General features: G+C 43.4%; 2 protein-coding genes and 1 long non-coding RNA gene across 4 annotated transcripts; 1 reads left to right on the top strand and 2 right to left on the bottom strand.

Moving 5' to 3' along the window:
- Window positions 1–1,852: 1,852 nt before the first annotated feature.
- LOC141096193 (uncharacterized) lies at window positions 1,853–11,617 on the top strand. The gene is made up of 3 exons (XR_012233610.1): window positions 1,853–2,373; window positions 3,963–4,104; window positions 9,501–11,617. It is a non-coding gene; the product is annotated as an uncharacterized lncRNA (long non-coding RNA).
- Window positions 11,618–20,844: 9,227 nt separating this feature from the next.
- Window positions 20,845–162,776, bottom strand: ASPHD2 (aspartate beta-hydroxylase domain containing 2). 2 transcript variants are annotated; one of them, XM_073582664.1, is made up of 4 exons: window positions 162,438–162,776; window positions 106,347–107,482; window positions 26,920–27,033; window positions 20,845–22,211 (listed from the first exon to the last, which is right to left on the bottom strand). In XM_073582664.1, the coding sequence occupies exons 2-4, from the start codon at window positions 107,296–107,298 to the stop codon at window positions 22,102–22,104; spliced, it is 1,176 nt and encodes a 391-aa protein (XP_073438765.1). In that variant the 5' UTR covers window positions 107,299–107,482; window positions 162,438–162,776; the 3' UTR covers window positions 20,845–22,101. The 2 variants fall into 2 exon arrangements, with proteins under 2 accessions (XP_073438765.1, XP_073438764.1); XM_073582663.1 differs by having other exon boundaries at window positions 162,549–162,776.
- A 117,933-nt stretch (window positions 162,777–280,709) lies between these two features.
- On the bottom strand, window positions 280,710–992,264 carry SEZ6L (seizure related 6 homolog like). The gene is made up of 18 exons (XM_073582661.1): window positions 992,096–992,264; window positions 991,567–991,745; window positions 650,090–650,788; window positions 648,612–648,745; window positions 548,930–549,122; window positions 531,763–531,948; window positions 512,132–512,297; window positions 426,697–426,851; window positions 411,285–411,479; window positions 396,119–396,257; window positions 381,261–381,457; window positions 379,730–379,924; window positions 369,434–369,625; window positions 329,213–329,407; window positions 322,475–322,507; window positions 316,884–316,998; window positions 297,196–297,298; window positions 280,710–283,897 (listed from the first exon to the last, which is right to left on the bottom strand). Exons 2-18 carry the CDS (start codon window positions 991,658–991,660, stop codon window positions 283,868–283,870), a joined length of 3,021 nt encoding a protein of 1,006 aa, XP_073438762.1. The 5' UTR covers window positions 991,661–991,745; window positions 992,096–992,264; the 3' UTR covers window positions 280,710–283,867.
- Between the last annotated feature and the right edge of the window lie 161,169 nt (window positions 992,265–1,153,433).

Here is a 1,153,433-nt window from a genome sequence, read left to right as displayed (position 1 = left end):
GACGACGAGCGACGCTGGACGCGGGCGGGAGGATGCAGGATCGCTGTGTGTGAATGGTAAGTATCGTGCGCTGCGTCGCTGCTGCATCGCTGTGAGGTCTTTCTGTATGAAAGCTCACTAGCGATCATTTAGCGATGCACCAGCGATCCTGACCGGGTCGGATCGCTGGTTGGATCGCTGGTGCATCGCTAAATGTAAAAGGGCCTTTATGATTGAAACCTGCCAGGAGACAAGTCCTGCCTTCAAAGCTGTTATCCTTAATCCCCTCTTCATTCAATCCTCACCTCTCTTCAGCTGGATTCCCCATAGAGACCATTACCATTTGTATGGCCAGTTATCAGCTCCGACACTTGCAGATGTTTTTGTTCCGCTTTTTCGTCCAAGACATTAAATAGTCAATAAATGTTGATTCCTAAATTGTAAAAAAGGACAAAAACACATTTCGAGAATATGATGGTATGAATTGTAGCATATTGAATATTTTATATAAGGAACATTGATTTCAAAGTGCAGATCTTCTAAAAATTATACTCTGAAGAATATAAAAATACCATTTATATGAATACACCTAAATAAAATGGGAATGGTTGGTGATATCAACTTCCGGTTTGTGGCACATTAGTTTATGGGAGGGGGGGAAACTTTTCAAGATGGATGGAGACCATGGTGACCATTTTGGATCCAACTTTATTTTTTCAAATGGGAAGAGGGTCATGTTACACATCAAACTTATTGAGAATTTCACACTTCACACTTGCTATCAGTGTGTCAAGAGTGGGAAAAGAGGGTTGCATTGACAATCCAATACAATGGGCAGCACTTTGAACACATTTTATAAGTGGTCATAAACTGAAATAACTCATGAAAGAGTAAAGTTACATTAAAACCAAGCACATCATTGTTTTTTTTGTGAAATTCTCAATAAGTTTGATGTGTCACATGACCCTCTTCCCATTGAAAAAAATAAAGTTGAATCCAAAAAGGCCACCATGGTCACCACCCCCTTCCCATATACTAATATGCCACAAACTAGAAGTTGATATCACCAACCATTCCCATTTTATTTAGGTGTATCCATATAAATGGCCCACCCTGTATAAGACTAGATATCTAGAGTAATAGCAATTCGCTAAACTGCACTTTATTTTTCACTTTAATGTGATATAATAGGAATTTGATCTGTCAGAAGATAAAACACCATCATGTGGACATAATGAGGATGCAAGGAATATTTTATAAGCAGTAATAGGAAAATACAAGGCTCAATGGAGATCAAAAGGCTCCTCATTGTTCTGCTAAGTGTGGACCATCCCTATGTACAGTGTGCATCTGTACCCCCTTGTATATAAAGAATCCTGTCTTGCATAATGAAACCTCATTTTTGCATTTTGAAGCAAGGAAGGTTTATAAAAATGCTTCCAAGACACAATTTCCATTAAACATGAGAGGATTTCTTAAATGTCACAGTATTAACAAACAAAACATAAGCTTGACGAAAAACCCAATGCAAAGCGTTCAAATCTAAATAGTTAATGGAAAAAGTATTGAACCAGTGTGCGAACGGTAAAGAACACAACACTCATTAGTGGTGGAGTTAACATTTTATATATTAATTTGATCATGGGGTCATACTTGTCAAGACTTGTGAAGGACTTTGTGTCCCAGTCCATCCATGCTCTGCACTCTGTCTTGCATGAAAAAAGCTTAGGATTCGATTACCATAATGATAGCTGTGCAAACAAGTCATTGTCTCAGCTTGTGAAACACATTGTTAAGTGCTGGGACACCATCTTCTTCTATGAAAGGCCATGTTCCATTCAATGCCCCATGACACATCCTGAGACTTTTGAAGGGAGGACCTCAGCAGCTACTGTATTTAAGCTGTGGATGCAGAAGCTTGCAAAGTAATTTTCAAAGTAAGAAAGATGTCTACATTTTGGCTTTACTTGTGTGTAACTGTGCAGGTTTCCTGCACTTTACCCATTTACTCATTGAAAACTCTTGGACATTTGCCAGTGCAAAACAGGGTAGGAATAGCTGGAGAAACCAATAACCTTATCAAGAAGCAAAGGTCAGAACGGATGGATTATGTCCTTGAGACACTTGACAATGACAGATGGTCCAAGGGGCAGGATATTCTAAGACACCTCCGGTTACAATGCAACTACATAAACCAGTCATGGACACAATGGCAAGGCTCAACGGAAGGTGAAGACCCTGATTCTGTGTATATGCTCAAAGTCTTCACCGGACCTCTCAAGCCAATATTCCTCCAGAAAAACCTTCTACAGTACATGAGCAGGATATACAGGTGCTGTAAGCTTGGATTGAGATGCAGAAAGGTAAAGGGTCTCCAAGGAACATTAGATAAGGGTAAGCACTCTTAGTATTCAGTCACATACTACTACTACTTAACTGGTACTGGGCTCTGTTAGATCAGAGGTTTCATTACAAGCAATGGTCTGTATATGCTCAGGGTATGTGAACACTGCAGGAGGGGGGATACAGAGATTTTCTGTATAGATTAGACATTTTTACTGTATTTCCACAATCATTTACGCAATAAAATCCACATGACTTGATGCAGATTTTTCTGTTGTGGAAAGTCCGCAATGATCAGCATAATTTATAACGGCACATTATATATTATTATGCAATCATGGATTGCGCGATACTGCATAATAACCTCATTATGTTGTTGCAGTGTCATCAATGTAATCAATCATTGATAAATGCTTTTTTCTTGTGTTTTTTTTATAATATACGTACATGTTCACTCATAATAAAATGCTCAAAATAACCGATGCTAAAGACTTTCTATAAAATTGTACATATAGTATGTATTACCTTACATTTCATGTGTAGCTTTAGAAATGTCTCGTTTTCTTTTAGACATTACGCCTGTTCTATTTTGCAGTTAATTTTTGAACAGGTTACGTTCAGATTTTCATTTCAACACTCCATTTAGATGTTTGATTAAGGGTAACAAATGGAATTCATGCAGAGGACAGATGCATTTGGAAGCCCAAGTGGTAATAATGGGGGGTCCATCTGGTTTATCCTATGTGCCAGTTTTTAAAAGGTGAGAAGAAGCGTTGCCTAATGCAGCTTTTCCTGTATTTAAAAAAAAAAAACACAGAAGGGGATTCAATAATAGTCCATGAGACCCCTCTGCCTCCGCTTCCCTTAGTAATGCAATGCATCCGTTTTGCACATGAATCCCGTGTGTTCTCCTAAACGAACGTACAAAAGGAAATGTGAGCCTAGCCTACCTTATGTGACTCAGGGAGGGTGCATTTACATTAGATGACCCACAGCCTTTAAGTGACCAAAAATCGAAGGTCATTTAATAGCCAGTTTAGACAGGCCGACTGAGCTTCAGATGTGCTCTTAACCATCAGCAGTAGATCATTCTATGAGCAGAGCATAGACTGCCATTGTTCTCAGCATCAGCTGTTATTCTTCCTCATGGTAATCGGCTGCTAAAAACTGTGGTTTTCAAGCTTGCTTAAAAATAATTTCCCAAAACAAAGAAGCATTTTGCTCAATAATTGAGCATTCCTGGAATAATGTCTTCCAGGTTACTCGGGCAGTGTAATTGTACCTTTAGATTGGAGCTCCACTATCTACCACTTTAGGGTCTTCTACTAAACTCTGAAGTTTCTGTGACTTTTTACATATGTTGGGGAATAAACTGAGTTCAACATATTACAGTATTTATATATTTTATATGATTCATATTTATACTTTCATACCATTTCATTTTATATTTTCATACCCACCTTGTACATATTTCTTAATTTAAGTTTCTTGTAGCCATGATCTCTATGTTTCACTTTGACCACAGTTGTAACAGTCATGAACGGTAACCATATTTTAGTTGCCTATGAAGCAACATATACATTTATGTTAAATTATGAGGCTGTCTGACAAACTAACCAAAACATTTTGTGTGGATGTAGGAGGACGAGAGGCGGCCTTCTACATTGACTTGGAGATCTTCAGTCTCTCGATTCACCGAGCTGAATTACATTTCGAACTTTCAGTTGAAGAACAAGTGACGGTAATTCCCGTACTTAACATGAATGGGCTCAGACATTCAAGGTATCTATGTAACACCATCATATAAGATTTATGTTATGAATCCCGTAATGCTAGGTAATTCATCTGTAACTAAGCATTAGGCATCTAGCAGAGAGCTGGACAAGAGCTTGAGTGCCAAGTTTTTCTACTATATAATTACGGTTTGGGACCCTACTTGAGCACCTAATGTCAGAGGTTCAAGGAAGAAGAAAAGCACTACTGTAAATATGCACACTACAACAAAGTAGCAAAAATGCAAAAAATCTTTATTTTCACACAATGACAGAAAGTGGCTCAAAAACATGAATAAAAACATATGGCCAACCACTCAAGGTTAATTACTAGTGATGAGCGAGTATACTCGTTGCTCGGGTTTTCCCGAGCATGCTTGGGTGTCCTCTGAGTATTTTGGCTTGCTTGGAGATTTAGATTTCGTCGTCTCATCTGCATGATTTGTGAATGAGACAGCTTGAAAACATGTGTGGAATGCCTGTTTGCTAGGGAATTCCCACATATATTCAGCTTGTCTACAAGTCACAAATCATGCAGATTAGATGACGAAAACTAAATCTCCGAGCACCCCAAAATACTTGGAGGACACCCGAGCCTACTCGGGAACACCCGAGCAACGAGTATACTCGCTCATCAATATGAATTACCAGACACATTGGATAAATAAAAGTCAGTATCAAATGTAAAGGTAATATGACACATAGGTGTGGGTCACCCACAAAAGCAATGATCCAGAGCAAAGCCTCTAATTGCCTAATCTCAGAGGTACCACGGTTTATTCTTTAAATATATAAAGTGGCACTACCGTGAAGGTGGTCAGGTAGGTTACCCAAACCGATCAATAGAAAGTAACGACTTGGCACTCGACTTATGTCTAAGGCTACTTTCACACTTGCGTTTTTTTGCACTGCGCACCGTGCGCAGTGCAAACGCACATAAAAAAACACATTGTGCGGTTTTTTGCGTTTTTTTTAAAACAACGCATGCGTTTTTTTGCGCACCCATAGACTATAATGGGTGGTTGGGTGAAAAAAAATGCATTGCATGCGCATGTGATTTTTGGGGACAAGTCGGACGCTCAAAAAATGCAAGAGTGCATTTTGTGCGCCCGAGCGCACACTACAAAAAACGCATGCGCATACAAACGCTTTCAAACGCATGTGTATGGCTGGTTTCACATTAGCGCATTTTCAGCGCGCGCACGGCCGGGGGTAGCTCCGCCCCCGAGCCGGCTCTCTGCCCGGCGTGCCCGCCCCTTCCTTGTAGCGCCGCCTCCTAGCGGACAGCGGCGCCTGCGATCGGCGCACCCTATCTTTAGCATAGGGTGCGCCGATCGTGCGCAGGCCGTGCGCTAGTTGTGCTTTGACCTGCGCTGCGCACTTTTGACGGTGCGCCGTGCGCGCCAAAATCCGAAAAGTTTGATTTTGGCGCGCACGGCGCACCGTCAAAAGTGCGCAACGCAGGTCAAAGCGCAACTAGCGCACGGCCTGCGCACGATCGGCGCACCCTATGCTAAAGATAGGGTGTGCCGATCGCAGGCGCCGCTGTCCGCTAGGAGGCGGCGCTACAAGGAAGGGGCGGGCACGCCGGGCAGAGAGCCGGATCGGGGGCGGAGCTACCCCCGGCCGTGCGCGCGCTGAAAATGCGCTAATGTGAAACCAGCCTATGCGCACCCATCTTAAGAATTGGTAAAAAAACGCATGCTTTTTTTGTGCGAAAAAACAGCGCAAAAAAACGCAAGTGTGAAACCAGCCTTAGTGTGGTGATTTTATTTTGCAGTCCGTAAAAAAAGTTTCGGTCCAACATGGACCTTCTTCAGTCTGACTGCTTGTAGAAGAAGAGAAAACGGAAGTGGAAACAAAGTTAAAAAGGTGATCTGTGAAAACACCTGTGTAATGCCTGTTTATACTTGAACCCAAAGGGGAAGATATAGGTTTAGGGTGTAAAATGATTGCCAGTACTGTGTTGGAGAGTATTGGGCAATAAATAGAAAATTGTGCTGCTTATATGTGTATTGGAGTGTGATAACCCCTTCAAAAGCTGAGGTGTAATTGCAGCAGTAGTGGTCACTGGGTTTCCCCAATGTGTAACGCGGTATCCAACGCTTGTTAGCGCGTTACACATTGGGGGAACCCACTCACCTCTTTAACTTTGCTTCCACTTCCATTTTCTCTCCTTTTACAAGCAGTCAGACTGAAGAAGGTCCATGTTGGACCGAAACGTTTCTTTACGGACTACTAAATAAAATCACCACACTAAGACATAAGTTGAGTGCCAAGTCTTTACTTTCGATTTTTTCTTTGACCTGAATAGTAAATGGAAAAGCATTATGTAAATTTAGGCCATTTACATGTAACGATAATAATTACACTTTATTTCTAAATGATTATTACTATTATTTCCCAGTCTAAAAACGTGGAAATGACATCTATGAGGTTACCATTAATTAAAGTTGATTATGCCTACACAAAAATATTACTGACAAATATGAAAATTGTGACATATAGTCAACTATAGTAGTGTTGACATTTTCCATCTATATATCATTTTTCCCATCACCAATTGTTCATGTAAATGGGCTTTTTAATATTCTAGATTAGTTTAGATGGACCAGCAATATTTGGGGAAAGATTAACAAGTTCAAGACATTTCTTTTTTTTTTTTTTTTTTCATACATGCAGTTTAAAAGATCCATACATTTTTTTTCTCATTCTGATATTCAAATAATTTTACATCTTTTTTATCATGATGTGTGCAATATAAATTTTGTTATTTTCATACTTTTTTTCTCAATAATTTGAATTATTAAAATTGGAATTAGCCTATAACTTAAAGGGAGTTCTAGAATCAGAATACTGATGGTCTACCGTTATGAGAACCCATCAATATCCAATTGGTACTTGAAGTCCGCTGTTTGAAGTGGCCATATTGCTTGGCTCTTTATTCTTACATTGCTCTGTCTACCTTCTCGCAGTGTTCTTGGTAGTGATGGTGCCTGGCACTGTAGTGTTGGCTCATTCAAGTGAATGAATTGCTGCTCCTAAGTAGAAAGCGTGCGGCCACTTCAACAGTTGACGTCAACAGCTGACGCCAATCTGGTATTGATGACCTTTAGTAATCATAGAATCATAGAATCGTAGAGTTGGAAGGGTCCTCCTGGGCCATCTGGTCCAACCCCCTGCTCAAAGCAGGATTCGCTAAATCATCCCAATCAGATGTCTGTCCAGCCCCTGTCTGAAGACTTCCATTGAAGGAGAACTCACCACTACTCGTGGCAGCCTGTTCCACTCATTGATCACTCTAACTGTCAAAAAGTTTTTTCTAATATCTAATCTGTGTCTCCTCCCATTCAGTTTCATCCCATTGCTTCTAGTCTTTCCTTGTGCAAATGAGAATAAACATGATCCTTCTACAATGTGACAGCCCTTTAGATATTTGTAGACAGCTATTAAGTCTCCTCTCAGTCTTCTCTTTTGCAAACTAAACATTCCCATATCCTGCAACCTTTCCTCATAAGACAGGGTTTGCAGACCGGTCACCATTCTGGTCGCTCTTTTCTGAACTTGCTCCAGTTTGTTGATGTCTTTTTTAAAATGTGGTGCCCAAAACTGGACACAATATTCCAGATGAGGTCTGACCAAAGAGGAGTAGAGGGCAATAATGACTTCATGTGATCTAGACTGTATGCTTCTGTTAATACATCCTAGAATTGCATTTGCCTTTTTTGCTGCTGCATCACACTGTTGACTCATATTCAGTCTGTGATCTATTAGTATACCCAAGTCTTTTTCACATGTGCTGTTGCTTAGCCCTATTCCTCCCATTCTGTATATGCTTTTTTCATTTTTATTGCCCAGATGTAGTACTTTGCATTTTTCCCTGTTAAAAACCATTCTGTTAGTTGCTGCCCACTGCTCCAGTTTATTTATATCTTTTTGAATCCTCTCTCTCTTCTCTAGTATTAGCTATCCCTCCTAGCTTTGTGTCATCAGCAAATTTAATCAGTTTACCCTCAATTCCTTCATCTAAATCATTGATAAAGATGTTGAACAATACAGGGCCCAAGGCAGAGCCCTGTGGTACCCCACTTGAGACATTCTTCCAACTGGATGTGCAGCCATTTACGACCACTCTTTGGGTCCGATCACTAAGCCAGTTATGAATCCACCTAACAGTTGCCTTGTCCATTCCATACTTAGTCAATTTTTCAATAAGGATTGTCAAATGCTTTGCTGAAGTCAAGATATACTGTATCTACAGCATTTCCTTGATCCACCCAATCAGTGATTCCGTCATAGAAGGAAATTAAGTTAGTCTGACATGACTTATTAGTTACAAACCCATGCTGACTCTGTTTAATCACTTCATTCTTATCCAGGTACTGGCATACATGTTGTTTAATAATTTGTTCAAAGATCTTTCCTGGTATAGATGACAGACTCACCGGCCTATAGTTGCCTGGGTCCACCTTCTTCCCTTTTTTGAAGATAGGATCAACATTTGCTCTTCTCCAGTCTTCTGGGACTTCTCCTGTTCTCCAAGACTTTTCAAAGATTATGGAGAGGGGTTCAAAAATTTCTTCTGCTATCTCCTTCAGTACTCTGGGGTGTAATTCATCTGGACCTGGAGACTTGAATTCATTTAGGTTAGCTAAGTGTTTCCTCACTAGCTTTCTGTTTATAGATATCCTGGATTCTTCTATTCCCTTAATAGGACAGTGAAGAACAGTTGATGTTACATTTCCTTTCTGAGAGAAAACAGTGCCACGGTACCTATAAAAGTTGATATGGTACTGAGGTCGGATCCACATTGATAAGATATTGATGTCCTATCTTAATGACAAAACCATGAATATTTTGATCCCAGAAAAACACTTTAATAAATATAATATCAGTCACATAAAGCCAAGGTTCTTCACACCTTGTACATCTGAAACAACAGATACTGGAAGCCTGTGCTAGCATTTCTTCTGCGGTGTTGCTATCAGTGTGCCCACAGTGAGATAAGAGGGTTGCATTGAGAATCCAACACAATGGACAGCACTTTGAACACATTTTATAAGTGGTCATAAACTTGTAAATAACTCAAGAAAGAATAAAGTTAAGTTAAAACCAAGCACACCATTGTTTTTCTGGTGAAATTCTCAATAAGTTTGATGTGTCGCATGACCCTCTTCCCATTGAAAAAAAAAAAAGTTGCATCCAAAATGGCCAACTTCAAAATGGCCACCATGATCACCATCCATCTTGAAAAGTTTCCCCCCTCCCATATACTAAATGTGCCACAAACAAGAAGTTGATATCACCAACCATTCCCATTTTATTTAGGTGCATCCATATAATTAGCCCACCCTGTATATTGTGCTTTAGGCTATAACATGCAGTAATCTCATCTATTTCTTCCAGGTTCACACAGATAAGGAGGGGTCACATAATTGATTTAACTCTTGATGTGATGTTCATCTTACAAGCTTTGAAAGAAAAAGAGATGGTGGAAACGATGACTGAAGATGTAACAGAGTTGAGCTTGTCATTACACTGTATCCAAAATGATCTTCATGTGCCCTGTAACCGTCACCGAGTAACTCTGCTTCACCATCCGTTCATAGCTCTACAATACCAGTACTGAGAAAAGGACCGGCCATAAAACGTTACCTTGCTGAGATATTAAGAACAGTAATGAAACCATGGTGTGTTAGGAGAAAATGCTCTGTTTTAGAGGGCATATACTAAAAGAGTAGAGGGTGCTGTAAGGATTTTTTTTTAAGAAAATAGAACACAGATTCAGAAGAAATATTTTACTCCACTAAAATATCAGAAAAAGCATCAGTGACGTAAAGATGGACCATCAGTGATAAAGGCAGCTGGTGTGTGGTCTTCAGTCTGGTTACAAGAACCTATAACATAATCAGAAACATGCTCCTCCGAAATTTGAAAAGTTCCTCAGACTATGGAAACCTTATGTTTTTTTCTGAAATGGGAGACTTCTTCACTCATAAAGTCCTTTTACACGGCCTGCCTGGAAGCACGATGCGATCGGCTGTCATTTGAACGCCTGTTTCCACAGACAGACCAAAGCAATCAATGGGCACTGGATCGCTTAGTGCGTATAGGTTGTTGGAGCTCTCGGCAGTGTGGGTCCTGTTTAAACAGGACAATGAACCATGAAAACGATGATCTTTAATGCTGCACAAAAGATTATTTAATCATTTACGTGATCAGCAGCCTGTTTACATGACAAGATAATCATTAAATGTGTTTTTAACCATGCTTGCTCACAATTATCTTCCTGAGTAAATGCCCCTCCATGCCTTCTACTCATTTACCATAAAAAAGGGAAGAGCATAGGGAGTATACCGCCATGTCTGATCAGAGAGGTTTCCCATTATCATTTTCACATACTGTACCTCAGTTTCATTTCATAAGACCACACAATCCATTTCTTTTTTATTGAGTGAATTCACTATACTACCATTGACATTCTTATTTAATAAGGTGGTGCACTACAATGTATATTGTGCACATTGACTTAAACCTTACAAATAAGTCGCAAATATCTTATGTTGACATATTTACCTCTGAGCGGCGCTATCGCTGCTCGCTCAGTCCCGATCACGTAACCCGCCGGACTCTGAAAGTTCACTTTGCATCTCTGAGGCATGACTCAGTCTCATGCACTCCCCCTGATTGACTGGGCTGTGGGGGGTATGTCACCGTACGTCACAGCACACTATCGGGATTGGGACTGAGAAAGAAACGATAGCATCGCTCAGAAGCAAATATGTCAACATAAGGCAGTTGCAAAAAAAGACTTCATTTAAAGGTCTTCTTACGTGTATTGTAGCCCACATTTGGGACATTAATGTAATTTTTGTAATTTTTAGAAGAAATACAGTAAGGACAATGTAGTAATACATATTAACAACGTGTATAATGTGACTGTATAAAAATTGCACAGATAATAGTTGCAGATTGAAACTACATAAAATGGGCACTTTATTTGTGTAAGATATAATTATGTACTATATTTTACTTTATTAAAAGCATCACTCTGGTGTATTTTTTTGGTAGGTGGCGAAGTGGTGTCACTAGTGTCTGTTCCCTATGTGTAGTAGAATACTTACCGGTCGCAGTCTTCTGCTGTTCTCAGTGCCGCTCCTGTCCACATTACTGGAGCTGTGGATAGCTGGATCACTAAAGTGTTTGCTAGCTGGACCAGAAGTAATTTCTCAATGTAAGTCTTATGAGACTCAGAATGAGCTAATAACTATTAGCTGGGATCAGTCACAACAGTGGTCCCAAGATGGTGAAGAGGGACCGATGCATTGGCACCAGTAGAAGACTGCGACTGATAAGCATTTTCCTATTCACAGAGAGCAGACATCAGTGATACCACTTTGGTGCTGAAATAAAAAAAAAATACACCAGAGTCGTACTTTAATGGTTCATATAATGTGCGGATTATGTCTCATTTTTTTGTTTTAAAAAAAAAAATACTTAAATAAAAATTGCTCAAAGAGTAACTGTTGTTTTCATTTTTATTTCATAAATGAATAATACGCATGAAAAGGATCAACTTTGTAATACATGTTATCAGTTGCTTCTTTCTTCTCCTGGTCTGATCTTTCAATTCATAGGTACAAATTTGTATTCAGTGAAGAAAGGTTTTCCCATTAATAAAAGATGATAGGTGGTGCTTATAAAGTTCTATGGAGATAGGAGAGGGGAGGAGGATGGAGGAGCTATAGGCACACTTTAAAGGGAACCTGTCACGTTGGGAATACAGTCATATCTGTGGCCAGCAGGATATAGAGATGGAAAAGCTGAGCAGAATGATATATAGTTTGCTAGAAAAGATTCAGAATAATTTGTATTCAATTAAATCCCTGGTTCTTGTATACATGTGAGCCAAGTGGGTGGTCCTACTCAGTGATTGAGAGCTATTTCTGCATACGCAAGAAATCCAAGATGCAAGGAACAAGGAGCTCTCTTCCGATGAATCCCTTTATTAATTACAGCATACACAGAATAAAATTACATACAACGCTGAGGCCACATAGGGCCTTTATCAAGCCAAAAATGCTAAGAGGTGTACACTTTTATTTTACACCTCTTACCATTAATCTTATAGAGGACTTTTGAGGCTGAAACGTCGCATATAATTTTATTCAGTGGATGCTGTAATTAATAAAGTGATTCATCGAAAGAGAACGTCTGGTGCTTTGAAATCTGAATCTTTTGCGATTTGGCAACACCGTGGAGCGTTGCACCAAGATTGCGTATGGAGTGGTGCATGAGAGCCGACCACTAGCTAATCTCCGCATAGACAGACATGTGGGGAAGGCTGTCAATCACTAGTAGGACTGCCCAATGGAGCCATCTTGAGTGTCCAGATCTCATATTCTTATGTTGCTAGCACTATTTGTAATTTCAACTAAATGTCATATCGTGAACTGAAATTGCACGCTACAATCTGCCAGTTGCATCTGCGTAAGCCTCTCTCCTCAGGTTCTACGCTCCGAACTCACTTCTCAGGTTGCACACTCCAATACTCAAGGTTGTCCATGGGTAGCAAACAGACTCAATGTAAGAACCATCATCGTATCATTGCAATGATTAAGAGCTGCTAAGCTTGAAATGCGTCTGTTCTGTCCCACCTTCGGTGGTGACTATAATGCTGAAATTGAAGTTAGTTTTTATATAACTTTGTCCAATAAAGGAAATATCTTCAGGAACGGAAGCTGGATCCCTTCTATTCATTTGCACTTCTACCCTGCTGCACTGCAGGTCTCCGTGCTTGAGTTCCTGGAATACCAGAGGGGCTGGCTTTTCCTACTTTATATTCTGCAACTTATAGTTCCACCAAATATTCACAAGTCCACCAATATAAAAAAAATTGATGCGTCAGGATATAAATTTTCAAAACAGGTTTCGTAAAATTCTTCAAATCCTTTTTAAAGGAATTGGTGTCACTTCCTTTGTTTATACATTCTAAAACCATGGACTAGACTCAAAGAATAAAAGAAGATTTGGATTGGAATCAATGGAAAATCCTCAGTCTATCATTATTTTCCAGATTTTGGCAAGAAAACAAGGAGCCTTTGAAAAAGGAGTTGAGAAATACTCAGAAACACATTTGGACAATTTATATCTTGACCCATCCGATTTTTTTCATAGTGGTGGACATGTGAATTAATTATGGAGCTTTAAGTTGCAGCGTTTCCATTCAAAACAATTTATATTGAACATTTTCCAAATCTAGGGAGTGGAGACAGAAAAGGCCAGGATAGGGAAACCTTGTGAAGAGGGAGTATAGAGGAGAGACCAAAACACATATGAATCATGGTTTGGGCTAGCTGTGTCTATTACTTTATTTTTGATGTCCTACACAAAGAGGCAGAGACGTAGTTACATAGCTTCCATCCTATGCCTCTCAGAATAGTCCAGGGTGAGTGGTCACTGTAGTTTTCTAAGTGATTCGTTATGAGGTTTTTTTTTACCTTTCAAAGAAAATTGTAAAGGCCTTCTAGGATATAAAGGAAGGGTCGGCAATGGATACTACAACAACTGGAAGGGGGGGAAGAGGTCATACAAACCAGTGAAATAAAAGAAAAAAAAACAAAGCACTCCCAGACAATTGGAGAAAAGGTACTACTCTTAAGGTCTGCTCAAGAAACCATGTGCTACCTTTTGCCAAAGTTGAACTGGACACATGATGTAATAGTAGGTGCAAAGTGGGGGAAAAAACTTTTTTTTTCATATTTTCTAATTTTGCCTCTTTTGTTGCAGAGATATTAGCAATCTAACATTTTGTACTTAATGAGTTAACTTTAAGTAAGTTAAAGTGGGTGTTTTTAGTGTTCACTGAGGGCAATGTAATTCTGCCTCCTGTATAGCGTTCACCAATCATAAGCAGCGAGCAACACAGAAGTGAAGAAGGGCCCACTGATGATATCACTAGGGTCACATGACCTGAGACCACAATTACTGCCAGCAGGAGTGTGCATCATAAATAAGCACGAAAGATATATTACACAGCACAGAAGTGTGGATATACTAACTGGAGTTGATAGCTCCACAAGTTTCTGTAACGTATAAGGATCCAAAGAGGGCCCAAGATGGAGAATGTGCCACATTACTGGAAATGTGTGGCTAAAAATGTATATTCAGAGCAGTGATAGTGGTGTGCCTCACTGAAGCTGCATATGGAACTCGTGGGGCTCATGAGTATTGGCCATCAAGAAATTACATTCTTAGAATGTCTTTTTCCTTATGAAAGATGACATTTCTGATACAATGTTTGTGAAAAATCTTGGCACCATGGAAATCCCAAAGGGAATGCACTGATATTGCACATGAAGAAGGTCTCCTCTGAACTTTACTGCCGTGCACATATTTTTGATGAAATGGGTGGACTGGCAGGTGGTAGCATGTACCCTTCATGACTGACATGAAACAGAGGGGGTAAAACAAGGTTATGGTTTATTTCGGTGTTACCATTTTGAAAGTTGTGGCCTTTAGATGGAGATTTAGGGTCATAAAACGATAGAACGATGAACTAAAAAGAGACTGCTGTAAAACCCCTTTCCAATATCTGCCTCTGTTACACTGAGCAAAACTTGCTTCTCTAGCAGCATCAGAACTTCTGCCTCTAATGCCAGGTTTTTTTGCTCCCACTCATGTTTCTATTATTATTCTTCTTAAGAGAAGTTGTGGAAAAATATAGTTTGAGACCCTGAAAAACCATGTTTACCACCCACTGACTCTCCGGCAATGAGGCCCACTGAGCTGCATCCTCCCCCACCTGGCGTCACGGCTGCTTTGGTCTTCCCTTGTCTGGGTTGGGTTTATTAAACAGGAAACTTTTGTTTTGGGCTCTATTTTCTTCTCCAACTACGGCCGCCCTCCCAATATCTTACCTCTTCCGTCTCCCGGAACCCCAAAAGATTTTTATATTCCTGGGGAAAAATTAGGGGAAATTCTTTTTCCTATCTGCCACTTTTTCTAGAATCTCATCCAGTGCAGAACCAAATAGATAACCCAACTGACAGGTAATAGCACAAAGCTTCATTTTGGATTGGAAATCTACTGACCAATTTCTAATCCTAAGTGCTCTATGGGCAGTATTTGAATGGGCACAAGAGTAAGCGGCAAATATTATTCTTTCTACAGATGTATCGGCCAAAAGAAAAAAAAATCGTCTGCCTTTTGAATAAGATGCGAGGCCTTCAACAGCTGTTTCCTCGGAAGTCTATTCCATATCTGAGGATCTAACTTATTCAACCATTTATTAAGGGACCTAGCTATACAAGTAGCTGATATGCTAGGTTTAAAGGAACAAGCCACCACTTCTCAAGCTCCTCTTGTCTAAAGGGTCTCTTAAGGATCCCAAATCATGAAATTGAAGTCCAACATTCTCAGATATTTTTGCTACTGCCACAACAATTGTAGGGGATATTTCATAGATTTCACACAATTCCGCCTCAAATGGGTATTTCCATTTTAGGGGCTGAAACCTTACTAACCGGCTTTTTTCATTCTGTCTCAATGAGGGATAGTACACTTTTATGGAAAGGAAATACCTGATGTTTACACTCTTCTAAACCACTAAACAGAGTCCTGAATAGATCTGGGTTCCCCTGGAGATTCTATTCCCATCGTGGATATGATGGCTTTAATGGCAATATTCCAGTAACGCTGACTGAAAAACATGGATGTCCATACTCAACATCAGAAGAGGATGATACAGACGAATTAATCACTGTCAATTTCTCTGCTATCCTCGACTTCTCCCTCGGATCTAGAGTCAGATGGAATATGACATCTGTTTGAAAAGAGACGGTATTGATGTGGTACACTTTCTTTTTGAAGGTATTCTTGCCTTCATGCTTAATTAAAGACTTAATATCCTGAAACAGGGACAGGGTTTCTTCAGCAATTGTCTTCTCTACACTGTGTGCAGAATTATTAGGCAAATGAGTATTTTGATCACATCATCCTTTTTACACGTTGTCCTACTGCAAGCTGTATAGGCTTGAAAGCCAACTGCCAATTATGTAAATCAGGTGACTTGCATCTCTGTAATGAGGAGGGGTGTGGTCTAATGACATCAACACCCTATATAAGGTGTGCTTAATTATTAGGCAACTTACTTTCCTTTGGCAAAATTGGTCAGAAGAATGATTTGACGGACTCTGAAAAGTCAAAAACTGTGAGATGTCTTGCAGAGGGATGCAGCAGTCTTGAAATTGCCAAACTTTTGAAGCGTGATCACCGAACAATCAAGCGTTTCATGGCAAATAGCCAACAGGGTCGTAAGAAGTGTGTTGATAAAAAAAGGCGCAAAATAACTGCCCATGAATTGAGGAAAATCAAGCGTCAAGCTGCCAAGATGCCATTTGCCACCAGTTTTGCCATATTTCAGAGCTACAACGTTACTGGAGTATCAAAAAACACAAGGTGTGCCACACTCAGGGACATGGCCAAGGTAAGGAAGGCTGGAAAATGACCACCTTTGAACAAGAAACATAAGATAAAACGTCAAGACTGGGCCAAGAAATATTTTAAGACTGATTTTTCTAAGGTTTTATGAACTGATGAAATGAGAGTGACTCTTGATGGGCCAAGATGGATGGGCCCGAGGCTGGATCAGTAAAGGGCAGAGAGCTCCACTCCGACTCAGACACCAGCAAGGTGAAGGTGGGGTACTGGTATGGGCTGGTATCATCAAAGATGAACTTGTGGGACCTTTTCGGGTTGAGGATGGAGTGAATCTCAACTCCCAGACCTACTGCCAGTTTCTTTAAGATACCTTCTTCAAGCAGTGGTACAGGAAGAAGTCGGTATCGTTCAAGAAAAACATGATTTTCATGCAGGACAATGCTCCATCACATGCATCCAAATACTCCACAGCGTGGCTGGCCAGTAAAGATCTAAAAGAAGAAAAAATAATGACATGGCCCCCTTGTTCACCTGATCTGAACCCCACAGAGAACCTGTGGTCCCTCATAAAATGTGAGGTCTACAGGGAGGGAAAACAGTACACCTCTCGGAACAGTGTCTGGGAGGCTGTGGTGGCTGCGGCACGCAATGTTGATCGTAAACAGATCAAGCAACTGACAGAATCTATGGATGGAAGGCTTTTGAGTGTCATCATAAAGAAACGTGGCTTATATTGGTCACTGATTTTTTTTTTTTTGAATGTCAGAAATGTTTATTTCTAAATTTTGTGTTGTTATATTGGTTTACCTGGTGAAAATAAACAAGTGAGATGGGTATATATTTGTTTTTTATTAAGTTGCCTAATAACTCTGCACAGTAATAGTTACCTGAAAAAACAGATATCTTCCTAAGATAGCCAAATCTAAAAAAAAACCACTCCAACTTCCAAAAATATTAAGCTTTGATATTTATGAGTCTTTTGGGTTGATTGAGAACATAGTTGTTGTTCAATAATAAAAGAATCCTCTCAAATACAACTTGCCTAATAATTCTGCATGCAGTGTATATAATTGTGACAAAGTCTTTTATCATATATGTTGGGCAATATTCTTTTAAACCAGGGACACTCATTTTAATTTTTTACTAAAGCCTTCCTATGCATATCCTAATCAATGAACAATCAGAATATTCTCCTTGACCTGTGCAGTGCATTAACTGAACTAGCAGGGTTGAATGCAGAAGAGTCCTTTTAAAGCCCACCAGGAGAACATTACTGCAACTGGAGATGGGCTCATCCCAAGTGTCAACATATTATGTCTCCAATCATCTGGAACTTTCCACCTTTCGAACTCAGAAGCGGTTGGCACAATTCAACGCAAGCGCCGAGTGTCACCTCCGGTCACTGACCCAGAGGTGACAGTCATGATTAGGCATGCATGCACCGGCGTGCCACATCACATCTAGCCCCAACCTCCCAACTGGGAAGCAGCCCGCCGAGAGCAGAGCGGTGCCCCCTCCCATTCCGGCACTGCTTTGAATACTTTGATTTCTCTGCAATAAGAGATCGGTTCACAGACATCAAGGTATCATTTTACTCAGCAACTTGCAACCTACATGCCTATATAGAAGGCTTGAACCTACTGACAGAATCCCTCTAAGCTCTACACCTCACCTAACAAAGCCTTCTCTTGCTTTACTGACAGCATCTATGATCTGTGACTTCAGGCAAAGGAATTATAACCCGATAAAGTCCACCAATGCTACAATGGCACTTCCTTACCAATATACATAAACCAAGGAGGCAGTATTTAAACTAACTCCAAAAGAAGAGAACCATAGATAAATGACAAAATAAGTTTTGAAGCAAGAAGCAAGCGGGCGAAACGCGCGTTGGGGCGCGGGGACAGCACTGCGGGCCTTTTACATCTTTCTTTCTGATTAGTAAGTACACCTTCTTATATTATTGGCACTGTTGTTATCTTTAATATGTATTGGCGGTATAGTTGCATTCATAGTAGACTATATGGAAGGAGGGCACTATAACTAGTAATGCCTCTGGCTAATTGTACTTTCTGGAGCCTCTTTCCATTAAGATACTGATGTATTTATTCATTCTCCTTTACATGGCGTGCCAAAGTAAATACTTTAAGGTTTTTTGTATCCCCTCTGTGCTGTTCCTCAGGGGTATGTTTGTTTGATATGAATATAGGTAGCATTTTTATGTATTTTAATTGATCAAATAAACTTATTTTGTCATTTATCTATGGTTCTCTTCTTTTGGAGTTAAAGGAATTATAAGTCAAGCAGGAGGAGGCATCCTGTGTGTGTGAGTCAGAAGCTTAATATCTATGTATAGTTCTTCAGACTCATTTGCATATTAATTCAAATGCTGAATTCTCAGTAATAGAGGAATGGACAGGCCATGTAACGGGATTGCTGGACTAGCCTTTGAAAGATCTACATGTGCATATAAATAGTAAGGGGTTGGAAATCCTGTTGACAGATTCCCTTGAAGTTTAGACACAGACATGCTCTTGATAAAAAGAAGATCCTGTGAATATACATACATTATACATACGGTACATATAGATATACATACATACACACATATATATATATATACAGTGGGGAAAAAAAGTATTTAGTCAGTCAGCAATAGTGCAAGTTCCACCACTTAAAAAGATGAGAGGCGTCTGTAATTTACATCATAGGTAGACCTCAACTATGGGAGACAAACTGAGAAAAAAATCCAGAAAATCACATTGTCTGGTTTTTTTCATTTTATTTGCATATTATGGTGGAAAATAAGTATTTGGTCAGAAACAAGCAATCAAGATTTCTGGCTCTCACAGACCTGTAACTTCTTCTTTAAGAGTCTCCTCTTTCCTCCACTCATTACCTGTAGTAATGGCACCTGTTTAAACTTGTTATCAGTATAAAAAGACACCTGTGCACACCCTCAAACAGTCTGACTCCAAACTCCACTATAGTGAAGACCAAAGAGCTGTCAAAGGACACCAGAAACAAAATTGTAGCCCTGCACCAGGCTGGGAAGACTGAATCTGCAATAGCCAACCAGCTTGGAGTGAAGAAATCAACTGTGGGAGCAATAATTAGAAAATGGAAGACATACAAGACCACTGATAATCTCCCTCGATCTGGTGCTCCACGCAAAATCCCACCCCGTGGGGTCAGAATGATCACAAGAACGGTGAGCAAAAATCCCAGAACCACGCGGGGGGACCTAGTGAATGAACTGCAGAGAGCTGGGACCAATGTAACAAGGCCTACCATAAGTAACACACTACGCCACCATGGACTCAGATCCTGCAGTGCCAGACGTGTCCCACTGCTTAAGCCTGTACATGTCCGGGCCCGTCTGAAGTTTGCTAGAGAGCATTTGGATGATCCAGAGGAGTTTTGGGAGAATGTCCTATGGTCTGATGAAACCAAACTGGAACTGTTTGGTAGAAACACAACTTGTCGTGTTTGGAGGAAAAAGAATACTGAGTTGCATCCATCAAACACCATACCTACTGTAAAGCATGGTGGTGGAAACATCATGCTTTGGGGCTGTTTCTCTGCAAAGGGGCCAGGACGACTGATCCGGGTACATGAAAGAATGAATGGGGCCATGTATCGTGAGATTTTGAGTGCAAACCTCCTTCCATCAGCAAGGGCATTGAAGATGAAACGTGGCTGGGTCTTTCAACATGACAATGATCCAAAGCACACCGCCAGGGCAACGAAGGAGTGGCTTCGTAAGAAGCATTTCAAGGTCCTGGAGTGGCCTAGCCAGTCTCCAGATCTCAACCCTATAGAAAACCTTTGGAGGGAGTTGAAAGTCCGTGTTGCCAAGTGAAAAGCCAAAAACATCACTGCTCTAGAGGAGATCTGCATGGAGGAATGGGCCAACATACCAACAACAGTGTGTGGCAACCTTGTGAAGACTTACAGAAAACGTTTGACCTCTGTCATTGCCAACAAAGGATATATCACAAAGTATTGAGATGAAATTTTGTTTCTGACCAAATACTTATTTTCCACCATAATATGCAAATAAAATGAAAAAAAACCAGACAATGTGATTTTCTGGATTTTTTTTTCTCAGTTTGTCTCCCATAGTTGAGGTCTACCTATGATGTAAACTACAGACGCCTCTCATCTTTTTAAGTGGTGGAACTTGCACTATTGCTGACTGACTAAATACTTTTTTGCCCCACTGTATATATCACACATATATATACACACACACACACACATTTTAAATGTATACTTAATGTTATCTCACAGGAAAACACCAAATGAAATCATTCTATATCTTAGACACTTTTTTCTTTTATTACGGAACAAAAATGAGTCTGTTGCACTGGGAAAGTACAAGACAGAAGAAAAAAAATCTACATTAAAGACAAATTGGCTGCTTTACAACCACCATAAACAGAGATCCTAAAATTTGGAGCTGGAACACTAGACAGACAAACTGGAAAGGTTCCTTTCATCAAACAAAAAAAAAAACAAACAAAATGCTTTGGTCGGATAAAGATACAAGTTCTCTGAAATTCCTTAAAAATGATCTTGACCCAGCCCTTCCATTGCCCACAATGACATAAGTGAGCTGATATATATATATTTATATATAGGTAGAGATATCTAATGACCTTAATAATTATTTCTATTTGTCAATTGAAAAAAGTCTCTAGAAATTTGGACCGTAGTAGAAAGTCCTCAATTTTATTTCAGTTTATCTACGACTTAAGCGATATCAACTGCATTCGTGAAATCTCCGAATGCCGTACAGAGGCTCATTTAAAAAAGACATTATCCATTTTTTGCTCGTCATGGCTGAGAGAGGCGACTCTCGTATGATTGATGAAGGTGTAATCACCCTGATACATGTCGGGGGATCGAGAAGGTAACTCTAAGCGATTGATAGATTTTGACATGAATCTTCCGGAGTATTGTCATGTCCATGTCAGGAGTACACCTCATTATGTCACGTCCTTCACTTTGTATTTCAGAGTCGTGTGAATATACAGTAGCAACATGTAACATACTATAGTAGTGCTGCATTCTAGTAAGAATATGGGATTAGCTGCAATGTGAGATAATACAGTCCTCGTAACGGAACCGAGCATTGGAGTCTTTTCAGCCATTCCCTGAATGCTTCTCATTAGCGCCTATTGATTTTCTCCCAGCCTTGGTCTCAGTGTTAATAAGCTTCTAAGTAGAAAGTTGGCTTGTGCTGTTTAATAAATATGGAGCCAGGAGTCTTTAGCTTCCATATTACGTGCTCTCCTCGCTGAGTAGAGTTCGGTGCTCTTTCGTGCCAGGGTTGCAAGTTGGTTGATGCATATACTTGATCACATAATTTCTACAATGTAAACCTATGGAAAAGCCAATGGTTAAATAGGTAACATATGATGTACTTAATATACACAGACAATTTTTTTTTCTTTTTGTTTTAGAGACAAGCTTTTTTTTTTTTGTTTTTTTTGTTTTGTTTTTGTTTGAGGCAAGATCCCTTGAGCATAGACGTTTTGTTGCAAAAGTGAGTTTTCTTGAATCAGCGTCCAGGAGCAAATATGGAATCCAGGGCTTGGCGTTCAGCGGCTGCTACGTTGGGGTGCCACAAATCAACCATGAAAATGACTCTTGGTCCTTCCTCAGCTGATCCTAAGGTAATAACAATGAAAGAAAGCGTTTAATGTAAATGAGAAAGAATCGCTGCACTAAAATATTATTACTGGGAATGGATCTTAAAGGGGTTGTCCAGGTTCGGAGTTCTGCAGTCACTTGCCTGAGACTGCAGACTTCAACGGCCGCATTCACATGTTCAGAATTGGGTCAGTATTTTACATCAGTATTTGTACACCAAAACCAAATGTTGGTGAAAAATGCAGAAGTTCTGGTACTGTACCTTTTCCTCTGATTGTTCCACTCCTGGTGTTGGCTTACAAATGGTGATGTAAAGTACTGACCAAATACTGAAGGTGTGAACGTGGCCTTAAGTCCTAACAGCAGGCACTGTGGGTGCTGTCAATACAAATGAATTGAGCGAGGCTGGAGAAGTCTATTCGGAATGTGACCTGAAGTATACAAAACATATTTCCAGTCACATGAACTCCCACTCCTGGAGCTGGTGAATCCTGCGAGCTGCCACTGTGTGCACTATCAGGATACACAAGTTTGCCCCATTTCAAAGGATCATCCAGCAGCACAAACAAAAAGTTACATGGTGAGCACAATTTCCTGCAGTAATATACTTTATTGCTTAAATGTACAGGTGCGTCTCACAAAATTAGAATATCATTGAAAAGTTCATTTATTTCAGTTCTTCAATGCAACAAGTAAAACTCATATATTATATAGAGTCATTACATACAGAGTGATCTATTTCAAGTGTTTATTTCTGTTAATGTTGATGATTATGGCTTACAGTCAATGAAAACCCAAAAGTCATTATCTCAGTAGATTAGAAAAATTAACAAAAAACACCTGCAAAGGCTTCCTAAGCATTTAAAAAGTCCCTTAGTCTGTTTCAGTTGGTGTGTGGTGTGGCGTAATGTACGTCAGGTTGGTGTGTGGTGTAGTGTACGTCAGGTTGGTTGTGTGTGGTGTAGTATACACCACACACACACAACAACCTGACGTACACTACAACATACACACCAACCTGAAATACACTACGCCACACACACCAACCTGACACACTATGTTATGTTGGTGTGTGTGGTGTAGTGTATGTCAGGTTGGTGTGTGTGGTGTAGTGTACGTCAGGTTGGTGTGTGGTGTGGTGTAGTGTATGTCAGGTTGGTGTGTGGTGTAGTGTACGTCAGGTTGGTTGTGTGTGGTGTAGTATACACCACACACACACAACAACCTGACGTACACTGCAACATACACACCAACCTGAATTACACTATGCCACACACACCAACCTGACACACTATGTTATGTTGGTGTGTGGTGTAGTATACACGTTCACTACGCTACACACACACCAACCTGACACACTACGTCTGGTTGGTGTGTGGTGTAGTGTACGTCAGCTTGGTGTGTGTGGTGTAGTGTACGTCAGGTTGGTGTGTGTGGTGCAGTGTACGTCAGGTTGGTGTGTGTGGTGAGTATACACCACACACAAACAACCTGACATACACAACACACACACCAACATGACGTACAATACGCCACACACACCAACCTGACACTCTATGTCAGGTTGGTGTGTGGTGTAGTGTACGTCAGGTTGGTGTGTGGTGTGGTGTAATGTACATCAGGTTGGTGTGCGTGTGGTGTAGTATACACCACACACACACCAACCTGACGTACACTACAACACACACACCAACCTGATGTACACTATACCACACACCAACCTGACTTAGTGTGGTGTAGTGTACGTCAGGTTGGTGTGTGTGGTTTAGTGTACGTCAGGTTGGTGTGTGTGTGTGTGTGTGTGTGTGGTGTTGTGTAGGTCAGCATGGTGTAGTAAAGATCAACTCCCTCCATGTGTTTGTTGTACCCCAGGGCACAGTCTGGTTTGTGCACCTGTGCTGGGGTACATCTAACAGTGGTGGCCATGGTGCTGGGACCATGAATTGTAGTTGTCAAGAAAAAGACGTCCCTTTTGTCTTTGAACTTGACCACAACCATGTTGCCGCCACATTAGGCTCGGCTCCCACCCTTTGGGAGAGTCTGCTCAATTAGCGACAAAGGGAGACCCTTCTGGTTTCTGCGCACAGTACCGCAATCTGCGGTAGCTCTGGCAGAGAGGGAATGAAAGAGTGGGATGCTTGTATAAAAGTTATCAAAGTACAGATGGTAACCTTTATCAAGCAGTGAGTGGACAAAATCCCACACTCTTTTCCCACTCACCCCCAGAGCAGGTGGACATTCTGGGGGCTGGATCCTGCTGTCCTTCCCTTGGTAAACTCTAAAGCTGTGAGTGTACCCTGAGGTACTCTCACACAGCTTATAGAGTTTTATCCAGTACCTCGCCCTCTTGCTGGGCAGGTACTGATGGAATTGAAGCCTCCCTTTGAAGTGGATGAGGGATTCATCCACACAAATTTCCCTTTGGGGAATGTACACTTCAGCAAACTTGTTGCTGAAATGTTTGATAACCGGCCGAATTTTGAACAGTCTAATCAAAATTCGGGTCATCGCGAGGAAAGTTTTCAGTATTGTCCCTAAAATGGAGAAACTTATCAATCGCCTCAAAATGTTTGCGAAACATACTCATGCCAAATATTGGAGTTTAATGTAAAATATCAGTACTCCAGTATTGGCGAATTTTTGGTATCTTCACAATCCCCATGTGAAGAAAGGCTGGGGGGAGCGGAGGGCAACAGAGGGGAGCACCGGATGGCAGCGGCAGGGATCGCGGTCAGTCGGTGGCAGTAGGGCAGCAGGCAGGGACCTTGTTCTTCAGTTTCCTAGGACGGGAAGAGGCTAAAGAGCGAGGGCAGCCATACTTTACTCCGCCCCTCTACATCTGATTGGAGGGATAGTGTCACATGGACGCTAGCTTCAATCACATCTGGGGGGTGACACAGAGGTCACCAGAAGCGATCGGAGCCACGGGGGGAGGGGGGGGCAAAGCCACCCCCCGAGGTCAAGTATAGTGCCTCACGTACCTGCAGGTTGAGTGACATTTCATTTACCCCGGTCACCCGACCCACAGAAACGCGATCCTGCCATGACGCCTATTTGGCGTCACAGGTCGGAATTGCACAGGTTTTCATGACGCATATGCTGCGTCACAGGTCAGGAAGGGGTTAAAGGGAACCTGTCAGAAGGATTGTGCTGAGTAACCTACAGACAGTCAGGTCGGTGCTGTTAAGGCCCCGTTACACGTAACAATGTCCCAGCGATCCCACCAACGATCCGATATGATGGGATCGCTGGGACATCGTTAGGCTGATCGCTGGTGAGCTCCTCCAGCGATCAGGACCAGCGATGCTGGATGCTGGTTTCTAATGTAAACATTGGGTATCCAGGAGCTGCGGCTCCTGGATACCCGCTGTTTACCTTGGAAACCGGCGTACACGCTGGTTTCCAAGGTAAACATCGGGTATCTAAGAGTCACGCGACTCCTGGATACCTGATGTTTATATTAGAAACCAGCATCCAGCGTCGCTGATCTCTCGCTGCCACACGCAGCGATGCGTGCTGGGCAGCGGGAGATCAGCGATCGAAAAACGGCCTAGGCCGATCGAGCACGATCAGCGATAACCGGCACGGGGGCCGGTCGCTGATCCCCGTCACACACAGCGATCTCGCTAGTGAGATTGCTGTGTGTGACGGGGCCTTTATTATACTGTTTAAAATGATAACTTGGTTGATGAAATCCATCTTGTGTTTGTTGTTAATCTTTATTTTCAGTTTTGAGTTAATGATATGCTCGTGCTCCGGGGTGGCCTGTGGGGGGGGGTCTTCATGTGGTACTCTGCTAAGGTATTCACCAGTATGGCTTCTGACAGGTCACTGATCCCTCAGTGATCTTGATAACTCAGTTTTCATAATGAATATTTTATAAATCTTGGGAGAAAAAAATACCCTTCTACACTGCAGCATGATCGCATATGTAATGAATGATATACACATTACACATTTGTTTGCTGCAATCCTGATGTTCCTAAAAAAAATAAAAAAATACATTTGAAAATGGCGCTGCTGGCTCCTGCACAGTAGCAGCTATGAGATTTCTGATAGCTGCTACTGCGCAGGTGCGGCCGGCGCCATTTTCAATCAGATTTTTTTTTAGGAATATCAGGAGAACAGCAAATAAATTAATTATAAACACATTACATATGCGATTATGCTGTAGCGCAGGCGCCACTGCTAGCTCCTGCCTGCAGAAGGTTTTTTCCCCGAAGATATATAGGATATTCATTATGTAAACTAGGGGGCAGGTCAATGAGGGATCAGTGACCTGTCAGCAGTCTGCATTATGAATACCTAATTAGAGCACCATATGAAGACCTCCTCCAGGCCCGCCCCAGAGCAAGAGCATATCATTAACTCAATACTGAAAATAAAGATTAAACAACAACCACAGAATGGATTTCATCAACTAACGTATCGTTTTAATCAGCATAACGGTGCCGACCTGACAGTGTCTGTAGGTTACTGTGCACAATCCTGCTGACAGGTTCGCTTTGATATGACATCCTATCATGTTCAGTGCACAGGTTGAATTGTTTGATCACAAGAGTTGAGATTAGACCCTTCTCCAGTCCCGGCGCTTCAGTCGCTTCCATGGGAACACTGGACAACATCCTCAAAATCTACATGAAAATGTTTTTCATGATGTGACTACTGACAGTCAACTCACAAAAACAAATAAAACCTACTTCAATAAAGTAGAAAAGGAACCTACCTTCATGAAATGCAGTATGCAAGAAAGAGTCATCGAAGAGAAGACAATGTCCTTCTGCCCAACACTGAGGTTCTCCTCCGACCACAAGCTCACAGTTAGCTGGGATTCGTAGACCTTGAAATGAGACATGCTGTGTTATTACATAGTACCCTTTAGAGGTATGTCTGCTTCAAAATGTTTCATACTGTAGTAGAAATAATTATTTCAGTGTAAGTTATCTCCAGCATTCACATATTAAAGGTCACCCTGAAAACTCAAAATAAATCAATCATTTATACATTCCCACATGACACTTTGTCCCATAAATATATTCGTGGTACAGATTTTAATTCTTTTGTTTTATGTAGAACATATTTATTCCATATAAAAATAAGGGGCTTTGGTGCACCCTCACAGCAAAGTGCTTGGTACACGGTACCACTTGCTTAATTACCATCCTCCGCCCCTCCCCTTATGATGATTGACAGCCTGTATTGGAACAAAAACCCTAAAAAGAAGAACTGGAATAAAAGTAGGTGTGCATGCAGCTTGTAAGCACATGTTCACACTGGCTACTAAACAGACAAAACCCAAGATAAAAACATAACAGGCAATAAATAAATTAACAGTAATAAATATACAGCAATATTGCATGAAAAAAAATTAAACCGTGCTTATTTTTTATCAAAATGACGTTAACTATGTAAAAGCCACTACGTCACGGTGACCATATTCGGGACGGTCCTAACCTCTAATATTAAAACCTTACCATTTGTTAAGTGACGTGCATGTGGATAAGAGCTGAGAAGGACTGGGAACCGGCTAGTGGACATGTAACCATGGGGAACCACATGAATGTAATATCCAGCTCAAATAAAAAATGGGCCACAGCTATATTTGCAATGGGTGGAAACAGACAAACAAAAAATCTAAAGAGATGAACTGGAATAAAGGTTGGTGTGCATGCAGCGTGTAAGTCAATGTTCACACTGGCCACTAAACAGACAAAACCCAACATAAAAACATAATTTTTTGCCTGTTTAGTGTCCAATGTGAACATGCGCTTACATGCTGCATACACACCAAGTTATAGCCCAGTTCCTCTCTTAAGATTTTCTCTTTCAGTTTTTTTTGCACCCAGTGCAAATATAGGTGTAGTCTGCCTTTTCTTGCGCTGGATAGTACATTTATGTGGTTCCCTATGACTGCTCATTCATAAACCGGGTCTCAGGTCTTCTCGGCCCTTATCCACATGCACATCACTTGACAAATGGTAAGGTTTTAATATTAGAGGTTAGGACCTTCCTGAACAGGGTCACATGACGTGGTGGGATGGCTTTTACATTTTTGTAAAGGGAACCTGTCTACCTCCCGCAGGCATTTTTAAGTAAAAGAGTCACCTTGTGCAGCACTAATGCTGCATTCTGTCAAAGTGGCTCTTTTATTTAGGGTACCTTCCACCGCAGGATTCCCAGGGGCGGCCAGAGATAACTACTGCGCATGCCCGAGATTACTGCCCCGCAGCGTGAATAAACCATAAGTGACTGCGGGGCCGGATCTCTGGCCGCCAACGTCATGACAGAGGACGAGCGGCGATAACCAAGAATGCATAGTACAGTCGGCGCAGGCGCCATGATTTGATAATAAAGATTTGGAGGCGGAGACACAATGCAGGAATACATGAGTGATGTATGTGAGGCGCCTCTGTCAGATGGGGAAAGACCTGCCCCCTTACAAATATCAGGTATGTCTGACCAATTTTAAAAAAGATTATTTCTGCGGTGGAAGGTACCCTAAATAAAAGAGCCACCTTGACAGAATGCAGCATTAGTGCTGCACAAGGTGGCTCTTTTACTTAAAAACGCCTGCGGGGGGGTGATAGGTTCCCTTTAAATTAAATTATGTTAACTAGGTACATTTCATTACTTTCATGCACTATTTCAATTTATTTACTGCAGGCTATTTGTCTACTATTTTTTTATCTCTGGTTTTGTTTGTATTGGAATCATTAATCATGCACACACTGATACTGCAGGGGCTGAGAGCACACACAGTGGCATATACAGTGTTAAGGGGGCTTTACACATAGCAATATCGCTAAAGCGTCACCGATTTTGTGACGCAGCAGCGATATTGCTAGCGATATCGCTATGTTTGATACTTACCTCCGACCGGCTCCCCCGCTGGCTATCGCTGATCGCGTGAGATTGTCCAGGTCCATTTCTCGTCGGCTGCTTCCTTCTGGCACCGATGAGCGACGCGTGGACGCGGGCGGGAGGACGTCATCATCGCCGCGTCTGAAAGGTAAGTAACGACCGCTGCTGCGTCGCTGGTGAGATCTGCCTGACCGGGTCATATCGTGGTCGGGATCGCTGGTGCATCACTAAATGTAAAGGGGCCTTTAGTGTATGTGGACGCCATCTGATCCCCCATACTTTCTGCAGTGGTCGCTCACTGCCAACAAGATTGCACAGTGGAAGGTGGCTGATGCTGACATGAGAGCGCTCACACACTGACATGGAGTTCTTAGCTCCTGCAGTACCAGTGTGTACAGGGCTGAGGGTTCAACATTGACTGAGCTCCAAAGAGAGCTGCCTATCATCAAATTGGCAGGAGGGGAGTAAAGTTGGAATTGAGGGGGTAGAATGGTGTACTGAGCTGAGTGTGTGTGTATCAAGCCCCGCCCCTCATGGTGACGATGTCATAATAGGTTGCTATGGCGAAAATGATGTCATAATGGGTACGAAACTATGGGATGGAAAATGTGTGATGGGTATATGGGCGTGGGACTATGGGATGGCGAATAGGTATGATGGGTCTACGGGCACAGGACTGTGGGATGGAGGATATGTATGATGGGTATATAGACACTGGACTAAGGGATGGAGGATGTGTGATGGGTATATGGGCATGGGACTATGGGATGGAGGATATGAATGATGGGTATATGGGCACTGGACTATGGGATGGAGGATGTATGATGGGTATATGGGCACGGGACTATGGGATGCAGATATGTATGATGGGTATATGGGCACTGGACTATGGGATGGCGGATATGTATGATGGGTAATATGGGCACTGGACTATGGAATGAAGGATAATCATTATAATTTTTTATAACTAACCACAGTTAGTTACTATGCCCGGGCAACGCCGGCACTTCAGCTAGTATGTAATAAAACATGAGTTACATAAAACAAAACTATTAAAATTTGTACTACAAGTATTTTATAGGGGGTAAGTCCCCTATGTGAATGTGCAAATGGTTTAAATGAGTATTGGGGCAACAGACTCTTGGTTACATTTTTACTTGGTGGCACAGGATACTTGGCGCTTAAAACACACTGGTTTACACCATACACTTGATGGCTGGAGAACTTACTGTTGGATAAGATTTCTTCCCAACTGGGAGATGTGCCTGAAGTGGCTGTTGGCTCTCGCTCACCCTACAGCATGGCTTACAGCTCAATAACCAGTGGTTGCTCATTCAGGAATGAAGCCCATACTGATCCAACCATGATACCCTTTCTTTTACAGTTTCTCAAACCATTTCACTCCCATTATCCCATCAGCTTTTCTTCAGTGACACCACTCAGACTATGGAGCATGTGCACTTTTTGGTTGTCTTTCGCCTTAAATTGCGCACTCACTGAAGCTATCTAATAGGCCACGTTCAGTATTTGGTCAGTATTTTACCTCAGTATCTGTAAGCCAAAACCAGGAGTGGGTGATGAATCCAGAAGTGGTGACGTGTTACTATTATACTTTTCCTCTGATTGTTCCACTCCTGGTTTTGGCTTACAAATACGGAGGTAAAATACTGACCAAATACTGAACGTGTGCACGTGGTCCTAGGGATCCACACACCACAACCACTTAGGCTATCCATCACTTACACGCCTGACATTTGCTTGCTGGCAGTTACAAAGTAGATTCTCTAAAAAAAATAAATAAAATAAGGAGAGTTCTTCATGGAGCAACATCACTACTTAGAACTGCCTATTCCACCCATTTTTAATTCACCCCTTTCCCCTCCCCTGGTGAGTGCTGCTCTGTCTGTGTAGGACAGAACAGCCCACGAACGCTCCGGTTGCTGATCGTGTGCAGTGTTCACATGACAAACAGCATCACTAGAACGCAGCACTCAGAGCAGAGAAGTGGTGCGAGCCTGGGGGCACATATGCATTTTTTACATTTATTCAGTACACTTTCGACATTAATAAGGGGGATGTCAAGCAGTGGGTAAACCCCCTAAATGTGTTGAACTTGTGTCACTAATGACACATCACCTGTCTACAGGATTGGTGAAAATGTCCGACTGCTGTGAGTCTGTCATGGCGGGCAGACCCCCATCCATCAGAAATTTATCACCTATCCAGTCAAGGGTGTAAACTGAATAAAGCATCAACTTCTTCGGAATGTCACTAGTCATGTCTATGCATTACAAACTTGAATAAAAATACTCCTCGGAAATGCTAAGAGGTGTATTTATACCCTAAGAGCAATATTTATACCTTTCTGTAAAAAAAAATGGCGCAACGTCTGGATACTACATTCCAAGGCCAATAACAGGTCACTGAGGCTCCTCAATCAGTTTTTCTGCCCATTTTTCAGGCTCTGACTTTCTAGATCTTTCCCCATTCACTGGGGCCTAGTTTTAGCTGAGCTGCACGGCTCCCCTGACACTACATGTGGCTTCAGCCACACACTGATATTTCTTACCAGCAGCTCTTTTACATTGGCTATGGCTGCCTTCTACTATGATGCAGATATCTAGTGGCAAAAGAGTATATTACATTATAAACTCTATGGCCAGGATTTTATGTTACCAGTAACCGGGAAAAAAAACCAAAACCAGCGAATATGGTCAGATAGGCAAACAGTCACCATAGCGGAGGATGGTAGGGCTTGCCTTTAACAATACATGTATGTGTCTCAGAGGTGAGATGAAACACGGTCCGAAGAAAGATTGGAGATTCTTATAAACTTTAGCTCCAGGATAATGTGTTAAGACAATCCTTTACAACGGAGGTTGGTACTAGTCAGCGCAAGAGATCGTGCCCCCGCTCATCATGGTCTGGCCCTAGTAACCCCTGTAGAGCCCTAAAGAATTTATATCATACAATTTACAATTTCCTGTAACGAATGACAACAATGCAAAAATACAACAGAATGAGACAGCTATGTGTACAAATGGATAAGTAAGAGCAGTGGTTATGATGATCCTACACTACACTGGACACAAGATATATATGCACACATTTCCAATGAATCAATGATAAATAAAAGGTATAAAAGTAGTGAAATTATGCCACAAAAGATGACAAGACATAAGCGCCCGAATTCATGGGTCGATGAGAGAAGTCATTCATCCCGGCATGAATGATTAGATATATAATAGTAGAAGATAAACTCTCAAAATATAAGAGTATGCAAAAGGACTCTGTGAGCATGGCAAAAGAAACACTACAAAATAACAAAATTATGAATAAAATGGGCAAATAATTACAAATATATATATGTATAAAATACTTGAAATAATAAGAAACATTACCAGAAAGAGGGAAAAGGTTAATGGTTCCGAGTACCTTTGGATTCTGGGACTCCAGTCTGAAGATCCATTTACTCTCCTTCTGCAGTATCCCCTTATTCCAATCCACTCCCCTCTGGCTTTGTCTAATGACCTCTATTACACAAAAGGATATAGCCCTGTCATACCTCCATGGAATTCCCTATTGTGGTGAACAAGGGGGTATCCCTTTTGTACATCATATCACCAATGTGCTCCCCAATGTAACTCCTGAAATTCCGTTTTGTTTTCCTAATATAGCCACGGGGTGTTAGCACCACGTCGGCTTCTCGGTGTGTCAGATTACTCACCCGCGCTGCAGTAGGTCCCTCTCTTCCGCATGCTCCCAGCAGCACTTCCAGCCAGGTCTCTGGCCATGTTCTAAGGGCACGCGTACGTGCGCTCCCGCCCTCTTAAAAAACCGGTGAGTGCCCTTGCTATTTCCTCCCCAGTCAATGGTTTTGAAGCATTATGTATATATTGCCTCCTCTCCACTGGGGAGGTGCCTGAGCAACCTTCCTGTTTCAGTCAATGTTGTGTAAGGTCGCATTCCAGTGCAGGTCCTGCCTATTGTACACTAAGTGCAAATCCTGCATGCCGCACTCTGAAGAAAATCCACCTGCCGCACGCTGAAGAAAATATCGCCTGCCGCACTCTGAAGCATATCCCGCAAGGATGGTGGGGGGAGAAAAAAACAGGATGTGAGGGCCCGTATACCAGCATGGGGGGGCCGTATAAAAGGATGCACTATATAGATTCATTATACTCTGGTGCACCATATGGGGCCATTGTACAGTGGAATTGGCAACTATGATGAGTGGTGTAGTTACTGATGTCACTGCTCAGTACAGCCGCCGGGTCTCTTGGAACGCAGCATGACCTGGAGTGGCTGCTGCTACAGCCTATATAGTGTCGTTCTCTAAACAAGGCTCCATAGCCTTTGGACGTCGGATTCGGTGATCGTCGTGGGAACGCCATGGACTACATCGGACCTCCATGGGATTTTTTATCAAAAATTGGTAAACCAGGGAAAGTGTTGGGGAGTATTTATTCACATACAATTTATTTTTCTGTCTGTTTTTTTTCATTACTGGGTTAGTAATGGGGGTGTCAACGCCTCTCCATAACTAACTACAGGGCTTGATGTGATTTTTGACAATTCACAGCTTTCATCAACCCCAATTACCATTACCCAGATTGCCACTGCACTAGGGCAATCAGAAAAATCCAGGAAAAGAGCCAGAATGTGATGCACCAATTCTAGGGTGGCTGTGACTTGGTATATTTAGGTTGGAAGGCCGAAAAAACAGGAACCAGATGTCTGCTTTACCTTGCATAGTTGCCAAAAATATGGGGGAATCCTACATTGGTTTTTCAATTTTTTATTAAGGTAAACACTCTTTAGTGCCACATGAAAGGCACTAAAGGGTGCAAGCTTATTATATGTAGGGGCGTATGAAATTACCTACAGGATGTTTATTTTATTTATTCTATTACACCACTTTTCCCATAGAAGTGGACAAAGCACGGTTACACATTTTTATGGGAGCAGTAGTGTAAAGTGTGACACTGTAAAGTGTCCACTTCTCTGGAAGCAGTGCTGTAGTGTGTGACTCCACTCTGTCTGCTTCCATGAGAGTATTATTATTATGGTTTTGCTTATATAGCGCTATCATATTCCGCAGCGTTTTACATACATCATCACTGTCCACAATGGGGCCTCACAATCTAGATTCCCTATCAGTATGTATTGGAGTGTGGGAGGAAACCGGAGTACCCGGAAGAAACGCACACAAACACGGGGAGAACATACAAACTCCTTACAGATGTTGTCCTTGGTGGGATTTGAACCCAGGACCCCAGCGCTGCAAGGTTGCAGAGCTAACCACTGAGCCATTGTGTCTAAAAATTAGGCACCTACTAGCCTCCATAGTAGCTGAGCAATTTTTAGATATTATTGTTGGTCTCCCCATCCAGCAAATGCTAAGAGGTTAGGATCTCTGCAATATACCGGTAATGGCGGGGTAGACCGCAATAAAAGCTAAATAGGAGCCAATAGCACAAAGCACCTTTACTGATTTAAAAAAACAGCAGGCTATACCCGATTTACCCATTTCCTCCCTATCATAGTAATATGTATTTAGAAAATAAAGAGTTTTTACATTATTATATGAATTAAAAGTTATATTTTATTAGGGTCTATAGTAAGTGGATCTTTATTTAACTATGGCAATATGCTAATATACAGTGGGGGAAATAAGTATTTGATCCCTTGCTGATTTTGTAAGTTTGCCCACTGACAAAGACATGAACAGTCTATAATTTTAAGGATAGGTTAATTTTAACATTGAGAGATAGAATATCAAAAATAAAATCCAGAAAATCACATTGTATAGATTATATAAATTTGTTTGCATTTTGCAGTGAGAAATAAGTATTTGATCCCTCTGGCAAACAAGACTTTATACATGGTGGCAAAACCCTTGTTGGCAAGCACAGCAGTCAGACATTTTTTGTAGTTGATGATGAGGTTTGCTCACGTCAGGAGGAATTTTGGTCCATTCCTCTTTGCAGATCATCTCTAAATCATTAAGATTTTGAGACTGTCGCTTGACAACGAGGAGCTTCAACTCCCTCCATAAGGTTTCTATAGGATTAAGGTCTGGAGACTGGCTAGGCCAATCCATGACCTTAATGTGCTTCTTTTTCAGCCACTCCTTTGTTGCCTTGGCTGTATGTTTTGGGTCATTATCTTGCTGGAAGACCCAGCCAGGACCCATTTTTATGTCATGGCAGAGGGAAGGACGTTGTCACTCAGGATTTTACGGTACATGGCTCTTTCCATTCTCCCACTGATGTGGTGAAGTAGTCCTGTGCCCTTAGCAGAGAAACACCCCCAAAACATATTTCTACTTCCATGCTTGACAGTGGGGACGGTGTTCTTTGGGTTATAGGCAACATTTCTCTTCCTCCAAACACTGCGAATTGAGTTAATGCCAAAGAGTTAAATTTTTGTCTCATTTGACCACAGAACCTTCTCCTAATCACTCACAGAATCATCCAGGTGTTCACTGGCAAACTTCAGACGGGCCTGCACAAGTGCCTTCTTGAGCATTGGGACCTTGTGGGCGAGGCAGGATTTTAAACCTTTACTTCGTAATGTGTTACTAATGGTTTTCTTAGTGACTGTGGTCCCAGCTGCCTTGAGATCATTAACTCCCTCGTGTAGTTTTAGGATGATCTCTCACCTTCCTCAAGATCAAGGATACCCCACGAGTTGAGATTTTGCATGGTGCCCCAGATAGACGTCGACTGACAAGTCATTTTGCATTTCTTCCATTTTCTTACTATTGTACTAACAGTTGTCTCCTTCTCAACCAGCGTCTTACTTATTGTTTTGTAGCCCATTCCAGCTTTGTGCAAGTCTATCATCTTGTCCCTGACATCCTTATAAAGCTCTTTGGTCTTGCCCATGTTGTAGAGGTTAGAGTCTGACAGATTAATTGAGTCTGTGGACAGGAGTCTTTTATAAAGGGGACTATGTAAGACAGCTGTCTTTAATAATAATAAAAATAATTTTATTTCTATAGCGCCAACATATTCCGCAGCACTTTACATTATAGAAGCAGGCAACGAGTTGATTAGGAGCATCCATCTGGTCAGTAGCAGCCAGAACTCTTAATGGTTGGTAGGAGATCAAATACTTATTTCTCACTGCAAAATGCAAATAAATTTATATAATTTATACAATGTGATTTTCTGTATTTTATTTTTGATATTCTCTCAATGCTAAAAATAACCTACCCTTAAAATTATAGACTGTTCATGTCTGTCAGTATGCAAACATACAAAATCAGCAAGGGATCAAATATTTATTTCCCCCACTGTAGCAATATAACTACGGTGACTGGTAAACAGTATACTTTTGTGTAAGAGAATAAGATGGGGCACAGGAGCTCCCAATTGCTGTACCCCTGGGCTGGTGGAAGTAATTGCCATCAAAAAGAATGAAATTATGGGTTAGTATGAGACTAAGTAGTTTTAGAACCCGTGAGTTATGCAAATTGTAATAGCCTTTGCTAGACTTGCGGAAAAGTTTAACTGCTTCAATCTTCTGGTCATGAAGGAAGCTACTATAAAAGGACTCTATGTTGATGGATGCCAGAATAGTATTTATACTTGTCTAGGGTGATATCTTCTAATTTGGTCAAGAAATCTGCCGTGTCCCTAATGTACAGGTGCTTCTTACAAAATTAGAATATCATCAAAGTTTATTTCAGTTCTTCAATACAAAAAGTGAAACCCATCTAATATATAAAGCTCAATGTGGGTGTGTATGTATGTATGTATGTATGTGTGTATGTCCGGGATCCGCACCGTCGGAGCTACAGCCACAAAATTTGGCAGTCACACATCTGGACCCCGAGAGCGTCATAGGTTATGTTGTGAGGCAAAATTTTAACCCCGCACGTTCCAATTCACCAAACAATTTTACCCCTATCTACATAATGGGGAAAAAGTGTATGCATGTATTGGCATCCGCACCGTCGCAGCTACAGCCACAAAATTTTGCACAGTCACATGTCTGGACCCCGAGAGCGTCATAGGCTATGTTGTGAGGCAAAATTTTAACCCCGCGCATTCCAATTCACAAAACAATTTTGACCCTATCTACATAATGGGGGAAAAAGTGTATGTATGTATTGGCATCTGCACCGTCGCAGCTACAGCCACAAAATTTTGCACAGTCACATGTCTGGACCCCGAGAGTGTCATAGGCTATGTTGTGAGGCGAAGTTTTAACCCCGCGCATTCCAATTCACCAAACAATTTTGCCCCTATCTACATAATGGGGAAAAATGAAAGGAAAAGTGTTGGAGGCAAATTGACAGCTGCCAGATGTGAGCAAGGGGGACTTAAAGAATGAGAGCGATGGCACCAAAGAGTATATACCGTACAGTTGCTAAGGTGGGGCCCTGACATGGGATACTCACCACACACGGGGATATGAACACACACAAAATGCGCCACACACTACCATGTGCTTCATCACATATACCACCCTCAGCACACATTTCACCACACATACACCAAACTCGCCACATAAAAGCCGAAACACAAAAGTCGCCACTCAAAACTCGCCACGCTGTCCCAGAGCTGTTTAAAAGATGAAAAATGAGCTGTGATTGGTTGCTATCAGCAACAGTTTTCTTTGTAGACAGTTGTGGTAACTGAGGCCTATTATTCTTATCATTTCTATGGTGTTATCGTCCTTCTGTAAAGCTGGAAATAACACAATTTATTACTGTGCCAACACAGACCACTCTCTGACACAGACTGCAGGGGGAGCCCAGTATCACACAGGATAGGGTTAGATACACGGCTCAGCAGTCAGTATCACACAGGAGAGGATTAGACACACAGCTCAGCAGTCAGTATCACACAGGAGAGGATTAGACACATGGCTCAGCAGTCAGTATCACACAGGATAGGATTAGATACACGGCTTAGCAGTCAGTATCACACAGGATAGGAATAGATACATAGCTCAGCAGTCAGTATCACACAGGATAGGAATAGATACATAGCTCAGCAGTCAGTATCACACAGGATAGGATTAGATACATAGCTCAGCAGTCAGTATCACACAGGATAGGATTAGATACACAGCTCAGCAGTCAGTATCACACAGGATAGGAATAGATACACGGCTCAGCAGACAGTATCACACACGATAGGATTAGATACATAGATCAGCAGTCAGTTTCACACAGGATAGGATTAGATACATAGCTCAGCAGTCAGTATCACACAGGATAGGATTAGATACACAGCTCAGCAGTCAGTATCACACAGGATAGGAATAGATACACGGCTCAGCAGACAGTATCACACAGGATAGGATTAGATACGCAGCTCAGCACACAGTATCACACAGAATAGTATTAGATACACGGCTCAGCAGTCAGTATCACACAGAATAGGATTAGATACACGGCTCAGCAGACAGTATCACACAGAATAGGATTAGATACACGGCTCAGCACACAGTATCACACAGAATAGTATTAGATACACGGCTTAGCAGACAGTATCACACAAAATAGGATTAGATACACGGTTTTTATGTGCAATATAATCATTAGAATTTGTTATAACTAACCACAGTTGGTTACTATGCCCAGGCAACTCCGGGCTCTTCAGCTAGTATATTATATATAGTCGTTACAAACAGAGTGATCTATTTCAAGTGTTTATTTCTGTTAATGTTGATGATTATGGCTTACAGCCAATGAAAACCCAAAAGTCATTATCTCAGTAAATTAGAATACTTTATAGCAATAGCTTGAAAAATTATTTTAAAATCCGAAATCTTGTCCTATTGAAATGTATGTTCAGTAAATGCACTCAATACTTGGCTGTAGCTCCATTTGCATCAATTACTGCATCAATGCAACGTGGCATGGAGGCGATCAGCCTGTGGAACTGCTGAGGTGTTATGGAAGCATACAGTATATAATACATGAGTTTCACTTTTTGTTTTTAAGTACTGAAATAAATTAACTTTTAGATGATATTCTAATTTTGCGAGAAGCACCTGTAGGATGTGAGTGACAGAGCAAATGGCTTCAAAATTTTGCCAAGATAGATGCTAACATTTTGGATAACGGAGTTGACTCCAGAAACTATGGGGAGTCCCTTCAATTGGTTCAGTCCTTTACGAAATTTTGGTAAAACATAAATGTTGGCGCATGTCATTGTCACATAACCTATGACTAGGGGGGATTAGCACATTGGGAGTCATGTGACTGCTCTAGCATTCATAATTTCAGAGCATGCGCAATGACACATTGGGAGACTTATTCAGTCATTGATCTAATGTAACATTGTGACTCTGTAATTAGGCTATGGACCTACCCAAGTATATAAAACAGCCTTGACACTATATGACACAGCAGCATCTCAGGTCACCTGGACATTTGGTAGTCCTTTCTTTTCCTGGACTATTGATGAATCTTGAAAGGGAGGGGAAACACGTCAAGGTGGTGACTCTGTACATCTCTGAAAAGGCAAGTACCCCTTAGCAACATTAGGCATACTTTGATTAACTGGAAATGTGATTTTTTTATTCCCCTTTTGGTTACATGCTTGTCTCTTGGAATTGTTGTGCATATATATTTTGTGTCCAGTGCAGTCAGGATTATCATAACCACTACTATTACTTATGCATTTGTGCCCATATTTGTACATATGTGCTATGTGTTATATCTGTTATACAGCATTTTGTATCATATTATTATATGCAGCTAGACCTCTTTATGTTGGCTTGGTTTTTTCTGTGTGATGCATATATATAGTGCTGAGCAGCCCGCCTGCTAATATTTTGGGCGTCATTAATAGGCTGTTCAGACACTTTGCACCACACTTACCTATATCTTATGCAAGCCTTATTTTTGCGCATTTTTCCCACTAGGCAGCCCTCTTTTGTTGGGTTACTGGCTGTCTTCATCAGTGGGTTGCACCCTGTGCTGCCCCAGCCTTTATCAATGGAGGTCAGCTGCATCCTGCGAGTGCATTAGTCAGAGTTTGGCGAGTCTACCTTTCCTATTTATTTTTTATTTACTATTGTATTGTTGCATTGTTGTTATTTGCCACACAAAATTGTTTGATATAAATTCATTAGGGCTATACAGGGGATACTAGGGCTAGACCACGATGAGTGGGTAACCATCTCTTGCGCTGCCTATTAGGCTGCCAACCTCTCAGTAGAGGCAGGGCCACTTCTAGAATCACATAGGATTATATAATACCACAATAGCTATAGCTCTGGAATCGGTTGCCCCTCTCACATATACCAAAGCTAGCAAAATCAACAGACAGCCCTGGCACACCAGCCTGACCAAAGAACTGAGATGGGCTTCTAGGGTTGCTTAGCGGAGATCGAAAAGATCCCACTCCAACGAGCACTTCATCCATTCAAACAGTCCCTCACTACTTTCAAGGCCACACTCGCTGCAGCAAAACAAACCTACTTCTCATCTCTCATATCCTCCATGTCTACCTAAACAGTTATTCAACTCTAAACAGTTATTCAAGACTTTCAATTCTCTCCTCCCTCCTCCGGCACCCCCTCCCTCTCCACTCATCTCAGATGAAGACTTTACCTCATTTTTCAAGCAGAAGATTGATAACATCAGACAAAGCTTTGGGCTACAACCCCCAGAGCTTTTCCTCCAAACTGCTCAGCCCTCCTCCTCCAAAACCAACTTCTCCACCATTACAAAAGATCGACTCTCCACTCTACTCTCAAGATCAAAAATCACCACCTGTGCACTTGACCCGATCCCATCCCACTTGATACCAAACATCACCACAGAATTTATCCCAACCCTAACCCATCTCTTCAACCTATCACTAACAACTGGTGTCTTCCCCTCAAGCTTTAAACATGCCTCAATCACACCTATCCTCAAAAAGCCCTCTCTTGACCCATCCTCTGTATCTAGCTATCGCGCCATAACACTTCTCCCCTATGCCTCAAAACTATTGGAACAACACGTCCTTCTTGAACTGTCCTCCCACCTCTCTTCTTGCTTCCTCTTCGACCGCTTACAATCTGGCTTCTGGCCGGCACTGAAACTGCCCTAACTAAAGTCACCAATGACCTATTAACCACCAAAGCCAAGCGACATTACTCTGTCCTCCTCCTCCTGGACCTGTCCTATGCCTTTGACACAGTGGACCATTCCCTATTACTACAGACCCTCTCATCTCTTGGCATCACGGAGTTGGCCCTATCTTGGATCTCGTCATACCTAACAGACCGGACATTCAGGGTCTCCTACTCGCACACCACCTCCTCACCTTGCCCCCTATCTGTCGGAGTCCCGCAAGGTTCAGTCCTAGGACACCTGCTCGTCTCCACTTACACCATCGGCCTCGGACAGCTCATAGAATCTCACAGATCTACATCTCTGGACCAGATATCACCTCCCTACTAACCAGAATCCCAAAATGTCTGACTGCTATTTCATCCTTCTTCTCCGCTAGATTTCTAAAACTTAATATGGACAAAACAGAATTCATCATCTTTCCACCATCTCACTCGACCCCCCAATGGACTTATTCATTAAAGTAAATGGCTGCTCACTCTCCCCAGTCCCACAAGCTCGCTACCTCGGGGTAATCCTTGACACTGATCTCTCCTTCAAACCACATATCCAAGCCCTTTCCACTTCCTGACGACTTCAACTCAAAAATAATTCCTGGATCCATACATTTCTCAACCAAGAATCTGCAAAAACCCTAATCCATGCCCTTATCATCTCCCGCCTTGACTACTGCAACCTCCTGCTCTGTGGCCTCCCCTCTAATACTCTTGCACCCCAGCAATCTATTCTAAACTCTGCTGCCTGACTAATCCATCTGTCCCCCCACTATTCCCCTGCCTCTCCCCTCTGTAAATCCCTGCCCTGGTTCCCCAATACCCAAAGACTCCAGTTCAAAACCCTAACCACGGCATACAAAGCCATCCACAATCTGTGTCCTCCATACATCTGTGACCTCATCTCCCGGTACTTACCTGCACGCAACTTCCAATCCTCACAAGATCTCTTTCTCTACTCCCCACTTATCTCCTCTTCACAAAATCGCATACAAGATTTCTCCCGCGCATCACCCCTACTTTGGAATGCTCCACCACAACATAACAGACTTTCACCTACCATGAAAACCTTCAAAAAGAACCTGAAGACTTACGTCTTTCCGACAAGCCTACAACCTGCAGTAACCACAAATCGACCAAACCACTGCACGACCATCCATTGTAGATTGTGAGCCCTCACTGGCAGGGTCCTCAAGACTGATACAGGAGGAGAGACTTATTGTGTTTAAGATTACTGTACTTGTTTTTATGTATACCCCTCCTCACATGTAAAACACCATGAAATGAATGGCGCCATCTATAATATAACCGGCTAAGCGTCACTCTGTCCGAAGCCTTTATAGACTGCGCAAGCGCGACGCGCCTGCGCAGTCTGGCTCCAGACAGAATGAGGCAGCGCGGTGAGGAGTGTGTATGGCATCGGAGATGGCAGTATGCATACACATTGCATACCGCTATGTCCAGTGCCATACTTACCTGACCGGGAGGAGCGTTGCCACGGCGCTTCTCTTCGGCTGGAGACCGGGGCAGTAGTGCAGCCGGAATCGCGCATGCGCATAGCACGATCCAGAGCCATTTTACTGAAGACACATTTGCAGTGTGTCTTCAGTAATATGGCGCCGGACAGCGATATGGGCATGTTAGTACTCCGGCGCCAGACTCCTCCCCCGGTCTCCAGCAGAACGTGACAGGCAGCGCTGGAGCACAGGGAAGAAGGGCGAGTATAAATGTTTTTTTTTTGTATGTGTGTAGTTTAATAGGGGTGAGGGGGACCATGCATACCAGGAAAGGTGGGTGAGAGGACCACGCATAACACAAAAGGGGGGTGAGGGGACCACGCATACCACGAAAGGGGAGTGAGGGGACCATACATATCAGGATAAGGGGGGGTGAGGGGGCCATGCATACCACAAAAGGGGAGTGAAGGGACCATGCATACCACGAAGGGAGGGTGAGGGGACTATGCATATGACGAAAGGAGGGTGAGGGGGCCAAGCATACCACGAAAGGGGGGGTGAGGTGACCACGCATACCACGAAAGAGGGGGGTGAGGGGACCACGCATACCACGAAAAGGGGGGTGAGGGGACCACGCATACCATGTAAGGGGGGGTGAGGGGACCACGCATACCATGAATGGAGGGTGAGGAAACGACGCATACCACGAAAGGGGGGTGAGGTGACCACTCATACCACAAAAGGGGGGTGAGGGGACCACGCATACCACGAAAGGGGGGGGGTGCGAGGACCACGTATACCACGAAAGGGGGGTGAGGGGACCACGCATACCACGAAAGGGGAGTGAGGGGACCACGCATACAACAAAAGGGGACCACGCATACCACGAAAGGGGGTGAGGGGACCACGCATGCCACAAAAAGGGGGGTGAGGGGACCACGCATACCAAGAAAGGAGGGTGAGGGGACCACGCATACCACAAAAGGGGGGTGAGGGGACCATGCATACCACGAAAAGGGGGGTGAGGGGACCATGTATACCAGGATTGGGGGGGCGAGGGGACCATGCATACCAGGATTGGGGGGGTGAGAGGACCATGCATACCAGGACTGGGGGGGTGAGAGGACCATGCATATCAGGATTGGGGGGTGAGGGGTACCATGCATACCAGGATAGGGGGGTGAGAGGACCATGCATACCATGATAAGGGGGGGTGAGAGGACCATGCATACCAGGATAGGGGGGGTGAGAGGACAATGCATACCAGGATAGGGGGGAGAGAGGACCATGCATACCAGGATAGGGGGGTCAGAGGACCATGCATACCAGGATGGGGGTGTGAGAGGACCATACATACCAGGATAGGGGGGTGAGAGGACCATGCATACCAGGATTGGGGGGTGAAGGGACCACACTTTCCAGGATAGGGGGGTGAGGGGACCATGCATACGAGGATGAGGAATAGAGTGCCATGATTACCAGGATTGGGGGGGTGAGGGTACCATGCATACCAGGATAGGGATGAGGGGTGCCATGCACACCAGGATAGGAGGGGGGCAGCACATACCAGGATGGGAGACCATATACCAATAAAAATGCCCGCCACCCGGGCGTAGAACTGGTTCATAGCTATTACCGTATATACCCGTGTATAAGTCGACCCCCCTAATTTTACCTCAAAAAACTGGGAAAAATGTATTGACTCGCGTATAAGTCGAGGGTGGGAAATGCAGCCTTAGTGGGAGACAGCAGGAGGCTGAGAGAGAGAGAGAGGCAACTTATGACAGGCTAACAAGCCTTTCACTTTATTGTTTTTTTAATACAGTATTTCATAACCTCATAGCAGGCTCCGTACGGGCCGTGCTAGAGGAAAACCCAGCCACCCACTTCACCTCCGCTCTTTTCAGCACGCAGCTGCGTATGAGAATCAGGAGCAGGGAGGGTGTGGGGGTGGGAATGCAGGACAGAGGAATTGAAAGTTAGAGCTGCAGAGCCGGAGGGGGAGGTGGGCCAGAGCGGCCAATTGCATTTCTCCTAAGTTCTCTGACTGGTGATTCACCAGTCAGAGAGAAAGCTTCAGTGCTGCAGAGCTGGAGGTGGAGGCGGCCCAGAGCGGCCAATTACATTCATCGTACCTTCTCTGACTGGTGATTCACCAGTCAGAGAGAAAACTACAGCTCTGCAGAGCCGGCGGGGGAGGCGGGCGGAACCGCGGCTACTCATAAAAAAGACATGGCGCCGGAGCAACGCGGAGGACATTGCCGTGTGCTGGCAGTGTGCTGGCCGGACTGCCGCGTCCGCGCAACACCTCCCGAAAAGTACGTTTGACTTAAAAACTTGCTTGACTTGCGTATAAGTCGAGGGGGGTCTTTTTCAGACCATTTTTTGGGCTGAAAAACTCGACTTATACGCGAGTATATACGGTAATAATAATAATAATAATAATAATATAGGGAATTATTTCCAATTTTCTGTGGAAATTCACTTATATCACTTTTTCCTGCGACAACATATTTGTATCTTTCTTTCTATTGTTGATTGTTAATGTACAGTGGGGAAAATAAGTATTGATACACTGACGATTTTGCAAGTTTTACCACCTACAAAGTATGGACAGGAGTGTAATTTTTATTGTACTTACAATTCAACTGTAAGGCTATGTGCCCACGATGCGTTTAAATCCGGACACTGATAACCGGACTCCTTCCCAGAAATCGCACGTTTTTTTCCCGCGCGATTTTACCGCGATTATGTTTGCGATTTTCGCATGCGATATTCAAGCACTTTCCAAGCGATTTGAAGCATCGCTTGGAAAGTGATTGACAGGTTGGTCACACTCGTCAAACATAGTGTTTGACAAGTGTGACCAGGTTTTTACTATTGAGGCCACCTATGCGGCTTCAATAGTAAAAGAAAGAATATAAAAAATAATTAAAAAATAAAAAATCGGGGTATATTTACCTTCCGACGTCCCGCGCAGTCTCAGCGACGCTCCCGTTCCCAGCGATGCCTTGCGAGACCTGTGATGACGTTGGTCTCGCGTTGCTATAGCGATCTCACGAGACCGCTAGAGTCACGCGAGACTACGTCATCACAGGACCTTGCCGCAAGGCATTACTGGGAACGCTGTGGCCCGGGAAGGCAGCGCGGGACGTCGGAAGGTAAATATACCCAGATTTTTTATTTTTTATTCTTTTTTTTACAGGGGTATGGTACCCAGGGCCTGGAGGACAGTCTCCTCTCCTCCACACCGTGGGTACCAACCGCACATGAGACGCTTAACTTAGCGCATGGTGGGCATAGCCACATGCGGGAAGTAAGCGATTCTCATGCATTCCTATGGGTGCGGAATCGCGGCAATTCTTTGCAATTCCGCACAAAAGAATGAGCATGCTGCGATTTTTTTCCGCGATGCGATTCCGCCTCGGAAAAAAGCGCAGCATTAGCACAGCATGTGCGGAATGCCATAGGAATGCATGGGGTGCGTTCTGTACAAGATTTTTAAACGTTTTCGCAGCGTTTTCGCGCCGAAAATCGCGGCAAAAACGCTTAAAAATTGCATCGTGGGCACACAGCCTAAGAGACAGAACCTTAAAAGAAAAAAAACAGACAATCACAATGTATGATTTTTACAGAATTAATTTGCATTTTATTGCATAAAACAAATATTTGATACAATAGAAAAACAGAACTTAATATTTAGTACAGAAACCTTTGTTGGCAATTAGAGGTCAGACGTTTCCTGTAGTTCTTGACCAAGTTTGCACACACTGCAGCAGGGATTTTGGCCCACTCCTCCATACAGATCTTCTCCAGATCTTTCAGGTTTCAGGGCTTTCTCTGGGCAATATTGCTCCCTCCAAAGACTTTTTATTGGGTTCAGGTCTGGAGACTGACTAGGCCAGTCCCAGACCTTGAAATGCTTATAAGGCTAAGTTCACACTTGCGTATGGCTGGTGTGCGGTTGGCTGCGTACGTCCTCCCTTAAGCTCCGCCTACTTCCGCATGAGTCCTGCATACCTATCTTTAACATTGGGTATGCAATTGAATGAATTTGAAATGAATATGAATTTATTTTGAAAGCCTTGAATTTTTGTCTGACCAAAAACTTCTTCACATTTGACCGGAAGTTCTACCACCAGCTCAGGGGCACCGCGATGGGGAGCCCTTGTGCCCCCTCGTATGCAAATCTGATCCTGGGCTGGTGGGAAGAGACCATGGTCTTCTGTGAGGGAGGTCCTAAAGATCGGGATAAGATAGCCATGTGGTCAAGATATTTGGATGATATTTTTGTAATTTGGAGGGGGACCTCTGATGAGTTTTCTGTATTTGTGGAGGAAATTAATGACAACTCTGTTGGCCTGACTTTTATGAAAGAGACGGATCCAATATGTCTCCCATTTCTAGATGTGTTGATTAAAAAACTACAAATGGCACTCTAGAAACACGAATGTACCGTAAACCTACAGCATCAAACTCGCTCCTACATTGGGAGAGTAACCACCCAGTACCCCTAAAAAGGGGCATTCCAAGAGGACAGTATCTGCGGATCCGCAGAAACTGTTCAAATGGGAAGACCTTCAAAGAACAATCTTGTGACCTTGAGAGGAGATCCTTGAAAAAGGATATCTTAAAACGGTCTTAGGGTACTGTCACACTTAAGGGGGTTTTACACTAAGCGATATCGCTAGCAATATCGCTAAAACGTCACTGGTTTTGTGACGTTATAGCGATATTGCTAGTGATATCGCTATGTGTGATACTTACCAGCGACCGGCTCCCCCGCTGTCCATCGCTGATCGCGCGAGAATGTCCGGCTCCATTTCTCGTCGGGGGCTTCCTGCTGAGACTTCCTGCTGTGACGACGAGCGACGCGTGGAGGCGGGCGGGAGGACGCAGGATCGCTGTGTGTGAATGGTAAGTATCGTGCGCTGCGTCGCTGCTGCATCGCTGTGAGATCTTTCTGTATGAAAGCTCACTAGCGATCATTTAGCGATGCACCAGCGATCCTGACCGGGTCGGATCGCTGGTTGGATCGCTGGTGCATCGCTAAATGTAAAAGGGCCTTTAGCGATGTACCAGCGATCCCGACCAGCGATATGACGCGGTCAGGATCGCTGGTACATCGCTAAGTAGTCGCTAGTGAGCTGCCACATAGGCAGATCTCACTAGCGACATCGCTGGGGACGGGGATCGCTACTTACCTGTCACACCAGGCGATCCTGTGTCCTCCCGCCCGGCTCCACGCGTCTCTCGTCCTCACAGCAGGAAGCGCCGCAGGAAGCTGACGACGAGAAACGGTCCTGAACGTTCTCGTGCGATCAGCGATAATCAGCGGGGGAGCCGGTCGTAGGTAAGTATCACACACAGCGATATCGCTAGCAATATCGCTATAACGTCACTAGTTATAGCGATATTGCTAGCGATATCTCTTAGTGTGACATGCCCTTTACAGAAGGCTTTCCAAGATAGTAAAATCAAAACTAGGAGTGATTTACTAAATCCCCAAAAAAAGAAAACTGAGCAGGAGATAGCGAGACTAATTACAACTTTTAATAACAGTACTGTACAGATATCAGGAAAATCGTTGAAAAGCATTGGCCAATTTTGGAAATGGATAAGGATGTAAAAACTTCCCTGGGTGCATATCCTCATATCACATACAGAAGAGGTTGTTCCCTCCAAGATAGACTGGTACATAGTCATTTTGTGAGACCCAAACAAGAAACAAGTTAAAATCCAATGTAAAGGGTTGTTTTAGCTGTGGAAAATGCATAGCCTGTCCTTTCATTCAGAAATGTAAAACTTTTGGGGGTACTAACTTTGATCAGATTTATACCATCAGAGATTTTATCAACTGTCGAACAGAGGGGATTATAAAGGAGTATGCCAATGTGGACTTGAATACATTGTAAAGACTAAAAGAGAACTGAGACGGAGAATTGGGGAACACCTAGGAGATATTGAACACAAAAGGGATACCTTGATTTCTAGACATGTAAATGAGACACATGGTGGAAACAAAAATGTAATAAAATTTGTGGGCCTCGAGAAGGTAACCAAACCTCTGAGAGGGGGGGACTGGGACCACCTAAAGGTCCCATTACAAATGGTCGCTAGTGAGCTGCCAAACAGGCAGATCTCAACAGCGATGCAGCAGCGGTCGGTGGTCGATACTTACCTGTCACACGCAGCAAGGGTGACGTCTTCCACCCGCGTCCATGGAGTCGCTTGTCGGCGCCAGCAGGAAGCCGACGACGAGAAATGGACCAGGCCGATCTCATGCGATCAGCGATATCCAGCGGGGAGCCGGGTCGGAGGTAAGTGTCACATGTAGCGAGATCGCTACCGTTCTCGCTGTTGCGTCACAAAATCGGTGACGCTTTAGCGATATCGCTAGAGATCCCACTATGTGTGCAGAGGGCTTTATACTCCAAAGAGAGGTGAGATGGATCTTTTTGTTAAATACAGTTGCCCCCAATGGCTTAAATGACCGGCTGACATTTAGCTGTTTTATCTAAATCTGACCCTCCCCTTTTCATTGATAAAAATCCAGCAAAAAATACTACTTTTATACTTCACCATTGTATTCATTTGGATAGGAAATATCTAACAACCCCAACCATTGGACTACTTAGGCTGGCCTCACCATAAATGGCTGAATAATTCTATGATTTATTTCTTAAGAAATATATGTTCCATTTTGCTATAATGAAATGTTAATGTGAATTAGCTGCCTTAATCTTTTCCCTACGCTCCTAAAAGGTAATATAAGATGACAATTGCCTGATAAAGGTTTGTGACTACATTTGAATATATTAGGGTCCACTGATCGGAGGGGAGGTGACGTGATGTAACTAAGCGCGTCCCTGATAGAGCGCATCTGCGCTCCACAGACCGAAATGACGCGATGTAACTAAGTGCGTCCTCTGGTAACTATGGGTGGAGCGGTAGTGACGCGGTGTAACTGAGCGCGTTCCTGGTAACAACCTTTGGAGCGCTTGTGTTACCCGCCCCATGGAAGTGACGCGATGTAACCAAGCGCGTCTCTGGTAACTATGGGTGGAGCGGTAGTGACGCGGTGTAACTGAGCGCGTCCCTGGTAACAACCTTTGGAGCGCTTGTGTTACCCGCCCCATGGAAGTGACGCGATGTAACCAAGCGCGTCTCTGGTAACTATGGGTGGAGCGGTAGTGACGAGGAGTAACTGAGCGCGTCCTGGTAACAACACATGGGGTGTTTTTGTGTCTATCCTGTGACCGGAAGTGACGCGATGGAATTGTAGCGTCCCGGAAACAGGATGTGAATGAGGCGTTCACCTGCGAGACATACTATAATGGTGGCTCTTGATGCATAATCAAATATCAGGTGAGGCATATTATGGGGATCTTTTTACCTATCCATACTCCGTTAACAGGGTATAATGAACGGAGTTATGCTAATGATTATTGAACAGGTGTTTCTGACTCTGCTTGTTGTTTAAGAGAGGTGGTGATGATTCATTGCGCCACTGCCTATTGCTTCATATGGAAGGACATGCTGCCCAGGCTTTTTCCCGACAGGTGCCATTCCCCTGATTAATCAAATTTTTGAAGAAACGCGTCGGGAGGCACCCAGGGTCAGTCCAGGGCTGGCTAGACCATCAGGGTCAGCTGTAGACTGCCCTTGTAAGGGCAAGAGTCTTTGGGGACCATGGTCAGTCAAAATAACAGGGACTGACAGGGATAAGGACTGGACTCCAGACTCTCTTCTGTTTATAGGAGAAATGAACTTTACGAAAGTGAACATCGACAAATGGTGAGATTGTTCCTTTTTCTCCATAACTATATATATGTAAATTTTCCCTCCTGAACAGGAGTCTTTGGGTAATTTAATGTGCCTATTTCTAAAAAATTATCCTACAACTATGGTATGAATTTCTTAATTAAGGAGTTTTTTTGAAATTGCCTAAGAGCTAGGTATCCCAAACAGGGAACCCCTCTTTCACTGGCATATTCTACATGGTGTTTTTTGGATATTTACACTTGTTTTTATAGAGGTGGTTGACTCTTTTTATAGAACTAAACAGTAAAGGTTAAGTTTTAAAACCACTTTCCTTTGGCTATTTTTGCAAATATTTTTGTGGTATATTTGGAATTATAAGAAATTTCTTGGCTAATTTTCTGATTCCTGACCCTTCTCACAATCATACTTACCCCACAAGGTGGATCTTGCATGGAGCCCCAGACCAAGCAAGATTTACAGTCATCTTGTGTCTGTTCCATTTTCTAATAATTGTGCCAACAGTTGCTGCTTGCCTATTGTCATGTAGCTCATCCCAGCCAGTCTATTGTGCAGGTCTACAATTTTGTCACTGGTGTCCTAAGACAGCTTTTTGGTTTTGGCTATGGTGGAGAGGTTGGAGTGTGATTGATTGAGTGCATGGACAGGTGTCTTTTGTACAGGTAACAAGTTCAAAAAGGTGCAATTAATACAGGTAATGAGTGCAGATTAGGGGAGCTTTTTAAACGAAAAAATAACAGGTCCGTGAGAGCTAGAATTCTTGCTGGTTGGTAGGTGATCAAATACTTATCTCATGTAATAAAATGTTATTTAATTATTTAAAAATCATACAATGTGATTTTCTCAGTTTTATTTTTTAGATTCTCACAGTTGAAGTGTACCTACGATAAAAATTGCACACCTCGCCATTCTTTGTAGGTGGGAAAACTTGCAAAATTGGCAGTGTATCAAATACTTAATTTTCTCCACTGTATATCCATGGACATATGTAATGTTTTTATTCACACGTCAGCCCAATTTCTTTGAATCTTTTACGGATCACTGTTTTGTTAGATTGTTTGAATTTGAGCGCCACTATGAAAGGGTTTCAGATCAGAATAGGGAATTGTTTTTACCTATGTTGCCAAGTTTGGAAATATCCACATGAAAACAGCTTCTCCAAGAACAAGGCTGAAGCTTCACATATTAAACGTCAGATTCTTTGTCCACCATCGATTTTGTTAGTGAACACACACTCTGTACAATCATGTCCACCAAAAGGTAGATGAAAGCGATTGGGCAGCAATATTACGGAACGCTATGAGAATCTGAATAAGTGGTTGAAGACAAATTTTTTAGAGGGCTTTACAATGTACTTGACAGTCAAATGTTAAAGACATTTGTAAGAAGACTTGTAAGGACAGCGCTGTCAGTTACTCTTCTCATTCACAAAAGTCATCTCGGTTTTATAACTAGCCAAGCTTTTTGGTTTTCTCTATCCTTAGTGCCAAGGACAAGGTGGTTGCTGGGACATGCTGGCAATGCCAAGTTTAACTAGGAAGTGGTCACCAGTGTGGCCTACATGGCCAATCGGTGAGGTAACGAGTTTTATCGACAGCTAGCAGACAATGTGAAACTACGTTATTTCATTATTATATATTAATGGACAAAAAAGCAACACTTACAAAAAACATAGAAAACAAACAATGGGACTCACTGTGGTGTGTGGTCACTGTATTAAAAATTTGCTTTTATGAGATTACGTAAATTGCGTAACAAAGCAAACGCCACCTTCTCTGTAATACCGGTCACATGTTCATCTGTTAGGAAATTAGACTATTGTGGTCACTGGAACAAGAAGTGCAGGGACCACTGGAGGAGGACCAGAAGGGCAGCGATCAGGTAAATAAATAGCTACGATCACATTACACAAGCGCTTTTTTACTTGATTTCAGGTGTACTCATGTGACTATATCGAACATCCTAAAAACAAATTCTCGAGTAAGATTCATGACCTGCACTGCAGAGACGCTAGTAACAGAATAATCAGACACATCACAGCTATGCAGCAGCTCTGAAAGTCTTCACGTTCCTGAGGGTTGACACATCCGCTTGGTGCGATATGAAGCTGTTAATTACGAGAGAATATACAGCAACAAATTTATCTAGGTCAGACATCAAAATCTTCCCATGTTCTTCCCGCAAGCTTTTTCACACGTGTATTCTGCTTGCAGTTTGGGATTTACATCTAGTATAGGAAACCTACTCTAAAAGTATAAAATCAAAACAAAATAAAAACACGGCTATATCGCAAATAACTAAAAATAATACTGAAAGCAGTAGCTTCAGGGCTCTGAGGACAAGCCTTTGACAGGATAAAGATAGGTACTGATGACTGAATGGTAGTAAAGGTAATCACGACTATTACTAGATTACAATAAATGCACCAACAACAAATGACTACGGCATCTGCATGTAATACCAAAAGATAAGCAGAGGGAGGATCAATGATATTGGGGTGAGAGCCAGTAGTAACTGAAAAGTAGAGTGGGTATCCTTCCTAATAGTAACTAGCTCCTAGTAACAATTTCTGCTCCTTATGTGTGGAGTGAGAGTGCTCTAGGCAGTAGAGTGATCCTCTCACTTCCACCAACACTTCACAGTTCATAAACACCAGTATGAATGCCTCCATAGTCCACACAGCATCCACAGTGTTTCCAAAATGCTGCTTTCCTTTGTCAGAGAGTAGTGAAAGAGAACACGTGCATCCTCATTACCTGCTTGTGGAGAGCTCGATCCTATTACTCCACAGTTACATGGACTAGGGGCTCAGCGGGCAAAACCAGTGACCGCCCGCTGCCGCCAGAAGCAGGACCGTGTGTTGGGTGGGGACACCTGAAAACGCTGCACCAACCGCCTTTGGCATTCTACTACCCACGGGACCTTCAGAGAGTGACGCACGGGACGATAAGTGAACGGTTATCAAAAGACTGTCTAGTTCAACAACCATCATTCAGTTTAGTTTTTTGTACCTGTTTTCCCCTGCTATCTCCCTGCGAGGAGTTTATTGCTGTTGGATAATTAAATATAGTTAATCCCTGCTCTGCAGCCTTTGTGTTACTGCATCCCGGTACCTGCTTATTACATTTGGCGTAGTTGGCAGGATGCAGTCTGTGGACACAGACGCTGCAGACCAGTCCACTATGGGTACCCCCTGGTCCAGTTTGCCTTGGGGGGCAATGCTTAGTAACCTCCCAAAGTTGACGCGGGATAACATGATGTTGTGGGATTGGACTGAATGGGTCAAAAGCATACTGCAAATGCACCCCATGGCCCCGACGCTGCAGGCAGAGACAGCGCTATTGGCACTAGACGTTGAGGCCTAGTGTTCTGTAATGTTCTGCCTCTACAGGAGCTGGATACGTTGGAGAAGGTGGTACAGGTTTTGGAGGAGATGCACTGGGACCCCACCAATATTGGAGAGTTGCGCATGCATTTATTTGGTCGCGTTCAGCGAGAAGGGGAGACGGTGAAACAATATATCAATGCGTCGCAGAAAGTGCATGCGCACATTACTAAAAAGGGAAGATGTGGGAATCATGGGAGTGGGGCCTCCTGACAGAATTTTGAGGGATCAATTTGTGTTGGGTCTTAGGGATGCACCGCTTGTGCGCTAGCCAGATATAACCTTCTTATAGGTGTGGGCGGAGGCGCGCGTAAGAGAGCAGGAACAGGGCGTGACGGCCTTAGCAGGGATGGTGCTGCAGCAGAGCCGGAGTGGGCCCAGAGAGTTCCGAAAGGAGATACAAGAGATGCAGAGAGAATGGTCCAGTTTCTGGAGAGACCCTGTTCTAGCTCAACAGGCACTGAGAGAAGACTTCTCAGAAACTGAAGTGATACCGATCTCGCCTTTCTGCAAGACATAGTCAGGAGGGAGACCTCTTGGTACCGATGGTCTGATGTGTTTCAATTGCAGGAAGACAGGACATTATGATCGAGGCTGTGCGAGTCAGAGACAGCCCCCACCAAGGTAGCCGCTAAACTAGCAGGTTCAGCGGCTGAGGGACGCAGCCCAAAGCCGGGAAGATAGCCAAGGAAGGAAGAAAGTCCTGTAAATATAGTTTCTGCGAGCCCTACAGTCTGGGCCGAGGTGAATGGGGGAGAGGTGCATTGCTTGATCGACACTGGGTTACGAGTGACTACTCTGCCGGAAGCTTACTTCAGACAACACTTCCCAGAGGTCTTGCGGCCAGAGTGGGGACCAGTAATAAGATTAACAGCGGCCAATATTTCGCCCATCTTGTTCGCAGGCGTGGTATGGATGGAGATTAAAGTGTGTGGGAAGGATGTAGGCCACAATGGAACCCACGAACCCCTCAACGGAAGGTATTACAGAAGTTAATCCGAACAGCTCAAGCACAGGAGACGACGGGAGACAGAAGAGTCATGGGGAAAGTGATGGTACCGGCGGCTGCGAAGATTACCGTACCGCCTGCCTAGAGAGTGCTCACATTGCTAGTGCGAGCTTATACTCGTCTGGAGGGAGTGGAAGTGCAAATGAAGCCAACAGCGATGGATCAAATACCCCCTGGGTTGCTAGTCGCTCGGACACTAGGCACAGTTCAAGATAGCAACGTTAGAAAACAAAAAGCAAAAAACACAAATATCCTGAACAAAAAAGTAAAAAATAATAAACTGCAAATAATGCATAAAGGTAATAATAATTGCATTATTATTTGCAGTTTATTATTTTTTACTTTTTAGTTCAGGATATTTGTGTTTTTTGCTTTTTGTTTTCTCTGGTTAATGGTCATGTGTTAATATGCACTTACATTGTGCATACACATTAACTTACTTTCTCAGTTCAGACTCCAGTTTTTTATAAGATGGCAACGTTGTAGACCAGTATCTCACCCGTCTACCCAAGAGCGAAGTGGCCCAAATCCTGGGCATGCTGGAAACGTTAATGTCACCAGAAGTAGTTCAACGGGCTGTGCGAGGGAATCCCTGGACTCTAGCAGTTACAGCAACACCGGAAACCCCGTCTGGTAACAGGAAAGAAGGATGTAGGATCTTAGAGCAGATGTGGGCGGAACTGATGGGACTGGATGTACTGGATCGTTATCAAGAGGTTTTTGCCCGCCATGAAGATGATGTCGGTTGCACTCAGACCGTCGCTCATGAAATTCCTACCGGAAATGTCGCACCAATCCGAGAAAGATACTGTCAAATACCTCCTCAGATGTATAAAGAAGTGAAAGGGATGCTGGGACATATGCTGCAAAGTGGGGTGATGCCAGAGAGTCAGAGTCCTTGGGTAGAATTTGCAGTTCTGTGGCGATTATAGGCAGCTGAACGCCTGCACCGTGCGAGACTCTTATCCGTTGCTCCGAATTGAAGAATCCCGCTCTACCTTAGGACGGGCAAAGTATTTTTCGACCCTTGATTTGGCCAGCGGGTACTAGCAGATGCCGATGGCAGAACACGACTGTTCAAGTTCAATTGCATGCCCTTTGGCCTGACTAACGTCCCAGAGAAGTTCCAGCGCTTGATGGAGAGATGTTTGGGAGATTTGAATTTTGAGGCTACCTTGATGACATCATCGTCTATGCGCCCACCTTTGAAGAGCACCTACATTGGCTCGAACAAGTGCTGAGCCGGTTACAGAGGCATGGCCTGAAGGTGAAGCCACAGAAATGCCATCTCTTCCATAAGCAAACTGAATATTTGGGGTATATTGTGAAGAAGTAAGACCTGCACAAGATAAAGTGCTGGAGGTGGAAGAATGGCCCACCTCTACGACGGTGAAAGATGTGCGGGCTTTCTTAGGGCTTAGGCTACTTTCAACACTTCAATAAAACAATAGGACACAATGTATCTAAAATTCTAGATAATCTTTAATGAATCAGATTTGGGCAATTATAAACTTGTGCAAACAAGTGCCAAGGACATACAAAATATTGATCTAAAATCATAACATATATATGAAACAATAATAATGAAAAAGAGAGGCCTGTCAAAAGATTATTAATCTATCACAGCATCGCACACATATTGATGTAACAAATGTGCATAACTATAAACAGTGATATATTTAAACAAAAATTATATATAACACAAAAGTGATTATACCCACAATTGGGTTGTAAAACTAATATAATTCCAATATAATTCCACATCAATAATATGCCATTGTGGTAAAATCATATCCCAAAGTGATAACCCATGACATAACACTCAATAATGTGTGAGCCGATTAAAGATATTACATACCCGTGATATAATGACAGCCTCTAAAGTAATGCCCGGCACTCCCCGACGCGCGTTTCGGAACTGGCGTCCTTCGGAAGGACGCCAGTTCCGAAACGCGCGTCGGGGAGTGCCGGGCATTACTTTAGAGGCTGTCATTATATCACGGGTATGTAATATCTTTAATCGGCTCACACATTATTGAGTGTTATGTCATGGGTTATCACTTTGGGATATGATTTTACCACAATGGCATATTATTGATGTGGAATTATATTGGAATTATATTAGTTTTACAACCCAATTGTGGGTATAATCACTTTTGTGTTATATATAATTTTTGTTTAAATATATCACTGTTTATAGTTATGCACATTTGTTACATCAATATGTGTGCGATGCTGTGATAGATTAATAATCTTTTGACAGGCCTCTCTTTTTCATTATTATTGTTTCATATATATGTTATGATTTTAGATCAATATTTTGTATGTCCTTGGCACTTGTTTGCACAAGTTTATAATTGCCCAAATCTGATTCATTAAAGATTATCTAGAATTTTAGATACATTGTGTCCTATTGTTTTATTGAATTGTCCATACACAGTGGCTTGTTTTACTATAGTATTGAATGGTCTCCATTCAAATTTTGTGACATATCAGGAAGGTTGGTTGATTGGAGCTGAATGAATATTTGCACAAGTTAATTTATATGTGGATTATATGTAGATTGGTGCAATTTTATACATTTTTTCATTTTATTATTTCTTTCTGCTGTGGTCATTTGTTTGCTACTTTCAACACTTGCATTTTTTTGATGCGCATTTTTTGCGCACACAAACGCATGAAAAAACGCATTATGCGTTTGTGTGCGTTTTTTTGCGGGTTTTGGTGCATTTTTAAAAAAAACGCATGCTTTTTTTGCGCATTACAATGCGCACGTATGCGCACCCATAGACTTTAATGGGTGTTTTGCTGTAAAAAAACGCATTGCGTGCGCATGCATTTTTTGGGGGCAAGTCGGACGCACAAAAAAATGCAATAGGATGCATTTTGTGCGCCCGAGCGCACACTGCAAAATAACGCATGCGCATACAAAATACATAAGTGCACCCATGTTAAAGTATGGGGGAAAAAACGCATGCGTTTTTTTGCGCTAAAAAGCAGCGCAAAAAAACGCAAGTGTGAAACCAGCCTTACCGGCTACTATCGAAGATTTGTTAAAAACTTCACTCGTATAGTGAACCCTTTGTTGGAACTGTTAAAGGGAGTGTCAGCCGGCTTGAAGAACTGAACCATCCAGTGGGGTAACCGTCAAAAGGAAGCCTCTCGAGCCTTGAAAATAGCCCTCACCGAGGCACCCATACTTGCTTATGCCGATTTTTCACAGCCATTCATCCTTCACACTGACGGAATTCTACACGGTCTGGGAGCAGTCCTGTAGCAGGTGCAAAAAGGAAAAGAATGGGTGATAGCCTACGCGATCCGGTGCCTGCATGATTTAGAGCGAATCCCAGACAATTATAGCTCTTTCAAGTTGGAGCTACTAGCCCTGGGTTGGGCCATGACTGAGAAGTTTGTGGAGTACCTATCCGGATTGGAGGTTCTGGTGAGTACAGATAACAATTTCTTAGCCCATCTCAGAAATGTAAAGCTAAGGGCCCTGGAGAAATGCTGGGTGGCCTGCATGGCGGAGTATCGGTACAAGATTGCCTACCGGGCCAAGGCCGAGAATACTCATGCCGACACCCTCTCCAGAGTGACACACGAACGTCCTGGCCGCGATCGAGATGAAGAGCTGGAAGCAGAGGAGATTCCTGGATTCCGGGACCTGTTCACCTCGTTTGTGGTGACACAGTGACAGATTGAAGAAGGGTCTGAAGAACACGTGCTAGGGCGGTCTCGGGACGACTGGATTCAACTCCAGCAGATGCTTAACACTCCCAGATCCTTTAACTCTTCCTCATAGGACATACTTTGCAATCCACTCACCATCTTGGTAGCTCTTTTCTGAACTTGCTTCAGTTTTTCAATGTCTTTTTTAAAATGTGGTGCCCAGAACTGGATACAGTATTGCTAATAAGGCCTGACCAAAGAGGAGTAGAGGGGGATAATTACTTCATGTGATCTAGACTCTATGCTTCTCTTAATGCATCTTAAATATCTGGGTTTGCCTTTTGTGCTGCTGCTGCATCACACAAAAAATGTGCAGTCTGTGATCTATTAGTATACCCAATTCTTTTTTACACCTGCTCTTGCTTAGTTCTAGTCCTCCCATTCTGTAGATGCAAGTTTCATTTTTCTTGCCCAGATGTAGGCTCTTGCATGTCTCCCTGTCAAATACCATTCATTAGTCCCTGCCCATTGTTCAAGCTTATCTAGATTCTTCTGAATCCTTTCTCTGTCTTCTCTAGTGTTAGTCATCCATCTTAGCTTTGCATTATCTGTAAATGTGATTAGTTTACCTTCAGTTCCCTTTTCTAGATCATTTATAAAAATGTTGAACAACACTGGGGCCAGGACAGAGCCTTGTGGTACTCCACTTGAAAAACTTCCAACTGGATGTGCAACCATTTATTACTACTCATTGAATACGACCAATGAGCCAGTTATGAATCCACCTAATTGTAGCCTTATCAGTCCCAAACTTGGTCACTTCTTCAATAAAGATAGTATGAGATACTTTATTAAGTGCATTGCTGAAGTCGAGATATACCATATTTACCACATTTCACTGAGCCACCCAGTTAGTGATTCCATCATAGAAGGAAATTTGATTAGTCTGGCATGACTTATTTGCTACAAACCCATGCTGGCTCTGGTTAATTACTGTATTCGTATCCAGGTACTTACATACATGTTCTTTAATAATTTGTTCAAAGATCTTTAATGGAATAGAAGTAAGGCTCCCCGGCCTGTAATTTCCTGGCTCCATCTTCTTTCCTTTTTCAAAGATAGGGACAACATTTGCCCTTCTCCAACCTTCTGTGATTTCTCCTGTTCTACTTCTCCTATATGTACTATATTGGGGCTGCATTATACTCTATCGAGGACTATAGGGTTCATTGTACTGTATGGATATCTATGGGATGTGCAATATACTGTATGGAAGACTATGGGGTATATTGTACTATATGGAGGTGAATTATAAATTATGGAGGACTATGGGCTGCATTATACTGTATGAAGGACTGAGGGGGGCGGCATGTGCTATACTATATAGAGGAAGTGTAGACCCAAGATAAAATAAGATACATTTTATTTATTACATGAATATAAAACCAGTAATAAAAACTACATACACATAAGGGAACTGAGACTGAATAGAATGAACTCCAAGTGGTCTACATCAGAGTAAAGTAGAATATGAACTCACATATGGTTAATGACAGGTATAGGGCAACATAGCCACATCACATATGGATTAAAAAAAATGGCATGCTAATATAAAAATAGTAAGGTGCCAAGTGGAAAATTAGATTTGAACTGAGACTTATAGGTCATTTAGAAAATGAAAAAGTGCAAGTACCTGACATACCGCCAAGTGGCTGCATAACGCAACAGTCTCAGTTCAAATATAATTTTACACTTGGCACCTTACTATTTTTATATTAGCATGCCATTTTTTTGAATCCATATGTGATGTGGCTATGTTGCCCTATACCTGTCATTAACCATATGTGAGTTCATATTCTAGTTTACTCTGATGTAGACTGCTTGGAGTTCATTCTGTTCAGTCTCAGTTCCCTTACGTGTATTCCCTTATGTGTATGTAGTTTTTATTACTGGTTTTATATTTATGTAATAAATAAAATTTATCTTATTTTATCTTGGGTCTACACTTCCTTTTTCTTGGTTTCTATTATAATTTGAAGTGTATCCTTTATAATTTTGGTCTAATTTTCGGATTTTATACTATGTAGAGGACTATGGGGAGTGTTTTATACTTAATGGAGAACTACGGGGAGAGCATTATAGTATGTGGAGGACTATGAGGGCATTATACTAAATGAGCAAAATGCTGCCTATTCATCGAGTGGAAGCTAAAGAGAGAATGGACACCAGAGCTTTGCAAAACATATAACAACTTTTATTACAGAATTTAATCACAGAATACAATATGGAATGAATGTAAACAAAACAAAATTAAAATTCAAAAGGAAGCGACACCTAAGTGCCATGCCAGAGCAGGAGAGTAATACGAAAGGTCTATATACATGCCTAAATGGAATCTAAGATGGTATCATTAACTTTATATTGAATGTCACTTCTACCTATATTTATATGCTATGAAATTTAAGCACTATGCATTTTATGCAAAACCTTATTCATAAGCATCAAGGATTAATTTTGAGTTTGACCCTACTACTATGCACATACTAAGTCACTACTAGTGTATCATCTTAGATTCCATTTAGGCGTGTATATAGACTTTTTGAATTACTCTCCTACTCTGGCGTGGCACTTCCACACGTGGTCAAAATTGTTGGTACCCCTTGTTTAATGACAGAAAAACCCATAATGGTCACAGAAATAACTAGAATCAGACAAAAGTAATAATAACTAAAAAATCTATGATAATGAGCAAATGAAAGTCAGACATTGCTTTTCAACCATGCTTCCACAGAATTTTTAAAAAATAAAACTCATGAAAAAGGCCTGGACAGAAATGATGGTACCCCTGAAAATAATGTCACAAAATGGACATGTTAAATCAAGGTGTGTCCACTAATTAGCATCACAGGTGTCTACAATCTTGGAATCAGTGAGTGGACCTGTATAGAGGGCTACAGATACTCACTGTGCTGTTTGGTGACATGGTGTGTATCACACTCAACATGGACCAGAGGAAGCAAAGGAAAAAGTTGTCTAAGAAGGTTAGAAAAAAAAAAATTATAGACAAACATATTAAAGGTAAAAGCTATAAGACCATCTCCAAGCAGCTTGATGTTCCTGTGACTACAGTTGCACATATTATTCAGAAATTTAAACTCCATGGGAAATTTAAGCTCCAACCTCCCTGGATGTGGCCGCAGGAGGAAAATTGATGACAAATCAAAGAGACGGATAATACGAATGGTAACAAAAAAGCCCAGAAAAACTTCTAAAACAGATTAAAGGAGAACTTCAAGTTCAAGGAACATCAGTGTCAGATCGCACCATCCGTTGTTGTATGAGCCAAAGTGGACTTCATGGGAGACAACCAAGGAGGACACCATTGTTGAAAAAAAAAAAATCATAAAAAAGTCAGACTGGAATTTGCCAAACTACATGTTGACAAGCCACAAAGTTTCTGGGAGAATGTCCTATGGACAGATGAAACAAAAATCAAACTTTTTGGCAAGGCACATCAGCTCTATGTTCACAGACGGAAAAATTTAGCATATCAAGAAAAGAACACTGTCCCTACTGTGAAACATGGTTGATGCTCCGTTATGTTCTGGGGCTGCTTTGCTGTATCTGGCACAGGGTATCTAGAATCTGTGCAGGGTACAATGAAATCTCAAGACTATCAAGGGATTCTAGAGAGAGAAATGTGCTGCCCAGTGTCAGAAAGCTTGGTCTCAGTCGCAGGTCATAGGTCTTGCAACAGGATAATGACCCAAAATACACGGCTAAAAACACCCAAGAATGGCTAAGAGGAAAACATTGGACTAATCTGAAGTGGCCTTCTATGAGCCCTGACCTAAATCCTAGTGAGAATTTCTGGAAAGAGCTGAAACATGCAACCTGGAAAAGGCAACCTTCAAACACGAGACAACTAGAGTAGTTTACTCTTGAGGAGTGGGCCAAAACACTTGTCGAGAGGTGCAGAAGTCTCATTGACAGTGACAGGAGTCGTTTGATTGCAGTGATTGCCTCAAAAGGTTGTGCAACAAAATATTAAGGGTACCATCATTTCTGTCCAGGCCTATTTCATGAGTTTTATTTTTTTTTTAAATTCTGTGGAGACATGGTTGAAAAGCAATGTCTGATTTTCATTTGTTCATTATCATAGATCTTTTAGTTTTTATTACTTTTGTCAGATTCAACTTATTTCTATCATCATTGTGAGTTTTTCTGTCATTAAATGAGAGGCACCAACAATTTTGACCACATGTGTACGTGTTGCTTCCTTTTGTATTTTAATTTTGTTTTGTTTACATTCATTCTATATTGTATTCTGTGATTAAATTCTGTAATAAAAGTTGTTATATGTTTTACAAAGTTCTGGTGTCCATTCTCTCTTTGGTTTTCTAAGAGTGTTATATGGATGAGCTCCTTATATGCCTTCTTTTGGGTTAATCTATTCATCGAGTGATTGGATTGTTTAAGCAGGAACAAAAATCTTTGTTCTCATACTGTTCATTGTTCTCCCAGTGTGAACTGCAGAAGTGCTGCTGATAATCTGATAATGTATGGGGGGACAGGTTGATCTACTATTTATCGTTCTGTGCCCATTATTCTTCCTCGGCCTATGCAAAGAGGCTGGGAAACAAGCTGATGTAAAATACTGACCAAATACTGAATGTGTGAACATGGCCAACTCTACTTTTGAGGTACTACTGGCTCTCGCCCCAATGTTATTAATCATCTTCTTTCCTTTTGGTATTATTCACATATAATTGTTCTAATTACATATACACTCACTGGCCACTTTATTAGGTACACCTGTCCAACTGTGTGTTAAGACTTAATTTCTAATCAGCCAATCACATGGCGGCAACTCAGTGCATTTAGGCATGTAGACATGGTCAAGACAATCTCCTGCAGTTCAAACCGAGCATCAGTATGGGGAAGAAAGGTGATTTGAGTGCCTTTGAACGTGGCATGATTGTTGGTGCCAGAAGGGCTGGTCTGAGTATTTCAGAAACTGCTGATCTACTGGGATTTTCACGCACAACCATCTCTAGGGTTTACAGAGAATGGTCCGAAAAAGAAAAAAAATCCAGTGAGCGGCAGTTCTGTGGCCGGAAATGCCTTGTTGATGCCAGAGGTCAGAGGAGAATGGGCAGACTGGTTCGAGCTGATAGAAAGGCAACAGTGACTCAAATTGCCACCCGTTACAACCAAGGTAGGCAGAAGAGCATCTCTGAACGCACAGTGCGTCGAACTTTGAGGCAGATGGGCTACAGCAGCAGAAGACCACACCGGGTACCACTCCTCTCAGCTAAGAACAGGAAACTGAGGCTACAATTTGCACAAGCTCATCGAAATTGGACAGTAGAAGATTGGAAAAACGTTGCCTGGTCTGATGAGTCTCGATTTCTGCTGCGACATTCGGATGGTAGGGTCAGAATTTGGCGTAAACAACATGAAAGCATGGATCCATCCTGCCTTGTATCAACGGTTCAGGCTGGTGGTGGTGGTGTCATGGTGTGGGGAATTTTTTCTTGGCACTCTTTGGGCCCCTTGGTACCAATTGAGCATCGTTGCAACGCCACAGCCTACCTGAGTATTGTTGCTGACCATGTCCATCCCTTTATGACCACAATGTACCCAACATCTGATGGCTACTTTCAGCAGGATAATGCGCCATGTCATAAAGCTCGAATCATCTCAGATTGGTTTCTTGAACATGACAATGAGTTCACTGTACTCAAATGGCCTCCTCAGTCACCAGATCTCAATCCAATAGAGCATCTTTGGGATGTGGTGGAACGGGAGATTCGCATCAGGGATGTGCAGCCGACAAATCTGCGCCAACTGTGTGATGCCATCATGTCAATATGGTCCAAAATCTCTGAGGAATGCTTCCAGCACCTTGTTGAATCTCTGCCACGAAGAATTGAGGCAGTTCTGAAGGCAAAAGGGGGTCCAACCCGTTACTAGCATGGTGTACCTAATAAAGTGGCCAGTGAGTGTATAGTGATCTAGTCACAGTCATCAGTATCTAAATCCTGTCACAGGCTTGTCCTAAGAGTCCTGTAGCAAGTTTCAGTAATACTACCGTACTTATCAAAGTTATTCCCTGACGCGTCTTTGGCGGGACACACAAGCTTCTTGTAGCAATTTGACTTGGAATTGTAGGACTCTGGTTTGAGTTTAGGGATTGTGATGCTTGAGTGGTGCAATTTTTTTTCAAATATATAAAACCATAATCTGGAGTCGAATAAAAACATTTTAATATGCTAAAGGGGCAGTCTACTAAAAACATCACAGAATAGACAAAAAATAAAAAATTACAGTGTACTCATTTACCATTCCACCGCCACTCCCTCCATGCTGCAGGTCTACTGGCTACAACAGACTTGTTAATGATACAGCCAATCACTGGCCACAGGGGTGAATCTCATATCAGAGGTATGGCCAGTTATCATTCTGTTTCGGTTGTATGGATCTCTTGACAATCCACGGTCGCGCACACTACAAATCTGTGGCAGAAATCCAAGGGTCCTCCACAACTCTGGCTGCACACGGGTTATTCGAACTTAATGGGTCAGTAGGCTGAAGTGTGGATTTCTAGATAAGCAATTATTAATAAATACTATTAAATATAGTCTGTCATCTTCAAAGTAAGCACAGGCCAAAGGAGCTTGCACAAAGAATTATACTGTTGAGTTGCTTTCGAAGCAAGAGAACAGTAAGTTCTTGACGTGGATGTGCAAGAAGCAGGACTCAAGAAACATTGCCTTTATGTAAAATAAAAACAGCATATATTCACCTGCCGGACCAGCATCATTCCAGTGCGGTTGGCGTTGTGTATATTGGCGCTTGTGTAACACTGTTATGTCACATGAGCACTGCCTCCTACCTATGAACGGCCCGTGATGGAATGCAACGGTCACACTTCCCTCAGACTAAACAGTTTCGGATGAAGCACGTGTGAAGGCTGCATGTTGGTTTTATCTTTCATGAGGCAATGTATTATTTAAGAAGGGGTTGTCCAAGTAGCAGAAAAACACTTTAATGCTGGCTATGATAGAGATTTGTTAGCTTGCACAGTGCATCCCAACTTTTTGTGTATGTGAATGTGCACAGAGCCCAAGATAATCCTTGTTCACCACCCAAAATGGACACCTAAATATTAGAACTGCATCGTAGAGCAATGGAAGAACGTTGCCAAGATTGCGTGTGCCACCTGGTAGAAGAGATTAAGCCATGGAAAAAAAAGAAAGCAATTGCAGGCAGAGTTATTCTCTTGGCCATGTTGTGCTGGGAATCGTTGGGTCCTTGCTTTCATGTGGATATTAGTTTAACATGTACCACATACCTAAACAGTGCTGCAATCCAAGTTCCCTAATAGCAGTGGTCTCTTTCAGCATGATAATGCACAAACTAGGTACCAAAATGGTTTGAAGAACATGACACAAGTTCAAGGTGTAAATTTGTGCCTCCAGACTTCCCAAATCTAAACAGAAATCAATCATCTGTGGCATGTGCTGGATAACAAAGACCGATCTATGAAGGACCATTTCACAATTTACAGGATTTAAAGGAACTGCTGCTAATGACTTGGTGACATATACCATAAGACACCTTTAGAGGTCTTGTAGATACTACGACTAAAAGGTTTTGGCATCACAAGGAAGACCTACACAATATAATGCAGATGGATCTAATGTTATGGCTGATCGGAGTATCGTATGTATTAACATTGAAAGTGAGGAAAATGCCTTTTCCCACAAAATAATCATATAGAGTTGGAGACTTGGTCTTCTCTTTCCATGTTTAAGATCATGGCCTCTGTCACATAGCAGTGTTTTGGAGAAACATAAGAGGTGGACATTTGTGCACTGTATCATAAAATCCATGTGCATACGGAAGAGCAGACAGTCGGGATATATGGGCCCTGAGACGTCACAGCATTAAAAATAGACATGATGTAGTCATGCAAATCATTGCATGGGTGCAGGAATACTTCTAGAAATCATTGTGATGACTGTACAATTCACAAATGCAAGATAAAGCTATATCATGAAAAGAAGATGCCATACATCAACACAATACAAAAATGCTGTTGTCTTCTCTGGGCCAAAGCTCTTTTAAAATGGACTGAGGCAAAATGGAATACTGTTCTATGATCCGATGAATCAAAATCTGAAACCACAGATGCAATGTCCTGTGGACTCAAGAGGAAAGGGACCATCCAGTTATCAGAGCACTCCCTCAGAAATATATACATCATCCTCCCTTGTATGGTTAGTGCATTCAGGGTATTTCTGCGCAGGCGCCGGAAAGTCACTGTGACCTCCGGTGTGTGTGCCGATAAGATGCTCTCCCCACTTCCTCCCTGAATAGTCATCACTAATAAACATTTGTACATGGCGATGACTATGCAGCAAGGAAGTGTGGAGCACACCTTACACTTTATCGGCCGAACACCGGAGGTCACTGGAGTAGAAGTCGCCGGCACCTGCACCCTGCACTCCCTCAGTAATACATATCTCATCCTCCCTTCTATGGGCACTGCATTCAGGGATCTTCTGTGCTGGTGACTTCCTCTCCACTAACCTCCGGTACGGACCCGGAATTTTTTCCAGGCACAGCACACCCTGGGGCCTGGACAAAATAATTTGCATACATAAAGAATATAACATTTCTGAACAGTAAGACTGTTAATATGAGGCATACAGGTAGGACTAGTTTAACATTTCTGTTACATGTATGCCCATATTAATAGGTCACATACATCCTAGAAGGTGACCGATTCCTTTTAACTGGCCACCAGTAGTCCAAACTTTTCGCTAACTGAAAACAATTGACAATTCTAAAATTAAAAATCAAGCTAAGACCCATGACTGTTGAGCAGCGAGAATACTACATTAGACAAGAATGGGACCTTATTATTCTCCCCAAACTCCAGCAATTGGTCTCCTCACTTTCGATACAACTAAACACTGTTGTAAAAAGAGTAGGGGATGCTACACAATGATAGTGTAATGGTTCTGTCTCAACTTTTTTAGATGTGTTGCTGCCATTAATTTAATTAATTTTTATCAAATTAAATGGAAAAATGTCTCTTTCACGTTCTGATCTGTGTCCTGACTAAAATATGGATATGACAAGTGAAGAAACCCTTAATATTAAAATATAAATACTTTAATGTGTGTGTGTATACATTACGTGTCTGTTTCTTGTGGTAAAATCTGTCTTAAGGGCACAAGACCTATCTAAAGACGTTCTAGGGGCTCTCAGGGCCAGACAAAAAGGAGCAGGGGGAGCCTTTCTCTCGTGTTAAATATTAGGGTGTCAACTTCTGCAGATAGTTAAGACTCGTTATTTAGGGCCATTGTGTTGGTCACATTGCCACACTTACTTTCTGTACCCTGTAAGGAAGCTACAGGACAAATAGTTGATGGGAGGTAGTTGTCATCTGTGATGTAAACCTGGAGTATTGGTGTATCTGGGTCAGGTTTTACTGTCAGCCTGAGAGATGGGCGAGTCTGACTGCCCACTGTCACGGTTCCACCCCTCAGGGTGTCTGGGATACAGTAACTGACAGCTCGGCCGTCCACTGTGGTAAAGGGGTGTGCTTAAGCTGTCAGGTTGTGAAAAAAACGGACCCGTTACCATTGTGACACAAACGGATGAGAGAGAGAACTTTCCGCTGCCAGAACGGCATTCGGGGTTAAATTTCGGGCAAGGAAATCCTTCCGGGCATGCTCAGTGTAAAAAAGCGGATCCATTGCCAGATTCCGTCAATTAACGGTTGGCAACGGATCCGCCGCCCATAGGCGACCATGATGACGAATGGCGGATAGCGGCGGATCCGTTGCTATCCGCCGTTTTAACGCAGACAAAAAGCGTTTCATTGTCCGTCAACTCAAGACAGCAGACACCAAAATTATTTCGGATCCGTCAAAAACGGATCCAACGGATGACCATCCGTCAAATTCCGCCGCTAATGCAAGTCAATGGATGGCACTCACCGTGTTAGGCGTCAGGTTTCTGCGTCTGCTCTGCAGGAATCTAGAGCCTCACATTCTGCGGTCTCCTGCTGTCTTTCTACTACAGAGGAGATTACTTTGCAGCAGACCGCTCCAGAGACTAAGTCCCTTGTGCTCCTACTGGGCATGCTCACGAGACGATCTCCCATTGGAGATCGAAAGTCATGTGCCCAGGTCCTGTTCCAGGTCTCATTGGTCCATCTCGGAGATCTGGAAGGTCCCGCACGGCTATAAAAAGCGCGCATGGCAGTTCCGCCATGCGCTAGTATAGACTATACTGCTATGTGTGAATGGTGACGGATGTATGACTCTCGTGACTGACTCATTTGAAACCCCTTCCCTCTGATATTACGCATGGTGACAGGGAATCAGTTTAGTAGTGAGCGCCAGTCAGTGGCAAGCCTTAAGCCACTGTGCTCACCGCACCGCTAGGCTAGCATCCGACATCGCGCATGCCTTCCAGCCTTGTCGTCGAGCGGCAGTGTCCTACGCCGTGCTGCAGTTGCAGCCCCCTTGGCGCTCGCAGTATCAACGCTGCACACACGGTAGGTCTAGAAGGACGCAGCTCCTCTGTCTTAGGGCCTGCTCCTGTGACCAGATACCGTGTGTGCATTTTAACTGAACTCTGTGACACTAACAGGTTCAGTGTTCTTTGTATTTTTGTGTTGTGGCGTCTCTGTGTTTGAACAGAGCTCGCTCTGCGCACTACGGGTGAAGTTGAACCCGTGGCATTATACCACCATATTGCTCCTGCCATCACTCAGCAGCGGTTGTAACACCTACTGCACGGTGGACCCCGAGTGGTGAACGCACTTTATTATCATTTTTATTTAGTGCGTTCCGCCGTTCCTAACATTATACTAGCGCCAGGGTCTGGCTAGTGATGGCAGATCAGCAGCAACTCCTTCAGTGCATTCGCCAGTTAGAGGGCTGCTTGGCTACTCTTGAGAGTGCCATCGCAGCGGCGAAGTCTTCGGAGGCTGCTGTACAGGCGATCGCCGAGGCGGTTTCCCGTATGTCCACGTCCTCCCACGTGCCGACAGTTACCCGCCTCCCGTTGCCCAATAAATTTTCTGGCGATGGCGCCTCCTGTAGGGGTTTTGTCAGCCAGTGCTCTATCCAGCTGGAGTTACTGGCTGCGCGATTCCCTACGGAACGGGCCAAGGTGGGGTTTATTGTTTCCCTTCTGTCGGGCAAGGCGTTGGAGTGGGCTACGCCACTTTGGGAGTGTGGTGACCCAGAGGTTCGGACCGCTGCTCAGTTTTCAACAGCTATTAAGCAGGTCTTCTTGGGACCACGGGTCACACACGACACCTCTCTACAGCTACTGGCTTTGACTCAGGGATCCCTCTCGGTTAGTCAGTATGCCATTCGTTTTCGGACACTGGCTTCCGAGCTGGAGTGGTCTGACAAAGCCCTCATCCCTGTGTTTTGGAGAGGTTTAGCTGAGCATGTTAAGGATGCTCTTACTACCAGAGAGGGATAGGTTCCTGCAAATCTGGAGGAGCTGATTGCCATTGCCACCCGTATTGATCTCCGTTTTTCGGAGCGTGGGCTGGAGTGTGCTCAATCCAGACGGAGGGTTACTCCGGCTCCCAACCTCTTTGAACCTCTGGAACCACCCGAGCCAGAGATTCCACTCCCAGAGCCCAAGGAGGTGTCTCGCGCCGTTCTCGAGGCACGTCCGGCGCAAAACTCCATTTGCGGTTACCATTGTCAACGTGCTGTTTCTCAGGACAACAGTGTCCCGCAATGGCCAAACTCTGTGCCGCCGGGAAAGACCTTTGTCCCTCCCCACCTTCGGCCGAAGGTCTTCGCGTGGGCACATGCGTCCAGGACGGGTGGCCACTGTGGCTACATGCAGACCACAAAACTCCTGGCGGGGTCATATTGGTGGCCGCACAGGGCTCGGGACATTAAGAAATATATTCAGGCATGCGCCTCGTGTGCTCGGGTAAGCCTCCTTAAACAGAGAGTGGAGACGTCCGCCGACACACCGCGGCGTTCCATTTCAACTTATGCTCAGGGCGGTTTTGCAGCGCCCGTTGTCTCCCAAGTGTCCCTTCTTAAACCTGGCGATCTTGCTGCCTCTGATACCTTCTATGTGTCCCGCTTCAGTTAAAATGCACACACGCTGTGCCGTGTGTGCATTTTAACTGAACTCTGTGACACTAACAGGTTCAGTGTTCTTTGTGTTTTTGTGTTGCGGCGTCTCTGTGTGTGTACAGAGCCCGCTCTGCGCACTACGGGTGAAGTTGAACCCGTGCGCATTATACCGCCATATTGCTCCTGCCATCACTCAGCAGCGGTTGTAACATCTACTGCACGGTGGACCCGGAGCGGCAAACGCACTTTATTATCATTTTTATTTAGTGCGTTCCGCCGTTCCTAACACACCGTTACCAAAAGTAGAAGTCTTTATTTCATGGATAAAAATGCATGGGCTCGGGAGCAATGCAGATAGTGCGGACGACGGCCGTTTTGCGGCTCCTGCGCTTCAACGGGTCCTAATCAAATCTTTATGTTGACTTTTGAATTTATGTCTTTGTTCTTCAGTTGGTCAAGAACCATACACTGTTGTCATGCGAGTCTTAACCCCTTTACCCCCAAGGGTGGTTTGCACGTTAATGACCGGGCAAATTTTTACAATTCTGACCACTTTCCATTTATAAGGTAATAACTCTGGAACGCTTCCATGGATCCTGGTGATTTTGACATTGTTTTTCTCGAGACATATTGTACTTCATGGTAGTGGTAAAATTTCATTCATATAACTTGCGTTTATTTGTGAAAAAAACAGAAATTTGGTGAAAATGAGAGTCATGAGGTCAAAGGAACTGGCTAAGGAGCTCAGAGACAGAATTGTGACAAGGCACACATCTGGCCAAGGTTACAAAAGAATTTCTGCAGTACTCAAGGTTCCTAAGAGCATAGTGGCCTCCATAAATGGAAGTTTGGGACCACCAGAAGTCTTCTTAGACCTGGCCGTCCAGCCAAACTGAGCAATCGTGGGAGAAGAGCCTTGGTGAGAGAGGTAAATAAGAATCCCAAGATCACTGTGGTTGAGCTCCACAGATGCAGTAGGGAAATGGGAGAAAGTTTCACAAAGTCAACTATCACTGCAGCCCTCCACCAATCAGGCTTTTATGGCAGAGTGGCCCGACGGAAGCTTCTACTCAGTGCAAGACATATGAAAGCCCACATAGAGTTTGCTAAAAACATAAGAAGGACTCCCAAGACTATCAGAAATAAGTGTCTCTGGTATGATGAGAGGAAGATAGAACTTTTTGGTGATAAATCTAAGCGGTATGTGTGGAGAAAATCAAGCACTGTTCATCCCCTGCCCAATACAATCCCAACAGTGAAACATGGTGATGGCAGCATCATGCTATGGGGGTGTTTTTCAGCTGCAGGGACAGGACAACTGGTTGCAATTGAAACATGAATGCTGCCAAGTACAGAGATTTCCTGGATGAAAACCTCTTCCGGAGTGCTCTGGACCTCAGACTTGGCCGAAGGTTCACCATCCAACAAGACATTGACTAACCACACAGCTAAAATTATAAAAGGAGTGGCTTCAGAACAACTCTGTGACCATTCTTGACTGGCCCAGCCAGAGCCCTGACCTAAACCCAATTGAGCATCTCTGTAGAGACCTGAAAATGGCTATCCACCAACGTTCACCATCCAACCTGACGGAACTGGAGAGGATTTGCAAGGAAGAATGGCAGAGGATCCCCAAATCCAGGTGTGAAAAACTTGTTGCATCAATCCCAAGAAGACTCATGGCTGTACTAGCTAAAAAAGTGCTTCTACTCAATACTGAGCAAAGGGTCTGAATACCTAAGACCATGTCAAATTTCAGTTTTTCTTTTAATAAATTTGCAGAAATTTCTACAGTTCTATTTGTTTCAGTCAAGCTGAGTGTACATTAATGAGAAAAAAAAAGAATTTTTGAATTTACCAAATGGCTGCAATGAAACAAAGAGTGAAAAATTTAAAGGGGTCTGAATACTTTCCTAACCCACTTGTATACACACTGCGGTTCCACAGTACTGCAGTACATACTATAAATTGTGATCTAAGCTCAGCAAGGCTCCAAGCTTAACATGAGTGCAAAGATGGCAGCGAAGGGAGCTTTCTGCTGCCCCTGCACCTGCACACAATTGGAGCCATGCAATCGCATCACGGGAAGCCAGAGTTGGTGCAAGAATGTAAATTCAATTACTTCATTTAAACACCTCTTGACGTGGTTTATTTTCTATTTTTGTATTTTTCTCTCCTTCTCCCAAGAGCCATAACTTTTTTATTTTTTCGTCAGTAAAGTGGGATAAGTTGTACTTTTGAATGACACTATTCATTTTATCATGTGATGTACTGGAAAGCGAGAAAAAACAATTGCGGCGAAATTGTGAAAAAAAAAAACGCAACTCCATAATTTTCTTTTATTTACAATCTTCACTATACGGTAAAGTTATCCGCCAATAGAATTCTTCAGGTCTGCAGGAATACAGAGGTATCAATCATGCATTTTTGTTTAAGTGGTAAAAAAAATAATTTCAGTAATGTTTTATTGGTACCATTTTTGGGTATATGCGATGTTTTGATTGTCTCTTATTGCATGCTTTTGCAGCATTATGGTGGGTGGATAACCAGAATTCTGGCATTTTGATTTTTTTTTCTTATAAAGCTGGTTACCGATTTGATTCATTCTACATTTGGTACATTGAACTTTTACTGACGTACTGATACCATGTTTTAATTTTTAGTATTTTTTTGCAATGTGAGAAATGGGGGGTGATTTGAACTTTTATATATTTTTAAAAAACATTTTCTTCAATTTTCACCATATAGGTCAGTCTTCCTAGGGGACTTAAACCTGCGATCACCCGATTGCTTGTGCTATATACAGAAATAACACAGCATCAGTGTATATAGCAAAAATGACGGTCTCCTATGAACACCAGTCAGAAACATTCATAAGAATACCATCATGACAAGAACGGAGTTCTTTAGCAGACCACGAGGCCGACATGGCAACCCATCCGCTATTGTGTCATAGGGGGCACTAATGGGCGTATAGAATGACATGTCCCCTGCTAACGGGCTGTAAATGCCACTGTCAGGGAATGACAATGGCATTTAACAAGTTAACAGCTGCAGACTGAGCTCCGCTCCATGCGTTGCTGCTATAGGCCGAAGATGGAGATCGCAGCCATCATTCGTTGGTAAAGATGTGGGCAACTGAGTCCACATGAAAGTTAGATGGCCGGCGTATGAGGCAACTGTATGTCATACGTCAGCATCTAAATGGCTAACAGCAACGCTCCGGCCGCTGCTGTTGGACACAGCAAAATAAAGCCACCATCTATTGCGTCCCAGTTTATGAGCTCTCTCCAGACATATGGACCTCAGATCAAGATGCACACTTACACCCATGTACCTAAAGGTGGCCATGGGTTTTTATGAAATCCCATATACTTTCAGCTGGTAATCGCAGCAAATTTTCAGCACAAAAAAAAAAAATGCAGAGAAACAGAGCATTTCTGGTGAATGGAAATATTGGCTAATACATATGTAGATGGCTAACTGCTCCATGGTACGTATCATCATACCGGAGCTAGACCGTGACTACAGCATGCGGGATTGATGACATTTCATTGTTGCATCCCATTGATGCAGCAGATTTCAGGCTGATACAAAAGTACACGATTGTAGACATCTGCTGTGATCTCTCTTTCTAAATGTACCGATTTCTTAGGATCAGCGCCTTGCCATTAGTCAGATCAATACCATATGCTAAGTGCTAATCAGTTTTCATTCTGTCGCCAATGCCAGGGGAGAGCAATGTACAAAAATCATTACGACATTGTTTTTTGACAAAGAACAAGAGCCGCCGCAACATAACCTGCAATTATTTACAGAGGTGGCATGGCTGGATATTATCCACGGCTTCATCTAGGTTTCGTACATGGGTCCTACTCTGGGAGTGGTCACTGATACATCATACTTTACAAGTGGACATTTAAATTTACTAATAGGCTGGACTAGAAAGTGAACATAAATAATCTGGTGTTGACAAGGCCCTCTTGAGTTTAGGTTTTGAACAAAGCATCGGATATATGCATCTATAATATACATATCCAGGACCAACACTGTGGGTCCATTTTGGCCCTTTAGTGAGTGCCTACATACAATATGATGAGTGCTCGTTTAGTGGCCAGTTCATATGGACAAGCTAATAAACCACAACAATTGGAGTAGTAATTGTTCAGCCTCCATCATAGTATTAATGTTGTTGGCCACGGGCCGATAATCAGCTAATGGATTAGTAGGCCCAGTACGACATCATGCCTCAACGATGATGTTGCGCAGTGCCTACTAATCAGAAGAGGCACTGGAGTAGTCAGATGATCGGAGGAGATTCGCAGGGCTCAGGACCAGCAGAGACAGTCTACCAATGTGGCTGCTGGACCAAGGTCCTGCCAATCATCTTATTAATAATCTTTCATCCAGTACTGCGCTGATAGTTGCTGCTGTTACTCAGACAGCAAACGCACCAATAATACATGATAGGAATATTACAGTTTCTATAATGCAATATCCCTTATTGCATTTTGGGAGGGTCCCTACAGTAATCAGAAATTCATTTCAGAAGAAAGATCAAAGCACACACTTTTACAGCATGGATTTTTGGATGATTTTAGCTCAGAGCCAACAGATATGCGAATTACATATCTGAAACTCCAGATTAGAAGAAGCTAAAGCAATGCATTTACAAAATATTTCAACTTAATTTTTTTTTTAGTTTAAATCTGGAAGTCTGTAGCATAATATTGGAAAGTGATCTTAGGTTAAAAAGGAATCTGTTGTCAATATGAGGGCATTATTACATGGGGCAGACCCAGATTCCATGAAGTTGTAACTTACACGACATCTTGCTGTAGTTTTGATTAAAGTCATTAGATTAATAGTCTTCTAAAAGATGAGGTCTGTATAATCTTATCATGCCATTGATTGACAGCTTTCTGGCTTCACAGGAATTGCCATAGCTAGTTACTAATGAGAATTAAATAGCAAGAATTTGTCACTGAGAGGACTAGCAGATCTGCAGCAGATAAATCAAAACTGCCCTGTAAGTGACAAAGTATTAGCAACAGGTTTTCCTTCTCTACTCTACTCTACTCTCATACGAGACAGCGAAAACCTGCTGAAATATTATCCAGACCTGAGAAACACATTTTTTTTTAAAAGAAGTAGTCCCCTTTGAAAAATAAAAATAACAGCTATTCCCCTTCCCTACCAGAGCTGGAACAGCCATGGTTCAAAAGGTATCACTGTGCCACGTGAGCCCTGCAGTCAGTGACCTTCTGCGCTCTCGCTTCCTTCGGACGAATGTTGGACAGGAAGAATAGCGCAGTGACCTTATAGCAGCCTTTTTTTGGCTGCAAAGCTCACGAAGCATTACAATGCAAAGCGAACCTTGGCAAACCTGGCACCATTCCAGTGATGTGCAGGAGGAGAGTATCTATTGTCTTTATTTTACAAAAGGGGTTACCTAAGGAGTGGACAATCCATTCAAACAAAGACTTGTAACCCTATATTAACAAGCAAGGGACTACCTTACTACATACTTATTCTAATCACTCTCTTTACAAATAAGTGATGATTAAAAGCTGGAAGGGCTTTTGTCTTAAAAATCTGCAATCTAAACCCAACAGTAGGCAAGGTCTTCATAAATTGTTGGCAGTACGGAAAAACCTACTATGAGAAGTGTCATGTAAATGGCCAGGGACATTTATTACTAAAAGTGGCTCCAATCAATGGGATTATATCAATACAGGGCTGTCGGTATTGTGTATCCATGGAGCACAAGAGTACACCTGCAACCAGCTAATCAATGAAACCTTTAGCCTTCTCGGTACAACATAATGACATCCATGATTAGGTTCTTCTCGTAAAGACTTCTTGCTCAACTGATGAAGGAAATCCACACAAGCTAACTGGCTATAGATTTTTAAATTCTATATTTTGATTTAATAGTCTTAATGGAATTATTTCTAACAATTTTAATTAGATTTATGCCCTTTCTGGGGCAAACGTTGAATGGGTTTATCCAAAAAGGGTAATGTGTCCACAACTGCAGTAGCCAAAGGCCATGTTTTCTTCTACCAATCTGACACAATAACTGGCACTTTAGTGATGAATCTTCAAGAGGTAGGTAAGGCCGCCACATATTTATTAGCGGCCATTTGAAAGATCGTTCATCCAACATCTGTCTCTTTTGGATTCCTTATACACAGGAATGGTCGGCTCGGCTTAGCGCTTGTGTTTTCGGTGAAAAAAAACATTGCCAGCCTCATCTGACAGCAATTTATCTCCAGGAAGAACAAAAGGATCGGCTCTTCAAAGTCAACAGGTCAAACATCTCTCTACCCATACATCATGTGTGAGGGGAAAGTATGGAGGCCCACCATACACAGTAAATTGTTCCCTGATCCTGCCAATATTGGTCAGCTTGGCCAACTTTGATCTAATATGTTGTGAGGTGCCAAGGGGAGAGGTACTAGAAAACAGGTATATTTCTCCCCGTTTCATTTCATATGTCTTCCTGTACTGATGATGAAGCCAGTTTATTTCACTGTAATCCAGTCCTGGTTTCCTTAGTGATCAGCATGGAAAGGACTGGTAGTTCCCCCTCCACTTATTCAATCCAGGTTTTGGTTTCCTGACTGGTCCAGCTGATATAATCAGGAGGAGCTGGGATCTCTCAGTCTATCTCGTCTGCTGAGCTGGGAGCTGACACAGTAAGATTACATGGACTTGTTTGCTGTTATATAGGTTTATTTTGTAGTTAGCCTGCTATTGTTAGTTAGTGGCCAGACGGCCTTAGATGTTTTATTTCATGTTTGGCATGTGTAACATTGAATAACAAGTGTGCACAATAAATATGCCGTGTCAATATCCATGTGGAACTTGCTAGTCTGCTGAAGTGACTCCATAGCCACACGCTTGTGCCAAAGCAAAGATCCCAGCTGAGCTATCTATTCCCCACAAATGGTGTTTCGAATGCGGGCACTTGTGGCTGCTGGACTGTGACTGCAGAGAAAACGCTGTGTATGTCCTGGCTGAAAGCTTCTGCGCTTTTGAAGAGCCAAGAGTCCAGTAATATGGAGGAACTAGTGAAGCAGTTATTGCAAGCAAATGTGCAACAACAGCAGACTAATACTTGCTTCCAGAAGGCTCTAGAGCAGCAACAACAGATGCAGCAAGAGCAGTTGGAGGCAATAAAACAGGCCTTGGTTCGGCAACCCCGAGATGAGGGAGACCGTGCACAAAGCGCTGCTAGTGCGCAGAAAGCTGTACAGAAGACTTTGCTTAAAATGACCGCAGACGATGATGTGGAAGCATACCTCACCGTGTTCGAACGTATTGCAGAACGTGAGCACTTACCGCTGGACAGATGGGCTGAGGTAGTTGCTCCGTTTCTGAGCGGAGACCCACAAAAGGCCTATTACGATCTGAGTGGAGCGGATGCTATGGACTATATCAAACTCAAAGGCGAAATCCTGGCAAGGCTGGGAGTAAACACGTATGTACGCGCACAGAGGGTGCATTTATGGAATTTTGTGGAGCATCAGCCAGCCCGCTCACAAATGCATGATCTCATCCATCTAGTAAAAAAATGGCTGCAACCAGAGGCTTTGACGTCCGCACAGATGGTGGAGCGTGTTGTTCTAGACAAGTACCTGCGGTCCTTACCCGCAAAGATCCAGAGGTGGGTTGGACAGGGTGACCCAACTACCGCTGACCAGTTGGTGAATATGGTCGAACGCTACAATGCTTCTGAAAGCCTACTCCAAGGGACGTTAGCACCCCACTGGCTCCCCAAGAAATCGCTGGAAAGTCCTGCGAAACCTACTTCATCTTCAAAAGAAGAGAACGTCACAATGAAGGGTAGCAGACCTACAAAGGACTATGGAGGTGGTACGGGCTCACATCAAGCCAGCAGACCTCGTCTGGGATCTCCATCGAGGAGGCAAGGGCCTATACAATGTTGGCAATGTCGCGGGCTTGGCCATGTAGCAGCAAACTGCCCAATGACTACAGAGCCAATGGACTGTAACGCTATGAGGCGTCTTTTGTTATATGTGCAGTCAGTCTGTGTGGCGGAGACCCTCACGGGAAATGAACAACACATGTGCCACGTCGAGGTTGACGGTTATAGTGTGAATGCCGTCTTGGATTCCGGCAGTCAAGTAACTTTGGTACATGCCAGCTTGGTGGACTCTAGCGCCCTAACGAACTTAACCGTGGGCATTAGTTGCATCCATGGGTATACTAAGAACTACCCCACTGCCTGGGTTACTCTTGCCACGCCAGTAGGGACCAAAAGAGATCAGGCGGCAGTCATAAAGTCTATGGGTCACAGTGTAATCCTGGGGAGAGACTTTCCCTTATTTTGGGACTTGTGGAACTTCAAAAGTGGCATGAACCCTCTAGTTGAAGACGGTACTACGGAGCTAGCCCCTGAACCATTGCAGCAAGACGACGGAGAACCCATCTCAGAGGAAGTACTAGAATCTGCGGACTCTCCTCTGGCTGTGTATGCAGGCGAGGCAGACCAGCTAGAGGATGTTTTAGAAATGCCTGATCTTGAGGTGGCCCGTGGTAAGTTCGGGACCGCTCAGCACCAGGATCCTACTCTAGCAAGGGCATGGGAAAACATAAAGGTCTCCGAGGGGAGACCATTGTACCAAGGGGCTCAAAACGAGTTCCCACACGTGGCGATGCAGCAGGATATGTTGTATCACATAGACAAGGTGCGAGGGGTGGTGGTAGAACAACTAGTGGTACCTAAGTCCTTTCGCCAGGTAGTTTTGGAGTTGGCACATAAACATCCCTTGGGAGGACACCTGGCGGTAGAAAAGACAAAACACCGTATTCTGCAACGTTTCTTTTGGCCGGGTCTAGTGGGAGACGTGACCCAGTACTGTCGGTCATGTCCTACGTGTCAATTGACCGCACCTATGTCACATTTTAGAAGCCCCTTAGTGCCCTTACCAATAATAGAGGTGCCCTTCGAGAGGATAGCAATGGATATAGTCGGTCCATTAGTTAAATCTGCCAGGGGTCATCAGTACATTTTGGTAGTACTGGATTACGCCACGCGTTATCCCGAAGCAGTACCCTTGCGGAATGCCAATGCAAAATCAATTTCAAAAGAGCTGGTTAATATGTTTTCCCGCACCGGCATTCCGAAAGAGATACTTACGGATCAAGGGACCCCCTTTATGTCTCGTATACTTAAGGATTTATGTAAACTACTAAAAATCTCCCATTTGCGTACCTCAGTATATCACCCTCAGACTGACGGTTTGGTGGAGCGCTTTAACAAAACCTTAAAGGGAATGTTGAAAAGGGTGGTGGATAAGGACGGGAGAGATTGGGTTGCCCTACTACCATACCTCCTGTTCGCTATACGTGAGGTACCCCAATCCTCCACAGGCTTTTGACCTTTTGAGTTGGTTTATGGGCGGTGTCCTAGAGGCCTGTTAGATATTGCCAAGGAGACTTGGGAATAAGAGATGACTCCTTATCGGAGTTTAATTGAACACATAACACTTATGCAGGACTGAATTGCAGCAGTTATGCCAATAGTTAAAGAGTGTTTAGAGCGTGCACAACATGCCCAAAGCACGGTATACAACCGAGCGGCAAAAACACGAGTCTTTCAACCCGGAGACAGGGTGCTGGTATTGGTGCCTACCGTAGAGAATAAATTTCTTGCGAAATGGCAGGGACCATACGAAGTGCTGGAACGAATAGGTGAAGTAAATTATAAGATACACCAACCAGACAAGAGAAAGCCCGAACAAATATACCACATAAACTTGCTTAAGGCCTGGCGGGACAGGGAGAGTCTTGTGGCAGGAGCTGCCCTTGAGGATGGGCCTCGAGGGGCACCACCTTCTAAGGTAAAGGACCCCCAGGTAGCTCCGCCAGAAGTGGGTATTGCAGACACGCTATCCGAAAGCCAAAAACGAGAGACCAGGGAGTTCATACAGAGGAACGCAGGTATTTTCTCGGAACTTCCTGGCCGGACTCACCTAATTAAACATGACATTGTTACTGATCCACAGGCGCGGGTACGGCTAAAACCATCTCGAATTCCAGAGGCTCGGAGACAAGCCATTGCCCGGGAAGTGAAGAAGATGTTAGAGCTCGGGGTCATTGAGGAGTCCCTGAGTGATTGGGCTAGCCCTATCGTACTGGTGCCCAAACCCGATGGGACTATCCGATTTTGTAACGATTTTCAGAAAGTAAATGAAGTATCGAAATTCGATGCCTACCCGATGCCAATAGTCGATGAACTGATAGAGAGACTGGGTTCGGCCAGGTACATATCCACTATTGACTTAATAAAAGGTTATTGGCAGATTCCCCTCACGGAATCAGCCAAAGAGAAAACTGCCTTTGTTACGCCCCAGGGATTATTCCAGTACCGAGATATGCCATTTGGGTTGCATGGTGCCGCAGCCACCTTCCAACGTCTAATGGATATTGTCCTAAAACCCCATGGCCAGTATGCATCCGCGTACTTGGACGACATCATTATCTTTAGCGATGACTGGGACACGCATTTGTCAAAAATACAAGCCGTCTTAGACTCCCTAAAAACAGCTGGGTTGACTGCCAATCTCAAGAAATGTACGTTGGGATTGGAAGAGGCTCGCTATCTGGGATATAGCATAGGGAGAGGCGTCGTGAAGCCTCAAGCCAATAAAGTGGACGCTATTCAAAATTGGCCACGACCGGTAACCAAAAAACAGGTTGGAGCTTTTTTAGGGATCGTTGGTTATTATAGGAGGTTCATCAAACATTTTGCGACCATCGCAGCTCCTCTCACAGATCTTACTAAGGGGTCGAAATCTGTCACAATAAAGTGGAACGCAGAAGCAGAGGAGGCCTTTCAGCAATTGAAAACAGTCCTCTGTGACCAACCAGTGTTGGTTGCACCAGACTTTAAACGGGAGTTTATTGTCCAAACGGATGCCTCTGGGGTGGGCCTCGGCGCGGTTTTGTCTCAAGAAGTAAATGGCGAGGAACACCCAGTGGCCTATCTAAGCAGAAAGCTTACGAGAGCAGAAAAGAACTACAGTGTAGTTGAGCGGGAAGCCCTGGCTGTGAAATGGGCCCTGTGCACCTTGCGCTATTATTTACTAGGTCGCCAGTTTAGACTAGTGACGGACCATTCGCCCCTAACGTGGATGTCCCGGGCAAAAGAAGGCAATGCGCGGGTGACACGCTGGTTCTTAGCATTACAAGGGTTTAAATTTTCCGTTGAGCACAGGGCGGGCACAGCGCACAGAAATGCAGATGCGTTGTCTAGAACGCACTGCTTGGTGACTCGTCGTGTCCGACCCCACAGGCTCGAACAGAGGAGGGGGGTGTGTGAGGTGCCAAGGGGAGAGGTACTAGAAAACAGGTATATTTCTCCCCGTTTCATTTCATATGTCTCCCTGTACTAATGATGAAGCCAGTTTATTTCACTGTAATCCAGTCCTGGTTTCCTTAGTGATCAGCATGGAAAGGACTGGTAGTGCCCCCTCCACTTATTCAATCCAGGTTTTGATTTCCTGACTGGTCCAGCTGATATAATCAGGAGGAGCTGAGATCTCTCAGTCTATCTCGTCTGCTGAGCTGGGAGCTGACACAGTAAGATTACATGGACTTGTTTGCTGTTATATAGGTTTATTTTGTAGTTAGCCTGCTATTGTTAGTTAGTGGCCAGACGGCCTTAGATGTTTTATTTCATGTTTGGCATGTGTAACATTGAATAACAAGTGTGCACAATAAATATGCCGTGTCAATATCCATGTGGAACTTGCTAGTCTGCTGAAGTGACTTCATAGCCACACGCTTGTGCCAAAGCAAAGATCCCAGCTGAGCTATCTATTCCCCACAAAGTATTTGGGCAGAATGCAGGATAAACTAACTTGTATGATACTAATGGAGCAATATATTTTGCCCCAAGCAGTATACAACTAGTTATCACTGCTGCAATCATACCTATGGTGGAGGTGTTCTCCCCTGCTGTGACTAGGGGGACATGTATTTCAAAAGGGTAACTATGGAGAACAGCCTAAGGACAAGCTCCAAGATAATTCTGTGAGTACCGACCTCTTGGTCCAGACCATAAAGTTTAGCACTAATGAAGAAATCCTGAAAATTCATAGGATCAACAGGAATAAAATAAGAGCAGTGTTGACCTATGCAAGAGACCTCACCATTTGTAGCACTTTTGAACGGCAAGCAGAATGATATCATATTAGGCCCCATACACATTAGATAGTCACTAGCTCCATTCTAATATCCTGGTCCACAAATACATTATTTGTATGTGTAAGGGGAGCTTAGGAATGAGAGGAGACAGTAGGAATAAAGAAAGGGCTGACAGATAGAAGCTGAGTTGGAGCCATGTCAAAGGCACCAGGACAAACCGCTATGGAACGGAGTTACACAGTCTACCACAGGAAATGGTAGGGCATTTTTTAATGAAGGCTGTTTAGGAAGGTGTTAAAATTTTGCATATAGGAAACAAAAGGAAAAAAATAAATAAAGAGGACATGAACCACCCTTGCACTGACATTTTTGTTGAACATCTCGTATGTCATTAAGACAAAAGAGAAGTTGTCAGATAATATCCAAGATCTGAAGTATCCCCTGTGCCGCTCATAATGCAGCATTTTTCTGTTATATGAGGGGCTGCTGATAAGTCTTTGGCTTTTTGATCTTTTTTTGTTTCAATGGTAACGAATGTTACATCACATGAAAGCCTTATGTGTCTAATATAGGTTTTCAAAATTTTGTGTTTTTAGCTTATGGCAACACTGTTCTACGCATGTGGGAAAGCAAAATGGCGGAGACTAATGCGATATTCACAGCATATGAGAACAGAGGAGTGATAAAAAACTTGTTTCTGCAAGGAAAGTCTGCGAAGGATATTCATGGTGATATGTCGCAGACATTGGGGGATCAATGCGCTTCATATTCTACAGTTAAAAACTGGGTTGCCAAATTTAACATGGTCCACTTCAGCATCAATGATGAGGACCGTCCTGGAAGACCGAGTGAGGTTGTTGTTCTGGAGATTGTCGAAGCTGTGCACAACCTCATACTGGAGAATCGGCGATTTTCAGCTAAAGCAATAGCAGAAATCATGGGGATTTCCTGTGAACATATTTGTTTAATCCATGAACATTTGGACATGAATAAGCTATCTGCAAAGTGAGTCCCCAAATGTTTGACAACAGATCAGAAAAGCATGCGAGTGAAAACTTCCCGGTCCATTTGTCAGCATTTCCAGACTGATATAAACTTCTGGATCGACTGGTCACAATGGACGAGACATGGATTTATTTCTATGACCCTGAATCCCAAGAAGCAAAAGAGTGGAGGCACAGTGGTTCTGCTCGTCCAAAGAAATTCAGGGTGCAAAAATCAGCCACTAAGGTGATGGCGTCTGTGTTCTGGGATAAGGAGGGCGTGCTGCTTGTGGACTACCTTCAAAAGGGTTCCACCATGAATGCAAGGTATTACATTGATCTTTTAAAGGCAGCTCTGAAGGCCAAAAGGCATGGCAAGCTGTCCAAAGGAATCTTGTTCCTGCAAGACAACGCCTCCTGTTATGATTGGGTCACCAAGGAGGAAAGAAAGACCAAGATAAGCCACAGAAAACCAGAGAGGTTGGTAACTAAGCGGATTGCAGACCCCTGATCCTATACACACAACTAGCAGTAGCCGTGGAGCGTACCTACGGTGATCCTAGAGGCCTCGACACAGCCGGAGAGCTAAATAAGTCTAAAGCAAGAAAAGGGAAACCTAAACTGCCCCAGAGCAGACCCCAAAGGGATAGATAGCCCCCAAACATATATTGTCGGTGAGACAAGATGAAAACACCAACGCAGGTAGGAAAATAGACTGAGCAAACGATGGGGCCCACACTAACTAGACAGGACAGGAAAGGAAAGACACTGTTTGCAATCACGCAAAAAACCCTGGAAAAACTGTCCAACACGTCTGATAGAAAAATACTGAAGTCGCACGACTTCGCCCACATATCAGCACTTTGGTATATTCTGAAAGCAGAGCAAAAAGAGGTCAATCTAATAAGGGACAAAAACAAACTGGCCCAAGCAGTAACATATGGATGGAAATTCAGCACAGCCCCAGCCGGAGCTGGCTGACCACACAAAACTGAAATAGACAAAACCAGATCAAATGTGAACAATAGCAAAAGAACACTTAGCTGAGCATGCAGGGACTGAGCTGGAAACTAAGACCTCAGGAGGCAGGAAAAAATCACCAGCAGGGATAGAGGGAGTCAGCTGTCTTAAATCCAGTCAGAACCTCCAGATCTCCAATCGTCCTCCTCATTATCAGGTGGCAAGCCTCTGTTAATCAGATCAGCTCCATTACCTCCAGTAACCACCAGAGGGAGCCCAGAAAGAGAACTCGCAAACCTCTGTCAATATAACCAGCTCCACTACCTTCACTAGTAACCAGAGGTAGGCCAGAAAGCGAATACACAACAGTACCCCCCCATTGAGGAGGGGTCACCGAACCCTCATCCACGCCACCAGGCCGATCAGGATGGGCCCGGTGAAAAGCATGAACCAATCTATCGGCATGAATGTCAGAAGCAGAGACCCAAGAATTATCCTCCTGGCCATAACCCTTCCATTTGACCAAGTACTGGAGTCTCCGTCTAGCCAAACGAGAATCCAATATTTTCTCTACCTCATATTCCACATTGCCTTTAACCAATACAGGGTCAGTAGGCACTGCCATAGGAACTACTGGCTCCACAAACCTCTTCAACAGAGATTTATGAAACAAGTTATGGATCTTAAACATAACTGGAAGAATGTTATGAATGAGTCACCGTAGGAGGCAAAAGCAGAAATACAAGCTAAGTCCAGAAAACCAGAGAAGTTGGCAACTATCAGACTGCAGACCCCTGAACCTATCAACACAACTAGCAGTAGCCGTGGGGGGTTCCTACGATGCCCTAGACCCCTCAATCACAGCCGGAGAATTACATAGGCCTAAAGAAAGAAAGGGGAAATCTAAACTGCCCCAGAGCAGACCCCAAAGCAATAGGCAGCCCCCAACATATAATGACGGTGAAGCAAGATGAAAATACTAACACAGACAGATAGACTGAGCAAAGACGGGGCCCAAAACTACCTAGATAGGAAAGGACAGGAAGGCTGCTGTCTGCAATCTGCCAAAACCCTATCAAAGACATAAGCCAACAAGCTGATAAGAAAAAGGCCTTGAAGCAGCTAGGCTTCAAAAACTAAATCAGCACTCAGGTATTTTCAGAAGACAGAGCTAAATGAATTCAGCACACCCCAGCAGGGAATGGCAGAAATCCAGAAAAACAAAGCAAAACAAAGTCAAAGCACCAAAGCAAAAGGCCGAGCAGCAATCAGCCTCAGGTGTTTGATAATCAGGCTCACTGCCTTTCTTTACCAAAAGAGGGAGTTCCTCGGGCCTCAGTAATGAAGGGGAAAATTAACTCACAACAGTACCTCCCCCTTGAGGAGGGGTCACCGAACCCTCAACTACGCCACCAGGGCGATCAGGGTGAGCCCGATGAAAGGCACGCACCAATCTTTTGGCATGAATATCAGAGGCAGAGACCCAGGAATTATCCTCCTGACCATAACCCTTCCACTTAACCAAATACTGGAGTCTCCGTCTAGCCAGACGGGAATCCAGTACTTTCTCTACCTCATATTCCATGTTACCTTCAACCAATACAGGGTCTGGAGGTGCCACCCCCGGAACAACAGGTTCAACAAACCTCTTCAACAAAGATTTATGGAACACATTATGGATTTTAAATGTGACAGGAAGAGCCAAACGAAAAGAGACCGGATTAATAATCTCCACAATCTTGTAAGGTCCAATAAATCTAGGCTTAAACTTAGGAGAAGCCACCTTCATAGCAATATTTTTTGATGATAGCCACACCATATCACCAACCTTAAACTGGGGACCAATGGTCCTATGTCGGTTGGAAAACCTTTTCCTGGGAGAGAGATAACTTATCCACCACTTGGTCCCAGATCTGGTGCATTCTCTCCACCACAGTGTCAACACCTGGGCAGGCAGAGGGCTCCACCTGCCCTGAAGAAAATCGAGGATGAAACCCAAAGTTACAAAAAAAAGGTGACATCAAAGTGGCAGAACTAGCTCTATTATTTAAAGCAAATTCGGCCAAGGGAAAAAATGAAACCCAATCATCCTGATCAGCAGAAATAAAACATCTCAAATATGACTCCAAGGTCTGGTTTGTTCTCTCTGTCTGCCCATTGGTCTGAGGGTGAAAAGTAGAGGAGAAGGACAACTGAATTCCCAGCCTGGAACAGAAAGTTCTCCAAAATCTAGACACAAACTGGACTCCTCTGTCAGATACAATGTTCTCAGGAATCCCGTGCAAACGAATCACCTGTTGTAAAAACAGGGGCACCAACTCAGAGGAAGACGGCAACTTAGGGAGTGGTACAAGATGAACCATCTTAGAGAACCTATCACACATCACCCAAATAACAGTCATCCTCTGAGAGACAGGCATATCAGAGATGAAATCCATTGAAATATGGGTCCATGGCCTCTTGGGGACAGGCAAAGGCATCAACAACCCACTAGAGAGAGAACACGATTTAGACCGGGAGCACGTCCCACAGGACTGCACAAAATTCCTGACATCACGAGACAAGGAGGGCCACCAAAAAAACCGACTCACCAGATCTCTAGTACCAAAAATACCTGGATCACCAGCCAAAGCAGAGCAATGAACTTCAGACATCACTCTCTTCTTCCACTTGTTTAGGAACATACAACTTTCCACTGGGACAACGCTCAGGTTTGTCCTCCTGGAACTCTTCCAGAGCACGTCTCAAATCGGGCGAGATGGCAGAAAGAACTACCCCTTCGCCTAAGATGGTAGCAGGCTTGGTCACCACAGGAGAATCAGCAAAGAAGCTCCTAGAGAGGGCGTCTGCCTTGACATTCTTTGTTCCAGGAAGAAAAGAAACCACAAAATCAAAACGTGTAAAAAACAAGGCCCACCTAGCCTGTCTAGGGTTCAAGCGCTTAGCCGACTCTAGGTAAATCAAATTCTTGTGGTCAGTGAGGACCACGACTTGATGCTTAGCTCCCTCCAACCAATGTCTCCACTCCTCAAATGCCCATTTCATGGCCAACAGTTCCCTATTCCCCACATCAACATCATAGTTACGTTCAGATGGAGAGAACTTTCAGGAAAAGAAAGCACAGGGATTCATTTTAGATGTTACAGGATCCTTTTGGGACAAAACAGCTCCTGCACCAATCTCAGAAGCATCCACCTCTACCTGGAATGGAAGTGAGACATCAGGTTGCCGCAAAACCGGGGGGAAATTTGAATCTTCGCTTCAGCTCCTGAAAGGAAGAAACAGCCTCCGGAGACCAATTTAACACATCAGCACCCTTTTTAGTCAAATCAGTCAATGGCTTGGCAATACTAGAAAATTTTGCTATAAATTTCCGATAAAAATTAGCAAAACCCAAAAAATTCTGGAGGGCCTTCAAAGAAGTGGGCTGAACCCAATCGTGAATGGCCTGTACCTTGGCCGGGTCCATTTCAATAGTTGACGGGGACAAAATAAATCCCAAAAAAGAAATCCTCTGTACTCCAAAAAGGCATTTAGATCCTTTGACACACAGGGAATTCTCCCTCAAGATCCGGAACACAGTCCGAACATGTTCCACATGAGAATCCCAATACTTGGAGAAGATCAAAATATTATCCAGATAGATAATCAAAAATTTATCGACAAAATCTCGGAAAATATCGTTCATGAAGCACTGGAAGACAGAAGGGGCATTAGTGAGCTCAAAAGGCATCACCAGGTACTCAAAATGTCCCTCCGGAGTATTAAACGCCGTCTTCCATTCATCCCCATGCTTAATGCGAATAAGATTATACGCCCCCCTGAGGTCAAGCTTGGTAAACCAGCAAGCACCTTTAACTCTGGAGAATAGATCAGAAATCAGGGGTAACGGATACTGATATTTAACAGTAATTTTGTTGAGGGCACGATAATCAATACAAGGTCTTAATGATCCATCCTTTTTGGCAACAAAAAAAAACCCGGCACCTAAGGGTGACGAGGATGGTCTAATATGACACTTCTCCAACGCCTCCTTAATATACGATCGCATAGCCTCGTGCTCGGGTACAGATAAATTGAAGAGCCGACCCTTGGGAAATTTACACCCCGGGCTCAGTTCAATTGCACAGTCATAACTCCTATGAGGAGGCAGAGACGCAGACTCATTCTCACTAAATACATCATAAAAGTTCGCCAAATAATCAGGAACATCATGCGACTGAGGAGAGGTGGAAAACACCGGAGCCTCACTAAAAGCACACCGACAACCCCAACTCACCACAGACACAGATTTCCAATCCAACACTGGATTATTAATCTGTAACCAGGGAAACCCCAGAACAATAGTATCATGCAGATTATGCAACACCAAAAATCTGCAATTTTCTTGATGGTCTGGGGCGACCCACATTACCACCTGGGTCCAAAACTGGGGTTTATTTTTAGACAAAGGAGTAGTATCAATCCCCCTCAAAGGGATAGGCGTCTGCAGAGGTGTCATCAGAAATCCACAACGTTTAGCAAAATCCAAGTCCAATAGGTTTAGGGCTGCTCCCGAATCCACAAAAGCCTTGGCGGAAAATGTGGACAGGGAGCAGATCAGAGTAATAGCCAGAAGAAACTTAGGTTGAACACCCCAACAGAAAACATGTGTGCAAAGTGTTTCTCTCGTTTAGGACAGACAGAAATAATATGCGAGGCATCTCCACAGAAAAAACACAACTTATTACGCCTTCTGAACTCCTGACGCTACTCTCTGGAAAAAACTCTATCACATTGCATAGGTTCAGACATTTGTTCAACAGGTGGCAACACCTCTCATGCAGCTTTGCGTTCGCGCAAACGCCGATCAACCTGAATGGCTAATGACATAGAATCATCAAGACCAGAGGGAACAGGAAATCCCACCATAGTATCTTTTACGGCTTCTGATAACCCCTTCCGAAAGAGAGCAGCCAAGGCATTATCATTCCAGGTAGTAAGTACTGCCCACTTTCGGAATTTTTGACAGTACAATTCTGCAGAATCACGACCCTGGCTCAATGCCATCAGGGTCTTTTCAGCCTGATCAATGGCATTAGGTTCGTCATACAACAACCCCAAAGCTTGAAAGAATGCGTTCACATTAGTCAGAATAGGATCATCTGGTTTCAAAGAAAACGCCCAATCCTGGGGATCGTCACGCAGCAAAGAGATGACAATTTTAACCTGCTGCGCGGAGCTCCCTGACGAGTTAGGCTTCAAGGCAAAAAATAATTTACAATTATTTTTGAAATTCAAAAATTTAGACCGATCCCCAAAAAATACATCAGGTGTAGGAATCTTTGGTTCAGCAGCATGTGAATGAGCAAGGTAGGCGGAAATTCCCCGCACTTCCGCAGCGAGCTGCTCCACATGATCAGACAATTGCTTTATCTCCATTGAGAGAAAAAAAAAAAATTCCCCCTACGGCCTCAGAGATATAGAGGAAAAAATATACACTCTTTTTTTTTTTTTTTTACAATTCTTTCCTGCTATTGAGTACCCTAGGATCTGCGGTATGGCGGGTGATTCTGTTATGAATGAGTCACCGTAGGAGGCAAAAGCAGAAATACAAGCTAAGTCCAGAAAACCAGAGAAGTTGGCAACTATCAGATTGCAGACCCCTGAACCTATCAACACAACTAGCAGTAGCCGTGGGGGGTTCCTACGATGCCCTAGACCCCTCGATTACAGCCGGAGAATTACATAGGCCTAAAGAAAGAAAGGGGAAATCTAAACTGCCCCAGAGCAGACCCCAAAGCAATAGGCAGCCCCCAACATATAATGACGGTGAAGCAAGATGAAAATACTAACACAGACAGAAAGATAGACTGAGCAAAGACGGGGCCCAAAACTACCTAGATAGGAAAGGACAGGAAGGCTGCTGTCTGCAATCTGCCAAAACTCTATCAAAGACATAAGCCAACAAGCTGATAAGAAAAAGGCCCTGAAGCAGCTAGGCTTCAAAAACTAAATCAGCACTCAGGTATTTTCAGAAGACAGAGCTAAATGAATTCAGCACACCCCAGCAGGGAATGGCAGAAATCCAGAAAAACAAAGCAAAACAAAGTCAAAGCACCAAAGCAAAAGGCCGAGCAGCAAACTTAGCTTTAGAGGAGCAGGAATTCAGACTGGTCTCCAAGGATCCCACAGAGAAATCACCCGCAGGGCAGAAGGGCGTCGGCAGCCTTATATCCAGTCAGTAACTCCACTCAGCCAGTCATCATCATCAGCCTCAGGTGTTTGATAATCAGGCTCACTACCTTTCTTTACCAGAAGAGGGAGTTCCTCGGGCCTCAGTAATGAAGGGGAAAATGAACTCACAACAGAAGAGCCAATCGAAAAGAAACAGGATTAAGAATCTCGAAAATCTTATAAGGTCCAATGAATCTTGGCTTGAACTTTGGAGACGCAACCTTCATAGGAATATTCTTTGACGACAACCAAACCATATCACCCACTTTAAACCGGGGACCAATGGTCCTATGCCGGTAGGAAAACCGTTGGGCTTTTTCCTGAAAGAGGGACAACTTATCCACCACTTGGTCCCAAATCTGCTGCATTCTCTCTACCAGTGTCCACACTTGGGCAGGTCGAAGATTCCACTTGCCTTGAAGAAAATCGAGGCTGAAACCCAAAGTTACAGAAAAAGGTGGCAGAACTAGCTCTACTGTTTAGCGCGAATTCGGCCAAGGGCAAAAATGAGACCCAGTCATCCAGATCAGCAGATATAAAACATCTCAAATAGGACTCCAAAGTCTGGTTTGTTCTCTCAGTCTGCCCATTGGTCTGAGGATGAAATGCAGAGGAGAAAGATAACTGAATTCCCAGTTTGGAACAAAAAGCTCTCAAAAATCTGGAAACAAACTGGACTCCTCCGTCCGACACAATGTTCTCAGGAATCCCGTGCAACCGAACCACCTGTTGTAAAATCAAGGGCACCAACTCTGAAGAAGATGGCAACTTTGGGAGTGACACAAGATGGATCATCTTAGAAAATCTATCACAAATCACCCAGATAACAGTCATTCTCTGAGAGACATGAAGATCGGAAATAAAATCCATTGAGATATGGGTCCATGGCCTCTTGGGCACCGGCAGGGGCATCAACAACCCACTATAACGAGAACAGGGTTTAGACCGAGAACAAGTCCCACAGGACTGCACAAAATTCCTGACATCACAAGATAAGGCAGGCCACCAAAAAGACCGACTCACCAAATCTCTAGTTCCAAAAATACCTGGATGACCAGCCAACGCGGAGCAATGAATTTTAGACATTACTCTCTTCCACTACTGGTCAGGAACATACAATTTCCCCATAGGGCAACGTTCAGGTTTGTCCTCCTGAAATTGCTCCAGGGCACGTCTAAAATCGGGTGAGATGGCGGAAAGAACTACCCCCTCATTTAGAATGGTAGTAGGCTCGGTCACAATAAGAGAATCCGCAAAGAAACTCCTAGAAAGGGCGTCCGCCTTAACATTCTTAGTGCCCGGAAGTAAAGAGACCACAAAATTAAAAAACGTGAAAAACAAGGCCCACCTAGCCTGTCTAGGATTCAAGCGTTTGGCTGATTCAAGATAAATCAAATTCTTGTGGTAGGTGAGGACCACAACTTGATGTCTAGCTCCATCCAACCAATGTCTCCACTCTTCAAATGCCCATTTCATGGCCAACAATTCCCGATTCCCCACATCATAGTTACGTTCAGATGGGGAGAATTTTCGAGAAAAGAAGGCACAGGGATTCATTTTAGAAGTCACCGGATCTTTTTGGGACAAAACGGCTCCTGCACCAATCTCAGAAGCATCTACCTCCACCTGAAATGGGAGTGAGACATCAAGTTGCCGTAGATCCGGAGCAGAAGTGAATCTCCGCTTAAGCTCCTGAAATGCCGAGACAGCCTCTGGAGACCAATTCACCACATCAGTGCCCTTTTTGGTCAGATCAGTCAGTGGTTTGACAATACCAGAAAAATTACTTATAAATTTACGATAGAAATTAGAAAAAACACTAAAACTTCTGGAGAGCTTTCAAAGAAGTGGGCTGAACCCAATCATAAATGGCCTGTACCTTGGTCGGGTCCATTTCAATAGCCGACAGGGACAAAATGAATCCCAAAAATGAAATCCTCTGTACACCAAAGAGGCACTTCGATCCCTTAACATACAGGGAATTTTCCCTCAAAATCTGGAACACAGTCCGGACATGTTCCACATGAGAATCCCAATCACTGGAAAAGATCAAAATATCATCCAGATAAATGATCAATAACTTATCCACAAAGTCCCGGAAAATATAATTAATAAAAGATTGGAAGACAGAAGGGGCATTAGTGAGCCCAAAAGGGATCACCAGATACTCAAAATGTCCCTACGGAGTATTAAACGCCGTCTTCCATTCATCCCCATGCTTGATGCGAATAAGATTATATGCCCTCTGAGGTCATGCTTGGTAAACCAGCAGGCACTTTTAATTCTGGAAAATAAATCAGAAATCAGGGGTAACGGGTACTGATATTTAACAGTGATTTTGTTAAGGGAACGATAGTCAATACAAGGCCTTAATGAACCATCTTTCTTGGCCACAAAAAACAGCACCTAAAGGTGAAGAGGATGGTCTAATATGACCCTTCTCCAACGACTCCTTGATATAAGATCGCATAGCATCATGTTCGGGTACCGATAAGTTGAAAAGCCGACATTTGGGAAATTTACACCCGGGCATTAACTCAATTGCACAGTCATAACTCCTATGAGGAGGCAAAGACGCAGACTTACGCTCACTAAATACATCAGAAAAATCAGCCAAATAATCAGGAATATCATGAGACTGGGAAGAGGTGGAGAAAACAGGAGTGTCACTAAGAACACACTGACAACCCCAACTCACCACAGACACCGATTTCCAATCCAAAACAGGATTATGAGTTTGCAACAAGAGAAAAGCCAGAACAATAGTATCATGCAAATTGTGCAACACCAAAAATTTACAATTTTCTTGGTGGTCCGGGGCGACCCGCATTATCACCTGGGTCCAAAACTGGGGTTTATTCTCCGCCAGAGGAGTAGCATCAATACCCCTCAAAGGGATAGGAGTCTGCAGGGGCATCAAGGGAAAACCACAACATTTAGCAAAGTCTAAATCCATCAGATTCAAAGCTGCTCCTGAATCTACAAACGCCTTAGCGGAAAATGTAGACAAGGAGCAGATCAGACTAATTGCCAAAAGGAACTTAGGTTGTTCACTACCCACAGAAAATGTGTGCGCAAAACGTTTTTCTCGTTTAGGGCAGACAGAAATAGTATGAGAGGCGTCTCCACAGAAAAAAACACAGCTTATTACGCCTTCTAAACTACTGACGTTGCGCCCTAGACAAAACCCTATCACATTGCATGGGTTCAGACGTTCGTTCAAAAGGCGGCAATGCCTCTCGTGTAGTTCTACGTTCACGTAAACGCCGATCAACTTGAATGGCTAATGACATAGAATCATCAAGACCAGAGGGAACAGGAAATCCCACCATAAATCTTTTACGGTTCCTGACAAACCCTTCCGAAAGAGAGCTGCTAGGGCACCATCATTCCATGTAGTAAGGACCACCCACTTTCGGAATTTTTGACAGTATATCTCTGCAGAATCATCCTGACCCTGGTTCAATGCCAATAAGGTTTTCTCAGCTTGATCAATAGCATTAGGTTCAACATACAACAACCCCAAGGCTTGAAAAAATGTGTCCACATTAGTCAGAACAGGATCTCCAGGTGTCAGAGAAAAAGCCCAATCCTGGGAATCGCCACGCAGCAAGGAGATGACAAGTTTAACCTGCTGCACAGAGCTCCCCGATGAGTTAGGCTTCAAGGCAAGAAATAGTTTACAATTATTCTTAAAATTCAAAAATTTAGACCGATCCCCATCAGGAGTAGGGATTTTTGGTTCAACGGCAGATGACTGAGCGAAATAGGCGGAAATTCCCCGCACTTCAGCAGTGAGCTGCTCAACACGATCAGACAATTGCTTAATCTCCATTAAAGAAAAAAATCTTCCTACGGCCCCAGAGAAAAAGAGGAAACAATATATATAAAAAAAAATTCTGTCACTTTTTTTTTTGCAATTCTTTCCTTCCTTTGAGTACCCTAGAGTCTGCCGTTAAGGCTGGCGATTCTGTTATGATTGGGTCCCCGAGGAGGAAAGAAAGACCAAGCTAAGCCACAAAAAAACAGAGAGGTTGGTAACTAAGCGGATCGCAGACCCCTGATCCTATCCACACAACTAGCAGTAGCCGTGGAGCATACCTACGATGATCCTAGACGCCTCGAGAGCTAAATGAGCCTAAAGCAAGAAAGGGGAAATCTAATCTGCCCCAGAGCAGACCCCAAAGGAACAGATAGCCCCCAAACATATATTGTCGGTGAGACAAGATGAAAACACCAACGCAGGTAGGAAAATAGACTGAGCAAACGATGGGGCCCACACTAACTAGACAGGACAGGAAAGGAAAGACACTGTTTGCAATCACGCAAAAAACCCTGGAAAAACTGTCCAACACGTCTGATAAAAAAATACTGAAGTCGCACGACTTCGCCCACTATATCAGCACTTTGGTATATTCTGAAAGCAGAGCAAAAAGAGGTCAATCTAATAAGGGACAAAAACAAACTGGCCCAAGCAATAACATATGGATGGAAATTCAGCACAGCCCCAGCCGGAGCTGGCTGACCACACAAAACTGAAATAGACAAAACCAGATCAAATGTGAACAATAGCAAAAGAACACTTAGCTGAGCATGCAGGGACTGAGCTGGAAACTAAGACCTCAGGAGGCAGGAAAAAAATCACCAGCAGAGATAGAGGGAGTCGGCTGTCTTAAATCCAGTCAGAAACTCCAGATCTCCAATCGTCCTCCTCATTATCGGGTGGCAAGCCTCTGTTAATCAGATCAGCTCCATTACCTCCAGTAACCACCAGAGGGAGCCCAGAAAGAGAACTCGCAACCCCACTGTTAACCCCTTACCTACAATTGACGTAATATTCCGTCCATGTGTCCATGGACCTAATTACCATGGACGGAATATTACGTCATCGCGATCAGCGGCGCCCACGTGGTGAGCGCCGCTGATCGCGGCCGAGTGTCAGCTAATTATCATAGCTGACACCCGGCACAATGTGTCAGGGGCGGTCACGGACCGCCCCCGACACGTTAACCCCTTGCACACCGCGATCAAACGCGATCGCGGTGTACCGGGGGTTAAAGGGAAGCATCGGCAGGGAGGGGGCTCCCTCCGTGCTTCCCTGAGCCCCCCACGGCAGCGCAATGTGCAGCGCTGCTGCGGGGGGCTCTTTCCCTACAGGCCCCCGGATCCAAGATGGCGACGGGGGCCTGCAGGGAGCTGACTTCCTCACTGCCTGCAAAGCGAAGGCATGAGGAAGTCTGCAGCAGTGCCTGTGACAGATCGCTGATCTGTCACAGTGATCTGTGATGTGACAGATCAGCGATCTGTCACAGGACAGTGGTGTCCCACCTGGGACAAGGTAATAAAGTAAAAAAAAAAAAAAAAAAGTGTTAAAAATAATTAAAAAAAAATCGCTAAATAAATGAGTAAAAAAAAAAAAAATATTCCCCAATAAATACATTTTTTCAAAATAAAAAAAAACAAAAACAATAAAAGTACACATATTTGGTATCGCCGCGTCCGTAATGACCTGCCCTATAAAACTGTCCCATTAGTTAACCCCTTTAGCGAACCCCTTAAAAAATAAAAATAAAAAAACGAAGCAAAAAATAATGATTTATTATCATACCACCGAACAAAAAGTGCAATAACGCGCGATCAAAAAGACGCATATAAATATGCATGGTACCGCTGAAAACATCATCTTGTCCCGCAAAAAACGATCCACCATACAGCATCATCCGCAAAAAAATAAAAAAGTTATAGCTCGCAGAATAAAGCGATACAAAAATAATTATTTTTTATATAAAATAGTTTTCATTGCAAAAAACCGACAAAACATAAAAAAACGACCTAAATGAGGTATCGCTGTAACCGTACTGACCCGAAGAATAAAACCGCTTTATCAATTTTACCGCACGCGGAACGGTGTAAACGCACCCCCCCAAAAGAAATTCATGAAACGCTGGTTTTTGTTCATTCTGCGTCCCAAAAATCGGAATAAAAAGCGATCAAAAAATGTCACGTGCCCGAAAATGGTACCAATAAAAACGTCAACTCGTCCCGCAAAAAATAAGACCTCACATGACTCGGTGGGTCAAAATACGGAAAAATTATAGCTCACAATATGTGGTGATGCAAAAACTATTTTTACAATAAAAAGCGTCTTTTAGCGTGCGACAGCCGCCAAACATAAAAACCGCCATAAATCGTAAATCAAACCCCCCGTTATCACCCCCTTAGTTAGGGAAAAATAGTAAAACTCAAAGAAAATGTATTTATTTCCATTTTCCCGCTAGGGTTAGGGTAGGGTTAGGGCTAGGGTTAGGGCTAAGGTTAGGGCTAGGGTTAGGGCTAGGGTTAGGGCTAGGGTTAGGGCTAGGGCTCAGATTAGGGTTAGGGGTGTGTTGAGGTTCGGGTTGGAGTTATAATTGGGGGTTTCCACTGTTTGGGCACATCAGGTGCTCTCCAAAGGCAACATGGCGTCTGATCTCAATTCCAGCCAATTCTGCGTTGAAAAAGTCAAATGGTGCTCCTTCCCTTCCAAGCTCTGCCATGTGCCCAAACAGTGTTTTACCCCCACATGTAGGGTATCAGCCTACTCAGGACAAATTACAAAACAACTTTTGGGGTCCAATTTCTCCTGTTACCCTTAGGAAAATAAAAAATTGGGGGCAAAAATATAATTTTGCGGAAAAAAATGTTTTTTTTCTTTTCACGCCCAGGCGTTATAAACTTCTGTGAAGCACTTGGGGGTTCAAAGTGCTCTCCACACATCTAGATAAGCTCGGTGGGGGGTCTAGTTTCCAAAATGGGGTCACTTGTGGGGAGTTTCAATAGTTTAGGTACATTAGGGGCTCTCCAAACGCATATGACACCCGCATACCAATCCATCAAAGTCTGCATTCCAAAACGTCACTACTTCCCTTCCGAGCCCCGACGTGTGCCCATACAGTAGTTTTCTCCCACATATGAGGTATCAGCGTACTCAGGACAAATTGGACAACAACTTTTGGGGTCCAATTTCTCCTGTTACCCTTGGGAAAATAAAAAAAATGGGGACTAAAAGATGATGTTTGTTGAAAAAATACGATATTTTTATTTTCACGCCCGGTCGTTATAAACTTCTGTGAAGCACTGGGGGGTTCAAAGTGCTCACCACACATCTAGATAAGTTCATTAGGGGGTCTAGTTTCCAAAATGGGGTCATTTGTGGGGGGTTTCCACTGTTTAGGTACATCAGGGGCTCTCCAAACGCAACATGACACCCGCAGACCATTCCATCAAAGTCTGCATTCCAAAACGTCACTCTTCCCTTCCGAGCCCCGACGTGTGCCCATACAGTAGTTTTCTCCCACATATGAGGTATCAGCGTACTCAGGACAAATTGGACAACAACTTTTGGGGTCCAATTTCTCCTGTTACCCTTGGGAAAATAAAAAAATGGGGACTAAAAGATCATGTTTGTGGAAAAAATACGATTTTTTTATTTTCACGCCCGGACGTTATAAACTTCAGTGAAGCACTGGGGGGTTCAAAGTGCTCACCACACATCTAGATAAGTTCCTTGGGGGGTCTAGTTTCCAAAATGGTGTCATTTGTGGGGGGTTTCTACTGTTTTGGTACATCAGGGGCTTTCCTAACGCGACATGGTGTCCGATCTCAATTCCAGCCAAAAACGTCAAATGGCGCTGCTTCCCTTCCGAGCTCTGCCATACGCCCAAATAGTGGTTTACCCCCACATGTGGGGTATCAGCGTACTCAGGATAAATTGCACAATATCTTTTAGGGTCCTGTTACTTTTGGAAAAATAAGAATTGAGGGTGAAAAGATCATTTTTGTGGAAAAAATATGATTTTTTAATTGTACTGCTGTACGTTATAAACTTCTGTGAAGCCCTTGGGGGTTCAAAGTTCTCACCACACATCTAGATAAGTTCCTTGGGGGGTCTAGATTCCAAAATGGTGTCATTTGTGGGGGGTTTCCACTGTTTTGGTACATCAGGGGTTTTCCAATCGCGACATGGTGTCCGATCTCAATTCTAGCCAAAAACGTCAAATGGCGCTGCTTCCCTTCCGAGCTCTGCTATGCGCCCAAATAGTCATTTACACCCACATATGGGGTATCAGCCTACTCAGGACAAATTGCACAATAACTTTTAGGGGCCTGTCACCCTTGGAAAAATAAAAATTGGGGGTGAAAAGATCATTTTTGTGGAAAAAATATGATTTTTTAATTGTACCGCTGTACGTTATAAACTTCTGTGAAGCCCTTGTGGGTTCAAAGTTCTCACCACATATCTAGATAAGTTCCTTGGGGGGTCTAGTTTCCAAAATGGGGTCACTTGGGGGGGTTTCCACTGTTTAGGTACATCAGGGGCTCGCCAAACGTGACATGGCGTCCGATCTGAATTCCAGCCAATTTTGCATTGAAAAAGTCAAACGGCGCTCCTTCCATTCTGAGCTCTGCCATGCGCCGAAACAGTGGTTCCCCCCCACATATCAGGTATCAGCGTACTCAGGACAAATTGCACAATAAGTCTTGCAGTCCAATTTCTCCTGTTACCCTTGGTAAAATAAAGAAAATTGAACCTGAAGTATTTTTTTTGTGAAAAAAAGTTAAATGTTCATTTTTTTTTTAATATTCAAAAAATTCCTGTGACGCACCTAAAGGGTTAATAAACGTCTTGAATGTGGTTTTAAGCACCTTAAGGGGTGCAGTTTTTAGAATGGTGTCACTTTTGGGTATTTTCTATCATATAGACCCCTCAAAGTGGCTTCAAATGTGAAGTGGTCCCTAAAAATAAAATGGTGTTGCAAAAATGAGAAATCGCTGGTCAATTTTTAACCCTTATAACTTCCTAACAAAAAAAAATTTTGGTTCCAAAACTGTGCTGATGTAAAGTAAACATGTGGGAAATGTTATGTATTAAGTTTTTTGTGTGCCGTATCGCTGTGATTTAAGGGCATAAAAATTCAAAGTTGGAAAATTGCGAAATTTTCAAAATTTTCGCCAAATTTCCGTTTTTTTCACAAATAAACGCAAGTTATTTGAATGCAATTTTACCACTAACATGAAGTACAATATGTCACGAGAAAACAATGTCAGAATCACCGGGATCCATAGAAGCATTCCAGAGTTATGACCTCATAAAGGTACAGTGGTCAGAATTGTAAAAATTGGCCCGGTAGTTAACGTGCAAACCACCCTTGGTAGTGAAGGGGTTAATATAACCAGCTCCACTACCTTCACTAGTAACCAGAGGTAGGCCAGAAAGCGAATTCACAACAGCCTCCACTCACACTGCACAAGTGACCAAGGCAAAACTGGCGGAACTGGGCTTCCTGCTGGTTGAACACCCACTTTATTCACCAGATCTAGCTCCCTCTGACTATCATCTGTTTCCAAACCTGAAAAAACACCTTAAGGGTACCAAACCTCACACCATTTCTGATGCCATGTCTGTTACGGATGCCTGGTTTGAGGCACAACCGAAAGCCTTCTTTTTACAAGGCTTACAGAACTTGGAATACCGATGTACTTAGTGTGATGACATCAGTGGAGAGTATGTGGAATAAATGTATAAAGTTTCATCTACCAATATCATTTCTTTCTGGGTAAAGCCAAAGACTCATCATCTGCCCGTCAAACCTTCTACTCATATTACAATGTCATGCCACAGTAGAAAATGTATAGATTATGCTAATGTGAACAGTGAAATTAGCAACTACTATTTCTGGCCTTGAATCTCACCAATATTTAACGGCACTGGTAACATTTCAAGATACCTGGTCTTTTAGGTTTTTTCTAATGGAAAAGACCCCTCAGTGATAAAAAAGAACAACAAACAACTCAAATAAAAAAAAAAAAAAGTTCAATGTAAACAAACAATCTCATACCAAAAATAAAATCAAACTTTCAGATCTGTAACATGGTTTATCATTTGCATCCCCAGGAAAGAGGGCAAATCTGAATTTACCTCTTTTCCTCTCCCTATTGTAAAGGACATGCACGGTCAAATCATCCAAGCACCCGATCCATCACAAAAACTAAAGTCTGTGGCATCCTGGGTGTATTCACCTTCATATACCACCTACAAAATGGACCTTTCGCTATCCTTTCGATAGTTTGTTATACTGAACTGCAGTCATCTATACCAATAAAAGTGAATGCTGGGTGCAGTACATCAATTTGTTCGCAACTGATGTCAATGGTAGAGAGGAAAAAGATGTATCAATATCTTCTGCCTAACTGAAGTATAGTAAATGACATTCAAGCATGGGTGCCATAATGCATTAATGTAAAAAATGTACTCGTACTGCTCCGTTCTTGACTAGTGTTGTGATGTGCCTCATTACTCCCGAAACAGCTCCTCTACATTTATTTGTGGGAAATATTAGCTCGGATTTTCGGTTCTTGTTACCCATTATGTAAGGTTTGGGAGATGAATAGCATCTACAGTTTAAAGGGAACCGGTCAGCATGGTACATACGGAAGTAGTTCACTGATTCACACTGTAGGAACGGAGAAAGCGCAAATAGGGTCTTATCTGATAAACAGGGTACTAACAGTACTAAAATTCTACTCACCTGGTACAGGAAAGGTAAAGCGCATGGAATTGTCAGTCAGCTGCCGCACATCCACACGTCAAACCAGTGACCGCAGAAACATATAAATTAATGGAGCTTTTAGTGGATTTTATGCGCTGCTTAACATGACACACAATCACTCGTTCATCAAAAGATCGCTGCTTTATTCATATTCCCGACGTCTTTCAAAGTGAAAATCACTTCTTCCTCAGGGGATGAAATACACAGTGTATACACAGTGTAAATCATCCCCTGAGGAGGAAGAAGTGATTTTCACTTTGAAACACGTCGGGAATATGAATAAAGCAGCGATCTTTTGATGAACGAGTGATTGTGTGTCATGTTAAGCAGCGCATAAAATCCACTAAAAGCTCCATTAATTTATATACGGAAGTAGTTGTGATGCTGTAATTGACCATACCGTCCCCCAATAAAACTGATTCCTTTTCGTAGAGATACGATGTGCCAGTCATGAGATATCTAGCATAAACCATATGCACGTTAGGTTGGAAGTGCACTGGGGGCGTGTCTGTGTACTTCGACTGCTTCTTCCAAGTGTACCGAGACATCCCCAGTGCACCTTCAGCCTAATTTGCATATGACTTTTACACTAGATTTCTCATAATTGGCATATTGTTTAATTTTTTCTTTTTATGCGATGCAAACAAATTTTACTGGAGAAGAACTGCTTACATAGCCATAACACTACTTCCATAAGGAAATCTTTGCTGACAGGTTCCCTTTTAGGATAAACTTGTAATAATTTGTAGCTCCAAAATGTTGCAGCTCCTTTTCAGCACTTTTTACCAATGGTGGCCTGAATCCCGAGCCCATCATCGGTCACTCAAACCAAGTAAAGGAACTAAAGCGTGCACAGAGCAGTGAACATACTCATTAGAAACAACTGATGAAAATATAACCGAAACGTGCGTCGGGGCTTACAACATCCTAGAAGGCAGATTGATTCGGGTTTCATCATTTTCAATATAAAGTTTGGACTTTAATCTTGTGGGATATTACATACATGGTCAAGTTCCGGCAGGGTATGAAATTTTGCACTTTATTGGATTGATTATTCATCATCACCTGGCACTTCTATATGTACATTTTTTCACTTCCTTATTTTACTATGTTCTTCCCTCCGGCAATGCCGTTGTCATTCATGTGACTCATTTTTAATTTATTGACTTTTAAAAAATTCAATATCCATAAAACTTACATTTTTAGTGGATTTGATTTGCAGTGGTTGCCCATCTTTGGTAGGTGTTTGATTCGGGCACATGCATCCTCCCCCATTCACCACATTGTAGACACAATACTACACACTTTCTATACTTATTGCTTAATTTGTGGTGCTGTGCACTGTGCTATCAATTTTGTACATTTCATGCACAACAGAAAGAATATGAAACTAAACACTAAACTGCGCGTGCTCAACAATAAGCCAAGTACTTCTGACTCTTGGCTTGAGGGATCGATGGATATCAGAGTCGTGAGCGCTGGAACCAAAAGGAATACGGTAATCGCTCTGTTCATGTTGGAGAATGTCTAAGTCTTTTCACCACTCTGTGCACACTTGAGTTTAGCAATTCTGCCCCTTAGTTTGAGCAATGAATTTGGGCCCTTAGACAAGAGTAGTGGAACAGGGGCTACAACATAACAAAAATTATGTTTTACTGTGTAAAAAAAGTTTTAAGTATCTAACAAATAGACTCAAATCAACTTTAAAAAAAAATAATTTATAGCTATAATTTCCAGGCAATTAACAAGGTAATCCTTGGGACATTCTGACAGCAACAGCAAATTTAACCACACTTTAAGAACAATGATTCTAAATCACAGGTATTAAGACCAACACATTATTGTGCTTTAGAATTTCAATGCTTAAGGACATGTGCACACAATGTATTTTTCCTGCGGATCCGCAGCGGATTTTACCGCGCAGAAACGCTGCAGATCCACAAAGTGATTTACAGTACAATGTAAATCAATGCAAAAAAAAAAAACGCTGTGCAGACGCTGCGGTTTTTTTCCGTGCGGTACAAAAAATGGAGCATGTCACTTCTTTTGTGCGGTTTTCCACCTGCTCCATTCTCCAAATCCGCAGAGGGAAAACCGCAGGAAAAATGTGACCTGCGGATTTCTTCAAATCTGGGTGGAAAAATCGGCAGGAGGAAAATCTACGTGTGCACTTAGCCTAAAAGGTCAACTGTACTTTCAAGTAACTATTCATAATAAGCTGTACTGTGTGTACATGAGGAATAACACTATTTCTGGCCAATATATGACTTGTATCTTGCATTTTCACCAGTTCTTCCCTTACCCATCTGCAATCCACAGGGTGCTGCAGACTGTCTGCAGTGATCTCCGCTATACACAGCACACAGAGAAGGATTCCTGCTCTTCATTCATTTTTTTTTTATAGCACCGAGACTAGCAACTCATGGAGGATATTATACAGTTACGTCCATATATATTTGGACAGAGACAACATTTTTCTAATTTTGGTTCTAGACATTACCACAATGAATTTTAAACAAAACAATTCAGATGCAGTTGAAGTTCAGACTTTCAGCTTTCATTTGAGGGTATCCACATTAAAATTGGATGAAGGGTTTAGGAGTTTCAGCTCCTTAACATGTGCCACCCTGTTTTTAAAGGGACCAAAAGTAATTGGACAATTGACCCCAAGGCTATTTCATGGACAGGTGTGGGCAATCCCTTAGTTATGTCATTCTCAATTAAGCAGATAAAAGGCCTGGAGTTGATTTGAGGTGTGGTGCTTGCATTTGGAAGGTTTTGCTGTGAAGGAAACATGTGGTCAAAGGAGCTCTCCATGCAGGTGAAACAAGCCATCCTTAGGCTGTGTGCACACGCTGCGGATTTTGCTGCGGTTCCGCAGCGGTTTTGGCCGCTGCGGACCCGCAGCAGATTCTGCTGCGGTGTACAGTACCATGATTCCCTATGGGAATCAAAAACCGCAGTGCAGACGGTGCGGAATTTTCCGCGCGGATTATCTGCGGTTTTCAATCCGCAGAAAGAATTGACATGTCAATTCTTTCTGCGGATTCCCCTGCGGTTTGCCATCTCCTCCATTGAGGAGATGAAAAACCGCAGGGCCAAACCGCAGAGCAATCCGCAGGTCTTTTGACCTGCGGTTTCACCTGCGGATTTTACAAAATCCGCGCGGATGAATCCGCACCTAATCCGCAGCGTGTGCACACAGCCTTAAGCTGCAAAAACAGAAAAAACCCATCCGAGAAATTGCTACAACATTAGGAGTGGCAAAATCTACAGTTTGGTACATCCTGAGAAAGAAAAAGCACTGGTGAACTCATCAATGCAAAAAGACCTGGGCGCCCACGGAAGACAACAGTGGTGGATGACCGCAGAATAATCTCCATGGTGAACCCCTTCACAACCGCCAACCAAGTGAACAACACTCTCCAGGAGGTAGGTGTATCAATATCCAAATCTACCATAAAGAGAAGACTGCATGAAAGTAAATACAGAGGGTTCAATGCACGGTGCACGGTGCAAGCCACTCACAAGTATCAAGAATCAAAAGGCTAGACTGGACTTTGCTAAAAAACATCTAAAAAAGCCAGCACAGTTCTGGGAGAACAAACTATGGACAGATGAAACCAAGATCAACCTATAACAGAATGATGGAAAGAGAAAAGTATGGCGAAGGCGTGGTACAGCTCATGATCCAAAGCATACCACATCATCTGTAAAACACGGCGGAGGCAGTGTGATGGCTTGGGCATGCATGGCTGCCAGTGGCACTGGGTCACTAGTGTTTATTGATGATGTGACAGGACAGAAGCAGACAAATGAATTCTGAGGTACTCAGAGCCATACTGTGTGCTCAGATCCAGCCAAATGCAGTCAAACTGATTGGTCGTCGTTTCATACTACAGATGGACAATGACTCAAAACATAAAGCCAAAGCAACCCAGGAGTTTATTAAAGCAAAGAAGTGGAATATTTTTGAATGGCCAAGTCAGTCACCTGATCTCAACCCAATTGAGCATGCATTTCACTTGTTAAAGACTAAACTTCAGACAGAAAGGCCCACAAACAAACAGCAACTGAAAACCACCGCAGTGAAGGCCTGGCAGAGCATCAAAAAGGAGGAAACACAGCGTTTGGTGATGTCCATGAGTTCAAGACTTCAGGCAGTCATTGCCAACAAAGGGTTTTCAACCAAGTTCTAGAAATGAACATTTTATTTACAATTATTTAATCTGTCCAATTACTTTTGGTCCCTTTAAAAACAGGGTGGCACATGTTAAGGAGCTGAAACTCCTAAACCATTCATCCAATTTTAATGTGGATACCCTCAAATGAAAGCTGAAAGTCTGAACTTCAACTGCATCTGAATTGTTTTGTTTAAAATTCATTGTGGTAATGTCTAGAACCAAAATTAGAAAAATGTTGTCTCTGTCCAAATATATATGGACCTAACTGTACAACAGAGCTGAGCTGCAACTGTCTGGATGTGAATCAGATCTATGGTGAGGTAAAAGTGGTTAGAAAGTTCATAATAATCTTTCTAGGCTTCCTTCTGCCTGTTTCCTCTCCTTGCTCCTCACTCTTCCTTCTCCCTAGATGGGTTGTGTCAAGTAAGTCTGCAGTTTGTCTCTGAGCAAGATGGAGTTCATCTGTTTTCAGAGTGGAAGAAATGTTCAGGAGGCATGTGATGGAGGAGGAAGAAGTGTTTGAGAAGTGGGAAAGGAAACAGATTTCTCTGAGAAGATATATTCTAATGTTTCTTATATTCAGCTGTATTATTCATTTACGTAAAGTTTAATGACATAATATCAACATCATAATATACAGCTTTAGAAAATACATACCAAGATGGCATCTTATCCTGATGTTGGTGGGACCATAGTGCTCTGTGATGACAGTTCCTGGAGTAAGCACAGATATACAAGCATTCCCAAACACATTGTTGCCAATGAAGGTACGGAGGTTTCCAAGCAAATGATACGTCCATGGGCATTTCTTGCAATTGGCAGGAATACACACACCTTGGTTGACTAAATAAAACGTGTACCATTCCCCAGTGGGCGTACTGTTTATTTTCCAACCTTGAGGCAAGTTGCAGTTTGAAAAGGCTTTGTAGATGACTTCAAATTCACTAAGAATGGCCGCAAAATTCTGCTCTAGGAGTTCCACGTCATGCTTTTGAGCATCCCGTGAAAAATACGGCATGGTGGGTAAATCAGGAAGGAAGAAAACCTCTGGCTTTTGTATGGATGGCCTGTCGTTTAAATAACGACCTTGTTCTCGGATGCCTTTGTGAATTCTACCCATGCCGGACCAGGAGTATCTTTTGGCATATTCCTGCAGATTGTGATAGAGTTTTTGGTTCAGTCCATCATTATGCGTACAGCGTACACACTCGCGCGAGTGGCAATAAACAAACCCGTTCTGCAAGCCTTTCGCATCTGAACTCTGGATCAATAAATTCACAGTGGCAAAGGGAGAACGGGGTTGGTCCTTGCCAACTCGGTAACAATACCATGCAAACAAGAGCACGAGGCAGATTACGGTGGTTAGTGCGAAGGTATTGCAGTCACGCACAGCTTGGATGCATCCAGCAATCAGGTCACGGAGTCCTTTCAGCAAACAGGTCCAGTCAGTCAACCACTCTGCAGACATTTTTGTCCAGGCGCTGTCTGGTTTGTAAGACGATGCAATACAACAAGGACTGGAAGTTCTAGGAGGGGCCCACACCATGCGGGTTAATATGGATGAATTGGTGAACAACACAACATGATCCTGCCTGTTCTCTTTAGACATCTAAGCAGAGTATTAGTAGCTGCGAGGGGTTTGGTGCTGACATTCAGAAGCACATAGAAACACATGGGACAATACAGACTTCCGGGGTCTGGTTTTGTATAGGACGTAGCAATGTGTCATTACCGGCTTTACTGCTATCCACTGAGGAGAGGTCATTCTGAAGAGGACCACAGGTTGTTTAGATCTGTTGGAAATAAAATAAACAGAAAAAAAAAAGATAATAAATTAAGTTTGCCATCAAAAATATCAGCTAGTATACATGGCATCACAAAAAACACTGGGAGCTAACCTATGTTGCCCATTGTAAAACTGTCCATTGATGTAGTGATTCTGCTTAATCATCCAAACTGTTTTTTGTGATAGGGAACAATAATAATTGCGTGTACGGTACTTAGAATTGGTTTTGTCTGTAAATGTAATCCTTAATAAATGCCAATATAAAAGGTTATTTATTTACACAATGTCTCAATATGTTTTCTGGACTACCGCGACGGTGCTCCAATTTTCTCAGAGGTGTCAAGTGGCACTTGAGCAGGGTGGTCAGCTGCCCAGCCACTCAGGGATGTAGACCGTCTTGCCAATGCAAAGGTTCAATTGGCCGATTGAGACACCCAGGAAACCAATCAGAGCCCTGATTGGGCAGCCAATCACCAACTTCAGTTTCCAATTATAATATAATATAGTAATATAGGCTTGTGCCAGGTTTTGTATTCTGGTACTACATGGTACACTTTTCTTGGATTGCTGTTCTGACCCAGCTACGGTTTCCCTACTTACTGGAATAACCCTTGGATTCCTTCTCTGGTTTTGACTTTGGACTAGGTGACCAGTCAGTTTTCCGATTGCTCTACCTGCCTCTTTTGGATTCTGATCTAATTTTCCTCGACTTTGGGCGAGCTTCTCAGGGCCTAACTGCAACTTATTTATTTAGGTACTCTGTTCAGCTAGCGAATACAGTGCAGATGCCGCAGGGGCTCCGTCGTCTTCCTGCATAGGGCCGAAAGTGAGACTAAATCGGGCACTTTTATAGATTCTGCTAAACAGAGTGGCCTGCACCAAATCCAATTGCGAAAGCCCATTTTAAGCTGGGGGTACCATTATATTGTCTAATGACTGACTGCAAACAGAAAAACTAAAAAACATGAAGAATATGTAGGAAACATATGTAGGAAGACGGTACAACTATTTATGGTATAATATAGAACCATTATCTGCTATAACAGTAGTATCCCACTATCAATATTTCCTAATATACTCTACAATGAATTCCAGTTGTTCCCAAGGGCAGCTATCTTTTCCTTTGACCATTTCCTTAGGGCAGCTCTCATCCCACCTCAATCATTATGCTTGTCGACATCTTTACATCTAAGGCGAGCAAACTATGTTTTCAAAACCACTGTTCAATTGAGCAAAAAGTGGGGAGGATGTAGAAGTGTAATGCCAAGATATACAAAGCTACAGGACTTAAAAGCAAATAATACATTTTACAAAAAGTGGATTCTTATGTTCAAAAAAGGCGACTAATTAGGTATCCTATTAAAATGCTGCTGGATGCATGAAGCTTGCATCCTTAATTGTACAGTAGAGATTTATATAGTACAAAAATCATATTACCATGCAAAACACCCCTTCCCAGGCATTTGTATGCATGATAATTACTAGACATTGCATTATTAACAAGCAATTTCTTAGCACAGGAACTGACATCTTTATCTCAAACAGCACAATGTGCCGGCAATTCAATGTATCTCAATCAAGAAACAAAATTCAAAACTATTTTTTAGACTGTGATAAAAGCATTTTCTATTTATTTATTATGCATTGCTTATAGATAGCCATCATATTCCTCATCACTTTACAGACATTACCATCACTGGCCCCATTAGGGCTCACAATCTAACCTCCCTATCAGTATGTCTTTGGAGTGTGAGACGAAGAGTACCTGGAGGAAACGCAAGCAAACATGGGGAGAACGTGAAGATTCCTTGCAGGTTGTCCTTGGTGGGATTTGAACCCAAGACTCCAGTGCAGCAGAGCGCTGCCAGGCTCCTCTGGTGGGGGATTATCTATCAGATAGGCAATTAAAATCCAAAATGCTGATACTTCTCTCCCCCAACATCATCATGAGTTGTGAGGTCACATAAGCAATAGCCAATCTAATGATTTGGGGGTGAGGGGCGGTTGTTCTTAGTCAATTCACGTATTTTTGTACAAAAAAAAAAAGGGGGGGGGTCACATTTGTTAATTTCTAGGGACATATTTTTTTCACCTACATACATGCATTTGGGCTATTTTTTTCCAGCTCCTCCCACACCAAATCAAAGTTGAATGTGCAGGAACTCAGACAGTTAAAAGATATAGAAGCTCTTCCATTAGACCATCAGATCCTATTCAATTCAATTGATAGCGGATGTGCAGTACCCAGTCGCGGCCACTATTCCGTAAATGGAGCTTTGCGGTGCAGCTCTGTAAGTGAGCGGTTCAGGCCGCCGCTGACATCGGGAAGAGGTGATCAGGGAGACTGCCGGGTGTCGCACCTCCACCGATCGGGCACTGCTATCGTATCCTGAGTATAGACCATCAATTTTAAATTAAAGTCCAGGCTAACCATTTTAATTGCTACTTTTTTTGGGGTGGTGGGGTGCGGGTGACAGACTCCCTTTAACAGATGACACGCTTCTTTGAAGCAATACAAAAACATTAAAACATACAAAAAAAAAAAACAAAACCAACATTTTCAGGTTTGATCTTCACAGCTCCTAACTAGAAGGCCATTAATCCTGCTGTGTATTACGTGATATGACAGCTACTTTTTGTCTCACCATTCGTTATAAATAAAGTACGCACAAAGCACCATATTCACAAAAAAAATTGCTCCGCTCGTCACATTCGGCCCAACAGCGCTATTCATTGGAGGTGGCATATGCTTTTCTTGCCTCCGACACTGATAGCGAGGGAGAGGATCCTACATTTCTTTACTTTTCAGATTCTTCATCCTCATCCTCTTCCTCCTCCTCATCTTTCTCCTCGGGTACTGTGGAACCGCCACGCAGATGTCCCAGGACAGAAGATGAGGCAGCGCCCACCTCTTGAAGATGAACCAGCGCACCCCACTGTGGACCCAGTATGGACCGCACCCCCCCGAAAATTAAGAGGCACTGATTCCTGATTTTGTGGCACAATCAGGAAACAAGTTTGACACCACCGGCCTCACAGAAATAGACTTTTTCAAAGTCTTTTTCTCTGAGGATTTTATTAACCTCATGGCGGAGCAAAGTAATTTATATGCTTGTCAGTTTTTGGCGCAGAACCCTGGTTCATCATTTTCTAATTGGTCTCCTGTAGACGCGGTTGAAATGATGCAGATTTGTGGCCTGGTCCTTCACATGGGGATCCTTTAGAAGCCAGAACTTTGGCAATATTGGAGTGTTGATATTTTATATAACACTCCAGTGTTCCGAATGGTCATGGCCCGGACGTGTTTTGAGGCCATCCAAAAATTCCTGCATTATACCGATAATGCAGAGTGTCCAGCACGAGATGACCCCAACTTTGACCGTCTGTTCTAGTTCGACACCACTTATCAATGTGAAACCTGTCCCAGAAAAACTGGACTGTGCGTGAAAGATTGCTTCAAATTGTACCACACCTCCATGCACTAGTAATTTACATTACAGGAAACAGTAGATAAGTTCTAAAAAGGGGGCACATCTAGATAAGTTCCTTGGGGATCTAGTTTCCAAAATGGGGTCACTTGTGGGTTTTTTTTTGTTTTTTTTTTACTGTTTAGGCACATCAGGGACTCTGCAAATGGAACATGACACCCAAAGTCCATTCCATCAAAGTCTGCATTCCAAAGCATCACTACTTCCCTTTCGAGCCCCGACGTGTGCCCAAACAGTTTTTTACCACATATGGGGTACCAGCGTACTCAGGACAAATTGGACAACTTTTGGGGTCCAATTTCTCCCGTTACCCTTGAGAAAATAAAAAAAATTGGGGACTAAACGATCATGTTTGTGGAAAAAATATGATTTTTTTATTTTCACACCCAGGCGTTATAAACTTTAGTGAAACACATGGAACTCCCATGTGTTTCACTAAAGTTTATAACGCCTGGGTGTGAAAATAAAAAAATGCTCACCACACATCTAGATAAGTTCCTTAGGGGGTCTAGTTTCCAAAATGGGGTCACTTGTTGGGGGTTTCCACCGATTAGGCACATCAGGGGCTCGCCAAGCGCGACATGGCGTCCGATCTCAATTCCAGCCAATTTTAGTTTGAAAAAGTCATACAGCGGTCCTTCCCTTCCGAGCCCTGCCGTGCGCCCAAACAGTGGTTTTCCCCCACATATGGAGTATCGGCGTACTCAGGAGAAATTGCACAACAACTTAATTTGTTTATTTTCTCCTTTTACCCTTGTGAAAATAAAAAATTGTTGCTAAAAGTTCATTTTTGTGACTAAAAAGTTAAATGTTAATTTTTTCCTTCCACGTTGCTTCTGCTCCTGTGAAACACGTGAAGGGTTAATAAACTTCTTGAATGTGGTTTTGATCATCTTGAGGGGTGCAGTTTTCAGAATGGTGTCACTTTTTAGTATTTTCTGCCATATAGACCCCTCAAAGTGACTTCAAATGTGAGGTGGTCCCTAAAAAAAATGGTAGCCCTGCGTTTACTTTAGTTACCAGCGCGCTGATCGCTGGTCTCCAGCCTGTCACACGCAGCGATGTGTGCTGGCCAGCGGGAAACCAGCGATCAGAAAAATGTCCAGGGCTTTCCAACAACGATCAGCGATACCGGCAGGGGGGCTGGTCGCTGATAGGTGTCACACACAGCGATCTCGCTGGTGAGATCGCTGTTGCGTCACAAAACTTGTGTGACGGGGGCTTTAGGACCACCAGCTCAGCACCCTATTCATATATACAATGACCTCCCTTATAGTTGAAAGGAAAAAAGCAGTACAAAACAATGTGCAACTCTTCTTTCCCTTTTGGAATATCCACATTATGGTATAGTTTCACTCAGCAGCTATTTTTCACAAATAATCTGTTTCAGGTATATAATGATGACATTGGTCACATTACTGTACTTGGAACCATTACATGACATGGGGGGGTGGGGGCACTCAGTCTGAACTTCCCGTGGCCCTGGGTACCCTTAATCTGCCCCTGCTCATTACCCTCCTCCCCTTACTGTTGGGATTCCTCAGGGTTTCATCTTCCTCTTCAAATCTGCTGATGGTTTGTTCAATAGGGGCAATGCATAGAGTGGTTTTCAGTAGCATCTATATGCTGATGGCACCTTCTCCTAACATCACCCCTGCATTACTACATAATACCAGTGGTTGTCTAACATCATGTCCTCCCTCTATCTGAAACTGAATCAGTAAAAAAAAAAATTGAACTCCTTGTGTTTCCCCCTTCAATTAACCTACCTAAACCTGAAATTGCTATTTCCACAGGTGGTTCTACCATAACTTCCAAACAGCATGCTCATCGCATTGGGGTTATATTTGATACAGATATTTCATTCATTCCCTATAACTGATCACTCGATCTCACATGCACCTAAAAAACATCTCTAGAATTTGACCTTTCCTTGCTTTTTGCAGAGTCAAAACTCTTACTTTCGCTCAGATTCATTTTTGCTTGGACTTCAACGCTCTAATCTGTCTCATTCTTACTAAACTCTCCCCTCTTCAACCTATGCTGAATGCAGCAGCCAGAATCATATTTCTGCCCAACTGTTACAATGATGCCATCACTCTAAGCCAGTCAGTGCACTGGTTGCCCATCCACTATAGAGTCCAATATAAACTTATCACTTTTACCCACAAAGCTATCCACAGTTCTGCACTGCCCAACATCGCGGTCTACCAGCCTACTTATCCTCACCATTCCGCTAATGACCCAAGAATAACATCCTCTAAAATATGATCCTCCAACTCCCATCTCCAAGACTTCTCCTATACTGCAGCAGTTTTCTGGAATGCACTAGCCCAGACAATTTGGTTAATTCCCAGTATCCACAGTTTCACTTGTGCCCTAAAAACACATTTCTTTGGACTTGCCTATAACCTAACTAATCTAACTATTTACCTGTTCTCTCTTCCATACTTTCAATAGGAATTTGCATCTGTACTTGAACAGATACTTTCTGAACCACTCACCAGAAAATATTATTTCAATGACCCTATTTATTATGATGGCTGCACCATACAACACAAGAACTTTACTTTTACCTTTTGTGTCCCCCCTGCCCAGTGATACATTGACAGGAGGTAATCGTTCTCGCACGGCAGCTCAGTGATACACTGTGGGAATGTTTATCTCCTGTCAGTGTATCACCGGCAGCCGGGTAGAGCAGTCACATCTCCCGATGGGACTGTTCTACACAAGATCGCCGTGGGACACTCAGGATAACGTGGACTATGGTGGACAAGTGAGTATATTTTGGTTTATTATTTTACATTATTTCTAGGAGACGAGGGCATCAGGGTTTTGGTGTTAGGGGAGTATAATGGGGTTTTATTTTTATGTGAATATAATAATTTTATTTATTTTAACTGTCAGTACAGGCGCCGGCTGACAAGACTACGTCTCCCATCAGCGGCACCTGCTGTCACTGTTATCAGTGACAGCAAACGTGGCCCAATGAGAGCAGAAGTCTTACCGTATCAGCCCACGCCTGCTGACCTGCGATGCATGTCACCACTGCGGGTGATAGTCACAGCTGCGGGGTCACGCCGACATCTGACAGCATGATCCCGCAGTGCTCTGACCGACTGTCTGCAGTAGCGTTACCGAAGGTCCCAGTCACATGTGCGGGGTGATGATGACATCTGACAGAGTTACCCCGCAGCGATCTGACTGACTGTCTTACCGGTGGTAGCGTTACTGCCGATATTATTATTATTATGGCATTTGTCTTCATTCCAGTAAAAAAATAAATAAATAAATAAATGTAAGTTGTTCTCAAACCCCTGCATTTCCCAAGTCTATTTGCCTGCCTTCAGCTGCATTTACATCAGCAGTTACTCATTTAGAGTACAGATGATGGATGTGAAAGGGTCAGCATTCAGCACCGGTCTCCTCCTCTGAGTGCTTAGCACAACATACTCCTGCAGCAGCTTGTCCCCAGAGTTCACAAGTGCTGAGCGGACATTTTCACTGCCAACAGCTGTACTCCAAATGAGTATGTTCTGATATCAATAATACTAAAGGCAGGCATATACACTGAGAAAAAACGGATGCAGTTAAATGTATTATTTTTCTTTACAGAAATGGGCATAACAATAGATTGTCGGAAGAGATAAGCTAAGGACAATAATGCAAACTGTGTGGGGACCGTATGAGGTGTTCCCCATACAGTCCTGTATGCACATACAGTCATGATTATTTCTGCATGTCAAACAATGGAAAATCTACTTTCTATCGATTATTAATCATTTGGCACTTTATGCACATGTAAAAAGGACACTTAGGGAGTTTTCTAACAGGCAATATCCAGATATTTTTATCCCCCTGACGAAGGACTTTCCGAAACGCGCGTCGGGGTGTGCTCCGCAACTCTTCCAGGACCACCACCATATTTCTCAGGTAATACTGCTTACTGCCATTATCACAGCATACCTTTATATTGGAACTGGGGTCATAGCTTCAATCTAGTCTCTGACTCTTGATACGTTGTGCATTGCGTCAGCTGTTAATACTTATTTTTATATATTGCTTTTGGGCCACGTCTGCACATCCTGTGCATTGTATTATCAGAATATATCTACATATTTAATTTTGGCCACATCTGTAATATAGTTTTTGATTTTTTGGGTATTTTGTGCATTAATTAGTATTAAGGGACTATGATATTTTTACGTACCTTATTAGTTTTATCGTCTGGAGCCACTATTAGACAATTTTTTAGACAGTTTTTTTCAAATGATTATTTGAATTAATGCAATATAATATTGTGGTTTTATGTGGGACTGAAGTGTATTTTTATGTATATATTTTTTACGATACATCATTATTCCTAATAAATTTGTTCCCCATTAATTTATGTGGTCTCCTGATTTGTAGTACTTATGTTGTGTTTTTAACCATTTATGTGTGCGGGCACCTTGCATATAGTATCAATCTTTCTGCCAAACTCACTTTTAATAAAAGAGAAAATACCAGTATTAAGTTATCATACACCCATTCAATTTGCGACTCCAAAGCAATAATATCAAGGAGAAACAGAGTCCAAAATTTGGCATACTTAATAACAATAATACTATTTATTGGGAAACAAGAAAAATGGTCATATAAACATCACATCCAAGAAATCTATATAATGGGTTTAATCATATATGATGTAATCCATTCCTCCTAAGGAAGCGGCAACTTTTCAATACGAAAACGCGCGTCGGGGTATGTGACCAGGGTCCAGGTGGGACTGTTACACTTATGGGTAATTATTTATTATCTTGACCACTTCATTATGTTTTCTTATAACTTGTTACATGGAGCGATATAGTGATTAATGGATTTCATTCACTGAGACACTGTTTACTTACTCACTATATTTGAGGTGTTAGCACCCAACATTGGAGGTATTTATGATCTTTTGTCTGCAATACCTGTGCCCTTGTATTGCAATTTTTGCGTACCCGCCTGTATTCCTTGGTCATTGGCTACACCTATGGATCTGATAACATCATATATGACTAAACCCATATATAGATTTCTTGGATGTGATGTTTATATGACCATTTTTCTTGTAACATTTTCTCAATAAATATTATTATTATTATTATTATTATTATTATGTATGGCAAATTTTGGACTCTCTGTTTCACTTTTAATAAAGGCAATTATATTTTCAATATCATTGTCCTCCCTCTCTTTATGTATTATTAGTTCTTATATATTTTTATCCACATCCAGAGTTTTGGTTATCTTTTTATGCAACGTATATCGAGGAACAATATATTTAGACAATAGGAACATGTACATTAAAGAGATGTTACAAGGGGCTGTGTAGAAAATCCTCATTCCTGGAAATCATCTACCTGCACCGCTCATTTCTAAGACCAATACGTACTCTCTGGGGTTTTACACTATATATTTTACGGTCGGCGTAGTTGACATCGCTTACAAATCACACTTTTTTTTTTATATTTTTAACATACGGTAGGCGAACCACCATGGTACATTCACCTAACACATGGATTATGTATAAAAAATCCCCCCCAAGTATTTACCTTTTACACTCATCCATACATACAGACAAAGCCTGCGATCAATGTTTCCCTAAGGCAGCATGTAATTTGGCTATAAATTATTCAGGAGGCTGTTAGAACAAACAAAATCATCAACACTGTGCTAGGCCTTTTCCTTGCAGAGGGAGAAAAAGAAGACATGTTTGCTTCACACCGGGATATGAAATGAACATAAAAGAGAAAAGTTACAAATTCCCACAGTATAGAAATACACGCATGGAGAGTGGTAATGTGTGCTGGCTTTGGGAACGATCACTTTTTTCTTTCCATACTTGTATCATAACACTACACTATACTTAGATGACCTTCAAAAAAACCCACTTGGCTTCAAGTCCAAAAAGGATACAAAGACCATTAAAGAGAACCTGCCAGCAGGATTTTGCCCTATAAACTAAAGGCACGGCCATAGTGGCACTGTGATGCTGATTAATACGATACCTAATGAAAAGCAATTCGCTCAGTGGCTGCTGAATACTCAACGTGTGAAGTTTTCATAACATGACCTCTTGTGTCCTTCGGGGGCGGGACATGGGGGCAGGGTCTTCTGGTTCTCCATCCCCCCCGCTTCCTCTACTTCTTGTACAGGTCAGTGATTATTCAGTGACCTGCCTCCTTTTTAAAATTCTGTGCCGCCATTATTGTGTGGGGGCGTCTTGTGTGCAGGACTTCAATAAAATGGCGCCAGATGAAGATTTCGGCTTGATGAAATATTTACTCAGCCGCAATCTCCATCTGGCAATGAGCTTTGTCCAGCGCCATTTTATTGAAGTCCTGCATACAGGACACAGACTGCAACACGTGCTGCCCACACAACGATGGCGGCGGCGTAGAATTTTAAAAAATCAACTCAAATTAGACAGGGTCGAGAGGTACCTCTCTTTCATACATTCTTGTGAATAATCAGAGACCTGTAGAAGATTCAGAGGAGGAGCGAGGTGGAGAACTAGAAGACCCTGCCCCCACGTCCCGCCACGAAGCACAGAAGACGTCATTTTATGAAAACTTCACAAGGGAAGCCACTGAGAGGAGCCCTTCACATCAGGTATCAGATTAATCAGCATCAAAGCGCCATTAAGGCTATGCCTTTAGTTTAAGTACTAAATTCTGCTGACAGGCTCTTTTTAAAAACAAGCTACTGTATGTCTTCTGGAAAACAACACAAGGTAAATGTTGCGCACACGCCCTATAACATAGGAGAAGGGAGCATCGGAGGGAGACTGGATTGGGCAATGTAGACGGAAGCTCCTGGTTTAAGACATGAAAAGCACCCTTCCAGAATAAAACATGCTAGTTTGACCTAATTTCCAGTTCCAAAATACTAAAAAGTACTTAGGCCAGGCATTATGACAACAATGGGCGAATCAATGTAGACATATAAAGCTGGCGACTACATAGCCAAGATGACCTAGCCCTAAGAAAAGTCTTCAATGTCAGATGGGTGGGAGTCTGACACTTAGCACCCCAACTGATCAACTACTACAAGAAAAGGAGGTTGAGGGATGCAAGCACTTTGAATGGAGCTGCCAGGTACAGAACTAAACATTTATTTTACTCGCTTATATGGCTCCATCATATTCCAGAGCACTTCACAGACATCATTATCACTATCCCAAAGGGGCTCACAATCTTTACTATCAGTATGTCTTTGGTATGTGCGAAGAAACCCACACAAACACGGGGAGAACATACAAACTCCTTGTATACGTTTCCTTATTGGGATTTGAACTCAGGACCCCAGCGCTGCAAGGCTTCAGTGTGGACCATTGAGCTACAGCACAAATAGGTCCTATTCTTTTGACTAGGTACGGTTCTGCAGTACCCAGCAGCCACCACTATACACTGAATAAAGCTACACTTTGCAGCTCTATTCAAAGTGTTTACATCTGGTGAGATTATATATGGGCGGATTGGTGGTGATGTCAGGTGTCAGATCCCCACCCATCTGATATTGATGACTTATTCCACAGAGAGGTCCTAAATATGTTATGACCAGTCAACCGCTTTAAAGAGGGCATGTAATCAGATTTCACAATACAAAGTGCATACATTATAAAACAGATCTCTTGGACCAAATGATAATTGCTGAATCATAATTATATTAAAATTAGCATTTTATGCCTCAGCTAAACAGAGAGCTGAAGTGCAAATGTGCTCATTCTGCACCCACCCAGCCTGACTGCGGCAGCTTGTACAGAGCAGTGTGAGATTTCAGCAGCAACAGCAAGAAAGAGGAGTTAAAGGGAACCTGTCACCAGGTTTGGCCGATATGAGATACAGCCATCACCTTTCAGGGCTGATATGCAGCATTCTGTAATGCTGTATATCTGCCCCCAACCTGACCTGCAAGAGAAGAAAAATAACTTTTATTATACTCACCTGCAAGATGGATCGGTCCAAGGGGTGTTGCTCTTCTTGGTCCAGCACCTCCCATGTTCTTATGATCGCCACCCTCCTGGCTTGCTTCTTGTGGATGACGCGACCCCGCATCATCCACACAGTCTCCTCGGCACCGCGCTCCTACACAGGTGTACTTCTCTGTCCTGTTGAGGGCAGAGCAAAGTACTGCAGTGTGCAGGTGCCAGAAAAGGTCAAAGAGCCCTGGCACCTGTGCACTGCAGTACTTTGTGCTGCCCTCAGCAGGGCAGAGAAGTACGCCTGCGCAGGAGCGCGGTGCCAAGGAGACTGTGTGGATGATGCAGGGACGTGTCTTCCACACGAAGCAAGCAGGAGGGCGGCATCGCAAGATGGGAGGCACCGGACCAAGAAAAGCGACACCCCTCGGACCGGACCACCCTGCCAAGTGAGTATAATAAAAGTTATTTTTCAGTTCTGCTAGGTCTGGTTGGGGGCAGATATACAGCATTATAGAATGCTGTATATCAGCCCTGAAAGGTGATGGTCATATCTCATATTGGCCAAACCTGGTGACAGGTTCCCTTCAAAAAGTTGTCAATCGTGCTACGTGGGCAAAGATTGAGCTTATTCCACAGGGAATTATACAGCCACTCTGATATGAATTTTTAAAGTAAGTACACCAGGCTCACCAAAGTTGCCTTCAATAACATATGATGCTTACCATATTTTTTGCACTGTAAGACGCACTTTTTTCCTCCAAAAATGTGGAGGAAAATGGGGGATGCATCTTACAGTCCAGATGTACTCTGGCTCATAGCTCTGGCTGTGGATTTGGAGGTGGGGGAGCGGCAGCAGGTCACAGGAGGCAGGAGCCGGCGGCTGTGGCTAACGAGAAATACTGTAAATATTCATGGCATTCCACGTCCATGGGAGTGAAAAGCTGAGAAAAATCATTTTTCTTTAATAGTGGACACGCTGTTAGTGGCAGCCACCGACTTCCTGCAGCTGCGGGGCTTTCGCGTGTCCCCATTACTTAAGGGATGAACATTCACTGCTCTTCACTACCATAAGCGAGGAATGCAGTGAATATTCATTCCCTTTAGTAGAGGGGACACGCGAAAGCCCAGCAGCTGCAGGAAGCAGGTGGCTGCGACTAACATTGTGCTCACTATTAAATAGAAATTGATACCCACTGCTCTCCATACACGCAGTCTTGGGGTGGAGAGCAGCGAGTATTCCGGCAGCTGTCCTCTGCTTGTAAGCAGCGCATGTTGTCCCTGCCATGAGCTGCTTACAAACATAAAGCAGCTGCTGGCATCGGAACAAGATGCTGCGAGGGAGCACAGGAAGGTAAGTATAATGGTTTAATGTCTTTATAATGTTTTTCTGATGGAGGCCATACATACCAGGGTGGGGATGAGGGCCAAATCATACTAGGACGGAGATGAGGGTGCCGTGCATACCAAGATAGGGATGAGGGGGCCATGCAGACCAGGATAGGGATGAGGGGGCCATGCAGACCAGGATAGGGATGCGGGGACCATATATACAAGGATAGGGGATATTAGTACAGAACTGACCACATTTTTTGCTTCATTTTTTTTTCTTCTCATTTCCGCCTCTAAAACCTAGGTGTGTTTTATAGTCCGAAAAATATGGCATATTGTTCTGTTGACCGATCAGCTTTGAATAATGCAAAGTCCAACTCCTTGTATAGATAAAACGTTCTACAACAGTCGGATACACTTTTGTGCTTCTTGCACGTTTTCAAAATATTTGACTGTTTTGTCTGAGGCAGGAAACTCATATAACCATTCCTGCTCTTTGCTCAGCCTTAATGAATTGCATCCAGGCTCAGCAATGCTCTACAGAATGATACATTACACTGTAGCAAACTAGTGAGAAATTTGTGAATATGCTGCTTATCTTTGTAGCGCATAGATCAGTGGCCAAATCTGATCGATCATGCCGTCCCTGACCTAAATGGATGTAGATTTCAATGCAGGCAGTTATAGTCTGAGAAACGGTTTATGCTGCGAGAAATAAAGACCAGGATTAAAAAAAAAAAAAAAAAAAAAAAGTGATAGAAAGATCAAGGTCAAAAGATAAATCATGCAGAGTACAGAAGAGACACAAAATGCTATCACGAAAATCCAATTCATTCCCATAAGGAGAGATTTTATGTTTAATTAACTTATCTTTTGCTAGAGGGGATCATGTTAATGCAGAGCGGAGACTCCGGAAGAGAACATGTTAAAAGGTTATTTCTAGTTTTTAATAGATACAGAACATTTCTGCTGGTGGAAGGATTACACTCAGAAATCCAAAGCCGAAAAACACCAACCATAAACCGATTCCAATCACTCATTGCATTACGAGACGCACAATATTGTTACAATGAATTCATTAAACATCCAATCAGAATGTAGGTCTCATTTTTCGGACAATGTCCTCCACAGTTATGGGCCGTGTAGAAGCTGATCAATAAGGACTGTAGATGTAATGGATGTAAATGAAGGCGCACCGATCTCTGAGACCTTCGCTGGGTCATACAGCTATTTTTTTTTCCATAGCAACTAGTTTAATACAATAATAAAGCAATTCATACAAAATTTGGAATCCAAATAAGAGCAAATGACGGGTATACTAACAGATCATAAACTAAACATGAGTCAACAGTGTGATGCAGCAGCAAAAAAAAGGGAAATGCAATTCTGGGATGTATTAACAGAAGCATACAGTCTAGATCACGTGAAGTCATTATTGCTCTCTACTCCTCTTTGGTCAGGCCTCATTTGTAATAATGTGTCCAGTTCTGGGAAATACATTTTAAAAAGACATCAACAAACTGGAGCAAGTTCAGAAAAGAGCGACCAGAATGGTGACCGGTCTGCAAACCCTGTCTTATGAGGAAAGGTTGCAGGATTTGGGAATGTTTAGCTTGCAAAAAAGAAAACTGAGAGGAGACTTAATAGCTGTCTACAAATATCTAAAGGGCTGTCACATTGTAGAAGGATCATCTTTATTCTCATTTGCACAAGTAAACACGAGAAGCAATGGGATGAAACTGAATGGGAGGAGACACAGATTAGATATTAGAAAAAACTTTTTGACAGAGTGATCAATGAGTGGAACAGGCTGCCACGAGAAGTGGCGAGTTCTCCTTCCATGAAAGTCTTCAAACAGAGGCTGGACAGACATCTGTCTGGGATGATTTAGCGAATCCTGCTTTGATCAGGGGGTTGGACCAGATGGCCCAGGAGGTCCCTTCCAACTCTACGATTCTATGATTCAAATGGAAAAAAAAATCTAAAAATAAAACTTCAATGGAGTACGTAAACTAGGAGGCAATAAAACAAAGAAAGTTAAGGTAGGTCTTTTTCAAAGAAGAAAAATAAAAATAAAAAAGATAGCTGTATCCCTATGGGGTTAAATTTGTTATTTTCTCAGTCTATAAACATTATGAAAGCATTTCTTCCCCCATTTATTTTTTTTACCCTTCATTTTTACAGCAGACATTCAATTAGAGCATTTGTGATAGGAGATGCAGACCGGAGGATGTTTGTTGTCGCATGTCGCTTTGCTTTGTTTCAATAGTCTCGTATTGACAAAATACGCTAGTGAAGAGAAAAGCTGTTTCTGTAATACACCCACTCAGGACCAGCTGCTGGGACTACAAATATTTAATGCCTGAACATGCAGCAGACCTCCTCTGTTCCTGGCACCATCAGCCATGTTTCCTCTATCTACAGAGCACAAAGACGGGCATGGAGCAAAAACTGGAAAGCTGAGAAGTGAAGTAAGAAATATCATAGGAAAGAAGGTGTACTCTGTGTAGACTAGATTCATTTTCTCTAGAGTAATACATACAGTGGGGAAAAAAAGTATTTAGTCAGTCAGCAATAGTGCAAGTTCCACCACTTAAAAAGATGAGAGGCGTCTGTAATTTACATCATAGGTAGACCTCAACTATGGGAGACAAACTGAGAAAAAAAAATCTAGAAAATCACATTGTCTGTTTTTTTTTCATTTTATTTGCATATTATGGTGGAAAATAAGTATTTGGTCAGAAACAACATTTCATCTCAATACTTTGTGATATATCCTTTGTTGGCAATGACAGAGGTCAAACATTTTCTGTAAGTCTTCACAAGGTTGCCACACACTGTTGTTGGTATGTTGGCCCATTCCTCCATGCAGATCTCCTCTAGAGCAGTGATGTTTTTGGCTTTTCGCTTGGCAACACGGACTTTCAACTCCCTCCAAAGGTTTTCTATAGGGTTGAGATCTGGAGACTGGCTAGGCCACTCCAGGACCTTGAAATGCTTCTTACGAAGCCACTCCTTCGTTGCCCTGGCGGTGTGCTTTGGATCATTGTCATGTTGAAAGACCCAGCCACGTTTCATCTTCAATGCCCTTGCTGATGGAAGGAGGTTTGCACTCAAAATCTCACGATACATGGCCCCATTCATTCTTTCATGTACCCGGATCAGTCGTCCTGGCCCCTTTGCAGAGAAACAGCCCCAAAGCATGATGTTTCCACCACCATGCTTTACAGTAGGTATGGTGTTTGATGGATGCAACTCAGTATTCTTTTTCCTCCAAACACGACAAGTTGTGTTTCTACCAAACAGTTCCAGTTTGGTTTCATCAGACCATAGGGCATTCTCCCAAAACTCCTCTGGATCATCCAAATGCTCTCTAGCAAACTTCAGATGGGCCCGGACATGTACAGGCTTAAGCAGTGGGACACGTCTGGCACTGCAGGATCTGAGTCCATGGTGGCGTAGTGTGTTACTTATGGTAGGCCTTGGTACATTGGTCCCAGCTCTCTGCAGTTCATTCACTAGGTCCCCCCGCGTGGTTCTGGGATTTTTGCTCACCGTTCTTGTGATCATTCTGACCCCACGGGGTGGGATTTTGCGTGGAGCACCAGATCGAGGGAGATTATCAGTGGTCTTGTATGTCTTCCATTTTCTAATTATTGCTCCCACAGTTGATTTCTTCACTCCAAGCTGGTTGGCTATTGCAGATTCAGTCTTCCCAGCCTGGTGCAGGGCTACAATTTTGTTTCTGGTGTCCTTTGACAGCTCTTTGGTCTTCACCATAGTGGAGTTTGGAGTCAGACTGTTTGAGGGTATGCACAGGTATCTTTTTATACTGATAACAAGTTTAAACAGGTGCCATTGCTACAGGTAATGAGTGGAGGAAAGAGGAGACTCTTAAAGAAGAAGTTACAGGTCTGTGAGAGCCAGAAATCTTGATTGCTTTTTTCTGACCAAATACTTATTTTCCACCATAATATGCAAATAAAATGAAAAAAAAGCAGACAATGTGATTTTCTGGATTTTTTTTTCTCAGTTTGTCTCCCATAGTTGAGGTCTACCTATGATGTAAATTACAGAATCTTTTTAAGTGGTGGAACTTGCACTATTGCTGACTGACTAAATACTTTTTTTCCCCACTGTATATTATTAAAAATGTATGTCACCACTGTAAAGTAAAATAATAATAAAAAAATTAAGTGATAGCACTACTCCAGCGTCTTTTTTTTAGTTGCAGTGGTGCAACTAATTCAGGTTCCCTGCCCTTAGTAATATGCTTACTAGCCGCCATCTTCTTCTGTTCTTGGAACTGCTCCAGCAGTTTGTGACCTGCTGAATAGCTTCAGTATTCGCTGAGAGAGCTGGAAGTCACAACTCATTGTAAGTCTAAGAAAGTCTCGTTATTGTTCTCATAAACATACATTGAGAGTGTCACAGGAATACCGCGACAGAGAAGGGCCAGAAGATCGTGGCATCTGGTTTCACAAACTCCTGCACTGGTTAGAAGTATTTCTCCATCTTATTAAACAGTGCAGTTTTTGTTCCTTGCTGGCAGTCCAAGGGTTAATCAGTTGAAATTCCTGTAACTTGAATTGTCTCAGCTGTTCAGTGTTGGCCACTCCCCTCCGGAACATAGGAATTGCCAGTGTTAGATCTTACTGTCTGGTTTGGAGTTGGAGGTGGAGTCAGTGGTTGGAGAAGGTGTTTGGAGATTTATTCAGGAGCTGGTTGCTTGGAGTTTTGTGTGTGTGCTCATCCTCATCTTTTTTTCTTTCTTTTCACTCCCCTGTGTTCCACTCTGTTGAATTCCCTGATTTGTCTGGTTATTGTTATCCTGTACACTTTGGCTTCCCACCTCCCTGGGTGGGTTAGGGGACAGATAAGGGTTGATATAGGAGCACAGCAAGGCACATGAACCCAGCATCTCCACCTTTAGTAGTAATCCAGGGGACAAAAATAGACTAAGGCGCCCCTAGTTCTAGGGACCTGGTTAGTGCCCACAGACTCAAGGCATTGCATGACAGAAAGCTTGTGATCATTACCTATGACTTACGGTCAGGCATAAGTTGACAGTGCATGACCGGAATGGGCCCAGGCAGGGCTGAAGACAGTGGCTGGTAAGTATAATACTAAGATCAGGGAACTTAGATTACTGGCACAACTGCAGCACTGCAATAATAAAAAACAAAAACGCTCGAGTGGGGCTTTAAAATAATGACTAAATCAACAAATACTTTGTTGCAAGGTCCTTTAGGTTTGATCCTTTGAGATTCATACTCCATGCTCAAGAACTGTGACAGTTACAGAATAGTATGGGATCACAGTATTATATATGAGATCTAGAGAGACAGGCTGTGAACCACATTGGAATGCACCAACTTGTGTAAGGGCTCGTGCACAGTGGCGGTTGGTGGTCATTACATAACCGCCAATGGCTACATAGAAGCCGATCAGTGGTTGTTTAGTAATCTGCAGATTAACCCCCAAAGCTGAAGGTTTATAGCTGTTTTTTTATTCCCTTTTAAAAAAAATCATTTTACCCTGAGGAACGAACAATTCTGCCGTTAATCGGGTGTTTACACTGGCTGGTACACTAGACCAGCATAAGTCAATGGTGGTATGGAAAAAAAAAAGCCATATCATCAGTGAAAACAGAGTTCGAGGCTACTCACGTTACGCTAACATACGTGTTGGGGATTTTTGTGGCACTTGGGCTCAGTCCACACTGCATTTATGCCCATTGTTGAGCGCATATGCTTTGGAGGTATGCGCCCGGTGAGGATGGACGCTAAGGAAATTGGCCACCATAGGGTCCCAGCGTAAAGAAAAGCAGTCTGCTGCTCATTCATATATAGTAAATTTTTTTTTTTTAATGCAGTTGCATACTGGCCAGACGGAACCAAAAGAACGGACTTTCATTCTCTCTATGGTGAATGGTTGCCTTTGGCCACGATAGGATACATAATGGGAAAAAGCTCCCGACGTGTGCTGAAGGATGGGTGCACAGGTTTCCGTGGACTCCTGTTCTCAAAATGGAAGACCATGTGGCCAAACCAGTCTAATTGAAAAACCCTTCACATGGAAAAAGCTGTTTTTATCTCATATTGATACTGATAGACAGGACTGGTTACATTTGACTCCATTTACTGCTGTTGTGAGAACAGGAGCGCTTAGCAGGCCGTGAAAGACCTATTGACTCCACCAGTGAGAAGTAACCTCCATTACGGACTAAAAAAAAGGAAGAATGCTATCTAAAGTTATTTTTTCAACAAATCATAAATCCCATCTCCCATCCGGCTGGACTAAATATGATCCATACTAGGCCCATCCTAAGCAATCACATGGCCCTCAACCACAGCAGTCTTTATGCCTCCCCCGATTTATGTCTGATTAGCCAAGTGTACGGTCAATTACAGCTCCGTTACTCAGCCGCCTGGTTTAATATTACTTCATATACCGCTTGGTAGAGGTCACAATCTGCGAGTCAGCAATGCACTGAAGCAGTTTTACTGTTTAGTCATGAACTCTTAATTAGTTTCAAGATTAGCTTGTCACCTTGAGTACAACCAACACTTCAGTAATGTGCGACCTGCGGGTATGACAACATATTGCTGGGTTCCCACCATGTGGAATAGAATTCCCATACATCCTGCATGTCCTGCCAGTAAGTAACCTAGGTGTGACCTTTAAAGCCACTCCACCACCAGTAATTAGATGCCATCATTACAGGTGGTCTTATACTAGCTTTTGTAGAAGCTCTTGTGATTTATCCGATCAGTTTTTAAGTGTAGTAGTTTAGAAGACAGACTTTGTACATAGTCATCTGCCCGGGCTCACACTGCCATCATGCGCACAGTTGGGTCCCCCTACATCTCTTTGGTGCCAGCTGAGAGACCATGTTGTCTGAGGTACTGAATGGAAATCTAACATATAAAGCTCAATGTGGGTGTGTATGTATATATGTCCGGGATTGCCATCTGCACCGTCACAGCTACGGACACAAAATTTGGCACAGTCACACGTCTGGATCCCAAGAGCGTCATAGGCTATGTTGTGAGGCGAAATTTTAATCCCGCGCGTTCCAATTCACCAAACAATTTTGCCCCTATCTACATAATGGGGAAAAAGTGAGAGGAAAAGTGTTGGAGGCAAATTGACAGCTGCCAGATGTGAACAAGGGGGACTTAAAGAATGAGAGCGATGGCGCCAAAGAGTATATACCGTACAGTTGCTAAGGTGGGGCCCTGACATGGGATACTCACCACACACGGGGATATGAACACACACACAAAATGCGCCACACACTACCACGTGCTTCAACACATATACCACCCTCAGCACACATTTCACCACACATACACCAACCTCGCCACATAAAAGTCGCCACTCAAAACTCGCCACGCTGTCCCAGAGCTGTTTAAAAGATGAAAAATGAGCTGTGATTGGTTGCTATCAGCAACAGTTTTCTTTGTAGACAGTTGTGGTAACTGAGGCCTATTATTCTTATCATTTCTATGGTGTTATCGTCCTTCTGTAAAGCTGGAAATAACACAATTTATTACTGTGCCAACACAGACCACCCTCTGACATAGACTGCAGGGGGATCCCAGTATCACACAGGATAGGGTTAGATACACGGCTCAGCAGTCAGTATCACACAGGAGAGGATTAGACACACAGCTCAGCAGTCAGTATCACACAGGAGAGGATTAGGTACACAGCTCCGCAGTCAGTATCACACAGGATAGGATTAGATACACAGTTCAGCAGGCAGTATCACACAGGATAGGATTAGATACACAGCTCAGCAGTATCACACAGGATAGGATTATATACGCAGCTCAGCAGTCAGTATCACACAGAATAGTATTAGATACACGGCTCAGCAGACAGTATCACACAGAATAGGATTAGATACACGTCTCAGCAGTCAGTATCACACAGGATAGGATTAGATGCACGGTTTTTATGTGCAATATAATCATTATAATTTGTTATAGCTAACCACAGTTGGTTACTATGCCCAGGCAACGCCGGGCTCTTCAGCTAGTTTCTAATAAAGTGGCCACTCAGTGTTTATTTCCCGTTTTCCATGGACCAGTGACATAAAATCTCTATGTCCCAACGTTAAAAAGTGCACCAGAACCCCTCAAGTGGAAGAAAATTATGTCAAAATTGAACATCAGAGGAGAAGATCTGTGATGGACTGTGGGGTTTTGTTTTCTGTCAACCATATTTTCAGCCTTTCTCAATGTTTTCTGACTGAGGAAACCCACAAGAATTTGAAACATGGATTTTTGTGAGTACTCACCGTAAAATCCTTTTCTCCGAGATGCTCATTGGGGGACACAGAGACTGTGGGTGTATGCTTCTGCCGCTAGGAGGCTGACACTAAGTGAAAAAAAGAGGTTAGCTCCTCCTCCACAGTATACACCCTCGCCCCTATTGTGGGCGGAAATCAGTTTGGTGCCAAAGCAGTAGGAGGACAACAAATCAGCCTTAATACAGGTACAACATGTCTAAAGGAAAAACACCACCTTTATATCAAATAAGTAAACACATATTCATTTAAACAAGAGCCAACTGGCCAATAGGGTGGGTGCTGTGTCCCCCAAAGAGCGTCTCGGAGAAAAGGATTTTACGGTGAGTACTCACAAAAATCCATGTTTCTCCTTCATCTCATTGGGGGACACAGAGACTGTGGGACGTCCTAAAGCAGTCCCTTGGTGGGAAGTTGACTCACCGATCCAAGCTACATGCACCTCCTGTTTAAAGGTGCGCCACCGTTGCTTGGAGAATCATTCTTCCCAAGGCTTGCATCCTCCGAGGCCTGAGCATGGATATTATGTTTGGCAAATGTGTGCAGGCTGGACCAGGTTGCTGCCTGCAACCCTGTTTCGTCAAAGCCTGATGCCGAAGCGCCCAAGAGGCGCCCACCGCCCGGGTAGTGTGCGCTCTGATCCCTGCTGGAATCGGCGTGCCTCTAATGCAGTAGGACTCCTGAATAGTCAAACGAATCCATCTGGCTATGGTTGTCTTTGAGGCAGCGAGTCCCTTCCTGCGTTCTTCAGGGAGCACGAACAGCGTGTCCGTCTGAGAAAAGGGGCCATCCGCGACATGTACCTCCGGAGGGCTCTTACCAGGTCTAACGTGTGAAGAGCCTTCTTCCACACGGTGCATCGGTGCTGGACAAAATGAAGGCAAAGCAACATCTTCATTGATGTGAAAAAGAGGACACGACCTTCGGCAGAAAAAGAGGGGCAGGTCTGAGGACCACCTTATACCTATGGAAAGTGAGGAACGGAGCTCCGCAGGATAGAGCCGCCAGCTCTGAAACCCGCCTGATGGAAGTGATGGTCACAAAGGGAACAACCCTCTAGGAAAGGTACCTCAAAGCGATATCCTGAAGCGGTTCCAAAGGAGCTTCCTGCAGAAAACTTAGGACTATGTTAAGAACCCAGGCGTCCATCGGCACCATATAGGGAGGTATCAAGTGAGACACTCCCCGGATGAAAAGTTTTCACCTGCAAATTGGTAGCAACCCTGCACTGGAACCGGACGGATAAGGCCGACATTTGTCTCCTGCTGAAACCTGGGGCAAAGCCCGAGTCTAATGCTCTACCGACTGAGCTATCCGGGCTCTTTGAGCCCGACTGGAGAAAACCCAAGATGCTGGAGATCGAGCATCCTAGCCGAGAAACAGCGCGGCCTCGACATCAAGCAAAGAACACCTTCCAGGTGTGGTGGTATATTCATGCTGAAGCAGGCCTCCGGGCGCTAATCGTTGTAGCGACCACCTTGCTCCCGAACCCTGCCTGGGTTATAATCCAAGATTCAACGGCCCTGCCGTCAAACACAGGGTCCCTGAGTTCGGGTGGCAGATTAGCCCTTGAGACGGTAGATCTGGGCGCTCTAGCAGGCACCCAGGAACATCGGCGAGCAGCTGCCTTAGATCTGCGTACCACGCTCGACGGGGGCCAGCAGAATCGCCGGCCCCCCTTCCGTCTTGATCCCTTTGCTGACTCTCGGGAGTAGTGGCAGTGGGGGAAATAGATATGGGAGGCGAACCTGGTTCCATGGCAGAACCAATGCGTCCACCCAAATGCCTGCGGGTCCCTCGCCCGAGCGACATATGTGGGCACCTTGGCATTCACTCTGGAAGCCATCAGGTCCACATCCGGAGCTCCCCCACAGTTGACAAATCTGTTGAAGAACTTCGGGATGTAGAGACCACTCTCTGGATGCAAGACCCTGGCGGCTGAGGAAGTCTGCCGCCCAACTTTTCCACGCCCGGGATGTGGACAGCCGAAATCACCGAGTGGTTTACTTCGGCCCACTGAAGAACATGTTCCACCTCGCGCATGGTTGTTCTGCTGTGGGTGCCCCCCTGACAAATTATGTAAACCACCGCCGTGGCAATGTCCGATGGAATCCGGACGGGGCGGCTTGCTAGAAAGCGACGAAACTTCTGCAGAGCCAGCCGAATTGCTCCTATCCCCAATAAGTTGATCGGGAGGCGTGCCTCCTGTGGCGACCACCGTTTCTGGGTTGTGTGGTGGCAAAAAACCGACTGACGTCTATTGTCATTATCAGCCCATGACATGGGGGGGAAAAGCCTCCCCTAGGCCAGAGAGGAACTGGTTATCCACCATCCGAGCGACTGCCGGACCTGGGACAGTTTGCACCGCCGATCGAGCATGAAAGGATTCTTGTCCCAGGCTGACACGAGACGTGCTGCAGGGGGTAAAGGATGGAACTGGACGAAAGGTATCGCTTCGATTGCTGCCACCATTTTCCCTAGGATCCCTATCGCGGATCGGATGGTGTGAGGGACTGGTTGGCGTAGTATCCGGACTCCCTGCCGGAGACTAGCGCCCTTTCCTGAGGGAGAATTATCAACCTTCAGCAAGTGTCGAAGATCATTCCTAGGAAGGAGATCCTCTGAGCTGGCACAAGGGATGATTTCCTTGCATTGACCAACCATCTAAGCGGCAAGAGTATCTAGCGTGATGTTGACACCTTCTTCACATGCCCGTATTGACGGGCCCTTGACCAAGAGGTCGTCCAGATAAGGCAAGACGACTATGCCTCAAGAATGCAGTGTGGCCCTGACAATTGCCATAACTTTTGTGAACACTCTGGGAATATGCAGAAATGCGTCCTGGCTGTCAATTGAGGCCAAGTATTCTCACTGCTCCATGACCGCTATGACTGAACGGAGACTCCATCCGGAAATGTCTGATTCTGATGAAATTGTTCAGAAGCTTTAGGTCCAAAACCAGGCCTGACTGACCCGTCCTTTTTGGGACCCGCAAAAGGGTTGGAATAAAACCCCTGAGCTTTTCTGTGTTCCGGCACTGGAACAATGACTCCGTTGTGCAAGAGCGACTTGATGGCTCTCAATAGAGCCCTTAACTGGGTATCCACCCTGGGAAGCCGGGAAAGAAAAAAACATCTTGGAGGGTAACTGACAAATTCTATTTTGCAACCTGAGGACACCAATTCTTTTACCCATGCGTCGTGATCGACGTTGGCCCAGACGTGGTGAAAACAGAGTAGGCGGCCGCCCACTTTGCTGTGTCGTCTAGTAAAGACCCCGAGTCATTTGTCCGATGATCCCTAGGATCTGGGTCCCCTCGATCTGGCCTGTTGAGCAAGCATTCTCCCCAATGGGTTGGCTCTATATGACCTGCCGCTCCCTATCCTGATTGGGGCGGCCTGAGGTGGCGGAATTGGGCCCTGTAGTCCATCCGGAGTCTTTTAACGCATGACTCCGGACCGGTCTCCTATTTGGGTCCCGGACCCGGCTACTTAGCGGCCGCCACCTGACCAATGCAGTTACGCCCGGCCTAGAATGGCCGGTGGCACTGCGAAAGGCTCGAAAACGTGCCTGAACCGGGTGAAAAAACAATTTAACCTTCTGTTGAGGGAGAAACCCGCTCTTTCCTCCTGTGGAGTCGGAGATAAGTTGATCCAAAAATAGGCGGTCACACTGATAAGGCAGGGACGTCAAGGACTTCTTGGAAGTAGAATCAGCCTGCCATGTCCTCAACCCTAGGGCTTTTCAGATAGAGATTGCATTAGCGGCAGCAAATGCTGAACAATTGGCCGCATCCAAAGACGCATTCAATACATAATCTCCGGCTATCTTCATCTGACATGTGACCTCCGAGATCTCTGCAGGTAGATCCTGCTCCTGTGCGGCCCTGTTTAGTGTTTCTGACTATGATATCATAGCCTTGGCCACCCAAGTTGCTGCGAACGAGGGAGCGAGTGCAGACCCTGACGCCTCATATACTGAACGAGCTAGGCTCTCAATAAGGCAGTCCGTGGGATCTCTAATCGGGGAAACCCTAGGGACAGATAACAGGGTCTTAGTGGCCAGGCGTGAACCCGGAGGATCCACTATCGGGGATTTCATCCATTGTTTACGGAGGTCCGGAGCAAACGGATAACGCGTTTCAAGTGCCCTTTAACCCGAATAAAATGCCGTTTTGGAAGTTCTCTGCCGCTGCACTATGTCCTCACACTCAGGGTGAGGGGAAAAAATTGTGCGGCCGCTTCACTCGTTTACATGCCACTTTATGCCCCGTAGCCGCTGCGGTCTCATCCTCAAACCCAGGGTCTGATTGATGGCTTCTATGAGGCTGTCCACTGTTTCACGTGACTCTGGAGTGTCCAGGTCAATGGGCTTGTCTGAGTCGCAATCTGAGATCTGGTCGCTATCAACCACTGGTGACGGGGAGCGAGAGGCAGATCTTAAGGATGCCGAAGGCACCGGATGGACTGGGCGACACCGTGTGGATTCGTTTCCCCCGGGTCTGCCTGGAGTGAGGGAGGCCCCTGCAGGCCGGAGGCTCCTGTGAGGTGGAGGTTCCCTCTAAAGGCGGCGAGACACTGTCCCTGCCCCTATCTGGGGCTTGAAGGGATTCTATTGCTCTCGCAAGCGACGCCATGTACTGTGACAGTGATCGGGCCCACTCCGGGGGATTTGACACATTGGTCGCGGTCGCAGGGGAGGGCTCCTGGGCGCGTTCGGAACTACAGGATTCATATAACTTAATAGTCTGTGCTTGCGTGAACACAAACCCACAGGAAACGCATGCAGTATCAGAACGTGTGCTTTTTTCCCCCTTCCCCAGACATACTGCAGAAAAAAAGGCCAATTTTCTCTCTCTTTAAGGCATAAGGGGGAATGAGGAGAAGGAGGATAACTTGCCCTAGTGTGGCTCCGGGACGGGGTCGCACTTACCCGGCTCCTGCTGTCTCCCCGCGCTCCTGATCCTGCTGTTCCTTCCTCTCTGGGTGGGCTGTGATGCTCTCCTGATCGCGGCCTACCCTGTTCTTAAGCCGGGGCCTCGATTTACTCCAGCGCTCGTCCCGGACCTGGGGGCGGCGCTGGATCTGACGTCACGCAGGGGGGCAGGCCGGATCTGACGTCACGTCGGGGGGCGAGTCCTCCCCCCGCGGCCTAGGCCGAAGCCACGGGCTTAGCTGGATCGCAACCCCGTGCTCTCGACCCTGCGCTTCCCCGGTACCCCCCTGAAGCACCCCCTTCCCCAGCTGGGGGATTTCCCTGCGCCCACTGGCTACAGGTATGGAAGGGAGGAAGGAGAAAGGGAGGCAGGAGGGGGGAAGCAGCGAGGGGAGAGGAAGGAGGGAGCTGCTGCTGATCACCGCCTTGGTTACTCTGCAGCTCCAGCCTGAGATGCTGGGGCATACGAAATTTTTCTAAGCCTGGAGCCTCTCGCTGCCCAGGGGCCCTCCCAGCCCAACCATACCTCCTTGAGGCCATGAGGTAATCCATTTTCGGACGGTGCAGGCACCCTAGCTCCGTCCGCCTTGCCTGGGCGAGGAGAGGGACCGTCAGCCGCCATCCATGCAGCACCGCCGTCATGCGTTGGTGGAGCAGTGGGGGCGCACAGACTAGTCTTGTGCCTCTGTGCAAGCCCTTGGTTTCACTACCTAGGGGTGGACAGAGCTAAAGGCCCCGTCTCACTAAGCAATCTCGGTAGCGAGATCGCTGCTGAGTCACAACTTTTGTGACGTAACAGCGATCTCACCAGCGAGATCGCTATGTGTGACAGCGATCAGCGAGCGGCCCCCCTGAGGGTATCGCTGATCGCTGCAAGAAACCTCTGGACATTTCTTTGGTCGCTGGTCTCCCGCTGGCCAGCACGCATCGCTGTGTGTGACAGGCGGGAGACCAGTGATCAGGTGTAAAAAATAATAAAAAAAAAAATAAAAAATATAGCTATTCTCACCTTCCGACGTCGCGTTCAGCCATCCTGCCTCTCTCCACGCTCCGGTCCCAGTAAGCCTTTGCACGAATGACCGCGAGACTTTGTTATCCCTCGAGACCGTGACATCTCGCGGTCATTCATGCAAAGGATCACTGGGACCGGAGCGTGGAGAGAGGCAGGATGGCTGAACGCGACGTCGGAAGGTGAGAATAACTATATTTTTTATTTTGATTCTATTTTTTACAGCGATGGCCAGCGATGCCGGGTGCTCGGCATCACTGTGCTGATCGCTGGTGAAGCTGTCTGTGTGACAGCTCACCAGCGATCACATACACATAGCGACTTACTAGCGATCCTGACACCTTGATATCGGTGTCGGGATCGCTGGTAAGTCGCTTAGTGTGACGGGGCCTTAAGTCTGGCATAATGTCCCACGTCGCGGGAGAGGAAACGTGGAGGGACACTCGCACGTGGTCGCCCGTTGTTGGTTTGGGGAAATCGGATCCTTTCAATAGGATGCGTTGCCCCTGTCTTATCTTCTCAGAAAATAAAAAATAAAAATAGATGTCTGGGGAAAAGTCCCAGAGATGTCCCTCGGTGCGGGAAAGGATACGCGGAGGCGATACTCACGTGTGCTCGCCCGTTGATGTTTTGGGGAGATCGGACCCTTTCAATAGGGTCCGTCGCCCCTGTCTCCTCTTCATAGCGAGAAAAATATAAAAAAAAATAGTCTGGAGAGACCCAGACTGCGTGTGCCTCCATCAGACACTAATCAAAAACTGATTTCCGCCCGCAATAGGGGCGAGGGTGTATACTGTGGAGGAGGAGCTAACCTCTTTTTTTCACTTAGTGTCAGCCTCCTAGCGGCAGAAGCATACACCCACAGTCTCTGCGTCCCCCAATGAGACGAAGGAGAAATGAAGGAATTTGTGACCGTGAAGCGATTAGACTTTGTTCACATCTACATTTGCCAATTCCGTTGTTCTGCTCCATCATAGGAGTTGAGCACCACAATTACCATCAATGACTATAACAGGGTCTGTCAAGTTCTCATCATGGTGTCCAACATTCTACTCAACAAAATAGCACAGCATGCTGTGCATTTTTTGGCTTAAGTGAAGAAGGCTCTAAAAACAGAGCCTCCAACGCAGATGTGAATACAGCCTTATGTAAAGCTTCAGTTCTTAAAGGTTTAGCTAGCCCATCTGAGAGCAGCATGAGGTAGGGACAGAGGCCCTGATTCCAGCAGTTGCTGGACTCTTTAGTACAGTTTTGATCAAATCAACATTTTATCTGCTGCAGATCTAGAAGGGAGTCTGTATAAACCCACCAAACAACTGACAGCTTTCAGAGGTGTACAAAGAAAGCTGCAAATCAGTGGTGGGGGTGACGTTATATATAGCCCATTAATATGGAGGGCTATATGGCAGCAAGCTAAGGGTACCGTTACACTTAGCGATGCACCAGCGATCCCGACAACGATATGGATCGCTCGTGCATCGCTAAGTGGTCGCTAGTGAGCTGCCACACAGGCAGATCTCACCAGCAACATAGCAGCGGTCGGGGGTCGCTACTTACCTGTCAGACGCGGCGATCCAGACGTTCTCCGCCCGCCTCCACGCGTTGCTCGTCTCCACAGCAGGAAGCCCAGCAGGAAGCTGACGACGAGAAATGATCCAGGACCTTCTCGCGCGATCAGCGATGAGCAGCGGGGGAGCCGGTCGGCGGTAAGTATCATACATAGTGATATCGCTAGCAATATCGCTGTTACGTCACAAAATCGGTGATGTTACAGCGATATTGCTAGCGATATCACTATGTGTAACGAGGGCTTTAATAGCGGTCTATTGATAAAATCACTGTTTTATCAGGTCATTACCTAAACTACAGCAAACAGCCCAGTAAGTGATTCATTGCTATAATTAGGGTCTCTGCTCCACATTATGCCAACCATAATACATGTGGCAAAAACTTGGTCCACAGACTGCTTTTAAAGGAATTGTCCATTACTCGGAAAACCCCTTCTCAATCCGTATGTTTGCCCTTAGTAAAATAATAACCCTTATATAACACCTCCTGTACCATTCCAGAGGTGTTATCACTAGCTCTCCCAGTGACTGCATGACATTATTACATTGGCTGCAGGGATCGCGTAATCAGTAGAAGCTTCCCTCTCCCTGCCTTCAGACAAATCACTTAGATCTGAAGGAAGTGAGAGCTGCTTCTCGCTCACCTCCTCCGGATGTATGTGATATGTCCGAAGACAGGGAGAGGGAAGCTGCTACTGATTGGCTGCCGGGATCGCATAACATAATAATGTCACGCAATCACTGGGAAATAACGTGTAGACACTGCTGGAACAGTGATGGCTCCAGAGGGGAGTATAATTGTTATTATTTTACTGGGGGCAAACATACAGATTGAGAAGGGGTTGTCCAAGTAGTGGACAACCCCTTTAATCTTGCCTGCTAAAGGAGTTCCTAGTAAACTGACATATTTCTGCATTAAAGTAACATTAAAATGTTTTATAAAAAATTCGCCAACTAACATTTAAAAAAGCAAAAATCAGAATCTCCTAGGTGCAGATTTTGAGGATTTCCACTATTAAATTGACAGGAAAACAAAACCGATTATGTAGTGGTATAATTACGGCCCATGTGAATCCACTAAGGTTGCAAAAAGTGTTGAAATTCCAGGACTGTCCATAAAAATTGGGCATTTTTTTGACCTGTCTGTAAAAACAATTTAAGATGGCTGTGATTTTTTTTATAAGCTGAAGAATCTTAATATAGGATTATTTTGGCTGCAAATTCTCATTATTTTACAGTTTACAGTGAATGCAAATAATGTATTAAATATCAGAATTATAGGCTGTAGACATGCATCATTTATAATAATAATCAATTATTAGGGTAGGTGCACACGTTGAGTAAGTGGCAGCACTTTGGAAACAGAATATGTCCGCTGCGTCCAAAGCGCTGCTGGCTATTGAACGTAGGCGATTTCAAATGTGTTCATTGAACCGTGCTGAGTCACCGTGTCTCCGCAAGATAGACATCCTGCGGTCTGAAAAGATCCTGCGGTCTGAAAAGACGCGCCGTATGTCCGTCTCCGTCAGGACTGTGGTGTCGGAGTCGCGGAGTCGGAGCCCATTTTGGTGGAGTCGGATTTGGAGTCATGGAAATTGAGGAGTTGGAGTCGTAGGTTTGGCTTACCAACTCTACAGCTCTAATAGGGAATCTGAGTCGTGGAGTCGGAGTCATGGAAATTGAGGAGTCAGAGGTTTGGCTTACCGAATCCACAGCCCTAGTTTCCGCGGGTGTCTCTGGACGCAAGCTGGGCATGGGATTTCTTGAAATCCCATCCACTATGCTGTAACATCTGGGTGCCGCGGGTTGGACGCTGCGTGCTCATGCAGTGTTTACTGACCGTGTGCACCTACCCTTGTGGTTTTCCAATGTGTCCAAACAAAATATTATACGTCTGATATTTTGATAAACCGTGCAGAAAAAAAAAAGTCAAGTTGGTAATCCTAGAACCCACGCTTTCAGAAGGCCTTACAGCGTCATGACGCTATCAATGCGATCAAAATTCAGGTGTAGTGGATTTATTACTTTTATTGCCATTCTATATAAAGAATGTACGGCTTTGCCTTTGTCTTAGCTTTACACCACTTCTTATGCTACAGAAATAAAGTATTTTGACCTTTATAATATTTACCACAGACATGTATATTCCCCTATCACTCATCATCACTCCCCATCTGACAACTATAGCACTGCAGCATGATCACAAAATTAATCGAATCACTCGCTGAAGACCAGAACATGTACTTGTACATCTTGAAATGTTAACATTTCAGCTATTGATCTCTAGGTTCCAAACTGTTAATATGTGCGGCACATCACCTGTACATCAAAATCGACACATTCTCACCAGGAGAACACTTAATGCCCTGAAAAAACCCTTCAGGTGCATCACAAGAAATAAAGCAATGTGGAAGGAAAAAATGAACATTTTACCTTTTTCACAAAAAATTTACAAGCTTTTTAATTTTTCGAGCGTAACAAGAGAAAATTAGACCACAAAATTTGTTGTGCAATTTTTTCAGAGTACACCACTGTATGTGGGGGAAAGCCACTGTTTGGGCGCATGGCAGGGATCACCATTTGACTTTTTGAACCCCAAATTGTTTGGAATCAAATTCATCAAGAATTTGTTGAAATTTCATAGAATCCATTCTTTCTTCCACCCAGTGAAATGTTCCCCAAGCCATTGGCTGCAACACAACCCCAAAGCATTATTGACCCACCCACATGTTTAATGGTTGGCGAGATGTTCTTTTCAGGATATCTGGTGCCCTTTTTCTCCACACATACCGGTGATCATTGTGGACAAAGACTTCTATTTTAACTTCATCGGTCCACAGGACTGGTTTCCAAAATGCATCAGGCTTGTTTAGATGTTATTTTGCTTACTTCTGATGCTGAATTTTATGATGAGGAAGCCGGAGAGGTTTTCAACTGATGATAATTCCATGATGGCCATATTTGTGCAGAAGTCTCTGAACAGTAGAACTATGTACTAGTGATGAGCGAGTACACTCGTTGCTCGGGTGGTCTACGAGTATTTTGGCGTGCTCGGAGATTTAGTTTTCATCGCCTTAGCTACATGATTTGCGACTGCTAGACAGAATCATAGAATCATAGAATCGTAGAGTTGGAAGGGACCTCCTGGGCCATCTGGTCCAACCCCCTGCTCAAAGCAGGATTCGCTAAATCATCCCAGTCAGATGTCTGTCCAGCCTCTGTTTGAAGACTTCCATTGAAGGAGAACTCACCACTTCTCGTGGCAGCCTGTTCCACTCATTGATCACTCTAACTGTCAAAAAGTTTTTTCTAATATCTAATCTGTGTCTCCTCCCATTCAGTTTCATCCCATTGCTTCTAGTCTTTCCTTGTGCAAATGAGAATAAAGTTGATCCTTCTACAATGTGACAGCCCTTTAGATATTTGTAGACAGCTATTAAGTCTCCTCTCAGTCTTCTCTTTTGCAAACTAAACATTCCCAAATCCTGCAACCTTTCCTCATAAGACAGGGTTTGCAGACCGGTCAGCATTCTGGTCGCTCTTTTCTGAACTTGCTCCAGTTTGTTGATGTCTTTTTTAAAATGTGGTGCCCAAAACTGGACACAATATTCCAGATGAGGTCTGACCAAAGAGGAGTAGAGGGAAATAATGACTTCACGTGATCTAGACTGTATGCTTCTGTTAATACATCCTAGAATTGCATTTGCCTTTTTTGCTGCTGCATCACACTGTTGACTCATATTCAGTCTGTGATCTATTAGTATACCCAAGTCTTTTTCACATGTGCTGTCACTTAGCCCTATTCCTCCCATTCTATATATGCTTTTTTCATTTTTATTGCCCAGATGTAGTACTTTGCATTTCTCCCTGTTAAAAACCATTCTGTTAGTTGCTGCCCACTTCTCCAGTTTATTTAAATCTTTTTGAATCCTCTCTATCTCTTCTCTAGTATTAGCTATCCCTCCTAGCTTTGTGTCATCAGCAAATTTAATCAGTTTACCCTCAATTCCTTCATCTAAATCGTTGATAAAGATGTTGAACAATACAGGGCCCAGGACAGAGCCCTGTGGTACCCCACTTGAGACATTCTTCCAACTGGATGTGCAGCCATTTACGACCACTCTTTGGGTCCGATCACTAAGCCAGTTATGAATCCACCTAACAGTTGCCTTGTCCATTCCATACTTAGTCATTTTTTCAATAAGGATTGTATGAGAGACTTTGTCAAATGCTTTGCTGAAGTCAAGATATACTATATCTACAGCATTTCCTTGATCCACCCAATCAGTGATACCGTCATAGAAGGAAATTAAGTTAGTCTGACATGACTTATTAGTTACAAACCCATGCTGACTCTGTTTAATCACTTCATTCTTATCCAGGTATTGACATACATGTTGTTTAATAATTTGATCAAAGATCTTTCCTGGTATAGAAGTCAGACTCACCGGCCTATAGTTCCCTGGGTCCACCTTCTTCCCCTTTTTGAAGATAGGAACAACATTTGCTCTTCTCCAGTCTTCTGGCACTTCTCCTGTTCTCCAAGAATTTTCAAAGATTATGGAGAGGGGTTCAAAAATTTCTTCTGCTATCTCCTTCAGTACTCTGGGGTGTAATTCATCTGGACCTGGAGACTTGAATTCATTTAGGTTAGCTAAGTGTTTCCTCACTATCTTTCTGTTTATAGATATCCTGGATTCTTCTATTCCCTTAATAGAACAGTGAATAACAGTTGATGTTACATTTCCTTTCTGAGAGAAAACAGATGCAAAATAGAATTTAAAAGTTCAGCCTTCTCAACATCCTGTCTTACCATTTCATAATTTTCATCCTGTAAAAATCCTATAGCATCTTTGACTTTTCTTTTACTTTTGACATATCCCCAAAATCCTTTATTATTGTTTTTGACATCTCTTGCAAGCCTCAATTCATTTTCAGCTTTAGATAATCTGATTTGTGCCCTGCAGGTTCTGCAGACAGCATTATATTCTTCTTTAGATATGCCTCCCTCTTTTCATTTTATAAACATTTTTTTCTTCCTTTTTAGCATGTGCTTAAGTTCTGTGTTCATCCATCCTGGTTTCCTTAAATGCTTCCGATTCTTCCCTCTTTTCGGAATTGTTAACAACTGTGCTTTGAGAATTTCATTTTTCAAGATTTCCCATCCCTCCTGGACATTTTTGTCTTTCAGGATATCCAGCCATTGGATCCCTCCAATAATCTTTCTGAATCCCTTAAAATCTGCCTTTCTGAAATCTAACCTTGACGTCTGAGTCTTCACAGGTCTTCCGCCTCTAGTTATCCAATATTCTAAAATAGCATGGTCACTACCTCCTAGGGTCCCAGCCACTTTTACCTCCTCAACCATTTCCTCCCTGTTTATAAGGATTAGATCCAAGGTAGCAGTTCCCCTTGTTTTCTCCCTTACCTTTTGGAAGATAAAGTTGTCAGCAAGAGAGGATAAGAATTTCCTTGACCTGTTAGTTTTGCCTGAGAGAGATTCCCAACAAATGTCTGGATAGTTGAAATCTTCCATGACAACTATGTCATATTTTTTGGAGAACTTGGCCATTTGATGCATAAAGAGTTCATCCATATCTTCAGCTTGCACAGGCGGCCTGTAGTAAATGCCTACAATGGTGTCCTTTCCATTGTTCTGTCCTTGTATTCTTACCCAAACAGTTTCCACAGAACTCCCAGTCTCTGAAGCTTCAATCTCTGTGCAGATATACGTGTTTCTAACATACAATGCGACACCCCCTCCTCGTTTATCAAGTCTGTTTCTTGCAAATAAGTTGTATCCTTCTAGTCTTGTATTCCAATCATGTGTATTGTCCCACCAAGTTTCAGTGATTCCAATGACATCATATTTCTTTTCCTGTGTTAGTAGTTCCAATTCTCCTTGTTTGTTGCCCATGCTTTGTGCATTAGTATAGAAGCATTTTAGTTTGTGATTGGTTTCTCTTTCTCCAATAATTTTATTAATTAGATTCTTTCGTCTTTGTTCTTCCTTTCCACTTCTAATAGCAGAGTTCTCAATAGCATTTGTCAGGTGTATGGCTTTTTCTGGTCTTTTGCTTCCCTTCCCATGTTGTTCTAGTTTAAAGCTCTCCTTACAAGTGTAGCAAGGCGACTTCCAAATACATGTTTTCCAGTCTTCGTAAGGTGCACCCCATCTCTAGCAAGTAGTCCATCGTATAAGTAGTTCACTCCGTGATCCAGAAATCCAAATCGTTGCCGACGGCACCATCGACGTAGCCAGTTGTTCACCTGCAGAATCTTATTCCACCTCCTTGTTCCATGGCCATCCACTGGGAGGATGGAAGAGAAGACCACCTGCGCTCCCAGTTCTTTCACTTTCTTGCCTAAGTCTTCAAAGTCTCTGCAGATGGTTTCCAGGTCGTTTCTTGCGGTGTCATTTGTCCCCACATGTAGTAGCAGGAATGGGTAGTCATCTGTAGGTCTGAAGAGTCCTGATATCCTGTCAGACACATCTTTAATTTTTGCACCTGAAAGACAGCACATTTCTCTTGAAGTTATATCCGGTCTGCAGATAGCGGCCTCTGTTCCTCTCAACAGGGAATCCCCCATGACCACCACTCTCCGTTTCTTCTTCACAACATTTTTCTTTCTCCATCCAGGAGGACTCTGAAGGCGTACAAGGTTGCTGTTTGTGGGCAAAGTCTTATCCTGATGTATTTCTTCATCGTTTTCCTGCGTGAGAGCCTGGTACTGGTTTCTGAGCAGTATGGGTGCTGACTGCCTCTTGATCCTCCTGCTTCTCTGGGTCACATGTCTCCATTCCTCTGTTTCTTCAGGTGCACTTCGAATTTCTTCTCTTTCTGTAACATGAAGAGATAACTCTGCTCTGTCCAAGAACTCTTCACCTTCCTTAATGATCTTCAACGTAGCTAACCTCTCTTCGAGATTTTGCAACTTTTCCTCCAACAGGGACACAAGCTTGCATTTGTGGCATGTGAAGTTTGGCTTTTCCACTGGTAAATCTGTGAACATGTAGCAAGAAATGCAGCTCACCAAATGGCTCCTGGCCTCTTCCATCTTGAGATTTCTTGAAAACGATGAAAGATGAGCCAAAATTTGCGCGCCGATATACATGTGTGAAATGCCTGTTTGTTAGGGAATTCCCACATGTATTCGGCCTGTCTACAAGTCGCAAATCATGCAGCTGAGACAACGAAGCTAAATCTCCGAGCACGCCAAAATACTCCGAGATCACCCGAGCATGCTCGGGGAGACCTGAGCAACAATGCTATTCGCACCATCACTACTATGTACCACAACTACAGAGTGTGCTAAATCTTTCTGAAGGTTTTTTGCAGTCAAGTGGGGGGTTGTGATTTGCCTCTCTAGTAATCCTACGAGTAGAGCTTACCGAAATTTTGCTTGGTCTTCCAGACCTCATCTTGACCTTGACTGATCCAATTAACTGCCATTTATTAAAGGGAATCTGTCATCCTATTTTTAGCCTATCAACTGCCGTCACCGACATCAGGGGCTTATCTACAGCATTCTGTAATGCTGTAGATAAGCCCCCGACGTAACGTGAAAGATAAGAAAAAAAGAGTTAAGGGTACTTCACAGCAAGATCGCTGAAACATCACAGGTTTTGTGACGCAACAGCGACCTCGCCAGCGATCTCGCTACGTGTGACACATAGCAGCGACCGGCCCCCCGCTGTGATATCGCTGATCGTGCTCGAATGTCCTATGCCATTTTTTTATCGGTGTCCCGCTGGCCAGCATGCATCGTTGTGTTTGACGCCATAACAACGACGAGCGACCTCGTTGGCGACTCAGAACTCAGGGACGCAGGCGTGAATTTGCTTTGTCTTTTCAACGCCCCCTCAGCTCCGATTGGTGGCCACTACTGCGCTATCATTCTCTAATTTCTCTAATTGATAGCTGACCTATAAAAGGAAACGCTACAAAGATCCTAATTTGAGACCCCAAATAATGCCTACCTTGCAGACGGAGCAACCAGAAGGTGTAGTAAGAGCCACTAATAATTGAGCACTAGCGACTCAGACAGGGACGCTGAAGCAAACCGCGTAGTGAAATCCATGAATAATAACGCACTAGTGACACCGTGTCAGTGACTGTGGATCCACGAATAAATAGCGCACTAGCGACTCAGACAGGGGAGCTGAAGCAAACCGCGTAATGATAGCGCAGTAGTGGCCACCAATCAGAGCAGAAGGGCGTGGAAAAGGCAACGCTGAAGCACGCCTATCGAGGTCTGAGTCGTCAGAATAGCTGCTGTGTGACAAGGTCCCAACGACCGCCAAGGTCGTTATACGGATCGCCGTATCGTTGCTGCGTCGTTGAGTAGATCTGCCTGTTTGACAGCTTACTAGTGACCATGTAGCGATGTACCAGCGATCCTTACCAGGTCGTATCGTTGTCGGGATCGCTGGAGCGTTGCTATGTGTAACGGGACCCGTAGATTATACTCACCCTGGTGTTCAGTAGGGTCCGATGGGTGTCGCCGTCCCGTCTGGCGCCTTCCATCTTCTAACTGTGAAGTCCTCTTCTTTGCTGCCTGTCGTGGCTCGCACAGGTGCACTGCTCTGCCCCGTTGAGGGCAGAGCAGAGTCCTGAAGTGCGCAGGTGTCGGGAGAGGTCCGGCGCCTGCGCACTGCAGTATTCTGCTCTGCCCTCAACAGGGCAGAGCAGTGTGCCTGCGCAGGAGCCACGATAGGCAGCAAAGAAGAAGACGTCACCATTAGAAGGGAGGTGTCGGACCGCAACACCCATCGGACCAAGACCGGACCGCCCCCCGGTGAGTATAATATAACTCCTTTTTCTTATCTTTCAGGTTACATTGGGGGCTTATCTACAGCATTACAGAATGCTGTAGATAAGCTCCTGATGTCGGTGCCGTCAGCTGATAGGCGAAAAATAGGGTGACAATTAGCTGCCGGCACCGACATCAGGGGCTTATCTACAGCATTCTTTAATGCTGTAGATAAGCCCCCGATGTAACCTGAAAGATAAGAAAATCGTAGTTACTTACCGATAACGGTATTTCTCCGATCCCATGACGGCACCACGGAGAAAGGGGATCCGCCCCACGGGGACAGGAAACCTAGAGACAAAAAGGCGGTACCTCTCTCCCACGTCAGTTGTTTCACAGAGCATTTAACGGAACTTTGGCCTATAACATGAACAACTTTAAGAAAAACAATATTTCTATAATCATTAAACTGTGTAGAGGAGACACCACGTGACTATTTGGCTAAACTATATTTACAATAAGTGCGCACCCCACGCGTGTAGGGAGGGAATATATGGGTGCCGTCATGGGATCGGAGAAATACCGTTATCGGTAAGTAACTACGATTTTCTCCTTCCCCCATGACGGCATCACGGAGAGAATTGCAGAGACTATCTATTAGGGGGGGACCACTGCCTCCAGCACCCTTCTACCAAAGGTCAGATCTGAGGAGGTGGCTAGGTCCAGCCGATAGTGGTTAAAGAAAGTTGAAGGAGAGGACCAAGTAGCGGCTCTACATATCTGCTCAATGGAGACGCCTGCTCTCTCTGCCCAGGAAGTTGACACCGCTCTTATGGAATGGGCCGTTATTCTGCCTGGGATGTCCACGCCTTCTGACGAGTACAACAAGGTGATGGCGTCCCTTATCAACCTTGCCAACGTGCTCTTTGATGCCTTCCGCCCTTTCTTTGGCACCTGGAAACAGACAAAAAGAGACCTATCCTTCCTACACTCCGTGGTTGCCGCTAAGTATTCTACTAGGCATCTCCTGACATCTAATGTATGCAAGGTCTCTTCTCCCTTGTTTTTGAGATTGAGGCAAAAGGAGGGGAGGGAGATTTCCTGGGTTCTATGGAATCGAGATGCTACTCCGGCAGGTAGGCTGGGTCTGTCCTAAGTACCACTCTATCCTCTAGGATCTGAGTAAACGGAGGGAAGGCTGACAGGGCTTGAATATCACTTATTCTGCGGGCTGATGTCAGGGCTACCAAGAGGGAGGTCTTGAACGATATCAGTTTTAGAGGTGCCTCTTGTAATGGTTCAAAGGGTAGTTTGGACTGGGCTGAGAGTACCAAGTTTAGGTCCCAGGGAGGGGTATTTAGGGAATTGGGCTGGATCTACCGGCTGCTTTGATGAACCTGGCCACCCACCGGTTCCCTGCCAAGTCATAGTTGTAAAGGGCCCCTAGGGCTGCCACCTGAAGTTTCAGTGTACTGGTAGCTAAGCCTTGGTCTAAGCCCTTCTGTAGGAACTCTAAGATCTTTGATAGAGTGACCACCCCCCCTGCGCTAGCATTTGATACTGAGAGGAATTTCCTCCAGATCCTTCCATACAGCCTGGTGGTTACTGGTTTCCTACACCGTAGGAGAGTGGACACTAAATTTTTGGAGAAGCCCCTGTTGGTCAATAGCGCCCTTTCAAATTCCAGGCCGTCATATGTAGGTTCTCCACCTGGGGGTGTAGTACTGGGCCATGCGAGAGCAAGTTCGGAATATCCGGGAGGACCCAAGGGTCGGAGATGGACATTCTCCTCAACCACGAAAACCACGTCCTTCTCGGCCAGAACAGGGCTATTAATAATACCCTTGCCCTGTCCTCCCGAATCTTCTTCAGAACTGATGGAATTAGGACTATTGGAGGAAACGCATAGGCAAGGGGGAAGTGCCAGGGAATCATGAGGGCGTCCAGGGCTACCGGGTTCCCGGAGAGGTCTATGGAGCAGAATGTTTCCACCTTCCGGTTTGTGCTGTTGGCAAATAGATCTATGTTGGGTATTCCCCATAGTGTCGTGATCTGGGTAAAACTTACCTGGTTTAACTCCCACTCCCCCGTCTCAACTGTGTGCGACTTAGGCTAGTTTCACACTAGCGTTTTGGAGCGCAGCGACGGCCTGCGCACGGCCGCCGCTAAGCCCCGCCCCTGCCGCGCCTCCGCCGGTAGCTCCGCCCACCGGCGCATGACGCTACATGCGCCCCCTATCTTCATCACAGAGGGCGCAGGCCGTGCGCAGTCTGCGCACAGTCTGCGTTTGGCGGCGCATGCGTCCTTTTGACGGTGCGCCGACCTGCGCCAAACGCAACCTGCTGCAGTTTGGTTGCGTCGGCGCACCGTCAAAAAGGCGCATGCGCCACCAAACGCATACTGCGCACGGCCTGCGCCCCCTGTGATAAAGAGAGGGGACGCAGGGCGCATGCAGCGTCACGCGCCGGTGGGCGGAGCTACCGGCGGAGGCGCAGCAGGGGGCGGGGCTTAGCGGCGGCCGTGCGCAGGCCGTCGCTGCTCTCCAAATCGATAGTGTGAAACTAGCCTTAGGAAGTCTGCTGTCACGTTGTCTGCTCCTTTTATGTGTAGTGCCGACAGTGAGCCTAGATTTTCCTCTGCCCACTGGAAAATTGATTTTGTCACTTCTCTTAGGGCGTGGGATCTTGTCCCCCCCCGATGGTTCAAGTAGGCTACTACTGTGCGGTTGTCTGAAAATACCCTTACGTGGTGGGACTTGAGGGAGTTCAGAAAGTACCGGAGAGCGAGTTTTACCGCTAAGAGCTCCTTCATATTTGAGGAGGCTCTTTCTACATCCCTCGTCCAAACCCCTTGTGCTCCCTGGTCGTCCAAGTGGGCCCTCCACCCCCTGGGGCTTGCGTCTGTGGTAAGGACTCGAGATATCGCCAATACCCTAGGGACTCCCCGGGCTAGATTAGATGGTTCCTCCCACCACTCTAGTGAGTGGGCTGTTTTGGGTGTAATGTCTAACCGCCCTTCTAAATTTCCGTGAAGGGAAACCTCTGCGGCTAGTATCTCTCACTGGAGATCCCTTGTATGGGCTTGGGCCCACCGTACAGCCGGGATGCAGGCTGTCATTGAGCCGAACAGGGACATGGCTTTCCTTAGTGTTGTCGCTGTGCGCGTTTTCGCAACTGTCGCTATCTGCCTCATGTGCATCATTTTCCCTTCTGGGAGGCGACACTCTTGTCTGAGCGAGTCTATGGTGATGCCCAGGTACTCCTGTACTTGACTCGGAGTCGTCCGAGATTTCGGCAGGTTTAGCAGCCAGCCTAGATTGGTTAGTGTTTCTATAGTCCTGTTTAGCTGATCCCTGCAGTGAGAAGGGGAGTTGCCTACCACTAGAAAGTCATCTAGGTATGGAACTATGAGTACATCCTGCTCCCTTAGATGTGCCATGACTTCTGCTATGATTTTTGTGAACACTCTCGGAGCGATGGCCAGTCCGAATGGGAGGGCCTTGAACTGGTAGTGCCTTATTTCTCCTTTTATAGTAACTGCAATCCTGAGATACTGGCGTACCGATTTCTCCACCAGGTTCTGAATTTCTTGCTGGACTGCTTCCTGCTCTTCCGCTGACTGTCTTTGCGGGGTCACTACAAAAAAGGGTTTGGGTGAGGTGTGAAAAGGTAATCTGAGGCCTGTTCTTATGTTTAGGATCCAGGAACTGTTTGATATTCTTTCCCAGGCTGTGAAGAAGTGGCCTAATCTTCCTCCTACCTGGGAGACACCTTCACTGGGGTTGTTCCTTGTCCGCTGGTTTCCCGAACATGAACTCTTTCCCTTTTCCTCTCCTGTCCTCCCACTTATCCTGGAGGTTTCTAGGTGGCTTTCACTGGATAAATTTCCTGCTCCGAAAACGTTTGAAGGGGAAATTAGGCTGGTTGGGGAAGGATTTCTTTTTGTCTCCTGCTTTGTCAAGGATGTCGTCCAACATAGGGCCGAACAGGAATTCGCCTTTACAGGGAATGGAGCAGAGTTTGGATTTCGTCTGCAGGTCCCCCGTCCAGCATTTGAGAACGAAGCTGCCCTGGCTGCCAGTCGGATTGAATCCGCGGATGTGTCTGCCAGGAAGGCCGCCGCTCCTCTCATCAATGGGATGGAGTCTAAAATCGCGCCTCTTGGGGTCTTGCTTTTCAGATGGCTCTCGATCTGATCTAGCCACACCATCAAGGCTCTAGACGTGCATGTGGCAGCTATGGCGGGTTTCAGTCCTCCCCGGCTGCCTCCCAGGAACCTTTTAGGAACGTTTCCGCTTCTTTGTCCATGGGATCCTTTAATGTTCCCATGTCTTCAAACGGCAAGGTGACATTTTTTTGATGCCTTCGCTATGGCTACATCCACATTTGGTGCTTTCTCCCGATGAGAGCAGCTTGGGTCATCAAAGGGATACGTCCTATTGGGAGTCAGGAGGCCCTTTTTTTCCGGTCTTTTCCATTCTTTTTGTATTACTGCTTGTATCTTCTCGTTCATAGGGAACGACCTTCTCTTCTTTTGTTCCAACCCGCTGAACATGGCGTCTTGGATAGTTCTTTTGGGCCTGGTGTCCACCAGCCCCATAGTCATTGTAATTGCTTTTATTAAGTTATCCGTTTCTTCAATGGGGATACAGCTGCGACCCCCTTCTTCGGAGGACGAGGAGTCGGACCCTGAATTTCCAAGTTGGATGAGGAAGATGAAGGTTCGCTCTCCCTGTCGCTGAGGTCTGACTCGGGGTCTCTGGTCTTAGCTTTCTTATGCTTTTTACTGACTCTATGAAGGGTTTTAACAGCATTTTCTACTTGGTGTTGGATTAGGTCCCTCAGATCGGAGGCGAACCTTGGGGATTCTTTACAAATCGTGTGGTCAATGCACGCTTGGCAGAGCCCTTTTCCCCACCCTGTGGGAAGCTCTTCATTACAGAGTGGGCAGATCTTATGGTTAACCTTCTGCGTGCACTTCTTTCCCTAAAAGAGAGGGACCCTACTTACAGACTGTACGTTCACGTAGTCCACTTACCCACCAAGCCGAAAAAGGATACCGGATCTGGAGGGACCACCGGGTCTGCCGAAGCCTTGTCTTTTGGGGCCACTGCCCCACTGGACTCCTTGCTGCGACGGGACTCTGAGCGGCTGCTGCTGCTGTGTCGCTACGTCTGGTCCTTGGGATCCTTCTTTCGGCGTTGCGGCTGTTGCAGCGACTGCCGCGGTTGCCGCTGGCGTCTTGTATCTGAGGGCATATCCGGCTGTGACTGTTCCTCTGGAGGCTCACTCATTTTTTCAGCAATCTCACTTTTTTTATATCCTCGGCGTCCCCCTGCCGTGTGGGGAAGAGCGCTTTTTTTCCCTATGGGTGTGCGCCGCCGCTGCCTCTTTCCCCAGCCCCCCGGGATTCCCAGAGATGCATTGCACGCCCGGGCTGACGTCACTAAGCCCCGCCCCCCGCGCGTGCGCTCTGAGATCCTTCCCAGAGATGCAAAGCGGCGGTGGTGACGGCCGCAGGTCCCTACACGCCGCCATGAGAGCGCGGCTCCCGCTCGCAGCGCTGCCTCAGCCCCACCCCACCGGACTTCCAGCGCCCGCTGACGCCGCTGGTGACTGCTGCAGGCTCCTCTCTGCCGTCCTGTGAGCGCGGGCTCCCGCTCGGCTGTCTCAGCCCCACTCCACCGGGCTTCCAGCGCCCGCCGACGCCGCTACCCTGGAGCGCTTCTCTCCTGGGGCTCCTGGGTGAGGCGGACTTTGGCAGTACTTCTGCCGCCTCACCCCCCCACACCCTGGAGGCCCGCTGACCTTCCAGCGGTGGCGCCTCGGGTCACCACCCCAGCCGGGACAGGGGGCTCCGTCTGTCGTCCTCCGGACTGGTCGGCCCCGGCATTGACGATGACTGGTGAGTCCATAGGATCCCTATGGGGACAGGAAACCAACTGACCCATGAGAGAGGTACCACCTTTTTGTCTGTAGGTTTCCTATCCCCGTGGTGCGGATCCCCTCTCTCCGTGGTGCCGTCATGGGGGAAGGAGAAAAAGGAGTTATATTATACTCACCGGGGGGGCGGTCCGGTCTTGGTCCGATGGGTGTTGCGGTCCGGCGCCTCCCTCCTTCTAATGGTGACGTCTTCTTCTTTGCTGCCTGTTGTGGCTCCTGCGCAGGCGCACTGCTCTGCCCTGTTGAGGTCAGAGCAGAATGCTGCAGTGCACAGGCGCCGGACCTCTCCCGGCACCTGCGCCCTGCAGGACGCTGCTCTGCCCTCAACAGAGCCGAATAGAGCGCCTGCGCAGGAGCCACGACAGACAGCAAAGAAGAGGACGTCACCGCTAGAAGATGGGAGGCGCCGGATGGGACGGCGACACCCATCGGACCGGACCGAATGCCAGGGTGAGTATAATCTAACTATTTTTTTTTTATCTTTCAGGTTACATCAGGGGGCTTATCTACAGCATTACAGAATGCTGTAGATAAGCCCTTGATGTCGGTGCCGGCAGCTGATAGGCGAAAAATAGGGTGACAGATTCCCTTTAATTACATTTCAAACTCAGGAAAGGGCAATTTGAAACCACTTTGCTATCTTCTCTTATCTTTCTCCTGCTATGTGGGACTCCCCCCTAATAGTTTTCAGAGTGCTAGGCAGCTGCTTAGAAGAACCCATGGATGCTGTTTTTTGGCACAAGGTTAGAGGAGGCTGTTTTTATAAAGCTGGGAAACGTGCATCACTTGGCCTTTCCCAACGATGATAGTGAACAAGCCATTACCCTAAAAGGTTAAGGTCCGAAACCTTGGTCACAGTTATCTGAGCACAAAAATCTCCAAGGGGACCCAAACTTTTAAATCGACCCATTTTCCTTTGTATAATTTTTAAAAATATAAACAATTAGAATATATATTTTATCAAAGGGAATGTGTCATCTTTAAGTTTAGGCCTTTCAGAGATTATTTAGTCTTCAACTTTAACTGTTCACAATAACAGTAATTTTGACCAGGGGTGCCCAAGCTTTTACATGCCACGGTAAGGTCTCTCAACCTCATGTATATGTCCCACATCCAGGTATATACACAGACATGGAAGAAAGCGTTGGCACCCTTGAAATTGTTCCAGAAAATGGAAGTATTTCTCCCAGAAAATTATTGCAACAACACATTTACTTCCTTTGTGTGTACTGGAACAGAAAAAAAAAACAAAAAGAAAAAACACACCATACAGGATGAAAATTGGACATAATTTCACACAAAACCCCACAAATGGGCCGGACAAAATTGTTAGCACCCTCAACTTAATATTTGATTGCATACCCTTTGGAATAAATAACTGCAATCATTCGCTTCCTTTGACCATCAGCAAGCTTCTTACACCTCTAGGCTGGAATTTTCGACCACTCTTTTGCAAACTGCTCTGGGGCTCTCACTTGAAGGGTGCCTTCTCCCAACAGCAATTTTAAGGTATCTCCACAGGTGTTTAATGTTATTTAGATCCGGACTCATTGCTGGCCACTTCAGAACTCTTCAGCACTTTGTTTCCATCTATTACTGAGTGTTTCAGATTTCATGATGCCTTGTGCCCAGAGATGGCGCCCAGTGCCAGAGGCAGCAAAACAACCCCAAAACTACTGTGCACCTCCACCATAGTTAACTACACCGGGTGTAGACCGTAGTTAGTTACTGTGCCCGGGCAGTGCCGGGCTCTTCAGCTAGTAAAAAATATAAATGACACTGTAGTCTGACCCTGCAGTCATATTCCAGATGTCCCTAACATGCATTTAGTATGTTAGCACAAGACTACCATTGCTAACATTGTTTGTTACCATGTAGACATATAGGCTCCCAATTCATCAAGACCAACACCAGTCTTGATGATGACATTTGAGTGCAGCCCGATTTGCACGGACTGTCAGAATATAGAAGATGGAGACTCTTTTTCCACCCATCTTTTACTTATCAGATCACACTGATCAAAGTTTGATCAGAATGTAATTTGCATAATTGACTGGATTCTCTCGGATGAGAGAACCCACGGTTGTCTGCACCTAGCCATATGCAGAAGTCATCAATATAAGTCCGGAAACACACATTTAATGGAAATCTTTAGAAGAATGTTTATCAAGATTTTGAATTAAGCCATACCTAAAACCCATCAAAACTATTGAATTAAAGGAGTCTCCAGGCACTTGACATTGATGACCATATTAATGGGGCAGGGAGAGGTTGGGATTCTAGCACCCATACCTATCAGCTGCTACTAGCTCTGGCGGAGGCCGGGTGTGAGCAATGAATGGAGGTGTGCTGCACAGCTGCCTTCAATATGTAGTAGCTGATGCTGGGTACTGCAGAACAGTATATGCTGCAGAGCAGTTGTGCTGCCTCCACGTATCGCAGGGCACCGAGATGGTCAAAAACAAATTTGACTACAATAAGCCACACACATTAGATGGAACAGCCATATTTGTCCGCCTCTCCCACACACAGGACTACTTGCTTTGCCGAGGATAATGTGTATGAAAGCCTCAAGGGGACGCGCACGTGTCTTTTAGAGGTGTATGAAACCGGCCAAGAGTCTTTTTGTCAATCTCCAAAATCCAATCCCAATACGTAGTAGGTGTTAATACTTCCAATTAGAAATGTATAGTAACGTTTCTCTGGTTCGCTATGTCTATTTCCACATGTGCAGGATCTTAGGTATCCATGGGTACGACCACCAATATAATGACAGTTAGCTAGTTGGTAGTGGTCGTAACCAAGCATACCTAAGATCCTGCAATGCTTGCGCATGGGATAAGCAACATGGTGAATCAGAAGAACTCTACTACATTTCAAACTGAAGGTATTTGCTAATAGTATTACTATTACTACACCTACTACATATTGAGATAGGATCTTTGAGATAAGAATTACCCTTTAAAGGGAATCTGTCACCACTTTCTAGGCATATCATGTAAAATATCATTCAATTTAGTGTCACCTCTGCATTATGCAAGTACTTTTGATACCCCCTGACTTCCCACCAATGATACATAAATACCGTTTTTATTCCTCCCGCAGTGTATGTAAATACGCTCGGTCCGGTCCAATCGGCGTGGCTTATTGTTCGTCTCCCCCCCTCCTCGGCTTGCTGTACGCATTCTTTTCTGTGAATATCACAGATCGCGTTGAGTTACCATGCATGCGCATTCAAATGGTCTCTCGCGCATGCACTGTATGCTTTGCCCAACTGTGGGCAAAGCATAAAACCATTATTGCGCATGCACCGGCATACGCCATGGCTTTCTATGGCCCAGAAGTATACAAGTATACTTCCGGGCCATAGAAAACAATCGCGTATGCAGGCGCATGCGCGATACTGCTGTTCGGGTTTGCCCACTGTTGAGCAACGCATACTGCGCGAGAGACCATTTGAATGCACACGCACGAAAACTCTACGTGAACGTAGGAATTACCTGAAAGGAATGCGTAGAGCAAGCGAGGAGGGGGGGGGGGGGGGAGATGGAAAATAAGCTACGCCGATTGGATCGGACCAAGCATATTTACATACACAGTGGGAGGAATAAAAACAGTATTTATGTATCATTGGTGGGGAGTCAAGGGGTATCAAAAGTACTTGTATAATGCAGAGGTGACACTAAATTGAATGATATTTTTACAAGATATCCCAAAAAAGTGGTGACAGATTCTTTTTAAGGGTCTTGTCAGTTGTTTTGCATCGCCTTTGGTCATTGACTATTATTTTTTTTTCCTTTTTATTGAATAATCTAGTGTTTCCTGTCCAAGCAGAAGCCACCTGAAGAATGGTCGCATCACTTCTTTTAACTGCTTCTAATCTTTTAGAAATCTCAAGGATGCCATTCCTGCTGACTGCTGGGAGTGATCTCCGTGTTGCGCTATGTGCAGGGCCTGAAGCAGCAGGACATGACTCGCTAAGTCCCTGTGTCATTAGTGGTCTCTGAGTCCGAGCACTGGATATGGCAAACTAAATCAGTTTTGCGCGGTGTTGCTTTCTGCAAGGGTAGACAAAATTCTGCATTTTCTTAGTATCCTTACATCAAGAATTTTTCTTTATAAACCTTAATATAAACTAAGACAAAAATGTAGATGCCCTTGGGATACTTCTAGGAATCATTTAAAGCTTCAGTACACAGTAGTGATCTTTTAGCCTTTTCTGGAGAAGTTTTTGGTAGAGTTTTCCTTTTCCTTCATAGATTTTCAAAAGGTTTTTTTTTCCCTGAAGCATTTCTGATTGGACTGTGACAAGTTTAGGCTACGTGCACACAATGCTGTTTTTAGGGAAATTCTGCCCGGAATCCGCCTGAGAAAATGCCACAAAAGTTCCCCATAAAATAAACATAGTGCATAGTAGTGTCAAAACGACATTGTTGTGTATATGTTCTGCCTTATTTTTGGAGAGCCTGAAACAGTTAGGCCGAGGTCACACTTGTGAGTGCAATGCGAAAAACTCACGCGAGTCTCTTTGCTTCAATACCCAGCACTGCCGCCGGCACTCGGGACTGGAGTGTGAGGCTGCATTTATGTCTATGCAGCTGAACGCTCCTGTTCCAAGCAGGGCTGTGGAGTCGGAGTCGGAGCTCATTTTGGTGGAGTCGGAGTCCGTATAAAATGGTCTGACTCAGACTCCTAAAATATATAATAAATTGGGTACAGTAGTTCAATGCATAATGTGTTGAATATTTTTTCATAGGAATTTGGGAAAGTTATGAAATGTCCTATAAATGACTGTTCTATTCCTGATCTAAGGCTACATTCACACACAGCGTTTTTGCTGCGTTTTTTGAGGATACGTTTTTCAGCTGCAAAAGCAGATCAGCTTTTTAAAAAACCGCATCACCTGAAAGGTTTTTGAGCTCATAGATAATGTTTTATCCATACATTTATCCATATCTGTCTATCCATATCTTATCTGTACCAAAAAGAATGAAAGCCGGCTAGAACACAGACTAACACTCCTTTTTATTTAGCACCAGTCAGGTACACCTCATAGGCCGGTTTCACATTAGCGCTTTTTAAGCGCACGCATGGCCGGGGGTAGCTCCGCCCCCGAGCCGGCTCTCTGCCCGGCGTGCCCGCCCCTTGCTTATAGCGCCGCCTCCTAGCGGACAGCGGCGCCTGCGATCGGCGCACCCTATCTTTAGCATAGGGTGCGCAGATCGTGCGCAGGCCGTGCGCTAGTTGCGCTTTGACCTGCGCTGCGCACTTTTGACGGTGCGCCGTGCGCGCCAAAATCGAACTTTTCGGATTTTGGCGCGCACGGCGCACCGTCAGAAGTGCGCAGCGCAGGTCAAAGCGCAACTAGCGCACGGCCTGCGCACGATCTGCGCACCCTATGCTAAAGATAGGGTGCGCCGATCGCAGGCGCCGCTGTCCGCTAGGAGGCGGCGCTATAAGCAAGGGGCGGGCACGCCGGGCAGAGAGCCGGCTCGGGGGCGGAGCTACCCCCGGCCGTGCGTGCGCTTAAAAAGCGCTAATGTGAAACCGGCCATAGCTGCCCAAAAGGACGCCCAGGACAGGCATTGCTCGTCTTCAGTAACACATCAACATCAATTGATAGAATAGACTGCATTCGCCACATCTTCTTAAGGTGCAGGCTTTATTTCAAGTGTAGGGGTGTGCAGTATGAGCTTCTACAGCAGCTGAGGTGTGCAGTGAGATTCTGCGGAACAGTATGAGGTTCTGCCCCCCCCCCCCCCAGTTTTGATCCTGGCTAAAACCGTTTCTTATAGATATGGCAACCCTCAGGTAACCCTAAATGAAGGTCAATGGACACAGGTGGCTGAATTGAAGGAATTGCTTAATCACCTATTTACCGCGACTAAAAAATTACAAGCTGAGGATTTAACTCCTGGCATTTTCATAAGGGAGTGGAAGAACTTGCTATTTTGCCTGTCCCAAAGAGGAGATTTAATCGCAGATGGCATTTCTGCTTAAATGAAACGGAGAGAGACACAGCTATTGGAAAATAAAATTTTTCTGGCAGCTGTTTACGTGGACCCAAGTCATCGTATACTGCTTGATGATCAACAGCTTACTAAAAGGAAAAGAAGCTCTGACTGAGGTAGCAGTTAGGATGAGTGGCCTACAGGAGGACTGCCAGGCGCAAGAGGACTTGGGTCCTGACAGTGCTGCTGCTGCCATATCTTCATCCTCATCAGATGAGGAGTTTGACTTTGACAAGTATTTGGATGATATGGAGCAGGCAAAGCGTTGCTGCAAGGAAAAAGATTTCACTCCATCGCCTATAGCAAGCAGATTGACCATATTTCAGCAAAATGTTTCACTTGCTCTCAAAGAAATAGAAAAATTCAACCGTTCATCAAAACCGACTGTGCATGAGGCAATTCCTTTATACTTGGAAATTGTTAGAGATGTTGCCCATGTGGTTACGGCTTTGCCTCCAACCCAAGTTACTGTAGAGAGGTTGTTCTCTGGCCTTAAAATTATTAGGTCAGATTTGAGTTCATCTATGAAGGAGGATCTGATGGAGGCAATTCTATTTCTTAGAATAAATTCATAGACTGCACAAATGTCATTTAGTATGTTTTTGTTGAAAACTGTTTTTTGCCACTTACATAGTGTTATATATATACTGTATATATATATATATATATATATATATATGTAATCGATATTACATAGTGTATTACATATTTACAATTTATTAGTTTTTTGAGTTCTAAAGTTGTATTCCAATAAATATTATGTTTTATCTAAATGTCTTGATTATTGTATTAAATGTCTGATGTTCACATTGTACTAGAATAAATTTTTCACTTAAATATAAGCAATATATGTGGGAGTCGGAGTCGTGGAGTCGGTGCAAGGGAAATTGAGGAGTCGGAGTCGCAGGTTTGGCTTACCGACTCCACAGCCCTGGTTCCAAGTGTCGGCGGCAGTGCCGGGTATTGAAGCGCGAGTTTCTCGCATTGCACTTGCAGGTGTGACCCCGGCCTTAAACGAAGTGCCATGCTCATTCTTCGGGCGGCTTCCCCTTGGGCGCTGCACGCCCTCTATTTTTCACAGTATAGAGTAAAAGAATCCTGAGGCAGAGTCGCTGTAATACCCCCTGGCGATGCCACTTTAGGAAAATGACCACAATTCTTATTCTAAAGCGGCTTCACCTTGGAAAACTGCATCTAAAAGGAGCAGTGTGAACGTAGCTTTAGAGCGGATTCCATCAGAAGTGACATTAGCTTTTTTCCACGCCAAAATGTAAGACAGCATACAGAGGGGGGCATTCAGGGGAAGGACACTTTGTTGGACCTTTTCTAACCCAGTAATTACTATACTTTCAAGAAACTACTAGAAAAGATGGGAAAATAGAAAACTGGGATTGTAAGGGATCTAAATTGCTGAAAGGGAATGTCCTCCCGCTGGAGCTGCTCTCTATAGATGTATACAGTGATATTATCACTCCACGTAATGTCCAGGATGAAATGCGGTTCTACACAGTAATTCACCGTTTCCGGAGAAATCTGCACAACTTAGGCAGCAGATATCCCTGACAGAATATGGGGTTTGTGGATGAGGAGTTTCTTGGAGTGGATCCGCTTCAGAAAAGCACATCAAAAGTTACCTAAGAAAGGCCTGAAAGACCTTTTCTATTTATTTCTGTTGTAAAACCACTCTTCTGTCACATGTTCAGTATTTTGAGCCCTTTTTTATCCCTTGCTTCAGGTTTTTAAAAATGCCCAATAGGGAAAAAAGTGCATATAGTGCAAAATGGTGGCTCAGTGGTTAGCATCATCAAATCCCACCCATGACAACATCTGCAGGGAGTTTGTATGTTCTCCCGTGTTTGCGTGGGTTTCCTCCGGGTTCTTCGGTTTCCTCCCACATTCCAAAGACATACTGATAGGGAATCTAGATTGTGAGCCTCATCGGGGACAGCGATGATAATGTCTGTAAAGTGCTGTGGAAATAATGGTGCTATGTACACATGAGGAAAAGAAATACACTAGTTTGAAGCAGCATCTGATGGAATCTGCTCCACACAAGGCAATGTCTACTCAGTAGGCTGCAAAAAACAAGAAAAACACTTCAGGGAAAAAAAAAAACCTACCCAAATGAGGGTTCCCACTAGAAAACCCATAGTTTTTGACTGCCATAATAAACCCCTCTGTGGTCACATACTTCTAAGCGGTAGTCCATGAATGGCTTACTGTTACCATGACAACATCATGAACCAATCAAAATATTTTCGACATCGTTCCTGCAGCTTAAAATCTCATTTCCATCACCAATCCTAATATCCTACTATAAAAGTCTTTGGTTAAAAAGGATTCACTATAATAATAAAATGTCACTTTATAGATATGCTAAGTATTGTTTCCAGACAGTAGCCATCATGCCGGATATTATTAGGGCCTAAGGGGCAGCCTCATTATACATTATCTGATGCAGATTCACAGGCAATGCTGGTGCACTGAGGGCATATATAACCTGATGGTACAGGGGAGAAGCGGAGAGAGCACCCATGGGGCCCCCAATAGATCTCATCACTGGGGGCCGTCAGGGGCCAACGCTCTGCTCACGGTGGAGGACTGCTGCAGATGCTCTACCTGTTTAGCATACATATTACACTTAATCAACCCCTCCCCCAGAAATCCCCAATGCATGGAGAGAGGAGCAGGCAGGCTGTGGCTGAGGGCAGGCAGGATGTGGCTGAGGGCAGGCAGGATGAATGGATGCGGCTGAGGACAGGCAGGATGAATGTAGCTGAAGGCAAGCAGGCAGGATGTGGCTGAGGGCAGACAAGCAGGATGTATCTGAGGGCAGGCAGGATGTGGCTGAAGACAGGCAGGATGTGGCTGAGGGCAGGCAGGATGTGGCTGAGGGCAGGCAGGATGTGGCTGAGGTCAGGCATGTGGCTGAGGGCAGGCAGGCAGCGGCTGAAGGCAGGTAGGATGTGGCTGAGGGCAGACAAGCAGGATGTATCTGAGGGCAGGCAGGATGTGGCTGAGGGCAGGCAGGATGTGGCTGAGGGCAGGCAGGATGTAGCTAAGGGCAGGCAGGCAGGATATGACTGAGGCAGGCAGGATGAAGGAAGCTGAGGGCAGGCAGCATGTGGCTGAGGTCAGGCATGTGGCTGAGGGCAGGTAGGATGTGGCTGAGGGCAGACAAGCAGGATGTATCTGAGGGCAGGCAGGATGTGGCTGAAGACAGGCAGGATGTGGCTGAGGGCAGGCAGGATGTAGCTAAGGGCAGGCAGGCAGGATGAAGGAAGCTGAGGGCAGGCAGCATGTGGCTGAGGTCAGGCATGTGGCTGAGGGCAGGTAGGATGTGGCTGAGGGCAGACAAGCAGGATGTATCTGAGGGCAGGCAGGATGTGGCTGAGGGCAGGCAGGATGTGGCTGAGGGCAGGCAGGATGTGGCTGAGGGCAGGCAGGATGTAGCTAAGGGCAGGCAGGCAGGATGAAGGAAGCTGAGGGCAGGCAGCATGTGGCTGAGGGCAGGCAGGCAGCGGCTGAAGGCAGGTAGGATGTGGCTGAAGACAGGCAGGCAGGATGTGGCTGAAGACAGGCAGGCAGGATGTGGCTGAAGACAGGCAGGCAGGATGTGGCTGAAGACAGGCAGGCAAGATATGGCTGAGGCAGGATGTGGCTGAAGACAGGCAGGCAACATGTGGCTGAGGCAGGCAGGATGTGGCTGAGGGCAGCCAGGATGTGGCTGAGGGCAGCCAGGATGTGGCTGAGGGCAAGCAGGATGTGGCTGAGGGCAAGCAGGATGTGGCTGAGGGCAAGCAGGATGTGGCTGAGGGCAAGCAGGATGTGGCTGAGGGCAAGCAGGATGTGGCTGAGGGCAAGCAGGATGTATCTGAGGGCAAGCAAGATGTAGCTGAGGGCAAGCAGGATGTAGCTGAGGGCAAGCAGGATGTAGCTGAGGGCAGGCAGGCAGGATGAATGTAGCTGAGGGCAGGCAGGCAGGATGTGGCTGAAGACAGGCAGGCAAGATGTGGCTGAAGACAGGCAGGCAAGATGTGGCTGAAGACAGGCAGGCAAGATATGGCTGAGGCAGGCAGGCAAGATGTGGCTGAGGCAGGCAGGCAAGATGTGGCTGAGGGCAAGCAGGATGTATCTGAGGGCAGGCAGGAAGGATGAATGTAGCTGAGGGCAGGCAGGATGAATGTAGCTGAGGGCAGGCAGGATGTGGCTGAAGACAGGCAGGCAAGATGTGGCTGAGGTAGGCAAGAGAATGTTGCTGAGGGCAGGCAGGATGAATGTAGGTGAGGGCAGGCAAGCAAGGATGAATCTGAGGGCAGGCAGAATATGGATGAGGGCAGGCAGGATGTGGCTGAGGGCAGGAAGGCAGGATGTATCTGAGGGCAGGCAAGCAAGGATGTGGCTGAGGACAGGCAGGATATGGCTGAGGGCAGGCAGGCTGTGGCTGAGGGCAGGATGTATCTGAGGGCAGGCAAGCAAGGATGTGGCTGAGGGCAGGCAGGATGTGGCCGAGGGCAGGCAGGATATGGCCGAGGGCAGGCAGGCTGTGGCCGAGGGCAGGCAGGCTGTGGCCGAGGGCAGGCAGGCTGTGGCTAAGGGCAGGCAGGCAGGATATGGCTGAGGGCAGGCAGGCTGTGGCCGAGGGCAGGCAGGATATGGCCTAGGGCAGGCAGGATATGGCCGAGGGCAGGCAGGATGTGGCCGAGGGCAGGCAGGATGTGGCCGAGGGCAGGCAGGATGTGGCCGAGGGCAGGCAGGCTGTGGCTGAGGGCAGGCAGAATATGGATGAGGGCAGGTAGGATGAATGTTGCTGAGGGCAGGCAGAATATGGATGAGGGCAGGTAGGATGAATGTTGCTGAGGGCAGGCAGGCTGTGGCTGAGGGCAGGCAGGCAGGATATGGCTGAGGGCAGGCAGAATATGGATGAGGGCAGGCAGGATGAATGTTGCTGAGGGCAGGCAGGCTGTGGCTGAGGGCAGGCAGAATATGGATGAGGGCAGGTAGGATGAATGTTGCTGAGGGCAGGCAGGCTGTGGCTGAGGGCAGGAAGGCAGGATATGGCTGAAGGCAGGCTGTGGCTGAGGGCAGGCAGGATGAATGTTGCTGAGGGCAGGCAGGCTGAGGGCAGGAAGGCAGGCTGTGGCTGAGGGCAGGCAGGCTGTGGCTGAGGGCAGGCAGGATGTGGCTGAGGGCAGGTAGGATGAATGTTGCTGAGGGCAGGCAGGCTGAGGGCAGGTAGGATGAATGTTGCTGAGGGCAGGCAGGCTGTGGCTGAGGGCAGGAAGGCAGGATATGGCTGAGGGCAGGCAGAATATGGATGAGGGCAGGCAGGATGAATGTTGCTGAGGGCAGGCAGGCAGGCTGAGGGCAGGAAGGCAGGCTGTGGCTGAGGGCAGGCAGGCTGTGGCTGAGGGCAGGCAGGCTCTGCAGTGCTTTTACATAACACAGTCCCATCTGCTGTGCAGATCACTGCTGGGGATGTTGCAGATTAAAGAGCCCAATGCAGCAGATGTCAGGAAGCAGCAACAACACTGCCAATCAATGCGAGCCCAGTCCCCTGTCCTGCCTGCCCACTGCTGACAGCCGCGGCCCGTCATGCGCTCCACAGGGGCAGCAATCACACGTAATGCGCTGGATTGCAGAAGGCTGCAGTTACTGTACCTGCTGTCAGAATGCTGTAGATCTTCTCACTCTGCTCATGTCTCACCTGTCACTCGTCTTTTCTATACACTCATTACATACGTACATTGCAGTAAAATCCCCCTGACCAACCTGCTGCATTATCTCCGGCTCACACGGAGCCTTGAAATCCCGGCTGGAAGCTAGAGCCGAGTGGTGGGCGCTAGGACCTGCGCTGACGTCACGGTCATGTGCGTGGTCACGTGCTGGGGGAGGGCTCTGTTGTGATGCTGCTGGTAGAAGTAGTACGGTGCTGTGAGTGTGCGGGACACTGCTGCTGTGTGCAGGGGGCGCGGGAATACACACAGGCTGTGAGGGTGACATGCGGAGCAGTGGGCTGGACGGTCGGGCAAGCTGCAGGCGGCAGAGCTGTAATTCTTGGCTAGATGCAGCAGAGGCATCTGTGCAGCAGCTAGTGTGCCGGCAATAGCTGCACCTGACGTGCGGGGAAAGTGCGCACAGCTAGGCTGAGGTACCTGCAGTAGGATTCTATGCAAAGTTCAGGGCCAAAGGGGCAGGGCCGGTTTTAGGCACAGTGGGCCCAAATGCTACCAATGCCCCTCACACAGAAGCATTTCCATTGTATTTACATGTGCTGAGTTCAGGCCGCTAAGGCTGGTTTCACACTAGCGTTTCTCAGAGCTGCAGAGGAATGCGGACGTCCTCCGTGTAGCTCCGCCCATTGCAGCTCCGCCTACGGCCTGCATGCGGCCTGCGTACCTATCTTTAACATTATGCACGCCATACGGATGCGTCTGCATGCGTCGTTTTGACGATGCGGTGAAAAAAAATTCCAACTCATTGCATTCAACGGGGATCGCCGCAGCATCAAAACAACGCATGCATCCGCATACATCCGCACGGCCTGCGTACCTAATGTTAAAGATAGGTATGCAGGCCATAGGCGGAGCTGACCGGAGGAGGTGCTGCAATGGGCGGAGCTACACGGAAGATATCCGCAGCTCTGAGAAACGCTAGTGTGAAACTAGCCTAAATAAGTGTGATCGACAGTACTGAACTGAAGTCGTTCAACACTTGTTTCCCAGCCTCCCTCCACTGTCTGAGAAAGAATGATGGGGACAGAACGATCACTGATGGATCAATCTGTCCCCATATAGCATCATGTTATCAGCAGCATATCTGCAGTTTACACCTCATAGTCCTCCATATATTAAAATACACTCCTCAGTCCTCCATATAGCATAATACACTCTTCATAGTCCTCCACATTGTATAATACACTCCCTATAGTCCTCCATTTATTAAAATACACTGCTCAGTCCTCCATATAGTATAATACACTCCTCATAGTGCTCCATATAGTATAATACACTGCTCAGTCCTCCATATAGTATAATACACTCCTCATAGTCCTCCATATAGCATAATACACTCCTCATAGTCCTCCATATATTAAAATACACTGCTCAGTCCTCCATATAGTATAATACACTCCTCATAGTGCTCCATATAGTATAATACACTCCTCATAGTGCTCCATATAGTATAATACACTGCTCAGTCCTCCATATAGTATAATACACTCCTCATAGTGCTCCATATAGTATAATACACTGCTCAGTCCTCCATATAGTATAATACACTCCTCATAATGCTCCATATAGTATAATACACTCCTCATAGTGCTCCATATAGTATAATACACTCCTCATAGTGCTCCATATAGTATAATACACTCCTCATAGTCCTCCATATAGTATAATACACTCCTCATAGTGCTCCATATAGTATAATACACTCCTCATAGTCCTCCATATAGTATAATACACTCCTCATAGTGCTCCATATAGTATAATACACTCCTCATAGTGCTCCATATAGTATAATACACTCCTCATAGTCCTCCATATAGCATAATACACTCCTCATAGTCCTCCATATATTAAAATACACTGCTCAGTCCTCCATATAGTATAATACACTCCTCATAGTGCTCCATATAGTATAATACACTCCTCATAGTGCTCCATATAGTATAATACACTCCTCATAGTCCTCCATATAGTATAATACACTCCTCATAGTGCTCCATATAGTATAATACACTCCTCATAGTCCTCCATATAGCATAATACACTCCTCATAGTCCTCCATATATTAAAATACACTGCTCAGTCCTCCATATAGTATAATACACTCCTCATAGTGCTCCATATAGCATAATACACTCCTCATAGTCCTCCATATATTAAAATACACTGCCCAGTCCTCCATATAGTATATTCAATCAAAAAAGAGGGGAAGTTTATGCCATTAGTAGGATAGACATTTTATTAAAACAAACATTTTATTTCATACATCGTAAAAACACTCATAATTATGATTAATCCAAAACAGAGATGTACTGATGCAAAACGGTAGCTGCCAACAGCAAGGGTCACTCAAGGACAAAACTCTGGGATAGACATATGATAGTTGAGTGCATAAGATATATATTCTCATCCAAAAAGAGGTTACAAAACATTCATTGTCTTTATCTTGGGCAAATATGTACAAAAATAAGGTAAATAATCATCCTAAAGAAAGTAGAGTGTCAATAGTATGCCAAACATAAGGCTGTCTCAAAGAGCTGCTATGAAAAATATATATACCCTCCTATAAAAATGTCCAAAAATGCACAAAAATCTCATCTCAAAAATGTTTTGTAACCTCTTTTTGGATGAGAATATATATTTTATGCACTCAACTATCATATGTCTATCCCAGAGTTTTGTCCTTGAGTGACCCTTGCTGTTGGCAGCTACCGTTTTGCATCAGTACATCTCTGTTTGTTTTAATAAAATGTCTTTTCTACTAATGGCATAAACGTCCCCTCTTTTTTGATTGAATATATTATATATAGGAAGTAATTAATAGGCCAAATTGTATGGTATACTCAGTCCTCCATATAATATAATACACTCCTCAGTCCTCCATATAGCATAATAAACTCCTCATAGTGCTCCATATAGTATAATACACTCCTCATAGTCCTCCATATATTAAAATACACTGCTCAGTCCTCCATATGGTATAATACACTCCTCAGTCCTCCATATTGTATAATACACTCCTCAGTCCTCCATATAGTACAATACACTCCTCATAGTACTCCATATAGTATAATGCACCGCCAGTCATCCATGTAGTACAATTCACTTCCCATAGTATAATGCACCCCATAGTTCTTCATATAGTTTAATGTATTCCCCATAGTCCTCGATACATTTAATGTAGGCCACATATAGTATAATGCAGCCACCCAATAGAGCATAATGCAGCCACCCCACAAAGTATAATGCAGCCCCGTCATACAATAGAATGTAACCCCCATAGAATATAATGCAGCCCCCCTCTTATAGTATAATGCAGCCACCCCACAGAATATAATGTAACCCCCCCATAGAATATAATGCAGCCCCTCCATAGAATATATGGCAGCCCCCCTCTTATAGTATAATGCAGCCACCCCACAGAATATAATGTAACCCCCCCATAGAATATAATGATGCCCCTCCATAGAATATATGGCAGCCCCCTCAGAGTATAATGCAGCCCCTTATATAGTATAATGTAGACCCTCCATAGAATACAATGTAGCCCTCCTCATATAGTAGAATGCAGCCCAATAGAATTATTATTATTATTATTATTTATTGTTATAGCGCCATTTATTCCATGGCGCTTTACATGTGAGGAGGGGTATACATAAAAACAAGTACAATAATCTTAAACAATACAAGTCATAACTGGTACAGGAGGAGAGAGGACCCTGCCCGCGAGGGCTCACAATCTTCAAGGGATGGGTGATAATACAGTAGGCGAGGGTAGAGCTGGTCGTGCAGCGGTTTGGTCGATCGGTGGTTACTGCAGGTTATAGGCTTGTCGGAAGAGGTGGGTCTTCAGGCTCTTTTTGAAGGTTTCGATGGTAGGTGAGAGTCTGATATGTTGTGGTAGAGAGTTCCAGAGTAGGGGTGATGCGCGAGAGAAATCTTGTATGCGATTGTGGGAAGAGGAGATAAGAGGGGAGTAGAGAAGGAGATCTTGTGAGGATCGGAGGTTGCGTGCAGGAAAGTACCGGGAGACGAGGTCACAGATGTATGGAGGAGACAAGGTGTAGATGGCTTTGTATGTCATGGTTAGGGTTTTGTAATGGAGTCTCTGGGCAATTGGGAGCCAGTGAAGGGATTGACAGAGGGGAGAAGCTGGGGAATAGCGGGGGGACAGGTGGATTAGTCGGGCAGCAGAGTTTAGAATAGATTGGAGGGGTGCGAGAGTGTTTGAGGGGAGGCCACAGAGCATGAGGTTGCAGTAGTCAAGGCGAGAGATGATGAGGGCATGGACTAGGGTTTTTGCAGATTCTTGGGTGAGGAATGAACGGATGCGTGAAATATTTTTGAGTTGAAGTCGGCAGGAAGTGGAAAGGGTTTGGATATGTGGTTTGAAGGAGAGATCAGCGTCAAGGATTACTCCGAGGCAGCGAGCTTGTGGGACTGGGGAGAGTGGGCAGTCATTTACTGTAATTGATAGGTTCGTAGGGGGGGTCACGTGAGATGGGGGAAAGATGATGAATTCTGTTTTGTCCATGTTGAGTTTCAGATATCTAGTGGAGAAGAAGGATGAAATAGTGGACAGACATTGAGGGATTCTGGTTAGTAGGGAGGTGATATCTGGTCCAGAGATGTAGATCTGTGTGTCATCAGCATAAAGATGATACTGAAAGCCATGAGATTCTATGAGCTGTCCCAGGCCAAAGGTGTAAATAGAGAACAGCAGGGGCCCTAGGACTGAGCCTTGTGGGACTCCGACAGATAGGGGGCGAGGTGAGGAGGTGGTGTGTGAGTGGGAGACGCTGAATGTCCGGTCTGTTAGGTATGATGAGATCCAGGAGAGGGCCAAGTCTGTGATGCCGAGGGATGAGAGGGTCTGTAATAATAGGGAATGGTCCACTGTGTCAAAGGCAGCCGACAGGTCCAGGAGGAGGAGGACAGAGTAGTGTCGCTTGTTCTTGGCAGTTAAGAGGTCATTGGTGACCTTAGTAAGGGCAGTTTCAGTGGAGTGGTGTGACCGGAAGCCAGATTGTAAGCGGTCGAAGAGGGAGCAAGAAGAGAGATGGGAGGACAGTTCAAGGTAGACGTGTTGTTCCAGTAGCTTGGAGGCGTATGGGAGAAGTGATATAGGGCGATAGCTAGATACAGAGGATGGGTCAAGAGAGGGCTTTTTGAGGATAGGTGTGATGGAGGCATGTTTAAAGCTTGAGGGGAAAACACCAGTTGTTAGTGATAGGTTGAAGAGATGGGTTAGGGTTGGGATGAAGACTGTGGTGAGGTTTGGGATGAAGTGGGATGGGATCGGGTCGAGTGCACAGGTGGTGAGATGTGATCTTGAGAGTAGAGTGGAGAGTCGATCTTCTGTAATGGTGGAGAAGTTGGTTTTGAAGGTGGAGGGCTGGGAAGTCGGGAGGAAGGGCTCTGGGGGTTGTTGACCAAAACTGTCCCTGATGTTATCAATTTTCTGCTTGAAAAATGAGGCAAAGTCTTCAGCTGAGATGAGTGGGGAGGGAGGAGGTGCTGGGGGGCGGAGGAGAGAATTGAAGGTGTTGAATAACTGTTTAGGGTTGTGAGACAGGGAGGATATGAGAGATGAGAAGTAGGTTTGTTTAGCTGTGGCGAGTGTGGTCTTGAAAGTAGTGAGGGACTGTTTGAATGCGATGAAATGCTCGTTGGAGTGGAGAATGTAATGTAGCCCCCTCATAAAGTATAATGAAGCCCCCATACAATATAATCTAACCAACCATAGAATATAATGCAGCCCCCCATAAAATACAATGTAGCCTCATATAGTATAATGTAACCCCCTCATAGAGTATGATGCGATCACCCCCCATAGAATATAATATAATACAGCCTCCTCATAGAATATGATGTAGCTCCGAATAGAATATAATACAGCCCACTTCCCCATAGAATATAATGTAGCCCCCCCATATTATATAACACAGCCTCCCCCATAGAATATAATGTACCCCCCATGGTATATAACACAGTCGCATGGTATATAACAGCCCACATAGTATATAGCACAGCCCCACATGATATACAGCACAGTCCCAAATGGTATACAGCACAGCCCCATGGTATACAGCACAGCCCCACATGGTATACAGCACAGCCCCACATGGTATACAGCACAGCACCAAGATATATAGCACAGCACCATGGTATATTGGTATATAGCACAGTCCCACATGGTATACAGCACAGCCCCATGGTATATAGCACAGACCCATGGTATACACAGCCCCACATGGTATACAGCACAGCACTATGGTATATAGCACAACCCCACATGGTATAGAGCACAGGCCCACATGGTATACAGCGCAGCCCGACACGGTATACAACACAGCCCCACATGGTATACAGCACCAAGATGGTATATAGCACAGCCCCACATGGTATACAGCACAGCCCCAACATGGTATACAGCACCATGATGGTATACAGCACCATGATGGTATACAGCACAGCCCCACATAGTATACAGCACAGCACCATGGTATATAGCACGGGCCCATGGTATACATCACAGCCCCACATGGTGCACAGCACTATGGTATATAGCACAACCCCACATGGTATACAGCACAGGCCCACATAGTATACAGCACAGCCCCACACAGTATACAACACAGCCCCACATGGTATACAGCACCAAGATGGTATATAGCACAGCCCCACATGGTATACAGCACAGCCCCAACATGGTATACAGCACCATGATGGTATATAGCACAGCCCACATCTTCCCCCCCCAGAGAATGGCCCTACAGTCCAATACTGATTTAAAAAAAAAAAAACTCCTCACCTTCTCCTCATGCTCGCGCTGCTCCCGGCTGTCTCCTGCTCTGCCTGGCACACAGAGAGTGTGCGATGACGTCATCGCGTCCCCGCTGTGTGTGTCAGAGGCAGAGCAGGGAATGATGGGACAGGGAGTGTCAGCTGACTCTCCTCCATCATTGCTTTGAACTGTACCCGGCGTCTATGACGCTGGTACAGTTCAATGCAGCGGCGGGGAGAGTTGGCGCTGGGAGAGTTGGCTGCCTCACGGGCCCCATAGTGGCTGCATGATGTGCCACTAGTTGGGTGGCCCTGGGGGAGCGGGGGCCCTAGGCAGCTGCCGTGGCCGCTTGCCCCTAATGCCAGCCCTGTCAGGGGTGAAGTACATCAAGTATGTCTGATTGTGTGTGTGTGGTTCATGCTTTAGTATATGACTAGCTGAAGAGCTCAGTGTTGCTCAGGCATAGTAACTAACTGTGATTAGTTATAACAAATTATAATGATTATATTGCACATAAAAACATTTGACATCATATATTCAGCTAAAACTTGAAGTAAAACAATCAGAGGAAAAGTATAATAGAAACACGTCACCAATTCTATATTTTTCTCCCACTTGTGGTTTTGGCTTATAAATGCTGAGGTGAAATACTGACCAAATACTGAATGTGTGCATGTGGCCTTATACACAGCCTCCACCTGCAGCGCCTCACTCTTCTCTATACACAGCCTCATACTGCAGCAGCACCTGACTCCTCATTTCCCCACTCACTCCTCTCATTTCCCCCTCACACCTGTCATTTTCTGATCTCTCCACTATTTTCCCCTCACACCTCTCATTTTCCCCTCACGCCTCTTCATTTTCACCTCACGTCTATTCATTTTCCCCTCACGCCTCTTCATTTTCCACTCGAGCCTCTTCATTTTCCCCTCAAGCCTCTCTTCCCCTCACATGTGCATATATAGATATACAGTGTATATGTGTATATATATATATATATATATATATATATATACACATATATATACACACTAAGTTTGGAGTCACCCAGGTAATTTTGTGTTTTCCATTAAAACTTATGCTTTTATTAATCAAATGAGTTGCCAAGTGAATTTAAAATCTAGTCCAGGCATTGACAAGTTTCGAAAAAAAGATTTTTATTTGAAATAATAATTTTCTCTTTTAAACTTTGCTTTCGTCAAAGAATGCTCCCTTTGCAGCAATTACAGCATTGCAGACCTTTGGCATTCTAGCAGTTAATTTGCTGAGGTAATCTGGAGAAATTTCACCCCATGCTTCCAGAAGTCCCTCCCACAAGTTGGTTTGACTTGAGTTGTTCTGCATCTCACAAATGTTCTGTGTGATCCAAACACCTCAAAAGTGGATTTGTCTGTCCATAACACTTTTTTTTCCAATTTTCCTCTGTCCAATGTCTGTGTTCTTTTGCCCATATTAATCTTTTCTTTTTATTAGCTAGTCTCAGATATGGCTTTTTCTTTGCCACTCTGCCCTGAAGGTCAGCATCCCGGAGTCGCCTCTTCACTGTAGCCGTTGACACTGGCGTTTTGCGTGTACTATTTAATGAAGCTGTGAGTTGAGGACCTGTGAGGCGTCGATTTCTCAAACTGCAGACTCTAATGTACTTGTCTTGTTGATCAGTTGTGCAGCGGGGCCTCACAATTCTCTTTCTACTCTGGTTAGAGCCTGTTTGTGCTCTCCTCTGAAGGGAGTAGTACACACCGTTGTAGAAATCTTGGCAATTTCTCGCATGGAATAGCCTTCATTTCTAAGAACAAGAATAGACTGTCGAGATTCACATGAAAGTTCTTTTTTTCTGGACATTTTGAGAGTTTAATGGAACCAACAAATGTAATGCTCCAGATTCTCAACTAGCTCAAAGGAAGGTCAGGTTTTATAGGTTCTCCAAACAGCCAAACTGTTTTCAGCTGTGCTAACATACTTGCACAAGGGTTTTCAAGGGTATTTAACCATCCATTAGCCTTCTTACACAGTTATCAAATACAAAGTACCATAAAAACACTGGAATGATGGTTGTTGTAAATGGGCCTCTATACACCTATGAAGATATTGCATTACAAACCAGACTTTTGCAGCTAGAATAGTCATTTACCACATTAGCAATGTATATAGTGTTTTTCTGAATCATTTAATGTTAGCTTCATTGGAAAAAACTTCAAAAATATGGAAATTTATAAGTGACCCTAAACTTTTGAACGGTAGTATATATATAATATACAGTGCCTTGCGAAAGTATTCGGCCCCCTCGAACTTTTCAACCTTTTCCCATATATTATGCTTCAAACATAAAGATACCAAATGTAAATTTTTGGTGAAGAATCAACAACAAGTGGAACACAATTGTGAAGTTGAGCGAAATTTATTGGTTATTTTAAATTTTTGTGGAAATTCAAAAACTGAAAAGTGGGGCGTGCAATATTATTTGTCCCCTTTAACTTAAAACTTTGTTGCGCCACCTTTTGCTGCGATTACAGCTGCAAGTCACTTGGGGGGTATGTCTCTATCAGTTTTGTATATCGAGAGACTGAAATTCTTGCCCATTCTTCCTTGGCAAACAGCTCGAGCTCAGTGAGGTTTGATGGAGATCGTTTGTGAACAGCAGTTTTCAGCTCTTTCCACAGATTCTCGATTGAATTCAGGTCTGGCCTTCGACTTGGCCATTCTAACACCTGGATATGTTTATTTGTGAACCATTCCACTGTAGATTTTGCTTTATGTTTGGGATCATTGTCTTGTTGGAAGACAAGTCTCCATTCCAAGGGCGGCACGGTGGCTCAGTGGTTAGCGTTGCAGCGCTGGGGTCCTGGGTTCGAATCTCACCAAGGACAACATCTGCAAGGAGTTTGTATGTGTTTGCGTGGGTTTCCTCCGGGTACTCCGGTTTCCTCCCACATTCTAAAGACATACTGATAGGAAATTTAGATTGTGAGCCCCATCGGGCATAGTGATGATAATGTGTGCAAACGGTAAAGCGCTGCGGAATATGTTAGCGCTATATAAAAATAAATATTATTATTTATTATCCCAGTCTCAGGTCTTTTGCAGACTCCAACAGGTTGTCTTCAAGAATGGTCCTGTATTTGGCTTCATCCATCTTCCCATAAATTTTAACCATCTTCCCTGTCCCTGTTGAAGAAAAGCAGGCCCAAACCATGATGCTGCCACCACCATGTTTGACAGTGGGGATGGTGTGTACAAGGTGATAAGCTGTGTTGCCTTAACGCCAAACATATCATTTGGCATTGTTGCCAAAAAGTTCTATTTTGGTTTTATGTGACCAGAGCACCTTCTTCCACATGTTTGGTGTGTCTCCCAGGTGGCTTGTTGCAAACTTTAACCCCTTTCTGACATGAGACATACTATCCCGTCCACGGTACCCGGGCCCCTATGACCGGGGACGGGATAATATGTCTAAGCGATCAGCGGACGGGATAATATGTCTAAGCGATCAGCGGCGCTCCAGGGGTGGCGCCGCTGATCGCGGCCGGGTGTCAGCTAATTATCACAATTATCACAGCGGACACCCGGCACTATGTGTCCGGGCCGGGCATGGACCGCTCCAGGCATGTTAACTCCTGGCACACTGCAGAGAGCAGGCAGTGAGGAAGCCTGTGCAGCGCCTATCAGATCGCTGATCTGACAGAGTGCTGCCCAGACAGTCAGATCAGCGATCTGACACATTACAATGATGTCCCCCCGGGACAATGAAATAATGTAAAAAAAATAAAAAAAAGTGTAAAAACAATTTATAAAAAATACCTAAATAAATTACCAAAAAAAATATATATTCCATAATAAATTCATTTTTTGGAAATAAAACAAAACAATAAAAGTACACATATTTAGTATCACCGCGTCCATAACAACCCGCCCTATAAAACTGTCCCACTAGTTAACCCTTTAATTGAACCCCTTAAAAATAAAAAACAATGCTTTATCATAATACCGCGGAACAAAAAGTGCAATAACGTGCAATCAAAAAGACATATATAAATATCCATGGTACCGCTGAAAACATCATTTTGTCCCGCAAAAAATGAGCTGCCACACAGCATCATTAGCGAAAAATTAAAAAAGTTATAGCTCGCAGAATAAAGCGATGCAAAAATAATTATTTTCTATATAAAATTGTTTTCATTGCATAAAAGCGCCAAAACATAAAAAACTACATAAATGAGGTATCGCTGTAATCATACTGACCAAAAGAATAAAACCGCTATATCAATTTTACCACACGCGAAACGGTGTAAACGCACCCCCCAAAAGAAATTCATGAAATGTTGGTTTTTGTTCATTCTGCATCCCAAAAATCAGAATAAAAAGCGATTAAAAAATGTGACATGCCCGAAAATGGTACCATTAAAAACGTCAACTCGTCCTGCAAAAAATAAGACCTCACATGACTCGGTGAGTCAAAATATGGAAAAATTATAGCTCTCAAAATGTGGTGATGCAAAAACTATTTTTACAATAAAAAGCGTCCTTTAGCGTATGGCTATGAACATAAGGATGAGTGACCTCATGGAGATCAACATCCAACACTGCGGAGACACCATCACATGTTTCTCAACGCAGTGATCTAGAGCAATGCCCCCATCCCTTATGGGAAATATGCAAAAGCATGTAAATCAACAGCCGCGGAGACACCATCACATGTTTCTCAACGCAAGCAATGACTAGCCAGGTCTTTCCCCGGGAAGGAACAACCACGGGAAGGGCAGTCTCCAATGAAGGAAACCACCTATGCCAAAACATGGTATCCATCCACAGACAGCTGTTTCGGGGTATTGCCCCTCATCAGTGTGGAGTAGGAAACTGGCTAGTAGGAGCAATGCCTAGTGAAAGGCTATGAACATAAGGATGAGTGACCTCATGGAGATCAACATCCAACACTGCGGAGACACCATCACATGTTTCTCAACGCAGTGATCTAGAGCAATGCCCCCATCCCTTATGGGAAATATGCAAAAGCATGTAAATCAACAGCCGCGGAGACACCATCACATGTTTCTCAACGCAAGCAATGACTAGCCAGGTCTTTCCCCGGGAAGGAACAACCACGGGAAGGGCAGTCTCCAATGAAGGAAACCACCTATGCCAAAACATGGTATCCATCCACAGACAGCTGTTTCGGGGTATTGCCCCTCATCAGTGTGGAGTAGGAAACTGGCTAGTAGGAGCAATGCCTAGTGAAAGGCTATGAACATAAGGATGAGTGACCTCATGGAGATCAACATCCAACACTGCGGAGACACCATCACATGTTTCTCAACGCAGTGATCTAGAGCAATGCCCCCATCCCTTATGGGAAATATGCAAAAGCATGTAAATCAACAGCCGCGGAGACACCATCACATGTTTCTCAACGCAAGCAATGACTAGCCAGGTCTTTCCCCGGGAAGGAACAACCACGGGAAGGGCAGTCTCCAATGAAGGAAACCACCTATGCCAAAACATGGTATCCATCCACAGACAGCTGTTTCGGGGTATTGCCCCTCATCAGTGTGGAGTAGGAAACTGGCTAGTAGGAGCAATGCCTAGTGAAAGGCTATGAACATAAGGATGAGTGACATCATGGAGATCAACATCCAACACTGCGGAGACACCATCACATGTTTCTCAACGCAGTGATCTAGAGCAATGCCCCCATCCCTTATGGGAAATATGCAAAAGCATGTAAATCAACAGCCGCGGAGACACCATCACATGTTTCTCAACGCAAGCAATGACTAGCCAGGTCTTTCCCCGGGAAGGAACAACCACGGGAAGGGCAGTCTTTCACTAGGCATTGCTCCTACTAGCCAGTTTCCTACTCCACACTGATGAGGGGCAATACCCCGAAACAGCTGTCTGTGGATGGATACCATGTTTTGGCATAGGTGGTTTCCTTCATTGGAGATTGCCCTTCCCGTGGTTGTTCCTTCCCGGGGAAAGACCTGGCTAGTCATTGCTTGCGTTGAGAAACATGTGATGGTGTCTCCGCGGCTGTTGATTTACATGCTTTTGCATATTTCCCATAAGGGATGGGGGCATTGCTCTAGATCACTGCGTTGAGAAACATGTGATGGTGTCTCCGCAGTGTTGGATGTTGATCTCCATGAGGTCACTCATCCTTATGTTCATAGCCTTTCACTAGGCATTGCTCCTACTAGCCAGTTTCCTACTCCACACTGATGAGGGGCAATACCCCGAAACAGCTGTCTGTGGATGGATACCATGTTTTGGCATAGGTGGTTTCCTTCATTGGAGACTGCCCTTCCCGTGGTTGTTCCTTCCCGGGGAAAGACCTGGCTAGTCATTGCTTGCGTTGAGAAACATGTGATGGTGTCTCCGCGGCTGTTGATTTACATGCTTTTGCATATTTCCCATAAGGGATGGGGGCATTGCTCTAGATCACTGCATTGAGAAACATGTGATGGTGTCTCCGCAGTGTTGGATGTTGATCTCCATGAGGTCACTCATCCTTATGTTCATAGCCTTTCACTAGGCATTGCTCCTACTAGCCAGTTTCCTACTCCACACTGATGAGGGGCAATACCCCGAAACAGCTGTCTGTGGATGGATACCATGTTTTGGCATAGGTGGTTTCCTTCATTGGAGACTGCCCTTCCCGTGGTTGTTCCTTCCCGGGGAAAGACCTGGCTAGTCATTGCTTGCGTTGAGAAACATGTGATGGTGTCTCCGCGGCTGTTGATTTACATGCTTTTGCATATTTCCCATAAGGGATGGGGGCATTGCTCTAGATCACTGCGTTGAGAAACATGTGATGGTGTCTCCGCAGTGTTGGATGTTGATCTCCATGAGGTCACTCATCCTTATGTTCATAGCCTTTCACTAGGCATTGCTCCTACTAGCCAGTTTCCTACTCCACACTGATGAGGGGCAATACCCCGAAACAGCTGTCTGTGGATGGATACCATGTTTTGGCATAGGTGGTTTCCTTCATTGGAGACTGCCCTTCCCGTGGTTGTTCCTTCCCGGGGAAAGACCTGGCTAGTCATTGCTTGCGTTGAGAAACATGTGATGGTGTCTCCGCGGCTGTTGATTTACATGCTTTAGCGTATGGCAGCTGCCAAACATAAAAACCCGCCATAAATAGTAAATCAAACCCCTCTTTCTCTTTCGTCTCATTGGGGGACACAGAAACTGTGGGTGTGTGCTGCTGTCACTAGGAGGTTGACACTATGCATGAAAAAAAGTTAACTCCATCTCCGCAGTATACACCCCTCCGACAGGCTGTAGGACAATCAGTTTTGCTTAGTGTCAGCAGGACGTGGACAGGGGTCTCTTGTAGACCCATGCCTACCTCAATGTACGTCGTTCCTTTTCAGGTAACCATGAAGGGATACAGAGTAGATTTGCTACATCTGTATTCCCACACCAGGATCATGAGTACGGCTTGTACTGCCACCCCGTATCCTCATGAATCCCATGGGCAGGACCCTATCTCCTAACACAGGACTCGTGTTCAGGTGGCAGCTCCTGACCTTCGTCTCCCATCACTCGCCCACCAGAGCCTAATGATCGAGAGAGACGCCCTGCAGATAAGGCTTGGGACAACAATCTTTTCATGCAGATAACCGACCCCTGTTACGGGGTGAACTGGAGGTAAGAGGCTGCAGTGTTGTATGATCCGCTTACCAGCCGCTCTGGCTGAATGTGACCGCTGTAATCAGCACTCGGGCTTGCAGCCCATGGCTCTATACTTATGTTAAGAGCCAACACTTACTTTCAAGCACGCGGTGCAGCGCGGTTCCAGCTGCATCCCGTGGCGGAGTTATGGTCCTGGGCTCCAGCAGGAGCCCAGCAAGGACAACGCTAGATTCCGGCTTGCGGCAGGCTTCGCCCCCCCCAGCTTGCTCTTCCTGTACCAGCACCATCTTGGTGCTCCAGGAGGCCAGAGCAGGGCCCCGCCCACCGCTTCTGGGCGGGGATTTCATCAGGCTTGTAGGCCGGACTGTTCACGTCGCGCTCTCACCCTCATCAGCCTTCGGGCGGCAGCTGCGGCAGGCACACAGGTCGGGGTATGTGAGTACTGCACTACAGGTTGCTCCCTCACTCCGCTTTCTACCCCCCGACAGTCGGCACCAGGTAAAACCTGTCAGTATGCCCAAGGGAGAGCAGTCCCGCTCCTCCTCATCGGCTTCAGTGACCTTGGTCAAATATTTTGTATGTACCAAATGCAATGTCAGGCCTCCTTCAGGTCAGTCCTTACCACTCTGCTCAGATTGCAGCAGACCTACGGTGTCACCTACGCTAGAGAGCAGGTGCAGCCCCCCCTGTTTTGCCTGTCAGAGCTCCCACATTACCTCTGGAGCAGGAGGAAGCACCCTGCCTGCCGCCCAGGGGCCATCTATTGCCACGGAGACAGCGAGTGTCCAGGATGGGCCTCTTCCTTATCCAAGTCCGTGGCCGACCTTACCAGGGTAAGGGTGGCGCTTAACAGATTGCCACTTCAGACTCCAGTAGACATAGCAGCACCAAAGGAGCAACAACCCAGGTCCCCTTCTTACTCCATCTCACCGCCAGAATTCCTCTGGCCGTCTGCCTCCTCCCGGTCCTCATCCCCGGAGTCAGGTGAGGCATTATCGGAGATACACTCAGAGGAGGGTTCTGATTACGGGCCAGAACAGTCCCAGATCAAGGATATGGTTCAGGGCCTCATTGCCACAGTCAATGAGACTTTTTACATTGGGGACGCCACATCAAAACCGAATGATCAGGCTTTTTCATTTAAGCTTCATAAGTCCCCCTCTAGGGTTTTCGCCTCCGACAAGGATTTTGAGGAAGTGTTGGCCAGGGAAAGGGAATACCCAACCAGGCGATTTCAGAGAAAGTTGTTTTGGGATTCTATATCCCTTCCCTCCAGATCTCACCGCCAACTGGACCACCTCCCCTTCGGTGGATCCACCAGTGTCCAGACTCGCTACCAATACAGTCCTCCCACTCGCCAGTGGAGCAGCCCTAAAAGGTCTCAATGATAGGAGGATAGAATCCCTGTCAAAATTCGCCTTTGTTGCAGCAGCCGCCACATTGTGTCCAGCCTTTGCCTCAGCTTGGGTAGCTAAGTCTGTTACAGAATGGGCCAAACAGCTTAGGCAGGGCATATTGGCTGGGACACCACCAGCGGAACTGGTGGAATTCGCAGATCAAATCTCCCATGCCGGGAGTTATATGGTATCAGCAACCCTGGATGCCGCGTCTTGCGCAGCTCAAGCATCCAGTAACGTGGTAGCCGTCCGGCGGACTGCCTGGCTAGGGGCTTGGCAGGCTGATTTGTCCTCAAAGAAATCACTGACCAATCCGCTTCAGGGCACCTGGCTCTTTGGGTCAATGCTAGATCAAATCATTAAGGATGCAACTGGGAGTACACGCTTCCCTCTCCCCCAGGCCAAGCCTCGTCGATATGTTTTCAAACATAGGACTCAGCCCTTTCAGCCCTTTCAGCCCTTTCGCCGTACCCCAGCGACAGAGGTCGCAAGCACCGAGAGATAGGAGGAAGGTATCCTTTCGGACCACCTTTTCATGGCATTCCCGCAGTTCCAATAGCAGAACTACCAGGTGAGGGCCGGGCAGAGCCACTTCAGCCTGACGCCAGCAGGGAGTCCAACTCCCTTCCCAGTACCTCTCCCTGACTAGGAGGCCGCCTTCTCCTCTTCAGAGATATCTGGCAGAATTCAGTAGAGGATATCTTGGTAAAGGAGGCAGTATCGACAGGATGCAAGATAGACTTCAACGTCTTTCCGTGAGATCGCTTCTTTCTATCGCAACCAAAAGACGCTGCTAGGGCTCTAGTTTTTTCTGCGGCAATTGACTCTCCTCAACGCAGGAGTAATCGTCCCCGTTCCCGAGCAGGAAAGTTTTGCCGGCTTTTACTCAAACCTGTTTGTGATACCAAAAAAGGATGGCTCAGTTCGTCCCATACTAGACCTCAAAGGCTAAACAGATGGGTCCGCTTACGCCATTTCAGGATGGAATCGATTCAGTCGATTCTGCTCCATAGCCATCCGGGATGCCTACCTACACGTTCCCATTTTTTAGGGACATCAGAGGTTTCTGCGTTTTACTGTCCAAAAGCAGCATTTGCAGTTTGTGGCCGTGCCATTTGGGCTGGCAACAGCCCCCAGAATTTTCACAAAGATTGTGGCAGCGATGGTAGCTATGTTAAGAGTCAAAAACATAATATTGGTGCCATATCTCGACGATATTCTCGTCAAAGCGCCCTCCTTCGCTCAGGCCCAGGAAAATCTAGCGGTAGTTTTAAACATGCTGTCCCGGTTTGGTTGGATCATAAACAGGGAGAAATCTCACCTAACGCCAACACAACGCCTAGAATTCTTAGGACTGGTAATCAACACCCGCCGCTCGAGGGTCTTTCTCCCAGAAAGAAAGTGGATTACCCTCCAGCAGGGAATTCGCTCTCTGTTGAAATTCTGGCGTCTATCCTTTCGCACTGTCATGAGAGTCCTGGGAAAGATGGTGGCAGCTTCAGAGGTAATACCCTTTGCCCTGTTCCATTCCAGGATACTACAGAGGAACATCCTCCTTCATTGGGACAGGTCCATCTCGTCGCTGGATCGCCCCTTCCTCCCTTCCATTAAGACCAGGGAGTCCCTCAAGTGGTGGCTGACCTCCCCCCTCGTTCATCTGGGATGGCCTTTTCCCCCTGCCACTGGCAGGTAGTAACTACAGATGCCAGTCTCGGGATGATGGTTGAGGCAAGAATCCTCACTATCAATCAACATTCTAAAACTGAGGGCGGTCTTCCTAGCACTTCTACGTTGGGAAAGATACCTCAACAACCAGCCAGTACGGATTCAAGCGGACAATGCCACGGCGGTGGCATACATCAATCACCAAGGGGGAACCAGAAGTTCCCGGGCACTGGCCGAGGTATCCATAATCTTCAACTGGGCAGAAACCGCAATTCCAGCAATTTTGGCAGTTTTCATTCCCGGCACAGACAACACGGCCGTCGAATTCCTCAGTCGGGAGGGTCTCACGGCAGGAGAATGGTCCTTACACCAGGACGTGTTCCGTCGGATTTGCCAGCTATGGGGGACTCCAGACGTGGACCTCCTGGCATCGCGACAGAACAGAAGGGTCCAACAGTTTGTCCCAAGATACCGCGATCCTCTAGCAATAGGGGTCGACACACTGGTTACATAGTTACATAGTTTTGAAGGCTGAAGGAAGACCTTATGTCCATCTAGTTCAGCCTATTTTTAGTGCAGCTGTTCTGCATTGTTGATCCTGGGGAAGGCGAAAAACCCACAGAGTAGCAGCCAATTTTCTCCATTTGGAAAAAAGTTCCTTCCCCTAAGCTGGGTCAACCATCTACCTATAATATTATGTTATTCGTAACCTTCTATACTGTTACTCACAAGAAAAGCATCCATTCCTTTCTAAAATTCATTCAGTGAGTTGGCCATCACCACTTCCTCAGGAAGAGAATTCCAGAGTCTCACTGCTCTTACCGTTAAGAACCCTCTTCTATGCTGGTGCAGAAATTGTCTTTCCTTCAAACGAAGAGAATGCCCCCTTGTTCTTATCACAGTCCTTGGTACAAACAGTTCATTGGAGAGATCTCTGTATTGCCCTCTGATATACTTGTACATATACTGTATATTAGGTCTCCCCTAAGTCTTCTCTTTTCTAGAGTAAATAGACCTAATTTTGATAACCTTTCTGGGTATTGTAGTGAACCAACTCCATTTATCATTTCAGTAGCCCGCCTTTGAACCCATTCAAGTTCATTCCCTGGACACAGTTCAGACTCCCTTACCTGTTCCCTCCCCTTCCTCTCCTGCCCAGACTGCTAAAGAAGATCAAGGCAGAAGGGGTGCTGGTCATATTGATCGCCCCTTATTGGCCCAGGAGGGCCTTGTTCGCAGAAATTATCAATCTTCTCGCAGGCACCCCCTGGAGACTCCCCGACAGACCAGATCTTCTGGCTCAGGGGCCGCTTTACCACCCGAATTCTCGGTTGCTCAATTGGACGGCATGGCCGTTGAAACCACAATACTGAGAGCAGCGGGATTTTTGGACCATTTCAGAGTCATTAATACAATGGTTCAGGCTCTTCCAGGGTCTGTTATCATGCCTGGAAGGCCTATTTTGGCTGGAGTGAGTCTAATCACATCACACCTATGCTCTGATCCCTGCCATCTGTCCTAGCTTTTCTCCAGGCAGGGTTGGTGGTCTGGCCCTAAGTTCCTTGAAAGGCCAGGTATCTGCTCTTTCTATTCTTTTTCAAAGAAATTTGGCCTCCCGCTAACAGGTTAGGAGATTCCTGCAAAGAGTGGCACATGAGGCCCCTCCTTACAGATCCCCTGTTACTCCAGAAGATCTTAACTCGGTCTTGGAAGCCTTGACCGGTTCACCCTTCGAACCCCTCCAGGAAGCTCCCATGTCTTTGTTGTCCTGGAAGGTGGTATTTCTCGTAGCCATCACCTCTATTAGGCAGGTTTCAGAATTAGCGGCATTGTCCTATCGCCCTCCATTCCTAATTATGCACCAGGACAAGGTTGGTTTGCGGCCTCCTCCTAACTTTCTTCCAAAGGTGGTATCAGCCTTCCACCTGAACGAGGATATAATCCTTCCGTCATTTTGTCCCGCTCCAACTCATCCTCTGGAGCGTTCTTTGAATAAGCTAGACCTGGTCAGGGCGATAAGGGTCTATCTGGCCAGGACTGCTCCCTTCAGGAAGGCGGACTCGCTCTTTGTTACCCCCAATGGGGTGAGAAGAGGCCTGCCGGCCTCTAAGGCAACAATTGCCGCTGGATCAGAATGGCAATTCTGGAAGCCTACCGGGTGAAGGACAGGGTGTCTCCTGCTGGGGTCAAGGCCCATTCAACCCGGGCGGTGGGCGCCTCTTGGGCGGTAAACAGGGTATCAGCCATGCAGTTGTGCAAGGCTGCCACATGGTCGTCCGTGCATACCTTTTCAAGGTTCTATAAGGTCCATACTTATGCATCAGCGGACACCAGCCTAGGCAGAAGAATCTTGCAGGCGGCAGTGGTGAGTTCTCTGACCTGAAGGAAGTTTCTGTCTTTTCCCACCCCAGGGACTGCTTTTGGACATCCCACGGTTTCTGTGTCCCCCAATGAGACGAAAGAGAAAACAGGATTTTGGTTGCTTACCGTAAAATCTGTTTCTCAGAGTCTTCATTGGGGGTCACAGCGCCCTCCCATGATTTTGTTATCTGTAATGGAAGCGCATTGAGCAGCAAGGTGGTGTGCTGGTAAAAGGGGAAGAAAAAAAACAACTTTTAAATCTTCTGCCTGAGCGAGTGTGAACGAGCTGAGTGTGACCTGAGCGTAAGTGCGAACTGTGGTAAGTGTGTGACTTGAGATTCAGTGAAGAGGTATTTGGAAAACCTATAACAAATACCTGTGTGAGTTGCTGAATTGTAGGTTGCTGAGTGCTTTCTACCTGTTCAATTTTTGGGGGGCTTGGGGGCTTGTTTAACCTATTTTTTTCTCTCTACAGGGTTAATCTCTTATTTTACTGTGTTTTTAAGGGTTAACTATATTGCATTTAAATCTTGAGGTGTAACTATATTCACAAGGGGTTAATTAAGGGTGGGAGTTCATACAGTAATTAAGGGTTTATAAGGGGCAGCTGGTTGGGGCTCAACTCCTTTTGGAAGTGCATTGAGCAGCAAGGTGGTGTGCTGGTAAAAGGGGAAAAAAAAAAACTCTGTTAAATCTTCTGCCTGAGCGAGTGTGAACGAGCTGAGTGTGACCTGAGCGTAAGTGCGAACTGTGGTAAGTGTGTGACTTGAGATTCAGTGACTGGATTCAGGGAGTTTCCAAGGGAGGTGTTACTGAATTGCTGTTATATTTTATAAATACTTTTTATTTATTTTTGCTTATCTTATTGTCTGGTGCAATCCCCATTAGGATGTGCTCCACAATTGCCAATGCCATCCAGTGCACGTCTTGCCGCATGTATGAAATCCTTGAACAGTCGGTCGAGGGTGCATACTGCTGTGCGAGATGTGAGCACGTTGTGCATTTGGAATCCCAGATACTGGATCTAAATGTGCAGCTGGCAACACTGAGATCCATAGACAATATGGAAAGGAGTCTTCTGCTCACTGAGCAGACGCTCAATGGGATAGATGAGGGGGGGATGCTAGGTTGGAGCTGCAGGACAATGAAGCAGCTAGCTGGGTGACAGAAAGCGGGGTAGAGGGAAGAGCACCAGGGAGGCTAGTCCTGATCTGGCACACCCCAATAAGTTTGCTAAGTTGGCAGATGAGGGGAGTGTTAGTGCAGGAGTAGCACTGCTGCAGCAAGGCATGTCCTCTGAAAGCCGGAGGAGTGTCTGCTTCAGTAAGGGGGGAAATAGGAGAGCAGGGCAGGCCATACAGGTTCTGGTAGTGGGAGACTCAATTATTAGGGGAACAGATAGGGCAATCTGTCACAAAGACAGGGATCGTCGAACAGTGTGCTGCCTACCTGGCGCTCGAGTCCGACACATCGCTGATCGGGTTGACAGATTACTGGAAGGGGCTGGTGAGGATGGTGCACATTGGCACAAATGACAAAGTTAGAGGTAGGTGGAAGGTCCTTAAAGATGATTTCAGGGAATTAGGCTGTAAGCTTAAAGCAAGGACCTCCAAGGTGGTATTTTCGGAAATACTTCCTGTACCATGTGCCACGTCAGAGAGGCAACGGGAGATTAGGGAGGTTAATAAGTGGCTCAGGAATTGGTGACGGAAGGAGGGGTTTGGGTTCCTGCAGAACTGGGCCGACTTCTCAGTTGGCTACAGGTTCTACGCTAGGGACGGGCTGCACCTCAATGGGGAGGGTGCAGCTGTGCTGGGGGAGAAAATGGCTAGAAGGTTGGAGGAATGTTTAAACTAGGGATGGGGGGGAGGGTATTCCTTTTATAGGAGGGGAAGACAGTGCAGATAGAGACCTGGGCACAAATAATGACATTGGGGGTGGGGTTAGAACAGTTAATAATTTAAGAAAGAATAGAGGTACAGAGAGATACGTAAAGTGCATGTATACTAATGGCAGAAGCCTCGCCAACAAAATGGAGGAATTGGAGTTAATTTTGTTGGAACATAATTATGACATAGTGGGGATATCTGAGACATGGCTGGACGAGAGCCATGACTGGGCGGTTAATTTACAGGGCTATAGTCTGTTCAGAAATGACCGTACAAATAAACGAGGGGGAGGAGTGTGTTTATATGTAAAATCATCCTTAAACCCATCCTTCGTGATAATATATATGAATCTAATGAAAATGTAGTGTCCCTGTGGGTAGAGATAAGGGGAGGGGGAAAAAATAAATTACTGATAGGGGTGTAACGCTGAGGAGAAACTACATCAGAGAGTGGACCCTCTGGATCGCGGATCCGGAGCCCCTGGGCCGAGCACGCCAGGTGAAGACCGACCCCTATACAGGGATCGTTTGGGGCAGGACCACAGAGGACGGAGGCGTGACAGCCGGAACCAAGAGGGACGGCTCCACGGACAAAAGGGCTGGGGAGGCAGTGGACCGGGATACGAGCAGGGACAGGTAGCACAGGGAAAGACACAATACGGGAAATGGCAAGAGGAAGAACCAGGGCGAACTGGAGACAGAGGACGGGCACAGGGGATGGAAAGGAAGCAGCGCCTGGGCAGACTGGGGAGGACGAGGGGAACGAGACTGAGGACGGCAGGGAGTATAAGGCAGAGAAAAGTAAAGCTACAGGAGAACTGTAGAAGCCAGAGGGTGCAGAAAACTACACAATCATCAGGCGTCCTCCTAACAGCGAGGACGCCTGAAATACACCATCCCCCGGAAGTGCGTCCCCCAGTCCAGCCCCTCAGCGCCGCCCACCGCTGGAGAGAGAGAGCGGGAGGAGGCGTGCGCGAGACGGGGCGGGGGCCAGGAGCCGCCGTGAGGGCGAGTGGACGACGGGCGCGCGCCCGGACGGGAGCGCGCAGGTAAGGAAACACTGCGGTGCGCGCTGCTGCAGAAGGGGCATCGGTGGGCATAGCCGCCGGTGTCACAGTACCCCTCTCCTTACGTCCTCCCTTACTGAGATTGGCCAAAAACTTTTTCAGAATCCGGGGAGCGTTGATATTTTCCCGAGGCTCCCAGGACCTTTCCTCGGGACCAAAACCCACCCAATCGATAAGAAAAAGGGTCTTACCCCGGACTCTTTTCATAGCCAAGATGTCCTTGACCTCGAAGACGTTGTCCGAGATAGCAGGTGAAGGAGGGACGATGGAAACTGGTTGGAACCGATTCAGGACTACGGGTTTCAAGAGCGAGACATGGAAAGCGTTGGGAACCCGGAGCGAAGCAGGCAACCTCAGTTTGTAAGCCACTTCATTAATACATCCAATCACTTCAAACGGCCCAATGTACCGAGGACTCAGCTTATAAGAGGGAACTCTCAGACGGATATGTCGAGTTGAAAGCCAGACTTTGTCACCTGGATGGTACGGAGGCACGTCCTTCCGTCTTTTGTCTGCATGTTTCTTGATTCGGTTGTTGGCACCCTTGAGCGCGTCCCTGGTCTCTCTCCAAATCTGCGAGAATTCTTTAGCAAGAGAATCGGCTGCGGGTACTCCTGTAGACGTGGAGAAAGGCAACGGAATACCTGGGTTTTGACCGGTTACCACAAAAAAAGGTGACTTGGTGGTAGATTCACTGGGATGATTATTGTGCGAGAATTCAGCCCAAGGTAAGAGCGCGACCCAATTGTCCTGATGGGCGTTGGCGAAGTGACGTAGGAAGGTGGTTAACACCTGATTAATTCGCTCCACTTGCCCGTTGGTCTGAGGATGGTATGCGGAGGAGAAGTCGAGAGATGTACCCATAAGCCGGCAGAGAGCCCTCCAGAAGCGGGAGGTGAACTGGACCCCCCGATCCGACAGAATCCACTGAGGAAGACCATGCAGCCTGAAGACCTGGTGGATGAAGATCTCGGCCAACTTCGGGGCGGACGGTAGTCCCGGTAAGGGAATGAAGTGGGCCATTTTGGAAAAACGATCTGCCACGACTAAGATGGTGGTACATCCGGCTGAGCGGGGTAAATCAGTCACAAAATCCATGGCGATCTGCTGCCAGGGGACCTCAGGAACTGGCAATGGGTGAAGAAGACCGGCGGGCAAAGTCCTAGCCACCTTGTTCTGGGCACAGATTGTGCACGAGGCAACATAGTCCATCACATCCTGGCGAAGCGTGGGCCACCAGTAATACCGGGACAGCAGCAAGAGAGTCTTTTTAGTCCCAACGTGTCCAGCAATTTTGGAGGAATGCCCCCAGCCCAACACCTCTGTACGTCTGCTTTGAGGGACGAAAGTCTTACCGGGCGGAGGAATAGCAAAATTCACAGGGGCCACGGTGATCATCTTAGTAGGCTCGATAATATAGGATGGGACTTCATCCCTCTCCGATGACTGTAACGACCTGGAAAGGGCATCGGCCTTGATGTTCCTATTACCAGGTCGAAAGTGAAGTTGGAAGTCAAAGCGGGAGAAATACAGGGCCCACCTGGCTTGCCGGGCATTGAGTCTTTGGGCAGACTGCAGGTAAGCCAGGTTCTTGTGGTCCGTGAGGATGGTAAAGGGATGTACAGCCCCCTCGAGTAAATACCGCCATTCAGCCAAGGCCATCTTAATGGCCAGTAATTCTCGGTCTCCAATGGAGTAGTTGCACTCCGCAGGTGAAAAGACTTTAGAAAAGAAGCCGCAAGGAACCAGCCGTCCGGATGAAGCCTGCTGGGACAGGACCGCCCCCGCTCCAGTGGAGGAGGCATCCACTTCCAGGACGAAGGGCCTGCTGGTCACAGGCCGATGCAAAATGGGTGCTGACGCAAAAGAACGTTTCAGAGCTTGGAAAGCGTTTTCAGCTTCAGGGGACCAGCTGTTGGGCTTCGTTCCCTTACGGGTCAAGACCGTGATGGGTTTGGTAACCGTGGAAAAATGAGGCACAAACTGACGGTAATAATTTGCGAACCCAAGAAACCGCTGGATGGCCTTAATCCCCACTGGACGGGGCCACTTGAGTACCGCACTGAGTTTTTCGGGATCCGTCTTTAGACCGGAATCGGTGACGACATATCCCAAGAAGGGCAGTGACGACTGCTCAAAAAGGCATTTCTCAATCTTGGCGTAGAGTTGGTTCTCTCGAAGGCGGTGCAAGACCAAGCGTACGCTTTTGCGATGGGAGGACAGATCGGGCGAGAAAACGAGAATGTCGTCCAGATAGATGACCACACAGGAATAGAGTAGATCCCGGAATACCTCATTGATAAATTCTTGAAACACAGCGGGGGCATTGCAAAGGCCGAATGGCATGACTAGGTATTCATAATGCCCGTCACGGGTATTGAAGGCCGTTTTCCACTCATCCCCAGCACGGATCCGGACCAAATTGTAGGCTCCCCGCAGATCTAACTTCGTGAAAATCCGGGCTCCTCTCAGCCGGTCAAAGAGCTCCGGAATCAACGGAAGGGAGTAACAATTTTTAACGGTGATATTGTTTAGACCCCGGTAATCAATGCAAGGCCGCAGTGATCCGTCTTTCTTCCGGACGAAGAAGAAACCCGCGCCCGCAGGAGAGGAGGACTTCCGGATAAACCCCTTGGACAGATTTTCATGGATATATTCCGTCATGGCAGAGGTCTCGGCAGGAGAAAGAGGGTATGTTCTACCTCTGGGAGGAACCGCTCCAGGAATCAGGTCGATGGGGCAGTCATAGGACCGGTGCGGGGGCAGGGAGTCCGCCTCCTTCTTGCAGAAAACATCAGCGTAGGCGTGGTATGGAACAGGAAGGCCGGGGAGGTCCGTTGGCCTAAGCTGAGAATGGGAACGAACCAGGGTACGTAAACAGCTTGCATGGCAGGTGTGCCCCCAGCGCAGGATCTCTCCGGAGCGCCAGTCGACAACTGGCTCATGCCGCCTAAGCCAAGGTAGTCCCAAGAGAATGGCGTGGGATAATTGAGGCAGGACATAAAAGGCAATCTTCTCAGAATGAAGTGCGCCAATTTGTAGATTTACTTCAGTGGTAACCGTGGTGATGAGCCCAGGAAGAGGTTTGCCATCGACAGAGGTGATTGCTCGAGGGTTACTTAAGACGACCACGGGAATCTGGAGTTTGTCAACCTCCTCCTGGCGGATGAAGTTGCCTGCTGCGCCCGAGTCCACATACGCCTCCACAGAGCCACGCCCCCGACCTGTAATAAGCAGAGCTGAAAGAGTAAGTGGGAGAGAGGGGGTCTGATCACCTAGGGGGCCCTCTCCTACCTGGCCTAGGCGGATGCGTTTCCCGGTCTCTCAGGACAAGTGCGTACGAAGTGATTGGCCCCTCCACAATATAGACAGAGTCCCTTAGTCATCCTCTCCTTACGCCGTTGTTCGGACAGCTTGATGCGATCCACCTGCATAGGCTCGGGGGCAGTGTTACTAGGGAGAGCAACGGTGCGCGGAATGGGAGCTTGGTATAATCTAAAGGGCCTCTTCTCCCTGGCTGACTCTCTAGCGCGTTCCTGAAAACGCAGGTCAATACGAGTAGCCAGGGAGATGAGATCTTCCAGGGTGGTAGGAAGGTCACGCCCGGCCAACTCGTCTTTGATTTTACTAGAATGGCCTCTCCAAAAGGCACCAACCAGGGCTTCGTTATTCCACCCCAGCTCCGAGGACAAGGTCCGGAAACGGATGGCGTATTGCCCTACCGTAAGGGACCCCTGGCAGAGGTTAAAAAGGGCCTCTGTAGAGGAAGCAAGGCGTCCGGGTTCATCAAACACCTTACGGAATGTTTCCAAAAAACTCTGGATGTTAGTCACCACCGGGTCATCCCTCTCCCACAACGGATTCACCCAAGCCAACGCCTCCCCCTCTAGATGGGAGATTATAAAGGCCACCTTAGCACGGTCCGTGGGGTATTGTTGGGGCAGAAGATCAAAGTGCAATCTGCACTGGTTTAAAAATCCCCTACACAATTTTGGGTCCCCACAGTACCTAGGCGGCTTACCAAGACGGGGAGGAGGGAAAGAGACAGCGTCCCGGGCTTGGGTAGAAGCGGCCGCAGAGGACTGCAAAGAAAGCAGCCGATCATCCACGGACGCCATATACCCCAAAATGTGAGATTGCGCATCGCACTGCTGTGCGAGCTCCTGCTGGAGACTGACTAAGAGAGGTGCATGCGCTGGGTCAGCGGTTTGCAGGGCGGAGAGCCGGGTGTCCATGGACTTCATGAATGACATGATACGGGTCTGATTCTCTCTTAGGAAAAGCAGTTCCTTTTGAGTGGCAGCCGCGGCACCGGCGGGGTCCATGGCCTGATGATACTGTAACGCTGAGGAGAAACTACGTCAGAGAGTGGACCCTCTGGATCGCGGATCCGGAGCCCCTGGGCCGAGCACGCCAGGTGAAGACCGACCCCTATACAGGGATCGTTTGGGGCAGGACCACAGAGGACGGAGGCGCGACAGCCGGAACCAAGAGGGACGGCTCCACGGACAAAAGGGCTGGGGAGGCAGCGGACCGGGATACGAGCAGGGACAGGTAGCACAGGGAAAGACACAATACGGGAAATGGCAAGAGGAAGAACCAGGGCGAACTGGAGACAGAGGACGGGCACAGGGGATGGAAAGGAAGCAGCGCCTGGGCAGACTGGGGAGGACGAGGGGAACGAGACTGAGGACGGCAGGGAGTATAAGGCAGAGAAAAGTAAAGCTACAGGAAGAACTGTAGAGGCCAGAGGGTGCAGAAAACTACACAATCATCAGGCGTCCTCCTAACAGCGAGGACGCCTGAAATACACCAACCCCCGGAAGTGCGTCCCCCAGTCCAGCCCCTCAGCGCCGCCCACCGCTGGAGAGAGAGAGCGGGAGGAGGCGTGCGCGAGACAGGGGGCGGGGGCCAGGAGCCGCCGTGAGGGCGAGTGTTCGACGGGCGCGCGCCCGGACGGGAGCGCGCAGGTAAGGAAACGCTGCGGTGCGCGCTGCTGCAGAAGGGGCATCGGCGGGCATAGCCGCCGGTGTCACAAGGGGTTTGTTATAAGTCTCCAAAAATAATGGAAGCAACATAAAATATCCTCATAAAGCAAATAGATGAAGCTGCGACTCAAGGAGAAGTCATTATTATGGGTGGGGTTAGAACAGTTAATAATTTAAGAAAGAATAGAGGTACAGAGAGATACATAAAGTGCATGTATACTAATGGCAGAAGCCTCGCCAACAAAATCTAGGAATTGGAGTTAATTTTGTTGGAACATAATTATGACATAGTGGGGATATCTGAGACATGGCTGGACGAGAGCAATGACTGGGCGGTTAATTTACAGGGCTATAGTCTGTTCAGAAATGACCGTACAAATAAACGAGGGGGAGGAGTGTGTTTATTTATATAAAATCATCCTTAAACCCATCCTTCGTGATAATATATATGAATCTAATGAAAATGTAGTGTCCCTGTGGGTAGAGATAAGGGGAGGGGGAAAAAATAATAAATTACTGATAGGGGTTTGTTATAAGTCTCCAAAAATAATGGAAGCAACAGAAAATATCCTCATAAAGCAAATAGATGAAGCTGCGACTCAAGGAGAAGTCATTATTATGGGGGACTTCAACTACCCTGAAATACATTGGGGAACCGAAACCTGCAGTTCCAGCAAAGGTAATAGGTTTTTGACAACTATGAGAGACAATTACCTTTCACAACTGGTTCAGGACCCAACAAGAGGGGGGCACTGCTAGACCTAATATTAACCAACAGGTCAGACCGCATATCAAATGTAAGGGTTGGGGGTCACTTGGGTAATAGTGATCACAAATTAATAAGTTTTCATGTATCCTTTAATAAGATGTGTAGTAGAGGGGTTACAAGGACACTAAACTTCAGGAAGGCAAATTTCCAACGGATGAGAGATGATCTTGGTGCAATTAACTGGGACGATATCCTGAGACATAAAAATACACAAAGAAAATGGGAGACGTTTATTAGCATCCTAAATAGGACCTGTGCACAATATATACCGTATGGGAATAAACATGCTAGAAATAGGAGGAAACCACTATGGCTAAATAGAGATGTAAGGGGTGCAATAAGAGATAAAAATAAAGCATTTAGAGAATTAAAGCAAGTAGGTAGTGATGAGGCATTAAATAAATACAGAAAATTAAATAAATTCTGTAAAAAGCAAGTCAAGACAGCAAAGATTGAGACAGAGAGATTAATTGCCAGAGAAAGTAAAAATAATACCAAAATATTCTTTAACTACATAAATAGTAAGAAACTAAAAAATGATAGTGTTGCCCCCTTAAAAATAGTCTGGGTGAAATAGTGGATGAGGATGAGGAAAAAGCCAATATGCTAAATGACTTTTTTTCAACAGTATTTACACAAGAAAATCCCATGACGGATAACATGATCGGGGATAAAAATTCTCCATTAAATGTCACCTGCTTAACCCAGCAGGAAGTACGGCGGCATCTAAAAATCACTAAAATTGACAATTCCCCGGGCCCGGATGGGATACACCCCCGAGTACTGCAGGAATTAAGCACAGTGTTAGGACGGCGGAACGCACCAAATATAAAATAACAGGAGGTGCGTTCGCCGCATGGAGTCCACCGTGCGGTAGGTGACAAGACCGCTGCTGAACAATGGCAGATGCACCTAATCAATGAGGTACTGCGCTGGGGTTAACGTCACCCGAACGCTGAGGACGGCTCTGTTCTGGCACAGAGTCGCAAGAGGCAATGTGATGCCGAGACGCGGCTCTGTTAATGTCACAGAGACCTGCGTGTGGCGTCGCAACAGCGAACAAGGGCAGCTGCGGTTAGTGCAGCACAGCGGCGGGTAAAGCCGCAGACGTCGGCGCTGAGACACGGGCGCCGACGGACGCTAGTGTAGGCGCGGATCACGTGGCGTTTAGCTTGCCACAAGCTGAGACTGACTATCCAACTCTCTATCACCATTCGTAATATCCGAGGGAAGGGGTTTCATAATTCGTCAGTCACCAGTCCACACATCTGTCACCATACACACACAGCATAATATGCTACACTAGCGCATCGCCGAGCCGCCATGCGGGCTTTTTATAGCGATGCGCTTCCGGGACCTTCCATTTGCTTGGGAAGGACCAATCAGATCTGACGTAGGACCTGAGCATGTGACCCCTGCTCTCCAGTGAGAGGTCAAGTTGCGGGCATGCCCAGTAGCACGGCATGAGGTCTTAGCCTCAGGAGCAGTTTCCTGCAGAGCAGGTTGCGCTGCTATTGCTGCACCAGAGGTGGCAGCAACATCCAGGCTGTCAGAGCGAGTCTGAGCAGCAAGCCTGGCTTGCCGTGTTTGCTGAGCAACACCCGGAGCGGTCGAGGAAGAATGGGAGACCGCAGGATGTCTGGCTCTGGACTCCCGCTGTGCAGTGCCAGGAATCCGACGCCTAACATTACCCTTCCCCCCCAGGGTCCCCTCCCCTCTGAGCCTCACTGTGCTCAAAAGCCGCGACCAGGTGCGGTGCATGAATATTCTCCACTGGCTCCCAGGTCTGAGCCTCTGGACCATGACCCTTCCAGTCCACCAAATAGAACTCTTTGCCACGGACAAACCTGTGCCCCACGGTGGTGTTAACCTCATACTCCTCAGACGATAAGTCTGATGACCCGGTGGATGGCTCAGAAAACCGGACCATGTGAACTGGTTTGAGGAGGGACACATGAGACACGTCCGATATGGCCAAATGTGGAGGAAGAGCCTGGCGGTAGACCACTGAGCTGAGTCGCTCGAGGACCTTGAATGGTCCAATGTATCGTGGTGCGAACTTGGGAGACTCGACCCGCAATTTAATGTTCCAGGTGGAGAGCCACACCATGTCGCCAGGGGAGAAGCTTGGCGCCGGTGCGTGTCGACGGACGCCCTCATCCTTTTTTTAGATGCCCGGATAGCATCCTGAGTGTGATCCCAAATGTCCCGGGCCTCCACTGCCCAGTCTGCCACCCTGGAGTCAGTGGAGGACACCGGCATTGGGACAGGGACGCGTGGGTGCTGACCATAATTTAGGAGAAAAGGCGTCTGACCAGTGGAATCGGCCACCGCATTGTTTAAGGCAAATTCAGCCCAAGGCAGCAAGGATGCCCAGTCATCCTGCCTGGCAGAGACAAAATGTCGTAGATAGGTGACCAAGGTCTGATTGGCCCTTTCGACCAAGCCATTCGTCTCGGGATGGTAGGCGGAGGACAGATTTAGCTCGATGCTGAGTAAGCTGCAGAGCTCCCTCCAAAAACGAGACGCAAACTGGGGACCTCGGTCACTTACGATTTTGTCCGGCATACCATGTAAACGAAATACATGCTTAATGAACAGGACGGCCAGACCTCGGGCGGAAGGTAGGCGTGCGAGTGGCACCAGATGTACCATTTTGGAGAAATGGTCGGTAACCACCCAGATGACCGTACTGCCACTGGACTTGGGCAGGCCAACTATAAAGTCCATGCCCCCCATTTCCCATGGTCTATCAGCTACTGGAAGGGGAAACAAGAGCCCCGCAGGCCTCTGTCTAGAGGGCCTGTTCCGGGCACACGAGACGCATGCTTTCACGTATGCCTTGACGTCTCGAGCCATATGTGGCCACCAATATGACCTTGCCAGGAGTTCGGTGGTCCGTTTATTACCAAAATGGCCACCTAGCCTGGAGGCATGTGCCCAGGCAAGAACCTCCGGCCGTAGCCGAGGGGGCACCAAGGTCTTGCCTGGCGGTACCGACTCGAGAGCGATAGGAGCCATGGTCGTAAAACTCTCCGGAGGGAGAATTAACCGGGGCTCAGCTTCTCCTTCTTCCGCTGAGCCCACCAAGCGCGAGAGGGCATCTGCTCGGATGTTCTTCTCCCCGGAGAGGTAGTGCAGGGTGAAGCGGAAGCGAGAGAAGAAGAGTGACCACCTGGCCTGACGGGAATTCAGCGTTGGGCCGTCTGAAGATAGACCAGGTTTTTGTGGTCCGTGAACACCTGAAAGGGGAACCGGGCTCCCTCCAGGAGATGTCTCCACTCGGAGAAAGCCAATTTCATGGCCAGCAGCTCCCTGTCGCCGATGGAGTAATTTTTCTCCGCCGGTGAAAAGGTCTTAGAATAGAAGAAGCAGGGATGCTTCCGACCTTGAGCATCCTTTTGGTAAAGGACTGCTCCTGCACCGACGGAAGAAGCGTCTACCTCAAGGATAAACGGCTTATCCACATCGGGACAGTGTAAAATGGGAGCGCCTGCAAAGTGGAACTTTATGGAGGAAAAAGCCTTAGAAACCTGTTCGGTCCACGCCTTAGGATTAGCTCCTTTTTTCGTGAGAGCAAACAAAGGAGCTACCAGAGTGGAGAAGTGGGGTGTAAACTGACGGTAATAATTAACGAACCCTAAAAAGTGCTGCACCGCTTTAAGAGAATGGGGTTCCTGCCAGTCCATGACTGCTTGCAGTTTGGCAGGATCCATAGCCAACCCCTGGGCCGAGATGACGTAGCCCAGAAATGGCAAGGACTCCTGCTCAAACTGACACTTCTCCAGCTTGGCGAACAGGGAATTCGCCCGCAGGCGGTCGAATACCCTGCAGACATCTTTCCGGTGGGTGGGCAAATCTGGCGAAAAGATGAGGATGTCGTCCAGATAGACCACCACCAAGGTAGAAAGCATGTCACGGAAGACGTCGTTGACGAAGTCCTGGAAGACAGCGGGCGCATTACAAAGGCCGAAGGGCATGACCAGATATTCATAATGGCCATCCCGGGTATTAAAAGCTGTCTTCCATTCGTCTCCCTCGCGAATACGGATCAGGTTGTATGCCCCTCGTAGGTCTAGCTTTGTGAATAGCCGCGCCCCACGCAACCTGTCGAACAACTCGGAGATCAACGGGAGAGGGTACTTATTCTTTACCGTGATGGCATTGAGACCCCGGTAGTCGATACAGGGGCGTAACTCTCCGCTCTTCTTCTGAACGAAGAAGAAGCCTGCCCCAGCCGGTGACACCGACTTCCTGATAAAGCCCCGCGCCGGGTTCTCCCGGATATATTGGGACATTGCCTCTGTCTCCGGAAGAGACAATGGGTAGACACAACCTCGAGGAGGTTCTGTGCCCGGCAGGAGGTCAATCGGGCAATCATAGGGACGGTGCGGCGGGAGTGTCTCCGCAGACTTCTTAGAGAAGACGTCCGCATACTGATGGTAAGGTTCAGGAAGCGTGGAGAGATCTGTAGGCAGCTCTGTAGACGCTACCTGAAGACTGTCCCTTAGACAACTTCCCTCGCAGTCCTTGCTCCAGCCCAGTATTCTCCCCGACGCCCAATCAATGTGACGGGAGTGACAACGAAGTCAGGGAACCCCGAGAAGTACCTGATCGATGCCATGAGGCATAATAAGCAAGGACAGGGTCTCCCGATGTGAGGGGGACATGGCGAGACTGAGTGGGACCGTCTGATGGGTCACTTGAGACGGCAATGGTGCCCCATCCACCACCCTGATGGTCAGAGGTTGTGGGAGTAATACCAGGGGAATAGAGTGAATCTGGGCAAAACTCGAGGACATAAAGTTCCCCTCGGCCCCGGAGTCCAGAGTAACCTCTGCCTCCCAGGTGGAGGAACCATTATCCAGAGTACCCCGGAATACCGGCTTAGGCGAAAAGGGCTCCATCTGGGACTGGCCACCACCTACAACCATGGAACGGGGTCGTCCCTTTGGCCGCTGAGGACATGTGCTAGCCGAGTGGCAAAAGTGTCGGCAGTGATAACAGCGCACAGATCCCCGCACCTGACGTGGCTTAGTACCGGTGCGAGATACCTCCATGGGCTCGATGGAGGGAGGCTCCTGAGCGGAATGGCTCAGCGGTTCGGTAAAGGTGGGAGCCAGGTTAATCTTACGTCTGGATTGAGTCCTCTCCAGCCCGCGCTCCGTGAACCGGAGATCAATACGGGTGGAGACGGAGATCAATTCCTCCAGAGTTGTGGGAATATCTCGGGTGGCTAGAGCATCCTTGACGTGCTCAGCTAGGCTTCTCCAGAACACTGGGACTAACACTTTGTCCGGCCACTCCAGTTCGGAAGCCAATGTCCGAAACCGGACAGCATAATGGCTAACCGAGAGTGACCCTTGTGTTAATGCTAACAGTTGGAGAGCCGTATCGTGTGTGACCCGTGGTCCCAAGAAGACCTGCTTCAGCGCCGCGAGGAACTGAGCAGGCCCCTGAACCACGGGATCATCACGTTCCCACAACGGTGTGGCCCACTGCAATGCCCGGCCAGCTAACAAGGAGACAATAAAGCCCACCTTGGCCCGCTCTGTAGGAAACCGTGCAGCCAGCAACTCCAGGTGAATGGAGCACTGACTGACGAATCCCCTACAGGTGGCGCTCTCACCCGAAAACTTATCGGGGAGCGGGAGGGAAGAGATTGTTGGCGAGGGCAAAAGTGTGGGCACACGTGAGACGGCTTCAGCAACCGTCTGGGTGGCAGCTAGCGCAGCATTCGCAGCTGAGTTGGTGCTCTCGATAGCCGCCAACCTGCTCTCCAGCTGCCGAATGTAGCGCTGCAGCTGCTGCACGTCTGCCATTGTCAGCCAGACCATGGCGCTAGTGTAATGTTAGGACGGCGGAACGCACCAAATATAAAATAACAGGAGGTGCGTTCGCCGCCCGGAGTCCACCGTGTGGTAGGTGACAAGACCGCTGCTGAACAATGGCAGATGCACCTAATCAATGAGGTACTGCGCTGGGGTTAACGTCACCCGAACGCTGAGGACGGCTCTGTTCTGGCACAGAGTCGCAAGAGGCAATGTGATGCCGAGACGAGGCTCAGTTAATGTCACAGAGACCTGCGTGTGGCGTCGCAACAGCGACCAAGGGTAGCTGCGGTTAGTGCAGCGCAGCGGCGGGTAAAGCCGCAGACGTCGGCGCTGAGACACGGGCTCCGACGGACGCTAGTGTAGGCGCGGATCACGTGGCGTGTAGCTTGCCACAAGCTGAGACTGACTATCCAACTCTCTGTCACCATTCGTAATACCCGAGGGAAGGGGTTTCATAATGCGTCAGTCACCAGTCCACACATCCGTCACCATACACACACAGCATAATATGCTACACTAGCGCATCGCTGAGCCGCCATGCGGGCTTTTTATAGCGATGCGCTTCCGGGACCTTCCATTAGCTTGGGAAGGACCAATCAGATCCGACGTAGGACCTGAGCATGTGACCCCTGCTATCCAGTGAGAGGTCAAGTTGCGGGCATGCCCAGTAGCACGGCATGAGGACTTAGCCTCAGGAGCAGTTCCCTGCAGAGCAGGTTGCGCTGCTATTGCTGCACCAGAGGTGGCAGCAATATCCAGGCTGTCAGAGTGAGTCTGAGCAGCAAGCCTGGCTCGCCATATTTGCTGAGCAACACCTGGAGCGGTTGAGGAAGAATGGGAGACCGCAGGATGTCTGGCTCTGGACTCCCGCTGTGCAGTGCCAGGAATCTGACGCCTAACACACAGTCATAGATAGACCATTATATTTAATCTTTAAAGATTCCATAATAACAGGGTCTGTACCACAGGACTGGCGTATAGCAAATGTGGTGCCAATATTCAAAAAGGGGACAAAAACTGAACTTGGGAATTATAGGCCAGTAAGTTTAACCTCAACTGTGGGTAAAATCCTGGAGGGTTTTCTAAGAGATACTATACTGGAGTATCTGGAGAAGAATAACCTCATCATGACCCAATATCTACATGGGTTTACAAGGGACCGTTCCTGTCAGACTAATCTGATAAGCTTTTATGAAGAGGTAAGTTCCGGACTGGACCAAGGGAATGCAGTGGACGTGGTGTACATGGACTTTTCAAAAGCTTTTGATACGGTGCCACACAAAAGGTTGATACATAAAATGAGAACAATGGGGATAGGGGAAAATATGTGTAGGTGGGTTAAGAGCTGGCTCAGGGATAGGAAACAAAGGGTGGTTATTAATGGAACACACTCGGACTGGGTCATGGTTAGCAGTGGGGTACCACAGGGGTCAGTTTTGGGCCCGCTTCTTTTTAACATATTTATTAATGACCTTGAAGGGGGCATAGAGAGTAGAATTTCAATATTTGCAGATGACACTAAACTCTGCAGGGTAATCAATACAGAGGAGGACAATTTTATATTAGAGGAGGATTTATGTAAACTAGAAGCTTGTGCTGATAAATGGCAAATGAGCTTTAATGGGGATAAATGTAAGGTCATGCACTTGGGTAGAACGAACAAGATGTATAATTATGTGCTTAATTGTAAAACACTGGGCAAAACAGTCACTGAAAAAGACCTGGGTGTATGGGTGGACGACAAACTCACATTTAGTGGCCAGTGTCAGGCAGCTGCTGCAAAGGCAAATAAAATAATGGGATGCATTAAAAGAGGCATAAATGCTCATGAGGAGAACATAATTTTACCTCTATATAAGTCACTAGTGCGACCACACTTAGAATACTGTGTACAGTTCTGGTCTCCGGTGTATAAGAAAGACATAGCTGAACTGGAGCAGGTGCAGAGAAGAGCGACCAAGGTTATTAGGGAACTAGGGGGTCTGCAATACCAAGACAGGTTATTACACTTGGGGTTATTTAGTTTGGAGAATCGAAGGCTTAGGGGTGATCTTATTACAATGTATAAATATATGCGGGGACAATACCAAGACCTTTCTAATGATCTTTTTACTCTTAGACCTGTGACGGGGACAAGGGGGCATCCTCTACGTCTGGAGGAAAGAAGGTTTAAGCATACTCACAGACGCGGATTCTTTACTGTAAGAGCAGTGAGACTATGGAACTCTCTGCCATATGATGTTGTAATGATTGATTCCCTACTAAAATTTAAGAAGGTACTGGATGCCTTTCTTGAAAAGAATAATATTACAGGGTATATACACTAGTTTCCTTAATATTGCGTTGATCCAGGGAGTTAGTCTGGTTGCCTTATGTGGAGTCGGGAAGGAATTTTTTTCCCCATTGTGAAGCTTACTGTTTGCCACATGGGTTTTTTTTGCCTTCCTCTGGATCAACATGTTAGGGCAAGTTAGGATAGGATATGGGTTGAACTAGATGGACTTAAAGTCTCCCTTCAACCTTAATAACTATGTTACTATGTAAAGATTATATGATAGACTTACATGATAATATCTCCTCCTACTGCTTTTTCACTAACTGATTGTCCTACAGCCTGTCGTAGGGGTGTTTACTGTGGAGGCGGAGTTAACTTTTTTTCATGCATAGTGTCAACCTCCTAGTGACAGCAGCACACACCCATGGTTTCTGTGTCCCCCAATGAAGACTCTGAGAAACAGATTTTACGGTAAGCAACCAAAATCCTGTTTTATCACACCCTTAGTTAGGGAAAAATAATAAAATTAAAAAAATGTGTTTATTTTCATTTTTCCATTAGGGTTAGGGCTAGGGTTAGCGCTAGGGTTAGGGCTGAGATTAGGGTTAGAGGTGTGTTGGGGTAAGGGTTGGAGTTAGAAATGGGGGGGTTCCACTGTTTAGGCACATCAGGTGCTCTCCAAATGCAACATGGCATCTGATCTCAATTCCAGCCAATTCTGCGTTGAAAAAGTCAAACGGTGCTCCTTCCCTTCCAAGCTCTGCCATGCGCCCAAACGGTTTACCCCCATATATGGGGTATCAGCCTAATCAGGACAAATTGCACAGCAACTTTTGGGGTCCAATTTCTCCTGTTACCATTGGGAAAATAAAAAATTGGCGGCAAAAATATAATTTTTATGGGAAAAAAATGATTTTTTTATTTTTATGACTCTACGTTATAAACTTCTGTGAAGCACTTGGGGGTTCAAAGTGCTCACCACACATCTAGATAAGTTCCTTGAGGGGTCTAGTTTCCAAAATGAGAGAAGAGAAGCCAGCGTTGCCAAGGTCAGAACGCATAACATAAAGTGCATATGCACATAACATCTAACTGTATTCAAAATGAGATATTTAGCAAAAAAATTGATCAATTCAATTGAGCCACCCCGCTGCGCCATGGCAATCTCATGTGGGGGTCCTACTCTACGTTTTTAATAAACACTGTGCCATTACGGCCTCCTAGATACATTAAAAGTAAGACCACTTTAAGTGCAATCCGTACCTGAGCATTTCTGGATCACTCCCATGATGCCAGAAAAGGCAAGTGCGAATGAAGGCCAACCAGGTCTGAATGCAGACGTGTCAGGTTTAGCCTCCACACATTGCCCGACCAGCAAGCATAGATGAAGGGCAATGCAGGTTCAGATACAGGTGCACAATTAAATAAAGCTTGGGGCAGGGCAGGGCTACTGTGTGTGTGTGCACAGCAGCCTAGATCCATCACAGTGAACACAGAAAAAATGGCGAACACAACCTAGCGCGCACGGCAACAGTGGTGGTCAGCCACATACCAATATACAAAAAAAGAGAAGAGAAGCCAGTGTTGCCAAGGTCAGAACGCATAACATAAAGTGCATATGCACATAACATCTAACTGTATTCAAAATGAGATATTTAGCAAAAAAATTGATCAATTCAATTGAGCCACCCCGCCGCGCCAAGGCAATCTCATGTGGGGGGTCCTACTCTACGTTTTTAATAAACACTGTGCCATTACGGCCTCCTAGATACATTAAAAGCAAGACCACTTTAAGTGCAATCCGTACCTGAGCATTTCTGGATCGCTCCCATGATGCCAGAAAAGGCAAGTGCGGATGAAGGCCAACCAGGTCTGTGATGGATCTAGGCTGCTGTGCACACACACACAGCAGCCCCGCCCTGCCCCAAGCTTTATTTAATTGTGCACCTGTATCTGAACCTGCATTGCCCTTCATCTATGCTTGCTGGTCGGGCAATGTGTGGAGGCTAACCCTGACACATCTGCATTCAGTCCTGGTTGGCCTTCATCCGCACTTGCCTTCTCTGGCATCATGGGAGCGATCCAGAAATGCTCAGGTACGGATTGCACTTAAAGTGGTCTTGCTTTTAATGTATCTAGGAGGCCGTATTGGCACAGTGTTTATTAAAAACGTAGAGTAGGACCCCCCACATGAGATTGCCTTGGCGCGGCGGGGTGGCTCAATTGAATTGATCAATTTTTTTGCTAAATATCATTTTGAATACAGTTAGATGTTATGTGCATATGCACTTTATGTTATGCGTTCTGACCTTGGCAACGCTGGCTTCTCTTCTCTTTTTTTGTATATTGGTATGTGGCTGACCACCACTGTTGCCGTGCGCGCTGGGTTGTGTTCGCCATTTTTTCTGTGTTCACTGTGATGGATCTAGGCTGCTGTGCACACACACAGCAGCCCCGCCCTGCCCCAAGCTTTATTTAATTGTGCACCTGTATCTGAACCTGCATTGCCCTTCATCTATGCTTGCTGGTCGGGCAATGTGTGGAGGCTAAACCTGACACGTCTGCATTCAGACCTGGTTGGCCTTCATCCGCACTTGCCTTTTCTGGCATCATGGGAGCGATCCAGAAATGCTCAGGTACGGATTGCACTTAAAGTGGTCTTGCTTTTAATGTATCTAGGAGGCCGTAATGGCACAGTGTTTATTTAAAAATGTAGAGTAGGACCCCCCACATGAGATTGCCTTGGCGCGGCGGGGTGGCTCAATTGAATTGATCAATTTTTTTGCTAAATATCTCATTTTGAATACAGTTAGATGTTATGTGCATATGCACTTTATGTTATGCGTTCTGACCTTGGCAACGCTGGCTTCTCTTCTCTTTTTTAGTTTCCAAAATGGGGGTCACTTGTGGGGGGTTTCCACAGTTTAGGCACATCAGAGGCTCTCCAAACACGACATGACACCGGCAGACCATTCCATCAAAGTCTGCATTCCAAAACGTCACTACTTCCCTTCCAAGCCCCAACATGTGCCCATACAGTAGTTTTCTCCCACATATGGGGTATCAGCTGTGATGCAGTGACCACTGTGACAGCTAGGGGGCACTGTATGGGTCATGCACACACGCATATCCATTGTGGTAATTGAGATAGGATGAACGGCAGGATGCTAAATGATCGTTATATATCCCAGGGGTGGTGGCCCTGGGATGGAAGCTTGAATGAGTGTTGATCAGCAGAGGTACTGCTGAAGTTTTTGTTGCAATGTATCAGGGAGAGCTTTCAGGTGGCTGGTGAGACGGGTGACACCAGTCACCTACAAACCCACACAGGGGCATGTGTATGAAGTAAAGCCTATATGTGTGGTTGTGAATCTGAAGGACCTGCAATGAGGTCATAGCCATGTGATGCTGTGGGTGTGGCTACGGACCATATAAGGTGACCAGGGTAGGTCACATGAGTGAGTGCCTGGATCTGATTGGTCCGTGTGGAAAGATCCCAGAAGGCTGTTGTGCTGGATGGTGGGCTGCCTTCCTGAAGCGCACATGTGGGCGCCGCTGACCGTGTGTGGCCTGTGTGTAATAGCCTGTGAGTACTGGGCAGTCCCCAGGAGGGAAGGGACGTCAGGACTGAGAAGCAGCTAAGACGTAACCCCGAACTTGGGGGAATTAACCGAGAGACTGTAGAGCCTGATTGCTGGACAAAGCACCGCCTGTGTGAACACAGGGCTAAGGGAGCGGAGCTCCCTTGTGAATATTCATTTGGTCTGCTGTAAGACTGTGTTCGTTTCTTCATGCTGCTATGTTTTATGCCGTGATTAATAAACCGCATGGACTGTTTTATATGAAAAGCCTATACCGGACCTGGTTTATCTGCTGCCAAGTGAGTGTTCCCCGACATGAACAATAGGCAAAACCTTACACAGCGTACTCAGGACAAATTGGACAACAACTTTTGGGCTCCAATTTCTCCTGTTACCCTTGGGAAAATAAACAAAATTGGTGACTAAAGATTATGTTTGTGGAAAAAAATGATTTTTTTATTTTCATGCCCGGGCGTTATAAACTTCTGTGAAGCACTTGGGGGTTCAAAGTGCTCACCACACATCTAGATAAGTTATTTGGGGGGGTCTAGTTTACAAAATGGGGTCATTTGTGGGGGGTTTCCACAGTTTAGGCACATCAGGGGCTCTCCAAAGGCAACATGACACCCGCAGACCATTCCATCAAGTTCTGCATTCCAAAACGTCACTACTTCCCTTCTGTGCCCCGACGTGTGCCCATACTGTAGTTTTCTCCCACATATGGGTTATCAGCGTACTCAGGACAAATTGCACAATAACTTTTGGGGTCCGGTTTCCCTTAGGAAAATAAAAATTTGGGTGAAATGATCATTTTTGTGGAAAAAATATGATTTTTTAATTGTGCGGCTGTACGTTATAAACTTCTGTGAAGCCCTTGGGGGTTCAAAGTTTTCACCACATATCTAGATAAGTTCCTTGGGGGGTCTAGTTTCCAAAATGGGGTCACTTGTGGGGGGTTTGCACTGTTTAGGCACATCAGGGGCTCTCCAAACGTGACATGGCGTCCGATCTGAATTCACAGACAATTTTGCAGTGAAAATGTCAAAAACGGCGCTCCATCCCGTCTGAGCTCTGCCGTGCGCCGAAACAGTGGTTCCCCCCCACATAACAGGTATCAGCGTACTCAGGACAAATTGCACAATAACTTTAGCAGTCCAATTTCACCAGTTAGGCCTGTTTCACACTTCAGTTTTTGTCCATCAGTCAAGATCCGCCGTTTTGCAAAAAAAACGGATCCTCCATTTTGTTTGGCGGATCAGTTTTTTTTCCCATTGAGTTGCATTATCCGTTTTTTTGCGGATCCGCCAAAATTTTGCCGTCCGCCGACATGCAACGTTTTTTCGGCCGGCAGGATCCGCACTTCACACTGCGCATGCCCGAAAGTCTTCACTCAGCCGGAAATTTAACCCTAAAGTCTGTTATGGCGGCTGGGAAAAAAAAAAATCTCTCTCTCCCTCTCCCCCTCCCCGGGCTGCGGTTCCTTTAAAATTCTTCATTCATCGGATCCGTCAAAAAAACGATCCGGTGGCATCCGTTCACATCAGTTAGCAACGGATCCGCTTTCCGCCATTTTGGCGGATTTTAACTGACACAAAAAAAGTGAAGTGTGAAACAGGCCTTACCCTTGGTAAAATAAAAAAAATTGGACCTGAAGTAATTTTTTTGTGAAAAAAAGTAAAATGTTCATTTTTTTAAACATTCTAAAAATTCCTGTGAAGCACCTGAAGGGTTAATAAACTTCTTGAATGTGGTTTTGAGCACCTTGCTGGTCGGGCAATGTGTGGAGGCTAAACCTGACACGTCTGCATTCAGACCTGGTTGGCCTTCATCCGCACTTGCCTTTTCTGGCATCATGGGAGCGATCCAGAAATGCTCAGGTACGGATTGCACTTAAAGTGGTCTTGCTTTTAATGTATCTAGGAGGCCGTAATGGCACAGTGTTTATTTAAAAACGTAGAGTAGGACCCCCCACATGAGATTGCCTTGGCGCGGCGGGGTGGCTCAATTGAATTGATCAATTTTTTTGCTAAATATCTCATTTTGAATACAGTTAGATGTTATGTGCATATGCACTTTATGTTATGCGTTCTGACCTTGGCAACGCTGGCTTCTCTTCTCTTTTTTAGTTTCCAAAATGGGGGTCACTTGTGGGGGGTTTCCACAGTTTAGGCACATCAGAGGCTCTCCAAACACGACATGACACCGGCAGACCATTCCATCAAAGTCTGCATTCCAAAACGTAAAAAAAGTAAAATGTTCATTTTTTTAAACATTCTAAAAATTCCTGTGAAGCACCTGAAGGGTTAATAAACTTCTTGAATGTGGTTTTGAGCACCTTGAGGGGTGTAATTTTTAGAATGGTGTCACTTTTGGGTATTTTCTATGATATAGACCCCTCAAAGTGACTTCAAATGTGATGTGGTCCCTAAAAATAAAATGATGTTGTAAAAATGAGAAATCGCTGGTCAGCTTTTATCCCTTATAACTTCCTAACAAAAAAAATTTGGTTCCCAAATTGTGCTGATGTAAAGTAAACATGTGGGAAATGTTACTTATTAAGTTTTTTATGTGCCATATCTCTGTGATTTAAGGGCAAAAAAGTTGGAAAATTGCAAAATTTTCAAAATTTTCGCAAAATTTCTATTTTTTTTTACAAATAAACGCAAGGCATATCAATGAAATTTTACCACTTTCATGAAGTACAATATGTCACGAGAAAACATTATCAGAATCACTGGGATCCATGGAAGCATTCCAGAGTTATTACCTCATAAAGGGACAGTGGTCAGAATTCGAAAAATTGGCCCGGACATGAACGTACAAACCACCCTTTGGGGTAAAGGGGTTAAATGACACTTTTTATGGATATCTTTGAGAAATGGCTTTCTTCTTGCCACTCTTCTATAAAGGCCAGATTTGTGCAGTGTACGACTGATTGTTGTCTTATGGACAGACTGTCCCACCTCAGCTGTAGATCTCTGCAGTTCATTCAGAGTGATCATGGGCCTCTTGGCTGCATCTCTGATCAGTCTACTCCTTGTTTGGGATGAAAGTTTAGAGGGACGGCCAGGTCTTGGTAGATTTGCAGTGGTATGATACTCCTTCTGTTTCAAGATGATCGCTTGCACAGTGCTCCTTGGGATGTTTAAAGTTTTGGAAATCATTTTGTATCCAAATCCGGCTTTAAACTTCTCCACAACAGTATCACGGACATGCCTGTTGTGTTCCTTGGTCTTTATGATGCTCTCTGTGCTTCAAACAGAACTCTGAGACTATCACAGAGCAGATGCATTTATACGGAAACTTGATTACACACAGGTGGATTATATTTATCATCATTAGTCATTTAGGACAGCATTGGATCATTCAGAGATCCACAATTAACTTTTGGAGTGAGTTTGCTGCACTGAAAGTAAAGGGGACGAATAATATTGCACACCCCACTTTTCAGTTTTTGACTTTTCACAAAAATTTAAAATAACCAATACATTTCGTTCAACTTCACAATTGTGTTCCACTTGTTGTTGATTCTTCACCAAAAATTTACATTTGGTATCTTTATGTTTGAAGTATGATATGTGGGAAAAGGTTGAAAAGTTCCTGGTTGCCGAATACTTTCACAAGGCACTGTGAATATATATATATACTAGCTGAAGAGCCCGGCGCTGCCCGGGCATAGTAACTAACTGTGGTTAGTTATAGCAAATTATAATTATCCTCCATCCCATAGTCCCGTGCCCATATACCCATCATACATATTCTCCATCCCATAGTCCCATGCCCATATACCCATCATACATATTCGCCATCCCATAGTCGAGTGCCCATATACCCATCATACATATTCTCCATTCCATAGTCCCATGCCCATATACCCATCATACATATCCGCCATCTCATAGTCGAGTGCCCATATACCCATCATACATATCCTCCATCCCATAGTCGCGTGCCCATATACCCATCATACATATCCGCCATCTCATAGTCCCGTGCCCATATACCCGTCATACATATCCTCCATCCCATAGTCCAGTGCCCATATACCCATCACACATCCTCCATTCCATAGTCCCGTGCCGATATACATATCCGCCATCCTATAGTCCTGTGCCCATATACCCGTCAAACATATCCTCCATCCCATAGTCAAGTGCCCATATACCCATCACACATCCTCCATCCCATAGTCCTGTGCCCATATACATATCCGCCATCCCATAGTCCAGTGCCCATATACCCATCACACATCCTCCATCCCATGGTCAACCATTATGACATCATAATGAGCGGCGGCAGGTCTTGCAACCTCTGATGACATCAGCGTCGCCATGGCAATCATTGTGACATCATAATGAGGGGCGGGGCTTGATACGCACACACTGCTTCCCCAGTATGCAAATAGGGGCATTGTGACATCATAATGAGGGGCGGGGCTTGACGCGCACACACTTTTCCCCCAGTATGTAGATAGGGGCAAAATTGTTTGGTGAATTGGAACGCGCAGGGTTAAAATTTCGCCTCACAACATAGCTTAGGACGCTCTCGGGGTCCAGACGTGTGACTGTGCCAAATTTTGTGGCTGTAGCTGTGACGGTGCGGATGCCTATCCTGGACATACACACATACACACACACACATACATACATACACACTTTGAGCTTTATATATTAGATATACAGTATGTGTGTATATATATATATATATATATACATACACACTACCGTTCAAAAGTTTAGGGTCACCCAGACAATTTTGTGTTTTCCATGAAAACTTATACTTTTATTAATCAAATGAGTTGCCAAATGAATTGAAAATCTAATCCAAACATTGACAAGGTTCGAAAAAAAGATTTTTATTTGAAATAATAATTTTCTCCTTCAAACTTTGCTTTCGTCAAAGAATGCTCCCTTTGCAGCAATTACAGCATTGTAGACCTTTGGCATTCTAGCAGCTAATTTGCTGAGGTAATCTGGAGAAATTTCATCCCATGCTTCCAGAAGCCCCTCTCACAAGTTGGTTTGGCTTGATGGGCACTTTTTGCGTACCATAAGGTCACGCAGTTCCCACAACAGCTCAGTGGGGTTGAGATCTGGTGACTGCGCTGGCCACTCCATTATAGATAGAACTAGATTAAGGCCCGATGCTATCGCATCGAGAGGATAGTGACACACCTCTTGCCATGTTAACCCTCAATACACACACACCTCCTCAACACACACTCCTCTCACCTTTCACCATCTCCACTCATGTCCACTCACTCTTTCACTCCACATACGACCCTTTCTCTCACTCCGTCTCTCATACTCACACCGTCATCGTCGCTGCTCCACGATCCCCGACATCTTCTTCCGCCGGCGCCATCCTGGATCCCGACGTTGTCCACGCCGGCGACATGTTCTTGCGGCCACGCCATCTTGAGCATTCTGAAATCCTGCGAGTGGACGTTAGTGGAGACAGCGAAAAGTGAGAGGAGTGTGTGTTGAGGAGTGGTGTGTTGAGGGTTAACATGGCAAGAGGTGTGCTGTGACGTCACCAGTTACAACTGGACGGAAGTTGTTACAACCCGGAAGCTGCTTAGCGCATTTATTATAGTAGATTAAGGCCCGATGCTATTGCATCAGGAGGATAGTGACACACCTCTTGCCATGTGAACCCTCAACACACACTCCTCCTCAACACACCATACCGCCTCAACACACACTCCTCTCACCTTTCACCATCTCCACTCACGTCCACTCACTCTTTCACTCCACATACGACCCTTTCTCTCACTCCGTCTCTCATACTCACACCGTCATCGTCGCTGCTCCACGATCCCCGACATCTTCTTCCGCCGGCGCCATCCTGGATCCCGACGTTGTCCACGCCGGCGACATGTTCTTGCGGCCACGCCATCTTGAGTATTCTAAAATCCTGCGAGTGGACGTTAGTGGAGATAGTGAAAGGTGAGAGGAGTGTGTGTTGAGGAGTGGTGTGTTGAGGGTTAACATGGCAAGAGGTGTGCTGTGACATCACCAGTTACAACTGGACGGAAGTTGTTACAACCCGGAAGCTGCTTAGCGCATTTATTATAGTAGATGCATCACACCTATGTTTTTATGTGGATAAGATATTTACATAGTGAGCCTCAAGAAGGACAGTATTACTGATGTATGTAAAGTGCTATTGAAATAATAGTACTCTATTAATAAATAAAAAATTAATTATTATCACCTAAGTTATGTAGGTATGTGTTAGCTATGTAGTTGAAACCTACGTATGTTTGCCTAAATTTTTTTTGTTTTTGCCTTTTTTTTTTTAATCTATATATACCTATACCTATGTATATTTTTATGGATTTAAATATGTCTATGACATATATGTGAAAGAGATAATTAGTGTAAGATATATCTATCTGCTTAAAATATTTATATATATAACATATATCAAGCTATGTATAGAAGTCTTAGAAGTCTATTATCTATATCTATTTAGAATGTAACTATTATTTAGATATCTATATATCTATCCATTCTAGGACCAACTTAAATAGTTTAAAGTAAGACATTTTTGTAAACGACATTTCTAGTGAAGATTTTTGGGCTATTAGGTAGCAATTGTCCTTGAAGTGGTGTATCCACCACTTTGACCCTAGCGTTGCTGCGTTGCTTTACTCGGGAGAATGCATCATACAATTGTCCATGGGCAAATACAGGTTCGGGCAAAAAAATGCCAACTCGATTGAGGGTCTGTCCTTGGTATTTGTTAATGGTCATAGCAAAAGCAGGTTTTAGAGGAAACTGTCGACGTTTTAATTTAAAAGGTAACCCAGTTTCTGAAGGACACAAATCGATGCGTGGAATAAACACAATGTCTCCTTCAGCTGAGCCAGTAATCACTTTAGCCTGTATGATGTTGCGGAGTAAGGCAATGATAATGAGGCGAGTGCCATTGCAGAGACCTTTCTTGGTGTTTAGGTTTCTTAATAGCATCACAATGGTGCCAATTTTAAGTTTTAAGAGATGTGATGGCATTCCTGATGGTGTCAGAGAGTTTAAAAATTCAACTGGGTAGTTTTCACATTCCTCTGCCTCATCAGCATCGACAGAATCATCACTTGTATATACAGTATAATCACCACTAATGCGATCCATTACTTTACGGTTCAGAAAATCGACGTCATCATTTTTCGGACATAGTATAGCATGTGATGCAGCAGTGTTGAGGCTTTGTTTGTCATTAACATCAATGCAAATATGGTCTCCAAAGATCTCGGTTACTATAGAGCCAGTGCAAAGGATGTCTGGAGGAATTTCAATGACATCCTCTCCAAGGTTTTGTTCATTAGACAGCTCACCATTTCCAAGTTTAACCCCTTCACCCCCAAGGGTGGTTTGCACGTTCATGACCGGGCCAATTTTTACAATTCTGACCACTGTACCTTTATGAGGTCATAACTCTGGAACGCTTCCATGGATCCCGGTGATTCTGACATTGTTTTCTCGTGACATATTGTACTTCATGTTAGTGGTAAAATTTCATTCAAATAACTTGCGTTTATTTGTGAGAAAAATGGAAATTTGGCGAAAGTTTTGAAAATTTCGCAATTTTCCAACTTTGAATTTTTATGCCCTTAAATCACAGAGATACGGCACACAAAAAACTTGATAACTAACATTTCCCACATGTTTACTTTACATCAGCACAATTTTGGAACCAAAATTTTTTTTTGTTAGGAAGTTATAAGGGTTAAAAGTTGACCAGCGATTTCTCATTTTTACAACACCATTTTATTTTTAGGACCACATCACATTTGAAGCCACTTTGAGGGGTCTATATGATAGAAAATACCCAAAAGTGACACCATTCTAAAAACTGCACCCCTTAAGGTGCTCAAAACCACATTCAAGAAGTTTATTAACCCTTTAGGTGTGTCACAGGAATTTTTTTGAATATTTAAAAAAAAATGAACATCTAACTTTTTTCATAAAAAAAATAATTCAGGTTCAATTTTTTTTATTTTACCAAGGGTAACAGGAGAAATTGGACTGCAAAAGTTATTGTGCAATTTGTCCTGAGTACGAAGATACCTGATATGTGGGGGGGAACGACTGTTTCGGCGCATGGCAGAGCTCAGAATGGAAGGAGCGCCGTTTGACTTTTTCAATGCAAAATTGGCTGGAATTCAGATTGGACGCCATGTCACGTTTGGAGAGTCCCTGATGTACATAAACAGTGGAAACCCCCTACAAGTGACCCCATTTTGGAAACTAGACCCCCCAAGGAACTTATCTAGATATGTGGTGAGAACTTTGAACCCACAAGGGCTTTACAAAAGTTTATAACGTACAGCGGTACAATTAAAAAATCATATTTTTTCCACAAAAATGATCTTTTCACCCCAATTTTTATTTTCCCAAGGGTAACAGGACCCTAAAAGTTATTGTGCAATTTGTCCTGAGTACGCTGATACCCCACATGTGGGGGAAAACCACTATTTGGGCGCATGGCAGAGCTCGGAAGGGAAGCAGCGCCATTTGACGTTTTTGGCTGGAATTGAGATCGGACACCATGTCGCGTTTGGAAAACCCCTGATGTACCAAAACAGTGGAAACCCCCCACAAATGACACCATTTTGGAAACTAGACCCCCTAAGGAACTTATCTAGATGTGTGGTGAGAACTTTGAACCCCCATGGGCTTCACAGAAGTTTATAACATAAAGCCATACAATTAAAAAATCATATTTTTTCCACAAAAATGATCTTTTCACCCTCAATTCTTATTTTTCCAAGGGTAACAGGACCCTAAAAGTTATTGTGCAATTTGTCCTGAGTACGCTGATACCCCACATGTGGGGGTAAACCACTATTTGGGCGCATGGCAGAGCTCGGAAGGGAAGCAGCACCATTTGACGTTTTTGGCTGGAATTGAGATCGGACACCATGTCGCGTTTGGAAAACTCCTGATGTACCAAAACAGTGGAAACCCCCCACAAATGACACCATTTTGGAAACTAGACCCCCTAAGGAACTTATCTAGATGTGTGGTGAGCACTTTGACCCCCCCAGTGCTTCACAGAAGTTTATAACGCCCGGGCGTGAAAATAAAATATTCGTATTTTTTCCACAAACATGATCTTTTAGTCACCATTTTTTTATTTTCCCAAGGGTACCAGGAGAAATTGGACCCCAAAAGTTGTTGTCCAATTTGTCCTGAGTATGCTGATACCCCATATCTGGGATAAAACTACTGTATGGGCACACGTCGGGGCTCGGAAGGGAAGTAGTGACGTTTTGGAATGCAGACTTTGATGGAATGGTCTGCGGGTGTCATGCTGCCTTTGGAGAGCCCCTAATGTACCTAAACAGTGGAAACCCCCCACAAATGACACCATTTTGTAAACTAGACCCCCCAAGGAACTTATCTAGATGTGTGGTGAGCACTTTGAACCCCCCAGTGCTTCACAGAAGTTTATAACGCCCGGGCGTGAAAATAAAAAATTCGTATTTTTTCCACAAACATGATCTTTTAGTCACCATTTTTTTATTTTCCCAAGGGTACCAGGAGAAATTGGACCTTAAAAGTTGTTGTCCAATTTGTCCTGAGTATGCTGATACCCCATATGTGGGAGAAAACTACTGTATGGGCACACGTCGGGGCTCGGAAGGGAAGTAGTGACGTTTTGGAATGCAGACTTTGATGGAATGGTCTGCGGGTGTCATGTGCGTTTGGAGAGCCCCTGATGTACCTAAACTATTGAAACTCCCCACAAGTGACCCCATTTTGGACACTAGACCCCCCACGGAACTTATCTAGATGTGTGGTGAGCACTTTGAACCCCCAAGTGCTTCACAGAAGTTTATAACACTCGGACGTGAAAATAAAAAAATCATTTTTTTCCACAAAAATGATATTTTTGCCCCCAATTTTTTATTTTCCTAAGGGTAACAGGAGAAATTGGACCCCAAAAATTGTTTTGCAATTTGTCCTGAGTAGGCTGATACCCTACATGTGTGGGTAAAACACTGTTTGGGCGCATGGCAGAGCTTGGAAGGGAAGGAGCACCATTTGACTTTTTCAACTCAGAATTGGCTGGAATTGAGATCAGACGCCATGTTGCATTTGGAGAGCCCCTGATGTGCCCAAACAGTGGAAACCCCCAATTCTAACTCCAACCCGAACCCCAACATGCCCCTAGCCCTAACCCTAACCCTAGCCCTAACCCTAGCCCTAACCCTAACCCTAACCCTAGCCCTAACCCTAGCCCTAACCCTAACCCTAGCCCTAACCCTACCCCAACACACCCCTAGCCCTAACCCTAATGGAAAAATGGAAATAAATACATTTTTTTTATTTTATTATTTTTCCCTAACTAAGGGGGTGATAACGGGGGGTTTGATTTACTATTTATGGCGGTTTTTATTTTTGGCAGCTGTCGCACGCTAAAAGACGCTTTTTATTGTAAAAATAGTTTTTGCATCACCACATATTGAGAGCTATAATTTTTCCGTATTTTGACACACTGGGTCATGTGAGGTCTTATCTTTTACGGGACGAGTTGACGTTTTTATTGGTACCATTTTCGGGCACGTGAAATTTTTTGATCGCTTTTTATTCCGATTTTTGGGACGCAGAATGAAGAAAAACCAGCGTTTCATGAATTTCTTTTGGGGGGGTGCGTTTACACCGTTCCGCGTGCGGTAAAATTGATAAAGCAGTTTTATTCTTCGGGTCAGTACGGTTACAGCGATACCTCATTTAGGTCGTTTTTTTATGTTTTTGTCAGTTTTATGCAATGAAAACTATTTTATATAAAAAATAATTATTTTTGCATCGCTTTATTCTGCGAGCTATAACTTTTTTATTTTTTCGCTGATGATGCTGTGTCATGGCTCGTTTTTTGCGGGACAAGATGACGTTTTCAGCGGTATCATGGATATTTATATGCGTCTTTTTGATCGCGCGTTATTACACTTTTTGTTTGGCAGTATGATAATAAATCATTATTTTTTGCTTCGTTTTTTATTTTTATTTTTTAAGGGGTTCGCTAAAGGGGTTAACTAATGGGACAGTTTTATAGGGCGGGTCGTTACGGACGCGGCGATACCTAATATGTGTACTTTTATTGTTTTTTTTTTTTATTATTTCCAAAAAATGGATTTATTGGGGGAATATTTTTTTTTTTTTTCTAATTTATTTGGCAATTTTTTTAAAATTATTTTTACACTTTTTTTTATTTTATTTTTACTTTATTAAATAGTCCCAGGTGGGACATCACTGTCCTGTGACAGATCGCTGATCTGTCACATCACAGATCACTGTGACAGATCAGCGATCTGACACAGGCACTGCAGAAGGCTTCCTCATGCCTGCGCTTTGCAGGCACTGAGGAAGCCAGCTTCCTCAGGCCCCCGAAGGCCCCGTCGCCATCTTGGATTCGGGGGCCTGGAGGAAAGGAGTCCCCCGCAGCAGCGCTGCACATTGCGCTGCCGTGGGGGGCTCAGGGAAGCACGGAGGGAGCCCCCTCCCTGCCGATGCTTCCCTTTAACTCCCGGTACACCGCGATCATGTTTGATCGTGGTGTGCAAGGGGTTAACGTGTCGCACATTGTGCCGGGTGTCAGCTGTGATAATCAGCTGACACCCGGCCGCGATCAGCGGCGCTCACCACGTGGGCGCCGCTGATCGCGCCCGACGTACTATCCCGTCCATGGGCATAGGGGCCCAGGTCCCATGGACGGGATATACCGTCGGATGTCAGGAAGGGGTTAAGCAACCAAGTGCTGTATTCAGGATCAGTGGAGCGCATGTTGTTGATTAGCGATAGTCTGGTAAAATGTTGCCAATGTTCTGAATATTTAATGCAGGAATCTACAATGTCTATTCTTGTTCCATGAGCGATGACGGGAAGACATTGTCTGAAGTCTCCTCCAAGAACAATAACTTTACCTCCAAATGGTGTTTTATTTTTTTCAGCAACATTTGTTGTCATGATGTCACGTAGAAGTCTATCTATCACATTCAATGCATGTTTTTGGACCATAGTGCACTCATCAATAATAAAAAGTTTTGTACTCTGTAAATGTTTTCCTGCATTTGTATCCTTTTTAATCCTGGAAACAGATGTTTCATTGATCGGAATAGGTATGCCATATAGAGAGTGGATTGTTCGGCCTCCTTGTATCAAGTTAGATGCTATTCCTGTAGTCGCTGCAGGTGACACAATTTCTCCTTGTCCTCTTAAATGATGTGTAAGTAGATGGTATAGGTAGGTCTTTCCACTGCCACCAGGTCCATCGAGAAAAAAGCACTTTGGTATTAAACTGCTATTTTGTAAAGCTTCAGTAATGACATCATAGGCAAAAAGTTGCTCCTGATTAAGAGTTTCTTTCATCTCTGCAGCTTTTTTTAACTCATAATCCTTATCATATTGTTTAAGGAGTTGTTTAATATTTTTTGCTGGGTGTGGTAAATTGAAATCAGCAAAAGTTTTTCCATGGACTATGAGGACATCTTGGACATCTTTCATAGCATATCCTTCACAATCGATACACTCTTCAGTGTTGCTGTGGTATGTATGACAGTAGTCTTGTAAAAAGTGGTCCTTAAATTCATTCCACAATTCAAGTGGATTACTGGGGGGGCCAAAAATACAGATATAAGCAAACATGTCTCTAAGTTGGGAAGGCATGTTAAGAATGCAAGCATCTGTTAAAGTATGTCTCCAGATGCTATCATCGAATAATAATCCAAGTGCTAACGCAGCATCCTTAAAGGTTTCATGCATAACTCCATTGACGGTTTTAATGCTGTCAAAACTGGTAGCAGCTTTTACATGCAGTAACAACAAACATAAATAATAGCGTTCTTGGTCTTTCACACTAACAGTGTACATTCTTCCAATAACTGTGAGACCCCCTCGTTTTCTTTGTTCCCATGTGCCTTGTTTCCAAACGTAGTGTTCTGGAATTTCGCGGTAGAAATAGTTATGTGCATTGTGGTCGATCTTATTAAGGTTGAAATACGCCATAAGTGTAGAATTGGAATTGAGCTTTTGATGGATGTTGTCTGCAGAGTCATTCTCATGAAAATAGAGTGGTTGAGAATTAGGCAGATGTACGGCTAGGCGAATGATGGCATGAGATTGTTTATGCATAGGAAAAGCAAATATCCGCCACGCAGCCTCAGGTGCACTAACATATCTGGTATCCATAAATTGGTGTGTTTCATCATGTTGGATGTTATTTTGGGAAATTTCAAGGTTGGCTTTGTCATGTCCTTTGTAAACGTATTTAAATAAATATTTTACACTTTGAATGGAAGCACATATTTCTACATTAATATGGCACTTGTATTTGGTGAGTAAAAATGGGTTATATGGAACTACCCATGAATTGTCAATCGTCTTAGAATGGTGTTCATATGTTTTGCCAATGGGTCTGCGGTAAGTGGGATAGCCATCCTTTTCTTTGATGGTATATGGTTGGTTTTGTTTTGGGAAACCTTTGCTACACTTTCCAAGATCCATACAGGGAGAATTAGGATTGTGTTCTCCACAGGGACCATGAATCATGTGTTGAAGAACAATGTTATGGAGCTGAGGGTAGATTGTTTCATCAGGTATTTCAGCCCAGACTATATTGTCTATGTCCGCCTCAGTCCGTAATTTAGACAGGCTGTCAAGAATAATTAAAATATGAGCGTGTGGGAGACCACGCTTCTGAAATTCAATGACATGGACCATTGCAGTGACGTTTCCAAATAATCCACTGCTAATGTCTTTTAAGAGGGATTCCAGTTTAATTTTAAAGACACGTGCAACCAAGTCTGGTCTGTGTTCAACACGCTGGCACGGTTCTAAATGTGTAGTAATCTCATTCCACTTAGGATTACATGTCATGGTGATAAATAGATCTGGTCGACCATACTTTGTAACAATAGCCATAGCATCCTGGTAGCGCTGCTGCATGTTTCTTGGACTGCCTTCAAAAGAAGATGGTAAAATGACGGATTTCCCAATAGGGATGCCCTTTTGAACCGATTTTTTGAGTAGATGTTCTTGAAGGAGGCAGTAATCCTCCACTTTTAAATCTTTTTGGTGGTTGCGGATGTAATGTAGGCGATTAGCTTCGATTTTGACATAAGCATCTACTAAATATTGCTGTGTTAGCTTACCACCATTGAGGAGTGGATTAAAGTAATTTCTGACAGATAACATATAGCAATAGTATTGGAGTTGAGTGATCCTCCTCGGACTTTTGCCTTGTTGTTTGAGTCCATCATGCCATCCTTGGTCTCCATAAGGGAAAAATATTGGATAGAGGAGGGCATCCAAATTGCTATGGAGAATACTAATTTGTTGTGTTTTTGGAGCTAAAGGGTTATGGGGATCAGGTTTTAAATGAATTAATATGTCTCTATTGAAAGGTGGCTCACCATTGTCATTTTGAAACACGACTGCTACTTCACTGACAGTGGGATTATTGTAGCGTCGAGGGTCTTGAGTACGATCTTGTTTAATAGCCATAGTTATGTTTGGCATGACAGTTCCGTTTTGTAGAGATTTAATTTTTTCTTGTTCTTCCACATCACGTAACATTTGATAAGCTTCCACAAAAGGATTAATAGTTTGGATTTGAAGGGCAATAATGTTCATCAATGTAGGATGACATTTTTGATTTTCTTCACATCGTAAGCGTTGTTCGTTTGCGGTAGTGGTATCGAGAATGTAAAGTTGGGCAAATGCGCGTTGCTGGTCATCTGAGGGATGTAGTGTTCCAGTTCTATGATAGATCTGGCCATGTATGCGGAAACAGTATGGGCCATATCCAGGAGGTGGTGAAATATTTGCACCCATGGAGGCAAAAGCAAAGGAGCTGTTAATACTTCGAATATTATCCATGAAATTTTTGCTAAATTCACTTTGCCCTTTCAGCAAACGTGTAAAGACATCAGGATATTGTAGTATGGGTACATGGACTTTACCCTTCTGACAGCAGAGCGTAAAGTTGTTATCAGAAGGTATCTCTGCTACAAAATGCAAAGCTTCGCAATGCTCACATACATGGGTCATGTCACCACAGCTGTGTTCAGTAATACTATTTTCATCATTAGTGAAAATGTGAGGTTCTAGTAGAAGTGCATGTCCAACCGATGGGGTGCGCCTAGTTTTGAGACCAACGTATATTTGTCTTGGTTGCACTTTCTGCGGGCTAACTGCAGCTTGTATGTGAAGAAACTGTGCGTTGGTATTGACTAATGGTGGTATTGATAGGGCAGAAACAGATTTCTGATTAGTTATGTCAGTGAACGGCATATAGGATGAAGTGTGGTAGTAACTTGTTCCACATGCTGATGTGGAAGCATCCTGTTGTGAGTCTACTAATAATGATGAGGAAGAAGCCATCTGTTGTTGGCGGTGATGGCGTGCAGAGGCTTCTTCAGCCAATGTAATAGATTTAGAGTTAGGGGATTCGTGTGTGAGACGACGGCGTTTATAAGCCTTAATCTTGTCAAGTCGATGCTGTTTTTCCTCAGGAGTCTCATTAGCACGGCGTTGTTTTTGTCGTAGTGCTAAAACTGCTTTCCTTTCACTGGCATTGGCATACTGGGCATCGGTATTGAATGGTGGTATTGATAGGGCAGAAACAGATTGCTGATTAGTTATGTCAGTGAACGGCATATGGGATGAAGTGTAGCAGTAAATTGTTCCACATGCTGATGTGGAAGCATCCTGTTGTGAGTCTAATAATAATAAAGAGGAAGAGGCCGTCTGTTGTCAGCGGTGACGGCGTGCAGAGGCTTCTTCAGCCAATCTTATGAATTTAGAGTTAGGGGATTCGTGTGTGAGGCGACGGCGTTTATAAGCCTTAATCTTCTCAAGGCGATGGTGTTTTTCCTCAGGAGTCTCATTAGCACGGCGTTGTTTTTGTCGTAGTGCTAAAGCTGCTTTCCTTTCACTGGCATTGGCATACTTTTTGTTATGACTCATGTTGGCACAGGTAAAGGAGTCTATTTGGCAGTTATCTGGCAGTGAAGAAGGCGTCCTGGAGTATTGTAGAGTAAACAGATACTAATTGACCCTGTAATTGCCCAGCAGTAGTTATGAAGTGGTAGTGGCAAATTGGCCCTGTAGTTAGACACCGGCAGAGGAGCAAGGCAGCAGTAGTTATGGCGGTAGAGGCAAATTGGCCCTGTAATTAGACACCGGCAGAGGAGCAAGGCAGCAGTAGTTATGGCGGTAGAGGCAAATTGGCCCTGTAATTAGACACCGGCAGAGGAGCAAGGCAGCAGTAGTTATGGCGGTAGAGGCAAATTGGCCCTGTAATTAGACACCGGCAGAGGAGCAAGGCAGCAGTAGTTATGGCGGTAGAGGCAAATTGGCCCTGTAATTAGACACCGGCAGAGGAGCAAGGCAGCAGTAGTTATGGCGGTAGAGGCAAATTGGCCCTGTAATTAGACACAGGCAGTGAACAGTCAGAGGAGCAAGGCAGCAGTACTTATGGCGGTAGAGGCAAATTGGCCCTGTAATTAGACACCGGCAGAGGAGCAAGGCAGCAGTAGTTATGGCGGTATAGGCAAATTGGCCCTGTAATTAGACACCGGCAGAGGAGCAAGGCAGCAGTAGTTATGGCGGTAGAGGCAAATTGGCCCTGTAATTAGACACCGGCAGAGGAGCAAGGCAGCAGTAGATATGGCGGTAGAGGCAAATTGGCCCTGTAATTAGACACCGGCAGAGGAGCAAGGCAGCAGTAGTTATGGCGGTAGAGGCAAATTGGCCCTGTAATTAGACACCAGCAGAGGGGCAATGCAGCAGTAGTTATGGCGATAGAGGCAAATTGATCCTGTAATTAGACACCGGCAGAGGAGCAAGGCAGCAGTAGTTATGGCGGTAGAGGCAAATTGGCCTTGTAATTAGACACCGGCAGTAAACAGGCAGAGGACCAAAGCAGCAGTAGTTATGGCGGTAGAGGCAAATTGGCCCTGTAATTAGACACCGGCAGAGGAGCAAGGCAGCAGTAGTTATGGCGGTATAGGCAAATTGGCCCTGTAATTAGACACCGGCAGAGGAGCAAGGCAGCAGTAGTTATGGTGGTAGAGGCAAATTGGCCCTGTAATTAGACACCGGCAGAGGAGCAAGGCAGCAGTAGTTATGGCGGTATAGGCAAATTGGCCCTGTAATTAGACACCGGCAGAGGACCAAGGCAGTAGTTATGGCGGTATAGGCAAATTGACCCTGTAATTAGACACCGGCAGAGGAGCAATGCAGCAGTAGTTATGGCGGTAGAGGCAAATTGGTCCTGTAATTAGACACCGGCAGAGGAGCAAGGCAGCAGTAGTTATGGCGGTAGAGGCAAATTAGCCCTGTAATTAGACACCGGCAGAGGAGCAAGGCAGCAGTAGTTATGGCGGTAGAGGCAAATTGGCCTTGTAATTAGACACCGGCAGTAAACAGGCAGAGGACCAAAGCAGCAGTAGTTATGGCGGTAGAGGCAAATTGGCCCTGTAATTAGACACTGGCAGAGGACAAAGGCAGCAGTAGTTATGGCAGTATAGGCAAATTGGCCCTGTAATTAGACACCGGCAGAGGACAAAGACAGTAGTTATGGCGGTATAGGCAAATTGGCCTTGTAATTAGACACCGGGAGAGGAGCAATGCAGCAGTAGTTATGGCGGTAGAGGCAAATTGGTCCTGTAATTAGACACCGGCAGAGGAGCAAGGCAGCAGTAGTTATGGCGGTAGAGGCAAATTAGCCCTGTAATTAGACACCGGCAGAGTAGCAAGGCAGCAATAGTTATGGCGGTAGAGGCAAATTAGCCCTGTAATTAGACACCGGCAGAGGAGCAAGGCAGCAGTAGTTATGGCGGTAGAGGCAAATTAGCCCTGTAATTAGACACCGGCAGAGTAGCAAGGCAGCAATAGTTATGGCAGTACAGGCAAATTGGCCCAGTAATTAGACACCGGCAGTAAACAGGCAGAGGACCAAGGCAGCAGTAGTTATGGTGGTACAGGCAATGCCAAGTGTCCGTACAGCAAGTCGGCGTGAGGTAAATGACGCAATTTCAGGAATGCAAGATGGTGTCGGCGAAATCTCGCGAGATTTCGCCGACGTCGTTAACACCTCTTGCCATGTTAACCCTCAACACACCACACCGCCTCAACACACACTCCTCTCACCTTTCACCATCTCCACTCACATCCACTCACTCTTTCACTCCACATACGACCCTTTCTCTCTCACTCCATCTCTCATACTCACACCGTCATCGTCGCTGCCCCGACATCTTCCTCCGCCGCCGCGATCCTGGATCCAGACGTTCTCCAGGCCGCCGACATGATCCAGGATCGCGGCGGCGGAGGAAGATGTCGGGGCAGCGACGATGACGGTGTGAGTATGAGAAACGGAGTGAGAGAAAGGAACGTATGTGGAGTGAAAGAGTGAGTGGACGTGAGTGGAGGTGAAAGGTGAGAGGAGTGTGTGTTGAGGCGGTGTGGTGTGTTGAGGGTTAACATGTGCGTGTGTGTGTGATGACGTCACCGGTTACAACTGGACGGAAGTTGTTACAACCGGAAGCTGCTTAGGGCATTTATTATTATAGATACCAGCTCCCTTCTTCTTCCCTAAATAGTTCTCACATAATTTGGAGGTGTGCTTTGCCCATATTAATCTTTTCCTTTTATTAGCCAGTCTCAGAAATTGCTTTTTCTTTGCCACTCTGCCCTGAAGGCCAGTATCCCAGAGTCGCCTCTTCACTGTAGACGTTGACACTGGCGTTTTGTGTGTACTATTTAATGAAGCTACCAGTTGAGGACCTGTGAGGCGTCGATTTCTCAAACTACAGACTCTAATGTACTTGTCTTGTTGCTCAGTTGTGCAGCGGGGCCTCCCACTTCTCTTTCTACTCTGGTAAGAGCCTGTTTGCTTTCTCCTCTGAAGGGAGTAGTACACACCGTTGTAGGAAATCTTCAGTTTCTTGGCAGTTTCTCGCATTGAATAGCCTTCATTTCTATGAACAAGAATAGACTGTCGAGTTTCATATGAAAGGTCTTTTTTTCTGGCCATTTTGAGAGTTTAATGGAACTATGTACAGAGTGTATTTATGAATCATTTAATGTTAGCTTCATTGGAAAAAACTGTGCTTTTCTTTAAAAAATATGGAAATTTCTAAGTGACCCTAAACTTTTGAACGGTAGTGTGTGTGTGTGTGTATATATATATATATCTATATATATATATATATATATAGATATATATATATACTGTATGTGTGTGTGTGTGTATATATATATATATATATATATATATAAATATACAGGGGTAGGATAAAATAATGGAAACACCTAACGTTTTGGCATCATAATCTTCAAAGATGTTATAAACATGCAAACTGTGACATATGGTAATGTTTTGTAGTTGATTATTTGTGTTATGTGATATGTGTATGTAAATTAACTGTTTGTTTTGCAGAATTGTAAAAACATTGATGAGAACCTGATACCAATGGCAGACCTCACGGATTTTCAAAGAGGCCAAATTGTTGGTGCTCGTATGGCAGTGTAACAGAAAGTGCCCGAATGCTTGGCGTGTCAAGAGGTACTGTCTCCAAAGTAATGACTGCGTTTGAAAGAGAAGGAAAAACGTCCGCAGCAAAGCACAGGTCCGGCTGAAAGTCGAAGTTGACTGAGAGAGACCGTCGGACTCTAAAGCGGATTGTGAGAGAGGATCGCAAGACCACAGCGCCGAAAATCACTGCTGAGCTCAATGACCACCTACAGAACCCAGTTTCCACAAAAACTGTTTGTCGGAAGCTGCACAAATCTGGATTTCACAGAAAAGCTGGAAATAGAAAACTGCTGCTCTCAATGACAAATGTTTCCAAGCGTTTAGAGTGGTGTAGAAACCTCCAGAATTGGTCCCTCGAGCAGTGGAAACATGTGATATTTTCAGACGAATCATCGTTTGCCCCATTTCCGACCTCCGGCCCAGTGTACGTTTGGAGACAGCCGAAAGAAGCATTCCATCCAGACTGCCTTCTCCCAACCGTAAAACATGGCGGAGGTTCTGTGATGATCTGGGGTGCTATTTCGTGGAGATCCGCCGGGCCAATGATATCCCTTCATGGAAGAATTAACAGCCGAGATTATTTAGGCATTTTGGGCGACCAAGTGCATCCTATGGTTCAAGCACTGTTCCCGGAGAGGAATGCCATCTTTCAGGATGATAATGCACCAAGTCATACAGCTAGAATCGTTAAAGCATGGCACGAGGAACATTCTAATGAAGTTGAGCATCTCATCTGGCCCCCACAATCCCCAGACCTCAACATTATTGAGCATTTATGGTCGAGTTTAGAGATTCAAGTTAGACGTCTATTTCCACTGCCATCGTCGCTCAAAGAACTGGAGGGTGTTTTAACTGAAGAATGGGCTAAAATTCATTTGGAAACAATTCACACCTTGTATGAATCCATACCTCAGAGAATTGAGGCTGTAATCGCCGCAAAAGGTGGACCTACACCATATTAAACTAACTTTTGTTGATGTTTCCAGGTGTTTCCATTATTTTGTCCAACCCCTGTATATATATATTGGATGTCCCAGGAGAGAGGATGAGTGGCAGAATACTGAATGACCGTTATGTGTCTCAAGGTGGGTGGCCTTGGGATGGAGACTTATGTGTGTGTTGATCAGCAGTGATACTGCTGAGGTGCTGTTTCAATGTGTTTTGGGAAGTCTCCAGGTAGCTGGTGAGATGGGCGAGACCAGTTACCTACAAATCCACCCAGGGGTGTGGTTAAGAACGCTATTGTAAAGTGTGTATGACTGGTTGAAGGACCTGACTTTCCCTGTTGCTTCTAAGACCTTTTTTAATTGCAGGTCTAGGAAGCTTGTCCATGCCCTGTTTTGCCAGTGTCCAAAAATCTATGTGGGACAAACCACACAAGAGCTCCGGAAAAGGATTCAACAACATCTATCTAATATTAATACTGCTAGGACTGACCGTGAAAAAGGTAAACCCCTGACTTCCGTGGCTTCTCATTTTTTATGCGAACATAATAGTTGTGTGACTGGCATCAGGGTAATGGGCTTGGAAGCAATACAAACAATGTTTCTCTGCAACTACTGAAACGTGAATCCAGGTGGATCTTTGATCTTCGAAGTCGATCACCTGTGGGTTTGAATGAGGAATTATTATTCACTGGTTTCTATAAACAGGTTTGAGTTTTCAATTAGTTATATCTCCCCCTTATTCTTATTCACAGGTTGCCGAGCCTCTGTGCCTGACTTGCTGTCTCTGGACTTCCCTTGAAGTTTCTCTCTCCAGGGTTCAATACATCTGGACAATACAGCTTCCCATATGTCTGGATCAAGTCTCCTTCTCGCCATTTTTTATTTCAATAAAAGGGAAGAGTCTTGAGGAGATCATTTGCATATTCCCAGTGCCTTCTGGGATAAGTGAAGAGTTTCCGCGAGCTCAACGATCACTGGGTTTTGGCTGTTGCAGCTGAAAAGAGGAAATTGGAAAACCAGGGGAAGAGTCTTGAGGAGATCATTTGCATATTCACAGTGCCTTCTGGGATAAGTGAAGAGTCTCCGCGAGCGCAACGATCACTGAGTTTTGGCCGTTGCAGCTGAAAAGAGGAAATCGGAAAACCAGGGGAAGAGTCTTGAGGAGATCATTTGCATATTCCCAGTCCTATCGGCGCGCGAATTTTGGATCATCTTTCATCGTTTTTAAGAAATCTCAATATGGAAGAGACCAGGAGCCATTTGGTGAGCTGCATTTCTTGCTACATGTTCACAGACTTACCAGTGGAAAAGCCAAACTTCACATGCCACAAATGCAAGCTTGTGTACCTGTTGGAGGAAAAGTTGCAAAATCTCGAAGAGAGGTTAGCTACGTTGAAGATCATTAAGGAAGGTGAGGAGTTCTTGGACAGAGCAGAATTATCTCTTCATGTTTCAGAAAGAGAAGAAATTCGAAGTGCACCTGAAGAAACAGAGGAAAGGAGACATGTGACCCAGAGAAGCAGGAGGATCAGGAGGCAGTCAGCACCCATACTGCTCAGGAACCAGTACCAGGCTCTCACGCGGGAAAACGATGAAGAAATACATCAGGATAAGACTTTGCCCACAAACAGCAACCTTGTACGCCTTCAGAGTCCTCCTGGATGGAGAAAGAAAAATGTTGTGAAGAAAAAACGGAGAGTGGTGGTCATGTGGGATTCCCTGTTGAGAGGAACAGAGGCCACTATCTGCAGACCGGATATAACTTCAAGAGAAATGTGCTGTCTTCCAGGTGCAAAAATTAAAGATGTGTCTGACAGGATATCAGGACTCTTCAGACCTACATATGACTACCCATTCCTGCTACTACATGTGGGCATTTAATGACTCCGCAAGAAATGACCTGGAAACCATCTGCAGAGACTTTGAAGACTTAGGCAAGAAAGTGAAAGAACTGGGAGCGCAGGTGGTCTTCTCTTCCATCCTCCCAGTGGATGGCCATGGAACAAGGAGGTGGAGTAAGATTCTGCAGGTGAACAACTGGCTACGTCGATGGTGCCGTCAGCAACGATTTGGATTTATGGATCACGGAGTGAATTACCATTACGATGGACTACTTGCTAGAGATGGGGTGCACCTTACGAAGACTGGAAAACATGTATTTGGAAGTCGCCTTGCTACACTTGTAAGGAGAGCTTTAAACTAGAACAACATGGGAAGGGAAGCAAAAGACCAGAATAAGCCATACACCTGACAAATGCTATTGAGAACTCTGCTATTAGAAGTGGAAAGGAAGAACAAAGACAAAAGAATCTAATTAATAAAAATATTGGAGAAAGAGAAACCAATCACAAACTAAAATGTTTCTATACTAATGCACAAAGCATGGGCAACAAACAAGGAGAATTGGAACTACTAACAGGAAAAGAAATATGATGTCATTGGAATCACTGAAACTTGGTGGGACAATACACATGATTGGAATACAAGACTAGAAGGATACAGCTTAGGCTACTTTCACACATCAGGTTTTCGGCGTCAGGCGCGATCCGGCGTCGTGCCGGAGCGCCGGATCCGGCAAATATTTCGTAAAACCGGATGTGACGGATCCGTTTTTCTGCCGGATCCATCTTGTTCTTCACAGACAAAACCAGATCCGTCTCATCCGGTTCATCCGGTTTTTATTCAGTTTTTCGACGGATTACGCCGGATCCGGTTTTTAAAATCGCCCCTTGTGGCCTTCCGAACGGGATTGGCTACTGAAAAACTATATATAGCATGTTCCTACAGCCCTTCTTTGACAGGTTGGAGAGGAGAAAGTGCAGGTTGGAGAGAAGAGCAAGACTGGCGAAGATGGATGTTGTGATTGGAAATATTTTGAAGAATTTGGCGTATTTTACAGCGGAGGCGAATCTTTTGAGGGTGATTGTTCTGGAGAAGGAGAGAGCGAGACAGCAGCGCATCAGGCATCGTAGACGACGTTTGTGGATCCACCCCATCACAGCCAAGAGAATGACGCGTGGGGTCTATTCTACACTCTGCATGGACCTTAGACGAAACCCGGAGAAATTTTTTGGATATGTTAGGATGAAAATGGAGAATTTTGATTACTTGGTGGAGCGCATTGCACACCTCATAAGAAAAGCGGACACCTATTGCCGCTTCTCCGTTTCACCCGCAGAGCGTCTGATGGTGACTTTAAGGTAAGCCACATTTTTTGGATGTGCTCGCATCAGAGCACACTTTCACTGCAATCTTGTTGGTGGTAGTTTGTATCTCCAAGTGTTATAGGTGAGTTTTGGTATGTAATGCTGTGATTTTAAACTAATTGATTGTTTTTTAATTCCCCACAGATTTCTTGCAACTGGAGAATCCCTTTCGTCACTGCATTTCCAGTACAGACTCGGGATTTCCACCATATCTGGAATAGTGAAGTACACATGCCGTGCACTGTGGGACTCCTTAGCTGAAGAGTTTTTACCAGAGCCCACAACAGAGAGGTGGATTGAAATTTCAGAAAAGTTTCAACAGATATGTCAGTTTCCCAACTGCTTGGGCGCTGTGGACGGGAAACATATCCGCATTGTAAAGCCAGCCGGATCGGGATCGGAATATTTCAATTACAAGAAATATTTTTCCATTGTCCTCATGGCCATCACTGACTCGGAATACAAATTTATTGCTGTTGATATTGGGGCCTATGGCCGCTCCAATGACTCTCAAGTTTTCAAACTGTCTGCCATGGGGCGTAAACTGTATGGAAACACCTTCCAGTTCCCACCCCCTAGACCGCTGCCGCAAACATCTAGTCCACCTATGCCATTTGTCTGTGTAGGGGATGAAGCCTTCCAGCTGTCAGAACACCTTTTGAAACCGTACTCTAGCAGAGGATTGTCAAGAACAAAACGCATTTTTAATTACCGCCTCACAAGAGCAAGAAGAATGGTTGAATGTACCTTTGGTATTCTGACAGCCAAATGGCGGGTCCTATTGACTGCGATCAACCTCAAGACAGAAACTGTGGACGAGGTGATCAAAGCTTGCGTGGTACTCCACAATTTTGTTATCTGCAAGGAACCCATTTCCATTGAGGACACCTCTGAAGAAACCACCTTGCAAGATTACCAGGACATTACCACTAGAAGTTCTGTGATTGTTTCAGTAATGAGGGACAATTTTGCACTATACTTTATGTCACCTCAAGGCAGAGTACACTGGCAGGATGACAGAGTGTGAAAGATTTGTGCCCTTAACCAAACTTGTGTACGAACAGTATATACCTTTGCCAACCAAAGTTGGCTATCTTGTCATGGTCTTACTATTTTTACCTTTAGGCCACAGGTGTGTACCTGGTTGTGTTTTATGCAAAGTATTTCACCTTTTAACAAAAGTTGTGTACATTGTTAGGAAATCACCAACAATAAACACAACTTTTTAGGTGAAATACTTTGCTTCAAACACAACCAGGAACACAACTGTGGCAAAAAGGTCAAATTTACCCACAGTTATATACCAGGTTTTGAATACCTTTTGACCTTTGAAATTATTTAACCTTTTTTTGTAAACATATTTCGCCAGCAGAAAGAAATGACAGACAACCATTGTAAAAGTAATTTAACTTTTATTTAAATTTTTTTTTTTTTGTAAAATGTTTTTAAAGTTAAAAAAACTTTTTGAATAAATGTTTGAAAACAAACAAATGGGCATTTTTATTAAAAAAAAACATTACAACTCGGTGTAGTGTGGGGTGGAAATACTGCTGGAGGGGCTGCGGGACACTTCGACACTGGGAGTGTGGAGAGAGGACTGGGATCGTGGTGGGGAAGGAACAGTTAGAGGTGAAGGTGTGGAAAAAGCTACAGAATGGGTGGACATGTGGGAGGCAGAAGAGGTGGTGGGCGGTGGAGTGGAGGGTTGGGCAGGGACTGTAGGAGCAGATGATGTTGATGGCAAGTTGTATGGGGAAGGAGTTTGGTACGGGGAAGGCGTTTGGTACGGGGCAGGTTGCTGGAAGTGGGGAGATGTCTGGTACTGGGGAGGCTGCTGGTACTGGGGAGTTTGCTGGTACTGGGGAGTTTGCTGGTACTGGGGAGGTTGCTGGTACTGGGGAGGTGGCTGGTGCTGGGGAGGTGGATGGTATGTAATAGGAGGGGGAGGATGGAAAGTGGCTGGAGGGGGTGCAGGTGGAGGAACTACTGTGGTGGGAGGAGGAGGTTGGGAGGTAACGTGCTGGAGAGCACTGTGGCATGAATGCATTACATGCATCTGCTGGGTAGGAGAGAGCGTTTCCATGCGCTCCACAACAGACCTGAAAAAGGTGTGGTTTGGCGAAGATCTTGCTTCTGAATGCATGGTTTGCAGAAGTGTCTTCACCTCCAGAATGCTGGAGTTGATCTGCTGAAAGCCTGCAGAGATTTGCTCTGACAAGACTTTTAGACAGTTCTGGAAAGATGCATTCAGATGCAAGAACTCTGGCGCATAAGTCTTTTCCTGACCCCTCTGCCGCCCAGTACCCGCAGGTGTACTAGAGGTGGCAGGGGCAGAAGGGTGGGGTAAAGGGAAAGCGATCTCCTCACCAGCAGCTTCATGTAATGTAGGCGGCCACGATGCTCCTGTGCTGGTGGATGGGACAGATGGGTCGAATGTGTGGGAAGGCTGGGAAGGTGCAGATGTACCGGGGCGGTCGAAGTGTCCCTCGGTGCCGGTCTCCTCAGGGATCGCCTCAGAAGGGTCCAATCGTGCAGGCTCCCGAGTGCTGCTCACCGTGCTGTGGAATAAAGAGAAAAAAAAACAATTAAAATAGTGACATGGTATGGCCCTGGCTGAAAAAAAAAAGTTACATCTAAACATTTTTTTGTCACATGTGGTGTGTAATATTTACCTTCTGGTGACCATTGTATCCCGGAGGAACGACAGGGCTCGTGCGTACTTGTACTTGCTCCTGCGTCCTCCAGATCCACTCGGGCCCCGCATCTCTTTATTGAACTCCTTCTTGAAACGATCCCTCACAGACCGCCACCGCTTCACAATTCTCTCCCCTGAAACGAGAAAGGACAAAGTGGTTAGTATACAACATCAGTGTTTCCCAAACTCCAGTCCTCATGGTCCCCAGGGGTCATGTTTTCAGGATTTCCAAAGTAAATAGAAATCCTGAACACATGATCCGTGGGGACCACGAGGACTGGAGTTCGGGAAACACTGGTTTAAATCAAGCAACCGGTACTGTATATACTTACGCTCTTTAATCTGGGCCCGAGCATCGAGGTCCTCCCAGCGGTCCACAAGGAGCGAACAGATTTCCTCCCAGAGTCGTTGGGTAACGATAAGGTCAGCATGGTGGCGGTCAGCCATATTCCATAGCGGCTCCCTTTCTCTGACGAGATCGATGAGGTGGTCCACATCAATACCTCCATCCTCACCGTCAGAGTCGGGAGCACGCTGTGAAGGCTGTTAAAGAAAAAGACAAAAATAACATAATTAGCCTCCACAAAAGAAATGAAATAAAAAGTGCAAAAAAACAAAGCAAAAATATTTATACTTACACGCTGGTGACCGCCGCGTTGCTGTCACCGACGACCCTGGGAGGCACTGCGAGGACCTCTTGGCCGAGCACCAGATTGGGAAGACTAGAGAAGAAAACAAAAAATGTTATGTCTTTGGATGTAGGCATTTGTTTGCTGTGTGTGGTCTGCAGAACATTGTTTTCTATGTGTTGTGTGTAGTGTGATGTTGTGTTTCTGCGTTTGATGCAAAAATCTTACCAATTGTGAGCCCACTCCAGGTGTCTGTCCACCCCTTCCTTCTTCTTCTGGGAGCTCCTCTTCATCTTGTGATTCCTGTTTTGAAATAAAAGGCAATGAATAGACATATATTACAGAGATGATGGATTTTGGAAATAAAAACTTACCGTCAAACGCTGACGATGCGAGGGAGGGCTCCCAGAAGAAGATGTGCTGTCTTCCTGCTGGCCAGACTCCATGGCTGTGGGTGGTGTTACTGCTGCTGCCATTGCTGCTGCTGCTGCTGCATCTCTTGGGCGGCTGTTGAATAAAGAGAAACAAAGGGCCAATGAATATCTTCATATTCCATGACCCTAGTTTGGAGGAATGGGGGATTTGATAATTACCGTCTCTCATCTGCTGCTGGACTCCCCTCCCGTTGTTCAGCATGCTGCTCCAATTGGGGTGGTGGTGGTGCTGATGGTGCTGCTGCAGATGTCTCCTGCCTTCTCCTGCACCTGGTTCTTGTCTTGGGTGGCATGTTGGGTGTGGCTGAGGGTCCCACTGTCTTGCTTTTATATATGTGTCTTGTGGGCAGAGCTACTGAGCATGCTCAGACCAAAAAAAACGGATCCGGCCACCGGATCCGGCTGTCGCCGGATCAGGCGCATTGCGGCGCTCATAGGCTTTCATTGTGTGAAAAAGCCAGACACGCCGGATCCGGCGTGTCCGGCTTTTTCGCCGGAGACAAAAAACGTTACAGTAGCCGTTTTTTCCAGACACCGGATCGCGACACATTGCCGGATCCGGCGAAAACAGGATGAAACGCATGGCCATCCGGCTCGATCCGGCTCTAATGCAAGTCAATGGGGGGGAAACCGGATCCGGCATTGCTTTTCGCTGGATCCGGTTTTTGTCAAAAGCGCCGGATCGCGCCTGACGGCGAAAACCTGATGTGTGAAAGAGGCCTTATTCGCAAGAAACCGACTTGATAAACGAGGAGGAGGTGTCGCATTGTATGTTAGAAACGCGTATATCTGCACAGAGATTGAAGCTTCAGAGACTGGGAGTTCTGTGGAAACTGTTTGGGTAAGAATACAAGGACAGAACAATGGAAAGGATACCATTGTAGGCATTTACTACAGGCCACCTGTGCAAGCTGAAGATATGGATGAACTCTTTATGTATCAAATGGCCAAGTTCTCCCAAAAATATGACATAGTTGTCATGGGAGATTTCAACTATCCAGACATTTGTTGGGAATCTCTCTCAGGCAAAACTAACAGGTCAAGGAAATTCTTATCCTCTCTTGCTGACAACTTTATCTTCCAAAAGGTAGGGGAGAAAACAAGGGGAACTGCTACCTTGGATCTAATCCTTATAAACAGGGAGGAAATGGTTGAGGAGGTAAAAGTGGCTGGGACCCTAGGAGGTAGCGACCATGCTATTTTAGAATTTTGGATAACTAGAGGAGGAAGACCTGTGAAGACTCAGACGTCAAGGTTAGATTTCAGAAAGGCAGATTTTAAGGGATTCAGAAAGAGAATTGGAGGGATCCAGTGGCTGGATATCCTTAAAGACAAAAATGTCCAGGAAGGATGGGAAATCTTGAAAAATGAAATTCTCAAAGCACAATTGTTAACAATTCCGAAAAGAGGGAAGAATAGGAAGCATTTAAGGAAACCAGGATGGATGAACACAGAACTTAAGCACATGCTAAAAAGGAAGAAAAAAATGTTTATAAAATGGAAAGAGGGAGGCATATCTAAAGAAGAATATAATGCTGTCTGCAGAACCTGCAGGGCACAAATCAGATTATCTAAAGCTGAAAATGAATTGAGGCTTGCAAGAGATGTCAAAAGCAATAATAAAGGATTTTGGGGATATGTCAAAAGTAAAAGAAAAGTCAAAGATGCTATAGGATTTTTACAGGATGAAAATGATGAAATGGTAAGACAGGATGTTGAGAAGGCCGAACTTTTAAATTCCTATTTTGCATCTGTTTTCTCTCAGAAAGGAAATGTAACATCAACTGTTCTTCACTGTCCTATTAAGGGAATAGAAGAATCCAGGATATTTATAAACAGAAAGATAGTGAGGAAACACTTAGCTAACCAAAATGAATTCAAGTCTCCAGGTCCAGATGAATTACACCACAGAGTACTGAAGGAGATAGCAGAAGAAATTTTTGAACCCCTCTCCATAATCTTTGAAAATTCTTGGCGAACAGGAGAAGTCCCAGAAGACTGGAGAAGAGCAAATGTTGTTCCTATCTTCAAAAAGGGGAAGAAGGTGGACCCAGGCAACTATAGGCCGGTGAGTCTGACTTCTATACCAGGAAAGATCTTTGAACAAATTATTAAACAACATGTATGTCAGTACCTGGATAAGAGTGAAGTGATTAAACAGAGTCAGCATGGATTTGTAACTAATAAGTCATGTCAGACTAACTTAATTTCCTTCTATGACGGAATCACTGATTGGGTGGATCAAGGAAATGCTGTAGATATAGTATATCTTGACTTCAGCAAAGCATTTGACAAAGTATCTCATACAATCCTTATTGAAAAAATGACTAAGTATGGAATGGACAAGACAACTGTTAGGTGGATTCATAAATGGCTTAGTGATCGGACCCAAAGAGTGGTCGTAAATGGCTGCACATCCAGTTGGAAGAATGTCTCAAGTGGGGTACCACAGGGCTCTGTCCTGGGCCCTGTATTGTTCAACATCTTTATCAATGATTTAGATGAAGGAATTGAGGGTAAACTGATTAAATTTGCTGATGACACAAAGCTAGGAGGGATAGCTAATACTAGAGAAGAGAGAAAGAGGATTCAAAAAGATATAAATAAACTGGAGAAGTGGGCAGCAACTAACAGAATGGTTTTTAACAAGGAAAAATGCAAAGTACTACATCTGGGCAATAACAATGAAAAAAGCATATACAGAATTGGATGACTAGGGCTAAGCAACAGCACATGTGAAAAAGACTTGGGTATACTAATAGATCACAGACTGAATATGAGTCAACAGTGTGATGCAGCAGCAAAAAAGGCAAATGCAATTCTAGGATGTATTAACAGAAGCATACAGTCTAGATCACGTGAAGTCATTATTTCCCTCTACTCCTCTTTGGTCAGACCTCATCTGGAATATTGTGTCCAGTTTTGGGCACCATATTTTAAAAAAGACATCAACAAACTGGAGCAAGTTCAGAAAAGAGCGACCAGAATGGTGACCAGTCTGCAAACCCTGTCTTATGAGGAAAGGTTGCAGGATTTGGGAAAGTTTAGTTTGCAAAAGAGAAGACTGAGAGGAGACTTAATAGCTGTCTACAAATATCTAAAGGGCTGTCACATTGTAGAAGGATCAACTTTATTCTCATTTGCACAAGGAAAGACTAGAAGCAATGGGATGAAACTGAATGGGAGGAGACACAGATTAGATATTAGAAAAAACTTTTTGACAGAGTGATCAATGAGTGAAACAAGCTGCCACGAGAAGTGGTGAGTTCTCCTTCAATGGAAGTCTTCAAACAGAGGCTGGACAGACATCTGATTGGGATGATTTAGCGAATCCTGCTTTGAGCAGGGGGTTGGACCAGATGGCCCAGGAGGTCCCTTCCAACTCTACGATTCTATGATTCTATGATTCTATGAGGATGTTGAGAAGGCCGAACTTTTAAATTCCTATTTTACATCTGTTTTCTCTCAGAAAGGAAATGTAACATCAACTGTTCTTCACTGTCCTATTAAGGGAATAGAAGAATCCAGGATATCTATAAACAGAAAGATAGCGAGGAAACACTTAGCTAACCTAAATGAATTCAAGTCTCCAGGTCCAGATGAATTACACCCCAGAGTACTGAAGGAGATAGCAGAAGAAATTTTTGAACCCCTCTCCATAATCTTTGAAAATTCTTGGAGAACAGGAGAAGTCCCAGAAGACTCGAGAAGAGCAAATGTTGTTCCTATCTTCAAAAAGGGGAAGAAGGTGGACCGAGGCAACTATAGGCCGGTGAGTCTGACTTCTATACCAGGAAAGATCTTTGAACAAATTATTAAACAACATGTATGTCAGTACCTGGAAAAGAATGAAGTGATTAAACAGAGTCAGCATGGGTTTGTAACTAATAAGTCATGTCAGACTAACTTAATTTCCTTCTATGACGGAATCACTGATTGGGTGGATCAAGGAAATGCTGTAGATATAGTATATCTTGACTTCAGGAAAGCATTTGACAAAGTATCTCATACAATCCTTATTGAAAAAATGACTAAGTATGGAATGGACAAGGCAACTGTTAGGTGGATTCATAACTGGCTTAGTGATCGGACCCAAAGAGTGGTCGTAAATGGCTGCACATCCAGTTGGAAGATTGTCTCAAGTGGGGTACCACAGGGCTCTGTCCTGGGCCCTGTATTGTTCAACATCTTTATCAACGATTTAGATGAAGGAATTGAGGGTAAACTGATTAAGTTTGCTGATGACACAAAGCTAGGAGGGATAGCTAATACTAGAGAAGAGAGAGAGGATTCAAAAAGATATAAATAAACTGGAGAAGTGGGCAGCAACTAACAGAATGGTTTTTAACAGGGAAAAATGCAAAGTACTACATCTGGGCAATAAAAATGAAAAAGCATATACAGAATGGGAGGAATAGGCCTAAGCAACAGCACATGTGAAAAAGACTTGGGTATACTAATAGATCACAGACTGAATATGAGTCAACAGTGTGATGCAGCAGCAAAAAAGGCAAATGCAATTCTAGGATGTATTAAAAGAAGCATACAGTCTAGATCACGTGAAGTCATTATTTCCCTCTACTCCTCTTTGGTCAGACCTCATCTGGAATATTGTGTCCAGTTTTGGGCACCACATTTTAAAAAAGACATCAACAAACTGGAGCAAGTTCAGAAAGAGCAACCAGAATGGTGACCGGTCTGCAAACTCTGTCTTATGAGGAAAGGTTGCAGGATTTGGGAATGTTTAGTTTGCAAAAGAGAAGACTGAGAGGAGACTTAATAGCTGTCTACAAATATCTAAAGGGCTGTCACATTGTAGAAGGATCAACTTTATTCTCATTTGCACAAGGAAAGACTAGAAGCAATGGGATGAAACTGAATGGGAGGAGACACAGATTAGATATTAGAAAAAACTTTTTGACAGTTAGAGTGATCAATGAGTGGAGCAAGCTGCCACGAGAAGTGGTGAGTTCTCCTTCAATGGAAGTCTTCAAACAGAGGCTGGACAGACATCTGACTGGGATGATTTAGCGAATCCTGCTTTGAGCAGGGGGTTGGACCAGATGGCCCAGGAGGTCCCTTCCAACTCTACGATTCTATGTGTAACATGTATCATGTCCTGTACCTATGCATTAGCTCTCATGTTTTAGGGTGAGCTTTGTTGGCCCTATTATGGGCCTTGTGTGTTTTTTGGTATGTCATTGTATGCCTTTTTAATGTTTTATACATGGTGTGTTTTTCTGCAATAAAATTGTAATTTTTTGTGGTGATCCCTGTGTTTGTGATCAGTAGCTTTCTTCTACTTATTCTACAGTGTTGTCTTTACTGATCACAGGTGTATCCCCCACCTTTATCCAGTGGTGCCCTCCTGTTTCCAATTTATCAGGACCTGTGATGAGGTCATAGCCATGTGACCTGGTGGGCGTGGCTATGGACCATATAAGGTGGCCAGGGTAGGTCACATGGAGTGAATGCTTGGACCCGGTTGGTCCGTTGTGGAAGGTCCCGCTGGGAGTTGGGGCTTCCTGCCTGACAGCACGTGAATGCTGTGAGTAATGGCTGGAAGCGTCTGACAGTTGCCAGGGAGAGGGAATGAACGTCCACAGTGAGCTGAAGCAGCCATGAGGTAATCCTGATGGGGTGAGATATCTGTGAGGCTAAAAAGCCTGAGTACTGGACGTTGTGTAACCTGTGTGACCACAGGCTTAACAGAGTGAAGCTCTGTCATGAACACTATGCTGATTATATGAACTTTATGTTGCTGCTGGGGGTTTATGATGCCTGAATAAACCGCATGGATTTCTATTGTTTTATATAAAACCCGTGCCGGACATGATTATTTGGCTGCCAAGCGAGTGTCCCCAACCTTGAATGACAGCGCTACCTTACTATATATATATATATATATACAGTCATATGTTAAAGTTTGGGCACCCCTATTAATGTTAACCTTTTTTCTTTATAACAATTTTGGTTTTTGCAACAGCTAGTTCAGTTTCATATATCTAATAACTGATGTTCTCAGTTATATTTCTGGATTCAAATGAGGTTTATTGTACTTACATAAAAAGTGCAATCTGCATTTAAACAAAATTTGACCGGTGCAAAAGTATGGGCACCCTTATCATTTTCTTGATTTGAACACTCCTAACTACTTTTTACTGACTTCCTGAAGCACTAAATTGGTTTTGTAACCTCATTGAGCTTTGAACTTCATAGCCAGGTGTATCAAATCATGAGAAAAGGTATTTAAGGTGGCCACTTGCAAGTAGTTCTCCTATTTGATTCTCCTATGAAGAGTGGCATCATGGGCTCCTCAAAAAAACTCTCAAATGATCTGAAAGCAAAGATTATTCAACATAGCTTTTCAGGGGAAGGATACAAAAAGTTGTCTCAGAGATTTAACCTGTCAGTTTCCACTGAGAGGAACATAGTAAGGAAATGGAAGAACACAGGTACAGTTCTTGTTAAGCCCAGAAGTGGCAGGCCAAGAAAAATATCAGAAAGGCAGAGAAGAAGAATGGTGAGAACAGTCAAGGACAATCCACAGACCACCTCCAAAGACCTGCAGCATCATCTTGCTGCAGATGGTGTCACTGTGCATCGGTCAACAATACAGTGCACTTTGCACAAGGAGAAGCTGTATGGGAGAGTGATGCGAAAGAAGCCGTTTCTGCAAGCACGCCACAAACAGAGTCGCCTGAGGTATGCAAAAGCACATTTGGACAAGCCAGTTACATTTTGGAAGAAGGTCCTGTGGACTGATGAAACAAAGATTGAGTTGTTTGGTCATACAAAAAGGTGTTATGCATGGAGGCTAAAAAACACAGCATTCCAAGAAAAACACTTGCTACCCACAGTAAAATTTGGTGGAGGTTCCATCATGCTTTGGGGCTGTGTGGCCAATGCTGGCACCGGGAATCTTGTTAAAGTTGAGGGTCGCATGGATTCAACTCAGTATCAGCAGATTCTTGACAATAATGTGCAAGAATCAGTGACGAAGTTGAAGTTACGCAGGGGATGGATATTTCAGCAAGACAATGATCCAAAACACCGCTCCAAATCTACTCAGGCATTCATGCAGAGGAACAATTACAATGTTCTGGAATGGCCATCCCAGTCCCCAGACCGGAATATCATTGAACATCTGTGGGATGATTTGAAGCGGGCTGTCCATGCTCGGTGACCATCAAACTTAACTGAACTGGAATTGTTTTGTAAACAGGAATGGTCACAAATACCTTCATCCAGGATCCAGGAACTCATTAATAGCTACAGGAAGCGACTAGAGGCTGTTATTTTTGCAAAAGGAGGATCTACGAAATATTAATGTCACTTTTATGTTGAGGTGCCCATACTTCTGCACCGGTCAAATTTTGTTTAAATGCAGATTGCACATTTTCTGTTAGTACAATAAACCTCATTTGAATCCAGAAATATAACTGAGTCCATCAGTTATTAGATATATGAAAATGAAATAGCTGTTGCAAAAACCAAAATTGTTATAAAGAAAAAAGGTTAACATTAATAGGGGTGCCCAAACTTTAACATATGACTGTATATATATATCTGAATATCATTGAACATCTGTGGGATGATTTGAAGCGGGCTGTCCATGCTCGGCGACCATCAAACTTAACTGAACTGGAATTGTTTTGTAAACAGGAATGGTCACAAATACCTTCATCCAGGATCCAGGAACTCATTAAGGCTACTTTCACACATCAGTTTTTTGCCATCAGGCAGGATCCGGCTATTTTTTAGAAAAAACGGATCCGGCATAAATTTTGGAGAACTGTAGAAACGGATCTGTTTTTCTGCTGGATCCGTCTAGCAGGTTATATCTGTTTCCTGGGGGCTGGCCAATTGGATCTGAGCATGCGCAGACTTAAAAAAAACGGATCCGGTGGCTGGATCTGTCTTTTTCTGGATCCGGCGCCCATAGACTTTCATTATGGCAAAAAGCCGGAAGCGTCGGATCCGGCGCTTCCGGCTTTTTCGCCGGAGACAAAAAACGTTACAGTAGCCGTTTTTTCCATACGCCGGAATGAGACAAGTAGCCGGATCCGGCAAAAAATGGATGAAACGCAATGCCATCCGGCGCGATCCGGTGCTAATGCAAATCAATGGGGAAAAACTGGATCCGGCATTGCATTTCGCCGGACCGGTTTTACAAAAAAAAGCCGGATCGCGCCTGAAGGCAAAAAACTGATGTGTGAAAGAGGCCTAATAGCTACAGGAAGCAACTAGAGGCTGTTATTTTTGCAAAAGGAGGATCTACGAAATATTAATGTCACTTTTATGTTGAGGTGCCCATACTTCTGCACCGGTCAAATTTTGTTTAAATGCAGATTGCACATTTTCTGTCAGTACAATAAACCTCATTTGAATCCAGAAATATAACGGAGTCCATCAGTTATTAGATATATGAAACTGAAATAGCTGTTGCAAAAACCAAAATTGTTATAAAGAAAAAAGGTTAACATTAATAGGGGTGCCCAAACTTTTACATATGACTGTATATATATATATATATATATATATAATGTTTCCACAATCAGTGATGGTTTGGGGAGTTATGTTATCTTCTGGTGTAGGTCCACTGTGGTCTTGATAAAACAAAGTCAGTGCAGCCGTCTACCAGGAAATTTTAGAGCACTTTATACTTCCCACTGCCGACAAGCTTTTGGAGATGGAAATTTAATTCTCTAGCAGGATGTGCACCAATCCATATTGCCAAAAGTACCAATACCTGGTTTGTAAACAACAGTATCACTGTGCTTGACCTGCTAACAAACTCACCTGACCTTAACCCCATAGAGAATCATTGGGGTATTATTGTCAAGAGGAAGATGAGAGACACCAGACCCAACAGTGCAGACGAGCTGAAGGCTGCTATCAATGCAACCTGGGCTTCCATAACACCTCAGCAGTGCCACAGACTGATCGCCTCCATGCCATGCCGCATTGATGCAGTAATTAATGCAAAAGGAGCCCCGACCAAGTATTGAGTGCATTTACTGAACATACATTTCAGTAAGCCAACTTTTCGGATTTTAAAATCATTTTTCAAGCTGGTGTTATAAAGTATTCTAATTTACTGAGATAATGACTTTTGGGTTTTCATTGGCTGTAAACTATAATCAAAATTAACAGAAATAAACACATGAAATAGATCACTCTGTTTATAATGACTTTACATAAGTTTCACTTTTTGCCATTGTGCCATAGTATCAGCTGCAACAATCCAACTAATATAAAGAAATGGACTTATGCTGAAGCTGCTAGGATTTGTGAGAACATCGATCCAAGCTGTTTAACCCCTTAGATACTGAAGGGGAGATGTTATGATTTCATTTTCTGCTCCACCAGCTGGGAGTTCTCCGTCCGTTCTCCCTATGGTAGTGACAGGAGGTAGTGAGGTTAGTTTAATTGGTAATGGTCTGCCACCTGACGAGGAGGATAGTGATTGGATCTCTGGAGTGTCAGACTGGATATAAGACAGCCAACGCCCTATCCTGTTGCTGGTGATTCAGTCTGTTTCTCAGGTCTTGGACTTCAGCTCTGCTCCAGTCATCTCAAGATAAGTCTGTTTTTGCTAATGTTCACACTTGCTCTTGTTGGTCAACTCAGTTTTTGTGTGGTCAGCCAGCCCGGCTGGGCTGTGCTGAATTTCCACTCTTATTTATCTGTATTTGCCAATTTGCCTTTTGTCCTTTATTAGATTGGCCTCTTTTTGCTCTGTCTCAGAGTATTCCAGAGAGCTGATATAGTGGGAGAAGTCTAGTGACTTCAGGGTTAATTTTGTTATCAGAAGCGTTGGACATTATTTTTGGTAGGGTTTTTTGGCAGATTGCAGACAGTATCTTTCCTTTCCTGTCCTTTCAAGTTAGTTTGGCCCCATCGTTTGCTCAGCCTATTTTTCTGCCTTTGTTTGTGTTTTCATCTTGCTTCACCGTCAATACATGTGGGGGGCTGTCTTTCCTTTGGGGTCTGCTCTGGGGAGTTAGTTTTCCTCTTTTCTTACTTTAGGCTTATTTAGCTCTCCGGTTGTGACGAGGCGTCCAGGACCACTGTAGGCATGCTCCACGACTGCTTCTAGTTGTGTGTTAAGATCAAGGCTCTGCAGTCTGCATAGTTACCAACCTCTCTGGTTTTCTGAGACCTAGCGTGTGTTGCTTTTTCCCTCCTCGGTGACCCATTCATAACAGGGAGAGCTTCCTGCAGTGAAATCTCAGTGCCAATGGGCTACCTGAGGCTTAACAAAGGACTCTGCATATGTTATTCATCTATGCCTATTAGATCTTGTTTTTTTTTTACACAGGAAAGAAACCCTCATAATCTATGTTAACGGAAAATGAAAAAGTTCTGTCTCACAGCATATAACAATATGCTGCAGCTGCAAAATTATTAAACCATAAAAAAAAATCTGAATTACTGGTAAGTCTAATTCTAAGACATTCCTGAATGCACCACAGGAGGTTGTCTCCCCATTCTAATAGGGATAGGAAACAGAAAGCGGTTAAATAGCCCCACTCATTGTCTATCTTCAGTTAATTTCTAAAAGACCACACAGGTATGAATGCTTCAAATATTCATTTAACTCCAAGGAATAATTATAAAGAACAGAAGAGTGGGAAACTACCCATGCTGTCGTGGAGGGTCTTAGAAACCGAATTACCGGTAAGTCTAATTCTGTTTTCTCTAATCTCCACGACAGCACCACAGGAAGAATGCCAAAGAACAGCCCTAGGGAGTGATGGTAGCTTGGAGGACTCTCTTGTATGGCCATTCCTGTCTGCATGTTTACAGAGATATGGTTTTGGTGATAAATTTTTAAAATGGATTGGTGTACTTTATAGGAAACCCAAAGCTTGCATAATTGTAAATAACACTAGGGCAGCACGGTGGCTCAGTGGTTAGCACTGCAGCCTTGCAGCGCTGGAGTCCTGGGTTCGAATCCCACCAAGGACAACATCTGCAAGGAGTTTGTATGTTCTCCCCGTGTTTGTGTGGGTTTCCTCTGGGCACTCTGGTTTCCTCCCACACTCCAAAGACATACTGATAGGGAATATAGATTGTGAGCCCCATCGGGGACAGTGATGAAAATGTGTGCAAACTGTAAAGCGCTGCGGAATATGTTAGCGCTATATAAAGTTTAATTAATTATTATCTCTATATCTGAATCTTTTTCATTATACAGGGGAACACGCTATGGGTGCCCTCTCTGCTTAGAGCGCTGGGAGCCTCGCTGATCATTGGCTTCCATTGCCACACGCAGCAATGCTCGCTGGCAAGCAGGAGACCAGCGATCAAAAAACGACTGCGCACGATCAGCGATACCCGGCGGGGGGGCCGGTCGCTGATCCCCGTCACACACAGCGATCTCACTGGTGAGATCGCTGTGATGTCACAAAATCAGGGATCTCGCTAGCGAGATTGCTGTGTGTGACGGGGCCTTAACTCTGAAAGTCATTTGATTCATGCTGCACGGCCTCACTCTGGAATACTGGGAGGCTTCTTATAGCCTCATTGTGGGGTCATTCCTCGTCGCTTATACTCTGGCCGAGTGTGTGTGACCCTGTTGTGCCTGTGTCTGTGCTTTGTGCCTGTGCTACATTACGCTTGTCGGTTCTGATCTGGCTTTGTCCCCGTTAAGAGTTCTGCCTGGCCCTCCTGTACTGTGTTGCTATCTCTTTGTATGACCCCCTTGGCAATGTCCTGACCATTCTCTGCTCGCCCCTCTTGTACTGCGTTGCTATCTCTGTGTATCAACCCCTTGGCTACGTCCTGACCATTCTCTGCTCGCCCCTCTTGTACCTCGCTGCCATCTGTGTTTTGACCCCTTGACTACGTCCTGACAATTCTTTGCTCTCCCCTCCTGTACTGCGCCACCCTCTCTGTGTATGACCTCTGTTTTTGTCTGATCTGCATTCACCCTCCAGAGTTACCGCCGCACACCCCCGGGTCTGCTGTCTCGCAGCGGTGCTCCACTGTGGCCCAGCCCCCTCCTGTGATGTGTGGTCACATGATCGCAGGTCCTTCTACCTCCTGCTAGTACAGCTTCCCCTCTCACTGCGGTGCTCAGGTCCCATCTACCTGAGCTCCCCCGCAGCACCTGATCCCCTGGCTCCCTCGCAGTGTGGGGGAGTCACCCTGTTCAGCCGTGGCAGATCGCCGGTGCTGACAGGGTCTTGACAACTCGCGTTTTGCTTCCGATTCATCAACATTAGCAGAAATATACACTTGAAATAGATCACTATGTTTGTAATGACTATATATAATATATGAGTTTCACTTTTTTGTATTGAAGAACTGAAATAAATTTACTTTATGATATTCTAATTTTGTGAGAATCATCTCTATGGGTATGTTTCCACGGTCAGTAAACGCTGCGGGTTGGATACTGCGTACATAGGTAGTGTCAAACCTGCAGCGACCAGATGTTACAGTATAGTGGATGGGAGTTCAAGAAATCCCTTGCCCACTATGTGTTCAGAGATGCCCGCGGCATCCCTGCGTAAACAGACATGCGGCGTGTCCTTCCAGACCACAGCATATCTATTTATGTTGCGGAAACGCTCAGTCTCCGCAGCATAAATTACCCATAGGATTTCATTAGATGCGGTAAAACCACATTATTTTTATAGTCACATGCATATAACAACCCTGCCGGCATCATTGCTTGGCCTCCTATCCCCCACCTACCTTACTCACTACTCCGGGCCATGCTGTGAGTTCTGTCTGCTGCCGTCTCTATGCTGTATGCCTCTTGCCTGCTCTCTGCATACTTCCTGGCTGTGTGCATAGGGGGGCGGCGCCGGAACTCTCTGGTTCTTATAGAATCAGTGTGCACCTGCCTATGGTGTTCCCAGCCAATTACCAAGAGGCCTCTAGTATTTAGGGCAGCTCCACTCGGTGGAAGCTGCCTGAGCAACGCCTTTACCCAGTCAGTGCCTTGCTGCTGAGTTGCCAGGTCCTGTCCTGTCTCTGCCTGCTCTGGGGGCATCATACCCTGATCTGTTTCCGTGTGCTTTGTGTCATGTTTTGAACCCACCAGAAGACAGAATATCCTGGTCTCTGTATTCCTGTCTCTGTGCCTCGTGCATTTCTCGTTCCGCCCACCTGGAGGCAGAATATCCTGGTCTGTGTCCTTGTTCCTGTGCACTGACTCATACCTTGCCTTGTCTGAACTCCATCCTATACCTGTGTCCATCTTATCCCTGTCTCTGTGCCTTGCCCTGTGCGATGCCTAGTCTGAACTCTGTTCTGACCTCTGTCTGTTGGTCTCCTTGTCTATGGCTCTTTTCCTTGCCATGTCTATCCTTGTGTCCTCTCCGTCTGCCTGTGCTCCGCACTCTTGCGGCTCTGCCTGTGCTCCGCAGTCTTGCGGCTCTGCCTGTGCTCCGCACATTTGCGGCTCTGCCTGTGCTTCGCACACTTGCGGCTCTGCCTGTGCTCTGCTTTGGCTGCTGCAGAACCTCTTGCTGCAGTTTCACTCCGCATACCTTGCGGTTCCGCTTTGCTTCGCCCCTGCTGCTGCAGAACCTCTTGCTGCAGCTCCGATCCGCATACCTTGCAGTTCTGCACTATTTTCCTTCTGTGGCTCCTGCTGCTGCAGAACCATTCACTGCAAACTGCAGCACCTCTCTGCAGCCTTGCGGTTCTACCCTGCTCCGCTCCTTGCGGTTCTTCTCTGTTCCGCAACCCTGCAGTTCTGCTTTGCTTCCTTTCCATATCCTGTGGATCCCTGTCCTACCTGTCGGTACTGGTTACTGAACCAGTTCCTGCTTCTTCTGTGTGAATAGCTCTCTACCTGTTTCCTCATACCCTTCATAACTGTCTAAGTTCCCATCCTTCCTGAACCAATTCCTGCATCTTCTGTGTGAACAGCTCTCTACCTGTTCCCTCACACCATTCGTATCTACTGTATGTTCCGTCCTTCCTGAACCAGTTCCTGCACCTCCAGTGTGAACAGCCCCCTACCTGTTCACATATACTACTCGTCTCAGTTCGAGTCTCTGTCCTGTCACTACCAAGTCAGTTCCTGCCAGTGCCTCAGCCGTGCCTGCCTGCCAGTGCCTCAGCTGTGCCTGCCTGCCAGTCCCTCAGCCGTGCCCGCCTGCCTGCCAGTGCCTCAGCCGTGCCCACCTGCCTGCCAGTGCCTCAGCCTTGTCCACCCGCCTGACAGTGCCTCAGCCGTGCCTGCCTGCCAGTGTCTCAGCTGTGCCTGCCTGTCTGCCAGTATCTCAAGCTGTGCCCGCTAGAGTAACCGTTGTGTCAGTTCGTACAAGTCTGCACCTGCTCGCAGTATCCAGTCCCTCAGTGGGATCAGCAGCCACAGCCAAACACTACCCTGGAATGGCACCTGGCAGCTACCTGCCGCACAAGCCTGACCTCACCATCAGAGGCTGCAGTAAACACCAAGGTAGCTGCTTAGTTATGCCCCTTCCAGGGTAATCTGGTTTGTGGTCCAGTGGGGCCACACCCCCCACGGTCGCGCTAACCAGCCAGGGTGCGAGCGTTACAATACATATGAAGTCCGCGAACGCAGCTTATAAAGCATGTGTACTAATTTAAATAATGTCTTCCCTTGTGCCAGAGCCTGAAGTTCGCGTCCACTGCAGTTCTCGCGGTGAGCTGAGCTGCGTTCCCGCACTTAATACCCAAGTGACTAGGAAGATAATGCGGTTTTACTGCATTTATTGAAAGTGTATAGGTAATTTACGCAGCGGAGACTGAGCGTTTTCACTACATAAATTGACATGCTGTGGTCTGGAAAGATGCGCCGTGGTCTGGAGAGATGCGCCGCATGTCCGTCTCTGTGGATGAGCCGTGGGCATCGGTGCACGCTTAGTGTGAATGGGATTTCTTTAATCCCATCCACTATGCTGTAACAACTGGACGCTGTGGGTTTGACGCTGGGGGTTTGACGCTGCGGACGTACGCAGTGTCCAGTGTTCTCACGGTCTTTATTGACCGTAAGAACATACCGCAATATATCTGCAAACAGGAAATCACTTTTTTTTTCCTTCCCAGAAGCCAACTTTCAATTAGCTTTAATTCAAGTGACAAAAAAATGCATGCAATGAAAAAATGCATCAAAAAGGTATGCAGAAAAAAACGCACAAAAAAGCATGTAAAAATTACATGAAAAAATGCAGGTGACCTGTCAGTGACCTCAGATGCAGATTTGCTGCAGATTTCACCTGCGTCAAATCCTGAGCAAATACTGAGCCATTCCTGATCGTGTGCACATACCCTATGTCTAATGAAATGTCAGCCTGAAAAACGCCTTGTAGCTGACCGTTTTCTAACATTGTAAGGCTGTGTTCACACACAGCGGTTTTTTTAGCAGTTTTTTTTTAATGGTTTTGACTATAAAACCGCTAAAAATAAGCTTCCCATCAATTTCTATGCATTTTGCACTTTTTGTGCATATTGATGCGTTTTTTACCACGAAAAAAACGCAATGCGGTAAAAAACGCAGCATACTCATTAATTTTGTGGATTTTTCCACGTTTCTGGCTAGTTCAATGCGTTTTGAAAATGCTGCGGAAAAAAACGCATCAAAACCGCGCAAAAACGTGAAGACAAAAAAGGCGCGGTTTCTGGGAAGGGAGTCAGGTTTTTGAGCAGAAATTTTCTGCAACGTGTGCACTTAGCCTAAGAGTCTAGACAATCATGTAACCATCCAGGATCCCCATATTGTGAGTTCTACTCTTCACTAGCACTTTGCAAATTAGCACAACTGAACTGAGCTGTCGCAAATCGTCAGTAGTGATGAATTCAACTATATATTTAGTTATAGCAAACTATTTGTGGCATAATATGTCAGTCCTATTCCATGTAATTCTCTCATTTTACTGTTTTTAACGCATTTATCTTTGAACGTCACTGCTGCTGATGTAGATTTAATTTATTGAGATCAGTCTATTCTTTTGGCATTATCTGATTATCTGAAGAGGTTGCTAAGAGGGTTACTTTTCCTTTCTTACAATGATGGTGAATGTATTTTTTTTTTTTTACTAAAGTATATATGAAGAATATTGCATTGTATGCAGTAAAGACATTACGACCACCCTGCGTGTCTTTTTTAAGCTCAGATATTTAATCTGTTTTGGCAAATATTATATACAGAACCAATTCAAATCAATATCCCATGGTCTTTTGATCTTAAATGGTCAAAGACAGGTAAATAATTGGAAACTATAATTTAATATCTTTTAAACCATAATTTATAATTCTCCTTTGGGTGTAAATTGCTGTAGTTTTTATACAACAGTACCATCTTCTGGACATTAAGTTGAACTACATAGCTACAGTTATGGCCAGAAATATCCTGTGAAATGTTTAGGAACTGCAACCATTTTTCTACAAAGCTGCCTTGTTTCAGGGGCTCAAAAGTAATTGGACAATTTAACTTTACCGTAAATAAAATGTTCATTTTTAATACTTGTAAGGAATCCTTTGCAAGCAAAGCATGCCTGAAGTCTTGAAGTCATCGACGTCACCAAACGCTGGGTTTCCTTTTTTGTTATACTTGACCAGGCCTTTACTGCAGCGGACATCAGTTATTGCTTGTTTGCAGGTCTTTCTGCCCTAAAGAAGTTGCCCACTACTTGGTAACTTCTCATACCCCTTATTTGGCCACCATAAAATAATAAAACTTATACTCACCTCCAGAGCTGGCGTCACTGTCCCTGACTTTTGTCGAATTTAGCATGAAGAAGAAGTCTGAGATCAGCTGAAGCCCGGACTTCCTCTTCATGTTCGATTTGTCCAAAGGCGGGAACAGTGACGCCAGTGTTTATTGGGCGCCATGGTCACGTGTGACAACAATCGCACATGAGCCCCTGGAAAGCGAGTGCCGACACTGCGGAAACAGCACTGGAGCGGGAGGTGAGTAAAAGCTTTATTATTTTAGGCGGGCAAAACATTTTGATCAAGAAGGGGTTTTCCTAGTAGTGAACAACCCCTTTAAGTTGTGTCATAAGGGGTTGAGATTTGGTGATTCACTCTGCCATTGCAGAATATTCCTCTTTTTTTGTCGTAAGAAACTCCTTGATTGCTTTTGCAGTATATTTTGGGTCATTGTTCATCTGTACTGTAAAGCACCGTCCAATCAACCATGTGGATTTGGTTTAATCTGAGAAGAAAGTATAGCCCTGTACACTTCAGGCTTCATCCAACTGCTTCTGACTTCAGTCACATCATGAATAAACACTAGTGACCCAGAGCCATTGGAAGCGATGCATGCCCATGCCATCACACTGCCTCAATCATGTTTCACAGAGGATGTGGTGTGTTTTTGATCCAAGCCATCTCCAAGCTTTTGTCTTCCCATCATTCTGGTACAGGTTGATTTTAGTTTCATGTGTCCAAAGAAGGCTCTTCTTGAACTGCGCTGTCTTCTTTAGATGTTTTTCGGTGAAGTCTAATCTGGCCTTTTTATTTTTTAAGGCTGATTAATAGTTTGCACCTTGCAATGAATCCTCTGTATTTGCTCCCATGAAGTCTTATCTTTATAGTAGACTTAGATACTGAAACAACTACTTCCTGCAGAGAGGTCTTCACATGGGTGGATGTTGTGAAGGGGTTTTCCTTCACCATGGAAAGAAGGATTCTGCAATTATACTCCACTGTTGTCTTCTGTGGACATCAGTCCAGGTCTTTCTGAGTTCCCAAGCTCACCAATGCTCTGTTTTTTATTGCAGAATGTACCAAATTGTTGATCTGTCCACTCCTAACATTTCTGCTATCTCTCAGATGGATTTCTTCTGTTTTTCAGTCTAATAACTGTGTTATTCCATTTAGAGATCCTTTGACAGCATGTTGTGGGTTCACAGCAACAGATCCCAAATAGAAATATCACACCTAACATCAGTACCAGACCTTTTACCTGCTTAATTGATGGTAGTTCAATTATGGAAAAGCTCATGGAGCCCACTAAAAGGCTTTTAAGATAATTGTTCAATTACATTTGGTCTCTTTAAAAAATAGGCAGCTACTGAAGAGCTGATTCCTAAACCCTTACTTTAATTAGGATGTGAATGCCCTCAAATTAAAACAGAGAGTCCACACTCTAAACCCTTCCTGAACTTGAATGCACCCATTCATCCTTGTTGGGAATGAGCTTTTGACCTAGAACGTATATGTATGTCGCCGGGAGCTCAGCTTACATGATAGCTCAGACCTGGCTTTCACAACCAGAAGTGGTGCCCGTTTAACCCCTTAAATGCCTCAATCGATATTAATAGCAGCATTTAGGAAGTTGGGAGAGGGCTTTCTCTCCGGTCCGATAGGCACCCCCCGCAACGTCATCGTGAGCGTCCCATTGTTGCCATGGCAACCCGAAGTTGTCATGTCAACATCCGGGTTACTCAGCTATGGAAAGCCTGTTAGACCATGCTCAAAACATGATCTAAGGGGCTTCTCTCAATGCAGCTTCTGACAAGTTTAATGCATTGCAATGTCGATGTGTTACTTACAATGCCAGTGCATTGCAATGCATTATACCAGCGATCAGAAAGATAAATGTTAAAGTCCCATTGAGGGACTAAGTAAGAAAGTAAAAAAAAAGTGGTAAAAGTATAAAAAAAGTAAAATAAAAATCACAAAATAATAATAATATATACTGTATATTATACCCATAAATACATATTTTTATGTAAAAAACAAAAACAAAAAAGTTCACATGTTTGGTATTGCAGGTCCATTCCAAAGAAGCGCCAGGAAGGTGTGAAACGGCCGTCAGGTTTTCTTTCACATGCAAAACTCCCCTGACACCTGCCCCTGTGCATGTAACTATATTGTTTCTATAATGGATTAAACTCAAGTGGTGAATAAGGATCGAGTGAGTGCTGCTATTCTTTTCATTTCTGATGTTCCATTGTCCAACATGTTACGTCTCATCTGTGACCCTTAACCTCATGAGGCGGCATTTCCAAAGCACTATGTTAACCACCACAGCTTTCAAACTTATAATTTTGCTCTCTCAATAAAGTTCTGCTTGTTCCTGGTGACTGATGAGGTGGATTAAGCACTCAATCTACAGCTCCCAATCTCCCATCTTTGATCCTTTCCTGTGCTATGTTATTATGTTATTATTAGCAACCAGGACAAGAGTATGTATTACCGCCATGTTCGCCCGCTCTCCCCACGCTCCGTCTCCTGACGGGCTGCTGGTATCGGGGCGCGCCGCGCTGTCTCTATGCTCCCGGCCTTGCAGTCTCCCCAGGTCCTCCGCTGTCCGCACATGCACACTCTTAGGCCTCGGTTGCACTGGGCGTCTGCTAGAGTCCTGACCCGGAAGTGATCTCGCCGGGCGCCCGGTGTCGGATATATCAAACGGCTTTGGCCGTTTCTCGGCACCTGATTATTATTTCCTGCACTTCCCTGTGTAGGTGCTCTCCCAGGTCCCTGTAAGCTTTCAGTGCGTGCTCTGCTCTGTCCATGTACTCTTCCAGTGCGTGCTCTGCTCTGTCCTTGTACGCTTTCCAGTGCATGCTCTGCTCTGTCCCTGTACTCCTGCCAGTGTGTGCTCTGCTCTGTCCCTGTATATCTTCCAGTGCATGCTCTGCTCTGTCCAGTATTTCGCACCATCTGTGAACTCGGCCTCGTCCAGGACTCCGTGTCTCTCTGCGGCTGCTCTGTTCTGTCTCGTTCTCGGTGAGTACCCTGATTCTTCTCGTTATCTTTGAGCCGTTCCTCTGGCACTAGCTATTGCGGTATACCTTCCTCCTGGGCCAGCCCTTAACGGTCCCCAGGGCCGGCGTTAGGGGCAGGCATACCAGGCAGCTGCCTAGGGACCCCGCTCCCCCAGGGCCCCCCAACTAGCGGCACATCATGCAGCCGCTATGGGACCCCTGTGAGGCAGGGGGGCCCACCTGTCCCCAGCACCGACTCCCCCTACCGTCGCATTAACACCAGTACAGTTCAAAGCAATGATGGAGGAGAGAGCGTCATTCCCCGCTCTGCCTCTGACACAGCAGGTGCGCGATTACATCATCACGCACTCACTGTATACAAGGCAGAGCAGGAGACAGGAGTGGGGACGAGGAGAGGTGAGGAGTTTGTGTTTTTTTTTTAAAATATATCAGTGTGAGTACTTGAATGTGGGGCCATTCGGGGGGCAGCTATATACCATGCTGTGCTATATACCATGTGGTGCTGGACTATATACCATGCTGGGCTATATACCATGTGGTGCTGGGGTATATACCATGCTGAGCTATATACTATGCTGGGCTATGTTCCATGCTGGGCTATATACCATGTGGTGCTGATGGGCTATATACCATGCTGGGCTATATAATATGTTGGGCTATATACCATGTGGTGCTGGGCTATATACCATGTGGTGCTGGGATATATACCATGCTGGGCTATATACCATGTGGTGCTGGGTTATATACCATGCTGTGCTGTGCCATATACCATGTTGTGCTGTGCTATATACCATGGTGATCTGTGCTATATATCATGTGGTGCTGTGCTATATACCATGGTGGTGCTGTGCTATATACCATGTGGGGCTGTGCTATGTACCGTGTGGGGCTGTGCTATATACCGTGTGATACTGTGCTATATACTGTGGTGGGCTGTGCTATATACCATGGTGGGCTATATGCCATGTGGGGCTGGGCTATATACCATGCTATGGGGGAGCTGTATTATATTTATATTCTACAGGTGGGGGGGTGATTACATCATACTCTATGAGGGGGCTACATTATACTATATGAGGAAGCTACATTGTATTCTATGGGGCTACATTATATTCTATGGGGGCTGCATTATACTATATGAGGAGGGCTACATTGTATTCTATGGATGGGCTGCATTATACTCTGAGGGGTTGCTATATATTCTATGGAGGGGCTGCATTATATTCTATGGGGGGTTACATTATATTGGCTGCATTATACTCTGTGGGGTAGCTGCATTATGCTCTAAGGGGTGGCTGCATAATACTATAAGGGGGGGATGCATTATATTCTTTGGGGGTTACATTATATTGTATGGCGGGGCTGCATTATACTCTGGAGTGGCTGCATTATGCTCTATGGGGTGGCTGCTTTATACTATATGTGGGCTGCATTATACTATAACGAGGACTATGGGGAATACATTATATGAAGAACTATGGGGTGTATTATACTGTGGGAAGTGAATTGTACTACATGGATGACTATGGCGGTGCATTATACTATATGGAACACTATGAGGAGTGTATTATACTATATGGAGGACTGAGCAGTGTATTTTAATATATGGAGGGCTATGAGGAGTGTATTATACTATATGGAGGAGTATAGGGAGTGTATTATACAATATGGAGGACTATGGGGGACATTATATTATATGGAGTGTGAGGTAGCGCTGTCATTCAAGGTTGGGGGACACTCGCTTGGCAGCCACACTTCATTATCAGGAGGGATCCTCACCCTCACCACACCGGAGATATTCACGAGGTCTTGCATCACCTTCCCGGATCTTCCAATGATTCTCCCAATCAGAGCTTTGGGTACCGGAACCACATCTTTCCGCAAACCCCGCCGATGCATAGCCTCTCTTGCTATCTCTAGGCGTCGAGCAGCCTTCACATTACTCTGCCTAACCAATTGTTTGACACGTAGACACTGCAAATGCATCTCTTTCAGGACAGCTACTCGGTTTGATGTATCTTCTCTGGCTGATACTTTCACTAACGGCCGAGTCTCAGGTGCCCAGTGCACCTCACACGCCTTGACCGCCTCTTTGAAAGCCTCATGCACACCTTCCTCAGCACAGGCTTCTTGCATGTCCGCTGGTACATCAATCACAGACTGGAAGGTCGTGGTCTTGCTCTCTTCCTGGACCGAAGGCTCTGGCTTTACCACGGACACTTCCCTCACTACAGTTGCCCCGACCGGGTGACTGTCTTTATTTCTTAACTCACCAACCTCACACGATGGGATCACTTCATGACCCTTGGCCACTATGGCTACAGGCAGTTCTGTCTTATTATCACTCACGCTCATCCGTGGTAAGTCTTCGTCCAACTTCTCTCGCAGAAGACTTTTTACTACTCCTCTGAGTTCTTCCATCTCTTCCTTGAGGTTCTTGTTCACACTTTGCCAGGTGGACAGGTGTCCTCTGAGCTCCAAGATCTCTTTCTTGAGCTCCTCGACCCTGTGCTCAGCCGTTTGTCTCAGGACTCTTTCTCGTTTGACACACTCATCCACCTCCTCTCTGAGGGCCTTATTCAGTCCTTGCCATGTTACCATGTGGCCTTTGAACTCAGAGACTTTCTCAGAACCACAGTCACCCCCAGAGATTAAGTCATCCCTCCAGTTACTCACTAACCGTGTGACTACTTCCACCGTCTTACCCACCAGGTCAGCGTCAGTTTTGTCACGAGTTTCAGTCAGCACAGCACTAGATTCTGTCCTAGTGGTGGCTACTGGCAACAACACGTCACAGTCACACCACATCGTACGGTGAACCCTCAAGACACACTCTATACGTGTGTCAGCTCCGCTCTTTTTGTGTACCACATCATTCTCATTCACACTGTGGTACCCTACAGGTGACGTCAGGTCAGTAAATTCATCTAACGCAATTCTTTCTCTGGTCGCCCCTACGTCTGGCCTGTCCACATTAGGAGGCGTCAGCGTCTTCGTATTGGTTAGTCAAACAGTAGGAACGTCTCCACCCTCGTGGCATATATCATCAAACCTGACAAAGTCCCGGCCCCACTCCAAGGCATACACTAAGTCTGATGGTATACTGCCCCCTTGGCACTCACTGCCTTCAAGCGCCTCAAACATTATTCTGTCTACTGCATAGTTCACTGTGACCCCATGTGCACAGCGAACCTGGACCATTTTCTCGGTCAGACAGAAAGTGAGAGGAATTCCTACCAGAGTCACCTGACTCTTTGAGTCCAACCGTCCCGAGATTCCATGAACACTGCGGTTTCCCAGACATACCCACTGAGCCAACCAGTGCTGCCATTTCTTCACACTCGGCCCCTTTCTGGACCACCACCCCAATTTGGGTTACCGCCTCAATTTGGGACTCCACCCCCTTTTGGGACTCCACTTCTTTTTTGGTTACCACCCCAATTTGGGACTCCATCCCCTTTTTGGCTACCACCCCGATTTGGGTCACCGCCCCCTTTTGGGACTCCACCCCCTTTCGGATCTCCCCATGTCTGTTGTACCGGTCTTCTCAGACCACCGTTCACACCACACAGTTTATGTCTCTTATGATACCAGACAAGTCCTTGCTGGCACCAGCACAGCTCCCGCTGTCTCCGATCACCGGCACCACCGGCTGCTGTTCACACACACAGCGGCTGGAGTCACTGCAGCTCCTGCTGCTCCATCTTCGTGGACCCGCCGATCCACCGGAAGCCGCTTGTCACCTTCATGGCCCCACTGAGCCACATCAAGCCGCTTGTCACCTTCTTGACTCCCACTGAGCCACCGCAGGCTGAGTCGAGAAAAAAGAAGAAAAAACACACCACAAAAAACTCCAAAACTCACGTATCCTGACTGTGTGCTATTCAGGACGCTCCTGTCTCCACCTGAGACCGTCCAACACACAGGGCGCACCGGGTGCGATTCAGGGAGCGACCCTCCTCCCAGGGTCTCCCCACACACGGGCCTCACCAGGTCCAGGGGCTCGGCGGGTGCTCTTCAGGACATCTGTCTCCGCCTGAGACTGCCTAACACTCGCGCCTCACCAGGTCCAAAGTCATACTACGTGCTCCTGGGATCCGACTCTTGTCCCAGGGCTGACCCTCCAGGACCTTTCCTCACTGAACCTTCCAGGTACACTGTCTTCCTCACTGACCCAGGTCAGTACCACACGAACACCTGTCCGATACCTGTGTCGGCCACACGGGTCACCATTTTACTCATTGACCCAGGTCAGTACCGCAGAGGCACCCTAGCAATCACCAGTCTCTTTCTCCTGGGGAAGCAGCCGCACTGAGCTCACCGATCTGGACAGTGCCTTACTCACTAGGCCGCCCCATGGTTTCCAAAACCACAGCCGGACAGTGGCTTCCCCACTTGCAGGCCGTCACAGACTTTGCTCACACGTGGCCAGTCAGCAGCACATCACACGGCTTCCACAACCGTCAGCCCTCCTGGCTCAGCGTTGCTCTTTGCCACCAAATTTTGCAGTCCTTTTCCGTTGCTCACAGCAACAAGGCTACAACACTGCCCATAACCTTCTCCACCAATTGTGAGGTAGCGCTGTCATTCAAGGTTGGGGGACACTCGCTTGGCAGCCACACAATCAGATCCAGCTCGGGTTTTCATAAGCGATAACAGTCCATGAGATTTATTTGTCATCATAAACCACAGCAGCAATGTACAACAGCGTAGCGTCCATTATATAGCTTCACATTACAGCATAGCATCCTTTATACAGGCTATTTAGCCCCAGGGTTATCTCACCCATATCAGAGTTCCCATCTGGCTGTTTCTCCAGGCTGCAGACATCCACTCATTCCTCAGGGACTCTCAGACGCTGGCTGCCATTACACACACAGCCGCTCCACAGGCTGTTAGTGAGGAGATCCTTCGCCTCACGGGACCTTCCAAACTGGACCAATTAGGTCCCAGCATTCAACTACATGTGACCTAACCTGGCCACATTATATGGTCCATAGCCACGCCCACCGGGTCACATGACTATGACCTCACCACAGGTGCTTCACACAGACATATATACTTTACAATAGCGTTCATAAACATACATATGTCTCTATCTCAAGGTCACCCACCTTGAGATACATAATGGCTCTTCAACCACTCACACTCTTGGGACATCCACACAGCGCCGCCTAGTGGACACAGTGGTCATTACACCACAGGAGGACTATGGGGTGTAAACTGTAGATGTGCTGCTGATAACATGATCCTGTATGGTGATCTGTTAGTGATTGTTCTGTTCCCATCATTCTTTCTCAGACGGTGGAAAGAGGCCGGGAAACAAGTGTTGAACAACTTCAATATTGTCGATCACACTCATTTTGCGTCCTGAACTCAGCACATGTAAATACAATCAAAATGCTTTGAAATGCTTCTGTGTGATATGCTTTTTGAATGGCCAGATCCGGTTATTCAGATTATCTCGTCTGTAATGCAGGATAAAGACAAAGACCAATCACCATCATCTAATTTTTTTCGTTCCAATACGGATCATAATTGGGAGCCAAAAAGTACAATGCTTAGCCATGTTAAATTCTGGAGCAGGAGGAAATTTTATGGACTTACAATTTACACTTGATAATAACACTGCAAGTAGGACTAAATTCATGCTGTGGATGAATCACCTTTATCATGTGGACCTGTTACTCATAAGACAATTGAACTTCAAATCTGCATTGAACCGAATCATCATGAAGCTAATAGTTTCCATCTTCTTTCCCCTCTTAAATTTCCAGTTATTCTAGGAATTCCCTAGTTTTCAATCTATAACCCATCTATCAACTGGGCATCAAGGACCATTACCTTTCCCTCTGCGTACTGTAAGAACAATTGCCATGCTAATTTATATGATGTCAAACAAATTCAAGTATCCGAGATTTCTCATCAGTATTATGATAATCTAACACCTCAGTACCAGCAGTTCAGTGAGGTCTGCAGTAAGAAGAAAGCTGATCATCTGCCTCCTCATTGTTCTTACAATTGCCCATTGAATTGCTTTCTGTAGCAGCCATTCCGTTTAGGCGAATTTTCAATCTTCCTGAACCAGAATTCAAAGTACTAAAGGAATATCTAGGTGAAAATTTAGAGAAAGACTTCATTCAACCTTCTTCACCAGCTGGAGCACCCTTGTTTTGTGTAGAAAATAAGGACCCAACCCTGCAGCCATGTATTGATTACAGGGAAAGAAATAAGATTACCATTAAAAATGGCTACCCACTCCCCTTAATTCCAGAGTTGTTGAAGAGACTGCTTTCTGCCAAGATTGTTACCAAACTCGATCTAAGAGGTGCTTATAATCTCATATGAATTCACTTGGAGGATGAGTGGAAAACTGCCTTTAGAACTAGATATGGACATTTTGAATATCTGGTTCTGCATTTCGGCCTTAGCAACGCCCTTGCCACCTTTCAGCGCTTCATTAGAGATGTTTTTTGAGATTTTTTGGATCGATTTGTTGTTGTTTAGCTCGATGACATTCTTATATTTGTAGCTCAGCCAACTCCCAGGCAGATGGAGTACACCCTTCCATCACTCCCTTCCAAATGTGCTTTTTCTGAACATCTCCTTACTAGCGCTAATCTGAAGTACTTGTAGTTATGAATTACACTCAAATTCCTCTTTTTTGCTGTTACTTATAACTCCACTCGCATGACAGGCAGCTGTAGCCTACTTCGGGGACTCCTTACAATCATGTCCCAGCTCACACACGTTGCTGCTGTGTTGTCGAGTCTTAGGTGGGAATAAAGTGGTCACAACTTCTATTCCTCCGGTTTATGCTGTAGGATCATTAGTATCTCACACAGCCTCGGATACCGGCGCCCAGCCTTTGGCCCATTAAACTTAGGAAAGGGGCTCTGCTCTAGCTCCGATCCCAATTCTCTCCTCCTCACGTTCCATCCTTTTCTATCTTTCCTCTGAAGAGCTGATCTTTCTCTTTCTCTCTTTCCTTGCCAGCATCTCCAGATCACAGGAGGCTGCTGCATCTACGTCTTTCCTCTCCTTCTCCCTCAGGGGAACTGCCTGCTCACTTCATGTCAGCTTTCCTCTCTTAGTGCAATCTAAGCTCCACCCACCTCCCCGCACCCTTCATGAACCAAAGCAGCTGCCATAAAGGGTACTCTGCTGTTCTAAGGTGTCTGTGCTGGGTGCAGGTGCTGGAGTCTGGTCAGATGTTACCATCTTACCTGAGGAGTGGGATACTACACCTCAGGAGGCGGTGCAGTACCTCTGTGGCGACTGAACCCTCAGGAGTGCCACAATCTCATACGAATTCACTTGGGGGATGAGTGGAAAACTGCCTTTAGAACTAGATATGGACATTTTGAATAGCTGGTTCTGCCTTTCAGCCGGTGTCACAGATCATACTCACCCGTCCTGGCACTCTCTGCAGCCCCCTCGCTTCTCCACTGTCTCCCTTCCTGCCTTCAGCGGTCACGTGGTACCGCTCATTAAACTCATGAATATGCGCATATTCATGAGTGGTAATGCGCGGTATCACGTGACCGCTGAAGGCAGGAAGGGAGACAGTGGAGAAGTGAGGCTGCAGAGACATTTCAGGACGGGTGAGTGTAGCGATATTCACCTGTCCTCATTCCCACGCTGCTCACCTCCGTCTGCTGCTTCCTTTGTCCGTGATGTTTAGCCAGCAGGGGGAGCGGTGACATGGTTAGTGCGTGCCGTGCCCTCTGCTGGCTGGACAGTCACTGACAGAGGACGCACAGACAGTGGTGAGCAGTGATGGACCCCGGACAGGTGAATATCTCAGGTGCCGGGTTCTGACCAGTAGAGGTGAGTATGGTATTTTTTTTTTGCAGCAGCATATGGGGGCATAACATATGGGGAAGCATATGGGGCATATTCTATGGAGCAGCATATGGGGGCATAATATATGGGGCAGCATATGGGGCATATTCTATGGAGCAGCATATGGGGGCATATTCCATGGAGCAGCATAGGGGGGCATAATCTATGGAGCAGCATATGGGGGCATATTCCATGGAGCAGCATATGGGGGCATATTCTATGGGGCAGCATATGGGGCATAGTCTATGGGGCAGCATATGGGGGCATAATCTATGGAGCAGCATATGGGGGCATATTCTATGGAGCAGCATATGGGGGCATATTCTATGGAGCATTTTATTGGGGCATAATCTATGGAGCATTTTATGGGGGCATAGTCATTCGGGCAGCATATGGGGGCATAGTCTATGGGGCAGCATATGGGGGCATAGTCTATGGGGCAGCATATGGGGGCATAGTCTATGGGGCAGCATATGGGGGCATAGTCTATGGAGCAGCATATGGGGGCATATTCTATGGAGCATCTTATGGGGCATAATCTATGGAGCATCTTATAGGGCCATAACCTTTATGGAGCATTATATGGGGCATATTATTCTATGGAGCATCTTATGGGGCTATTATTAACCTTTGTGCAGCATTACATGGGGTGTATTTTGTATGGAGCATTATATGGGGCTCCTGATTCAATATGGATATTCAAAAACATTTAACCTACTGATGTCTCAATTTATTTTACTTTTACTGGTATTTATTTTTATTTTTGAAATTTACCAGTAGCTGCTGCATTTTTCACCCTAGGCTTATACACGAGTCAATAAGTTTTCCTTGTTTTTTGTGGCAAAATTAGGGGGGTTGGCTTTTACACGGGTCGGCTTATACACGAGTATATAGGGTACTTTCTTCTAAAGAAATCACTGTTATCCTTGCTGTGGTGGATCGGCTCACAAACATGGCCCATTTTCTTCCAACTAAAAGAATTCTTACTACAGAATTAATGGTCAAAGAGATATTTAGGCTACATGGAATTCCTGACAATATCATTTCTGATAGAGGTGTTCAGTTTACATCAAGATTTTGGAAAAGTTTCTGTACAGCTTTAGGAGTTACTGTCAATTTATCTACTACTTTTCACCCACAATCTAATGGCCAGAGTAAAAGAACTAACCAAACTCTTGGACAATGCCTACACTGTTTAATTTCTTACCTGCAGGATGACTGGGTGGACTATTTACCAACAGCAGAATTTGCCTATAATAGCTCCAAACACAGTTCTACATCCCAAAGTCCATTTTTTGCTAACTATGGCTTTTATCTGGTATTAATAATCTTCCATTGAATACTTTGTGTCATGCTGCTGCTATGTAGGTAGATGCAAGCTCCACTATATGGCAGTAGAGTGGAGGGAGGACTGCACACAGTCCAAATGGGTCAGTACCAGTCAGGAGCAGATATGCAAGGCTACCAGCAGGTGGCAGCAGACTAGTCAAGCAACCTGGGTCGATATTAATAATAATCTTTATTTTTTTTTATATAACGCTAACATATTCCACAGCGCTTTATAGTTTGCACAAATTATCATCATTGATGCCCAATGGGGCTCACAATCTAAATTCTCTATCAGTATATCTTTGGAATGTGGGAGGAAACCAGAGTACCCGGAGGAAACCCACGCAAAAACAGGGAGAACATACAAACTCCTTGCTGATGTTGTCCTTGGTGGGATTCGAACCCATGACTCCAGCGCTTGCAAGGCTGCAGTGCTATCCACTGAGCCACCGTGCTGCCCTGAGTCTGTAGCGCAGTACCAAAGGAATAAACAAACACAGTCAGAAACAAGCCAAATGGGTCAGTACCAGTCAGGAGCAGATATGCCAAAGACAAGAGACAAACAGCAGGTCAGGGTCTAGGCCAAGTGAAATACCAGAGAGTCCAAAACATGAAAGGGGGAACACTGAGTTGGGACGGGAAGAGGGGAACAAAACAGACACGGGCAAAGTTAGCAACAGCAGATGGAAAAATCAGGGTATACACGGAGCCAGCTACTCACGCCGTATGCAGAAACTATAACTGACACCGCCTGCAGGATGCAGTGAAGAGAAAGAGCCAGCCTGGTGCCATAGTCTATGGGGCAGCATATGGGGGCATAATCTATGGAGCAGCATATGGGGGCATATTCTATGGAGCAGTATATGGGGGCATATTCTATGGAGCATTTTATTGGGGCATAATCTATGGAGCATTTTATGGGGGCATAGTCTATGGGGCAGCATATGGAGGCATAGTCTATGGGGCAGCATATGGGGGCATATTCTATGGGGCAGCATATGGGGGCATATTCTATGGGGCAGCATATGGGGGCATATTCTATGGGGCAGCATATGGGGGCATAGTCTATGGGGCAGCATATGGGAGCATAATCTATGGAGCAGCATATGGGGGCATAGTCTATGGAGCAGCATATGGGGGCATATTCTATGTAGCATCTTATGGGGGCATAATCTATGGAGCATCTTATGGGGCCATAACCTTTATGGAGCATTAAATGGGGCATATTATTCTATGGAGCATCTTATGGGGCTATTATTAACCTTTGTGCAGCATTACATGGGGTGTATTTTGTATGGAGCATTATATGGGGCTCCTGATTCAATATGGATATTCAAAAACATTTAACCTACTGATGTCTCAATTAATTTTACTTTTACTGGTATTTATTTTTATTTTTGAAATCTACCAGTAGCTGCTGCATTTTTCACCCTAGGCTTATACACGAGTCAATAAGTTTTCCCTGTTTTTTGTGGCAAAATTAGGGGGGTTGGCTTTTACACGGGTCGGCTTATAAACGAGTATATAGGGTACTTCCCTCTAAAGAAATCACTGTTATCCTTGCTGTGGTGGATCGGCTCACAAACATGGCCCATTTTCTTCCAACTAAAAGAATTCTTACTACAGAATTAATGGTCAAAGAGATATTTAGGCTACATGGAATTCCTGACAATATCATTTCTGATAGAGGTGTTCAGTTTACATCAAGATTTTGGAAAAGTTTCTGTACAGCTTTAGGAGTTACTGTCAATTTATCTACTACTTTTCACCCACAATCTAATGGCCAGAGTGAAAGAACTAACCAAACTCTCGGACAATGCCTACACTGTTTAATTTCTTACCTGCAGGATGACTGGGTGGACTATTTACCAACAGCAGAATTTGCCTATAATAGCTCCAAACACAGTTCTACATCCCAAAGTCCATTTTTTGCTAACTATGGCTTTTATCTGGTATTAATAATCTTCCATTGAATACTTTGTGTCATGCTGCTGCTATGTAGGTAGATGCAAGCTCCACTATATGGCAGTAGAGTGGAGGGAGGACTGCACACAGCAAGGCTACCAGCCAAATGGGTCAGTACCAGTCAGGAGCAGATATGCAAGGCTACCAGCAGGTGGCAGCAGACTAGTCAAACAACCTGGGTCGATATTAATAATAATCTTTATTTTTTTTTTTTTTATATAGCGCTAACATATTCCGCAGCGCTTTACAGTTTGCACAAATTATCATCATTGTCCCCAATGGGGCTCACAATCTAAATTCTCTATCAGTATATCTTTGGAATGTGGGAGGAAACCAGAGTACCCAGAGGAAACCCACGCAAACACGGGGAGAACATACAAACTCCTTGCAGATGTTGTCCTTGGTGGGATTCGAACCCATGACTCCAGCGCTTGCAAGCCTGCAGTGCTATCCACTGAGCCACTGTGCTGCCCTGAGTCTGTAGCGCAGTACCAAAGGAATAAACAAACACAGTCAGAAACAAGCCAAATGGGTCAGTACCAGTCAGGAGCAGATATGCCAAAGACAAGAGACAAACAGCAGGTCAGGGTCTAGGCCAAGTGAAATACCAGAGAGTCCAAAACATGAAAGGGGGAACACTGAGTCAGGACAGGAAGAGGGGAACAAAACAGACACGGGCAAAGTTAGCAACAGCAGATGGAAAAATCAGGGTATACACGGAGTCAGCTACTCACGCCGTATGCAGAAACTATAACTGACACCGCCTGCAGGATGCAGTGAAGAGAAAGAGCCAGCCTGGTGCCACAACGAGGCAGAGAAAAGTTAACCCTTGACATGATCAGACCGGGAAAAGGAGACCGAATACAAAACCCGGCCTGGATCATGCCACTTTGTTTCCTGCTATTACTGACAGACTTGCAAAGTTGAAGAAAGCTCAGAAAGAACTAATTGCCATGTTATAAAAGGCCCAAGAAGATTGCAAAGAAACAGCAGATAAACATTGCAAAGCCCCTCCTACCCTTTAGGTTGGTGACAAGGTTTGGCTATCTACAAAAAATCTGAAAACAAATATACCGTCTTCTAAATTGGGTAAAAAAAAAATCATAGGACCTTTTAAAATTTCTGCACAAATTAACCCAGTTGCTTTCCATTTAAAACTTCCTAGAGAGATCCCATTTCCAGGAAGAACTCAGCCACCTCCTACACCAGAAAAACTTCATCGTGAAGAAAAGTACATTGTGGATAAAATTCTGGACTCTAGAAGATTTAGAAGAAAATTCAATATTTGATGCAAAGGAAGGTTACGGACCAGAAGATAATTCATGGGAGCTGGAGGGCAATGTCCACGTACCCAGGCTTATAAGAGCCTTTCATCAGAGACATCAAGCGCCTGAGATGTCCAGAGACCATCCTGGAAGGAGGGAGGTACTCAAGAACTCAAACACAGCAGCTCTTGTATACCAGGTGGCAGCTCTTCCCTCTGAGCTAGTCAAGTCACTGGACAGTTCCTAGCTGACCCAGACACTAGTACCTGTGATCTCCTGATTGAACGCCCTACTTAAACCTTGCCGTACATTACCTTCCTTGCAAAATGATTGACCATGTACCAACCTCTGGCTAATCCTGACTATGCAACCTGCTGATTCTTTAACTATAATTGCTGCTCCATGTACTGACTTCAGTCTGTTCCTGACTACGAAACCTGCTTATTTTCCCAAATATACTGCTGCTCCTGTGTACCAACTTCTGGCTATTCCTGACTACGCTACCTGCTGGTGCTGCCCCTAGTGGTTACAATACCACTACTCCAACTCAGGTCAGTCCATAACACTGTCAAAGTTCAAACTGTCAATCCTTTTAGCCTCTGTACTAGTAAGACAGTCAAACATGATTTTAATGCTATTTAAGGGCAGACTACCTCTATATCTGAAGGTAAATAGCATTTCAATACTTGACAGGTTCCCTTTAACCTCTTCCTAACATATAACGTACCTTGTACGTTATGGCGATAGCGGGGGGCGCAGGAGCCGTGACCGCACAATTGTTTCTGGGAGCTCGCCATAAGTGATAACTGGGATCCAACTGTCACAGCCAGGGATGGTGCCTGTGCTGCCTCAATTGTTTAACCCTCAGAATTCCCCAATTGATAGCGATTGCAGCATTTAGAAGACTAAGAGAGGGAGGGGCTCCCTCTCCCATCCAATCGGCACCCCTGTGACATTATCACAGAGGTCCAATGGTCAAATAATGACCTCCTGGTCTGCCAAGTTGTTGGCCAGTCAAACCATTTAGGGAGCATAGTCTAAAAGGTGCTTGTCAGTGTAACACTGAAAGATATAATGCATTGCAAAAAGGTTTTAAAATTTTGTATACACACATATATATATATATATATATATACACAGTGGGGCAAAAAAGTATTTAGTCAGTCAGCAATAGTGCAAGTTCCACCACTTAAAAAGATGAGAGGCGTCTGTAATTTACATCATAGGTAGACCTCAACTATGGGAGACAAACTGAGAAAAAAAAATCCAGAAAATCACATTGTCTGTTTTTTTTCCTTTTATTTGCATATTATGGTGGAAAATAAGTATTTGGTCAGAAACAAAATTTCATCTCAATACTTTGTGATATATCCTTTGTTGGCAATGACAGAGGTCAAACGTTTTCTGTAAGTCTTCACAAGGTTGCCACACACTGTTGTTGGTATGTTGGCCCATTCCTCCATGCAGATCTCCTCTAGAGCAGTGATGTTTTTGGCTTTTCGCTTGGCAACACGGACTTTCAACTCCCTCCAAAGGTTTTCTATAGGGTTGAGATCTGGAGACTGGCTAGGCCACTCCAGGACCTTGAAATGCTTCTTACGAAGCCACTCCTTCGTTGCCCTGGCGGTGTGCTTTGGATCATTGTCATGTTGAAAGACCCAGCCACGTTTCATCATCAATGCCCTTGCTGATGGAAGGAGGTTTGCACTCAAAATCTCACGATACATGGCCCCATTCATTCTTTCATGTACCCGGATCAGTCGTCCTGGCCCCTTTGCAGAGAAACAGCCTCAAAGCATGATGTTTCCACCACCATGCTTTACAGTAGGTATGGTGTTTGATGGATGCAACTCAGTATTCTTTTTCCTCCAAACACGACAAGTTGTGTTTCTACCAAACAGTTCCAGTTTGGTTTCATCAGACCATAGGACATTCTCCCAAAACTCCTCTGGATCATCCAAATGCTCTCTAGCAAACTTCAGACGGGCCCGGACATGTACAGGCTTAAGCAGTGGGACACGTCTGGCACTGCAGGATCTGAGTCCATGGTGGCGTAGTGTGTTACTTATGGTCGGCCTTGTTACATTGGTCCCAGCTCTCTGCAGTTCATTCACTAGGTCCCCCAGCGTGGTTCTGGGATTTTTGCTCACCGTTCTTGTGATCATTCTGACCCCACGGGGTGGGATTTTGCGTGGAGCACCAGATCGAGGGAGATTATCAGTGGTCTTGTATGTCTTCCATTTTCTAATTATTGCTCCCACAGTTGATTTCTTCACTCCAAGCTGGTTGGCTATTGCAGATTCAGTCTTCCCAGCCTGGTGCAGGGCTACAATTTTGTTTCTGGTGTCCTTTGACAGCTCTTTGGTCTTCACCATAGTGGAGTTTGGAGTCAGACTGTTTGAGGGTGTGCACAGGTGTCTTTTTATACTGATAACAAGTTTAAACAGGTGCCATTACTACAGGTAATGAGTGGAGGAAAGAGGAGACTCTTAAAGAAGAAGTTACAGGTCTGTGAGAGCCAGAAATCTTGATTGCTTGTTTCTGACCAAATACTTATTTTCCACCATAATATGCAAATAAAAGGAAAAAAAAACAGACAATGTGATTTTCTGGATTTTTTTTTCTCAGTTTGTCTCCCATAGTTGAGGTCTGCCTATGATGTAAATTACAGACGCCTCTCATCTTTTTAAGTGGTGGAACTTGCACTATTGCTGACTGACTAAATAGTTTTTTGCCACACTGTATAGTAGGGATTCAACTCGCTCAAGAGCAACGTGAGTCAATCAGGAGGCACGTTCCTTTAAAAGTTCATAGGGTTTATTGCCTCATAACCCATAAAGCAGCACATAACACAAGGAATAGCCTTTAGCTCAGGCAAAAGCAAGCATAAGTGTCCATGATTTCAGGCTCAGTCCTGGAGCCTCTGCAAAACACAGGAGGCTTATCCGTCCTCACATACAGCCAATATCCACAGGCCTCACCGGGTCAGCAGCCTAAGCACGTGGTCTTCAGGAAGGTAGCACACCTTCCTCCACAGAGGCATACCGGGACCTTCCACATGGCCCAATCAGATCCATGCGCTCTCTCTCATGTGATCTACTCTGGTTACCTTATATGCTCCGTAGCCATGCCCACTGGGTCACATGGCTATGACCTCATCACAGGTCCTTCAAGCATTCATACACATATACTTTATTAAGGCGTTCTAGACACCACCCCTAGGTGGGTTTCTAGGTAGCTCTCACTGACACAGTGTAACAACAGCTCAGCAGTGCCTCTGCTGATCAACACACATATTCAAGCTTCCATCCCAAGGCCACCTACCTTGGGATACATAACGGTCATTCAGCATCCTATAACCATTACCACAATGGATATGCCTGTAGGCCCCGCCGCTGCTGTAACGGCGGCGGTCACCGCCGACGTGACAGGTTCTTTTTTTCCTCAGATGGTAAAGCTGCCCACTCGTCTTGGAAAAAAGCCTCCAGTTCCTGTAAATTCCTGGGCTGTCTAGCATGAACTGCGCACTTGAGATATCATCATATGCTTGGAGGATTCCCCACTTTATAAAACGTAACCTTTAAAACCTGAGACAACACATTAATACACAATAACAAGCAAAGTAGTGCTCATTAATAAATGGTTCGGTCTCACCACTAGTTACGGACATCGAAATCCCGGTCTGTTTTCAGATATATCCTGCCGGGTACCGAGTCCAAACGAGGGAGAAAGAGGAGCAAAAGACGAGAGGGATGGAAGTGTGCAATAAATCCTTATCTCCCTGTCATGCCCCGGTGTTGCTCCTGTCCTCACAAGACAGGCCCCAAGTGGACCCTAGAGTGACACCCCCAAATAGTGAAGAGGGGTTAATTTCTCCCTACGTGTTTCCTCCCAAATAGTGGGGATTCTTCAGGGGAGTTCAAAATATAATTAAGGGGGGAAAATAGAAGTTTATATATATATATATATATATATATATATGGCCCATAAGTAAGAAGAGGCCCTGCAGTGGCTAGGCGCCTAAACCGACAGAATGACTGTCCCTGTCACTGCCAAAAAAATGTCTTTTGCTCTTCTTTCTCCCTCGTTTGGACCCAGTACCCGTCAGGATATATCTGAAAACAGACCGGGATTTCGATGTCCGTAACTAGTGGTGAGACCGAACCATTTTTTAATGAGCACTGATTTGCACGAGCACTACTTTGTTTGTTATTGTGTTTTAATGTGTTGTCTCAGGTTTTAATGACTGATTAAAAGTTACATTTTACAAAGTGGGGAATCCTCCAAGCTTCTGATGATATAACCCCTGAGGGTTTGTTGTATGGTAGTAATAATCTTGCACCATAGCTGATTTTGGCACTTGAGATATCTCCAGAGTGGCTCAATGATATTGAAGTCAGGAGACTGAGATTGCCACTTTAGAACCTTCACTTTGTTCTGCCTCAGACAATGACAGGTCGACTTGGCCTTGTGTTTTGGATTGTTGTCATGTTGGAATGTCCAAGTACCTTCCATGCGCAGTTTCTGGGCTAATAATTGCAATTTTGCCTCCAGTATTTGCTGATAACGTGCTGCATTCATCTTTCCTTCAACTCTGACCAAGTTCCCGTGCCTTTGTAGCTCACACATCCCCAAAACATTAGCGATCCACTTCCATGCTTTACAGTAGAAATGGTGTTCCCTTTCATCATAGACTTTGTTGACCTCTCTCTAAATGTAACATTTATGGTTGTGGCCAAAATGGTCTCATCACTCCAAATTACCTTGTTCCAGAAGTTTTGAGGCTTATCTCTTTGCTGTTTTGCATATTGTAGGTGAGATACTTTGTGGCATTTGTGCAGTAAAGGCTTTCTTCTGCAACTCGACTATACAGACCATTTTTTTTCAAGTGTCTCCTTATTGTGCATCTTGAAACAGCCACATCACTAGTTTTCAGAGAGTCCAGTATTTCAGCTGATGCTATTTATGGGATTTTCTTTGCATCCCTCACAATTTTCCTGGCAGTTGTGGACAAAATTTTTGTTATTCTACCTGACCGTGGTTTTGTTTTTACAGAACCCTTTGTCAGTATCTAGTCCTAGAATCTGTTTTTTCTTGCCCTTAGACTTGCCCTTAGTTAACATGGATCTTGATGTTTCACAAGTCGGCCATCTTGCTTCCTGCCAAAGCTGTATATAAAGCCAGCACCTGTTCTGTTTAATTGCTTGAGTATTATGTTTTGGACTTTATGCCTCTGCAGTCCCAAGCCTGGACTTACTATCCCTGTTGGTCCTCTCTTAACGGCGGAGTCCTCCGTCGACCTGCACGTCTGGATCCCTGCTTGCTGACCGAGTGATTGCTGAACACTTGACTTCAGGAACCTCTGCCTGACTACACCTGCGGTGAAGTAAGAACTCCAGCCAGCTATTGTGTTCCTCCGCTCTGCAAGAGTCTGTGTCTTGTGCCCGCATTGCTCAGTGACTTTGAATGCTGTATCGCAGAGTATCAACTCTGCTATTACCATTTATCAGATTGACTGAACATTTATCTGGACTTATATGCTATATTGCATTCAGATCATTAATACAATATTGCTTCCGCAACCCATTGTGTCTGCAGTCTCTTTGACCTAGCCACTGGTGTCCAGTTGTCTCCACTAGTATCGTGACAGGATACTTAAGCCCTAAAAAATGGATGCCGCTGGGTCAGAGACTTTAGAAGTGCGTGTTAAGAAGCTAAATAATATCACTGCCACTGTACACGCTGAAGTACAGACATGGAAGAACAGAATAGAAGGCCTAGAGGGGCAGACTAAATATGATATGCAAGTGCTCAGTCAGACCCTTCAGGAATTGCGTGGCCGAGTTGCGGCTCTGGAGGCACAATCTCAGGCTTCTGTTCCTGCCATCCCCAAACTACCGCCATTTAGGTTTGGTGGCGACCGAGACAAATACCGTGGGTTTCTGAACCAGTGTCGTTTATACTTTGCTGCACATGTCACACAGTTTCCTACGGACCGATCCAAAGTATTGACTATCATCATGTTGCTGACTAATAAGGCTCTTGCCTGGGCAAACCCTCTGATAGAATCACAGGATGCATGTCTGAACGACTTCAATATGTTTATCGCCGCCATGGGGCAGATGTTTGACGATCCGAACCGTGGCCTTACAGCTGAGATGGCCCTGCTGAATTTGCGTCAAGGTAAACGCCCAGTGACGGAGTATGCTATGGATTTTAGAAGGTGGGGTCAGGACACCACCTGGAATAGTGCAGCAAAGTACTCAATATTTAAGAAGGGATTGTCCAGTTCTATCAAGGACGAGCTTGCACGTGCGGAGGCTCCCACAGCTCTAGGTGATTTCATCAATCACTGTATTCGCCTAGACGCTCGCATCTCCGAACGAAAACTAGAAAGGTGGTCTGAGATGAACCGCAGCAATAAATCGCTCCTTCCTTTCCTTTCTAAGGAGAATCCGGACTCAAGTCCTCAGGAGTCCGCACCTGAGCCGATGCAGGTAAATTCCCTACGAAGTCGAGTAAGTGACGAACGGAAGGAATTTCGCTTCAAGGAGAATTTATGTTTTTACTGTGGGAAGTCAGGACATTTTATTATCAACTGCCCCAATCGTTCTCGCAGGACAACCGCAGCCGTGGTAGAACGCGACTTCTCTGAATCATACTCCATGACTTCCGAATCAGGGTCACCCGAAATTGCAGCAACCGTTCCTGATTATGACTTTTCAGATATGAACTCTGTTACATCCGAAACGATACTACCCATCAATGCTGTTATTCTATCTTCTGCAGTTTCATACCCTTGCAATAAGAAAAAAGATTCACATTGTTACCTTCCTATCAAGATCTGGATTGACTCCCGTTGGGTGAACTGTTCCGCCATGATAGACTCTGGGGCTAGCGGTAACTTCATGGACACTTCTTTTGCTAAGGAATATGGAATCCGATCACAGAGAAGAGTATCTTCAATTCTGATGGAGACTGTGGATGGGTCCCCTTTGACATCGGGGCCCGTAGACCAGCAGACTGAACCACTGAAGGTCCTCATGGGAGATGTTCACCAGGAGAAATTGCCCTTCCTTCTGATTTCCTCTCCACATTTCCCTGTTATCTTGGGTTTACCCTGGTTGCAGGCTCAAAATCCCATCATTGACTGGGAGACTAAGAGATTACGCTTCCCAGCTAAAGAGGTAACTTCTGAGAAATCGATTGATCCATCTCCGGGCAACCCATCATCAGACCTAAGGTTACCGGCAGTTTATAAAGAATTTTCGGATGTGTGCGATAAAAAGAATGCAGATAAATTACCACCACACCGCTCTTATGACTGCCCAATCGAGCTTCTGCCTGCTGCTACCATTCCTTTTGGTAATATTTATCCAATGTCCGGTCCTGAGCTCAAGACTCTCAAACAATATATCGACGAGAACCTGTCTAGGGGATTTATACGCCCCTCATCCTCTCCAGCCGGTGCACCCATCTTTTTCGTTAAAAAGAAGGATGGATCCCTCAGACCCTGTGTTGATTACCGGGAAATTAACAAGGTAACCATCAAGAACCGCTACCCCCTGCCATTAATTCCGGAGCTTCTCGAGAGAGTTCGTCAGGCCAAGGTCTTTTCAAAATTGGACCTACGCGGGGCTTACAATCTAGTCCGTATAAGATCTGGAGACGAATGGAAAACAGCATTTAGGTCTCGATATGGACACTTTGAGTATTTGGTCATGCCATTTGGACTTTGCAATGCCCCAGCAACTATCCAACATCTAGTAAATGATATTTTCAGAGACATTCTTGATCTTTTTTGTCGTAATCTATTTGGATGACATTCTGATTTTTTCTAGCTCCATGGAGGAACATCAGCAACATGTCAAGACTGTCTTGCAGCGGTTGAGGGAACACCATCTGTACATCAAGCTGGGGAAATGCGAATTTCACAAATCGGAGATCCAATTCTTAGGTTATGTAATTTCCCCACAGGGTCTGAGTATGGATAACAGCAAGATCAAGGCGATTCAGGAGTGGCCAATCCCCAAGAACGTCAAAGAGGTCCAACGCTTCATTGGATTTGCTAACTTCTACAGACGTTTCATCAAGAACTTCTCTGACATCGTCTCGCCCATCACCCAGTTGACACAGAAGAAGACAGCATTTATTTTGTCCCTTCAAGCCCAAGAAGCATTCTCTCGGCTCAAGACCGAGTTCACGTCAGCACCGGTACTGATCCACCCTGACCCGGAACTCGCCTTAATTATTGAAGTAGATGCCTCAAACTGTGCCACCGGGGCTATACTGTCCCAAAGAACAGGTGAGAAGAATTTACTTCATCCTTGTGCTTTTCTTTCCAAGCGACTGTCTCCTGCCGAAAAAAACTACGACGTAGGAAATAAAGAATTACTGGCTATCATCGCCGTCTTCAAGGAGTGGAGACATCTTCTGCAAGGAGCTTCACAGCCGATCGTGGTCCTCACGGATCACCGCAACCTTGAGTTCATCAGGTCAGCAAGATGCCTGACCCCACGGCAGGCTCACTGGAGTCTTTTCCTTAATCAATTCAATTTTACAATATCTTATAGACCAGGTTCGAGCAATGGAAAAGTAGATGCTCTATCCCGGATGTACTCCACTGACGCTGTTCCAGATGCTCCACCTAAGACCATACTTTCTGATTGCAATTTTGTAGGAGTCATTCATAATCAAGATTTGTTGCAGGTCATCAAAGAAGCTTACAACTCTGATCTTTTCCTGTCTCAGCCATCTGATGAGGTAAGCCTTCTTTTTAGGAATGGAGTTTGGACCCGGGAATGGCGCCTCTACATTCCTGAAGCCGTGAGGTTAAGAGTGTTGAGATTGGTTCATGATTCTAAGGTTGCAGGGCACAGAGGAATTCAGAAGACTCAAGAATTCTTATCTCGCTTCTTCTGGTGGCCAAGTTTTCGGAAGGATGTCCAGAAGTACGTTTCATCTTGTGAGGTATGTGCCAAATTCAAGGTTCCATGTGCCTCCCCTACTGGTCTGTTACAGCCTTTGCCGGTGCCGTCTCGCCCGTGGGGATCCATTTCTATGGACTTTATTGTACAACTGCCCCTTTCCGAGGGAAAGAGTACGATTTTAGTGGTGGTCGATCGCCTGACCAAGGCGGCCCATTTCATCCCTTGTTCCGGTTTACCCTCTGCAAAGGACACTGCTGACCTAATTGTCCAGAACATTTTTCGCCTGCACGGGGTTCCAGATGAAGTTGTTTCTGACCGTGGAGTTCAATTTACTTCAAAGTTTTGGCGAAGCTTTTGTTCAGCATTAGGCATAGAAGTTAACTTATCTTCTGCTTTCCACCCACAGTCCAACGGGCAGACAGAACGTACCAACCAAACACTAGAGCAATATCTTCGCTGCTACATTTGCCATTTGCAAGATGATTGGGTAAGGCTACTCCCATTGGCTGAATTTTCTTATAACAACTCCCAGAGTGCCTCCACCAAGCAGTCTCCATTCTACGCTAACCTGGGATATCACCCTAGCATTCTCCCCAGATTACCGGTAGATACATCTTTACCAGCAGTTGCCGACAGGATCTCTTCACTTCAACAGAACCTTGAACTTCTGAAAGAGACTTTGGGTTCCGCACAAGAGAGGTACAAGAATGCAGCTGACAGATTTCGCAAACCAACACCAACATTTAAGGTAGGAGATTTAGTCTGGTTATCTACGAAGAATTTAAAGATGAAGATCCCTTCCCCTAAGTTGGGACAGAAGTACATCGGTCCTTATAGGATCAGTGGCCTGGTAGGTGCTGTTGCATGTCGCTTAAAACTCCCAAGAACACTGAAGATACATCCTGTCTTTCATACTTCTCTACTAAAGACTGTATTACCAAATCCTTTTCCAGGACGTTCATCTCCTCCTCCTGATCCCGTTCTTGTGGATGGTCAAGAGCAGTTCATCGTCGAGAGGATTCTGGATTCAAGAATCTACAGAAATCGACTGCAGTATTTGATTAAATGGCAAGGCTATTCCCCAGAGGAGAATTCCTGGGAACCCGTGGATAATATTAACGCCTCCCGACTGATTGAGCAGTTCCATCAAAGGTACCCTGGCAAGCCTGGTTTAGGGTCATCCGGAGGCCGTCCTTGAGGTGGGAGTAATGTCAGTATCTAGTCCTAGAATCTGTTTTTTCTTGCCCTTAGACTTGCCCTTAGTTAACATGGATCTTGATGTTTCACAAGTCGGCCATCTTGCTTCCTGCCAAAGCTGTATATAAAGCCAGCACCTGTTCTTTTTAATTGCTTGAGTATTATGTTTTGGACTTTATACCTCTGCAGTCCAAGCCTGGACTTACTATCCCTGTTGGTCCTCTCTTAACGGCGGAGTCCTCCGTCGACCTGCACGTCTGGATCCCTGCTTGCTGACCGAGTGATTGCTGAACACTTGACTTCAGGAACCTCTGCCTGACTACACCTGCGGTGAAGTAAGAACTCCAGCCAGCTATTGTGTTACTCCGCTCTGCAAGAGTCTGTGTCTTGTGCCCACATTGCTCAGTGACTTTGAATGCTGTATCGCAGAGTATCAACTCTGCTATTACCATTTATCAGATTGACTGAACATTTATCTGGACTTATGTGCTATATTGCATTCAGATCATTAATACAATATTGCTTCCGCAACCCATTGTGTCTGCAGTCTCTTTGACCTAGCCACTGGTGTCCAGTTGTCTCCACTAGTATCGTGACACCCTTGATTTTCCACTTGTTAATCACAGTTTGAATGTTGCTGACTGGCATTATCAATTCTGTGGATATATTTTTGTATCCTTTTCCTGTTTTATACAGTTAAACTACCTTTTCCCATAGATCCGTTGACAGTTCTTTTGCTTTCCCCATGACTCACAATCCAGAAACATCAGTGGCTGGATGAAAGATGCAAGAGTCTATCTGGATCCCATAAACTCACTCAGCTTTTATGCACACACACTGATTACAAGCAAACAAGTCACAGGTGAGGATGTTACCTTTAGTAACCATTTTTGTCAACATCTGTTCATGTTATCATGCATCAGGGTATGCAAACTTTTGATCAGAGTCATTTGGATTGTCATGATCCAGGTTGGATCTGACAGATTAAATGCACAAAGTAACATTTTTTTCCTTTGGCTGTGTGCCATAGGTGGTTTTGCCCCTGGTGGCCATTAGGGTCATTGCACTGTGGTGATTTTCAGTTGTAGTTTTCCCCCCGGTGGCCATTAGGGTCATTGCACTCTGGTTACCTTAGTTTGTGCACGTGATTATGTAACAGGTGTGATGGCTCTATAAAAGAGTATCAGGTGTGTTAATCACTGTTGGTGATAGTTCCTCATTTGCAAGCAAGTCTGGGTAAAGAATGGAGCTGAAGGAGAGTCACGGGCAGCCCAGTCAGAGTGCTGGAGTAGCAGCTATTGGGTCTGCAAGGAGGGCTGGCATAGCTTGGTGGAGTGTCAGCTATGGTGTCTGCAAGGAGGGCTGGCATTGCTTGGTGGAGTGGCAGCTATGGTGTAGATCTGCACTCAGGATGCTGGACTCAGTTGCGGAAAGCTGGACTCAAAATGTTGGACTCTTTGGCAGAAAAGCCGGACTCATTTGCTGGACAGCTGCACGCAGGTGTGGACACTGTTTGCTCCAAGGCTGCACTATGGTGCGGAGACGAGTCCAGGACAACTCAGACAGAGTCCTGGAATGGCAGCTATGGTGTCAGCGAGGAGTTCGTGGAAAGCATGGTGGAGTGGCAGCTATGGTGTCAGTGAAGAATTCTTGCAAAGCTTGGTGGAGTGGCAGCTATGGTGTAGAGCTGCACTCAGTTGCTGGACTCTTTTGCTGAAGCTGCACTCAGGTGCTGAACCCCGTTGCTGGACAGCTGCACTCAGGTGCTGGACTCAGTTGCTGGACAGTGCACCCAGATGTTGGACACGGTGGAGGAAAAGATGCACGCAGGTGGTGGGCTCTGTTGCTGGGAGCGTAAGCAACAGAGCAAAGCTAAGTGGTGTTCCCCTGTTTTGTCACTTTTCCTTATGTGTGTTTAGTGCAGTGGTGGGATTAGTTTCTGCACCTACCAATTCCCTAGCGAGGGTTTAGGTGCAGGGCGAGTCAGGGTTTTTAGGTTCCTGAGCGGCACCCGGTGCGGAACCGGCCTAGGGTACGTTAGGAGTGTAGAGACACTGACTCAGGGCAGTGCAGGAGGTCTTCACTTCCCCGTTCCCTATTGCAGGGCCACCATTGTTATTGTTACCCAGGTTTTCCCTATTCCCTTGTCTTATTGTATTAGTTACCGGCCTGCGGGCCGCATCACATAGGACAATTACACGTGCTGCGTCCTGTTGTATCAGTTACCGACCTGCTGGCCGTGTCACTCTGGACGGGGCACGTGACAGGATGTTTTGAGTTGTCATTATTATTTAAAAAAGAGAAAACACATTAGTTTGGCAATAAATGGCTTCACCCAGCTACTAACCATGAGTGGAGAAAAAGTTGTGGTGTTATCATTCATATTCTCTGAAAAAAGGCAAAGAAAGCAAAAATTCTGCCGGGATAATTTGTTTTACAATTTACGCCAATACATCGTATGTGGGGGAAAGCCATTGTTTGGGTGCATGGCAGGGCTCAGAAGGGAGGAAGCACCCTTTGACTTTTTGAATGCAAAATTGGCTGGAATCAATGGTGGCACCATGTCACATTTGGAGACCCCCTGATGTACCTAAACAGTGGAACCCCCCAATTCTAACTCCAACCCTAACCCCAACACATCCCTAACTCTAATCCCAGCCCTAACCATAACCCCAGCCCCAGCAAACCCCTAACCCTAATCCCAACCCTAACCACAAACCTAACACTAACACACATGAACCCTAACCCAACCCTAACTTTAGCCCAATCCTAACTTTAGCTCAACCCTAACTTTAGCCCAACTCTAACTCTAATGGAAAAAAGGAAATAAAGACATATTTTTCATTTTATTATCTTTACCTAACTAAGGCTGGTTTCACATTTGCGTTTTTTTGCGCTGGAAAAAAACGCATACGTGCGCATGCGTTTTTTCCCCTATATTTAACATGGGTGCGCATACCTGCGCGCTGGTAAGCGCACGTATGCGATTTTCATGCGCTGCGTTTTTTTGGGGTGTGCGTTTGTATTTTCCAGACGCAGCATGTTGCATTTTTTGGCCCTGCAAAAAAGCGCATGTGCACGTATGCGCACGTTTTGCGCTAAAAATGGCCATTATAGCCTATGGATGCGCATACGTGCGCACTGGCATGCTCATGTATGCGTTTTTTTGCACATGCGTTTTTTTTGTTAACCATGGAATTTAGGGGTTTGGGTTAGAGTTAGGGTTAGTTAAGGGGGTTTAGGGTTAGGGTTAGGGTCAGGGTCAGGGTTAGGGTTGGGGTTAGGGTCAGGGTTAGGGTTAAGTATGGTTTGGTTAAGGGTTAGGGTCAGGGTTAGGGTTAGGGTCAGGGTTAGGGTTAAGTATGGTTTGGTTAAGGGTTAGGGTCAGGGTTAGGGTTAGGGTTAGGGTTAAGGTTAGTTAGGGTTTGGGTTAGGGTTAAGTATGGTTTGGTTAAGGGTTAGGGTCAGGGTTAGGGTTAGGGTCAGGGTTAGGGTTAGGGTTAGGGTCAGGGTTAGGGTTAGGGTTAGGGTCAGGGTTAAGGTCAGGGTTAGGGTTAGTTAGGGTTTAGGGTTTGGGTTAGGGTTAAGTATGGTTTGGTTAAGGGTTAGGGTCAGGGTTAGGGTTAGGGTTAGGGTCAGGGTTAGGGTTAGGGTTAGGGTCAGGGTTAGTAAAGTCATGGTTTGGGTTAGTGTGAGGGGCCACCTAATGTTGGAAAAAAACGCAAACGCGGTAAAAACGCACTAAAAACGCATACAAACGTATAAAAACGCTGCGTTTTTTTCATGCATGCTCATAAAAATGCTTGAAAAAAACGCAGCAGTTGTATGCTTTTGTATGCGTTTTTTCAATGCGTTTTTTTGCGGGAAAAACGCGCTGCAAAAAAAAGCAAGTGTGAAACTAGCCTAAGGGGGTGAAAAAGGGGGGTTTGATTTACTATATTTTTATTTTGATCACTATGAAAGGGTCTATCACAGTGATCAAAATAAACCAATAGGAAAAATTTTCTACTGTTACCGGGTTCCGTCCGGCAGATCTCGACGGGCGCACTGAGCATGCACCCGCCATTCTTTTGCCGCAAGAAGACGCCGGCAGCCGGTTGACAGGACTGAGGGTGCAGACGGGTCCAGTGACACCGGAGGTACTGAGGGGGAATTGGGGGACTCCATTTCTCTCTCCTCTGATGTGCAATCATATCAGAGGAGAGAGAAATTAAATGGGAAATTGGATTTTTTTTGCAGTCACAGGTATTCTGTTAATAATGATGATTCCAACACTGGGGTTGGTAAAAAACGAACCGAATCATGTTCTCGGTTCGAGGGTAGCCGAGTCCCCGGAGAAATTCTGACTTTAGGGGGGCGCTCTACACTTATTTCTCAGTGCTGTTAAAAAGAAGCGCTGAGGAATAAGTACCCTTAACTGCCGCTGTTAAAAGGCGTATCGGTGGTCGTTAAGGGGTTTAAAAACATTACCCATCCTGACGTACCATATATACTCGAATATAAGCAGAGATTTTCAGCCCATTTTTTTGGACTGAAAGTCCCCCTCTCGGCTTATATTCGAGTCATATACACCAGGGGCTTGGAGGGGGAGAGGGGGCGGGGGTGTCAGGTCATACTTACCCGTCCTGGCACGGTCTCTGCAGCTCCCAGCTTCTCCACAATCTCCCTTCCTTTCTTCAGCGGTCACATGGTACCGCTCATTACACTCATGAATATGAGCATATTCATGAGTGTAATGAGCGGTACCACGTGACCGCTGAAGGCAGATCGCGGAGAAGCCAGGGGCTGTAGAGCCCGTGCCAGGATGGGTAAGTATATCAATACTCACCTGTCCCCGGTCTATCGCTGCTTGCTGCTGTCTCGCACGTCATCTGTCAGTAATGTTCAGACAGCTGTTAGTCGTCGGGTTCCTGCAACTGCACAGCAGGGATCCAGTGCCTCACATTCTGCGGTCTCCCATTCTCCATCGACCGCACAGGAGCTTGCTCAGCAGCCCTGTCGTTCCCAACGCTCTGCTCAGACCAGCTCTGTGGGTCTGGCTGTTACTGCCACCTCTGGGCCAGCAATAGCAGTGCAGGCTGATCAGCAGCAAGCCACTCCAGAGGCTGTCCTTCTGTCGTTCCACTGAGCATGCTCACGAGACGATCTCCCATTGGAGATCGGGAGTCACATGCACAGGTCCTTCTCCAGATCTGATTGGTCCATTTCAGGGATCTGGAAGCTTCCGGAAGGTCCCGGCTATAAAAGGTTCGCATGGCCGCTTAGCCATGGGCTAGTATAGACTCTAGTTGCTAACTGTGTGAATGATGACGGATGTATGGACTTGCAAATGACTCATTAAGATTCCCCTCCCTCTGATATTATGTGTGTGGATAGGGAACTAATTATAGAGTCAGCGCCAGTCAGTGGCAAGCTACAGGCCACAGTACGCATCCTCCACAGTGCTAGTGTCCGACAGTGTGCCTGTTTCCGGGCATTGTCGTTTAGCGGCAGTGTCTGTCGCCGCGCTGCAGTCAGAAGTACTTCTGGGCATCCGCGGTTGCGACGCTGCATGCACGGTAGGTCTAGACAGACGTGGACTCTGTGTCTTGGGCCAAGTCCTGTGACCATATACCATGCGTGCATTCCACTGAGTCCTGTGACGTCAACAGGCTCGGTCTTTGTACCTTACGCCTCGGCACCTCTGTGAAGGAACAGAGATCGCCCACCGCACTCCGGGTGAAGTTCAACACGCGTGCGTAATACCGCCATATTGTGCGTCTGCCATTACATAGCAGCAGTATAACATCTTCTGCACGGTGGACCCCGGGTGGCGAAAGCACTTATTATTATTTATTATTTAGTGCGTTCCGCCATCCCTAACAACAGCAATGGGTGCGGTGACGTGTTAGTGCGCACCGCGCCCCCTGCAGTCTGAACGTCACTGACAGATGACGTGCCACACAGCAGCAAGCAGCGATGGACCGGGGGACAGGTGAGTATCTCAGGTGCCAGCAGTGACACCGGCACCTGGGCCCAGCGACGGAGTGGTGAGTATGTCATTTTTTTTATTTTTAAATGCAGCAGCGGCAGCACATGAGGGCATAATCTATGGAGCATCTTATGGGGGCAGAATATAGGGGCATAATCTATGGAACGTCTTATAGGGGCAGCATATAGGGGCATAATCTATGGAGCATCTTATAGGGGCAGCATATGGGTCATAATCTATGGAGCATCTTATAGTATCAGCATATAGGGGCATAATCTATGGAGCATCTTATGGGGGCAGCATATAGGGCCATAATCTATGGAGCATCTTATAGGGGCAGCATATGGGGGCATAATCTATGGAGCATCTTATAGGGGCAGCGTATAGGGGCATAATCTATGGCGCATCTTATAGGGGCAGCATATAGGGTTATAATCTATGGAGCATCTTATAGGGGAAGCATATGGGGGCATAATCTATGGAGCATTTCATAGGGGCAGCATATAGGGGCATAATCTATGGAGCATCTTATGGGGGCAGGATATAGGGGTATAATCTATGGAGCATCTTATAGGGGCAGCATATTGGGGAATAATCTATGGAGCGTCTTATGGTGGCAGCATATGGGGGAATAATCTATGGAGCATGTTATAGGGGCAGCACATGGGGGCATAATTTCTGGAGCAACTTATGGGTGCAGCATATTGGGGCATAATCTATGGAGCATCTTATAGGGGCAGCATATGGGGGAATAATCTATGGAGCGTCTTATGGTGGCAGCATATGGGGGAATAATCTATGGAGCATCTTATAGGGGCAGCATATGGGGGCATAATCTATGGAGCATCTTATGGGGGCAGCATATGGGGGAATCATCTATGGAGCATCTTATAGGGGCAGCACATGGGGGCATAATTTATGGAGCAACTTATGGGTGCAGCATATTGGGGCATAATCTATGGAGCATCTTATAGGGGCAGCATATGGGGGCATAATCTATGGAGCATCTTATGGGTCAGCATATGGGGGCATAATCTATGGAGCATCTTAAGGGTCAGCATATGGGGGTATAATCTATGGAGCGTCTTATGGGGGCAGCATATGGGGCCTATTCTATGGAGCATCTTATGGGGCATAATCTATGGAACATCTTATGGGGCCATAACCTTTATGGAGCAGCATATGGGGCATATTATTCTATGGAGCATCTTATGGGGCTAACATGAACTGTATGGAGCATTATGTGGGGCTCCTGATTCTATATGGATATTCAAAAGCATTTAACCTATTGATGTCTCAATTAATTTTACTTTTATTTGGTATCTATTTTCATTTTTTAAATTTACCAGTAGCTGCTGCATTTTCCACCCTAGGCTTATACTCAAGTCAATAAGTTTTCCCAGTTTTTTGTGGCAAAATTAGGGGGGTCGGCTTATACACGGGTCGGCTTATACTCGAGTATATACTGTACCTTTCTGGCTGAAGCCCTTAGTCATAAAAAGTTACTTATTTTTTATCAATACGGCCATGTGGATCCTTTTATTCCTTTTTTTGTCTTAGGAGAAGTTTTTCAACACAACAACACCAGGCTGCTTTTTTCTTATGCTACTATAAGCAGACTGCATGGCCCAAATGTACTACCATGGCCTGCATCGTCTCAGGACTTGTCTCCCATTTAGCACCGCTGAAGCATCATTAGTTGGCAATTGCAAATAGAGCTCTCAGCATCTGATCTTGAGGATTTGTGGGCCCAGGTGAATTCAGCATGGTACAACATTCCTGAGACATCCACTAATCTGATGCTTGTAAATCAAGGTGTGTAAGTGCATGTATTTTTGCACATGGTGCTCATATTCGATACTGAATAAATGGAGAAGTTTTGAAAATTTTGTTTTAATTTTTTCATCATTTGCATATCATTACCATGTCTATCCTGTGATTTCTATAGTCCCAGGAATTTTCCTTCAACTTCAATTTTACAGTGTGTACATACTGTATGTATATGTGCACACTGTTCATTATACATATACATATTTATCTATATCTTAGAGAACAAAGAATGATTGTTAAAATTAACTCATGGGTGGCACCAGCACAATATGCATCTAGTCGATAAATTTTACATCAATACTGCTGTGCCTATATATTACTGATCTCATCAAAACCTAAGTTTCCAAAAAGAACACTTAGGGGTATAATTCAACATTAGTTGATGACAACTGATGGGAGACTCGCATCAGTTCAGAAATAGTCTTTTGTTAGTACTCTAGTTTGTAAGGGAGAAAATATCATACGCCATATTTGTTACTTTTCAACCATACAAATACACATTCGTCTTTTTTATTAAATTTTAAATATTCCAGGTATAAGTCCAATGCATTTTGTTATTTTTCAAAACAAATGTAAACTATTAAAATATTTGCTGTAGTTTCCAAATGGCTAAGATAGGAGACATTGAAAAGAGAAAAAAAATTATATGACAAAGTAAACACAATGCCATCCAATAAGAGTTAGTAGTCCTCTCCAGTCTCAATCATGGGCAGCAGATTTATCCATGCAGGGATTAGTAGTCATATCTCTAGGTATCCTTTACAAAAGTCCCTGTGTCCACATTCCGTACCTTATCGATAAAAATACAACATAAAAAAGACATCTAAAAGGTCTTCTTTCCACAAAACACAGCTCGGTAGAGAAAGATCAGGTTGACAGTAGCACAATCACCATCACTGTAATGGTCCTGGGATTACACACGGCATCGATAATGGACTTCAGCAGAACTTCCAAAACAACAGCTGTAATGTATTGGGTTTAGATGTAGGAAAATCTGCAAAGTTACATGTTCCAGTCTTTATTCTTTCCTTATCCAGTTATTAAAACCAAACATTTGTTACAATCTAAAAATTGCATATATAAAGAAAACAGAAAAATAATCTGAAGAAGACAAAGTTGCCCATATCGTTACCAACAGCACGTAAAAATTGCTATACTGAATATTAATAGTATCAGTGAGTCATCTGCTAAATCCATACTGAATTGTTGCCCATGGAGAGGGAATGTAAAGGTTATTGTGTAATATTATTTTATACAGTAATACAAAGAAAAATAAACTTGTGTTATTAAAGCTGAAAATGGTTTTCAGTACAAAGAGTTAGAAAATCGATTTACTCGGTTTCAGTTTCTGATTGTCCTGGGGTTGGTTACAAATGCAAAACCATAGTTAATACCAATAATCTATAGTTTAATTCATACAAGCTGTTACCCGACATAAATGGACATATTTCACTATGAATTAACCACTTAGCATCTTAAATTTGTGACAGACACTGTTTTCCTTGGAAATTTCCAATTAGATGGACCAATTATTGCTAGTGCTCTGTACAAGGTTCCATGTAACATTTATGGCAGCCTGTATTCTCTGAATGAGGAGCACATGCCGATTGCCACTCTGCTCTTGCCATTCACACATGCCAGGCTGCTATAGCTTGTCTATTATACTTTGCTGCTCTGGTACTTAAGGTATTTTGCTTTGTAGGAAAGCAATACCTGTAAATGATGTACAAATGCCTTGTGTAAAAGTGAAACATACTGTCATGTCTGGTGCCAAACCAGAGAGAAGGTTGCATTAAATTCTATTATTTAGCCTATAATTGACATTGTGAGATATCTTCCTTCTGTGGTTAGAATATTGCAATCTGTTGGTGTGGATAAGAATTCTAAGGCCATGTTCACACGTTGAATATTTGGTCAGTATGTTACATCGGTATGTGTAAGCCAAAATCTGGAGAAAGTGAAAAATGCAGAAGTGGTGACATGTTTCTATTATGCTTTTCCTCTGATTGTTCCATTATAGACTTTGTCTTGTATGCTCCTCTGGGAAATTAAATATGCAAACTGTCTCTTCAGAGAGGAAGAGGACTTAATCTCCAGTGGAACCTACTTTCAATAGGTGGCATTAAAGACCAAGTCATATTTCTCTCGAAGAGAAAATTTGTATATTTAATTTGCCAGAGGAGCATACATGGCATTTAAATCTTCTCATACTGGTGTGCCAGAACTGGCATGTCACTCCTCACAAGGCGAAACCTTACCCATTAGACTCCAGTCCAGAGCCTCTCACCTAGCCAAATCAGATCTCATACTTTGCACTGAGGAGGGGCAATACCCTGAAACATATTTATTCTAAGTCATATTGCAAGGCTTGTTAAAGGGTCAGTATTGACTTGTAGGATTGCTATTTCCAATAGGTGGTACTAGAGTTCAAGTCATCTTTCTCTCTGAAGAAACATTTTGCTTATTCAAATATTATAATGCTGATGTTGCACACAACTGAATTACCATGTCTACGTAATGCTTACACATCAAGGTCAATTTACCTCACCTTAAGGTCAAATGTCAAGTTCCCTCTCTTTTTTTTGTTTTGAAGAATTTCCTTAACACAATGTTATGGGATTTGGTCTGGTACTATTACTATGATCACATATTTTATAAATTATCCGTTAGTCTACATTTCTCTGTATTAGTAATTTGAATTTGTACTACATATTGAAAGCCCCGGCATTTTTATGGACTACTTCAAAAAAAATGTATCACCTTTATGAAATATCTCACAAATTCCACAACAGACATAGTCCAGTCATTTACAATAAAAAACAAATACCAGAAAGAGAAAAATATAGACAGAAATATACAACCTATGAGCTAGTTGTTCTGTTTTCTATGAAGTGTCTGAGTAAAATAAAGTTGTGGGGAGTATTATAACAATGTGTACTAATGTTTGTAAGCAGATCACCGATATAGTGATAGATGCATGATATATAATAACATATACAGTGTTTATAGGATTCCGCAATCTGTAAACTGCTTGTTCTGGATCACGAGAATATACACTTTTTCATGGAACCCTAATTTATTTGTTTTTCCCAGTTTTATCCCGCATTACATCTTAACTTTTGGGTATTTTCTAAATAAAAAAGTGGTTGAACATGTCTCCATTTTCGTCCTCAACACATTCCAATTTTGCTTTCATGTGCAATTCTATAAGGTGCATAAGAGACGACACAAACTTTGCTAATATCTTTTCTTGTCCCAGTTAGTTCTCTAACACAAATTAAGTAAGGATACAAATCCTCAAGACTTGAAGCAAATCCTGAGACGCTGAGGGCTATCACTTTGTTAGCACTGCAGTTTTGCTAGATTTATGTTATAATAATCCCGGGGCATTAGCTGTCCTTGTTCTGACAAGTTTTTCTTGTCCCCATAACAGTGTTTCCTAAAACACATCTAGTCTCCTAAATGTAAATGTTATAAATACAGAGATGGAAATCTTCAAGAAAGAGTCAAAAGGAAATACAACTAAAATACTAAAAGGTTCATTTTAACTCCACATAGTCTCTGGATTAAGCACTGAGAAGTTCTATCATGTTGCAGAACTGACATCTTGATTGAAGTTGTCCGCTGCTTTCACTCATATCAAAGCCTGGGATTCTATATTGAAACTTCATATTCTCTGGTTTCCTGAAACAAAAGAAGAATCATACTTAATAGGCACAGTCAGGGACATTTTCAGGCTATGTGCCCACGTAGCGTTTTATTCCGGACACTAAAAACCGGACTCCTTCCCAGAAATCGTGCGTTTTTTTCCGCGCGATTTCACCGCGATTATGATCGCGATTTTCGCGTGCGATATTCAAGCACTTTCCAAGCGATTTGAAGCATCGCTTGGAAAGTGATTGACAGGTTGGTCACACTCGTCAAACATAGTGTTTGACAAGTGTGACCAGGTTTTTACTATTGAGGCCGCCTATGCGGCATCAATAGTAAAAGATAGAATGTTAAAATGCTAAAAAAAACTAAAAAAAATCGGGGTATATTTACCTTCCGGCATCCCGCGCTGCCATCCCGGGCCTCAGCGTTCCCAGTAATGCCTTGTGAGACCTGTGATGACGTAGTCTCGCATTGCTATAGCGATCTCGCGAGACCACGTCATCACAGGGCCTTGCCGCAAGGCATTACTGGGAACGCTTAGGCCGGGAATGCAGCGCGGGACGCCGGAAGGTAAATATACCCCGATTTTTTATTCTTTTTTTTTTTACAGGGGTATGGTACCCAGGGCCTGGAGGACAGTCTCCTCTCCTCCACACCGTGGGTACCAACTGCACATGAGATGCTTAACTTCCCGCATGGTGGGCATAGCCACATGCGGGAAGTAAGCGATTCTCATGCATTCCTATGGATGCGGAATCGCGGCAACTCTTTGCGATTCCGCACAAAAGAATGAGCATGCTGCGATTTTTTTCCGCGATGCGATTCCGCCGCGGAAAAAAGCGCAGCATTAGCACAGCATGTGCGGAATGCCATAGGAATGCATGGGGGGCGTTCTGTACACGATTTTTAAACGTTTTTGCGCCGAAAATTGTGGCAAAAACGCTTAAAAATCGCTACGTGGGCACACAGCCTCATGAAATCCTGTTAATTGACCAAGTTTTAAACAGATGAGTATGACACCCTAATTTTCTGGGAATAGACATGCAAATTGGCTTAAAAGTAATGCTAGAAAATTTCATATACTGCTTTACACAGCAGCTGACTGGCTGAGAGATCATATGATACATGACGTGAACCTTCAGAACCAAAAAGTTCTTTCAATAATGGGTGGCTGTTTAGTGGAAGGTTTTATACCAACCAGTATAACTCTAAGGGACATTTCACACTGCGCTCTTTGCTATGTTCGTTGGTCCCATCGGGACTTCCTTCTGATCCCTTCACAAAACAGGATTCTGATGTATGCACCAACGGGGCCATTGACTATAATGGTGCTGACAGAGTCAATGTGTGGTCTATCATGCATCATTTTCGAGTGCATGTGCAAATTGGAGGCGGGTACTTAGACGTAGTAGACTGTGTCTTGGGGTCCGCCTCCAGTGGGCATTTATGCCCCAAAATTATCCACAACAGAGCACACATTGAATCTGTCTGCACGAATCCTGTTGTAAGCCATGATGGGTCTAACAAACATAGGACAAAGTGCAGTATAAAAGCACCAACACCATGATAATTTAATTGAATGTCGTATGTCAATGTATGAGGTTTTCTCTAATATGATATTTATAACTCCTGACTAGTAAAGATACTGTATAATCAGATATTTAAAGAAGTATTACAATGTGAAACATTCATTTTTTAGTCCTCGGGATATGACACAAATGTATAGTAGATGAAGGCACCACCAATGGCACCTGCATCTTTTCAAGAACAGGGCCCTATTGAACACTACTGTCATTGAACAGGTGGTCGTAACTCCCATATAAAAAATGGGAGTTCTGACCACTCATTCACTGGAAGTTGTGCATGAAGAGGTACTGTTCTTGAGTTGGAACAAAAATGCAGCCCTACCACACAAACCTCACCAGCCCACATACTATAACACTCCCCACCCCGATCAGTGAATTTTTCTTTTATTGTTCATGCGCTTCAGCTCTCTCTTATATTAGTTATTTGAAGAGCCACATATGGATTGCATAGCAGTGTGCATGATCAATCACAGCTCCATTTACATAGTGCTTCTTAGGGCCCCGTCACACACAGCGAGATCGCTAGGGAGATCGCTGATTTTGTGACGCATCAGCGATCTCTCCAGCGATATCGCTGTGTGTGACAGGGATCAGCGACCAGCCCCCCTGCATTTTTTGATCATTGTTCTCTCGCTGGCCAGCACGCATCGCGTGTGGCAGCGAGAGACCAGCGATCAGCGACGCTGGTTTCCAACGTAAACATCGGGTAACTAAGAGCCGCGTGGCTCTTGGATACCCGTTGTTTACCCTAGATACCAGGGCACGCTGGTTTCCAATGTAAACAGCGGGTATCCAAGAGCCACGTGGCTCTTACTTACCCAATGTTTACGTTGGAAACCAGCGTGCACGCTGGTATCTAGGGTAAACAGTGGGTATCCAAGAGCAGCGCGGCTCTTAGATACCCGCTGTTTACATTGGAAACCAGCTTGGTCCTGATCACTGGAGGGGCTGTCTATGTGACAGCTCACCAGCGATCAGCCTAACGATGTCCCAGCGATCCCATCCATGTCGGATCGTTGGTGGGATCACTGGGACATCGTTATGAGTAATGGGGCCTTTAGAGCTTCGGTTTTCAGGATCATGGGGGACCCAGCAGTCGGATCCCCAGAGACTTGAAAGTTATACTCTATCCAATGGATTGGAGATTACTTGGGATAGATAATGGATAACACTAATTTAAACAGGTTTTCCAAGATTTACTTTTATTTGCCCATATGAATATAGAAAATAATTAACCAATACTGACCCTACTGAAATCCAATGTTGCCTCTGCGACAACAGGACAGGAGAAGTGGTACTGTGCAGTGTATAAATATACAGAATTATACAGATACTGAGCATTACACACATTAACCAGGACAGGAGAAGTGGTACTGTGCAGTGTATATACAGTTGAAACCAGAAGTTTACACTATATTAATAGACACATATGCATGATTTTCTCAATATCTGACATGAAGTCAGAATAAACCTTTCCCATTTTAGGTCAATTAGGATTACCATAATTATTATTTGCCAAGTGCCAGAATAATGAGAGAGAGAATGTTTTAAGGCATTTTTATTACTTACTGCAAAGTCAAACGTTTTCATACATTTCATTAGTATTTGGTACCATTGCCATTAAACTGAATGACTTGGGTCAAACGATTGGGATATCATTCCATAAGCTTCTCACAACAGTTGGTCAGAATTGGGGCCAATTCCTCCTGACAAAACTGGTGTAACTGATCCAGGTTTGTAGGTCGCCTTGCTCGCTCCTGCCTTTTCAGCTTTGCCCATACATTTTCAATAGGATTGAGATCAGGGCTTTGTGATGGGCGGCCACTCCAAAACATTGACTTTGTTATATTTAAGCCACATTGTTACCATTTTGGCTGGGGTCACACAATCAAATTGACGGCTTTGTGACCCTAGCTTAATACTGAGAAATAGGGTTCGCTCACACTGGTGAGTAGCCAGCGAAAAACTCGTACGAGTGCTATCCGATGTTGAATCGGATAGCACTTGCCCCCATTGCTCACCCGGGTAAAAAGGTGATGTTAAGTTATTATTGTTCTTTTTAGTAAGCTCTGGTAGAGATGTCCAATGTGATTATAACACCATCTGGTGACATTTAATTGTATTACATATTGTTTTTATGTAAAGTAAGACAATTGCACTGTGGGATTGAACAAAGCATGCTGGGTAGTAGAAACAATTATTGTAACCATTATTTTAGTAAGTAGTCTTTTAGCGCACGTTTAAGATCTATCCTCTTACATTGCTCTAAAGGGCCTGTCACACTAAGCGATATCGCTAGCAATATCGCTATAACGTCACTGGTTTTTGTGACGTTATAGCGATATTGCTAGCGATATCGCTATGTCTGATGCTTACCTCCGACCGCTCCCCCGCTGGTTATCGCTGATCACGCGAGAACGTCCTGGACTGTTTCTCGTCGTCAGCTTCCTGCTGGGCTTCCTGCTGTGACGACGAGCGACGCATGGACGCGGGCGGGAGGACGTCAGGATCGCCTCGTCTGACAGGTAAGTAACGACCCCCGACCCCTGCGATGTCGCTGGTGAGATCTGCCTGTGTGGCAGCTCACTAGCGACCACTTAGCGATGCACCAGAGATCCTGACCGCGTCATATCTCTGGTCGGGATTTCTGGTGCATCGCTAAGTGTGACTGTTCCTTAACTCAAGCTTTGTTATCAGGATAAAGTATATCAGTTTTACCGCACAATTTACTAGTACTACCTGTTGCCTGGCTCCATGAAGATGTTCGGAGAAGCCAGGTTATGACTAGCCTTGTTCCCGAAGGGGCTATCATCTTTCTAAGATTGTTGTTACCTTCTCTTGATGGATGCCTACCAAAAGGGGGTGCCACTGGTGCGGGTAGTCTGCCGTGGAAGCCCCAAAGTTGAAGCTGCTCTAATCCTGGTGAGCCAGTGGAAAGGTGAGACTCTGTAATTTGCACCATCTTAATGTACTTGCTGGGACTGTTCTATAGGTTATTGTCTGTTGGTGGTTCAATAAAGTATAGCCACACCATTTTACCCTCACCCGATGTTGTTGGAGTAGTAATATGCTTATGGAGAAGGAGTGCATTCAGTGGGACGAGCCATGATCCATGCGGTTTTTCTTAAGACATCAGGGACAGCGGCAAAGTGCACCCACTGACCCTCATGTCTCCACAATAGCCATGCAGAAATCGCACCTGTACTTGAAGAAGCTGAGGAGAGTTGGTACTTACTCATTTTCAGTCTATATCATCCTAAGAAACTAGGTCAGATAACGATAAGAGTAGTATTTGACTCAAGCTCCGGATGTGAAGGTGTCTCACTAAATGATGTCTTACAGTGCAGCCCAGACCTCAACAACAGACTTCTGGGAGTACTCCTCTGCTTCCACAGAGATGTGGTAGCATTTATGGCTGACATATAACATATGTCACTGTTTGTTGTCAAAGAGGGACACAGAAATTACTTCAGGTTCGCTTGGTACCACGATAATAACCCTTATAAAGACGTCGTGGAGTATCAAATGACAGTGCACATCTTTGGGAACAATCCTTCCCCTGTAGTCACTGTGGGGAAGGTGACTTGATGGACAGACTTAACTGGAAGTAGGAGGGAACGGTTGGTGCACTATGGACGGAGATTGACAAGGACAGCAGGGTGATAGCTGGGAAAGACAGACAAGAGAGTGCAGTACCTAGAAATGACCACAAGATGGCAGGGGGAGTAGTTCAGGACTCAACAACAGCTTAGGGCTTGAGAAACGCTTAGTCATCGGGCGGGGAGATAGGAACCCAGGAGGGGAATTCCCGATGAGAGAGGGGATAAATAGGACTGGAGGGGTTCCAGGCAGGTTAGTCCCGGGAGGAGCTCGGCAGAAGACGGAGAACAGTGAAGAGCTCGACTTGGGGACTGACAGGAAAGAGACAGTCAGTGGGGTGGCCCTGACCCGACGGACCGCAGGACAGACGAGGCCCCGGGGGTACCGATTGGACGACGACCTCGGGCAGGTGAAGCGCTGGCGGTAGATTGGTCTAGGACAGCCCCAGTGAAAGATCTGCGAGGGACGTTACTTCGACTGGAGGAAAGGTGCAGGTACCCGGGCCTGGAGGCAGAGAACTGTAAAGGACTGCGGTGCGTGGTTGTGGTCGTCAGGAGGACGACAAATAAAATCCGGAACTGTTACAACTGAACTCTGCCTCTGTCTTGTCCTTGCTTCACCTGGTGCCTGTGTCATCCGGACGTGGTAAGCAGTGGACCACCCCCCAATCCCGGCCCCTACCACATCACCATCTATTGTCTCAATCAGCTAGAGCATGGGTCGGGCGTTTGATCCTCTGTGGAAAAGGATTTCTATATGGACAACTGCTTGAAATCCACACCCACAGACAAGAATGGAAGCAATCTCCATAAAAGGGCTCAAGAAATGCTTGCTCTGTCTAATATGAGGTTACACAAGCTTGCTTCCAACAGTCAAAAATTAAAGGAAGCTTTTGTCTCTCAATACTACTCAAGTAACCTAAAGGACATAGATCTAATCACTGCTTCTCTTCTCATGCAGCAGAGTGTTGGTTTGCTCTGGGATTTAAAAGCAGATGTATTTACCTTTCAAATCAGAAAGGAAAAATGCCCTTGACACGTCTGTTATAAACAGATTGTATGATCCTCTGAGATTTATAGCTCATTTTTCTATCCAAGGTAAAACAAAAGACCTCTCCCAATAAACATCTGATTAGGATGATCCTCTTCCCATGGAGAAAAGAGACCCGTGGGCATATTGGAGGAAGTCTCTTGAAGCTTTGTCCAGCCTTTATGTGATAAAATACTATGCTTCCGTACCATTGTAACAAGGTGGCACAGGGTGGTAGTCGTGGGTGAGTTCACTAAGCAACAGTCAGTGAGCACCATGGCACCTTGTGCATGAAAACATAAAGTCCTGGTACTGCTATACAGGTGGTTACCTCTGTTACCCCAACTTCTGGCTTCCAGATTCCAGGAAACACCACAGAGTCACAGTTCTTTTCCAACAGTTGAACTTTACTAGACAGCAGCGTTTTCATCTCACAGATAGCACAGCTCATATACAGAGACATCTTCTTATCTGCATTCTTCACATCAGCAGCACAGTTCACACAGGGCAATGTTTCCTGTACTTTCCCTTCCTCTGCCATACAGGCAGACTCTATTCTCTCTAGATTCTCGCTTTCTCTGTTCTTGGCAATCCTTGCCATCTCCTTGAACCATACGGGTTCAACACTTGGCTTTCCTGTACCTGCCATCTGGGCAGCATGTTTGGACAGTTCATGTCCCATCTGGTACAGCATTACCAGCTCTCTGTCAGCCCCTTGTCCGGTTCCAATAGGGAGAGGTGCCGGGAATGCTCTCTCAGCTGCTCCCTCCCCGATCTTAGACCCCGGATCCTTCTTGGGGATGATTCCTTTAAGCTAGTGCCCAACTGCACTATTCTCCAGCCGGAGGGCCCTTGTCATGATCTCAGTGCGGGTTTGACTCGCACATGTGGGGTTAATGTCTGGAACCAGTGCTGATGACTGGCATTTCTGGGGTTAAAGGTTGTGATTCCGGTGCAGGCTTACCTGCACACCTGGGGCTATGTTTGTGGCCTCTCCCTGGTTCTGGGGGAGGCTTCTTATAGCCTCAGGACGCTCCCATCCCCATCAGTTATACTTTCGCCCTTGGCATTGTGTGGTGACCCCTGAGTGTGTTAGTGCTGTGTTCTGGTTACTTGATTCTCTGTGTATGACTCGGTCTGTTCCCTGGATATCGCTTTGGATTCTGCCTGGTACCTCCTATGTCTGTTTGGTTTTGATCTCTGCTTGGCCCTGATTATCCGCTCTGTCTCCTCCCTGGTACTGTACTGTGATCCTGTGTATGACCTTTGGCTTTGTCTGACCTCCCGTCTGTTTATCCCTCCTGTACCTCGTTTGACTGTACTGTACATGACTTCTGTTTTGCCTGAATCTGAGTTCTCTGGCTTCTCTGACGCTAAGCCCTGCCCCCTTGCAGCCACATGACCGTTCACATGACCATAGGTCCTGTGCAAGCTTGCTCATTTTCAGTGTCCGCAGGTCCCGTGCCTCTTTACTTTCCAGCGCTGACTGGTCCCTGACACTATTAGCTTGTAGCACGCTTTGTTACCTCTGCTGCCCTGCTCCCCAGGTAACTCTTAGCACTGCTTCTGTACTCAGGACACGCGCACTGGCTCTATGAGCAAGTGTAGTGCGGTGTCTCTGACAGCCCTTACTGCCATCTGCAGACTTATCCCCCACAACTTGTTACTGTCCACTACATGCACCTTGCCTTGGACAAGCTGCCCAGGCATCTGATTCTAAATAGGAAGAACCTTTCTGTTCTATGCTGCTCTACTCTAACTCCTCCCATCTAGTTAACCCATGTGCTGCCTATCTCCTAACCTATTCTATATTACTCTCTATCTCTAGTCCTTAACTCTATAATGCCCCCTATGGTCATATGCTGTCCCAAAGCTTACATATATATAACAAATGCATCACATTAAAGTACACAAATATCAGTAAACACATATAAGCGTCACAACTCACATTAAATTACCGTATGCTACATGTGAACAATGGCCAGGGGAGAGGAGGCAAGTAAGGACCTCCACCACATCCTTAAACCATCAACAGAAGTTAAAATGCTAAGACTTTGTATCTGCTGCAAAGGCTCAGTCAAAGTGATTGCAGCAGTAACATGCGTAAAAACTATTGATGTCAAAGAACAATGCCATGTAGGGTTTGTTATTAGCCGGACAAAACTGGCACTACTTTGCGAACACACAATATCCAGACTGAAACTCTGTGCTATCTCGACAGTAATGAACCTGGAAATCTAGGATCTCGAGCTCTGCACAGACAGCAAGATAGTACTAAGGTAAACTTGCAACAAAACTCAATGCTTTTAGGTCTATGTCAACAATCAGGTGCTAAAGATCAGGAGATCCACTTGTCCTAAACAGCGACAATACACGTCTACACATCATAATCCTGATGACCATGCCACTAGATCCATTGCATTAAGCCACCTTAAGGGCACAACGCAGTTTACTGGTCCTGCATTCAAAAACCATTCAATGACCTGCATAATTGGGTCCAACACATTTGAACTGGTAGACCCAGATGCCGATGGGGAAATCCGCCTTCGAGTATCCGATCCACGTATGGTGACTTCAGACAACCACCTCAAATTCCATTGTTTCAGCAGGGTCTCAACCTGAAAGTCGCTTGTTTGTTCCATTGCTTATTTAATTCATGTAACACAATCAGACAAATAGACATTATCCGTGAGTCAGAAACCTTGCAAGGGTTGGCATCACTGAAAACATGCCTTTACTGTTCCCAATCTAGAAATTTCCAAAAACATGATAATTCGTATCATACGTGAAAGCCAAAGAAATAGACAACCTCAACAAAAAACAACCCATTTCTAGAGACAGTGTTTAAAGAAGCTTGATCCAATCATTGATAAGATGGGCTGTTAAGAATAGGAGGTTGCCTTCTAGAATTCAAAGTCAAAGTGTGGTAGTTTAGAGAGAGTAAACTATTCCTCAGGCCAGTAGTGGAATTTGTTTTGTTGTTTTCACCAAAGAAGCCTGTTAATGGCATCAGTTGATGCCAAGCAGGGAGTGTTCTGCCCTTTTGGGTAAAAAGGTATTGTTAAGCTGTTATTGTTACATTTAGTAAGCTCTGGTAGAGATATCCAATGTGGTTATGGCACCAGTTGGTGGTGTTTAATTGTATTACATATTGTTTTTATGTAGAATACAATGATTGCATTGTGGGAGAGAAGAAAGCATGCTGGTTAGTAGAGACTGTTATTTTGACTGTCATTGGTGTCATGATGTGATTAACAGCATATATCAGATCTTAAAATTAGAAAAATACAACTATGTTATGCATACTCACAGCTAGAATCCGATTAGTGGGCATGGCCTCGCTCCATACACTTGTACTGAGCGAGGTTGCTCTCCATCTAGTGACTTGGCCATCAAGTGGGCATGGCCTTGCTCAATACCAGTGTATGGAGTAAAGACGCACCCACTTGTCGGGTTCTGGATGGGCTTGTGCATAATAGGGAGCAGCAGGAGCGTACGCGGAGAGGTATTTTGTTATTTATTTTTTCTGTATGGAGCATTATGGGGCCCATTACACTGTATGAACTAATATAGAGAGCCCATCGTACTGCATGGAGCAATATGGGGGTCCATTATTTTGTATGGAGCAATTTAGGGGGCCCATTGTACCATATGGAGCAATATACAGGGCCCATTATACTGTATGGAGCAATATATGGGGCTCATTATACTGTATGGAGCCCATTACGCCTATTATACTTTATGGAGAATTATATGGGCCAATTATACTGTATGGAGCAATATGTGGGCCCATTATACTGTATGGAGCTATATAGAAAGCCCATTATACTGTATGGAGCAATATATTATTATTATTTATTATTATAGCACCATTTATTCCATGGCGCTTTACATGTGAGGAGGGGTATACATAATACATACAAGTACAGTAATCTTAAACAATACAAGTCACGACTAGTACAGGATGAGAGAGGACCCTGCCCACGAGGGCTCACAATCTACAACGGGATGGGTGAGGATACAGTAGGCGAGGGTAGAGCTGGTCGTGCAGCAGTTTGGTGGATCGGTGGTTACTGCAAGTTGTAGGCTTGTCGGAAGAGGTAGGTCTTCAAGTTCTTTTTGAAGGTTTCCATGGTAGGCGAGAGTTTGATATGTTGTGGTAGAGAGTTCCAGAGTAGAGGGGATGCGTGGGAGAAATCTTGTATGCGATTGTGGGAAGAGGAGATAAGAGGGGAGTACAGAAGGAGGTCTTGTGAGGATCGGAGGTTTCGTGCAGGTAAGTACCGGGAGACTAGGTCACAGATGTACGGATGACTCAGGTTGTGGATGGCTTTGTATGTCATGGTTAGGATTTTGAACTGGAGTCTTTGGGTAATGGGGAGCCAGTGCAGGGATTGACAGAGGGGAGAGGCCAGGGAATAGCGGGGGGACAGGTGGATTAGTCAGGCAGCAGAGTTAAGAATAGATTGGAGGGGTGTGAGAGTGTTAGAGGGGAGGCTACAGAGCAGGAGGTTGCAGTAGTCAAGGCGGGAGATGATGAGGGCATGGACTAGGGTTTTTGCAGATTCTTGGTTGGGGCCCATTATAACTATATGGTGGAATATATGGGGCCCATTATACCGTGTGGAGGAATATATGGGCTTATTATACTGTATAGAACAATATAGAGGGCTCATTATACTGTATGGAGCAATATATGGGGCCAATTATCCTGCAAGGAGCAATATATGGGGCCCATTGTAATGTATGGAGCAATATAGGAGGCCCATTATACTGTATGGAGCAATATATGGGGCCCATTATACCCATTATACTGTATGGAGCAATATATAGGGGTCATTATACTTTATGGACAAATATATGGGCCCATTATACTGTATGGATCAATATATGGGCCAATTATACTGTATTGAGCAATATAGAAAGCCCATTATACTGTATGGGGCAATATATGGGGCCATTATACTGTATAGAACAATATATGGGTCTATTATGCTGTATGGAGCAACATATGGGGCCCATTACACTGTATGGAGCAACATATGGGCCCATTACACTGTATGGATTAATATATAGGGCCCATTATACTGTATAGAACAATGTAGGGGGCCATTATAGTGTATGGAGCGATATATGAAACTCTATTCAGGACTTTGTGGTGCCCATAATACTGTATGGAGGACCATGTGGTGCCCATGATACTGTATAGATGACTATGTGGTGCCCATAATACTGTATGGAGGACTATGTAAGGCCCATTATACTATATGGAGCACTATATAGTGTCTATTATACCGTAGACTCTGTAGTGCCCAAAATACTGTTTAGAGCACTATATGGGGCCTATTATACTATAAGAGCACTATATGGGGCCCAATATACTGTATAAAGCACATTGTGGGCCCATTATACTGTATGGAGCACGAAGTAGTGTCCAATAGCCTGTATAGAGGACTATGTGGTGCCCATAATACTGTATGGAGGATAATGTGGGGCCCATAATACTGTTTAGAGCACTATATGGGGCCTATTATACTGTATGGAGCACCATGTGGTGCCCATAATACTGTATGAAGGACTATGTGGTGCCCATAATACTGTATGGAGGACTACAGTGTGTGTTAGGAGTCGGATTTTTGTGTTTTCTCAGCAGGGATCCAGATCCTCACATTCTGCACTCTCCTCCTATCTTTCCACTGCAGAGGAGATTGCCTTGCAGTAAATCTCTCCTGAGGCTAAGTCCTTCTGTCCTCTTACTGGGCATGATCATGGGGAGTCATGTGCTCAGGTTCCGCTCCAGTTCTCATTGGTCCATCTCAGAGATCTGGAGGCATGCAGAAGGTCTCGGCTGCTATAAAACGCGCGCATGGCTGTTCCGCCATGCGCTAGTATAGTCATACTTGCTGCTGTGTGTATGAGGACGGATGCATAATTCTGGTGACTGACTCATTTGAAACCCCTTCCCTATGATATTACGCATGTGAATAGGGAGTGAGTTAGTTTTAGCGCCAGCGCTCCTCTGCTTCAACTTGCACAGCTGCTAGCGTCCGACATTGCGCTTGCACCTTGCCTTGTCATTTGGTGGCAGTGTCCATGCCGCGCTGCAGTAGCAGCCTCCATTGTGTTCGCAGTAGCAACGCCGCGCACACGGTAGGTCTAGACGGACGTAGTGCCGCTGTCTTGGGCTACTCCTGTAACCGTATACCGTGTGTGCGTTTTTTTACTGAGTACTGTGACTACAACAGGCTCAGTTATTTGTGTTTTGTACTTTTGGCATCTCCGTGAGTTTAACTGAGATTGCTCTGCACACCTGGGTGGAGTTTAACCCTGTGTGCAATACCGCCATATTGCTCCTGCCACCACTTAGCAGCGGTTATTTCACCTACTGCACGGTGGACCTCGAGCGGCGAATGCACTTTATTTATATTTTTATTAGTGCGTTCCGCTGTTCCTAACATTTTGGTGCCCATAATACTGTATGGAGGACTATGTGGTGCCCATTGTACTCTATGGAGGCCTATGTGTTGCCTACAATACTGTATGGAGGACTATGTTGTGCCCATAATACTATATGGAAGACTATGTCATGCCCATAAAACTTTACAGAGAACTATGTGGTGCCCAAAATAGTGTAGGGAGGTAGGAAGGACTAAGTGGTACATGTATAATACTGTATGGAAGACTATGTCGTGCCAATAATACTGTATAGAGGACTATGCGGTACCTATAATACTATGTGGACTGTGTGATGCTCACAGTACTGTTTGGAGGACTATATAGGAAGAAAATGACTTTGTAAGGGTTGCAAAGTTATGAGATATCCTCTTCTGTGCCTCCACTGAATATTAAGGGTTTTCCTTTTGGGGGGGTGCTGTGGGGGCCCAAATAGAACTTCTACTATGTGGCCCCATGGTTTCTATGTACTCCTCTGATGGGACGTTTTTAAGGTAATGGAGCAATGAAGCCACTTGGAGTCCAAGTTATACTAATGTATCCAGTATTCTACAAATAAACAGGGAACAAAGTTGTTGGCGGACTTAACAGTAACTCGTTCAACACATAAACATGGGTGCTGTATCAAACTAAAGGATCGGCACATGGACGTATACATACCCCAGTCTCGTAGATTGGATTGTCAAACTCTGTCTCTACCGTTATCTGGCTGTATGGATGAGAATACATAAGTGGAAGGCGAAGGCTGGAATAATATCTGCATCTGAAAGCATGAGAAATAATGTAAGATTACAAGAAACTCTTGTAATATGATTAGGTTTATTATATTGAGACACAGTTTATCACTTCTTTTTTGATAGACACAGAAATTAACTGTTTCCTCGATGACATTTCAATAATCTCTGACCACTAATCAGCCAACATATGTACCATTTGATATTACTACTGTCTATATAAAGCATGAAAAAGTAAAATGCATTATGGTACCGATTAATGAAAATGGGCGATTTTTTCGGTTTTGATGAGGGAGCTTCTTTGAGTCAGAGGCTCCTCATTCATTAAGAAACACATTCGTCTTAATGAATCAGAAGTGTCTGACAAGTGGCGTGCTTCTCCCTGTGTCTCACCAGAAATCTTACTCCTGTTGTAAAATATACAGCATAAGGCGAGCCGCATCTCATTATGAATTAGACGAGTTGTGGCATTACGCTCTTGTCCCACACAAGCAATGCCCATTTTGACGGAGCTTGGAGACACTGAATATGGCAAAAGTTGCAAAACTCCGAGTTGGGCAAAATACTTGCTCCTAATCAAAGCAATTTACTCCAGAATTCTGCTGTAATTGCTTTGGTGAATCACGGCCTACATACTGTGCCTTGCGAAAGTATTCAGCTCCCTGGAACTTTTCAACCTTTTCCCACATATCATGCTTCAAACAAAGATACCAAATGTAAATTTTGGTGAAGAATCAACAACAAGTGGGACACAATTGTGAAGTTGAATGACATTTATTGGTTATTTTAGATTTTTGTGGAAATTCAAAAACTGAAAAGTGGGGCGTGCAATATTACTCAACCCCTTTAACTTAATACTTTGTTGCACCACCTTTTGCTGCGATTACAGCTGCAAGTCATTTGGGGTATGTCTCTATGTGTTTTGTACATCGAGAGACTGAAATTCTTGCCCATTCTTCTTCGGCAAACAGCTCGAGCTCAGTGAGGTTTGATGGAGATCATTTGTGAACAGCAGTTTTCAGCTCTTTCCACAGATTCTCGATTGGATTCAGGTCTGGACTTTGACTTGGCCATTCTCACACCTGGATACGTTTATTTGTGAACCATTTAATTGTAGATTTTGGTTTATGTTTGGGATCATTGTCTTGTTGGAAGACAAATTTCCGTCTCAGTCTCAGGTCTTTTGCAGACTCCAACAGGTTTTCTTCAAGAATGGTCCTGTATTTGGCTCCATCCACCGTCCCATCAATTTTAACCATCTTCCCTGTCCCTGCTGAAGAAAAGCAAACCCAAACCATGATGCTGCCACCACCATGTTTGACAGTGGGGATGGTGTGTTCAGGATGATGAGCTGTGTTGCCTTTACACCAAACATATCGTTTGGCATTGTTACCAAAAAGTTTGATTTTGGTTTCATCTGACCAGAGCACCTTCTTCCACATGGAGGTGCACATTCTCTACCACTGCTCTGTTCATTATTTATGGGGCTAGCAGACATAGCTAAATGCTGTGCACATGGCCAGCAAGTCTCTGCATACTGGATATGAACAAATTTATTTTAGCAGGGTCACCTGTAGACAGTACTTGCTTCAATAATACAGTGATGATGCATTCACAACTCTACTAGATGGCATGTTGATGTGTGAGTATGGTCTTCTCATTTGACCTATACACCACTACTTATTAATGGATATATAAGTGTTGCTTTACAAACACCAATTTCCAGTATATTAGTAGATACAAATATTGTAATAATAGAAACAAAGTATCCAAGCATGTATTTCTCAACAGATAGTGATGCTGTTTCCTCTGAATTCAGACTCCTAAATGTGTATACAGTATAGAATTTCATTTTGTCTTAGTGATCCTTGCCTTTATTGCTTATGTCAGTGTCAAGGTACCAGGCTTAGGTATTGTGAATGTGCATTACTGTTTATTAAAGCTAGCAGCAATCCACTAAATATGTTTTTGTAGCTGGAGATAGAAGACGAGCAGCCTTGAACATAAAGTACAACAGCAGCAAACATCAGGAGATTATAACAGCCTTGAATAGCAGATAGTGGATGACTGGTAAATATAACACGTTCTCGCTGACAGAACATTCTGCACCAGTAATACTGTTACTAAGTAATCAGAGGCCATAAATTAACTCAAGAAAACCAATATCCTGATCAGTTCTGCTGTTCGCCATGAACACTATCCAAACTTTTTATCATAGTTTCACACTTTTCTTCTTTCAAAAAACATTTTCAGTATCAGACTAGGCAGATTCCACAGCAATAGATTCTGGGAACTGAAGACTAACTAGCAGGGGCAAACTCAAACTAATGCTAAAAAGGGTGTTATACAGACACCTCTCTAAAGGGGAGCATGCCTTAAATATCTGATGTTTCCCAGCTATTAGCTGGGGGTATTTCCAAAGAGTGTGTTGCCCCTTTCAGAATTGGTAAACATGCATGCGCAGACTAAGCGCGCTGCCGAGAGACCTACGCAACGAGCGCAAACTCAGGGGACCAGGAAGCCATTCAGGAAATGGAGACACTGCTGAGCAGTTGTGGCAGAGAGTATGTTAGCATCATTAGAGTTACAAACACTCTTTAGAAAGATCGATCTTGCACAAGCCTAGACAGGTCCACATTCACAGCCTAGGAGGTTGCACAGATCCACCCCGCTTTTCATCACGGACAATTACGCAACTGACCAACAATTAATGGAGGAGGACATAGGCTGTTTCCACTAATAGACTTGTTAATTGGTAACTATCAGTGAGTGAATGGTATGTACACCTGTTAACTCCACAATAATCCAAGAATTAATCGATGCGACCACCAATCGTTTATACATACTGATTCGACACCTGATAGGTAGCGTATGGCTTTGGGGTGCAGTTTACAGAACAAAAGGAATAGAACTATTAAATTTTATATTTAATCCAGAATGATAGGCAGTGTTTATAAAAAAAATTACAAAAGATTTTATAAAGGGGACAAAACAATGCAGCATGTAAAATTACATAAAATAAACAGGATTAACTAAACAAAATTACTATGCTGATCATAGAGATGGCTCAGCTTAGCATAGGAGAGCACTTCGATTAGAAACATCCAGTGAACAGGATCGTGCTTACACTGATTTGTTTCTCTCTGCAGGAACACAGGTCATAAGTCGTCTTGATGACCTCATGTAGGCCGGGTTGTGGGATATTCTCAGCCCTTCAGGATGTTATGAAATTTCCAACATTAACAATATCATCTCTCCTGAAGATCACAGAAGTTCGAGATCACCACCATATTTTTTATCTGGATTTTACCTTTCCATAGATTGCAAACATGGTATGGCTATTGTCAGCTATCTGTCCACTATTCATTTGGGGCTTATAGGCAGGTGTCACAGTTATGAAAAAATCTGCATATTCTTCCTCTATTCATTTTGAAGTTGAAAATGTATGTCACATCACTGTCAGATCTATACAAACCCCAATATTCATAACTTTCTGTCGCAAACACAAAGCCTGGGGAAGTTCTTCATCATAGCAGCTCATCCTGGAAGGAGCCTACTGTCCCTCCTCTAATCAAACAAATGCCTTCATGTCCAATCTCACAATAGGTATTCTGCTTTAATTGTTTTGGTCTCAGCAAGCCGTCCTGGCCTCCAAGTGTATTTTAATTAAGTTTAATACTTCACAGCTATACGTAATTTCCTCACTTCCCTTATGTTAAACTGTGTAATTCTACTTTAAGGAGTGTAAGCGTATGCTCCTGTTCTACTAGAAATTCTGTGTGTGAGAGGAAGGGTGGGTGAATGCCCCTTCACTGGAGTTTATAATGGATCTTAATATTTTCTATTACATTCACCATAGTCTTGTCTTCCAGTGATTGCTCTCTGCATATGATGTCTGCAAAGTAGGCAAGTCATAGCTTGGTAATCCTTGCCTTGAGTGACAAGTCTGGCTTGATTTGTTCCAAGATTGATTTGTTCTTCATGCCATTCATGACAACATCCTTCTCCAGCACCACATTTTGAAGGCAACAGTTCTTTTTCTATCTTGCTTCTTTATTGTGCAGGTTTAGCATCTGTATGTTACCACAGAAAAGACCAAACCATACACGAGCTGCGTCTTCGTCGCCAGTGAAATTTTCTTTGATTTGAATAACTTGATCAGTGACTTCATTGTTGAGATGCCCATAGCTATTCATAGCTATTCTCCTATTGACTTTCGGTGTTGTTGCTGTCTCTTGAGTTATCGTCCATCCGAGTAGTTTGAAGTCCCTTACAACCTCCAGTTCATCGCTGTCCATCTTAAATGAGTCCCATTCGTACATGGCAGTAGTCAATATCTTTGTCTTTTTTCTAATGAGTAGATTGTTGCTAGCAGTGTTGTATCTTTTGCGTATATGTATGATTAGTAAAGCAATTTTGATTCCTTTTTCTTTTTCTGCAAATCCAGCCTTCCAAAAAATAGTTTCTGCATAAAAGTTGAATAGAAATGGTGACAGAATTCTGCCTTGTCTAATGTTAGCCGTGTTGCTTTACTTTTAGCAACTTTTTGGTTGATGTAGAGGTTCCTAATGAGGCTAATCGTATGGTTCAACAAACCCATATTCTTTATGGTATTGCAAAGTTTCTGGTGATCAACATAGTCAAAGGCTTTGCTGTAGTTCATGAAGCAAAAATAGATCTCCTTGTTGTATTCTTTGACCTTTTTGTAGTTTGTAAAATGGGGTCACTTATGGGGGTTTCTGCCAATGTGACATGACAGCCTCAAACCAGTGCAGCAAAATTTGCACTGTAATATGGCGCTCGTTCCCTTCTGAGCTTTGCACTGTGCCTCAAAAGTAGTTTTCAACCACTTATGGGGTATTGATGTACTCAAGAGGAATTGCCTATCAAATTTTACTGTTCATTTTCTCCTATTACAACTTTGAAAATTACAAATTTGGGGTCAAAACAATATGTTAGTAGAAAAAATAGTAATATATCATTTACTCAGCTCAATGTTATACATGTTTGTGAATTGACTGAGGGTTAAAAACCACTCACTACTCCCCTAGATGAATTCCTTGTGAGGTGTAGTTTACAAAATAGGATCACTTGTGGGATTTCTGCTGTTTTGGCATGTCAGGGGCTCTTCAAATGTGACATGATATCCGCAACCTATTCCGGACAAAATAGTGCTAATTCCCTTCCCAGCCCTGCCATGCTCTCTAGCAGTCGTTTTCCAACAAATATGGGGTATCGGCATACTCAGGAAAAATTGCACAACAAATTTTGGCATCTATTATCTCCTGTTACCCTTGTGAAAATAAAAAAATGAAGTTAAAACATTTTTTGGGGGAAAAATTTGATTTTTTATTTTCTTGGCTCAACATTATAAAATTATGTGTAGGTTTCCATTGTTTAGCCACCTCATGTGCGCTATAAATGCGACATGGTGTTGGCTATCGATTCCAGCCAATTTTGTATTCCAAAAGTCAAATTGCGCTCCTTCCCTTCCGAGCCCTGCCGTGCATCCAAACAGTAGTTTTTCTCCACATATGTGGTATCAATGTACTCAGGAGAAATTGCACAACAAATTTTGGGGTCTATTTTTTCTTGCTACCCTTGTGAAAATAAAAAGTTGGGGCTAAAATAACATTTTTGTGGGAAAAATTTGTTTTTTTAATTTTCATGGCTCAACATTATAAAATTTTATGAAGCCCCTGAGGGTTCAAGGTGCTCACCACACATCTAGATAAATTCCTTGAGGGTGTCTAGTTTCCAAAATGGGGTCATTTGTGGGGGGTTTCCACTGTTTAGGCACATCAGGGGACATGGCGTCTGTTATCTATCCCAGCCAATTTTGCATTCCAAAACTCAAACAGTGCTCCTTCAATTCTGAGCATTGCTGTGTGCCCAAACAGTAGTTTTCCACCACTTGGCATACTCAGGAGAAATTGCACAACAAATTTTATGACGCATTTTCGCCTGTTATCCTTGTCAAAATGAAAAATTTTGAGCTTAATCCTTTTGTGGGAAAAAGTTAAATGTTGGCTTTTTCCTTCAACATTCCATTGATCCCTGTGAAGCACCTGAAGGGTTAATAAACTTCTGGAATGTGGTTTTGAGCATATTGAGGGGTACAGTTTTTAGAATTGTGTCACTTTTGGGTATTTTCTGTCATATAGACCCTTCAAAGTCACTTCAAATGTGATGTGGTCAGTAAAAAAAAATAGTTTTGTTAATTTTATAGAAAATGAGAAATTGCTGATCAACTTTTACCGCTTCTAAATTCGTAACAAAATAAAATTATGTTTCAAAAATGACATGTGGGAAATGTTATTTATGAACTATTTTGTATGACATAACTGTCTGGCTTAAGGGCATAAAAATTAAAAATTTGAAAATGTCAAAACTTTTACCAAATTTCCGATATTTTTAGAAATAAACACAAGTTTTATCAAACAAATTTTACCACTATCATGAAGTACAATATGTCATGAAAAAAACAAACAGTCTCAGAATCAGTGGGATCCATTGAAGTTTTCCAGAGTTATTACCTCTTATGTTGTGTGCCCACGTTGTGTTTTTTATGCATTTCCGCCGCGTTTTTGCTGCAGCGGAAACTCTTAAAAAATGCTAATAAAATGCATCCCCATGCAATCCTATGGGATTCCGCAGTTGCTGTGCCCATGCTGCCGATTTTTCCTCTGCGGAATTGCATAGCGGTAAAATCTGCAGCATATTCATTATTTCTGCGGAATCGTGGCGATTCCGCCGCCATAGGATTGCTATGCCCACCATGCATGAAGTAAGCGCTTCATGTGCGGATGGTACCAAGGGTCTGGAGGAGAGGAGACTCCATGCCCTGGGTACCATAGTCCTGTTAAAAATAATAAAAAAAAATAAAAAATAGAGATATACTTACCCTCTGTTGGCCCCCGGAATCCTCCTGGCCCTCATGGCGCTGTTGGCAACTTCCTTTCCCAGGGATGCATTGCTCAAATGACTTCTGATGACGTAGCGGTCTCGCGAGACCCGTATGTCATCAGAGGTCATTCACGCAATGCATCCCTGGGGACGGAAGTTGCCGCCAGCGCCAATGAGGGCGGGAAGGACTCCGGGGGCCGACAAAGGGTAAGTATATCTCTGAATATATCCAAGAGGAAAGAGAGACCGCACTCCATGAGCTGGTAGAAATATTGCTTGATTTATTGGCACATCCAGTACATGTTGGCCGGGGGAGTGATATCAGGAGAGGAAAAGCTGTTTTTCCTCTCCTGATATCACTCCCCCGGCCAACATGTACTGCATGTGCCAATAAATCAAGCGATATTTCCACCAGCTCATGGAGTGCGGTCTCTCTTTCCTCTTGGATATATTCAGCATTGTGGATCTCCAGACCAGCACCCGAAGCTGCCAGCATTAAGTGCTCCGGATACCGCAGACCACTAGAAGTTACATGGTAACAGCGGTGCCGTCCGCTTTTTTTTCTTCTTTTTTCTCATGTAAGTATATCTCTATTTTTTATTTTTTTTGTTATTTTTAACTTTCTATCTTTTGCATTTGATGTTGCATAGGCAGCATCAATGGTAAAATTTGGTCACACTTGTCAAGCACTATGCTTGACAAGTGTGACCAACCTGGCAATCACTTTTCCAAGCGATGCTTCAAATCGCTTGGAAAAGCGCAAGCATTCTGCAAGCTAAAAACGCTTGCAAAACGCTTGTATTTTGTGGGAAAACGCATGCGAATTCCGCATGTGTTTTACCCGTGGCGGGGAGTTGCGGAAATGCTGAAGACATTTCTGCAGCATTTCTACAACGTGGGCACATAGCCTTAAAGTTACAGTGGTCAGAATTGAAAAAAATGGTCTGTTCACAAAGGCACGAAAGGGTTAAGGGAATAGTAGTCATCAAACTGGATATAACTAACAGTTGCCAAATAATGCAGAATACGTAATTAAAATATATATTTTTAAATCCCATAAAAGTCAAGTTATACTGTTTTAAGTAAGCTAGTAAGAAGAAATGGATTTACACATTACAGCAGTATCAACATACACAGGGTTTGTTCTTTTTACACATGAAGACACAACCCTGCGTAGATGCAGTATACATAAAGCGGTAGGACATTTTTATTGCAGATTATTTGCACCTTTAGTTTCTCCCCTTTCTAGTATATCTCCTCTTTATCCCTTATTTTTTGTTACGAGACACATTCTGCTGTAGACAAATACAATATATAATGGATCTCTGTAAGAAATTGAATGCTATTGTTTTAAATAGTAAAATTATACTTACTTTATATATCATATTATCATTGCCTGGATTTCTTCCTGTTACTGATCATTATTATATACGTACATACAGGGCCGGCGTTAGGGGCAGGCAGACCAGGCAGCTGCCTAGGGCCCCCGCTCCTCCAGGGGCCCTCAGCCAGCAGCACATCACACAGCCGCTATGAGGCCCCTGTGAGGCAGGGGGGGCCCGTCTGCCCCCAGCGCCGACTCCCACTGCCGCCGCATTGAAGGAGGCAGTGATGGAGGAGAGAGCGTCAGCTGACACTCCCTCTACCATCATTCCCCGCTCTGCTTCTGACACAGCAGGGGTGCGATGACGTCATCGCGCTCTCACTGTGTGCCACACAGAGCAGGAGGAGACAGGAGCAGCTAGCAGCGCAGGCACGAGGAGAAGGTGAGGAGTGTTTTTTTTTAAAAATCAGTGTGAGTACTGGACTGTGGGGACACTATAGGGGGACTATATACCATGCTCGGCTGTATCATACCATGCTGGGGGGCTATATACCATGCTGGGCTGTATTACACCATTCTGGGGGGGCTAAATACCATGCTGGGCTTTATTATACCATGCTGGGCTGTATTATACTATTCTGGGGGGCTATATACCATGCTGGGCTGTATTATACCATGCTGGGCTGTATTATACCATGCTGGGTTGTATTATACCGTGCTGGGCTGTATTATACCATTCTGGGGGCTATATACCATGCTGGACTGTATTATACCGTGCTGGACTGTATTATACCATTATTCTGGGGGGCTATATACCATGCTGGGCTGTATTATACCTTGCTGGGCTGTATTATACCATTCTGGGGGGGCTATATACCATGCTGGGCTGTATTATACCATTCTGGGGGGCTATATACCATGCTGGGCTGTATTATACCATTCTGGGGGGCTATATACCATGGTGGGCTGTATTATACCGTGCTGGGCTCTATTATACCATTCTAGGGGGCCGGATACCATGCTGGGCTGTATTATACCATGCTGGGCTGTATTATACCACGCTGGGCTGTATTATACCATACTGGGCTGTATTATTCCATTCTGGGGGGGCTATATACCATGCTGGGCTGTATTATACCATGCTGGGCTGTGTTATACCATTCCGGGGGGCTATATACCATGCTGGGCTGTATCATACCATGCTGGGGGGGCTATATACCATGCTGGGCTGTATTATACCATACTGGGCTGTATTATTCCATTCTGGGGGGCTATGTACCATGCTGGGCTGTATTCTACCATGCTGGGCTATATTATACTATTTTGGGGGGCTATATACCATGCTGGGCTGTATTATACCATTCTGGGGGGCTATATACCATGCTGGGCTGTATTATACTATGCTGGGCTATTATACCATGGTGGGCTGTATACCATGCTGGGCTGTGTTATACAGCCCACCATGGTATACAACCCAACATGGTATACAGCCTGTATACCATGGTGGGTTGTATTATACCATGCTGGACTGTATTATACCATTCTAGGGGAGCTATATACCATGCTGGGCTGTATTATACCATGTTGGGGGGCTATATACCATGCTGGGCTGTATTATACCATACTGGGCTGTATTATACCATTCTGGGGGGGGGCTACATACCATGCTGGGCTGTAGTATACCATTTTGGGGGGCTATATACCATGCTGGGCTGTATTATACCATTCTGGGGGGGCTATATACACCATGCTGGGCTGTATTATTCCATGGTGGGCTGTATACCATGCTGAGCTGTATTATACAGCCCACCATGGTATACAGCCCAGCATGGTATACAGCCTGTATACCATGGTGGGCTGTATTATACAATGGTGGACTGTATTATACCATGGTGGACTGTATTATACCATGCTGGGCTGTATACCATGTGGTGCTGGGGTATATACTATGTGGTGCTGGGCTATATACCATGTGGTGCTGGGCTATATACTATGCGGGTGTGTTATATACCATGGGGGGTACATTTTACATTATATTCTATAAGGGGAGGCTATGTTATATAATATGGGGGGCTACATTATATTCTATGGGGAGGTGGGCTGTATTATATTCTATTTGGGGCTACATTATATTCTATGGGGGCTATATTATATTCGATGGGGGCTGCATTATACTATATGAGGAGGGCTCATTGTATTCTATGGAAGGGCTACATTATACTATATAAGGGGCTGCATTATATCCTATGAGGGGGTGGCCTTATATCATATGGAGGGGCTACATTTTACTATATGGGGGGTGGGGTTGCATTATATACTATGGGGGTTACATTATACTCTGGGGTAGCTGCATTATTCTCTAAGGGGTGGCTGCATTATACTATATGTGGGCTGCATTATACTGTATCGAGGACTATGGGGAATACATTATGTGAAGAACTATGGGGTGCATTATGCTATGGGAAGTGAATTCTACTACATGGGTGACTATGGCGGTGCATTATACTATATGGAGAACTATGAGGAGTGGATTATACTATATTGAGGACTGAGGAGTGTGTTATACTATATGGAGGACTATGGGGCAGATTATATTATATGGAGGACTATGGGGTGTAAACTGTAGATGTGCTGCTGATAACCCGATATTGTATGGTGATCTGTTAGGGTGTGTGCACACGTTGCGGATTAGTCTGCAGCTTTTTCTGCTGAGAATCCATATCTATGGCAGAAACCGCAGGGTAAAACACATGCATTTTTTCTCTGGATTCCTAGCATGTGTACAGCGGATTTGATGCAGGTTCTAGTGCGGTTTGTCAGTGCGGATGAGAGAGAGATTGATTGATTTGTATGTCCCGGAATGTACACTGCAGCTGCGGTTCCGCAAAAAAGGCAGTAACATGCTGCGGAAAATAAACCACAGCAAATCTGCGCGGAATTTTCCGCAGCATGTGCACAGTGGATTTGGTTTTCCATAGGTTTACATGGTACTGTAAACTGCATGGAAACTGCTGCGGATCCGCAGGACCAAATCCGCTGCGGATCCGCAGTAAAAGCCGCAATGTGTGCACACATCCTTAGTGATCCATTAGTGATCATTCTGTCCCCATCATTCTTTCACAGACGGTGGAAAGAGGCTGGGAAACAAGTGTTGAACGACGACTTCAATTTTATCACATTAATTTAGCGGCCTGAACTCAGCGCATGTAAATACAATTGAAATGCTTCTGTGATGTGCAATATGTTAGCATTTGGGGCCCCATTTTAAACTTTGCCTAGGGCCCCACTTTGCCTAAAACCGGCCCTGCGTACATACTGGAAGAACTCTCTTTTGGCAAATGTGTGGCAATGAGCAGTACAAAGAATGACCAGCAGATGTCAGCAATTCACCAAAAATGTGCAATGTTTTGAAAAAAATGTGAGAAGCACGCTGGAAATTTGGCACAGATTGTCTGCCTTCTAGTCTTCCCCGGCATTCAGCCAGTGATATAAGGGTTTATATTTATGCACTATAAATTGTGATGCTGAAGGCTACCATGAGAAATTATAGTGCTCCATACTGCCAATTCATCTGCCCCCACCTGCCCATTTTGGTTTGTAAAGATAATCTGATAGCTTGCTTTTACCCCCCCAAACAGTCATATGTGCATATGTAGCTGCATATGTAGCTGTTGGTTTAAAGGGAATCTATCTCCCCTTTTTTCGAATATGAACTGCCGGCACCGACATCAGGGGCTTATCTACAGCATTCTGGAATGCTGTAGATAAGCCCCCGATATAACCTGAAAGAGAAGAAAAAATAGTTAGATTATACTCACCGGGGGGGAGGCGGTCCGGTCCGATGGGCGTCGCGGTCCGGTCCGGCGCCTCCCATCTTCATACGATGCTGTCCTCTTCTTTCCTTCCTGTTGTGGCTCCTGCGCATTACAGAATGCTGTAGATAAACCTCTGATGTCGGTGCCAGCAGCTCATATTCAAAAAAAAGGGGTGACAGATTCCCTTTAAGGGGGAACATTTCTCCTTGTGGATAGTGCCAAGCCAGTGTAAGGAGACTTAACCCCTTCATGACCGGAGGTATTTTCAGTTTTGCGTTTTCGTTTTTTGCTCCCCTTCTTCCCAGAGCCATAACTTTTTTATTTTTCCATCAATAGAAGCTGCCACAACCCGATCGGCTCTGCTGCATACAGGAGATGACTAGATCACCTTTATGTAGCAGAATAACTCTCTTGCTAAAAGTATGAGGTCCGACCACTGGGCGGCGCTCATAGCAATCCAGCAGTGACAACCATAGAGGTCTACAGGAGACCTCTGGTTGTCATGCCAACCCATCGGTGACCCGCAATCATGTGAGGGGGTCACCAATGGATGGCTTTCCGGCGCGATTGCCGGAAGTGCATGTTAAATGCCGCTGTCAGAGTTTAACAACGGCATTTAATAGGTTAAATTCCACCCGTGGCTGTTTTCGGGCATATGACAGCTGTTCAAATCAGCTGACATGTGCCGGGAAAGATGTGGGCTCACCACCGGACCCACATCAAATGGAGTGTCCAACATCGGTGTACTATTATGCCCGATGTTGGAAAGGGATTAATGGGTCGATATTAACTTTTATGATTGCTACATCCAATAGATGGTACCATAGGTCAAGTTCTCTTCTCCTCTGAAGAGACTATTGGCATATTATATCATTATTTATTCATTTAATTTTAGAGCACCATTGATTCCATGGTGCCGTTCATGAGAAGGGTTTACAAAGAAATACATATAAATTACAGTGAACAAGCTAACAATGACAGACTGATACAGAGGGGAGAGGACCTTGCCCTCGTGAGCTTACAGTCTACTGGCATACGTAGCTGTTGTAGAGACAAAAACAAATCCATTCATATTTTGAGGTAGTCATTCTGGTTCCTTTTTCAAGAAATTGCTGTTTGAATTATTACGCAAATGTGCCTTAAATGCTTTGGGCATGACAAAGCACTTCCCAAGCCTCTGCCTCTCCAGCTCTATTCTCCACCCAGCGTTGCCTTCTCCTTCTTGACTGACAGCTCCTTTGCTTAAAGTCCCATAAGGAGAGACTGAGAATTGTGCTTCGTCATGGCAAAAGCATTTCAATCTCATTTGCATATTGATTCAAATAGCGATTTCCCAGAACGGACGCTTTGACAGGCGAGCTAAAGGTATGTATGGTCTTGTCTTTGGAAGAGCTACATGCACATATGCACACACATGGTGGTGATGGTGATGAGGGTGAAATCAAGCTGACCAAAGGCTGGATTTAGGCAGCCTGAGCACAGCTGTTAAGAAACCACCCTTCAGCCACATGTAAGCCAATCAGTAGTCATTTAATAGCCTGTTTAGACTAGCCAGGTGCACTCTCCATGCGCACAGAACATTCACCAAGTCTGTGACCATAGAACCTCTTACTTTTGGCAGCCCATGTTCGGTTTACATAGGACGATGCACTGCAAAGAATGATGATTTTTAAGCGAGGTTAAAAATCCTATTACCTGATGAATAAGGGCTGTGCTTGTGCCTCATCAAGAGTCAGGTTGCAGTCGGTGATAACTTCCTCTATCTGCCATGTCCAGGTAGTGTAGCCAGTGTTTCTTTAAGTTCGACCTTGCAAACTAGGCTTCTGGCTGCATCCGTGGGAGAAATGAATTCCTTTGCTACCTTTATGTATATGTTTATCTGTACAGGACAGCGGTCCCCCCCCTCTTAACTTTTTGGACCACTGTCTTGCCATATTTTTAATATGTGTCACAGTGAGCCAACCCCTAGCCAGTCCAGGTATTTGATGTGTTTTCTCTCCCACAGAGAGCCAACCCCTAGCCAGTCCAGGTATTTGATGTGTTTTCTCTCCCACAGAGAGCCAACCCCTAGCCAGTCCAGGTATTTGATGTGTTTTCTCTCCCACAGTGAGCCAACCCCTAGCCAGTCCGGGGATTTGATGTGTTTTCTCTCCCACAGTGAGCCAACCCCTATCCAGTCCAGGTATTTGATGCGTTTTCTCTCCCACAGTTTGCCAAACCCAAGGCAGTCCAGGTATTTGATGTGTTTTCTCTCCCACAGAGAGCCAACCCCTAGCCAGTCCAGGTATTTGATGTGTTTTCTCTCCCACAGTGAGCCAACCCCTATCCAGTCCAGGTATTTGATGCGTTTTCTCTCCCACAGTTTGCCAAACCCAAGGCAGTCCAGGTATTTGATGTGTTTTCTCTCCCACAGAGAGCCAACCCCTAGCCAGTCCAGGTATTTGATGTGTTTTCTCTCCCACAGTGAGCCAACCCCTAGCCAGTCCGGGGATTTGATGTGTTTTCTCTCCCACAGTGAGCCAACCCCTATCCAGTCCAGGTATTTGATGTGTTTTCTCTCCCACAGTTTGCCAAACCCTAGGCTGTTATGATTGAGTCACCGTAGGAGGCACACACAAAAATAGAAGCTACGTCCAGAAAACCAGAGAAGTTGGCAACTATCAGATTGCAGACCCCTGAACCTATCAACACAAATAGCAGTAGCCGTGGGGGGTTCCTACGATGTCCTAGACCCCTCGATCACAGCCGGAGCGCTAAATAGCCTAAAGACAGAAAAGGAAATCTAAACTGCCCCAGAGCAGAACCCAAAGTAAAAGGCAGCCCCCAACATATAATGACGGTGAAGCAAGATGAAAAAACACTCACACAGATAGAAAGATAGGCTGAGCAAACGATGGGGCCCAAGCTAGCTAAACAGAACAGGAAAGGAAGGTTGCTGTCTGCAATCTGCCAAAACCCTATCAAAGACATAAGCCAACAAGCTGATATGAAAAAGACCCTGAAGCAGCTAGGCTTCAAAAACTAAATCAGCACTCAGGTATTTTCAGAAGACAGAGCTAAAGGAATTCAGCACACCCCAGCAGGGAATGGCAGAAATCCAAAAAAACAAAGCAAAACAAAGTCTAAGCACAAATGCAAAAAGCCGAGCAGAAAACTTAGCTTTAGAGGAGCAGGAATTCAGACTGGTCTCCAAGGATCTCACAGAGAAATCACCCGCAGGGCAGAAGGGCGTCGGCAGCCTTATATCCAGTCAGTAACTCCACTCAGCCAGTCATCATCATCAGACTCAGGTGTTTGATAATCAGGCTCACTACCTTTCTTTACCAGAAGAGGGAGTTCCTCGGGCCTCAGTAGTGAAGGGGAAAATGAACTCACAACACTAGGCAGTCCAGGTATTTGATGTGTTTTCTCTCCCACAGAGAGCCAACCCCTAGCCAGTCCAGGTATTTGATGTGTTTTCTCTCTCACAGTGAGCCAACCCCTAGCCAGTCCGGGGATTTGATGTGTTTTCTCTATCACAGAGAGCCAACCCCTAGCCAGTCCAGGTATTTGATGTGTTTTCTCTCCAGCACACCTGATGCATCTAATGAATCCCTTGATTATTACATCAGTTGTGCTTTATACAAAATGCAGTTTGCTAATGTGTGCTCTTATGAAGGATTCTATGCAGGGGGTTGATTAATTGTAAGACCGTAGGAGTCTGTAAAAAGCGATATTTTGAGATGAATTTGTAGAAATCCCTTGTTATATTAGTTGTGTTGAGCTATTTAAAAATTGTTGCAATTGATTAGTTTATTGCTACAGCAGAACAATTACATTTTGGTAATGGTACTAACCATCATTTTTATTGGGGGGTTGAATATTTTTTTATTCCAATTGTACATTTAATATGCAAGGATTCTCTGCATTGTAATGATGTATGAAGGTTCACATAAAAGGTTTGGATAATACAGATATTATAATACAGATGTGATGGAACTAATTCGTCCATGGATATCATGTTATGAAATTGTCATATATTTCATTAGTTAAAATATTTATTACAATAATATTTGCATAAATGGCAAAATCTCAACCTGTGTATATTATTTGTGGTTATGAGAGTGGTAGGTACATATCTTCGGTTTAAAGCTATATATGTGCCAAAACTGAATAGGCTTTTGAGCACTGCATATTTTTCCCAGCCCTTTAGTAAATGTGGTACGGTATTTACTAGACACTATTGTAGTTGGATTTCTCTTTTTTTCACCGGATCCACCACCCTTATTCAGAAGATTTGATCAATAAGCTAAATGCAATACGTAACCATGGGGATGTAGATATAGATCAGTCCATGATGGTTCCTAGAACTTGATGTAACAATCTCGCTAAAAGCCAATAAAAGGAGGGACTGCTAAAAGAACGTGGAAGCCGAGAAAGTTAGAAAAATTTCACATTACATTAAAGAGATTCTTTGGTTAAAGAACTCTCTATAAACTGGCACCAAAACTGCCAGTATGTAGTATGGCATGAGAGCTTCGGCACTGTTGTATGAGCTGTGGTTGTGCGCGTGGCCCTTATTGTTCTGATATGTTTTCATATATACAGTAGATCTGCTTTTACGGAGCTCTGTGATCCAACAAGGAGCAAGCAATAATGGTGTGAGGAAGAAGCATCCTATTTAGCATGCACCTTTAAAGGGAAACTGTCACCAGTTTTTTCAAGTTTGAACTAAGAGTAGCACTTTAATCAGTGCCTGTGCTGCATTCCAAAAAGGGGTATATAACCCCCCAACTCCCCCCCTGTATACACCCCAAAAACCTTCTGATCTCCATCCTTCTTCTCTGATTGACGTGGATGACTCCTCCTGCATCATGCCACAGGAGTCATCATGCACATCAATCAGAGCAAGAGGAGGGATATACGCCTCAGCATGGATGTCTATCGAACCGGACCGGCAAGAGTTACATAGAGTGCAAGAGAGTTTCCAAAGGTTTTTGGGGTGTATACAGGGGGAGTCATGAGGTTATATACCCCTTTATGGAATGCAGCACAGGTGCTGATTAAGGTGCTAGTCTTGGTTCAGACATGAAAAAACTGATGACGGGTTCTCCTTAAGCGGAATCTGTCAGCAGGTTGATGTTATGTAATCTGAGAGAACCATAATGTAGTAGAAGAGACCCTGATTACAGGGATGTGTCACTTACTGGGCTGTATTTTTCTGTTTCAATACAACCAGTGTTTTATCAGCAGGAGATTATACAGGACAACAGTCCTCATGCCTCCTAGTCCAACCACTCCCCCAGCACTGATTAGCAGCTCTGTCACTATACAATGTACACAGAAAGCTATGGTGTGGGCGGGGTTATACACAGCTCAACTACTGAGCTCTGCTAGATCTGCAGCAGAAAAAATTGTGATTCTATCATAACCCCTGCACCCAGTAAACTTAGTGATACATCACTGAAATAAGGGTCTCTGTCCCTACCTCAGCTGCTGTCGGATTTCAGAGCAAAAATCTGCTGACACATTATCTTTAGGATGTAAATTGCCTGATAGTAATGAATGAAACCACAGTACCAAAAAAAAATCTAGAAAAATATATGAAAATATAGTTTTCCCACAATGCATTGCTCTCTTGTCACTCGAAGTGAGACCCCCAGCAATTAGACAACCCTGTTAAAAATGAAAATAATGCCTCATGGCAGGAGAGGCATATAGAATTGTCTCCTCATTCATTTGTGTGCAGTAATGTTCGCTCAGAGATGCTGGCATAATGTTCCCATGCCCTCCCAGTAATGTCATTTGGGTGATTTGCATGCTGGTGCCATTCCAGCTCATTTGCTTCAGTTGCTCAGATTTAATGCCAAAGGAAAAATTATTTTTCTATGTCACACTGAATTAGCTGACCTGCTGTATGTGAAAAGTTTCCAACTAGGAAAGTATAAAGAAAGTAGGATTACTGCTATAGCTTGATAGGCTTACTCTGGAAACTATAATGTGTGAATGAGGAGCAGTGTATTGCCATAACAGTAATGACAATGTACAAGAAATGCGGGATGGGCCCCGTAGATCTATAGCACTATATTCATATGGCAAGCCATTGCAATGTACAATGTCATTTTAATATACAAAATAAAAAACTAATACCATTCAAAGATGCAAGTAAACTGATGTCTGCTGAGCTTATTCAGACGGAGGCTTTTTTCAGATAAAAGGATTGTGTGTCATCAATGACTCTCATCCAAGTTTCTGGTCCGATTTCCATCCCTTTTTCACGTTTGTGAAAGAAAAAAAAAATGTCTCCACCTTCTCCGATGTAACATTCTAGGAAAAACATATCGTGCTCAGATGCCATCCGGGGCTGTCTGATTTTGTCATGGAGCCATAGACTTGCATTGCCATCTTTCATCCAACACTCAGATCAATATAGGACATGTCTCTGTAATTTTATATGGACTACTTGGTCGGCAGAAAATCGCGGAAATGTGAACAGCTCCACAGACTATCATAGGTGCCAGTGGTAACAGTGATAAATTCGGGTCGCTCATATGTGAAAAACTGATGTGTGACTATGCCCTAGGTGACCTCTGGCCTTAGTGCTTTCATTGGCTTTTCCAAGATTATATATATATATAGTATATCTATAACATACACATATTAATGTAAATATATATTTGCGTTTTATAGGAAAGCTCTGCTTAAAAATAGCAAAATGAGTTGTCAATGCCTCCCACAGCTCCAACACTGGTTCTCTCTTGCTGTGTGTGGTCTTTGCTGATATGGCGCCAATGGTGACATCACAACTACAATCATCACCCCTGCAGCCAATCACTAGTGTGACAGGGTCATTGGCGCTGTGTGTGAGGGGAGATATGTGTCACAAAGATTGCTCGCTTCCGTGATGGGACACCCATATGCCAGCATGCTATGTGCTTAAGGGGTTAACGAGACATTACAAGGGTCGGGTTTTTAGTGAATGGGTGAGAGATGGGCGGGACGCCTACTCACCATATCTCCACCTCAAGGGAGTGGCTGGGAACTTAAACGTACACTCACTGTTTTTTATCTCTGTGTTGTGAGTTTGGAGAGGAAGGTCTCCAGTTGTGGCTCCAGGGGGAGCTGAGGATATATGGTGGTCTGAGCGGGCAAACCCCTCAGAGATAAGGACTTTGCTGTGATTTATCTTTTGTTTCGCCATTTTGCCAGAAAGGCTATGTTTATTTTGCTGAACCCTGCTATGGTTTAGGCTGGCCCATAATAAACCAGCAGGTGACTCCTAAGTAGCGTTCCTGTGTCAGCCCATCATACTAGGTCCAGTAGTGGTCATGTAATGACTTGCTGCAGAGGCCTCACGTTACCACTGCAGCCGTATCAACAAACACTGGGGCAGCAGTGGAGAGGCAGTGCTGGGGTGGCAAAGATGAGAATAGTTTAATTTGTCATTTTTAGCAATATGTGCATGAAATATTAAAAAAAAAAATCCTGGAAAGCCCAATTAAAATTAACCCCTGGATATTAGTTACAAAGCGAACACAAACTTTTTTCTCTCCATTTTTACTATCAGAATTGTCTTTATGTTAAAAATACCTTGTTATATAAATGTACGCTCCTCCAAGCAGCACGGAAATGATGACTACTGGGATGAAGATTGCCAGTGCCATGTTCCCTCCTTCTAAAGATGTTTCTGCAGCTGCTTCTGCCACTAGAAAAGAAGAAATATGGATTTTCATTATCTATTTACCAAGCGTAGACAGATGTAAACTTAAATTTCAATTGCCCTATTTGAAGCAACCAATTTCTCATTATTACATATAACTTTATTTATAGACATATATGGTTTGCTTTCTTTGCCTGTGTGGAATGGATGGACATTTGGTGAGAATTTCATGTCAATAGCACCTTTAGAAACATATTTACTTAGAAAATAGATTACATGTTCAATATTTCATTAATTATTTAATTAAGAACCATATGTTAATCTCTTCTGCAGAAATCTGTACTACACTAGCTTGACTTACTGGGCTACCAAGTGTAGTTTTGATATAATCACAGTTTTATCAGCAGGAGATTATCACTAGAGCATTAGTATATCTGCTGCCATGTAGTCCTCCATATTCATCATCTCTGTATATCTCTGTTCTCACCAACTTTCTGTGTACACTGCTCGCGGGCAGAAAGCTGCCAATCAGTGATGCTGGCTGGTGCGGTTATACAAAGCTTAGCGTTAAGAGAACTGGTAGATCTGCAGCAGATAAAACAGTGATTGAATTAAAATTACAACAAGCAGCCAAAAATATCACTAGAATTAGGATCTCTGCCTCTGCATTATCCTACTCTCAGATGGAGTAGAAAAAACCTGGCATTGGGTGTCTTTCCCATTAGGGTGCACTTATGTAGTGCTGGGCAGCCCATCTAATCTAATAGTATGTCTGTCACCAATAGTCTGTAAGCCTGACACTGTGTACTACATGTGTGTGATCAGCGTCCTGCATGAGCCTTTTGTGTGTGCAATTGTAATACTAAGCAATAATCCTCTCCATGAACTGGTAAGTAGTCTCGTCAATTTTTTTACAGTAAAAAGTATTTAGTCAGTCAGCAATAGTGCAAGTTCCACCACTTAAAAAGATGAGAGGCGTCTGTAATTTACATCATAGGTAGACCTCAACTATGGGAGACAAACTGAGAAAAAAAAATCCAGAAAATCACATTGTCTGTTTTTTTTTCATTTTATTTGCATATTATGGTGGAAAATAAGTATTTGGTCAGAAACAAAATTTCATCTCAATACTTTGTGATATATCCTTTGTTGGCAATGACAGAGGTCAAACGTTTTCTGTAAGTCTTCACAAGGTTGCCACACACTGTTGTTGGTATGTTGGCCCATTCCTCCATGCAGATCTCCTCTAGAGCAGTGATGTTTTTGGCTTTTCGCTTGGCAACACGGACTTTCAACTCCCTCCAAAGGTTTTCTATAGGGTTGAGATCTGGAGACTGGCTAGGCCACTCCAGGACCTTGAAATGCTTCTTACGAAGCCACTCCTTCGTTGCCCTGGCGGTGTGCTTTGGATCATTGTCATGTTGAAAGACCCAGCCACGTTTCATATTCAATGCCCTTGCTGATGGAAGGAGGTTTGCACTCAAAATCTCACGATACATGGCCCCATTCATTCTTTCATGTACCCGGATCAGTCGTCCTGGCCCCTTTGCAGAGAAACAGCCCCAAAGCATGATGTTTCCACCACCATGCTTTACAGTAGGTATGGTGTTTGATGGATGCAACTCAGTATTCTTTTTCCTCCAAACACGACAAGTTGTGTTTCTACCAAACAGTTCCAGTTTGGTTTCATAAGACCATAGGACATTCTCCCAAAACTCCTCTGGATCATCCAAATGCTCTCTAGCAAACTTCAGACGGGCCCGGACATGTACAGGCTTAAGCAGTGGGACACGTCTGGCACTGCAGGATCTGAGTCCATGGTGGCGTAGTGTGTTACTTATGGTAGGCCTTGTTACATTGGTCCCAGCTCTCTGCAGTTCATTCACTAGGTCCCCCCACGTGGTTCTGGGATTTTTGCTCACCGTTCTTGTGATCATTCTGACCCCACGGGGTGGGATTTTGCGTGGAGCACCAGATCGAGGGAGATTATCAGTGGTCTTGTATGTCTTCCATTTTCTAATTATTGCTCCCACAGTTGATTTCTTCACTCCAAGCTGGCTGGCTATTGCAGATTCAGTCTTCCCAGCCTGGTGCAGGGCTACAATTTTGTTTCTGGTGTCCTTTGACAGCTCTTTGGTCTTCACCATAGTGGAGTTTGGAGTCAGACTGTTTGAGGGTGTGCACAGGTGTCTTTTTATACTGATAACAAGTTTAAACAGGTGCCATTACTACAGGTAATGAGTGGAGGAAAGAGGAGACTCTTAAAGAAGAAGTTACAGGTCTGTGAGAGCCAGAGATCTTGATTGCTTGTTTCTGACCAAATACTTATTTTCCACCATAATATGCAAATAAAATGAAAAAAAAACAGACAATGTGATTTTCTGGATTTTTTTTTCTCAGTTTGTCTCCCATAGTTGAGGTCTACCTATGATGTAAATTACAGACGCCTCTCATCTTTTTAAGTGGTGGAACTTGCACTATTGCTGACTGACTAAATACTTTTTTGTCCCATTGTATCTCTATCAACGGGGTTTGCTGTATCCTCATAGTGAATTCGTTTCTGTGACCGGGGCTGGTAAATACTGTTGCCCTTTTTTGCTGTCAATTATCACTATAGAACTAGTAAATCTGCTGCCAGGCATATTCATGAGCACTGTGTAACCCCGCCCCTGCCAATCAATTGATTGGCGGCTTTCTGCATACACAGTTCATGGGCAGAAAGCTGGAAATCTGTGGTGTGGGCTGGGTTACACAGAGCTCTGCATTCAGAGAACTGCTAGATCTGCAGCAGAGAAGACAGTAATGGCATCAAAATTACAGCAAGCAGCTCAGTAAGTGACACATCACTGGAATCAAGGTTTCTGCCCCCAAATTATCCTACTCTCATATGAAATAGAAATAACCTGGCACTAGGGTGTCTGTCTGGTAGGGAGCTCTTATATAGTGCCGGGCAGCCCACCTAATCAAATAGTATGGGCGGCACTAATAAGCTGTAAGTCAGACACTGTGAATTACATGTGTGAGACCAGTGCCCTATACAAACTTTCATGTATGCAATTTTAGTACAAAGCAATTACCTCCTCTATCAATTGGTAGGTTGTGAGTGTTTGTCTCCTCAGTATTTTGCACATTTGTTATCCTGCTCTCATATGGAGTAGCAAAAACCTTGTGACAAATGCCCTTTAAACTAATTTGGGCCTTATTAAGATGTGGAAAATATATTTAAAAAGGATCAGAATTACTTTCATGCAGTGTATCATGGCTACTTCTTATTTATAAAACATTTTTTTAGTACCTATGCCAAAATTTAAAAATGAGAAAGCTGGTGTGTTTAACCTTTTGGCATGAAGTACGACATACACAACTCAACATAGAAATTGCAACACCAAGAAGGAAAACATGTAGAATTGTGAAAATCCCAGGACTAATAGACATGTTGTTAGACAACACCAGGCTGCATGTTGCTCATGTTATTATGAGCAGCCTGCGTGGCGTAAATGTGCTACCACAGTGCAAATTACTGCCACACTCACTGTGAATATTGTGGTATGTTGCACTTTTGCTTGAAGGAGCATTACTTACTACAGATCACCACATTTTCTAGCCATAAGTACTGACCAGAAATGTTGTCTCTGGTGTTGTCTCCCATTGAGCACATCTGGGACGTCACTGGTTGGCAAATGCAATGTGAGCTGCCAGCAGCGGATCTTGATGATTTGTTTACTCAAATGCAGTGTGGCAGATCATTCATCATTCAACCATTAACTGGGCAATTTTTTTTTTTTTTTACTTTTTCCTCCCCCTCTTATTTTTTCGTAGTGAGGGCTTGTTTCTTGTGGGACAAGTTGTACTTTTGAACGACACTAGTCATTTTTTCATGTGATACCCTAGAAAGTGAGAAAAAACTCCCAAGTGCTTTGAAATTGCAAAAAAAAGTGCAATTACACAATTTTTTTTTTATTTCCTATGTTCACTATCCAGTAAAACTGACCTGGCAATGTGATTCTCCAGGTCAGTATGAGTACGCAGATACCAAACATGTAAAGTTTCTTTTTATTTCAGTGGTGAAATTTTTTTTTTTTTTTAAAAACACATTTTTCTTTTGTCATGGTTTTCCAAGACCCGTAATGTTTTCATTTTTTGGGATATGGGGCTAGGTTTTTCCCCCGATGTTTTCACTAATACCATTTTGGTATAGATATGATGTTTTCATTGCCTCTTATGTCATTTTAATGCAATGCTGCGGCAGCCAAAACAACGTAATTCTGGCGTTTTTACTTTTTTTCTCCTTGCGTCCTTTACTGGTCAGATTAATTAACTTTATATTTTGATAGATCGGACTTTTACAAGCACAGCGATACCAAATATTTACTTTTTTAATGGTTTTATTTTTAATGTGATAAAAAGGGGGTGATTTGAACTTGTGTTTTTTAATTTTTTTTCATATTTTTAAAAACCTTTTTTGTTTAACCTTTTACTGTATTTAATAATCCCCTCAGGGGATGTGAAGCTGCCATCGTCCGATTGCTTGTGCTATACATAGTGGTAATTAACCCCTTTATGTCAATGGTCGAGGATTGGTTAATAACCTCATTGATAGTATGCTGAAATCAGTAAGTGCGGATACTTCTGCACGTGACACCGATATTTGATACTGAATAAGGCCGGTTTCACATTTGCGCTTCAGGGCGCAGCGACGGCCTGCGCACGGCCGCCGCTAAGCCCCACCCCCTGCCGCGCCTCCGCCGGTAGCTCCGCCTCCTGGCGCACAACGCTGCATGCATCATGCATCCCCTATCTTTATCAATGAGGACGCAGGCCGTGCGCAGTATGCGTTTGGCGGCGCCTGCGTCCTTTTGACGGTGCGCTGAGCGCAACCAAATTGCAACAGGTTGCGTTTGGCGCTGGTCGGCGCACTGTCAAAAGGACGCAGGCGCCGCCAAACGCATACTGCACACGGCCTGCGTCCTCAGTGATAAAGATTAGGGAACGCATGACTCATGCAGGGTCATGCGCCCGGAGGCGGAGCTACCGGCGGAGGCACGGCAGGGGGCGGGGCTTAGCGGCGGCCGTGCGCAGGCCGTCGCTGCGCCCTGAAGCGCAAATGTGAAACCGGCCTAAATGGGAAGCTTCTTGAAAATTTTGCTTCCATTTTTTCATCATTCGCATATCATTTATATGTCTTTTTGTCATTTGATTTCCATAGTTCCATGACTTTTCCTTCTTCGCATTGCTATTTCAATGTTAAGTGTATTTATGGTCGCATTTCTACCAAAACATTAAACAGTTGCAACGAGAACAAAAATTTGTAAAAAGTCGCAATGTAACACTTCACAAATTGGTCTTCTCTTATCTAACACGTGTGCTACCTTACCTACTATTTGCACTGGTGTCATTTGCTCCAATAGTGTCAGTAAACTGCGACATTTGATAAATATGGAGTGGTGGAGTTGAAGTAAGTGCACTAAAGCTTTGCGGCAAATTACGCCATTTTTGCTAAATGAAGGCAAATGCCACTTACCTTGTAATGCATGTTCAAATCTGTCTTGTGTTGCTATGTAAAGAAAGAAAATGAAATCAATATCACTTTATGAAATGACAAAAACTATTTTGAGCTCAGTCCAAAATTAAGTGACACTTGTACCACTGCGGAGGGTCATACTACAGACTTGAAAGCACTCTGTGTGCCGCCATTTGGAACCATCATTCGGTGTTAGAGTATGAGAATATTCTTCCCTTGATGGGACACTTTTGAATGGGAATAGCTTTGTAGTACCGAAAACAGAGAAAAAGGCGCTAAGAGTATAGATTGTGTTTATGGGGGCACTAGGGCACTAATGACAGGGACCCCAGCACTGCTAATAGAAGTTATTTTTGCTGGAGATATGTGGAAATGGTTAATATTTAAGAATGGGGTTAAAGTGAAAAATATTTTTATGGCGACCCACGTAAAGCAATTCTCAAAGGTTTAAAATCTAAAGTTTAACCTTCACAAATATTCAGTAAATTTCATAATTTTGAGTACTTATCTTATAATGGAAACTTTGAGCATTAGCATGACTTTTTCTTTACTCATGCACTTAGCTGCTTTAAATACCAACTTGAAGAAAGTAAGACAGCTCCCCTGTCCCCTGAGATCCCAAAATGCTCTCACATGTTTTTAATAAGAAACAAGATACATTTTAGCTTTGACTAGGAATACAGCAGAAATCACCTTGTCAATGAAAATCAGTACAAAGTATTTTATGTACGGTGCTACATATTCAGAACTGTAAAAATATTCAGAAATGTACTTGATTTTCTTCACACTTTCTCTCCATGACTTGCACAAAGAGATTTATTTGCCTTCAAGAAGCACTCCTCCTCCTCCCATGAAAGTTTTTATCCTCTTAATATGTTGCACACACACAGTGTCGGACTGGGGTGCTAAGGGCCCACCAGTAACACTGACTTTGGGGGACCCCACTTTTCACATGCATACAAATATTACACTACCCGTGTTCACAAATTTATCCATAGCTCTGTATAATAATAAACTGGGTAGTTTGGTTAAGGAATAAGATGCAATTTTTTTCTATACAGAGTAAATCATGTGAATTATGCCGAGTACTGCCCAAATAGTGGGGTTAGGGGCCCACATTGCACAGGGGCCCAGCGGGGGATTCCCCTGTTACCCTATGGGCCAGTCCGAGCCTGCACACACAATATCACCGTATATGACACTGTGTACTTATAATTGCTCATTTTGCCTTTAGACCCAAAATTGTTGGTACCCCTCGTTTAAAGACAGAAAACCCCACAATGGTCACAGAAATAACTTGAATTTGACAAAAGAAATAATAAATCAAAAATCTATGAAAATTAACAAATGAAAGTAAGACATTGCTTTTCAACCATGCTTCCACAGAATTTAAAAAAAAATAAATAAATAAATAAAACTCATGAAGTAGGCCTGGACAGAAATGATGGTACCCCTGAAAATAATGTGACAAAAGGGACATGTCAGATCAAGGTGTGTCCACTAATTAGCATTACAGGTGTCTACAATATTGGAATCATTGAGTGGGCCTGTAGAGAGGGCTACAGATACTCACTGTGCTGTTTGGTGACATGGTGTGTATCACACTCAACATGGACCAGAGGAAGCGAAGGAAAGAGTTGTCTCAGGAGATTAGAAAGAAAATTATAGACAAACATGTTGAAGGTAAAAGTTCTAAGATCATCTCCAAGCTGCTTGATGTTTCTGTGACTACAGTTGCACATATTATTCAGAAATTTAAGCTGGGACTGTTGCCAACCTCCCTGGATGTGGCTGCAGGAGGAAAATTGATGACAAATCAAAGAGACGGATAATACGAATGGTAACAAAAGAGCCCAGAAAAACTTCTAAACAGAGGTGAACTTCAAGCTAAAGGAACTTCAGTGTCAGATCGCACCATCCTCGTTGTTTGAGCCAAAGTGGACTTCATGGGAGACGACCTAGGATGATTTCACGCTCGCGCTTTGGCTGATTGGCGCGAGCCGAGTGGTTGTGGCCCCACTATGCCACAGACCAGACTACCCTGGAAGGGGCGTGACTAAGACAGCTGCCTTGGTCTGCTCTGGAGACTCCAATGGTGAGGTCAGGGTTGTGTGGCAGGCAGCTGCCAGGTGCCACTCCAGGGTGGTGTCTGGCTGTGACTGCTGATCCCACTTGGGGGCAGGACACCTGGTCAGGTGCAAGTGACAGGCAGGCTGAGACACAGGGCAAGCAGGCATGGCTGAGTCACAGGGCAAGCAGGCACAGCTGAGACACAGGGCAAGCAGGCACGGACGAGACACAGGGCAGACTGGCATGGCTTAAGACACAGGGCAGGCAGGCACGGCGTGAGACACAGGGCAGGCAGGCATGGCTTGAGACACAGGTCAGGCAGGTGTGGTGTACGAAGGAACAGGTAGGGACCTGTTCACACAGCAGGAGCGGGTACTGGACGGAAGGAATGGAATATGAAGGGACAGGTTTGGACCTGTTCACACTGGAGGAGCAGGCATGGATACAGGCAGGAGTGCGGAGTAGGCACAGCTGCAGGAGTGCGAAGTAGGCGGAGCCGCAGGAATGCAGAGTAGGCAGAGCCACAGGAGTGCGGAGCAGGCGGAGCTACAGGAGTGCAGAGCAGGCGGAGCCGCAAGGGTGCGGAGCAGGGGGAGCTGCAAGGGTGCAGAGCAGGAGGAGCTGCAAGGGTGCAGAGCAGGTGGAGCTGCAAAGGTGTAGAGCAGGCGGAGCTGCAAGGGTGCAGAGCAGGCAGAGCTGCAAGGGTGCAGAGCAGCAAGGGTGCAGAGCAGGCAGAGCTGCAAGGGTGCAGAGCACAGACAGGGAGGACACAGGGAAAGACACAGCAGGGAAAAAAGCCAAAGACAAGGAGGCAGGTGTAGGACAGAATTCATACAAGGTACAGGGACAAAGAAAAGGACCAGGATATTCTGCCTCCTGGCGGGCAGACGGAGGTACTAGGCAAGACAAGGTCAGGAGCTATAGCACAGAGACCAGGATATTCTGCCTCCTGGAAGGCAGACAGAGAAGTACTAGGCAAGGTACAGAGATAAGCAATAAGAGCCTTCAGAGAAGGCGAGACACAGGACAAGGCCTGGCTTACTCAGCAGCAAGAAACTGAGTTTAGACATTGCACAGGTAATGTTCCCGTGGGTGGGGCAGCCCTAAATAGTAGAGGACTCTAGGTAATTGGTCAGGGACACATTATCCAGGTGCACCCTGACTCCATAAGAAACAGAGAGTTCAGGCGCCGCCCCCCTATACACACAGCCAGATAACATGCAGAGAGAAAGCAGGAGACAAGAGGCATAGCGCATGGAGCTGGCAGCAGACAGAAATCACAGCATGACCTGGAGCAGTGAGTAAGTTGGTGTGTGGGAGATGGGAGGCCATGCAGTGATGCCAGCAGGGTTGTTACAGAGGACACCATTGTTGAAAAAAAAATCATAAAAAAGCCAGACTGGAATTTGGCAAACTACATGTTGACAAGCCACAAAGTTTCTGGGAGAATGTCCTATGGACAGATGAGACAAAAATGGAACTTTTTGGCAAAGCAAAGCAGCTCTTTGTTCACAGACGGATAAATGAAGCGTATCAAGAAAAGAACACTGTACCTACTGTGAAACATGGAGGAGGCTCTGTTATGTTCTAGGGCTGCTTTGCTACATCTGGCACAGGGTGTCTAGAATCTGTGCAGGGTACAACGAAATCTCAAGACTATCAAGGGATTGTAGAGAGAAATGTGCTGCCCAGTGTCAGAAAGCTTGGTCTCAGTCGCAGGTCATGGGTTTTGCAGCAGGATAATGACCCAAAACACACAGCTAAAAACACCCAAGAATGGCTAAGAGGAAAACATTGGACTATTCTGAAGTGGCCTTCTATGAACCCTAACATTAATCCTATTAAACATCTTTGGAAGTCTGGAAAAGGCAATCTTCAAACACAAGACAACTGGAGCAGTTTGCTCTTGACGAGAGGGCCAAAATACCTGTCGAGAGGTGCAGAAGTCTCAGTGAAAGTTACAGGAATCATTTGATTGCTGTACAACTTTTTGAGGCAATCACTGCAAAATATTAAGCTAAGGGTACCATCATTTCTGTCCAGGCCTATTTCATGAGATTTATTTTTTTTTTAAATTCTGTGGACGCATGGTTGAAAAGCAATGTCTGACTTTCATTTGTTCATTTTCATAGATTTTTCATTTAGCATTACTTTTGTCAAATTCAAGTTATTTATGTGACCATTGTGGGTTATTCTGTCATTAAACGAGGAGGTACCGACAATTTTGATCACGTGTGTATTTTCTTTTCTAGTAGGTCAATGACATCAGATGATTAAAATCTGACTAGCTGTATCATTCTATGCTCTATGTAGAAAAAAGTGGTCTTTTTTCACTGCTTGAGTGATGAGTCACTGCAAAAGTCCTTGGCTGTGAAGAAAAGCGAGTAGCTGGGTCAGGAGTTGAAGAGAGGAATGAGAAATGCAGGCAAAACAGACTTCCTGTTTCTACATAGAACAGAGAAAAGAGAGTAATTAACTGGGTAGAAGGGCGAAATGAGCAATAGTATGCACATAGTGCTATTTAATATGATGACTGCAGTATATTAAAGGGGTTTGTCCAGTACTAGGATAACTCCTTCTTAAACTAAGTGTTTAGCCCTAATAAAATAATAAAGCCTATACTCACCTCCTGTGCCAACTCCGTTCCAGCGGTTCTGGGGCTGTGATGTGGTGGAATGACATGTGATGCCCGGTGTCCAATCGGCACTGTCGTCACTGTCTCCACCTTTCTAAAACTGAACATGAAGAGGCAGTATAGAATGAGCTGCAGCCATGGCTTCCTCTTCATATTCAGTTTGTATGTAGGTAGAGACAGTGACGCCAGCGCTGATTGGGCACCGGGGTCACGTATCACAAATTTTCCCCAGGGATAGCGAGTGCCGACACTGCAGGAACGGACACGGCACGGGAGGTGAGTATAGGCTTTATTATTTTATTGGGACCAAACATTTAGTTTAAGAAGGGGTTGTCCTATTAGTGGACAATCCCTTTAAGAGGACAAAATTATTGATTGGAAGAGTGTTTCTTTAACTAAACTACATACTTATCTAAAGTATCAATCTGGTGGAATGACAATTGACACAGACCAGTAGAGAATGGGTACATAATGGGTAGGATTCATACATTTTAAAGCTACTGTGCTAGTGACTTATTTACTGTTGGAGCATTAAAGAGCAACTATTCAGTATATTTTAAGATTGGTATTTCTTTTATTAGAATATGAAATGTGATTAGTTTTCAGTGTTCTCAATTTATTAAATGAAGCCAAAAATTACATCCAGTCTTTTATTTCAGAAACAATAAATCAACCAAAACTACAAACCACAAATAAAGAATAAGGTTCTGTACAAAGAAGTAAATGTGTGTTCCCGACTGTAAAATTTAGAAGATCGTATAACACTGCAGGTGCCATCTATCAAAGTGTTAGTGATTAATGAGGTTGTTCTGGCTGCAGGTTCAGTCTATTGGAATGGGAGCTTCGGACAGAAGATCCACATTAAGTGATAATGGAGTTTGATGACTTGTAACTCCTCCTATCGCTCTTTATAAATGCTCAATAAAGAACTTAGCAGGGTCAATTATGGCGAAAATCAGATACTAAAGAATGTGTTGGAAATGTCTGTTGTCTTTGGTTACTCCCTATTCATGACAGATGACTGCAGATGAAATTACAGTTTTCTTCTTTACTGTTTCTGACCATAATACACATCTTTTAATAATATTTCTTATTATAAAGGTAATAAATACAATTTTAATTGCTGTTACCATAGTAAAAAGTACAAGAGACATTTGAATTTTCTTTTAGAAGTTTTAATAACTTGCTCTAATGTCATCCCAGTTTGAGTATAATAAAACTATGGCTGATTCTGAAATCAAAAGCTCGTATCATACCAGATGCTTCACACTATGTTATCCAAAGCAGCTATTGCTGGGTAACAAGTTACTCTAACACAGACATCTGTTTAGTGTAACCTGGCAGAATCTTTCTTTTCATCTCTACTGGGTGACATGAAATGCGTTGGGCGTTGAAGATACCATCTGCTCACAAAGGCCACTGTAGAATACAATAATTTGTTTTTAAGGCCCCTAAAGGTCAAACTATCAAGTGGTAAATGACTAAAATGAGTTGACTGTTCCTATTCTAAGAGGCTGGCTCTATCAATCCTTAAAAATCTTTTTACATCATAGCTCTTTGGCGTTACATGATTTTATGGGATTAGTATCAAAAGACTGCTTAAAAAAATGCAAGAAAATATGGAACTTCATTTAAGCTGAAAAGGGATGTAATAAAATCCCCTGATGACTGGTGAATTTTAGTATTGGCTGAATGGACAGTCGTAAGAGACAGCTATTACTATAAAAGTCATCCAAACATCCAGTTTTAACTAATTAGACCAATGATCGTTTGAAAACATTTCCTATAAAATCATTTCCTATAAAAAGGCAAATGGCAGACCTCTGTCTGATGAAAATGTGGTCTGTATAATTGGATCTTTTTTACCTTTAGTAAAGTAACACTGCAGTCATTCACCACTTCAGCCCATGTTTTTTAAATGCTTAATGTGTCTCATTATGTTGCTGGTGGCATCGCTCCCATTGATCCATTCTGGCTTATCACTTTTTTCTGAGTAAGGCCACCCTATAGTAAAAGAGATGGATTATAAGTACCTTTGCATATTGGAAGCGGTCCACTCCATTGAGATGGTTGACCTAAGATACATTTGATTGTGACTTCTCCCATTAATTCAAAACCTTCATAGCACATAAAAGTGAGCGACTCTCCAGGGAGATAAAGCCTTTTGTAGAGTATTTGATAGCCATTTTCAGGTAGTCCAGGATTATCACAGGCAAGCGACTCTTCAGCTGTAAAGACATGGAAAGAATATTAATCTAGGGTAAAAATATAATTAATAATTAAGTGCTTGTGTTTGTCATGGTGAGACAGACAACTATCACTCCAGACTCACCCATACACATCACACAGCTATTGGCAGACTGCTATCTCCCCAGAATCCCATATACATATAAAATATATGCTGGCAGACTGCTATATCTCTAGACTCCTCTATACACATTACATAGCTATTGGCAGACCGCTATCTCTCCAAACTCCCCCATATACATAACATAGCTATTGACAGACCGCTATCTCTCCAGACTCCCCCATACACAAATCATAGCTACTGGCAGACCGCTATCTCTCCAGGCTCCCCCATACACAAATCATAGCTACTGGCAGACCGCTATCTCTCCAGACTCCCCCATATACATAACATAGCTATTGACAGACCGCTATCTCTCCAGACTCCCCCATACACAAATCATAGCTACTGGCAGACCGCTATCTCTCCAGACTCCCCCATACACAAATCATAGCTACTGGCAGACCGCTATCTCTCCAGACTCCCCCATATACATAACATAGCTATTGGCAGACTGCTATCTCTCCAGACTCCCCCATACACAAATCATAGCTACTGGCAGACCGCTATCTCTCCAGACTCCCCCATACACAAATCATAGCTACTGGCAGACCACTATCTCTCCAGACTCCCCCATACACAAATCATAGCTACTGGCAGACCGCTATCTCTCCAGACTCCCCCATATACATAACATAGCTATTGGCAGACTGCTATCTCTCCAGACTCCCCCATATACATAACATAGCTATTGGCAGACCGCTATCTCTCCAGACTCCCCCATATACATAACATAGCTATTGGCAGACCGCTATCTCTCCAGACTCCCCCATATACATAACATAGCTATTGGCAGACCGCTATCTCTCCAGACTCCCCCATATACATAACATTGCTACTGGCAGACCGCTATCTCTCCAGACTCCCCCATACACAAAACATAGCTATTGGCAGACCGCTATCTCTCCAGACTCCTTCATATACATAACATAGCTATTGGCAGACCGCTATCTCTCCAGACTCCCTCATATACATAACATAGCTATTGGCAGACCGCTATCTCTCCAGACTCCCCCATACACAAAACATAGCTATTGGCAGACCGCTATCTCTCCAGACTCCCCCATATACATAACATAGCTATTGGCAGACCGCTATCTCTCCAGACTCCCCCATATACATAACATAGCTATTGGCAGACCGCTATCTCTCCAGACTCCCCCATATATATAACATAGCTATTGGCAGACCGCTATCTCTCCAAACTCCCCCATATACATAACATAGCTATTGACAGACCGCTATCTCTCCAGACTCCCCCATACACAAATCATAGCTACTGGCAGATCGCTATCTCTCCAGACTCCCCCATACACAAATCATAGCTACTGGCAGACCACTATCTCTCCAGACTCCCCCATACACAAATCATAGCTACTGGCAGACCGCTATCTCTCCAGACTCCCCCATATACATAACATAGCTATTGGCAGACTGCTATCTCTCCAGACTCCCCCATATACATAACATAGCTATTGGCAGACTGCTATCTCTCCAGACTCCCCCATACACAAATCATAGCTACTGGCAGACCGCTATCTCTCCAGACTCCCCCATATACATAACATAGCTATTGGCAGACTGCTATCTCTCCAGACTCCCCCATATACATAACATAGCTATTGGCAGACTGCTATCTCTCCAGACTCCCCCATATACATAACATAGCTATTGGCAGACCGCTATCTCTCCAGACTCCCCCATATACATAACATTGCTACTGGCAGACCGCTATCTCTCCAGACTCCCCCATACACAAAACATAGCTATTGGCAGACCGCTATCTCTCCAGACTCCCTCATATACATAACATAGCTATTGGCAGACCGCTATCTCTCCAGACTCCCTCATATACATAACATAGCTATTGGCAGACCGCTATCTCTCCAGACTCCCCCATACACAAAACATAGCTATTGGCAGACCGCTATCTCTCCAGACTCCCCCATATACATAACATAGCTATTGGCAGACCGCTATCTCTCCAGACTCCCCCATATACATAACATAGCTATTGGCAGACCGCTATCTCTCCAGACTCCCCCATATATATAACATAGCTATTGGCAGACCGCTATCTCTCCAAACTCCCCCATATACATAACATAGCTATTGACAGACCGCTATCTCTCCAGACTCCCCCATACACAAATCATAGCTACTGGCAGACCGCTATCTCTCCAGACTCCCCCATACACAAATCATAGCTACTGGCAGACCGCTATCTCTCCAGGCTCCCCCATACACAAATCATAGCTACTGGCAGACCGCTATCTCTCCAGACTCCCCCATATACATAACATAGCTATTGGCAGACCGCTATCTCTCCAAACTCCCCCATATACATAACATAGCTATTGACAGACCGCTATCTCTCCAGACTCCCCCATACACAAATCATAGCTACTGGCAGACCGCTATCTCTCCAGACTCCCCCATACACAAATCATAGCTACTGGCAGACCACTATCTCTCCAGACTCCCCCATACACAAATCATAGCTACTGGCAGACCGCTATCTCTCCAGACTCCCCCATATACATAACATAGCTATTGGCAGACTGCTATCTCTCCAGACTCCCCCATATACATAACATAGCTATTGGCAGACTGCTATCTCTCCAGACTCCCCCATACACAAATCATAGCTACTGGCAGACCGCTATCTCTCCAGACTCCCCCATAAACATAACATAGCTATTGGCAGACTGCTATCTCTCCAGACTCCCCGATATACATAACATAGCTATTGGCAGACTGCTATCTCTCCAGACTCCCCCATACACAAAACATAGCTATTGGCAGACCGCTATCTCTCCAGACTCCCTCATATACATAACATAGCTATTGGCAGACCGCTATCTCTCCAGACTCCCTCATATACATAACATAGCTATTGGCAGACCGCTATCTCTCCAGACTCCCCCATACACAAAACATAGCTATTGGCAGACCGCTATCTCTCCAGACTCCCCCATATACATAACATAGCTATTGGCAGACCGCTATCTCTCCAGACTCCCCCATATACATAACATAGTTATTGGCAGACCGCTATCTCTCCAGACTCCCCCATATATATAACATATCTATTGGCAGACCGCTATCTCTCCAGACTCCCTCATATACATAACATAGCTATTGGCAGACCGCTATCTCTCCAGACTCCCTCATATACATAACATAGCTATTGGCAGACCGCTATCTCTCCAGACTCCCCCATATACATAACATAGCTATTGGCAGACCGCTATCTCTCCAGACTCCCCCATATACATAACATAGCTATTGGCAGACCGCTATCTCTCCAGACTCCCCCATATACATAACATAGCTATTGGCAGACTGCTATCTCTCCAGACTCCCTCATATACATAACATAGCTATTGGCAGACCGCTATCTCTCCAGACTCCCCCATATACATAACATAGCTATTGGCAGACCGCTATCTCTCCAGACTCCCCATATACATAACATAGCTATTGGCAGACTGCTATCTCTCCAGACTCCCCCATATACATAACATAGCTATTGGCAGACCGCTATCTCTCCAGACTCCCCCATATACATAACATAGCTATTGGCAGACCGCTATCTCTCCAGACTCCCCCATATACATAACATAGCTATTGGCAGACCGCTATCTCTCCAGACTTCCTCATATACATAACATAGCTATTGGCAGACCGCTATCTCTCCAGACTCCCCCATATACATAACATAGCTATTGGCAGACCGCTATCTCTCCAGACTCCCCCATATACATAACATAGCTATTGGCAGACTGCTATCTCTCTAGACTCCCCCATATACATAACATAGCTATTGGCAGACCGCTATCTCTCCAGACTCCCCCATATACATAACATAGCTATTGGCAGACCGCTATCTCTCCAGACTCCCCCATATACATAACATAGCTATTGGCAGACCGCTATCTCTCCAGACTCCCTCATATACATAACATAGCTATTGGCAGACCGCTATCTCTCCAGACTCCCTCATATACATAACATAGCTATTGGCAGACCGCTATCTCTCCAGACTACCCCATATACATAACATAGCTATTGGCAGACCGCTATCTCTCCAGACTCCCCCATATACATAACATAGCTATTGGCAGACCGCTATCTCTCCAGACTCCCCCATTCACAAAACATAGCTATTGGCAGACCGCTATCTCTCCAGACTCCCCCATATACATAACATAGCTATTGGCAGACCGCTATCTCTCCAGACTCCCCCATATACATAACATAGCTATTGGCAGACCGCTATCTCTTCAGACTCCCCCATACACAAAACATAGCTATTGGCAGACCGCTATCTCTCCAGACTCCCCCATATACATAACATAGCTATTGGCAGACCGCTATCTCTCCAGACTCCCTCATATACATAACATAGCTATTGGCAGACCGCTATCTCTCCAGACTCCCCCATACACAAAACATAGCTATTGGCAGACCGCTATCTCTCCAGACTCCCCCATATACATAACATAGCTATTGGCAGACCGCTATCTCTCCAGACTCCCCCATATACATAACATAGCTATTGGCAGACTGCTATCTCTCCAGACTCCCCCATATACATAACATAGCTATTGGCAGACCGCTATCTCTCCAGACTCCCTCATATACATAACATAGCTATTGGCAGACCGCTATCTCTCCAGACTCCCCCATATACATAACATAGCTATTGGCAGACCGCTATCTCTCCAGACTCCCCCATATACATAACATAGCTATTGGCAGACTGCTATCTCTCCAGACTCCCCCATATATATAACATAGCTATTGGCAGACCGCTATCTCTCCAGACTCCCCCATATACATAACATAGCTATTGGCAGACCGCTATCTCTCCAGACTCCCTCATATACATAACATAGCTTTTGGCAGACCGCTATCTCTCCAGACTCCCCCATATACATAACATAGCTATTGGCAGACCGCTATCTCTCCAGACTCCCCCATATACATAACATAGCTATTGGCAGACTGCTATCTCTCCAGACTCCCCCATATACATAACATAGCTATTGGCAGACTGCTATCTCTCCAGACTCCCCCATATACATAACATAGCTATTGGCAGACTGCTATCTCTCCAGACTCCCCCATATACATAACATAGCTATTGGCAGACCGCTATCTCTCCAGACTCCCCCATGTACATAACATAGCTATTGGCAGACCGCTATCTCTCCAGACTCCCCCATACACAAAACATAGCTATTGGCAGACTGCTATCTCTCCAGACTCCCCCATATACATAACATAGCTATTGGCAGACCGCTATCTCTCCAGACTCCCCCATACACAAAACATAGCTATTGGCAGACTGCTATCTCTCCAGACTCCCCCATATACATAAAATAGCTATTGGCAGACCGCTATCTCTCCAGACTCCCCCATATACATAACATAGCTATTGGCAGACCGCTATCTCTCCAGACTCCCCCATATACATAACATAGCTATTGGCAGACTGCTATCTCTCCAGACTCCCCCATATACATAACATAGTTATTGGCAGACTGCTATCTCTCCAGACTCCCCCATATACATAACATAGCTATTGGCAGACCGCTATCTCTCCAGACTCCCCCATATACATAACATAGCTATTGGCAGACCGCTATCTCTCCAGACTCCCCCATATACATAACATAGTTATTGGCAGACCGCTATCTCTCCAGACTCCCCCATATATATAACATATCTATTGGCAGACCGCTATCTCTCCAGACTCCCTCATATACATAACATAGCTATTGGCAGACCGCTATCTCTCCAGACTCCCTCATATACATAACATAGCTATTGGCAGACCGCTATCTCTCCAGACTCCCCCATATACATAACATAGCTATTGGCAGACCGCTATCTCTCCAGACTCCCCCATATACATAACATAGCTATTGGCAGACCGCTATCTCTCCAGACTCCCCCATATACATAACATAGCTATTGGCAGACTGCTATCTCTCCAGACTCCCTCATATACATAACATAGCTATTGGCAGACCGCTATCTCTCCAGACTCCCCCATATACATAACATAGCTATTGGCAGACCGCTATCTCTCCAGACTCCCCATATACATAACATAGCTATTGGCAGACAGCTATCTCTCCAGACTCCCCCATATACATAACATAGCTATTGGCAGACCGCTATCTCTCCAGACTCCCCCATATACATAACATAGCTATTGGCAGACCGCTATCTCTCCAGACTCCCCCATATACATAACATAGCTATTGGCAGACCGCTATCTCTCCAGACTTCCTCATATACATAACATAGCTATTGGCAGACCGCTATCTCTCCAGACTCCCCCATATACATAACATAGCTATTGGCAGACCGCTATCTCTCCAGACTCCCCCATATACATAACATAGCTATTGGCAGACTGCTATCTCTCTAGACTCCCCCATATACATAACATAGCTATTGGCAGACCGCTATCTCTCCAGACTCCCCCATATACATAACATAGCTATTGGCAGACCGCTATCTCTCCAGACTCCCCCATATACATAACATAGCTATTGGCAGACCGCTATCTCTCCAGACTCCCTCATATACATAACATAGCTATTGGCAGACCGCTATCTCTCCAGACTCCCTCATATACATAACATAGCTATTGGCAGACCGCTATCTCTCCAGACTCCCCCATATACATAACATAGCTATTGGCAGACCGCTATCTCTCCAGACTCCCCCATATACATAACATAGCTATTGGCAGACCGCTATCTCTCCAGACTCCCCCATTCACAAAACATAGCTATTGGCAGACCGCTATCTCTCCAGACTCCCCCATATACATAACATAGCTATTGGCAGACCGCTATCTCTCCAGACTCCCCCATATACATAACATAGCTATTGGCAGACCGCTATCTCTCCAGACTCCCCCATACACAAAACATAGCTATTGGCAGACCGCTATCTCTCCAGACTCCCCCATATACATAACATAGCTATTGGCAGACCGCTATCTCTCCAGACTCCCTCATATACATAACATAGCTATTGGCAGACCGCTATCTCTCCAGACTCCCCCATACACAAAACATAGCTATTGGCAGACCGCTATCTCTCCAGACTCCCCCATATACATAACATAGCTATTGGCAGACCGCTATCTCTCCAGACTCCCCCATATACATAACATAGCTATTGGCAGACTGCTATCTCTCCAGACTCCCCCATATACATAACATAGCTATTGGCAGACCGCTATCTCTCCAGACTCCCTCATATACATAACATAGCTATTGGCAGACCGCTATCTCTGCAGACTCCCCCATATATATAACATAGCTATTGGCAGACCGCTATCTCTCCAGACTCCCCCATATACATAACATAGCTATTGGCAGACTGCTATCTCTCCAGACTCCCCCATATATATAACATAGCTATTGGCAGACCGCTATCTCTCCAGACTCCCCCATATACATAACATAGCTATTGGCAGACCGCTATCTCTCCAGACTCCCTCATATACATAACATAGCTTTTGGCAGACCGCTATCTCTCCAGACTCCCCCATATACATAACATAGCTATTGGCAGACCGCTATCTCTCCAGACTCCCCCATATACATAACATAGCTATTGGCAGACTGCTATCTCTCCAGACTCCCCCATATACATAACATAGCTATTGGCAGACTGCTATCTCTCCAGACTCCCCCATATACATAACATAGCTATTGGCAGACTGCTATCTCTCCAGACTCCCCCATATACATAACATAGCTATTGGCAGACCGCTATCTCTCCAGACTCCCCCATGTACATAACATAGCTATTGGCAGACCGCTATCTCTCCAGACTCCCCCATACACAAAACATAGCTATTGGCAGACTGCTATCTCTCCAGACTCCCCCATATACATAACATAGCTATTGGCAGACCGCTATCTCTCCAGACTCCCCCATACACAAAACATAGCTATTGGCAGACCGCTATCTCTCCAGACTCCCCCATACACAAAACATAGCTATTGGCAGACTGCTATCTCTCCAGACTCCCCCATATACATAAAATAGCTATTGGCAGACCGCTATCTCTCCAGACTCCCCCATATACATAACATAGCTATTGGCAGACCGCTATCTCTCCAGACTCCCCCATATACATAACATAGCTATTGGCAGACTGCTATCTCTCCAGACTCCCCCATATACATAAGATAGCTATTGGCAGACCGCTATCTCTCCAGACTCCCCCATACACAAAACATAGCTATTGGCAGACCGCTATCTCTCCAGACTCCCCCATATACATAACATAGCTATTGGCAGACCGCTATCTCTCCAGACTCCCCCATATACATAACATAGCTATTGGCAGACTGCTATCTCTCCAGACTCCCCCATATACATAACATAGCTATTGGCAGACTGCTATCTCTCCAGACTCCCCCATATACATAACATAGTTATTGGCAGACTGCTATCTCTCCAGACTCCCCCATATACATAACATAGCTATTGGCAGACCGCTATCTCTCCAGACTCCCCCATATACATAACATAGCTATTGGCAGACCGCTATCTCTCCAGACTCCCCCATATACATAACATAGCTATTGGCAGACCGCTATCTCTCCAGACTCCCTCATATACATAACATAGCTATTGGCAGACCGCTATCTCTCCAGACTCCCTCATATACATAACATAGCTATTGGCAGACTGCTATCTCTCCAGACTCCCTCATATACATAACATAGCTATTGGCAGACCGCTATCTCTCCAGACTCCCCCATATACATAACATAGCTATTGGCAGACTGCTATCTCTCCAGACTCCCTCATATACATAACATAGCTATTGGCAGACCGCTATCTCTCCAGACTCCCTCATATACATAACATAGCTATTGGCAGACCGCTATCTCTCCAGACTCCCCCATACACAAAACATAGCTATTGGCAGACCGCTATCTCTCCAGACTCCCCCATATACATAACATAGCTATTGGCAGACCGCTATCTCTCCAGACTCCACCATATACACAACATAGCTATTGGCAGACCGCTATCTCTCCAGACTCCCCCATACACAAAACATAGCTATTGGCAGACTGCTATCTCTCCAGACTCCCCCATATACATAACATAGCTATTGGCAGACCGCTATCTCTCCAGACTCCCCCATACACAAAACATAGCTATTGGCAGACCGCTATCTCTCCAGACTCCCCCATATACATAACATAGCTATTGGCAGACCGCTATCTCTCCAGACTCCCCCATATACATAACATAGCTATTGGCAGACCGCTATCTCTCCAGACTCCCCCATATAGATAACATAGCTATTGGCAGACCGCTATCTCTCCAGACTCCCCCATATACATAACATAGCTATTGGCAGACCGCTATCTCTCCAGACTCCCTCATATACATAACATAGCTATTGGCAGACCGCTATCTCTCCAGACTCCCTCATATACATAACATAGCTATTGGCAGACCGCTATCTCTCCAGACTCCCCCATATACATAACATAGCTATTGGCAGACCGCTATCTCTCCAGACTCCCCCATATACATAACATAGCTATTGGCAGACTGCTATCTCTCCAGACTCCCCCATATACATAACATAGCTATTGGCAGACCGCTATCTCTCCAGACTCCCCCATAAACATAACATAGCTATTGGCAGACCGCTATCTCTCCAGACTCCCCCATACACAAAACATAGCTATTGGCAGACCGCTATCTCTCCAGACTCCCCCATATACATAACATAGCTATTGGCAGACCGCTATCTCTCCAGACTCCCTCATATACATAACATAGCTATTGGCAGACCGCTATCTCTCCAGACTCCCCCATACACAAAACATAGCTATTGGCAGACCGCTATCTCTCCAGACTCCCCCATATACATAACATAGCTATTGGCAGACCGCTATCTCTCCAGACTCCCCCATATACATAACATAGCTATTGGCAGACTGCTATCTCTCCAGACTCCCCCATATACATAACATAGCTATTGGCAGACCGCTATCTCTCCAGACTCCCTCATATACATAACATAGCTATTGGCAGACCGCTATCTCTCCAGACTCCCCCATATATATAACATAGCTATTGGCAGACCGCTATCTCTCCAGACTCCCCCATATACATAACATAGCTATTGGCAGACTGCTATCTCTCCAGACTCCCCCATATACATAACATAGCTATTGGCAGACCGCTATCTCTCCAGACTCCCCCATATACATAACATAGCTATTGGCAGACCGCTATCTCTCCAGACTCCCCCATATACATAACATAGCTATTGGCAGACTGCTATCTCTCCAGACTCCCCCATATACATAACATAGCTATTGGCAGACTGCTATCTCTCCAGACTCCCCCATATACATAACATAGCTATTGGCAGACTGCTATCTCTCCAGACTCCCCCATATACATAACATAGCTATTGGCAGACCGCTATCTCTCCAGACTCCCCCATGTACATAACATAGCTATTGGCAGACCGCTATCTCTCCAGACTCCCCCATACACAAAACATAGCTATTGGCAGACTGCTATCTCTCCAGACTCCCCCATATACATAACATAGCTATTGGCAGACCGCTATCTCTCCAGACTCCCCCATACACAAAACATAGCTATTGGCAGACCGCTATCTCTCCAGACTCCCCCATACACAAAACATAGCTATTGGCAGACTGCTATCTCTCCAGACTCCCCCATATACATAACATAGCTATTGGCAGACCGCTATCTCTCCAGACTCCCCCATATACATAACATAGCTATTGGCAGACCGCTATCTCTCCAGACTCCCCCATATACATAACATAGCTATTGGCAGACTGCTATCTCTCCAGACTCCCCCATATACATAAGATAGCTATTGGCAGACTGCTATCTCTCCAGACTCCCCCATATACATAACATAGCTATTGGCAGACCGCTATCTCTCCAGACTCCCCCATACACAAAACATAGCTATTGGCAGACCGCTATCTCTCCAGACTCCCCCATATACATAACATAGCTATTGGCAGACCGCTATCTCTCCAGACTCCCCCATATACATAACATAGCTATTGGCAGACTGCTATCTCTCCAGACTCCCCCATATACATAACATAGCTATTGGCAGACTGCTATCTCTCCAGACTCCCCCATATACATAACATAGCTATTGGCAGACCGCTATCTCTCCAGACTCCCCCATATACATAACATAGCTATTGGCAGACCGCTATCTCTCCAGACTCCCCCATGTACATAACATAGCTATTGGCAGACCGCTATCTCTCCAGACTCCCCCATACACAAAACATAGCTATTGGCAGACTGCTATCTCTCCAGACTCCCCCATATACATAACATAGCTATTGGCAGACCGCTATCTCTCCAGACTCCCCCATACACAAAACATAGCTATTGGCAGACCGCTATCTCTCCAGACTCCCCCATACACAAAACATAGCTATTGGCAGACTGCTATCTCTCCAGACTCCCCCATATACATAACATAGCTATTGGCAGACCGCTATCTCTCCAGACTCCCCCATATACATAACATAGCTATTGGCAGACCGCTATCTCTCCAGACTCCCCCATATACATAACATAGCTATTGGCAGACTGCTATCTCTCCAGACTCCCCCATATACATAAGATAGCTATTGGCAGACTGCTATCTCTCCAGACTCCCCCATATACATAACATAGCTATTGGCAGACCGCTATCTCTCCAGACTCCCCCATACACAAAACATAGCTATTGGCAGACCGCTATCTCTCCAGACTCCCCCATATACATAACATAGCTATTGGCAGACCGCTATCTCTCCAGACTCCCCCATATACATAACATAGCTATTGGCAGACTGCTATCTCTCCAGACTCCCCCATATACATAACATAGCTATTGGCAGACTGCTATCTCTCCAGACTCCCCCATATACATAACATAGTTATTGGCAGACTGCTATCTCTCCAGACTCCCCCATATACATAACATAGCTATTGGCAGACCGCTATCTCTCCAGACTCCCCCATATACATAACATAGCTATTGGCAGACCGCTATCTCTCCAGACTCCCCCATATACATAACATAGCTATTGGCAGACCGCTATCTCTCCAGACTCCCTCATATACATAACATAGCTATTGGCAGAACGCTATCTCTCCAGACTCCCTCATATACATAACATAGCTATTGGCAGACTGCTATCTCTCCAGACTCCCTCATATACATAACATAGCTATTGGCAGACCGCTATCTCTCCAGACTCCCCCATATACATAACATAGCTATTGGCAGACTGCTATCTCTCCAGACTCCCTCATATACATAACATAGCTATTGGCAGACCGCTATCTCTCCAGACTCCCTCATATACATAACATAGCTATTGGCAGACCGCTATCTCTCCAGACTCCCCCATACACAAAACATAGCTATTGGCAGACCGCTATCTCTCCAGACTCCCCCATATACATAACATAGCTATTGGCAGACCGCTATCTCTCCAGACTCCACCATATACACAACATAGCTATTGGCAGACCGCTATCTCTCCAGACTCCCCCATACACAAAACATAGCTATTGGCAGACTGCTATCTCTCCAGACTCCCCCATATACATAACATAGCTATTGGCAGACCGCTATCTCTCCAGACTCCCCCATACACAAAACATAGCTATTGGCAGACCGCTATCTCTCCAGACTCCCCCATATACATAACATAGCTATTGGCAGACCGCTATCTCTCCAGACTCCCCCATATACATAACATAGCTATTGGCAGACCGCTATCTCTCCAGACTCCCCCATATAGATAACATAGCTATTGGCAGACCGCTATCTCTCCAGACTCCCCCATATACATAACATAGCTATTGGCAGACCGCTATCTCTCCAGACTCCCTCATATACATAACATAGCTATTGGCAGACCGCTATCTCTCCAGACTCCCTCATATACATAACATAGCTATTGGCAGACCGCTATCTCTCCAGACTCCCCCATATACATAACATAGCTATTGGCAGACCGCTATCTCTCCAGACTCCCCCATATACATAACATAGCTATTGGCAGACTGCTATCTCTCCAGACTCCCCCATATACATAACATAGCTATTGGCAGACCGCTATCTCTCCAGACTCCCCCATAAACATAACATAGCTATTGGCAGACCGCTATCTCTCCAGACTCCCCCATACACAAAACATAGCTATTGGCAGACCGCTATCTCTCCAGACTCCCCCATATACATAACATAGCTATTGGCAGACCGCTATCTCTCCAGACTCCCCCATATACATAACATAGCTATTGGCAGACTGCTATCTCTCCAGACTCCCCCATATACATAACATAGCTATTGGCAGACCGCTATCTCTCCAGACTCCCCCATATACATAACATAGCTATTGGCAGACCGCTATCTCTCCAGACTCCCCCATATACATAACATAGCTATTGGCAGACCGCTATCTCTCCAGACTCCCCCATATACATAACATAGCTATTGGCAGACTGCTATCTCTCCAGACTCCCCCATACACAAAACATAGCTATTGGCAGACCGCTATCTCTCCAGACTCCCCCATACACAAAACATAGCTATTGGCAGACTGCTATCTCTCCAGACTCCCTCATATACATAACATAGCTATTGGCAGACCACTATCTCTCCAGACTCCCCCATATACATAACATAGCTATTGGCAGACCGCTATCTCTCCAGACTCCCTCATATACATAACATAGCTATTGGCAGACTGCTATCTCTCCAGACTCCCCCATATACATAACATAGCTATTGGCAGACGGCTATCTCTCCAGACTCCCCCATATACATAACATAGCTATTGGCAGACCGCTATCTCTCCAGACTCCCCCATATACATAACATAGCTATTGGCAGACCGCTATCTCTCCAGACTCCCTCATATACATAACATAGCTATTGGCAGACCGCTATCTCTCCAGACTCCCCCATATACATAACATAGCTATTGGCAGACCGCTATCTCTCCAGACTCCCCCATACACAAAACATAGCTATTGGCAGACCGCTATCTCTCCAGACTCCCCCATATACATAACATAGCTATTGGCAGACCGCTATCTCTCCAGACTCCCCCATATACATAACATAGCTATTGGCAGACCGCTATCTCTCCAGACTCCCCCATATACATAACATAGCTATTGGCAGACCGCTATCTCTCCAGACTCCCCCATATACATAACATAGCTATTGGCAGACCGCTATCTCTCCAGACTCCCCCATATACATAACATAGCTATTGGCAGACTGCTATCTCTCCAGACTCCCCCATATACATAACATAGCTATTGGCAGACTGCTATCTCTCCAGACTCCCCCATATACATAACATAGCTATTGGCAGACCGCTATCTCTCCAGACTCCCTCATATACATAACATAGCTATTGGCAGACCGCTATCTCTCCAGACTCCCCCATATACATAACATAGCTATTGGCAGACCGCTATCTCTCCAGACTCCCCCATACACAAAACATAGCTATTGGCAGACTGCTATCTCTCCAGACTCCCCCATATACATGACATAGCTATTGGCAGACCGCTATCTCTCCAGACTCCCCCATATACATAACATAGCTATTGGCAGACCGCTATCTCTCCAGACTCCCCCATATACATAACATAGCTATTGGCAGACCGCTATCTCTCCAGACTCCCCCATATACATAACATAGCTATTGGCAGACCGCTATCTCTCCAGACTCCCCCATATACATAACATAGCTATTGGCAGACTGCTATCTCTCCAGACTCCCCCATATACATAACATAGCTATTGGCAGACCGCTATCTCTCCAGACTCCCTCATATACATAACATAGCTATTGGCAGACCGCTATCTCTCCAGACTCCCCCATATACATAACATAGCTATTGGCAGACCGCTATCTCTCCAGACTCCCCCATATACATAACATAGCTATTGGCAGACCGCTATCTCTCCAGACTCCCCCATATACATAACATAGCTATTGGCAGACTGCTATCTCTCCAGACTCCCCCATATACATAACATAGCTATTGGCAGACCGCTATCTCTCCAGACTCCCTCATATACATAACATAGCTATTGGCAGACCGCTATCTCTCCAGACTCCCCCATATACATAACATAGCTATTGGCAGACCGCTATCTCTCCAGAATCCCCCATATACATAACATAGCTATTGGCAGACCGCTATCTCTCCAGACTCCCCCATATACATAACATAGCTATTGGCAGACTGCTATCTCTCCAGACTCCCCCATATACATAACATAGCTATTGGCAGACCGCTATCTCTCCAGACTCCCTCATATACATAACATAGCTATTGGCAGACCGCTATCTCTCCAGACTCCCCCATATACATAACATAGCTATTGGCAGACCGCTATCTCTCCAGACTCCCCCATATACATAACATAGCTATTGGCAGACTGCTATCTCTCCAGACTCCCCCATATACTTAACATAGCTATTGGCAGACCGCTATCTCTCCAGACTCCCTCATATACATAACATAGCTATTGGCAGACCGCTATCTCTCCAGACTCCCCCATATACATAACATAGCTTTTGGCAGACCGCTATCTCTCCAGACTCCCCCATACTCAAAACATAGCTATTGGCAGACTGCTATCTCTCCAGACTCCCCCATATACATAACATAGCTATTGGCAGACCGCTATCTCTCCAGACTCCCCCATATACATAACATAGCTATTGGCAGACCGCTATCTCTCCAGACTCCCCCATATACATAACATAGCTATTGGCAGACCGCTATCTCTCCAGACTCCCCCATATACATAACATAGCTATTGGCAGACCGCTATCTCTCCAGACTCCCCCATATACATAACATAGCTATTGGCAGACCGCTATCTCTCCAGACTCCCCCATATACATAACATAGCTATTGGCAGACCGCTATCTCTCCAGACTCCCTCATATACATAACATAGCTATTGGCAGACCGCTATCTCTCCAGACTCCCTCATATACATAACATAGCTATTGGCAGACTGCTATCTCTCCAGACTCCCCCATATACATAACATAGCTATTGGCAGACCGCTATCTCTCCAGACTCCCTCATATACATAACATAGCTATTGGCAGACCGCTATCTCTCCAGACTCCCCCATATACATAACATAGCTATTGGCAGACCGCTATCTCTCCAGACTCCCCCATATACATAACATAGCTATTGGCAGACCGCTATCTCTCCAGACTCCCCCATATACATAACATAGCTATTGGCAGACCGCTATCTCTCCAGACTCCCCCATATACATAACATAGCTATTGGCAGACCGCTATCTCTCCAGACTCCCTCATATACATAACATAGCTATTGGCAGACCGCTATCTCTCCAGACTCCCTCATATACATAACATAGCTATTGGCAGACTGCTATCTCTCCAGACTCCCTCATATACATAACATAGCTATTGGCAGACCGCTATCTCTCCAGACTCCCCCATATACATAACATAGCTATTGGCAGACCGCTATCTCTCCAGACTCCCTCATATACATAACATAGCTATTGGCAGACTGCTATCTCTCCAGACTCCCCCATATACATAACATAGCTATTGGCAGACCGCTATCTCTCCAGACTCCCCCATATACATAACATAGCTATTGGCAGACCGCTATCTCTCCAGACTCCCCCATATACATAACATAGCTATTGGCAGACCGCTATCTCTCCAGACTCCCTCATATACATAACATAGCTATTGGCAGACCGCTATCTCTCCAGACTCCCCCATATACATAACATAGCTATTGGCAGACCGCTATCTCTCCAGACTCCCTCATATACATAACATAGCTATTGGCAGACCGCTATCTCTCCAGACTCCCCCATATACATAACATAGCTATTGGCAGACCGCTATCTCTCCAGACTCCCCCATATACATAACATAGCTATTGACAGACCGCTATCTCTCCAGACTCCCTCATATACATAACATAGCTATTGGCAGACCGCTATCTCTCCAGACTCCCCCATATACATAACATAGCTATTGGCAGACCGCTATCTCTCCAGACTCCCTCATATACATAACATAGCTATTGGCAGACCGCTATCTCTCCAGACTCCCCCATATACATAACATAGCTATTGGCAGACCGCTATCTCTCCAGACTCCCCCATATACATAACATAGCTATTGGCAGACCGCTATCTCTCCAGACTCCCTCATATACATAACATAGCTATTGGCAGACCGCTATCTCTCCAGACTCCCTCATATACATAACATAGCTATTGGCAGACCGCTATCTCTCCAGACTCCCCCATATACATAACATAGCTATTGGCAGACTGCTATCTCTCCAGACTCCCCCATATACATAACATAGCTATTGGCAGACCGCTATCTCTCCAGACTCCCCCATATACATTACATAGCTATTGGCAGACCGCTATCTCTCCAGACTCCCCCATATATATAACATAGCTATTGGCAGACCGCTATCTCTCCAGACTCCCCCATATACATAACATAGCTATTGACAGACCGCTATCTCTCCAGACTCCCCCATATACATAACATAGCTATTGGCAGACCGCTATCTCTCCAGACTCCCCCATATACATAACATAGCTATTGGCAGACCGCTATCTCTCCAGACTCCCCCATATACATAACATAGCTATTGGCAGACCGCTATCTCTCCAGACTCCCCCATATACATAACATAGCTATTGACAGACCGCTATCTCTCCAGACTCCCCCATATACATAACATAGCTATTGGCAGACCGCTATCTCTCCAGACTCCCCCATATACATAACATAGCTATTGGCAGACCGCTATCTCTCCAGACTCCCCCATATACATAACATAGCTATTGGCAGACTGCTATCTCTCCAGACTCCCCCATATACATAACATAGCTATTGGCAGACTGCTATCTCTCCAGACTCCCCCATATATATAACATAGCTATTGGCAGACCGCTATCTCTCCAGACTCCCCCATATACATTACATAGCTATTGGCAGACCGCTATCTCTCCAGACTCCCCCATATATATAACATAGCTATTGGCAGACCGCTATCTCTCCAGACTCCCCCATATACATAACATAGCTATTGACAGACCGCTATCTCTCCAGACTCCCCCATATACATAACATAGCTATTGGCAGACCGCTATCTCTCCAGACTCCCCCATATACATAACATAGCTATTGGCAGACCGCTATCTCTCCAGACTCCCCCATATACATAACATAGCTATTGGCAGACCGCTATCTCTCCAGACTCCCCCATATACATAACATAGCTATTGGCAGACTGCTATCTCTCCAGACTCCCCCATATACATAACATAGCTATTGGCAGACTGCTATCTCTCCAGACTCCCCCATATACATAAGATAGCTATTAGGAGACAGCAATCTCTCCAAACTAACCCATACACATGAACATCTGACTTAGCCGGGCGTTCAAGTGTTAACTGAGCGAGAGAAGAAATGCTATGTCAGACACCTCTGTCAGCAGTTTATCTCCCCGGCAGATTCAGCCTCATCTGTTCAGGTATTTGACATCACCATTGCTTCATTTACTGTAGCTTTTCTTGATTCTTTGATTACATCTACATATTTATCTGAGCGCATCCTCTTTACACGGCAGATGGAGAGATGCAGTTTTGACTAGAATGCTACCAATCATTCTCACGTAAGATATGAGCACAATCCTTGCACATCTACCATCTCACAACTGATATATTAAGTGAGGCAGTAAACTACAAGGACAAAAGGGAAAGTCAAATTTCTTGGCATTTTGACACAGACACCATATATAATTATACGGGTGTTTCCTTGTATTGATTCCTTGACTATCTCTTTGATGCAGCAAACATATTGTGACAGCCGCAATCAATGCACTCAATAGATCTGCTGATATGACAGCGCAAGTGCTGACAAGTCACCTCTAACAAAGTAACCATGCATTTCTCTTTCGCATTACTGTGGGCTCACAGGGACCATGCAATTTAGCTTTCTTATTTGTCAACAGATAACATAGTTGTCTTCATATTCCAGCGCGTAAAGCCATTATCTGTTTAGGAATTCTTTCAATAGAATTAATGCTACTGACAGTACAGTTTATAACTCCTGATCCTTGCTATATTACAATAGTATTATGCACTATAATCACTTAAAGTGGTTGTCTACTGCTGGGCAGCTTCTTATTAATAGATCCAATGTGCAGCATATAAAATAAAAAAATTGTATGTTCCTCCAATCTCAGTGTTGTCCCAAGAGGTCACGTGATGTAAACAATGTCATGTGACTGCTGGAGCCAATTAACAACCTCTGATCATCTGCAGCTGTTCATTGGCTGCAAAAGTCATGTGACATTGATTATGTCATTTGACCTATTGGCACACAGCTCTGAACTCAAAGAAATGATGCCAGACTGGGATGTAAGTCTGCAGTTTTATTATTATAAGCTGCACAGTGTAGTTATTCATAAGGAGTTGTCCAATAGTGGACCACCCATTAAGAACCTGATCTGGTACATTCCTCCAAATTATGTTTTCGGTGGCACTGATTGTTGGTGATATCTGTGTACTGTCTTGAACTTGGCTATATTGAGTTACAGAAATATTTGTTAGGTAGAGGGACATACTTTTAGCATTCTCACTACATCAGTTACTCACTACCTTCCCAATTATGTGATGAGGATTCATATGTGTTAGACTGCAGAATGTCCCATGAATTAGGATTATTATACTTCCTGATGGACCATCCATCAGTATCTTCTACCTGGTAACCAAAAGTTACACAATGCCAATCACCAGAGACAGTGGTGTAGCTACAAAGTTATGGGCCCCGGTGCGTACTTTCAAATGGGGCCCCCCAATGCCAAAATGCATGCACATCTCCACTCCATACACCTCGTACATACACGGTTCTGCTACATCCACCCTGTAAACCCCTCCTGACCCCACACAGAAACTTACCCTCATCCAGCTCCATGACAACCAGCACAGCAGAGTCCTGCATACATCGAGGCCCCTGATCATGTGACCCCTGACTCCTCCCCTCCTGTGACCTCATCACAGGTCCTGTGCCACAGAACAGCCATATCATCAGGCCAATTGCAGCCTGGCAGCCAAAGATCGGAGCTGCACAGCCAATGAGCGGCTGCAGCTCCGCTATTGGGCCCCGTCGCAGCTGCGACCACTGCGACCGCGGTAGTCCCACCCCTGACCAGGGACATAAGATGAAGTGATCATTAGAATATTAGGAAGATAGCTATCTTTTTTACAAAGAATTGCAAAAAGTTTTTGTTGGGAACAGTTTTTCCAACAATTATGAAATGTGCTTCAACATACTATTGGTAAAGGTAATGGCTGCGCGGTGGCTCAATGATTGCATTGAAGCACTAAGGTCTGGGGTTGGAATCCAATGAAGACAAGCACACACCCGAGTATAGGCAACATATACAAGGGAAACTCCAAATACCTATTCTTCAGTGAAGTTATGGGTTATAGACTAATGCTTTTCAGTAATTTTCCTAAACATTTACGAAAAATAACTTATATTACACTAATTTCCTTGCAGCGTCTATCACCTCTCCTTGAACAGGGTGTCATAAGTGGGTGGCGTGGCAGTTACGTACTACAGTTTCTTGCATCACCTCCACCTGAAGTTGTTTTGGTTCCATGGCACTTATAGAAGCTGTGGAAGAATTGAGTGCAGCGCCAGCATTCTGCATCTGTCTCCACCGCCACAGTTTCTTACTGTGATCGTCATGGAGTAGAGATAGAAGCAGTGAGTAACACCAACACTGCCCCATAGCTTCTATTACTGTCCTCAAATGATGCAGCATGCAGATGCTGCATTCATCTCTCCCACAGCTTCTGTTAGCACCATGGAACTTGGACATCTTCAGAGGGCGACAAAACTGCAACATCGCCCACTGAAGACATCCCATTGCAGTAGGGGTAGTAGACACTGTGAGTGTAGCCTTAAACTAAGGTTGAACAAGTTGTACAACCATATATATGATAGATGGAGTTTGCCTTTAAATGCTTGCTTACACATTATTATTGCGCATTATTTCATCTCCTGTACACTAATTATTAACACTGCGATAGAATATAAGGACAAGGAGTTATTTTGTCAATTTCTTCAGTATATTTTCTTTCTTAATAAAAAAGCAGACTCATTATATTTATAACCCAAACTAATGTAATTTACCATCCTGAGAAAAGAAGCATTTTCTTTCACAAGTTCACAAAATACTGATCTTAAAGGCTAATTTGTAAAGTCGTAAGTAATGGAGATTTCATGTAAGTAAATTAAGCTTCTTGGAAGTAAGTAATTGCTTATCCTTGACACTTGCTTTGAACTTGTAACTGTTAACTCTTTTTTTAACTAGCTTATTTAATAGTAAATCTTTAGTCTGAATCATAAAACATAAAGGCTGATTCATCAAAGTTTTTTTTGCCAGTATTCAGGGGTAAAACTCTTTGAAATGTCTTGAAATTTCTGCACAAATCAAAAATGTTCTGACTTTTGAGGTTTTTACTTCAATCTTGGTCTGCCCTGCTAAAATGGGTGGCGTTGGGATGGAAGAGGGTGTGGCAAAACTTGCCTGGCAAATTCATCATAATTTACACCATTAAATTACACAATTGCAACGTGGAGTAGGATACCTCCCTCGGCAGGAGCTTCGAGCTCAGGTACAAAACGGGGTGTTCTTGGTCTGTAGAGTCGACCTGGCTTGGCACAGCACTGAGGCCAAAGTCACTGGCATCGATCTGTACTACAAAAGGCCATGTAAAGTCAGCTGCTTGTATTATCAGGAAGCTGGAAATGGTGGTCTTCAATGCCCAGGTCATTTCACCATCATTTGTCCAATCAACTGCGGAGGGCAGCTTCTTCTTGGTGAGATCCATCAGTGGCTTCACCAGGCTACTGTAGTGGGAAGCGAACATCCCACAGTACCCAGCGGTGCACATGAAGGACCACTTTTTTTGGTCCTTTGAGTGGGTCAGGATGCAATGGCATCAACCTTCCCAGGCTCCAGTTTCAAAGCCCCCCCCTTACACGGTGTCTCAGGTAGTGGAGGTAATTCTTACCCAAATTGCATATTTCCTGCTTAATAACCAAACCTGCCGTGTGAATCCGCCCGTGCACCTGCACCAGATTCTTAAGGTGATCCTTCCAGGTGGGACTGAAGATGGCAATGTCATCCAGGTACGCAGCCATGTTCCCTTTACATCCAATGAGCAGCGTGTTAACCATCCGCTGAAAAGTGGCAGTGGCATTTTTCAGAATGGCATCACTATAGACTCGTACAAAGGTTAAAATAACTTAGCACTCAACTTATAGCGTCCAGAATAGAAGTACATTTTATTTAGGCAGTCTGCAAATGTTTCGGCCTACGTGGCCTTCATCAGTCTGACTGCTTTTTTTGAATAAATTTTTTTTTAATGGATGAGTATAAGAACGAGCATTATGTAGGCTCCTGTTGGACGGAGTATATAAGGTAAGCTGTCCAGCTCCCTATTACAAGGATCTCTGTTATTTATGCTGAGAATGCCTGTATGGCAGACCCTTGTGAGGCTGATATATGGAATTTTTAAGGCATGTTTGTACGGCTCCCTTTTATGGTGGGATTCTGTTCATTCAAGGTCTGTGCGTCTGTGCATCTGTATACTGGGCCTTTGTATGGCATTAGTGGTCAGTGGATGTAAAATACTGGCAGGACGCAGCTTCCACTGCTTGTCTCATAGCCTCACAAGGGTCTGCCATACAGGCATTCTCAGCATAAATAACAGAGATCCTTATTGTAATAGGGAGCTGGACAGCTTACCTTACATACTCCGTCCAAGAGGAGCCTACATAATGCTTGTGTTAGGCGTCGGGTTCCTGCCACTGCACAGCAGGAATCCAGAGCCTTGCAATCGACGGTCTCCCATTCTCCTTCGGCTGCAGAGGAGCCTGCTCAGCAGTCTCGTCGTTCCCGTCGCTCTGCTCAGACCAGCTCTGTGGGTCTGACTGCTGCTGCCACCTCTGGGCCAGCAATAGCAACGCAGACTGCTGAGCAGAAAGCCACTCCAGAGGCTAAGTCCTTCCGTCGCTCCACTGAGCATGCTCATGGGACGATCTCCCATTGGAGATTGGGAGTCACATGCACAGGTCCTTCTCCAGATCTGATTGGTCCATCACTGGGATCTGGAAGCTTCCGGAAGGTCTTGGGTATAAAAGGTTCGCATGGCCGAGCGGCCATGCGCTAGTATAGACTCTAGTTGCTACATGTGTGAATGATGACGGATGCATGAATCTGGTGAATGACTCATTAAGATTCCCCTCCCTTGGATATTACGTGTGTGGATAGGGAACTAGAGATAGAGTCAGCGCCAGTTAGTGGCTAGCTGCAGGCCACGGTGCATATCATTCCACTGTACTAGCGTCCGATAGTGTGGCCTACTACAGGGCATTATCGTACGGCGGCAGTGTCTGTCGCCTCGCTGCAGTCTGCAGCAGTTATTGGCGTTCGCGGTTGCGACGCCACACGCACGGTAGGTCTAGAGGGACACTGACCCTGTGTCCTGGGCCAGAGTTCTGTGACCATATACCGAGCGTGCATCTCACTGAGCTCTGCGAGCTTGAACTGGCTCGGCATTTGTGTTTAGCGGTTCGGCGACTGTGATGTAACAGTGTCCGCCCAGCGCACACCAGGTGACGTTCAACCCGCGTTTGTTATACCGCCATATTGAGCGTCCGCCATTACTTAGCAGCAGCATAACACCCCAGCACAGTGGACCCCGGGCGGCGAACGCACCTACTATTATTTTATAATTTGGTGCGTTCCGCCAGCCCTAACGGCTTGTTCTTCTACTCATCCATTAAAAATTTTTTTTTCAAAAAAGCAGTTGGACTGATGAAGGCCATGTATGCCGAAATGTTTGCAGACTGCCTAAATAAAATTTACTTCTATACTGGATGCTATAAGTTGAGTGCCAAGTTATTTTCACCTTTGTGCTTTGGTTTGGGTAACCTACTTGTGCACCCTGCAGTAGTACCCACTACACTATACATGTAGACTCGTAGAGTCCGAATGGGGTGATAAAGGCATTCTCGTGCCTCGTGAGTAAGGAGAATCTGCCAATGTCCCCGGATCAATGATGGTCAGGAACTTGGCCTTGGCCAACTGATTGAGCAGGTCTTCGATGCGCAGCATTGGGTACGTATGGGTGACCGTGACAGCATTGAGCCCACTGTAGTCCACCCAGAACAAGGTTGTTCAGTACTTTATTTGAGATGAGGATTACCGGTGAAGTTCAAGTGCTTCTGGATGGTTGGATGACACTCTCCAGTTTCAACATCTTCTCAATCTCCTGGCCCATGTCCTGCTTTAGCCACAGAGAAATCTGGTATGCTGAACGCCAGTTTGGGGGTTGATCCCCAGTGGCCTCGAGATGGATGGCGGATTCTGTCCTTCCAGGCTTGTTGCTGAACAAATCCCAGAAGGGGTGTATGGTTGTCCACAGCTGAGACTGTTGAGCCCACAAGAGCTGGTGACAAACCTCCACATTATCGATGGCCCCACTCGCCCTAGCCAGCGCTAGCATATCTGGGAGGGTCTCTGTCTCTCCCTGTTCTGGCAGGTTGCATACGGGGAAGGTGCAGGCTTCCCGCTTATGATGTGCCTTCATCATTTTCATATGGAATGCCTTCCGCCTTCCCTGGGCGTAGTTCAGGGTGACCAAGTACATTACGACGTTTTGCTTCTGGTGCACGAGGTATGGGCCTTCCCTATATCTCTGATCTGTGGGCCAATAAAAATACCTTCTTTAATCTTTGCATCACTTATTCTTGGAAATTTCCGTCGCAAGTAAGAAAAGGCTTCCGATTCTTTGTTCATTGCTTTGACAAAATTCTTCATAAGCCCAAGTTTAATACGCAAAGGAGAGAGAAATTTCTTTGCTGGATCAACAAGAGAATTATGTTTAACATTCTTCTGTCCAGCAACCAGGTTTTTGCGGAGAGGCCAGTCCTTTCTGAAATAGTGCATTTTTCGTGCACGACTGTCCCACTGACAAATAAAACAATACTTGGTATATCCAAGCTGCAGTCCAAGAAGAAGTGCAACAACTTTTAGATCACCACATATGTTCCAGTTATAATTTCTATAATTAATATAGGTCAACAGTAACTCCATATTCTCATGCGTTTCTTTCATGTGTACAGCATGTCCAATAGGTATAGAAGGATAGATATTTCCGTTGTGTAGTAAAACAGCCTTCAGACTTAAAACTGACGAGTCAATGAACAATGATATTAGAAAAAACTTTTTGACAGTTAGAGTGATCAATGAGTGGAACAGGCTGCCACGAGAAGTGGTGAGTTCTCCTTCAATGGAAGTCTTCAAACAGAGGCTGGACAGACATCTGACTGGGATGATTTAGCGAATCCTGCTTTGAGCAGGGGGTTGGACCAGATGGCCCAGGAGGTCCCTTCCAACTCTACGATTCTATGATTCTATGATTCTATGAACAGTCGCCATTCCTTTGGGTCATGTTCGTATCCAAGAGCACCAAACAACCCCAAGACGTTGTTGCAAAAGTTTAAATTGTCGACATGGTTGAATAATTGATTAAGGTCTTCTTGACGACTGTGAAAAAAATAAATTCTTGTTCCTGGTAATAAGACATTCCATTCTTGTAGCCTTGATCCCAATAATTCTGCCTGCCTCTTTGACAATTTCAAATCTCAGACCAAGTCACTCAGATCAGCTTGACGGAACAGATGTGGTTTAGATGTAGAAGACTCAAAGTCTGGGTCTGCAGCAGTTTCATTTTCCACTTACATTGTTAGTTCATCTTCGTCGTCCTCTATTGTCCATACTTTGGGCGGCTTTGGAACACAAAGACTTTCATCGTGTGGCACTGGTCTTATGGCTTAAGGAAGATAGGATATTCTATTGATTTCTTGTTCTTTGCTAAATATCCTGTTACATTTGTAAGGCAGAAGTAGCAATCTGTTACATGATCTTTCTGCTCTCGCCATTATCATTGGGACAGCGAATGGCATTGAAGGTCGTGATCCATTCAGCCATGCTCTAAGTATATCAGTATTGTCTTTTGATTCCTCCCCTGCCCAGGAGATGTGGTATGCTCCGTACACGGTCAGCTGAATGATTCACTGCACCTGTGTGGAATTCGCATAATAAGTGTTTGTATATGTGTAGATCAGCGAATTATGTTATTTCAGTGGAAAATTCAGAATATACTGTTTCAGAAAAAGTTCATATGAGTTTTTAGAATTATAACAGAATATTATAATGTTTCGTAAAATTTCTCAAAAATCTTACGTGATAGGAAAAATGTAAAGTCATTTCTGAAATCAGCATGAAAAAATCTATCAGGAACACTCAAAATTGTCAGAGGGACAAAACCTTGGTAATACAGTGAAATTAGCTATATTATCAAATTCCCTAAACTTTTTCCTATCTATGTAATCCCTAGGTGTTTTTTTAACTTCATTTCCTGTGATGTTTCATTTGAGAGGAGTGTGTAACGAGACGTCACAGGAGGCTGGGGCTGCACTCACTTCTCTGCAGCGTCTATCGCCCTCCTGGAACAGGACGTCATCAGGGGGCAGTGCTGCAGTTATTAGCACATTTTTTTACATTGCTATCCTCCAAACATGTCCTGGATCCATAATCTTGGTGGTAGAATCTTTGGGAGAGGTGAGCACAGTGATGGCACTCAGCTTCTATCATGTCATTTTGATGACGATTTGTTTGAGGTCAGTACTAGAAACTGTGTGGTGTCACTCACTTCTTCTCTTCCCGCCCTCTGATGTCTTCTTTCACAGTTAAAAGCCACAGCGACAGAGATAGAAGCAGAGTGCCAGTGCTGTACTCATCTTTCCCAAAGCTTCTATCACTATGGATCCAGGACTTCTTTAGAGGGCAGAAATGTAAGAAACTGTACTAAATGCAGCACTGCTCCTTGATGATGTCCTGTTCCAGGAGGGGTGATAGATGCTTCAGGGAAGTGAGTGCAGCCCCAGCCTGCTGTGATATCCTGGGATAGGGAGAATTGTAGGGTGTTTAATAATAAAGGTAATTACAAAAGTGGGTAGAGAGTAAAGATAGATATTTTAAAAGGACGTTTTAGGTACCGAAGCAACCCTTTAATAATTGGTTATTTTTCCAGAATGTCAAAATATGAAGTTGAAGCAAGTCTTGCAATCTAGTTTTTAACTAATCTATAATGTCAATGGTTTTTAAGTAATTATGTATTCATAGTGGTTCCAGTAATTCCTAATTCATGGGGTTTGGAACATCAAATATGTTTGTGCAGGCAGCAACATCCAAATGTTTTATTATCCTGTTGCTTTTTCATTGTTTTTTATGACTTTTTGAAACCGTTTCAGATGTACATGCGCTTTATCATATTAATGTGAAATTTGTGCAGTTTCATCCATTAACCCCTTTACCCCCGAATGTAGTTTGCACGTTAATGTCCAGGCCAATTTTTACAATTCTGACCACTGTCACTTTATGTGGCTATAACTCTGGAACGCTTCAAAGGATTCCACTGATTCAAAGACTGTTTTTTTTCGTGACATATTGTACTTCATGATAGTGTGATAATTTATTTGATATGATGTGTTTATTTGTAAAAAATATGGAAATTTGGCAACAATTTAGAAACAATTTACAAACTTTGAATATTCATTCCCTTAAATCACAGAGATATGTCAAAATAGTCAATAAATTACATTTCCCACATGTCTACTTTACATCAGCATAATTTTGAAACCAACATTTTTTTTAGTAGAAAATTATAAGGGTTAAAATTTGACCAGCGATTTCCAACAGAATTTACAAAACCATGAAAAAACAAAACATGAATTCACTACAATGAGGCAGCAGAGTTACTTTGGATTCCGTCTGGCCTCGGTTCAGCGGTATCCTTCTTTTCAGAAGTGCACAAAACTGTGGCCGAGGCACTTTTATGCAATCCTAAGAAGATGGACACCGCCAGGTCACAGGTCAGATGGCATCCACAGTGCCTCCATCTGCATCATTATAGGAAATTTTCCATTGAGGGTTCTGTCTGAATCACATTTTTCAGAGATTTACACAGATACCTCGGTTTATCACAGCCCAGTATAAATGTGCACGGAGCCTTACAGCGATCTTTGGGAGGTATAATGAAAAAATCAACAGCATATCAAGAATTGGCTTTATTTATTTTTTTACACCGTTCCTCTTGCAGTATAAGTGATTAGACGACTTTATTCTTCGGGTCGGTGTGATTACAGCGATACCAGATTTATATTGGTTTTTATGTTTGGCTGCGGTCACACATTAAAAGACACTTTTTAATTGCAAATTTTTGTTTTTTGCATCACCATTTTTTGAAATTTTTTATTTTTCCATATTTTGGCCCACACAGTCATGTGAGGGCTCGTTCTTTGCGGGACGAGTTGACATTTTTATTGATACAATTTTCAGACAAGACATTTTTTTCTCGCCTTTTATTCTGATTTTGGGAGGCAGAATGAACAAAAATCTGCAATTCAAGATTTTTTTTGAGGGGTTATGACATTCCGCTTGTGGTAAAAGTGATAAGGCAGGACATGTATCCAGGACATGGGTGACAAGTGTCGCATTCCTTGTGTCAAGTCACACATGAGAAATAGACACTGCCAGAAGCATCTTAGTCCTCTTTCACACTTCAGTCTTTTGACGTCAGTCGAAATCCGCCATTTTAAAAAAAAAAACGGATCCGTCCCTTTTTTTAGCAGAATCCGTTTTTTTCTCATAGACTTGCATTAGCGATGGATGGACGTCCATTTCATCAGTCATTTGACGGATCTGTCAGAATTTCAGCGTCCATCGTCTGGATACAACGGACATAGTAACGATTTTGTCTGCGTCAAAAAGACGGACATTGACGGATCCGTCACCGTCCGTCGTCTGCTAGAATGGACGCCTATGGACGACAGATTCCGCTTTTTTAAACTGAGCATGCCTGGAAGAATTTCCATTCATTTTATTTAACCCCAAAAGCTGTTCTGGCACAGAGTCAATCTCTCTCTCTCTCCAGAATCCTATTCCTTTAAATTCCAAAGGCTGCAGCTTCGACGGATCCGTAAAAAAAATGGATCAGGTGCATCAGTTTTTTGGCAATCTTCACTGGATCCGTTTTTTCACACTTTGATGGATTTTGACTGATGCCAAAAGACTGAAGTGTGAAGAGGCCTTACCTGGGCCAAGGAGAAAAAGAACTTGTTGCTCAGTGCTCCAAAGTGTTATTTTCAAATTAAAATTAATTTTGCATTTCATTTGGAACTCAAGGTCCCAAAGTCTGGATGAAGAGTGAAGAGGTCTAGTGTGAAGTTTCCACAATCAGTGATGGTTTGGGGAGCCATGTCATCTGCTGGTGTAGGTCCATTGTGTTTTATCAAGACCAAAGTCAGTGCAGCCGTCTACCAGGAAATTTTAGAGCACTTCATGCTTCCTTCTGCCGACAAGCTTTCTGGAGGTGGAAATTTCATTCTCCAGCAGGACTTGGCACCTGTCCATACTGCCAAAAGTATCAATACCTGGTTTATAAACAACAGTATCACTGTGCTTAATTGGCCAGCAAACTCACCTGACCTTAACCTCATAGAGAATCTATGGGGTATTGTCAAGAGGAATATGAGAGACACCAGACCCAACAATGCATATGAGCTTAAGGCTGCTGTTATGAGCTCATTTTCTGCTCCACCAGCTGGGAGTTCTCCTTCCATTCTCCCTCTGGTAGTGACAGGAGGTAGTGAGGTTAGTTTAATTGGTAATGGTCTGCCACCTGACGAGGAGGATAGTGATTGGATTTCTGGAGAATCAGACTGATATAACACAGCCAACGCCCTATCCTGTTGCTGGTGATTCAGTCTGTTTCTCAGGTCTTGGACTTCAGCTTTGCTCCAGTCATCTCAAGTTAAGTTTGTTTTTTCGCTAATGTTCACACTTGCTCTTGTTGGTCAACTCAGTTTTTGTGTGGTCAGCCAGCCCGGCTGGGCTGTGCTGAATTTCCACTCTTATTTATCTGTATTTGTCAATTTGCCTTTTTGTCCATTATTAGATTGGCCTCTTTTTGCTCTGTCTCAGAATATTCCAGAGTGCTGATATAGTGGGAGAAGTCTAGTGACTTCAGGGTTAATTTTGTTATCTGAAGCGTTGGACATTATTTTTGGTAGGGTTTTTTGGCAGATTGCAGACAGTATATTTCCTTTCCTGTCCTTTCAAGTTAGTTTGGCCCCATCGTTTGCTCAGCCTATTTTTCTTCCTTTGTTTGTGTTTTCATCTTGCTTCACCGTCAATACATGTGGGGGGCTGTCTTTCCTTTGGGGTCTGCTCTGGGGAGTTAGTTTTCCTCTTTTCTTACTTTAGGTTTATTTAGCTCTCCTGTTGTGATGAGGCGTCCAGGACCACCGTAGGCATGCTCCACGACTGCTTCTAGTTGTGTGTTAAGCTCAGGGCTCTGCAGTCTGCATAGTTACCAACCTCTCTAGTTTTCTGAGAGTTAGCGTGTGTTGCTTTTTTCCTCCTCGGTGACCCATTCATAACAGAATCACCAGCCATACCGCAGATTCTAGGGTACTCAAAAGCAGGAAGGAATTGTTTAAAAAAAATAAAAAGGGGAAAGAAAAAAAAAAGTGTCAGAATTTTTTTTTTCATAATTTTTCCTCTTTTTCTCTGGGGCTGTAGGAGGATTATTTTTCTCTCCTAATGGAGATTAAGCAACTGTCTGATCGTGTGGAGCGACTTGCTGCTGAAGTGCAGGGAATTTCTACCTACCTCATTCAGTCACATGTTGCTGAACCCAAGATCCCTACTCCTGATGTGTTTTCTGGGGATCGGTCTAAATTTCTGAATTTTAAGAATAATTGTAAATTATTTCTTGCCTTGAAGCCTAACTCATCGGGAGCTCTGTGCAGCATATTAAAATTGTCATCTCCTTGCTGCACGGCGATCCCCAGGATTGGATGTTTTCTCTGACACCTGAAAATTCTATTCTGACTAAGGTGGATGCATTTTTTCAGGCTTTGGGGTTGTTGTATGATGAACTTAATGCCGTGGATCAAGCTGAGAGAACCCTGTTGGCATTAAGCCAGGGTCAGGATCCTGCAGAGTTATACTGTCAAAGATTCTGAAAGTGGGCGGTCCTTACTACATGGAATGATAGTGCACTGGCAGCTCTCTTTCGGAAAGGTTTATCAGAGACCGTAAAGGATGTTATGGTGGGATTTCCTGTTCCCTCTGGTCTGGATGGCTCTATGTCATTAGCCATTCAAGTTGATCGGCGTTTACGTGAACGTAAGACTACACGGGAGGTGCTGCCACTTTCTGAACAAATGTCTGAACCTATGCAATGTGATGGGGTGTTGTCTAGGGTGCAACGTGAGGAGTTCAGAAGGCGTAATAAGCTGTGTTTTTTCTGTGGAGACGTCTCTCATACTATTTCTGTCTGCCCTAAACGAGAGAAACGTTTTGCACACACATTTGCTGTGGGCAGTGTACAACCTAAGTTCCTTTTGGCAATTACTTTGATCTGCTCCTTGTCCACATTTTCCACAAAGGCTTTTGTGGATTCAGGAGCAGCTCTGAATCTGATGGATTTGGACTTTGCTAAACGTTGTGGCTTGTCCATGACGCCTCTGCAGATGCCTATTCCTTCGAGGGGTATTGATGCCACTCCTTTGGCAGAGAATAAACCTCAGTTTTGGACCCAGGTGATAATGTGAGTTGCCCCAGACCACCAAGAAAATTGTAAATTTTTGGTTCTGCATAATGTACATGATACTATTGTTCTGGGTTTCCCCTGGTTGCAAACTCATAACCCAGTTTTGGATTGGAAATCTGTGTCTGTGGTAAGTTGGGGTTGTCAGTGTGTTCTTAGGGACGCTCCTGTTTTCTCCACCTCTCCTCAGTCTCATGATATTCCTGATTATCTGGCTGATTTCTCTTTAGTGAGAGTAAGTCTGCATCTTTGCCTCCTCATAGAAGTTATGACAATTGAGTGATGCCTGGGTGTAAATTTCCCTATGGTCGGCTTTTCAACTTATCTGTACCCGAACATGATGTTATGCGATCCTATATTAAGGAGTCATTGGAGAAGGGTCATATTAGACCATCCTCGTCGCCTTTGGGCGCTGGTTTTTCTTTTGTGGCCAAGAAAGATGGTTCATTAAGACCGTGTATTGATTATCGTTCCCTTAACAAGATGACGGTTAAATATCAGTCCCCTTTACCTCTGATGTCTGATTTATTCTCCAGAGTTAAGAGTGCCTGCTGGTTTACTAAGCTTGACCTCAGGGGGGCGTATAATCTTATTCGCATCAAGCTCGGGGATGAATGGAAGACGGCGTTTAATACTCCGGAGGGACATTTTGAGTACCTGGTGATGCCTTTTGGGCTCTCCAATGCCCCTTCTGTCTTCCAGTCCTTTATGAATGATATTTTTCTAGACTTTGTAGATAAGTTTTTGATCATCTATTTGGATGATATTTTGATCTTTTCTAGTGATTGGGATTCCCATGTGGAACATGTCCGGACTGTGTTCCAGATTTTGAGGGAGAATTCCCTGTTTGTTAAGGGATCGAAATGCCTCTTTGGTGTACAGAGGATTTCATTTTTGGGATTTATCTTGTCTCCATCGACTATTGAAATGGACCCGGCCAAGGTACAGGCCATTTATGATTGGGTTCAGCCTACTTCTTTGAAGGCTCTCCAGAAGTTTTTGGGTTTTGCTAATTTCTATCGTAAATTTATAGGTAATTTTTCTAGTATTGTCAAACCACTGACTGATCTGACCAAGAAGGGAGCTGATGTGCTGAATTGGTCTCCTGAGGCTGTCTCAGCATTTCAGGAGCTTAAGCGGAGATTTACTTTAGCTCCAGTTCTACGGCAACCTGATGTCTCACTTCCATTTCAAGTGGAGGTAGATGCTTCTGAGATTGGTGCAGGAGCTGTTTTGTCCCAAAAAGACCCTGTGACTTCTAAGATGAATCCCTGTGCCTTCTTTTCTCGAAAATTCTCCCCATCTGAACGCAACTATGACGTGGGGAATCGGGAATTGTTGGCCATGAAATGGGCATTTGAGGAGTGGAGACATTGGTTGGAGGGAGCTAGACATCAATTTGTGGTCCTCACCGATCACAAGAATCTGATGTATCTGGAGTCGGCCAAACGCTTGAATCCTAGACAGGCTAAATGGGCCTTGTTTTTCACGCGTTTTAATTTTGTGGTCTCTTTTCTTCTGGGCACTAAGAATGTTAAGGCAGACACCCTTTCTAGGAGTTTCTTTGCTGATTCTCTTAATGTGACTGAGCCTACTACTATCCTAGGTGAGGGGGTAGTTCTTTCTGCCATTTCGCCCGATTTGAGACGCGCCCTGGAGGAATTTCAGGAGGATAAACCTGAGTGTTGCCCTATGGGAAGATTGTATGTTCCTGACCAGTGGAGAAAGAGAGTGATGTCTGAAGTCCATTGCTCCGCATTGGCTGGTCATCCAGGTATTTTTGGTACCAGAGATTTGGTGAGTCAGTCGTTTTGGTGGCCTGCCTTGTCTCGTGATGTCAGGAATTTTGTACAGTCCTGTGGGACTTGTTCTCAGTCAAAACCCTGTTCTCGTTCTAATGGGTTGCTGATGCCCCTCCCGGTGCCCAAGAGGCCATGGACCCATATCTCAATGGATTTTATTTCTGATCTTCCTGTCTCTCAGAGAATGACTGTTATCTGGGTGATTTGTGATAGATTTTCGAAGATGGTCCATCTTGTACCACTCCCAAAGTTGCCATCGTCCGCTGAGTTGGTGCCCTTGTTTTTACAACAGGTGGTTCGGTTACTTGGGATTCCTGAGAACATTGTGTCCGACAGAGGTGTCCAGTTTGTTTCCAGATTCTGGAAAGCCTTTTGTTCCAATCTGGGAATTCAGTTATCCTTCTCCTCCGCGTTTCATCCCCAGACCAATGGACAGACTGAGAGAACAAACCAGACCTTGGAGTTTTATTTGAGATGTTTTATATCTGCTGATCAGGATGATTGGGTCTCATTTTTACCCTTGGCCGAATTTGCTTTAAATAATAGAGCTAGTTCTGCCACTTTGTGGCAGGTGGTTCGGTTACACGGGATTCCTGAGAACATTGTGTCCGATAGAGGGGTCTAGTTTGTTTCCAGATTTTGGAAAGCCTTTTGTTCCAATCTGGGAATTCAGTTATCCTTCTCCTCCGCGTTTCATCCCCAGACCAATGGGCAGACAGAGAACAAACCAGACCTTGGAGTCTTATTTAAGATGTTTTATATCTGCTGATCAAGATGATTGGGTCTCATTTTTGCCCTTGGCCGAATTTGCGCTGAACAATAGAGCTAGTTCTGCCACTTTGATGTCACCCTTTTTCTGTAATTTTGGGTTTCAGCCTCGATTCTCTTCAGGACAAGTGGAATCTTCGTCCTGCCCAGGTGTGGACACTGTTTGTGAGAATGCAGCAGATATGGGACCAAGTGGTGGATAAGTTGTCACTCTCTCAGGAAAAGGCCCAGCGTTTTTCCAACCGGCATAGGACCATTGGTCCCCGGTTTAAAGTGGGTGATATGGTTTGGTTGTCGTCTAAGAATATTCCTATGAAAGTTGCATCTCCAAAATTTAAGCCAAGATTTATTGGACCTTATAAGATTTTGGAGATTCTTAATCCTGTTTCTTTTCAGTTGGCTCTTCCAGTTACGTTCAAAATCCATAACGTATTTCACAAATCACTGTTGAAGAGGTTTGTTGAGCCAGTAGTTCCTGTGGCGGCTCCTCCTGACCCTGTTTTGGTTAAAGGCAATGTGGAATATGAGGTAGAGAAAATATTGGATTCTCGCTTGGTCAGACGGGGACTCCAGTATTTGGTCAAATGGAAGGGTTATGGCCAGGAGGATAATTCTTGGGTCTCTGCCTCGGATATTCATGCCGATAGATTGGTTCGTGCGTTTCACCAGGCCCATCCTGATCGGCCTGGTGGCGTGAATGAGTGCTCGGTGACCCCTCCTCAAGGGGGTGGTACTGTTATGAGCTCATTTTCTGCTCCACCAGCTGGGAGTTCTCCTTCCGTTCTCCCTCTGGTAGTGACAGGAGGTAGTGAGGTTAGTTTAATTGGTAATGGTCTGCCACCTGACGAGGAGGATAGTGATTGGATTTCTGGAGAATCAGACTGGATATATGACAGCCAACGCCCTATCCTGTTGATGGTGATTCAGTGTGTTTCTCAGGTCTTGGACTTCAGCTCTGCTCCAGTCATCTCAAGTTAAGTTTGTTTTTTGCTAATGTTCACACTTGCTCTTGTTGGTCAACTCAGTTTTTGTGTGGTCAGCCAGCCCGGCTGGGCTGTGCTGAATTTCCACTCTTATTTATCTGTATTTGTCAATTTGCCTTTTTGTCCTTTATTAGATTGACCTCTTTTTGCTCTGTCTCAGAATATTCCAGAGTGCTGATATAGTGGGCGAAGTCTAGTGACTTCAGGGTTAATTTTGTTATCAGAAGCGTTGGACATTATTTTTGGTAGGTTTTTTGGCAGATTGCAGACAGTATCTTTCCTTTCCTGTCCTTTCAAGTTAGTTTGGCCCCATCGTTTGCCCAGCCTATTTTTCTGCCTTTGTTTGTGCTTTCGTCTTGCTTCACCGTCAATACATGTGGGGGGCTGTCTTTCCTTTGGGGTCTGCTCTGGGGAGTTAGTTTTCCTCTTTTCTTACTTTAGGTTTATTTAGCTCTCCGGTTGTGACGAGGCGTCTAGCACCACTCTAGGCACGCTCCACGACTGCTTCTAGTTATGTGTTAAGATCAGGGCTCTGCAGTCTGCATAGTTACCAACCTCTCTGGTTTTCTGAGACTTAGCGTGTGTTGCTTTTTTCCTCCTCTTGACCCATTCTTAACAGGCTGCTATCAAAGCAACCTGGGCTTCCATAATCCCTCAGCAGTGCCACAGGCTGATCGCCTCCATGCCACACCGCATTGATACAGTAATTGATGCAAAAGGAGCCCCGACCAAGTGCATTTACTAAATATACCGTACATTTCAGTAGGCCATCATTTCGGATTTTAAAATAATTTTTCAAGCTGGTGCTATAAAGTATAAATTAGCAGGTGTTTTTTGTTAATTATAATTTCCTGAGATAATGACTTTTGGGTTTACATTGGGTGTAAGCCATGATCATCAACATTAATAGAAATAAACACTAATAGATCACTGTGTTTTATAATGACTATATAATATATGAGTTTCACTTTTTGTATTGAAAAACTAAAATAAATTAACTTTTTGATGAACTTCTGATTTTGTGAGAAGCACCTGTATATACTTATGTTTCATTACCTATAATATACACTCACTGGCCACTTTATTAGGTACACCATGCTAGTAACGGGTTGGACCCCCTTTTGCCTTCAGAACTGCCTCAATTCTTCGTGGCAGAGATTCAACAAGGTGCTGGAAGCATTCCTCAGAGATTTTGGACCATATTGACATGATGGCATCACACAGTTGGCGCAGATTTGTCGGCTGCACATCCCTGATGCGAATCTCCCGTTCCACCACATCCCAAAGATGCTCTATTGGATTGAGATCTGGTGACTGAGGAGGCCATTTGAGTACAGTGAACTCATTGTCATGTTCAAGAAACCAATCTGAGATGATTCGAGCTTTATGACATGGCGCATTATCCTGCTGAAAGTAGCCATCAGATGTTGGGTACATTGTGGTCATAAAGGGATGGACATGGTCAGCAACAATACTCAGGTAGGCTGTGGCGTTGCAACGATGCTCAATTGGTACCAAGGGGCCCAAAGAGTGCCAAGAAAAAATTCCCCACACCATGACACCACCACCACCAGCCTGAACCGTTGATACAAGGCAGGATGGATCCATGCTTTCATGTTGTTTACGCCAAATTCTGACCCTACCATCCGAATGTCGCAGCAGAAATCGAGACTCATCAGACCAGGCAACGTTTTTCCAATCTTCTACTGTCCAATTTCGATGAGCTTGTGCAAATTGTAGCCTCAGTTTCCTGTTCTTAGCTGAGAGGAGTGGTACCCAGTGTGGTCTTCTGCTGCTGTAGCCCATCTGCCTCAAAGTTCGACGCACTGTGCGTTCAGAGATGCTCTTCTGCCTACCTTGGTTGTAACGGTTGGCAATTTGAGTCACTGTTGCCTTTCTATCAGCTCGAACCAGTCTGCCCATTCTCCTCTGACCTCTGGCATCAACAAGGCATTTCCGGCCACAGAACTGCCGCTCACTGGATTTTTTTTCTTTTTCGGACCATTCTCTGTAAACCCTAGAGATGGTTGTGCGTGAAAATCCCAGTAGATCAGCAGTTTCTGAAATACTCAGACCAGCCCTTCTGGCACCAACAATCATGCCACGTTCAAAGGCACTCAAATCACCTTTCTTCCCCATACTGATGCTCGGTTTGAACTGCAGGAGATTGTCTTGACCATGTCTACATGCCTAAATGCACTGAGTTGCCGCCATGTGATTGGCTGATTAGAAATTAAGTCTTAACACACAGTTGGACAGGTGTACCTAATAAAGTGGCCAGTGAGTGTAGATTATGTGATTCAAGAGATATCTGGCATCTTTTGTTGGTGGTGATATTTAGCTTTAATGTCTAGTAGCTGATGTTTGGCACAGTGGACCACTTATAATGCAGGCAGGAAGTAGCAGAAAGTCCAAGGACACTAAATAAGAGTGAGGAGCAAGATCTGAACAGGTGTTACAATACTGCCAAAACCATGTCGATTGAAGATATTTTAGGATGCAGCAAGATCAACTGTGGTCATTTGGTTTTGAAAAAAAAAAATGTGCATCAGTAAAAGAAAGAGTTTTTATCTTCTAAGAAGAATATGTTAAACTAGCTGTTTCCAGCCAACGCTAACGCTCGGCACGCTCATTGCTATCTAATTAATGCTGCTGGTGATTAAACTAAAGTAAATAATGACAACATTCAATAGCGCTTACGCAGGTGGTAAATTAAATTAAAATGAAGTTAATAACAATAATAATCATTAAAAGTCGGAATAATACTAATGATACATTTTATTCACAGTGTAAAATCAAAAACAAACTGGATTCAGTAAGATGTGCGTTTTTATTCATTCCAGCATCTAAACAAATTTCATAACGAAACATAAATTAAGTTAAAATTTTTCTGTAAACACGATTAAATCTATAGTCATTTTCGTCATTTTCAAAGATCTTTCCTTGACTTCTACCAGGTACAATTTGAACTGAAAGACCTTTACAACTTGTTACTCTAGAGAATGCAGTGTATAATTGACCATGTGTGAATACAGGATCAGGTAGGAGAACGCCAGTCTTATCGAATGTGGTGCTGTTGGGGGGGGCGGGATTATGTGTGGTGATGTGGTGGGTGGGTGGGATTATGTGTGGTGACGTGGTGGGGGGGTGGGATTATGTGTGGTGACGTGGTGGGGGGTGGGAATATGTGTGGTAATGTGGTGGGGGGTGGGATTATGTGTGGTGATGTGGTGGGGGCGGGATTATGTGTGGTGATGTGGTGGGGGCGGGATTATGTGTGGTGATGTGGTGGGGGTGGGATTAAGTGTGGTGATGTGTGGGGGGCGGGATTATGTGTGATGATGTGGTGGGGGGCGGGATTATGTGTGGTGATGTGGTGGTGGGGGTGAGGTGATGTGATGGGGCCGGATTGCGTGTGGTAATGTGGTGGGGGGCGGGATTGCGTGTGTTAATGTGGTAGGGGGCGGGAATGTGTGTAGTAATGGGGTGGGGGCAGGATTATGTGTGGTGATGTGGTGGGGGGGCAGGATTGTGTGTGGTGATGTGGTGTGGCGGCCGGATTGTGTGTGGTAATGTGGTGGGATTGTGTGTGGTAATGTGGTGGGGGGTGGGATTGTGTGTGGTAATGGGGTGGGGGTGGGATTATGTGTGGTAATGTGGTGAGGGGGCAGGATTGTGTGTGGTAATGTGGTGGGGGGCGGGATTGTGTGTGGTAATGTGGGGGGGCGGGATTATGTGTGGTGATGTGGGGGCGGAGCTACTGTTCAGGGGGCGGGATTAGTGAGTAATCACGATGCCTCTTATATATATAGATTAATTTGAAAAAGGATAAAGTATTATGGGTTTAGCACTGATTTTCTCTTTTTGGAACACCTTCCGCTTGTTAATGCAGTCAGTAACTGATGGAGGAGCATATGTGACCAGACCTGTCCATCAACCTTTTCCAATTGAAAAGCAACTTTTCTATTTACAGTGTTTTGTTAATTGGACAGTTCTGGTCATGTGCTCCTCCATCAACTCTTAATTTTGAGAATAGGAACATTGCACAGTCTGTGAGGAAGGCTGTACTAATAGGTAGGCAGCACTTTATCAATGAGGAGATTGGTGCTGAATGTGTACAGGGGTGGACATACTAATGATGCATTTTTTGTAGCTGCACTGGGGCCCAAAGGCAAGGTGGCCCATTTCTATCTCCAAAGCAGGTGGAATTGTGTATTATTATGAGCTATTAGAGTGCAAAGGTTCGATATATGGTTCTTGCACAGAGGCCCTCTTCTATCTCTGTCTTCTATTGAACCTGTAGTACCAATATACTATTATCACAAAATCAACCCCAACACATTTGTTACCATAAAGTCACATAATATTTACATATTATTATTATTGTTAACGTCCTTTATATATGACAACATTCATATTTGAGAATCCAGATTTGAGTTACTTACAAACACAGTGCGGGATTCTTGAAGTCCATATGGGGGTCCCTGTCTCTCGACTGTAACATGTTAGCAGAGAGCTTCCTTCAAGAACAAAGCCCGTGTTGCACGTGTACTGGATTGTGGTTCCCACCAACAGGACTGGATCTGAAATAAGACGAGTGGAGTGCTCCACCTCTCCAGGATCTGTGCAGTACATGACTGCAACACAAAGAGAAAGATGGGTTCTGATTATTATACCCCCACGTATCTATATATATAATTGTCTTATCATGTCTGTCTGTAACCGAAATCCTGCCTCGCTGATTGGTCACGGCCTAACTGCCACAACCAATCAGCGACAGTCGCTTAGTCGTCGCGGCAACACGGCCACATCGCTTATTGTAGAGGCACATTACAGCCGTTAAAGGCATCACTGCTGTGTCACGCATTGTACAGGCACAGTCCTGTACATATACAATACATTAGGTAAGAGCAGAACAGTGACTGCAGCTCTGGGTGTAACAGGAGTACATTAGGTAACAGCAGAACAGTGACTGCAGCTCTGGGTGTAACAGGAGTACATTAGGTAACAGCAGAACAGTGACTGCAGCTCTGGGTGTAACTGGAGTACACTACATTAGGTAACAGCAGAACAGAGACTGCAGCTCTGGGTGTAACAGGAGTACATTAGGTAATAGCAGAACAGTGACTGCAGATCTTGGTGTAACTGGAGTACACTACATTAGGTAACAGCAGAACAGTGACTGCAGCTCTGGGTGTAACAGGAGTACATTAGGTAACAGGAGAACAGTGACTGCATCTCTGGGTGTAACTTGAGTACAATACATTTGGTAAGATCTGAATAGTGATTGTAGCTCTAGCTGTAACAGGAGTATAATACATTAGGTAAGAGCAGAATGGTGACTGCAGCTCTGGGTGTAACTGGAGTACAATACATTAGATAACAGCAGAACAGTGACAGCAGCTCTGGGTGTAACTGGAGTACAATACATTAGGTAACAGCAGAACAGTGACTGCAGCTATACTGTAACTGGAGTGCATTACATTAGGTAACAGTAGATCAGTGACAGCAGCTCCGGGTGTAACAGGAGTATAATACACCAAGATGGTGGCCCGATTCTATCGCATCGGATATTTAAGAGTCTCTGTTAAAATAAAAAATCGTTATATACTCACCTTCCGACGGCCCCCGGTCTCTGTCCCTCCCCTCACCATGCGCCCAGCATCTTCCGGTTCCAGTAATGCTTAGCGAGAAGGGCTGAAGATGACATCACTCTCGCGAGAGCACGATGTCATCAGCAGTGTTTCGTGCAAAGCATTACTGGAACCGGAAGATGACGGGAGTGAGGAGAGGAGAGAAAGAGTACAGGGGCCGTCGGACGGTGCGTATATAGCTATTTTTTATTTTAACAGAGACTCTAGAATACCCGATGCGATAGAATCGGGCCACCATCTAGTAGTCTATAAAGAGATGAGGAAAGGGATAAATAGAAAAATAGATGATAGGAAATGAGATAAACTCTAACCAAAGGGTTTCTCAGGATATATGTAAACTAAAAAACTTTAAAAAATGCTTAATTGACCTACAATAATTATACATTATAGACAATAGTCATTAATAAAATATCATTTATTTATAGCAAAATAGTATTACTACTGTTGTATTATAAATGAAAGAAAGACCTTTAGTTCTGTGGAATGTATTAAAGTAGCAGAACTGTATATGTGAAAGCATTGTGTAGTTTGTGGGTTCATCATTGCTTTGAAGCCACCACTGTGGTTAACCATATGACGAGATGGCTCATCTCTGAGTTGTAAATCTGCACCATTTTTTTTAAGTGGATCCATCACCAGATTGCTCAAAATGAAATGCATACATTATAAAATAGATCCCATGGATGTGATGGGGCTGATGTACTTACCTTGAAAATACATGTCACATGGCTGAACAATTCATTACGGAAAAGATTACACTCAATGTCAACCCACTTAGCCTGATTGACAATTTTTCAGTGTCCTCCCCCATTACTGCTGAGATCTCACACTGCTTAGTACATGCTGCATCTGTAAGTGTCGGTCGGTGGAGACTTAACACACTTGCACTAATGAGCCCCTTCATTTTATAGCTGGACTCATAACATTATCATTTTAATATGACTATTATACAGCTAATTTAGACATGGATTTTCAAGGTAAGTACCACAGCTTCATCAAGTCTGAGAGCTCTAATAATGCAGTTTGTATTGTGAAATTCGGTGACAGATCACCTTTAAGCTTTAGTCATGAACTTAACTTAAAAAAATGATCCTGACCTAAAACTCTACAACTAAAATGCAGATTAATACATACTGTAAGTGTAGTTTACTCTCAATTTAATATCTTATGCATTTTTATGCAAGAATCTAACAAAATATAATATGTAACATGAGCGTGAAAAATATCTTTATTTTGGATAAAAAAAATAGTTTTTTCTTTAGGGCTGTGTTTCAAAGTTTGCCTCATTTAGTTTGGTAAGTCCCGGTGCAGCTCTGAGGGTGTTTTCTGTGACCCCATTTATCCTCCGTTAGATACACCTAGACATGAAAGAAACTGGCAACAACATTTTGACAAAATGATTACATTCTGAAATAGCATGTACGAGTCACAGATCAATAGTACTTTTTAAACTTTTTATTTTAGCATGGTTTTTGTTAAATGTTACAAGTAACTAAAAAAGACAACTTTTATCATTTACATTCTTATGAACAAATATAGAATAAAAATTTTAGAGCAGGAGGCACTTCGACAGGCACGGTTACAAACAGGTCAATAAAGAATCTGGAATTCATCACATAAGTCACATGACATTTCACAACACCAATCATAATCTATCGATGGAGCTTCGGACAAGTCAAGAATTCTTGGTCTTGCCAATCCAACCACTTTTCCAAATGATGACGTCTTCAGAAAAATCCAAATTAGCAGGCCTTACTCATGGACCTTTAGAGCGTCATTTATGAGATTTTCCAGTCCAATTTTTTTTTTCATCCACAACATAGATGAGAGGACTATTATCACGTTGAAGATGATATTATGAAAAAGCAAAGCATCCACAGCTGATGATGAAATGCTGATCCTGCTGAATGGCTATATGAGGACAGTCACTTTCATGCTAAGAAGACTAAGATGGTTAAAGAATGATCAAATGAGAAATGCATCAATACCCAGTGAAAAGTCATTAAAGAAAACATACAATTCATAAAAGACATAGCATTGGAAGTCAATAGATTTAGAATATTGGAGGTTGTCTGCTATATTTCCTATTTGTTTAGGCTACTGATGAATGCATAAAAGGCAATTTAGGTCATTTCAGTCAGACAAGCCATAAAAGTTCAAATGGTTGGGGTATGGCCACACAACGCATCTCCAAGGCTCTTACCATATGCATTTGGCGTGTAAGTCAGCCCATGGACTACATGAAAAAAGTGTCAATTCAGCTTTTGTTTGGTAGATTTATGAAAGTACAAACTTGTGCTAAATTGTGTTGAAAGGGGTCATCAGCTAAGCTCTTTTTAGGAATGGAAAATGTATGTAACTGCATAGCATTTAACAGCAAAAGTTGCGTATGGGGAAGAGTGTGGGGGGGCAAAAATTTGGCACCACTTTTCTTGACTGCAGTTTGAACATACTGCACCTGACAACGAATCTCCAATTCCCTTTTTAGATTTATTCATAGAGGTTGAACCCCATCAATAACACTTTTATCACATGTCTGATATGTCAGTGTCAGTTGTACAAGTTTGTGTGTATTGGACATCATACAAAGCCTTTTAAAGAGAATCTGTCACCATGTTTTTGCTACCTCATCTGAGAGCAGCATCATGTAGGAAAAGAGACCCTCATTCCAGTGATGTGTAACTTGCTTTATTGGATGCAGGAGTTGAGACACAATAAGAGTTCTTAGATGCAGCATACATCAAAGCTCAGAATGCTAACCTCATCAACACCACAGCTTTCTGTGTACGCTGCATATAAACAGTAAGCTGCTAATCAGTGGCAGAATTGGACCAGGTCTTACGCATGCACTAGTCCAGGCAGTGATAATCTCCTACTGATAAATCATTAAGTGAATAGGAACAGCACACAGCCTAATAAATGACACATCACTGAAATCAGTGTATCAGCTCCTAACTCATGCTGCCTTTTTAAACATATGGCAACTAGTAACCCTTCCTATTCTGTAATTTGACATCTATCTTTAAGGTGCCACTACAAAAATTGGATAGGAAATCTACTCTTACTTTATAACAAACTGAAAAAGAATACCATTAAGATTGACTTGCTTGAGCCTAATGCATTATAGTTCAGTTGGAAAATGAAATCTATTCTATAAGATAGTAATTCTATCTTTTATATTGTTGTAGCAATGCTGTAATGCTCTGCATAAATGTCAAAGCTGTCTAGAGAAAGATGTTGATTAAAAAATATTTAAGGCTTTGCTTAACCTTTATGCCAAAATCTCAAAAGGTTTCCCAGATCTCATATTTCTGGTATCTGTTCGAACACATATGCTGCAGTGTATTTTCACCTTTGAATACAGCCATTTTCTGTTTAAGCACAGATTTAATTTGCATAAAAAGTTGAATAACTTTTCACATCCCTTACATTTCTTATCTAGTGCTAACGCTGCGTTACACAATCTAATACCGTCCAGCGCTGACCTTGGAATTCTCTTGATAATGGCGCCATTGTCCTTAAACAGCTTAGCCGAACTACAGAACTGCAAAGAACTTTATTGCACTTCATTGTGGAGGCTCAGTTGTTTTTCCAAAACATATTTCTGTAAAGTGCCTGGTGGAACAACTATATTTTCTAGGCAGCAAATCACCCAGACATGTTTGATGCACTGAAAAAGCAGGACACTTGAGAGAATTGAGCTTAGAAGAACTCTATCAGAAGAACTGAAATTGGTACTGCTGTAGATGAAAATGGGTATAGTGCGATAATACTTTTGGCCCCATAAACAAAATGTTTACTTTGCCTCTAATTGACATGGGACGAGTAACTAGAATAAGCTCTTTGCAGACACTGAATAAGCAGGACACATGAGAGAATTGAGCTTAGAAGAACTCTATCAGAAGAACTGAAATTGGTACTTCTGTAGATGAAAATGGGTATAGTGCGCTAATACTTTTGGCCCCATAAACAAAATGTTTACTTTGCCTCTAATTGACAAGGGATGAGTAACTAGAATAAGCTCTTTGCAGACACTGAATAAGCAGGACACTTGGGAGAAATTAAATCAGAGGCCAGCAATAATATCAATAACATATGTGGGTGAAAATGGATATAAAATGACAATAACTTTACAAAAAGTATCTAATTTTCATTTCATAGAGGATGTATAACCAGGGCCTGCTCTGCCCAGACAATGAACATGCAGAAAGCCTTGGAGAAATGCGCTTAGAGGCCCGAAGAATTTAGTTTATATCTGTGAATGAAAGTGATAATAATGTGATAATATTTTTGTCTCTTGAAACAAAATGTTTATTTTGGTTGTAATTGACTGGGAATGATTAACCAAAGTAAGCTCTATATAGACACTGAACAAGTAGGTCATATGGGAGAAACTAGCTCAGAGGCCAGCAGAATTTTAATACCTGTGAAATGATTGTCAAAAATGGATATAGAGTGATAATACTTTTGACTCACTATAACAAAATGTATCTAATCTTAATTTCTTAGTAGATGAATAACCAGAGCAAACTCTGCACAGATACTGAACAAGCAGGAAGTTGGGAGAAATTAGCTCAGTGACCAGCAGAATTAAAATTACATTGGCTGATGAAAAGGGCAATGTGTAATAATAATTTTTGTCTCCGAAACAAAATGTTTGCCATGTTTCTAATTGAGATGGGACAAATAACCGGAATAAGGCTAGTTTCACACTTGCTTTTTTTTGCAGCGCGTTTTTCCCGCAAAAAAACGCATTGAAAAAACGCATACAAAAGCATACAACTGCTGCGTTTTTTTCAAGCATTTTTATGAGCATGCATGAAAAAAACGCAGCGTTTTTATGCGTTTGTATGCGTTTTTAGTGCGTTTTTACCGCGTTTGCGTTTTTTTCCAACATTAGGTGGCCCCTCACACTAACCCAAACCATGACTTTACTAACCCTGACCCTAACCCTAACCCTGACCCTAACCCTTAACCAAACCATACTTAACCCTAACCCAAACCCTAAACCCTAACTAACCCTAACCCTGACCCTAACCCTGACCCTAACCCTAACCCTAACCCTGACCCTAACCCTAACCCTAACCCTAACCCTGACCCTAACCCTTAACCAAACCATACTTAACCCTAACCCTGACCCTAACCCTTAACCAAACCATACTTGACCCTAACCCTAACCCTAACCCTAACCCTGACCCTAACCCTTAACCAAACCATACTTAACCCTAACCCTAACCCTGACCCTAACCCTAACCCTGACCCTAACCCTGACCCTAACCCTAACCCTAACCCTGACCCTAACCCTTAACCAAACCATACTTAACCCTAACCCTGACCCTAACCCTAACCCTAACCCTGACCCTAACCCTTAACCAAACCATACTTAACCCTAACCCTGACCCTAACCCCAACCCTAACCCTGACCCTGACCCTAACCCTAACCCTAAACCCCTTTAACTAACCCTAACTCTAACCCAAACCCCTAAATTCCATGGTTAACAAAAAAAAACGCATGTGCAAAAAAACGCATACATAAGCATGCCAATGCGCACATATGCGCACCCATAGGCTATAATGGCCATTTTTAGCGCAAAACATGCGCATACGTGCGCATGCGCTTTTTTGCAGGGCCAAAAAATGCAACATGCTGCGTCTGGAAAATACAAACGCACACCCCAAAAAAACACAGCGCATGAAAATCGCATACATGCGCATGCCAGCGCGCAGGTATGCGCACCCATGTTAAATATAGGGGAAAAAACGCATGCGCACGTATGCGTTTTTTTCCAGCGCAAAAAAACGCAAATGTGAAACCAGCCTAACCGGTTTAAAGACACTGAACAAGTATAATGGTCGGGAGAAAATAACTCAGAAGTCCGCAGAATTTTAATGATATCTGTTGGTGAAAATAGGCTTTTGGCTCCCTACATCAAAAAATATCTAATCTACATACATTTCATAGGGGATAAATAACCACTGTAAAGACACTGAACAAGCAGGAAACTTGGAAGAAATGAGCTGAAGAACCAACATTTTAATGACATCTATAAATCAAAATTGGCATAATATAATAGTTATACTTTTGGTATCTGGAGATGCAATGTAAAAAGGACTAATAATTTGTAGAGTGATATAACTATGCATAATATGATTATTATTTCCATATGCGTGATGCTGCACCCCGTACAGATCCCCCATTAATGTATGGCAAACACAAAATAACTTTTATTATTATTTTGACCCTGACCTGTTGGTTATATCTGGATGTGATCTGTAAAATTGTGCTCCAATATGAATGATTAAGAATAAAAGCATGACATATGTGTAACGCAGTCAATTAATGAATGAAATGTTGTAAATGAATTTTTCATTGTTCAGTAGATGTTACAGGCTGGGCATCTACAATAAATGGATCCACCTCATGCATACTGCGCTCTGCTCTGCAGTTTTTCCATTTACCAGATTTTCCTTTCCTTTTAACAATAATATCAATAATTAACTAGTAATAACACTGCCAGCGTGAATAATAGATGGCTAATGAATATGAGTTATGTAACACTCCACCGCCCACATAGCTTATGGCGACTTCCAACCTGTGAATTCACCAACCTCACAAACTGTTAATTATTTCCTCCAAGACCCAATCACTTCCCTTATTTTACGCTTTTTCTGAGATCTCTTATCATTTCATTTCGTAAAGGTGCATTTCTTAATTGGGTTTCCATTACTTCTTCATCCCACAGGCCACTCAGTATAAGAATTACAAGAACAGAAGTAATGTTTTTTCCAGAAAACATCAATGACAATCACTACTCCGACCGAGCCATACATTTTTGAATAAGAAAATGGAAACGGTCTTAGGAGCGCAGGAAAGAGACTCAGACAAGAGATGGGGTTAAACCACAACGCGTTTCGACGGAGGATCCGTCTTCATCAGGTGAAACTTCCACCTGATGAAGACGGATCCTCCGTCGAAACGAGTTATGGTTTAATCCCATCTCTTGTCTGAGTCTCTTTCCTACGCTCCTAAGACCGTTTCCATTTTCTCATTGCTCCTATCCTCCATTGGAGGTTTTCGGCTGGAGATGCGGTGGAGACCTGACATTTTTGCCTGCCCCTGGGTTGCTTCCTAAGCGCTCTTCTATGACCACTTATCACTGACTCTTATACATTTTTGAATGAGAGTTTTCATTCTAAAGGTGCTCGACAAGTGTCATTCTATAAAAAGTGAAGGCTTTGGGTGCACTGAAGACTTTTTGTTTTGGGCATCATTTCCTATATATATTTGCTTGTATGGAGTGGATCTATCATTCGATTCACTAGGAGGAAGTCTCCTGTTCACCATACATTATGCTCAGTCCTAGCTGGCATATCGCTGCATTACGAGTGGCATGGTAGCACAGGACCTCAAGAATGGAGCCATGATTATGGCACTACATTGTGTCCTACATCTAGATACAAATATACTAACAGATCATCACCCAAACTCAACAATATGGAAAACAGGCCGATTAACTAAGCTACATTCACCAGAGTTCTGACTTCATTTCATAGCTTCATAGATGTTAAATTTAAAGACGCAGGTCCATTAAGATCAACCTTTGCGCAAAAATTATCCTACATGCATGGTAGTTAAACCTGGCAGCAATGTCTTTTAGAGTGAAACCCTCTTTATATCTGTATGTGTCAATAGACTATGCTGCCCTATGTAAGGGCAACCAGGTATGATGTCAGGATCACTTTTCTATTTCCTAAAACACAAAAATATTGAGCCATGGTTGATAGGTGTGATCAGAGAATACAGCAGAGCTGGCCAATAATCAGTGAGAGTATATTCACACAAAGGTATGATGCGTCTACGTGTCTACAGGTCTGAGGTCTGCAAGTCTCTTGACCCAAACTATTAACCATATATGCCTATGAGGCTGCTAGTTTGGGTTAGGAGACCCACGTCGATCATAAATACACCAGACTTTTAAACTGTGTCCTAAATATTATCTGAACGCTTTGACTAGCCAAAATCAACATTTTATAGTGCCAATTTGACAATTTAGAAAGCAAAAGTGTCCCAATAATCTACTGCTGTAGGGTAGAATAATATGTTGGCAGATTCATTTTAATTCCTTATTTCCAGGATTAGTTAGTATAGTGGTACTAATGGACACTTAATGCTCAATCTTTAACTCTATATTTGTGGATCTTAATAAAAAGTCTCTTCTCGCTATTTTAAAGGCTACCTGACATTCGATCAAAAATTTTGAGTTAAATACCTTGTACAAATACCTGATCACCCCTGATCCTGCTGTTTTTACAGCAGAGATATTTACATTTATTACCTTTGGAGCATAGCATGTGTGATTCCTGTTTGGAGTCCAACTGGGCGTTTCCTCAGAGTCCTCTCTGGAAGTCTGTGCTTTCACCCCTCCCTTCAAGATGCTGTCAATCATGGCTAAGCAGCTGTTCCAGCAATCTAATAATGTCAGACAATGTTGAGCTGTGATTAGTAGCTTCTGGGAGGGAAAGGTGAAAGTGCACTCCCCAGAGAAGGCTCTGGAAAATGCCTAGTTGGACTGCAAGCAGAGATTGCTCATACTGCGGTGCAAAAGCAACAAATGTGCATATCTCTGCAATGGAATGATGCAGCACAAAATGAAAACAAGTAGAAGAAACAATGTTGCTCTGGGATTTTTTTTTTTTTACATGGCATTTAACTCAAGTGACAGATCCTCTTTAAATGTAATGTTGAGTGCAGTGTTTTGTTGCACATTGGGTACACTATAATTTTTCCATGTTTTGCTTCCAAATGCAGTTAATAAAATTTTTTGGCGCATCAATACTTCTTTCCTTCTCCTACCTATCTTCCAGTTCATATATTGTAACTTTCATATTCTTAGTATTATTTGAACCCCCTTGATCGCCTTTACAAATGTACGTACAAGCTGAAGACAAGCACAACAGCGATTGTATTTTGAATATGATAATTCCAAGGAAACAAATTTGATGTCTTAATATGAATATCAATTGCAGAAGATTCAAGAAGGCCATGGAATAATCTAGAATGGAGTAATAAAACTGTTTGTGTCTTACTTTTTTCACAAAATGGTGGGTCGCTGCTCCAGCTCAGGTCCCACTGGCAGGTTAAGGTTTCACTTCCAACAATATCATATCCAGGGTCACACTGGTAAGTAATTTTTGCTCCTCTGACAAGATCTGTGTGAGATGTTGTTTTCCATCCATTCTGAATTTCGGGAAGATCTGAACATGAATCATTTCTTGATACTTCTAAAATATATGGGAAAAAATATTGGTGGTGTTTGCAAAATCTAGTTGATTGATGTATATTTATATAGGAAAATATTCTAACAATTAGTCTAATTACAACTCGGACACAGAGAAAATGCAACAAGTGGATTGGCGGTAATTTTAGGCCATTTTGCTGGTATTTGTTGAAAAGGTACGTGGCTGACTTTTTTCACTGAACATTTAAAAAGAAAAATCACACTACCTGTATAGGCAACTTTTGCTCTCAGTGTCTTCTATGTCAATTAAACTATTGAGATATTATATACATATAAATGGTGGCTTGATGATTAACGCCTATGCTTTGCAGCGCTAGAGTCTTGAGTTCAGATACCATCAAGGACAACATCTGCAAGGAGTTTGTATGTTCTCCCCGTGTTTGCGTAATTTTCCTCCGGGTTCTCCGGTTTCCTCCCACACTCCAAACCAATACTGATAGGGAATACAGATTGTGAGCCCCAATGGGGTCAGTGATGGTAATATCTTTAAAGTACTGTGGAAAGTGCTTAATAATTGAGTAAAATATATATAAGGCACTTGGTGTATGTATGTACGTATGTGTGATGTACTGGGTGTGTATATATACAGTGTAGATATATATATATATATATATCTATACACACATACAGGCAGTATACATACATATACACACCGTATACATACAGACTGTACATACACACAGTGTACATTCATACACCAAGTGCCTTAATTGTGTCATGGTCCTAATAGCCATTAAAATAAAAAAATATACATATACCGATTTCTCTCATTAGAAGTATGACGTATGTGTATATTGAAATTAAATCCATCATCATCCATCTTGTTTCCTTCTCTGATCTATAAACCATGGGTTAAAAGCCCCTTTTTTCTATCTATTCTGTTACACTACATTTTTGAAGCTCAGCAAGTACTAAATTGGCACAATCTATCCAAATAATGGGGCTGTTTTGACAAAGAGTAGTATCCTATCTCAAAGAGCAACAAGAATAACTATGAACCTAGCTGGATGCTAAGAACAGAAATTAAGTCTTCCTTAACTCCTTTATCTCAGTATGTCACAAACAGCAGAAACTAGGGATAACACAGTTTTGAAATAAAATATAATACTCGATGTGTCAGATCCTTAGAAACAGCACAATAGTCCTCCTCATACCCCAGTTTAAAAAAGGACATTTTATAGCAAGTACCATTAGCTAGAAATAGCATAAGGTTGTAATAAAATGTAATATATAATAACCTCAGAAGAAGCACAATAGTCCACCTCATTCCCAGGTTTTAAGAAATGTACATTTTAATTAAAAAAGCCAAAAATGCTTACCTATGTAATTTAGGATAAAACCTTGCCCCTTTCCAAAAATCATACCAGCTGGATCCGAATGAAACTGAATGGAGAGGTCAGGAGAGGATGAGTAGAGCTTCTGGGGACCAGTGCTTCCAACATACTGTCCTAAAATCTTGGAGGTAATTTCATCCCCATCATAAATAGTTAGGATGTCATTGTTACTCAAATTTAGACTGCAACACAAAAGGAAAGAAATCTGATTAGTATTTACTAATCACTTCCTAAAGTTAGCACCCTGTAGTTCAGCTATTAAGCATTTTTATTTTTTCTAGAAATAGCACCACCTTTGTCTGTTATGCTCTTGTCTGCTGTATTGTAGATCAGCCCTATAAGGCTAGTCTCACATTAGCATTCGGGGGCTTTGCGGAGGGCTGCGTACTTCCTCCTTTAAGCTCCGCCTACTTCCGCATACTTCTGCATGCGTCCTGCATATCTTTCTTTAACATTGGGCAGAATCATAGAATCGTAGAGTTGGAAGGGACCTCCTGGGCCATCTGGTCCAACCCCCTGCTCAAAGCAGGATTCGCTAAATCATCCCAGTCAGATGTCTGTCCAGCCTCTGCTTGAAGACTTCCATTGAAGAAGAACTCACCACTTCTCGTGGCAGCCTGTTCCACTCATTGATCACTCTGACTGTCAAAAAGTTTTTTCTAATATCTAATCTGTGTCTCCTCCCATTCAGTTTCATCCCATTGCTTCTAGTCTTTCCTTGTGCAAATGAGAATAAAGATGATCCTTCTACAATGTGACAGCCCTTTAGATATTTGTAGACAGCTATTAAGTCTCCTCTCAGTCTTCTCTTTTGCAAACTAAACAATCCCAAATCCTGCAACCTTTCCTCATAAGACAGGGTTTGCAGACCGGTCATCATTCTGATTGCTCTTTTCTGAACTTGCTCCAGTTTGTTGATGTCTTTTTTAAAATGTGGTGCCCAAAACTGGACACAGTATTCCAGATGAGGTCTGACCAAAGAGGAGCAGAGGGAAATAATGACTTCACGTGATCTAGACTGTATGCTTCTGTTAATACATCCTAGAATTGCATGTGCCTTTTTTGCTGCTGCATCACACTGTTAACTCATATTCAGTCTGTGATCTATTAGTATACCCAAGTCTTTTTCACATGTGCTGGTGCTTAGCCCTATTCCTCCCATTCTGTATATGCTTTTTTCATTTTTATTGCCCAGATGTAGTACTTTGCATTTTTCCCTGTACGCAGGACATGCAGATGTATGCAGATGTATGTGGATGTGTTGTTTTGACACGCCCGCCGACCGCACGGGAACGCAACAAGTTGCATTTTGTGCGGACCGGCAGGTGCGTCAAAACGACACATCCGCATACATCCAGATGTCCTGCGTACCCAATGTTAAAGATAGGTACACAAGACGCATGCAGAAGTATACGGAATAGGCAGAGCTTAATGGAGGACATATGCAGCATCCGCAAAGCCCCCGAACGCTAATGTGAACTTAGCCTTTTCAACATTGAACAGGACAATGATCCCAAGCACACTAAATACACAGTTGTCTGAAAAAGTGTTTGCCCTCTTCCTGATTTCCTTTTCTTTTGCATGTTTGTCACACTTAAATGTTTCAGATGCTGTTCTTCTCTATCTTTTCATAGTCCGAGACATGACTAGCCTGGCTTCTCCTGCATTGCTATACTTAATTGACTGACGACTCCCGTGTGTGTGAGGAGACTGCAGGCACGTAGGATGCAGTAATGGACTGTACACAGACCAAGGGTGAAAGGGGTTTATTATAAAGTAGAAACTCCACGCAGGGAGGAAACGGAGGGATAATATTCCCTAATACAGCAAAAGGCTAATGGGGATAACTTAAGGAACAGGGACAAGTAAATCTAACAATAAAATAATACATAACTTATCACTCAGGCGCCAGACATGGTTGAAGTTCTGTCTGTGACTGGTGCTGCCTAGATTGCGTCACAGTGGGGGTCTGTCACAATCCTGAGGTAAACGATGTAGTATCTTTTGACGCTGGCGGTGTCCTCCTGTGGTCCTGTCGATGGCGGCGAATCCTCGGGATCCTGATGTGGGTCTTGGGTCCAGCAGATGAGGTGATGAAGAGGGATACGTTCTTGTCCTCAGCGGTGAGTGTCCCAACACTACGGAGATTTGCAGCACTGCCCAAACACAGTTTACAATGGGCAGCTCAGTTCGCTGTGCCAAATCGACACACGTCCCGTTCACAGACCTTGTCTCTTACGGTCAGTACTGTCAGCGGGGGCGGCTGTGGCAGCGTTGTCAGCTATGTCAGCGGTCTCAGCTAGGGCAGTGATGTCGGCTGGGACAGTGGTGTCTGAGCGGTACTCAGTCGACGGTCTCCTGTCAAATCGCTCTGCTGTCCCAAGCTCTGCTCTGATCTGCCCAGACGCCTCTCAGCTGATTTTTCCTCACAGGCGTCCAGTGCACCCGAAGTTCCTGCCTAAACTGTCTGGTCACTCGCGCACTGCAGCTCTGTCTGATTAGCCACACCCCCTTTTCTCAAACACAGAGTACGATCTGGAGTCTCAAGCTTTCTACCCCACAATATAGGTGACAGCCTCAGCGGTTCTAGACCCTCCACAGAGGAGACATGCCTAGTTAGTTACTTCCCCTTACATGCGAACATAGGAATCAACCAATGGATCAATTGAAGCAATGTGGGGGGAGAAGCCAGGTGGGGGTTGTGCTAGACTAGTCATGTCTCTGCCTATGGTTCCCAGCTGACTCTTCAAACTATGTTTTCTCTGAAATGCTGAAGTGTTTCAGAGAAATACATACCTGATTGCACTTGTGCAGTCAGGCTCTGATTCATGAGCATAAACCAATTGATTAATTGATTGGTTAACTTTGAGAGAGCAGTGGCACAAATCACAGCCCACAAATCTCAAATAATTTTAAGGGAATGTGTCATCAGTTTTGCCATCTAAACTGAGAGCGACACAATGTAGAGACAGAGACTCTGATTCCAATGATGTGTCACTTACTGGGTTGCCTGCTACAGTTTGGATAAAATCACTGTTTTATCAGCAAAAGATCACCACTAGAGAACTAGTAAACCTGTAGCTGTGTCTTCATTGATATTCTCCAGCTTTGTATAACCTGCCACCACCACCGATTGGCAGCTTTCTGCCTGTGCACAATGCACATAGAAATCTGCCAATCAGTGATATTGGTGGATTTTACAAAGCAATTCAGAGAATTGGTAGATCTGCAGCGATAAAACAGTGATTTTCTAAAAAATACAACACACAGCCCAGTAAGCGACACAGCACCTAGAATCTGGTTCTCTGTCCCTAAATCATGATGCTCTTAGATGTGGTAGCAAAACCATGGTGACAGATTCATTTTAACCCTTTAACGCCCAATGACAAAATATGCGTCATTGGGCACCTCCCCTTCCTTAGTGCGGGTTCCGGTGCTGAGCCCGCACTTTTGGCAGCATATGACAGCTGATCGGATCAGCTGTCATGTGCCCCTCACAGCCGCAGGGGGAATCGCGATCCACTCATGGCTGTTAACCTGTTAAATTTCACTGTCAATCTCCAACAGCAGCATTTAATATGGCTGCACTGGAGGCACGTGTTAGCTCCACCAATGTACCATGACCGCAGGTCGCCACAACCCAGGATCTGCAGGAGACATTGCTGGATCGCTGGGAGCGCCGCCCTGCGGTAGGCGTTCATAGCAGATGAACATTTTTCTTACACATAGCAGCTTCTAGTCTCCTAAGGAGACTATTGAAGAAAGTAAAAAGTAGAATTAGGCTGTGTGCACACACAGCGTTTTTTTTAGCATTTTTTTAGCGGATTTGCCAATAAATCCGCTATAAAAACGCTAAAAATAAGCTTCCCATTCATTTCTATGCATTTTGCACTTTTTGTGCATATTGAAAAACCGCTTCGTGGTAAACAACGCAGCATGCTCATTAATTTCGTGGATTTTTCTGCACTTCTGGCCATTTCTATGGGTCTGGAACTGCGCAGAAAAAAAACGCATAAAAAAGTGCGTTTTTTGCACAAAAACAACGCAGAAAAAAAAGCGCGGTTTCTGGGAAGGGAGTCTGGTTTTTAAGCAGAAATTTTCTGCTACGTGTGCACATAGCTTAAAAGGTTTTTAAAAATATTAAAAATTTTTTAATAATATAAAAGTTCAAGTCACCCCCCTTTTGCCCCATTCAAAATAAAACAATTAAAATTCAATCAAATGCTTTGAAATGCATAATCAATGTATAAAAACAATTATTCTGATCAGTAAACGGCATAACGAGAAAAAAATCAAAATGCCAGAATTACGTATTTTTGTTCGCTACAACATTGCAATAAAATGCAATAACGGGTGATCAAAATTTCGTATCCACCCCAAAATTGTATCAATAAAAACGTCAGCTCGGAGTGCAAAAAATAAGCCCTAACCCAGTCACAGATCCTGAAAAATGGAGATGCTATCGGTCTCGGAATATGGCAGTGTTTTTTTTTGCATACGTAGTGGCATGTCAAGTTTAGCGCTTCAAAAACCAAAAGAAAACAACAATTGTAGAATTGCACTTTTTTTTGCAATTTCACCGCACTTAGAATTTTTTTTCCCGTTTTCCAGTACACAATATGGTAAAATCAATGGTGCCGTTCAAAAGTACAACTCGTGCCACAAAAAAACAAACCCTCACATGGCCACATTGACGGAAAATTAAAACAAGTTATGGCTCTGGGAAGAAGGGGAGCAAAAAAAGAAACGCAAAAACGGAAATACCCTCGTCTTTAAGGGGAAAAGCAACATTTTAAGGAAGAGTGGATACATACCGTATTCCTCCAGTATGACGTGAGCAACTGATAATATCATACAGAAAATGATTTCTTTGAATCATAGCCGCTTAAGGCTGTTGTACAAGCTGTTATTTCATGGGGGGTACTTAACGTTTCACACACTGCCTCAGCATTTTGGCCTTGTGATTTGTTGTTGCTCAGCTGAGATTGTATTTCCCGTGATTTGTTGTTGCTCAGCTGAGATTGTATTTCCCGTACTTTAAGACCTTCTTGTGACCACAGATTTTTTTTTCCATGTTGTAATGTAAAACTGTAGTTTTTTGTAATGAATGTATTTAGCTAAAGGCAAAATTTTAATGAAACGGAGGACGGCAGCCATACCTTTTAGCTCTGAGCGCTCAACAACCATCTTAAAAAAAAAAACAATAATTACACATTAAATATTCCGCATTTTCTTTGTAAATCTTTTTTGGGACTATGAGTTTTAGAAATGACGTCTTATTATTCTGGCACTTGAGTTCTATTCATCTCATATTTGATTGAAATTCTTAACCTTTCTTCCGCGTGGCTTTGAATCGCTGACTTGCCAGCACAATCAATGATTTTCAGGACACTTTTAGCCATTGCTTTTGGGGTATACAGTGCAACCTTTACATTCCCTGTTGGTTGATGAACTTGTGAATATGAAAAGATTAAGTACTCATTACTAGCATAATAAAATTACCTTCCAAGTCCTTAAAGCTTTTCTATATATAGCAGCCTATTCTTTAATTCCCAGACCTTCTGGAAACTCAAAAGTAATAATAACATTTTAATCACAACATCTTACGAAAAGAAATAAAACAAAAATCCACTGAGCAGCGGCATTTGGTTATTTATATGACTCTGTGTTTATTATGCTTTTTTGCACAGTTGTATAATTGTTAATTATTCCATTATAATTCCGCAGGAGATTTATTTTTTCATTTCCGAAATTCTAGGACAGGAATAAAAATAAAAGTATAATTTAATATGTTGCAAGATAAATATTTCCAGCATTGAATAAATTCATGACTAAAGCTTGGTGTGGAATAATGATGAGGGTTTATTAGGGAAATAACCTTATCCTTTCTAACCGCCACAATATAAAATGTGTATCTACTGGTACGACAGAATTTGTATCTGTTCCAGAAATGGTCTACAGATGCCAGGACTTCAAAGTGTAACCTTCTCCACAGGAATGAATGTCATTGTAACTTGGATTGGTATTTCCTAAAACAATAGCAGTACTAAGCCTGGTATCAGATTCTTTGGCTCCTGGACAGGTTTAATTGGTTTGCGTGAATAGGATGGACATTTTGTGCTTCCCATTGAAGAAATGGATTTACTGGATTCCAATCAACCAATCATATCTCCATGGCTGAAGCATTTTTCATCCTGGTCATGGCACCAAGTAGACCCATTGAACAAAAAACCTAGTTGAATTTGCATTATTCATGTAGTCTTCCAGTCTTAACTTTTATTTGTTCATTTAACCCCTTTACCCCCGAGGATGGTTTGCACGTTAATGACGGACCAATTTTTACATTTCTGACCACTGTTCTTTATGCAATTTGCCAACTTTGAATTTCCATGCCCTTAAATCACAGAGCTATGGCACATAAAATACTTAATAAGTAACATTTCCCACATGTCTACTTTACATCAGCACAATTTTTAAACCAAATTTTTTTTTTCTTAGGAAGTTATAAGGGTTAAAATGTGACCATCGATTTCTCATTTTTACAACACCATTTTTTTTTAAGGGACCACATCACATTTGAAGTCACTTTGAGGGGTCTATATGATAAAAGATACCCAAAAGTGATACCATTCTAAAAACTGAACCCCTCAAGGTGCTCAAAACCACATACAAGAAGTTTATTAACCATACAGGTGCTTCACAGGAATTTTTGGAATGTGGAAAAAAAATTAGCATTTAACTTTTTTCCCCAAAAATTTACTTCAGATCCAATTTTTTTTATTTTGACAAGGGTAACAGGAAAAAATGGACAACCACATTTGTTGTGTAATTTCTCCTGAGCATGCCGATACCCCAGATGAAGGATAAAACCACTGGTTGAGCGCAAGTCAGAGCTTGGAAGGAAGGAGTGTCATTTGACTTTTTGAATGTAAAATTTGCTGGAACAATTGGTGGATGCCATGTAACATTTGGAAAGTCTCTGATGTGCCTAAACAATGACAATCCCCCACACCATTTTGGAAACTAGACCCCTCAGGGAACTGATCTAGATGCGTGGTGAGCACATTGAACCCTTAGGTGCTTGACAGAAGTTTATAACGTTGAGTCGTAAAAATAAAAAAAATTTTTTTTCCCACAAATGTTTTTAGCACCAAAAATGCATTTTCATAAGGGTAACAGGAAAAATTGCACCAAACAATTATTGTGCAATTTATCCTGAGTACGCTGATACCCCATATGTGGGGGAATACTATTTTTGAGGCAAAGTGCAAAGCTCAGAAGGGAAGAGGCGCCATATTGAAGTTCAGATTTTTCTGGAATTGCTTTAGGGTACCATGTCACATTGGCATAGCCCCTGAGGTGTCAGAATAACAGAAACCCCCCATATGTGAAGTTATTTTATATACAGTGAAGTAAGAATAAATTACATTTTACCACTAAAATGTTGCTTTAGCCCCAAGTTTTTAATTTTTCTAAGGGCTAATAAGAAAAGTTTTTACAACAAACTGAGGTCCATTATTTCCTGAGTGCGCCAATAACCTACTTGTAAGCGGGAAATATTTTTCAGGCACAATGCAAAGCTCAGAAGGCAAGGAGCGCCAGATTTTACTGTTATGATTTGCAGGTGCCATGACCCACTGCGAAAGCCCATGAGGTGCCAAAATAGCAGAATCCCCATAAGTGGCTCCATTTTACAAACTACTTCTCTCAATGAATTCTTCTAGGGGTGCAGTGATCATATTGACACGATGGGTGTGTCACAGAGTTTTATATAATTGGGCAATGAAGACAAAATAACTACATTTTTACCACCAAAATTTTGTTTTAGCCCCAGATTCTATATTTTCACACAAGAGGTGGGTAAAAATTACACCAAAATTTGTCCCACAATTTCTACTGAACGTGGCAATACCCCATATGTGGCTGTACAATACTACTTAAGCATATGGAGAGACTCGGGAGTAACGGAGCGCTATTTGTCTCCTGGAGCACAGATTTTCTTAGAACAGTTTGTGGACTCCATATAATTGCTAGAAGAGCAGAATTCCCCTCAAGTGACCCCATTTGGGAAACTATACCCCTTGAGGAATTTATCTACAGGTGTAGTGACGATTTTGACTCCATGGGTATTTTTGAGAAACAATCAGCAATGAATGTTGCTGAGTGAAAAATGGAAACTGCCATTGTAGTAAACAGTTCACTGTAGTGACTAGGACGTTATGCCCAACCTGTAAGTTAGGCGGCATCTCATCGCTACAGAAATGCCAAACGTGAACACAGTATGTGGTTTAGGTACACTGTGGGGCTCAGAAGGGAGGGGGGCATTTGGATTTGGGAGCGAAGAATTTTCTGAATTTCTTTCGGCGAGTGAGGAGCCATTTCGCTTTTCCAGAGCCTTTGCGCTACCAGTAACATGGAAGCCTCCTATATTTCCCGAGGGAGCCATTCACTATAATGAGGCAGCAGCAGAATTACTCTGGACTCCGTCTGGCCTCTGTTCAGCGGTGTTCTTTTCAGAAGTGCACAAAACTGTAGCCGACAGCACCTTGATGCAATCCTAAAAAGACGGACACCGCTGTATCACAGGCCTTCATCTGCATCATTATAGGGAATCTTCCACCAGAAGTTCCATCTGAATCACATATTTCAGAGACTTACATGGAAACTGCGGTGCAAGCACTCAGCGCAGAGCTCAGGATAAATGTGCGCCCATCCTTACTGCGATCTTTGGGAGTCAGAATGAAAAAAAAACAACAGCATGTGAAGAATTGGTTTTATTTATTTTTTACGCCATTCCTTGTGCGGTATAAGTGATTAGACAACTTTAGAAAAATATTCAGAATTGAGCGTCCTCAGTGGTTGATACCTTTTAATGGCTAACTGAAAAGATGGTAACACATTGCAAGCTTTCGAGACTACTCAGGTCTCTTCATCAGGCTAGACGAATACAAAATCTGACGAGTCACATATTTATGCACAATACAGCACAGAAAAAATGCAACAGATGAGACAAGTGACGTGAAGCAGAATTATGATTATGGGAGAGGGAGAAACATAAATATTGGACCAGTTCATAGATAAGGAGTCCGGATGTTTTATTGTCCTCTGATTGGGGTCTCCTAATCAGAGGACAATCAGACGCCTATCAGAGGACAATAAAACATCCAGACTCCTTATCTATGAACTGGTCCAATATTTATGTTTCTCCCTCTCCCATAATCAAAATTCTGCTTCACGTCACTTGTCTCATCTATTGCATTTTTTCTGTGCTGTATTGTGCATAAATATGTGACTCTTCAGATTTTGTATTAGTCTATGCCTGATGAAGAGACCTCAGTAGTCTCAAAAGCTTGCAATGTGTTACCATCTTCTCAGTTAGCCATTAAAAGGTATCAACCACTGAGGACTCTCAATTCTGAATATTTTTCTATCTACTGGCTAACACGGTACAAAGATATACATCTTTCCTGCAGACAACTTTATTCTTCGAGTCGGTGCAATTACATCGATACCAGATTTATATTGCGTTTTTATGTTTGGTTGCTGTCACACACTAAAAGATGCTTTTTTTTTGCCAAAAAATAGTTTTTGCATCACCACATTTAGAGAGCTATAATTTTTCCATATTTTGGCCCACAGAGTCATGTGAGGGCTTGATTTTTGCAGTATGAGTTGATGTTTTTGATTGGTACCATATTCAGGCACATGACATTTTTTGATCGCTTTCTATTCAGGCATAACAGCAAAAACTATTTTATAGAAAAAATAATTATTTTTGCATCACTTTATTGTGAGAGCTATAACTTTTTTATTTTCTGCTGTTGGACCTCTATGGTGACTTGTATTTTGCAGGACAAGATGGTGTTTTCAGCGGTACCATGTTTATTTATATCCGTCTTTTTGATTGCGTGTTATTCCACTTTTTGTTTGGCGGTATGATGATAAAGCTTGTTGTTTTTTGCCTTGTTTTATTTATTTTTTATTTTTTTATGTGTTCACTAAAGGGGTTAAATAGTGGGACAGTTTTATAGGTTGGGTCATTGCGGACACAGTGATACCAAATATATGTACTTTTATTGTTTATACTATACTTTTTTTTATTCAAATATTTATTTAGAGATGCAATATCTTTTGATTTTTTTTATTATTATTTTTGATTTTTAAAAAATATTTTTACAATTATTTAAATTTTTTTTTTTGCTTTTTTCTAACTTTTTTACTTTGTCCCATTATGGGACAATCAGTTTTTGCAGGCTGATCACTTCTGCAGAAAGGAGATGTAGAAGTATCACCATGCTGCAGAAAATGTCACCTCTGCATTGACAGACAAACTTGCTTATCATGCATGAGGTCTGGTGACATGGATGTCATCATGCCGCGGGGTCTCCGATCCAAAGGCAGAGGGGCTGTCAGCACTCTGCCGGCTTCCGGAATGCTGCGATCATGTTCGATCTCAGCATTTCGGAGTTAAAGTGCCGGGAACGGTCTGCGACCACTCCTGGCACTTAGTGCCCAGTGTCAACTGTTAGAATCAGCTGACATCCGTCGGCGATCGCCCACCACACCCCCTGTGTGCGTGGGCAATTACTCAGATGTAATAATCTGTCCCTGGTCAAATAGGCCAAGGGACAGATTATTATGTCTGATTCCAGAAAGGGGTTAAAATCACCTGAATTCATTTTATTATGTAATTTATTATTAAAATACATTTTCTTATGCAATTTAAATGGAACCTCATAGCAGATGCATGCTGTGCGACCCACAGGCGTCATGTATCAGGCATTTGTTATATGATTTCCAGCCATATATGTTTGATTCTGGTGTTTCAAAGAAAAATGTGGTTTAATAGCTATTGAGGCCCAAGCCTCATTGGAGACTATAAAAAAAGATACTGGAGCAATGGTCAATCAAATAAAATAAAAAAATAATTGGGACAGAGAAATGAGAATCATCCAATAAAATTATCTTTATTATCAATAAATTTTACACTGCATGCAATAAACAGCTGCACCATAAAAATAAAAAATGTATGTACAATAAATAACACATAAAAAGGCCCACAGATAGCAAAATAAAAAATGTATGTACAGATAGCAAAAATGGAAAGGGAGTAAGAATATACACTCACTGGCCACTTTATTAGGTACACCATGCTAGTAACGGGTTGGACCCCCTTTTGCCTTCAGAACTGCCTCAATTCTTCGTGGCAGAGATTCAACAAGGTGCTGGAAGCATTCCTCAGAGATTTTGGACCATATTGACATGATGGCATCACACAGTTGGCGCAGATTTGTCGGCTGCACATCCCTGATGCGAATCTCCCGTTCCACCACATCCCAAAGATGCTCTATTGGCTTGAGATCTGGTGACTGAGGAGGCCATTTGAGTACAGTGAACTCATTGTCATGTTCAAGAAACCAATCTGAGATGATTCGAGCTTTATGACATGGCGCATTATCCTGCTGAAAGTAGCCATCAGATGCCTGTTCTTAGCTGAGAGGAGTGGTACCCAGTGTGGTCTTCTGCTGCTGTAGCCCATCTGCCTCAAAGTTCGACGCACTGTGCGTTCAGAGATGCTCTTCTGCCTACCTTGGTTGTAACGGGTGGCAATTTGAGTCACTGTTGCCTTTCTATCAGCTCGAACCAGTATGCCCATTCTCCTCTGACCTCTGGCATCAACAAGGCATTTCCGGCCACAGAACTGCCGCTCACTGGATTTTTTTTCTTTTTCGGACCATTCTCTGTAAACCCTAGAGATGGTTGTGCGTGAAAATCCCAGTAGATCAGCAGTTTCTGAAATACTCAGACCAGCCCTTCTGGCACCAACAATCATGCCACGTTCAAAGGCACTCAAATCACCTTTCTTCCCCATACTGATGCTCGGTTTGAACTGCAGGAGATTGTCTTGACCATGTCTACATGCCTAAATGCACTGAGTTGCCGCCATGTGATTGGCTGATTAGAAATTAAGTCTTAACACACAGTTGGACAGGTGTACCTAATAAAGTGGCCAGTGAGTGTAAATTACTCATATAATCCAGATAATATGTATACCACGGCAGGTTAATTCCCAAGAAAGTATGTACATAAACGGAGTACCAAGTATATATATATAAACTAGCTGAAGAGCCCGGCATTTCCCGGGCATAGTAACTAACTGTGGTTAGTTATAGCAAATTATAATTATCCTCCATCCCATAGTACCGTGCCCATATACCCATCATACATATCCACGATCCCATGTGCCTGTGCCCATATACTCATCACACATCCTCCATCCCTTAGTTGAGTGCCCATATACCCATCATACATATCTGCATCCTATAGTCCCATGCCCATATACCCATCACACATCCTCCATCCCATAGTCCCATGCCCATATACCCATCACACATCCTCCATCCCATAGTCCCGTGCCCATATACCATCACACTTCCTCCATCCCATAGTCCCGTACCCATATACCCATCACACATCCTCCATCCCATAGTCCCATCATACATATTCACCATCCCATAGTCAAGTGCCCATATACTCATCATACATATTCGCCATCCCATAGTCAAGAGCCCATATACCCATCACACATCCTTCATCTCACAGTCCCATGCCCATATACCCATCATACATATCCTCCATCCCATAGTCCCGTGCCCATATACCCATCACACTTCCTCCATCCCATAGTCCCGTACCCATATACCCATCACACATCCTCCATCCCATAGTCCCATCATACATATTCACCATCCCATAGTCAAGTGCCCATATACTCATCATACATATTCGCCATCCCATAGTCAAGTGCCCATATACCCATCACACATCCTTCATCTCACAGTCCCATGCCCATATACCCATCATACATATCCTCCATCCCATAGTCCCGTACCCATATACCCGTCATCCATATCCTTCATCTCATAGTCCCGTACCCATATACCCATTATGACATCATCACCATGGCAACCGTTATGACATAACCATCACCATTACAACCTATATTGAATCAGCGTCGCCATGGCAACAATTGTGACATCATAATGAAGGGCGAGGCTTGATGCACACACACTTTTTCCCATTATGTAGATAGGGGTAAAATTGTTTGGTGAATTGGAACGCACGGGGTTAAAATTTCACCTCACAACATAGCCTAGGACACTCTCGGGGTCCAGACGTGTGACTGTGCCAAATTTTATGGCTGTAGCTGCGACGGTGCGGATGCCAATCCCGGACATACATACATACATACACTTGAGCTTTATATATTAGATATATAAAACAATGTGAAAGTGCACAGTGCTAAATTATTAAAAAGATAATATCACATATGTATATTAGGATTATCATTATTCTCATTTGCACATGGAAACACGAGCAATGGAATGAAACTGAAAGGGAAAAGATACAGATTAGACACAGATTAGATATTAGAAAAAACTTGTTGACAGTGAGGGTGATCAATGAGTGGAACAGGCTGTCACAAGAAGTGGTGAGTTCTCCCTCAATGGAAGTCTTCAAAGGCTGAACAAACATCTGTCTGAGATGGTTTAGTGAATCCTGCATTGAGCATGGGGTTGGACATGATGATCCTGGAGGACCCTTCCAACTCTACCATTCTATGATTCTATGTATCTCTGTATGTGCAAATATAGAGGGACCTACAACTCACGGGAGTGGACAGGAAGACGCCATACTGGGATCCACCTGTCTGAATACATTCCTAAGCGACCTGGTCTCTGTTGGCTATTAAACTATGTTTTCCTCTGAAACAGAAGAATTTCGGCATTAAACATACCTGTCTGAAATTGTACTGCCAACATCTGATACAAGCCGCCCATGGATTGGGTGCATGTATCAGCTGTCAGGTTCCCTTTAATTGACTCAAAGCTGCTGATTTTTGCAGGAAAGAAATAGATATGTATATCAAATGGCAGACCAAATTCTATTATACTGTTTAACAGCTACTGGTTCTTATGCTACTTTACTATTTATTCTGCTACTATTACTATTGACATTGCATTTTAACATTTCCTAATAATGTCTAAATTTTAGACAAGACAATGTAAACTAAGTTTTAAAATATGCCAGATAGTTGTTTTTGCTGTTTGATAAATAAGGTGCATGTTTATACTGTTTAGTCTATGCATATCACACCTATTAGTTTACTTTGTGTCAACATTTTAGTGCAATTCTGATGCATGCTGTCACTTTTAAGGACACACAAAACTTACAGAAAGCCACACTTTTCACTGGTACATCGCTAAGTGGTTGCTGGTGAGCTGCCACACAGGCAGATCTCACCAGCGACATCGCTGGGGTCGGGGGTCGCTACTTACCTGTCACACTAGGCGATCCTGCGTCCTCCCGCCCGGCTCCACGCGTCACTCGTCCTCACAGCAGGAAGCTGACGACGAGAAACAGTCCAGGACGTTCTTGCGCGATCAGCGATAACCAGCGGGGGAGCCGGTCGGAGGTAAGTATCAGACATAGCGATATCGCTGCTACGTCACAAAAACCATTGACGTTATAGCGATATCGCTTAGTGTGACAGGCCCTTAAGTCGCACCCTTGTTGTGTGACTCTCACAATGTGTCTAAAACATATAAAAAGGTCTTATTAAAGTAATAGTGGCCCCCAGTCCCTGTGTAGTTGTACATGTTGAGCATTTCGTATATAACAGCAATGTAAAAGATTGCACATCAATACAAACGTTTTCAAAAACTATATCACTATATTAACTTTGGAGCATCAAATTGGGTGCGCCAATCATTACAATAGTTCAGCTTATATAGTTATCCTTAAGGGACACATTTGTTATAACTGTATATTTTAGTACTTACAGCTGGATATCGAGGAATATTCTTCTGTCGTCTCCCACGTGGATTCGCCATATACAGTCTTCTCCTTCTGTGTATAAGTCAGGCCAGTTTGGTGACAATATAACCCCGGCAGGAGTAGACAACTCACCACCACACATTGCTGGGCAGAGAAAAGGATAACAGTAAGTTATATAAATTTCAAAGGCATTCAGACCTGAATATGGGATAATGCCCCCCAATTGTAAATTATATCACTATTACAAGTCACAGAAGTTCATCATCAATTCAAAAACAGCTCCAAGCGGTTTCTATTAATTAGTAACACTGCCGTGAAGAATAAAGAGACATGTTTAATGCAAGATTATAGGTTTGAAACCCGAGTTTAAAAAAGCTGATATATATAGAGCCATCAATCACTGCTTCATCTAGAGGAACCATGAGAGTGTAGGTGAGAGCTAAAAAGAGGACACAGAGTGGTAGTTACTTTTCTGTATCATCAGCACATTTTGGGGAACTCCAAGTTTTACATGTATTTCCAAAAATATCAGGGCAGGTTCTCTAGCAATGTTCCCTCTAAAAAGAAAGCTCTGCTAAAAAATTGAGCTAAAAATCACAAAATCTGATGACAAGTACAACTACAATGGGTTTGTTAAACATATTAGAATGGTATTTTAACTTTCTAGTGATATTTATTATACATAAAATATGGTTCCTTATGGAACTTAACTGGGAAAAAATCACCGAAAAAGTTCCCTACATACTAGTTTATAGTATCAAGACTTAATTATTGAGTTGATTTCAATAACCTTTAAGAGGTTTGTCTGGGTTTGGGAAAAAAGTCTTCAGTAGTTGACTTCACATTCTGTGCGTTGTCCCCATTACCTTGTATTCACTGAGTGAGCAGTACAGTATGTATGTGATTTGCCTACTTGCAGTCACGTACCGACTGGACACGTGCGGCATCTTACAATAGAGGAGAATTGAGAGAAATAGACAGAGTCAAGTCAGCACATGACCACAAGCCTGCAAATCACATACATAAATACTGAGAAATTGTGATAGTCGTTAATCTGCAGTCACATAGAAAGACTGCAGACCTTTGTCTTAACAACCACTTTAACAATTTATGTGTGTCCAGCACTTAGCACTTTCACCAATCACCTTAAAACTGCTGTCATGTCGGCGGCGGTGACCACTGCCGTTGCAGCAGCGGCGATGTCCGCCGCCTCTACTCACCAGCCCATGTCTCACCGCGCGGTGCCCACCTCCTCCTCCTTTCTCCCATCCTCCCGGCGTGTGGCTGTCCTGCGCAGGCGCCCTAGGCCGCGGGCATGCGCTCTGCAGGCTTCTTAACCCTGCAGCGCCCACCCAGAGGCCCTGGCTGTGTAGGGTATATAAGGCATCTCCAAGATGGTGGAGACGCCTGATTATCGTGTGCTATTCCTTACGGTATTCTGGCCGAGTTGTAGGGAGCTTCTCTACAACTTCTTGTGTTACCCATACTCCTCTCTCAGTTCTGTATTCCGTACTCTGTCCTGTACTCCGTTCTCCATCCTGTACTCCGTGTTCAGTCCTGCACTCCGTACTCTGTCCTGTACTCCTCACTCAGTCCTGTACTCCGTACTCCGTTCTGTACTCCTCACTCAGTCCTGTATTCGGTACTCCGTCCTGTACTCCTCACTCAGTCCTGTACTCCGTACTCCGTCCTGTACTCCTCACTAAGTCCTGTACTCCGTACTCTGTCCTGTACTCCTCACTCAGTCCTGTACTCCGTACTCCGTCCTGTACTCTGTTCTCCATCCTGTACTCCGTTCTCCGTCCTGTACTCCGTTCTCCGTCCTGTACTCCGTTCTCCGTCCTGTACGCCGTGCTCAGTCCTGTATGCCATGCTCTGTCCTGTACTCCATACTCAGTCCTGTACTCTTCCCTGTGTTCCTGACCCGTCCTGTATCTCCGGTTCATCTTGTGCTCTGGTTCCGCCAGTTGCTCTCTGGTCCCTTGAGCTGCCCCTCTTGGTTCTAGCTGTCGTGGTATCTGTCTTCCGAGGGTCTGCCCCTAATGGTCCCTGTATAGGGGTCGGCTTTACCTGGCATGCTCACCCTCGCGATCTCCAGTTCCGCGATCCAGAGGGTCCACTCTCGGACGTTGCCTCCCTTGGTCGTCACAGCATAATCAGGCCATGGACCCCGCTAGTGCCTCGGCGGCCACGCAGAAAGAATTGCTCTTTTTACGGGAGAACCAGACTAGAATAATGTCCTTCATGAAATCCATGGACACCCGGCTTTCCGCCTTACAAACTGCTGACCCAGGGAACGCCCTGTTGCTAGCTGGGCTCCAGCAGGAGCTCGCGCAGCAGCACGATGCCCAGTCCCACATTCTGAGTTACATGGCGTCCGTAGATGACCGACTTCTGTCTCTTCAGTCCTCCGCTGCCGCTTTGGCTCTACATCGGGACCCCGTATCTCACCCGCCTCCATGCTTAGGGAAGCCTCCCAGGTATAGCGGCGACCACAAGTTATGTCAGGGTTTTTTAAATCAGTGCCAGTTACACTTTGAGCTCCTGCCCCAGCAATACCCCTCTGATCGAGCCAAATTAGAGTTTATTGTGTCCCATCTTGAGGGGGAGGCCTTAGCTTGGGTGAATCCCCTGTGGGAGAGAGATGACCCGGTGGTATCTAGCATACAGAACTTTCTGGATACTTTCCACAGGGTATTTGATGAGCCTGGCCGCGTGGCCTCTACCACTGAGGTTCTTTTCAACCTCCGTCAGGGATCTCTCACCGTAGGACAGTATGCCATCCGCTTCTGGACACTATCCTCTGAGCTAGGGTGGAATAATGAGGCTTTGGTTGGGGCCTTTTGGAGGGGACTCTCGGGCAAAATAAAAGATGAGCTTGCCGGTCGAGACACTCCAACCACCCTGGAGGATCTCATATCTCTAGCCACCCGTATAGATTTACAGTTTCAAGAACGCTCCCGAAAGTCAGTTAGGGAGAAGAGACCCTTTAGGCTATATCAAGCGCCCATTCCCCGCTCTCCGGTGTCTCCTAGTAATTCCGCTCCTGAGCCCATGCTGGTGGACCGAGTAAAGTTGTCCGAGCAACGTCGCAGGGAGAGAAGAACGCAGAAGCTATGACTTTACTGCGGCAGGGCCAATCATTTTGTGCGTAATTGCCCAGAGATGCCGGGAAACGCCTCCACCTAGGCCAGGTAAGAGAGGCCTCCCTAGGTGATACTGATTCCTCTCTGCCCCTTACCATTTCGGCTCTAATTGTTTTAGGTCGGGAGCGTAGATCTGTGGAGGTGTATGTGGACTCGGGTGCGGTTGGTAACTTCATCCGGCTCAAGGAAGTGGACCAGTTCCGGATTCCGGTGGTTACTCTAGAAAATCCACGCACAATTGCCTCTGTGGATGGCAAACCGCTACCTGAACCCATCACCATGGTCACTGTCGAGGTGGAGTTACAAGTTGGAGCTCTTCACGGGAAAAGATCGCCTTTTACGTCCTGCCTAAATTGTCCCACGCCGTGCTCCTCGGCCTACCATGGCTCCGCTTACATGAGCCCGTTCTGGACTGGCGCTCTGGGGAGATCCTACGCTGGAGACACTCCTGCCATGAACATTGTTTATTGTCGGTACCTCGTCCTGGATCACTGCACGCTCTTACCGATCTTCCTGGGCTTCCCACGACTTATCATTTGTACACCGATGTCTTCAGCAAAAAAGAGGCAGAGATCCTGCTGCCGCATTGGTCCTACAATTGCCCAATTGAGTTGATTCCGGGAGCTACTCCCCCCAGGGGGAGAACTTATCCACTGTCTCCAGTGGAGACTTCGGCCATGTCTGAGTACATCCGGGAAAACTTGGCCTGGGGTTTTATTCGGAAGTCATCTTCTCCTGCTGGAGCAGGGTTTTTCTTAGACTGGATGAAAGATGGATCCCTTTGGCCGTGTATTGACTACCGAGGCTTGAACAGTATCACTGTCAAAAATAGGTATCCTCTCCCGCTAATCCCTGAACTCTTTGACTGTTTGAGAGGGGCCTGGATCTTTGCCAAGTTGGATCTGCGGGGAGCCTATAACTTGATCCGAATCCGTGCCGGGGACGAGTGGAAGACAGCCTTCAATACACGGGACGGCCATTACAAGTATTTGGTCATGCCTTTTGGTCTCTGCAAGGCCCTGGCGGTATTCCAGGAGTTCGTTAATGAGATCTTCCGAGACCTGCTGTACTCATGTGTCATCGTATATCTAGATGACATCCTCGTCTTTTCACCTGACTTATCCTCCCATAGAAGGAGTGTTCGGCTGGTCCAGCAACGCCAACGGGAGAACTGACTCTATGCTAAATAAGAGAAATGCCTTTTTGAGCAAACTTCACTGCCCTTCTTAGGGTATATTATCACGGACTCCGGGGTGAAGATGGACCCTGAGAAATTATCTGCGGTACTGAAATGGCCACGTCCGGTCGGATTAAAAGTCATCCAACGGTTCCTGGGTTTCGCAAACTATTACAGGCAGTTTGTCACTCACTTCTCTTCTGTGACCAAGCCCCTCTCAGCTCTGACCCGAAAAGGGACAAAAGCAAATGTCTGGCCTTCAGAGGCCGAAGAGGCCTTTCTTGCCTTGAAACGGTCCTTTGCTACAGCCCCGATTTTACACTGGCCAATAGTTAGTAGGCCCTTCATCCTAGAGGTAGATGTGTCCTCCACCGGAGCAGGGGCGGTGTCAGGACTCTGGACACTTTTGCTATGTTCTGGAATTTTGCCCTTCTCCAAGATGGTGGTCTGGCCTTCATGTGTTCCTGTCTGCTGCCTTTAAGACTCCACCCCAGTCATTAATCAATGCTGGAGTATTCTGCCTGTGTTCCTTTGAGTACTGGGTTGTCCTGGCTTCACAGTTGCTGTAGCTTGCTGAGGTTGTTCCATTCGTGGTTGCTTCAAGAGACTATACTGCACACCTCTGCTGCTGCCCGCTCCACAGCCGCTGGCTGTCTCCGCTGCTCTGCTGTCCTGTTACCTGCTGCCACCTGATCGGTGAGACTTACTGTTTGCTCCGTCCTAAAGAATCTACCGTGTGCTTGCTACTTGTGGTTCTGCGATTCCGGCTGACTCAGCGGCCCTGCCGTGCCATAACCGGACCAGGGTTAGGGTACCCACTGGATAGACTTTCTGAGAACTATACCGTACTGATAACGGCATCTGTTTCCATAGTGGCCGGCTATAACGTTCTGGACTTTGTTTCTAAACTATGCTCCAAGCATTCGATACCTTGAAAGGCGTATACCCTGCAACTGGCCGCTGACCTCTAGCGGCAGTTTATTGACTGTTGTGTTTGCCTTGTTCACACTGTGCATGCATGGTTTTACTGTGTTCTTACATAAACTCGATTCCCTTAACTCTGGACTCTGCTGTGATTGTGCTTCTTGCCAAGAAACCCCTGTAGTATCCACTATAGTTGTTACAGGATACTCCAGCCCAAAAAGAGGGGTTTGCAGGAGCTATGTCTGACAGCAAGATGGAACAGGTGTACACCATGCTCCGTTCCCTGCAGCAGGATATGAATGTTCTGCAAAAGAAAGTTGAAAGCGTGGAACGTAATCAACGGGTTTTTGGGCAGAATCTGCAGGACTTAGACGCTCGAGTTGCAGCACAGGAAAGCAGATTGACTGGATTGGAGACCCAGTGTGGACAAAACTTCCAGGACATCAGTACACAGATGGCAGCTCAGGGGGCTCGACCTGTGACTTTGCCTGCAGGGCACGTACCACCACCTAGCCTTCCTAAATTACCACCATTTAGATACAATGGCGACCGCGACAAGTTTCGTGGATTCGTGAACCAATGTATGCTGTACTTTGACATCCATGCTGATCATTTCCCAACGGGCCGTTCTAAAGTGCTATGTATAATCATGCTGCTGACCTCACGTGCGCTCGCTTGGGCGAATCCTATGATCGAGTCTCGTGACCCACGCCTGAATGTGCTGGATGATTTTTTGGCCGCCATGGCACTAATGTTTGACGATCCAAATCGTTGCGCTTCTGCTGAGACCGCGCTGCTATCTTTGCGCCAGGGCAAGCGCTCGGTTATTGAATATGCGACCGACTTCTGGCGACTAGCAGTAGATACTAATTGGGACCTTTATGCACAGGTTCCCATTTTTAAGAGAGGCCTGTCCAGCGTGGTAAAGGATGAATTAGCCCGCTCAGAATCCCCACAGGAGCTCGAGGCTTTTATACAGCATTGCGTGCGCATAGACATTCACCTTACTGAGCGCAGGCAGGAAAAGCTGGCTGTGTACAACCGCATGTCTAATTTTTCCCTTCCTCCCAAAGAAACTGCAGGTAAGACATCTCGGGGTGTGGAGGAGGTACCGATGCAGATTGACTCAGTTCAGAGGCGTGATAGTAATGAACGCCGGGAACATCGCCTTCGGGAGAGTTTGTGTTTTTATTGCGGCCAGTCAGATCACTTCCTGATTAACTGCCCAAAATGTCCTAAACGTCAGAACAAAGTGGTAGCTGCGATTGGGGAGCTGGATGGCAGTGATACGGAATCCGACACTTCTGAGTGTAGCCTGCCTATAGATGCAGTGTTTCAGTCGCTTGCTATGACCACACCCCCCGGGGAAGTGAAGGAAAAGAGCTCTCATTGTTCCCTCCCTATTAAAATCTTGTGTGCTGAAAGATGGATTTCCAGCTCAGCTATGATCGACTCAGGGGCGGGGGGCAATTTTATGGACATTTCTTTTGCCAAGGAACATGGCATTCAGTCTTGTCAGAAGGCTTCTCCAATTAATTTGGAGACAGTAGACGGCTCACCCCTAATCTCTGGCCCTGTAGACCAGGAGACAATACCTCTCACGATCTTATTGGAGCCGGATCATCAGGAGCATTTTCCCGTGATCCTAGGTATTCCCTGGTTGCGCTCTCAGAACCCGACCATCAACTGGGAGACCAAGGCGATCACTTTCCCAACAAGGGAGAAGTCTGCTACTGAGACAATCTCTACATCCTTGAAGGCCGAATCTCCTATACAGGTAGTGGGGATACCAACTGTCTATAAGGAATTTTCTGATGTGTGTGACAAGGAGAAGGCGGACCAGCTCCCGCCACACAGACACTATGACTGCCCTATTGAACTCCTTCCCGGAGCAGCGATCCCCTTTAGTAATGTCTACCCTCTGGCTGCACCAGAACTTCAGGCCCTAAAAGAGTACATCGATGAAAATCTGGCCAAGGGCTTCATACGCCCTTCTTCCTCGCCAGCTGGGGCGCCTATATTCTTTGTGAAAAAGAAGGATGGGACACTAAGACCATGCATCGATTATCGGGGACTTAATAAGGTAACCATACGTAACCGCTACCCTCTACCGCTAATACCTGAATTAATGGAGAGAGTCCGCCAAGCAAAGGTCTTTTCCAAATTAGACCTTCGTGGGGCGTATAATGTAGTGCGTATTCATCCTGGGGATGAGTGGAAGACAGCTTTCAGATGCCGTTATGGACATTTTGAATATCTAGTAATGCCCTTTGGACTGTGTAACGCGCCAGCGACCTTCCAACACCTCGTCAATGATATTTTCAGGGATCTATTGGACCAGTTTGTGGTCATATACTTGGACGACATTTTGATTTTTTCAGACTCATTGCAGGAACATGAGGAACATGTCAAGACGGTTTTAAGACGGCTGAAGGAGAACCACCTATATATTAAACTGGAGAAATGCGAGTTCCATCGCTCCGAGATACAGTTTCTGGGCTATGTCATCTCCCCTCAGGGGCTGAATATGGAATCTGGAAAGATCCAGGCAATCACCGACTGGCCGGTACCCAAAAATATAAAACAGGTACAACGTTTTATCGGTTTTGCCAATTTTTATAGACGTTTTATCCGAAATTTCTCTGATATTGTCCGTCCCATCACTGCATTGACAAAGAAGGAGAATCCATTTAAATGGTCAACACAAGCTCAGGAAGCATTTATTCGGCTTAAGACCTGTTTTACTTCAGCTCCACTGTTGGTCCACCCTGATCCGACACTTCCATTTATCGTGGAAGTGGATGCCTCAGACAACGCCTTGGGGGCCATCCTTTCGCAGAGAGTCAGAGAGAAGGCCTTACTTCATCCATGTGCTTTCTTTTCTCGTAGGCTGACCTCAGCAGAGAAGAACTATGACATAGGGGATAAGGAGCTGCTGGCCATTATTGCGGCTTTTAAAGAATGGAGGCACCATCTCCAAGGAGCCGCTCAACAAGTTATTGTGTTGACAGACCATCGTAACCTGGAGTTTCTTAGGTCCGCGAAATGTCTCTCTCCTCGTCAGGCCCGCTGGAGCTTATTTCTGAATCAATTCGATTTTATTATCTCCTTTCGACCAGGTTCTCGCAATGGAAAAGCAGATGCGCTATCTCGGATTCATGCTGCAGATGCCTTACCAGGACCCCCGCCGAAAACGATTCTTTCCGATGCCAATTTCATCGGGGTCATCCAGGATAAGGACTTATGGAAGGACATCAAGGAAGCGTATGTAGGTGACGTACTCTTGACTAACCCACCTGCTGATGTCAATCTGGTCCTTAAAGGGGGCATGTGGTTCAGAGGACAACGTGTTTACATCCCAGAGGTGGTCCGTCTCAAAATCTTCAGAGTGGTTCACGATTCCAAGGTGGCAGGTCATAGGGGGGTACAGAAGACCCAAGAGTTCCTAAGTCGCTTCTTCTGGTGGCCAACATGCCTGAAGGACACAAAGGACTACGTTCTCTCGTGCGAGGTATGTGCTCGTCATAAGACCACGCGTATGTCACCTACGGACCTCCTGCAACCTTTACCTATTCCATCCCGCCCATGGGGGTCGATATCTATGGACTTTATTGTGGAGCTGCCCATCTCTAAAGGCATAGTAGAAACTGAAAGAAAAAGAGCGCAATAGGGTCTTACCCGAGAAAACACAGATATAAGTCAATGGTTTATACTCACCCTCTGCAGGAGAGTAACAGGCATAAAGGAACAAGGTCAGCTTGCTGCACATCCAAATGACCACGCCGTGGCCATAAATCTTCAGATTCAAGGAAGGAATTTTTATGGATTAAACGTGCGCTACCAGACCATCACTCCTCACAAGTTGTGTAGTTAATACATTTATTTCCCTACGCGCTTCAAAGTTAAAAACTTCTTCCTCAGGGAGGAAGAAGTTTTTAACTTTGAAGCGCGTAGGGAAATAAATGTATTAACTGCACAACTTGTGAGGAGTGATGGTCTGGTAGCGCACGTTTAATCCATAAAAATTCCTTCCTTGCATCTCTAAAGGCATGAATACGATCTTAGTGGTTGTAGACCGTTTAACAAAGGCCGCTCATTTCGTCCCATGCGCCGGTCTTCCCTCAGCTAAAGAGACTGGAGATCTGGTCCTACAGAATGTGTTTCGGCTGCATGGGGTCCCAGATGAGATCATCTCTGATCGAGGCTCCTAATTTACGTCAAGATTCTGGAAAGAGTTCTGTTCTGCACTCAATATTGATGTGTGCCTTTCTTCCGCCTATCACCCCCAGACAAATGGTCAGACAGAACGGACCAATCAGACCTTGGAACAGGATCTTCGGTGCTACGTCAGCCACCTTCAAGATGATTGGCTGGACTTACTTCCTTTGGCGGAGTTTTCTTATAACAACTCTCAGAACGCCTCTACTAAGGTAACACCGTTTTTTGCAAACCTGGGTTACCATCCCAGTATCTTTCCCAGGTCTCCAATAAAGTCTCCGGTTCCGGCTGTAGAGGAAAGGCTTACTACGATGAAACAGAATATGGAGGTTCTAAAAGAGACCCTGACTTCAGCCCAAGAGCGCTACAAAAGATCGGCAGATAGATTCCGCAAACCAGCACCTGTGTTCAAGGTAGGGAATTCCGTATGGTTATCCACCAAGAATTTAAAATTGAATGTTCCTTCACAGAAGCTTGGACAGAAGTTCATCGGCCCTTTCAGGATTAATGGCATTGTGAGCTCTGTGGCCTGTCGCCTGAAGTTACCTAGGACTATGAAGGTACATCCCGTATTTCATGTTTCCCTACTAAAGGCTGTCTCACCCAATACTTTTCAGGGTCGTGTTGTGCCACCTCCACGGCTGGTGATAATTGATGGGCAAGAGGAATTTGTGGTCGATGACATTATTGACTCCAGAATTCGCAGAGGTTGGCTCCAGTATCTGATTAGATGGCAGGGGTATCCCCCTGAAGAAGACTCTTGGGAACCGGTGGAGAACATCAGCGCTCAAAGGAAGATTTCTCTTTTCCATCAGAGATTCCCCGAGAAACCAGGTTCGGGATCGTCCTGAGGCCGCTTCTAAGGAGGGAGTAATGTCAGGACTCTGGACACTTTTGCTATGTTCTGGAATTTTGCCCTTCTCCAAGATGGTGGTCTGGCCTTCATGTGTTCCTGTCTGCTGCCTTTAAGACTCCACCCCAGTCATTAATCAATGCTGGAGTATTCTGCCTGTGTTCCTTTGAGTACTGGGTTGTCCTGGCTTCACAGTTGCTGTAGCTTGCTGAGGTTGTTCCATTCGTGGTTGCTTCAAGAGACTATACTGCACACCTCTGCTGCTGCCCGCTCCACAGCCGCTGGCTGTCTCCGCTGCTCTGCTGTCCTGTTACCTGCTGCCACCTGATCGGTGAGACTTACTGTTTGCTCCGTCCTAAAGAATCTACCGTGTGCTTGCTACTTGTGGTTCTGCGATTCCGGCTGACTCAGCGGCCCTGCCGTGCCATAACCGGACCAGGGTTAGGGTACCCACTGGATAGACTTTCTGAGAACTATACCGTACTGATAACGGCATCTGTTTCCATAGTGGCCGGCTATAACGTTCTGGACTTTGTTTCTAAACTATGCTCCAAGCATTCGATACCTTGAAAGGCGTATACCCTGCAACTGGCCGCTGACCTCTAGAGGCAGTTTATTGACTGTTGTAGGAAAAAGAAAAAAGGTCCAGCTTTGCAAATTCAAGTCCAATTTATTGTTAAAAACAAGTCCAAAACAGAGCAAAAAATGGTGTGTTCACATGAGTAACAAGTAGTAGATTACGCGTTTCGAACAATAGCTTGTTCTTTCTCAAAGAAAGAACAAGCTATTGTTCGAAACGCGTAATCTACTACTTGTTACTCATGTGAACACACCATTTTTTGCTCTGTTTTGGACTTGTTTTTAACAATAAATTGGACTTGAATTTGCAAAGCTGGACCTTTTTTCTTTTTCCTTGGTTACTGCGTGAAGACTGCACGTGGTCCGGGCTATCCACTACACATGCCTTCAGGTGAGCTGGCTTTTTTTTCTTTTTTTGAATATTGACTGTTGTGTTTGCCTTGTTCACACTGTGCACGCATGGTTTTGCTGTGTTCTTACATAAACTCGATTCACTTAACTCTGGACTCTGCTGTGATTGTGCTTCTTGCCAAGAAACCCCTGTAGTATCCACTATAGTTGTTACAGGCGGTCCTTTCCCAGCAGACGTTTTCTGGCCACTTGGTGCCTTGTGGGTTCTTCTCTAAATCATTTTCTCCCACAGAATGCAACTATTCAATTGGAGATCATGAATTACTGGCCATTAAGATGGCTCTGGAGGCTTGGCGGTATCTTCTGGAGGGGGCGGTCCATCCATTCATAATCTTCACGGACCACAAGAATTTGGCGTGTCTTCAGTCTGCGCAATGGCTCAACTCCAGACAAGCCAGGTGGTCGCTGTATTTTTCCCGCTTTGACTTCAAACTCCATTTTCGGCCTGGGGATAGGAATACCAAGGCTGACGCCCTATCCAGGTCCTTGCAATCACCTGAGACTGAGGAGGTTCCTTCATATATCATTGAGCCTGCCAAAGTTATCACCGTGGCACTCACGACACTCTCCCCCATTCCACCAGGCAAGGCCTTCGTCCCACAGAATAAGAGGTCGGAAATGCTAGACTGGGGGCACTCCTCAAAGATTGCGGGTCATGTCGGGGTCAAGAAAATGCTCAGTCTCCTCTCTCGCTACTATTGGTGGCCTTCTCTTCGTCAAGACGTGACAGATTTCATAGCCTCCTGCACGACTTGTGCTCAGAACAAAGTACCAAGGAGTCTTCCATCCGGCCTGCTTCACCCTCTGCCTCCCCCTGAGGCCCCTTGGTGACAGATTGGTATGGACTTCATTACTGATTTACCTCGCTCTTCCAGTTGTACTACTATCCTAGTAGTGGTCGATCGCTTCTCCAAGATGGCCCATTTTATCCTGTTGCCCGGATTACCTATGGCACCTGAGTTGGCCAAGGTCTTCATCCACCAGATCTTCAGACTTCATGGACTCCCTCAACAAATTGTCTCTGATCGAGGGGTCCAGTTTATCTCCCGATTCTGGAGAGCACTCAGCAAACTCATGGGTACATCTCTGGATTTCTCCTCCGCTAACATCCTCAGTCCAATGGGCAAGTGGAACGGACCAATCAGGTACTGGCAGCCTATCTGCGTCACTTTTATAACGCCCATCAAGACAACTGGGTGTCCCTCCTGCCATGGGCAGGGTTCACCCATAACAATCACCCTAATGAGTCCACCACTAAAATGCCGTTCTTTGGGGTTTCCAGCCAGAACCCTGGTGTTCCGCTACCTCTCTCCATGCCTTCTGGTGTTCCCGCAGCGGATGCCCTCTCTTCTGAGTTTTCTCAGGTCTGGAGGGAGACCAGATAGGCACTTGAAAAATCCAGTATCCGGATTAAGAGACATGCAGACAAGAGACGCAGGGACCTTCCGCCATACCAACCTGGCGGCAAAGTCTGGCTTTCAACCAAGCATATCCGCCTAAAGATGCCTTCATACAAACTGGGTCCCCGGTACATCGGTCTGTTTGAGGTTCTTGGACGCATTAACAACGTGGCTTATAAATTGAGGTTGACGGCTTCACTCCGGGTCCCTAACGCCTTCCATGTCTCGCTCCTTAAACCTTTTGTTCTTAGTCGGTATCACCCTGTACCACCTCCTTCCCCTCAGCCAGTAGCAGCTGATAACATCTTTGAAGTAAGAGATATTCTAGCCATGAAAAGAGTTCTGGGGCGTACCTTCTTCCTTATCGATTGGAAGGGTTTTGGTCCTGAGGAGAGGTCCTGGGAACCTAGAGAGAATGTTAATGCTCCACTTATTTTAAGGAGGTTTTTCGCCAATCTCAGGAGGGGGAGACGTAAAGGGGGTACTGTCACGTCGGCGGCAGTGACCGCTGCCATTCCAGCAGAGGCGGGGTCCACCGCTGCCTCTACTCACCAGTCCATGTCTCGCCGCGCGGTGCCTGCCTCCTCCTCCTTGCTCCCATCCTCCCAGCAAGCGGCTGTCCTGCGCAGGCGCCCTAGGCCGCAGGCGCGCACTCTGCAGGTTTCTTAACCCTGCAGCGCACACCCAGAAGCCCTGGCCGCCCAGTCAGCCAGCTGCGTATGGTATATCAGGCGTCTCCAAGATGGTGGAGACGCCTGATTATCGTGTGCTGTTCCTTACGGTATTCTGGACGAGTTGTAGGGGGTTTCTCTACAACTTCCTTTTGTTCCCCGTACTCCTCTCTCAGTTCAGTATTCCGTACTTCGTCCTGTACTCCGTTCTCCGTCCTGTACTCCGTGCTCAGTCCTGTACTCCGTACTCCGTCCTATACTCCTCACTCAGTCCGGTACTCTGTACTCCATCCTGTACTCCGTTCTCCATCCTGTACGCCGTGCTCAGTCCTGTACTCCGTACTCTGTCCTGTACTCCGTACTCAGTCCTGTACTCTGCCCTGTTTTCCTGACCCGTCCTGTATCTCCGGTTCATCTTGTGCTCTGGTTCCGCCAGTTGCTCTCTGGTCCCTTGAGCCGCCCCTCTTGGTTCCAGCTGTCGCCGTATCTGTCTTCCGAGGGTCTATCCCTAACGGTCCCTGTATAGGCATCAGCTCCACCTGGCACGCTCGCCCTCGGGAGCTCCAGTTCCGCGATCCAGAGGGTCCACTCTCAGACGTTGCCTCCCTTGGTCGTCACAACTGCTCTTGCAGTGGTCAGATATAAGCAATGTATGGGGCAGGACCCACTGCTCTTTGTCCTCCTATTATGGTGCTGGGGCAGTTTTCAGTTGATTAGTGGGGTTGTCGGGTGTCAGACTCCACTGATCTATTTTTGTTAACTTATACTGTAGATAATACAGTAATCGTTAAGTCCTTGACAACCACTTTAAATTTCCTTTCTCATTTGTGACCTTAATGGCATAGTCATAGAACTGCAGGGACCCACAACTATGTCTAGAAAGGGTTTCTGTCATGCACCGCTTTTAAAAGTTGCAAGTCTTTCTCCACTATTTTGCATTTTTGTTCAGAAAATGTCCAAAAATGTCCTAGATAGCAATTACCATAATTGTCCCAGATGAAAAATTTTGTCTCCAGGTTTTACAAATGCAACTTTCAATTTGCCAGGAATATTATGTTAGATTCTGATCTTAATTTTAGTTTTGGAGTTTAACATCAAGGTCAGTTTTTAGGTTAAGTTGATATATATATGGGGGCATAGTGGCTCAGTGGTTAGCACTGTAGTCTTTCAGCGCTGGGGTCCTGGGATCCAATCCTACCAAGGAAACATTTGCAAGGAGTTTATATGTTCTCCCCGTGTTTGCATGGGTTTCCTCCGCGTTCTCCGGTTTCCTCCCACACTCCAAACATATACTAATAGTGAATTTAGATTGTGAGCCCCATCGGACAGTGATGATAATGTCTGTAAAGTGCTGCGGAATATATTGGCGCTATATATACAGTAGGTAACTAAAATAAATAAATCTGTATACAATATTACATAGATCTCTTAGATCGGATGAGGCTGGTGCGCTTACTTTGAAAATTGACATCAGAACAGCTGTATAATCCTGATAACTAGATGTATTCTCAGATAAGATAATACAGCCAGTCTGGCATCTGGAAAATTAAGATATGTGTATTCTTTCAGAAATGCTTAGTGCTCCTTCTTATATTCAGTCCATAATATGTGATTCTTTTCTTTACATAGTGTTAGTATGAGTTTACATGCATTGTGTGCCGAAATAGACAATCGAGTTAATTTTTTAAATGATTACTGTACATACTTGTGATTGGATTACAATAATCTAATTCACAGTTTGGGTCATATTGTAGAAAAATACACTTTGTGCAACTGGTAATGGCTATCTTACCTCTACAAAGGGGTTCTGTGTCGTTCCAGTAGGGGTCCTTCATATTAATACACTCTATGATAGCTGGTCCTTGTTCCAGAGAATGACCGGGGTCACACGAAAACTCCACCACGGTTCCCATGCTGTATGTTGGGTCTGTTGTTGTGAAGTTACCATTCTGAATATATGGTTCATAGCAGTGTCCTCTTTCAAAAGCTTAACAAGTGGATGAAAAACAAATAGTTAAATAATTACAGTTTTTTATTATGATGGACGGTAACCAACAAAGACTCTGGGAAACAGTGATCATTCTCTTTAGCCTTAGGCTGGTTTCACACTAGCATTTTTTAGCGCAGCGCATCGTGCACGTACATGCGCATGCATCCTGATCCCCTATCTTTAACATGGGGGCGCATGGTCTAGCATTTGCACGCGTTCGTATGCGTTTTCGTGCGCATGCGGTTTTTTGTGGTGTGCGCCATAGCGCGCCGGACGCAACCTGTTGCATTTTTGGTCCGTCCAACCTGTCTCAAAAGAACGCATGCGCACGCGTGCGCACGGAATGCGACAAAAAAAATCACATTACAGTCTATGGGAACGCAGACATGCGCATGGACATGCGCACGTCAGCGTTTAAAATCGCCTGCGTTTTAAGAGTCAATATGGCTACAAACTGGTTAAAATGCATGCGCATAAAATAAGCAAACGCATGCAAAACGCTTGATGCGTTTTTTGTATGCGTTTGGACTGCACACACAGCGCAGCGCAAAAAAACGCTAGTGTGAAATTAGCCTTACAGGGGTGTAGGAAACCACATTCTTGTCATAAGATTGGCTGCCATAGAACTAACACTTAATGGACTTTGTTCTTTACCGTACAAATATTAATAATAAAACATATTTTTATCCAGTTTTACAAATCCCTTAAACAGTAATAACATCACAGACTGATTTTTTTAATCTCTCCGGAAGATGTTCTTAATCTCATCTTAAGAAGGTCCTGGCACTGGCAATAACTTGCTCAGATTGTTCTTAGTAACAAGGGTGCTCATCAGATTTTTAATACTTCACATGAGCAGCAGGAGTTTGCAAGATTAATGCCGATTGCTCTCAGAATCGAAGAAATACATAGCCATTTATTAACATTCTAGGTAAAAATAGGCCAGTGTCAGCATGTGTTAACTCTTCCATTATTCTTGTAATAATTTGTTACATTATAATGGCAGGCATTACACCCATTTCTATTACATCTAAAGTACAGTAATATTAAAGGTTGTGATTAACACATACCATCTGCTCAGCAATATAACAGTAGTACAAGAGCTTGTCTATTACTATTGAGAATGTACATTTAAAGGGAACTTCTCAGATTCAAGCTGCCCAAACCACAGGCAGCATGAACAGACAATTGCTGCATGGTTACAGCCAGACTTGGTTTACTCTCAAACATAAAACTAAACAAAATTTGAAGAGCCGGACAGGGACTATTTGTATGTCCTGACCATTTCAAGGCAGGCCCGATTCTCTCCACTCCATTCTATTATTTTGGGGGACCAAAGAGAATCTTCTGCTGACTACTGTACAGAGCCTGTTTTACTATGGGCCTAAAAACTAACAGTCAGGTAGTTACTTACAGAGGCTACTACCTGCCTGTCCTACCCGGCGCCGACTCATAGCAGTCATCCACTGCTCCTACCAGCGATTCAGCTGCTCCACATCAAAAGAGCAACTTTTTTTCTTCAGAGCTGCTCTTTCGATGTGGCATGACTGCCTTCATCATGCTGATTGGGCAACGGGGAGCCGGCTGTCAATCAGCATGACATTTGCAGAGAAGCCCTGTCAACAGAGCTGAGCAGAATAGAAGCTGCTCTGTCGACATGACGTAGCGAAAGCCACTGAATCGCTGGCAGGAGCAGTCTATGACTGCTTTGTTCGCACCGAGATAGGCACCAGGCACAACAGGCACCTAGATAACAACTACCTGTTAGTTTTTAGGTCCATAGTAAGAAAAATAATTAGTCCTGGATAACCACTTTAAGCTTAGAATTTTGTATACTGAGGTTTAATAATATATTACAAATGCATATTTATTCATACAATACAGTTATTTGCCCTAATGTGTCAAAATTGTAAACTTGTGCTTTATTCATGATAAAGAGAAAAGTTTGATAATGTCACTTGATTTTGTTGACATTTGTTTGGACTAATACATTTAGCAAACATTGTATTTCGATACATTTTGGCAAATAATCAGACTTGTGTTGCGCTCATGTATGCAGATGTATCCACTTCTCAGCTGAAAGCGCAAACAGCAAACAAACATCTAATAATAAGAAGGAATTGAAAACTGCAGAACCTTTTATTATATGACTGATTATTTGCAGAAAAATGGAAAACTATTTTATGTTTTGAGGGAACATTTCTGATTTGCCATACTATCTGAATAATTCATTGTCGACAGTAGTTTTGTACTTTTCCTATTAGTCTGAGCTTTAGCAGCCGTGAATACCAAGCATAAGAGAAACATGCGGCAAAACCACACGTGGTTTACAACAAATGGCTGTGAATGCGAGAAAAGTCTAGGAGAAGCACATGGTTTTATATGTTTCACTATAGCTGCTGAAAAACTGTTACAATTCACAATCAGCCATAAGCAGTTTTGCCGCCTGCTTCTTGGTTCAGCACAGCCACCATGTGTGAAACCAGTCCAATGATGCTCCAACTGGAAAAAACTGCAAATAATGGAGCAGTACACAATTCCATGAAGGTTTGCAGTGCTTTGCTGTATTGGTTCCATAACTTAGAACTTTCATATTGAAATATATTTAAAGTTTTTGTATCAGTGTTTTTGTCTCCTTGTTTTCCTTAGTACCATTTAAAGAGAATCTGTCACCTCATTTTTGCTCTATGAGATGCGGCCACCGCCATCAGGGGCTTATCTACAGCATTCTGTAATGTAACCTGAAAAATAAGAAAAACGAGTTTGATTATACTCACCCGGGGGTCCAGTCCGGTCCGATGGGTGTCGCGGTCCCGGTCCGCCGCCTCCCATCGTCTAGCGATGATATCCTCCTCCTTACTTCTGCCGCGGCTCCTGCACAGGCATACTTTATCTTCCCTGTTGAGGCGCCGGACCTCTCTGACCTTTCCCGGTGCCTGCGCACTGCATTACTCTGCTCTGCCCTCAACAGGGCAGATAAAGTATACCTGCAGCAACAGAAGTAAGGAGGAGGACGTCATCGCTAGAAGATGGAAGGCGTCGGACCGCGACACCCATTGGGCCGGACCGGACCCCCGGGTGAGTATAATCTAACTCGTTTTTCTTATCTTTCAGGTTACATTGGGGGCTTATCTACAGCATTACAGAATGCTGTAGATAAGCCCCTGATGGCAGTGGCCGCATCTCATATCGGAAAAATGAGGTGACAGATTCCCTTTAATAGATGTGACAAGAATAAACAAAAATCATGAATTCACCACAGACATCATAAATTGCCGCATCCTTTATGCAAGATTAAAAATTGTGTCCCCTTTAGTGAACCCAATAAAAAAACAAGGCAAAAAACAATGCTTTATCATCATACCGCTGAACAAAAGTGGAATAACACGCAATCAAAAAGACGGATATAAATAAACATGGTACTGCTGAAAACGTCATCTTGTTCCGCAAAGAATGAGCCACTATACAGCATCATCAGCAAAAAAATAAAAGAAGTTATAGCTGCCAGAGTAAAGCGATGCAAAATTATTTTTTTTCTATAAAATATTTTTTATTATATAAAAGCACTAAAACATAAAAAAAATGTAAATGAAGTATCGCTGTAATTGTACTGACCCAAAGAATAAAACTGCCTTATCAATTTTATCACATGCGGAACGGTGTAAACGCCCCCCCAAAGAAATTCATGAATTGCTGGTTTTTGCTCATTCGGTCTCCCAAAAATCGGAATAGAAAGCGATAAAAAATGTCTTATGCCCGAAAATGGTACCATTAAAAACGTCAACTCGTCCCTCAATAAATAAGACCTCACATGACTCTGTGGGCCAAATTATGGAAAAATTATAGCTCTCAAAATGTGGTGATGCAAAAACTATTTTTTGCAATAAAAAGCGTCTTTTAGTGTGTGACAACTGCCAAGCACAAAAACCCTCTATAAAAATCTGCTATAAATAGTAAATCAAACCCCCCTTTATCACCCCCTTAGTTAGGGAAGAATAATAAAATAAAAAAAGTATTTATTTTCATTTTCACATTAGGGTTAGGGCTAGGGTTGGGCTAAAGTTAGGGTTAGGGTTGGGGCTAAAGTTAGGATTATGGTTACGGTTGGGATAAGGGTTAGGATGAACCGTTCAGGATGAAGTCCAGGAAAGAGGACAGCTTAAGTGACCTGTTGTGAAGTCATTGAGATTACAGCAAGTCACTTATGCTGCGGTTCCATGGGCAGCTCATTGTGAGCAGCATGATGAACTGTGGTGACCTCAATGACATCAATGCTAGCACCATGTGTAATTTCTCACGATGCTAGTAGTGATGTCATGAAGGTTACCCCAGTTCATCGGATGGCTCGCAGTAAACTGGGTGTGGGAACAGCTGGCAGTGATCGGTGGTAACCTCTATTATGTTACTGCTTGTCACTGAAGCTGGGCTATGATGCTCAACTCAGTGTCTCCTGGAAGTCAGGATGAATGGTCACATCATGCTACCATTCATCAAGACATATCAATGTAGAAGAGATGGATGGATTACAGCATGAAACAAATGGATTTGTGATGTTCAGGAGCAGACAACGTCCAAGAGTGGACCCTCTGGGTCGCGGATCTGGAACCCCTGGGCCGAGCGTGCCAGGTGATGACCGACCCCTATACAGGGATCGTTAGGGGCAGGACCGCAGAGGTCAGAACCACGACAGTCGGTACCAAGAGGGGCGGCTCACAGGAGACACGGGTGAGTATATCGGAAGAACGGAACTGGGTACCAGGAACACCAAGAGTGTACACGGAAGTGTGCTAACTACAGATAGTGCGAGACAGGTAGCCGTGAGCACGTATGGCGTATAGCGAGTAATATGTCCGGAGGTAAACAAAGCAGGACGCATGCCAGGAGCACGACAGAGTACTGAATGGAGCAGCAGTCGTGCCAGGAGGTGTTACAGAGCACAGGAAACAGAGTTAGTGCCAGGAGGCACGACTGAGCAAGGGACAGAGGACAGGATACTAGAGTGTGCCAGGAGGCACAACTGAGCATGAAGCAATGTGAAAGTTCAGAGCGAGTGCTAGGAGCACAATAGAATACCAGACAGAGCAGAGGAACTGAGAACAGTGCGTGGCCCAGACCCAGCCAGGAAGCACAACAATAATCAGGCACCTCCCATAGAGGAAGGTAACCTGATATAGCACATAACCATGACAGGTTCCGGGTCAGATCCTAGCCAGAAAGCACATGACCACTACAGCTTCCGGGTCAGGTCCTCCATTACCATAGAGGGGACCAACCCGGAGAGAGCACTGACAGGAGAGCGCAAGCGCAAACGTGACATGGAGGAGGTGCCCTGGGGACGTGAGCTGCGTGTGCGCACCTGACGGGAGCCCTGGAGGGACCGCCGTACCGAAGGGAGTGATGTCTGGACCGAAGTCCCGGCTCCTGGTGAGCACGGCATAACAGGATTATCTTATCATCAGACAAGTGAGTAATATGATTTTTTATTTTTTGTCTTTTACAGGGGACATGGGCTCGATGGATTATAGGCGAAAAGGTGTGTATAACTTTCTTGCTTTTTTAAAAAATAAATGTGTAAAAGAAGTTGTGGAGTTTTATTTCAAATAAAGTACTTTATTCTTACTTTATGTTTTTTACAATATGACTATGGGGTTAGTAATGGCAGCTTCTTATAGTTAGCTGACAATACAAAGCTGAAATCAAGCCCAACCGTATTACCTCATTTGACACCACACTAGGGAAAGTGGGAAGAGCAAGGCTAAGCACCAGATTTGACGCATCTCATGGAAGCTGTCATTTCTGGGGCAGCTGAGGGCTGATGCTGGTAGCCTAAGGGGGGGGGAATTATCCCTGACTCCATCCCAAGCTATTAATATCAACCCACAGCTGTCTGTTTAGCCTTTGCTGGTTAGAATTTATAGTGAGACCCTACGTCATTTTTTACCCCATAAACTAACCAGCAAAGGCTAAACAAGCAGCTGTGAGCTATTATTAATAGCATGGAAACTTTTTTGGGGCATCATACCCTTTCCCAGATTAGTAGCATTAGCCCCAAGCCGTGGGTTTTCCCTCTATTGGCTATGAAAATTATGCAGGAGCCCACACCATATTTTAAGTTAATTTTTAATTTCACACATGATGTACACAGCAGATGCTGAATAAAATTTTCACCATTGCGTGATTACAGGGAGACCAGGCAACAATGATCAGAGCTGTCTTCAGCAGCCGGCGTCTGGGAACAGCGAGAACTATATTGCTTTTTTCCAGGCACCGGTATGTGTCATGCTGATAACACACACACACATTTTGTCCGTGGTGCACCTAAAAAACTGACATATCTGCGTGTGTTCGTGTGAAAAACCTGATGTGTACACACCACCATTAAATAAAATGGGGGTGCGTGTGTCCGTATTTGCGGTCCTTAAAAAAATGGATCACATACGGACACAAAACATGGACGTGTGAAGGAGACCTAAGAGTGAAAAGCAGTTGTTCCTCCTTAGTACAGTATGTTGTCATAAGATTATTCCAAGACCAATCTATCGATAGTGACAACACCCCATCATCACATGGAGAATTGTTTCACAGACACTTATTTCTAGAGATGATTGAACCATATGAAATTCATATTTGCCCAGGCTACAGAATTTTTTTAAAAAAGTGTAAATCATGGCAGATCTCAAGAAGTCCAATTTCCTTGGAATGGTGTGTGGAACATGAATATGCATTTGACCTCTATCAATATGCTGTAAAAGCATAAAATGACTCTACTTAGACCAGCCCACATCTTTGAAACTGTTTGTGATAGTCCTCCAAGACTTCCTGTGCCAGACCATATGATGTAATAGCTCGAATTACATACTGTTCAAATTTGTGATGACTTGTGAATTTCAGGAAATGCGACCCCCAATTGATTTGCTGCAGAGTGATCTGATCTTCTCTACTCATTTTTCCCTATCCCAAAGAACAGCTATCCTAGCTCAAAACCAAGCTTTTGTAACATGCTTGTTTTGTGTCGTCATCAGTAAATTCACTGGACTCTTTCACAAGCATATTCATATCTTAAGTTCTTATAATCCTTGCCTTCTAGCTTGAATGCTGCCCTTATCAAGCTGAACACACAAAAAGATAGAGCAAAAATGTCCCAAACAACATATTACAAAATAATCCAAAATTAATTTATTGAAAAGTCACATTAAAAAATCACATGAAAGGTAATCAAATATGCATGCTGTATACAATGTATATTAATCAGAAGGTAAGATGGAGGAGACATGAAGGTATGCTGGGATCAGGGAGGAGAACAAAATTCATCCCAGAGAAGCAAGTATATAATGAATAATTCATAAAATACAGTAGCACAATGGTAGTAGAGAGGCAAAGAAATTGGCGCTTTACCAATGGGTATTAGACAGAGGAACCTCAAGTATAATTCATAAATACATGCTTACCCATAAATCAACAGGGGAGCTCTCCCACCGCACCCAGCAGCCCCTTGACGTGCGTTTCGCGGTCAGCTTTTTCGAAAATTGATCATATATTTACTTCTCTGGGATGAATTTTGTTCTCCTCCCTGATCCCAGCATACCTTCATGTCTCCTCCATCTTACCTTCTGATTAATATACATTGTATACAGCATGTATATTTGAGTACCTTTCTTGTGATTTTTTCTGTGACTTTTCAATAAATTAAATTAATTTTGGATTATTTTCTAATATGTCGTTTGGGACATTTTTGTTCTATCTTTTTATGTATTTATCTGTCTGGAGTTGTCCACTTGACTCTATATTTTTGAGTTGTTTTCGGAGAGTTTCCATTTTCTGCTCTCGGCCATGTTGTGTGATAGTGCTTTATGATTACATTAATGAGTAGATTTTTTCTTTATGTACATTGTTTTAGGGGGACTCTTGACATTATATAGTGCGAAAAGGTTCAACAAAACCACACATCACTACTCATATCACAAAACATGCAATCCAACCTTTGTAAATCTCTAGTAATAGACTGCGTTTTTCTTTCAAATTTGATTCCTAAAGTCAAGAAAACTCCCTAAAATATTTGCCAAATGTAAACACCTGATGTATGTGCCTGCATATCATACTGTTTTATGCGCTGGCCATAAGCTGCCTTGTTTAAGCAATAATATACCTCAGAGTACAGTTTTTTTGCAGAATGACTCTTGTTCAGTAGTTAAAGGAGTCATTCAAGACTATTTCTTTTTTACTATGGGCTTACAAATTAACAGACAGGTGGTTGGCTCCTTGTTGTGCCCGCTGCCAATCCCTGCCAGCACAAAGCAGTCAGACATCTGCTGCCAATGATTTGGTGGCTTCCGCTGATGTCATGTCAGCACAACAGTGTCTTCTCTTCCACTCTGCTCTGTTGACTGGGCTTGACTGCAGACGCTGACATCATGTTGTTTGACAGCAGACTTCTTGCTGCCTAACTGTGTTGAGACAGCTGTCAATCAACACGATGTTGAAAGCCACGCCCCATCGACAGAGCAGCCCAAAAGAGGAAGAGCTGCTATGTTGATGTGGAGCAGATGAATCGCTGGCAGGAGCGGTCAATAATTGCTCAGTACTGGTGTCGTGTAGAACAAGTAGGTGGTTATCAACTACCTGCCTGTTAAATTTTAGACTCATGGCAAAAAAATAGTCCTGACTAAATCCTTTAACTTTGCTTTTTAATACTGCAGGAAAAAAGGTATGCTGGCACTTACTACCCAAAATGTATGCTAATATGATACTCATTTGGCATACAATTGGTTAATGGGGACATAGATTCAAACTGCTATGTAAACGTAACTCAAGTTTCTCAGGTTAGTCCTTTTACCCTTGTTTACTGGCTGTCTCACAACACTGCTTCCCTGAATGTCCTACTCATTGAAGAGCATGACCCAAACATGACATACTGTCCGAATGATGCATTTTACATCTAGCTTATTGTACTCAATAAATCGGACACTGTCAGAACAGCACATCATCAGTTTTTCTATTTAGGTCATGCTTAGCCAACCAGAACAAAATGATTTCATTCAGACTCTTGAAATCATAAAGATCGGCGTCATGATGAATTCATTTGACTCGGCTTCTCCTGGGCTCAGCAGGTTAAGCATCTACATAACGTCAGTAAGATTGTTTCAGAACTTGACAGACCCTATGAGGAAAGTAGGTGAAGTAAAGATTACACTTTCTGACACTATTTACGCTGTGGGATGAGAACAAATGGCAGAATATTTTTTACATAATTCCATAAACAATAGAAACCTGGAATCAGCGGATAAAAAGTAATACATATTCCTGGCAGATATACTATATAGGACACTACACTTTCTTACTAAATGATATAGTGTTTGAGTTTGCTCTGACAGTTTTTTCGGAGAAAATATCTTTCCACGTTTTCATTCACCTGTAAATAGTTTTCCATATATATAAAGGGATTGTCCAGTCCAAAATGATAAGTCTGCAGTCACCCTGATCCCTTCACCGAACCCCCATATCTTAGCCGGGACCCACGGGTACGTATGCATTATACATACCCCCGGCCAGAGCTGATAAGCAGGCGCCGCCTCGCTCCATAAACTTGTATTGAGAAAGGCCATGTCCACTAGTCAGTCACACTGAGTGTGCGCTTGGGGGATTCATAAGTCTGCAGTCACACAGAATGACTGCAGACTTATCATTTCGGACTGGACAACGCCTTTAAGGAATATGTTCTCACATTGGTAGCACTATGACTAATAATTATGTGATGATGTTTTAGGGACCTGGGTTCACACTCAATTTGCTCTGAATACTGTGGTTTACATTTACTTCCAAAAATCAGAAACAGAGCCAATCAGTGACTTGTCCTTAAAATGATTCCCTGGGATATAGTTGGTTTTGTTAGCTGAAGCCACGTTTAGCCAAGTATTTCCTCTACAGCAACCACTGCGGCGGAATTGTAATGTTAGGGTGGTTTCACATTAGCGCTTTTTAAGCGCACGCACGGCCGGGGGTAGCTCCGCCCCCGAGCCGGCTCTCTGCCCGGCGTGCCCGCCCCTTGCTTGTAGCGCCGCCTCCTAGCACACAGCGGCGCCTGCGATCGGCACACCCTATCTTTAGCATAGGGTGCGCAGATCGTGCACAGGCCGTGCGCTAGTTGAGCTTTGACCTGCGCTGCGCATTTTTGACGGTGCGCCGTGCGCGCCAAAATCCGAAAAGTTTGATTTTGGCGTCCTGAAGACCCTAACCGGAGGCAGGAAAATTGCTGAAATGCATGGAAACAACACTGAAATGGAATGCGAACAGCATGGGGAAGACCGGCTGGATGCATCCCTGACTCCCAGGTCGCTGCTAGGAACAATGTTGACAGAGTATTACTCCACTTTTACGGACTGACAATAACACATACTAAACTGAAGATAAAATGCATTTTACAGGAAAAAGTGTTAGGAAACATTTTTTACAGTTTAATTACTTGTATATAAGGCAAAATTAAAAAGATAAAAAAGCACACGTCCTCCACCTCTTAATAGCCGTGCCATCACTCACCATATTTCCCCACGGCCTATGACTACAGTAGATGACATAGTAGAGGGGGAAATAAAACTAGTCACCTGTAAATGTAATTTTAACATTTTACTATACCTCATCTGGGCATGTGGTGTTTGTGACATGGTCAGACACACCCTATTTGATTTATGAAGGAGTGACTTTGAAACTCACAAAGCCTATGCGAACAATGCAAGAAATCAGAAGGACAATGCAGAAGTACTCTGATACACCCTGTATTAGACATAAAGGAGGGCATCATACACTGTGCCTCATCATCATCTGCCTCTTGAGACACTAATTGCCATTCCGCACAATCATATTCTGACCATGGCTGCTCATATATTTGGGTATCACTACACACAATTTCCTCTTGAACCGTGCACGGTGAGAGGCCAGAATCAATAAATGGAAATGTAGAGAGTTCCTCAGAGTGTCCGAGTGTGGGATCACTTGTTTTGGGGAATCGTCACGGTTGGATGGAGGATCAGGGTGAGGGTTATGTGGTCCAGAATCTTGGCTAGTGATACTGGACCGTCTGGAAGACAGTGTGGTGATGGTAAAAATACTGAAATCCTTATCTGCCATCCAACCAACCATTGTTTGCACTGTTCTTGCTTCAAGAGTGGTGACCTGCAACCCCCTGCAAAGTGGGACAGTAAGCTAGGTCTTACTAGATGAGCATGTTTGTTTTTCTCCCGCAACAGGCACGGTTTCACCTGGCCCAAGGCTTTGGCCTCTGCATGCACCATCAGCAGCACTTCTACTTCCTTGTCCCTTACTGAAAGCCTTGCATATTTTAAATTAGGTATCTACTATATAATTGTCTAATTCTGTCTGTCTGTCTTTCTGTCTGTCTGTAATGGAAATCCCGCCTCGCTGATTGGTCGCGGCCTAATGTGCGGATGGTAGCCAGGGTCCGGAGGAGAGGAGACTCCTCTGGACCCTGGGTACCATTAATCCGTAAAAAATAGAATTAAAATAAAAAATAGTGAGATACTCACCTTCTGTTGGCCCCCGGACTTCCCTTCTCTAACCACGCGCCCGGCATCGCGGTCCCAGTAATGCTTTGCACCAAAGACCGCTGATGACGCCACGCTCTTCGGTCCTTCGCGCTAAGCCTTACTGGGACCGAAAGATGCCGGGGCAGCATGTTTATTGGCTGTCTAACAGTATGTTCCCACAATCATGATTGTTCAGGTTTTCATGCAGCTGAAGTTACGCATCAATCCTGTGTCTCAGCTCACTTGTGTTTTTTTATGCGTTTTTGTATGCGTTTTTGCCATAAGCGCTTTTGTCTATCTTTGGTATGTTATTAGATGTGCAAAGAATTAGATGGATAGATGGATATGGGGTAGCTAGATATGAGGTAGATAGATATGGGGTAAATAGATAAAAAGATATCTGTGAGACATGCAATTAGTGCCGTGTGTGAAGTTTACTGTACATGGATTAACTTAAATAAATAAAAAAACAGCATTGGGTCCCCCCTATTTTTGATATCCAAACATGGCAAAGCAGACAGATGTAACATAGTAACATAGTAACATAGTTATTAAGGTTGAAGGGAGACTTTGAGTCCATCTAGTTCAACCCATATCCTATCCTAACTTGCCCTAACATGTTGATCCAGAGGAAGGCAAAAAAACCCCATGTGGCAACAGTAAGCTTCACATTGGGGAAAAAAATTCCTTCCCGACTCCACATACGGCAATCAGACTAGCTCCCTGGATCAACGCAATATTAAGGAGACTAGTGTATATACCCTGTAATATTATACTTTTCAAGAAAGGCATCCAGTCCCTTCTTAAATTTTTGTAGTGAATCACTCATTACAACATCATATGGCAGAGAGTTCCATAGTCTCACTGCTCTTACAGTAAAGAATCCGCGTCTGTGAGTATGCTTAAACCTTCTTTCCTCCAGACGTAGAGGATGCCCCCTTGTCCCCGTCACAGGTATAAGAGTAAAAAGAACATTAGAAAGGTCTTTGTACTGTCCCCGCATATATTTATACATTGTAATAAGATCACCCCTAAGCCTTCGATTCTCCAAACTAAATAACCCCAAGTGTAATAACCTGTCTTGGTATGTGGACTTATATTATTTGAATGTGAAGGTCCCTGGTTATTGGGCCCTTCCCAGCCTAAAAATACAAGCTTACAGAAGCAAATATACAGAATTGGGACCTCACATTAGATGCGCCATATCTGGCGCGTTTCCCAGCTGTTCCCGATTGCCCTGGAGTGGTAGCAATCGAGGTAACGGTGCTTGAAGTTGATGACAGTTGTGGCTCAGGTTAATGACACCCCCATTACTAACCCAGTAATGAAACAAAATATATACACAGAAAAAAACACTTTATTTCAATAAAGACTCCCCCACACTATCCATCGTTCATCAATTTATGTAAAAACAAATCCGTTTCAGGTATGAAGAAATTCAACAAATCCAAAGTGGTCCAGGAAAGGATACCTGAAAGGCATAAAAACAGAAATAAAGATAATAGACACTCCCTTGTTCATGAATTTATTACTCAAAATGTTGAAACCATAGGTCTGATGTAGTCCACGTTCCCCGATGTCTCTGGCATCTGTGAATAGCAGTAAAGTGACCGCTATTCACAGGTACCGGATAGTGACTATGATACTCATTAGAGCTACTGAGTCTCGCTGTGCTCAGCAAGACCCAGCAACGATGATGAGTGTTGATGTCACTAGCCGGCACCAGTGAAAGTGGGTACATTACTGCTCTTCAAAGACGCCGGAGACATCAGGGAACGTGGACTACATCGAACCTGTGTGGAAACATTTTGGATAATAAATTGGCAAACGAGAGAGTGTCTACTGTCTTTATTTCTGACTTTTAGGCATCCTTTTTTGGACTACTTTGGATTCGATGGATTACTTCGGACCTGAGTGGGTATTTTTTATTTCTTTTAATAAATTGGTGAATGAGGGATTTTATTGAAATAAAGTGTTTTTTTCCTATGTGTAGTTTTATTTTCTATTACCGAGTTAGTAATCACAGCTGTCATCAACCCCAACTACCATTACCCTGATTGCCACCGCACCAGGGCAAATGGGAAGAACTGGGCAATGTGCAAGAATTGGCAGAATTGGCATATCTCATGTGATGCGCCAATTCTTGGGCAGCTCTGAGCTTCTATTTTTAGCTTGGGAAGGGCCCAATAACCAGAGACTAGGGTTGATTGAATAGCTTCGGATAAGTGCTTATCCGAATAGCTATTGTGCTTCCTGAATAGCTGCATCGGTAACCCGGATACCTGGAAGGCTCCTGATAATCAGCTGTTCGGTGCCGCAGCTGCATGTGTCATGGCTGTGTTACAGTCAAAATACATGTATGGAGAGCCCGTTTGTTGAGACTGTCACACAGCTGCAACACATGCAGCTGTGGTGCTGAACAGCTGATTATAGGAAGAGTTCCAGGTATACCGGTTTCTGATGCAGCTATTCGATAAACGCTATAGTTATTCGGGTAAGGAATTATCTAAAGCTATTCGATCACCACTACCAGAGACCTTTCCATCCTGATAATATAAGCTCACAGCTTTCTGCTTTACCTCGGCTGGTTATCAAAAAATCGTATCTAATGCAAGTCTATGGGGAAATTCTCAGACTGAGTGTTCCCGCAAGAGAAATTTACATGCTGCGGGCTGGAAACCTGCACCGGCCGTGTTGTACTGTCCAAGCAGTGCTTTGAATGCAGCAAAAATACGCTGTGTCTAGAACGCTAGTATTACTGATAGTGAACATGCAGTCTAACAGCCACGAAACATGGGGCTCGAGCCGAGTAATGAGCAAACCCAAGCACCCCGATGCTTGATCAAGAATCGAGTATAAGCTCAAGAGGGACACAAGAAAGGTATGTGTACATGGCATCTTCTAGACGCCAGCTTACCCAATGAGTTTTCCTACAGGAAGACCGCTCAGGAAAATAACATTTTTTGTCTTTTGTCACTTGCTTCTGTGGCTGCATCTATTTCTTTAACTTCGATGTATAAAAATAGTGAACCACTTCCAATTGTGCCCCACCTGAAGAATGGCCAAGTTACTTCACATCCCTGGATATCTGAAGCGGTTAAAAGAAGTTTTGAAGATTGAAGATATATACAGCAAGGCTTTAGTCTTTTTGACATTGAATAGTTCATTTTGATTTTTTTTTACCTTTATTGAGCACTTTTTAGGGTAAACCCCTCTGAAAATGTCATTTCTTTATACAGAGTTTTCCTTTAGCACCCATACTTCCTACTGATCTTCATGGGTGAAGACAATGCGTTTCAATGTCAGCACTGAAAATACCTTCATGGTTAGACATTGCAGTGCCACACTGTTACTGGCAAAATAATATTAAAAATTATAAGCTATAGGCACAAGTGAGATAATTATCAGCTTAAAGATGTATAAATGTAATGTAAATCTCTTTAAATAGGAATGGAAATATGTCAAAGGCGCTTTTTATTTTCTCTCTGTGGAGTAACTTGTAATAAACCAATATCTATATGCTTGCCACGGATTGGAGAACTTTTGGGTAGCTACCAACCGATTATTAAGTAATCTGTTTAGTAGGTAAAATGAAAATGTTCCAAGAGAGAAAATCAGCATGTTGATGAGATAAATAACACTTCTTACATACAGTCGATACATAAAATTTAATTTACCTTCAAAGCGAATATTGAACCCAGGGGCTGTTTTGGACTCATCTGTAGAGAATTCAATCCTAATGCAAGACCCTTCACTAATCAGACCTTCAAACGGCACAGTTTCTGTTTTTGTAGAATCAAAGAGAATCTTCCCGTTGCTGTACACTGCCAATCTAAAGGATTTAAAATGAAATCATTAGCCTTTTGGGTCTTTTAGTGCATATTTGAGCCAATCACTTTAAAGCAGGTTTTACTCAATACTATTCTAAATATCCCTCTGCACATGGGGATGAGTATAATATGATTAAAAGAAATGCATTCTGTATTGAGGTATCATGCATTATTTCTTGTACATGACACATTTAGCAACTTTGAAAACAAAGGCTACTTGACCACATGTGGGAGAGACCCGCGAGGAGCGGTGAAGTAATGACATCGGTAATATTAACAAAATCAACACAAAAACAAGAAAATGGTAAAATTGGGATGTAAAAGCAATAAAGATTTAAAAAAAACAATAAAATATAAAATCCCACAGAATGGCTGGTACAGTATATATAAAGAAGACAGGTAATGCTAAGAAAAGCTAGGTGACGCAAAATAACAGTTTTGTGAGAATTTTTTTACTGTGATGGGAGGAAAGTTAAAATATAAAATATTGTGATAGAAACGTTTTAAAGTAAATTTCAGCACGCACGATGTGAAGAGATAAATACAATGGTACAGTAATACAATTAAAATGGGCCCTGAAATGGCAGTAGGGTTAGACAATGTTATTGAAGGCTCCATGGGGCTGACTCTTCCTAAGGTTCTATCACATTTTGAATAATGGACATATGGTCTTCTTTACTACAATCAATGCCATACATACCATAGCCATACATGCCAGGACAACTCTACTTCTTTGGCTAAACAAGATAGCTAAAAAGTCCCCAATAGAGTTGAGCGAAACGTGTCTGTCAAATTCATAAGTCGCCGACGTTCGCTAAAGTCGGGTTTCATGAAATGAAACCCGACCATAGCGTGAGGTCGGCCATGAGGTCGGCGACCAGAGCACCAAAGTCGCGTTTCAAATGATGCTTCGAGCTCCCTTTTTCAGCCAATGATGGAGGACGCACACTGTGGGCAACGCAATGACATGGGCAGTGGTCACCACCATCTTTGAGAAGGGCATGCAAGTGATTGTCTTGCTTTGTATGACGTCACAGGGGCAATAAAAGGGCGTGCACGCAGACCGCCATCTTACTTCTGCCGATCTTAGCATAGGGAGGGAAAGGTTGCTGCTGCTGATTCTGAATAAGGGAGAGCATTAGGCAGGGAAGAAGAAAAAAAAACTGCTTCTGCTGGCAGCGATTTTCACTGTACAACACAACAGTTTGTGTGCAGTGACAGGGGAGGCTCTATTTTTTGTGCATCAGCTCTGTTGGTTATTAGGCTGCCTTATAAGGCTCCCTGATAGCTGCATTGCTATTTGCACACTGCTGTGCAAACTGCTTTTTTAAATGAAAAAATACTTTTCTTCCTCTTTTCTGCACAGGTACCAAGCGTTCAATTTTCCACACTTTTGTGTGCAACAGTCCTGCTTATTAGGCTGCCTGCTGCCATACTTGGACTGAGAGCATCATTGTCAGCCTCCTAAAATCTCTAGGGAGATTCAATTTCTCCCCAATACTATATACACCTTGTACCTTGTCATACACCAGCCAATTTCAGCCTGTTAAATTGAGGTGTAATCTATAGTGGGCCTGAGATAATTGCTCAGCCTCCTAAAATCTCTAGGGAGATTCAAATTCTCCCCAATACTATATACACCTTGTACCTTGTCATACACCAGCCAATTTTAGCCTGTTAAATTGAGGTGTAGTCTATAGTGGGCCTGAGATAATAGTTCAGCCTCCTAAAATCTCGAGGGAGCTTCCAATTCTTCCCAATACTATATACACACCATGTACTTTGTCTTACACCAGCCTATTTCAGCCTGTTAAATTGAGGTGTAATCTATAGTGGGCCTGAGATAATAGTTCAGCCTCCTAAAATCTCTATGGAGATTCAAATTCTCCCCAATACTATATACACCTTGTACCTTGTCATGCACCAGCCTATCTCAGCCTGTTAAATTGAGGTATAATTTATAGTGGGCCTGAGATAATTGTTCAGCCTCCTAAAATCTCTAGGGAGATTCAAATTCACCCCAATACACCTTAGACCTTGTCATACACCAGCCAATTTCAGCCTGTTAAATTGAGGTGTAATCTATAGTGGGCCTGAGATAATTGTTCAGCCTCCTAAAATCTCTAGGGAGATACAAATTCTCCCCAATACTAGATACACCTTGTACCTTGTCATACACCAGCGAATTTCGGCCTGTTAAATTGAGGTGTAATCTATAGTGGGCCTGAGATAGTAGTTCAGCCTCCTAAAATCTGTAGGGAGATACAAATTCTCCCCAATACTAGATACACCTAGTACCTTGTCATACACCTACCAATTTCAGCCTGTTAAATTGAGGTGTAATCGATAGTGGGCCTGAGATAATAGTTCAGCCTCCAAAAATCTCTAGGGAGATTCAAATTCTCCCCAATACTATATACACCTTGTACCTTGTCATACACCAGCCTATTTCAGCCTGTTAAATTGAGGTGTAATCTATAGGGGGCCTGAGATAATTGTTCAGCCTCCTAAAATCTCTAGGGAGATTCAAATTCTCCCCAATACTATATACACCTTGTACCTTGTTTTACAGTATATAGCTGGTGGTATTTTGGGTACATTTTCACAAAATGAGAAAGTATGGTGGAAGACACCGTGGATGTGGGCGTGGGTTGCCAGCTGGTACTGATGGTGGTGGTGGTGGTGGTGCAACTGCTGGTAGTGGCAAAAGTACAATAGCAACTAAGGCAGGAGCTGTTGAGCCTGCATCATCGTCTGGCTCCACAAGGCCTCGAAGGCTCCCTTTTCTGTGAGTAGGTCAACCGCTTTTAAAGCCGGAGCTTCAGGAACAAGTTTTGGCTTACATTGCTGACACAGCCTCCAGCTCTATCGCCTCCTCTTCTGAAGTTTCAAAAAATAAAAGCACTGAGTCGTCAGTGGAGGCTCCTGGTCAGGAACAACACCTTTCCTTGTGTCCTTCACCCCTACCAAAAGTGAAGGATGCGGCAGGCCACACTACAGTTTACTCCATGGAGCTCTTTTCACATACCATGCCTGTGTTATCAAGTCAAATCGTGAATTCCCCAGTCCAAGATGAATCTGACATGGAGTGCACTGATGCACAGCCACTGCTAGATTTTTCTGCTGATACATTCACTCAGAGCACTACATTGTCCTCGCAGTGTACTGAGGCAGAATCTGACCCTGATGAAACTCAGGTTCCCCTTCTCGCATACTATACCACCTTACACAGTGACACAGAGGAAGGTGCACATGAAATTGAAGAGGAGGTGATGGATGACCCAGTTGTTGACCCAAATTGGCATCCATTGGGGGAAGAGGGTGCCGCTGCCTATAACTCAGAAGAAGAGGAGGAGGATCCGCAGCAGGCATCGATATTGCAACAGCTGTTATCTGGCAGGCCTGGAGCAGTCCAAAAACGGGTTACAAAAACCAAAAGAGTTGCAGGACAGCTTGACCAGACGGTCAAATTAGCACAGCGTTCAAGGCCTCTAAATGTCTTCCATAGTAGGAAAAGTGCTGTGCGGCACTTTTTTTTAACAAAATCCTAATGATCAGGCAAAGGTTATCTGTAAGAAGTGCGCAAAGACCTTTAGCCGAGGGAAAAATCTTAGAAATTTGAATACCAGCTGCATGCTTAGACATTTAACCACCTTGCACTTGCAAGCGTGGACGGACTACCAAACCTCACGTACCACATGTGCACCTGCTCCGAATAAAGGTAGTCAGCAACGCTATATCGCATCCCTCACTGTAAACCCACCGGTTAGCACACCACCAGCAGCAAATGTTGAGGTGTTGTCGCAAGGCCGAAGCAGTCAGGGAATCACAATGTTATTGCTACGAAAGACTGAATCTAGGCCATCAGCAAGACCACCAACACCATCACCAACCCTCTCTCAGTCCGCCATGTCCACCGCAAGTTACACCATATGCAGCTCTCAAGTCCAGCTCACCCTACCAGAGACTCTGAGTAGGAAAAGAAAGTACTCATCCTCTCATCCGCGTACACTGTGTTTGAACGCCCACATTGCCAAACTAATCTTGTTAGAGATGATGCCCTACCGGTTGGTTGAAAGCGAAGCTTTCCACGAGCTCATGGCCTACGCAGTACCACGCTATGACCTACCCAGTCGGCACTTCTTTTCTCGAAAAGCCATCCCAGCCCTCCACCTGCATGTGAAAGACCGCATTGTCCATGCACTCAAGCAATCAGTGAGTTGAAAGGTGCACGTCACAACAGATGCATGGTCCAGTAGGCATGGCCAGGGCCGTTACGTGTCCATCACTGCGCACTGGGTTAATGTGGTGGATGCAGGGTCCACAGGGGACAGCGGCGGTGGGACAGTGCTGCCTAGCCCACGGTATAGGAAACAGTTGGCTGTAGACATTCGACCCTCCTCCTCCTCCAGAAGTGAAAGCTTGTCCACAGAGCGCAGTCTTACGAGCACTCCATCCGCAGCTGCCAGTGTTGCACACGAGGTGTTCCACTATCGAACAGCTAGTGGTAAGCGTCAGCAGGCTGTGTTGAAGATGATGTGTTTGGGCGACAAAAGACACACCGCGGAGGTACTGGCCGACTACTTGCAGCGACAAACTGAGTCATGGCTGGGCAGTCTACATCTTGAGGCAGGCAAGGTAGTTAGTGATAACGGCCGGAATTTTGTGGCAGCCATAGCCCTTTCAAAACTCAGACACATACCTTGCCTGGCTCACACCTTGAACCTGGTGGTGCAGTGCTTCCTCAATAATTATCTGGAGTTAACAGCCCCGCTCCATAAGGTGCAAAGACTGTGGTCGCACATCCGCTGGTCACCCGTACACTCCAGTCGTATGCAGAAGCTGCAGCGATTGCTCCACCTTCCCAAGCATCGCCTAATTATTGACGTTGCAACAAGGTGGCTCTCCACCCTGCACATCGTTGAGAGGCTGTGTGAACAGAGGCAGGCTATAATGCATATCTGGGAGGATACACGGGCAGGCAGTTTGAGGGCAGACATGGAGTTATCGGGTGGGCAGTGGTCGAAGCTGAAAGACCTCTGTAAAGTCCTTCAGTGTTTTGAGGAATGCACACGGCCGGTAAGCGCAGGCGACGCCATCATTAGCATGAGCATCCCACTTATGCGTCTGCTCATGCAAACTTTGACGCACATTAAGGAGCAGGCATCTGCAGCCGAGGAGGAAGAGGAAGAGGAGGGAAGCCTTGATGACAGTCAGCCATAGTCTGCTCAGGGAACTCTCCTGGATGAGGTGGAGGAAGAAGAGGAAGAGGAGGAGGAGGATGATGGGGATGATTATTTTGGGCAGGAGGATGCTTCTCAGGGGGCAAGAGAAAATGTTGGCGTGGCAAGGTCAGGTACAGGGTTTGTGTGTGACTGGAGGGATGTGGATTTGCCAGAAAGTGCTCCTCCACCCAGAACTCGCAGTGCATCATTGACACCTGGATCATTGGCCCACATGTGTGATTATGCCTTGCAGATCCTAAAAAGGGACTCCCGCATTGCCAAAATGAAGAACGATGGTTGGCCAGCATCCTGGATCCATGCTATAAAGGCAAATTCCAAAACATCATGCCACAGGAGAACCTAGAGCTAATATTGGCTAACAAACAAGCAACTCTGGTAAACCGTTTGTTTGAGGCATTCCCAGCACACAGCAGCGGTGATGGTTCTCCAATGAGCCGTAAGGGGCAACATAGAAGAGGTGTTCGTGGTGCACACATCCAAAGTGGCGTTGGAGACAGGGGTTTCATGACCATGGTGTGGACTGATTTTTAAAGTACCGCTCACACGACTGGTAATACTGCATTGATTGAAAGTGACAGGAGACAGCAGTTGTCAACTATGGTTACAAACTACTTCTACTCCCATATCGATGTTCTCCCTCACAGGTCATTCCCCTTTGACTATTGGGCCTGTAAACTGGACACCTGGCCTGAATTGGCACAATATGCCTTACAGGAGCTCGCTTGCCCTGCTGCTAGTGTGCTATCCAAAAGAGTCTTCAGTGCTGCTGGATCAATCCTGACAGAAAAAAGGACCCGTTTGTCGACCCAAAATGTTGATGATCTAACCTTCATTAAAATGAACCATGCATGGGTTTCAAAGGATTTTGTCCCACCTTCCCCTGCTGACACATAGGTTGCCAGAAAAATGGCTCGCTTTTGTCCTCCTCTTCCTCGGACTTCTCCAATTCCTCCATTTGCAGCTGCTGAATGTCCAACATCAACATATGCCATTTTTTCAACCTCCCTAACTGGGCTGCCTCCCCCCCAGGGCCGGGGTCACCACCTGGCACACCCAACCGTGCGAGTGCCGTTGCCCTGGAGAGGTTGGTGGGCCCACTCTTGGGCGACGGCACTGGCACAGGGTCCCTCATAGTACAATCAAGTGTCTCTGATGGTGGGGTTTTTTCCCAAACAGGGTTTTTTTTCAGATGATCAATGGCTTCCATTTGTTATGGACGTCGACTCACAATGAGATGCAGTGGTGGTTTATCATCAGCTTTCACAGTTTTCCTACTCACAGAGGCTGTGAGTGTCTTTTGTCGGACTCCAGAAATATGCACGGAGATTTTTAATGTTTAAACTATGCTATATATACCTGTTATCCGGTGATACTGTACCCTTTCTCAACTTTCTACAATCTTGTCGAATCCATACTGGGCCTGAGACCGTCTGAGTCTGCCTCCTGATATAGACATAGATTTTTAATGTGTAAACTATGCTATATATACGTGGTATCCGGTGATACTGTACCCCTTCTCAACTTTCTACAATCTTGTCGAATCCATACTGGGCCTGAGACCATCTGAGTCTGCCTCCTGATTAGAGATGAGCGGTGTTTGAGTTGAACTGTTCGCCAAGTTGAAATTCGAGCTGTTTTGGGCGGTGTTCGAGCCGTTCGTCGAACTGGAACACTTTGCTTAAAATTCGGCTGTTCGAGGTTCCATTCGAGAATGGTTCGTTCACCAAAAGCGTAACTTTATTTTCACATTAATAATGGTTTTCAATGTTAATAGACAGTTTCATGGCATAGTAGCGGTGTCTGGTAGCCAGTGGTGTAGTACACTTGTCAAGGAGCTACACGTGTGTGTTTCTAATAATTTTTTACCACATCTTGTCCAGAAAATCCTTTTGGGCCTTGTCGCACTGTCTGCTACTCAGCAGAGGAACCCACCCGTGAACCTAGCTATGCCGCCTGTTTATGAAAGAAACAGTTTTTGACTGAATTTAGCCCAGTTAATACTTTGGGCCTAGTAACTGTGTCTGTTACTCAGCAGAGGAGCCCACCAGTGAACGAAGCTGTGCTGCCTGTTTATGTAAGAACCATTTTTTAACTCCATTTAGCCCAGTGAATACTTTGGGCCTAATACCTGTGCCTACTGCTCAGCAGAGGAGCCCACCGGTGAACCTAGCTATGCCGCCTGTTTATGTAAGCACTGTCTGCTACTCAGCAGAGTTGCCCACCCGTGAACCAAGCTCTGCCGCCTGTTTATGTAAGAACTGTGTGCTACTCAGCAGAGGAGCCCAGCTGTTAAGCAAGCTACAGCACCTGTGGTTTGGACACAATTTTTTCACACTCTTTTTGGAATGCCAGTTAGGCCTAATTCTGGCATTCCGGTTGACCTGCACTTACTGGGAAATCCTCGTTCATGGGGAAGAATTGGAATCCCAGATCCCCATCACTAACGGGGTTCAGTGGGTTATCCGCACCTGTAAGCGACACACGCTGGTTCTTTCAGTGTAGCGCGTGCAGCCCCGGACATGTAAGGGCATGACAGACTTGTTATTGCTCCATCTCGCGTGAAAGAGCCTTGCGTGTCCCTCTAGTAAGCTGAACGATGACCGCGGGGGCATGCCAGAGTCTCGTTCGTTAACGGAATTAAGCTGACAAATCGCTAGCACAACTGAAAACGGCCATGCACCACCACCCACAGAATCGAGAAAGGTTGCAATCTGTCCATCTTTCCAGTGGCTGGCATTGTTGAGGTTGCCCGTGTGGAGTCCAATTAAGCTCCTGGTGGTGCCCTTCTGGACATTCCTTTAAGTTTCAGCTTTGCAACCATACTACCCCCGGAAACCAAACACTTTGCCTTCATGGACGCTGTTCAGAAGGTAATGGGATTAACGCTGCCCGATCAGCAATTGGCATAATTTATGGTGGGAAGTCCGACGGTATATAATCGTCTTCGATTTTAGAATTTTAGAATTTTTTTATTTTAGATTTTTATTCCAGCCTTTCTTGACTTTATAAGGGCATGACATGCCTATATCTGTGTCTCCTCCTACTCCTTTTACTCCTCCACCTCTTTTCTATATGTAGTTGCCCTTTTCCATATGTTATTTGTGTCTTCTGAGCATTTTGTCTGCTTTGGGACACCTTTTAAGGTGTTTTGTATGTGTTTTGTATGTGTTTGTGTTTGCCTGCCATTGTTTTCAATGGGGTTCGACGAACTGAACCGAACTCGAACACTAGCGGGGTGGCTCAACACCACTCCTGATATATACACGTACATTTTTAATGTTTAAATGTTTTTAATATTTAAACTATGCTATATATACCTGGTATCTGGTGATACTGTACCCTTTCTGCCAGAAAGTCCTCGTCCACCCACCACTCTAAGTGTATCATTGATACCTGGAACATTGGCCCACATGTGTGATTATTTCTTGGGGATCTTCTTTTTATATTGTGGTGTGATCCATCCTGAGCGTGTGAGAGTCTGTGGGTTACGTCTGCAATTTATATGTAGATTTAAAAATTACCCCAACACTGTATACAGCCTAAGCTTGTGATACATTACCCATTTACTGCTTTTTATATTCTGGTCTATTCAAAACTGACCAAGTGAGAGTCTGTTTCTGACTCTGGAAATAAATACTGAGATTGACAATGACCCCTACACTGTATACAGCTGTACGCTTCAGATCCATTACCGGTTTATGGCTTTTTATACTGTGTTGTAATCTATACTGAGCCTGAGAGCGTCTGTGTCAGCCTCCTGAAATATATACGGAGATTTAGAATGTTTAAACTATACTATATATACCTGCTATCTGATGATATTGTACCCTTTTTCTTTTTATATTCTTGTCGAATCCATACTGAGCCTGTGAGCATCTCTGTATGACTCATGAAATATATACGGAGATTTACACTTATCCTTTGACTGTATACAGCTGTACGCTTCTGATACAGTACCATACACTGTATCTGGTGTTATTTTGGGTACATTTTCTCCAAAATTTGGAAGTATGGTGGAAGAGGCCGCGGACGTGGGCGTGGGGGGGCCAGCTGGTACTAATGGTGGTGGTGCATCTGCTGGTAGTGTCAAAAGCACAATAGCAGCTAAGGCAGGAGGTATTGAGCCTGTGTCATGGTCTGGCTCCGAAACGCCTGGAAGGCTACCTTTTCTGGGAGTAGGTTAACTGCTTTTAAAGCCGGAGCATCAGGAACTGGTTTTGGCTTACATTGCTGAAACAGACTCCAGCTAATATGCCCTCCTCTTCTGAAGTTTCAAAAAATGCAAGCACTGAGTCATCAAGTGCTGGCTCCTGGTCAGGAAGAACCCCTTTCCTTGTGTCCTTCACCAACACCAAAAGTGAATGATGCAGCAGGCCACACTTCACATTAGTCCATGTAGCTCTTTCTCACATACCATGCCTGGGTTATCAAGTCAAATTTTGAATTTCCCAGTCCAAGAAGAATCTGACATGAAGTGTGGGTCACCAGCCAGGGCAGTGGGGTTAATCAGTACTGTGCCGGTGTCTCAGAGGGATGTTTCACGGTGGTGGTGACCCGGTCCGTGGCCCTGGGCATCCATGCAAAGGGGTGAATAACGTTTAAAGGTGAATGATACGTGACGCCACCTGTGGTTTCTGATCAGATTGACCAGCGCTGCAGTGTCGCTTCTCTGGGACAGATGTTGTGATGCAGCTAAGATGTGGAAGCCCTGCACAGGTAGGGCCGTAGTCGCAGGGCAGAAGAAAGAGTTGGTAGATGGTGTGCAGAGCAGGATATAGCAGAGCCGTGTGCCAGGCGCAGGAGAAAGATGACAGACACAGTAGTGCAGTTCCTTTACCTGTGTTGTGTACTTGGTAAATGCCGTCCAGGACCCAGATTACAGATGGAGGAGTTGGTCAGCCTGGAATCAAATTAGGAATTCTCTCTCTGCAGATAGGTAGTGTGGCCTCCGTTCTAGCGCTTATCTGAGGTACTCGCAGTACTGAGTTCACTGAAGTTCCCCCTGTTTACTCTCTTTTGGAACTTTCTCGTATGGCAGGCAGCCGTAGCCTTTTCCTCCTGGCTCACACACGTCGCTGCTGGTGCTTCTGAGCCTTAGTTGGGAACAGAGCATTTACAGCTTCTACTTCCTCCGGTTTCTGCTGCAGGACCGTCAGTGTCCCTACAAACTTGGAGACTGGAATCCGGACTATGCGCTCCAGCTAGGAGTGAGCCTTAACTCTGCTCTTCCTCCAGCTCCCCTTCTCACATCCACACACTTCCCCTTCCCTTCACAGAGTGCCCTAACTTCCCTCCTCCCGACCACAGAGAGCAGCTCCTCAGCAGTCAGGTTCAGAGCTCTCCCTGCTGGCCTGGAGTGGGAACTGTGTTGTGTGTTGGTTTAACTGCTGGAGAGATCCTTCGTTGTTCCCAAGCATGACATCACACTCCCTAGGAGGAAGGTAATGCCACTGTGGCGACCGTACTCCTGGGGGTGCCACAAGTGCACTGATGCCCAGCCACTGCTAGATGATTCTGCTGGTACATTGACCCTGAACACTACATTCCCCTCGCACTCTACACAGCCAGAATCTGACCCTGATGAAAATCAGGTTCCCCTTCCCGCATACTATACCACCTTACACGGTGACAAAGAGGAAGGTGCAGATATAAGTGCAGGTTCCTTGAGCAGGTGGGGAGGCATACTCATGGGTGATGGCACTGGCACAGGGCCCCTCATAGTACGCAAAAGTGTCTTTGATGGTGGGAGGGCCCTCCACCCGCCGTCAGACTCACCGCCATACTATGAGGGGCCCTGTGCCTGTGCCATCGCCAACGAGTGGGCCCCCCCTGCTTGCTCAGGATCACAGCACTTGCAAAGTTGAAATACTTACCTCTCCCTGCTCCGATGTCTTGATGTCTTCTGCGTTTCCTGACAGTGACATTCTGGTCAGAGAGCGCGATGACATCATGCCTGTACGCCCTCTGCCTAAACAGTCCAAGTGCAGAGAGATGGAAGATGGGGATGACGAGGAGTCCAGAGTACAGGGATTCCCTAGTGAGGAGACTTATTTAATTGTTTTAAAGATTGGGAGCAATTTTTGGGGAGGACTATTCTCTGGAGAATGATATATGGGGCCCACCATACACTGGAGCATTCCAAAGGTGGACATCAGACACTGGAGCAGCATTTACAGGGCCCATTATACACTGGAGCATTAGAAATGGGGCCCATTATATATGGAGCATTATTTGGGCCCATAAAACAGTGGAGCATCATCCATGGGGACCAACATATACTGTAGCATTATGTGGAGCTCATCATGTAATGTATCGAACATTATATGGGACCAATGGTACTGTATGAAGAAATATATGGGCCTCATTACTCTGTATGGCGCACTATGCGGTGGCCATAATACTGTATGGAGTAATATACTGTCCGTTTTTGGAGCTATTGGGGAATTTAAAATGGATATCAGTCATGTGATGTAAGAAGTGAATTATTTTTCATTGTACTATACCGCTATTTCTCTGCCATATCAGAGGATCATGAATTGTGGCATGTGTTAAAGGAGCCCAGTGACACTCTTTGGCCCTGGGCCCATGAAAATCTGGAGCCAGCCCTACCCCCCCACAACTTTAGCCAAATAACCCCCAGTTTTCAATGCCTAACTATTATTATAAAGTAAATTAAGGTTGACAAGCTTAAGTAATAAGAATTGATGTTTTTGGCATCAAAATGGGCACTGTAGGTGTGTTTCCTGTCCTCCACTCACTGCCGACTTTTCTTCCCCATTGACTTGCATTGGGTTTCGTGTTTCAGTCGGCCTTCGACTTTTCACGATAATCGGCCAATTGCGTTCGACTCGACTTTTGCGAAAGTCGGGTGGTCCGAACCCGACTCGACCCGAAAAAAGGTAAAGTCGCTCATCTCTAGTCCCCAAGGAACACAAGTTTTTCTGAGAGTTTTCCTGTTTCTGATATGTCCCCTCCTTCTTAGTAACATAAATTAATCTGTGCCCTCTGATGAGCGAACATTGGTGGCATTAGCTTACAATTCACCTCCAACATCTCTGGGCGTAAAAAGAAGCACTGAATAAATGCTTTTTATGACTATAGGATGGGCCATTTATGTGGATACACCTAACAAAAGATACTGGAAGCCTGTGCTAGCATTTCTTCTGCGGTGTTGCTATCAGTGTGTCAAGAGTGGGAGAAGAGGGTTGCATTGACAATCCAACACAATGGGCAGCACATTGAACACATTTTATAAGTGGTCATAAAGCACACCATTGTTTTTCTTGTGAAATTCTCAATAAGTTTGATGTGTCACATGACCCTTTTCCCATTGAAAAAAATAAAGTTGGATCCAAAATGGCCAACTTCAAAATGGCCACCATGGTCACCCATCTTCAAAAATTTTCCCCCTCCCATATACTAATGTTCCACAAACGGGAAGTTGTTATCACCAGCAATTCCCATTTTATTTCGGTGTATCAATGTAAATGGCCCACCCCGTATATCATTTTACCTTAAATGGAATCTGTCACCAGTTTTGTTTTCTTAACTAGTCTGAGAGCGGCATAATGTAGATAGAGAGACTCTGATTCCAGTGATGTGTCACTTACTGGGTTCCTTAGTGTAGTTTCTTTTTAAATAACTGTTTTATCAGTAGATTATCACTGTAGGACTTGTAGACCTGTTGCAATATAGTCCACCTTTCCAATAAGTTCTGTATAATTCGGCCCCCACCATTGATTTGCAGCTTTCTGCCTATGCACAGTGTACATAGAGAGCTGCCCATCAGTGATGTTGGTTGGTGGTGTTATACAGCACTCAACATTCAGAGAACTGGTAGATTTGCAGCAAAGAAAACAGTGATTTTATCAAAACTATGGTAAACAACCCAGTAAGTGATACATTGATGGAATCAGGGTTTCTGCTTTTTCATGAGGGGTAACAGAAGCCTGGTGAGAGAATCTCTTTAACTATTATTCTTTGCGAGACCCATGTGGTTAGGATTTATGTATATATTTTTTAAGCATTTATAAAATTGATTGTTAATGTAAATGATCTCTACTACATGTTCACCGTAATGATACTTAATATTAAATATTAGAAGCATTATGTACAGTAAAAATTTAAAGTAAAATGAACATAAATGTTATACACAGAATATACCGTTATTTATTGCCTTAGTCTTAGAGCCCATAGTTTGTCTCTCAGATCGGCATTTGTCTGGTGATGTTCGGTAATGACTATTGATTTTTAGCAAATTGCGCTATGTAAACAGACTAACTTAATTAGATGCCTACAATGGCAGAACCATAGAGCAAAGCTGCATACCGGAGCGAGATGAAAGCAAAATGTTAATCTTTTCATTAGAATATATTACAGTTATGCTCTGTGGATACAATATTCCAAAGCTATTCAGAAAGTTTCACATTTTTAACTTTATAAATGTTTTATGGAATATAAGAGATACTTTTAGAAAGCTGTACTTTTTATATTTTTATTTTTCAAGCTAAAACACATCAATTTCTGGATTTTTACTATTATTTTTTGGGAAGTTATTTAAAGTTATTTAAAGCTTTTTCACAGCAAACTAATCCATTATATTCGAGAGATAATAAATAAACAATTATAACATTTATTATTTAAAATAAAATTTGCTCATGAGATCTGACAGGAGGAAATTTTGAGAAGCTGTTGAGGAAGCATGATTATGGTTTAGAGCAGGGTTCCCCAACTGCAGTCCTCAAGGCCCACCAACAGGTCAAGTTTCCAGGATTTCCTTAGTATTGCTCAGGTGATAATTCCATCATCTGTGCAATACAAAGGAAATCTTGAAAACATGACCTGTTGGTGGGCCTTGAGGACTGGAGTTGGGGAACCCTGGTTTAGAGAACTGGACTCTTAGATCTGGAATTTGGACTGGCAGTTCATCCAGTGGTTCATTGGTTGGCAACATGGTGGCTTAGAAATTAGCACTGCAGTATCCTGGGTTAAATACCTGCTAAGGGATGTAGGTTTCACGCTCTCATGTAGGCAGTAGGTAGTATTCACACAGGCACTGGATTCTTGTATCAAAACAATATGATGATTATTTTTCACTGGTTGCACAGTACGAAACAAAACCATAAACATAATCCTTAGCCTTGTTCTGGCGCTAACTACAGTAAAGAGCACAGACCCTGGCTACTCAAACATGGCTGAGCTAATCCCAATCCAGTCAAACATAGAGCTATCATCCATAGCAACCAGTAATACTTGCAGTTTGGTGCACACGGCCTGTGCAGTCTCTTCTCAGAGAGAAATTCTGGCATGTCTCTTTATTTAGTTCCAACACAAATTCACTCTGGTTAGCTTCCCTGAAATGATGGACTAAGGCTACTTTCACACTAGTGTCGGCCGACGTACGTCGCAATGCATCGTTTTGGCGAAAAAACAAATCCTGCAAAGTTGCCCGCAGGATGCATTTTTTCTCCATAGACTTGCATTAGCATCGCATTGCGACGTATGGCCACACATCGCATCCGTTGTGCGACGGATGCGTCGTGTTTTGGCGGCCACGACGCACACAAAAATATTACATGTAACGTTTTTTGGTACGTCGTGTCCGCCATTTTCGACCGCACATGCGTGGCCAAAACTCCGCCCCTCCTCCCTGAACATTACAATGCGTTGAAAAACTGCATCCGCTGCCCCCGTTGTGCAAAACTTTCACAGCGTGCGACGATACGTCGGCACGACGCAGTGCGACGTCCGTCGGCCGACGCTAGTGTGAAAGTAGCTTAAGGAGAACAGCTGTCCTGGTTATATGCAGGGCTTGCCAGGTGATCTAATCAGAGCCTGTAGAGCTAGGATTTAACCCTAGCCTACCTGGCTTAGCTACAGGGTAGTATAACATCTGTTTAGTCTCTGATTCGGCTATCAGGCGGTGCTACACCTTTATTGCCGGTAATGCTTGACAGCATGAATCCCATATTATTCCTGAGACTTGTGGCTCTTGAGAGTCCAGAAGATGCAAAGTTAATTCTGTTTGTTGGGTTTCTATCTGCTGACAGCACTGGGTGGGGCTATTACTGTATAAATCCCTGAGAGCCAGTTCCCACTGCCAATCAATGTTTTTGCTACCTGGCTTTACCTGTGTGGTGTGCTTCTAGTATTTCTTCTTGATTTATTCTGTTCCCTGACCTCGCCAAGTTTATTGAAGTTTTTCCTGCATGACAATTTTGCACTTCCCGTACCTCCTGGATCTGACCTGGCAATCTGACTATCCTTCTTGCCAGCTTGAGCCACCAAATAACAGCTGAGTCTGTGGCCATAGCCCAGGGAACCATGTGCAAGCCCAGATTATCAGAATTCTGGTAACAGAGTAGCTTGCGCCAAGCCTATTCTCAATGGCTATGTTGAAGCCGCCAGGTGACTACGAACAGTGTGCGTGTGACAGGTAGCATATGCATGACATTTCTTTATTCTTCTAGTTTATATTTGTTCACTTTTTAAACCTTTTTTCCTCTCACACTCCAAAAACATACAGATAAGTTAATTGGCTTCTGTCTCACTTATGGATTATGGACCCACTGTGCCACAGGCCGGGAAGAGCCTGGAGGGGCATAAATTAGCGACCACCTGGATTTTCACTAGAGCCCCTGATGGTGTGGTTAGACTTCAGGCACAGATTTATGCCAGGGGCTACTCCAGGACAGATCCTGGTACCACAGAAGCTGACCCCAAGGGTCAGGACAGCAGACACGGACTCCAAGGCAGGACCGGATTCTGGTAGAACAGATATAAGCCCTAGTTCAGATGGGACAGGGTTTTAAGCACAGGTACTGGATCAGGTTCAGACAGAGCGGTTTCAGGTTCAGATACCGCCAGAGCAGATTCAAGTACCGCAGGAGCAGTCAGGCTCAGGTTCTGCTGGATCGGTTTCAGGTTCGGGCACTTTATGAGCGGTTTCAGGTTCAGCTACCGCAGGTGCATTTTCAGGTTTAAGTACTGCAGATGTTGTTTCATGCACAAGGTACAGATTCAGGCTAGGTTGGCTCAGATACATAAGACTGGTACTTGTACAGGATTTTGGGAGTATGTCAAAAGCAAAGGAAAAGTCAAAGATGCTATAGAATTTTTACAGGATAAAAAGGGTGAAATGGTCAAAAATGATGTTGAGAAGGCCAAACTTTTAAATTCCTATTTTGTATTTTAATTCTTTAAGAAAGCAATTGTAGCATCAACTGATCTTCATGGTGCTATCGAACAAATAAAAGAATCCACACTATCTACAGTATAAACAAAGAGATGATGAGGGAACACTTAACTAATTTAAATTCATTTAAATCTCCTGGTCCAGGTGACTTACATACTAAGATACTGAAATAGCAGAGGAAATTGCAGAACCACTGGCCAGAATCTTTGAAAAAAACCCTGTAAAACAGGAGAAGTCTCAGAAGATTGGAGAAGGGAAAATATTGTCCCTATCTTCAAAAAAGGAAAGAAGATCGAGCCAGGAAATTACAAGCCAGTGTGCCTTATGCCCCCGTCACACATAGTGATAGAAGTTTTGTGACACAACAGCGATCTCACCAGCGAGATCGCTGAGTGTGACACTTCTCAGCGACCGGCCCCCTGCCGGGTATCGCTGATCGTCCTGGAATGACCAGGACATTTTTTTGATCGCTGGTCTCCCACTGGCCAGCACGCATCGCTGCGTGTGACAGGCAGGAGACCAACGATCAGCGAGCTGCTGCTGGTAACTAAGGTAAACACAGGGTTTCTAAGTGGTGTGCGGCACTTAGAAAACTGATGTGTACCGCTGGTAACCAAGGTACACATCGGGTTTCTAAGTGCCACGCGCCGCTTAGAAACCTGATGTGTACCTTGGTTATCAGCTCCCTGCACCAGCGCGCTGGTAACTAAGGTACACAGTGAGTAACTAAGCGACATGCGTCGCTTGTTACCCACATGTCACTGGTGCTGATCGCAGGTGAAGCTGCCTGTTTGGCAGCTCACCAGCGATCATGTAGCGACACACCAGCAATCCTGAAAAAGTAATATCGTTGTCGGGATCACTGGTGCGTCGCTATGTGTGACGGGGCCCTTACTTCTATACCATGGAAGATCTTTAAACAAATAATTAAACAGCATGTATGTAAGTACTGGAATAAGAATACAGTATTAAACAAAGCCAGCATGGGTTTGTAGCAAACAAGCCATGCCAGACTACTCTAATTTCCATCTATGATGGAATCACTGACTGGGTGGATCAGGGAAATGCAATAGATATAGTATATCTTGAATTCAGAAAAGCATTTGATAAAGTATCCCATACTATGCTTATTGAAAAAATGAACAAGTATGGGATTGACAAGTCTACTATTAGGTGGATTCATAACTGGCTCAATGATCGTACATAGAGTGGTAATAAATGGTTGCACATCCAATTGGAAGAGTGTTTCAAGTGGGGTACCACAAGGCTCTGTCCTGGCCCCAGTGTTGTTCAACATTTCTATAAATGACCTAGAACTGAAGGTTAAACTAATTAAATTTGCAGACAACGCAAAACTAGGAGGGATAGCTAACACTAGAGAAGAAGGAGAAAAGTTTGAACAATGGGCAGTGACTAATAGAATGGTATTTAACAGAGAGAAATACAAGATTCTACATCTGGACAGGAAAAATGAAAATTACATCTATGGAATCAAAGGAATAGAATGAAGCAACAGAATGTGTGAAAAATACCTGGGTATATCAATAGATCACAGACTGCACATGAGTCAACAGTATGATGCAGCAGCAAAAAAGGCAAACACAGTTCTAGGATGTATTAAAAGAAGCATAGAGTCTACATCAAGTGAAGCATCCCCCTCTACTACTTGGTCAGACCTAATCTGGAATACTGTGTTCAGTTTTGGGCACCACATTTTAAAAAATACATTGAAAAACTGGTACAAGTTCAGAGAAGAGTGACCAGGATGGTGAGTGGACTGCAAAGTATGTCCTAAGATAACCGGTTAAAGGATCTGGGAATGTTTAGCTTGCAAAAAAGGAGGTTAAGAGGAGACTTAATAGCTGTCTACAAATATCTGAAGGGATGTCACAGGGAAGAGGGATCATTGTTATTCTCATTTGCACATTGAAACACAAAAAGCAATGGAATGAAACTGGAAGGGAGAAGGAGAAGATACAGATTAGATATTAGAAAAAACTTTTTGACAGTGAGGGTGATCAATGAGTGGAAGAGGCTGTCCATGAGAGCTGGTCATTTCTCCTCTAATGGAAATCTTCAAACAGAAGAAAGACATACATCTGTCTGAGATGGTTTAGTGCATCCTGGGCTGCATTGAGCAGGGGGTTGCACACGATGACCCTGGAGGTCCCTTCCAACTTTAACATTCTATGATTTTATGAGGTTTAAGTGGACAGGTACAAAAACTGACAATGGGATAGCAGCTTGCAGACTGACTAAACATAATTGTTGCTCAGGCACCTCCCAACAGGATGAGGTGTGCCTTAACTACCAAGTGTCTTCCTGTTATTGGCTGGATACACATTAGGAGTGTGAATACTGTCCCTGTAAGAGAAAGGGGCATGTGTACACCCTAAGCATGCTGCTAGGGGATTTGGAAGGTGTACACTGACCTTGGTGCACAGAAGCCAGAGCAGGGTATGTGACAGGGTGGTCTGGGCTGTAAGCTGGCATCCCTGCTGGGAGGAAGGTGCAGTGGTATACAGGGATGCAGTTACAGTATCCCTCCTTTACGTCCACCTTCTTCAAGTCCGCAAGGAATTTCTCCAGAAGAAGAGGGGCATGAATGTTCTCCTTGGGTTCCCACGATCTCTCTTTGGGACTGAATCCCTTCCAATCCAATAGAAAAAAGTTTTTTCCTATTACCCTTGTCATGGACAAGATGCTCCCCACCTCAAAGACATCAACAGACCTGACTGGCACAGGAGTGGTACCTGGATCCTGGAAGAAAGGACTTAGGACAACTAACTTGAGGAGAGGCACATGTTAGGAGTTAGGTACGCGCAGTGAAGCTGAAAGGTTCAATTTGTAGGATACCGCTTTGATCTGCTTGAGGACTTTGAAAGGACCAAGCTCATGTGGGGACCCAACTTGTAACACGGCATCTTCAGGCAGATATATTTAGAAGAAAGCCACACCTTTTCTCCTGGCTAGAAGATTGGTGGGTCCAGATGTCTTTTGTCGACATGCCTGTTCATCCATTCAGAGAACTTCTTCTCCAAAGTGCCTTTGGTATCCCTCCAGATTTTGGAAAATTCTTTGGAAAGCAAGACAAATTCATTGGAGCCACAGTCCCCATCCTAGAGAATTCAGTGATATTCTGCATTCTTCGTCTTGGTTGGGAGAAAAAAAGAACCTAGACAGCTCATCGGCCTTGACGTTTTGGTAGGCTTGACAAAATGTAGGACAAAGTCAAAGCGGGCAAAGAACAGCGACCATCTAGCTTGGCGCAGATTCAGCCTATGCGGACACTGTAGGTAGGCCAAGTTTTTATGGTTGGTGTATATAACAACTGAATGGACTGCTCCTTCGAGTAAATAATACATTTCTTTTACAACCATCTTGATCACCAACAACTCTCGATCGCCAATCAAGTAGCTTAGTTCAGGAGCAGAAAAGATCTTGGAGAAGAAAATGCAGGTTATCATTTGACCAGAGACAGACTTCTGTTTGAGACCTTCCCCTGCTACAGAAGCAGCTACTCCAAAGAAGAATTGTTTGTAGGCTGATCTCAGGTGTGTATAGCACAGGAGCAGAGGAGAAGGCTTGTTTTAGTGTCAGAAATGTGTTCTCAGCCTCCGGAATCCACACTTTAGGATTAGCGCCCTTACAGATCAGCGCCGCAATGAAGACGATTAGAGAAGAGAAATTGGGAATTAACTGGTGGTAGTAGGTGGCAAATCACAGGAATTGCTCAATTGCCTTAGCCATTTGAGAATTGAAGAGACCTTCTCTGGATACATCTTCAACTGCATATCCAAGATGATATATCCTAGAAAATTCTGAGGGATTTGCTCAAAAATGCATTTCTCATACTTAATGTACAGGCGATTTTCTCTACGTCTTTGCAGGACTAGGCAGACATGAGAAGGTAGAGAAAAAAAAACAGGATATCATCCAGGTCAACCACTATTCAGGAGTAAAAGAGATCTTGGAAAATGTAAGTCACAAATTCTTGGAAGACTGCTGGGGCATTACTGAGCTCAAACAGCATAACACGGTAGTCATAGTGACAATTCCGGGTATTGAAAGAAGTCTTTCACTCATCTCCTTGGAAGATGCAGATTAAATTATAGGCTCTTCTTAGATCCAGCCTGGTGAAGATCCTGGCAATTATTAGGCGATCAAAAAATTCTATGATAAGACCTCTATAGTTAATACACGGTCGTAGAATACCATCCTTTTTAACAAAAAGAAGCCAGCTTCAGCCAGCAAAGAAGACTTATGGATTAGTCCCTTAACCAGATTCTCCTTTATATACTGACACATGGCTAGGGTCTCCGCTTGCGAAAAAGGATAGATATGACCTTTAGGATGTGAACATCCTGGGAACAGATCAATGAAACAATCATGTGGCCTATGTGGAGGTTAAAGTCTCTGCCTCTTTCTTATCGAAGATATCTGCATATGACCAGTAAGAAGATGGCTGACCAGGCTGACTAGAAAGATTCAATAGTGGCTAGACTGGATGTACCGAAGCAAGACACCTCCAAATTGAGATATCAGGAATGCCACATTAGCCTGAGGGGAACTGGTGGGCCAGCAGTTCATAATGCAGGGTGCACTGGTTTATAAACCTATGGCACTGCTTGGGATCCCCATCAAAATGAGACGGGTGCAGTACAGACATATGAGTTGAAGGCTGAGTAGTCACTGGCACGGCTGCTGCAACTTGGACTGAAGTGGCCGATGTTAAGGCGTTCAAACGAGTGTTCACTGTCGGTAGATAGGACAGGATTTTGTACTGCTAATCACGTTGCAGGAACATCTGTTGGAACAACTCTGAGAGCAGTGAGGTCTTTAGATCATCGGGGTTCATAGCCTGAGGAAACGGTCATGCTTGTGAATCATAGGCCCACTGTGACAGGGGATGGCCTGTAGGGGCATAACTAAGAGACCACTAGAGTTTTCACTTCAACTCCTGATGGTGTGGTTAGACTTGAGCCACATGTTGCCCCCAGATGCTACAAAAAGACAGATCGCGATATCGCAGCAGCTGACCCCAAGGGTCAGGACAGCAGAAAGAGACACGGGTTTCTGGGTATGTTATATGCTGTTCATTTTATATTATTCTAGGTGTACTGCTGTATGTATTTGTTGAACGTGATATATAGACATCTGATTATTAAAGATTAACTAATCTCAGATAGACTTCTGTATGTATGTCATTTTTTTGGTAAAACTATATTTTTCTAATATGATTTGATGTTAAGACATATTTTTTCATTCTCCTGTTTCAGCTAAATCCCAAAAGGCTGAAGTTGCTAAAATTAAGTGTATCGAATATCTACAACTCTGCTTGACTTACTTTTCTTCATAGAAAAATTCTTTCAACTTAAAAATGTTATACCATATTTGGAATAACTCCTCAACAACTGAAAAGATCAGAAGTTGGTCATACATAGAAAACATAGATGTACAGTATATGTTACAGTATACTATATTAGGGTATGTGCACACGTTGCAAATTCCTATGCGGATTTTTCCTCACGGAATCTGCAGAATCCGCAGGTAAAATGACCTGCGTTTTACCTGCGGATTCATTGCGGATTTACTGTGGATTTTCTGCATTTTTTGTGCGGATTTTCCACAGCATGTACACAGTGTTTTTTAATTTGCATTTGATAAAATGGTAATGTACATCGTAAGAGAATCCGCTGCGGATCCGCACCAGAATCCACAACGTGTGCACATACCCTAATAGATTAGGAAAGAAGCTACAAATGCAGATTTTAATATAGCAACATTTTTTATCAGGATTTCAATGGGAACTGTACTTTTAAGAAAGCGTAAACAATAAATCTCAGAGGATACGTTCACCCCATATCCAGGGACATCCACATTCATATTGACACTCAGGTAATGTAACACTATTCCCTGCGTACTTACACATTGTTTTATATGGGGACTCCTTATACCATCTCGCGAGATTTCGCCGACGCCATCTTTTTGGATCCCGATGTCGTCCACGCCAGCGACATGTTGTTGCGGCGACGCCTTCTTGAATATCGCGGGATTTCACGAAATCCAAGATGGCGTCCCGCAAGAACATGTCGCTGGCGTGGGCGACATCGGGATCCAAAATGGCGTCGGCGTAATCTCGCGAGATTTCGCCAACGCCATCTTTTTGGATCCCGATGTCGTCCACGCCAGCGACATGTTGTTGCGGCGACGCCTTCTTGAATATCGCGGGATTTCACGAAATCCAAGATGGCGTCCCGCAAGAACATGTCGGCGGCCTGGAGAACGTCTGGATCCTGGATCGCGGCGGCGGAGGAAGATGTCGGGGCAGCGACGATGACGGTGTGAGTATGAGAAACGGAGTGAGAGAAAGGAACGTATGTGGAGTGAAAGAGTGAGTGGACATGAGTGGAGGTGAAAGGTGAGAGGAGTGTGTGTTGAGGCGGTGTGGTGTGTTGAGGGTTAACATGGCAAGAGGTGTTAACGACGTCGGCGAATCGCCATCTTGCATTCGTGAAATTGCGTCATTTACCTCACGCCGACTTGCTGTGCGGACGCTTGGCATTGCCTGTACCACCATAACTACTGCTGCCTTGGTCCTATGCCTGTTTACTGCCGGTGTCTAATTACAGGGCCAATTTGCCTCTACCGCCATAACTACTGCTGCTTTCCTCCTCTGCCGGTGTCTAATTACAGGGTTAATTTGCCTCTACCGCCATAACTACTGCTGCCTTGCTCCTCTGCCGGTGTCTAATTACAGGGCCAATTTGCCTATACTGCCATAACTACTGCTGCCTTTGTCCTCTGCCGGTGTCTAATTACAGGGCTAATTTGCCTATACTGCCATAACTACTGCTGCCTTGCTCCTCTGCCGGTGTCTAATTACAGGGCCAATTTGCCTCTACCGCCATAACTACTGCTGCCTTGCTCCTCTGCCGGTGTCTAATTACAGGGCTAATTTGCCTCTACCGCCATAACTACTGCTGCCTTGCTCCTCTGCCGGTGTCTAATTACAGGGCCAATTTGCCTCTACCGCCATAACTACTGCTGCCTTGCTCCTCTGCCGGTGTCTAATTACAGGGCTAATTTGCCTCTACCGCCATAACTACTGCTGCCTTGCTCCTCTGCCGGTGTCTAATTACAGGGCTAATTTGCCTCTACCGCCATAACTACTGCATTGCTCCTCTGCCGGTGTCTAATTACAGGGCCAATTTGCCTATACCGCCATAACTACTGCTGCCTTGCTCCTCTGCCGGTGTCTAATTACAGGGCTAATTTGCCTCTACCACCATAACTACTGCTGCCTTGCTCCTCTGCCGGTGTCTAATTACAGGGCTAATTTGCCTCTACCGCCATAACTACTGCTGCCTTGCTCCTCTGCCGGTGTCTAATTACAGGGCTAATTTGCCTCTACCGCCATAACTACTGCATTGCTCCTCTGCAGGTGTCTAATTACAGGGCCAATTTGCCTATACCGCCATAACTACTGCTGCCTTGCTCCTCTGCCGGTGTCTAATTACAGGGCTAATTTGCCTCTACCGCCATAACTACTGCTGCCTTGCTCCTCTGCCGGTGTCTAATTACAGGGCCAATTTGCCTCTACCGCCATAACTACTGCTGCCTTGCTCCTCTGCCGGTGTCTAATTACAGGGCCAATTTGCCTCTACCGCCATAACTACTGCTGCCTTGCTCCTCTGCCGGTGTCTAATTACAGGGCTAATTTGCCTCTACCGCCATAACTACTGCTGCCTTGCTCCTCTGCCGGTGTCTAATTACAGGGCTAATTTGCCTCTACCGCCATAACTACTGCCGCCTTGCTCCTCTGCCGGTGTCTAATTACAGGGCCAATTTGCCTATACCACCATAACTACTGCTGCCTTGCTCCTCTGCCGGTGTCTAATTACAGGGCTAATTTGCCTCTACCGCCATAACTACTGCTGCCTTGCTCCTCTGCCGGTGTCTAATTACAGGGCCAATTTGCCTCTACCACCATAACTACTGCTGCCTTGCTCCTCTGCCGGTGTCTAATTACAGGATCAATTTGCCTCTACCGCCATAACTACTGCTGCATTGCTCCTCTGCCGGTGTCTAATTTACAGGGCCAATTTGCCTCTACCGCCATAACTACTGCTGCCTTACTCCTCTGCCGGTGTCTAATTACAGGATCAATTTGCCTCTACCGCCATAACTACTGCTGCCTTGCTCCTCTGCCGGTGTCTAATTACAGGATCGATTTGCCTCTACCGCCATAACTACTGCTGCCTTGCTCCTCTGCCGGTGTCTAATTACAGGGCCAATTTGCCTCTACCGCCATAACTACTGCTGCCTTGCTCCTCTGCCGGTGTCTAATTACAGGATCAATTTGCCTCTACCGCCATAACTACTGCTGCATTGCTCCTCTGCTGGTGTCTAATTACAGGGCCAATTTGCCAATACCGCCATAACTACTGCTGCCTTGCTCCTCTGCCGGTGTCTAATTACAGGGCCAATTTGCCTCTACCACCATAAGTACTGCTGCCTTGCTCCTCTGACTGTTCACTGCCTGTGTCTAATTACAGGGCCAATTTGCCTCTACCGCCATAACTACTGCTGCATTGCTCCTCTGCCGGTGTCTAATTACAGGGCCAATTTGCCTCTACCGCCATAACTACTGCTGCCTTGCTCCTCTGCCGGTGTCTAATTACAGGATCAATTTGCCTCTACCGCCATAACTACTGCTGCATTGCTCCTCTGCTGGTGTCTAATTACAGGGCCAATTTGCCAATACCGCCATAACTACTGCTGCCTTGCTCCTCTGCCGGTGTCTAATTACAGGGCCAATTTGCCTCTACCGCCATAAGTACTGCTGCCTTGCTCCTCTGACTGTTCACTGCCTGTGTCTAATTACAGGGCCAATTTGCCTCTACCGCCATAACTACTGCTGCATTGCTCCTCTGCCGGTGTCTAATTACAGGGCCAATTTGCCTCTACCGCCATAACTACTGCTGCCTTGCTCCTCTGCCGGTGTCTAATTACAGGGCCAATTTGCCTCTACCGCCATAACTACTGCTGCCTTGCTCCTCTGCCGGTGTCTAACTACAGGGCCAATTTGCCACTACCACTTCATAACTACTGCTGGGCAATTACAGGGTCAATTAGTATCTGTTTACTCTACAATACTCCAGGATGCCTTCTTCACTGCCAGATAACTGCCAAATAGACTCCTTTACCTGTGCCAACATGAGTCATAACAAAAAGTATGCCAATGCCAGTGAAAGGAAAGCAGCTTTAGCACTACGACAAAAACAACGCCGTGCTAATGAGACTCCTGAGGAAAAACACCATCGCCTTGAGAAGATTAAGGCTTATAAACGCCGTCGCCTCACACACAAATCCCCTAACTCTAAATCCATAAGATTGGCTGAAGAAGCCTCTGCACGCCGTCACCGCCGACAACAGATGGCCTCTTCCTCATCATTATTATTAGACTCACAACAGGATGCTTCCACATCAGCATGTGGAACAATTTACTGCTACACTTCATCCCATATGCCGTTCACTGACATAACTAATCAGCAATCTGTTTCTGCCCTATCAATACCACCATTCAATACCGATGCACAGTATGCCAATGCCAGTGAAAGGAAAGCAGCTTTAGCACTACGACAAAAACAACGCCGTGCTAATGAGACTCCTGAGGAAAAACAGCATTGACTTGACAAGATTAAGGCTTATAAACGCCGTCGTCTCACACACGAATCCCCTAACTCTAAATCTATTACATTGGCTGAAGAAGCCTCTACACGCCATCACTGCCAACAACAGACGGCTTCTTCCTCATCATTATTAGTAGACTCACAACAGGATGCTTCCACATCAGCATGTGGAACAAGTTACTACCACACTTCATCCTATATGCCGTTCACTGACATAACTAATCAGCAATCTGTTTCTGCCCTATCAATACCACCATTAGTCAATACCAACGCACAGTTTCTTCACATACAAGCTGCAGTTAGCCTGCAGAAAGTGCAACCAAGACAAACATACGTTGGTCTCAAAACTAGGCGCACCCCATCGGTTGGACATGCACTTCTACTACAACCTCACATTTTCACTAATGATGAAAATAGTATTACCGAACACAGCTGTGGTGACATGACCCATGTATGTGAGCATTGCGAAGCTTTGCATTTTGTAGCAGAGATACCTTCTGATAACAACTTTACGCTCTGCTGTCAGAAGGGTAAAGTCCATGTACCCATACTACAATATCCTGATGTCTTTACACGTTTGCTGAAAGGGCAAAGTGAATTTAGCAAAAATTTCATGGATAATATTCGAAGTATTAACAGTTCCTTTGCTTTTGCCTCCATGGGTGCAAATATTTCACCACCTCCTGGATATGGCCCATACTGTTTCCGCATACATGGCCAGATCTATCATAGAACTGGAACACTACATCCCTCAGATGACCAGCAACGCGCATTTGCCCAACTTTACATTCTCGATACCACTACCGCAAACGAACAACGCTTACGATGTAAAGAAAATCAAAAATGTACAAAATGGAACTGTCATGCCAAACATCACTATGGCTATTAAACAAGATCATACTCAAGACCCTCGACGCTACAATAATCCCACTGTCAGTGAAGTAGCAGTCGTGTTTCAAAATGACAATGGTGAGCCACTAATGTCCACTCGCAGGATTTCAGAATACTCAAGATGGCATGGCCGCAAGAACATGTCGCCGGCGTGGACAATGTTGGGATCCAGGATGGCGCCGGCGGAAGAAGATGTCGGGGATCGTGGAGTAGCGACGATGACGGTGTGAGTATGAGAGACGGAGTGAGAGAAAGGGTCGTATGTGGAGTGAAAGAGTGAATGGACGTGAGTGGAGATGGTGAAAGGTGAGAGTAGTGTGTGTTGAGGCGGTGTGGTGTGTTGAGGAGGTGTGTGTATTGAGGGTTAACATGGCAAGAGGTGTGTCACTATCCTCTCGATGCGATAGCATCGGGCCTTAATCTACTATAATAAATGCGCTAAGCAGCTTCCGGGTTGTAACAACTTCCGTCCAGTTGTAACTGGTGACGTCACAGCACACCTCTTGCCATGTTAACCCTCAACACACCACTCCTCAACACACACTCCTCTCACCTTTCACTATCTCCACTAATGTCCACTTGCAGGATTTCAGAATACTCAAGATGGCATGGCCGCAAGAACATGTCGCCGGCGTGGACAACGTCGGGATCCAGGATGGCGCCGGCGGAAGAAGATGTCGGGGATCATGGAGCAGCGACGATGACAGTGTGAGTATGAGAGACGGAGTGAGAGAAAGGGTCGTATGTGGAGTGAAAGAGTGAGTGGATGTGAGTGGAGATGGTGAAAGGTGTTGAGGAGGTGTGTGTGTATTGAGGGTTAACATGGCAAGAGGTGTGTCACTATCCTCTCGATGCGATAGCATCGGGCCTTAATCTAGTGTACTTAATAAAGCTATACTTTTTTACATTATAGACTCCTGCATTCGGTCTGTGTTTTCTTCTTTATTTTTTTTAATACATTATTATTCTACAGAGCAAGATCAGCATATTACATGATACAAGATTATCATTCATCGTTAGAATCAGCTGATTTAGTAACCATAAGAGATAGGACAGTCGCAAAATTACATAGAAAGGCACGAGAAAACTCGAAAGGATGACCAAAAAAGTCCAACATGAATGTAAAATACTTCAGTTTATTGGACAAATATTACAGAAAAGAGGGGTAATCGGGGAACAATGAAGTGCAATCAATCTGCATAATCACATGGATGTAAGAGACAAGATGCTAGGGCCAGTGAAAACCAACATCTCACAAAATTTCATCATGATAACCATAAAAATCAATATAACTACACAGAATATAAGAAAGAAATAAGTCACTGAGTATTTATGAGACATATTTCCACAGGAGGAAGGGCAGTGGACCCATAATTGGTCCCTAAGAAAAGGTAAAAGTACATAATAGTGCCCAATAGTGATCAATGAATCAGGGGTTAATGGAATATCCCAACAAATTACCTCAAAAGTGGCAGAGACGGGTAGTCACAGTCCAGGCACCCACCCCGACGTGCGTTTCATCAGGGGATGAAGGATTAGAGTCATTACAAACAGAGCTATCTATTTCAAATGTCTATTTCTGTTAATGTTGATGATTATGGCTTACAGCCAATGAAAACCCAAAAGTCATTATATCAGTAAATTAAAATAATTAACAAAAAACATCTGCAAAGGCTTCCTAAGGGTTTAAAAAGGTCTCTTAGTCTGTTTCAGTGGGTTCCACAATCATGGGGAAGACTGCTGACATGACAGATGTCCAGAAGGCAGTCATTGACACACTCCACAAGGAGGGTAAGCCACAAAAGGTCCTTGCTAAAGAAACTGGCTGTTCACAGAGTGCTGTATCCTATCATATTAATGAAAAGTTGAGTGGAAGGAAAAAGTGTGGTAGAAAAAGGTGCACAAGCAACCGGGATAACTGCAGCCTTGAAAGGATGCGTGCCATGTGTGTACATAATGAATAACTATTTATGGCTATTTCTGGTTATATAACTTGTATCTTGTATTTTTATCAGATTTTTTTCTCTGCTAGCTCTGTTTATTAATTTGCAATTGACTCAACTTTTGGGAGAAGACTAGCTGCTATAATGTTGCCCATACACAGCACACAGAGAAGGATTCATGCTCTACTTTCCTTAGAACTCAGGCAGAAGCAACAGCATGGAAAAAATTATTCATCAGAATTTTTCTGTGTAGCGGTAAATCCAACTTTGAAATGAGGAAAAAGACATGTTAAAAATCTGGGCACAATATTTTTGTTGAGGAAAATCTTGGAAAAGCAATCCAACATCCGCACATGGACCGCGATTATGATTAGGAGCCATTGATGGGTTTATTGTAAACATCGTTTTTATTCTTTTAAGAAGCCAAAATAAATAAAGTTTTAGCTATAATTTTGCTCTCTGTAGATTTTGGATCACTATCCTAAGATTATGCTTACTGTATGTAACCAGAAACACCGCCCACAGCCCAGTTAATAAGGGGGTGCGTGTGCGACTGGGTCACACCTGGGTAAATCAATGGAGTCTGGAAATTGACATGACATCAGTGGATGTCAGCGGTGACTGCAGCCGGGGTCACGTGATGAAGACTGAACGAGTGGCATTAGCGTCGCTCACAGGCACATATAGCAACAGAAGGTATCTGCAAAACTACTTCTTTAAAAGATTTAAATCGATGGGCAAATTATACATTGCAATGGAACACCTCTTCAATTGCATTCAGAACTTGTCCGGCGCCCACACTTGGAGCTCTGCAGTAAGGAGGAAATTAACTTTGAATGGTATAAGTTTGAACAGAGCAGGTCAGATATGACCTTGGTCAGATGAAACATCATTTGAAGTGACATATTTAAAGTGATAGATGAGAAATATACCAGACTGATAAACCATGGTATATTCTCCTTCATGCTGCCATGTCCTGATCCATCTGTTTTCATCCACAGGTATGTCTGCCGAATACTCACTGAACCCCTGAACCCTCATGCATTGTTCACCCTCTGTTTTTAATTGGTATGTCTGCTGAATACTCACTTGACCCCTGAACCCTCATGCATTGTTCACCCTCTGTTTTTAATTGGTATGTCTGCTGAATACTCACTGAGCCCCTGACTTTAATTACATGTATCATACTTCAAATTGACTGTATGCATATTGATATACCCATGCTCCTCACACCTTCCATCTTATCCCACCTCTTTCTTCAACTTCAATGCTAGTCAATAGAGTTGAGCGACTTTTGGTTTTTTAGGGTCGCGTTTCGTTTCGTGAAACCCGACTTTTCCAAAAGTCGGGTCGAGCAAGATCGTCTGATTATAGGGAAAAGTCGGGGTCGTCCCGAAACACGAAAGCCAATGTAAGTCAATGGGGAATAAAAGTCGGCAGTGAGAGGAGGACAGGAAACACACCTACAGTGCCCATTTGAATGCCAAAAGCATCAATTCTTCTTACTTAAGCTTGTCAACCTTAATTAACTTCATAATACAAGTTACGCACTGAAAAATGGGGGCTATTTGGCTACAGTTGTGGGGGGGGAGGGCTGGCTCCAGGTTTTCATGTGCCCTGGGCGAAAGAGCGCCCCTTTAACACATACCACAACTCATCATGCTCCGATACGGCAGAGAAATAGCGGTATAGTACAATGAAAAATACTTCACTTTTTACATCTCATGACGAGGCCCATCTATTTCTCCATACAGAATCATTGGTCCCATATAATGTTTGAAACAGTATATGATGAGCTCCACATAATGCTACAGTATATGTTGGTCCCCATGGATGAAGCTCCACTGTCTTATGGGCCCAAATAATGCTCCAAACATAATGGGCCCCATTTCTAATGCTCTAGTGTATAATGGGCCCTGTAAATGCTGCTCCAGTGTCTGATGTCCACCTTTGGAATGTTCCAGTGTATGGTGGGCCCCATCTATCATTCTCCAGAGTATAGTGCACCCCAAAAATTGCTGTCCCAACATCGAAAACAATCAAATAAGTCTCCTCGCTAGGGAATCCCTGTACTTGTCTGGACTCCTCGTCGTCCCCATCTTCCATCTCACTGCACAGTATTTCAACTTTGCAAGTGCTGTGATCCTGAGCAAGCAGGGGGGGGCCACTCGTTGGCGACGGCACTGGCACAGGGCCCCTGATAGTATGGTGGTGTGTCTGATGGCGGGTGGGCCGAACCTGCACTTTCATCTGCAGCTTCCTCTTTGTCACCGTGTAAGATGGAACTGTATATGGGAAGGGTAACCTGAGTTTCATCAGGGTCAGATTCAGGCCGTGTAGCGTGCGAGGGGAATGTAGTGGTCTGGGTCAATGTACCAGCAGATTCATCGAGCAGTGGCTGGGCATCAGTGCACTTGTGTCGCCCCCAGGAGTACGGTCGCCACAGTGGCATTACCTTCCTCCTAGGGAGTGTGATGTCATGCTTGGGAGCAACGAACGATCTCTCTAGCAGGTTAACTGATTGGGCGGCGTTATTCCCACGAGTCATGACCCTCCAAACAGCGTTCATGAAGGCAAAGTGTTTGTTTTACGTGGGCATTATGGTTGCAAAGCTGAACCTTAAAGGAATGTCCAGAAGGGCACCACCAGGAGTGGAGCCTACGGTTAAATTCGACTCCAACTGGGAAACCTCAAACATGCCAACTACAGAACAGATGCACACATTTCAAGCTTAATTCCGTTAATGAACGAGACTCCGTCATGCCCCGCGGTCCGAGTCCGGCTTACTAGAGGGACACGTGAGGCTCTGGCACATGAGATTGGCCAATAACTGGTGTGTCATGCCCTTACATGTCCGTGACTGCATGTACGCTACACTGAAAAGGCCAGCGTTTGTCGCTTACAGGTGCAGATAACCCGCTGAACAACGTTAGTGATGGGGATCACTGATTACAATTATTACCCGCGAACAATGATTTCCCAGTAAGTGCAGGTCAACCGCAGTTCCGGAATTAGGCCTAACCGTCATTCCTGAAAAAATGAAAAACTTACGTGTGCAAACCACAGGTGCTGTAGCTTGCTTAACAGCTCGCCAGCCGTTCTCACGCCCAGTATGGATTACACGTGATTGCACAAAGGTGAGAAAGGGTACCGTATCCCCAGATAACATGTATGGATAGCGTACACATTCAAAATATATGTCTATACATCAGGAGGCAGGCTCAGACAGTGTTAGGCCAGTATGGATTGCACATGATTGCACAAAGGTTAGAAAGGGTACCGTATCCCCGGATAACATGTATGGATAGCATAGAGTACACATTCAAAATATATGTCTATACATCAGGAGGCAGGCTCAGACGGTGTTAGGCCCAGTATGGATTGCACGTGATTGCACAAAGGTTAGAAAGGGTACCGTATCCCCGGATAACATGTATGGATAGCGTACACATTCAAAATGTATGTCTATACATCAGGAGGCAGGCTCAGACGGTGTTAGGCCCAGTATGGATTGCACGTGATTGCACAAAGGTTAGAAAGGGTACCGTATCCCCGGATAACATGTATGGATAGCATAGTGTACACATTCAAAATATATGTCTATACATCAGGAGGCAGGCTCAGACGGTGTTAGGCCCAGTATGGATTGCACGTGATTGCACAAAGGTTAGAAAGGGTACCGTATCCCAGGATAACATGTATGGATAGCGTACACATTCAAAATATATGTCTATACATCAGGAGGCAGGCTCAGACGGTGTTAGGCCCAGTATGGATTGCACGTGATTGCACAAAGGTTAGAAAGGGTACCGTATCCCCGGATAACATGTATGGATAGCGTACACATTCAAAATATATGTCTATACATCAGGAGGCAGGCTCAGACGGTGTTAGGCCCAGTATGGATTGCACATGATTGCACAAAGGTTAGAAAGGGTACCGTATCCCCAGATAACATGTATGGATAGCGTACACATTCAAAATATATGTCTATACATCAGGAGGCAGGCTCAGACGGTGTTAGGCCCAGTATGGATTGCACGTGATTGCACAAAGGTTAGAAAGGGTACCGTATCCCCGCATAACATGCATGGATAGCGTACACATTCAAAATATATGTCTATACATCAGGAGGCAGGCTCAGACGGTGTTACGGTGTTAGGCCCAGTATGGATTGCACGTGATTGCACAAAGGTTAGAAAGGGTACCGTATCCCCGGATAACATGCATGGATAGCATAATGTACACATTCAAAATATATGTCTATACATCAGGAGGCAGGCTCAGATGGTGTTAGGCCCAGTATGGATTGCACGTGATTGCACAAAGGTTAGTAAGGGTACCGTATCCCCGGATAACATGTATGGATAGCATAGTGTACACATTCAAAATATATGTCTATACATCAGGAGGCAGGCTCAGACGGTGTTAGGCCCAGTATGGATTGCACGTGATTGCACAAAGGTTAGAAAGGGTACCGTATCCCCGGATAACATGTATGGATAGCATAGTGTACACATTCAAAATATATGTCTATACATCAGGAGGCAGGCTCAGATGGTGTTAGGCCCAGTATGGATTGCACGTGATTGCACAAAGGTTAGAAAGGGTACCGTATCCCCAGATAACATGTATGGATAGCGTACACATTCAAAATATATGTCTATACATCAGGAGGCAGGCTCAGACGGTGTTAGGCCCAGTATGGATTGCACGTGATTGCACAAAGGTTAGAAAGGGTACCGTATCCCCGGATAACATGTATGGATAGCGTACACATTCAATATATATGTCTATACATCAGGAGGCAGGCTCAGACGGTGTTAGGCCCAGTATGGATTGCACGTGATTGCACAAAGGTTAGAAAGGGTACCGTATCCCCGGATAACATGTATGGATAGCATAGTGTACACATTCAAAATATATGTCTATACATCAGAAGGCAGGCTCAGACGGTGTTAGGCCCAGTATGGATTGCACGTGATTGCACAAAGGTTAGAAAGGGTACCGTATCCCCGGATAACATGTATGGATAGCATAGTGTACACATTCAAAATATATGTCTATACATCAGGAGGCAGGCTCAGACGGTGTTAGGCCAGTATGGATTGCACGTGATTGCACAAAGGTTAGAAAGGGTACCGTATCCCCGGATAACATGTATGGATAGCATAGTGTACACATTCAAAATATATGTCTATACATCAGGAGGCAGGATCAGACGGTGTTAGGCCCAGTATGGATTGCACGTGATTGCACAAAGGTTGGAAAGGGTACCGTATCCCCGGATAACATGTATGGATAGCGTAAACATTCAAAATATATGTCTATACATCAGGAGGCAGGCTCAGATGGTGTTAGGCCCAGTATGGATTGCACGTGATTGCACAAAGGTTAGAAAGGGTACCGTATCCCCGGATAACATGTATGGATAGCATAGTGTACACAATCAAAATATATGTCTATACATCAGGAGGCAGGCTCAGACGGTGTTAGACCCAGTATGGATTGCACGTGATTGCACAAAGGTTAGAAAGGGTACCGTATCCCCGGATAACATGTATGGATAGCGTACACATTCAAAATATATGTCTATACATCAGGAGGCAGGCTCAGACGGTGTTAGGCCCAGTATGGATTGCACGTGATTGCACAAAGGTTAGAAAGGGTACCGTATCCCCGGATAACATGTATGGATAGCATAGTGTACACATTAAAAATATATGTCTATACATCAGGAGGCAGGCTCAGACGGTGTTAGGCCCAGTATGGATTGCACGTGATTGCACAAAGGTTAGAAAGGGTACCATATCCCCGGATAACATGTATGGATAGCATAGTGCACACATTCAAAATATATGTCTATACATCAGGAGGCAGGCTCAGATGGTGTTAGGCCCAGTATGGATTGCACGTGATTGCACAAAGGTTAGAAAGGGTACCGTATCCCCGGATAACATGTATGGATAGCGTACACATTCAAAATATATGTCTATACATCAGGAGGCAGGCTCAGACGGTGTTAGGCCCAGTATGGATTGCACGTGATTGCACAAAGGTTAGAAAGGGTACCGTATCCCCGGATAACATGTATGGATAGCGTACACATTCAAAATGTATGTCTATACATCAGGAGGCAGGCTCAGACGGTGTTAGGCCCAGTATGGATTGCACGTGATTGCACAAAGGTTAGAAAGGGTACCGTATCCCCGGATAACATGTATGGATAGCGTACACATTCAAAATATATGTCTATACATTAGGAGGCAGGCTCAGACGGTGTTAGGCCCAGTATGGATTGCACGTGATTGCATAAAGGTTAGAAAGGGTACCGTATCCCCGGATAACATGTATGGATAGCGTACACATTCAAAATATATGTCTATACATCAGGAGGCAGGCTAAGACGGTGTTAGGCCCAGTATGGATTGCACATGATTGCACAAAGGTTAGAAAGGGTACCGTATCCCCAGATAACATGTATGGATAGCGTACACATTCAAAATATATGTCTATACATCAGGAGGCAGGCTCAGACGGTGTTAGGCCCAGTATGGATTGCACGTGATTGCACAAAGGTTAGAAAGGGTACCGTATCCCCGGATAACATGTATGGATAGCGGACACATTCAAAATATATGTCTATTCATCAGGAGGCAGGCTCAGACGGTGTTAGGCCCAGTATGGATTGCACGTGATTGCACAAAGGTTAGAAAGGGTACCGTATCCCTGGATAACATGTATGGACAGCATAGTGTACACATTCAAAATATATGTCTATACATCAGGAGGCAGGCTCAGACGGTGTTAGGCCCAGTATGGATTGCACGTGATTGCACAAAGGTTAGAAAGGGTACCGTATCCCCGGATAACATATATGGATAGCATAGTGTACACATTCAAAATATATGTCTATACATCAGGAGGCAGGCTCAGACGGTGTTAGGTCCAGTATGGATTGCACGTGATTGCACAAAGGTTAGAAAGGGTACCGTATCCCCGGATAACATGTATGGATAGTATAGTGTACACATTCAAAATATATGTCTATACATCAGGAGGCAGGCTCAGACGGTGTTAGGCCCAGTATGGATTGCACGTGATTGCACAAAGGTTAGAAAGGGTGCCGTATCCCCGGATAACATGTATGGATAGCGTACACATTCAAAATATATGTCTATACATCAGGAGGCAGGCTCAGACGGTGTTAGGCCCAGTATGGATTGCACAAAGGTTAGAAAGGGTACCGTATCCCCAGATAACATGTATGGATAGCGTACACATTCAAAATATATGTCTATACATCAGGAGGCAGGCTCAGACGGTGTTAGGCCCAGTATGGATTGCACATGATTGCACAAAGGTTAGAAAGGGTACCGTATCCCCGGATAACATGTATGGATAGCGTACACATTCAAAATATATGTCTATACATCAGGAGGCAGGCTCAAATGGTGTCAGGCACAGTATGGATTTAACGGCCCAGACTACACAGCGGAGGAGCAGGGAGAGGTAAAGATTGCAAATGCTGGGGCCCTGCCCAAGCAAGGGGGGCCCACTCGTGGGCGTCGGTACTGGCACTGGGCCCCTCATAGTACGGTGGTGTGTCTGACGGCGGGTGTGCACCACCACCGTCAGAGACACTTGATTGCACTATGAGGGACCCTGTGCCAGTGCCCGCGCCCAAGAGTTGGCCTACCCACCTGTCCAGGGCAACGGCACTCGCACGGTGTCGTGCGCTAGGTGGTGACCCCGGCCATGAGGGGGGGAGGCAGCACAGTTAGGGAGTTTTAGAAAGTGGCATATGTTGATGTTGGACATTCAGCTGATGCAAAAGGTGAAATACGTCAAGTCCCAGGAAGAGGTGGACCAAAGCAAGCCATTTTTCTGTCACCCTATGTGTCATCAGGGGAAGGTGGGACAAAATCCTTGGAAACCCATGCGTGGTTCATTTTAATGAAGGTTAGATCATCCACATTTTGGGTTGACAGACGGGTCCTTTTTTCTGTCAGGATTGATCCAGCTGCACTGAAGACTCTTTCCGATAGCACACTTGCAGCTGGGCAAGCGAGCTCCTGTAAGGCATATTGTGCCAATTCAGGCCAGGTGTCCAGTTTAGCAGCCCAATAGTCAAAGGGGAATGACCTGTGTGGGAGAACATCGATATGGGAGGAAAAGTAGTTTGTAACCATAGTTGACAACTGCTGTCTCCTGTCACTTTCCATCGATGCAGTATTACCAGTTGTGTGAGCGGTACTTGAAAAATCAGTCCACAACATTGTCATGGAACCCCTGTCTCCAACGCCACTTCTGCTGTGTGCACCACGAACACCTCTGGCAAGCTGCCCCCGGCCCGTATGGCTCGTGTGAGAACCATCACCGCTGCTGTGTGCTGGGAATGCCTCAAGCAACCGATTTACCAGAGTTGCTTGTTTATTAGCCAAAATTAAGTCAAGGTTCTCCTGTGGCATGATGTTTTGTAATTTGCCTTTATAGCGTGGATCCAGGATGCTGGCCAACCAGTAGTCGTCATCGTTCATCATTTTGGCAATGCGGGGGTCCCTTTTTAGGATCAGCAAGGCATAATCTGACATGTGGGCCAATGTTCCTGGTGTCAATGATGCACTGCGAGTGCTGGTTGGAGGAGCACTTTCTGGCAAATCCACATCCCTCCAGTCACGCACAAACCCTGTACCAGACCTTGCCACGCCAACATTTTCACTTGCCCCACGAGATGCATCCTCCTCTCCTAAGTAATCATCCCCATCATCCTCCTCCTCCTCCTCCTCTTCTTCCTCCACCTCGTCCAGGAGAGGTCCCTGAGCAGACAATGGCTGAATGTCATCAAGGATTCCCTCCTCCTCATCAACATTGGCTGCAGAAGCCTGCTCCTTAAGGTGCGTCAAAGTTTGCATGAGCAGACGCATAAGTGGGATGCTCATGCTTAGGATGGCGTCGTCTGCGCTTACCAGCCGTGTGCATTCCTCAAAACACTGAAGGACTTTACAGAGGTCTTTCAGCTTCGACCACTGCACACCTGTCAACTCCATGTCTGCTCTCAAAGTGCCTGGCCGTGTATCCTCCCACAAATGCATTATGGCCTGCCTCTGCTCGCACAGCCGCTCCACCATGTGCAGGGTGGAGTTCCACCTTGTTGCAATGTCAATAATGAGGCGGTGGTTGGGAAGGTGGAGCAATCGCTGCAGCTTCTGCATACGAACGGAGTGTACAGGCGACCGGCGGATGTGCGCACACAGTCTTCGCACCTTCTGGAGCAGGGCTGTTAACTCCGGATAATTTTTGAGGAAGCACTGCACCACCAGGTTCAAGGTGTGAGCCAAGCAAGGTATGTGGCTGAGTTTTGAAAGGGCTATGGCTGCCACAAAATTACGGCCGTTATCACTAACTACCTTGCCTGCCTCGAGATGTACACTGCCCAGCCATGACTCAGTTTGTCGCTTCAAGTACTCGGCCAGCACCTCGGCGGTGTGTCTGTCGCCCAAACACATCATCTGCAACACAGCCTGCTGACGCTTTACACTAGCTGCTCGATAGGGGGACACCTCGTGTGCAACAGTGGCAGCTGCAGATGGAGTGCTCGTACGACTGCGCTCTGTGGACGAGCTTTCGCTTCTGGAGGAGGAGGAGGAGGAGGGTCGAACGCCTACAGCCAACTGTTTCCTATACCGTGGGCTAGGCAGCACTGTCCCACCACCGCTGTCCCCTGTGGACCCTGCATCCACCACATTAACCCAGTGCGCAGTGATGGACACGTAACGGCCCTGGCCATGCCGACTGGACCATGCATCAGTTGTGAGGTGCACCTTTCCGCTCACTGACTGCTTGAGTGCATGGACAATGCGGTCTTTCACATGATGGTGGAGGGCTGGGATGGCTTTGCGAGAGAAGAAGTGGCGACTGGGTAGGTCATAGCGTGGTACTGCATAGGCCATGAGTTCGCGGAAAGCTGTGCTTTCCACCAACCGAAAGGGCATCATCTCAAACGAGATTAGTTTGGCAATGTGGGCGTTCAAACCCAGTGTACGCGGATGAGAGACTGAGTACTTTCTTGACCTACTCATAGTGTCTGGGAGGGTGAGCTGGACTTGAGAGCTGCATATGGTGGAAGTAGCGGTGGACAGGGCGGACTGAGAGAGGGTTGATGATGGTGATGGAGTTGGTGTTCTTTCTGATGGCCTAGAATCATTTCGTTGATATAACAGTGGGATTCCCTGACTGCTGTGGCCTTGCAACGACACCTCAACATTTGCTGCTGTGCTAACCGGTGGGCTTACAGTGGGGGAAACAATGTAGCGTTGCTGACTACCTTCGTTGTGATCAGTTGCACATGTGGCACTTGAGGTTTGGTGTTGTGTCCACGCTTGCAAGTGCATGCTGGTTAAATGTCTAAGCATGCAACTGGTATTCAAATTTTTCAGATTTTTCCCTCGGCTAAAGGTCTTTGCGCACTTCTTACAGATAACCTTGGCCTGATCATGAGGATTTTGGTCAAAAAAGTGCCACACTGCACTCTTCCTACTTTGGCAGACATTTTGCGGCCTAGCACGCTGTGATCTTTTGACCCTCTGGACAAGCTGTCCAGCAACTCTTTTGATTTTTGGAACCTGTCTTTGGAGTGCTCCGGGCCTGCCAGATAACAGCTGTTGCGATGTCGATGTCTGCTGTGGATGCTCCTCATCTGAGCTATTGTAAGCAGCACCCTCTTCCCCCAATGGATGCCAATCTGGGTCAACAACTGGGTCATCCATCACCTCCTCTTCAATGTCATGTGCACCTTCCTCTGTGTCACCGTGTATGGTGGTATAGTGTGCGGGAAGGGGCACCTGAGTCTCATCAGGGTCAGAATCTGGCTCTGTACACTGCGAGGACAATGTAGTGCTCTGAGTGAATGTACCAGCAGAATCATCCATCAGCGGCTGTGCATCAGTGCACTCCATGTCAGATTCATCTTGGCCTGGGTAATTCACCATTTGACTTGATAATCCAGGCATGGTATGTGAAAACAGCTCCATGGAGTAATCAGTAGTATGGCCTGCGTCATCCTTCAATCTTGGTTGGGGTGAAGGACACAAGGAAAGGTGTGGTTCATGAACATGAGCCTCCAATGACGACTCAGTGCTTTTACTTTTTACAACTGAAGAAGAGGAGGCGATAGAGCTGGAGGCTGAGTCAGCAATGTAAGACAAAACTTTTTCCTGATGCTCTGGCTTTAAAAGCGATTTGCCAACTCCTAGAAAACTAAGCCTTCGAAGCCTTATGGAGCCAGACGATGACGCAGGCTCAACACCTCCTGCATTCGGTCCTATTTTGCTCTTGCCACTACCATCAGATCCACCACCAACACCATCATTACCAGCTGCCAACCCCCGACCAATTCCACGGCCTCTTCCACCAGCCTTCCTCATTTTTGGTAGAAATGTAGACAAAATCCAACAAACTATATAGTAATGTAAAACAAGGTACAAGGTGTCTATAGGACAGGGGAGATTTTGAATTTCTGCTCACACTAGTGGACACTGGACACTTTTGGATTGTGTGAGGCCCACTGAATATCTGAGCGCTATGTCACAGGCTCGATGGCACAGCTGTGACCAAAGTGACTAGAGGATAAGTGAGATTTTGAATTTCTGCAGACACTGGACACTTTTGGATTGTGTGAGGCCCACTGAATATCTGAGCGCTATGTCACAGGCTCGATGGCACAGCTGTGACCAAAGTGACTAGAGGATAAGTGAGATTTTGAATTTCTGCAGACACTGGACACTTTTGGATTGTGTGAGGCCCACTGAATATCTGAGTGCTATGTCACAGGCTCGATGGCACAGCTGTGACCAAAGTGACTAGAGGATAAGTGAGATTTTGAATTTCTGCAGACACTGGACACTTTTGGATTGTGTGAGGCCCACTGAATATCTGAGCGCTATGTCACAGGCTCGATGGCACAGCTGTGACCAAAGTGACTAGAGGATAAGGGAGATTTTGAATTTCTGCAGACACTTGTGGACACTGGACACTTTTGGATTGTGTGAGGCCCACTGAATATCTGAGCGCTATGTCACAGGCTCGATGGCACAGCTGTGACCAAAGTGACTAGAGGATAAGTGAGATTTTGAATTTCTGCAGACACTGGACACTTTTGGATTGTGTGAGGCCCACTGAATATCTGAGCGCTATGTCACAGGCTCGATGGCACAGCTGTGACCAAAGTGACTAGAGGATAAGTGAGATTTTGAATTTCTGCAGACACTGGACACTTTTGGATTGTGTGAGGCCCACTGAATATCTGAGCGCTATGTCACAGGCTCGATGGCACAGCTGTGACCAAAGTGACTAGAGGATAAGGGAGATTTTGAATTTCTGCAGACACTTGTGGACACTGGACACTTTTGGATTGTGTGAGGCCCACTGAATATCTGAGCGCTATGTCACAGGCTCGATGGCACAGCTGTGACCAAAGTGACTAGAGGATAAGGGAGATTTTGAATTTCTGCAGACACTTGTGGACACTGGACACTTTTGGATTGTGTGAGGCCCACTGAATATCACAGCGCTATGTCACAGGCAGAAATTGGCTAGTGTATCACACACTACAAGGTGTATGTAGAATTGGGCAGAGTAGGAATCTCCCTAGAGTGCAGGTCTGTAAGAACGGAACATGTCCTCGACTTTTTCTCACAGAGTGACACAGATAGCTTCACTGTGGCTGTGATAACAGCCGTTACACGGTACTGTGTGAGGAGCGTACACCGCTGTATGGTGTGAAAAAATGCAGTACCTCAGCAGGACAAAAAAAAAAAATTGGGATTGCTTTTAAAAAAGCATTTTGCAGCTCAGTACCTCAGCAGGACAAAAAAAAAAAATTGGGATTGCTTTTAAAAAAGCAGTTTGCAGAGCAGTGGGTAAACAGCAATGCAGCTGTCAGGAAGCCTTAGAAGGCAGCCCAACAACCAACACCACTGATACACCACAATATAGCCTCCCCTTGCACTGCACACACAGTGACTGGTGTGTTGTACAGGCACAATCGCTAGCAGCAGAAGCAGTTTTTTTTTCTTCTTCCCTGCCTAACGCTCTCCCTACAGAATCAGCAGAAACCTCTCCCTATGCTAAGATCGGCAGAAGTAAGATGGCGGTCGGCGTGCACGCCCTTTTATACCCCCTGTGACGCCCACCAAAGCATGCCAATCACTTGCATGCCCTTCTGAAAGATGGTGGTGACCCGTGCCTATGTCATCACGTTGCCCACAGTGTCCGTGGATCCTGATTGGCTGAAAAAGAGCGCAAAACAAACTTTTGAAACGCGACTTTGGCGCGTAAGTCGCCGACCTCGTGGCCGACCTCATCCTAGGGTCGGGTTTCGTTTCATGAAACCCGACTTTGCCAAAAGTCGGCGACTTTTGAAATTTTTCGACCCATTTCGCTCAACTCTACTAGTCAAATGTCCATTAACTGCAATCTATTAATTGCTCCCTGCTGTGAACCGTCCTCCAGCCCCCTTCTCCTCCTCCATCCCTCACTCAACTGGCTTCATTTCATGGACATTTGAATGGTATAAGTTTGAACAGAGCAGGTCAGATATGACCTTGGTCAGAAGTGACATATGTAAAGTGATACATGAGAAATATACCAGAAATAGTCCAGAAATCGGTCAGACGGTAAGACTAACCACTGCTTTCTTACTTTACTTGCCTTTTTTCTTTTGCTCTGCTCTTTAACCATGCTCACATTTGCCCTCACCATTTTTGCTCCATTAATCTTCACTCTCCTTCACTATCCCCAAACCCCTCACCCTCGAACCAAATAACTATCTCCCCCTCTCTCTTACCCCCCAGCTCGCTTTATCTGCAGACATACTCCTTAACCTCAGACCTCTTCTACTACAATACAATTCAAGACAATCACTCTCCTTCACCCACCTGCTTTCCCTTTCTCTGCTTCTCCTCACTGCTGGTGACATATCCCTCAATCCTGGCCCCCCTGCCTCATACATCCCACTAATCCCCACCCCTATTTTTCTCACACTAAGACAAACTACCGCAATCCCTCTCACTTAAAACCTGTGCCACTGACCCTCTCCCTCCCGCACCCTCTTTCTGGAGCACTTTGGAATGCTCGCTCCATCTGCAACAAGCTCCACGTGATCCACAACCTCTTTACCTCCCACAACCTTTCTTTCCTGGCCCTCACTGAGACCTGGCTGACACCCCCTGAGTTATGGCGGCCTCCACTTTACCCACACACCTCGCCTTGGCAACAGACAAGGTGGAGGAGTGGGTTTCCTCCTTTCTAAAAACTGCTCCTTCAACCCTATCCAACCCCCACCCTCTCTTAACCACCCTTCCTTCAAGGTTCACGCTGTCCGTATTTACTCTCCCTCTAATCTCCAAATGGCTGTCATATACCAACCACCGGGCTCAGCCACTGCCTTCATCAACCAATTCTCCACCTGGCTCCTCCACTTTCTCTCTGCTGAAATCCCCACCATCATCATAGGGGACTTCAACATCCCCATTGACACCCCACCAGCCAGCAGCCTCCAAACTCCTGTCACTTACCTCATCCTTTGGACTTACTCAGTGGTCCTCCACAGCCACCCACACAGATGGACATACATTAGACCTCATCTTCACCCGCCTCTGTTCCCTATCTAATCTCACAACCTCTCCCTTCCCCCTATCTGACCACCATCTACTCACCTTCTCATCCTTGTCCTTCTCACCTGCCCCCCATGTCCAGCCACTAGCACATCCTCACAGAAAACTCGCACACCTAGACATCCACAGACTCTCAGACTCTCTTCTACCTCTGTCCTCCATATCTTCACACCACAACATGGACAGTGCCACTGCTTTCTACAATGCCACCCTCACATCAGCCATAGACTCAGTCGCTCCTCTCATGCATGGCAAAGTGCGACAAACCAATAGGCAACCCTGGCACAACAACCTCACCAAAAAACTTCGACAAGCATCCAGGGTCGCAGAGCGGCGTTGGAAGAAAACACGCTTGCCAGACGACTTCACTGCTTTCAAACAAGCTACACTTGCCTTTAAATCAGCCATAACCTCTGCTAAACAGACCTATTTAACAAACCTTGTCTCTTCATTATCCCACAACCCAAAACAACTGTTCAGCACATTCAACTCTCTCCTCCGCCCACCACTGCCACCTCCAACTCCCCTCATCTCTGCTGAGGACTTTGCCACCTACTTCAAAAACAAGATTGACCAAACAAGGCAAACCTTTACAGTTCCACCACCCTAACCACTCCACATACCAGACCTCTGCCCTTCCCTAATAACCTCCCTCTCCAACATCACTGAAGGAGAGCTTACTCATCTCCTTTCCAAATCACGCCTCACCACCTGTGCACTTGATCCCATCCCTTCCCACCTGCTCCCCAACATCACTAACATGATCATTCAAGCGCTATCCCATCTCTTCAACCTATCCCTAACTTCTGGTACCTTCCCCTCTGCCTTCAAACATGCCACCATAACACCCATCCTCAAAAAATCAAACCTTGACCCACCTGCTATGCCCAGCTATCGCCCCATATCACTGCTCCCGTTTGCTTCCAAACTTCTTGAACAGCATGTCCATGCTCAACTTTCCTCCCACCTCTCATCTAACTCCCTCCTTGACATCCTGCAATCTGGCTTCCGCCACCAACACTCCACTGAAACTGCCCTGACCAAAATTACTAATGACTTACACACAGCCAAAGCTAACAGACAGTTCTCCATCCTCCTCCTTCTTGACCTGTCCTCTGCCTTTGACACAGTTGACCACTGCCTACTGCTACAGATTCTTTCTTCCCTTGGCATCAAAGACCTTGCCCTGTCCTCGATTTCCTCATACCTTTCTGACCGCACATTCAGCGTTTTCCCACTCCCACACTACCTCCTCATCCCACCCCCTCTCTGTCCTGGGACCCCTACTTTTTTCTATCTATACTCTTGGCCTAGGTGAACTCATAAAGTCCCATGGCTTCCAGTACCACCTGTATGCAGATGACACTCAGATCTACCTCTCTGGCCCAGATGTCACCTCTCTGCTGTCCAGAATCCCAGAGTGTCTATCAGCCATATCCTCCTTTTTCACCTCTCGCTTCCTAAAACTCAACGTAGACAAAACTGAACTCATTATCTTTCCTCCATCTCATGTATCTTCCCTACCCGATCTATCTATTATGGTAAATGGCATCACGTTCTCTCCCGCACCTGAAATCCCCTGCCTCGGAGTAACTCTCGACTCTGCCCTGTCCTTCAAACCACACATCCAATCTCTTGCCACCTCCTGTCGCCTCCAACTCAAAAATATTTCCAGAATCCGTCCCTTCCTCATTCCTCAATCAAAAAAAAACTCTTGTACATGCCCTCATCATCTCTCGCCTAGACTACTTCAACACTCTCCTCTGTGGCCTCCCTGCTAACTCTCTTGCACCACTCCAGTCTGTCCTCAAGTCTGCGGCCCGACTAATCCACCTCTCTCCTCGCTGCTCCCCTGTCTTCCCCCCTCTGCAAATCCCTCCATTGGCTCCCATTTCCCCAATGAATCCAGTTCAAACTACTAACACTGACCTACAAAGCCATCCACCATCTTTCCCCTCCCTATATCTCTGAACTAATCTCCCAATATCTTCCCTCACGTAATCTTCGATCCTCCCAAGACCTCCTACTCTCCTCCACACTTATTCATTCCTCACAAAACCGCCTCCAAGATTCTCCCGAATATCCCCTATCATCTGGAATGCCATGCCTCAACACGTCCGATTATCCACCACCCTCGGATCCTTCAAACGGAACCTGAAAACCCATCTTTTCAGGAAAGCTTACAGCCTGCAATGACCATTCTGCTGCCTCACCACTGCCTGAGCTGCCGCCTCATCACCACCAGAACTGCTGCACCCCCGACCTTCTGTCTCTAACCCACTATACTGTAGAATGTAAGTCCGCAAGGACAGGGTCCCCTCCCCTCTGTACCAGTCTGTCATTGTAAATTTGTTTACTGTTAACGATATCTATAACTTTGTATGTAACCCCCCTTCTCATGTACAGCACCATGGAATTAATGGCGCTATATAAATAAATAATAATAAAACTTTATTCCCCCCAGCAGCATTCAGCTTCCAGTCATACGGGTGGTGCTGGCGCTGTTTTAGTCACCCCTCTATGCATCCCAGTCACTGTTGGACAGCAGGTTCAGCATTAGGGCTGGCTGTCAGTCAGTGCCAGGGTGCGGTTACATACACTGAGTGGTAACTGAAACTACACTTAATTTCCTTCTTGCAGCGGGACTCCATATGAGGGCACCAAGAAGGTTCAGACCCCTAATAACTTGCAGATTAACCCCTTATCTGGAGGTTAATAGTGTTTTTTTTCTCATGACAGGTTTCCTTTAATGGGAATACTTCTTTAACTAGTCTGAAATGAATGTTGTGATAGACCACCTCCATCAAGCAGCAACAACCAGGATTAAAAAATCTCTGCTCCTGGTTGTCTATCCCTTATGACTAGTGATCAGCCGAATCTGTTTGGAAATCCATCGCCAAACATAAATTCAGCACGAATTTGGCAGATTTAGATTCGTGATCGGGAAAACCATCAAAATTTTTTTAAATTGGAAAAAATCTGTAACATTAGGTAAAAAGTGCGGGAAAATATTTGCATTGCAACAAAAGTATTTTCAGCACTTTAGCATCGATAATGGTGGTGTATCATGAGCGTTTAGTATGTGTTTGATGAGGAGAGGGGGTTTGCAGAGCTCAGAAGGGCGGCGTTCATGTAAACAGTATTTTTTTCCCTAACTTTATGTGTGCACACTGTGGCTAGCCAATCAGAGCACAGGAAAGATCCACAATGTACTGACATAAACGCTTGTGTCATCAACTGCTGAAATCACATGTAGAGATGAGCGAATATTTCAATATTTGTCTCGGCTCACGATCGCCGAATTTGCAATATTTGCTGATTTAATCACCGAATACAGCTGAACATATAGAGTACAAAAGCCGGTATTTCCCAAGCTGTGAGACACCGTGGGAAACACGGGAGTAGCGCTTCTGATCGGTGGTGAAATCATACCCGCCGGTCAGAGAGCCACGGTTCCCACGTTGTCAGAAGACAGCATGAGCACGCAGCTGTGATTGGAGGTAAAAAGTTTACCTCCAGTCACTGGTGTCAGCTGATGGGACTACAGCTCCCATCAGCTGACACTTGCTGCTGCTAATTAGAAGAAGCGCTACAGTAAGCGCTGTTCCCCGGTGGCAGGTGCTGAAGATGGCTCTCATCATTCTCCCCTGCTCTGCCAGCGATCGGCGCGAGCAGAGGAGAGTGATGAGAGTTATATTAAAGTCAGAACGATGACAGCAGGTGGGGGCTTTTGGGACTCTTACTCCCATCATTCGATACCTGCTGCCACTAATAACAGTGATAGCAGGAGTGGATGATCGGGGTATTCCTCAGCCGCCTGCGATATAACTAAATAAATGAATGAAAAACGTGGGTTCCCTCCTATTTTCTTGAACCAGCCAGGCAAAACTCACAACTTGGGGCTGCAACCCTCAGCTGTCAGCTTCAGCAAGGTTGGTTATCAGAATAGAGGGGTCCCCACATTTTTTTTAATTATTTATATAAATAATTTAAAAAAACCACATGGGGTCCCCCCATTTTTGACAACCAGTCTTGCTAAAGCTCACAGCTGGGGGCTGGTATTCTCAGGCTGGTAAGGGGCCATTGATATGACGTGTCCCACGTTGTCATTTTCTGGTGTTGAAATTAAGCTGTCTGCAGACCTCATGCACATATATAATTTTTTACTGTTGCTTAATGTGATACAGCCCACTGTAGCCTACGTTGTAATTTTGTGGTGGTGATATGAAACTGTCTACAGACCTAGTGCACCTTAAAAAACAAAATTATATTTTTTCTGTTGCAAAATAGGATACAGCCCGCTGTATCCCATGTTGTCATTTTGTGGTGGTGATATGAAGCTGTCTGCAGACCTCATGCACATTAAAATATTCATTTTTTTCTGTTGCTAAACGTGATACAGCTCGCTATATCCAACCTTTTAATTTAGTGTACAAAACCTACAAAAGACAAAATGAGAAAAACCCTGCTGTAATTAAATAAATATAAATAAATAAAAAGCAAAAGTGCTTTTAAATAATTAAGAGTTCTTAGTAATACTGTATTTCATCAAATATAGCAAAAAAGCTGTCCCACCGTCGACAAAGTGACTCTGTGATCGGGATGGTCCTACACTGTATAATATTAAAAACCTTATCATGTGTCAAAGTTGATGTCAATATGTGAACAAGCGCAGACAAAAGGACCGGGTCCCAACCAGTGGACACCAGTCAGGTGAAGCCTTTAAATACAATTCCCAGCTCAGGAGAGGTAGGCCACACTCCGGCTTGCACAGAATGCAAAAATACAAAGAAAAAAACACAAAAATTGAGCTTGGTTTAAGTTGGTATTAGAGTTGAGCGAAATGGGTAGGTCAAATTCAAAAATAGCCGACTTTAGCTAAAGTCAGGTTTCGCCGATCGAAACCCGACCATAGCGTGAGGTCGGCCATGAGATCGCTGATCAGAGCACCAAAGTCGCGTTTCAAATAATGCTTCCAGCGCCTTTTCTCAGCCAATGATGGAGGACGCACACTGTGGGCAACACGATGACATGGGCCGCGGCCACCACCATCTTAGAGAAGGGCATTGAAGTGATTGGCTGGCTTTGTGTGGCGTCACAGTGGGTATAAAAGGCCGTGACCACCGACCGCCATCTTACTTATGCCAATCTTAGAATAGGGAGAGGGGCTGCTGCTGATTCTGAATAGGGAGAGCGTTAGGCAGGGAAGAAGAAAAACAAAATTGCTTCTGCTGATAGCGCTTTTCACTGTACAGCTACTGTGCAGTGAAAGGGGAGGATTTTGGTTGTGTGCAGCAGCACTGGTGGTGATTAGGCTTCCTTTTAAGGCTACCTGCTAGCTGCATTGCTGTGTGCACACTGCTGCTCAAACTGCTTTTTTCAAAGCACTCCAACTTTTATTATTTTGTTCTGGTGAGTTACTGAGCGTTCATTTTTTCACACACCATATAGCATTGTACACTCACTACACTACCGTGTACCGGCTGGTATCACGGACAAATAGAAGCTATCTGGGTGTAACTCTGGAAAAACAAGCCAAGGAGATTTTCCATTTTTCCAGACCTACACCTTATAGAGCTGTCCGCTTTTCAAACAGTTTCGTATATCTGCTGTTTGATAACGGTCAAAACTAGACAGAGACAGCGTGTGTCAGTCCGTATACAAATAGACAGAGATTGACAATTTTCCATACAGACACCGTATAGCGGTGTATGCTCCTCACACACTACCGTGTACCGCCTTGTATCACGGACAAATAGAAGCTATCTGGGTGTGACTCTGGAAAAACAAGCCGAGGAGATTTTCCATTTTTCCAGATCTACACCTTATAGAGCTGTCCACTTTTCAAATAGTTTCGTATATCTGCTGTTTGATTATGGTAAAAACTAGACAGAGACAGCGTGTGTCAGTCCGTATACAAATAGATGGAAATTGACAATTTTCCATACAGACACCGTATAGCGGTGTACGATCCTCACACACTAACGTGTACCGCCTTGTATCATGGACAAATAGAAGCTATTTGGGTGTGACTCTGGAAAAACAAGCCGAGGAGATTTTCCATTTTTCCAGACCTACACCTTAGAGAGCTGTCCGCTTTTCAAACAGTTTCGTATATCTGCTGTTTGATTACAGTCAAAACTAGACAGAGACAGCGTGTGTCAGTCCGTATACAAATAGACGGAGATTGACAATTTTCCATACACACCGTATAGAGCTGTCCGATTCTCAAACAGTATTATATATCTGCCGTTCGCATTACAGTCACATCTATACAGAGTCAGCATGTGTTTGTGTGACACTCCGTAAATACTTCTACGGATATTATTAGTTACACAAAAAACGTATACAGCTGTACACTTCTGATACAGTTTCGTATATCTGCTTGTTGGATTACGGTCAAATACATACTATGGGAGCGTCTGTGACTAGCAAAAAATATACGTAGATTTAATTTTTTTAGTACACCTAACACAGGTGGACGCTCCCCATACAGTACCATCTCTCTGCTGGTATTTTTGGTACATTTTCCCAAACAAGAGGAAGTATGGTGGAAGAGGCCGCAGACGTGGGCAGCTGGTACTGATGGTGGTGGTGCATCGGCTGGTTTTGGCAAAAGCACAATAGCAGCTAAGGCAGGAGGTGTTGAGCCTGCGTCATCATCTGGCCCAAGAAGGCCTGTAAGGTTACCTTTTCTTGGAGTAGGAAAACCGCTTTTAAAGCCGGAGCATCAGGAACAGGTTTTGGCGTACATTGCCGAAACAGCCACCAGCTCTATTGCCTCCTCTTCTGAACGTTCGAAACCTGCAAGCACTGAGTCGTCAGTGCAGGGTTCTGGTCAGGAAAAATACCTTTCCTTGTGTCCTTCACCCCCACCAAAAGTCAAGGATGCGGCAGCCCACACCAGATTACTCTGTGGAGCTCTTTTCACATACCATGCCTGGGTTATCCAGTCAAATCCTGAATTCCTCAGTCCAAGATGAATCTGACATGGAGTGCACTGATGCACAGCCACTGCTAGATGATTCTGCTGGTATATTGACCCAGAGCACTACATTGCTCTCGCAGTCTATTGAGCCAGAATCTGACCCTGATGAAACTCAGGTGCCCCTTCCCGCATACTATACCACCTTACACGGTGGCACAGAGGAAGGTAAAGAGGAAGGTGCAGATGATTTTGAAGAGGAGGTGATGGATGACCCAGTTCTTGACCCAGATTGGCATCCATTGGGGGAGGAGGGTGGCGCTGGCAATAGTTCAGTTAAGGAGAAGAATCCACAGCAGGCAATGACATCACAGCAGTGGTTATCTGGCAGTCCTGTAGCTGTCCAAAAACGTGGACCAAAAACTAAAAGAGTTGCAGGACAGCTTGGCCAGACGGTCAACTTTGTACAGCGTGGAAGGTCAGAAAATGTATACCATAGTAGGAAGAGTGGAGTGTGGCACTTCTTTGTCCAAAATCCTACTGATGAGGCAAAGGTTACCTGTAAGAAGTGCGGAAGGACCTTTAGCCGAGGTAAACAACTCGGAAATTTGAATACCAGTTGCATACTTAGACATTTAATCAACATGCATTTGCAAGCGTGGACGGACTACAAAACCTCAGGTAGCACATGTGCACCTGCTCCGACTGAAGGTAGCCAGCAACGCTCCATCGCTTCCCCCACTGTAAGACCACCGCCACCGTTAAGCACACCACCAGCACTAAATGTGGAGGTGTCGTCGCAAGGCCAAAGCACTCAGGGAATCACAATGGTTTTGCAACACAACACTGAATCTAGGCCATCACCACCAATACCATCACCAACCCCCTCTCACTCCGTCCGGTCCACCGCTACTTCCCCCATATGCAGCTCTCCAGTCCAGCTCACCCTACCAGACACTCTGAGTAGGACAAGAAAGTACTCATCCTCTCATCCGCGTACACTGTGTTTGAACTCCTACATTGCCAAACTAATCTCATTAGAGATGATGCCCTACCATTTGGTTGAAAGCGAAGTTTTCCGCGGGCTCATGGCCTATGCTGTCCCACGCTATGACCTACCCAGTCAGCACTTCTTTTCTCGAAAAGCCATCCCTGCCCTCCACCGGCATGTGAAAGACTGCATTGTCCATGCACTAAAACAGTCAGTGAGTGGAAAGGTGCACCTCACAACAGATGCATGGACCAGTAGGCATGGCCAGGGCCGTTACGTGTCCATCACTGCGCACTGGGTTAATGTGGTGGTTGCAGGCTCCACAGGGGACAGCGGTGGTGGAACAGTGCTGCCTAGCCCACGGTATAGGAAACAGTTGGCTGTAGGCTTTCGACCCTCCACCTCCTCCATCAGCGAAAGCTCGTCCACAGAGCGCAGTCGCACGAGCACTCCATCCGCAGCTGGCAGTGTAGCACATGAGGTGTCCCACTATCGAACAGCTAGTAGTAAGCGTCAGCAGGCTGTGTTAAAGATGATGTCTTTGGGTGACAACAGACACACCGCGGAGGTACTGGCCGACTACTTGCAGCGACAAACTGAGTCATGGCTGGGCAGTCTACATCTTGAGGCAGGCAAGGAAGGTAGTTAGTGATAACGGCCGGAATTTTGTGGCAGCCATAGCCCATGCAAAACTCACACACACACCTTGCCTGGCTCACAGTTTGAACCTGGTGGTGCAGTGCTTCCTTAATAATTATCCGGAGTTAACATCCCTGCTACATAAGGTGCGAAGACTGTGCTCGCACATCCGTCGCTAAAACATCCACTCCACTCGTATGTGTGATGTCACGGGTGACTGGATACTCCACCTCCAGCAGGGCGAATTTCTATGACACCGGTGACCCTGGATACACCGCCTCCAGCAGGGCGAATGAAACGTGCAGCCGTATATCCCACCTCCAGCAGGCGAATTTCAATAGTTACACGTGTATCTGGATACATCGCCTCCAGCAGGGCGAATTTACAGAGATAAGGGAATCATCAGGGAAACCGATACAATGGAGGGCCCTGCAATAGGGAACGGGGACGTGGAGACATCCTGCACTCCCCTGAGTCAGTGTCTGTACACTCCTGACGGTCCCTAGGCAGGTTCTGCACCTGGCGATGAGCAGGATACCTAAAAACCCTAGCTCGCCCTGCACCTATTCCTTTCTAATGAATTGGACGGTGCAGAAACTAATCCCACCACTGCACTAAAACACACATAAGGAAAGTTACAAACAGGGAAAAACCACTTAGCTTTGCTCTGTTGCTATTGCTCCCAGCAACAGAGTTCAGCACCTGAGTGCAGCTTTCCTTCTGAATAGCTGCTCCTTCACCAAAGCTTTGTCAGAGCTGCAAGGAACTCCTCACTGTTGCTCCTTCCACATCAGGACTCTGACTGAGCTGCATGGAACTCTTCTCTAGCTCCTTCCTCCACCAAGGATGGTTGGAAATGACCAATATCACCAACAGTGAGTGAGACCACCTGAATCTCCTTTATAGGCAAGAGCCAGAGCCAATCACACCTGCTAGTGATTCCTGTGTAATAATACTAGCCACCACCAGGGGCAAAACTAGAACTAAAGACACCACTGTGTAATGACCCTAATGGCCACCGGGGCAAAACTAACTTTAAGCAACCAGCTTAAAGGAAAAAAAAGGTTACATGTGCTTTTATCTGTCACAATCCAGCATGGATCATGACAGTACCCTACCTCAATGAGGGGCCTCTGGACCCTCAAGACCGCTCCTCATCAGGGAACCACCTACAGAGGGGATGCCCAGATCCAGAGTTCACCCCAGCCACTACCTGAACTTCAGGTTCATGACAAACGAGCACCGCTGGTATTGGCAATGTATGTTCTGGAGGCACCACACATCTCCAAAGCGCTGACCTGGGGAACGGGTTGTGTATGTGTATGTTTGGGGGTAACTTGAGCTGGAAAGACTCTGCAACACAGTTCCACTGGATGTTTTTTGGTGGCCACTAGAGTTGAGCGATACCGTCCGATACTTCAAAGTATCGGATCGGAATGGATCGGCCGATCTTAAAAAAAAGTATCGGTATCGCCGATTCCGATACCGGAAGTCCCATTCAAGTCTATGGGACTTCCGGTATCGGAATAAGAAAAACCCTGTTTTTGCCTTGTACAGCCTCTCTGGGGTCTGTACGGGCCTTTCGGGGGGCTGTGCCGGCCTGCCAGGGGGTCTGTGCAGGCTGCGGTGGTCTGTGCCGGCCTGCCGGGGGGCTGTGCCGGCCTGCCGGGGGGGCTGTGCAGGCTCCGGGGGGCTGTGCCGGCCTGCCGGGGGGCTGTGCCGGCCTGCCGGTGGTCTGTGCAGGCTCCGGTAGGCTGTGCCGGCCTGCCGAGGGGTTGTGCCGGCCTGCCGGTGGTCTGTGCAGGCTCCGGTGGGCTGTGCCGGCCTGCCGGGGGGCTGTGCCGGCCTGCCGGTGGTCTGTGCAGGCTTCGGGGGTCTGTGCAGGCATCGTCCGATGGGACTACAAGTCCCATCGGGCGATGCCTGCTACCATGACAGTGATTGACACATTAGCCAATGATGGGACAGTAGTAGTCCCATCATCCGGCTAATGTGTTGAATGTAAAAAAAAAAAAAAAAAAATTGCATGCTACATACATGCTACATTCATACTACATACTACATACATGCTACATTCATACTACATATACAGTATACTACATGCAACATACATACTACATATATACTACATGCATGCAACATGCATACTACATATATACTACATGCAACATACATACTACATATATATTACATGCATGCAACATGCATACTGCATGCTACATACATACTACATGCTACATACATACTACATATATGCTACATATATACTACATGCATGCTACATACATACTGCATGCTACATACATACTACATGCTACATACATACTACATATATGCTACATACATACTACATATATACTACATGCATGCTACATACATACTGCATGCTACATACATACTACATGCTACATACATACCACATATATACTACATACATACTACATGCATGCTACATGCTACATACATACCACATACATACTTCATACATACTACATACATACTACATGCATGCTACATACATACTACATGCTACATACATACTACATATATACTACATGCATGCTACATACATACTACATGCTACATACATACTACATATATACTACATGCATGCTACATACATACTACATACATACTACATGCATGCTACATACATACTACATGCTACATACATACCGCATACATACTACATATATACTACATGCATGCTACATACATACTGCATGCTACATGCATGCTACATACATACTGCATGCTACATGCATGCTACATACATACTACATACATACTACATGCTACATATATACCACATATATACTACATACATACTACATACAATACATTCATACAATACATACATAGACATACAGTACATATAACATAGAGTAACATACTTACCAATACTTGTCACATTGTTCCCCGAAGCCATTGTCTTTTACGGAATAAATATTAACATAACAAACCACAAAAATACTCACCCACGATCCGAAGCAGTCCACGAGTGTGTCCCACGACGATCTTGGGTAGAGAACTGCAGCATCAGCTGATGCTGCCGTTCTCTACGGGCTGCAGGAATCCAATGACGGAAGGTAGGTATCCTTCCGCACTGTATTCCTCCGCCACTTAAAAAAAAAAAAGTCCCTAGTCTCACTTTATGCCATTGCTGCGTGGGAAATTCCCACACAGCAATGGCATAAAGTGAGACTAGGGACTTTTTTTTTTTAAGTGGCGGAGGAATACAGTGCGGAAGGATACCTACCTTCCGTCATTGGATTCCTGCAGCCCGTAGAGAACGGCAGCATCAGCTGATGCTGCAGTTCTCTACCCAAGATCGTCGTGGGACACACTCGTGGACTGCTTCGGATCGTGGGTGAGTATTTTTGTGGTTTGTTATGTTAATATTTATTCCGTAAAAGACAATGGCTTCGGGGAACAATGTGACAAGTATTGGTAAGTATGTTACTCTATGTTACTGTATATGTACTGTATGTCTATGTATGTATTGTATGAATGTATTGTATGTAGTATGTATGTAGTATATATGTGGTATGTATGTAGCATGTAGTATGTATGTAGTATGTATGTAGCATGCATGTAGCATGCAGTATGTATGTAGCATGCATGTAGTATATATGTAGTATGTATGTAGCATGTAGTATGTATGTAGCATGCATGTAGTATGTATGTAGTATGTATGTAGTATGTATGTGGTATGTATGTAGCATGTAGTATGTATGTAGCATGCATGTAGTATATATGTGTTATGTATGTAGCATGCATGTAGTATGTATGTAGTATGTATGTAGCATGCATGTAGTATGTATGTAGTATGTATGTAGTATATATGTGGTATGTATGTAGTATGTATGTAGTATGTATGTAGCATGCAGTATGTATGTAGCATGCATGTAGTATATATGTAGTATGTATGTAGCATGTAGTATGTATGTAGCATGCATGTAGTATATATGTAGTATGTATGTAGCATGTAGTATGTATGTAGCATGCATGTAGTATGTATGTAGTATGTATGTAGTATTTTTTTTTTTTTTTTTTTAACATTTAACACATTAGCCGGATGATGGGACTACTACTGTCCCATCATTGGCTAATGTGTCAATCACTGTCATGGTAGCAGGCATCGCCAGATGGGACTTATAGTCCCATCGGACGATGCTTGCACAGACCCCCGGACATCAGCACAGCCCCCCGGCAGGCCAGCACAGCCCCCCGGCAGGCCGGTACAGACCCCCACAGGGTGCACAGACCACCGGCAGGCTGGCACAGCCCCCCGGCAGGCCGGTACAGACCCCCACAGGGTGCACAGACCACCGGCAGGCCGGCACAGCCCCCCGGCAGGCCGGTACAGACCCCGGGCAGTCCACACAGCCCCCCGGCAGGCCGGCAGAGACCCCCGGAAGGCCCGAAATGACGGCGCATCATGATGCGCACACACCGCGCATCATGATGACGTCATTTCGGCTGTCAATCAACTTTGAACTTCCGATTCCGATGCCGACTTCCGATATTGAAAAAATATCGGAAGTCGGTATCGGAATTCCGATACAGCAAGTATCGGCCGATACCCGATACTTGCGGTATCGGAATGCTCAACACTAGTGGCCACCCATACATGCTCGTTCACACACAGGTCCGGACCTGAACGTTTATTGCCACACATTAGTTTGTCACAATACGGTGAACTCTTACTGGAACTGACAACAGAGGCGTCCCCCCGTGTCACCACACTCACACCCCCGCAATTCACCAAGGGGCTCACCACCCTCCAACCCCTTCCACCACGAGGCACGAGGTCTGCGCCTCCCAGGGTTGGCTAATGGCGAGGGTTGAGACTTGCCCCTAATCTCCTGCAGCACATCTGCTGCTCCCACGGGAGAGGAAGGGGCCAGATGCAGAGAGACGGCAGAGACAGTAGCCCCTAGGCAGCAGCCCTCACATGACTGCCCCCAGCTGACTGCTTCCCTAGCCCGCCAATCTATTACCGGGTTGTGTTTTTTCAGCCAAGGGAGGCCTAAAACGATAGGCACCGGCATTCCCTCCAAGATGTAGCATGCCAAGGACTCTTCATGATGTCCTATACGCAGATAGATATTTTCTACGACTTTAGTCAAGCTCCCCTGGCTCAGTGAAACAGAGTTAATGGCCTGGACGCTTATAGGTTGGGCTAGCATCCTACACCTCAGGCCATGAGTCTCGACAAAGCGAGCATCCACGAGACTGACTCCTGCTCCGCTGTCCACAAGCACTGGTATCACCTCCGGTACCCCGCCAGCCAACACCTCCGCTGACATAGTACCTTTGGCGGGCAACATGGAGAAATATACACTCCCTGGTGGTCTCCCTCCAAGCGACCAGGGGGATGCGGCTTCTGAGATGGCATAGATAATTTGGCGCGCCTTAAGGACATGTCCAGTCTGCCCGCAGTAGAAGCATGCTGACACCACTCCCTGAACCGTAGGCAGCCCTGTACACAAAATAGCTCCTCCTACTTGCATGGGTTCGTCTGTAGACTTGGCACGCACTGGGCAGGCCAATGCTGCAAAAAACTCGTCCACGGACTCTAATGATGGTGAATCGTCCGGCAGGGAGAAGGCCCAGGATTGGGGATACCCCTTAAGAAGGGACATAATGATTCCAACCCGTTGCTCTTCACTCCCTGATGAACGAGGGCACAGCCTGAAGTATAATTTGCAAGCCTGCTGAAAAACCAAGAATTGATCCCTCCCTCCAGAAAACCTGTCAGGGAGGGATTTCTTGAGTTCTGGCTGAGCCTGTTCCTGAACCAAGCCTCCAAAGCCCACCAACAGCTGCAGTTGCTGCACCAACTCACCGCGCAGTCCCCTAATCTCATCAGTAAAGATCTGCAGCATTTGGGCAAAGGTCTGCATTGAGTCCATGACTAGTGTTGAGCATTCCGATACTGCAAATATCGGGTATCGGCCGATATTCGCGGTATCGGAATTCCGATACTGAGTTCCGATACTTTTTGCATATCGAATACCGGAATCGGAAGTTCCCATAATGCTATGAGCCAGTTTGATTTGATTCAGCCAATGGAGAATCCTAAGAAGTGTGGGCACATCCTGTTAGGCATGTAGGCATGTTAACTAATGGCATGGCTGTGATTGGCTGCTGAAATGATGTCATGATGCACTATAAAAGCCGCCGCCATTATGGGTTCATTCTGCTGTGAATTCAGTTAGGGACAGGACGCTGCTGTTCTGACTCTGAGGGATAGATTGAGATAGCGATTTGCTATATTGTGCTTTACCCAGGCTACTTTAGCAACCGCTGTGTGAAGCTTTCTTTTGCCTTGCAGCACTGTTCACAGCTGTCTGCAAGGTCTGTGTGTGTGAGTGCAGCTCACGCTGTAGAGTGTTCTGCAGCCACCTCTGGTTGTAGTCGGCTCAGCGTGCGTCACTGCCTCATACATAGTCCTTTTTTTGTTTTATTGCTGCTCATTTTTCCTGATTTCTCCTATTAGTGTGCTTCCATCCGTATCCATCTACATTGGTTGCAAACACTATATAGGAGTAGATAGCGGAGCCTTTCTGCAGCCTTTCAGTGCTAGTGCACAGTTCTCTGCACTGTTCACAGCAGTCTGTGAGGTCTCTATGTGTGAGTGCAGCTCATGCTGTAGTGTATTCTGCAGCAACCTCTGGTTGTAGTCCGCTCAGCGTGCGTCACTGGCTCATACACTGTCCTTTTTTGCTATAGTGCTGCTTATTTTTCATGAATTTCATAGAATCATAGAATCATAGAATCGTAGAGTTGGAAGGGACCTCCTGGGCCATCTGGTCCAACCCCCTGCTCAAAGCAGGATTCGCTAAATCATCCCAGTCAGATGTCTGTCCAGCCTCTGTTTGAAGACTTCCATTGAAGGAGAACTCACAACTTCTCGTGGCAGCCTGTTCCACTCATTGATCACTCTAACTGTCAAAAAGTTTTTTCTAATATCTAATCTGTGTCTCCTACCATTCAGTTTCATCCCATTGCTTCTAGTCTTTCCTTGTGCAAATGAGAATAAAGTTGATCCTTCTACAATGTGACAGCCCTTTAGATATTTGTAGACAGCTATTAAGTCTCCTCTCAGTCTTCTCTTTTGCAAACTAAACATTCCCAAATTCTGCAACCTTTCCTCATAAGACAGGGTTTCCAGACCGGTCACCATTCTGGTCGCTCTTTTCTGAACTTGCTCCAGTTTGTTGATGTCTTTTTTAAAATGTGGTGCCCAAAACTGGACACAATATTCCAGATGAGGTCTGACCAAAGAGGAGTAGAGGGAAATAATGACTTCACGTGATCTAGACTGTATGCTTCTGTTAATACATCCTAGAATTGCATTTGCCTTTTTTGCTGCTGCATCACACTGTTGACTCATATTCAGTCTGTGATCTATTAGTATACCCAAGTCTTTTTCACATGTGCTGTCACTTAGCCCTATTCCTCCCATTCTATATATGCTTTTTTCATTTTTATTGCCCAGATGTAGTACTTTGCATTTCTCCCTGTTAAAAACCATTCTGTTAGTTGCTGCCCACTTCTCCAGTTTATTTAAATCTTTTTGAATCCTCTCTTTCTCTTCTCTAGTATTAGCTATCCCTCCTAGCTTTGTGTCATCAGCAAATTTAATCAGTTTACCCTCAATTCCTTCATCTAAATCGTTGATAAAGATGTTGAACAATACAGGGCCCAGGACAGAGCCCTGTGGTACCCCACTTGAGACATTCTTCCAACTGGATGTGCAGCCATTTACGACCACTCTTTGGGTCCGATCACTAAGCCAGTTATGAATCCACCTAACAGTTGCCTTGTCCATTCCATACTTAGTCATTTTTTCAATAAGGATTGTATGAGAGACTTTGTCAAATGCTTTGCTGAAGTCAAGATATACTATATCTACAGCATTTCCTTGATCCACCCAATCAGTGATTCCGTCATAGAAGGAAATTAAGTTAGTCTGACATGACTTATTAGTAACAAACCCATGCTGACTCTGTTTGATCACTTCATTCTTATCCAGGTATTGACATACATGTTGTTTAATAATTTGTTCAAAGATCTTTCCTGGTATAGAAGTCAGACTCACCGGCCTATAGTTGCCTGGGTCCACCTTCTTCCCCTTTTTGAAGATAGGAACAACATTTGCTCTTCTCCAGTCTTCTGGCACTTCTCCTGTTCTCCAAGAATTTTCAAAGATTATGGAGAGGGGTTCAAAAATTTCTTCTGCTATCTCCTTCAGTACTCTGGGGTGTAATTCATCTGGACCTGGAGACTTGAATTCATTTAAGTTAGCTAAGTGTTTCCTCACTATCTTTCTGTTTATAGATATCCTGGATTCTTCTATTCCCTTAATAGGACAGTGAATAACAGTTGGTGTTACATTTCCTTTCTGAGAGAAAACAGATGCAAAATAGGAATTTAAAAGTTCAGCCTTCTCAACATCCTGTCTTACCATTTCATCATTTTCATCCTGTAAAAATCCTATAGCATCTTTGACTTTTTTTTACTTTTGACATATCCCCAAAATCCTTTATTATTGCTTTTGACATCTCTTGCAAGCCTCAATTCATTTTCAGCTTTAGATAATCTGATTTGTGCCCTGCAGGTTCTGCAGACAGCATTATATTCTTCTTTAGATATGCCTCCCTCTTTCCATTTTATAAACATTTTTTTCTTCCTTTTTAGCATGTGCTTAAGTTCTGTGTTCACCCATCCTGGTTTCCTTAAATGCTTCCTATTCTTCCCTCTTTTCGGAATTGTTAACAACTGTGCTTTGAGAATTTCATTTTTCAAGATTTCCCATCCTTCCTGGACATTTTTGTCTTTAAGGATATCCAGCCATTGGATCCCTCCAATTATCTTTCTGAATCCCTTAAAATCTGCCTTTCTGAAATCTAACCTTGACGTCTGAGTCTTTACAGGTCTTCCGCCTCTAGTTATCCAAAATTCTAAAATAGCATGGTCGCTACCTCCTAGGGTTCCAGCCACTTTTACCTCCTCAACCATTTCCTCCCTGTTTATAAGGATTAGATCCAAGGTAGTATTAGTGTGCTTCCATCCGTATCCAGCTAGATTGGTTGTAAACACAATATAGGAGTAGATAGAGTAGCCTTTCTGCTGGCTTGTGCCCTGCAGCCCCAGCCAGATTAGTATTAGCCTATATTTTGGAGCCTCATCTAATGCATTGTAGGTTACCTTCCTGCATTGTAATAGCTACAAAAAGTTTGTGATACTATCGCTTTTTCATCTTTGGTCACTTCCTTTTTCTTTGTGAAAAAAAACACGTACTGTAAATAAAGTTCACCAAACACTCCACTTTACAGTTGTGTGGGCCACATTAGCTCATATTAAAGTGTAGTCCACACTTTATAAAATTAGTGTTTCTTATACTTGTTTGCAGCTGTTCAGGAATAAGCACACTAAGCCCTTAGTACTTTTCTGCCTATCTTTATCAGTCTACCAAGATGAAGAAGGCAGGGTGTAAGGCACATGGTCGTGGGCCTGGAGTTTCAGCAGGGAGAGGACGTGGGGATTCTCTGCCTGCTGCGGGCACCAGTGACTCAGCCAGTTTTACCAGGGAACAGTCCTTTCTGCGCAGCTTTGTAGGAGCTCGCCGTACCCCACTGCTGCGGGAGGAACAAATTGAAGCCCTTGTTGGATGGATGGCAGCTAACGCATCGACTTCAATTACTTCCACATCCTCTCAGGTCCAGAGCACTGAAGAGCAACCATCTGTCTCTTCACCACCTGCCAAATTGCCCAGGCAGTCAGAGAGCCCTGGACAGGAGCCATCTCTACTTCTGTTCTCTGAATCTCTTGGCTTGGAAAGAGGGGGCCAACCAAGCAGCATTCTAGAATGTGAAGAAGAGGGAGTATGCAGTGATGCACAACTACTTTGTCTCTCTGAATCTGAAGAGGCGGGTGGGCCAGTGCCTATGGTCAGCACACCTCAGTACGCATCTGATGATGAGACTCAGGTGCCACTTTCTGTTGCATACTGTGCTGGCGAGACTACCCAGGAGAAGCAGGTGTTTGAAGAGGGTAGTGTAGATGATGAGGTCCTTGACCCATCATGGCGTGAGGAACATGAAGGTAGTGGGAGCAGCTCTGAGGAAGAGATTCCCCAAACGGCCAAAACAGGAGGGAGAGGGAGGGGGCAGACTTGGTTGCCTGTAGCCTCCACTTTGGCACCCATTAGGAGCATTCCTCTTCCAAAACCCAAAACGGGCGCTCCAAGGACTTGCAGTGCGTGGTCCTTTTTTGACACAGTTGCAGATGACATTTGCTTTGTCAAATGCAAGCTGTGTAATCAGAAAGTCAAAAGAGAGAAAAGTGCCAGCAACCTCAATACCACAAATATGTGGAAACATGTGCAGACCAAGCACGTGGTGGAGTTACAAAGACACACTGAAGACGTAGGCCAACCTACAGCACCACCTACCACCTCTTCAGCTCGCGTTGGGGCCTCTTCCTCTAGCTCACACACAGCTAGTTCGGCTTCCTCACAGGATCGCCAAGGAAGAACCTCTGACACTGTTGTCCGGAGACCCAGTGACATTCCACCCACAGCACCACGTTCCCAGTCATCCTCACACTCCTAGGCCACTCGACAGCCATCGGTAGCACAGGCATGGGAGAAAAGGCAGCCATACTCGGCAAACCATCCCCGAGCTCAGGCTCTGAATGCTGGCATTGCAAAACTACTGTCCCTTGAAATGCTCTCATTCAGGCAGGTGGAGACTGACACCATCCATAACTTCATGGCATTGGCAGTCCCACAATACAACGTGCTCAGCCGCTTTTATTTCAGCAGGCAAGCCGTCCCTGCCCTACAAAAGCATGTGGAGGGAAAAATTAAACATGCGCTACTAAACGCCGTCAGTAGCAAGGTCCACCTGACCACTGATGCGTGGACCAGTAACCATGGACAGGGATGATACCTTTCCCTCACTGCCCATTGGGTAAATGTTGTGGAGCCGGGTACAGATCTTGAGAGTGGCGCTGTACGTGTTCTGCCAACTCCAAGGATTGCTGGAATCCAGTCTGTACAAATTGACTCCTCCTCATACTCCAATTCCTCTGAATCAGCGCTGCAGAAGCCGTCACGGTCTACCTCCACATGGACCCGTGAACACTTACCTGTTACAACCGATATGAGCACAGCCGTGGCCAAATGTCAACAGGCCGTACTGAAATTAATTTCTTTCGGGAATCAAAGCCACACAGCGCAGGAGCTCTGGAATGCCATCAAGCAGGAGAGCGACGTGTGGTTTGTGCCAGCGAATCTCCAGCCAGGCTTGGTAGTGTGTGACAATGGCTGAAATCTGGTGGCAGCTCTGGGCCTAGGCAACCTCACGCACATCCCATGTCTGGCACATGTGCTCAACTTGGTCATGCAGAGTTTTTTGAGGGACTATCCGGATCTTGATGCACTGCTGCACAAGGTCCGCATAGAGTGCGCTCACTTGCGGCGTTCCAGCATGGCAAGATCGCGCATTGCAGCTCTGCAGCGCAGATTCAGCCTTCCGGAACAGCGCATCATATGTGACCTACCCACCAGGTGGAATCCAACGTTACATATGTTGGAGCGGTTGTGTGAGCAGCAGGCAGCAGTAATGGAGTACCAGCTGCATCAGGCGCAAACAAGTCGCACTGCGCGCCGTTCACACTGAATGGGCCTCTATGAAGGACATCTGCCACGTTTTGCGCGCCGTCGATGATTCCACACGGATGGCGAGTGCAGATGATGCACTAGTCAGCATGACTATCCCCCTTATCTGCCTGCTTCAAAAAACACTGCAAGCACTAAGGGAGGAGGTTTTGGAAGAGGTGGAGGATGAGGAGTCACAAATGCAATCTGCTTCTAGACAGTCTGCGCAACGTGGTTCCTCACAAAGGCCTAGGCAGGGGACACTTTGTGAGGAGGATGAGGAGGAATCAATGGAGGAGGAAGACATCTCTCCAGAGGAGGGAGGTACACAATGCTCTACTAGTCAGTATGTAGAGAGATGGTGGGGTGATGCAGAGCAGGCAGAGATGATGCCTCAAGCAGGGGACAGCATTTCTTGGTCAGTTGGGAGTCTGCAGCACATGGTTGATTTCATGCTGCAGTGCCTGAGAAACGACCGCCGCATCGCCCACATTCTCAACACGGCTGATTATTGGGTGTGTACACCCTCCTAGATCCTCGCTACCGGGACAACTTACAAAGCCTCATAACACCGTTGAACCGGGAGCGTAAAATGCGGGAGTACCAAGACACACTGGTGCATTCCATCATGTTCTCCATTCCACCCGAGAGCAGTGCTGCTAGTGCTTTACAAAGCAGCTCTGTGCGTCGAGGCAGTGGAGGAAGCTCTGTACAAACAGGGAGCAGATGCAGCTCCTCAGCACAAGGCAAGACCAGTATGTGGCAAAGTTTTGTGTCCCCGCCACAAATGTCTACACCATCACAGACAGCTCCAGCCAGCAGGAGGCAACGTTTCCGTCAGATGGTGACAGACTACATGTATTGCCCTCTCAGTGTACTCCCAGACGGCTTTTCCCCCTTCAAGTTTTGGGTATCTAAGCTGGATACATGGCCAGAGCTTAGCCAGTATGCATTGGAGGTGCTGGCTTGCCCTGCTGCTAGTGTATTATCAGAACGCGTCTTTAGTGCCGCAGGTGGTGTACTAACAGACCGTCGCATGCGACTATCCTCCTCCGTTGACCGGCTTACTTTTCTGAAAATGAACAAGGCCTGGATCTCACTGGAATTTGCCAGTCCTCTTCCAGATTAAATAATTGGTTGGCAACAGTATCCAGGTCTCCTGTTGTGTTCATGTTTCTACCACCTGAACTGTAATCCCTGGGCTCCAACACCGCCAGTTGCTGCTCAGAAGTGCTGTTTGCACAGAAAAACACTAGCTCCTGTGTTATTGGGGTTCAGTAACGTCAGCTGCTTCAATGCTGTGTGTCCGGCAATGTCTCCTGCTCCCTCCACATTCACACTACATCAGATATTAAACTTGCCCCAATTAGGCCTCAGCCTACACCCTGATTGACCCTGGGCTCCAACACTGCCAGTTGCTACTCAGAAGTGCCGTCTGCATAGAGAAAAACACTAGCTCCTGTGTTAGTGGGGTTCAGTAATGTCAGCTGCTCCCCTGCTGTGTGTCCGGCAATATCTCCTGCTCCGTCCACATTCACACAACATTAGATATTAAACTTGCTCCAATTAGGCCTCAGCCTACACCCTGATTGACCCTGGGCTCCAACACCGCCAGTTGCTGCTCAGAAGTGCCGTCTGCACAGAGAAAAACACTAGCTCCTGTGTTAGTGGGGTTCAGTAACGCCAGCTGCTCCCCTGATGTGTGTCCGGCAATGTCTCCTGCTCCCTCCACATTCACACTACTTCAGATATTAAACTTGCTCCAATTAGGCCTCAGCCTACACCCTGATTGACCCTGGGCTCCAACACCGCCAGTTGCTGCTCAGAAGTGCCGTCTGCACAGAGAAAAACACTAGCTCCTGTGTTAGTGGTGTTCAGTAATGTCAGCTGCTCCCCTGCTGTGTGTCTGGCAATTTCTCCTGCTCCATCCACATTCACTCAACATTAGATATTAAACTTGCTCCAATTAGGCCTCAGCCTACACCCTGATTGACCCTGGGCTCCAACACTGCCAGTTGCTGCTCAGAAGTGCCGTCTGCACAGAGAAAAACACTAGCTCCTGTGTTAGTGGGGTTCAGTAATGTCAACTGCTCCCCTGCTGTGTGTCCGGCAATATCTCCTGCTCCATCCACATTCACACAAAATATATTATCTAAATTATAAGCAGACGAAGACTAAGCAGTGTATGGGGGTGAGTCCGTTCCTCCTCATGGTGCCCCTGGAAAATGCCTGCTGCTGCAGGCCAAACTGAGCGTGGACAAATTCTGTTGTAAATCTTTTGTGACAGGCAGAAAGGAATGTGTAATCTTCAAACTTTTATAGATAACAACTACAGGAATGCCTGTCACAAATAATAATATGATGAAGAAGAAGAATAGGAAGAAGATGAAGAAGTAGAATATGAAGAAGAATAATAGTTGAATAAGAAGAATGTAAAAAAAAGAATAATAGGAAGAAGGTGAAGAAGAAGTTGATGAAAAAGATGCTGCTGCTGCTGAGGATCATGAAGGAGAAAGTGTGGGAGAAGTAAAAAAGAAGGTGAAGAGCATGGAAGCAGTGAAACATACATATCTGACAAAATATAAAAAAGGTTAACATAGTCAATATCTTTGTAACTCCGAACGTCTTAAAAAAAAAATTATTCCTGCTATTCCATTTGATTGGGCTAAACCTCTATGCCTTTAATGTCTCCTCCACCTCCCCCAATACATTCTACATTTTTCTTAGTTGTTTTCCTTCATGTAGAATTAACCTACAAGGAAAGAAAGGGTTTATTTTAATTCCTATATTTCTGTCCCATTGATTTGCATTGGTTTCCGGTATTGGAATCGGCGATATCTGATACTTTTTGGGTATCGGTCTGATCCAATCCGATATTTCCCGATATCGGAAGGTATCGCTCAACACTATCCATGACTCAGCAGAAAAAATGTAGGGTTGGTGATAATGTGATGTCACGTGTATCTGGATACACCGCCTCCAGCAGGGTGAATTTACAGAGATAAGGGAAACACCAGGGAAACCGATACAATGGAGGGCTCTGCAATATGGAACGAGGACGTGGAGACTTCCTGCACTCCCCTGAGTCAATGTCTCTACACTCCTGATGGTCCCTAGGCAGGTTCCGCACCTGGTGACGAGCAGGATACCTAAAAACCCTTGCTCGCCCTGCACCTATCCCTTTCTAATGAATTGGACGGTGCAGAAACTAATCCCACCACTGCACTAAAACACACATAAGGAAAGTTACAAACAGGGAAAAACCACTTAGCTTTGCTCTGTTGCTATTGCTCACAGAAACAGAGTCCAGCACCTGAGTGCAGCTTTCCTCCTGAATAGCTGCTACTTCACCAAAGCTTTGTCAGAGCTGCAAGGAACTCCTCACTGTTGCTCCTTCCACACCAGGACTCTGACTGAGCTGCAAGGAACTCTTCTCTAGCTCCCTCCTCCACCAAGGATGGTTGGAAATGACCAATATCACCAACAGTGAGTAAGACCACCTGACTCTCCTTTATAGGCAAGAGCCAGAGCCAATCACACCTGCTAGTGAATCCTGTGTAATAATACTATCCACCACCGGGGGCAAAATTAATAATAATAATAAATAATAATTATCTTTATTTATATAGCGCCAACATATTCCGCAGTGCTTTACAGTTGAACAGTTTCAAACACAACAGTCATAAGTAACAACGTTAACAATACAATAATTAAAGCGAAATAAGACAACCCTGCTCGTGGGAGCTTACAATCTACAATGAGGTGGGGGAGATACAAAGCACAGGTTTGTATTTACAATGATTTATTTACAATTATGGTCCAGCCATCTTCAGGGGGTGGGGGTTAGATGGAGATAGTGAATGGGCTACACACACACAAACATAAAATGACTTTGATTACTGAATGTGATAGGCCGCTCTGAACAAATGTGTTTTGAGCGAGCGCCTAAAACTATGCAAATTGTGGATGGTCCTAATATCTTGGGGTAGAGCATTCCAGAGGATTGGCGCAGCACGGGAGAAGTCTTGGAGTCGGGAGTGGGAGGTACGGATTAGGGCAGAGGTTAGTCGAAAGTCATTTGCAGAGCGCAGCGGTCGGTTAGGCCAATAGACAGAAATGAGGGAGGAGATGTAAGGGGGTGCCGCACTGTGGAGAGCTTTGTGGGTAAGAACAAGTACTTTGAATTGTACCCTGTAATGAATTGGCAGCCAGTGTAATGACTGGCGAAGAGCGGACACGTCCGAGTAACGATTAGCCAGATAGACCACCCTGGCTGCTGCATTAAGGATAGACTGGAGAGGGGAGAGTCGAGTGAGAGGGAGGCCAATTAATAGAGCATTACAGTAGTCCAGGCGGGAGTGGATCAGGGCGACAGTGAGAGTTTTTGTTGTTTCCATAGTGAGAAAAGGGCGGATTCTACAGATGTTCTTTAGGTGTAAGCGGCACGAGCGGGCAAGAGATTGTACATGGGAGGTGAAGGAGAGATCGGAGTCAAACATAACACCCAGACAGCGCGCCTGCTGTCGGGGTGTTATTATGGTGCCACCCACAGAGAGGGAAATGTCAGATTTAGGGAGGTTAGTAGATGGCGGGAGCAGAAGAAGTTCAGTTTTGGAGAGGTTGAGTTTCAGATAGAGAGCAGACATGATGTTGGAGACTGCAGACAGACAGTCAGTGGCGTTCTGTAGTACAGCGGAGGTAAGGTCAGGGGATGATGTGTACAGTTGTGTGTCATCAGCATAAAGATGGTACTGAAAGCCAAATCTGCTGATGGTCTGTCCAATTGGGTCCGTGTAGAGAGAGAAGAGAAGGGGGCCAAGGACTGAGCCCTGAGGTACCCCAACAGTGAGAGGAAGAGGAGACGAAGTGGAGCCAGAAATTAAGACACCACTGTGTAATGACCCTAATGGCAACCAGCTTAAAGGAAAAAAGGTTACATGTGCTTTTATCTGTCACAATCCAGCATGTATCATGACAGTATGCAGAAGCTGCAGCGATTGCTCCACCTCCCCAAGCACCATCTAATCATAGACGTTGCAACAAGGTGGAACTCCAACCTGCACATGGTTGAGAGGCTATGCGAACAGAGGCAGGCTGTAATGCATTTGTGGGAGGATACACAGGCAGGCAGTTTGAGAGAAGACATGGAATTGTCGGGTGTGCAGTGGTCAAAGCTGAAAGACCTCTGTAAAGTCCTTCAGTATTTTGAGGAATGAACACGGCTGGTAAGCACAGACGACGCCATCATAAGCATGAGCATCCAACTTATGCGTCTGCTCATGTAAAGTTTGACGCACATTAAGGATCAGGCATCTGCAGCGGAGGAGGAGGAGGAGGGAAGCCTTGATGACAGTAAGCCATTGTCTGGTCAGGGAACTGTCCTGAACGAGGTGGAGGAAGAAGAGGAAGAGGAGGAGGAGGAGGATGAGGGGGATGATTATTTTGAGCAGGAGGATGCTTCTCAGGGGGTAAGAGAAAATGTTGGCGTTCCAAGGTCAGGTACAGTGTTTGTGTGTGACTGTAGGGATGTGGATTTGCCAGAAAGTGCTCCACCACCCAGCAGTGGCAGTGCAGCATTGACTCCTGGAACATTGGCCCACATGTGTGATTATGCCTTGCGGATCCAAAAAAGGGACCCCCACATTGCCAAAATGATGAGGGATGATTACTACTGGCTGGCCAGCATCCTCGATCCACGCTACAAAGGCAAATTACACAACATCATGCCACAGGAGAACCTAGAGATAATACTGGCTAACAAACAAGCAACTCTGGTAAACTGTTTGTTTGAGGCTTTCCCGGCACACAGCAGCGGTGCTGGTTCTCCCACGAGCCGTAGTGGGCACAATGGAAGAGGTGTTCATGGTGCACACAGCCGAAGTGGCATTGGAGACAGGGGTTTAATGACCATGTTGTGGAATGATTTCTCAAGTACCGCTCACACGACTGCTAATACTGCATCGATTAAAAGTGACAGGAGACAGTAGTTGTCAACTATGGTTACAAACTACTTCTCTCATATCGATGTTCTCCCTCACAGGTCATTCCCCTTTGACTATTGGGCCTCTAAACTGGACACCTGGCCTGAATTGGAACAATATGCCTTACAGGAGCTCGCTTGCCCTGCTGCTAGTGTGTTATCTGAAAGAGTCTTCAATGCTGCTTCATCAATCCTGACCGAAAAAAGGACCCATCTGTCGACCCAAAATGTTGATGATCTAACCTTCATTAAAATGAACCATGCATGGGTTTCAAAAGATTTTGTCCCACCTTCCCCTGATGACACATAGGTTGCCAGGAAACTGCCTCGCTTTTGACCTCCTCTTTCTCGGACTTGCCCAATTCCACCCTTTGTAGCAGCTGAATGTCCAGTCAACACATCAACATATGCCATTTTTTAAACCTCCCTAAGTGGGCTGCCCACCCACCCCCCAATGGCTGGGGTCAACACCTGGCGCACCAGGGCAGTGCCATTGCTCTGAACAAGTGGATGGGCCCACTGATAGTTGACGGCACTGGCACAGGGCCCCTCATAGTACAATACAGTTTTTCTGATGGTGGGGGGCCCACTCGCCGTCAGACACATCAGCGTACTATGAGGGGCCCTGTGCCAGTACCATCGACCACGAGTGTGCCCCCCCTGCTTGGTGATGGCCACAGCACTTGCAAGTTGCAATACTTACCTCTCCCTGCTCCACCGCTGTGAAGTCTAGGCAGTTAAATCCTTCACAGGGACGGCCACTTGAAATTTGGTGTACTGATTGATGATGGTTAAAATGTAGCTATGGCCTGTCCTGCTGGTCTCTACCTTCAGATGATCATTGGCTACCATTTGTAATGGATGTCAACTTACAAGCGGATACAATGGTGTTTTATGATCACCTTTCACAGTTGTGATAGTCACAAACGTGTGACATTCCTGCCACCATTTTTCAATGTCTCCTCTCATGCCAATCCAATAGAATCGCCTACGGCCTGTGGCTTCTGTCTTTTGCACTCCAAAATGACCAGACACATCATGATAGGCAGTGAGGACCATGTCTACATCTCTCCCTGTGATCACAATTTGATGGAGACGAGTAATGATGATGTGATCCACGCTACTGCTATAAAGCAATCCTTTCTTCATAACCGTTTTCACTGTCTCCACAGACACAGTAATTGAGGGTCTGCATTGCCTCTGCAACTTCTACCGGGAGGTTTTCCCGCGATTAGTAATTCCCAAATTTCTGCTAACACTCGACTTTCCGTCTGTACTTGTATCCAGTAGCGGAGAGTCTGGACTTGCTTACTGAAATTGAAATATATACGAAGATTTAAAAGTACCACAACAATGTATACTGTTGTACGTTTCGACTACCTTTCCCTTTTTCTACTTTTTAAATTCTGGTGTAATACATAGTGAGCCTGTGAGTGTCTGTGTCTGACTCCGGAAGTATAGACGGAAATTTACATTTACCCCAAGACTGGATACACCTGGTATGTGCTGATACAGTACATTTGTTCAAAATTTTGTGTTACGGTATCATCCATAGTGAGTGAGCGTGTGTGGTTTACGCCTTCTATATATACGGTGAATCGGAGATACCAATTTTTACCCTATACTTGATACAGCTTATATCTTGTTATACAGTACCTTTGTTCGACATTTAGTATTACGGTCAAATCCATACTGAGTAAGCATCTGAGAGTGACTACGGGACTATGTATATGGAGATTTCAATTGTACCCTATAATATATATACTTGCTATCTTGTTATCCAGTACCTTTTTTACAACATTTTTTTATTATGGTCAAACCCAGACTGAGTGAGCGCCTGAGGGTGACTCCGGAAATATATACCGAGATTTCAAATTTGCCCAACACTCTATACAGCTGTACTCTTCTGATACAGTAACCTTTTAAGCTATTTAGATTCTGATGTAATCCAAAATGAGCCTGTAAACATCTGACTGTTACTCTGGCAATATATTAGGAGCTTTAAGATTACCCCAACACTGTATACAGCTGTACTCTTGTGTTACATTACCCATTTACAGCTTTTCATATTCTTGTGTAATCCATACTGGGCCTGAAAGCGTTTGTGTCTGCCTCCTGAAATGTATACGGAGATTCAGAATGTTTACACTATTCTATTTATACCTTGTATCTGGTGATACTGTAGCCTTTTTCAACTTTTTATTTTATTGGGCAATCCATACTGAGCCTGTGAGTGTCTGTGTATGCCTCATGAAATATTTACGGAGATTTACTGTTATCCCTAGACTGTATAGAGCTGTACGCTTCTGATACAGTACCATATATCTGCTGGTATTTTGGGTCCATTTTCCAAAACATGAGGAAGTATGGTGGAAGAGGACGCGGACGTGGGCATGGGGGGCCACCTGGTACTAATGGTGGTGGCGGTGCATCTGCTGGTAGTGCCAAAAACACAATAGCAGCTAAGGCTGGAGGTGTTGAGCCTGCATCATGGTGTAGCTCTGGAAGGCCTGTAAGGCTCCATTTTCTGGGAGTAGGTAGACTGCTTTTAAAGCTGGAGCATCAGGAACTGTTTTTGCTTTACATTGCTGATACAGCCTCCAGCTCTCTCGCCTCCTATTCTGAAGTTTAAAAAAATGCAAGCACTGAGTCGTAAGTGCAGGCTTCTGGTCAGGAGCAACCCCTTTCCTTGTGTCCTTCACCCACCCCAAAAGTGAAGGATGCGGCAGCACACACTTCAGATTACTCCATGGAGCTCTTTTCACATACCATGCCTGGGTTAATTAAAAATGGGGCCCATCATATACTGGAGCATTCCAAATGGGGGACATCAGACACTGGAGCAGCATTTACGGGGCCCATTATACACTGGAGCATTAGAAATGGGGCCCATTATACATGGAGCACTATTAAGGTCCATCATACACTGGAGCATCATCCATGAGGCCCATCCTATACTGGAGCATTCCAGATTGGGGACATCAGACACTAGAGCAGCATTCACAGGGCCCATTATACACTGGAACATTAGAAATGGAGCCCATTATATATGGAGCATTATTTGGGCCCATCATACACTGGAGCATCATCCATGAGGCACATCATATACTGGAGCATTATAAATGGGGCAGATCAGACACTGGAGCAGCATCTATGGGGCACATTATACAGTGGAGCATTAGAAATGGGGCCCATTATATATGGAGCATTATTAGGGCCCATCATACACTGGAGCATCATCCATGAGGCCCATCATATACTGGAGCAGTCCAAATTGGGGACATCAGACACTGGAGCAGCATTTACGGGGCCCAGTATACACTGGAGCATTAGAAATGGAGCCCATTATATATGGGGCATTATTTGGGCCCATCATACACTGGAGCATCATCCATGAGGCACATCATATACTGGAGCATTATAAATGGGGCAGATCAGACACTGGAGCAGCATCTATGGGGCACATTATACAGTGGAGCATTAGAAATGGGGCCCATTATATATGGAGCATTATTAGGGCCCATCATACACTGGAGCATCATCCATGAGGCCCATCATATACTGGAGCAGTCCAAATTGGGGACATCAGACACTGGAGCAGCATTTACGGGGCCCAGTATACACTGGAGCATTAGAAATGGAGCCCATTATATATGGGGCATTATTTGGGCCCATAACACACTGGAGCATCGTCCATGGGGACCATCATATACTGGAGCATTATAAATGGGGCAGATCAGACACTGGAGAAGCATCTATGGGGCACATTATACAGTGGAGCATTAGAAATGGGGCCCATTATATATGGAGCATTATTAGGGCCCATCATACACTGGAACATCATCCATGAGGCCCATCATATACTGGAGCATTCGAAATTGGGGACATCAGACACTGGAGCAGCATTTACTGGGCCCATTATACACTGGAGCATTAGAAATGGGGCCCATTATATATGGAGCATTATTAGGGCCCATCATACACTGGAGCATCATCCATGAGGCCCATCATATACAGGAGCATTATAAATGGGGCAGATCAGACACTGGAGCAGCATCTATGGGGCACATTATACAGTGGAGCATTAGAAATGGGGCCCATTATATATGGAGCATTATTAGGGCCCATCATACACTGGAGCATCATCCATGAGGCCCATCATATACTGGAGCAGTCCAAATTGGGGACATCAGACACTGGAGCAGCATTTACGGGGCCCATTATACACTGGAGCATTAGAAATGGAGCCCATTATATATGGGGCATTATTTGGGCCCATAACACACTGGAGCATCGTCCATGGGGACCATCATATACTGGAGCATTATAAATGGGGCAGATCAGACACTGGAGAAGCATCTATGGGGCACATTATACAGTGGAGCATTAGAAATGGGGCCCATTATATATGGAGCATTATTAGGGCCCATCATACACTGGAGCATCATCCATGAGGCCCATCATATACTGGAGCATTCGAAATTGGGGACATCAGACACTGGAGCAGCATTTACTGGGCCCATTATACACTGGAGCATTAGAAATGGGGCCCATTATATATGGAGCATTATTAGGGCCCATCATACACTGGAGCATCATCCATGAGGCCCATCATATACAGGAGCATTATAAATGGGGCAGATCAGGCACTGGAGCAGCATCTAAAGGGACACATTATAAAGGGGAGCATTATAAATGGGGCCCATTATATATGGAGCATTATTAGGGCCCATCTTACACTGGAGCATCATTCATGAGGCCCATCATATACTGGAGCATTCCAGATTGGGGACATCAGTGGGGACATCAGACACTGGAGCAGCATTTACGGGGCCCATTATACACTGGAGCATTAGAAATGGAGCCCATTATATATGGAGCATTATTAGGGCCCATAACACACTGGAGCATTGTCCATGGGGTCATCATATACTGGAGCATTATAAATGGGGCAGATCAGGCACTGGAGCAGCATCTATGGGGCACATTATACAGTGGAGCATTAGAAATGGGGCCCATTATATATGGAGCATTATTAGGGCCCATCATACACTGGAGCATCATCCATGAGGCCCATCATATACTAGAGCATTCCAGATTGGGGCCATCAGACACTGGAGCAGCATTTACGGGGTTCATTAAACACTGGAGCATTAGAAATGGGGCCCATTATATATGGAGCATTATTAGGGCCCATCATACACTGGAGCATCATCCATGAGTCCCATCATATACTGGAGCATTATGTGGAGCTCATCATATACTGTATGGAATATTATATGTGAATGACCAATTATTCTCTATGGAGAAATATATGGGGCTCATTATTCTGTATGGCACACAATGTGGTTGCCATAATACTGTATGGAGTAATATACTGTCCTGTTTTTGAGCTATTGTACTATTTAAAATAGATCAGTCCTGTCATGTAAGCAGTGAAGTATTTGTCATTGTACTATACCTATATTTCTGTGCCATATCGGAGCATCATGAGTTGTGGTATGTGTTAAAGGGGCGCACTGACACTCTTTGGCCCAGGGCACACGAAAACCTGGAGCCAGCCCTACCCCCCACAACTTTAGCCAAATAACCCCCAGTTTTCAATGCGTAACTATTATTATGAAGTAAATTATGGTTGACAAGCTTCAGTAACAGCTTCCAGAATTGATGTTTTTGGCATTGAAATGGGAACTGTAGGTAAGTTTACTGTCCTCCACTCCCTGCCAACTTTCCTTCCCCATTGACTTGCATTGGGTTTCGTGTTTCAGTCGGCCTCCGACTTTTCCCTATAGTCGGCCGATTTTGTTCGACCCGACTATTGCGAATGTCGGGTTTCATGAAACCCGACTCGACCCTAAAAAAGGCAAAGTCGCTAATCTCTAGTTGGTATACATGCAGCATAGAAACGCATGTTCACATTAGCCATAAAGCATACCAAACCTACAAAAGACAAAATAAGAAAAAACAACTCAGTGTCTCCGGTACGTGTGGTGACAGTTTTCTCACGTACCGGAGACACTGACACATGTTGTAGATCTGTTCAAATGAATGGGTCTATGCACATGTCAGAGTGTTTTCACGGACCGTAAGTCCATGTGCAAAACACACTAACATGTCCGTTTTCTCCTGGACGCACGGGCCACAAAACAGCCCGCACATGTGCACAGGGACAACACACATTGATGTCCTCCGGTGGGGAAGTAGCGCTACTGTAAGCGCTGTTCCCTGGTGGCAGCTCTGCCGTGATCAGCGCGAGCAGAGGAGAATGAATCAAAGCCACGTTCGGCACTTACCACAGGGCATCAGCGCATTCAGTAGCGCTTCTTCCCCAGCGGCCGTCCGTGTGGTACTGATGCAGCACATGGGTGGCACACGGTTGCCACATGTATGCTGCACACATAATACACACATCTCCGATACTGTTTTTTCCGGTACCGGAAATATCAGGACGTGTAAAACCGGCCATAAAATGCATATTCAGAAATGAACAGGAATTTTATATAAGTTTGGATTTTAAACTTGTTTGGAAACTACAACTGACTTAATATGATCCTAAGAAGAGGAAATTCCAGATTTCTTGTTACATAATAACAATTTTTATTAAGTAAGAGGAGCAAAAATATATCTATTATTTAAGAAATTTAGTTCCGTTACCTGAAATAGCACTAATTAGTCTAAGTAGCTTGCTTGCTAGGCAAGCAGCTGTCAGGACAATTGTATCCTGTGCAGTATGTTTTGCAGATAGCAGATAATTTGATTTGAATTCGATCTGCCCTCCTTCGCTATAACTATTAGAACAGCAGGTGCTACATCCATTGCAACTTGTTCAATCAGTTCACTTGTAACGAGCACAGAGATTGTGGGAGTAACATGAAAATGAATGGCCTTGATAATTTCATGGAAAAGGGTGCTAAGTCTGAAATCACATAATGCTATTGTGCTCTAAAAATTATAAATCTTCACACAGCTAACCAACATGAACGTTTCTCGGCGATCAAAGCTATTTTTGTTGAAGAGATTGTCTTGTAGAAAAACTATTTACAAATACCTTAGGTCTTGCAATGTCGAGATTTTACATGAGGCCTAGTCACTGACTTAGCGCCCGATGTGTCCAGGATGTCTGCAACAAAAGTAAACACTGCCCTGGTCCGGCTGCCATGGAAGACTGGACTAGATGCTGGACGATGGCAGTGTGAATCTTTGTCAAAACTCTGCTGGACACACATCAACTCTTTGCAGGACGCTGACAACATATTAACGTCAATGGAAACTGTTAAAACAACATAATTCATTGCAATGGTGGTGGCTATGGATGAAAAAACGTGCTCGGTGATACTCGGATATGACTTGAGTATCTGGGTGCTTGGATGTATTCGTTAATCAGCAAGCATTGGGCGGTGTTCGATGTAAAACTCAAATCTCAGCTCTGCATGTTTAGCACCTGTTATACAGCCAATAAGCATGTGGAGATAGCCTGTGCTTCACAGTATTGTCATGGCCATGTTGGATGCGGCATAACTGTGATTCACTGGCCATGTGACATCCTCAGGGGTTATAAAAGAACAGGCGCCACCCAGCTCAGCACACTGACGCTATTGCACACTTCTGTGACACTTCATAATGGAGGGAGAGAGTGGTTGTCTAGGCCTGTGTGGGCACAGTATACAGAATCAGAGTCCTGCAGCGTTGATACTGGTGCTGAAGCTGGACCATCATACTAAGAGCCCTTCTAAGGGCTAATCATTTGCTTTGCTGTTTGTATCACGTGCATTCTGCATTTAGTGTAGGTGTAAGGCGGCCAGGGTGGTAGTCATGGCAACTGGCTTTACTGTTCCCACACCCTGACGCCTCACAGATGAAACAAGTCCTTTCTGCAGTGTGTGCTTCGAAACACTTTCGGTCACTCTCAAGTTCTCCTCAGGTCCCATCACTCCGGTTTCACAAAGTCTAAGAGTCGCAAATCTTTTTAAACAATACACCTTTACTGGGCAGCAGCATCTTCATCTCATAGACAGCACATTTCACACAGTCTCACATCCTGTGCTTTCCCGGTCATCTGGACAGGCCCTGTTCCTTCTAGCAGCTCCCACTGCCCAGCAATCCCAGCCGTATCTTTTGGGACAATCTGTGTCCCTCCTGTTCTTCCCGTCACCAGCTTCTTGTCAGCCCCTTGTCTGGCTCCAGTGGGAAGAGGTGCCAGCAACGCTTCCACTGCGGTTCCTGTCTAAACTCTCCTGCTCTGTGCTGCCCCTCCCATTTAGTTAACCCCTGTGCTGCCTATCTCCTAACCTATTTTTTAAAACTCTATCTCTAGTCCTTAACTCTATAATACCCCCCTCTATTCTACCCCCTATGGTCCTAGACTACCTAAGACCCTATTCTATCCCTAAGCCTATAAACAGTACATGGCAGATACAATATCTAAACATTACATTACAAATTACAGCACAAGACATTATAGTGTGTAAACATTCATGAACAATGAGGTGCCACATGTGACTATGTGACAGCGTCCCAAGGAGAGGTGGCACATGAGGTTCCCCACCACCTCCTTACATAGGCAGGGAGAGAGAGTCACAGGAGCAGGGATAGTGGCAGAATACAGTCTGTAGACAAGGATTACGGCTGTGCAGTCCGTTGCCAAATATATAGCTGTAGATTTTTTTGAGAGTGTGAAAAAATTGAATATACTGTATTTTGATCCATAGAGTATTACGTGCTTTGTGTTACTTTTTTGTGTTATATAATACTCCAAAAAATAGTTGAAAAATTTTAATGGGTTAAACTTCTTACCCATACACTATTCTGCGCTCTGGGGTATTTTTTTTATATACAGTTGTGCTCAAAAGTTTACACACCTTGGTAAATATTTTTACTTTCTTGGCCTTTTTTCAGAGAGTATGAATGATAACACCAAAACTTTTTCTCCACTCATGGTTAGTGGTTGGGTGAAGCCATTTATTGTCAAACTACTGTGTTTTCTCTTTCTAAATCATAATGACAATCCAAAACATCCAAATGACCCTGATCAAAAGTTTACATACCCTGGTGATTTTTGCCTGATTACATGCACAGAATTTGACACAAATGGGTTTGACTGGCTACTAAAGGTAACATCCTCACCTCTGACCTTTTTTTCTTGTAATCAGTGTGTGTGCATAAAAGCTGAGTGAGTTTCTAGGATCCAGACAGACTCTTGCATCTTTCATCCAGCCACTGACATTTCTGGATTGTGAGACATTGAGAAGGCAAAATAATTGTCAATGGATCTATGGGAAAAGGTAGCTGAACTGTATTAAACATTAAAGGGATACAAAAAGATATTCAAGTAATTGATAATGCCAGTCAGCAGCGTTCAAACTGTGATTAACAAATGGAAAATCACGGACTCCGTAAAAACAAAACTACAGTCAGGTAGACCAACCAAAAATTTTGTCCACAACTGCCATTAAAATTGTTCGGGATGCAAAGAAAAACCCACAAATAACATCCGCTGGAATACTAAACTCTCTGAAAAGGAGGCACTTATGGTCGAGTCACCAGAAGAAAGCCATTACTGCGCAAAGGCCATAAAGTATCTCACCTACAATTTGCAAAACAGCACAGAGTCAAGCCTCAAAACTTCTGGAACAAGGTAATTTGGAGTGATGAGACCAAAATTGAACTTTTTGGCCACAACCTTAAATTTTACATTTGGAGAGAGGTCAACAAGGCCTATGATGAAAGGAACACCATTCCTACTGTAAAGCATGGAGGTTGATCACTGATGTTTTGCAGATGTGTGAGCTACAAAGGCAGAGGAAACTTGGTCAAAGTTGAAGGAAAGATGAATGCAGCACGTTATCAGCAAATACTGCTGCACATGGAATGTACTTGGACTTTCCAACATGTCAACGATCCAAAACAGAAGGCCTAGTCGACCTGTCATTGGCTACAGCAGAACAAATTGAAGGTTCTGGAGTGGCCTTCTCAGTATCCTGACCTCAATATCATTGAGCTACTCTGGGGAGATCTCAAGCGTGCTGTTCATACTAGACAACCTAGGAATTTACAGGAACTGAATGCTTTTGCCAAGAAGAGGGGCAGCTTTACCATCTGAGAAAATAAAGAACCTCATCCACAACTACCACAAAAGATTTCAAGCTGTCATTGATGTTAGAGGGGGCAATATCCATTATTAAGAAATGGGTATTTAAACTTTTAATCAGGGTCATTTGGATGTTTTGGGTTGTCCTTATGATTAAAAAGATAAAACACAGTAGTTTGACAATAAATGGCTGCACTCAACCATTAACCATGAGTGGAAAAAAGTTTTGGTGTTATCATTCATTATCTCTGAAAAAAGACCAAGAAAGCAAAAATTCTGCCGGGGTATGTAAACTTTTGAGTACAAATGTATAACACTCCCCAAAAAAGTAAACATTTGACAGGGTTAAAAGGATGCAGGATAAAAAAAATAACCTACGGCTCTCACTGATAACCCCAAACTGTTTTATCTCTCCCTAAAATTTATCAGAGGACCATTACAGGCACAGGAGCAGGCAAGTGTACATCTGCCTGTAGTAAAGAGTTATCAGGAGTTTTCATCAAACTAATGATCTGACCCTGCAGCTGATATTGCGATAATTCCAGATTCAGATATTCCTTAGCCAGATCCTGCATCATCAGCAGCAAATTTGCCACATGTCATAGAGCATGTGAACAGGCTCTATATTGACGAAAAAGAAAAATGTGCCGTAATGCCATAATGTGATGCTGAGTCACTTCTCACAAACAAGTGATGATTTGGAATAGTTGAGGAGTCTGAGGTCAATAGCTAGGAGGGTATTTCATAAACAAAGGGAAGAGACAAAGTCGCAATCAGGTGATGGTCCAAGGTCAAAATACCAAGAGAATAGTGGATCAGAGCAAATGGGTTAAGCCGACAGATGATAAGAACTATGTCCAAAGTAAGGCAGCGATACATCAACAAGCAAAATACAAGGCACAGAGTTAACCAGTCACACTTAGCCAAAGCTACGGCTGACAGCTATCTGGGACAGCCAGCTCAGTTAAATAGCTGAACGATTGCTACTAAAGTGGTTGACCGCGATACTCACCTCGCTTCTCCCGCGTCTCGCCGGCACTTCCGATTCCTCAGCCGCGCTGGGGATCTCGGGCTCCATGCATGCGCACCCACCTGCTAAGGTCGGGTTGTTTGGTCCCAGAAGCACTGCCCAGTCTGAACAGCGGCTACCGGGTATATCAGGCCGCTTCCTGTTAAAGGAAGTGCCTGATTATCATTGTGCCTACCCTGGTGCCTTCCTTAGGTTCCTCGGTACTAGGGCTACCTCAAGTCCTCTTGCATCCTCCGGGGTACTGCCTCTGTGTCTTTATATAATCGCACTTGCTCTGTCTCTCTGCAGCTCTCAGATCCCTGGACGAGAGGCCATCTCCGTTCCCTGCTCTTCGTCCACGGTCCCTGGTCCTCAGCCCACCATTTCTGCACCTCTTCCCATTTTCCCATATTGCTCTGTCCCTGTCCCCGTCTCCTACGAGCCGACCATTGCTTCCAGCACTAATGGTGTCAGACCCCCCTGGGCTTGCCCCTGATGCTCCCTGTATAGGGGATGGTTCTCACTAGGTCAGCTCGCCCTGGAAGATCTTGGTACTGCGATCCTGAGGGTCCACTTCAGGAAGCATTACAACGATCAAGGGAACTGGAAGCATCTGACGAGAGCTCAGTACTAGAGAACAGTAAAGTTCAGTGTTCATATAAAACACAATAGAATTGTTTCAGCTCACCTCTACTGTTTCTTCATGAACATGATAACAATCTGAGCAAGGATCAGTCTCTGCAAACATGAGTATTCCAAAAAAGAAGAAATACAGCTTGAGGAATAAAAATCACAGGTTTTATTTCCAAAATTGATAAAATCATTTATACAAAAGGGCAGCTATGTGCAGATAGGTGTACCCACTAGGGGAATTACCTTGAACTGATATGCAGAGCAATTGTATCAAACACCTAGTGTTCGGGCAGGGGCCCTGAATATGGACTTCTCCAGGAAGTCTGTGTTATTGTTCGAGTTCGGCACACCAAACTTCGGGTGTTTCCCATACTGAGAAACACCGGTGGCTCTGATCGGCGGTAAGATTTTTATCGGCAGTTAGAGAGCTGTGGTTCTCATACTGTCAGGTGAAGGTTATCGCTAGTCACAGGCATTGGCTGAAGAGAGAGTACTACTCCCATCAGCCTACGCCTGCTGTCACCAATAACAGTGAGAGAAGGCGGCACTGATAGGAGCATTTATCAGCCAGTGCCTGTGCTGTAAATAAATACATTTTTTTTTAAATTATGTGAGGTTTCTTCTATTTTTGATAATTGGAGCAGGCAAAACTGACAAAAATTCTCACGATGCTCGTGGTGATCTCATTGAGGTCACCGCAGTTCATTGTCCTGGCTCACAGTGAAGTGTCAGTGGTAACGCAGCTTCAGTGACCTGCGGTAAACTTGATGTCACCGCTAGCCACTAAAGCTGTGATCGCAGCACCTCATTCTCTCAGTTTTCAGCCTGGACGTTTGCAACATGCCACTGTTCAGGTTGTAAGCCACATATCGCAGGAATAGATTGCAACATGGGACATCTTCACTTCAGACAGGTGAGGGATATTTTTTATTTTATTTTTTACAGGGGACAAGGGTTTCAATGGAATGGGTGTAAGGGGAGTATCATTTATTTATTTTTATTCATTTTACTCATTTACATAGCACCATTAATTCCACAGCGCTTTACAGACATTATTGGCACTGTCATGGTTGTTTATTATTTTCTATTTTTTACGGGGATCAAGGGCTTCAATGGAATGGGCATGAGGTGAGTATGACTCTGCTTTTTTATTTTTATTTCAAATAAAGGAGTCAGGGTCTTTTTTTAAATAAAGGATTTTATTCTGGCTGTGTCATTTTTACAATCAAACCATGTGGTTAGTAATAGAGAGGTGTCTTATAGAAGTCTCTCCATTACTAACCTGTGGGCTTGATGTCAGCAGCCATAAAACAGCTGACATTAACCCCACAAATATTACCCCACTTGTGACCGCAGCAGGACAAGAGGGAAAAGCTGGGCAAAGTGCCAGAATTAGCTTTTCTAATAGATACACCTTTTCTGGGGTGGCTACGAGCTGCTATTTTTAACCTGGCGTAGCTAATATTTATGGCCCTTTACCAGCCTGAGAATACCAGCCCCCGCTGTTTGGTTTAGCTTGACTGGTTGTCAAAAACAGGAGGGAGGATCTCATCCCGTTTTTTTAAATTATTTATTTAAATAATTTTAAAAAATGGCATAGGGACCTCTCTATTCTTAATAACCAGCCATGATAAAGCTGACAGCTGAGGGTTGCAGCCCACATTTGTCAGTTTTCCCTGGTTATCAAAAATAGAAGATGTGATGAATCTGCACCTCGCCACCCCGCCCGACGTGACTATTATGTTAGACGGATCACCAACCTATGGGGACACGTAAAGTCAGCTTGGTACAGTTTTACACAGTTTGTCCACTTGGGCTTAAGAAGGTATGAGGAGTGAGAGGATGTGACCCACGCAGTCGTTGATGTAGCACCACACTCACTCACAACCCTGACAAGCTGAAAGGCCCCTTTCACTAGCACCAGTGAAACAGAGCACTGCCAGCTCTGTAGTATGGCCATCAGTTCCTCGTTAGATATAAGCCCGGTCCATTAACAGGATTATATCGAGCCAGAAACCAGCCCCGGTAGCATGGAAAGTTAAACTGAGAAACGGACATGTGGATTTGTGGATCGAGATAAAAGAGCAGCCTAAGGTTAAATTATATATTTAATCAACATAAGGGCACACTAGACATTGCAATATATACACGAGGGTTACACATGCTGTATACAATGGTCAGATACGTAGGACAAGAAATAAGATAAAAGCAGATGGATCATGTCAATTACCGGGATGTTATTTGACCACATTTGCACTGGCCCGCAGGTGGCATGGACTGTCAGCTGGCATCTACGTCCCTCACAGCAGGTTACTCAACGTGACCCCCATTTCAAATTTGACAGCATGCATAATAGAGAGAGAGACCACTTGGCCTTATGCTAGCCTTTTTCTCCTTTGTGACACTGACGTCCTGCCCTCTGGGCTTAACTTAAGTTGCCTCCCCTTGCCTCTAGCAGCTAAAAACTCCAAAACCTAAGATGGAGTCATAACTGTTTAATGGACGGTCCTAGGGAGGCGGTTTTGGCACTAATGGATCCAGCCGGACCCCTGCTATGAGTTGAGACTAAACACATCTTTGCTAACTGGTTCCTATTAGCCATTCTACATATCTCCCCTTCCTTGTGTGTTAGAACGAATCGAGACCCTGGGAGGCATTCTGTTTGTTCCAGAAATGTCAAAAATGTACACGATGTACAGCTAGTATGTATAATATCTCCATAACTCCTTATAAAATTATAATTCTAGAATGTTCTTTGGCAGCTTTAGTGTGACTCTATATTGCAAGCAAGCCTTAGTCCTGCTGTGAGCTGGCTGTCTCACGGCGTGAGATCTGTCACTCAGAACCTTTTGAGCCTTGACCTACCTCTGCTGATCTAGGTGTTGTCATACTTCTGTATGCTGAAGGGCATTTTATAATCCCATGACAGAAAGGATTCAAATGATTGGCCTGAAATTATATCCGCAATATTCTTCACAGAAGAGACCAAAGTCATTTTTTAAAATAAATTTATAGCACAGGTGCTGGCTGATGAATACTGCTATCAGTGTTGTCTGTGCTCGCTTTTGTCAGCAACAGCAGGTGTAGGCTGATGGGAGTAATACTCTCTCATCAGCCGATGCCTGTGACCAGCGGTAAACTTTTTATTGCCAGTCACAGCTGCTGGCTTCTGTTATCTGACAGCGTGGTAACCGCAGCTTCCTGACAGGCAATAATAATCTTATCTCTGCTCAGAGCCTCTGTTTGCCGCACTGGCAAACAACGGATGTTCAGGTCCCCATTCATCTGAATGGGGGTCGGGTTTGGGTTCAGGTACCGTTCAGTACCTCTTAGTCCCAGATTGTAGAACTGAACTGTCAATCACTGCACAGACAGCTCAGCACTAAGGTGGGGAACAGCTGTCACTTCTAACTAACAGTTACTGAGGCCTCCAGGAGGATAAAACATGCAATAAAATACAATTTTCACACAATAAATAACAGGGGCTTCAGAGGGGGTATTACATTCTCTTCTTCACCTTTCTAAGAGTCATTTGTTAAGTTGGATTTGAGGATTACGAGAGTGAGTGAAAGAATTAATGTAGTGATTTTTATTCCAGCTGTATTTAAAAACTAATACATCCATAGTAGATCTAGTGGTTGCACAAAATTAAGAAAATATACTGTAATTTTGGGACAACATTTAATCATAAAATAATTACCTATCTTTTTCAGTCAAAATGAACTTCTCAAAATGCAGATGCAATTTCTGCCCTCCTGGAGCATCTATTGTCCATGCACAAAAAAGATTGTTGCTGTAGTTGCTTGGGAAATTTGGGGACAGAACTCTTCCAACAGTGGCATTTTGAACTCTTCCTCCACAAGGAGCTAAAGAAAGACATAAAGAGATATTAAGGAGGACCTGTCACCATTTTAACCATTTCAGAAGCGATCACCTATTGCTCTTATTTTATTCTCATTGCTCCCCTGAGAATTACATTTTCTGTTTTTCTTAAATCTCCCATATGGTTCCAGAGATATGGACCTTTTTTAGTCCCAATTTTGAAAGTGGTTGTCCACTACTAGGACAACTCCTTCTCATTCCTCATGTTTGACCCCATTAAAATAAAAACACTCATACTCACCTCCGGTGTCAATGCCGTTCCAGCTGTGTAGGTACACACATTCCCGGTGCTCATGTGCGGTTGTTACATCACCCAAGCTCTGTGCCCAATCAGCACCAGCGCCACTGTTCCCGCCTTTGGACACATTGAACATTAGTGGGAAGCCAGGGCTGTGGCTGATCTTTCCTCCCAATAGGCAGAATATTCTTGTCTGCTACCTTACACTTCCCGGTAAATAATCCATAGTGCCATCCATTATAAAAAGGATATGTAATGTAGGATGCATCCTTTAAGTATGGAATCAGTAAGAACAGAGACCTATTTGGAAAGATGGAGATGAAATACTGTGTGTTGTGCGTCTTTGCATTATTTTTCACCTGTAAGCACTTAATTAATTTTACCTCTTTTTTCAGCTTTTAATGTTTTTGTAGATAGAAAAATTGCAGTTTTAGAAAGCCAGCTGTATTTTATTACAGGCACGGTAATTTTTTCGGAAATATGCTTCAATGGGAATTTCTTTTCTTAGACATATTCAACAAGCCGGCAAGCTTTCTCATCATCTATCTAAAAAGATTGATTTGAATTAACGTGGCTGAATATGAAAATATTAGTCAGTGACTTCTGTGTTTTATTTTTACATATCCTTATATGAAGAAATAATGTAGATACATAAATAACTGCACATACTGTATCACAGGTTAGGACTTAATGTACATGACAGAGATATAGGCTCTCCGTGTACTGCCATATGATGCCTCCATATAACACCATATGACAGAGATGTTTTACTCTACTAAACAAATACTTCTAGTGATGAATATTTCTGTAGTATTCCATACAACGGAATGTAACCTTGTTTCTTTAAATAGATTTTGGCAGGAAAAAAATTCAGTGAAGATTGAAAGCTGAGATACATGAAGGTCTATTAGACAGTCGCAAAGTATGTGGGGTAGGTGAAGAAAGTGGGACAGTTGCTCTAGGCCCACTTACTTAGTGGGGCCACCGGAATCCTAGAGTGAGCACCGTTTTCAACTACGGTATATCAGCATCTACATATGCTGATATTGTTGAATTGGGAATCATGGGCTCCCTGTCCTACCTCTCTTCGTTTTAGAGGCCACATGTCATAGGTTTGTGTCCTACAGAACAGTGGGGAGTGCACAAGCTGACAGCATTTTGGCTAAATTTTGGTGTTTCAAACTCTGCAGGTGACTCGTGGCTAGAACAAATTATCATGTCGGTCTTGGTGAGTTGGAAAAGACAGGAAAATTAAAGACTCCCATCAGAAAGAACATCCTTTTGAGTCAATATATATAACTGTACTGTAATCCATTTTATGGTCTGCAGAACTAGAATCTTTGATTATATGTTCACTGTATGGCAATAATATCGGTCTTGGTCTATATACAGGGTGATTCACTGGCTACTTTAACTGGTAAATTTGTTGTAATGTTTAAGAGAGATGGTCGACCATACTGAAATTTGGACTGTTCATTCTTTGTTTCATGTGAAAAGACACTAACTCCTTTGATCTGGTCTTTGTCTCGCTCTGTTAAATCTCCTACCTAGATAACTCACCTCTTCTCCTCTCTGACCACAAAATCCTCTCCTTGACACTCACAAATCCTCACCCACCCCAGTACACTCCTACCTACCACACATGCAGAAATCTACAAGCCATTAACCCTCATACATTTTCAGACTCGCTACACTCATCATTGTCCCCAATCTTCTCTTTTTACTGTCCTGATCTGGCTGTATACCACTACAATGACACTCTCAGAAGCACCATTGACAAAACCCTCAGAACCTCCAAATAAAGAGTAAAACAGCCCTGGGTTACATCGCGAACGAGATTTCTCCAGCAATGCTCTAGGAGTGCTGAATGCCTAATGAGTAAAACCTATAATTTTGCCCTTCACCTTGCCAAACAGACCTACTTCACCACCTTCATCCGCTCACTATCTAACAAGCCAAAAAAACTTTATGACACCTTTCACTCCCTCCTCAGTCCAAAAACACTGGCCCCTATCAAAGACATTTGGGCTTATGATCTAGCCTCACACTTTACTGAGAAAATAGAGAATATCCATCAGGAAATTGGCTCCTAGCCACCAAGTGCTGTGACTCCCATCTCTCCCTGCATCTCCTCATTTGACCCCGCCACACTCTCCACATTTGACCCCGTCACAGAAGTCCCCAGGCTCATCTCTTATCGTCCTATGACATGCACTACTGATCCCATTCCCTCACATCTCCTCCAGTCTCTCTCTCCATGTAAGGCGTCGGATTCCGGGCGATGCACAGCGGGAATCCCGAGCATTGCCGTCGACGGTCTCCCATTCTTCCCATTCTCTACCCTGGTGGCTTCTTTGGTCGCCCTCACCAAGAAGGGAGCCAATCCCAAGGTTTGTTCGGAACAGGTCTCAGCGGCCTTCTCTGCCCTTAAGACCCATTTTGCTGGTGCTCCTATCCTACATCGTCCCAATGTGGATAAACCCTTTATCCTAGAGGTAGATGCCTCGTCTGTCGGTGCTGGAGCAGTCCTTTTCCAGAAGGATGCTCAAGGTCGGAAGCATCCCTGCTTCTTTTTCTCAAAGACCTTTTCACCGGCAGAGAGAAACTACTCCATTGGGGACAGGGAGCTGCTGGCAATGAAGTTGGCCTTCTCCGAGTTTCCCTTTCAGGTGTACACTGACCATAAAAACCTGGTGTACTTGCAAACAGCCCAGCGCTTGAACTCTCGCCAAGTCAGGTGGTCGCTTTTCTTCTCCCGTTTCCGCTTCACCCTGCACTATCTGTCCGGAGAGTAGAACATCCGGGCTGATGCCCTCTCTCGGTCGGTGATATCAATGGAGGAGGAGGAGGTGGAGCCTTGGCTAATCGTCCCCTTCGAGAGTCTGAGGACCATGGCCCCAGTCGCTCTTGAGTCAGCGCCGCCGGGCAAGACCTTTGTTCCTCCCCGCCTGCGGCCAGAGGTTCTCTCGTTGGCTCACGCGTCTAGGGTGGGCGGTCACTTTGGAACAAGGCGGACCACGGAACTCCTGGCAAGGACTTATTGGTGGCCACATATGGCTCGGGACTCGAGAGAATATATTCAGGCATGCGTCTCCTGTGCTCGGAACAGGTCCTCTAGGCAGATACCGGCTGGGTTACTTTACCCCTTGCCGGTGGCAGACAGACCCTGGGAGATGGTCGGCATGGATTTTGTGTTTGGCCTGCCCAAATCTAGCGGCAGCACGGTCATCTGGGTGGTCACTGATCATTTTTCTAAAATGGTGCATCTGGTGCCACTCATGCGGCTGCCTTCTGTTCGAGGTCTAGCTGCGCTGTTCTTTAAGCACGTATTTCATTTGTACGGTATTCCGGACAAGATTGTTAGCAATCGGGGTCCTCAGTTTGCGTCTCGGTTTTGGAGGGAGCTCTGCAGTCTGCTCAGCATCGAGCTAAATTTGCCTTCCGCCTATCACCCCGAGACGAACGGGTTGGTTGAGAGAGCTAGCCAAACTCTGGTCACATACCTGCGACATTTTGTCTGGGCCAGGCAGGATGACTGGGCATCCTTACTACCGTGGGCAGAATTTGCCTTGAATAATGCAGTATCCAGCATCTGTGCATCCCTGTCCCAATGCCAGTGTCTTCCACTGATTCCAGGGTGGCAGACTGGGCAGTGGACGCTCGCGACATTTGGGACCACACTCAGGATGCCATCCGGGCCTCTAAGGAGAGAATGAGGGCATTCGCCGACATGCACCGGTGTCCCGCTCAGACTTTTGTCCCTGGCGACTTGGTGTGGCTCTCTACCCATAATATCAGGCTGCGGTTCAAGTCCACCGAGTTTGCGCTGCACTACATTGGTCCCTTCAAGGTCCTGGAGCAAGTCAATCCTGTGGTCTATCGCCTGGCCCTTCCCCCCCACTTGGCCATTTCTGACACCTTTCATGTGTCCCTCCTTAAGCCTGCTCACTGTCCTGGTTTTCCGAGTCATCTTCCGGGACATCCGACCTGTCTTCGGATGAGTTTGAGGTTAATGTCATCGTGGGATGCAGGGTAGTGCATGGCAAAGTTTTATTTGGTGGACTGGAAGGGTCATGGTCCAGAGGCTCGGACCTGGGAGCCAGTGGAGAATATTCACGCCCGCTCCATATTGTGGCATTTGAGTGCAGTGAGGCTCAGAGGGGAGGGGGCCCTAGGAGGGGGGTAATGTTAGGCGTCGGGTTCCAGGCACTGCACAGCTGGAATCCCGAGCCTTGCCGTCGATGGTCTCCCATTCTTCTTCGGCCGCAGTGGAGCCTGCTCAGCAGACTCCTCGATCCCGGCAATCTGCTCACACCAGCAGTGTGGGTTCGGTGCTGCTGCCAGCTCTGGTCCAGTTATGACAATGCAGCCTGGCCAGCAGCAAAAGACTCCAGAGTCTAAGTCCTTCCGTCCTCCACTGAGCATGCTCGTGGGACGATATCCCATAGGGGACCAGGAGTCACATGCACAGGTCCTTCTCCAGTTCTAATTGGACCATCAGGGGGATCAGGAAGGTTCCGGAAGGACTCGGCTATAAAAGGTTCGCATGGCCGCCCCACCATGCGACTGTCACGATCCATGCTGGATTGTGACAGATAAAAGCACATGTAACCTTTTTTTTTTCCTTTACGCTGTTTACTTAAAGTTACTTTTGCCCCGGTGGCCATTAGGGTCATTACACAGTGGTGTCTTTAGTTCTAGTTTTGCCCCCGGTGGTGGCTTGTATTATTACACAGGAATCACTAGCAGGTGTGATTGCTCTGGCTCTTGTCTATAAAGGAGAGTCAGGTGGTCTCACTCACTGTTGGTGATATTGGTCATTTCCAACCATCCTTGGTGGAGGAAGGAGCTGGAGAAGAGTTCCTTACAGCTCAGTCAGAGTCCTGATGTGGAAGGAACAGCAGTGAGAGTTTCCTTGCAGCTCTGACAAAGCTTTGGTGAAGTAGCAGCTATTCAGGAGGAAAGCTGCACTCAGGTGCTGGACTCTGTTGCTTGGAGCAATAGCAACAGAGCAAAGCTAAGTGGTTTTTCCCTGTTTGTATCTTTCCTTATGTGTGTTTTAGTGCAGTGGTGGGATTAGTTTCTGCACCGTCCAATTCATTAGAAAGGGATAGGTGCAGGGCGAGCTAGGGTTTTTAGGTATCCTGCTCGTCGCCAGGTGCGGAACCTGCCTAGGGACCATCAGGAGTGTAGAGACACTGACTCAGGGGAGTGCAGGAGTTCTCCACGTCCCCGTTCCCTATTGCAGGGGACTCCATTGTATCGGTTTCCCTGGTGTTTCCCTTAACTCTGTAAATTCGCCCTGCTGGAGGCGATGTATTCAGATGCAAGTGTAATTATTGAAATTCGCCTGCTGGAGGCGGTGTATCCGGCAGCACGTTACATTGTTTAAATTTGCCCTGCTGGAGGTGGTGTATCCAGGGTCATGGGTGTCATAGAAATTCGCCCTGCTGGAGGCGGAGTATCCAGTCACCTGTGACATCACAGCGCTATGATAGACTCTGAGGCTATAGTGCTAGTGTATGTGTGACGACAGATGAATGAGCCTGGTGACTGACGCATTATAATTCCCCTCTCCTTGGATATTACGTATGAGTTAGGGTTAGGAATCTGAGTCAGCACTGTAGCTCTGACACTGCTTAGCGCCACAATGTGTCTCCTCATCGTCCACTAGCGTCTTGGGCAATGTCCAGTACAGGCCTCCTGGTCTACTGCTACCGCAGCGTCCGCCAGAACAGTGCCGTGCGCCGTATGTGCGCTTTCCAGCACCGTTGACAGGCTGGTTAGTGGCGTCTGTCAGAGCGGATATTGCACCAACTCCAAGTGGTGGTTCACATTACCGTGACCTGTGACGTTAACAGGTTGCGGTTGTTCGCCGGCTGGCGCGAACTATGTGAAGTAACGGAGTTCATCCCTGCTAGTACCGGGTGAGTGGTTACCCACCAGTGTCCGGCTTTCTCCTTCACGCCTTCTCCTCATTGTATAGCTGCTAGCTGCAGTTGGTCATCTCTGCACAGTGGGTCCCAGGCTGCGAACGCACCTCATATATTATTCCATCTTTATTATTTGGTGCATTCCGCCAGCCCGTAACACTCTAGTCATCACTACTCACTTAACTAAAATCTTCAATCTCTCCCTCTCCTCTGATATTTTCCCCTCCTCCTTCAAACACTATATCATTACTCCGCTATTTAAAAAAAAAACCCTCTCTCCACCCATCCTGTACAAATAACTACAGACCAGTCTCCAATCTCCTCTACATCTCTAAACTCTTGGAGTGCCGGGTCTACTCCCACCTTACCCATTACCTCTACACTCACTCTCTCCTAGATCCATCACAGTCTGGCTTCCGCCCCCTACAATCTACAGAAACTCCACTCAAGGAGACCAACGACCTGCTTACAACAATTTGTAACAGTGCTCACTCTCTGCTCATTCTCCTCAACCTTCTCAACAGCTTTTGACACTGTTGACCACCACCTTCTACTCTGCATGCTCTAATCAATAGGCATAAAGCACACTGCTCTCTCCTGGTTCTCTTCCTATCTTTCTGAATGCTCATTCAGTGTATCGTTCCCTGGCTCCATTTCTGCTCCTCTTCCTCACACTATTGAAGTCCCTCAGGGTTCAGTCCTTGGTCTTCTTCTCTTCTCTCTCTACATGGCCCCAATTGGACAAACCATCAGCAAATTTGGCTTTCAGTACCGTCTTTATGCTGATGACACACAACTATACATGTCATCCCCTGACCTTACCCCCGCGTTACTACAGAACAACAGTGACTGTCTGTCTCCAACATCATGTCCGCTCTCTATCTGAAAATGAACCTTTCCAAAACTGAACGTCTTCTGCTCCCGCTGTCTGCTGACCTCCCTAAAGCTGACATCTCCCTCTCCACATCTGGCACCACAATAATGCCCCAGCAGCAGGCACGTTGTCTGGGTGTTATGGTTGACACCAATCTTTCCTTCACCTCCCATATACAATCTTTTGCCTGCTCTTGCTGCTTACACCTACAGAACATCTTTAGAATCCGCCCTTTTCTCACCATGGAAATAACAAAAATGCTCACTGTTGCCCTGATCCACTTCCACCTGGACTACTGTAATGCTCACTCGACTTTACCCTCACAGTCCATCCTTAAAGCAGCATCCAGGGTTGTTTGTCTGGCTAATCAGTACTCAGACACCTCTGCTCTGTGTCATTCATTGCACTGGCTGCCCAGGCAGTATAGGATCCAATTTAAACTGCTTGTTCTCACCCTCAAAGCTCTCCACAGTGCGGCACCCCCCTACATTTACTCCCTCATTTCTGTTTATCGACCTAACAGCTTGTTACGCTCCGCAAGCAACTATCGACTAACATCCAAACTAATTCGTACCTCCCACTCCTGACTCCAAGACTTATCACAAATTGGACCAATCCTATGTAATGCTCTACCCCAATAATGTAAAAATAGATTTGGCACTCCAAATCTATTTTTACATTATTGTGGAGTGGAATCCTATTTGTGCACCCACCTACAGAGGAGTGCTACGCAGCCTTTCCTTTGTGCTCTACCCAAAGAAATCAGGACTAACCACAACTTATACAGTTTTAAGTGCCCCCTAAAAACACATCTGTTTAGAGTGGCCTATCACCACACATACTGGCTGGTGATAACCTCATGCAACCTTTATTTATCCCCATTCCCTCAAGGTGGCTGGACCACAATTGTAAATAAGCACCTGTACTTTGAGTCTCTCCCCACCTCATTGTAAATTGTAAGCTCTTATGGGCAAGGTCATCATTATCTTTGCTTTAATTATTGTATTATCGCTAACGTTGTTACTTATGACTTGTATATGAACTGTTGAATTGTAAAGTGCTGTGGAATATGTTGGCACCATAAAAATAAAGATTTATTATTATTATAGGAAAACTGAGTCTTTAACCCCTTCATGACCGGAGGTATTTTTGTTTTTGCGTTTTCGTTTTTGCTCCCCTTCTTCCTAGAACCATAACTTTATTTTTTGGTCAATACAGCCCTGTGATGGTTTGTTTTTTGCAGGACGAGTTGTACTTTTGAACGACACCATTGGTTTTAACATATCATGTACTGGAAAATGGGAAACAAATTCCAAGTGCGGCGAAATTGCAAAAAAAGTGCAATTCTATAATTGTTTTTTGTTTTGTTTTTTATACTACGTTCACTAAATGCTAAAACTGACCATCCATTATGATTCTCCAGGTCATTACGAGTTCATAGACACCAAACATGTCTAGGTTCTTGTTTATTTAAGTGGTAAAAAAAATTCCAAAGTTTGTTTAAAGAAAAATTGTGCCATCTCCACTTTTTGTGATATTTGGTTGTGTGAGGACCTATTTTTTGCGCACTGAGCTAACGTTTTTAATGATATCATTTTGGTGCAGATACGATTTTTGATCTCCCGGTATTGCATTTTAATGCAATGTTGCGGCGATCAAAAAAATTCTGGCGTTTTGACTTTTTTTTCTCATTACTCCATTTAGCGATCGGGTTAATTCTTTTTTTATATTGATAGATCGAGCGATTCTGAATGCAGCGATACCAAATAGGCGTATGTTAGATTTTTTTTTATTGCTTTGTTTTGAGTGGGGCAAAAGAGTAGCGATTTGAACATTTATTTACTTATTTAATTTTTAATATTTTTAAAAACTTTTTTTTGCTTTTGTCATGCTTCAATAGTCTCCATGGGAGACTAGAAGCTGCCATAACCTCATCGGCTCTGCTGCATACAGGTGATGATCAGATCGCCTGAATGTAGCAGAATTGTTGACTTGCTATGAGCGCCGACCACCGGGCAGTGCTCATAGCAATCCGGCAGTGACAACTATAGAGGTCTGCAGGAGACCTCTGGTTGTCATGCCAACACATTGGTGACCCGCGATCATGTGTCGGGGTCAACGATGTGCATATTTCTGGCTCGCTTGCCGGAAGGGTGTGTTAAATGATGCAGTCAGAGTTTGACAGCAGCATTTAACGGGTTAATAGCAGTGGGTGGATCACGATTCCACCTGTGGCTGTTCGGGGCACATGTTGGCTGTCACTTCTTTGTTGCGTTGTTGCGACTAAAAATGAACTATTGGGCTTAAAATCCATCAGCAAGTGACTGCCATCATTAATTGATAGGAAATAGGCCTGATATTTCATCTTCTCATATGGATGCAGGAGTGTTTTTCTTCTATATCCTCATATGTTGCTGCCATAAATTGGATATTACTATTTAGATCCCACCAATCATTTGCTGTTAAAAGGAGTTGTCTGGAATTAAAAAATTTAATGACCTATTAGTAGTAAATATGAAATAAGCTGCAGTACCCAGAAACAGCCACAAAAATGTACATGACTGCCGTGTGCTTATATCCAGCAACAACTTGGATTTCAGCAACAACTTGGATTTCAGCTGATCGGTGGAAATGCCAGGTGTTGAACCCCCACTAATCTCTTACTGATGATCTATTCTATGAGTAACTTATCTATTGTTTACTCTCGTAAACCCCTTTAAGTGGAAATCAAAAGTGGATAATAAGTGCAGAATAATTACTATATTAATAATAATAATAATAATTTTTATTTATATAGCGCCAACATATTCCGCAGCACTTTACAATTAAGCGGGGACAAGTACAGACAATAAATTCAATACAAGTTAAGACAATTCAAACAGTGACATTAGGAGTGAGGTCCCTGCTCACAAGCTTACAATCTACAAGGAAATGGGGGGACACAGTAGGTGAGAAATGCTTGTTAATTCAGGTCTGGCAATTATAATAGGGATTTTCATACAAAGCTGCATGATCCGGTCATCAGCCCGTGTGTTTAAGTGCAATAGACAAGTATCAAGTGCAGTTATCATGTGCATGAAGGGTGTGGAGACAGATGAATAGTAGGGTGCAGATTCAGAATAATATTTGGAAGGAGGGAACAGGGCAAAGTTAGCTTGCTGAGTAGTTGATGTGGTAGGCTTGTTTGAAGAGATGGGTTTTCAAAGCGCGCTTGAATAGGTCAGGGCTAGGTATCAGTCTGATCGTCTGGGGAAGTGCATTCCAGAGAGCTGGAGCAGCACGAGAGAAGTCTTGGAAACGGAGATGCGAGGTTCGGATTAAGGGGGATGTTAGTCTTAGGTCATTTGTAGAACGGAGGGCACGTGTAGGGTGATAGACAGAGATGAGAGAGGAGATATAAGGCGGTGCAGAACAGTGGAGAGCTTTGTGGGTGAGAGAGATGAGTTTATACTGGACCCTGTAGCGAATAGGTAGCCAGTGTAATGACTGGCACAAGATGGAGGCATCGGTGAAGCGGCTGGACAGAAATATGACCCTGGCTGCTGCATTCAAGATGGATTGGAGAGGAGAAAGTTTGGTAAGAGGGAGACCGATCAGAAGAGAGTTGCAGTAGTCCAGAGGAGAATGAATAAGAGCGACAGTAAGAGTCTTAGCAGTTTCAAAGGTGAGAAAAGGTCGGATTCTGGAGATGTTTTTAAGATGCAGGTGACAAGAGCGACTGAGTGATCGGATGTACGGAGTAAAGGAAAGTTCAGTGTCGAATATGACCCCAAGACAGCGGGCATGCTGCTTGGGAGTTATGGTTGAACCCTCCAGGGTTATTTCGATGTTAGGTAGAGTGAGGTTAGTAGAGGGGAGAAACACAAGAAGTTCAGTTTTAGAGAGATTTAGTTTCAGATAGAGGGAGGACATGATGTTAGAGACAGCAGACAGACAATCCTTGGTATTTTGAATTAGGGTAGGGGTGATGTCAGGGGAAGAAGTGTATAATTGGGTGTCATCAGCATAGAGATGATACTGGAACCCAAATCTGCTGATTGTTTGTCCAATAGGGGCAGTGTATAAAGAGAAGAGGAGGGGGCCTAGGACTGAGCCCTGCGGGACCCCGATAGTAAGGGGATGAGAAGAGGAAGAGGAGCTGGAAAAAGATACAGTGAAGGAGCGGTCAGAGAGGTAGGAGGAGAACCAGGAGAGGGCTGTGTCCTTGAGGCCTATAGAGCGGAGCATAGTGAGGAGGAGCTGGTGATCCACAGTGTCAAATGCGGCAGAGAGATCCAGGAGAATCAGCAGGGAGCAATGACCTTTCGATTTAGCTGTTATATTGTATATATTGTATATATTGTAGTTAGATGTTAATTAGATACAATTCTTTGATCTTTATTATCTTGTTTGCTTTAAAACAGCACTCCGGCATTTATTTTAGTAGTGCTACTAATGTACGTTCCCTGCATTTTAGTCTCATACTTAGCAGCTGCCATCTTGATTTTTTATCAGTGCCGCTTCGGTTGGTCTCCAGCAGTTTATAACATGCTGAACCTCTTCAGTGTTTCCTGAAGTGATCTGGAAGTCACAACTCAATGTTGGGCTGTGTGCAATGGAAATGGGCAAAACATACCAGGGAATCCATATGCCAGATACCGTAATTCAATGAGAATCCTGAAGTGCTGTGCAAATGATCAGTAATATTCCTTGAGCATTTGCAGTGCATTTTTTTCTTCAGCATGTTAATTCTTTGTGTGGATTTTTAGCATTTTTCACCCATTGACTTCAATTAAGTAAGTAAAATCTGCAGCTAATACCCAGGTATAAAAATGTTTGCAGATTTGTCGATTTTTTATAGATTTCCTATGGTGTTTCCCTCACTGTTATCTGTGTGACAGCATTGGAAACACTGGTGCGGTGGTTCCAATAGGCGGTAACATTACTGCCGGTAACTATCACCGCCGTCAGAGCACTGAGGGATCATGCTGCCAGACATCAGTGTGACCCCGCAGCTGTAACCCGCAGTAAAAAGCTTACTGCTAGTCAGCAGAGAATTAGTCTCTCGTCAGATGGCACCTGTGCTCAAACTTTAAAAAAATAAAATAAAAACAAGTAAAATAATTAAATACATATTCAAATAAAAAAACACATTATACTCACATAATACTAAATCCCAGTTGCCCTTGTCCCCTGTAACCATCAAAAATAATAAACAACCATATACTCTCTTGTCCGTCATAGTCCATGTACTCCAGAGTGTCCCATGGCTATCTCACTTGTAGAACAATCACATCTGGAGATATGACTTCTTTAACCGGCCACCGGAGATACGCTGACAGAAGCGTCGTCACTTCTACAGTGTATAGCGCTGACGTCATACGTGAGATCACTGGGGCTCATCAGCTGATGAACTCTGGTGAATTTCCTCACCGCAGCTCAGCACTATACACTGCAGGATTGATTACCTCCTGTGTCAGTGTGTAGCCAGCTGTCCGTCAGAGCAGACACATCAGTGACTGCACTCAAAGTGATCAGGATTGACGTGGGACATTATGGATTATCTTGTTGGCGGACAGTTGAGGAATACTGTTGTTTATTATTTTAATTCATTTACAGAGACGTTGGCTTCAATGGAATGGGCACAGATGTGAGTATGGTTTACTTCAGATTCAATAAAGAAGTCTGGGTCATTAATTCAATTAAAGGACTTTATTCTGTGTGTTTTTTATAATTTCACTATGGGGTTAGCATTGGGGTCGTTTTACAGATGCCTCTCCATTATTTACCTCTGGGCTTGATGTCACCTGACAATACAAAGGTGATATCAACGATCACTCCACTTGCCACCGCACCAGGGCTATTGGCTCCTTCCCAGAATAGTAACATCATCCCTCAGCCATAGGCTTTCCCTCTGCTGGTTATGAAAATTACGCGAGGGCCCACGCAATTTTTTAAATAAAAAAACAGATATTGCATTTCACGCAGCTTTCGTGTGTGTCTTTATTTAACTCTTTATTTAAGTCTTTGTTTATTAACCCCTTCCTCACCTTTGATGCCACATAGGCGTCATGAAAAGTCGTGCCAATACGAATTGATAGCCCCCCTGCGGGTCGGGTGACCGGGATCACTGAAAGGTCACCTGACCCGCACACAGAGGACCCTTTATAGTTAACCCCAGGGGGCATGGCTTAGCCCCCACATGCCTACGATCGCTCTGATTGGCTGTTAAAAGTGAAACAGCCAATCAGAGCGATAGTAATATTGCATCAATGAAATTTGATGAAATATTATAAACCAGCCATGGCCGATGCTGCAGTACCGTCGGACATGGATGGAGACACTGATCTGACCCCCTCCATCGGCTAACGGGGCGATCTGCCCCGCCACTGAAAGACAGCAGCGATCTGCCGCCGCTGTCATCATCTGCTCCCCCCGCCTTCCCTGTGCTCCCCCCAGCTTCCGATCACCTCCCCTCCCACCCCCGGTACCTTCCGAGTGCCGCTGTCGCTCCCGGTGTCCCGCGGTCCCAGATCATGGGCGCTGCCATCTTGGAAAATGCGCAGTGCGCCCACTCGAATCTGCCGGCTGCAGATTCCATTCATTCACTTTGATCACTGTGATAAACTCTCACTGTGATCAAAATAAAATAAAAAGTAAATAGCCCCCCTTTATCACCCCCATAGGTAGGCACAAATAATAAAATAAAGAAAATATTTGTATTTGTATTTTTCCATTAGGGTTAGGGTTAGAATTAGGGTTAGAATTAGGGTTAGGGTTGGAAATAGGGATAGGATTGGAATTAGGGTTAGGGTTTGGGTGGAATTAGGGTCAGGATTAGGGTTGGAATTAGGGTTAGGGTGGAATTAGGGTTAGGGTGGAATTAGGGTTAGGGTAAGGCTGAGTTCACACGTGGCATTTTTTTCGCGTTTCCGCAGCGGTTTTAACCGCGCGATTTTGCCGCGAAAACGCGAAAAATAAGCATCCCATGCATTCCTATGGGATTCCGCAATGCTGTGCTAATGCTGCGGTTTTTACCGTGACGGAATCACTTCGCGGTAAAAACCGCAGCATGCTCATTAATTTGCGGAATCGCGGCGATCCCGCACCCATAGGAATGCATTGTTCCGCTTACTTCCCGCATGTGGCTGTGCACACCATGCGGAAAGTAAGCAGAACAATTGCGGATGGTACCCATGGTCCGGAGGAGAGGAGACTGTCCTCCGGGCTTTGGGTACCATATCCCTGTAAAAAATAGAATTTAAAAATAAAAAATATTGTTATTCTCACCCTCCGGCGTCCCGCGCAGCCTTCCCGCTTCTCTTCACGCTCTCGTTCCCAGTAGTCCTTTGCGAAAATGCCCGCGATGACGTCCATTCTCGCGGGATCGCGAAGTCTCGCGGTCATTCGCGCGACGTCATCGCGAATTACCGCAAGACATCGCGATCCCGCGAGAACTGACGTCATCACGGGCATTTTCGCAAAGGATTACTGGGAACGGATGCGCGGGACGTCGGAGGGTGAGAATAACACTATTTTTTATTTTTTTTTTACATTCTATCTTTTACTACTGAAGCCGCATAGGCGGCCTCAGTAGTAAAAAGTTGGTCACACTCGTCAAACACTGTGTTTGACGAGTGTGACCAACCTGTCAATCAGTTCTCCAAGCGATGCTACAGATCGCTTGGAAAACGCTAGCATTTTGCAAGCTAAATACGCTTCCAAAATGCTAGTTTTTCCGCGGGAAAATCGCGGGAATTTGAAATGCGATTTTCCCGCGGACTGGAATTCCGGAATTCTCGCGGTAATTTCCGCGAGAGTTCCGGTACGTGTGCACTTAGCCTTAGGGTTGGAAATAGGGTTAGGGTTGGAATTAGGGTCATGGTTGGAATTAGGGTTAGGGTTCGAATTAAGGTGAAGATTAGGGTTAGGGGTGTGTTGGGGTTAAGGTTGGGATTAGGGTTAGGCTTGTGGTTAGGGTTATGGTTAGGGTTGGGATTAGGGTTAGGGGTGTGTTGGGGTTAGGGTTATGGTTAGGGTTGTGATTAGAGTTAGGGATGTGTTGGGGTAAGGGTTGTGGTTAGGGGTGTGTTGGGGTTAGGGTTGGAGTTAGAATTGAGGGGTTTCCACTGTTTAGGCACATCAGGGGGTCTTCAAACGCGACATGGTGCCACCATTGATTCCAGCCAATTTTGCGTTCATAAAGTCAAACTGTGCTCCCTCCCTTCCAAGCCCCGACGTGTGCCCAAACAGTGGTTTACCCCAACATATGGGGTATCATCGTACTCAGGAAAAATTGCACAACAACTTTCGGGGTCTAATTTCTCCTGTTACCCTTGGGTAAATAAAAAATTGGGGGCTAACAAATTATTTTTGTGGAAAAAAATGATTTTTTTATTTTCACGTCTCTGCATTATAAACTTCTGGGAAGCACTTGGGGGTTCAAAGTGCTCACCAGACATCTAGATAAGTTCTTTGGAAGTCTAGTTTCCAAAATGGGGTCACTTGTGGGGGGTTTCTAATGTTTAAGCACATCAGGAGCTCTGCAAACATAACAATGACCGCAGACCATTCCATCAAAGTCTGCATTTAAAAAGTCACTATTTCCATTTCGAGCCCTGACGTGTGCCCAAACAATGGTTCCCCCCCACATATGGGGTACCAGCATACTCAGGACACACTGGACAACAACTTTTGTGTCCAATTTCTCCTGTTACCCTTGTGAAAATAAAAAATTGCAAGCTAAAATATCATTTTTTGAGGAAAAAAATGATTTTTTATTTTCACAGCTTTGTGTTATAAACTTCTGTGAAGCACTTGGGGGTTCAAAGTGCTCACCACACATCTAGATAAGTTTCTTGGGGGGGTCTAGTTTCCAAAATGGGGTCATTTGTTGGCGTTTCCACAATTTAGTCACATCAGGGGCTCTGCAAACATAACATGACGCCCGCAGACCATTCCATCAAGCCGGCATTTCAAAACGTCACTACTTCCCTTCCAAGCCCTGACGTATGCCCAAACAGTGATCCCCCCACATATGGGGTACCAGCGTACTCCAGACAAACTGGACAACAACTATTGTGGTCCAATTTATCCTGTGGGCTAAAAATCATTTTTTGACGAAAAAAAAGATTTTTTATTTTCACGGCTCTGAGTCATTAACTTCTGTGAAGCACTTGGGGGGTTCAAGGTGCTCACCACACATCTAGATAAGTTCCTTGGGGGGTCTAGTTTCCAAAATGGGGTCACTTGTGTGGGGTTTCTACAGTTTAGGCACATCAGGGGCTCTGCAAATGTAACATGACGCCCGCAGACCATTCCATCAAAGTTAGCATTTCAAAATGTCACTACTTCCCTTCCGAGCCCCAATGTGTGCCCGAACAGTGGTTCCCCCACATATAGGGTACCAGCGTACTCAGGACAAACTGTACAACAGATTTTGGGGTCCAATTTCTCCTGTTATCCTTGTGAAAATAAAAAATTGCGGACTAAAAAATAATTTTTTGAGGAAAAAAAATATTTTTTATTTTCACGGCTCTGCATTATAAACTTTTGTGAAGCACCTGGGGGTTCAAAATGCTCACTATGCATCTAGATAAGTTCCTTAGGGGGTCTAGTTTCCAAAATGGGGTCATTTGTGGGGGAGCTCCAAAGTTTAGGCACACAGGGGCTCTCCAAACAAGACATGGTATCCGCTAACGATTGTAGCTAATTTTCATTTCAAAAAGTCAAATGGCGCTCCTTCCCTTCTGAGCCCTGCCGTGTGCACAAACAGTGGTTCCCCCCACATATGGGGTACCAGCGTACTCAGGACAAACTGGACAACAACTTTTGTGGTCCAATTTCTCCTGTTAGCCATGTGAAAATGAAAAATAGCGTGCTAAAAAATCATTTTTGAGGAAAAGAAATGATTTTTTATTTTCACTGCTCTGCGTTATTAACTTTTGTGAAGCACTTGGGGGTTCAAAGTGCTCACTACACATCTAGATAAGTTCCTTAAGGGGTCTAGTTTCCAAAATGGTGTCACTTGTGGGGTTTTTTCACTGTTTAGGCACACAGGGGCTCTCCAAACGTGGTGACATGGTGTCCGATAACGATTGGATCTAATTTTCCATTCAAAAAGCCAAATGGCCCTTCTGGACCCTGCTGTGCGCCCAAACAGTGGTTTATGACCACATATGAGGTATTGGTGTACTGAGGAGAAATTGGCCAATAAATTTAGGATCCATTTTATCCTGTTGCCCATGTGAAAATGAAAAAAACCGATGCTAAAAGAAAATTTTTGTGAAAAAAAGTACTTTTTTTATGGATCAATTTGTGAGGCACCTGGGGGTTCAAAGTAATCACTATGCATCTAGATAAGTTCCTTGGGGGGTCTAGTTTCCAAAATGGGGTCACTTGTGGGGAGCTCCAATGTTTAGGCACACAGGGGCTCTCCAAACGCGACATGGCAACCACTAAATATTCCAGCATATTTTCCATTCAAAAGGTCAAATGATGCTCCTTCTCTTCTGAGCACTGCTGAGCACCCAAACAGTGGTTTCTGACCACATATGAGGTATCGGTGAACTCAGGAGAAATTGCTCAACAAATTTTAGGATCCATTTTATCCTGTTGCCCATATGAAAATGAAAAAATTGATGCTAAAAGAAAATTTTTGTTGGAAAAATTAAAATGTCCATTTTTTCCTTCCAAGTTGCTTTAGTTTCTGTGAAGCACCTGAAGGGTTAATAATCTTCTTGAATGTAGTTTTGAGTAGCTTGAGGGGTGCAATTTTTAGAATGGTGTCACTTTTGGGCATTTTCTGCCATATAGACCGCTCAAAGTGACTTCAAATGTGAGGTGGTCCCTAAAAAAATGGTTTTGTAAATTTTGCTGTAAAAATGAGAAATCGCTGGTCAACTTTTAACCCTTATAACTTCCTAACAAAGATAAAAATTTGCTTCCAAAATTGTGCTGATGTAAAGTAGAAATGTGGGACATGTTATTTAGTAACTACTTTGTGTCACATAACTCCCTGGTTTAACAGAATAAAAATTCAAAATTTGAAAATTGCGAAATTTTCAAAATTTTTGCCAAATTTCTGTTTTTTTCACAAATAAATGCAAAAATTATCGACCTAAATTTACCACTAACATGAAGTCCAATATGTCACGAAAAAACAGTCTCAGAATCGCTAGGATGCGTTGAAGCGTTCCTGAGTTATTACCTCATAAAGGGACACTGGTCAGAATTGCAAAAAATGGCCTGGTCATTAAGGTCAAAATAGGCTGGGTCATGAAGGGGTTAATGAGGGTATCTGGCTGACACCTGTTCATTACTAAATGTCAGGCTTGGTATTATACACTGCTCAAAAAATAAAGGGAACACTACAATAACACATCCTAGCTATCACTGAATGATATGAGAGCAATGACAAAATGCAAAAGTGAACAAAACTGCAGCCAAAAAGGATGAGAACAGAGAAATGGTTTGTGGTCACCCCCTGCAGTACCACTCTTTTTATAGGGGTTGCATTGTGTTGTTTAAGTGTTCCCTTTATTTTTTGAGCAGTATATATCTATATCTATATATAAATATATGTCTATATATAAACATATATATATATAGATATATAGATGTATATGTAGATATATATAGATATATAGAGAGAGATTTTTTGTAAAAATTAACAGGTATCGCAGTGCACGCTGATTTCTATCAGTTGCTGTTTGGTTCCAGCCTATGTAGATTCATTCTATTAACGCTCCTACATAGGCTAGTGACAGTGTGTGTGTTTATTTAACTCTTTACTTATCAGTTTAGTAATGAGTGTGTCTGGCTGACACCTCTTCATTACTAAACCTGGGGTTTGGTGTCAGTGACAGCTGCTGACACCAAGCCAAAATCCCATTATTGTGATGCCACTGCATCAGAATAAAAAAAGATGATGTTGGACCAAGAAATGACATCACAGAACTGTTTTTTTAAGTATTTTTTATTTAGCTCAACAAGTATAAAAAATGCATTAAAAAATGGCAAAAATGTACCTAAAATGTGGCAAAAACACGTGTTTTTGCTGGGAAAAAATATGAAATTTTGCAGAAATTTCTGCATACTAATACTCAAAAGTGCGGGCATATCCTAAGTCTACGAGAGCCAGAATGAGGCCTGAACAAGGTTCTCATAGACTTACATTGAAAATTAGTGACCGATACCCCATACTTCCAGCCAGTCAGAAGCAGCAGTCACAAGATGGCAGCATGGAACCAGAGTGGTGTTGAGAAGAGCTGAATATGGTGGCTAGTAAATACAAGCCTAGTGTCAGGAAACTTAGATTAGGAACACCATTCCAGCTCAGAAATAAAAAAAACAGCTGGGGTGGTGCTTTAACATTATGTATGTTTATTTAATTATTGGCCTTTGTTTGGATCAATAGTACATACCTATGCAGATAGGCTCTTTATCACTCCATCGAGGCTTTGAAGCATTGATACATGTGAGATTTCTGGTCCCTTCCAACTCGTATCCCATATTACAATGAAAATGGGCTGTACCTCCAGCATGAAGATCCACGACAGCAACTTCTCCATAATCTGGCCTTCGAGGAAAAGTGCAGCTCAGCATAAAAACTAAAACAAGACAAAAATATACATTGCATTTGGTTTTCAGAGCAATTACCATCGAATTACATGTCAATAAATTTTCAAGCAGTTTAAATGTATAGAATATCTGTCTTTGTTATGGGGCTAATACCATTAAAGGATCATTGCTCCTAAATGATATAAATGATAACATTCCTAGGTTGATACTGTTGATACTGAGGTATTTCAGTACAGTAACATTTATTAGATAAAAAAATATTAGAAACAGCTTCATATTAAGTTATGAAGGGCTAACTCCTCTGTGCACACAAGGGAACAATGGACAGAAAGCTTAATGTCTATTGTAAAGCATCTTTTCCAATAAACATAATAATTGGCTGACACTCTTCTGGCACTTTTAGCTTTATATTTATGAGCATTATTAGTAACCCTAAATTAAAATTGAATTTATAATAAATAAATGAATAAATACCAGTGAATATTTACACCGGAGTTAATATAGATTTTGGAGTAAATGTCATGGACTGTAAATATTTCCTTCATTAAAGCAAAGCTCATGTTCGAAAGCACATTAATGATCTCATTAATGCAACGTGTACAATAGCGATTCCCTATTATCAGACCATTACTAAGGCTCTCTTTATAATGGCGTCCCTATAATAACAATGCAGGGCTGTAGGGAAATCTCAATAGATGCCATGAAGATGATGATTGTAGAATTTAGACTGTATTTTTTCAATAATAATGATAAAAAGAATAAAATGCTTACAAAGTTTGGAACTGTCTTATAAACACCCCTTTATTGTTTCTTGTACAGGTTTGGAAAATTATAGTTAATTATTACTTTTTCAGAGTTCATTCAAAAGTAACTATTAATACGACTGCACTCGTTGCTGGAAAAATGCCTACTGCAGCAAAACAAGGGAAAAGATAATGCCAAAATTTGTGCAAATTTATGTAACAAAATTATTAAAGTTTGGGTAAGATTGTAACTTCTGAATTTTGAGCATTTGGCTATTTTTATGGTTTGGGTAAAAACCATCTTTAATGGTGAAAGGTAAGCTCTCAAGAGGATAAAATTGTTCTATGGAGTATCTTATGTTTAGATGAGAAGTTAAATTATAGAATATATATGGACACTTGCCAGGATGGCGATAGACTCTCTGAAGGAAATGTAACTCTTCGTTACTGCATTTCAGAGTCCCTTCAAACACTGACTTGGACTACGTTCCCTCAATGAATATTTGTTGAGTTTTTGCGATTGTAGATTTTCTGCAACCATTAGCTAAATTAGGTCACGTAAGTCACTTTTTCATTGCATTTTGTTACGCATTTTTTACATGTATTTTTATCGCATTTTTGATTATGCATTTTTTGTCTGTTTTTGATATGTCATGTTTTCGAAACTTCCTGGTTTTTGGCTTTGACAAAACCCTATTGATACAGTCGTGTGGGTCACATGTGTTTTTCACCTGCAGAATTTCTGCTTTTAATATAAGTCTATGGGGGGAAATCCACACTTAAAGCTCAGTGAACCTGTAACAGGATCTGGCATGTTGAGGATTTCAAACACACACTGCAGGTCAGTTTACACAGAATAAAAAAGCACAGAGGGAATGAGATCTCTATAAATACTATCCACTTTGCTGAAAATGGTAAGATGTTGCATTTTCAGTGAAAATACACAGCGTCAAAGACTCGCCAAGAATCCATCATGGTAACGTAACTTAATACCGACTGAAATACTCAAAGGGAATCTGTCATGTATAGAAACACTACATACCTGAAGATAGAGTGACAATCTGGAAATCAACCAAGTTAAAATCCTGTGTTAGTGCCTGATGGGAGCAGCAGCAACAGGGAGAAAATCAAACTATATTCTCCCTGCAACAAATCACTTACAATCATTGGGGTGGTGCATGGAGGTGATACAGAGCAGATGTAATCACTCCTCACACACTGACTGTCAATCAAAGTGCCACAATAGTGATTATAGCGAGCGGTGACCACCGGCTCCCACCACTGTCCTGATAACTGGAAGTAAGAGGCGTTTTTTTTATACTCTTCTTCCGAGGAACAAACATTTTTTTCCATCTGCATAGACATGCAAGAGCTTCCTTTTTGCACGAAGAGTTGTAGTTATGAAGTACTTTATTCATTTTAACAAAATATTCATAATTGTTGCGTGTTAATTATTATTAAAGCGTGCAGAATCATTACAAATCACTATATTGACCAAATTATCTTTTTTATGCAGATTTTCAAATATCTAGCTGTATAAACTTGAATGTTTATTGGAGGAAGCAGATCAGCTGATGTACTTATGTAATATGGGGGTGTGCAATTTAAGAATATCAACACCTTTTATCAAGGTGTGCAGAATATTTAGGCAGCTTGTATTCCTCAGGCAAAAGGGGCCAAAAAAGGAGATTTAACTGACTCTGAAAAGTCAAATATTATTAAACGTCTTACAGAAGGATGAGGCCCTATGGAAATTGCTAGAACATTGTGGCATGATCACAGAACTGTCAAAAGTTTTGTTGCAAATAGGCAATAGGGAAGCAAAAATGATGCACGTTAACTGCTCACTAAAGATTTGAGAAGAATCAAATGTGAAGTGATCAGGTACCCATTAACCTCTGGTGCTGTCATATTCCAGAACCGCAATTCCGCAATAGTTTATTGAGTTCTATTTTTATGATATTTATTGTACTGTAAAAATGACCCGGCTATATCATTCTCTAGATCAGCAAAATTATTGCACTAACAAATAATTTTTTTCCCACAAATTTTATATTTTTTTTATATTTTGCATACTTAAAATTTGTGGGGAAAAAATTGTTTATGTCGCCATTTTCCAAGTCCTTTTACAATAAGAGTTGATAGAGAGGTGTGAGGGCTTGTTGTTTTGCCTAGTGAGCTCATGTTTTTGCTGATATAATTTTGTGGGAGCTATGGCATTTTGATTGCTTTTTGCATCTTTTGGCAGAGCTGCTGAAATGGAAAAACCTCTAATGTGGCTTTTTGATTTCTTTTCTCTTAGCGGCTTTTACCAGTCGGGTTACTAATTTTATATTTTTTATAGATGGTACTTTTATGGATGCAGTAATACCACATGTTTATTAGTTATTTATTTTAATTGGGATGGTAGGAATGGTAGTGATTCAAATTTTTATATTTTTTAAAATGTTGTCTATTTTGAATTTTTTTATATTTTTATTTTCATTTTGTAGTCTTTTTTATGGACTTGAAACTATTATTAACTGATCACTTGTTTTATATATTGCAATACAACACAATACAGACAAAATGACATTCTCCCATGAAGCTGACCGCTAGGCTAAGCTTCACAGGGTGAAAAACATGGCAGCCAAGTATACTTTCAACAGGCCTTCAACTGCCAAGATAAACTAATGGATCCCTGTGATAGCGCTGCCAGGGGCTTATCCTAGTGCATGCATGCACCATTGAATGAGTTATTTACATGCCGTTGTCAATGAATGACAGTCATAGAATCATAGAATCGTAGAGTTGGAAGGGACCTCCTGGGCCATCTGGTCCAACCCCCTGCTCAAAGCAGGATTCGCTAAATCATCCCAGTCAGATGTCTGTCCAGCCTCAGTTTGAAGTGTTTTTTATTAGTTAAACAGCAGCAATTAGAGCACGCACTGGCTGCTGCTGTAAAGGGAAGACGTCTGCTGACATGTACTGGGTATAATGCGGGCTCAGTTTCTGAGCATGTGAGGTACATAGGCAATTTGTGTGGATATTATATAACCCGATGCTGACCCATAATAGTATAGTAGTGATGAGTGAGTTTACTCGTTGCTCAGGTTTTCCCGAGCATGCTCGGGTGTCCTCCGAGTATTTTGGCGTGCTCGGAGATTTCGATTTCGTCATCTCAGCTGAATGATTTGCGACTTGTAGACAGATTGAATACATATGTGGAATGTCTGTTTGTTAGGGAATTCCCACATGTATTCAGCCTGTCTACAAGTCGCAAATCATGCAGCTGAGACAACGAAATCTAAATCTCCGAGCACGCCAAAATACTCGGAGACCACCTGAGCATGCTCGGGAAAACCCGAGCAGTGAGTATACTTGCTCATCACTAGAGTTGAGCGAAACGGGTCGAAAAAATTCAAAAGTCGCCGACTTTTGGTAAAGTCGGGTTTCATGAAACGAAACCCGACCCTAGGATGAGGTCGGCCACGAGGCCGGCGACTTACGCGCCAAAGTCGCGTTTCAAAAGTTTGTTTTGCGCTCTTTTTCAGCCAATCAGGATCCACGGACACTGTGAGCAACGTGATGACATAGGCACGGGTCACCACCATCTTTCAGAAGGGCATGCAAGTGATTGGCTTGCTTTGGTGGGCGTCACAGGGGGTATAAAAGGGCGTGCACGCCGACCGCCATCTTACTTCTGCCGATCTTAGTATAGGGAGAGGTTGCTGCTGATTCTGTAGGGAGAGCGTTAGGCAGGGAAGAAGACAAAAAAACTGCTTCTGCTGCTAGCGATTTGGCCTGCACAACACACAAGTCACTGTGTGTGCAGTGCAAGGGGAGGCTATATTGTGGTGTATCAGTGGTGTTGGTTATTGGGCTGCCTTCTAAGGCTTCCTGACACGCTGGCATTGCTGTTTACCCACTGCTCCGCAAACTGCTTTTTTAAAAGCAATCCAATCTCCCTTATCGTCTCGTCACTTTGGTCACAGGCAGCTGTGCCATCGAGCGTGTCACATAGCGCTCAGATATCAGTGGGCCGCACACAATCCACAAGTGTCCAGTGTCCAAAAGTGTACGCAGAGATTCAAAATCTCCATTATCCTCTCGTCACTTTGGTCACAGGCAGCTGTGCCATCGAGCGTGTCACATAACGCTCAGATATCAGTGGGCCGCACACAATCCACAAGTGTCCAGTGTCCAAAAGTGTACGCAGAGATTCAAAATCTCCATTATCCTCTCGTCACTTTGGTCACAGGCAGCTGTGCCATCGAGCGTGTCACATAGCGCTCAGATATCAGTGGGCCGCACACAATCCACAAGTGTCCAGTGTCCAAAAGTGTACGCAGAGATTCAAAATCTCCATTATCCTCTCGTCACTTTGGTCACAGGCAGCTGTGCCATTGAGCGTGTCACATAGCGCTCAGATATCAGTGGGCCGCACACAATCCACAAGTGTCCAGTGTCCAAAAGTGTACGCAGAGATTCAAAATCTCCATTATCCTCTCGTCACTTTGGTCACAGGCAGCTGTGCCATCGAGCGTGTCACATAGCGCTCAGATATCAGTGGGCCGCACACAATCCACAAGTGTCCAGTGTCCAAAAGTGTACGCAGAGATTCAAAATCTCCATTATCATCTCGTCACTTTGGTCACAGGCAGCTGTGCCATCGAGCGTGTCACATAGCGCTCAGATATCAGTGGGCCGCACACAATCCACAAGTGTCCAGTGTCCAAAAGTGTACGCAGAGATTCAAAATCTCCATTATCCTCTCGTCACTTTGGTCACAGGCAGCTGTGCCATCGAGCGTGTCACATAGCGCTCAGATATCAGTGGGCCGCACACAATCCACAAGTGTCCAGTGTCCGAAAGTGTACGCAGAGATTCAAAATCTCCATTATCCTCTCGTCACTTTGGTCACAGGCAGCTGTGCCATCGAGCGTGTCACATAGCGCTCAGATATCAGTGGGCCGCACACAATCCACAAGTGTCCACTGTCCACAAGTGTACGCAGAGATTCAAAATCTCCATTATCCTCTCGTCACTTTGGTCACAGGCAGCTGTGCCATCGAGCGTGTCACATAGCGCTCAGATATCAGTGGGCCGCACACAATCCACAAGTGTCCAGTGTCCAAAAGTGTACGCAGAGATTCAAAATCTCCATTATCCTCTCGTCACTTTGGTCACAGGCAGCTGTGCCATCGAGCGTGTCACATAGCGCTCAGATATCAGTGGGCCGCACACAATCCACAAGTGTCCAGTGTCCAAAAGTGTACGCAGAGATTCAAAATCTCCATTATCCTCTCGTCACTTTGGTCACAGGCAGCTGTGCCATCGAGCGTGTCACATAGCGCTCAGATATCAGTGGGCCGCACACAATCCACAAGTGTCCAGTGTCCACAAGTGTACGCAGAGATTCAAAATCTCCATTATCCTCTCGTCACTTTGGTCACAGGCAGCTGTGCCATCGAGCGTGTCACATAGCGCTCAGATATCAGTGGGCCGCACACAGTCCACAAGTGTCCAGTGTCCACAAGTGTACGCAGAGATTCAAAATCTCCATTATCCTCTCGTCACTTTGGTCACAGGCAGCTGTGCCATCGAGCGTGTCACATAGCGCTCAGATATCAGTGGGCCGCACACAATCCACAAGTGTCCACTGTCCACAAGTGTACGCAGAGATTCAAAATCTCCATTATCCTCTCGTCACTTTGGTCACAGGCAGCTGTGCCATCGAGCGTGTCACATAGCGCTCAGATATCAGTGGGCCGCACACAATCCACAAGTGTCCACTGTCCACAAGTGTGTGCAGAAATTCTAAAACTCCCCTGTCCTATAGACACCTTGTACCTTGTTTTACATTACTATATAGTTTGTTGGATTTTGTCTACATTTCTACCAAAAATGAGGAAGGCTGGTGGAAGAGGCCGTGGAATTGGGCGGGGGTTGGCAGCTGGTAATGATGGTGTTGGTGGTGGATCTGATGGTAGTGGCAAGAGCAAAATAGGACCAAATGCAGGAGGTGCTGACCCTGCGTCATCGTCTGTCTACATAAGGCCTAGAACGCTTAGTTTTCTAGGAGTTGGCAAACCGCTTTTAAAGGCAGAGCATCAGGAAAAAGTTTTGTCTTACATTGCTGACTCAGCCTCCAGCTCTATCGCCTCCTCTTCTTCAGTTGTAAAAAGTAAAAGCACTGAGTCGTCATTGGAGGCTCATGTTCATGAACCACACCTTTCCTTGTGTCCTTCACCCCAACCAAGATTGAAGGATGACGCAGGCCATACTACTGATTACTCCATGGAGCTGTTTTCACATACCATGCCTGGATTATCAAGTCAAATGGTGAATTACCCAGGCCAAGATGAATCTGACATGGAGTGCACTGATGCACAGCCGCTGATGGATGATTCTGCTGGTACATTCACTCAGAGCACTACATTGTCCTCGCAGTGTACAGAGCCAGATTTTGACCCTGATGAGACTCAGGTGCCCCTTCCCGCACACTATACCACCATATACGGTGACACAGAGAAAGGTGCACATGACATAGAAGAGGAGGTGATGGATGACCCAGTTGTTGACCCAGATTGGCATCCATTGGGGGAAGAGGGTGCTGCTTCCAATAGCTCAGATGAGGAGCATCCACAGCAGACATCGACATCGCAACAGCTGTTATCTGGCAGGCCCGGAGCACTCCAAAGACAGGTTCCAAACATCAAAAGAGTTGCTGGACAGCTTGTCCAGAGGGTCAAAAGATCACAGCGTGCTAGGCCGCAAAATGTCTGCCAAAGTAGGAAGAGTGCAGTGTGGCAGTTTTTTGAACAAAATCCTCATGATCAGGCCAAGGTTATCTGTAAGAAGTGCGCAAAGACCTTTAGCCGAGGGAAAAATCTGAAAAATTTGAATACCAGTTGCATGCTTAGACATTTAACCAGCATGCACTTGCAAGCGTGGACACAACACCAAACCTCAAGTGCCACATGTGCAACTGATCACAACGAAGGTAGTCAGCAACGCTACATTGTTTCCCCCACTGTAAGCACACCGGTTAGCACAGCAGCAAATGTTGAGGTGTCGTTGCAAGGCCACAGCAGTCAGGGAATCCCACTGTTATATCAACGAAAGACTGATTCTAGGCCATCAGAAAGAACACCAACTCCATCACCATCATCAACCCTCTCTCAGTCCGCCCTGTCCACCGCTACTTCCACCATATGCAGCTCTCAAGTCCAGCTCACCCTCCCAGACACTATGAGTAGGTCAAGAAAGTACTCAGTCTCTCATCCGCGTACACTGGGTTTGAACGCCCACATTGCCAAACTAATCTCGTTTGAGATGATGCCCTTTCGGTTGGTGGAAAGCACAGCTTTCCGCGAACTCATGGCCTATGCAGTACCACGCTATGACCTACCCAGTCGCCACTTCTTCTCTCGCAAAGCCATCCCAGCCCTCCACCATCATGTGAAAGACCGCATTGTCCATGCACTCAAGCAGTCAGTGAGCGGAAAGGTGCACCTCACAACTGATGCATGGTCCAGTCGGCATGGCCAGGGCCGTTACGTGTCCATCACTGCGCACTGGGTTAATGTGGTGGATGCAGGGTCCACAGGGGACAGCGGTGGTGGGACAGTGCTGCCTAGCCCACGGTCTAGGAAACAGTTGGCTGTAGGCGTTCGACCCTCCTCCTCCTCCTCCTCCTCCAGAAGCGACAGCTCGTCCACAGAGAGCAGTCGTACGAGCACTCCATCTGCAGCTGCCACTGTTGCACACGATGTGTCCCCCTATCGAGCAGCTAGTGGAAAGCGTCAGCAGGCTGTGTTGCAGATGATGTGTTTGGGCGACAGACACACCGCCGAGGTGCTGGCCGAGTACTTGAAGCGACAAACTGAGTCATGGCTGGGCAGTGTACATCTTGAGGCAGGCAAGGTAGTTAGTGATAACGGCCGTAATTTTGTGGCAGCCATAGCCCTTTCAAAACTCAGCCACATACCTTGCTTGGCTCACACCTTGAACCTGGTGGTGCAGTGCTTCCTCAAAAATTATCCGGAGTTAACAGCCCTGCTCCAGAAGGTGCGAAGACTGTGCGCGCACATCCGCCGGTCGCCTGTACACTCCGTTCGTATGCAGAAGCTGCAGCGATTGCTCCACCTTCCCAACCACCGCCTCATTATCGACATTGCAACAAGGTGGAACTCCACCCTGCACATGGTGGAGCGGCTGTGCGAGCAGAGGCAGGCCATAATGCATTTGTGGGAGGATACACGGCCAGGCACTTTGAGAGCAGACATGGAGTTGACAGGCGTGCAGTGGTCGAAGCTGAAAGACCTTTGTAAAGTCCTTCAGTGTTTTGAGGAATGCACACGGCTGGTAAGCGCAGACGACGCCATCCTAAGCATGAGCATCCCACTTATGCGTCTGCTCATGCAAACTTTGACGCACCTTAAGGAGCAGGCGTCTGCAGCCAATGTTCATGAGGAGGAAGAGGAGGAGGGAATCCTTGATGACATTCAGCCATTGTCTGCTCAGGGACCTCTCCTGGACGAGGTGGAGGAAGAAGAGGAGGAGGAGGAGGAGGATGATGGGGATGATTACTTAGGGGAGGAGGATGCATCTCGTGGGGCAAGTGAAAATGTTGGCGTGGCAAGGTCTGGTACAGGGTTTGTGCATGACTGGAGGGATGTGGATTTGCCAGAAAGTGCTCCTCCACCCAGCACTCGCAGTGCATCATTGACACCGGGAACATTGGCCCACATGTCAGATTATGCCTTGCGGATCCTAAAAAGGGACCCCCGCATTGCCAAAATGATGAACGATGATGACTACTGGTTGGCCAGCATCCTGGATCCACGCTATAAAGGCAAATTACAAAACATCATGCCACAGGAGAACCTTGACCTAATATTGGCTAATAAACAAGCAACTCTGGTAAATCGGTTGCTTGAGGCATTCCCAGCACACAACAGCGGTGATGGTTCTCACACGAGCCGTACGGGCCGGGGGCAGCTTGGCAGAGGTGTTCGTGGTGCACACAGCAGAAGTGGCGTTGGAGACAGGGGTTTCATGACAATGTTGTGGACTGATTTTTCAAATACCGCTCACACAACTGGTAATACTGCATCGATGGAAAGTGACAGGAGACAGCAGCTGTCAACTATGGTAACAAACTACTTTTCCTCCCATATCGATGTTCTCCCACACAGGTCATTCCCCTTTGACTATTGGGCCGCTAAACTGGACACCTGGCCTGAATGGGCCCAATATGCCTTACAGGAGCTCGCTTGCCCAGCTGCAAGTGTGCTATCGGAAAGAGTCTTCAGTGCAGCTGGATCAATCCTGACAGAAAAAAGGACCAGTCTGTCAACCCAAAATGTGGATGATCTAACCTTCATTAAAATGAACCACGCATGGGTTTCCAAGGATTTTGTCCCACCTTCCCCTGATGACACATAGGGTGACAGAAAAATGGCTTGCTTTGGTCCACCTCTTCCTGGTACTTCACCTATTTCGCCTTTTGCATCAGTTGAATGTCCAACATCAACATATGCCACTTTCTAAAACTCCCTAACTGTGCTGCCTCCCCCCCCATGGCCGGGGTCACCACCTAGCGCACGACACCGTGCGAGTGCTGTTGCCCTGGACAGGTGGGTAGGCCGACTCTTGGGTGCGGGCACTGGCACAGGGTCCCTCATAGTGCAATCAAGTGTCTCTGACGGTGGTGGTGCACACCCGCCGTCAGACACACCGCTGTACTATGAGGGGCCCAGTGCCAGTACCGACGCCCACGAGTGTGCCCCCCTCGCTTGGCCAGGGCCCCAGCATTTGCAATCTTTACCTCTCCCTGCTCCTCCGCTGTGTAATCTGGGCCGTCAAATCCATACTGTGCCTGACACCGTCTGAGCCTGCCTCCTGATGTATAGACATATATTTTGAATGTGTACGCTATCCATACATGTTATCCGGGGATACGGTACCCCTTCTAACCTTTGTGCAATGACGTGCAATCCATACTGGGCATAACACCGTCTGAGCCTGCCTCATGCTGTATAGACATATATTTTGAATGTGTACGCTATCCATACATGTTATCCGGGGATACGGTACCCCTTCTAACCTTTGTGCAATGACGTGCAATCCATACTGGACATAACACCGTCTGAGCCTGCCTCATGCTGTATAGACATATATTTTGAATGTGTACGCTATCCATACATGTTATCCAGGGATACGGTACCCTTTCTAACCTTTGTGCAATGACGTGCAATCCATACTGGGCCTAACACCGTCTGAGCCTGCCTCATGCTGTATAGACATATATTTTGAATGTGTACGCTATCCATACATGTTATCCGGGGATACGGTACCCCTTCTAACCTTTGTGCAATGACGTGCAATCCATACTGGGCCTAACACCGCAGGAGCCTGCCTCATGCTGTATAGACATATATTTTGAATGTGTACGCTATCCATACATGTTATCCAGGGATACGGTACCCTTTCTAACCTTTGTGCAATGACGTGCAATCCATACTGGGCCTAACACCGTCTGAGCCTGCCTCATGCTGTATAGACATATATTTTGAATGTGTACGCTATCCATACATGTTATCCAGGGATACGGTACCCTTTCTAACCTTTGTGCAAGGACGTGCAATCCATGCTGGGCCTAACACCGTCTGAGCCTGCCTCATGCTGTATAGACATATATTTTGAATGTGTACGCTATCCATACATGTTATCCGGGGATACGGTACCCTTTCTAACCTTTGTGCAATGACGTGCAATCCATACTGGGCCTAACACCGTCTGAGCCTGCCTCATGCTGTATAGACATATATTTTGAATGTGTACGCTATCCATACATGTTATCCGGGGATACGGTACCCCTTCTAACCTTTGTGCAATGACGTGCAATCCATACTGGGCCTAACACCGTCTGAGCCTGCCTCATGCTGTATAGACATATATTTTGAATGTGTACGCTATCCATACATGTTATCCGGGGATATGGTACCCCTTCTAACCTTTGTGCAATGACGTGCAATCCATACTGGGCCTAACACCGTCTGAGCCTGCCTCATGCTGTATAGACATATATTTTGAATGTGTACGCTATCCATACATGTTATCCAGGGATACGGTACCCTTTCTAACCTTTGTGCAATGACGTGCAATCCATACTGGGCCTAACACCGTCTGAGCCTGCCTCATGCTGTATAGACATATATTTTGAATGTGTACGCTATCCATACATGTTATCCGGGGATACGGTACCCTTTCTAACCTTTGTGCAATGACGTGCAATCCATACTGGGCCTAACACCGTCTGAGCCTGCCTCATGCTGTATAGACATATATTTTGAATGTGTACGCTATCCATACATGTTATCCGGGGATACGGTACCCCTTCTAACCTTTGTGCAATGACGTGCAATCCATACTGGGCCTAACACCGTCTGAGCCTGCCTCATGCTGTATAGACATATATTTTGAATGTGTACGCTATCCATACATGTTATCCGGGGATACGGTACCCCTTCTAACCTTTGTGCAATGACGTGCAATCCATACTGGGCCTAACACCGTCTGAGCCTGCCTCATGCTGTATAGACATATATTTTGAATGTGTACGCTATCCATACATGTTATCCGGGGATACGGTACCCTTTCTAACCTTTGTGCAATGACGTGCAATCCATACTGGGCCTAACACCATCTGAGCCTGCCTCATGCTGTATAGACATATATTTTGAATGTGTACGCTATCCATACATGTTATCCGGGGATACGGTACCCCTTCTAACCTTTGTGCAATGACGTGCAATCCATACTGGGCCTAACACCATCTGAGCCTGCCTCATGCTGTATAGACATATATTTTGAATGTGTACGCTATCCATACATGTTATCCGGGGATACGGTACCCTTTCTAACCTTTGTGCAATGACGTGCAATCCATACTGGGCCTAACACCGTCTGAGCCTGCCTCATGCTGTATAGACATATATTTTGAATGTGTACGCTATCCATACATGTTATCCAGGGATACGGTACCCTTTCTAACCTTTGTGCAATCACGTGCAATCCATACTGGGCGTGAGAACGGCTGGCGAGCTGTTAAGCAAGCTACAGCACCTGTCCAGACAAGTACAGGGATTCCCTAGCGAGGAGACTTATTTGATTGTTTTCTATGTTGGGACAGCAATTTTTGGGGAGCACTATACTCTGGAGAATGATAGATGGGGCCCACCATACACTGGAACATTCCAAAGGTGGACATCAGACACTGGAGCAGCATTTACAGGGCCCATTATACACTAGAGCATTAGAAATGGGGCCCATTATGTTTGGAGCATTATTTGGGCCCATAAGACAGTGGAGCTTCATCCATGGGGACCAACATATACTGTAGCATTATGTGGAGCTCATCATATACTGTTTCAAACATTATATGGGACCAATGATTTTGTATGGAGAAATAGATGGGCCTCGTCATGAGATGTAAAAAGTGAGGTATTTTTCATTGTACTATACCGCTATTTCTCTGCCATATCGGAGCATGATGAGTTGTGGTATGTGTTAAAGGGGCGCTCTTTCGCCCAGGGCACATGAAAACCTGCAGCCAGCCCTCCCCCCCCACAAATTTAGCCAAATAACCCCCATTTTTCAGTGCGTAACTTGTATTATGAAGTTAATTAAGGTTGACAAGCTTAAGTAAGAAGAATTGATGCTTTTGGCATTCAAATGGGCACTGTAGGTGTGTTTCCTGTCCTCCTCTCACTGCCGACTTTTATTCCCCATTGACTTACATTGGCTTTCGTGTTTCGGGACGACCCCGACTTTTCCCTATAATCGGACGATCTTGCTCGACCCGACTTTTGGAAAAGTCGGGTTTCACGAAACGAAACGCGACCCTAAAAAAGCAAAAGTCGCTCAACTCTACTCATCACTACTGTATAGTTCTATACTGGAATCCAAAATATGGTGTAGCAGTACCAGTACAGAATGATATATTTCAGGAAGGGCTTAAAGAATTGGTAAATGCACTGCCAAAGATTGCCATGTCCAAAAGGTCAGCTAATTGCTCATTCAGCTAACAGCTATTTATTCTGAATGGAAATGCTCTCTTGGCTTGGCTCATGCTCCAACAGGAAGAAAGTATGGGGCATATTAAAATGTAATATGTGTGAGTCTCGCTCCCCCAACACCTCCCATCTACACATTATATCATGGGCTGATCAAGCAGAAATCGAGAGGTTCAGAATTTCTCCAGTCTAATACAAATGTTCAGCTTTATTTCTTTGGCAGCAGTGTATTCTAGCTTTATTATATTGTCAATTATATAAATGATACTATTGTGGTATATGTGCTCTAGATACAGATGTATACAGAAGAAGAACTTGTGTTTTCAGCACATTTTTCAAATATAAACTATCTTTTTTATGTTTTCTAAAGAACAGATTCTCACATCTTAAAAGACATTTTTTATGTGATTCACTCTAGAGGATGAAATTCAACTTTCATCTAATCAAACAAAACCAACACATGGGAAATGAATATACACAGATGGTTCGGCATTTCAAAACAAAATACTTTTGCTTCTTAAGAGATTAAAAAAATAGCTAAGCTCACTGTACATCTCTATATACACCACTAATGCATTCATCTGGAAACTGAATTTTCTTTGCTATTTGCTATTTTGTACACCACTCACATCAGCATTTTGTTAGCCAATCAATATGTAAGATTAACTGTCTACATTTGGAAAGGAATTGAACTATATAAATAGTGTGTCTGTTGTCACTGTAAGTATGAAGTGCCATTATTAGCCTTCAAACCTTTTTAGCTGTTGTTGCAATTTGAGTGGTTTATCAATAGTTTACATCAGTAACTTCTGATAGATGGAGTCCTACCGCTGAAACCCCCTCTATTTGGAGAACAGACAGCTGTAAAAAAGAGAAGAGGGGTGTCATAACTGTAAGAGGCCACAAGCTCAAAAAGGCTGCCTTTGCTAAACTTCACACAGATTACTCCATCTGGCAGATTATAGAAGAACCTCAACTTTCACCCTTTAACCACTGTATAAGGATCTTGTTAGGCATCAGGTTTCTGCGTCTGCTCTGCAGGAATCCATAGCTTCACATTCTGCGGTCTCCTGCTGTCTATCTACTGCAGAGGAGATTACTTTGCAGCAGACCGCTCCAGAGACTAAGTCCCTCTGTGCTCCTACTGGGCATGCTCACGAGACGATCTCCCATTGGAGATCGGGAGTCATGTGCTCAGGTCCTGCTCCAGATCTCATTGGTCCATCTCAGAGATCTGGAAGGTCCCGCATGGCTATAAAAAGTGCGCATGGCCGTTCCGCCATGCGCTAGTATAGAGTATACTTGCTATGTGTGAATGGTGACGGATGTATGATTCTGGTGACTGACTCATTATAAAACCCCTTCCCTCTATTACGTATGTGGATAGGGAATTAGTTTAGCAGTCAGCGTCAGTCAGTGGCAAGCCTTAGGCCACTGTGCACACAGCACCTCTACGCTAGCATCCGACATTGTGCATGCTTTCTAGCTTTGTCGTCGAGCGGCAGTGTCCTACGCCGCGCTGCAGTTGCAGCCCTTCTTGGCCCTCGCAGCAGCGATGCCGCACACACGGTAGGTCTAGATGGACGCAGCTCCCCTGTCTTAGGTCCTGCTCCTGTGACCAGATACCGTGTGTGCATTTTCCTGACGCCTGTGACACTAGCAGGCTCAGCGTTTTGGTATGTTTATGTTGCGGCACCTGTGTGTGTGAACAGAGCCCGCTCTGCGCACTTCGGGTGAAGTTGAACGCGTGCGCATTATACCACCATATTGCTCCTCTGTCATTACCTAGCAGCGGTGTAACACCTACTGCACTGTGGACTCTGAGCGGCGAACGCACTTTATTATTTATCTTTATTTAGTGCATTCCGCCGTTCCTAACAGATCTGGTCTTAAAATGGGGTCCAATGGATTGTTTCCACAGAAGGGCTGTTGTCCATAGAAGCGAACTAGAGACAGGAAGGGTCGTCAATCAGGGTCAAAGCCAAGGGGACACATCATAAACAGAATCATAAAAGAAGAGTATAGTCAAAATTCACACAGAGGTCAGAAAACAGGAGGAATCAGGAAACCAGCAGAAGCAGGGACTAGAGAACAAGTCAGGCAGCAAAGATATTTAACTGTTATAGTTAGGCCGGGGTCACACTGGCGAGGAATACGGCCGAGTGAGAGGCGCTAAAAGCACGAATTAGACATGGACCAATGATTCTCTATGGGGTCACTCGCACCAGGCGTATATTTCTCATCTGTATTCTACGCTCCGTGCCAATCGCAACATGCTGTGATTGTCAGCGTACTACGCCCGTAGTACGCCAATGCAAGTCTATGGGTGCGCAAAAAATACGGATTACACACGGACCACACATGTGACTTGCGAGAAATACGCACCAGGTGTCTTTTAGCAATGCCGGCAATTCAGTGCGCTATACAGTAAACTCACACTGACAGGTTTAATAAAGAAATGAAAGAATAGATATAGACACATAGAATACATATATATATATATATATATATAGAAATATATATATATATGCATTCTATGTGTCTATATCTATTCTTTCGTTTCTGTTAGAAACCCTGTCATAGGGCTCCATTATATGTCCATTTTGCAAGCCTGCGAGAAAACCTCGCAATACGGATGGCATACGGATTACATACGGATGCTTACATGCGCAAAATACGCGACCACACCTTGATTACGGATGACATACGGAGCACTGTTTAGGGGCCATTCATCCGTATTACGCATGTAAAATACTGACCGTATTTTGCGTCGATTAGTGTGACCCCGACCTAAGTCTTAAACCCATGGGTTTAAATAGCAGGAAGCCCCACCCAAGTTTCTTAGAAAGGATTAATCAAAAAGCCAGGCAATAAACTCCATCGCTCTCTGATCTAGAGGCACCAAAAGTCCCATGAGTTAAACATGACTGTCAACATCATTTTCAAAGGTGCGGCACCGCCTAGTGGCCAAGCAGGAACTAAAGAGATAGGAACTGGCACAGATATTACAAGGGGGAGAAGAAGGGAAGAGCCAATGCATTGTTTGGTGAGTGAGATTTTTATAATTCACAAATAAAGCCCCTATTTTTAAAGCATTTATGGCAAATACTATGGCTATAGCTAAAATGTCTCTTATAAAAATGTATCAGGTCTGCATATACTTAATATTCATCGTAAATCTAGAAACACTATAAGACACTTACTTTGATAATGCAGCTGAAAGGTTCCGATTGTATCATCTTGGAATGTTTTGAAGTAAACTGAAAGGCTATTGGTAGGACTTCGGATCACTTGACCTTCAACCAGAAGAGTTTCATTTGCCAGGACCACAAGACCTTCCTCACTTATACCTCGAATGGACAGGTGTTCTCCTTCAGATAGGTTTACACTTTTAACCTGAAATTAGAAAATACATTTTGCTTAAAACAAATACAATATTTGCACATAAACATTTTGCCAATCTTTAAAAATTAATAATTGAAAAACCCAATATTGCATTAAATTCTAAGAAAATAAGGGTTAAATGACTTCTAAAACTAAATTTACACCCAGAAAATGGATATTGTGAGGTTACTAATCAAATATCGATTTAACAGTATCCAGGGAACCATGCTAGGAATACTGAAGTGCCATCAGAAAGACTATGTGCACACGTTATGTTTTGCAGCATTTTTTTCTGTATATTTTATACAAATTAAAGGTTGCTTTTACAGTACCTGGTGAAGCTTTGTGATTTTACAAATCTAATGCTAATACTTGTTTGTTTTCCTGACTGAATTGGAAAACTTCTGTGTTTTTTAAAAACTGCAGCATGTCAATCCTTTCAGTGTTTTTGCAATGTTTTTTTCACCCAAAAAAAGCAATGAGAAAGCGTAAAAATGCAGAAAAAACACTGCTAGCGGTCTTTGTAGTGGATTTGGTGAAAATAAGCAGGATATGAAACCCATAATGTTTGGTATCGTCGCATGAGCATGGATGATAGCATTTTATTACCGTAATGAAATTTGCACTTCAATTTTTTAAAGCAATACCTTTGTTTCTCCTGACTCCAAGCAGAGTTTATTTGAATCAGTGACAATTAAATTAATGATATGTGTTAAAAATAAACAATACCCTACTAGTGATGAGTGAGTATACTTGTTGCTCGGGTTTTAACGACCATGCTCGGGTGTCCCTCGAGTATGGCGTGCTTGGAGATTTAGTTTTTGTCGACGCAGCTCCATGATTTGCGACTGCTAGACAGCCTGAATACATGTGGGAATTTCCTAACAAACAGGCAACCCCCACATGTATTCAGGCTGTCCAGCAGCCGCAAATCACGCAGCTGCGTCGACAAAAACGAAATCTCTGAGCACGCCAAAATACTCGGAGATCACCAGAGCAATGAGTATACTCGCTCATCACTATACCTTACCTAGTAAACATAAAAAACTTTTCTCCTTAAATAAGTTGATCAAATTGACATTTTATGTTTTTTACATACAAAGCCTGTGTTTTATCTGCAGTATTTTTACTGCCAAGAGATCGGGTTTTTGGTTGCAGAAAAAAACGCAGTAAAAATGCAACATGTGAACATAAGCTAACATATTTAAATCCTGGCCTGAAAAATATAAAAACTGACCGGCACCTTCTAACAGAATAAGCTAAGTGTGAATTAGGTTCAAGCTGCTATGAATGCACAAGCCAAAGAATACAGCATCACAGCGTATCAGCTAAGATATACATTGAGTATGATATGTCAACTGCATTACTGCTATGTAGAATATACTTAGAAGGACCTTATTAGTGCTGATCATACCTGCAATTTAAATTTGTAGGCTTTTAGCCCACGTGAGACATGTTTGACAAATTTTAGATATAGGGTCCTATCAGAAATAGGTCACCATGTGTTGTTTGGTGGACTCAAACAAATTGGCCAATTTATGCCCTAAAAATGTTCATTTATAAGTATATTCATTATAGCACTAACACAATTTAAAAGTCACATATTCAATGTTTGCATGCATCTTATCACTTACAGACTGCTACAGTATTCTTTGTTTTGTACAGTAAATCCTGCGCTGGATTCTACTAAAAAAAAACCAACTTCCTTATTCGAACATGTGAAAATTGTAGAAACACGCCAAATGTGATAAAACTGAAGACGCGTTTTAGACACAAGTCTAAAGCAGCATTAGGTGATTATACCAAAAAACACTCCATAGTTCAGACTTTTAGATTTTTGTCTTTCACGAGTAGAGATATCAGATTGAGCTATGGCCCCACCTAATTGATGATGTTTTTTAGGAAAATATATGGACAATCTGACAGATTTTAAAGTTCCCCTTTTGGTCTAATCAGAAAGTACTATATAGTTCAACATCCAGTTGCAAATCACTATTTCACTATGCAATACAAAGAGAAGAAATTAATCCAAAGTATACATAGATTGCCTCATATATAGAATAATATTTTATTATTAAGAACAGTTATTTTTCTTACAATTTATCATTACCATTATTATGATCATTAAAATAAGTACCTAAAGCGTCAGTCAAATGTGTACTAATGAAGGGACTAAAAAAAATCATTGTAACAATTCTCTAAGAAAATCTCATTAGGATGACATGAAATCTCATTCCATTATCATCAAGAGAAATGAGTTACAGGAGTTCATTCTTCTAATCTGCAGCAAGCTAGAAATGCTTTTCAGCACTCAACATGATCTAAAATGTGATAGTCCTTCCAATGCCCCGCACGTAACAAAAAAATCCCCGTTGTAAATCTGCTGTATTGCCAATTCAGATATAATGTAGAAATAACAGGACAATTTTTTAAAATTATATTTTCGCTTGACTGTAACATGAATTTATTCTATTTTGCAATTGTCTTTGCATATCTCTTTTTTTTGCTTTCTTTACACGCTTATATATACAGTTATGGACAAAAGTATTGACACCCCTGCAATTCTGTCAGATAATACTCAGCTTCTTCCTGAAAATGATTGCAAACACAAATTCTTTGGTATTATTATCTTCATTTAATTTGTCTTAAATGAAAAAACACAAAAAGAATTGTCCTAAAGCCAAATTGGATATAATTCCTCACCAAACATAAAAAAGAGGGTCGATAAAAGTATTGGCACTGTTCGAAAAATCATGTGATGCTTCTCTAATTTGTGCAATTAACAGCACCTGTAACTTACCTGTGGCACCTAACAGGTGTTGGCAATAACTAAATCACACTTGCAGCCAGTTGACATGGATTAAAGTTGACTCAACCTCTGTCCTGTGTCCTTGTGTGTACCACATTGAGCATGGAGAAAAGAAAGAAGACCAAAGAACTGAGGACTTGAGAAACCAAAATGTGAGGAAGCATGAGCAATCTCAAGGCTACAAGTCCATCTCCAAAGACCTGAATGTTCCTGTGTCTACCGTGCGCAGTGTCATCAAGAAGTTTAAAGCCCATGGCACTGTGGCTAACCTCCCTACATGTGGACGGAAAAGAAAAATTGACAAGAGATTTCAATGCAAGATTGTGCGGATGTTGGATAAAGAACCTCGACTAACATCCAAACAAGTTCAAGCTGCCCTGCAGTCCGAGGGTACAACAGTGTCAACCCGTACTATCCGTCGATGTCTGAATGAAAAGGGACTGTATGGTAGGAGACCCAGGAAGACCCCACTTCTTACCCCGAGACATAAAAAAGCCAGGCTGGAGTTTGCCAAAACTTACCTGAAAAAGCCTAAAACGTTTTGGAAGAATGTTCTCTGGTCAGATGAGACAAAAGTAGAGCTTTTTGGGCAAAGGCATCAACATAGAGTTTACAGGAGAAAAAAAGAGGTATTCAAAGAAAAGAACACAGTCCCTACAGTCAAACATGGCGAAGGTTCCTTGATGTTTTGGGGTTGCTTTGCTGCCTCTGGCACTGGACTGCTTGACCATGTGCATGGCATTATGAAGTCTGAAGGCTACCAACAAATTTTGCAGCATAATGTAGGGCCCAGTGTGAGAAAGCTGGGTCTCCCTCAGAAGTCATGGGTCTTCCAGCAGGACAATGACCCAAAACACACTTCAAAAAGCACTAGAAAATGGTTTGATTGAAAGTACTGGAGACTTCTAAAGTGGCCAGCAATGAGTCCAGACCTGAATCCCATAGAACACCTGTGGAGAGATCTAAAAATGGCAGTTTGGAGATGGCACCCTTCAAATATCAGGGACCTGGAGCAGTTTGCCAAAGAAGAATGGTCTAAAATTCCAGCAGAGCATTAAGAAACTCATTGATGATTACCGGAAGCGGTTGGTCGCAGTTATTTTGGCTAAAGGTTGTGCAACCAAGTATTAGGCTGAGGGTGCCAATACTTTTGTCTGGCCCATTTGTGGAGTTTTGTGTGAAATGATCAATGTTTTGCTTTTTGCTTCATTCTCTTTTGTATTTTTTCATTTAAGACAAATTAAATTAAGATAATAATACCAAAGAATTTGTGTTTGCAATCATTTTCAGGAAGAAACTGAGTATTATCTGACAGAATTGCAGGGGTGTCAATACTTTTGGCCACAACTGTAGCAGCCAGTTCACTTGAAGTGCTGCACAAGCAGCTTTACCGGTTGGCGTTACAGCAGAGAACAGTCAGTCGAAAGGTGACTTATTGACTTCTATCAGAGAGTGTTTTGGGCACGCTCTCTGTGATCTATAGAGGTCACTCTGCAGAGAGCGCAAAAAGGGAGTATGATCTGAGTTAACAATTTTCAATGTGATCCTGCATAATCTGCCCAAAAATTTTTTTTAAAAGAAGCCAGGGTGAAAAGTGGAATATTTCTGTTTTTTTTCATGAATTGGGACAAAAAAAAAAGAAAAAAAAAACCCCCACCTAAAACACACTGTTAGGAATTTTGTGACAATACTTTCTTTTACAATCCATTACTTATGTCAAGGGCTTTCTCACAAACCACTGCACAGAGAAATACAATTTATGCCAAGCTTGCTACAGAGTTTATATATAATGTTTGGAAAACACAATTTACAAGACTATTCATGGAGGAAATATTTTGGATAAATGAAGAAAGTATATATAACAACAGTACAAAGAATAACCTCCAACACAATGGAAGCTTAGTCATAAATGTTAGTGAGTTATTTTAGAGGTTATTGTTTTCTTTCTTCGCTGTTGTATTTGCATTTGTCAGCTAACAGCAGTATTTTATACATTTCCCACACTAAACTGTGCTTGCTTAATATATGGTCTTGGAAAATGCTCTCAGCCCAAAGAATGAGACTGGTATCTTTTACATTTATCTTTATTAACAATCCAAATCATAGTTTATAGATTAGTGACATGTAGCAGGATAGAATACAGATACAGTGCCTTGCGATAGTATTCAGCCCCCTGGAACTTTTCAACCTTTTCCCACATATTATGCTTCAAACATAAAGATACCAAATGTAAATTTTTGGTGAAAAATCAAAAACAATTGGGACACAATTGTGAAGTTGAACAAAATTTATTGGTTGTTTTAAATTTTTGTGGAAATTCAAAAACTGAAAAGTGGGGTATGCAATATTATGCGGCCCCTTTCCTTTCAGTGCAGCAAACTCACTCCAGAAGTTTGCTGTGGATCTCTGAATGATCCAATGTTGTCCTAAATGACTAATGATGATAAATATAATCTACCTGTGTGTAATCAAGTCTCTGTGTAAATGCATCTGCTCTGTGATAGTCTCGGGGTTCTGATTGATGCACAGAGAGCATCATGAAGACCAAGGAACACACCAGGCAGGTCCGTGATACTGTTGTGGAGAAGTTTAAAGCTGGATTGGGTACAAAATTATTTCCAAAACTTTAAACATCCCAAGGAGCACTGTGCAAGCGATCATATTGAAATGGAAGGAGTATCATACCACTGCAAATCAAGACCCGGCCGTCCCTCTAAATTTTCATCTCAAACAAGGAGAAGACTGATCAGAGATGCAGCCAAGAGGCCCATGATCACTCTGGATGAACTGCAGAGATCTACAGCTGAGGTGGGACAGTCTGTCCAAAGGACAAAAATCAGTCGTAAACTGCACAAATCTGGCCTTTATGGAAGAGTGGCAAGAAGAAAGCCATTTCTCAAAGATATCCATAAAAATTGTTTTTTAAAGTTTGCAACAAGCCATCTGGGAGACACACCCAACATGTGGAAGAAGGTGCTCTGGTCAGATGAAACCAAAATCGAACTTTTTGGCAACAGTGCCAAACGATATGTTTGGCGTAAAGGCAACACAGCTCATCACCCTGAACACGCCATCCCCACTGTCAAGCATGGTGGTGGCAGCATCATGGTTTGGGCCTGCTTTTCTTCAGCAGGGACAGAGAAGATGGTCAAAATTGATGGGAAGATGGATGGATTCAAATACAGGATCATTCTTGAAAAAAACCTGTTGGAGTCTGAAAAAGACCTGAGACAGGGATGGAGATTTGTCTTTCAACAAGACAATGATCCCAAACATAAATCAAAATCTACAAAGGAATGGTTCACAAACAAACGTATCCCGGTGTTAGAATCGCCTAGTCAAAGTCCTGACCTGAATCCAATTGAGAACCTGTGGAAAGAGCTGCTGTTCACAAACGATCTCCATCAAACCTCACTGAGCACAAGCTGTTTGCCAAGAAGGAATGGGCAAGAATTTCAGTCTCTTGATGTAGAAAAAAGATAGAGACATACCCCAAATGACTTACAGCTGTAATCACAGCAAAAGTGGCACAACAAAGTATTAAGTTAAAGAGGCCGAATAATATTGTACGCCCCACTTTTCAGTTTTTGAATTTCCACAAAAATGTAAAATAACCAATAAATTTCGTTCAACTTCACAATTGTGTCCCACTTGTTGTTGATTCTTCACCAAAAATTTACATTTGGTATCTTTATGTTTGAAGCATTATATGTGGGAACAGGTTGAAAAGCTCCAGGGGGCCGAATACTTTTGCAAGGCACTGTATGTAATATGTGCTTAAAACTAGTTAAAGGATCTAATCCTTTTGTGAACCCATGCTCGAGCAAAAGAATAAGCCTGAAAGGTAAAGCAGAGTTCAACGCCCATTTTGTACTGAATTTGGAAACAAGAATTTATAACCATTATCATTATAATTAGGCATTATGTGATCCACTATATGGACAAAACTATTGGAACACACCTTTTAATCATTAAATTCAAATTTTTCACACAATACCAATTCAACAGGTGTATGAGGCATCTAGCCATGCAATTGGCCTTAAAAGGTGTTTATGAAAGAGCTCAGCATTAGAGCTGAGTGCTGAAACATGGTTACAGCTGTCAATCACTCTGCACTGAAAAGTGACTGAAGTCACGCTGGCCTGCCCCTACGACTGAAAGCCTGAGGCTGCAGGGAGGATTAAAGTTAATTTAATTTTCTCCCAGTAGTCGGGCTCTCAGTACTTGCACCCGGAAGCTTCAGAATGTTATTAACCTGCAGATTAACCTCATATCTGCAGGTTAATAGCAATTTTTTAACTCACAGGATCCCTTTAATACTTAAGCATATTAAGACATTTTGGACAGCTCTATGCTTCTAACCTTGAGGAAACTGTATGAAGAAGGCTATTGTCTGTTCCAGCATGACTGTGCCCCAATGCTCAAACCAAGATCAATTAAGGCATGGTTCATTGAGTTTGGAGTGAAACAATGTAAATGACTCACACAGAGCTGTGACTTTAACCTCATTGAACTTGAACACCTTTGGGATGAGGTAGAATGGAGATTGTGACCCTGGCCCTCTCATTGAATATTAGTGCTTGACCACATAAATGTTCTTCTGGATTAAAGGCAAAAAAATTATGCTAAATTTTAAGAAGTTAGCTGAACACAGTGTATTTGAATAATTTGCAATGCAGTTAGCACAAATTGCCAAATACATCTTGTCACATTGCAGAAGATTTCATCAATCAGAGAAGGCTCACATCATCTTAGTTGCAGCCATTCAGGCTTCCCAATAATGTCTACAAGTTATCACATCACAAGGTACACACAGTTAAGCATACAAGCAGAGGAAGAGTATAAAGCATCCACTTGTCATGAGTGTGTCACATCTGTCTGTGGGGTCTGGGGGTGGAAGATCACTACGTATTGTGAATCACAGATCTTCCATTTAACCTGTTAGTTTTGTCCCATATTAAATGGATTTAGTTTCCTTTGGTGCTGAAGAGGTAATGACCGTTTCTATGCTGCTTAGAAACTTGCAGCTCCATTTTCAGCTGCTTCTAATCTGGTCATTACCTCTCCCTATAAAACCTGGCTTGACCCTCTCTGTCTTACCAGTGAAAGCTCTGCTTCCTTGCTCCTTGGTGACACTGTGCTGAATAGGAGTTTGTTGTTGCTACTGGAGATTCATCTCCCTGTGCTGTGTGCTAAAGCTAAGTGTTTGGAGTAGAGTTGTTGAAGTGTTCTGCAGTTTGCTGTAGTATGTGTGTGTTTATCTTGATTCCCTGTTTCCACTTAGTTTATTCTTCTCTGTCCCTATTCTCCTTGCTATTATTGGTAGGTGCTTTTGCATGATAGAGAATTTCTGCTATCCTTGTTTTGTCTTCTGTGTTTTGTTTACATTGCGATTCTATCCCATACCTCATGGAGTGGGGGAGGGGACAGACCAAGGATTAACAGGAGCATATGAAGGTCAGAGACTAGGGCTTCTCTACCTTCAAGAGTACCCCCGGGATAGGGATAGTTAGGGTTGCAGTTACAAGGACAGTTTGAGGCACCCCTTCTTTACTGAAGACCGTCACAGCGTGACACCACTTTTAAGTGAATCTAGGTATTAACAGGATGTCACAGCTCCCAGCTTAGCAATAGCGATATGGAGAAAAAGCAATACATTTGGAATCCTAAGAGTCCTCAGGGTGCTATACATGTATTTTCAGGGCAATTGGAGTACTTGAGATTTGTGACAAATCAATTCACGGTAAACTGATTTTTCTAGCAAATTTCATGAAAAGCTTATGAATTTGAATTTCAAAAGAGTCACTCATCAATAGCTACTGTAGGTTTTAGGAGTAGAAAACTTGATGATCATGTTTTTTTTCAAGCTAATTAATTCACTTATTTACAGCACTTTGCAAACGTTATAGGCATGTATGGGAAAAATTATACAAAGCAAAAATGCTTTAGAAAATATAAATGTTAATAGTTTTTTTCTCAGCTAACAAATTGCAAATTGAATAAACAAAACAAAAAGCTAAGTCAAATCACATTTGATGTGACCACACTTGCCTTTAAATCAAGCAGTTGCATGAGGAATAAATTATACCAAAGAGGTGATAAAAATGATCATCATATTCATATGTACTTTGAAACACAGTCACTAACTGAAACAGAAACAGCAGTGTGCAAGGCTGTAAACTGGGTAGGGAGCAGCCAATCTGCTACAAAGGTGAGGTTGTGGAAGGCAGCTTCATGACACGTTATATACCATGGCAAAATGGAGCACAGCAACAAGACACAATGTAGTTATACAGGATGAGCAAGGTCTCTCCCAGGCAAGGATTTCAAAGCAGAGTGGGATTTCAAGATGTGCCATTCAAACAATAAATAGGCAATTTGAGGAGTTAAAGGGAATCTGTCACCAGGAATAATGCTGTTAACGTGCAGATAAGCCCTGACTGACACTCTCTCTACGTTACGCCGGTCAGTCAGTGCTGGGGGCGCATCTACAGCAGCCGCTCTGTATAGTCAGAGAGTGACTGATCTGGCAGCGCCCCTCTGCCTCCATGACTGAATACCAAATGCTGGCTGGGAGAGTAAGGATTATTTTCTTCCCGCTGCATTCGGCTGAGTGCAGGAGTCGGACAGCATCATAGCGGTGTTAGCCTGCAAATTAACCGCATATTTGCAGATTAACACCATTATTTCTGGTGACAGGTTCCCTTTAAGACACAGTAGTCAGCTAAGGGAAGATGCAGAAGATTACTTCCCTGTGAAATCAGGTGTCCAGCATTGTTGTCAGCTCAGAACTTGCAGCAACCAATGGACCTATGCCCATCCATCCTAAATTTGGAGAAATATGTCCATAGTGCTATTTGTAATAGAATTGCAGCCAAAAATCCACATGTCTGACATGTAAACAAGGTTGTTGCTCAACTATGCACAAAAACAGAGGAACTGGGGTGCAGAAAAATGGCAACAGGTGCTCTGGATTAAGGAGTCAAAATGTGAACCAGTCTGTAACAGTAGTTTGCTTGTAGGGCAGAACACAAGGTAATACCGTCAGAGAGGTGTCCTATTAGCTCCAAATTTATTTTACAGTACGACAGCTACCCTAAACATACAGCCAATGTAATTAAAAACTATCTTCAGTTAATGGAGAGCAAGGAGTCCTGGAAGTGATACGGCCTCCACAGAGTCCTGATCTCAGCATCATTGAATCTGTCTGGAATTACATGAAGAGACAGAAGGATTTGCACAAGCATGCATTCAGTTCTCTAAGATGTTTGGGACAATCTCCCTGCTGAGATTGTGTCAAAAACTGTATGCAAGTGTATCTAGAAGAACTGATGCTGTTTCAAAGGATAGTCGCTAAAGATGATTGAATCTATTGAACTTCGAATTTGCTGGGTTTGAACAATTTTCCCCTAAAATTCGATTAACAGCAACTGAGTTAACTGAGAATCGAAACAATGCAGGGCCTCCAACTGCCCTGAAAAGACCTTTGAAATACTCTATTTATATATCATCTTATGTATCTGACTTTTTCAAGCATTTAAACACAAACATGGCATTGGTAATGTAAAAGAGACCTCACCATTGAAACGGATGGTAACTCGATAGTAACGAACAACCTATTTAATAACATAGCACACTGACAGACTTTTCATGTTTTTTAAAATAAAAAAACTGTCCAAAAATAATACCTCCAAATCATTTGTGATTAGACAGACCATTCTCTGCAAAATACTGACTCAAACTCATGGTGCTGCTGTCAGAGGTAACATCATCTTGCTGTGCCGGAAGAGTTATGTGCCACATTTTCCATAACACACTTTACTTCCACCTTGCTATTATGCCTGCTGGAGGCAAAGAGAGCCAATTGTGCCATGCCTTTGGTAGCACTTGCTCGGATGGCTGGTGCCAGTGTTAGTGATTTTTCTGCTTTTGCTAATGCCCCCCACATTCTTAGTTGTGGTATGTTTTTTTCATTACCCCATCCATTGCCACTTTTTGTTTTACAATACATTTTGTACAGTATTACAATTAAGTCTTGACAATCTTTTCAACTCCAATTCATGTGATGAGCAATATAGCAATAATATTTTGAACTTTTATATCTCACCATCCACTCCTGCTTTGAACGTGAGACAACCATCATTTCATAGACAATCATCTTGGCTATGTCATGCATAAATTTGACTTGCAACTATTTAGCATATGATTAGTTATACAGAAAGTTGCCAATCATGTGAGTGTGCTGACAGCAAGAATATTATTAAATGAAGTCCATCCATCCAGGCAAAATATCAAAGTCAACAAGTCGGCTCATAACAAGGTTTATCAACACGGCAGTGGTGGTGGCTTGTATGCTTTGTGATGAGATAAAAAATTTCCATGTAAGCACTGTTCGATGCATGTTACACAAGTCTGGAATGGTGGCTTGAAAAAAGGTGAAGAAGTCTCGAGTTCAATATCGTCATAAGACGCGTTGGCTTGAGTTTGCAAAAAAGTACAACAACTGGATAGTAGAAGAATGGAAACTGATGATTTGGAGAGATTAAATGAAGCTCAATATACTAGCCTCTGATGGGTGCAAGTGGATCTGGAAGAAAGAAGGGAAAAAGGAGCTAACGGATTGAGAAATTGATGGAACTGTCAAGTTGGGTGGAGGAAGCCTCATGATATGGGGCTGTTTCACAGCCAAAGTCATTGGATTTTTGATCAGGATCAATAGTGGTCTCAATGCTGAGCTATATGTGAGTACGTTACAAGACAAGTTACATTGTACACTCGAGTACTATGGCTATGACAAGGACAACATGGTTTTCCAGGAGTAAAATGACCCAAAGCATACGTCGAGATTGGTGAAGAAATGATTCTATTACAGTGAAGTAGGTACTGGAATGGCCCCAACAGTCCCCAGACCTCAACCCAATTGATCACTTGTGGGTAGAGTTGAAGAAAAAAACTGTATACATACCCAAGTGAGTCGACCAATATGATCCAACTTTGGGAACATGTAGAAAAGACCTGGGATCAGATTTTGGTTAAGACATGTTTGAATCTAATCATTAGTATGCCCAGAAGAATTCAGGCAGTGTTGAAAGCCAAAGGTTGATTTACGAAATACTGAGAAAATAATAAAAATTAAAGTTTAGATTTTTAGAAGCAAAATAATAACAATGCAGTGGTATGACAAGAATCTGCATAACTAATGATATCCTAAAAAGTTGCAAGTCAAAATTTATGTTTATGTATATAATGATCGTAGTCTCACATTCAAAGCAGTAGTGGATGGTGAGATATGGAGCCTGAAATTCAACAGTTCAAAACATTGTTACCCTTTTGCTCGTCAATGCATTGAAACACTTGTGAAACAGGACATAACAAAAAATGCTTGGTAAGTCGGTGTAAGTATTGAAAGGAAAATTTGCACGTTTTTTCATTTCTATGCAGGATGCAGCCAGGCCATCAATGTTGGCCTTGTAAACTAGAGTGCTTGTCTCTGTGGGGTGCACTTATTTGGTGCTGGCAGAACTTCTAATGCTTCTTCTCAGGAACTCTATAAGTAAAGAATTTTGAGATGAATAATTGTAACTCTGTTCTTCCAGTGTTAGCATATCTAATGGACTCCATCAAAGAGACAATGATATTCCTCCTACATTTTGATATTCTAAATATCTGAATAGTTACAGAGCCTGGGTAAATTGGTACACCTTACTTACCAGGAGAGCTTGTTATTAAGCAGCAGACTCATAATAGGCTCCCTAACAGGATTTATCTGTGGAATAGGCTGTCTCTCACATGGGTATAAAATAATGAGATTGGCTGTGTGCTTGAAGCCTGTGCTATTACCTCTGATATAGAGAAAATGGCCTTTTCAGTATAATGAAAATAGTATCTCAAAGGGGATGAGTCCCATATGAATTTCTCCTAGTTTCAGCTAACCATTTAGAAGAAATTATTTTGTGAGCAATTCCAAAAACTCATTAAATAAGAAACTCTTGCTTTTCATCTGAAATCATATTTCTCTGCTACTCTAAAAATAAGTTGTAACCATAAAATTTTCAAAATATCTGATACCTAAAAACAAGGTTTATTTTACTTGATCTACATTTAATTTTTGCACATATGCACATATAACAGCAACTAAATAATTGTATGGCCCAACAGAATACATGTAACGAAGACAGTATGAATAATTGTCCTGAAAAAACAAGTGATTAATAATTCCACTGGTCTATTTTTCAAAACTGTATGTCATCCATATGTCAATTTTTTTAATTAATACAACATCTAATTTTTAAATCCATGATGAAATAATAATAAAAAATAATACAGTTTACTATGTTATCTTTGCAATGAAATAGTTAAAAATGGATGCCATATGGGTGGTGTCCTTATGGCATCTCAGCCAAATGTCCATGTGATAAAGCACTCCTCTGTACTTGCTCCTTCACTTACATCTGTACCCCTGAACACAACACTATCAGTTTTGAACATGTACCCTCAAAAAAGGGTCTTCTAAACGAGGCCTAAAGGAGTAGGAAAGTCTTCTATAAATGGGTGTTACTGATTTCAGAACTATTTGTGTCCTCTAGTAGGTTTGTGATTGGGCACTGTCACGATGTGACTGGTCCTGCGTGACACGACACGACGATCGGTCAGTCACAAAACCAACAATGGCAAACAAGAGGACACTAGGGACACAATTACAATGGTGGGACCTGCTATAGGGACCGGGGAAATGGACACCTCCTGCACTCTCCTAAGGAAGTGCCCTGAACTCTCCTGATGTTCCCTATACAGGTTTTTTCAACCTGTCGCTGACCAGGATACCTTGGTCCCTCACTTGCCCTGCTCCTATCCCTTACTAGGGAACTGGCAAGTGCAGACACTGGTCCCACCGCTATACTAATAAAACACCAAGGAAAAGTTACAGACAGGGAAAAACAAACAGCACTTAGCTTCCTCTGCTGTCATGCATCGGACAGCAGAGTAAGGCACCCGAACAACGCTTTCAGCTGTATGGCTACTGCACCAGATAAGCTGCTAACACCACTGCTCCAGATAACTCCTCTCTTTAGAACGGTTGGTTTCCAAAGGACCTGTATTACCAACTGTCAACTGGTGTACCAGGTGACCTTATATAGGAAGGTGGGAGTGGTCTCCACCTGCTGACTAACTAAACATGTAGTAACACCAGCGGCCACTGGGGGCAAAAACCCACCAGCAGACTGACTAAACTTGTAGCAACACCAGCGGCCACCGGGGGCAAAAACTAATATTAACCCCCGATGGCCTGAAAGGAAAAAAGTTTATATAAGAGAATCCAGAATTTGACACACATCCAAAAATGGATCATGACAGGCACAACTGAACAACATTTTTTAATGGAAAGCTTAACTGCTGAGCACATTTTGCAAATTCAACGGAGTATTAGAAATGAACCCATTTGGTCCTGCTGGATTATATGATTACAGCAACACGAGCCTACGATATCTGCTGATCATGCAGTGATGTATATAAGCGGTAAGGATTAATTATTGGGTATAACAAGATGGAATCAGCAGAACATCACAGCTGGTGTTCAACTCCAAAGGTCTTTGCACAGTTTACACTTGTAGAGAAAAGACAGTACTTACTGGGATATCATGGAAGTGCTGGCTTGTCACTTTCATTATAAATTAATCATTGGTTGGTCATAACCTTATCCATGTCATATCTATGCTGTGAATGTTGAATAGTGAAGGAACTAAATATTCTTCTAACAGGTCATAACGGTAAACCAATAGCAAATTTAAATTGACTGTCACCACAGAGGGTGCATTTAAATTATATTCTTTTTATTTGGGACATTTTGCATTCACTTTATAGTATATGATATAAATGTATGAGAGAAAACGTAACATTAATTTTCTCAGAAGGGAATCAAAACACAAAATGAGTTGTAATGCTTAAATGGGGAAGAATTTAGTATTGTACAGCTTGATACCCATTAGATTTTTCCATCAAATAGTTGATCTGATTAAAAAATTATCTAGACACTGGACCACATTCATTAAGCAGTTATTTGTTTAATTTTGTCATTATATGTCGGTTCCGGAGAGCTCTGATAACTTTTAGGAAAAGGGAGCAGACCTAAGGCGGGAGATCGAGTGTTCATTATTAATTTACATACTAAAAGTGGCATAAATAACAAAAACATACAATTCAGTCATTGGTACCTGGCAGTTGAGAACTACTCCAGATTTGTCACATCTTACTTCACCGCATAGTTCAAGACTGGTGCTTTTATTGTTGCTGCTGCCTAAATAATGGCTAAAACATGTAATTTAACCCCTTAACCGAGACAATTTTGACCTTAATGGCCAAGCCAATTTTTATAATTCTGACCACTGTCACTTTATGAGGCTATAACTCTTGAATGCTTCAACGGATCCCACTGATTCTGAGATTGCTTTTTTCTTGACATATTGTGCTTCATGTTAGTGGTAAAATTTCTTCTATTTGATTTGCGTTTATTTATGAAAAAAATGGAAATTTGGCAAAAATTTTAAAAATTTTGCAATTTTCAAACTTTTAAGTTTTGAACCCTTAAATCAGAGAGTCATATCACACGAAATAGTTAATAAATAACATTTACCACATGTCAACTTTACATCTGCACAATTTTAGAAACATCATTTTTTTTGTTAGCACGTTATAAGGATTAAAAGTTGACCAGCGATTTCTCATTTTTCCAACAAAATTTACAAAACCTTTTTTTAAGGACCACCTCACATTTGAAGTCACGTTGATGGATAAATATGACAGAAAAGACCCAAAAGTGACACCATTCTAAAAGCCACACCACTCAAGGTGCTCAAAACCACATTCAAGAAGTTTATTAACTCTTCAGTAGCTTCACGAGAACTAAAGCAATGTAGAATGAAAAATTAACATTTAACTTTTCACAAAAAATTTACTTTAGACCCAAACTTTTTTATTTTCACAAGGGTATCAGGTAAAAATGTACGATAAAATTTGTTGTGTAATTTCTCCTGAGTACGCTTATATTCCAGAAGAAAGCCACTGTTTTGGTGCATGGCAGGGCTCAGAATGGAGGGAGCATCATGGAGGGAACACCGCTTGACTTTTTGAACACAAAATTGGCTGGAATGGATGGTGGGCACCATGTCACATTTGGAGACCCTCTGATGCGTCTAAACAGTGAAAACCCCCCAATTTTAACTCCAACCCTAACACAGCCCTAGCCCCAACCCTAACTCCAACACACCCCTAACCCTTATCCCACCCTAACCCTAACACAACCCAAATCCCCACACCACAACCCTGACCCCAACAAAACCAAAACCCCAACACAACCCTAACCCCAACCCTAACTGCAAAGAATGCAAAAAAATAAAAAAAAAATTTTGTTAGTTTTATCTAACTAAGTGGGTGACAAAAGGGTGTTTGATTTACTTTTTTTATCACTGTGATAGGGTCTATCACAGTGATGCAAATGAACCAATAGGAAAGATCTCCTATTGTTTCCAGGTACCAGCTGGCAGATCTTGGCAGGCACACTACGCATGCAACCACCATTTTCTTCCAGGAAGAAGACGCAGAGGGCTGAGAGAAGGAGCAGGGGTCCTGGGATGGCAGAAGTATCGGTGGGCTCGGGGGACCCTATTTCTCTCTCCACTGATATATTAGATCATATCAGAAGAGAGAGAAAGAATTGAAAATCTGACTTTTTTTGTATTCGCCGTTTTTCGGTGAATAACAGTGATCATGTGACTGGGGATGGTAAAAACGACCCGAATCATTTACTCCAGTGTCTCAGCTACCCTCGGTAACTGAGACACCAGAGATTTTCTGACGCTGGGGGCACTATACACCGCTAAAAAGCGGCACTGAGGAACAAGTACCCTTAACTGCTGCCATTAAAAGGCTTATCATTATGAGAATGATGAAAAGATGATCTAAAGTAAAAAGAAAACAGTATTTTAACCCTCTTGTGCCAGAGCCTGTTTTAGCCTTCATAACTGGGCCGATTTTTTCAATTCTGACCTGTGTCAATTTATGAGGTAATAATAACTCTGGAATGCTTAAATATATCCCAGTGATTCTGAGATAGTTTTTTCATGACATATTGTATTTCAGGACAGGGGTAACATTAGCTTGATATAACTTGCATTTATTTCTGAAAATATAGAAAATTTGGTGGAAATTTTGAAAATTTCGGAATTTTCAAATGTTTAATTTTTATGCCCTTAAACCAGATAGTTATGTCACACAAAATATTCAATAAATATCATTTACCACATGGGTACTCTACATCAGCACAATTTTTGAAACATAATTTTTTGTTACGAAGTTAAAATGGTTAAAAGTTGACCATCAATTTCCAATTTTTCCATAAAATTAGCAAAACCATTTATTTACGGAGCAGATCACATTTGAAGTGATTTTGAGGAGCCTATATGACAGAAAATACCCAAAAGTTACCCTATTTTAAAAATTGCACCCCTCAAGGTGCTCAAAATTAAATTCAAGAAGTTTATTAACCCTTCAGGTGCTTCACATGAATTAATGTAACATGGAAGGAAAAAATTAACATTTAGCCCCAATTTTTTCATTTTCACAAGGATAACTGGAGAAAATGCATGATGAAAGTTGTTGTTAAATTTCCCATGCATACGCCAAAACCCAACATGTGGTTAAAAACTACTTTTTGTGCTCATGGCAGGGCTCAGAAGGGAAGGAGCACCGTTTGAGTTTTGGAATGTGAAATTGGCTGGAATCGATAGCGAATGCCAAGTCACATTTGGAGGGTCCATGATGCGCCTAAACAGTGGATACCAAATGACCCCATTTTGGAAACTAGACCCCTCAAGGAATATATCTAGCTGTGTGGTGAGCACATTGAACCCTCAGGGGCTTTACAGAATTTTAAAATGTTGAGCCGTGAAAATTAAAAAACACATTATTCCCACAAAAATGTTGTTTTAGCCCCAATTTGTGGATCTTCACAGACGTAACAGGAGAAAATGGATGCCAAAATTTGGTGTGCAATTTTTCCTGAGTACGCCGATACCTCATATTTGTTGGAAAATGACTGCTTGGTCTCACGGCAGTTGTGGATATGATGTCATATTTGAAGAGCCCCTGAAGACCCACCTGTTCCGACAAGCCTACAGCTTGCAATGATCCTCAGTCTAATGGAACCACCGTACAACTAGCTCTACCCTCTCCTAGTGTATCCTCACCCATCACTGTAGACTGTGAGCCCTCACGGGCAGGGTCCTTTCTCCTTCTGTACTTGTGTGTCCCTTGTCTTACACATGTTTATTGTACTTGTCTATATTTCCCCTTTTCATATGTAAAGCGCCATGAAAAAAATGGTGCTTTATAAATGTATAATAATAATGTGTCAAAACAGCAAAACTCCAACAAGTGATCCCTTTTTGTAAACTACACCCCTCAAAGAATTCATCTAGTGGATTAGTGAGTATTTTTAACCCTCAGGCGCTTCACAAACTTATATAACATTGGGCTGAGTCAATAAAATGTTACTATTTTTTTCCACTAAAATGCTGGCTTGACCCCAAGTTTGTAATTTTCAAAATGTATAATAGGAGAAAACGAACAGTACAATTTGTTAAGCAATTTCTCCTGAATACACTGATAACCCATATGTCTTGAAAACTACTTTTGGGGCACAGTGCAAAGATCAGAAGGGAAGAAGCGACATATTCCAGTGTAGATTTTGCTTCTCTGGTTTGAGGGTGCCATGTGACATTGGCAGAGCCACTGGGGTTCCAGAACATAAACCCCTATAAGTGACCACATTTTACAAACCAAACCTCTCAATGTATTTATCTAGGGTTGCAGTGATCATATCGACACTACACGTGTCACAGAATTTTATACCACTTTGCAGTGAAGAAAGAATAATTACATTTTTGCCACAAAAAATTGTTTTTTCCCCAGGTTTTCATTTTCACATAGGGAAATGTGTAAAAATGTTGCCAAAATGTGTCGCACAGTTTCCATTGAACATGATCCCATATGTGGCTCTACAGTACTGCTTACCCACCCGACAAGACTCTAGAGGGATGGAGCACTATTTGACTCTTGGAGAACAAATTTTTGTAGAATTGTTTGTGGACTCCATATACATAGCCCCCAAATGCCAGAAGAGCAGAATCCCCCCTCAAGTGACCCCATTTTGGAAATTACACCATTCTGGGAATTTATTTACTGATGCAGTGATGATTTTGACTCCATGGATGTTTTCCAGAAACAAGCAGCAATGGATGTTGCTGAGTGAAAATTGCAAACTGTCATTGTAGTGACCAGTACATTGTAGTGACCAGAACATTATGACCAGGTCATGCTTCTGGAGACATGCATCCATATATTAGGAGGGCTCTCATTACTACAGAAATGTGGATGCTAAGTGTAGTTTAGGCACACTCTGGCTCAGAAGGGAGGGCGGTATTTGGATTTGAGAGTCTCAAATTAGTTGTATTTCTTATGGGGGGGAGAGGAGCTATAGCTATTTTAAAGAGCCTTTGTACTTCTAGTAATGTGGAAGCCCCCTCTATTTCCAACAGGTAACGAAACGGGGACATCTTTTTTTGTGGATTAAGTTGAAGCTTTTATTGGGAACATTTTGCATGTTTGGGATGCTCTAGGTTGATCACTTACTTTCGGGTTTCCATATACAGTAAATCTCCTAGTGACACGATTCGGATGAAACCCCTTAGGGATCCATTCACTATATTGAGGCAGCAGAGTTACTCTGGACTCCGTCTGGCCTTTATTTTAGTGTTGTCCTTCTTTTCAGCGGTGCACAAAACTGTGGTCGACCACACTTTTATGCACGGCTAAAAAGGCGGATACCGTAGGATCACAGTTCCTATGGCATCCACAGTGCCTCCATCTGCCTCATTATAGGGAATCTTCCACCGGGGATTCCATCTGAATCACGTAGAAACCCCAGTACAAGCGCTCAGCAAAGAGAGCAGGATAAATGTGCTCCAAGACTTACTGCGATCTTTGGGAGGCAGAATGAATAAATCAACAGCAAGTGATAAACTGGTTTTATACATTTTTTACTCCATTCCTTTTGCGGTATAAATGATTAGATGACTTTACTCTTCCGGTCGATGTGGTTACAGCGATACCAGATTTATATTCTGTTTTTAATGCTTGGCTGCTATCACACATTGAAATTTTTTTTTACAAAAGTAGTTTTTTTGCATCATCATATTTAGATAGCTATAATTTTTCCACATTTTGTCTGACAGTGTCATGTTAGGGCTTGTTTTCTGCAGGACGAGTTGATGTTTTTATTGGTAGCACTTTCGGCACATGACATTTCTTGATCCCTTTCTATCTAGATTTTTGGTAGGCAGAATGAAAAAACTAGCAATTCAGGAACTGCTTTTTTTTCTATTGCCATTCTTCGTGTGGTAAAATTGATAAGGTATCTTTATTCTTTGGGTCAGTATGATTATATCTATTCCACACTTATATAGTTTTTTTTTACATGTTTTGCCGCTTTTAAGGAATTAAAACTATTTTATAGAAGAAAATGTTTTTGCATCACTTTATTCTGAGAGCTATAACTTTTTTATTTTTCCACTGATTGAGTGGTGGGGCAACTATTTTTTGTGGGACAAGATGATGTTTTCATTGGTACCATTTTTATTTCCATTTGACTTTTTGCTTGCATTTCATTCCACTTTTTGTTCGGTGGTATGATGAAAAACAAATTATTTTGCTACTTTGTTTTACATTTTTTAAAAATTTTTACATTCCAGCAGGCATAATAGCGAGGTGGAAGTAAAGTGTGTTATGGAAAATCTGGCTAAAACAGTTATGGGTGGAGCGGAACTTAGCCCACAGATGTTAAGAACAAATCTTATCTTCATACTGTTAGGGTTGGCGGATTGCACTAAATGAAAATAAAATATAAAGTGCAATCACAACGCATGATCCACCGTGCAGAGATAATTGCTGCTAGTGAACAATGACGGAAACTAAACAGTGAGCCATTACTTGAACACACTGTGTTAACACTACACAGTATGAACCGAACACTGAGTAGCAACCTCCATTACTTCACAAAGCGGTACTGAACAAAATACCTTTTTAAACATCACAGGGATAAAGCACGTGAAACTTATATGACACTAGATATAATACCATCTAGGCTAGGGGTTGGACTTGCCCAGTAGCTCAACTTTGCTAACCACACACATGAAGGAAACTTGTGCTAAGTCAAGAGTCTAATTGACCCCACTTATGCTAACTCCCTGCCTACAAGTACAGTCCCAGAGCTTAGACAGACACACACAACCTGCAGACAGAATTGTAAAATATCCACACTCACACACCATAACATAAATGATACTAGAGCACCGGCGTGCACCTCTGAGAGCCTCTTATACACTAAGCTCCACCCCAAACACTCATGCCCAACCGGCCGTGACATCGCCAGCAGGCCAATCCGGAGCTGCTACATCACCAGAGCAGATGACATCTGACCACCAATGAGAATACGCCACGTCACGGACATGCTCAGTAATGTGATCTCTGGACTTAGGCTCCAGAGCGCAGGACTGCACTTGCATATCACTGGCTCCCATAGACTTAGCTGAAGAGCCAGCAGCAACCAAGCATGTAGCACGTGCCTCAGCAAGGCGCTGGGACCGACATCTGTGCTGAGCAGCAATCTGAGTGGCCAGACCTGAATGGGGAACCATAGTACCAGGCAATGCCCAGGATCTATCCTGTGCAGCAGGAGAATTCAGGCGCCTAACACATATGGCTATTTTGACTGAAAAAGATATGCCTCTAGGAACAAGAGGAAAAAAACAAAAACACAATAATGGAAAATAGCCATGTTGGGAGGGGGTTAAGCCTTACTCAGATGTCCATTTTTATATTGCATGTGTACTAGATTAGGTTTTTCATCTGTGTTTGGTCATTGTGTATGTTTTTACCATCAGGGTTTTGTCGTTTTTTTCATGCACAAAAAACCCCCCAAAATAACTCATGAAGATTTCTCAAGCTTCTCCTTGCAAACAGTGGTTGAAAAACGGATGGCACTAGGATGAAACTAGAATGTCATTTGAGTGCATCCTGAATTTTTCACAGATCCATACACTTGCATTGGCGAATCTATCCCATGAGTTAGATCAAATATGGACATGTCTCCATTTTTTTTGTGGACACTGCAAACAGCTCATAGACCATAATGAATAGGTGATCTATCATTGATAATTGCAAATAGGAAGCTTTGTGAAACAAGGAAATGTGAATGAGGTCTAAGGGTGGTTTCACATGTAATGTTTTCAGTAACATTATGAAGCTTTGTATTTTTTTCCTGTTTTTCTGAATTTTTGTGGAAAATACAGTACATTGTTGCCAAACTTTAGCCTAATGTGACTATGGGAATATAAAATGTACTACAAACGCAACCAAAATCAGTAAATCAGTCATTTTGGAAAAAACATGTACTGCACAGTGAGACTTATTTACTCATATTCGACACCACACTTTACCCTTGGCCATGCAAAGTTTATTGCAGGTCTAGTGATAGTTTACAGAGATATCAACAGTCTACAAGATTGTACAAAGCTAAAGTTTGATCAAAATCAATCAGTAGCACTTCAAAAAATATCTGTGGGTTATTCAGATTTTTTTTTGTTAGAAAAATGGTGGCAATCAATGCCAGGTCCTTACCGACATTTCTATTATCTTCTACCACATTCATAAACAGGAAACACACTTTGAAGCATTATTAAGACATTACCTATCGAGTAGTACCACTATAGAAGCATCTAATATCTACGATATGCTACTCTTGTGCATATAATAGGTTTTTACTCTTTATTTTGTCTAGTGGATCTACAATAAATTCTCTACTCTTGATTTAGGTATCCTAGCATCTGAATTTATCCACTTTGCTTTGCCTGAACTGTGATGTTTATGGGGACATTGGCTGATTCACTGTGGATTCTCTACTGTCCTGATTATTTTGAAATTAAGACTCTGTACACATGATCCCTTATTTGTATTGGATGGTGAGCTTTCTACCATTTCTATCCAATGTTATAGCAAAGTGATTACTTGCTATTTAATTTGTTTGATCATGTTGAATGCAAGGAGCGGAAAACCTTGCAATCATTAATTATTATTTTGTGTTGAGACCTTTCTACACTGTCCAAATCAGATATCCTCGGTAGAACTCAGAAAGTTAATGGATGCCATATAAAACTTGTAGCTAGCCTAAAAGTATTGTAACCGTAATTCTTTATTTGGATTGGATGGGGAGCTTTCTCCTATTTCTATCCAATGTTATAGAGCAGTGTTTACCTGCTATTTCACTATTTTATTTCTTGGAATTGTAGTAGTGATCCCTGAAATTGCAATATCTCCATTGGGACTGTTGTCAAGATTGATGTGATAACACAATTTCTTTGTCTAATCAAAATGATTGGTTGGTTTTGTTGGTGGACCTTAACAGCAGGTGTTGAATTTTCCTACAGTGCCACCACAGGTGAAATGGAGCACTACACATCTCTTTATGTAGATAAAATAGCTACAGTTAGGTCCATAAATATTTGGACAGAGACAACATTTTTCTAATTTTGTTTCTAGACATTACCACAATGAATTTTAAACAAAACAATTCAGATGCAGTTGAAGTTCAGACTTTCAGCTTTCATTTGACGGTATCCACATTAAAATTGGATGAAGGGTTTAGGAGTTTCAGCTCCTGAACATGTGCCACCCTGTTTTTAAAGGGACAAAAAGTAATTGGACAATTGACTCCAAGGCTATTTCATGGACAGGTGTGGGCAGTCCCTTCGTTATGTCATTCTCAATTAAGCAGTTAAAAGGCCTGGAGTTGATTTGAGGTGTGGTGCTTTCATTTGGAAGGTTTTGCTGTGAAGGAAACATGCGGTCAAAGGAGCTCTCCATGCAGGTGAAACAAGCCATCCTTAAGCTGCAAAAACAGAAAAAACCCATCTGAGAAATTGCTACAACATTAGGAGTGGCAAAATCTACAGTTTGGTACATCCTGAGAAAGAAAGCACTGATGAACTCATCAATGCAAAAAGACCTGGGCGCTCACGGAAGACAACAGTGGTGGATGATCGCAGAATAGTCTCCATGGTGAAGAGAAACCCTTTCACAACAGCCAACCAAGTGAACAACACTCTCCAGGAGGTAGGCGTATCAATATCCAAATCTACCATAAAGAGAAGACTGCATGAAAGTAAATACAGAGGGTTCACTGCACGGTGCAAGCCACTCATAAGCATCAAGAATCAAAAGGCTAGACTGGACTTTGCTAAAAAACATCTAAAAAAGCCAGCACAGTTCTGGAAGAACATTCTTTGGACAGATGAAACCAAGATAAACCTCTACCAGAATGATGGAAAGAGAAAAGTATGGTGAAGGCGTGGTACAGCTCATGATCCAAAGCATACCACATCATCTGTAAAACACGGCGGAGGCAGTGTGATGGCTTGGGCATGCATGGCTGCCAGTGGCACTGGGTCACTAGTGTTTATTGATGATGTGACACAGGACAGAAGCAGCCGAATGAATTGTGAGGTATTCAGAGCCATATTGTGTGCTCAGATCCAGCCAAATGCAGCCAAACTGATTGGTCGTCGTTTCATACTACAGATGGACAATGACTCAAAACATAAAGCCAAAGCAACCCAGGAGTTTATTAAAGCAAAGAAGTGGAATATTCTTGAATGACCAAGTCAGTCACCTGATCTCAACCCAATTGAGCATGCATTTCACTTGTTAAAGACTAAACCTCAGACAGAAAGGCCCACAAACAAATAGCAACTGAAAACCACCGCAGTGAAGGCCTGGCAGAGCATCAAAAAGGAGGAAACACAGCGTCTGGTGATGTCCATGAGTTCAAGACTTCAGGCAGTCATTGCCAACAAAGGGTTTTCAACCAAGTACTAAAATGAACATTTTATTTACAATTATTTAATCTGTCCAATTACTTTTGGTCCCTTTAAAAACAGGGTAGCACATGTTAAGGAGCTGAAACTCCTAAACCCTTCATCCAATTTTAATGTGGATACCCTCAAATGAAATCTGAAAGTCTGAAATTCAACTGCATCTGAATTGTTTTGTTTAAAATTCATTGTGGTAATGTCTAGAACCAAAATTAGAAAAATGTTGTCTCTGTCCAAATATATATGGACATAACTGTATGCATGAAATGCATGGACAAGTCAAGTCCTCCAGGGTAAGAAAGGCTTTTTGTAGACATTAGTTAAAGATTTTGAATAGGACTCCTCCTCTAAGAAATCAAGTCTACTGAGGGATTTGTAAATTAGTTTTCTCAATCAGTCAACTCCCCCAAATTTATCAAAGCATTATTGACTTTCTGCAGTTGTTCCAATGCAAGTCCCAGATGCACATTACTTCTTTTGAGATGGTAATGACATTAACTGACAATATGAGAAATATTGTTCATAAGAAAAATCTTCTACGATAAAACACTAAACATTAAAAGTTAAAATTGTGTGGGACAAAGCAGCAGGACCTCTGCACACATGGAAAAAAGGGAAAATCTCTGGAACATCTCGCTTAGGAAAATCCCCATCATTAGAGTACATTACTTCACTAACCATTCTGTAGCAGACTGTCATGCAAGATTTCCTCCATGATATGAAATGGATAAGACATTTCTAAAACCAAAATGACGAGGTGCTATATAAAAACATCTGCTATTTCCTTGAGAAAAGATCACATCCCTGGAAGTGTTACAATTCTATAACAATTCTATGATTATGTTATTATCATAATAACTTCAAAACAGCAGACGTATGAACATAAAATCACTGTTTATGCAGTCTGGGTAGCAATAAATCTGCCATCAAAAAGTAAGCACTGCATGGAAAGATAGTAAGTGAATTAAAACCATAGCTATATGCTCACAGCTGCTTTATATGTGCAATAATTTCAAAGGGTTAGCGATGGAATAATGTGATCTTTTGTATTCTCTACTAGTCTGGTTCTTAATGTAGGGAAAGTAAACAAGAAATGCAAGACTGAGATAATCCACATCCAAGTCTGCATACATCGTGAACTTCAAATAATCCAAATTATTTGGAACTTGCAGATTTTATGAATCTATCTAATCAATATGTTTTACCAGAACTTTACAGGTTTCTTCTAATTTTTACTTATTAATTTTCCAAAAGAGTAAATAAAGTTTTTTTTCATACCCTGGGGAAAATGACTTTTGGGACCAACTATTATTTTTTTAAACTCTTTTTATTTAAAGATTCCACGGGATAAGATTGCAAACATAAAACAATGCAGTGTAAGGTCAGAATAATCCATAGTCGCTTTCCACAATGACATAGACGTGACATCACACTTTCAATAATAGAATAAACAAATAAAGAAAAAAACAAACCGAATGGAACATAGTATACCAAGAAAATGTCCATTACAAAAGCATTGCGCACTCAGATCAACAGGATCTTTATCAGAATTCTGAACTCGCGTCAAGTCCGGTCATGAAAAAAACACACTCATTAAGTCTACATACACAATGACCCCTATGTACTGGAAGGGATATATCAGGGTTTGTATTGTGAGATAGATGAAGTCATGGCATTAGGAGACAAGTGCCTTAAGGGTTAATCACACCACCTTTCCCAAATCTTATGGAACTTCTGGGTACAGCCTCTATTTCTATATAAGATGTTCTCATATGGTATTGTATCTATTGTATCATTCAATAATTTTTTCCATTGATTAATAGTAGGAGGCTCCCCCCCATCCACCTTAATGCTATTGCTTTCCTAGCCATAAACAGGACTTCCCAGAGAAATATTCTATCATAATGCACCCACATCTCTTCATCCACAATTCCCAGGATGCACAACTCCGGAGTACATTCAATTGGTATCCCAATTATCCGTTCTATTGCAGTTATTACTTCACTCCAGTATCCTCGTATTATCCTACAATTCCAAATAAGGTGCCAGAGATCCGCTCCCAGTTCCCCACACCTATGACATTCATAAACTGCCAGTCTACCAAATTTATTTAATCTAGGATTGATGAAGAATATATAATTGAATTAACTTATTATTTGCAGCCGGTGACACCATCGTATGGGCCTCTAGGCCGTCATTCCACTGATCATCAGCAATAGAGGGGATTAATTGTCGCCATTTACTCTCTACAGCAAGTTGAGTAGTAGCAATTCTAGAGTTTAGTAGAAAGGTATAAAGGGAAGATATCACGCCTGTGGGTTCTTGAGTTGATAGTACTCCTATCAATGGATATCTATATATTCACATTCTAGGGAAATGCAAATATCTATAAAAATCTCTATGAGGGATCCCGAACTTTATATGAATTTGTTCAAATGATAATAAAGTTTCATTTTCTAAAATCTGACTAAGGCCGGTTTCACATTAGCGCATTTTCAGCGCGCGCACGGCCGGGGGTAGCTCCGCCCCCGAGCCGGCTCTCTGCCCGGCGTGCCCGCCCCTTGCTTGTAGCGCCGCCTACTAGCGGACAGCGGCGCCTGCGATCGGCGCACCCTATCTTTAGCATAGGGTGCGCAGATCGTGCGCAGGCCGTGCGCTAGTTGCGCTTTGACCTGCGCTGCGCACTTGTGACGGTGCGCCGTGCGCGCCAAAATCCGAAAAGTTTGATTTTGGTGCGCACGGCGCACCGTCAAAAGTGCGCAGCACAGGTCAAAGCGCAACTAGCGCACGGCCTGCGCACGATCTGCGCACCCTATGCTAAAGATAGGGTGCGCCGATCGCAGGCGCCGCTGTCCGCTAGTAGGCGGCGCTACAAGCAAGGGGCGGGCACGCCGGGCAGAGAGCCGGCTCAGGGGCGGAGCTACCCCCGGCCGTGCGCGCGCTGAAAATGCGCTAATGTGAAACCAGCCTAAGTGTTGTTATTCCATTTTGTTTCCAGAAAATTGGGTCTTATAGATCTTTGAGGTGTGGGAACTCGAGATTATCCCATAACTGAATTTCTCCTACTTGATCAGTGAATTTCATAATACGCTTATATTCTCTCCACACCTGTATTGCTAGACTGTGTGCAAATAATAAACCTTGTGGTGGTCTGTAGGAACCCTCTAATATTGCCCATGATGTTTGTCCACCCAGAAAGTGTATGAGATGAGCCTCTGTATTAGTAAGCTTGTCCTGAACTATCCAATGCTTTAAGTAGCGTATTTGATCGGCTATATAATACAAAGATAGGTCAGGCACCACGTATCCAACCTGATTTTTGGGCCTCTGCATGGATCCAATACTTAATTTAGGCCTTGATAAGCCCCATATAAATGCTGCCATCATGCCATGCATTTTCCTAAAAAATCCTTTGAGGACCTTAATTGATGAATGTTCCAGTACATATAAACTGTTAGGAACGGCGGAACGCACTAAATAAAAATAATAATAAAGTACGTTCGCCGCTCAGGGTCCACCGTGCAGTAGGTGTTACAACCGCTGATGAGTAATGGCAGACGAGCAATATGGCGATATAATGCACACGGGTTCAACTTCACCCAAAGTGCGCAGAGCGGGCTCTGTTCACACACAGAGGTGCCGCAATAAAAACATACAAAAAGGCTGAGCCTGTTAGAGTCACAGGCCTCAGGTAAATGCACACACGGTATAAGGTCACAGGAGCAGGAACTAAGAGAGAGGGGCTGCGTCCGTATAGACCCACCGTGTGTGCGGCGTCGCTACTGCGAACGCCAAGAAGGGCTGCAACTGCAGCACGGCACAGGACACTGCCGCTGGACGACACAGCTACAAAGCAGGCGCTATGTCGGACGCTAGCGCAGAGGTGCGGTGTGCACAGTGGCCTAAGGCTTGCCACAGACTGGTGCAGACTACTGAACTAATTCCCTAACCACATGCGTAATATCAGAGGGAAGGGGTTTCATAATAAGTCAGTCACCAGAATCATACATCCGTCACCATTCACACATAGCAGTATATAGTCTTTACTAGCGCATGGCGGAACGGCCATGCGCACTTTTTATAGCAGCCGGGACCTTCCGGAAGCTTCCAGATCTCCGAGATGGACCAATGAGATCTGGAGTAGGACCTGAGCACATGACTCCCGATCTCCAATGGGAAACCATTTCATGAGCATGCTCAGTAGGAGGACAGAGAGACTTAGCCCCTGGAGAGATTTGCTGCAAGGCAATCACCTCTGCGGTAAAGAGCAAGAGACCGCAGAATGTAAGGGTCTGGATTCCTGTAGAGCAGACGCAGGAACCTGACTCCTAACACCCCCCTCCTAGGGCCCCCTCCTCTCCGAGCCTTCCAATCCACCACCCTGTGCCCATCAGAGGCATAGACCTCAGACTCGTCCGAAGGCAAGTCTGATGTCCTGGTAGGTGACACGGAAAACTGGGACACGTGGAAGGTATCAGAGGCGGCAAGATTGCCAGGTTCAAGAAGGGACCCGTGGGAGACAATGGGAGCGGCAAAACCGCCCGGAGCATAAGTTGAAGTGGGATGCCACGGTGTGTCGGCGAACGTCTCCACTCTCTGTTTAAGGAAACTTACCCGAGCACATGAGGCATATGCCTGAATATATTTCTTAATGTCCCGAGCCCTGTGCGGCCACCAATACGACGCTGCCAGGAGTTTTGTGGTCTGCATGTAGCCACAGTGACCACCTGCCCTAGATGCGTGTGCCCACGCGAGGACCTTCGGCCGAAGGTGAGGGGGGACAAAGGTCTTGCCCGGCAGCACAGAGTTTGGCCATTGCGGGGCCCTGTTATCCTGGTGAACAGAGTGCTGATAGTGGCAGCCGCAAGTGGAACTTAGTGTCGGACGCGCCTCGAGACTGAGACTGGCGCGAGACACCTCCATGGGCCCTGGGAGTAAACATTCTGGCTCGGGTGATTCCAGAGGTTCAAAGAGGTTGGGAGCCGGAGTTACCTTCCATCTGGATTGAGCACGCTCCAGCCCGCGCTCCGAAAAACAGAGATCAATACGGGTGGCAATGGCAATCAGCTCCTACAGACTTGCAGGAACCTCTCTGGTAGAAAGAGCATCCTTAACATGCTCAGCTAAACCTCTCCAAAACACAGGGATGAGGGCTTTGTCAGACCACTCCAGCTCAGAAGCCAGTGTCTGAAAACGAACTGCATACTAACTAACCGAGAGGGATCCCTGAGTCAAAGCCAGTAGCTGTAGAGAGGTGTCGTGCATGACCCGTGGTCCCAGGAAGACCTGCTTAATAGCTGTTAAAAACTGAGCAGCGGTCCGAACCTCTGGGTCACCACACTCCCATAGTGGTGTAGCCCACTCCAACGCCTTGCCCAACAGAAGGGAAACAATAAACCTCACCTTGGCCCGCTCCATAGGTAATCGCGCAGCCAGTAAGTCCAGCTGGATAGAGCACTGGCTGACGAAACCCCTACAGGAGACGCCATCGCAAGAAAATTTATTGGGCAACGGGAGGCAGGTAACTGTCGGCGCATGGGAGGACGTGGACATACGAGAAACCGCCTCTGCGATTGCCTATACAGCAGCCTCCGAAGACCTCGCCGCTGCGATAACACTCTCAAGAGTAGCAAACCGGCCCTCTAGCTGGCGAATGCACTGAAGGAGTTGCTGCTGATCTGCCATCACTAGCCAGACCCTGGTGCTAGTATAATGTTAGGAACGGCGGAGCGCACTAAATAAAAATAATAATAAAGTGCGTTCGCCGCTTGGGGTCCACCGTGCAGTAGGTGTTACAACCGCTGATGAGTAATGGCAGAAAAGCAATATGGCGCCGTGTGTGCGGCGTTGCTACTGCGAACGCCAAGAAGGGCTGCAACTGCAGCGCGGCGCAGGACACTGCCGCTGGACGACACAGCTACAAAGCAGGCGCTATGTCAGACGCTAGCGCAGAGGTGATGTGTGAACAGTGGTTTAAGGCTTGCCACAGACTGACGCAGACTACTGAACTAATTCCCTAACCACATGCGTAATATCAGAGGGAAGGGGTTTCATGATAAGTCAGTCACCAGAATCATACATCCATCACCATTCACACATAGCAGTATAGTCTATATTAGCGCATGGCGGAACGGCCATGCGCGCTTTTTATAGCAGCCGGGACCTTCCGGAAGCTTCCAGATCTCTGAGATGGACCAATGAGATCTGGAGCAGGACCTGAGCACATGACTCCCGATCTCCAATGAGAAACCGTCTCATGAGCATGCTCAGTAGGAGGACAGAGAGACTTAGCCCCTGGAGAGATTTGCTGCAAGGCAATCTCCTCTGTGGAAGATAAAGCGCAAGAGACCGCAGAATGTAAGGGTCTGGATTCCTGCAGCGCAGGCGCAGGAACCTGGCTCCTAACATAAACACTTTGCAAGAATTATCATTTTGATTAAGCCAATTCTGCCCGCCACAGGTAGGGGTAGCTGAGACCAGACCGCAAACCTTTTTTTCATGATATCACCAAGGGGACATATATTATCCTTAAGATCTTTAATTGGGTTTTGGTTAGTTATAATACCTAGCTACTTAAGTTTTTGTACTACTTGTAGCCCAAACATCACAGGTTCAGTTATGTTATCCATAAGTGGTATGACCACAGATTTGTTCCAATTAATTTTAAGACCCGACAATTCCCCAAAAGAGTTAATGAGGTCAATTGCTCTAGGGAGAGATTGCTTCACCTTACTTAGGAAGAGTACCAGGTCATCAGCATACAATCCCACTTTGTCTACTCTAGAATTTATACTAATAACGTCCACTGAAGAATCCTGTCTAATCTTAACTGCAATTAGCTCTATTGCAAGAGCAAAGAGCATCGGGGATATGGGGCAGCCCTGTCTAGTTCCTTTGCCGACAGTATGACATTTACAAGGATATTGGCTTTCGGCTAGCAGTAAAGTAATTTAATCCACTTGCAAAATTTGTCAGAGAAACCAAATTTCAGAAGCACGCATTGCAAAAATTTTCACTCCAATGAATCAAAGGCCCTTGCAGTGTCCAAAGAAACTATCGCCCAAAGTTCCTTATATTTGTGACCTATCTGCGTCAGAACTTGCACTCTTCTAATGTTGGAGGAAGTGGACCTTCCTGGCATGAAGCCGGATTGATCTTCATGCACAATGCCTAATATTACTGTTTTCAATCTATCTAATATATAAAGCTCAAGTGTGTGTATGTATGTATGTATGTATGTGTGTATGTCAGGGATTGGCATCCGCACCGTTGCAGCTACAGCCACAAAGTTTGGCACAGCCACATGTCTGGACCCCAAGCGTGTTCTAAGCTATGTTGTGAGGTGAAATTTTAACCCCGCGCGTTCCAATTCACCAAACAATTTTGCCCCTATTTACATAATGGGGAAAAAGTGTGTATGTATCAAGCCCCGCCCCTCATTATGTCATAATGGTTGCCATGGCGATGCTGATGTCATCATAGGTTGCAAGCCCCGCCGCTCATTATGATGTCATAATGGTTGACTATGGGATGGAAGATGTGTGATGGGTATATGGGCACTGGACTATGGGATGGAGGATATGTATGACGGGTATATGGGCACGGGACTATGGGATGGCGGATATATATGATTGGTATATGGACACGGGACTATGGGATGGAGGATATGTATGATGGGTATATGGGCATGGGACTATGAGATGAAGGATGTGTGATGGTATATGGGCACTCGACTATGCGATGGCGAATATGTATGATGGGTATATGGGCATGGGACTATGGGATGGAGAATATGTATGATGGGTATATGGGCATGGGACTATGGGATGGAGGATGTGTGATGGATATATGGGCACTCGACTATGGGATGGAGGATATGTATGATGGGTATATGGGCACGGGCCTATGGGATCATGGATATGTATGATGGGTATATGGGCACGGGACTATGGGATGGAGGATAATTATAATTTGTTATAACTAACCACAGATAGTTACTATGCCCGGGCAGCACCGGGCTCTTCAGCTAGTTAGCTATAAGTTTCAGTAATGCCATATAGACTCCATATGAAAATTTGTTACAGAATATTATTCACTTTTGGAGTAATTAAATCCATCAGCAATGCTTATTATCAACTGAAATTTCAATTAAATCTAGAACCATTGACCAATAATGGCCATAGAAATACAAATGGGGATGCCTATAAACTTCCCAAAACTGAAGTACAGGCATAACTAGGATTCAATGTATACCCTGAAAGGAATGTTCCCCCCCAGGAAAGGCATCTACAGAATTGATGGTCCGACCACCCAGTTTTTGCTGAGCCCTAAGGGTAACCCAATTTTCGTGCCAAAGAACGAGACATTAGCGCCCTCAGAAATGGACGCCCCATCACCATCCCATTTCGGATTCTTAATAATTTCCATTAGCCTCTCCTAGAAGTAAGAATTTGGGGAGATATAAACCCAGATATATATTACTGCCAGTCCTGCTGGGCAATATATCCAGGGAGGGTGACATCTTTTAGTTAACCAGTATATTAACATTTTAACAAGTCTATGTGGGTATAAACCATATTAGAAGCATATCAATTAACCATTACAATAACCCAGCACAGCTATAAGCATGAGCATCACCAGTACTTTTAAGCAGTAGTTTGGAGGGATCAAGTCAGTAATCTCCATCTAAAATATAGAATTCAGCATTCATACAATGAACTTTCCCATATTGGCATGTATTATCATTACTTTTTCTGACACTTTTCTATCCTGGAGATCCATTCTTCTGATTCCGTCGGGTTCTGAAATAAAAATAACCCTCTCACCATCTACTACTCTTAGCCTGGCTGGGTACGCCATTTAACAAATCACTTTGGAACTGGGACCAACTATTATTGTTTGGTTATAGACTAAGACAAGCTCTCTTGCTACCAAAGGTAAGTTACAAAATGCATTCTACCACTATCGATCCCAGAGCATAGATTGGTTACTGTAGGACTCTGACATACATTGTAACAGATGAATTCGATTGATATCAAAGTATTATCCGACTAAACTGAATGTTCCTTATTATGCTCTTGGGTCTCTCCAAATCCCAAAGCATATAAAATATAGGATGTAAAAAAAAATACCTAAAATTAATGCTCACCTCACTGCTCACCTGTTCTACCATCCTTGCAGCCTACAGCCCAGTCCTGGGAGCATCTTCTTTTCTCCTTCCTCCATTGCATGCATCCTCTTCAGCCTACTTCACTTCAAGCCCTGACTTGTGGCTCAACAAGCCAACTGTATGATGTCTGTAAGTGTCACACTTTGGCAACGAGCATCGTAATGCCTCAACATTACAATGTTCACTGCAACAGCACATAGTAATGTTCGAGGCATTGTATAGTTGGAAGACCTGGCCTGGAGTGAAGATTCTGAAAACGCGTGTGACTGGAGAAGTGGAAAAGAAGAGTCACTGAGGACTGGATGGCAGGCTATGATAGTGACGGGATAGGTGAGTGGTGAGTATTAATTATTTTTTTAATCATTTTCCGAGCCCTTAATGTTTCAGCAAAATGATGGCCACAGCTGGCTGTCATTTTGATGAATTTGGAAGGAATGAACTAAAAATAAATTGTAATCTAGAAAATATGGATTTTTGTAAAATTCTAAGAGAATAAATTCACTCATTTCTAATTGAAAGCCTATTCTTGTTGCACCATTTCCTCACCAATGTGCAACCAATGCACAGCGTAAACAAATGTACTACACATATGTGCACACTTGCTACATATGATGAGACATACAAATTTCTTACATACTTTAGCAGGAAACTTACTTGTACACACTATATATATGCATTCACCATTCACAGCAACTAACTACAAAAAATACAATCAGAAGAATAGCAGAATGTCTTCTTGCCTATGGTCTCCAGACCCCATTGCTATTCTGGTCTAGAGACTTAAATTGGTGCCATATAAAGTTCTTTCAAAATTCACCTTTGCTATGTCTGTCCCTGGGTGTTCTGTCTCTGACATTTAATTCATAATCCCTGATTATCTGCTTGTTAATGTTTACAGTGTTTTCTGGCTCCATCTAGTGACCAGAGTCATAACCGCAGTGTTATTGTGTGTTTTACTTTCACTTTGCTATTTCCCTCCATTTGCAGTGCATTCTGGTGAGGTTGCAATGCATCCTGGTATCCTTTGCAAAGAATTATGGTTAGTTCAGCCCCCATTTTCCCTCCAGTCCAGCATTTTCCTTCTGCCTGCATTCAGGAAGCATCTCATTTCTCTTCTCCCCTTGTGACAGTATCACTGGTATGTATTTATGTTTCCTGTATTCAATTCCTGTCTCATACTAGCCCGCTTAGTTAGTTCTCCCCTGGTTAGCTATTAGTACAGATGATGTATTATGTATATATGAATCCCTGATGAACCCAGTATTGATTGTATCCATATATGTTTTTGTTTGTAGTTTCACAGTGCCAATATACCATCACGTTCAATAAAGCACAGATTCAACCTACAGTATCCTTATTGGACCCCGGTATAGCGGTTTAGCTGCCTGTATAGCTACGTGAAGTTTGCTTCAATTAGTGAGGACAGTACACTGGGAAAGCTTTTATGATGTTGTGATATCACAACTTTGTTAGTAGTAGTAAGTGGATGATTTTGACATCATAACTGATTTCTGTCAGGAGCAATTGAGCAATCACAACTGATTCAGTAAGGTAAGCTACTGTAATAATACTGTTTCTATAAGGTAAGCTTCTGTGACAACTAAAAAGTTATTTTCATCATCCTAAACAGTTAAAATTGCAAAGTTGCCGTGACAATAAGGGACTTCACAATTAATGTGTTGTAAAAATCTTTGTTCTCAAGTAACAGAGGGATTTATAATTTTCTTGTTTACTGCTCGTTGCCTAGGTTACCACTTCTGTTGCCTATCACCGGTACACCAAACCTCTGTGCTGAGGCACTACTGAGCTGGACCCTTTGGTTCTTGTTTTTCCCTCTTTTTGTTCCATTTGTAGCAAATAATTTTTACTAGAGGTGTCACTAAACTGCTTTAATGTTCTGGGTATGTACAGTTTTAAAAATCGGATCTGCTAACAGATGACAAAGTATGACCAGCCATTATGATCCGTTTCCCTTTGACTTCAATGTCAAAAACAACAAATCCATTTGCTACTCATTTTTTTGGTTGACTAAAAAAGTTGAAGCAGCTGTAAAGGAGCCAAATGGAAAACATTTCTATTCCCATTCAAATAAATTGATTACGCACTAAATAATTTAATGTCAGCTGACATTGCCAACAAAAGGATCAAAAAATGGAAATAACTACTGGAAATGCGAACGGAGCATGAGTACATATTTTCGGAATATAAAAATTTTATGGGGAGCCTGTCACTGAAATGCTAATTTTTTACATATTTGGACAAGTCATTTACAATAATTTATTAACCTTGTCCTGCAGTTGAAGATCATTTTCTTCACTTCTTGAGCAATGTGATCCTGTAAAATTAAAAATGAGAGGGTGCAGCATATTTATTGGATCTGCCTCCAACCACTCGGCTTTGAATGTATTATTCTCTCTATGCTGTTGACTGTCTGATCTCGTGACCCCATTAATGCTATGACAACAGCAGTACAGATTATTATTTATCAATATATTCACAGTTTTGATCTATTTATGCATTGAAAAAGTGGTATTGTCACAATCCATTTTTGGATTCATGGCAGCTCTGGTTCCACTATGCTTTAACCCCTTTCAGACATTGGATGTACTATCCCGTCCACGGGACTGGGCCTATATGACCATGGACAGGATAGTACATCACCGTGATCAGCTGCACTCACGGGGGAGCGCAGCTGATCACAGCCGAGTGTCAGCTAATTATCACAGCTGACTCCTGACACTATGTGCCAGGGGCGGTCACAGACCACCCCCAGCACATTAATCCCTTGCACACTGCGATCAAACATGATTGCAGTGTACCAGGGCACAGGGAAGAATTGTGCAGGGAGGGGGCTCCCTGCATGCTTCCCTGACACCCCCTGCACAGCGCAATGTGATCACGCTGTTCCAAGGGCCTCATCCCTGCAGGCCCCCAGATCCAATATGGCTGTGGGGGTCTTCGGGTCCTGCAGGGAGGTGACTTTCTCAGTGATCGCTGATCTGACACAGTGCACTGAAAAGTGTCAGATCAGCGATCTGACACAATACAGTGATGTCATCCCCCTGGGACAATATAATAAAGTGAAAAAAAATACGTGTAAAAATATTTTTTTTTAAATTCCCAAATTAAAAAAAAAAATTCCCTAGTAAAAATTTTTTTGTAAATAAAAAGCAGTAAAAGTACACATATTTAGTATCACCGTGTCCGTAACGACTATCCCTATAAAACTGGCCCACTAGTTAACCCCTTTAGTGAACCCCTTCAAAAAAAAAGCAAGGCAAAAAGCAATGCTTTATCATCATACCGCCGATCAAAAAGTGCAATAACACGTGATCAAAAAGACGAATATAAATAACTATGGTGCCACTGAAAACGTAATCTTGTCCCGCAAAAAACGAGCCACCATACAGCATCATCAGTGAAAAAATAAAAAAGTTATTGCTCGCAGAATAAAGCGATGCAAAAATAATAATTTTTTATATAAAATAGTTTTTATCTTATAAAAGCGCCAAAACATAAAAAACTTTATATAAATGAGGTATCGATGTAATCATACTGACCCGAAGAATAAAACTGCTTTATCAATTTTACCACACGTAGAATGGTGTAAACGCCCCCCCCAGAAATTCATGAAATGCTGGTTTTTGTTCTGCTTTTTTTCTTTCTGCCTCCCAAACAATTGGAAGAAAAAGCGATCAAAAAATGTCACAAGCTCGAAAATGGTACCAATAAAAACGTCAACTCGTACCGCAAAAAATAACACCTCACATGACTCTGTAAGTCAAAATATGGAAAAATTATAGCTCTCAAAATGTGGTGATACAAAAACTATTTTTACAATAAAAAGCGTCTTTTAGCGTGTGACAGCTGCCAAACATAAAAACCCACCATAAATAGTAAATCAAACCCCCCTTTATCACCCCCTTAGATAGGGAAAAATAATAAAATTTAAAAAAATGTATTTCCATTTTCCATTAGGGTTAGGGCTAGGGTTAGGGCTAGAGTTAAAGCTAGGGTTAAAGCAAGGGCTAGGGTTGGGTTAGGGTTAGGGGTGTGTTAGGGTTAGGGCTAGGGTTAGGGTTGGGATTAGGGTTAGGGGTGTGTTAGAGTTAGGGCTAGCATTAGGGCTAGGGTTAGGGGTGTGTTGGGGTTAGGGTTAGGGCTGCGGTTAGGGGTGTGTTAGGGTTACAGTTAGGGCTAGGGTTAGAGTTCAGATTAGGGTTAGGGGTGTGTTAGGGCTAGGGCTAGAGTTAGGGTTAGGGTTAGTGCTAGGGGTGTGTGGGGATAGAATTGGAGTTAGAATTGGGGGTTTCCACTGTTTAGGCACATCAGGAGCTCTCCAAACATGAAATGGTGTCTGATCTCAATTCCAGCCAATTCTGAGTTGAAAAACTCAAACGGTGTTCCTTCCCTTACAAGCTCTGCCATGCTCCCAAACAGTGGTTTACCCCTACATATGGGGTATCAGCCTACTCAGGACAAATTGCACAACAACTTTTGCAGTCCAATTCCTCCTTTTACCCATGGGAAAATAAAAAATTGAGGGCAAAAATATTTTTGTGGAAAAAAATATGATTTTTTATTTTTATGGCTCTACGTTATAAACTTCTGTGAAGCACTTGGGGGTTCAAAGTGCTCATCACACATCTAGATAAGTTCCTTGGGGGGTCTAGTTTCCAAAATGGGGTATCTTGTAGTGGGTTTCCACTGTTTAGGCACATCAGAGGCTCTCCAAACGCGACAGGACACCTGCAGACCATTCCATCAAAGTCTGCATTCCAAAACATCACTACTTCCCTTCCGAGCCCCAACGTGTGCCCATACAGTAGTTCTCTCCCACATATAGGGTATCAGCATACTCAGGACAAATTGGACAACAACTTTTGGGGTCCAATTTTTCCTGTTACCCTTGGGAAAATAAAAAAATTGGGGACTAAAAGATCATGTTTGTGGAAAAAATATGATTATTTTTGTTTTCACGCCCAGGCGTTATAAACTTCTGTGAAGCACTTGGAGGTTCAAAGTGCTCACCACACTTCTAGGTAAGTTCCTTGGGGGGGTCTAGTTTCCAAAATGGGGTCACTTGTGGGGGGTTTCCACTGTTCATGCACATCAGGGGTTCTCCAAACGCGACATTGCCCCCAATCTCAATTCCAGACAATTTTGCGTTGAAAAACTCAATAGTCGCTCCTTCCCTTCCGAGCTCTGCTATTCGCCAAAACAGTGGTTTACATGCACATATGAGGTATCAGCGTACTCAGGACAAATTGCACAATAACTTTTGGGATCCTGTTTCCCTTGGGAAAATAAAACTTGGGGGTGAAAAGATCATTTTTTTGGAAAAAATAATTATTTAATTTTATGGCTGTACGTTATAAACTTATGTGAAGCCCTTGGGGGTTCAAAGTTCTCACCACACATCTAGATAAGTTTCTTGGGGGGTCTAGTTTCCAATATGGTGTCATTTGTGGGGGGCTTGCACTGTTTAGGCACATCAGGGACTCTCCAAATGCGACATGATGTCCGATCTCAATTTCAGCCAATTTTGCGTTGAAAAAGTCAAACGGCGCTCCTTCCCTTCCGAGCTCTGCCATGCATCTAAACAGTGGTTCACCCACATATCACGAATCAGCGTACTCAGGAAAAATTGCACAATAACTTTTGCAGTCCAATTTCTCCTGTTACCCTTGGTAAAATAAAAAAATTGGACCTGAAGTAATTTTTTTGTGAAAAAAAGTTAAATGTTAATTTTTTTAAACATTCAAAAAATTCCTGTGAAGCACCTGAAGGGTTAATCAACTTCTTGAATGTGGTTTTGAGCACCTTGAGGAGTGCAGTTTTTAGAATGGTGTTACTTTTGGGTATTTTCTGTCATATAAACCCCTCAAAGTGACTTCAAATGTGATGTGGTCCCTAAAAAAATTAGTGTTGTAAAGATGAGAAATCGCTGGTCAACTTTTAACCCTTATAACGTCCTAACAAAAAAAATAGTGGTTCCAAAACTGTGCTGATGTTAAGTGAACATGTGGGAAATGTTACTTATTAAGTTTTTTGTGTGCCATAGCTCTGTGATTTAAAGGCATAAAAATTAAAAGTCGAAAAATTGCAAAATTTTCAAAATTTTTGCCAAATTTCCATTTTTTTCACAAATAAATGCAAGTTATATGAACAAAATTTTACCACTAACATGAAGTACAATATGTCACAAGAAAACATTGTCAGAATCACTGGGATCACTGGAAGTGTTCCAGAGTTATTACCTCATAAAGTGACAGGTCAGAATTGTAAAAATTGGCCCGGTCATTAACATGCAAACCACCCTTGGGGGTAAAAGGGTTAAACGTAGCTTTTTACTTACAGGACAAGTGTGGGTTAATGTCAGTTAGTAATCCGTTGCAACTGCAGAGGTGTTAGGTTAGCTGATGTAGGTGGTGACCACTGCCACCATCCTTCAAATGGTCACCTGATTCTTCAGCTGTTAGAGATATTCTATGGAGACCAGCAATGCAGTTGCAGCTCTCTGGTGTCAGCTACTTCTGGAGTTTGGAGTCCTGTTTCGGTGTCATCTGCGATGTGGAGCATGGTAGCGGAGTCTGGAAGTTAAGTGTGGCGTGTTTTCCTCGTCTGCCTTGTGTTTGTCACTGTTCCATGTGTTGTTCCATCTGCAGTGGTGATGCTAGCACCCTTGCTGGCCAGTGCACTAGCCAGGTAAGTCCTAGGTGACAGCGAGGGATGAGGTCTCTGATGATGTTGGGGGAAGGACCCACTTAGGACATTAGGGAAGTGCAGGGACAGGCTCAGGTTTGAGCTCAGGTGGTGACATCCCCCATTTCCCTATCAGTAGGGCCTTCCTTTCCACATTTCCATCCTATTGTGTGTGTCGTGCCATCCGCTGACCACCCCCCGTTTGGATTGCTACATATCATAACAGGTATGTACAAAGATACTCTCTACTTGAAACAGGAGTACAGTTGTGCTCAAAAGTTTACATACCCCGGCAGAATTTTTACTTTCTTAGCCTTTTTTCCGAGAATATGAATTATAACACCAAAATTTGTTCTCCACTCATGTTTAGTGGTTGGGTGAAGCCATTTATTGTCAAACTACTGTGTTTTCTCTTTTTAAATCATAATGACAACCAAAAACATCCAAATGTCCCTGATAAAAAGTTCACATACCCTGTCGATTTTGGCCTGATGACATGCACAGAAGTTGACACAAATGGGTTTGAATGGCTACTAAAGGTAACATCCTCACCTGTTTGCTTGTAATCAGTTAGTGTGCATAAAAGCTGAGTGAGTTTCTAAGATCCAGACAGGCTCTTGCATCTTTCAACCAGCCACTGACATTTCTGGATTGTGAGTAATGGGGAAAGCAAAAGAATTGTCAATGGATCTACTGGAAAAAGGTAGCTGAACTGTACAAAACGGGAAAGGGATTCAAAAAGATGTACAAGGAATTGATAATGCCAGTCAGCAGCATTCAAACTGTGATTAACAAATGGGAAATCAGGAGCTCTGTAAAACAAAACCATGGTCAGGTAGACCAACAAAAATTTTGTCCACAACTGACAGGAAAATTGTTCAGGATGCAAAGAAAAACCTACAAATAACATCAGCTGAAATACTGGACTCTCTGAAAACTAGCGTTGTGTCTGTTTCAAGATGCACAATAGAGAGGCATTTGAAGAAAAATGGGCTGCATGGTCAAGTTGCCAGAAGAAAGGCATTACTGCGCAAATGCCACACAGCATCTCACCTACAATACGCATGGGCTGTGCAGAGTTACAATATGGCCTTCTGCACAAGCTACTAGGATGACACCCTGTAGTGTAGTAGTGTGTAGTGTGTTTGACAGAAATTTCACCCACTAGTGGCCACGTTATTTTGTTGCATAATCATGAGGTCGATGGCCATTATGAGTTGGCAGAGATTGGGCCGTGCAGCCAGCCTCACCTTGCAATCTCACGTTTTTACTTTATGAAAAGTCTTACACATTTGTGGTTTTATCACTTTAAAGTATGTCTTCCCTCCAAAAAAGGGTTAAAATTAAGATGTTAGAAGTTGTGAACTTGATTCAGCTGCAGATACTAATTACAGAGGTGAAATTCAGAACTGTTAAGAATTAAAGCAGAATCTGTAAATCAATTAGGGTTGTCACAGTATTTCTAAGGTGCAATATTGCATTCTAATGTTTTAACACCTGCCTTCATTTATCTTAGTGCATAATAACTTAATTAGCTTGGTAATTAGCGCTGATGGAAAAAAAGATATTCACATGGGATGATTTAGCACAGATTCAAAATCCTGTAAAATGAACTTCATTTTCCATCAGTAAAAGGATTTTATACATTCATTGTAGAAATGGTGTCAGATTATAAAATCAAAAGAGCAGTAAAAGTTCATTAGAAGGGATCTTGGAACAACTCCAGGCCCACACTTTGCCTTAAAGCGGTATTCTAGTGTTAAAGAACTTTGCTACTGTAAGCCATTATCACATGACTAGGGTTCACAGATGGTCAACTCAATTTTTTTTCGACTGTTTTAAGCTTGTATAAGAGAAGGACCAATGATAGTCCCAGCAAAGTCACATTAAAACAGAACTGCTCATTTCAGGAAGATAAACATAGGTCAGCAATCAAATGTGAGTGGGAAAGGAGGAGGCGGGGAGTGCTTTCCTCTTTAATACAGATTTAATAGTCCATCACACTTTTAATTTACTACGCTCATCTTATATGGGGGAAATATTTGCGAGATATTTCCCGGCCTCAGACTCCTTGAACTGTACCTCGGATCTCTGGCAAGTGTCACTTTGAACTATATCAGCATTAATTTGACACTGATACATTTCAATCTTGTACCTTTTGTCTTGTAGGCCAGAGTTTACTTTAAGCATATTGCCTAGAACAGGGTTTCCCAACTCCAGTCCTCAAGGCACACCAACAGATCATGTTTTCAGGATTTCCTTAGTATTGCTCAGGTGATAATTGCTTCACCTGTGCAATACAAAGGAAATCCTGAAAACATGATCTGTTGGTGTACCTTGAGGACTGGAGTTGGGAAACCCTGGCCTAGAAGATGCCAGTGTGCTATCGCAGGTGGCACAATCATTACTGCATTGCTCTATGTACCTTCTATTGACCAACTCTTGCATGTAGGGAGGAAGAGGACTTTTTGCGGGACTGCATAAGTAAAGGGGCATTATTACTGGGGGAGGGCTCATAGGGGCATTACTACTGGTGGGAACATTTAGGGCATTATAACTGGAAGGGTCACTCTGGCGGGTTTTATTAATGGATGGGGCACTTTAAGGGGCAGTCAGTGACATTATTTCTGGAAGGAGAACTGGGGGGCATTATTACATGAACGGGGAACTCAGCGTTATAACTTGAAGGAGGCACTCTGGGAGCACTATTACTTAAGAAGAGCAATGAGGGTACATTATTACTTAAAGGAGCACTTTGGGGACATTATTACTTGAGGAATGTATATTATTACTTCAAAAATGAACTCGGGCATTAACACTTGAGCCACAAAAATAAGAGAAGCAGCAAGATGGAGGAGTTTGTGTAGGTAGCAGCCAAAGAGGATGGTGCTGGAAATGAGAACTGTGTTACAAACTCTGACAAAGTCTTTAAGTCTTTAAGAAGTCGTCATGACTAGAAATGAGCAAACTTGTTCAGAAAACGTTCTCCAATCTCAAATTGGGCACCAACGTAGCACATTCGGATTAGTGTTCGGATTCACAAGCATTTTTACTCAAAGTCGGCAAAATTAATTCACAGTTCGGTAAATGATTTTGTTATTAAATTGAATAGGATAGTGGTGAAGTATGATGAGCGAAGGGATGGGGAGACATGTTTGATGAGGGGAGTGGGTGTGAAGAAGTTAGAAGAGCTGTGACCTCTTTTTGTTTTTCCCCTTAACTTTGTGTGTGTTGATTCCGGCAGCCAATCAGGAGGCAGAAACCATCCACAACATCGTGACACAAGGCCTTCTGTGATTGACTGCTGAAGTCATTTGTCCCTGGTCATATAAAAAGCGGACATCTTGTTTTGCAGGTGCCATTTTCTCAGTGTTATAGAGCAGAGAAGCTGCTCCTGATAGTGCTGCAAGTGGACTTGTCGGTTAGCTAGATAGGATCCTGTCCTGTGTCAAAGCGATCTTCAAGCATCTAACTAGATTGTGCAAAAACTGTGTGGCAGTCTCAGGAGGCCTCATTTGTCAATTGATAATTCAAATCGTTTGTGATAAAACTGCTTCAGTGAGAAATCAGAAGGACAGATTTCCATTTAATAATCGTTAGGCCTAATATTGTGGTGCAGCCAGAAGGCCCAATTATCTAATCTAAATCATTTGTGATAAAACTTTGTTTCAGTAAGAAATCACAAGGACTGATTTCCACTTATTAATCATTAGGCATAACAGTGTTGTTCATGCACAATATCTTATGTTTCCAAAATTGTGCTGATGTAAAGTAGACATGTGGGAAATATTATTTATTAACAATTTTCAGTGACATAACTCTGATTTTAAGGGCACAAAAATTAAAAGTGTGAAAATTGCAAAATTTTCTAAATTTTTGCCAAATTTCTGCTTTTATATATATAAATGCAAGTCTTATCAAAGAAATTTTACAACTAACTTGAAGTACAATATGTCAGGAAAAAAATTCTCAGAATCATTGGAATCCATTGAAGCGTTACAGAACTATAATCTCATAAAGTGACAGTGGTCAGAATTGTAAAAATTGGCTTGGTCATTAAGGTCAAAATTGGCTGGATCTCTGTATATGGTTAGATGAGAGTCTCTTCTGGGAAGGACGTTGTCTCCCCAATGCTGGCAGAATATATGGGAAAAGGCATCCAAATCCTCTATCTGCACCATTTATAAGGAAAACCAATATAACAATTTTGATGTTTTGGTATCACACTCCAGAGCTCCTTCATAGACTGAACCACCAACTCCCAAATATCTTCTGGCGTTGTTGCTCAGCACCGAGTTCTCAGTTCCACATTTTCTGGTCTTGCCCTGGGCTGGCTTGATTTTGGGAAAAGGTGAAAACCTTAATAGAAAAGATTCCATATGTGGAGGTTGAGCTGGACCCTGATATATACTTACTAAATGTTTCCCCTAAAGGGATGGGGAATAATTCGATCAGACTGCTGTTACATCTGTTGACGGCAGCCAGATGTTCTATTGCCCTTCATTGGAGACAGACTACTCCCCCCTCTTATCAGAAGGTTTTGGGTAGAATAGCCAACATCTGCAGGATGGAGCACATGACAGCCTTATTGAATGCAAGTTTGGACAGATTTAAGACCATCTGGGCTCCCTGGGACTATTTTAGGGCCCAAACCAACAGTTAGGAGCATGTTCATTTTTTGAACAGGTTTCTTCTTCTTCCCTTGACTATGTGTATGTCTCATCTTATTTAGTATTGTGGTTTTATAAAAATTGTTATATGAGTATGGGGATGGAGTCATCTAAACTTGGCATCATTTAGAACTGCTGTTGGACTTTCTGTCTTTTTCTGTTCTATTGCACAATATGTTTTGATGTTACTTGGGGAAATGTTTTCAAAGAGTTCATTCTAATTGTACTCCATTCTTTCTGAGCCTCTAATTTGTAAGCCAAATTGTGATTGTTTTGTCTCATTTCTGATTGTAAACTTTTATAAAATTTAATAAAAATTACAGTTATTAAAATAAAAAAATAGGGATCACTAAGGGGTTCTGGATGTTTTTTTTAAGTTATAGGTTCACAGGTCAAAGTTAAAACAAATGACAATGTGCCTTGTCTCTATTCGCAAAAAAAAAAAGTTTAAACTCAACATGTCAAACATTTGCATGGATATATTAAGCTTTTCATAGAGAAACATGTTGACAGATGCTCATGCATATATACAGATTAGATTTTCTTCATGCCATGTCACTACTGCAATTTCAGAAATATGTATTTTTTCACTAATACACTTATGGGGACAAGGAGTCTTATAAAACCCCACAAGGAAATAAAATGAAAGATTTTCCTTAATTTATTTTGTAAGATTACCACCCACTATGATCCTGAAACCGCACACAGCCATATACTTAACTCCCTGCTGCAGCACTTGAATACTGGGTTTCTAAAAGAATTATTGTTTATTATATTCTCCATTAACCTTCCCCTGAGTTCACCTTGAAGAGAACCAAATAAAGCCTTTCCTGAGAACAAAAAAGGGCAAGGAGACACAGACTGTGCTGTCAAGGCTGCATGAACTTGTTGCATAGCATTCCCAATGTTCCCTGAACAGATCAAGGCAAGTGATTTTCACTTTAGTTAATTGGAATTCATCTGCATTGGTTATTTATTATTCCATCTAGCACAGACAAAAATTAAAGAAGTGCGTAAAATATTCATGGTAGACATGGCTTGGTGCATGCTATACAAAGCTAAGCCTAATAAAAGGAAAATAATCAATGCATAGTGCTGCTCAGTCTGAAGTTTTAATTAGAGATGTATGAGTTATCGGCTTAATCTCAAAGTCATAGCATAAAAGGCAACATTGTTAAAGTCTGTGGTTTCTACATTAGTTTGTCTTACATTGCAATAATGACTTGACTTGTGTCTCCCATTACAAACCAGCTAATGCCTTAAGTGTCCCTAAGCCCCTGGTTTTGACTCTAGTTGGATGAGACTTTCATTTCCCTTTATTGCCAGCAGAGGGGCTACAAGCGAGAAATTCCCAGCTGACGACAGGCATTCTGCTTTCTCTGACAGCCCATGGACACAAAGCAGAATGTTCTGTATAACTTACCAGCATCTTTTGTTGTTTATTGATAGTCTGGTTCCCCCACCAAAAAAAAAATCATGCTAGCCTTGTACAGTTTAGTGGTACAGTGGCTGAGAAAATTCCTTTTATTTCAAATGCAAATGATGGGGTTTAGGGCTACTTTGGCATAGCCAAGGGCTAGGTACATTGTTTTGCCTTCTTAGTTTGCATTTTCGTGACTTTCCCCACTACTAATTGACAGCATTATCTTGTCCAGAGTAAGTGCTCCATGAACTTAGCCCACGTGACACTGCCTGAGGCAGGCCATATGCAAATGCAAACAGTGCCAGTGTGGGTGTGCACACAGTGTGGGTGAGCATGTTTGCAACCATCACTGCTCTCTGTGGATTCTGATCTATACACTGATGCAGCCAGAAGTATAGCCATTGAGAGTCTTCAGAGAGAAGCCAAGAAGGAGAACACACCTGCCCAAGCTTTGTGCATGTGTGGCACCCCAGGAGTATGGTTGCCACAATGGCCTTGCCTCCTTCCAGGGGGAGTGATGTCATGCTTGGAAACAAAGAAGGAATCACCTTACCAGGTAGTTCCAGCATACAACACAGTTCCTGCTCCAGGCCAGGCGAGGGAGCTCTAAACCTGACTTCAGGGGAACTGCTCTCTCTGGTCAGGAGGAGGAAGTTAATGTTACTTAGAGCCTGAACAGGGTTGAGACAGGACATGTGGAGAGGAGCTGAGGGACAGGAGCTATAGCTGAACTCACCCCCAGGCTTGAGCACCAGAGACCGGGCCCTGGAACCCGAGGCTGTGTGGGTACTAAAGCCCCAGCAGCAGAATCTGGAGGACAGAAGACCCCAGATCTTCTGTCCCCATCTGATACTCGATGACACAGCAGCACATGTGAGCCAGAGACGCCAGATAGGAGCGATCCCTGAAGCAGGCTACAGTTGCCTGTCATGCGAGTGGAATTCTACCTAAGTAGCAGACAGAGAGAGGGACTTGGATAGAGCTTACAGCAGCAAGTACCTCAGAGAATAGCACTAGAAAGGAGGCCTCACAACCCACCTGTAAAAGGAGATTCCCAAATTGCTTTCAGGCTGACCGACTCCAGAACCACCTGTAACCTGAGCCCTGGACAGTACCTGCATTGTTCAGTAAAAGGTAAAGGAGACTGCACCCAGCTGTGTCCTCTAATTATTCCTGCATCACCTACCCAACTCTGCTACATCTATCATCACTACCTCTAACATCTAGATACCAACTGCCCTGGGGCAAAGCTATGCCTGTGGAGAGCTGCACCAATGTAGCTGCATTACTATTAGTCCCAGAGGATCTGTTCTGCAGCGCTGGTCACCTCTGACCAGAAACCACAGATGGTGTCACAAACACTTTATTATAAACTTTATTCCCTTGTAAATATCCCTTTAATTGGACGCCCAGGGCCACGGACTGGGTCACTGCTGCCGTGCCACATCCCCTTTGATTCCTGGCCCATTACAGAGTATCCCCACTGCCCTTGCAAGCGAGCCACAAGCCCTTTCTGTCACTGTGCATTCTGCCAAGCTCCAGCAATGTCAGTACGCATACACAGACAAGCAGGTTGAGTTCTGGCAAGTGAGCACTTTGGGCGAGCAAGTATTATGACTAAAAAAGCCGGGAAAGTCCCCACAATACAAAGTAGAGGATGTAACGATGGAGCACTTGGCAAAGACTGCACTGAAGGCCCCTCATTTGCATTTGGATTAAAAGTAATTTTCTCAGGCTCTATATCAGTAAAATGTATAGTGATAGTAAAGTTTTTGTAGGGGCTAAAGGGCCTGTCACACTATGCGATATCGCTAGCAATATCGCTATAACTTGTGACGTTATAGTGATATTGCTAGCGATATCGCTGTGTCTGATACTTACCTACAACCCGCTCCCCCGCTGGTTATCGCTGATCACGCGAGAACGTCCAGGTCTGTTTCTCGTCGTCAGCTTCCTGTGGAGAGACGAGCGTGGAGTCGGTGCGGAGGACGTCGGGATCGCCTAGTGTGACAGGTAAGTAGCGACCCCCGTCCCCAGCGATGTCGCTGGTGAGATCTGCCTGTGTGGCAGCTCACTAGCGACCACTTAGCGATGCACCAGCGATCCTGACCACGTCATATTGCTGGTCGGGATCGCTGGTGCATCGCTAAGTGTGACAGTACCTTAAGACCCTGTATGGCTGCACAGCTTGTTTATTATGCATTTTGAAATTTACAGATTCCCTGTAAGAGAATAAAGCAGGAAGATTTTTTATGGACATATATAATACTTTGGATATAAAAAGTCTGCACACCCCTGTTAGAATGCTAGGCTTTTGTCCTAAAAAGAAAAATCATACAAGAAGAAAAATTTCAGAACTTATTCCAACTTTAATGTCACCCTTAATCTGTACAGTTCAATTAAAAAATAAACTGAAATATTTTCAGGTTGAAAAAGAAAATTAAAGAACTAAAATAATGTGGTTGCATAAACATTCAGACCATGAACCTAATAATTTGCTGAATTATGTAAAAAATTTTCAACCTTTGTCTCACCAGAGCATAACTTGTTTTCCCACATGCTTATGGTAGACTTGATGAAGGTTCTGGCCAAATATACCTGGGCTTGGATGTTTGTCTTTGAAAGAAAACACTTCCATATTGTCACCCTACCCCACAGGCCAGATATATGAAAAATGTGGTAGATTGTAGTTACATGCAATATGCAACCTATACTTGCCATAAAGAAATTAAAGGCGCTGCAGGAATTTATAGGCCTCTTGGCAGCCTCCCAGACCAATTTTCTTTTTGTATTTTCATCAATTTTTGATAGACATTATAGGTAGTGTCACTGGTTACTTCATTTCGATTGTCTTTACAGTGTTCTATGGGCATTTCTAATGCTTTGGAATTTTTTTTGTACCCTTCTCCTGAGTGATAAAATTTAACAATGAGATCTCTTTGCTGTGTTGTAAGCTGTTTATGGACCATGGCTTTTGCTGTAAAATGCAACTAAGAAAAGTCAGGAAAATCCTACTAAAACAGCTAAACTTTATAAGGGCTTAATCAGAAGCACTGTAAATGATGACAGCTGTGTTAAAGGGAATCTGTCAGGAGGTTTTTGCTATGTAATCTGAAGAAAGCATAAGGTAGGGGTTAAAACACAGATTTCAGCAATGCCTCTCTTATCAAGCTCCAAGGTTTTGTTTTCTTACAATGATTGTTTTAGCACCAGTAGATTATTATTGCTGTGACTAGCTGGTCTCGTGAGCCCTGGTCCCCACTCCCCTTCCTGTGACAGGTAGCTCACTGTCTATAGACAGCGTATATCACAATGCACTTGAGTATGCTTCAATTTTTCTCTCATGCCGAATCGGCATGAGAAAATAAACGCAGATGTAAGCTGCCCTATGGAATAACACTGGGCCGAGTGCTATGCAACGTTTTACCACATAGCACTCAGCCATATTATACAGTAGTGTGACTCCAACCTTATAAAGAACATTCAATTTGCAGAGAAAAACTTAGCTGTGAATCGAATCTCCCAGGAAAATACAAACAATAGATGAAATAAATCACCAGGTAAAAAGGCAAGAGTCCCTCAGTAAGAAAATTCACATAATTTATCTTTAAAAAATCTCCTGCATCTAGTCCAAATACTTTTCCTCTCACAATCTAGAGGTTCATCAGATCATACTGGAGAGATAAAGAAAGGAGGACGCTAAGGCCATGTTCACACGTTCCGTATATTTGTTCCTTATTTTACATCAATATTTGTAAGTCAAAACCAGGAGTGGGTGATAAATACAGAAGTGGTGACGTGTTTCTATTATACTTTTCTTGATTGTTCCACTCCTGATTTTGGCTTACACATACTGCGGTCATACTGACCTTTAGGGCTCATACTCACATGCGAGAAATTCGGACGAGTCTCGCACGTCAATACCCGGCACTACCGCCGGAATTTGGATCGGAGTGTTCAGCGGCATAGAAATACGTGCAGCTGAACGCTCCGATCCAAGGGCCGGCGGCAGTGTCAGGTATTGACGTGCAAGACTCGTCCGAATTTCTCGCATGTTAGTATGAGCCCTTAAAATGAAAATGGTATCGAAAAAAAACATAAAACAACTGTGGAATAACACTTTTTTTAGCAGTTTCAACACACTTAGAATTTTGTTTCCCGTTTTCCAGTGCATCACATGATAAAATGAATGGTGTCATTTAAAAGTACAACTCTTCTTGAAAAAAACAAGCTTTCATTTTGGTTATATGGACAGAAAAATAAAAAAAAGTTATGACTCTTACAAAAAGCGGAGAGAAAAAACAAAAATGGAAAATCAACCAGTCATGAAGGTTTTAAGGAATGGGAGTTTACCAGATCAATTACATTGGTGCAGCCGATGAACGAGTGCCATATCATGATCCGATTAGGGTGTCAAACTCTGCGGTCAGACAGGTTAATGGGATATGGCAAAATCGGGAAATAATGTTTATTACCTCTAGCTTTATTTATGTAGCCAGAGACAAAAGATTTTAGTAGTATTTGCACATTTATCATCTCATATGTCAGTGTATATATGACAGGTGCTGCTATCTTGCTGAGATTGTGGTTGTGCATCTATTGACTACCGTCTCTTGGTAATTCAAGCTGATTTTGCCAATAATGATGATTCAGTTGTGGAGAAGACCTGGGAACCCAATAGGGACCCTGAGGAAGGGATGATCATGTCATCAAATGAAAATTGTGTTGGCCTTGGTAATACATAGCATAGGCGACCTGTGGCTAAAGATGCTTTGGGCAAAATCTGCCTGTTCAGCTTTGAATCTGTTGATATCACGACCGTTGCCTATGTGCCTAAAGTCTGTGGTAGTGGTCATAATGTTGATGACTCCTATGTGTGGGCATCTTTTGAGTGGGAATTATTTTTACATTTTACATTCTAATGTGCTGTTAGAAAATATGTCAGTACATCCTGGACTATGAACTATTGTGTGTACGCCATACTTTTTTGTTTATTTGATTGCCATTATTGATTAATCTCGTGATCGGTCAACGAAAATTCTAACCCTGATCATGTTCTCCAGGGTCTCAGTTACCCCCAGAAGCCTAGACCCCCCCGAGATTTTTTAACTCTGGTGGCTGCTATACCTTTATTCTCGATCACCGTTTTAATACGGCAGAGAGGGAATAAGACGCATTAGTGGACGCTGTTTTAATGCGTATCGGCTGTCATTAAGAGGTTAAGGCCTGTTTCACACATCAGTTTTTTAGTGTCAGTTAAAATCCGCCAAAATGGCGGAAAGCGGATCCGTTGTTAAATGATGTGAACGGATGCCACCGGCCCGTTTTTTTTTGACGGATCCGCCGAATGAAGAATTTTAAAGGAACCGCTGCCCGGGAAAAAGAGAGAGAGAGAGAGAATTTTTTTCTGTCCGCCAGAAATGATTTCAGGGTTAAATATCCACCTGACATCATTCCTCCGGGCATGCGCACTATAAAATGCAGATCCTGCAGTACAAAAAACATTACATGATCCGTCCAGGCATCTCGGCGGACGCAAAAAAAAAAATTGACGGATCCGCAAAAAAACGGATCCAATTGATGGCCATCTGTCAAGATCCGCAGCTGATGCAAATCAATGGGGAAAAAAACGGATCCGCCAAAAAAAACGGCAGATCCGGTTTTTTGCAAAACGGCGGATTTTGACTGATGGTCAAAAACGGAAGTGTGAAACAGGCCTAACACTCAAGCGTTCCAAACATATAAATGTTTGAATAATGGAGGCAAACATAACATAATATTAATCACTGGGCTGTTTGTTATATTTCATATATTTCACGAGAAACATTGAATATTCAATCATTAAAGACAAACATTGCCTCTTACCCTTGACATGTTGAACTAGAAAAGTGAAACTCTTCACTCCACATTTCAGAGAGGGAGCATTCACAATACATAGCTTGTTTAATGTGAAAGACAGATTCACTGCAGACAATGTTTCTTTCCTCTTATCTCTTGACAGATGTGGGAGATTATTTGTATTAATCATCATCACCAGTGACATTTACTGATAGTTAACAAAAAGATTTACTCTGACAAACCCTGCATGCTGTGTGATGCCATTCCAAGATCTCAGCTGCCTGAATGGTACGGTGAAAATGGCTGATACTTATCAATGGTTATGTGAATGGATAATGATAATTTGTCAAGATTATTTACATAGTTTCTGCAGTTTCTTGTAAATACATGAGGCCGATAAAAACATATGTGTATATAGCAGTGGTGTAACAATCAAGGTCACAGGTGATGTGACTGCAACCGGGCCTAACAGGAAGGGGGCCTGCCCAGATCCACTAACCGATACTGCTTTTAACTGTACCTGCATTTTCAAGACACATATACAGTTAAAAACTGTGGTGGCGCAGGCAGCCCTTGGGTCCTTACTCTTCCACTCAATCTGATAACTCACAGAATGCTTAAGGCCTGCAGCCTACCAAAACTTAAGCCCCCGTTACACACTGCGATATCGCTAGCAATATCGCTGTAAAGTCACCGATTTTGTGACGTTGCAGCGATATTACTAGCGATATCGCTGCATGTGATACTTACCTCCGACCGGCTCCCCCGCTGATTATCGCTGATCGCGCGAGAAGCTGCTGGACCATTTCTCGTCATCAGCTTCCTGCGGCGCTTCCTGCTGTGATGACGAGCGACGCGTGGAGCCGGGCGGGAGGACGCAGGATCGCCGCGTCTGACAGGTAAGTAGCGATCCCCGTCCCCAGCGATGTCGCTGGTGAGATCTGCCTGAGTGGCAGCTCACTAGCGACCACCCAGCGATTCACCAGCAATCCTGACAGCGTCATATCGCTGGTCGGGATCGCTGGTGAGTCGCTAGGTGTAACGGTACCATTAGGAATGAGTGGATGATGTCACTTAATCACGCTGCTTGCTCCAGCCACCGGCTGCATGTAGAAGAGGGAGCATCTGGCTGTTCATCATGGGAGTGGGTAAAGCGAGTTTGATTTTGTTGAAAAAAGGAGCATGGGTTACATCATTGATGAAGGCAGAAAGTAGACATTAATTGTTTTCTAGGAGTGTAAAAGGAGTAATATTGCCTGGCAGGGTGTAAAAAAGTTTTGCAACTAAGTCACATGACCATGTTTAAAAAAAAGCATGTTAGAGAGGCAGAGCCTCTCAAGAGCATGGATGGTCAGAGGTTCACTAATATGTAAACAGCTGTCTAAAAATTGTGCAACAATGTCCGAAAAATGTTCCTCAATGTAAATTTGCTAAGACTTTGAATATTATACCATTTGCAATACTCAATATCATCAAAAGATTTAGAGATTCTGGAAATATCCATGTGCACAAGGAAGAAGACTGATGGTCAACATTGGATATTTACGATAAAGGCCATCACTTGGCACTGCATTAAAAACAGGCATGATTCAGTCATGAAAATCACTGCATGTCCTCAGGAACTTTTCTGAAATCATTGTCTGTGAACAAAATTCTTCATGCAATGCACACATGCAAGTGAAAACTGTCATGAAGAAGTCATGTCGCAGCACAATCCAGAAATGCTGGTGTCTTCTCTGGGCCAATGCTCATTTAAAACAAACTGAGTCCAAAACTAAAACTGTTGTGTGGTTAGATAAATCAAAATTTTATTTTTTTTATGGAAACCATGGATGCCATGTCTTGACGACTCAATAGGATTGGGACCTCCAGCCTGTAAATCTGATGGTATGGGGTTGTATTTCTGATTATGGGATGGGCATCTTGTGCATCTTGAAAGGCACTATCAATAGCGAACAGATTTTAGAATATATGCTCCCATTCAAATAATGTCTATTTCAAGGAAGGCCTTGCATACTTTGCTAAATCATAATCTGTATCCATCAGACCTTTCACTAACAGAACACATTTGGCATATTATGAAACAAAAAATCTGGCAATAAAACTCAAAACTGTTGAGCAGGTGGAATCCTACATCAAATTATTTGAATGGAACAGAATTCTTTTCCCAAAACGCCAGTGACTGGCCACCTCAATTTCCAGAAAGAAAATTGATTGGCCTATTGAAAGAGGGGATGTTACACAATGGCATACATGACCCCGCCTTAACCTTTTTTTAGATGCCTTACTGCCAACCACTTTTAAATTAGTTAATTTTTTTAATGAAATTTAAAAATGTCTAACTTTCAAATTATTGTATATGTTTTATGCACTGCTGTGAATAAAATAAGGGTAGATGAGATCTGAAAATCATTGCATTTTTGTTTTCTTCATACATTTCACACACCGGCCCAACTTTTTCTAAATTGACGTTGTATATTATAAGTGTAATTTTATTTGGCAAATGACATTGGAATAGACAGGAGGAATGTATGAAAAGAGATTAGCATACTAGTTTGAACGCATATCAATTCCAAACATGAAGACTTAGAGATTAGAAAAACATCTATTGATCCTTAAGCTTTAATACTGAGCTTTAAAGTTTTCTTTTCCTGGCCACAATGTATCTAAGCAATCTGCTTTCACTACCATGCATAGCTTGTGAAGAACTTCATCAGAAGTTAGCAGGAATACAGTACCTCATACTAATTAATGGAACCACACTCAATGCAATCATTAGTGGTAATTGGCTTGTTTGATCAACATTCGGCAATGGCAATTTTCTGAAATATTATTTTTATGCAAATATACAGGCCCTCTTATGCATAAAGGATTTCTTTATCACTCATTCACTCTTGTAGGTGATGGTTAAATGACAACCAGAACTTCAATAGTCCTCAGATAACAGGAGCTGCTGCAGTTGTAAAATACTGTCGTTTTTGTACTGATATTTTCTGTAACGCGGCAAAGTAAGAGATGGAGAACAACAATAGTGTAATACCATATAGCTATAGATGTATGGAACAGGTAAAGAGGTGCTCACCTGTTGGAGTTGTGCTAGAAGCAGGCACAATTTTATGAACTGATGTAAAGAATCCAAACTATCTGACTGCTGAGCCAGGAAACCGTGGCTCAAAGAAAATATAGGATGGGAAAAAGCGGCTAGTCTAGGGTGATGTCAACCTTTGCAAACAGAGACAGGAATCATTTTATCCTTTGTGCACCCTTCCTCTTCACCTTCTGCTAGTAGTGCCTTAGACTAGCAACATTTTTCCATTCCTCTTTTTGATTTCCTGGATAGTGAAGCTCCTGGCCACCTACTGTGCTGGTAAGCGCTACAGAACCTTATAAAGTGGGATGAAGATGACTGAGAACTGCTACACAGACACCAGTTTTTTCATTTTGGGTATCTGAGGGGAGGAGGTTATAGAAGTCTGATATCAATGTACCAAAATGTTATAGCATATATTAAAGTGAACATATTAGTGGATCAGGCAGTATCCGGTATCCCAGTTAAGGAGGCTTCCACTTCCCTGGGCTTCACTGTTGTCCCATATAACTCACTTGGCATAAAGTACTGTTGCTTTGCAATTCTGGGGTCCTGGATTCATATGCTCCCTGTGTTTAAGCACATTTCTACTAGTTAATTGTGTTTATTCTAACATTCTTAGGACATACTTATAAGAGATATAAACATAGATCCCAGATGGGGACCAAAATGGGGACCACGAGTGATCACAATGGCTATAAAGTACTGCAGACCATGTTGGTGCTGTTAAAGCAGATGAAGCCAAGGCCAAAAAGACATATCAGTGCACATAAATGAGATGAAACTGGAGGAAGTTTGTGGTGACATACCTGGCCTCTGGGATGTCACTCAAGTAGGGAAGATGGCCAGCTTGACTACCCCTGTGATGGCTTTTTCCCACTTGAATACATCTATCAAACCTATTCTTCTCCCCATGACTAATCTACCAGAAGAACCTGGCACCAGATGAAATGACAATTTGGGGGCCTAGCTTTGTTGACAGATTCCCGTTAATGACAAAACCGACAAAGAACTACAGGGAAGTTTTTGCCAAAAATTATTCAATAATTGTATTTATATTTATATATAGAGCATAAGTGCAACAAAGTTATAAGTAGGGACAAAAATACAATTACAAAAGCCGCATAGAAGTTCAAGGTATCATGTATATATGGTATATATTGCACAGGAAACAAATTATAGGGCAAAGAGAAGTATTCCAATTATTAAAAAAGGCAAGTGCTAATTAAACATGTGGAGCAAATCACAGCACATCAGCTATTGCTACTATAAGGTGCATGTGCAAAAGAAGTGGCTGATACAAGAGAAGCATAAAGCGCTAGGAAATGCAATAGCTGCCCAATAATAAGAGTCCATATGTGCAAAAAATAAAAGTAACCAGCTCATCTGCTTTCTTGGCTAGTAGTGGTGCGTGGAAGCAGTGGCGGATTAAGTGGACCATGGGCCCGGGGCTGTTCATAAAACCTGGGCCCCAGTACCTCCTTCCCAGGAAAACATTTTCTGTCAAAATTTTGTGGCTCTTCTCACAAAAACACTGCATATGCTGATTTTTAGGTATACAAATTGTAACATTTATTAGACCATAAAAACAAAGAAAAATTACTTTTTTTCTCACAAGAAAATGTATTGTATGGTCAAACAATATAAATAATATTAAATATTCCTCAAAATCAACAGTCAAAATATATAATGTGGTATATACTGGTCTGTATTTCTTCATACAAGGTAAACATAAGGCTACATTCACCGTACCACAAGTAAGTGCAAATAAGAACATGTAAACATAATATTAAACAACTAGATTATGGCCCGATGCTATCGCATCGGGAGGATGCGATAGCATCACACCTCTTGCCATGTTAACCCTCAACACACACACTCCTCTCACCTTTAACCATCTCCACTCACTCCTTCACTCCACATACGACCCCTTCTCTCACTCCGTCTCTCATACTCACGCCGTCATCGCCGCTGCTCCACGATCCCCGACATCTTCTTCCGCCGGCGCCATCCTGGATCCAGACGTTGTCCACGCCGGCGACATGTTCTTGCGGCGACACCATCTTGAGTATCGTGAAATCCCGCGATAGTCAAGATGGCGTCGCCGCAAGAACATGTCGCCGGCGTGGACGACGTCGGGATCCAAAATGGCATCGGCGAAATCTCGCGAGATTTCGCCGACGCCATTTTGGATCCCGACGTCGTCCACGCCGGCGACATGTTCTTGCGGCGACGCCATCTTGACTATCGCGGGATTTCGCCGATCCAAAATGGCGTCGCCGCAAGAACATGTCGCCGGCGTGGAGGACGTCTGGATCCAGGATGGCGCCGGCGGAAGAAGATGTCGGGGATCGTGGATCAGCGGCGATGACGGCGTGAGTATGAGAGACGGAGTGAGAGAAAGGGTCGTATGTGGAGTGAAAGAGTGAGTGGACGTGAGTGGAGATGGTGAAAGGTGAGAGGAGTGTGTGTGTTGAGGGTTAACATGGAAAGAGGTGTGCGGTGACGTCACCGGTTACAACTGGACGGAAGTTGTTACAACTGGAAGCTGCTTAGGGCAATTATTATTATAGATAATTCAACATAATTATTTATCTATACAGATGTATATCTGTGTGGGTGGTAGCCTAACAGGAAAAGTGCAATGAGCACAGGCAACAATTTCTTAATGGAATAGAAACTCTGATTTTTTTTGACACTGAAGATCATAAACTGCTCACAGACTTTTTCGGCGAGATTATTTGGTGCTAAAGTCGTTGATGATTTCTGAGAGGTCTAGACTCTTCAAAAGCTCTTGTTCAATGCTCATTAAAGAGAGATGATTGAGTCCGTCTTGTCCCATTTGACTCCTCATCTAATTTTTAATTTGCTTACGTTTTGAAAAGGATCTCTCACCTGTGCAGTTTGAAACCATCATGCATAAATACAGCTAGCTGAGCGCTACGGTCCCCGTGCGGGAATTGACAGCCATACGGACCGCAGCACTTGGTTTGCTGCGGGTCTGTACGGAAAACCCGCCACCATTCCGCCATGTGTGGATATGGCCTAAAAAGACGTTGCACATAAGCTGTAGGCCTACGGCCAATACGCACAAAATCGCCCGACGTGAACCTGGCCATAGGGGACATGATGTGAGGACCTGAATGGGTTACGTTACATAATGCGTGCAGTGCACTGCTCACTGGTCCGAGGCTGTTCCTAAAGTCTGGGCACCTGGCACCCATCTTGACCAAGGCCCCCCCTGCCCACCCCCCCATGCCCCCCACATCCACATAAAGTAGGTGAGAGAAAGATGTGGTAGGCAACTAAGGGCTAAAACACGTGTGCCAGCGATCAAGGACGGAGGCCCAGATGTTATGCGGTGTACTCTTAGAGGGTAATCATCAATAGGCAGGAAATGTACATTCAGTTTATAATATTTAATGAGCAATCAACATAGAGCTAAAATACATGTATAACAAAGAGTATTTTTCCCCACATCCACATGAGTCAGTCATGACATACCTCCGCCCCACCCTGCTGCGATGTACCCCCAAGTTCGGAGAGGTGAGGATCAGGCAGTGCTGCAGCTGCTGCAACACTGTCCACCAGGCACCAGAGAGTTCTTCTTCCTCCTGTGATACACGGCGTCGGCTGGGCTGTCAGTTGCCGGGCCCCGCTGTATCTATGGACACCAACGAAGGGGAGGGAACAGAGGAGCCGCTGCCAGAGTGTGAGTGGCCAGCGTCACTCTGATGCAGCCACGTGATGCCAGTTGCTGGCCGGCATGAACGCGGATGCTGCGGAGAGAGGGGAGGAGGATCAGGTGACTGAGCCAGCCATTCAGCGCAGCGCAGCCGCCGACAATTGCCGCGACACGCGACTATTGGGGGAAGCCAAAATTGCGCTGCGGCGGCAGCTCCGGATTGGCCCCTGGGCCCCCAAAAAACCTTGGGCCCGGGGCGACCGCCCCTATTAAGATCCACCACTGTGTGGAAGCTTGGATATTTCGTGAAGCCACACGTGGAGTAAATCAATAATGAAAAAGAAATGCTTGAAAAAGAGCATATTGTTCGATACGCGTTGCTATGTCTTTCCGCAATGATGGGGCATGTCCGTTTATCCTTGTTCTTATGCCTTGAATACATTTTTGTGTATTTGGAAGCTGGAAACTTTTTCATTATTTATATTCATTAAGAGTTCATATTTGTGCTAATAATGGGTTAAGTAAATATACCTGGAGGCTGCAGGCACCCCGACGCACATTTTGCACTGAGCTTTGTCCAGGGGAGGCGTGTGTATTAGATGCCATTCATATGTGCTCTTATATAGTGTTAAATTCATTAGTGGCAGCGGCTATGTAGCTTCATATCCGTTAGTGTTTCAGTGCAGGAATGCCGGGAGGAGACGCTGGGTGATCTCCGCCCACCCTCCAATCCAAAGTTACAGGGAGAAAAGGGCGGATCAACATGAGGTGCATTACCATAGCAACTATGTAGATAGCCACACAGAGCCCGGAAGCCTCCCATCCACCCGACGCGTCAGGGCAGGACGGCAGCTCCGAGCCCCACATGAGTGCTGCCATGGCAGATGGAAACAACGCCGCGTGTCATCCGATCATCTCTCCAACCCCGCGCACCAGGGCAGGAGGGAAGAACGGAGGCCACACTGCAGAATCATCAACAGCAACGAGAATGTTTAAGGGGACTCCTAATAAGTATCTCTATAAGGAATATATAAAAGATAAAGAATAAGCAGTGAATTGTGCATATAGATGTGTCATATGAAATTAAAAATTATATATTATGTAACAACATTTTATAATGTATTATTTAAAAAGATACCATATCAATGTACATATTTGACACGTTGGGCGGATGGGAGGCTTCCGGGCTCTGTGTGACTGTCTACATTTTAATAATTGGAATACTTCTCTTTTCCCTTTGATAATTTGTTTCCTGTGCAATATATACCATATATACATGATACTTTGAACTTCTATGCGGCTTTTGTAATTGTATTTTTGTCCCTACTTATAACTTTGTTGCACTTATACTCTATATATGACTATAAATAAAAATATTGAATAATTTTTGGTAAAAACTTCCTTGTAGTTCTCTTTTTTGGTTTTGTATTGATTTTGGAAGTACCAATCCCTAGACATTGATTTCATATCTGATCTATTATATTCCCGTTAATGACATAAATAATAGGATTACCTTTCAAACCTTGTATTTGTTTGAAATGCTGATTCAATTCCAGAAATACATTTAAAGTAGTTTTAAAGTGGCCAGTTGAGGTACAGATAAAAATATGATGTTACACTAGGTTTTGCTGTCTGGATTTTATGACCACTCAACCATTTTCCCTGTAAAATTGAAATGAGTAATTTCAAGTGATTTATTGCTGTGTTTAATATTTGATGTGAGTTTGGTGAACAAAGCATAAGAAGATACAATTAATTGAAACTAATTCACCAATCATTCCATAACAAGGGCAGGTACTGGTCTAATTAACAAACTTTTATTGGATATTATGTTAAAAAGGTATGCTCAACTTGAAATATTATCGTTTAGACAATACTATGGATCCCAATAATGTATATTCATTAGAATAATTCCTATTAGTAGAAATATTTATAAATTAATAATATACTGCTCAAAAAATAAAGGGAACACTACACTCTTATTGAGCAGACACATAGATGTTAGTGAATGTTAGTGACCTTCCTATCATTTCTACCTATTGTTTATTCCATTGGCACAACAGCAGCAGAAACTGAATCACAATCAGTGTTGATTTCACAGAAGTGTGACTGACTTGGAGTCACATTTTGTTCCCTTTATGTACTGGTAGAATACAGGCATATTTAAAAAAAAAATATTTATTTGTAACATTAGTAGGAGTTCATGCCATACATATAGCAAAGCTTTATCTAGTATTGGATTCTTGAGTTTATATGGATATCAAATGTTTCATAAATGAATAGTACTTGTTAATATTAGTAACTTTGTAATACATCTTATTGATGAATTATACATGTTTCCTCCCTTTTGAAATACTTGTCCTCCTGCCTCCTGAACTTATCATTCATGATGTCTATACACAGGGAAAAAAGGAGAAACAGAGTTAGGCCACATTCACACTTTCAGTATTTGGTCAGTATTCATAAGACAAAACCAGGAGTGTGTGGGGAAATGCAGAACTGGTGACATGTTTCTATTATATTTTTCCTCTGATTGTTTCACACCTGATTTTGGCTTAAAAATACAAATGTAAAATACTGATGGTGGCACACCCCCCAAACCCCGAGCATGGACTTTTTAATGTACGTCCTATTTCCTGTTTGGGTTCACCAAACTAATAAAGCTTGTTGAAAGGCTGCAGTGCAGCCAATCAGCAAGCTTTTAGACTGTGGACACTTCTGGAGCCATCACAGCCATGCATTTAAGCCTCTGTGTCTTCTCTGCAACCCTGACGGTGGGAGTTCTTTTCATTTAATCCACTGTGAGTAATCTGCACCTCTGCCTGTGGGAGTACTGTTCCTTTATTCCATTGTGTGTACTCTGCACCCCTGCCTTTGAGAGTACTGTTCCTTTAATTTACTGTGTGTAATCTGCAACCCTGCCTGTAGGAGTACTGTGCCTTTAAGATGCTGTTTGTCCTCTGCAACTCCGTCTGCTGTTTAAGCTGCTGTGTGTTTCTAGTAGTGTTGCAAATAAATACATTGGCGAGCAAAAAGGACACAATGTTTAGAACTGTTGACTTTCAGGCTCCATATCTGACCATCCACTACTGCTTTAAACAATTTATAAACAATCCTGTGTCTTCACAGGGGGTTGATAAGGTCCTCGACCCCAAATGGATTGAAGGACCTCATAGTGATATGTGTAGTTTGGTGAAAAGGAGATGGTCATGTTTCCCGATCAGCACAGCAAAAGAGCGAGCAGGGAAGAAATGCACACCGGCCAGCCCATAGCCAGTAAATCATCTGCTACTGCCCCCCGCACCAAGGGAATGAGTTCCAAACAGCCAGCTCAATTGAGCTCCGTGGCATGGGACTGCTTCATCCAATGTAGTGAAGACAAGCAGCAGGTTTGTTTGCACGCTGTGGCATAACAGCGTCTAGCGAGGTGTAAATATTCTAAAGCTGAGCACCAACTCCATGATCAGGCATCTCAAATCCAAGAACTAAGTGCAGTGGAGTACACATCTTAAAAGGCATGACAAACCAGAGCCTCCTCCTGCTTCCTTTTTTGCTGCTCTCAGTCTCTTCCTTTTGGACATGTTCAACATAGCCACTTGTGTCTCCACACCGACCCTGTCTACACTGTCCCATGCAACTTTTCAGCCCTCTATCCCCCAAACGCTAGAGATAAAGTGGAAATTCCACCCTAACCACCCACAAGCCATGTCCTTGAATATTAGCATTTCTAAATTTCTGGCATTTGAAATGCGGATGTTCCGGGTGGTGGAGAGTAGACCACCAGTTTAAAAAAACTGATGTCAGTACCTGTCCCACAGTATGTTCTAGGCTACTTTGCTAGCTGAGCCATCTCTGCCCTGCACACATACGTTTCTCAAAAGATGAGGTGTGCACTGCGTAATGCCATCACTGGCAAGGTCCATGTTACAACAGATACGAGGACCAGTAAGCACAGGCAGGGAAGTTACATCTCCCTAAGTGCCCACCTGGTCAATGTAATGATGGCTGGGACAGAGGCATAAGGTGTACCAGCAAATCTCCTTCCACCACCAAGGATTGCTGGATGTTTCTTGACATGTTGCCTCCGCCTCTTGCTTCATTTTCTCCACCACCTCCTAATTTGGTCACAGTGAGCCCTGCACCACCAATTTCAGCACAGCCCATGGGAAACAACAGCAGGCTGTTCTGTAACTCATTTTTTTGGGGGACAGGTCACACACCAAGCAGCTTCTGTAGGGGTACTCTGCCCCATGCTCTGAGGGTGAATTTTGGAATCTGCTTCTGTAGGGTTCTCTGCCCCATGCTCTGTGGGTGAAATTTGGAAGCTGCTTCTGTGGGGGTACTCTGCCCCATGCTCTGTGGGTGAAATTTGGAAGCTGCTTCTGTGGGGGGTACTCTGCTCCATGCTCTGTGGGTGAAATTTTTAACTGAACTGGCATTAGCAAGTCTCTGTATCTGTGAGGGCACTGTTCAAATTTTTATGTTATTCATTTACTTCTTATTTTACCATGATTGTTATGGTGACAGAACCCCTTTAAGTCATTTCACTATCCATATGTGTTTGCAGGGCAAACGTGCTCTTACACCCATTTAGCTTTTTTTTCTTTTTTTTTTTTTACAGCCCCCTCGCTCCTACTATGACTATTTTACAGCCATCACCAAAGTTCGTGTCCCCATTGACTTGTGTTAGCTGTGTGTCCAGGGTCAAGTTTGATCCCGAACCAAACTTTTACTTCTGGTTCGGCCGAATCAGACGAATCTGAACATCCATGGGTCAGCTTACCCGTACCAACCAGGTGAACAACTCTATAGAGTATATGTTGTTCCCTTTGTGCTGCGTTAAACCCATGAAATTGCCCACTGTGTGTCAACGATCTAACCATAACATGTAATTCTACCAAAGAGAAAATGGAAATGGAAATATTCTGAGGAATATGATGGCTCAATTTTAAAATGATGGAAAATTCATAAATAATAATTCATTACACAGGAAATCTAAGATAAGAACAGATGAGCTATTGCAATTTAAATCTTAAGCCCTCAACCAGCTATGCTACATGAAACAGTCTGCTAATAAAGAGCTTAGCTTATAATTAAAAACAAAAATCTCATCTGAACTCAGGCGATTCCTCCACTTTCAGAAAACTTGAATCTGATAATTAGTATTTAGGAAGATCATCTTGTGGATGTAAACTTACATAATAAATCAATTTATTAAGCTTAAAACAGGAATAAAGGAAAAGTAAACTTAACTAGATTTTCTAGAGTTCTTCATTAATGTGAGATAATGCATTCAGAATTCTCTGTGGAAGCATGCATTAAATTTGAACTGACATTTCATTTTATCTTTTAGTTTAAAGAATTGCTATTGTCCATAGTCTTAATGGATACTTAAAGACTTGGAGTCTTACCAATTGCAAGAGTTAAGGACTCTATAGAACTGTACTGATCAATGTGCCCCCCTAATTCCATCTAGTTCACAGTAGTGTACTGTATATACATTCCAAACAAGAACGTTCCTCAACAGAGTGGAGATGAAATATACCATATTTTTCGCTTTATAAGACGAAAAATACGATCGGCCTCAGTGGTTCGATGATCGAAAGAAGGAATGACATTTCTTATTGTGCTGCTGGAGCCATTGAGGTTAGAGAGGGTGAGTATACATCATTTTTTACCCACTCGTTGCTTCTGTACATCCCTTTTAAATGATTGCAGGTAAAACTGACTTTTAAAAGAAAAAGCTCTGGCAAAGGCATATCATATACTCGTACAGTAACTCTAATAGTTTTAGATCCAGCCAATGTGTTATATAACACTGTAATGAGGAAAACCCTGTTGTAGACCCAAGTGTACGGCATTGTAAGTAGTCATTGGGAGTAGTGATGAGCGAGTATACTCATTGCTTGGGTTTTCCCACTCATGCTCGGGTGACCTCTGAGTATTTTGGCGTGCTCGGAGATTTAGTTTTTGTCGAAGTAGCTGCATGATTTATGGCTAATAGACAGCCTGAATAGATGTGGGAATTCCCTAACAAACAGGCATTTCTCACATGTATTCAGGCTGGCTAGCAGCCACAAATCATGCAGCTGCGTCGACAGAAACTAAATCTCCGAGCACGCCAAAATACTCGGAGGACACCCGAGCATGCTAAGAAAAACCTGAGCAACGATTATACTCGCTCATCACTAATTGGGCGTCATTGTCTAATGCATTTCATGTTTTGCACTGCAGTAAAGTCATTCATACACAGCAACATACTAATTTAGAAGAGGATTGTGTCTACATCATTCTGGCAATATTTGATGTTGAATGCCTTAGAACTGCCCCGACAAGACTTAGACATTAAAAGCTCAAGTAGTCAAAATGTAAAACTGAAATGACATTTTGGAAAAAAAAAAAAAATGAATGTAGGAGAAGATGAAAGAAATGCAGATAGTGAAAGATACAGGCTATATTACATATAATTGGGTCATCAAAGGACAACTGAAAACTATGGCTATTAGTACACAAGTAGTAATGCAGCCTCACTGTAGGCAGCCGCAGAGAATAATGGTATACGATCTCTTCTCATTTCAGAGCAATGGAAATGAGCCAAATATACATAGACAGAGGGTGGATGAGTTTCAAGCTTGCCAGAAAGATGAATGTTCTTTGAGAAAATGTGTTATGAAAATAAATATAACATGATTATAGTTAACAGCATGCTTTCTTGTATGGAGGTTTCACTCACTTATAATTCTCCTTTGCTACATAGCAAATAATTACTATGATTTTTTTAAATTGCAGTTACCATTTTGCCTTTGGCTGTTATTAACTCTTGGATTTTTGCATGAGTACTATATACACTCACTGGCCACTTTATTAGGTACACCTGTCCAACTGTGTGTTAAGACTTAATTTCTAATCTGCCAATCACATGGCGGCAACTCAGTGCATTTAGGCATGTAGACATGGTCAAGACAATCTCCTGCAGTTCAAACCGAGCATCAGTATGGGGAAGAAAGGTGATTTGAGTGCCTTTGAACGTGGCATGATTGTTGGTGCCAGAAGGGCTGGTCTGAGTATTTCAGAAACTGCTGATCTACTGGGATTTTCACGCACAACCATCTCTAGGGTTTACAGAGAATGGTCCGAAAAAGAAAAAAATCCAGTGAGCGTCAGTTCTGTGGCCGGAAATGCCTTGTTGATGCCAGAGGTCAGAGGAGAATGGGCAGACTTGTTCGAGCTGATAGAAAGGCAACAGTGACTCAAATTGCCACCCGTTACAACCAAGGTAGGCAGAAGAGCATCTCTGAACGCACAGTGCGTCGAACTTTGAGGCAGATGGGCTACAGCAGCAGAAGACCACACCGGGTACCACTCCTCTCAGCTAAGAACAGGAAACTGAGGCTACAATTTGCACAAGCTCATCGAAATTGGACAGTAGAAGATTGGAAAAACGTTGCCTGGTCTGATGAGTCTCGATTTCTGCTGCGACATTCGGATGGTAGGGTCAGAATTTGGCGTAAACAACATGAAAGCATGGATCCATCCTGCCTTGTATCAACGGTTCAGGCTGGTGGTGGTGGTGTCATGGTGTGGGGAATTTTTTCTTGGCACTCTTTGGGCCCCTTGGTACCAATTGAGCATCGTTGCAACGCCACAGCCTACCTGAGTATTGTTGCTGACCATGTCCATCCCTTTATGACCACAATGTACCCAACATCTGATGGCTACTTTCAGCAGGATAATGCGCCATGTCATAAAGCTCGAATCATCTCAGATTGGTTTCTTGAACATGACAATGAGTTCACTGTACTCAAATGGCCTCCTCAGTCACCAGATCTCAATCCAATAGAGCATCTTTGGGATGTGGTGGAACGGGAGATTCGCATCAGGGATGTGCAGCCGACAAATCTGCGCCAACTGTGTGATGCCATCATGTCAATATGGTCCAAAATCTCTGAGGAATGCTTCCAGCACCTTGTTGAATCTCTGCCACGAAGAATTGAGGCAGTTCTGAAGGCAAAAGGGGGTCCAACCCGTTACTAGCATGGTGTACCTAATAAAGTGGCCAGTGAGTGTATATATACCATATATATAAAAGCCACAGAGAAATTACCTTTACCTTTGTCATTGAAGCATTAGATTTTGTATTGTCACATAGCACCTTCATGGATAAATGGTTCCTCCAATTGGTTGGAATCGCAATGGGAGCACCTGTAGCTTGCGTTTTTGCAAATTTATTTTTGGCAGTGTTTGAAGGCAAATATATCACAAACTCCCTGAACCCATATCCAAAATAAATCTGTACATTTTTACGTTATGTGGATGATATATTCAAGCATGAAAAATTAAACCAAGCTCAACGAATATATCATTGCATTTTAGGAGTGCACACTAAGAAAGGCTTCCTGGATGCGGCGATTGCGCAAAAATTAATAACGTTAAAGAGGTTTTTGATGAACAGATAAGTGATTTAAAGACACGTTTTATACAAAGAAGTTATTCTACCTCAGTATTGAATGAAGTTCATGACCGTGTTAAATCTGTTTCTCAGCATGATTTATTACATAGGAAGAAAATTAAGAAATCCAGAAAAACGGATCAAAACTCACAAATTCAACTATTTGTCTTTACTTTTAAACATAGTCCGATGGATAGGGCTATACATGCCTCTTGCGAAAGATGGAGATTTTAAAACCTATTTTTTCCTTTCGCAGATCATGTAACGTCTCAGACATCCTGGTTTCCCAAAAATTAAGTCTCCATCTAGAAATTGGTTACAAAAAACTGCACCATCAAGTACCATGTAACTTTTAACCCTTTATGTTTAGCTCCCTTGTACACACGGTGACAGATTTTATAACATGTACGACGCAGTTTGTAGCTTATGTTCTCTTCTGTCCCTGCAAATTTTTTACATAGGCAAAACTATAAGACCCCTAAAAACAAGATTCAGTGAACATTATCAATCTATTTCCTCAGGGAAAGGCTCCCAGAAATTAATAAATCATATTAAATATTTTCATAATTCTAACCCTGAGACCCTGAGCTTCGCAGGGCTTGAAATAATTCAGAATCCTGAAAGAGGAGGCAATCAAAATGATTTGTTATTGAAACAAGAAGCCAAATGAATTCTCAAAACGCAGGCTCAGGGTCCCATAGGTCTGAATGACAAGATTGATTTGTCAATATTTTTGTGATACCTTTGAGAAAAAAATTTTTCTTGTTAAAATTTTTCTTGTTTTGCAATAACTAAAAGTTAAATGTTGTTGTATGTGATAATTCATAAATAATTTTTTAGTTATTTTATTCTGTTTTTGTTTGATTGTTCACTGTCATGTATATGGTTAAATCACATGTTCAGCCTTTTTAACCCCTTACTGCCATGTGACGTACTATCCAGTCCATGTGCCCTGGGACTTAATTCCCAGGGATGGGATAGTACGTCATAGCGATTAGTGGCGCCCACGTGGTGAGCGCCGCTGATTGCAGCCGGGTGTCAGCTGATTATCGTGTTAACCCCTTGCACACCATGATCAAACACGATCGCGGTGTACCGGGGTTTAAAGGGAAGCATCGACAGGGAGGGGGCTCCCTCCGTGCTTCCCTGAGCCCCCAACAGCAGCGCACCCCACAGCAGCGCAATGTGCAGCGCTGCTGCGGGGGTCTCCTTCCCTTCAGGTCCCCGGATCCAAGATGGTGACAGGGACATTTGGGGGGGCTTGCAGGGAGCTGGCTTCCTAAGTGCCTGCAAAGCGCAGGCAAGAGGAAGTCTTCTTCAATGCCTGTGACAGATCAGCGATCTGTCACAGGACAGGGATGTCCCCCCTGGGACAACCTAATGAAAAAAAAAAAAAAAAAAATCGCTAATTAAAAAAAAATATTCCCTAATAAATTCATTTTTTGGAAATTAAAAAAAAAAGAAAGCAATTAAAGTACACATATTTGGTATTGCCGCGTCCGTAACGACCTGTCCTATGAAACTGTCCCATTAGTTAACCCCTTTAGCGAACCCCTTAAAAAATAAAACAAAGCAAAAAATAATGTTTTATTATCATACCGCCGAACAAAGAGTGCAATAACGCACGATCAAAAAGACGCATATAAATATCCATGGTACCGCTGAAAACGTCATCTTGTCCCGCAAAAAACGAGCCACCACACAGCATCAGAGAAAAAATAAAAAAAGTTATAGTTCGCAGAATAAAGCAATGCAAAAATAATTATTTTTTATATAAAGTTGTTTTTATTGCATAAAAGCGCCAAAACATAAAAAAAGACATAAATGAAGTATCGCTGTAACCTTTCTGACCCAAAGAATAAAACTGTTTTATCAATTTTACCGCATGCGGAACGGTGTAAATGCACCCCCCCAAAAGAAATTCATTAAACGCTGGTTTTTGTTCATTCTGCGTCCCAAAAATCGGAATAAAAAGCGATCAAAAAAGTCACGTGCCCGAACATGATACCAATAAAAGCGTCAACTTGACCCTCAAAAAATAAGACCTCACATGACTCAGTGGGTCAAAATATGGAAAAATTATAGCTCTCAATATGTGGTGATGCAAAAACTATTTTTACAATAAAAAGCGTCTTTTAGCGTATGACAGCTGCCAAATCTAAAAACCACCATAAATAGTAAGTTAAACCCCCGTTATCACCCCCTTAGTTAGGGAAAAATAATAAAAGTAAAAATATGTATTTTATTTCCATTTTCCCATTAGGTTTAGAATTGGGGGGTTTCCACTGTTTGGGTACATCAGGGGCTCTCCAAATGCAACATGGCGTCTGATCTCAATTCCAGCCAATTCTGCGTTGAATAAGTCAAATGGTGCTCCTTCCCTTCCAAGCTCTGCCATGTGCCCAAACAGTGTTTTACCTGCACATATGGGGTATCAGCCTACTCAGGACAAATTGCAAAACAACTTTTGGGGTCCTATTTCTCCTGTTGCCCTTAGAAAAAAATAAAATTGGGGGCAAAAATATCATTTTTGTGGAAAAAAAATGATTTTTTTTTATTTTCACGCCCGGACGTTATAAACTTCTGTGAAGCACTTGGGGGTTCAAAGTGCTCACCACACATCTAGATAAGTTCCGTGGGGGGGGGGTCTAGATTCCAAAATGGGGTCACTTGTGGGGGTTTCCACTGTTTAGGCACATCAGAGACTCTCCAAACGCACATGACACCCGCAGACCATTCCATCAAAGTCTGCATTCCAAAACATCACTACTTCCCTTCTGAGCCCCGACGTGTGCCCATACAGTAGTTTTCTCCCACATATGAGGTATCAGCATACTCAGAACAAATTGGACAACAATTTTTGGGGTCCAATTTCTCCTGGTACCCTTGGGAAAATGAAATAATTGGGGACTAAATGATCATGTTTGTGGAAAACTACGATTTTTTTATTTTCACGCCCAGGCATTATAAACTTCTGTGAAGCACTAGGGTGTTCAAAGTGCTCACCTCACATCTAGATAAGTTCCTTAGGGGATCTAGTTTCCAAAATGGGGTCACTTGTGGGGGAATTCCACTGTTTAGGTACATCAGGGGCTCTCCAAACGTGACATGGCATCCGATCTGAATTCCAGCCAATTCTGCATTGAAAAAGTCAAACGGCGCTCCTTCCCTTCTGAGCTCTGTCATGCGTCAAAACAGTGGTTCCCCCCACATGTCAGGCATCAACGTACTCAGGACAAATTGCACAATAACTCTTCCAGTCCAATTTCTCCTTTTACCCTTGGTAAAATAAAAAATTGAACCTGCAGTATTTTTTTTGTGAAAAAAAGTTAAATGTTCATTTTTTTTTTAAATATTCAAAAAATTCCTGTGAAGCACCTGAAGGGTTAATAAACTTCTTGAATGTGGTTTTGAGCACCTTAAGGGGTGCAGTTTTTAGAATGGTGTCACTTTTGGGTATTTTCTATCATATAGACCCCTCAAAGTGGCTTCAAATGTGATGTGGTCTGTAAAAATAAAATGGTGTTGTAAAAATGAGAAATCGCTGGTCAACTTTTAACCCTTATAACTTCCTAACAAAAAAAAATTTTGGTTCCAAAATTGTACTGATGTAAAGTAAACATGTGGGAAATGTTACTTAAGTTTTTTGTGTGCCATATCTCTGTGATTTAAGGGCATAAAAATTCAAAGTTGGAAAACTGCAAAATTTTCACCAAATTTCCGTTTTTTTCACAACTAAACGCAAGTTATATGAAGGAAATTTTACCACTAACATGAAGTACAATATGTCTCGAGAAAACAATGTCAGAATCACCAGGATCCATGGGAGCGTTTCAGAGTTATTACCTCATAAACGGACAGTGGTCAGAATTGAAAAAATTGGTCCGGTCATGAACGTGCAAACCACCCATGGGGGTTAAGGGGTTAAAGGAAGCATTTGTTAAGTCATTCACTTGGACCCGTTGGAGCGTGGCAAAGCGAAATGGCCATTGTCCCTTCTCCTCCCTCCCGCGCATATCTCTGCCCGCTGCTGTACCCTACCATCTAAGATAATAGTCATGAAATAAAGGATTTTTCATTCAAGCTGCCATGGTGAGTGCCGCACATTTTTTTCAGAATCAATATATATATATATATATATATATATATATATATATACACACACACAAATATATATATACACATACAGCTCTGGCAAAAATTAAGAGACCTCTGCCCATTTTTTAAAATTCAGCTTCTCTATATGTCTGACAGCCATTCCATTCCAGTGTCAGTTGAATTCCAACCAGAGTACACCTCATTCTACTTAATGTGCTTCTAATTAGGTGATTACCTGACCCAAATCTTATTTAACAAAGGAAAGTATAAAAAACCCTGCTGTGGTGTTCACAGTCCTCTTGCAATAAGACAAGCTGGATGGAAAAACAAGTGCTAGTAATATCGCAAAACTAATAGGAATGAAAAAAAAATAATTTTTAACCATGTCAAAGGAGTTGAAGAGAAAAGTCTTGAGTGAGGAAAAGAAGGGCTCAATTCTGGCTTTACTAGCAGAGGGAAAAAGTGAGCATCATGTTGCCTCCATTCTTAAAATTTGTAAGACGACAGTCGATTACAACAAGGTCAAGCAGCAGACATTGGGGATAACAAAGCTACAGACCAGCAGAGGGCGAAAACGACTCTCCACTGACCAGGATGACCATCATCTTATTCGATTGTCACTCAGCAACCACAGGATGACATCAAGTGACCTACAAAAGGAATGGCAAATGGCAGCTGAGGTGAAGAGCATGGCAAGAACTGTTCGTAACGGCCTCCTAGAGGCAGGGCTCAAGTCATATAAAGGTAGAAAAAAAGCCTTTCATCAATGAGAAGCAAAAGAGAGACAGGCTGAAGTTTGCCAAAGACCATAAGGATTGAACCATAGAGGACTGGAGTAAGGTAATCTTCTCTGATGAGTCTAATTTTCAGCTTTGTCCAACACCTGGTTGTTTAGTGGTTAGATGGAGACTTGGCGAGGCGTACAAGCCACAGTGTCTTGCACCCACTGTGAAATTTGGTGGAGGATCGGTGATGATCAGGGGATGCTTCAGCAAGGCTGGAATTGGGCAGGTTAATCTTTGCGAAGGATTTATGAATCAAGCCGCATACAAATTTATCCTGGAAAAACAGTTGATTCCTACTACTCAGGCAATGTTCATCAACTCTGAGGTCTGGTTTTTACAGAAGGACAATGCGCCATGCCACACAGCTAGGTCAATCAATGTGTGGATGAAGGACCACCACATCAAATCCCTGTCATGGCCAGCCCAGTCTCCTGACCTGAACCCCATTGAAAACCTCTGGAATGTAATCAAGAGGAAGATGGATAGTCACAAGCCATAAAACAAAGAAGAACTGGTTAAATTTTTGTACCTGGAGTGCCATAAGGTCTCTCAAAAGCAGTGTGAAAGACTGGTGGAAAGCATGCCAAGACGCATGAAAGCTGTAATTAAAAATCATGGTTATTCCACAAAATATTGATTTATGAACTCTTCCTGAGTTAAAACATTAGTATTGTTGTTTCTAAATGATTATGAACTTGTTTTCTTAGCATATTTTGAGGTCTGCAATCACTGCATTTTTTTGTTATTTTGACCATTTCTCATTTTCTGAAAATAAATACAATATTTAGTGCTTGGAAATTCAAAGACATGTTGTCAGTAGTTTATATAATAAAAGCGCAATTTACATTTTACTCAAAAATTTTACTTATAAAGAGAAAACCAGGCAAACTGAAAATGTTACAGTTGTCTCAGTTTTTGCCAGAGCTGTATATATATATATATATATATATATATATATATAATAAGTAAATAAATATAGTTCTCAAGTTGAAATCAGCACACCAAAAGAAATCCAGTTAAAGTGCTGTTTATTAGCCCATCTGGCTAGTTGCCCATACAGCGACGTTTCAGTCCTGGGAGTTGTGGACCTTTCTCAAGCAGTGTAACAATGCAAAGTGAGCGCTATTTAAAGCTCACCAATCATACAGGTATTTACAGACAATTAGATAACATACATTGTGTAATGCATAGTTTTACAAAACATGAATAGCAACCAAAAAGTGCATTTATAGTGCAATGTGCAAAAGAGCCTCAATTGAAAAGATATTAACCGCTTAGCGACAGAGCCAGTTTGCAGCTTAATGACCAGGCCAATTTTTACAATTCTGACCACTGTCCCTTTATGAGGTTATAACTCTGGAACGCTTTAATGGATCCTGCTGATTCTGAGATTGTTTTTTCGTGAAATATTGTACTTCATGTTAGTGGTAAAATTTCTTCGATAAGTCTTGTGTTTATTTATGAAAAAAACAGAAATATGGCAAAAAAATTTAAAATTTTGCAATTTTAAAACTTTAAATTTTTATGCCCTTAAATCAGAGAGATGTGTCACATAAATTTCTTAATAAATAACATTTCCCACATGTCTACTTTACATCAGCACAATTTTGGAAGCAAAATTTTTTTTTGTTAGGAAGCTATAAGGGTTAAAAGTTGACCAGCGATTTCTCATTTTTACAACAAAATTTACAAAGCCATTTTTTTTTAGGGACCACATCATATTTAAAGTCATTTTGAGGAGTGTACATGACAGAAAATACCCAAAAGTGGCACCATTCTAAAAACTAGACCCCTCAAGGTGCTCAAAACCTCATTCAAGAAGTTTATTAACCCTTTAAGTGCTTCACAGGAACGAAAGCAATGTGGATGGAAAAAATTAACCTTTAACTTTTTTTTGGAAAAAAATTACTTCAGAACCAATTTTTTTTATTTTCACAAGGGTTAAAAGAGAAAATCAACCACAAAATTTGTTGTACAATTTCTCCTGAATACGCCGATACCCCATATGTGGGGGTAAACCACTTTTTCAGCATACGGCAGAGCTCGCAAGGGATGGAGCACCGTTTGACTTTTTCAACGCAGAATTGGCTGGAATTGAGATCGGATGCCATGTTGCGTTCGGAGAGCCCTTAATGTGCCTAAACAGTGGAAAACTCCAACAAGTGACCCCATTTTGGAAACTAGACCCATTAAGGAACTTATCTAGATGTGTGGTGAGCACTTTGAACCTTCAAGTGCTTCACAGAAGTTTATAACGTAGAGCCGTGAAAATAAGAAATCCATTTTTTTTTTCCACAAAAATGATCTTTTCGCCCCCAAATTTTTATTTTTACAAGGGTAACAGGAGAAATCATACCCCCACAGTTATTATGCGATTTGTCCTGAGTACGCTGATACCCTATATGTGGGGAGGAACCACTGTTTGAGTGCATGGGAAAGCTTGGAAGGGAAGGAGTGCCATTTTGGAATGCAGACTTTGATGGAATGGTCTGCGGGCATCATGTTGCATTTGCAGAGCCCCTGATGGGCCTAAACAGTGGAAACCCCCAACAAGTGACTCCATTTTGGAAACTAGACCCATGAAAGAACTTATCTAGATGTGTGGTGAGCACTTTGAACCTTCAAGTGCTTCACAGAAGTTTATAACGTAGAGCCGTGAAAATAAGAAATCCATTTTTTTTCCACAAAAATGATCTTTTCACCCCCAAATTTTTATTTTTACAAGGGTAACAGGAGAAATCATACCCCCACAGTTATTATGCGATTTGTCCTGAGTACGCTGATACCCCATACGTGGGGAGGAACCACTGTTTGGGCGCATGGGAGAGCTCGGAAGGGAAGGAGTGCCATTTTGGAATGCAGACTTTGATGGAATGGTCTGCGGGCATCATGTTGCGTTTGCAGAGCCCCTGATGGGCCTAAACAGTGGAAACCCCCAACAAGTGACTCCATTTTGGAAACTAGACCCATGAAGGAACTTATCTAGATGTGTGGTGAGCACTTTGAACCCCCAAGCGCGTCACAGAAGTTTATAAACGCAGAGCCGTGAAAATAAAAAGTCTTTTTTATTTCCACAAAAGTGATTTTTTTAGACCCAAATTTTTAGACCCCCAAAGTTGGTAAATAGTGGAAACCCCTCAATTCTTGCTCCAACCCTAACCCCAACACACCCCTAACCCTAATCCCAACCCTAATCCCTAATCCTAATTATAACCCTAATCCTAGTTCGCCCTAACCCTAGCCCAACCCTAGCCCTAACCCTAGCCCAACCCCAACCCTAACCCTAGCCCAACCCTAACCCTTAACCCTAGCCCAACCCTAGCCCTAGCCTAACCCTAGCCTAACCCTAGCCTAACCCTAACCCTAGCCTAACCCTAGCCTAACCCTAACCCTAGCCTAACCCTAACCCTAGCCTAACCCTAACCCTTATGGAAAACTGAAAAAAAAATTATTTTTTTTATTTCATTATGTGTGCCTATATAAGGGGGTGATAAACGGGGGGGTTATGTACTATTTTTATTATTTTGATCACTATGATCGTTTATCATAGTGATCAAAATAATGAATGGAATCTGCCAGCCGGAGCCAGCAGATTCCCGGCGGGCGCACTGCGCATGCGCCCGCCATTTTCAAGATGGCGGCGCCCATCGGATGACGCCGGCGGGCGTGGGACCACCGGGAGGGGACGGAGGACAAGGGAGAGGTACCGGGAGGGGACCGGGGACCCTATTTCTCTATCCTCTGATGTGCGATCACATCAGAGGAAAGAGAAATTAAATGTAAAATCGCAGCTTTTTTTTGCGGTCGCCGTTATAGGGTTAATAACGGCGATCGCAAAAGCGGGGGTCGGTAAAAACCGACCGATTCATGTTCTCTGGGGTCTCGGCTACCCCTGGCAGCCGAGACCCCGGAGAAAATCCGACACTGGGGGGCGCTATTCACTTAAATCACAGCGCCGTGAATTAACGGCGCTGTGGTTTAAGTACCCTTAATTACCGCTGTTAAAAGGCGTATCGGCGGTCGTTAAGGGGTTAATCTCCGCTTAAAAACCATTAATATCTAGTAATGTCCTATAATTTCAAATCAGCGGCAGCTGTATTAACATATAAAGGAGCATGACTCACCCCATAGTAACCATTGTAATCGTGCCATGTATCAGTGTCTCACACTGCGCAGGACCCGAAGTCCAGCATGTAGACATCATATTAATCCCACTCATGCGCACCGGCACACTATCGGCGCCATCTTTAATGGGGGAAAAAAATACAGCGCAAGTCCATTGTAGCTCCCTAATCTCCCCCTCTTCTCAAAGGTGGAATATAGTCTATCACTCTAAACGTCAGATCCTTTTCCACATGTTTAAAATCTGAAAAATGTTTGGATACGGGTAAATCTTGTCTCTTTTTTCAAATGCTGTGTCTATGTTGATTTAATCTCACAAGTGGTTTCACCCACATAGTACAAATTACATGGACATTTTAAAAGATAAATGACAAATTCCGAAGAACACATCAAAAAATAATTTATTTTAATTTCCTTACTAATATGCAGATGTTAATGATAATAGGACATTACTAGATATTAATGGTTTTTAAGCAGAGATAAATATCTTTTCATCAATTGAGGCACTTTTGCACATTGCACTATAAATGCACTTTTTGATTGTTATTCATGTTTTGTAAAACTCTGCATTGCACAATGTATATTATCTAATTGTCTGTAAATACCTGTATGATTGGTGAGCTTTAAATAGCACTCACTTTCCATTGTTACACTGCTTGAGAAAGGTCCACAACTCCCAGGACCGAAATGTCGCTGTATGGGCAACTAGCCAGATGGGCTAATAAACAGCACTTTGACTGGATTTCTTTTGGTGTGCTGCTTTCATCTTGAGGACTATTTTTGAGGTTTGGTTTATGCACCCGCATTGTTTGTTCAATTTTTGTGCTGCTTTTTCCTTTTTTGAATAATGTGAACTGGTGCACTGCTAATACCTCAATAAATATAGGGCGGAGGTGCAAACCAGTGGTCAATACATGAAATCAAAACAAAAAAGAAAAAAAGCAGACCACTGATAGGAATGCACACTGCCAGTATATCATAAAAAGAGATGACTTTATTGATAATAAATGATTAAAAACAACACACAGTGAGAACCGCATAGGTCCTGTGCACACCATAAGTATTATAAAAACAGTACAAATAACAGCTCCATAAGAAAAAGCCAAGTGAGAATCAAATACAATCATATGAATGGCAATTCATTTAACTATGCAGGAGATTTCAAACAGACATAAATGGCCACTAGATAAAGAGCTGCATAATAAATCCCCCAAGCAGACCACTATACCACATCAAACAGCTACAGGAATAAATCGGCCTGGAGAAAGGAATGCACACCATAGCATGCTCAAATGGGTATGCCAATGAAGCCAATGCAATGGCCAAATATATCAATCCGTGAGAGTGCAAAAGCACATACAAATGGCCAAAAAAAAAAATGCTAAGATGAAAGCATCCACACAAAAAGAAGGCACAAGGCCTAACATAAGGGTGGCGGTCCCTTGAACATTCAGAAAAAGTCCGTTATATACATGCCATAAACGGAGCCATGGGAGACCAGTTGGTGAGCACAAGGCACAGAGGCAGGAACCCAACGCATGCCGCCATTACAAGGACGGCTTCGTCAGGGGAAGTGGGTGTTGTTATCCACACAGCCATTAAATACCTCAAATATAAGTGGTAACCATCAACATGTGTGCAGGAATCCATCGGACCGGAAGCGCAAGTGACAGCTGATATATAGTGCTGGCAGACGTCTCTGCCAGCACAAGCCCAGTGCGCACGCGCAGGTACAACCAGCGCGATGCACGGGACCAGATGCAGGAAAAAAACCTATAGCACATGCGCAGCTCTCGGGAGCAACAGATATAAGAACCCAATGTAGATGCACTCAACAAGTGCGAATAGATTGAATCCTCAACAACAGAAATGTAACCAATCAAAATGATAGACAGTAGATAATGCCCCATAAAATTTAAAAAAAAAACAAGAAGTTTTTTCAAAGAAAAATATATGTAAAAATAAAAATGAAAAGGCACCAAAAAATTTTTTGATTATAAAAATAGAGGAATTAACGCACAGTACCAATGAATGACCACATGAAATATGTGTAGGCAGAAATGCACGTGCACATATACACACACGCACAATAAGCGCGTGTGTATACAGGTACACGCGCATATACAAAAATGAGCCCACCTGCATGGAGGCCATGATATAAAACATTTGTGCAAAACTGTGCTTGTGTATATGCACATACACCTGCACATGTATGGTAAATGCACACATCAACCCACACGCATAAAAATCAACTCAAGAAAATTTTTTTATTATGGTGTAAAAAACAAACAAACAAAAAAATGTGAAGTACTGAAACACTCCGCTAAGGCTAGTTTCACATTTGCGCTTTTGAGTGCAGCGACGGCCTGCGCAGGCCACCACTAAGCCCCGCCCCTGCCGGCCTCCGCCGGTAGCTCCGCCTACCGGCGCATTACGCTGCATGCATCCTGCGTCCCCTATCTTTATCACTGGGGGCACAGGCCGTGCGCAGTATGCATTTGGCGGCGCATGCGTTCTTTTCACGGTGCGCCGACCAGCGCCAAACGCAACCTGCTGCAGTTTGGTTGCGCTCAGCACACCGTGAAAAGGACGCATGCACCGCCAAACGCATAGTGTGCACGGCCTGCACCCCCAGTGATAAAGATAGGGAACGCAGGACGCATACAGCGTAATGCGACGGTAGGCGGAGCTACCGGCGGAGGTGCGACAGGGGGCAGGGCTTAGCGGCGGCCATGCGCTCAAAAGCGCAAATGTGAAACTAGCCTTAGAGATGTCTGATCATACAAATGTTGGATGACCAAGGAGACATTGTATGGTGTATGGTTCTCAGGCTGAAATATCATGCATTAAAATGCGTTTTTTGTAACGGAGGCAGCGGCAGCAACATGATGGGGCACTGTCCTCAATATTTGGGGCCACTCACTGTGCAGCATTATCTGGGGCCACACACTGTGCAGCATTATCTGGGGCCACTCACTGTGCAGCATTATCTGGGGCCACTCATTGTGCAGCATTATCTGGGGCCACACACTGTGCAGCATTATCTGGGGCCACACACTGTGCAGCATTATGTGGGGCCACTCACTGTGCAGCAAAACTGGGGCCACTCACTGTACAGCATTATCTGGGGCCACTCACTGTGCAGCAAAACTGGGGCCACTCAGTGTGCAGCATTATCTGGGGCAACTCACTGTGCAACAAAACTGGGGCCACACACCACTAGGCTTATACGCGAGTCAATAAGTTTTCCCAGTTTTTTGGGACAAAATTAGGGGGGTCGGCTTGTACACGGGTCGGCTTATACACAAGTATATACGGTAATTCATTAGGGGAGTGTATGTTGCATCATTGATGATGTCCATTTTTCTTTTGCTGTGCGCCCAACAGTGGTTTTGAGACCAAAGAGAAAAGATGGAGGGCACTGTAGATAATTCTGGGATCACCTATAGCAAGTAATATATACTAGTGCAAAAATCAAGACGAAGGCAACCTATATAACTTGGGATCACCAGACATGGTAAAATAGAAAATCCTTTATTAAGTAACAACTACACAAAAACAATGAATAAAAACAATTTAAAAGTCAAAAACATGACACAAGACATGATTAACCGCATTTAGGATGACCAACCCTGTCAGGTAAATAGATGAATAATGCTATCTTAGTAAATCATATACAGAACCCAGGTAAATAAGACCAAACAAGTGATATATTAACCCCTCACAATAAAAATGCTCTATGGATCCCCTGTAGAGCAATGAAATAATCAAAATCAATATTAATAAAGCTATAACAATTGCTATGAGATGAAGGTTAAATACCAAAAAGCAACCATAAAGCATGATGAAAACAAGATGTGATATGAAAAGCGCTGCTGGAAAGAGGAGGGAGCCAAAGGACAAGGAATACCTACAGTATATCAAGCAAGTAATGATGCCAATGGTGTGTATTGATCAGAGAGTATAATAACCTGGGTCAGAAATAAGTCCATGCATCTGACAGTGCAAAAAGCGCCCAACAGCGTGTCTCCACAAGCGTGTGGCTTCCTCAGGGGCTGAAGCCACATGAATATTCAGTGGAATGGGGTGAATATTCATTTCTTTTAAGTATCGGCACACTTGACAGCCGGCAGCCGCAAGAAGACTCCAGCTGACAATGTGCACACTAGAGAGCAATGAATACTCACTGCTTTGCGCGCACTCAGTCCCAGCATGCAGAGCATTGAGTATTCCAGCAGCTGCCCTTCGGCTTGTAAGCAGCGCATGACGGCCCTGCCATGTGCTGCTTACAAGCATTTTTTAAGTTTTCAGATGGGGCCAATCATACCAGAATACGTATGGAATCATACATACCAGCACTGGGATGGGGGCCAATCATACCAGGATAAGGATGAGACCATGCACACCAGCACTGGCATGGGGGCCAATCATACCAGGATAAGGATGGGACCATGCATACCAGGACCTGGATGGGGGCCAATCATACCAGTTTAAGGATGGGGCCCTACATACCAGGATAGGGATGTAGGGATGGGGCCATACATACTAGGCTGAAATGGGGCCCTGCATACCAGGATAGGGATGAGGGTGATCCTTGCCAGGATACGGATGAGGGGGACCATTCCTACCAGGATATGTAACAGGGGGCCATGCCTACCAGGGTAGACATAATGGGGGGGCATGCATATTAGGCTAGGGATGATGATGCCATGCATATCAGGATTGAGCTGAGGGTCATACACACTAGGATAGGGATAAGGGAGCCGTGTATAGCAGGATAGGGATGAGGGGGCCATGCTTACCAGGGTAGAGATGATGGGGGCCATGCATATCAGGGTAGGCTTCAATTTTTTTCTCTAATTTCCTTCTCTAAAACCTAGTGAATCTTATGGTCCGGTGCATCTTATAGTTAGAAAAATATGGTTTATGTCTGCAGTGTAGTTTTCAAATTTGTGGAATAAATATTCGATCACAATACCAGTTGGCTGGATTATATAAATTATTCATAGTTGTAAAGGCCCGACCATTCACATTGTTTTATTTTTCATTATCCATATCTAATGGTTATTTGTCTTGGACTGAATTTAAATGTTGTTATGTTATACTTAACTAGATATGAACCCGTTCTACGTCCGGGTGGTGAGCACTTTTATTGGTATATGGTCTCCTATCCTGCTATGTGCTGCCACCTTCCTATCCTGGTATGCATGGCACCCCTCATTCCTATCCTGGTATGCATGGTCCCCTCACCCCCAATCCTGGTATGCATGATACTCACTCATCCCTATCCTGGTATGCATGGTCCCCTCACCCCCTATCCTGGTATGCATGGTACCCCTCATCCCCCAATCCTGGTATGCATGGTCCTCTCACCCCCCAATCCTGGTATGCATGGTCCTCTCACCCCCTATCCTGGCATGCATGGTACCCCTCATCCCCCAATCCTGGTATGCATGGTACCCCTCATCCCCCAATCCTGGTTTGCATGGTCCTCTCACCCCCCTATCCTGGTATGCATGGTCCCCTCACAACCTATCCAGGTATACATGGTAGTCCTCATCCCCCAATCCTGGTATGCATTGTACTCCCTCATCCCCCAATCCTGGTATGCATGGTCCCCCTCATCCCCCAATCCTGGTAAGCATGGTCCTCTCACCCCCCTATCCTGGTATGCATGGTCCCCTCACCCCCTATCCTGGTATGCATGGTACCCCTCATCCCCCAATCCTGGTATGCATAGTCCCCTCACCCCTTATCCTGGTATGCATGGTACCCCTCATCCCCCAATCCTCATATGCATGGTACCCTCATCCACCAATCCTGATATGCATGGTACCCCTCATCCCCCAATCCTGGTATACATGGTCCCCTCACCCCCCCTATCCTGGTATGCATGGTACCCCGCATCCCCCAATCCTGGTATGCATGGTACCCCTCATCTCCCAATCCTGGTATGCATGGTACCCCTCATCCCCCAATCCTGGTATGCATAGTCTCCTCACCCCCCCTATCCTGGAATGCATGGTACCCCTCACCCTCCAATCCTGGTATGCATGGTCCCCTCACCCCCATCCTGGTATGCATGGTACCCCTCATCCCCCAATCCTGGTATGCATGGTACCCCTCATCCACCAATCCTGGTAAGCATGGTCCTCTCACCCCCCTATCCTGGTATGCATGGTCCCCTCACCCCTTATCCTGGTATGCATGGTACCCCTCATCCCCCAATTCTGGTATGCATGGTACCCCTCATCCCCCAATCCTGGTATGCATGGTACCTCTCATCCCCCAATCCTGGTATGCATGGTACCCTTCATCCCCTAATACTGGTATGCATGGTCCCCTCACCCCCCCTATCCTGGTATGCATGGTACCCCTCACCCTCCAATCCTGGTATGCATGGCCCCCTCACCCTACAATCCTGGTATGCATGGTCTCCTCACCCCCCCTATCCTGGAATGCATGGTACCCCTCACCCTCCAATCCTGGTATGCATGGCCCCCTCACTCCCTATCCTGGTATGTATGGTTCCCTCACCCCCTATCCTGGTATGCATGGTACCCCTCATCCCCCAATCCAGGTATGCATGGTACCCCTCATCCACCAATCCTGGTAAGCATGGTCCTCTCACCCCCCTATCCTGGTATGCATGGTCCCCTCACCCCTTTTCCTGGTATGCATGGTACCCCACATCCCCCAATCCTGGTATGTATGGTACCCTCATCCCCCAATTCTGGTATGCATGGTACCCCTCATCCCCCAATCCTGGTATGCACGGTACCTCTCATCCCCCAATCCTGGTATACATGGTCCCCTCACCCCCCCATCCTGGTATGCATGGTACCCCTTATCCCCCAATCCTGGTATGCATGGTACCCCTCATCCCCCAATCCTTGTATGCATGGTACCCCTCATCCCCCAATCCTGGTATGCATGGTCCTCCCCCCCCCATCCTGGTATGCATGGTACCCCTCATCCCCCAATCCTGGTATGCATAGTACCCGTCATCCCCTAATACTGGTATGCATGGTCCCCTCACCCCCGCTATCCTGGTATGCATGGTACCCCTCATCCCCAATCCTGTTATGCATGGTACCCCTCATCCCCTAATACTGGTATGCATGGTCCCCTCACCCCCCCTATCCTGGTATGCATGGTACCCCTCACCCTCCAATCCTGGTATGCATGGCCCCCTCACCCTACAATCCTGGTATGCATGGTCTCCTCACCCCCCTATTCTGGTATGCATGGTACCCCTCACCCTCCAATCCTGGTATGTATGGTCCCCTCACCCCCTATCCTGGTATGCATGGTACCCCTCATCCCCCAATCCTGGTATGCATGGTACCCCTCATCCACCAATCCTGGTATGCATGGTACCCCTCATCCACCAATCCTGGTAAGCATGGTACCCCTCATCCCCCAATCCTGGTATGCATGGTCCTCTCACCCCCCTATCCGGGTATGCATGGTCCCCTCACCCCTTATCCTGGTATGCATGGTACCCCTCATCCCCCAATCCTGGTATGCTTGGTACCCCTCATCCACTAATCCTGGTATGCATGGTACCCCTCAGCCTCCAATCCTGGTATGCATGGTACCTCTCATCCCCCAATCCTGGTATACATGGTCCCCTCACCCCCCCTATCCTGGTATGCATGGTACCCCGCATCCCCCAATCCTGGTATGCATGGTACCCCTCATCTCCCAATCCTGGTATGCATGGTACCCCTCATCCCCCAATCCTAGTATGCATGGTCCTCTCACCCCCCCTATCCTGGTATGCATGGTACCCCTCATCCCCCAATCCTGGTATGCACGGTCCCCTTCATCCCCCAATCCTAGTATGCATGGTACCCCTCATCCCCTAATACTGGTATGCATGGTCCCCTCCCTGTGACGGTTAGGATTTATATCATGGCTCATAGAAGGCCACTTCAAAATAATCCAATGCTTTGCTGTTAGGCATTCTTAAATGTTTTAGCTGTGTTTTGGGTCATTATTCTGTTGACGGACCCATGATTTGCAACTCAGACCAAACTTTTTGATGATGGGCAGCACATTTTGCCCAGAATGTCTTGATGGTCTTGAAATTTTATAGTACTCTGCACAGATTCATGACACACTGTGCCAGATGCAGCAAAACAGCTCTAAAACATAACCAAGCTTTCGTTATGTTTCTTTCACAGGAGGTACAATATTCTTTTCATTGTATGCTTTGTTTTTGCATCTGTGAACGTACAGCTGATGTGACTTTCCAAAATTTGTCTCATCTGTCTAAAGGAAATTCTCCCAGAACCTGTGTGGTTTGTATGCATTTTGGAAAAATTGTACTCTTGCTTTTCTATGATTTGCTTTCAACAAATCCGTCATCTTCCATTAACTCCACTTTGGCCAAAAAGTGGTAGATGGTGTAATCATTATAGGATCCAATTAAAAGTACTTGTTCTCACCCACCAAGCTTTCCACAGTGCAGCAACCCCCTACATCTCCTCTCTCATTTCTGTCTATCGGCCTAACCGACCGCTACGATCTGCAAACGACTTTCGACTAACCTCTGCACTAATCCGTTCCTCCCACTCCCGACTCCAAGACTTCTCCTGTGCAGTGCCAATCCTCTGGAATGCTCTACCCCAAGAAATTAGGACTATCCATAATTTGCATAGTTTCAGGCGTTCACTCAAAATACATTTGTTCAGAGCGGCCTTTCACGTTCACTAATCAAAGTCATTCTATGAGTGAATGGGCTACACATGCACACTTACATTCTCCATCCATCCCTCACTCCCTCAAGATGGCTGGACCTTCATTGTAAATACACCATTGTAAAAACACACCTGTACTTTGTATCTACCCCACCTCATTGTAAGCTCTCATGAGCAGGGTCGTCTTATGTTGCCTTAATTATTGTATTGTTAACGTTGTTACTTATGACTTGTGTTTTGAAATTGTTACACTGTAAAGCGCTGCGGAATATGTTGGCGCTATATAAATAAAGATTATTATTATTATCTGACACTGATGTACCTCGAGCTTGGAGTTCATCTCTAATCTCTTTTGAACTTGTTGTGGGCTCTTGTTACCATTCGTATTATATGTGTCTTCAATTAGTCATCAATATTCCTAATGCCGCCACATCCAGAGAGGTTGATTACAGTCCCATAGACCTTAAAGTTCTGTATAATATGTAACACTGTAGTAAGAGGAACATCAAGCTGGTTTACCTTTAACATGTTTGTCTATCATTTTCTTTCTAGTCTCCTGACACTACTATCTCATTAGCTTTATTTGGTCCATGTTCAGTGTAGCACACACCATGGTACTGAACATCACAGTGACTACTTATTTATTATTTATTTATGTTTTGCTTATATAATGCTATCATATTCCGCAGAGCTTTTCATAAATTATCATCACTGTCCCCATACGGACTCACAATCTAAATTCAAAATCAGTAGGTCTTGGGAGTGTGGGAGGAAACCAGAGTAGCTGGCGGAAACCCACGCAAAGACGGGGAGAACATACAAACTTCTTGCAGATAATATCTTCATCTCTCTAGGCTACCAGCAGGTATTATGGGAGGTTTCATACGAAACCTCTGTGGAAACTTGGTTAATTTGCATACACTAGAATCATAGAATCATAGAATCGTAGAGTTGGAAGGGACCTCCTGGGCCATCTGGTCCAACCCCCTGCTCAAAGCAGGATTCGCTAAATCATCCCAGTCACATTATTCACATTATTTAAATGTTTACTGTTAATATTTTTTAAAAAAGGAATGTTATTATTTTTCAATTTTCATTATTTAAAGAAATATTATCATTTCATTTATTTTTGGCTTTCAGATAAAGAAATGTTTTTTCAATCATAATATATGCAATGTATGTAAGATTCAGCACCACAACTTGGAGTGAACTTGAAGTAGTAGTCCAACATTGCCAAACATTCTATTACATTGCTTGGAGATTTAATAGGTAATCTATAGCACTATTAAATTTTAGTTTATAACTTATGACATTTTTATTTTAAAACTTCAAAGACTGCAAGGAAAATCCTGACTGTCATCACTTGTATCAGAATCAGATTACTACTACAGTATATGGAAGAGGCACTATGGGGCATATAGGCAGTATAGAAGGATTACATTTCTTATAACTAGTGTTGAGCCAATGGAAAGAACAACTAACAATAACAAGAACTGCATTGCATGGTTGATCATCCATTTGAACAGTTATGTATGGATGCCCACTAATGGAACAAACCTTTTAAGACTAATGGGAATCAATAATATAGGTATTTGCACTTGAGAATCCATCATTGTCATAGTGTTAGTTAATTGAGTTACCGCTTGCCTCATTAAAAAGTACTTATGTTCAAAAGGTGTTAACGTATTTGATTGAACTGTGTTTCATTAATCAAGACCTTGTTAGGACACCGTATTTAGAGCTGTGTGTATGAGTTTGAACTCTCTATAATTATGTTTGAAAAAAAATTCACTTTTTAAATGAACTTTTCACAAGTAATATAAAGTTATAAGGGGCAAATAATTAAAGGGTGAGATTGTTTAGGATCGCCAGACTAGAACCAACTCCATGCGCATAACTGATATCTCTTTAGCGCTGCTGTCACTATTATCAGCACTGAACAGATATCAATAATGTAGAATCGGAGAAAAGGTGCACTAGATATAAATTATTTTATTACATAGACATTCAAAGTCAAGGTTAACTTTCTTAACAACTGAATATCCATTTGCAGTCAAAAAAGATATGTTCAAAATAGTTTTTTACTACTTTACCCAACAATTAGTTGTAGTTTGATGACCCTAACATTCATGAGAAGTTCCATTTAAGAATTAAAATGATAAACTCCATTAAGCATATCGGATCTTAGTTCCAAGTGCTAAGTTCCAAGAAAAATGTGTGTTTTTTCACACTTGCCAACTTTGTCATTTTGTGGAATATTGTAGATAGTCTATGTTGACCTAGTGGATATTGAATAAAAGCTGCATATATTTACTTGTACCATGATATATTGTCTTTATGGTACAACATTTTGTGGACAAGTAACAGGGTCTCTTTAGTCTTGAAACGAGTACACATTGACTCACAGATTGTGCTCAAACCAGAATATTCATCTCAACTGCTAGGTCTCCTTACCTGAGTTAACTGCCTCATAAGCATATACAGCTCTGGCAAAAATTAAGAGACCACTGCAAAATGTTCAGTTTGCCTGATTTTTCTCTTTATAAGTATATTTTTGAGTAAAATGTAAATTGCTCTTTTATTCTATAAACTTCTGACAACATGTCTCCGAATTTCCATGTAATAAATTTTGTATTTATTTTCAGAAAATGAGAAATGGTCAAAATAACAAAAAAAGCAGTGCTTGCAGACCTCAAATTATGCTAAGAAAACAAGTTCATAATCATTTAGAAACAACAATACTAATGTTTTAACTCAGGAAGAGTTCAAAAATCAATATTTTGTGGAATAACCATGATTTTTAATCACAGCTTTCATGCGTCTTGGCATGCTTTCCACCAGTCTTTCACATTGCTTTTGGGTGACCTTAAGCCACTCCTGGTACAAAAATTTAGGCAGTTCTTTGTTTTATGGCTTGTGACTATCAATCTTTCTCTTGATTACATTTCAGAGGTTTCAGTGGGGTTCAGGTCTGGAGATTGGGCTGACTATGACAGAGATTTGATGTGGTGGTCCTTCATCCACACATTGATTCACCTAGCTGTGCGGCATGGCGCATTGTCCTGCTGGAAAACCCAGTCCTGAGAGTTGGGTAAAATTGCCTGAGCAGAAGGAATCAACTGTTTCTCCAGGATAACTTTGTATGCGGCTTGATTCATACGTCCTTCGCAAAGATTAGCCTTCCCAATTCCAACCTTGCTGAAGCATCCCCGGATCATCACCGATCCGCCACCAAATCTCACAGTGGGTGCAAGACACTGTGGCTTGTACGCCTCTCCAGGTCTCGATCTAACCATAAGACGACCAGGTGTTGGGCAACGCTGAAAATTAGACTCATCAGAGAAGATTACCTTACTCCAGTTCTCTGTGGTCCAATCCTTATGGTCTTTGGCTAACTTAAGCCTGGATTTCCTTTGCTTCTCATTGATGAAAGGCTTTTTTCTACCTTTTCATGACTTGAGTCCTGTTTCTAGGAGCCTGTTACAAACTGTTCTTGCCGTGCAATTCACCCCAGCTGCCATTTGCCATTCCTTTTGTAGGTCACTTGATGTCATCCTGTGGTTGCTGAGTGACATTCAAATAAGATGACAGTCATCCTGGTCAGTGGATAGTCGTTTTCGCCCTCTGCCGGACTGTAGCTTTGTTGTCCCCAATGTCTGCTGCTTGATCTTGTTGTAATGGACTGCCGCCTTAGAGATTGTAAGGATGTAGGCAACATGGCGCTCACTGTAACCCTCTGCTAGTAAAGCCAGAATTGAGCCCTTCTTTTGCTCATTCAAGACTTTTCTTTTCAACTCCTTTGGCATGGTTAAAAGTTATTTTTTCATTCCTATTACTTTTGGGATATTACTAGCACTTGTTTGCCATGCAGCTTGTCTTACTGCAAGAGGATTGTGAACACCACATCAGGGTTTTTTTTATACTTTCCTTCATTAAATAAGATTTGGTTCAGGTGATCACCTAATTAGAATCACATTAAGTAGAATGCGGTGTACTCTGGTTGGAATTCAACTGACACTGGAATGGAATGGCTGTCAGACAGGTAGAGAAGCTGATTTTTATAAAACTGTGGAGTGGTCTCTTAATTTTTGCCAGAGCTGTATATGCTCAGGTAAGGAGGCCCGATGGTTGGATAAGGTACTCCGATCCAAGCATAGTCTGTGTTTCATAAATGTATGAAACCAGTTTTATGAAAAGACTTTATTAATAGATCTTTAAATGATCAGAGCTTCAGAAACAACACCTAATGCAAGACTGAAAAAAATCATAACTTAGCCCATTCTTTTTTCACTTCAGCAACTTAACACTATCCTTTTGTCTGATTTTTTGTTTATATACAGGACATATGATTTTTCCATTATTATTTGGATTTAGCATAATATTGGCCAAATTTGTTGCTAATCCTCTGACACAAGACATGAGTTAGACCTCATTGTGTGTAAACAAATATGGATATAAGAATAGGATCATTTCAGAATTAGCAAAGGATTTGTGAGCAATTCTCAAAATGAATTACCTTCATAGTAATTGTAATAATAACCTTGTCCTGAATAAACTCTTAACTAGCATTATGGCATGCTTACACATGTGATCTGTGACACATCAGACAAGCCCTTTGCTTCAGTTGTTGTGATATCCCAATGTGCAAGCATCCGCTATAACACCCAATATCAGTATGGTTAAATGTATTAGTTTGTGTCCTAATTTTAGTTTCACATAACAGCTGCAGTTCTTTTTTAAGGAGTAGCTAAAATGCATCCCAAAAATGGTGATGGCTAAGATTTACCAAACAAGGGTCAAAAAGGAATAAAAAAGGAAACTGCTACTATTTTCTCCAAGGGAATCTGTCATCGGGTTATTGCCACCTAATCTGACAGAAGTAGAGACCTAGTCTGTGATTCCAGGGATGTGTCACTTACTGGGCTGCTTGGTGTAGTTTCAATAAAAACCATTGTTATATCACAGATTATACTAATAAACCTGCTGCCACATAGTCCTCAGTGTATACTGTGCATAGGCAGAAAGATTTTATCAAAACTGCAAGCAGCCCACATCATTGTGGCCTGGATCTCTGCCCTTATAATATGCTGCTCTTAGATTAGGTCGCAAAAACCTGGTGACAGAGTCTCTTTAATAGGTACCGTAGGTAACTTTTATACTGAACTGGTGGATCCTACAGTAGTTTACAGATGAACTGTGGTATGAAAATGAAAAGATGTAAATATGATCTATATACTTAACTAAAATGAAGTATTAAGAGCTGGAATAAAAATGATAACCATTGACTAAGTCTCTGTACTGCATTTGAGCTGTCACTTCCAATTCCCATAGCATCTCGAGAAAGTATAGACCATTTAGGAAGGAAGATTCATTGGGGTCTAATGTAAGATAAGTCAACGCTGCCTCTTCTTGTAATTACCGTATCATTCCTATATTGTGCATCCACAATCAAGTTCTATACAGGAACACTTTATTGTTCTTTTCTCTTATTATTCTTGTGCTTTCCTATTCCATGCGCAGGTCAGTCCTATTCTATAAAGTGTGCACATAACAATGTCAAACCTACCATGGAATGTGAAGTCTCCCGCTACGCCCTGTCACAATGAATGTTGGCACTGTGATTGCTGCACACTGAGAGTCTCGCTTAAGGTTGTGTACAGAGAATTGTCAGATCTTGATAGTGATTACAATAGATTTTGTCTTATATAATATTATCTTAAGTAAAAGTAATGCATAAAAACAAAACAATGATCAGAAAGGGATTCTGATCTTCCCTTAACTCTTCCAGAAAAAAGAAAACGGTCTCTTTAGTGTCACCTATAGATAACTATCCTATACATCAGTTGCTACTGTAGCTTTTGCTAGGGAAAAGTTACTGTGCTACACCAGCTTAATTTCCTACCTCAAAGACAACCAGTGCCCTCCATAAACTTAAAGAGTGAACATTGTTTTAATTTTATTTCACAAATTAATAGTACATGTGAAAATAAGCAACTCTGCATATATCTTATCAGATAAATCTACATCTTTCTCTACTAGAATTGATCAGTGATTATGAAAATTCTCAATTCTGAGATAAAATCTCAGTACCTGTTATAGTCAGGCTGAGTGGACCAAGTGAGCTGACTTTTTTATTGATCCCAATTTGAGGTGTATACAATGTTTTGTTAGTTTTTATAACTTTTCTTTTTAGAGGAGTGGTTTCATTAAGTTTATATTTTCATAGTCTAGACTTTTACAGATGAGGCGATATTAAATATGGTAATGTATTATTTATAACGGTTGGAAAGAAGGTGATTCAAATTTTTATTTTTAGATTTTTAAAACTTGCATTTTTAAATGTTATCCTTGTTTTATAATCCCCCCAGGGGCTTTAACTGCTATCGTCTGATATACTGCAATATTATGATACTAGATGGAGACCCTATGCTATCGCATCGGGAGGGTGGTAATGTCACGATGGGGGCAGGCTTTGCAGCGTTGAGAATCTCTCCCCCCATGTGCTCACCCACCTATCCACTCTCTCTTTCCCCATGTGCTGACTTCTCCCATCTGTGCTCTCTTCTTTGACCTGTCTACCCCATTTGCTATCCCCCTTGTCTGCTGTCTCTCTCCTTCCTGTGCTGTGTTCTCCCCTCATGTGCTGTCCCGTTTGAGCTGTCTCCCCTCTGTGTCCTCTTTCCTATGTGCACTCACCCCCCCTGTGTTAAAATGAAAGCAAAGCAGATAAATTTAAAATTTTATTAACATGGAAAAATTTATGACAAAGGTGCTTTGTAGTCGTACTTCTCTCTGGCTTTGTGTTTCAGCTTGTCACTGTCGATGGTGTGCTTCTGCATCGTGTGACAGTCTTCTTGCTGTGACCAATGAACATTGTTCCTGAAGTAGCTTGCATTGGGAAAATGTCTTCTTAGTTAACTTCATACACTTTGAAGTTGTAGACTCGGCGATGTGGTGTGCTGGTTCCAATGGGTTAGCTTGTGAGGATGGTATTGCTGTTAAGATTGCAGATTTCTATTTGCGGCGCTGTTGTTACCTAATGGTATTCTGTGATAAGTAGTGTTGAGCATTCCGATACCGCAAGTATCGGGTATCGGCCGATACTTGCTGTATCGGAATTCCGATACCGACTTCCGATATTTTTTCAATATCGGAATTCGGCATCGGAATCGGAAGTTCAAAGTTGATTGACGGCCTGACGTCATCATGATGCGCGGTGTGTGCGCATCATGATGCGCCGTCATTTCGGGCCTTCCGGGGGTCTCTGCCGGCCTGCCGGGGGGCTGTGTGGACTGCCCGGGGTCGCTACCGGCCTGCCGGTGGTCTGTGCACCCTGTGGGGGTCTGTACCGGCCTGCCGGGGGGCTGTGCCGGCCTGCCGGTGGTCTGTGCACCCTGTGGGGGTCTGTACCGGCCTGCCGGGGGGCTGTGCCGGCCTGCCGGTGGTCTGTGCACCCTGTGGGGGTCTGTACCGGCCTGCCGGGGGGCTGTGCCGGCCTTCCGGGGGGCTGTGCTGATGTCCGGGGGTCTGTGCAAGCATCGTCCGATGGGACTACAAGTCCCATCTGGCGATGCCTGCTACCATGACAGTGATTGACACATTAGCCAATGATGGGACAGTAGTAGTCCCATCATCCGGCTAATGTGTTAAATGTTAAAAAAAAAAAAAAAATACTACATACATACTACATGCTACATACATACTACATATATACTACATGCATGCTACATACATACTACATGCTACATACATACTACATATATACTACATGCATGCTACATACATACTACATGCTACATACATACTACATATATACTACATGCATGCTACATACATACTACATGCTACATACATACTACATATATACTACATACATACTACATACATGCTGGGAATTTCCCACGCAGCAATGGCATAAAGTGAGACTAGGAACTTTTTTTTTTTTAAGTGGCGGAGGAATACAGTGCGGAAGGATACCTACCTTCCGTCATTGGATTCCTGCAGCCCGTAGAGAACGGCAGCATCATCTGATGCTGCAGTTCTCTACCCAAGATCGTCGTGGGACACACTCGTGGACTGCTTCGGATCGTGGGTGAGTATTTTTGTGGTTTGTTATGTTAATATTTATTCCGGAAAAGACAATGGCTTCGGGGAACAATGTGACAAGTATTGGTAAGTATGTTACTCTATGTTATATGTACTGTATGTCTATGTATGTATTGTATGAATGTATTGTATGTATGTAGTATATATGTGGTATGTATGTAGCATGTAGTATGTATGTAGTATGTATGTAGCATGCATGTAGCATGCAGTATGTATGTAGCATGCATGTAGTATATATGTAGTATGTATGTAGCATGTATGTAGTATGTATGTGGTATGTATGTAGCATGTAGTATGTATGTAGCATGCATGTAGTATATATGTAGTATGTATGTAGCATGTAGTATGTATGTAGTATGTATGTAGTATGTATGTGGTATGTATGTAGCATGTAGTATGTATGTAGCATGCATGTAGCATGCATGTAGTATGTATGTAGTATGTATGTAGTATGTATGTAGCATGCAGTATGTATGTAGTATGTATGTAGCATGCAGTATGTATGTAGCATGTATGTAGTATGTATGTAGTATATATGTAGTATGTATGTAGCATGTAGTATGTATGTAGCATGTAGTATGTATGTAGCATGCATGTAGTATATATGTAGTATGTATGTAGCATGTAGTATGTATGTAGCATGTAGTATGTATGTAGCATGTAGTATGTATGTAGCATGCATGTAGTATGTATGTAGTATTTTTTTTTTTTTTTTAACATTTAACACATTAGCCGGATGATGGGACTACTACTGTCCCATCATTGGCTAATGTGTCAATCACTGTCATGGTAGCAGGCATCGCCCGATGGGACTTGTAGTCCCATCGGACGATGCCTGCACAGACCCCCGAAGCCTGCACAGACCACCGGCAGGCCGGCACAGCCCCCCGGCAGGCCGGCACAGCCCCCCAGAGCCTGCACAGACCACCGGCAGGCCGGCACAGCCCACCGGAGCCTTCACAGACCACCGGCAGGCCGGCACAGCCCCCCGGCAGGCCGGCACAGACCACCGGAGCCTGCACAGACCCCCTGGCAGGCCGGCACAGCCCCCCGAAAGGCCCGTACAGACCCCAGAGAGGCTGTACAAGGCAAAAACAGGGTTTTTCTTATTCCGATACCGGAAGTCCCATAGACTTGAATGGGACTTCCGGTATCGGAATCGGCGATACCGATACTTTTTTTAAAGATCGGCCGATCCATTCCGATCCGATACTTTGAAGTATCGGATGGTATCGCTCAACTCTAGTGATAAGCTAATGACTTTTGCATCAGGGGACTCATGTGCTTGACGCCTACGCTTATATGCATTGTTTTTGTCCCAGTGATGCTGTTGCTCTTCAAGAGTCTCATTTGCCGGTTGTTGTCTTTGACATTGTGCCTTTGCTGCTTTCCTTTCATTGTCATTGGCATACTTTTTAGGAGGAGCCATGTTGGCATTGATATTTGCTTTTTAAAGGGGTTTTACCACGAACAAAAGTTCATTTTAAAAATTGTCTGCGTCTGACTGTGTACAGAACATACCACAGTTCCTGGGCAGGGGAGGAAGCAAAAGACAATACTGACATTACAGCAGGAGATCGCAGAGGATACATTTTGTGAGGTAAAATATTGTTTAAAAACAGTCAGTGAAATATTTCACCTCACAAAATGAATCATCTGTGATCCCCTGCTGTAATGTCAGTATTGTCTTTTGCTTCCTCCCCTGTCCAGGAGATGTGGTATGCTCCATACATGGTCAGACACAGAAAATTTTTAAAATGAACTTTCGTTCGTGGGAAAACCCCTTTAATGTGACCGGCTTCCTCTGCCTGTAGACACGTCACACATCTGCCACTGGGATCAGCCAAATGATTCACTGTGCCTGCGCTCCTCCTGTACAAAGATGGCGGCAGTCAGTGAATCATTCGGTTGATCCCGGCAGCGTGTTTGCGACGGTTGTTCCGCTGGTGGTACCGCGCAAGAGGCTGCGTACGGCGTATACAGTGTGTGTGTATGTGTGTGTGGTGCATACGGGCATACGGCATATAGAGTGTGTGTGTGTGGTGCATATGGCATATACAGTGTGTGTGTGTGCGGTGTGACGGTGTTCATCTGGTGGTACCGCTCAAGAGGCTGGTACCACCAGCACTTTCCATATTGAAACAGCCATCACTTGGGTGTCCCAATATGGCGGTCTGTGAACTTTTGCCACTTGGAATTCTGGGATCCAGACACATCTGGATGGAACTGGATGTGAAGACATTACAAGGTAAATTTATATTAGATTGGTTGAGCTAGAATTGTGTATCAACATAGCAGACACTGTGGCTTTCAGCAGGCCCCCGGCTGCCGTGCTACCCCATTGTTGCCTTGCAACTGCATTGTGGGAGGACCATTGGAAGAAACTGCTCTAATTAAACACCAGTGTCAGAGTTTGACAGTGACATTTATGTGGCTAACAGTAACAATCTAAACTCAGGTATGGCTATTAGACAAAGATAGCGACTATGTAACGTAGCGAGCATCTGTAATGTGTGGAGGAAGGGAACAAGTGCATCATTTTGTGCTAAGGAGTTACAATAATAAATTAATAAGAGCAAGTTTTTCTTATAGATTAAGGTGTTAAAAAGTCATATGTGTTTCTTAGAAAGCTGGGCAACAGTAAAGCCCTCAAAGAGTTTGTCACCCAATTGTACGGGATCCTTTGTTAGACAATCTGCCTAACTTTGACGTGATAAAGGGGCAGTGGATGCATGAATACAGTAGCAGGAAGATTTTCTACATATGATAACAATCGTCCTTGACTTCCCACAAATATGCATGGTAAGGCCGGGTTCACACTTGCGGTTTGATGCTCTGCATAGGGCTGTGTACTTCTTCCCTTCATATCCGCATAGATGCGCATGCATCCTGTGTACCTATCTTTAACATTGGGTATGCAGTGACATGCATTGTATGCGGATGCATCCGCATGCATCGTTTTGATGTGCCCGCTGACTGCACGGGAACGCAACATACAACGCATGTCCCTGCGTACCCAATGTTAAAAGATAGGTATGCAGGATGCATGCGCATCTATGCAGATCTGAAGGGAAGAAGTACGCAGCCCTACGCAGAGCACCCAAATGCAAGTGTGAACCTAGCCGCACAGAGAATAAATTCTTTTTTCAATGGAGGAAAAGGAGGCTGACCACTACCAGAAACTAATGACAAATTCATCATTCACAAATTTTCTTTTCTCTTACACAATTACTAAACTTTTAATAACATTAATATTTGATTTCTATTAACTATAATGCTACATTTGCAGTCAACAGAAATATGGAGAGTTACATAAAATCTTATGGGTTGCAGCTGTTGCTCTAGAAATGCTACAAAAGTCTCTGTAGCCAAGGCCTGAACGTTTGAGGGCCAGTCAGGATCCACAGGATTGGAGATTGAGACAACTGATGCTTATTTAATTATTTCAGTTGTAAAGTCTTTTTATCTAAAACATAACATTAAAAAGGAACCTAGGTAAACACATGGCATGGTTTACATGGCAAAGTTATCTAAGCACAATAACAACTGGCTGCACCATCATCAAAAATAATTTAAATACATGCTACCTATAATATGTGTGAGGAAGTGAGCCCTGTTACAGCTAGAGGTACTGTATGTGCTCCTCAGGATACACATGGAGGCATAACAGTGATAGTGAGACAGTGACTGGCGTCATTGTGAATGACCGGTATGGGTCACAGAGGAAATCTTCTGTACTGTAAGACAGTAATGTTGCTCTGGGACCTGTAATCCTATGAGCCTTGTTTTTGTTTGTTCACTTATAAGGGAGGCTTACAGAGTCAGTCGAGAGCTTGGTGGGACTGACTAACCACACATACACCGCCCACTTATGGGGGTGGTTACAGCTATGTAATGTGACAGTGATTTGGGTCACATGGTCAGAGTGTATGGACCTGAATGGTCAGAGAGTAAGGTCCTGGATGGCCTGTGTTGGAAAATCCTGGGTGTAGGATCGGATTCCTGAAAAGCACATGGTGAGGTCATTGACCGTAAGGCCTGTGTGTTGGTAGGTCCAAAGAGTGAACTTCCTGAAAAGCACATGGAGAGGCCATACGTGCAGAGTCTGTGACGGCACTGCGTCGAGAAGCTACCATTCCTCTGAGGGTCTGGACTGTCGGGAGTGCCCTGGTCACAAGGACGGTGATCCCAGTAAGACACCTTCCCCAGGAGAGAGGACTGACAGGAGTCAGTGTGTGGAGCAGGAGCTCCAGGAAGGTAACTCCAGAAAGGGGGTTAAAATAAAGGCAGAGAAGTATCTGCCATTGGAACAGACTGTCGGTGGTTATTATGTTCCGTTGATATATATAATGAACTTTTCGGCATGAGGTTACCCACGGTAACGGGATGAAGTGAGAAGTCCAGCATGTTTAGTGACTGCGAGGTAAAGCTGTACATTTTGAAGTACTATGGACTATGTGTTAGGTCTCTGATGTGCAACATAGCCTACGGTGCGGTTTATGATGTCTGAATAAACCGGATAGACGGTGTGAAAAAACTGGTCCTGTGTGCTTTAATCCCGTTGCCAAGCGAGTGTCCCCACCACATGCAGTAAGCACTGTCTTACATTTGATATTACAATTTAATACTAAAATGATTGGCAAATTTTAATGATTAGTCAAATTACCTACTAGAATTCTTGGGCAAAAAAAAACACATTGGGTGGCAACAATTAATGTGCCCACCACAAGGAAGTGAACCAAAACATAATTTTAAATTTATTTTTTATTTGAAAAGTTAAATACATAAAAAGGACCACATATCCATAATTCCATCAGAACATACCCCAAAATATAATAATATAATAAGTGCCAGTATAAGCATCAATCATAAAATAATTTTCTTATTAGGAACCAAAAACCTCCTCAAAATCAATGTATAATATTCATCAGCATATCACAATTATCCCTATATTAGGACCTCATTAGGAAAATAAACCAAAAAATTCCAATAATATTCTATCTTCGCCCTACTGCTTCTTCTGTTTTTTGAGGAGGTTTTTGGTTCCTAATAAGAAAATTATTTTATGATTGATGCTTATACTGGCACTTATTATATTGGCACCTAATATATGGATATATTGTGGATACCTTTGTGATATATGAGATCAGATCTATTTATACCTCTAAAAAGACTTTTTCAATGAATTCTTATTTTTCTGCTGTTGCCCCCTTTTGGGGTATGTTCTGATGGAATTATGGATATGTGGTCCTTTTTATGTATTTAACTTTTCAAATAAAAAATATTTTTTAAATATATGTTTTGGTTCGTTTCCTTGTGGTGGGCACATTAATTGTTGCCAACCAATGTATTTGTTATTCATATTGAAGTGCCATTTGTAAAATTTTGGACATATTGTTGAATTACGAAAATTCTTGGGCAACCTGAGACTTAAATTATTTCATTCAGGTCTCAGAAAATCTAACTATTGCATGTTACTGGGCTATACATCAGGATTTACTAAAATAATATCCCTTTCCTTGACATTACTTACCAAAACTAAGTAGCATATACAGTATGGATTTAGTTATTAGGCAGACAAATGTTTTAGACATACAGTAATAATAATAATCAGTGGTGATTAATTTGTCTAAGCCCATCCATGATGACTTATTATTGTGATTCATAGGATTACAAGATATATATTATTCCACGCAAGCCCATTGGCCCATTTTGGCTTTAGCTACATGAAAAATCTGAAATCTTTTGAGCTATGCCTTCACTCTTCAGACACGTAGTTATGTATCAAATTGTTAGACTACATATTGTTATACATTTTCAAGACATCTTTGCCTTTGTTAACTTGCAAGCAACAAAATCAGGTTCTTACCTGTAGCTCCACTCCATAACCCATGTAGACTGTGATATTGTAGGCACATTCCAGGTAATTTTTGTAAGGAAGTGGAGGGTAATCTGTGGAATCAATGTATCCTTCTGGCTCCAAGAAGTTCACACTGCATTGAACTACATACAAACCCTTGTTAGCAAGAAGAACACAGAGTAGAAGTATACTTTATACAAAATAAAGATTTCTCAGTGAATTAAAAAAAAATCCCAATATTTTCCTCCATTTCTAATAATCTTCTATATCATATCTATTATACCATGGAACTTTCAAAAAGAACCTGAAGATCTACCTCTTCCGACAAGCCTACATCCTGCAGTAACCACCGATCAACCAAACCGATGCACGACCAGCTCTACCCTCGCCTACTGTATCCTCACCCATCCCTTGTAGATTATGAGCCCTCGCGGACAGGGTCCTCTCTCCTCCTGTACCAGTCATGACTTGTATCGTTTAGGATTACTGTACTTATATTTATTATGTATACCCCTATTCATATGTAAAGCGCCATGGAATAAATGGCGCTATAATAATAATAAATAATAATAATATCATAGCTATATATCCAAAGATAAATCCTTAGCTGGGTCCTCATGAATCATTAGATAGAAGAGGACATTTTGCTTATTTTCTTAGTGATCTCTGAGCTCATGTCCACTGTGAGGCTGTAAAATATTAATGGGCAGGTATAAGATTTATTATATTGAGTTGAGTTCACATTTAACCAGCAATGTAAAACTATTACAAGATATTAATTATCCTAATTGCCAAATCATTCTCTGTTATAATAACTGAATAATGAACTTGAAAGGATTTACTACAGATATAGTAATAGAGATTTAATTATTATTCTTTTTGGATAGTAATGATAAATGATAAGAATATGCAGAATATGGTCCTGCAATGATTTCTTTTGAAATGTATAGTTAGAGTTCATTAAATGATACACTTAATTTCTAAAACAAAAAATATAATTACAATTTTAATTAAAAAAACATATTTAAAATAAGTTTTCCTTAACTTTTCTTTATTATTCACCGTAGTTTTATGTTTTAACGGTCTAGTCACTTAGTATAATTTATGTTAAAGTGTTTTTTCCACAAAGAGCATTTGTCTCTTACCCATAGAATAGAATAGAATTGTACTATTGTTGTGGGTTGACCTATGGAGACCGTTACCAATCACAAGACCAAGGTCCCAAAGAGATCCATATGAATGAAACAGAAGTAAGCATATGCAACCACCACATCTAAATATAGTGAATGGAGTGGTACTCACACATGCTCACTACCTGCTTGCTTTGGGATTCTCATTCTTGTAACTGGAAGAGGACCCAGTGGTCATATGCCCACAAATCATTGGAACTATCAAACAGCCTCATTCTGTCACAGACTACAGAATTAAAAACAGGAATATTACAATGAGGAGTTGACAGCGCTATCACACGAATGATTATGCAATACCTGGACTCTGTTCAGTCATGATCACTGTGGTGGTTATTATAGTAGATGTGGTTGTATCTTGACTTTCATCTGCCAACATATCACGGTCCCTATAATGTGTCCTATAGGGTTCATCTGCTTGTAGTGAAGTGTTTATGTCAGGTGAAGACAACTTTACATAATCCGGATTGTGAGGCTGTGCTGTGTAGGGAGTCAACTGGAAAGGTATTTGAGGGATGAATCCAGTATGTCGTCTTCTGTTTATCCACAATGGAAACTCTGGGATGTGTTCCTTTACCTCTCTGGTTTCAGAAGAGATGTCCTTTAATACAGGGGACTTTTCCAGGGATGACAATAATGATGATGATGACATACTAGGGAGAAGCTCTACTAGTCTTTCCGAGACAGTTGGCATAACTTGTGGCCTCAAGCGCTTCCTTGCAATGTTTAGCTGCTTTAAGGATGGAGGTTTTTTCCTAGTTGGCAATGTTTGATTATCTGTAACGTCTGGAGTGGAGCTTGGAGCTTGTGATACCTCCCTTCGGAACAATCCTTCTCTTTCTGGATCTGAATCAAAGAGTTCTTCTCCTGAATGAGGGGCACCTTGTGATCCTGTGTCCTTGAGGTTGGAATTTTCCTTGACGATTCTGTTGCTGACAAGTTCTATTGGGAGCAATTCCAATGTAATAGTAGGAATGGGATTTTGCTTGATGTTATCATCTACAAAAATCAAAGGATAATATTATTTCATATATTTGGCAATATATTATGAGTATCAGATATCAGAGTAATAAAATTAATGAGTATGTCTAGGAAATCGAACCAGATAGTGAGCACAATCAAGCAAGTAATATAATATAATTCTTGAGTTGCGTAATAGTATATATAAGAAAAACAATGCCTACTGTTTCGGTAGTCAAAAATATAACTGTTAACAATTGGATAGATGTGAAGTGATACCCCTCATTAAAAAAACAGATTGATAATACTCAGTTGTCTATTTAGTGATAGATTTCTAGGAGGAATAACAGAGGACAAGCACAGCTTAGCAAATGTTCTCTAGAACTTTATTCAATAGACAATACAAGTATTTGCTACAAGAGACATGTCAGGAGAGCTGAAAGGCCCTTTTAAAAAACTATTTCATGGCCTAGAGAAACTTAATGTGCTGCTATATAAAATGTGAGACATGAGGGTACAGTATGTACTCTTCACAGGTTATGAACAGCGTAATATAGTTTTGTAATGAAGCCAAGTGCAAGAGTCCTAATTCTGAAAATAAAACAAATGTTATTTTCAGTAGCTACAGCTATGATATCCAAAGTAATGTAGTAATATTTGCTTTCCATGGTAGGGCCATATATTTCAAAGTTTTCGATAAACACTATATATCTTGAGATTCAAATGATAGAACTATATTTTAAATTTACTGTGCTAATGAATGAAAATATGTGCAATAATGGATCATAAGACAACATGTCCAGAAATCGCTCCATTCTACACTCCTTTCCTTGCTCTGTGCTATGATTCATACAGCTGAAGGGGAACTGAAAGACATTGCGCATGTGGATGGGTTATCAATGAGGCTGCTCAATACTGTCATAAATATTAAAATGTTACATAGCTTCTGTTATGCATGGGAACAAGATCTTAACCACAAAATCTGACATTTTTACTATTATGAATTAAGAGGTAAATTTCCAGCTGCATAATATGACGATGTGAGTTTCATTCATTTTCTGTCTCCTTGTGATTTTGTATCAGTTTATATATTATATCTGTAATTTTATCATAAACTTTAACCTTGGAAAAGCAGATCTTGCTTACATGGCTTCATATTAAAGGGCATGCCACACTAAGAGATATCGCTAGCAATATCGCTATAAGTAGTGACGTTATAGCGATATTGCTAGCGATATCGCTGTGTCTGATACTTACCTACGACCGGCTCCCCCGCTGGTTATTGCTGATCGCGCGAGAACGTCCAGGACTGTTTCTCGTCGTCAGCTTCCTGCGGCGCTTCCTGCTGTGACGACAAGCGACGCGTGGAGCCGGGCAGGAGGACGCAGGATCGCCTGGTGTGACAGGTAAGTAGCGACCCCCGTCCCCAGCGATGTCGCTAGTGAGATCTGCCTGTGTGGCAGCTCACTAGCGACCACTTAGCAATGCACCAGCGATCCTGACCGCGTCATATCGCTGGTCGGGATCGCTGGTGCATCGCTAAGTGTGCCAGCACCTTAACCCTCCTAGCTGGTGGGGCACCTTGCTAAATAGATTTTATTCTCTTCATCAATTTTAGAGTAAGGCTGGAGTCACACTAGCGAGAAATATGGACGAGTCCTATGCGAGAAAAAATCGCATAGCACTCGTCCCAATGTTAATCTATGGGGCAGCTCCCATCAGCCGATTTTTTCTCGGTCGTATTATAAGTGCTGAGAAAATTGCAGCATGCTGCGATTTGCACCGTATTACGCCTGTAAAACGCCAATGCAAGTCTATGGGGGTGGGAAAAATACGGATTACACATGGAGCATACGTGTGACTTGCAAGAAATACGCACCAGTGTCCTTTACAAAAGCCGGCAATTCAGTGCACGATACAGTAAAATCACACACCAAAAAAAATAAAAAAACAACAATATCCATACCTCTCCGCCGTTCAGTCAGGTCCCCCACCGCAATCCATCACAAGGGGTTAACTAGTTTACAACCAGGACCACTGCTAATTCTACCGACCTGGTTGTAAACCACTGCAGAATGAATGAAATCATGTCTGCGCAAGCGCCCCGGCTGACCGGAGATGAACTAATAAGCATGGGAAAGTTTCTGAACTTTTTCCCATGCTCCTGAGTTCACCTCAGGTCAGCCGGGGACTCCGCACAGCCTCAGTGACGTCAGCAGTAGTCACTGAGGATGCACAGCCTCCTCGACTAACCCATGGTGATCTGACAGTGTGGGAAAAATTTCAGAAACTTTCCCATGCTAATCAGTTCATCTCCGGTCAGCCTGGGCAGACATGATTCATTCATTCTGCAGTGGTTTACAGCCGGGCCGGTAGCATTAGCCACTGGTCCCAGTTTCAAACTAGTTAACCCCTTGTGATGGATTGCAGCGGGGGACCTGACTGAATGGCGGCGAGGTATGGATATTGTTGTTTTTTTTAATTTTTTTTGGTTACAGGAGAACAAGGGATTCCTTTGGATTGGCAGCATAATAAATTTTGTCAAAAACTTTGTATAATTATTTCATTAAAAGAATTTTTAATTAATGTGTGTCTTTTTTAACCCTTTACTACTATAGTATTAAATAATAGATAGGTGTCTTATTGACACCTCTCTATTATTAACTCGACTTAATGTCACCTTTCAATAGCAAAGTGACATTAACCCATTATTAACCCATGAGCCACCGCTAAAAGCAATAAGAATAGAGAGGCTAAGTGCCAGAAAAGGCACATCTTACAGACTGGGGGCAGATGTTTGTAGCTGGGGGGCAATAACCATGGTCCCTCCCTAGGCTATTAATATCTGCCCTCACTCATTGGCTTTCCCTCTCTGGCTGAGAAAATACTGCGGGAGCCCACGCAATTTTTTTCAACAAATTTACCCATTAATTTAACACCTACATGTCTCAAATTCTACACACATACACTATTCATTAGTCAAAGACATATGTAAATCTAAATGAAATGAAATGGTTTACTGTATGTAAACCATGTGTCATTTCATGTCGGGTTTTGTAATGATTTTCAGCAATACAAAGTCCAGAAATAGAAGGCGACCACCATCACAATAGTCCACACATCCGAACCATCATACGTGTATAAAAGAGACGCAGCTGGCAATACAACTGTTTTACCCTTAGGTGCACATTCATGGAAAATAAGCTAATCCACATAGCAAAAAATAGTAGAAAAGAACGGCACTCACCGGGTAGTGTAGTCAAGGCTTTATTATAAAAGCATATCTGCGGGAGAACGGGTGCAAAAAGGAGATAGCAACGACGATCGTTTTGCGCTGCAAAGGCGCTTCCACAGGTTACAACTCTACTATTTTTTGCTTTGTAATGATTTTACAGAAACCGGCAATTGATTTAGCGGCTATTATGCTATGTAGAACTCTATGAAATATAAATATATATATGTGTCTCAATGATATGTATATATATATATTATGTATTTTATGTGTATATATCTATGCTTTCGTTTGTGTTTTAACCTGTCATTGGGATCCATTATATGTCCATATTGCAAGCTGGCAACAAAATCTCACCATACGGATGCAAAACGGATGTCACACGGATGCTTAGATGTGAGAAAATTGCATCCTCTCATTACAATCGGATGACATACAGATCACTGTTCATGAAACATTTGTGCTATTCTGGTCTGTGGAAAGCGGACCGTTTTTTATACGTTGTGTGTGACTCCAGCCTAAGAAATATAGTTGAGAGTCAAGATCTCTACATTTGCATTTTTTTTACTCTTGCTGTATAGTCTTTTGCTCACTTCCATCAACCTCATGCAGCATTTTACTTATTTTTACAATAATTCTTTATTTGGAACTTTTATACCAAATTTCTTTTGTACACTGCTCCTAAGGACAAATATGTATAACCAGGGTAACAGACTGAAAACAAACCCTCTGTAGTCTGAAGTCTCCAATCATACTCTTTACCATCTGTCACCTGTTTCTGACTAACATATCAAAGGTACTGTACATTTGTAAGATGCTGGAGGCAGATGGACAGTTGTAAGAATAACAAGTAATTGTAAACCAAATAATTCCTAAATTTTGAAGGGCTTTCCTATTTAAAGTGAATGAAAATTAGCTATGGAATAATAAAAAGTTAGTAAACTTTGGAATAAAGTTTAGAACTTATCAAGGCCAATTTTTTGGTGGGAAAAAGTAACACATTTTGACAAAGACATATTCTGCACAAAAATCTGCAATTTTTTTTTCATTTTTAGGGCATATACTCACTTGTGAGAGACTCGCACGATTCTCATGCGAGTCTCTCGCATGAACACCCGGCAGTGCAGCCAGCACTGGGACCGGAGCGTGTGGCTGCATAGAAATACATGAAGCCGCACGCTCCGGTCCCAGTGCCGGCGGCAGTGCCAGGTCTTCATGCCAGAGACTCTCACGAGAATCGTGCGAGTCTCTTGCAAGTGGGTATGAGCCCCTATAGTGCTCTTACCACTTTTCTAAACAGGCTTAATACTTTAGAGTTAATAAATTTAGCATAAATTATGGCTGAAATTCCAGTTTCTGCCATTTATTACAGGTTGCAGACTACTTGCACCACTAAGATATGCCACATTTATTAAGAAGCATGCTCCTCTACATATTAGTCCCATTTTACTTCAGTGGGCTACGAACTCCAGGCCTAATTAACCCCTTCATGACAAGCGCCATACTAGTACTGCGCGTGTTGTGTCTCCCCCTTTGATGTGGGCTCCAGCAGTGACCCCACATCTTTTCCGGCACATGTCCACTGTTTTGAACATCTGACATGTGCCCAGAACAGCCGCGGGTGGAATCGCGATCCACTGCAGCTATTAACCTATTAAATGCCGCTGTCAAACTCTGACAGCAGCATCTAACATGCGATTCCGGCCCCATCACGTGATCGTGGGGCACCGTTGGTTTGGCATGACAACCAGAGGTCTACTGTAGACCTCTATTGTTGTGAATGCCGGATTACTATGAGCGCCACCCAGTGGTCAGCGCTCATGGAAAGTGAGCAATACTGCTACATACAGGTGATCTGATAATCGCCTGTATGTAGTAGAGCCGATCAGGTTATGGCAGCGTCTAGTGTCCCATGACTATGACATGACTAGTCTCCCTAGACTATTGACGCATGCAAAATGTAAAAAAAAGTTTTTAAAAATGTTAAAAAAATAAAAAAAATAAAAGTTTAAATCACCCCTTTTGTCCCATTCAAAATAAAACAATAAAAAAAATCAAACATACACATATTTGGCATCGCTGCATTCAGAATTGCCCGATCTATCAATATAAAAAAAAATTAACCCGAAAGCTAAATGGCGTAATGAGAAAAAAGTCAAAACACCAGAATTTTTGGCCGCCGCAACATTACATTAAAATACAATAACGGGCAATCAAAAGATTGTATCTACACTAAAATAATATCATTAAAAATGTCAGTTCAGCATGCAAAAAATAAGCCAACCCAAGGTCACATACCAGGATTGGAGACTCCACACAGCCCAACGCTAACCCCTATGGGAGAACACAGGAGAATTTCTCTCCAGAAATGCGCTCCGGGTTCGTAACTGCAATGTACACTAAAATATTGAAAACCCATATATTCCAATGCATACTGCGCCTATGTCAACAGAGCGTGGTCACATTTTCAAACTCAGAATATATACAATAAAAGTTTAACCATAATGTATGGATCAATTTTTACTTTCTATATTCTTACTTTTATATTTGGCTAGGATCAGAGATTCTTTTAAAAATTCATTTCTCCATTTCTTCTCCAAAATGCAAATTACCTGCTGTAACCCGGTGAATCAATTCTAGCATCTCTAATGGCTTGTATGAAATGTGAGTTTTCAGAGATGAAAAGAAAACTCTTATTATCAAAGTATGTGTTCCAGAAAAATACACACATTTTGGTAAAGTATTACAAACAAATAATTAGATGCCAAAAGAAGCACAGGTGCAGTGTACAGAGTTTTACCCTTATTAAGGGGTTATTGGGAGTTCATAAAAAATGCGCTAAATGCTTGGAATATACTAGAATATACTAACACAATAAAATGGCCAGTGCTTACATATTCAGTCTTCTCTTGCTCTAGTTCTACTGCTTCATACTGGTTGTGTAGCGATTATGTAAGTCTTAATCACACACAATTTATATTGAAAATCATCTTATAGATGCGCCTTTTCTGGGGTGTCTGGGGGCAGATTTTTGCAGCTGGGGGGCCCAAAAACAATGGTCCCTCTCAAGGCTATTAAAATCTGCCCTCACTCACCTGCTTTACCTCTCTGGTTGACAAATTACTGCGGAAGCCCACGCAATTTTTTACAACAAATTAACCCCTTAAATTAACAACTACACCTCCCAAATCTGACACTCAAACCCTCCATCCCATAGTCCCGTACCCATATACCCATCATACATATCCACGATCCCATAGGCCCATGCCCATATACCCATCATACATATCCTCCATCCCATAGTCGAGTGCCCATATACCCATCACACATCCTCCATCCCATAGACCCATCACACATCCTCCATCCCATAGTCCCATGCCCATATACCCATCATACATATTCGCCATCCCAAAGTCGAGTGCCCATATACCCATCACACATCCTTCATCTCATAGTCCCATGCCCATATACCCATCATACATATCCTCCATCCCATAGTCCCGTGCCCATATACCCATCATACATATCCGCCATCCCGTAGTCCCATGCCCATATACCCGTCATACATATCCTCCATCCCATATTCCAGTGCCCATATACCCATCACACATCCTCCATCCCATAGTCCCGTGCCCATACACCCATCATACATATCCTCCATCCCATAGTCCAGTGCCCATATACCCATCACACATACTCCATGCCAAAGTCAACCATTATGACATCATAGTGAGCGGCGGGGCTTGCAACCTATGATGACATCAGGGTCGCCATTGGAACCATTATGAAATCATAATGAGGGGCGGTGCTTGATACACACACACTTTTTCACCATTATGTAGATGGGGCAAAATTGTTTGGTGAATTGGAACGTGCGGGGTTAAAATTTCGCCTCAGGACATAGCCTAGGACACTCTTGGGGTCCAGACGTGTGACTGTGCCAAATTTTGTGGCTGTAGCTGCAACGGTGCTGATGCCAATCCCGGACAAACACACATACACACATACATACATACAAACACACACTTGAGCTTTATATATTAGATATATATATATTTGTATTCTTTGTGTCTATATCTATTATTTCGTTTCTTTATTAAACCTGTCAGTGTAATTTTACTGTATTGCAAAATAAACGGCTGAGAAATATACGCCTCTTGGGAGCTGCGCCATAGAGAATCATTGGTCCATGTGCAATGCGTGGTTTTTACGCCTCTCACTCGTCCATATTTCTCTCTAGTGTGATGCCGGCCTAATAATAAAGGTGTGCAGGCCCTATTTTTTCTATTTGGGAGTATTGGCTGAGCACCCTTATCCTCCCAACTTTCTAAGCAAGGTTTTATTTATGAGCTACACCTGATTTTTGGTATGGAAGTACATGAATGCTAGGGACCATGAATATTAAAGATACACCCTGACATGGTTGGATGGCTATAGCACTTATGGTAAAAGGGAACCACAATAAGCAACACCCATTGGACTGGAACAAGCATATTTACATACAGCACAGGAGGAATAAAAAGGGTATTTATGGAACTTACGATGGGGAGTCAAGGGGTATCAAAAGTACTTGTGTAATGCATAGGTGACAGTAAATAGAGTGATATTTTTACATGGTAGCCCAAAAAAGTGGTGACAGGTTTCCTTTAATAAATATCAATTAGGTACCTAGGTATAGCAATAGTGGAATTCATGTATTAATTCATGGAAAAGCATAGTTTTACTACTATATGAATATGCTGAGTTTTAAAGTATGTGTGGATTTTCAACATAGGATTGCATTAGGCTGGTTTCACATTAGCGTTTTATCGCGCAGCGCATCGTGCGCTATCGGGCGCATGCGCAATGCTCCTCTATCTTTAACATGGTCTAGCTCTTGCACGCGTTCATCAGCGTTTTTGTGCGCTGCGCTTTTTCCAGGTGTGTGCCCAGATGCGGTAGACGCTACATGTTGCATTTTTTGTTCCGCCCAACCTCATCAGAAAAACGCATGTGCATGGGCATGCGTGTGCACGGAATGCACCAAAAAAAAAATCACATTATAGTCTATGGGGTTGCTGGCATGCGCATGGATGTGCGCACGGCTGCACTTTTGAGCGCATGCGATTTTTGAGTAAACAATGTCTAGCCCCTGTTAAACCACCTCCTACACAAATAAATATTGTTTGTGGGTTGTGGAGATAAAAGAAGGTGTGTGCACTGTCAGACCACCTACTCTAAAGTCATGCTGGAAGAGACCAGACAGCCTGCAAAAGAACAGAGCCATTTGGAAAAGCTGCTTCAGCAAGAATGTGAGTATTCTAATGTCTGCCTGTCCTTTCAAATGTATTATGTACTAATGCTTTTTATTTTTTTTTAATTGCAGCATGTCTTCTGGATCGGAATACACACCATCCCGGCAAGAACTGGCCCAAACAGAGTGTGATGTAAGTATCCTCATGCCTTTGGGTAAGTATAGCTGCTGCATCTACAAATATGTAATAATTTTTGTTCTTTTTCAGACATCATCGAACACGGTGTCAGAGGACGAACGCGGGAGCACCCAAGCCAAATCCCGGTGCGGAGATGTAATGTAAGTATTGACTGACTTTGTGTTAGGCGTCTGGTTTCTGCGTCTGCTCTGCAGGAATCCAGAGCCTCACATTCTGCGGTCTCCTGCTGTTTATCTACTGCAGAGAAGATTACTTTGCAGCAGGCCACTCCAGAGACTAAGTTCCTCTGTGCTCCTACTGGGCATGCTCACGAGACGATCTCCCATTGGAGATCAGGAGTCATGTGCCCAGGTCCTGCTCCAGATCTCATTGGTCCATCTCGGAGATCTGGAAGGTCCCGCACGGCTATAAAAAGTGCGCATGACTGTTCGGCCATGCTCTAGTATAGACTATACCTGCTATGTGTGAATGATGACGGATGTATGATTCTGGTGACTGACTCATTATAAAACCCCTTCCCTCTGATATTACGTATGTGGATAGGGAATTAGTTCAGCAGTCAGCGCCAGTCAGTGGCAAGCCTTAGGCCACTGTGCACACCGCACCGCTACGCTAGCGTCCTACATTGCGCTTGCTTTCTAGCTTTGTCGTCAAGCGGCAGTGTCCTACTCCGCGCTGCAGTTGCAGCCCTTCTTGGCACCCGCAGTAGCGACACCGCACACACGGTAGGTCTAGAAGGATGCAGCTCCTCTGTCTTGATCCTGCTCCTGTGACCAGATACCGTGTGTGCATTTACCTGAGGCCTGTGTCACTAACAGGCTCAGTGTTTTTGTATGTTTATGTTGTGGCACCTCTGTGTGTGAACAGAGCCCGCTCTGCGCGCTTCGGGTGAAGTTGAACCCGTGCGCATTATACCGCCATATTGCTCCTCTGTCATTACCTAGCAACAGTGTAACACCTACTGCACGGTGGACCCCGAGCGGCGAATGCACTTTATTATTTATTTTTATTTAGTGCGTTCCGCCATTCCTAACACTTTGAATGTCCCTTTTTTAAATGTATTTTTTCTTTTCCTTTTTTCTGTCCTGTTTTTCATATTCTATCTTTCTTCTTTTCTGTAGCTTTTCTATCTTTTTCATTCACAAATATATCCAAGATTATAATGTATTTTTTTTCTAGGTTCCACAACGGGATGAAGACGACATCTATCTGGACAACGAGGCCCTGATCCACCTGGTCCAGGAGCGTGTCCCGTTGTGGGACAGCTGTGACCCATAGCACAAGGACATTGTGGTGACCCAGAGGCTCTGGAATGAGGAGGTGGCAGCGATGATGGATGGCTGGAACAGCGCCTCTCCAAGTGTCAAAAAGGCATTTAGTAAGTATTTCCAAGCTCTGTGATGCCACAGTGACAATTGTCCTTGATCACACTGTTGTGTTTCCTGCTAGATATATTCTAGCATGAAACACAACAGTGTTATCATGGTCAACAGTGTCTGCATTGTGTATTGGATTGCTGTATTGTGCCGCATTGACTATTGTCCCTGATGACACTGCTGTGTTTCCTGCTAGAATATATCTAGCATGAAACACAATTGTGTTATCATGGCCAACAATCAGTGCATTGTCCATTGAATTGTTTTGTGATGCCGCATTGACTGTTTGCCATGTTCACTCACGTGTGTGTGATGATACAGATTTTGCCATCATTGCATTGTATAATGCTTTTTCTTGTTTTTTTCCAACAGTGAACAAAGTTTGAAAACGTTGGCGCTCGATGAAGGACCGCTTCAACAGTGATGTTCATGCTGAGGGACAGGTTCGCAGTGGTTCAGCGGCAAGGAACAAAAGAAAATACCGGTATCATCGGGAGTTGGCATTCCTAAGACTGGTCCTTGCCACCATAGCGTATTTTTTTTTACTTTTTTTTTAAATCTGTGATTTTCTATTCCACAGCAGTTGGTGCTTGTAAATGCATGATACCAATGTTTTTCTTTTCTTTGCACAGCACCTGGAGCAGCATCCTGCAACCTGTCCCTGGAGCGGTCCTTCATCGAATGACCTCAGACCCGTCCCAGCAATCCGACAGCCAGGAAACAGCTTGCAGGTCAGCAATACAGACAGCTGGTGACCAGGAAGCTGGTCAATCAGGTGCTCCCCTGTCCCAGGTCTCTGCCACTGGTTATGCAGGCACTTCATGCCAGCAGCAGAGGGCCTCGGACAGGAATGTCATGCCCGAGTTCATGCACTTGGGTTCGGTCTTTCAGACGAGCCTCAAGGCGCTGTCAGACAGAGTGTAAAGCGGTTTTGCACTAATGGAACGTGGTTTTACCCACATGGAGCACAGCTTCCACTCTGTCGACAGTCGCCTTGACTGTCTGGAGGCTGATCTCAACAGACCAGCGCACCATTTTTTCAACAAAATTGAACGGGCCATGGCAGAACACCTTAGTCCTGATCAACAGCTGCAGGTGATGCAGGCCTGCAACAATGCTTACTTGCAGGCTATGCAGCAGAATCAGTATGTGCAGCAGTCAGTAGTGTCATTTCCAAATGTGCCACCACTGACTCGCTTCACCACACTACTGACTTCTGCTGCATACCACTGCACGGCCACCGGCATTTAAAGCAAAGCCGGACACCACTACACTACACCAATGCCGAGTGCTGCTGGACACTCCACCGCCGCCACTATCACGGCAAGCACTGCTCCTGTCTGGAGCACCACCGCCGCCACCGCTCCACCTGCTCCACCTGCTTGTTGCACCGCCACAGTTCCACCTGCTCCACCTGCTCGGACCACCGCCACCGCTCCTCCTGCTTGGAAAACCGACAACATTCCTCCTGCTAGGAGCACCACCCTCCTAGGAGCACCACCACAGCTTCACCTGCTTGGAGCACCGACAACAAACCTCCTGCTAGGAGCACCGCCAACACTCCTCCTAGGAGCACCACCACCGCCACCGCTCCACCTGCTTGGAGCACCGCCAAGAAACCTCCTGCTAGGAGCACCGCCAACACTCCTCCTAGGAGCACCACCACCGCCACCACTCCACCTGCTTGGAGCACTGACAACAATCCTCCTAGGAGCACCGCCAACACTCCTCCTAGGAGCACCACCACCGCCACCGCTCCACCTGCTTGGAGCACCGACAACAATCCTGCTAGGAGCACTGCCAGCACTCCCCCTCCTTGGAGCACTGCCACCACTCCTCCTAGGAGCACCACCACCACTCCTTCTAGGAGCACCACCAGCGCTCCTTCTGGTAGGAGCACCACCCCGCCACCACAGAGCATCATCAGCAGAGGGGTGTTCTCCATTTCCTTTTTGTTCAAACCCAAACAAGGTCAACCAGGTACAGCTGGTCACCAAGGGCAAAGCGGTCACACATTGCCAAAAGGTCTAGGCAGGAGCCTCCAGGACACAGAAAGAAAAAAGTTTCTGTCCCTCCCCCCTTTTCTCCTACTGTGTCTGAACCTGCCTCCAGTAGCATCCCTGAGCTCTCTTCCCCCACTACTTTCATTGCCCCTTCCCCTAGAACCCCTTCCTCACCTTCCAGCCGTTCCTCATCTCTCCACACCCCCAAAGTAGCACAATCTTTCCCCAAACGTCCTTCCCAATAAAAATGTGTATTTTTTTAAAATAAATGTGAAATTCTGGTTTCCCCTAATACGGTTTGATTAATGTATCTTTCGCTGCCTACACACACTGCGCCGTACACACACTGTGCCGAACACTTTGCGTTTTTGCCACCACATAACTCCATTACTGACACATGTTTCTTGTGTCAGTCCTGGAGATATGTGTAGTCAAAAACACAAATATATGACTTGTATTTTCACCACCAGTCTCTTCAGTCTGCTAATATTTGCACAGACTGAATAGAGGATGGTGTTGCTTGCAAGGCATATCTATTGTTACCTTGCCAGGTATCATAAAAAGTTAATTGAGGATGGTGTGTTTTTACCATCATCATTTAACTATTTGTGACACAAGGCGAGGGAATTCTAGATATACCTTGTAATTAACCAGATCCTCTATACAGTGTGTGATTAATAAACTGAGGAGATGATGGGGAAAATGCACATCATATCTACAATACCCTGGCATTGTATCATAACTATTTATCACACCTAGCCAGGTGAATACACATATGAGTTAACCTGCAGCGTTGCTTCAGTCTGCATTATCAATTTCACACAGACTGGAGCGATGCTGCAGTTTAACTCATATGTGTATTCACCTGCCCATTCACTAATAGGACTTTTATGGATCAAAACGTGCGCTGCCAGACCATCAATCCTCACAGGTGGTATATTTAATATATTTATTTCCCAACGCGTTTCGAGGTCATAAAACCTCTTCCTCAGGGGATGACATGTCATCCCCTGAGGAAGAGGTTTTATGACCTCGAAACGCGTTGGGAAATAAATATATTAAATATACCACCTGTGAGGATTGATGGTCTGGCAGCGCACGTTTTGATCCATAAAAGTCCTATTAGTGAATCTGAAGATTTATGGCCACAGCGTGGTCATTTGGATGTGCAGCAAGCTGACCGCATTTCTTTATGCCTGTTACTCTCCTGTATACGGTGAGTATATACTACTATTTGATATCTTGATTTTCTCAGATAAGACCCTATTGCGCTTTTTTTCCTTGCAGTTCCAATTATTCACCTGCCCATGTGTCATAACATTCTTAAGTTAGGATGCGTTATTTTGGGCGTCCTCACTTCAGCATGACACCAGTCCTGAGTATTGTAGAAGTTGTATAACCTTTATTATCTCTCCAGTCTGCATTCAAACTCAAGAGACAGAGGTGATCCTACAAATAATATTTATAGTCACATGGTCAGGTGTCATAAAGAGTGACAGGTGCTAGTGCATCCCCAAATCACTATCTGTAACATCAGGCCAGGTGACACAAATATTACTTGTATTATCTCCACCGTCGCTGGAAATTGAACACAAACTGTAGAGATGATAAAGGTCATACAACTTGTGTGTGTGTATGTATATTCACCTGGTCAGGAGTACTAATAAGTTCATGATGCACAAAACACAGCATCATGAATTCACTGGTACACCAGGCCAGTTGATTATTGTATTGGAGTGTAAAAAGACAGAGTGCACTCGGTACAGGTATAAAAGCAGGTTTTTTATTAACATACACACAAGGAAAATTTTTTACAACATTTGATCTTGCCATTCCACCTGTCCTACATCTGAGATGAAGTAGGCCGCAAATTGGTCCCTCATTTGGCCAACTTCAACAGATGACCGGAGAGGGTGCTGATTGAATTCAGGCAATGGGTTAGGAGCTGCATCATTGAGTTCAAAGGTCGGGTGCTCTTTAGCCATCACAAAATTATGAAGAAACACACACGCCTTCACCACCTCATCCACGGTTTCCAGTTTCAGATTAATGGCTGTGCCGAGAATGCGCCATCTGGAGACAAGTATACCAAATGCACACTCTACAGTTCTTCTGGCACTGGTCAGTCTGTAATTAAAGATTTTTTTTTGTGTGGTCCAAGTCCCGCTGGAGTAGGGTTTAAGCTGGTTGGCGCACATTTGAAAGGCCTCATCCCCAGCCATTACAAATGGCAGTGGCGGACCTTCGGTGTGGGGAAGAGGCTGTGGCATGGGGAAATTGAAATGGTTGCCATACAACCTCTGGCCCATGTCGGAGTTCTTAAAAGCCTGGAAGTCATTCCCATGGCTAAATGCCCCAATGTCCACTGCAACAAACATACAGTCTGCATCCGCAATGGCCATGAATACTGTAGAAAAGTACTTTTTGTAGTTATAGTACTCAGAGCCAGTTCTTTTTAGTTTTATTATCCGGATGTGTTTCCCATCCACCGCTCCCAAACAGTTGGGGAAATTGCAGACTGGCCAGAATTTTTCTGCTACTTCCATCCACTTTTCGGCGGTAGGCAGGGGCATAAATTCAGGACAGAGAATGTTCCACAAAGCCCGGCAGGTGTCCGCAACAATTCCCGACAAGGTGGATATTCTAATCCAGTACTGGAAGTGGAGTGAAGAGAGGCTCTCTCCAGTAGCCAGGAACCTGTGAAACAGAGAAAGAACAAAAATTAATATTTATGTATATGGTTTTTTAAAACAATAAAAGAAAAAATAAAAATTAGTACATGGCATAAAAATAATTCTGCAGTCTTTTGTATACTACATTGCAGAACAATATTTCAGCTAGCTTTGGAATAGTACATGTCAGAACAAAGAAAATTATGCAGGCATTGGTTTTGCAATACATACCGTAATGAGACCAGGAGCCGTTCCTCTGGAGGAATCGCACGATGGAGCTGTGTGTCCTGTCTCTGGATGGATTGTTGAACACAAGCAAGTAAATCCCTGAAGCTTTGTTGGGACATCCGGGTATAGTCATTAAATTTCTCCGGGTTTGCCTGGAGCTCGCTGTAGAGGGTGTGGTATGCTCCATGGCTCTCCCGGAGTTCAATAATTGGATGTATCCACAAACGCCCCCGCTGCCGCCTTCGCTGTCTCTCTCTCCCTTTGTTGATGGCAAGCAACTGCATAAGCCTGAGCCATCCTGATGTCCAGATCCAAGTTGAATTGAAAACTCTTCCAGCGCAGATCCATGTTGACAAGAGAAAAAGCAAGCAAATGTGAAGAATTCAGCTGTAAACAGGGTCTATATAAAGAATTCCCATAACACAAGCCCACTGCTGTCCCATTGGTGGAGTCTGTTGCAAGAATTTTTCAAGGATTTTCCTCCTGTGAAATGTGACACATAGAGACAGCCCATGCGCATAAAAAATCCAAACGCATGGAAAAGCGCTAGAAATCGCATACAAACGCTGCGTTCTTTTGTTGTCATGCGCACACTGATGCGATAAAATATCGCAGCATTTACAAGGGTTTGCAAGCGTTTTTTGCATGCATTTTATGTGCACTCAAAACGCTGCGCAAAACGGCGCAAATGTGAACTTAGCCTTAGATGTGGAAAAAATCGCAGGTTACTCCATTCAACTAACAGGTGCTAAAGTTCTGAAACATCAAAAACTCACCAAATACTTACAGTGGGAACATGGCATTGTCATGTGAAAGCAAGCCTTAGGGCTCTTTCCGATGTCAATGCATCTGATACGTGGGTAACAGTTTTCAAGCGTACCAGAGACACTTATACACGTAGCCCCATTCAAGTGAATGGGTTTGTGCACATGTCAGTGTGTTTCCATGGACCATGTGTCCCTGGGGAAATTATGCTGACATGTCTGTCTTTTAACAGCAGCACGGGCCTCAAAACATCCTGCACACTAGAGAAGAGCGAATTTGTTTGGATTTGGTTCCGAATACGATCGGATTCGAATATTATTTTTGCAATATTAGTCGAATACATACAAATGTCATTAGAGTCAAAGGGAGTAGAAATAACCGAATATGTTCGGAACCGAACATAAGACATACATTCGGACAGAATAGTGTTTGAATATGGCCCGAATGTGTCAAAATCAGATTCGGGGCCAAAATCCGAACAAATTCGTTTATCTCTATTGCTCACGTGCCCACTGCTGACATCCGTGTGTTATCCGTGTGACACGTAGTGGCCCTGGAAAGCAGCGGTACAGTTAATGCTGTTCCCTGGTGTCGGGTACTGAAGACTACTCCCATCAGCCTACACATGCTGTCACTAATAACAGCGAGAGCAGGCGGCGACTGATGGGAGTATTCATCAGCCACCGGCTGCGCTATAAATAAATAAAATAGAAAATCCAGGGTGGGTTCCCGTGTATTTTTGATAATCAGCCAGGCAAAACTCACAGCTGGGGGCTGCAACCCTCAGTTATCAGCTTCTGCAAGGCTGGTTATCAACAATAGAGGGGTCCCCATGCTGTTTTTAAATTATTTAAATAAACAATTTAAAAAAGTATTGAGGTCCCCTCGTTTTTTACAACAAGCCTTGCTGAAGCTCGCAGCCGTTCAGAAAAGGTACATCTATTAGATGCGCCAATTCTGGCACTTTGCTTGGCTCTTCCCACTTGCCCTGTAGCGGTGGCAAATGGGGTTGATATTTGTGGGGTTGATGTCACCTTTGTATTGTCTGGTGACATCAAGCCCACGGGTTAGTAATGGAAAGGTATCTATAAGACACCCATCCATTACTATTGCATTGTAAATAAAGACACAGCAAGTATAAAGTCCTTTATTTGTAATAAAAACAAAACAGTTTTCCACTTTTATTTTAACCCCTTTTGTGACATTGGACGTACTATTCTGTCCAAGTGCCCTGGGACTTAATGCCCATGGACGGAATAGTACGTCATACGCAATCCGCCGTGATCATGGGGGAGCGTGGCTGATCGCGGCTGGGTGTCAGCTGATTCTCACAGTTGACACCCGGCACTTTAACTCCCGGATCAAACATGATCGCCGAGTTCTGGAGCCGGCAAAAGGGCTGACAGCCCCTCTGCCTTTGGATCGGAGACCCCGCATCATGACATTGGGTCCCGATTGCTCCCATGGTAACCTGATGTCATCATGACGACATCCGGGTTACCAGAGCTCAGAGACTTCCTGTCATGTGCAGTGCAAGTCAGGAAGTCTCTGCGGTAAGTCTGCATGCCATACAAGCGATCAGCCCACACAAAATGAGAATCTCATAGTGGGACACAGTGTAAAAGTTAGAATGAAATTAATTTTTAAAAAAATAATTATAATAATATTAAAAAAATAATAAATAATAATTAAAAAAATTCAATATTTATTCTATCAATAAATCAATATTTGAATTAAAAAAATCACTGCTGCGCAGCCTCCCAGCAAGACCTGCTATGAACTCGGCAGCATGGTAAAATGAACTGTCACTTTCCCATGCTCAAGAGTTCACCTCGTGTCAGGCTGGGATGCAGTGCTGACGTCACTAATGCTGCTGCCGGCAGATTCTCATTCTTTCTACAGTGGTTTACAGCCGAGGCGGTAACATTAGCACCGCTCCCGGTTGTAAACTATTTAACCCCCAGATATGGATTACTGCATGGGACTTTTTGGCAGACAGGTATGGTATATTGTTGGTTTTTTTAATTTGATTTTTAATTTTTTACAGGAGATCAAGGGCATAATTTGGATTTAGCAGAACAATTAAGATGGCAAAACTGTGTTCTTTTATTTCATTAAAATACTTTATTCTACATGTGTGTGCTTATTTAACCCTTTACAAACTTTAGGATTAGTAATGGAGAGGTGTCTTATTGACACCTCTCCATTACTAAGCAAGGCTTAATGTCACCTTACAATACAAAGGTGACATTAACCCCTTATTACCTCATATGCCACCACTACAGGGCAGTGGGAAGAGAGAGGCTAAGTGCCGGAATTGGCGCATCTTGCAGATGCGCCTTTTCTGGGGTGGCTGTGGGCAGATTTTTTTTAGCCAGGGGGGCCAATAACCATGGTCCTTCACTAGGCTATTAAGATCTGCCCTCAGTCACTGGCTTTCCCTCTCTGACGCAGAAAATTGCCTGTTTTTTCCGTGAATATATTCTTTTAGAAAATACATACAGGTCCCAAATTCCACACACACATAGTACTAACAGTATTAGACACTGACATATATAAATCTAACTGTTCTGCAAGGGTTTACTGTATGTAAACCATGTCTCCTATCCTGTCGGGTTCTGCAATGATTTTACAGAAGCTGACAAATAAATTAATGGCTATTCTGCTAACACTGTATTAAATATAAAGACATATACACTCACTGGCCACTTTATTAGGTACACCTGTCCAACTGTGTGTTAAGACTTAATTTCTAATCAGCCAATCACATGGCGGCAACTCAGTGCATTTAGGCATGTAGACATGGTCAAGACAATCTCCTGCAGTTCAAACCGAGCATCAGTATGGGGAAGAAAGGTGATTTGAGTGCCTTTGAACGTGGCATGATTGTTGGTGCCAGAAGGGCTGGTCTGAGAATTTCAGAAACTGCTGATCTACTGGGATTTTCACGCACAACCATCTCTAGGGTTTACAGAGAATGGTCCGAAAAAGAAAAAAAAACCAGTGAGCGGCAGTTCTGTGGCCAGAAATGCCATGTTGATGCCAGAGGTCAGAGGAGAATGGGCAGACTGGTTCGAGCTGATAGAAAGGCAACAGTGACTCAAATTGCCACCCGTTACAACCAAGGTAGGCAGAAGAGCATCTCTGAATGCACAGTGCGTCGAACTTTGAGGCAGATGGGCTACAGCAGCAGAAGACCACACTGGGTACCACTCCTCTCAGCTAAGAACAGGAAACTGAGGCTACAATTTGCACAAGCTCATCGAAATTGGACAGTAGAAGATTGGAAAAACGTTGCCTGGTCTGATGAGTCTCGATTTCTGCTGTGACATTCGGATGGTAGGGTCAGAATTTGGCGTAAACAACATGAAAGCATGGATCCATCCTGCCTTGTATCAACGGTTCAGGCTGGTGGTGGTGGTGTCATGGTGTGGGGAATTTTTTCTGGGCACTCTTTGGGCCCCTTGGTACCAATTGAGCATCGTTGCAACGCCACAGCCTACCTGAGTATTGTTGCTGACCATGTCCATCCCTTTATGACCACAATGTACCCAACATCTGATGGCTACTTTCAGCAGGATAATGCGCCATGTCATAAAGCTCGAATCATCTCAGATTGGTTTCTTGAACATGACAATGAGTTTACTGTACTCAAATGGCCTCCTCAGTCACCAGATCTCAATCCAATAGAGCATCTTTGGGATGTGGTGGAACGGGAGATTCGCATCAGGGATGTGCAGCCGACAAATCTGCGCCAACTGTGTGATGCCATCATGTCAATATGGTCCAAAATCTCTGAGGAATGCTTTCAGCACCTTGGTGAATCTCTGCCACGAAGAATTGAGGCAGTTCTGAAGGCAAAAGGGGGTCCAACCCCTTACTAGCATGGTGTACCTAATAAAGTGGCCAGTGAGTGTATATGTGTGTCTCACTGACATATATATACTGTATATATATATATGTATATATAAACTGTATATATGTTTTGACAAATATTTGAGGCCATGGATCAGTTAAATGTCCATTTTGCAAGTGTGCGAGAACATAACGGCATACGGATGCCATACGGATGTCACACGGATACTTAGATGTAAGGAAATCACATCCTCGCATTGCAAATGGATTACATACGGGATCACTGTTCAAGGACCATTTGTGCAATTCTCTGCCATCAAAATCGGACCCATTTTTTATACTTTAAGTGTGACTCCAGCCTACTGATTTTTCCGGTACCGAAAATATCAGGATGTGTGAAACAGGTCTTATATTGTATTTGTTCTACCCTGTGATCTTAAATGTTCGTGAATACATAGATTTTGTATTTTTCTGAATGTGATTCAAATGTGATTGTAATAACAACTACAATTAGAGTATAGGTATACTCAGTTGACTTTTTGTGGAATTTCTTTACTATCCACTTGAATGGGGCTTGCAGAAATCCATGAGCTTGCCACCAAACCAACTCCATTCATATGGATGTAACTGATTTTCAGACATATAAATATGCTGCATGTGATTTTTTTCCCCAAATAGTTTCAACTTTGTTGGATGATGCAGCAATGTTCCTTAAGCCACGTTCACACGTTGAGCATTTGGTCAGTATTTTTATACCAGTATTTGTAAGCCAAAACCTGGAGTGGGTGATAAATACAGAAGTGATGTGTTTCTCTTATACTTTGATTATACCTCTGATTGTTCTACTCCTGATTTAGGCTTACCAATATTGATGCAAAATTAACTGACCAAATCTTCAAGTGTGCACATGGCCTTACACTCTAGATTTTGGCTTACAAAAACTTATGTAAAATACTGACCAAAAATTGAATGTGTGAACATGGCCTTCAGAACCAAAAAACCTCACAATATAAAAAATAAAAAAAGACAAGTTGGTTCGATTGTCACAAAGGGGAAATAAGAACAAAAAAGCAGTTTCGGGTTTTTTTTAACTTAAAATGTCATTCTGCCGGGTATCAGAATTACTGATAAATGCACTGAAGCAGATGGTTCTGCAGCATAAGTTTAGGTGGGGGAGGACGGTGAAAAAGTTATGGACATTCCAGACAGTTCTCCTAATTTTCATTACAGTAGTAATATGTTGTTTAATAGCAGAAATTACAAGTGAGTAAAAAAAATCAGTACTGGTTTTGTAAAGAGAGTGTAGTTTTATAGTGCAGTGTTTTTTATTTCCAAAGACTCCAAGAATCTATCATCAGCTCTCACAAAACATTGCAGCATATAACAGCCAGGCAAATTAAATTTAACAAATGTTCTTACTGGCCACCTGGATTTCTGTGCAGATTTCAGTTCATCATGACTTGGAAATTCCATACACCAGATTTCCCAAATGAACATTAACCTAATTAAACATAACTAGATTGAAATGTGCCCAGAATAGCTAAATCCTGATCGGTGGGTCTAAAGTAAACACATTTTTAAGGAGAATTTTTAACTGATAAGTTGCAAGATGGTAATAGCGAAAATGTACAATAATTTGTCCCATTATACTTCGCAATTCAGATGGCCAGATTTTTTTAAGCTGTCTCTTTGTGTCAAGTCATGTCACATTTAAAAATGTCCTTCAAAATGTAAAGATGCCAGCATAATTTTCCTGGAAGTGTCTCATTAAATATAATAGCACATACATACTTCAATTTTCTACTGTTCTAAAAGAAATTGCAACAAGCACATTGCCTCCTTCAATGAGCTGGTACTGGCCTCATTTCATGGCCTTTAAAGTTCTATTATGGTAAGTAAAACCCTACCCAAATTATTCTAAATGTTTGCTATTAATGGCACATCAGAATCACATGCCCTAAAATGTGAAGGAATTCAGTCCTGGAAAATTGTATCTAGAAATGAGTTACTCATAAAGTTCTCCAAATTTAAAAAATGCAAATAATTATTCTGTTACTTGGTGATAAAGTCTTATAGGCGGATATCATTACAGACTTTTTTCTTTTTAACCCAAGGCCATTTACAGGTCATTGCTGGATCACACTGCCCTGAGCACGTTATATTATTATAATTTTATTGTAACAATAAGAGGGTGGGAGTGAAAGAGAACACTTACATTTTTATGGGTGATATAATGGAAGTTTCTGCAAATTTGTAATTCAGATAGAAAGCGAAATTAATAGCACAGTAAATATTTCTAAATTAAGCAAAGGTTAAAAATTAAGTTTCGCAATATACTGTATATATTTGTGTATAAGTCGACCCGAGTATAAGCCGAGGCACCTAATTTTGCCACAAAAAACTGGGAAAATGTATTGACTCGAGTATAACCAGGGTATACATTATCCCTGCATCCCCATTCTGGTATGCATGACCGCCTCATCCCTGTCATGGTATGCACAGCCTCCTCATCCCCATCCTTGTATGCTTGGCTCCTTATCTCTATCCTTGTATGAATGGCACCTTATCACCATCCTAGTATACATGGCTCCTTATCCCCGTCCTTGTCTGTATGGCTCCTCATCCCTGTCCTGGTATGCATGGCTCCTCATCCCTATCCTTGTATGCATGGCCCCTCATGAGAAGAGCATAAAAAAACCTCCTACTTACCTTCCCTGCACGCCCTTGCAGCATCTTGTTCATGCTATAGGAGAAATTAATATTCATTGACAGAGCAGTGAACATTAATTTCTCCTTAGCACCTGGCACAGTTACAGCCGCAGTCGCCGGCTCCTGCATCCTGTGACCCACTGCTCCTTTTCCTCGCCGGCTACGGGGATAATGACTCGTGTATAAGCCAAGGGGGGGCGTTTTCAGCACAAAAAATGTGCTGAAAAACTCAGTATATGTGGTACATTTTCTATTCTGAAATTCATTTCCATCTTGCACTAGAAAAGAAAAAAACATTCATAATTTGCAGTTTTGGCACTTTTCTTTTTTTGTCTGTGGTGTTCATTGATCTTTTTTGCACCAAATTCTTCAAATCAGGCTCACAGGTTTATTTTAAAAATATTTTTAACCTTTTTTGCAACTTTAATTATGAGTTCACACGTTGCATATTTGGTGAGGGTGGGTATTTATCTGAGGGTGGTTGCCAAGCTAATGCAGGGTGGACATTTTGGTTTTTATAAGTTTTAATATGTTATTTATTGGTATTGATTGTTTATGAAGTAATTAATAATTTTCTTTGGTAACCCAAAATAAACACTGTGGCCTTTTAAGCCAAATTCTGTATTGTGTTTTAGTCTTTATTTCATTTGTTTTATGGGTTGGCAGCTACGTTCCAATGCACACTGTGCTTTTAGTTTACTCAAGTTAAACTGACCTGCGGTGCGGGTTTCAAATCCGCAGCATGTTAATTTCTCTTGTGGGTATGCCGAGTTATCTGTGTGGATTTTCCCTATCTACTATATAATCTTCAAATTATGTCTGTCTGTCTCTCTGTTTGTAACGGAAATCCCGCATCGCTGATTGGTTGCGGCCGGCTGCGACCAATCAGTGACAGGCGCAGTCCGGCCGCAAATTGGCGCGGAATTCGAATGACGCACGCCACTGCTACCGTCGAGAGATCTGCGTCGCTAGCCACTGATCTCCCGACGGTTGCCGCAGGCCATCTCCTGCCGCTCAGAGGTCAGCGGCGACGCAGCACAATATAGAAAAATGCAAAGTGAAGCAAAATTAACAGAGCACTTCCTGCAATAGTAACAAAAACAGAGCACAATATAGAATGTCCAGTGAAACTGAAGAGCGGGGTGCGACCACTTATTTGAACCTTTCCAACTGTAATATGATGCAGGTGTGCACAAGGCACTAAACGTGAGAGTCCAAAAGTATATGCGAGAGGAAGCACACAGCCCTTAGTGAGGAAGTCCAGCGATATTAAGGATGAGCACGCACATCGCACTAACGTGTCGAAGTCCAGCGATCATATAGGAATAATGCACACGGTACCTAGACATAGAAGTCCAGCAAAACACAGATAGCAGTTATCAGGGAGAGGCACTGGGGACTGTAGGCAGCAGAGCATGGAGAGGCGGAGAGCCGAGTAACAAGCAGCAGCAGCAGGGAGTCCACCAGTAGACAGGCATGAGCTCAGGAACCAACAGCAATAAAATACTCAGGCAAAGAGGAACACACGACCCGGACTTAAATCACAAAACAGACAGAAAATCCCATGACAGGACAAGATGCAAGACTCCATCTTGAATAAGGGCAAACAGGTACAAAGGAAAGTCCGGAATCCTTACAGTGGCACGGGGTGGTAGTTATAGCCGAATCACTTAAAGCTTCAGTCCATGAACAGAGTCCACTGAGCAAACAGTCAGCGAGCACCCCGGCCCCTTGCCCATGAAATGGACAGGACAGATATAACCTAGATGAATTACCTCTTCTCTGCAGTCACTGCAGCACAGGCTAACAGGATCCAGAGTTTCAGCTAAAATCCAACAGGAATAAATTTTTATTGAATGTGTAGAGGCGGTAGTAATAAGGATAATAAAAAAAGGGAAGAAGTAATTAGTAGAAGAAGGAAGAAAAAATGTACATGCAGCAAATCAATCAACCTTCCTGCTCTTTCCCTACGTTTTTCTACTGCTGAATCAGCTGCAGCAGCGGCGGCAGCAATGGCAGCCGCGGTGTCTGTCACAGTCCTTTAGCCGATTCCTGGATGGTTATAGTCCTCGGCGGGACACTACTCAGTCCTGAAGCTCGTTTCTCTGCCCATGGGTCTGGGGCACCAGACTTTACCCCTCCTGGGGTTTGGTCAGCTCCCCACAGGGGAGAATGTTCTACCGTGGGCAAGCCTACCTCGGCTCCAACTGAGGAACAGGAACTTCCTGCTCATTTTTGGGGCTGTTAACCCAACCTCCTAGGTTAACCCCTTCTGTCCCTGCCTCTAACATACAGGCAAATACCATAGTGAACGTTATCAAACATTACTAACACAGCATATACATTATTTTCAAGTTAACACAAGTCATAACAAAAGAGGGCAATACATTAATACACAAGGCATATGAAATACAGACATTACTAAACGGGTACACCGTCCGGGTACCACATAAGTATGTATGGGCCCAGCACATGGGAGAGAGGGGGTACATGAGGGTCCCCGCCACCTCCTTACATATATTCAGAGCAGGGACTGAAGCAGCACCAGCTCCGCCTATATGACTTAAACAGGAGCACTGCTGGGGGAATAAAGTTAATTTTCTCGCCACAGCAGTTTGGCTAAGTGCCAGTGCCAGGCAGATTTGTAAATCTATTAAGCTTCAGACTAACCCCACATATGCAGGTTAATAGCATTTTACCTGGCAACAGGTTCCCTTTATAGTATATGGAACTAGGGAACAGCCAAGCATTCTAGTAATTGTGGGAGTCTCAGCAGTGGGTATTCTGCAATCACACATTTATTACCTATCCTGTGGATAGATGATAAATGTGTTTCATGGGACTACCCATTTAAGAATCCATTGTAGTAAATCACATACCAGTACTTGTTGTCCCATTCACACATCCTGAGAATATATCTCTTGTGCAAATACACTTCTTTTTTTTCGCAACCCATTAGCAGGAATAACACCTCCCAGTGATTTGTAATTGTCGACAAATTATCAGGAAACACTCAAAACACTTTACACATGTGCCTAACAGCAACATTTAAATGCCGCTGTGCTTATCATGCCGCAATTATACACCCATCACTTGTTATAAAAAGAGCATAAACAACTCATGCAATGTTACCCACTACTTCCTTCAAAAACATAATTCTAGTGAAGTTCCAGAACAAAACAAAAATACAGAAGAAACAGCTGTACAAGTGCTGATAAAATAAATAGAACATATAATTTGGGTACAATATGCACCACATACGCTTGAACTGCTGCTTATGAGCAATACAAGCTATCACACTCCAGTGAATACACCTCATACCGGGCTGTAATTCCTTTTTTTATTGTGTTGATTTTTTTTCAAGTTCATAATAATAAGAAATACATTTGCCTCATTCGAGAAATACATTTGCCACATACTGCGGTAAAAGTAAATTCCTTATTCCCCCATCAGTCTGTGAACATGCTGCATATATTTACCTTGTATGTAATCTCATTTCTGGAATAAGGTTACATCTCGCACTTTTTGTGTTATACCTACACCATGAAACTATACTGTAAGTTTAGAATGAGGAACTAGTAAGGACTTATTCACACACATGCAACCCACTACTCTCTCTTACCTTTGGGACAGTACCTACAGATTTCTAAAGAGACAGTTTGAGTTCAGAGTTACAAGTGCTTCTCACAAAATTACAATATCAAAAAGTTAATTCGGTTCAGTTCTTCAATACAAAACATGAAACTCATATATTGTATAGAGTCATTACAAACAGAGTGATCTATTTCAAGTGTTTATTTTTGTTAGTGTTGATGATTATGGCGTACAGCCAATGAAAACCCAAAAGTCGTTATCTCAGTAAATTAGAATAATTAACGAAAAACACCTGCAAAGGCTTCCTAAGCATTTTAAAAGGCCTCTTAGTATGTTTTCAGTAGTATATGGGTGTGACCGCCCTCTTTCTGAGCTGGGAAAGTCATCCAGTCTGGCCTAAGCTGTTACTAGTGGTTCAGCCGCTCGATCCTTGTTCACATTCACGCCACTTGGCAAGTGAAAAGGTTTTAAATACTAGAGTAGGGACTGTCCCACAAGGGTTGCCGTGACGTGGCGGGATGGCTTGTACATTATTTTGATCAAAATTATGTTTACTAAATACCCTTATTATTATCATTACCTTTATGCATTATTTGCAGTATATATTTTTTACTTTTTAGTTCAGGATATTTGTGTTTTTTGCTTTTTGTTTTCTCTGGTTAATGGTCATGTGTTAATATGCACTTACATTGTGCATACACATTAACTTACTTTTCTCAGTTCAGATTTGTTTTTTATTCATTTCATTGTGCATTCAGTGCATATATGGGTGTGACCGCCCTCTTTCTGAGCTGGGAAAGCCATCCAGTCTGGCCTAAGCTGTTACTAGTGGTTCAGCCGCTCGACCCTTGTTCACATTCACGCCACTTGGCAAGTGAAAAGGTTTTAAATACTAGAGTAGGACTGTCCCACAAGGGTTGCCGTGACGTGGCGGGATGGCTTGTACATTATTTTGATCAAAATTATGTTTACTAAACACCCTTATTATTATCATTACCTTTATGCATTATTTGCAGTATATATTTTTTACTTTTTAGTTCAGGATATTTGTGTTTTTTGCTTTTTGTTTTCTATGTTTTCAGTAGGCTCCACAATCATGGGGAACACTGCTGACTTGACAGATGTCCAGAAGAAAGTCATTGACACACTCCACAAGGAGGGTAAGCCACAAAAGGTCATTGCTAGAGAAGCTGGCTGTTCACACAGTGTTGTGTCCAAGAATATTAGTGGAAAGTTGAATGGAAGGAAAAAGTGTGGTAGAAAAAGGTGCACAAGCAACCGGGATAACCAAAGCCTTGAAAGGATGGTTAAGAAAAGGCCATTCACAAATTTAGGGGAGATTCACAAGGAGTGGACTGCTGATGGTGTCATTGCTTCAAGAGCCACCACACACAGGCGTATCCAGGAAATGGGCTACAAGTGTCGTGTTCCTTGCGTCAAGCCACTCATGACCAATAGACAACACCTGAAGCTTCTTACCTGGGCCAAGGAGAAAAAGAACTACAGGAGAAAGCGCTGCTGTACATGCAGGAGAATTGGATGCCTTGTTGGAAGAGCCTCATAGTCGTGTGGGGGAAGAAGGTGCCATGGCGTGTCTCTATCACTGCCTGAAGTAACCCAGATAGGGGCCTCCTCCCTGTTTGGTGTACACCACGGTAATTACTATAATCCACTGACAGTCAGTTATGTTTGATGTCTAGCTAAATGGTCATGTAGCAACTTGGCGGTACATTAGGCACTTGCACTTTTTTACCATTATATGAATCATTAGTTTAAGACTCAACTTATTATTGCACTATGGCTCTTTATTATTTACTGATAGTCAGTTATAATTAATGTTTCTCTGATGGTTATGCAGCAATTTGGAGGCATATTAGGCATCTACACTCTTACTTTTTATATGACTTATTAGTTTGTGTCCTAATTCATCTTTGCACTATGGCACCTTATTTTGTTCATATTAGCATGTCACTTTGAATCCATATGTGATGTGGCTGTGCTGCTTGACACTTGTCATTATTTATATGTGAGTTCACATTTTATTTTACTCTGGTGTAGACCGCTTAGAGTTCATTCTGCTCAGCTTTTAGTCCCTTATGTGTATGATTTTTCTATCATTTTTATATTTATGCAACAAATAAAATTCATTTTATTTTATCTGGGGTCTACACTTCCTCTTTCTTGGGTTCTAACTCAGATAGCAGCAGGGGTTAAATGGGTGGGTGAATATTGTTATAAAGTAGCTCTAGTCCAGTCTCACCCCTGGAATATCCTTTACCCATAGCAATAAAAGAAAGAATCTGGCGTAATGAGTTCATAGATATACTGTCTTTGCTACCAGCCTCTAAGGAATTTTTGAAAAAAAAACAAACAAACTGAAAATGGTGAGTGATACACCTGGTAGGGATAATGTGCAAAATAAAATAAGAGTAAGAAAAATTGCTGTATTAAAAATGCCTTTATCATACAAATTGGCACAACAACATAAAATATTTTTTTGTATTAATAATGCAAATATTAGTGCAAAAAGGCAATAAAACCACTTTTAATAAAGAGAATAATGTAGGATCTTGCACTTGCATATAATAGATCCGCAATTATAACAAAGTAATCCCTATACCTCACAGGCCTGGTGCAGGAAATAAAAGAGTAAATGGTTTAAGCAGCATTGAAGTGTAAGAACTGCAAGCAAATATAATCTATTGTGAAATAGTATTCAGTGTGCAAAAAATGCAACATATATTGATAAATGTCTAGAATGTGCAAAAAAAATTGCAAATAGTGCAAAATAAACAAGAATGCAGATTGCCAATAAATAATAAAAATATGGAGTTGGCATAAAGTGCTGAGAATGTGCAATGTGCAAAAAGGTGCCAGTTAAAACAATTTGATACACATAAAATTCAAGATAAAGACAATTGTAATATATGGGGATTATATAAACTGCTGCAGATAGTAATCACACATGTGAAAGAGCGCTGACATCCAAGCCTAAGCATGGCGCTAATGATGGCGGTTAAAACCAAATACCTGCTGGCTCAGGACATAAGGGGGAAGCAGTGTGCCAATGTAACACGCCCCGACGCGCGTTTCGGAAGTCTCCTTCATCAGGGGGATGGTGAATGATCGGTAGCAAAGGTTATTTATGGAGTAGTGCATTGTAATAATAATCTAAGGAATTTTTGGCAAGGCTGGAGAAAGACGAAGATAGGCGCAGACCTATACCGAGGTCTTTTAATAATTGTCTACAAGCCTTTTGCATTTACACCAGTGTTATAGGTGAGAAATTCCCTAGTTAATGTTCTGGTCTGTTTCAACACATTGAAATAGTGTTAGAAGCCTATAAAAATATTGGTAGTTTGAGCTGGTATTTTGATGACAAAAATTGTAGACATAAGTTGTCAGTTTACCTATCCCTTAGATGGGAGTTTAAAGACTTAGCATTGTGGCTTAATTTAATTCTGCCAAACAAACCTACAAATGTACGGTGTCAAATGCCAGCACAAACTACATTCAGAAAAGGTACATGTATTGCTTTTAGTGAGGCACAGTGTAAGTGGCCTATTACTTGTAAGTACAAGCATGAATGTTCCTTTTGTGGAGGTTCACATCCTATGGCCAGGTGTTTTAAAAAAAAAAGAAGGACTGGAAGAACAACTCTCCACAAAAGAATATTTTAATAAAGGCGTTGACTGCGGTAAGCCCTGGGGATAATGCGGCCATGACTAGAGAGGTACCCAAACCGCAGGATGGCCAGATAAATAACTCATGGTTTTTCAGATGGGTTTAGAATTTCTCAGTATTCTGGGGAAGGCTGCATATGAGTAAACAATTTAAAATCAGAGGAGCTCCACCTAGAGATTGTGAAGAGAGAATTTATGAAAGAAATATCAGAAGGTAGAGTGAGTGGCAGGCCCCTTTAAATAGCTGCCATTTGTAAATTTTTGGCTTTTCACTTCAGGAGGTAATTCCAAAAAAGGAACCAGATTCATTCCATTTAATTCATCATTTATCATATCTGTCATGTCCGGTCTGTATGTTGTATATGGGTTTACGCCCGGCAAATGGAGATAAATTTTTGCTTCATCGGTCTGGTAAGCCTTTGATACAGTTCCAGTTAAGCAGCAATTTTAATAATATTTTTCCACTCATTCCTTCAGGATTGGTGCTGCGACAAAGGCTGCCAGGTTAGGTTTAAGTGAAGAAGTGATTAAGAAATTGGGTAGATGGGGCTCATCATGTTATCAATTGTATAATATAGAAAGTAAGAGAGTCTAACTTTTTTATATAGTTTTCATAGGTGTCATGGTATGGATACTTTGTTCACTGGGCGGAGTGGAGAGGACAACAACTATGTTACGGGTCTAACCTATCATTGTGCTCTGTCAAAGTAAGACAGTTTTGGTTTGGGATTAGAAGACAATGATGGGAAGGCCTGTTGGTACAAGCAATCCTGATGTGTCAAAGAGCAACATCCCCCGATATAATCATCGTGCACCTAGAAGGTAATGACATCGGCAAACTGGGTGCTGTAGATTTATTGTTTCAGATGCAATAAGGTCTCTTAGAGTTAGAAAAAATGTTTCATGGGGTTAAAAATATATTTTCAGAGATTGAATTCAGGCTTTTTTGGGTTAAGTCACTAGACTTAAAATTTGTAAAAGAATAAATAGGTCAATAAGCAAATTTACTGTATGTCCATGATTGGAGAATTTTCATTTAGGCACGTTGACTTGGAAGGAGGTTTGCTGGACCTTTTTCGGAACGAATGTGTTCACCTGTCTGAAATAGGTAATGATATATTTAACTTGGATCTGCAAGCTATGGTAGAAATGGCCCTTGGTGGTGAATTAGGCAAGATGACCAAGTGGAGTTAGTCGTTCAGTGAACTAAACGGACAGCAGATATGAAATGTAAACGGGCTTGAGCTTTGGCTAAGCTGCGGTTGATTGCAATTAATTTATTACATAAAGTTATATTTGGTTATTCAAGTATGAAATAATTGGTTAAAAAAGGCCATGGCCAAAAAAGTTTCCCATCAAGTCAACGTGTGTTTTGTGTAATTATTGGGTATTTTTTAAGGGTAGAGGTATGGTTAATGGTTATTATTATGCATTGTAATGCCATATGGAAGTGAAGGCAATAGTGAGGTGTTTATGGCTGTGCAAATTGTAGTCTTGAGCATAAGAAATAAGTGATCAACAACACCAAAAAGATGATTTGCTAATTATAATTACACATATAGTATATGACTATTCACTAAATTTTTTTTTTTAAATCTACAAAGAAATGTGAATAAACACCAAGACATTTTTCATTAAAAAAATATATTATTTTGTTATTACAAGAATTAAAACTGTGTGACAGACAGAATAAAAAAACATATATAGAGGGGATACAATCTTAAGTAGAAGAATCACATAGAAACGTATAGGAAGTGGGTGTAAAAAACAAATGGTATTCTCCCTGCCTCATATAACTAATACAATATTGTGGGTGACGTCCACATACAAATATATATTTAATAATAAATCCAAGTGGATGAATAAATAGCTTAATCGTGTGTAGACTTTACCATAAAAATCACTACGTACCTATATATCCATAAGAACAGAGAGAATATGTTACCTAGTATGAGAACCCAGAGACACCAATGTACGTTTCGCCAGGTGGGTGGCTTTCTCAAGTTCTTATAGATATATACAGTGGGGCAAAAAAGTATTTAGTCAGTCAGCAATAGTGCAAGTTCCACCACTTAAAAAGATGAGAGGCGTCTGTAATTTACATCATAGGTAGACCTCAACTATGGGAGACAAACTGAGAAAAAAAAATCCAGAAAATCACATTGTCTGTTTTTTTTTCATTTTATTTGCATATTATGGTGGAAAATAAGTATTTGGTCAGAAACAAGCAATCAAGATTTCTGGCTCTCACAGACCTGTAACTTCTTCTTTAAGAGTCTCCTCTTTCCTCCACTCATTACCTGTAGTAATGGCACCTGTTTAAACTTGTTATCAGTATAAAAAGACACCTGTGCACACCCTCAAACAGTCTGACTCCAAACTCCACTATGGTGAAGACCAAAGAGCTGTCAAAGGACACCAGAAACAAAATTGTAGCCCTGCACCAGGCTGGGAAGACTGAATCTGCAATAGCCAACCAGCTTGGAGTGAAGAAATCAACTGTGGGAGCAATTATTAGAAAATGGAAGACATACAAGACCACTGATAATCTCCCTCGATCTGGTGCTCCACGCAAAATCCCACCCCGTGGGGTCAGAATGATCACAAGAACGGTGAGCAAAAATCCCAGAACCACGCGGGGGGACCTAGTGAATGAACTGCAGAGAGCTGGGACCAATGTAACAAGGCCTACCATAAGTAACACACTACGCCACCATGGACTCAGATCCTGCAGTGCCAGACGTGTCCCACTGCTTAAGCCTGTACATGTCCGGGCCCGTCTGAAGTTTGCTAGAGAGCATTTGGATGATCCAGAGGAGTTTTGGGAGAATGTCCTATGGTCTGATGAAACCAAACTGGAACTGTTTTGTAGAAACACAACTTGTCGTGTTTGGAGGAAAAAGAATACTGAGTTGCATCCATCAAACACCATACCTACTGTAAAGCATGGTGGTGGAAACATCATGCGTTGGGGCTGTTTCTCTGCAAAGGGGCCAGGACGACTGATCCGGGTACATGAAAGAATGAATGGGGCCATGTATCGTGAGATTTTGAGTGCAAACCTCCTTCCATCAGCAAGGGCATTGAAGATGAAACGTGGCTGGGTCTTTCAACATGACAATGATCCAAAGCACACCGCCAGGGCAACGAAGGAGTGGCTTCGTAAGAAGCATTTCAAGGTCCTGGAGTGGCCTAGCCAGTCTCCAGATCTCAACCCTATAGAAAACCTTTGGAGGGAGTTGAAAGTCCGTGTTGCCAAGCGAAAAGCCAAAAACATCACTGCTCTAGAGGAGATCTGCATGGAGGAATGGGCCAACATACCAACAACAGTGTGTGGCAACCTTGTGAAGACTTACAGAAAACGTTTGACCTCTGTCATTGCCAACAAAGGATATATCAGAAAGTATTGAGATGAAATTTTGTTTCTGACCAAATACTTATTTTCCACCATAATATGAAAATAAAATGAAAAAAAAACAGACAATGTGATTTTCTGGATTTTTTTTTCTCAGTTTGTCTCCCATAGTTGAGGTCTACCTATGATGTAAATTACAGACGCCTCTCATCTTTTTAAGTGGTGGAACTTGCACTATTGCTGACTGACTAAATACTTTTTTTCCCCACTGTATGTATGTAGTGATTTTTATGTTGATGTCTACTCATGATTAAGCTATTCATTTAACTATTACCAATCATGCATGCCCCAATGCACATTACAACAATACACGTGTCTTCAAGGGGGAACATAGGCAGTATGCCCATCTCCTTACAGGAACATAACAAGTGCACATAGCAGGACCATTGCTGCGTTTTACAGCGATATCTGGGTAGTGCAAAACAAGATGAGCTCAGCACTTTCCTGACTGTAGCTGTAGCCCTCTGTGTCAAAATTAAATATGCATCTGGGTCACTGTTCCCTTAGTAGTGTTGAGCTATTGCTGGAGAGAAGCACATACCTGTTCCAGATGACTAAGACTATAATGGATGAGAGTTGGAAAACCATTTGCACTGCCAGCATTGGACAGGGACGATTGCCCTTCTCCATGTAACATTACAGTTCATATAAAAGTCATCAGCAAGAGATGCTAAGTCAGCATGGCAATAACTAACCATTGTAAATATATTCCTGGCATTAAGTGATAATCAGGGTGAAGCGGAATCTCCATCAGTTATGGAGTGAATAACGGTGATGTCGGCATAAACTGTATTTTACACAAAGATACATTTACAGATATGTTGCATATGGTTACTCCACAATCATCACGTAGATTCTCATGCTATTCTCTGTGGAGTACTTTCATTCTATCTAAAGCAAAGCTCTTCGACATGAGTAAAAATCAATTATGTAAATGAGAAACTCCTACTAAGCACAGAGTACATGATTCTATCACTTATCTGTCACAAATCAGGAGAATTCAATTATTTAAAAGAAGCATTCTCTATAAACTGTATGCAATCAATAGATTCTAAAGATATAGAATACTGTCAGTCTTTTGTGGAGCTGAACTCCTCAGTAATGTCCCTTCAAGTTAGGTTAGGGCTTCATGAAGACTCTGGTCTTAAGGGCCTGTCACACTAAGCGATATCGCTAGCAATATCGCTATAACGTTACTGACTGGTTTAGTGACGTTATAGCGATATTGCTAGTGATATCGCTATGTCTGATACTTACCTCCGACTGGCTCCCCCGCTGGCTATAACTGATCGCACGAGAACGGCCTGGGCCATTACTCGTCGTCAGCTCCCATCTGTGCACGTAGGGCACTCAGACCATCCTCATGGAGTCGGTTTCTAACCGTTTGTACAGACACATGCACATTTGTGGCCTGCTGGAGGTCATTTTGCAGGGCTCTGGCAGTGCTCTTCCTGTTCCTCCTTGCACAAAGGCTGAGGTAGCGGTCCTGCTGCTGGGTTGTTGCCCTCCTACGGCCCCCTCCACATCTCCTGGTGTACTGGCCTGTCTCCTGGTAGCACCTCCAGCCTCTGGACACTACGCTGACAGACACAGCAAACCTTCTTGCCACAGCTCGCATTGATGTGCCATCCTGGATGAGCTGCACTACCTGAGACACTTGTGTGGGTTGTAGAATCCGTCCCATGCTACTATGAGTGTGAAAGCACAACCAACATTCAAAAGTGACCAAAACATCAGCCAGAAAGCATTGGTACAGAGATGTGGTCTGTGGTCCCCACCTGCAGAACCCCTCCTTTATTAAGGTGTCTTGATAATTGTCAATAATTTCCATCTATTGTCTATTCCATTTGCACAACAGCATGTGAAATTGATTGTCAATCAGTGTTGCTTCCTAAGTGGACAGTTTTATATCGCAGAAGTTTGATTTACTTGGAGTTATATTCTGTTGTTTAAGTATTCCCTTTATTTTTTTTGAGCAGTATATATATATATATGTATAAATATGTCAGTGACACACACCCATATATATCTTTATATTTCATAGAGAGATACATAGTAGAATAGCCTGTGATTCATATGTCGGCTTTTGTAAAATCATTGCAGAAGCTGACAGGATACCATACAGTAAACCATTGCAGAACAGTTAGATTTATATATGTCAGTGACTAATAGTGTTAGTAGTATGTGGGCATCCTCAGTGACTAGCGCTGACATCACTGAGGCTGCGCAGACTCCCCACCTGACCTGAGGTGAACTCGGCAGCGTGGGAAAATGTTCAGAAACTTTCCCACACTACAGAGTTCATGTCCGGTCAGGCTGGGAAGCTGCGCAGGCAGGTTTTCATTCATTACACAGTGGTTTACAGCTGGGGTGGTAGCATTAGCACCACTCCCGGTTTGTAAACTATTTAACCCCTTGAGATGGATTGCAGCGTGGGACTTGACTGTATGGAGGACAGGTATGGGATATTGTTTCTATTTTACTTTTGATTTTTTACAGAAGAATGAGGGATTTGTTGGATTGGGAGTTTAATAACGATGGGAAACCTGTGTGTTTAATTATTTCATTAAAAGACTTTATTCTTAATGTGTTTGTGTTTTTATAACCCTTTCATACTATTGGATTAATAATGGAGAGGTGTCTTATTGACACCTCTCCATTATTAACCAGGCTTAATGTCACCTTACAATAGCAAGGTGACATTAACCCCTTATTACACCATATGTCACAGATACAGGGCAATGGGAAGAGAGAGGCTAAGTGCCAGAATTGGCGCATCTTACAGATGCATCTTTTCTGGGGTGGCTGGGAGCAGATGTTTTTAGTATGGGGGGCCAAAAACAGTGGTCCCTTTCTAGACTATTAATATCTGCCCTCAGTCACTGGCTTTCCCTCTCTGGTGGAGAAAATTGCGCGTTAGCCCACGCAATTTTTTTACGTGATTATATTCTTTCATTTAACACCTACAGATCCAAAATTTTACCCAAACACACTAATAAAATTAGTAGTCACTGACACATATAAATCTCCCTGATATGCAATGGTCTACTTTATGTAAACCATGACTCCTATCCTGTCAGCTTCTGCAATATTTTACAGAAGCCAACAAATGAATTAACAGCTATTCTGCTAGCTATCTCTCTCCCAAACATATATGCAGTATATGTATGACATTATATATATATATATATATATATATATATACACATACATACATTATATATACACCTATACTATGTGCATATATCTTGTCTGTCTATTCTATTCGAACCTATTCTATCCTTTACTGTATGCGGCATCTGCTGGCTTTTACTATATCTATCTATATATCAATCTATATACATATATATATATATATACACACACAGTATATGTTTTGAAGATTATTTTGTTTTGAAACGATGTGTATAGTTTTTTTACAGTGCTAATTTAACATGAGATTTAACATAGAGAATGTAAAAGCTCATGTTAAAATCGTATTGCATACGGATGTCATACGCATGTCATACGGATGTCTCATGGAAAAATCGCATGGAAATCGCATTACACTCCACATGACACTCGCATAGCACTCGTCCGTTTTTTCAGTCTGGAAATCGGAATATTTTTTTTTTCTCGCAAATGGGTATGTGCCCTTATCCAGGATACAGGATGTATTCAGAGGAGGCAGCAATGCAAGAATCTATTGATTAACTGCAGTGTTGCCCCTTGATGACATTTTTTTCCAGGAGGGTCAGTGGACGCTGCGAGAAAGGAGTGCAGCCCCAGCCTCTTGTGAAAAACACATTTAGAGATTAGGTAGATAGGGACAAGTGTACTATATTGTGTCTTAGAGCTCATTACAAAAATAACACCAACACAAAAGTGAGCAAATGTAAAAACCACATTCAGACATTCAGAAATGCACTATGAGATAATCAATACCCACAAAGAGCATAGGAAGTGTTTATAAGTCTCATAAAATATACATTTTATTGAAAATATTAAAATAATACAAAGAAAATAAAGATTCAAATACATGCAGAGTATCAAAAATAGAGACAAAATTATACATAACTAGCCACAGTTAGTTACTATGCCTGGGCAGCGCCGGGCTCTTCAGCTAGTTATACATAAATATAGATATGGCCCTATTAAATATAACCACATTATATCGAATCCTATTTGGGTGCATCACTTGATGTAAATACTGCACTTATTTTCTTTTTCTTGTGCATACCATTCTTTGTAATAACTGTGGATTCATGTTAATACGTTTGTTCATGTGCATTCTTGGTATATTTTGCACATATATCTATATATAGTTGTAGCCATATTTTTGATACTCTGCATGTATTTGAATCTTTATTTGCATTGTTTTAATATTTTCAATAAAATGTATATTTTATGAGATTTATAAGCACTTCCTATGCTTTTTGCCAGTATTAATCATTACAAAAGTAATTAGGGTGTAAAGATAGCTAGAAAATACAATTAGGTGCCGGACCACCCCTTTAAACACAAGTCATGTGCAACTTGTAACTTGATTGAGAATTGTCTGTGAATTTCAGTGTTATGGATTTGGAATGCTAAATACTAAAAGTAGACCCATTGGAAGAAAATGTAAGATAAAATGTCATTTGCTGTCCATAAAAATAAAATAAAAAAAATTGTCTTCATAAACTTGTCTGTGTATTTATGCACAGACAGGACTATTTTATGCTTGTACACCAAAGTTTGATGGTGTACTGAGAGCACGGCCGGACTGGGACAAAAAAGCAGCACTGCCACAAAAACCCAACCAGCCCACATACTAAAACACTCCCCCGACCCCCGATCAGTGGATTTTTTAATACTTTGTCGTGCCCTTCAACACTCCACTTAGAGGTGTTATTTGAAGAGCCACATGTGAATGGCGCCACAGTGCGCATGATCGACCACAGGTCCATTTACATGGTGCTCTTTAGAGCACTGGTTTTTGGGATCATGGCGGTCCCAGCGGTAAGACTCCCAATGATTGGAAAGTTCTCGGGATAGGGGATTACTTGGGATAATCCATTGAAATGGGTTTTCCAATTTTTTTTGTCTTTTTCCATACAAATACTGAAAATAATAAATCAATATTAACCCTCACAAAGTCCAATGTTGCCTCTCCCACAACAAGACAGGAGTGGTACTGTGCAGTGTATATGTAAAGGACAGAAGGAGTGGTACTGTGCAGTGTATATGCAGGACAGTAGAAGAGTTACTGTGCAGTGTATATATACAGAAGAAGAAGTAATGTGCAGTGTGTGTATATATACATGAGAAGTAGTACTGTGCAGTGTATATATGCAGGAGAAGTGGTACTCTGCAGTGTATGAATGCAGGAGAGGAGAGGTAGAACTGTGCAGTGTGTATATACATGACAGGAGAAGTGGTACCGTACAGTGTATACACATAGGACAGGAGAAATGGTACTGTGTGGTGTATATATACAGGACAGGATCAGTGGTACTGTGCAGTGTATATATACAAGACGGCATAATTGCATGTCTAGTGTCCTAGTAATCACTGTTCTTGATGTTATTGCGCAGTAGCAGCACTCAGAGATCGCCTTTTTTGATGACAGAGCAATCTCCAAGGGACTGTGGCCACCAAGATCACCTGATTTAACAAAGCTGGATTTTTTCCTTTGAGGCAATTTAATCGGTTGGGTTTACAGTAACAAACAATGAACATTACAGGCACTCTGAGAAAGCATATAAAGAGAAATTCAGGCCATGACCCCAGACATCCTTTGAAATACATTAAACAATATGAAACGCCAAGTGCAGACATGTCTGGATATGGTTGGTGGACATTTTCTACATCTGCTTTATAACATCAGTTTCTCAAGAACCAAGGTATGTACAGTCCAAATTTCAGTATAATCTCTTTTAGAAGCAATTTTTCTGGGTAAAGTAGAAAGTGAATTATTCTGTATAATATTCTGTCCATGTATTATTAATATGCTGTCATTTTATAGTCATATTTTCCAGAGAGAGCTTTCTATCACAATTCACCCACGTCTTTTTTTCTTAGAATTTTGTGATTTCATATCATACTAAATGTTCTAAAGGAACCCTTACTTATAACATAGACTATTCATCGTGTCTAGTAGTGTTCATCTAAATCTTAACCTAGTAAGCCTTTGGATCTTTGATCATATAGGCTCTCACAGACACAAATGTAATGATGTGTCAACACTAATCTTAACCTAGACTAAAGGTCTCACCCAGGAATAATGAAAGGACAGTTTAAGAGTTTAAGAAGATGCTCTTGTAGTATACAGCTACCATTACATTTTGGAGTTGCATTGAATGTGACAAGTCACTTCCTGACTAAAGTATGTGGATAACAAGATGGCCGAGTAGCCACGGCTGTGTTTGTGTACTACATTTAGCTTTCTACGATAGGAAAAGTTGCTGATGTAATAAATATGATAAGCCTATCGATAGGATTCTATTAGTCCAACAGTGGACAAAAAGGTTTTTGTTTAGCTTCTTCTCAGCTGAATAATATGGCCAAAGCCATATTATATATTAGTTTAATCTCATATAGAGTAGCCAAAAATTAGAAGCCATTACTTTTTTGGTCATATTAGTTGGGATGAAGCTAATATATAATATGGCTTTAGTCTATGGACTTTCCTATTCTATGCACTAGTATTCACTCAAAAGTTTACTGCATAGTATATATTTTTTTCTATAATGGTACCCTATAGGTGATGGATGCCACTTAATGGACCAAGTCAGAGGCCTAACATATATAGGGAGTTCTTTCTAGCACATTCGTCAAACACAGGCCATAATCATGATATAAACATAGCCTGTCAAGATTGCTGTTCAGCTTTCGGGATCCTATTGTGATTCTTATGTCAGCCTAGTCTTTCTTTATTGCTGTATTGTTTTGTGTTGAACATGTGTGTCTCACCTCTGAAGCAAAGCAATTTTATTTGGCTTGAATTCTCATCTCTCTGTTTCGCATCAGAGAACAGACGATGTTCAGAAGCGTTAACTTGAGAACAGATGATGAAATAATAAGACCTCTGAGCCTTGTACCTACACGGTTATTTGCGGTGTGAGCAAACCGATGGTTATTTTTAGCACAAGTGTTTTAACCGATCATCCAGCGTACAATGAAATTACTAAAATTGTACATGAAACAATACGTTTTTATATAATGGGGTATTACTTGAATATTTCTGCAAAAGTAGAGTAGAAAATCAAAATAATTAATACATTATATAATAAATGATCTTTGATTAAAAGTGATCCATTTATGGAATATAGAATTATTTGAGTAGAAATGTATAATTGCTTACATTATGTAGTGTTAATATTGGAATAGCTCCGGTTCACTGCTGGTATTTAATTTTGGTGTGCAGTACTGCTAACATGGCCTAGGAGGTCCCTTCCAACTCTATGATACAGTATATGTTAGATAAAGTCTGCATTGCACCTACTGAAACAGTGCATCTTTGGTGGTGAGCCCACTCAATTTCACAATTAATCCTTGGATTGCGGCCTTTACTTTTATAGCCTGAGTAATTTCAATCTCTTCACAACATTGGGATTTTCCATTTTTTGCGTTTTCGCTTTTTGCTCGGCTTCTTCCCAAAGCCATGATATAGTTATAGTTTTCTGTCAATATGGCCACTTGAGGGCTTGGTTTTTTTGCAGGGCGAGTTGTACTTTTGAAAGAAACCATTAATTTTACCATATAGTGTACCAGAAAATGGGAAAAAAATTCCCAGTGCTATGAAATTGCGCAAAAAGTGCAATTCCACTAATTGCTAAAATTGACCTGCCATTATGATTCTCCAGGTCAACATGAGTTTGCAGATACCAAACAAGTGCAGGTTATTTTCTAGTTAAGTGGTGAAAAAAATCAAAACTTTGTACAAAACTTTTTTTTTTTTAAATGGCACCATTTTTTGTGATCTGGGGTTACGTGAGGGCTTGTTTTTGTGTGCCAAGCTGACGTTTGTATCGATACCATTTTGGGGTAGATACAATGTTTTGATCTCCTGATTTTGCAAGTTATTGCAATCTTGCGTGGACCAAAAACTAATTCTGCTAAAAAAAAATTAAAAAACTTTTTTTTACTTTTCACTTGCTTCAATAGAAGCTGCGATCATTCTTTCTCTTGTGCAACACATAGCAGGGTTTAAGCTATGTGTAAGGAGAAGACCTGAACCAGGCCTACCTACTCCGTGACAGATCCGGAACTGTCGTGGCTGTCACCCAGGTTTCACAGGGGAAAGTTTAAGGCCCCGGACCGACCTCTGCACCTAGTAGTAGGGGGGCGTTGCTAAGATTAAAGGCTGCCGCGGGAACGTGCAGCACACAGGAGGACAGTGTCAGGGCTTCAGCGAATAAATCGACTGCAAGAGCGGGCCAAAATGAGCAGAGGCAAAAAGATGCTAACAGAGACTGCCGACAATGACGTACCTGGTCCCTGATGACAACGCTTACCATGAGTGACAAGATGCCCAGTCAGGACGCACAGACGGGAGAATTGGGACACCCGCTGTGAGGGGTTTCCCTTTGTACCTGAGTCGAGTTTCTCATTGTCCCTGTACGCTGACACTTCCTGACACACCGATCACCGACCGGACCACGAGGAATCACCGCCGCCGCCAAGAACCAAGACATCATCTTTTACAGGACTACCCCGGACCACGAGAAATCACCACCGCTGTCAGGATCCAGGACGCCATCTTTTCCAGGACCATACCGAACCCCTTACGCGCCACTGCTTTGGCGCCAATGTCCACATTCTGAGCTAACTGCATTCTGAAGTCGTCTGACTGATAAGTTTGCTAATCTTGAACTTCCTTCCCTATTCTTCACACCCGTTTCCCCTGGGTTACGTACCCTGTGTCCTTTTATACTGTTTTCCCTGTTTTCTCCCTGTGAGGACTACACCTGTTAAATTAAACCCCACATTAACCCTTGCTCTGCCTCCGACCCGTTACTGAATCTTAGTACCTGCTCACATATATGTAGCAGAAATGATCATGTGCTATGAATGCTGGCCACAGGGCAGGGAGGCACTCATAGCAGATCTGCTAAGACAAGCATGGAGGTATCCTGCAGACCCCGATAGTCATAGCAACTCATTGGCGCCCCATGATCATGTGACATGGGCGCTGATGGGTGTGGTTTGTGATGCACTTCCGGAGCGCTCATATTTAATGCCACTGTCAGAGATTGACAGCAGCATTTACCATGTTAACAGCTGTGGGCAGATCGCAATTCGACCAAAGGCTATTAAGGGCACATGACATGTGCCTGAAAAGATGCGGGCTCAGCACTGAAGCCCGCATCAAGGGGGAATGCAAAACCTATGATGTACCTTTACGTCATAGGTCGTGAAGGGGTTATTTTCCCAAAAGGATATTTTGCACTCATTATTGAAGACTGTGCTCTTATAGTGTTTGGTCCACTGCTGTTATGTACATGGTTTATTAATTGGTAGAATATATTTATTTATTGCTTGAGTGGGCATTTTAATTTTTTTCTCAATCAGCAGAAAAGCTAGAATCAGGCTTGAGCCAGACCACATTTACTATGTGTAATTTTTGGCTTTAAGTACCAAAGTGTACTTGAGCATTTGCTGAGAAGAGTGACCAAGTTTATAAAGAAAATGGGAGGACTGCAGATCAAGACATGTTAATAAACTCAGGGATTTTCAGTTTTAAATGAAGATGGTTAGGGGTGATCTAATTACAATGTGCAAGTATATGTATGGATTGTACAGATGTCATTCTAATGATCTTTTCATACCTAGACCTGCAATGATTTTAAGGGACATCCTTTAAAGGGAATCTGACCCCCATTTTAGCCCTATAAGCTGCGGCCACCGCCATCAGGGGCTTATCTACAGCATTCTGTAATGCTGTAGATTAGCCCCTGATGTAACCTGAAAGATAAGAAAAAAGAGTTAGATTATACTCACCCCGGTGTTCGGTCCGTCCGATGGGTGTCGCCGTCCCGTCCGGTGCCTCCCATCTTCATACGATGATGTCCTCCTCCTTGCTTCTCCCTCGGCTCCTGCAGAGGCGTACTTTATCTGCCCTGTTCAGCGCAGAGCAGAGTACTGCAGTGCACAGGCGCCGGACCTCTCTGACCTTTTCCGGCAACTGCGCACTGCAGTACTTTACTCTGCCCTCAGCAGGGCAGAGCAGTACGCCTGCACAGGAGCTGAGGGAGAAGCAAGGAGGAGGACATCATCGTATGAAGATGAGAGGCGCCGGACTGAGACACCCAATGCACCTGACTCCGCCCCTGGGTGAGTATAATCTAACGTGTGCATTACAGAATGCTGTAGCTAATCCCCTGATGGTGGTGGCCGCAGCTTATATGGCTAAAATGGGGTTACAGATTCCCTTTAAAGCTAAACTGTCAGCAGGATTTTGCTCAGTAAACTACAGACACTGTCAAGTTGGGAAGTTGGCGCTGTTATGCTGATTAAAATTATACCTTGGTTGATGAAATCCCAAACCTCAGTCCTCACGGCCCCCAACATATATTTTCAGGATTTCCTCAGTATGGCACAGGTGAGACAACCTGTGGCAATTTCTACTACCATGATGATACTTCCACCAATGCAATACTAAGGAAATTCTGAAACATGATCTGTTGGGGGCTGTGAGGACCATATTTTGGGAAGCACTGCTGTAGATAAACATGCTAGTAATATAGTAAGTCTAACCAATAATCCTAAGTAATGCATTGCAATACTGTTCTATTTTAACAATGCTACACTAAGCAGGTGCAACCTAAGAAGGTGAAAGGTTTCTGGATGTTTCCATGGAACCTGTTTTGCCCTTGATCAAGATGGAGTCATGTACTTCGCCCTGTCCTGGAACTTCCTGTCTGACTTGCTATTTAAGTCCAGGTCGGGAGATCCTCCTTGCCTGAGTATTTTGCTGCTGTTTGTTTGCCCCACTACTAAGTTTGCTCAAATTTTTATTTTGTGCTGTCACTTAATTACAATTGCATGAAAGTCCCTGCTTGTTCATGCTCTACTTTTTGCTTTGTGAAATACTCTTATTTGTCTCAGCTTTAGTCCCAGACTCATTTTATCCCACACAATCAGATTCCATAGTACCCACGTATGTGTAACAGAAGTCAATACATCGTTAGAAAGATATTGGCAGCCATCTTTTACTGCCAATTGGCTGATAAAGATCCACAAAACAAGCACATTAATATCATACATAATAAATGTTCTGTTTTCAAAAATTCTATCATGAGACTATTTTACCAACATTTTTTTTTAGAAACGATTGAGGTGATATTTGATAGATGTATCAAAGAGAATTAGTACAATCTGCCAAAAGCTTATTTGCCGAATTTACAATCTCTTATACTCTTACAGTTCTTAAGATCTTTTCAAATGTAGCTCATCAATCATATTCTGAAAAACCACCTACGTACGTACAAGTGCATACATTTCATGTTTTAGCAAAAACATTAACTTGGGTTTTATTGAACTTTGAATATTTAAAGACAAAGTACCTTAAAAGCTAAGAAAATAAAATTTTAGGCAAATATTTTGCATTAAATTTAATCAATATTTAAATAATTTTACAAGTTAGTGGGAACGATACTTTAAAAAAACTTTGCATATATTAATAGTATAGGTAAATGTAACAAACAATATACTCATGAGCCTCTATGTCCCCTCCCCCTACCTCCAGACCTAAGTATGCTATATAAAAAAGTCCATCTTGGTCAGCTCAGTGAGGTATAGAGGGAAGGTGTTCTAAAGTTCTTAGACAGTTCTCTTCTCCTCTTTCTGCTTTCCATGCTTAGTGTGGCACACACAATGTAAATCTCAAGTCAATTTCTCCCCTTATTATCTAGTTTCAGGTGTGATTTTCATATTGCTCACACCAGTTACTTGCCACAGGTGAGTTTGAATGAGCATCACATGCTTGAAACAAAGTTGTTTACCCACAATTTTGGAAAAGTGCCGAGCTTTTGGGGGGTTTTGTGAGAATTTATGTCCAATTTGCCTTTTTTTCTGTTTTTTTATGCTGTTCCAATACACACAAAGGAAATAAACATGTGTACAACAAAATGTGTAAACACAATCATTTTTTTAAATGTGCCAACACTTTGGTCATGATTGTATAAGAAGTTACAGTTGTGCTCAAAAGTTTACATACCCCAGCAGAATTTTTGCTTTCTTGGCCTTTTTTAAGAGAATATGAATGATAACACCAAAACTTTTTTCCACTCATGTTTACTGGTTGGGGAAGCCATTTATTGTCAAACTACTGTGTTCTCTCTTTGTATGTTCACATACCCCATTTAATACCGTGTATTGCCCCCTCTAACATCAATGACAGCTTGAAGTCTTTTGTGGTACTTGTGGATGAGGTTCTTTTTTTTCTCAGATGGTAAAGCTGCCCACTTTTCTTGGCAAAAAGCCTCCAGTTCCTGTAAATTCTTGGGTTGTCTAGCATGAACTGCATGCTTGAGATCTCCTCAGAGTTGATAAATGATATTGAGGTCAGGAGACTGAGATGGCCACTCCAGAACCTTCACTTTGTTCTGCTGTAGCCAATGACAGGTCAACCTGGCCTTGTATTTTGGATCCTTGTCATGTTTGAACGTCCAAGTACGTCCCATGCACAGCTTCTGGGCTGATGAGTGCAAATTTGCCTCCAGTATTTGATGAAAACATGCTGCATTTATCTTTCCTTCAAATTTGACCAAGTTTCCTATGCCTATGTAGCTCACACATCTGCAAAACATCAGCTGTCCACCTCCGTGCTTTACAGTAGGAATGGTACTCTTTTCATCATAGGCCTTGCTGATCTATCTCCAAATGTAACAGTTATAGTTGTGGCAAAAAGTTCAATTTTGGTCTCATCACTCCAAATGAAGTTTTGAGACTTGTCTCTGTGCTGTTTTGCGTATTGTAGGCGAGATACTATGTGGCATTTGTGCAGTAATGGCTTTCTTCTGCAACTCCACTATACAGCCCATTTTTCTTCAAATGCCTCCTTATTGTGTTTTTAGAGAGTCCTGTATTTCAGCTGATGTTATTTGTGGGTTCTTCTTTGCATTCTGATCAATTTTCCTGGCAGTTGTGAGCAACATTTTTGCTGGTCTACCTGACTGTGGTTTTATTTTTACAGAGCCCCTGATTTTCCATTTGTTAATCATAGATTGAACGCTGCTGACTGGCATAATCAATTCCTTTGATATCTCTTTGTATGCCTTTACTGTTTTATACAGTTCACCTACGTTTTCCCATAGATCCATTGACAATTCTTTTGCTTTCCCCATGACTCACAATCCAGAAATGTCAGTGGCTGGATGAAAGATGCAAGAGTCTGTCTGGATCCCAGAAGCTTACTCACAATTTTTATGCACACACACTGATTACAAGCAAACAGGTCACAGCTGAGGATGTTACCTTTAGTGGCCATTCAAACCCATTTTTGTCAACTTCTGTGCATGTTATCAGGTCAAAATCTACAGGGTATGTGAACTTTTGATCAGAGTCATATGGATGTTTTGGGCTGTCATTATGATGTAAAGAGAAAACACAGTAGTTTGACAATAAATAGCTTCACCCAGCCACTAACCATGAGTGGAGAAAAAGTTTTGGTGTTATCATTCATATTCTCTGAAAAAAGGCCAAGAAAGCAAAAATTCTGCCGTGGTATGTAAAGCTTTGAGCACAACTGTATATTAACTAAGATAATGAATGCATCTAGAGACTATTAATTAATGTAATTCCCAGGGATCATCATTAGAGGTGAGCGAGTACACTCGTTGTTTGGGTTTTCCCGAGCATGCCTCTGAGTATTTTGGCGTGCTCGAAGATTTAGTTTGTGTCAACATAGCTGCATGATTTGCGGCTGCTGGACAGCCTGAATACATGTGGGCGTTGCCTGTTTGTTAGGGAATTCCCAAATGTATTCAGGCTGTCTAGCAGCTGCAAATCATGCAGCTGCGTTGACAAAAACTAAATCTCAGAGCATGCCAATATACTCGGAGGACCCGAGCAACGAGTATACTCGCTCATCAATAGTCATCATGAGATCACATGACCTAATTGAAGAGAATTATACTGTACCTTGTATTTCCAGACACTGAGGAACAACTAAATATGGTAATACTAATTTTGTTGTTGGTTCACTGTATCAGATCCCAAGTGAATAAAATTAACGAAATGAAAGAGTAAAATTTCATCACTTGAGGGTTAAAACTTAATTCAAATAAATTATTTTAGAAAAAAAAATCGTAATATAGGTTAGATTACTGTACTGTTCTCCTGTAAAGTTCAATGTTTATTATGCATTAGTTCCTTGGCTGTTATTTTTTATTATTGCTATTACAGTAGTAATTGATTCAGTAGGATGACTGAACTCTTAGATGAGATACAGAATTAAGAAACAAGAAATACAAACCAAAAAAAGACAAAACATGAAGACTGTACATATACCCTTTTTCTATCCTCGTCTCTCCAGTGCTGACCCCTGGTGGGAGAACCAGTGACTCAGAACCTGGCTGTAAAGAGTGATATATTAAATATCCTCAGGATATTATTTGCAGTTGTGACCTCCAGACTTCCTTTGAAGAATGTTTTCTTTATTACTGACCTCACTAAGTTTAGCTGAGAAATACTGGAGTTTTATATACCATAGAATGAAAATCAGATAAATGACCACTTTTATTGGTTTCTATGTAGCCTTAGTCATCTTAAATTAGTTGCCATTATTTTTCACTGTGAAATGAATGTCTATACAGAGGACATCAGACTGAAAAGAGAAGACTTTGGTTCCTTTAACCCCTTTCCGACATCGGGTGTATATTTACACTGATATCGCTTCCCTCCCTTTGATGTTGGCTCCGGCGCTGTGCCCACATCTTTCCCAGGACATGTCAGCTGTTTTGAGCAGTGGAATCACGATCCACCTGCAGCTATTAACTAGTTAAATGCTGCTGTCAAACTCTGACAGCAGCATTTAACTCGAGCTTCCGGCCAACGGGCTAGAAATCCGCCCACCGGTGACCTGCGTCACGTGATCATGGGTCACCGGTTCATTGGCATGACAGCCAGAGGTCTCCAGTGGTTGGCGCTCAAAGCAAGTGAGCAATTCTGCTATACAAAGGCGATCTGATCATCGTATCTATGTAGCAGAACCAATCGGGTAGTGGCAATTTCTAATCTCCCATGGAGACTATTGAAGCATGCCAAAAGTAAAAAAAGATGCTATTAAAAATATAAAAAATAAAAAAATATAAAAGTTCAAATCATCCCTCTTTCGCCCCATTCAAAATAAAACAATAAAAAAGAAACATACACATATTTGGTATCGCTGTGTTCAGAATAGCCCGATCTATCAATAAAAAAAGGATTAACCTGATTGTTAAATGATGTAGCGAGAAAAAAAGTCAAAAAGCCAGAATATCATTTTTTCGGTCGCCGCGACATTGCATTAAAATGCAATAACGGGCGACCAAAAGATCATATCTGCACCAAAGTAGTACAAAAAATGTCAGATTGGCACGCAAAAACTAAACCCTTGCCCAACCCGAGATCACGAAAAATGGAGACAATACGGGTGTCAGAAAATACAGTTAGATAAAAAAGAACCTAGACTTGTTTGGTGTTTATGAATTTGTAATGACCTGGAGAATCATAATGGTCAAAAAGGTCAGTTTTAGCATACAATGAACCTAGTAAAAAAGCCAAGCAAAAAACAAGTGTGGGATTGCACTTATTATGCAATTTCACCGCACTTGGAATTTTTTTCCTGTTTTCAAGTACACAATATGATGAAACCAATCATGTCATTCAAAAGTACAACTCGTCCTGCAAAAAACAAGTCCTCACACGGCCATATTGACAGAAAAATAAAAACGTTATGTCTCTGAGAATTTGAGCAAAAAGCGAAAACGCAAAACCGAAAAAAAGCTCCGGGGGTTAAGGGGTTAAAGAAGCTTTCTGAATTTAGACTGTGAGCCCTAGCAGGGTCCTCTCTCCTTCTGTACTTGTGTGTCCCTTGTCTTGCACATGTTTATTGTACTTCGCTATATTTCCCCTTTTCCCATGCAAAACGCCATGGAATAAATGGCGCTATATAAATGTATAATAATAATAATAATAAATAATTTTTCTGAATTTGGAAAACCCATATCTACTAGCTGCGGTTTGTTTTAATAATTCAAACTGTTCTTTAGGTCTCATTTAGATGTATGCCCTTATTTTTCTGTGTTTTTCACAGATATCACTCTTACCTATGACAGTCTATAGAGCTGTTCACATGTCCGGTTTTTTCCTTGGAGTGAGTGGTCTGTGCAAATGTCCAATATTAATCCAAGTGTCGGAGCAAAATTGGCAATGCATGTCTAATGGTCTGTGAAAAAATTGGACAGCACTCTGGTGTCATCCATGTTCTGTCCATTCTTTACTGACTGATAGCTAGGAGAAGGTGGAGAAAATTTATTTTTGTTTTCATCAGTAATAAAAATGATGAAAAGAAAATCTGATGTTACTGTGATAAAACTCATTTATGAAACTTTGTCTGTTTTTCTCTTACATGAAAACTCACCTTCCATTTGCCTAATGTTAAGTGTCTTCTCTGCTCCCGATGTATGTTATGGTTGCAGAACCGTCGTCATATTGACGATGCTGCAGCCAATAAGTGAGCTCAGCAGCTCTGACTCAATTGATGCCCTGAACTGCAGAGCTCACTGAAAAAAAAAATTGGAATACCAAGGAAATGATATTGGTTCTCAATAAACAATAAATAGTTTTTACAACCACTACTCAACAATACTGGTCAGTGAAGATCGGAAATAGCCCTTTAGTGTTTTATTACAATCTATTAAACTAAATTAAGTCTCACCTTTTCAGAGCCATGAAGACATTGACTTAGTCTCTGAAGGATGTCAAAATGCTGGTCTATATACTGCTCAAAAAAATAAAGGAAACACTATTCCATTTGCAATAGGCTGTTTGTATTCCCTTTATTTCTTTGATCAGTATATATTCATTGTCATAAATGGCTTAAAATTGTCTTTGAACGAAGAGCTACTTCCAAAAACAGGTGGAAAAAAAGTTCTTGAAAAGTCTTAATGAACCACAAGTTTTTTTGAGGTTTGAATCAAAATGGCACGTCCATAAATCTCATTAAAAATTGTTACTTCTTTATTGATCCATAAGAAATAGAAAAAAAAATAAAATCCACCTGTCTGAAAATTCACTTCACTACGATGAATTTTAATCATTTTTCATGTTGACTGTCAATAAAGAAGTAACACATTTTTAACAAAGTTCGGCACACTTGTTTGTGTCCCTAGGCTCTCTCGCTGTACTCAGCACTGCTTGTTCTTTTTGCGACAAACTACAACTGGGAAAAATTCCTGCATGACATTGATCAAACACTTTGATCAGCACTTATTTACTGACTTGTTTACACAGGCCCACAGGCCCACAAATAGTTATGGTAGCAGAAAAGATTGTTAGTTTACCAATTTTCATAACAATGCCATGGCCCTGAATCACCAAGGTGTTTACGCCAGAAATCTGCCATAAAACACTTTGAAAACTGCAATGTTTTGGGGCAAATCGTAGTTGTGTAAAATGCTGTAACTTTTCACTTCTTCACTCCAGTTTAAGGCATCTCCACCAAAATGGGCAGAGCTGGGAAAGAGCCGAAGTGGGGTGTAGTAACACCCACTGTCAAATTCATCTATAGTGGTGGAATTTTGTGCCAGAAATGTTACTTCAGTTCCTGAATGAAGTAACAATTCTGGTAAGGCACACAGAGGCACACACCACTAAGAAGATGTGTCGAATTCATTAAGTGACCTGCTCCTCTTAATGAATTTTGCACAATGTTGTACTTCAGCCATTCGTTAATACTGACGTGTATGATACCATAATGAATAGGGCCCTTTGTTTCTAAACTTGGTTGCATACTATGCTCAGTTGCAGGGAATTTATTATTTTGATGACATGAGCTAAATAAAGATATGGAAACAGCTCAAAATAATATGAAGAAATCTATTTTCTAATTTAATTATTATACACTTACTGAGCAACTTTTTCCATGTAAAAAATCTAGTGTTCTTCCAGGTGGAGAACATATAAGAAATATGAAGTAGACATAATGGTCCTGATTTCTCAAGATTGGTATTGTTGAAGCTGTTCTTAACGCGAGGGTATGTTGGAGACCCGCCTGATTAACATGAGTTCACCTACCAGTGAATCATACACATCTAAAAACGTGGTGTGTGCCTCAGTGTACCTCCCCATAAATCTTTCTCCAGTTGAAGATTGGAGTAAGATTTTTGGCATAAGGTACACCAAGGTCAAGTAGTCATAGGTGTGTGAAACTGGTGTGAAAATTCCAAAACTCATGACATTTTTGTGCAACCTCGAGTTGTTCAAAAATGTTGCAACTTAGCAAAAGTGTTTTACGCCAGAATTCTGGTGAAAATACTTTGATGAAACAGGGCTGATGTTTGTCAAATAGACATGATGTCATGATGTGACCTCGTAGAAATATATAGCTTATCTAATGATTGGCTGAATTAAGTTCTATAATGTTATTATGAGAAATCCTGATATAAGTAACTATAACCCAAAGTGCTGCTTGAAGCTACCTACAGAAATCAAAAACAGAAAAAATATAACGTCTTGTTTTCATAAAGAAAACACTTACCTTATATTCCAAAAGCCAGAGGATTTGATGAAATCCACACTTCCCTGACTGACACTCAGGGGTGTAACTACAATATGTGCAGGAGTGGCATTCACACCCTGGCCCTGGAGACTAGGGGAGCCAAAAGGTATTTTTCTTTCATATAACAGACAATTACTATTAAAGACCTGTATTAGTTGGGGACACTAATGGAGATTCCTCATTGGGGCGCACAAGCTTCAAGTTACACCACTACTGATCCACCATAAGTCAATGAAATCTAGTATATAATAGTCCAATCATATGCATTGTAACTCTGCTAATAATAAATTATTTTTCCCTAAAATACAGTAAGTGGAATTCTAATTTCTAAATCAATGCCAATACCTATACTGCTTTATAGCCTTGATTTTTTTTTTGCCACAAAATTCCTACTGTATGACATGATAACTTCAAAATGTTATTCAGAATGTGGTGGGATAAAATATATTGGCCTGTAAGATTTTCATTTCAATAAAACAACACTTTATCATTTTTTGATTCTACAATACATTTTACTGTGAAATCCATTTTCTGCTTCCAGGATTTTGACTTATACCTTGATTCACTGCTGTGCGGGAAGTATTAGCACAGTCTCCTCTTTAACAAGGCATGAAATTAAGGATATATTATTCTAATTCTACAATGGGAGTGAGAACATTTTTTACTGCCTTTAACTCTAGTACCACCTACTGCATTTCTCTAATGCACCTTTTATTATCCTAATTGTTAAGCAAGTGTTGACTAAAAAGAGGTTTTAATATACCATAAGAAAAATAAAGAAGCCTGGATTAAATTATTTTAGATGGAGGTGATAATATCAGTGACCTAAAAAAAAATCTCTTCTTAGGTAGGGATGAGTGGACCCAAACTTAAAAGTTCAATGTTCGCACTGGACCTTCTCTGAAAGTCTGTTGCAATGTTCGGAGTTTCGGGGGAAGAGAGCGAGAGTGTGAGAGAGAAAGAGAGAATTTTCCAGTTCCAGATCAAGATCCCCATTGTTTTCTATTACGGTAGGTTCTGGTTCTGGTTCAAGTTCGAGTACAGTTCTGACACCCAAACTGAACTTTGGGATAAAGCTTGGATTGTTTACCAGAGCCCGATCTTCCACAGTTCTGCTCATCCCTATTTTTACATTTTAACATTTATAATTTTTCTAGATGACAGTATTTTTTGCAAAATGTAATGGAATGAGTCAGCATTAGTAAAGATTCTCTGTCTTACAAACAAAAGAAACATAGCAAGTGAATGGATCATGTAATAGCAAAGCAATATTGAAGACTACTATGTCCTTTTAGAATATGCATAAAAATAGCCGGGGATATTATAAAGTCTCCAAAAAGTGATCATGTAGACTTTTTTCTTTTTTGGAGGACTATAAGGCCATGCAGTCTGTGTTTCCGTTTCAGCCGAATAGGTGCCTGGGATTATGCAGCCCACTCCATGTTATCTTAATAAAATTAGAGAATAACAGCAATATTAGGCAGAATGTAAGTGTAAATTATAATAAAGTAAGCCACCTATACATAGATATTATTCCATTCATAACAAGGCCACTAAATCTTTGATGAATTAGTTTTCAAACAGTTAAAGAGTAACCATCATGATAATTTTTATTTCATAAAACGATAGTACACATAAAAATAAACTGTTATATCTTATTATAGTAATTTGCTTTTTTTCTCTGCCAACATTGATCAGTTATTATCACAATTCTCCATTCTGACGTAAAATCTGTATTCGGTAAAGATAGACTTAACCATTACTGAGATAGGAAATAGTAAATGCTAGTGATGAGATTCTATGTAAATGGAGGAGGGAAGAGCTAGAGGCAGAGCTCCTCCTTTCCCTTCTATCTAGATAGAACCTTATCAGTAGCAGCTGCCTTCTCCTATCTCACTAATGTAACAATCTGTCTTCACTGAATACAAATTTTACCCATGAATTGAGAGTTTTGAGACTGAAAGGTCCATCATGGGATTAAAAGAAGCAGATATCTCTGATAAGATATATTACAAAATTGCTTATTTTCACGTGTACTATTGATTTATGGAATAGAAATTAAAACGGCGGTTACTGATGGATTTAATTGACTTATAAATTTTTCATATTAACATTGTAGTGTATATGTGAGCACTGTGTGCCTAATGACACAAATACTGATGGGAGCAGCCTGCCCCAGAATACAGGACGATTTTCCCTCCTCACTAGTTTCACTATCCATAGAACACTGTTTAGCGTGTGTCTGGGGGAGGAGCAGCTGCTCTGCAGTGAGGCTGCTAGAGGGGGAGGATTTGTTACTGTGTGATGAGGGCTTCTTCATGTGGACGGGGAGGGCCTGTAGCTATGGAGGGTGGGGATGTTGCTATAGAGGGCATGTTTGGAGTAGAGTAGGAGGTTACAACTAGTTCTCATTTCAATGCCATAACACCCCCCTTGGACGTTCTGTTCAGAATATCTAGAATACCATGCAAACTAGTGACAAAAAGTAAATTACTTATTGTCATAATTCTGCAGCCCAGATATGTACTGAGATTATGTGAAAAGCCAGGACAACCCCTTTAACTATGGTTCTCAAGTACAGCTGCACTAGAATTTTGCCTCATTTTGAAGAGTCACAAATGATGAATTAGGGTAAAACAGTCAAAAACATGTAAAATTAACTTAAAATAGGAGCAAATTAAATAATGTATAAAGTACAAACAAAAAGTTACTATCAGAACCATTTTTACCCCAGAAAAACAACATGCAAAGACAATGATGAATTGAGACCATTATGTTATTTCCCACAAAAATAGCAAAAACCTACATAACAATCTGCTTGATTCCCCTAGCTTTATAACATGATGTCCAATTTGTGCAGATAAAGTTGTCGCAAGAATTGCTCAGATGTGATTTTGGCCCATACTTCCATACACTCTTCAAATCCTTAAGGTTCTGTGGGTTTCTTTTATGAAGTGTAAGCTTTAGTTCCTCCTATAAATTTTCTATTGGATTCCAGTCAGATGATTGGCTGGGCCATTCTAGAAGCAATATCTTCTTTCGCTGAAAGCAATTAAGAGTTTCCTTGGCTGTGTGTTTGGAATCATTGATGTCTTGCTGAAATATCCACTCTTGTTTCATCTTCTTCATCCTGGTAGGTGGCAGTAGATTTTTATCAAGAGAGTCTCGGTACATTTGTCCATTCATCCTTCCTTCAATTATATGTAGTATGCTAGTGCCATATGCTATTGCAAAGAAAAGGAGACAGAAAAGCGCAATAGAGTCTTATCCACGTTACAAGGAGAAATAAAAACAAGAAATTTGCTCACCTGGTTAGGATGAGAAAAAGCATATAGTCTGGCAGCTGCTGCAGATCCACAGGTCCTCAACAACCAGAAGAAATCACGCATTCAGGGGAATTTGTAGCTATATTCCGCGCTGCCGCAAGGAAGGATTCCAGGAGAGATATCAAAGATTCACAGTGGTTTATTCAACGCATTTCGGAGGTCTCATGCCTAACGAAAGGGGCATGAGACCACCGAAACGCATTGAATAAACCACTGTGAATATTTGATATCTCTCTCCTGGAATCCTTCCTTGCGGTAGCGCGGAATAGAACTACAAATTTCCCTGAATGAGTGCCATATGCTGAAAAACAGCCTCACGCTATGATGTTCCCACCTCCAAACTTATCTTGGTATGCTGTTTTGGGGTTACATGCAGTGCCTTTTGGTCTTCAAACATGATGTGCATTGTGTCATCAAAAGAGTTTATTTTTGGTTTCATCTGAGCAGACTGTATTCCCTCAGTATAACACAGGATTGTCTAAATCTTGTTGGCCTAACTTTAAATGAGCTTGAACATGCTTTTTGTTCAGCAATAGAGTCTTGCAAGGCGAGCATTCTTGCAGGCCATTCAGGCTGTATTACTTATAGTTTTCTTGAAAACAATTGTACCTGCTGATTCCAAGTCTTTCTGTAGCTCTCCATAGGTGGTCCTTGGTTCTGGGACAACTCTTGATAATTGTTTTCACGCCTTTGTCTGAAATCTTCCGAGGAGCATCTCATTGTGACCACTTTAGGGGTGAAATGATGTTCTTTCCACTTCTGGATTATGGTCCCCAACAGTGCTCACTAGTACCTTCTGTAGTTTACAAATTCTTCTGTAACCAATGCCATCAATATGTTTTGCAATGATAAAGTTGTAAAGGTCTTCCAAAGCTCATTGGTTTTACTCATCATGAGATGTTTCTTATGTGGCACCTTGGTAATGACACACCTTTTTATAGGCCATCGGTTTAACTAGTTGTCACGATAATGTGAATATGATCTATGGTTTCCCTTCTTAACACACCTTTCCAGAACGTTCCACACACACTGAGCTCTGCTGCAATCATAGCTGCACAGCGACAAGCGACCCCCTTCCTTCCCCCCTTGCCAGCAGCTGCATCCATCAGAGCAGTACAAAGACATGCTGGGAGCTTTGTCGACCTACCCCTTCCTTCACAGCATTCTCCCCTGCCTGCCTGTAATCCAATACTCGAGTGTGTGATATCCCCCTCCCTAAGGAATATTCTTTGTCTTCACCATGTGCTTTGGATTTCCCTTAGCATAGATTTAAAATCTAATCATTTGGACATAATGCGACACCAGTTTATGGTAGGAATATGAAAATTACATATCTGGGACGTGCTTCGACGGAGCCTCTTAGCCTGTGTTTTTCCAGGCTCCAGCGCCAGCAGAATCCGAGAGATGGATTCTGCTAGGTTCTCCAGCCCAGTTATGAAGCCAAGAAGTTTTCAGAACCAAAATTGCAACTCAGAGAAAAGGGGAGGACCCAGCCTCTTTAGTGATGTCATGACCCTGAAGTATAAGTTACTGTCACTCAGTCTGCAGTCAGAGTCTGCCTGGGGAAACAGATACCGAGCCACTCTGTAATGCATTTTGATGTATGGCTCCTCCCACCAGACAGGTCTGCCTGAATGATCTAAGCAACATGTGAGTGTTTCTTTCCTTTAATCCCTGTTTTTTGTGTAATTGCATTGTACATACTTTAATTGTCGCATATTGTAAAATCTTTTTATACCTTCTGTAAACACTGCCTAGTGCCTACCTTTTGGGAGTAAAATATAAAATTACTAGTTTCGTCTTCTGCTTGCTCTAAATTGAATTTGCACATGCCTGAAGTGAATTACGCTAATAATTTGGGTTGGCTTCGGACCCCTCTATTGAGGAATCAGAGCTGGTGGCAGCGAAGTGTGTTCTGTGTTAGGAGTCAGGTTTCTGCGGTCGCTATGCAGGAATCCAGACCCTCACATTCTGAAGTCTCCTGCTGTTTATCTACTGTAGAGGAGATTGCAGAAGAGATTGCCTTGCAGCAAATCTCTCCAGAGGCTAAGTCCTTCTGTCCATCTTCTGAGCATGCTCCTGAGACGATCTCCCATTGGAGATCGGGAGTCATGTGCTCAGGTCCTGCTCCAGATCTCATTGGTCCATGTCGGAGAGCTGGAGGCTTCCAGAAGGACCCGGCTGCTATAAAAGGCGTGCATGGCTGTTCCGCCATGCGCTAGTATAGACTATACTTACTGCTGTGTGAATGATGATGAATGCATGATTCTGGTGAATGACTCATTTGAAACCCCTATTCTTTGATATTACGCTTGTGTGAGGGATTGAGTTTAGTGCCAGGGCGCCTCTGCTTCATTGTCCACAGCTGCTAGCATCCGACATTGCACTTGCATCTAGCATTGTCAAATAGCGGCAGTGTCCTACACCGCACTGCGGTAGCAGCCCACGTAAGCGTTTGCGGCTGCGATGCTACTCACACAGTATGTCTAGAAGGACTTTGTGCCACCATCTTTGGCCCTTCCTGTGACCTAGTACTGTGTGTGAACCTAGTCTGAGAACCTGTGACCTTAACAGGCTCAGCTCTTTTGTTCATGTTCACAGGCATCTCTGTGATTTAACAGAGACTGCTCTGTGCACTTGGGTGATGGTTAACCCTGTGCACATTACCGCCATATTGCTTCTGCCACCACTTAGCAGCGGTTATTTCACCTACTGCACGATGGACCCCGAGCGGCAAACGCACTTTATTTATATTTTTATTTAGTGCGTTCCGCTGTTCCTAACATTCTGGGCTAGGTGGGTAAGCTTGCAGTGACGGAACGGGTTTTATAAGCTTATTGTCTTGCTGTGGCCAGAGCATTTCTAATTCCCTCGCTGCAGCGTTCCTAGTAGCCAGTACACGTCCAAGTGGCCCGACCAGCGACTATTTATCCTAGGTGCAGTTCCCTGACTGACCTGAGGGTAAAGGGATGCCGGAGAGCTGCAAGTTCCAAAGCAGAACCAGGAAGCGGGCTATAGATAAATCCCTACAGTTCATGACATATTGCTGGCAGCAGTGGGATAACTAAAATAAGCCCCTGCGGTAAACTGATAGGTCAATAGACTTGTTTGCTGTTTTTCATCACATTGTTGGCAGCGGTGGGATATCTAAGATAAGACCCCCTGCACATGTGATAGCCGTGTGCCGGCCGATAAGGTCCCATTTTCCTGACACCAGCTGACTTTATTTTTCACTAAGTGACAGGATTGGTTTCTAATTACTGATAGATTCCAGCTGATGTAATGACTTTCCATGACTTTTTCATTTCTTTCTTCATTTGCTCAATACTTTTTTCCTGTGTCAGTTCTCATTAATACACGTAACTTAATATATGGATATCTGTGATTTAACTTTTTTGCCTGTGTGGATTGGATGGGTTGTTACCGACATCTGGTGAGAATTTCATGTCAATAGCACCTTTAGAAATATATTTACTAGAAAATTGGTGACTTGTTCAATACTTATTTCACTCGCTGTATATGGGTTTGTCTGCTACTTTTTTTATGTTTTCCTTTTATCTATACAGCAGCGGCATGTCAGACTAAGCTTTCACCTTGACTTTTCCAATACTTTTCATTTACATAGGTTGTAATAAACACAACAGCTGCAAGAGCCAATAAACTGGACAACCCCAGATACATTTCCATCATTTTGATGTACGGTAATAATGCTTTCAATTGCAGCCTGCAGTGATCTTAAAAGGTGTAAGGAATTTTAACACATAGCATATCAGTAAGTTTTATAACCTTTTTCTACATAGTAATTGAACATTATTTGAATAAAACTAAATCTCCTTAAAGAGACACTTTCTATTAACATAAGAAATATTTCATAAGGACCACTATGCTCGGAAAGTAAGAATTATCTGTTGGAAATGATGATGGTTCATTGACCAGGGGATAGAGAGGGATCAAAACAAACTCTATCATATTATTCATTATTGGTTCTATAAAATTTCTGGGAAAAATGGTGATATTGTTTTTTGGCAATGATAGCTTTTAGTATTAGGTCAAGTTTCATTCTATTTAAATAAATTTTCCATTTAATCAAAATAAAATAAAGAAATAATTTTTTTTAGAAATCTAAACAAACTCATCACAATGGATATATATTGCACATAACTGTGCTACCAGTGAAGTCCTTGAAATGGCCAAGCAATCTATCACATTACATTACACAATAACTATGGGATACAGAGCTACCATCTTGTTCATAAATCAACACCAGATGTTTCTGTGTCTAATTATTTGAAAAGGTCAATGGTCACTACTGTATGTGTACACTATATGGTGCATTGCTAGCAATCAGTAAGGATCTACTCTTTTGAGCCCCCATGGCTCCAGTTGGAGTTGTGAAACATAGGCAGGACCTTCAAGTGTGTATGTGGGCATATCTTTTGCTAATTGCAATTACCTGTTCCATTATATTCAACCAAATACCATGGACAGGTCAATGTTCTGTGGATCTCGGGATATCAATTACTGCCAAGCCTTACTAAAGGCCCCGGTACATGCTTCAATGTCCCAGCGATCCCACCAACGATCTGGCGTGGATAGGATCGCTGGGACATAGTTAGCTGATCGCTGGTGAGCTGTCACATAGGCAGACTCACCAGCGATCAGGACCAGCGAGCATGCTGGTATCCAGGGTAAACAGTGGGTAACTAAGCCCTGCACGGCGCTTAGTTACCCGCTGTTTACCCTGGATACCCGATCAGGACCAGCGAGCACGCTGGTATCCAGGGTAAACAGCGGGTAACTAAGTGCTGTGCGGCGCTTAGTTACCTGCTGTTTAACCTGGATACCAGCTCCCAGCGTCTGCTGTATGGCGCTGGGAGATTGCTGATCGTTGGTCTCTCGCTGTCACACACACTGTCACACACGCTGTCACACTGATCAATGATCGTTGCTATGTGTCACATGCAACGATGTTGTTTTGACATCGCTGCAACGTCACCAAACTGGTGACTTTGTAATGATATCGTTCACAATATCATTGCGTGTAACGGGGCCTTAAGGGTATGTGCCATGGTTTGGACAGGGTTAATGCCCTGCCCTCTCAGAGTTAATTGTTGTGGCCTCCTTTTGGATCTGGGAGGGATATTTATACCCACTCTGGACTAGGATTCTCTGTCAGTTATACTCCTGCCTCGGCTGAGTTAAGTTGACCCTGGTGTTTTGTGTTTGTGCCTCGCGCCTGCACTGCGTGTATGTTCCCTGATTCTGATCCAGTCTGTCCCTCACTTTGCTATTGCCTGTTGATTCTGTACCTCGTCTTAGAGATGCACCATTTCTGGGGCGGCTGTGAGCTGGTGTTTGCAGCCTGGGGGGTTAATATCCATGGTCCCGTCCTAAGCTATGAATATCAGCCTGCAGCTGTCTGCATAGCCTTTTCTAGCTATCAATTATAGTGGGACCCCAAGTCATTTTTTGGGGCGTCCTCCATTTTAATAGCCAGTAAAGGCTATGCAGACAGCGGCGGGCTGATATTAATAACCTGGGACGCACCATGGGTATTACCCCCTTCCCAGGCTATAAACATCGGCCCTCAGTCACTGGCTTTCCCTCTCTGGCGCAGAAAATTGTGCAGGAGCCCACACCATTTTTTTAAAATTATTTATTTAGTAAAAAAGAAAGGAAAGGACATTACATTTTCCTCTCTCTGCTTTCAGGAACTTCCTGTGTCACTGGTGTCACACTTGCGAGTATGATGTGAGAAACTCACGCAAGTCTCTCACATCAACACCTGGCACTCGGGACCGGAGTGTGCGGCTGCATGTATTTCTATGCAGCCGCACACGTCGGACTGAGTCCCGGCAGTAGTGCCGGGTGTTGATGCGAGAGACTTGCACAACACAAGATTCAACAAATGTAAATTAGTACATATGCGTAGTAAGCTGCGTTACGCAGTTATTAAGCATGTGACTAATTATTAGATGCGGTTTTACCGCGACTAATTATTAGATGCGGTTTTACCGCATCTAATGATAGTCTATGGGAAATTTACGCTGTGGGGATGGAGTGTCTCCGCATTGTAAATAGACATGCTGTGGTTTGGAAAAGGCACCGGAGTTGATGAACATGTAGTTATATCAGTAAGTAGAGAGACATAAGGCAGGAAGCAGCAGCGTCAGTCTAACTGAATATCGGACCCCAATTACACACATTTCTCATCTTGCTTGCAGTACAAACTTTTGTCTCTCTCTTTTTGCACTAAGGCTATATTAACAATAAAGCAGATTGGATACAACATTGTGGGATATAAAATGCTTAACACACTAATCCAAGGCAATTTGATTACTTGAGGTTCCCAGCAAATATATTTGCCGCAAATTGAATATTTTGGAAAAATTTGGCAAATTTGTACTTAAAAAGGTTCGATCATCTCTACTAATGGTAATCAGGCTTTACTATTCTGTCACTGTCCATAATATACTATATATATGTTTATTTTGTTCTCAAAAGTACTAACCATCTTATCTCAGGGGCTAAAAAATGCAGCACATACTTCAAACATATTTCAAGCAATACAGTTTGGTTCACACAGACTGAATAGGAAATGATTTCATACACACTGACCTGGGCAAAACAGAATTAAAGAGGAAAAAATGATGCTAGTGTGCCCCTAAGGACTTGCTCCGGCAGACTTGGTCCCAAAGTATAAACTCCATTTAATACAGTTATATTGACTACTGCCCATCTGTAATATGTTTCTGACAAGCTTACGCTTTGTAAGCCGCTCTCTGCAGCAGTTAACATGGATTGACATCAAATAGTGATACCACGGCTCCAAGAGAACATTTATCAGCTGCCAGAGAGGCTGAAAGCAGAACTGCTGTCATTATTTGTAGTGACATTGAGGAGATTGATGAGGACCCTCTAAGTATGTTATGATATTATCATATAATGGTGAGGATCATGAAGAGTATTACGATGAAGCCATTCGTAGATAATATGAGTATTCAGCAGCATGCCATTACTCTAATATGTTTTTCACAGAAACAAAGCACTATCATAACGTTATTTGGATCTGATCACATTAGAACAGTTTGTTTCAGTTCTACAGGCTGTCTGCTTGATTCTAAAAATGGCGAGCTGGAGGCAGGCCCTTCTCATCTGCGGGATTTAGATACACGCTCTTTAGCTTCCCTTTATGTGTATTATGTAGTAGTCTTTATCTACACTAAATGTGATATTCTAAACAAAAATGCAATAATATCAATCCTTCCTTCCTTGCAATACAGTTTCAGTGTATGTTTCCCCGTGGCACAATTCATCCGGATTTGCTGCGGATTGAACGCTGTGTACAGCCGAAGCATTTAATCCACAGCAGCCAGATTTTACAGCATAGCGGAGAGGATTTTATGAAGTCCCGTCTCCACTATGCGTGCAAGAACGCGGGTGACACACCCAAAATTACGGACATGCAGCACGTCTTTTTAGACCGCAGCATGTCTATTTATCTTGCATAGACGCTCTGTCTACATGGGGTTGGTCGCATTAACACCGGTCCCTGTGTAAATCACTTAGCCCTTTCTGATGGATTGCAGCGGGGGACGTGACTGAGCAGTGGAGAGGTAAGGATATGGTTGCTTTTTTGTTTTATTTTTGTTACCGGTCAATGGCTTTTATTTGGATTAGCAGAGGAATAAATCTTGTCAAAAACTAGGTGTCTTTATTTCATTAAAATCATTTTTAATTAATGTCTGTGTGTGTTTTTTTAATCCTTTATTAGTCTAGGGTTAATAATGGATCGGTGTCTTATTGACACCTCTCCATTATTAATTGGCTTAATGTCACCTTCCAATTGCAAGGTGACATTAATCCATTCATATGAAACCAATAGCCACCACTACAGGGCAATGGGAATAGAGAGGATAAGTGCCAGAAAAGGCGCATCTTATAGATGCACCTTTTCTGGGGTGCCTTGGGGCAGATTTTTGTAGCCGGGGGGGGGCAAAAACAATGGTCCCTCTCAAGGCTATGAAAATCTGCACTCGCTCACCTGCTTTACCTCTCTGGTTGCGATTTTACTGTGGGAGCCCACGCATTTTTTTACAACAAATTAACCCCTTAATTTAACACCTAGATCTCCCAAATTTTGCACACAAACCCTCATCTAATTATTTGTCAGGGCCAGATAAAAAAACATGAAATGAAATGGTTTACTGTATGTAAACCATGTGTCATTCCATGTCGGGTTTTGTAATGATTTGACAGAAGTCGGCAATTGAATTAGCAGCTATTCTGCTATGTAGAACTCTATGAAATATAAATATATGTATATATAATGTGTGTCTCAATGTCAGTGTGATTTTACTGTATCGCGCCCTGAATTGCCGGCTTTTGTTAAAGAACACCAGGTGTGTAATTCTCGCAAATCACACTTGTGGTCCGTGTGTAATCCGATTTTTTTCTTGCACCCATAGACTTGCATTGGTGAGTCTTGGCAGAGAATCGGTGATATTCGCACATGCTGCGATTTTCTCAGCCCGATTAAAACAGCCAAGAAAAAAATCGGCTGATGGGAGCTGCCCTATAGATTAACATTGGGACGAGTGCAATGCGATTTTTTATCGCATTTCACTCGTCCGATTTTCTCACTAGTGTGACTCCGGCCTAATAGAAACACCGTCACCACATCACCGTCACTGTATTTTTCACCCACTCCTGGTTTTGGCTTATAAATACTGAGGTAAAATACTGACCCAATACTGAATGTGTACATATGGCCTTAAACTTATTGTTTATGGGAAAATGATGACAACTTGGTTAATCACTATATACTTCCAAATAGTTTGGTTGCAGGACTAAGCAAAATAAAATGAAAAAAGGATTCTTGAAAAAGTAACCGTTGTTTTAATTTGTATCTCTTAAGGAGGTTTTACACTAAGCGATATCGCTAGCAATATCGCTAAAACGTCACTGGTTTTGTGACGTTATAGCGATATTGCTAGTGATATCGCTAAGTGTGATACTTACCAACGACCGGCTCCCCCGCTGTCCATCGCTGATCGCGCGAGAATGTCCGGCTCCATTTCTCGTCGGGCGCTTCCTGCTGTGACGTCCAGCGACGCGTGGAGGCGAGCGGGAGAACGCAGGATCGCTGTGTGTGAATGGTAAGTATCGTTCTCTGCGTCGCTGCTGCATCGCTGTGAGGTCTTTCTGTATGAAAGCTCACTAGCGATCATTTAGCGATGCACCAGTGATCCTGACCGGGTCGGTTCGCCGGTCGGATCGCTGGTGCATCGCTAAATGTAAAAGGGCCTTTAAATTAATAGCACACGTGAAAATAAGGGTACAATTACAGGGTACAATTACAGGGTACAATTCAAAGTACTTGTTCTCACCCACAAAGCTCTCCACAGTGCGGCACCCCCTTACATCTCCTCCCTCATTTCTGTCTATCGGCCTAACCGACCGCTGCGCTCTGCAAATGACTTTCGACTAACCTCTGCCCTAATCCGTACCTCCCACTCCCGACTCCAAGACTTCTCCCGTGCTGCGCCAATCCTCTGGAATGCTCTACCCCAAAATATTAGGACCATCCACAATTTGCATAGTTTTAGGCGCTCGCTCAAAACACATTTGTTCAGAGCGGCCTATCACATTCAGTAATCAAAGTCATGTTTGTGTGTGTGTAGCCCATTCACTATCTCCATCTAACCCCCACCCCCTGAAGATGGCTGGACCGTCATTGTAAATACATCATTGTAAATACAAACCTGTGCTTTGTATCCCCCCCACCTCATTGTAGATTGTAAGCTCCACGAGCAGGGTCGTCTTATTTCGCTTTAATTATTGTATTGTTAACGTTGTTACTTATGACTGTTGTGTTTGAAACTGTTCAACTGTAAAGCGCTGCGGAATATGTTGGCGCTATATAAATAAAGATTATTATTATTATTATTAATAAGAAACTTTGTAAATAATATATCTTATCAGAGAAATCTGCTTCTTTCTTTCCTATGACATATCTTTCATTGTCAAAATTTTCAATTCATGGATAAAATCTGTATTCAGTGAAGACAGACTTTTCTTTTAGTGAGATAGGAGATGGCAGCTGCTACTGATAAGATTCTATGTAGATTGGAGGGGGCGAAAGGAGGTCTGCTTCTGGTTTCTCCCCTCTCCTCCTCCTTAACAGTAACACATGCCAACTCCTATATCAGTAATGGGAAAATCTGTCCTTCGCTGAAGACAGATTTTACCTGTAAATTGAGAACTTTGAGAATAAATGATCAGTCCTGGAGGAGAAAAAAGATTTCTTTGATAAGATATATTACGAAGTTTCTTATTTTCTTGTGTAATATTAATATATGAAATACAAATTAAAGTGTTTCCATATAATTATATGATACCATTTTGTACATTTTGCCATGTACCATTTTTACATTTTACCAACATTTATTTCACCTTGATGCAAATATGTATTCTTTGATGCTAAAAGAACCAACTAAAGTTTTGCTAACAGTCATGTACCTTTTTCTGCAGAGGGTTATAATTATACAAGACAGTGGACAACAGGCAACTGTGACATAGAAGCAATGCGGAAGAAAAATACCGTATGTGGTTTTGCAAGACTCCCTGCTGTTGTAATAGGTGGTTACAAATTGCTTATTGTTAAGCATAAGAAGTTAATTAACTTTGAATATTGAACTATGTATTTGAAAACACTGCGGGTTTATGTGCCTGAACAGTTTACGGCCACCATGTGTGTCCCTAGTAAGACATATGTTAAAAATAATAGAGTCTTAGAATAATCAATTAAAATGGCTTTGTGGATTATGTGTTGTAATTGAAAACATTCTGCACATACACATAAAGAACTGAAACACAGAAAAACATGTAAAAATACTCTGTTGTAAAAAAGTAACAGTAAACAGCAAGTGCTACTAAAAAGATGATAAAAACAGAGTATTTGATACGCTTTTTGCAAAAATGTATACTAAGCCGCTCTACCAAACATCAAGGTAACCCGTATCAGAGCAGTCCCTAACTGATGTATTTAAAAACCTGATCATGTGTATAGTGCCTATATATACCTACAGTCATATGTTAAAGTTTGGGCACCCCTATTAATGTTAACCTTTTTTCTTTATAACAATTTTGCAACAGCTATTTCAGTTTCATATATCTAATAACTGATGGACTCAGTTATATTTCTGGATTCAAATGAGGTTTATTGTACTAACAGAAAATGTGCAATCTGCATTTTAACAAAATTTGACCGATGCAAAAGTATGGGCACCCTTATCATTTTCTTGATTTGAACACTCCTAACTACTTTTTACTGACTTCCTGAAGCACTAAATTGGTTTTGTAACCTCATTGAGCTTTGAACTTCATAGCCAGGTGTATCAAATCATGAGAAAAGGTATTTAAGGTGGCCATTTGCAAGTAGTTCTCGTATTTGATTCTCCTATGAAGAGTGGCATCATGGGCTCCTCAAAACAACTCTCAAATGATCTAAAAATAAAGATTATTCAACATAGCTTTTCAGGGGAAGGATACAAAAAGTTGTCTCAGAGATTTAACCAGTCAGTTTCCACTGTGAGGAACATAGTAAGGAAATGGAAGAACACAGGTACAGTTCTTGTTAAGCCCAGAAGTGGCAGGCCAAGAAAAATATCAGAAAGGCAGAGAAGAAGAATGGTGAGAACAGTCAAGGACAATCCACAGACCACCTCCAAAGACCTGCAGCATCATCTTGCTGCAGATGGTGTCACTGTGCATCGGTCAACAATACAGCGCACTTTGCACAAGGAGAAGCTGTATGGGAGAGTGATGCGAAAGAAGCCGTTTCTGCAAGCACGCCACAAACAGAGTTGCCTGAGGTATGCAAAAGCACATTTGGACAAGCCAGTTACATTTTGGAAGAAGGTACTGTGGACTGATGAAACAAAGATTGAGTTGTTTGGTCATACAAAAAGGCGTTATGCATGGAGGCTAAAAAACACAGCATTCCAAGAAAAACACTTGCTACCCACAGTAAAATTTGGTGGAGGTTCCATCATGCTTTGGGGCTGTGTGGCCAATGCCGCCACCGGGAATCTTGTTAAAGATGAGGGTCGCATGGATTCAACACAGTATCAGCAGATTCTTGACAATAATGTGAAAGAATCAGTGACAAAATTGAAGTTACGCAGGGGATGGATATTTCAGCAAGACAATGATCCAAACCACCGCTCCAAATCTACTCAGGCATTCTTGCAGAGGAACAATTACAATGTTCTGGAATGGCCATCCCAGTCCCCAGACCTGAATATCATTGAACATCTGTGGGATGATTTGAAGCGGGCTGTCCATGCTCGGCGACCATCAAACTTAACTGAACTGGAATTGTTTTGTAAACAGGAATGGTCACAAATACCTTCATCCAGGAACTCATTAATAGCTACAGGAAGTGACTAGAGGCAGTTATTTTTGCAAAAGGAGGATCTACGAAATATTAATGTCACTTTTATGTTTAGGTGCCCATACTTTTGCATCGGTCAAATTTTGTTAAAATGCAGATTGCACATTTTCTGTTAGTACAATAAACCTCATTTGAATCCACAAATATAACTGAGTCCATCAGTTATTAGATATATGAAACTGAAATAGCTGTTGCAAAAACCAAAATTGTTATAAAGAAAAAAGGTTAACATTAATAGGGGTGCCCAAACTTTAACATATGACTGTATAAAATACTATGTTGTAAAAAAAGCAACAGTAAACAGCAAGTGCTAGTAAAAAGATGATACATATTTTGCAAAAAAACGTATCAACCAAATACCCTGTTTTTTATCATCTTTTTACTAGCACCTGCTGTTTGCTGTTACTTTTTTACAACAGAGTATTTTTACACATTTTAGGCCGGTTTCACATTAGCGCTTTTTCAGCGCACGCACGGCCGGGGGTAGCTCCGCCCCCGAGCCGGCTCTCTGCCCGGCGTGCCCGCCCCTTGCTTGTAGCGCCGCCTACTAGCGGACAGCGGCGCCTGCGATCGGCGCACCCTATCTTTAGCATAGGGTGCGCAGATCGTGCGCAGGCCGTGCGCTAGTTGCGCTTTGACCTGCGCTGCGCACTTTTGACGGTGCGCCGTGCGCGCCAAAATCAAACTTTTCGGATTTTGGCGCGCACGGCGCACCGTCAAAAGTGCGCAGCGCAGGTCAAAGCGCAACTAGCGCACGGCCTGCGCACGATCTGCGCACCCTATGCTAAAGATAGGGTGCGCCGATCGCAGGCGCCGCTGTCCGCTAGTAGGCGGCGCTACAAGCAAGGGGCGGGCACGCCGGGCAGAGAGCCGGCTCGGGGGCGGAGCTACCCCCGGCCGTGCGTGCGCTGAAAAAGCGCTAATGTGAAACCGGCCTTATTGTGTTTTTCTGTGTTTAAGTCTTTTGGTGGTGTGAACACTGTCCTACAGACTTGTTCACTGTGTGCATGGCCCATGTGTTTGTATACACATAAAGAAGCAGACTAGATAACATCGTAGACCAAAAAAAAGCAAGAAGAAACAACCAAAGTCAAAGCAATACTGAGGCCAACAGAAAATAATTGAGGCCTTACTGATAAAAAGTGTTTCAATAAATTATAGGTGAGAGTCAAACAGTGTGGTGTGATTGACCACAAATGCGTATTACAAAATGACCTAAATTGTGTCTGTCAGGTCCTGGTGTGACTTTCAACAGCTTCCTAAAGGACATAAGTTAAAAAAACAGACCAGAAAAAAATGAGGCTTGCGCAGGATGCCAGTCACACAGGCACATGTGATGCACAGCATCTGACTTTCAGCCTGTTAGTGATGCTCATACTTTTTGTTCAGGTGGGCTGTCCAACACTATGTGAGTGCACCCCACAAGGACAGACACGCCAGTTCACCCTACCAACAGTAAAGGACCTGGCTGCATCTAGCAAAAAAAAGGAAAAAATGTGCAATAAAAAATGAAAAATAATGTATATGATAAATACATTACATGAAATATTGATCAATATTTTGGCCAAAATACACAAGCTCGTAAACCAAGTCAAGGGTCCTCACACTTGCAAGTCCTGACAATAAAAACAAAAACAGCTCACTAAAGGACATAAAATTATAAAACATACCAGAAAAATGTCAGATTACAAATGCAGTAGCCAGATGCAGCAGTCCCCCATGATAAAGACAGGTTGCAGCACAGGTGCAAAGTACTGATGGAAGCAGCCACTCACAAACCTACTAACTCATGACTAAGGGGGTGGCTCCCCAGTAATGAATTGGTAGGTTTGTGAGTGGCTGCGTCCATCAGTATTTTGTACCTGTGTACATTAAAATGATCCAAATCTTCAAGCAAGTTGAGTGCAATGATCCAGTTATGCATGAATCTCAGATGTTACCCTTCTCAGCAGGGACAGCAATATTAGCAATGGAAGGGAAATTGTTAGATACTGCACTCTTCTTCTGCAAGGATGGGAAAAAAGTTAAAAAAAACCCGCATAACTCTCTTGTCCATCAAAGGAATGTGGTGCATGTCTATAGAATAATATTTTAAGCTGATGTTGATTTGCACAGTTATAATTTCAATATAAGACCCTGCCATTGGGTCAGTTTGCTATTTGTTTTCTTAAGGATCAAGAAAATATTTGCCATTGGAAAGAGGGGAATGACATAAAACAATAAATTGCTCTTGGGCCCGTATTCGGCTGCAAAGGTTACACCAGTGGAAGGTCCCCAATAGAAAAGTGACCAAAACACCTGTGGAGGATAACATAAGCTAATCCCCCACTGCCACCATGATGCGTCAAACAATAATTTATCACAACACGAGCCATGTAAAAGGTCTTCTGCATTGTAATATCTTAGTATGATATGGCAATTTATTAAACAACAGCATGACCGCCAAGGTCAATGATTGGCTGCAGAGGTCATATCTTCTAGACAGGGTGTAATAGCTGCAGCTTTGGAAACAGACAACAGTGGGGAGCAGCCGAAAACGGTAGCGGAACCACTGGAGCTTTAACAGGTAAATAATGCCTATTTTAATTTACCTACTTTTTCCCCATTTTTTAATGAAAGCTGGCAACCCTTGTAATGTTACATTAGTGCATAATCCACAGGAGCAGCTGTCAAATAATATATATGGCTGTAAATACTGAACATGACAATGATGGAATCTGTTTGGTTTCCACCAGTTGTGCACAACATGTATGAAATATTCAGTTGGTGATAAAGCATCCATGTTTTTAATAACTGCAGATGGATTCAATCAAATGGTTAATGAATGTGTAAAGCAGTCATGCCTGGGTTATTATGACATCAATCACCTATTCAGCCTATGTCTATGATTAGATTTCTATTTCTACTGTTTGTTATTGTGTAATATCAACAGAATAATTTGTTTTCTATGTCTTTGCGCGGAATGCACTAAATATAACCTCGCTCAGTATAATTACCTGATATACCTTCTTATTACGGCTGTAGAAATGTAGCAATGTGTTACCGTTATAGGAGAGGATTTGTGCTTTGAAGCAAACTTATTTCTTATGGGTCATCTCATGTAATTTCAAGGCTGGCTATTTAAGTCTGTTCTCTCCCTGTTCTACATCATTAATTTAGTCATTTACCCTCCCATGCTTTTCTGTAAACAGTTGCCAGTAGGAACATTCATCACTTCCCATCTCACTTTGTTATTGGATGGAAAGCCTTATTCTTTCAATACGCTGAGATAAAATAGTCCATGCCTGAGGACATTAGCAGCTGGGCTGACACTCGCCACGAAAAGCAAGAAACTTGGGCAACACCGCAGCTATATCTTTCCCTATGCTCCAGTAGCCCCACAGAATTCATTTTTAGGCCCCCCATTCACACACGCACATAAAAACATGTTCGTGTGAGTATTTCTGTTTTGACCATCAGTGTGCTTTTTTCAAAATCCTTGTTTCCATTTTTTCATTCCTAGTGTCATCGGTGTGCTATCTGTGTGTACATGTGCGTCATCATTGTGGCATTCATGTGGCATCTGTGTGACATGAACCGTAATATAATGCATTAAAAAAATTAGTGATTTTTAAGTGTTAAAGATGTGCAAATATAAAGATAGGTAGTAGATAGATTGTTAGATACTGTAGCTTGTAGAGCTATTAAGTCAAACAAATAAAGTCAAACAAACAAATAAATAAAAAGTGATGTGGAGTCCATATGTTTTGTTAAACCAGAAAAGGTAAAGCAGATAGCTGAGACCTGATATTATCAGGCTAGGAAGGTCATTGGTTATTGGGTCCTTTCCAGCCAAAGAATACCAGCCTGCGGCAGCCCCAAAAGTGGAACATCACAAAAGATGCTCCAAATCTAGCTTTTCCTGATTGCCCTGGTGCATTGGTAATCAGGGTAATGATTTTTGGGTTTCACGTCAGCTAGTATCCAAACACACAGCTGGCATCAAGCCCTGGTGTTAGTAATAGAGAGGTGTCTATCTCTCCCACACTTTCCCATGAAAACCTGGAGTTTTCTTCTACCTGCTTAGAAGATATGTATTTGCAAAGTCAGCAGGTCATCAACAGAAGGATACAGTGGAGAACCCTTCTGGAGGGGTTGAAGATGTGCAAGAGAGAAGCCATATTGGCTACAAAAAAGGGAATGATATAGCTGGTCCAAATGGTGATGGCTTTATTGGATTTTTATAAAGACGAAATGACTCTTTTCAATAGACATCCATTAGAAGTAGAGATGGGTGAACCCGAACAGAAATGTTCAGTGTTTGTACTGGTCAGTCAACTGAAGGCCGATGCAGTGTTCAGAGTAAGACTGTGGAGAGAGAGACTTTTTCAATGGTGTTTGGGTTAGAGTTCGGGTAGTGTTCTGGGACCTGAACCAAACTTTCTAAAAAGTTTAGGTCAGGTACGAGAACCCGAACTACTACCGGTCTGCCTATCCCTAATTGAAGCAATGCCAGCACTCTCTATTATGAAGTATCAGCATGCCAACATAAAAATATGTTGCAGCTTGTTCTAAGTGAAAATAGCCAGAAGAGAATAACACTGTTACAAAATATTCTGGGCAGATTTTTTTCCTAGCCGATTCTGTTACAATGTAACTATAATCTTAAATAACAGCAGTAAATGTTCCAACAGCCACTTTAAGTAATTTCCCTGAACTGCGCCTCTAACTATTCACTATAATTCCTCACAAAAACATTTTGTTGTTCTGTAGTTGGCAGAATAACCAGATGATGATTAGTTAAAGCAAGCTAAGCAATGTATTCACACTGACTTATGAGAAGAATAGTAATCACATTTCCTATGAAGCGAGAACTTATAGCTTGGGAAACAAAGGTTATTGTGTTTTTTGCACCAAAGCAAAACAATATTATTTTCAGCATTAAGGTAATAGGAAAAAATAACAATATTTCTGCTTGTGATGTATAACCCCTGTCATTGCTCAGTATGAGGCATATTGCGAATTTCCTAACGACAGCTTTTTCTGCAGAAGTACAGATACACGTCCTACAGAAAGTTAGATTACTGAATGTCAGGCCATTTGCTGTTTTGCTAAATCAACAATACAGCACTTTGTTATTTGTAGCGATATGTGTTCACATAAATGCATGGTAGCCACTTTACAGTTTTGGTAAAAAAAAGACCTGCTATTGATAGTGACAATGTCAAGCCTGGTGCACTGTACAATCCAGTCGTCTTTTCTACCTCTGGCAGCATCGCTTATTTAGTAACAGTTTAGTAATAGTAACAATCACTTTGGTAACAATTACGTCTACATGGGTAACCATTTTTTAAAGAAAGACTATATAACTCTTATTAAATGTCTGTTATAGTAAATACTGATTTTTTTTTATAAAACAGACATTCGTCACAGTGCTTTTCTTCCATTACGCACCCTGGGTATAGATGAATAAGTACAGAAGCAGTGCTACAATATCCACTAGTCAATAGAGAGTCACTGTGCGATCTTTCACTACCAATAAAAAAACACCCTGAAGTACTTATTATTCAAGTAACCAAATAAATACAATTTCTTTAACCCCTTCCTGACATCAGACGTACTATCCCGTCCACGGTACCCGGGTCCCTGTGACCGGGGATGGGATAGTACGCCTAAGCGATCAGCGGCGCTCCCGGGGGGTGCCATTGATTGCAGCCGGGTGTCAGCTGATTATCACAGCTGACACCCGGCACTATGTGTCAGGGGTGGTCACGGACAACCCGGCCAGTTAACCCCTGGCACCCTGCGATCAAACATGATCGCAGTGTACCGGGGGTTTAGTGAAGGGGGCTCCCTCCGTGCTTTCCTGAGACCCCCGCAGCAGCGCAATGTGCAGCGCTGCTGCAGGGATCTCCTTCCCTGCAGGTCCCCGGGGGCCTTCGGAGGCCTGCAGGGAGGCGGCATCCTCAGTGCCTGCAGAGTGCAGGCATGAGGAAGCCTTGTGTAGCGCCTGTCAGATCGCTGATCTGACACAGCGCTGTGTGACATGTCAGATCAGTGATCTGAAACATGACAGTGATGTCCCCCCCCCCGGGACAATGTAATAAAGTAAAAAAAAAAGTGTAAAAATAATTTATAAAAAAAATCGCTAAATAAATAAAAAAAAAATATTCCCTATTAAATTAATTTTTTGGAAATAAAAAAAACCAATAAAAGTACACATATTTAGTATTGCCGCGTCCGTATCGACCCTCCCTATAAAACTGTCCCATAAGTTAATCCCTTTAGCGAACCCCTTAAAAAATAAAAAAAAACAAGGCAAAAAAGAATGCTTTACTATCATACCACCGAACAAAAAGCTCAATAACGCATGATCAAAAAGACAGATACAAATAACCATGGTACCGCTGAAAACGTCATATTGTCCCGCAAAAAACGAGCTGCCATACAGCATCATCAGTGAAAAAATAAAAAAGTTATAGCTCGCAAAATAAAGCGATGCAAAAATAATTATTTTTTATATACAATTGTTTTCATTACAAAAAAGTGCCAAAACATAAAAAACGACATAAATGAGGTATCGCTATAATCGTACTGACCCGAAGAATAAAACTGCCTTATTAATTTTACCACACGCGGAGCGGTGTAAACGTACCCCCCAAAAGAGATTCATTAAATGCTGTTTTTTGTTCATTCTGCGTCTCAAAAATCAGAATAAAAAGCGATCAAAAAATTTCACATGCCTGAAAATGGTACCAATAGAAACATCAACTCGTCCCGCAAAAAATAAGACCTCACATGTCTCAGTGGGTCAAAATATGTAAAACTTATAGCTCTCAAAATGTAGTGATGCAAAAACTATTTTTACAATAAAAAGCGTCTGTTAGCGTATGACAGCTGCCAAACATAAAAACCCGCCATAAATAGTAAATCAAACCCCCTTTATCACTGCCTCAGTTAGGGAAAAATAGTAAAATTTAAAAAAATGTATTTATTTCCATTTTCCCAATAGGGTTAGGGTTAGGGCTAGGGCTAGGGTTAGGGCTAGAGTTAGGGCTAGGGTTAGGGTTAGGGCTAGGGCTGAGATTAGGGTTAAGGGTTTGTTGGGGTTAGGGTTGGAGTTAGAATTGGGGGGTTTCCACTGTTTAGGCATATAAAGTGCTCTCCAAACGCAACATGGCATCTGATCTCAAGCCAATTCGGCGTTGAAAAAGTCAAGTGCTGATCCTTCCCTTCCAAGCTCTGCCATGCGCCCAAACAGTGTTTTACTCCCACATATTGGGTATCAGCCTACTCAGGACAAATTGCGCAACAACTTTTGGGGTCCAATTTACTCTGTTACCTTTAGGAAAATAAAAAATTGGGGGCAAAATATGATTTTTGTGCAAAAAAATATGATTTTTGCAGTTTCACGCCCGGGCGTTATAAACTTCAGCGAAGCACTTGGGGGTTCAAAGTGCTCACCACGCATCTAGATAAGTCCCTTGGTGGGTCTAATTTCCAAAATGGGGTCACTTGTGGGGAGTTTCAACAGTTTAGGCACATCAGAGGCTCTCCAAACGTGACATGACACCCGCAGACCATTCCATCAAAGTTTGAATTCCAAAACATCACTACTTCCCTTCCAAGCCCCGACGTGTGTCCATACAGTAGTTTTCTCCCACATATAAGGTATCAGCGCACTCAAGACAAATTGGACAACAACATTTGGGGTCCAATTTCTCCTGTTACCCTTGTGAAAATAAAAAAAATGGGAACTAAAAGATCATGTTTGTGGAAAAAATATGATTTTGTTCTTTTCACGCCCGGGCGTTATAAACTTCTGTGAAACACTGGGGGGGTTCAAAGTACTCACCACACATCTAGATAAGTTCCTTGGGGGGTCTAGTTTTCAGAATGGGTCACTTGTGGGGGGTTTCCACAGTTTAGGTACATCAGGGGCTCTCCAAAGGCACCATGACACCCACAGACCATTCCATCAAAGTCTGCATTCCAAAACATCACTACTTCCCTTCCAAGCCACAGCATGTGCCCATACAGTAGTTTTCTCCCACATATGGGGTATCAGTGTACTCAGGACAAATTGGACAACAACTTTTGGGGTCCAATTTCTTCCGTTACCCGTGGCAAAATAAAAAAATTGGGGACTAAAAGATCATGTTTATGGAAAAAATATGATTTTTTTATTTTCACGCCCGGGCGTTATAAACTTCTGTGATGCCCCTGGGGGCTCAAGTGCTCACCACACATCTAGATAAGGTCCTTTGGGGGTGTAGTTTCCAAAATGGTGTCATTTGTGGGGGGTTTCCACTGTTTTGGCACATCAGGAGCTTTCCAAACGCGACATGGCATCCGATCTCAATTTGAGCCATGAAAGTCAAATGGCGCTGCTTCCCTTATGAGCTCTGCCATGCGCACAAATAGTGGTTTACCTCCACTTATGGGGTATCAGCGTACTCAGGACAAATTTCACAATAACTTTTGGGGTCTTATTACCCTTGGAAAAATAAAAATTGAGGGTGAAAAGATCATTTTTGTGGAAAAAAATGTACGTTATGAACTTCTGTGAAGCCCTTGGGGGTTCGAAGTTCTCACCACATATCTAGATAAGTTCCTTGGGGGTCTAGTTTCCAAAATGGGGTCACTTGTGGGGGGTTTCCACTGTTTAGGCACATCAGGGGCTCTCCAAATGTGACATGACATCTGATCTGAATTCCAGCCAATTTTGCATTGAAAAAGTCAAACGGCGCTCAGTAGTTATCTGCGCCCGAGATTCCCAGCCCCACAGTGTGAATAAACCATAAGTGACTGCGGGGCCGGATCTCTGGCCGCCGACATCATGACAGAAGACGGGCGACGGTAACCAAGAATACATAGTACATCTGGCGCAGGCACCAGGATTTGAAAATAAAGATTTGGAGGCGGAGACACAATGCAGGAATACATGACTGACGTATGTGAGGCGTCTCTGTCAGATGGGGAAAGACCTGCCCCCCTGACAAATATCAGGTATGTCTGACCAATTTTAAAAACTCTTATTTCTGTGGTGCAAGGTACCCTAAATAAAAGATCCACCTTGACAAAATGCAGCATTAGTGCTGCACAAAGTGGCTCTTTTACTTAAAAACGCCTGCGGGGGGTGACAGGCTCCCATTAAAGATGACATATTTCCTTTGTATTTTAGGCAAATTACAATCTGTGATACTTTCAAAGGGGGTGCTACTAGGTACTAACCATGCAGGATGCCCAAACTTTTGCATTGGTCCATTTTTGTTTAATTTTAAAAATGTAAAAGATGAAAATATATACTTTTTTGCCTAAAATACAATGGAAATGTGTAATCTTTAACTTTAGGCCTTTTAGAGATCATTTCATCTTCAACTTGCTTAACTTTTCACAATAACTGTAATTTTAACTAGGGGTGCCCAAACTTTACATGCCACTGTATCTTTATCATACATGCCACCTTTGGGTGGGTCAAATCTGATGACAGTTCCCTTTAATAAATGTTTCTTTATGCTTGTTGATTATGTAACCCTATTGTGCTTATTATTCAGGATAAAGGTATCTAATAGTACAGATCTACCTTGGCTGTTGCCAGCAAATATTAGTGTGTATCTTCTGAAAGGTTTGCTACATTTCCACATTAGTATTAAGAAGATTGAAAAGAAGGAAGGATCCCACAGGCATTTAGTTTTACAGATAGCAATACTCTCAATGTAATTCAGTCTTGTACTGAATCCTGAAAATTTCCATCACAAAAGCAAGGACTTATCCATGTTCAAACGATATTAAGAATGAGAGTAATATTGCTCTCATCCTAAAAGCCATATTTTTAGGAAGTGGGTAGATTGTAGGACTGAATGCTTTTCATTTATCTTTGCGCTACTATCCATATCTGTGATAATCTTTTATTTTTATACCTTGCATTGAGGGTTACAGATAATTTAGTGACAAAGAATGTATAATTGGTGGAGATTGGAGAAAAATTGAACTTGATAGACCTAAGTCTTTTGTCAACCTATGTAACTATGCAACTATGTCTGATATCTTGGCGTAGAAAGTACGGTAACCCTAAATGGTGGGCTCCCATCACCCAGTGATTACATATGGATAGAATAAGCCATCACCTTCACATTGGTGACTTTGATGATGCCCACTAATCCTAAGAATGAAAGGCTAAAGGACTGGCTTAGTATTGTGGTCACTTCAGAGGTTTACTTTGAGCAGTAGCCCCTGACTACCTGGTGTGTAGCACTCGACAGCACAGAAGCATTTGTTTAAACATTGCTGCCTAATAAAAATTTGCAAGAGATTGCAGCTCTTAACTTCAATCACAGACCCTTTATTTTTAAAACTGTTTTTTTTTTATTACTCTTCCTTATCGGATGTTCACCATAAGTCCTTGCAGCATGCCACTCTTTAAAGTGAATCGGTTAGTACAAAATGACTATTCAAACCAATCGCAGAAGCTTAGTGGACCCTTGGCATGGTTGAATGGTAGAGCGCATCTTACTATTTTTACGCATCAATCAAGCTAGTTGGGTGGGCTGAGAAGTTTTTCCATTTATTCCTCTGGTTCCAGTAAATCTACAACTGTCCATAAGAGAAGAGTTGGGTAGAGACAAATGCAAAAAAAGTAGATGGGAAGGTGCACTGAACTGTTGACTGCACCAACGACGCAACGAGTGCCTATGCTTGTGTGACACCCCAGAGTCCGGTTGTCACAGTGACATTACCTCCCTCTAAGAGGTGAAGTCATGCTTGGAGGCAGAAAAGGGACCCCATGCCAGGCAGCATAGATTTAATCACAGTTTCCTGCTGCAGGTCAGAAAAGGGAGATGCCTTATAAATTCTGGCCAGCAGAGGGGGTTGGTGAGTCAGCTAGAAATCAGCTGAGGGGGTTGTCATGGAAACGAAGCAGCTGTCAGCTGTGAAGAAAAAGGACCGTTAAACGTGAGGACGTGAGGTAAAAGGATCTTTCTGGAAGATCCTGTCAGCTGAAGACAGGGAGCTGATCTGTGAAGAGGGAAAGGACAAAAGCAGAGACTGAGAGACTCTAGGGAAGCTAAAATACTGCATATAGCAGACCCCTGAGAGAAGCGCTAATAAAGAGAAAAGGGGCATCAGAGTCCTAGGCTGACAGGCTGACAGGAGCTGTACACCTTGATAGCCGAATCTGAAAGTACAGGGGATTGTAAATTCCTGTGCACATTGAACACCTGAGGGCACGTCAGCAGATAAGGAGCCCAGGGCTGATGGTGAAAAGGACGGTACCCGTGGTATAGGCTCACGCTAACAGCCGTACAGGTTAGTGAAACCATCACGAACAGAGGGTTGCAGCATAGTTATATACAGCGGAGACCCACACACATAGCGCAGAAAGGAAGGTCCTAAATCCCCACCTGGATCTCCTGAATGCCTCCAGGCGAGCCGGACTCATTCCATCACCTGAATGTGGTACTCCGGACTGCAACCTACTACCAGTAAGAGGTAAAGAAACTGCACCTCTCCATGTCTTTCTCTCATTTATCTGCACCTCAAAGTTTACAGCCATTTTTACTATTTATTTAACATCTTTGCCCTGGGACTACAGCCCTACCTGTGGAGGGCTACAACATTATAGCTGCGCCCAACATCCATCCCAGAGAAGCAACACCACAGCGCTGGTCACCTCTGACTAGAATACCACAGGTGGCGTCAAGTATTTCACCATCTAATAACTTTATTTTCATTTTTACCACATAAATACCACACAACTTTCCCCTACTTTATTACTGGACGCCTCTGGGCCACGGACCGGGTCGCCGCCGCTGTGACATGTCCCCCATTGAAGTCAACGGGACCAGTACCGAGTACCCCCAGGCCCCGCGAGGCGCTTCACTTGGTTTCAACAGTCATTTTGACAGACTACTTTAATGTTGCCACAAAGTATACCTTTACTATGGTTGAAGACATAAAAACAAGGCAAACTTTGCAACTGGGAATGCAGTCCTAAAATTGTCCTTCATCACACAAAACCTCTTCAGATTGAAGCCAATGTATTGATCAGTCACACTCAGCTAATGCAGCTTCTCTCGCAGATTTTCCTGCCATCAGATATATATGTAGATTGCAGAAACTTTTGTTGGATGTGAACAGTCGATATCCAGATCAACTGATCGTCCTAGGAATGTTAAGGCCCCGTTACATTTAGCGATGCACCAGTGATCCCGACCACAATATGACCCGGTCAGGATCGCTGGTGCATCACTAAATGGTCACTAGTGAGCTGCCAAACAGGCAGATCTCACTAGCGATGCAGCAGCGGTCGGCAGTCGTTACTTACCTGTCAGACGGCAGCTCTGGTGACGACTTCCTCCCGCGTCCATGGCTCACTCAATGGCGCCAGCAGGAAGCTGACGACGAGAAATGGACCAGGCTGATCTTGCGCGATCAGCAATAGCCAGCTTGGTAGCCGGTCGGAGGTGAGTATCACATGTAGCGATATCGCTAGTGATATCGCAGCTGCGTCACAAAATCGGTGACGCTTTAGCGATATCGCTATGTGTAAAGGGCCCTTTAGTCCAAAAAAGACTATCTTTGTATGATAACCCTATTATCAGCCTGTCTTCCAGACCAAGAGGGGATATTAAGAGGTGACTTTTCACTAAGATGTCCATTACCCTAATAAGATATATACACAGGGGTTGTTTTGTGGGCTAATTACTGTAATCTATTCTGTTTGATGATAGAATTGGTCTCCCTGGAATTTACGAAAAAAAGGTAATGATATGCAGTTTCAAGTTTTTGTAATAAAGAAATTCTTATGCCTCTAAGGATGATGTAATGGATTCACCTTTTCATTTGACTCCTTGAAAATAACCTTACCAATATACATTATAATTCATATGAAGTGTGTCTTGTTTTATCCCTGATGCATGGTAGACAGATATCCGTAATTACCAGCACTTGCGGTGTTGTTACACTGCTTTCAATAGGACCCTGAGGAAAAGGCACAAGGAGAATAGATCTGTTATCAGAGAGGGTCTTGTAAAGTCTAGCAATGTCACCCTTGGCTTATAGAAAAATAAGTCATAGATCTAATTAATTTCCATGGGCATTAAACAGATTCGTTGTCCTTTGTGCAATGTTAGAACAAGAACGAGATAAAGGTGACAATTTAAATTATTGCTTTGGCCTTTTGTTCATTTTACTCCGTTGCTGAAAGAGCAGAATAATATGAGAAACCCTCAAAATGTGAGACCACAGAAATATGAGAATAATACAGTGAAGCTAATATTTATAGAATGGTACATGGTGATATAATGCTATAGTTTACACATATATACACCATTTATGAGCAACAATATTGAGACACACCCCTTAATAAATGAAGTTAGGTTTTTCATTCAGCCATATATCTAGACGTGTATAAAATTCAGCCCCGAGCGACAAAATCTCTCTTTACTAATATTTGTGATAGAAAGCATCGTTCTAAAAAGGTCATTTCTTCTGTGACAAACATTCCACTGTCAGCTGTGGGTGATCTTGAAGCATGGAAGGAAACATTTAGGAATCACAACAAATCACCCACAAAGCGCCAGACCACGTAACATTACAGGCCACGGTCACTGACGGCTGAGGCATATAATTAATAGAAGTCACCAATGCTCTGCTGAATGCAGAGTTCCAGGGGCAACTCAATATTGGTGTCTATGGATTTATGATAGAATGTCTTAAAAGCTCCTGGTGCAATGTGCAGAAACCCAATTTTTCCATATAGTGTATATACAGTTGTGGCCAAAAGTATTGACACCCCTGCAATTCTGTCAGATAATACTCAGTTTCTTCCTGAAAATGATTGCAAACACAAATTCTTTGGTATTATTATCTTCATTTAATTTGTCTTAAATGAAAAAACGCAAAAGAGAATGAAGCAAAAAGCAAAACAATGATCATTTCACACAAAACTCCAAAAATGGGCCAGACAAAAGTATTGGCACCCTCAGCCTAATACTTGGTTGCACAACCTTTAGCCAAAATAACTGCGACCAACCGCTTCCGGTAACCATCAATGAGTTTCTTACAATGCTCTGCTGGAATTTTAGACCATTCTTCTTTGGCAAACTGCTCCAGGTCCCTGATACTTGAAGGGTGCCTTCTCCAAACTGCCATTTTTAGATCTCTGCACAGGTGTTCTATGGGATTCAGGTCTGGACTCATTGCTGGCCACCTTAGAAGTCTCCAGTGCTTTCTCTCAAACCATTGTCTAGTGCTTTTTGAAGTGTGTTTTGGGTCATTGTCCTGCTGGAAGACCCATGACCTCTGAGGGAGACCCAGCTTTCTCACACTGGGCCCTACATTATGCTGCAAAATTTGTTGGTAGTCTTCAGACTTCATAATGCCATGCACACAGTCAAGCAGTCCAGTGCCAGAGGCAGCAAAGCAACCCCAAAACATCAGGGAACCTCTGCCATGTTTGACTGTAGGGACCGTGTTCTTTTCTTTGAATGCCTTTTTTTTTTCTCCTGTAAACTCTATGTTGATGCCTTTGCCCAAAAAGCTCTACTTTTGTCTCATCTGACCAGAGAACATTCTTCCAAAACGTTTTAGGCTTTTTCAGGAAAGTTTTGGCAAACTCCAGCCTGGCTTTTTTATGTCTCGGGGTAAGAAGTGGGGTCTTCCTGGGTCTCCTACCATACAGTCCCTTTTCATTCAGATGCCGACGGATAGTACGGGTTGACACTGTTGCACCCTCGGACTGCAGGGCAGCTTGAACTTGTTTGGATGTTAGTCGAGGTTCTTTATCCAACATCTGCACAATCTTGCGTTAAAATCTCTTGTCAATTTTTCTTTTCCGTCCACATCTAGGGAGGTTAGCCACAGTGCCATGGGCTTTAAACTTCTTGATGACACTGCGCACGGTAGACACAGGAACATTCTGGTCTTTGGAGATGGACTTGTAGCCTTGAGATTGCTCATGCTTCCTCACAATTTGGTTTCTCAAGTCCTCAGACAGTTCTTTGGTCTTCTTTCTCTTCTCCATGCTCAATGTGGTACACACAAGGACACAGGACAGAGGTTGAGTCAACTTTAATCCATGTCAACTGGCTGCAAGTGTGATTCAGTTATTGCCAACACTTGTTAGGTGCCACAGGTAAGCTCCAGGTGTTGTTAATTACACAAATTAGAGAAGCATCACATGATTTTTCGAACAGTGCCAATACTTTTGTCCACCCTCTTTTTTATGTTTGGTGTGGAATTATGTCCAATTTGGCTTTAGGACAAATCTTTTTGTGTTTTTTCATTTAAGACAAACTAAATGAAGATAATAATACCAAAGAATTTTGTTTGCAATCATTTTCAGGAAGAAACTGAGTATTATCTGACAGAATTGCAGGGGTGTCAATACTTTTGGCCACAACTGTATTGTCCTACTGTACTCTTTGTGGACATTCCAAATAAAATTGCAGGAATTTTTAATTACAAAAAGTTTTACAAACTGGCATTGAAGCTAGGATTAAGTAGACTCTTACAGGTCATATTTTAAAGGTCATATTGATAATATGATAGATCTAATGGGTAGTGATGGGCAAACCCCTGGATGTTTATGTCCGGTGGGTTCGGCCAAAAAAAGTTAAAAAAGTTCTGTTCTGATACTAGAACAGTACCCAAACTTGAACCCGGACCCCATTCACATGAATGGGGGGGCCCGAACATCCAGTGTTTGCCTCTCTTTCATGTGCATGACAGCACGGCAAACACTGCCTCTGATCAGCGGTAAGATCATTACCACCAGTCAGAGAGCCGTGGCTCCTTCGCTGTCAGATGACAGCGTGAGCACGCAGTTTTGACGAGAGGGAAAAGTTTTCGTACAGTCACAGGCATAGGCTGAAGGAACTACTACTCCCATCAGACTACTCCTGCTGCTGCTAATAACAGAGAGAGCAGCCTGCAGCCTGCAACTAATGGGACTCTTCATCAGTTGTTGCCTGCGCTATAAATAAAAATAAGAAAATTACATGAGTTCCCCTGTATTTTTGATAACCAGCCAGGCAAAACTGACAGCTGCAGGCTGCAACCTTCAGCTGTCAGTTTTAGCTTGGCTGGTTATCAAGAATAGAGGGGTCCCCATGCCATTTTTTAAATTATTTAAATAAATAATTTTAAAAAAGGGCATGGGGTCCCCCCATTTTTGAAAACCAGACAAGCTAAAGCAGACAGCTGGGAGCTGATATAATCAGGCTGATAAGGGGCCACGGATTTTTTTCTCTTCAGCCTAAAAATAGCAGCCCACAGCTGCTCCAGAAAAGTCGTATCTATTGGATGCGCCAATCCTGATGCTATGCCTGGCTCTTCTCACTTATCCTGTGCCGGTGGCAGGTGGGGTACATATTTGTGGGGTTGATGTTACCTTTATATTGTTTGATGACATCAAGCCCATAGCTTAGTAATGGAGATGTGTCTAAAAATCCTATAGCTATATTGTAAATAAACACACAGCCAGAATAAAGTCCTTTATTTGAAATAAAAAACACACTTTAATTTTTTACTTAAAAATAACAAACACAGTTATACTCACCTAACGCACATTCTATTGAAGCCATAGACTCCTGCAAAAAAAAAGAAAAAAAAAAAATGGAAAACAAACATATTCCTCATCTGTCTAGGCAGACTGTACAGTTGGGAAAAAGAGTATTTAGTCAGCCACCAATTGTGCAAGTTCTCACACTTAAAAAAAGAGAGAGGCCTGTAATTGACATCATAGGTAGACCACAACTATGAAAGTCAAAATGAGAAAACAAATCCAGAAAATCAACTTGTCTGATTTGGCAAGATTTATTTTGCAAATTATGGTGGAAAAAAAGTATTTGGTCACCTAAAACATGCAAGATTTCTGGCTCTCACAGACCTGTAACTTCTTCTTTAAGAGGCTTCTCTGTCCTCCACTCTTCCTGTAGTAATGGTACTTGTTATTAGTATTAAAGACACCTGTCCACAACCTCAAACAGTCACACTTCAAACTCCACTATGGTGAAGACCAAAGAGCTTATGTCAACATTTTCCGACACCCTGAGCTGATGATTTTATTGATACCAATTTGGGGTAGATACAATGTTTTGATCGGCTCTTATTGCATTTTATTGCATTAAGCAGCCAAAAAAACATAATTTGGGTGCTTTGAGTTTTTTTGGTTATGCTATTTACTGATTGGATTAATTTATACTTTATTTTTTGATGGATTGGACTTTTACGAATGCACCGATACCAAATATGTGTATTTTTATTTTAATTGTTTTTTTTAATGGTGCAAAAGGGGGATCTATTTGAACTTTTGTGTTTTTTTATATTTTCATATTTTTAAAAAGCTTTTTTCTCTGTTCTTACTATATTGAATAGTTTTCTTAGGGGACTTGAAGCTGCGATCGTCTGATCGCTTGTGGAATACCAAGCAGGGCTTCAGCATTGCTATGTATAGCAGAAATCATGATCTCCTATGAACTCCAGCCATGGGCGATGATCATAGGAGGATCATAATGACAAGAATAGGGGTCATCAGTAGACCCCCGGCTGCCATGCTAACCCATTGGTACCACACAATCATGGCACAGGGGCGCCAATGGACAGGATGAATGATGCGATTGCAACCAGCAGGATTTTAATCTCGTAGTATGTGATTGACAATGGGATTAAATGGTTTAACAGCCACGGGTGGACCACTACTCCACCCTCTGCTGTTAAAAGCACTTGACAGCAGACTAAATCAGACTAAGTCATGTGCATGGAAAGATGTTTGTCTTTGCATTTGAGCTAGCATCAAAAGAAGGAAAATGACCTTTGGACGTCAATTTAGTTCAAAAGTGGTGTGGTGAAGGGATTAATAACTCTATGTTAGGAATGAAATAATTGACATGGAGCTACCAGAGCTAATACCTGTATACAGTAATATTTAAAATCAAGATTGCAGACAGAAACTGGATTACTATTTCTATAAAACAAGTTAGAGGTGCCATGTGGGGACTAGGACATTGTTATAATGTGGATTAGGTCAGTATTTAGTGGGTATAATTTTATTTGTCTGCTGAAGTTTACCTATTATAAACTGCTACACAATATATTGGAGGCATTGGATTTTTATTATACAGTGTTGGCTACTTGCAGACTTTATGAGATTTTTTTGTCACAGCCATCAAGTTACTGAAACAAAACTACAAAACTTAACTTTCCTTTCCATCAAAATGACAGAAAACTCATGGAAACTTGCCATAGCAACTGCAAGTAAAAGGTTGATAGCATTACCACCACATTGGCCTGTGGAATACATTCTACAAAAATAATTGTAATCTAGGCTGAAATCCAGTTGAATACTCAGTCCATAATGTGTTTCAATGTCCTCTAGCAGGAATGAAATGGGTTTTATGAAGTATGTGTATAATGTACTTTCCCTATTATCTGTACTATGGCTAATGCACAAGGTTATAAGTAGCCTGCTGTAAGAATATATATGACTATATTCATGAGATGATGAAAGCTTCACCTTTAATGAAATTGTGAAACTGAGATTTCCTTTACAAATTAGATACTTTTGTGTGAGGGTTTTTTTTACCTTTCATAAAGTTCTTTAGTTTCTGCTGGTTGAAAATCTAAAGACAGCAGTTGCACAACCAAAGATCATTTGGTGCTGCTGCTGTATCACAACACTATGTAAGTGATTTGGATCACATTAAAACACCTTCACCACCACAAGATCAACAAAAAAGTTGCAAAAAAAATCAGACTCGGTTAGTTTTTTTGAGACTTACTTGTTGCAGTAGTGTAGGTTTCTCAATGTGACCCCATTCACTTCTACGGTGCAGTGATGTAGAAGTGGCACCAAGCAAACTTCAATCGTGCTATTGCAGCCAAAGTCTATCTAAGCAGGGTCATCAAGTCATGTCTAGCGCCTAGAAAGCAACAACTGGCAGGCCTCATTCAAACATAGAACATTACAAGCACTTTGTGTTGCTGTAATCTGTTGGTGTGGAAAAGTCCAGTCTGAAGCCAGGCTTTGTTCATTGCTATCAGAGTGAGCCTTTCAACACTTTCTGTTGATAGGTGAAAGCACCTGTTATGACCCTCCTGGTGGCACTAAAAAAACGCTGATACAAGATGCTAGCGGCAGAGCAGCACAACACCTTCAAGTCATAAAGGGACAGCTGGTGCCAGGTGACCAGCATTGAGACCCAATAACTGAAGGTCATAGAGGAATTAGGGGGTATGCTGGTTTTGTCGGCCATGTATTGCTTGACCATCTTTAAACATTTTTCCCTCCTTGTCGAAAATACCCGGTCATACATGGATGCTGGGAAGGTGTCATGAAATTGTCCCAGGCCTTTGACGGCTTCTGGTGAATGTAGTGTTTATCTCACTCACCTCTCCTCTTTGGTTGGGTAAGGAAGCTTGCCCCTGCCGCTAGCATTGTCTGATGGGAATTTTTTCAACATATTTTCCACAATGGCCTTCTGGAGCATTTTTGAAGACCTCTCCAGCTCAGGAAGAAGACATATAAAGTTCACCTTGAAGCATGGGTCTAGCTTCTTCCTCAGCCTCCACCTTCTCATTGCTACCCAATCTGCGCTGAGCAGAAAAGATGAGGCTGGGCTGGGTAGTATCTCCCTTTCTCATGTCTTCCTCTGTCTCCTCCTGCTCTGCATGCAAAGCTTCATGTTTAATTGCCAGAAGTGACTGTTTAAGTAGGCACAGAAGTGGGATCATGGGCTCACCATCTTTCTGGAGTCCTCAAAGTTCAGCCATCCATGCCCAATCTTCAGTTGTTATGTGTGGAGGCTGACCAGAATACTGATGGGGGTGTTGAAGCTGGTATTACACAACTGACCTCTGCTGCTCACAAAACCTTGCCAGCATGTGTGGTGTCAACTTCCAGGGCATGGTCACATCACCCACCAGTCAGTACATTGCTGCAGCACTACCAAAGAGGTGGCAACTGTAGCTGACTTGCTGAAATGAGCGCTGACGCAGCGTTCCTCGACCAGAAGCTCTGGCAAATCTGGGAAGGTTTTCAGAAACCACTGAACTACCAAGTTGGCCATGTGGGCCAAGCATGGTATATGTTTGAGTTTGCCAAGCTTCGCAGCTGCCACCAGGTTACTACTATTATCACACACGACCATGCCTGGTTGTACAATGGATGATAGGTGTCACTAAACTGTATGAGTGGGTGCTCAGAAGTATGACAGGAAGTTACATAAATAAAATATAATATTAACTTCAGCACTTCAAGTTGCAAGTAAATGAAAGTTTATGTATAAACTTGAATCACAGACATTTAAATTAAGCCAACATTTCGGCCCGTATGTGGCCTTTACCAAGGTATGTCTATAGGTACTGTGATAAGGCTTCAGGCTATGTGGATGCTGTGAGAGGACTCAGAACTAGTCCACCATGTTCCTGAGGACAAGCCTCCTGAAGAAGCTGATGCGAAACGCATGTTGGGATCTATCACCTCCCAGCATCAGGTAAATCCTACCATTTTACATGGCACTTTGCTCCCCCTTGGGACCTTACATTTATTATAGCTACCATGAGAGGGTACATTGGTCTTTGGACTCTATATATTTTACTATGACTGGCATGCTGCTATACTCTGGGAACTTTCCCATTATCTGACTTTGAATTTACTACTATCATACATAATATTGTTTGTAAACATTATTAGCACCCGCTATTGCATACTAGTTGTGTTATTTGTCTGCCATTATACATTGTGAAACATGTGGCTATAACCATTGGATTACCTTGGTGCTGTGTGTACTCTTTGGATTTCTCCTAGTTTTTTTTAATGTTTTGTACTGTATTTACGATCTGTTTAATAAAGTATCAGCTTTTATTTATATCTTTATGCGTATTTTGCTTCCCTTTCCTTTAGGACTATATACTCTATGGATCAGTAATATAATGTCAAAACATTTTTTAATGCTTTATTGGAGTGTTATATACAATGAGGAGAAAAAGGGTAACAATGTTTTGAACTTGTGCTCAAAACATTGAGTGCCATGACAGTTGGAAGATTACAAAATGAAGTCTGTCCATCCATTCAGAAGCCAAAAGGTGGACATCCAGGAAAAATACCAGCGTCAAGAAGTCCAATCATCCCAAGGTTTATCAGTTCTAGCATGACAAAAACGGCAGTGGAGGTGGCTCGTATGCTTCATAATAATGAGATCACAGACTTCAATGCAAGCACCGTGTGATGCACATTACACAAGTCTGGAATGGTGATCTGAAGAAAGGTAAAGAAACTTCAACTTCCATATTGTCATAAGAAGCGTCGGTGCGAGTTTGCATACAAGTATGAAAAGAGGACAGGAGAAGATCGGAAATGGTTAATATGGAGCAATGAGACGAAAGTCAGCAGACTAGTCTGGTGGGTGCAAATGGGTCTGAAAGAAACAAGGGAAAAAGAGGCTAATGGATTGAGAAATTGAAGGAAATGTCAAGTTTGGTGGAGGAACCCTGATGATATGGGGTTGTTTCTCAGCTAAAGGCATTGGATACTTGACCAGGATCGATGGTGGCCTCAATGCTGAGCTATATGTGAGTATCCTACAAGATGAGTTACTTCGTATACTCAAGTACTATGAGTATGAAAAGGACAACATGGTGTTCCAACAGAACAAAAACAAAGTTTAAGTTGAGATTGGCAAATAAATGGTTCAATGACAATGAAGTAGAGGTACTGGAATGGCCCCCATAGTCCCCAGACTGCAACTCAAACACTTGTGTATAGAATTGAAGAAAAAACTGTATACATACCCAAGTGAGTTGTGTAGAAGAGACCCGAGATCAAATTTCAGTCGACATATGTTTGAATCTGACCGAGAGCATGCCCAAAAGAATTCAGGCAGTGTTGAAAGTCAAAAGTGGATTTGCAAAATACTAACAAAATAATAAAAATTTAAATTTAGATCTTTAGGAGCAAAACAGTAACAATGCAGTGACATGACAAGAATCTGCATAACTAATCATATAATAAATATTTGCTAGCCTAATTTAAGTATGAAATATCCAAGCTGATTATCTATAAAATGATGGCAGTCTGAAGTTCAAAGCAGAAGTGGATAATGAGATATGGAGCCAGAAAGTCAAAATTCAAAACATTGTTATCCTTTTGCTCTTTACTGTATTGCAAAAATATCCCAGAGCACGTAATACTCTGTGAATGAGTAATTGAACAGAAAAAAATTTCAACACTTTTTTGAGCCTTATGTACCTCCAAAATTTAACAGAAAGCACCTAATACTGTATGGATGACTAATTGAATCCAGACAAATTTTTCAACCCTTTTTTTGAGTGTTATATACCACTGAAATGTACACCAAAGCACGTAATACTCTATGAATGAGTAATTGAATACAGAAACATTTTTTCAACACTTTTTTTAGTCTTATATACCACCAAAATGTACCCAAAGCACATAATACTACATGGATGAGCATTATAGTACCGAAAAATGTTTGAACGCTTTTTTGACCTGTTATGAAACACCGAAATGTACCACATACCACACAATAGTATATGGATGAGTAATTGAATACAGAAAAATGTTTCAACACTTTTTTGGAATGATTACTCAAAGCAAAAAATTCCTAGTAGACAAGCAGCTTCAGAAAATATACATCCAAAACAAGCAAGGAAGCAATGTCTGAAAGTTCAAACTTTATTGAGACATAATTAATCATAAAATCACTTCATGGAAAACATGATAAAATAAAATGCAGGGACACAACAAACAGATAACCGCACCGTTGGGTAAACAGCATAGATATATACACAAATATGCTCCTATAGGTATTTGTTATAAATTAGTCATATGAAAAAAAGCCTTTGTAATTAAATAAAAGCCAAATTTGGGCTAATAAAGTGCATAAGTGCGTAAATCATAATTACATGACCACTATAGGCATATAAGAATATAAAAATGAAAAATTTCAACCATAGGAGCAAGCTGGAGATAGCTGAATACTGGGCTAGATAAGGCAGTATGCGCATGTGCAAAAAGAAACAATATAAAACCCAGTACAGATCTCCAAGCTAGTAATGAAGAGAAACAGTGTTGCTATCAGGGCATATTTACCTTGTGGTGCGGGCAGGAGGACCCCGACGCGCGTTTCGCGGTAGCTTTATCAAGGGGCATGACTAAGGGTGTTGCAACACCCGAAATGCTTTGATAACGCATGATTTGCTGCTATCTATGCTGATACTTTTATCCTCCATGCTTGAAATATCAAGTGAATAGAGAATTGTTTTTTTCACTATATCGTGGAGCTGGATTTTTCTCTTATTTTGCTGTTTCGCATCCTGACACGCATGGTTCCATGCTCCGATTCCTGGGATGTCATAACTGGCGAGCTGGACTTTATTTTACTAACACAGAAATGTACCACAGACCATGCAATAGTATATGGATGAGTAAGTGAATACATAAAAATTTTTCAAGGTTTTATTTGGAGTGTTATGTAGCATAGAAAAGTTCCACAGACTACATAATAGTTTAAAGATGAGTAATTGAATACAGAAAAATGTTTCAACTCTTTTTTTGGAGTGTTATATAACACTGAAATGTTCCACAAAGCACCTAATACTCTATGAATGACAATATGGTTAATTTTTTCACCCAAAAAATACAAATCTAGTCAACTGTGGTAGCTATATATTTTAGCTATATATTTAGCAGTGGACTGCAAAGCCCTAATCCCTGTCTAGAGACTGTATTCAGACACTTTTCCTGCTACTGCAACTATCTCTCTCTCCCCTTAGGCTAAATACAGATTGTTTCTGATACAAACAGCAAAGGACTAGATTAACCCTTAGAAGGGCTGTTACTTTGATGGTTCAGTTTCAGCACCAGTATCAACACTACAGGACTCTGATTCATTAAACTGTGCACACACACACCTGGACAAGTACTCTCTCCCACCATAGCAACTGTCACAGAGCTGTGCAAAGGCGTCAGTGTACAGAGCCTGGCGGCGCCTGTCCTTTTATAACCCCTGATGATGTCTCACGGCCAGCTAATCACAGTAATGCCACTACCAAGATGGATATGGCATTGCAGTGAAGTCCAGGCAATCCAGGCATGCTTATTGGCTATGTAACAGGCACCAAACATGTGGGCCAGGGATTTGAGTTTGAAATTGAGCATCGGCTAGTGCTCACTGAGTAATGAGCACATTTGAGCACCCAAATACTCGAATGATATCCAAGAATCACCAAGCATGTTCACTCAGCTCTAGTTACTAATATTTTCCAGTTGTCCATGGCACTAACAATTCAGTGCTTCTTTTAGAATCATGGAATACTATTACATTTACATCAGCAGGAGATGCTGTCTACAATCAGGATCTATTGCCTGTATCTGAGCAAGAGAGAAAAACTCCTGACTGAGAAGCCACATGTGTGTGCAGATGGTCACCCCATGGTAAAAGGTAAAAACATGAACGAATAGAAGAGAATATTTGAACAATTGAGTATCTATGGATGAAATCTGTGCAATGCTTCTTTACTTACTGAATATTGACTTGAGTTTGTTGAAAGCATAATAGTCTCTATAAAATGTTACTAAATATCCAGGCAATCCATTGGAAAAACTAACTTCATGATGATTAATCTTCCAAAATAGTATTCTTTAGAGTAAAGAATACTAGCTCTGATCTCTCACTCTCTCTAGAAGAGTCTGACCAGTGTGTGGGAGGCTATTTTTGGTGCTGGGGAAAAAGTTGATCATCAAAAGCTTAAAGGGATTCTGCCAGGTTTTTGCTACCTCATTTGAGATGATCCTGATGTAGATAAAGAGACCCAATTTCCAATGATATATCACTTAGTTTTACTGGTTGCAGCAGTTCTGACGCAATCAGAGTTTTTAGATTAGGCAATGCAGCAGAGCTGAGAAAGTTAACCCCGCCCACACCAGGATCTCAGTGTACATAGACAGTGAGCTGCTTATCACATAAGGGGCGGAGTCAGATCAGGAGGCATGCGCTAAAATACTTATTCCAAGTAAACAACAGCCCAGAGACTAATAAGTGCAGCAACTCTGAAATCTATGTTTTAACCTCTACAGCATGCAGTCTTCAGAATGCAGAGCAAAAACCTGCTGACAGATTCCCTTTAAGAAACTGACAAACTCCATGGTTGGAAGGATTATGCCTGTTATTGAAAATATTGGTGGCCGTATTGGTCACTGATAGTTTTTTGAAATGTCAGAATTATAATTTTGCACAACTTGAGCAGTTTGGTTATGATTGTCACTTTAACAGATGGAAGCAAACAATTCAGATTGGAAAATGTATGTTTTCCATTTAGCTGCCCAATAATTCTGCACACAAATATCTTCTCCTAAGGAAGACAAAACCTCACTTCTATTTTCTTAAACCTTGAGGTTTGGATTCATCAACAGCACTTTAGTTGTTCTATAATAAAACTAGTCATCATGCTGTATATCCATGTTGGGCCCAGTAGAGATGTTATCAGGTGCAAGGTAGCATATGGATGTAGCCAGGCCCTGTGCCTTTGATTGCCTAACATCCCCTGGTATGCTAGCCAATTGGTGATTTATCCCAAATAAGTTCCCACAATCCCTCTCACCTGATCCTCCACTCAGTCCTATATATTCAGATGCTTCCTAGGGGGGCACGTGTGCGGGGTTAGGCACGTGTCTCCCTGCAACATAAGTATCACTGCAGCAAAAGTATCGTGAAGACGCAGTTATTACTATGGCAGTTAGTCACTGCAGGAGTCAGGACCCCTCACTATACACCTGTCTCTTTTGGGTATGTCTGCTGAGTAAGCACTTTTTATTACTTGGATCTAGCTTTTCTATTAACCCTCCTACTCCTCCACCATGTTTACATATGGCCTCACAGTGTTTGCTCCTTTAATCCTCACTCTCCTTCGCTATCCCCAAAACCCAGCACCCTCTAACCAAATAATCATCTCCCCTTCCCTCTTTCCTCCCCACCTAACCTCCTCTGCTGAACTGCTCCTCAACCTGTCTGAATGAAACATAAAACAAGCTGCCCACTCTCCTTCTCCCATCTGTTCTCACTTTCTCTGCTTCTCCTCACTGCTGGCGACATATCTCCCAATCCTGGACACCCACAGCTCATACCCCCCCATTACTACCGCTTCCTACCACTCCCTATCTAATAAGAACTACCGCAATCTTTCCAACTTAAAACCTGTGCCATTGACACCCAACCCCCTGCTTCCTTTCTTGGGAGCACTTTGGAATGCCCGCTGCATCTGCAATAAGCTCCATGTGATTCATGGCCTCTTTCTCTCTCGCAATCTTGCCTTCCTCGGCCTCACAGAAACCTGGCTGACACCCTCTGACACCGCCTCCCCTGCCACACCGTGTTACGGCGGCCTCCACTTCACCCACACTCCACGCCCTGCAATAGACATGGTGGAGGAGTGGGTCTTCTCCTTTCTTCCAACTGCACCTTTAACCCAATCCCACCTCTTCCCTCCCTCATCCTCCCCTCTTTTGAAGTCCACTCTGTCCGCAACTACTCTCCCTCCAACCTCCAAGTGGCCGTCATATACCGACCTCCAGGCCCGACCACTGCCTTCATTGACCAATTCTCTACCTGGCTTCTTCATTTTCTTTCAACTGACATCCCCACTGTCATCATGGGTGACTTCAACATCCCCACTGATACCCTTCAGTCAGCAGCCTCCAAACTCCTGTCCCTTACTTCATCCTTTGGACTTACTCAGTGGTCCTCCTCAGCCATCCACACAAGCAGACACACATTAGACCTGGTCTTCACCCGCCTCTGCTCTCTTTCTAACTTCACCACCTCCCTTCTCCCACTATCTGACCACCATCTACTCACTTTCTCATCTCTGTCCTCCTCACCTGTCACCCATGTCCAGCAACACGCGCACCCCTGCAGAATCCTTGCACACCTAGACACCCACACTCTCTCTGACTCTATTCTACCACTGGCATCCATATCCTCACTCCACGAAACAGTCACTGCCACTGCTTTCTACAATGCCACTCTCGCATCAGCTATTGACGCGGTTGCCCCTCTCGTTCATGGCAGAATGCGACGTATCAACAGACAACCCTGGCACAATAACACCACTAAAAGGCTCCAGCAAGTGTCCAGGACTGCAGAGCGGCACTGGAATAAAACAAATTCGCAAGACGACTTCACCGCATTCAAACAGGCAACACTCGCTTTCAAATCTGCCCTCACCTCTGCTAAACAGGCCTACTTCACAACCCTCGTATCTTCCCTATCTTACAACCCCAAACAGTTATTCAAAACTTTTAACTCCCTCCTCCGCCCACCACTGCCCCCTCCAACCTCCCTCATCTCTGCCGAGGACTTTGCCACACACTTCAAAAATAAGATTGACCAAACAAGGCAAGTCTTCATCGTTCAACCACCACAACCCCTTTGTATACCAGACCAATGCCCAAACCCCATAACCTCACTCTCCAACATCACTGAAGGGGATCTTAATTGTCTTTTCTCCAAATCGCACCTCACAACCTGTGCACTTGACCCCATTCCATCCCACCTCCTCCCCAACCTCACCACCACACTTATCCCATCCCTAACCCACCTCTTCAACCTATCACTAATGTCCGGTACCTTCCCTTCTGCTTTCAAACATGCCACAATCATGCCTATCCTTAAAAAGCCAACCCTCGACCCAACCGCTATCTCCAGCTATCGCCCAATATCGTTGCTCCCATTCGCTTCCAAATTCCTGGAGCAGCACGTCCATGCTGAACTTTCCTCCCACCTATCATCTAACTTGTTCTTTCACAATCTACAATCTGGTTTCCTCCCCCATCAATCCACTGAGACAGCCCTGACCAAAATTACTAACGACCTACTTACAGCCAAATCAAATGGACAATTCTCTATATTCCTGCTTCTAGACCTGTCCTCTGCATTCGATACAGTTGACCACTGCCTCCTACTACAGATCCTCTCCTCCTTCGGCATCAAAGACCTCGCCCTATCCTGGATCTCCTCATACCTTTCCAACCGCACATTCAGCATCTCCCACTCCCACACCACCTCCTCATCCCACCCTCTCTCTGTTGGAGTGCCCCAAGGCTCTGTTTTAGGACGCTTACTCTTCTCAATCTATACATTGGGCCTGGGGCAACTCATAAATTCCCACGGATTCCAGTACCACCTTTATGCTGATGACACTCAGATCTACCTCTCTTGCCCAGATGTCACCTCTCTGCTGTCCAGAATCCCAGAGTGTCTATTAGCCATATCCTCCTTCTTCTCCTCTCGGTTCCTCAAGCTCAATGTGGACAAATCTGAACTCATCATCTTTCCTCCATCTCACAGATCTTCCTTACCTGACGTAGCTATAACAATTAATGACATCACGCTTTCCCCAGTACCGGAAGTCCGCTGCCTCGGAGTAACCTTTGACTCTGCCCTGTCCTTCAAACCTCACATCCAAGCTCTTTCTACCTCCTGTCGCCTCCAGCTCAAAAATATTTCCAGAATCCATCCTTTCCTCAACCCTCAATCTACTAAAATGCTTGTGTATGCCCTCATCATCTCCCGCCTTGACTACTGCAACATTCTTTTCTGTGGTCTCCCTGCTAAAACCCTCGCACCTCTCCAGTCTATCCTTAACTCTGCTGCCCGACTAATTCATCTCTTTCCTTGCTACTCGTCCACTTCTCCCCTCTGCAAATCTCTTCACTGGCTCCCATTCCCTCAGCGTATCCAGTTCAAATTACTAATACTGACCTACAAGGCCATCTATAACCTGTCTCCCCCATATGTCTCTGAACTAATCTCCTGATACCTTCCCTCATGTAATCTCCAGTCCTCCCAAGACCTCCTTCTCTCCTCCACACTTATTCGCTCCTCATCCAACCGCCTCCAAGACTTCTCCCGAATTGCGACAATCCTCTGGAATTCTTTGCCCCAACAAGTCCGACTATCAACCACATTTGGATCCTTCAGATTGAACCTGAAAACCCATCTCTTCAAGAAAGCCTGCAATGACCCCACTACCTCCTTGTCTCTCACCACTACTGGAGATATCACCTCAACCAACACCAGAACTGCTGCAACCCACCACCCTACTGTCTCCTTCCCCACCATCCTGTAGCATGTAAGCCCGAAAGGGCAGGTTCCTCTCTCCTCTGTATCAGTCATTGTTAGTTTGTTTACTGTAAATGAAATCTGTAATTTATATGTAACCCTGTTGTGAGTTCATTCTCGGGTTCCCCTTCTGAGCTCCCTCTGGTGGTGTCGGGAGGTGGTGCGGCTGGTTTGATCGGTGGAGATCTGCCACCTGAGGATGGGGATCATGATTGGATCTCGGGATTCCCAGATTGGATTTAAGACAGCCGACGCCCTATTCAGTTGCTGGTGATTCCTTCAGGCTTGTCAGCTCTTGGTTTTCAGCTCTGTTCCAGTCATCTAAAGCTAAGTTTCTCTGCTAATGTTCACACTTGATTTTGTTGGTCTATTCAGTTTTTTGTGTGGTCTGCCAGCCCCGGCTGGGGGCTGAGCTGAATTTCCACTCTTATTTATCAGTATTTTGCCAATTGGCTTTTTGTCCCTTACTAGTTCGGTCTCTTTTTGCTCTGTCTCAAAATATTCCAGAGTGCTGTTATAGTGAGAGAAGTCTAGTGACTTCAGGGTTAATTTTGCTATCAGAAGTGTTGGACATTATTTTTGTAGGGTTTTTTGCAGGTTGCAGACAGTGACTTGCCTTTCCTTTCCTGTCTAGTTAGTTTGGGCCCCATCATTTACTCAGCCTATTTTCCTGCCTGTGTTTGTGCCTTCATCTTGTTTCACCGTCAATACATGTGTGGGGGCTATCTATTCCTTTGGGGTCTGCTCTGGGGCAGTTAGTTTTCCCTTTTCTTGCTTTAGGCTTATGTAGTCCTCCGGCCGTGACGAGGCGTCTAGGAACATCGTAGGCACGCTCCACGGCTACTGCTAGTTGTGTGGTAAGATCAGGGATCTGCAATCTGCATAGTTACCAACTTCTCTGGTTTTCTGTGGCTTAGCTTGTTTTGTTTTTTTTCTCCTCGGTGACCCATTCATAGCATAACCCCTTCTCATGTACAGCACCATGGAATCAATGGTGCTATATAAATAAATAATAATAATTATAATAATAAATAAAATAAATTGCCCAATAATAAAACTGAGTATTCTGATATTTTAATTATTTTAAGTTAATACAGTAGTTTTTTTATTATTGGTGACACAGTAGCTGATAAAGAGTGAACAGTTCCGTCAGCCATGCTTTTTTTCCCTGCTGAAGATATACATGTATTTGCACATCAGAACCATTTTCTGAAATGTAATAATAATGAAAATAATAGGAAATGTTTCATATACTTTTATCTGACTTGATTTGTTTGTCAGGTGTGGTACAGCAAAGGGTGTTTTACTGGATGGGAGATACATTTCTCCCAGCAAGTTAATGTTTGGTCGAGATTTTCCCTAAAGACAAGGACCTGGGAAGATGTCAGGGTCACGTGATCAGACCATGTGATGTCTACCTCACCTGTGGGAGGGGTTATGGGCTATGTAATGGAGGTTGGTAATTGGCACATGGTGAGTGTGTGTGGAAGATACAGGAACTTGGCTGGACTTAGCCTGAACTTGCTAGCTGGACTGCACGTGCTGCAGAGCTATAGCAGCAAGACTCCAAACAACCCTGGGAATGGCACCTGGTGGATGTCGCTGACCTGGCAGCCACTTAGTTAAGCCCGTCCAATGCAAGGGTCAGTCTGGGACCAGTGGTTCTCCAAGCTGGAGTATATTTGTGTTTTTCCATTGCTTTCTGTTAACCTGTTGTCTTAAAGTGACATTAAACCACTAAAGTTGGACTCTAAGCCTGTGTGTTGCCTCGTTACTGCATCCCTGCCACTGTCTACCAAAGCAAATCCCTACATAGGATATAAAAATGTAATAAGCAGTCTGCCTGCCTTAGGACTCCAGAGTATCGGGATGAGATGTGCATAATGTGACGCTTTCTTCACCAACCTTTGAGCCATAGCGCTGTGTTTTTGTCAAATTTCTGACAACATCTTAGTGGCAGAGATTCCAGAACATGTTCTGCAGGAGAACACTGAACAATACTAGGATTTCTGACCAATGGATGTTACGCTGATGATACTCCGATTCTCGGTAACCAAGGAAACGTCTCAGTTGTAATTTCAGCAATGGAATAAAAATAGCGATGTTTAAAAATAACCCATCTTTTAGGTTCTGCTCTATAATTCAGGAGCTGTGCCTGCCTATAGGTTGCTCGGGCTTTTCTGCGGTCACATCAGCACAGCTCTATACTGTAGGTGCCATTTATGAATAATTAGGTTAAAATGGTAGAAATGATTGACAACATATGGCCTGTGGATTATTAGAATGAATATGAATATCAGCTAGAAAGGAACAGGACTAGTGTTGAGCATTCCGATACTGCAAATATTGGGTATCGGCCGATATTCGCTGTATCGGAATTCCGATACCGAGTACCGATATTTTTACAATATCGGATACCGGAATCGGAAGTCCCCATAATGCAATGAGCCACTGTTGTGGCTGTGATTGGCTGCTGAAATGATATCATCATGATGCGCGGTCTGTGCGGGCCTGCCGGGGGTCTGTGCGGGCCAGCCGGGGGTCTGTGCGGGCCAGCCGGGGGTCTGTGTGGGCCTGCCGGGGGTCTGTGTGGGCCTGCCGGGGGTCTGTGCGGGCCTGCCGGGGGTCTGTGCGGGCCTGCCGGGGGGGTCTGTGCCGGCTGCCGGGGGTCTGTGCAGACTGCCAGGGGTCTGTACGAGCCTGCTGGGGGTCTGTGCCGGCTGCCGGGAGTCTGTGCGGACTGCCGGGGGTCTGTACGGGCCTGCCGGGCATCTGTGCTGGCTGCCGGGGGTCTGTGCGGACTGCAGGGGTCAGTACGAGCCTGCTGGGGTCTGTGCCGGCTGCCGGGGGTCTGTGCGGACTGCCGGGGGTCTGTACGGGCCTGCCGGTGGTTTGTTCCGGCTGCTGGGATCTGTGCGGACTGCCGGGGGACTGTGCGGGCCTGCCGGGGGTCTATACGGGCCTTCCGGGGGTCTGTGCCGGCTGCCGGGGGTCTGTGCGGACTGCCGGGGGTCTGTGCGAGTCTGCCGGCGGTCTGTGCGGACTGCCGGGGGTCTGTTCGAGCCTGCTGGGGGTTGTGTGTGTGTGCAGGCATCGTCCGATGGGACTACAAGTCCCATCGGGCTATGCCTGCTACAATTACAGTGATTGACACATTAGCCAATGATGGAACAGTAGTAGTCCCATCATCCGGCTAATGTGTTGAATGTAAAAAAATATATATATACATACTACATATATACAACATTCATACAACATACATGCATACTACATATATACTACATACATACATACTACATACATACTACATATATACTACATTCATACAGCATACATATATACTACATACATACTACATATATACTACATTCATACAACATACATGCTTCATAAATACTATATTCATACAACATACATACATACTACCAGGGGTGGATTAAGGGTAGCCAGGGCCCGGGGCAGTTCAGACTCTGTGGGCCCCCCTCGTCACGTGACGGGGGTCACGAATCGTAGAGCCACACTCTACATAGAGAATAATGGGGCCTCCAGCACCGACCTCCACCCGCAGAGCCACACTCTACATAGAGAATAATGGGGCCTCCAGCACCGACCTCCACCCGCAGAGCCACACTCCACATACATGGCTGCTCTCAGTGCTCTGTGCTGTGCGCACAGGACCTGTGATGAGGTCACAGGAGGGGATGAGACAGGGGTCACATGATCGGGGGACCTGACACCTTACCTCCTGTGATCTCATCACAAGCCTTTGCACGCTACCAGCAGCATCAGCGTTCACGCTACTTGTAGATGCTGCTGGTAGCAGAGCACATAATGCCGCCCCCACGGTCACTCACTTTTAGGTGGGGAGAAGATGGAGTGCCATTGCAGCAGCCAGCAGGAATGTGGTGGGGGCCCCCTTAGAAGCTCTTGTGGTGGGGGCCCCGGGGCTGAAGCCCCGCCTGCCCTGCCTATAATCCGGCCCTGCGCGGTGGCGGATTATAATGGGGCAATTTACTGGCCTGGGCTGTGGGGCCCTTAACCCCACTGGGCCCGGAGCAACTGCCCAAATTGACCTCATTATAATCCGCCACTGCATACTACATATACAGTGGGGAAAAAAAAGTATTTAGTCAGTCAGCAATAGTGCAAGTTCCACCACTTAAAAAGATGAGAGGCGTCTGTAATTTACATCATAGGTAGACTTCAACTATGGGAGACAAACTGAGAAAAAAAATCCAGAAAATCACATTGTCTGTTTTTTTTTCATTTTATTTGCATATTATGGTGGAAAATAAGTATTTGGTCAGAAACAAAATTTCATCTCAATACTTTGTGATATATCCTTTGTTGGCAATGACAGAGGTCAAACGTTTTCTGTAAGTCTTCACAAGGTTGCCACACACTGTTGTTGGTATGTTGGCCCATTCCTCCATGCAGATCTCCTCTAGAGCAGTGATGTTTTTGGCTTTTCGCTTGGCAACACGGACTTTCAACACCCTCCAAAGGTTTTCTATAGGGTTGAGATCTGGAGACTGGCTAGGCCACTCCAGGACCTTGAAATGCTTCTTACGAAGCCACTCCTTCGGTGCCCTGGCGGTGTGCTTTGGATCATTGTCATGTTGAAAGACCCAGCCACGTTTCATCTTCAATGCCCTTGCTGATGGAAGGAGGTTTGCACTCAAAATCTCACGATACATGGCCCCATTCATTCTTTCATGTCCCCGGATCAGTCGTCCTGGCCCCTTTGCAGAGAAACAGCCCCAAAGCATGATGTTTCCACCACCATGCTTTACAGTAGGTATGGTGTTTGATGGATGCAACTCAGTATTCTTTTTCCTCCAAACACGACAAGTTGTGTTTCTACCAAACAGTTCCAGTTTGGTTTCATCTGACCATAGGACATTCTCCCAAAACTCCTCTGGATCATCCAAATGCTCTCTAGCAAACTTCAGACGGGCCCGGACATGTACAGGCTTAAGCAGTGGGACACGTCTGGCACTGCAGGATCTGAGTCCATGGTGGCGTAGTGTGTTACTTATGGTAGGCCTTGTTACATTGGTCCCAGCTCTCTGCAGTTCATTCACTAGGTCCCCCCGCGTGGTTCTGGGATTTTTGCTCACCGTTCTTGTGATCATTCTGACCCCACGGGGTGGGATTTTGCGTGGAGCACCAGATCGAGGGAGATTATCAGTGGTCTTGTATGTCTTCCATTTTCTAATTATTGCTCCCACAGTTGATTTCTTCACTCCAAGCTGGTTGGCTATTGCAGATTCAGTCTTCCCAGCCTGGTGCAGGGCTACAATTTTGTTTCTGGTGTCCTTTGACAGCTCTTTGGTCTTCACCATAGTGGAGTTTGGAGTCAGACTGTTTGAGGGTGTGCACAGGTGTCTTTTTATACTGATAACAAGTTTAAACAGGTGCCATTACTACAGGTAATGAGTGGAGGAAGGAGGAGACTCTTAAAGAAGAAGTTACAGGTCTGTGAGAGCCAGAAATCTTGATTGCTTGTTTCTGACCAAATACTTATTTTCCACCATAATATGCAAATAAAATGAAAAAAAAACAGACAATGTGATTTTCTGGATTTTTTTTTCTCAGTTTGTCTCCCATAGTTGAGGTCTACCTATGATGTAAATTACAGACGCCTCTCATCTTTTTAAGTGGTGGAACTTGCACTATTGCTGACTGACTAAATACTTTTTTTCCCCACTGTATACATATATACATACATACATATATACATACATACATAATACATGCATACTACATATATACAACATTCATACGACAACATACATACATACTACATATATACTACATTCATACAACATACATACTACATATATACTACATTCATACATGCATACTACATACATACTACATATATACTACATTCATGCAACATACATACATGCATACTACATACTGTACATACTACATATACTATATTCATACAACATACATACATGCATACTACATACATACTACATATATACTACATTCATACACCATACATACATACATAGCACATGTTACATACATACAGCATGCTACAGACATACAACATACATACTACATACAATACATTCATACAATGAATACATATAGACATACAGCACATATAACATAGAGTACATACTCACCATCACTTGTCACTTTGCTCCCTTGCTGTGTTTAAATGACGATAGTTCAATCTTATGGAAGTCCTCCCTGTGCTTCCTCTCTGCTCCTAATCACCATTCTCTGGCTTTGATTGACGTGAAGGACATGTCCTGAGTCATCCACATAGCGAAACAAGATATCACACATGCACATTAACTGCGCAGACATACTTTGCTCTGCCCTATGAATGTAGTATATATGTAGTATGTATGCAGTATGTATGTATGCTGTATGAATGTAGTATATATGAAGTATGTATGTAGTATGTTGTATATATGTAGTATGTATGTAGTATGTATATATACATATTTTTTTTACATTCAACACATTAGCCGGATGATGGGACTACTACTGTCCCATCATTGGCTAATGTGTCAATCACTGTCATTGTAGCAGGCATAGCCCGATGGGACTTGTAGTCCCATCGGACGATGCCTGCACACACACACAACCCCCGGCAGGCCCGCACAGACCCCCGGCAGTCCGCACAGACCCCCGGCAGTCCGCACAGACCCCCGTCAGGCCCGTACAGACCCTGCCCGCACACACAGACATGCACAGTGTCCGCCCACACTTTTCCCCCCTCCCGAACAGGATGTGCAAGTAAAGAAAGGGTTTTTTTTAATTCCGATATTTCTGTCCCATTGACTTGAATGGGGCTTCCGGTATCGGAATCGGCGATACCCGATACTTTTTGGGTATCGGTCCGATCGGTATCGGTATCGGTCCGATCCAATACTTACCGATCCGATACTTTCAATATCGGAAAGTATCGCTCAACACTAGACAGGACGCCTTTTTAAAAGGGTTCATTGCTGTCCCTGATGGGGCTCACAATCTAGATTCTCTATCAGTATGTCTTTGGAATGTGGGAGGAAACCAGAGAAACCCCACGCAAACACAGGGAGAACATACAAACTCCTTGCAGATTGTTGTCCTTGGTGGGATTTGAACCCAGGACCCCAGCGCTGCAAGGTTGCATTGTTAACCACTGAGCCACCGTGCCGCTCTAATTGCTCCCACACTGTATTTAAGTGAGGATGGACTTTCTCTCTGTGGCATCTGTGCCTCTTCTCTGCTCCTACTCACCGTCCTCTCATTTCGATTGATGTGGATGATGCGTCCACATATCCTTGCAGGCATACCTTGGTCTGCCCTTCTGCGAGCAGAGCTTAAAACATCACTGCGCAAGCGCCAAGTAATGCCATTCCAGTACCAATGTTTCCTGCCACCGGAAATTACTGAAATGCTGTAGCTTTGCGCTTGCACAATGATGTTTTATCATCTGCCCACAGTAGGGCAGAGCAAAGTATGTCTGCGCGGTTAATGTGCATGTGTGATATCTTGTTTCGCTATGTGGATGACTCAGGACATGTCCTTCACGTCAATCAAAGCCAGAGAATGGTGATTAGGAGCAGAGAGGAAGCACAGGGAGGACTTCCATAAGATTGGACTATCGTCATTTAAACACAGCAAGGGAGCAAAAAATATGGAATTTTTGGGTGTCTATAGGAGAGTCTGGCGATGATAGACGCATTTATGGAATGCAATGCAGAGAAAAGTGGTGCCATTTGTTCAGACTCAAAAACTGGTGACAGTTTGTTTTTAAATAGACTACATAGATTTTATAGGGGATAGATTCTTCTCCAGGTCATATACATAAGGAAATACAACCACCCAACTATTTACTGTGTACATGTATCATTACATTCTAATCCTTATCATTCATTCATGTTTTTATTAATTCTGTTCACGTGTTTCTATTTTTATACAACCTGTTTACATATGCCACAAATTATCTACCATATGGATGCAATGAGCACCTGCCACCCTTCTCTTTCTGTGCACTAAAAATTTGTTAGGATATTTTGTGTTTTAGTAGAGTTTATACAAGTCTCTCAGCCTTCATTATGAATGATGTAAACACTGGATGATGCAAATTTATAATAGAAAAGATAGTGGCCACCATGACTGCTTTACCGGCTCTGTCCTGTTCTGTGCAGGTGCTGGAAGCATTTACCTTAATGGCAAAAATGGGAAATACATGTAAGGGCTCATACCCATTTCTGTAAAAAGCGGTCTGATATCGGTCCAGAAAAGTGGAATGAGTGCTATGCAAGCATCATGTGATTTTCATGCGAATGCAATGCGAATTTTATCACCTAGCATCTGAAGGACATTCGATTTACATGCGAATGTGATCCAATTGCAATGTGATTTTAACATGAGCTTTATATAGGGCAATTATCTATGTCATTTACACATCGTTTTTCAAGGAAATATTCTTCAAGATATCCATGGCCCCTTCCTTGGCTATTAATATCAGCCCACAGCTGTCTGCCTGGTCTTTGCTGGTTATTATTTATAGGGGAACCCTACATCCTTTTTTTGGGAGGTCCCTCATTTTAACAACTAAGAAAAGGTAAGTATACAGCCGTGAGCTGATATTAATAGCCTGAGAAGCTCCATGGGTATTACCCCCTTCCCAGGCTATAAACATCTGCCCCCAGCTGTCAGCTTTTCCTCTGCTAGTTAATAAAATGTTGAGGGAGCCAACGCCAGTTGTTTTAAGAAAATAAGTTATTTAGTTATAAATACTTGAACAGTAAGCTGCACAAGGACTGTTATAATTATATACAGTATGTGACTGACATCTTTATATCTATCTATTCTATGTATATATACAGTATATATTCTTTCTATTCTATTCTAACTTGTCACACTTTGTTTTTCCTGTACAGGGAAGATGAAATGTCAGGTTTTCAAGTACATGGGTGTGTAAAAATCAGACGGCTCTTGCATTGTTGGAGTGCCGTGCAATATTTTTTATCACACCCATTGACTTGCATTGATAAGTCTCGCCTGAGATACGAGGACATTCGCAGCATGCTGCATTTTTTTTTATCTTAACCTGAGCTGAGAAAAAATTGCAGATGACCAGGGACTCATAGATTTTTTATCTGATTGCATTCGTCCATTTTTCTTGCATATAAGTATGAGCCCATGTGGTGAATGATTGTAACATCTTCAATTGATAGGCAAAACTGAGGAATCTATTATGTGTTTAATTCACATTACTATCTCCATTGCTACATGATAGTGAAACCATCCAGTATTTAAATCACTGATCTAAGGGTCACTAGGGGGTCTTAAAAAGAAATGGTCGCTAGATTTTTACACCATTTACATCATAGTGCAGAGGCAGAGACCCTGATTCCAGTGCTATGCCACTTATTTGGCTGCTTGTAGTAGCTTTGATAAAGTCATTGTATTATCACTAAATGATTATCACTAGAGGACTAGTAAACATGCTGCCATGTAGTCAACCATATATCCTCTATCACTCAGCCCCACCACTGATTGGCACCTTTCTGCCTATGTACAGTGTACACAGAAAGCTGCTAATCAGTAGTTATACATATCTCAGCATTCAAAGAACTGATAGATCTGCAGCAGAAAAAAAAACAATTCTTTTATCAAAACTGCAACAATAAGCCCAGTAAGTGACACATCACTGGAATCTGGGTGTCTACACTTACTTTATACTGCTGTTAGATGTGGTAGCAAAAATCTGATGACATATTGTCATTAATAAACAGCATAGCATTATGCAATAGGGATATTTATGCCAGCAGTTTAAAACATCAATATGAGGTATTTTAAAAATTTGGAGTAATAATGTCCAACCCTTTGTGAAACATTTTCCATTTGAATATGACAGGGGCTGTCACCAACTTCATGATACGATTTTACATATTCATGTAAATGTAGCATGCAGTATTGTAAACCTGACAGGGTTGGGGGACACAAAGCTGCATCTACCAAGGCTTTACTGATTACATTCATATTGTATGGATTTACTCACAAGCTGCTCTAACACTTGTATCATTCCTATTAACTTGATCTACTATAGTCAGACGTGAAGCCGTAGTGTACAGTACACCAGTCTTGACAAGACCCAAAAGTGCAAGTCATCCATACTCAAAAAGGACAAAGGACTACATGACAGGTGCACTATAATTGGCTGCTTTAATATGAGATGACATTTGAAGGCTTCCTTTGTTCCTCTCAAGACATTTACTTATGTGCTGGCATTTCCAAACAATTGGGGACCCTGTAAGAAGCCTTGCTAGCTAGTCTACCTTTTCATGTCATTCAATTACTACGAGCAGCAGCCATACAATGATTCGCCTATAGGGTTTTCATCACTGTCATTTCCATTATATAAGACATTGCTTGAGTTATGTAAGACTGTGCGATGACATATTGCTCATTGCATACCACTGTCTACAGAGGGTATGATATACCCACTTTCTTACTTTATTGAAAAGAGAAAAAAGAATGGATCTACCTGTGGCAAAACATTTTTGTATGATGGACCACAACACCAGGGATATGAAATTACTGGTATTGAAAGGTAACTTCACATCTCAGAGAGAGAGAAGAGTCTGTGAGTATAAATTTATGACAACCTTTGACACTCTCAATGCTGGAATGAATGTGTCTCATGGATTTATGTCTTTTTACATCAATTAAGGAATTTGCTCCTAAGACCTTGTGGGGCATCACAACACATTGGGAGACCCCAATCAGAGGACAATAAAACATACGGACTCCTTATCTATGAACTGGAGCAATATTTATGTTTCTCCCTCTCCCATAATCATAATTTTGCTTCACGTCACTTGTCTCATCTATTGCATTTTTTCTAGGCTGTATTGTGCATAAATATGTGACCCTTCAGATTTTGGACCAATATATTGACTCATTTAGACATTCGATGCAGTCCACGATATTGGATAAAAAAGCAAAGGAAACATCTAATGTAAGTTTGCAGGAGAAAAAGGCGATTCACGGCCTTAAGAACAACAGGGAGATCACAATTAAGCCTGCGGATAAAGGTGGTGCCATAGTTCTCCTTAATACAACTGACTACATCAAAGAGGCTCACAGACAACTGATGGATATACAGTACTACACCAAACTGGATGATGACCCAACTCCAAAATATCTGAGGGAGTTGAAAAGAGTCATCAAAGGTCTATGTACAGACCCCATAAACCTTCTGGACTTAATACCCGAGAATCCAAGGATGGGAACTTTCTATATGCTTCCCAAGATTCATAAGCCAGGCAACCCAGGGAGGCCAATCATCTCAGGGGTGGGAACACTAACTGAAAAATTCTCAGGGTGGATTGAAAACATCCTCAAGCCGCTGGTAAGGAAGACAGCCAGCTATATACAGGACACTACAGACCTGCTTAATAAGCTATCCACGCTAGGTCCCCTCCCTGACAGCACCATCTTAGCCACCATGGACGTCGAATCCTTATATTCCAACATCCCACACGAAGATGGACTAGCGGCCTGCCAAATGTTTCTTGAGGCCAATGGGATCCCCTCCAAGTCTGTAATAGCACTTACCAGATTCATCCTCACACACAACTTTTTCTCTTTCGGTGAGGAGCTCTACTTACAACGCACCGGCACCGCTATGGGAAGTAAAATGGCACCCCATTACGCTAATCTCTTCATGGCTAAACTGGAAAATGACTTTTTAGCATCCTGCTCCATCAAACCCTTTGCCTATTTCCGTTACATTGATGACATGTTAATAATCTGGACTGAGCCTGAACAAGAACTTCTAAATTTCCATGACAAATTCAACAAATTTCATCCAACCATAAACTTGACATTAGACCATTCAAAAACAAAAATCAACTTCCTAGACACCACCATAAAAATCCAAAATGGTTCATTCCAAACATCAGTATATCGGAAACCAATTGACCGTCCCACATACCTCAAATGGGACAGCTTCCATCCTAAACACATTAAGAAATCCATTGTCTACAGCCAGGCCCTCAGATATAACCGTATCTGTTCCAGTCCCAAGGACAGGGATGAACACCTAACCCAGCTTAAAATGTCATTTTTAAATCAAGGTTACCATCCCACCTCCATTGATGATCAGATCGTTAGGGCCACAAGGATCCCTAGAAGTCAAGTACTTCAATACAGAAAAAAAGAGGAAAATCATTGTGTACCTCTGGTAGTGACCTACAACCCACAGCTTGAAATACTCAGAAAAATGGCTAAGAAACTTCACCATATCCTACACAAGGATGACCGGTTAAAAACACTATTCAAAGACCCCCCCTTGCTATGTTACAGGCAACCTCCCAATCTAAGAAACATCATTATCCGAAGTTCAATGCCCTCTGATTCACCAAGAGGAACATATCCTTGCAATGGGAGAAGATGCAAAACCTGCATTCATATAGAGACCAAAGACAAAATCCAAATTCCCAACACACAGCAGGACTATAAGATCCCAGGGACATTCACATGTTCCTCTTCCAATGTGGTGTATTTAATTCTATGCAATATATGTCCTGTGGGTGGCCTGTATGTTGGAGAAACAGGACAGAGACTGAGAGCAAGGATGAGGTCTCATCGTCATACAATTACAGACAAAACAACCCATTTACCTGTGGCTAAACATTTCTGTGGTCCAGGACACAACATAGGCAATATGAAAGTTGTCATTTTAAAAGGCAATTTTAAATCGCAGACACATCGGAGAGTGTGGGAGCACAAATTCATTACTATCTTTGATTCTATTCACACAGGACTCAATTTGTTAGAAGGTTTTATGACCCATTGCCATATCTGAGCTATCTACTCCAAGTAGCCCTTTGATCTTCAGAACTTTTCATACTACCTATCTGATCTTACCTAATTAAGGATTCTCTCTTCAAGCTCATTGTTTGTTTATTGAAATGTTGTGCTTTAAACTGTATATAAATAAGGTTTCTTCAAATATTTTGTCATATCAGCCTGATGAAGGGACATAAGCAGTCCCGAAAGCTTGCTATGTAACAACATTCACTATTATTTGTTAGCCATTAAAAGGTATCATACCCACAAGATTCCTATTTTGTTTCTCTCACTGAGAGCACTTTATATATATTTTTTTCTACTGGCTATCACGGTACCAAACCACTTCCTTCAGATTTTGTATTAGTCTATGCCTGATGAAGAGACCTGAGTAGTCTCGAAAGCTTACAATGTGTTACCATCTTTTCAGTTAGCCATTAAAAGGTATCAACCACTGAGGACTCTCAATTCTGAATATATTTTTATAACCAGATGGCACTTCAACACTGAAGCACGCACACCCGTTATGCTCCACTAAAGCCTATTTACACAGTTACAGCTGTTGTTGTACAACTGGATTGCCGAATCCTTTACTACATCATTTATTTTTATTTTTTAATTCCTGTTTTGTTTAAAGAGCCCAGTAGAATAATTACTCATTGTAATTCTATAATAATAATTATAGCAATAATAATTACAGTTCTGTTTTCGTTATCGCCTGCTGTTTTTTGGCTGTGCCTATAATGCCCATCTGTGAACTTGTCAATCACATCAGTCATTCTGGAAAAGGTCTAATGAGAAGTTTACCGGGTTGTAAAAGTAATTTTTTTGCAATGATCATTACCCATTAAATTTGATTACCTATCTATTTTACAAATATACAGTATATATATTGGGGAAAATAGGTATTTGATGCAAGTTTTCTCACCTGGAAAAAAATAGAGAGGTTTGTCATTTTTATCAAAGGTACACGTTAACTGTGAGAGACAGAATCTGAAAATAAAAACCAGAAGATCACATTGTATGATTTTTAAATAATTAAAGTGCATTTTTTTGCATGAAATACCATATTTTTCAGACTATAAAATGCACCGGACCGTAAGACGTACCCAAGTTTTATTATAGGAACATATAAAATAATGAAGCAAAAATGTGGTCATGACACACTGTTATGGGGGGGTCTGCTGCTGACACTGTTATAGGGGTAATGTCCCCCAATTCTGTACTAATATCATCCAAACTGGTATATGTCTCCATCCTGGTATATATGCCCCCATCCTGATATATATGTCCACATGTAGGCATAGATGATCCCCATCTTGATATACATGACCTCCATCCCCATCCTAGTATACATGGCCCCTATCACGCTGCACATATAAAAAAATAAACAATTCTACTTACCTTCCCTCAGCTCCCTGATAGAGTGTCCTCTGCTGATGCCAGCAGCTGATTTGAGTGTGTAACAGTGCATGACGTCACTGTCATGTGCCCCACACGCAGAGGTCAGCTTTCCCTCCCACCTCCACTGGCAGTGAATATTCATTCTCTTTAACTGCAGACACATGTGTTAGTAGCAGCAGTCATCTCCTGCCCCCTGCTGCACGTTCCTCCACTGCTGCTGCTGCGCCCCCCCACAGTCGAGCTAAGGTACTTCAGAACTATAAAATGCAGCCTCCACTTTCCTTCAAAAATTTTGGAGGAAAAAAGTGGTCTTATAATCCCAAAAATACGGTAAGTATTTGATCACCTACCAACCAGCAAGAATTCTGGCTCTCACAGACTTGATAGTTTTTCTCTAAGAAGCCCTCCTACTCTGTACTCGTTACCTGTATTAATTGCACCTCTTTGAACTCATTACTTGCATAAAAGATACCTGTCAACACACTTAATCACAGTCCAACCTCCCCACCATGGCCAAGATCAAAGAGCTGTCTAAGGACACCAGGTACAAAATTATAGACCGGCTGGGATAGGCTGCAGGACAAAAGGCAAGCAACTTGGAGGGAGGGAAGCAACTGTTGGTGGAATTATTAGAATATGGAATGAGCACAAGATGACTGTCAATCTTCCTCATTCTGGGGTTCCATGCAAGATTTTGCCTTGCGGGGTGAGGATGATTCTGAGAAAGGTCAGCATCATGGATTGAAATCCTTCAGGGGAGGCAAGGTCCTGCTGCTCACTCCAGCATATGTCCAGGTTCATTTGAAGTTCGCCAATGACCATCTAGATGACCCAAAGGAGGCATAGGAGAAGGTTATAAAGTCAGATGAGACCAAGATAGAAGTTTTTGATATCAAATCCACTCACCGTGTTTGTAGGAAGTACAAGGATGAGTACAACCCAAAGAACACCATCCCAATGGTGAACACGGTGGGGGGAAATATCATATTTTGGGGTGCTATTCTGCAGAGGGGACATGACTGCACCGTATTGAAGGATGGTTGGATGGGGTCATGTATTGCGAGATTTTGGCTAACAACCTCTTTCCCACAGTAAGAGCATTAAATATGGGTCATGGCTGGTCTTCCAGCATGACAATGACCCAAAATACAAAGCCCAGGGCAACTAAGCAGTGGCTCCATAAGAAACATCTCAAGATCCTGGAGTGGTCTAGCTAGTCCCCAGACCTGAACCAAATAGAAAACCTTTGGAGGGAGCTGAAACTTAATGCTGCCCTGGAACCTGAAAAATCTGAAGAAGATCTATATGGAGCAGGGGCCAAAATTCCTGCTGCAGTTTGTTCAAACTAGGTCAAGAACTACAGGAAACGTTTGACCTCTGTTATTGCAAACAATGGTTTCTGTACCAAATATTAAGTTCTGTTTTTCTATTGTATCAAATACTTATTTCATGCAATAAAATGCAAATAAATTGTGTAAAAATTTTTTTTTCAGATTCTGTTTCTCACAGTTGATGTGTACCTTCGATAAAAATTACAGACCTTATCGTATCTTAAATTATATGTACAAAGATATCGGGACACCTACACTTATCACCTGTAGGATCTTCTACGACATCCTATTCTAAATTTATAGAAATTAATATAAAGTTGCTCCCCCTCACAAATGTGTGGCTAAAGCAACTTCCACTCTTTTGGGAAGGTTTTCTACAGGATTTTGTAGCATATTGTAGTATACTATATCTTTAAGAATTTTTGGCCAAATATACAAAAAAAAGAGCATTTGTGATGTCAGACAAATATGTTGGCTGAGAGTGCCTGGCTCACAATCTCCCTTCTAATTTATCCCAAAGGTGTTGGATGGTGTTGAGGGTAGAGCACTGTGTGGCCAGTCCAGTTCCTCCACACTAAACTCAACCAACCATACCTTTATGGACCTTGCTTTGTTTAATTGGGCATAATCATGCTAGAAGTGAACATGGTATTCAAAAAACTATTCCCACAAAGTTCAAATCAAACATTGTCCAAAATATTTTGGCATACTGAAGCACTATTATTTCCCTTTACTGGATCTAAAGAACTTAGATCAACCTCTGAAAGCAATCCATATTCATATCTTTCTATGTATATACATAGATACAGAAAGGTCCAAAAATATTAGGACACTGACACAAGTTTTGGCATTTTATCTGTCTACCAAAACACTTTCAAGATGCAGTTATATAATCAATATGGGCTTAAAGTTCAGACTCAACTTAAATTTGAGGGTATTCAAATGTTATTTAGAGTAAGGGTTTAAGAATTACAGCTCTTTAATATGTAGCTGCCTTTTTCAATTGACCAAATAGTAATTGGAAAATTATCTCAGAAGCTCTTTAATTGGCTACATGGACTTTTTCCTCATTAATTCATCATCAATTAAGCAGGTAAAAGGTGTGGAGTTGATTTCAGGTGTGCATTTATATTTTGAAGCTGATGTTGTGAACCCACAACAAGCAGTCAAAGGAGCTTTCATTCTGCAAAAGCAAAAAGAAAATGCATCGGTGACCTTGGGAACTCAAAAAGGCCTGGTTGTCCACAAAAGACTACAGTGGTGGATGATCACAAAATCCTTTCCATGGTGAACAAAATCCCCTTCACAACATCCAAACGAGTGTAAAACACTCTCCAGGAAGTAGGTGTTTCAGTATATAAGTCTACTATAAAGAAAAGACTTCATGATAGCAAATAGAGAAGGAACTAAGATCAACCTGTATCAAAATGACGGGAAGAAAAAAGTATAGAGAAGGCTTAAAATGGCTCATAATCCCAAACACACCACCTTCTCTTTAAAACATGATGGAGGCAATGTGATTGCATGGGCATGCATAGTTTCCAATGGCACTGGTTCTCTTATTTTGATTGATGATGTACCTGAAGACAGAAGAAGCTGGATGAATTTTAACATGTACAGAGCTATTTTTCCTGCTCAGACTCAAGCAAATGCAACAAGGTTGATTGGACAGTGCTTCACAGAACACATGGACAATGACCAAAAACATACCGTGAAAGCAACTCATTCAATATGGGGTGGATTCAATCAATATTAAAATATTGGACAACCTTTTTAAGGCGGAAAGACCAGCAATCAAGCAATAGCTGAAGTTATCTGCAGTAAAAGCCTGGCAAAGGATCACAGAGGAGGGAACAAAGCATTTGGTAACATACATGGCTTCCAGACTTCAAACAATTATTGATGCAAAGGATTGTCTACAACGTGTTAAAAATGAACATTTTATTTATTATAAAGTTTTCCATTTACTTTTGAGCTCCTGAAATGAGGAGGCTTTGAAGAAAAATTCCTAAAAAATTCACAGGATACTTTTGTTCAACCTTCTTAGGTAAACCTGAAAGTCTGTCCTTCAATTGCATCTCATTTGTTTCATTTTAGATCCAAAAGATGTTAATTATGTATGTTATGTGTGTTATATCAAACACATAGCCTATTGCCATTGACATAGTCTATGATACTATGACCTGTAATATGAAATTTTCTTCCACAATCTTCCCTTTGGCTATGTCAATGGTAAGCTTTGTGTGTACCATGAGCCAGCAAGCGACAATTTAGATCAGGACATTTCAGCTCTGAAGTCTGCAAAATTCTGACTCAAGCCCCTGGATATTATGAAGACCATAACTCAGAAGTATTACAAGATAAGTAATACAAAGTTTTTACAAAATGGAACATTTATGCAGGATCACTCTATATACTGTATAACGTGTTAAGGCTCTGTTCAATTTGTTATAATGCAACATTATTTTTGGAATAAAAAAAGCCAAAGGAAACACAATGGGCCTCATTACATCACTTTGGTCCATCAGGATTTGCCTGCAAATTTCTGACAATGAAGTAAAACATGCCGGTTTTCCTAAGGACTAAGGAATTTTCTTAAAGACTCCCAATTTCTTGCTATTGAAATGAATTATATTCTAACAACATTCTTGCAAAATCAGCTGTAGACGCTAATGACATAACCACCACTTGGTGGCCACAAATAGAAGACATGTAGCATAAGATTATTGTCATATTTTTTGTTATCAAAGTTTGTTATCTCTAGCCAAGATGAAAGGTAAGAAACAATTATGAATCAATGCCATGGCACTAATGTGAACAGAGGTTAACGGTGTAAAGACTTGAAGATACAGACGTAAAATGCTAACGGGACCTTTAACCCCTTTAACTCCTAAGGGTGGTTTGCATGTTAATGCCCGGGCCAATTTTTACAATTCTGACCACTGTCCCTTTATGAGGTAATAACTCTGGAACGCTTCCATGGATCCTGGTGATTCTGACACTGTTTTCTCTTGACATATTGTACTTTATGTTAGTGGTAAATTTTCATTCATATAACACGTTTATTTGTGAAAAAAACGGACATTTGACGAAAATTTTGAAAATTTCACAATTTTCCAACTTTTAATTTTTATGCCCTTAAATCACAGAGATATGGCACTCAAAAAACTTAATAAATAACATTTCCCACATGTTTACTTTACATCAGTACAATTTGGGAACCAAAATATTTTTTTGATAGGAAGTTATAAGGGTTAAAAGTTGACCAGCGATTTCTCATTTTTACAACTCCATTTTATTTTTACGGACCACATCAAATTTGAAGTCACTTTGAGGGGTCTATATGATAGAAAATACCCAAAAGTGACACCATTCTAAAAACTGCACCCTTCAAGGTGCTCAAAACCAGATTCAAGAAGTTTATTAACCCTTCAGGTGCTTCACAGGAATTTTTTGAATGTTAAAAAAATGAACATTTAACTTTTTTCACAAAAAAAATTACTTCAGGTTCAATTTTTTTATTTTACCAAGGGTAACAGGAGAAATTGGACTGGAAAAGTTATTGTGCAATTTGTCCTGAGTACGCTGATACCTGATATGTGGGGGGGAACCACTGTTTGGGTGCATGGCAGAGCTCGGAAGGGATGGAGCACCTTTTGACTTTTTCACTGCAAAATTGGCGGGAATTCAGATCGGATGCCATGTCAAGTTTGGAGAGCTCCTGCTGTGCCTAAACAGTGGAAACCCCCCACAAGTGACCCCATTTTGGAAACTAGACCCTCCAAGAAACTTATCTAGATATATGGTGAGCACTTTGAACCCCCAAGGGCTTCACAGAAGTTTATAACGTACAGCCGTACAATTAAAAAATCATATTTTTTCCACAAAAATGATCTTTTCACCCCCAATTGTTATTTTCCCAAGAGTAAAAGGACCCAAAAGTTATTGTGCAATTTGTTCTGAGTACGCTGATATCCCATATGTGGGGGTAAACCACTATTTGGGCGCATGGCAGAGCTCGGAAAGGAAGCAGCGCCATTTGACTTTTTTGGCTGGAATTGAGATCGGACGCCATGTCGCATTTGGAAAGCCCCTGATGTGCCAAAACAGTGGAAACCCCCCCAATTCTAACTCCAACCCTAACCCCAACACACCCCTAGCCCTAACCCTAACCCTACCCCTAATGGGAAAATGGAAATAAATGCATTTTTTTTAATTTTATTATTTTTCCCTAACTAAGGGGGTAATAAAGGGGGGTTTGATTTACTATTTATAGCGGGTTTTTAATTTTGGCCGCTATCGCACGCTTTTTATTATAAAAATAGTTTATGCATCACCACATTTTGAGAGCTATAATTTTTCCATATTTTGACCCACCAAGTCATGTGAGGTCTTATTTTTTGTGGGACGAGTTGACGTTTTTATTGGTACCATTTTCGGGCACGTGACATTTTTTTATCGCTTTTTATTCCGATTTTTGGGACGCAGAATGAACAAAAACCAGCGCTTCATGAATTTCTTTTGGGGGGTGCATTTACACCGTTCCGCATGCGGTAAAATTGATAAAGCAGTTTTATTCTTCGGGTCAGTACGATTATAGCGATACCTCATTTATGTCTTTTTTTATGTTTTGTCGCTTTTATGCAATGAAAACAATTTTATATAAAAAATAATTATTTTTGCATCGCTTTATTCTGCGAGCTATAACTTTTTTATTTTTTTGGTGATGACGCTGTGTGGTGGCTCGTTTCTTGCGGGACAAGATGACGTTTTCAGCTGTATCATGGTTATTTATATCCATGCTTTTGATCGTGCATTATTGCACTTTTTGTTTGGCTGTATGATGATAAAGCTTTATTTTTTGTTTCGTTTTTTATTTTTTGAGGGGTTCAATAAAGGGGTTAACTAGTGGGACAGTTTTATAGGGCGGGTCATTACGGATGCGGCGATACCAAATATGTGTACTTTATTGTTTTTTTTATTTTCAAAAAATGAATTTCTTAGGGAATATTTTTTTAAATTTATTTAGTGATTTTTTTATAAATTATTTTTACACTATTTTTTTTTTAACTTTATTACATTGTCCCAGGGGGGACATCACTGTCATGTGACAGATCACTGATCTGTCACATCACAGATCGCTGTGACAGATCAGCGATCTGTCACAGGCAGTGCTGCAGGCTTCCTCATGCTGGTGCTTTGCAATCATGAGGAAGCCGCCTCCCTGCAGGCCCCCGAAGGTCCCCGCTGCCATTTTGGATTCGGGGACCTGCAGGGAAGGAGACCTCCGCAGAAGTGCTGCACATTGCGCTGCTGTGGGGGTCGTAGGGAAGCATGAAGGAAGCCCCCTCTCGATGCTTCCCTTAACCCCCGGTACACTGCGATCGTGTTTGGTCATATTTGGTGATGAGGATGAGTGGTGGATTCCATTCCTCAGCCTCTGGGCCAGATATATTGATGATATATTGATATTTTGGTCTGGCCCAGAGGCTGAATTTAACCGCTTCATCGAGCTTATTAACGTTAACACAGTGGGACTTAAATTTACATATGAATGTCATATGCACAGCATTAATTTCCTTGACTTGACGATTACTAAAATGGCTGATGGAGGTATTAGTACTTGCACTTATAGGAAGCCAACCGCCACTAATAATCTTTTGAGATGGACAAGCCATCACCCAGAGCCATTGAAGAAGGGGATCCCTAAGGGGCAGTTCCTGAGGATCCGAAGGAACTGCTCTGATTTAAATTCTTATAGAAGACAATCTAAGGACCTATATAATAGGTTTAAGATGAGAGGGTACCCCCCACAGATATTGGACAGACTGCAACATGAGGCGTTACTAAGTGATAGACATTCTTTGCTTCAGAAAAAAGGACCCAGGAATAATACAAATGAAAATATTGTAAGGCTTATTGGAACTTATGATGCTCAGGCGGATAAAGTATATCATGTCCTTAAAAAACATTGGGGTATCTTACTAGCTGACCCCAACTTGAGAGGTCTTGTAACACAGAAACCAAGTGTTACATATAGAAAGGGGAGGTCTGTTGGAGATAGGCTTGTCCATAGTTTCTATCAAAGGCCAAAAGGGGCGGCTACATGGCTAGATAGGAGACCCCTTGGTTTTTTAAATGCGGTAATTGCTCCAGGTGTAAATATATGTTGCAATGTAAGACCTTTACAAGCTCATACAATGGGAGAACCTTCTACATTAGAGATTTTGGCAATTGTAGATCTACAGGTCTGGTTTATAAAGCCACATGCACATGTCCCAGGGACTATGTGGGTAAGACCACTAGGGAATTCAGGGTCAGGGTGGGGGAGCATTTGGGGGATATCAAAAATAAGAGAGATACCCCGGTCGCAAGACACATGAATTTAGTACACCAAGGTTGTGTGAGTGACATCTCCTTCACTATGATTGAACTAATAAAGCCGAAAGTGAGGGGAGGTAACCTGGATAATATAATCCTGAGAAGAGAATGTGAGTGGATTTTCAGGTTACAGTCCCTCTTCCCAGATGGGATGAATGAGTGCATGTCATATACCTGCTTTATATAATGGACAAAAAGTATACCTGATATGGTGACTGTTCTCTAATATATATATGTATTCTGGATTAATGGTTTTTTTTTATTTTGAAGGGCATATCTGAGGATGCCTTTTAGACATACACTGCATTGAAAAGCGGTATATATCTATTATTTGTTTCTGATGTTTATCTTTATATAGAATTTTTCATCCCCAATATTGTCTTCCTAAAAAATAGTCACTTGGCTGTATTCTAGTATATATGAGTGATAGAATCATAAACTCTATACTTTTGAATACTCTGTACCATTTGCTCTTTTTCGTTGTGCCCCGCCATTTGATACATATACCCCTTGCTCCTCCCTCCCTCTGAGGGTAAAATGAATGCTGGTATTGGAGCTTAACTAAATCTGCCAAAACCGGAAGTCCCGGCGCCATTTTGGATGCGCCCAAACCGGAAGTCCCGGCGCCATATTGGATGCGCCCAAACCGGAAGTCCCGGCGCCATTTTGGATGCGCCCAAACCGGAAGTCCCCGGCGCCATTTTGGATGCGCTCCAGTGTGGAGCGCACGCCGGGGCTTCATCTACCTGTTATATATCTGAGGCGTTTTGATGATGTGGGATGCTGGCGCCATCCTGGAGCACACGTGGGGCCTCTATTCATCCGCTATGTATCGTAGGCGGTTGTGATGGTTTGACGCTGAGGGCGGCTACTATTTACGGTATCATGTTGAGATATTTGGGCTATCACTACCTTCTCATATGTGATTTGCCCACCTGATAATGGGTGGGGCTGATTTGTGGCTTTGTATCATGGGGGTTATTTAAATCCACTCATTCTTGACCACCGGTACTATCATGCATCATCTGGGTATCATATATGGATATGACGTTTATTGATTCCTCCTGATGAACCGCTACAGGCGGGGAAACGCGTCGGGGTTGACCTACACATGATAAGTGACTTTGTTTATTATATTATGATTCAGAGTATACCCTTGAGAGGGGTTAGTTTGTATTATCTGTCCATTGGACATATCAGTTTGTCACATATGATCATGATGTGGAGGTATTAGATTTTTTATCGTTTATAGTATCCTGGGGTCCTACTTTAGCCTGAGGCAACTCTAATGTTCATTGCTTTAATATCAGATGGGCATACCTACACATGACAAGCAATTTATTGGTTAATGTACCCCTATGTGGGGGTTCTATTGGGACAATATCAATTGTTTGAGGTTTTGCTCGAGCTTAGGGCATTCTGAAGTTTCATTTCTGCACTATCAGATTATTGTTTTCCCTCCTGTCTGAATAGGGACTGGTAGGGGAGTGAGGGATAGTCCACGTTGAGTGGGGGCGCCAACTCTCGTTTTTGGGGTGCCAACCTCCACGGCTAGGAAGGTATCAGTGAGCCTTATAGTAGGGCTATGTAGCATCCCAGCCTAGGTCTGGTTAATTTTGGCATTGACCATTTTTTCACTGGGATAGGTGTTTTTTAATGTATTAAATAAATAATTCGTTTTAAGGGATTTATATGTTCGCACTATTTCTGATTCCTATGAGATATATATTTCATACGTTCGACTTTTGAATTTTTTTCTTGATATGGCCAGCTTTTTATCGGCTCCCATTAATACTGACATATGGGCACAGGATGCCAATCAGGTTTTTTCCATTAGTTCATCCCCAGAAGATTTAGACAATCCTCCTCTGAGAACCCTCTTTAAAGAACTTTATTATGCATATAAAGAAAATATTAAATCTTGGTGGGAGATTAGAGGCTTAGAGAGCTATATTAAAAATAAGATTGTCCCTAAGGGCCTTCGTATTAATATACAGCCCTCACCCCGAACCACTAGCCCTCATTTATTGGCGGTTTGGACCAAGGAATCTGTTGACTCATCGATCCGGTTCATGCAGCTTCTCCTCATTGAGGAGAAAAAACTGTTCGAAGAATCTACTAAAAAATTGAATAACCTTATTGAAAAAGTCCAAAAGTTGAGATCTGACTCTGATTTTGTACGAAGGGAAGAGATTCTCAAGACATCAGTTGAGAAATTTCAAACCAATCTTAAAGATCGAAAACACTCGCAGTTTATACGTGATCTTGCTGAATTCAAAGACAACAGGGCATATGAGTATCAGATTAGTAACTCAATAGAGGTATCCTCATCAGATATTGATACATCTGACACCGAACGTACAGAGAATTCCAGTGGTTTTAAGGGAAGAGGAGGGCAGAGTAGATCAAGATGGCGCCCACCAAGAAATCAATACAGGCAAAGGGGAAGGGGAAGGGGAGCACAGCATCTGTCCTTAGGTCCCTCCTCATCTGCATCACAATCTTTTTTGGACAGAGGCCCTGCAGTGGGCTACGATCTGAGGAAAAGACCATAATTGATCAGGGTCAGATCATAAATCTGTCATCACACAATCTGTCTGGGGATAAATGTCTTGTTTTGCAGAAAGGTCTCAATTTTGTGCCGACAAATAAATATAACTGCTTCAACTGGGTTAAGGATCTTAATTTGTTTGGTCGTAACCTTAAGTGGAAACTCTTTTTCAAGCAGCATGATCGTGAACAGTGCCTCAGGCTTGGTTTTTCAGAAGAGGACATGGAGGGTCTTGATGCCCTGACCATCCTCCTGAGGGAGAATGAACAGCAGCGGGGGGTTGGTCCGTTCACCACCTTGAAAAATAGGAGTACCAGAATGCCACCCAATAAGGAGGTAACAAGTATTGATATATTTATTAAGATGGTGGAGGATGATTTACGGAAAATTCCTTGTGTCAATCGTGATGGCATTTTCAATCTTTCACATGCTGAGAATATAGCCCTTGAAGGGCTGGAAAAGAACGCTAATATAATAATTAAGGCCTCTGATAAAGGTGGAAATCTGGTGGTGTTGGATCACGACAAATATCGTGCGATGTGCTATTCTTTGTTAAATCTTGATGATACATATGAGGTGTTACATGGCGACCCGACTGAGGAATATAAGAAAGAATTATTGATAATCTTGGATGAGGCAAGGCTTAATAAGCTAATATCGCATAATGAGTTTCAGTTTTTGTTACCTAAGTCGCCTGTGATTGCAACGTTTTATGCATTACCAAAAGGGCACAAAGGGCTGGATCCATTAAAGGGTCGACCTATTGTCTCAGGCATAGACTCTTTGACCCAGAACAGTGGTGTCTATTTGGATAGGATTCTAAGGCCGTTTGTGGCAGCACTTCCCTCATATGTACGTGACACATCGCACCTACTAAATATACTTGAAGGGGTTACGCTTGAAGAAAACACCATGCTAGCATCCATTGATGTGGAGGCACTATACAGTTGTATCCCACATAGATGGGGACTTGAAGCAGTTACTCATTTTCTGCAAACTAGAGCAGTAGAATGTCGGGCACACAACCTATTTATTAAGGATTTGCTGAAATTTGTCCTTACTAGGAATTATTTTCTTTTTGACTCCAAATACTTCCACCAGCTCAGGGGGACTGCAATGGGGAGCCCCTGTGCCCCCAGTTATGCAAATATCTTCCTGGGCTGGTGGGAGGAGACTGTCATATTTGGTGATGAGGATGAGTGGTGGATTCCATTCCTCAGCCTCTGGGCCAGATATATTGATGATATATTGATATTTTGGTCTGGCCCAGAGGCTGAATTTAACCGCTTCATCGAGCTTATTAACGTTAACACAGTGGGACTTAAATTTACATATGAATGTCATATGCACAGCATTAATTTCCTTGACTTGACGATTACTAAAATGGCTGATGGAGGTATTAGTACTTGCACTTATAGGAAGCCAACCGCCACTAATAATCTTTTGAGATGGACAAGCCATCACCCAGAGCCATTGAAGAAGGGGATCCCTAAGGGGCAGTTCCTGAGGATCCGAAGGAACTGCTCTGATTTAAATTCTTATAGAAGACAATCTAAGGACCTATATAATAGGTTTAAGATGAGAGGGTACCCCCCACAGATATTGGACAGACTGCAACATGAGGCGTTACTAAGTGATAGACATTCTTTGCTTCAGAAAAAAGGACCCAGGAATAATACAAATGAAAATATTGTAAGGCTTATTGGAACTTATGATGCTCAGGCGGATAAAGTATATCATGTCCTTAAAAAACATTGGGGTATCTTACTAGCTGACCCCAACTTGAGAGGTCTTGTAACACAGAAACCAAGTGTTACATATAGAAAGGGGAGGTCTGTTGGAGATAGGCTTGTCCATAGTTTCTATCAAAGGCCAAAAGGGGCGGCTACATGGCTAGATAGGAGACCCCTTGGTTTTTTTAAATGCGGTAATTGCTCCAGGTGTAAATATATGTTGCAATGTAAGACCTTTACAAGCTCATACAATGGGAGAACCTTCTACATTAGAGATTTTGGCAATTGTAGATCTACAGGTCTGGTTTATAAAGCCACATGCACATGTCCCAGGGACTATGTGGGTAAGACCACTAGGGAATTCAGGGTCAGGGTGGGGGAGCATTTGGGGGATATCAAAAATAAGAGAGATACCCCGGTCGCAAGACACATGAATTTAGTACACCAAGGTTGTGTGAGCGACATCTCCTTCACTATGATTGAACTAATAAAGCCGAAAGTGAGGGGAGGTAACCTGGATAATATAATCCTGAGAAGAGAATGTGAGTGGATTTTCAGGTTACAGTCCCTCTTCCCAGATGGGATGAATGAGTGCATGTCATATACCTGCTTTATATAATGGACAAAAAGTATACCTGATATGGTGACTGTTCTCTAATATATATACGTATTCTGGATTAATGGGGGTTTTTTATTTTGAAGGGCATATCTGAGGATGCCTTTTAGGCATACACTGCATTGAAAAGCTGTATATATCTATTATTTGTTTCTGATGTTTATCTTTATATAGAATTTTTCATCCCCAATATTGTCTTCCTAAAAAATAGTCACTTGGCGGTATTCTAGTATATATGAGTGATAGAATCATAAACTCTATACTTTTGAATACTCTGTACCATTTGCTCTTTTTCGTTGTGCCCCGCCATTTGATACATATACCCCTTGCTCCTCCCTCCCTCTGAGGGTAAAATGAATGCTGGTATTGGAGCTTAACTAAATCTGCCGAAACCGGAAGTCCCGGCGCCATTTTGGATGCGCCCAAACCGGAAGTCCCGGCGCCATATTGGATGCGCCCAAACCGGAAGTCCCGGCGCCATTTTGGATGCGCCCAAACCGGAAGTCCCCGGCGCCATTTTGGATGCGCTCCAGTGTGGAGCGCACGCCGGGGCTTCATCTACCTGTTATATATCTGAGGCATTTTGATGACGTGGGACGCTGGCGCCATCCTGGAGCACACGTGGGGCCTCTATTCATCCGCTATGTATCGTAGGCGGTTGTGATGTTTTGACGCTGAGGGCGGCTACTATTTACGGTATCATGTTGAGATATTTGGGCTATCACTACCTTCTCATATGTGATTTGCCCACCTGATAATGGGTGGGGCTGATTTGTGGCTTTGTATCATGGGGGTTATTTAAATCCACTCATTCTTGACCACCGGTACTATCATGCATCATCTGGGTATCATATATGGATATGACGTTTATTGATTCCTCCTGATGAACCGCTACAGGCGGGGAAACGCGTCGGAGTTGACCTACACATGATAAGTGACTTTGTTTATTATATTATGATTCAGAGTATACCCTTGAGAGGGGTTAGTTTGTATTATCTGTCCATTGGACATATCAGTTTGTCACATATGATCATGATGTGGAGGTATTAGATTTTTTATCGTTTATAGTATCCTGGGGTCCTACTTTAGCCTGAGGCAACTCTAATGTTCATTGCTTTAATATCAGATGGGCATACCTACACATGACAAGCAATTTATTGGTTAATGTACCCCTATGTGGGGGTTCTATTGGGACAATATCAATTGTTTGAGGTTTTGCTCGAGCTTAGGGCATTCTGAAGTTTCATTTCTGCACTATCAGATTATTGTTTTCCCTCCTGTCTGAATAGGGACTGGTAGGGGAGTGAGGGATAGTCCACGTTGAGTGGGGGCGCCAACTCTCGTTTTTGGGGTGCCAACCTCCACGGCTAGGAAGGTATCAGTGAGCCTTATAGTAGGGCTATGTAGCATCCCAGCCTAGGTCTGGTTAATTTTGGCATTGACCATTTTTTCACTGGGATAGGTGTTTTTTAATGTATTAAATAAATAATTCGTTTTAAGGGATTTATATGTTCGCACTATTTCTGATTCCTATGAGATATATATTTCATACGTTTGACTTTAGAAAAAATAGACCTTTCTGTTGATAGCTAATAACACATACTACAGCCTAGCAATCATTTCCTCCATTTTAGAAAGTCTCCTTGTTTTCCTCAAACCACTTCTCGAGAAATGAAATCACGTTATAGATTCACTGGAAACAAGAGGAAAGGGGAACCGTAGACATCTCTTCGACATTACAAGACATCCGAAGAAAGGGTTACCATAGAAACACATCATTACTTTGAAATATTTTCAGGTTCATTTTTCTAATGTCTGATTATGCAAAGACGTTCTTACTAAAATGAAGTATCTGTTACTGTAAAGGCCAGAATACTTATTATAGATACCATGACTGACCCGCATGTCAGTCCACAGTGTCAACTGAATTTGCATTTAGTCTGTAAATGAAGTTGCTTTAAAGCATATCCATAATTTACATATTATACGTTAATTAAAGGGATTTGGGTATTTTTTCCTATAAGGAAAAGAACCTAGCTGCTAACCTGCCAATTCTACCCTACTACGATCTGTTCAAGCTAAGATGGCGATTCCCCTGCTTCCTTTGTGTTAGGGACGGCGGAATGCACTAAATATAAAATAATAGAAAGTGCGTTCGCCACCCGGGGTCCACCGTGCAGAGGTGTTAAACTGCTGCTATATAATGGCAGACGTACAATATGGCGGTATATCGCACACGGGTTGAACGTCACCCAGTGTGCACTGGGCGTACTCAGTTATATTCACAGAGTCGCCTTAAGGCATAAACATAAATGCTGAGCCTGTTGACCTCACAGGTCTCAGCGGTGTGCATGCACGGTATATGGTCACAGGACTCAGGCCCAAGACACAGGGTCGGTGTCTGTCTAGACCTACCGTGCGTGCGGCGTCGCTACCGCGGACGCCCACAAGTGCTGCTGACCGCAGCGCGGCAACTGACTCAGCCGCTATACGACAATGCCCAGGAGGGGCGCACTGTCGGACGCTAGCTCTGTGGAGATGAGCACGGTGGCTTGTAGCATGCCACTGACTGGCGCTGACTCTAAGGCTAAGTCCCTATCCACACACGTATTATCAGAGGGAGGGGATCTTAATGAGTCATTCACAGGTTCATGCATCCATCATCATTCACACAGTAGCAATTAGAGACTACACTAGCGCATGGCCGAGCAGCCATGCAGATCTTTTATAGCCGTGCGGGAACTTCCAGATCTCTGGGATGGACCAATCAGATCAGGAGAAGGACCTGAGCACGTGACTCCCAATCTCCAATGGGAGATCGTCTCGTGAGCATGCCCAGTAGTGTGACGAGAGGACTTAGCCACTGGAGTGGCTTGCTGCAGGGCAGCCTGCGCTGCTATTGCCGACCCAGAGGTGGCAGCAACAACCAGTCCCACAGAGTTGGTCTGAGCAGAGCGCCTGCGACGCCAAGATTGCTGTGCAGGCTCCTGAGCGGTCGGAGAAGAATGGGAAACCACAGGATGCAAGGCTCTGGATTCCTGCTGTGCAGCTGCAGGAACCTGACGCCTAACATTACCCCCCTCCTAGGGCCCCCTCCCCTCTGAATCTTGGCACGCTCAAAAGCCACGATCAGGAGCGGGGCGTGGATGTTCTCCACTGGCTCCCAGGTCCGGGCCTCCGGACCATGACCCTTCCAATCCACCAAATAAAATGTTTTGCCACGCACAATCCTGCGTCCCACAATGGCGTTGACCTCAAACTCATCCGAGGACAGGTCTGATGTCCCGGCAGATGACTCGGAAAACCGAGCCATGTGAACAGGCTTGAGAAGGGACACGTGGAAGACATCAGAGATAGCCAAGTGTGGTGGAAAAGCCAGACGGTAGAGCACTGAGCTGATGCGCTCGAGGACCTTGAAGGGACCAATGTAGCGCGGAGCGAACTTGGAGGACTCGGCCCGCAGCTTGATATTACACGCAGAGAGCCACACCAAGTCACCAGGTGCAAAAGTTGGACAAGGGCCGATGTGTGCTGGCTGACACTCTCATTCTCTCTTTAGAGGCTCGAATAGCATCCTGGGTGCGATCCAAAATGTCGCGAGCCTCCACTGCCCAGTCTGCCACCCTGGAATCAGTGGAAGACACTGGCATCAGAACAGGGACGCGTGGATGCTGGCCGTAATTGAGAAGGAACGGCGTCTGACCAGTGGAATCAGCCACTGCGTTATTCAGAGCAAATTCAGCCCACGGTAGTAAGGATGCCCAGTCATCCTGCCTGGCAGAGACAAAATGTCGCAGGTATGTGACCAGAGTTTGATTGGCTCCCTCAACCAACCCGTTCGTCTCGGGATGATATGCGGAGGACAAACTGAGCTCGATACTGAGTAGACTGCAGATCTCCCTCCAAAATTGAGACGCAAACTGGGGACCTCGGTCACTGACTATTTTGTCTGGCATACCGTGCAAACGAAATACGTGCTTTATGAACAGTGCGGCGAGACCACGAGCGGAAGGCAGCTGCGCGAGTGGCACCAGATGCACCATTTTAGAGAAATGATCGGTGACCACCCAGATGACCATGCTGCCACCAGATTTGGGCAGGCCGACCACAAAGTCCATGCTGACCATCTCCCAGGGTCTGTCTGCCACCGGCAAGGGATACAGTAACCCCGCCAGCCTCTGCCTAGAGGATCTGTTCTGAGCACAAGAGACGCATGCTTGAATGTACTCTTTAGTGTCCCGAGCCATGTGCGGCCACCAATAAGACCTTGTCAGGAGTTCTGTGGTCCGCTTAATGCCAAAGTGACCACCCACCCTGGACGCGTGTGCCCACGCGAGGACCTCCAGCCGCAGGCGAGGAGGGACAAAGGTCTTGCGCGGCGGAACTGCCTCAAGAGCGACCGGAGCCACGGTCCTCAGGCTCTCTGTGGGGACAATTAGCCGAGGTTCAGCCTCCTCTTCCTCCGCTGAGACCACCGAGCGAGAAAGAGCATCCGCACGGACATTCTTTTCTCCAGACAGGTAATGCAAGGTGAAGCGGAAGCGGGAGAAGAAGAGCGACCACCTAGCTTGACGAGAGTTCAAGTGCTGGGCCGTTTGCAAATAGACCAGGTGTTTATGGTCAGTGTACACCTGGAAGGGAAACCGGGCTCCCTCCAGGAGATGTCTCCACTCAGAAAAGGCCAATTTCATGGCCAGCAACTCCCTGTCCCCGATGGAGTAGTTTCTCTCCGCCGGTGAGAAGGTCTTTGAGAAGAAGAAGCAGCTATGCTTCCGACCTTGAGCTTCCTTCTGGAAAAGGACTGCTCCTGCACCAACGGACGAGGCATCTACCTCTAGGATAAAGGGTTTATCCACATCGGGACGGTGGAGGATGGGAGCGCCAGCAAAATGGGTTTTCAGGGAAGAAAAGGCCGTGGAGACCTTCTCTGACCAAACCTTGGGATTGGCTCCTTTCTTCGTGAGAGCGGCCAAAGGAGCTACCAGTGTGGAGAAGTGGGGAATGAACTGGCGGTAATAGTTAACGAACTCCAAAAAGCGCTGCACTGCTTTTAGAGAATGGGGCTCCTGCCAGTCCATTACTGCTTGCAATTTGGCAGGATCCATAGCCAACCCCTGGGCTGAGATGATATAGCCCAGGAACGGCAAGGACTCCTGCTCAAACTGGCACTTATCCAGCTTGGCGAAGAGAGAATTCGCCCGCAAACGGTCGAAGACTTTGCAGACGTCACTCCGGTGAGAGGTCAAATCTGGAGAAAAGATGAGAATGTCATCCAGATAGACCACCACTGAGGTGGAAAGCATATCACGAAAGACGTAATTTACGAAGTCCTGGAAGACAGCAGGCACATTACAGAGGCCGAAAGGCATGACCAGGTACTCATAGTGGCCATCCCTGGTATTAAAGACTGTCATCCACTCGTCTCCATCGCGTATGCGGATCAGGTTGTACGCCCCCCGTAGATTTAATTTCGTAAAGATCCGGGCCCCTCGCAACCTGTCAAACAACTCAGAGATCAAAGGAAGAGGGTATTTGTTTTTACGGTAATGGCGTTGAGACCTCTGTAGTCAATGCAGGGGCGCAACTCCCCACTCTTCTTCTGCACGAAGAAAAACCCTGCACCAGCCGGCGACAGCGATTTTCTGATAAACCCTCTTGCCAGGTTTTCTCGGATATATTGTGACATGGCCTCTGTCTCCGGGAGAGATAGAGGGTACACGCGGCCTCTAGGAGGCTCCGCGCCTGGCAATAGGTCTATCGGGCAATCATAAGGACGGTGCAGTGGAAGCGTCTCCGCTGATTTTTTGGAGAAGAAGTCCGCGTACTGCCGGTAGTGTCCAGGGAGCGCGGAAAGTTCGGCGGGCACTTCCGTGGATGCTACTTGAACACTGCCCCTCATGCACCTTCCCTCACAGTCCTTGCTCCAACCCAGTATACTCCCCGAAGACCAATCTATATGAGGGGAATGGTAATGGAGCCACGGAAGTCCGAGAAGCACCTGATCGATGCCATTTGGCAAAATGAACAGGGACAACGTCTCGTGGTGAGAGGGTGAGATTGAGAAACCAAGAGGTGCTGTCTGGTGTGTAACTTGGGGTGGTAAATGTGCACCGTCAACCACCCTGATGGTCAAGGGACGAGGCAGTAGTACCAGCGGAATAGCGTGCTTTTGGGCAAAGGATGAGGACATGAAGCTTCCTTTTGCCCCGGAGTCCACCGTGACCTCTACCTCCCAGGTGGAAGCACCGCTATCTAATGTCCCTCGGAATACTGGATTTGGGGAAAAGGTTTTCATATTAGTTAAACCACCACCTACGACCACTGGATGTGATCGTTTTTTCGCCCGCAGAGGACACGTGCTAGCCGAGTGACCAAACTGCCGGCACTGGTAACTGCGTGCGAAGCTTCGCGCCGGACGTGGCTTGGGGCCGGTGCGAGGCACCTCCATAGGTTCAGAAGGTGTAAGCTCCTTAGCGGGAAATCTTAGTGGCTCGGAGAAGGTGGGAGCCAAATTAACCCTTAGTCTGGATTGCGCACGTTCCAGCCCGCGCTCTGTAAACCAGAGATCAACGCGGGTGGAGATGGCAATCAACTACTCCAAACTTGTGGGGACCTCTCTGGTTGCTAGAGCATCTTTGACATGCTCCGCTAACCCTCTCCAAAACACCGGGATGAGTGCTTTATCAGGCCACTCCAGTTCGGAAGCCAATGTCCGGAATTGGACGGCATAATGGCTGACCGAGAGAGACCCCTGTGTTAGGACCAATAACTGGAGAGAGGTGTCCCAAAAAGACCTGCTTCAGAGCCGTGAGGAACTGAGCAGCACCCTGAACCACGGAGTCATCACGCTCCCACAATGGCATAGCCCACTCTAACGCCCTGCCGGATAGGAGAGAAACAATAAACCCCACCTTTGCCCGCTCTGTGGGAAATCGCGTGGCCAGTAACTCCAACTGGATAGAGCACTGGCTCACGAAACCCCTGCAGGCTGTGCTGTCACCGGAAAACTTATCGGGAAACAGGAGGCGGGTTATTGTCAGCAAAGGCGTGGGTGTGGACACGCGTGAGACAGCCTCTGCGACTGCCTGAGCAGCGGCCACTGTAGCATTCGCAGCTGAGGTGGAGCTCTCAATAGCCGTCCACCTGCTCTCCAGCTGCCGAATGTACCGCTGCAGCTGCTGCAGGTCCGCCATTACTAGCCAGACCCTGGCGCTAGTGTAATGTTAGGGACGGCGGAACACACTAAATATAAAATAATAGAAAGTGCGTTCGCCACCCAGGGTCCACCGTGCAGAGGTGTTAAACTGCTGCTATATAATGGCAGACTGTTATGAATGAGTCACCGAAGGAGGAAAAAACAAAAAAACAAGCTAAGTCCAGAAAACCGGAGAGGTTGGTAGCTATCGGATTGCAGACCCCTGATCCTATCCACAACAACTAACAGTAGCCGTGGGGGGTTCCTACGATGCCCTTGACCCCTCGATCACAGCCGGAGAACTAAATAGGCCTAAAGAAAGAAAGGGGAAATCTAAACTGCCCCAGAGCAGACCCCAAAGCAATAGGCAGCCCCCAACATATAATGACAGTGAAGCAAGAGGAAAACACTAACACAGATAGAAAGATAGGTTGAGCAAACGATGGGGCCCAAGCTAACTAAAAAGGACAGGATAGAAAAGCTGCTGTCTGCAATCCGTAAAAAACCCTACCAAAAAATGTCCCAACCGTCTGATAGGAAAAACAGGCCCTGAAGTCGCTAGGACTTCAAAAAGACTATATCAGCACTCAGGTAAATTCTGAAGACAGAGCAAAGAGACAAACTGATCAGAGACAAAAATGGAACTCAGCACACCCCCGACCGGGGATGGCTGAACTCCAAAAAACAAGGTAAACAAAACAAAACTAATAAGTTCAATAGCAGAGCAAAAACTTATCTTTGGGAAGCAGGAATCAGACTGGTCTCCAAGAATCTAGCAGAGAAATCACCAGCGACTCAGAAGGGCGTTGGCTGCCTTATATCCAGTCAGAAATTCCTGTTACCCAGTCATCATCTACCAGATCAGGTGTTTTGGTAATCAGCCTCACTACTTTCCTTCACCAGAAGAGGGAGTTCATCAGACATCGACGGTGAAGGGGAAAATGAACTCACAACAGCAGACGTACAATATGGCGGTATATCGCACACGGGTTGAACGTCACCCGGTGTGCACTGGGCATACTCTGTTATATTCACAGAGTCGCCTTAAGGCATAAACATAAATGCCGAGCCTGTTGACCTCACAGGTCTCAGCGGTGTGCACACACGGTATATGGTCACAGGACTCAGGCTCAAGACACAGGGTCGGTGTCCGTCTAGACCTACCGTGCGTGCGGCGTTGCTACCGCGGACACCCACAAGTGCTGCTGACCGCAGGGCAGCAACTGACTCAGTCGCTACACGACAATGCCCAGGAGGGGCGCACTTTCGGAGATGAGCACTGTGGCTTGTAGCATGCCACTGACTGGCGCTGACTCTAAGGCTAAGTCCCTATCCACACACGTATTATCAGAGGGAGGGGATCTTAATGAGTCATTCACAGGTTCATGCATCCATCATCATTCACACAGTAGCAATTAGAGACTACACTAGCGCATGGCCGAGCAGCCATGCGGACCTTTTATAGCCGTGTGGGAACTTCCAGATATCTGGGATGGACCAATCAGATCAGGAGAAGGACCTGAGCACGTGACTCCCGATCTCCAATTGGGAGATCGTCTCGTGAGCATACCCAGTAGCGTGACGAGAGGACTTAGCCACTGGAGTGGCTTGCTGCAGGGCAGCCTGCGCTGCTATTGCCGACCCAGAGGTGGCAGCAACAACCAGTCCCGCAGAGCTGGTCTGAGCAGAGCACCTGCAACACTGAGATTGCAAGGCTCTGGATTCCTGCTGTGCAGCTGCAGGGACCCGACGCCTAACACTTTGATCTCAAGTAAACAAATTAGCTTTCCTTTTCCAATCTGCTATCTTGAAGACAAATCAACTGACTGCTGACATCATGATGTTCCTGCCAAAGTCATAATGACTGACAGCCGGGTCCCTGTTGCCTAACTGCAGGGAGCCGGCTGTCAATCATTATGACATTGGCAGGAACACTTGGTCAACAGAGCAGATCAAACTATGAGACAATAACCAATAAAGTATGCAGAAACAAGAAAAGTACTTATGTAGACAAACACATGATGATATTGGCTTAAAGGTGAATTTGTGACTCCATTCTTCCTGGGTTATATTTTCTCCAGCTGGGTAGAGCCTGGTGGCTCAGTGGTTAGCACTGCTGCTTTGCCGTACTGGGTTCAAATCCCACCAACATCTGTAAGGAGTTTGTATGTTCTCCCCGTGTTTGCGTGGGTTTATTCCGGGTACTTCGGCTTCTTTCCGCATTCAAAAGACTTACTGATAGGGAATTAGATTGTGAGCCCCAGTGGGTACCATAAAGATAATGCTGGTAATGTGCTGTGGAATATGATGGTGCTATATAAGTAAGTAAAATAAATCTAAGGCTTTTTGTTATTATATACTTGATTGTCAGAAACATTTTCCTACTTTCGTTCACAGTATAGTCCTATTCAGCAGAAACATGAAATGCGCATGTAAAATAGTATTTTCATATTGCACGATGAGGCTTGAGCAATACGAGAAATAAGAAATATGAACCTTTATTGCCTCAACTTCAATCTAAAAATACAGGTATAATATGCAATATGGTAATATGCATTATTATCTTATTTACCAGTTTTCACAATTGTCTTGTAGCATGCTGTGTCTCTACTATGCACCCGGTTTATTATATGGGTTTTCCACAGGTTGACCTTTAAAAGTCAGCTGCAATCCAGCATTAGAGTCACTAGTAGATCAACAAAGCCAAAGTGATAAGTATTTTTGTACATTGAGCCTAATAACATGAAGTAAGAGGCTTGAGGGAGTCTGGAGCAACAGAAAATAACAACATGAAACTACTGGGAGACATTACCTACATTTGTTATGGACCTTATAGCTAATTTGTCACATTTTGATACTATGTACATGTAATGACCAGGCCGAACATTCCCTGCTATCCACCCCCACGCGGTGTCCGCAGCCGAAGGAATTATGACACACACTGGTCTCGGGGACAACAGTTGCTTTTACTTTATCAGGAACGGGAATAATAACTTGGAGCAAATAAAGAACAGTCTCTCATGGGTAGTCCACGGCAATTACAGTTCACACTTAGATGCTGAGATGTGATTGGGGTCTGGAGCTTTAAGAGGACTGGACAATGTCTTTTGGTTTTAAGATGGAGGTAGACACAGCAATTAGGGGTTACAGACCTGTACTTGGGGTTATCTCTACAGTGTGCCACGGCACGTGCACAAGTACTTAAAGGTGAATGTAGAAACAGTGGTGAATCCTGTCAGATATACTTTACATGTGGTGAATCCTGTCAGCAAAACTTTACATGTGGTGAATCCAGTCAGCAATACTTTAGATGTGGTAAATCCTGTCAGCAATACTTTTGATGTGGTGAATCCTGTCAGAAATAGAATAACATAGTAACATAGTTATTAAGGTTGAAGGAAGACTTTAAGTCCATCTACTTCAACCCATATCCTATCTTAACTTGCCCTAACAGGTTGATCCAGAGGAAGGTAAAAAAAAAACCTCATGTGGCAAACAGTAAGCTTCACATTGGGGAAAAAATTCCTTCCCGACTCCACATACGGCAATCAGACTAGCTCCCTGGATCAACGCAATATTAAGGAAAATAGTGTATATACCCTGTAATATTATACTTTTCAAGAAAGACATCCAGTCCCTTCTTAAATTTTAGTAGGGAATCTGTTCTGAGTTCATTTTCCCCTTCGTCACTGAGGTCTGGTGAACTCCCTATTCTGGTAAAGGAAGGTAATGAGCCTGATTATCAGGCACCTGAGTCTAATGATGATGACTGGCTGAGTGGAGTCACGGACTGGATATAAGGCTGCCGACGCCCTTCTGCCCTGCGGGTGATTTCTCTGTGGACTTCTTTGAGACCAGTCTGATTCCTGCTCCTCTAAAGCTAAGTTTTCTGCTTTGCCTGTTAGCATTTTTGTTTTGTTTTTTGTTTGCCTTGCTTTTCTGGATTCTGCCATTCCCTGCTGGGGTGAGCTGAATCTCCTTTTGCCTGTTGCTCTGTCTTCAGAATATTCCTGAGTACTGACATAGCTTTTTGAAGCTTAGCGTCTTCAGGGCCTTTTTTCACTGTCAGTTTGTTGGCTCTTATTTTTGTAGGGTTTTTCACGGATTGCAGACAGCAGCCTTCCTGTCCTTTCCTATCTAGTTAGCTTGGGCCCCGTCTTTGCTCAGTCTATCTTTCTGTCTGTGTTAGTGTTCTTTCTTCTTGCCTCATTATATGTTGGGGGCTGCCTTTTGCTTTGGGGTCTGCTCTGGGGCAGTTTAGATTTCCCTTTCTGTCTTTAGGCTAGGCAGTTCTCCGGCTGTGATCGAGGGGTCTAGGTCATCGTAGGAACCCCCCACGGCTACTGCTAGTTGTGTTGATAGGTTCAGGGGTCTGCAATCCGATAGCTGCCAACTTCTCTGGTTTTCTGGACTTAGCTAGCATTTCTGTTTTTGCCTCCTATGGTGACTCATTCATAACAGAATCACCCGCCATACCGCAGATCCTAGGGTACTCAATAGCAGGAAAGAATTGTGATAAAAAAAAAAAAAAGTGTGTATATTCTTTCCTCTATATCTCTGAGGCGGTAGGGGGAATTTTTTTTTCTCTCAATGGAGATAAAGCAATTGTCTGATCATGTGGAACAGCTTGCTGCAGAAGTGCGGGGAATTTCCGCCTACCTTGCTCGTTCGCATGCTGTTGAACCAAAGATCCCTACACCTGATGTATTTTTTGGGGATCGATCTAAATTTTTGAGTTTCAAAAATAATTGTAAATTATTTTTTGCCTTGAAGCCTAACTCATCAGGGAGCTCCGCGCAGCAGGTTAAAATTGTCATCTCTTTGCTGCGTGGTGATCCCCAGGATTGGGTGTTTTCTTTGAAACCAGATGATCCTATTCTGACTAATGTGAACGCATTCTTTCAAGCCTTGGGGTTGTTGTATGACGAACCTAATGCTATTGATCAGGCTGAAAAGACCCTGTTGGCATTGAACCAGGGTCGAGATTCTGCAGAGTTGTACTGTCAAAAGTTCCGAAAGTGGGCGGTCCTTACTACCTGGAATGATAATGCCTTGGCTGCTCTCTTTCGGAAGGGTTTGTCAGAAGCCGTAAAAGATACTATGGTGGGATTTCCTGTTCCCTCTGGTCTGGACGATTCTATGTCATTAGCCATTCAGGTTGATCGGCGTTTACGTGAACGCAGGATTGCACGAGAGGTGTTTCCACCGGTTGAACAGACGTCTGAACCTATGCAATGTGATAGAGTTTTGTCTAGGGCGCAACGTCAGGAGTTCAGAAGGCGTAATAAGCTGTGTTTTTTCTGTGGAGATGCCTCGCATATTATTTCTGTTTGTCCTAAACGAGAGAAACGCTTTGCACACACGTTTTCTGTTGGTGGTGTTCAACCTAAGTTTCTTCTGGCAATTACTCTGATCTGCTCCCTAGCCACATTTTCCGCCAAGGCTTTTGTGGATTCAGGAGCAGCGCTAAACCTAATGGACTTGGATTTTGCCAAACGTTGTGGATTTCCGATGACACCTCTGCAGACGCCTATCCCTTTGAGGGGAATTGATGCTACTCCTTGGGCCAAAAATAAACCTCAGTTTTGGACCCAGGTGGTCATGCGGGTCGCCCCAGACCACCAAGAAAATTGCAGATTTTTGGTGTTGCATGGTCTGCATGATGCCGTTGTTCTGGGGTTTCCCTGGTTGCAAATTCATAATCCAGTTTTGGATTGGAAATCTGTGTCTGTGCTGAGTTGGGGTTGTCGGTGCGCCTTTAGTGAGGCTCCGGTTTTTCCCACCTCTCCTCAGTCGCATGATGTTCCTGACTATTTGGCGGACTTTTATGATGTATTTAGTGAGAATGAGTCTGCATCTTTGCCTCCTCATAGGAGTTATGACTGTGCAATTGAACTGAGCCCGGGATGTAAATTTCCCAAGGGTCGGCTCTTCAATTTATCTGTACCCGAGCATGAGGATATGCGATCCTATATTAAGGAGGCGTTGGAGAAGGGTCATATTAGACCATCCTCTTCACCCTTAGGTGGCGGTTTTTTTTTTGTGGCCAAAAAGGATGGCTCTTTAAGGCCTTGTATTGATTATCGTGCCCTCAACAAAATTACTATTAAATATCAGTATCCGTTACCCCTGATTTCGGATCTATTCTCTAGAGTTAGAGGTGCTTGCTGGTTTACCAAGCTTGACCTCAGGGGGGCGTATAATCTTATCCGCATTAAACAGGGGGATGAATGGAAGACGGCGTTTAATACTCCGGAGGGACATTTTGAGTACCTGGTGATGCCTTTTGGGCTCACTAATGCCCCTTCTGTCTTCCAGTGCTTCATGAACGATATTTTCCGAGACTTTGTCGATAAATTTTTGATTATCTATCTGGATGATATTTTGATCTTCTCCAAGGATTGGGATTCTCATGTGGAACATATTCGGACTGTGTTCCGGATCTTGAGGGAGAATTCCCTGTATGTCAAAGGATCGAAATGCCTTTTGGAGTACAGAGGATTTCATTTTTGGGATTTATTTTGTCTCCGTCAACTATTGAAATGGACCCGGCCAAGGTACAGGCTATTTATGATTGGGTTCAGCCCACTTCTTTGAAGGCCCTCCAGAAGTTTTTGGGTTTTGCTAATTTTTATCGGAAATTTATAGCAAAATTTTCTAGTATTGCCAAGCCATTGACTGATCTGACTAAGAAGGGTGCTGATGTGTTGAATTGGTCTCCGGAGGCTGTTGCTTCCTTTCAGGAGCTGAAGCGAAGATTTACCTCCGCCCGGTTTTGCGGCAACCTGATGTCTCTCTCCCGTTCCAGGTAGAGGTGGATGCTTCTGAGATTGGTGCAGGAGCTGTTTTGTCCCAAAAGGATCCTGTAACATCTAAAATGAATCCCTGTGCTTTCTTTTCCCGAAAGTTCTCTCCATCTGAACGTAACTATGATGTGGGGAATCGGGAACTGTTGGCCATGAAATGTGCATTTGAGGAGTGGAGACATTGGTTGGAGGGAGCTAAACATCAAGTTGTGGTCCTCACTGACCACAAGAATTTGATTTAACTAGAGTCGGCTAAACGCTTGAACCCTAGACAGGCTAGGTGGGCCTTGTTTTTTACACGTTTTGATTTTGTGGTCTCTTTTCTTCCTGGAACTAAGAATGTCAAGGCAGACGCCCTCTCTAGGAGCTTCTTTGCTGATTCTCCTGTGGTGACCAAGCCTGCTACCATCTTAGACGAAGGGGTAGTTCTTTCTGCCATCTCGCCCGATTTGAGACTTGCTCTGCAAGAGTTCCAGGAGGACAAACCTGAGCGTTGTCCCAGTGGAAAGTTGTATGTTCCTGACCAGTGGAAGAAGAGAGTGATATCTGAGGTTCATTGCTCTGCATTGGCTGGTCATCCAGGTATTTTTGGTATTAGAGATCTGGTGAGTTGCTCTTTTTGGTGGCCCACCTTGTCTCATGATGTCAGGAATTTTGTGCAGTCCTGTGGGACTTGCTCCCGGTCTAAATTTTGTTCTCGCTCTAGTGGGTTGTTGATGCCTTTGCCGGTCCCCAGGAGGCCATGGACCCATATTTCAATGGATTTCATCTCTGATATGCCGGTGTCTCAAAGAATGACTGTTATTTGGGTGATTTGTGATAGGTTCTCTAAGATGGTTTATCTTGTACCACTCCCTAAGTTGCCGTCTTCCTCTGAGTTGGTGCCCCTGTTTTTGCAACAGGTGGTTCGCTTGCACGGGATTCCTGAGAACATTGTATCTGACAGAGGAGTTCAGTTTGTGTCTAGATTTTGGAGGACTTTCTATTCCAAGCTGGGAATTCAGTTGTCCTTCTCCTCTGCTTTTCACCCTCAGACCAATGGGCAGACAGAGAGAACAAACCAGACCTTGGAGTCGTATTTGAGATGTTTTATTTCCGCTGATCAGGATGATTGGGTTTCATTTTTGCCCTTGGCCGAATTTGCTTTAAATAATAGGGCTAGTTCTGCCACTTTGATGTCACCTTTTTTTTGTAACTTTGGGTTTCATCCTCGATTTTCTTCAGGGCAGGTGGAGCCTTCTGCCTGCCCAGGTGTTGACACTGTGGTGGAGAGAATGCACTAGATCTGGGACCAAGTGGTGGATAAGTTATCTCTCTCCCAGGAAAAGGCCCAGCGGTTTTCCAATCGACATAGGACCATTGGTCCCCAGTTTAAGATTGGTGATATGGTGTGGTTATCATCAAAAAATATTGCTATGAAGGTGGCTTCTCCTAAGTTTAAGCCCAGATTTATTGGACCTTACAAGATTTTGGAGATTATTAATCCGGTCTCTTTTCGTTTGGCTCTTCCTGTCAAATTTAAAATCCATAATGTGTTCCATAAGTCTTTGTTGAAGAGGTTTGTTGAAGCAGTTGTTCCTGGGGTGGCACCTCCAGACCCTGTATTGGTTGAAGGTAACATGGAATATGAGGTAGAGAAAATACTGGATTCCCGTCTGGCTAGACGGAGACTCCAGTATTTGGTTAAGTGGAAGGGTTATGGTCAGGAGGAAAATTCCTGGGTCTCTGCCTCTGATATTCATGCCAAAAGATTGGTGCGTGCCTTTCATCGGGCTCACCCTGGTCGCCCTGGTGGCGTGGATGAGGGTTCGGTGACCCCTCCTCAAGGGGGAGGTACTGTTGTGAGTTCATTTTCCCCTTCGTCACTGAGGTCTGGTGAACTCCCTATTCTGGTAAAGGAAGGTAATGAGCCTGATTATCAGGCACCTGAGTCTAATGATGATGACTGGCTGAGTGGAGTCACAGACTGGATATAATGCTGCCGACGCCCTTCTGCCCTGCGGGTGATTTCTCTGTGGACTTCTTTGAGACCAGTCTGATTCCTGCTCCTCTAAAGCTAAGTTTTCTGCTTTGCCTGTTAGCATTTTTGTTTTGTTTTTTGTTTGCCTTGCTTTTCTGGATTCTGCCATTCCCTGCTGGGGTGAGCTGAATCTCCTTTTGCCTGTTGCTCTGTCTTCAGAATATTCCTGAGTACTGACATAGCTTTTTGAAGCTTAGCGTCTTCAGGGCCTTTTTTCACTGTCAGTTTGTTGGCTCTTATTTTTGTAGGGTTTTTCACGGATTGCAGACAGCAGCCTTCCTGTCCTTTCCTATCTAGTTAGCTTGGGCCCCGTCTTTGCACAGTCTATCTTTCTGTCTGTGTTAGTGGTCTTTCTTCTTGCCTCATTATATGTTGGGGGCTGCCTTTTGCTTTGGGGTCTGCTCTGGGGCAGTTTAGATTTCCCTTTCTGTCTTTAGGCTAGGCAGTTCTCCGGCTGTGATCGAGGGGTCTAGGTCATCGTAGGAACCCCCCACGGCTACTGCTAGTTGTGTTGATAGGTTCAGGGGTCTGCAATCCGATAGCTGCCAACTTCTCTGGTTTTCTGGACTTAGCTAGCATTCCTGTTTTTGCCTCCTACGGTGACTCATTCATAACAGGAATCACTCATTACAACATCATATGGCAGAGAGTTCCATAGTCTCACTGCTCTTACAGTAAAGAATCCACGTCTGTGATTATGCTTAAACCTTCTTTCCTCCAGACGTAGAGGATGCCCCCTTGTCCCCATCACAGGTCTAAGATTAAAAAGATCATTAGGTCTTTGTACTGTCCCCGCATATATTTATACATTGTAATAAGATCACCCCTAAGCCTTCGATTTTCCAAACTAAATAACCCCAAGTGAAATAACCTATCTTGGTATTGCAGACCCCCCCGTTCCCTAATTTATTGGTCGCTCTTCTCTGCACCTGCACCAGTTCAGCTATGTCTTTCTTATACACCGGAGACCAGAACTGTACGCAGTATTCTAAGTGTGGTTGCACTAGTGACTTATATAGAGGTAAAATTATGTTCTCCTCGTGAACATCTATGCCTCTTTTAATGCATCCCATTATTTTATTTGCCTTTGCAGCAGCCGCCTGACACTGGCCACTAAATGTGAGTTTGTCATCCACCCATATACCCAGGTCTTTTTCAGTGACAGTTTTGCCCAGTGTTTTACAATTAAGCACATAATTTTACATCTTGTTTGTTCTACCCAAGTGCATGACCTTACATTTATCCCCATTAAAGCTCATTTGCCATTTATAAGCCCAAGCTTCTAGTTTACATAAATCCTCCTGTAATATAAAATTTTCCTCCTCTGTATTGATTACCCTACAGAGTTTAGTGTCATCTGCAAATATTGAAATTCTACTCACTATGCCCCCTACAAGGTCATTAATAAATATGTTAAAAAGAAGCGGGCCGAATACTGACCCCTGTGGAACCCCACTGCTAACAGTGGCCCAGTCCGTGTGTGCTCCATTAATAACCACCCTTTGTTTCCTATCCCTGAGCCAGCTCTTAACCCACTTACACATATTTTTCCCTATCCCCATTGTTCTCATTTTATGTATGCACCTGTTGTGTGGCACCGTATCAAAAGCTTTTGAAAAGTCCATGTACATCATGTCCACTGCATTCCCTTGGCCCAGTCCGGAACTTACCTCTTCATAAAAGCTTATCAGATTGGTCTGACAGGAACGGTCCCTTGTAAACCCCTGTTGATATTGGGTCATGAGGTTTTTCTTCTTCAGATACTCCAGTATAGTATCTCTTAGAAAACCCTCCAAGATTTAACCCACAGTTGAGGTTAAACTAACTGGCCTATAATTTCCAAGTTCAGTTTTTGTCCCCTTTTTGAATATTGGCACCACATTTGCTATACGCCAGTCCTGTGGTACAGACCCTGTTATTATGGAATCTTTAAAGATTAAAAACAATGGTCTATCTATGACTGTACTTAATTCCTGCAGTACTCGGGGTGTATCCCATCCTGGCCCGGGGATTTGTCAATTTTAGCGATTTTTAGACGCCGCCGTACTTCCTGCTGGGTTAAGCAAATGACATTTAATGGAGAATTTTTATCACTGATCACTGATATGATTAAAAGTATTGGGACAACTTTCCGTTATATCTACAGAACCTTTTATGGCATCTCATTCTAAATCCAAAGTCATTAAAGGGAATCCATTACCAGGTTTTTGCTATGTAATTTGAGAGCACCATGATATAGGGGCTTGGGTCTCTTACTGGGTTCTGTTTTGATGTTTCAACACAATCAATGTTTTATCAGCAAGAGATTATCACCACAGGACAAGCTGCCTTGTGCCATACTGTCCAATCATGCCCCACAGCACTGATTATCGGCTTTCTGTCACTGTACATTCTACACTGAAAGCTAATAATCAGTGGTGTGTGCGGGGTTACACAGGGTTCAACATTCTGAACTCTACTAAATGTACAGAACAGAAAATTCTATCACAACTGTTGCATACATGGCTGGAATCAGGCTCTTTGTCCCTTTATCATGCTGCTATCAATTTACATAGCAAAAAGATACTGACAAATTCCCTTTAACTTGGAGTTGGACGCCTTTTTGCGCTAGAACAGCTTTCATTTCTCTGGGAAGGTTTTGTACAAGTTTTTGCAGTGTGTTTATGGGAATTTCACCCATACATCCAAAAGAGCATTTTTGAGGTCAGACCCTGACGTTGCAAAAGAAGGTCCCAAAGGTATTTGATGCCATTGAGGTCATATCTATATGGACCGTGCTTTGCACTGGGGCACAGTCACGGGGAGCAGAAAAGCACCTTCCACAAAGGTGGAAACATTCAATTAAGTGTCTTGTTATGCTGAAGCAGTAAGATAATTCTTCAATAGAACTAATGGATTTAGGCCAAAAATGTGAAATACAACCCAATAGTATTAGCGACACAGTACAGATGAACTTTACAGTTGGCACAGCGCAGTCAGGTAGGAAACACTCTTGACATTTGCCAAAGTTAGATTTGCTCATCAGACTTCCAGGTAGAGGAGTGTGTTTCGTCACTCCAAAATACAGGTTTCCACTGCTCCAAAGTCTGATGGCACTGAGTATGTTGCACCACTCAATCTGCTGCTTGGCACTGTGCTATGTGATGCAAGGATTGCTTACAGCTGGTTGGCCCAGAAACCCATGTTATGAAGCTCCTGGCATTTGCCAATGTTAGATCAGACTACCAGATAGAGAAGCGTGATTCATCACTCCAGAATACAAGTTTCCACTGCTCCGGAGCTTGGAAGCACTGAGTATATTGCACCACTTAATCTGACGCCTGGCACTGTGATATGTGATGCAAGGATCACTTACAGCTTTTAGGCCAAGAAGCCCATGTTATGAAGCTCCTGGCATTTGCCAATGTTACACCAGACTACCAGATACAGAAGCGTGATTCGTCACTCCAGAATACAGGTTTCCACTGCTCCAGAATCTGGAGGCACTGAGTATATTGCACCACTCAATCTGCCGCTTCGCACTGTGCTATGTGATGCATGGATTGCTTCCGGCTGTATGGCCAAGAAACCCATGTTATGAATCTCCTGGCATAGTTTTTGTGTTGATGTTAATGCCTGAGGAGATTTGAAGCTCTACGATTATTATGTCAGCCGGGAAGTGATGACTTTAACACACTATATACCTCAACACCTGTTGACCCCACTCTGTATCTTTATGTGGTCTTCATTTTGTTACTAAATGCTTCCACTACTCAATAATACCACTCACAATTGATTGTGGAATATTTAGAATGGATGAAATTTCATCAACTGACTTGTTACAATGATGACATCCCATTACAGAACACTCAAATTCAGTGAGCTCTTTAGAACGACTCATTCTTTCTGAAATGTCTATAAAGGCAGACTGCATGACTAGGTGCTTAGTTTTATACACCCGTGGTAATGGGCTTGAATGAAAAACATGAATTTTGTGGTTGAGGGATGTGTCCCAATATTTCTGTCCATAAAGCTTATATCTACAGTATTTGCTATATCAACTACAACGCTAAAATTAGCGTTGGCATTCTGCTATAAAAGCACTATTGGCCAATAATTTTTTAAAATAATATCTTAAATATCTAATGCATATTCCTACAGAATCTAGCATGGCATGCTGCCACGTTTTTCAGTTAATGATGGAATTACATAGAGAAATTTTTTTCCAGCTAAAAAACCTAGGAGCAGGTAAGACATAAGGACCAGCATAATTTTCCTCTCTACTTCTCTTGCCTTCTGGTTATGGTATTAAAATAAAAATAACAGATGGATGAAACTGCTATATGAACCTAGACTAATAGAAATATTAGCATGGCTCTGTAGCTTTAAGTGTGATTTTTCCACAACACATAAAGTCTCATTATCTTAGGAACCACTAGGCAGGAACCACTTTAAAGATTCTGGAACCACTTTAAAGGGAATCTAGCATGTCGAAAATGGTTTGTGAAGTGCAGGCAGATGTTATAGAGTGAAAGGAGCTGATCACATTGCTTTTTTCCCCCACGTTTTTGTGGGAAAAATTCAGCTAGGGCTATATTCACATGTTGTGGTTTTGCTGCAATTTTTTTTGCAGCTTTCTTATCCAAATTTTATGCTGAATTTTACAGTACCAGTAAAAGCTATAAGATTTCAGAACACGCATTGTTTTTTTTACCTGACTGAATTGGAAAACTGCTAAGTTTTGGAATGGTATGTCACTTCTTTCAGCATTTTGCAGCATTTTTTCATCCATAAAAAGCAATGAGAACGTGCAAACACATAGCAAAAACTGCAGGTGTCACGTTTTGCTGCATTTTTAGAGAAAACAAATCATATATAGCAGTATGAAAAACTCATTTATTTTTGTGATTTTTCCCAAGATTAAACCATAATTTCTTTGTCTCCCCACCTGAGAATACCAGTTAAGAATAGTACAGTTTAATTAAATTACTGAGATGTGTAAAGTAAACATTGGCTGACCAAGGTGTGAAATTGAACAATACCTGACCAACTCAAGGGCCGACCAAAGTATGAAAGTAAACAGTGTCCTACAAACTCAATGCTCTTCCAATATCTTAGGTAAATTATTCAGACCAATTCAACTCCCTCCACATTTTTTCATGAACTTGTGAGGTTTTTTTTTGTTCAGAATAGTCACTATTTTGTCAGACATAAATTTTATTTCCAATAAATAATTTGATCAAATTGCCCTTTTTTCCTAAATGTTTTTATGGTTTCAAATATGGATCGCATTGGGCACCTTTATACGTTGCATTGTTCATGTTTCTGTGGTGGAAACAAAACTGAACTTTGGGATCCTGAATAATGCTGCATTAAAATGCAACCATAACAAAGCAAAATCTGCTTTTTGTAAGCAGCCTCTTTACTGCCAAGTGAGCAGGTTTTACCTGTAGAAAAAAACAGCAAAAATGCATCATGTGAACATACAGTAGCTTGTATTTTATTCATGGAAATCCAAGAAATTTGCCTGCATGTGAGTCCTGTGGGCGGAGCTACTGATGACTGACAGTCTTCTTTGTATGACTCTATGCAGAAATAGCTGTCATCACTAGTAGCACCGCCCACTGGACTCATATGCATACAAACATCACAGATTTCAATGAAAAAAGTGCAAGTTATACTGAATCTTTTCCATCAAACCTATAAATCAGTCTGCTCAGCTTATCCTTTATATGCTGCTATCCACGGATCACACTGAATGCATACAATGACAGGTTCCATTTAAATCTCTTGAAGCTGTAAAATAACTTGTCATTTCCTGCTCTTTAAATACAGCTCAGAAAATCCATGTGTTGAGCATTACACTGATCGTTCAGATACTGGACTAACAGATCTGCTCTCTGTATTTCCCCATTAATGGTCCGGAAACTTGGAGATAAAATGTGTATTGATGAACATGTGTGCACAGCATTTATTCAGAGGATAGCATGATAAATAATGTCAGAACGTGCTCATAAAACCGTGTTGTGAAGTCTCAAGGAGAATCATTCCTTATGTTCTCAACCTTTCAGCTTCACAGTGTATAATGGGCAAGTGCTCATGACTCAGTTCAGTAAACCTTCATTTTCTGCCCCACCTATTTGTGTTAAAATAGCCCAGAGTATGCCTTGCTCGAAGACCAAAATTAATTATTTACACATCTATTTCCTGAAAACTCCTTAATCTACTTTAAAAGTGCAAGTACGGTACCTTTCACAAAATGGCAAGATGAAGAATATAAAAATCTGTTTAATAAGGAAACAAATCATGATACGTGATGGAGCAGTGAGAAGAAGTGGGGGCATTCTAGAGATAGTTGGAGGTCTCGGTGGTGGTGTCCCCAACCATTAAACATACCAATCTATGAATGGCTGATGAATGTCCTTCTAGGCACAACTTCTTTAAACACAAAATAAATGCTATTTTATGTTACAAAGTATCTGATTAATTTAAAGCATTATCAGAATATAATTCATCCTTAATTTACAGTGGGATTTTGAGGCCGGGTAGAAATCCATTGTCAGAGCGGAGCCACTTTGCTTTTCCCTGGACCCTAAGGGCACATTTTACCATGCTGGAGTTATGGTGTATAATGTCTTTGACAAATTGTGAACAATGACATTAGATGTCAGTAATGGACAATAAATATAAGTGATTGGTTGTTAATGGTTATGACCTCAACACAAGACAGTTAAAAAATTAACATAATATCCAACAAGGATACCGTTTATCAGCAGGTCCTCCTACAGTCACTTGAGTACTTGAGGGTGCAGAGAACATGGCTTATCAGTTAGTCTTTGTCAATTTAAGGGTGTATGAAGAATAATTGTATCTACAGTCATGATTATTGTTGAGTCATTTTGTAGACAAATAAACAATGAAACCTAGACCCGTAATCTGACATGCAAAATTATATTTTCTATGTTAAATGTACTACCTAGTAATGCTTGTATCCGTAAAGTAATGAAATTAGTAATTGATTACCATCAAATTAGAGATAAGCGAGTCCACAAACATTATCTTTTCTATTGATCCTCCTAGAGCATATTATTCAGATCCAATTCTTTGCAACATCTGCTAAATCCACTTTCCCATCTGCATATGTATATAAAATGTCTATTTAAATTGATTTTGTTTAGGATAGCAATCAACTCAATTAATTGAAAATCGTAAACCTAGTCAATCAGTTCTTCTAACACTAATATAGATATATTGTCTCCATGACAAAATCAATACTAACAGTCCTTTCACCATCATCTACCATTTAGAGCATTCGAAAAGGACCCATGGGTTCTGTTTTCTATGTTCCCCTCAAGACTGATGTCTGATCAGCTGAACAGAGTATTATGTTCCAGTACATGTAATTTACTTAAGTGATACAATGGACTTAATCATTAGTGTATATGAGGAAGCTCCCAATAATCAAGCTTTGATATACAATAGGAGTACTGTGTATGCAAGAAGAAAACTGGAAAATTCTGTTCTCCATTGATTCTAAAAACTGAAAATCCCTTGATATTCTGTTAATTATGTATCTTCTTTCACTGCTCCCAACATGTTTTATAGCACTGGTATCTTCCACTTTGCTTACACCCATGATACACTTTAACGTGTAATCATCATTTGATTTTTTTTTTTACAAAAATTAATAGTACACTTGAAAATAAGAAACTTTGTAATATATTTTATAGGACAAATCAGCTTCTCTCTCCTGCCAGATTTATCGTTAATTCTCAAAATTCTCAATTCATGGGTAAATTCTGTATTTACCTAATACATATTTTTCCATTACTAAGATAAGAGAAAGCAGTTAGTGATCATAAGGTTCTATGGAGAGGGTTGGGTGAGGAGGAGGAGGAGCTAGAGGCAGACACAGACATTCTTCTGCAAGTTCTAATGATACAACAGGTACACTGTAAAATGCTTTTTAATGAATCATATGCATATCATAAAAATACAAACTGGAATTATAGTGATGAAACAAAGTGATAAAAACTGTGTTGTATATCCCTGATAGCATATATAAATGTTAACTGATTGGCCATATCAGTAGTCTCCAGCCACTGGATGGGAATCAGGTGAACCTTTTACCATCAGGGATCCCCATTGTGTCTAGTGATTAACCAGGGCTGACTTGACGTCATCTGTGAGTAACTTCAAAAAGCTGTTGTCATGCCATTCCAGCTAATCAAAAGCCGCACCAGCGATCCTTGAAGGTAGGAGATTTTTACTACTGACCTAGCCGATGGACCAGAGTCCCACAAATCCATCGGCCAATCTCTAGTTAGTAGCTATTAAACAATAATGTGGTGCAGGATATGGTGTCCAGTTCATTGACGAGGTGTCATTGTCCAGTTTTCCCAGAGAAAATGTGTAATATATTTGTTAGGTAATATTTGATCATTTTAAGAACTTAAAAAAATAACATGTTGCTCAATGAAAGTACAGAAATTGCCATCATATCCAATTTTGTATATTTCATAGAAAAAAAGAAGACTGCCAATGTCCAGTAGAAAAGCTGGCATTACAAGGGGCAATGAGATGACTAAAATCTCTGCCCTGAGAGATACATATTTAAGGGACTCAGGTTATAGACTGCTGAAAAGAGTGATGCCTGTATGTCTCATATCAGATGGCTGGCTGCTGAGAAATCATCTTTTATCACTTTATATAAATGACCTCTTCCAGACTCTGGGGTGGATGATGCCTGGAAGGTAACTCTGCCTCCAGAGCTTATTTCACATGAAGGGGAGTTACGAGTGTAATGTGTAATGGCTACTAGTATTATCAGTGCGATGTGTAATGGTTAAAAGTGTGATGTGTAATTGTTACCATTGTGATGTGTGATGGTTACCAATGTTACCAGTGTGATGTGTAATGGTCGCTCCCTGCTCTCCTCATCTCACTGCAGAGCTGTGTGTGATTATACCTGACACATCTGCAGGTTCCTCTCAGTTTCAGCTTTTATCTCACAAGCAGACAGGATTGTAATATTGTTGCTATACAGCAGAGCTCAGAGAGAAGCAGAAAATGTGTTTGCAACAAGGCAAGGTTCATTTCTCCTCTTCTGTGTTAGTTACTTGTCTCACACTGGTAACTCCCCTTCATGTAAAATAAGCTCTGGAGGCAGAGTTATCTTCCAGGCACTATAAACCTGTAAGACCATGTTAATAGTTTAGATAGGTCAAATGTGGTGACAGATTCCCTTTAATGGAAAAAAAAGCCATTGACATGTATAATAAGTAGTGATGAGCGAGTATGCTCGTTACTCGAGATTTCCGAGCATGCTCGGGTGTTCTGCGAGTATTTTGGGCGTGCTCGTAGAATTAGTTTGTGTCGCCATAGCTGCATGATTTGTGGCTGCTAGACAGCCTGAATACATGTGGGGGTTGCCTGTTTGTTAGGCAATCTCTACATGTATTCAGGCTGTCTAGCAGCTGCAAATCATGCAGCTATGGCAACAAAACTAAATCTCCGAGCATGTCCAAATACTCAGAGATCACCCGAGCATGCTCGGAATTCTTGAGTAACAAGCATACTCGCTCATCGCTCATTATAAGTAAATGAACAACATTCAAGAATATTAACTGGAAATAACCATAGCAGTCACTTACAATGAATAAAAAAAAATATCTTCACAAAGTGAAGGACCTTATCATTATATAAGCCAGTGAATGTTCATAGGCTGGATTATATGGCATGCAACATGTCTTACACATTATTTTATGCATAAATCACACATTCAGTAGCATTTATTACTTCAGTTTATGGTTTTACAAATCCAATAATGCTTGAATACAAATTGTGTTACAGGACTCGGCAAGCTATAATGAAGCTACTTGGTGGGAAGTAATTGGTTCTGTCTTCAGAATCCTTATTGAAAGCATGTGGTTATTTTTATCAGTACTCTCTATTACGTTATCACGTCTGTGCAGTAATTCATTTTTTTTTTTAAATTTTGAAAGATTAGACTAAAACGAAGTGAGAGTAAAGTGGCCCATTAGCGGCAGCAGATTGGCTACAGGGCTCACGTGATAGTACAATGTTGTCATGTGAGACCCAGGTGCCGACTTAGCTGGTATGGCGCCGGCACTGGAGGTGAGTAAAGACTGTTATTATTTTAGAAGGGGGAATATAGCAATTGAGAAGGAGCTGTTAAAGTAATGGACACCCCCATTTAAGGTACAATAAGTTGCATGGTGGTTTCCTATTCTTTACTCTTTAGAGACCTGGTTAAAGGCAGCACAAAAACTAAATAGAAATAAAGAAAATAAGTATTCAAGATGAGAATTATTAGCTCAGCAATGAAATATGCTTACATGTAAATAAAGAGATGTAACATGAATAATAATTTTAATAACTTTAATAACAGTTTTATTTATATCACGCCAACATATTCCGCACCACTTTACAATTGAGCAGAAATATGTATAGACAAAAAAGACATTACAAAGTAATATATAGTTCAACAGTTACAGAGCCTTTGCTTGCAAGATTACAATCTATAAGGAAATAGGGGAACACACTAGATGAAAAATACTTGTCTTGTACAGTCCAGCCATCATTGTGATAAATAGGAATTGTGATATAAAGTAGCACGATCCGGTTATCATCCAATATCTGTCTAAGTACAGTTACCAAGTGCTATTGGGTGAAAGGAGGATGTGGAGACAGATGACTAAGAGGGGCCAGATTCTGAGAAAAATTATAATGGGGAACATGGAAGAGGTAATTAGTGAAGTGAGGTGATAGGCCTGTTTTAAAAGATGCGTTTTGTTCTTAAAGCAAGTATAAAAATGTGGAGGCTAGGTCTTAATCAGATTGTCTGGGGTAATGCATTTCAGAAAACGGGTGCAGCATGAGAGAAGTCTTGGAGACAGAAGTCGGAGTTTCAGATTAAGGAGGATGTTAGTCTTATATCAGTTGCAGAATGGAGAGAACAAGTTGGGTGGTAGAATGAGATGAGGGAGGAGATGTTTGGTGGTGCAAAACTGTGGAGAGCTTTGTGGGTGAGAGAGATAAGTTTGTATTGTACTCTGCAGCGGATGAGTAACCAGTTGCAATGACTGGCACAAAGAGGTGTAGCATCTGGTCAGAAATATGATCCTGGCTGCCGCATTCAGAATGGATTGGAGAAGAGAAAGTTTTGTTAGTGGGAGACTGATCAATAAAGATTTGTATCAGTCCCGAAGAGAATATATGAGAGTGACAGTAAGGGTACCGTTACACCTAGCGATGCACCAGCGATCCCGACTAGCGATATGACGCAGTCAGGATCGCTGGTGCATCGCTAGGTGGTCGCTAGTGAGCTGCCACACAGGCAGATCTCACCAGCGACATGCTGGGGACGGGGATCACTACTTACCTGTCAGACACGGCGATCCTGCGTCCTCCCGCCCGGCTCCACGAGTCGCTCGTCGTCACAGCAGGAAGCGCCGCAGGAAGTGACCGACGAGAAATGGTCCAGGAGCTTCTCGCGCGATCAGCGATTACCAGCGGGGGAGCCGGTCGGAGGTAAGTATCACATGCAGAAATATCGCTAGCAATATCGTTGTAACGTCACAAAATCGGTGACTTTGCAGCGATATTGCTAGCGATATCGCAGTGTGTAACGGGGGCTTAAGAGTTTTTGCAGTTTCAACGGTGAGAATAGGTTGGATTCTGGAGATGTTTTTAAGAAGCAGGTTCCATGAGCGAGTGAGTGATCGAATGTAGAGAATAAAGGAAAGATCTGTGTCAGATATGACTCCAAGACAGGGGGTGTGCTGCTTGGGAGTTATGGTTGAACCACCCAAGACAATTGCTATATTGGGTGTAGGTAGTTTAGTAAATGGGAGAAACATGAGACGTTCCGTTTTGGAGTCTCAGATAGAGGGAGGACATGATGTTAAACACAGCAGACAGACAATCCCTGGTATTTTGTATTAAGGTGCTTTTATCACATCCGAGTTCATTTGCTCATTTTCTTTTCCTTCAAAGGCGCAGAAAAACAAAAGAATTATGCAGAGCCAGACCTGCTCCTTGACTGACATCCACCGCTCCAGAGGTACCCCAATGACTTTAATTTTTGACAAGCATCAAAATCTTCAAACAATGCCTTCTAAGTTCAATAGATTCAGTTCATGTTTTAACTTCATCTGTCCTTGGTTTTTAACATATTCCTTATTAAACATGACTATGGATTATTAAAAAAACCCCATTGTGTAATGAAAATGCAGTAACCACTTTACGATATTATGATATCCGTTTCCCAGACAGTATTGCCAGCTCAGCTCTATAGTGTGCCTGGAAATAATTTGACACCATTAGCAACTATAACACATTTTTTTCCCTCTGATTGACTGTCTGATTTCTGCATTTTCTAGCTTCCACTGACCATGCTTGTACAAACTTTACATTGCTGATATCTTTTAATTCATATATTGTATACTATGTTTTCTACTGTCTTTTAGATTCCAGCGATCTCCACTTCTGCAATATTACTTTGCTGTTATTTTGCCCTTGTCAACAAATCTCTTGTTTGTGGAGCAATTAAATGGCTGCAGGTGAAACAAATCAATGACACAAGCTGCTTGTCTAAATGGTGGCTTTTATTTCATCATTTAACCCCTTCACCCCCAAGGGTGGTTTGCACGTTCATGACCGGGCCAATTTTTACAATTCTGACCACTGTACCTTTATGAGGTCATAACTCTGGAACGCTTCCATTGATCCCGGTGATTCTGACATTGTTTTCTCGTGACATATTGTACTTCATGTTAGTGGTAAAATTTCATTCAAATAACTTGCGTTTATTTGTGAAAAAAATGGAAATTTGGCAAAAATTTTGAAAATTTCGCAATTTTCCAACTTTGAATTTTTATGCCCTTAAATCACAGAGATATGGCACACAAAAAACTTGATAAGTAACATTTCCCACATGTTTACTTTACATCAGCACAATTTTGGAACCAAAATTTTTTTTTGTTAGGAAGTTATAAGGGTTAAAAGTTGACCAGCGATTTCTCATTTTTACAACACCATTTTATTTTTAGGACCACATCATATTTGAAGCCACTTTGAGGGGTCTATATGATAGAAAATACCCAAAAGTGACACCATTCTAAAAACTGAACCCCTTAAGGTACTCAAAACCACATTCAAGAAGTTTATTAACCCATTAGGTGCGTCACAGGAATTTTTTTGAATATTTAAAAAGAAATGAACATCTAACTTTTTTTCACAAATAAAATACTTCAGGTTCAATTTTTTTTATTTTACCAAGGGTAACAGCAGAAATTGGACTGCAAAAGTTATTGTGCAATTTGTCCTGAGTACGCTGATACCTGATTTGTGGGGGGGAACGACTGTTTCGGCGCATGGCAGAGCTCAGAATGGAAGGAGCGCCGTTTGACTTTTTCAATGCAAAATTGGCTGGAATTCAGATCGGACGCCATGTCACGTTTGGAGAGTCCCTGATGTACCTAAACAGTGGAAACCCCCTACAAGTGACCCCATTTTGGAAACTAGACCCCCCCAAGGAACTTATCTAGATATGTGGTGAGAACTTTGAACCCACAAGGGCTTTACAGAAGTTTATAACGTACAGCGGTACAATTAAAAAATCATATTTTTTCCACAAAAATGATCTTTTCACCCCCAATTTTTATTTTCCCAAAGGTAACAGGACCCTAAAAGTTATTGTGCAATTTGTCCTGAGTACGCTGATACCCCACATGTGGGGGTAAACCACTATTTGGGCGCATGGCAGAGCTCGGAAGGGAAGCAATGCCATTTGACGTTTTTGGCTGGAATTGAGATCGGACACCATGTCGCGTTTGGAAAACCCCTGATGTACCAAAACAGTGGAAACCCCCCACAAATGACACCATTTTGGAAACTAGACCCCCTAAGGAACTTATCTAGATGTGTGGTGAGAACTTTGAACCCCCATGGGCTTCACAGAAGTTTATAACATACAGCCATACGATTAAAAAATCATATTTTTTCCACAAAAATGATCTTTTCACCCTCAATTCTTATTTTTCCAAGGGTAACAGGACCTTAAAAGTTATTGTGCAATTTGTCCTGAGTACGCTGATACCCCACATGTGGGGGTAAACCACTATTTGGGCGCATGGCAGAGCTCGGAAGGGAAGCAGCGCCATTTGACGTTTTTGGCTGGAATTGAGATCGGACACCATGTCGCGTTTGGAAAACCCCTGATGTACCAAAACAGTGGAAATCCCCCACAAATGACACCATTTTGGAAACTAGACCCCCTAAGGAACTTATCTAGATGTGTGGTGAGAACTTTGAACCCCCATGGGCTTCACAGAAGTTTATAACATAAAGCCATACAATTAAAAAATCATATTTTTTCCACAAAAATGATCTTTTCACCCTCAATTCTTATTTTTCCAAGGGTAACAGGACCCTAAAAGTTATTGTGCAATTTGTTCTGAGTACGCTGATACCCCACATGTGGGGGTAAACCACTATTTGGGCGCATGGCAGAGCTCGGAAGGGAAGCAGCGCCATTTGACGTTTTTGGCTGGAATTGAGATCGGACACCATGTCGCGTTTGGAAAACTCCTGATGTACCAAAACAGTGGAAACCCCCCACAAATGACACCATTTTGGAAACTAGACCCCCTAAGGAACTTATCTAGATGTGTGGTGAGCACTTTGACCCCCTCAGTGCTTCACAGAAGTTTATAATGCCCGGGCGTGAAAATAAATAATTCGTATTTTTTCCACAAACATGATCTTTTAGTCACCATTTTTTTATTTTCCCAAGGGTACCAGGAGAAATTGGACCCCAAAAGTTGTTGTCCAATTTGTCCTGAGTATGCTGATACCCCATATGTGGGAGAAAACTACTGTATGGGCACACGTCGGGGCACGGAAGGGAAGTAGTGACGTTTTGGAATGCAGACTTTGATGGAATGTTCTGCGGGTGTCATGTTGCCTTTGGAGAGCCCCTAATGTACCTAAACAGTGGAAACCCCCCACAAATGACACCATTTTGTAAACTAGACCCCCCAAGGAACTTATCTAGATGTGTGGTCAGCACTTTGAACCCTCCAGTGCTTCACAGAAGTTTATAACGCCCGGGCGTGAAAATAAAAAATTCGTATTTTTTCCACAAACATGATCTTTTAGTCACCATTTTTTTATTTTCCCAAGGGTACCAGGAGAAATTGGACCCCAAAAGTTGTTGTCCAATTTGTCCTGAGTATGCTGATACCCCATATGTGGGTGAAAACTACTGTATGGGCACACGTCGGGGCTCGGAAGGGAAGTAGTGATGTTTTGGTATGCAGACTTTGATGGAATGGTCTGCGGGTGTCATGTTGCCTTTGGAGAGCCCCTAATGTACCTAAACAGTGGAAACCCCCCACAAATGACCCCATTTTGAAAACTAGACCCACTAAGGAACTTATCTAGATGTGAGGTGAGCACTTTGAACCCCCAAGGGCTTCACAGAAGTTTATAATGCCAGGGCATGAAAATAAAAAAATCGTATTTTTTCCAGAAACATGATCAATTAGTCCCCAATGTTTTCATTTTCCCAAGGGTAACAGGAGAAATTGGACCCCAAAAGTTGTTGTCCAATTTGGCCTGAGTACGCTGACACCCCATATGTGGGAGAAAACTACTGTATGGACACACGTCGGGGCTCGGAAGGGAAGCAGTGACGTTTTGGAATGCAGACTTTGATAGAATGGTCTGCGGGTGTCATGTGCGTTTGGAGAGCCCCTGATGTACCTAAACTATTGAAACTCCCCACAAGTGACCCCATTTTGGACACTAGACCCCCCACGGAACTTATCTAGATGTGTGGTGAGCACTTTGAACCCCCAAGTGCTTCACAGAAGTTTATAACACTCGGACGTGAAAATAAAAAAATCATTTTTTTCCACAAAAATGATATTTTTGCCCCCAATTTTTTATTTTCCTAAGGGTAACAGGAGAAATTGGACCCCAAAAATTGTTTTGCAATTTGTCCTGAGTAGGCTGATACCCTACATGTGGGGGTAAAACACTGTTTGGGCGCATGGCAGAGCTTGGAAGGGAAGGAGCACCATTTGACTTTTTCAACTCAGAATTGGCTGGAATTGAGATCAGACGCCATGTTGCCTTTGGAGAGCCCCTGATGTGCCCAAACAGTGGAAACCCCCAATTATAACTCCAATCCTAACCCCAACACACCCCTAACCCTAATCTGAGCCCTAACCCTAGCCCTAGCCCTAGCCCTAGCCCTAACCCTAGCCCTAACCCTAACCCTAGCCCTAACCCTAACCCTAACCCTAACCCTAGCCCTAACCCTAGCCCTAACCCTAGCCCTAACCCTAGCCCTAACCCTAAGGCTGTGTGCACACGCTGCAGATTTTGCTGCGGTTCCGCAGCGGTTTTGGCTGCTGCGGACCCCAGTACCATGATTCCCTATGGGAATCAAAAACCGCAGTGCAGACGGTGCGGAATTTTCCGCGCGGATTATCTGCGGTTTTCAATCCGCAGAAAGAATTGACATGTCAATTCTTTCTGCAGATTCTCCTGCGGTTTGCCATCTCCTCTATTGAGGAGATGAAAAACCGCAGGACAAAACCGCAGAGCAATCTGCAGGTAAAACCGCAGGTCTTTTGACCTGCGGTTTCACCTGCGGATTTTATAAAATCCGCGCGGATGAATCCGCACCTAATCCGCAGCGTGTGCACACGGCCTTACCCTAACGGGAAAATGGAGATAAATACTTTTTTTTTAGTTTTATTATTTTTCCCTAACTAAGGGGGTGATAACGGGGGGTTTGATTTACTATTTATGGCGGTTTTTATTTTTGGCAGCTGTCACACGCTAAAAGACGCTTTTTATTGTAAAATAGTTTTTGCATCACCACATTTTGAGAGCTATAATTTTTCCGTATTTTGACCCACCGAGTCATGTGAGGTCTTATTCTTTGCGGGACGAGTTGATGTTTTTATTGGTACCATTTTCGGGCATGTGACATTTTTTGATCGCTTTTTATTCCTATTTTTGGGACGCAGAATGAACAAAAACCAGCGTTTCATGAATTTCTTTTGGGGGGGTGCGTTTACACCGTTCCGCGTGCGGTAAAATTGATAAAGCGGTGTTATTCTTCGGGTCAGTACGGTTACAGCGATACCTCATTTAGGTCGTTTTTTTATGTTTTTGTCGGTTTTATGCAATGAAAACTATTTTATATAAAAAATAATTATTTTTGCATCGCTTTATTCTGTGAGCTATAACTTTTTTATTTTTTCGCTGATGATGCTGTGTGGCGGCTCGTTTTTTGCGGGACAAGATGACGTTTTCAGCGGTACCATGGATATTTATATGCGTCTTTTTGATTGCGCGTTATTACACTTTTTGTTTGGTGGTATGATAATAAATCATTATTTTTTGCTTCGTTTTTTATTTTTATTTTTTAAGGGGTTCACTAAAAGGGTTAACTAATGGGACAGTTTTATAGGGCGGGTCATTACGGACGCGGCGATACCTAATATGTGTACTTTTATTGTTTTTTTTTTTTATTATTTTCAAAAAATGAATTTATTGGGGAATATTTTTTTTTTTTTTTTACTAATTTATTTGGCGATTTTTTTTTATTTATTTTTACATTTTTTTTTACTTTTTTTTTTACTTTATTACATAGTCCCAGGTGGGACATCACTGTCCTGTGACAGATCGCTGATCTGTCACATCACAGATCACTGTGACAGATCAGCAATCTGTCACAGGCATTGAAGCAGACTTCCTCTTGCCTGCGCTTTGCAGGCACTGAGGAAGCCAGCTTCCTCAGGTCCCCGAAGGCCCCCATCGCCATCTTGGATTCGGGGGCCTGGAGGATAGAAGCCCCCCGCAGCAGCGCTGCACATTGCGCTGCCGTGGGGGGCTCAGGGAAGCACGGAGGGAGCCCCCTCCCTGCCGATGCTTCCCTTTAACTCCCGGTACACCGCGATCATGTTTGATCGCGGTGTGCAAGGGGTTAACGTGTCGGGGGCGGTCCGTGACCGCCCCTGACACATAGTGCCGGGTGTCAGCTGTGATAATCAGCTGACACCCGGCCGCGATCAGCGGCGCTCACCACGTGGGCGCCGCTGATCGCGCCGACGTACTATCCCGTCCCCGGTCATACGGGCCCGGGTACCGTGGACGGGATAGTACGTCGGATGGCAGGAAGGGGTTAAAAACCAATAAAAAACAAATATAGTAGAGCAATAAATATTGTCCAGGAGGCTGTAGATGACTCGTAGGAGGCAAAGGGACAAAATAGATCTTCGGATTTATGTTTGGCACCAGAAATATAGGCTAATGGCTAATGAGTTGTTTTATGATAACAGGTGGTTATGACTAAATATTATAAAATTGTGATTATTATTATTGTTAAATGATTTATGCATACATTAATGGTTACATTAAGTTGAAATTGCTGCACTGATTCCAAATTGTCGCCATCTTCATTTAATAGTGTATTAAATTGCAAAATTACAAATCACTTTGGTTACAGAAAACATTGTCTTACCCCTATAAAAATGCACCAAGGTGCTAGTAATTAGGTGACTCCCTCTTCTGTAGTTTGCCGCCCAGTACTTATTGTTAGGTTAATTTCATCTCTAGCAGCAGATAAGTAGAGATGGATCATAGAAACGGATCGCAGATGCTCATGCTAGAGGTCAGAAACTGTGCACAGTTTAAAGAGAACCTGTCAGCACAACGGCGATGGAAGGAATTTATAGAAAGCCCACTCCCACTGTGCTCCTGTTTAAAGGGGCCTTTACACATAGCGATATCGCTAAAGAATCACCGATTTTGTGACGCAGCAGCTATATCGCTAGCGATATCGCTATGTGTGATACTTACCTCCGACCGGCTCCCCCACTGTCTGTCGCTGATCGCGCGAGATTGTGCAGCTCCATTTCTCGTCGGGCGCTTCCTGCTGGGCTTCCTGCTGGCGCCGACGAGCGACGCATGGACGCGAGCGGGAGGACGTCAGGATCGCAGCATCTGAAAGGTAAGTAATGACCGCTGCTACGTCGCTACATCGCTGTGAGATCTGCCTATGTGGCAACTCACTAGCGATGCACCAGCGATCCTGACCGGGTCGTATCGTTGTCGGGATCGCTGGTGCATCGCTAAATGTAAAGGGGCCTTAACACTACATAAACTCACTCGCAAACGAGCCGCAGCACATTAGTGTCCGCTGCGTATTTTGAACAATAGAATGTCATTACATGCAGTAAATCCACATGTACTAACAAACAAGTGTGTCCAAAATGCTACTATTCCTGATCGTGAGCACGTAGCCTTACATAGATTAGATTAACACCTTTGGTGAAGAAGTCCATTTTGTTGTTCTTCTTTAATAAGCATTTTAAAGAAGAACTGCCATCAAAGTTTTTATCCTCTTGAAATATTGTAATAATCATATTATATTACACTGTGTACTGATAATTGCTCATTGTGCCTTTCTACCCAGTTAATTCTTCTCTTTTCCATTAGGTCAATGACATCACATGCTTAAAAACTGACAAGCTGAGTCCTTCTAAGCTCTATGTAGAAACAGGAGGTCAGTTTTTCCTGTATGAGTCATGGGTCTCTGCAAAAGTATATAGCAAGGGGGGAGCAGGATCAGCTGGGTCAGGAGTTGAAGAGGGGAATGATAAATACAGGGACAAGAGACTTCCTGTTTCTACATAAAGCAGAGAAAAGTGAAGAATTTACTGGTTAAAAGAAGGAGAAATCAAGAATAATAATTAAACAGAGCTATATAATATGATGATTGCAATATATTAAGAGGATACAATTTTTGATGGGACAAGGAGGCGTGCTTCTTTAAGGTTTCTGCTAATTAGATTTCGGTGCACAGGGGATGGACTGTGCACTGGGTCTTGTACTCCCTGTCTGTGATTCCCTGCCCTTCCACCTGCCTCCTCTGTATGAGATCTTAGCAGTGACCTGTCATTCACAGCCCAGAGGCCGGAGGAGCGGCTGGAGAATCACATACAGGGAGAAGACAAACTAATTAGTAGAAAACTTCAAATGCTGATTACAGAAGACTCACAAAGTGGATTTCTTCATCAAAGTTATTAATGTAATCTGTGTTACAGTAACATTACAGTTATGTCTTCGCTTTGCATTACACAATCATGCTAACAGGTTCTTTTTAAAAAACGTCCCTCTTTTATGCTTCCTCTCCTTAATTTCTGCATTGTACATAACTTCACTCCTCCTCTCAACCATATCTGCACCTTCTTTATGAGCCTGATCTGCTTCACCATCATAATAAACATCTGCTTATTTTCACACAATGTAGCTGTCCACTACTTGTGACACTGGACAAAAGATTTAAATGCCTGTACCATCTACTCTAACAACATATAGAAGTACAGGATGGACCATTTATATCGATAGACCTGGGGGGGCCATTTATAAAGTTGGATCCAAAATGGCCGACTTCAAAATGGCCACCATGGTCACCACTTATCTTGAAAAGTTTACCCCTCCCATATACTAATGTGCCTCAAACAGGAATCATAGAATCTTAGAATAGTAGAGTTGGAAGGCACCTCCTGGGCCATCTGGTCCAACCCCCTGATCAAAGCAGGATTCGCTAAATCATCCCAGACAGATGTCTGTCCAGCCTCTGTTTGAAGACTTCTATTGAAGAACTCGCCACCTCTTGTGGCAGCCTGTTCCACTCATTGATCACTCTAAGGCTAAGTGCACACGTACCGGAACTCTCGCGGAAATTACCGCGAGAATTCCGGAATTCCAGTCCGTGGGAAAATCGCATTTTAAATTCCCGCGATTTTCCCGCGGAAAAACTAGCATTTTGCAAGCGTAATTAGCTTGCAGAATGCTGGCGTTTTCCAAGCGATCTGTAGCATCGCTTGGAGAACTGATTGACAGGTTGGTCACACTCGTCAAACATAGTGTTTGACGAGTGTGACCAACTTTTTACTACTGAGGCCGCCTATGCGGCATCAGTAGTAAAAGATAGAATGTAAAAAAAAATAAAAAATGGTGTTATTCTCACCCTCCGTCGTCCTGCGCATCCGTTCCCAGTAATCCTTTGCGAAAATGCCCGCGATGACGTCAGTTCTCGCGGGATTGCGACGTCTCGCGGTTATTCGCGATGACGTCGTGCGAATGACCGCGAGACTTCGCGATCCCGTGAGAACGGACATCATCGCGAGCATTTTCGCAAAGGACTACTGGGAACGAGAGTGTGAAGAGAAGCGAGAAGGCTGCGTGGGACGTCGGTGGGTGAGAATAACAATATTTTTCATTTTAAATTCTTTTTTTTGCAGGGATATGGTACCCAAAGCCTGGAGGACAGTCTCCTCTCCTCCGGACTGTGGGTACCATCCGCAATTGTTCTGCTTACTTTCCGCATGGTGTGCACAGCCACATGCGGGAAATAAGAATATTTAATAAGAATATATAAGAATATTAGAATACAATACGATTAGTCCCCAATCCCCACAATTTTAAGCGTGTCCTGAAAACGCATTTATTCAGACTGGCCTACCACCCCAACACATTAACCTAATCTATCCCTGTGTGGCAGAGCCAAAAGTTTTACCATAACCAGGTTGCCCCGCATCATGTTCCCACATGCTTTATGCCTCCATTAGCCCTCTGTGTCTGTACTGTTACACACTTAACATTATGACTGGTCCATACAATTCAGGGTAACTGTTACCACCCACCTTTCGTGTCTCCCTCTTTCCTCATAGACTGTAAGCTTGCGAGCAGGGCCCTCTTTCCTCTTGGTATGTGTTATAATCTACTGTATGTGATTATTGTTATGCTGTAATGTCTATTGTCTGTACAAATCCCCTCTGAAATGTAAAGTGCTGCGGAATATGTTGGCGCTATAAAAATAAAATGTATTATTATTATAGAGAGGATGGTTTTCTGTTTAGGACTTGCATCCCACCAATTAGTGCAGTAAGGGTAAGGAAGCTGCAGAATGTATAGTCTTGGCACAGGACTTGTAACTCTGTAGTAGTCTAGGGGCTATCTACATAAAAATAACCCATGTTTGTCTTCAAATTCAGACAGAACAATATAAGAAGCACTAGAGCTACGTTTCTTTACATTAATTCATGCTTTCATACAAAGAAAAGGACACTTATAAGGTTGCAACCTGACCTTCATTCATTTTTGACCCTGAAATGTTCAGTTTGCAATCTACCTCCAGCTTCAGACTTTTTTAATGTGAGCATGTCCCTCTCATCGATAAACTGTAGATGCTGGCTTCAGGGTCTGTTTCCAGGAATCTGTTGCCCTTACTAGCTCCTTAACTAGTATTAACACAACTATATTTTTGGAGTGATTTCCTCTTCTTAAGGTTATAAAGAATAACCTACAGCATGAGTGATCTGTCCTTCCTAATAACTTGAATATTACAACCTCCTCCATTAGAACCAGCACAAGCCTTCTAAGGAATTTATGTCAGATTTTGCACACTAGATAGCTACTGTATTTGAAAAACCCTGCGGCAGTAAAATGCAGAAAGAGGAAATACTTAAAAGGGTGGTCCGAAATACAAAGTAATTTTCCTCCTAACGCCAAAATCTAAATTATTTTAAAATATACTTTAATTAAATATTCCCTATCCTTTCCTAACTACAATATCTATAATATGCTTTTTTCCCTACTACCTTTTTGATGACGCTTTGTTTGAGAAACTGATACTAAAATGAAGCATCATCAAGGTACAGAGGCTGCAAGCGCTGCCAAAGCCTCTGTCCCCTCAATAAAACAAAGCGTCATCAGGGACCTTTGTTTCAGGGGTTGGGCTAGTCCCAGCATGATGTGCACTGTGTAATGTGCAGCCTGAAAGACAAATACCCAGCTTGCAGGTAGCAGCGCCGCCTCCACCATGGCAAGGCGCTGGTGACAAGAGCTGGTGACACAGTGCACTTTCTTTGCATTTTGGACTACCCCTTTAATAAAAACTATTTAGAAAGTTGCTTGATTTTACATTCAGAAGTAAAAATAAAATCATTAGTAAGGTGTGCATAGCCATTAAGTAGAAACTACAGGCTCCTAGAGTTTTGAGCCCGCTCATAAAATTTCAATTAAATCTCAATCGGTTGCCTAGCAACAAGCATTGCACCCCAAACCTCTCCCATGGGGATGAGATTAGATACGCAAAATCCTGCAGTTCTCTGTGCAACCTGCTGTGTCTTGATAGCTTGTAGTCTGAAAGTTATGAGTTTATAGAGATACCATAGGCCATTATCAGCAGTCTTTAGTTTTTAATCAACTTTATTTTTTCCAGTGCCTTGAATGTTATTATAAATTATATTAGGGAGTTGTTAAAAGGGTTGTCCAGGATGATTAAAAGGATCTGTATTTTTACCAGAAGGGGTCAGTCTTGTCTATTGTGCCTGATATTGCAGCTCGGTCCTTTTTATTCGATTGTCAATGAATTGGAATATGGAATAAAGTCCACTGAAAAGAGCGGAAATGTTTCTAAAATACTTTTTTTTTGTAGTCTAGAAAATCCCATCAGTAATGTAAATACCCATTCATTTCCCTTGAATGCCTCATTCAGAAGTCCATGATTTTTCTCATACGTAAAAACTGTTTTGGATCCAAGTTTGATCAGTATTTGGTCAGTATGCCAGTTTTTACCATGTGCATTACGTCACTGATTTTCTGATATGTAAAAAATAAATTAATTGCAAAGCTTCTATGTTCATAATGGACAGCAAACTGATGCCATCTATGATTTTCACAGTTCCATAGACATTTATTTATTAGGTTCACTTATATATTGCCATCATATTCCACAGCGCTTCACATACTGTCATCACTGACCCCATTGGGGCTCACAATCTAAATTTCCTATCTGTATGTCTTTGGATATTTTATGCATGGGTACTTTTGATCCATCGCTCGGATAAAAAAGGGACATGCTTATGTGATTTTTGTGAGGACAAACAGCCCGAAAGAAAACATGGAAACGTATACAGCTCCATAGATTATACTGGATACGTGTTCCATCTGTGAAAAATAGGAATAGACCACATACACACGTGGTCAAAATTGTTGGTACCCCTCGAGTAATGACAAAAAAACTCACAATGGTCACAGAAATAACTTGAATCTGACAAAAGTAAAAAATGCATGAAAATGAACAAATGTAAATCAGACATTGCTTTTCAACCATGAATTTAAAAAAAAATAAAATAAATAAAACTCATGAAATAGGCCAGGACAGAAATGATGGTACCCCTGAAAATAATGTGACAAAGGGGACATGTTAAATCAAGGTGTGTCCACTAATTAGCATCACAGTTGTCTACAATCTTGGAATCAGTGAGTGGGCTTGTATAGAGAGATACAGATACTCACTGTGCTGTTTGGTGACATGGTGTGTATCACATTCAACAGAGGAAGCGAAGGAAAGAGTTGTCTCAGGATATTAGAAAGAAAATTATAGGCAAACATGTTAAAGGTAAAAGTTATAAGACCATCTCCAAGCAGCTTGATGTTCCTGTGACTACAGTTACACGTATTATTCAGAAATTTAAGATCCATGGGACTGTAGCCAACCTCCCTGGACATGACCGCTGGAGGAATATTGATGACAAATCAAAGAGACGGATAATATGAGGTGGGCTGTTTCAAAAACTTCCAAACAGATTAAAGGTGAACTTCAAGCTCAAGGAACATTAGTATCAGATCACACCATTCCTCATTGTATGAGCCAAAGTGGACTTCATGGGAGACGACCAAGGAGGACACCATTGTTGAAAGAAAAATCATAAAAAAGCCAGACTGGAATTTGCCAAACTACAGGTAGACAAGCCACAAAGCTTCTGTGAGAATGTCCTATGGACAGATGAGACAAAAATGGAACTTTTTGGCAAGCCACATCAGCTCTATGTTCACAGACAGAAAAATGAAGCATATCAAGAAAAGAACACTGTCCCTACTGTGAAACATGGAGGAGGCTCTGTTATGTTCTGGGGCAGTTTTGCTGCATCTGGCACAGGGTATCTAGAATCTGTGCAGGGTTCAATGAAAACTCAATATTTTCAAGGGATTCTAGAGAGAAATGTGCTGCCCCGTGTCAGAGAGCTTGGTCTCAGTCACAGGTCATAAGTCTTGCAACAGGATAATGACCCAAAATACACAGCTAAAAACACCCAAGAATGGCTAAGAGGAAAACATTGGACTACTCTGAAGTGGCTTTCTATGAGCCCTGACCTAAATCCTAATGAGCATCTTTGGAAAGAGGTGAAACATGTTGTCTGGGAAAGGCAATCTTCAAACACGAGATTAACTGGAGCAGTTTACTCTTGAAGAGTTGGCCAAAATACCTGTCGAGAGGTGCAGAAGTCTCAGTGACAGTTACAGGAATTGATTGCAGTGATTGCCTAAAAAGGTTGTGCAACAAAATATTAAGTTAAGGGTACTATCATTTCTGTCCAGGCCTATTTCATGAGTTTTATTTTTTTTAAATTCTGTGGAAGCATGGTTGAAAAGCAATGTCTGACTTTCATTTGTTCATTTTCATAGATTTCTTATTTATTATTACTTTTTTCAGATTCAAGTTATTTCTGTCACCATTGTGGGTTTTTCTGTCATTACACGAGGGGTACCAACAATTTTGACCACGTGTGTATGTGAAAATTGGTTGTTTCAATGAGGCCTTAGAGGGCTTTACTTTCAGCTAAAATAAACATTTTCATAATCTATCATCAAAATACATGGCTAATTAAAATTGATCAATATAATGAGTAGGACAAAAAATGTAGGCATCTGAAAATACAAATACAGTTATATCTGAGGAATATCCTAGCAATAATGAAGTGCTTTGTATTGTCAAGGTCATGGAGTTGTGCGTGTTAATCACGTATATGTTGGTGGCAGAGTCTGCCAATTTAATATCCTCAGGAGAAACACCGGTGCTGTATTTCTCAGCGAGTAATGGGTCAGCAAATTCAAGGGAAAAATGTTGGCCAGGCATAAAGAATGTCTTGCCAGAGTTATAGCTGTGATTGGGTTCTAGCATCTTTCTAGAACAGTTCTCTGTGATCAGCACTTTCTGTGCAGAGTAGAAAATATACCCACAACACACTCCGCCACTTGGAAATGTCAGTTTGATCCTACTTTATACAATTTAACACCTCTGTGCACAGATGTAGCAGACCTACGTAACATCCAGCAATCTTGGCTCTGTTACAGGGAGAGGAAATCCTATTATCTGCCCTGTAATCCTAACCACATTATCACATACCGGATCTTACACAGCAGAGTGATACCGCTGCAACTCAGCGAGTAATAAGATTTATAATTATGGGAAGAAAAATAATTGCACATAGACCAGATACAGCAACCAATTCATTTAGAATAATTTACTTCTACATATAAATATAAAATATAAGAAATATGTCTAATAATAATAATAAAAGGTGACACAATCTTGTCTATAAAACTATGAAAAAATCTATGTGAAAATCTAGATGAATTTCTGAAGTCCACTAAAAACTGTACAGTATTCAAGGGAGGCTTAACCCCTTACCTACAATTGACGTAATATTCCGTCCATGTGACCATGGACCTAATTACCATGGACGGAATATTACGTCATCGCGATCAGCGGCGCCCACGTGGTGAGCGCCTCTGATCGCGGCCGAGTCTCAGCTAATTATCATAGCTGACACCCGGCACAATGTGTCAGGGGCGGTCGCTAAATAAATTAGTAAAAAAAAAAAAAAATATTCCCCAATAAATCCATTTTTTCAAAATAAAAAAACCCAAAAACAATAAAAGTACACATATTTGGTATCGCCGCGTCCGTAATGACCTGCCCTATAAAACTGTCCCATTAGTTAACCCCTTTAGCGAACCCCTTAAAAAATAAAAATAAAAAATGAAGCAAAAAATAATGATTTATTATCATACCACCGAACAAAAAGTGCAATAACGCGCGATCAAAAAGACGCATATAAATATGCATGGTACCGCTGAAAACGTCATCTTGTCCTGCAAAAAACGAGCTGCCATACAGCATCATCCGCAAAAAAATAAAAAAGTTATAGCTCGCAGAATAAAGCGATACAAAAATAATTATTTTTTATATAAAATTGTTTTCATTGCAAAAAACCGACAAAACATAAAAAAACAACCTAAATGAGGTATCGCTGTAACCGTACTGACCCGAAGAATAAAAACGCGTTATCAATTTTACCGCACGCGGAACGGTGTAAACGCACCCCCCCAAAAGAAATTCATGAAACGCTGGTTTTTGTTCATTCTGCGCCCCAAAAATCGGAATAAAAAGCGATCAAAAAATGTCACGTGCCCGAAAATGGTACCAATAAAAACGTCAACTCGTCCCGCAAAAAATAAGACCTGACATGACTCGGTGGGTCAAAATACGGAAAAATTATAGCTCTCAATATGTGGTGATGCAAAAACTATTTTTACAATAAAAAGCGTCTTTTAGCGTGCGACAGCTGCCAAACATAAAAACCGCCATAAATCGTAAATCAAACCCCCCGTTATCACCCCCTTAGTTAGGGAAAAATAATAAAACTAAAAGAAAATGTATTTATTTCCATTTTCCCGCTAGGGTTAGGGTTAGGGTAGGGTTAGGGTTAGGGTTAGGGCTAGGGTTAGGGCTAGGGTTAGGGCTAGGGTTAGGGTTAGGGCTAGGGCTAAGGTTAGGGTTAGGGCTAGGGTTAGGGCTAGGGCTCAGATTAGGGTTAGGGGTGTTGAGGTTAGGGTTGGAGTTATAATTGGGGGTTTCCACTGTTTGGGCACATCAGGTGCTCTCCAAAGGCAACATGGCGTCTGATCTCAATTCCAGCCAATTCTGCGTTGAAAAAGTCAAATGGTGCTCCTTCCCTTCCAAGCTCTGCCATGTGCCCAAACAGTGTTTTACCCCCACATGTAGGGTATCAGCCTACTCAGGACAAATTACAAAACAACTTTTGGGGTCCAATTTCTCCTGTTACCCTTAGTAAAATAAAAAATTGGGGGCAAAAATATAATTTTGCGGAAAAAAATGTTTTTTTTATTTTCACGCCCAGGCGTTATAAACTTCTGTGAAACACTTGGGGGTTCAAAGTGCTCTCCACACATCTAGATAAGCTCCGTGGGGGGTCTAGTTTCCAAAATGGGGTCACTTGTGGGGAATTTCAATAGTTTAGGTACATCAGGGGCTCTCCAAACGCACATGACACCCGCATACCAATCCATCAAAGTCTGCATTCCAAAACGTCACTACTTCCCTTCCGAGCCCCGACGTGTGCCCATACAGTAGTTTTCTCCCACATATGAGGTATCAGCGTACTCAGGACAAATTGGACAACAACTTTTGGGGTCCAATTTCTCCTGTTACCCTTGGGAAAATAAAAAAAATGGGGACTAAAAGATGATGTTTGTTGAAAAAATATGATATTTTTATTTTCACGCCCGGTCGTTATAAACTTCTGTGAAGCACTGGGGGGTTCAAAGTGCTCACCACACATCTAGATAAGTTCATTAGGGGGTCTAGTTTCCAAAATGGGGTCACTTGTGGGGGGTTTCCACTGTTTAAGTACATCAGGGGCTCTCCAAACGCACATGACACCTGCAGACCAATCCATCAAAGTCTGCATTCCAAAACGGCACTACTTCCCTTCCGAGCCCCGACGTGTGCCCATACAGTAGTTTTCTCCCACATATGAGGTATCAGCATACTCAGGACAAATTGGACAACAACTTTTGGGGTCCAATTTCTCCTGTTACCCTTGGGAAAATAAAAAAATGGGGACTAAAAGATCATGTTTGTGGAAAAAATACGATTTTTTTATTTTCACGCCCGGTCGTTATAAACTTCAGTGAAGCACTGGGGGGTTCAAAGTGCTCACCACACATCTAGATAAGTTCCTTGGGGGGTCTAGTTTCCAAAATGGTGTCATTTGTGGGGGGTTTCTACTGTTTTGGTACATCAGGGGCTTTCCTAACGCGACATGGTGTCCGACCTCAATTCCAGCCAAAAACGTCAAATGGCGCTGCTTCCCTTCCGAGCTCTGCCATGCGCCCAAATAGTGGTTTACACCCACATATGGGGTATCAGCGTACTCAGGATAAATTGCACAATATCTTTTAGGGTCCTGTTACTTTTGGAAAAATAAGAATTGAGGGTGAAAAGATCATTTTTGTGGAAAAAATATGATTTTTTAATTGTACTGCTGTACGTTATAAACTTCTGTGAAGCCCTTGGGGGTTCAAAGTTCTCACCACACATCTAGATAAGTTCCTTGGGGGGTCTAGATTCCAAAATGGTGTCATTTGTGGGGGGTTTCCACTGTTTTGGTCCATCAGGGGTTTTCCAATCGCGACATGGTGTCCGATCTCAATTCTAGCCAAAAACGTCAAATGGCGCTGCTTCCCTTCCGAGCTCTGCTATGCGCCCAAATAGTCATTTACACCCACATATGGGGTATCAGCGTACTCAGGACAAATTGCACAATAACTTTTAGGGTCCTGTTACCCTTGGAAAAATAAAAATTGGGGGTGAAAAGATCATTTTTGTGGAAAAAATATGATTTTTTAATTGTACCGCTGTACGTTATAAACTTCTGTGAAGCCCTTGTGGGTTCAAAGTTCTCACCACATATCTAGATAAGTTCCTTGGGGGGTCTAGTTTCCAAAATGGGGTCACTTGGGGGGTTTCCACTGTTTAGGTACATCAGGGGCTCTCCAAACGCGACATGGCGTCCGATCTGAATTCCAGCCAATTTTGCATTGAAAAAGTCAAACAGCGCTCCTTCCCTACTGAGGTCTGCAATGCGCCGAAACAGTGGTTCCCCCCCACATATCAGGTATCAGCGTACTCAGGACAAATTGCACAATAACTTTTGCAGTCCAATTTCTCCTGTTACCCTTGGTAAAATAAAGAAAATTGAACCTGAAGTATTTTTTTTGTGAAAAAAAAGTTAAATGTTCATTTCTTTTTAATATTCAAAAAATTCCTGTGACGTACCTAAAGGGTTAATAAACTTCTTGAATGTGGTTTTAAGCACCTTAAGGGGTTCAGTTTTTAGAATGGTGTCACTTTTGGGTATTTTCTATCATATAGACCCCTCAAAGTGGCTTCAAATGTGAAGTGGTCCCTAAAAATAAAATGGTGTTGCAAAAATGAGAAATCGCTGGTCAATTTTTAACCCTTATAACTTCCTAACAAAAAAAAATTTTGGTTCCAAAATTGTGCTGATGTAAAGTAAACATGTGGGAAATGTTATGTATTAAGTTTTTTGTGTGCCGTATCGCTGTGATTTAAGGGCATAAAAATTCAAAGTTGGAAAATTGCGAAATTTTCAAAATTTTCACCAAATTTCCGTTTTTTTCACAAATAAACGCAAGTTATTTGAATGCAATTTTACCACTACCATGAAGTACAATATGTCACGAGAAAACAATGTCAGAATCACCGGGATCCATGAAAGCGTTCCAGAGTTATGACCTCATAAAGGTACAGTGGTCAGAATTGTAAAAATTGGCCTGGGAGTTAACGTGCAAACCACCCTTGGTAGTGAAGGGGTTAAAGGAGTATTATATTCACATCTCCAAGATCCTATCCCAATATGTAGTAGGTGTAATAATAATAATATTAGCAAATACTTCCAGTTAGAAATGAATTATGGTTCTTTTTATTTGCTATGTAACTTACCCCATGTGCAGGGCATTGCAGTAGCTTAGGTATCCATGGATAAGACCACTAACAGCTAACAAACTAATTAACTAAATAACTAACTGTCACTATATGAGTGGTCATAACCATGGATAACTAATCTACTGCACATGGGGTAAGCAACATAATCAGAAGAACTATACTACATTTCTAATTGAAGTTATTTGCTAATATTATTATTACATCTACTACATATTGGGATAGAATTCTGGAGATAAGAATACTCCTTTAAAGTTTAAACAATATTCCATAGCCAAACAGAGATCAAATGTCTTTGTTTTAGCTAATGGAGCTGTAATGGACTTGTGAAATAAATAGCAAGCTATGACAGAAATTTTGACTTTAGGCTAGGGATCTTCAGGTCTCCAGTTACAGGTGGAATGGGAATGGCAACTGGAAAGCAGATCGGGACCTGCTTTACTCCTGCAGATTGTGGAGGTTGCTGCTCAAGGATTCCCACCAATGTCATCTGCAGCTGTGTTTCTATGACAGGTCAGATCGTTCTTGAAAGTTAAAGATCATGACTAAATGATTGTATGGTCAATGACATATTTCATTGGTTCATTTTGGTTCTTGCTAAGAAATATTGCTATGCATTTGTTTTTATTCCAAGTTGCTTTTATGACACAAACAGAGTCTACAGCGCAGTATAGATATCACTTACATCATACTGGCAGAGGCTTATCTCCTGTAGGATAGGGCATTTTGAAGTTGAGGGTACGCATTTCTGCTTTCCCCAATTGACCATGAATGAAGAGTCAGGACAACCCCATGTAAATAAAATAGTTCGATTTGGCCTACACAAGTTTTCTTGCTGTAGGTGACCATGGATTTCCTGCTGGTGCAGTTCCCATAATATATCAGTAGTCAAGTTCTTTCTTTTACTACTGTGGTTTGTTATGAGCATTCATAACTGAATATCATCTCTACTACTAAAGCTTTTTGGTCACAACTTGGTGACTCTACTCTATTTGTCTTTTTCCTCATTTTAACTCTTTTAGAACAAGATAATTATTTCTGCACTTCTGTTTCTTTCTTCCCCTTCTTCCTAGAGTTATAACTTTTTTATTTTCCATCAACATAGTTGTATGAGGGCTTTTTTTTTTTAGTGAAACAAGTAGTAGGTTCAAATTACACCATTCAATTCACTGTAATTGTTCGCAGTAGATGATTCAGGATGCTCTCCAAGTGTGTGACAACAGAACTTCTCTATTCAGGAACAAACAGGAACAAGTGCCTCATCCATTACCAGATGATTGGCTAGAGAAGGATCAGAAAGCACAAAGCACAATCTCCCTCAGTGTAGATGATAATCAGATTCTGCATATATGCAAGTGCGCAACTGCAAAGGAGATGTGGGAAAATGATTCCATCCTTTTTCAAAATGGTTTGCACCTTACCACTTGTATATGCGGCTCCATTATCTGCACGCAGGGCTTTTGGCATTCTTCCAAATTTGTTAAACACTACAGCGAGATATTTTTCAAGTTTCTGTGGAACTTCATCCTTACTGTGAAGCAGGTAGGCGACTGTATATCTGGAGTAGTCATCAATAAATGTGAGAAAATATCTCTTCTTGCTAGGAGTTTAAATACTCATTGGACTACATATATATGTATGTATCAGATACAATGGCTGCGCAGCTCTAGTGGTGCTTATTTTAGGAAAGAATTTTCTGGACATTTTCCCTTTAAGACAGCTAGTGCACTTCATCATTTGACTACACTGGTTGATTTCAGTACCATTTGCAAGTTGAGCTAGCTTCCTTATTGCTTCTGGGTCTCTGTGCCCAAGACGTCTGTGCCATACATGGATACAGTTCTTATGAAGATCTTGTCTAGCACTGTACCCTCTTTCTTTGCATTTTAGCTAATAAAGTTCATCTTGGATTTTTCCTTCTGCAAGAGTGTGACCCTTCTTTGAGATGATGCAGCTGTTATCTTTAAAAGTAACTACATTCCCCTTTTGCATGAGCTTCTTTAATGACAGAAGATTGCTTTCAAGGCTGGGAACATAGAGAACATCCTTTATTGGGATCTTTCTGCGTTGTGCTGAGGAAACTGGACAGTGGAGGTAGCTGTCTCCTACTCCTTCTGAAGTCATATAGTGACCACTAGCTAAGAAGACCTTTTCTGACTTGCTTTCATTAAGGTCAATGAAGTAATCCTTGTTATTTGTCATATGACTGCTTGCACCAGAATCTATACACCATATGTCCTTTGCAAATGGGCCTGTACTGGCATTAAATGCAGCTTCAACACATGCAGAATCTTCCTTTACAGCTGTTTTAATCCTTTGATGACTGTTCTGCTTTTTAAACTGACTTATTCTTGCTTTCCAAATTCCGCAGTCCGCTTTAAGGTGGCCAGGCTTTTTACAGGCAAAACATTCAGGAGTTTATCTTAGATTGCTCTTATATTTAGGGAAATCCTGTGTCTTTAATACTGTTTCTTTAAGATATTGAAGAATTCTCTTAATTGCATTCCAGTCTCATTAGCGTGGCTTGCTTACACATCTGCAGAGAATTTCAACTGTGGCTGTGATATCTGGACGAGTTGTGGTTTCTATGTACAGAAGCACCCCCACTGCTTGTCTGTAACTTATCCCACATCTCTTTTGCTGTTGCACACATGCAGATATGCACAGTCTGAGTATCATCTACACTGAGGGAGATCGTGCTTTCTGATCCTTCTCTAGCCAATCATCTGGTTATGGAAGAGGCACTTGTTCCTGAGTATATTTCCACATACCTTCCCTTATGAGCAGCATCTTCACCTTGAATTTCCAGGACTGGTAGTTCTGGTTAGGGAGGCTTGGCATTGAGAACTTGACAGGATTGCTGCTAGTGGACATCTTCTCTGTTGCTCTGTGCTGGTTTTGCTCTGGGCTTCTGTTGCTGTTTTATTCTGGGATTCTTTGTCACTCTGGGCCCATAACCTGTTGGCAGCCAATTATTCAGGATACTCTCCAAGCGTGTGACAACAGAGCTTCTTTATTCAGGAATAAACAGGAACAAGTGCCTCATCCATTACCAGATGATTGGCAAGAGAAGGATCAGAAAGCACAAAGCATAATCTCCCTCAGTGTAGATGACAATCAGACTGTGCATATATGTGAAGCGGGAGTCACACATAGCAATCTCGCTAGCGATATCGCTGCTGAGTCACAACTTTTTTGACGTAACAGCAATCTCACCAGCGAGATCGCTGTGTGACAGCGATCAGCGAGCGGCCCCCCTGCCGGTATCGCTGATCGCTGTAAGAAACCTCTGGACAGGCGGGAGACCAGCGATCAGCTGTAAAAAATAGAATTAAAATAAAAAATATTGTTATTCTCACCTTCTGACGTCCCGCGCAGCCTTCCTCTCTCCACGTTCCGGTCCCAGTAATCCTTTGCACGAATGACCGCGAGACTTTGCGCTCCCGCGAGACCATGACGTCTCGTGGTCATTCTCGCAAAGGATTACTGGGACCGGAGCGTGGAGAGAGGCAGGATGGCTGCGCGGGACGTCGGAAGGTGAGAATAACAATATTTTTTATTTTAATTCTATTTTTTACAGGGATGGCAAGCGATGCCAGGCACTCGGCATTGCTGTGCTGATCGCTGGTGAAGCTGTCTGTGTGACAGCTCACCAGTGATCACATAGCGACTTACCAGCGATCCTGACACCTTGATATCGGTGTCGGGATCGCTGGTAAGTCGCTATGTGTGACTCCAGCTTAAGTGTGCAATTGCAAAGGAGATGTGGGATGAGTTACAGAAAGTGCATGAAAGATATAAATCTAGCAACTAAACATTCATAGACACGAATGGAGTTGTTGCACCAAACATATTCCAACAGTAATTTACTTGATAATGGGAAAAAGGTGAAGAAAAATAGTGAAAAAAAGTACCGTAATTCTGCCATTTTTTTTATTTTTAATTTTTGTTTTCAAGGGCATTCATTACAAAAAGTACCTGGTAAGATGATTTTCCAAGTTATTCTCACTATGATTATATTAAACTTAGAAGATTTTTTTTTCTAAAAATGTAGATCTTTAAAAAAAAAAATCTGTTTTGTGTCATTTTCTGTGATCCGTAACTTATTTCCATCTATGGTACTATGTAAGGGCTCATATTTTACATGTCAAGATGACATTTTTAGTATATTTATTTTATTTATTTATATTATTATATTTTGGGAATCGCAATGACCATAAAACACAAAGTCTGGTGCTTCAATTTTTTGTTCCATTTCAGCATTTACTGTTTGGTATAAATATTTTTACATTTTAGTAGTTCAGACGATTACACGCACTGAAATACCCAATATATTAACTGTCTTTATTTTTTCGACATTTTGCTCATTTCATTTGGGAAAAACTTGGGGGTGGGTGACTTAAACTTTTATATATTTTCTTTTATTTATATTTCTCATTTTCTAACTTTTTTACAATTTTAATTAGTCCTCTTAGGGAAATTGAATCTGTGATCCCTTGATCACCTATACAATGGACTGCAATATAATAGTATAAGAATGTATTCAGAAATCATTGGCCTCCTATGATATCCATCCATATCATGGGCTTTATAGGATATTTCACGTGGCAGGTACGGAGACCTTCTGAAGGGTCCTGGCTGCCAAGGCAACTGATTGGCGCCCTGTGATTGCGTCGTGCAGGAGCCTTTGGCCGTCAGAAATTACATCTGCCATGTTGAAGCCTCTTAAATGCTGCTGTTATAATTGACAGAGGCATTCACAGGGTTAAACTGATGCGGAGATAGCCGGTTGCCGGCTGTTTAACACATTTGGCATTGGGAGTGGATTCAGCTCTTGGTCCTGTGCTATAAGAGAGCGTGAATGGCCATTGTACATGTACAGCAGCCATTGTTAAGGGGTTAAAAACTATAACTATAATATTTCTGTAAATGTAATAACCTTTTTCATTTTCTATGGCTTCTGAACACTAACTACATCTTCACTATGACTGCATATTAAGATAAAGACCTCTAGAAAATATTCACATAAAGATGTTGCATGCAGAACCATGTCTCGAAAGTCCCCGCTGAGCTTAACTGAGCTCTGCTTGTGTGGAACATCTTAATTTGATTACGGAATGCAGATTTCCCAGGGTTTTCTGCTCAACTCAGCCGTACTGATGAAGGAAGAAAATTTCAGCATTCATGCTCACCTCTGTAATTTCAAGTAGAATTGCTAGAATGGGCACAATAATTAACACGCGCATTCCGTCATGTACTCCCTGGCAAATCTGAACAACACTGTGTACCATACGTCACCATGGCCTAATTAACCTTCAGTAGAGTTGAGCGACTTTTGGTTTTTTAGGGTCGCGTTTCGTTTCGTGAAACCCGACTTTTCCAAAAGTCGGGTCGAGCAAGATCGTCCGATTATAGGGAAAAGTCGGGGTCGTCCCGAAACACGAAACCCAATGTAAGTCAATGGGGAATAAAAGTCGGCAGTGAGAGGAGGACAGGAAACACACCTACAGTGCCCATTTGAATGCCAAGAGCATCAATTCTTCTTACTTAAGCTTGTCAACCTTAATTAACTTCATAATATAAGTTACGCACTGAAAAATGGGGGTTATTTGGCTAAAGTTGTGGGGGGGGGAGGGCTGGCTGCAGGTTTTCATGTGCCCTGGGCGAAAGAGCGCCCCTTTAACACATACCACAACTCATCATGCTCCGATACGGCAGATAAATAGCGGTATAGTACAATGAAAAATACCTCACTTTTTACATCTCATGACGAGGCCCATCTATTTCTCCATACAGAATCATTGATCCCATATAATGTTTGAAACAGTATATGATGAGCTCCACATAATGCTACAGTATATGTTGGTCCCCATGGATGAAGCTCCACTGTCTTATGGGTCCAAATAATGCTCCAAACATAATGGGCCCCATTTCTAATGCTCTAGTGTATAATGGGCCCTGTAAATGCTGCTCCAGTGTCTGATGTCCACCTTTGGAATTTTCCAGTGTATGGTGGGCCCCATCTATCATTCTCCAGAGTATAATGCTCTCCAAAAATTGCTGTCCCAACATAGAAAACAATCAAATAAGTCTCCTCGCTAGGGAATCCCTGTACTTGTCTGGACAGGTGCTGTAGCTTGCTTAACAGCTCGCCAGCCGTTCTCACACCCAGTATGGATTGAACGTGATTGCACAAAGGTTAGAAAGGGTACCGTATCCCTGGATAACATGTATGGATAGCGTACACATTCAAAATATATGTCTCAGGAGGCAGGCTCAGACGGTGTCAGGCCCAGTATGGATTGCACGTGATTGCACAAAGGTTAGAAAGGGTACCGTATCCCCGGATAACATGTATGGATAGCGTACACATTCAAAATATATGTCTTAGGAGGCAGGCTCAGACGGTGTCAGGCACAGTAGGGATTGCACGTGATTGCACAAAGGTTAGAAAGGGTACCGTATCCCCGGATAACATGTATGGATAGCGTACACATTCAAAATATATGTCTCAGGAGGCAGGCTCAGACGGTGTTAGGCCCAGTATGGATTGCACGTGATTGCACAAAGGTTAGAAAGGGTACCGTATCCCCGGATAACATGTATGGATAGCGTACACATTCAAAATATATGTCTCAGGAGGCAGGCTCAGACGGTGTCAGGCCCAGTATGGATTGCACGTGATTGCACAAAGGTTAGAAAGGGTACCGTATCCCTGGATAACATGTATGGATAGCGTACACATTCAAAATATATGTCTTAGGAGGCAGGCTCAGACGGTGTCAGGCACAGTAGGGATTGCACGTGATTGCACAAAGGTTAGAAAGGGTACCGTATCCCCGGATAACATGTATGGATAGCGTACACATTCAAAATATATGTCTCAGGGGGCAGGCTCAGACGGTGTTAGGCCCAGTATGGATTGCACGTGATTGCACAAAGGTTAGAAAGGGTACCGTATCCCCGGATAACATGTATGGATAGCGTACACATTCAAAATATATGTCTCAGGAGGCAGGCTCAGACGGTGTTAGGCCCAGTATGGATTGCACGTGATTGCACAAAGGTTAGAAAGGGTACCGTATCCCCGGATAACATGTATGGATAGCGTACACATTCAAAATATATGTCTCAGGAGGCAGGCTCAGACGGTGTTAGGCCCAGTATGGATTGCACGTGATTGCACAAAGGTTAGAAAGGGTACCGTATCCCCGGATAACATGTATGGATAGCGTACACATTCAAAATATATGTCTCAGGAGGCAGGCTCAGACGGTGTCAGGCACAGTATGGATTTGACGGCCCAGATTACACAGCGGAGGAGCAGGGAGAGGTAAAGATTGCAAATGCTGGGGCCCTGCCCAAGCAAGGGGGGCCCACTCGTGGGCGTCGGTACTGGCACTGGGCCCCTCATAGTACAGCGGTGTGTCTGACGGCGGGTGTGCACCACCACCGTCAGAGACACTTGATTGCACTATGAGGGACCCTGTGCCAGTGCCCGCGCCCAAGAGTCGGCCTACCCACCTGTCCAGGGCAACGGCACTCGCACGGTGTCGTGCGCTAGGTGGTGACCCCGGCCATGGGGGGGGAGGCAGCACAGTTAGGGAGTTTTAGAAAGTGGCATATGTTGATGTTGGACATTCAGCTGATGCAAAAGGTGAAATAGGTGAAGTACCAGGAAGAGGTGGACCAAAGCAAGCAATTTTCTGTCACCCTATGTGTCATCAGGGGAAGGTGGGACAAAATCCTTGGAAACCCATGCGTGGTTCATTTTAATGAAGGTTAGATCATCCACATTTTGGGTTGACAGACGGGTCCTTTTTTCTGTCAGGATTGATCCAGCTGCACTGAAGACTCTTTCCGATAGCACACTTGCAGCTGGGCAAGCGAGCTCCTGTAAGGCATATTGGGCCAATTCAGGCCAGGTGTCCAGTTTAGCGGCCCAATAGTCAAAGGGGAATGACCTGTGTGGGAGAACATCGATATGGGAGGAAAAGTAGTTTGTAACCATAGTTGACAACTGCTGTCTCCTGTCACTTTCCATCGATGCAGTATTACCAGTTGTGTGAGCGGTATTTGAAAAATCAGTCCACAACATTGTCATGAAACCCCTGTCTCCAACGCCACTTCTGCTGTGTGCACCACGAACACCTCTGCCAAGCTGCCCCCGGCCCGTACGGCTCGTGTGAGAACCATCACCGCTGCTGTGTGCTGGGAATGCCTCAAGCAACCGATTTACCAGAGTTGCTTGTTTATTAGCCAATATTAGGTCAAGGTTCTCCTGTGGCATGATGTTTTGTAATTTGCCTTTATAGCGTGGATCCAGGATGCTGGCCAACCAGTAGTCGTCATCGTTCATCATTTTGGCAATGCGGGGGTCCCTTTTTAGGATCCGCAAGGCATAATCTGACATGTGGGCCAATGTTCCCGGTGTCAATGATGCACTGCGAGTGCTGGGTGGAGGAGCACTTTCTGGCAAATCCACATCCCTCCAGTCACGCACAAACCCTGTACCAGACCTTGCCACGCCAACATTTTCACTTGCCCCACGAGATGCATCCTCCTCCCCTAAGTAATCATCCCCATCATCCTCCTCCTCCTCCTCTTCTTCCTCCACCTCGTCCAGGAGAGGTCCCTGAGCAGACAATGGCTGAATGTCATCAAGGATTCCCTCCTCCTCTTCCTCCTCATCAACATTGGCTGCAGACGCCTGCTCCTTAAGGTGCGTCAAAGTTTGCATGAGCAGACGCATAAGTGGGATGCTCATGCTTAGGATGGCGTCGTCTGCGCTTACCAGCCGTGTGCATTCCTCAAAACACTGAAGGACTTTACAAAGGTCTTTCAGCTTCGACCACTGCACGCCTGTCAACTCCATGTCTGCTCTCAAAGTGCCTGGCCGTGTATCCTCCCACAAATGCATTATGGCCTGCTTCTGCTCGCACAGCCGCTTCACCATGTGCAGGGTGGAGTTCCACCTTGTTGCAATGTCGATAATGAGGCGGTGGTTGGGAAGGTGGAGCAATCGCTGCAGCTTCTGCATACGAACGGAGTGTACAGGCGACCGGCGGATGTGCGCGCACAGTCTTCGCACCTTCTGGAGCAGGGCTGTTAACTCCGGATAATTTTTGAGGAAGCACTGCACCACCAGGTTCAAGGTGTGAGACAAGCAAGGTATGTGGCTGAGTTTTGTAAGGGCTATGGCTGCCACAAAATTACGCCCGTTATCACTAACTACCTTGCCTGCCTCAAGATGTACACTGCCCAGCCATGACTCAGTTTGTCGCTTCAAGTACTCGGCCAGCACCTCGGCGGTGTGTCTGTCGCCCAAACACATCATCTGCAACACAGCCTGCTGACGCTTTCCACTAGCTGCTCGATAGGGGGACACATCGTGTGCAACAGTGGCAGCTGCAGATGGAGTGCTCGTACGACTGCGCTCTGTGGACGAGTTTTCGCTTCTGGAGGAGGAGGAGGAGGAGGAGGGTCGAACGCCTACAGCCAACTGTTTCCTATACCGTTGTCTAGGCAGCACTGTCCCACCACCGCTGTCCCCTGTGGACCCTGCATCCACCACATTAACACAGTGCGCAGTGATGGACACGTAATGGCCCTGGCCATGCCGACTGGACCATGCATCAGTTGTGAGGTGCACCTTTCCGCTCACTGACTGCTTGAGTGCATGGACAATGCGGTCTTTCACATGATGGTGGAGGGCTGGGATGGCTTTGCGAGAGAAGAAGTGGCGACTGGGTAGGTCATAGCGTGGTACTGCATAGGCCATGAGTTCGCGGAAAGCTGTGCTTTCCACCAACCGAAAGGGCATCATCTCAAACGAGATTAGTTTGGCAATGTGGGCGTTCAAACCCAGTGTACGCGGATGAGAGACTGAGTACTTTCTTGACCTACTCATAGTGTCTGGGAGGGTGAGCTGGACTTGAGAGCTGCATATGGTGGAAGTAGCGGTGGACAGGGCGGACTGAGAGAGGGTTGATGATGGTGATGGAGTTGGTGTTCTTTCTGATGGCCTAGAATCAGTCTTTCGTTGATATAACAGTGGGATTCCCTGACTGCTGTGGCCTTGCAACGACACCTCAACATTTGCTGCTGTGCTAACCGGTGGGCTTACAGTGGGGGAAACAATGTAGCGTTGCTGACTACCTTCGTTGTGATCAGTTGCACATGTGGCACTTGAGGTTTGGTGTTGTGTCCACGCTTGCAAGTGCATGCTGGTTAAATGTCTAAGCATGCAACTGGTATTCAAATTTTTCAGATTTTTCCCTCGGCTAAAGGTCTTTGCGCACTTCTTACAGATAACCTTGGCCTGATCATGAGGATTTTATTCAAAAAAGTGCCACACTGCACTCTTCCTACTTTGGCAGACATTTTGCGGCCTAGCACGCTGTGATCTTTTGACCCTCTGGACAAGCTGTCCAGCAACTCTTTTGATGTTTGGAACCTGTCTTTGGAGTGCTCTGGGCCTGCCAGATAACAGCTGTTGCGATGTCGATGTCTGCTGTGGATGCTCCTCATCTGAGCTATTGGAAGCAGCACCCTCTTCCCCCAATGGATGCCAATCTGGGTCAACAACTGGGTCATCCATCACCTCCTCTTCTATGTCATGTGCACCTTTCTCTGTGTCACCGTGTATGGTGGTATAGTGTGCGGGAAGGGGCACCTGAGTCTCATCAGGGTCAAAATCTGGCTCTGTACACTGCGAGGACAATGTAGTGCTCTGAGTGAATGTACCAGCAGAATCATCCATCAGCGGCTGTGCATCAGTGCACTCCATGTCAGATTCATCTTGGCCTGGGTAATTCACCATTTGACTTGATAATCCAGGCATGGTATGTGAAAACAGCTCCATGGAGTAATCAGTAGTATGGCCTGCGTCATCCTTCAATCTTGGTTGGGGTGAAGGACACAAGGAAAGGTGTGGTTCATGAACATGAGCCTCCAATGACGACTCAGTGCTTTTACTTTTTACAACTGAAGAAGAGGAGGCGATAGAGCTGGAGGCTGAGTCAGCAATGTAAGACAAAACTTTTTCCTGATGCTCTGCCTTTAAAAGCGGTTTGCCAACTCCTAGAAAACTAAGCGTTCGAGGCCTTATGTAGACAGCCGATGACGCAGGGTCAGCAGCTCCTGCATTCGGTCCTATTTTGCTCTTGCCACTACCATCAGATCCACCACCAACACCATCATTACCAGCTGCCAACCCCCGCCCAATTCCACGGCCTCTTCCACCAGCCTTCCTCATTTTTGGTAGAAATGTAGACAAAATCCAACAAACTATATAGTAATGTAAAACAAGGTACAAGGTGTCTATAGGACAGGGGAGATTTAGAATTTCTGCACACACTTGTGGACAGTGGACACTTTTGGATTGTGTGAGGCCCACTGATATCTAAGCGCTATGTGACACGCTCGATGGCACAGCTGCCTGTGACCAAAGTGACGAGAGGATAATCGAGATTTTGAATCTCTGCGCACACTTTTGGACACTGGACACTTGGGGATTGTGTGAGGCCCACTGATATCTGAGCGCTATGTGACACGCTCGATGGCACAGCTGCCTGTGACCAAAGTGACGAGAGGATAATGGAGATTTTGAATCTCTGCGCACACTTTTGGACACTGGACACTTGTGGATTGTGTGAGGCCCACTGATATCTGAGCGCTATGTGACACGCTCGATGGCACAGCTGCCTGTGACCAAAGTGACGAGAGGATAATGGAGATTTTGAATCTCTGCGCACACTTTTGGACACTGGACACTTGTGGATTGTGTGAGGCCCACTGATATCTGAGCGATATGTGACACGCTTGATGGCACAGCTGCCTGTGACCAAAGTGACGAGAGGATAATGGAGATTTTGAATCTCTGCGCACACTTTTGGACACTGGACACTTGTGGATTGTGTGAGGCCCACTGATATCTGAGCGCTATGTGACACGCTCGATGGCACAGCTGCCTGTGACCAAAGTGACGAGAGGATAATGGAGATTTTGAATCTCTGCGCACACTTTTGGACACTGGACACTTGTGGATTGTGTGAGGCCCACTGATATCTGAGCGCTATGTGACACGCTCGATGGCACAGCTGCCTGTGACCAAAGTGACGAGAGGATAATGGAGATTTTGAATCTCTGCGCACACTTTTGGACACTGGACACTTGTGGATTGTGTGAGGCCCACTGATATCTGAGCGCTATGTGACACGCTCGATGGCACAGCTGCCTGTGACCAAAGTGACGAGAGGATAATGGAGATTTTGAATCTCTGCGCACACTTTTGGACACTGGACACTTGTGGATTGTGTGAGGCCCACTGATATCTGAGCGCTATGTGACACGCTCGATGGCACAGCTGCCTGTGACCAAAGTGACGAGAGGATAATGGAGATTTTGAATCTCTGCGCACACTTTTGGACACTGGACACTTGTGGATTGTGTGAGGCCCACTGATATCTGAGCGCTATGTGACACGCTCGATGGCACAGCTGCCTGTGACCAAAGTGACGAGAGGATAATGGAGATTTTGAATCTCTGCGCACACTTTTGGACACTGGACACTTGTGGATTGTGTGAGGCCCACTGATATCTGAGCGCTATGTGACACGCTCGATGGCACAGCTGCCTGTGACCAAAGTGACGAGAGGATAATGGAGATTTTGAATCTCTGCGCACACTTTTGGACACTGGACACTTGTGGATTGTGTGAGGCCCACTGATATCTGAGCGCTATGTGACACGCTCGATGGCACAGCTGCCTGTGACCAAAGTGACGAGAGGATAATGGAGATTTTGAATCTCTGCGCACACTTTTGGACACTGGACACTTGTGGATTGTGTGAGGCCCACTGATATCTGAGCGCTATATGACACGTTCGATGGCACAGCTGCCTGTGACCAAAGTGACGAGAGGATAATGGAGATTTTGAATCTCTGCGCACACCTTTGGACACTGGACACTTGTGGATTGTGTGAGGCCCACTGATATCTGAGCGCTATGTGACAGGCTCGATGGCACAGCTGCCTGTGACCAAAGTGACGAGAGGATAATGGAGATTTTGAATCTCTGCGCACACTTTTGGACACTGGACACTTGTGGATTGTGTGAGGCCCACTGATATCTGAGCGCTATGTGACAGGCTCGATGGCACAGCTGCCTGTGACCAAAGTGACGAGAGGATAATGGAGATTTTGAATCTCTGCGCACACTTTTGGACACTGGACACTTGTGGATTGTGTGAGGCCCACTGATATCTGAGCGCTATGTGACACGCTCGATGGCACAGCTGCCTGTGACCAAAGTGACGAGAGGATAATGGAGATTTTGAATCTCTGCGCACACTTTTGGACACTGGACACTTGTGGATTGTGTGAGGCCCACTGATATCTGAGCGCTATGTGACACGCTCGATGGCACAGCTGTGACAAAAGTGACTAGAGGATAAGGGAGATTGGATTGCTTTTAAAAAAGCAGTTTGCGGAGCAGTGGGTAAACAGCAATGCCAGCGTGTCAGGAAGCCTTAAAAGGCAGCCCAACAACCAACACCACTGATACACCACTATATAGCCTCCCCTTGCACTGCACACATAGTGACTTGTGTGTTGTGCAGGCCAAATCGCTAGCAGCAGAAGCAGTTTTTTTGTCTTCTTCCCTGCCTAACGCTCTCCATACAGAATCAGCAGCAACCTCTCCATATACTAAGATCGGCAGAAGTAAGATGGCGGTCGGCGTGCACGCCCTTTTATACCCCCTGTGACGCCCACCAAAGCATGCCAATCACTTGCATGCCCTTCTGAAAGATGGTGGTGACCCGTGCCTAGGTCATCACGTTGCCCACAGTGTCCGTGGATCCTGATTGGCTGAAAAAGAGCGCAAAACAAACTTTTGAAACGCGACTTTGGCGCGTAAGTCGCCGACCTCGTGGCCGACCTCATCCTAGGGTCGGGTTTCGTTTCATGAAACCCGACTTTGCCAAAAGTCGGCGACTTTTGAATTTTATCGACCCGTTTCGCTCAACTCTAACCTTCAGTACATTACATATCAATGACTGATGGGAGTAATGTGAGCCGTTTAAAAGCAGCAGATATTATAAATATAATATTAGTAATAATGTAATTTAAGGCTATATATAATAACAAATATACAACTGTCTCTGTTTAGCAAGTTATTGTTAGTTATTATAATGTTAAGAAAATACATTTAAAGCCGATCTGTCACCAGATTTCATAAAACAAACTGAATACATGATTAAATAGTTCTCTTACACCTGATAATACTGGTGCATTTACTTTGACAATCCATGTTAGAATGACTGTACGATTCCTTTATTAGGCCGGGGTCACACTAGCGTAGAATACGGACGAGTGCTATGCGAGAAAACATCGCATAACACTCAGCCCAGTGTTAATCTATGGGGCAGATCACATCTGCGATTACTTTCTCATGCCTTCTCATGCCGAATCAGCTTGCGAGAACAATCGCAGCATGCTGCGATTGGCACCGAGACTCGGCCATATAAGTCTATGGGTGCAAATGACACAACACTGACCCCGTCAATGGAGGGGATGGAGAAATTAGTTTCTCTGCCTCCTCCACAGCTGTGCACCGATTCTCTCTGTGTGAGAGGGTCGGAGCAGTAGCATGACACTCGGCTTCCTCTTGCAGCAGAGCAGGAGCCGAGGGTCATTAGCATATCTCTCGCATCGGATGCCATATGCTAGTGTGACCCCGGCCTTAGGATGAGTATTTTGTGAGTCTTATTGGCATCACAGATTTGGCCCTATCCTGGATCTTGTCATATCTAGCAGACCGGACATTCAGTGTCTCCCATACCATCTCCTCACCTTGCCCTCTGTCTGTTGGTGGTCCCCCAAGGCTCAGTTATAGGACCCCTACTCTTCTCCATCTACACCTTCGGCCTGGGACACCTCATAGAATCACACGGTTTGCAGTATCATCTCTACGCCGATGACACGCAGATCTACCTATCTGGACCTGACATCACCTCCTTACTGACCAAAATCCCACATTGTCTGTCTATTTCAGCTTTCTTTTCTGCTAGCTTTCTAAAACTGAACATGGACAAAACAGAATTCATCATCTTTCCCCTATCTCACTCTACCGCTCCACCAGACCTATCCATCAACATCAATGACTGCTCACTTTCCCCAGTCCCACATGCTTGGTGCCTCGGGGTGATCCTCAACTCTACCCTCTCTTTTTAGCCACATATCCATGTCCTTGCCTCCTCCTGCCAATTCAAACTCAAAAATATTTCCCAGATCCATACATTCCTTGACCAAGAAACTGCAAAAATGCTCGTGCACACCCTCATCATCTCCTGCCTTGACTATTGCAGTCTCCTGCTCTCTGGCCTCCCCTCTAGCACTCTTGCATCACTCCAATCTATCCTAAACTCTGCTGCCCGACTAATCCACCTGTCTCCCCATTATTCCCCTGCCTCTCCCCTCTGCCCAGCCCTTCACTGGCTTCCTATTGTCCAGAGGCTCTCCAGTTCAAAACCCTAACTATGACATATAAAGCTATCCACAATCTGTCTCCTCCATACATCTGTGACATGGTCCCCAGGTATTTACCTACACGCAACCTTCGATCCTCTCAAGATCTCCTTCTCTACTCCCCTCTTATCTCTTCTTCCCACAACTGCATACAACACTTCTCCCGTGCTTCCCCGATACTCTGGAGCTCTCTACCCCAACACATCAGACTTTCGTCTATCATGGAAACCTTCAAAAGGAACCTGAAGACCAACCTCTTCCGGAAAGCCTATAACCTGCAGTAATCCTCAGTCTACTGAACCGCCGCATGACCAGCTGTACCCTCTCCTAGTGTATCCTCACCCATCCCCTGTAGACTGTGAGCCCTCGTGGTCAGGGTCCTCTCTCCTTTTCTACTTGTCTGTGCCTTGTATTTCTCATGTTTATTGTGCTTGTCTTTGTATGCCCCTTTTTCACATGTAAAGTACCATGGAATAAATGGCGCTATAAAAATGAATAATAATAATAAATATCACAATCCAAATGTATTCAGTTGAAAAAACTTGTAGAATCTACAGAAAAGATCCAGAATTAGAAAGTATTCCTCATAGTAGAGTGTTATGAGCATGCTCTATGTCATGTGCAGTGGTTACTGTGCAGAGAGGGAGAAGGGAGGTAGGACAGAATTATTTTGTATCACCTCGTGTGAATGGTGTGGTCTTGTGTTATCTGCATCTAGCTTTATAATATAGGAGTTGTCCTCACAATAATGCTTTGATAATAAGATGATTTTTACTGTACCTCCAGTGTGTAGAGCACAAACTAAAAAGTGAAAAAAAAAATTCTGAAGGTTGATTTACTTTGAGATGGATAGAAATATTCAAATAAAAGTCAATATATGGGTTATATGCTGAATTTTGTATGGAGGGGTTGTAAATGAAAGTTGTACAGCTGTTCTGTTGATGTGAATGAAAAGGTTGTGTTTTAATATTTGGAAATGGTACATAGTGCGTCATTATGTGAATGATTTTCTCTGATCATGCAGGTCACAGTACTGTAGATTATACTCTATGACAGACCAAAAATGACACTCTAGTATTATATATGTCATTGCAATTGTCTTCCAACATTTCTAGTGACAGAAATTATTTTTTGTGGTTTTAGCTGGCAAGCGCTATTCGCTTTGTGGTGATCCTGGCGGATCGCAGAGAGCTTACAGGGGTAAGTAGCATTTATAACAATTTGTGGTCTGACATTTATCATTTTCTGTTCCATACCGTGTATAATTTTTTTTTTACATTTTTTTATTTATTTGCCTATTATGAACTGATTGCTGAAACTTTTTGCTACTTTTGTTTATTTTTTTTAATGCCTAAGGGCTGGTTTACACAATGTAACCTTTCCCATTGTCTTTACCTTAAACATTTCCTCCCTTGGTTTTATCTTAGGGTCCTGTTTCACTTAGCGACGCACCAGCGATCCCAACAACGATAGACCTGGTAGGGATCGCTGGTGCATCGCTAAATGATCGCTAGTAAGCTGCTAAACAGGCAGATCTCTTCAGCGACGCAGCAACGATCCAGCGATAAAACACAGCGATGCATGCTGGCCAGCGGGACACCGATGATGAAAAAATGGTCCAGGATATTCCTGCATGATCAGCAATATGCAGCAGGGGGGCCGGTCGCTGCTGCGTGTCACATGTAGCGAGATCGACGGCGAGATCGCTGTTGCATCACAAATCGGTGACGAATTAGCGATCTTGCTAGCGATCTCGCTATGTGAGACGGGGCCTTTAGTCTTGAAACACTGTGCTGTGCTACTTTTTCTCATATGAGTCAATAATGGACTAATGGGTTAAAATGTACCTTCTGGTTATCTTGTTTTTGCTATCCTTATTTGTCATATCAGGGACTTAAGGAAACACTGTGCTGTGGGAAACTGGTCTAGACCTAGGACATTGCTCCACTATAGATTTCCATAAAAGCAATGAATTACTGTAGCTTATTGTGACCAAATATCTTCTGAGCCACCAATCAATGTATGGAACTAAACTGTTCTGACTCTGTTCACTGTTTATATCAAGCCACTGTTGTAGCTGGTAACAGGTAATCAGTAAAAGGTCACCAACACATGCCACCCCAAAGGTCTGAAATTGATGATCTATCTGATATTGGAAGCCTTGAAAATCACTATAATAAAGGAAGCAAAACAATATTGCAAACCTCATTTTTATGGACAAAGTAAAAAAATGAACCTTAAAGAGGTTAAGGCTGTTTTCACACTTGGGTTTTTTGTGCAGTTTTTTAGCGCAAAAAACGCATTCGTTTTTTTAATATACTTTAACGTGGGTGCGCATATGATCGCATACACATCGTTTGTATGCGTTTGAATGCACATGCGTTTTTTTGTAGTGTGCGCTCGGGCGCACAAAATGCATCCTGTTGCATTTTTTGTGTGTCCAACTTGCCCCAAAAAAACGCATGAGCACGCAATGCGGTTTTGTTACAGCAAAACACCCATTAAAGTCTATGGGTGTGCATACGTGCGCATTGTAATGCGCACGTATGCGCAAAAAAAGCATGTTTTTTTTTAATAAAAGCACCAAAACCCGCAAAAAAATGCACACAAACGCATGATGCGTTTTTTTCATGCGTTTGTGTGCGCAAAAAAACGCGCAGCAAAAAAAAAGCAAATGTGAAAGTAGCCTAAGAGGTTGTCCACTACTTTTACATTGATGGCCTATCCTTGGGATAGGTCATCAATGTCTGATAGGGGGTGTTGGACCCCAGTCTATCAGCTGTTAACCGTGTTGGTGGCGGGCGGCTGGGCGGAAGTACTTCTTACTTATGTAGCTGACCATCTACTTATAGTGGCTGCCGCAGGGTACTTTCTTAAGGATATGCCATCTTTGTAAAAGTAGTGGACAACCTCTTTAAGGATTTCAAGCAATACATAATGCTCAGAATACTAATAATACATACAAGTGTCCAGTGTTAAAGAATATTACAAATTAGTCTATTATTTATCGCTAAAATAATTGCTTACCAAATGCATTCACTGCCTCATTAACAATAACCTCTATGTAAGGATCTAACCATAAATTACTGTATAACATTTTGTGCGGACCAAACCGACATAGTCATTTATTACTGTAAAATTAAAAATAATAAAACACCATATTCCTCACCTGTGCACCAACAATCGATTTGTCCTGAGAACTCAGCTTCAGTGCCAAGTGCTGACTTCAGAAAGGTGATTGGAGTTCATAGGCTATGAACTTCAGTCACCTTTCTGACATCAGCGCTCGACTCTAAAGCTGAGTTCTGACACTGAGATCAGTGTCTTCTGGATTCACCGCTCAGCGTTCGCATCATGCCACTGCTCAGCCATGCAATCCAATGAAGCAGAGTTGGCCTTTTTGTGGGACAAATGGATTGATAACAGACAGGTGAGGAATATGGTGTGTTATTATTTTTAATGTTACCATAATAAATGGGTAAAAGAGGGTGGGCAGTGTTTATTTCAAATAAAGGATTTATCATGTGTGTTTTTGTTCAATTAAAGGACTTTTTCTTGTGTCTATTTCATTTTCACAAAGGGGTTAGTAATGGGGGTGTCTTATAGATGCCTCTCCTTTACTAACCCATGGGCTTGATGTCAGCTGACATTACAAAGCTGACATCAACATCACAAATATTACCCCACTTGCCACCTCAGCAGGGCAAGTGGGCAGAGCAAGGCTAGGAGCCATAATTGGTGCAACTTATGGATGCGCCATTTCTGAGGCAACTGAGTGCTGATGTTCTTAGTCTGGGAGGGTGCCAACATCCATGGCCCCTTCCTAGGCTATTAATATCAGAGCGCAGCTGTCTGCATAGCCTTTGTTGGTTAGTAAATATAGGGGACCCCACATCATTTTTGGGAGGGTCTCACCTGCAGTAACCAGTAAAGGCTAAGGAAACAACTGTGAGCTGATATTAATAGCCTGGGAACCTTTATGGCTATTGGCCCCTTCCCAGAATATTAACATTAGCCCCCAGCAGTTGGCTTTCCCTCAGCTGGTTATGAAAACTACAGAGGACCCCACACTTTTTTTTATTAATTTTTTTATTCATTAAAAAGTACAGTAAAATATACCCAAGGTAACCTTAGTTCACCATCTCCATGTTCAGGCAGCTGGAAACACAAATAACTTTAAAGTGTCCCTTAAAGGTTTCAATGAGGTTTCTGGGCCTCGCAGCTGCTGGGAGACCCAGTAGCTGTGAATTCTCATACCTGATTTCACAGCCACCAAGTCTTACGGTAACTTGAGTGCCGGACTGATGAATGCCAAAGTGCCAAGAGCCAGACTCACAGTCGTTCATCAGTCCGGCACTTGCTCTGAACAGCATGAAAACCAGCTGTTATGAACTCAGGTGACCTTAAAGTAAAGCTATTTCAGTTCACAGTGGAGCTGTGCTTATGAGAACTAGGCGCTGTGACCTGAGATAACCTTAATAACGTCACAACAGTTCCCAGCATCTGGGTCTCTCAGAGCGCAGCTCCAGTGTTTTTAAATAAATAATTAAAAAACAGCATGGCCCCCCATTTATGATAACAAACCAAGCTAAAGCAGACAGCTGCGGACGGCATCCCTCAGTTGTCAGATTTATATTGGCTGGTTATCAAATATAAGAATAATAATTTAAGAAAACAACATAGGGTCCCTCCCATTTTTGATAACCAGCCAACCTAAAACAGGCAGCTGGGAGCTGGTATTCTCAGACTGGGAAGGGGCGATGGATATTTGCCCTCCCCAGCCTAAAAAAGGAGCCCACAGCTGCCCCCAAAATGGCGCATTTATAAAATGTGTCAATTCTAGCGCTTTGCCCGGTTCTTCCCACTTGCCCTGTTGCAGTGGCAAGTGGGGTAATAATTGGGTCGATGTCAGCTGTTTTATGGCCGCTTATATCCATCCCATGGGTTAGCAATGGAGAGGCGTCTATCAGACGCCCCAATACTAACCCCATAGCTAAATGTAATAAAGAGACAGGCATATTAAAGTCCTTTAACCCCTTTCCAACATTGGGTGTATATTTACGCCGATGTCGGACTCCTTCCCTTTGATGTGGGCTCCGGCGGTGAGCCTACATCTTTCCTGGGACATGTCAGCTGTTTTGAACAGCTGACATGTGCCTGCAAGAGCTGTGGGTGGAATCACAATCCACCCGTGGCCATTAACTAATTAAATGCCACTGAAAGCGGCATTTAAAAGGCACTTCCGGCAATCGCACTGGAAGTATGCAAATTGGTGACCTGCATCTCCTGGAGACCTCTATGGTTGTCAGTGCCGGATTGTTGTGAGCACCGACCACTGGTCGGCCGCTCATTGCAAGTCAGCAATTCTACTACATAGAGGCGATCTGACAATCGCCTCTACGTAGCAGAGCCAATCGGGCTATGGCAACTTCTAGTCTCCTATGGAGACTATTGAAGCATGCCAAAAGTTAAAAAAAGTGTTTAAAAATAGAAACACAAAAAATATTAAAGTTCAAATCACCCCCCTTTCGCCCCATTCAAAATAAAACAATAAAAATAAAATCAAACATACACATATTCGGTATCGTCGCGTTCAGAATCGCCCAATCTATCAATAAAAAAAGGATTAACCTGATCGCTGAATGGTTTAGTGAGAAAAAAAGTCAAAACGCCAGAATTCCGTTTTTTTGGTCACTGCGACATTGCATTAAAATGCAATAACGGGCGATCAATAACTTGTTATGTAGCATGCATTGATTATTGTGCTTTATGTCTCATTGGACTTTAAGATGCATCTATTAAAAGTTATATTATGGAAATTCACTTTTGCTGGTGTGGCCTGCATAGGAAGTTATAATTTATTGTAAAATCTTAACATAGAGTTTATTGTACCTGAGGCACCGAATTCATTTAGCGTGCAATTATTTTGGCAACATGATATTAGAATTTAACAACGCTTCAAACAGACTAGAAAAAATAAAATAAAGTAAAATGTATGGGCAATATACTAAACTGTTTATCTACAATGAAAAATGGAGACTTTTATAAGGTATGATCCATAAATTTACCACAATTGTATCTGCCTTATTTATATTATGAATATAGCTATAACAGGTGATTTGGGATTCCTATAGTAACTTGTACTTTATGTTAATTTTTACATGGAAGCCTGCCAACTGTTAATGTGCTTAGCTAGAATGCCAGCAGAATTGCACATCTTGCATTTTTCATAACAATCTTCCCAAGCATGTAATTCCAGAATATGGTTCCCTAACAGTTGTTTAGATTTAACCATCACAGTTCCCCTTGCTCAGAGATTTAGACAATGCTGTTCTGGCAGATGCAGTTTCATGTAAATATCACTGTTTTTTCTTTGTTTTTTAGACCTTTTATCTTTATCACAACTTATCAGAAAACCACAGTATTGAATATTTGCTGGTAGTCAATACACAATGCATTTCTGGTATCTTCAAGAGTATGTTTCGATCACAGATCAATTCTGCCTCCAAATTATTTTTTTTTATCACCAAATCTCAAGATCAATTTTCTTCCCCTGTTTTGACAAATAACACTTTTAAAAGGTAACTGTAAAAGCCTTGCTTAGATCAATAGAACAGAATCAAAGAATTCAACTTTTTTCTCCACTTACAAGCCTTTTCTTCCTCTCTTCACTGTCAAGCACCATCCACTTTGATAAAATAGTTCAACTGCGGACTGCCTGCACAGTGAGGTGTCAGATTACACAATCTATTATCCTCTACATAGAGGAGAGGAAGATGGAGGAGGCATGAAGAGGGAGATTAAACAGGAAGAGAGAGCTCCTAGAGATCCTGTTGATTATTCCAACAAGTCTTTTACCTCATCCTAGGAATGATGAGCAGGAATCCATGTCTGTGTGCAATGTTTCATATGGGATACATCATAGCAGCCCCATCCTCTGGAATTCTGTGCCCCAACATGTCCAACTAGCAACAACATTCGGATCCTTCAGACGGAACCTGAAAACCTACCTCTTCAAGAAAGCTTACAACTTGCAGTGCCTCCTCACCACTACCGGAGATATCGCCTCAGCCAACACCGGAACTGCTGCAACTCCCCAACCTACTGTCTCCTTCCCCAACATCCTGTAGCATGTAAGCCCCCAAGGGCAGGGTCCTCTCCCCTCTGTATCAGTCTGTGATTATTAATTTGTTTACTGTAAGTGATATCTGTAATTTGTATGTAACCCCTTCTCATGTACAGCACCATGGAATCAATGGTGCTATATAAATAAATAATAATTATAATAATAATAATAATAATAATAATAATAATAATAATAGCAGCTAGTTTCCTCTCACTAGTTTAGAGTCAATTGCAAATTAAGAGAAAGGGCGATTCAACAAGAGCGGCAAGTCTCTTACCAATCTTGATGAGGTAGCGAGTTGGAGCAGACCCGCTTGATTCATTGAGAGGCTAATGTGTCTTAATGAATCAGGTGAAGCGTGCAGTGACTATGTGTGCCTTGCCACAAATCTTACTCCAGCTTATGCCCCTTCATGTCTCTGAACCGCCCAAGCTTTGCGCAACCTCACGTTGGGACAAAAAATTGCCACTTTTCAAAGATTTTTTCTCCAGAAATCTGTCAAAAAAAGTTTGGATGAATTGCCCCTGGAGTCTGTAGAGGGAAAAACCCCATTGAAAATGCAGGACAGGAGTGATATAATGGCCAAAGATAGAGCTATTCCTCATGTACTCACACATACACTTTACACATAGTTTACTCTGAAAAGTTGCTTGAAAGTGTAGTTATTTTTTAAGGCAAAGCAATGTATTTTTAATGGAATGTTTTGCAAATGTAGAAACTAGGGATACCATTTAAACATACTGTATGCGTATATTCATTAAGTAATGGTTTCCCCTTGAAGTCTAGAGATTTACAAAGATGAAATTTCTCCTTTTTTATATAATGCAACATTGATTACAGAGAAGATCCTACACTGAGGAGCACTTGAGACAGAGCAGACATATTTGATAATTACTGTGACGTAGCCAAGTCTGCTCATCTTCTTCATCCAAAGCAATTGATTATGGTTTTTGTTTCCCCATTCACCTTCCTGAAAAAAAGTCTGCACAGATTTTTGTCCACATCATAAACAAAAATCCTATGAATAATGAGTATTACATTGTTTTCCCAGATTTACCTTGTAAAATACATTTATTACCCATATATAGTAACAGTGGTGCTTATCTTTGAATCTACAGTACATTAGCGGCATGTCCGCAGCACAAGTCTGAATGTCCACCTGCAGATCTCGTAGACTATACATTACATTTTCCATAAGCAAATTTGTGACATATCAACAACGTGTTCTAAAACAGGGACCAGATTTAGAATAAGTGTGGCTGTGGGCAAAATGAAATGTGAGACCCCAAATGCTAACATATTGCACATCACACAAACATTTAGGGTGCATTTCCATGGGTCACTCTCAGAACTTTAAACGAGAATAGATCAATTGTGTTTTAACGTGCTTGTTTCCCGGCCTCTTTACCCATACTACTAAGAATGATGAGGACAGAACAATTGACAATATGATAGTTTTGTCCCCACACAGAATAAAGATCCAATCTCACCCAGTGATTTACACCCATGAATATTTCTCTGGTCTGCAACAAATTGTAAATGTTGATGTTACACACAATGTATGTAACATACGCACTGCGCGCACACACACACTCCATGCTGCGCACACACACACACTCCATGCTACATCCACTTTGCATGTTACATTCACAAAGTCCTTGCTACAGAGAAACTATACAGTTTGTTATACACAATGCATGATACACACACACTCCATGCTACACACACTCTATGCTACACACACACTTCATGCTACATACACGCACTCCATGTTACATGCACACTCCGAGCTACATCCATAATGCATGTTACATTCACGCAGTCCATGCTCCATGGAGACTATACAGTATGTTATACACAATGTATGTTAGACACACATGTTCCATACTACACACACAATGTATGTTATACTCACACTCCTTGCTACACACACTGTATTTTACACTGCTATAATACACACTGAATGTTACACACAAAATCCATGCAAAACACACATTGTATGTTACACACACTCTCCATACTACACCTCTGCATTCACACACACATACATACATTGTATGTTACACAAGCACTAACACACACACCATGCTATACACACACTGCATTTTACACATGCTTGATAATACACACACTGTATGTTACATGTACTTTCCAGGCTACAAACAAATAGCATGTTTCACACACACACACACACACACACACACACACACACGTATGTTACACACAATGCATTATATGTATAGTCCCTAAGCTACACACAGATACACCACTGTATGTAACATACACAGTAAATTAGAAATCATTCTTCATGCTAGACACACAGACACAGCAGTGTGGGGTCTCATTGGTGGTCTTTTTGTGAATGGAGGTCCTAGGCAATTATTTAGTTTGTTCCCCATTCTCCCCGCTCTAAGACTAGTTTCACACTAGCGTTTATTTGACGCAGCGCACGGCTCTGCTAAGCCCCGCCCCCTGCCGGCTCCCTGCCCGCCCCATCCGGTCATCGCCGCCTACTATCGCACATGGATGCTTGAGATCTGCGCACCCTATCTTTAGCATAGGGTGCGCAGATTGTGTGCTGGCCGTGTGCTAGTAGGATTTTGGTGTGCGCTGCGCACTTTTGAAGGTGTGCCATGCGTGCCGAAATGCAACATGCTGCGTTCGGCGCGCATGGGCGCACCTTCAAAAGAGCGCAGCGCACGCCAAAATTCTACTAGCGCACGGCCAGCGCACGATCTGCGCACCCTATGCTAAAGATAGGGTGCGCAGATCGCAAGCGTCCATGTGCGATAGTAGGCGGTGATGACCGGATGGGGCAGGCAGGGAGCTGGCAGGGGGTGGGGCTTAGCGGCGCCGTGCGCTGCGTCGAATAAACGCTAGTGTGAAACTAGCCTAAAAAGCCAGCTCTATCTAACACAAGTCTGGGGTGATTTACAGTGAAATCTGCCTGGTGGTAAATGGAATTTAAATCATAAAGATCGTTTAAGAAGAAGTTGTCTCAAGACTGCCCCTGTTGGAATGGCTCATTAGGCCCCGATATCCTGTTGTATCACTTTCTAGGAGTGGCTCTTGTCCTTGCATCCTTGACATGGGAATGTGAGTAAAATTTCTTAAGGATCTGCAGCATCTGAGCCTTGACAATCAGACTATTATTGAATGAGAATTCCTTTAATGATCAGGACTCGGGTATTTTTTTTTGTCTGATCATTTTCATATCATGTAAACTTGCAGCCACCCACTGGAAATATAAGCGAATATTGAGGAAAATAGGGTTCATAGCTCTTTCTTTTCATGTGATGACCGGAAGAAGTGACCACTAAGTGGAGATGCAATTAGTCAAAATTGGGCTTAGGCCACCGACTTGGTAGGAAGACCATAAAGTTCAACATGAAAAAAAGTGACTGGGGTCTATGCAGTATAGTTGAACTGAAGGTCCCAGCATTTAATATTGTACATTCAGCTTTAATCAGGCCTGCAATACATCTGTGGTAAAAATAATATGGCTTTCTTATAACAGGAAAATGTGAAAAAGCTTTGATTCTATTGATATAAAGCTAGTCTACACCTGAATGACAAATTATTGCACAAAGAGAACATAAAATTGTTCAAAGGCGGAGCCTGAACATGCCGGGTTTTCATTAAATAGACCTTATGTCATTAGTAATAGAAGAGCTAATGATAATTCAGCTGCTGCAATAACTTACACCAGCTCAAGTCAAGGGGTAATTGATTTTCAAATTTGGAAAGCGAGCGCATCATTTTCTGCAGGGATGGATAGCGTGACGGCTAGTAATTAGCTGGTCAGAAGAACGCCTCATGTCTGCTATGTGTAATAATCAATGAAACGACCGACACTTTCTGGTGACTAATTTCAATCAAGGGAGAAAATAAAAGTTATAGATGTGTCAGACATTTCAACAAGTTGGATTTAGTGCTGACCGAATGTAAATGGGTGAATTCAATTTTTATTTTTTGTAATGGATAAGTCTGATGTTAAGTAGTAGAGCAGGTGCAACTGAATCACAGGCATGAATGTGGTCCATTTCTCAGCGCATGGTACAAATACCAGCTATAAGCTCATTTTATTACACTGCAATTACTATGTTGTTGATGATTTTCAATGTGCCTTTGAGAAAGGCGTTACATAATTCAATAACATGAAATGATAATCTCCTTCTTGCAATTGTGTATTTAACACTGATGACTTCTTATTAATGACAGGCTGCAATAAATGCATATTTTATAAAGCCTTTTCATTGTCCTTTTCAATAAACCAGCAAAACATTGCTTCAAATTTTCATATTTAAACAAGCATTCCTTCATTTTCTAATGAGCTAGTGATGCAAGTAAGTGAGTTAAAGGGGTTATTCAGGACTCCTGCCTGTTCTGCTCTGTGATAATGTCTCCTGGCTCAGAAGGGTCAAGAACCATTACTGCATTGATTCTCCTGCTTCCTTTAAGGCTGTGAGCACTTCCAGCCCCATCATAACCATGGCAAGTAATAGCATGGCTGTGATTGGCTGCCACTCCATGTGACCCGACATGAGAATGTAAAAATAAATAAATAATTTTAAAAAATGACGTGTGGCCCCCCTATTTTTAATAACCAGGTAAGGGAAAGCAGACAGCTGTGAGAAGATATTATGCTCTGAGGGGGACAATATACAAGGACCTTCTCGGCCTTTTACTATCAGACCCCAGCTGTCTGCTTTGCCTTTGCTGGTTATTATAAATTAGGGGGACTGTTGTGAGTTCATTTTCTCCTTCACCGTTGATGTCTGATGAACTCCCTCTGCTGGTGAAGAGAGGTAGTGAAATTGATTGGGTTGGGAAGAACCTGTCATCTGAACAGGTGGAGCCTGATTGGACACCCGGAATCACTGAGTGGATATAAGGCAGCTGACGCCCTACTGGGGTGCTGTGATCCTTTCTGCTCTGAGCTCTTGCAAACCAGTTCAGTACCTGTCTTCTGAAAGCTAAGTATTTGCTCTCTTATTTTTCCATGAGATATTGTCTGTTTACTTAGTGTTTGTGTTCTGCCTGCCCTTGTTGGTACAGGCTGAGCTCCATTTTTGTCTCTGGTCAAGTTGATCTTTTGCTCAGTCTTCAGAATATACCTGAGTGCTGATATAGTGATTTTGAAGTCTAGTGACTTCAGGGCCTTTTTTCTATCAGACGTGTTGGACAGAATTTTTGCGGATTGCAGCCAGCAAAAATGTCCTTTCCTATTTATTTAGTTGGGCCCCATCGTTTGCTCAAACTGTCTTTCTGTCTGTATTTGTGTTTTCATCTGCTTTTCACCGACAATACATGTTGGGGGCTGTCTATTGCTTTGGGGTCTGCTCTGGGGCAGTTTAGATTTCCCCTTTCTTTCTTTAGGCTTATTTAGTTCTCCGGCTGTGAACGAGGGGTCTAGAGCACCGTAGGAACCCCCCACGGCTACTGTTAGTTGTGTGAATAGGATCAGGGGTCTGCAATCCGATAGCTACCAACCTCTCCGGTTTTCTGGACTTAGCTTGTATTTTTGTTTTTTCCTCCTTCGGTGACTCATTCATAACAGAATCACCAGCCCTACCGCAGATTCTAGGGTACTCAATAGCAGGAAAGAATTGTGTAAAAAAAAAAAAAAAAAAGTGTTTTTCAGAATTTTTTTTTTGTATATTTTTTCCTCTATGTCTTTGAGGCTGTAGGGGGAATTTTTTTCTTCTCAATGGAGATGAAGCAATTGTCTGATCGTGTGGAGCAGCTCACTGCTGAAGTGCGGGGAATTTCCGCCTATCTTGCTCATTCACATGTTGCTGAACCAAAGAGCCCTACTCCTGATGTGTTTTTTGGGGAACGGTCAAAATTTTTGAACCTTAAGAATAATTGTAAATTATTTTTTGCCTTGAAGCCTAACTCATCAGGGAGCTCCGCGCAGCAGGTTAAAATTGTCATCTCTTTGCTGCGCAGCGATCCTCAGGATTGGGCGTTTTCTTTGAAACCTGATGATCCTATTCTAGCTAATGTGAACGCATTTTTTCAAGCCTTAGGGCTGTTGTATGATGAACCTAATGCTATTGATCAGGCTGAAAAGGCCCTGTTGGCATTGAGCCAGGGTCAGGATTCTGCAGAGTTGTACTGTCTAAAATTCCGAAAGTGGGCGGTCCTTACTACTTGGAATGATGGTGCCTTGGCAGCTCTCTTTCGGAAGGGTTTGTCAGAAACCGTAAAAGATACTATGGTGGGATTTCCTGTTCCCTCTGGTCTTGACGATTCTATGTCATTAGCCATTCAGGTTGATCGGCGTTTGCGCGAACGCAAAACTGCACGAGAGGTGTTGCCACCTGTTGAACAAATGTCTGAACCTATGCAATGTGATAGAGTTTTGTCTAGGGCGCAACGTCAGGAGTTCAGAAGGCGTAATAAGCTGTGTTTTTTCTGTGGAGATGCCTCGCATATTATTTCTGTCTGCCCTAAACGAGAGAAACGTTTTGCACACACATTTGCTGTGGGCGGTGTTCAACCCAAGTTTCTTCTGGCAATTACTCTGATCTGCTCCCTGTCCACATTTTCCGCTGAGGCTTTCGTGGATTCGGGAGCAGCTCTGAACCTGATGGACTTGGATTTTGCTAAACATTGTGGATTTCCTATGACACCTCTGAGGACGCCTATCCCTTTGAGGGGTATTGATGCTACTCCCTTGGCGAAGAATAAACCTCAGTTTTGGACCCAGGTGGTAATGCGGGTCGCCCCAGATCATCAAGAAAATTGCAGATTTTTGGTGTTGCATAATCTGCATGATACCATTGTTCTGGGGTTTCCCTGGTTACAAATCCATAATCCAGTTTTGGATTGGAAATCTGTGTCTGTGGTGAGTTGGGGTTGTCGGTGTGTCCTTAGTGACGCTCCTGTTTTCTCCACCTCTCCCCAGTCGCATGATGTTCCTGACTATTTGGCTGATTTTTATGATGTATTTAGTGAGAATGAGTCTGCGTCTTTGCCTCCTCATAGGAGTTATGACTGTGCAATTGAGCTGAGCCCTGGGTGTAAATTTCCCAAGTGTCGACTTTTCAATTTATCTGTACCCGAGCACGAGGCTATGCAATCCTATATTAAGGAGTCGTTGGAGAAGGGTCATATTAGACCATCCACTTCACCCTTAGGTGCTGGGTTTTTTTCGTGGCCAAGAAGGATGGTTCATTAAGGCCTTGTATTGACTATCGTTCCCTCAACAAAATTACTGTTAAATATCAGTATCCATTACCCCTGATTTCTGATCTATTCTCTAGAGTTAAAGGTGCTTGCTGGTTTACCAAGCTTGACCTCAGGGGGCGTATAATCTTATTTGCATTAAGCATGGGGATGAATGGAAGACGGCGTTTAATACTCCAGAGGGACATTTTGAGTACCTGGTGATGCCTTTTGGGCTCACTAATGCCCCTTCTGTCTTCCAGTGCTTCATGAATGATATTTTCCGAGACTTTGTGGATAAATTTTTGATCATCTATCTGGATGATATTTTGATCTTTTCCAAGGATTGGGACTCTCATGTGGAACATGTTCGGACTGTGTTCCGGATTTTGAGGGAGAATTCCCTGTATGTCAAGGGATCGAAATGCCTTTCTGGGGTACAGAGGATTTCATTTTTGGGATTTATTTTGTCTCCGTCAACTATTGAAATGGACCCGGCCAAGGTACAGGCCATTTATGATGGGGTTCAGCCCACTTCTTTGAAAGCCCACCAGAAGTTTTTGGGTTTTGCTAATTTTTATCGTAAATTTATAGCTAATTTTTCTGGTATTGCCAAACCATTGACTGATTTGACTAAGAAGGGTGCTGATGTGCTGAATTGGTCTCCGGAGGCTGTTTCTTCCTTTCAGGAGCTGAAGCGAAGGTTCACTTCTGCTCCGGTTTTGCGGCAACCTGATGTCTCACTCCCGTTTCAGGTAGAGGTGGACGCTTCTGAGATTGGTGCAGGAGCTGTTTTGTCCCAAAAAGATCTGGTAACATCTAAGATGAATCCCTGTTTTTTCTGTTCCCGAAAGTTCTCCCCATCTGAACGTAACTATGATGTGGGGAATCGGGAACTGTTAGCCATAAAATGGGCATTGGAGGAGTGGAGACATTGGTTGGAGGGAGCTAAACATCAAGTCGTGGTCCTTACTGACCACAAGAATTTGATTTACCTGGAGTCGGCCAAACGCTTGAATCCTAGACAGGCTAGGTGGGCCTTGTTTTTCACACGTTTTGATTTTGTGGTCTCTTTTCTTCCGGGTACTAAGAATGTCAAGGCAGACGCCCTCTCTAGGAGTTTCTTTGCTGATTCTCCTGTTGTGACCAAGCCTGCTACCATCTTAGGTGAGGGGGTAGTTCTTTCTGCCATCTCGCCCGATTTGAGACGTGCTCTGGAGGAGTTTCAGGAGGACAAACCTGAGCGTGGTCCCATTGGAAAATTGTATGTTCCTGACCAGTGGAGGAAGAGAGTGATGTCTGAAGTTCATTGCTCTGCATTGGCTGGTCATCCAGGTATTTTTGGTACTAGAGATTTGGTGAGTCGGTCTTTTTGGTGGCCCGCCTTGTCTCGTGATGTCAGGAGTTTTGTGCAGTCCAGTGGGACTTGCTCCCGGTCTAAACCTTGTTCTCGCTCTAGTGGGTTGCTGATGCCTTTGCCGGTGCCCAGGAGGCCATGGACCCATATTTCAATGGATTTTATCTCTGATATGCCTGTCTCTCAGAGAATGACTGTTATTTGGGTGATTTGTGATAGATTCTCTAAGATGGTCCATCTTGTACCACTCCCTAAGTTGCCATCCTCCTCAGAGTTGGTGCCCTTGTTTTTGCAACAGATGGTTCGCTTGCACGGGATTCCTGAGAACATTGTATCTGACAGAGGAGTTCAGTTTATTTCTAGATTTTGGAGGACTTTCTATTCCAAGCTGGGAATTCAGTTGTCCTTCTCCTCTGCGTTTCACCCTCAGACCAATGGGCAGACGGAGAGAACAAACCAGACTTTGGAGTCGTATTTGAGATGTTTTATTTCTGCTGATCAGGATGATTGGGTTGCATTTTTGCCCTTGGCCGAATTTGCTTTATATAATAGAGCTAGTTCTGCCACTTTTATGTCACCTTTTTTTTGTAACTTTGGGTTTCATCCTCGATTCTCTTCAGAGCAGGTGGAGTCTTCTGCCTGCCCAGGTGTTGACACTGTGGTGGAGAGAATGCACCAGATCTGGGACCAAGTGGTGGATAGGTTGTCTCTCTCCCAGAAAAAGGCCCAGCGGTTTTCCAACCGTCATAGGACCATTGGTCCCCAGTTTAAGGTGGGTGATATGGTTTAGTTGTCATCAAAGAATATCTCTATGAAGGTGGCTTCTCCAAAGTTTAAACCTAGATTTATTGGACCTTACAAGATTTTGGAGATTCTTAATCCTGTCTCTTTTCGATTGGCTCTTCCTGTTACATTTAAGATCCATAATGTGTTTCATAAGTCTCTGTTAAAGAGGTTTGTTGAGCCAGTAGTTCCTGTGGTGGCACCTCCTTACCCTGTATTGGTGGAAGGTAATGTGGAATATGAGGTTGAGAAGATACTGGATTCTCGCCTGGCTAGACGGAGACTCCAGTATTTGGTTAAATGGAAGGGTTATGGCCAGGAGGATAATTCTTGGGTCCCTGCATCCGATATTCATGCCGAAAGATTGGTTCGTGCTTTTCATCGGGCCCATCCTGATCGTCCTGGTGGCGTGGATGAGGGTTCGGTGACCCCTCCTCAAGGGGGAGGTACTGTTGTGAGTTCATTTTCCCCTTCACCGTTGATGTCTGATGAACTCCCTCTGCTGGTGAAGAGAGGTAGTGAAATTGATTGGGTTGGGAAGAACCTGTCATCTGAACAGGTGGAGCCTGATTGGACACCCGGAATCACTGAGTGGATATAAGGCAGCTGACGCCCTACTGGGGTGCTGTGATCCTTTCTGCTCTGAGCTCTTGCAAACCAGTTCAGTACCTGTCTTCTGAAAGCTAAGTATTTGCTCTCTTATTTTTCCGTGAGATATTGTCTGTTTACTTAGTGTTTGTGTTCTGCCTGCCCTTGTTGGTACAGGCTGAGCTCCATTTTTGTCTCTGGTCAAGTTGATCTTTTGCTCAGTCTTCAGAATATACCTGAGTGCTGATATAGTGATTTTGAAGTCTAGTGACTTCAGGGCCTTTTTTCTATCAGACGTGTTGGACATTATTTTGGCAGAATTTTTGCGGATTGCAGCCAGCATCTTTTCTGTCCTTTCCTATTTATTTAGTTGGGCCCCATCGTTTGCTCAAACTGTCTTTCTGTCTGTATTTGTGTTTTCATCTGCTTTTCACCGACAATACATGTTGGGGGCTGTCTATTGCTTTGGGGTCTGCTCTGGGGCAGTTTAGATTTCCCCTTTCTTTCTTTAGGCTTATTTAGTTCTCCGGCTGTGAACGAGGGGTCTAGGGCACTGTAGGAACCCCCCACGGCTACTGTTAGTTGTGTGAATAGGATCAGGGGTCTGCAATCCGATAGCTACCAACCTCTCCGGTTTTCTGGACTTAGCTTGTATTTTTGTTTTTTCCTCCTTCGGTGACTCATTCATAACAGGCGACCCTATAAAAATGATGTGCAGTCCCCCCTATTTTAATATCCAGCTAAGGCAAAGAAGACAGTTGGTGGCTAATACATATAAGCTGGGAAGGGACTTGGATATTGTCCCCTTCCCAGCCTAATATGACAATCTCTCAGCAGTAACATCATCACCCTTGAGACATGACCTCGAGTGTCCTACAGAATGGAGCCTCGAGAATGCTGCAATCACTGGCCTCATCGGTGATGTGCCACAAATGTAAACATATGGTTCCAGTGGTCTGGTGATTGATCAACAGGACAACATCAGTTTTAGCACTAGTTGGGGGCCACTGGAGCAGTTGTGCTGTAATGTTAAGGTATTAGTTTAGGTCATTCCCTACTATTTAGCAAATGTTTATAGAAAGCAAGGCTCCCAGGAGAAAATTAATTTTCTTCTTCCCAGGAGTCCTTGGCTTTCAGTCACTGCTCAGCATACAGTGATCTGGCAATTTGATTGACAGTTCACTCTGCAGTGCATAAGTGCACAGCCGACTTTCCGTTAAAGTGCTGGGGCGTGCTTTAAGTCTTTGATCGCAGGACTTTGAGTGCTGACTGTAGCTGACTCAGCCCGCCTGTGTGTCTGAGCGACATTGACTCCCAGGAGGAATAAAGTTACTGATGTCAGTTCTATAATTTAGTTTAATGAAAGTTGTATAGATTCCACTGAAAATTTCAGAAGTGGTAGCTGTCAGAAGTTATTTTATCATTTAGCTTTTTAGCACTGTAAAGGGAAGTGGAAACTAGAATATAATGAAATAAATAAACTCAAAATTTTAAGAGAAAAAAATCAACAAGTTTGAACTTCATGGGAAAAAAACAGAAATACAAATGTCAAAACAGGAAAAAACAGGGGACTCCAGGGGCTTGTTATAACATTCAACAAAGGTTTTAATTAGGAAAAAATATCAATGGTGTAACTATTTAATGGCATAGTAACAAAATATGACAATCCATCATCCTAACACTTACAGGGCTTTTCTCAGACTTCTATTTTTTATTAAGTCAATGTCAACAGCAGAATTGGAAAAAAGTAAAGCTTTACTACTGCCAGGCTACTGCTTTAATCAGGGGTACTGTGGAAGCATACTGGGATAACCTGACATTTGAGGAGGATTGGAGTTAGGGATATTTGACATAGCAACCTCAACTCAAAACAACCAGTGATCATAAATCACAGCCAACACACAGCCTGAGATCACTCTATCACTGATAGATAGGGTTTGCAAATAGCCATAGCAAACCATGATACAGACTAGCTAAACTACCACATGTATGTAGCAGTAAAACTTTTGGGTAGCTATTGATGTAGCTTTAAAAAAATAATAGTGACACTATAACTACAGGATGCAATGTTATTTCCATTTTCAACCTTTCAGATTATATGTTCTGTCTTAAAGAAGCACTCCTCCTCCCATCAAAGATTTTATCCTCTTAATAGATTGCAATCATCATATTCTATAGGACTATGTACATACAATTGCTCATTTTGCTTTTCTACCCAGGTAATTATCTCATTTCCATTATGTCTATGATATCACATGATTAAAATACTAGCTTAATCCTTCTAAGCTCTATGTAGAAACAGGAGGTCAATTTTCCCTGCAAGACTCATGAGTAGAGATGAGCGAATAGTTCAATGTTTGGTTCAGCTCACGATCGCCGAATTTGCAATATTCGCCGATTTTATCATTGATTAAATTGCTGAATACAGCCGACCATGCACAGCACAAAAGCCAGTGTGTCCCACACTGTGTGATAGCGTGGGACACACCAGCATAGCGCTTCTGCTCAGCGGTGAAATCATCCCCGCCGGTCAGAGAGCTGTGGTTCTCATGCTGTTAGAAGACAGCGTGAGTGCTCAGCTGTCATCGGAGATGTAAAGTTTACCTCCGGTCACTGGTGTCAGCTGATGGGACTACAGCTCCCATCCTCCGACACCTGCTGCCGCTAAAAACAGTGACAGCAGGAGCGGCGGATAGGAGTATTCATCAGCCGCTCCTGTGCTGTAAATAAATAGTAATAAAAAAACCTCTGTGGGTTCCCTGTATTTTTGATAACCAGCCAGGCAAAACTCACAGCTGGGGGCTGCATCCCTCATCTGTCAGCTTCAGCAAGGCTGGTTTATAAGTAAAGAGGGGTTCCCATGCTGTATTTTTAATTATTTAAATAAATAATTAAAAAAGAAAGGTGTGGGGTCCCCCCATTTTTAATAACCAGCCTTGCTATAGCTCACAGCTGTGGGCTGGTATTCTCAGGCTGGTAAAAGGCCATGGATATAGGCCTCCCCAGCCTAAAAACAGCAGCCCGCAAGATGCGCCAATTTTGGCACTTTGCCCAGCTCTTCCCACTTGCCCTGTAGTGGTGGCAAGTTGGTTCATATTTGTGGGGTTGATGTCACCTTTGTATTGTCAGGTGACATCAAGCCCATGGATTAGTATAAGACACCCATACACCCATCCATTACTAATCCTATAGTTGCATGGTAAATAAAGACAAAGCCAGAATAAAGTCCTTTATTAGAAATAAGACTAAACACATTTTTCCATTTTATTTAAAAATAACAAACACAGTGAGGGTGTGTGCACACGTTGCGGATTCTGCTGCAGATCCGCAGCAGATTTAGCCCTGCGGATCCGCAGCAGTTTCTGCTGCGTTGTACAGTACCATTTAAGTCTATTCAAAATGAAAAACGCAGTGCACACGTTGCTGATTTTTCCACCCGGATTTGCTGCGGTTTTAAATCCGCAGCATGTCACTTCTTTGTGTCGTTTCCGCAGCGGTTTGGCACCTGCTCCATGACAGGTGTCCAACCGCAGGGGAAAATCGCAGGCTAATCCTCACTAAATCCTCAGATGTCTATTTTTTTGTTTAAATTATTATATTATCCAATAAAGAATATATTTTACCTGCGGATTTAGAGAAATCTGAGCGGAAAAATCCGCAGCAGAATCCGCAACATGTGCACACACCCTTAGACTTACCTAACACCTAATTCCACCAAAGCCCTTGTTCTCCTGTAATAAAACAAAAATAAAAAAAAACAATATACCATATCTGTCTGTTGTTCTGTCCCACGCCATAATCCATGTCTGGGGAATTAATAGTTTTCAACCTGGACAGTGCCATTCAACACTGGGGAATGAGATGCTGCGTTCCCAGCAGCGCTGAGCTACCGTGACCTCAGCACCATGGGAAAAAGTCAGTGATGAGATCACCGCAGTTCAAGCTCAGTGACTTCACAGCAGATCACAGTGAGAATTTCTCACTGGTCTAGTTCTGCTACATCTAGATGGCAGGCTGCATGATGTGACCATGCAGCCTGACATCCAACAGTGTGTTCAGTGTCTGCCTGTGAACTTCTATTCCCTTTCTGAGGGCACCACGAGCATGAGAAAGTTCTCCTGCTTGTGGTGCCATCTGACAGGTACTGCGAGTACACGGCCAATGAACTCACTTCACCTATGTTTCCTCCAGTTCATCTGGTGAAAGAAAGTGGGAGAGAGAAAGAGTTACCTCCTCTATATAAGCCCCACCCTCTTCACATACTGCGCTCCTTCCTCTTAAAGCAACATCCCTCTTGCTTAAAATCTACACCGCTATACAAACAAAGCTGCAGGAGTTAAAGGTCCACCCCTCCCAAAGTCATGTCCTCCCCCGCTTAGTGCTCTGGTTGTTTATATATCTTCAGTATTTTTGGGTTTAAAAAAGTAATGGGATTACTAAACTTTAGGATGTGTATGAAGAATACACACAACTCTGCAGTTAGCATGGCTGGGATATGAATACCAAACAGCCACTGGAGGCTGCTGCTCTGTCCTTATGTGATAAAGCACCACTCCAGCATTTCATTTTTTTTATTGCACCGCTGGAGCAGTTCCCTGCCCCCTGTCTGTTTTCATCGGTTTTCACCACCGCATTAAATTCACAGCACTTTACAGATATTATGATCGCTGTCCCCATTGGAGCTCACAATTTAAATTCCCTATCAGTATGTCTTTGTAGTGTGGAAGAAAACCACCCAGCACTGAAAAATAATAAGCATTACTAATAACCATAAGTGAATCAACGGATGTCCTCACAGATTAGAAAGATGTAAAAATTATTCTAAATGTACAAAAGAAAATGAATCACCTATTTATCATATCATATCATACAGCAGTACTCTGCCTGATGACGAGACCTGAGTAGTTTCAAAACCTTGCTATTTATTACCATCTTTTTAGTTAACCATTCAAAGGTATCAACCAATGAGGACTCTCAAGTCTTAATATTTTGCAAGAGTATAGTCATTTGTGGCTTTCTTTTATACATGCACTTATACAGACAAAATGATTTTTGGCTATATTACTTAAAAATACCTACATTGAAATGTGCAAGGCTCAAATTCAATGCAAAATATATTCTTTATTGGATAATATAATAATTTAAACAAAAAAATAGACATCAAAAATCAGACATATAAAATACCAAAGATAGATTAGTGCTAATGACCAAACTCCTTTGTGTGAATACTACAAATCATAGAAAATTATATTGTGCAATCACAGTATTGAAGATGGATACTCAACAGATACAAACCCAAATAGCCAGTGCTGTATAAGTTAAGGCATTTTAAGCCCTTTACCAATTATGACGTATATATGCATCATAAGTCACCTCCCTCTCTTTGATGTGGGCCCCGGCGCTGAGCCCGCATCTTTTCAGGCACATGACAGCTGATTTGATTTGAATTGCGATCAACCCGTTTCTGTTAACATGCTAAATACCACTGTTAATCTCTGACAGCAGCATGTAACTCGTGTGTACCAGAAGCGCGGCCCGAAACCCCGCCAATCAGCACCCCTTTCACATGATCGCGGGGCGCTGATGGGTTAGCATGACAGTCGTGGGTCTGCAGAAGACTCCCGTGCTTGGCATTTCAGATCTCCTTATAGCTTCAAGTCTTCTAAAGAGACTATTGAAGCCAGTAAAAACTGTAAAATAAATGTTTTCAAAAAATTAAAAAGAATATAAAAGTTCAAATCACCACCTTTTTTGCCCCGCTCAAAATAAAACAATAAAAAAATAAATAAAAAATACACGTTTGGTATTACCGAGTTCATAAAGGCCTGATCTATCAAAATGTAAAATAAATTAATCTGATTAGTCAGCAGTGTAACACGAAAAAAATCAAAATGCAAGAATTAAGTTTTTTGGGTCGCTGCAATATTACAATAAAATGCAATAACAGCTGACCAAAACATTGCATCTACCCCAAAATTGCATCAATAAAAATAGCAGCTTGGCATGCAAAAAATAAACCCTCACCCCGCCCCAGTTCTCAAAAAACGTAGAAGCTACGAATCTCGGAAAACTGCGCTTTTTTTTTTTTTACAAAATTTTGAATTCTTTTTCACCACTTAAATGAAAAAGAACCTATACACGTTTGGTATCTGCCAACTCAAAATGACCCGGAAAATCATAATGGCAGGTTAGGCTACTTTCAGACTAGCGTTCTGAGGAGCAGCGCAGGGCTGCCACTAAGGTCCGCCCCTGGCTGCGCCTCCTCCGGTCAGCTCCTCCTATGATCGCATGATGCTGCATGCAATCAGCGTACCCTATATTTAGTGTTGGGTACGGTGCGTTTTTGTGCACTCGGCACAGCGCCAAAAGGGCGCAAGCGCCGGCAAAATCATACCAGCGCACGGCCAGTGTACCCAATGCTAAATATAAGGTATGCTGATCGCATGCAGCGTCATGCGCCCATCGGAGGAGCTGACCGGAGGAGGCGCGGCCGGGGGCAGAACTTAGCGGCGGCCCTGCGCTGCACCTCAGAACGCTAGTCTGAAAGTAGCCTTAGTTTTAGAATTTGGTGAATGTAGTAAAAAAAAAAACTCCAAAAACCAATTGTGGAATTGCACTTTTTTGCAATCTCACTGCACTTGGAATTTTTTTTTTCTCCATTTTTCAGTATATTATATGTAAAATCAATGGTGTCGTTCAAAAATACAACACATCCTGAAAAAAATAAGCCCTAACATGGCCATATTAACTGAAAAGTAAAAAAAAATATGGCTCTGGGAAGAAGGGGAGCCAAAACGAAAACTCAAAAATGGAAAATCCCAAGGTTGTGTAGATACATACAAATAAACAGGGAGAGAGTGCAGTGGTATCAAATAAAAGTAAATATAATGAGAGTAATGCACAATGGCATGGAGTACACTTTAGCTATCAAAGAAAACGCACCTGGTATGTGTTTCGCATCAAGCTTCATCAAGGGCTGTTTAGAGAATGAATCATACAGGCTATAAAAATGCTTAGATATCCATCATGGCATCGGTCAGACATGTATCAGTCATTATGAGGTATTGGACTACTGATGAATAAGGAATGGATTTTCAGAAGAAAATGGCTCCAGAAAACTAAGAGCTCACAAATCAAGTGCGCAAATTTGCCATTCATACATTTTTACACCTTACAAACTTGTATAAAATTCTGTGAGCCCTGTACCTTTGTGTGCATTTTATATACAGTGTTTTTTCATATATCAGTGATTTATGTCTAGAGTATATATGAGACATTACAGCAGTGATATATATCTTGTGTGCATGTGACTAAATAGCACTTGTCTATGCAGTACATCTTGTGCCTTTTTCACCAATGGAAAAATCATTGCAGAATTTATATCTGTACTAGTGCAACATATAAAAATATGTTTATTATAAAATGTTTTATATCGCTAGAAAAATGTGAGACTCAGATAAGCAGAGATGAAATTGCCTTACTTTCCACTGACATCAGGGATAATTTCTCTATTGCGTGGGCGTCTCCAAAACTGTAGTTATTGCAGCTATATGATCCCTGGCCTTCCCACAGCCCTTTCAGAACAGGCAGTATGTGTATGTGAGGTTAATCTTTCAATTAAACAGGATTTGCAATCTCAACTTTACTGCTTCAAAATAATGGCTTTGCCAAACCTGCATGCAGTCAGTTATAAATAGTGCATATTTGGACACAAAAGCTTCGTCTTCATTTTTATTCTACACATCTCGGTGACTTTCTAATCTTTTCTTCAGTTATTTATATATGAACCACAAAATAAATGACCAACGTTCTCTTCTCTTGCCAAAAGACATATCACAAAATACCCAAAATACCAGACTGTGGACATTGTGACAAAAGGCAATTCATGACAAAACGTGGGGGTTTCAGATATAAAGATTTACAGTTCTTACAACAAGGCAGTTTTAAAACCAGCTGTCGGTGGATAGCACTGCAGCCTTGCAGCGCTGGGGTCCTGGGTTCAAATCCCACCAAGGACAACATCTGCAAGGAGTTTGTATGTTCTCCCCGTGTTTGTGTGGGTTTCCTCCTGGTTCTCGGGTTTCCTCCCACATTCCAAAGACATACTGATAGGGAATCTAGACTGTGAGCCCCATCCGGGACAGCGATGATAATGTCTGTAAAGCGCTGTGGAATATGACAGCGCTAAAAAGTAAGTAAAATAAATATACATACACTAATAATAATTTTATGGCAACTTAGTTTTAGAACTCTTTATATAGTTAGTCCTGGGGAACCATTGGATCCCTAAAGGCATCATTCACCACATGCCAGGTATAACTGTAACAGTTTTATTGTGAAATGTAATAATACAATAATATTCCACAACAGGCATACTACACGCAGTGATATGACAGTAAAGGTTTATTAAGCACAGTGATGTCACAGTACATCCTACTAACTGCAAAGATGTGACAATACATGTATAACAAATAAAATGACAGCTGTCACAATATATATTAATGTACACATGTAGACTGAGGTGGCTTTTCAGAATAAGCTGTCATATGTATATCCATGAGGAATAACACTAATTCTGTCCATTCTGCAACATGTAGCCTGAATTTCCAAGTTTTTCTTCCTGCAGGCTACATTTCTAATTTTCAGTAGTCTTTGAACTAATGGGTAATTGCTAATAGTTTTGATGTCGCCAATACACATCATATGCAAACACAAAAGACTCCTGCATTAATAAATCTCATCTACAAAAATTAAGCAACCAAAGTGTACTGTATCTTAAAATAGAAAAATTTACTGTATTACACACAGTTATATAGACAGCTTAAAATCAGCATCACACAGAAAAGAAGGAGAATGGAAGGAATAATCAAGGAATGGAAGTTTAACAAGGTGAATGTTATGACTGACAAAGCACATTTACACGGGTAATGTGCGGCGCCCCCAGGAGTATGGCCACCACAGTGGCTTTGCCTTCCTCCAGGGAGGGTAATGCCAGACTTGGAGGCAATGAAGGGTCTCTCTCGCAGTTAACCTATACATGCAACACAGTTCCACGCCAGGCCAGCAAGGGGGACTCTGAGCCGGAATTAAGGGGAGGAGTGCTCTCTGAGGGCCAAGAGGAAGCAGTGGTCAGTTAGTCTGCGGAGGGTGAAGTGTGCAGACGTGAGGAAGAAGCGCGGAGATTGAGCAGAGAGGAAAGGCTCAGCTCCAGTGAGAGCGGATGAACTGGAGCCTGGTCTCCATGGTTGTATGGATACTAATGATCCTGCAACAGACACCAGAAGAGTAGAAGGCTGTAAATGCAATACTCCCATCTAAGACTTGAGGGCACAACAGCAACACTGATAGTGAGCCGGGACTTAGGAGTGAGGAGTCCCTGGAACAGGCTACAGCTGTCTGCCGTACAAGTAGAGTTCTTGGGAACATCTTAAAGGAGGAACTCCAGTGTAACTCAGTACTAGTAGTACTTCACTCTTAAAGGCACTAGGAAGGAGACTGCACAGCCCATCTGCTGAGAGAGAATCCCTGAGTTGCTTCCAGGTTAGCCTGCTCTGGTACGACCTGTAATCAGGACCCTGGACTGCATTTGTCAAGTAAAGGTACAGAAACTGCACCCCGCTGTGTGTTGTCTGTTTCCTACCCTTCCAGCACCGCTACATCCCCGTGCCAACCACATCGACACTGCCCTGGGACTACAGCTTCACCTGTGGGGAGCTTTTACATCTCTGCTGCACCATACCATCAGTCCCAGTGGATCTGCATGCAGCGTCGGCTTAACATCTCTCTTGCCGAGCACCACAGGTGGCGTCACAAACTATTCATTCAACCCATTATATCCCCCCATTACTTGGGCGCCCAGGGCCATGGACTGGGTCCCCACTGCTGTGACACATCCCGCTGACACTGTCCCGGTACCAAGTACCCCACATCCCTGGGAGGGCGACCCAAATGTACAAACCAGGAAGACAAATACATGAACCTGACAGGTCCCTGCTTAGACTAGGAATAACCCTTCTCTGACCCAGGTCTGCACCTGCCTGACCATGGAGGTTGGCACTGTAAGATAACGTAATGGAGCCCCCACTCGACAGCGGCTTAGCCTACTTGTCCTTAGCAGCTCGTAGCATCGCTAGAGTAGCAGTTCCCTAACAAATAAAGGAATCATACACAAAACTACTGCAACCAACACAAACTACAGCAAAGTGAGTGAATTCAGCAAAGTCTATTACCAGCAGGAAACACCAGTAAGAAAAGTTATTTAAAGAAGAACCAGAAAGGTGATAGGATAGACAAAGAGAGTAAATAAAAAACACCTGTTACCCAAAACTGACAGAAACAAAGATAACAGAAATAAGCCATCCAAAGAAAAAGTGTATCTGTTGTGGTTCAGTGAAACAAGATACCGATCATAGAATCAAGGGTTTGAATCCAGAAGCATGACACTGAATGAATGTATCATACAGACTGCACAATAGAAGAAACAATAAGTAAAATATAAACACAAAGAAATTCATGAATGTATCAAGAACCAGTCCCTGCTGGAAGAGTGCTGAGATGGATGGCAACAGCATGCAGGACATCATACAACATTACCTAGTAGTGATTTGAATTCAGCACTGGGAAAAATAAATAATTACTAGAAGCAGCATCATCTATCTGTGTCTCCCTCTGCCTCCTCTCTGATGCTGCTCCTCCCCTCCCTCCTTCTCCTTCCACTCTCCAAAGAGGTTGATAAGCAGCTGTAATCTGATTCCTCAGTAAGTTTGATATTCATTTTGTTTTTAATAAGATTTTTATATAGAAAATGTTATTTTTTTATCTTTGATTTGAAAATGTTTCTTATCTTCTTGTTCTACTGATTTATGCAAAGTTTGTTGAAACAAACAAAGAGCTCTGTACAGAGGTAGTACAGATAGAGAGACAATACAGAATGAGATGCGAGCAGAGTAAAGTAACAAAGAAATAATTGTTGCAGAGAGTGAAAACACAATAAAGTGAGAGGATAGAGTCAGTACAACACATTATGTTTTCAGTCACCAAGAAAAAATGGAGTAAGCTATAAACCACCAAGCAATATAAAAGATCAAATTTATTAAGAGTTTCTAACATATAAATTACATACTTAAATATAAACCATGAAAAACATCAAAATATGCAGAAGAGACATTGAAACAGGCAAAGAGAGGATAAGGCTCCAATAAGACATAGGGTACCATATAGAAAGTCACCAAACTTGCAACAGCAATAGGCGGAGGTGAAGATAATTAGGTCAATGCTTAACCCCAAAATAAATAACTGGTAAACCATGCACAGTGAATTTATGAGCTGGTGCAGCCTATCAATTGCTTATTCATAATGTAGCCTCTAAATCGTCAAATTTATGACTGCAATATCCGGGCCTTTTGACACTACTGAACCACCATTTTTATGGTGAACTAAGCTCTGCTCAGAAAAATTAATGGGGTCCAAGGATCACAGTAGAAAGATAAACCTGATATGTGGCCATATCAAGGCTGTTTGTTGTGGACCAGAGTAGTAGTATAGAAACTAAAAACCTATTTGCATACCTAATATCTATAACTCATGCACAGCTGTCATCATGTTGACCAAAAAAGGCACAATTGCTACAAATTCAACAAATGAGGATATAGGCCGTGGCACTTACCAGTTTTTTGAACTATAGGATGGGAGAAATAGCGGTGTGAAGAGTTAAGAGCCTTTTCACATTGTTCTACAGGCCTGACTCAGTCTTTGCCTCTTCACACCACTTCCCCTGGATCTATTTGTTTGCTGTAGCTGCACCAAAAATAAAGGAAAGCTCATATGGCTCAGGTTGTCCACCGCTATTATTCTCTTAGGTTGGATTACTTTTCAAATATATCTGCAAAAGTTCAGCAGCCCCTACAAAGAGTTTTGACTTAGGGTCCCGTTACACATAGCGACGCTCCAGCGATTCCAACAACGATACAACCTGGTAAGGATCGCTGGTACGTCGCTACATGGTCACTAGTAAGCTGTCAAACAGGCAGATCTACACAACAATGCAGCAACGATGCGGTGATCTGGATAACAACTTCGGCGTTGGTTGGGACCTTGTCACACAGCAGCTATTCTGCGACTCAGACCTCGATAGGTGTGTTTCAGCGTTGCCTTTTCCATGCCCCTCTGCTCCGATTGGTGGCCACACAGGGCACTTTCACTACGCGGTTTGCTTCAGTGTCCATGTCTAAGTCACTAGTGCGCTATTTATTCGTGGATCCACAGTCACTAACACGGGGACGCGCGATTATTATAACTGTACATGTTAAATGTTATGATTGCATATAATTGAAAGCTGACCTATAAAAGAAAACGCTACAAAGATCCTAATTTGAGACCACCAATCGGAGCTGAGGGGGCGATAAAAAGACAAAGCAAAATCACGCCTGCGTCCCTGAGGTCTGAGTCGCCAACGAGGTAGCTCATCGTTGTTATGGCGACAAACACAGCGATGCATGCTGGCCAGCGGGACACCAGCAATAAAAAAACGGCCTTAGGACATTTGAGCACGATCAGCGATATTGCAGTGAGGAGGCGTTCGCCACTATGTGTCACACGTAGCGAGATCGCTGGTGAGGTCGCTGTTGCGTCACAAAACCTGTGACGTGTCAGCGATCTCGCTAACGATCTCTCTATGTGTGAAGTACCCCTTTTTCTCAAAAGAAGTATTTACAGGTCTGCCTGAGGCCACCATCTCTAAAAGGCTATGTCAAACATACTTGGAATCAGCCACTCCATCTGACAGACTCCAGATGAATCCAAATTCCATCTGGTTCTGGTTTTCAACAGGATCCAGTGGATTGCTAACTAAGTAGGGTTTTGGTCAGAGGTAGAATTGGTCACCAAGGAGGGTCAAAGGCAAGAGGTCATGCCAAGAACAGAAACACAAAACAAGCAGGTAGTCAAGTATCAAGCCAAAGTCAAAGAACGGAACAATTAAAATCAGGACAGAACATGGAAGCATAGCAAAGAAGTCTGAATTAGGAAAGCTGAATCATTGATTGGCAGTGGGTAGATGGCTCTCGGGGCTTTATATGGAACAGCCCTAGCCAGTGCTTACAGCAGACTATTATCAAATCAACAAGATTAACCCCATAGCTTTCAGATTGCCCAAAGCCACATGTCCCAGGAATAAAACAGTATTAATGCTATCAAGCATCACCCGCAAAAACGGTGTGCCACAACCTAGTGGCTGAAGCAGAAGCCGGCCCAGATGTAAAAGGTATATGGTCTTTATTGCTTGTGGTTGCACTAGTCAGATCTGGTTGCGGATGTGCCATACTCACAAACATCACAATTGTTATAAATTCCTCGCCTCGATCCGAACCTGAGTGCTGCATATATTGGATTACACTTTCCAAAATCTTTTAAAGGCATAAAAGACTCTTATAGCCATAACAAAGTGCCAATATATTTCTAAAGGACAACTCTGAGAATTTACACTTGATAAATAATAAATCACATATTGAAAAATTTTTGAAAGTGCTTTTTTATTCTGATCCCATTAACCCACTAAGAATTGTTGATCCCAAGGTGTAAATTCTTCCACTGCTAAAATATCAGTATTAGAAGGAATTGCAAAGGAAATGTACATATCACCTATTGTTTTTTAGTACCATGATGCATTATTTTCAATTGCGGCTTTAAAATCTCTACTTTGGTTGGGTTTGCCTAATATGTTTTTGTGTTTTTATACTATCCAAAATAAATCTATGTAGGAAAAGAGAAATAAAAAGGGTGGAGTCTGACACAATTTCCTTCTCAGCGTTAATGATTTTGCTGACAACCATTATGTGATGTAAAACTAAAAAATTATTTTATATTCTAGCTTCCTTTAGATATGGAAATGAAAGCTGAAGAACATAGACCGAATGGTTTGAAATGAAATCATTTATCAATAATTTATTATAATACGTCCATTTGATCTCTCAGGTGCTCACAAGGAAATAGGTTAACAGCGCACTTGAAATTTATTTTTATCTTATAACCTTCTGCCACATCCAAAGAACAAGAATCTTGTCCACTTAGACCAGTTTTCTATACAGATCCTGTGGTTCTCGGAAATAAAAACCACTTTAACACATTGTAGATTGTGTTTCATCCCTTAAGCTTTGTCATGTAATCTTCCTACAAAGATATAGATGGCGTTTACTGAGTGCTGAGGCCCAAAATAATTTCTTGCTATTATCCCGCATTTTCCCATCTGAGTAGTCACAATTATAGCTGAGAAGAAATAAGACAGATGTTTCCCACAAGATATAACTAATAAGATGCTGATACGAAGCATTTTCCAGCACGGTTTAACCTATCTACCAGAAAAAACACAAGCCAAATGACTGCAGCATTATATTCAGCACTTAATAATCAGAAAAAATGTTGAGTGTTTCCATTTATTTTACTTTTATCTTCTGCTTTCTCCTATTATATTGTTAATGGTCTGCATTCAATGCAACACAGAATGAAGAACCTGCAGAATAGGGCAATTTTAGGGAACGATGCAGCTTTAAATGAAGAAATGTTATCTTTGTCAGCTTAGTGTTCACGAAAAGTGACTCATAATAATCTGGTTGTAATCAGTCCCATAACTCAGGTCTCCTGTATTCCCCTGTTCCTAGATGATCTCGAGCTGTTGCTGAGAATACCTGATGAGTTAATGAGCTGCTTATTATTGTGCACTTACTGTGTGCTAGGTTTATTGCACCTGAGACATGGCTTGCATATATCACAATATAATAGGAGTATGAGAAATCTCCAGTCACGTAATGTGTCCCATGTAACCCATCTCAAATCTACAGCTGTACAAGGAAAGATGAGCAAATATATTTGAGTGTAATTGAATTCTACTTTAATTTTACAAAAGTTTGAATCCGCCAAAATGTGTTTTTTTTTTAATTCGCTTCCGCGTGAATTTTCTCAGGAAATTTGATACGTAGAGAAATTATTCTCCAATTTAGTAAAAACAAAATCCTTATATTAACCTTGCTGCTCACCTCTCTGGCACCTCGACTCCCCACTGTCACCCAGTCTTCGCTGCGTATTCTAATTAATGCTACTTGCACTGATATCTCTGAGCCTCTCATGCTCGGCTGGGATTTCCACCTCTGATGAGGCCCAGAATGGTTTTACGCATGCAAGGTCACAGCACATGTCGCAACCCCATGACTTTCACGTGTTTGTGCAGAACCCTTCTGGGCCATAGTAGAGCCTGAAGTTAGAGCTTAGCGTGACAAGCCCGGGTATTCCAGTGAGAGCGGCAAAGATCAGAAGATGCCGCTAGGACTGGATGGATGTTGATGAGGAGCGGAGGAGTCGAAGAGGTTAGTGGTAAAGTGAGTATAAGGTTTTTTTATTTTTTACATCTTCTATTTATATTAGAGTTTAATAAGGGACATCAAATAGGAGAATAACATTTGCAAATCAAAATTGTTGGGAAAATCCCTGCAAAGAGGTGAATTCAAGCTTTGCCTGATCATTTTTAGTTTTCCCAAATTGGGATAATGAACAGTTTGGTATTATAAAGTCTTATGCACACAACTGTATTACAAATCTGCTTTATGCAGAGAGATATTTGGGCATCCATAAAGGTACAAGGGGCCATAAATCTCTACACCTTTGATTCCATATAGAGCTTTTTGTTGTTGGATACCTCAGGAATACATCAGAAAAAAATTAAGGCATGCACTAAAGGATGCTCCATTTATGGGAAATTACTCTCTTATGCCAGTTTTACACATCAGATTTCCACGGTTTGAAAATGTATCACAATGTCTGAACAGACTGTGGGCCTTCTGCATACATGAAGGATGGGTTTAGTAGACCCATGCCCGGTTCAGACATTGAAGTCTGTACTTAGACTGTGAAAGTTGTGTGAAAGCTACCATAAAAGCAGTTCATGTGTAAGGGGGTCACCATAGTCGTACTTAACCCCTAAGCAAGTCCCGGTTGGGAGTATATAAAATGTATCTATCTATATATATATATCAATATATACAGTATATATATATTGATATCATTGCTAGGTGAATTGTATACTGTTTGATATGTTGTACATTATGCTGCATGTGTATATACTTGACTAGTATGTTAAATAGGGAGAGTGTAATATTTAGAATAGACCACTAGATGTAGATAGCGAGCATAAGATAGGTTAAAGGCTTAGTACCAGTGTAATTAGTTAACTGCAGGAGGGGTCACTGTGATTGGAGGAAGGGAGCTTCCTGAAGAGATTCAGAAGGGCAAGGATGCCCATAGAGCTTGGGTGGGCTAATAGCCCGGGCAACTTAGATACCCCATAACATTGTGTTCAAGCAAGAGCCCAGACATCCAGAATGAGTGGGATGGTACAGTCACAGCTCAGGAGCTACAAGTGTGCAAGCTACAGGAGAACACATGGCAGGACAGGCAGGCGGGCCGCTCACCATGTGGCATGTCATCGCCTGGACTGATGTCCTCAGATCCGGGGCAAAATGGCTGAGGAAACACCCAGTGGCAGTGAGTCTGTACAGGGAGGATGCTGAGAAAACGTGCAATACGGTACAACACAATCTCAAGCCGTGTGACAGGGAGAGAAGTGAAGGGAAAGCTGGAAAGATGTGTAATGTGGAATCTGCTGTGGATACTGTATTGAACCTAGATGTGCTGCGAAGACATGAGAGTAAAGTTTTGTGTTTTGAGTTACAACTGGACTGTGCCTCTGTTATTTCACAAACGGCCAAAGGTGACAATAGAGAGCAAAGGAAGAACCCTGACGACACAGAGAACGGAGAGGCAAATAATCTGAAAGTGAAGCGTGATTTTTACATAAAGGGAGGACAGGGCCCACAAAGCCTGATAAGCTCAGCCACCACTACTGCCCGGGCTGAACTTTACACTTGCACCAGATATGTATGCCAATGTACAGCTGAATGCATGTGGCCTCATACCGGCGATGAATTCTCAGTCTTTGCACAATTATTGGGTACTCAAGCGATAAAAGTTTGGTTTAGTTCAGTTCATTGCAGCTTTAAGACAGATGATAAAACATAACCACATTAAAGATATCTGAAAGCAACATTAAATGCAAACCATACGTTGGATTTCTAAGATAGGAATTTACAGGATGTGATTTAAAGCAATCCAAGTACTATAATAAGCAGTTTTTAAATCTTTATAATAGAAACCCAGCAAGTTGAGCCATATGCAAATGTGTGCATTACTGATATACATACAAAACATTATTTATGGCCAGTTCCACAAGTCCAACATTCATGGATGTCCAGACTGGCTGTGGTTCTCTTGACCTGAGCTCAAAAATGTCATATAGCTCTATGAGCCTGTTGAGTTCACCCTTGGTCGGTGCAAACATCACAGTACATATTTAGTGTTAGGCGTGAGATTTCTGTCGCTGCACAGCGAGAATCCCGAGCCTTACTTCCAGCGGTCTCCCATTCCTCTCCAGCCACAGAGGAGCTTGCTCAGCAAACTCGTCAGTCCCGGCACTCTGCCCAGACCAGCTCCGTGGGTTTGCTTGCTGCTGTCACCTCTGGCACAGCTATGGCAATGCATGCTGCTCAGCAGCGAGATTCTCCAGGAACTAAGTCCTCATGTCAGGCCACTGAGCATGCCCGTGGTGTGATCTCCCATTGGAGATCGAAGGTCACGTGCTCAGGTCCTGCTCGTGTTCGGATTGGCTCATCCGAGAAGCCAGGAAGGTCCCGGACGCTCGTGGCTATAAACGGTTTGCATGGCCGCTCGGCCATGCGCTAGGATAGCCAGTATTTTCTAACTATAAGGAGTGAGTGATGAATGCATGCATGAATGTCTCTGGTGACTGACTCATTATGAAACCCCTAGCCTTGGTACGCATGTGTTGTGCAGCCTAGCCTGCTAGCACCCAGGCTTAGGGGTAGGTAGGACAGAGGTGAGTCAGATATTAGTCACTATCAGTGACTCGGCACACCTCAGAGCAAGTGCTCCGAACTCCTTAGCCAGCGACTATAGCGGCGTTCGTGGCAGCGACGCCGTGCGCTCAGTGGCCTAGAAGGACTCTAACCCCGTGCCTTGAGGTGGAGTTCTGTGGCTGTTTGCTGTGCGCTCTGTGGCCGGGCTCTGTGAGCTAAACAGGCTCCGACATTCACTTTCAAGCGGCTGTGCGGTTGTGTGAAGTAACAGAATCCGCTCCTGTTCACACTGGGTGACGTAACCCACGTGTGACTGTTTTCACGCTGCTCTTCCCTTCCGCCATTGCCTAGCAGCAGTGTACCACCTCTGCACGGTGGACCACGGGCTGTGAACGCACTCTCTACTATTTTATAATCTGGTGCGTTCTGCCAGCCCTAACATTATCCTAGCGCCGGTGTCTGGCTAGTAATGGCGGACGAACAGCGACTGCATAGATACATCCAGCAGCTGGAGGGTAGGTTGGCAGCGCTAGAGCGCTCCACCTCAGCTGCGGATGTTACTTCGGTCGCCATCCAAGCAGTTACAGAGGTTGTCGCCTGTGTCTCCACGGCCAGTCCTGCCCCGACCTTGTCCCGCCTCCCGCTGCCCGAGAAGTTCTCTGGCGATAGTGCTTCATGCAGGGGTTTCGTGAGTCAGTGCTCCATTTACCTGGAGTTGCTGGCCACACGATTCCCCTCTGAGCGGGCCAAGGTGGGGTTTATCATCTCCCTCCTGTCGGGCAGGGCCCTGGAGTGGGCCACCCCGCTGTTGGAGCGTGGGGATCCCCTGGTACAGAGTGCCACCCATTTCCTGGACACTCTGAAGCAGGTGTTCCTGGGTCCTTGGGTCATGCACGACACCGCACTTCAGTTGCTGGTTCTGACCCAGGGTGCGTCTTTGGTCAGCCAGTATGCCATCCTCTTCAGAACTCTGGTCTCGGAGTTGGAGTGGCCAGATAAGGTTCTCATACCCATATTCTGGAGAGGCCTGGCTGATCACGTCAAAGACGCCCTGGCCACCAGAGAGGTGCCCACCACTTTAGAGGAGCTCATTACGGTCGCTACCCGAATAGACATTCGCTTCACGGAGCGAGGGCTGGAGCGTTCCAGGTCTCGCCAACGTTATAAGTTGGCTCCAAATTTCGCGAGACCATGGAAACCTTCCGGTCAGCCTCCCGAGCCTCAAGAGGCCATGGAGGTGTCCTGCACGGGGTCCAGGACCCAGTCTGCACGGGTACCTCCAGTCTGCTTCCGCTGCTAGCAGACTGGGCATCTTGCTAACCAGTGCCCACAGCGCTCGGGAAACATTCCCGTCTAGTGGTTATCGGAGGGGGCCTACTAGACACCGCGACTTTCTCCTCCAAGCTCCTGTTTAAAGGGGCATTAGAATTTAATTCCTCCACTCTGATGGTGGAGGTTTGTGTGGACTCAGGGGCGGAGGGCAATTTTATGTCATCCGCCTTCGCTCAACAACACTCAGTTCCCCTGGTCTTGCTACCTCAACCAGTCACCATCAGAGTGGTGAATGGGGTGAAACTCCCATCCCAAATCACCCACCAGATGGCTCCACTGAGACTCTCTTTGTCTCCTTCTCATCAGGAGATGCTGTCTCTCCTTGTTATGCCCGAAGGGATCGACCAGGTCCTCCTAGGCATTCCCTGGTTGCAATCTCACTCTCCCCATATAGAGTGGTCTTCGGGAAAAATTCTCAGTTGGAGTAAGGCCTGCGAGGGTAGGTGTCTGAGGAACTGCGTACAGGTCACCACTTCTGAGGTTCCTGCAGATCTCTCTTCGCTTCCCAGGCCATATCGACAGTATGCAGACGTATTCTCCAAGAAGGCGGCAGAGACCCTTCCACCGCACTGCCCTTACGACTGTCCTATTGACTTCTTGCCCGGTGCTGAGCCTCCCCGGGGTCGAGTATATCCACTATCTCTCCCAGAGACAGAGGCCATGTCTCAGTATATCAGGGAGAATCTGGCAAGAGGATTCATTAGGAAGTCGGTGTCTCTGGCGGGTGCGGGATTCTTCTTTGTCCAAAGAAGAATGGAGAATTATGTCCATGCATCGATTACAGGGGTCTTAACGCTATAACCGTTAAGAACAATTATCCTTTGCCCCTGATATCGGAACTGTTTGATAGGCTACGGGGAGCGAGAGTGTTTACTAAGCTTGATCTGCGGGGAGCCTATAACCTGATTCGCATCCGTGAGGGGGACGAATGGAAGACGGCTTTTAACACCAGAGACGGGCTCTATGAATACCTAGTGATGCCCTTCGGGCTATGTAACGCGCCAGCCGTCTTCCAAGACTTTGTGAACGACATCTTCCGGGATATGCTTACCACCTCGGTAGTAGTCTATCTGGATGATATTCTCATTTACTCTCCAGATATTGACTCCCACCGGAGAGATGTTCGCAAAGTTTTCGATCTCCTGTGGGCAAACTCCCTTTATGACAAGTTGGAGAAATGTGTGTTTGAGCAGGAGTCCTTGCCTTTCCTTGGCTACATCATCTCAGCCCAGAGTTTGGCCATGCATCCTGCCAAGCTAAGGGCAGTGATGGATTGGCAGGAACCCCATTCTCTCAAAGCAGTGCAGCGCTTTATGGGGTTCATAAATTACTATCGCCAATTCATTTACAAATTTCTCAACTTTGGTCGCACCCTTGGTTGCCCTCACCAAGAGGGGTGCAAATCCCAAACTGTGGTCGGAGACTGTCTCCAAGGCCTTCGCCTCCATTAAGTCCCACTTCGCTAATGCTCCCATTCTACATCGCCCTGATGTAGATAAGCCCTTCATCCTGGAGGTGGATGCCTCCTCCGTTGGTGCTGGAGCGGTCCTTTTTCAGTAGGACTCGCAAGGTTGGAAGCACCCATGCTTCTTCTTCTCTAAGACCTTCACACCAGCAGAGAGGAATTATTCCATCGTGGACAGGGAGTTGCTTGCAATGAAACTGGCCTTCTCATAGTGGAGACACCTCCTGGAAGGGGCTCGCCACCCATTCCAGGTGTTCACCGACCACAAAAATTTGGTCTATTTACAGACAGCCAAGCGGCTGAATTCTCGCCAGGCCAGATGGTCCTTGTTCTTCTCCCGATTCCTTTTCACGCTGCATTTTCTCTCCGGGGAGAAGAACATCCGGGCCGATGGTCTTTCCCGCTCCGTGGTGTCATCGGAGAAGCCTCGGTTGATAGTTCCATCAGAGAGTCTGAGGACCGTCGCTCTGGTTGCTCTCGAGTCTGTACCTCCGGGCAAGACTTTAGTTCCTGCCCATCTGCGACTGGAGGTCCTCGCTTGGGCCCATTTGTCCAGGGTGGGTGGCCATTTTGAGATCAAGCGGACCTCTGAACTCCTGGCGAGGACGTACTGGTGGCCGCATATGGCCCATGATGTCAGGGACTATATTCAGGAGTGCGTCTCTTGCGCCCAGAATCAGTCCTCTCGGCAGCGTCCCACTGGGTTACTCTATCCTCTGCCGGTTGCGGACAGGCCCTGGGAGATGGTCGGTATGGGCTTTGCGGTGGATCTGCCCAAGTCCAGCGGCAGCACTGTCATTTGGGTGTTCACCAATCATTTCTCCAAGATCGTGCATCTGGTACCACTCTCTCGGCTATCATCGGCCCGGGGTCTGGCAGCGTTGTTTATTAAACATGTTTTCCGCCTGCATGGCATGCCGGATAAAATTGTCAGCGACCGGGGTCCTCAGTTTGCGTCTCGGTTCTGGAGAGAGCTCTGTTCTCTGCTCAGCATTGAGCTAAATCTCTCCTCGGCCTATCATCCTGAGACGAATGGGTTGGTTGAGAGAGCCAACCAGACCCTGGTGACATATCTGCGACATTTTGTCTCGACCAGGCAGGATGATTAGGCATCCTTGCTGCCATGGGCGGAGTTCGCCTTAAACAACGCTGTGGCTGACTCCACCAGTCAGACCCCATTCCTCTTAAATTACGGTCAGCATCCGCACGTCCCCGTGCCCATGCCCGTGTTGTCCACCGACTCTAGGGTGGCAGACTGTGCGGTGGAGGTATGTGACATTTGGGATAATACGCAGGATGCTAGCCGGGCCTCCAAGGAGAATGAGGTCCTCCGCTGATTCTCGCTGGCGCCCTGCTCTGACCTTCGCTCCAGGTGACTTAGTGTGGCTCTCCGCTCAAAACATCAGGCTGCGGGTGGAATCCGCTAAGTTCGCACGGCGCTATATTAGCCCTTTCAAGGTCCTCGAGCAGGATAACCCTGTGGTCTACCGTCTGGCCCTTCCACCAAATTTGGCTATCTTGTCTCGTTTCATGTGTCTCTCCTTAAGCCGGTTCACATGTCCTGGTTTTCTGAGCCATCTGCCAGGACATCAGACCTGTCGTCTGACGAGTTTGAGGTCAATGCCATCGTGGGATGCAAGGTGATGCGGGGCAAAAAGTTTTACTTGGTGGATTGGAAGGGTCATGATCCAGAGGCTCGGACCTGGGAGCCACTCTCCTCTTCTCATTGCAGAGTTTGACTCAGAGAGGAGGGGGGTAATGTTAAGCGTCAGATTTCTGTCGCTGCACAGCGAGAATCCCGAGCTTTACTTCTGGTGGTCTCCCATTCCTCTCAAGCCGCAGTGGAGCTTGCTCAGCAAACTTATCGGTCCCGATGCTCTGACCAGACCAGCTCCGTGAGTTTGCTTGCTGCTGCCACCTCTGGCACAGCTATGGCAATACATGCTGCTCAGCAACGAGATTCTCCAGGGACTAAGTCCTCATGTCGGGCCACTGAACATGCCTGTGGTGTGATCTCCCATTGGAGATCGAAGGTCTTGTGCTCAGGTCCTGCTCATGTTTGGATTGGCCCATCCAAGAAGCCAGGAAGGTCCCAGACGCTCGCGGCTATAAAAGGTTCGCATGGCCGCTCGGCCATGCGCTAGGATAGCCAGTATTTTCTGACTATAAGGAGTGAGTGATGGATGCACGCATGAATGTCTCTGGTGACTGACTCATTATGAAACCCCTAGCCTTGGTACGCATGTGTTGTGCAGCCTAGCCTGCTAGCACCCAGGCTTAGGCGTAGGTAGGACAGAGGTGAGTCAGATATTAGTCACTATCAGTGACTCGGCATGATTCAGAGCAAGTGCTCCGCACTCCTTATCCACCGTCTATAGCGGCATTCGTGGCAGCGACGCCGGGCGCTCAGTGGCCTAGAAGGACTCTAACCCCGTGCCTTAGGGTGGAGTTGTGTGGCTGTTTGCTGTGCGCTCTGTGGCCGGGCTCTGTGAGCTAAACAGGCTCCGGCATTCACTTTCAAGCGGCTGTGTGGTTCTGTGAAGTAACAGAATCCACTCCTGTTCACACTGGGTGACGTAACCCACATGTGACTGTTTTCACGCCGCTCTTCCCTTCTGCCATTACCTAGCAGCAGTGTACCACCTCTGCACGGTGGATCCCGGGCTGCAAACGCAATCTCTACTATTTTAGAATCTGGTGCATTCCGCCAGCCCTAACACTTAGATTGTGAATATTGGTCGTGTGAAACTGGCCTAAGACATTTGGATCATACAGGATTCTATTAGCTACATCTATTACCTTCATGTGGCCTATCCTCTCCCTGCATTTCCCTTTATGCATCATGATTTATTGCTCTGTCCCATTACATGCAGACCTGTCTTACTAACATAATCACACGAGTTGACAAGTTCCTGCCTTCCTCAAGCAGCGCTCTTATCTTCTCCGCTTTGGACATTTTAGTTATCTGATTAGATACAGCTTGTTCTATTCCATCTATTTGTAAGATAAACAGACAAACAGGAGATGGTGATTAATGACAAAAGGTGTTCAGAGCCCAATCACCTTGAAAGTTAAAAAAAGGTTATAAATATAGCACACAAGCGTTCTTCATCTTCAGCAAGTATATCTGCAGTGATAAATTCTCTGGCTTTTTTAACCCTTTAATGACCTACGATGTGCTAAGTCCATCATAGGTCTCCTCCCCCTCTTTGGTGTGGGCTCCGCAAGGAGCCCGTACCTTTTCCGGCACATGACAGCTCATGTGACCAGCTGTCATGTGCCCTTAATAGCCGCTGGAGGAATTGTAATCCACCCACACCTGTTCATAAACATATGTGCATCTTTGCTCTGCCCATCGGTGCCCGTATCACAAGACCGTGAGTCGCTGATGGGTTGGTATGACCCCTGTGGTTGTAATTGCCAATCTGCTGTGAGCGGATGCAGCCCAGCTCTGTGTGACACAAGCGATCAAATGATCACAGCTTCTAGTCTCCCATGGAGACTATTGAAGCAAGTAAAAAGTAAAAAAAAAAGTTTTTAAAAATATTAAAAAAATACAAAAGTTCAAATCACACCCCTTTTGCCCCATTCAAAATAAAACAATTTAAAAAAATATAGAAAGTACACATACTTGATATCACAGCATTCAGAATCGCCTGATCTATCAAAATATAAAAATAAATTAATCCGATCGGTAAATGGCATAATGAGAAAAAAAATCAAAACGCCAGAATTAAGTTTTTTTGGTCACCGGCACCGCACCATTGCAATAAAATACAATAACGGGTGACCAAAAGATTGTATCTATCCCAAAATGGTATCAGTAAAACTGTCAGCTTGGCGCAAAAGAAATAAGCTCTCATCCAGACCCAGATCCCAAAAAAGCGAGACGCTACGGGTCTCGGAAAATGGTGCCATTATTTATTTTTTTTATTTATTCTTTTTTTTAAACAAATTTTGGATTTTTTTTCACCACGTAAATAGAAAAGAACCTATACATGTCTGGTGACTGCGAACTTGTAATGACCTAGGGAATAATAATACATACATTTTAGCATTTAATGAACATGGTAAAAAAAATCCAATTGTGATCATGGTAAAAAAACAATTGTGAAATTGCACTTTTTTGCAATGTCACCCTTAGAATTTTTTCCCTGTTTTCTAGTACACAATATGGTAAAAGTAATAGTGCCGTTCAAAAAGTAAAACTTGTCCCACAAAAAAAAACAAGCCCTAACATGACCATATTGATGGAAAAATAACAAAGTCATGGCTCTGGGAAGAAGTAGAGCAAAAAACGGAAAGGCTAAAATGGAAATACCCCTGGTCCTTAAGACGTTAAAGAGATCCTGTCACAAGACCAAAAGAAGCATGTTTTTGCTCTTATTTTATTCATGCTGCTCCCTTATTAATACCAATTTAATCTGCCATACCATTCCAGAGATATGGTCCTTTTTATTTTTTGCTAATTTTGTTCTTTATCAATGAGGTTTTGCTCAAAGATGAATTCTGAAAAGCAGCTTAAACCCTTAATGAAATGTGCCATGCAGTGTACGTCATATACCGCCTCCATGCCTCTGATGCAGGCTCCCAAACCAAGCATGCCTTAAGGGCCTGTCACACTAAGCGATATCGCTAGCAATATCGCTGTAACGTCACTGGTTTTGTGACGTAGCAGCGATATTGCTAGCGATATCGCTATGTCTGATACTTACCTCCGACCGGCTCCCCCGCTGATTATCACTGATCGCGCGAGAACGTCCTGGACCGTTTCTCGTCATCAGCTTCCTGCTGGGCTTCCTGTGGCGCCGACGAGCGATACGTGGACGCGGGCGGGAGGACGTCAGGATCACCTCGTCTGACAGGTAAGTAGCGACCCCCGACCCCTGCTATGTCGCTGGTGAGATCTGCCTGTGTGGCAGCTCACTAGCGACCACTTAGCGATGCACCAGCGATCCTGACCACGTCATATCGCTGGTCAGGATCGCTGGTGCATCGCTAAGTGTGACAGTACCTTTATGTTGGCAGATTTCATCAGCCATCATCTGACATGAGTGAAGCAGCGGCATTCACAGCGCACCAGCAGGGGTCTTGCTGTTCTATACATCCACTGGTGCTCCTGTGATGTTATCACAGGGTGCCAATGTGTTGTCATGATGACCAGGGGTCTGCTGAAGAACCCTATGCCTGTCGTGAAGGTACTCTTGTGAATGCCATCCTGCAGTTGGCATTCACAGGAGAGCATAATTTTTGCTCTACTCAGCAATAATGTGGATTTGCATTATACAGCATAACCAATCAGATGACTGCAGGTTCAAGACCTCTAAGAGGACTAACAAATACAGTGAAAAGTAAAAAAGTTTAAAAAATTGTAAAAAAAAATAAAGTATATAAAAGTTTAAATCATCCACCTTTTCCTCCATTAAAAATTAAAAAATAATAAAAAAAACACACTTATTTGGTATCAGCTGCATTTATAAAAGTCTGATCTATCAAAATATAAAATAAATTAATCAAATTGGTAAATGGTGTAACGAGGAAAAAATAAAAATGCCAGAATTGCGCTCTTTTGTCTATAGCAAGAACACAAAATATGTAATAAGAAGCTATCAAGACTTTGTATCTACACCAAAATGACTTCAATAAAGACATTGGCTTAGGGTGCGAAAACAAGTCCTCACACAACTCCATATCCCAAAAATTGAAAATGCTATCACTCTCGAAAAATGAAGTAAAAAAATAATTTTTTTTTTTTTTTTACAAATTTCGAAAAAAAATGTCACCACTTAAACCAAAAGTTTTTTTTCTGCATAACGGTACTGATCAGGAGAATCATATTGATTGATCATTTTTACCGTAAAATAAATGCTGTAAATAAAACCCCCTAAAAACAATTGCAGAATTGCACTTTTTTTTGCTCTTTCCCCACACTTGGAATTTTTTTTACCACTTTCCAGTACATCACATAATAAAATCAATGGTGTAATTCAACAGTAATTCCCCTGATGAAGCTGCACCTAGCAGTGATACGCGTGGGGCTTTCCACACTGCCTTGGTCCTGGGACTAATTTCTCCTGACTGCCTACCCCTGACGTCCTTTGCTGGACTGCCTTCAATAGCGTTGGTGTCACCATTCCACTGCTTCTATCCACCTTTATTAGCAGGCTATTTTAGTCTCAGTTCAGCTCATTCCTCCATAAGATACAGTCATGGCCAAATGTATTGACACCCCTGCAATTCTGTCAGATAATACTCAGTTTCTTCCTGAAAATGATTGCAAACACAAATTCTTTGGTATTATTATCTTCATTTAATTTGTCTTAAATGAAAAAACACAAAAAGAATTGTCCTAAAGCCAAATTGGATATAATTCCACACCAAACATAACAAAGAGGGTGGACAAAAGTATTGGCACTGTTCGAAAAATCATGTGATGCTTCTCTAATTTGTGTAATTAACAGCACCTATAACTTATCTGTGGCACCTAACAGGTGTTGGCAATAACTAAATCACACTTGCAGCCAGTTGACATGGATTAAAGTTGACTCAACCTCTGTCCTGTGTCCTTGTGCGTACCACATTGAGCATGGAGAAAAGAAAGAAGACCAAAGAACTGTCTGAGGACTTGAGAAACCAAATTGTGAGGAAGCATGAGCAATCTCAAGGCTACAAGTCCATCTTCAAAGACCTGAATGTTCCTGTGTCTACCATGCGCAGTGTCATCAAGAAGTTTAAAGCCCATGGCACTGTGGCTAACCTCCCTAGATGTGGACGGAAAAGAAAAATTGACAAGAGATTTCAACGCAAGATTGTGTGGATGTTGGATAAAGAACCTCCACTAACATCCAAACAAGTTCAAGCTGCCCTGCAGTCCGAGAGTACAACGGTGTCAACCCATACTATCTGTCGGCATCTGAATGAAAAGGGACTCTATGGTAGGAGACCCAGGAAGACTTCACTTCTTACCCCGAGACATAAAAAAGCCAGGCTGGAGTTTTCCAAAACTTACCTGAAAAAGCCTAAAACATTTTTGAAGAATTTTCTCTGGTCAGATGAGACAAAAGTAGAGCTTTTAGGGCAAAAGCATCAACATAGAGTTTACAGGAGAAAAAAGAGGCATTCAAAGAAAAGTACACGGTCCCTACAGTCAAACATGGCGGAGGTTCCCTGATGTTTTGGGGTTGCTTTGCTGCCTCTGGCACTGGACTGCTTGACCGTGTGCATGGCATTATGAAGTCAGAAGACTACCAACAAATTTTGCAGCATAATTTAGGGCCCAGTGTGAGAAAGCTGGGTCTACCTCAGAGGTCATGGGTCTTCCAGCAGGACAATAACCCAAAACACACTTCAAAAAGCACTAGAAAATGGTTTGAGAGAAAGCACTGGAGACTTCTAAGGTGGCCAGCAATGAGTCCAGACCTGAATCCCATAGAACACCTGTGGAGAGATCTAAAAATGGCAGTTTGGAGAAGGCACCCTTCAAATATCAGGGACCTGGAGTAGTTTGCCAAAGAAGAATGGTCTAAAATTCCAGCAGAGCATTGTAAGAAACTCATTGATGGTTACCGGAAGCGGTTGGTCACAGTTATTTTGGCTAAAGGTTGTGCAACCAAGTATTAGGCTGAGGGTGCCAATACTTTTGTCCGGCCCATTTTTGGAGTTTTGTGTGAAATGATCAATGTTTTGCTTTTTGCTTCATTCTCTTTTGTGTTTTTTCATTTAAGACAAATTAATTGAAGATAATAATACCAAAGAATTTGTGTTTGCAATCATTTTCAGGAAGAAACTGAATATTATCTGACAGAATTGCAGGGGTGTCAATACTTTTGGCCATGACTGTAGGTTATGGCCCTGTTTCATTAGTTTTGCCTATAGTGCCCTTTCTCTATCTGAGGCCTCTTGGAGTGAATATTTGTGTGCCATTGGTTTTCTGGGGACGCCCACATTTGGGGTTTGGCGGGTCATGCTCTTATGTAGTATTATGTGCATATAAGCTAATGTCTTAAATGCTGGTCTATGTGTTTTTGTGATATGATATTTGCTGTGTCACCTGTTTGGGACTAATAGGGGTGTGCATCTTGCCTTTTAAGTGTTTTTATTGTGAGTTGCTTTTGTTCTCTAATAAAATTTATATATATTTGTACATATATTCTTATTTGGGTGTGCGCCTCATATGCTTGGTCCTTTTCTCTCCTTTTTCGATTCAACAGTAACTCAACTCGTCCGGCAAAAATACGAGGCCACACACGGCTATGTCGACAAAAAAATAAAAATTGTAAGGCTCTTGTAATAGGGTTAGGAAAAAGCAACAGTGCAAAATTGAAAAATCGCTCAGTCCTTAAGGGGTCAATTACATGGCCCAGAGAACACTGCGAGGAACGTCACTTTAGCAACGCTTAGCTGTAAAGGCCAAAAAAATCAACACAAAACAAAAAGGCTCCTATATCTGAATCAGAACTAAATAAAAACTATTAATAATAATAATTACTGTTATTACATTTTACACAAATTCATCTAGTGATCACAAAACTGTAGTCAGAGATGCAGTAGAATTAGTAGTTTAGTGATAACCAGCAAGAATGTGCCCAAGGAAAACTGTCTCAAATGTTTAATGAGAGCATATTAATTCTCATAGCATAGGGCAGCACAAGCTCTAAAAACGGTTTTGTTTTTCCCTGCTCCTTATTTTTTTCTATAGCACAAAAAACTTTTACAAATTACAGTTGTGGCCAAAAGTATTGACACCCCTGCAATTTTGCCAGATAATAGTTTCTTCCTGAAAATGATTGCAAACACAAATTCTTTGGTGTTATTATCTTCATTTAATTTGTCTTAAATGAAAAAACACAAAAAGAATTGTCCTAAAGCCAAATTGGATATAATTCCACACCAAACATAAAAAAGAGGGTGGACAAAAGTCTTGGCACTGTTCGAAAAATCATGTGATGCTTCTCTAATTTGTGTAATTAACAGCACCTGTAACTTACCTGTGGCACCTAACAGGTGTTGGCAATAACTAAATCACACTTGCAGCCAGTTGACATGGATTAAAGTAGACTCAACCTCTGTCCTGTGTCCTTGTGTGTGCCACATTGAGCATGGAGAAAAGAAAGAAGACCAAAGAACTGTCTGAGGACTTGAGAAACCAAATTGTGAGGAAGCATGAGCAATATCAAGGCTTCAAGTCCATCTCCAAAGACCTGAATGTTCCTGTGTCTACCGTGCGCAGTGTCATCAAGAAGTTTAAAGCCCATGGCACTGTGGCTAACCTCCCTAGATGTGGACGGAAAAGAAAAATTGACAAGAGATTTCAACGCAAGATTGTGTGGATGTTGGATAAAGAACCTCTACTAACATCCAAACAAGTTCAAGCTGCCCTGCAGTCCGAGGGTACAACAGTGTCAACCTGTACTATCTGTCGGCGTCTGAATGAAAAGGGACTGTATGGTAGGAGACCCAGGAAGACCCCACTTCTTACCCCTAGACATAAAAAATCCAGGCTGGAGTTTGCCAAAACTTACCTGAAAAAGCCTAAAACGTTTTGGAAGAATGTTCTCTGGTCAGATGAGACAAAAGTAGAGCTTTTTTGGCAAAGGCATCAACATAGAGTTTACTGGAGAAAAAAAGAGGCATTCAAAGAAAAAAACACGGTCCCTACAGTCAAACATGGCGGATGTTCCCTGATGTTTTGGAGTTGCTTTGCTGCCTCTGGCACTGGACTGCTTGACCGTGTGCATGGCATTATGAAGTCTGAAGACTACCAACAAATTTTGCAGCATAATGTAGGGCCCAGTGTGAGAAAGCTGGGTATCCCTCAGAGGTCATGGGTCTTCCAGCAGGACAATGACCCAAAACACACTTCAAAAAGCACTAGAAAATGGTTTGAAAGAAAGCACTGGAGACTTCTAAGGTGGTCAGCAATGAATCCAGACCTGAATCCCATAGAACACCTGTGGAGAGATCTAAAAATGGCAGTTTGGAGAAGGCACCCTTCTAATATCAGGGACCTGGAGCAGTTTGCCAAAGAAGAATGGTCTAAAATTCCAGCAGAGCATTGTAAGAAACTCATTGATGGTTACTGGAAGCGGTTGGTCGCAGTTATTTTGGCTAAAGGTTGTGCAACCAAGTATTAGGCTGAGGGTGCCAATACTTTTTTCTGGCCCATTTTTGGAGTTTTGTGTGAAATGATCAATGTTTTGCTTTTTGCTTCATTCTCTTTTTTGTTTTTTCATTTAAGACAAATTAAATGAAGATAATAATACCAAAGAATTTGTGTTTGCAATCATTTTCAGGAAGAAACTGATTATTATCTGACAAAATTGCAGGGGTGTCAATACTTTTGGCCACAACTGTATCTATATCCATACATGTATATTCATTGGCATAAATAGTGGATGGTATAGTTTACTGATGTAATACTGGTTTATTTTTGCAAAGCTATTGCAACCATAATCTATCTGATACGGAGTAAGCATAAATACTATATAACACACATTAGTATTCCATCTCCCATTTAAACTATAGGACCATCATTAATTAATACCATTTTGTGCCTATGACATAATATGGACATATGCTGCTTGCCTTTTAGAATCTTTGTAAATAGAACAAGTTCTGCCATCTGCTATATAGAGAACGATATCAAGTTCTTGGGAAGAAATGGAGAGATTCTGGCTGCTTACAATGGATCAAACAAATGCGTGCATTAAATAACCACTCATGACAATTTTAAGTAATATTTTATGGTAGGATATTGGGATATAAGACTATTGATGATTGCCATACATTATTTTGTTATTATTATTATTATTGTTTTTCCCACAACCAAAAGTTCATTTTAATCGATACATCTTGGAATAATAATAAGTTCCACAATTGGATAAAATGTTCCTGTGCTGAGATAATCTTATAAATGTGCCCCTGCTGTGTAATGGCTGTGTCTGACCGTACAGGGACATGGTCTGATCATACCACAGCTCCTGGGCAGGGAAAGAAGCTAAAGAGAGTATACAGATATTACAGAAGTGGAAATTATTATTATTCCAAGATGTATTGATTAAAATCAACTTTAGTAAAGTTCACATTTCCTATTAGATGCAGTACATTTGTCTCCTATTAACTTTACTATATTTCCACAGGCTAATTTTGCTTCAGTGATAATGAAATGGATTCAGAATGGTGTGTGGTGATGCACGGCAGGTGATAGTGATTTAAATACAATTTAAAAACTATAGATATTATTATATATATTATTATATACAGTCATGGCCAAAAGTTTTTGGGACTGACACAAATTTAGTTTTTCACAAAGTTATTACATAGTGGTAATTTGCAGCCAATATGTCATGGAAATTAACTTAAGTATAAAACCACCATGACCTGCTTTTATTTTTTCAGTAATCTTGTTAGCTCAGGAGAAAGTGTTAGGCTATGTGCCCACGTATGCAGAAAATGTCTGCTTCAAAACTGGACACCCTCCCAGAAAACGCGCGTTTTTTGCGCGCTTTTCGAATTGATGCATTTTTTGATGCGTTTTTTTCTGCGCGTTTTCTGAATCATAGAAAATAGCAAAAACACATTTTTTTACGCAAAATTAATGAGCATGCTGCGTTTTTGGCTGCTAAGCGTTTTTTGAGCGGAAAAAAACGCATCAATGTGCACAAAAAGTGCGGAATTCATTTAAAATGAATGGGATGCTTCTTTTATGCGTTTTTGAAGTGTTCTGACTGGGACAAACGCTTCAAAAACACTTAAAAAACGCTTACGTGGGCACACAGCCTTAGCGTTTTTTAAGCGTTTTTTAAGCGTTTGTCCCTGTCAAAACGCTTCAAAAACGCATAAAAGAAGCATCCTATTCATTTTAAATGAATTCCGCACTTTTTGTGCACATTGATGCGGTTTTTTTCCGCTCAAAAAACGCTTAGAGGCCAAAAACGCAGCATGCTCATTAAGTTTGCAGAAAAGTCCACATTTTTGCTATTTTCTATGAGTCAGAAAAGGCGCAGAAAAAAACGCATAAAAAAACGTGCGTTTTTTAAGCAAAAAATGTGCGGAAAACGCGCAAAAAACGCACATTTTCTGGGAAGGAGTCAGGTTTTGAAGCAAAAATTTTCTGCATACATGGGCACATAGCCTAAATGGGAAGAAGGCAACTAAAATCACTTGCTCTTCTAACTGAATTATAAGAGCAGACTGGTTGTATTAAAAGGGGACTGGTGCTTCTTCATTCAACCGTGGTCTCCTCCAAGGAAATAAATGCAGTCCTCATTGCTTTGCATCAAAAGGCCTTTACAGACAAAGACATTTCTGTTTTGTGAAATAGATGTGAAGAAGGCTTCAGGCCCAAGAATGTCAAGCAAGTGCCACGACCGGATACTAAAGAGAATTTAGCTATGTAATTGGATTAACACCAGTGAAGAGCTTGCTCAAGAATGGCTGCACACCAGAGATAAAGGATTTTGGAGATTGGCCTGGTGTCCAGAGGAACAGTAAAGAAGCTACTTCTCTCCAAGAAAAAGTTATTAAGAGTTATTTTGTTTGAAGAAATCTCTTTCAAACTGTTTGAGGCATCTGGAAGAATGAATGTCCAGAGAAGAAACTATGACTCCCCTATCATGTCACAGTAAAGCATCCTGAGACCATTTATATGTGGGGACTTTTCATCCAAGGCAGTGGGCTCACTCACAACTTTGCGTATGAACACTGCCATGAAAAAATAATTTTATTTATACATTTTGAAACAGCAACTTCTCCGAACAATCTAGGATCAATTTGGTAACAAACAATGCTTTTTCCAGCATCATGGAGACCATGTCAAAAGGCAAAAATGATAACTAAGTGGCTGAGTAAACAATAGAAGCCTTTGAAATGCTTATAATTGGGCTTCAGTAACCATAGAAATATCTTATTAAGGCCATGTGCACACGTTGCACAATTGGCCAGTATTTTACATCAGTATTTGTAAGCCAAAACCAGGAGTTGAAAAATCAGAGGAAAAGTGTAAGCATAACATGTGCACTGCTTCTGCATTTCTTATCCACTCCTGGTTTTGGATTACAAGTACTAAGGTAAAAACTCACCAAATATTCAACGTGTGCATGTGGCCTAAAGGGTCTAAAAACACTGAAGCAGCAAACTTTATGAAAAACAAAATTTGTATTAGTCTCAAAACCTTTGCCACGATTGTACACTCACTGGCCACTTTATTAGGTACACCATGCTAGTAAGGGGTTGGACCCCCTTTTGCCTTCAGAACTGCCTCAATTCTTCGTGGCAGAGATTCAACAAGGTGCTGGAAGCATTCCTCAGAGATTTTGGACCATATTGACATGATGGCATCACACAGTTGGCGCAGATTTGTCGGCTGCACATCCCTGATGCGAATCTCCCGTTCCACCACATCCCAAAGATGCTCTATTGGATTGAGATCTGGTGACTGAGGAGGCCATTTGAGTACAGTAAACTCATTGTCATGTTCAAGAAACCAATCTGAGATGATTCGAGCTTTATGACATGGCGCATTATCCTGCTGAAAGTAGCCATCAGATGTTGGGTACATTGTGGTCATAAAGGGATGGACATGGTCAGCAACAATACTCAGGTAGGCTGTGGCGTTGCAACGATGCTCAATTGGTACCAAGGGGCCCAAAGAGTGCCCAGAAAAAATTCCCCACACCATGACACCACCACCACCAGCCTGAACCGTTGATACAAGGCAGGATGGATCCATGCTTTCATGTTGTTTACGCCAAATTCTGACCCTACCATCCGAATGTCGCAGCAGAAATCGAGACTCATCAGACCAGGCAACGTTTTTCCAATCTTCTACTGTCCAATTTCGATGAGCTTGTGCAAATTGTAGCCTCAGTTTCCTGTTCTTAGCTGAGAGGAGTGGTACCCAGTGTGGTCTTCTGCTGCTGTAGCCCATCTGCCTCAAAGTTCGACGCACTGTGCGTTCAGAGATGCTCTTCTGCCTACCTTGGTTGTAACGGGTGGCAATTTGAGTCACTGTTGCCTTTCTATCAGCTCGAACCAGTCTGCCCATTCTCCTCTGACCTCTGGCATCAACATGGCATTTCCGGCCACAGAACTGCCGCTCACTGGATTTTTTTTCTTTTTCGGACCATTCTCTGTAAACCCTAGAGATGGTTGTGCGTGAAAATCCCAGTAGATCAGCAGTTTCTGAAATTCTCAGACCAGCCCTTCTGGCACCAACAATCATGCCACGTTCAAAGGCACTCAAATCACCTTTCTTCCCCATACTGATGCTCGGTTTGAACTGCAGGAGATTGTCTTGACCATGTCTACATGCCTAAATGCACTGAGTTGCCGCCATGTGATTGGCTGATTAGAAATTAAGTCTTAACACACAGTTGGACAGGTGTACCTAATAAAGTGGCCAGTGAGTGTAATTTATTAATTATTATTATTAATCACACATAAAAATACTATGATGCCCGTTTTGGATTTGAAACCTTCTGAACATCACTTAGATGTAGAGATGGTAGAACACGAATGGTAAAGTTCAGGGTCCATACTGGACACTTAGCATCTGTGCATGGACCTTGAACAAGAACTTCTCACAGCAGTCCATGTTACTGTTCAGTTTTGCAGCACAGTCAATCAACAAGCTTTCCTGTGTGGGCACATTTAGCCCCATCACAGCTATGTCAAGTATTGGCATAGCTGTGATTGGCCAGCAGAAGGTGTAAAAGATAAATAAATTTAAAAAAATAAGACATAAGGACCCTTATTTTTTGGATAACAAGCACAGGTAAAGCAGACAGCTGCGGGATGCAGCCCTCAACAGTCTGGTTTATCTTGGCTGGTTATCAAAAATAGAGGGTCCCCCATGCCATTTATTTAAATTATTTAAATAAATCATTTTAAAAAATGGCGTGAGGTATCCCCCATTTTTGATAACCAGCCAAGCTAAAGCAGACAGCTGGGGACTGGTATTCTCAGATAGGGAGGTTCCATGGATATTTAGCCCTCCCCAACCTAAAAATAGCATCCCTAGGCCGCCCCAGAAAATATGCCAATTCTGGCACTTTGTCCAGCTCTTCTCGCTTGCCCTGGTGCATTGGCAAGCATGGTAATATTTTGGGATTGATGTCAGCTATATAATGTCATCTGACTCCAAACCTAGACGTTAGTATTGAGGCAGCATCTGTTAGACACCCCCAATACTAACCTCATGAAAATGAGAAAAAAATGCAGAAAAAAATCTGGGGAGTTTTTTCAAATAAAGATTTTTTCTGTGCTTTTTTCAATTAAAGATTTTTTACCTGTGTGTTTTTTCTTTTTACTTACTAGGTTAGTAATGCAGGTGTCTAATACATGCCGCCCCATTAATAAACTCTGGGATTGATGACAGCTCACATTAAACAGCTGACATCAACCCCTAAATATTACCATGCTTGTCAACACACCATGACAAGTGGGAAGAGTGATGCACCATTTATGGGGTGGCTACGTACTATTCTTATTAGGCTGGGAAGGAGCAAATGTCCATGGCCATTTCCATAATAATAATAATAATAATAATAATAATAAGACTAGATCAAAGCTGTCTGCTTTCCCTTGGTTTGTTATTAAAAATATGGGGGCCGCACGTTGATCTTTTCATTAAATTAATTTATTTATTTAGCAGGTGAACTGCGTTAACCTTACTGACATCACAACTCGCAATATAAGAAATTTCAGTTATGAACTGTGATAAGCTTATTGATGTAAACGCTCTTTGCAGCTGCCGGATTCACACGCTACTGTCATTGTGTTCCAGTTGGCATGCTGAGCTGTCGCATTACTCATGTCACCGCTCAACACACTATCCAGATGTAGAATAGTTGGGGATCGTCTTGGGACGTGTGTTGAATTCACGGTGGAACCCTTTAGTGTATTTAATTTTTTATAGGTAATAAATGGGTAAAAGAGCATTGGGAGTGTTTTGTACAATTAAAGGCCTTTTCTCTGTGTGTGTTTCTTACTTTTAACTACACGGTTAGTAATGGGAGTGTCTAAAAGATACCTCTCCATTCCTAATTCCTGGGCTTGATGTCAACAGACATCAACCCCAAAACCTTTAGCCCACTTACCAACGCACCAGGGCAAGCATGAAGAGCATCAGAATTGGCACATCTAATGGCTACGCCATTTCTGGGGCAGCCGATGGATGGTGTTATTAGTCTGGGAGGGTGCTAATATTCATGGTCCCTTCACAGCCTAATGTCAGCCCGCAACTGTCTTCTTACCCTTTGCTAGTTATTAAAAAATAGGGGGGACTCCACATTGGGGTTTCCCCCTTTTTAAAAACCAGTAAAGGCTATGCAGTCAGCTGTGAGCTGACATTGATAACTTGGGAAGCTCCATATTTTTTGCCCCTTCCCAGAATAACCCCAGCCTCCAGCCGTCTGCTTTACCTCAGCTGATTATTAAAAATAATGCTATTTTTTCTTTTATTTCTTTATTTATCAGTTAAATACATGTACAGTAAGTATTACACACACTGCACTAATTATATATCTCACTGACATAGCTCTCACTATGCACTGGCGCCGCCTGGTGAATACTTTCATCAGTGTCACCTGTTCTCTCTGTTATTAGTGAAACCAGGCATGCGATGATGACAGTAGTCATCCGCTGACACCTGACTGTCGGTAACCTTTTCACCGCCGATCACAGCTGCTGGCTCACACGCAGTTCTCTGTATGACAACTTGGTAACTGAGATACCCAGTGACTGTGACCGGAGATTTCTTCAGTAGGTTTACTGCCAGTAAGAAGCCCTACTTAAATGTTTACCTGGATAATAATTCTGGCAACCAGAGCTACTATGTCCTCTCTTTCTGCTGAACTCAGTGATTTCACTTGGTATTTTCAAGCAAAACTTGTGCCAGGACTGGAAAGTGACTATACATTTCTCATGTATAGAGACCAAATTTGATGCCCCCATGTGCCTCCTGCTGCATCCTCCATGCAGATTGACATTTAATTTCTTCAGCTTCCAAGATGACTGCCACAATGACTAGGGAAAGTGCAGTGGTAATTTTTTTCCTTGCATCTCCTGTGCTGCAGAAGGTGGTGGAGGTGTAGCTTAAACTTAATAATGCACTCCTCCTGCCTCTGTGACAGCCATTCTGGAAGCAGGAGAAATGGAATGCTGATCTGAGAGGAGCAGGCAGCATAAGTCAAACAGGTATGGTGAGTATTCAAGAGAAATGTAGTAATTATTTAGTCTTAGGGGTGAAACTATCACAATCCCCACAGGAACCCTGAGGAAAAGGAAGCCCACCCAGATCTTTGTAGCAGTCACTGCTTTTAACTGTGTCTGCATTTTCATGATGTGGGTAGGGTTAAAACTAGTGGAGAAGAGAGCCACTAGCTCTGGTAACTCACAGGTAACTTTATGGCCTGTGACTTACCAGAACTTGGATGTTCACAGAGGAAGTCAGGTGGTGGGATGGACTTTGCATGTGGAAAACAGCCTAGTCGAATTATGTCTGGGAGTATGCATATTGCATACTTGAGGTCATTCCCAGGGCAGACATGGAGAATCCTCACAGCATTCGCAGTGCGTGTAGAGTGAAGATTCACATTACTGAAGTCACACAAAGTGACTGCATACTTGTTGTTTTAGACAAGACAACCCCTTTAAGTAGTGATGGTTGCCAATCAGCAGATGAAGGGAGCTTTTAAAAGAGCATGAGCTGAGCATTGAACATGCATTGCAGCATAGCATTTTGTAGACACAGACTCAAAGAAAGCTAATTACTCTCAGCTTCAGCTTCCAGCTCACAGGCAGACAGGGTTACAATATTGTTGCAATACAGCAGCAGCTTTAGCTGTAAGGTGTTTGTTATGAGACAAAATTCAATTTTACTGTTCTGTGTTAGTTACATATCTCCAGGGCTGACTTTAGGGGCAGGCAGACCAGGCAGTTTCCTAGGGCCCCCGCTCCTCCAGGGGCCCCCAGCCAGCGGCACATCACACTGCCGCTATGGGGCTCCTGTGAGGCAGGGGGGCCTGTCTGCCACCAGCGCCAGCTCCCGCCGACGCCGCTATTTGAAGGAGGCAGTGATGGAGGAGAGAGCGTCAGCTGACGCTCCCTCTCTCATCATTCCCCGCTCTGCCTCTGACACAGCGGGGGTGCGATGACATCATCGCGCTCTCACTGTGTGCCAGACAGAACAGGAGGAGACAGGAGCAGCCAGCAGCGCAGGCGTGAGGAGAAGGTGGAGTGTTTTTTTTTTAAATCAGTGTGAGTGCTGGACTGTGGGGCCACACTGGGGGGACTATATACCATGCTCGGCTGTATCATACCATGCTGGGGGGGGCTATATACCATGCTGGGCTGTATTACACCATTCTGGGGGCAATATACCGTGCTGGGCTGTATTATACCATACTCGGCTGTATTACACCATTCTGGGGGGGCTATATACCATGCTGGGCTGTATTATACCATTCTGGGGGGCTATATACCATGCTGGGCTGTATTATACCATGATGGGCTGTATTATACCATGCTGGGGGGCTATATACCATGCTGGGCTGTAGTATACCATACTGGGCTGTATTATTCCATTCTGGGGGGCTATATACCATGCTGGACTGTATTATACCATTCTGGGGGGCTATATACCATGCTGGGCTGTATTATACCATGATGGGCTGTATTATTCCATTCTGGGGGGCTATATACCATGCTGGGCTGTATTATACCATGCTGGGCTGTATTATACCATTCTGGGGGGGCTATATACCATGCTGGGCTGTATTATACCATAACTGGGCTGTATTATTCCATTCTGGGGGGCTATATTCCATGCTGGGCTGTATTATACCATGCTGGGCTGAATTATTCCATTCTGGGGGGCTATATACCATGCTGGGCTGTATTATACCATTCTGGGAGGGCTATATACCATGTTGGGCTGTATTAGACCATGCTGGGCTGTATTATACCATCCTGGGGGGGCTATATATCATGTTGGGCTGTATTATACCATGCTGGGCTGTATTATACCATGGTGGTCTGGGCTGTATACAATGGTGGGCTGGGGTATATACCATGTGGTGCTGGGCTATATACTATGTGGCTGTGTTATATACCATGGGGGGTACACTTTACATTATATTCTATAGGGGGAGACTGTGTTATATAATATGGGGGGCTACATTATATTCTATGGAGACGTGGGCTGTATTATATTCTATTTGAGGCTACATTATATTTATTATATTCGATGGGGGCTGCATTATACTATATGAGGAGGGCTACATTGTATTCTATGGAGGGGCTGCATTATACTATATAACGGGCTGCATTATATCCTATGAGGGGGTTGCCATATTTTCTATGGAAGGGCTGCATTATACTATATGGGGAGTGGGGCTGCATTATATTCTATGGGGGGTTACATTATATTCTGTGGAGTGGCTGCATTATAATCTGGGGTAGGTTCATTATTCTCTAAGGGGTGGCTGCATTATACTATAAGAGGGGGGCTGCATTATATTCTATGGGGGTTACATTATATTGAATGGCGGGGCTGCATTATACTCTGTGGGGTGGCTGCATTATGCTCTAGGGGGTGGCTGCATTATACTATATGTGGGCTGCATTATACTGTATCGAGGACTATGGGGAATACATTATATGAAGAACTATGGGGTGCATTATGCTATGGGAAGTGAATTGTACTACATGGGTGACTATGGTGGTGCATTATACTATATGGAGCACTATGAGGAGTGTATTATACTATATGGAGGACTGAGCAGTGTATTTTAATATATGGAGGGCTATGAGGAGTGTATTATACTATATGGAGGACTATGGGGCACATTATATTACATGGAGGACTATGGGGTGTAAACTGTAGATGTGCTGCTGATAACATGATACTGTATGGTGATCTGTTAGGGTGTGCGCACAGGTTGCGGATTAGTCTGCGGCTTTTTCTGCAGAGAATCCATATCTCTTGGCAGAAACCGCAGGGTAAAACACATGCATTTTTCCAGTGGATTCCTAGCATGTGTACAGCGGATTTGATGCAGTTTCTAGTGCGGTTTAGCAGTGCGAATGAGAGAGAGATTGCTTGATTTGTATGTGGGTCGCCCTCCCAGGGCTGTGGGGTACTCGGTACCGGGCCAGTATCAGCGGGATGTGTCACGGCAGCAGTGACCCGGTCCGTGGCCCTGGGCGCCCAATTAATAGGGGAGATCGAATGGTGGAAATACAATAGATCTAGATGAATAGTTCGTGACGCCACCTGTGGTGTTCGGCAATTGAGATGTTAAGCCGGCACTGCATGCAGATCCTCTGGGACTGGTGGTGTGGTGCAGCAAAGATGTTTAAGCTCCCCACAGGTGGAGCTGTAGTCCCAGGGCAGTGTAAAAGAGATTATGGTTGGGAGACGTGAATGGTGTAGCAATGTAGCAGTGTTGGGGATGTTGATGCCGGAATGAGTAGAGGACACAAGGGCTTGTAGTTCCAAAGCTTTACTCACAGTCTGTTGTACAAACAGATGCCTGCCTCCGTGCTGTGTCCTCCGGGTCAGGGGCTCAGTCAACCTCCAAGCAAGATGGAATGCTCCCTTCCAACACTCCGCCAACATGTGCCTTTCTGAACGTCTCCTCTATAGTGCCTTTGATTGAAGTACTCCGAGTACTGAGTTACACTGGAGCTCCTCCTGTCAGATGTTCCCAAGAACTATACTTGTACGGCAGACAGCTGTAGCCTGCTTCAGGGACTTCTTACTCCTGAGTCCCGGCTCACTATCCAAGTTGCTGTTGTGCCCCCAAGTCTTAGATGGGAGTAGTGCATTTACAGCCCACTACTCCACCGGTGTCTGCTGTAGGACCCTTAGTATCCATACAACCTCGGGGACCGGGCCCCGGCCTTGTGCTTAGAACTTCCAGGCAGGGTTCTCTTCTAACCCACGTCCTATGTTCCCTTTTACTCCTACGTTCCGTACTAGTCTTTTCCTTCTTATGGAAGATCAGGTTTCTCTTCAATGTCTGTCTCTTTCCTTCCTTTCCCGTGCCAGCAGACCCAGGTCACTGTGTTCTGTTGCAGCACTTCCATCCTCCATCCCTCTCTCAGGGATCTCCTCTCTCAACTCTCCTGAACTGAACTGAACTCTTAAACCTTCCCACTCTTTTATGTATTCTAACTCCACCCGCCTCCCAGAACCTTTTGTGTTCCAAGCAGGGAGCCACCAAAGGTGCTCTGCTACACTCCAAGCAGGGAGCCGCAATGTGGCTTTGCTACACTACTTTGTGATGATGGGTGCAGGTGTTGGAGTGTGGTCAGGAGCCACCAACTTACCTGGATGGTGGGGCACCACACCTCAGGAGGAGGTGCAGTACCTCTGTGGCAACTGAACCCTCAGGGGCGCCACATATGTCCCGGAACGTACACTGCAGCTGCGGTTCTGCAAAAAGGTAGTAACATGCTGCGGAAAATAAACCGCAGCAAATCTGTGTGGAATTTATCGCAGCATGTGCACGGCGGATTTGGTTTTCCGTAGCTTTACATGGTACTGTAAATGGTATGGAAACTGCTGCGGATCCGCAGGACGAAATCCTCTGCGGATCCACAGCAAAAACCGCAACGTGTGCACACACCTTTAGTGATCCAATAGTGATCATTCTGTTCCCATCATTCTTTCTCAAACGGTGGAAAGAGGCCGGGAATCAAGTGTTGAACTACTTCAATATTGTCGATCACACTCATTTAGCGGCCTGAACTCAGCGCATGTAAATACAATCAAAATGCTTCTGTGATGTGCAATATGTTAGCATTTGGGGCCCCATTTTAAACTTTGCCTAGGGCCCCACTTTGCCTACAGCCGGCCCTGCATATCTCACATAGGTAATGCTCCTTTTTATTTAAAATAAGCTCTGGAGGCAGATTCTCATGCAGCTCTGTGCCCATCCCATAGACTGAAATAGCTCATATATATATATATATATATATATATATATATATATATATATATATATATATGAGAAACATGGATTTCTCTGGAATAAGACATCGGATTGCAGATATCATGGTATTTTTCTATTCAGCTTCCTAAGACCTACATGCCTATATAAATGGCTAAGGAGTGTTGATCCTATGGACAGATTCCCTTTAAACCATCCCAACTTCTCAACACTGATCTTGAAGGACATTGCTAGAAGTCTGCACAGCATATGCGCTTTTACCAAAAAAGCGTATTTTTGTATTTAGCATGAAGTAAAGGATACCAGTTTTAGTAGGCAGCTAATCTTGCTCTCTTTGTGCTCTATATTCATGATTATACATTGATAATGTTTTTTCCAATGTAATGGCTTATTATACTGCTAAAATAGTAATATATAGTGCTACAGAAGGTTATGTTAGGTACTAATTATTCATTTAAGGATTACTAGTTTGGTCATTCTGATCTCCCCTACAGTCCTTTGAGTAATATTAATTTTATTAAGTATATAGTATATATTGTAGTGATACCTTTTTTAAATATTATTAGCTTTTAAAGTTAAAAATATTCAAGAAATTACAATATTTTACATAACGTGCTTTAGTCATGGGATAATTGGATTGGAAATTAATAAAGATTGTAAATATTTTTTTCTTCCATCAAGATCATACAAAGCACCATTTATCCTTTATGTTTACCTCTTTTCTATATGTGCACCTGTAAACTATTGCTTGTATGGTAGAAAAATAATGAATGGAGCATTCCCTTTCTCTGCCCTACATGGCTGAGACAGGAGTAACTCCATCCAGGCTATGACCATTGAAGTTGAGTCTATGGAAACTGAAAGCGACTGTGCTACCCTGGCAAGTGTTCAAGATGCGTACACTGGGCCACATTCCGACTAGACATGCATGGCTACACTCAATTCACTAGAAATTGGCCACGCACAACTAGTTGAAATGTGGCCATAAGTATGCATATTTTATACTTGCATTCACATGACTGCTCGGTCTCACCACCGTCACCAGTGAATCCTCACAGCACATGCTGCACGTGATGTGTGGACTGACTTACTTCTGTGGGTTATATGGAAACAGCTTTATGGAAGAAATCAGTAGATCTGTGAGTGGCATGGTACAGGGGTGAGGATTTGATGATTGTCACAAATACTGTAGATACTGAAAGAGGCAATGTTAACTAGGAAAGGGTGACATACAAGGAATATCTTCATTGGTAAAAATTCTCTATAGCAAAAGTCTAAAAATATTGTTGGGTAGTTCTGGGGACACCTTTTTCATGTGAAATGATAAATAAATACAAGTTCATTGGTGATCAGGTATACAGTCTCCTCTAAAAAGTTTCAAGAAGCAAATTCAAAATAGAAGACATATCCCCAAAATGGAATAGAGTGAATAAAATGTAATCATAAGTAAGAAAAACACATAAATAAATAATTGGATATACCGGTGCTTCTAGAAAAATTAGAATATCATCAAAAAGTTAATTTATTTCAGTTCTTCAATGCAAAAAATGAAACTCATATATTAAATAGAGTCATTACAAATATAATGACTCTATATAATATATGAGTTTCACTTTTCGTATTGAAGAACTGAAATAAATCAACTTTTTGATGATATTCTATTTTCGTGAGAAGCACCTTGTAGTGGTACACAACCAAATGAGGTGTCAGTATTAAAAGAAAAAAATCTTTAAAAAGAATGTTTAATTTATAAATGTAAATGGTGCACATTAATGCCAGCAAGGATTAGAACGGCACAGGCATGCTGTAGGAGGGGGTGGTGAGGCAACCAGGAAGCCTCCAAGGTAGGAATAAATTCTGCGGTGAGTGTCTCTGGCATTGACAGGCGCTCGAGACTCGTTAGTGTCTTAGGTATCACTTGTTGCCATACATCCTGCAAAGTCAACAGGAAAAATGGTCATATTCCCTGGATGCCTGTGATAGCTTGACAGCCTAGCTATGCTGCTAATGGATAATTTACATTTATTATAACAGATGATTTTTTTATGGAAACTCATCAAAAAATTATTTTTTGAATGTATTAAACTAAGGCTTTATTATTTTGTTCCAAAGCAACCCCTTTGAACACAATCTCAAAAGAAAGCAACAAAGAGCAAATTAGTAGTTTTCAGAAGTTAAAAAAATAAGGAGATTTTACAAGGAATTTTGGTTTTGCACTGTTGTTTGCCTTTAATTGTTTGCTGAGTAACCATCAAACTCTAAGAAATCTTTCAAACATCACATTGCTAAAAATGCCCCAGTCACAATGTGAAAACTCCATGTAGCCAACCTCTTGTACATCTGCCACTGATAAATCCTATATGCTTAGTGGAAGGGGCACGTCACGCAACCTGTACTTTGGATGGGGCACTAGATCATTTTCCTTACACACCATGAGTAGATGAGGAATAGTGTATGTTTTCATTTCATGTCTCAGTAAGTACAGGTCAAGGTCCCTTGATTCTAAAGGTACTGTCACACTTAGCGATGCACCAGCGATCCCGACCAGCGATATGACGCGGTCAGGATCGCTGGTACATCGCTAAGTGGTCGCTAGTGAGCTGCTACACAGGCAGATCTCACCAGCGACATTGCAGGAGTCGGGGGTCGCTACTTACCTGTCAGACAAGGCGATCCTGCGTCCTCCCGCCCGGTTCCACGCGTTGCTCGTCGTCACAGCATGAAGCCCAGCAGGAAGCTGATGACGAGAACCAGTCCAGTACGTTCTCGCGCGATCAGTGATAACCAGCGGTGGAGCCGTCGGAGGTAAGTATCAGACATAGCGATATCGCTAGTGATATCGCTATAACGTCACAAAAACCAGTGACGTTATAGCGATATTGCTAGCAATATCGCTTAGTGTGACAGGCCCTTTAGTTTGAGAAGATAATACTCCTTATCTTGGCATCGTAGTTTGTGACACCATTCACCAAGTGGTGTAATTTACCAGATATTACCAGCAGAAGCAGATTATCTTCATAGAGATAACCCCACAGTTAATATCCTTTAGATAGAGACTGCAAAAAATTAAAATTTCTAAGAATTCCTACGTGCCACAGATCTAATTTAGAAAAGTGGAACTGTAACATACATTTATTTTAGCAATGAAATACGCATCTTCAAATAAATAAACAAAAAAATAATAAAAAATAAATGATAATTATAATTATATATATATATATATATATATATATATATATACATACACCTCAGGCAAAAATTAAGAGACCACCACATCAAATCCCTGTCATGTGCAGCCCATTCTCCAGACCTGAACCCCATTGAAAATCTCTGGAATGTAATCAAGAGGATGATGGGTAGTCACAAGCCATCAAACAAAAAAGAACTGCTTACATTTTTGTGCCAGAAGCAGTGTGAAAGACTGGTGGCAAGCATGCCAAGACGCATGAAAGCTGTGATTAAAAATCATGGTTATTCCACAAAATACTGATTTCTGAACTCTTCCTGAATTAAAACATTAGTATTGTGGTTTCTAAATGATTGTGAACTTGTTTTCTTTGCATTATTTGAGGTCTGAAAGCACTGGGGTTTTTTAATTTTGACCATTTCTCCTTTTAAGAAAAAAAATACAAAATTGACAGCGTGTGACTTAAATATGAGTGTCTTAGCAAAGGATCTAAATACTTTTGAACATGTGATACTTCAGTTTTTCTTTTTTAATAAATTTGCAAAAATTTCTACATTTATGGCTTTTTTCAGTCAAGATGGGGTGCAGAGTGAACGTTAATGAGAAAAAATGAACTCTTTTGAATTTACCAAATGACTGCAATGAAACAAAGAGTGAAAAATTGAAAGGGGTCTGAATACGTTCTGTACCCACTGCTATATATATATATATATATATATATATATATATAATGTACTATATATATATACACACACACAGACACACACAGACACATACATATATATATATATATATATATATAAAGTCAAATAGTTTATTTAAAAGCATGATTAGGCTGCAAACAATACATTCATATTTTAGTAAATCAAGCCCTTAATAGGTGTACTGATATTGAACGGCTTGGAACATACTGACAAAGATTAACTGCACTGGGCACCAATGAAGAGCTTGCTGTCCTGTGTAGCTAATGAAGCATTGCATATAACAGCGAGCTTTGCTAGAAGCTAGATAAGGTCACAGTAACAGAGAAAACGTATCAACATTTAGCAACTGCTGACATTTATCCTGCTTAGTTCAAAACATAACTTTTGGCTTATTGTATTAAACTAAATTTAATGACACTGTATTATTTTACCTTGTTGTAATTAATCATTATGATAATTCTGTCACCTAGATTCATTTCCACATGACCTTTTCCCCATAGGGGTTACTGTGTTGGAGCAGCAAAGGGACCAGAATTAATTTAACACACAAACAGCTAAAACAAATACAGTAAGGGCCCAAAAGCATCGGGCATTGATGGGCATGACTCTATGCGTATTTTTCAACCTAAAAGTCCATGGATCATTAATTAATCATTTGGATAGAATCCAAACAGATCAATATTTGCTTTTTATTTGTTTCAAAGCTCTCATAGGGAGCAATGTTTTCATCACTTGTGTTCCATCAAGATATCATTGTAGGATATGTTTATTTTAATGACAAGAGATTTCAGAATAGAAAGTTGAGACTTTGAAGTGATGTTCCAGGCTCCCACATGATAAGGCTCATTTGCCTCAATCTTGCTATCGCAAGATAATCCTATATTTCTGACTGAACTTTTATCAGTCTGTAGTTTATATACTTTCAGTATAGTAAATCAGCCCAGCGCACTGTTATCCTGGCGAACAGATTTCACATAACAGCCAATCAGAAGAGGCAAAACTGCAGGGATGGACAAGTGGTGAGAGAGGAGGTGTGCATCAGACAAACTTAGACTCCCTGTAGGCATGGCAGCTAAAGTACTGTCACACTTAGCGATGTACCAGCGATCCCGACCAGTGATATGACGCGGTAAGGATCGCTGGTACATCGCTAAGTGCGACATCGCAGAGGTCGAGGGTCGCTACTTACCTGTCAGACGAGGCGATCCAGACGTCCTCCCGCCCGCCTCCACACGTCGCTCGTCGTCACAGCAGGAAGCTGATGACGAGAAGCGGTCCAGGACGTTCTCGCGTGATCAGCGATAACCAGCGGGGGAGCGGTCGGAGGTAAGTATCAGACATAGCGATATCGCTAGCGATATCGCTATAACGTCACAAAAACCAGTGATGTTATAGCGATATTGCTAGCGATATCGCTTAGTGTGACAGGCCCTTAAGCTTTAGTCATAGATTACAGCTCTGGCCTAATGGAGCTGAGATAACAAGCAATCAGTGAGCAAAATGTGAAGAAAATAAATAGCAGGTAATCATTCTCTGTAGGCAGCTTAAGGCCAGGTTCACATTGCATTAACCCAGCCCATTCAACGCATAGCGTTGACGGGCTGCGTTAACTGAATAGCATAATGCGATCGCGTTATGCTATACCCGCTAGCGCAGATGATTCATCTGCGCGAGTGGTGACGGAGCCTCAGAAGCTGCAGCCCGCGTCCGAGGCTCCGTCACTGAATGATGGCACATCGCAAACGCATGCCGCTTTACAGCATGCTTCGTGATGCGCCCGACAATGGGGGTCAATGGCAGCTTTAACGGACTGCGTTACACCGCGTTATGCCGCGGTGTAACGCAGTCCATCTAACGGACTGCCATAACGCAATGTGACCCTGGCCTAACGGTGATCACAGATCATAGCTATGCCCTAAGGGTACGTGCTGATGATCAGTAATTGCTGCGGGTTTGATGTTTCATATTTATACAGTGTCAAACCCGCAGTGGTCAGATGTTACAGCATAGTGGGTGGGATTTCTAAAAATCCCATGTCCACTATATGTGCATAGCCACCTACAGCTCACCCCGGAGATGGACTTTCAAGACCGCAGCATGTCAACTTCTCTGGCAGAGACGTGAGTCTAGGCAACATAAATTACATTAATAGAATGTACTGAATGTGGTAAATCCGCATGGTTCAGTGATTTACCTGCATTCAGTGAAGGCAGCATCCAAACCACTGCTAGTTCTGGATTGTGGACACATCTGTGAAAAGCTTACAACCTTCAATAACGATGCTGTTAAAACACCATCAAATAGTCAGCGTCAACCCTAAGTTACTAAGCTGTCCCTTCTTCCATCACTGACTGTAGGCCCTCATAGGCAGGGTCTGCAATCCCTTTATAATGCTGATTTATTTAGTCAAGTCAGCTTGTATTTGCTATATGTTTATGTTATATTTATATATATATAAAAAGCCCTAAAAGCTTAGGGCAAATTTTACAGCTTGCTGAATATTAACTGTGTAATATACTCTGTTCTACTAGCTGTTGTGAGTGGCAGTCGTGACTGCAAGTATGCAATTTACAGTCCATAGCATATGTAATATACAGTGTATATATATATATATATATATATATACACACTGTATATTACATATGTTATGTCCATAGCATATGTAATATACAGTGTATATATATATATATATATATATATACACTGTATATTACATATGCTATGGACTGTAAATTGCATACTTGCAGTCACGACTGCCACTCACAACAGCTAGTAGAACAGAGTATATTGCACAGTTAATATTCAGCAAGCTGTAAAATTTGCCCTAAGCTTTTAGTAATGAGTGAATTTTTTCACTGTTTCCCAAACTAGTCCTTAAAGGGGTCGGCCACTACTAGGACAACCACTTTTCAATCTGAATGTTTTCCCCAGTTAAAATATAAACACTTACACTCACCTCCAGTGCCGGTGCCATTGCAACAGTGTCAACACCCGGGTACCCCGGGCTCTCGTGAGGTTGTTATGACAAGTGAGCTCTGCACCCAATGAGCTCCGGTGTCACTGTTCCCACCTTCGGACATATGCATAATCCCACCTGTTCAGATAAGCCTACAGCCTGCAATAATCCTCGGTCTACTGAACCACCGCACGACCTGCTCTACCCTCTCCTACTGTATCCTCACCCATCCCCGTAAACTGTGAGCCCTCGCGGGCAGGGTCCCCTCTCCTCATGTACTTGTGTGTCCCTTGTCATACACTTGTTTATTATTCTTGTATATATTACATTTGTCTATATTTCCCCTTTTCACATGTAAAGCGCCATGGAATAAATGGTGCTATATAAATGCATAATAATAGTAAAATGTATAATAATAATAAGAGGAACTGAGAGCTGCAGATGGAGGTTCACATTTTCTAAATTGCTATATAGGATTTTGTTAATTTTAAGGGGGGTAGGACACAATTTGCTAATTTTGGGTAAGCCAACTATTAAAATTACCGACTAGATTGATAAATGTAATGCATATATAGTCTAACACCATTAACCTGTGTGATAAATTTTCCACATTTTTAGACCATCTAAGAATTATGGCATATTGATATTGAGAAATATTCCACAGAGTGGACCCATGCTTAGTGTATTAGTAGGGCTGTAGTAAAGGGTAGATCTTCTTAAAAAAAAACTGTCACTAATTTCATGCAATCTGAAACATGGACTACATGAATCAGAGCCTGGCTGCATGATCGCTGGTAACATAGTATGAAGAGAAGGCCGAGGATCATAGGGATAGAAAAGCCTAGTCTGACACTACCCCCATCTGGCTTTCCCCTGTACTGCACCAGGTGACTGACAGGTTCCTGCCATGTGTACACATAGGGATAAACCTGTCAATCACCTGGAGTTTAGAGGGTAAAAGCCAGACTAGTCACATCTCTTCTTCCTGTGGTCCCCAATATACCTGGCTGCAAGTGTGCAGCCAGGCACTGATTCATGCTCCCCATGATTTGGTCAGCATGTTTGAGTGGTAGGTTCCCCTTAAATTTTGCTTTTTGGGAATTCGTGGGCTACAAGGACTTACATGGATAGACTGCCATGTTTCTGAAGAGATATGATCACAATCTGTAAAGCTTCATTCCTCCTCATTAAAATGCAGGAAGTTGTCAGTAAAAAAAGAAGAAAACTGCAGAGCTGATCTCTGGTCCACAGTAATTGCAGAATATGCTTTTCAGACTCACATATAAATTGTTTACAGCCTCTCAAAAGGGAGTGCATGTGTACACGCTGCACCAGAAAGATGGCATAGATGTTTGTTTCTGCCCATGCATTCTCGCTCTTCATTAAATCCCAGTATGCTATCGCAGAGGAAAAATAGGCAATTAGGAAACTAGATAACATCTCAGTACATTAAATTATGTGCAAAATTATCTCCTCTAGATGTCTTCTTGTTTGACACTAACCACATTACACAGAAGGGACCAAGTAGGCAAAACCTAAGTGATTGTATCTTATTCACATAGCGCAAGAACACGCAGAAATGTTACACTGAATATTTATATAGATATATTATATAAACATTAAAAAGAAAGAAGTATATACACTGAAATTGTAACACCAAGAAGGAAGAGATGGATTAGTGAGTCCTGAGATGGTTTAGTGAATCCTGAGATGGTTTCGTAAATCCTACATTGAGCAGAGGGTTGGACACGATGACCCCGGAGGTCCCTTCCAACTCTAAGATTCTTTGATTCTAGAATTCTATGATTTTAAAAGCCATGGAATAATGGAAATCACAGGAAACAAATTTTTTAGATCATCTCAGTGTATGCAACTTGCACAAATACCCAAACTTACATGTCTTGGCTAATTTCGAAGAGGTTGTTAATAGTTTTCTGAGGAATGTTCTGCCGAACTGAATGAACCAGGGCATGAAAATCAGTAAGATCTGCTGCTGGCAGATCTCTTTTGCAATGGCTGACCAATGATGTCCCAGATGGGCTTGATGGGAGACAAATCCAGAGATGCTGTAGACCATGTTACTTGTGCTATTATGAGCAGCCTTCATGGCCTAGATGTGCTATCAAGGCTTGCAGCATACTAGATTTGTCTCCCATTGACATCATCGATTGGGAATAAAAAGGGAGCTGAAAGCAGAGGATGTTGATAATTTGCATGCCCAAGTGCATTCAGTGTAGCAGAACATTCTTCAGACATCCAGTAATAGAATGACATCATGCGAAGGAGTGTAAGTGTGATATTTTCGCACATGATGCTCATACTCAAAGTTGAATAAATCAAGATTTTCTGAAAATTTTGCTTTTATTTTTTTTTATAATTTGGATATTATTATTAACATGTCTATCCATCCAGTCATTTCCATAATTCCATGACTTTTCACTTTTGGCTTTGATAAGATTAGCAGAAGAATGAAAACTTGATCATTGCGATTAAAGGGAACCTGCCATGTCCCCAAATGTTATTAACTGATGCCTCACTGAAAGGCTGTGTATTGCAATCTGCATGATGTGCCAATGATCCAGAGCTTCCTGGACAGGCACATTTTTTGCCCTATTTGTAAAAAAGGTTGAAGCTTCCATGATATTTTTGAAGCTGGAGAAACTTATACAGATTATTATAACAGTAGTTATTATCATATTACAGTTTGCAGAGAATGCAGCTGATGTATTCATATGATAATTTTATGCTGTAGACATGTATCACTTATACTCATAATGACTTATTAAGGAATCCAACATACAGTGGGGAAAAAAAGTATTTAGTCAGCCACCAATTGTGCAAGTTCTCCCACTTAAAAAGGTGAGAGAGGCCTGTAATTGACATCATAGGAAGAAACTATGAGAGTCAAAATGAGAAAACAAATCCAAAAAATCACCTTGTCTTATTTGGCAAGATTTATTTTGCAAATTATGGTGGAAAATAAGTATTTAATCACCTAAAAACATGCAAGATTTCTGGCTCTCACAGACCTGTAACTTCTTCTTTAAGAGGCTCCTCTGTCCTCCACTCATTACTTGTAGAAATGGCACCTGTTTGAACTTGTTATCAGTATAAAATACACCTGTCCACAACCTCAAACAGTCACACTCCAAACTCCACTGTGGTGAAGACCAAAGAGCTGTCGAAGGACAAAAGAAGCAAAATTGTAGCACTGCACCAGGCTGGGAAGACTGAATATGCAATAGGCAAGCAGCTTGGTGTGATGAAATCAACTGTGGGAGCAATACTAAAAAAATGGAAGACATACAAGACCACTGATAATCTCCCTCGCTCTGGGGCTCCATGCAAGATCTCACCCCATGGGGTCAAAATGATCACAAGAACAGTGAGTAAAAATCCCAAAACCACATGGGGGACCTAGTGAATGACCTGCACAGAGCTGGGACGACCATAACAAAGGCTACCATCAGAAACACACTACACCACCAAGGACTCAGATCCTGCAGTACCAGACATATCCCCCTGCTTAGCCAGTACATGTCCAGGCCCATCTGAGGTTTGTTAGAGAGCACTTGGATTATCCAGCACATTATTGGGAGAATGTCATAGGTCTGATGAAACCAAAGTAGAACTGTTTGGTAGAAACAAAACTCGTGTTTGGAGGCGACAGAATGCTGAGTTGCATCGAAAGAACACCATACCTGCTGTGAAGCATGGGGGTGCCAACATCATGCTTTGGGGCTGTCTCTCTGCAAAGGAACAAGGATGACTGATATGTGTATATGAAAGAATTAATGGGGCTATGTATTGTGAGATTTGAGTGCAAACCTCCTTCCATCAGCAAGGGCATTGAAGATGAAATGTGGATGGGTCTTTCAGCATGATAATGATCCCAAGCACACTGCCAGAGCAATGAAGGAGTGGCTTCGCAAGAAGCATATGAAGGCCCTGGAGTGGCCTAGCCAGTCTCCAGATCTCAACCCCTTAGAAAACCTTTGGAGGGATTTGAAAGTCCGTGTTTCCCAGTGACAGGCTCAAAACATCTCTGCTCTAGAGGAGATCTGCATGGAGGAATGGGCCAACATACCACCAACAGTGTGTGCCAACCATGTGAAGACTTACAGAAAACGTTTAACTTCTGTCATTGCCAACAAAGGATATATAACAAAATATTAAGATGAACTTTTGTTAATGACCAAACTCTTATCTTCCACCATGATTTGCAAAATAAGTCTTGCCAAATCAGACAAGGTGATTTTCTTGATTTGTTTTCTCATTTTGACTCTCATAGTTGTTGTCCACCCATGATGTCAATTACAGGCCTCTGTCATCTTTTTAAATGGGAGAACTTGCACAATTGGTGGCTGACTAAATACTTTTTTCCCCACTGTATTGTCTGTCTGGGATATTTTGATAAACTGCTTAGAAAAGCTAAAAAAACAAGTTGGGAAATCTGTGGAGCTGTCAAAGTGAAGGGTTGTGCTTACAGCTGCCACTCACTGTACACTGGGGAATGACTATAGCCACTCCGTGGATGCCTCTATGACTGATATCCGGTCTCATAAGACAAATAAAGATCATTTTCTCCCAGCAGCTGTACTTTCAGTAAGACATTGTACTGCTATTATCCTACAGATTAATCCTATGTCTGCAGATTAATACCATTTTGGGGGCATGACAGCTTCCTTTTTAGAACAAGATCAAACCATGCATCAAATTTTTCGTTAGCTTGAAATATCAACTTACCTTTATTTGAATTCCACCAATATCAATTACTTTACAAGAGCTTTTTTTCCTTCAGACTTAGAATTGTATGGGTACCAAGCAATAACAGCCAAGAATCCTTCACAACTCACAGCATTGCTTTTTTGCATTTTTTTTTAACTGTAAAGAGGACCTGTCAAAAGAACAAATGTGGCCAGTTTTTGATCCTATGTTATTTCTGCTGTTTTTTTCTTTTAAATAAGCCATATGTTTCAAGAGATATTGGCTTTTTATTGTCTTTACCAAGTGAGTACACAGCACTTTGTTAGTGATGGAGAAGGCGTAGTTGGTAATAAACCATTTCAGCATTATCTATGAGGATTTTATCCTGGCTTCTGCAGCTACACAATGGCGTGTAGCTGCCCTGCTATGCAATGACTTTTGCCATGCAGATCAGAGCGGGACTGCCCACATGTGTAAAGTCAATGGTTGGTTTACACAGAGAATCAGTGGGAATATAATCAAATTAAAAACTGAGAATTTTTCACTTGGTGACAAGTTCTCCTTAACCCCTTCAACCCCAAGGGTGGTTTGCACGTTCATGACCGGGCCAATTTTTACAATTCTGACCACTGTACCTTTATGAGGTCATAACTCTGGAACGCTTCCATGGATCCCGGTGATTCTGACATTGTTTTCTCGTGACATATTGTACTTCATATTAGTGGTAAAATTTCATTCAAATAACTTGCGTTTATTTGTGAGAAAAACGGAAATTTGGCGAAAATTTAGAAAATTTCGCAATTTTCCAACTTTGAATTTTTTTGCCCTTAAATCACAGAGATACGGCACACAAAAAACTTGATAACTAACATTTCCCACATGTTTACTTTACATCAGCACAATTTTGGAACCAAAATTTTTTTTTGTTAGGAAGTTATAAGGGTTAAAAGTTGACCAGCGATTTCTCATTTTTACAACACCATTTTATTTTTAGGACCACATCACATTTGAAGCCACTTTGAGGGGTCTATATGATAGAAAATACCCAAAAGTGACACCATTCTAAAAACTGCACCCCTTAAGGTGCTCAAAACCACATTCAAGAAGTTTATTAATCCTTTAGGTGCGTCACAGGAATTTTTTTGAATATTTAAAAAAAAATGAACATCTAACTTTTTTTCATAAAAAAAATACTTCAGGTTCAATTTTTTTTATTTTACCAAGGGTAACAGGAGAAATTGAACTGCAAAAGTTATTGTGCAATTTGTCCTGAGTACGCAGATACCTGATATGTGGGGGGGAACGACTGTTTCGGCGCATGGCAGAGCTCAGAATGGAAGGAGCGCCGTTTGACTTTTTCAATGCAAAATTGGCTGGAATTCAGATTGGACGCCATGTCACGTTTGGAGAGTCCCTGATGTACCTAAACAGTGGAAACCCCCTACAAGTGACCCCATTTTGGAAACTAGACCCCCCAAGGAACTTATCTAGATATGTGGTGAGAACTTTGAACCCACAAGGGCTTTACAGAAGTTTATAACGTACAGCGGTACAATTAAAAAATCATATTTTTTCCACAAAAATGATCTTTTCACCCCAATTTTTATTTTCCCAAGGGTAACAGGACCCTAAAAGTTATTGTGCAATTTGTCCTGAGTACGCTGATACCCCACATGTGGGGGTAAACCACTATTTGGGCGCATGGCAGAGCTCGGAAGGGAAGCAACGCCATTTGACGTTTTTGGCTGGAATTGAGATCGGACACCATGTCGTGTTTGGAAAACCCCTGATGTACCAAAACAGTGGAAACCCCCCACAAATGACACCATTTTGGAAACTAGACCCCCTAAGGAACTTATCTAGATGTGTGGTGAGAACTTTGAACCCCCATGGGCTTCACAGAAGTTTATAACATAAAGCCATACAATTAAAAAATCATATTTTTTCCACAAAAATGATCTTTTCACCCTCAATTCTTATTTTTCCAAGGGTTACAGGACCCTAAAAGTTATTGTGCAATTTGTCCTGAGTACGCTGATACCCCACATGTGGGGGTAAACCACTATTTGGGCGCATGGCAGAGCTCGGAAGGGAAGCAGCGCCATTTGACGTTTTTGGCTGGAATTGAGATCGGACACCATGTCGCGTTTGGAAAACTCCTGATGTACCAAAACAGTGGAAACCCCCCACAAATGACACCATTTTGGAAACTAGACCCCCTAAGGAACTTATCTAGATGTGTGGTGAGAACTTTGAACCCCCATGGGCTTCACAGAAGTTTATAACATAAAGCCATACAATTAAAAAATCATATTTTTTCCACAAAAATGATCTTTTCACCCTCAATTCTTATTTTTCCAAGGGTAACAGGACCCTAAAAGTTATTGTGCAATTTGTCCTGAGTACGCTGACACCCCACATGTGGGGGTAAACCACTATTTGGGTGCATGGCAGAGCTCGGAAGGGAAGCAGCGCCATTTGACGTTTTTGGCTGGAATTGAGATCGGACACCATGTCGCGTTTGGAAAACTCCTGATGTACCAAAACAGTGGAACCCCCCCACAAATGACACCATTTTGGAAACTATACCCCCTAAGGAACTTATCTAGATGTGTGGTGAGCACTTTGACCCCCCCCAGTGCTTCACAGAAGTTTACAACGCCCGGGCGTGAAAATAAAAAATTCGTATTTTTTCCACAAACATGATCTTTTAGTCACCATTTTTTTATTTTCCCAAGGGTACCAGGAGAAATTGGACCCCAAAAGTTGTTGTCCAATTTGTCCTGAGTATGCTGATACCCCATATGTGGGAGAAAACTACTGTATGGGCACACGTCGGGGCTCGGAAGGGAAGTAGTGACGTTTTGGAATGCAGACTTTGATGGAATGGTCTGCGGGTGTCATGTTGCCTTTGGAGAGCCCCTAATGTACCTAAACAGTGGAAACCCCCCACAAATGACACCATTTTGTAAACTAGACCCCCCAAGGAACTTATCTAGATGTGTGGTGAGCACTTTGAACCCCCCAGTGCTTCACAGAAGTTTACAACGCCCGGGCGTGAAAATAAAAAATTTGTATTTTTTCCAGAAACATGATCTTTTAGTCACCATTTTTTTATTTTCCCAAGGGTACCAGGAGAAATTGGACCCCAAAAGTTGTTGTCCAATTTGTCCTGAGTATGCTGATACCCCATATGTGGGAGAAAACTACTGTATGGGCACACGTCGGGGCTCGGAAGGGAAGTAGTGACGTTTTGGAATGCAGACTTTGATGGAATGGTCTGCGGGTGTCATGTTGCCTTTGGAGAGCCCCTAATGTACCTAAACAGTGGAAACCCCCCACAAATAACAACATTTTGTAAACTAGACCCCCCAAGGAACTTATCTAGATGTGTGGTGAGCACTTTGAACCCCCAAGGGCTTCACAGAAGTTTATAATGCCAGGGCATGAAAATAAAAAAATCGTATTTTTTCCACAAACATGATCAATTAGTCCCCAATTTTTTCATTTTACCAAGGGTAACAGGAGAAATTGGACCCCCAAAAGTTGTCCAATTTGTCCTTAGTACGCTGACACCCCATATGTGGGAGAAAACTACTGTATGGACATACGTCGGGGCTCGGAAGGGAAGCAGTGACGTTTTGGAATGCAGACTTTGATGAATTGGTCTGCGGGTGTCATGAGAGCCCCTGATGTACCTAAACTATTGAAACTCCCCACAAGTGACCCCATTTTGGACACTAGACCCCCCACGGAACTTATCTAGATGTGTGGAGAGCACTTTGAACCCCCAAGTGCTTCACAGAAGTTTATAACACTCGGACGTGAAAATAAAAAAATAATTTTTTTCCACAAAAATGATATTTTTGCCCCCAATTTTTTATTTTCCTAAGGGTAACAGGAGAAATTGGACCCCAAAAATTGTTTTGCAATTTGTCCTGAGTAGGCTGATACCCTACATGTGGGGGTAAAACACTGTTTGGGCGCATAGCAGAGCTTGGAAGGGAAGGAGCACCATTTGACTTTTTCAACTCAGAATTGGCTGGAATTGAGATCAGATGCCATGTTGCATTTGGAGAGCCCCTGATGTGCCCAAACAGTGGAAACCCCCAATTCTAACTCCAACCCGAACCTCAACACGCCCCTAACCCTAACCCTAGCCCTAACCCTAGCCCTAACCCTAGCCCTAACCCTAACCCTAGCCCTAGCCCTAGCCCTAACCCTAACCCTACCCTAACCCTAACCCTAGCCCTAACCCTACCCCAACACACCCCTAGCCCTAACCCTAGCCCTAACCCTAATGGAAAAATGGAAATAAATACATTTTTTTTATTTTATTATTTTTCCCTAACTAAGGGGGTGTTAACGGGGGGTTTGATTTACTATTTATGGCGGTTTTTATGTTTGGCGGCTGTTGCACGCTAAAAGACGCTTTTTATTGTAAAAATAGTTTTTGCATCACCACATATTGAGAGCTATAATTTTTCCGTATTTTGACCCACCGAGTCATGTGAGGTCTTATTTTTTGCGGGACGAGTTGACGTTTTTATTGGTACCATTTTCGGGCACGTGAAATTTTTTGATCGCTTTTTATTCCGATTTTTGGGACGCAGAATGAACAAAAACCAGCGTTTCATGAATTTCTTTTGGGGGGGGTGCGTTTACACCGTTCCGCATGCGGTAAAATTGATAAAGCGGTTTTATTCTTCGGGTCAGTACGGTTACAGCGATACCTCATTTAGGTCGTTTTTTTATGTTTTTGTCGGTTTTATGCAATGAAAACTATTTTATATAAAAAATAATTATTTTTGCATCGCTTTATTCAGCGAGCTATAACTTTTTTATTTTTTCGCTGATGATGCTGTGTGGCTGCTCGTTTTTTGCGGGACAAGATGACGTTTTCATCGGTACCATGGATATTTATATGCGTCTTTTTGATCGCACGTTATTACACTTTTTGTTTGGTGGTATGATAATAAATCATTATTTTTTGCTTCGTTTTTTATTTTTATTTTTTAAGGGGTTCGCTAAAGGGGTTAACTAATGGGATAGTTTTATAGGGCGGGTCGTTACGGACGCGGCAATACCTAATATGTGTACTTTTATTGTTTTTTTTTTTTATTATTTCCAAAAAATGGATTTATTGGGGGAATATTTTTTTTTTTTTCTAATATATTTGGCGATTTTTTTAAAATTATTTTTACACTTTTTTTTATTCTTTTTTTACTTTATTAAATAGTCCCAGGTGGGACATCACTGTCCTGTGACAGATCGCTGATCTGTCACATCACAGATCACTGTGACAGATCAGCGATCTGACACAGGCACTGCAGAAGGCTTCCTCATGCCTGCGCTTTGCAGGCACTGAGGAAGCCAGCTTCCTGCAGGCCCCCGAAGGCCCCGTCGCCATCTTGGATTCGGGGGCCTGGAGGAAAGGAGTCCCCCGCAGCAGCGCTGCACATTGCGCTGCCGTGGGGGGCTCAGGGAAGCACGGAGGGAGCCCCCTCCCTGCCGATGCTTCCCTTTAACCCCCGGTACACCGCGATCGTGTTTAATCGCGGTGTGCAAGGGGTTAACGTGTCGGGGGCGGTCCGTGACCGCCCCTGACACATTGTGCCGGGTGTCAGCTGTGATAATCAGCTGACACCCGGCCGCGATCAGCGGCGCTCACCACGTGGGCACCGCTGATCGCGCCGACGTACTATCCCGTCCATGGGCATAGGGGCCCAGGTCCCATGGACGGGATAGTACGTCGGATGGCAGAAAGGGGTTAAAGGCTGATTGTAGAGATAAGCAAACCCAAACAGTAAAGTTTGGGATCTGTACTAAACATCTAGTGTTCGTGCATGGACCCCAAACACAGACTTTTCCAGAAAGTTAGTCTTACTGTTCGGGTTCGGCACCCCGAACATCGGGTGTTTCCAACACAGATGTCAGATTACAGTGTGAGCCAGCAGCCAGCACTTGTGCTATAAATAAATAATAAAAAAAATGATGTGGGGGTCTCTTCTATTTTTTTTATCCAGAGCAGGAAAAACTGACAGCTGCGGTGTGCAACCCTCATTCCTCAGCTCTTTCGTGGCTTGTTATCAAGAATAGAGAGGTACAACACTGGTTTTTTTTTAAATTATTTAAATAAAAAAAAAACGGTGTGCCCCCCCCCCAATTTGACAATCAGCCAACCTAAAGCAAACAGCAGGGAGCAGGTATTCTCAGTCTGGTATGGGGCTATGGATACTGGCTCCCCAGCCAAAAAATACCAACCTGCAGCCATCCCTAAAAAGGCGCATCTATTTGCCTGGCTCTTCCCACTTGCCCTGGTACGGTAGCAAATGGGGTAATATTTACGGGGTTTATGTCAACTGGTTTATGGTCACTGACATCAAACCCACAGATTAGTAATGGAGAGGTGTCTATAAGACGCCACCATTACTAAGCCCATAGTTAGATTGTAAAAAAGATGGACACAAGCCAAAATAAAATCCTTTAATTGAAATAATGACAGACTCTTTTGTCTGAAATAAAAAAAAGCACAGTTATACTCACCTTACGCCTAACACAAGGAACCCATGTCATGTCATATGATGTCACTTGAAAATAATCCATGCTGTCCCACAACAATCCAGATGATTTGGAGAGCAGTCACATCAGTGACTGCTCTCCCAGTCAGCTGACTCAACCGGATAGAAGCGTAATCACTCCTGCAGTGTCTAGAATGGAGTTGCCATGAGAAAGTGCATCGTGAGCCAGCAGCTAGTACTACTCTGATCAGCCTACGCCTGCTGTCGCTGATAACAGTGAGAGAAGGCGCCGCTGATCAGAGCATTCATCAGCTGGTGCCTATGCTAAAAATAAGTAAAAATAAAAAATGATCTGGGGTTTCTTCTATTTTTGATAACCAGCACAGGCAAAACAGCTGCAAGCGATAATGATCTTACTGCTGATCAGTGCCCGTGTTTGCTGTGCCGTCATGCAGGAGATTAGGATATGAGGAAAAAAGTACAAAAATATAAGGCTCAGTTTGCAGATGAAGGCTTGTTAGTACAATAACTGCCCTCGGTCAATTTCGATTGCACAAAAGGTTTTTCTACCCCTGTCTACCTTTATCTAGACACCTTTCAAAACAGCTCCCTTCACCAAACTTCACATCCCATTGTGCCTGGGTATAGCATGGGAATAAAATGTGACAAAGTTTTTTAAATCTGTCTTTCTCAAAACATCTACTATTTAATATGCATACGACGTAGCTTATACTAACCAGGCCAGAGACCAATGTGCAGACAGCATTGCTTTGTGGTTCTTGCCTTTCATCAGAACAGAGCAAGGTAATGGTTGGCTGATTGAGGTGCCCTAGACCCAGCTCAAGGAGGGTACCTGCTCACATAACAGAGATGATACTTTATAAGGAGACTTATTTTTAAGGCAACCCTCTGTTATCTTATTTGGGAAATCAAAAGCACAAGTGGTGGACATTTAAGTATCCTTTAGTACCATTAAGAGATAATCTAGTTTGATAGTCGAGTATTTCTTTGTTCGTCAGGTGTTCGTCAAACCTGTTTAGATGAGTCAATAATCAAGAACGAGTGTTCCCACGAAAACTTATTTCCTAATTCTAGCCCGGTTGTCATACTGGATGATTTTTAAGTTGGCTTAAAATACATCGTTATTGATAGCACTTTGTCCTCTGTAAGCAGGCCATGTGCAACCGAGAACATGATGTTCTATGCGCATAGTACAATTAATCATTTTGTGCTCATAGAATTTTGGTCAGTTTGTCTTAATAGGTCATTAAAGGATCGCCAATTAGCTTTTATATAGCTAACTGATGATTAATGGACAGGATTGGGCAGCGTAAATGGGTCCTAAAACTCTATAAAAATCCAGGACATTATATAATCTGCTAATCACTAGTTACTATGGACATCAGATTGAAAGAATTTTACTGTATAACATAGATATCCTCCTATCTAGTACAGAAGATTGAGCATCCCAAAATTCGAATTCAGAAGATTCAGTGATAGTCGAGGTGATTACAATATTTTCTTATTTTTTAAGGCTAGTTTCAGACTAGTGTTTCTGGGCGCAGCGCAGGGCCGCCGCTAAGCCCTGCCCCTGGCCGTGCCCCCTCCTGTCATCTCCTCCTCCGATCGCATGACTGTGCATGTGATCAGCCTACCCTATACTTAGCGTTGGGTGCGCTGATTGTGCGCTGGTCTGATTTTGCTGGCACTGCGCCCAGCGCACAAAAACGCGCTGTGTTGCATTGTTGTGCTCTGGGCGCAGCGCCAAAGGGGCGCAAAATCAGACCAGCGCACGATCAGCGCACCCAACGCTAAGTATAGGGTACGTTAATTGCATGCAGTCATGTGATCGGAGGAGATCACAGGAGGGGGTGCAGCCGGGGGAGGGGCTTAGCGGCGGCCCTGCGCTGCGCCCAGAAACGCTAGTCTGAAACTAGCCTAACCCTGCTATTTTGCTGCATTCAAGAAAATTTTAACTAATACAATTTTTTGGGGCAAATTTCATAGCAAATTCGATTAGCTTTGAATTTATTCTCGCATCTCTGCTGTCTAGTACAAAGGCGAGTTTCTCACACTGCTCATCTTTTGCTATGTTGAGTAATATAAGGAAAAATTCAGAGAAAAAAAAGCCCAAAGTTCAAAATAAAAAGTATTCTTCAACTCTCATCTTCTTGCAATCCATTCCTATCTTGAGGGAATGGATATTACAATTAACACCTTGGTAAGAAGCCAGACTAGGTGTTACAATATCTTACCAATTATCATATCACTGTTTTCTGCTGCTTTACAAGAAAGAGACAGCGATTCTTCTATATATTTCAGAAGGGACTTTCTTATGTAACAGTGAAAAGTCTGACTACAGTAAAGGAAAAAATGTGTGAACTAATGATATTACATAAAACAGTGACTTGTAACAAAGACTCAAGGGTTTCCGCAGGTCACGCAGCGTCCAGCACGAAATGTCGCTAATGCAAAAATGGAACAACCTTTAACTGCTAAAGTCTCGAACATTATAAGCCGCGCCACATAGGTGCCCTAAAAAAACTTTTTCAGGCTCTGACAAACATCATTACACGGTAGTGCTGGCAACGGTAGTAAGGGTATTTTGGGTTGTGTGCTTGCAGAATATAGATGTGTTCTCGAATTTTGATTCGACCATGTGAAGTAGAATCAATCGCTAAACAAGGCTGTCTCAGTTCCCAATTAAAAAACTTATGGAAGGTTGGCATGGAGGATTTTAAGGCATGCAGTTTAGAGCCCATGCAAATTAGAGCTGAATTGTCAAAACAGCTTATTAAGTAGCGGAGCTGAAGTTGCAGTGCTAATCCTCAGCCCTGGGCACACAATGTACCTTTACAAAGGGTCACCAATGTGTTTAAATACATATTAAATGTATGTGACATTGTAAGATCCTTGTAGCTTGACAGGAAATACATTATCATAAAACTAAGACAGAGAAATATGAAATACCCTTAAATGGCATTGTCTTTATGTCATGATTGATTTCAATTACAGCCGAACGCTGTTCCTCTAAAACCTTACCGGTGCAAACTACTGCTTTATATTCACTGCTGTAGCCATAAGCAGTAGATACCTGCACGGTATTCCTAGCAATCTGATGTCTAAAATATGGGATGGTTGAAAGAAACATGTCTGCTTTATTCCAGAAAGCACGCCACGCTCGCCTATAGGCTGTGTCTGGCATTGCAGCAGCAATCCCAAACATGTTTATTAATTAATTTAGTTACTTTTAAAAGGGCAAATAGATGGTGATTCCAATTCTTATCCTTTTTTAATATTTTAAAAAACTTTCTTTTAAAATAAACAATATTTTTATATTACCCATATGATTCTTGAATCTGCAATTGTTTTATCGCTTGTATTATCCACTGCATTACTTCACCATCATATATGTAGCTGACTTGTGGCAGAGGAGCCTTCAGCAGCACCCACCTGCCATAGCCACCCATTGGCATTCTATGATCACAAGGTACCCAAATGGATGCACCGCTAGGATGGCATGGCGTAACCTTTTAGTGACAGAGCCAATTTGGTACTTAATGACCAAGCCAATTTTTACAATTCTGACCACTGTCAGTTTATGAGGTAATAACTCTGTAACGCTTCAACGTATCCCACTGATTTTGAGAATGTTTTTTCGTGACATATTGTACTTCATGTTAGTGGTAAAATTTATTCGATATAACTTGCGTTTATTTATGAAAAAAATGGAAATTTGGCAAAAATTTTGAAAATGTTGCAATTTTCAAGCTTAATTTTAGTACACTTAAATCAGAGAGTGTTTTCACACAAAATAGTTAATAAATAACATTTCCCACATGTCAACTTTACATCAGCACAATTTTGGAAACATAATTTTTTTGTTAGGATGCCATAAGGCAGCGATTTGTTATTTTTCCAACAAAATTTCCAAAACTATTTTGTAGGGACCACCTCACATTTTAAGTGAGTTTGGGGGGTCAATATAACAGAAAATGCCCCAAAGTGACACCATTCTAAAAACTGCAACCCTCAAGGTGCGTACAACCACATTCAAGCAGTTTATTAACCCTTCATGTGCTTCACAGGAACTAAAGTAATCCGGAACGAAAAAATGAACATTTTACTTTTTTCACAAAAAAATTACTTTGGAATAAATTTTTTTTATTTTCAGGAGAAAATGGAGGTATCGGGAGAAAATGGGCCACAAAATTTGTTGTGCAATTTCTCCTGAGTATGCTGATACTCCATTTGTGGGGAAAAGCCACTGTTTGGGTGCAAGGCAGGGCTAAGAAGGGATGGAGCAACGTTTGACTTTTTGAATGCAAAATTGGCTGGAATCATTTTGTGGTCGCGTTTGGAGACCCGCTGATGTACCTAAACAGTGGAAACCCCCCCAATTCTAGCTCCAACCCTAACCCAACATACCCCTAACTCTAATCTCAATTCTAACCATAACCCTAACCACAACCCTAACCCTATCCCAACTCTAACTTTAGCCCAACCCTAACTTTTGCCCAACCCTAATTTTAGCCCCAATCCTAACTTTCACCCATCCCTAACTTTAGCCCAACCCTAACTCTAGCCCCAACCTTAACCCTAGCCCCAACTATCTCTAGCCAAACCCTAACCCTAACTTTAGCCAAACCCTAACCCTAACTTTAGCCCAACCCTTATCCCTTACTTTACCCCAACTCACTTTAGCCCAACTCTAACCCTAATGGAAAAATGGAAATAAATACTTTTTTTATTTTATTATTTTTAGCTAACTAAGGGGTGATAAAGGGAGGTTTGATCTACTATATATTTTTTTATTTTGATCACTGTGATAGGGTCTATCAAAGTGATCTAAATGGCCCAAAAGGAAAAATTTCCTATTGTCGGCGGGTGCTCTGCACATGCGCCCGCCATTTTCTCCTGGAAAAAGATGCTGGCGACCCAGGAGACTTCATGGAGGGGGTTTCAAGGGCAACGGAAGTACGAGGGTGGGATTTGGGGACCCTATTTCTCTCTCATCTGATGTGTGTTCACATCTGAGGAGGTAAATTAAGTGGAAAATCTGACTTTTTTAATTTGCAGTCGCCGTTATACTATTAATAACGCCGATCGCAACACTGGGGCTGAATCATGTTCTCTGGGGTCTCAGCATTATCTAAAAATGCTATAAAAAAAGTCGACAAAGTTCTTCACGAAACGCTGAGAAAATAAGGAGCAATTCCTGGAGCATCTGAAAAACAAGACTAAAAATACACAGTGTGAATGTAGCCTTACTTGGGTTATACATCGCTGTATGGTAAAAAAATGCTTTTTTTGATTTGACCATGTATTTGATAACAATATTAAGAAATAACATATATGAGAAGAATATTTATAAATTGAAGAAAGCATGAATGTATTAGGAAAATAGGATAAATTTAAAAGATTTTACAGATTTTGACAGAGATTACCTGTAGGGTGTGAGCGCCCAAAAAGAACACAAACAGTGAGACCATTTTTTTTTTCAGTTTTTCAGATGAAGCAAGACATAGTTATATCATGTGTTATGTGTGATTCTGCACCGATTAGGCATCAGGTTTAGTCTGAAGTTACGGTCACACTATCAGCCAAGACCTGGAGTGGGTGATAAATACAGAAGTGGTGACGTGTTTCTATTATACTTTTCCTCTGATTGTTCCACTCCTGATTTTGGCTTACAATTACTGATGTAAAATACTGCCCAAATACTGATAGTGTGACTGTTGCCTTACGGTATACAAATAATGCTCCTTCACGTAAAGCATTTTCGTTAAAGCATTATATAGGTGTTTATTCTGACTCTGTAAATGTCATGTTTGTCTATTCTCATCAACAAAAGCTGGAATGTGTCCCCTGATAGATACAGTGCAGTCAACATTTATCTGACATGCATTGTAAATGTGAGTGGTATTAGCAGTAAGAGCTACAGACAGCATTAATCAGCCAATCTGCAGCCTCATTCCCCCCAATCTCCTCATATTTCAACATACAAAGGAAATCAATTGTGTCAGTTCATACAATTACATAATTTTCTTTCCAAGCCTGAAGGTTAGTCACTTGGACATTTCTTGCAGTGGTTAGATTTCACTGAAAGAATACAATAATGTATAGGATAGGAAGTCTATGGTCATGATCCAGTGGGTCACCCTCCCAGGGCTGTGGGGTACTCGGTACTGGGCCGGTGTCAGCGGCATGTGTCACAGCAGCGGTGACTCGGTCTGTGGCCCAGGGAGCCCAAGCAATGGCGATATGTTAATGGTGGAATGTAGTTTAAGTGGAATAGAATAGTTCGTGACGCCACCTGTGGTGCTCGGCAAGGGAGGTGTTAAGCCAACGCTGCAGACAGATCCTCTGGGACAGATGGCATGGTGCAGCAGTGATGGTATAGCCCTCCACTGGCAGGGCTGAGGTCCCAGGGCAGTGTAGTTGTAATGGTTGTGGAAAGGCGCATGAATGAATGGAGGACACCGAGGCTTGCAGTTCCAAGGCTTTACTCACAGTCTGCGGTACACAAGGGAGCCTGCCTCCGCGCCGTGTCCTCCGGGTCAGAGACTCAGTCAACCTCCAGACAAGATGAAAAGCTCTTCTCCTACATTCCGCCAATATGTACCTTTCCTGAACGACTCCTCTATTGCGCCTTAAAGTGTGAAGATCTCCAGTACCGTGGTACTCCGGAGTTCCTCCTGTTAGATGTTCCCATGAACTCTACTTGTACGGCAGACAGCTGTAGCCTGCTTCAGGGACTCCCTTCTCCTGAGTCCCAGCTCTCTAATCAGTTGCTGTTGTGCCCCAAGTCTTAGATGGGTGTAGTGCATTTACAGCCAACTACTCCACTGGTGTCTGCTGCAGAACCATAAGTGTCCATACAACCTCGAGGACCGGGCCCCGGCCTTGCGCTGAGAACCTATAGGCAGGGTTCCTCTTCCAACCCACGTCCTCTCTGTTCTCCTACTCCTTTGTTCCGTACTTGTCTTTCTCTCTCTTATGGAAGCTTAGGTTTCAGTTCTATGTCTTTCTCCTTCTTTTCCTTTCCCGTGCCAGCTGGCTCAGATCACTGAGGCAGCTGCAGCACTCGTTCCTCCATCCCTTCTTCCAGGGATCTCCACTCCTCCCAAGTGGCTTCCTTCCTTGCTGACCTCCTGTCAGACTGACCTGTAATCCTACACTTTCCCACTCTTTTATGTATCCTAACTCCACCCACCTCCCAGCACATCCAGTGTTCCAAGCAGGGAACCACCAAAGGTGCTCTGCTACTCTCTAAGCACTGAGCCGCAATGTGGTTGTGCAGAACTACCCTGTTGTGTGGGGTGTGAGTGTTGGAGCGTGGAAAGGAGTTCCCACCTTACCTGGATGGTGGGGCACTACACCTTAGGAGAAGGTGCAGTACCTCTGTGGTGACTGAGCCTCAGGGGTGCCACACCAGGATGACCTTCAGCCACTCCAAATTTGCAGTCTAGATTATTATTTTTAACATTGTGGTAATAAATATAAAGACTATAATATTTCATGGAATATTACTGGTTCAATCTGTGTAATGCAGGTTTTATATTAAATTACATAACATACAAACACTTTGACATTAACTTTTGAAAGTCTCACACTTGGAGGACATACTTTAGTTTTGTACAATTGCTTGGAATAGTTTTCCCTTAACAATACAAGATTCTCCTACAACATTAGGGACTAAAATCTCCATACAGTCATTGTGCTTTTTATTCCTTGGTGTGTTAGATCGACCCACTTGGCTGCACATAGATTTAGACACAGGAACAAGGTCTCTTTAAATCTTCCATTTGTTTATTAAAAATACTGCATAAACCAGAGCAAAGTAAGCAAAACAAACCTAGCCTTCCTGGCCTAACAGGAAAACAAAACCATAACGTATGATACAGTCCTTGTTGCTACAGGAATCCACCCGCTCCAGGAACAAACAACATAAGGTCCAACTTCCCTTAAGATGAAAACACATCTCCAGAGCTTGCACATCCAGGCCCATCCCACACTGAATGGTCTAAAAGGCTGGGTATTTATCCTATGGACTCCTTTCACTCTATCAACTTACCACTAAACATGGCTGATTAACCCATTTCAGCACTTGGTGTGCTGGAGCATTTGTTAGGTTGTTATCACTGAAGCTAACTCCCTTAGTGAAACATACCTCCCCTCCAGTACTTTGCCAATTACTTGGTCACAATGGTTATGTACAGTCCATTCAATGTCCTTGGATTTAAGAAGTTTTCATTGAATATGCATTGTTCCAAATGTATGCAAAGTAGCAGATTAAGTTACATGGAAGTTTTGCAGTACCAGTGCTACTTAGCTGGATAACATCATTTGAACCTCTTCTGATCGGACATTAATGACATATCCTTGCGAAATACTACCAATGTCTAATCTGAAGCAACTCTTTTAATTAATACATTATGTATTTTAGTCTCTATGAATTAACATCTTCTTTACAAAGTATTTACTTCTTAACCTTAGTTCAGTGTCATACAACCTTCCAACACTGTCGTACAGGTTCTGTCACGAAAGTGACTGGCCCTGTGTGACACAACTCGATAAGCGGTCGGTCACTAAACAAGACAAGCAAGGGGACACCGGGGACTCAATTATAACAGTGGGCCCTGCCATAGGGAACGGGGAAATGGACACCTTCTGCACTCTCCTGAGGTTGTGCCCTGGTCTATCCTTACGTACCTATACGGCTTCTCTCAAACCGTTGCCAAGCAGGATACCTCAGCCCTCACTTGCCCTGCACCTCTCCTTCAGTAGGGAATTGGCAAGTGCGGACACTGGTCCCACCGCTGCACTAATAAAACACCAAGGGAAAGTAGCAGACAAGGTAAAACAAACAACACTTAGCTTTCTCTGTTGCAATGCACCGAACAGCAGAGTAAGGTACCCGATCTCAGCATTCAGCTAAAGCACAACTGCACCAGAAAGCTCCTATCTTCTGCATGGTTGGTATCCGAAAGGACCTGTATAACCAACAGTCAGCTGATGTACCAGGTGACCTTTTAAAGGAAGGTGGGAGTGGTCACCACTTGCATCAGCAAACTCACCAGCCATATAGTTACACCAGCAGCCACCGGGGGGAAAAACTGATATTAACCCCCGATGGCCTGAAAGGAAAAAAGTTTATATGTGAGGATCCAGATCTCACATCGATCCAAAAATGGTTTGTTACAGGTTCCATTAGGCATCATGTTTACAGAGATATCTTACAACAGAATTAATGCTTCCTACATATGGAGTTCCATAGTACAAGTCCAATAAATAAATTGGATAGAACTCAAAAGAAAAATAACTCGGTTTACCTCCATATAAAAATCTGAGGTCTAGGCAGGCATAATAGTATAATAGTAGGTAGGCCTCTTGTACCTCCTATATAAGCTCTTTTTTGTAATTCTGTGCAAAAGTGAGATGTACGTTTCTTTGTATTGTTAAAACTTTAATTAAAAAAATCTCAAACAGGGTGGTGGACAGGGGATGTTAATTATGTTTTCTTTGACTTACATTGTACAAAAACTGATCAGTTGGAGTAGAACCATCACTCCAATACCTTTTGCACTGTTTGTTTCTCAGAACCTATACTTTCTTCCAGTTTTCTAGTCTTGTCTTGCAATTTTCAGTTTAAATATTTCCTAGAGTTTTGTTAAATTTTATTTTGTGGTTACTACTACATATGAATGGATCAGGCAAAATTCGAATTCACCTGTTCTCCTTGAAATCTGATTCCTGGTTATTTTCATGAATTAAATGTTCCTTATTACATTTTTATGGTATTGGGTCTCTCTAGACCCCAGGGCAAATTGTAAGATGTTAAACATAAAAATCTTTATACTCCCATCACCACTCACCTCTATGGCCCATTCACTTCTTACAGTCATGTATCTAGTCCTCGTAGCATATTCAGATCACCAATGCTATGTTGAAATCTCTGTACATGAACATGCAAAGTCGCAACGTGCTGTCATGTACTGACACCATGACCTTTTCACGCACTTGCACAGAATTCTCTTGGGCTCCATCTGGGCCTGAAGTCTCGGACCAGCAGAAATTTCAGCAAGGGTGCTGTGATCTGAAGATGTGGCACAGACCAAATGAGAGGTGTGGAGGTGCCCAAGAGGTGAGTGTTAAGGTAAGTAAAGTGGTTTATTTTTTAACAGTTTGATAACCTTTTAAGGTTCTGAAAAATAGCTGCCATCAACCATCATTTTGGTGAATCTGCACAGAAGCGTATTACAATAAATCCACATTCAATTCCACTTAAATTTCTTTGCTGATCTCTAGTGTATATCAATGGTCTGTGCCTTGCTGTATTATTACATACTTCAATATAGTATGTAATAATTGTTACACACCTGTCCCAGGTGCGGGCTCTGTTCCCTTCACACTGGTTCACTAAACTCTGTAGTGATCCACGTTGGGCTTTACAAGTAGCCCAGAGTACTCCTATGTGATCATCTACCTTGGTTCACATTAGCGTTTTTGTGTGCAGTGTTTCATCTGCATGCGCAAACACATGTAAAAATGCATGTAAATGCATGTGTATGCATCTTATGTGTGATGCAAAAAAAGCTGCGTGTGCATGCGTTTCTATGCGTTGTTGCATGTGTTTGCATTGTTTTGTGATATTTCGATATTATATGTGCATACTTTTCCAGTAGAGTTTCCTTGACACCAGACACCCAATGGGTGTGTCTCATGGTATTTCTAAATATAAACACACTGCACAGATGAAATCCTTGCCTTTTGCTGCTGTATCCAGCTGCAAGATGGATTTTAGCGTGGAGAGCTTCCTTATTAATCTTTATTTGTCATTGAAATTGGCTGATTCCTTTGCTGTGGCTTGCGAAGAAGAAAGAAGAGAAAGGTGGAGATGATGTCGTCATTGCTATTGGCAACACCCCATTTTTGAAGTCCGAGAGAGCCGTGGAACCTACTGCTCATTGTACACAGAGCTGCGTAAAAACCTGCAAAAGTTTTTCGAGTACACGAGAAAGTCGGAACAGAGCTTCAATGACTTGCTGCAATGTGCCCGTGGAACCATCACCAGGCAGGAGACACTGCTACGTACAGCAATTCCTGCGGAGGAACGCCTGTTGGTGACCCTGAGGTACGTAATTTTGAAAAACAAATACATGTTGTTATCTTTGTTAGAATAGCCATGTACTTATTGTTTCCCATTATCTGTTCGGCGGATTCCTGGCTACTGGAGAGACCTTATCATCTCTACATTTTCAATTCAGGATTGGAGCGTCCACCCTTACTTGGATTGTTGGCGACACTTGCCATGCTTTATGTGATGCTCTGCATGAAGAATTCTTCCATCAACCCACAACTGAACTCTGGCTAGAAAATGCTGCAAAATTTCTGGACATTTGCAATTTTCCAAACTGTTTGGAGGCTGTGGACAGCAAACACATTCGGATTATGAAACCAGCTGGAAGCGGATACGAGTATTTCTGTAGCTTTAATAATAAACATCTTGACTGTAACATCCGTTAATGCTTCACTCAGCAATACACAAGTTTAAATAAAGAGATAAAAAAAATACAGGGAGACAGGTATTGTGAAACAAAAGAAATTTTAATAACAAAAATTAAAACAGTTTGAAATTTAACAAATAAAAAAAGAAAAATAATGGGATTTATTTTTATGCATACTTTGAAATGATACATGCGTACGCATCCGCATGTGATCGCAAGCAAACGCATGTCTATGCATACAACATGTTAAAGATATGTACGCATGATGCATGCGGATCTATGTGGATCATACACTGCGCACAGATACGCTAAAGTGAAACCAGCCTAAGGGCCTACTAAGACACACACCTGTGTCTATTAAAACTCTTAGTTTTTCTGTGCACCACGACTTGCTCAGTGCCTGTGTGTGGTCTCTAGTTCCTCTGCTAACTGGCTGCGGTTTCCAGCATTTCTGCTACCTGTCTGCAGTCTCCAGGTCCTCTGCTATCTGTTACTGGATTCCTGTCTGTCTGTGATCTCCCACATCTTTGTTACCTGTTTCTCATATGTAACAGCCTGCTGCACAGATGCCCATGGACCATGACCCCACTCAGAATTTGTGCTTTGAAAATCCATCTCACCTAGTGTGCCGAACAATAATACTGCAATAATACTGCACAGAGCTGCTTTTAGCTACAGCTGGCATCTTGTCTTTCAAATTTTGCAGTAGTGTCCCATGACTCTTTACAGTATTTGGTAACTTGTCATAGTATTTTCTGTTCCTACTTACTTCTATGATTTTATTGATCTATGTGTCTCTTGGTTTTCCATTGTAAGAAAATTCTGTCATTGGATATCCTGTGTATAAATAGGAAATGTCATGCTCATCAATGTATTCATGAATGTGTTAGAGGTCTTTACACCACACTGCCCGATTGTATCCACTTTATGGTGTTCTCCCATTGATGCCATCTAATAACAACCTGTGCTTTCAATCAACCTGCAAACAACACAAATCTTTCTGCACCTTTGAGCACACTGGTTTTAAATGAAATAATTAAAAGTAAGAAAGTCTTTAGCACAATATACTCCCTACTTAGTCTTTCATTCTCCGATTAATAGACTCTGTACATTACATTGAGCTTGCTCATGTATGCGCTGCTTAATCATTGCTGATACGCATTACCAAGCAGTAATCATTTAGCTAGAAATTAATTATTGGGTTATATATTTAATTTGTTCCTCTATTTAACCCTCATGCTCTTATGCAATGTAGTTCTGACTGCCCATGGAACTACAGGTATTTTACAAAGAGGTGAATCTAGATTTCTTCAAACTCTGCCTAATGGTGAACAACACATAATTTAGTTTTGACCTTCTATTTTCTAACATGCCACATAGATTCAGTATGCTTCGCTGCAATTTTATAATACCACACAAGAGAAATCCATACCTAAGGGGACTGGAATATACTGCAGTAGCTCATTAATTTGGTGCATATCTCATCTGCTGTAAACATTGCTCTAATTCAGTCCTTAGCTGCACCGGAGTAGATTAATAAGGGGCAGCCTGTATTTTACTATATTTGGTAGATTCCATTACATTTACAAATGCTAAATACATTTAGACCTTGGCACATGACTTCCATTAAAAAATACTTGATATTTCAGGGTCATCCATGGAACATTTTGAATATGTTTGCTGAATATACAGAATCAAGTGGATCTATGTGCACTACATAAACATATCTTTGGTTCTATAGGCACAGGTTTTACACTTATGTATCACTCCCCACCCCTGAGCAATGCATCTTGCTAATCCACCCCCAAGGAGCAGGACAGCTTTGTATTAGTCACAGGCACCAATTCTGATAAGCAAACCATAGAACCAAACTTCAAATCCATGTTTGCTGTGTACATTTAGTTATTTAGATGCTTTATCATTGATTTTAAGGTCATCATTAGAGATGAGCAAACATCGTTGGCTCCCTCCTTATTCGGCAAGCTATAGCACTGTATCGGGATCCCAGATACCTGGAGCACTCCCAATGATCAGCTGTTCGGTGCCGCAGCTGCATGTATCACAGCTGTGTGACAGTCATAACACATGCATGGAAAGCCCAAAAAACAAGCTATCCATAGATGTGTTGTGACTGTCACCCAGCCGCGACACCTCCGGCTGATCATCGGAAGCGCTCCAGGTATCCGGGTTCCCGATGCAGCTTCTTCGGTAAGCGCTATAGCTTGTCGAATAAGGAAGGAGCCAACATTGTTCGCTCATCTCTAGTCATCATTATTGTTATATTTAAATAGTTGAAATGATATAAAACTGTTAGACACTGTGAAGGGTTAATACTAAAATCAGAGCTGAAGTTTCACTTCTCCATTTTTCCTGATGGTTTCGTTTCTCCATTTTTTTTGCTGTAAGTTAAATTTTTGTAATTGGGATGGGCTGTCATGAAACCAGACTGCTCCAATCAGGTGCAAGATAAGGGAACCGGGGGTGTAAAACTCTGAAGAATATGCCATTATATTGCTTTCTATACTATTTGGATACAGACATATATGTAGTTTCCGGTTTTCTTGCAATATTATTGGCTTATAAAGTGAAATGATGTTATTGGTAGTTGAGAACTTTGCATAATTAAGCAAAATGTTATAAAAGAAGTGACTAAAATAAAGGGGCTTGGTAATCTGTCTCGGTCCTCCCATAGAGAGACCCCCGTCTCTGTGTGGTCATTTGAGTTGCTAGCAACACTCTGTGGAATAATTTGGAAATCACTGGCTCAACCGTGAAGGGTTAATTTAGCCCTCCCTAAATAGCTACCTCGACAACACCACTTAATAAAAACACATGGCTGGCATATTATTAGGTAGTCTGAAGTACTAGTGAATAGTGCCCATTATAGTGGTATAAAAAGTCCCCAAATTCTCTTTTCTAATAAAAAACAAATCAGCAATAAAATTCTGACTACCTGTAGTCACTACTAGGGAGAGGTTTTTTTCACGCCATACTGTTTTAGCCATTCTGTGAACCACATGGAGTAGTATCTTAAGGACCAGGGGCACAACTATATTAGGGGCAAAGGTTGTAAGTGCATCTGAGCACTGAAGCCTAGGGAGCCCAAAAGATCCCTTTGGACCATAAGATAATTACTTTTGAAGATTTGCAATAATTGGGGTCCCTGCTGGAGCCTTTTGCACTAGGGTTCACAAGCTTCAAGTTACACCATTGCTAAGGACCCCTAAAGCCCTGGTTGCAAGCAGGCGAATTCTTAACTGTTAGAAGGATCTTTTATGAAACGAGTGACACCATAATAGTTGCACCTAAAATTATGTTAAAATGAATCTATTAGATATAATTTTATGCCATCTAAAATCACAGATATTGAGGCATATTTTTTCTAAGCTTCTTATATTTCCAGAATTTATACTTTATTTTCTGCACATAAATATGGAGGTAAACATCTTGTCCTGACTGCCATTATCATCATTTAGAGATATGCTTTACAGCAGCTATATGGAGAGGTCTTTTATGGCAGAATGCTCCAGTCATGTTCTATGATCTGTGCAGGGAGGAGGAAGAGGAGAACTGTGATATTTCCTGTTGTGGATAAAAGCTGCTGTGTTACCTATACATATGAACTTGATATCATTCATTGTAATCCTGCATGAGATGACAATTATATGGCTACCGTGAAATATCAGTCTAAGGTGAAACTTAGTGGCCAGAATGAAAATTACGAGTTCTCAGGATTTGCATTGACATGGAAAATGTGAAAAAATGCATTTAATTCATTAAAATTATGTTAATATAAAATTGATTTTAACAACTGCAATTTTATAATAATTTCTTAATTAAGTTTTCCGCTAAGCTGAGCAATCTGGAAAGGAAAGAGTTAAAGCAACCTAATCATCAGGTTAACGAGACCAATTAAAGGTAATAATTAATCTGCAGAATCAGATATTCTTTAACTCTATCATTTTCAGGGTGCACAACTTGGAGGGAACAATGGACATATATTCCCTTTAATATATGACTCATTTTAAGGTATGTATTCTATTCTTGCTAAACTTTTGTTTGAATTACAATTTTAATACCTCAAATTGAGTTTAAAGTGCAGCTACTGTATAAGCAGTTTTGGCTGATATAAGATGCAGTCATCACCTTTCACGGTGTATACCCAGCATCTATAATGCTGTATATAAGCCCCCAACCTGACCTAGAAGAACTGACAAATAACTTTTATTAGACTCACCAGCTGGGCGGTTCGGTCCAATGGGTGTCGCTGGTCTTGGTCCGGCGCCTCCCATTGTCTTATGATCTCTGCCCTCCTACTTGCTTCATGTGGATGATGCGACCCTGCATCATCCACACAGGCATCCTGGCACCGCACTCCTGCGCAGGCATACTTCTCTGCCCTGTTGAGGGCTGAACAATGTACTGCAGTGTGCAGGTGCTGGAGAAGGTCAAAGAGCCCTGGCACCTGTGCACTGCAGTACTTTGCTCTTCCCTCAACAGGGAAGAGAAGAACATCTGCACAGGAGCGTGATGCCAGGGTGCCTGTGTGGATGATGCAGGGTCGCATCATCCACACGAAGCAAGCAGGAGGGGAGGCGCCGGACCAAGACCAGCGACACCCATCAGACTGGAATGCCCTGCAGGTGAGTATAATAAAAGTTATTTTTCAGTTCTTCCAGGTCGGGTTGGGGGCTTATATACAGCAATATAGAATGCTGTGCATACGCCCTGAAAGGTGATGGCTCCATCTTATATCAGCCAAAACTGCTGACAGATTCACTTTAAGATTTTTTTTTCAGTGAGTAGCCGATTAGGAGGAAATCCTTAACAATTCATAGTTTATCCAATAAACGTAATTATAATAATGTGACAATCATATCCGTACCCAGTCTGGTTGGTGGATACATTAGAGGAACCAGTCATAATTTGTATTAACTATATATATATATATATATATATATATAGCATATGTAGCTGTCATCAGCATGTAGTGTCAGCTGTATAGATTTTGGATTCTGTGCTCCTCAAATACGAATGATAAATGAGCCCCGGGGTATCTTTGTGACAGTGTCTGCTCATTTATGTTGACCAGATAAATGAACAGCTTAGATCACCCATTTAATTTTGAAGACACTTCAAGTAAAGAGACAGCTTATTCTAAACTCTCCTTTCTTGTCATAAGCAAGGTTAAGCTAGCCACGAGAAAAGATGCACTCATGGTTCTATTTCTCAGTAAAATAGGCATGAAACCTAAGAATATTAAAAGATATACTGTAACTACAGCAAGCCAATTTGTAAAACAATATATATAGTATATATATATATATATATATATACACACACAGATAGTTAAGCTTAGATCATACACATGTTGATTTGCAACTTTCTAGTCTTCTTCAAATTAAAGGTAATTATTACCCAAAATACAGTAGAGATGAACAAATATATTCAAGTGGATTTGAATTCTATCGAACATTACGAAAATCAAAATTTACCAAATGCAATTTTTTTTTAAATTTGCTTTTGCTCGGCTACTGGTCACCATTTTTTGGATTTGTATAGGGCCGACTAAAGGTAAAACAATAGGAAAATGTTATCTCAACACTCCCCTCTCCAGCCCCTCCGCTCTCAGCCGAATCTTATCACTGTCGCTCATGCTGAAATCCCTGGGCCTCATACGTTAGGCTTGGGCTGATAAGGCCCCCTCATGGTTCTGCTCATGCTGGTGTAAAATCACAGTGCACATTGTGACATTTTGATATCACACCTTTTTGTGCACTTGTGGGAATTTCAGCATGAAAATTGGTGACAAAATAAGCTGAGGACAGAAGTGGGAACAGGCGAGTGGGGAGGTAAGAATAGGTATTTTATATATTTTTTAGCAGCTTATGTTTATTATGCTCTGGGGTCTAAAGAGACCCCAGAGCACAGTAAGGCCACATGCACACATTGAGTATTTGGTGAATTTTTTACCTCATTATGTGTAAGCCAAAAATCACACGTGGAACAGACAGAGGAAAAAAAGTATAACAGAAACACATCACCTTACCACTTTTGCAATTTTCATCCACTCCTGGTTTTGGCTTACAAATGCTGAGTTAAAAAACTCCCCAAATCCTCAACATGTGCACGTGTGTTGTGAGTTCATTCTCTGGTTCACCAGTTGTGAGTTCTCCTTCCAGACTCCCTCTGGTGGTAACAGGAGGTAGTGAGGCTGATTTGATCGGTGGAGATCTGCCACCTGAGAATGAGGATGACGATTGGACCTCAGGAGTCTCAGATTGGATTTAAGACAGCCGACGCCCTATTCAGTTGCTGGTGATTCCTTCTGGCTTGTCAGCTCTTGGTTTTCAGCTCTGTTCCAGTCATCTAAAGCAAAGTTTTTCTGCTAATGTTCACACTTGACTTTGTTGGTCTATTCAGTTTTTTGTGTGGTCAGCCAGCCTCGGCTGGGGGCTGTGCTGAATTTCCACTCTTATCAGTATTTTGCCAATTTGCTTTTTGTCCCTTACTAGTTTGGTCTCTTTTTGCTCTGTCTCAGAATATTTCAGAGTGCTGATATAGTGGGAGAAGTCTAGTGACTTCAGGGTTAATTTTGCTATCAGAAGTGTTGGACATTATTTTTGTAGGGTTTTTTGCAGGTTGCAGGCAGTGTCTTTCCTTTCCTTTCTACTTAGTTTGGGCCCCATCATTTGCTCAGCCTATTTTCCTGCCTGTGTTTGTGCCTTCATCTTGTTTCATCGTCAATACATGTGTGGGGGCTATCTATTCCTTTGGGGTCTGCTCTGGGGCAGCTAGCTTTCCCCTTTTCATGCTTCAGGCTTATTTAGTCCTACGGCTGTGACGAAGCGTCTAGGAACATCGTAGGTACGCTCCACGGCTGCTGCTAGTTGTGTGGTAGGATCAAGGATCTGCAATCTGCATAGTTACCAACCTCTCTGGTTTTCTGGACTTAGCTTGCTTTGTTTTTTTCTCCTCGGTGACCCATTCATAACACACGTGGCCTAAGAAACATTACATTTGTGGAAAATAACTTCTATAAAAAAAATTTTCTTAGAGAAATCTATGGGAATTTTTCCTGATCCATTTATCTCTACCCACTATGAGTAATATAGAAGTGGGATGGAAACTACTTTTATTCTCTTAAGCAGGAAGCCATGCTTCATTCTAAATGTGAACAGAATTCGAATAATTGCAATAATAATAACAACCCCATAAAAGGAAAGGTTGCATGAAAATAGATAATGGATGCAGAGGCTGAGCTACTGATACAGTATAATTACTTACAAAACTCAATATTTAATGTATTAAAGTACAAAGTTATATTCAACATTATCCACACACTGTGAGTGATAGCATGAGAATGAGAGCTCTCGCTAACCCTAATATAGTAGTGCTCCATAGGAGCAGTTCATCACTTGTGCTGTATGAAGGAATGTACCCAGTTTCTATTATTACCCTGTTGTACCCCTGGAAAGATTCCCACCCTAACAAGGGCAGTACCCAAATGCAGCCCTCACATAGTCTCAAAACCCACACCTCCTGGTCCCACCTGGCTTCTGTTTCTATGGAGTTCTACCGCGTTAGGAATGGGAGAGATCTCTACTTTTTCTCTTTTTTAGCCCATATTATTGGCCTATGATTTGTTGACTTTCTCTGTGCAACTTTTGTCTACTAAGTCAGGCACATAAACTGAGAGAACATCAAACGTGGTCAGAAAAAAGGTCAAGACAAAAAAGATCTTAAAGGGAAAAATCTTTATTAAATAGACAATTTGTTATATGGTGGCACTATAGAAAACAAGTGCACACAGATCAATAAAAGCAATGGTTCTATAAGTAAACATAAGATTAGACAAAGGTATGAATAATTAAAACACACTGAACCACAGGAGGAAAATGTTTCTACCTAGGGAAAAAGATAGAAGAAGGTATGTAATCTATATATATATATAAATAAAATTACAGTATTCAATTGAAAGCCAGAGATGGTGATGGATAGTTATAAAAAAGCACTAATAGTCAATTAGTATAAACGTATCAATTCACATAAATGCAAAAAATAGAAGTAGAGGCTAATGTAATAATAGGTAGTACAAATAATGTAAGAAACAATAGTAAAACAGTATCGATATACATATGAATATAAAAACTAGACACAAATAATAATGCTATAGGCTCATATAATAATGGATAGTAGAAATGCGGTAAAAATCCAAAGCCAAAAGCCAAATACAGCTTGAACATGTGCTCATCAAACAGTAGTCTAATAGAAGGAAGAATATAATAAAATTTGCAAAAGCTATTGCTCATATAATGCAAACATGATGGATTAATGTTAGAGAAATACTTTCTTGGTCCAGGAAGGCGAGTGTGGTGCTCACCTTGACGCGCGTTTCGGAATGATCATTGGTCAAGGGCTTTTTGCTCAAGTTGATATTTAATTGAAATGTCAAGCAGGGGTAGGATGATCCTAATTCATTAAGAGGCTTACACTATTTAATGAATTAGATACATCTGCTCAGAAGCGTGCACATTACCATAAAAGTAACATGTCTGTGGTAAGTTACGCCACATAACTTTTGATGAATTTTTTTGGGTCAATATTGACACACTTTGTCCAGTCCCAGCTTCACCCTCTTTGGCAGAGCTGGTCTAGCATGACAATGCCCGGATATCACAAATTTATTGAGTAACTTCGTGTTGCACAAAAATTTTGCAAAAATTTGTGTAGGTGTTTTACTCCAGGAAAGTGACAAAAACAATGTCAGGAATTAACCCCCTCATGTCCGCTCTGTGAGAAATCTGCAGTCTAAAATAACTTGTGCAAAACATGTGAAATCCATAGTATGTCAGTTTATGCTGCAGCGTATCACTGTGGTTATAACCCTAAAATGTGGTCTATCTGCATTTGCGTGATACTCCTGTAGGAAAGTGATTCCAAGGAAGTGGTAGGAAACATAGCGCTGAGTACAGAAGTGTGGCATCGGTCCAGGAGATAAATATACCTTTTTTTTCTACCTTCCTGGACCCATTAATAAAAGGTTGTGCAATAGTAGATAACCTCTTTTATATTTCATTAGACAAAACACTTAGGGCTCTCTCACAAGAGCTTATAATATGGCCGTGTGCTATCCAATGTTTTATTGGATAACACTTGGACAAATGCTATTTTTTCTCATGCCAATTTGGCATGAGAACAAAATTGCAGCATGCTGCGAGTGGCTCTGGAATTCGGATCAAGCGCACCTATACAAGTCTGCGGGTGTGAAACATAAGACTGCACTTGAATGTCAATCAAGTACAATAGGATCACACTATGATGACACTTGGCTCAAACTCTGATAGAGTTTGAGCTGAGTATCATTAGCACAATTGAGCCGATTCTTTTGCATGAGAAAATCCATCACTAGTTTGACTGTGGCCTAAGGCTGGGTTTCCATTTATCAGTTATGCCTAACCATGGACAACTGATGGCAAATTATGCACCTTGTGTACCAGTCTAGCATCCATGGTCAGATCAAAATGAATCAATCAGAATGCTTGTAATGCTTTTTTATCTGCCTCTAAGAGCAATTAGGGGCAATTATTATACACCAAATGTCTGGAAACGATCCCATAAAATTAATGGAACTGTTCTGGCATCAGTTGGCAAGGTAGTATGGCCTAACAATTCACTAAATATAGCAAACCTTAAAAGTGGCCAAGCATCAATCTTGCTGTTTTGAAACCTGAAAGTGTGCACATTATTATAAAGCACGATGGATGTACAAATAGTGTTGGTAACGTATCTGTAACCTGTTTTTATGAAGATATTAAATACTGAATATGACTTTTCTAAAGAGATTAGATTAACTGTTTCCCTAGATCATTAAAAAGTTACACCGTCTGCTTATACAAATATCCTCTAAGCGCTGAAATATGAGCATTGTACAGTCTGAGAAAGGAAGTGATACACAGTTTATAGATGGCTGATCTTTACAGATGATGTGATTTTACTTACATTATCTAATTTACCTACCGAAAAGAGCAATGGTTCATTACCTTAATTAAATGCAAAAATGAAATAGTTTAAAAAAAATTACCCTTTAGACATTAGGGATGGATGCAACTTTCTAAAATACACTGTGTTCTAATTCTCCCTCCCCAGACGACCAGCCTTAATAAGATACAGGAGAACATGTCCTGGAATCTTATCAGAGAATTTTCTCTTATATAAAAATTGCTAAGTATTTTATAGTATGCCTTAGAAAAGTTGCAAGACTTATGTGGATTGGGAAGTTTTGTTTTATGAAAGTGTAGATTCCCTTTAAGTGAAACCTATTATTTCTTGAAAAGAATATAGATATTAAAGGGATCCTGTCACCATAAAATTGCAGTCCAATCTTCAGGCGCGTTTTGATGCCTCTTCCTCAGTTGCCCCCTGAGGAAGAGGAATCGAAACGCACATCGGGGGACCAGCGCTTTGGAGTGGCACATTTGTCATGGGTAAGAGGCATTTTTTTTATTTTTAGCTGCATTTAGACATTTCCTTGGTGCATTACTTTGGGCTACATGAGATGGATTTAACTAACCTCCATTGTTGTGAACACCTTTGACCTGGCTTCTGAGTGCGGGCTCCCTCTGGTGGTTGCTACTGGTAATAGAGCTGGTCTGGCTGACAGAAGTCAATCACCTGAGGATGATGATTGGAGGTCAAGTGTTACAGACTGGAGAGATTTAAGTGAGCAACCTTCCCTCAGTTGTTGCCGGTGATTTGGTTAGCTTCCTGAGGATTTTGGAAGTCTACTTGCCTCCTGCTCCGTCCTGCATCTTTCAGATAAGTTATTTGTCTGCTTGAATCTTTTTTGCATTTTGATTCATTTTTGCTGTTCTCTGATTTTTGCTCTGCTGGTGTGAGTTCAGCCTGGTTCCTTGTTGGGACCTGTGCTGGACTCTTTCATATGCCACAGCTTGTGTCAGTCTTTTCTGTATCTCTAATCCCCTGTTATATCAGTATCTTTGTTTTGCGCCCAGTTCACACCAGAGTTCTGATTTAGTGGGGGAGAGGTCGTGTGGCCTCAGTATTTTTGCATATCAGACGTGTTGGATTTTTCTTAGGGTTTTTTGCGTGATTGCAGACAGTATCCTTTCCTGTCCTGTTCTATCTAGACAGTTTGGGCCCCGTCATTTGCTTACTCTATTTTCTGCCTGTGTTTTGTGCCTCGTCTCACCGGCAATATATGTTCGGGGGCTATCTATTCCTTTGGGGTTCTACTCCGGGGCAGTTTAGCTTCCCCATTTCTCTCTTTAGGCTTAGTTAATTCTTTGGCTGTGCTGAGGCGTCTAGGGTATCGTATGTACGTCTCACAGCTAATTCTAGTTGTGTCATAAGTTTAGGGGTTTGCAATCCACTAAGCTACCAACCTCTCTGGTTATCTGATAACCTAGCCTATTCCCCTGCTATCCTCCTCAGTTACCTAATCATAACACTCCATGTCCAATCGCTTTGATATGTTCCCTTTGAAACTTATTTATATGCTTGCCAGGTTTTGTAAACCGCTTCTATACTCTATGACCTAGGTTTGGGAGGAAGTACTATGGTATACTAATGTATGGTGATTATGATAATAAATGGGTATTTAGCGACATTTATTGATTGAGGTACTTTGCTTCTCCTATCCTGGATACTATGGTGTTGCCTTCCTTTGCTGTGTGGTTTACATTGCTGTTCACCTGTCCATTTTTAAATTGTATACTATTTTGTATGGATATTAAGAAATAATATTGTCTGGTTGTTGAATTGTTATGGTGGTTTAATAAAGATACTTTTCCATGTATTTTGATTAACTAGTTATTTAATTGAGATGTATTGTCGGGCATATTCATACACTTTGATGGGATATTCAAACTCTCGTAGGTCTTTATGTGTTTCAAATGTTTCAATTGAGAGAATCCTTTAATTAGGTAAAATGCATAATCCATATCAGTTCTGGTATGTTCCTCTATGTTAGCAGGCATGTAGCAAACTCTAATTAGCAGCTTTCCATTATTGCCATCCACAGGTACATTATCCCATACTGACTATATTATTGAAGCTTCCCCCAATGTTGTCATGAAGCACAGGTTTTTAGATGGATTTTACGAAAATACATACTCCTCCATCTTTCCTTTCCTTTCTAAATGTAGTATAACTCTTTACGTTTGTCACCCAGTCATGGCTTTCATCCAGCTAGGTATTTATAATGCTCACCACATTGCATTCTGTGACTGACACACTGACATAATATCAGCAGATATTTTTATACTATTAGCACATTTGTTACGCCTACTTAGCTCCCTACTTTCCTGGCATATCCCAGCCCTCCCAAAATCCTCATTGACCCCTACTGTCTAAAGCGCCCGTTACACACTGCGATATCGCTAGCAATATCGCTGTAAAGTCACCGATTTTGTGACGTTGCAGCGATATTGCTAGCGATATCGCTGCATGTGATACTTACCTCCGACCCGTTCCCCCGGTGATTATCGCTGATCGCGCGAGAAGCTCCTGGACCATTCCTCGTCTTCAGCTTCCTGCGGCACTTCCTGCTGTGACGACGAGCGACGCGTGGAGCCGGGCGGGAGGACGCAGGATCGCCGCGTCTGACAGGTAAGTAGCGATCCCCGTCCCCAGCGATGTCGCTGGTGAGATCTGCCTGTTTGGCAGCTCACTAGCGACCACCTAGTGATGCACCAGCGATCCTGACTGCGTCATATCGCTAGTCGAGATCGCTGGTGCATCGCTAGGTGTAACGGTACCCTAACTCTCTTTTTCTACTCTATCTATCAACTTATTAGCACAACTACCCTCCCTCCCCCTAGATCCAAGTTTAAAAGCTCCTCCATCTGTCTGACCATTTTTTCCTCAAGCACAGCTGCACCTTCCTCATTGAGGTGCAGCCCGTCCCTACCATAGAGCCTGTAGTCGACAGAGAAGTAAACCCAGTTCTCCATGAACCCAAACCCTTCCTTCCTGCACCAATTTCTAAGCCACTTATTTATTTCCTTAAGCTCCCACTGTCTTTCTAGTGATGCTTGTGGCACCAGCAGTATTTCTGAGAACACCACCTTGGAGGTCCTGGACTTCAGCTTCTCTCCTAGTTCCCTGTAATCATTTTTAAGGACCTTCGACCTCTCTAACATTGTCATTGGAAACGATGTGTACAATGACCGCTGGGTTTTTCCCAGCCCCACCCAGCAATCTGTCTATCCGATCCACAATATGTCGAAACCTAGCACCCGGCAGACAGCACACTATTCGGCATTCACAGCGGCAGATGACCCTGTTTGTCCTCCCAATTATAGAATCCCCTACCACCAATATCTGTCTTGCCTTTGCTACACTCCCCTTTTCCTCCATCCCTGCAGTTGTTTTCCTGGTTGCTAGGAGCAAAGTCCTGCTGTAGTGATCCCAGTTCTGGGCTCAGCCAAACAGGCATATTTACTAGGTTGTGCCAGATCAGGAATGGGCTCCCTAGCACTTTTCCCCCTACCCCTTCTTCTGTTAACCAGCTACCTACTTCTGGGTTCTGATTTTCCAGTTGGCCACAACTGTAAGTAAAAAAGTAAAAAATAAAAAAATAAAAGCAAACATGTTGTGCCAGTTAGCATCTATGTAGTAACATACTGAAGCTGTACAGTAACATATGACTGAAGAAACACATATATCTGCTGACATACCAGTTTCATATATCTGCCATTCACCGTGGTGTCCAGACATATCATAGTTCTCATAGATAAATGCATCTGTTGAGTTACAGTCAAGAGACAAGTGGCCGGTTTGGACATTGTGGCCCATACTCAGACTGAACATACTCAGACTGAATATTAGACATGTAAAATGTCCTTACTCCAATAAGGCATTTTGGGAACTTCTTTCAAGGTCTTTTTCACAAGGCAGAAATAAAATAAAGCCATAAACAGTCATGAGATTATTGATTTAATATAAACTGAATGTAAAGCTGGGGTGCCGTGTTACATATTTTCATTTTGTTCCAAGAACTTTAAAGGGAACCTGTCAGGTCCGATAACACTACTATCCAGCAGATAAATGGCTACTCTGCAGGTTAATAGTGTTATGGAGTTTCACAGCCGCAGTACTGAAGTGTCACACCAGGGAGTAAAGGAGCTTTATTACTCCAGGTAGCCGTAAGCTTTCAGTCATGCAGATGTTTGGTGCATTTTTAACATCTCAGTCAGCTCACAGCACTAAAAGTGGCAATTGTAAGCACGCTCCTGTACCTAAAGAACTGTGCACTGCCAAGCCAAGTTACAAGAAGTGCTGGGGCTTACAGCTGCCGCTCTCAGTGCTGTGAATGGTGACTGTAATGCTCCTGGCACACCTATATGACTGAAAGCCAAAAGCTCCTGGAAGAAATACAGTTCATTTTCTTATTGCCACCTCCATAATGTTATTAGCATAGAGAAAAACCTTACATCTGAAAGTTCATAGTGTTATTGAACCTTTAAAAAGCAATAGTCGTTTTAATGGAGTTGTCCACTGCTAGGACAACCCCTTGTCAATTCGAATGTTTTCCCTGTAAAAATATAAACACTTATACTCACCTCCCATGCCGGCGTCATTCCAACACTCGCATTCCCATGTGAGGTTTTTATGTCATGTGAGCCCTGCAATCAATCAGCGCTGGTGTCGCTGCCCCCGCCTTCGGATGTATAAGTAACCAAGAAAATGTGAGCGCCAGAGGGGAGGAGCTAGAAGCAAAGCTCTTCTCCTCTCTTACCCCCTCCCATCTACATAGAATGTTAAAGGGAATCTGTCACCCCATCAGCTGCCGGCACAGCAATCAGGGGCTTATCTACAGCATTCTGTAATGCTGTAGATAAACCCCTGATGAAACCTGAAAGATAAGAAAAACACGTTAGATTATGCTCACAGAGGGGCGGAGTCGGGTGCAGTGGGTGTCGCGGTTCGGTCCTGCACCTCCCATTTTCATACGATGATGTCCTATTCCTTGCTTCTCCCTCGGCTCCTGCGCACACGTACTTTATCTGCCCTCAACAGGGCAGATAAAGTACACGTGCGCAGGAGCCGAGGGAGAAGCAAGGAGGAGGACATCATCGAATGAAGATGGGAGGTGTCGGACGGGACAGCGACACCCATCAGACCGGACCAAACGCCGGGGTGAGTATAATCTAACTCATTTTTCTTATCTTTCAAGTTACATCAGGGGTTTATCTACAGCATTACAAATGCTGTAGATAAGCCCCTGATGGCGATGGCCGCAGCTGATAGGACTAAAATGGGGTGACAGATCCCCTTTAAAAGTAGCAGCTGCCATCTCAAACCTCAATAATGTAACAATCTGTCTTCACCGAAAACAGATTTTACCAGAAAATTGAGAATTTTGAATAAAATCAGTCGTGAAGATGAAAGAAGCAGATTTCTCTGATAAGATATATTAGAAAGATGTCCATTTTCAAGTGTACTATTGATTAAGGGAATCAAAATTAAAACTATGGTTAATCTTTAAGTTTGTAAATAATGTATATGGTCCAGAAATGAAGCAAATTCAGCTGTGCTTAATGAAAACAAACTTACAGCTCCATGTCAAAAGCATCAGTGTGCTTTAACATCGTTGTTTAGAGCATCATTCACTTGGAAATAAAAATATATGCTTACTGAGCTAGTATTTACATCCCGAACAGCGGCTGCTGTAAAATGTTTGTACTGAAGTTTACAAAACTAAGGACTGAGATGTGCTTCTAGCTCTACTATATGAAACTGAGCACATACTAATGAAATTATATGAAAGGGGCTGCTACTAACATCTGTACGCTATTCCATGTGGTTTTTGTGGAAAACTATGGAAACGATTACTTTAATGCCCCCACTGATCTCTTCGGGATTTACAAACAGTTGGCTTCAGATGGTCAATAAAAATAGGACCTATCACGTGTATCTTGATGTCTTTTTAGGAGAGAAACAAAATAACTGCTTGGTAGGAACTAACATGGAGCTGGTGGCTGTTTATGTATTGTCCATAATATTAGAGAAATTGATCAAAAACTGTGAAAAAATAGGGCTTGCCATCACTCACATTTATGACAGCTCTTACAACCGTTATGATCTAATCTGCACACCAAGGGTCTTGTAAGACTGAATGTACAACAGAGGCTAAACATGATGTAAGCAGATCAAATGTGTAGAGATGTGTTTTCATTGTTCCAAATGGTAGAATAAAAAAAACTCAAAGAACATACGATTAGCTAAGAAAAGAATAGCCCGTGCCAGCAGGACACTACTCAGAGATACACAGCACTTTGCCAGCAGGATACTGTAGTGTACAATATCTGAAGAAATTGTCTGCTTACTGTATTTAAGAAATGATTCTTAGCAAAGAAAAAGGTTTTGAAGTTTATTTTCTGGAAACAAGGATGATGAGTAAGCGTTAGGATGTAAGAGATTTTTACAAGTGTCAGATTGGGATGACAGGGCCAATTGTCATGTAATGGGTCTGATAGGAAGTAGTTAGTTATTACCTACCAAAAATGGTCCAAGGAAGTTCAACCAGTGAATCAATGACAAGGCCAAAGGTGTCTAAGGCTTGTGTGAAGGTAGTACTACAATAGTACTTCACTACCATCTTGCAAACAAAGAAAGGTTCCAAATAGCATCAATAATGAATACAATCTTCAATGCTTTATTCGATATTATTGAAAATTTGTTATAAAACCATGATGGTACATAGAGAATGCTCAGATGAGTTTTGGGCATTGCTGTCCTTGATCACTTGATTTGTCTGTGTGTCTGTGGTGACCACCATAAACATAGCATCAGTAATGGACCAAGGAGTACAAGAAAAAACTAGCCTTGACTGATTGATAATTTTTTTCTCCAAGTGAGAAATGTGTACACCGGGTGCATGTCCAATGCTTACCTGGGTAAGAGATAGCACTAGTATGCACTGTGGTGAAGAAGGAAGTGATGGAAGAGGCAATGTGTTGTCATGGCCTATGACCTGCTTGGGAACCTTCGGTCCTCACGGACACAAAAAGAGGACTTAGAAATCCTCCAAAAATTCAAAAAACACCAAAGAAAAGGCATAGATGCTTACCTGTCCAGGCCTCTAAACAAATGCACTGCAGGGTGCAGTTGACCCTAATAAAGATGGCAGCAATGCAGGTGCAGCAATACCGATGAAACAACCACTCTCAACCTACCAATCTATGGAGGTCCTGGCATTCATAAGAATTTTCCTTTGGCATGTACCACCTACCTAAACTTTACTTAGCTTACTCCCTAATATTCCCTAATGGCAGCCTATTCACGCAGGATAATGTACCATGACACACTATTACTTTGCCATTTGCTTTGTTACAACATATTAATTCAGGAAAATATACACTATGTTCTTTCCTTTATGATTGTGTCCATTCAGCTATTTAATTTACGTTTTGGACTTCCCTCTTTCCAAAATCCTGTGCTTGTCCTTTCCATTCTAACTATGCTAATGGCATTGACATCTGTTATCTCACAAGTGTTGATTATAGCAATTTTGCAGTGAGAATGAGAAGATAATGTTTCCTCTCCACCTCTAATCAAACATTACATATGAGTTCATAGCTTTGGTTTTATTGTAAAATTAGAAATCTCCCCATCCACAAAACCACATTGTTTCACTATATAATATATATTTCATGACAAACATGGTCCACACAGCAATGACAAACAGACTTCAAAGCCTGAAAGGCTGTGACTGTTTCTCTATGCACCTATGAAGCATGTTGTAATTAACAAAAATAGCATGTCCTAAATAAAGGCGCATTTCATCTACACTTCGTGACTGAACTTTTCTGTTTGGATTTCATATATTCATTTTCCTATTCATTTACCAGGCTCCTACTGTCTGGTTTTATTGAATCATCTGACCTTGCTTCTGCCTTCCATTTTGTTTTTTGCTTTCGGCTGTGATGACAGTGCCTGTGCATTGCCACCACCAAGGTGCCTATCCTCTTCCCTCACAGCTTAGTTGCTTCTTTGCTAAAGGCAATTTCTTGTCTCAGGTGACCTTCTACTGTGACAGGCCACCTAGTAATATTCACAACAGATTCCCCAGGTACATTCTCCACAGGACTAGCCTCCAGCCATTCCAGTTAAATATTTACCACGTATTACTTTGACTGTACATCGAACACGTTGATAATTGTTATGTTAATTAAAGAGAACCTGTCACCAGCTTTGACCGATATAAGACCACCTCTTTTCAGGCCTGATATACTGAATTTTATATTGCTGTATATATGCCTCCAACTCCATCTGCAAGACAAGAAAAAGACCTTTTATTATACTCACCTGGGGGGCGGTCTGGTGTGATTGGTGTCTCTAGTCTTGGTCCGGCGGCTCCCTTCTTCTTGGATGCTGTCCTCCTTCTTGCTTCGTGTGGTTGACGTTACCCTACATCATTCACACAGTCTCCCTGGAATCATGCTCCTGTGCAGGCGTACTTCTCTGCCTTGATGAGGGCAGAGCAAAGTACTGCAGTGAGCAGACGCTTGGAAAGGTCAAAGAGTCCCGAGGCATTTGCACTGCAGTACTTTACTCTGCCATAGTCAGGGAAGAGAAGTACACCTGCACAGGAGTGAGATACTGGGGAGACTGTGTAGGTGATGTAAGGACGTGTCATCCACAGAAAGCAAGAAGGAGGACGACATCGCAAGAAGAAGGGATGAGCCAGACCAAGACCAGTGACACCCCTTGGACCAGACCACCCCACAGGTGAGTGTAATAAAAGGTCTATTCTTGTCTTGCAGGGCAGATTGGGGTCATATACACAGCATTATAGAATGATGTATATCTGGCCTGAATGGGGGTGGTTTTACCTCATATCAGACAAACCTGATGACAGGTTCGCTTTAAGTTTAATATTGGTCACTTTGTAGTGATGTGAAAAATTCCTGATAGTTTTATTAATTTGACTTTAATGCTGTTACAATACCATTCATTGTATATTGCTGTATGCAAACTGTGTGGTACATCTTAGAGATGATGGTAAAGATTCACAGGACTTCTACTCCAGCAGCTACGTCAGTATTCTATGGCCACCAGATGGGAGCCCTATAAACCAACTCCTACCTGCCAGAATCCCAATGCCTCTTCTGATTTGTAGACCCAGTGTGAGATCATCATAGTGGCATGGCACTTGCATGATGTTGCATCGTACCAACTAATCAGAAGAGGATGCCAACAGGTAGTAGGTGGTTTGCATAGCTTCCATCTAGGATCTAAGAAATACTGATATAGCTGCTGGACTCAAATCCTGCAAATTGATTTGCTCATCTACAGTGTTTTCATATTAATGGACGGTAGTACAGCTGCTTCCTGCTGTTTGACAAAATTGGCCACCATGTCATTGGTGACTGAGGTCATCATGGCAGGTTGAAGAAATGCTTAGAGTTTTTGTAGTACTTCAGTGATAGGCATGTTACCAGTGTTCATATTTAAAGTGGTGAAATTTTGGTGCTCTTTAGTAAAGCATGAACCAATTAGAAATTACATCAAGTTGAGTAATAGCAGCAGTTTCACCGATGTGTTGCCATGAACCCAAACATAATGACAGCCAAGAATTGTGACCAAGCAGAAATGTTACACACCTGTCTCAGGTCTGGGCTCTGCTCCCTTCACCTGGGTCTGCTAAACAATCTTGTGATCCATGTTGGGTTTTGCAAGTAGCCCGGCATGCTCCCATGTGATCATATACCTAAGTCTATATAAGGCATAACAAGACACACAACTATGTCTTTGTATTAAGACTCTTAGTTTGTCTGGGCACTGTGAGATGTTCAGTATCTGCCTGCGGTCTCCAGGATCTCTACTACCTGTCTGCAGTCTCCAAGACCTTTTGCTATCTGTCTGAAGTGTCCAGAACCTCTGCTACTTGTTTCTCTCATACCTCAAACCGCCTGTAGGCCCACCCGGACTTTCGGCTTTGAGGATCCACCTCAACTATTGAGCCTAACAGAAAAAAATTTCTCTTTTAAGAAGATGAAGAGTAGGGTTTCTTTTGAAAGGAAAGAAAGAAACTCAGAGGAAAACAGAAATTAAAGGGGTACTCCGGGGAGATAAAAAAAAAATTGTATTGTCCCTTTACTCAAACTATAAAGATGCGATGCCCAGTGTACTTCTATTATCTTTATATCACTTGTAATTGACTTTGACAGTAGCTGCTCCTCACTGCCCCCTCCCATCTGTGACAATATATCAGTCACCAGTGTGCAGCTTCCCGCTTTAAAAGACAGCCTGTTCTCTGCAGAGAAACAGCAATTATCATGAGACTGGCTGATAGTATCAGCATGGAGTTGCACACTGCTATAAGGTCCCAGACAGAGGGGTGAGCAGTAAGGAGCAGCTCCTGTCATGTCAGTGCCTTGATAATATCTCCCTGTCTGCAGTCCAAGGAGAGGGGACATGGCCTGCTCCCTCTAGTAGCCCTCTAATGGAGGAGACATTAAAAGGGGGCTGGCTGCTAATACTAGAAGCTGAGGGAGAAAGCAGGCCATGCCCCACCATGCCTCCTCGATTAGACTGGATGTTACTCACAGCATGGAGCTGCACACTGGTGTGTAACATATTGATCCAGACAGGAGGGGGAGCAGTGAGGAGCAGCTGCTATTACCTTGAATTACAAGTGTTGTAAAAATTATCGAGGTGCACTGTACATCTCATCATTATAGTTTACAAATGCAGGGACAGTACAAATTTTTTTCATCTCACCAGAGTACCACTTTAATTCTTGTGAATCAAACAAAACCAAAGATACAGAGTTACCAATGATTGGCATGCCCTAAAAAAGAGAAGAAGCGGTACAAACTGAACCATATACAATATGTTGTAACAATGAGAAAGTATGGGCAAAAAATACAGAAGACAGGTTTTTAGCAATTTAGAATCTAGAAAAGTTCATTTGTACGTGCTGAACCGTGTCCTTGACCAGTTTGTACAATATTGTCAGTTGTTATACGCTTGATCCTGCAAGACTGGTGGGGGCTGTTTTTCCGTATTATCTGATACATGACTAATATCAGTAACTCAGTAAGCAAACCCTGTATGATGACCCTTGTTTGATGTATCGGCTCTGCTGTCGTCTCCGGATCCCCTCTCATTACAATAACACACTTAACAGTGTAATCATAGCATTGACTGTAGGATGTGTATAGTTGTTTTTCTTTTAAAGTAATAATCTAGCTTAATTTGGAGAAATAAGAAATTATAAAGTATAAATAAGAAATAAAAATAATATGTAAAAAGGGCTTGTAAAATAGTAACATAGTAACATAGTTTTGAAAGCTGAAGTAAGACCTTATGTCCATCTAGTTCAGCCTATTTTTAGTGCAGCTGTTCTGCATTGTTGATCCTGGGGAAGGCAAAAAACCCACAGAGTAGAAGCCAATTTTCTCCATAGGGAAAAAAATTCCTTCCCCTAAGCTGGGTCAACCATCTACCTATAATATTATGTTATTCGCAACCTTCTATACTTTTACTCACAAGAAAAGCATCCATTCCTTTCTTAAATTCATTCAGTGAGTTGGCCATCACCACTTCCTCAGGAATAGAATTCCAGAGCCTCACTGCTCTTACCGTGAAAAACCCTCTTCTATGCTGGTGCAGAAACTGTCTTTCCTCCAAATGAAGAGAATGCCCCCTTGTTCTTGTCACAGTCCTTGGTACAAACAGTTCATTGTAGAGATCTCTGTATTGCCCTCTGATATACTTGTACATATATATTAGGTCTCACCTAAGTCTTCTCTTTTCTAGAGTAAATAGACCTAATTTTGATAACCTTTCTGAGTATTGTAGTGAACCAACTCCATTTATCATTTTAGTAGCCAGCCTTTGAACCCTTTCAAGTTCAGTAATGTCTTTCTTGAGCACCGGCGTCCAAAATTGCACACAGTACTCCAAGTGTGGTCTGACGAGTGATTTGTACAGATGAAGAATTATGTTTTCATCTAGTGTCCCCAGACCTCTTCTAATGCATCCCATGACCCTATTTGCTTTGGTGGCAGCTGCCTGACACTGGGCACTCCAATTTAGCTTCTTATTGACTAAGATGCCTAAGTCTTTTTCCATGTCTGATTTCCCCAGTAGTTTCCCATTTAGTAAGTAATTGTAGCATCTGTTTCTCCTTCCCAGGTGCATAACCTTACACTTATCTGTGTTAAACCTCATTTGCCATTTTTCAGCCCAATTCTCCAATTTACTCAAATCTGTCTGTAGTTGCAAACTGTCCTCCTTTGTGTTAACTACCTTACATAGTTTTGTATCATCTGCAAATACTGATATTTTACTGTGTAAGCCATCCACTAGATCATTAATAAATATATTAAATAGTAAGGGGCCCAATACAGAACCCTGTGGTACCCCACTAGTAACCCTGGCCCAATCTGAGTATGCAGCATTAATAACCACTCTTTGTTTTCTATCACTAAGCCAGCTACCTACCCATCTACACACATTCTAGGCAAATGCATTCTAAAACTGTGCTCCACTCTTACAACATGTTCACTAGTCCTCCACACATGCTCCTCCATTCTTTTCTTTTCTCTTAGTAATACCATTTGCGTGATATCCTTTGGATTTGTCAAACAAGCATCAGGTGAGTGACTTAAAGGACAATTGTGAGAGTCTTGTAGTAGTTGCTATGGTTACTGCATTTATTAAGTGGCGCTAACCACACTAGCAATTGTTTTCTTTTGATTGATAAACTGACACATATACAATTCTCTTCTCTTATTCTCAGATATTGAAATGGATACAACACCTTCCAGCAGACACATGATTAATCACTCTTAGGTTAGCAAGTAAAGTTTATAATTACCTTATACATGGGAGAAAACAGAATAATGTAATGATCTCTATCTCTAGGGCTAGAAAGGTCTGCCATTCACATGAGATAGCTATGTTCTCCACAATAGAGCTGTTGCCTGACATCTCTGGTGGTTTATCTATAGAGAACAAAAGGTTCTGCAGTCTGAAATCGGACATGCCGAATCCATTACTCCCAATAATTATCTGTCCGGGGCCTCCATGCACCATGCACATTAAACTGGACTGAATTCATGCATTTTAGGAGGTATGGCTGAAGTTAGTCTAGTGTGAAGTGGGGGCTTAAGTAAGCGACATTTTTTCTACTCCAGACATATATTACTATTATTACGACCATGGTTTAACTGCACATAAACAAGTCCACCCAATTATACATACAGTTAGGTCCATATATATTTGGACAGACAACATTTTTCTAATTTTGGTTCTAGACATTACCACAATAAATTTTAAACAAAACAATTCAGATGCAGTTGAAGTTCAGACTTTCAGCTTTCATTTGAGGATATCCACATTAAAATTGGATGAAGGGTTTAGGAGTTTCAGCTCCTTAACATGTGCCACCCTGTTTTTAAAGGGACCAAAAGAAATTGGACAATTGACTCCAAGGCTATTTCATGGACAGGTGTGGGCAATCTCTTCATTATGTCATTCTCCATTATGCAGATAAAAGGCCTGGAGTTGATTTTTTCCTTTACTTAAATAATGGTCTCAAGCAAGGATAGGCTATACTATAGAAGATGCTGTCCAATAAGTGGACAATCCATTTAAAGTGCTGTTGTCTCCAGAGTAAAATAAAAAACTTTAAATTCATCTCCTGCTTTGGCACCCTTCTGGCAATGATGGTGGTGGGTCTCCCAGCACTTTATGCATTGTTAATGCTGCAGCCAATCAGTGGTTTCTAGTGGGCTGCAGTGTTAACACCTCCCTCGGACATTTCCCCCAGACATTTCATCTGAGGATGTGAATGGAGTGAAGCAGTCCATTAAAGGGTTTGTCATGGTTTATCACAAAAGTCTGCAGCCACTCTGTGACTTCAGACTTGTGAATCTTCTAGGCATATGCAGCGCACACTGTGAAGATTCTCCAATGCCGGAGGTGAGACTGTTTGGTCATGTGACTACAAGTATTCAATATACATACTCCTGGCCACATTCTGACTAGACGTGGGAGGCCTTGATCAATTCATTTGTATTGAGCAAGGCCGTTTATGGCTATTGGGAATATGACTGAGAGTATGTATATTACAAACTTGCAGTCACATGACCAACTAGCACTGGGGAATCCTTACAGTGTGCGCTGCTTGCAATGTGAAGATTCAGAAGTCTGTAGACACATAGAGTGCTCTTGTGATAGAACAATATCATGCGAGAGTTGGTAGATGAGGCACAAACATCACTAGGAGGGTCCTGATGCAGGAGTTGAACATTACAACATTATTATGGTGATGCTCACAAAAATTAGAACTAAATTAAAAGCCCTATATCATTGAAACCTATGTCAGATTTTAAAAAGGAAAAAAAAACAAAATACTTAGAAATACAGAAAGAATAATATGAGTAAAATCTGGGCTCTTTTGACCTTGTAACCGTTTGGAATAATGTGGTCTATGGCAGGGGTGGACATTCCATTGGTGAAACCTGTGGGGTAAGGAGCCAGCTTCTGTCTGTGTCCCTCCTGACATGCTTTTTTCAATGATAATCTTTAATGGAGTTAAGAGTGTAAGCAAGTTTGAGGATCTGGTGCCCCATATTACTAATCAATATGGAGCGCAATGGTGGATCTGAACAATTAAGAATAAAGCTTCTGATTGCCAGAACTTTCAGGCTATGTTCCCCAAGTCCGGAATTCCTGCAGACATTTCTGCAGCAATTCCGCAACTCTCTGCCGCAGTAAAAACGTGAGAAATCCGCATGTGTAATTCCCACGTATTTCCTGAGAAAAACTAGCGTTTTGCAAGCGTAATTAGCTTGCAGATTACTAGCATTGGTCACACTTGTCAAACATAGTGTTTGACTAGTGTGACCAACTTTTTACTATTGAGGCTGCCTATGCGGCATCAATAGTAAAAGATATAATGGTAAAAATAATTAAAAAAAGAAAAAATCGTATTATTCTCACCTTCCGGCGATCTACGCAGCATCGCCAGGCCTCAGCGATGCTCCCGGAAAGTCCCGTTCCCAGTGATGCCTTTTGACAATGACCTTTGATGGCGTAGCTGTCTCGTGATACCGTAGCAGTCTTGCAAGACCGCTACATCTTCAAAGGTCATTGTCGCAAGGCATCGCTGGGAACGAGACTTGCCGGGAGCATCGCTGAGGCCTGGGGATGCTGCATGGGACGCTGGAAGGTGCGACTATCACAATTTTTTATTTTAATTCTATTTTTTACAGGGATATGGTACCCAGAGCCTGGACGAGGATCTCCTCTCCTCCAGACCCTGGGTAACATCCGCACATTTTCCGGTTATTTTGCGCATGGTGGGCATAGCCACATGCAGAAAGTAAGCGGAACAATGCATTCCTATGTGTGCGGAATTCCCGCTATTCCGCAAAAAGAATGAGCATGCACCGTGGAAAAATACGCAGCATTAGCACAGTATGTGTGGAATGCCATTGAATTCAATGGGTTGCTTATTTTATGCGTTTTTGCAGCGTTTCCACGGCAAAAAAAACGAGGCAAAAATGCATAAAATCCGCAGGAACGCAGGAATTCCGAACGTGTGCACATAGCCTTATTGTTCAAATCTTCCAAAAGGCAAAATTTAGTACTTCATAAATTTTATTTCTCAGTTGGCACATAAAACAAAAGGAGCCTTAACATATTCCATTTTAACTTGCATTTACATATTGCCTTTATCATTATTTAAATATTGCCCAATTATTCATCTTTTGCCTAATTATTTCCCCATACTTCTGAAATTAACATTACATACATTTACATAGTATATGCTCACATACTGACTTTTCAATGCCATTTTATCAAGGTGAAATTGCAACTGCTTAACTGCTAATAATTTGCTTCAATTGTAGTCAACTTTTCTGTAGCTTGCTGCTTTATTAGAGAACAGTAGAGATGAGCGACTTTGCCTTTTTTCGGGTCGAGTCGGGTTTCATTAAACCCGACTTTCTCAAAAGTCGGGTCGAACGAAATCGGCCGATTATTGTGAAAAGTCTAAGTCCGACTGAAACACGAAACCCAATGCAAGTCAATGGGGAAGAAAAGTCGGCAGTGAGTGGAGGACAGGAAACACATCTAGAGTGCCCATTTTAATGCCAAAAACATCAATTCTTATTACTTAAGCTTGTCAACCTTAATTTTCTTTATAATAATAGTTAGGCATTGAAAACTGGGGGTTATTTGGCTAAAGTTGTGGGGGGGTAGGACTGGCTCCAGATTTTCGTGGGCCTAGGGCCAAAGAGTGTCAATGGGCTCCTTTAACACATGCCACAATAAATGATCCTCTGATACGGCAGAGAAATAGCGGTATAGTACAATGAAAAATACTTCAATTCTTACATCTCATGACTGATATCCATTTTAAATTCTCCAATAGCTCCAAAAACAGACAGTATATTACTCCATACAGTATTATGGCCACCGCATAGTGCGCTATACAGAATAATGAGGCCCATATATTTCTTCATACAGTATCATTTGTCCCATATAATGTTTGAAACAGTATATGATGAGCTCCACATAATGCTACAGTATATGTTGGTCCCCATGGATGGAGCTCCACTGTGTTATGGGCCCAAATAATGCTCCATATATCATGGGCCCCATTTCTAATGCTCCAGTGCATAATGGGCCCTGTAAATGCTGCTCCAGTGTCTGATGTCCACCTTTGGAATGCTCCAGTGTATGGTGGGCCTCATATATCATTCTCCAGAGTATAGTGCTCCCCAAAAATAGCTGTCCCAACATTGAAAACAATTAAATAAGTCTCCTCGCTAGGGAATCCCTGTACTAGTCTGGATTCCTGGTCGTCCCCATCTTCCATCTCACTCCATTTGGACTGTTTAGGCAGAGGGCGTACAGATGTGATGTAATCACGCTCTCTGACCAGAATGTCACTGTCAGAAAACGCAGAAGATGTCACGGCGGTGGAGCAGGGAGAGGTAAGTATTTCAACTTTGCAAGTGCTGTTATCCTGAGCAAGCAGGAGGGCCTACTCGTTGGCGACGGCTCTGGTACAGGGCCCCTCATAGTACGCCGGTGTGTCTGACGGTGGGTGTGCACCCCCACCGTCAGAGACACTTGATTGTACTATGAGGGACCTTGTGCCAGTGCCGCTGCCAAACAGTGTGCCCACCTACCTGTCCAGGGCAACGACACTCGCACGGGTGCGTGCGCCAGGTGGTGACCCCGGCCCTGTGGGGGGGAGGCAGCCCAGTTAGGGAGGTGGAAAAATTGGCATATGTTGATGTTGGACATTCAGCAGCTGCAAATGGAGTAATTGGAGAGTCCGCGGAAGAGGACAAAAGCAAGCCATTTTTCTGGCAACCTACGTGTCAGCAGGGGAGGGTGGGACAAAATCATTTGAAACCAATGCATGGTTCATTTTAATGAAGGTTAGATCATCAATATTTTGGGTCGACAGACGGGTCCTTTTTTCTGTCAGGATTGATCCAGAAGCACTGAAGACTCATTCAGATAACACACTAGCAGCAGGGCAAGCGAGCTCCTGTAAGGCATATTGTGCCAATTCAGGCCAGGTGTCAAGTTTACTGGCCCAATAGTCAAAGGGGAATGACCGGTGAGGGAGAACATCGGTACAGGAGAAGTAGTTTGTTACCATAGTTGACAACTGCTGTCTCCTGTCACTTTCGATCTATGTAGTATTACCAGTCATGTGAGCGGTACTTGAAAAATCAGTCCACAACATGGTCATGAAACCCCTGTGTCCAACGCTACTTTGGCTGTGTGTACCATGAACAGCTCTTTCATGTTGTCCCCTACGACTTGTTGGAAAAACATCACCGCCGCTGTGTGCTGGGAATGCCTCAAACAAGCGGTTTACCAGAGCTGTTTGTTTGTTAGCCAATATTAACTCTAGGTTCTCCTGTGGCATGATGTTTTGGAATTTGCCTTTATAGCGTGGATCCAGGATGCCAACCAGTAGTCGTCATCGTTCATCATTTTGGCAATGCGGGGGTCCCTTTTTAGTATCTGCAAGGCATAATCAGACATGTGGGCCAATGTTCCAGGTGTCAATGATGCACTGCGAGTGCTGGATGGAGGAGCACTTTCTGGCAAATCCACATCCCTCCAGTCACGCACAAACCCTGTACCTGACCTTGCCACACCAACATTTTTTCTTGCCCCCTGAGAAGCATCCTCCTCCCCAAAATAATCATCCCCATCATCCTCCTCCTCCTCCTCTTCCTCTTCTTCCTCCACCTCGTCCACGAGACTTCGCTGAGCAGACAATGGCTGACTGTTATCAAGGTTTCCCTCCTCCTCTTCCTCCTCGGCTGCAGATGCCTGCTCCTTAATGTGCGTCAAAGTTTGCATGAGCAGAAGCATAAGTGGGATGCTCATGCTTATGATGGCATCGTCTGCGCTTACCAGCCATGTGCATTCCTCAAAACACTGAAGGACTTTACAGAGGTCTTTCAGCTTCGACCACTGCACACCAGACAACTCCATGTCTGCCTGCAAACTGCCTGCCCATGTATCCTCCCACAAATGAATTACAGCCTGCCTCTGTTCGCACAGCCTCTGAACCAAGTGGAGGTCCACCTTGTTGCAACGTCGATAATTAGGCGGTGCTTGGGAAGGTGGAGCAATCGCTGCAGCTTCTGCATATGACTGGAGAGTACAGGCGATCGGCGGATGTGCGAGCACAGTCTTCGCACCTTATGGAGCAGGGGTGTTAACTCCGGATAATTATTGAGGAAGCACTGCACCACCAGGTTCAAGGTCTGAGCCTGGCAAGGTATGTGTCTGAGTTTTGAAAGGGCTATGGCTGCCACAAAATTCCAGCCATTATCACTAACTACCTTGCCTGCCTCAAGATGTAGACTGCCCAGCTATGACTCAGTTTGTCGCTGCAAGTAGTCGGCCAGTACCTCCGCGGTGTGTCTGTTGTCTCCCAAACACATCATCTTCAACACAGCCTGCTGATGCTTGCCACTAGCTGTTCGATGGTGGGACACCTCATGTGTAACACTGGCAGCTGCGGATGGAGTGCTCATGCGACTGCGCTCTGTGGACAAGCTTTCGCTTCTGGAGGAGGAGGAGGAGAGTCGAATGCCTACAGCCAACTGTTTCCTATACCGTGGGCTAGGCAGCACTGTCCAACCGCTGCTGTCCCCTGTGGACCCTGCATCCACCACATTAACCCAGTGCGCAGTGATGGACACGTAATGGCCCTGGCCATGCCTACTGGACCATGCATCTGTTGTGAGGTGCACCTTTCCACTCACTGATTGCTTGAGTGCATGGACAATGCGGTCTTTTACATGCACGTGGAGGGCTGGGATGGCTTTTCGCGATAAGAAGTGCCGACTGGGTAGGTCATAGCGTGGTACTGTGTAGGCCGTGATCTCGCGGAAAGCTTTGCTTTCAACCAACCGGTAGGGCATCATCTCTAACGAGATTAGTTTGGCAATGTGGGCATTCAAAGCCAGTGTACGCGGATGAGAGGATGAGTACTTTCTTGTCCTACTCAGATTCTCTGGTAGGGTGAGCTGGACTTGAGAGCTGCATATGGTGGAACTAGCAGTGGACATGGCAGACTGAGAGAGGGTTGGTGATGGTGATGGTGTTGGTGGTGTTGCTGATGACCTAGATTCAGTCTTTCGTAGCAATAACATTGTGATTCCATGACTGCTTTGCCCTTGCGACGACACCTCGACATTTGCTGATGGTGGTGTGCTAACCGGTGGGCTTACAGTGGGGAAGCGATGTAGTGTTGCTGACTACCTTCATTCGGAGCAGGTGCACATGTGGTACACGAGGTTTGGTAGTCTGTCCACACTTGCAAGTGCATGGTGGTTAAATGTCTAAGCATGCAACTGGTATTCAAATTTCTCAGATTTTTCCCTCGGCTAAAGGTCTTTGCACACTTCTTACAGATAACTTTGCCTGATCATTAGGATTTTGTTCAAAAAAGTGCCACACTGCACTCTTCCTACTATGGAAGACATTTTGAGACCTTGCACGCTGTGCTAATTTGACTGTCTGGCCAAGCTGTTCTGCAACTGTTTTGGTTTTTGTAACACGTTTTTGGACTGCTATGGTCCTGCCAGATAACAGCTGTTGCAATGTCGTTGCCTGCTGCAGATCCTCCTCTTTCTCTTCTGGCAGCGGCACCCTCTTCCCCCAATGGATGCCAATCTAGGTCAACAACTGGGTCATCCATCACCTCCTCTTCAATTTCATGTGCACCTTCCTCTGTGTCACTGTGTAAGGTGGTATAGTATGCGGGAAGGGGCACCTGAGATTCATCAGGGTCTAATTCTGCCTCAGTACACTGCGAGGACAATGTAGTGCTCTGAGTGAATGTACCAGCAGAAAAATCTAGCAGTGGCTGTGCATCAGTGCACTCCATGTCAGATTCATCTTGGACTGGGGAATTCACGATTTGACTTGCTAACCCAGGCATGGTATGTGAAAAGAGCTCCATGGAGTAATCAGTAGTGTGGCCTGCCACATCCTTCACTTTTGGTAGGGGTGAAGGACACAAGGAAAGGTGTTGTTCCTGACCAGGAGCCTCCACTGACGACTCAGTGCTTTTATTTTTTGAAACTTCAGAAGAAAAGGCGAGAGAGCTGGAGGCTGTGTCAGCATTGTAAGCCAAAACTTGTTCCTGAAGCTCCGGCTTTAAAAGTGGTTTACCTACTCCCAGAAAACAGAGCCTTCGAGGCCTTGTCGAGGCAGACGATGACGCAGGCTCAACACCTCCTGCCTTAGGTGCTATTGTGCTTTTGTCACTACCAACAGATGCAACACCACCAACACCACCATCGGGACCAGTTGGCAACCCCCGCCCACTTCCATGGCATCTTCCACGATACTTGCTCATTTTTGTGAAAATGTACCCAAAATACCACCAGCTATATGGTACTGTAAAACAAGGTAGAAGGTGTATCTACTATTGGTGAGAATTTGAATCTCACTAGAGATTTGATGACGCTGAACTATTGTCTCTGGCCCACTAGAGATTACACCTTAATGTAACAGGCTGAAATTGGATGGTGAAGACAAAGTGGAGGGTGTCTATAGGATTTGTGAGATTTTGAATCTCACTATAGATTTGAGGACGCTGAACTATTGTCTCAGGCCCAGTAGAGATTACACCTCAATGTAACAGGCTGAATTTGGAACAGGAAATCAGTGCATGGAAAAATTATCAGACAGAGATTGTGCTCATGAGGTCAGGTGGACATGTTGGCTTCCCCATAATATGCCTTGCAGCGATCATATCACATAGTCAAGAGTAGAGATGAGCAAACCTTCCAAGGTTCGGTTCGCTGAACATTCCAATGTTTGCCTAACAGTTCGATGAACATACCTGAACCACAATAAATTCAATGGGAGGCAAGATCAAATGTATGAACAACACCTTAAGGGGTGACAAAAAGCTTCCCAAACAGCTCAAATTAGGGGTAGACACCAAGAAAAGTGGCATCAATTGATCCACAGTAGAAATTTGCTAATGGCACAGCAACAGTCAGCCATGGGTAATTAATGGGTCATCTTATAGAGCTCTGAATTGAACTTTCATTTAAGAGGTGTAGCCTTCTATGCTGGGAGCCCTGATACCTCATGCAACAGCTCAATTATTTTTACAACTACACGTAGTAGGCACAAACATAAGTTTTGTAGAGTACTATTGGTAAAAAAAATGTGAGGATTATAACTAGAGTTGAGTGAATATGTTCAGAATTGGTCGGTGGATCTGAATTTGACATATTCACGCCATATTGGTAACTTATTCATGCTGAATTTATGCTTGATGAGTTCTAAACATATTTGGTAATTTCTACTCCCATTGACTCCAATGACCTTCAGCTGTGTTCGACAAACAATGCAAAAACAACATTCGCCGACGATCATAATTGGAACCAAATTTTGAAAAATTCACTCAACTCTAAAATATAACACAGGTAGTTGTGTGAAAGTAAATACAGGCCAGCCAGTGTGGGGGCCCTACTGCTACAGGCAACACACGTGAAGTGGACTCAACTTGGATTATCTCCATTTAAAAAGATATTGTCACACACCAATTAAGTGGCATCAATTTCCACAGAGTAGAATCAGTATAATATGCCTCTGACACATCTTCCTCTACAGGCAACCCTCCAAATTGAGACCCAACTTTGAATCTCCACATTTAAAAAAAAATTGTAACATCAGCAGCAGTAACAACAGCAGGCACAGAAGCCACAGCAAAGGTGTCACAGACTGCAAAAATGCTATATCAATGCATGACAATAAAAACAACATCATCGCCTAGTCTGTCCAGTCTGTGACTGGAGTGCAAAAGCTATTGGAGATCCATGACTTGTTAGACAGTCTACACTCTCAGAGGAGAGCCAGATGCACTTATCAGTCATGACAACACCAGCAGTGCTGAACACTGGTTGCTGGGCAACAACAAAACCTCCAAGGCGTGACAGGCAAGCTCATGCCACTATTCCATTTTTGAAGACCAAAATGCAACAGGGTCCAAATTCCCCCTGGCATTGATATTGAGCTAGAGATACTCATGCACCATTCCCTCCAGTCGTTCACAATGTGTCAGATTTGTACTCTGTTCTGCTGCTGCACAGGCTGGTCTAAAAAATGAGTGAAATGACTCATATAAATTGCTTATACCACTTACACTGCTGCTGCTAGTGTTTTGCAGCAACGCCTTGACGTTCCAGGGGTTGGAAGTCTAGAACTGCAAAGCACACTGTGTGTGCCTCACTGCTATCTTAGGAAAAAACACTCCTAAGATTGTCTACAAATATCTTTCAATACTCCAGCATGCACGCATCTCTTTCCGGAGGGAAAGCTTCTGGCAAAATTTAGTCTTGTACCACAGATCTAACAGATTGGCAACTCAGTAGTCAGCACTACTTCTAACCCTATGAATACAGGCATCATGTTGAAGATAGTGCAGCAAGAAGGTACTCATGTGTTGGGCATTTCCATGGTATGTTGGTGGCGGGATAACAGTCAACATTGCTTCCTAAGTAGCCTCACGCCTGACTGTTGTGTGACCATGACCTCTTCCTCCTCATCCTCCTCCATTTGTCCCTTGGCTCCTGCACTTTCACTGACAGTTTGTCTGGTATCATGAGCCCCTGCGATCTCTGTAATCCACCCTCTCATGGCACCCACCTGTGCGACGTCTGTCTGGAACTTGTTATCCCTTCTGCATCCTCCTCTGCTTCTCCCTCTTCCTCTGGGATCACCACCTGCTCATGCAGACTATTCAAAGTGTACTCCAGCACTATTTATGTTCTTAGATAGTGTGCCTGAACAACAATCTTAGGCCTAGCGATTTTGATGAGCAAATGTTGCTTCCTTATTCCTCACTGCCACACAATTTTAGCCCAAATAATTTTGATTTGCAAATAGGGCCTCCTGGCTGAACCCCAATATTCAATATTTGGACTTATGATTTTGATGACCAAATGGGGCCTCCTGATTCACCACTGCAACATAGCTTTTACACAAACAATTTGGATTAGCAAATGGGGACTCCTGACTGCAGCACAGTTTTAGCACAATCTAGTAAGATGCTGCAGCAGGATGGGCCTCTCTACGCTGCGACACTGACAAAATGGTGACAGCAAAACAAGATGTCCTCTTTTTATATGGACAGAGACATCTGTAGCCAATCACAGAAGACCTTGTGCCATGACATTGTGGATGGTTTCTGCGCCCTGATTGTCTGCCAGAATGTACACACATTAAGTTATTTAAAAAAAATTACACTCTGAGTCGCTACTCTGACCTAGACACACCCCTTTGCCTCATAAAACACATCCCCCTGCTCATCTCACAGCACCACTATCCTAGACAAAGTCAAAACAAAAGCATTAGTGGAAACATGATCATTAACCGATAACCTCACATCCAAGCTCTTGCCACCTCCTGTCACCTCCAGCTCAAAAATATTTCCAGAATCCGTCCTTTCCTCAACCCTCTACCAAAATGCTTGTGCATGCCCTAATCATCTTCCGCCTTGTCTACTGCAACATCCTCCTCTGTGGCCTACCTTCTAACACTCTCGCGCCCCTCCTGTCCGTCCGTAAGGCTGCTTCCTGACTAATTAATCTCTCTCCTCACTACACTCCTGCTTCCCCTCTTTGCAAATCTCTTCACAGGCTACCAATTTCCCAGCTTACAACCTGTAATGACCACACGGCCACCTCAACACCATCAGAGCTACTGCAACCCTCGACCTACTGTCTCCTTCCCCATAATCCTGTAGAACGTAAGCCGGCAAGGGCAGGATCCTCTTCCCTCTGTACCAGTCTGTCATTGTTCGTTTGTTTACTGTAAGTGATCTTTGTATTTTGATGTAACACCGTCTCATGTACAGCACCATGGAATTAATGGCGCTATAAATAATAATCATAATCTTTGACCTAGTTTTGCTGACTTTAAAGAAACATACTCGGGTGTCTGAACACAAATGTGCTAAGTTTGTGCCAAATTTGAGATTGGTGAATGTTTTCTGGACAAGTTTGATCATCTCTAGTCAAGAGATGGGCTATGAAGGGATGGAAAGGGTTTAATCTGATTGTGGTGTACTACTGCAGTGCTGAAGAACAATGAAAATAGGATTTGTAGACTCAGTATATGAATCCAGAGATTCTGGTGATAGGGAAGTTCAGGATCTACAGAGTCAGGATGATTGTGAATTGATTTGTGAGGTACTGCAGTACAGCACAATAACATATTTTTTTTATATTCTTCACTCACTGCAAACAAGGAGGGTGGTTTAAAACCTCTTTGCCCTAATTTTGCTATACTAAAGAAAAACACTGAAACCAAGGCTTATGTGTCAAAGTGTGCTTCCTGGCTTGCTGGATGGGCAAGCTATAAGCAAAATTCTTTTGCATTTCTTTAGCCCTTAAAAAAAAGACAAAAGAAAAATCTCGGTATTCCAGAAATGTAAATACAACAGTCTAGCTGGCAAACCAAGTTTTGTAAAAACAGTTATCTTTTTTTCCAATCTTCCTTTTTGTAATAGTTCAATATATGATCCATACATCCCACCCAAATATAGCAGCCTGTAATAATTTTTGGTACCATTTTTACAAAAGTAGAATAGAAAGTTTGCTACTACAGTGCTGTTAATTGGGATGTTGATTCCACCTGCTTATCATCTGTTTTTCCAAGCCAGATAGGTTGCGTTCACTTGGACTATAATAAGGACATTAGCTTTGAAGACCCTTGTACTGGGTAAATGCAGGCTGAAGTATTGAGATTCAAGGCAAATTTTTTGCAGTGCATCAAAATTTTGGGGAGAATTTTGGTGAAGCTGACAAATTTGAATTTCAACAGATCTGCTTATCTCTGGTCACTTTAAACATATTTAGGAAAAAAATGAATCTTTTCTTCACTCTTATAGTTGAAATAAATTATGTCTCCCTCGGGAAAATGTTTCAATGGTGTTGAACATGTTCTTATGTATAGCTGTACAGTTATGGCATCATTGACTTTAATGATAGCTATTGACTTGAGAGCTACACCTAAATGCTCTGTGCGAATTCATTTCACCATTGATTTTCTGTATTCTTACAAGTTCTGCTTGAATATCTGCTATAATCTTATTTTGATTTTTTTCTCACACATTTATGACCATTATGACACTATTTTTTCTCCTTTGAAATATTAATTTGTAATTTTTGTAAGTGGTATTGAAATGTGAACAATGTCTATACTGCAATCATTGTTGATGTGTTCTGCACATTCAGATATGTTTTATTTCAGATTGCGAATGTATTGTTTCATTTAAATCAAACAAGTTCCTAATGAATTTTAGATTCACAGCATTAGAATGAAACGTGTGGGCAAACTAATCTTGATTAGGGTTTTTTTCTAAGTGTCAGACTGATAATTTTATATCTGCTCCACTGTTCACAGAACCATAGAGTATATATATACAAATATTTTACTAAAATTCAGAGATGGTAGTGACAGTAGTAATTTTTTACTTATCTCTTTTTTTACAATATTTTGGCTTGTTAACATGAAAAAAAATGTGCTTTTTTTTACATCAGACTGTTTCAGTGCAACTTTGCAGTTTCAATGCTATGTTCCCTCTGTTCACAATGAACAATTACTTGTTAATTTTTTTGTTTTAATTATTCTGCATTTTTGGTCTGATGATATTAAGTAGTGACTATGAGTGTTACCAACCAAAATAGTTTGTTTGTCTATGATTGCCTTTAGAAAGGGCTTACCATTTCAGGTGCATACAAGTCCTCGCTTGGTTGGATTGTTGGGTCTTACTTTTGGGTCTTACTTCAAGCATGACATTTGGCTGTTAAGACTGGCTGAAATTTCCTGGTTAGAAATGTTTGCTCCTTGTATAATGTACACCTTAGACAGCTGTCATGACAGCCATTTCTAAAATATGTCATAGACCACTGAACTAAAATGATGTTAATGCAACACAATGCCAGTTCATACGGACATATGAGATGCTTAAATAAAGAAGTGGAATGGAAAATTTTATAAAAATATTATACAATGTTCTTGAGTGTGCAAAAAGCTAAGATTAAGTGTGCTGTCAGACAAATGTAACAAAATGTCCAAAAAGTGCAAAAAAATTCAGCCAGTGTGTAAATAACAACAACCTCAATATTAGAAAAGTGTGCAATACATAAATAATAGCAGTAAGGAGCAGATGGTAAGAAAATGACTCACCACTGCTTATAAAAGTCCAAAGGGATCCAGGAGAGAATCGTATAGTTCCTAAATCCTTTGGCAATGAAAAAGACTAGTAAAGCTGGATAAAATCACACAGAGAACCATAAGCGTGTTACAACTGGTCAGGCAGTCAAACCAGCATGGATCCAGATACAGTGAGCCCCTGGCTGGTGGCGTCACTTGCAAGGTATTGCAGATCAATGATCGAGAGGATGGCATGTCACATCACAAGGTCTATGTCAGTGTCATTTTGCAGTTTCTATGTTATGTTCCCTATGCTCACAATAAATGTTTACCTATTTCCTTTTTTAGTCTGTTGATATTAAGTAGTGACTATGAGTGTTACCAACCACAATACTGTCTATGACGACTTTTAGAGAGGGCTTGCCCTTTCAGGAGCATACAAGTTCTCGCTTGGTTAGATTGTTGGGTCTTACTTCAACCATGAGCTCTTATGACAGACTGAAATTTCCTGGCTAGAAATGTTTACTCTTTGTATAATGTACACTTTAAGCTATCATGAAAGCCATTTCTAAAATAAGTCATAAATAGAGATGAGCAAATTTGTTCGGATTCGGTTCTGAATACGATCAGATTCAAATATTGTTTTTGTAATATTCGTCGAACACAGCCGAACTTCATTAGAGTTAATGAGAGTAGAAATTACAGAATATGTTGAGAACCGCACATTAGACATACATTCAGCACGAATAGTGTTCGAATATGGCTCGAATATGTCAAAATAAGATTCGGGGACAAAATCTGAACAAATTTTCTCATCTCTAGTCATAGACCAGTGAGCTAAAATGATGTTAGTGAAGCACCAGTTTTGCATACAGACATATTATATGACTAAATAAGGAAGTAGAATTAAAAATATTATAAAAACATTAGATAATGTACGTCACTGCACTTCAATGATGTCACCAATAACGATAAACAAGTAAATCATGAGCTTTTGTTATGTACAATATACACCCTAGAAATTTGTCATGACAGCTATTTCACTTCATTCCTTTATATATATATATATATATATATATATATAAAATCAGGAAAAGGAGTAAGCTAATGCCAGACATTTCTAGAAATGGTTCATCTTCTTCAGAAACAAGAGATTAGGCATGTTAAAGACTTATTAATAAGGGCTGCTAACCCAAAACACTTAATCTTTTGGATCCTTAATTTCTTACAAACTTTTTTACTTTTTCTCAATATGTTTTTAATTGCGAAGTCAAAGTTATGTTTTAACGTTTTTTTCATTGGACCCTTCTTCCATATTAAAAATGTACCCATTTCATACGCCATCAAGGAAATATGGAGTAACCTCCATAGACATTTGTTAGACAATCAGCCCCATCAATATTGGGTGGTGTGGCAGATTTACAACTAATGTGTATGGGCACCTCTTGCCCTTAAATACTGGCATGCTTCACTAGAGGTGTGTTTATATCTTCTATGGCTCACATAATTCATTGTTTGTTTCTTTTAAGTTAGTTTATTCCTGATTATGTCCTTAATGGACATTTGCATAGGATCAAAGGATCAATTTTCCTTTTAATCTTCAGTTATGGCCAGCATGTTTGCAGATGGTGGGTACAATCGTGTGAAACCTATACATTGTTGAAACCATTAAAAATATCACTGTGAATAGTTTTTTTTAAAGTAACATTGAATATTAGGATGATTCAAAAATGTATCTAAAGCACATATTATCATAGAAAGCAAATAACTAAATGGCATATAAAGTCTACTTTTTTAGTTACAGCAGACAGTATCAATGAGCAGCTCTTGTTCTGCCGAACTCTGCCTGGCCACCTATCATATGGTCATACATCTGATAAGATAAATTTTACATGCAGTGATTAGAGTTGATTTCCAGGAGTTTCAGAAGCCAGCCCCAGAAATATGAGCTGATTGCTGGGTAGATTTATGTTAATGAGAAAATGAATATAAATTACATAATGAAATTTGGGTACTTAGAATCAATTAATATACGTTTGCTCTATGTGTCAGTTTTTAAAAGCACTATGGGAAGTACCATCTGTGCACTTTCACTCTTTTACTAACTGCAAAAATGGACAATATGGGAAATAATGCATGCTGTCATCTGTAGCACTGTACTGTTACTGCCCCATTTGATCTCTGTAGGCAGCTGATAAAGTGGTCGATAGGTTAGATTTATCCAAGCTGAAGCAAACAACAGAGCTGTTCCCTATAAAAATCAGATAAGCTCTCATATTTCAGAGTCCTTTAAATAAAAGAAACAACCAGATTGATTGCTATGGGAGAGCTTAGCTTTCTACATTGCATGCTGTAGCATAATTTCCAATGTATATGGCAATGTATTCAGTGGTGCGTCAGATTGTATTTTATATTACATTTCTATATTTTATATTTAATCTTTACTGTTGTGGAAAGGTTTACGATTGTCTTGTTTATGAAGATTACAATCCTAATGGCGTTGCAGCGTTGAGACCTGCAACCTCAAAGAGTGACCTTTTGTTGTAGCACTTCTGCAACCTGCTCTAGAAAATGAAAACCCGAGCAGCTGAATTATCTAGGGAATTAAATTAATTTGCTTTCAATTAATGAGTGTCCCTAGTTAAGATTATCGATGACAATGTAGAGCGCGGTTAATTAGGACATCAGCATCAAACATCTACTCTGCAAACCTTCAGCCTTGAAACATGTATGCTTGAGACTTACTTCAGGGGAGATTAGTGGAGTTCATTAATGACATACTGCAAAAAAACCAATAATATATTATCACTACTAGCATGGAAAAACAAAATAAGGGAACTCAGGAAGAGAATTCAAAGCCCCAACATCTGAATATCTCTGCATTGTGGGAAGGTGGATGCGTACAATTTAATACAGAGAGACTGCATCTATCAGGTGAAAATGAACATTCCAGGCTTTTCCCTAAATATTACCTTGCAAAAACATTCTTCATTTTATAAGGTTCCAAAACAATGGAAATGTTTGTTAGACACATATTTTAAACTATAGACACTAGAAACGTTACATTGGATATCCCACAAATAACATTGTCATATATACTGTAGAACTTGGTTTGTGTGCAATTTCATTGGTTTGAAATAAAATCCAAAATTGGCCTGGAACAGGTGTACAAATTTAGTCCCTAGGTATTCGATCCACAGCCACCACTATTTCTCCCGATTTGATATAGTCCCAATATAGAATGCTATACATAAGCCCTGAAAGGTGATGGCCGTATCTTATATCAGCCAAAACTGGTGGTAGGTTGCGTTTAAAGTGGAGTAAAGGTGTGACACTCTTCTCAGCAGCGATCAGCAGTGATTCTTTAGTCAGAAAAACTTCCAGCGGTCTTCCCAATGCTGTTGTAGTTCCATTCATCACTTTCTCCATGTATCTCAACATTTTCACTGCCCGCCAGACCACCTTGTAGGGTCTGTTGGAAAAATGCTTGGATTTATCATTGACTCCCATTATATTTGTTACCCGAGTATTAGGAATTGCTTGGTTGGAGTATCGAGCATCCAAGCATTTTGCTCACTCATCTCTAATTTCCATCCATTCCTCCTTGCAAAATTCTTCCAGTTCTGTGATATTCCTTTGTCATCTTGCATGCACTATTTTGAAGTCCAGCCACATATATTCAATAATGTTCACATCAGGCAAGTGTGAGGGCCATTGTAAAACCTTCTACTTGCACCTTTTAAGGTATTCTATTGCAGCTTTTGACTTGACCGTTTGTAGAAGTCATCCTCTTTTCAACGTCAGGTTTTTTACAGATGGTGTTATGTTTGCATCAAGAATTTGTTGAACTTTTTATTGAATACATTCTTCCCTTCACCTGTGAAATATTCCCTGTGCAATTGGCTGCAAAACAACCCAAAATCATGATTGTTCCACTCCCATGGTTGGGGAGATGTTCTTTTCCTTAAATTCTATGCCCTTTTTTGCCACGCATACCATTGAGAATTGTGGCCAAAGAGTTCTATTTTAACCTCATCGGTCCACAGGACTTGTTTCCAAAATGTATCAGACTTGTTTACGTGTTCTTTTGCACACTTCTGACTCTGAATTCTATGGTGAGGATACAGGAGATGTTTTCTTCCAATGACTCTTCCATGCAGGCCATATTTGTGCAGGTGTTTCTGAACAGTAGAACAATGTACCAAAATTCCAGAGTATGCTAAATCTTTCTGAAGGTCTTTTGCAGTCAAAGGGTTCTGATTTGCCTCTCTCTAGCAATTCTACAAGCAGCTCTCACTGAAATTGTGCTTGGTCCTCTAGACATTATCTTGATCTCCTCTTTTCCTGTTAACTGACATTTCTTAATTACATTCCAAACTGAGGAAAGGGCAACTTGACAATGCTTTACTATCTTCTTATAACCTTCTCCTGCTTTGTGGGCCTCCACCATTTTTATTTTAAGGGCCGTAGTCAGTTGCTTTGAAGAAGTTGCTTTGAAGAACCCATGGCTTCTGCTTTTTGGCACAAGGTTAGAGGAGGCTGGTTTTTTTAAAGCAGGGAAATTTGAATCTCCTGGCCTTTCCTAAAGATGATAGTGAACAAGGCATAACCATAACAGGCTAATTAAGGTCTGAAACCTTGGTCAAAGTTTCCTGAGCACATACATCTCTATGGGTACCCACACTTTTGCATCAGCTCATTTTCCTTTTTGTCATTATTAAAATGTAAAAGATAAAAATATTTTTCTTTGCTTAAAATACAAAGGCAATGTGTAATCTTTAACTTTAGGTCTTTTAGAGATCATTTCATGTTCAAACTTTTACATGTCACAGTAGATACATAGATAGATATTAGATCGATAGATAGAACGTTTACATGTCACTGTATCTTTCAATCAAAGCAAAAAGGGCGAAAGTGGAAAGTTTCCTTTTCTTCCACCTTGTTAGTGAACTCGAATGTAATTTCTTTGTGGTTACAAGACAGTTCAGATGTGCGTATTAGGATTCCTGTCATGCAGAGAGACAGCTGCAATCATCCTAGTAATTTAATCTTATGTTTCATGTAGTTAAGCCACAGGAGGGCCAACCTCCATGATTTATGACACTGAACAAAGCCTGTTTGAAGAAGTAATTAAAGGTATATATCAATAAGTTTCAGTAAAGCAACAGCTGATGATGATGAAAAGTTGTAAACAATAAAAACTAACAATCTGGCTCATATTTTTCACCTAAAATTATATAAAGAAAGACTTGTATGCATATCTGATTTTCACATGCAGATGTTACAATAAAGTATACAGCGCAGTAAGAAACATACTACATATAATAATGAGGATGATATCAAAGCTGGCGTTAGGTGTGCCAATCTTGAATCTACAGGGTGGGCCATTTATATGGATACACCTAAATAATATGGGAATGGTTGGTGATATCAACGTCCTGTTTGTGGCACATTAGTATATTTGAGGGGGGAAACTTTTCAAGATGGGTGGTGACCATGGTGGCCATTTTGAAGTCGGAAATTTTGGATCCAACTTTATTTTTTCCAATGGGAAGAGAGTCATGTGACACATTAAACTTATTGAGAATTTCAGAAGAAAAACAATGATGTGCTTGGTTTTAACGTAACTTTATTTTTTCATGAGTTATTAACAAGTTTATGACCACTTATAAAATGTGTTCAAAGTGCTGCCCATTGTGTTGGATTGTCAATGCAACCCTCTTCTCCCACTCTTGACACACTAATAGCAATACAGCAGAAGAAATGATAGCACAGGCTTCCAGTATCCGTTGTTTCAGATGCTGCACATCTCGTATCTTCACAGCATAGACAATTGCCTTCAGATGACCCCAAAGATAAAAGTCTAAGGAACAGTTTCCAGGAAACTGTTCATGTAGGGATGCTCGGACCTGACACCCATAATGTGGTGGTGCACCATCATGTAGGTGCATTCCTACATGAACAGATTCCTGGAAAGTGGATTGGTCATTGTAGGACAGTTGAATGGCCACCAAGGTCTCCCAATCTGACCCCCTTAGACTTTTATCTTTGGGGTCAGTCACTAATGCCAAAGAGATAGTCGCAGCTCACTATGGCAGATTAGTGTGCCAATGCAAACTGCATAATGGCAATACTTACAGTGGGTAAAATAAGTATTTGATAGACTGCCAGTTTTGCAAATTTTCCTGCCTACTGAGAATGGAAAGGTCTGTAATTTTTATCGAAGGTACACTTAAACTGTGAAAGGTAGAATCTAAAAATAATAACCATAAAACCACATTGTATGATTTTTAAACAATTAAATTGCATTTTATTGCATGAAATAAGTATTTGACCACCTAATAACCAACAAGAATTTTGGCTGTTAGTTTTTTTTGAGAAGCCCTCCTATTCTGCACCCATTACAAGTAATAATTGCACTTGTTTGAACTCGCTACCTCTCCACACAATTACACTTCAACTTCTCCACCATGGTCAAGACCAAAGAGCTAAGGACACCAGGCACAAAAGTGTAGACCTGCTCTGTGCAAGGTTGGAATGGGCTACAGGACAATAGGCAAGTAGCTTGGTGAGAAGGCAACAACTGTTGGAACAATTATTAGAAAATGGAAGAAACGCAAGATGACTATCAATCTTCCTTGGTCTCGGGCTCAATGCAAGATCTCGACTCGGGTAAAGACGATTCTGAGAAAGGTCAGGAATAAGCCCAGAACTGCATGGGAGGAACTGGCCAATGACCTGAAGAGAGCTGTTCATCACAGTCTCAAACATTACTGTAACACACTATGCCATCATGAATTAAAATCATGCAGCACACGCAATGGTCCCCCTGCTCATGCCAGCCCATGTCCAGGCCTATTTGAAGTTCACTGAACCATCTAGATGATCCAGAAGAGGCATGGGAGAAGGTCATTTGGTCAGATGAGACCAAAATAGAACCTTTTGGTATCAACTCCACTCGATGACTTTCAGCAAGAAGGATGATTACAACCCCAAGAACATGGTCACAACTGTGAAACATGGTGGGGGAAACATCATACTTTGGGGGTGCTTTCCAGAAAAAGGGGATATGACAACTGCATTGTATTGAAGGGAGGATAGATGGGTCAAGTAAGGTGAAATTTTTGTCAACATCCTCCTTCCCTCAGTAAGAGTATTGAAGATGGGTTGTGGCTGGGTCTTCAAGCATGAAAATGACCTGAAACATACAGTACAGCCAGGGCAACTAAGGATTGTCTCTGTAAGAAGCATTTCAAGGTCCTGGAGTGGCGTAGACAGTCTTCAGACCTGAACACAACAGAAAATCTTTGGCGGGAGCTGAAACTCAGCCAGCGACAGCCCCGAAACCTGAAAGATCAGAAGATCTGTATGGAGTAGTGGGCCAAAATCCCTGCTACAGTGTGTGCAAACTTGGTCAAGAACTAAAGAAAGCATTTGACCTCTGTTATTTCAAACAAAGGGTTCTGTACCAAATATTAAAATCTGTATTTCTATTTATTTTTTTTTTTTTAAAGTAGCATGGTTGCACGGTCTAAGGATCTGGATTAAGGTTTCATTCTCTTCGGAGGCGTGGGTTGAAAATCCCACAGCTGCCAGTATTACGAGGTTTTAAAAAAGTAGCATGGCCGCACAGTCTAAGCAGCTGGATTAAGGCTTCATTCTCTTCAGAGGCGTGAGTTCAAAATCCCACAGCTGCCAGTATTACTAGGTTTTAAAAAAGTAGCATGGCCGCACAGTCTAAGGTGCTGGATTATGGCTTCAGTCTCTTTGGAGGCATGGGTTCAAAATCCCACAGTTGCTAGTATTATGCTGTTTTTCTATTGTATCCAAAACTTCTTTCATGCAGTAAATTGCTAATTAATCATGTAAAATCATACAATGTGATTTTCCGGATTTTTTTCTAAGATTCTGTATCTCACAGTTGATGTGTACCTACGAACAACATTTCAGACATCTCTATTTGTAGGTGGGAAAACTTGCAAAATCGACAGTGCAACAAATACTTATTTTACCTACTGTATCTACTGTTCCCTGTATTGCAGAGTCTGCACCATACAATTCATGTACAAATGATGAGCACGTCAAACAAATGTTCATGATGCTCCAATTGCTTATTTTAAATTGGCTTATCTGTAGATACTTTTGGGAACATATAAGTTATGACATAAAGGTGTGGGCATACCATTGGTGCAACCTGTACAGTCACACAGAGACCCAAGAGATAAGGGCACCCACTTCCACCTCCAAAACAGCAAGCTGCTTCTGCCACAGACACATAAACGGCCCCATGTACTGTTCTTGCACAAGGGCTCATAGTCCATCACTGATGAGATAGATATTGCCTTTCGGGTCATGCAGGACTGCATCCAGTATACATTTTTTTCTGATTTTATCAAGGCTCTATACATGCACAATGTCCTTTTGAATGGAAAGGATAAATTAGCTATGATACACAAAGGTAACTCTGATTCAGTCTCAACATGCTGTAGATCTCAGTGACCTCTGATTGATTAAAAGGACATAAAACTATAGCTGTATCCTTAAAATGCAGGCACTTCCATATCTGCTTCCCTACCACAGGGTTATTGACTCTACTGCATTTTAACAATAAGTACAATATTTCCGTTCTCTTTTCTGTTTGGGCAGGAAAATGAATCATTGACCACCTGGTGAGAAGCCTTTCTGTCTTCATCTATTGTGCAGCACATTTATTTCGGTTTCTGAGATCAGCTTTGTGAATGTCATGAAGCTCACAGTTACACAAGGCAAGAGGACAAGACCGTATAATAAATTAGTCTATTATAACTGCATTCAGCATGGGGAGCTGTCCAGTACACAGGTGCTGAAACGGCTAAAAAATCTATTCTTCCACTGTATAGTTTATCATTAAAAATGAAACCAATTAAATTGGTTTGATGTTAGAAAGGGTATACGGATATCTGACAAAAAGATATGTAATTAGTATGCGGTGCATACAGCTAGTAACTCCTAGATACGGTAGTTGTTTTAGGGAAAATAGACAATTTTTTGCCTTACTCAAAAGTAATGAGCAAATGTATGAAAATAATGCAAACATTATATATATATATTGACTGAAACAGTGCTGGCACCACCACTATGATTGGAAGATGAACACTGCAATGGTGGATAAAGTTCTCTCCTCAAGGCAGTGGGGGTCCCACCTGCAGATTAACCCATTAACTACAAGTCTACAGTCACTCTATGTGATTCTGCAGTCAGACTTGTGAATCCTCACTTCGCACACACAGTGGCAGCGATTAGACTGCAAGTATACAATACAAAACTCACAGCCTCATTCCAACTAGACAGCTTCCAGCCTCAAACAATAAACTTGCAGTTAGCGAGGTCGCACCCATCTAGTTGGAATGTGGCCTGTGTTCTGCATGTAGCATACCATACTTGCGATGGAGAATCCTCACAGCATACAGTGCTTGCGATTTGAGGATTGACAAGTCTGCAGTCACATAGAATAACTTTAGACCGGACAACCCGTTTAAGCATATCTCACATGGTCGAACATACGTTGTATTGAAAACTGCAAATTCTAATGTGTAGACAACTGTATTATTGTATTTAGTAGAAAGCAACAAAAGCTTTTCATTTTGTTCAACTTTCAGAAGCTTTCGAAAATGCAGTCCTATGTGAATCTACTGTAATATCAAAATGAGTTGAATTAAATATACTCATTTGTAGCCCATCTAAATATTCTCTGTTATATCTGAAAATCTCTGTATGAGACCCATCTACAGTATATTCATGAGTGAATGTTTAGAAGTAAACACCATTTCTCTCAGATCAATGTTTTAGGTTCATGTTTCAATTGTAAGTATAATTGAGAGCAATAACTAAGCTTGGTTTAAAACCTACTATATATTTAAACCCCTGGAAATTACTTTATGAAAAATGTATAAACATACTCTAGAAAGAAAAAGTAAAATATAAGCAATATAGATATTTAGATTGCTTCTTAAAAACTACAGCTTAAATGGAAGCTATCAGAAAATGATGAAATCAGGTTTTGTGTTAAATGTATTTTTTTTTTTTAATTTTGGCAATTTTTAATACATATCACAATCCGTATTAAAAATAAAATTATTGCATTTCTCACTGGCACCTGGGGTTTTTCTTTTTGTTTCAGGAAACAACACGTGTACATAGCCACAACGGTCATTACCAGACACAATCTTTTGCATTGATGTGACTAATGGGGTTGTGCAATCGGCACTGTAAAGGAAGGAGGAGTGGAGTCAGCTGTAACATCACCTATTGTGATTGGTGGATCCTGTGTTACCATTGCTGAAAACTATTGTTGAAAAGATAGGAAGTATGAGTCTAAAAAAAGCCCCAGTGGCCAGTGTGGAAATTTCAATGTTACTAATTTAGTATTTTATTTAATAAAGATTGGGATATGAAAAAATTGCCATTTTTTAAATACATGATTTAAACAATAGGTTATTTTCTGATGACAGCTCTCCTTTAAATATACAAATCATCACTATATTATTCAAGGTAATGCATCAATAGTTTGATTTATGTCAACATATCTATTTGCAGGATTAGTTATGGCTTCTTATTATTCAATTATCCATGTAAGCCTCCCATGCGAGGGGGAATGTAGGCTCTAGTATAAATGTCAATTCAATTGCCTACAGACTTCCATGTTTTCTGTTTGTTAAGGCTTTCAATGTTTGTTATGAGGTTATCAGAAATTGTTCATAAACCCAAACAGTACGGAGAAAGCAATGATTATGCTTTGCTACATTCGTTTTATCAACCAACTATACAACTACTTGTGGTTCTGAATGAGAGGTTTCATATATGGTCTAATCTGATACAGATTTCACTCATTTCAATTTCAAGTCCACAGAAATCTTAACATGACCCAAGACAATAAGGTCCGAATTTATGGACATTTCTTTTGATAGAGCCAAATAAATTTTAGCTTTCTCTCTTGAGTGTAGTTTAGAAATAAAAAAGAGCTATTTGGCTATTTGAACTCATGTCGTTTATATATTGTAAGTCTCCAAGTTCAAATCTACAAATGATTCCACCAACTTTCCAAAATCTTTGCGCACTTATCATTGTTTATGGAAATTTTTACTTGCAGAGATGTAGCCATCAAGCTCAATGATCCCAATGTAAAGTCTGTAACAGGGTCCCCCACCTACCATGTGACATTTAAAATACTGCTGTCTATTTGTCAGGGACTTACAGAACCTCCCAGAAAGCAGGGAATAGGCGCATTTGCTACCTCTGTAACCCTTATTGCTATAACTCTCCATATATTAAGCTACCGGTAAAGCATGTAGTTGTAAATGTTCTTAATGTTATTAAATGATTTTCAAAGCCTGGTTTTTTAAAGTCAGACAAGCTGCTGAATCTAGTGACCATAGTAAATGTAAAATAATGCTGACTGTCAAAGCTTAATGAAACTGTTCCTAAGTCTTCAGAGCATATGTTGTAGAACACCTGTGTGTTTATGAGGATGATGCTTGAAAGGCTTGAAGATGCATATTCATCATCGCTACCATTTTCAAGAAGTCACGCTGGAATCGCCTGGCATCTTTGCTCAGAAAACAATTGTATTTATGGATTATTATCATGTGTTACTTTATTAGTACATATTCAAAAGTCCCTGATTAGTTACCAAAATAAATACAAATTACTTATATAAAAAATGTATCAGTACTGCAGTCTGTGTTAACAAATTATTTAGGTATATATCTATAGAGCAAATGTTGTTTAGGGTCTGTAGCCTAGGATATGTAATGAAGGGTTATTACTCTCACTTGACTTTTATATTCCTAAAAATGTTGTATAAAGGTAGTATTCATGCTTAGCTAGTGAAACATACAAATCCTTCCACTATAAACCATCTTGTTGGGATTAAAATCCCAATACATTTTAGACTAATGATGGTTGAACCCACTGATATAGATGGGTTCAGCTAATGGTTTAATGTGTCAGTCTGATGGCAGATGTCTGGTTGGGTGAAGATGTTGATTGCATATGTTCAGAAATGTCAGTCAATTACTTTCTTAAAGAGAACACAGGAGCGTTCTGCTGAATGATCGCTCCTGCGTATGGGACATACAGTTATGGCCAAAAGTATTGACACCCCTGCAATTCTGTCAGATAATACTCAGTTTCTTCCTGAAAATGATTGCAAACACAAATTCTTTGGTATTATTATCTTCATTTAATTTGTATTAAATGAAAAAACACAAAAAGAATTGTCCTAAAGCCAAACTGGATATAATTCCACACCAAACATAAAAAAGAGGGTGGACAAAAGTATTGGCACTGTTCGAAAAATTATGTGATGCTTCTCTAATTTGTGTAATTAACAGCACCTGTAACTTACCTGTGGCACCTAACAGGTGTTGGCAATAACTAAATCACACTTGCAGCCAGTTGACATGGATTAAAGTTGACTCAACCTCTGTCCTGTGTCCTTGTGTGCACCACATTGAGTATGGAGAAAAGAAAGAAGACCAAAGAACTGTCTGAGGACTGGAGAAACCAAATTGTGAGGAAGCATGTGCAATCTCAAGGCTACAAGTCCATCTCCAAAGACCTGAATGTTCCTGTGTCTACCGTGCGCAGTGTCATCAAGAAGTTTAAAGCCCATGGCACTGTGGCTATCCTCCCTAGATGTGGACGGAAAATAAAAATTGACAAGAGATTTCAATGCAATATTGTGAGGATGTTGGATAAAGAACCTCGACTAACATCCAAACAAGTTCAAGCTGCCCTGCAGTCCGAGGGTACAACAGTGTCAACCCGTACTATCCGCCGGTGTCTGAATGAAAAGGGACTGTATGGTAGGAGACCCAGGAAGATCCCACTTCTTACCCTGAGACATAAAAAACCAGGCTGGAGTTTGCCAAAACTTACCTGAAAAAGCCTAAAACGTTTTGGAAGAATGTTCTCTGGTCAGATGAGACAAAAGTAGAGCTTTTTGGGCAAAGGCATCAACATAGAGTTTACAGGAGAAAAAAAGAGGCATTCAAAGAAAAGAACACGGTCCCTACAGTCAAACATGGCGGAGGTTCCCTGATGTTTTGGGGTTGCTTTGCTGCCTCTGGCACTGGACTGCTTGACCGTGTGCATGGCATTATGAAGTCTGAAGACTACCAACAAATTTTGCAGCATAATGTAGGGCCTAGTGTGAGAAAGCTGGGTCTCCCTCGGAGGTCATGGGTCTTCCAGCAGGACAATGACCCAAAACACACTTCAAAAAGCACTAGAAAATGGTTTGAGAGAAAGCACTGGAGACTTCCAAGGTGGCCAGCAATGAGTCCAGACCTGAATCCCATAGAACACCTGTGGAGAGATCTAAAAATGGCAGTTTGGAGAAGGCATCCTTCAAATATCAGGGACCTGGAGCAGTCTGCCAAAGAAGAATGTTCTAAAATTCCAGCAGAGCATTGTAAGAAACTCATTGATGGCTACCGGAAGCGGTTGGTCGCAGTTATTTTGGCTAAAGATTGTGCAACCAAGTATTAGGCTGAGGGTGCCAATACTTTTGTCTGGCCCATTTTTGGAGTTTTGTGTGAAATTATCAATGTTTTGCTTTTTGCTTCATTCTCTTTTGTCTTTTTTTCATTTAAGACAAATTAAATGAAGATAATAATACCAAAGAATTTGTGTTTGCAATCATTTTCAGGAAGAAACTGAGTATTATCTGACAGAATTGCAGGGGTGTCAATACTTTTGGCCTCAACTGTATGGCTGAAATGGATGTTTGCTGAACGAGTTGCCGAAACATTTTGCGTTCACAACAGTAAAAAACTCAATAGCTAAAAATGTCATCATTATAAAGAGCATGGGATAAAATAAGATACACATGCAAGTCAAGGTTGTGAACCTGCCACCAAGGGCTCCGATGCGTGAGTGAAACACATGAACGTGAGCAAGCAGAATTATGTAAGCTCTGGCACATATATATGCACTTGCATTTTATATACTTCATATGTCCTTGGAATTATTTTATCTCATCTCACAGCCTGGTATCTAATATATACAACGGGGTATCCAGAAAAGGCAAGAATTATTTTCTGCGGGTAAGTGGGTTGGCAGTGCTGGCTTTTCCTGCTAGGTACTCTTACTAGACACGCTCCCTGCTCAGTTGTCCAAGTAGCAATCATGAGAAACTATGGCAGCAGAAAGAGTAAATGTGTTCTTATGAACCTCTCAGCGCTCTCAGCGATTTTTCGATGGAAAACTTTATGAAGCAACGCGCCAACATCAAATTCTATTTCTTGTTAAAGAAAATAGTGGCAGAAACAGTTTCAATGCATCTGGGAGCTTATAGGAAGGAAGCTCTAAAGCGGGCAAGATTTTGCGAGTGGTTTGCCTGTTCAGAAGTGGACAAATGTCACTTAAAGATGAACCCTGTTTAGATCTTCCTTCAAAGTCCATAAGGAAAGAATGAAAATGTTCAAAAAGTGCGCTACACCATCATGTTTGATCATCGCAAAGCAATCAAAGAATTTGAGGAAATAACTGGAATTTCCTGGAGTTCTTGCCAAAGAATCCCAACTGAAGATTTGAACAGTTTGTTCCACGACTGCTTTACGATGATCAGAGGGAGAACTGTTTGAGACTGTGTCAGGAATTGAAAGAACAGGCACAACCTGACCCTGATTTTTTTCTCAAAAGTCATCATAGGGGATGAATCTTTGTGATTTGTCAATGATCCTGAAACAAAATAGCAGCCAGCCAGGGGAAGACAGCTTCCTCACCAAGAAAAAAAACATGGCAAGTGAAATCAAATTTTAAGTCCATAATGTTTTGATTTTTTGACATCAAAGGAGTTGTTCACAGTGAATTTATTCCTCAGGGCACCACAGTGAACCAACATTACTATCTGCAAGTTCTGAAACAATTGTGAGAGGCAGTGAGAAAAAAAAGACCTGAATTCTAGCAATTGGGGGACCACTTCATCATTACAATGTTCCTTCCCACACAGCGCTGAAAATCAGCCAGTTTTTAATTAAAAGCAGCATGATAATGATTTTTCTCCCCCCATATTCGGCCAACCTAGCCCCTTTCAAGAATAAAGAAAACCTAAAGGGAAAGAGTTGTCTGAACATAGAAGAGGTTAAGAAAAAAGCACTGGAGACACTTAACATCATTAGTTCAGAAAAATATAAAAAGTATTTCGAATAGTGGAAAAACCGTTGGGACAAGTGCATATCATCTAACGGGCAGCATTTCAAAGGGGATTAATGTTTTCAAAATGTTATCTTGAATTAAAAAAATAAGTAATTCCCATTTTTTGGGGGGTACACCTTCCTATGCACCCCAGACTATATTACTTAATCTTCTACATAAGCTATGTCCCTCCACCTCATTTATGTTTTAAATGTCTTGCTGTCTATTCATTTTTTTTTGTCTCTGCCCACTATATTTATCCCAATAAAGCATTTGCTTCATACTTTTTACCTAAAGTTATTTTTTATTATTTATTTAGATTCTGTCCTTTACATTAGACAGTTGGTTGGTGATAACGATGTATTTATCACAGTTAAGATTCATTAGTAGATAATTGGTCAAATTTGAGCACTAGTGAGCGAGGTGGAGTGAGTAAAATATTAGTCATAAAACGCACAGTATTTGTGAAAAATCATTTACATAAACAAAAAAATAAGTAAAGTAAAAGCAATAAGGGACCATATAACTAAGCCGCTAATAAAATATAATGCTAATATTGATGGGTATTGAATATGTTGAAGTTATGTTTATTAATTGAAGTGTCACAACAGATCCTATCATTGCTTGCTAGTCTATGCTTCTGAGATATATATGGGAGTTGAGGACATAGAACTGCATAAATATATTTTTGTTACACCAAGCATAGTTTTACCATGATGGATTTCTTTGACCTTGTAGCCTGCAGCACTGACAATTTGATTTTCTCTTGTGATAGATTAGATGCATGCTGTGTGTATATGTAATAAAATACATCTTAACAGTTTACATTTTGTTGCATACATGCTAAAGGTGTGACCTTTCATGAATTATACACATGTAAACCATATGGTGTCATCTTGTTGATTATTATGTCTGGTAACTGTTCTAGAGCTATACATTATTGTCTCTTGGATCAACTACTAAGTATACACATGCATATTGCACATGTTCCATGCTAATGAAGCATTTCAGAGACCCCTTCTAAGGGTTGGTGTAGGTTTCAGCAGTTGGGCCCCCCTTGCTGAGTTGGGCATAACCCTTTGATTATATTTTGGCCCATATAAATGACCATTTATGCTGTCAGTGTATCCTATGTGCTCTGTGAGCTGAGCTACTTTTACTGTCCCTGTGTTTGAAGAACTGAAATATTGGTCAATAAATTTCTTTAATGAGAGTGATATTTAAACAGGCCATAAACCTATAGGGGCTTACAACTAGATTTCCTTCAAGAACAAGAGACTGAAGCCACTTTTAGAAATGAATGGCGTTATTGGAAACAGCAATCAGTTAGCCATATTCCTATTTATTGTGGCTCTATTGGTTCTTAAAACAAATTGATTTTTACAATTCATATTTTGTTAGTAATGACTTTCAAAATTTGGCATGCAATGAATGCTATAGCTAAATGAAACTCATATAACAGCCATTCAAACAGCAACATAATATCCTGCACTGCTGTAAGAATACTTATACTTGATGGGTTGATGGGGCGTGGGGTACACATTATATTAAATTTATACCAGTATTAAAAAAAAAATCACATTTATCTCTGTTTTATTTAAATCCAATACATTCCCTTTTCTACTCAGGGCATTTCAGTTTACTCTCAGTACTACCAGTTGAAACATAAAAATTGAAATACAACCTAGAGAAATATTAGCAGTCGAATGGTTCAGTCTGAATAGCGTCACTGTCATATTATGCCACCTTTCAACCTGTCAGTTTGTCAAATTTCTTCCCAGCTAGAACTGTAAGTGCTGGTAATGTGAAGTGGAAAAGTCTAGAAGCAGCAACTCAGCCATGAAGCAGCATGCCACACAAGCTCACAGAAGTGGATCAAGGAGTATGTCTGCCGAGGCTGAAGTATAAAAATTTTTCAACAGAAAAAATCCCATCTTCAGACTTCCTGTGGAAACTGTGAATAGAAAGCTTTGTAGTTTGGCTTTCCAGTAGTGAGCACATTTATACAAGCTTGCATCTGTCACACTTGTCATGTGCCACCTGGAATGATGGAAAACACATTAGTTTTGGACACTAGACCAGTGGAAATACATTCTCTGGAGTGATAGATTAAGTTAAAACTTTCTGCTTACTGACTATAAATCCAAGTCTTGTGAAAGTCATTGCCCAAATATAAACTTTAGAGTATGATAAAGGAGAACTAATATTCTAGTGTTTTCATGGGTAGATTGGGCTTTCATAAAGACAGTGGGCCCAATTAATGAAGGCTTTAAGGCCAGTATTCTGGCTAAAAAAAGCTTTGAAAAGTCCAATAATTTTGGTGCAATTCGAGGCTGCGCTAAAATTATACAACTTTTATGCTGATGTTATTTTCACTTTGAGCCAACAAAGTGGGGAGAGGTGGAACGGGACAAGTGGTGGCATTTGCTGTGCTACAAATCCTACTAGGATTTGTGGCTAGGCGCACACAGATTTGTACGCCACTTGTCCGGTGTTCCTGATTTATAATGAGGTGTACTCCCTGTTAGGATTACCTGCCATCGACGCAATGATCCTCCTCCAGTTTCCAGATTGCTACGCCCTTCATTCCATACTGGGAGCAGAGCTATCACACACTTGGGTGGTTCGACTACACATGGTGGTGCCTCCTGTGTAAAAGTGGTGACCGATGTTTAAAAACACGGGACACTGTGCTTCCCATTTGTTTTGCTGCCCAGGAGACACGGGACAATGTGTCTTCCAGTTTATTCTGCTACATGTTTCCAGAGATATGGTCCTTTTTATTTAGTTCTAAATTGCATTTTGTTTCCGAGTAGGCATTGCTCACAGAGTATTTATGCAGAACAGCCTAAAGAATCTATGAGCATCGTCTATTTTTAACAGATAATAAAAATTAGTACTAAATAAATTGGCCCATTTCGCTGGAATGATTTTACCGGTTTGTTGACAGGTTCTCTTTAACGTGAAGCCCTCATCAGATTCTTGCTGCCTGAACATGGACAGAATGAATCAAAGCCTGTCTGTGCAATAGCAGCCAGGTATTTTTTACTAGGTAGCACTGGATATTGCAGAGTAAACATATTTTAAAGATCTGGCTTTGGGCTACGTCTCATGGCTAAATAGACTATGAGAGAAACCTGTCAATCATGGGCAGTGGGACAGAGAGAAGCCAACTAAGGAATGTATCGGGCTTGGACTAGTGAGCTAGGACATGTTGTCCCTCTCTGGCTTTTCATTTAAAGAATATTTACTCTGAAAAGCTGCTGTTTCATAGTAAAACATACCTGACTGCAATAATACAGCGAATATCTGATTCATCTGATTCATGCTGCTCTTGGTTGTGGCAATATGAATCTGATGATAGATTGTCTTTATCAAAAAGTTTACACATAGGGAGAAACTATTCAGGCATGAGGAGTGGGGCATGGACTAGTGGTTCAAACCGCATCAATATGACAGCAGGTTCCCTTTAAAGAGAACCTGTCACCATGAAAAAAGCAGTCTAATCTGCAGGTGCCATGTTATAGAGCAGGAGGCGCTAATTGAAATAACATACAGTTTTGTGAGAGATTTCCCAGTGGGCAGTCTTATCAGTGACTGATAGCGTTTTTTGTTTGTGTGCTTACAGAGATAACTGTCCCACTGGACCAAAACTCTCAAAAAGACCAGGGATTTAAATGATGAAAGCACAAATTATACTGCTGCTTTCAGCATTTAATATGGTGGCTGCAGATTTGACTGCATTTTCTTGGTGGTAAGTTACTTTTAAGTCTTGCCTCTTGTGATATTAAATAGATAAATAATATTATCATTCAGAAATAACCTTTAGAATGTGCATTTCACTGGTAGAGCTACAGTATTAAGGTAAAGACTTTTAATTCTGAGGCATATTACTGACAGAGTGACAGGTCAATACTGTATATAAATTTTCTCTTATAGTCTAAAGCTCTATCATTTTAATGATAAGAATAATGGGAATTTCTCGAATGAGGATCATAGATTTAAAGGGAATCTGTTATTATTACCTATTTTTTCGTATATAAGCTGCGGCCACCTCCATCAGGGTCTTATCTACAGCATTCTATAATGCTATAGATAAGCCGCCAATGTAACTTGAAAGATAAGAAAAACAAGTTAGATTATACTCACCCGGGTGTCCGGTCCGGTTCGATGGGTGTCGCGGTCCGGTCTGGCGCCTCCCATCTTCATGCGATGAGCTTCTCTGAACTTTCCCGGTGCCTGCGCACTACTGTACTTTGCTCTGCACTCAACAGGGCAGATAAAGTATGCCTGCGCAGCAGCCACGACAGGCAGCAAGGAAGAGGATGTCATCGCATGAAGATGGCGCCAGACCGGACTGCGACATCCATAGGACCGGACCTGACCCCTGGGTGAGTATAATCTAACTTGTTTTTTTATCTTTCAGGTTACATCGGGGGCTCATCTACAGCATTATAGAATGCTGTAGATAAGCCCCTGATGGCGGTGGCCTCAGCTTATAGGCGAAAAAATAGGTGACGGATTCCCTTTAAAAAAGTAATCCTATCATAATACAAGGTGAAGTTTACTAAAAGTAGTAACTATATAATCAGCCAAAGAATCATTTGATTGAGTGCTTATCAGAGCACATAGAAGAATAGTACATAGGAAAGAACCATAATAAAAATTAAGACAAGAGCAATTGAGTGGAGCACTTAGTTAAGAACTTGAAAATACTTATTAAATTAGTGAAGCATTAAAGAGAAGAGTTTGTATGTAATTTAGGAAAGCAATTTATTAGAGTGTCTGAAGAAGACATTATACAGTAGGATACTAGTCCAGGACCATTTACAGTTCAAGCGGAGCATAAGCAGGTTTTGAAGGAACCTTTATATGGGACGGTTATCAGAACAAAGATATGAGGTGCACAGATAAAGATGTAAAAAGGTGACTTAAGCAAAGAAAGAAGTTGGATGGTGTTTGAGGAGGACAGTTATATAACTCATAAAAACTGAAGCTTCCATATCCAGCACACTAAAATATCTGAGCCAAAATAAAACCTCAAGCGCACCTATCTTTTCAGAAAATAGACACATCTAACTAATGTGTATTGTAAATAGGGCCAAAAGACCACAACTTTTAATTTCTTATCTTTTCTCAGTGAAGAAGACAATAAAGGGCTCAATTCATTATTGCATTTGATTTTATTGCCTAATTTTTAGTTGTTTTCGCCTATTCTTTCATTTGCGCCCAACTGTTCTTTTAATTTGTGTCTTTTTGAAGTATGACTTACTGTATCTGTGCTCACCTGTTTTTTAATTCCTTTATGTTCACCATTGTGGGTGGAAGTTTGGGTTACTAGATGCTTTCCGCTGATTCAACAAATGCAAATTTTTAAAAAGTCACAAAATTTCCAGCACTTGCTGGAGGTATTTTCTTTATGCCTGTTATTATTTTGAAAATTTTGCACCATTTTACGAAATGTATGCAAAACAGGTCAAGCAAAAAAATGTTTTACTTAGCACAAAATTGATGAACAAGTGTCCAATGTTGAAGAATTTGGTGCAAAAAACTGGCAACAAGTGCCACAAGAAAAGAAAGGAATCCCAAACCCATCGTGTTTAGCAAATATATTAACCCCTTCTTGCCATGGATGGACAAATTTTGTTTTTGAGCTTCCATTTTTCCTCCCATTTTTCCCATGTAAGGGCTCGATCATTTCATGCCAAATTGTAGTTTTGAATGATAGCATTTAATTTGCGCAATTCCTCCTTTCGTTTTTAGCTTTTCCTTTTACTACATCCATTGAGTGGTAAAATTATCTTGGCATGATGATTCCACTGGTCAGTGGTATTTTGCTGCATTTTTTTGTGGGGGGAAGGTGAGTTTACTGAAAAACAATTGTAGAGTTTTTACTTTGCGATGATTACCGTTTGGGTTAAATAAGTTTACATTTGGGACTTTTGAATATCACCTTTATGGAAGGGGAAAAAGGTGTTGTCTGACCTTACGCTAAAAGTCTGCAGTTACTCTTTGTGACTGCAGACTTTTGAAACCTAACATCACTGTCTACAACATCTGTGCCTAATACTCAATGATTTCACTTTGTCTATTGCAACCATTTTTGGATTTTAGCATTAGATACCTTAGACCCAAGCTAAATTTAAATGCAAATACTCTTTGCGTACTTTGTGACACATTTATTGGTAATACCAATACAATCAGAACTTTAAGTAACTTCATAGCCAACTGCCTTTAAAAAGTCATAAATATTTGAACGACACACAGTTACACAAAAAATGTTACACCTTTCATGATGTTAGGTTAAAGGTTGAATTTCATGGACTTATAGCTACCTTCAACCTTAAAAATGAAGAGTTTTTTTAGTGTTTTTATACTGGCTCTGCCCACGTTTTTAAAAATGGGTGGAGCTTAATTGAATGGACGTGGTCTAGTGTGGCCCAACAGATTTACTATAATTAATGCCACAAAAGGAGCATAAAGACTGCAGCACATTCTCTATGACAGCTGAAAAATTCGCCAAATTCATTAATGAATTTGGTGCATCTTACTACAGCGAATTCTGATTTAAGAACACTGTATGAAATGCCAGTCTTCATGAATTTCCCCCTAAGTATCTGTGCTGTGTTTGGCAATAGGATGCATCATTATTATGGAATATTTCCAGTTGATATTTTTTGTATTATTAAGTATTGTATACACAGCATTAAAAATGTGGTTTCAAAATAAGTTAAAGCTCATTATTTATTATTGTGCAGTTAATATATGATACTAGAATAATGTAGGCTTTCCTTACAGAGCTCTAAAATTATTCCATAAATAGGCTCAGGCAGTCTTTTTCATATTCGCAATGCATTACATAATGCGTGGCTTGATGTATTGTATATTAATGCGCTTATGCATACTTGTGTGTATGATGTAGATATAATAGAGAATACAGCTATAAAAACTGCTCAATAAAATGGGGAAATTTAAATGAGATCTAAAGTGGAGACATGCATAGCTGACTTCTAAAAGAAGGTTATACACACAACAGACATCTTTACCTGTTAATAAAGGAAACATTTCATATTTCAATTGAAAATGTAGATATTAGGTAACTAAGCATATCAATTTGCCACCAAATCAAAAAATAAAATATATTACTCACTTAATAAGAATAGAAAGTGTTGTCAGTTTATTCCTCTAATGGTCGGATAATGTTTATTTTCTCATTTTAGTTATTTTGTATCCCTTATGTAAAATAAGCATATCCTGTTTTCTTCGATTTCTGTTAGGCTATGGGCACATGTTTGGAAATGCTGCAGAAATTACCGCAACATTTCCGCAACTCCTGGCGAGGGTAAAACGCATGTGAATTTGCATGCATTTTTCCCGTGAAAAACAAGCATTTTTTGCTTGCGGAATGCTTGCGCATTCCAAGCGATTTCAAGCATCGCTTGGAAATGTGATTGACAGGTTGGTCACACTTGACAAGCATAGTGCTTGACAAGTGTGACCAACTTTTTACTATTGATGCTGCCTATATCACCTATATCAAAGAAGTGATAATGATCATCATTTATATATAGGATGAAACACAGTCATTAACTGAAACAAAACAGTAGAATATGAGCTTGAAAATTGAGTGAGGAACAGCCAAACTACAAAAATGAAGTTATAGAAGACCATTTCATGTCACAGGTCTACACCACGGACTGACATCAGCAATAAAACACAAGTTAGTTATACTGCATCAGTAAGGTCTCTTCTAAGCAAATATTACAAAGCAGACTGGGATTTCAAGATGTGGTGTTCAAGTTCTTTAAATAAGCACCAAAAAATGGGCAACATTGAGGAACGTAGATGCATTGGTCGGCTGAGGACCGCAGATGAATTGCTAGGCCAAGGAAGCTTAGTACAGCAAATGAAAGATGCATCATGTTTCTGTTAGGAGTGGCGGAAGGCACTAAAAAAAAAAAAAATTAAAGTGCCTTCGCCACTCGGGGTCCACCGTGCGGCAGGAGATATGATCGCTGCTAGAGAGGCAGAGCACTGTAGTGCTAATGTACACAGGGTTAACTGCACCCAGAGAGCACTGAAGCAGACTCTGTTAAGGACACAGAGCTGCAAACTTAAAGCACAAATACCGCTGAGTCTGTATAGCGTCACCGACTTGGATGTGGACACGGTATTAAAGGTCACAGAAATAGCCTTAAACCCCAGGACTATCCCCTCTAGACCTACCGTAAAAAATGAGGTACAAGGTGTCGCAACTGCGAACACCCAGGAGGCTGCAAAGACGCTGGCGCAATGCAGGACGCTTAGCTGTTGCAAAAGGTATGGCTGGTACGCGCTGGCGCTAGAGCTGCTACTGGAGGCTGCCCAATCACTCACACAATCGTAATATCAGAGGGAAGGGGTTTCATAATAAGTCATCCACCAGTCCAAGCATCCAATACCAAACATACAGCAGCAGTATGAAAATACTAGCGCATGGGATAGCGGCCATGCACACTTTTTATAGGTACGGGACCTGCCTGAAATCTCCAGAGCCCTGAGCTGAGCCAATGGAATCAGGAGCAAGACCTGAGCACCTGACTCCTGAACTCCAATGGGAGCTCGTCCCGTGGGCATGCTCAGAAGTTGGAAAAAAGGACAGCCTCTGGAGACAAATGTGAGAATCTGGATTCCCGCATAGGCAGCATAGAACCCAGATTCCTAACAGTTTCCATTCGAATTTGAAAGATGTTCAGCAGCATCATAAGCTCAGAACTAGCAGTAACCAGTGCAACCCAGCAGCAACTATCTGCTTTTTGGAGAAGTCTTCAGGGAGCGAATGCAGCCAAAAAGCCACAGCTTCGAATCAACTATGCACAAAGTGCAGCCATGATCTTAACATCATCAACTCTGTCTGGGATTATCTGAAGATACAAAAGGATTTGCACAAGTCTACATCCACAGAAGATCTGTGGTTAGTTCTCCAAGATGTTTGGGACAATCTCCATACCAAGTTCCTTCAAAAATTGTGTGCAAGTCTATCTAGAAGTACTGCTGCTGTATTAAAGACAAAGGAGAGGGCACACTAAATATTGTTGACTGATTTGACTTACGGTAGATTTATGTTTTGTTTCTTCACTCTGCATTTAGGAACTTGATAAAAATAAGCTATTAACACCAAGCCTCAGACTTTTTCACAGTGCTGAATTTGGAAAATTATGACTAAATTTCTGGATGGAATGCCATAGTTAGTAAATCAGTAACCTAAATGAAAGGAGTGAGCATCACAGCCATTCTCTGTGGTTAATGTATAGAAGATTTTCTCAACATAATTAGTCAAGAAAACTTTTATCAAGGAGAAAGATAACATAGAGGGAATCATAATTATCAGGGACACAATAAAACAACAAGCGACTCAAGTGCAAAAGAGATGCGTTTAACTAATGGCATAGCTCCAGCGTCATAAGGCACTGATTAATCATTGCAGCTTTTCCCCACACCTCTGCTATTTAAACACATATGGTAGAACTGTCATATTTCTTACCATGTGTTCTTTTAAGAAACATTTTATTTATGCGTTAAACATGTCCCATTTTGAAGCATCTGGTATATGAGATTATATTATAGTAAGAAACTAGACAGAAATTTACATTATATATTATGTAAGAATGTGTGCAAGTACACATGTGTAAATTACAGCCAGTCTTCTAGTTAAACATTTCCAAACAGCGGGTGATGATACATTTCAATCGCTCTAAATAAGAAAACAATTAATTTAATAGAATTGTTGTATAGTGATACCTAAGGGCCCCGTCACACATAGCGACTCACCAGTGATCCCGACAACGATATGAACTTGTCAGGATCGCTGGTGTGTCGCTACATGATCGCTGGTGAGCTGTCAAACAGGCAGATCTCAGCAATGATCAGGACAGCGACACGCGAGTAACAAGCGATGCACGCCGCTTAGTTACCCGCAGTGTACGTTAAGATACTAGCGCGCTGGTGCAGGGAGCTGGTAACCAAGGTAAACATCGGGATTCTAAGCGCCGTGCAAGTGCTTAGAAACCCGATGTTTACCTTGGTTACCAGCTCCCTGCACCAGCGCGCTGGTATCTAGCGTACACATCGGGTTTCAAAGCGCCGCGCTGCGCTTAGAAACCCAATGTTTACCTTGGTTACCAGCTCCAGCTCGCTGATCGCTGGTCTCCCGCCTGCCACACGCAGCGATGCGTGCTGGCCAGCGGGAGACCAACGATTAAAAAAATGTCCAGGCCATTCGAGCACGATCAGCGATACCCAGCAGGGGGGGCCGGTCGCTGATTTGTGTCACACACAGCGATCTCGCTGCTGAGATTGCTGTTGCGTCACAAAACTTGTGACTCAGCAGCGATCTCGCTAGCTTAATAGTTGCATCAATCAAAGCCAAGATTTTCAAAGTCTCATTGCAAAAAACACCCCAAAATAATTAGCCCAAATTGTAGGTATGTCATAATAATGACATTTTCTATTAGGACATTACTTTATTATGCACATTATTGGCACGTTAAAGGCATTATCCAGTCTCAAACTACAAGGATGCAGACGCTCTATGTGACTGCAGACTTGTGAATCCTCACATCGCGTGCACTGAACACTGTGAGAGTTTTCTAGAGGTATTCATACTCTTAGCCACATTCCAACTAGACTGTTACCGGCCTCACTCAATACACATGCATTGAGAGAGGAAACGCCCATCTAGTTGGGATGTTGCCGTGACCATGCATATCGCATACTTGTGGTCACATGACCACGTTCCCAGCGCCGACATCGGCGAACCCTCACAGTGCACAGTGCACACGATGTGAGGATTCAGAATTCTAAAGTCACATAGAGTCACTATAGATTTGTAGTTTAATACTGGACAACCCCTTTAATACCATCAGGCCTGATATATCATATTTAAGGAAATCATTATATACCACCAATTAATTGAAGCCTGAATGAAACTGGTCTTCAGTGGATTCATACACTATTAGGCAAAAAGAGAAAAATACACAGTAGGGTTGACATGGTGGATGGTATCTGCACCTACTCAACCACACTTTGAATTTTGGTGTTGGGACAGTATAAAGGAGAAAAGTAATCTTGCATGTGTTTTGGTGTATCTGCATAAAAGTTTTATAAAATGTGATCTAAAGATTATGTAAGTTAATTTTTTTTTTTAAAGGATATCTCCAATGATGCTGCCATTCTTAACTCTTAGCAAAAGTTTAAATCTGGTTGAGGATACATCTGGCAGATTAAGTGGAATTGTTGGATAGGCAAACATATAAAGTCAGAAGTTGCTTCTAAAAAGATGTAAAGGAGAGGTTTCGGCATCCCATGGTTGTCTTGGTAATAGTGCCATCATACCTGCTGACTGGATTGTCCAGTACATTATTAAACTCCTGCTAGAAGACAAGAATGCTAGAAGGATGAGAGGAATCCTTTAAAAAAATGGTAATAGTCACTGGCATACACAGGCAGAAAAGGGCCCCTGTGCAAGAACAATTTATGGGCCCTTTGCAGCCCAAGAGCTCTTAAAAATGCAAAGCTGCACCTTCTTTTAATGTAGAAATGGGCCTCCTTACCTCTTCGGTCCAAGTGTGGATGCACAGGTTGCATTAATGATAAGTCTGCCCCTAGTAATAGTGATAGTAATAGTAAATGTTCAAATATCGCCAATACATCTGTACAGCTTTTCTCCACCTTTTCACTACATTATTTCAAAATAAACATTGCTGCTTTTTATCCATTGTTATGTCTGCTTTACTAAACTACTAATACAAGTACGACTTTATCTGAGACCTGTGGACAACCTATGCTAATACATTGGGCACGGAACCTGTAGTATTATCAGACAGATGATATGTCTAAAATGGCAACATGTAGAGAACCTTTTACAGCCAGAAGAACACTCCATAGACTTCTGTATTTCATTGGCACAGCTCAAGACAAGCATGGAAGCAGCACCAGAAGCCCTCGAGGCGAAAGCTGATAAAACAGATCTACAACTACTTATCTACTTTGATCCAAAATTTCATTCTGAGTTTAATTACTCGTGGATGTCACCGTGTGTGCAATTGGTGGCTGATCACAATGTACAATGATGTGTGCTGTAGCTTTTCTTTTAAAGCTTACAGATAAAACACTGAGACCCAGAGTCAGAAATGTTTGCCTTTCTCTCAGTGATAAACCATCTTCAGAATATCCAACCATGACATTGCCATTTTGGAGAAGCAGCCAACCTTATTAGATGGATACAATCATATCATTTCTTAGATCTTATGTGTTAACACAGTATCCAGTATCTCAGATACTATTAGACACACATTCTCGATTCTGCCTTAATACATTAGATGTGCCACAAGTAACAACACATAGTTTAGGTCAAGTGATTGGATTCTTGGAAAATAAAAACCACACATGAAAGACTTTCACAGTAAGTCCAATTAACGACATGAAAAATCAATCTTATCAATGAAGAGAAGTAAAAAGAAAAATGATATTTTTTTTATTTAAAAAAAATCAAATAGTCTACATTTAAGCAATTTATAATTATCAACTTCTATATAGAATTCTATAAAATTATTAGATCTCATTAGCATCAAGCTTATTCTTTAATTAAAAATTATAATTATTTGAGACAATTATGTCTTTATAACACTAACCTCCTGAATATCGATATTGTTCATATGTTCAGGGTACACCTTATACAGTGTGATTCTGTAGGATGTTTTAGTATCCGCACATCTACAGGACTGACCACATTGTTACAAGTAATAGGTGATTGGAACACATGGTTTTCCATAAGAATAAACCACATGTCTATAGAAGCTCTCACCTGATGACCAGTTTATGTCTCCTTGGTTGAAAGCTGATGATTACCCATGTGTAGCCATAATTAGAAGCTTCATTGACATGGTTTGCAATCACCATTCAGTTATATTTTCTGGATTTTCATGATTCTTTATACTAACACGCAGAAGATAACCCCGTCCTTATCTTATCTGTAACTGACTGCATTGCACATTCTAGATGAGACAGTCTATCTAAGTATCTAGCCTTCAGATATTGGATTCAGTTTCACATTATAACTTAGAAAAGGGGGCCATATCTTTTAATAAACATTTCATAGCACAGAAATACATTGAAATCACAAGGCAAAAAAACATCAAATGCATAAAAAAAATCTTTCCTGATCTAAGTGAAAGAGATGTAAGAATCTACCCATTGTAGAGCAGGAGAAGAGACTCAGCAAAGGGAATAATAATGAAAAAAAGATTGAAATCTAAAAGACTGCATATTCACAATTTAATAATAGTCGTAAGGATAGGCAAAAGATCAAAAGCAAAAAATTCTCACCATCCTGCTTAAAAAAAAAGATACAGAGCTGAATCCTTCTCAAAGATTAACTTTCACTCTCACACAATATTTGGCTTCAGAAAAGCGCCAGGTGCAGTGGGATCAGATGTGGACCCTTACACTGCCCTGTTATTCTAACGAATGCAAAGTCCCAGAGTGAGAAAGTTCAAACCAAATGAATATCCACATCTCAAGCTGAATGGAGTCTATGGAATATATACTGGGCTAACATGTAGAAAACCAGATTCTAAACTGTAAGTACTGAAATATTCATAATCAGAGAGTGAGAAGAAGCAGCTCACAGTACAATGCTACTTTCTCAGAAGAATTAGTCAGAAGAGCATGTGCTTCTGTGTCCTACATACCAGTTTCTTACAATTCCCATATATCTTGCAGCACTAGGGCAATACTAATTGATTAAGCCTTGAAAGCTATAGCTCATTCCCTGCTGCTACTTGGATTTTCTTTATGCCTTTCTATAACATTTAAAGCACTCAATGCAATAACAATTTAAAGGGAAAGTGCTTGCAGGAAGATGAGGAAAGACATTGTTATCACTGATGCTAAGCATCTTCTTACCTTCAGCGTGTGCTCCAAGAAGAAGGATGAGGAAGAAGAGGATGAAAGGGTGGACATAGGGACCAGGAGCCTGGCATATTCCACGGGTCAGCATGACTCAGACTTTAAGGAAACCAGGAGAAGTAAAGAGTAGTTGAGCAAGATTTCCAGCTCTGGTCTGCACATCCACTGAAAGATGTCTGGGGGTGAGATTCACAAGGACTCATTCATGTGAGCAACTCTCCTGGTGTGGCTATTGATTAAAGGGGAAGAGGAAGGAGAGGCACAGAAATGCACAGAGAGGGCTCTGTGCCTGTTTATGAAAAGAATGATACTGTACTGAAATGGAGAAGGAGGGAGAGAGACAAGGCAGTGTGATAGAGAAGAGGAAGCGAGAGGGCAGGGAGTGGGAAAGAAAGGATGTACACAGCAGCAAGAGAAACAAGAGTGAATGGGAAACTGAAAGGTACGGCTATGGGCTGCAAAGAAGACACATGCTCCAGAGAATGGGAAAGGGAGGCAGGAAAGAAACCAAATCTTCAGTACAAACCTAAGGTGACAGATTGTGTGGTATTCTGGTAGGCTGCTGCTAGGAAGCCTTCATAGTATAACATCCAAGGCAATGCACTGAGAGACTGCAGGCACAAAGTGCTATAAGGCACAGACACATGGAGGGGAAGGTATGCACTGAAGGGAGCTGCAGAGGGAACTGTGCAGTAGGATAGTCAGGGTAAAAATAGACTCTAGCAGTGAATACTGTATGCCATCTATGCATCAAGGCATGGCATGAGCAGCCATAGAGTTTACAACTGCAGCGTAATAATTTGAGCACTGATACATTTCCTGAGTACAGGACTTCACCTAAGCCTATTGACTTGTATCAACAAATATATAAAACTTGTTCAATATTTACAAGAACACAAATTGTCATAAGACATCTATTATTGAAATGTCATTTTATATTGTTAGTGAAAAAGAACACCATTCTTTAGGTTACTTTGACATTTACTTTACTACTCAGTCTGTTTTTCCTTGTTTGCTACTTTCATACGCTAATCTGGGCTATTCCACACAATTCCTACACATTTTTTAGTAAATGTTGCCCTGAATTAACATCCCGGTCATTTAATTTGAAGCACTTTAATATTTTACTATACTTTCAATTAGTGCTGGCAAGAGTTAAATCATTCATTGTTACTTCTGACATCATGCATTATGTTTTCTCTCCTGGGACAAGACTTGTAAATCCTTTTCTGTATTAGTAGAATGTTATCTCATGTTACATTTAGATTAAAGGATTACCATATGTGTCACCAACTAATGGACCAAAGACATTGTATAAGAAAATATTATCATGCAGATTTGCAAAACTAAACTATATGAGAATATATTTATTTCCCAGGAGCAGCATTATATGTCAAACGTGAGTGCTATGAATGAAATCATGTAGGGGCAGTGGGGGCTGCCAAGGTATGTGCACAAGTGGTGTAGGGGGTGCCGGTGAGATGCAAAAAATCTTAGTCCTTTTAAATTGTGGTCAGAACTAATTTCTTGCCCTAGGTAACAAAATGAAACACAGACAAACACAATAAAACATGTAAAAATACTCTGTTGTAAATAAGTAACAATAAACAGCAAGTACTAGTAAAAAGATGATAAAAACAGGGTATTTGGTTAATACCTTTTTTGCAAAAAATGTATACTAAGCCACTCTACCAAACGTCAAGGTAACCCATATCAGAGCAGTCCCTAACTGATGTATTTAAAAACCTGATCATGTGTGTAGTACCTATATGAGCAGGATTCAGACAGGTAATATCTGACGTGGACACGCTACAGAGAACGGCTTTCATGTGCATGACCCACAAGGAAGGGGTGGAGACCTCCCTAATCTTGTGAAAACAAGAAATTAATTAAATACAATCATATAGGCCATGCACACAGTGAACAAGTCTGTAGGACAGTGTTCACACCACCAAAAGACTGAAACACAGAAAAACACAATAAAACATGTAAAAATACTCTGTTGTAAAAAAGTAACAGTAAGCAGCAAGTGCTAGTAAAAAGATGATGGCCCATGTGTTTGTATTTAATTGATTTCTTGTTTTTACAAGATTAGGGAGGTTTCCACTCTCTCCTTGTGGGCCATGCACATGAAAGCTGTTCTCTGCAGCATTTCCACGTCGGACATTACCTGTCTGAATCATGCTCATATAGGTACTATACACATGATCAGGTTTTTAAATACATCAGTTAGGGACTGCTCTGATACGGGTTACATTGAAGTTTGATAGAGCGGCTTAGTATACATTTTTTGCAAAAAACGTATCAACCAAATACCCTGTTGTTATCATCTTTTTACTAGCACTTGCTGTTTACTGTTGCTTTTTTTACAACAGAGTATTTTTACACGTTTTATTGTGTTTTTCTGTGTTTCAGTCTTTTGGTGGTGTGAACACTGTCCTACAGACTTGTTCACTGTGTGCATGGCCCATGTGTTTGTACCTATGTAGGGTCGGTGGGCCAGGTTGGGGGGTGGTCCCTCTGTGTACTGCGCAGCAATGTATAGACACAAGATGAGGCAGGTTTCGGGTTCAACAGGTCCAAGTTTATTCTCTCACCGTCCGACTGATGGCCCTAACAGTACACCACAATATCTCCCTCACGGCCATCCATATCCAGGGCCGCTTCCAGCACACCGTACTTTACACCGGGGACGTACATGTACACACCGTCCCCTCTTCACTCTTCGACGCTCCTGTCAGTTCCGTCACTGTGGCCGCCTTAGGCCCGTAAACCAACAGTACTTTTGCTGATCAGTTGTCTCTCTCAATACAGTATGCTTTTCCTCTGTGCCTCGTCTATGCTGCGTTACTTTTGTGTCAGGACCACCCCCCTGACTTTCTCTCTCCTCAGTCCCCCTGGTTTGGTTCTCTCACAGTGCACAAACTGTCGTAGTCCTCCTGTCACTTGAGCTCCCCCTGGGGACTGGAACTTTCTGGAACCCTCCAGTCAAATTTATAACTTTCCCGGTTCCCTCTGACTCCGCCCCCCATGACCAACGGTTTCTTAAGCCCTAAGCTGATGTCAAGTCCTATGCTCACACTCCTCCCTGCCCTCTAATGGTCAACCCAAAGTACTGCACATCCACTACACTTTCCTAGCTGTTTCCCCACTGTAATAACTGACACCTGTCTAAACTGTGCAAACCTTCCTTTCTCTATTCTGAAAAGTCCGTCCGTCCGTCATGTCACCTTCCCTACACCTAGGTAACATAATATCTGTTTGTTGGGCTCTCCATGCATGTGTAGTGACTGTCACACAGCCGTGACATATGCAGCTGCGGCGCCAAACAGTTGATTATCAGGAGCGCTCCAGGTATCCGGGTTCCCTCTGCAGCTATTCAGTAAGTGCTATAGCTATTTGGATAAGGACTTATTCGAAGCTATTCACTCATCCATAGTACTGAGTCAACTACCTGTTATTGGTTATATAAATGTGCGCTAAGGCAAGAGTGATTTCACATAACAAAGCATGTAATGAAAATAATACCAATAGTATAGTAATAGTATAATCATTGACTAAATATAAATTATTTTCTCATCCGATAACTCAGTTGGTAAGTGATTATGTCATTTAGTACAGTGTACAAATCAATGATAAATACATTATTGAACATTTCACTTCTTTCAGGTCTTTACATTGCATGAAAAGGAGCACGCATGGGATAGTGAGAGGAATTCATAGCAACAGTATAAGGATGTGTACAATAAACATGAAGAGCAAAATCTTATTCAGATAATATAAAGCTCACAACAAACAGTAGGGTTCAGTTCAGCTGGGAAATAATAATCTGCTGTTGCCAACCTTTAATGATTATGTAGCCCCCTGCAATTATATACCAGACTTTTCTGTGAAGCTTCTGAAGATCCTTATAACCCCCAAAGATTTTATCCTCTTAATATATTGCAATCATATTATATAGCACTGTGTACTTATAATTTCTCATTTTGCCCTTCTACAGAATTAAATTCTTCTCTTTTCCATTAAGTCTATGGCATTATGTGATTAAAATAAACCAGCTGAATCCTTCTAAGCTCTATGTAGAGACAGGAAGCCTATTTTTCCTTGATGAGTCATCATTAGAAGTACAATTCTACATCATTGCAAAGTTCATGGCAGTAGGAATGAGTGGAGCAGTTAGGTCAGCAGTGGAAGAGGAGATCAATCTGGGCTGCCAGGTACTTTGCAGTACTGCAGGATTGTAATTCTAATGATGACTGCAACACAGATTGTCATTAGAATCATGTAGTCCATATTCTGCAGCAACATGTCTTTTCAGAAGAAAGGCTGACTGTTCATGTCTTCCAAAATATCAACTAGAAGAAGTGTTACTGGTGTATTATGTTCCTTGGAACTCAGGGTGCTCTAGGTTATGGGACTTGACTTTAGGGCAGCATAGTTACAGGTATCAAAAATGAATTGGAAATCTGCCATGTACTTTATCTGTTATAGTGGCGCAGGAGATAGACACAGCAGAATGCAAATACCATAATGTCATTGTCAAAGGGTACATGTGGGACTTAAACTCCATTGCATCCTTTGCTTCATTTCCACTAATATGCTTCTCAGAGGCAAAAGAGGCCAAATGTGACTTGTGCTAGAGTGATGGTGGTGGGTGTAGACTCACTGTGCAATGGGCCTGGCTTACCTGGTGGGGCATAACTAGGTGATTTCCTGGTTTTCACTAGAGCTTCTGGTGGTGAGGATAAGTGTGGCTGCAGGTAGCATTTACCTGTTTTCTATGGCAGTAATGCAGTTCCAATTTTCTAAAAGTGTTATTCTTAGAATTTCAGACTGCAGCTATATTTTCTTTTAGAATTATTATATTAGCTGGCACTATACACACTAGTTTGGATGTGCTGATCAGTTTTTTCTTTGTAGCAAACTCATTTGACATGTCCCATCAGCCTAAGTTGGTCTTATTTAGCTGGTTCCTTCCTGCTTTATAAATTGTATGCTTTTCAGCCCAGGAGAGGTGTCTTTAACAGGTTTAGGGACCCAACAATGAGATATGGCTTGTCGATAGGTGTGGGGCTCACTATTTTTCCCCAGTTTATGGGCTAAGTATATTCTTTTTTCTGTAATTTTTATAGCATTATTGCAGTTCCATTTTCCAATATTCCATATGTACATAATGCAGTGTTAACTATTTTCTATGACAGTGATGCAGTTCAAATTTTATAAATGTATTTTTCTTTGCATTTCAGAATGCAGCTATGTTATCTCTTTGAATTATTGTTTTAGCTGGCACCTGTGCTCACTAGTTTGGATGTAATTGTCAGTTTTTCTGTCTAATTACAGTATTCACGCTTTCCATCCATGTGACATAGTATCAACAAATGACACAGCTGAATTAGGCCGGTTTCACATTTGCGTTAAAGGCCGCAGCGTCGGCCTGCGCATGGCTGCCGCTAAGCCCCACCCCCTGCCGCGCCTCCGCTGGTAGCTCCGCCTCCGGATGCATGACGCTGCATGCGTCATGCATCCCCTATCTTTATCACTGAGGATGCAGGCCGTGCACAGTATGCGTTTTGGCGGTGCCTGCGTCCTTTTGACGGTGCACCGACCAGCACCAAACGCAACCTGTTGCAATTTGGTTGCATTCAGCGCACCGTCAAAAGGACGCAGGCGCCGCCAAACGCATACTGCACACGGCCTGCGTCCTCAGTGATAAAGATAGGGGATGCATGACGCATGCAGCGCCATGCGCCCGTAGGCGGAGCTACCGGCGGAGACGCGGCAGGGGGCGGGGCTTAGCGGCGGCCGTGCGCAGGCCGACGCTACGGCCTTTAACGCAAATGTGAAACCGGCCTTAAGAAGCTGTTTTTCAGAATTGTCATGATAAAGAATTGGCAATAGATACTCCATCACCAGAAGAATTAGCCATTACTAATGCAAATCAAATTCTGTTTAACTTGAAACCCTTGAAAAAGAAATACCTTCTCAAAATAACTTTTTACTATCACTATGTCTCCAAAATGTGTCCAAGGGCATTTAGAAAGAACTTTCTGTCTCCTAAACTGCCAGATATTTGATTCACAGTGACAGTGATTTGATCAGCTGTCATGCGCCCTAACAGCCATGGGTAGATTTGCGATCCACCAGCATCTGTTAATATGTTAAATGCCGCTGTCAATCTCTGACAGCGGCATTTAACAAGATCGTGCCAAAAGCGCATCACAAACCCCATCCATTGATGCCCCGTCACATGATTATGGGAAACCAATAGATTGGCATGACAACCGGGGGTCTGCAGAAGACTCCCATGCTAGTTATTGTAGATCTGCTATGATCGCCGACCCATTGCCTGCATTCATAGAAGATAATGTTTTCTTCTTCTTGACATATGTTTGGTGCAACAACTCTATCCCTGTCTATGAGTGTATAGTTGCTAGATTTGTATGCTGTTTATAAAGTTAGACCAAAAAAAATAACTCCCAGAGGCTCACACAGGGATAGCATGTGACTGTATTTCTTGTTGTCCGGATTCTGTGTATGAGAGAACCAGCATGCTGTAGATGCTGCACAGATAGAGACACGCAAATGATTTATTCCTGATCTGTTAAGGTTATCATATATTGTTCCTGTTTGTTCCAGAATAAAGAAGCTGTGTTGTCACACGCTTGGAGAGTATCCTGAATAATCCACTGCCAATAGGCTTTGGGCCTAGAGTGACACAGAACCCCAGAATAACACAGCAACAAAAGCCTAGAGCAAAAGCAGCACAGCGCAACAGAGAAGATATCCACTGGCAGCCATCCTGTCAAAGTCTCTGTGCCAAGCCTCACTAACCAAAACTACCAGTCCTGGAAATTCAAGGTGAAGATGCTGCTCATAAGAGAAGGTAAGTGGAAATATACTCAGGAAAAAGTGCCTCATCCATTACCAGATGATTGGCTAGAGAAGTATCAGAAAGCACAAAGCATGATCTCCCTCAGTCTAGATGATAATCAGATTGTGCATATATGCAAGTGTGCAACTGCAAAGGAAATGTGGGATTAGTTACAGAAAGTGCATGAAAGATCAAATCTCAGCAATAAACTTTATTTCATAAGAAATCTGGATAAGTGTAAGCTAAGTGATAGACAGAATAAGCAGGACTATATAAGAAACACCTTAGAGATTGTGGAGCATCTCAGAGGTATTGGAGAAGAAATTAAAGATTTTCATGTTGCTCCACTTCTATTAAGTGGTCTTCCAGAGAGTTGTGACACATTCATGACTGCACTAGATGCACGGCCAGATGATAAGCTGAAACTAGAGTATGTTAAAGGCAAACTTGTGGATAAATTCAAGAGAAAAACACAGCACGTAAGCAGCAGTAATGAATCCAGAGCAGAAACAGCATTAAAGACACAGAAGCTGACGGAAAAGGGGAATGTTGTTACTTTTAGGCTGAGTTCACACGTGGCTTTTTTTTGCGTTTCCGCGGCGGTTTTAACCGCGCGATTTTGCCACGAAAACGCGAAAAATAAGCATCCCATGCATTCCTATGGGATTCCGCAATGCTGTGCTAATGCTGCGGTTTTTGCCGTGGCGGAATCGCTTGGCGGTAAAAACCGCAGCATGCTCATTAATTTGCGGAATCGCGGCGATCCCGCACCCGTAGGAATGCATTGTTCCGCTTACTTCCCGCATGTGGCTGTGCACACCATGCGGAAAGTAAGCAGAACAACTGCAGATGGTACCCACGGTCCGGAGGAGAGGAGGAGGCTGTCCTCCGGGCTTTGGGTACCATATCCCTGTAAAAAATAGAATTTAAAAATAAAAAATATTGTTATTCTCACCCTCCGACGACCCGCGCAGTCTTCACGCTTTCGTTCCCAGTAGTCCTTTGCGAAAATGCCCGCGATGGCGTCCGTTCTCGCGGGATCGCGAAGTCTCACTGTGTTTCGCGCGACGTCATCGCGAATTACCGCGAGACATCGCGATACCGCGAGAACGGACGTCATCGCGGGCATTTTCGCAAAGGATTACTGGGAACGGATGCACGGGACGTCGGAAGGTAAGAATAACACCATTTTTTATTTTTTTTTACATTCTATCTTTTACTACTGAGGCCGCATAGGCGGCCTCAGTAGTAAAAAGTTGGTCACAATTGTCAAACACTATGTTTGACGAGTGTGACCAACCTGTCAATCAGTTCTCCAAGCGATGCTACAGATCGCTTGGAAAACGCTAGCATTCTGCAAGCTAATTACGCTTGCAAAATGCTAGTTTTTCCGCGGGAAAATCGCGGGAATTTAAAATGCGATTTTCCCGCGGACTGGAATTCCGGAATTCTCGCGTAATTTCCGCGAGAGTTCCGGTACGTGTGCACTTAGCCTTAGAGATAACAGCTGCATCATCTCAAAAAAGGGTCACACTCTTGGAGAAGGAAAAATACAAGATGAACTTTATCAGCTAAAACCCAAAGAAAGAGTGTATAGTGCTAGACAAGATCTGCATAAGAACTGTATCCATGTATGGCACAGATGTCTTGGGCACAGAGACCCAGAATCAGTAACAAAGCTAGCTCAACTTGCAAATGGTATTGAAATCAACCGGTGTACTCAAATGATGAAGTGCACTAGCTGTCTTAAAGGGAAAATGTCCAGAAAATCTTTTCCTAAAATAAGCACCACTAGATCTGCACAGTCTCTGGATCTGATACAAACATATGTATGTGGTCCAATGAGTTTTCAAGCGCCTAGCAAGAAGTGATATTGTCTCACATTTATTGATGACTACTCCAGATATACAGTCACCTACCCGCTTCACAGTAAGGATGAAGTTACACAGAAACTTGAAGAATATCTTGCTGTAGTGTTTAACAAATTTGGAAGAATGCCAAAAGTCCTGTGAGCAGATAATGGAACCAAATATACAAGTGGTAAGGTGCAAACCATTTTGAAAAAGGATGGAATCATATTCCTGACTACCATTCCATACAACCCAGAACAAAATGGCATTGCAGACAACCATACTCTATGTGAAAGTGGAAGAAGTATGTTGTTTGATGCAAATCTACCTACAAAATATTGGGGAGAAGCCATCATGACTAGAGTTGAGCGAAACGGGTCGAAAAATTTCAAACTTCGCCGACTTTTGGCAAAGTCGGGTTTCATGAAACGAAACCCGACCCTAGGATGAGGTCGGCCACGAGGTCGGCGACTTACGCGCCAAAGTCGCGTTTCAAAAGTTTGTTTTGCGCTCTTTTTCAGCCAATCAGGATCCACGGACACTGTGGGCAACGTGATGACATAGGCAGGGGTCACCACCATCTTTCAGAAGGGCATGCAAGTGATTGGCTTGCTTTGGTGGGCGTCACAGGGGTTATAAAAGGGCGTGCACGCCGACCGCCATCTTACTTCTGCCGATCTTAGCATAGGGAGAGGTTGCTGCTGCTGATTCTTTAGGGAGAGCGTTAGGCAGGGAAGAAGAAAAGAAAACTGCTTCTGCTGCTAGCGATTTTGCCTGTACAACACACCAGTCACTGTGTGTGCAGTGCAAGGGGAGGCTATATTGTGGTGGATCTGCGGTGTTGGTTGTTAGGCTGCCTTCTAAGGCTTCCTGACAGCTGCATTGCTGTTTACCCACTGCTCTGCAAACTGCTTTTTTAAAAGCAATCCCAATTTTTTTTTGTCCTGCTGAGGTACTGAGCGTGCATTTTTTCACACCATACAGCGGTGTACGCTCCTCACACAGTACCGTGTAACGGCTGTTATCACAGCCACAGTGAAGCTATCTGTGTGTCACTCTGTGAGAATAAGTCGAGGACATGTTCCGTTCTTACAGACCTGCACCTACTAGTTTTGTCTAGCTTTCAAACAGTTAAATATATTTGCTGTTTGATCACATTCAAAACTATAGCGAGACAGCGTGTCAGTCCGTATACTTAAAAAACACGGAGCTTGACAATTTTACGTACACCGGACAGCCGTGTACGTGCACGCTCCTCTCTGTACCGTGTAACGGCTGTTATCATGGCCACAGTGAAGCTATCTGTGTGTCACTGTGGAAGGATAAGTGGAGGACTTGTTCCATTCTTACAGACCTACACTCTAGGGAGATTCCTATTCTGCCCAATTCTACATACACCTTGTAGTTTGTGATACACTAGCCAATTTCTGCCTGTGACATAGCGCTCTGATATTCAGTGGGCCTCACACAATCCAAGTGTCCAGTGTCCACAAGTGTGTGCAGAAATTCAAAATCTCCCTTATCCTGTAGTCACTTTTTTCACACCTGTGCCATCGAGCCTGTGACATAGCGCTCTGATATTCAGTGAGCCTCACACAATCCAAAAGTGTCCAGTGTCCACTAGTGTGTGCAGAAATTCAAAATCTCCCTTATCCTGTAGTCACTTTTTTCACACCTGTGCCATCGAGCCTGTGACATAGCGCTGTGATATTCAGTGGGCCTCACACAATCCAAAAGTGTCCAGTGTCCACTAGTGTGTGCAGAAATTCAAAATCTCCCTTATCCTGTAGTCACTTTTTTCACACCTGCGACATCGAGCCAGTGACATAGCGCTGTGATATTCAGTGGGCCTCACACAATCCAAAAGTGTCCAGTGTCCACAAGTGTCTGCAGAAATTCAAAATCTCCCCTGTCCTATAGACACCTTGTACCTTGTTTTACATTACTATATAGTTTGTTGGATTTTGTCTATATTTATACCAAAAATGAGGAAGGCTGGTGGAAGAGGCCGTGGAATTGGGCGGGGGTTGGCAGCTGGTAATGATGGTGTTGGTGGTGGATCTGATGGTAGTGGCAAAAGCAAAATAGGACCGAATGCAGGAGGTGTTGAGCCTGCGTCATCATCTGGCCCCACAAGGCCTCGAAGGCTTAGTTTTCTAGGAGTTGGCAAACCGCTTTTAAAGCCAGAGCTTCAGGAAAAAGTTTTGTCTTACATTGCTGACTCAGCCTCCAGCTCTATCGCCTCCTCTTCTGAAGTTGTAAAAAATAAAAGCACTGAGTCGTCATTGGAGGCTCATGTTCAGGAACCACACCTTTCCTTGTGTCCTTCACCCCAACCAAGATTGAAGGATGACGCAGGCCATACTACTGATTACTCCATGGAGCTGTTTTCACATACCATGCCTAGATTATCAAGTGAAATGGTGAATTACCCATGCCAAGATGAATCTGATATGGAGTGCACTGATGCACAGCCGCTGATAGATGATTCTGCTGGTACATTCACTCAGAGCACTACATTGTCCTCGCAGTGTACAGAGCCAGATTCTGACCCTGATGAGACTCAGGTGCCCCTTCCCGCACACTATACCACCATACACGGTGACACAGAGGAATTTGCACATGACATTGAGGAGGAGGTGATGGATGACCCAGTTGTTGACCCAGATTGGCATCCATTGGGGGAAGAGGGTGCTGCTTCCAATAGCTCAGATGAGGAGCATCCACAGCAGACATCGACATCGCAACAGCTGTTATCTGGCAGGCCCGGAGCACTCCAAAGACAGGTTCCAAAAATCAAAAGAGTTGCTGGACAGCTTGTCCAGAGGGTCAAAAGATCACAGCGTGCTAGGCCGCAAAATGTCTGCCAAAGTAGGAAGAGTGCAGTGTGGCACTTTTTTGAACAAAATCCTCATGATCAGGCCAAGGTTATCTGTAAGAAGTGCGTAAAGACCTTTAGCCGAGGGAAAAATCTGAAAAATTTGAATACCAGTTGCATGCTTAGACATTTAACCACCATGCACTTGCAAGCATGGACACAACACTAAACCTCAAGTGCCACATGTGCAACTGATCACAAAGAAGGTAGTCAGCAACGCTATATTGTTTCCCCCACTGTAAGCCCACCGGTTAGCACAGCAGCAAATGTTGAGGTGTCATTGCAAGGCCACAGCAGTCAGGGAATCCAACTGTTATATCAACGAAATACTGAATCTAGGCCATCAGAAAGAACACCAACTCCATCACCATCATCAACCCTCTCTCATTCCGCCCTGTCCACCGCTACTTCCACCATATGCAGCTCTCAAGTCCAGCTCAACCTCCCAGACACTATGAGTAGGTCAAGAAAGTACTCAGTCTCTCATCCGCGTACACTGGGTTTGAACGCCCACATTGCCAAACTAATCTCGTTTGAGATGATGCCCTATCGGTTGGTGGAAAGCGCAGCTTTCCGCGAACTTATGGCCTATGCAGTACCACGCTATGACCTACCCAGTCGCCACTTCTTCTCTCGCAAAGCCATCCCAGCCCTCCACCATCATGTAAAAGACCGCATTGTCCATGCACTCAAGCAGTCAGTGAGTGGAAAGGTGCACCTCACAACTGATACATGGTCCAGTCGGCATGGCCAGGGCCATTACGTGTCCATCACTGCGCACTGTGTTAATGTGGTGGATGCAGGGTCCACAGGGGACAGTGGTGGTGGGACAGTGCTGCCTAGCCCACGGTATAGGAAACAGTTGGCTGTAGGCGTTCGACCCTCCTCCTCCTCCTCCTCCAGAAGCGAAAGCTCGTCCACAGAGTGCAGTCGTACGAGCACTCCATCTGCAGCTGCCACTGTTGCACACGAGGTGTCCCCCTATCGAGCAGCTAGTGGAAAGCGTCAGCAGGCTGTGTTGCAGATGATGTGTTTGGGCGACAGACACACCGCCGAGGTGCTGGCCGAGTACTTGAAGCGACAAACTGAGTCATGGCTGGGCAGTGTACATCTTGAGGCAGGCAAGGTAGTTAGTGATAACGGCCGTAATTTTGTGGCAGCCATAGCCCTTTCAAAACTCAGCCACATACCTTGCTTGGCTCACACCTTGAACCTGGTGGTGCAGTGCTTCCTCAAAAATTATCCAGCATTAACAGCCCTGCTCCAGAAGGTGCGAAGACTGTGCGCGCACATCTACCGGTCGCCTGTACACTCCGTTCATATGCAGAAGCTGCAGCGATTGCTCCACCTTCCCAACCACCGCCTCATTATCGACATTGCAACAAGGTGGAACTCCACCCTGCACATGGTGTAGCGGCTGTGCGAGCAGAGGCAGGCCATAATGCATTTGTGGGAGGATACACGGCCAGGCACTTTGAGAGCAGACATGGAGTTGACAGGTGTGCAGTGGTCGAAGCTGAAAGACCTCTGTAAAGTCCTTCAGTGTTTTGAGGAATGCACACGGCTGGTAAGCGCAGACGACGCCATCCTAAGCATGAGCATCCCACTTATGCGTCTGCTCATGCAAACTTTGACGCACCTTAAGGAGCAGGCGTCTGCAGCCAATGTTGATGAGGAGGAAGAGGAGGAGGGAATCCTTGATGACATTCAGCCATTGTCTGCTCAGGGACCTCTCCTGGACGAGGTGAAGGAAGAAGAGGAGGAGGAGGAGGATGATGATGGGGATGATTACTTAGGGGAGGAGGATGCATCTCGTGGGGCAAGTGAAAATGTTGGCGTGGCAAGGTCTGGTACAGGGTTTGTGCGTGACTGGAGGGATGTGGATTTGCCAGAAAGTGCTCCTCCAACCAGCACTCGCAGTGCATCATTGACACCGGGAACATTGGCCCACATGTCAGATTATGCCTTGCAGATCCTTAAAAGGGACCCCCGCATTGCCAAAATGATGAACGATGACGACTACTGATTGGCCAGCATCCTGGATCCATGCTATAAAGGCAAATTACAAAACATCATGCCACAGGAGAACCTTGACCTAATATTGGCTAATAAACAAGCAACTCTGGTAAATTGGTTGCTTGAGGCATTCCCAGCACACAGCAGCGGTGATGGTTCTCACACGAGCCGTACGGGCCGGGGGCAGCTTGGCAGAGGTGTTCATGGTGCACACAGCAGAAGTGGCGTTGGAGACAGGGGTTTCATGACAATGTTGTGGACTGATTTTTCAAGTACCGCTCACACAACTGGCAATACTGCATCGATGGAAAGTGACAGGAGACAGCAGTTGTCAACTATGGTTACAAACTACTTTTCCTCCCATATCGATGTTCTCCCACACAGGTCATTCCCCTTTGACTATTGGGCCGCTAAACAGGACACCTGGCCTGAATTGGCACAATATGCCTTACAGGAGCTCGCTTGCCCAGCTGCAAGTGTGCTATCGGAAAGAGTCTTCAGTGCAGCTGGATCAATCCTGACAGAAAAAAGGACCCGTCTGTCAACCCAAAATGTGGATGATCTAACCTTCATTAAAATGAACCATGCATGGGTTTCCAAGGATTTTGTCCCACCTTCCCCTGATGACACATAGGGTGACAGAAAAATGGCTTGCTTTGGTCCACCTCTTCCTGGGACTTGACCTATTTCGCCTTTTGCATCAGCTGAATGTCCAACATCAACATATGCCACTTTCTAAAACTCCCTAACTGTGCTGCCTCCCCCCCCATGGCCGGGGTCACCACCTAGCGCACGACACCGTGCGAGTGCCGTTGCCCTGGACAGGTGGGTAGGCCGACTCTTGGGCACGGGCATTGGCACAGGGTCCCTCATAGTGCAATCAAGTGTCTCTGATGGTGGTGGTGCACACCCGCCATCAGACACACCGCCGTACTATGAGGGGCCCAGTGCCAGTACCGACGCCCACGAGTGGGCCCCCCTTGCTTGGGCAGGGCCCCAGCATTTGCAATCTTTACCTCTCCCTGCTCCTCTGCTGTGTAGTCTGGGCCGTCAAATCCATACTGTGCTTGACACCGTCTGAGCCTGCCTCCTGATGTATAGACATATCTTTTGAATGTGTACGCTATCCATACATGTTATCCAGGGATACGGTACCCTTTCTCACCTTTGTGCAGTCACGTGCAAGCCATACTGAGCCTAACACCGTCTGAGTCTGCCTCCTGATGTATAGACATATATTTTGAATGTGTACGCTATCCATACATGTTATCCGGGGATACGGTACCCTTTCTCACCTTTGTGCAATCACGTGCAAGCCATACTGGGCCTAACACCGTCTGAGCCTGCCTCCTGATGTATAGACATATATTTTGAATGTGTACGCTATCCATACATGTTATCCGGGGATACGGTACCCTTTCTCACCTTTGTGCAATCACGTGCAATCCATACTGGGCCTAACACCGTCTGAGCCTGCCTCCTGATGTATAGACATATATTTTGAATGTGTACGCTATCCATACATGTTATCCGGGGATACGGTACCCTTTCTCACCTTTGTACAATCACGTGCAAGCCATACTGGGCCTAACACCGTCTGAGCTTGCCTCCTGATGTATAGACATATATTTTGAATGTGTACGCTATCCATACATGTTATCCGGGGATACGGTACCCTTTCTCACCTTTGTGCAATCACGTGCAAGCCATACTGGGCCTAACACCATCTGAGCCTGCCTCCTGATGTATAGACATATATTTTGAATGTGTACGCTATCCATACATGTTATCCGGGGATACGGTACCCTTTCTCACCTTTGTGCAATCACGTGTAATCCATACTGGGCGTGAGAACGGCTGGCGAGCTGTTAAGCAAGCTACAGCACCTGTGGTTTGCACACGTAAGTTTTTCATTTTTTCAGGAATGACGGTTAGGCCTAATTCCGGAACTGCGGTTGACCTGCACTTACTGGGAAATCATCGTTCGCGGGTAATAATTGTAATCAGTGATCCCCATCACTAACGTTGTTCAGCGGGTTATCTGCACCTGTAAGCGACAAACGCTGGCCTTTTCAGTGTAGCGCACATGCAGCCACGGACATGTAAGGGCATGACACACCAGCTATTGGCCAATCTCATGTGCCAGAGCCTCACGTGTCCCTCTAGTAAGCCGGAATCGGACCGCGGGGCATGACGGAGTCTCGTTCGTTAATGGAATTAAGCTTGCAATGTGTGCATCTGTTCTGTAGCTGGCATGGTTGAGGTTTCCCAGGTGGAGTCGAATTTAACCGTAGGCTCCACTCCTGGTGGTGCCCTTCTGGACATTCCTTTAAGGTTCAGCTTTGCAACCATACTGCCCACGTAAAACAAACACTTTGCCTTCATGAACGCTGTTTGGAGGGTCATGACTCGTGGGAATAACGCCGCCCAATCAGTTAACCTGCTAGAGAGATCCTTCGTTGCTCCCAAGCATGACATCACACTCCCTAGGAGGAAGGTAATGCCACTGTGGCGACCGTACTCCTGGGGGCGACACAAGTGCACTGATGCCCAGCCACTGCTCGATGAATCTGCTGGTACATTGACCCAAACCACTACATTCCCCTCGCACGCTACACGGCCTGAATCTGACCCTGATGAAACTCAGGGTACCCTTCCCATATACAGTTCCATCTTACACGGTGACAAAGAGGAAGCTGCAGATGAAAGTGCAGGTTCGGCCCACCCGCCATCAGACACACCACCGTACTATCAGGGGCCCTGTGCCAGTGCCGTCGCCAACGAGTGGGCCCCCCCTGCTTGCTCAGGATCACATCACTTGCAAGGTTGAAATACTGTGCAGTGAGATGGAAGATGGGGACGACGAGGAGTCCAGACTAGTACAGGGATTCCCTAGCGAGGAGACTTAGGCTGGTTTCACATTTGCGTTTTTTAGCGCTGGAAAAAAACGCACACCTGCGCATGCGTTTTTTCCCCTATATTTAACATGGGTGCGCATACCTGCGCACTGGTCAGCGCATGTATGCGATTTTCATGCGCTGCGTTTTTTTGGGGTGTGCGTTGGGATTTTCCAGACGCAGCATGTTGCATTTTTTGGCCCTGCAAAAAAGCGCATGCGCACATATGCGCACGTTTTGCGCTAAAAATGGCCATTATAGCCTATGGATGCGCATATGTGCGCACTGGCATGCTCATGTATGCGTTTTTTTGCATATGCGTTTTTTTTTTAAACCATGGAATTTAGGGGTTTGGGTTAGAGTTAGGGTTAGTTAAGGGGGTTTAGGGTTAGGGTTATGGTCAGGGTTAGGGTTAGGGTTAGGGTCAGGGTTAGGGTTAAGTATGGTTTTGTTAAGGATTAGGGTCATGGTTAGGGTCAGGATTAGGGTTAAGTATGGTTTTGTTAAGGGTTAGGGTCAGGGTTAGGGTTAGGGTTAGGGTCAGGGTTAGGGTCAGGATTAGGGTTAAGTATGGTTTTGTTAAGGATTAGGGTCAGGGTTAGGGTCAGGATTAGGGTTAAGTATGGTTTTGTTAAGGGTTAGGGTCAGGGTTAGGGTTAGGGTTAGGGTTAGGGTCAGGGTTAGGGTTAGGGTCAGGGTTAGGGTCAGGATTAGGGTTAAGTATGGTTTTGTTAAGGATTAGGGTCAGGGTTAGGGTCAGGATTAGGGTTAAGTATGGTTTTGTTAAGGGTTAGGGTCAGGGTTAGGGTTAGGGTCAGGGTTAGGGTTAGGGTCAGGGTTAGGGTCAGGATTAGGGTTAAGTATGGTTTTGTTAAGGAATAGGGTCAGGGTTAGGGTCAGGATTAGGGTTAAGTATGGTTTTGTTAAGGGTTAGGGTCAGGGTTAGGGTTAGGGTTAGGGTTAGGGTCAGGGTTAGGGTCAGGATTAGGGTTAGGGTTAGGGTTAGGGTCAGGGTTAGGGTTAAGTATGGTTTTGTTAAGGGTTAGGGTCAGGGTTAGGGTTAGGGTTAGGGTCAGGGTTAGGGTTAGGGTTAGGGTCAGGGTTAGGGTTAGTAAAGTCATGGTTTGGGTAGTGTGAGGGGCCACCTAAAAATGTTGGAAAAAAACGCAAACGCGGTAAAAACACGCTAAAAACGCATACAAACGCATACAAACGCATAAAAACGCTGCGTTTTTTTCATGCATGCTCATAAAAATGCTTGAAAAAAACGCAGCAGTTGTATGCTTATGTATGCGTTTTTTCAATGCGTTTTTTTGCGGGAAAAACACGCTGCAAAAAAAAGCAAGTGGGAAACTAGCCTTATTTGATTGTTTTCAATGTTGGGACAGCAATTTTAGGGGAGCACTATACTCTGGAGAATGAGAGATGGGGCCCACCATACACTGGAACATTCCAAAGGTGGACATCAGACACTGGAGCAGCATTTACAGGGCCCATTATACACTAGAGCATTAGAAATGGGGCCCATTATGTTTGGAGCATTATTTCGGCCCATAAGACAGTGAAGCTTCATCCATGGGGACCAACATATACTGTAGCATTATGTGGAGCTCATCATATACTGTTTCAAACATTATATGGGACCAATGATTCTGTATGGAGAAATAGATGGGCCTCGTCATGAGATGTAAAAAGTGAAGTATTTTTCATTGTACTATACCGCTATTTCTCTGCCGTATCGGAGCATGTTGAGTTGTGGTATGTGTTAAAAGGGCGCTCTTTCACCCAGGGCACATGAAAACCTGGAGCCAGCCCTACCCCCCCACAACTTTAGCCAAATAACCCCCATTTTTCAGTGCGTAACTTGTATTATGAAGTTAATTAAGGTTGACAAGCTTAAGTAAGGAGAATTGATGCTTTTGGCATTCAAATGAGCACAGTAGGTGTGTTTCCTGTCCTCCTCTCGCTGCCGACTTTTATTCCCCATTGACTTACATTGGGTTTCGTGTTTCGGGACGACCCTGACTTTTCCCTATAATCGGCCGATCTTGCTCGACCCGACTTTTGGAAAAGTCGGGTTTCACGAAATGAAACTCGACCCTAAAAAACCAAAAGTCGCTCAACTCTAATCATGACAGCTTGCTATCATCAAAACAGAGTACCAGGTAAAGCCACAAATAAAACTCCATATCAGCTAGAGAACTGCAAGAAGCCTAACCTGAAGCACCTCAGGATATTTGCTATCAGTATGTCAAGAGTGGAAGAAGAGGGTGGCATTGACAATCCAACACAGTGTGCAGCACTTTGTACACATTTTATAAGTGGTCATAAACTTGTAAATAACTCATGAAAGAATAAAGATATGTTAAAACCAAGCACATAATTGTTATTCTTGTGAAGTTCCCAATAGGTTTGATGTGTCACATGACCCTCTTCCCATTGAAAAGCAATAAAGTTGGATCCAAAATGGCCAACTTCAAAATGACCACCATGGTCACCACCCATCTTGAAAAGTTTCCCCCCTCCCATATACTAATGTGCCACAAACAGAAAGTTGATATCACCAACCATTCCCATTTTATTTAGGTGTATCCATATAAATGACCCACCCTTTATATGAAAAATGTAGCGAAGGAGTGGATGTATTTTCTATATGTAGACGATGTAATCATGTGTCATCAAGATGAAAAGGAAATTGCAAAGCTAGGTGAAATTCTCAACCAGCACTTTGAGACTAAGGACCTTGGAAATGTGATGTATTATTTGAGAATCCAAATCCAGAGAGAGGAAGATGGGAGTTTTCTTCTCAACCAAAGTTCTAAAATGTTCGCAATACTAAACCAGTTTGGAATGTCAGAAGCCAAAGGTGCGTCAACACCAAAGGATTCATCCTACTTAAAGTTGGAAGGAGAAGATCTGCTACCTAGAAATCAGCATTACAGACAAGCAGTGGGGGCACTTCTGTACATAGCAACCACAACTCGTCTGGATATCACAGCCACAGTTGGAATTCTCTGCCAACGTGTAAGCAAGCCACGCCAAAGAGACTGGAATGCAATTAAGAGAATTCTTCAATATCTTAAATAAACTCAAAGGCTAAATCTTAAGATATCTGCATCAGGAGATCTCACTCTCAGAGGTTATATGGATGCATATTTGGGCTGGAGATTCAAATGATCGAAAATCAACAAGCGGTTACTTTTTCAAGTTAGGAGAAAATACAATTTCTTGGTTCAGCAGAAAACAAGTGTCAGCCGCATAATCTTCTACATAAGCAGAATATATGTCTGCTGCTTATGCAAGTCAAGAAGTAATTTGGTTGAATCAACTTTTGGAAGATTTTGGCAAGCCATTAGCTCAACCAACAGTTACCTATGAGGACAACCAAAAATGCATTAAACTTGCCAGCAGTGAGAAGATTAGTGCAAGGACTAAGCACATTGATGTAACACATCACCACTTACGTGACTTGGTGGAACGTAGTGTACTTAAGTTTGCTTATTGCGAGTCTGACAAGATGATAGCTGATGGTATGACAAAGCCATTATCAAGAACCACAATGGGACTAACAGGATAAGTAGCTGTAGAGTGGGAGTGTTTATAAAGTTAAAACAAAAAACTCCCAGAGGCTCACACAGGGATAGCATGTGACTGTATTTCCATTTTTTTTCCTGTTTCTGTGTATGAGAGAAGCAGCCTGCTGCAGATGCTGCACAGATTGAGACAAACAAATGATTTATTCCTGATCTGTTAACTTATCATATATTGTTCCTGAATAAAGAAACTCTGTTGTCACACGTTTGGAGATTATCCTGAATAATCCGCTGCCATCACTTCTACACGTAGCAGTAGTACAAGCGATCAATCGCAGCTGCAAGTCTCATAAGCAGGCTATTGAAGCAAGAAAAAAGTAGAAACAATTTTTTAAAAAAATATGTAAAAGTCCCCCTTTTTTGCCCTATTCAAAATAAAACAATAAAAATTTACACATATTTGATATTTCTGAGGTCAAAATGCCCTATCAATCAAAATATCAACTAAATTAATCCCATCAGTAAATGGCATAACGAGAAAAAAAATCATAACACACGAATTATGATTTTTTGGTTGCTGAAACATTGCCATAGAAGGCAATCAAAACATTGTATCTACCCCAAAATTAAATCAATAAAAACGTCAGCTTGGCACACAAAAAATCCCTCACTCAGCACCAGATTCCTAAAAAGTTAGACTCTATGGGTCTCAGAAAATGGAGCCATTGTTTAAACAAACTTTGGATTTTTTTCACCACTTAAACAAAAAAGAACCTATTCATATTTGGTACCTGTGAACTCATAATCACCTGGACAATCATAGCAGGTCAGTTTTAGAATTTAGCAAACAAGGTAAAACAATAATAATACAATAAAAATTTGCATTTTTTTGCAATTTCACCTCACTAGGAATTTTTTTCACTGTCTTCCAGTACACTATGTGGTAAAATCAATGGTGTAGTTGAAAAGCACAACTTGTCCCACAAAAAAAAACAATCAAATGACCTTTTTGATGGAAAAATTAAAAAGTTATGTCTTTGAGAAGAAGTGGAGCGAAAAAAGGAAAGTCCTGTGGTCATGAAGGGGTTAAGTAAAGGCACGCAATATACTCACGTAATCTCCGGTCCTCCCAAGACCTCCTTCTCTCCTCCACACTTATTCGCTCCTCACCTAATCGCCTCCAAGACTTCTCCTGAATAGCCCCCGTCCTCTGGAATTCTGTGCCGCAACACGTTTGACCATCAGCCACATTCGGATCCTTCAGATGGAACCTGAAAACCCACCTCTTCAGGAAAGGCTACAGCCTGCAATGACCCCACTGTCTCCTCACCACTACCGGAGCTATCGCCTCACCAACACCAGAGCTGCTGCAACTCCCCAACCTACTGTCTCCTTCCCCACCATCCTGTAGAATTTAAGCCCACCAGGGCAGGGTCCTCTCCCCTCTGTATCAGCCTGTGATTGTTAGTTTGTTTACTGTAAGTGATATCTGTACTTTGTATGTTACCCCTTCTCTTGTACAGCACCATGGAATCAATGGCGCTATATACTGTAAATAAATAAACAATAATAATAGTAATAATAATACTTTTATGTTCCCAGTCTTGCGCAAAAGCTCAATCCTGTGCAGAGTTCTATCAGGGAACTTCACTGGACCCAAATGAAATCATTAAATATTTATACCAAAATTGAGAATTTCGCTAAAAAAATTGCAATAAAAAATATCACGCATCTTTGCTAAATACATTTTTTATTAATAATTTTGCCCCTTGTGCCCATCCCTGGGCATGAGCCCACTCCATTACACGGTTCTACTAGATGTATTAACCCAAGCTAATGATCCCTAAAAATGTTAGGTGAAATGTAGAGAAAATTGAGAGCCATAGTAATCCAATAATTTTTTGGAACAATTATTTCCCTTTGTGCTCATCCCAGTGCAGGGGCTCAGTCCAGTGCAGTGTTCTGCTCATTTAATTTATCCTATTTTATGTCCCCAAAAATTAATTTAACTATAAATAAGGTACAAACTAAGATCAAAAGATAATTGCAGCCTTTGAAGCAGGGGCAAGTATACCATAGGTGCAACCTTTGCAGTTGCACTGACGCCCAAAAGGTAAAAAAGTAAACATTCTCATGAACTTTTGGACTGTCAAGGGCCCATATATTGTTTCTGCACAGGGGCTATTTTCTGTAAGTGCCCACTTTTGTTTAGAAGCACATTTATTTTTGTTTGAATAAAGGAGGAGGAATACTACTGTATAAGTTCATCAAGCAGTAGATTATGATGATGATGCTAAAACTGACCAGGTTCAATCAAGGAAACTGAGAAAAATCAAACTCAAATTTACCAACCTGCAGTGATACTATTAAAGGATTTCCAGTTTGTCAAGGAGCGCTTCCGGCTGATTCATTAATTACTCCGAATATTTCAAGGAATATCCAGCTTATTATTAGACATAAAAACACAACGCGTTTCAGCTATACATATAATTAGCCGTCATCAGGTAAAACATATATATCTTTAAAAGATACGTTTATATATGGGGGAAGAAAAAAGTTCCACCCTTCAATCAATTATCATCGATTAAAAGCACATGCACACCAAACTGTTGGGAGGCTAGTTGTAGGTGGAATCTATATTACTTTGAATCTAATAAAAAACCTCATTTTCTATGTGTTTTTTTAATTTTTTTATTTATTTATTTTTATTTTTTTATCACGTAAAATTGTTCTTATAATTCCCATTTCATTAAGAAGATTGCAAAATCCCCGTGCTCAAACAGGGAAATGATTATAAAAGATAAATAAAAGAAATATATATTTTTTCTTCCATGTTTAAAATTAATAAAATTAATACAGTTATTTCTCTTTTAGCATCAATATTAAAGATTTTGTTTATATCTCTGATGAGACAAAACTACTTTTCCAACCCGTAGATAATTTCATTTCATTTGATAAAAAAAAAAATCGATGATAATTGATGGAAGGGTGGAACTTTTTTTTTTCCTCTATATAAATGTGTCTTTTAAAGATATATATGATTTAACCTGATGAAGGCTAATTTTATGTATAGTTGAAACGCGCTGTGTTTTTATGTCTAATAATAAACTGGATATTTCTTGAAATATTTGGAGTAATTAATGAATCAGCCAGAAGCGCTCCTTGACAAACTGGAAATCCTTTTCTGCATTCTCTGACGAATCTCCTACAAGGTAGTTCGTTCCACCTGTTTTGAGCTGCAGGCCAGCAGATCCAGATGATTACGCCAGTACCCAAACACAGGGTTATACGCTGAGCAACAAGACACCAAAAGGTGAGAATAATTTTTAATTTCTATTTGACATAATTAAAACTCTGCACTTAGATCTGCACCCTCCTTCATTTTCTGGATATTCCTTGAAATATTCGGAGTAATTAATGAATCAGCCGGAAGCACTCCTTGACAAACTGGAAATCCTTTTCTGCAGTGATGCTATTAACAAACATGAAAGTAATGGCTTAACTTTAAACAGAAGCTATGACAGATTGCACAGGGGAAGGGAATGTCAACTTTGCTCACCTCGGGGGAGGGGAGAGAAGGACCCAGCAGGGATCAGTTCTCTGGCGCCACCACTTGCCTCAAGTCAGTCAGGGAACTGCACCAAGGGCAAGTAGTTACCCGAAAGGCTTCCCTTATAGGTACAAGTTAATGAGACACTCCCAGTGAGGGGATATATATATCACCAGTTTAGGCTGGAGATATATATATATATATACTAGCTGAAGAGCCCGGTGCTGCCCGGGCATAGTAACTAACTGTGGTTAGTTATAGAAAATTATAATTATCCTCCATCCCATAGTCCCGTGCCCATATACCCATCATACATATCCGCCATCCCATAGTCCCGTGTCCATATACCCGTCATACATATCCTCCATCCCTTAGTCCCATGCCCATATACCCATCATACATATCCGCCATACTATAGTCCCGTGCCCATATACCTGTCATACATATCTGCCATCCCATAGTCGAGTGCCCATATACCCGTCATACGTATCCTCCATCCCATAGTCCGGTGCCCATATACTCATCACACATCCTCCATCCCATAGTCCCGTGCCCATATACATATCCGCCATCCCATAGTCCCGTGCCCATATAACCGTCAAACATATCCTCTATCCCATAGTCCAGTGCCCATATACCCATCACACATCCTCCATCCCATAGTCCCGTGCCCATATACCATCATACATATTCGCCATCCCATAGTCGAGTGCCCATATACCCATCACACATCCTTCATCTCATAGTCCCATGCCCATATACCCATTATACATATCCTCCATCCCATAGTCCTGTGCCCATATACATATCCGCCATCCCATAGTCCCGTGCCCATATACCCGTCAAACATATCCTCCATCCCCTAGTCCAGTGCCCATATTCCCATCACACATGCTCCATCCCATAGTCCCGTGCCCATAAACATATCCGCCATCCCATAGTCCCGTGCCCATGTATGCATCACACATCCTCCATCCCATAGTCCCGTTCCCATATACCCATCATACATATCCTCCATCCCATAGTCGAGTGCCCATATACCCATCACACATCCTCCATCCCATAGTCCCATGCCCATATACCCATCATACATATTCTCCATCCCATAGTCCCATGCCTATATACCCATCATACATATTCGCCATCCCATAGTCGAGTGTCCATATACCCATCACACATCCTTCATCTCATAGTCCCATGCCCATATACCCATCATACATATCCTCCATCCCATAGTCAAGTGCCCATATATCCATCACACATCATCCATCCCATAGTCCCGTGCCCATATACATATCCGCCATCCCATAGTCCCGTCCCCAAATACCCGTCACACATCCTCCATCCCATAGTCAACCATTATGACATCATAATGAGCGGCGGCAGGGCTTGCAACCTATGATGACATCAGCGTCGCCATGGCAACCATTGTGACATCATAATGAGGGGCGGGGCTTGATACGCACACAGTTTCCCCAGTATGCAAATAGGGGCATTGTGACATCACAATGAGGGGCGGGGCTTGACGCGCACACACTTTTTCCCCCAGTATGTAGATAGGGGCAAAATTGTTTGGTGAATTGGAACTCGCGTGGTTAAAATTTCGCCTCACAACATAGCTTAGGACGCTCTCGGGATCTAGACGTGCGACTGTGCCAAATTTTGTGGCTGTAGCTGCGACGGTGCGGATGCCTATCCCGGACATACACACACACATACATACACACTTTGAGCTTTATATATTAGATTAACCTCCCGGCCATCACTGCCAGAGTTCCTCACTAAAACAGTTCGTTATGCTGCCACCAGTTCCTCATTCGACATAGGCCCCATCCAGCAACAGACTTATATCAGGTCAGAAACCAACCCAGGTAGCGTATAATATAACCATCCGAGTGTTCAGACGTGGGGATTCGTGTATCGGGATAAAAGAGCAGCCCAAGATTAATTTTAAATTTAATCACCAAAAAGGCGCACTAGAAATATACAGGCATATATTTACAGAACAATATGCAAGTATACAGTCAAGAGTGTAGTACAAGGGTAGGGTATATATAGGTTGCAATTATTGTGTTACTGTATGTACCATGTAACCACAGGGAGGTGCTGATGGATCACAGGTCCAAATCTTAGTTATAGGTTTTCCTTGGCCACATCAGGTAATGAATCCTCCTGCCAGTAGAAAACGAAGTTCAAAATGAAGGGCTGCCTTATATCTCCTAGGCTGCTCCCTCCGAAACTCTGCTCTCACCCCTGGGCTTGTGCAGCCTCTTTTTTCCCATATCTGAAAATATGATTTTCTGTCCAGAACAATGGATGGCCCTTAAATTCCTCCTGAAGCTCTGAATGGGTTAGTGGCGCCACTACTGGGTTCCACTTGATTTTGCTGTGCATAGAGACTAAATATTAGGCATATGTATGTAATTCCTGGTAGCTATGCTTTATATCTCAATAACGCAGAGTGCTACAGTTGGCTGTCGGGCATGGGTGTATGGGGGAAGGAATGTCGATTCCAAGTATGTGCTAGGCTATTCTCAGAGATATTGCATTCTGTTATTATAGGTCATTTTCCAGATTCATTACCTCAGAGCGTTGATGTGAGCTATAGTGTCACACTGTCTCCATGTGCTTGAATCAGACAAAATAATTCAATTTGCCTGTAGCTGCAGAGAGCTCACACCCTGGTGCTAATTGCTAGGGATCGAGCTTCAAAGAGCTTCTTCCTGGAGTTTATTAAAGGAACACATTGCATTGCTTTAAATGGCCTAAGGGAATAGAAGGGTGGGGGCACATTTCAGGAGTAGAGGGGAGATCTCCCTTACAGAAGCTGTTATCAGAAAATGAACAATTGATTTAATCATTTTTTTGTTTTAAATGTATTTTTAAATATTTTAAATTAAGTGATTGGTTTATTCTGTTTTAACATTTACAGCTGTATGAAAAAATGTTTGCCTCCTTCCTGATTTCCTATTCTTTTGCATGTTTGTCACACTTAAATGTCTCAGATCACAAAACAAATTTAAAATATTAGACAAAGATAACACAAGCAAACACAAAATGCAGTTTTTCAATGAAGATCTTTATTAGTAAGGGAAAAAGAAATTCAAACCTACAGGGCCCTGTGTGACAAAGTGATTGCCCCCACTTTACAACATAAATTAACTGTAGTTCATCACATCTTTGAGAAGCTGAGATTAAATTCCCTAGCACAAGCAGGTCGTATTACTGCCATTACCAGTTCCCAATAAAGAACTCACTTAAATATAACCTGCCTGACAAAGTGACAGTAGACAAAAATATCCTCAAAGGCTAGACAACATGAGGCAATCCAAGGAAATCCTGGAACAAATGCAAAATAAAGTATTTGAGATCTACCAATCTGGAAAAGGTTATAAAATAATTTCTCAAGATTTGGGACTCCAGTGAACCACAGTGAGAGCCATTATCTACAAATAGCAAAAACATGGAACAGTGGGGAACCTTTGCAGGAGTGACTGGCCAACCAAAGTTATTCTAAGAAAGCAGCGACGACTCATACAATAGGTTTCAAAAGACCCCAGAACAACATCGAAAGAAATACAGGCTTCACTTGCCTCAGTTAAGGTCGGGGTTCATGACTCCACCATAAGAAACTGTGCAAAAAGTGTGGCAAAGTTTCAAGAGGAAAACCACTGCTGAGCAATATGAGCATAAAGGCTTGTATCAGTTTTCCCATGAAACATCTTGATGATCACCAAGACTTTTTGGAAAATACACTGTGGACTGACAAGACAAAAGTTGATCTTTTTAGAAGGTTTATGTCCTTTTACATTTGGTGTAGAAGTAGCACAGCATTTCAGAAAAGGAACATCATACCAACAGTAAAATATGGTGGCAGTAGTGTGATGGTCCGGGGCTGTTTTGCTTCTTCAGGACCTGGAAAACATGCTGTGATAAATAGAACCATGAATTTTGCTGTTTACCAAAAATTCCTGAAGGAGAATGTCCGGCCAAAATTCCTCCAGAGCTATATACTGTAATAGACTCATTGCTAGTTATCGCAAACGTTTGAATGCAGTTGTTGCTAATAGTGGCCCAGTTATTAGGTTGAGGGGACAATCACTTTTTCACACAGAGCCTTGCAGGTTTGGATATATTCATTTAAAACTGAATTTTCCTTTTACTTGTGTCATTGGTGCCTAATATTTAAATTTGTTTGGCGATCTGAAACACATTTAAATGTGATGAACATGCAAAAGAATAGGAAATCAAGAAGGGTGCAAACAGTTTTTTCACACAATTTTATATATAAAGGTGCTACCTGTCATTCTAATCCTGCCTCTACTGATAATAAAACACCTGTAAACTCTTCCAGAAAGGACAGGAAGTAAGAGTCTAAAAAAGCCTAGTGGTCAGTGAGAAAATTGCAAGATTACTATTAATTTTAATAAAGATCAATATATAAAAAAAAGACAAAAAATGTTTTTAAAAAACATGTAACACAAAAACCTAATTTAAACAATAGGTTGTACAGTATATCATGATGATAGCTTCTTGTTAAAATGTGACAAAAACACAATTTTTGGGCATTAATATCCCAAAAATGATGAATTATCTTGACCACCACACCCCAAAAAAGCCTAAAGGACTCTGGTATAAATGACATAGAATGTGAAACAACAGGGTTAAGCCCATACAGTACAGCATGTAAAAAAGCAATGGAATGCACCATGGTCACCAAAAACACAGAGATCTGGAAGTTGGCTTTCCTCCATGTCTTGCTGCATCCTAACCTGCATTTTTTTCCAATATGATTAAGATTGGAACGACACTGCTGATGACACAGTTGTCCCTGGTAACACATTTTGGACTCTCTTTGAAAGAAATTAGGAAGTGACACACAAGTCTCATCATCAACTAACACTTGATGTTGCTTGTGCAGATGATGCAATATATGCAGTGCTGAATTCTATCACTTTGCAATTTTACCAATAAGGTGGGGGTTAAGGCACAGTGGTCTGTTACTGCATATCATGGAAAGCATGAGACCACCATTTAAGAACGGTTGAAGTGCCAACAAACTCTCTTGGTAATGAGCCCAACCTTGCTCCAGGGGATTTATTTGATTTATAAAAAATTCCACTATCAAATTGAGAGCATGTGCCAAGCATTGAGCATGTTTTACTTTGCCTAATTAAATGGCAAATACGATGTTTCTAGCATTGACGCTTACTAGGTTTCCCAGTATTAGTTGACTAGGTGTCATGCAATGTGACTTTTGATATGATGTTCTGTCCTGTTGTTGGTGGGGACAGGAAAATGTCCATTAAGGAGGCTGTGTGTTAGGCTTTGAGTTTCTTCCATTGCACAGGGGAAGTCTCGAGCCATGTCCTCTGTGGTCTCCCATTCTTCTGCAGCTGCAGAGGTTACTGCTCAGCAGAGACATCGGTCCCAGAATCTTGCCCAGGCTAATGCTAGGCGTCTGGTTGCTCCTCCAGGCTCAGCTATTCTACCATGCATGAGTTAGCGGAAAGCAGATGCTCCTAGGACAATGAAAAATGAGGATGAATGAACTCATGGAGATCAACATCCAACACTTCGGAGACACCATCACATGTTTCTCAATGCAGTGATTCTAGAGCAATGCCCCCATCCCTTATGGGAAATATGTGAAAACATGCAAAACACAAGCTGCAGAGACACCATCACATGTTTCTCAACGCAAGCAATGACTAGCCAGGTCTTTCCCCGGGAAGGAACAACCATGGGAAGGGCAGTCTCCAATGAAGGAAACCACCTATGCCAAAACATGGTATCCATCCACAGACAGCGTTTCGGGATATTGCCCCTCATCAGTGTGGAGTAGGAAACTGGCCAGTAGGAGCAATGTCTAGTAGAAGCCTGTGAAAAATGAGGATGAAGGAGCTCATGGAGATCAACATCCAACACTGCAGAGACACCATCACATGTTTCTCAACGCAGTGATTCTAGAGCAATGCCCCCATCCGTTATGGGAAATATGTAAAAATATGCAAAACACAAGCCGCGGAGACACCATCACATGTTTCTCAACGCTAGCAATGACTAGCCAGGTCTTTCCCCGGGAAGGAACAACCACGGGAAGGGCAGTCTCCAATGAAGGAAGCCACCTATGCCAAAACATGGTATCCATCCACAGACAGCTGTTTCGGGGTATTGCCCCTCATCAGTGTGGAGTAGGAAACTGGCCAGTAGGAGCAATGCCTAGTAGAAGACTGTGAAAAATGAGGATGAATGAACTCATGGAGATCAATATCCAACACTGCGGAGACACCATCACATGTTTCTCAACGCAGTGATTCTAGAGCAATGCCTCCATCCCTTATGGGAAATATGTAAAAACATGCAAAACACAAGCCGCGGAGACACCATCACATGTTTCTCAACGCTAGCAATGACTAGCCAGGTCTATCCCCGGGAAGGAACAACCATGGGAAGGGCAGTCTCCAATGAAGGAAGCCACCTATGCCAAAACATGGTATCCATCCACAGAAAGCTGTTTCGGGGTATTGCCCCTCATCAGTGGGAAATATGTAAAAATATCCACATGTTTTGCATGTTTTTACATATTTCCCATAAGGGATGAGGGAATTGCTCTAGAATCACTGCGTTGAGAAACATGTGATGGTGTCTCCGCAGTGTTGGATGTTGATCTCCATGAGTTCATTCATCCTTATTTTTCACAGTCTTCTACTAGGCATTGCTCCTACTGGCCAGTTTCCTACTCCACACTGATGAGGGGCAATACCCCGATATATAAAATTCAGTTATGCACCAAATGTCCCACTCATGCAGTGCTGGCAAAGTTGTTCAATCAGTTTTAGGCCCCCTTCTCACATCAATGTCTCCATTACGTGCGGTGACCGTTTTCACACATACTGGAGACCCTTACCCAAATAAACCCATTCAAATCTATGGGTCTGCACACGTCAGTATGTTCACATTGGCCATGTGTCCATGTGCAAAACATATAGATGTCCGTTTTTGTACGACAGCATGGTCCAAAATACATTCTGCACACTTGCACACTGATGACACATGGATGAGATCCATATGACATGTAGCGGGGGCTGGGAAAAGCTATAGAGCTTGCGCTGTTCCCAGGCATCTGGTGCTGAGTACAACTCTCATCATCCTCGCTTAGTCTCCCTGCGATCAGCAAGTCCAGGCTACGCTGATCACAGTTGTTATCAGAGCATTAATTAAATAATTAAATGCATTTAAAAATTACGTTGGGTTCCCCTTAATTTTATTAGCACATAAGAGAGAGAACATACAGCTGGGGGCTGGTGTAGGGGAAGGGGCCAATATCCATAAAGGCTCCAAGCCTATTAATATCAGCTCACAGCTGTTTGCATAGCCTTTATTGATTATTAAAGAAGATGGACCCCTAAAAAATGATGTGGGGCAAAGGATAAACAGACAGCTGCGGGCTAATATTAATAGGCTGGGAAGGTGCTCACACAGAGGATGGCTCATAAAGAAGTTACTGTGAGAACCTGAAGTCATTATTGCCCTCTACTCCTCTTTGGTCAGACCTCATCTGGAATACTGTGTCCAGTTTTGGGCGCCACATTTTAAAAAAGACATCAGCAAACTGGAGCAAGTTCAGAAAAGAGCGACAAGAATGGTGACCGGTCTGCAAACCCTGTCTTATGAGGAAAGGTTGCAGGATTTGGGAATGTTTAGCTTGCAAAAGAGAAGACTGAGAGGAGACTTAATAGCTGTCTACTAATATCTCAAGGGCTGTCACATTGTAGAAGGATCATCTTTATTCTCCTTTGCACAAGGAAAGACTAGAAGCAATGGGATGAAACTGAATGGGAGGAGACACAGATTAGATATTAGAAAAAACTTTTTGACAGTTAGAGTGATCAATGAGTGGAACAGACTGCCACGAGAGGTGGTGAGTTCTCCTTCAATCGAAGTCTTCAAACAGAGGCTGAACAGACATCTGTCTGGGATGATTTAGCAAATCCTTCTTTGAGCAGAGGGTTGGACTAGATGGCCCAGGAGGTCCCTTCCAACTCTACGATTCTATGATTCTATGATGGCGGTAACTTTAATTATGTCCCAGCTCGTCACTGTAGGCGCATTATCATGCTACAATCAGTGTGTTCTGAACGTGTGTGCTCAGTGGTCTCATTACTGATTTCACCACTCAGCACAGCATCCAGATGTAGCAGAATTGGAGATCATCGTGGGATGGTTTCACAGTGGACCACTTTGGATTATTTTGGTTTTGTATGGTAATAAATGGGTAAAAGAGGGTCGGTAATTGTTTTGTACAATTAAAGTACTTTTCTCAGTATGTGTGTTTATAACTTTTGAATACAGGATTATTAATGGGTAGAGTTGAGCGACTTTGGTCGGATCGGGTTTCATGAAACAAAATTTGTTTCAGATGAAACTGGTCCGACTAGGGCAAAAAATGTCGGAGTTTCGCCCGAAACCCGACCCCAATGCAAGTCAATGGGGAATAAAAGTCGGCATTGAGTGGATGAATGTCTTCCGCTCAATGCCGACTCTTATTCCCCAGTGACTTGCATTGGGGTCGGTTTCGGACGAAACTCCGACTTTTTTTATCTAGTCGGACCAGTTTCATCTGAAACAAATTTTGTTTCATGAAACCCGATCCAACCAAAGTCGCTCAGCTCTATTAATGGAGGTGTATTATTGACGCTGTTGATTACTAACCCCTTGGTTTGATGTCAGCAGACATCACACAGCTGACATCAACCCCAAAACCATTATTTCGATTTCCAATGCACCAGGACAAGGGGGAAGAGTTGAGGCTGAGTGCCAGAAATGGCGCATCTAATGGAGGCTCCTTTCCTGAGGAAACTCAGAGCTGGTATTATTACTCTGGGAAAGGTAGAATATTCATGGCCCCTTCACAGCCTATAAATATCAGCTCGCAGCTCTCTATTTAGCATTTACTAGTTATTAAATATAGGGGGCTCCAATGTCATTTTTGGGGGTTCCCCCTTTTTAATAACGAGTAAAGGCGTCGCAGACAGCTATGAACTGATATTAATCCCTTCACCCCCCAAACTTGTTTTCACATTCATGACCAGGCCAAATTTTCCAATTCTGACAAGTGTCACTTTATGTAACTCTGGGATTCTTCAATGGATCCCACTGATTCTGAATTGTTTTGTTATGACATATTGCACTTCATGATAGTGTTAAGAAGAAACTGAAAGCCGTTGTGAAGTCCCATTAAAAATAATCACTTTATTCAATACAAATAGTTTAAAATAGATCAAATACAATGGTAGGGGCAGAAAAAATTGTACACGTCAGGTGGTCGCACCAACCATGTACTGCAAATAACCAAGACAATTGGTGTAGGCAATAATAGATGAATGAAGAGTAAATGCTCATCTGGCACAAAGATGATTAAATGTGAACGTGCTGCCGACAATACAAAATAGAGTGCCAATACTCATATGGTGCAAAACTAGTTAGGTATGGGTATGCTATAAGCAATAATAAATTTAGAGCCAGTGCTCGTATGATGCAAAGGGGGGGTTACTTTACATAAAGTTAAAAACCCTATATATACTGCCCGTGCAATACTGATGTGTACAATTTTTTCTGCCCCTACCATTTGATCTATTTTAAACTATTTGTATTGAATAAAGTGATTATTTTTAATGGGACTTCATGACTGCTTTCAGTTTCTTCTTAGCATGCTCTTTGCAGTTTGCCCTTCATTTGTCCATTTAATATACACATGATTGAGTGGTAGGTGGCAATTTGCTTTCTTATTATTGTGATCATTCCCTACCTACATGTGTTATGTTTACCACAATTTATTCATACTTCATGATAGTGGTATAAGTTCTTTGATATAACTTGAAATTATTTGTGAAATAATTGGAAATTTGGAGAAAATTTTTAAAATTTTCGAACTTTTAGTTTTTATGCATTTAAATCAGAAATTTATGTCACACAAAATAGCTAATAAATCACATTTACCACATGTCTATTTTACATCAGCACAATTTTTGAAACTTTTTTTTTTGTTAGGAAGTTAGTAGGGTTAAAAATTGACCAGAAATTTCTCAGTTTTCTAAAAAAATGTACAAAACCATTTTTAGGGACCATATCACATTTGAAGAGACTTTGACTGACCTATATTACAGCAAATATCCCAATATGACACCATTCTAAAAACTGCACCCCTTAAGGTGCTCAAAAATGCATTCAAGATTATTAACCCTTCTGGTGCTTTATAGGAATTAATTGAGGAAGGAAAATGGACATTTAACTTTTTTTTCACAAATAATTTAAATTTCTTTATTTTCACAAGGGAAACAGTAAAGTACAGTAAAGGAGTAAATGGACAGTTGACTTTTTGAACCCCAAATTTGCTGGAATTATTAGTGGACTCCTTGTCCCATTTGGAGAGCCCCTGATGTGCCTAAACAGTGGAAACCCCCACAAGTGACACTATTTTGGAAACTAAACCCCTCAAGGAATGTATCTATATGTTTGTAGAGTTAACCTGTAAAAATAAAAGATCACATTTTTCCAAAAAAAGGTATTTTAGGCCCAGTTTTTTATTTTCACAAGGTTAACAGGAGACATTGCGTCATACCATTTGTTTTGCAATTTCTCCTGAGTATTCCAGTATCCCATATGTGGAGGAAAGTTACTGTTTGGACACGTGGCTGGGCCTGGAAGGGAAAGAGCACCCTTTTACTTTTTTAACGCAAAATTTGCTGGAAACACTAGCGAATGCCATTCTCTATTTGGAGAGCCCATGATGTGCCTAAACAGGGGTTGATGTGCTCTCATTCTAAGAGCAATAAGTTTTTCATTCTTCTGCTGATGGAGAGATTATTTTTTGCAGAACAAGATGATGCTTGCAAAAATATAATTTTTAATTTATATTCATATTTTTGATTGCATTTTATTCCACATTTTGTTTGTCGATATTATGCCAAAGCATCGCTTTTTTGCCTCACTTTTTTTTTTACTGTGTTCACTGAAGGGGTTACACCTAGTGGGACAGTTTTATCGGGCAAGTTATCCCAGATGCAGCGATGTCAAGCCTATGTACTTTTTTTTACATAAAAATATAAAACTAAACATTTATCAGATATACAGTGTATATATATATTTTTTTTAATCAGATATACAGTATATACACTCACTGGCCACTTTATTAGGTACACCATGCTAGTAAGGGGTTGGACCCCCTTTTGCCTTCAGAACTGCCTCAATTCTTCGTGGCAGAGATTCAACAAGGTGCTGGAAGCATTCCTCAGAGATTTTGGACCATATTGACATGATGGCATCACACAGTTGGCGCAGATTTGTCGGCTGCACATCCCTGATGCGAATCTCCCGTTCCACCACATCCCAAAGATGCTCTATTGGATTGAGATCTGGTGACTGAGGAGGCCATTTGAGTACAGTAAACTCATTGTCATGTTCAAGAAACCAATCTGAGATGATTCGAGCTTTATGACATGGCGCATTATCCTGCTGAAAGTAGCCATCAGATGTTGGGTACATTGTGGTCATAAAGGGATGGACATGGTCAGCAACAATACTCAGGTAGGCTGTGGCGTTGCAACGATGCTCAATTGGTACCAAGGGGCCCAAAGAGTGCCCAGAAAAAATTCCCCACACCATGACACCACCACCACCAGCCTGAACCGTTGATACAAGGCAGGATGGATCCATGCTTTCATGTTGTTTACGCCAAATTCTGACCCTACCATCCCAATGTCGCAGCAGAAATCGAGACTCATCAGACCAGGCAACGTTTTTCCAATCTTCTACTGTCCAATTTCGATGAGCTTGTGCAAATTGTAGGCTCAGTTTCCTGTTCTTAGCTGAGAGGAGTGGTACCCAGTGTGGTCTTCTGCTGCTGTAGCCCATCTGCCTCAAAGTTCGACGCACTGTGCGTTCAGAGATGCTCTTCTGCCTACCTTGGTTGTAACGGGTGGCAATTTGAGTCACTGTTGCCTTTCTATCAGCTCGAACCAGTCTGCCCATTCTCCTCTGACCTCTGGCATCAACATGGCATTTCCGGCCACAGAACTGCCGCTCACTGGATTTTTTTTCTTTTTCGGACCATTCTCTGTAAACCCTAGAGATGGTTGTGCGTGAAAATCCCAGTAGATCAGCAGTTTCTGAAATTCTCAGACCAGCCCTTCTGGCACCAACAATCATGCCACGTTCAAAGGCACTCAAATCACCTTTGTTCCCCATACTGATGCTCGGTTTGAACTGCAGGAGATTGTCTTGACCATGTCTACATGCCTAAATGCACTGAGTTGCCGCCATGTGATTGGCTGATTAGAAATTAAGTCTTAACACACAGTTGGACAGGTGTACCTAATAAAGTGGCCAGTGAGTGTATATATATATATATAAATATATATATATAATTTTCTGATTTTTTAAAATATCTTTACAAGTTATTTTCAACTTGCTTTTACTTTTTAACTTTGTCCCACTATAGGACTTTCACTTTCAGCAGCGTGATTGTTGTTATAATGCATTGTAATGCATGAGCATTGCAATGGCTTACAAATGTCAGTGCTGCACTGACATACAGTCATATGTTAAAGTTTGGGCACCCCTATTAATGTTAACCTTTTTTCTTTATAACAATTTTGGTTTTTGCAACAGCTATTTCAGCTTCATATATCTAATAACTGATGGACTCAGTTATATTTCTGGTTTCAAATGAGGTTTATTATACTAACAGAAAATGTGCAATCTGCATTTAAACAAAATTTGACCGGTGCAAAACTTTGGGCACCCTTATCATTTTCTTGATTTGAACACTCCTAACTACTTTTTACTGACTTCCTGAAGCACTGAATTGGTTTTGTAACCTCATTGAGCTTTGAACTTCATAGCCAGGTGTATCAAATCATGAGAAAAGGTATTTAAGGTGGCCACTTGCCAGTAGTTCTCCTATTTGATTCTCCTATGAAGAGTGGCATCATGGGCTCCTCAAAACAACTCTCAAATGATCTGAAAACAAAGATTATTCAACATAGCTTTTCAGGGGAAGGATACAAAAAGTTGTCTCAAAGATTTAACCTGTCAGTTTCCACTGTGAGGAACATAGTAAGGAAATGGAAGAACACAGGTACAGTTCTCGCTAAGCCCAGAAGTGGCAGGCCAAGAAAAATATCAGAAAGGCAGAGAAGAAGAATGGTGAGAACAGTCAAGGACAATCCACAGACCACCTCCAAAGACCTGCAGCATCAGATGGTGTCACTGTGCATCGGTCAACAATGCAGCGCACTTTGCACAAGGAGACGCTGTATGGGAGAGTGATGCGAACGAAGCCGTTTCTGCAAGCACGCCACAAACAGAGTCGCCTGAGGTCTGCAAAAGCACATTTGGACAAGCCAGTTACATTTTGGAAGAAGGTCCTGTGGACTGATGAAACAAAGATTGAGTTGTTTGGTCATACAAAAAGGCGTTATGCATGGAGGTTAAAAAGCACAGCATTCCAAGAAAAACACTTGCTACCCACAGTAAAATTTGGTGGAGGTTCCATCATGCTTTGGGGCTGTGTGGCCAATGCCGGCATCGGGAATCTTGTTAAAGTTGAGGGTCGCATGGATTCAACTCAGTATCAGCAGATTCTTGACAATAATGTGCAAGAATCAGTGATGAAGTTAAAGTTACGCAGGGGATGGATATTTCAGCAAGACAATGATCCAAAACACCGCTCCAAATCTACTCAGGCATTCATGCAGAGGAACAATTACAATGTTCTGGAATGGCCATCCCAGTCCCCAGACCTGAATATCATTGAACATCTGTGGAATGATTTGAAGTGGGCTGTCCATGCTCGGCGACCATCAAACTTAACTGAACTGGAATTGTTTTGTAAACAGGAATGGTCACAAATACCTTCATCCAGGATCCAGGAACTCATTAATGGCTACAGGAAGCGACTAGAGGCTGTAATTTTTGCAAAAGGAGGATTTACGAAATATTAATGTCACTTTTATGTTGAGGTGCCCATACTTTTGCACCGGTCAAATTTTGTTAAAATGCAGATTGCACATTTTCTGTTACATTTTAGTACAATAAACCTCATTTGAATCCAGAAATATAACTGAGTCCATCAGTTATTAGATATATGAAACTGAAATAGCTGTTGCAAAAACCAAAATTGTTATAAAGAAAAAAGGTTAACATTAATAGGGGTGCCCAAACTTTAACATATGACTGTAAGTCCCTTAGACCATGCTTTGTACATGGTACAAACAACAACAGAGAAGTCCTCCAATGAGAATAAAAAATATTTTATTAGAACATATAATACAAGATAAAATAGAGACGGCAAACCATACTAAAAATGGAATAGCAAAAAACACATCCACTGGGTGAAAAACAGTGTTTCAGATATGAATATATGACTAGTAAGAGTCAGATAGTATTTCATATATAGATATATAGCTGGTAAAAATAATGACATGTAGCATATCAAAGAGCACATGAAGGCAATAATTACATACAAAGAATATATAAAGTGCAAGTGCAAAAAATAATTTTGTATATCAGAAAAGCTATATATACTAATTAGTAACATTAATAAATTTCTGGTGCAACAATAATATAATGGAAAAAAAATCCCACAATTCAAAAAATAGATCAACAATATCAAAAACTAAGATCATGCACACAAAAAAAATTATATTTATTTGAACTCAGGCATTGCTGGTTTCCCATATCTGATCTTCCCCTATAAGGGAACAAAAGCCCAAATAAAGTGAAAAGTGATGTAAATTTATAGGAAGAGAGCCAGATATAAAGAAAAACACCTCATAGCTCTAATGAAAATACATTTGCATAAATAATATTTACCAGAGAAAATCACCCAGGGTCCCCCCATTTCGATATCTTCCTCAGAATGGGTGCTTAACCTCCCATTTCAAAAGGCCACCTTTTTATATCCAAAAGTAAAATAATCCCCTAATGCAATCCACCTGTGGAGTGACCGGTTCCCGACAATCAGTGCGTCATCATGAATTCATGTGTACCGGAAATGGTACCTGACTGGTAGTGTTTTTTCCAGTACCGGAATTTTCAGGATGTTTGAAGGGGGCCTTAGACCTTTATCTCCCTGTCTCTAATGCTGAGCTGTGTGGTTTGAGGTCCTCTCTCTAGGCTGTAAAACTCCCAAATGGCTGCTGTTTTAATTGTCTTAGCTTTAATACAGGCTCTGATGTGATATTTGCAAAGCATTTTGGGAAGCCCATGTAGCCATGCCCAAAGTTATTTGATCCTTCCCTGGTTGGCAGTGTATAAAATTACAATTTGGGCAAATTGAATCTTGAATTCGTTAAATCCAGAGGGAACTGAAAATTTTTCGAAAAGTGACTCAAATTCGATTCACATTAAATTGATTTGTTCATCTCTACTAGACAGCCCTTTTACCAGTACATGAACCAGGCCATCTACCCACGTTCCTGACGGGCACTTTTTTTTCGGACAAGCAGTCTAAAGAGCTGTACATTTATTTCTCGTAGGGAAATTCAAATAACTTTTGCATCTGTTTTAAATGATATGCAAGGCTTATACGGTATGTTATGTTATTTTTATAATTTTTTTTATGCAGATTGATATCAGTGGGAAAAAGAAAATACGCGACTGTTTTTGTCGCATTGATTTTCACATTTTTGATGTCTACAAAGGACCACAAAAATAAATACTTTTTAAATTTGTTTCCCTTTAGGAACAATTATTTTTACATAAACAATACATTTTTTTATCGAGACAGGGCTGTTAACAAACATTTGTACTAGCAGTGGTTTTTTTTAAACTATTATTTATTCAATTTTTATTGATTTTTTTCACTTATTTCACATGTTGTGTCCCAATAACATCATTAAGGATCTATGATATTCCAACATTTCAATGCTATATCTTAATATGATTTCTTCTGTACCTGGGACTGGTATATTAGCCTCCAATACTGTGGAAATGCAACTTCTTGGCTGCAATGCAGAGATGACTAGGTCTTCTTAGACCGGCCAAATTCTGCTCCCTCCCTAAACGTAGTGTTCAAATGACCACTGGGTCCAGAAAAAGAATCACCATTTCTGCTCACTAATATTGTATACACAGCGTTTGTTTAACACTGTGTATACTGTGATCTGGGAGGCAGAGATGATAATTCACTATCTCTGCCTTCTTTATGGGAAGCTCGGCCGTGTCTGACAAGATCCCATATAGTTGGTCAACTATTCAGTCACGTTTTAGAACATCAGGATTAGAATGTGGAACACCAGTCTATGGGCGGTCCACAGGTAGTTAAATAAGGTTCATGCATGGTGAGTTCCATTGAACTTCATAAAAGCACAGGATTATATATCGTTTCAAGACATACCATAGGATCCTGTGAATATTTTTTACAGTAAGCTGTTTTACCTTGTTCTATTCACCACAGAGACACGTGACTTCCTCACGAGTACATGAGGCACAATTTAGTTATATAAAGCACATAAAAACAGTAGTTTGCCGAAACCGAGAGCGGAAACTGTTTGACAACTAACACAAAGATGTGCTCCTCCATTTTTCTCTGTTCATTGGCTGTATTCATTAGAAAATGCAGTTGTTCTCATTAAGAGATAGGCCATTGTTTTGAGATTATCATTAACAACAGTACAACTAATGAAACTGCATGGAGTTTAGACATTTAATTTAATGCAATACAGTTCATTTACAGCCGTGCTAATACAGATATTGATATTGTAATCAACATTCATTAACATTGGTAATTAAATCATTTTTTACCAATATCAATTAGCTGATCATAGTGTGCACTTGTGCGAAGCTGTATCAACACAAGATTGTCATAATAGATCTGCTTTAAATTAACATGCAGCCCGGTCTGGTTTTAGACAAAGTGGGGCCCTAGACAAAAGTTAAAAGTGGGGACCCAAATGCTAATATATCACACAGAAACAATTAGGTTGTATGTATACGAGCAGGTTTCAGACCGTTAAAGCATTACATTGAAGTTGTTCGATGCTTGTTTACCAGCCTGCTAGCAAGAAATGATTGGCTCAAAATGATCACTAATGGATCATTTTGTCCCAACTGAATATAATATAATTTTATAGGTAGCATATCTGTTTACATGAACACAGGAACATACATATATATCATGGGGCCCAATAGCAGAAGTACTAATAGCTTATCCCCAAAGAAAAAAAATTAAAAACAGGGAACAAAATGGAGAAGATCCATAGTATGGACAGAGGCAGAGTATGGAGAGGGGGCAGGCAGCATTATTGGGGCAGTGTTGGGAGCAAGTAAAGTATGGAGAAAAGGTGAAGTATTAACAGATGAAATTGTATGTAGAGGGTTCAGAATAGGGGAGATAGTGTATGGTGCAAACACAGTATGGAGATATGCACAGTAAAGATATGGCATCTTAGGGTGACAGAGTGAAAACGTACATGTGGAGAGGGGAGATAGTATGGAGCAATGGTAGTCTGGTCCAAATTAGCACAGGATAAAATATAACTTTTCATGATATGTTAAAATAGACTAACAAAATATCACCACAGTGAAAATAACAACACCAACCACATAAATGGAAAAAATGAAAATAAAAAGTACTCAAGGATCTCTCTATCCTATTAAGAGCACATGCCTCTAATTGCCATAGCAACTATTGGAAACATTAAATGTACCGGTTCTCCTTAAGGTGGAATGTCTGTAATACACTCACAAAACCAATTAGAATAATGAAATCCTTCTTTCCAAAAGTTTTTTGGATTCTACTGTTGGATAAAAATTCCTGCTAATTCTCAATGGTAGTCTGGTGTGGCAGTGTGAGGAAGAAGAACAGTATAAATAGGGGGAACAGTGTGGAGAGGAGGCATAGTGTGAAGAGCAGGTACAGTATGGAGAGGGGTCAGAATATGGAGTGAGGCTCAATAACGAGAGGGGGCAATGTAACCATGTAGCACAGAATACAGGGGGTTATAGGATAAAGAGGCAGCAGAGTGTAGAGAGGCAGTTTGAGTAGTAGATGCAATATTTAGAGGAAACAGTATGATCAAGGGACAGCTTTGGGGGGCTGTGTGAGAAAGCACAATATCGAGGTTGAACACAATATGGAGAGGGGGAAACATGGTGGGGGAACTGAGGAAGAAGAAAACTATGGAGAGTGAACATTGTATAGAGGGGGGGCACAATTTTGAGCAGGGTAATGTGAAGAGGCTGCAGCATGTGGTGGAGGTGAAGATAAGGACATTATAGAGATAGGAACAACATGTGGGGATTTCCTAACAAACAGGCAATCCCCACATGTATTCAGGCTGTCTAGCAGCCGCAAATCATGCAGCTACGGCGACAGAAACTAAATCTCCAAGCACATCCAAATACTCGGAGATCACCGAAGCAAGCTCGGGAAATCTCGAGTAGCAAGTATACTCACTCATCACTAGTGTGGGGGCATTATTGTATAAAAGCAGACTGCGTGAGGCAATATACTATAAGCTGGATAGTGTAGCAGTCATATTTTGTGTAGGGCAATTATTTATTCAGAGGTAAAATTTTATGCAGAGGCAATCATTTATTCAGGGACACAGGAAGCACGACTCTATAATGACTGCCACAATTGAAAAGCAAAGCTAGGGATTGAAGATATCATGTGTGACGATTAGTGTTGAACGATACCATCCGATATTCAGAAATATCGGACCGGATTGGATCTGCCCGATAAACAAAAAGTATCGGGTATCGCCGATTCCGATACCGGAAGTCCCATTCAAGTCAATGGGACAGAAATATCGGAATAAAAAAAACCCCTTTCTTTCCTTGTACATCCTGTTTGGGAGGGGGGAAGAGTGTGGGCGGACACTGTGCTTGTCTGTGTGTGCGGGCGGGGTCTGTGCGGGCCTCTCGGGGGAAGAATACAGTGCGGAAGGATACCTACCTCCCGTCATTGGATTATTGAAGCCCCTAGAGATCGGTCGCATCAGCTGATGCTGCTGTTCTCCACGGGAGATCGGCGTGGAACCCTCGTGGATTTCTGCGGATCAGGGAATATATGGCTTGTTTGTTATTTTCATATTTTTTCATAGATGACACTGGCTTCGGGGATCAAAGTGACAAGTGATGGTGAGTATGTTCTCTATGTTATATGTACTGTATGTCTATGTATGTATTGTATGAATGTATGAATGTATTGTATGCAGTATGTATGTAGTATGTATGTAGTATGTAGTATGTATGTATGTATGTTGTATGTCTGTAGCATGTTGTATGTATGTAGTATGTACTATGTATGTATGTTGAAGAAAAACCCAAAAAAAACTGAACTGGAGTAGACTTGAATGACATGTATGATGTAAAAGCATGTTCACACTGGCCATAAAAGCAAGCAAAACCAAAGGAAAAAGCAATGTGTGTGTATATACCCTAAAGAAAATAAGTAAGTAAAAAAGCGAGTGCATTAAATAACATAGGGTACTTGGTAAACACTGTTTTGATCAAAAAAGTATAAAGCTGTCCCACCACGGCAAGGTGTACCCATTTGAGACAGTAGCTACACTAACGGTTAAAACCTACCTAGTGTGAATAGTGGCAGAGTCTCTGGGTCCCAAATGGACACCCAGCTTCAGAGGGACTATAAGTGAACTACACAGCTCAGTAGAAAGGAGGCCACACCCTATTTGTACTGAATACAAAAATGATGAAGAAAAACCAAAAAAACTGAACTCGAGTAGACTTGAATGACATGCATACGTATGTATGTATGTTGTATGAATGTAGTATATATGAAGTATGTATGTAGTATGTATGTATGTTGTATGCATGTAGTATATATGTAGCATGTATGTAGTATGTATGTATGTTGTATGAATGTAGTATACATGTAGTATGTATGAATGTTGTATGAATGTAGTATATATGTAGCATGTATGTAGTATGTATGTATGTTGTATGAATGTAGTATATATGTAGCATGTATGTGGTATGTATGTATGTTGTATGAATGTAGTATATATGCAGCATGTATGTAATATGTAGTATATATGTATGTTGTATGAATGTAGTATATATGAAGTATGTATGTAGTATGTATGTATGTTGTGTGAATGTAGTATATATGTTGTATGTATGTAGTATGTTTTTTTTTTTTTTTTTTTACATTCAACACATTAGCCGGATGATGGGACTACTACTGTCCCATCATTGGCTAATGTGTCAATCACTGTCATTGTAGCAGGCATCGCCCGATGGGACTTTTAGTCCCATCGGACGATGCCTGCACACACACAAGACCCCCGGCAGGCCCGTACAGACCACCGGCAGCCGGCACAGACCCCCGGCAGCCGGCACAGACCACCGACAGCCGGCACGGGCCCCCGAGAGGCCCGTACAGACCACCGGCAGCCGGCACAGGCCCCCGACAGGCCTGTACAGACCCCGAGAGGCCCGTACAGACCACCGGCAGCCGGCACAGGCCCCCGAGAGGCCCGTACAGACCACCAGAAGCCGGCACAGGCCCCCGACAGGCCTGTACAGACCCCCGAGAGGCCCGTACAGACCACCGGCAGCCGGCACAGACCCCCGACAGTTGGCACAGACCCCCCGCAGTCGGCACAGACCGCGCATCATGATGCGCACAGACCGCGCATCATGATGACATCATTTCAGCAGCCAATCACAGCCACAACAGTGGCTCATTGCATTATGAGGACTTCCGATTCCGGTGTCCAATATTGAAAAAATATCGGTACTCGGTATCGGAATTCCGTTACAGCGAATATCGGCCGATACCCGATATTTGCAGTATCGGAATGGTCAACACTAGTGACGATTAGTCATGATAATGGGTAAGTAAAGTAACACAATTCCTTAAAGTTAATAAGTGACTTGTCGCTATGAGGTATAGAAAATATTCAAAAAATCCCAAATTAAGCGATAGAGGATAACAAAATATCTAAAAATATTACAAAGTTTATTAATCAAAAATACATAAATGTGACAAAATATGCACCGGTATACAGACACAATGGGGCTGCAGATGAAAGAGTGACAGGTGTAAAAATAATAGTATCCAATAGATCATCATGCACAAAAAATGAAGGATAAGTGTCTCTACAGTTATCAAATAGCTAATAGCAGAGGAAAAAGAATGGTAATGAATACCAGCATAAAATCTCTCAAATATATCTTAACGTATATACTAGATTCCAACTGCATATAATGAAAATCTTATATGAGGCACATAGGAAACTCTAAAGTGCAGAGGTCTGATAGAAAAATATCTGACACACCAGACAGAGAAAAAGAAGTCCCACGGAGAGACCTGCAAGTGCTAACAGCAATAAATACAGGCTGATAATAGCAGCAATGTCTATAGTATATAGAAAAGTGCCCCTATATAATCCTAATATCAAGTTGTAAATCTGTCCCAATGAGTCCCTTGCAGTGTGAAAGTAAATAATCTCGTTATAAAGCGGAGACTCTAATCTGTTAGATAAACAGGAGCTAATCAAAGTTGTAAATGAAGGTAGAGTAAGGGTACCGTTACACATAGCGATGCACCAGCGATCCCGACAACGATATGGATCGCTGGTGCATCGCTAAGTGGTCGCTAGTGAGCTGCCACACAGGCAGATCTCACCAGCGACATCGCAGGGGTCGGGGGTCACTACTTACCTGTCAGACGCGGCGATCCTGACGTCCTCCCGCCTGCGTCCACTCGTCGCTCTTCGGTGCCACAGGAAGCACAGCAGGAAGCGCCTGACGAGAAATGGTCCAGGACGTTCTTGCGCGACCAGCAATAACCAGCAGGGGAGCCAGTCAGATGTAAGTATCAGACATAGCGATATCGCTAGCAATATCGCTGCTACGTCACAAAATCGGTGACTTTACAGCGATATTGCTAGCGATACCGCTATGTGTAACAGGGGGCTTTAAATACCTATGTGGAGCGATAGCAGGGGAAACCACCACCATGCAGGGAGACTGCAGTAAGCAAGATGAGGTGCAAACAAAGGGTTAATTTATTTAAAGGCAAGGAATGCAGTGTTAAGAAAGTGTAAACGGGTATGCAATGACATAAAACAATTTACAAAAGTGATATTCTCTAGCTGAGTTGTACAAATGGCACGGTGCACCAGCTATTACAGGTCAGTGTATTTTTCAAAAGACAAAACAATACAATAAAGTACAGTATGATGCTACTCTAACTATAGCCTGACTGGCCGCTGCTCACCGGCCGCACAGCTACCGTGCTCTGTCTATTGCAGCCTATCCTAAGCCCTAAACATGTGCACACACGGGGTTAATACTCACAGTAAAGTTGATGTCTCAGTTCCTTCCTGGGGGCCCCCTGCAGTTCTCTGCAAGATGATGCGAAGTCCTCCCTGGAGGCTCTGTGCAACGTGGTCTTGTCCTTGTGTGAAGATCCCGAGCCTGTTCCTAGAAACAGTGAATTCCCTCTTCTGAATTCCTTCCTTGTATATCTTCATTGCTCCTCGCAGCAACACAGGAAAATCGGAAAATCACATTCGTTATCCCCAGAAGAGAAAACACAATCCCACAAGTTCAGTCAGTTACAAGCTGCATGCTTTTCTCCTCACGTCAGTCTCCTGCAAACTCCCAGCTCAGAACACTCACTGGGAAAACAGTCCCTCCCCTCTCCATAGCTGGAAGAGCAAACCAAAGCAGTCTTTTGAAGGGTAGAACAGAATGTACCATCGCATCAGCCAAGGGGGTGCTGTCTCCTAAAGTGGCAGCGTGTCTCTGCTGTCCATAGCAATGTCAGCCGCTTACATGCCTCCCTACTTAAAGATGGTCATCCTCGGCCATCACAGCATCAAGGTTGCAGTGAAATGAAGAAACTTGCAATGTGGGAACAACACCTATAGAGGAGGCAACAAAAACGGTAAAACAGACAGAGAACACTTTTCTACATATCAGACTGGTGGAACCCCTGCAGTAGACCTCTGGGATCTCCAGAGCTCTTGACTATCTTCCAGAGGAACACTTGCTGCAGGAGTTGTAGTAGGTTCTTTTCAGGATTCGTCGTCACATGGCGGTAATAATAATAATAAATTTTATAATAATAAATTTTATTTTTATAGCGCCGACATATTCCGCAGCACTTTACATTTCAGAGGGGATTTGTACAGACAATAGACATTACAGCATAACAATAATCACATACAGTAGATTATAACAAATACCAAGAGGAAAGAGGGCCCTGCTCGCAAGCTTACAGTCTATGAGGAAAGAGGGAGACACGAAAGGTGGGTGGTAACAGTTACCCTGATTGTATGGACCAGTCATAATGTTAAGTGTGTAACAGTACAGACACAGAGGGCTAATGGAGGCATAAAGCATGTGGGAACATGATGCGGGGAACCTGGTTATGGTAAAACTTTTGGCTCTGCCACACAGGGATAGATTAGGTTAATGTGTTGGGGTGGTAGGCCAGTCTGAATAAATGCGTTTTCAGGACATGCTTAAAATTGTGGGGATTGGGGACTAATCGTATTGACCTGGGAAGTGCATTCCAAAGAATTGGCGCGGCACGTGTAAAGTCTTGGAGACGGGAGTGGGAGGTTCTGACTATTGAGGATGCTAATCTCAGGTCATCAGCAGAACGGAGGGCGCGGGTAGGGTGGTATACTGAAACAAGGGAGGAGATGTAGGGTGGTGCTGAGCCATGGAGGGCTTTGTGAGTGAGGGTAATAAGTTTATACTGAATTCTGGAGTGGATGGGTAGCCAGTGTAATGACTGGCACAAGGTAGAGGCATCGGTGTAACGATTGGTGAGGAATATGATCCTGGCTGCAGCATTCAAGACAGATTGGAGGGGGGAGAGTTTGGTAAGAGGGAGACCGATTAGAAGAGAGTTACAATAGTCGAGACGAGAATGAATAAGAGAAACAGTAAGAGTTTTTGCAGAGTCAAAGGTAAGAAAAGGTCGAATTCTAGAAATGTTTTTGAGGTGCAGATGACAAGAGCGAGCCAGTGATCGAATGTGGGGGGCAAAGGAAAGCTCGGAATCAAGTATGACCCCAAGACAGCGGGCCTGTTGCTGGGGAGTAATAGTGGAACCACACACAGAAATGGCAATGTCGGGTATAGGTACATTAGTAGAGGGAGGAAACACCAGGAGTTCAGTCTTTGACAGGTTCAGTTTCAGATATAGTGAGGACATGATGTTAGACACAGCGTTTAGACAATCGCCGGTGTTTTCTAGAAAGGCTGGCGTGATGTCAGGAGAAGAAGCGTATAATTGGGTGTCATCAGCATAGAGATGGTACTGGAAATCAAATCTACTGATTGTTTGACCAGTGGCGGTAGTGGTATATCCAGAAGATTACCTTCTCTGTGCGCCTGAGGACCCCCCATGGTGTCAGGGCTGGTCCACCATTTATCATTGATTTCATTAGCAGGCAAGACAGGTTCAGGAAGTGGGGCAGTGCCTTCAGGCAGCAATGGTACAGAATGGGCCTCAGACCGGCTTTGCCGCAGCATATTTCTGTGGAGCACTCTAGGGGCAGATGCCACATTCTCAACCTGCACCTTGTAGACCGGACCGTCAGCATAAGCTCGCTCGATGCCTTTGTAAGGCTGTACTTCCCATCTCTCATTTCCGATGTTCTTTCACCCATGAAGTGACGCTTCACTCCATCAGCTCCTCTGGCTGTTCCAACTTCAATTCAATGATCTCTCGTCAAGCTCTTCCAAACAGCAGTAGATAGGGGGTGTAAACAAGGTGGAATGGACCCAATTGTAGGTCCAGACCAACTCTGGCAGAAAATCTGGCCAGCATGCCTTCTTGTCCTCTTCCAACATCCTCAGAATTTGAAGTAAGGTTTGGTTGAAGCGTTTACATGCTCCGTTGTCTTGAGGATGGTAAGGGGTGGTCCAGGACCGCTTGATGCCATACAAACGATACAGTTCTTCCATCACCTTGCCTTGGAAACATGCACCTTGTTCAGAGTGGAAGTGCTTTGGGCACCTATACACTCAGATGAAGTCTTGACAGATGGCCTGCGCCACCGACTCGGCAGTCTGATCTCTAGTCGGGGTGACTACCGCAAACTTGGAGAAATGGTCGGTAATCACCAAACAGTACTGTGGCCCTCGGGCTAAGTGTCCCACGAGGAGATAGTCGATCATCAAGACTTCTAATGGTTTCTTAGTATGTATGGTCTGGATGGGTGCCCTTTCTTCAGTACTCTTAATGAGGTCGCATACCAGATATTGCCGGCAAACCTCTTCTACCACAGACTCCAACCGGGGCAGTACACCTGCCTCTGTAACCACTGGTAGGTCTTTGTGGACCCAAAGTGGGCTCCGAATTCGTGGGCATCTTTACCCACTTCTTGGGCCATTCCTCCTGGGATGACCACCTGCCACCTTACTTCAGTATCTTTTGGCTGTTGCCTCTTGCGATATAGCACTGATTCTTGCACCTTCAGCCTATCCCACTGGTGTAAGACACTCTTCATCTCAGCATCCAGGCTATCTCTCTCTTGTTTGCCTGGCTTCCACTTCTGCGCTACCCAGCATTTCATGTGTCTCAGCCCTCCGTCTTCATCTTGAACATTTGCCACTCTTCATTGGTTCTCCCCAGAGATCGGGGTAATGCGCATGCCTCCCTACTTGACTGGACCGCAACCTCTGGGGCCTTGAACTTATGGAAGTCAGGGGTTTCTTCTTCTTCGAGTTGTTCATCGAGATCCCCCACTGGAGTTTCCACCATCACTCGTGACAGACCATCGGCATTTGCATATCAGTAGCAGAGTGATAACGGATGGTAAAGTCAAACTTGGCCAGGCGAGCCACCCACCGTTGTTCTAAGGCCCCAATATAGCATTCTCAAGGTGGGCCAGGGGATTATTGTCCGTTCGAACTTGAATCTTGGTCCCTGCCAGGAAGCCCGCAAACTTCTCTGTCATGGCCCACATGAGGGCCAGGAGCTCTAACCGGAAAGAGCTGTAATTATGGGGTTTCTTTCACTGTCTCGCAGGGACCTACTGGCATACCCGATGACTCTCTCATGTCCATCTTGTATTTGGGAAAGTACTGTAACGAGTCCATGAAGGCTACCGTCTGTGTACAAGAGGAACGGTGTTGCGAATTCACTTTCTGGCCTGCCTCTGGTTGCTAGTGAAGGTAGTGTAACTGGTTGTATTGACAGAGGAGACGCGAGTTCTCTTTCCGGGCTCCCTCTGGTGGTTACAGGAGGTAATGGAGCTAATCTAATTGACAGAGGCCTGCCACCTGATAATGAGGACGACGATTGGACATCTTGAGTCTCTGACTGGATTTAAGACAGCCGACTCCCTCTATCCCTGCTGGTAATTTTTCCTGCCTCCTGAGGTCTTAGTTTCCAGTTCAGTCCCTGCATGCTCAAGCTAAATGTTCTTTGCTATTGTTCACATTTGATTTGGTTTTGTCTATTCAGTTTTGTGTGATCAGCCAGCCCCGGCTGGGGCTGTGCTAAATTTCCATCCTTATGTTACTGTTTGTGTCAGTTTGTTTTTTGTCCCTTATTAGATTGGCCTCTCTTTGCTCTGCTTTCAGAATATGCCAGAGTGCTGATATAGTGACTTCAGAGTTTTTGCTATCAGAAGTGTTGGACATTTTTGCAGGGTTTTTTGCGTGATTGCAGACAGTGTCTTTCCTTTTCTGTCCTTTCTAGTTAATGTGGGCCCCATCGTTTGCTCAGTCTATTTTCCTACCTGTGTTTGTGTTTTCATCTTGTCTCACCTACAATATATGTTTGGGGGCTGTCTATTCCTTTGGGGTCTGCTCTGGGGCAGTTTAGGTTTCCCCTTTTCTTGCATTAGGCTTATTTAGTTCTCTGGCTGTGTCGAGGCATCTAGAATCATCGTAGGCATGCTCCATGGCTACTGCTAGCTGTGTGGATAGGATCAGGGGTCTGCAATCTGCTTAGTTACCAACCTCTCTGGTTTTCTGTAGCTTAGCTTGGTCTTGTTTTCCTCCTCGGTGACCCAATCGTAACAGAATCACCAGCCTAAGCCGCAGATTCTAGGGTACTCAAAAGGAAGAGAAAATTGTAAAAGAAGTCAGAATTTTTTTTTTATATGTATTTTTTCCTATTTTTCTCTGGGGCCATAGGAGGAATTTTTCTTTAATGGAGATTACGCAATTGTCTGACCGTGTTGAGCAGCTTGCTGATGAAGTGTGGGGAATTTCCGCCTATCTCACTCAATCACCTGCTGTTGAGCCAAATATCCCTACTCCTGATGTGTTTTCTGGGGATCGGTCTAAATTTTTGAATTTTAATAATAATTGTAAATTATTTCTTGCCTTGAAGCCTAACTCATCGGGGAACTCTGTGCAGAAGGTTAAAACTGTCATATCCTTGCTGTGTGGCGGTCCCCAGGATTGGGCTTTTTCTCTGACACCAGGAAATCCTATTCTGACTAATGTGGACGCATTTTTTCAAGCTTTGGGGTTGTTGTATGATGAACCTAATGCTATTGATCAAGCTGAGAAAACCCTATTGGCATTAAACCAGGGTCAGGATTCTGCAGAGTTATACTGTCAAAAATTCCCAAGTGGGCGGTCCTTACTACATTGAATGATGGTGCCTTAGCAGCTCTCTTTCGGAAGGGTTTATCAGAAACCGTAAAAGATGTTATGGTGGGATTTCCTGTTCCCTCTGGTCTTGATGATTCTATGTCATTAGCCATTCAAGTTGATCGGCGTTTATGTGAATGTAAAACTACACGAGAGGCGTTGCCGCCTTTTGAACAAACGTCTGAACCCATGCAATGTGATAGGGTTTTGTCTAGGGTGCAACGTCAGGAGTTTAGAAGGCGTAATAAGCTGTGTTTTTTCTGTGGAGACGCCTCTCATACTATTTCTGTCTGCCCTAAACGAGAGAAACGTTTTGCACACATATTTGCTGTGGGCAGTGTACAATCTAATTTCCTTTTGGCAATTACTCTGATCTGCTCCTAATCCACATTTTCCGCTAAGGCTTTTGTAGATTCAGGAGCAGCTTTGAATCTGATGGATTTGGACTTTGCTAAATGTTGTGGTTTTCCCATGATACCCCTGCGGACGCCTATTTCTTTGAGGGGTATTGATGCTACTCCTTTGGTGGAGAATAAACCCCAGTTTTGGACCCAGGTGATAATGCGGGTCGCCCCACACCACCAAGAAAATTGTAAATTTCTGGTGCTGCACAATTTGCATGATACTATTTTTCATGGTTTTCCCTGGTTGAAAACTCATAATCCTGTTTTGGATTGGAAATCTGTGTCTGTGGTGAGTTAGGGTTGTCAGTGTGTTCTTAGTGACACTCCTGTTTTCTCCACCTCTCCCCAGTCTCATGATATTCCTGATTATTTGGCTGATTTTTCTGATGTATTTAGTGAGAGTAAGTCTGCGTCTTTGCCTCCTCACGGGAGTTATGACTGTGCAATTGAGTTGATGCCCGGGTGTAAATTTCCCAAGGGTCGGCTTTTCAACTTATCGGTACCGGAACATGATGCTATGTGATCTTATATCAAGGAGTCGTTGGAGAAGGGTCATATTAGACCATCCTCTTCACCTTTAGGTGCTGTTTTTTTTGTGACCAAGAAAGATGGTTCATTAAGGCCTTGCATTGACTATCGTTCCCTTAACAAAATCACGGTTAAATATCAGTACCCGTTACCTCTGATTTCTGATTTATTTTCCAGAGTTAAAAGTGCCTGCTTGTTTACCAAGCTTGACCTCAGGGGGCGTATAATCTTATTCGTATCAAGCATGGGGATGAATGGAAGATAGCGTTTAATACTCCGGAGGGACATTTTGAGTACCTGGTGATGCCTTTTGGGCTCACTAATGCCCCTTCTGTCTTCCAATCCTTTATGAATGATATTTTCCGGGACTTTGTGGATAAGTTTTTGATCATCTATCTGGATGATATTTTGATATTTTCCAGTGATTGGGATTCTCATGTGGAACATGTCCGGACTGTGTTCCGGATTTTGAGGGAAAATTCCCTGTATGTTAAGGGATCGAAATGCCTCTTTGGTGTACAGAGGATTTCATTTTTGGGATTTATTTTGTCTCCGTCGGCTATTGAAATGGACCCGGCCAAGGTACAGGCCATTTATTATTGGGTTCACCCACTTCTTTGAAGGCTCTCCAGAAGTTTTTGGGTTTTGCTAATTTCTATCGTAAATTTATAGGTAATTTTTCTGGTATTGTCAAACCACTGACTGATCTGACCAAGAAGGGCGCTGATGTGCTGAATTGGTCTCCAGAGGCGGTCTCGACATTTCAGGAGCTTAAGAGGAGATTCACTTCTGCTCCGGTTCTACGGCAACCTGATGTCTCACTCCCATTTCAGGTGGAGGTAGATGCTTCTGAGATTGGTGCAGGAGATGTTTAGCCCCCAAAAGATCCGGTGACTTCTAAAATGAATCCCTGTGCCTTCTTTTCTCGAAAATTCTCCCCATCTGAACGTAACTATGACATGGGGAATCGGGAATTGTTGGCCATGAAATGGGCATTTGAAGAGTGGAGACATTGGTTGGAGGGAGCTAGACATCAAGTTGTGGTCCTCACCGACCACAAGAATTTGATTTATCTTGAATCAGCCAAACGATTGAAACCTAGACAGGCTAGGTGGGCCTTGTTTTTCACGCATTTTAATTTTGTGGTCTCTTTTCTTCCGGGCACTAAGAATGTTAAGGCGGATGCCCTTTCTAGGAGTTTCCTTGCAGATTCTCTTATTATGACTGAGCCTACTGCCATCCTAGGTGAGGGGGTAGTTCTTTCTGCCATCTCGCCCGATTTGAGACGTGCCCTGGTGGAATTTCAGGAGGACAAACCTGAGCATTGTCCTATGGGAAAATTGTATGTTCCTGGCCAGTGGAGGAAGAGAGTGATGTCTGAAATTCATTGCTCCGCATTGGCTGGTCATCCTGGTATTTTTGGTACCAGAGATTTGGTGAGTCTGTCTTTTTGGTGGCATGCCTTATCTCGTGATGTCAGGAATTTTGTGCAGTCCTGTGGGACTTGTTCTCGGTCTAAACCCTGTTCTCGTTCTAGTGGGTTGTTGATGCCCCTGCCGGTGGCCAAGAGGCCATGGACCCATATCTCACTGGAGTTTATTTCTGATCTTCCTGTATCTCAGAGAATGACTGTTATCTGGGTGATTTGTGATAGATTTTCTAAGTTGATCCATCATGTACCACTCCCAAAGTTGCCATCTTCTTCAGAGTTGGTGCCCTTGTTTTTACAACAGGTGGTTCGGTTGCATGGGAGTCCTGAGAACATTGAGTCAGACAGAGGAGTCCAGTTTGTTTCCAGATTTTGGAAAGCTTTTTGTTCCAATCTGGGAATTCGGTTATCTTTCTCCTCTGCGTTTCATCCTCAGACCAATGGGCAGACTGAGAGAACAAACCAGACTTTGGAGTCCTGTTTGAGATGTTTTATATCTGCTGATCAGGATTACTGGGTCTCATTTTTGCCCTTGGCCGAATTCGCACTAAACAATAGAGCTAGTTCTGCCACTTTGATGTCGCCCTTTTTCTGTAACTTTGGGTTTCATCCTCGATTTTCTTCAGGTCAGGTGGAATCTTCGACCTGCACAAGTGTGGACACTGTGGTAGAGAGAATGCAGCAGATTTGGGACCAAGTGGTGGATAAGTTGTCCCTCTCTCAGGAAAAAGCCCAGCGGTTTTCCAACCAGCATAGGACCATTGGTCCCCGGTTTAAAGTGGGTGATATGGTTTGGTTGTTGTCAAAGAATATTTCTATGAAGGTTGCGTCTCCAAAGTTCAAGCCAAGATTCATTGGACATTATAAGATTTTGGAGATTCTTAATCCTGTTTCTTTTCGATTGGCTCTTCCAGCTACGTTTAACCCTCCGTCAGGCGCAATATAGATTCTCCTCAGTTCATGCGCAATGTGCCTGACAAGCACAGGTCAGAAAACCACCTATAGTAGCTACATATTTCAATTTCAGGACTATAGAAGTAGTCAGTGACCTTCATAGGAATGTATTAAAAGAGATTACACCAAATCAGATGCAAAAAAAAACATTTATTAACCATAAACTTATTAAAACTAAAAGTACCACTTTTCGGTAGTACTGCCAAATAGGCTCCAGTTATCTTTACTTAACTATTGCTTAAATATAAAATTATGGAAAAAAACTTAAAGGATATTGCACTTAGATGTTACTTAATTATTTTCTACTCATCTTCAGTGGTTTCAATTGCAGCAGAAGCAGCACAGGTACACTTAGAAAAGCAAGGCTGGCAGACGAAAGTTGCATGGGAAAGGCAGATTGATTCTTTACATATTTTGCAGTCATATTTAGAAAGCCTTCTGAAACCAGATACAAATGAGCAGGTAGTACAACTGCGTCTTTTAGAAGGTGGTAGAGTCGGTGTTTGTTCTGGAACGTCCTTGGGACGATATCTCTTCAACCGGTGTTGCAGGGCAAGGGGCATTCCAACCGTCTTTGTACTTCTTAGGCTTAGCTCTCCACTCACCAGTTCATTAGCCAATTGTTTTAGGTACATTCTTCTGCGCATTTGTTTAAGTTCATTACCGAGGTAAATTACTTGTGAGTTGATGCCACCCACATTCAGCATTGTAAAGAAGATTACCATCGGCCAGCGTTTGGTGTTTCGACTTAGGTGTGTAATAATATTGTGGGATTCTCTGCGCTGTTTGTTCTTGGGTGCCTTTTTGTTCCACTTTGTATTTTTATCTTTGCCCAAATAATAAGCTAGATCTGTGTCTGTTTCCTCTGTATCAGTGTCATCACCATCCTGCTCTGTTCCAGAATCAGTGTTACATTCTGCTACCTCATCTTCAGATGAAATGTCACTAGATTCCTCTAAATCCTCAGTTACTGCTGGTTCTTCCTCATCATCTTCTAACAAAAAAATATTCATTTCTTCTAAATGAAGGGGTTTAGATGAATCATACTGTTTTCTGGCCATTGCAGCAGAAAATCTGAAGCAAGAGAGAAAGAGTATGTGTTAGGGCGCAATGTGCCTTAGAAGCCACCCTCCTTTTGTCTAAGAAAACAGTACTTATGTACACTAACTTAGCATTAATCCTTCATAAAACAAGCTAAATACACAATCATGATGAATAAAAAAAGAAAATACTAACCTTTCAATTTGTGTTGAAATCAGGCGCAATGTGCCTGAGAAGCCAAAGTGTTGATATCTGCTCACTAGAAGGTCTGCTGAGTCACTGTGATATCAGGTTTCACAGAGCCTGTAGAGTCAGGAGATAACTAGGAGGGGTGGGGTTTTCTGATAAGTGGGCAAGGAGAGAGAAGTGAAACTAATTACTGTGTGCCTGTCAGATCTATTGCGCCTGACGGAGGGTTTTTAAGATCCATAACGTGTTTCATAAATCTCTGTTGAAGAGGTTTGTTGAGCCAGTAGTTCCAATGGCAGCACCTCCTGACCCTGTATTGGTTAAAGGCAATGTGGAAAATGAGGTAGAGAAAATATTGGATTCTCGTTTGGCTAGACGGAGACTCCAGTACTTGGTCAAATGGAAGGGTTATAGCCAGGAGGATAATTCTTGGGTCTCTGCTTCTGACATTCATGCCGATAGATTGTTTCGTGCTTTTCACCGGGCCCATCCTGATCGGCCTGGTGGTGTGGATGAGGGCTCAGTGACCCCTCCTCAAGGGGGGTACTGTTGTGAATTCACTTTCTGGCCTGCCTCTGGTTGCTAGTGAAGGTAGTGGAGATGGTTGTATTGACAGAGGAGTCACAAGTTCTCTTTCCGGGCTCCCTCTGGTGGTTGCAGGAGGTAATGGAGCTAACCTAATTGACAGAGGCCTGCCACCTGATAATGAGGACGACGATTGGACATTTGGAGTCTCTGTCTGGATTTAAGGCAGCCAACTCTCTCTATCCCTGGTGGTGAGTTTTTCTGCCTCCTTAGATCTTAGTTTCCAGTTCAGTCCCTGCATGCTCAAGCTAAGTGTTCTTTGCTATTGTTCACATTTGATTTGGTTTTGTCTATTCAGTTTTGTGTGGTCAGCCAGCCCCGGCTGGGGCTGTGCTGAATTTCCATCCTTATGTTACTCTTTGTGTCAGTTTGTTTTTTGTCCCTTATTAGATTGGCCTCTTTTTGCTCTGCTTTCAGAATATGCCAGAGTGCTGATATAGTGGGAGAAGTCTAGTGACTCCAGAGTTTTTGCTATCAGAAGTGTTGGACATTTTTGCAGGGTTTTTTGCGTGATTGCAGACAGTGTCTTTCCTTTTCTGTCCTTTCTAGTTAATGTGGGCCCCATCGTTTGCTCAGCCTATTTTCCTACCTGTGTTTGTGTTTTCATCTTGTCTCACCAACAATATATGTTTGGGGGCTGTCTATTCCTTTGGGGTCTGCTCTGGGGCAGTTTAGATTTCCCCTTTTCTTGCTTTAGGCTTATTTAGCTCTCTGGCTGTGTCGAGGCATCTAGAATCATCGTAGGCATGCTCCACGGCTACTGCTAGTTGTGTGGATAAGATCAGGGGTCTGCAATCCACTTAGTTGCCAACCTCTCTGGTTTTCTGTAGCTTAGCTTGGTCTTGTTTTCCTCCTCGGTGACCCAATCATAACAGAACGGTTGATCAAAATCTGCATAGGCCAAAATCGGGGCTGAAGTAAGAGCATTCTTTATAGCCTGGAAGGCCTCCTCGGGTCCCAGGGGATGCACTGGGTCTTCGGCACTTCAGCAGTCCCCCTCAGTAGTTCATTCAGAGGACCCGCCACCTTTGCGAAATCTTTGACAAACCGTCGGTAGTACTCGGCAAGTCCAAGGATGGCCTGGAGTTCCCGCACGGTTCGAGGAACTGGCCACTTCTGGATAGCAGCCACTTTTTCTGGCGAAGGCAGAACTTCGTCTTGTGACACTATGTGGCCCAGGTACTCGATCTCTCCCTTGAAGAGGTGGCACTTCTTTGGGTTCACCTTCAGGCTATGAGCCCGCAGTCTTCTGAGTACCTGTCCAAGCCGGGCAAGATGGTCTTCGAATGAGGCAGAGAACACAATGATGTCATCTAGGTAGATCAGGATAGCCTTAAAGTTTAAGTCTCCCAAACACTTTTCCATCAGCCGTTGAAACGTGCCCGGAACATTGGAGAGCCCGAAGGGCATCCAGTTAAACTCGAACAATCCCATAGGGAGGATGAAGGCGGTTTTTTCCTTGTCTTTCTCAGCCACGGCCACTTGCCAGTATCCGCTTGCTAGATCCAAGGTGGAGAAGTACTTGACTTTCCCCAATGCTGTCAAGGATTCCTCGATGCGGGGTAATGGATATGAGTCTCGCACAGTTTAGGCATTGAGTTTCCTGTAATCTACTGTGAAGGGTTAATACTAAAATCAGAGCTGAAGTTTCATTTTGTCCATTCTCTGAAAGTTTCGTTTCTCCGTTTTTGTTGATGTAAGATAAATTTTGTAATTAGGTAAAAGTTCAAACTGTCATGAAACCAGACTGTTCCCATCAGGTGCAAGATAAGGGAGGCGGGGTGTAAAACTCTGAAGAATATACCATTATACTACTTTCTATTTGGATACGGACATATATGTAGTTTCCGGTTTTCTTGCAATATTATTGGCTTACAAAATGAAATGATGCTATTGGTACTTGAGAACCTTTCATAATTAAGCAAAAGATTATAAAAGATGTGACTAAAATAAAGGGGCTTAGTGATCTGCCTCGATCCTCCCGTACAGAGACCCCCGTCTCCATGTGGTCATTTGAGTTGCTAGCAACACTGGAATAATTTGGAAATCACTGACTCAACCGTGAAGAGTTAATTTAGCCCTCCCTAAATAGCTACCTCGACACTACACAGAACCGGATGGTCCCATCCGTCTTCTTGACGAGCACCACCGGTGCTGCCCAAGGACTCTGACTAGTCTGAATGACTCCTGAATCCAGCATCTGCCTCAATACATCTTGGGTGGAATTTGCCAGTATCGTTCTCGAATTGGACGATCGTCCCCGGTCGGTATCTCGTGTGTGATCGCTTCGGTACAGCCAAAATCTTCGGCGTGACGGGCAAATGCGGCATGATTTTCCCGCACACGCTCAGGGCCAAGAGCCTTCACATCCACTTCCATTTGGTCAAGGATGATCCGCCCATTCCACTCTGGAGATGGCCTCTCTTCGGGCCCTGCAGCAACTGCCAGGGTCCACCCCACACCATCGATCGGCAATAAAGACACCTCTTTCTGACTCACCACTTTGCCCTTGTGTAGGTACAACCGGGCCAGATCTGTCCCCGGTGGCAAGGTGACTTCCCCGGGGCCCACGTTCAAAGCTCTTATGGGGACGTGTCCTCACTGGACCACAGCTATCATACGAGCTATTATGACTTCTTGTTCCGCTCCTCCGCCTACCACAGGCTAAACTATCACCTCCAGCCCATCAAGGTTGCGATGAATCCCCACTGGAAGGTATAATATACTTTCTCACTCGGGAGGCAAGATTACAGATTCCTTCCCAGGGGCCCTGATGACCCCTACCACCTGATAAGATGGCACACTCTTCTGCGTCCCACAGATGTGGATCAATTGTTGAAGGGCTTCTTGAGTAGGCTTGTGTGTGGCAGCCTTCTTCCAATAACTGGGTCCCCGTTTGGTGAACATTATCTGAATGAGTTCTCATAGGATATTCATTCCCAGTACTACAGGCACATCTTCTTTGATGGGCTCAGGGACTAGCAGGATCCCTTTCTTTCCTACTTTTTGCCCACACATTCAAATATTCATCAACATGACCCCTGTGACCAGGATCTGCTATTGATTGGTAGCAAACAACCGGATCAATGTCTCCTTCTCTGGCTTAGCCAGGGCTTGAAAATGCTGTTTGAAATATGATTCTGGCATCATTGTCATTTGTGAACCGGTATCTATCAAGCAATCCACTGGAACGCCCTCAAATTCAGCACGCAGGATGGGACTCCCAGCAATCAGTGTTCATTATGATAAGGATTGGCCTCTCTTTTTGCTTCCCCCACAGAGTGCCGTGTAACTGCAGGGGTTGGTAGTTTAACGGTGGCTGTTGCTAGCTTTGAGCATAATTCCCGCAGTCCCTGGCAAGGTGCCCTTTTCCTCCACATTCCCAGCATTGGATGCCTCCCCTTCGCCGATGGGCACCCCGAGCCTGTCTTCGTGCCTCTGATGCCTGGTTGGGGGAAGCTTGCACCTACTGACCCCTTAGAGGTCAGGCCGAAGGATGGTTATATAAGTGCATTGAGTCAGACTGTTGTTCTCCCATTCTTTGCTCCATCCATGTTAATTTATCTTGCATACTCACAAAAGACTGCTGCAAGTCATGCACTACCTGGACCAACGCCTACTGATGATTTGGGTCTCCTCTGGTACTGGCACCCTGGACACGCATCACACCAGACGCGTAACTGTCTTCCTTGTTTCAGGCCACTGCTTCTGCCAGGATTTGACGGAATGAAAGAGTCGGATCTACCCGGACCCAGTCTGACGCTCTCCTCAAGGATGTGTTGCGCAGTCCCAGAATGAATTGTTCCCGGAGTATCCGGTCTTTGGAGCCCATGACACCAAGCCTATCCATTTCTTTCCTTTGCACTTCTACCAACACTTCTTGCAGTGCTGTTGCATACTGAGAGATCCCTTCTTCCTGCTGCAGTGTAGAGAAACATTTGGTGTCTCGCGCTAGCAGTCTCACCGTAGATCTCTTCCAGGAATTTCACTAACTCCTTTAGGGTACTACGGTGAGTTCCAGCTGTAGACAGATGTTTTTACGGGCCTCTCCCTCCAAGGCAGTCAATGCAAGGTCCACTTCAAGGTCTGTGCTGATGTTATAAATCTTCAGGGTGCTTTGCAGCCGGGACACCCAATCAGATAGGGGCATATTATTGCCATCAAATTTTGGAAGCACACTAAATATGGTGCCCATAGGGAGTGTCCTTGCAGGGGTTCCACCAATGCCCACAGCATGCCCACTAACACTAGCATTCTCACCGTTGCTGCCTGCTGCCTGCATCTTGGTGATAGTCACCCTGCTCACAGCACCACTTGGAGCGATAGCCGGGGAAACCACCACCGTGCAGGGAGACTACAGTACGCAAGATGAGGTGCAAACAACAAAGGGTTAAAATATTTACAGGCAAGGAATGCAGTGTAAACAGGGGTATGCAATGACATATAACAATTTACAAAAGTGATATTCTCTAGCTGGGCCGTACAAATGGCATGGTTCACCAACTATTACAGGTCAGTGTATTTTTCAAAAGGCAAAACAATATAATAAAGTACAGTATGATGCTATTCTAACTATAGCTTGACTGGCCACTGCTATACTGGCTGTCTATTGCAGCCTATTCTAAGCCCTAAACATGTGCGCACACGGGGTTAACACTCACAGTAAAGTTGGTGTCTCAGTACCTTCCTGGGGCCCCCTGCAGTTCTCTGCCAGATGATGCAAAGTCCTCCCTGCAAGCTCTGTGCAACGTGGTCTTGTCCTTGTGTGAAGATACCGAGCCTGTTCCTAGAAATGGTGAATTCCCTCTTCTGAATTCCTTCCATGTATATCTTCATGGTTCCTCACAGCAACACAGGAAAATCACCTTTGCTATCCCCAGAAGGGTATACACAATCCCACAAGTTCAGTCAGTTACAAGCTGCACGATTTTCTCCTCATTTCAGTCTCCTGCAGACTCCCAGCTCAGAACACTCACTGGGAAAACAGCCCATCCCCTCTCCATAGCTGGAAGAGCAAACCAAAGCAGTCTTTTGAAGGGTAGAACAGAATGTACCATCGCATCAGCCAAGGGGGTGCTGTCTCTTAAAGTGGCAGCGTGTCTCTGCTGTCCATAGCAATGTCAGCTCCTTACACATGGTGCGGTATTGTCTGAGTGCAGGAGACATGTGGGATGCGCTAAGCCTCATAATGACATTTTTTTTCAAGATGTGCTGCAGTAGGACAGAGAAGTGATAAAGCTGCAGATATGAGCTGTGGATGTGAAAAGTCATCATGGTGTCTGGGCAAAATGGAGAAGAAAGGGACGAGAATGACTCCAGTCAGAGAAAACATCACTTATAAGGTACTTGGTTGCACAGGTGCAGCTCACAAAATAAGAATATCAGCAAAAAGTTAATTAATTTCAGTTCTTAAATACAAAATGTGAAACTCATATATTATATAGAGTCATTACAAACAGAGTGATCTATTTCATGTGTTTATTTCTGTTAATGTTGATGATTATGGCTTACAGCCAATGAAAACCCAAAAGTCATTATCTCAGTAAATTAAAATACTTTATAACACCAACTTAAAAAATGATTTGATTTTAACATCTGAAATGTTGGCCAATTGAAATGATGGTCAGTAAATGCACTAAGTAATTGCTTGGGCTCCATTTGCATCAATTACTGCATCAGTCCGGCGTGGCATGGAGGCGATCAGCCTGTGGCACTGCTGAGGTGTTATGGAAGCCCAGGTTGCTTTGATAGAAGCCTTCAGCTCGTCTGCATTGTTGGATCTGGTGTCTCGCATTTTCCTCTTGACAATACTCGATAGATTCACTATGGAGTTAAGGTCAGGTGAGTTTGCTGGCCAATCAAGCACAGTGATACTGTTGTTTGTAAACCAGGTATTGGTACTTTGGCAGTGTGGAGAGGTGCCAAGTCCTGCTGGAGAATGAAATTTCCATCTCCAAAAAAGCTTGTCGTCAGAGGGAAGCATGAAGTGCTCTAAAATTTCCTGGTAGACGGCTGTGTTGAGAGGCACACAATCCAAGCTACTTGAGGTCTAGTGTGAAGTTTCCACAATCAGTGATTGTTTTTTGGAGCCATGTCCAAGGAACCCCAACCAAGTATTGAGTGCATTTACTGAACATACATTTCAGTAGGCCAACATTTTGGATTTTAAAATCATTTTTTTCAAGCTGGTGTTATAAAGTATTTTAATTTACTGAGATAATGACTTTTGTTTTTTCATTGGCTGCAAGCCATAATCATCAACATTAACAGAAATAAACACGTGAAATAGATCACTTTTTCTGTAATGACTCTATATAATATATGAGATTCACTTTTTGCATTAAATAACTGAAATAAATTAACTTTTTCTTGATATTCTAATTTTGTGAGATGGACCTGTAAGTGTATATTTATTATATAAACTACAAGTCATCAGCAGTAAGATTCCTGTATGACACACAGTCTGATGATGTCATATAGCAAAACTCAATGCATCTACTTACCATTGCTAAATTCATACTGGGAGTTTGTGCAGAGGAGAACCACAGTTTGCAATAGTACACTGTGAAACTGACCAAGTTTCAGAATCAATGGACTACAGCATTCGTCGGCACAACCCCTACTTTGCCTACTCTGCCTGGAGTACTTTTCCTCATCCTAGTGAGAGACCTCAGGCATGCCAGGTGACTGTGAATGGTGACCAAGTGACTGGACTTCAGGATCCAGGGAGTTTGGTGACCCTGGTTAGGGCCACACTTCCACATGTGCAAGTCCCTGGGAAGGTGGTGGGGGTAAGGTGTATCCATGTAGATGCCAAGAACTCTCCCATGGACAAGGTCGATAAATGCACAGACTGTGGTTCTGTGTCCCACCAAGTGGAAGTGGTCAAGGACTTGTTACATGCTATTGTTATTGGTCGAGATTTTCCTTTGTTCTGGGACTTATGGGCTAAAGATGCATCACTCAGTAGTTCAGTATGCCACCAAAATTTGGCTATGGTAGCAAGGTGATATGATATAAGTGGTGAATTTCCTTATACTGTGCTGGCTACAGAGGCGGATGTAGTGTACTGAGCGCAGACCAGCATCAGTGCATGTGTAGCAGAGCCTGTGTGTCTGATGTGCAGGCGGCACAACCTGTGTGCATGATCTACAGGAGGAAGAGCAGATGTTTGAGCCTGTGTTGACCATAGGTCATAGAATCATAGAATGATACAGTTGGAAGGGACCTCCAGGGTCATCATGTCCAACCCCTGGCTAAATACAGCTCAGGATTCACTAAACCATCTCAGACAGATGTCTGTCCAACCTCTGTTTGAAGACTTCCATTGAAGGAGAACTCACCACCTCTCATGGCAGCTTGTTCCAGGTGGCAAAATATTGCATGTAATCAGAAGGTAACAGATTACGCCTTGCCCCCAGCTTTGGGTGGAGGGGGGATATGTAGCAGAGCCAAGTAGGCCAGGGTTAAGTCCTAGCTCTGCAGGATTTGATTAGATGCACCTGCTCAGCTTTTTTACTATAATTATCGCCTGTGTTCACTAGCTGTGTTAGTCTGCTGGATAGAGCACATTCTAATTTGCTGCTGGTTAGTGTTGAGACAAAATGTGAGCTGGAGCTGACAGAGAAATGTGCCAAGATTTCTCTCTTAATCGAGATTGCATGAGTCAGCTAGGAAAGCTGAAATACCTGAGAAACCGCATTGCCAAATTCCCACCTGAGAGCGTTAATCCCTACAATATGTAGATTATGATTCTGGTGCTGTGTTCATGTACTGATAATAACTCTGGTGCTGTATTCATGTACTGATAGTGGTTCTGGTGCAGTATTCATGTACTGATGGTGGTTGTGTAAATGTATTCATGTATTGATGGTGGTTCTGGTTCTGTATTCATGTTTTGATTATGTTTATGGTGATGTATTCATGTATTGATTCGTTTGCTGATTAAGGTTCTGGTGATGCATTTATGTACTGATTGTTATTTTGGTGTTGTATTCCTGTGCTGAAGATATTTCTTGCATTGCATTCCAGTATTGGCTGATTCTGGTGATGCATTCTGTACTGAGGACACTGGGGAACAATTTTTAACATAATTTTTGTTGAGTTAAATTTTTCTGCTGATTTAGACTAATATAGGCATGCTGATTTCAAAACTGTGGTTAGTTTTCTTCTATCACATTAGATTTTCTTCTCTACAGCTTTTCTTGATGGGATTACTCTAGGCTGGATCTAGGCTAGCGCTCGTGCTATCCTATTAGTTGAGAGCAATCCACCCTCAAATGGGGAGGGGTGGAGGTTGATCTTGGCAACCAGCAGAAGGTTATTTGTCGAGACTATTGAGTTACACGTGAGACAGTGTGGTGAGAGGTTGTGTGCCGCCCTATATAGTTAAATGTATTCCTAAAGTCTTATATAAAAAAGTAAACACATTGGCGGTTTTCCAAATATCCAAAGGTGAAAGCTACTGCTTCTGTGAGCAAACCTGCCAAAAATGGTACTGTGGATAATGGAAATCGACCATGCTAGTCATATTGATACTGCCAAGGACAGTAAATGAGGGCTGGGGATAGCCAATGGATGGCCTAAATGTGTGGCAAAAAAAAGTTTGCATTTTTGTTTTTAAATATGAAATGGAAAGACAAGAAATCATAGTAAATAGCTCAAAAAATACAGCACCTTTTCAAGGTCAATGATCAAACTCATCGACATACAGTGTGGGTTTACTTGATAAAAACAGCAAAAAAATCAGATGAAGTGTAATAAATTTGCAATAGAAAAAAATTGAATAAAATAAAGCAATAGTATCACAATTAGAGTTGAGCGATACCGTCCGATACTTCAAAGTATCGGATCGGAATGGATCGGCCGATCTTTAAAAAAAGTATCGGTATCGCCGATTCCGATACCGGAAGTCCCATTCAAGTCTATGGGACTTCCGGTATCGGAATAAGAAAAACCCTGTTTTTGCCTTGTACAGCCTCTCTGGGGTCTGTACGGGCCTTTCGGGGGGCTGTGCCGGCCTGCCAGGGGGTCTGTGCAGGCTCCGGTGGTCTGTGCCGGCCTGCCGGGGGGCTGTGCCGGCCTGCCGGTGGTCTGTGCAGGCTCCGGTGGGCTGTGCCGGCCTGCCGGTGGTCTGTGCCGGCCTGCCGGTGGTCTGTGCAGGCCCTGGGGGGCTGTGCCGGCCTGCCGGGGGGTTGTGCCGGCCTGCCGGTGGTCTGTGCAGGCTCCGGGGGGCTGTGCCGGCCTGCCGGGGGGCTGTGCCGGCCTGCCGGTGGTCTGTGCAGGCTTCGGGGGTCTGTGCAGGCATCGTCCGATGGGACTACAAGTCCCATCGGGCGATGCCTGCTACCATGACAGTGATTGACACATTAGCCAATGATGGGACAGTAGTAGTCCCATCATCCGGCTAATGTGTTAAATGTTAAAAAAAAAAAAAAAAAAAAATACTACATACATACTACATGCATGCTACATACATACTACATGCTACATACATACTACATGCTACATACATACTACATGCTACATACATACTACATATATACTACATGCATGCTACATACATACTACATGCTACATACATACTACATATATACTACATACATACTACATACATGCTACATACATGCTACATACATACTGCATGCTACATACATACTACATACATACTACATACATACTACATGCATGCTACATGCATGCTACATACATACTGCATGCTACATACATACTACATACATACTACATACATACTACATGCATGCTACATGCATGCTACATACATGCTACATGCATGCTACATACATACTACATGCTACATACATACCACATACATACTACATACATACTACATACATACTACATGCATGCTACATACATACTACATACATGCTACATACATACTACATACATACTACATACATACTACATGCATGCTACATACATACTACATGCATGCTACATGCATGCTACATACATACTACATGCTACATACATACCACATACATACTATATACATACTACATGCTACATACATACTACATATATACTACATGCATGCTACATACATACTACATGCTACATACATACCACATACATACTACATACATGCTACATGCTACATACATACTACATATATACTACATGCATGCTACATACATACTACATACATACTACATGCTACATACATACCACATATATACTACATACATACAATACATTCATACAATACATACATAGACATACAGTACATATAACATAGAGTAACATACTTACCAATACTTGTCACATTGTTCCCCGAAGCCATTGTCTTTTCCGGAATAAATATTAACATAACAAACCACAAAAATACTCACCCACGATCCGAAGCAGTCCACGAGTGTGTCCCACGACGATCTTGGGTAGAGAACTGCAGCATCAGATGATGCTGCCGTTCTCTACGGGCTGCAGGAATCCAATGATGGAAGGTAGGTATCCTTCCGCACTGTATTCCTCCGCCACTTAAAAAAAAAAAGTCCCTAGTCTCATTTTATGCCATTGCTGCGTGGGAAATTCCCACACAGCAATGGCATAAAGTGAGACTAGGGACTTTTTTTTTTAAGTGGCGGAGGAATACAGTGCGGAAGGATACCTACCTTCCGTCATTGGATTCCTGCAGCCCGTAGAGAACGGCAGCATCATCTGATGCTGCAGTTCTCTACCCAAGATCGTCGTGGGACACACTCGTGGACTGCTTCGGATCGTGGGTGAGTATTTTTGTGGTTTGTTATGTTAATATTTATTCCGGAAAAGACAATGGCTTCGGGGAACAATGTGACAAGTATTGGTAAGTATGTTACTCTATGTTATATGTACTGTATGTCTATGTATGTATTGTATGAATGTATTGTATGTATGTAGTATATATGTGGTATGTATGTAGCATGTAGTATGTATGTAGTATGTATGTAGCATGCATGTAGCATGCAGTATGTATGTAGCATGCATGTAGTATATATGTAGTATGTATGTAGCATGCATGTAGTATATATGTAGTATGTATGTAGCATGTAGCATGTATGTAGTATGTATGTAGTATGTATGTGGTATGTATGTAGCATGTAGTATGTATGTAGCATGCATGTAGCATGCATGTAGTATGTATGTAGCATGCATGTAGTATGTATGTAGCATGCATGTAGTATGTATGTAGTATGTATGTAGTATGTATGTAGCATGCATGTAGTATGTATGTAGTATGTATGTAGTATGTATGTAGCATGTAGCATGTATGTAGTATGTATGTGGTATGTATGTAGCATGTAGTATGTATGTAGCATGCATGTAGTATATATGTAGTATGTATGTAGCATGTAGTATGTATGTAGTATGTATGTAGTATGTATGTGGTATGTATGTAGCATGTAGTATGTATGTAGCATGCATGTAGCATGCATGTAGTATGTATGTAGCATGTAGTATGTATGTAGCATGCATGTAGTATATATGTAGTATGTATGTAGCATGTAGTATGTATGTAGTATGTATGTAGTATGTATGTGGTATGTATGTAGCATGTAGTATGTATGTAGCATGCATGTAGCATGCATGTAGTATGTATGTAGCATGCATGTAGTATATATGTAGTATGTATGTAGCATGTAGTATGTATGTAGTATGTATGTAGTATGTATGTGGTAAGTATGTAGCATGTAGTATGTATGTAGCATGCATGTAGCATGCATGTAGTATGTATGTAGCATGCATGTAGTATATATGTAGTATGTATGTAGCATGTAGTATGTATGTAGTATGTATGTAGTATGTATGTGGTATGTATGTAGCATGTAGTATGTATGTAGCATGCATGTAGCATGCATGTAGTATGTATGTAGCATGCATGTAGTATGTATGTATGTAGTATGTATGTAGCATGCATGTAGTATGTATGTAGTATGTATGTAGTATGTATGTAGTATGTATGTAGCATGCAGTATGTATGTAGCATGTATGTAGCATGTATGTAGTATGTATGTAGTATATATGTAGTATGTATGTAGCATGTAGTATGTATGTAGCATGCATGTAGTATATATGTAGTATGTATGTAGCATGTAGTATGTATGTAGCATGCATGTAGTATATATGTAGTATGTATGTAGCATGTAGTATGTATGTAGTATGTATGTAGTATATTTTTTTTTTTTTTTTTAACATTTAACACATTAGCCGGATGATGGGACTACTACTGTCCCATCATTGGCTAATGTGTCAATCACTGTCATGGTAGCAGGCATCGCCAGATGGGACTTGTAGTCCCATCGGACGATGCTTGCACAGACCCCCGGACATCAGCACAGCCCCCCGGCAGGCCGGCACAGCCCCCCGGCAGGCCGGTACAGACCCCCACAGGGTGCACAGACCACCGGCAGGCCGGCACAGCCCCCCGGCAGGCCGGTACCGACCCCGGGCAGTCCACACAGCCCCCCGGCAGGCCGGCAGAGACCCCCGGAAGGCCCGAAATGACGGCGCATCATGATGCGCACACACCGCGCATCATGATGACGTCAGGCCGTCAATCAACTTTGAACTTCCGATTCCGATGCCGAATTCCGATATTGAAAAAATATCGGAAGTCGGTATCGGAATTCCGATACAGCAAGTATCGGCCGATACCCGATACTTGCGGTATCGGAATGCTCAACACTAATCACAATACTAATATTACTAGAGCCTGTGTTGGATGTAGGATTGATAATACAGCACAATAAAATAGATATGGAGGTATAATTCCATTACCATAAGTGTAATGCAGCAATTAGTGGGTCCTTAATGGATTTCTGAAAGTTGCCTCAATATGAAAGTGTAACAAAGCGAAGGTCCACAGATGAAGTCCTTAAAAGCTTGTCCTCCTGTAAAGCTGATCTGCGAGAGTATCCTCCTGTTATGCTTAGTTGCTAGAGTATTCTCCTGTCATTCGTTCGTGATGATTTCGCAATGTTTCGTCTGTTTCAGCAGGGTATACATGATACTAGCATGATATTACCTGAGGAGACTATAAATTGCCCAGGTGGTCAAAAACAAACCCATGTGTTTCAAAGGAACATGGCCCTTCTTCCTTAAGCTTGTCTGTCCATTTCATATTAAAAAAATAATAATTTTTGTTTCACTTATAGGCCATTCTTTGGCTATCCCCAACCCCATTTACTGTCTTTGGAAGTATCTCTTTTTCTAGTGCTGTAGTATTCCAAAAGTCTGCATTCAAGATGTTAGCAGAATGTATTTTTTTATCTATACACTTATTTCCTTTCTTTCAGATCATGTCTGTCTTTCCTATTTCTCCTTGTAAGTGCCTAAACAGCCCTGATTCATTTTGTTATATCTGTGTCAATTTTACCATTCCCAGGCAAAGGCTGAATATCAGCATATTTGTCAAGTAAGCTTATTTTACATATTTCAAAGTAAAACTTGATGATCAAGATAAGTCTTGGGCCCCTCACAAGGTGTGCAATCAATGTGTTGAGAGTTTACAGATGTGAAGAAAGTGAACACAAGATAAGATGCCATTTGGTATACCTATGGTTTGGCAACAGCCAAGAGATCATTCCAGTGACTGTTACTTTTGTAAAGTGAAAACTTCAGGATATAACAAGAAAAATAAGTATAAAATAGAGTATCTTAGTCTACCATCAGCTATACATCCATTGCTTCATTCAGCTGAAGTCCCAGTGCCAGTTTTCCTTGAACTACCCTCTTTTCAAGAACAATATTATGGTAAGGAACAAAAAGTGACAAATAAAATTGAAAATGTCTCAGTTCAAATGGGATTTGACCAGCATGAGTTTCAACGATTTGGCTTGAGATTTGGGACTATCAAAGAAAGCTTCAGAACTCCTAGCATCAACAGTGCATGAGAAAAACTTTTTTTGAAAAAAGGAGCAAAGGTATCCTACTTTCTATCCAGAAAAAAAGTGCATTTCTGCAATACTTTAGAAGTGACAGTGTTTTTTTGTATTGCCATAACATACATGGATTAATTCAGGGATTGGGAATTCCAATCCATAACTCAAATGAATGGCGACTGTTCATCAATAGCTTAAAGCTGAGCTTAAAGTGTGTCCTCCACCACAAATGGCAATATATTTTGTGCAGTCCCAAATAGCTTTTCAGTTTCTCTTTATGGAAACATAAAGAGAGTCATTGAGTTGTTACAATATCACAAACACAATTGGATCATGTGTTGATCATAAAATGTTATGCTTACTTCATGGTGAGCAACGCGAAAACACCAAGTATCCTTGTTTTCTGTTTATGTGGGACTGCAGAGCTCGTGAGAAGCTTTGCCATCTAAAGGAGAAGACCTTGTCAAGGACTTTCGTGGACATAGACAAGCAAACAATTACACCGAAATTGTCCAAAAACTCTTGGAGAGCTACAAAATTCTTTGTTGCATTTTCTACATAGCTCTCTTACTAAGTTCACTGAAACAACATACAAAGACAAAACGGGTCCTTCAACAACCATCAGGGTTGAATGAATACATTTTATTGACACAAAGAAAATAGATAAAAACTTAAAAAAGGGGATGCCAATACAGTAGACAAAAAATGAAAAACTGAACTGAAATATGTTTGAGATTAAAATGCATGGCCAGTATCATGCAATGTTGTATGTAATAAGAGTAATGTATTATATATTAAAAAGAGTATCTGTAATAAACCTACTACTCAATCCTGAATATTTTTCTATCTACTGGCTAACACGGTGCAAAGATATACATCTTTCCTATAATAAACCTAGACACTTATTCTGATGTTATGATTAAGAACATATACATATAGACTATCCGAATTGGACATTTTCTGCACCTGTCATATGCAGATATAATAATAGCAGTGGCTGACTAAGGTTTTAATCATCCATCACAGTGGATACAATATAAGTTGATTCAATCATTATAGTATAGATGAGGTAAAAATATTGAGTGCACAGATCAAAGCAATAAGGTAGGTTCCTAGAAAGTGCCAATTACAAAGGTGAAATGTGCAACAAATAAAGTAGACAAAGAAAAAGAAATGCTGGAAGGTGTTGGAATATCTCCCGGGTGTATGCTGCATACAACGCAAATTGCAATGTATTATATATTAAGACATAGTTCCAAAATAATCAATCTATACCAATGTTCATGCAATCCATGTTCTGTATTCAGATTACCCAGAAGCATAGTATCCATACATCAATGTGCATACGATCACATTTATCTGAGCATTAGAATGTACTGCAAGCAGGAAGCCCAGTGAATTAAAGTCACAGCCATACAACGCAAAAAGGATAGTCATTAATGATGGGCGAGTAGTATCGCTGCTCGGGTGGTCTCCGAGTATTTTCGAGTGCTTGGAGATTTAGTTTTTGTCGTCTCACAGCATGATTTGTGGCTTGTAGACAGGCTGAATACATGTGGGAATTCCCTAACAAATAGGCATTCCACACATGTATTCAAGCTGTCTAGCAGTCGCAAATCATGTAGCTGAGGCGATGAAAACTAAATCTCCGAGCACGCCAGAATACTCGTAGACCACCCGAGCATGCTCGGGCAGACCCGACCAACGAGTATACTCACTCATCACTAATAGTTAAATAAACCAAGACGTAACAAGGAGTAGAGTTACCCAGACCACAGATTGCTTCAGTATCTCTCCCTGACTCACGTTTTGGCCAATTTTCCTCAGAAGACCCTACAAAGAGTTCTGGAAGGCAGTAAGAATGTTGAAATGGATGGAAAAAGTGTTGAATAGAAGGAGAACAGGATGGGGAAGATCAAAGAAATTGGACATTACATAAAAAAAGTTCAGAAACATTCTTTCCTGTATAATTACTTTTATATAAGGCAAAATTTAGAAAGGATTTTTTTAAAAAAGAATAATTTAATGTGAAAAAAATCGGAGATTTCAGTGTAATTTAGGAAGGAAGCAAGAACTGCAAAAAATGTGATGTAAGAGAGACTCAGATACACCCTAAATTAGACATAAAGGAGGGCCATTATGTCTAATATAAAGGCCCTCCTTTATGTCCAATATAAGGTGTATCTTAGTCTCTCTTACATCACATCGCAGGATGTTTCTCTCCCTTTGATGTGGGCTCCGGTAGTGATCCAACATCTTTCCCGACACATGTCAGCTGTTATGAAAAGCTAACATGTGCCCGGAACAGACTCTGACAGTAGCATTTAACACGCCTCCAGCCATCAGGCTGGAAATCCCACCTATCAGTGACCCCTGTGATGTGATCACAAGTCACTGATGGGTTGGCATGACAACCAGAGGTCTCCTGGAGACCTCTATGGTTGTCACTGCCGGCTTGCTGTGAGTGCTGCCTGGTAGTCGGTGCTCATAGCAAGAGTGGTATTCTACTACATACAGGTGATCTGATCGCCTGTATGTAGTAGAGCTGATTGGGTTATGGCAGCTTCTAGTCTCCCATGGAGACTATTGAAGCATGCCAAAAGTAAAAAAAAATGTTTTTAAAATATTAAAAAAATGTAAAAATATAAAAGTTCAAATCATCCCCCTTCCGCCCCATTCAAAATATCAAACAATAAAAAAAATCAAACATGCACATATTTGGTATCGCCACATTCATAATCTCCTGATCTATCAATAAAAAAAGGATTAACCTGATCGCTAAACAGCATAGCAATAAAAAAAGTCAAAATGCCAGAATTACATTTTTTTGTTTTCTGTCACGATCTCAACTCTGTTCCTGTCTGATATGTTACTTTGCATAGGGGTTGTGCTGGGTTTGTGCTGCATCATCTGTGTTCACTTTTTTTGATTAGTCTTCTACATAAGCATGCTAGCTCCTTCATTCTGTGTCAATCACACACTTGCTGTAGCCTTTGTAAGTGTGATCACTCTGTGCTCTGCACCTGACCCAGCCTGACTTTATTCCCTTCCTGGACTTAGACTATTTGCTTGTTACCTGACTTCTCTTTTGCCTGCTCCCTGTAAACTGTATTGCCTTACTGGTTTTCCTGACCCTGGCTTGTGAATTGGATTTTGTCTCTGACTTCAACTTGTACTGCGCCTTTTCCTGGACCTGACCTTGGATCGTTTGACCTCCCTTTACTTATCCAGTAAGTAGTATTACATTACTATCTATTATAGTAGTCTTTCTCTCCATTTTTGGGACTTATTATTACTATAGTGACTTGCATCACAGTCGCCATGACTTTGCATTAAAATGCAGTAACGGGCGTTCAAAAGATCATATCTGCACCAGAATAGTATCAATAAAAGTGTCAGCTCGGCACACAAAAAAATAAGCCCTCACTCAACCCAAGATCACGAAAAATGGAGATGTTACAGGTCTCGGAAAATGGCGCAAAACTTTGGATTTTTTTTCACCACTTAAATTAAAAATAACCTAGACATGTTTGGTGTCTATGAACTAGTAATTACTTGGAAAATCATAATGGCAGGTCAGTTTTAGCATTTGGTGAACATGGTAAAAAAATCCAAAATAAATTGCGGAATTGCACTTTTTTTGCAATTTCACCACACTTGGAATTTTTTTTCACATTTCTGAGTACACAATATGGCAAAACCAATGGTGTTGCTCAAAAGTACAACTTGTCCCGCAAAAAAATAACCCTAACATGGCTATATTGACGGAAAAATAAAAAAGTTATGGCTCTGGGAAGAAGGAGGGAAAAACAGAAACGCAAAAATGAAAAAAAGCAAGGTCTCAAAGGGGTTAAATTGTCATGTATACTATATCTTCTCATCTATACTCATAAAGGCTATGCACTAAGTGCAAAGCTTTCCAGAAATTACAAGCAGGGACATACATACACCATTGAAGACAAAAACTGAAGTGCCTCATAAAAAACCTAAAAATATTGTTAGCAAAGTATAGTTGTTATACTTCTACTGTCATAAAACATCTGCACAGTACATAGCCTGCCAAAAATTAGAAGCAGGGACAACCATGCAACCTTGAAAGCACCAACTATAGTACTTCATTCAAATATTGTGAGTACAATTGTGGCACACCTACACTCCTAAAAGTTATGCGGCGTGCAAAGTTTTCCAAAGACGACAAGTAGGGTCATCTATACACACTTGAAGGCAACTATTGGATGGTCTCATTAAAATATTAAGAAAGTGTACACCTTTAGCAGGCCAGTTCTTATTTTTATTTCAAACCAATGAAATTTCACACAAAGCAGTTTCTACAGTACATCCAGATGTTTTAGCAGAAACAAAACAAGTTTGTATGGTATAATGAAAGGTCATGCACAAAATTAGATAGGAATCATATAGGAAAACATGATGCAAGAATAGACAATATCAAAAACCATCTATATATATAAGAGGCATCGTGATTACTCACTAATCCTGCCCCCTGCACAGTAGCTCTGCCTCCCACCACATCACGACACATAATCCCGCCCCCACCCCATTACCACACACAATCCCGCCCCCACCACATTACCACAGACAATCCCGCCCCACCACATCACACACATAACCCTACCCCCCACCACCACACACAATCCCGCCCCCCCACCACATCACCACACATAATCCCGCCCCCACCACATTACCAAACATAATTCGCACCCCCACCACATCACCACACATAATCCCGGCCCCCCACCACATCACCACACATAATCCTGCCCCCCCACATCACCACGCATAATCCCGCCCCCCACCACATCACCACACATAATCCTGCCCCCCACCACATCACCACACATAATCCCGCCCCCCCACCACATCACCACACATAATCCCGCCCCCCACCACATCACCACACATAATCCCGCCCCCCCACATCACCACACATAATCCCGCCCCCACCACATCACCACACATAATCCCGCCCCCCACCACATCACCACACATAATCCCGGCCCCCCACCACATCACCACACATAATCCCGCCCCCCACCACATCAGCACACATAATCCTGCCCCCCATCACATCACCACACATAAAATCCGGCCCCCCCACCACATTACCACACATAATCCCACCCCCACCACATCACCACACATAATCCCACCCCCCACCCCCCACCACATCACCACACATAATCCCGCCCCCCCACCATATCACCACACATAATCCTGCCCCCCACCACATCACCACACATAATCCCGCCCCCCCACATCACCACACATAATCCCGCCCCCATCACATCACCACACATAATCCCGCCCCCCACCACATCACCACACAAAATCCCACCCCCCCACCACATCACCACACATAATCCCGCCCCCCACCACATCACCACACATAATCCCGCTCCCCACCACATTACCACACATAATTCCGCCCCCCACCACATCACCACACATAATCCTGCCGCCCCACCACATTACCACATAATCCCACCCCCCACCACATTGCCACACATAATCCCGCCCCCCACCACATGAACCTTAAGAAAGGCTGCTGTGTCATGCTATTCCACAATCTAAATCCAAAGAATGGACTGTGCAATGGTACTCGATTAATTGTAGAAACTCTTGGCACAAATCTCATCGACTGCAGTATTTTTTCTGGGGAGCGTCGTGGTCAAAAGTTTCTCATTCCAAGAATACCATTGGACACTAGCGAAAATTGCGATATCCCATTTAAGTTAACAAGAAAACAATTCCCACTTCGTCTGGCTTTTTCCGTGATAATTACAAAATCGCACGGACAAGCATTCGATAAGATTGGCGTTCTCCTACCTGATCCTGTATTCACACATGGTCAATTATACACTGCATTCTTTAGAGTAACAAGTTGTAAAGGTCTTTCAGTTCAAATTGTACCTGGTAGAAGTCAAGGAAAGATCTTTGAAAATGACGAAAATGACTATACATTTAATTGTGTTTACAGAGAAATTTTAACTTAATTTATGTTTCGTTATTAAATTTGTTTAGATGCTGGAATGAATAAAAACGCACATCTTACTGAATCCAGTTTGTTTTTGATTTTACACTGTGAATAAAATGTATCATTAGTATTATTAAGATTTTTAATGATTATTATTGTTATTAACTTCATTTTAATTTAATTTACCTCCTGCGTAAGCGCTATTGAGGCTATGTGCCCACGTAGCGTTTTAAAACGCTCACTAAAAACCGGACTCCTTCCCAGAAATCGCGCGTTTTTTTCCGCGCGATTTCACAGCGATTATGATCGAGATTTTGCCGCGATTTTCGCGTGCGATATTCAAGCACTTTCCAAGCGATTTGAAGCATCGCTTGGAAAGTGATTGACAGGTTGGTCACACTCGTCAACCATAGTGTTTGACAAGTGTGACCAGGTTTTTACTATTGAGGCCGCCTATGCGGCCTCAATAGTAAAAGATAGAAGATAGGATGTTAAAATGCTAAAAAAATAAAAAAATCGGGGTATATTTACCTTCCGGCGTCCCGCGCTGTATTCCCGGGCCACAGCATTCCCAGTAATGCCTTGCGAGACCTGTGATGACGTAGTCTCGCGTTGCTATAGCGATCTCGCGAGACCACGTCATTACAGGGCCTTGCCGCAAGGCATTACTGGGAACGCTTAGGCCGGGAATGCAGCGCGGGACACCGGAAGGTAAATATACCCCGATTTTTTATTTTTTATTCTTTTTTTTTACAGGGGAATGGTGCCCAGGGCCTGGAGGACAGTCTCCTCTCCTCCACACCGTGGGTACCAACCGCACATGAGACGCTTAACTTCCCGCATGGTGGGCATAGCCACATGCGGGAAGTAAGCGATTCTCATGCATTCCTATGGGTGCGGAATCGCGGCAATTCTTTGCGATTCCGCACAAAAGAATGAGCATGCTGTGATGCAATTCCGCTGCGGAAAAAGGCGCAGTATTAGCACAGCATGTGCGGAATGCCATAGGAATGCATGGGGGGTGTTCTGTACACGATTTTTAAACATTTTCGCGCCGAAAATCGTGGCAAAAACGCTTAAAAATCGCTACGTGGGCACACAGCCTGAATGTTGTCATTATTTATTTTAGTTTAATCACCAGCAGCGTTAATTAGATAGCAATGAACGTGCCGAGCATTAGCTGGCTGGAAACAGCTAGTAAAGATATAAAATGCAAAATTTTATTAAAGCTAGTATATAAACAACATTATAAGGAAAAAACAGCTGAACCAGGTGATGGCGCACATTACAGAAAAGAGGGTATCAATCACTCCTTATTGTATAATCTCCAGGAAAATTTTATATTGACACATGCTCAAAATAAGAACTACAATCAGCATAATAATAGCAGAATGCAAGTAGAATAGCACCTTTAATATAGATAAAAAAATATATATTGCACATATAACACATATATAACAGATGTGAGCACCAAGTATATATAAACATAGTTGTAAAGGTATAGGTACAAATAAATGGTGTTAATGAAGTATAAGTAAATAGTAAGTGCTGAAGTGCAGGAATCAGGTAGCCAATCAAGCTTGTGAGCTCAATAGGTGCTGACTAATAAGTTATTAGTCTAAGTAAAGTGGATGTGCAATGGACATGAAAGGAGGTCAGGATTTCATCTTTACCTGAGATATGAACGCGAAGCCAGATCCCCTACGTGCGTTTCAGCACTTGCCTTCTTCCGGGGGTGACCATCCGGATGCTGTGGTGAGCGATGACATCAGGAACGTAACCGCTCGCCACCGCATCTGGAAGACAGTGAGCTTAGCATGAGAACCGCCAGCTGCTGTGATGAGCAGTGACGTAATTAAGGTTACCGCAGGTCATTGACAGCGGTACTCATGATAACCTGTTATGAGCTTATTTTTGGATTTGCCTCTGGCTTCTGGTGAGGGTTATGGAGCTGGCTGTGCTGACAGAGGAGTAGTGAGTTCTCTATCTGGACTCCCTCTGTTGGTGAAGGGAGGTAATGAAGCTGATCTAAATGGCAGAGACCGGCCAGCTGAGGAAGAGGACTGCGATTGGACATCAGGAGTTTCTGATTGGATTTAAGGCAGCCGACTCCCTAGTTTCTTGCTGGTGATTTTTCCTGACTGTGGCTCCTGGTTTCCAGTTTGGTTCCTGCCTTCCTAAAGCTAAGTTTTCTCTGTTATTGTTCATATGAGTTTTTGTCTGGTTTACTTAGTTTTTGTATTCAACCAGCCCTGGCTGGGACTGGGCTGAATCCCCATTTTGTCTCTGATCAGTTGATCTCTTTTGCTCTGTCTTCAGAGTATACCTAGTGCTGATATAGTGATTTGAGGGCCTTTTTCTATCAGACGTGTTTGTGTTGGACATTCTTTTTGGCAGGGTTTTTTGCATGATTGCAGACAGCAGCTTTTCTTTCCTGTCCTTTCTAGTTAGCGAGGGCCCCATCGTTTGCTCAGCCTATCTTTCTACCTGTGTCTGTGTTTTCATCTTGTTTCACCGACAATACATGTTGGGGGCTGTCTATTGCTTTGGGGTCTGCTCTGGGGCAGTTTAGGTTTTCCCTTTCTTTCTTTAGGCTTATTTAGTTCTCCGGCTGTGACGAGACGTCTAGGACCACCGTAGGCACGCTCCACGGCTACTGCTAGTTGTTGTGGATAGGATCAGGGGTCTGCAATCCGCTAGTTACCAACCTCTCCGGTTTTCTGGGCTTAGCTTGCTTTTTGTTTTTTCCTCCTCGGTGATTCATTCATAACAATAACCTCTGTGTCAGCTGGCCATGTGTGACCTGCAATAACCTAACTGTATGGTCACCTAAGTTCATATCATCTGGTTCTCATACTGTGCAGTGCCAGTGCTGGACTGATCAACAACCGAGAGTCCATAATCACCATCATCATGTCCATGACATCAGTAATATGACCGCTCAGAGTGGCATCCAGAAGACAATGACAAAAGCGTGTGAATCCGGCTGCTGTGATGAGCACTGATGTCAGTAAGGTTATCACAGTTCATAGCCAGAGTGAGAAATTTCTCATATTGTGAGCTATCTATAGTCAATGAGTAGCTGGCATCAACCAATAGGTGAAAACTATACATGAAACATACCTATTTAAAATGTGAAGAAAGTTTATAGGCTTCCAAGACTGCAGATTTAACCTTTTATACCAGTTAATGAGGCATACATAACACACCAAAACATTATTAGGAAAAGGTACTCCACTGCTTAGAACAATTTAGCGAACTGTTATGCTAGGTTTATTTTCTCAGTGTAGAATCCTAATGCTTTTTTGAATGTACAAAAGACATTAATTCTTCTTCTGGAACATATTAGTGCTGATATTGCACCTTCTAGATTACATTAATTCTAATAAATTCATATGTTTTTCTTTTAAATTAATTCAGTGCTACTGTATTTATTGAACTTGGATTGCATAAAAGTAGCAAGCAGGTTACAGAATATTTGGACTAATTATCCAAAACATTAATACCACCTGAGTTATAATGTGCACTGTAGGTCCCCTTTTTGCAGCTCTATTTTGGGTCCTGCTGTAAAATGACTGAGTTCTTACTCCATTATGTGCCTCAATTGATGAAATTAGGAGTTCCATTCTGTTCTTCGGCTGTAATGTTAAATGGCACATCAGAGGTATAATAATTAGTGATGAGCGATGCTTGGCGAGTGCCAAGCATTTCCGGGTTTGCTCGGCGGGAGCTCAGGTCCTCGCCCTGCATGTTTTGGTGCTCTTTAGAGTGCCATCAACAGGCAGGGATTGTCTGTCACGCACTGTAATGCCGCAGCCATGTTGGTTGTGGCATTACAGCAATTGGCTGGCTGCAGCATCAGGTCTATATGAAACCTGGAGCCATCCAGCTATACCAACAGTCCTTCTAAGGACTAATTACAGGGTATATAGATATCAGTGATAGGTAGGCAGGCAGTGTATGTGGCTATATATATCAGTGCTAGGCAGCAGGCAGTGTATGTGGGTCTATAGATATCAGTGCTAGGCAGGCAGGCAGTGTATGTGGAATACTTGCATACAGCAAGAGGGTCTATTCCATTACTGTCTTTTACAGATATTGACCATATATACATAGCCACAAGTATTAGTGACCAGGAGTAATTTGTTTCTGCATCTTAATCCTGATGATTTTATTTAAAAGCAATCCAGGGCACACAGTTTTTTCTCTCCATTGACTAGAGTTGAGTGACTTTGGTCGGATCGGGTTTCATGAAACAAAATTTGAGTCGGATGAAACTGGTCCGACTAGGGCAAAAAAAGGCGGAGTTTCATCCAAAACCCGACCCCAATGCGAGTCAATGGGGAATAAAAGTCGGCACTTGTTGACACTGCAGAATACAGCCAGGTCCTTTCCATAGTACAGAGCTTAAATACAGCTATTTTAAACAGGGGTTTGGTTGTCACAGCGATCACATCTGAGTGTGCATAAAATTCTGCCATTTTTGTGGTACTGTAAAATTTATTGGGAGTGTCTTATACAAGTTCTTGACACCAGTTTGTTTAAAAAACTATTTATCTACAGGGCAGATATTTTACACTGTGTTTTGTCCGCCACACAGATCGCCTATCATTATGCTCAACAGTGTTCCATTTCAGGGCTCCATTAAATTTTTTTTGTTGTGTCTTAGCCTACATAATGACACAGTTTTCCTGTAAAATAGTAAAAAAACAGGCCAGATAATTTAAAGTCTGGTATCTCCATTACACGCCTCACCTACCTGTGGGCAAAAAATTGGGGCATTTTTTGGGCTCCATTGAAGCTTTCTTGCTGTGTCTTGGCCTAGTTATTAGGAAATGTAAAAGATGCGCACTCTGCGTAATAGATGTTTGTTCTGGCTGAACTGGGGTGAGACCCTGTTATTCAAAATAGTATGGTAAACAGCCGCACTCGTGAGGATTTGTATCATGCAATATAGTTTATTTTACTTTTCTGAACAAAGTTCACCATAGTATTAAGTGATAATATAATGGAGAAACAAAGAATTCCTTTAAAGCAACGGTGGGAACATGTCACAAGACCTGGACGATAATGAGACACAATTGCCCGAAAGTCAGAAGGAGGACCAGGGTGCGGAAATGGAAGAGGAGGTGATGGATGATATAGTAACTGACCCAACCATGGGAGGAGGACATGCAGCGTGAGGACAGCAGCACACAGGGGGAGGGAGGCTAAGCACCCCAACAGACAGGAAGAAGCATTGTGTTGGCCTCAGACAGAAGACGGGCAACCGTTCCCTGTGACACCAACACAATGGAAGTTGCCAGTACAAGTGCTAAGTCTTCCCAAGTTTGGTTGTTTTTTAAAGACTATGCCAATAACCACTAACAGGCCATTTGCATCACCTGCCATGACCGCATCATCAGGGGTAGCAAATCTACCAGCCTGACCACCACCAGCATGATCATGCACATGGCAGCAAAGCACCCAACTTTGTGGGCCGAACCCCAGGGTCCAGGAACAGTGTCTGTGGGTGACACCACTGCTTCTTCCGCTGTTGTGCGTGCAAGCCAATCCCCTGTCCATGGTGCCTGCGAAGATGCCTCCTGCCCTACACCTGTCATTGCACACACTCAACTAGCACCATTATCAAGCACATCCGTGTCCTTGTCCAAGCGCAGTTGTCCATACCCCAGTCCTTGGAACGCAAGCGGAAATTTGCTGCCAACACCCCACAGACCACACTACTAAATTCACACATTTCTCATTTGCTTGCGCTCAAAATGTTGCCTTTTAGGCTCGTGAAGACGGATGCTTTCTGCAACCTGATGGCGGTGGTCGTTCCAAGGTACTCGGTTCCCAGACACCACTATTTCTCCCGGGGTGCAGTCCCCGCATTACACAAGTACGTGTCTGACAACATTAGCCATGCTCTCAACAATGCAGTTACTGGGAAAGTCCTTGTAACCATGGATACGTGGACACGTGCTTCTGGGCAGGGATGGGATGGTACATCTTGCTGACGCCACACTGGGTTAACATAGTGGAAGCCGGGACCCAGTCAGACCTTGCGGTGGAACACGTCCTCCTGATGACGAGGATTGCGGGCCCTACGTCAATCAGGGTTGCCCCCACAGTCTTCACCTCCTCCTCCTCTTCAGCCTCCATCTCCAAAATGAGCACATCAGTCACAAGCTGGAAGCACTGCAGCACTGCCTCAGCCAAGCGGCTACAGGCTGTGCTGAAGCTTATATGCGTCTCTTCTCTCTCTACACGGCCCCAATTGGACAGACCATCAGCAGATTTGGCTTTCAATACCATCTTTTTGCTGATGACACACAACTATATACATCTTCCCCGACCTTACCCCCGATGTACTACAGAACGCCAGTGACTGTCCGCAGTCTCCAACATCATGTCTGTTCTCTATCTGAAACTCAATCTCTCCAAAACTGAACTTCTTCTGCTCCCACCGTCTACTAACCTCCTTAAATCTGACATTTCCCTCTCCGTGGCTGGCACCACAATAACACCCCAGCAGCAGGCGCGCTGTCTGGGTGTTATGTTTGACACCAATCTTTCCTTTACATCCCATATACATTACAATCTCTTGCCCGCTATTGCCGCTTACACCTAAAAAACATCTCTAGAATCTGCCCTTTTCTCACAATGGAAACAGCAAAAACCCTCACTGTAGCATTGATCCACTCCCGCCTGGATTACTTCAACGCTCTATTAATTGGCCTCCCCGTTACTTGACTATCCCCTCTCCAGTCCATACTTAATGCAGCAGCCAGGGTCATCCATCTGGCTAATTGGTACTCGGACACGTTCGCTCTTCGCCAGTCATTACATTGGCTGCCCGCTCATTATAGGATCCAATTCAAAGTACTTGTTCTCACCCACAAAGCTCTCCACAGTGCAGCACCTCCCTACATCTCCTCCCTCATTTTTGTCTATCGGCCTAACCGACCGCTGCGCTCTGCAAACGACTTTTGACTAACCTCTGCACTAATCCGTACCTCCCACTCCCGACTCCAAAACTTCTCTCGCGCTGCGCCAATCCTTTGGAATGCTCTACCCCAAGAAATTAGGACTATCTACAATTTTCATAGTTTCAGGTGCTCCCTCAAAACACATGTGTTCAGAGCGGCCTATCACGTTCACTAATCAAAGTCATTCTGTGTGTAAGTGTGCATGTGTAGCCCATTCACTATCTCCATCCATCCCTCACTCCCTCAAGATGGCTGGACCATCATTGTAAATACACCATTGTAAATACACACCTGTACTTTATATCTCCCCCACCTCATTGTAGATTGTAAGCTCTCACAAGCAGGTTCGTCTTTTGCTTTAATTATTGTACTGTTAAAGTTGTTACTTATGACTTGTGCTTTGAAACTGTTAAACTGTAAAGTGCTGTGGAATATGTTGGTGCTATATAAATAAAGATTATTATTATTATAGGTGACAAACCGCACAATGCAGAAGATTTGTGGACAGCTCTGAAAGAGCAGGCAGATCTGTGCTGACACCGCTGAGCCTACAGTCTGTCATGGTCGTGTGTGACAATGACTGGAACCTGGGACGGCTCAGAGGCGAGGCGAGCTCACGCACGTACCATGCCTGGCCAATGTGCTTAACCTTGTTGTTCAAGAGTTTCTCAAAAGGTACACAGAGCTGCCAGATCTGCTTGTGAAAGTACGACGCCTGTGTGCCCATTTTAAAAACTCAGCTACAGCTTCAGCCGCCATTTCCGTGCTTCAGCAGCGTTTGCAGCTCCGGCTCTCCGACTGGTGTGTGATGTCCCTACGCGTAGGAACTCCACAATGCAGATGTTGGAAAGGATTTAAGAGCAGAAGAGGGCAGTTGTTGACTACCAGCATCAACAAGGCCATCGATATTCAATTCAGACTCTATACATAAGACCTCAGGAGTGGACATGGATATCAGACATATGTTCCATCCTACAAAACTTTGAGAAGTCCACCAAGATGATGAACTGCGATGATGCCATAATTAGCGTCACCATCCCACTTCTCTGTGTTCTGAAACATTCTCTGCTCACAATCAATGAGGATGCATTGCAGGCAGAGCATGATGACATGGAGAAAGGCACCGTACAGGGTGATTACACACAGCCCAGCCTCATGTCATCCCAGCGTGGATTGTTTGACAATGAGGAAGAGGAAGAAGAACAGGAGCTAGTTTCATGTGCTATAGATGGTACTACAAGCACAACTGTCATATCGTCTGTTCAGCGTGGATGGCCTGAGGACAGGGAGGAGGAGGAGAGCATGGTCAGTCGTCCTCTTGGTGAGGACATGGAAGTCTTGCCTGATAGCAGTCTGGCACGCATGGCTGACTTTATGTTGCGCTGCCTTTCCCATGACCCTCGTATTCTCAAAATTTTGGGTGACAATCATTGCTGGTTGGTGACACTTCTAGACCCATGCTACAAGGAGAACTTTCAATCTCTTCTTCCAGAGGCAGACAGGTGTGCTAAAATGGTGCAGTACCAGAATGTCCTTGTTGCAGAATTAAAAAAATCCTATCTGAAAACGCTAGCGGCAGAGGTCACAGTTCGCTGGACAACCAAGGAGTACAGGCGAGAGAGACACAACTCCAATCCAGCAGAGGCAGTGGAACACTGGCAAAGTTCTGGGAGAGATTTATCAGACCCTCTCATCGCAGTGGCCCTGAGGCGTAGGGTACTGTCACAAGGAGTGCAAAGTTTTGAAAGATGCTGAGGGAGTACCTTGCTGACTGTACCAATGTCCTCTGTGATTCCTCTGTGCCTTATAATTATTGGGTATCCAAGCTGGATATGTGGCATGAACTAGCTCTCTACGCCTTGGAGGTCCAGGCCTGCCCTGCCGCTAGCGTTTTGTCAGAGCAGGTTTTTAGTGCCGCTGGTGGAATAACTGATAAGCGCATCTGCCTGTCAACAGTAAATCCTGACAGGCTGACTCATAAAAATGAACAAGGGCTGGATTGGGCCAGACTTCTCTACACCACCGAATGATAACAGCGTAACATAAACTCAAATTCAGTGTCTATTTTGGGCGGTATATTCACATGCACCTCTTCACACCCACACATGGGTATATGCTTCCTGATTTTGGCTATTTGCTGTTATCCTCCTCCTCATTCTCATCATCCACCACCACTAGATCACCGTGGTGACCATGGTCTGTGATGCAACAGCCACATTATTGTGTTAAAGGGTGTTTTTGATGCCCGTAAAAAATTTTTTTACACATTATGTTGATGTGTACCTGTGACGGACTCAGCTCCTGCTGAGCCCATTTTTTGAGTGGACCCTCTGGGTCGTGGCACCCACCCACCGAGGGCGAGCTGACCTTGTGAGAATCCACCCCCTATACAGGGAGTGTCAGGGGCAAGACCAAGGGGGTGAGCCACCACGACTGCTGGGACCAGACGGCCGGCTCAGGGGACACTAGACGAGTGTCTGACGACAAGGACAAGCAGGAAGCAAGACGAGACTAGACGTAGGTGCAAGGTATCTTCATTAGAATAACACAAGATCACATACAGAGAAAACAAGCAAAACGTGCAAGGTGCGCGCGTGGGCACGCCAAGGTCCATAACATGGTACGTGCCAGATGGCACGCCTAGGCACAGGTAATGGCAAGATGGCATCGGACTCCGGACTGCTGGCAAACCGACAGGGTCCAGGGATCAGGCTGCGGACGTCAGCTCCGGACATCAGGCCGTAGTCATCTGGTTCCGGACCTCTGGCAACGGTCGGCAGGTTCCGGGCATCCGGCAGGCAAACCAGGGTTCAGGCAAGGAGGCACGACAGATATCCAAGCAGGGTGCGTGTTTAGGGAACACGCCAAGGTCCAAGGCTAGGTGCGTGTGTAGGGGACACGCCAGGGTCCAAGGCTAGGTGCGTGTGTAGGGGACACGCCAGGGTTCGCAAACGAGACAGGGTGCGTGTGTAGCCACGCCAAAGCATAGGATAAGACAGAGTGCGTGTAGAGACACGCCAAGGCACAAGACAGAGTGCGTGTAGAGACACGCCAAGGTACAAGACAGAGTGCGTGTAGAGACACGCCAGGGTTCAGAGCAGGGCTGCGCGCTAGGAGCCACGCAGGGACGCACACCTCATTGGCCAATGCACACGGCTGTAACGCCAGCACGAGGCACGACTAAGGCACAGGAGGGGGCAAAAGAACCTTCGTGCTAGGAGCCACGCCAGGTTCAGGGCAGGGTGCGTGCTAGGAGCCACGCCAGGGTTCAAGGCAGGGTGCGTGCTAGGAGCCACGCCAGGGTTCAAGGCAGGGTGCGTGCTAGGAGCCACGCCAGGGCACAAGGAAGGGCTGCATGCTAGGAGCCACGCAGGGGGCACGCCACACTTGCCAGTACACACGGCTGTACACAAACACGTGGCACTTACCACGGCACAGGAGACGGCCAAGGGGAACCCACGCCGGGGTTCAATGCAAGGACAAGGCAGGGAACAAGGCAAGGAACACAAGCAGAAACAGAACCAGGTCAGAGCGAGGACAGAGTCTAGCAGCGGAGCGTAGGCAGAAGCCCAGAGCCGGGCCAAGGGAAGACCTTGGGACTAGACAAAGAAACGAGCACTAAGGAGAGGAGAAATGGTGCGTGTGCCAGGGAGCACTACAGAGCACCATAGGAGAGAGCGAGGCAGAGCAAGCAAAGACTGAGACCATAGGGAGGAACACAAGGCAAGGAATAGCAAGGCAGAGAACACAGGGAGGACTACAAGTCAAAGCATAGCAAAAGCAAGACATGGCAAAACAGGCGAGGCAGAGAACAAAGGAAGGACTACAAGTCAAAGCATAGCTAAGGCGAGACATAGCAAAACAGACTAAGACAAAGAACAGCAGAAGGACTACAAGGCAAAGCAAGGCAAAGACAAACATGGCACAAGAGACAACACAAGACAAGAGGCGGAATACGAGCACGGAGCGTGTGCAGAGACGCACTACAGAGCAAAGTGCAAGGGCACAGAATAGAGGGAGCAACCCCACAGACCCAGAGCCTTGCAGGGAAGCAACACAATAATCAGGCCCTGAGCATAGGAAGAGGCGGCCTGATATAGGGCATAGCACCGCCTCCTCCAGGTCAGGACCAGGGGAGAACTTCCGGGATTCTAGACATGACGAGATGATAGCAGAACCAGACAGTGCAGGATCTTAGGAAACGTCACATGATCAGGGTTTCAGACATGACGAGATGATCACCGAACCAACCAGTGCAGGATCCTAGGAAGAACACATGATCCGGGATTCTAGACATGACGAGATGATTGCAGAACCAGACAGTGCAGGATCTTAAGAAACATCACATGATCAAGGACTCCAGACATGACGAGAAGATCACAGAAGGCAGAGCAGAAACGCAGGGATCCTGCAGCTCAGACATGAGGTGAGTCTGCACACAGCTCTAGCGAACATGCAGGACAGCAGACAAAACATGCGCATGCACATCGCTCCAGGAGTTCTTGAGACAAACAGACATGGCAGACATGGCGGACGTGACAGTACCCCCCAAGGGGGAAATGTTTGTCAGCCAATACAGTATAGTAGACTCGCTCCTTTAAATTGATAAAAGATTTTTAGGAGGCCACCCTCCACGTCTCTTCAGACACCACCACTAGATCACCAGGGTGAACGTGTTCCGTGATGCAACAGCCACCTTAATGTTTTCAAGGGTGTTTATGATGCCCGTAATGCAAATGTTTACACAATATGTTGATGTGTACCCCCCAGAAGGAAATGTTTGTCAGCCCATACACTTAGTGCATGGGTATTACAAGTATATTACAGGTATAGGAGACCTGCTCCTTTAAATTGGGAAAAAATTTTTAGGAGGCCATCCTTCTTGTCTCTTCAGACACCACCACTAGATCATCAGGGTGAACATGTTCTGTGATGCAACAGCCACATTATTGCTTTCAAGGGTGTTTATGATGCCCGTAAAACAAATGTTTACACAGTATGTTGATGTATACCCCCCAGGGGGAAATGTCAGCCCATACACTTAGTGTATGGGCACTACAAGTATAGGAGACCCGCTCAATTAAATTCGGAAAAGATTTTTTGGAGGCCATCCTCCACGTCTCTTCAGACAGCACCACTAGATCACCAGGGTGAACATGATCCGTAAAGCAGCAACCACATTATTGTTTTCAAATGGGTGTTTTTAGTGTCAACAGAGTTCACCTATCGTTTCTTGTGCCCCCCTCCCAGTGAGGAGTCCAAATAATTATCAATTTTAAAAAAATTATAGGGTTGTACAGAAAGAGCAAATAGATAGTCGTGGTATGGCACCGCACCCTGCCTACACTAGAGATTTTTTTTTTGCTACCAGCATTAAATACAAATGTGTAAATGCAGATGAAGTTGATAGAAAGCCACAGTCTGTGTCCTCCCAGCATTCGTCTGTACACATCTCAGTATTTAGATCACTATTAGCGTCATCTATTTCCCTTCAACATTTCTCTGTAGTCAGATCACAGATATCACATCATGCTTCAGCCGCAGGGCAATAAGTATTGCCTGCAATTGTAGAGGTCTGGATGACATTTTTACAGTGCAAAACATTAATTAGGCATAAAAACACTTATGAATTCCCCCCATTTACTGGAATATGCAGGTCTTCATATCAATTTGTTAGAATCCAGATATTGAAACTACAAAACGACAAAGTAGAGTTAGATTATTGAAGAAATTTAAACAAGTTATTCAACATTTAGCCTGTTACATAAGAGTAGAAGCATAGTCGTGCTGTATCAGAATACTAGAGCACTGGGAAAATGGAAATTCTTGATGCAACTGCCCCACAATGAAGGTGAACTGTACTACAATGCTGGGAGCACAATTGATTGCCCAATGTCTGATGCCAGACTCATTCAAACATGAACTACCTGCTGGTGATCAGCACTAAACAAAACCCAAGCAGCAAAATGAAGGTTTTTTTTTAAGGAGTCTCTGGGCCCATATGTGAATTGAGAATTTCTTATTACAGTCTCCTATTTGTGTTGGTCTCATCAGAGCTTAATTTAAATGCAGTTGGTTGTATGACTGCTGATGGCCATGAGGATTTAAAGATTGCTTTTAAGAAAGTATCAAGATCAACTTCAGCTGGAGGATTTGAAGCAACACTGGAGGAAGAGGTTGTGTTAATCCTAGATTCACCTTCTTTCTTTGATGGTGTGTCACTTAATCTTAGAATGATGGGCTGGTCTGATGTTATCACACTACCATTCAAATGAAGATTGTATTTCATTGGCTGTCCATCTAGGTATCTATTGTTTTATTTTTTGTAGGCCCCAACTTCATCTTCCTTTCTTACAAACACAACCTCTGCAACTCTGGAACTCAACTGTCACGACTGTGGCCGTGGACACAGCCCACCAGGCGCCTACATGCTGATGGCGAGGGGTGGGTGTCCCCCGGGGATGCAATATGGACCCTCTATACCACAGAGAGGGGCCCAAACCTACCTGAACTAGGGAAAGGCAGAGACTGGGATTTTGTGGCAGCTGAGCATGTGAACAAGGAGAAGACACGTAGGACTTGATGACACCGCACAACTTCAGGTATAAAGAACGTAAAGTTTACTAAAGTAAAGTCACACAGTACATAGACGAAACAGGGCTATGCCAGGCTCCCGATTCCACACCTCCCAGAAGGGTAAAACCCAGTGGACCCCAAGGCACCAACAGATCACTGAGGCACACACAGGCAGGACATAAGGGTAAATAAGGACATCGGGACACAGGCTGGACATCAGGACACAGGCTGGACATCAGGACACAGGCTAGACATCAGGACACAGGCTAGACATAGAACATCAGGACACAGGATGGACTTTAGGACACAGGCTGGACATACATCAGGACATAGGTTGGACATAAGGACACAGACTGGACACAGGTTGGACATCAGGACACAGGTTGGACATCAGGACACAGGTTGGACATCAGGACACAGGCTGGATATCAGGACATCAGGACACAGGTTGGACATCAGGACACAGGCTGGACATCAGGACATGAGGACACAGGTTGGACATCAGGACACAGGTTGGACATCAGGACACAGGTTGGACATCAGGACACAGGCTAGACATCAGGACACAGGCTGGACATCAGGACACAGGCTGGACATCAGGACACAGGCTGGAGATCAGGACACAGGTTGGAGATCAGGACATCAGGACACAGGTTGGACATCAGGACATCCACAGGACATCAGAGTCACAGGCAGACATTAAACAGGATTCATTCGGTTCCGGACATCCAACACGACCTACAGGCACCACTGCAGTCATCAAGCTCCAGGCAGTGGTCAACAGGTTCCAGACTGTTGTTGTCATGTTCCGGGCATCAGAACTAGGAAGAAAATCAAGTGTGATGGTGCTAAAATCACAGGATTGCTGGGCCTGCATGGAGCTAGCACCACATGGTAGTCAGAGCACAGGGTAGTAGATGCTCAGCAGGAACATCGGTTACAAGAGACTCAGAGTCACTGGGTACGAGGCTCCAAACACAGAGGGATTCCAGAAACATAACAGCAGACACAGTTCAGACAGGGTCAGGTACAGGACAGGTACAGGATCAAGGATTCAGGCCTGGATATACTGCCTCCAGAGCAGGGCGCAGGAACAGGACAAAGCAGGAATCAAGGTAGGGACTTTGGTACCAAAACATAGACAGGAGAGGTCCAGGGACACAGACACAAAACACACATGGCAAAGTTCAGGAGCTTTGTGAGTAGCTCTGACAATGCCAAGCAGGGAAGGGGAAGCTTATATAGGAGCTGCCCCTCAGCAATCGGCTGGGGACAGCATTTCTAGTACACACACTAACCCTGATAAAAGCAGGGGAGGTGTGGCATCACACGCCCTAAGCACACACAGAAGCCATTAAAGTGTGCCTACTGAAAAGGGTTTTTACTTTTTACCATTGTTTAATTTAAATAAGGAGGGAGTGGGACTCCTGCATAAACAGTTTGTGTGAACAGTACAGTAATACTCAGTTGAAAGAATTAAAGGAATACAGTCCGGATCATATCATAGTCTAGTGTACCACATGACCTGACTAGGCATTTAGTACACAAGCCCTCTTAACCCCTCTCTGACATCTGACATGCTATACCATTCATGTGACCTGGGCCTGTCTGACCATGGATGGTATAGTACATCATCGCAGGGTGTCAGCTGATTCTCTCAGCTGACATCCGGCACTAGATGCCAGGAGTGGTTACAGACTGCTCCCGGCACTTTAACCCCTTAATGACAGCTAATACGTCTTTTTACTGATCTGGGATATAAAAGAATATCATCCCCATACAGGTGACAATCCAGCAGCTGTCAACTGAACACTATAGCTGACAACTTGCTGCATCAGCCACGATTAGTGTTGGCACCGTCCATATCTGTTTAACACCTTAGTTACTGCTGTCAAAAGTGACTGCATCAAATAAATGGTTAATAGGTTATGGGTGCTTCTGCTTTAATGTAACAGACACCCAGAGATCATGATTGTGTGGTTCTGATGTATGCCATAGCAGTTCACGGCCAAATAGCGGCCTTAGAGTCTCCCAGCTGTAGCGCGGTCAAGAAGTTAGGGACATTTAGGTGGTAAACAATCACTTTTTCATTCCTGCTATACCATTAATTCCTGAAAATCACCTGAAGGGTTAATAAATTACATGACAGCAGTTTTCAATATGTCAGGGGGCACTGTTTTTAAAATGGTGTCACGTTTGGGGTTTTCCAATATATAGCACCGCCAAAGTCACTTCAAACCTGGATAGGTCAATAAAAAATATATATTTTGTAAATTTCATTGAAAAAAATGAAAAAATACTGCTAGATTATTAAACCTCCTAAAAGACTAACAAAATAAATTAGGATTTAAAAAATGGTGATGATGTAAGGCAGACATGTGGGTTCTTTATTAATGTTTTTCTGTGGTATGACTATCTGGATTAGGGCAGAGACACACGGCTGTATTTCTCCTGCGAGAATCGCATCCTAAAACTCGCACTGGCTGTCTGCTCTCCTGACCTGAGCTTGACAGCTGCATAATAAGCCATCACGCTGTCATGCTCAGGTCAGGAGACGTGCCGACAAGTCCGTGCAGTGGGATGCGATTATCGCACAAGAAGTACGGCAGTGTGACTCCAGCCTTAAAGGGATAATCATTCAAAGTTTGAAAATTGAAATTTTTTTCCACATTATTGTCAAGTTTCTGATATTTTTTATAAATAAGCACAAAGCATATTCACCTAAATTTACCATTATCATAAATTATAACGTGCCATGAAAAAACATCACCACATAAAGTGAAAATTGGTCAGAATTTAAAAAATTGGCCCCATCACTAAGGGGCTAACTCCTGAAATGCTGTGAATGAACATGATCGCAGCATTCCAGGAGCAGGCAGAGGGCTGTCCCTCTGCCTTTGGATCCGAGACCCCGCGTCATGACGCAGGGTCCCGAACGCTGCAATGGTAACCTGATGTTGTCATGACGACATCCGGGTCACCATAGCAAAGAAACTTCCTGCCATGAAGTCTCTCAGTGTCAGTGCACTAAGTGCAAGGCTGACAACTTCTATAGCATGCAGATGCTGCTTCATCTGCATGCTATAGAAGTGATCAGCCTGCAAAAAATGATTGTCCCACAGTGGGACAAAGTAAGAAAGTCAGAAAAAAGTAAAAAAATTTTTTTAAATAATTGTCAAAATATTAAAAAAAAATATATATATCAATATGTATTATATCACTAAATAAATATTTGAATGAAAAAAAATCTAAACAATAAAAGTGCATTTTTGGTATCGCCGCATCCATAACGACTCGAACTATAAAACTGTCCCACTAGTTAACCCCTTTAGTGAACACCACAAAAAAAACAAGGCAAAAAATAATGTATTATCATCATACCGCCGAACAAAAAGTGGAATACCACGCAATCAAAAAGACGGATATAACTAAACACGGTACCACTGAAAACGTCATCTTATCCCGCAAAAAACAAGCCCCCATACAGCTCCATTACCAGAAAAATAAAAAAGTTATAGCTCTCAGAATAAAGCAATGCAAAAATAATTTTTTATATAAAATTGTTTTTATTGTATAAAAGAGCCAAAACATTAAAAAATTATATAAATGAGGTATTGCTGTAATCATACTAACCCGAAAAATAAAACTGCCTTCTCAGTTTTAACACACACGAAACGGTATAAACACCTCCCCCCCAAAGAAATTCATGAATTGCTGGTTTTTGTTCATTCTGCCTCCCAAAAATCGGAATAGAAAGCGATAAAAAAGTCTTGTGCCTGAAAATGGTACCAATGAAAATGTCAACTTGTCCAGCAAAAAACAAGACCTCACATGACTCTGTGGGCCAAAATATGGAAGTTATAGCTCTCAAAATATGGTGATGCAAAAACTATTTTTTGCAATAAAAAGCATCTTTTAGTGTGTGACAGCAGCCAAACATAAAAACCTGCTATAACGCCTCTTTCACACGTCCTGATATTTCCAGTACTGGAGTTTCCGTGTGTGTAATACTTGCAGCATTGTGGCACTTGTGTGGCATGTGTGTGCCATATCATTACCACAAGGATGGGCGCCAGGGAAAAAGCGTTACAGTAAGCGCTGTTCCCCGGTGCCGGTTGCTAAACATGGCTCTCATCATTCTCTCCTGCTCAGCTGGTGTGTCAGGCTGGTAAGGGGCCATGGATGTTGACCCACCTAGCCTAAAAATAGCAGACCGCAGCTGCCCAGAAAAAGCACATCTATTAGATGCGCCAATTCTGATGCTTTGCCCGGATCTTCCCACTTGCCCTGTAAGGGTGGCAAGTGGGGTTCATGCTTGTGGGGTTGATGTCACCTTTGTATTGTCTGGTAACATCAAGCCCACCACCAGCTTGAGAATACTAGCCCTCAGCTGTGAGTTTTGTCTGGCTGGTTATCAAAAATAGGGGGGAATCCACGCCTTTTTTTAATTAACGTGTTTATTTACAGCGCAGAAGCGGCAGATGAATACTCCCATCCGCCGCTCCTGCTGTCACTGATAATAGCAGTAGCAGGAGTAGGCTGAAGGGAGTAATAGTCCTTTTATTACTTAAATGTAACTCTCATCATTCTCCCCTGCTTGTGCTGATTGCTGCAGAGCAGGGGAGAATGATGAGAGCCGTGTTCAGCACTCGGAGCCAGGGAACAGCACTTACTGTAAGGATTCTTCCCCGGCGACAATGCGCGTCACAAGGATGACATCCAAGTGTGTTATGCATATGAATGTGTGCTTGATGTTTTGTGGCCCTTGCTGACATTAAAAAATGGACATGTCAGCGTGATTTGCCCACGGACAAATGGTCCGTGGAAACACACTGACATGTGCACAGACCCATTCACTTGAATAGGCAAATAGTGCTCCTTTCCTCATAAGTCTCTCTGCATGGCTAAGTAGCACTGTACAGCCAAATATGGGGTATTGCCACGTTCAGTAGAAATTGTGGGACAAATTTTGTTGCCATTTTTACCCACTTCTTGTGTGAAAATGAAAAATCTTTGACTAAAACAAAATTTTGGTGGTAATAATGTAGTTATGTCCAATCACTGTCACTGTCCAATGGTATAAAATTCTGTGACACACCCATGGTGTCAACATGATCACTGCACCTCTAGATGAATTCATTGAGAGGTGTAGTTCGTAAAATGGGGTCACTTATGGAGGATTCTGCTGTTTTGGCACCTCATGGACTCTCCCAGTGGGTCATGGCACCTGCAAACCATAACAGTAAAAACTGGCACTCCTTGCCTTCTGAGCTCTACCATGTGCCCAAACAGTGGTTTACCCCCACAACTGGGGTATAAGTGTACTCAGAACAAATTGCAAAATAACTTTTGAGGTCCAATTTCTTCTGTTACACTTGGGAAAATAAAAAATTGGGGACGAAAAAATCATTTTTGTGGAAAAAATATGATTTTTTATTTTTACGGCTCTTCGTTATAAACTTCTGTGAAGCACTTTGGGGTTCAAAGTGCTCACCACACATCTAGATAAGTTCCTTAATGGTCTAGTTTCCAAAATGGTGTCACTTGTGGGGGGTTTCCACTGTTTAGGCTCATCAGGGGCTCTCCAAACGCAACATGGCGTCCGATCTTAATTCCTGACAATTTTGCGTTGAAAAAGGAAAACGGTGCTCCTTCTCTTCCGAGCTCTGCCATGCGCCCAAACAGTTGTTTACCCCCACATATAGGGTATCAGCATACTCAGCACAAATTGCACAACACCTTTTGTGGTCCAATTTCTCCTGTTACACTTAATAAAATAAAAAATTGGGGGCAAAAACATTTTTGTGAAAAAAATATGACTATTTATTTTTACAGCTCTACTTTATAAACTCCGGTGAAGCACTTTGGAGTTTAAAGTGCTCACCACACATCTAAATAAGTTCCTTAGGGGGTCTAGTTTCCAAATTGGTATCACTTGTGGGGGGTTTCCACTGTTTAGGCACATCGGGGCCTAAACGCGACATGGCTTACAATCTTAAATTCCAGCCAATTTTGCATTGGAAAGTCAAACGGAGCTCCTTCCATTCCAAGCTCTGTCATGCGCATAAACAGTGGTTTATCTGCATATGTTGGGTATCACCGTACTCAGGAGAAATTGCACAACAACTTTTGTGGTCCAACTTCTTCTGTTACCCTTGGTAAAATGAAAAAAAAAGGATCTGAAGTAAATTTTTTTGTGAAAAAAGTTAAATGTGATATGGTCCCTAAAAAAAAGTGGTGTTGTTAAAATGAGATATCGCTTTATATAACCTATATTTGTTATATATAACAAAAAAAAAAATTGGTTCCAAAAATTGTGCTGATGTAAAGTAAACATGTGGGAAATATTACTTATTATGTATTTTATTGAGACATATCTCTGTGATTTAAGGGCATGAAAATTCAATGAACTTTTACCACTAACATGAAGTACAATATGTCACGAGAAAACAATGTCATAATCACCGGGATCCATGGAATCATTCCAGAGTTATTACCTCATAAAGGGACAGTGGTCAGAATTGTAAAAATTGGCCTGGCCATTAACATGCAAACCACCCTTGGGGTAAAGGGGTTAAGGTGCCCTCTTAAATCTGGCACCAAGGAATCATCAGCAGAAACATTGAATCCTGTAAGTTAAGAGGAAGGGTCTCCATGGATTAAAAGTGCTTTTACAGCACATTGCAAAGATCAATTGGATTTAAATCTAAGAAAATTTGAAGGCCAAGTCAACACGTTGAACTGTGTTATGCTCCTCAAGCAATTCTTTAAATGTGGTAGAGGGCATTACTCTGCTGAAAGAGTTCATGAACATTAAGGAATAAGTGTTGAATGCCAGGAACAAAACTTTCTCAGAGAGTATCATATGACTTTCAGGACTTGCTTTTTTCCAAAGTATCTTTTTCTAAAGCTATTGATGTATTGCACATACACCCAACCATCCACGTGATGTAAAAGACAAGGTGGTTCTCAGATATCCAATGGACATTCAAATGTTGATGGGGTTCAGTATGGAAGCTATAGCCGGTCTGTGGATAAGCAGCTCTCTATGCTGCACAAAACAATAAACATTGTGGATGATTAGTTTAAAATATTCCAAATGTAGAGAAAAGTGATACATTTATGACAGATTAATAATAATTGGTCATGATGGTCATTCCTGACTCAGTATGACAGCAAGTTCCCTTTTTGCTAACATTTATGTTTAAATTATGCATTTACCTGAAGCATACCTCTGGCAAATAATTAAAAATTGACTACAGTATGAGTCTTTAGGTGTAATAATAATTGTGTAGAATCTTTGTCTTGTAAGCTCAGTCATTCGGGCTCCAGAGTACTTTTCCCTTCAATTACTGGGACAAAAAGTAGCCGCTACTAATGTGTTAGGAGTCTGATTTCTTCCTTCCCTATGATGAAATCTAGACCCTTACATGCTGCAGTCTCCTGAGTTTCATCTGTGGTAGAGGAGATTGCAAAGGAGAGTGCCTTGCGGCAACTCTCTCCAGAGGCTAAGTCCTCTGTTCCGTCCACTGAGCATGCTCATGGGACGAGCTCCCATTGGAGTTCGGGAGTCACATGCTCAGGTCCAGTGTCTAATCCTATTGGCTCCTCCTGGAGCCTTGGAGACTTCCGGAAGGTCCCGTTTGGTATAAAAAGCGCGCATGGCTGTTCCACCATGCGCTAGTATTTCATACTTGCTGCTGTATGTATAGTGATGGATGCTTGGACTGGTGACTGACTTATTATGAAACCCCTTCCCTCTGATAATACGATTGTGTGAGTGTTTGGGTTCAGCCAGTAGCAGCGCTAGTGCCAGCGCGCATATGCTCCATCTTGCTCAGCAGCTTAGCATCTGCATTGCACCAGCGTTATTGCAGCGCCTTGCCAGCGGCTCAGTTCTTGCCACGCTGCAGTTGCAGCTTTCTCTGCATCCGCGGTTGCGACGCTTCACATCTAATTTGATGGTAGGTCTAGACGGAGTAGTCCTGCTGATTAAGGCTACTCCTGTGACCGCGAATACCGCGACTATATCGCTGTGTGTCTGTGACTCTGAACAGACTCAGTGTTTAATTTGAGCTTATTTGCCTGCAGCTCTGTGAGTATAACAGAGCTTGCTTTTGTGCACTGGGTGCCGTCTAACCCTTGAGCACATTACCGCCTTGTGCTCTGCCTCTCTAGCAGCGGTTTTTCCATCCACCGCATGGTGGACCCCGGGTGGCGAAGGCACTTTATTTATTTTTTATTTAGTGTCTTCCGCCACTCCTAACATAATGTCAATCATGCAATCTTTGAAGATTGTTTGTATGTCATTAACAAGCTCCTCGTCCCTGCTCTTCTTACACAGAATCTTAGAACCTCATTAACAGTCTTAAAAAATGAGGTAATAAAATCTACAGCATGTCTACAAAATATAGAATCATGGAAATTATTGCTCTGCCATTAGTTACATCAACTATGAAGAAACGTCTGCATTTAATGAATGATTCATCCTATTGGTATTATTATCTTGGTTTTTTTGGGCAAAATTGCTCTTTTTGAAATATAATCATGTATGTGCTACTAATGTCTGATAAGTTACGGACATCATCTGCAACCTTCTTTGTGTCCCAGATACTCTGATTATTGTATATACTTCTGTTATTTTGATTATTTCAATTATTATTTTTTGCAGTACTGGGATGAAGGTCAATGTGACCGAAACGTCTATACTGTATGTACTGTATATTAAAAATCACTTTTTCACTGGAAATCATATATACTGTGTGTGCCAAGTTTCTATATTCATATGATTACGGACTAGGATCCTACTTGTTGCACCACCACTTTATAGCTGTGCTAAACGGTTTTGTGTTATAAGGTTATCCTGTACGTTTAGGCACGCTTTCTCTGGGCAATGACTTCACTCACTTTCTCATATGATGCTGAGCAAACATCCAGCATTATAGCACAATCCACCATTCCCAGCGACTTTCTGAGAGTCCCCCCCAAAGAGACTAGAGGCCGTGACCTAGAAAGGGAACTTAGACATTGCACTAATTTGGAATTACACTGTGCCACACTCACAGAATATTTAAAAGTGCAACAAATCCCATGTGGTCTGCGTGTCCCTCTCCATCCCACTCTTTTTAGTGAATCCTCTGATTTTTGTTTGCGCTTTGAACAAATCCTTAATAAGTGTTCTTTTGACCTTATAACTCTTACGTTAGAACATCTGCACCTGGGGATCACGAAATCTAGAGACCAAATCAAGAACATTGAAATCCAGCTGGTATCCTCCACAACCACTGAGGAGTTTAATACCCTCAAAACCAAGATTAATACAACTATTGAACAACACCGTCGAGACACCGAAACAAGGAAGAGAAACAAGTTCGCTAGAGATACGGAGGACTACGAACAAAACAGAGTCTATAAATGGCGGGAGTCAACTACCTCAGGCAACTTCACTTCACGTCCAAACTACAGATGATCCACAGAAGTCTCTACCTTGGGATCGGACTACGAACATCAGCCCTCTACGAGCCGTTTTTAAGTCCAAAAACGTTGATACACCAGAGGAAGAAGACCAGGCGGGGAAAGAGACACTCGGCGCAATATGGACTTCAATCGGATAGCCCGATCACAGGTACCAATCCACTTGTTATAAATATCTCCTCTAAATGTTTAGGTACATTAGAATGTCATCTTTTACAGAAAGGGTTATCTTTCTGTCCGAGCTACCAGTATAATACTTTTAAATTGGATATGGACCTTCAACGGTTTTATAGGTCACTTAGACTTAAACTACATTTTTCAGAACAAAGACATACACCTAAAGAAACATCTACTTTCCCTACTTCACAATTAATTGCATCTAATTTTGGCCTGAGTAACAAGAGTAGTTACAGACCACCTACAGGTTCACATGCATTAGAAACCTTTATCTCTTTTGTCAATGACACCTTTCTTAAATTGAGACATGATATAGAGAAGAAGGAAGTTCATTTCCCATCCAATCTTACACTTCTTGACCGACTAGCCCTGAAAAATTTGCAAGATGACAAAGATCTCATCATCAAACCCGCAGATAAGGGAGGGGCTATAGTGGTTATGGATAGAGCCATGTATTTCACAGAGATCCATCGTCAACTAAGCGATAGAACAATATATGAGCAACTCCCGGGTGATCCCACCCAGGAGATTCATCAACTTATCCAAACAACACTGATCAAATACACCACTTTGGGAGTCATTGACATCAAGACCAAAGAATTCTTGACAAAACAATTTCCTATAACACCTGTTTTTTATATACTTCCAAAAATACATAAGAACCTGGATAACCCGCCTGGACGACCGATTGTTTCCTCCACAGAATCCATCCTGTCCCCTATCTCACAATTTCTTGAAAAAATCTTGACTCCATTAATCAGACAAACAACATCATTTCTATTGGATACCGGTGAATTTCTGGACCTTACACATAATCATGGTCCAATCCCAAAAGAGGCCTTATTAGTCACATTTGACGTAAAGGACCTGTACACGTCAATTCCTCATCAGAATGGCATTGAATCTGTACAGAGGCTATTGGATGTGTCCAACTTTAGTACTGATCAAATTAATTTCATTGGTCATCTATTTTTCATTCTTTTAACACAGAATTTCTTTCTGTTTAAGGACAGATACTATCTTCAGATGAAGGGCACAGCAATGGGCTCGAACGCAGCCCCGCCATATGCAAACTGCTACATGGCCCACTACGAGGATAGTATACTGTACCCGGATAACCTCTTCCGCTCACATTGTGTCATGTGGAAGAGGTATATTGACGATATTTTCTGTATTTGGAATGGTTCCCTGGCCACACTCAATACGTTCTACCAGTTTCTTAAAACATCCTGGCCTGGTCTAGATTTCACAATGTCACATAGTATTGACAAAATGAACTTTTGGACACCCTTGTTAACAAAGACGACATGGGTAATCTATCCACAGACCTATACGTAAAACCCACTGATCGAAATAGCCTCCTACATTACACTAGCTTTCATTCTACAAAAATGAAGAATTCCATACCAAAAACACAATTGACCAGAGTGAATAGAATTGTGTCTAATCAGACTACGAAAGAGAAACGCATGCAAGAAATGCAAGCTAAATTTGTAGAGAGGGGATATCCACAACATACATTGGCCCTCTCCACTACATCTAACACTTCCAATATCAGAACAAGGGATCGGGTGCACAGAAGAGCGACCAAGGTTATTAGGGAACTAGGGGGTCTGCAATACCAAGACAGGTTATTACACTTGGGGCTATTTAGTTTGGAGAATCGAAGGCTTAGGGGTGATCTTATTACAATGTCTAAATATATGCGGGGACAGTACAAAGACCTTTCTAATGATCTTTTTACTCTTAGACCTGTGACGGGGACAAGGGGGCATCCTCTACGTCTGGAGGAAAGAAGGTTTAAGCATACTCACAGACGCGGATTCTTTACTGTAAGAGCAGTGAGACTATGGCACTCTCTGCCATATGATGTTGTAATGAGTGATTCCCTACTAAAATTTAAGAAGGGACTGGATGCCTTTCTTGAAAAGTATAATATTACAGGGTATATACACTAGTTTCCTTAATATTGCGTTGATCCAGGGAGCTACACTGATTGCCGTATGTGGAGTCGGGAAGGAATTTTTTTCCCCAATGTGAAGCTTACTGTTTGCCACATGGGGTTTTTTGCCTTCCTCTGGATCAACATGTTAGGGCAGGTTAGGACAGGATATGGGTTGAACTAGATGGACTTAAAGTCTCCCTTCAACCTTAATAACTATGTTACTATGTTACGATGTATCCCTTTAGTCCATGAATACCACCCCTTAGCATACCGGATCCATAGAAGTATACGCTGCCACTGGCATCTCCTCAACACTGCTCACCCTAATATCAAAGAGTTCAAGGAACCATTCCTTCCATGTTTTAGAAGACCACGTAATTTTAGGGACCTTCTCGTGAAGGTTGACGTTGGACCATCCCGTCCAGCACTGAATCAACGTTTTTTGCAGAATCCAAAATATGGCACATTCCCATGCTTGCAATGCACCCAGTGCAACAATGTGTTAAAAGGCAGTTCTTTTTTTCACTCACAAACTGGTAAAAGGTATGATATAAAGGGATATTTCACATGCAACACTTCATACGTGATATATTTGATTAAGTGTCCTTGTGGTTTGATTTACGTTGGTGAAACAACCCAACCGATCAAGGATCATATTTCAAAACATAAGTCCACGATTAGATGTAAGAACCTTTTACTGCCAGTACCTCATCACTTTGTCACAGTGAGCCATACTATAGCCCAATTAAGATATCAAGTTATTGAGCAGGTTAATGTGCCCCGCAGAGGTGGTAATCGCATTAATTTTCTAAAAAAAGTGAGGCTTTTTGGATTCATGAGCTCCAGACATTGACCCCTAATGGGTTAAATAGGGATTATGACATCCAATCATTTCTGTTTTGAATTATCAAGAGATATATGATGTGATGCTTTATATTTTATTCTTTCTACTTCTAATACTTTTTTTCCTTTTTCAGAATCTACAGCACTAAATATATCTATGCCTCACGGAGATTTCTAATTACTTGCTCTTCACTGAACCACCACATCCCCAAAGTGTAATATAGAGCTGTCTGGATTATTCACAGCCGTTCTAACATGCATAGAATTCACCACTATTCACATGATATGCTGTTTTTTCCCCTTTCAAGAACGTTAGTTTGGGGAAACTTTTCTCTGCTACACAGGACACTTCCTGTTAGTGGAATGCTCACAGCACTTCTGGAATGCACAGTGACGTCATCACTGAGACCTCCCACTCCCTCCTCCTGCCTGGGGATCGCATTAGGAGTGCACAGCAATGTCATTTCCGGTCTCATACTTCCTCTTCGGCCGCCATCTTGGCCCCTATTTATAGAAGCAGCAGACACTGGAAAGGGCTCCTCTGACCCGCGGTGGATGCCCTGTCATTGCCCTACATGCTGCATACTGACTGGACCGCTTCACTCCTTCCCCTCCCCCACCGCTTTAGGACACTCTGCCTCATTGCTCTGTCTGCTAACAAGAAGCATTCTCCATTTTGATTCCACAGACTCTGTAAAGCTTTGCCTTTTGTCCCTACTCCCGGGGGGTATGTACTCTTTAACTCCTCCTGTCACCTCTCACAATGTACTATAGTTAATGGCATACAATAGGAGATTTTTATCTCTCACCACACAGGACCACTTACCTTTTGGCTCTCCCTCTTTTGAGCATTATGCAAATGACAGCAGTACAATACATAGGTATGTTTACTTTGCATTTAATGAATGATTCATCCTATTGGTACTATTATCTTGTTTTTTTGGGCAAAAATGCTCTTTTTGAAATATTATCATGTATGTGCTATTAATGTCTGATGTTACGGACATAATCTGCAAACTTCTTTGTGTCCCAGATACTCTGATTATTGTATATACTTCTGTTATTTTGATTATTTCAATTATTATTTTTTGCAGTACTGTGATGAAGGTCAATGTGACCGAAACATCTTGTTAGCGATGGCGGAACGCACCAAATATAAATAATAGGAGGTGCGTTTGCCGCCCAGGGTCCACCGTGCGGTAGGTGATAAGGCTGCTGCTGGACAATGGCAGACTAGCTAGGAGGGGGAGTACTACACTCGGGTTAGCGTCACCCGAGGTGCTAGGAGTTGCTCTGTTACAGGCACAGAGACGCCCTAGAGGAAATAAGGCGTAAGCACCGGACCTGTTAACCTCACAGGCTGCCGGCGTGTGGCGTCGCAGCCGCGAACGCCAAGAGATGCTGCTGACTGCAGCGCGGCATAAACTGAGGCCGCATAACCTCAGTGCCGGGGAAGCAGTCACTGACAGACGCTAGTATAAGGTATGATAGCTCAGTGGTGCATAGTTAGCCATTACCTGGCGCTGACTAAACCACCACTCTGTCACCATTTGTAATATCCGAGGGTAGGGGTTTCAAATAAGTCAGTCACCAGACACATGCATCCATCACCTTTCACACATAGCATAATAAGTCTACACTAGCGAATGGCCGAGCCGCCATGCAGGCTTTTTATAGCCATGCGCTTCCAGGACCTTCCAGTACTTTGGGAAGGACCAATCAGATCCAACGCAGGACCTGAACATGTGACTCCTGCTCTCCACTGAGAGGTCATCTTGCGGGCATGCCCAGTAGCATGGCGAGAGGACTTAGCCTCTGGAGAGGTTCCCTGCAAAGCAGGTTGTGCTACCTTTGCTGCACCAGAGGTGGCAGCAACATCCAGACTCACAGAGCGGGTCTGAGTAGGACGCCTGGATTGCTGAGATTGCTGAGCGAACCCTGAGCGGTCGGAGGGGAATGGGAGACCGCTGGATGTACAGCTCTGGATTCCTGCTGTGCAGAGTCAGAAATCCGACGCCTCACATGGGCCCCCCTCTGAGCCTCGCTATGCTCAATGGCCGCAATCAGAAGTGGAGCATGGATATTCTCCACCGGCTCCCAGGTCCGAGCCTCCGGTCCATGACCCTTCCAATCCACCAAATAAAATTTTTTGCCACGGACAATCCTGCTCCCCACGATGGCGTTAACCTCAAACTCAGATGACAAGTCTGACGACCTGGCAGATGACTTGGTGAACCGGGCCATATGAACTGGTTTGAGGAGGGACACATAGAAAACGTCCGAAATGGCTAAGTGTGGAGGAAGAGCCAGGCGATAGACCACCGAGCTGATACGCTCGAGAACTTTAAAAGGCCCAATGTATCGCGGCGCGAACTTGGGGGACTCGACTCGCAGTTTGATGTTTTGAGTAGAGAGCCACACCATGTCGCCGGGGGAGAAACTTGGAGCGGGTCGCAGACGTGTGTCGGCAGTCGCCCTCATCCTTTCTTTAGAGGCCCAGATAGCATCCTGAGTGCAATCCCAAATGTCGCGAGCCTCCACTGCCCAGTCTGCCACCCTGGAATCAGCGGAGGACACTGGCATCGGGACAAGGATGCGTGGATGTTGGCCGTAGTTTAAAAGAAAGGGCGTCTGACCAGTGGAATCGGCCACTGCATTATTCAGGGCAAACTCAGCCCATGGTATCAAGGATGCCCTGTCATCCTGCCTGGCAGAGACAAAATGCCGCAGGTACGTGACCAAGGTTTGGTTGGCTCTTACAACCAAGCCGTTCGTCTCGGGATGGTAAGCGGAGGACAGATTTAGCTCGATGCTGAGTAGACTGCAGAGCTCCCTCCAAAACCGAGACGTGAACTGGGGGCCTTGATCACTAACGATTTTGTCCGGCATGCCATGTAAACAGAATACATGCTTTATGAAGAGAGTGGCAAGACCACGAGCGGAAGGCAACCGTGTGAGTGGCACCAGATGCACCATTTTGGAAAAATGGTCGGTGACCACCCAGATGACCGTACTGCCGCCAGACTTGGGCAGGCTAACCACAAAGTCCATGCCAACCATTTCCCAAGGTCTATCTGCCACTGGCAGAGGATACAAAAGCCCTGCTGGCCTCTGTCTAGAGGGTCTGTTCCGTGCACACGAGACGCATGCTTGTACGTATTCCTTAACATCTCGAGCCATATGTGGCCACCAGTATGACCTTTCCAGGAATTCAGTGGTCCGCTTATTGCCAAAGTGACCACCTACCCTGGAGGCATGTGCCCAAGCGAGAACCTCCGGCCGTAGCTGGGGAGGCATCAAGGTCTTACCCGGTGGCACTGACTCGAGAGCAACTGGAGCCACGGTCATAAAACTCTCCGGCGGGAGAATTAGCCGAGGCTCAGCCTCTCCTTCTTCCGCAGAAACTACCGAGCGTGAGAGAGCATCCGCACGGACGTTCTTTTCCCTTGAGAGATAATGCAGGGTGAAGCGGAAGCGGGAAAAGAAGAGCGACCACCTAGCCTGACGAGAGTTCAGGTGCTGGGCCGTCTGTAAGTAGACCAGATTTTTATGGTCCGTATATACCTGGAAGGGAAACCGAGCTCCCTCCAGGAGATGTCTCCACTCGGAAAAGGCCAACTTCATGGCTAGCAACTCCCTGTCACCGATGGAGCAATTCTTCTCCACCGGTGAGAAGGTCTTTGAGAAAAAGAAGCAGGGATGCTTCCGACCTTGAGCATCCTTCTGGAAAAGGACTGCTCCTGCACCGACGGAAGAGGCATCAACCTCCAGAATAAATGGCTTATCTACATCGGGACGATGTAAGATGGGAGCACCAGCAAAATGAGATTTTATAGACGTGAAGGCCTTGGAGACCTGTTCAGACCAAGCGTTGGGGCTAGCTTCTTTTTTAGTGAGAGCAACCAAAGGAGCCACCAGTGTGGAAAAGTGCGGTATAAACTGGCGGTAATAATTCACGAACCCTAAAAAGCGCTGCACCTCTTTGAGTGAATGGGGTTCCTGCCAATCCATCACTGCCTGCAGTTTGGCAGGATCCATAGCCAATCCCTGGGCCGAGATGATATAGCCCAGGAACGGCAAGGACTCCTGCTCAAACTGGCACTTCTCCAGCTTGGCAAAGAGAGAGTTCGCCCGCAGACGGTCGAAGACCCTGCAGACGTCTCTCCGGTGGGTGGTCAAATCTGGCGAGAAGATGAGTATGTCATCCAGATAGACTACCACTGAGGTAGAGAGCATGTCGCGGAAGACGTCGTTAACGAAATCCTGGAAGACAGCAGGTGCATTACAAAGGCCAAAGGGCATGACCAGATATTCGTAATGGCCATCCCTAGTATTAAAAGCTGTCTTCCACTCGTCTCCTTCGCGAATGCGGATCATGTTGTACGCCCCCCGTAGATCTAATTTTGTAAAGATCCAGGCCCCTTGCAACCTGTCAAATAACTCAGAGATCAACAGGAGAGGGTATTTGTTTTTGACCGTGATAGCATTGAGACCTCTGTAGTCAATGCAGGGACGTAACTCTCCGTTCTTCTTCTGTACGAAGAAGAACCCTGCACCTGCCGGCGACACCGATTTTCTGATAAAACCTCTAGCCAGGTTCTCCCAGATATATTGCGACATAGCCTCTGTCTCAGGGAGTGATAGCGGATACACACAGCCTCTAGGAGGTTTTGTGCCTGGCAGGAGATCTATCGGGCAATCGTAAGGATGGTGCGGTGGGAGCGTCTCCGCAGACTTCTTAGAGAAGACGTCCGCGTACTGGTGGTAGGGCTTCGGAAGCGTGGAAAGATCTGCAGGCACTTCCGTGGAAGCTACCTGAACACTGCCCCCCAGGCACCTTCCCTCACAGTCCTTGCTCCAACCCAGTATACTCCCCGAAGCCCAATCAATATGAGGGGAGTGGCAACGGAGCCAGGGAACCCCGAGGAGCACCTGGTTGATGCCATCAGGCAAGATGAGCAGGGACAGGACCTCACGATGAGAGGGTGAGATAGAGAGCCCGAGTGGAGCTGTCTGGTGGGTCACCTGAGGTGGTAAAGGTGCACCGTTAACCACCCTAATGGTCAGAGGTTGAGGCAGTAACACCAGTGGAATAGCATGTTTCTGGGCGAAGGTCGAGGACATAAAGTTCCCTTCGGCCCCGGAATCCACAGTAACCTCTGCCTCCCAGATGGACACCCCACTATCTAAAGTGCCCCAGAATACCGGTTTAGGGGAAAAGGGTTGCCTATTGGACTGACCACCACCTACGGCCACTGGACGTGGTTGTTTTTTCGAGCGCTGTGGACACGTGCTAGCCGAATGACAAAACTGTCAGCATTGATAGCAACGTACAGAGCTTCGCATTGGACGTGGCTTGGGGCCGGTGCGTGACACCTCCATAGGTTCGGAGGATGAGAGCTCCTGTGCAGGATCTCTTAGCGGCTCGGTGAAGGTGGGAGCCAAATTAACCCTACATCTGGATTGTGCACGTTCCAGCCCGTGCTCCGTAATCCGGAGGTCAATACGAGTGGAGACGGCATTCAGTTCCTCCAGACTTGTGGGAACCTCTCTGGTAGCTAGAGCATCTTTGACGTGCTCAGCCAACCCACTCCAAAATACCGGGACTGATGCTTTGTCCGGCCACTCTAATTCGGAAGCCAATGTCCGGAACCGGACGGCATAATGGCTAACCGAGAGCGACCCCTGTGTTAGGGATAATAATTGGTTGGAGTGAGGTATCGTGCGTGATCCGTGGTCCCAAAAAGACCTGCTTCAGGGCAGTGAGGAACTGAGCAGCACCCTGAACCACAGGATCATCATGTTCCCACAATGGTGTAGCCCACTGTAATGCCCTGCCAGACAGCAATGAGACGATAAACCCCACCTTAGCCCACTCTGTAGGGAACCGCGCAGCCAGTAACTCAAGCTGAATAGAGCACTGGCTCACGAATCCCCTACAGGTGGCGCTGTCACCCGAGAACTTGCCAGGAAGCGGGAGGCGAGAGATTGTCGGCATGGGCAAAAGTGCGGGCACACGCGAGACAGCCTCAGCGACTGTCTGGGCAGCAGCTAGCGCAGCATTCGCAGCTGAGTTGGCGCTCTCAATATCCGCCAACTTGCTCTCCAGCTGCCGAATGTAGCGCTGCAGCTGCTGCAGGTCTGCCATTACCAGCCAGACCCTGGTGCTAGTGTAATGTTAGGGACGGTGAAACGCACCAAATATAAATAATGGGAGATGCGTTCGCCGCCCGGGGTCCACCGTGCAGTAGGTGATAAGACCGCTGCTGGACAATGGCAGACTAGCTAGGAGGCGGAGCACGACACTCGGGTTAGCGTCACCCGAGGTGCTAGGTGCGGCTCTGTTACAGGCACAGAGACGCCCTAGAGGAAATAAGGCGTAAGCGTAACCTGTCAACCTCACAGGCTGCCGGCGTGTGGCATCGCAGCCGCGAACGCCAAGAGATGCTGCTGACTGCAGCACGGCGTAAACTGAGGCCGCTTAACGTCAGTGCCGGGGAAGCGGTCACTGACAGACGCTAGTGTAAGGTATGATAGCTCAGTGGTGCATAGCTAGCCATTACCTGGCACTGACTAAACCAACACTCTGTCACCATTCGTAATATCCGTGGGTAGGGGTTTCAAATAAGTCAGTCACCGGACACATGCATCCATCACCTTTCACACATAGCTTAATAAGTCTACACTAGCGCATGGCCGAGCCGCCATTCGGGCTTTCTATAGCCATGCGCTTCTGGGACCTTCCAGTACTTTGGGAAGGACCAATCAGATCCGACGCAGGACCTGAGCATGTGACCCCTGCTCTCCACTGAGAGGTCATCTTGCGGGCATGCCCAGTAGCACGACGAGAGGACTTAGTCTCTGGAGCGGTTCCCTGCAAAACAGGTTGCGCTACCTTTGCTGCACCAGAGGTGGCAGCAACATCCAGACTCACAGAGCAGGTCTGAGCAGGACGCCTGGATCACCGAGATTGCTGAGCAGAACCCTGAGCAGTCGGAGGGGAATGGGAGACCGCTGGATGTACGGCTCTGGATTCCTGCTGTGCCGAGTCAGAAATCCGATGCCTAACACGTCTGTACTGTATATTAAAAATCACTTTTTCACTGGAAATCATATATACTGTGTGTGCCAAGTTTCTATATTCATATGATTACGGACTAGGATCCTTCTTGTTGCACCACCACTTTATAGCTGTGCTAAACGGTTTTGTGTTATGACGATCTTAATTCCAGACAATTTTGCGTTGAAAAAGGAAAACGGCGCTCCTTCCCTTTTGAGCTCTGCCATGCGCACAAACAGTGGTTTACCCCCACATATAGATTATCAGCATACTCAGGACAAATTGCACAACACCTTTTGTGGTCCAATTTCTCCTGTTACACTTAATAAAATAAAAAATTGGGGGCAAAAACATTTTTGTGAAAAAAATATGAATATTTATTTTTACAGCTCTACGTTACTTCTGTGGAGCACTTTGGAGTTTAAAGTGCTCACCACACATCTAAATAAGTTCCTTAGGGGGTCTAGTTTCCAAATTGGTATCACTTGTGGGGGGTTTCCACTGTTTAGGCACATCGGGGCTTTCCAAACGCGACATGGCTTACAATCTTAAATTCCAGCCAATTTTGCATTGGAAAGTCAAACGGCGCTCCTTCCATTCCGAGCTCTGTCATGCTCCTAAACAGTGGTTTACCTGCATATGTTGGGTATCACCATACTCAGGAGAAATTGCACAACAACTTTTGTGGTCCAACTTCTTCTGTTACCCTTGGTAAAATGAAAAAAATGGATCTGAAGTAAAATTTTTTTGAAAAAAGTTAAATGTGATGTGGTCCCTAAAAAAAAGTGGTGTTGTAAAAATGAGATATCGCTGTTTAACTTTTAACCCTTATATCTTCCTAACAAAAAAAAATTGGTTCCAAAATTGTGCTGATGTAAAGTAAACATGTGGGAAATGTTACTTATTATGTATTTTATTGAGACATATCTCTGTGATTTAAGGGCATGAAAATTCAAAGTTGGAAAATTGCGAAACGCACATCATATCAATGAACTTTTACCACTAAGATGAAGTACAATATGTCACGAGAAAACAATGTCATAATCACCAAGATCCATGGAATCATTCCAGAGTTATTACCTCATAAAGGGACAGTGGTCAGAATTGTAAAAATTGGCCTGGCCATTAACATGCAAACCACCCTTGGGGTAAAGGGCTTAAGGTACCCTCTTAAATCTGGCACCAAAGAATCATCAGCAGAAACATTGAATCCTGTAAGTTAAGAGGAGGGGTCTCTATGGATTAAAAGTGCTTTTACAGCACATTGCAAAGATCAATTGGATTTAAATCTAAGAAAATTTGAAGGCCAAGTCAACACGTTGAACTGTGTTATGCTCCTCAAACAATTCTTTAAATGTGGTAGAGGGCATTACTCTGCTGAAAGAGTTCATGAACATTAAGGAATAAGTGTTGAATGCCAGGAACAAAACTTTCTCAGAGAGTATCATATGACTTCCAGGACTTGCTTTTTTTCCAAAGTATCTCTTTCTAAAGCTATTGATGCATTGCACATACACTCAACCATCCACGTGATGTAAAAGACAAGGTGTGCTATGAGTTCATTTTCCCCTTCACCATTGAGGTCTGATGAACTCCCTCTTCTGGTGAAGGAAGGTAGTGAGGCTGATTACCAAGCACCTGAGCTGGGAGAGGATGACTGGGCGACGGGGATCTCTGACTGGATATAAGGCAGCCGACGCCCTTCCTCCTCGCTGGTGATTTCTCTGTGGAATTCTAGGAGACCAGCCTGATTCCTGCTCCTCAAAAGACTAAGTTTTCTGCTTTGCCTTTTTGCATTTGTGTTTTGGTTTTAGTTTGCCTTGCTTTTCTGGATTCTGCCATTCCCTGCTGGGGTGAGCTGAATTCCTTTTTTGTCGGTTGCTCTGTCTTCAGAAAATACCTGAGTACTGACATAGTCTTTTTGAAGCCTAGCATCTTCAGGGCCTTTTTCCCTGTCAGTCTGTTGGCTCTTATTTTCATAGGGTTTTTCGCGGATTGCAGACAGCAGCTTTCCTATCCTGTCCTGTCTAGTTAGCTTGGGCCCCATCATTTGCTCAGTCTATCTTTCTATCTGTGTTAGTGTTTTTTCTTCTTGCTTCACCGTCATTATATGTTGTTATATGGGCATCGTAGGAACCCCCCACGGCTACTGCTAGTTGTTGTTGATAGGTTCAGGTGTCTGCAATCCGATAGCTGCCAACTTCTCTGGTTTTCTGGACTTAGTTAGCATTTCTGTTTTTGCCTCCTACGGTGACTCATTCATAACAGAATCACCAGCCATACCGCAGATCCTAGGGTACTCAATAGCAGGAAAGAATTAAAAAAAAAAAAAAAAGGTGTGTATATTTTTTCCTCTATATCTCTGAGGCCGTAGGGGGAATTTTTGCTGCGTGGCGATCCCCAGGATTGGGCGTTTTCTTTGAAACTAGATGATCCTTGTCTGACTAATGTGAATGCATTTTTTCAAGCCTTGGGGTTGTTGTATGACGAACCTAATGCTATTGATCAGGCTGAAAAGACCCTGTTGGCATTGAGCCAGGGTCGAGATTCTGCAAAATTGTACTGTCAAAAATTCAGAAAGTGGGCAGTCCTTACTGCCTGGAATGATAATGCCTGGGCAGCTCTCTTTCGGAAGGGTTTGTCAGAAGCCGTAAAAGATACTATGGTGGGATTTCCTGTTCCCTCTGGTCTGGACGATTCTATGTCATTAGCCATTCAGGTTGATCGGTGTTTACGTGAACGCAGGACTGCACGAGAGGTGTTGCCACCTGTTGAACAAGTGTCTGAACCTATGCAATGTGATAGAGTTTTGTCCAGGGAGCAACGTCAGGAGTTCAGAAAGCGTAATAAGCTGTTTTTTTTGTGGAGATGCCTCGCATATTATTTCTGTCTGTCCTAAACAAGAGAAACGTTTTGCACACACGTTTTATGTGGGTGGTGTTCAACCTAAGTTTCTTCTGGCAATTACTCTGATCTGCTCCCTGTCCACATTTTCCGCCAAGGCTTTTGTGGATTCGGGAGCAGCCCTGAACCTAATGGACTTGGATTTTGATAAACGTTGTGGATTTCCTATGACACCTCTGCGGACGCCTATCCCTTTGAGGGGGATTGATGCTACTCTTTTGGCGAAAAATAAACCTCAGTTTTGGACCCAGGTGGTAATGCGGGTCGCCCCAAACCATCAAGAAAATTGCAGATTTTTGGTGTTGCATAATTTGCATGATACCATTGTTCTGGGGTTTCCCTGGTTGCAAATTCATAATCCAGTTTTGGACTGGAAATCTGTGTCTGTGGTGAGTTGGGGTTGTCGGTGTGCCCTTAGTGAGGCTCCGGTTTTTTCCACCTCTCCTCAGTCGCATGATGTTGCTGACTATTTGGCGGACTTTTATGATGTATTTAGTGAGAATGAGTCTGCGTCTTTGCCTCCTCATAGGAGTTATGACTGTGCAATTGAACTGAGCCAGGGGTGTAAATTTCCCAAGGGTCGGCTCTTCAATTTATCTGTACCCGAGCACGAGGCTATGCAATCCTATATTAAGGAGGCGTTGGAGAAGGGTCATATTAGACCATCCTCTTCACCATTAGGTGCTGGGTTTTTTTTCGTGGCTAAAAAGGATGGTTCATTAAGGCCTTGTATTGATTATCGTGCCCTCAACAAAATTACTATTAAATATCAGTATCCGTTACCCCTGATTTCAGATCTATTCTCCAGAGTTAAAGGTGCTTGCTGGTTTACCAAGCTTGACCTTAGGGGGGCGTATAATCTTATCCGCATTAAGCATGGGGATGAATGGAAGACGGCGTTTAATACTCCAGAGGGACATTTTGAGTACCTGGTGATGCCTTTTGGGCTCACTAATGCCCCTTCTGTCTTCCAGTGCTTCATGAACGACATTTTCCGAGACTTTGTGGATAAATTTTTGATTATCTATCTGGATGATATTTTGATCTTCTCCAAGGATTGGGATTCTCATGTGGAACATGTTCGGACGGTGTTCCGGATCTTGAGGGAGAATTCCCTGTATGTCAAAGGATCGAAATGCCTTTTTGGGGTACAGAGGATTTAATTTTTGGGATTTATTTTGTCTCCGTCAGCTATTGAAATGGATCCGGCCAAGGTACAGGCCATTTATGATTGGGTTCAGCCCACTTCTTTGAAGGCCCGCCAGAACTTTTTGGGTTTTGCTAATTTTTATCGGAAATTTATAGCAAAATTTTCTAGTATTGCCAAGCCATTGACTGATCTGACTAAGAAGGGTGCTGATGTGTTGAATTGGTCTCCGGAGGCTGTTTCTTCCTTTCAGGAGCTGAAGCGAAGATTCATTTCTGCCCCGGTTTTGCGGCAACCTGATGTCTCACTTCCGTTCCAGGTAGAGGTGGACCCTTCTGAGATTGGTGCAGGAGCTGTTTTGTCCCAAAAGGATCCTGTAACATCTAAAATGAATCCCTGTGCTTTCTTTTCCCGAAAGTTCTCCCCATCTGAACGTAACTATGATGTGGGGAATCTGGAACTGTTGGCCATGAAATGGGCATTTGAGGAGTGGAGACATTGGTTGGAGGGAGCCAAACATCAAGTCGTGGTCCTCACTGACCACAAGAATTTGATTTACCTGGAGTCGGCCAAACGCTTGAACCCTAGACAGGCTAGATGGGCCTTGTTTTTTTACACGTTTTGATTTTGTGGTCTCTTTTCTTCCTGGCACTAAGAATGTCAAGGCTGACGCTCTTTCTAGGAGCTTCTTTGCTGATTCTCCTGTGGTGACCAAGCTTGCTACCATCTTAGGCGAAGGGGTAGTTCTTTCTGCCATCTCGCCCGATTTGAGACGTGCTCTGGAAGAGTTCCAGGAGGACAAACCTGAGCAGTGGAAGAAGAGAGTGATGTCTGAAGTTCATTGCTCTGCATTGGCTGGTCATCCAGGTATTTTTGGTACTAGAGATCTGGTGAGACGGTCTTTTTGGTGGCCCGCCTTGTCTCGTGATGTCAGGAATTTTGTGCAGTCCTGTGGGACTTGCTCCCGGTCTAAACCTTGTTCTCGCTCTAGTGGGTTGCTGATGCCTTTGCCGGTCCCCAGGAGGCCATGGACCCATATTTCAATGGATTTCATCTCTGATATGCCTGTCTCTCAGAGAATGACTATTATTTGGGTGATTTGTGATAGGTTCTCTAAGATGGTTCATCTTGTACCACTCCCTAAGTTGCCATCTTCTTCTGAGTTGGTGCCCCTGTTTTTGCAACAGGTGGTTCGCTTGCACGGGATTCCTGAGAACATTGTATCTGACAGAGGAGTTTCAGTTTGTGTCTAGATTTTGGAGGACATTCTGTTCCAAGCTGGGAATTCAGTTGTCCTTCTCCTCTGCGTTTCACCCTCAGACCAATGGGCAGACGGAGAGAACAAACCAGACCTTGGAGTCGTATTTGAGATGTTTTATTTCCGCTGATCAGGATGATTGGGTTTCATTTTTGCCCTTGGCCGAATTTGCTTTAAATAATAGAGCTAGTTCTGCCACTTTGATGTCACCTTTTTTTTGTAACTTTGGGTTTCATCCTCGATTTTCTTCAGGGCAGGTGGAGCCTTCTGCCTGCCCAGGTGTTGACACTGTGGTGGAGAGAATGCACCAGATCTGGGACCAAGTGGTGGATGTTATCTCTCTCCCAGGAAAAGGCCCAGTGGTTTTCCAATTGACATAGGACCGTTGGTCCCCAGTTTAAGGTGGGTGATATGGTTTGGTTATCATCCAAAAATATCGCTATGAAGGTAGCTTCTCCTAAGTTTAAGCCTAGATTTATTGGGCCTTACAAGATTTTGGAGATCATTAATCCGGTCTCTTTTCGGTTGGCTCTTCCTGTCACATTTAAAATCCATAATGTGTTTCATAAGTCCTTGTTGAAGAGGTTTGTTGAACCAGTAGTTCCTGGGGTGGCACCTCCGGACCCTGTATTGGTTGAAGGTAACATGGAATATGAGGTAGAGAAGATACTGGATTCCCGTCTGGCTAGACGGAGACTCCAGTATTTGGTTAAGTGTAAGGGTTATGGTCAGGAGGATAATTCCTGGGTCTCTGCCTCTGATATTCATGCCAAAAGATTGGTGCGTGCCTTTCATCGGGCTCACCCTGATCGCCCTGGTGGCGTGGATGAGGGTTCGGTGACCCCTCCTCAAGGGAGAGGTACTGTTAGGAGTTCATTTTCCCCTTCACCATTGAGGTCTGATGAACTCCCTCTTCTGGTGAAGGAAGCTAGTGAGGCTGATTACCAAGCACCTGAGCTGGGAGAGGATGACTGGGCGACGGGGATCTCTGACTGGATATAAGGCAGCCGACGCCCTTCCTCCTCGCTGGTGATTTCTCTGTGGAATTCTAGGAGACCAGTCTGATTCCTGCTCCTCAAAAGACTAAGTTTTCTGCTTTGCCTTTTTGCATTTGTGTTTTGGTTTTAGTTTGCCTTGCTTTTCTGGATTCTGCCATTCCCTGCTGGGGTGAGCTGAATTCCTTTTTTGTCAGTTGCTCTGTCTTCAGAAAATACCTGAGTACTGACATAGTCTTTTTGAAGCCTAGCGTCTTCAGGGCCTTTTTCCCTGTCAGTCTGTTGGCTCTTATTTTCATAGGGTTTTTCGCGGATTGCAGACAGCAGCTTTCCTATCCTGTCCTGTCTAGTTAGCTTGGGCCCCATCATTTGCTCAGTCTATCTTTCTATCTGTGTTAGTGTTTTTTCTTCTTGCTTCACGTCATTATATGTTGGGGGCTGCCTATTGCTTTGTGGTCTGCTCTGGGGCAGTTTAGATTTCCCTTTCTGGCTTTAGGCTAGGCAGTTCTCCGGCTGTGATCGAGGGGTCTAGGGCATCGTAGGAACCCCCCACGGCTACTGCTAGTTGTTGTTGATAGGTTCAGGGGTCTGCAATCCGATAGCTGCCAACTTCTCTGGTTTTCTGGACTTAGCTAGCATTTCTGTTTTTGCCTCCTACGGTGACTCATTCATAACAAAGTTGGTTCTCAGATACCCAATGGACATTCAAATGTTGATAGGGTTCAGTATGGAAGCTATAGCCGGTCTGTGGATAAGCAGCTCTCTATGCTGCACACAACAATAAACATTGTGGATGATTAGTTTGAAATATTCCAAATGTAGAGAAAAGTGATACATTTATGACAGAATAATAATAATTGGTCTTGATGGTCATTCCTGACTCAGTATGACAGCAAGTTCCCTTTTTGCTAAAATTTATATTTAAATTATGCATTTACCTGAAGCATACCTCTGGCAAATAATTAAAAATTGACTACAGTATGAGTCTTTATGTGTAATAATAATTGTGTAGAATCTTTGTCTTGTAAGCTCAGTCATTCGGGCTCCAGAGTACTTTTCCGTTCAATTACTGGGACAAAAAGTAACTGCTACTAATGTCAATCATGCAATCTTTGAAGATTGTTTGTATGTCATTAACAAGCTCCTCGTCCCTGCTCTTCTTACACAGAATCTTAGAACCTCATTAACAGTCTTAAAAAATGAGGTAGTAAAATCTACAGCATGTCTACAAAATATAGAATCATGGAAATTATTGCTCTGCCATTAGTTACATCAACTATGAAGAAACGTCTCATTTCTTTTTTTATGTAGGCTGAATAGATAGATAGATAGGAATGAGATAGATAGAGAGATAATAGAGAGATATTAGATGGATATATAGATGATAGATAGATAGATAGATAGATAGATAAAACAAGCATGGCAGCTTTGTTCTATGAGATATTTTAATACAGATATTCTCCATCTGTTACAGCATATTCAATCTGGAATTATACACACCCACGATCCTATCCTGAAATGAGACAACGCTTGAATGACTTCGTTATAGTCATATACATCTGTACACCTCTTTGTAAGTTCCTCTAATAAAGATGAATTATTAGTATGTTTATTATAGTATGAACAGCTGGAACATGCAAAGCAGAAGTTGTTCTCTTCATTATAGAAGACAGGGTGCTCAATTTCCTCTCAATCAGCAGCAAAGTTATTTCAAAGAAATGTTCTCTATAAAGGCAACCTTTAAGCTATATACACAAGGCTCCATAGCTGCATCGAATGAATAGATTAAAATAGTCATTTCTACCCATTCACAAGTAGAAGTTCTTTCTGTCTCCTCTGTAAGAAATGGTGGTGTCATGTTTATAGAGTAAAAAAGTAAATTTCACACAAATAGAAGCAGGAGTAGTACTGTTTTTCCTTTTTTGGGGGCTGGGGGCTGTTATTCTCAGGCTGGTAAGGGGCCATGGATATTGCCCCCGAGCCTAAAGATAAACGCGCCAGCCGCACAGAAAATGCACATTTATTTGCCAGGCTCTTTCCACTTGCCCTGTAGCGGTGGCAAGTGGGGTTCATATTTGTGGGGTTGATGTCACCTTTGGATTGTCAGGTGACATCAAGCCCATGGCTTAACAATGCAGAAGCGTCTCGCCTCTCCATTACTAATCCTATAGTTGAACTGTAAATAAAGACACAGCCAGAATAAAGTCCTTTATTTGAAATAAAACAAAACATGTTTTTACTTTATTTAAAAATAAGAAACACAGTTATAATCACCTAATGCCCATTCCATTGAATCCCTAGTCTCCTCTAATAAACCAAAAATAAAAACAATATCCCTCATCTGTCCTTCCCTCTGTCCCATAAATAAATAAACAGTTTTCAGCCTGGACTGTGCCAAATGTGACCGTCCAGGCAGAGAACCACTGATGAATGAGCTACTGCGAGCACAGCCTCAGTGATTAGCATTGACGTTACTGCCGGTCAGTTCGGGTACTGTTCTGGTACCCAAATCCAAACATTTTGTAATGGTTTGGCCGAACCCGCCGGATCCAAACATCCAGGTATCCACCCATTTCTACTGTTTTCACCTTCCTGACCAGGCCAAATTTTTCAATTCTGACCACTGTCAATTTATGAAGTAATAACTCTGGAACGCTTCAAGGATCCCTCTGGTTCTGAAAATGTTATTTTGCTACATATTGTACTTCATGGTAGTGGTAAAATTTCTTTGATATGACACGTATATTTGTGAAAAAATCAGAAATTTGGGAACATTTGGAAAATTTAGCAGTTTTCAAACTTTTCATTTATATGCCCTTAAATCAGAGAGTCATATAAAAAAATATACAGGTGCTTTTCACAAAATTAGAATATAATAAAAAAATAAATTTTTCTTCAATACAAAAAGTGAAACTCATATGTTATATAGAGTCATTACAAACAGAATGATCTATTTCAAGTTTTTATTTCTTTTACTGTCCAGTAAAAGTTTGACTGTTTTTACAAAACCTGTGCCCCCTGGATTGATTGCTGGTAAGGTTCTAGTTGAGGAAAATCTGGATCCAGTGGAGGCCTGCAGGCCAAAAGTAAGTGTGATGCACCCCACACACAGCAGCACATCGGGTTGGGGACAGTTAATGTCTGTAGAGTACCAGAGCAAGTGGGAGCAGCAACTACCTTGCTTGGACACTTTACAGGTGTGTGGTCATCTTGGGTGAAGAGAGTGAGAGCTGCAAGAGGATGGATCTTGTGGATTTTCTTCCAACGCCATCCTTGGGTGGCTTTATGATCTGGTGAGGTGGAAAGTAACCCAGTAGCAGAGGACAACATCCCAATACAGTTTCTCCAGCAAGGGAGATGGTTGTTTCGGAGACGTCCACAATAACCAATGGAGACAAAAGCCCCGGGAGCTGATATCAGTGCCGCATCTGCAGGGCATTGGTGGTATCACACTTCAGTTTGCGAATCGCTACTTTCTTAACTGCGCAACTGTCAGCTGGATGGACATAATTTCGCATCATTACAGCAACCAGATACAGGCCTGTAAGTCCTGAGCTCAGGCCCCACCACAGTGATCACAGTGGGAGTGTTGGCTAATGTGCTTGCAAACGTAGTTAGCTTGGTGCAAAACTTAAGGCCCTTTTACATTTAGCGATGCACCAGCGATCCAACCAGCAATCCGACCCGGTCAGGATCGCTGGTGCATCGCTAAATGATCGCTAGTGAGCTTTCATACAGAAAGATCTCACAGCGATGCAGCAGCGACGCAGCGCACGATACTTACCATTCACACACAGCGATCCTGCGTCCTCCCGCCCGCCTCCACGCATCGCTGGACGTCACAGCAGGAAGTCTCAGCAGGAAGCGCCCGACGAGAAATGGAGCCGGACATTCTCGCGTGATCAGCGATGGACAGCGGGGGAGCCGGTCGGAGGTAAGTATCACACATAGCGATATCGCTAGCAATATCGCTATAACGTCACAAAACCGGTGACGTTTTAGCGATATTGCTAGCGATATTGCTTAGTGTAAAACCCCCTTTAGGCACCAAATTGTGTTAGTGTCCATCAGACTCAGCTCTCAGAGATAACCATATCTGAATCTGCAGGTGTGGAAAAGTGTGCACAACAGCATATCAAACATTACTTATGGGGAGGGGGCAAAGAGAAATTTAGAACTGCAATGCTGCATCACCAGTAGGTCACCATTGACAGCCGTTTGATTACTCCTGCATGGGAGTACCCACCGTGGGGCAGGGGGGCAGCTGTCCCACCAAGAACAGCGATGGCAATCCTGCATGCGTGTCAGAGAGGGCACGCAGGGCCCTTTCTGCTGGCACGTGGCATCACCGGCCCTAACCTGCTCCGTCCTTCCTCACACGGCATTCAGCGGCACGGCTGGATGACATCATCATTCAGCTCTGTGCCGCTGTGTGTCAGTGAGAGGAAGCGTGGGAGGAGAGGAGGAAGTGTGGGAGGAAGTTGCCAGCGCATGGAGAGCTCAGAGCAGCGGAGAGGTGTGTGTGATGGGAGTGATGGAGAAGGTAATGTTGGGAGTGATGGGGAGGGCAAAGATGGGAGTGATGGAAAAGGCAATGATGGGGATGATGGGAGGGATGGAGAAGGGGATGATGGGAGTGATGTAGAAGGCAATGATATTGGGAGGGATGGAGAAGGCAATGATGGGAGAGATGGAGAAGGCAATGATGGGAGTGATGGAGAAGGCAATGGGGTTGATGGGAGGGATAGAGAAGGGCATGATGGGAGTGATAAAGAAGGCAATGATATTGGGAGGGATGGAGAAGGCAATGATGGGGATGATGGGAGTGATGGAAAAGGCAATGATGAGAGTGATGGAGAATGCAATGATGGGGGTGATCTAAATGGCAATAATGGGGTGGTGAGGAGGAAATGATGGAGGTTGTGGAATGGGCAATTTCTACATTTCTACATGAAGGTGATCAGGATAGGGCACATTTCTACATGAAGGAGATCATGATGGGACATTTCTACATGGAGGGGATCATTATGGGACATTACTACAAGAAGGGAATCATGATGGGGCACATTACTAAAAGAAGGGGTCAATGATGGGGCATATTACTACAAGAAGGGGACAATGATGGGGCATATTTCAGGCTGGAATCTGCTAGCATTCCATGCTAAAATCTATCTATCTATCTATCTATCTATCTAAAAAGAAGAAAATTAGAGCAGCACAAAGAAAGAGTCCAGGTGCAGAGCCCCCCAGGAAAATGCCAATCCTCAATTATAGACATCCAGAGAAATAGGAGGCAGCACACCGTTTGTAGTGAAAAAAAGAGCCATTTAATAAGCCCAAAAGGTGGCGTTTCGGTCCAAACAGGTTCCTGTTGTTTGGACCGAAACGTCACCTTTTGGGCTTATTAAATACCTTATTTTCCTCTTTGTAAGACGCACTTTTTTCCCCCAAATTTGAGGGGAAAATGGGGGTGCATCTTACAAAGAGGATATACCTTTCTGTGCTGCCGCTGAGGTGGTCCAGTACTTGCCACGGCGCTGTCCCCCGGTGCTTCCGCGGCGCTGTGCCCCGGAGGTTGCCACCACCGCTGCACTCTGTCCCCCGGTGGTTGGCGCCACCGCCGCTCTGTCCCGTTCAGCGTGGGGGGATCTCTGCCGCTCCATGCCTGCTTTCCTGTGGATTTCTTCCTGGAAAATGGCGGCCGCACATGTGCAGATGGAGATCTTGGCACTGAAATCTCAGGAGATGATGAGGAAAAAGCTAATATATTAAACACCTTCTTCTCCACGGTATTCACGGTGGAAAATTAAATGCTAGGTGAAATGCCAAGAGACAAAGAAAACCCTATATTAAGGGTCACCAATCTAACCCAAGAAGAGGTGCAAAACCGGCTAAATAAGATTAAAATAGATAAATCTCCGGGACCGGATGGCATACACCAATGAGTACTAAGAGAACTAAGTAATGTAATAGACAAACCATTATTTCTTATATTTAGAGACTCTATAGCGACGGGGTCTGTTCCACAGGACTGGCGCATAGCAAATGTGGTACCAATATTCAAAAAGGGCTCTAAAAGTGAACCTGAAAATTATAGGCCAGTAAGTCTAACCTCTATTGTTGGTAAAATATTTGAAGTGTTTCTGAGGGATGTTATCCTGAATTATCTCAATGAGAATAACTGTTTAACGCCATATCAGCATGGGTGTAGTAGGTATCGCTCCTGTCAAACCAATCTAATCAGTTTTTAAGAAGAGGTAAGCTATAGACTGGACCAAGGTGAGTCATTGGATGTGGTATATCTTGATTTTTCCAAAGCGTTTGATACCGTGCCACACAAGAGGTTGGTACACAAAATGAGAATGCTGGGTCGGGGGGAAAATGTGTGTAAATGGGTAAGTAACTGGCTTAGTGATAGAAAGCAGAGGGTGGTTATAAATGGTATATTCTCTAACTGGGTCGCTGTGACCAGTGGGGTACCGCAGGGGTCGGTGTTGGGACCAATTCTCTTCAACATATTTATTAACGATCTGGTAGAAGGTTTGCACAGTAAAATATCGATATTTGCAGATGATACAAAACTATGTAAAGCAGTCAATACACAAGAGAAGATAGTATTCTGCTACAGATGGATCTGGATAAGTTGGGAACTTGGGCCGAAAGGTGGCAGATGCAGTTTAACAATGATAAATGTAAGGTTATACACATGGGAAGAAGGAATCAACATCACCATTACACACTGAACGGTAAACCACTGGGTAAATCTGACATGGAGAAGGACTTGGGGATCCTAGTTAATGATAAACTTACCTGGAGCAGCCAGTGGCAGGCAGCGGCTGCCAAGGCAAACAGGATCATGGGATGCATTAAAAGAGTTCTGGATACAAATGATGAGAGCATTATACTGCCTCTGTACAAATCTCTGGTTAGACCGCACATGGAGTACTGTGTACAGTAGAGTTGAGCGAAACGGGTCCAAAAATTTCAAATGTCGCCGACTTTTGGCAAAGTCGGGTTTCATGAAATGAAACACGACCCTAGGATGAGGTCGGCCACGAGGTCGGCGACTTACGCGCCAAAGTCGCGTTTCAAAAGTTTGTTTTGCGCTCTTTTTCAGCCAATCAGGATCCACGGACACTGTGGGCAACGTGATGACATAGGCAGGGGTCACCACCATCTTTCAGAAGGGCATGCAAGTGATTGGCTTGCTTTGGTGGGCATCACAGGGGTTATAAAAGGGCGTGCACGCCGACCGCCATCTTACTTCTGCCGATCTTAGCATAGGGAGAGGTTGCTGATTCTGTAGGGAGAGCGTTAGGCAGGGAAGAAGAAAAAAAAACTGCTTCTGCTGCTAGCGATTTTGCCTGTGCAACACACCAGTCACTGTGTGTGCAGTGCAAGGGGAGGCTATATTGTGGTGGATCAGCGGTGTTGGTTGTTAGGCTGCCTTCTAAGGCTTCATGACAGCTGCATTGCTGTTTCCCCACTGCTCTGCAAACTGCTTTTTTAAAAGCAATCCCAATTTTTTTTTTGTCCTGCTGAGGTACTGAGCGTGCATTTATTCACACCATACAGCGGTGTACGCTCCTCACACAGTACCGTGTAACGGCTGTTATCACAGCCACAGTGAAGCTATCTGTGTGTCACTGTGGAATGATAAGTGGAGAACTTGTTCCATTCTTACAGACCTACACTCTAGGGAGATTCCTATTCTGCCCAATTCTACAATTCACTTTTTTCACACCTGTGCCATCGAGCCTGTGACATAGCGCTCTGATATTCAGTGGGCCTCACACAATCCAAAAGTGTCCAGTATCCACAAGTGTCTGCAGAAATTCAAAATCTCCCTTATCCTGTAGTCACTTTTTTCACACCTGCTGCATCGAGCCTGTGACATAGCGCTCTGATATTAAGTGGGCCTCACACAATCCAAGTGTCCAGTGTCCACAAGTGTCTGCAGAAATTCAAAATCTCCCTTATCCTGTAGTCACTTTTTTCACACCTGTGCCATCGAGCCTGTGACATAGCGCTCTGATATTCAGTGGGCCTCACACAATCCAAGTGTCCAGTGTCCACAAGTGTCTGCAGAAATTCAAAATCTCCCTTATCCTGTAGTCACTTTTTTCACACCTGTTGCATCGAGCCTGTGACATAGCGCTCTGATATTCAGTGGGCCTCACACAATCCAAGTGTCCAGTGTCCACAAGTGTCTGCAGAAATTCAAAATCTCCCTTATCCTGTAGTCACTTTTTTCACACCTGTTGCATCGAGCCTGTCACATAGCGCTCTGATATTCAGTGGGCCTCACACAATCCAAGTGTCCAGTGTCCACAAGTGTCTGCAGAAATTCAAAATCTCCCTTATCCTGTAGTCACTTTTTTCACACCTGTTGCATCGAGCCTGTGACATAGCGCTCTGATGTTCAGTGGGCCTCACACAATCCAAGTGTCCAGTGTCCACAAGTGTCTGTAGAAAATCTAAATCTCCCCTGTCCTATAGACACCTTGTACCTTGTTTTACATTACTATATAGTTTGTTGGATTTTGTCTACATTTCTACCAAAAATGAGGAAGGCTGGTGGAAGAGGCCGTGGAATTGGGCGGGGGTTGGCAGCTGGTAATGATGGTGTTGGTGGTGGATCTGATGGTAGTGGCAAAAGCAAAATAGGGCCGAATGCAGGAGGTATTGAGCCTGCGTCATCGTCTGGCTCCATAAGGCTTCGAAGGCTTAGTTTTCTAGGAGTTGGCAAACCGCTTTTAACGCCAGAGCATCAGGAAAAAGTTTTGTCTTACATTGCTGACTCAGCCTCCAGCTATATCGCCTCCTCTTCTGAAGTTGTAAAAAGTAAAAGCACTGAGTCGTCATTGGAGGCTCATGTTCATGAACCACACCTTTCCTTGTGTCCTTCACCCCAACCAAGATTGAAGGATGACGCAGGCCATACTACTGATTACTCCATGGAGCTGTTTTCACATACCATGCCTGGATTATCATGTGAAATGGTGAATTACCCAGGCCAAGATGAATCTGACATGGAGTGCACTGATGCACAGCCGCTGATAGATGATTCTGCTGGTACATTCACTCAGAGCACTACATTGTCCTCGCAGTGTACAGAGCCAGATTCTGACCCTGATGAGACTCAGGTGCCCCTTCCCGCACACTATACCACCATACACGGTGACACAGAGGAAGGTGCACATGACATTGAAGAGGAGGTGATGGATGACCCAGTTGTTGACCCAGATTGGCATCCATTGGGGGAAGAGGGTGCTGCTTCCAATAGCTCAGGTGAGGAGCATCCACAGCAGACATCGACATCGCAACAGCTGTTATCTGGCAGGCCCGGAGCACTCCAAAGACAGGTTCCAAAAATCAAAAGAGTTGCTGGACAGCTTGTCCAGAGGGTCAAAACATCACAGCGTGCTAGGCCGCAAAATGTCTGCCAAAGTAGGAAGAGTGCAGTGTGGCACTTTTTTGAACAAAATCCTCATGATCAGGCCAAGGTTATCTGTAAGAAGTGCGCAAAGACCTTTAGCCGAGGGAAAAATCTGAAAAATTTGAATACCAGTTGCATGCTTAGACATTTAACCAGCATGCACTTGCAAGCGTGGACACAAGACCAAACCTCAAGTGCCACATGTGCAACTGATCACAAAGAAGGTAGTCAGCAACGCTACATTGTTTTCCCCACTGTAAGCCCACCGGTTAGCACAGCATCAAATGTTGAGGTGTCGTTGCAAGGCCACAGCAGTCAGGGAATCCCACTGTTATATCAACGAAAGACTGAATCTAGGCCATCAGAAAGAACACCAACTCCATCACCATCATCAACCCTCTCTCAGTCCGCCCTGTCCACCGCTACTTCCACCATATGCAGCTCTCAAGTCCAGCTCACCCTCCCAGACACTATGAGTAGGTCAAGAAAGTACTCAGTCTCTCATCCGCGTACACTGGGTTTGAACACCCACATTGCCAAACTAATCTCGTTTGAGATGATGCCCTATCGGTTGGTGGAAAGCGCAGCTTTCCGCGAACTCATGGCCTATGCAGTTTCCATGCTATGACCTACCCAGTCGCCACTTCTTCTCTCGCAAAGCCATCCCAGCCCTCCACCATCATGTGAAAGACCGCATTGTCCATGCACTCAAGCAGTCAGTGAGTGGAAAGGTGCACCTCACAACTGATGCATGGTCCAGTTGGCATGGCCAGGGCCGTTACGTGTCCATCACTGCGCACTGGGTTAATGTGGTGGATGCAGGGTCCACAGGGGACAGCGGTGGTGGGACAGTGCTGCCTAGCCCACGGTATAGGAAACAGTTGGCTGTAGGCGTTCCACCCTCCTCCTCCTCCTCCAGAAGCGAAAGCTCGTCCACAGAGCGCAGTCGTACGAGCACTCCATCTGCAGCTGCCACTGTTGCACACGAGGTGTCCCCCTATCGAGCAGCTAGTGGAAAGCGTCAGCAGGCTGTGTTGCAGATGATGTGTTTGGGCGACAGACACACCGCCGAGGTGCTGGCCGAGTACTTGAAGCGACAAACTGAGTCATGGCTGGGCAGTGTACATCTTGAGGCAGGCAAGGTAGTTAGTGATAACGGCCGTAATTTTGTGGCAGCCATAGCCCTTTCAAAACTCAGCCACATACCTTGCTTGGCTCACACCTTGAACCTGGTGGTGCAGTGCTTCCTCAAAAATTATCCGGAGTTAACAGCCCTGCTCCATAAGGTGCGAAGACTGTGCGCGCACATCCGCCGGTCGCCTGTACACTCCGTTCGTATGCAGAAGCTGCAGCGATTGCTCCACCTTCCCAACCACCGCCTCATTATCGACATTGCAACAAGGTGGAACTCCACCCTGCACATGGTGGAGCGGCTGTGCGAGCAGAGGCAGGCCATAATGCATTTGTGGGAGGATACACGGCCAGGCACTTTGAGAGCAGACATGGAGTTGACAGGTGTGCAGTGGTCGAAGCTGAGAGACCTCTGTAAAGTCCTTCAGTGTTTTGAGGAATGCACACGGCTGGTAAGCGCAGACGACGCCATCCTAAGCATGAGCATCCCACTTATGCGTCTGCTCATGCAAACTTTGACGCACCTTAAGGAGCAGGTGTCTGCAGCCAATGTTGACGAGGAGGAAGAGGTGGAGGGAATCCTTCATGACATTCAGCCATTGTCTGCTCAGGGACCTCTCCTGGACGAGTTGGAGGAAGAAGAGGAGGAGGAGGATGATGATGGGGATGATTACTTAGGGGAGGAGGATGCATCTCGTGGGGCAAGTGAAAATGTTGGCGTGGCAAGGTCTGGTACAGGGTTTGTGCGTGACTGGAGGGATGTGGATTTGCCAGAAAGTGCTCCTCCAACCAGCACTCGCAGTGCATCATTGACACCGGGAACATTGGCCCACATGTCAGATTATGCCTTGCGGATCCTAAAAAGGGACCCCCGCATTGCCAAAATGATGAACGATGACGACTACTGGTTGGCCAGCATCCTGGATCCACGCTATAAAGGCAAATTACAAAACATCATGCCACAGGAGAACCTTGACCTAATATTGGCTAATAAACAAGCAACTCTGGTAAATCGGTTGCTTGAGGCATTCCCAGCACACAGCAGCGGTGATGGTTCTCACACGAGCCGTACGGGCCGGGGGCAGCTTGGCAGAGGTGTTCGTGGTGCACACAGCAGAAGTGGCGTTGGAGACAGGGGTTTCATGACAATGTTGTGGACTGATTTTTCAAATACCGCTCACACAACTGGTAATACTGCATCGATGGAAAGTGACAGGAGACAGCAGTTGTCAACTATGGTTACAAACTACTTTTCCTCCCATATCGTCGTTCTCCCACACAGGTCATTCCCCTTTGACTATTGGGCCGCTAAACTGGACACCTGGCCTGAATTGGCACAATATGCCTTACAGGAGCTCGCTTGCCCAGCTGCAAGTGTGCTATCGGAAAGAGTCTTCAGTGCAGCTGGATCAATCCTGACAGAAAAAAGGACCCGTCTGTCAACCCAAAATGTGGATGATCTAACCTTCATTAAAATGAACCATGTATGGGTTTCCAAGGATTTTGTCCCACCTTCCCCTGATGACACATAGGGTGACAGAAAAATGGCTTGCTTTGGTCCACCTCTTCCTGGGACTTGACCTATTTCGCCTTTTGCATCAGCTGAATGTCCAAGATCAACATATGCCACTTTCTAAAACTCCCTAACTGTGCTGCCTCCCCCCCCATGGCCGGGGTCACCACCTAGTGCACGACACCGTGCGAGTGCCGTTGCCCTGGACAGGTGGGTAGGCCGACTCTTGGGCGCGGGCACTGGCACAGGGTCCCTCATAGCGCAATCAAGTGTCTCTGATGGTGGTGGTGCACACCCGCCATCAGACACACCGCCGTACTATGAGGGGCCCAGTGCCAGTACCAACGCCCACGAGTGGGCCCCCCTTGCTTGGGCAGGGCCCCAGCATTTGCAATCTTTACCTCTCCCTGCTCCTCCGTTGTGTAGTCTGGGCCGTCAAATCCATACTGTGCCTGACACCGTCTGAGCCTGCCTCCTGATGTATAGACATATATTTTGAATGTGTACGCTATCCATACATGTTATCCGGGGATACGGTACCCTTTCTCACCTTTGTGCAATCACGTGCAAGCCATACTGGGCCTAACACCGTCTGAGACTGCCTCCTGATGTATAGACATATATTTTGAATGTGTACGCTATCCATACATGTTATCCTGGGATACGGTACCCTTTCTCACCTTTGTGCAATCACGTGCAAGCCATACTGGGCCTAACACCGTCTGAGCCTGCCTCCTGATGTATAGACATATCTTTTGAATGTGTACGCTATCCATACATGTTATCCGGGGATACGGTACCCTTTCTCACCTTTGTGCAATCACGTGCAAGCCATACTGGGCCTAACACCGTCTGAGCCTGCCTCCTGATGTATAGACATATATTTTGAATGTGTACGCTATCCATACATGTTATCCGGGGATACGGTACCCTTTCTCACCTTTGTGCAATCACGTGCAAGCCATACTGGGCCTAACACCGTCTGAGCCTGCCTCCTGATGTATAGACATATCTTTTGAATGTGTACGCTATCCATACATGTTATCCGGGGATACGGTACCCTTCCTCACCTTTGTGCAACCACGTGTAATCCATACTGGGCGTGAGAACGGCTGGCGAGCTGTTAAGCAAGCTACAGCACCTGTGGTTTGCACACGTAAGTTTTTCATTTTTTCAGGAATGACAGTTAGGCCTAATTCCGGAACTGTGGTTGACCTGCACTTACTGGGAAATCATCGTTCGCGGGTAATAATTGTAATCAGTGATCCCCATCACTAACGTTGTTCAGCGGGTTATCTGCACCTGTAAGCGACAAACGCTGGCCTTTTTAGTGTAGCGCACATGCAGCCACGGACATGTAAGGGCATGACACACCAGTTATTGGCCAATCTCATGTGCCAGAGCCTCACGTGTCCCTCTAGTAAGCCGGACTCGGACCGTGGGGCATGACAGAGTCTCGTTCCTTAACAGAATTAAGCTTGCAATGTGTGCATCTGTTCTGTAGCTGGCATGGTTGAGGTTTCCCAGGTGGAGTCGAATTTAACCGTAGGCTCCACTCCTGGTGGTGCCCTTCTGGACATTCCTTTAAGGTTCAGCTTTGCAACCATACTGCCCACGTAAAACAAACACTTTGCCTTCATGAACGCTGTTTGGATGGTCATGACTCGTGGGAATAACGCCGCCCAATCAGTTAACCTGCTAGAGAGATCCTTCGTTGCTCCCAAGCAGGACATCACACTCCCCAGGAGGAAGGTAATGCCACTGTGGCGACCGTACTCCTGGGGGCGACACAAGTGCACTGATGCCCAGCCACTGCTCGATGAATAATAATAATAATAATAATTTTTATTTATATAGCGCCAACATATTCCGCAGCACTTTACAATTAAGCGGGGACATGTACAGACAATAAATTCAATACAAGTTAAGACAATTCAAACAGTGACATTAGGAGTGAGGTCCCTGCTCGCAAGCTTACAATCTACAAGGAAATGGGGGGACACAGTAGGTGAGAAATGCTTGTTAAGTCAGGTCTGGCAATTATAATAGGGATTTTCATATAAAGCTGCATGATCCGGTCATCAGCCCGTGTGTTTAAGTGCAATAGACAAGTATCAAGTGCAGTTATCATGTGCATGAAGGGTGTGGAGACAGATGAATAGTAGGGTGCAGATTCAGAATAATATTTGGAAGGAGGGAACAGGGCAAAGTTAGCTTGCTGAGTAGTTGATGTGGTAGGCTTGTTTGAAGAGATGGGTTTTCAAAGCGCGCTTGAATAGGTCAGGGCTAGGTATCAGTCTGATCGTCTGGGGAAGTGCATTCCAGAGAGCTGGAGCAGCACGAGAGAAGTCTTGGAGACGGAGGTGCGAGGTTCGGATTACGGGGGATGTCAGTCTTAGGTCATTTGTAGAACGGAGGGCACGTGTAGGGCGATAGACAGAGATGAGAGAGGAGATATAAGGTGGTGCAGAACAGTGGAGAGCTTTGTGGGTGAGAGAGATGAGTTTATACTGGACCCTGTAGCGAATAGGTAGCCAGTGTAATGACTGGCACAAGATGGAGGCATCGGTGAAGCGGCTGGACAGAAATATGACCCTGGCTGCCGCATTCAAGATGGATTGGAGAGGAGAAAGTTTGGTAAGAGGGAGACCGATCAGAAGAGAGTTGCAGTAGTCCAGACGAGAATGAATAAGAGCGACAGTAAGAGTCTTAGCAGTTTCAAAGGTGAGAAAAGGTCGGATTCTGGAGATGTTTTTAAGATGCAGGTGACAAGAGCGACTGAGTGATCGGATGTACGGAGTAAAGGAAAGTTCAGTGTCGAATATGACCCCAAGACAGCGGGCATGCTGCTTGGGAGTTATGGTTGAACCCTCCAGGGTTATTTCGATGTTAGGTAGAGTGAGGTTAGTAGAGGGGAGAAACACAAGAAGTTCAGTTTTAGAGAGATTTAGTTTCAGATAGAGGGAGGACAGACAATCCTTGGTATTTTGAATTAGGGTAGGGGTGATGTCAGGGGAAGAAGTGTATAATTGGGTGTCATCAGCATAGAGATGATACTGGAACCCAAATCTGCTGATTGTTTGTCCAATAGGGGCAGTGTATAAAGAGAAGAGGAGGGGGCCTAGGACTGAGCCCTGCGGGACCCCGATAGTAAGGGGATGAGAAGAGGAAGAGGAGTCGGAAAAAGATACAGTGAAGGAGCGGTCAGAGAGGTAGGAGGAGAACCAGGAGAGGGCTGTGTCCTTGAGGCCTATAGAGCGGAGCATAGTGAGGAGGAGCTGGTGATCCACAGTGTCAAATGCGGCAGCGAGATCCAGGAGAATCAGCAGGGAGCAATGACCTTTCGATTTAGCTGTTATTAAATCATTAGAGACTTTAGTGAGGGCAGTTTCAGTAGAGTGTAAAGAGCGGAAACCAGATTGTAAGGGGTCGAGAAGAGAGTTATCCAAGAGATAGCGGATTAGACGGGAGTGGACCAGGCATTCCAGGAGTTTAGAGATGAAGGGAAGGTTAGAGACAGGTCTGTAGTTAGTAGTGCAGTTCTGGTCCAGGGATGGCTTTTTAAGTAAAGGGGTTATGATGGCATGTTTAAATGAGGAGGGAAATATACCTGAAGAAAGAGAGAGGTTAAATATTTTAGTCAGGTGAGTGGTGACCACTGGTGAGAGAGACTGCAGGAGCTGTGAAGGAATAGGGTCACTGTTGCAGGTTGTAGGCCGAACAGAAGCGAGGAGCTTGGAAACTTCTTCTTCTGAAACAGGCTCAAAGATGTCTAGTGAGCTTGAGGTGCGGCAGGGAAGGGGATCCAGGCACTGAGGAGATAGGGCTGAGATATCCTGATGGATGTGGTTGATTTTTTCTAGGAAATAAGTGGCCAGATCCTCACCGCTGAGGTTGGTGATGGGGGCCTGTACTTTCAGGAGGGAGTTTAAGGTTTCAAAAAGTCGTCTTGGGTTGTTGGATAGTGAGGTGATGAGGGTGGTGAAGTAGGATTGTTTGGCCAGATGAAGGGCAGAGTTATAGGTTTTGAGCATGAACTTATTGTGGATGAAGTCTTCTGCTAAGAGAGATTTTCTCCACTGCCGCTCTGCACACCTCGAGCAGCGCTGAAGAAAGCGTGTTTGCGTTGTGTGCCAGGGCTGCCGTTGTCTGTGTCGGGTCTTTCTGCGTATAGCAGGTGCTGCTTCATCTAGGGCATTCTTCAGTGTATTATTGAAGTGTGACAATGCTATGTCTGGACAGGAGAGGGTGGAGATGGGGGCTAAAGATGTGTGGAGATTGTCCCTAAGCTGTTGGGTATTAATGGTACGTGTATTCCGATAAGTGTGGTAAGTGGGGGTGTCCCGCGTGAGGAGACAATTCTTGACAGAGAAGGAAAGAAGGTTGTGGTCCGAGAGCGGTAGAGGTGAATTAGTAAAGTCGTGCAGCGAGCCGGGACTGGAGAAAACCAGGTCCAGAGTATTCCCGTCCTCATGTGTAGGAGAATTAGTAAACTGTGAGAGGCCGAATGAAGAAGTTAGAGAAAGAAGATGAGAGGCAGACTGGGAGAGCGGATCATTGATGGGGATGTTAAAGTCTCCCATGATGAGGGTGGGGATGTCACAGGATAGAAAGTGAGTAAGCCAGGTGGTGAAGTGGTCTAGAAACTGGCGGGAGGAGCCTGGAGGGCGATAAACGACCGCCACTCGTAAGGAGAAGGGCTTAAAGAGTCTGACGGCGTGGACTTCAAAGGAAGGAAATGTAAGTGAGGGAACCGGGGGGATGACCTGGAAAGCACATGGTGATGAAAGGAGCAAACCAACACCTCCACCATGTCTGTTCTCAGGTCTGGGGGTATGTGAAAATTTCAGCCCACCAAACGAGAGAGCGGCAGCAGCGGTGGTGTCTGAATGCTGGATCCAGGTTTCTGTAATAGCCAGAAGGTTAAGGGAATTAGAGAGAAAAAGATCGTGAATGTAAGTCAGTTTGTTACACACAGACCATGCATTCCAGAGAGCACATTGGAAAGTGAGAGGAGAAGGCATGCACTGAATGTTAATAAGATTAGCAGGGTTTCTATATGCAGCTGGAGGAGAGTAACGTATGCTGGTGGAGGTAGGCCCAGGGTTGGGGGAGATGTCACCTGCAACTATTAAAAGGAGAAAAAACAGAAAAAGCAGGTGGTGGGATGATTTGTATGAACGTTTTGAGTGCTGCATGGAGGTTTTGGATGGTTTGGTGTGGGTAAGAAATGTCAATAGAGCCTCAGAGTTAAACATGGGAGAGGGGAAAAGGGAGGGGTGGATATGCAGAGAGTGAACAGAATGTGTAAAAGGGCAGGTGAGTTGTTAAAAAAGCAGAAGTGAAGACAAATAAGCAGCAGGGTGATATGATCAATGCATATGTAGTACGACTGACCAAGAAGCAAGCGTGCATGAAAAACTTATGCACCTTACCTGTCTCCTGCCCTGTCCAACTGCATTGTCTAACTGCAAAACACTTGATCCTGTTGCACTTAATATCTGTTGCAAGCGTGAGCCCGCACGCGGGCTATCCCAGCCAGAGCTAATTATATATGAAATGAAATGTCTGCTAGCTTCAGCCACCAAAAGGCCACAATCAGTAATTAACCAATTAGCACAAGGCCAGAGCAGGCATTACTATGCAGGGTAAATAACTAACGCTGGACAAGGCCATCAAACAGAGAAAGGGAAAAAAAAAAAACCTTTCTACACTTCAAAGCAGAAACCAAATAGATAAAAAATAAAGACCCACCACAGGAGTGATGGAATGAAATACCATGAAAATATCTGGCAATATATGATGCAGTTCACACTTGTCAGACAGCATACATGGATGATGGAATGAAATACCATGAAAATATCTGGCAATATATGATGCAGTTCACACTTGTCAGACAGCATACATGGATGATGGAATGAAATACCATGAAAATATCTGGCAATATATGATGCAGTTCACACTTGTCAGACAGCATACATGGATGATGGAATGAAATACCATAAAAATATCTGGCAATATATGATGCAGTTCACACTTGTCAGACAGCATACATGGATGATGGAATGAAATACCATGAAAATATCTGGCAATATATGATGCAGTTCACACTTGTCAGACAGCATACATGGATGATGGAATGAAATACCATGAAAATATCTGGCAATATATGATGCAGTTCACACTTGTCAGACAGCATACATGGATGATGGAATGAAATACCATGAAAATATCTGGCAATATATGATGCAGTTCACACTTGTCAGACAGCATACATGGATGATGGAATGAAATACCTGTGTGAAGAAGAGAAGAGAGGAACATCAGCTTCAATGCATTGTCTAACTGCAAAACACTTGATCCTGTTGCACTTAATATCTGTTGCACGCGTGCTATCCCAGCCAGAGCTAAATATATCTGGGATATATTTCTGCTGGTACATTGACCCAGACCACTACATTCCCCTCGCACGCTACACGGCCTGAATCTGACCCTGATGAAACTCAGGTTACCCTTCCCATATACAGTTCCATCTTACACGGTGACAAAGAGGAAGCTGCAGATGAAAGTGCAGGTTCGGCCCACCCGCCATCAGACACACCACCGTACTATCAGGGGCCCTGTGCCAGTGCCGTTGCCAACGAGTGGGCCCCCCCTGCTTGCTCAGGATCACAGCACTTGCAAGGTTGAAATATTGTGCAGTGAGATGGAAGATGGGGATGACGAGGAGTCCAGACTAGTACAGGGATTCCCTAGCGTGGAGACTTATTTGATTGTTTTCAATGTTGGGACAGCAATTTTTGGGGAGCACTATACTCTGGAGAATGATAGATGGGGCCCACCATACACTGGAACATTCCAAAGGTGGACATCAGACACTGGAGCAGCATTTACAGGGCCCATTATATACTAGAGCATTAGAAATGGGGCCCATTATGTTTGGAGCATTATTTGGGCCCATAAGACAGTGGAGCTTCATCCATGGGGACCAACATATACTGTAGCATTATGTGGAGCTCATCATATACTGTTTCAAACATTATATGGGACCAATGATTCTGTATGGAGAAATAGATGGGCCTCGTCATGAGATGTAAAAAGTGAAGTATTTTTCATTGTACTATACCGCTATTTCTCTGCCGTATCGGAGCATGATGAGTTGTGGTATGTGTTAAAGGGGCGCTCTTTCGCCCAGGGCACATGAAAACCTGGATCCAGCCCTACCCCCCCACAACTTTAGCCAAATAACCCCCATTTTTCAGTGCGTAACTTGTATTATGAAGTTAATTAAGGTTGACCAGCTTAAGTAAGAAGAATTGATGCTTTTGGCATTCAAATGAGCACTGTAGGTGTGTTTCCTGTCCTCCTCTCACTGCCGACTTTTATTCCCCATTGACTTACATTGGGTTTCGTGTTTCGGGACGACCCCGACTTTTCCCTATAATCGGCCGATCTTGCTCGACCCGACTTTTGGAAAAGTCGGGTTTCACGAAACGAAACTCGACCCTAAAAAAACAAAAGTCGCTCAACTCTAGTGTACAGTTTTGGGCACTGGTGCTCAGGAAGGATATAATGGAACTAGAGCGGGTACAAAGGGGGCAACAAAATTAATAAAGGGGACGGGGGAACTACAATACCCAGAGAGATTAGCAAAATTAGGATTATTTAATCTAGAAAAAAGACGACTGAAGGGCGATCTAATAACCATGTATAAGTATATAAGGGAACAATACAAATCTCTTTCCGAGGATCTGTTTATACCAAGGAAGGTGACGGTCACAAGGGGGCATTCTCTGCGTCTGGAGGAGAGAAGGTTTTTCCACCAACATAGTAGAGGATTCTTTACTGTTAGGGCAGTGAGAATCTGGAATTCCCTGCCTGAGGAGGTGGTGATGGTGAACTCAGTCGAAGGGTTCAAGAGAGGCCTGGATGTCTTCCTGGAGCATAACAATATTGTATCTTACAGTTATTGTTAGGTTCTTTAGAAGGACGTAGATCTGGGGATTTATTCTGACAGAATTTTATAGGCTGAACTGGATGGACTAATGTCTTTTTTCGGCCTTACTAACTGTGTTACTATGTTACCACCCCCGGTAAGCAATAAGACGCATGGATTATAAGATGCACCACCATTTTATTAAAAAAAAGTTTTTTTTCCTATTTTTCTCCTCAAAATTTGGGGTGCATCTTATAATCCGGAGCGTCTTATAAAGCGAAAAATACGGTAGCTTTTTTTTTTTTCAATACAAACGGTGTACTGCCTCCAATTTCTCTGGATTTCTATCTATCTATCTATCTATCTATCTATCTATCTATCTATCTATCTATCTATCTATCTAATATTCTGCATTTTTTTCCCCTAAAGATCAATCCAATTGCTGTGTCTGGAAAGGGCAGTGTGAGTGGCTAAAGGTACTGTCACACTTAGCAATGTACCAGCGATCCTGACCAGCGATATGACGCGGTCAGGATCGCTGGTACATCGCTAAGTGGTCGCTAGTGAGCTGCCACACAGGCAGATGTCACTAGCGACATCGCTGGGGACGGGGGTCGCTACTTACCTGTCACACTAGGAGATCCTGCGTCCTCCCGCCCAGCTCCACTCGTCGCTCGTCGTCACAGCAGGAAGCGCCGCAGGAAGCTGACGACGAGAAACAGTCCAGCCTGTTCTCGCGCGATCAGCGATAACCAGCAGGGGAGCGGGTCAGAGGTAAGTATCAGACACAGCGATAGCGCTAGCAATATCGCTATAACATCACAAGTTATAGCGATATTGCTAGCGATATCGCTTAGTGTGACAGGCCCTTTAGTTTCAGTGTGTGATAAGCACGCAAGAGCTTGAAGCCCCCCTGCTGAACAGAAGAGAAGACTGCAAAGGTACGTTTAAAATCTATTAATTGTTTACATAATAGAATTGATCATCAGGGTTTAGGGATGGCAAGTGCTGTACAGGGAAGAGAGCTGCTTATGATGGACACTGCTGAGTAGTTCTCATTCACTTTGAATGAGGTCAGTGCTGCAGTACCTTGAGATGGCCACTACACATTTTTCATTGCACAAAATTGCCCGGGTGGCACTTCATCATAAATAATTGGGTTTTAGGTTGCAGTTTGGGCACTCAGTCTCAGAAAGGTTCACCATCACTGCTATACACTATATACAGAGCTCCTGTGTACATTGTCACTGGTGATCCCTGTATTGCCTGCACACTTAAACTATATACAGAGTTCCTGTGTATAATGTCATTAGTGTTCACTGTATTACTTGTACACTGACACTTTATACAGAGCTCCAGTGTATAATGCCACTTGTGCTCACTGTATTACCTATACACTATACGCAGAGCTTCTTTGTATAATGGCACTGGTGGTAATAACAGTGTTGTTAGTATTGTGGTTTGTATTCATGATTCAGTATTGTAATATTCAATCACTGTGTGGTGGTAATTTGTGGTCTGGTCATGGTGTGGTGGTATTTGTCCCTAGTATGTGGCATTTTTCGGTCACTATGAGGTGGAATATGTAGTCTAGTTATGGTGTGGCGGTATTTCTCCTTGTATGTGGCATTATTCAGTCACTATGTGATCTGTTCATGGTGTGGTGGTATTTCTCCCCTGTATGTGGTATTATTGGTCTTGATAGGCACAGTCTTATAACCAATTGATGGGGCAAAAAAACATCAATGCATTAAATATATCTACAAAACCTCCAAAGGTTTGAAAGGAGGTAAAATGAAACAAATGCCAAAAAATAAATAACATTAAAAAAAATCTTTATTCATTAGAGTATAATAAAATTGTGAAAATATTAAAATTACATGCACATCAAGCTAGCGGAACATGATGGAGAAAAGTGTAGCGGTCGGTGGGCTGAGCTGGGGGGGTGGTCCCTCTCTTCTTACCGCGCAGAGATAAAACAGAGACAAGATGGAGGCAGATTCTGGGTGCAACAGGTCCAAGTTTATTTCACTCGCCGTCCGTCTGATGACCTTAGAGCATACCGCACTTTCTTTACCTCACGGCCCTCCTTTTCCAGGGCCGCTTCTTACACACCGTACTCTATACTGGGGACGTGTATGCATACACCGTCCCCTCTGCACTCGTCGACGCTCCTGACAGGTCCGTCACTGTGGCCGCCTTAGGCCCATAAACCAACAGCACTTCCACTGATCAGTCGTCGTGTCCAACACGGTGTCCCACACCCGGTGTCTCGTCTCTTCTGCGGTTCTTCCTATCAGGACCACCCCCCTGACGTTCTCTCTCCTCAGTCCCCCTGGTACGGTTTTCCTCACAGCGCATGAACTGTCGTAGTCCTCCTGTCACTGAAGCTCCTCCTGGGGACTGGAGCTTTTTGGAACCCTCCCTCAGTATTTATAGCACTCCCCGTCCCCTGTCACTGTAACTCTGCCCCCCATGACCAACGGTTTCTAAAGCCCTAAGCTGATGTCAAGTCCTTTGCTCAAACTCCTCCCTGCCATCTAATGGTCAACCCAAGGTACTGCACGTCCACTACACTTTCCTAGCTGTTTCCCCACTGTAGTAACTGACACCTGTCTAAACTGTGCAAACCTATCTTTCTCTATTCTGACACGTCCGTCCGGTCACCTTCCCTACACTCCCGCTTCCTTTGTCCATTGTCATCCTCGACAATCGTCATCCCTGCCTTCATTGTTCTGAAGCTTCACCTACACTCTGTTGTCGGATCAGCTGTTGGGCCAAACTCACTACCTGCGGGGGCCGAACCATACTGGGAGCACTATGCTCTGAGCAGTCTACTGCTACTCACCAGCGCGCACGCCACATGACAACGTCTTTCAAATTGGGCTAGGTACACCCATATTCTCTCTATGGCGTGTACCTTCCCCTACTCTCCCCTACTGTCACCTTCCACTATTCGGTAAGCCATAATCGAGGTATCACACCTACCAGATCATTACCAGTGCCCGCCTTCCTCCTTCAGGGGTGTCCGTGGTGTTGGGGGACCTGACCTAGGACGGCTGTCTCTCTCACGTCTTCCAACTCTTTTACCCTTCTTTCAGTTACATGTCATGGTCGGCGTCTCGGTCTCCCAGACCCTCTTCACACATAGACCCCTCTTCGGACCTCACACTTCCCGTTGGTCCCACAGACCTTCCCTTACCCGGACCTGTTGCATTTTACTTTGGCATATTATACATTAAACAACTTTATAATAGCACAAGTACCCATTTTTATATATTTTTTTTTCCATTTTCTTTTGCTTCTAAAACCAACATATAGCACGAACATTGCATGTCTTCTCCCCCCCCCCCTTCCTTGGACATGGACACTCCCTCTCTTCTACGTATCCCCGCTCTGTCAGGCTAACAAGTAAACATGGACTATCCTGTAAGAGGAACATAGAAAAACAGAAATAAAAATCACAGATAAACATTTTTTTTTTTAAATCTGACCGCGAACTGTCCTTTTGACCTGCACAACGGTGCAGCGAACTCCTGACAGTTCAATCCACCTTCTGGTGGTCAGTAGTAAGGGCCCCACAGCCGTGGAACCCCTGGGGAAACCAAGAGTGTCCATCCAAGTCCTTTTCACGGGGGGTTCGCTTTCCTCAGACTCCGCCAGTACTGCCACCGCGTAATATCCGCGGGGGCAGTATTCCTTATAGTAGGAGACGGAGTCCCCTTCTTTCAGGGCCCGGCCATGATGTATGGAGGCTACATTCACATACACTTTTTGGCCAGACTGGTCACGAATAAAACCATACCCCCTGTCCATGTTGGTGTACACCAGCCGTCCCCGGGATCTTTCCACCGCCATGCCAGCCTCCCCTTTTGAGTGAAGCAGGCTCCATACCTCCAGCTCCTGGATCTTCTTCTGTTTTATCACCTCCGCAACCCAAACGGAGGGTGTCACGCCAGTCCCAGAGTCCGGTGGGTGGGACCTTGCAGAGAAAGGGTGTGGGACAGAGGCGGCCGATGGTTTCTACAGCCCAGCAGCCGCTGGGGCCGGGTGGCGGATGGGAGCAGCCGTGTTTCTGGAGGGCTGATCCACAGGGCCTGTCAAACAGGCATCAGCCGGTTCTAACGCTGGCATAACCTTGGCCGCAGGGTAGGCCGCATCCAAAACTTCCAGCAGAGCCGGAATGACGGCCAGTTCTGGTGATGGAGCTTTTTCCGGCCGAGGGAGCACAGCCATGTCTTCTGCAAACGAGCTCCGCCCTGGTGACTCCGGGCGGGATGGCTCAGGGACGGGGGCTGGGGCCTCGCTCAACTCCGCATATACCATAGGGCCCTCTGCAGCCAGACCTTCCAGTATGCTGGAGACTGCTTGCTGTGGCAGAATGATAGGGGCCGCTTGTGAAGCCGCCGGCAGAGCCGGGGGAACTCTCACCTTCCCCGGCGCCGCGGTCTCCGTCACGTCACCATGCGGCTCCTCCCGCAGTCTCCGCTCTCCAACTCGGTGTTCAGCGGGCCTAGCCTCCAGGCTCAGGAGCTCCATGGGGAAGTTCTCCACCGGTATCAATGGCGGCTGCTCCTTCTGGCTCCACACGGGCTCCACACCAGCTCCGCTTCTTGTCCAGGGACCTGAGGATGACGTGTTCTGGCGCAGTCCATTCTTTCGCTGCCATTGCCACTCCAGGCGGCCGATGCCCCGACACCCGCAGCGTCTCATACTGACCGGTGGGCAGCAATCTAATGGCGCCAAGTGGCCGTACCCCAGCTTTTCCTTGGGGTCACTCCATCTGTGGGGTGGGGCATCGGCAGGCCTCTCCACCCACCTGTCGGGGTCCAATACATGGAAGCGTCGCTCTCTGGGCACAGTCTGCTCCCCTTTGGGGTACGTTGGAGGGGGTTCCAGTCCATTCTGAACAACTGCAAACACCCGGACCTCTCCTCTGTGCTGAAGCGACACCGCCATACTACACAGTACCCGGTACCACCCCGGATCCTCTGCTGACCACGCAGATCCGTCACAGCGCTTCCAGTCCATATCCCACAGGTCAGTTATTTGTAATCCACTGGTGTCTTTATTCCAAGCAGCACAGTCCAAATCTCTTTCCATTATTTGAGGCAGGCCTGCCGCAGAAGATGGAGTATTAGTGGCGGCGATCCTGCCGACTACGCCAAATGTAGGTGTCGTTGGGCCGAGCTGGGGGGGTGGTCCCTCTCTTCTTACCGCGCAGAGATAAAACAGAGACAAGATGGAGGCAGATTCAGGGTGCAACAGGTCCAAGTTTATTTCACTCGCCGTCCGTCTGACGACCTAAGAGCACACCGCACTTTCTTTACCTCACGGCCCTCCGTTTCCAGGGCCGCTTCTTACACAGCGTACTCTATACTGGGGACGTGTATGCACACACCGTCCCCTCTCCACTCGTCGACGCTCCTGACAGGTCCGTCACTGTGGCCGCCTTAGGCCCATAAACCAACAGCACTTCCACTGATCAGTCGTCGTGTCCAACACGGTGTCCCACACCCAGTATCTCGTCTCTTCTGCGTTTCTTCCTGTCAGGATCACCCCCCTGACGTTCTCTCTCCTTAGTCCCCCTGATACGGTTTTCCTCACAGTGCACAAACTGTCGTAGTCCTCCTGTCACTGAAGCTCCCCCTGGGGACTGGAGCTTTCTGGAACCCTGCCTCAGTATTTATAGCACTCCCGGTCCCCTGTCACTGTAACTCTGCCCCCCATGACCAACGGTTTCTAAAGCCCTAAGCTGATGTAAAGTCCTTTGCTCACACTCCTCCCTGCCATCTAATGGTCAACCCAAGGTACTGCACGTCCACTACACTTTCCTAGCTGTTTCCTCACTGTAGTAACTGACACCTGTCTAAACTGTGCAAACCTATCTTTCTCTATTCTGACACGTCCGTCCGTCCGTCAGGTCACCTTCCCTACAAAAGCAACACTTGGAAAATATGAGGTAAGTACCAAGCACACACATTAACTGTCATTTGAAAATCAAAAGCGCATGAGAGCATAAAAACATCCAAAAAACTCCAAAAGAAAATGGTGACAAAATCACAAAATATTTGTTTTCCTAATATAAAGACAATATAAAACAAAGTGGGCAGGGAGCCAAGAGATGTGTTGCTAACATGGCTCTCCAGAGGCAGTGACAGAAGCCGCACAGTAGAGAATTAATTTGGATGGTGCAGTGTAGGGTTGGTAATGGCAGCTCTGGCAGCAGCAGAATGACCTAGCACTATAAAATATAGTGGGCATACAGCAGATGTATGACATGGCTCTGTAGTGGCAACAGTAGTAATGACATGCTGGAGAACTAGGACCAGGTAAGAAAGGAGTTTTGAAGCACTGTATGGTTAGCAACAGCAGCTCAGGCACCAACAGTACAGATTAACACTGTAAAACCCAATGGGCAACCAAGAAATGTGCAGCTGGAGTGTCTAGGTGGTGGCAGTGGTATCACAGAAGCCGCATGATGGAGAGTTAGGACAGGACATTCAAAGAGATGTCTGCCAGTATAGGGCCTGTAATGTCCGCCCTGGAAGCAGCAGTATGGTCGAGCACTATAAAACATCAGAAGATGTGTGGCTGGAATGCCTCTCCTATGGCAGTGTCAGAAGAAACATGGTACAGAATTAGAATGGAGCAGTCACTGGCAGCGTAAAACAGGTTAACATGATAATAAGCTAATTTGAACTCTCTATCAGAAGCCAGATAAAATTCCCTATCTTACTTTAATATGGAGGGTCTAAAAGAGTTACTATCCAGCGGTCATTCTTTTGCTTGATGTTAACAATATGCCTGCCATACTACAAACATTCCAGCCCAACATACAGCTTATAATACTCGACAGCACAACTGAGTGAATGCGGGCTAATTTTTATTTCCTCGCTGCGACCATTCTTTGTCAAGGCCATCGTTGTCATCATCATTAATTTCACTCAGCTTTTCCGCTACCTGTACCAAGTCTATGTTGACCTGCACATCCATCCGCTGCTTTACCTCCTCCTCTTCCCTTTTCTTCTCCTCCCCCAAATCCCAACAGATACATGGTAACACTAAACTCATGTACATAGCTATTTTTCCTCCATCCCTTCATGCAATCTGGTGCTTCTTTGAATAGCTTCGAAAGGCAATGTGCATCACTTATCCGCTGCTAATGTCTTACCTGAAGGTATTGCTGCATGAACCATGTTGCATAATGTAGTCCATCACTGTATTATGCTGCTCTTGCAGATCATTTTGTTACTTTGACAAACCTTAAGGCAGCCAGAGGGTTGCTTGCATTGTGGCATGACGATTTTGAGTTGCAATTGAAAACGCATCAGCCAGCAAGAAAGTTGCCGCTTGGCGCACAACAGCAACTCATCTATGTGACTTCTCTCCAACGTACTTTCAAGCTGTAAAGCAGCTTAACAGCGCTTTACATTGCATGAGCAAAAAGAGTGAGTGTGGTGTGTCGAATCAACAATGTGCCCTGTGCCTGTCGGGGATGAAGTCATAGCTGTTGAGCAGGAGCCAAAGTTGTAACAGATAACTGCCGCATGGAGATGGAAGCAGATCTAGCTCCCAATCATGGAGGATACATCATGTATTCCAGTTGCGGTGGTGCATAACTGTCAGTAAAAATATTCACCCAGTGAGCCATGAAACTCATGTATTGTTCCTACCCTTAGTTTCTACTTTAGGTATTTACAGTGCAGTGAACTCAAACAATGTTGTCCTGCATGTGAGAACACAATGCAGACACCACTTTCAACAATAATAATGGTAGTTTGGGTATTTCTAGCAAGGCTCAGCACACACAATCATTTCTCAAAAGGTAGCAGACCAGACGCTACTGCAGAGGCTGCACAGCCAGCCAACAACTTGACTAGGTGAGAATTTAGTTGGCAAACAACAGATCACTGAGGGCATACCCTTGATTCCTCAATGCACAGTCAGAGATGGATATTTGCAGGTGCAACAGAGAAGGAACATAAGTATCATTGGAGGGTGACAAGCAGTAGTGATAGACGTCAATGATGATGGAGGTAATGATGACACCAACTGTGTACTGTATGAGGGTGCAGCCTGGCTGACATTAAGACAAGCTTGGTGAGAAAATAGAGGAGAAGAACTTGACACTAACTCTTATTGCTGGATGTAATGAGGCGGGGATGTCTCTTTTTGTGCTGAAGGAGAGCCATAGTTCCTAGACTACATGAGCCAATATATCCACAGCTTTTTTCATTTTTGCTATCATAGCATTGCCAGGTAGATATGTCAAAAAGAACTCCAATAAATGAGGTGTCTGCATGTTTGACTCACCACCAATGTGACCGGACCTTTCAAGCACTGTTGAGCTGCCTCCACCAATAGCATGAACAGCATCAGTAGTATGTGTGATGGAAATATATATGTATTCCATATAAATCTCATTTGCATGCTATATACTCATATGCACATATATAGATATATATTCACAGCTATCTTGAACTTTATAATCAATTGCTGAAGATGACCTACTAACCCCTTGAGCTAGTCTAGAGAACCAGCATTGTCTCGTGGTAGCATTGTCTTGTGATATATCTGCCAGACATGGGAAAAGAGGAAGTTGGACCAGATGCACCAGCCGATATCAATAGCCAATAGCATTGAAACACAAGCCTTATGTTAATTGACTAACCACTCCTTTCTGTACGTAATGATAAAACCATGTATGTGCAATAAACCAGCAGAGGCCTGCTGGAAAGAGATGCTGCTAACAAGGTGTTTAGGGTCTTCTTTTCCATTGAGTAGAGTTGAGCGAAACGGGTCGGCCAAATTCAGAATCCGCCTACTTTTGCTAAAGTCGGGTTTCGCCGATCGAAACCGGACCATAGCTTGAGGTCGGCCATGAGGTCGCTGACTTGAGCACCAAAGTCGTGTTTCCCACAATCCTTCCAGCGCCTATTTTCAGCCAATCATGAAGGACGCACACTGTGGGCAACGCGATTACGTCGGCAGCGGCCCCCACCATGTTAGAGAAGGGCATTAAAGTGATTGGCTGGCTTTGTGTGGCGTCACAGTGCCTATAAAAGGCCGTGACCGCCGACCGCCATCTTACTTCTGCCGATCTTAGCATAGGGAGTGGTTGCTGCTGATCGTTCTCAATAGGGAGAGTGTTTAGGCAGGGAAAAAGAAAAAAAATTGCTTGTGCTGATAGCGAAAGTCACTGTAAAACACAACTGTATAGTGTGCAGTGACAGGGGAGGATATATTTTTGTGCAGCAGCTCTGTTGGTTATTAGGCTGCCTTATAAGGCTCCCTGATAGCTGCATTGCTGTTTGCACACTGCTGTACAGAGTGCTTTTTTAAAAGCAAAAATATTTTTATTCCTTTTTTCTGCACAGTTAACAATCCATTTTTTCACACTTTTTTGTGCAGCAGCTCTGGTCGTTATTAGGCTGCCTTATAGGCTCCCTGATAGCTGCATTGCTGTTTGCACACTGCTGTTCAGACTGCTTTTTTAAAAGCAAAAATCCTTTTATTCCTTTTTTCTGCACAGTAGATACTGAGCGTACATTTTTTCACACACCGTATAGAGGTGTATGCTCCTCACACACTACCGTGTACCGGCTGGTATCACGGACAAATACATGCTATATGTGTGTGACTCAGTAAAAAAATACACGGAGATTAACATTTTTCCATACATACACCCTATAGAGGTGTCCGATTATCAAACAGTATCGGATATCTGGTGTTCTTATTACTGTCACATCTACACAGAGTCAGCGTGTGTGTGTGTGTGACACTCCATAAATACATATACGGACATTTCCATTTCTTTATACACCGTATTGAGCAGTCCGATTGTCAAACAGTATCGGATATCTGGTGTTCTTATTACTGTCACATCTACACAGAGTCAGCGTGTGTGTGTGTGACACTCCATAAATACCTATACGGATATTTCCATTTCTTTATACACCATATTGAGCAGTCCGATTGTCAAACAGTATCGGATATCTGGTGTTTTATTACTGTCACATCTACACAGAGTCAGCATGTGTGTGTGACACTCCATAAATACATATACGGACATTTCCATTTCTTTATACACTGTATTGAGCAGTCCGATTGTCAAACAGTATCGGATATCTGGTATTCTTATTACTGTCACATCTACACAGAGTCAGCGTGTGTGTGTGTGACACTCCATAAATACAAATACGGACATTTCCATTTCTTTATACACCGTATTGAGCAGTCCGATTGTCAAACAGTATTGGATATCTGGTGTTCTGATTACTATCACATCTACACAGAGTCAGCATGTGTGTGTGACACTCCATAAATACATATATGGACATTTCCATTTCTCTATACACTGTATTGAGCAGTCCGATTGTCAAACAGTATCGCATATCTGGTGTTCTTATTACGGTCAAATCTACACAGAGTCAGCGTGTGTGTGTGACATTCCGTAAATACATATATGGAGATTGACAGTTTCACCAACAACCTATACAGCTGTACACCTCTGATACAGTACCGTATATCTTCTTTTTTGGATTACTGTGAAATACATACTGGGTGAGCATCTGTGACTCACAAAATATATACGGAGATTTCACTTCTTATATACACCTTACACAGCTGTACGCTACTCATACAGTACCATTTTTTTGCTGGTATTTTTGGTACATTTTCCCAAACATAAGGAAGTCTGGTGAAAGAGGCCGCGGACGTGGGCAGGGGGGCGCAGCTGGTACTGATGGTGGTGGTGGTGGTGCATCGGCTGGTTCTGGCAAAAGCACAATGGCAGCTAAGGCAGGAGGTGTTGAGCCTGTGTCATCGTCTGACACAAGAAGGCCTTTGAGGTTCCCTTTTCTGGGAGTAGGTAAACCGCTTTTAAAGCCGGAGCATCAGGAACAGGTTTTGGCTTACATTGCCGAAACAGCCTCCAGCTCTATTGCCTGCTCTTCTGAAGTCACAAAAACTGCAAGGACAGAGTCGTCAGTGCAGGCCTCTGGTCAGGAAAAACATCTTTCGTTGTGTCCTTCACCCACATCAAAAGTGAAGGATGCTGCAGCACACACTTCAGATTACTCCATGGAGCTGTAATGGTTACGTGTCACTGGACACACCGCCTCCAGCAGGGCGAATTTATGACACTCGTGACCCTGGATACACCGCCTCCAGTAAGGCGAATTTAAATAATAAGACGTGCAGCCGGATACACCGCCTCCAGCATGTAAATTTCAGAAATACACATAAAACTGGATACACCGCCTCCAGCAGGGTGAATTTAAATAATAAGGGGAAACACCAAGGAAACAATAACAATGGTGAGCACTGCAATAGGTAATGGGGACGTGGAGACCTCCTGCACTCCCCTGAGTCAGTGTCACTACACTCCTACTGATCCCTAGGCCGGTTCCACACCGGGCGCCACTCAGGATACCTTTAAACCCTAGCTCGCCCTGCACCTACCCCTCTCTAATGAAATGGCTGGTGCAGAGACTAATCCCACCACTGCACTGAAACACACATAAAGGAAAGGCACAAACAGGGAAACACCACTTCACTTTACTCTGTTGCCCTTGCTCCTGGCAACAGTCCACCACCAGAATGCAGCTCTCCTGCTGAAACGCTGCCACCAAGCTCTGTCAGAGCTGCAAGGAAATCCCCTCTGATTCCTTCCACACCAGGGCTCTGACAGTGCTGCAAGGAGCTCTCTCTAGCTCCTTCCTCCACCAGGGATGATTGGAAATGAATACTATCACCAACACTGATTGCAACACCTGTGACTCTTATAGAAGAGCCAGCAATCACACCTGCATTATAAACATGTGCACTTAACTAAAGAAACAGAGTGCAATGATGCTCACCACCACCGGGGGCAAACTTAGCACAAAGGACACCACAGTGCAATAATCCCAATGGCCACCGGGGGCAAAAACCACACTAAAGCACACAGCTTCAGGAAAAAAAAGGTTACATGGTTACATGTGCTTTTAACCTGGATCATAACAGGAGCTCTTTTCACATACCATTCCTGGGTTATCAAGTCAAATCCTGAATTCCCCAGTCCAAGATGAATCTGACATGGAGTGCACTGATGCACTGCCACTGCTAGACGAATCTGCTGGTACATTCACCCACAGCACTACATTGCCCTCACAGTCTACTGAGCCCGAATCAGTCCCTGATAAAACTCAGGTGCCCCTTCCCGCATACTATACCATCTTACACGGTGACACAGAGGAAGGTACAGAGGAAGGTACAGATGACATTGAAGACGAGGTCATGGATGACCCATTTGTTGACCCGGATTGGCATCCATTGGGGGAAGAAGGTGCTGGTGACAATAAGTCAGAACAGCAGAAGGATCCACAGCAGGCATCGTCATCGCAGCAACGGTTATCCGGTAGGCCTGTAGCTGTCAAAAAACTTGGCAAGAAAACTAAAAGAGTTGCAGGACAGCTTGACCAGACGGTAAAATAAGCACAGCGTGCAAGCCCTGAAAATTTGTACCATAGTAGGAAGAGTGCAGTGTGGCACTTTTTTGAACAAAATCCTACTGATGACGCAAAAATTATCTGTAAAAAGTGCCGAAGGACCTTTAGCAGAGGGAAAAATCTAAGAAATTTGAATACCAGTTGCATGCTTAGACATTTAACCAACATGCACTTGCAAGCGTGGACGGACTGCAAAAGCTCAGGTAACACATGTGCACCTGTTCTGACTGAAGTTAGCCGGCAATGCTCCATCGCTTCCCCCACTGTAAGACTACTGCTAAGCACACCACCATCAAGAAATATTGAGGTGTCATCGCTAGGCCAAACCAGTTACGCAAACACAATATTTTCACGAGTAAACACTGAATCTAGGCCATCAACACCATCACCAACCCCTTCTCAGACCGTCATGTCCAATGCTAGTTCCCCCATATGCAGCTCTCAAGTCCAGCTCACCCTACCAGACACTCTGAGTAGGACAAGAAAGTACTCATCCTCTCATTCGCGTACACTGGCTTTGAACGCCTACATTGCCAAACTGATCTCATTAGAGATGATGCCATTCCGTTTGGTAAAAAGCGAAGCTTTCCGAGAGCTCATGGCCTACGCTGTCCCACGCTATGACCTACCCAGTTGGCAGTTCTTTTCTCGAAAAGCCATCCCTGCCCTCCACCGGCATGTGAAAGACCACATTGTCCATGCACTAAAACAATCAGTGAGTGGAAAGGTGCACCTCACAACAGATGCATGGACCAGTAGGCATGGCCAGGGCCGTTACGTGTCCATCACTGCACACTTGGTTAATGTGGTGGATGCTGGCTCCACAGGGACAGCGGCAGTTGAACAGTGCTGCCTAGCCCATGGTATAGGAAACAGTTGGGTGTAGGCGTTCGACCCTCCTCCTTCTCCAGAAGCGAAAGCTCATCGACAGAGCGCAGTCGCACAAGCACTCCATCCACATCGGTCAGTGTTGCACACAAGGTGTCCCACTATCGAACATCCAGTGATAAGCGGCAGCAGGCAGTTTTAAAAATGATGTGTTTGGGCGACAGTAGACACACCGCGGGGATACTGGCCAAGTACTTGCATCGACAAACTGAGTCATGGCTGGACAGTCTACATGTTGAGCCAAGCAAGGTAGTCAGTGATAATGGGTGGAATTTTGTGGCAGCCATAGCCCTTTCAAAACTCACACACATACCTTGCCTGGCTCACACCTTGAACCTGGTGGTGCAGTGCTTCTTAAATAATTATGCGGAGTTAACAGCCCAGCTCCATAAGGTACGAAGACTGTGCTCGCACATCCGTCGCTCAAACGTCCAATCCAGTCGTATGCAGAAGCTGCAGCGATCATTCCACCTCCCCAAGCACCACCTAATCATAGACGTTGCTACAAGATGGAACTCCACCATGCACATGGTTGAGAGGCTGTGAGAACAGAGGCAGGCTGTAATGCATTTGTGGGAGGATACACGGGCAGGCATTTTGAGGCCAGACATGGAATTGTCGGGTATGCAGTGGTCAAAGCTGAAAGACCTCTGTAAAGTCCTTCAGTGTTTTGTGGAATGCACACGGCTGGTAAGCGCAGACGACGCCATCATAAGCATGAGCATACCACTTATGCGTCTGCTCATGCAAACTTTGACGCACATCAAGGATCAGGTGTCTGCAGCTGAGGAGCAACAGCAGGAGGATGAGGGAAGCCTTGATGACAGTCAGCCATTGTCTGGTCAGGGAACTGTCATGGACGAGGTGGAGGAAGAAGAGGAAGATGAGGAGGAGGATGAGGGGGATGATTATTTTGGGGAGGATGCAAGAGAACATGTGGGCGTGCCAAGGTCAGGTACAGGGTTTGTGCGTGACTGGAGGGATGTGGATTTGCCAGAAAGTGCTCCTCCACCCACCACTGGCAGTGCAGCATTGACACCTGGAACATTGGCCCACATGTGTGACTATGCCTTGCGGATCCTAAAAAGGGACCCCCGCATTGCCAAAATGATGAGGGATGATGACTACTGGTTGGCCAGCATCCTCGATCCACGCTATAAAGGAAAATTACACAACATCGTGCCACAGGAGAACCTAGAGCTAATATTGGCTAACAAACAAGCAACTCTGGTAAACAGGTTGTTTGAGGCATTCCCAGCACACAGCAGCAGAGCTGGTTCTCCCACGACCCTTAGTGGGCAAAATGGAAGAGGTGTTCATGGTGCACACAGCCAAACTGGCATTGGAGACAGGGGTTTCCTGGTCTGATTTCTCAAGTCCTGCGCACATGACAGCTAATACAGAATCGATTGCAAGTGACAGGAGACAGCAGTTGTCAACTATGGTTACAAACTACTTCTCCTCCCATATCGAGCTTCTCCCTCACAGGTCATTCCCCTTTGATTATTGGGCCTCAAAACTAGACACATGGCCTGAATTGGCACAATATGCCTTACAGAAGCTCACTTGCCCTGCTCGTAGTGTGCTATCTGAAAGAGTCTTCAGTGCTGCAGGATCAATCCTGACAGAAAAATGGACCCGTCTGTCGACCCAAAATGTTGATGATCTAACCTTCATTAAAATGAACCATGCATGGGTTTCAAAAGATTTTGTCCCACCCTCCCCTGATAACACATAGGTTGCCAGAAAAAAGGCTCACTTTTGTCCTCCACTTCCTCTGACTTCTCCAATTCCTCCATTTGCAGCAGCTGGAAGTCCAGCCTACACATCAACATATGCCATTTTTTAAACCACCCAAAATGGGCTGCCCCCCCACCCCAGCCCCGGGATCAACACCTGCCGCACCCGGGCAAATGCTGTTGCCCTGAACAGGTGTGTGGCCCAACCCTTGGGCGACTGCACTGGCACAGGGCCTCTCATAGTACAATAAAGTGTCTCTGACAGTGGGGAGGCCCACTCCCCGTCAGACACACTGGCGTACTATGAGGGGCCCTGTGCCAGTACCGGCACCCATGAGTGGGTCCCCCCTGCTTGCTCAGGGACACAGCACTTGCAATACTTACCTCTCCCTGCTCCACTGCTGTGTAGTCTGGCCAGTTAAATCCATCACAGGGACGGCCACTACAAATTTGGTGTACTGATCGATGATGGTTAAGATGTAGCTATGTCCTGTCCTGCTGGCCTCTACCTTCAGATTACCAATGGCTACCATTTGTAATGGACGTCAACTCCCAATCTGATGCAATGGTGCTTTATGATCACCTTTCACATTTTTCATAGTCACAGACGTGTGACATTCCTGCCACCATTTTTCAATGTGTCCTGTTATGGCAATCCAATAGAATCCCCTACAGCCTGTGGCTTGTGTGTTTTGCACTCCAAAGTGACCAGACAGATGATGATAGGCAGTGAGGACCATGTCTACAGCTGTCCCTGTGATCACAATTTGATGGAGATGAGTTACGGTGATGGGATCGACACAACTGCGATACAGCAACCCTTTCTTCACTAATTTGCATTTTAGCTGTATCCACAGTTAAAGTTATTGAGGGTCAGCATCGCCTCTGCGAATTCTCCCGGGAGGTTTTCCCGTGATTACAAATTCAAAATCATCTAAAATCACTCGACTTTACGTCTGTACTTTTATCCATCTACCTTCCTCTAGCGGAGAGTCTGGACAGGCAGACTGACACTGAAATATAAATGAAGAATTCAAAGTACTCCAACACTGTACACTGGTGTAGGTTTCGAATACATTTCGCTTTTTCTCATTTTTATATTCGGGTGTAATCCATACTGAACCTGTGAGAGTTTGTGTCTTACTATGGTAAAATATAAGGAGATTTAAAATGACACCAACACTGTATGCAGCTGACCGATTGTAAAACATTACCCTTTTTCAAGTTTTTATATTCTTGTGTAATCCATACTGAGCCTGTGAACGTCTGTCTGTAACTCCAAACATATATTTGTAGATTTAAGATTAACCCAACACTGTATACAGCTGTACGCTTGTGATACCTTACCCATTTACTGCTTTTTATATAGTGGTCTAAACCATACTGGGCCAGTGAGAGTGTGCTTCTGACTCTGGAAATATCTACTGAGATTTACAATTACCCCATCACTGTATGCAGCTGTACGCTTCTGATCCATTATCCTTTTACTGCTTTTTATATTGTGTAATCCATACTGACCCTGAAAGCATCTGTGTCTGCCTCCTAAAAAAAATAAGGAGATTTATAATGTTTAAACAATACTATATGTACCTTGTATCTGGTGATACAGTAACCTTTTTATTCTTTTTATATTCATGGCTAATACATACTGGGACTGAGAGCATCTGTGTCTGCCTCATGAAATGTCTACGGAGATTTAGAATGTTTAAACTATACTATATATACCTTGTGTCTGGTCATACTGTACCCTTTTTCAACCTGTTGCATTATTGTCAAATCCATACTGAGCATGTGAGCATATGTGTCTGCCTCCTGAAATACATACGGAAATTTTTTTGTATTTTAAGTAGACTATATATTCCTTGTATCTGTTGATCCAGTACCCTTTGTGCCCGAAATTCATCCTCCACCCACCACTCAAAGTGTATCATTGACACCTGGAACATTGGCACACATGTGTGATTATCTCTTGCGGATCTTCTTTTTATATTATGGTGTGATCCATACTGAGCCTGTGAGGGGCTGTGTGTCACTCTTGAAATATATATGTAGATCGCCAAATGACCCCAACACTGTATACAGCAGTATGCTTTGGATCCATTCCATTTTAACTGCTTTTTATATTGTTGTGTAATCCATACTGGGACTCAGAGCGTCTGTGTCAGCCTCCTCAAATATATACATAGATTTATAATGATGAAACTATACAATATATCCCTTTTATCTGGTGTTAAAATGAAACGCCACGCAGGGCCGGGGGTTACTCAGTACCGGGCCTTTCAGGTTCTTTTAAGGGGGAAGTATGTCACGGTGGTAATTGGGACCCGGTCCGTGGCCCTGGGTGTCCAATAAAGAAGAATGACAGTTCAGATGAGGGGGAAGATGGTATGATAAATAATTTGGAAAAGGGGGATCGTGACGCCACCCGTGGTACTCGGCTAGGGTAGCCGATGCTGCAATGCAGATCCTCTGTGCCGGTGTTAAAGCAGACAAGATGATGAAGCTCTCCATGGGCAGAGCTGTATCCCAGAGCAGTTGAGATGGTGTTTGTGAGCCATTGACGGTGATGGTGAGTGTAGCGTGTGTAGCAGGCGAGTTGTAAAATCCACCAAAGACGTAGTTGGGTGCAGTTTCTGAGTTTTTCCTCAAAAGTTTTGTGCACAAGATGACCCAATTGGTACGGTGTCATCCGAGGGAGGGGTCCGGCAAACATAAAGGGTAGCTCAGGAACACCTGTTCAAGACTCCTCCATGTGTATCCTTTCTAGGCCGTGTCTCTGCGCTGATCTCTCCCTTCCTTCCTGCTGTGGGCCTTCACAAACAGTGTCCCAAGCCGGCAGCCACGGATCACACCGGGTGACGTGGGTCATGCTCCGTGGTCCTTTATTCCAACTGCTGCCTTTTTGAGTATTGAATGCGGCTGCGACTGAGGCACTTAAAGTTACCTCAGCCTCCGTCTTTCTAGCTGAGCCCTGTATTTCTCCACTACCTTCTTGAGCCACCTTCCCCAACGAGGCCTGGTCCTTCCTTCTCCAGAAACGGGCTTCACAGGTGGCTTATTGCACTTCCCGTGCCCCAAGGACCCCTTCCTTCCAGTCTATGAGCTTGGACAAGATTTTTCTCTCTTCTCTGACCCTCAGCCCTCTCACATCAATCCTGCTCTTACTCTGTCCTGTCACCGACTGACAACTCTCTAGAAAGATCCATTTACCTCACACTAGATCCACCCATCAACTGTCAGCTTGCTCTCTCTGATTGGATGCCTACAATCACTCCACTACGTAAGCTCCTCCCACTGTACCTACCTTCCACACTAACCCCCAATACCCTTTCCTAGTCTGTCTGGGATGAGGCCATCCTCCCACCGGGTACACCCAGAAAGCAATGACTAACATGTGTGTGTTGAGTGCAGGGTTAAGAGTCCTGAGTGGTCATCCCTCCTTACCTGAGGGTGGGATACCACACCTTTGGATGAGGTGCAGTACCTCTGTGGCGACCGTACCCTCAGGGGCGCTATAGTACCCTTTCTCAACTTTCTATATTGTTGTCGGATCCATACTGGGCCTGAGAGCGTCTGTGTTTGCCTCCTGAAATGTCTACGGAGATTCAGTATGTTTAAACTATACTATATGTACCTTGAATCTAGTGATACTGTACCCTTTTGCAAATTTTTATATTATTGTCTATTCCATACTGAGCCTGTGACCATCTGTGTCTGTCTCATGAAATATATACGGAGATTTACAATTATCCCTAGACTGTATAGAGCTGTCCACTTCTGAAACAGTACCATATATCTGCTGATATTTTTAGTCTATTTTCACAAAATTATTACGTATGGTGGAAGAGGCCTCTGACAAGGGTGTTGGGGGGCCATCTGGTACTGATGGTGGTGGTGGTGCATCTGCTGGTATTGCCAAAAGCACAACAGCAGCTAAGGCAGGAGGTGTAGAGCCTGCGTCATCAGCTGGCACAAGAAGGCCTTTAAGGCTCCTTTTTCTGGGAGTAGGTAAACTGCTTTTAAAGCCGGAGCATCAGGAACTGGTTTTGCCTTACATTGCCGAAAAAGCCTCCAGCTCTATTGCTTCCTCTTCTGAAGTTAAAAAAAAATGCAAGCACTGAGTCGTCAGTGCAGGCTTTTGGTCAGGAACCACCCATTTCCTTGTCTCCTTTACCCCCACTAAAAGTGAAAGATGCGGCAGCCCACACTTCAGATTACTCCATGGAGCCCTTTTCACAGGCTATGCCTGTGTTATCAAGTGAAAATCAGAATTCCCCAGTCCAACATGAATTGGAGATGGAGTGCACTGATGCACAGCCACTGCTAGATGATTCTGCTGGTACATTGACCCACAGCACTACATTCTCCTCACACTCTACAGTGCCAGAATGTGACACTGATGAAACTCAGGTGCCCCTTCCCGCATACTATACCACCTTACACGGTGACACAGAGGAAGGTGCAGATGAAAGTGCCGGTTCCCTGAGCAGGTGGGGGGGTCCTACTCGTGGGTGATGGCAGTGGCACAGGGCCCCTCATAATACGCAAAAGTGTCTCTGCCGGTGAGAGGGCTCACTCGCCGTCAGACATACCGTCGTACTATGAGGGGGCCCTGTGCCAGTGCCGTTGCTCCCGAGTGGGCCCCCCATGCTTGCTCAGGGCCACAGCACTTGAAATACTTACCTCTCTCTGCTCCACCGCCGTGACATCTTCCGCCTTTCCTGACAGTGACATTCAGGTTACAGAGCGCGATGACATCACTTCTGTATGCCCTCTACCAAAACAGTACAAGTACAGAGAGCTTTAAAATGGCAATGCTGAGGAGTCCAGAGTAGAGCAATGCCCAGCGAGGAGAGGTATTTAATTTTTTTAAATGTTGGGAGCAATTTTTGTGGAGCAATATACACTGGAGAATGATATTTGGGGCCCATCATACACTGGAGCATCATCCATTTGGCCCATCATATACTGGAGCATTCCAAATGGGGGACATCAGACACTGGAGCAGCATTTACGGGGCCCGTTATACATTGGAGCATTAGAAATGGGGCCCATTATATATGGAGCATTATTTGGACCCATAACACACTGGAGCATCGTCCATGGGGATCAAGATATACTGGAGCATTACAAATGGGGGACATCAGACACTGGAGCAGCATTTACGGGGCACATTATACACTGGAGCATTAGAAATGGGGCCCATTATATATGGAGCATTATTTGGGCCATAAGACAGTGGAGCATCATCCATGGGGACCAACATATACTGTAGCATTATGTGGAGCTCATCATATACTGTATGGAACATTATATGGACCAACTATTCTGTATGGAGAAATATATAGGGCTCATTATTCTGTATGGCGCACTAGGTGGTGGCCATAATACTGTATGGAGTAATATACTGTCGGTTTTTTGAGCTATTATAGAATTTAAAATAGATATCAGTCATGTCATGTAAGCAGTGAATTATTTTTCATTGTACCATACCTATATTTCTGTGCCGTATTGGAGCATTATGAATTGTGGTATGTGTTAAAAGGGCGCACTGACACTCTTTGGCCCAGGGCACATGAAAACCTGGCACCAGCCCTACCCCCCCACAACTTTAGCCAAATAACCCCCAGTTTTCAATGCGTAACTATTATTATAAAGTAAATTAAGGTTGCCGAGCTTAAGTAATAAGATTTGATGTCGTTGGCATTGAACTGGACACTGTAGGTGTGTTTACTGTCCTCCACTCCTTGCCGACTTTGCTTCACCATTGACTTACATTGGGTTTTGTGTTTCAGTCAGACCCAGACTTTTCCCTATAGTCGGCCGATTTCGTTCGACCCGACTTTTTAGAAAGTCGGGTTTCATGAAACCCGACTCGACCCGAAAAAAGGAAAAGTCACTCAGCTCCACCGTGGAGCGCTCAATGAGACTCTGTTCTAATTAGGACAGGCCGCAGCACACACAGAGATATATCTGTCTATGCAAATTTCCATATCAATTTGGCGTCTGCACGCGGGGCAGTGGATGAAACGCATGGGGACCCTGCTGACCGGAGAGGCGGAGGTGTCGGCTAAGGCCTTGGCTCATGGGGACGGAGATTTCCGCAACTCCTTAAGTAAGTTAAGAAAATTTGGTTATCTTACCTGAATGTCCCCTGTGCCCAGTCTAAGTCTGTACCTCTAGCCGGTCAGGTGTGGTCACCACCTCATTACCAGGTAATGTAAAAAGTTCTCGCCCTTATCCAAACCCTGGGATAAGCAAGTGTCTGCTACGTGTCCTGTTTGTGTCTAGATCCGGGAGAGAGCTGGTGGAATGGTGATTGATTGTGCATGTGGTTGCTGGGAAACCGATAACAGGGGAAGTTGAATCTCTCAGATAAGTCCTCACAAATACACCTGTACATCGGAAGGACAGGAGAGGCCAGCCAGGTACAGGTGGTGGCAGCTGGGGGGAGACATCGCGAGCCAAATCACTTGACAAATTGCCACAGATTCACCTGTACATCGGAAGGACAGGAGAGGCCAACCAGGGACAGGTGGTGGCAATTTTGTGGGAGTTATCACAGATTCCTGTTACCGGCGGGCCAGTCGGGACGACCGGCACAGTGTGTTAACATTCCTGGGTGACCGAGCGCAGTACACCCAGTGTGATTGGCAGTTATCGGTTACCAGAGCTGCTTGTACTACGGGTCATAAAACAGAGAGGGCCTCGAATTCTCCCCGGACGTCTATATGTGCATCAACCTGCGAATTCACTGTTGCTCCCCATGAAGATCTGAAGCAGAAAATGTTTTTTTTTCCTTTTCTTTTACACTTCTTCTTTTGCCCGTAGGGTGCACCTCTGATATTTTCCATATTGTCTTCATATTATCATAGTCACATCTGTTTTTGTGCTGTTTTCCACTGATCATTCTTTGCTCTTTGTTTTTTGGTGAAGATTTTTGAGGAAAGCTGGGTTGTTTGAGCTGTATATCTAATATATAAAGTTCAAAGTGTGTATGTATGTATGTATGTATGTGTGTATGTGTGTATGTCTGGGATAGGCATCCGCACCGTCGCAGCTACAGCCACAAAATTTGGCACAGTCACACGTCTGGACCCCGAGAGCGTCCTAAGCTATGTTGTGAGGCGAAATTTTAATCCTGCACGTTCCAATTTACCAAACAATTTTGTCCCTATCTACATACTGGGGAAAAAGTGTGTGTGTGTCAAGCCCCGCCCCTCATTATGATGTCATAATGCCCCTTTTTGCATTCTGGGGGAACAGTGTGTGCGTATCAAGCCCCGCCCCTCATTATGATGTCACAATGGTTGCCATGGCGACGCTGATGTCATCATAGGTTGCAAGCCCCGCCGCTCATTATGATGTCATAATGGCTGACTATGGGATGGAGGATGTGTGATGGGTATATGGGCACTGGACTATGGGATGGCGGATATGTATGATGGGTATATGGGCCCATGACTATGGGATGAAGGATATGTATGATGGGTATATGGGCACGGGACTATGAGATGAAGGATGTGTGATGGGTATATGGTCACGGGACTATGGGATGGCGGATATGAATGACGGGTATATGGGCATGGGACTATGGGATGGAAGATATGTATGATGGGTATATGGGCATGGGACTATGGGACGGAGGATATGTATGATGGGTATATGGTCACGGGCCTATAGGATGGAGGATGTGTGATGGGTATATGGGCACGGGACTACGGGATGGCGGATATGTATATGGGCACAGGGCTATGGGATGGAGGATGTGTGATGGGTATATGGGCACTGGACTATGGGATGGAGGATATGTATGATGGGTATATGGGCATGGGACTATGGGATGGCGCATACGTATGATGGGTATATGGGCACGGGACTATGGGATGGAGGATATGTATGATGGGTATATGGGCATGGGACTATGAGATGAAGGATGTGTGATAGGTATATGGGCACTCGACTATGGGATGGCGAATATGTATGATGGGCATATGGGCATGGGACAATGGGATGGAGGATATGTATGATGGGTATATGGACATGCGACTATGGGATGGAGGATATGTATGATGGGTATATGGGCATGGGCCTATGGGATGGAGTATGTGTGATGGGTATATGGGCACAGGACTATGGGATGTCGGATATGTATGTGGGCATGGGACTATGGGATGGAGCATGTGTGATGGGTATATGGGCACTGGATTATGGGATGGAGGATATGTATGATGGGTATATGGGCACGGGACTATGGGATGGTGGATACGTATGATGGGTATATGGGCACGGGACTATGGGATGGAGGATATGTATGATGGGTATATGGGCATGGGACTATGAGATGAAGGATGTGTGATGGGTATATGGGCACTCGACTATGGGATGGCGGATATGTATGATGGGTATATGGGCACGGGACTATGGGATGGAGGATATGTATGATGGGTATATGGGCATGGGACTAAGGGATGGAGGATATGTATATGGGCACGGGACTATGGGATGGAGGATGTGTGATGGGTATATGGGCACTGGACTATGGGATGGAGGATATGTATGACGGGTATATGGGCACGGGACTATGGGATGGCGCATATGTATAATGGGTATATGGGCACGGGACTATGGGATGGAGGATATGTATGATGGGTATATGGGCATGGGACTATGAGATGAAGGGTGTGTGATAGGTATATGGGCACTCGACTATGGGATGGCGAATATGTATGATGGGTATATGGGCATGGGACTATGGGATGGAGGATATGTATGATGGGTATATGGGCATGGGCCTATGGGATGGAGGATGTGTGATGGGTATATGGGCACGGGACTATGGGATGGAGCATGTGTGATGGGTGTATGGGCACTGGACTATGGGATGGAGGATATGTATGATGGGTATATGGGCATGGGACTATGGGATGGCAGATACATATGATGGGTATATGGGCACGGGACTATGGGATGGAGGATATGTATGATGGGTATATGGGCATGGGACTATGAGATGAAGGATGTGTGATGGGTATATGGGCACTCGACTATGGGATGGCGGATATGTATGATGGGTACATGGGCACGGGACTATGGGATGGAGGATATGTATGATGGGTATATGGGCATGGGACTATGGGATGGAGCATATGTATATGGGCACGGGACTATGGGATGGAGGATGTGTGATGGGTATATGGACATTGGACTATGGGATGGAGGATATGTATGACGGGTATATGGGCACAGGACTATGGGATGGCGGATATGTATGATGGGTATATGGGCACGGGACTATGGGATGGAGGATATGTATGATGGGTATATGGGCATGGGACTATGAGATGAAGGATGTGTGATGGGTATATGGGCACTCAACTATGGGATGACGAATATGTATGATGGGTATATGGGCTTGGGACTATGGGATGGAGAATATGTATGATGGGTATATGGGATTGGGACTATGGGATGGAGAATATGTATGATGGGTATATGGGCACGGGCCTATGGGATCGTGGATATGTATGATGGGTATATGGGCACGGGACTATGGGATGGAGGATAATTATAATTTGCTATAACTAACCACAGTTAGCTACTATGCCCGGGCAGCACCAGGCTCTTCAGCTAGTATAAAATAAATCTCTATAAAAAGCAAAGTATAAGTGCCATTGCACAGAGTGTATACAATGGATCTCTATGGGGAACAGAGTGTGAACGCAATTGCACAGAGTGTATATAATAAATCTCTATGAGGAACAGAGTATAAGTGCTATTGCACAGAGTGTACAACATAAATCTCTATAAACAAAAGAGTATAAGCGCTATTACACAGAGGGTATATAATGGATCTCTGTTATGAATGGATCACCGAGGAGGAAAAAACCTAAACATGCTAAGCCCAGAAAAACCAGAGAGGTTGGTAACTATGCAGATTGCAGATCCCTGATCTTACCACAACAACTAGCAGCAGCCGTGGAGCGTGCCTATGATGAACCTAGACGCCTTGTCACAGCCGGAGGACTAAATAAGCAAAAAGCAAGAAAAGGGAAAACTATCTGCCCCAGAGCAGACCCCAAAGGAATAGACAGCCCCCACACATGTATTGACAGTGAAACAAGATGAAAACACAAACACAGCTAGGAAAATAGGCTGAGCAAACGATGGGGCCTAAACTAACTAGAGAGGATAGGAAAGGAAAGACACTGTCTGCAATCTACCCATAACCCTACAAAATAATGTCCAACACTTCTGATAGCAAAATTAACCCTGAAGTCACTAGACTTCTCCCACTATATCAGCACTCTGAAATATTCTGAGACAGAGCAAAAAGAGACAAATCTAATAAGGGACAAAAAGCAAATTGGCAAATACAGATAAATAAGAGTGGAAATTCAGCACAGCCCAAGCCGGGGCTGGCTGACCACACACAAAACTGAATAGGACAACGAAATCAAGTGTGAACATTGGCAAAGAACTTAGCTTGAGCTGACTGGAACAGAGCTGAGAACCAAGACCTGACAAGCAGAAGGAATCACCAGCAACTGAATAGGGCATCGGCTGTCTTAAATCCAATCTGAGCCTCCTGAGGTCCAATCGTCATCCTCATTCTCAGGTGGCAGATCTCCACCGATCAAATCAGCCTTGCTACCTCCTGTGACCACCAGAGGGAGTCTGGAAGGAGAACTCACAACTGGTGAACCAGAGAATGAACTCACAACAGATCTCTATGGGGAACAAAGTGTGAGGGCTATTACACAGAATGTATACAATGGATCTCTATGGGAAACAGAGTATAAGCTAATTGAGCAGCTCAGAGAGTGGGCCAAAGCCAGACAGGCAGGGCAAGCCCTCAGCCTACATGACATGAGCCAAGCCAAGACACAGCCTGTTGACGAGTTTCAAGGCAGAGTGATGCAAGTATTCCAAGATTTAGGCTTCACTATTAATGATCAGATACACAGACAAATGTTGGCACAGGCCTTTGTGCATGGACTAAGAGAACCAATCAAGAAACTGCTGATAGTGGCCAGGCCTGAATACAGGTCAATAGCAGTAGATACCCTGCTCACAGTAGCCAGAAGAATTGAGTCCCACCCAGGAGTGTGGAAGACAGCCCCTCCTATGGTGGCCACCGTTGTGGAAGAGCAATCACCCTG

This window comes from Dendrobates tinctorius, unplaced genomic scaffold (genome assembly GCF_039654945.1).
Source record: "Dendrobates tinctorius isolate UK_male_01 unplaced genomic scaffold, ASM3965494v1 ptg000073l, whole genome shotgun sequence".
Taxonomy (NCBI): Eukaryota; Metazoa; Chordata; class Amphibia; order Anura; family Dendrobatidae; genus Dendrobates; species Dendrobates tinctorius.
This window is presented reverse-complemented; position numbering and strand designations above follow the sequence as displayed.

Coding starts and splice junctions, on each gene's coding strand:
- SEZ6L (XM_073582661.1), bottom strand. CDS start 991,660: ATGCTGACCCGTGGAATATGCCAGGCTCCTGGTCCCTATGTCCACCCT. Junction 396,258..411,284: donor CACAGAACCCCTTTGTAGAG/GTAAGATAGCCA, acceptor TTCTCTGCCCAG/CAATGTGTGGTGGTGAGTTG. Junction 369,626..379,729: donor CCCACCATTTTGTGAAAAAA/GTAAGACACAAA, acceptor TTTGTGTTGCAG/TCATGTACTGCACAGATCCT.
- ASPHD2 (XM_073582664.1), bottom strand. CDS start 107,298: ATGTCTAAAGAGAACAGGCAGGATCATGTTGTGTTGTTCACCAATTCA. Junction 27,034..106,346: donor CAGGATAAGATGCCATCTTG/GTATGTATTTTC, acceptor TCTCATTTCAAG/GTCTACGAATCCCAGCTAAC. Junction 22,212..26,919: donor GCATACTGCATTTCATGAAG/GTAGGTTCCTTT, acceptor TTATTACCTTAG/GATCAGCTGAGGAAGGACCA.